Genomic DNA, 843,191 nt, shown 5'->3' on the forward strand with positions numbered 1-843,191 from the left:
GGAAAATTGTGCCATCAGAATGCCCGTGTTCTTGAGTTCTGGTTCTGTTATATCTAGTTACATAACCTGGAAATTCACCCAAATTATCTAAGTCTCATTTTTCACATCTGAAAAATTAAAGGGTTAGACTAAATAATGTATAAGCCATGTTCCATCTCTTATATTTTATAGCTTTATTACTTTGCAGTCTAACATAGAAGTTTGCAAGCTCCTTTCCAGAAAGTTTTCCTCAAGCCGTATTAATGTGTTCTATTGTTATAGTTAACATTTTCCCAGTCCACTGGGAGAATAGATACTATTTTTTTCCAATTCAGTGCTTTCTTTGATAGTTTTCTTAAAATATTGGTTGCTGCCACCACTTAGCTATGTAAGGATAAAAAGTATTATCTGCTTTAGCATAAACCTATATTTAGTTTAATATCACATGATGGCTAAGAGGAGCTCTACACCTGATGTCACGCAGAAAGGATGTTTCAGTCAGCTCTCCCCTTATCTGACCCAACACATCTTGCAACCTCTCATGGATAGCTTCATGATCAATTTGTTCCTCCTAGCAATAAGATGGCATTTAACATAATAGTATGCACTCAGGGCACTCAGAAATTAGAACTCAGAGGAGGCCAAATAATCGGAACACCTCCAAGGAGCTTACTGGGTGAAGAGCAGGGAAGCAGGATCAGCATTCAGAACTTTCAAAGCATGTGAACAAGTTTGTAGCTGATGATAGCTATAACTTGGTGGAAAAAGTTATTTAGGACAATGTTTTGTATTCCCTCTGTGTGTGAAAAAGGAAAACTGCACGAACCGATAGCTTTGTCTCCCTGGAAGACTACTCTTTCAAATCTTGCAAGACAATCCTATGGGCTGAGAAAGAAGGTTTCTTATTCACGGCAATTTATTTGCTGTACTAAATTAATTCTCTTCTGATACTCATAATCTCTCACTAACCTTGCATTTTTCCTTAACTGTTTCTAAGGCAAGAAATGGAACTTAGAGAATAAATATTATTTCTATCATATTTCACACATTCTCATGTTAGTGCTTAATATTACAATATAATAGATGTATTCTGGATTGAAAAACGCTGATTAGTGTGCCTGAGTCTGCCTGTGACTGTTTTGTGTTTGCATGTGTGCGCACGTGCACATATACACACTTTTCCAAAAAAAAAAAAAATGCCCTTAAGTAAGATTATGACAATGTTTTATTTTGCCTGATTTTAGAAAACCTCAGAACCAGCTCAATAAGATTTTGAGGAATTGGTTGACGGTGAAGTTCTGACAACATAAAGCAGACTGCTTCCCCTCATGTGTCAACCCGAAATCTGTATTTGATCCTGATTAAAAAGTCCGTTCTTTAGGCACATTGGCACTGGCACAATGGGAAGAGGAAAGTTATTGGAGAAAGTATGGTTGAGGAGATAGGAAGAAAACCAAGGTTATTCCGTGTCATCAGTCCCAGTGGAGGAAATAATATAAGATGGAAATGGTGGTAAATTGTGTTGAAAATTGCAAAAAAAAACCTAGAGGATTTTTGATTGATTGCTGATAGTGGAAGCCAGATTAAAAGTATGCAGGGATTAGGTCACAATTATAAAATGCATAGAAGATGACCTGAATGAATTTATCATATATATGAATAAAAACATTACTGTAGGATTAGAAGAACATAGCTGTATCAAATTCAAAAATGGCACCATGATTTTAATGCCTCCTGAGATTTGTTTCTGTATATAATTCTGTTTAAAGAAATAGTTTCTTTCTTGTGTAGGAGTTTTCCTTCTCCAATTAATCAATCTTCTCAATACCCCAGATTGCACATGTGACTTATAGTGTAATTTGAGCACCCACTGCTGCTTTTCTGAATTTGGTGACATCTGTGGGTTAAGCAGTCTCACATTTTGGGTAGAGTCATCAGGTCACAGTGGTCTTGGTAGTTCTGCCGTACAAACACGGGAGAGGCAAGTTTACCTCTGACCTCAGCTCTGTCTCTTTGGTGTGGGTAGACTGTGGGCAGGATACTGCTGTTTCTCATAAATTTCTTATAATCACAGCTATCTTTCACGTGCATCGCTGAAGAAACCACAGAGACATTCTGTTATTTCAGTACTGTGATTCTGCTTGACAGAGACAAAAATTGCCCTAAACTGTCTGGCAGGTTTCTTTTGTTTTGCTTTGTACTCTTTGCTGTATATTCTGTAAATTCAGGGCAGACAGAAGCCAATAATCTGGTTTTATTCCACTCTTTGACCTGAGAAGTTGTCTTGTATATTCACTAATAGCAGATCGACCTCATTTTTATTTGCGGAGATGGTTGTCCTATAAGTATTTAACTTCCAGTACCTATTCAAGTATCACCATTGTTTTTGATATCTATTTTCTTTTTATAGATATTCCTTTAAAATGCCTAAAATAATAGGGTGGATTGCTGAGCATTTCTCTCAATTTTCTCTTTGTTGCTTTGTAAAGAGGCATGCTATTTTTTTTTTTTTTTTTTTTTACTTGCAGCTATGCAAAAATAACCAGTCAATGTTTTCAAAAAAGCTTTATGGAAACTTTCTCTGTATGATCTCTTTTCAAGAATATGTTCAAAACATACAGTAATGGTCTTTATTTATTTAGTCTTGTTAAAGTTTCTTCATGTTCATGTCATCTATTTTTTTTCTCAAGGTTTCTAGAGAAAACACTTTTTTAGAGTTAAATGCTGGTTACGGTTATCAAGGTGCTCACCAGCTATACTTTTCGCTGAAACAGACAGTAACTGACAGTTATACCTGGATGAAAATATTTTGCTGCTAGTTATTGACTCATTTCTTAGGCCTCTGACAGTAACACACTCTGCTTTTGTGTAGAACATATGCGTAAATGTTACTCTTTGAATTTTTTCAGGGACATTTCATGACTCTTCCCTGCCTTTGTGAAGTGAGTTATGTGGCCTTGTCAATTATTGACTTGTATTCAGACAGAAAGTGAGGACTTCCGAACCTTCGTTTTCAATGAAGTAAGAGCTTTTCTGAACATTCACGGACATGATACTAAATTCACTTTTTTTCTTTAGGTTTTATTTGCTCAGAGTCTTTAGGAATAGGGTGGCCATTGTTTTTGGAAAAAAAAAAAACAAACACGTATGGCATGATATATTGGAAACATGGTAAACAAAGAAGAGCCAATATTAAAAACATTTTAATAGCTAGCGTTTTTATTTTCTGTATTTTAGATCTTGCTATCTTAATAATCTTAACTTTTGTATCAGTCAAGGTCCTTGCAGGAAACACAATTCACCAGATGGTTCAAATACAGACACAAGGGATTACTTACAGAGATGTGAGAGAGGCAAGAGGACAAACAAAGATGGCACGAACACTGAGGCTAGGAACAGTGGGCGGTTGTTACCCTCTGGAGCTGAAGGGTAAGGGAACTGTGTTTCTAGAGGCCAATGAGAACTGGAAATGTGGAGAAGGATCCTCCTGGGGGAACTATGGAAGGAGGCAGCTACTATCAGAGATACAGTGAAAAAGCAGGTAGAGAGCGAAAAATAAATCATGACTGCTTTATCCTCCTACAATCTGATCTCCCTCAAGTGCCTTTCATTGGTTGACCCCCAACCAGAAGCCAGCTAACAAGGAAGTTCAGACGATAGGCAGAATATAGAAGGGAGGAGATGGACCTAGGAAAACAAATAGAAAACTTCTAAGGGTAAAACTACTCTTTGATCAGAGTGTTAGTTTTATAGATTTATTTCACTCTGGTTTAAGTAGCAGTACTGTAGATGAAAGAGTAGGTATGCTATAACATAAACAAGCCTATTGTATGTAATGAAATGTATAAATATATTATTATGTAACACTATGATGTAAACAAAGCTCGAAGACTAAGGGTTTTGCACAGTTATTAGTTGGATCTATTGGATATCTAAAGGATTTAAAACAATGTTAAACCAACTTTAAACCAATGTTTTTTAAAGTATTATTTTAATTGTCAGAACCCTTTTTTTCAAACAGCATCTTATAAAAATTACCCTTATTAACAGGGAAGATTGGAGATGGTTGTTTGAAGTAACAGTCTAGAGTCCCTCCACTTTGGCTTCCCTTCCCAAACCACTAAAGGTCCTACTGGAACACCGGGGTTCCAAAGAATCCACTTTAAGAGACTTTGTTTTATATGAAGAAATTATAAATTGGATTCTGTATTCCTTTGTTAATCTATCTTCTGTGAAGGAAAAATGCCAGCTGTTTCTTCAGTTCAGTTTTAGAAGTGTGGAATATATTTAGAAAGTTTCAGTGTTATACTTCAAGATGGAACAGTCTTGTGTCTTCTACCTTTTCTTTAGATTGGGAGTCCGTCATTGCTAATTTCAAGATTGAAAGGTTATCTTTATAAGAAAATGGTGGATAGATGGTTAGACTCAAGTGGAAAAAGAGAAGGATGTTTGGTAATTCTAGATTAATGTAGTTTCACCTCAGGAAAAATTTGATCAGTCAACTTCTCAGTTTATTCCTTCAACAAACAAATAATTAGCATCTACTCTGTGTCAAGTTACTGCACTAAGCACCTACAATATAGAGAGAATAGGAATGACAAGTTTTCTGCTCTCCTGGAGATTACAGTTCAGCAGGAGACACAGTGACATATATTAAGCAAATATATACAGAAAGGTTATTTAATTATATTCATAATGTATTTAAAAGTATAATAGCTATAAAATACTTAAAATCTACTTGTAGTAAGTATATAAATATCTATACACACATATATGCTTAGATAGATAAGTAGACAATATAATGTGTTTAATTCATAAAATCCTAATGCATAAATATGGATATATTGTGGAGAGTGGTTAAAAAATTTAGCATTTCAGGTGACCCAGAGTCCACTTCTAGAATAAGTTCTCAAGTCCTCAGTGTAACAACCAAGGCCTTTGTAATATTACTCCAATCCACTTTCTTCCATCGCTTCCCCACCTACTTACACTGAATTGATATCCTGGATGCCACTTATTTGCATGCTATATTCTACTCTCTTGCTTAGATAGTCTTGTTCTTTTTGTTCTTGCTCCTCAAGACTTTCTGTCTTATTTCTGCTTACCACATGACTCCCATTTTAAACTATTGCCAATTTATACAGCGCCATGAAATTTTTACTGATAATTCATCTAAAAATGATTCCTGCTTCCTTTGAAATCCCATAATATTTAATCATGTTTGGAATTTATATCCTACATTATATTGGAATTATCTGATTTTATGTTTTACACACTCATTCAATAAATATGTAATAAGTACCTACTGTGTGCCAGCAATGAGCAAGTATACCTCTGCTTTAATAGAAATTTTTATTTCTTTGGTGAAATTTATTTCCCAAAGAGTAAGTTTATATTTATGTATCTTTGCAGTTGTATCCACTTCAGAGCAAACAGGATGCCTTGAGTTTGACAGTCAATAAACAAAAATTGGTGAATATGTGAAATTATATTATTTATCCATTACATTAAAAACTTCCATATTGTTAATCTTTCCAAGCAACTATACTTCTTCCTACTTTTCTCTATATGTAACACGTCTGGATTAAAACAATAGAAGAATTTATCTTCTGAAATAAATATAAGCTGAGTTAATCTATATATGTATCTGTGTATATCTGTACATATCCAAAGGAGAAATATGGTAATAAATGAAAGTGCAATGAAATATATACATTTAAAAGGAAGGCAGTATCAGAATTATTATTTTACTTTGTCTTATGTAAGTAAATCAGGCAGAAATTCCTTCAATATTTCAGTAATCTCTGCTTTCCCCTTTATGATGTATCTATACACTGAGTGAGGCTCATTGATTCCTCCATCATGGCTGATTCCCATGAATGCCCAATAGAAAGAAAAAGAATAGAAAGGAGAAGTAGATACAACACATTTTGCTTAGGTCTGCTAGCAGATTTCCATGATGTCAGCCTAGTTTTTTTTTGTTGTTGTTGTTCTAAAGCAGAGGCTCATGGGCTTCCTTCTGTTTCTTTACATCAGTTCTCAGTCATGATTCTGAGGGTCCTCCAAATACAAAGAGTGTCAGATTACCTAGTTCTGGCTATAAAGCACATTTTTGAAGACAGGGTTTTATGTCTTTATTTTTCTTTGCAGTGGATAGGTGGTTCTAAGTTGCAGTCTGACTGAGCTCCTGAAAACAGTACTGAGAAGCTTGTCTATAAATAAGTAGTTTTGTTTACAGGAACTTACTGGGGAACTGGACTTGTACCACCTGCCATTTGGGCAGTGTTGAGAAGTAAGAGGAAGGGGTTTCAGTCCTCTCAGATAATTTAAATCAACCAATCTACCTCCCTGTAGGCTAGCTTCTCTTTATCTTTGTCTCAATCTGGATACAGACACCCTTTCTGTCATTAATGCACCTTAGAGTTATTTGACTTTTTTTTTTTTCCCGATGATACCTGGCCCTTTCATCTATAAGCTTTCTAAGAATGCATTTCCTTCACCTAATGTGTCAGCTAAAAGAGAATTAGGTAGGATGAGAACCATATGAAAATAAACTGCCTAGAATTATGAAAATAAATATCTTCAAAGTTTTATACTTATCCCCAAATCCTTAATTTAAGCCAGTTAAGAGATTTCAATTCTGTGGGCTAGTGGCAAACTGGAGTCCATATGGAGTTTCTCAATTGGTCTTCTGAGTAGGTGGGATATAAATATCATGGCAGCATTTCTGTTGTGTCCCTTCCCTGGTCAGAGATGCTATCTTTTCTCTCTGGTTGGCCCTATGCATGGTGTGTCATGACAGAAATCATTGGCGAGTTTTGTTTCATGAGGTGACGACACTTAGCTAGCAAGTGACTGAAGCCAGATGTTGTTTCCTAAGGTGTGTTTTGTAAACCTAAATGCCACCAGACGAGGGAGGATATTCTGTCTAATTTAAGGCTCACCAAAAGCTTGCTATTTATTAAGGCAAATAAGAAATGAGTAGACAAAGTTTTCTGTGCATTCTATAAAACCTGAAGTAACATGAGGTAATAGGAAGAAAGTCTAGGGAATAAAAACCTTTCATTCTCTCCAAATTTTTACCCTTCTGGCCCACACTTACCAGTGTCATAGCCCACGCTGACTCTGATGGCTGGGAACATCTGTAAGATGAAAAACTAGTACTGTATTCTGAGTCACATGTTCTATTTTTATTTTAAAGTCCTATTTAGAGCTTGGCTACTATTAGGCTTGTCCTGATTTTCCTTAGTTACTGTGATTTAGTCTGTTGATTATTTGCAAAATGCACGTTAACAATCAGAGTGGTTTAATGGATGCCTAGGGTTAGAAGAATAAAGAAATTGATAGCTTACAGGACAAAAGTTAAATAACCTTAACAAGTACAGTACATTTCTTTAATTAGGAAAAGACAGAATTTATTTTCTTTCTTAAAAGTGGAAGAGACTTGTTCTGAAACTTTCAGAGGAAGCCATCTATCAATGAAAACAACAGAAGAATTGAAGCGGAGACTTATACACTGCTCTGCTCACAGCTCTGTTTTCATTAGCAATTATAAGGAAGTAGATCCGGAAATAGAGATGCATGATACCGAGACATCAGTACAGTAACCAGTACTTTCAGACATCACCACAAAAACATACACTCAGGATTTCACAACCCTCTCACATTGGCAATGTCACAACACTGCTTCAGGCAAGGTTTTCATCTCCTTTTTGGGTAAAGCAGGGTTCCTTTTTTTCCCTCACACCAAGTCCTATAAATCACTTTTCTTGAAGGGCAAACTAAAGTTTCTTGGTTTCAAAATCATACTTGTCCTGAGGAGGAAGATCCTGCTCATGCCATTAGAAAGTCAGCTTAATGTGTTTGATTACTTTCAGAGAGTGATTGGGGCGTCATTCTCTGGCAAAGGATTTGAGTCAGTTCAAATATGGAAAGCCTTGAAAACACAATCTAAACTGTCTTATTGATAACACAATTTACATCACTCTTTACTCTGTATTTCTTGCTGTTTAAAAAGTATCTTCAGTCTCTGGTGTTAACACTGTATTCGCTAAGGTTAGCCAGTCCCGTCACATGAAAGAGCTCTTCTTGTCAATATATTCTTCTTACTTTTCTTACTGTAAAACTCTCATGAGACACCCCTCTCCTCCCGAGGTTAGTAAATACCAAGTGAAATGGAAAATGAATACATTCAGTAGTTTGAAGTAAAAAAAAAAAAAAAAAAAAAATCCTAAGACACACTCCAAACTTTCACCTTGAATATTCAGTGGGTTTTATTTTTATACTTGAATTATATGAGTAATAGCTTGAGTGCAGCCCCAGTGAAGTGAAAGGGCAAAAAAAGTGGTCATTTTTATTTCTGTCTACTAGTAGAATTTTAAAGGAAATCACCACTACGCAAGCTGCTTCTGAAATTAAAGACATTGCCTTATACATGAATGGCCAGGTTTGGAGCACTGGGCACCCACTCTGCAGCTCTGTGGAGTGGTGAAGGTCAATAAGAGGAAAAAGTCATCACGAGAGGAAAAAAAGACCCTAGAGCTACATATGACCAATTCTGGCAATAGAGCCTGAACAGTGACTCTGCAGAGTCACTGCCACAGAAGCACAGTGGTAATACTGGGATTTATTTTAGGCCAATTCCTCAATTCATGAGGAGAAAAGAAAGCCTATGAAAGGTTAAAGTGTTCCACCTCTAATTCTTACTACATAACAAGCTGCATGGTCCTCAGGAGAAATCCACTCATTGTCTTATTTATTTCCCCATTCTATTTATATGTTGGTGATAATATCAGAAAAATACTTAAAAATGTAAAGCATCATGACAATACGTATTACATAGGTGGTACTGGAGGTATGTTTTCAAAAAATTCCATTTAAAAGAACTATGATTCTCATATTAAATAAAGGATACAAAAATATCTAGAACATGTTGCAGTAGTGAAGATTTTAATCTGATAAAAATTTTCTTTTTTTACATCATTATATTCCCTAAGAAAATCAGTAAAAATATTGATTTTATTACCTTTTTCTGTAAACAAATGGATCATTAATTCCTGAACAAAAGCTCAGAGCAAGTTTCAAGTCTAGAGCTAATTTCCAGAGCAAGCTACAGTTATTCTAATTTTTGGATTTTTAATTGTTGATTTACCTGTGATGGAATACAGCATGTAGTGGTAGGATAGAGGACACAAATAATTATAGGTAGGTTCCCTTATGTTTGAAAGAGATTCATTCCTTAGGAGTTAGTTGAAAGAATGTGTTTTCTTTGCTCTGGCATCTTTTCCAGGAATGTTACTAGTCCAATTTGAGAGAGGATAAGCTTGGTTGCCACACAGAGTCACAAACCTCAGAGAAAACTGAGAATTATATGAAATATATATGTAATCCTCTGCAAGTGTTATTTAACCATGCCAAAAAATAGAAAGTGTACTTAGCACATTATGGTAAGGTCCTTCTCTGCCTTTTTTTTTTTTTTTTTTAACCGATAAAACCTCAAGTTTGCCCTGGATGGTGAATAAGTTGGGGGAAGATATTTCATTCATTCATTCACTCAGCAAATATTTAATGAGCACCCACTATGTCATGAACCTAGATGCAGAGTAGTATAAACCTGGAAAGACAGTAGTGAGCAACAGAGGTGGCCCTCACTGCAGCTATTTGAACCAAGTTTCACTACTTCAAAAGCTGATGTCTAATTTACTGAGTACGTTCTCAGTAAAATTTCTTAAAAAATTATTTGGGAATAGATGAACTTCACATGAATCTATCTTCACAATTATCATAGAGAATGAGTTGTCTGACATATTTGGATTTATCATATTGTTGTGATTTCCTAAAGCTATGCTTTGTGAAATCCCCAAATGGGATGCATTATACATATGGACTTGTCTGCTTCTACTCTTTATACCCATAATTGATGATTCATGGAGTGTGGTGTTTATTGTATATTGATAATTGTGTGTGAGTGTGTGTTAAACAAAGATAACGTGTTAGGTTGCTATTGAGGAATCATATGAGGGTAATATCAGGCACAGACCCTGGTGCAGAGAAAGTGTTCCATAAGCTATTTTCTTCAATCATTGAATGAACCATTCTATGTGTGTATCTATTTGCTTCTCCACATGAGAAAAGCATTGGTCATTTTCATTATCAATCCCACAGATAACACTTTACTTTCACCCACAATTTACTCCTTTTTCTTTATTTCTAATTTTAGTCACTGGCCTCATTTACATCATTTCAGGCAGCAAAGCACAGTGTTTCACCTAACAGAGTCCCACCTTCTAGACTTTTTTTTTTAATGGCTGCACTTGAAGCATATGGAAATTCCCAGGCCAGGGGTCGAATCAGAGTTGCAGCTGCCAGCTTATAGCCACATCAATGCTGGATCCAAGCCAGATCTGCGATCTATACTGCAGCTTGCAGCAACGCTGGATCCTTAATCCATTGAGCAAGGCCAGGGATTGAACCCACATCCTGACAGACACTATGTCAATTTCTTAACCTGCTGACCCACAATGGAAACTCCCCACCTTCTAGACTTTTATAGTTTGGTGACAGGAGAGGAGACCAGAAAGGGACAGCAGGAGTTGGGATGAGCCACATGGACAGGAAATATGTGTTACTTAGAGTGTCCTGTTCAGTGAAGGGACTCACTGGTGTCCATAGAAGGGTTAATCAGTGAGTGGTTGAGTGACTCCTCATGCCAGCTACCAGCTGAGACCCACTCTGCCATGTTTCTTAAAAGTTTGTAAACTCCTAAATAAAATTTTTATTTTAAAAAGCTTTTATTATGAGCAGTTGAATGACTCTTCCTAATATCACAGTATTTTAGTTGAAACTTCAATTGATAAGTAACACAGTAGTCTGAAAAACAAAACAAGTAGCTAAGACTGGCTCAGAAATAATCAGATTTATCCTTATATTCACCTCCATTACTCTAACCAGGCTTTATTTTTATAAGACTGAAAATTCAAGAAGAGTGGTTGAAGTAGTAGTTTGCAAGAGTTGATGTCTTTAGCCAGGGAGGAACTGCACAGCATCTCCTCCATCAGCCAAGTGAAAGGGACTTCGAAGGAATTACCCTTAGAAGTTGGTGGGCTGTTTTTTCCGAGAGGGAGAGACTGGTATTGCATTTACTGGTTGTATATTTGCATATGCAACAGACTGGCTGATCCCCCTTTTGATGTTATCTGAATAGATAGACAATGCTAGAGACAGGAAGGAGAAGGAGGGCAGCAGCCATAGGTCCTATACCATTGCTATCTGGCAAAGCTGTGGCTGTCATAACAGGGCTATCTAAAGGGCCATATCTGGGGTCAAGACTGTGCAGAAAAGGCTGTAGTACAGACTGTAAGGCTCAGAAACTAGAGGAAAAGTGTTTTGTAGGAAGTCCTCTGAGGTCATCTAGACAGAGCATTGACCATGCCAGGTAAATCTACCCCAAGAGAGAGCCAGTGTTTACGTGCTTATCCCAGACAGGGTGTCTACAGCCAAGAGGAGACTGCCAACAGTTGCTATGAAGTGCTTCTTTCTTGTAAGCCCCACTCTTTTGCTCTAACTCTCGAGGAGAGAGGGGCAGAACCGAGTGAGAGAAGAGGGCAGTCAAAGAATGGACTAGCTTCCCTACTCCTTCCTACATGTCCTTGAATCATAAATTGCCAGAATAGTGGAATCTAAGTTTTGTAGGATGCCACACAATTCAGGAAACCCTCTTTAAAAAGTAGAATATAGACTTACAGGTTTGTAAGGGCCTGTGAAATTTCGGAGCCCTGAAGCTTTACCTTCATTATCTTAGGAAAAGAGCCATGAGTTGCATATGGGATTGATGCTTTTATTTAGTAGAGGCTGGACTTTGAAAAGTCCAATCTTTACTTCTATGTCTCTTTCTGTCTCTCTGTCTTCTTTTCAACATCATTGTCTTTATAATATGGGTGTTCCTACAAGTGAAAGTGATTGGAAATCTAAGTTAGGCCCAATTTATTATAATGGAGCTCAGAGAGTATATGTATCATGATATATTAAAAGGCAGTGGCTGTAGAACAATAAAGTCACTTCCTGATTATACCCCCAAATTATTTATTAACCTCAGCTCTAATTCTTTGTAAAATAGTCAGGGGAAAAATACTATTTTATAATTAAACTAAATCCATTAATTAGAAGTTAATCAATTACAGATAATTAATAATAAAAGTGTGATCTTTTGAGTTCAATAACTTCATATTTCCTAAATGTGGACAAAAGTGCCAGAGGAACAGCATCCAGAGAGGAGATTTTTTGTTAAGGTAGAGTCTGGTCAACTTTGTTTTCATCTCATAGAGGACATAATAACCATTCTTTTGCCTGAGCTGTCTTGCATCCTGTTGTAACGATGTCAGTTGTGAACAGGAATTTTTTTCTCCTGAGGAAGTACTTCTCTATTTGTGTTATAATCAAATAATAAGAGATTGTGGCTACTCTGTTAATTTATTTCATTCCCAGAGCAGAATATCTTCTTTAGAACATGATATCTGATCAGCTTTGCCCCATGCTTCTACTGACATTTATTCCCCTATATTTAAATGAGAACATGAAATCTCCAGAAACAAATGTCCAGGAACCAATGTTTCAGTCTTATGGTAATTTCTGAGAGCAATTAAATGAAACATTAGCAGTTTGACTAAAGGCTATCAAAAATGCTCAGATAAATAATATTTAGAAAGTTCATCTGTGAATGTAACTTATGTTATCCCTAGGCTTCCTTGAACACTTAATGAATAAGATGGTTTCTCAAAGTTTTGGACAAACATTCTCAAAAAAGGTATATTTTTCTATTTCTCTGCCTAAATAAACCACTTGAGAATAAAACTGTTCTTTGTATTTCTGCTAAGTCCTCAGAGCTACATGGCCTGGAACACAACGGGCTACATGGCCTGGAACACAACAGGCCTGGAACACAGTGGGCACCCAAGTATGTGTGTATGTCTGTGAGTGTATATATATATATATATTCTTTTTAAGGCCACACCTGTGACATATGGAAGTTCCCAGGCTAGGGGTCGAATGAGAATTGCAGCTGCCAGCCTATGCCACAGCCACAGCAATGCCAGATCTGAGCCACATCTGTGACCTACATCGCAGCTTGCTGCAACGCTGGATCCTTAACTCACTGAGCAAGATCAGGGATTGGACCTGCATCCTCAGGGACACTATGTGGGGTTCTTAACTCGCTGAACAACAATAGGAACTCTCCCAGGTATATTTTTGAATCAGTCATTAGAATCGTCAAATCTGTTACCAATGGGATGAGTTGGGCAATTTAACCATTATTAACAATTATGTGGGGTAGCAAGAAGGTAGGGAGACTAAGATATAGTCATTTCTGACTGTCCATTTTTGTAGTTGCCAAAAAATTTAAGTTTACACAACTAATAACCTCCAATAGTAGGACTGATGAAGCCTAGGTTTCTAAAGCAGAAATTACTCTATCCTAGGTTAAATGAGTTTGTGGCCAATATAAACTAAAATGGAATTAGAGTCTGTGGGATACAAGATCACCAGCACTTGCCTTGCACTGAACTGGAATCAGAGCACAGACTGAGTGGTATAACTGTCAGTAGCTCAGACATGACAGCAGTAAGTGACCGTAGGGCCTGCTCTGTTGAGACTGTTAGAGTGGCACAAGGAAATGCTGCACTTTTCTGACCTTAACTTGGAAAGCCACGAGCCTTGTCACTCTTGGCTATAAGACCCCTCCCCCGAGTCTCCACGAGGGGCTGCAAAACATATTAATATTATCAGAGGAACACTCAGGCCACAGGAAGTAACACTCTCAAATAAGAACACATCTAAGTAACAATAGTAGCACCTTCAACTTGAAAGCTCAAATTTACCCAAGTAGCACTTTCATCTGGAACAAAAAAACCTGGAGGATATTTTTAGCAATGGTCCTGATCATAGAAAATGCATCTGCTCTGGTGATTTCAAGCTGCATATCTCCTTTGGTGAATATGCTGGGGGTGGGGTTGAAAGGGGGTTCTTTTAACAGCTGCACACATATAAAACTGCCTGCAGCCTCTGATAAATAGATGCTTAATATTAGGCTCATCTCTTTTTGTACTGGTATTTCTCCTTGTGATATTCCTTCTACTCACCAAGGCTTAAAAACATTTAAAGAGTTCAAAGTCTTTAACCCGGGTTGAAAAATCTGATTAGATGACAGATTCTAGAAATTCTTCCTCCACAGTGAATCATTAATCCTCTCTTTTGCCCCATCCCTCTGGGTGCCTTTCTCGGCCTTGGGGATTCATCATATTCCTCTGGTTTATGTGCTCCTCATAGGGTTTTGCTATAACTAGTCTTTCTTCTAGTTTACCCATCTTGCAAATCACTTCCTGACATACTTGCTTACAAGGTAACTCCAGCCACTGAATGACCACTTCAAGAGGTCATTTAAGATATGAAATGAAATCCAAGCTAACTCTTCATTTGGATGTTTAATCTGCTTTTCTCACTTTAACCTTTTAAATACTCCTGTTAAATTTGTCCCTGCACTGTTTTTTCCAATGATGTTATGCTAAATTTTTGGCTTTGGGTTTGTTTCTTTCTCATGGTCAAACTTTGTCTTATTTTTCTACTTTCTGGGACCTCTTTCCAAGTCCAATTTCAGCTAGCCATCTATTGCTTAAAGCCCTTCCAAATGTATTCTCTCCCTGAAGCATTTTGGTATCTTAAAGTAGATGAGATCACTCTTTCTTTTGAATTCTTCAAATACATGGTTGACTTTATCAACTGTTAATTATCACATACTCCTCTAATAGTTACTCTTTTACATCTCTTCTTTTTCCCACGAAGCTGTAAATTTCTTGAAGCCTGGGACTATGGCCATATTTAGCCTGCAGTGCCTGAAGTGTAGTACCCTGATTAGTAATTGATCTGTATAGCTACAGAATATATAACTGCGTATTTAGTTACACTTATATTTATATTATATGAATTAAATAGATAAGAAAATTAGAGTCACTTCAAAGAGAAAATGGGCCATGTCTTACTTCATAGTTACTTAATTCTTCCATTGGCTTCCTTTACCTAACTATTAAAAACAGCCCTTTAAACTACTGTGTAAATGGCAGGTTTTTTTTTTTTTTTTAATCAAAAGGTTACAAAGCTTGAACACACGATTCAAAAGCCAAAATGGATAATTAAGTCACTCCTGTAGTGACATGTTTTAAATGGAGTGCTTTTCTATCTGTTCTTTCTACCTGAAGAATAATGTTAAGGATTTTTTTTCCACCTACGACTTGTGTCTCATAATAAATTGTATTGGAAATTTTTATGTGCTCCTTCTTTAAAATAGCATACCAACTTCAACATTTCCTTAGATGGCATGGTGATCACTAAAGAACATCACTTACAAATTATTTGCCAAGTTATTTTTACAAACGAGTTTCTACTGAGGGAAATGATTTTAAATGTTTGGCTGACTGGGCCTCCAACAAACAGTGCTTGTCAATAAATATTAAACAATCATCTGAATATAGAGTTGAAAACCTGAATTACATCTCTGCCAGGGGATTTATTATCCTCCTCTCACAATGCCTGGGGTATGGAGGCTAAAAGGTCTATTGCAAATCCTGTATTATTCATTGAGAAACATCCACTGAGGACCGTGAATTGAAACTTTTGCAACTGTTGCGAACTTCTATAATAAAGCAGGTTTTTTTTCAGTGTGTCATCTTAGAAAAGAAAACTGCTAATGAAACTTGAGTGCTGCCTTCAAAGACATTGTCTTCCTTCTGAGTGGGTTCTGGATAAAATATAGGATCTGAGGTAGCAATTTAGGGAATTTGGAATGTGAGACTTTGTTTTCATCAAATAGTTCAAGAACAAAAGATTAAATAATTAACCCCAAAAAGCCACATTCAGAGGACTGGATTTTGTCCAAGGTGGCTTGCACTGTAGAAGGGCTGATGGACTTTTCTCCACTCTGATTTGGCTGTATTTCAAAGGCCTAACCACAAGTGGTCCGGGGTTCAGAAGTGGATGGATTGTCTTCTTGTTTTTATCATCAGCGTATTATGACCTTGGTGGTCATTTAACCAACAGCGTTTTTGTTTGTGTTTAATGATCATGGAATGTGAGAGTGCAGTGGTTTGGAGCAGGGACTCAGAGGCAGGCTGCCTGCTTTGAATCCCTGCTTTGCTTCCTGTCAGTTCTCTAACCTGTGGCAAGTTGTTTGACCTCTCTGTATTGGCTTCCTCACCTCTCTGACACTATAGTCTGGGTAAACATGAATGCAGCTTAGAATTGCTCTAACCTGGGCCCCTTCCCGCGAATCTTCTAATTGTACTAAACCCCAAACTCCCAAACTTAAGAATTCAGTTTGCCCCTCAGAGGGAGTGTGAACATGACTTCTGAATGTCTGAGTAACTTAAAACATAGAGCCAACCTGGGCTCCTATGGTTTTCTCAAGAATGGGGGTAGTGGTTATCCAGGCTTCTTTCTGAGGCTCTATTGCTACTGCAAATGGAAATGAAACCCTGGGGGGATTTCTGTCTCTGACTCATCCTACCCCAAACGCACTGGATACTGTCAGAACCCACTAGATTGGAGAATGAAGCAAGTCAAATCCCGCCTTGACTCACTCCTCTTGGCTCCATCTAAAAGCAGGGCATTATCTTCTCTCTTGTCTAATCTCTCCATTGGCCTGATCTTTCCTTTTCTGTTTTCCTTCTTTCCCAAAGTGGAACTTGAGCCATGTTAGAAAGTCTGACCATCTAGCTACCACTTTTCTGCAAGGGCTGATGCTCTTTGCTGAGAGTGGTTGTCTTAAGTAACAGACCATGATCTCCTATGCACATGACTGAGTAATAGTTTCTGGGAGACTGTGGAAAGTATGCAATATTGGCATAATAGATCAAGACTTCCATCAACATAAAAGGAAAGGAATTACAAGGTACTTGCTGACAGGGAATTGTAGCTTGAGAGGGCACTCAGGGGGCAGATACACTAAAAGCATTTTGGCACGGTGAAGTGTATTTCCTGGACAGATGTGTTTCATTCGTGATGGAAGAGCCTTGCACTTCTCACAAGTTCTAACACGCCAGTTACAAGTTAGCTGAAGCCATGTTGTGTCAGATACTGTTATCACAGGAAGTTCAATGTTGTCACCCCCTTAAGGTGACATTACTTCAGGAAAGCCAGACCAGAGCTGTCTTTGGAGAAAACATTTTTATTTAGTGTTTTCTCCTCTCATCTTGGCAGTGAAAGCAGGTTAAAAGTAGCAGCATTTGGTTTGGTGTGTGTGCCCACACAGCCCTTGCTCTTCAGTACACCGTTTCATTTTGCCTTTTCCCATTTCTCCTTATAGATTTCAAGCAATATGAGTATTACGGATATTTAGAAGGGCTAGCTTACAAAAGTGTTGCTTAGAAGGAAGATAGTTTTTCATTTTCTCCAAGAGAAAAAGAAAGAATTCTTAACAAAATTATTATTAACATGTTAGTGGAATCATAGAATAAAACTTTTTTCTATTGTTATGTGAGAAAAGGTAGAAGTTGTTATCTTCTTCCAATTTTCACACTGCCTACAATTTTTTAGTTCTTCCTTACAACCTTTATTTTCTTTAGAGCGAATAAGTAGATTCAGTTTTCCTTCCCCTCGAGAGCCCCTTTTCATCATAAAGTCTAATAAGAGGGCCTCAAACATAACTCCAGTGTCCCAGACTGCCCTTTACACCAGACGAAAGGTAAAACGAGCTGATCAAGTAACAAACTACAAATTGATGCAGGCAGTGAGAACAGAAGACTGGTTTTCTGCCCTGTAACGTCTGCATAAAAGTGGAGAATATGGTTAAAAACCTTGGCGGCAGACAGTTACTGGAATAGCTAGCACTTCCAGGAACAAATGCATTCCTAATGAATCTGCGGACACTGCATTTACCGCAACAACAGCAGATTTTCTCACACATGCACTCCACCGTGCCTGCCTGACTGCACGGGTTTATTGACCTTCTGCAAACACTGATGAAGAGCGGGCTGCCAGAGTGAGAGGCAGAGAGCCATCCAAAACATCTTGGAAAGGCCTCTGAGAGAATTTTTTAGTGTTTAGAAGACGTACTATTCTTCTCTTTGCCAAAAGTCTTTTTTTTTGGTTAAGGAATTCAAAGACTGAAAAAAATACATGGTTTTCTAATGCAATAGTCACGCAGTCTCTTCCAAGACCCACAATACCTGCCGAGAGATTTTGTTTCATTCTAAGGCGGCTCAAGTGTCTTGATTATAGTATAAACATACATTCTGATTGACTGAGGACTGCTTTTTTTTTTCTTTCACTGCTCATTTACATGGTTTTGTAATTGTCCTGTGTAATGAATGGTAAGTCTAGCATGAAGAAATATCTTCCACAGGACACAATTTTACTTAAACACTAAATAGTTTAAACCTTGTAACTGATTGAAGAGAGAACATAGTTTTTTGGTTTTGTTTGTTTGTTTGTTTGTTTGTTTTCCACTTCTCACTGCAGCCAGAGGAACAGAAGTCATTAAAGAATGTTGTAGGCACCTCAGAGTCACCACCTGATTTGCTCTTGGGTACTAATGACCACAACTTAATATAAACTGATAAATATATAACTACACATCTCATGTTGGAGGGAAATTCTCTGTGAATTAAATAATTCTTTTCCTAAGAAGTGTTTTACATTTTTATACTTGATCAAACTTGCTAAGGTTGAAAATTTCAGGTCTAGTTTATCAAATATTACCTTCTTATTCTTCTTTATGCAAGAGCTGACCTCCCCAGAAAATACCTTACTAACTGGAATAATTTACTTCTCCTGGCAAAATGCTATAACTAAAACTGACATCCATTTGCCTCTTCTTTTAGGCATTGAAATTAAAGTAACAGAGTTCTTTACCCAAGATCTGTTATGTTTATGAACAATAATAACCAATAGTGATATTAGTTATGGGGCTCCAGGTAAATTACTTATAGTTGTCATTATCATTGTCTTCTCTGCCCCACCCCAAACCAAACAGACATAGAGACAATGGTGCCAGAACAAATTGCAATCAAACATTCAGTTCTCACACAGATACTCTGTATATAGATCTGGAGTAAATAAATTATACAACCGCCATGATTGCACATTTATCATTTTATTTTACCAGTGATATTACTGACTCAACTAAAGACCACATCCAGTAAAACTCTATTTTAATGACCAGCTCCAGACATCAAATTTATGCTACACAGGTTGCTTGTGGTTGGCACTCTAACTATGGAGTAAATGGCTCTATATTCAAAAGATTGGATTGACCTGATGATTTGAAACTGCTTTCCAACAGCAGTTAACGGTGGCCGCCCAGCTGAGATCAGAGGAATTGAAACAGGCCTTAATGACAGGCACAAGGGAAGATGTTATCTGTCAGACAATCAAGACTTTAAAAGCATTCTGGAATTCTGTATCTGTAAATAACTAAAGGCATTAACTGCCACATATTCACTCCCAACTTTACCAGTTCCTGTATAATTAAAAAATGGTATCCCTTCTTTTAAGCCTGATCATAAACTCATTGGTCTGTTTCTCTGCTTGTGATCATGTAAACCAATGGTAATCAAGGCAAGTGAAAGAAATGAAGGTCAAATGTGTGAGACTTCTTAATCACTGAACAAATGGAAAGAGACACATATCTGACTGAAATATTGTGAAAATGATGTTTGGAGACTTTGCATTTCCAGAGTATGAGATATCTAAGAAGAGTATGATCCTTGAAAGATCTCTCCTTTTTAATATATTTCATTAAATCTAAAGTAAACTTTTTCCAGAAGTTTTTGTGGTAATAATTCCTCCTGACTCTGGTTACTGCTCTATGTGGGAAGCATTTTTTCAGCATATAAGAAGTGGGTCCAATTTGTGTCACATTTATTTATATTTGTTTATGATTTTTTGCCCATGTTAGTTTAAATTAGCCAATTGGCAAAATTATTAGCTAGCCACATTTTAGAGTGAGAGACTTTCTTCCTGTAATGTCTGTTTGGCTGAAAGATTGGTTGGTATCAGATTACAAAGAGTCTCAAATAGGGTATAATATGTTTGGACTTTATAATCTACCAGAAGGAGTTTTTGTTTGTTTGTTTGTTTTGCTTTTTAGGGCTGCACCCGAGGCATGTAGAAGTTCCCAGGCTAGGAGTCTAATCAGAGCTACAGCACTGGCCTACACCACACCCATAGCAACACAGGATCTGAGTCCCCGGCGTCTGCAACCTACACCACACCCCACAGCAACAACGGATCCTTAACCCACTGAATGAAGCCAAGCGTCGAAGCTACGTCCTTATGGATCCTAGTCAGGTTTGTTAACTGCTGAGCCATGAAGGGAATTCCCCAGGAGGAGTTTTTATATAATAGTAGTTCTATATGGGATCCACACCCAATGTTTGTGATCCTACGGGTCTGAAATGAGGTCTGAGCATTGGTATTAAAACAAAAACAAAAACAAAAAACTCGTCACATATTTTGATGAGGGCTCCAGAAAAAAATGATTCAAATGAAGAGATTTTATTGAAGGGACAACTTGCAAAAGTGTGAGCACGATTAATGCAACACACCCAGTGTTAAGGAGAAGGTGGCCAGAAATTAGTAACATCTGGAATCCATTTGGCCTTCTGGCCAGAACTGTCATCACAGAGGGACAGAACTACTGCTAGAGATGTGATTTCCAACCTGAAAAAGACTTGTGAAAAAATACGCTCTGATCTCTCTCCTTCTGTCTACCTGTCTCCTGCCGATGCCTCCCAGTGGCCAAATCCAGTGCCCTGGGGAATGCAGGTGGTGCAATGTGTGGGGTTATCCCACTGGGGCACAGAACAGGGGAGAGGTTAAGGGGAAAATAATGATAAAACAGATGACTCTTCTGTACAGCCAAGTTTGAGAAAGTCTGCTAGAAGGTCTCCAAGTTATCAGACAAGCAAGTGGCATGATGAAAATGATGTTCCCTAAGGAAACTTAATTTGGCAACAATGTATAGAATGTCTTTAAATAGAAAGATGTTATAGGCAAAGGCAAGTATAGCAAAAAGTTGTAGGTGTAAGGATGAGCTTTCAGGATTCCAGACTAAATCAATGGAATTTGCAGAGTGTGGAAAGAAAAACTTACAGATTTTTGTAAATTTCTATGTAGATAAAAAGCTGAATGAAGAAGAATTTGGAGTCAAATATGACTTGGATAAATTTTAGTCCAGAAAAATAGGAGAGAGATGCTAACAGTAATAAAATAAGGGCAAGAGTAGAAGCTGTTTCTGTAGGGAAGAAGAATTCAGTTTTGGCCAAGTTAACAGAATATGTGAGTTGATGTGTCCACTGTCATTTGGTGATAGGGAACTGGAATATGTGGTTTAAATATAAAATATATAGTAAATGTGTCTCCAGTCTTAAAATATTTGCAGTTATTGAAACACCTGGATCTCAGTTATTATCCATATTATACATTGTGCTTATTTATCAGGCAGGAAAAATCCCAGAGCCATGTTAAAACATTTCTTAACTAGGGAAAACATGGGGGCCTTTCCTAATCATTATCATACCTAGTTTACTGGACTGAATGAGTTACATGTCCATCAATAGGTTTCAAGACAATTTTATTCTTGAATTTGATATTGATATATATGCAGGTTTCTAAAAAAAAAAACCTCAAATACCAATAAATTTTCCTCTTTCAGAGTATGGTAAGTATACATTCTATTTTTGTTCTTTTGTTTTTAGGCCAGCAAAGGATGATTCTATATTAAAATATTAAGAACTTGATCAAAATTATGAGACATAAATGATGTACACTTATTTCACACTGAGTCCCTGCCATCAGATAAAGGATTACAAGCAATGATGCTCATTGTAAACATTCTTAAATTACTTGGAAAAATACTCTACACCAAGGAAGAAAGAGTTTTTATCACTCAGGCTCTGGGATGTTTTGTCTTATAATTCTTCTGCTATAATGTCATTTGGTGACCATTTAATAAGGGTGCTTGTTCTGACAAAGAAGTAACATTTTCAAAAGATACTTTCTCAATATGGTACTTTATATTTCTCTTCTTTTTTCACTATGTCACTTATATTGCAGAAACAAAGGTGGAAAACTAAATTTTAAAATTCTAACTTTAGTAAAATTCTGGATTTTACGTAAATCACTCAACACCATTCCAGTATAGAATAATGGAATGAAAATGATGGGGAAACTAAAGGAATTCCTTTCAAATAAATATTATTAAGTGGCATAAGAGTATTTTCTTTGTGCTGATAAGTATATTTATTTGAAATTGATAGATAAGTTTCCATAGGCAAGTCTCTTTAAAGAGTTACCAACAAGTACTTCTTTCTTCCACTATGAAAGTAGTCATATACTTTCTCAGTAAAACCAGTGATAAATCCCCCAGATGTATTAACTCATAATGCTTTTTAAGTAGTATAATTTACTTTGCATGCTTTGCTCAATTATATTTAACTACAGTTTCTTTGTTATACTTAAAGTCAACATTAAGCTCTTAAGGCACACACTTCCACTCAAGCTTTGCAGAAATGCCAAATACATTAGGGTTTAAATTCATAGGATCTAAGTCAAACTCTACTGGGTCCATCATTTGTTATTTAAAGAATAATACTGGCATTTGTAACCTATATATAATGTTGGAATCATGGTAATCAACTCTGAAATGTCCTGAGTTGAAGATCAGCAGTATTTTTGGAGGGTATTCTGAGTTTTTTGTTAACTCTGAAGGCTCCGTGAATTAAGGGAAAAATAATCTACATTTCATTAATTCTCATTCCTCTGTCAACCTCATTACTTTGAGACTTTGCTCTCAGTTTCACACTTTGTCCTATGCTCAGATAAAGCTGAGTTCTAAAGAAATGTACATTTTTTTTTTGTTCTACCCACTCTTCAAGGGGTAGATTATAAATAAAATCAGGCAGTGTGATTTTTCTGCTGCCCACTTCTAAAGGTTTCCACAGACTCTTGGAATGAAACACTTTAAGGCACAGTGTTTATTCTTGCTTCATGATATTTATATTTGCATGATGCTATAAATATGAATTCAAATGCATTTTTAAACAAGCTGATGAATAATACCGCCCAAGCCTTTACATTTTAGTTTTTAGAAGTAAGATGTCATAGTCTAAGGTGTAAAATCCAAATGTAGTTAGTAGGAGGCAAGAAGTGAAAATGAACGAGGATTTTTTTTTTTTTTGTATAATGGAAAGTCCAAATGACCAAGTCCCTGACCAATTGTGTCCCTGTTTGTAGGTTTTACTCCATGTTGAGTGTTTTTGACACATGCACATTTAGTAGATCATCAGTCATAGGCTGGTTACCCTATGAGTTATCAGTGTAGCTAAAAGTCCTAAATCAGTCTCAAATTCCTGATAGAATGTGGTTCTGATGGTCCATCTTCCACATACTCAATTCCTATTTGCTGACCTTGGACTTAGTGAAAGTTTGGGAATTCAGGGTGAGGGAAGGTGGGAACAAGACCAATTCATGCGGTTCATTGTTATTTTCTAGCCCTGATAACTGTTTTGCTATGATCTATCTGCACAACCTCCATCCCCCTGCTCCCAACCCTGCCCAGTTCCTTTGCAAAACATATTTCTTCTATAATTTGTGTTTGAGATAGTTGCATGTGTATGGAGACTACTGGTTGTATTACACTGGGGGTGAAAACTTTGTTGTCATTATCACTAATATGAGTCTGGATACAGGATAAGCTTTTATAACAGAGAGACAAAAAGTATCGTGCCTTAAAGAAGGTAGATGTATATTTCTTTCTCTCATATAATATTGCAGAAGAAAATGCTCAGGGTGGAAAGCCTCCTTATGGTAGTCCAGAATCCATATTACGTTCTTGGTCATGTGGCTTCTATCTCTGGATCCTAGAAATTTTCCTATTCTTGCCCTTTTCCAACCAATGGGAAGAGAAAAAGATGTGACCAAGACAAATTATTCTTAAGGAAAAGACCTGACAGCTATATATATATCTTCTCCTATCCCACTGGAAACAACTTAGTTATGAGGTGCAAGTAGCTGGAAAGAAGACTAGGCAATGGAGAATGTAAATGCATAACTGTTCAGGGAGGGCCTATAACAAAAGGAAAGAACAGTGGGATGAGTGATATGAGAAACTGGCAACCTCTATTACGATAGCCATATCCTGATCAACTCTAAATTCAGCTAAGTTAATGTATACAACACAATTGTGTGATATAATTTATACTATAAGATACTCTTAGGTAAAATAATTTAATAAAAAATCAGGTGAAATTCTATTGAAAAAAATACTGCCCTTTCGTATTTGCATCAGGAATAATTTTTTTTTTAGGTACACAACCTCAGAGAACTAAAATATGTATGCAGTAGTCAAAATTTATCAAGTGTATCAGCCATATATGTATAATCTCTACTCAACATGTATCCTCAATTTATAGTTTTATGGATGAAGAAAAGTTTTGTTTATTATTTGCATATCTTCTGTGGAATTTCTAGAAAAATTTCACAACATTTTAATATCTCAATGTTCTATTATCATAATACTTATCTAATTATTATATATATTTTTTGCCTTTTTTTTTGGCTTTTTAGGGCTGCACCCGCAGCATATGGAGGTTCCCAGGCTAGGGGTCTAATCGAAGCTACAGCTGCCAGCCTACGCTACAGCTACAGCAACATGGGATCCGAGCTGTGTCTTCGACCTACACCGCAGCTCACTGCAATGCCAGATCCTTAACCCACTGAGCAAGGCCAGGGATAGAACCCACATCCTCATGGATACTAGTTGGATTCATTTCCACTGCACCACAAAGGGAACTCCAATGTCTTAAGGAGTTCCCTGGTGGCTCAGTGGGTTAAGGATCTGGTGTTGTCACTGCTTTAGTTCTGGTTACTGCTGTGGTGTGGGTTCCATCTTTGACCTGGGAACTTCTATGTACTGCAGGTTTATTATGTCTTTAATAAAGCTTTCCATTGTTATAGGGCCATATAATACAATTTGTCACTGGTTGGTTTTTCTGTCAGTAGAAACTCTTTACTGTGTTTAAGAATGACAGGTAAATGAGAAGTTCCTCAAGGTAACAGCCAGTGGAGTATTAGTGGAAATTATACATTTAGCTAGAATCAAGTAGAGTAAGTAATTCATGGCACTTCTTCTTCCCAGCTGTTCACTGATGAGGGCAAGGGGAATGTGGTATCAAAGGAATAAATGGATGAAGAGATAGCTTTAAAGAAAAAAGTCATGATTTTAAGCAATGTCTTAGAGTCCAATCTCCCAAGGAAGAAACTGGCCTATAATCCTCTCTTCCTCCAGCTTTCCCTCAATTGCTAATGTATTAGGCCTTGGTGCCCAGCTTACTTCACTTCCTCAGGTCTGTTTACTGCTCTTCTCCCAATGTCATCAGTCTATTCCAAGTCTAAATTATTGCAAAGAGATCCTTAGCTAAATTTTCTGCTGCTCATCACACACATCTGTACCATACTCGTACTCTTGCCATAGCACAGTCTCCCAATGCATGTCTATTCATATCATCCCCCAACACCCTCTGAAAGCTCTCCATAATTTTCTGGGTAAAATAAAATGTCCTTAGCAGAAATGACCCTTCATAATCTGGCTTTTGCTATCTGTTTGTTCTTACTAGCAGCAGCTTCTAAATATGTCCCCTCCAACAAAGTAAAATGATTAATCATTCCATAACTATATCTTATAGTTTCACACCTCTAAGCCCTGAAAACCATCTTTACCTTGTCCACCTGGCTTTTTTCAACTTCATCCTCAAGACTCAGTTTAGATTTCATTTTTAAAAAGACTTCTTCCTGGGAGTTCCCGTTGTGGCGCAGGGGAACTGAATCAAACGGCATCACTCCATATTATATTCTATGCCATATATCAGTCTGCTCTAGTCTGTGATCCTTGAGAGCATAAGCTCTTCCTTGTACCTCAAACCTTTTTTTTAATTGATTTTTTATTACTCAATGAATTTATTACATTTATAGCTGTACAATGATCTTCACAATCCACTTTTATAGGATTTCCATCCCATACCCCCTCAAACCTTTATAAAAGGTAATAGGCACTCTTTGAGGGCTTGTTCAAAATAATTAGCAAATATAGTAAAGACAGAAAAGTGTGGTGATATTTTTAAGTCTTGCAAGTATTTTTTGACAAACCTATGAAATACTTTGAACTAGTGGTATCAAAGAGATATATTAGAGAGTTCAAAGTCCCAGGAACTCCAGATAAGATGTATATTCACTTTACAAACCAAGTACCATATTTACCTATTTGAATAATTTCTTATTTTGTATGAAAATGAAAAAGTATAGGAAGAAGAAAGTTTTTATATTACTCTGTATTTTAAGATGGTGAAGATGTTGAATGAGATTGAAACAAAAATGATTCTTTTAGTACAAATTCCTAGAAGGCATTGTAACTTGAGTTTTTGATCATGTTACAGGCTGTCAGTGAATCAATTAAGTATCAATGAAAGTGAATGTAAGAGCTTCCTTCACCCTCAGCGTTTGCATTTGAGAAAAAGCCACATTGGCAACATATTATCTAATCACAAAAATTAGACATCTTGATCAGAGTTCTTTTACAAGGAAATTATTACATATTTTCTACTTAGAAAAACCATTTCTAAACACTGAACGCCTATTTGGAATAATATTTAATATGCTGTTTTGGAACCACTCTGCAAAATAATTTATACACACTCCAGACATTCACTCTAATAAGATTTGGCCAATTTGAACTATTTTTACCTCTGAGGATTTGTTGGTAACCTTTTCACTCTCTAATTCTGCCTAGAGTAAAATGTGTTATTAGGTGAACCAAGATTATTACCAGGTCATCTAAATAAGAACCATAGAATCAATTGGTTTGAATGGAATTTCGCTTTTAATTATTTCTTCAGTTCTGGTTATTTGGTAAAACAACTACTTTGTTTTGTTACTAGGATTTACTTAAATTGTCAGCTGATTTGATGTTACCTAGATAGGGATGAAGCTCATTCTCCTGGAAGCATTCTAATAAAATTGATGATCAGCTTTATTTTCGTTGTTATTACTGCTCTTTTCCTTAAGAAACAAATATTGAACAGATACTAGTTGTAGAGAGTCCTTTCCCCTAAAGAGAATTTCTATGGATTAGAAGAATCTTAAGAAGTCAGTAGTTTCTAAATTATATTGCTCTTAATTCCTGTTTTTTTTTTTTAAGATATAGAATTCCTAAAATAACATTGTATGCAAAAAAAAAAAAAAAGAAAAAAAGAAAAAAAACCTTCTATTTGGTAGGCTAAGGAAACTCATGGGTTGAATCAGTTCTTTCCCCTAAATTCTTTATAAACTTCCTCTCCATACCACTTTCAATTTGAAATAAACATTTACAATAGGTATTGAAATGGTTCTTTGATATTCTTGAAAACAACCTCCCACCTATTTTCCTCTTCCTCTTCTACTTCCTCCTTTATTAGGTCTTCTGTTTTCAAATAACTGATTCAAACATGAGAATTAATTCAAACACTTTACTGGGTCTTCATTTTCTCAAAATGAAGGCCACATTCTATATGGAGTTAAAACTACTAATCTAGAAAAATATTGGTTTATGTATGAAATGACACTTGCTTTTATTCTTAGAAACAGTGTAGATTCAGGCTTATGGATATATGAAAGAAAAGAAAAGTAGTTTTTATCGGAAGACTTTTGTATCACCATGCTTTGCATGTTTCAGAATCACGTGTGCCAAAATCACATTGGTCACATTCATTTAGTTTTCTTGTTTTAGATCTTAAAGTATAGCCAGATTATTTCTTCTTTATTGTAACATATAATGCAGTAGAGTATTTTGTTCATTTCAGTTGATTACAAAGTCAAAATTATTAAATATATATTTCTCCTTTCCTTTCCATATACTTCCCATTCATAATTGATGTATCTAACATGATGTAACACTAATAAAGTCGATGCATTATTTAAATTTAAGACATTTGCCTATGAGCAAGACGCTGTTATGTGAATATATTTTATCAGTAATAAATGCCTCTTATTAGTGTTAGTCTTAACATTTGAAAGCCCTATGGGTGAATGTGCCTCCTCAAACTTCACTCTTATACAGACCTTTTCATATAGTTCTTTTGTTATTTGTTAATCCAACAATTAAGTGAAAACATTAAAAAAAAAAACAATTGTAAGTCATATTTCCTAGAATTTATACAGTGCAGAAAGGCACATTTAAGCAACTCCAGATCATAGGTATTTGCTCCCTCCTTTGCTGATACCGGATTTCCAACCTCTGTAAGAGTTTTACCCAGTTCTGTGGAGGAATATCTCCTAAGAGCTACAAACTACTCTGTCACGTTCTTCTCTGCTGCTGTCACTCTCCCATAGACTGTGCTTCCCATGAAGTCTTGATGGGAATTGTTTGATGTTAATTGTTTGGTGTATAGCATTCCAGATAATTTAAATTGTATAAACTATAAGCAGTACATAAAAATAGACAAAGACATATACATATATATATACACACACACACGAATATGGATACATACATGTATTTTGTTTGCTTGTTTATTTTAAAACACATTCATAACTTATTGATATAGACTAGATCATATATGTACTTATGTATGTACTTAGCTGTTTTGTTTTTTTTTTGTTTTATTTGCTAATATTTGCCATTGCATAGTGTTTGGGAAATGGCTGTATCATAGCTTGTTTATCCAGGCTGTCATTGATAGCTATCTAGTTGTTCCTAGTTTTGTTTTGTTTTTTTTTTCTTGTTGTGATTGCTTTTGTTATAAACAGTGCTCTAAGGAACATCTTTGTACATATACTGTTCTGCTTTGAGAGATGTAAACTATTAAAAGTGAGATAACTGAGTTAGATGTATCTTCAATTTAAATTGTGATAGATATTGCTAAACTTCTTAGTGAAATAAGAGTTTGTATTCCTACATTCCCACAAAGTAAAACTTTCTTTCCACATAAACACACACACACACGTGCACACACCCACATACACACATCAGTGTATCTCACTACTACTAAAGTGATTATCTTGACCATAATTCATAGTGAACAAAGACACCTATATTTGTTGCCCCATGGAGACTTTTATTATGTTTAATTTTTCTACATGTAGAAAAATGTTAATTCATCTTTTAAAAGCCATTACAACATTTAGCTCATCATTATATAACAGCTTAACTTTTGTCATATTCTGGTTTACCTAAAAGAGAAATATTCATCTCCCTACACTTCCAAACTGTAGAGACTGAAGTTATGTGTTCTCTTTTGACACTATTTCTTCAGGCAATTAGGCCTCTGAGGCGGAGGTGAAGAGAAGGTCAGTGGAATTTTCCTTCATATGTGTCTGTTTATCATTGGAGCAAGCTAAGTTCCTGTTATGTAGAGAGCTTGAATAATTCTCAATTTTGCTACGGTTCTGAACTGAGGCTGTTATGAATTGTTCAGTGCAAAGGTTACAGTAACAGCCAACTTAATGGGCTTGTGGTTCTCTCATCATTCATAGTACTTTTCAAAACGTACACAAATCCTTTTCCATTCCTAAAGATGAGCACCCTAATTACAGCATGCCGTTTGACCTTACTCTTGAGTTTCAGATTCCAAAAACATATGGACCCTTTAAATGGAACCAGCAAGCAGTGAAAGAACAAACTCTGTACTAGTCCTTTTTCTAATAGGAAAAGAGAAGATTCTTATAACCATCAGAAATTTTCCCATTAATCACTTTATTATCTATATCTGCCCATGGGGTTTTTCTGCATGTGTACTCTGAAGGTGTTTACACTCATCTTCCTGGTAAAAGGTAATAGCACAGTTTCTACTTCTCAGTGACTCTAAGGCAAAGGAACCAGAAAATCTAGGAGACTGCAGCTAACCCCCCCCACACATATATGCACACTCACATACACCTGCACAAAATTATTTAGGATAATGAGACTCTAGTGTTCAGGGTATCTTCTGGAGGATAATTCTCACTTCCACTTCCTGATATAAAAGGAATTTACTCTGTCAGTCAGTGCTATATGACTACTGAAAACAGTGTTGTACTCTGAATGATTTCAGACATTCTTCTGTCATACTTATGACTTTTGCCTTATCAAAAATATAACTTGTACAGTTACCCAATATTTTTCTTTAAATCAACTTGCCTTTTATACTTAAGTGCATTTGTTTATAAGAAAATATATATAACACCTCTAAATGAAAAACTAGAATCTCTGAAATAAAGAGGAGAAAAATAATACTACCAAAAAAATTACATTTAATTCTAGGAAGCTGCTATTGTCTACCAAAGTTTGTGAGCCTTAACTATTTTCTCTTTTTATGAAAAAGATAAAAGAGCTATGAATCACATTTTTTCATCTTCCTATACCATTACAAATCACTTCTTTGATCATCAATGGTAAACACATTCTGGGAAACACTCAATTGTGTTTGTCCGCATGAAACTGATAGGCCTCAAATGAGGTACATGTTGTTTCATTTACTAATGTATGAAAGAATTATAATTACAATTCAGGTGTTATCTTTATGAAGCAAAATGATTTAATCAGGCTATCATTAAAACAAAATTCTTACTGTATTTACTATCTTTTTGCACATGAAAATAATGAATTTATTTGTCAAATAATTATACCCATATAGAGTAAAATATGGAAATTTGCTTGTGTTGGCATTTGTAATTACTATACCAATATATATTTGGACCATATTTTCATCTTATCAGCTCTTCCTCTCCTAAGAAGTCCATAAATGTCAGTGGAGTGTAAATGGAAAACATCCAAATTTGAGTTTTTATCACCACTCAGAAATATCATGGCCCTCACATAGGTAACATAGGTAAGAGAAATTTCAGCATTTATTATTTCCAATTTCCTTCTAGAAGTTTCCCTACTTACTTTTTTTGTCCAGATGCCATGCTATCCACATTTAAAAACCTAGATTAAGGAATGAGAAATCCTTGCTGTGCTAAAGATTTGAAAGTGGAGAGTTATGATGAGAGCTATTTTCTTCTTCATTCCCAAGCAACACCCCCAACCCCAGATTGTTTTCAAAGGGAGAGCCCTGTATTGTTCTTTAAAAGTCAATTACTGACATCAGGTATTTCACTGAGCAAAAAAGCCACTATGTATTTTGGGTTTGTCACTGATTATATAATCTTAAAAATACTTTAAAAAAAATCTGTTTTTTTCACTTAGCAAAATAGTCAGAATCCACATATAAAAAGAATCACAGCAGTCAAATAAGTTATATAGATTCATTGACTCAAATTTCAATGGAATTGTTATTTCTATAATAGGAAACCACTAGAAATTTAAATTTGGATCTTCATAATCTTACATAAATGATCAACCTACTCTATTCCATTCTTATTCATCCTTTTTTTTTTTTCCTTCATTTCTATAAGACTGAAACCTTTTAGGAATCCTCAGTATTCCTGGCAGGTGAAACAACAGAATATCTATCCATGTATCCTCATACCAGAATTATTAAAAACTACATTCATCAACTAATTGATTAGAGATGGGCAATATCTTAGTTGGTTCTTGATATATTCTTTCAAAAAATGCAAAAATGATTCTTCACCCAACTCTTTACACACTGTGGATCACCATTTATCATTATTTTGTTCCATCTACTTGATTAAGGAAACGCATTTCCAGTATCTCATAATTGCAGTAATGGTTGTAAAGATAGTTTGGTACTGGTGTCCTGAAATTACACCTTAACTCAACTTTCTTTCCTCCTACTCTCCCTGCCCTCAGGATTCTTTCCTCCCTCTCGCAGCCTTTCTCTCTCTTCCTGTTTCCTTCCTTTAGAATATGTTCATTGAATGCTTGCTAAGTATAAGGTGCTGTTGTACACAGTTTTGGGAACTAATGGTAGGAGATGGTGGCTAATGATAAATGTTCTTCTTGAGTTGAAACATCTGGAGTTGAAGCAGAGCTCCATCATTTAGTAGCTGTGGTACTCAAAGAGAGTGGAGTGACGTTTTTACTGTACACCTAATTTCTGAGTGTTTGTATACTGACATGAAAAGTGACTTCTGACAGTTGTTGAGTAGGCTAAATAAGGACATTCAGGCAAGTCATCTCGCACACGGCCACAGCCTGAGTACTATTCAGCAGTCAGTAAATGGGAGCTATTTTGCTAGTTATCATTATTACGGAGTTCCTTCCCTCAATAAGTACCAAGTCAGAGAAGTTAGACAATAATGCGATTTCATTATGACGGGCTAAACCTCACAGTTGGAAGAAGTGGGGGCACATTAAAAAATACAATGAAAACAGCCTTGAGAGGGACAATGATGTTTTCCTGGGAGGTGACATCTAAGTGGAATCCAATCTTTCAAGATTGTTTGGAGGGTACTGCTCCAGGCAGGAGATGGTGAGGCGACAGGAGTGGGGCTGGACAGCATGCCCCAGCCTGATGTGAAGCAGCTATACCTTCCTAAGAGCCGACTACCATCCAGGTTGGCTGAGTCTGGAGTACAAAGTGAGGAGATATATCTTAAACAGGTGTTCAAAGACAGATTAGGTAAGGCCTTATATGTTTTTGCTAAGGAGTCTGAGGATTGCTGAAAAAGTTTAGGTAGGGGAGATACATGCCAGATATTTTTCTCTTCCAAAAAAAAAAAAAAAATCATTCCTGCTGCAGTTTGGATAATAGCTTGTGGTGGGGAAAGAAGCAAAATGGAAGGCAGAGAAAAATCAAACAACATCAAGAGGTACTGAAAGGCTAGAATAGAGGAGTTGGTGATTGATTGGATGGAAAAAAGAGCAGTTATCCATTTTCCTGGCTTGGGTAAATACACAGGAAGAAGATCAAACTGGGGGGGGGATGATGATTTTTTAAAATTATTGTTATACTTGTGTTCCTTCAAAATATAGAGAATTCTAGAAAAAATGTAGTGAATCTCTGTGGTCTCAGCACCTAAAACTTAACACTGCTATTCTATGAAGCTCTCATCAAATTTCTCTAAAATAAAAGAAATAGAACATCACAGATAAAGTTCAGTCCCCTCTGTTCTTATCCCCAGTGTTTTTCTTCTCCTTGTTCAAAGGACATCACAGTCAAAGATTTGGTGAATATCTCTCCATTCAGTGTTTTCATATGTGTAGCATATATATATACCACATGCATGCATACATTCACATAGTTTGTATATACAAGTTGTAGTATTACTATAATATTACTTTAAAATAATTTAAAATTTATGCTGCCAGTGTTACACTATAACTTGCTTTTTTCATTTATCTTTTTTTTTGAGATTTACACATAGTTTTAGATATGTCTAAGGCATTCATTCTAGTACTCTGTTGCATTCTGGTATATGAATAAAGATTTCTATACTTTTACTTTACAACTATTTGAATATTAAACATTTTTTATATTTTCTTACAAGTAACCATTAAAATGCTTAACATATTTCATGATGCCCAAGAGTATTGCTAACCTTTTCCCAAATTATATAAGGATTGTAGTTGATCATTATCATCATCTTTTTCCCTTTCCTCCTGTTACTGTTGACTGGCATTTTCGCTGAATCTTGTTTTGAAGTCACACAGTTCATTATTATTATTGGCTATTGTCAGGTTTTACTTGTATTTACAAATGTGTTCACCAGTTTCTTTGCTCAATATTATTTCTTAGACTTATTTTTACCTTCAGGGTTCATCTTGTCTTGATGAAGTATTTCCTCTATTAATTTTTATTTGATTCATTTGCCTATACAGGGCTTTTGTTTTTTTGTTTTTTTACATTTTTAACATCTCTGTAATTAGGATGCACTTTACAATTGAGGACATATCATAATTTTATTAACAGCATTTTTCTTTTCTTGGTGCATCCTACAATTGATGACCTCTTAAATTCAGTGAAATATGGCAGTTCATTTAGTGAGAATCTGTGTGCAGAATAATGCTTATACTTTGTATGCCTAAAAGTATCATTATTTCACCTTCACTCATTAATTCTGATCATGGAAGTTTAATTTGACAATCATTTTCCCCTAGCACTTTGAAAACACTATTCCATTTGTTTCTGGTGTCTATTGATGCTGTCAGTTAGTTTAATTGTCATTTCTTTGTAAGTAATTTATTCTTTCTCATAGCTTTTAAGATTGTTAAGACATATATGAATCTGATTTCTCCATAAGTCTTCTTTATTTCTGAATTCTGGAGACCGTCCTGAGAAAGTGACAGATAAAATTTGAATATTTTAAAAGTGCAGCATTTCTGAAGATGATTATATCAGAGGTGTGGCTCTGGTAATGGATGACTGAACTGCTAGGTAATGAAAGGATTTCAATTTGAGGAGGTTAACAAAAAAGAAAAATGGTGTATTGGTTCCCATGTCCAGATGCTCCCAGAAATTATCCAGATTGTGACAGGAGTTGTGATAAAGACAAATGCAGAGATAAAGAGGTTGAAATACTCAGTGCATGAAAAGTCTTAGAAGATGGTAAAATCAGAGAGAATGTGTGGAAAGACAAAAAGGTGATATAACTTTCTGATATGAGCCTCTAAGATTTGGGTTTTCTCCTGTGTGTAAAGGTGTAATAGTCTCAGGAGGCATGAAAAGGACTGAAACAGTTCGACCCATTCACTGAGCTAAATATTGTCCACAGAGATTCCTTAGGCAAGACATTTACCAAGATTTTCTTCTTCTTTTTTTTTTTTCCAATTAAAAAAAATTATTTTACCAAGATTTTTTTAATCCCAAATCTAACACTTTTCTGTTTCTACAAAATGAAAGCTTCAACAGAGACAAATTGAAGCATCTACTAAACAATTCCTGATATTTTTCTATGTTCTTAATTTAGCTTTAAAACTGGTATGATTACAGTGGTTATTTTTAGTTGGAAAGGTAGTATTGGAATAAAGAACTCAAAATATTTCACATTTCATAAAATTTGCATTTATTTTTATGAAATGCATATTTTTCTGTTACTGTTTGGCTTAGGTTGTCCCACTTTAAGGAAATATCACTTAAATGATCTACTTTGAGGTGGTTATCCATGTAGAATTCTTCAGTTTAACTGCTATTTTATATACTGCTTTTTGTGCATTTGCTTTGGTAACAAGGATCTGTATGCATTTTCTAGTAGGTATATTCGTTATCTTATTGGTGACATAAATTCTGTGAAGCATCATTTTCTAGAATAAATCACTTCACCTGCTTTGCCACTCTTTTGGAGCATGTAGTCCAATTCCTTGACAATCTCAACATGAACCTCACATGGGTCCCCTTACTCTGCACCTGGTCACTCAATTGATTCTCAGGTTCCAGAGCATCTACAAATTCTAGTTGCATCCCAAGTATTATAAGTGGTACATGCAGCAGGCTTGCGCTTTACGTATATTCTTAAACTAACTCCAACTTATTCCCTGAATTAATATTAAACTAAGAGTTTTTTAAAAAGAGATGTTCAGTATCCATCCAAACTCTCAGGTTTCCTTTGTTTCATAGATCATTCTTCCTTCTTTGTTAACAGTTATATCCAATCCTAAAGGCACAGTGCTTTGATTTTTGTCCTTTATAATCACATCTTCCCTTGAACAGTGCGTTCTATACAAATTTGTCATCTTCTACCTCCTGTCAGTTAAAAAGATTTCTGCACTTAATTTTCCATTGTAGTCATGTATCCTATATGTCCCTTTGCTAGCACTATCAACCTTCTTTCTTTACATATATTGGATAAATAGTCATGTTTCAAGTCAAAAATAAGCGCAAATAAAGCAAATGCAATGTAAATTTGAGAAAAGTTGATGGAGAGACCACATGACCCCCATAAAAGCCAGTGTCACTTGTTAGAATTGGTTGGAGTTGGGTGTATTTATTCTGGATCATAGTTTAGAAATTTGAGGATTTTTATAGTTTTAGATGGAAGCGTCTCCAAAACAAAACTGGATACAAAGACATATATTTCAGCCTGTTAGTTTTGACCATATAGTGCAGTGAGATGGTGCAAGGAAGGTGTATGTCAAATATATTTCTCCTGATGACTTGCTGATATTGTGTTACAAGCATTAGTGATGTGTGTGTGTATGTACTTGTCTGCTAGTAATTATCATTAACTATAAAAATTTTTATATATGGTTGCTCAGAATTACAAGGATCATGCATTTATGTTGTATAACATTTGAAAATGTAAAACCCTAGCAAACAGAAATAGAGTCCTAATATCCTGGGGTAAATACTGTTAAAATATCAGTGTATAAATTTGGCAATAGGAATGGCCTTCTCAAACTATTTTCCACTATTTTATTCCTCTTAGTCTTGGATATTTTCTCCCATTATTAACTTTTTCTCTAAAACATATTTTATAACATAATTTTTATACTGTATATGATGGATCATGTGTTTTTCCCTATCAAGATGTTCTGGTACCACTCAGTACAGTTGAAGACTCCAAGTAGGATAGGTTTCCATGTCTAGTTTCCCTTTATATAATTCCCATAATACTAACACAAATTATTAAATTTTGTTCAATCATGTTTTCATGATTATGATACTTTTATTCTTACCTGACAGTATCCAGCCACATATTTAGGGTTTATGTGTTCCCTTCAAGAGCACTTTGGGAACCTAGACATCAGCCTTGCTTGCCCAGTGTAGCCCCCTACTAATAACTGGTTTTTTCCTCTGGGGCTAACCATTTGCCAAGTTATGCCTTTCCAAGAGCTGGACAGCCATCTGGGTCTCTTTGAATTCAAGCCTCTTCTTTCCTCCCCTTCTTCTTTCATAGGTGTCACACTTGCATTACATTCTGAAGGTCTTCCCTGCCTTCCTGCTTACTCTTCCCCCTACCTTTCATAGGCATTTCCCCCCCATAAATCACTGGCACTCACTCTCCTGTCTTCATATCTGGTTTCAGAGGACCCGAATTGATAGTTTTATGTACCTACTTAGCTGTTCATAATTACAGTAGTCTATTTGTTGAGGTGTATGGTCAATGCTATTTAATGCATTGAATTTATTTTTTTGCATTCAATCAAAAACTACTGCATACGTTAAGAAAATATTAAGAATACACTAGCATGATCCAAAGAATGAAAAAAATTAGCATTATCAATAAAGCCTACCCCAAGTGAGAAATTCTCTTTAATGCTAAAAAAGAAAAAAAATATTCAAACAGATGTTCCTTGTATTGGAACTTAAAAACTATCAACATCAGGCTACAGGATAATGAACAGGAAATATAATCCAGACCTGGAGGGCTTAGTGTTAAGAATTCTCTGCTCAACCCCCAGTTGCCAAACTCTGAGAAGAGATGTTAGGAAATCCCATTCACTGTATTCTGAAAATACTAACAATTCCAAAGGTTTTGTGGTCGAGGAACTCCCACTTCCTGTTGACAATTTAAGGAGGCTGCAAGGGTTTGGCAGCTTAAAATGAGTTCTGCATGTAGCCAAATTACTACCATCATAGATTTTTGGGAAGGTAGAAATATACTTCAAATACCTCCCCATTAAGATAGATTTTTAAACAACATAAAGCCCATCAAGAATAGTTTTATTTATAAAAAAAGTTTATTTTATTGATCACATTCAAAACAGAGAGTTTCTGTATACACTAAGAAGTGAGAAGCAGCAGAAACATATGAACTCTTCAAAATAACTCTTAGTTCAAAGGAAAGGATAAAGGATATTAAAGCAGAGACAGTACTTCAGAAATCTGTTTTCAAACCAGCAAGCACATTGACTAGAAAACAAAAGGTAGGCTAGTTACCACATGAGATTTCCCTTTCTATTTTATCTGAGCCCAGATAGACTCTGTCAATTACCTGCCACATTTAAGTCACTGTTGCTTAGCTATTGACCCCTATTTCTACAGAAACTAAGGGTAAGTTCATAACTGAATCAACCTTGATTCCTGTTATCCTGTTATGTCCTTGTCCCTTCATTGTTCAAATGTCCTTCCTAACTCTACCACCTCCTCTAAGAATTATCCCATAAACTGGTTTAGGAAAGTCTGGGTTGCATACTCTCCAACTGTGTCTCCAGGGACTATGCACAATTAATATGTTCCAAAGATGTATTATGTATCTGCCTCCAGAAACAGGGATATCCCTAATGGCAGGAATCTGTGTTCCACTCATTACTGGTCTCCACTGCCTCGCCTAGTTCCCGGTTGGCACTTGATAAATGTTTGTTGCAATTAGAGTCACCAAATAGTCACTTGAACAAGATGATCCAGATATCATGATCCAGATGATCCAGATATCTTTTTAGAAAATTTATTTCCAATAAATAAATAAAGTCTGTTTAAGTAAACTGTATTACAGTTCTGTTTTGAGATTCTCCTTCCCATGGTAGGTCTGCCTTTTGACCTTCTATATTACTGTAAGAGTGGGAAGCTTACTGGTATATCAATCAAGATGTCGTGTGAGTATGTGACCATAAGTTAAATGGCAGATGACTATGTGAGCGGCACATACTTACATCAAATAAATGCAGAGTAATAGATTTTAAAATAAGTTTTGAAAAGAGTGATTCAATATCTACTCTTCACGTTTCTTAAAATCTCAGATGGACTTATCTTTTTTCATCCTGAAGTTTCTTGAGGAAAAATACAATCATACTTCAAATTAGAAGATACACGACCTTATAGAAGGAATCAGCTTAAAAAAAAAATAAGTGGTTACAATCAATGAAGTCCCCAGTGTAGACCCAGCAGCCCTTAGATATCTGTAAAAGGAACTTCAGGTTTTTGTCCTGTGGTGCTTTAAATGTTTCAAGTGGAAAAGCCATGAGAAAGCTCCTCTTTTAATGATTATATTAAAATTTTATAACTGTCATCATGGAATAAAATTCCTTCCTTTAATTATAGTTTTCAAGTAGTTCAGGAGTTCTCACTGTGTCTCAGAGGGTTATGAACCCAACTAGTATTCATGAGGATATAGTTTTGATCCCTGGCCCTGCTCAGTGGATTAAGGATCCAGCATTGCTGTGAGGTATGGTGTATGTCGCAGACACAGCTTGGATCCTGCATAGCTGTGGCTATGGCTTAGGCCAGCAGCTGTAGCTCCAATTTGACCACTAGCCTGGGAACTTCCATATGCCATGGGTGTGGCCCTAAAAAAAATTAAAAAACGAAAAGAAAAATGATAATAATAAAAAAGTTCGTACCTAAGTATGTTCACTCTCTTGATAGAGTAACATTTTTTGCTGTCACAAATCCATTTAAGTAGACATCCTGTTTTAAATACTCAAATTTACTGAATTAAAAAATTTGTGTCAAATTATTACACGAAAATAATAGTATTAATAATAACAATTATGCTCCACATATTTTCTGAGTATTTCTAATTTATAAGATATATATATGCTTAATAATTTATATTTTATAATCCTCATGACACATCTATGAGGTAAATATTATCTCTATTTTAGGGTTGGAAAAGTGAGACTCAGACATTGAAAAGACTTGAACATCCAACAGGTGGTAAATAACTAAATTGAGATTTAAATCCAGAATTTTGGAAATCCAAATCTCTCAGCCCCTTCCTAATAACTTGTGGTGTTATGTGGAATATGTGGAATGTGGACAGAGGAGTTTGAATTGGGATCACTAAGAACTGAACCTCTGGTATGTAGGTACCTCAAAGTACCTCTCACTGCTCAAAGATGAATTTTTGAAAAATAAAATCAACTTAATCTACATTTACTGTAATATGTAAAATGAAATGAAGATTATCACTGATAAACTGCGCTCATTACTTTTTTGTTGAGTAAATTTTTATCATCTATTTGATAGTGTTGTTGAAACCACATGTAGCAACCCTGGAACTGTAATATGAAAACTTTTCATCACAAAATAAAAATCAAGAGAGTGCAAAATACATACTCCAGTGGATAGAAGGTCTTTTAGGAGAATGGGTTTAAAAAAAAAAAAAAAAAAGACTCCAAAACAAAAAAAGCCCATGTTACACACAATGGCTTACATATTTAAAAATTTTTTAATTATTAATTAGTTAAGCAATGTAGGACTTGATTTCAGCTTTAATTCAGCCTGGAAGTAGTTTTTGTTTTTGTTTTTGTTTTTTGTTTTTTGTTTTTTGTTTTTCCTGCCTGGTTATCATACAGTCTTCATCACTATTATTTAGCTGGAACCAGAAATGGCTGAGCAAGTCTCAAAGGGTTTATCTATAGCACATAGAGAGGAAAACATGATTTCCCACCACAGAAAGCAGCAACAAGCACAGTGCACAGTGTTTAGATAGAAGAAAAAGCTCTTCAGCAATATACTTAATACAAATTATGTATTGAAAGTAACCTTTGAACAGTTGCAAAAGCAGATACTGAACATGTTCTGTAACTAGAGTATGCACTCTGCGACAAGGCAAATCTGCCACTGCTGGCCTGGGACAGAAGCTGTGTGCAGCACACAGAAGAGAATGAGCCCAACCCACACTCCTGTATCTTTACAGTTTCCCATTCCATGATCAGAAACAAAAGCAGCTTGCCAGTTATTGCTGGAGATGGGTGTCTAGACTCAATGGGTTTCCTTCACTCTGAAAATTCATGTTGTGAATTTGATGCCCAGAGAGACTTGGGAGACATCTTCATAACTGAAGGGACCTATCACATATATGCAATAAAAGCTTAAAGAAATAACATAAGGCATTATTAAGTCACACATTTCTTATATGTAAAAAGTTCTGTGCTTTCTTGTTGTTGGTTTGTTTTAGAGACTTCAGCCGAATGAGAAGAAATTGAGCTGAATGCGTTTACATAGCATGAGACTCTATTTAAGGAGAGAGGAGAGGCAAACATGAAACTGAAATTTTCATAACAAAGAAAAAGATAAAAGAAAATAGTTACCCTTTGTTTAGTCTCTGTTAGAGAACAAATACTCATAATTAAACTGTAACTGGAATCAAAATGTAGTTTGGGATAAACAACCTAAATGGCCTCCAAGATAAATTACAGTACTCATTTCTCTATTGTTGGTTTGTTCTTTCCAGTTTCACCAGGAAGCAGGACTGTGGGGATTCTGTACTTGTGTGTCACCACGAAGCAGGTTCTCTTCATGCCAGCAAGCCTAGCAACTTGTTTGAGTCTGGCCACTTGCTCACCATCTGGAACTGCTTCATATTCTCTTTACAAAAAGAAAGAGAGAGAAAGAAGGGGGTGAGGAGGGGAAGGGAGAGAAGGAGAAGGGAGAGAAGGAAGGAAAAGAGAAAGGGAAGAAGAGAAGGAAAGAGGAAGGAGGAGAGAGGAAATCAAAGAAAGAAGAAATCAAAGGAAGAGAGAGAAAAAGTATGAATAACATTACTGGGTTATTTTCTTATCTTTTCTGTGTGCGTTGACAACCCAGGCATCCGTGCCACCTGGAGGCAGCCTACTAGCAGCAATTTTTCTGAAATTGGGTTCAGATTTATCCCCTGGAAATATGTAAGTTCTGGATCCCATGTCATTACTCTTGATTGCCAACAGAAAGATGTAATCTTATTTTTTAAACATTTAATTTGCAGTCTTTTCACATTTTCACCTATATTTCTCTATTTGTTGTGATCTTTATGAAACTATGTTTGATCTGTGAGGTTAATTGACTAAGTGGATTTTTTTCTAAAGAACAGACAGTTTACATGGTATGTGCTTTGGCTCATCCTTGGCCATGGGTAGAGGAGAAAAGTGGCAGGTAGGATGGGGAAAAGGGTACAGCGCACTGATAGTCTTGGAGAGATAAGCTTCATTCTAATCAGGACATGCCTTTCACCTAAATGTTTGTCCGTTGTAGTCATTTCTTAGGACAAAGCAAAATGAGGAAAGTGATATAAAAGGCCGTTCAGTTAAAACTCATCTGTTTAAAATTTGTGAGAAAACATGTATGTTCACGACTTTATGAAAGTCATAAGTTTTAGTACTTGTTCATCATTTTGATTTGCAACTAGCTTTGGATAATTTCATATAGAAAAATCCTATAGATGTTACTATTCTTATAGCCTAGAGAAATCTTCAGGTATAATGGTTGAAAATATTGACCTTAATGCATCAGACCAATTTTGTGATTATTTCACAGAAAAAGGAGAGAATTTCTTCCTTCCTTAGCTCCCTTAGTAGGGGTCAGTAGTTAAGGCCCCCATGCCAAGCAAGATACAGAAACTTATTTTCATTGGTATGCGTGCTAGTAGCTTTCTCTTGAGAGAATAAGCACCAGCTGCATTTTGCAACATGTGAGAATGTGTGGGAGGAATAACCACTTCCCCACTTATCTTCTACCTAGTCTCAATATCACTGTGCCCCACCTGACTCCTCAGAAAGCACAGGTGCTACCAGCTAGGCACACCACTTGTTTAAAGGATGGTCAGCCCCAGCTGGGCCCAGAGTCCAGTACTTAGTCTATACTCAGAGTATAGGAGGAGATTATAAAGTGGGAAAAGCAAAACCAGTATCTGTTGAGCACCTTATACCTATGAGACAGTCTTTATAATCTTCAGAGAGGTTAAAGAACCTTCCTGTAATGATAGTCATAACTGTTTGATCTGATGACATCTGACTCCAAGGCCTATCATAATTTCACTCTATTTGGTTCTGTATCTTCCTAAGAAGACAGTTCCTATTCTTTAGAAGAAATCTCTCAAACTGTTGCCACTCAAGAACCGCTGTTCTAAAGGTTATTTACTTGCCATAAAGAAAGTATTCTGTGACAAACTGTTTGGAGATTTAGGTGTTAAAAATCACCCTCTCCCCACACAGGATTTCTTGGAGCTTTTAATATATTGATGTGCACTGTGAATCTTCTAATGAGAGACTGGAATTTCTATGCTTTTAAAATTTATATCCTCACATGGCACATCTGTTAATATGTCCTTGAATCAGTATTCCACAGAACAACATGGGCACAATTCTTTGAACTATCTAGGAAGTCCTTTCTAAGAGAGTAGCTTCATACACTTGGATAATAATTATAAATGATAGTAGAATAATCAATCATGAGATGAAAAATATAAAGAATCCAGTCACTGCCTTGTGCAGGGGCTGTTGTCCACTGGTTGGTGAGACCAGGTTATGAGGCAGCTGACTTAGGAACCTCAGGGGGCCCCAGAGCTAGTGCTGGCTCACTAGTGGGCAAAGTCAGGGTCCAGAAAACTCCAGGGACTGTTGCCTGCCCACCAGTGAGTGAAGCCAGATCCTGGTGTTAATGCTGGGCTACTGGTGGGCAGAGCTGGGTCCTGGAGTCTGGTGGCAGGGCTCAGGGGTCTGAGAGCTGATGTTGGATCACTTGTGAGGGATGCTGGCTCCTGACACAGTTGGGATAAGACCAGGGGTTCCTGAAGCTTGGATTGGCCTGCTTATTGGCAGGGTTGGGGTCTAGCTGGTTCCAGGGTAGGGTTTGACTTACTGGTGGGCAAGCTGGGTCAGCAGGCTCCAGGAGTATGGTTTTCTTGCCTCTCTTATCTCCCTCTAGTGGGTGAGGCTGGTCCAAAGGCTATAGCGTGCTCCTGAGAGAGTAGGGTCAAGGCTCAGGGGGTTCTGGGAATGGTGCCTGCCCACCAGTGGATGGAATTGGGTGCTGGGCTCTCTGGTGGGCAGAGCTCTGTGTCCAGAGGTAGCTGTGGGCTCAAGGAGTCTTAAGGAAACCTGATAATGGGTGGGGCTATATCATCACCCAGGTAGTTATTTGGCCCAAGATGTCCCAGCACTGTTGCCTACAGGCTGTTGGGCTAGGGCAGGGCTAGGCCCTGGGGCTAATAAGCTAGAAGGAGGATTACACAATGGCACTTGCCAGCGTCAGTGTCCATGTAGTAGATGGATCTCCTAAGAATGGCTGCTGCCAGTGTCTATGTCCCTAGGGTGAGCTGCAGTTGCCTCTTGCCTCTTCAAGATCAGCAGGTAGGTCTGACCCAGGCTCCTATCAATTTTTTCTTACTGGCCTAGGTCCTGGAGTGTAGGGGATTTTGTGTGTGTGGCATTTAGGAGTAGGGTCTCTTTCCCACATTCTTATGAGACTCTCGAAAGTAAGTCCTGCTTGCCTTCAAAACCATATACTCTGGGGGCTTATTTTCCTGATGCTGGACTCCAAGCTGGGGAGCTCTCTCTGGGGCTCAGAACTCGCATTTCTTTGGGAGAACCTCTGAGTGTAATTATTCTTCAGTTTGTGAGTTACCACCTGGGGGTGTGGGACTTGACTGTATCATGAATCCACCCCCCTCTGTCTGTCTCTTTGTGATTACTTCTGTATGTCTTTAGTTATAGAAGATCTTTTCTGGTAGATTTCAGTCTTTTTCATCATTAGTTGTTTTGCTAATAGTTGTGATTTTAGTGTGCCTGGGAGAGGAGGTAAGCTAAGGGTCTTCCTACTCTGCCATCTTGTGTTCTTCTGTGTCTCCCATGCACCGTGCTCAAGAAGGTATCAGATGTACACTTCAACAAACTGACAGAATAAGGTGAGAAAGAGGAAATCAGGAATGCTAAGTGAAATAGGTCAGACAGAAAGATAAATACTGTATAATATCACTTTTATGTAGAACATAAAAAAATAAAACCAGTGTTTCCAGGGCTGCACCCATAGCATATAGAAATTCCCAGGCTAGGGATTGAATCAGAGCTATAGCTGCTGGCCTACACCACAGCATAACGCAGGATCCAAGCCAAGTCTGTAACCTACACCACAGCTCATGGCAATGCCAGATCCCTAGCCCACTGAGCAAGGCCAGGGATTGAACCTGAGTCTTCATGGATGCTAGTCAGATTCGTTTCTGCTGAGCCACATTGGGAACTCCCTGATTACTATTTCTTTGTCTGGATATGCCACAGTGTGTTTATTCATTGACCTACTGAAGGAAATCTTTGTGGCTTCCAATTTCTGGGCATTTTGAATAAAGCTAGTATAAACATTTATGAGCAGGTTTGTGTGTAGACAAACCTATCTTGGATAGATACATAGATACAAGGGGTGTGATTGCTGGATCATACATATAGTAAGAATACATTTAGATTTTTTTTTTTTAAGAAATTGCCAATCTATCTTCCAAAGTGGCTGTACCATTTTGCAATCACATCACCAGTGAATGAGGATTCCTGTTGCTCCATATCCTTGCCAGCATTTGGTGTTGTCAGTGTTCTGAATTTTGGCCATTCTAACAGGTATGCAGTGGTATCTCATTGTTACTTTAATTTGCAATTTCCTAATGGCATTAAGGATAAAGTATTAGTTGATAAAATTAAAAAGATAATGTGGAGCAACTTTTCATGTGCTTACTTACTTACCATTATGTATCTTCTTTGGTGAGGTGTCTGTTAAGGTCTTTGGTCCATTTTTGAATTGTTTTCTTCTTGTTGCATTTTAAAAGTTTTTTGTATGTTTTGGATAATAGTCCTTTATCAGATATGTCTTTTGCAAATATTCTCTCCCTGTCTGTGTCTTATCTTTTCATTTTCTTGACAGTGTCTTTGGCAGAGCAGAAATATTTAATGTTTAGAAAATCCAGCTTATCAATACTTTCTTTTATGGATCATGTCTTTGGTGTTAATCTAAAAGGTCGTCACCAAACTCAAGATTGTATAGATTTTCTCCTATGTTGCCTTCTCAGTTTTGCCTTTTACATGTAGGTCTGTGATCCATTTTGAATCTTTGTGTGTGTGTGAAGGTATAATGTCCATAACTAGTTTCATTATGTATTGTACACAACACAGGGAATATAGCTGACATTTTATAGTAACTATTAATGGACTATAACTTTTAAAAATTGTGAATCACTATATTGCACACCTGTAATTGAGGTCATATTGTACATCAACTCTACTTCAATAAAAATAATTTTTAAAGATCATACACAATTTTTTTAAGTATTTATTTATATAATACAAAACTTATTATTTTTTATTTTTTTAGGGCCACACCTATAGCATATGTAAGTTCCCAGGCTAGAGGTCAAATCAGAACTGCAGTTGCTGGCCTACGCCATAGCCACAGCAGCACGAGATCCTAGCCGCATCTGTAACCTCTGCCACAGCTCACAGCAACGCCGGATACTTAACCCACTGAGCAAGGCCAGGGATCAAACTTGCATCCTCATGAATACTAGTTAGATTCATAACCACTAAGCCACAGTGGAAACGCCTATATAATTTAAAGCTTATTAATTGATTTTGAGCTGATCTATTTGTTTGCTATTTGGATGTGACATCTTCAAATTATTTTCTTTATAGAATTTTAATTGACACAATGTTCTCATGGCAACAAAACCCATCAAAACCCCAAACAAAGAGTGCATGTTTAAGGACTAAAGAATGCTTTGTGTGAATATTGCTCTACTCACTGAAAAATGTTAATTTATTATTAGAAGAGATTTTCAGTGTGATGGGCCACACACAATAGAAAATACAGAGAAGAACTTGGTGTGGTCTTCAAGGCTTCAGTACCTAAAAGGAGAAACAGGCTTTTTGATAAATACAACAAGCTTTTTTTTTTTTTTTTTTGAGATGGTATCAATTTATACTCCCAAACTAGCTCCTATCCACTTCATGTATCCCATAGCTGATTAAATGACAACCGTATTATTCTAGTCTACTGAGGATTAATTGGAATTCAGTACTTGTTATAAGTTTTTTGAGTCTGAGGGGAAAAGTGTTCCCCCCCTGTGTATAAATTTTGGTCAGCTGTGATTTATAGTTTTATACCTAGCCCATAACAGATGCATGTCTCTAGGATCTAGATGTGGTTGGGATCCAGTCTGATGTGCTTGATTGTGGCTATGGATTTGTAGCTGGCTAATGTCCCTGGCACTGCACTCTTCACTCAAGAACACTGGGTTCCAATTCTGCTGTTGTACATCCTGCTTTTCCATTTGCTACCTCCTGAAATTTTGGACCACCTTTTCTGGTCATATACCTCTAATTCTTCTACCATCTATGGCTGGGTAATCTTTACCAACCCTCAGCTTACAGACACAAACTTGTACACTTGCAACCAGGGGAGTACTGAAAAGAAATGTTGAGAAGAAAACTTCAACTCTGTCCAGAGGGTCAAGGACATGTCAAGAAATCTCTTAAGTAGTAATGAAGAATGAATAAGAAAATTCTGCAAGTAAACATTGAGGGTGAAAATTGAGAAGAGGGAGGACATTCAAGACTGAAGGAATTCTATGCAAAGACACGGTGAGAGAGATGAAAAGAAAAATTTACATGTGTAGAGCATAGGATATTAAGGTGAGTTGTAGTTAAACATTCTAACACATGTGCATAAACTTATGGGCATTAAATGTCAAAAAATGTTACCGGAGTTCCCGTCATGGCACAGCGAGGGGAAAAAGAAAATGTTACCTAAGACTCTGGTATTTAACAAATCAGATATAGATCTTAAGAATTCCTTGTAAGGTACAAGTTGGAGGTAGATATGCTTCTATTTGAGAAATGATATAAGCCTCAACTTTGTAGCTAAACTGAACCTTTACTGTAAATAAAATGTGAACATGGAGTTCCCGCTGTGGTGCAGTGGTTAACGAATCCGACTAGGAACCATGAGGTTGTGGGTTTAATCCCTGGCCTTGCTCAGTGGGTTAAGGATCCGGCATTGCCGTGATCTGTGGTGTAGGTCGAAGATGCAGCTCGGATCCTGAGTGGCTGCGGCTCTGGTGTAGGCCGGCAACAACAACTCTGATCAGACCCCTAGCCTGGGAACCTCCATATGCCATGGGAGCAGCCCTAGAAAAGGCAAAAAGACAAAAAAAAAAAAAAAAAAAAAAAAAAGGGAACACTGTAAAATGGAATTTATTTTCTACTTTGTTCCCAACTATATCTTCAGCAACTGGAGGTATGACTGACACATAAATTCAACCAATGTAAACAGGAAGGTAGTCATTATTTATCTACCTATTCATTCATCTATCCATTCCTCCATTTATCTGTCAAGCACTGATACTTGCTCTGTACTAATAAGCATGTTCTAGATTCTGAAAGAATATATAAAGTGGGACTGAAAGAGGATCAAGGACAGAAGCTTAGAACTGGGAGTATTTAACAGTGGGGTGAAGAAAAGGATAACTGAAAGAAACTATAAAAATATAGAGAGGGGAGATAAAGCTATCAGTCACACTGAGGGGTTCCTGTCTTGGATCAGCAGGTTAAGAATCCAGCTAGTATCTATGAGGATGTGTGTTGGATCCCGGCCCTTGTTCAGTGGGTTAAGGATCTGATGTTGCTGTGAGCTGTGGTGTAGGTTCCAGATGCAGCTTGGATCCTGTGTTGCTGTGGCTGTGGTGTAGGCTGGCAGCTGTAGCTGTGATTTGACTCCTAGCCTGGGAACCTCCTTATGCTGTGGGTTCAGCCCTAACAAAAACAAAAAACAAACAACAACAACAATTAGTCGCATTGAGAACGAAAAGTAAAACAAGATTTCATGGATAATTGACTGCCAATATTTTGGTGCTTGGATCAGATTATGATACTAATTGGTCATTGGCCATTGGGTTTTTCTATTTTCATTGAAGGACAAGTTACAAATAGTGAAAAGCACAGACCATTATAGTTCGCTAAGATTTAACAAATACAGCTCTGAGACCCACACACTTATCACAATATGGGACATGTCCCTCTTTTCAGAAAGTCCCCTCATGTCCTTTTGCAGTTAGTTCCTCCCACAAAGAAGTGACTGCTGCTCAAATTTTTTCTCCATAGATTTTTGTCATTTCCTGTCTCATGTCCTATCATATGAGGGTAAGACCTTGATGCTGTGCCACAAGTCAATGATTTTTCTCTCTGTGCTTCCATTTTGTTTTTATTAACTTATCTTATAAATTGTCCAATCTGCTGTTAAGGTTATGCATTTGGGATTCTTCAGTTTTAAGATTTCCACTTGTTTTTCTTTTTGTAGTTTATATTTCTCTGTTGAGGAATTTATTTCCATCTTTTCATACATTACCATTGTATTTAAATTCATGAATATATTTATAATAACTTTTAAAGTCACTATATGCTAATTTCAACATCTGTGTCACATTTGGGTTTGTTTCTGTTCACTCTAATTGTCCTGGTTATGAGTCCTATTTTAAAAGTCTTCTTTGTATATCCAATAAATTCTGATTGAATTTTAGACATTGTGAGTACTGTGTTACTTAAAGTCTAAATTACGCTGTCCGTAAAAAATGTAGAGATTTGTTCTCGCAGGCTGTTACTTTGCCAGTAGCTCAACTTGATTCTGTTGAAGCTTAGTTTTAGGCTTTGTTAAAATTGTTCTATAGTAGCCCTTACTTTAGGGCTTGACTTGCCCTACTCTTAAGGTTTATCTTTTTTATGGTTTCAACTGAATGACTGGGGTTTTCAAAGAGGTGTCTCCACTCTGGCTGGTTGGGACTTAAATATATTCCCATACCGAATATGCTCTGCATCTCCATTTATCTCATGGTCCCCTCAGTAACTGTGGTTTTCCAGGCCTCGTGGAGTTTTAACTCTGTGTTTGTGCAGCTTATTATTTTGCCAAAGATAGAAGGCAATCTGATTGCAGATGTCTGGGGCTCCTTGTCAGTGCTGCTGCCTGCTTTCTGATACCCTATTCTCCACATCCTGGCCTCCTTGGCAGCCCTGCTCCTGCTCTCACTTGCCTCTTTCTAGAGAGACCAGTGCTCTCCGTTTGGACTCTAGTTCCCTGTGCTGCAATTTGAAAAATGCCCCCCAAGCAGAATGATGAAGTAAATTTGTATTGTTTACCTTTTCTCAGAGATCAAAACTCCTCCACTCTCTGTTGTACAAAGTCTTAAATCAGGTTGATTTTTACTTTTTGCCTGGATTCACAATTTGTTTATGGTGGGAAAAATACCCAATGGCATATCATCGCCAGGATGAGAAAGCCTGTCAGATGGTTCGTGTGGTTGAAATGTTTTTGGAGACCAGTGGACGTTGAAGATCACTGGGTGGCAAACGTCTGTCCTTCACTTTATAACATAACAATATTTTCCCTTCTTCCAAGCCACTATAATCTCTGAGGATCTTATGGAACATGGCACCTGTGGATTAGCACTATTTTTTACAAATATTGTTCTTTACATTTTCACTCACTACCACATTTTTCTGAGTCATAATCTTTGCGTAATCAGATGGCATTTTTGGATTCCTTGAGCAAAAGTGGAAAGGAAGCAAATAAATATGTTGATGGACGGAATCAGGCAAGGCTAAGATGGAAATTTTCATCACTTTTCTGACCACAAAACCGTTGATTCCATTGTTTTTCACTTGCAGTAAGTTAGAAGGTTTTCAAGTGGACAATCTGTATTCACCAGTTGTATTGGAGTCACACACACATAGCTTAAGTTATGCATAACAGTGCACTCTGCCAAATGACTGCACAGCTGGAGAGTTCACTGGGGGTAGCAGCTGGGTGAGGATCCTCAAAAGATGGGTGGGTATTAAAGGAGTTCCGTCTTGCTTTTGTACCCAGAAGGCTCACTATTAGCATCCCACAAACACAAAGAAGAGATTAGAGTTCATTGTTCATTTTACCCTTGTGGGGAAACCATGTATGTTTATGCCTTAAGATTGCACATTTTAAAGAAAAAGCCACTTTTGCTGTGGAATTAACCAAACTGACTATCTTCCCAGTTTGAATTCACTGGATAACTGCTAATCCCCACTTAACATTTTGCTCTAAAGACTCAGCCAAAAGATTCTGAAGGCCTGCATTTCCAGGTTTTCTCATTGTAATACAAACACCAGTTAAAGACATAATATCATTTTATGCTACTCTCAAAGGGCATCTAGCAAAGCTGGCTAGCATTACTGCAACATTTTAATTACTGGTGCTTACCACAATTTGCAATAATTACAGTTCATTTAGTGAGCTGGTTCTTAATTGCAGACACTGCTAAAGTAACAATTGAATAAAAAAGTGCATTTTCATATATATATATAATATATATAATATGATTGAGAAAGATGTAAGTTTATAAAGAAATAAAAGAAACTATATTCTATTCGACCAATTTCTAAAGCAGAGATATTAAAATCAATTTTATAAATCTAAGGCCCAGATGATTAAATTTAATCATCATGACAAGTTGCTCTATCATTTATGGAATTTTCTTTCTGTAGTACAATTTCTAATTCTATGCTTCTTTGTATTAAAGAAAGCTGAATGGATGAATCCTAGTACTAGTGTAAGTAAACTTTCAACTAACCTCTTCATTATCAGGTGGCCAATCTCAAAAATAGAAATAGCTCCTATAAAAAAAAGATTTTCATCTAAAAGAAAAAGCAGTTCTGGAAAATTCAATAAAAATTCTGTTTGTATTCTTCATTTCATTGAATACCAAATAATCATAAAATTTTACTCTATTTATATGTAGTGATATGAGGAATTGGGATGTTTGGTGGGTGAGGAAGCAAAGTAAATGCTAAGAAAAGTAAACCAAAGTGAAAAGAATAGTGAAAGGGTTTGATCTTTTGATAAGAAAGTATATTAGGTTCTAATTTTTCTAATTGTCCTGCTTTTCTGGATGTTCTGGAACAGTTGCTCCAAGTTCTCTGTGCATCATTGTTCCTGAAAACAAAAGGCAATAGTGGATTCAATTCTTGTCTAGGGAAATACCTTCATTTTTATGATCACACAGACTAATACTCTTGAGAGCACTTTTTATTTTTTTATTTGTTATTGAAATATAGTTAATTTACAATGTTGTATTTCTGCTGTACAGCAAAGTGATTCATATATATATATATATATATATATATATATATATATTCTTTTAAATATTTTCCATTATGGTTTATCAGAGAATATTGAATATAGTTCCCTGTGCTATACGGTAGAACCTTGTTGTTTATCCATTCTTTGTATAATAATTTGCATCTATTAACCCCAAATTCTCATTCCATCCCCTTCTCACTGCGCCTTCCCCCCTGGAAACCACAGGTCTGTTCTTGATGTCTTTGAGTCTGTTTCTGCTTCGTAGATATTTTCATTTGTGTCATATTTTAGTTTTCATATATAAGTAATATCATATGGTATTTGTCCTTCTCTTTCTGACATACTTCACTTAGTATGATAATCTCTTTCTAGTTCCATGCAGGTTGCTGCAAATGGCATTGTTCCATCCAAGACTGAGTAGTATTCCACTGTGTATATGTACCACATTTTTTGATTCATTCATCTGTCAATGGACATTTAGGTTGTTTCAATGTCTTGGCTATTTTAAATAATGCTGCAATGAGCAATGGGGTGAATGTATTTTTTTGAAGGAGTTTTGTCCAGATATATGCCCAGGTATGGGAATGCTGGATCATATGGCAGCTCTATTTTTATTTTTTTGAGGAACCTCTATACTGTTTTCCATAGTGAATCATACTTGAGAGCACTTAATAGATGGGAGGCATCAGGAGATTAGACTGCTGCTCAGTATGGCCAGTTCCATTGAGTATCCTTGGCAGTTTGGTTGCAAAGATGGGAAGCCAAGGAAGGACTTCAGGAATAAAGGTAACATGGAGAAAAATTACATCAGGTAACTCAGTAAACCTAAGGGTTACCTTCTAAGTTATTGTGAAATACTCTTATAAAACCATGCCTTTAACATGCAAAGTGAACTGGAAAAGGTAAACAGTCAAAAAACCAAAGGAATTAGAAGACAATTTTCCCTCTGCCCTTAGGATGCTTCTTCTGAAATCAAAAGAAAAATTTAAGCCCTAGGCTAATTTCATGCGTATTCTCCAATGGCAAAATATTTTTCAACTCATATCTAGTTAACATCAAAAGTTATTGTAAATTGATCCTAACAGTTTTTTTAAAATTTCAGACATTAAATGAGAGAAATTTTAGTCAACTTAACCAAGAAAATGGGAAAAGAAACAATTTTAGCTATTGAGTACAGTTACACATTTCTTTGATGACATGGGCTTGAAGGTGATACCACTCTTTCAAAAAACTAGACCCTTCTCTAACAGGTATTATGATTATATTATGGATCTTTAGCAAGTTACTTGTCTTTAATTTCTAGTATTCTTAAAGAGAACATTTTATGTCAAAGCAACAAAACAAAACAAAGGAAATACCCTGCCCCATGAAAAGAGTTTTCTTCTGAGTAGGTGGTTTTGATTAGAGCAGGTAGTAATTTGAGAAATAATGCATCTCTCAAAATAAAAAAAATTAATTCATATTAAAACAACACTGTGATCTTTATAAGAAAAAAATGACATGCTAGCCCTCAGAAAGTAAGTAGTGTTCTGATTACAGATTCATGGAGCAGTAAGAGTGGGGCAGCTAGATCACTGATAAAAGTGTGAGCTTATGAAACCTTGGTGATCATGTAAAACTGTGTGATTATGGCTAAGTTAACTTATTATTACTATTTGTTAAAATTAAATAATAATATTTACCTCATAATTTTTTGGGGGGATTTGTGAAGAATAAATCAATTAACTGAATCAAACAGAATTAAATATGTGTATAAAATACTTAAAACAGTGTTGTTCATAGTAAATATGGAATAAGTGTTAGCTATTAAGAGGTGTTATCTTCTGTTACGTAGAAGAGAGCAAACTGCACTGTAAATTAGGAGACCTGAGCTATTCTCCAGCTTCTTAGTTACTTCTTACAGAAACCATTCAATATCCTTGAACCTTGGATTTACCAGTTATGAAAATAAGTCATATGATAATATAAGTTCATTCCATCATGTTCTAACTCTTTGATAATATATGCAAGTTTGAGTTTATGGCAGTGTTCTACTATGTGTAGTATGATTCTAGAATCTCCATCTTCTGTTTATTTTCTGTAGTTTTCTGCTCTCAAAACTGATTATTCCAAAGTCCTTCTATTTCAGTACTTTGTGGCATCAGGAGAAGATTTGTGAAAGTAGCATCCAAACATGTTTTGTAAGATTTAGAGGGTATATCACAGATTCATTCTGCTTATAAGAAAGCTTCCCCCACAATGGTTAGTAAGCAAAAATGTGCCAGTGTTAAGTCCCACCTTAAATGTAACAGTTAGCTTTCAATGTATTATGCTATGGTAATAAATGACTCTATAATATCAGTAGATTTTAACAAGAATTTATTTCTTATTCATGTGAACATGCCAGCTGCTGCTTCTTATGGTCAGCTAAAATTAGCGAAAGCTGGCTACATCTCTGCTTTCCATATCTTCTCATTCTAGCACCCTGGGTTGAAGGAACTGCCCTTACATGAATTATTGTATTTTCCAGGCAATGGTAAGGGTCAGAGAACTGGCAAGCACATGCAAGGGCTCTTAAAGTTTCTGATCAAGGTAGCTTACTTTGTGTTGACTGACATGCCATTGGCAAAATCAATTCCCAAGGCCAAGTTTAAAGGTAATGGGTAGTAATGTAAAGGAAGGAGGAGTAAATAGCTGAGCACTAATGCAGTCTGTCCCAGTTTTCAAAACACCTTCTTTATTCTTTGGGGTTATTAAAGAGGCAGATCCTTAAAAATTTAATCAATTTAAATATTCTCTCCACAAAGCCTTCCTTAAATTTTCTGGTCAGTGGTTCATTGATCAGTTCATTTATATTCCAACAGCATTTTGTACATATCTCTCTGACAATACATATCACAGTATTATCACAGTGTGTTATAATTAGATAAATTGATATGCTGGCAAATGTTTAACAAACATAAGTCTAGAGGGAAAAAGTCTTAATTTGCAATATTTGCCAATTTCCATGTGCAAATACCCTACCACAGCTGATTTCAAGTGACCAACATGTCAATCATGAAACATGGAATTGGGAAGAGATACATAGTAATATTATATGAGATTTCCAGCATGTGGAAATAATAGATATAAACAAAATCAAATGCAAAGATAATAAATAAAATGTAGTAAAACAATAAAGCGATGGGTTTTGAATATTTATTGTTTTAATGTATTTAATTATAAATTTATATAATTTCATTTTTTAGTAATGAGAATATTTCTTTTTTTTTAAATTTTTTTATTCTCCCACTGTACAGCAAGGGGGTCAGGTTATCCTTACATGTATACATTACAATTACATTTTTTTTCCCCCACCCTTTGTTCTGTTGCAACATGAGTATCTAGACAAAGTTCTCAATGCTATTTAGCAGGATCTCCTTGTATATCTATTCTAAGTTGTGTCTGATAAGTTCAAGCTCCCGATCCCTCCCACTCCCTCCCCCTCCCATCAGGCAGCCACAAGTCTTTTCTCCAAGTCCATGATTTTCTTTTCTGAGGAGATATTCATTTGTGCTGGATATTAGATTCCAGTTATAAGTGATATCATATGGTATTTGTCTTTGTCTTTCTGGCTCATTTCACTCAGTATGAGATTCTCTAGTTCCATCCATGTTGCTGCAAATGGCATTATGTCATTCTTTTTTATGGCTGAGTAGTATTCCATTGTGTATATATACCACATCTTCCGAATCCAATCATCTGTCGATGGACATTTGGGTTGTTTCTATGCCCTGGCTATTGTGAATAGTGCAGCAATGAACATGCGGGTCTTTTAAGTAGAGTTTTGTCTGGATAGATGCCCAAGAGTGGGATTGCGGGGTCATATGAAAGTTCTATGTATAGATTTCTAAGGTATCTCCAAACTGTTCTCCATAGTGGCTGTACCAGTTTACATTCCCACCAACAGTGCAGGAGGGTTCCCTTTTCTAATGAGAATATTTCTTAACCAGCTTGCAAAATTCCTGGAATTTTAGCAGTTGGTTCTCATGAGCAGATACAAGATGGCTCCAACATAACACTAAAATTTTGATGTCAGTGTTTATCTTTCTACTAAAGATTGGGTACCTTTAAAGACAGAGGCTGTATTTTAATTACCTTTTTATGCACAATGCCTAGCATGGTGCCTGGCATTCTATAGCCTTGATTAATGTTAATTGAAAAAAATAGTAAATTAACAGACATTAAGTACTATGAATGGATAGACACAAACTTCACTAGACTGTTATCCTTCTAATTAAGAGAATTATGAAAACCACAAATATCGTAATCCATAAGGATAAAAGAAATTTTTTGGAAAACTTCCCTCACATTACCATATAGGTGACTGTGACACATCCCCCAGAGATGTCTTTGCCATTTAAAGATTTATTTTCCCTTTTTGATAAAATACTGAACTTTTGCATAACTTGTTTAATGATAATAATAGCATTTATTGAGTACTATGGGCCAGACATTAAGCCTTCTTATTTTATCCTCAAAGCAACCTCTGAAGTAAATTATATTACAATATATATAATATATGTCCAAGATTTAGAGAAGCTCAGGGTTCTAAAATAAGATTGAGTTAGAGCCAGAATTTTATTCTGAACCATCTGACTCTAGAGTCTTTTTGCTCCTGAGAGCAGAGTTGGGGAAAGATTTACCTTTTTATTTTACAATGACATTGACCACCTTAATGAACTCTTAGTTTCAGACATAGATGTTTTATTTCTAAAGCACGCAAAGACTTTTGTTTTGATGTACTCCAATACACATCCTCTAGGTGGAACTTCACTTTAATGATGCCAAGATTAGCAATAACACAAGGTTATTGAATATTACAGTTCTTCTCCAATTCATTAATTGCCTTCCATTTATTGATTTCCTTATAATATAAACCCTTTTTATTCAATAAACCAAAAACTAATACTACTCTTTTTTTAAATTTACATATAGTTAATTTACAGTATTTTGTTAGTTTCAGGAAAGTGATTCATATTTAGATTATTTTCCATTATAGGTTATTACAAAATATTGAGTATAGTTCCCTGTGCTATGCACTAATTCCTTGTTGCTTATGTATTTTATGTATAGTAGTTTGTACCTGTTAATCCCATACTCCTAGTTTATCCCTCTTATCACTTTATTTTGGATACCATAAGTTTGTATTTTATGTCCATGAGTCTGTTTGTGTTTTAAATATATATTCATTTACATTATTTTTTAGATTCTACATATAAGTGATATAATATTTGTCTTTGTCTCACTTCACTGGGCATGATATTCTCTAGGTACATCCACGTTGCTGCTAATCACAATATTTGCTTTTGATGGATGAATATATATATATATATATATGAATATATACACACAGATATAAGTATATCACATCATCTTAAACTATTTTGTCTGTTGATGGGGACTTGGGTTGTTTCCATGTCTTGACTATAATCAACATTGGGATGCACTTATCTTTCCAAATTAGAGTTTTTGATTTTTTGGATATATGCTCAGGAGTGGAATTGCTGGATTGTGATTGCTCTATTTTTAGTTTTTTTAAGGAACCTCCATACTGTTCTCTGTAGAAGCTGTACCAATTTACAGATCCATCTACAGTGTAGGAGAGTTCCCTTTTCTCCACACCCTCTCCAGCACTTATTTTTTATAGACTTTTTGATGTTGGCCATTCTGATTGGTATAGGGTATTACCTCATTGTGGTTTTGATTTGCATTTCTCTAATAATTAGAAAAGCTGAGCATCTTTTCATGTGCCACTTGGTCCTCAGTATGTCTGTCTTTGGAGAAAAGTCTCTTTAAGTCTTCTGCCTATTTTTGATTGGGTTCTTTGGTTTTTCATATTGAGTTGTATAAGCTGTTGTATATTTTGGAAATCAGCCCTTTATGGGTCACATTGTTTGAAAATATTTTTTTCCCATTCCATAGGTTGTCTTTTCATTTTAAGTTTTCCTCTGCATTGTAAAAGCTTTTAAGTTTTATTAGGTCTAATTTGTTTATATTTGCTTTTATTTCTATAGCCGTGGGAGACTGACCTAAGAAAATATTGCTATTATTTATATCACAGAATGTTTTCCTATGCTCTCTTCTAGGAGGTTTATGATACCAAGTAGTTAATATTTAGATCTTTAAACCCTTTTGAATTTATTTTTGTTTATGATATGAGGGAATGTTCCAATTTCAATGATCTACATGTAGCTGTCCAGCTTTCCCAGCACCACTTGGTGAAGAGACTATCTTTTCTCTATTGCATATTCTTGCCTATTTTTTCATAGATTAATTAAATATAGGTGTGTGGATTTATATCTGGGTTTTCTGTAGTGTTCCATTGATCTATATGTCTATTTTTGTACCAGAACCATACTCTTTTAATTATTGTAGCTTTGTAGTATTGTCTGAAGTATGGAAAGGCTTTGCCTTTCTTTTTTCCTCAGGATTGCTTTGGCAATTCTTGGCTTGTAAATTTAGGATCACTTATTTCAGTTTGGTAAAAATGTCATAGGTATTTTGATAGGGATCACATTAAAGCTGTATATAACTTTGGGTAGTATGGCCATTTTAATAATATTAATTCTTCCAAGCCAAGAGCATGAATATCTTTCAATTTCTTTCTATCATCTTCAGTTTCCTTTATCAAGTTTCATCATTTTCAATGTATAGGTCTCACTTCATTGATTAAGTTAATTCCTAAGGTTGTTTTGTTTTGTTGATGAAATTTTAAGTAAGATTTTTTTCTTAAACTTTCTCTTTATGATATTTTGTTAATGTAAAGAATTGTTGCATATTTCTGTATATTAATCTTATAACCTACTACTTTGCTAAATTAATTTATTCTAATAGTTTTTGTGTGAAGTCTTTAGGGTTCTCTATATATCATGTCATCTGCAAATAGTGTCAGTTTTACCACTTCCCTTCCAATTTGAATACATTTTATTTCTTTTTGTTGTCTGATTACTATGGTTAGAACTTCCAGTGCTATGTTGAATAGTTGTCAGAGTGGACATCCTTGTCTGTTCCAGAATTTAATGGGAAGGCTTTCAGCCTTTACCATTGAATGTTATGTTGTCTGTGGATTTGTCATAATCGGCTTTTGCTTTGCTGTTTCCTCTGTATCCACTATGATGAGAGTTTTTATCATGAATGAATGCTGAATTTTATTAAATGCTTTTTCTGCATTTATTGAGATGATCATAAGATTTTTGTCTTTCCCTTTGTGAATGTGACATGTTACACTGATTGATTTGCCTATGTTAAACCATTCTTACAACCATGGAATGATTCCAACTTGATCACTGTGTATGGCCTTTTTTATCTCTTATTTGATTGTGTTTCCTAACATATTGTTGAGGATTTTTTGCATTATATTCATCAAAGCTATTTACTGGTAATTTTCTTTATTTTGTGGTATTTTTGGTTTTAGAATCACAGTGATGGTGGCCTTATAGAATAACTTTGGGGGTGTTCCCCCCTCCTTAATCTTTTGGAAGAGTTTAAGAAGTATAGGTATGAGTTCTTTTTATGTTTGTTAGCATTCCCCAGTGAAGCCATTCTGTCATGGACTTTGTTTGCAGAGAGGTTTATTTATTTATTTATTTATTTTTATTATAGGTTATATTATACTTCCAGTAATTAGTGTGTTCAAATTATCTGTTTCTCTTTGACTCAGTTTTGGAGACTGTATGTTTTAGAAACTTGTCCCTTTCTTCTCGTCTTTTTTGTTGACATATGCTTATTCATAGCATTCTCTCTCTTTTTTTTTTAACTATTTCTGTGGTATCAGTTGTTATTTCTCCTCTTTCCTTTCTTATTTTATTTGATCCTCTCTCTTTATCTTGGTGAACCTGGCTAGAGGTTTGTCAATTTTGTTTATCTTTTTAAAACACCAGCTCTTGGTTTTATTGATCTTTTCTATGTCTTAAAAAATTCTATTTTATTTATTTCCTCTCTGATCTTTATTATTTCCTTACTCCTTCTGACTTTGGCTTTTGTTTGTTGTTGTTCTTTTAATTCTTTTAAGTGATTGTTTATGTTGTTTGAGATTTTTCTTGTTTCTTGAGGAAGGTCTCTTTTAGGATAAACTTTTCTTTTAGGTCTGCTTTTGCTACATCCCATAGCTTCCGTATGATTGTGATTTCATTGTTTTTTATATCAAGGAATTTTCTGTTCTTCTTTGACTTCATCATTGACCCATTCATATTTTAGTAACATGTTTTTTAGTCTCCATGTGTTCATTTTTTCCCTGGTTTTCTTTCTGTGGTTGTTTTTTAGTTGCATTCCATTATCAGAAAAGATGCTTGAAATAATTTCTATCCTCTTAGATTTGTTGCGGTTTGTTTTGTGACCTCATGTGTGGTCTAGAGAATGTTCTATTAACACTTGAAAAGAATAGTATTCTGATTTTTTAGATGTAGTGTCCTGTAGATATCAATTAAGTCCAACGGTTCTCTTGTGTCATTTAGGATTTTTGTTGCTTTAGTGGTTTTCTGTCTGGAAGAACTGTCCACTGATGTCAGGTATTTGTGAATGTATTATATATATATATATTTTTGATTTTTGGTTACCCTGGCTTTCAAGTATGTTGATCTATAATTATATATACTTGTTTTAAACTTATACTCATATAGGTTATATAAGATCCACAGTTTTTATTTCCCTCACTTAATTTTGTGATTTTGATGTCTTATTTTACATCTTCATATATATCCTTTTGCTGTTAATTGTAGATAAAATTGATTTTAAAGATTTAAAAAATATTTTTAATCTATGTACTGGCTTATTTAAGTTACCTTAAAACTTTTTATATATTTGCCTTTCCTATTGTGATTTTTCTTCTTATAGATTGTTGCATATTTTATATTTAGAGAAGACCTCAATATTTCTTTCAAGATAGGGTTAGCATTGCTATATTCTCTGAGTTTTTGGTTGTCTATATGTATATATGTGTGTATGTATGTATACACACACATTCCTTTTTGTACATTTATCTTCCATTATGGTCTATCCCAATAGATTGGATATATTTCCCTGTGCTATACAGTAGGATCTTATCACTTCTCCATTCTAAATATAATGCTGTGCATCTACTAACTCCAAACTCCCAGTCCATCTCACTTCCCCACTCCTCCTTTACAACCACAAGTCTGTTGTCTATGTCTATGAGTCTCTTACCATTTTATAAATAGGTTCATTTGTGCCATATTTTAGATACCATATGTAAGTGATATGTCATATTTGTCTTTCTCCTTCTGACTTATTTCACATAGTATAATAATCTCTAGTTGCAACTATGTTGCTCCAAATGGCATTATTTCATTCTCTTTTATGGCCGAGTAGTATTCCATTGTATATATGCACCATATGTTCTTAATCCATTCATCTATCAATGGACATTCTTGCTGTAGCAGTTTGTAGCCACACCTGTGGTCCACACAAGAGGTGCCCTGCTGCCTGAGAGTCCTCACATGCACAGAGAAGTTCCTATGCCAGTCCCACCATGCCTCCTTTTATTCTCTGCAACAGTGGCACCTTGCTTCACTGTTGCCCCAGGCCTCCTCCTACACTCCCTTTGCTTTGGTGTACCACTCCCTAGCCCCATCAAGCTGTTTCCACATATCCAACCCTCTTCGCTTTCTGGAACCGATCTCTGAAGCCTGAGTCTTAGCAGCTAGCCCCCACCCAAGTGTCAGACTGTGGTGCACTGGGCAGTTTTACCACAACCCTGTGTGTCTCTCTGTATACTTTGCCATCCTAAGACCAGCCACTGCACTTTTTTCTGAGGGTTTGAGGATCCCCCTCCATCCCAGCTGATCTCCCTGTGTGGTGGTGGCCTCCCAGGGTGCAGATTCCTTTCCTCTTTCATAACTCCCTCTCAAGAGTGCTGGTCTCATCCTAATTCCTCCTCTCTCTTTACTTTTCATTATACCCAGTTATTTGGAGGGCTTGTTACCCTTTTTTGTGTTTTTCTGTGTGAATTATTCTACATGTAATTTTTTTTAATTTGTTTGTGGGAGAATGTGAACTAATGTCTTACTCCTCCACCATCTAGGCCCTGCTGTCATCTAAGAAAATCTTTATTTCTCCTTCTCTTTGAAGTGATAATATAGCTGGATAAAGTATCCTAGGTTGCAAGTTTTTCCCTTTCAGGACTTTGGATATGTTGTGCCAGTCGCTTCTGGCTTGCAAGTTTCTGCAGAGATATCAGCTGATAGTTATATGGGGGCTCTCTTGTAACTGAATTTTTTTTCTTGCTGCCTGTAGAATCCTCTCTTCTTTAGAATGAGTTTGGGAGTATTTTTTCCTCTGACATTTTGGGGGATAGTTTCAGAAAGATATGTCTTAACTCTACTGTAAATGTTTGATAGGATTCACCTGTTAAGCCATCCAGTCCTGGACTTTTGTTTGTTGGAAGTTTTAAAATCACAGATTCAATTTCAGTACTTGTAATTGTTATGATTATATTTTCCATTTCTTCCTGGTTTGGTATTTGGAGATTGTACTTCTCTAAGAATTTGTCCATTTCTCCTAAGTTGTTCATTTTAGTGGCATACAGTTGCTTGTAGTAGTCTTTTGATCCTCTGTATTTCTGTAATGACAGTTGTAACTTCTTTAATTCAAATTTAATTGATTTAAGTCCTCTCACTTTTTATTGATGAGTCTGACTAAAGGTTTATCAATGTGGTTTATCTTTTCAAGGAACCAGGTTTTAGTTTTATTGATCTTTCTATTGTTTCTTCATCTCTATTTCATTTATTTCTGCTCTTTATGATTTCTTTCAGTATACTAACTTTAGGTTTTCTTTGTTCTTCTTTTTCTAGTTGCTTTGGGTGTAGGTTTAGTTATTTATTTGTGATTTTTTTTATTTCCTGAGGTAAGCTTGTATTGCTATACACTTCCCCATTAAACTGCCTTTTCTGTATCCCATAGGTTTTGAATCATCATGTTTTCTTTTTCATTTATATCTAGGTATTTTTTAATCTCCTTTTTGATTTTTTCACTGATCTGTTGATTGTTTAATAGCATATTGTTTAGCCTCCACATGTTGGTGTTTTTTGCAGTTTTTTCTTGTAGTTTATTTCTAGTCTCATGGCATTGTGATTGGAAAAGATGCTTGATATGACTTCGGTTTTCTTGAATTTACCAAGGCTTGCTTTTTAGCCCAGCATGTGATCTATTCTAGAGAATGTTCCATGTGCACTGGAAACGAATATGTATTCTGGTGCTTTTAGATGGAATGGTCTATAATTATCAATTAAGTTCATTTTGTCTCATATGTCATTTAAGACCTGTATTTCCTTATTTGCATTCTCTCTGTGTTATCTGTCTATTGTTGTTAAGTTGGGTGTTAAAGTCACCCACTATTATTTTCTTACTGTCATTCTCTGCTTTTATGTTCTGTTAAATTTATGTCTGTTTATTTGCCTTATATATTGATATGCTCCTATGTTGGTTGTATATATATTCACAATTATTATATCTTCTTCTTGGATTGATCCTTTGATCATTATGTAATGTCCTTCCTTGTCTCTTGTAGCAGTCTTTAAAGTTTATTTTATATCTGATATGAGCATTGCACTTCAGCTTTCTTTTGGTTTCCATTTGTATTAAATATCTTATTCCCATCTCCTCACTTTCATTCTCAATGCATCTCTAGATCAAAGTGGGCCTTTGATAAGAAGCATATTTACAGGTCTTCTCTTGGTGTTCATTCATCTAGTCTATTTCTTTTGGTTAGAGCATTTAATCTGTTTACACTGAAGGTAATTTATCAAAATTTATGTTCTTACTGCCACTTTTTAATGGTTTCGACATTGTTTTTGTAGGTCTTTTTTTTTCTTTCTTTTTTTTTCCTTTCCACTTTTGTTCTCTTCTCTTGTAACTTGATGACTGTCTTTGGTGTTGTATTTTGGTTCTTGCTCCTTTTTTGTGTGTCTATCTACTACAGATTTTTTGGTTTCTGGTTACCATGCGGTTTTGATATGGCAGTCCACATATAAGTGATTGTTTTAAGTTCCTCATCTCTTAATTTCAGTGCATTTCAAACATTCTGAATTTGCATTCTCCTCCTTTCACAATTTTTGACTTGTGTGTATATGATTATTATCATATATTTGTGTGGGAATGATTTCCTATCTCTACTATATATTTGCCTTTTACCAGTGAGCTTTAGCATTTTGTAATTTTCTTATTTCTGGTTGGCCTTTCCCCCCAGACAAGTTCCTTTAGTACATGTTGTTAGGTTGGTTTGGTGGTGCTGAATTCTTTTAGCTTTTGCTTGTCTGTAAAGCTTTTGATTGTTCTATTGAATCTGAATAAAAGCCTTCTAGATAGAGTAGTCTAGGCTATAAGATTTTCCCTTTTATGACTTAAAATATATTGTGCCACTCCACTCTCGTCTACAGAGTTTCTGCTGAAAAAACAATGGTGTGGGAATACCCTTGTATATTATTTGTTGCTTTTCCCTTGTTGATTTTAATATTATCTTTTTATCTTTGTTTTTTGTTAATTTGATTACTATGTTTCTTATCATGTTTCTCCTTAAGTTAATCCTGTATGAGCTCTCTGTGCTTCCTGAATGTTGGTGATCATTTTCTTTTCCATGATTAGTAAGTTTTTGGCTATTACCTCCTCAACTATTTTCTCAGGCCCTTTCTCTATTTCTTTTCTTTCTTAGACATGTATAATGTGAATGTTGGTGTGTTTGACATTGTCCCAGAGGTCTATTAATCTGTCCTCATTTCTCTTCTTTTTTTTTACTATATTCTGTTCTGTTACAATGATTTTTCACCACTCTGTCTTCCAGGTCACTTATTATTTATTCTGCTATGGTTTGGTGGTGCTGAATTCTTTTAGCTTTTGCTTGTCTGTAAAGCTTTTGATTTCTCCATTGAATCTGAATGAAAGCCTTCCTAGAGTATACCTTCTAGGGTATTTTTCATTTCACTTATCTTCAACTCTGGTTGCTCTTTGTATTTTCTAACTCTCTGGTAAAAAATTCTTGTAACTTTTCACTCTGCATATATTCTTTTTTTTCTTTTTCTTTTTTTTTTCTTTTTTTTGTCTTTTTGTTATTTCTAGGGCCAGTCCCATGGCATATGGAGGTTCCCAGGCTAGGGGTCTAATCAGAGCTGTAGCTGCCGGCCTACACCAGAGCCACAGCAACACGGGATCTGAGCTACGTCTGCAACCTACACCACAGCTCATGGCAACGCTGGATCCTTAACACACTGAGCAAGGCCAGGGATCAAACCTGCAACCTCATGGTTCCTAGATGGATTTGTTAACCACTGAGCCAAGATGGGAACTCCTCTGCATCTATTCTTTTCCTGAGTTCTTGGACCATCTTTATGATGACTACTGTGAACTCTTTCTCAGGTAGACTGCCTGTCTCAACATCACTTAGTTCTTCTTTCAGAGTTTAATCTTTGTCCTTCATCTGGAATATATTTCTCTGCCATGTCATTTTGTCTACATTTTCCTTTGTATTTTTATATATGTGGAAGTTTAGTTATATTTCTGTCCCTTGGAAAAACATCCTTCTATAGAATATGTCCTGTGTGTCCCAGCAGTTCATTCCCTTCTTGTCACCTAAGGGCCAGGGATCAGCTGGTTCCAGGGTAGCTTTCAATTTGTGTTTGCAGACTTGGTTCTGCAGGCTGTGGGATTGTAGTTTTCTTACTTCTGGCCTCTGATCCCTGGTGAATAAGGCTGGTCTAGAGGTTCATGAAGGCTTCCTGGTGGGAGGGGCTGGTGCCTGCCCACTGGTGGTTTGAACTGGATCATGGGCCTCTGGAGTGTAGGGCCATATCAAGGGGTGTGTCTAGAGGCAGCTGTGAGTTCAGAAAGTCTTTAGGCAGCCTGTTTGCTGATGAGTGGGTCTGGGTTCCCACTTGTTAGTTTTTTGGCCTGTGGCATCCTAGCTTTGGAGCCTATAGGCTGATAGGTGGGGCCAGGTCTTGGTGCTAATTACCAAGCAAGATATCTACCTCCAGCAGGAGTTCAAGTAGATGAAGCTTTCCAGTATTTCCACTACAAGTTTTTATGATCCCAGAGAGACCCATAGCCACACCTCCCCCACCCCCACATCTCCAGGAGACCCTGTAAGACCAACAGGCAGGTCTAGCCCAGACTCCTGTGAAGTCATTGCTTTTTCCCTGGGCCCAGTATACATAAGAATTGTGTGTGCCCTCCAAGAATAGGGTCTCTGTTTCCCGCAGTCCTGTGAGGTTCTTGCACTCAAGACCTACTGGACTTCAAAGCCAAATGCTCTAAACAGCTCCTCCTCCCAATGCCAGACCCCCAGAGGGAGCCTTATTTAGGACTCAGAACTCACTCCTGTGGGAGAACTTTTGTAATACAATTATTCTCCAGATGGTGGATCACCCACCTGGGGGCTATGAGATTTGATTACATTATGAGCGTGCTCATCCTGCCATCTCGTGATTTCTTCTCTATACTTGGAGGTATAATATCTTTTTGGCTAGGTTACAGTCTTTTTTATTGATGATTGGTCAGCAGTTGGACTTTGGTGTTCTTGCGAGACAAGGTAAGCTCAAAGTCCTTCTGCTCTGCCATCTTGTCTTGGCTATTTATTGCATTTAGATTGGTTTTGTCTTGGCAATTGAATTGTCTAGTGTTGATTGGTTCATCTGCATAGTTTCTAGTTCCTTGTCACAGTAATCTTCATTTGTATCAATAATATTTCTTAATTCCTTTAGCATTTTTATTATTTCCTTTATGAAGTTGGAGTCTAGTAGACTGGGTGAGGTCTGTTTCATATTTCTACTTTCAGGTGATTTCTCCCATTCTCTTAATTGGGAGTGGTTCCTTCTCTTTTTCATTTTACTTAACTTTCTCTGCCTCTATGCATTTAGGAGAAATGGTTCTCTACTGGGTTTTGAAGAACATCCCTGTGTAGGCTGTGTGAGTACATTATTTTTGCTGGAGGGCTATTTTTGTTATGATACCAACCATATCTTCAGAATTTGCTGGCCATTTTCCCCTTGATTGGGGGTGTGATTTCTGTTTTCATATCTAGGACCTGCACTGGATGCTGCAGAGGGCTTCCTCTTTGATCCATGGCTGTTACAGCCCTGTTGGTATTGAGGTTGTCTCTCCAGTTGTTGGAGGATCAAGTTCAGTAAGGCTTCATTGCCCTTGAGTGCATGCCCTGCCCCAAAGAAGGTGTCTGCTGAAGCTAGTGAGGTCCATATGGTCACAGTGAACCTGTGTGCTGCCTTTGTAGGTATCTACACTTCTACCCTAAAGTAGCCTAAGAGCACATCCCTTTCTCTGTTGTGTTTGTCCCAGTCTACTGCCAGGCTGCTCTGGAGAGTATGCTGGTTCTGGGGGCCAGGAAGCTATGGCTGCAGGAATTGATGTGGTTGTACTGCATCCTAGGGCCTTGCTGCCTCTATAGCAGGCCTCTTCCAGGACCTGTCCACCCCAGATGTGGCTCCAAGCTACAGTTTGAAGTGGGTAGAGCCAGAACAGTCCTGCTGGGGAATGAATTACTGTGTACTTCTTTCCAGGATCTGTCTGCCTGAGACTTAGCTTTCTGTGGCACCACCTCTTATGTGGGTCTACAAAGTTTGCTACACCTGGACCTGCCTCTGCTGTGCATGTACTGACAATAGGCTCTGAGATTTGGCCAAGACCATATCCCAGTCCCTCTGGGCTGTTTCTGGGTAGCTAGATCCAGTCCTTTCCTAGGTATATCCACCAAGATTTACACCTACCTACTGTGCATACTAGCAACTTTGCCCAGTGCACATTTCAGACTGGGAAGTACCGCAAGGTGGCAGCCGTCAGGGCTGGTCTCACTCCACCCTGAATGCTAACACACCTACATGCATGCATTCCTCGTCAGTAGAGTACAGGCCTCTCCAGCCCCTTTATGTGTCCTAGTGCAGTGGACTTCCTAGCAGGCAAGGAACTCTCAGGGCAAGTGCCTACCTGTGTGGACCTTCCCTCCTTCACAGATCCCTCCCAGGGGTGCTCATCCCATGATACAGGTTTTTTTCCTCCCATCCTCCCCAGTAACGTGGAGATCTTTCTTGTAGCTTTGTTTGTATAAGAGATCTTCTGCCAGTTTCTAGTTTGTTTTCTATGAGAATTGTTCCACAATTAGATGTATTCTTGATGTTTTTTTCTGGGGAGGTGAGTTCCAAGTCCATATTCCACCATGTTGATCTTTCCTTCTAATCCTAATCTCTGAATATGTTGAGAAGAAGGAGAATTTTTATTGCTTTCAATAAAAACTTTTCTTAAGGCTTTTTTTAATCTTTAATTTTTGCAGGCTTGGTTAATGAATTTCATAATATTTTTCATAAAAATGGTAAATAAACCAATTAATAATATTCACAATAGCTCAGGAAACTATCTTTAATGATATGGCAAAATATGACTCAGGTATCCAGTCCTCGTGAAGAAGGCACATGAACTCAATAATTGCAACCAAAATAGAACCAAAAGTCATAGAGGTAAAAATACAGATTCTTTCCAATAATTTAATAAAAAATAGGCCTAACATATAGTTTTGAAGAAATGGCTTATCAATCTGTCAAAATAATAATTTTTCCTAAATACTATAAACATGAATGCCTGCTGAGTTAACACTAGGCTAAAGTTAGATAAAATAACAAATATGATTGGCTCTTCCCAAGTAAAACAAGTGTTATGTGGGGAATCTATTGTTCCTTGGCTTCTACACTGCCTCACAATTGGTTTGCCTTTCACACTCCATGAATTAGTTTTATACCTTGTAGTCCTAGTAAATTGCCTTGTTTGTTCCGTAACCATTTCTTGTATTGAATGACTTAATTAGAATTGTGTGTAATTTATATTTTTATAAATAATTATATATTTATATTGAAGGATCTTACATTAGAGTGAATAGCAAACTACCATAGCTTAAATAGAATTCCAGTATGGCACAACTTTTAAATTATAGTTATTATTTTATTATTTGTAACATGGTTGTAAAGTTTATTTTTGAACTTTACCATGGTTTTTAATTCTGGATAACACACAATAAGCACAGTTCATACTTTCTCTGTCACTGAATGCAGCTCTAAACTTGGGGCAGAATGGATAGAGCAGCTGACCAAGGACTATAAAACATAAGTAGAAGACTTGGAGAAAAACCAAATATAAAGTACAACCAAACTGGCAGTGAACTTACCTTTTTGGTTTCTTCAAACAACCCCAAACCTGGACTCAACTCATCCTGAAATTTGGAATTAGGCACAAACATGAACAGAGACAGATCTTAAAAAAAACCCCTCAAGTTCAGGCTTAAGGGACAGGAAAAGTGTATCCTATTCTCAGTAGTATTAAGGGACAGGAAAAGTGTATCCTATTCTCAGTAGTATTATAGTGAGCTTAAAACTCTGTAACTTTGAGGGAGGATAATCTTCCTCTCTTGTCATGGAATCTGTGGTCCCATTGGGGGCTGGACAAATCTCTGTAACTTTTCCTTCTCTGTTCTCCCACTCTCTTGCCCTGGATAAGAATGAAATGATGTAAAAGTGCATAGCAGAGACATATATAGCTTTCTGGATAGAAACTATGAGGGATGTCAATAGAGACAGAGAAATTTGGATAGATGACCCATAAAGTTGTTTATAAATTCTTGGACTCACTCCTGAGTTTTGTATACATGGACTGGACTGTAAACATTATAACAAAACCTCTGAGAACTGAAATAAAACAGACTACCACCAATCTCAGAATGGTCACTGGGTGTAGCAAACACAGTATAGATATAAATAGCATTTCAAAGGCTTTGAAAATGGAAGTGACACTAAAACCACAACCCTCAAAAGGCTAGTCAGAACTTGTGGCTTGAATCCAACTCAGTTGATTATCTGCTAAAACAAAATATCAACATTATCCTAAGGATTTAACCAAGACCCAGACTATCATAATATGACATTTAAAACCTTCAGAACACAGTGAAAAATTCCTCAGTATAGGAAGTACCAGGAAAATCTCAAATGTTACAGAGAATAAAATCAGACACCAGCACCCAGATGACATAGAAGTCACAATTATCTGACAAGGACTTTAAAGCAGCCATCATGAAAATGATGCAAGAAGTAAGGGCAAACACTCTTGAAGTGAATATAAAGATAGCAATTATCAGAAAAGCAATAGAAAATAAAAAAAAGAATCAAATAGAAATTTTAGACCTAAAAATTAAAATATTGATAATAATAAAACGCACCAGATGGATTCAATAGTAGAATAGGAATGACAAAGGAAAGGATCACTACAGTTTGAACATAGATCACTAGATGTGATCATTTCCAAATACAGAGATAATAGACTACAGGGACTTGTAGAGCAATACCAAGTTTATTTTTAATTTTTTAATTTTTTATGTATTTATTTTTGCTTTTTAGAGCCACACTTGTGGCATATGGAAGGTCCCAGCCTAGAGGTCTAATCAGAGCTGCAGCTGCCAGCCTACACCACAGCCACAGCAATGCAGGATGTGAGCCTTGTCTGTTACAGACACTACAGCTCACAGCAATGCTGGATCCTTAACACACTGAGAGAGGTAAGGGCTCAAACCTGCATCCTCATGGATACTAGTTGGGTTTGTAACCCACTGAGCCACAATGGGAACTCCCTCCCAAATGTTATAATTCATGTCATTGGAGTCCCAGAAGGAGAAGAAAAGAGTATGGTGAGGAAAATATTTGCAAAAATAATGTCTGAAACCTCTCAAATTTAGATAATGATAGAAACTTGTGGCTTTAATAAACTTAGTACTCCCTAAACACGATAAACAGAGGGAAATTCAGGTCCAGATACATCATAATCAAACCAGTAAAAACTAATGACAAAGAAAATTTCCTAGAAATCAACTAGAGAACAAAGAACAATGATTTGAATGATTGTGGATATCTCATCTAAAACAATGGTGGTAAGAATAAAGTGAAACAAAATTTTTAAAGTGCTGAAAAGCAAACTGTCAACCTAAGGTTCTTACCTGGTAAAAACACCCTCCTAGAATAAAGGTGAAAGAAATATATTCTAAGGTAGAGAAAACTAAGAGAATTCATTGTCTGATGACCTCCTCTGTAATAACTGTGAAACAATTCTTCACAAAGAAGGAAAAATTTTGTCAAAAGTAGACATAAAGCACTTGGAATTAAGGAAAAGAAACAGAACTATTAAATATTTATGTAAATATAATAAAATTATTTATTTAAATATTTTTCAAGGTAGAAAGGATTTTCTGTGGATGTATATATAACATATAAGCCAACATAAAGAAAACAGGGTAAAGGAACACTAACATCTGATAAGTTTTCTACATTCCAGTTGATGTGGTTAAACAATTGTGTAGTTAGCCTGCTAAAAGGTATGTGTCACTAAAAACTTATACAATAGTTACAGTCCAAAAATAAATTCATTAAAATGGAATATGAGGACTTTCTGTGTGGCTCACAACATAACACCTCGGCATTGCTTGTACAGTGGCTGTGGCTCAACCCCTGGCTCGGGAACTTCCATATGCCACAGGTGTGGTGCGCCCAAAAAAAGAAAAAAAGGAAAAAAAAGGAATGTGAGAGAAAAGGGGGGGGGGATAACACATAATCCAAAGAAATTGGGGAGGTGATAGAGATTTAAGGGGAAAAAAGGTATATATACTTAAATCCATATAAATACGTGATTGGACTATGAAAGTGCTCAGATATTTGATCAAATGTTATTCTGGATGGATATATATGTAAGAGGGTGTCTTTGCATGAGATTAACATTTGAAGCAATACACTGAATAAAGCATATTGCTCTCCCTAATATGAGTGTGCCTCTCCCATTTAGTTGCATGCCTGAATAGAACCTCCAGGAAGAAGACTGGCCTTCAAAAGAAGGAACATCTTCTGCATGACTGCTTTGAGCTGGCACATTAGTTTTTCCCATGATTTCAGACCTGAAGTGAAATGTCATCTTTTCCTGATGCCCTTGGGACTAGAACCACACCACTGGCTTTCATAGTTCTCAGGCCTTCAGACTCAGACTGGAACTACAGCATCTGTGTAGTTCAGCTTGGGTTGCCATAGCAAAATACCATAAACTGGTTGGCTAAAACAAGAATTTCTCACAGTTTTGAAAGCTAGGAAGTCCAAGATCACAGTCCTGACCAATTTTATTCCCTCCTGAGGGCTTTCTTCCTGGTTTGCAGGTACTGCCTTTTTACTGTGTCTCCTCAGATGGTGGAGAGACATCTTTTGCAAGCTCTGGTGCCTCTTTTTTTAAGAGTACTAATCCTTTGCTGTGCAGAAACTTTGAAGTTTGATTAGATCCCATTTGTTTATTTTTCTTTTTATTGTCAATACTCTGATAGGTGGATCTGAGAAGATGTTGCTGTCGTTTATGTCAGAGAGTGTTTGGCCTATGTTTTCCTCTAGGAGTTTGATAGTGTCTGGTCTTATATCTAGGTCTTTAATCCATTTGGAGTTTATTTTTGTGAATGGTGTTAGGGAGTGTTCTAATTTCATTCTTTTCCATGTGGCTGTCCAGTTTTCCCAGCACCACTTATTGAACAAGCTGTCCTTTCTCCATTGTATATTCTTGCCTCCTTTGTCATAGATGAGTTGGCTGTAGGTGCATGGGTTTAATGCTGGGCTTCCTATCCTGTTCCACTGATCTATATTTCTGTCTTTGTGCCAGTACCATGCAGTTTTGACGACTGTTGCTTTGTAGTATAGTCTGATGTTGGGGAGCCTGATTCCTCCAGCTCCGTTTTTCTTTTTCAGGATGTCTTTGGCTATTCTGGGTCTTTTGTGCTTCCAAACAAACTTTTAAATATTTTGTTCGAGTTCTGTGAAAAATGTCCTTGGTAATTTGATAGGGATTGCATTGAATCTGTAGATTGCCTTAGGTAGTATAGTCATTTTGATAATATTAACTCTTCCAATCCACGAGTATGGTATATCTTTCCATCTATTTGTGTCATCTTTGATTTCTTTCATCAGTGGCTTGTAGTTTTCAGAGTATAGGTCTTTTATTTCTTTAGGTAGGTGTACTCCTAGGTATTTTATTTTTTTGGATGCGATGGTAAATGGGAACAACACAAAAAGAAAACCCACAGAATGGGAGAAAATCTTTGCAAGTGAATCGACTGACAAGGGATTAATCTCCAAAATTTATAAACAACTTCTGCAGCTCCATGCCAAAAAAACAAACAAGCCTATCAAAAAATGGGCAGAAGATCTAAAAAGACAATTCTACAAAGAAGACATACAGATGGCCAAGAAACACATGAAAGGATGTTCAACATCACTAATTATTAGAGAAATGCAAATCAAAACCACGATGAGGTGCCACCTTACACCAGCCAGAATGGCCATCATCCAAAAGTCTACAAACACTAAGTGCTGGAGAGGGTGTGGAGAAAAAGGAACACTAGTACACTGTTGGTGGGATTATAAATTGGTGCAACCACTGTGGAAAGCAGTATGGAGTGTCCTCAGAAAACTAAACATAGAACCACCCTTTGATCAGGCAATCCCACTCCTGGGCGTCCATCCAGAGAAAACTACAACTCGCAAAGACACATGTACTCCAATGTTCAGTGCAGCACTATTTACAATAGCCAAGACATGGAAACAACGTAAATGTCCATCAACAGAGGAGTAGGTCCAGAAGATGTGGTACATATACACAATGGAATATTACTCAGCCATTAAAAAGAACGAAATACCAGCATTTTTTTTTGCAACATGGATGGACCTAGAAACTATCATGCTAAGTGAAGTCAGCCATACAATGAGACACCAACATCAAATGCTTTCACTGACATGTGGAATCTGAAAAAAGGACATACTAAACTTCTTTGCAGAACAGATGCTGACTCACAGACATTGAAAAACTTATGGTCTCTGGAGGAGACAGTTTGGGGGGTGGGGGGATGTGCCTGGGCTATGGGATGGAAATCCTGTGAAATCAGATTGTTATGATCATTATACAACTACAGATGTGATAAATTCATTTGAGTAATTAACAAAATGGAGAATAAAATAAAATAAAATAAAATGTATTGTTACCCAGAGAAAAAAAAAAAAAGAGTACTAATCCTATCACGAGGAACCCACCCTCATAACCTCCTCTAAACCTGATTAACTCCCAAAGGCTCATCTTCACATATCATCACATTAAGGATTAATAATTAATTAATATATAAATTGGGCTTTAACATATAAATTGTGGGAAGGGGGGCAATTCAGTTCATAGCAATTAGTTCACCTGGTTCTCAGACCTTTGTACTCAGACTAGAAGTATACTATTGTATAGTAAAACTTCTACCTTTAACTTACTAATTAGAATAAGTCTTTAGAAACTGAGGTAAATATGATTATGGCAGTTAGCAGATATTGGGATTTTTCAGCATCCATAATTATATGAGCCAATTCCTTAACACATCTCTTGCTATGGATATATACATCCTACTTCTCTGGAGAATACTGATTAATACATAAACTATGTTTTCTATAAGAAATTTACTTCAAATATAATGATACAGTTAGGCTGAAAGTAAAAGAATGAAAAAGATATACCATGCAAATATCAATCAAAGGAAAGCTGGAGTATCTTAATTAATATCAGACATATTAAAATTAATACCAGATAAAGTTCACAGGAGCACTACTTAATGAAAAAAGGGTCAGTTCACCAAATGATGTAATAATTTTAAATGTATAAGCACAAACAATAGAACTTTAAAATATGTAAGACAAAAATGATAAAATTGAAAGGAGAAATAAACTGAAAATTATAGTTGGATACTTAAACAATCCTCTCTATAATTGATAGAACTATTAGATAAAATATCATGGTTTGAGAAGAACTAAACAGTAGTATCAATGAACTGGGTCTAATAGACAACACTCTATTCAAGAAGAGAAGAATATATATCCTTATCTGTGCATGGAGCATTCATAAGAATAAACCATGTATTATATCATAAAATTAACACTTTTAAAAAGAATCCCATCAGGGAGTTCCCATCATGACTCAGCAGAAATGAATCTGGTTAGTATCCATGAGGATGCAAGTTTGATCCCTGGCCTCACTCAGTGGGTTAAAGATCTGGTGGTGCCATGAGCTGTGGTGTAATTCACACATGTGGCTTGGATCTGGCATTGCTGTGGCTATGGCATAGGCCAGCAGTTGCAGCTCCAAGTTTTTGACCCCTAGCCTAGGAACCTCCACATGTCACGGGTGTAGCCCTGAAAAGACAAAAGAAGAAGAAGAGAATTGCATCATACAAAGTATACTATCTGACCATAATAGAATTAAATTAGAAATAAATGGAAGAAAAAAGAAGAAATACTCTCAAATACCTGGACATTAAATAACACTCTGGATAATAATCCATGGGTTAAAGATGAAGTCTTAAGGCAAATAAGAAAATATTTTGACTCAAATGAAAATATCACATATCAAAATTTTACACTACAGAGCAAAAGCAGTGCTTAGACATATTTAGAACATAAAATGCTTATTAGAGAAAAAGAAATATCTTAAATCAATAATTTACATTTCCGCTTAAATTAGAAAAAAAGAACAAAGGTAACCTCAATGAAGTAGTAGAGGAGGAATGGTTAATAATAAAAATAATAAATACAAAAGCGTAAATTAATAAAATTAAAAATATAAAAAAATGAGAAAATTAATGACACTATAATTTTTTCCTTAAAAGGATCAATAAAGTTAACAAACCTCAAACAAGACTGATCAAAGGAAATCATACATGTTATGATTATTAAAAATGTGCTATCACTACAAACTCTATTACTCTTTTATCACTATTATTATTAATCCTATTCTGTTTTTTTTCAAAAAGGAAATACTACAAACTGCTAGATTAAATGGAACAATTACATGAAGAGAATTGCTCTTATGATTGAAAAGAATCTGTAGGTTCTAACCTCACTCAAGGTGAAATAGATAACTGAATAATTATTTTAATTTTTAAACTACTTAAAAAATTGAATTCAGGTTAAAATCCTTAAAGAAAGACTCTCTAGGCCCAGATGGTTTTACTAGCAAATTCTAGCAAACATTTAAGAAGAAATAAGTCCAATTTTACAAAGATCTTTTTAACAAGTAAAAATGGAAAGAGGTAGTTCACATTGTGGCGCAGTAGAAACAAATCTGACTACTAGCCATGAGGATGCAGGTTTGATCCCTGGCCTCACTCAGTGGGTCAGGGATCTGGTGTTGCTGTGAGCTATTGTGTAGGTCACAAATGCACTTGGATCTTGTGTTGCTGTGTCTGTGGCTGGTAGCTGTAGCTCTGATTTGACTCATAGCCTAGGAACTTCCATATGCTATTCTTTTTTACTTTCCTAAAAAGCAAAATAATAATAATAATAATAATAATAATAATAATAATAATAATAATAAAATAAAGAAAAAGACATATTTCCCAGCTTATTTTATGAGGGCAGATACCCTAATAATAAAACCAAACATAGAAAGTACAAGGAGTAAAAAGCAATTCAAATATTTTCCATGAATAGGAACTAGACATCCTCAACAAATATAAGCAAACTGCATATAGTATGAACAGGTGGGTGTTTACTGTGACAATGCAAGTTTGATCTAACACTCAAAAACAACCAATGTAGTTCACCACTTAACAAATTCTAACAACTGATGAAGAAAACACATTTGAGAAAATTCAATAGCAATCCATAATAAAAAAAAATTCTTAGCAAGCTAGCAATAAAAGAGAACTTTGTCAATCTGATAAGGGATATTGACAAAAATCTTGCAGCTAACATTTTACTTAGTGGAGAGAGATTGAATCCATTCTCCATAAGTTTGGAGAACAAGGTAAGGATGTCCATGATTACTATTTATGTTCCATATTTAGTAGAAATTCCACCTAAGACTGTAAGGCCAGAGATAAAAATAAAAGATATGGAATAGAGAAGAATAAATTAAATTAAATAAAGAATAAATTAAATTAAATAAATTGCACCTAAATGTTTACAGTAGCACTATTCACAATAGACAAGACATAGAAACAATCTATGTCCATTAACAGATAAATGGATTAAGAAGCTGTGGTACATATATACAATGGAATACTACTCAGCCATAAAATAATGCTGTTTGCAGCAACATGGATGGAACTAGAAACTCTCTGAGTGAAGTAAATCAGAAAGAGAAATACAGATACCACATGATATCAGTTATATATGGAGCCTAAAATCTGGTATAAATGGTCTAGCTACAAAATAGGAACATATGTACATGGAGGACAGACTTGTGTTTGCCAGGGGAGAAGAGGAAGGAGTGGGATAGATTGAGAGTCTGGGGTTAGTAGATGCAAGCTGTTGTATTTGGAGTGGATGGGCAATGAGATTATGCTGTATAGCACAGGGAACTATGTCCAATCACTTGTGATGGATCAGGATGGGGGATCATGTGAGAAAAAGAATGTATATGGATATATAGCTGGGTCACTTGGCTGTATAGCAGAAATAGTCAGAACATTATAAATAAACTATAATAAAAAACATGAAATAGTTATTGATGTTTCCTCAAAGAAAGTAACATTTACACTAGTTCCTTCCCAAAATTAATATTTAGGCATATAAATTTAAGAAACATGTACAGAATTTGTATAATGAAAACTACAAAGTGATGAGAGAAGACCCAAAAAAGTAGAGAAAAATCATGTTTGTGTGTTGGAAGTCTCAAAATATTAAAGATGGCATTTTTCCCCCAAATAATTTATACCCCAGTAGTTTTGTAGATATAGATAAAAATATATGAATTTTTCATGAAAAGTCATGGGAACTAGAATCATCAAAGAAGTTAAAAGAAAAAGGACTATCATTGGAGAATTCACTATACTCAATTTTAAGACTTTAAAAAGCTACAGTGATAAAGACCAGTGTGGTAATTGTGAAAGGATGGGCACATTAAGCAAAAGAATAAAATACCCTAGAAGTAGAAACTTACATGGCTATTTTAAAAAATATTTATAAAAATCTTATAGAGATATAATTCAAGAAGCATAATATACACCCATTTAAAATGTACAGTTTAGAAAGCCTTCCTGCTAAAATCTGGAACAAGACAAGGATGCCCACTATACACCACTTCTATTTTAATATAGTATTGGAAGTCCTAGCCACAGCAATCAGACAAGAAAAAGAAATAAATGTATGCAGATTGAAAAGAAAGAGATAAAATTATCATTATATTCAGAATACATGAAACCACATATAGAAAATCCTAAAGAATCCATACAAAAACTATTGGAACTGATAAACGAATTCAGCAAGGAAGCAGGATATAAGATTAACATATAGAAATTGGTTGTATTTCTTCATAATAACAAATATCAGAAAAGGAACATAAAAAAAATCTTTTTTAAATAACAATGCAAGAAAAACAAAAAAACAAAAAAAAACCAAGAATGAACCTGACAAGGAGGTGAAAGACTTGTATGCTGAGAACTATAAGAACCTAATAAAGGGTCATGTGGCAATTCTATATTTAATTTTTTAAGGAATCGCCATACTGTTCTCTAAAGTAGCTGCACCAGCTTACATTTGCACCAACAGGGTTGGAGTGTTCCCTTTATGCCACACCCTCTCCAGCATTTATTATTTGTAGACTTTTGATTATGGCCATTCTGATTGGTTTGAGGTGATAACCTCAGTATAGTTTTGATTTGATTTGTGTTTCTCTAATAAATAGTGATACAGAACATTTTCATGTGTTTTTTGGCCATCTGTCTATCTTCTTTGGAGAAGTATCTGTTTAGATATTCTGACCATTTTTTGAATTTGGTTGTTTTAAAAACTTTATGAAATGTTTGTATATTTTGGAGATTAATCCCTTGTCAGTTGCTCCATTTGTGAAGATTTTCTTCAATTCAGTGGGTTGTCTTTTTGTTTTGCTTATGCTTTTCGTTGCTATGCAAAAGCTTGTGAGGTTCTTTTTTTAGTATAATGATTATTATTTTTTTCCATTATAGCTGGTTTACAGTGTTCAGTCAGTTTTCTACTGTACAGCATGGTGACCCAGTTACACATACATGTATACATTCTTTTTTCTCACATTACCAGGCTCCATCATAAGTGAGTAGACATAGTTCCCAGTGCTACACAGCAGGATCTCATTGCTAATCCATTCCAAAAGTAACAGTCTGCATCTATTAACCCCAAGCTCCCAGTCCATCCCACTCCCTCCCACTCTCCCTTGGCAACCACAAGTCTTTTCTCTAAGTCCATGATTTTCTTTTCTGTGTAAAGTTTCATTTGTGCCATATATTAGATTCCAGATATAAGTGATATCATACGGTATTTCTCTTTCTGACTTACTTCGCTCAGGATGAGAGTCTCTAGTTCCATTCATGTTGCTGCAAATGGCATTATTTTTTTTTTATGGCCGAGTAGTATTCCATTGTGTACATATACCACATCTTCCTAATCTAATCATCTGTCAGTGGACATTTGGGTTGTTTCCATGTCTTGGCGATTGTGAATAGTGCTGCAGTGAACATGCAGGGCCATGTCCTTTTCAAGGTAAGTTTTGTTCGGATATATACCCAAGAGTTGGATTGCTGGGTTATATGGCAGTTCTATATACAGTTTTCTAAGGTACCTCCCTACTGTTCTCCATATTGGCCGTACCAGCTTACATTCCCAGCAACAGTGCAGGAGGGTTCCCTTTTCTCCACACCCCCTCCAGCATTTGTTACTTGTGGACTTATTAATGATGGCCATTCTGACTGGTGTGAGGTGGTATCTCATGGTAGTTTTGATTTGCATTTCTCTAATAATCAGGGATGTTGAGCATTCTTTCATGTGCTTGTTGGCCATCTGTACATCTTCCTTGGAGAAATGTATATTCAGGTCTTTTGCCCATTTTTCCATTGGTTGTTGGCTTTATTGCTGTTGAGTTGTATAAGTTGTTTGTATATTTCAGAGATTAAGCCCTTGTCGGTTGCATCACTTGAAACTATTTTCTCCCATTCTGTAAGTTGTCTTTTTGTTTTCTTTTTGGTTTCCTTTGCTGTGCAAAAGCTTGTCAGTTTGATGAGGTCCCACTGGTTTATGTTTGCTTTTATTTCTGTTGCTTTGGGTGACTGACCTGAGAAAACCTTTGTAAGATTGATGTCAGAGCATGTTTTGCCTTTTTTCTCTTCCAGGAGTTTTATGGTGTCTTGTCTTACATTTTTCAGCCATTTTGAGTTTATTTTGTTGCATGGTGTGAGGGTGTGTTCTAGTTTCATTGATTTGCATGTGGCTATCCAGCTTTCCCAGCAATACTTGCTGAAAAGACTGTCTTTTTCCCATTTTATGTTCTTGCCTCCTTTGTCAAAGATTAATTGACCATAGGTATCTAGGTTTATTTGTGGGTTCTCTATTCTGTTCCATTTGTCTGTATATCCGTTTTGGTACCACACTGTCTTGATGACTGTGGCTTTGTAATAGTGCCTGAATTCTGGGAGAGAGATGTCTCCTGCTTGGTTTTTGTTCCTCAGGATTGCTTTGGCAATTCTGGGTCTTTTGTGGTTACATATAAATTTTTGGATTGTTTGTTGTAGTTCTGTGAAAAATGTCCTGGGTAATTTGATAGGGACTGCATATAATCTGTAGATTGCTTTGGTTAGTATGGCCATTTTTACAATATTAATTTTTCAAACCCAGGAGCATGGAATAACTTTCCATTTCTTTATGTCTTCTTTAATTTCCTCGTGAATTTAATTAGTTTAAATTTTCTTTCATGTTCATTGCTTTAGGATGTGGATCAAAAAAAAAATGTTGCTGCAATTTGTCAAAGGGTGTTCTGCCTATATTTTCCTCTAATAGTTTTATAATATCCAATCTTATGTTTAGGTCTTTAATCAGTTTTGAGTTTACTTTGTATATTAGAGTTATAGAACATTCTACTTTCATTTTTTTACATGTAGCTGTCCAGTTTTTGTAGCACCACTTATTGTAGAAACTGTCTTTCCTCATTGTATCTTCTTGCCTCCTTTGTCATAGATTAATTCACCATACATTGCTAAGCCATAAAAAATAATGAAATAATGACATCTATAACAACATGGTTGGACCTAGAAATTATACTAAATGAAATAATTCAGGCAGAGAAAGACAATCTAATAAAAAATGATCCAAAGAACTTAGCAGAACAGAAGCAGACTCAAAGATTTTGAAACCAAACTTATGGTTACCAAAGGAGAAATGTGGGGAGTGGCAGATATAAATTAGGAGGTTGGGATTGAAATATACACACTACTATATATAAAATATATAGGTAACAAGGACTTACTATATTGCACAGTCAAATCTACTCAATACTGTATAATAATCTGTATGGGAAAATAATATGGGGAGTTCCTGTTTTGGTGTAGCAGAAATGAATCTGACAAGTAACCATGAGGTTGCAGGTTCAATCCCTGGCCTCACTAAGTGGGTTAAAGATCTGGCACTGCCATGAGCTGTGGTGTAGTTCACAGAGGCAGCTTGGATCCTGCATCACTGTGGCTGTGGTATGGGCCAGCAGTGGTAGCTCTGATTCTACCCCTAGGAACCCCATATGCTGCAGGAGTGGCTCTGAAAAAGCAAAAAATAAAAAATAAAAAATAAAATAATATGGAAAGGAATTGATACATGTATGTATAACTGATTTACTTTGCTGTACATCTGAAACTAACACAATTTTGTAAGTCAACTATACTCCAATAAAATAAATTTCATGTGTTCCTGTCATGGCACAGCAGAAACAAATCCAACTAGGAACCATGAGGTTGCAGGTTTGATCCCTGGCCTCACTCAGTGGGTTGAGGATCTGGCATTGCCATGAGCTGTGCTGTAGGTTGCAGATGCAGCTCAGATCTGGCATTGCTGTGGCTCTGGTGTAGGTCAGCAGCTATAGCTCTGATTCGACCCCTATCCTAGGAACCTCCATATGCTGCAAGATTGGCCCTAAAAAGCAAAAATAAATAAATAAATTAAAAAAAAATAAATGGCAAATTAAAAAAGACATTAATAAAGGAAATTACAGATGATTCAAAATAAAGGAAAGATATCCCATGCTCTTGGATTGGAAGAATTAATATTGTTAAAATGGCCATACTGCCCAAAGCAATCTACAGATTTAATGTATCAAATAACCATGACATTTTTCACAGAAGAACAAATAACCCTAAAATTTATTTGGAACCATAAAATTCAGAATCATTAAAGCTTTCCTGAGGAATAGGAACAAAGCAGGAGGCATAACCTTTCCAGAATTTGGACAATCCAACAAAGCTACAGTAATCAAAACAGCATAATATTGGCACAGAAACAGGTATATGGATGGATGAAACAAAAAAAAAGAGTCCAGATATAAACCCACATACCTTCAATCAACTAATCTATGACACAGGAGTTGAGAATATACCATGGGAAAAAGTCTCTTCGGCCAGTGGTGTTTGGAAGGTTGGACAGCCTCCTGTAAATCATTGAAATTAGAATACACCCTCACACTGTACACAAAAATAAACTCAAAATGCCTTAATGAATTTAACATAAGACATGACACCATGAAATTCCTAGAAGGCCAAACATAGGCTAAACTTTCCTGACATAAATTGTAGCAATATTTTCTTAGGTCAGTCTTTTAAGGCAATAGACATAAAAGCAAAAGCAAATGGGACCTAATCAAACTTACAAGCTTTTGCACAGCAAAGGAAGCCATAGACAAAAATGAAAAGACGACCTACAGACTGGGACAAAATAGTTGCAAATGATGCGGTTGACAGAGGGTTAATATCCAAACTATGCAATCAGTTCATACGACTCAATACCAAAAAAACAAATAACCCAATTGAAAAATGGGCATAAGACCTAAATAGACATTTTTCCAAAGAAGACATGCAGATGACCAAAAGGCACATGGAAAGATGCTCAACATTGCTAATTATTAGAGAAATGCCAATCAAAACCACAATGAGGTATTATCTCAAGCCAATTAGAATGGCCATTATCAAAAAGTCTACAAATAATAAATGCTGGAGAGGGTGTGAAGAAAAGGGAAACTTTGTACACTATTGGTAGGAATATAAATCTATGCAGCCACTACAGAGAATAGTCTGGAGCTTCCTTAAAAATCTAAAAATAGAACAACCGTATGACCCAGAAATCCCACTTTAGGGCATATATCCTGAAAAATCAAAAACTCTAAATTGAAAAGATACATACACTCCTGTGTTCATAGCAGCACTATTCACATTAGACACTTAACTGCCTGTTGACAGATGGATAGGTAAGAATGTGGTGTGTATATATGTGTGTATGTATAGACACCCACAGACACATACACACACAATAGAATATTACTCAACCATAAAAAATAATGAAATACTGCCATTTGCAGCAATATGGATGGACCTAGAGATTTTCATGCTAAGTAAAGTTAGGCAGAGGAAGACAAATATTATGATATCACTTATACACAGAATCTAAAAAAATAAATCAACTTACAAAACAGAAACAGATTCATAGACCTAGAACAAGAACTTGTGGTTACCATAAGGGAAAAGGGACGGGGAGGGATAAATTAGGAGTATGGGATTAAGAGATACACAACACTATATGTAAAATATATGGGCAATAAGGATTTGTCATATAGCACATGTAACTATATTCAATGTCTTGTAAAAATCTGTATTGGAAAAGAATCTGAGGCTGTATACCTGAAACTACAACAATATTGTAAATCAATTATAGTTGAGTAAACAAAAATAAACCAAAAGATGAACTTAAAATTTTCAGACTAGTTTCCTTGTGCTCAAGAATTTCTATATGACAATGAGTTTTAGTAAACCAGGATATAGATATCTGGAATGTTGTAGAAGATTATAATAAGCTTAATTCCACTAGGGTAATCTCCCTACTTTCAGTACAGCTGATTAGTAACCTTAATTACATATGCAAAATCCACTTTTCCATTCAGAAGCATTTTTCTTTTTTAGTTGTTTTAAATTTAAAGACATTAGGGTACCATGGAGGAAATCTTTGAACACTTACCAAATATATCTGATGACCTCTGCCCATTCCTGAGCAACTGCAAGTTCTAGATAGTTTCTAGTGAGCAACTCTGGTACAGTTTTTCACATTCTTCTCTCTCCTTTTGTGCTAGCTCTCATCTTGAATCCTAATTCTTCTTGTAGCATCATTCATGTGCACCTGAGTATGCAGTTAGGCATGCTCAGTGGATCCATGTGTGGATCATAATTTTGTATTATGAACTCACATTCACCAATCAACTACATATTTTAAATAACTAGGATATGTTTAAAACACTCTTTGCAAATTCAGTCTTGAATTTACGTCCTCACTATTGTATTTGCTATAGGAACTTAATAATTTGTTACAAGTGTAGACACTGGGAAATTGCAAGACTGGGCCATAAGAAAGCTGTAAGCACAATTTTAGGCAATGAGTTTCAAATAGTGGCCAATCAAGGACAAAGTATTTTTTCCCAGTCTTTGAGCTCTCACACTCAGGAGAGGCATTTGGTTGATAGAAGAGGATCTGGCTGCCAGGTAATGACCAGTCTGTATTCCCCATCAGCACAAAAAAACCTGGGGGAAAAAATTCCTGCTAGGTAGAAATTTTTAGAGTGGCCATCCCTCAATGCTTCTAGCTACAGAAAAGTGCCCAAAGTGTGACCTACCCATGTGTTAGGTCCAATTATCCAGAAAGAAAACTTGAGCCAAGGATTCAAGTACACGTGATTTTTTAAGGCAGCACTCCCAGGAGAAAATGGAGTTCACAATGGGGAGGGAAAAGAACCAGGGAAAGTGGCACTATTAGGTGAAATTCCAGGCTCAGCTGTGGAGCGTAAATTGCAAGTCAGTTTGTCATGTCTGAAGGCAGAGGAACTGGGTTTTGTATCTTTCCTTCAGTCTGTCAGTAACCCCAGGGAGATATAAATTCCCAGATACATCCAGCTAGCTTCTCACAAAGCAAAGTAGCTCCAGCAACTCCAGGTCAGTCTTCTGAGAGATATTAGAAGGAAAACATACAGAAGGTGGAGAACTCATTATGGGTAAAGGGGATTGTAAGATCTGGCCAAGGTACTAGCTGCGGGCCATTATGTGTCTTATTTCAGTAGGTCTCTGGGCAAGGGCTCATCTATCTCATGTAATTCTATCTCTCACCACTGTGACACTTTTCCCGGCTGTTCCTCTGAGGGTCATCCTATTGCTTGTGTGGACTTTTAGTCAGGGAAGTGGGAAGGATTTCATGGATTGAGATAGGAGTCAGTCCTCCAAGTTCCCACAACCAGTATAAATAGAAAGAGGTGCAAAGGAATGCTGGCTCCATGGACAAGCTCCTTACGCAAACATTATGTTCATTAATGAGCTGTTGTGGGACATCTGATAGGGTAGGCACCCATTACCTCTGCCCCTGGTGTTACCTGCTGATTATTATGTTACATGGTAAAAAGGGATTTGCAGCTGTGGGTAAGATTACTAATTAGGTGACCTTGATGTGGGGAGATTAACCAGGTGGGACAGACTTATCCAGGTGATTCCTCTCAGAGCCTCCTGGTTAAATCCCAGCATGGCTAACTTGTTGATTTCAGCCAAAGCAAAAAATTGCAGTTTAGGCCACTGGTGAACATCTGACCTATAGAACTGTAAGATAATGAAGGGGGTATTGTTTTAAGATGTTAAATTTGTAGTAATTTGTAGGGCAGTCATAGAATACTAATGTGCTCATTGCAAATTCTAGCACTCTTACAGCCAAAGTGCTATAACTCAGTTTCCCAAGGCTGCTATAACAATGTACCATGAACCTGGAAAATAAATGGAAATTTAATTTCTCAAAGGTTTAGAGGCATCTGAAATCAGTATTAAGCCAAAATCAAAATGTTGGTAGGATTGTGCTCCCTCAAGGGGCTCTAAGGGAATCCATCCCGTACTTCTCCTCAGGTAGCTGTTGGAATTTCTTGGTTTGTGGTTGCATCTCTCCAATTTCTACCTCAGGCTTTACACTGCTTCCTCCTCCTCTTTCTTGTCCCTCCACTCCTGGTGTGTAAAATCTCCTTTGCCTCCCTTTTATAAGGATCCCTGTCATTGTATTTAGGGCCCAAGTGGATATTCCAGAGTCATTTTTCCATCTCAATAGCTTTAACTTGATCACATCATTTCTGCAAAGATCGCCTCTTCTCTTCCCTTCTCTCCTTCTTTTGTCATATAAAGTAACATTAACAGACTCTAGACCTGTTTTTTCACTCTTATCACTTGCTGTGAGTAGTCATTCAATATCTCTCTGGATTTCAGTTTCCTCATTGAAAAAATGGAGCTGAATATGACAATTTCAAGGTGTTAATGTAGCAAGAACTAAAATAATGTGTATAAAACATCTATTATAGTGCCTAGGCCAGGGTTGACATCCAATGAAGGATAATTACTATTTTTACCAGGAAAACTACAATCAGGGGACACAGGCATTTGAAAATCCAAGGTTAAAAAAAATAGAATCTTCTAACATAAAGCTATGAGCTCATCTTTCTTTAATCTATTTGATGCTAGAAATTGTCCATTTATCAGCTGTGTCTCTTTTAGAGAATTGTCAAATGATTGCTGTCTTACTACCATTATAATTCAATTGGATTCCACTTTAACTCTGCAAATGTTCACTCATTCTGCTATGTGCAGGGAACTCTGCTGTTCACCAGGACATGCATATCTAAGCAGGACACAATCTGTGATTTAGTCAGCCTCCCAATCCAGCAGGGGAACAAGAGTTTTCCATAAATACTTCCTTCATAGAGCATGTTCTATATCCTAAGTAAATGGCATATTAATCTAGGTATTCCCCATTTTGTAAGGTTTGTATACATATTGAAAACAAACACCATCAACAACAAAAAACAAGTACAAGTATTAGAATTGTTAGATCTATGGTCAAGGAAACGACACCATGACATAGTAGTCATGAATTATTTTTGCATGTTGATTTTCTGTAACTTTACAAATACACATTGTTCTAAGGAAAATCCACATAAGAAAGATTTGAAAATGAGCACAATCACTGGTTTCATTCACCAGCTGTCACCAGATGTAAGCCCCTGCATCTCACTGTGGGGATGCCTTGGGCTGATTGAAAGTCAGAGTAACAACTGGCTCCTGGACCCTCACTGAGTCTTTGAAATATTTTGTGAAAATTTAGACATCCTAAATAACATAAATAGCTCTGAAATAATTTTTTTTTTACTCTAAATACTCTTGTCATAAACCTATACTTGTGATATTGCTGTCTATGCTGGCAGTAGTGTTTTAAGTGAACAGAATTTCCTATAGAGTAAAACAAAAAGACTGACTCACTAATCTGTTTAAAGCAGACAAAACATTAGATAAAATAGAAATTGTTCCAAGGTTTTATTTTCCCTTCTCTCTGTTTCTTTCTTTCTTCCACCTCTTCTTCTTTTGTTCTTTTGTCCATTTAGTTTTACTTCTGCAATTAAATTTGCTTCAGTAATTTGGTGATACACTAAGGTTCACTGTCTCTGTTAACCCTCAAAATATTCCAACATGGTCTTCCCCTCTCCTATCATCATCTGGTGTTCCATAGACATAAATAGAATACAGCATATAGGGACTGGGAAGTAAATGGAATACAATTAAAATTTATGCAGAGATTTTATTGTTGTAGAAATCTTTATCTTTTATAAGGGAAGCTAACTGCCAGCAAAAGCAACTGGCAAAACAGTATACAAGCTGGTAAGGTGTTGGGTATTAAATATTTGAACTATGCTTCTTTGAACCTGGTGAGATGAAAACACTTTAACTTCTCCTCCTCATGCTAGATTAATACCTCAGCAAACACACCTGAATAGCAGCATATTTCAATGTTCAAAAAGATTCTTTGTCTGTTTTGGGGATAATGCAACTTCTAAGTACAGTACTTTTGAAACCATATTGTTAAGCAAAGTATTAGATTGATATAATAGACTTTCAAGGCCCCATATATTATTTTGCCTGATTTGTGACTTCCACAGTACAAGCAATTCAGAGGATATATATAGAGAAATTTAAGAAAGCACAAATTCTTTCTAAGTTCAATGTGACTAGAGTAAATGAAAGAAAAAGTCAGAAGCACTTTTTATTGTTACTATTCCCTGTCTAGGCATCAATTCAGGATACCAGATGAGCATCTATGATCTGAAAAGGAAGTAGCAATTTGGCAGCCTTAAGCATGACTGTACATACTGTCATTTTAAAAGTGCCCCACACATTTTGCTCACTACGACAACCAGGTTATGGGGTGATGATAAAAGAAGGGCTTGCTCAGGGCTAGGAACAAACACAGAACTATAAAAGAACTGATTCTCATTAAAGAGCCATCTCACAGACTTCAGGCTGCCCGCCTTTGCCCTGCCTTTTGTACCTCGCCCCACCTGTAAGGATGGCAGGTAAGAGCAGGGTTGAAAGAGTGTGATTAGAGATGTCAAAATTCATTTTGCCAAGCATTTTTCTTTTGTTAACAGGTGTTTTTATTTTCTCAGAGGGTTAAAGTCTTGCAGTAGGTTCACTTTGTTTCTCACTTATTTGAATTAGTTGCTTAAACAATAGTCAAATAATGCCGACTTGCTAGTCAATATCATAATGAAATATGATTCTATTTTAAGTAAACCATAAGTTTTCCACCTTCTCAGAAGTGACCAGCAATACAAATGCATATTTTACATCTGATAAATGTGAAGGATTAGTGCTTGCTGACTCCAGCCAGACATTAAAACCTTTATAGGGTAGAACCCATGAGCTTCACTAGCCTGCCTCTAGAAGGTGTAAACTTCTGAAACTTTTAGGATGGGAGAAAATCACCCATATATATTTCAGAAAATGTTATTATTTCCATTCTAATTTGAAGAGTAAGCAGTGCCCTGGACTTTGACAAATTCACCTCTTTAATATCTTATAAAAGAAGCAGAGCAAAAGGCAAGAGGCTGATTCCCATCTCATCATGCAGTTCTGCCTAAAGGAAAATGGTTTCAGTACCACAGATACCTGGCTCATAACCTCTCTTTGTCTTCTCTGAAACAACCAGTGTCTAAAAGCCTGTTCAGTAGTCATCACATTTCCTAGGTCAGTTTACAAAGAAAAAGAGAAAATGTTCCAACCAAAGCTGTGAATGTGGGTTCTTGCTACAACAATGGATTTTTAAAGGTGACAGGTTACATAATGAGTTTGCAGTTATGACTACACCTGGCCCTGGAAGGTTGCCATGCCATGAACAGAATATCTGGTCACTTGCACTGTGAACAAGGGACCAGTGCTGCCTTTGCACACTTGATAAGCCCTTCTTATAGGGACACTGACCCAGCTGTTTCAGCTGTATGTGCTATTGTTTGTCGTCTCTTATTTGCTCACTATATATAATGATTCCCTCAGATATGCAAGAGTACTTGGGCTTTGCTTTTATTTAGAAGCTGTATTTCTTTCATACATGAGTGATTGTCAAGCATTTCCACTATAGCTGAATTTGGAATGGTTAGGATCCAATTCTAATTGATTTCAATGTAAATCAGTAGAGTTTCTCATCAAGCTAACAGAGCTGTCTGAAGTTCAATGCTAAATGACTAGTTAAGTCCCTGCCATTCTTACTCAGGCCTAAATCAATAAGTAGTATTTTATCTCATTTTTGACTGGATCTTTTTTGTCTGAAATCAAGACATTTATAGCAATTTGTTGTCATTACAATGTGTAGCATTTTGTAAACCTGTACAGTCCAGGCCAGACAGAAGCACTTGAAATGCAAAAATGATAAACAGAAGTACTCAGGAATATTGTAAATCTAAGAAATATTTTTGTAGGAGAGGTGAGCAAAACCAGAAGCTATTTGTATTAGGTGTTCAGCTTGCCAGTTTATACTGGTTGAAGTAAGTTAAGTGTTGGTTATTTTTTAATACATAATGTCATGATTACAGAGCATCACTGCAAGAGGGTGAGGCTTCAGAAGATAACCAGACAAACCAGTTCTTAAGAGAGTGGCTGATTGGCTGCTTTGCTAAAGATAAATTTTTCCTCTTCCAAATATTCTGAAAAAAAAAGTAGACTAATAGCGAGAAGTGTAGTGATTTGCACATTATCCAAGCCATTGAGTTATTCCTGCCTGTCCTCATTCTGGTTCTTGATTTGCAGGCCAGCTATGCTCTGCAGCTGGAGCAAATTATATCAGCAGAAGTGCTGATGTGACCACAAGTTGACAAAAGGACATGATTTCTAGTAGCAAAAAAGCAACTAGATTTTATGAAATTGTATCTAATAATGTTGTTTAACTCATGGATCCTGCATCTGACGCCTGCTTTTTATCCAGTCCTTTCAGCGGCCCTTTGTTAACAGTCACTCAGAAGAGGAAATAAAATGTAGCCATTGAAATAAAAATTGCTCTACTCTTTTTAATAGCTCAGCTGCAGGCTCTATTGTTTTATTTAATGGATTGTATAACTGAAGTCTCTCCTCCTGATGATTCCCATTTGGCTTCTGAGTCCCTAAACTCTGTCAGAATCTTGGGGGTTCCAGAAAGCAGGGGAGTCTGGTGCTTTGCTTGTTCAGAATACAAATGGAAAGCAAAAGTGATAAGATTCTTTAAAATGTAATTCCTGCTCTGGACTGTACAGTACTGTGTGCAAGAAGCAGAGCTTTCTCATCAAAAGAAAACAGTATTAGATAGACTGTCCCATGATTCAACAATTTTAGTTCAGGACCCAGGAGAAGTTTGCTTGGCTTAAATATAGAGGCAAATAGGGTTACTGGCAGTAGAAAGGAAATAGAAGGATTAGAATAAACAATTGTCTTCTTTCTTGTCAAAAATCACTGCATTGTCTTCTAATGGATAGAAATGTTCTCTGCCCTGGGAACCCTCCAGTAAATTTCTCTGTCCCCCTGCCTGACTCTCCATGGACAGTATGGGAGGATACCTGTGAATCATTTGCCTTTCTGTAATCCTAAAAAGTGTCAGGGGAATATTATATATATATATATGTGTGTGTATATATATATATATAAATATATATATATATATATATCTTCTACTTTTTAAGGATAAATTGTACTATGAGTATACTCAAAATGTCAAAGTTAAAAAAAGTACTTCCTACATAAGAAAAGTGGTATAAAACACTAAAAAAAGGATTGACCCCCCCATACTTATAAATATTTTAAACATGAATGAATTGCAGACTATTTACCTGACTAAAATAAACTGTCATGCTCTGGTTCTTGAAAAATCCTGAAAAAAGCTTTTATAATTTATTTTTGTCCTGCTTTGATATGTTCCGTCAAAGCAGGTTCATTGTTTTAGGGAGAGGAGAAGAAAGATTTGTTAAATCATGAAGTGCTAAGAATCCTTTCAGCTGAGGAAGATACACAGTGTACAAAGCAGTTAAAACAAATCACATGGTATAACCTGTTAAGGATGTAATTGAGATACATGTAATCATTAACCTTGGAACAGACTGGGAATCCGTTAATGAATCAAATCAATACCCTCTCCACTGATCCATAATAATTTGAAAGAAATGAAAAATTTAACAGTTACTGTATGTGAGGTTATCGTGGGCTGCAATTAGCTAGCCTCCAGGAGATTATGTTACCTAGTTACCAGAAGGTAAGTATAATTTCCGTAGATCTTCTGAAGAGATTGTCATAAAGACAGGTGCCAGACGTGGAAATGGGTCAGGAAAAGATATTTGGTATGGCCAAAGCCTGGGTCATCTTTCTGTCATTTCATTCCACACTTCCTTCTTATGACATTTTATACTCCCAGTTAATATGGATGTATTGCTTTGAAAAGACATTACAATTGAATTTTGTCAGTTAAAAAAAGTGATTATCTCTTTTTATATCTTACTACATGTCTAGATCTCAGAAGAGATGGCAAAGAGGTCAAGGCCAAAATTCTGCATTTGGGAACAAAATAACACATGAGCTTTCTGCTGCAGGCAAGATACTTGTGTATGGAAAATATTTTATGTTTGTACAACTCCCTCATCTTAACATTCCCAGCATGGTCATTATAGGCAGTGGAATTTTACAGAAGGATAGTGGAAAGGAATGAATATTTTGCCTCTATTGAACACCCCAATTTCTTTACATTGTCATTTGGCAAGTAGTAGGTAGAACCCTACAAAAGTATGGACAGAACAAAATGATCCCAAGTCTCATGACTTTCATATATAGTGCTTTTATGTAAATCTTACGAAGGAAAAACAATCTTGGTATGTGAAGTTCCATAGGAAAAATCTCAATTTGGGGGAGATATAAAAAGAGATATTGCCATTCTCTAGGGAATCAGTAAATAAAATGGAAAACAGAATTTTTTAAAAAATGCATGTAAAATATATGCGTATGGAAATGTTAAGAGCCTCATTTTATAATGCCAAGGAGGGCACAAGATAAAAACTGTTGTCATTTGTTTCCAGGGAAAGCAGTCGGTGAGACCCAGGCACAGTAGGAGAGTTAGTTAGCTACCACATGTAAAGCTGAGAGCAGATGGCGCCGTTGATGTAGAGCGCAGGAATGTGCGTGTTTATGCGGGTGCGTTTCTGTGCGTGTGCGTGTGGAAACCAGCAAGGAGTTTGACACTGATGTACTCCATCAAGTCCAGTTATAAAGAACAAGTAGATAGAACAACATTCTGTGCATCTGGCAGCCTAACTAGCTCTGTCAATCTGTGGATACTGCTGACATTGTACTATAAGCTTCGATTCCATCTGTGTTGTTTATTTTGAGCTGGATTTACTGCACACTATGTGAATTGATGATGGCTAGAAGGTCCAAAAGATTCTGAGTCTGTTTAAAGTTCCAAGGTGTCAAATTACACAGGATTGTGTCACGAACATTATGAAAGGGTAAGTGGAGAGGCAAACTGATTTCAGTATTTGTTAGACGTCCAAGAAAAATTGCTGAAAATATAGATGAAGAAGGTTTATGAAAACATCTAAAGAGTACATATGAACTCCTGCAATCAAATGTTTCTTTTTCAAGTTGTATTGTGTCATTTTAAAAAATTCAAAATATGTACAAACAAATAGACAAGTCAAATCAGCTCTCCACTCTGAGGTTGTGACATGCATATTATTCAAAACTTACTGATCGGTACCATACTCAATTGCCAGAATATAGGAATGGACTTGATGGGTGAGAGTTACACCTGCCTTCTTTCTGAATAGTTAGACCCAAGAAACAAGTATGTTTTGATACATTCACTATTAAGTGATTCTGTGAAATCCTTTTCTTGCTTCAGCTTCATTCTATATAATGATGCATTTATAAATCTTTGTACCACTATACAGTTATGAAATAGGCTTTGCTGTCTTTACCAAAAAATCACTAAAGAGTTAAGAATACAATTTTTAATGGAAATTGTATACATTTATATGAAAAAAAACAACACTATTTGATATAGGTCATCTATATCAAGGCTTTTGTCTATTTTAATTTTCAACATAATATGCAGCTAAAAGTTATGCCTGCATAATGCTGGAACATTCCTGTGAACACAGAGAAAAAGGATTTAATCATTCAGGTGTTATATAAGCACCTGTATATCTGATGTCATTCATTTCATGTGGTTGTTCTTATTTGCTTGTGTGCTGAGTAGCCCAGATTAGAATTTTCCTGCACCTCAAGTGATACAGACTAGACTATGCAGTTTGACTTGTAGTCATTGAAGAAAAAAGTATTTACGATACAAATATTTCATTTCATGCTTTTGACCCCCCATTCAGTTAGTGGTTGGTGAGACTGAATCATGTCAATGAATACAGATATATTTTATATGTAGCTCTGTCCTTCTTTAAAGAACATTTTTAATGATCCTGCCTCATTTGTCTCAGAGCTAGGACATCAAACAGAATCTATGAAAGTAGTTCATTTCCTTGGTAATGCTTAATATTCATTGTTCATAAGTATGTAATCATATTCATAATATATGAATATGAATATATTTTGTAATGTGAAATACTCAAGCCAATATACTATACGATTCATATCTTCAAGAAACTTTAATATCTAGTTGATGAGTTAAGATATTCTTATAAAAATGTGAATAGCAATACATATATTAAATACCAATTTAAAAATACAAGAACCACAAAAAGTAAATGAAAATTAAATTGGAAGAATTCACTATAGTCTTCTATCTGCCAGATACTAGACTGGAAGCTGCCTCTCCATTTGGCATCTCACCTAATTCCTCAATAACTGTGAGATTTCCTCTTTCTTCCTGTAGAAGACAGAGGCTGGGGAAGTGAATATAACTTGTCTGGATTACATAGCCACTAAGTGACTGAACAAGCCTTTACTGCCATTCACCTCCACAAACGTATAGTGAACATCCATTCTGTACCAAGCATGGTTCTTGGCACTAGAATAAATAAAATGAAAAACTCTTTTCAAGAAATATACAGGCTGGTAAGGAATAAAATATGAAATATTTAATGTGAACACAATGCAGCAGTGCTGAAATAGATGTATGTGTAAGGAATGGTAAAAACAGAGGAGAGGGCATCCAGCTGACAGCTGATGGAGTTTGACAGAGAAGGAAAAGGTGACTGGCTTTCCAGACAGGCATAGGAATGATCAGAGGCATATTAGTATGAGCAAAAGTGGTGGCAGGAAATATAACTTTTGCAGCACACTGTGATAATTTATGTGGGCCACTAAGGGGAACACATTGAATATCATATGTTCATAATAGGACATAGTAGGAAGTAACCCCAATGGACTGAGGTAATGAGGAAAGGCTTGAGAGTGAGGTTGTTCTTCCCTTGATTCATAAAATTTGGGTATATTTTGAATAGAAAGATAAAGCAATAATTGGATATTGTAGGTAAAGTTAAAAGGAACCAACAAATATTTGGAAATAAAAAGTGCCTTAAACCAATATGGCAGCATGAGGGATGTACAGGTCGTTTTGGCCATCAGTTGCCATGTACAAACTCCGAATTTGTTGTTAGTGAGAACTACCATCTCTAAAATCTTAAATTCCTTTCTCTGACAAAAACTTCTTAGCCTTTCAGTTCTTAGTCAGTCATCCTCATTCTCCACATCGATCAAGACCTCTAATCCCTTAGTCCTCAAAATTTTATAACTCTATCAGTCCCAATCTAATCCCTGACTAATTCAGACTCTCTGCCCTACCACTTCAACTTTTCTTTTTACCTCAAATTCCTTGTTAAATTTTCCTTTTCCACTTTCCTGGAAAAAAAATCTCAAGCTGGATCAGTTCTTCATTAATCCCTACCTCTCTTTCCCATTATTCGAAGAGACGGTTTCTATCTCTATTCTTTATGCTGTTTTTCCCCTCAGTTTAGTATCTCTCCACAAAGAAAACAGAAGCCATAATCCAAGCACTACAAGCAAAGGGACATCAGTACCCTCTGCTTCTTATGCTTCCAGCACAAATGTAGATGTGTTATTCCTTCTGCATGAGGCCAGTCCTCTCTTCCTTTCAATTGTGTTCTGGATTTTCCTTCTTCTTCTGTCTTGGGTTTTCAAGGGCCAAAGTCGCTTGCAATCTTGTGTTTCTTCCCTTTCCCCCACCCCATATTTCCATGTTTTTATTGGATCCTTCTCAAAAATACTATCTCAACATATCTAAGTTTCTCCAGTTTTTAAAACAACCCAATACCCTTGTCCTCACTCACCCTTTAGCTACTGTCCTATTTTTTTCCTTTCATATGGAAACTTTTTGAAAAAGTTTCTTACAGTCAGTGTTTTCCCCTTGCCTCACTTTCTGTGCATTCATTAACCCATTACAATCTGTAAACAACCCCAAGTAATCTCTTGAAACTATTGTTAAATGCTTTGTTTCTAAATTCCTAATGGGTACTCTTAGATTTTTTTACTTGTAGGATTTCATATGACTAATTTCTCCTCTTTGAACATAATCTCCTTAGTTTAATGATACCATACTCTGTCATTTTCATTTTCTTTTTCTTTCTTTTCTATTCCCATTTTCCTAAATATCACTGTCTTCAGGGCTGTCTCTTAGGGCCTTGACTCTTATTCTAAATATTCTTCTAAGGAGCAGCATTTGTGTGTTTAATTACCATCTGTATACTTAAAGCTTCATTTATCATCTCCATGTGAAATAATCCAATCCAAGGAATCTTCAAGTACTGATTTTGTATTTTTTTTTATGAGCTCAGTTAGTCCTATATATTAAACGAACTACTCAGTTTCTATGCTTAGATGTCCCATAGCCATTTGAAAGGCTATACATCCAAAACTGAATGTACCATCTCCTTCCTTCATTCTACTAGCCAAACTTCCTAAGTATTTCTCAAATACATGGACTTTGGTTATTCTTTTCTAAAGACATTATTCTCTTCCAGGATAAGGTAAACTAAGAGACTCAATCATTTAAGACATCTAAAATTGAAAAAGGAAATTATAATCAGGTGGCTGGAGGAAAAAAATTAAGTGGAACTGACAGTATACTTCTCTTAATTAAATTGAAACAATTGAAATAATTGAGTTTAAGTTAAAATGCTAGATTTCAGAAGCCTAATTCATGTAAATAATTTTTTTTTTTGCTTTTTAGGGTCACACCCATGGCATATGGAGGTTCCCAGGCTAGGGGTCTTCTAATTGGAGCTGCAGTTGCTGGCCTATGCCACAGTCACAGCCAAGCCAGATCTGAGCCGCATCTGTGACCTACACCACATGTCACAGCAATGCCAGATCCTTAACCCACTGAGTGAGGCCAGGGATCGAACTCGCAACCTCATGGTTCCTAGTCAGGTTCGTTTCCACTGTGCCACACAACAGGAACTCCAAGAAATAAATATTTTAAGCATGTTAAGGGCAAAAAGCATATCATCTTTATATTTAATATTCCTAGCTCAAGCACTGTGAACTACAACGGAGTTGCTGCTCAGTTAATACTTAATTAATGAATTAATATATTTGTTTTTTGAATACCAGAGAAAAGCAAGAAGCATTGCAAAGTTCTCATCAATTCATTCATACATGGTTATAACTCTAACATATTATATACACTGAATGGCTGATGAAATAAGAATGTCAAAACCGTTCCTACTTGTATCTCATGGAATTATAAATTTCCTTAGAAAATGATAGTAAAAGGAATGTCAAGTATTTAAATGACTAGCCATGTTAGCTTTGTATAAAAATCAAGTTCCACTACCATATGCTGCAGCAATCCCACTCCTGGGCATATATCTGGACAAAACTATAACTCACAAAAATAGACACACCCCTATGTTCACAGCACACTGCTCACAATAGCCAAGACATGGAAACAACCTAAATATCCAGCAACAGATGAATGGATTATGACAATTTGGTACGTGTATACAGTGGAGTACTACTCAGCCATTAAAAATAAAATAATGCCATTTGCAGCAACATGGATGTGAATAGAGATTCACATACTAAATGAAGTAAGTCACAAAGAGAAAGACAAATACTATATGATATCACTTATATATGGATTCTAAAATATGGCACAAATGAACCTATCTCCAGAACAGAGACTCATAGACATAGAGAACAAACTTGTGGTTGCCCAGGGGGAAGGGGAACCACAAGTTTGCCTAGAGGGAGTGATGAACTGAGAGTCTGGATGTAGTAGATACAAACTGTTACATTTAGAATGGATAAGCAATGAGGTCCTACTGTATAGCACAGGGAACTAAATCCAATCTATCTAGTCTCTTGGGATAAACCATGATGGAAGAAAAGAAAGAATGTATTTGTGGGTATGTGCATGTGTGTGTGTGTATCATATATGACAGGGTCACTTTACAAAGCAGAAATTTCCACAACATTGTAAATCAACTATACTTAAAAAATGAAGTTCTAGTCTATAGCCTTAGTTTGTAAAACGAACTAGCATTCATAGGGGAAAAAATGTTTAACTGGCTCAAGCTTATTGCTGTAAATGGAAAACAAATGTTTTGTATCCCCCTAATGAAGAAATCTGACTCTTCTTCAACCAAAACAAACTTTGTTTTTTCGTCAGTAGAGTCATTTCCTCCCTGAACAGTGAGTATAGACTAACATACTGAGAAAACTGACAATCCTGTTCATCTATCCGTAATGTTCTGGACCTAACAGTAAAGAGAAATGAAATTTTACTGTGGTCCTATCGTTTTATTATGAAATACACAAGTACAAAAAGTATAGAAAACACAAGTGCACAATTTAATGTATTATAATAAAGCAAACATCTATATAACCACCAACATGTTACAAAATAGAACTTTGCAGACAGCCTACCCAATTATAACATGTTCCCTCCCACTCAAAGAAATCACTGCCCAGACATTTATGGTAAGAATTTTCTTGCTTTTCTTTAGTTATAGCACCTGAAAATATATCACTAAATAATATAATTCAGTTTGCCTGTTGTGAATTTTATATAAATGGAATCATAGTATATATATCTTTGGTGTGACTTTTCTCAATGTTAGGCTTTTAATTATGATTTCTTCATGATGCTAGATATCTGTAGTTCATTTGTTTCAGTTGCTGTCAATAATCCATTGTGTGAATAAACCTTAATTTACTTTTCCATTCCATTGCTGATGAACATTTTGACTACTTGCAGTTTTTGGCTATTATGAATAAGGATGCTATGGCATTTGTGCATATCTAAGCATGCCTCTTTGTAGGGTATATAATTAGAAATGAATGCTGGGTCTGAAAAAAATGTATTCTCGAATTTACCACAATGAAAAACAATGGAAATGAAAATGAATTTTTCATTAGTTGTACTAGTTTAACTGGTTTTAAAAGTAATTTCCTAAATTCTGAAGGTAAATTATACCTATTATATATTTCATAAGGAAACAAATAATCTGACAAAAAATTCAAAATAAAATGTAAAATAATGTATTGATGCCTAAAAGAGATGAACAAATACTGGTACTATTTCCCTGATGAAAAAATATATTTTTCCTCATAAAAGTGGTAAGAATGCCCCAACCATATTTATCTTAATTCTTACACAATAGTGCAGGCAGAAATAGATAGATCCTATGGATATTTAAAAGTAGAATACAATGCTTAGATTTTCATTTTATGTAATTTACATTTCTCATATTATAAAGTTTGAAAATCTTGTTCAATATGAAATTTAACAACCATTGTATGGGCTTATTAGAGAATTTGCTCATAAAATATAACTTCCACTTTTATATTTATAAAATTTTGACCGTGAGAAGCAGCTTTACATTGAAAACAGTAAATCAGATCAGTACTACTCTGTTTGACCTGGGAACTAGTGACTGGTTCTCCTGAAATGAAAAAAGAAAAAAAAAATCCCCATGCCTTTTGATTTACCATGAAACAAAATCCCTTTTCTTAAGTCACATCAGAATTTTCGGAACCAGTATATTTGAGATTTTTTTAGAAAGTATGTGTCATGATACTAAAGATGCCACCGAGAGCAAGGTAGATTTCATCTCTGCTGTCACACAGCTTAGTGTCTAAAGGGAAATGCAGAAGAGTAAAGCAGTTGAGAAATTACAGCAGAGTAAAAAGGCACATTAAAAGGGCACTTGAGCTAGTAAGACCTCAAGGATGAAAAAGGCATGAGGCAGGAATAAATGAGTTCTAGGTAGAGGAACAAAAGCCCAGAAATGAGAAAGGAGAGTGTACACACTATATATCAGAAAATAATATAAGGGTCTTTGAAGTCAAAACCCACATTCTCCAATTAATATTCAATTAATAGCTGTGTGACTTTGGTGAAGTCACTTACCCTTTCTATTTCCCACTATAAAATGTGGATTTAATAAGTAAGATTTTTGCAAGAACCAGCTAAGGTAATGTTTATAAGTACACATTAAATATTCCTCCACAAAGGTAGGTAGCAACTCTTACTGCAGAATCAAATGTTGTGGAGTTTGGTAGGCATTCATATGATGCAGGAAGATGGAGTGATAAGCAGTTTCAGTCATCAAGAGCACTTGGGTCATTTTAAATAATCCAGGCCTGATGGTGAGAACAATGGGGAATGACCCAGACAGATCTGTGTTTCAGAAAGCTACTCAGGCTGTAACAGAAATGGTTGGAAGGGCAAAAGAGGCAGGAACACAAGTGAGGACCTGACTGAGGTTAGTGCCAGGGAGATGATGTGAACTGGGTGCATTTAAAAGATATTAAAACACAGGTTGTCCATTTGTGGCAATATGGAAGACAAGAGAACTAAAACTCTTTGTCTACATACCTAAACAATCATAGTGTTTGTGTGTGTGTGTGTGTGTATGTGTGTGTATCTGTATTTTTTATTTACTAAATAAGTTAGTTTTCAAGTAAGAAAAGGAAATGCAAATGCTCTGGGGTCAGAAATGAAGCGTGAACATGACTCCAGAGAAGTTAGTAAGCATCAGGATAGTTGCTGTCCTGACTATATCTACTGATCTGGAATAGGCTAGAGCTAGGTTTTTATGACTGGAACATAAGGAGGACAAGAAACAAAGCCTCGTTCTATCCCCACTCCTTGCCAACCTCTGTGTGGAGCCTGGATTCATGAAGAGCTAGTTTAGGAAAATGATGATCTTGGAGTTCCTGTGGTGGCTCAGCGGTTAATGAACCCAACTAGAATCCATGAGGACATGGGTTCAATCCCCGGCCTTGCTCAGTGGGTTAAGGATCTGGTGTTGCCGTGAGCTGTGGTATAGGTCGCAGACATGGTTCGGATCCCACATTGCTGTGGCTATGGCATAGGTAGGCTCTGATTGGACCCCTAGCCTGGGAACCTCAAGAGGATGGGGTGAGGGAGAATGGTGATGCATGTTTTTAACTGTTTGGATTCAGAGATCTGTAGATCATCTTAGTAAAATGTTAGGGAGTCAATTGTGATGTAGAATTGAATATAGAAAGAGAACTCTGGGCTTTAGATAGTTCTTAGAATCACTGGCATATAGATTGTCTCTAAGACCTTGGAGTAGATGAAATGACCAGGGGGTAGGTGTGATGTTGAACCCTAGAGAAGGAAGGGGGCTGGTATACACCTTTACAGGCGTCATAAGTTGGAAGTCCCAGTGAGCTCTCATGTCAGGAAGTAAAGGATTAATAAACATAAGCTCTTGAACTGAAATTTAGGTGCAGTAAATTATGCAAGATTTTTTGAGTCGCAGAATATATAGGTGAATGATGCAGAGAGATGTACATAGTACAAGAGTCTTTACAATTCCTGGTCTCAGAGTTGGTGCAAGAAAACCCCAAATAAACTTCTTTCTTCTTGATGTAGCCTTCAGAGAAATAGTAATCTCTCGATAAGTTCATTAAGACCAGAGCCTAGATAATTTCAAAATGTCCCACTCCCACTCTTCTGATTGCCTTAAAGAAGCAAACAATCTTGTGAACCATCTATGGAGAGGCCTACGTGGCAAGAACAGACAGCCTGTAGAACCTGTAGGCCTTGATTATACAGCCTCATGGAAATGAATTCTGCCCAAACCTGAATGAGTTTGGAAGTGGATTCCTCCCCAGTCAACCATTCTGATGAGAAAACAGTCCTGCTGATCTCTTGACTGAAGCCATATGAGACCCAGAACAGAAGAGCAAGCTGAGCAGAAACCAGACTCCTGTCCCACAGAAGCTGTGAGATGATAAGTATATGCTAAAGGTGCTAAGTTTGTGATAGTTTATTAATGCATCAATAGAGAACAGACACAATATTGTGTGTGCACACATGCATACATGTGTGTTATGTACTCATCAAGATCTGTATGGAAGGTGGGGAAAACAGAAGATATGTCAGGTATATTTTTATAGGTACATTTTTCCTGAAAGTTGGTTAGGAAGAATCATCTCTCTTCCCCCTAAAATGTGTATATAAAAGTAAGAAGCCCTCATTTAGGAAAGGTGCTTGAGTCAGAAACATCATTTCCTGGATAGGCAAAGGAAGAGTACTAGAATTTTGCTTACAGACTGTATCACTTATTCTTTCAGATTTTTATTTGATCATTTTGGGTTTCCACTCCTAACTTGTATCTCTAAGATATGCATTCATAGTTTTTATGAGCCAACAGCCAATAAATGTGTATTCTTCATTGAAATGCAACTTGAGTAACATTTCTCCCAGTTTAAAATTCTATAAAATCCAAGTACAGCTGGTTAGATAAACAGAACTCAGGTTTTCTGTGCCTGTTACATCGATTGACTTTTATAAATTGATTCAAATGTACAACCAAATAAGAAAACCTTGGAAGGTCTGGAAAAGTATATAGAAAAACAAAAGTATTTGTTAATATTAGGTATTCTTTAATATTAAATTGTATTTAATATTAATAATAATGATCTATTCATATCAAGCCCCAAATTTCTATAACCTGGACCTCACAAACCTTAGTAAAAAGAAATTCTCTGAATGAAATATTGGGCCTCTTAAATGCCTTTCTCTTAATGTGTCTTTCACTGATGCTATAAACGACTCACTGAAGGTCAGATATTCTTTCTGAGGTCTCCATAGTAACTGTGATCTTAGCCATATCTTTGATTTAAAACATTAAATGTTATAATTGATATTAAACTCATGAAGACTAGATTAGGGTACTGGAGCCACATTTGATGCAACATCATAGTTACTTATTTGTTTGTTCTTGTGTATTTTTATTGTTCCTGTTGTTCCTGGCTTTCTTTTTCTACTTTACTTCTTCACTCATAAGGGATGGAAATAAGGACAATAGAGAACTTAATCTAGAGTCTGAAATATATCAGAAGAGCTGGAGAAGGAGCTGATGTTACTCAAGAAGAAGGCTCCAGGGCTGATCTTTAAAAAGCAGGAGTAGGATCTCATTGCTAACCCATTCCAAAGGCAATAGTCTGCATCTGTTAACCCCAAGCTCCCAATGCATCCCACTCCCTCCCCCTCCCCCTTGGCAACCACAAGTCTATTCTCCAAGTCCATGATTTTCTTTTCTGTGGAGCATGATAATGTGGGAAAAAAAGAATGTTGTGTAACTGGGTCACCATGCTGTATAGTAGAAAATTGACAGAACACTTTAAACCAGCTACAAAGGAAAAAAAATCATTATATTAAATAAATAAATAAATAGCAGAAGTAGCTCATTGTTTGAACCATTGGATGAGATCCATATAAAAGTTAAGAGTGTGTGATGGGATCCTGGAAAGAAATTTTAATCAGAGAATTTAAGTTAGAAGAACAGAAGGAAAAGAAAATGGCAGTATTCACTAGAAAAAGAGAAGAAAGAACAACCACAGAAATGAATGTAAAAGGTTTCTCTTAGCCAATGAAGTTGAAAACTATCCTAACAGTGTAACAGGTGGGGGAAACACCAAACCTTGGAGAGAGCAGAATTCCTTTGAACTACTTTATATTTGGTGACCTCAAAGGCTGGCAAAGTCGAGAGACAGCCTCAGCTTTAACACAGCTGCTCTTTGGCATTATTAATGACATAAGGATGGACCTGGGAATTGGTAAAATAGTAACAGCTAAACCAATAGTTGAAAAATTGAATGAAGTCTCCAAGTCAAGAAGCCTATCCATCAGTTATATAAGAAAGGTACTTTCTTGCTGGAAATGAAGACAAGGCAAGAATCAGCCCACATGAATCTCAACAACTCTGTCTTTAATTCTAGTTTATGTTGATTTAAATCGAGCCTAGTTTGTGTCTCAAGCATATGAATCCCACTTTGGGATTCAGCTCAGTTCTAAACTTTTCCCAACAGCTGCATGGGGGACCACACTAGGAAGATAAGAAAAAGAGTAGGGTGGGCTTCCCAATGGTACAAGCACTGAAAACAACCTTTCGCCCCATTGTTTATTTATAATTATACCATATGAATATTGTTCCCTAAGGAAAAAAGTGAAAAGAGTAGTATGCTGCTTCTCCAAAGAAAATTATTGTGGAGACCAGTGCAGCTCAAGCCTTAGTTTACATAATAATCAGCTGCAGAGCTTGGCTAGAGAAAATTTGGTCTCTTGGAAATTCTGTATCTCACTTTTTCCAAACACAACTCTGTAGGTGCTAAAAATACAATACTTTTATGGATCAGTGCATTGGCCCTGTTAACATTTCTATTTAAATTAAAAACTTTCATAAGATTGTTTTAGCATCTTGCTAAATATTATAAAACTTTCATTACATTACTTAGCTTCATGTTCCTTTAAGTGCTTTCCTTACAGGAGAGTAGGCTATTTTTTTTCAGAATTTCCCCACGTTTCTGAGGGAACAAAAAGGGGTGCTCATACTTACTGGGCACCTACCATATGCCAGGCAGAGTACTAGTCCCCTATTTAAATGGTCATAATCCTTACATTAGTTCTTATGAAATAGCACTTTCTCATTTTATAAATGAAGTAACTAAGTACACAGAGATTGAGTCACTTCATAAAGTTGCATGGCTCAAAAGCAAATGAACTAAGATTTGAATCTCATTTCTCACTATTTTGCTACATAATTTGTCCCATTTTCTGAATTGCTTTAAAATACAAATTACCCCAGGGTCATTATAGTTATACTTCCAACAACTTTTCTATCTTAAAAGGTAGAAAATCTCCCAATTTATATTAAATAATCATTCCATCTCTTCCTAAACTCAGAGCCTGGAGAAGTCAGTATTGCCTTTCTTTCTTTTTTTTTTTTTTTTTTTTTCCTCTCCTATTGTTCATTGCCAATCCAGACAAATTAAAGTACAAATGAAAATTTCTCTGTTTTCCATAAAAGCAGGTCAACAATTCATTATTTTATGCTTAATAAGGGTTATCACTACACTTTCTTAATCTATTTAAAATATCCTTTAGGAATAAGGAATAAGAGAGAACTTTCTAAGACACCATTTCATATACGAAAGCCAAATTTATTCTACTTAGGGGAAAAAAGCCTTTAAAATGTTCCGTAAAAATCTGGCATCTTTAAACATAACACAATTATGAGGGAGACCTGTATGTTTCCTTTCTCTTGAAAAGGTCAGTAATTTTCAGCTCCATTATAAACTAACAAAGCCTTCCAAGAAGACTGAGACTAATTTTTTTTTAATATTCTAAGCTGTCTCCAGTTTGTTAATCTATTCATGTATTCAACAAAACTTTATTGCCCTCTTACTATGTGTTTAGCATAAAGAATACTTTGGTGAACAAACTATGTATCTCCCCTTTCATGAAATCCAAAGGTATGAGCTATTATCACTCATTTCTTCTAAGCTTCTGTATTAATTGTAGTGATAAAAAGCTAAAGCAATCTTATGAAAAATTTTAATTTAAATAGAAATGTTAATATGGACAATGCACTGATCTATAATATTATTATCTTTTTAACATCATAAAGGTATATGTTAGTTGTGTAATTAAATCATGAAACTAAGTTTTTTTCCTGGAATATTTCTTTTCTCTGGGGGAGAGGTTAAAGTTCTAGTCATAATGTTAAATCTAATAAGAACAGAAGATACAACCTGTAGATATTTTGTATAGTAAAACTTCTACCTTTAACTTACTAATTAGAATAAGTCTTTAGAAACTGAGGTAAATATGATTATGGCATTCAATTTTAGGTATCCTTAAGTATATAGATAATTTTTAATCATCCACTTTAAAGTTAACTACCTTCCTACCCAAATTCTTTTGATTTGTCTCTTTGTTTCAAATAGTCCTTCCCTTAACACACTTCTCTCTTTCACTCCTGCAAACAAAGAACAAAATCATCACTCTAGTGACTGTTAATCTGAGTGTCAACTCTCTTGGATAAAGATCTTAGAAAGAATGCATTTGACAAGTGAGCCAAGAATATACAATGGGGAAAAAATAGTCTCTTTAATAAGTGGTGTTGGGAAAACTGGACAGCCACATGCAAAATAATGAAACTAGACTGCTATCTTATACTGTGTACAAAAATCAATTCAAAATGGTTTAAAGACTTGAACGTAAGATCTGAAGCCATAGAACACCTAGAAAAAAACTTAATAACTCCTTAATATCAGTCTTGGCAATGGTTTTTTGGATTTGACAGCACAGCAAAGGCAACATATGAAAATGTAAACAAATGACACTTCGTCATACTAGAAAGCTTCTGCACAGCAAAGGAAACTGTCAACAAAATAAAAAGGTAACCTACCGAATAGGAGAAAATCTTTGCAAATCATGTATCTGATAAGGGATTATGATCCAAAATACATAGAAAATCACACAACCTAATAGAAAAAAAGTGAACAATTCAATTAAAAAATGGGCAGAGGATCTGAACAGGCATTTTCCTAAAGAAGACATACAGATGACTAACAAGTACATGAAAAAGTGCTCAACATCATTAACCATCAAGGAAATGTAAATCAAAACCACAGTGAAGTATCACCTCACATCTGTCAGAATGGCTGTTACCAAAATGATAAGAAATAACAAGTATTGGTTAGGATATGGGGAAAAAGGAACCTTGTACTTTGTTGGTGGAAATGTCAGTTGGTGCAGCCACTACAGAAAATAGCTTGGAGTTCCCTCAGAAAACTAAAACTAGAGCTACCATATAATCTAGCAATTCCACTTCTGGGTATTTATCCAAGTAAAATTAATTTACTAACTTGAAAAGAATGAGAGAAATGCATCCCTGTGTTCATCTCAGCATTTTATTTGCCATAGTCAAAACATGGCAGCAATCTAAGTGTCTTTCACTGGTTGAATGGACAAAGAAAATGTGGCATATATGTTCAGGTCTACCTCCAACCTATTTCTGGTTCTGTTCCAGATCATGGCAACAAAGCAAATATCACAATAAAGTCACAATTTTTTTTCTTTCCTAGTGCATATTGAAGTTATGCTTATGCTATACTGTAGTCTAAGTGTGCAATAGCATTATGTCTAAAAAAGTATATACTTTAATTAAAAATATTTTATTGTTAAAAAATCCTAACCATCATCTGAGTGTTCGGCCAATCATATATTTTTCCTGCTACAGGGTTTGAAATATTTTGAGAATTACCAAAATGTGACACAGGGACAGGAAGTGAGAAAATGCTGTTGGAGGAATATACTTGCTCAACAACCAAATAGCTGACAGGTATGCCTTACAATGGAATATTATTTGGTCATAAAAAGAAGGAAATCCTGCCACTTGTGACATGGATGGACCTGGAGGGCATTATAGTAAGTGAAATAAATCACACAGAGAAAGACAAATACTCTGATCTCACTTATATGTGGAGTCTGAAAGAAAAAATTGAAGTCGGATATGGAGATCAGATTGGTGATTGCCATGGATGGGGTGAGGGGGGTGGCAAGTGGTTAAAGGTGGTCAGAACTTCTCGTTTTAATGTACCATTGTTATAGCAGTTGACAATACTGTATTGCATGTCTGAAAATTGCTAAGAGAGTAAATCTTAAATGTTCTTGTCACAAGATGAAAGGATTATAACTTTGGTGATGGTAGATGTTAACTTTTTGTGGTAATCATTTCATAATATATACATGTATCAAATAATTATGTTATATACCTAAACCTAATACGTTATATGTCAGTTATAACTCAATAAAAATAAATGCACTTAAGGTGGTTTGTAGTGACTCTCTAAAACAGAATAAAGCAGGGGCATATCAGTTAAAAGTAGAATATTGTTTAAGTGCATTAACCATTATAGATATGAAAAGTGAAATTTGATAAATGAATTTGTCCATTAAAATATATACTTAGATTATAAAGTTTAAATAAGAACTACGAATAGACATTAAAGATAATCTGGTTCTCTAAACAAGATGAGAATCACTCATTTCCTTAAACCCGCTAGAGAAGTGAAAAGGGAAAGAAACTGAAATTTAACAGTTTTATAACCATAGAATTGACCCCTTTCTTCATAACATTACCCTGATTTCTAGTATCTGGCTTAAATACAGAGGGTTTAGGATACACTGAAAGTGATGGAAATGTCCTTGTTACTTATTACCTGTGATGTAGGGATGTGTTTACACTGCCTGGGTTTTCTAAGAGGAAAGCAAATTTCTATTCCACTTCCTCAGAAAAGTATGAGGAGAATATTTTCAATTTCTTTCATTCCTCTTTTTCTCCCCTTTTCTTTGAAAGTGGAATGAATGACTTACCTGAGAGATAAATTGGGAGAAAAAGCTAAATATACTTGACGTAGGCCCTGGTGGCCTTTTTCAGAGCCAAACTGTCGCCAGATGCATGTGTTCTTTTCTGCTCTCTGCACTATGGTTAAGCTTGTGAGAGCAGCTGTATTCCTGTTGGGGCATCTGTTTTCATCCAATCAAATGGGTGATTAATTTAGCTGAGTAATCTCATCACTGATCAAGTCATTCTCTCCCATAAACTTTATCAGTAGTAAAGTTAATATTCTGAGATTCACTCATCAGTTTTTGATGAGATGTAAATTCAGAAGGAAGAAACAAAATGAGTGTCATTTATTGAACCCCCTAAAATACTTAAAGGAAAACTGAACTCATTGCCATTAGAAAAGTCTGTTTTTTTTTTTTTTTTTTTTTTTTTTTTTTTTTTTTTTTTTTTTTTTTAAATAGAAGAAGTCTGAATAGATTTTAGGCAACTCCAAGCATAAAATTCAGTAAGTGGCCTGGGCTTAAGAAAAGGATGGTAGAACTGTGCTTCTATATAAACATGAGTTTAGTATAAATGTCAAGAATATATAAGAACCATAGATAAAATATAGAGGAAAAGAAATGATTGCTTTTTAAATATAATTTTCTGTCTTTCTTTTTCTTTTTAGGGCTGCTCCTGTGGCATATGGAAGTTCCCAGGCTAGGAGTGAGATCGGAGCTGCGCTGCCAGCCTATGCCACCATAGCCACAGCAGTGCAGGATCTGAGCCACGTCTGCGACCTACACCACATCTCACAGCAACACCATATCCTTAACCCACCGAACAAGGCCAGGGGTTTGTTAACCACTGCGCCACGACGGGAACTCCTACAGCTGAATTTTTGAAACTTGTATCATTACTGAAGTAGCACATGCAGTTTTTCAGTTATTTAACCATAATTCATTTATTTCAGTTTTTGATTACAATTCTTCAAGTCTTTTCCTGTAATCACCATACTCTTAAAAATTGTTTTCCTCCCACAAGCTAAATAATTGTGTACCACAAACATAAGAATTAGAATTTATAATTGAAGTATTTAAGAGTTATTGGCTCTTGAGAAGATCTTCACTTGTGGAAGCATGCTTTCTAGGCTTTATATTATTGAATAGGGATTGTCTGGGTAATTTTAACTTTACTCCCCACTAGATGCAGAACTATAAGCAAAATAATCATACATACATACTAAAAATTCTCTTCCTCATCCTCCCAAAACTAGTGTTCCTCTTAGCCCTTAAGAACAAATTTTTTGTATTTCCTCATATGTATTGATTCACAAGAATTTTATGTATACACACACACATACTTGTTTTTTGCTTTTTTGTGTTGTTTGTTTGTTTTTGTCTTTTGTCTTTTGAGGGCCGCACCCACGGCATATGGAAATTCCCAGGCTAGGGGTCTAATAGGAGCTGTTGCCTTATTGCTGCTGGCCTGTGCCACGGCCTCAGCAACACCAGATCTGAGCTGCGTCTGCGACCTACACCACAGCTCATGGCAATGCCAGATCCTCAACCCACTAAGCGAGGCCAGGGATCAAACACACAACCTCACGGTTCTTAGATGGATTCATTTCCGCTGAGCCATGTCGGAAACTCCAATACCTGATATTTTTGGTGGCACACTCTCAAGTGGGCACAAGCACACACACATACAAACAAGGATACATTTCTCCTCTTTCTCTAGTAAACATTTAAGTGCACAAATGACCAAAGAAAATAATCCATTAAATGGCAGTTGTTTGCATACAATAATTTCTTTTTCAAATGAAGTTTTCCATAAAGACAATACTTAGTCTGCTGATCCTTGTTCAGCTATAGCTTAAAGAGTCAAACATGTTAAAATGAAAGTATGCTGTCTGGGCCTCAGAGGTCTTTTTTTCTGGATGATCCAACTGTATACATTCTGAATATATATATCTTCAGAGCTTTATCCTTATGCCTACTGGACATCTGCAACGTGTCTTAAAGTGAATATCCAAAATCAACATGCCTAAAAGTAAATTTGGCATCTTTCCCCTTACACATGCTCACCTTCTTATGTTTCCTCTCTAAGAAAGAGCACCTCCACCCAAACCAGGGATCCTGTTTTCACCCTAGTGACATTCCTCTCTCTACTCCATCCCTTCCCTCATAATCAGTAAGTCATCAAACTTTAAACCTGCTAATGTATTGTCTCCTTTCAGACCATGAATTCTCACTAGATTTTGATGATAGTTCCTTGATTTAGTTCCAGTGGGTTCTTCCCAAAAGCCCTTACCAACCCATCCTTTGTGTTGGTATCAGAATCATCTTTCTTGACTTCCTGTTGCAGCTCAACAGTAAGAAAACTATCTAGTATCCATGAGGACACAAGTTCAATCCCTGGCCTTGCTCAGTGGGTTAAGGATCCAGCAGTGCCATGAGCTGGTGTTGCTTTGGCTGTGGTGTAGGCCAGCAGCTATAGCTCCAGTTCGACCTCTGGCCTGGAAACTTCCATATGCCATGGGTGTGACCCTTAAAAAAAATCATTTTTCTAATATGAAAATCTGATTATGTTGATCCCCCCCCCAAAAAAAAAAGTTATGTAGATCACCCCGTTACTGATGTCACTGTACTATGGAAAGATCAGATAATTTAGTAACTTCAGGGCATGAAGATTCTTACCCTCTTATCTAGTACTTCTTATACCATAGTGTGATGTTGTAAAACAAAACAGAATGATCAGTATAAAAACTACAATGCATGTTTTGATTTAAGGATAAAAACTAGATGCTGTTTTTTCTATTTAGTGGAAGGAAATAGTGGAGGCCCTCCTGAGTCAGCAGTTGTGCAACGTTGTCCTGACTATTTCAGGCCCTGATTTCTACAACTAGATATAATGCTAGAGTTTGCAAATCTTCACTTCACCAACTAACTGCCAATTTATTTAACTTCACATAGCTTAGCATTTCAGCATAATTCCTGCAGCAAGGAGGCCTAGTGGTCTCTTTCACCTAAGGTCCTCTGTTTTCATTGCAGAGCTCAGCATGTAGAAGGCACATGTGCTGAGGGGCAGTCCTCCGACAATTGTTCTTTGGACATGCAGCTATTATCAGCAACAGACCCAAGCAGAGGAAGCAAGTTTACAAGATCACACCAACATCCTAGTCCCCAGTCAGGCCTCTGTGGTTTCAAAAGCTTCAAGTTCTGCCAACAGCAAAACCTACATATCCTGTTTCCTGTCTTGCTATGGCCTTCTAGTTTATTCCCCAACTCCAATATCTGTCAATTCCTTACTGCAATCATCATTGAGGGTGAAAGTCAACTCTTCTCTGCTATACCCTCTGATATGCTGATTCCTAACAAACTCACACCTTATTCCTTAGACATACTTCAACTTTGACTACCCCTTTAGTCTCATCTCCTCCTCTGATCCTATGAATTCATTTTTCTACACCATCAAAGACTTTTCCATTATTCTGTCTCTACAGGAACTTGGCTCTACTTTTGATTTTATTGTTATTTTCTTCATGACAGTTTACTAAACAACTTTTAGATAAAGAAAAAAAGGCAGTGCACACATTTCTTTTCATTGACAATTTTATCTTATTTGTAAAATTTTTTTGCTGTATGATGATTTTTATTTTTTCCATTATAGCTGGTTTTACAGTGTTCTGTCAATTTTCTACTGTACAGCAAGGTGACCCAGTCACACATACAGATATAGTTCCCAGTGCTGTATAGCAGGATCTCACTGGGAATTTGGGGTTCACTGACAATTTCATGCCGTTGTTCCAAGCCATTTCTGAGCACCTCTTTTGTTCACCATTTGTGTTATGGTTTAACTTGCCACCCTGTGCATCCAAGACCCAGTAGCCAATCATTTATAACGCTATGAATAATGTGCTAGATTACCACAGATTCATGGCGTATTTACTTGACTGTTTTAACATGTAAAGTTTAAATGTGTATACCTGTTCTCCCTTTTTAAAATAAATTGAATTTAGAATATGGACAGGATTGTGTTTAAAAAATTAGTGTATGCAGTAGGTAGCCCACAACTTTTTTGTTGTCTAGCCTAATGAATTACTTCATTTCTATCTTCATTTTCCTGACATTCATCTCACCTTTAACCCTAGAGTTCACTCTTCCTAACATTTACTTTCTCCTTGGGGTGAGATTTAGGTAGTGATCATTTAAAAGTGGAAACAGTCATATGTTAGGAATGGGATAGAGGCCCATGAATTGAACTCAGTGATAGAGTGGAGATCAAAGAAGAGGTGACTGTCAGGGTTAGCATGAGTCTTAGGGTCTTGTTGAAGGTCAAAATTGGAGTTAACATTAGGGCGAATCTGCTGTTCATTAACGGAGTAAACACCTCCAAAATGTTGAATTTGTTACTTGCTAATGCGGAAACTATGAATGCACATTGCTTTTTTCTCATGATAAAATGACCACAGTCTTAAGATGGTCTCCTCAGTCACTTCTAATTCAAATATTTACTCATTATCTTCTACCATGCCAGCTTTTTGATCTCCCTGGACTTGAACAACATTCCACTGGCCATTTCCTCCAACTTACCTTTCAAACTCCTAAGCACTGCTGCAGAAAGTTGTGAATCTAAAATTAACTATGTCTACTATGTATTTATACAACCTAATCCATGCCAGAGGAGACTGGAACTCAAAAAACCTCTGATTTGACTTTGTATAAATCCTCCTTGTCACAATGCTATTCAGTGTATTCTCCAAAGTTTTCCAATGTTCTCATGCCCCAAAGCCATGCTCTACCATCTCTTTGTTCTCAGAATTACTGCTTTTTAAAAAAATATTTAAAGCCTTTAAGTTTTATTTTTATTATTATTTAAATTTTTGACCATGTCCACAGCATGTGAAAGTTCCAGGGTCAGAAATCGAACCCACATCACAGCAGTGACGGTGCCAGGTCCTTAACTCTCTGAGCCACCAGGGAACTCCCAGAATCACTTCTTTGTTGAGATGAATGTAAGCTTCTGTGAGCTCCTCCCTTTTTCATTCTCTTCAAAACAGAATTTCTTTTTAATTTATCCAGATCTCCTCCCTTCTAGCCTCAGACGAAGAATATCCTTACTCTTTCCAATATTATACCTAACCACCAGCTCTACCCATTAATTTCAGCACTGAGTGCTTAACTGGCTTTCACCTTCAGTCTCAACATTTCTGTTCACTTCTTTTCGATTCAACAACATAAAAATAAGTAATTGCATTGAAAATCATGAATATATGTGTATAAATGAATGACTGAGTGGATAATTGAATGAATGCAGGGATAGCTTTTCTGTCCCTTGAATACCATTTGTTTGTGGGCCAGGGATATAAATACTACAAAAGCATGTTCTATGCCTAATTGGCTGATATTTGCATTGGAACTTCCAGCTCCAATATTACAACTGTAGAATGTGGGCATCAGTTATCACATGGTGATGGTTTATTGGTTCCACCCTTTACTCCTTGATCACATATCTGAACTAGATACTAAGGTCAAACACTAAACTGTAGGCAATGAAGAGTGACTTGGCTGAAATATTTTATCCAGTGCAGAAGTTTGAAGGTGGGGTTATGGATTTCTTTGGGGCCTAAACAGTGGCTAGATTAAGCCATCTTCAGTTTCTGGGCTAATATTTTATTGTAAGCCTTTTGCAATTTTCAGGGAAGTTGGAGCTGGGGTTGGTGAATTTTTTTTAACCAATCTATAGCTTAAATATGGTTGTATTAACTACATTAATGGAGATTTTCCTCTGAAATATGGCAAACAAATAATAATTCTTAATAGTTTTGTTTAACTAGGAACATACAAGTCAATAGTATGGAAAAAGGATTTTTTTTTTAAAAAAGCAAGAAAACCAGGAATTTGAGAAATGTTTTATTATCTATGTCCATGCAGAATCAATTTTATAGTTTGAATCTTCTCAAGAATAGGTATTGTGTCCTAAATGTATTTAATTTAAACACTCATGAAATGCTGAAATTATCTATGATACTGATTTATATTCTAACACTGGAAGTAAAACAAGATTATTTTTCTTTCTTTTGCAAGGAGCAAAGGGTTTCAGAATCAAGTTTGTCTTCAAGCAGCAGCAAAGGCTTGCTGACAAGATATTTTGGAACAACTTGCTATTAGGAAGGAAGTATGAGTGGGAGGATGAGAAATAGCTCATGCCCATATGACACATACAAGTTGTGAATGTGTTAGAAGTCCATGATGTAGAACATAAAAGGGTGTAACAATTTATCTCAGTGACATAAAGGACCTTATTCTCATCTTTTGTTTTTACAGCTCTATTCTGAATTAGATTTTCTTTCTCTCTCCCTCTCTTTCATTCTCGTTTACCTCAATCAGATCATATGGTGATGGTTATAAACATTACAATTTATAACATGAGAAAATGTAGAACCTGACAAAATATCTTGAGCAAACTGTATGGACTATCATATCAGAGCTGTTTTCCCTTGTTATTCTAGGTATGTGGCAAAATCATTGCTGCATGAGAAATATTAGTGAATTATGTCCTATTTTTCATTTAATATAAATCATGCTTTTAGAGTTTATCTAAAACTGTCACAAGGGCTTTATATGCAAGCTTCTCTGCATCCCACAGAAATTGGTAGGTAAAAAAAAAAAAAAAAAACCTGTCAATTATCCTGGAACACAAGATAATTGATTCTCTTCCACAGTGTAGTACACAAAAATTGAAACCCATCCCATAATTGTTCTATAAACAATATTTGAACTTCTATAATTTTCAAACCCCTTTGACAGGTGCTTGAAGAATTCATGAAGATCACGGTCTTCCTGCTCTTGAGGACTTTTAGAATCTACTTTGGGCCAGAAGTCTCTTTAGTCCCAGTTTCATCTCAGGTATGTCTCCTTACATAGACACATTTTTATTTTTAGGTTTTCTTTTTCTTTTTTTTTTTGTCTTTTGGCACTGCACCCATGGCACATGAAGTTTCCTGGGTGAGGGGTTGAATCAGAGCTATAGCTACTGGCCTACACCACAGCCACAACCACTCAGGATCTGAGCCATGTCTTCAACCTACACCACAGCTTATGGCAACCTGGATCCTTAACCCACTGAGCAAGGCCAGGGATCAAACCTGTGTCCTCATGGATACTAGTCAGGATTGTTAACCACTGAGCCATGACAGGAACTCCTAGACTCATTTTTATATCCTCTAGAAAATAGTCTCTTTCCTTAGTCCCTTATAATACTCTGAATTTCCTTTGGAACAAAGTTTTGTCAGTCTTGTGTAACAGTCATGTATTTAGTTATACAAGTCGTCTGAATAGCTTGCAAGACTTTGGGTTCTCTGAGTGCTGGAATAATACTGTATATGTCCTTCTGTCTTCTGTAATACATTTCCTAGTACCTTAAACTTTGTAATATAAATGAAATATTTTATATCCATATCACAGGGAAGTTTACAGGGAATGCCAGATGGATGGTATAGAGAAGAGTATGAGAGAAAAGAGGAAAGGAAGGCAATGTCCATCTTGAGGTCACATAGAAATGCTTATGGGGGATAGTATGTGAATTACAGTGGGATTGATACCTTTTAATTCATAACATTAATATGTTTATTACTCTAAACTTTAAAATTTAAATTACCAAATTAGCCAATGGGGAAAGACATGCTCAATCTATGTTTTCTTTGTTTGGGCAGGTTATAAAATTACTGCATATTTGTTTCAATTATATATTATTTCTCTTATGTGTCTACTCCATCCCAAAATATAGTGAAAAACCAACATTTTATTTTATTTATAATTTGATGGGTCATGAATTCAGACAGGACATAGCAAAGAAATCTTTTCTACACATGTCTGGTCTCAGCTGTGGTTGAGATGTTTTGCCTGGGGCCTCAGTTCTCCTATCACCAGAGCTGCTTGGTTCTTCTCCACCTTGTTCTTAGAGACACTGGGACTTGGGCTGGGGGGCGGGCCTGACATAGCTGGGGGCTCACTGGCAACTCTCTTTTCACTTCAGCCTCTCTGGGAGATCCTTGTAGCAAGATGGTCTTAGAGTGGACCATTAGGAAATCTTCAGTGGACATCCCCATTCAAAATGGGGGAATGAGAGGTGAGCAGCAGTCACTAGACCTTAGCAGTTCTGAAATCCAGCTGCAACAGCAATGCCAGTTCCTTAGGTATAGCCTAGTCATGCGCCCTGTGAGTTGTTTCCTAGGGTTTTAAATTCCACTCTCCAGCCTGTTGGATCTACATTTGGACTCACCCTTCCTTTCCACAGAAAATGGCCCAGGATTGGAGCCATTTAACTCTCTCAGTTTGCTCTTCACCCATAGAAAGTTTGGGAAGCCAATGATATTTTGACTTTGAATTCTCTTCTGTTTAATTCAGTTTGTCAGTACTTTTGCCAATATAATTAGCCTTCTCTGGAATGTTACTGATATTTATACTCCCCTTAAATCTCTTTGAAATAGGCCATTCTATCTTGGGCTGAGAATCAGTAGAAAGGATCTAAGAGGCAAAGTTACTAGTTTTTGCTTGTTGTCTAGTGGAAAGGGTCTGTGAGGCTACATTCCTGATTCTTTTTTTTTAGGGCTGCACCCATGGCATATGGAAGATCCCAGGCTAGGGGTTGAATAAAGAGCTGTAGCCCCCAGCATATGCCGCAGCCACAGCAACACAGGATCCAAGCCACATCTGTAACTGACCCTGCAGCTCATGGCAATGCTGGATCCTTTAACCCACTGAGTGAGGGATTGAACCCATGTCCTCATGGGCTAGTCAGGATCATTACTGCTGAGCCATGAGGGAACTCCCTTGACTCCATCTTTAATCTGAGATGATATTCTACTAGTAGGTTCCTGAATTTAGTCAGTACCCTGAGGCCATTTCTTACTTTATGAACCTTATTCTACAGGGTTAACTGTCCTTGACCTTATATAATCCATCTAAATTGTGCTAAAATACTAAATATTTCCTAAATTTATCTATTTTCTCATATTTACCATATGTAGTTAGAAGAAAATAATTACACTTTCAACATTTTCCTTAGCCAGCTCAACAAGTTCCTTACGTACTCTTTATGTTTACCACATTTCCACATGTAAGGCTAATATTTCTGCCAATATATAACTTGAGCCTCTTTCCTCCAGCTTCCAAAAGTGGTTTCTATATTGTCCTTCACGTTTTCACTAACTGAAGCCTTAGGTCCTTGCAGCTTCTTTGCAGTACCAGTCTCAATGTGATTGCCACATGTTTTAGTTTTTATGACAGAGAAACCCAGTTCTGGTGCCAATAACTCTATCAGTCAGAATTCAATCAGGGATGAAGAAGTACTATGTGCATTAGGAAAAAGAAGTGTATAATAGGAATTGAGACCTCTACAATTGTGAGAAAAGCTAAGAATATTAAAGTCCCCCCACCAAAAGGAGTCATTATAGCTGAGATAACTAAGTAGCCAGCCTGACACAGGTTAAATAGATGGTTCTTGTGTGGAAATCTGGAAGCCAGGTAAATTCAGCTGAGAATTTGGGTCACAAAGGGAAGCTGGTGTAGAAATCCATAGAAGGTTATTGGCTTTTCATGGCTCTTGTCTCTTGTGAGTTCATAGCTGAGCATGTGGTGATAAGCCTGGGGTTACTCTTGGCCAGATGTGTCAGTCAGGAAGGAAAGCCAGACACAGAGGAGAAGGAGGAGGTGCTGGAAATCACCTGTAGCTCTGTATCTGCCTCTCATTGCCTTTGACTGATGATGACCACTAGAGTGTAATGACTGTGTTTGCTTCCACCTTCCAAAATACATACAATATTATATTTGGTCAGCTAGAACCCAGAACCACACGGGAAAGGAGCTGACAAAAGGACAGTATGTAACTATGCTGATTGAAGAAAATGGGAAAATTACAAAAACATATAAAGAAGCAGAAAAAAATTACCCTTATACTTAGGACTAAGAGGTAAATGCTAATAACATTTAGCAGATTCTTGTCTTTTCACTGAAATATTTCTATTTTATTATGGGAGATTTAGCATCAGCAATTAGCTTGTGAAATATGATGTAGTGATTAAGGACTCAGGTTTTGGGCTGCATTGCTATGTTTGAATATTAGATTCATTACTAATAAGGGTTATCACCTTTGGCCAAAATAATGAACACCTGTTCTCTCTGTTTAATTTTATCTAAAATGAGAATAAAAATAGTACCTACCTATAGTAGATAGAATGTGGCCTTCTAAGATGTCCATGTCCTAATCCGCAGAACCTATGCTGGGTTTCATGGTAAAGGAGAATTAGGATTAAAGCTGAAATTAAGTTTGCTAATCAGCTGACTGTGAGATGGTGAGTTTATACTGAATTATCCAGGTGGACCCCCACAGTGATCACAAAAATTTTCGTAAGTAGGAGAGGCAAGAGAGAAAGAACCAGAGATATGGCAATCTGAGAGGACTTGCCCTGACCTTCCTGGTTTTGAAAATGGAGAAATAGTGCCACAAATGAGGAATGAAGGCTTGAAACAATCTAAAAAAGGGAAGAAAATGGATTATTCCCTAAAGCCACAAAAGGAACACAGCCCTGCCGATGCTTTGAGTTTAACCCAGTGAGACCCAGTGAACTATAAGAGAAGAAACTTGTGTTATTTTAAATTACTTTAAGGTTTTGATAATTTGCTATAAAAAGAATAAAAAATGAATATAGTAACTCATATAGTTGTGAGAATTAGATGATAAATGAGTAATCATGATCAAAATAGGTCCTGGTACATGGTAACTATTCAGTAAATGTGATTATTTGCTAGAAAATTATAATTGTGTGTTATATGCATAATTATAATTCTGTTATATATCCATGTGTGCATATGTATGTGTGTGTGTGTGTGTGTGTGTGTATATATATGTATATATGTGTATATATATATATATATATATATATATATATCTCCTGTTGTTGCATAGTTAAGCTATATTCGATTTCTTTTTTTTAAACTTTTATTTATTTTTTTGTCTTTTTAGGGCCACACCCACAGTATATGGAGTTTTCCAGGCTAGGGGTAGAATCAGAGGTATAGCTGCCGGCCTACACCATAGCCACAGCAATGCAAGATCCAAGCCGTGTCTGCAACCTACACCACAGCTCAAGGCAACACCGGATCCTTAACCCACTAAGCGAGGCCAGTGATCGAAGCTGTATCCTCATGGATACTAGTCAGATTCATTTCCACTGAGCCACGACGGGAGCTCCCTATATTCAATTTCCTGTTATTATAAAAATACTTAAATGGAAAAACTCTATGGAGACCTATCTGTCTTGATGTCTATTACAGACTAAGTGGTTAGTACAACATTGAACACATCATAGGGGTCTATAAATATTCGTTAATAGATAAATAAATATATGACTGACATATTTGTGCCTATGTTTTTTTTTTTTTTCACATTTGTCTTTAGGCTAGATTCCCAGAAATGGAATTACTGGATCAAAATGAGCTGAACATTTTCATGCTCTTTATACCTACTGCCAAATGGATTTTCAGAAAGGTTACATCAATTTACACGCCCACAGCATTGTATGAATGTGACTTTGTCCTCCTACCCATGGTAACATTAAGTATCCTACATTTTAAAAGCTCTGATAACCTTTTGCCTGTTTTTATCATTCCTCTAATTGAATCTTTTGACTATTTGTAATGCTGAAAAACTCAATTATTTTATTTATTGCTCATCATTTTTATCATTTTTTTGGTAAATTTTCTGATGGCTATTTTCAAATAAAAAAGTTATATTAAACATAAATAATGTAAGAAGGGTATAGAAAATAATAAGCCCTGTTGAACCTACTGGCAAAATTTGACAAATGTTAACAATTTTACAATATTAGCTTCATTTATTGATTGATTCATTTTTGAAACAAAATGTTATAACTGTATTTGAAATGTCTTCTATTCTCCTGTTTCCCCTGCCCTCTTCCTAGGGATTACTTGTTTCTGTTTTGTTTTTGTACTTTTATATCTTCACACATAACACACATGCACTCACTATTAGTATGTGTGACTTTTTTCCCTCTATCTATAAGATTTTCCAGATAGTATTTTCAATCAGTATTTTGCATATTAATCAATTAGTTCTTTGTGTCATTGGATTTTAACTCTTTGCTTGTCATATTTGTTGTACACATTTCCTCAGTCATTTTAATATTTGTTACTAAGTTGATTTTCAACTCATTACATTGCTTTGAAAGTCAGTTACTTCAATTGTTTTTTGCTTATTATGCAGAATTAGGAAAATTGTATGATTTTCATTCATGTATTTGGTTTGATGGCAAAATATCATGGTAGTAATTATTAACATTTTTGATTTATAATTTTTAATCTTAGAATGAACTGACATAAATGTATACTGATAGCAGCCATTAAATTCTGTTATCTGAGGGAGTTCCCATTGTGGCTCAGTGGTAATGAACCTGACTAGTAGCCATGAGAACATGGGTTTGATCCCTGGCCTCACTCAGTGGGTTAGGGATCTGGTGTTGCAGTGAGTTGTAGTGTAGGTCGCAGATGTGGCTTGGATCTCGAATTGTTGTGGCTGTGGTGTAGGCCAGCAGCTGGAGCTCCAATTCGACACCTAGCTTGGAAACTTCCATATGCTGCAGTTGTGACCTCCCCCCCAAAAAAGCCCCCCCCCAAAATCTGTTATCTGATTATTTTAAGGTGAAATTTGCAAAACTTAAGATCTCTAACAGTCTATCTTAATTCTCTCTTTTTGCAATGTTAGCTTATAGGGAGGCTGAAATGATAGTGATTTACTTAATTAAAATCTGTCAAAAGAAAAAGATTCTAGATCCTCTTTAATGTTCATCCAATTTCAAGTAATACTGGGAGAATGCAATTTTCCAAGCTATTAAAAGTTAAGGAGTAAGATGTGAGGTTTTCAGTGGTAAGCTCTCCTGATCCTATTGGAAAGGTGTTAGAATTCAAACATTGTTTAAGGGTGTGACATTTTCCTGAAAAATAAAAGTGAATTTAATCAAATAGAAAAAGGTATATAAAAATGGCTCCCTAGTATACACAGGCAAGAGATTATAAAAAAGGAAATATATTCAAGAGGACTTAAAAATAAAAAACTTTAAGTTAAAAAATCAGATGAAATTATTATATAATTTGTCAGTACTTCCACCAAACCTGTAGCATATCAGTGACTAAAAATCTAGGAAACACCTTCTACTAAGTTTTTTTTAGATGCAAACTACCACAAAAGAGAGGCAAAAATTAGAAAATACTTTGTTGTGGACATTCATGGAGAAGGAAATGATATGATTTCCCCTTACCCACAGGAAATATATAAAAATATGACGATTTGTTGGACTAAAACAATAAGCTGTAATTTAAAAAATCTCTCATCAGCAAGCGTGTTCAGTGTGTAGCCCTACATTTACATATGTTCAGACATCAACAGAGAACTATAGGGATATATTTCCACGTTTGAAAATAGCAATTACCTATTATAAAAGTATTCAAAACTTTGAACTTATGCCCACAAAACAAACAATATAAAGTGGGTACATCTAATGTTATAGCTTTGAGCAGAGATACAATAAAAGCAAAGCAAAAATTGAAGAATTAACAGCTAGAAATTAGATTTAGCTGATATTAACCACGTAGAAACATTTCATTTAAATATATGTGAACTTTTAATACTTTTCAATAAAGCTGACATATGTGCACAATTAAATCTATACTTATTAAGTAAATAATAAATACAAGACATTAAATATGTTTTTAGTAAACTCTCTGTTAAGAAAGAACAACCACTTAACCTATCCACTCTGATTTTAAATCAGCACCCTTCAGCTTTCTCCCAGCCAGCTCTGCTGAAAACTGGCAAAGAGCACAAATGGAGCCTAAACTTAGATTCTATTTGCTTCCCTCCAAAACGGCTCATCAATTTAAAATACTTGGGCAAGTAAAACTGATAAGTGGCTTTCTACATTAAAGATACCTAAAAACTATGAAACTGTTAATAATTTGTATTTTACTTCTCTATTATGTAAATATTCAAGATCACAAATTTCAAAAGAGAAGAGCACTATTTTGAGAAATAGTTTCAGGAGTAAAAACACTAGAAGGTAGGCTATTTATAAGCTGTAACTTTCTATAATCTGGTGTAAATATGTATTGGCAATGAAATAGCCAGACTTGAATTTGAAAACTTGTTACTGTTATTCAGAAAGCTTTCCACTGTTTCCTTATGATTTATTTAGTTATTTTTCTGTCAGGATTAAAGCATATGTCAGGCTATCTTTAGTAACTTGACCTAATGGTCTCTTTCATCCACTCCTTCCCAAACCCACCCTACTGGAAGGAACCTTTCCCAAGTGCCCTGGGAAGAAATCTCCTTGGGAAATTCTTCAGAAGGCTATTTAGAGAACACATGGTGACTGAAATAGTTTCTGAGGAGATACACTGGCTTTTCTTGAGGGAGGGACTGTCTGGGCCTCTCTTGCCAGATTCTTCCATGGATACTTTTTTGCTCTTGCTGGTCTTTCGCCTGGTGGAACTTTATTTATTCCATTAGATTTAAATACTTTCTTTTTTTTTACAGAAAGAAATTTCATATTAAGTGCTCACTTATAATATGAAGTATGGAAAAAGAAGAGGGGAAAACTGAAGAGAAGGAATGGGGAGATATGATTGGAATTTTAAAAGTTTAGAAAGCGTGAGAAATGGAGAGTTCCGGGTGCTGCCAACTGGACACCGAGATGGACACTAGAGAATCTCTCTGACACTTTTTGTTAGCAGCTCTTGAGTAGTAGAAAGATGAAGATGTATTTTAATAAATGCATATTTTGGGTGATATCTAGCCTGCCTGGCAGAGACTGTTAAATAAGGGAGTCAATTTTTAATTATACTTGTAACCTACATTGTATTAATTTCTAAATAGTTTTTGTCTCTAACTCATTTACAGATAACTTCCCCTAAGAACAATATAGTTCTAAAAATATTGACTTAATTTCCAGGCATGAGGAGTTTTCATTTTGTTCTGTCTCTTTCTTCCAGGTCCACAGGTAGCATTGAGAGTTTGGCCAGTCATTTGTGCTGTGTTAGCCATGATTTTTTTAAAATAAGTGTACATTTTTAAAAGGAACTTTAAATTGGGTCTCTCCTAAAGTTTTCCACAGACATCCAGTTGTCCAGGTCTTGCAATTAATCATGAAAATAACATGTAGAAAATGAATAAAGTGTATAGACTAATGTGGGAACTTTTATTATCTATCCTGTACTAGCCTAATTTTCAGAACTGATGATGGCAAATATCTTGTTGATTGAGACTGATAGCATCTGATGCAGTATTGCCATCAGAAAGACAAAGATCCTCCAGTCAAATATTAGCTACCTAAAGAAAAGGAGGAGAGGCTCAAACGACAGACTCAGCTCCTGACTAATTGCCACAATAATACAAGGTGTAGCTTTGCTGCTGGAGAGCTAAATTGGCACACTGTACCTTCTTGTTGGAATTAAAAGATGGCTGGGGGGGAATACAAGAATACTCTTATAAAAAAGTTAGGAGGTAATCTCGTTATAAGTTTTCCAAACTTCCCTACTGAATGTTTGTTCCAAACTTTATTTAAATACCATGTTACAGCGATACCTCATTTACATGGTATGTCAAAGTGTTATAATTTCCACATTTCTAGACTCCCAGGTCCAAGACAGCATTGCATAATGAAGGGAAAAGGATACAAGATTTCTAGGAATGAATTTCGGTGTAAATAATAATCAGTGATTCTATCAACCTTCCAAGGACAGTGAGGAATCTATGATGTATTGTTTATCATGTGCTCACTGTTTTTACCCTCTATGGATTAAGGTACTTTCTGTAAACAAGGAATGGGGCTTCATTATACGGTGGAATATTTTTTAATTCTGTTACTTTTTTTTTTTTTTTACATTTGTGTTTTATCACAAAATTCATCTAAGCATAGAAATGGTTGTTTCTCATTGGGGAGTTTATCTGCCAAAACGTTATTGCTATAGGAAATGTATGTCACATTGGATTATCACTTGGCACTACCAAGCCAGAACAGTGTGAGCTTTAAACTTGGTTTAGAGAAATCTAATTAGTATCAACTTAAAAAGAAGATCCTAAAGATACTTCTTTCTTACTTTCCCTAATATAAAAGGTGATTTTTGATAAAATTGTTAATCTATAATAAATTTTGCTACTCAAAATCAAAATTGACATTTTCAGAACATATTATTTTTAGTAATAGGAAAATTTCCTTAAAACGAACTTTAAAAATATGGAGGTTGGGGGGAGGATGAAATGAATAGAAAATATTATTCCTAGTGAAAAGCAGCTGTGAGGGAATTAGTGAATGAAAATATTTTAAGACTGTAAGGCATTTGTAACTGTATTCAGTTCTCCAGGCAAATATAGTGATGTTTTATTTATTCAATCAATAATAACTTACTGAGTAACTACTATGAGTCATGTTCTGTGTTAATGAAGGAAATGCAAAGACACTAGGAAGACTCGGCAAAGACTATAAATAAGACTTTATCATTGCTCTTACCCACTTTATAATCCAATCTTTGGGCAGTCATTAAAAAAAACAAATAAAAAAAAAATCCCACTAGCTTCAACCTTCAATAAAATTCAGTGGGAGTGTGTGTATGTGAGTGTTTATGTTTTACGTATAGACAGACCTGTATACTTATACACACATACATGCATTTGTACATGTATATGTATATATTTGCACACACATAATTACACATATGCACAAGTAGGAGGATGAGATAAAAAACACATAAAGAACATGCTTCTTTTTGTTATCTGACACACCTGAATGTTACTTGAACCATATAGAGCTTGAATTTCCTTATCTACAAGTGCCTCCCTCAGAGAATTTCTGAAAGTATTAAAAGAGATAAGAGATGCAAAGCAGTTAGCTCAGTGTCTGTCACATTAAAGCAATAAGAGAGAACTATAGCTGTTATTATTTTGTTTTATTTCAGGAGACTTCTTGGAGGGGGAAGTGTATAAGCAGATGAGATTATAAAGGAGTGATCTCGGAAAACTGAAGTAATATGAGAATAGTATATCCTAAGTAGAGAAGGAGAAAGTCATTCAAGAACTGGTAAGTTTCTATCACCACCAAATAATATATACCGATTTACTATTCCATCTAAAATAGTAGAAAATTAAAAGAGCAAAAAAGAGGTTTTTTTTAGTTAGTGTTTACTTTGAAATAAAGATGTCAGCTTAGATGTCCTTAAAATACACTAGAGAAATTATAATTCCTAAAATATTTATTTGGGAATGTATGCTGAAATGAGAAAACAGTAGGAACCTAAGGCATTATCCATAATCTCAAATTTTAAAAATATGTATCTGCGATTAAAAATATAGAAAATATTTTGGTTAGAAGCAGATCATAGAAGCAACTTGGAGAGTTACACACATGTGCACACGCACACAACACACTTTCTCAATGTTTCTCTCTTTTCTTCTACTAAAATCTCACATTTCTGCTCATTTATCTTTCTTCTTTTGAACTGGTTGGTCCATGATACAAATCTTATCCTTTTGGGTGATTTCTTTCAGATAGTGAGAGAAATGAAAATTTGTATTTAAATAGTGAGTCTCTGGTATAGAATTTCATTTATACATTATCTTAAAGGTGTGAGTTTTAATCAGGGTCCTTCTGTAAAATTACTATGAAAGTATTTCATGGAGTGAGCTCTGAAGTATTATAAATGCTTTGGGCCTAATATCTGGGAGTGGTATTTTGAGAACAGCAGACTTCTGTAAAATATGTAGACACATATTTGTAACTATCCACAATATCAGACAAAATTAAGTAGGAGCTGTTTCAAACATATATAATACATGAAAAATAGGAATTAAATATAGAAAAATAGATGATACATTGGAGATTGAGATAGAAATGAAAATCCATTTTATACAAGCTGCTTGTTCATGAGCTATGGCTACTTAGAGTCTCCTGAGTGTTTGGATACCTGAATATCCCTTCTTCTCTCTTATAGATCATTTGCCTTCTACTTATTGAGTCAAAGTAAGTTAGTGACTTGAATGAGTTTTACTATTGGCAGTTTTATGAGCGAATAGATTTGTAGTGACTTTCATCCCATAGCTCTCTGTGTTGAACTCAGACCCTTTTTAACAGTAGCATCTCGAATGCCATGGTGTCTTCCTGATGCTTCAGACCTTTATAATCCCTATAGATTCCCACAGCATTTTGTTTGTACTTTTGGCATAATGTGACTTGTCGTGTGTGTGTGTGTGTGTGTGTGTGTGTGTGTGTGTGTGTGTGTGTGTGTGTGTTGGGAAAGGGTATTCCTACCCTTCCTAGAAAATGTTTGAGGGAAAATCTAGCATATAATACACGCTTGATAAATATTTGTCTAGTTGCATTGCATTGAATTGAATCTGTAGACAACTTGTAAGCTGGTTGGTTGAAGAATCTTTCTAAAAGCCCTTTCTAATAGAATATATATATCTGTTCTATTAATAGTATTTATGTTTTATCTTCCTAATTCTAGTTATATGTATACAGATACAAATAAGCTCATTTCTCCATGTATTCAAATCCCTAATTTTTATTAGTTTTTCTGAGAAGTTATGTTGTTCATCAAAAAACATGGTAAACATTTCATATTAATAAGCATCTAGCATTATTCATTTGTATTCTGTGCAAGTGTCATATTTTAAATGGTGTAATGATAGGAAGACACAAGTCTTTCAAGTATTTTTATCAGCCTATATATCAGTATTCTTAATTTTTGAGGTAGAAACAATAAATAATATATAAATCAATACATAGGCAATGTAAGTGTTAACCTCATTATGAACCAACAAAGTGTGTAATACTTTAAAACATAAGAGCAACATAGTGAAATGTTAAAACAATTGCATTGATTTTTATTTCTAGTTCTTAATGTATCACTGGTCTTCCTTTCATGAGTCAATTTCCTTTAGTAATCTTCTCATTCAGGAAAAATGTTTTCTATCATAGTTCTGTTACCATCACTAATAATTAAAATATATATGAGTATCCTGATGCTAAGCAATAATGGTATCTCCAGCATCAGTGCCAAAGGAACTGCCATTTGTGGGAAACAACCTTATACTTTTGCTTTCCAGAAGTCATTTTTGGGTACCCTCCTTTGATTAAGAGTCCATGTTTCACTCAAACAAAAGTCTATCCTGAAATTCTGGTCCATTACATAATTTTCAGAAGCTGGAAGAAAAGCATTTGCATCATTTCTGTTCCGAGATCTGTTCAATATATACTCCCAGTCTGTCATGCCTGAAATTAATTTTTTACAATCTGGATCTTTACTATATGCTAAAAATTCAGTATAAAAAAGGACCTCCTTCTGCAGAGAATATGTAAGCCAGAACACCATGTTCCATCTTTATAATGAAACACATAGTTCCTATCAAAAGGCAAATTTTTTTGTTTCAAAATGTTTGAAGAGAATAATGATTTAAAAGATTTCAAATGCTTATGCTTACTTTCGTGAAAATGAAAAGATTCCTATTTCATATATATTTTAGCCTGAATCATATAATTTATGTGTAAATTGAACAACTTTTTATTCTGTTATTTCTCTGTTATTTCATGCTTCTGAAGTTGGAAAACAAGCATATAATTATAGAAATAGTTTCTCTCAAAACATTCAGATTCAGGTGTATGACTATTTAAGTACATAGTGATTGTTAATATCAATTATCATTTAAACAAATGATAATGTACCATTTTGAGCCATTAATTACACACACCTTAAAATCTTGTTTTCCCCAAAGTATAAAATCACTTCTCTCAATATTTTTAAATAAATAAAGTAGTCCTAAAAAGTAAATTTCATTTTCAGAAAATTAAAATATGGTAACATTAAAAACAAGCAAGTAAAAATCCTTTGTCTGATCTTGGAAAAATTATTTACATCTGAAAGTGTGCTTTAGGAAAATATGAAGATTTATTAAAATGATGCATATAATAGCCCTAACATCGGACTCAAATTCTTCTTCTCATATTCATCCTCCTTCTCCTCTACATATCTTCTTCACCTCCTTTTCCATCTACTTCTCTTCCTCTCATTTCCTTTCTCCTTTTCCTCATTCTTCTTTAATTTCAAAGGTAGAAATTTGCGAGGCCTCAGAGGTGTACAGTATTTGACTTGGGTCCAGGATTCAAACTGAGACCTGTATCACACCAAAGCCGTTATTCTTCCTAACATTAATTTTCTCTGGAGCTTCCATTGGTTTTTGGATAGTGAATTTGTCACAGACTGATTATAATAACAATAAAACTTTCTATTTTTTAAGACAAATACTATATTTTAAGTTCTAAAAATGTTTGCCCCATACTTTGGGGTGTTATATATGTTTGATGCATAGGTGTTTGATAATATTTGTCTTCTATAATATTTTAAACCTAAATAATAAATGATAGACCTCTTTAGTTGATGTAGTATTTTTTTGCATTAACTTCTATACTGTTTGAAAATAACATTCATATGATGGCTTCCTACAAAGTTTGCTAGTAAATATTTAATGATATTTTGTCATTGTTTTATTTTGAACTTCCTGGATTCTCTTTGTTCTGGATCCATATCTTCCATGTAGCTAGCATTTTTACCCCAATTCAATGTGATATTTTTTATTTTGTTATTTTTACTTTATTTCTATTTATCTTTATATATAAGTATTGCCCTTTGGCATCTACTGCATATTTTTATTAGTTAGGCATAACAGATAATTCCTTTTCTAGTATAGTTTTCATGTTTACATTATGTTGACTAATAAGGCATTGCACAAATCTCCTCATTCCATAATTATGTATATTGGTCTAAACTTTTATAGCATATTAAGTATACTGTGCTAACTGGACAGCTACATGTAAATCAATGAAATTAGAACATTCCCTTATACTGTATACAAGAATAAACTAAAAATACTTCAAAAACTTAAATATAAGACATGACACCATAAAATTCCTAGAAGAGAACATACACAAAACTTTCCAGGACATAAAATATAACAATAGTTTCTTAGATAATTCTCCCAAGGCAAAAGAAATAAAAACAAATATAAACAAGTGGGGCCTAATCAAAGTTACAAGCTTTCACACAACAAAGTAAATCAACAAAATGGGAAGACAGCCTATGAAATACAAGAAAATATTTGCAAAATATGCAACTGACAAGGCAAGTTAATAGCCAGAAGACATAAACAGCTCATACAAGTCAATATCAAAAAAGCAAACAACTCAAAAAATCGTCAGAAGACCTAAATAGACATTTCTCTAAAGGAGACATATAAGTGGCCAATAGGCACATGAAAAGATGCTCCATGTTGCAAATTATTAGGGAAATGCAAATCAAAACCACAAGAAAGTATCAATTCACACTAGTCAGAATGGCTATCATCAAAAAGTCAGAGAAAGACAAATATATAACATCACTTATATGTGGAATTTAAGAAATAATAAAAATGAATCTATATATAAAACAGAAACAGACTCACAGGCATAGAAAATAACCTTGTGGTTCCCAAAGAGGAAAGGGAGGAGAGGAGGGATCAGTTAGAAGTATGAGATTAACTTATACAAGCTACTACTCATAAAAATGATAAGCAACAAAGACTTACTGTATAGCACAGGAAACTATATTCAATATCATGTAATAACCTATAATGAAAAAGTCATTTTTGCAATACATAAAACTGGATCATTTGCTGTATACTAGTAACTAGCAAAAAATAGTAAATCAACAATAATTTAAAAAAAATACAGTTCTTTTGCACAATGCTTCTTCCTGCTGTCTTAATTTTTCACTGATTTAATCTATATATTAACATTTTTTTCTTTTTGTATGATTACTGTTGCTCCTCCTACTAGTAGTTGAAGGTAAGTCTTCTTGGATTGCTTAACCAGTGGAAAATCCACCTTTCTGATACAGTAGGGCATCACAAACTGATCATGAAGGGGCACTATTTAAGTTCATTTGGCCACATGTAGCTGAAAACTCAGTTCACAGTGGCATACATAAACAAAAATCTTATTTTTGTCACATCACCATATCTAGAGATGAGAACTCCAGGACTCTTATGGTAGCATTTGCATAACATTAATAACTTGGTCTTCTTCAGGTTTTTCACTCAGCTGAGTTTAGCATAATCTTTTGGGTTTCCTTCTTGGAAGATGGCTAGACATCACCATTATTGTATTTGAGTTCTGAGGAAGAATATTAAAAGGCCTTTAAAAAGCTTTTTTTTTTTTTTCCAAAGCTTCACCTAGAAAATTCCATTTATATTTCATTGTACCAGAACTTTGTCAAATGGTATTTTTATCCATAAGAGAGGCTAAGGAATGTTATATTTTATCTGAGAACATTGTGGCCCCATAAAAAATCAGGACTTATTAAATCATAAAGATGCAGAGAAAAGATATCACATAAACAAGCAGCTAAGTCTACCAAGGGGGCTAAGTCCCATGTTAATATCACATGATTCTACTCTCTCTACCACCGCCTCCAAGCCACTGCTGATTGGTTGTGTGATGGACCCTAATTTTGAGCCAAACAGATTTTCTTGTGTGTTAATTGGGAATTATGGTTGAAAGAGAATAGTTAATCAGTGTTAGCTGTTGGGGCACTCATTGTCTACCATATGCATACTGAAATAGGATCAGTCTGGAGAAGGAAAGAGGAAAAAAAACTGAAATTGCTCAGCAGAAAGTTTCAGAGCTGAAATATCATATAGTCTCAGTAAGACAAAGAGCAGTTCCTCCCTCTGTGCCTTCAACACTTTATTCTTTTTGTTCCAGCTAGTTTGATATTGTTTCTCTTTCTCAATTCACATATATAGAAGAGTACAGCATCCTCCTCTCTTGGTGTTTTTGTTTTATTTTTGTTTTAGTGCTTCTGTTCAGCTAGACTTTAAACTCTATGGGAGCCAATACCCATATGTTTGTCCCATATTGAATTTTCTTTGCCTGGCATGACATGTTATCAATAAATATTTGTTTAATAATGAGACTTTATTATAAACTGAGCAACCCCTAATTCTCTTTCTTATATTTGATTTCTTTTATTGGTTTTACTAGTTATTTTCTAGGGCAGCATTCCCTTTGAGGAATACTTCTATTGAGAGTTCTCTTATGGTACAGTGGGTTAAGGATCTGGTGCTGTCACTGTAGCAGCTCCAGTAAGCTGCTGTGACTCAGGTTCAGTTTTTGTCCTGGGAACTGCCACAGGTGCTGAAAAAAAAATTAGTAATTTTGTTGAGTGACTTCTGGACAATGCTCTTTATGGTCCTGTTAGGAACAGTTTATTTCAGTGTGGTCACCTATCTGAAAGTGTACTTCAGTGACAAAATCTTTCTTTTGTCTTCACATAGTATTTGAGGAGACATCTGCCCATTTCCTGCTACATTTGTAAACCAATTGAGAAATAATACAAGGAGAAAGATGGAGATAGCATCTAAAATATCATCCTGACAAAAGGTCTTCATGGATGAATTGGGTTATATCTGTATTCTAGTCCCCCTTCTAATTCTAAACCCCAGAATTAGGCATACTCATCCACCCAACAGTTCTAGAACAAGAAGATGGTGAGCTAAGTTACACTGCCTTTAGCTAAAGTTCAAAAGAAATCAAGTAAAGAAACTCTACAATAGCCAAAACATGGAAACAACCTAAATGTCCATTGACAGAAGAGTGGATAAAGAAGATATGGTACATATACATGATGGAATATTACTCAGCCATTAAAAGGAAAGAAATAATGGCATTTGTAGCAACATGGATGAACATAGAAATTATCATGCTAAGTGAAGTTAGGCAGTGAGACACCAATATCATACGCTATCACTTACATGTGGAATATAAAAAAAGGACACAGTGAACTTCTTTGCAGAACAGATACTGACAGACTTCAAGACATTTATGATTTCCAAAGGAGACAGTTTGGGGAGTGGGGGGATGGGGTGGGGGTTTGGGATGGAAATGCTATAAAATTTGGTTGTGATGATCATTGTACAACTATAAATATAATAAATTTCATTGAGGAATTTTAAAAAAAGGACAAAAAGTAAAGAAATTCAGTGGGGAGGACACTCCCAAAAAAGATTTATCTTGGCATTACACATTTAGCAAATGTTAGGGCCTATCATCCATCTATGCTTGATTCCTCTTCTCTCAAGAAGTTCCATTCCAACCCTCATTAGATTCTTCCATGTATTTATAAATTTGACTTGGTGGCATCCCCTATGTGAGGTCTTTTACAAAGTTCTTTCTTTTCAGCATAGTATATTCAGGGTATCTAAATTCTCATTTTCTGGTTGGTCCTGTATTTCTACATTGCAGAATTGAATTGGTTGTCTTTCTAGTCACAAAGACCATACTCTCTTATAAGCAAGCATTTCCGGGTCTTTGGCATTGTGCTAATTTCCGTTGCCTCTTATGAAATTGTCTAGGTATGAGAAATATACTTATGGGGAAGTTTCTTCATATATAATTAGCCAATCCAGAATAAATGTATAATCATGTGGTGGAAGGTAATTCTTGAACCTTCTGCTAAAACGACATTAATTTTAGATTATTCTTCCCACATTTTCTTTCCTAGTACTGAATGTAAAGTGGATTTGAGTTAGTTGATCTGGTACTGTCTGTCTAAGGATGGAACTCACAATTTAAATTAGTATCTCACTAGTCCATGCGACTTTTTTGTTTGTCAGTTTATTTATTTATTTTTGTTAATTTTTTCTTTTTTAGGGCTGCACTTGTGGCATATTGAAATTCCCAGGCTAGGAGTCAAATTGGAGCTGCAACTGCAGGCCTGAGCCACAAGCAATACCAGATCTGAGATGCGTCCGTAACCTATGGCCGTGCTTATGGCCACGCCAGATCCGTAACCCTCTGAGTGAGGCAAGGGATTGAACCTGTATCCTCAGGGCTCTTAACCTGTTGAGCTACAACAGAAACTCCTGTTTGTCAATGCAAAAGGAATGATATTGTTTTTACCTCATTGCTATAAAGACTCATCCAGCTCACTCTCCTTGACCCTGCCCCAAATAAATCTCTGCCTCGGTGGCTCCTATTTTTTTTTGTGATCTGAGAAATAGAAAGAAGCCAGAAGTATTAGGCAAATAAATAGAACTCAGACCTACAGAAGAGGCTGAAAGCTTCCCCTCCTCTCTAAGCCCCTGCCCTTTCACACCAGCCATAAATGAATGACAATGACAATTTAGTTTTCCGACGCTAATCTTTTGTAATTTTTTTTTTTAAAGACTGCACTTTGGCATACAGAAGTTGTGGGGCTAGGGGTTGAATTGGAGCTTCAGTTTCCAGCCTACACCACAGCCATAGCAATGCTGAATATGAGCTTCAGCATCTAGGACCTATGCCTGTGCCATTGCTTGTGGCAATGCCAGATCCTTAACCCATGGAGTGAGGCCAAAGATAGGACCCACATCCTCACATAAACTATGTCTGTGGGTTCTTAACCTGCTGAGCCACAATGGGGATGGGGAATTCCTAACCTTTCGTAAATCCTAACATTGATTTTATGCCAACATTAGATTCAGTTTAGATTTAGATTTGGTTGTTATGTTCTCAATTCTTTTCTAATTTCCTCTCTTCTTGTTTTCTCACAAATCTATTTGTTGATAACAACTGGGCTACTTCTTTTGTAGAATATTCTATGATCTGATTCTTCTATAGCATCATTAGGATATAAGTTCCTCTATATCCTTCATATTGGAAATTAGATCATGAGGTTCAATTACAGTTTAGTTTGAGGTTTTGGCAGGAATTCTCCCTAACAGGTGTTGTATACTCCTTCATGAGGTATAAAATTTATGGATATCTCAGTCTTTGAGGTTAATTATTGCTGTTTATCATTGCCCAGGTATAATTTCATTAGACATTTTTTAATGGTGATATTCTTTCATTATTGTCTGTTTCTGTCATTTATCTCTTTATCTTATAAAATTAATAATTTCCATATTTCACATTTCTCATTTATTTTATAAACTGATTGTCTGAACCATTCATTTTCACTACTTAATTATTTTCAATGATGACTTTTGTTGTTCTTTAACAAGATTTAATCAGTTCAGTTTTTGTTTCCTAGATACCCTGCTTTCTTTTATTTTCGCAAAAGAATAGCAGCAGTTTTTCAGATCCTTTCGTATTGGTGTTCTTTATCAGGCCTGGCACAGATACTTTTCCCCTCACCTTTTTCCTTTTATTTGGTTCTTTAAACCTCTATTAAGTCAAGTTATTATTATTGTTCCTCATCTTTTCTTGTGAATTATTTGGGTAATTCTTAAAAACCAGGCTTAAGTGTAGGCGTATTTACGGTGAGGTATTGTGGTCAGTGCTCAGTTTATGTCCTTGTTTGCTAAAAGGGCATGTCCTCCTGATGCTGATGCTAGAAGAAAAGAGCCAATATCCAGTAATATACTTAACAATGGTTTAGTGTGGAGACAAAGGAGAGAGTATTTTATTTCTGTGATTCTGAAACTTGTTCTTATGTATGAGTTTTCTCTCCAGAGTAGAATTATTAGCATGATGTATCATATGGATGTGGGGTTTGGGAGCACACTATTGTAGGAGATGTTTTCATTCCCCTTCCTATACCTTGTACAGTAAAGGGAGACTACTCAGTTGCAGAGTATATCTTTTGTATTTCAAAACATGGAGTATGTCAATTAGAGATGAGCACTACACTCTTGCCCTCTTTATTATAACCACAGAATTGGGTTAAAACCATTTTGTTTTTGTTTTTGTTTTTATTTTAACTCTGATACCAACAATTTGATGAGTGTGGACATATGCATATACCCATGATACTATCACTGCAATCAAGGTAATAAACCCATCATCTCTAAAAGTTTCTTTGTGTCAATTTGTTTTGTTTGGCTCTCTCTTTGTGATAAGAACACTTAAGTAATATCTACCCTCTGAGCACCCAGACAATTTTTGCATCTCTTCTTTTCATCTTCCAGCCCTGATATAATTGGCCATATTAGGAGCTGGGCTATTGAGGCCGTCCTCAGTGTTCTATTTCCTACACTGCACACTGTAGATTGATCCTACTGAGCCAATTTTGGGAATCCAAGCTATAGCTGTAGGGGTTGCTCTTCATTCTCCCTTGTTTGTGCATCCTGACTCCTGGCAGATGCCTCCACACGAAGGCTGCCTACGGATCTGATTGACAGAAAACACCATTCCTGGGTTCTAACACGTTAGATGAAAGAATATAGAAATTCTTCTAAGACTTGGGAATTTGATTTTTCTCTAATTATTTTAGATAATAGTTGAGAATTATTTTTATCTTTAGGAAAATTTCATGGATATACTAAAGAGAAATTTTAAAAGGAGGAGTATTTGCTTATATTTATATCTTCTAAGAAGACCATTGTATCTATTTATAAAAATCTATTAAATATACACTCATAATTATTTTACCTTTAATTAGAATGCAGTATCTAGTAGTGTAATATTAATTTTTGGAATCCCTATCTAGTTTGGTAAAAGTGACCCTTTCTAGTCAATCAAACCAGAAAATGACTTTGCCTGCACCAAGGCAGGCTGCTGATGTAAGAAGCACCAAGAACGGCAGGGGTTTCATACAGTCAAGGCAGTTTTTTTCTGTGGTAAATGTTACCTCTTTTCTTTAGAGCATGCATCAGAATTTTCAACAAAGAATCAGCTGGAAACAGTGTATAGAATACAGTTCTGATTATCATCTTTAGTTTGTGTAAAATATAGTTCTCTCATTTCCTACCCAGTTAAACTTGAGATTTTCATTTTGATTCTGAAAAAAAGGAAAGGAAATTTCAACTATTAAGTGATCAAGAGGACACCTTCTGAATAAGATTATTTAACACTGGGACTAGTGTATCACAACATAATTATATAAACAGAAGTTTCCTTTTCTTTTTCCTTTCTTCTTTTTTCCTTATTCCCTTCCTCCTTTCCTTCCTATCTCCCTCCCTTCCTTCTGTCTTTCTTATTTATGAGAAAGGGGTTTTAACTCCACATTTTTTCTATTCCTCACTTTGAGGAAAATGGGTTAAAGTAAAGAAATGTGTGAAAACTGTATTTAGAGTTGCTCTGTATAATTAATGAGTCAGCATCTCCCTTAAGCAGAGAATCAGAATGTTAAGCTTTGCTGACTGATTATTAGTCTAAAAACTTCTGTTTTGATTCACCCTTAAGATCTTGATATTTTCTAGTATTCATGTGACAAATGTTGAACCCAAAGGATTTAATTCTAACCTGAAAGACTTTAACACCAGTTTTTTCCAGACCCATAGGCCTCTAAAGAGAAATAAGAATATTCTTTTTCAAATGCTACTAACCTCTCCTGGCTGAGTTATTGGACTGACTTACTAATGTTTAACAACTCAGTCATAAAATGTTGGCAATAATAATTTTATTTGGTCAAAGTACCATACTGAAATTTATAGGGATGAACTTATGTTTCACAGTACTAATATGTATAAGTCAAATTGAGTAAATTCCTTTAGGAGTGTAGGAAATACAGTATGTCATTTCTAATTTTTAAAACAATAGTGTCTCATTGAGGACTGTGTCCAATCATATCAGCTGTGTTTTTCAGCAGTTTTAGTCACTTTTCAGCCACCTTTTTTCTCCTTTTTCTATTTTCTCTTCCTAAATGATTCAAGTTGTTTTCTCTTTTTCTCACTCTGTTTGCTTCACACACACCACCAAATGGTTGATTAATAACACTCATCTACAGAGTATCTCTTGAATCAAATCACTTTGTCATTTGTTACATTGTCAGATGTGCAATATATTTAATTAAAGCAAAACTACTACCCTGCCATGATGAATTTATTTGTTGAGATTATATTGCAAATTTCCCAAATTTGTGATTGCCTTTCTATCATCACTACCATTGTCTTATACCAGGCCTTTAGAACCTCTGGCTGGCCTCCTCAAACCTCAGAACTTGCAAGAACTGCCTATTTTCCAGCCACTGTTTTCTTTCTATGCCACCTTTTTGCACCATTTTGCCTCTAGAGTTTTCCATTTAAAAAACAAATGTGATTATGTCATTCCTTTCCTTAGAAACCTTTACTAACTGCCTTGTGCATACTAGAGTCCCTCAATTTGATGTATAATGCCTTTGGAATCCACCTCAAACTTTGATGAGGTAGATGGTCACTTCTACAGCTGAGTAACCCTCCTGTACTTTTAATAGGAGAAAAGCACAAGTTCAGGCAGAATTCTGGTTTTATGCCTGGCAGGAGCAGAGGTTTAACACACTTAAATGTCAGTTGTGGTATTACTCCTCCACAGTGGTCTATAAATAAGGACAGATTCAAATAGAAAGTCCAAAACCAAGCAGTTCAGCATCAAAGTCCCACACTTGAGGGAAGACGATCCAATGACAGTGTAAAGTCTTAAATGGTTCACTAACCAAGGTAACCCAGGGCAAAAGAGTCAAAAAGATAAATTCATGTGTGAAAATCAGAAGGTATTAGCATATTAAGCCTGCAAGCAACTATCTCCATTAATTTATATTTATTCAGAGGGACAGTGAGTTAATGGAAGGGCCTAGATGATTAAAAGATCAACAGTGAGTGTAAAATTATCTCTTGCATTTGTATTTGTCAATGTATACTGCTATAATAAGCAATTCCAAAACTTTCAATAGAAATTAAAACTTTAATTTCTTGCTTTTGGGTTTCCATGTTAGTTCTGCCTTACCCCACATGTCTTTTCATTCTAGCATCCAGGCTGAAGGAACAACCGCTCTCTGGAATGTACTGTTCCAGAGAGTACTGTTAGCAAGAAGGCTAACCACACCATGCAGGCACAGTTAAAGCTTCTACCCAGAGGGTGTATGTCATATCCATTGGCAAAAGCAAGTTACATGGCTAAGACTGACAAGGGCAAGGATAGTGTCTACCTGTAGCAAGGCATGGTAAGAGTGGGGTGAATTACACTCCTAGAGAGGAGAGAGTGGATAATTGGGAACAATAACAAAATACCCATCCCACAGACCTCAAATATGCTGTATAATTTTGATTATTCTCTACCCCTCACTTAGAATACAGCATTTTAGGGAGATACTATGTATGTTCAGCCTTGTCTTGGGGTAATTTGAATATCTGGTTATCTTATGGGTTAGGGTTATATATGACATCAGGTAATGAGCTATAAGAGAATGAATCGCAATTTAAAAATAATATGTAGTTGCTTTTTATAATTATTTGTGTGCTTATCTGTATTTAGTTTACTAGAACACAGCCTAAACTTTTCGGTTATTTATATAACATATGTAAGGCATTGTCTTGTACTGCATTCTGGCAACTTCCATGTTGCACGTTTCTTCATTTGTTGATATTAACATGTCTTCAAATATGATTTGTCATCCTTCTTTCTCTGTGTGCAAGGTTACATTGGGTAGGCATAACCCACATTACCAACACTGGACTCAAAATATTTTAGGAAACTTCCCTTTGCTTCCAGGTTAAATGAATGTAATACTGTGTGTGTGTGTGTGTGTGTGTGTGTGTGTGTGTGTGTGTACATGTATGTGTGTGTGTGTGTATATATATTAATGCAAGGATCTATAGAAACATCCTTTAGAGATACTATTATTAATAATATTATGAACATAGATTTGAGACAATGATACTATACCTATGCCATATACAAAGTTTCAAAATAAGTACATTACTTTGACATTCAGGGTGGATCACCAATTTAGACTTGTAAGAAACTCTAACAATTCTAAAGAATTTAATATGGTTTCATGGGCACCTATTGAATATTTGATTTCTACTTTCAAGTTTAGCCATATTTATATAAGAAATTAAGGAGAAATATGACTCTTTGAGCTTTTGGTAGTATATTTATGCATGAGATATACCACCTCAGAGTATGTTAGAATAAGGTTCTATAAGTGAGCCCATTTGAGAAAAAAAAAAAAAAAAAAGAACAAAATCAAAAAGAAAAAAAAATTAGGAATAACTTCTGAATACAGGGCATGCCTTTGAATGATAAAAAATTAAAACTTTCATTTTTTTTTTTTCTTTTTAGGGTTGCACCTGTGATATATGGAAGTTTCTAGGCCAGGGGTCCAATCAGCTTATGCCACAGTCACAGCAACAACTGCAGCAATGCCAGATCTGAACCACATCTGTAGCCCAGGCTGCAGCATGCCAGGGATCAAACCAACATCCTCATGGATATTAGTTGGATTCTTAACTTGCTGCACCACAACAGGAACTCCACACCTTTATTCTAATTTGCAGTTTGGTTCCCATTAGTTTTTCTCCTTTTTAGTCCCTCATCATTGCTATGCTGATCTTCTTAGAAGTCATAAAGTAGTGATGACATGTACATGAAATATGAGTAAAACTATCACAATATTTAGTTCCTATATCAAGAAGATGAAATTTGGAGAATTATTTACTTTTCCATTTATTAAGCATAATCTCAGGATGGAGGTTTTTAGTCAATTTATGTAATTATCTAGTTTGTGGAATATTCCCCTGGTGCTTAATTTGCTAATTTTCTACAGACTGAATGGAATCTATCTATTGTGTTGTTAATTGGATGGCAGTACCAAAGAAAAGGTAAATATTTCATCTATCTGTTTTGCTACAAGATAATTGTGCTAATAAAATTCCATAATAAATCATGATTGGAATTCTTGGATGAAATAATAGTCCTACAGAAAGAGATTTTACTTTGCTTGATTTCTCTTTGCTAATTTTATGTGTGTCCCATAGCGATTTTGCTACATGTTTTTTATTATTTTCAAGATTATAATCATTTTAAAATATGTTAAGTTCCAAATTTTACATTAGTTAATATTTATGGTACTTTTGGAAAGAATGAGAAGGCTGTCAGTAAATATTAACTCAATATTTAGTAATCAGATATATAATCAAATACAGAATCTATTGATTATGTGTCAGATATGGAAAAATGACCCTGAAAGACACATTACTTACAGCCTCTTTTTACTACCCACTTCTCATTCCCTTCTCAAGTGGGAAATTTATTTACCTGGTCAGTTAAGGGTCTCTGGGTGAAGGCAGAGAGGACAATAGAGAAACCAGGGAGAAAGTTCAGTCTTTAGCCACTTAAAAATTAAAGAAGGCAAGATCTATATGAAAACATATATGTGTGTGTATACAAAGGGTGAAAAAATCTGAAAAGTTTAGCAGAAGAAAGACAAGTGAATATTTACCCAGCATCAGATGAAGCATGTCAAAGGGATATAAGTATCAACCTGAGAGATATCCCAGTGACCAAACCTGGAACCATTTGAATAACAAAATAAATAGCATGGTTGCAATGACGTCCTAAGGCTGCCGTAACAAATTACCACAAACTGGGTGGTTTGTAAAAACAACAGAAATTTATTCCCTACCAATTCAAGAGTCCAGACATCATCAGAAATAAAGGTGATGGCAGAGCAATGCTCTCCCTGATGGTTCTATGGAAGTCCCTCCTTGCTGCTTTCTTTTTGGTGGTTGTCAGCAATCTTTGGCATTTCTATTTGTAAGCCACAGCAGTCTAATCTCTGCCTCTGATGAGGAGTTTGCCCCCTGTGAGTATGCTAATCTCTGCTCCCAAATCTTCTTCTTGTAAAGAGACCAGTGATACTGGATTTAGGACCCATCTTAATCCGGAAAGGCCTCATTTTAACTTAATTACATTGGCAAAGACTGCATTTCCAAATAAAGTCACATTCACAGAATTGGTGGGACAATCTTTGGGAGCTCTATTCAACTCAGTACAATGATGTTAGATTATAACCCAAAGTATAAAATATGTATATGAATCCACGCTGATATATACAAGTAATACAATAGAATAAATATATGGGGGAGAAGAGACAAAAGAATTCCAAATACACATGCAGATACTGCCCCCTGGGAGGTAGAGCTTATTTCCCCAACCTCCTCCTCTATCACCACACACGCACCTTCAGCATGTACTGGATTTAGTGACTTATATCCAAAGAACAGAGTATGGAAACGGAAAACCTAGGAACTTTGCAGTAGAAAAGCCAGGCCAATATGGCCTTAACCAAATGGTCAAGGTTAATGCCACCAAGACATGTCACACATCACTGATATTTCATGATAAGGAAGGAAATTCACCTATGTATTATCTTCTCTAAAACTATAACCCCAGACTAAACGTGAGAAAAGTACCAGAAAAGCTCACATGGAAGGATATTCCACAAAATACCTGGTCAGTATTCCTCAAAAACTTTAAAAACAAAGATGGGAAAAAATGCCATAGATCTTCAGAAAAAACTAAGGAAAGAGACACAATGACCAAAAACAAGGTAGTATCCTGAATCAATCATGGGAGAGAAAAAGAACATTAGTATAAAAACTGGTGAAATTCCAGTGAAGTCTTGAGTTTGGTTAATAGTCATGTGTTAGTGCTGGCATCTTAATTTTCACAAATGTACCACATAGCAGTGTAAAATGTTATTCAGGAAAAGTGCATGAAGAGCATAAGGAGCACTCTATATTACCTTTGCAATATTTCTGAAATCTAAACTCATTCAAACTATTACATTTACAATGGATAAGCAATGAGACCCTACTGAATAGCTGAGAGCACTATATATAATCCAATTGCTTGGGACAGACCATGATGGAAGATCATATGAGAAAAAGGATGTATATATATGTACACCCAGGTCACTCTGCTGTACAGCAGAAATTGGCACAACATTGTATATCAACTATACTTTAATAAAAAGAATTGAAAAACAGTTTTTAAAGTTTATTTTTAAAAAGCACACCTGGTATTTTTTAAAAAGAAGAAAAATATAAACAATTGTTTGATGTGTGAGACCCTGAGGAAAGTGCTGGGCAAAGAGTAGTTTAATGAGGTTTTTACACTGTGAATGTGCTGTGCCTTTATTGCCTTCTTAAGAGATGATGGACATTCATTTATTTCTAAAATTATTTTCCTCAGATCTGTATTCTTTTTTGGTGTGATTCTATATTGAGATTGATGTTAAAGTGGGACGCAAGAGTCTCGGTTTTATTTAGATTATATGTGGAATTTGAAAGCAGAAGCAGATAGAGATGAATGTGTGCCATCAAGGAGATAAAAGCATACTGAAGATTTTTTAAAAAAAGCAGAAAGTGGACAGCAAATTGAAATAGGGGCCATTCCAAAAGAACCACTGTCTTGATCAGTTTCAAATAGCATCAATACAATTTGATTTACCCTTTAGTTAAAAATCATTTCCTACCACAGACTTTTTTTTTTTTTTTTCCGCTCGTCCCATGAGTTAGCTCCTCAGGCAGTTTTAATAGCATTTCTCTGTGAAACATATATACATATACAACCTGTAGACTAATTTCTAAGGCTAGATTTCAGCGAGGACTAAATTTTGGTCCATCAATAATATCTGCAGACATTTTGAGAAGACCTCATATCTTTGATATTTCTGGTTTCTTCCTTTTTTAAACCATCATGGATCCCTAAAAATAACCAATTCCTATGTGTAGGTTATAAGAGTTTTCAAATCTTCACTGAATCATTTATCAATAAACTAGTTGTTAAGAGAGGTCAAAAATCTATATAATTTAGTTAATCCCTATTAATGACTACCCCTTTGACTTTTAAAATGTGATAAAATATATCATAATTTCCAATGGAAAAACTCACCAAGAGGATTGGCTGAGGATTGGATAATAAATAAAGTTTTGGTTAAATAACTGAAAATGGCCTAAATGTCATCCAATACATTACATTATAGCACTGTAATCACATGTTCACTATTCATCAGTTTGACTGATTTCCATATTATTGATATTTTATAATTAACTAGTTGAAATTCCTTAAAATAATATCTTTTGAACTTGAAATAGGCTCTTTATAAAGACAATTTTATTAGTTTTAATATGGTTAGATAAGTGTCTTATGAATTGATCCTTAAGGGATCCTCTTAAGGGATCCTTAAGGGATCCTCTTAAATAAGAATGAATAAAAATGTGGATTAGTGAAAATATTTTTGAAATTCTCTATGTTCCAGTTTTATTGAGATATATAGTATATCTGTATATACAGCATAGTGATATCTGTATATACAGTCTGATATACAGCATAGTGATAATGACATATATATTATAAAATGATCATCATAATAAATTTGTTAACATCCGTCATCTCATATATATATATATATATACCGAAAAAAATGTATATATATATACAGAAAAAAATTTTTCCTTGTGATGGGTACTCATAGGATTTACTTTTTTAACACTTCTCAAGTATACCATATAACACTGTTAAATATGGCATTCATTTGTACATTAAATCTCTAGAACTTATTTACCTTAAAATTGGTTGTTTGTTCCTTCTGACAATTTTTATCCAATTCACGCCCCCCCCAGCCCCCACTTGTAGCCACAAATTGATCTCTTTTTCTATGAATTTTTTCACGGGGGGTGTTTAATTTTTATTTTTTTTAGGTTCCATATACTATGAGATCATATGGTTTTTTTCTTTTCTCTATCTGAATTATTTTATTCAGCATAATGACGTCAGGGTCCATTCATGTTAAATGGCAGGATTTCTTTCTTTTTGATGACCGAACGACATTCAATTATGTATATATACTACAACTTTATCCATTCATCTGCTGGTAGGCATTTAGGCTGTGAAATTCTTAAAGGTGTTTAAAATAGTGAATTTTCCTTACAACTTAATTATCTACTCATTTATTTACTCAAACTATTTCCCCTAAAATTTAAAGATAAACATCATCTTCTACTTCATGGTCCACTAAACTCCTATCTGTATTTTTTTCCCTCAGATTCTCTTAAGATTAACAGGAATGATGAATTAAAATGAATGACACTATGACATTCTGGGAAACAAGAAAGTGTATCATCAGTGAATCAAAATTTTATAAAAATTCTGGAAGGATCCAAAACAAATGAAATGTGATTGGTCGGGAAATGAAAGATTAAATTTAATAAAAGTCATCAGAGATCCTCAAGGTGAATCAACAAATAGGGAGAGGCCAGGGGGGCAATCCTGTGTAATCATTTAGGAATCTACTTTCCAGACAGCTGGGAAAAATGAGCTTTCCCCAACATAGATGTAAATAGAGCTGTGGTTTGGCAGCAAAGGCTTATGCTCTGTGACCAAAACCAAGAGCTATTCTCAAAATCAGGTGAGCTTATGGAGGATATTCCTAAGAAAGTTATCTTGTGAAGATATAAGAGAGAAGTCAAAGAGGCCTCAACAGAACTCTAGGTTATACACAAATACAGGTTTGAGATGACAGGCAGAAGAGTATTTCTCTTTGGTAGTGTAATATACCAGGCCTGAAGGAGGCTCCTGTTCTGTAACCTGCTTTTTTCCCAGGGGTACTTCAAAGAGACTGGCTGTCAAAACATTCCCCTGACTTCCCTACTTAAACAGAACCTTCAGGCAGCCTTCTCACTCAGCTGAGAGGCCTCATGAGGAAACAGTCCCAAACAAGAGCAAACAGATGATGTGCCAGCTACCTTTACTACTGAATATAATCCATCATTCATAAGAGTGGCTACACATTCAAGAATCTTGAGAAAGTTGAACTGACCACATGAAAGACAAGGTCAAATATGAACAAATAAAACAAACTGATCCATTTGTCCTTAGGTCTCAAGGAAGCAGTGTGAAAGACCCTTCAGTAGTGGAGAGATGTGATATTATTTGCATTTTTGGATGATTATATTTACTGAAATATGGAAAATTAATTTTAGGGGAGCTAGACTATAAGAAACCACTTAAACAGTTTCAGTGATTCAGGGAAGAAATAACAGTGACTGGAGGAGTGTGCTAAAGCAAACACATGACTATAAAAGAAATTTAAGATACAGACTTGGTGTTGTTGATTAGAAGTGTGGGTGAAAGAGAGTCAGGAGTCAAGGTGACACCCAGATTTCTGACCTTCTTTTTCACCTTTATTAATTACATTTTGGAGGTCAGTGGATTCTCCTGTGATTCTCTGGGCCAAATAATTTAGCAAGGGAGATAATGGAACCTATCTTGCCAGTTCGCTTTCTGCTAAAGCTCAAATGATGCTCTGATTCAAAGGTGGCCTTAGGACTGCTAAATTTGCAAGTGTGGGGTTTTGGCACTTAAGTCACTTGAATGTCCTACAAATGAATATATATTTAATGTCTGGATATTATGTAGATTTACTGGACCTATTTATAGATAAAAGGATAATAATAATTTTAAAATACAATATTAATATATACAGAAAAAAGTAACTGTGATAGAATAGTATTGAGAAAATTTGAGTTTGTTACTTATAGATAGGCTTATGTTACTTATATATGGATATGCTATATGTATATATCCATATATAATATAATGAACATATACTATAAAGATATATTTAAAATGTTTCTAATTGGTGGAAACATATGATGTTTTATACTTTAGAAATAGTATACATTGTGAGATATTTTGCAACATTAGTACTGATAGTTGTAATTAATTCAGATTTTTATCAAATGAAGCTATCAATTAGGCATATAATATGACACATGCCATAAACCCAAGTCTATACAATTATAGTCCATAGAAACCATACAGTGTTTGGTTTTGCACCACACCATCTTTTTGAGTGAAGCAGAAATGTATGGCTAAGTTGATTGCACTGTCACTTGTATTTTCTAATACTTCATGGACTGTGGATATAAATGGACCTCAGTGACAATAATGTAGAAGGCTTCACCCTTTCTTGTCTCCATTTCAATCTGTGTAACACAGGACCCAATCCTCTGAAATATTTCCTCAGTTACATATAGAAGTTACTAAAGGCTGTTTTGTGGGTTCCAAAAATAAAACCATGCACTCTAATAAGTGCTTTGTATGATATAAAATTAAAACCCTATTTTAAAATTTATTTTGGTTTTCATTTAATTTTAGTTTAGTTTAATTTTAGTTTTATCACATATGTTCAAATATCTTTGAATCCATACCTAGAATAAGACTGGTACCCCAAGTGTAAAAGAAAAAGACACATACCATAAAATGGATAAAAAAAAATTTTTTTTGTTTTGGATGTTGAAGGATTGTAAGAAGTATATTGAATCCTCTGGCATTTTAAAAGGTAGCAAGCAAGCAGTTTCATAAAAGTATTCCAACAATTACTTTATATAATCTGAAACTGCATGTAAATTTCAGTTTAAGAAAATAATGACATTTTAACTTCCCTATATCTTAAACCTGATTTCTACAAGCAATTAGTTCAAATACAGAGCTAGAGAAAATATTTAAAACTGCATTTGTTCCTTCTCATAGTAATTGATAATTACTAGTATTCAAAGTATCTGCTGCTGTGTCTCCACCAGCACCCTTTTAGGGCACAGGTAGAATTTCAATGCCATTGACGCATGAGAGAATTGAGACCTAAAGAGAGGAAGTGCTTTTCCTAAGAACACAGGGTGAGCGAGTGTAAGGACTAAAGTTTGGAAAGCCAAGCTTATGATTTATAAACTTCAACTTTTTCTCTTGTAATTGGCAAAATTAATATCTGAGTTACCAATAAAAGGTAGAAAAGCCATCCAAATAGTATGATTTGAGGACTTCAATATTTTCTCAACCACCTTCCACAGAGCCTGAATGTCTCACAGTTCCAGTTAAGGCACTATCCCCAGAAAGTCCCTAGTTGAATGCAAATACCCAGGGTTTCTGATTTACCCCAAATCAATGTACACAATACCTTCTTTCCTGCCACATTTTTCCCACACACCAGTGCCTTGCAGCTGCTAAAATGGGAACTACAGTGAAGACGAACGGGACTTTTTAAAGATTCTGTGATGTAAAAAATTAAAAATAAAAATGGTACCCATTTCATGAGCATTACAGACAGAAAGATCCAGAGGTAACATTTTTGACTGGTATGATCTCACATACTAACTGAAAAGTAAATCTTCAACATATTATCTGAACAATTTAAACTTTGGTTTATTATGTTGTGTTAGGATTCTACAAATTCATGATTTATGCGAGCAACAATTATTCTAACTACACTCAACTTTGGGAGTTTAAGGGATTAACAGTCGCTGACAACTTTCATGAACTAGTGGGAATTCGTACTCTCAGATCATTTTCTATTAACAAAGCCAAGATCACTATTCTAAGAGCCTGACATTTCTGACCAGGAGAAGAGGTGTCTGGGTGGGGAACAGGGATACTGAATGTAACATACGAGGTGAAGATTTGTTTTTATCCCTTTTCTGTGAATTTAAAAACATAGTGACCATTTGTAACATTATTTCTACAGAAAATTCTGTGAACAAATCCCTTGATAGGATGGATATTTGCTTTCATGTTACATAGGATGAGTAATATACTGATATCCACATGACATTATATAGTCCAAAGCACTTTAGGACTCCAGTCTAGAAAAGTTGTAACAACAGATAAAAAGTAAAATCTATGGAATGGCACTTTATAAAATCCCTACGTTCTCAGAGGCACTAAACTTATGCTCCTAGGAACTTTGGAGCAGGATTAAAATCTAGAAAGACAGACTAGAATAATACAAAGAGATGCAGAGGGCAATAGAAAGAAATAGACTCTTACCTGACAAACAGCATCACCATATAAAAACGGCAGAATACAACCTTGCCAGTTTCAGTTTGAGATTCTCCTTGTGTGTGTGTGTGTGTTTAGAACATACTTCAGTTTGTCCAAACATCACATGAAAAAACATTAAAAGGATTCCCCTGCACCTTTAAAATGAAATCATATGTCCCACATTCAGTCAGTTCTCTATTAACCAAAGTGAACTTAAATCTTAGCCTGACTTGTCTGGTTATCCAGCACGTACCTAAATTACCTTACCCTGGTGGTTATGTACTTAATCCTAACTTTAATTATGTGCTAAATATGTTTTTTAAGTAAGAAGAGATTAATTTTCTTTAAGAAAATTCTTATTTTAGAAACAAATATATTGAAGGCAGCTATGCTCACCACCATACCACCAATGCTACTGACTAGAAACAAATATATGAAATATCTCTATTGTTATAGCCCTTTGTATGTATAAATACAAGCAAATATGTAGTATAAGTATATATACAGAGATATTTTACTGTATTTAAGCAAGCTTGGTAGAAAACTTCTTTAACTCTTGTAGGTCATAGCTATAATATATCTAATTATTCTGTGAAGAGTAAACAAAAGGATGCCTATTATGTAAGAATTTTTTTTAATCCTAAGTAAAATTTCCACTATATATAGCAGTTGGATACTTCCACTGGTGGCTGTCTGATACAATTTGTTGGCAGATATGTGGCATCTTCAAAATCTAGAAATCCCGAGGTCAAGATTTCCTATAATCAATGTGCTGTAAGTGCATTTCTGTCTGGGAATTTTTCTTTGCTTCTTAACTGCTTAGGTTGAGAGCCAGGGTGTCCAAAATTACAATTGATACTAGAAACACAATGTCAGAGATGATTTCTCCATTCTGCCTTACTGCTCCATTTAAAATTGTGTTACATTTCTGCTAATAAAAGCCTTTCTAAGGATTCTGTATCACTCTTTTGCAAGGCACATTCACATCCTTCAATGAAAGTTGCTATTATCAGAGCAGTGTGCTCTTACTATTTATTTATTACAACAGCCCTCATGACTGCTTACCCAGGCGAGCACTAGAAATATCTAACTCATTACCACTACATAAAATAGCATGGGGTATTTTCAGAATGAAAGAGATCAGAGCATGACAAATTCTAAAGCTGCCCGTGTCCCTGTTTCTAAAGAAAAAGATTGCTGTTCAACAAGCACTAGTAACTTTAACTATCGAAGTGGATATATTAGACTCTTAGAGAAAACACTGCCCAGACAAAATCTTATTGGTAATACCTATTTGCTACTCTTTTTTTCATTTAAAGTCTGAACACCCTTGGATTTTCCCAGACCAGCCAGTGAAAGAAAACTGACCCAGATGGAGTCAGAAACTGAAAATGCCTATTGACTTATTCAGCTGGAAGTTGATCCTGGTTGCTATTTAAATCTACTGCTTTAAGTGTCAGCAGACATGCTGCATTCCTTATAATGGTTCAGAGGGCAGACATTTGGGTCAAAATATTCTTACCCATTCTGTATCTATTGTGAGCTTTACAATGTTTACAAACAGCTGTTACAATAACCCAAAGATCCAAAGAAAAATGTGACACATCCAAGAATCTGACAGTTAAAACCAAGCATTTGTTCAGATAGCACCTTGTGGTTTGAGGTAACAAGACCCATGATGATAATGGTATTTGTCACATTCAGAGCAGCTGTATTCATGAGCGAGTGGAAGTGACTACCATCTTACACACCCAGTTACTACTTTGAACCCAGCTCTATATTTTGGCTGCCTTGGCAACAGCACAGCAATAACAACTGGAGCCATAATGGCGATGTCAATCCAAGGACATTTTGGGATATAAAGCAAAGAGCCCTGACTTTCAACAGAGAAAGAAAGAACATACAAAATAAATGGAAAAAAAAACAAAAAACAAAACAAAAACCAAAAACCCATAGCTCTGCTATACTGTGTACAATGAGACTTAGGGACTAGACTCCATGTTATTTATTGTAAAGTTAAGTTTTTACAAGTCCAATAATTTTCCAGTGGCTTGTCTTTTATGGAAAAAAGGAAAGGGAAATGGATCTCAATAAGTAGGGAGCTATTTTTGTTTTCTACAACAAGACTATAAAGGATAAATTACACCTTAATTGTGACCACATTCATCAATATAGGTTCCACAGAACTATAAACAACAATAGAAATGGACAAAATCGTTCAGCCTTCTCACTGGTTGGTTTGTTTCATGTGATTGGTCACTAGTATCTCTTCTTTTGGTCACATGGTAAAATTGCATTTCCCTGTCCTCATGACATGAAAAACATTTATGTTCTTATGACTTGCTTTGGTTAATGAAATGTGAGGATAAGTAACAGGTGTCATTTCAAGATGGAATCTTTACAAGTTCAGTTTGCTGTTGTTCCCTACTTGTGCCAGGGAAACTAGCAATTTTCCAAATGGTAGAAGCTTCATCTGCCTGGAGTGACAAGACAGAACAGAGTACCCAGTTGTCTTGTAAGGAACATTTAATACTAGCAAGAAGCACCCTTTTGTTATGCTAATCAAATGCAATATTGGAGCTTATCTCAGTATAAACTATCCTGTCCTGGTTATCCTCAGAGTGTAATTTATAGAAATTCAAAGAATACCATTTTTTATTGAAATATATTTGACACTGCATCAATTTAACATTCAATTTTAAAATGTACACACACACATATATATATAAAGAACATTACTCTTTAGTTTTTGTAGAATCAGAGGTTATAATGAAGATAATGCTTCAAACCTCTTCACCAGAATAAGATAGACTGTTCTGGCTAAAATGCAGAATCAGGAATTTATGGTCAACTCATGTTCTCCAGACAGAAACTCAAATGCACACTTAGACCAATTCAGATGAACTATTTCACTGCCTGAACTAGCCAGAAATGATTTCTTTAACTTGTTATCTTGTAAATCAAACCAAAGTTTTATGAAAAAATGTTCATTGTCAGCCAGGCCCCTTTAGTTTTCCATTGTATTAGGCTTTTTCTTCATATACTTCACCCCCTTTTTTCCCTAGAGCTACTCTCTGTCTCCTTTACTTATGTGGTATTCTCCTGTCTGACAATAAGAGAAAGTAATCACTACTACTTTATATAACAGATTCTGGCAAAGTATTTGTGATTCTGTTTCCACAGTAATTTAAACTTTCTGCTGTAAGTGGAAAGCAAAGTTAGATGTTGGCCCTATGGAATGTTTGTGAAGTGATATCAGTTCCACTAAGCTTTTCTAGGCCTCAAAAATATTTGAACCCTTTTTAATATAGGTCAAATAGAACACATGTAATGTTAAAACAACCTTGCTATGTTTCTGTTTATTTCTGAGATCAGCCCAGAACAATAGCTTCAAAGGTATTTCTATGAACACAGTTAAATGCATACCAAAGGAGTGTGTGTGTGCATGTGTGTGCCTATGTGTGCACACAGACATGTTCATCTGTTTAAAGTGAAAAAGACACTGTAAAGAGCTAAAAATGGACATTTATCAATTTTTAAGTTATGACAAGAAACGTCATTATATTTCTTCATACTATTTCTCCAGAATTACTACAATAAAATTCCACACTTATGGACTTACTTGGCAGAAGGCCATGATGATGTCCAGAAAAATCTAAATAAAGTGTATTCTTTATATTATGCACTAGAAGTAAATTCTTTTTCTAAAGCCACAGAAATGAAATTAAAAATTTTATGAAGTATTATAGTACGGTAAAATTTTTTCAAGTTATTTTTTCTCATTTGCCGAATAACAATTTTTCTATAACATGTGGTTTCACATAAGATTTACTAGTCAGCTCCATCTATATCATATGTACCGATATAGAAAGCCTTTATAGGAAATTTTAAAGGTAACAAACATTCGTTAATTTCACAGAGTTAAAATAATTGTCTAGAAATAAGCATTCTCCTCAAATTAAATATAGGTATTAATTTCAAAATTGCCTTATTTCAATAATATGTTATTTACTTATTATAATAGGTAACACAAATATCTCAATTTAAAACAACTTGAATTTATTTTTCATTGTCAAATATTAAGAGAGAAATTCAGTAGTCATTTTGTAAAGTAATAATAATCCCCACTTTAGCAAAATATGTTATCTGCATATATATACATAATTTGTTCAGCTGTGACAATATCACAACTCAAAGTATTATTTGAATGGTTTATAGTCCATATTCATATTGTCCTCTTTGTGAATCTATGGAATGGCACTGTAAATACATGAATTAAGCAGAATTTGTTAGTGAAGTGGTAATTTTGCTACCCTATTAGAACTCATGATAGTTATTGTTCTCAGTAGGGGATTTTTAGAAGAAAACTCCCCTACCAGAGTTACCCTCAAACATCTTTAAAATATGAAAATCCACCTTGCATTGACCATAGTCTTTATTAAGAAGACTTTTAACTTCAATACTAAAAATATCTAATTGTTCCAGAAAATTCTTAAGCAATCGTTTTTCTGGTGATTAAACTGATCCTGTACCAGTCCAGGTTGAGTGAGACAGAGGTGGGGAACTTTACATTTTCTAAGCACCCACTATGGGCCCAAACCTCTTTTGGGCACTTTACATGGATTATCATGTTTAGTGTTCATAATAAGTACCTGATGGAACACTAATTATCCTCTGATGACAGAGGAGGAGGCTGAGGCTTAGAGAGGTGGGTAATTTGATGAGGGGGCATATACCTGATAAGAAGTAGGGTAATAATTTATAATATAGGTCTTTTGATTTACCATCTGCATTACGCCATAATTTTATGTTGTTTCCCAGAGTATGCAATTGGTGCTTCACTAATTTGGGGCTTATTTTCAATTGGATTATCTAGAAGTACTCGGCCAATTATTTTTCTCATATGAAACTAACTTTAAATATATAGATGTAAGTGCAAATTTATCCATTGATATTCCTCAAGAATTTGACACAATAAACTGAAAATAATTACTGAAGAAAATTTAATTAATGGGGTCTACAAATGTAAAAGAAATGCCTTACATTTGTAGCTCACAGCTTAAATCATATTTAGGGAGGGTTGGCCTGACCCTCAGAGCCAGATGTCTCCACTCCCTAATCTTTCTTTCCAACTTCGTTTCTTCCGTTAAAAAAAAAGGTTTGGTATAGTAGAGATGAAGCAGTCCCTTAATCTCTACCCATTTACCCAGGATTTGGACAATTCTTGAGTTAAAACTATAATTTGCTCTCTCCCTGTCAGCCAAAATGAAACCGTAAATGTATGGGCATTTTATCTACTATCTGTACAGAGTACTGCTGCTTGATCCTGCTTTCTTCCCAAATCAGTTCCCGAACACATCTCTAATTCTAGCTTTATATTTCTCAGAGAGTGCTGTGCTTTTTTTTTTTTTTTTTTTTTTTTTCCTTCCCGAAGCACATAAATCTTTTGGTACTTTTCCACTCGTGTTTATAATTCTGACTTTGATTTTGGCATTCACATTTTCTAAATTTTAAAATAAGACCTATCTACCATACTTTGTTCCTCATTTAAGATTTGTTGCAAAATTCTAATGAACAGATTGAACAACAAAAGAACCCACTGAACACCCACTAGATTTTTTTTTGAAGGGGGAAAACATTCTATAAAAAAACACTGAACACTGTAAGACACACACTGATGAACACCTACTGCTTAATGAAATTTATCACCAAATTCAGTTCCTTCTTTCCCACCTCATCGCTTCTACCCACTCTACACACTCTCTCTTGCTTTCTCTCTCTCTCTCTCTCACACACATACACACACACACACACACACGCACACAGTCACCCACTCTTACACACATACAAGCCGTCATGAGATCAATTCTAATACCATGTACATCAAGATTTTTGAAAGAGGGTTTGTAAAACTAAAAATCCTGATTTGTGTTTCAAAATAGATGAGATAATTTCTCTGACTTCTGTTTTTTTGCATTAAAAGGACTATTTGCTGTTTGTGCCATCATAATTTAAGGACCAGCTAAAAATATTCTTTTCTTTCTGGAAATTATAAAAATACAATTTGTGAAAATTTTTTACTGTAGATTTTTTAAAGAAGCAGATTTTTTTTTCCCAGCAAATTCACTAATAATAGCTGGAAATAAGACAAGAGCACTCTAAGAAAAGATTTGTGATGGTCTTTAGTTAACAGTAATGATGAGCAAAGTTTTCTCTTTAACACAGAGAACATGATACGTAGTGTTTTCAGCCATTTTGTAACTTAAGTTCTAGAAGACTTCACTTTGGGCTATACTTAGTATAGATGCAAGTATACACAGTATAGGTGTAAGAATGAAGAAACATTGGCTTACACATAATTTCTTAAGTTTCAGGAAAAAAAATGCCTAATGAGTTTTACATAAGTTTTAGTCCATAAAGAGGATAGGAATATCTTATCTTCTATTCAGTTAACAGGTTTTAGCAGTTTTCTGAATACTTATGAGTAGCTCAGAAATTCATATAAGTTCATGTAATTCACACAGCATCTGTTGTGAAAAAATAAAGCGATAATTTACATCCAATTAAAATATTTTTCATTAGATAAAATGCTTTAATAAACTAACAAACTTCTATAGGAAGATCACATTCAATGGGAGTAAAACAAGTCAATTTTCCATAGAGCATGAAAAAAAAAAAAATCAAAGATTGGTCAACCAGAAAAGGAAGGTGGCTTTTATATAAAATTTTAATCCTCTGAATATCTTTTTAAAAACTGTGTGTCCTTTTATGCCTTATAATTTATGTAAGTTATTTGAAAGCATATCTGCTCATTGGGTACAGTCTTATTAAACTGCTAAAAATGTATATCTCTACCAACCCCCTTGCATCTCCTATAGAAGTAGAAATTTCAGGGGTGCTTCTTAAACAGAATCACCTTCACTTTTCTTGTCTTTTCAGTGTCTGCCAATTATACTGCATGGGGATATATGCAACCATATGTATTTTTTATTATTAATTTCTCCTGTATGATATAAGAATTTTTTAAAAGTGGGCTTATATCTAATTTGGCAGGCAATTATGCAAATGAATTCTGTTAGGGCAGATTCCAATGGTAAAACATAAAATAAACTTAAGAAAAAGTGGGAGTAAAGTAAAGAGAAAGTTGGTGGGTCTAGCTATTTTTTTTTTTTTTTTTGTACTTTAAATATTTTTAGGCCTCTTTACCACTGCTGTTGGGTCATTTCTCTTAGCTATACTAAAGAGCCTTTGTCAGTCTGGAGGAGGCAGCCATGTGTCCATGAATGCTTATTTAGTATGGTGAGGACAGATGGCCTGGAATTGCTGAAGAAGACCTTAAGATATATTTAAAAGAGGAAAGGGAAAGAAACAATAAGGGAGGAAATAAATTAGAGAAGAGGCAAATGTTTATCCAGAAAAAGTACGTGCACGTATATAAACACACACATAGACACACACACACACACACACACACACACTCACACACGTACTCAAATGAGGACGAACTATAAAGCAGCAACTAGGGCCTGACTTTTTTATAAATTTACTTTTTCTGTAGAAACTTTAATTTTCATTAGCATTGATTTGTTGTATTTTGGGCAGAAACTTGACCATCACAGTTACTGTTGATCTGAACTTTGTTCTGGTTGATATAAAATACCCCTTCCGCTTCTTATAGCATGGAAAATTGAAAGAAGAATTTTGACTCATGAAGGCTCAAGACATTTAATTAAAATCAAAATGAATTAACTTGAACTCCCTGACACCCTAAGAGTCAATGCCTTAACAGAATTTGTTTTAGCCTATCATTATTCATTGGTTTTGTTTAGCATTTTATTTCATTTTTCCCCTCTTATTTCAAAAAAACATACACACTATTACCTAAGCAAAAACCTCATGAAGGGGTGTGTCATGTGTATTAGGGATGGGACAGGAAGCAAGGGTGGAGAATGGATGGCCATGAGAGCATCATTTGTTTTCAAATAGAGATGTGAGATGTTGTAACATGATAAAAAGTGACATTAGTGGATTTTTATTATGCATTTTCCTTTCCAAGTTATCAAATTAACATTTTCCCGTTTTCTTCAGATTTATTCTATTTCAACAATGTGCTAACTATGCCAGGTAACAGAGGACTGTTGCTTCAATTGCCAGGTTTTCTATTGCTCATAAAACAAATATTAGATTCCAAATTTCTTATTGCCTCCTGAGTTGTCATGGTTATCAAATGACACCTTCTCTAAATTCTCTCTCATTTTAACTCTTTCCCATGCTTTGTGTAAACAAGCTGCTTGAAAATCAAGAGAGGAAAAAAAAAAAACATCAAGTTTGGGTGCTCTAAGAAACATGGAGCACAGGAAGAAAAGAAATATTTTGTTAACCACAAATTGAAATTGGAAGGATTTTATCCAGAAGCATTAAATGTCATTAAATTTAAGAAGTCTAAAAAAATACCTGCTTTATATAACAGTTCTCTGAACAAGCTCTTGGTAACTTGCAGCCTGCTTAGTGTGACTCTTGCATTGTGGTTAAGGCTCTTCAGCAACTACCACTCCACACCCCCACCAACCACCACCACCACCACCACCAGTGGAATAGGCAGCAAGGATGCTGGATCATTCTAAAGTAAATATCAGGAGTATTTTTTTGGATATAGCACCTTTAAAAATAGAAAGGCAAGAAGATTCATAAACAGAGCCTTTGCAAATGTATAATACTTTTGTCTCACAAAAACATCTGTTGCTCAGATGAGTCTTTGGAACACTGAGTGCTTGAGATTACCCCTTAGAAGGTGTGCTGGGTGGTGACTCTCTGTGGACTTGGCCCCAGGGGAGGTCAGTCCCGCTCCCTAGCCTGTTGGCTCAGCAATTTCCCAGTGGTCAGCCCGTCTTGCCATAATCATATGCTGGCGCCCCAAGCCTGTTTCTTAACTGTACTCTGTACCTTCTAATGAAAGCATCCCAAAATATCCCCAACCACTCCAATTTTGGGGCAGCCGTGACCTCAGACCGGGCTGCTGGACACACTGCGTTTACGTAGACAGAAGGGCTGATAGAAAATCTCCCTGCCACGATGACTGAATTGCTCAGTTTCTCCCTGCTAGATTTTGTCACTTTATAGCTTATGATTACTCGCATGAATTCCAGAAGCTTTTATATGTAGCCGATTAGGAGGTATTAACCCAACGCACAACACCACAATTTCATGTGACTTGTAGCCTTTACAATAATGAAAAGAAAGAATAAAAAAAGTAATTATAAAATAATTTTTGTGCTTAAAGGAACAGATGCAATAAACAACAACAGAGAGTAATGTGAAAATCAAGAGATAATTCATTTGAAACTGATTTGCAAGATAGTTTACCTCCTATAAAAATGAGAAATCATATTATTATGGTTCCTTTTTAGGGGGCATTTCCAATGTGTCCCCAATTTTAATTAATTTATGGAGGAGCTACACTTATGTGGCTATGGACGAATATGTGCTATCAGACTTTTCTGTCACCCCTTAGGTTAAGCTTTCAGAAGATTTGAGGATAATAAAACTAAATGGGGAGGTACCACTTTTCACAAAAACTTCAACTGAAATAACAGGCAAGTAAACAAAAAGCTGTATTGAAATTCAACAGGTGTTCCTCTGGGCACTTTATCTTGTCAAGCTTTTGTATGATCAAATAAGGTAACTCAGTTCTTCTCCAATGTATGCTTTACTAGGAATTTTTTTTTTTTATTAACAACCTGTTAAGGAAATAAGCAGAAAAAGTAGATAAAAACCTGAGAAATCTCTATTGTTATTTTGCCATGTTTTACATGCATTTTGAAAGCTTTAAAGCCTCTACAAAATAATGCTCATAGATACACAGCACAATTCACACGACTTGATTCTTTAAAGTGCCTTTTGTACTTTGATAATATCTGCTAGAGTGTATGTTTGAACTCGCCTCCTAGTATTAATGCTTTTATTTTCTTCAGGAATAAAAAATTTACTTGTGAAAAAAGGGTAACACAAAATACACCAACATGGTTTTGTTAAAAATACAAAGCATTATCATTTATGTGATAGTGACTTTCTCCCTATGAGTATGCATTGTAAATGTGATTGTGTGAGAAGAAAAAAATCTTTTATTATCTCAGCTCTCAGAAGCTTTATTGTTTAAGCTACACTTGTTCCTAAGTGTAGCAGAATTAAAACAGGGTGTTGTATAGCAAGTAACAAGGCACTAATAGAGAGTCCTTGCCTGCATTTAAACATAGGTTGGCAAAATAATTTCTCTATTACTTATTTTAAAATAGAATATTAAAGGCCCAAATTTTAATTTAGTTTTTCTGTAACTAACCCACTTCCTTATAAGATGCAGATTTCAAATCTATGTACCTCACTTTGCTGAGGGTCAGTGTTTTCCAAATGAATGCATTTGTATTTATATAGAGTATGCACATATATATGTATACATACAGGATACACACACACACACACACACACACACACACACACGCACATCTTTGTATATGTCTTTATACCTGTGTGTAATAATTAGAGTCCACTTCTTACAACTAGAACAAAAAGTACAAATTCACTTTAACCTAGAAACTCCTTGGGTGCTTGGCTCCTTTCTACTTATTTTTCTTTCTCCACTGGGGAAGGGAAAGCTGGGGCAAACCTGCTAGAGTCATAAGCAGGACTGAAAACAAGTGAAAGTCAATTTACCTTGCTAATTTTTCATGTTTCTTTCTTCTACTGCAGAACTCTTTTTTCCTTGTCTTTTTCAGAATCACTTTTAAATATTTTTTTAATCTATTTTTTTCCCCTAGAAAGTTACCCCTTGTGTCCTACCTTAGGCTTCTTACTGAATGATCTCTTTTTCTTCTAATTATATTTCTTCACCTTGGGAGGAACTCACACAGCTTCAGGATAAGCAACCCAGAAGAGCCTAAGGTCAGGTGTGCCCTAGAATCTAACTCTAGAAACTGCAATCATGGAATAAGAGCAGGAGAGGGAAAGAAGCAGAATGGGGAATTTGTAACAATATTGAGGCTCATTCTGAGGAATAATTAACCGAATGGCATCCTATGTTACATCATTTGCTTGAAAGCTGAGGACAGACTAAAGAATTTCGGAAGCTGATTTCAATCTGCTTCCTAGAGCCATGGGGTTAGCAAATTGGATGTACAATGGTCAAGCCTCAGAGTTTTATTTCCTAAGTATTTCCTGCTCTGGGGTCTTAAAAAATAGTGTTCTACTCACAAAGCAGCAGAATGCAAAGAATGCCAATGGCATATTACACATTAAAGATAACAAAATGTAAAACACTGGAAGAAGAGACTTAATTTTATAGGAGGCTTTTATTCCTGTTAAAATGAGGTTCAATGAAGGAGCTAATGGGGGTCAGCGAGAGAGGAGATTTCTAAGATAATTCTTGATGTAAAAGGGACTTCTATTTTGGGATAAGTATGGGGACATTTGTAAAATACAGACTCTTCAGGTAGAGGAATTGTAGGTAGAAAAGGGAGAAACATTAGCTGAGCTTTTAAACCAAATCTTCAGCTGGGCTTTTGTTTAACACATATGCAAATGTGTGCACTGCTTCATTTGAATATTTATTTACTGCATTTGTGAAGGAAATTGGGGGATTATAGCCTCTTCCCAGCTGTGTTTTAGTTAATGACTGGTCAGCCTATTAGCCTGCTCCACTAAACGAATTCTCTGCACAAGCAACACCTTTTTTTACCCTGACTAGAAATTCTTCACATAAACAACAGAGGGGGGAAAAACAGCAAACCAGATCCAGAGAGTTCTGTATCAAAAATGAAAATATTCCCCTGAATCATTGGAAATAAGCAACAAAGTTATTTGACGACGGAGACTTCTGAATTTTTATAGTAAACAAAGCAAATATTTGCTATCAAATGTTGGGAGAGGGGGAAGGATTTAGCTAATCAAAGTTTCTCTTTACTGATAACTAATTTAGATTGCTGTTCTAAGTTCCTCTTCCTTCCCCAGTATTTGCTCACGTATTGTCTCCTGACAATGTGGGCATAAGCACACGTATCAATGAAAACGTCATGAATTACTTGGGCAATTATTAATATTTGACAAACTCATTGGAATGTGAATTTTACGAATTTCCCCTATCTTCTCACTGCCAAAAACACACAGGAGTTGAGTAAATAACATTTCTTTAGCAACCAAACCCAGTGTACTGTCATTGCCCCAAACAACTTATTTAGAGCCATAAGTACTGGTTATGAGATTAAAAACTTGTATCATGACAAGCTCATTTCAAAGGGTTAATGTTGAATAAATCTTTAGGGCAAAAAGCCCTAATATAATAATTTATACATGGCAGTGAATCATTTATTGATTGTTATTAAGAAGAGTAGCATCTATTTTCTGATAAGTTTATACATCTCAATCCATAGGAGAAATTTTATTTTATTCTTAGAATGTCTCTATTCTTTATATCCTTTCACATTTTTTGAATAGAGGCCCACACTTCTGAGTGAGAAACGGCACTAATTCTAATACAGCTAGAATTAATCCATGGAAATAAATGACCTAAGTTCTTACTATCAAAATTCTGAATTTTTCTATCTGGGTTGAAGAAAAACTTGGGCTTTGATTTGTTTTATTAGTGAGGTGGTCTTTATAAACAAGGATATACTACTTATTTATCAAAAGTATTAACATTTTAAATGATTTAGGTAAACAACTGCTTGTGCTTTTTACGTATGAAGTTTTGCTGCAAATAAAGAGAGAACAACAGAGAACCTGAGAGCAACCTGGACATGAGGACCTGCTCCCTGAACAAAAGGATCATTCCTCAGAGTTAGAGAAATTGTATATCATGCATCAGAATGACCACTCAAATATTTACAGAGCAAAAACAGATAAAGGAAGAGATGATGTCAGACCTCAAGGTAAACACAGAAGTAATAATTACATTGATGAAAGAATATTACAAGAATAAATACTCTACCTAAGAACCCTATTGTAATGACTTCATTGCTAAGGTCATGTTAATTCTGCCCCTAATATGTAAAACCATTCAAAACAGCAGAAAGAAGTTTCAGGTATGCATTTCATGCCACCCTTCTGCATCAAGCGAACGGTGTGCACATCTCAATGGTATAATTTCTTTTCGCCTTCGTACATGAGTTTCTAAGCCATCTCATAAGCTCGTGAGACATATTTCTTGTTCATTCCTTCTGTGGGGCAGAGGCAGACAGATTGCTGGATCAGATAGTGCAATACGCTGTATACTGCATTTGAAATGTGCCTTTTTTTAAAGCAGCAGATTTATTGATTTTCTTAAGTAGAAAATATGCACCCGGACATTAGACAAACACAGACTAAACACAGACTGAGGAAAAGCTGATAATTTGATTAAACTGACTGAGCTTTTGTTGTCTGTGTTTGGGGAATTTCCAATAATGCACAAGTGCCAAGCGCCCTTCTTCTTCTGAATTTAACAAATGTAATCCCTAAGCACAATGAATTTTACAATTATACTCTATGTGGAGAATTCTTTTTTGCTAGAATAATATTTTGCTGGGCCCGTATATTGCTTTGAATGTAAGGTGAAATGAAAACCTTGCCTTTCTCAAGGTATAGGACTTAGGGGTAAGTATTGACTAGGCAGAAAACAAGTGGTTGGTCTAAGGAAATATTTCTTTTCTTTCTTTCTTCCTTTCTTCCTTCTTCTTTCCTTCCTCCCTCCCTCCTGTCTGTCTTTTTTTCCTTTCTTTCTTTCTTTCCTTTCTTTTTCTTTCTTTCTCTCTCTCTCTCTTTCTTTCTCTCTTCCTTCCTTCCTTTCTCCCTCCCTCCCTCCAACTATTATCAACATTACTGAGATGTAAGTGATTAGATGCCATTTGCTCCATTTGGGGGCTAAATTGAATTAAATATTTAAGGTTTATAATGCTTCACAGTGTAGGTATTGCTTCACATGTCTTAGCAATTTGATTGTCTCAAGATGACAAAAAGCTCTGGTTATTTAATTTACCCTTGTGGATGCTTGCACTGAAATTAGTGGCAGCAGGAGTGCATGTGGGTGTGGAGTGGCAGGGATGAGGGATAAAAGCAGAAAGAATGTGAGGATTACTGAGTTTTATGAATTAGTTGAAGGAGACCTTGTGAACTTTCACTGGGAACACCTCTGAACTGTCCTTGTATCACTTTTTTCTCATTTCTATTATAATATTGTGAGAACAAAATCTAATTCCCTAATATTCTGCAAGGACATTACTATAAAATAACCATTTCTAGCTGTTTGACCAGAAAGACTTTCAGCATTACTGTTTTCTAGGCCTAAATTTACTAGCTTTTTAATTATTCTTTCCTCATACTATTTTGCAGCTTCTAGTAACCATCCTTTCACAGGATATTTTATTCCTTCTTTTCCACTGGCTCAATCCTCAGGTTATGTCTTATCAAAATGGCATTTCTCCTCAATTCTAATTTTTGCCCACTCCAGTTCATGTCAGATATCTCTCCAGAACTCTATACTCCAGCTAATTTGGCTAGTAAGATATTTAACTACAACTTTTCACAAATTTCTTGTGCTTATATTTGAAAGTCTAAGTTCTGTCCCTTAGCCTACACTAGCCATATTTTTTTCTAAGTAGAGTCTTAGACTCCTAATAGGTAACCATTATGGTGATCAGACAGTTATAACCCAGAAGGTCACCAGTCTCTTAACAACTACTGATCACTGATGAGATAGGTATATTTTCAAAGACTGATTCTGCGCTCTTTTTAATTTCCTTTGACTCAGGATATTTATGAACAAATTAAGGTAACACTGAAGTTGAAAATCACTTTGGCTTCCTTGTGTTAATATAAGAATTTATTTAATGATTGATCTCAGCTGGCCTAAGGATGTTTGAACAAAACCACGTAGGAGACAGATTTAAAAATAATTTAAATCTATCCTTTTTCTGATTTGCCTCTCTGCCTTTTCAAGTGTGTGATAAAGATAATTTCCACTAACACTTTTTTCACCCTGCATGAACTCATTATGGAAAAATAAGTCAGTTTTTCGAGGACATTTTATAGTTGTGTGAGGCTTATCCAGTAACTTCCAACAGCAATTTAAATGTATTTCATCTCATCCTATCATTTATAATTTTAGAATTTAGAAATTATATCTATTACATTTATGTGAACATATATATAATACTTACCTATTCTTTTGGGGTTCTAAGAACCAAATCATGTGTAACCAAACTATGGCTCATTTAAATTTGACATATATTTTCTTGCTCTTTCAATGTGCTCTTTTTGAAAAAGATCTCAGGAAAAAAGTAGTTTTTACCAACTTTATTCAATATGACCTTCAGGTGCTTAATATTAAAGTGATAGTTTTGTTTAGTGAAGTCAAACTAACAGGTCAAATAACTAAAAGTCAGGAAGCCCCATGTTCACCTTGTGATTCTACCTTTAGCAAGTTATTTACCTTTTCTCGGTTTCTGTTTCCTCATTTGTAAAATCACGAAGTCAGAATAAATGTCTCTTCCAACTTAAGGATTTGAACTCATCTATTTAAGTTCTATGGATTTTTGTTTTCTCTTATGAAAACTTTTTTTTTTTTGGCAATGATGAGAATCTATGAATTCAAAAATTGGGACTTTACTGCATTCTCAGATGTTGAAACAAACTCCCATGACCCCCACTCTATGAAACCTAATTCAGATCAAGAAACTGCTGTGGGTGGTGGAGGTGAGCACTCCGGCGGCACACAGGAAACTTTACCGGAAGGTATCAACTGAAAGGAAACACACATGGAAATATCCTGTTACCCGTAATGAAACCTCCTGCAGTAGACCGAGGCCTTTCATGGGATCTCCCAAGCATGGCCACCCACAGCTGCCTTCACATCATCCAACTTCTCTTCTCTCTTTTTAAAAATTACTAAATATAGATTTTTATAATGTGTGTTTCACTGATGATGCATCTCTTGAATACCATCAAATAACCGGCCTTTCTTAACAAGGTTTTTAATGCATTTTTAAACCCTAAACTTCCTACACATTTCTCCCTTCATAATACTAGAAATTTCTTGGACTTTGGTGGAATTGAGAGACAAGAAAGACTTTGTAATCTCTATTAAGGGAATCAGCTTTGATAATAACAGTTTCCTATGTCTTAAAACAAACTTTGCCTTAGGTATAGCTTATTAAATTATTAAGAAAAGTAGCACAAAGTTTTTTTTAATTAATTTTGGTTTTTATAAAATACTCATCACTTACCAAAAATAATTATTCAGTATAGACTCTTTAATTTTTATTGTCTTCATTGGACGAACTGCCTATTACAGATAGCCATATTCTCTTATTTTTAAAAAAAGCTATTTTGCTATTCAAAATTTCATTCTCCCTAATGCAGATGTGTATAGCCAAGCAAACAAAATTACAGTTACCCATTTTACATGCAAACACGGAGGTTTTTAGAAAACAGGAGGATGCAGCTGCCCATGTCATGTCTTTCTACCAATAAATGTATTCAAAAAACTAAAGGCTGCTTCCTCCAACCATTATAGTTATTTTAAATAGTCTGTCACCTAAGAAATAACTCCCAGTAATAAAATTCCAGACTTTTTCTTAGTAGTAATCTAATTATTTTATTTTACATTTATTCAAAAGTTATTTATCAAGATTTAATCTTGAACAGCTATTTATGGAGCCAGGCAGCTTTATTTGGTGGTGAAGAAAGGGGAAGATAAAAATAAGATCTGGTTCTGGACACAAAGATATTTCTCCTATATTAGAGAAGATAAGGAGGGAGTATAAATAGCTATAGAATAAAGTTGAATGCGAATAAGAAATTTAAGTTTTGCAACGTGTGTGTCTGTGTGTCTGTGTATGTAACTATAAAAGTTTTATCAGGTAGAAAAAGGAAAAATTTCAACTAAGGTTTACATCTGGATTGACCTTTGAAGTAAAGAACATTTCAACCAGTGGGCAAAATGAGGCGGCCCTTTGAGCACATGAAAGCAGTAGCATCACCAAGCTGTGATTAACAACATTCATTCAAGAATGCTGAGTATGGTGACTGAAAGGAACTTGTGGGGATCCATCCTAAAAATGATGTACAGCCTGATTTGTAGATGGCCTTGAAAGCCAAGGTAAAGCCCTAAGGTTTGTTGGATAGGCAGTGAGGACCCACTGAAGAGGATAAAGATATGAGAAAAGGGGTGGCTCACAGTGATGAACTGGGATACAGAAATGACCAGGCAAGGTAAGATAACTGGAGGTAGAGGTGTCAGAGAGAGAATATAATAATGTGGGGAAGTGAAATAAAATGATGAACAAAAAAAAGGACAATAGAAATTAAATAGAGGTGTTAGGTATAGCAGAAATTCCAGGAGAATCAGAGATCATAAGGATCATTAAATACATGTGAACATAGAAGAATATAGGGACATGGAAAAGATCTGAGCTTGGATTGTGGTAGAGAGATTAAACACTAACATAAAGCATGAGAATGGTAGGAAAGGAAGACAAATAGAGTAAAATCAACCTTACACACATACCACTTAAGGTACATCCATGTGGCAGCTGGAAAAGTGAGCCAGTGGCAACAGTGTGGTTATGAGACAGGGGAGCTGAGGGAGCCTGAGCTTTTTTTTCTACTGGAAGAAGTAGTTAAAGTGTTAAATGAAATTAGTGGCCAGGTCTGAATCAACTAAGAAAGCTGTCAGAGAAAATTATTATTAAGTATCTGTCACCAATTAAAAACGTAACATTGCCTTTCACCCTGCCCTGTCCTTCTCATGTTACCCACTCCTAGGCCTGACCCTTTCCCCCCTGCAGCTCAAGTCTGGGGCTCCTGATGATGCCTGAGTTTTCCGGTCTGGAGTTGCCAAGTTAGAGCACTGATGTCATCTTCATATTCATAAAGGTGAAAGTAAAACCCCTGAGATGACGGCAAGAGGTCTTAGGGGAATGCCTAGATTTAGGTTTGCAGGAGGAGCAGGACAAACCAGAAAAGGTGTGGTGAGAAGCATTGGAGAAGAATCTGGAAAGAAAGTGTCAGGAAAGCTGAGTTTCCTAAAAAGTAGAAAAGAGAAGTGGTCAAGAAATCCAAAATGTGGAGTTTTGAGAAAAAGCAACCAGACAAGAGATGGAATAATAAGAGGTTTAAATCAAAGGCAAGATGTTTCAGAGCTGCTAAAGGGAGATTAGGAAACTATATTGACCAAGGCTGAGGAGGATAATGTGGACCCTCTATAGGGAGTGAGGGGATGGGTAGATAAGTGAAAGCTAGCTTAAGAAACACTAAGAAAACAAAACAAGGGAGAAACGTCCAGAATTTGTGTCAGACTGGTACTTGCACTTAATGCTCAGTGGAGAAGGAGTCTGAAAAGACTTCTTATGAAAAATAAAGACTTTGGTCAAAATAATGTATAGAGCTAATCAAAGTTGCAGTTGTAATGTCAAAATGCCTTAACACTGGAATCTCGGTGATCAAAGTGTACTGGTTCCATTGAAAACCTTGCTATCAGGGAGTTCCCTTCATGGCTCAGCAGTAATGAACCTGACTAGGATCCATGAAGATGGGGGTTCAATTCCTGGCCTCGCTCAGTGGGTTAAGGATCCAGCATTGCTGTGAGCTGTGGTATAGGTCTCGGACACAGCTTGGATCCTGAGTTGCTGTGGCTATGGTACAGGCTGGCAGCTGTCACTTCAATTTGACCCCTAGTCTGGGAACTTTGAAATGCTGCAGGTGTGGCCCTAATAAGCAAAAAAAAAAAAAAAAAAAGAAAAAAGAAAACCTTTCTCTCAAGCTGATAAAAATCAGTCCTCAGATTTTGAAACAACAATCTATTCTGAACTGAACTGCATCTCTCCTAAATTCATATTTTGAAGCTTTAGCTTCCAGTGTGAGGTTACTTAAAGATGTCACCTGTGGGTGATAATGAGGTTCAGATGAAGTCCTGAGAATAGTGCCCTAGTGATGGGATTAGTGCCCTTGTAAGTAGAGATACCAGAGAGCTTTCAATTTCTGCCAGGAACACAAGAAAATAAATTTCCATTGTCTAAGCCACTTAGTCAATGGTATTTTGTTATGGTAGCCCAAGCTGATTAAGACAGTCATTGACTTTTTTCCCCCCATCATGTGGCATGTGTATAGAATAATATTCAATTGTAATCTAATTTAAGATTTTGAAACTTTTATAAACAAAACAAAATCCTACTCTCTATAAGGTTTGAATAGTAATAAAAAAGTAGGAAAAGAAAGAAGAAAAAGGAAGGAATAGTCATTTATAAAATTTTAAACATTTTGCAAAAGTCTTAGATAAGAATAATACCAACTGAAGTTCACTGATCTTTTACTATGTTCCTAGCATCTTCCCAAACTACTGCATTTAATCCTCACAGTAACTCTATGAGGTAGGTGAAAGAGTATGGCTATCTTCTTTTCAAAAGAAAAGAAAAAAACAAAAAAAAAGAGCCAGGGAGGGAAAATAAAACTTACTTAAGACTATTCCTTAAGCCAACGAAAGAGCTAGGATCATGCTTCTATAGCATCCGATGCTTTGTAAGAGTTCCCTAAATAAAAATATTTCCCTATTTTTTTTTTTTTACTTCTATATGAAACTACACTTACCTAAAATATTTCATACTAGTATTTACTCACTACCTCTAAGTCTTGAATTGGAGACTGTAAAGCAGTAGGGGTAGAAGGTAATAAATATATATAATGTCTAGGATAAGGTTTAGATTTTACACTTTCTAAATTATGTTCATTGCAGCATTATTCACAATATCCAACATATGGAAACAACATAAATGTCAAAATGTCCTTCATTGGATGTATGGATAAAGAAACTGTGATATATATAAATATATGTATAAATACACACACACACATTTACACACACTGAAATACTATTTAGTTTTTAAAAAGAATGAAATTCTGGAATCCTGTCATTTTCAACATGGATTAAGCTGGAAAACATTGTGCCAGGTGAAATGAGCAAGACATAGAAAGACAAATCTTCTATGTACAAAATCTAAAATAGTCAAACTCATAGAAACAGGGTAAGACAGTGATTGCCAAGGTCCTATGGGGAGGGAAAAGGGGGTGGTGTCAGCAAAGGGTACATAGTCTGAGTTGTGCAAGATGAAAAAGGTCCACTCTACAGCATGGTGATTACAGTTAACAATACTATATTATACAGTGAAATTGGCTAAGAAGATAGATTTTAAATGAAGTCTTCTTACCACACCCACACAAGAGGTGATGGACATGTTAATTAGCTTGATTGTAATGCTCATTTCACTATGTATATGTATATCAAAACATCAATTTGTACACCTTAAATATGTACAATTTTTATGCCATTGATATCTCAAGAAAGCTGTTGAAAACTTATTTTTCTGACATGCCCATCATCTCATTCACCTCTGGTTACTCTTCTATCCTGCGGAACCCACAATGAAGATCTAGTGTCTTGATTAATCCAAGTGAAAATGAGGAATTTTTAACCCTCACAGTATCTTTGTTCTTTCTGATTAGTTTTTTTTTAAAGCTGTCTCTCCAAAATGAGTGGTAACTTTCAAACTTAATTTAAAAAGAAAAAGAAAAAGAAAAAGGAAGTATAATCATCTTCTAAGTGTAAGTCTGACAGTTTAGGTGCTCTGTCATTTCCTAGAGCAAGTCAGAAACACCTACTCCATGGATCCCAGGCAGTTTTACACTAAACTGTTTTTATTAATGAGAGCTCATTCAACCCCTCCAGTCTCTTGGCGGGAGCAGTCATAGAACTGGGTGGCTTGTGCCTGATTTAGATCAGCACATTGCGTGGCTATAGGATAGTGACACACTTCCTTGGGGCTCAGGATTGTGGAGGCAAGAGAATTTTACTAGGTAGCCCTTGTGGAAATCTGTGGTTTTCTACTTTTTCCAGGAACTGAAGGGCAACAAGAGTGAGTTGATCCTGACTGGAGACGTTGCCCAAAGGTCCATTAACAGGAGAGTATGTCTAGGGCAGAGCTGGCCATGCCTGCCAGAGGCCAGCCAGCATTCATGTGGTTTATCAAGATCATCCCTATGAATGTCACTGAGTAAACAGCACTTAAACTTCTTAAAATATCTCCTAAAAAACTAAAAGGAAATTGCACCAAGCATGGCATCTGGGAGTGAGGTACACAGCTGCTGAAGGCAGGAAACTTAAAGTGGCCTCTCCTCCCGCCACCACGAGCCGATTAGATTCCTTTCTGTATTTTTTAAGGTCTCATGATAATATATACAGATGAATGCAGAGTCTCAGATTTCTGACTTTCTCTGTTTTCTAAGCAGCCTAATCCAATAAGCTTCAAACTTTCCATTGGTGGCTGGTCTGACGATGCAAGCAGAAGGAACAGGTTGGTAGTTTGAAGAAAAAAAAAGAAGAGGGGGCAGAACAACTTCCAATTGCTTACAATTTACAGTTGGCTAAGCAGTAAACACAACTTCTAGATGTGCCAGCCTCCTCAAAACTGGCCATTTTTATCTCACTGTCTCCACTAGCTGCTCAAAGCCATAACCCAAAGTGCCCTAACAGAAAACCACTGGAGGGTGTGGTCTCTGCTTGTACCGGGTAATGAACAGGGAAGCTATTTATTTCTAGGGCATCTCTGTTCAGTGACTCATGTTTCGACTGGAAAATTGGCCACAGCTTTCTAGCAGCTCTTTCCTGCCAGCTCTCCTGGCATCCTACCCAGTGCTTCCACAGCCCCTCCCCCTTTCTCCTTGCCTGGTCTGCTTTTCTATTCCTAAAGCCCCCACTTAATAATAGTCATTGTTCCACGTTAACCTTGAGGATCTGGGAGGAAGGACATTGAAGGGCGTAGCTGTGTGCTATAATGAGCATTTGGCTCTATAGCAGGTGGAAAAGGCTTTGGGGATCTGGGCAGATTAGGAGGAGAGGGGGCTCTAGCAGATGTTGAAGCAAGATGATGTATTGCTGCTCACTCTGGGATTCAGACAATACCAGTGCAAAAGTAGAACAGGGAAAAGGGGGAAAAATTGATCCCTTTTGATACAAACTGGGCTAGAAACCAGACACACTTGAAACTGAGCATTTAAGAAAGACAAATTTGTTTCTAGGCCCTGGGTTTTTGCCTGTCTATTTTTTTTTTTCCTAATGGCAGATCAATTGCCAAATTGTTATTTTAATTTGAATGTTAACTACCTCCAGGGCTTGACTTATTTCCCATCAGCTAAAGGTTCCTATTAGTCTGACTTCTTTGTAGTAAAAGAAAAATAGAAATAGAAGCGTCAAAAACTTCATTTTAGCATGTGTTCAGAGCCAAGAAGCCATTTAAAGCAAAGGTGAATGACATTTAATTAATGATTGATCTTACCATTTGAAGAAACATATAATTAAAGATATTATTGTGCTTTGCACTAGGCAATACAATATTAAAGAAAATACTGATATAAACAAATGTTCCATTCACTTTACAAAGAATCTTAATAGATATATGCTGAATATTACTAGTCCTTTAATACTTATTTCAGTGTTTTATGAAATTCTTGATATGGAGATGGAGATAAATTAAGTGCTATGGTTTGTAAGGTTATTCACATATATTTTTACATACACTTATAGCCACACACACACACACACACACACACACACACACACACACACACATATACATGCAAAAGAGAGCAATTGGAACAGCCAGAGGATGAGTGGTCTAAGAGGCCAAGGTAGAAGCTGCAAGCCTCCCTGATCCAGTCTTAGAAGTCATGAAGTATCCTTCCAATCTCATGTTACTGGATTTAGGAGTCACTAAGGCCAGCCCAGATTCCACAGGAAGGAGAAGACTCTCCATAACTTGATGGGAAGTAGTAAGGTTACCCCTCATCGGAGCATGTGAGATTGGAAACTGCAGTTGTAGCCATTTTTGGAAAATGCAATGTGCAGTATGTCTTTCTTACAACACATAACAACCAGTTCTTGCATTTTTTTTTTGTCATCTTTTTAAGGCCACCCATGCCATATGGAGGTTCCCAAGCTAGGGGTCAAATCAGAACTGTAGCTGCTGGCCTACACCACAGCCATAGCAACTCAGGGATCTGAGCCTCATCTGCAACCTACACCACAGCTCAAGGCAACACTGGATCCTTAGCCCACTGAGCAAGGCCAGGGATCAAACCTATGAATACTAGTCAGATTTGTTTCCGCTGAGCCACAATGGGAACTCCAAGTTCTTGTATTTTTTTTTTAATTAGTGCCTTACTCCTTACAAATCCTGAAGATAAAATTATGTGCCAATCACAAAAAAATCTATGCATACCTGTAGATTTCAAAAGCATTGATGATTGGTGGTGGTATTAAAGTTTATCTTTTTGAAATGTGATAAATCAGTTTACATTTCAGTTTTGCCCCTTGGATGTGAGCATGGGGTAACTTTCTAAAATCCCTGAGGCAAATAAGGATGACAATAATACATGCTACATACAATTACTAGGGTCCAGTGACATATTACTCTTAAACTACACAAATTTCAGGCTATCAAAACATGTTTGTTGTCTATATGAATGTAGGCACTGTTTGTGACTACAAAAAGGAATCAGGCATTTCTAAATAAACATCAACAAAAGTATTATATGGGAGTTCCCTCTGTGGCACAGTGGGTTAAGGATCTGGCATTGCCAGAGCTGAAGTGTAGGTCCCAGCTGCAGCCTGGATTCAGTCACTGGTCTGGGAACTTCCACATGCCACAGATATAGCAATAGGGGGAAAAAAAAAGCATTATATGGTACAATTTGTGACAAATGTTCTGTAAAGTAATAAATGCTTTATTACTTAATAGTATTACAATTTTGAGCTTGAGTCCTCTCTGAGATTTACTAAAGCCTCCAATACCAAGTACAACAAATATCAAAATCATATACTTCCTTATATACAGATTACATCATTGTCACTTCCATATCTATTAAATTAATACTCATCCACTCAATGACTATTAAGCTTTTTAAAGCCAGGCCCTCAAGATACACTGGTGATAAAGACACTCTTTTTTTAATTTTTTAAACAGAACTTGCGAATTGTAGTAAGGAGACCATTTTTTATTAATTCTGCTCTGTGGGAAGGATTAGGAGGGATTAAGATGATGGAGCCAATGAAACAAAAATTCATTCATTCATTCAGTAAATATTTAAATGAGCAACAATTACAATGCAGATTATGTGGTAGACAGGATACAAAAATACTTAAGACACAATCCCTGCTCTAATATAGTTCTCCTTTTTTTGAGGGAAATTGACACGTTAAAAGATAATTCCAAAACGAAATTTAGTAGAAGTTAAGACACACACATCTATTTGGGTGATGAAAGCTTCCTGAAGGAGGTGATACAGACATTTTGTCTCAAGGACAATTATGAATTAACCTGATGAAATCAGGTGGGAGAGAGGATTGGGGAAAAAAAATGGTTCACAAAACTTCCCTAGAAGGTTTCCTCTGAAATTATACCACTTGTCTAAATAACATGATAGAGTATATGGCAGACATTTTGCCCAAACCAGGATGGTTTAGCCGATTCATCCTTATAGGAAGACCTTGTTGTCCTGATACTGGGCATGCTATTATCAGATAACTTGGAGCTGTTAGCCCCACCAAGAAACTGCCTTAGCTGGGCAGAGCTGCCTCTTCCAAGGCCATAGAGACCAACATTCCATGCGTGAGGGATGGTTAGCCATTTTGGGCTCAACGTAGAGGAAGAGTGAAGAGCTCTGAGCAGGGTCAACCAAGGATGACATGAGGCCTGTGATGCACAACTTCTCCCTTTGCTTCTTTCTTTTCCCTGCTCAAATGTTAATCTCGAGGGCTTTTCTCAGTTAGAATCCTGCTCCTCTGTATGAATCTGCTTACTGAGAAACAACCTGTTAATGTCATCATAAGCAAAAGAAATTTAAAAGAATTGTGAATTCCTCTTTGTCCTTTGGCTCCCTATAATATGAGCATTTTCCTCACTTTCTGTTTTTAATAGACTGCTCAAATATTAGTCACATCAGTCTGCATTGTACAAATAATTACTCAAATTTGGTTGAAAATATTACTTAGAAAGCACAGCATAAAGCTGGGTTTTAGTCATGAATTTCTCATCCATTTATCATTTGATCATATTTTTGGATAACTGCTTGCCAAAGCTAAAAATTTTAATCAGAGCCATTTTTGAGTAGGAGAAGCAGAAAGGATGTCTTTGAAAGCAATAATTCCTTTTTTGTTTCTTTTTACTTTTACACAATTTAAAAATAGTCAACTGGATTTTTAAATTTTAAATTGATAAGTAAAATTGCATTTGATCCTCGCCAAGTTGACTCATATATTTTATGGATGAAATTAGATTAATTAAGATACTACAAATTCCATGAAGTTATTTATTTTACTCTTCTGTTGAATAGCAAATATTAGCTTTGGTTACACAATGATCATGAGAAATAATTATCTTGAGAGGTTTTGCAATATTTATTATGATAATTTGTTACATTTTATTTACATAATATTTTAAAATATTTTGTAGTCTTAGATCTCCATCTTTCCATGAATACTTACAAAGAGGGTTTGTCTCTCAATGTGTGTATGTAATGATTTTCCTCTTATATTGTGATAATAATATAATGGAAAAAAACACAGCTCTTTTGCTTTGCTATCTTTGCTTTAGGTGATAATGATGTGACCCCCTTTTTTCTACTTTTTTTGCCCTGTGACTTTCTATAAAACCACAGGGACCATGTGATGATAACAGTCTCAATGATGCCAACAATAATAATAGCCAGTATTTGTTGAACTCATACTATACACTTGTCATTGTTCTAATTCCTTCATGTATCAATTCATATAGTTCTCAGAACAAATTTTGGAAGTTGGTGCTACTGTTTTCCTTATTTTAAAGATAATAGATGACCCTTATCTAGGATGGGCCTGAACCACTGAAAGGACATTGTACGTTATGATCACTTTCCATTTTGGGGGTTAAATACAATTTCCACCTGCTAATCAAATGAAACGTATAGTTTGTAAGTCTATTAGGAGAGGCATGAAAAGAACCAGAGGACTAATATAAATGTTCCAGGTTCTTTTGAATATGATGTAAAGCATTCAGAAACAAAGAAATGAAGTAGAGACACAAGTATTTCCTTCAGATCTATTTAATATGAAAAATAGCTATAGTTGTGTGTATTTGTGTGTGTTGGGGATTGTTTGCTGAAAAATAGAGGGGGAATTTACCAAACTGTTTGAGTAGCTGTCCATAGGTTTTAGAAACGTGTTTTTCTTCTAATTTTCACATTTTTCCAATTTTCTATAATGAGCATGTCTTGCTTACATTATTTGAAACATTAATTTGAAATACTTTTAAATGTTTAAATTCTACTTTTGTACATATTTGTCTACTGCTATGACAAATAATTATGTACCATCCCCTTATTCCCAAAGAGTTACTCCCTTCTTTTACCATGTATGATTTTAAGACTGCATGTGTTCTACACACACAGTGAGGAGAACTGACTAAAGGAAGATTCCAGAATCGTATGTATCAAATTCTGACAATGGCAGGGAATGTCAGGCCACTTAAGCCTCTATGTACTTTTACAGCCATTAAATATTTTTAATTGTTAAGATAATGTTACTAATGTATATATTAGGGCCTCATGATAATGCCTTCTTCCCATTCATTGTGTTACAATTTTTTGAAGCTAAACTACTCTGTGCTAGGCACACAGGGCAGAGTGTTGAGAGGGCAGTAAGATCCCATTCTTATCAAAATATGGGCATGGGGAAGGCCCAACATCATTTCAGAATATCATTCAAATCTCTCATTTCACTTGGCTTTTACTGTTACTTACTTATTAGTTTAAGGGTGATAAAATTTCATCTTATATTAAATTTCATGCTGTAACTGATTTTATGAGAAGATCTTGGTCAATAATTAATCAGAATTGAATCAAATCAACTACTCAGTTGGCTTAGCACACACAAGCCAACTTCAGAAGCAAAGCCAAATAAAGATGGAAGATTTTTAGATAACACAGTTAGAGATGGTGATTCTTATTTCATGGGCAATATTGACTGCTAATTATTTACGTATTGGCAAGTAGTGAACCCTCTCACTCTGCACAAGGTATACACTTCTGTACTCCATGACTAAAACTTTGCAGTAACTTAAAAGCTTGGGCTTTTTGTTTCCCTGGAGAAAAGGTTAGCTTCTAGTCTGTTACCACTTTAAAATGTTAAACTTTTAATGAATTTCATCTATGTATACCAATTGGCATAAAAACCTATTCTCAAATATTTACGATAATTTTGAACTTATTTAAAAGTTGCCATGAAGATGTATACATGTTAAGTGAGTATTACTTTGGGATGATCTTGGTGTGTCAGTGCCTTGAGGACAAGAATTATTCAGGCTTGCCTCTAGCAAGTGCTAAATGCTTGGGAACATACAGCAAATATTTGGTGATAGGAGGATGTTAGAATGAAAGGAAAAACAAAAATTTTAACCAAAGAGAAAATTTATTATGTTCTTATCTGTATACTCTTGCAATTATAAAACATTTCACTTGAGTTTATTTTATTAATACAACTACCTGTTTTCTGTATGTAAGAGTACCATGTATATATTACAGAAAACTTAGAAATTACAGAAACTATACATATATGTAAATATATATACTCACACACATATGTATATATAGAGAAACAATAAAAGTATAATTCTACCATACAGAAATGACTACCATTTGACATTATTTACCTTCTAAATGTATAGTTTTACATAGTTAAGTTTATAAAATAGAACTACTTTTTTTTTTTAGGGCTGCACCTGTGGCATATGGAAATTCCCGAGCTTGGGGTAGAACCGGAGCTGCAGCTGCTGGCCAACATCTCAGCCACAGCAACACAGGATTCGAGCTACATCTGCAACCTACACTGACCTACATCGCAGCTTGCGGCAATGCTGGATCCTTAACCCACCGAGCAAGGCCAAGGATAGAACCTGCATCCTCATGGATACTAGTCAGAGTCTTAACCCACTGAGCCACAACAGGAGCACTGGAGAATCATTTTTAAATACTAGTTTTTAACAAAATATCATAACTGTTAGACTGTTCATGATATAATACGTCTTTAAAATATTTGAAGAAAATATGGTATTTATGTCTCTACAAATTATTTAGGTTATCTAAATTTGGAGCTATTACAAATAGCAGCAATTGCAATCATTTTGTAAGAGTTTGCTCTATACCAGGCACTGTGTACTCTTTATAATCCATTCTGCTGGCATTATCATCATTTTCAGATGAAAGAGATTAAACATTTATCTCGAACTAACTGCTAGTTCAGGTTTGAGGCAGAATTAAATATAGGTTTTTTCTGACCCCAAGCTCAGCTATTAACCAATTTATTGTTTTCGCTCTCTCTTATATGTACCATCTTGTTAAACATCTTTGTGCACATTCTGGATTATATCCTTAAGTATATTATCTGAAATAGAATTAGAGAACCAAAGGGGTGAACACTTTTTGAAGCCCTTACTGTTTTTGTTCAAATTATTTCCCAAATACATTAATCAAATTTATATTTATATCCAAACAAGTTCAGAAGATCTTAGAATTGCTTAATTCTCACTTTATTTAATACTGTTAATTAGATGGGCCAAAATGTATTTTATGGATTTATCTTTTGTGTTTTTGATTTTTTGACATTGTAAAGAACTTTTTGTGCATGAATTATATGTATATTTTTTAGGTGATTATTCTGTTACATTGCTTAGTTTGTTTATTGCTCAGGTGTTAAGTGTTAACCTTATTATAAGTGTTAATCCTACTGATCTTTTCAGATACGTAGGAAGTTACCCTTGCTGATGTATTTAACAACAAACTTTTACATAACCACTCTTTGGTGTCAGGCACAGTTTAAGATGTCTTATATTTACTCCTCACAATTATCCTTAAAGATGGGTACTATTATTATCCTCATTTTTATAGATGAGGAAAGCAGAACACACAGAGTAACTTTCCACAGCTCATAGAACTAGCACGTAAAAATGTTCAACTCTGGCAGGCTGGCTGGAGCAATCATGCTTTTATACATACATCTTGCAAATATTTCTCAGACTTCACATTTTCCATTTTATTTGGTTTATTTCTTAACATATGTTGAGAATTATATTTCATGTATTCAAACCAATTGATCTGTTCTTTCCTTTTAGCGGTATGTCTTTTCAAATATACTCTAAGGAAATCAACCAACTACTAAAAGTGTTTTGTCAATTACATATATACCAATACTGTTTACAATAGCAAAACAACTGGAAGCAACATAAATATTCGACAACTCAAGATTGACCATATATATTACAATACATTTATGCACAGACCTTGTGCAGTCATTAAAAATGATGGGGAATCTGTATGTTTGTTGACATAGAATGTAGTCACCACATATTGGTAAATAAAAAGTTAAACTGTGGAAATAGAGACTCATGTTTAAAAAAACAAATGTGTGAATACATGTTTGTGTAAACCTATTAATATATTAACAAAGGATTCTCTTAGCTGCTTATTGTTTTCTTAAAAAACATTCTAAAATGAGAATGGATTACTGGTGAAAAATAGCTTTTTCTAATGTCACCAATGCAATGGTTCACTGATCAAAATTGAGAAAAAAAAGTCTTTATCAAAAGTCCAAAGAAGTATTCATCTGTTTTTTGGTTGATAGTCTTTCTGAAATATGTACAATCAATATTAAACAAATATTGTGATACTTCTCTATAGATCTCTTTACACACTGTAGGTGTCAAATACAAGCAATCCATTTGTAGGCGAGACTGGCCATGCCCTCTTATACATAGACTTCTCTAAGAATCCTGCCAACATGCTGTTATTAATGGGATAATTATGCTTGGAAACACAGTATGCACTTAGTAAATATAGATCAACAATTGAATAAAGAGCACACTGACCAGATTTAATCCTTTTTCAGGTTAAATTCAGAAGCCAGTTCTTAGAATAATTATGAAATGTGTTCTGTGTGCACCAGAGTATAAGCTTTGAGGGGAGATATTTTTATCAACTGCTCACTTATGTAGTCTCAGCTCCTAGATCAATACCTGGTACATAGATGCTCAATAACTATTGTTTAAAAAAGTAAATTAATAGATAAAATAACCCATTCGTCCCAATTACAGACAGAGGAGGTCAGTTTTTTGTCACCCTCTCACAGATCACAAAACTAAAACTCAAGAGAATTTAAGTAGTTTGCCCAAAGTCTCACAGTTGGTAAATGATGGATCCAGAATTTGAGGCCACATGGTCTGACTTTAAAGTTCCTATAAGCACACTGCACATCCTCTCAAAACAGACCACTCTGGGGGTTCTCTGAGGAAATAAACTTAAAAAAACTTTTACACTGCTCTGTTGCTATGCAAATATCCTTTCATTCATTTCTTTAGCAAATATTTGCCAAATATCCATCTTGTGCATGTTTGGACACCAGAATTATAATAGAATAAAAATGTCAGGTGAGGCTCCTGTCATAGTGCGTACATGCTTTTCAACTAGGGAATAAATAAGATAATTTTAGTGACTGATACAGGTTCTGGGGACACACACTTTAAATAGGCCAATCAGGAATGGCTATTCTGAGGAGAAGGAGCCCTTCACAGGAAGACTTAGTGCAACTGTCATAGCCATAGGATCAAATAGCAAGGGCAAAAGCACTAAGAATAAGGCACGTTTAAGGATATAAAATGGCTAGTGCGCTTAGAACAAGGGACCAAGGGAGAAAGCTGGAGGTGCATGGGAAGTCCTTCAAAGTCATTTTTGTGTTTTTGGAATTCTTAAAGCTACTCTAGAAGTGCTGAATTTAGGAATATTAAGCTAATAAATGATATGACATTAAACAGCAATTACAAATCCTAATCCTTCTACCCAAACAGAAGAATTATTTCAGCTTTCAATAACACTTTTAAGGAACTGAGAGGGAAAATAGAAGTTGTATAAACTAACGGTATGAACCCTGCAAATTTAAAATAAATCACTAGGGGTGTTAGACTGGCTACAGCAAAGGTTGCTTAATACCAGGATTGGCTTTCAAGAGAAATCATGGAATCTCCCCTCTGGAGATAGTTTAAAATAGGATTAGATATATTCATTCAGGGCAATCTTGCTTGAAAGCCTCTGCTGACCTCTCAAGGTCTTCCCAGTCCTATGATTCTGTGATAAAATTAGACTCTTTCATTGGGTGAAAACAACCCAGGTTTCACCATGCCAGCTGCAACCTGAAATAATTGGAAGGGACTGATTTTGGAGTAGTGTACTCCTACTGCTGAGACAAGATGCAATTAACAGATCCCCCAACTTCTCTTATTTCATGCTGTACTGAGTACTCTGCTGGTTCCCAGCCAATAATGGTTGGTATCAGTGATATAAGCAAAGTCAAGTGGTCTGATCCATGATTAAATAGTAGATGTTTTTATTAGCTGCTGACCTTGCTTTGAACAGTGTGGCTTTAAGAATTGTGTACCTATTAGCTGATTCTTTGATCCTCGAAAATAGGAACCAGATGAATCCAATAATGCATTTTTGTTTGGCCTCTTTTCTGCTATTCTCAAGTTGAAATAACTCAAGCTCTGATGCCATGAGCCTTAACCTCATTAAGCAACTCAGCTCAACTGTTCAGATACTTAATCATCAGCAGTTATCCACTTTAATAATCGCTTTTCAAATAAAAGTCAAAGAAATATTTTTTTTCTTATGACATTCTCATTTAGAGGCAAATGACCCTAGTGACTAGAGCACAACTCTGGAGTGAGGTAGACCAGAGCTTAGAGCCAGCACCTTCCCAACCAAGGTGGGTGAACTTGAAGAAGTTATTGAACTCCCCTGTGCCTTGATTTCTTTATCTGTGTATTAGAGGTATACTAGTTCCTGTCTATACACTTGATGTTAGAATTAAATGAGATAATATGAAGTAGTGCTCTTCCCTCATCTTCCACACTGTTCTTTCTCCTATCTCAGATGTTCATTTAACATAAAACACTATCAGATGAAATCATATATATATATATATGATCATATATATATATCAAATCATATATATATATCAAATATATATATATATATATTTACTTACTTTCACTATTCTTCTTCCACTCCCCACCTTCCTACTCCCACCCATCTGCATACACACATTCAGATGTGAGTTCCATAAAGACAAGGACCTTCTTTGACTCATCCCCAGAAAATATTCATGGGCTAAATGAAAGTATGAAAGCATATTGCACAGTGGTTTCTGATGTGTTAGCAGCATCCCATAAAATGCTACATGATTAATTTTTTCTTGGAAATAATGGTTTAACTACATCCATCATTTCAATATGTGAAGCAGCCTGAGGCCAAGGGCAGAGTATGTGGAGTTTGCACAAGGGACAAGAAAAGCTTCCAGCTTTGCCAACAATAACGTGGGTTAGAGCAAACAGTTTTATCTCTTCAGATTTACTCAAATGCAAATTACTTCCATATATGACATTCTTTGAGATCTACTTACTAGTGTTGTCACTGATTATTTATAAATACAGGTCATGTTTCTTAGTAAAAGTGGTGTCAAAGACCAAAGAAAGCATGTAGCTATGCTGTTGGATGCTCTCAGAACAAGCCCCCCGATTTCTTGATATCCTCAGTTAACCGTTGTAAAATGAGGATACTAGAAAATAGAAAGCTCCTTTCCATGTTAAATTTTAAATAGTTAAGCAAACTCAAGATGAAAACATATATGCTGTTTTATATTGTATTTTAATAAGTAATTATCTGACAAGCATAAGAACGTGAGGACAATCATGAGAAAAGAAGGAAAAGGGATAGAAGGGTCTAATAAAAACAAGGAAAAATGCAGGAAAGACCAAAAATAATTCTCTAACTCAAAACAGGAAGAAAGGCTATCAACAGGTAGACTAATAACTAGAAGAAGTGGTTTAAGGGCAAAGTTTTTAATTTTTTTAAACCCCTTTTTTTCAGAATTTAGAAATTAGATGGTGATTTGATTGGAGAGATGTTTTGAAAAGGGAAAAAATGAATAGTAGAAATGTCTAAAGATGCTGATTGAGAGGAACAACAAAGCCAGATGGCATAAATGGCATCTTTAGGGATTTTGTGGCATAACAAGCTATGCTAAAAAGTGCCCCCTCTGTCCTGAAAACGCTGCAGTCACAGTCTGAGCATGCTCTGTGTCCTTAGTTAGCCACGTTAACCCACTTAATGTGCTTGACCCTAAAACCTCTAACTTTCACTCAACCACTCAGTCTTTTTTTTGTTGTTTTTTTGTTTTTTTTTTAGTTGTCTTCAGTACCTCATTAAGCTGATTTTGCTGCCCTTCTGGACATCTTAATCAGTAAAAGTTGTTCTTCTTTGTGAAATAGTCATGGCATATTGATATTAAAGAATTTGAAGCAGCTTTTAAAAAGAATGAGGATAGCTAAATGCATTGAACCTAGATTAGGTTAAAAAATTAAGCTGCAAAATAATTTGTATGATATGATCCAATTTTGATTACTGACAACAAGTATATCAATTATTTGTATAATTTTAGAAAAATGTGAAAATATATTCATAACTGGTAGCTTTGGTTTCCTGAGAAGTAGAGAGAGAGACAGAATGGCGAAGAGGAATGGGAGAGATTATTAACAAAATAGAAAATTTTATTTCTACATGGCTAAGAAATTTCATGAGAATAAAACCTAGCCAACATAAGCATAAGTTACTGTGGGGACTTGCAGAATAACATATTTAAAAGGAAGACAGGCAGCATATATACACTTTTCTGCCCTCCCATTGTGCTCCTTTCTGCTGCCTGGAATACTGACATGAGGACTGGACCTTTAGCAGCCACCTTGGACCATGAGGATGGAAACTACACATTGAGGATGATGAAGCAGAAAAAAAGAGAGATAGAAAAGTTTTCTGATGACTTTATGGCATCAGTTATCACAACTGAACTATCTACTTCTGATGAATTTAGTCCTGATTTATATAGAGAGAGCCAAACCAGGCATATATGGAAAGTAAAATTTCTTAAGGAAAAAAAGCAAAGTAGGTATAAAATCAGATTTCATATATATATTTTTTTGTTTTCACAGTACAGGCATATTCCATTTATGCTCAGATCTAGAGCAGCTCCCTTACTAAATCATGATAGTTCTGGTTGTATCTATTGTGCTACTGATTCCAATGAATAATTGAGTGTTTAGAGCTGTCATAAAAGTTCTTGGTCTCTTTCTCGTGCTAACAGTAGAAGGTCTTGAAGAATTGGTTAAGCAAAAATAAAAGTGCACCAAGGCAAGAGTGCTACAATCACTTAAGCCTGTTTTTAAGGGGTCAAAGTGCTCATCTGTGAAATTTCAGACAACAAAACACCAAATTATAAATAAGAAATCTGAGCTGAATTGGAGCACAAAGCTTGTTCCATGATATGAGAACAGACCTGGAAGTAAAGCTGTCTAAAAGGTTCTAATTCCAGCTCTGCCATCTAATTGTCATTTGTGCCTGAGTAATATCATTTAGCTTATCCATACCTCATTAGTGAAATGGGATAACTGACCCATAGGGAAAGGAAATTTCCCATAGTGGCATGAAGCATGGTTGAGGGAACTTTGTGGAAGCCCTGCTTCTGTAAAAGAAGGTATACTTCTGAATGCACGTGTTCAGACAACCAGATATTATACTTACACTCAAAGCATGATTTGATCCCTGGCAAATGATGTCTGGAACAAATGATTACTGGCAAAGAACAGGAAGGTTATGGTGCAAAGAGGGTTGTAAGCAGACAGCACCACTCCTTCCTCCTCCTCCCAGGTGTCAATGGCTGTGAGTAAGAAGTAACTGTAGTACCAAATCATTTTATTACATAGAAAGCTGCTAATACTATGTAATTAAAAGAAATGCCCTGAATCTCCTGTGCAATCCAATTTCCTTTTTAAACAATTTGATTAAGCAGACAATGGGAATTATTATCCTCACTTTACAGATGAGCTTATTCAAACTCACGTGAGAAATAAGTTGACCAAGGTCATTTAGGTGTTGAATGGTAGAGCTGGAATGCAAACTCAAATTTCTGATTCTAAATCTTGTAGTCAAAATATACCATATACTGGACTGCATGGGATGTGGTGGGACAGGTCGTAATTAATATGCAAGCTTGATGGGACATATTTAAGATGTGAGAGTTATTCTCTCATTCCATTTCACTCCTGGCTGTGTACACTCTTGAAAAACCAAATATTCCCAAGTACACACATATACACACATACTTATAGGCTATGTTTACAGTTTTAGAAGGGAAAGAAAAACCAGGTCCTGGGTTCCCTGGGAGGAGGTTCCATATGAGCATAAACGTTCATATGAAGATTAAAACCTGTGCCCTTAATAATTTAGTGGTGATCCAGACTCTTAGCCTTTAAGAATGGAATTTTCCAAGCAGAATCTAAGATTGCCATGGATCAGAAACTCTAGAGGACAAAAGGCACATCTGTCTCATTCACTCTTGACTCTCTATGGCTCAGAACAATACTAGTTAAGTCAAATGAAGTAAAACAATATTTTCAGAATAACAGATGCTTGAAACTAATTTTTCTACCAGTAGTTGATGGGTCCTTTTGAATGTCTAATCATTTTTTTAAACTTTGATTTCTTTATTTTGCCACCCAGTTCAGGTTCTTGGATATATAAAACTTGAAAATTATGAAATTTGCATAATGACATCCACAAAATTATAAGCCCACAGGGCAGAGAAAGATTATTTTTATTTGTTTTTAACTATTGTATTCTCAGGAATATCACAGTTCCTGGCATAGGTTAATGCTTGCAAAATGTGCAAACCAATGGTGCAATAGGTTCATTTCTATGTATAAGGACTTCACTACAGTAACTAGAAATCAAATGGTTTTGAAGGGTTAATGCCACTTTTATAAGAGGCTAACTTTATACTTGGTAGTAATTTTGGCACTAAAAGTACAGTCTCCAATGGAGTCATTTATTTATGTAGAATTAAGAAATCTTAACAGAAAAACAAAATATGTAGCTTAGCTTATCGATTACCATTGGTTTGGGTTTAGACTAAGAGGAAAAAGAGTTTCTCTTTGTAGCCCCAGTTTAAATACAGATAAAAGTGAAGACCCTTACATTAATTTGGATCACAATTGCCTTAAATTAATATAACAAAAAATGTTTTTGTTCCTGTGACCACACAATGTGCTCCAACACTCCTGAGCTGTGCCATTTCCCTGAAGCAGATAGAAAGCCATTTACTTTGGGGAGGGCATAATCCTTTTTAAGGTTTAGATCTGACAGGGGAGCTGTGTCAGCACTAATGAGAGAGAGCTGGTGGCCCTGGAGCAAAGTCCTTCTGCCAAGAGGACCAAGAAGGAATTTCTTTGGGAATCTTAAAGAAAAAAAATTCTTCAAATCGTAAGTAATAACTTGAGACCATTAGACCCTTTCAAATTCTGCTAAGGAAAAAATTAAAAATCCAAATGAATCCAGAGGAATCTGACAAGTTACAAAAAAATCACCTAAACAATAATGCTTATTTTGTCTATATGTTTCTTTCTCTCCACTGAGTATTGATTCAGGGGACTTCCCTGGCTAGAGATGCAGGTAAGGACAGAAAATAAAATATTTATTAAACTGTATATGTTAGAAATAAAAACAACCTTACAACAACTCAATTTAACTCCTAATTAATAGGGGAGGAACTCAAGAGCCAGATAAGAAAAATGAATTGTCCAAGATCACTCTATCAGTTGTCAGCAGACCTAGAATTAAAACCCAGTTCTTAACTCCCAACTGACTCAATGTGGTAATATATTGGCGGTGTTTTATAAATAACTCTACCATGTTTACTATGGAAGCTGGTAAACTATTCTATAGAAACACAGAATTTCAATTATGGATTTTTGAATTCAGCATCATAAATCATAGAGACTCAATTATGTGCACATAAGAGTATACAATAGTACACATCTATTAGAATAGCTAAAATTAAAAGCAGTCACAATATCTAGTGTTGGAAAGGATTTGCAACAACTGGAATTTTTTATACAATGATGAGAATGTAAACCATTTCAGCCACTTCGTAAGACCAGTTGTCAGTATCTACTAAAACTATACTTAAAGCACTGTATGACCCAGAATTTCTACTCCAAGACTTAAAGAGAAGATAAAAAAAAATGTGTGCAAACAAAGATCTGCACATTAATGCTTGATCCAAATTTATTCTTCGAGTGAAAAACTCAAAACAGCCTAAATGTCCTTTCCCAGTACACTGAATCAATAATATTTTGTCATATTCACACAATGGAATAATACACAGCCATGAAAAATCTAATTTGCTGCTTCATGTAACAACTTGGGTTGTTACCACAGAAATAATGATGAGTCAATAAAGACAGACACAAAGACAACTACTGTATAATTCCACTCATGTGAGTTTCAAGAAGAGGCAAACCTAATTGATGATGGCAGAAATCAAAATAGTGATTACTTCTTGGCAAGAGGGGGACTGAGATATGGGTAGATGCTGGTATTTACTTTGAAGGTACATAGAAAACTTTCCTGGGTAGCACAAGTGTTTTACAGTGTATGTGTGTGTGTCCATTTAACTACTACCAAGGTATAAAGCTGAATATATACCGTGGATATCAACAGAGCTATACACTTCAGGCTTATACACATTACATCCTCATTGTATATATATTTATATCTCAATTAAACCTAGGGAATTTATCCTGAAAAAAACTTCTAAGTGAGAATTATTTATGTTCTCATTGAACAGAGGGTAAGTAAATTCTTCAAACAAGGTATAGTGTTTGAAAAATCAGGGCTACTTAATGACATCAAATGAGTAGCTATTTAGTTATGCTGCAAAAGCAGAAATGCCCACACCACCTAAACTGTAAGTTGTAATGACTCATTGAAGGGCTATAAAGTCATTCCTTAAAATACTCCATAGTCTTTCATCATTGCTCCTTATGTTTAGAAAACATAAATCCTGAGTAATAATAGTTGAGATGAATAAGAAAACATGATTATGGGAAGGATCATATGACCCAAAGAACTGAGCACAAAGATAGTATGGGCAGGTGATGTATTGTTAGTCAGTATATTTTTATTGTTAGTCATAGCTTAAGCATGGAGAGAGGATAAAGGGATGGTTGAAAAAATAAAAGGAAAATTAAAAACTGTAGGATGCAGAGTAGCTCTAGGGATTTTGAGCACAAGGATGGGAGACTTCCTTCCTTCCTTCCTTCCTACCTTCCTTCCTTCCTTTCTCTCTCTTTTTAGGGCTGCACTCACAGCATGTGGAAGTTCCCAAGCTAGAGGTCGAATCAGAGCTGTAGCTGTTGGCCTACGCCACAGCCACAGCAATGCAGGATCTGAGCCGGGTCTGCAACCTACACCACAGCTCATGGCAATGCTGGATCCTTAATCCAGTAAGCAAGGCCAGGGATTGAACCTGTGTCCTCATGGATGCTAGTCAGATTAATTTCCGCTGAGCCATGAGGGGAACTCCAAGATGGGAGACTTTTCATCACTACTGCTACCATCTCCTCCTGCCATGCTCATAATTTTCTTAGGCACCTCTACACAGAGAAGAGCATGTCTACAGGTCTGGGATCAGTTTTGAAAAGTTAATGAATGAAGTCCAAAATTCCAATTTTTTTAAAAGCCAAACATCAATTTTCCTCATGTCACTTTTGTCAAAGGCTCGCACTATCTACCAGAATAATGAAGTTATATCAAAATAGGAAAATAATAATTGTAAGCTAGAAAACTTTGGCAGTTGTCAAGGACAAGAGCTGTGCCTATACTTTATTGCATCTCATATTCTGTCCTCTAAGCCACAGAATTAGTGAGCTCTTGTTCTCAATTTCCATTGACTCAACTTACTTAATGTCTGTCTGAATGTCAGCTTCTACCAAGCTTAACGTTTTGCCCTTCTGTAACACTTTGAGAGCTCTGTGCTCAAATAATCTCAATAAATCTTGTAGACTGACTGGAAAACTATTTCCTCTTTATATCAAAATAATTCAATAGATTTCCTCTTAAAGAGTTCTGATGTCCCACAATTCGTCATATAACTGGTATTACTAACCATAAATAAATTTTGATTATTGAAGAGGATTCTGCTGATAATGTTGCTATTCTCAGGTCTTGAGAGGTTACTGAGTAACCTGTCCCATGATTAGTCAGTGTCTGGCAATAATTCTAGCTGGTTAGTCACTAGTTTCTTCTAAACATCCATAATCATTTACTTACATTTGGGGTCCTCATCTTTGCTGTGCAGCAGGTCACCCTAAACACCTTTCTCACAACTGGTTTGAATAACTCAGCTCTTTTTCCACCAAATTTTCACAGCAGTTTTACTCCCTGTGCATAGATAATTTTGCATTACCTTAGAGAAGTTTTTAGAAAATATTGCCATCAGAATTCTACCAGTATGTACTGAAACAACTTAAATATTATGAAGAGTTTAGAAGCTGCCTAATTTGATTCTTCTCTCCTGGAGATAACCTACTTAGGACCCAGAGAAATTACATGACTTGTTTGAAGCTCCATGGTTTAACTGGCAAATAACAACAACACAACAATAAACAATGAGCAAGAGTCACCATCCATTGGATGCTTACCACGTGTCCAGGGCTGTGTTAAATGCTATGAATGAATGATCTCTTTAAATCCTCACAACAAATCTATGAGGTAGGTTCCAGTATAATCCCTGTCTCATAGCCTATTTGGATATTTTTTTCACTGACCTGTAAGATGCCTTGTTAATGCTGAGGAATGATTATGTGCTTAGTGTTGACATTAATCTTTCACAAAGGTGAAATGACAGACTGCTAAGAACACGAGTGCTTGTTTTTGCTGTTTTAAATGTCAGTTAGGTGATAGCCATATTATTTTTTAGATACAGTGATTTTCTTCACTTTATCCTGATGTTATTTTGTTACTATCCTCTGGCCATTGTGATTTGTTTTTCTATTTTATTCATAAATCCACAACCCAACCTGTGCAGTAAAAGCTAGTGGATTTTATTAAGTAATTCGAAGATAATTATTGGTTGCAGTTTTGTTTTATGCAATCTGACTGGTACATGTTAATCCATAGGTCTTTGCAGAATATGCAAAATGGCCTGTTGCATGAGCTTGTGATATAAATGAGGTCATTTCTATTTTTAGTATTCAGATTAATCTCTAGAGCCTTCACATGCCCATTAGCAGGAACTCAAGTGTCTCTCTTGGGACTCCTCCAACTCCCTGAATATTTCAAGAACTCTGGAGACTTTCTCACTCCAAGGGGATCGGTTCTGTTTCACACTCTGGGGAAAGAACTAGAAATCTCAATTCCATGTAAGAAAGCCCCTCAGTCTGCTGCAAACACATGTAGACCCACATATTGGGATGCTAAATTTATCTGCAGCTCTAATATCACTAGGTCCTGACCATGCTTTCTCAGCTTATTTCCCAAAGGTTTCCTTATATCTCTCTCAGAAAAAATTCCAATTCTGAAATCATTCCTACAATCTCGGCTCTCAGCCCTAGAAGATCCAACTACATCAGAGTCTTAGGGGCAAGGGTGCCCCAAGCTTGGGATCCCAACTGTTACAGTACAAAAACAGGGGGCCACCAGAGTCAAACTGCCTGAGGTAACTCCTGGCTCAACCTAGTAAGAGTTGTGGGAACATGGTCAAGTCATTCATACTTCCAGCTTTCCCATGGGTAAGCTATGTACCATAAAGTTGTTTTGAGATGATTCATGGAAGGCATAAAGAAAAATCACTGAATTATTATTATTATTATTATTTTATTACTATTATATAATGAATTATTTTTGCTTGAAAACATACAGAGCATTGGGAGAAACTGCAAGCTTGAGAAATTTCCCCACTGCCTTTATCTACCAACCTGTGACCATAAAAATCTTGACACTGAACTCAGTTACGATTCCAGTCATCCCATAGGATCTAAATGCCATGAGGCCACCCTGGGGAGTCTCTTCTACCTATGAACCTCTGTTTTCTAACCATCTTACTCATCAACGATGATGATGGTGGGCTAGAATCGAACTTCAAAAGGAAAATGGTACAGGTCTTGACCCCTTGTTCCTAAATGGTTCCTTGACCCCTCTACAATTTTTTCCCCTCCTCCTCAGTGATTATCACACCTATTAAGTGGGTATCAGAGAGACAATTCTTACCCAAACCTACATCTTGCTATACCCTTTTTCCAGGAGAATAATATATCTTTGCCTTATACTTGTAATTGAAGAGTGGACTGTAAAGAAACATTCTAAAGCCAAAAAAGGAATTCCTCCAAGGTAATTTTCTCTACACCAAGACAGAGACATGGCCTGTGGCTTTTATAAAACAGCCTCTTGCTTTTTTAAAAAGAAATAATTAAAGTTCTATCTAAATCAGGTGCAGTGGCCCTCATCTATTTTGATATCTAATTACAGAAGCTTGCTTTCTGATATGAGAAGTCATAGATGTACCTAAAGGAAATGAGACCGAAAGCACAGTAGGATTTTAATGACAACAGAAATCAAGTCCATAATAATACAAGCATAACATGTTGTGCTTCCTGAAATCATATATTTTCACCATGCTATTACTAATTCAGAGCAGGATTGATTAAAATTTTCCAGGTTGATAAATCATCTGTAGCAGAGGGGTTCCCCAAAAGCTGTTTGCAAAGCTGCATCCTGGTAACCTAATTGCTCTCCATGTAAACATAAAACTCCCTCAGCATCACACCTTTTTCTCTGCCTGACTATCTGAATAACATACCTAATGCTGGTTCTGGGCATCCAGTGAATATCTACTCCATTCTATTTACTTATCTTTATACCATTTCTACTTACTGCCAGTGAGTTTTCTCTGTTTGTGTTGTCCCTTATAAATTAAAGGGACCAAGGTTATAAATGTCATACACTTCAGCACATTCATAGGAAGGACTAGAAATTTAACGAATGTCCTTCATTCCAATCTCATAAACATCATAAATAATTCCTATAAAAGATGATGTATAAAAATAACATTTTGGTTTTTTGAAGGACTGAGAGGAAATAGCATATTTTTTAAAAAAGAAAATAGTCAAATTAATACAAAAAAATTTAGATTTATATAGAAAGTGCATAAGATGTGATCTTCTGCCCCAAGAAGCTAGGGTTCTCTCAGCTAGTTATTTGAAAAGTGATTGTTGTTGATTTATAAAGTATATTGTGGTCAGGACATTACTTTTAAAGGAAAAACCACATGATACACAAGTGTGAAAAGTAGATGTGCATTACTTACAGTCTTTGCTTATGACACAACAGAGCATCAACATTACTCTGTCTTAGTAACTATGCTGCTATGATGCCATCAAGAGAACCAAACTTTGGTAGTCCAAGTTCATGGATACCCTATTATAATGCCATTATGGGAGGAAAATGATTTTAGTGCAAGTTAATGGAAACCACATTACACTGGTAAGCGATTTTATTGTAAGTCTATGAAGACCACATTATGATGGTCAAACAATTTCCCTGTAAGTCTATGAAGACTGCATTAATAATGCCATTAGAAGAGCAAAACAATTTCAAATAAACTCTATGGGGACTCATTTCACTGTCATGATGGTGGCAAAATGATTTCAGTGTATGTTTATGGAGAACCCCTTACAATGCCATTATGACAGCATTACAATAGTAAAAAGAAATTATGGGGAGCCCATTATAAGGCCATTATAATTCCATTACATTGGTTAAAAGATTTCAGAGTAGTTCTACAGCAACACTACTACAATGGTAACCATTAGGTCATAGAAAATATCAGAGGGTATGACATTTAAAAGACAGAAAAAAACAACAACAGGTCCAGGTTTAGAAATGTGATATCAGATTGATATCCAGGGAAGTATCAAGTCTATTAAGATAGTCTTTCTTTACTGAGTTTATATAATTTTAAACTTTTTCACCTCTAGATTATCCAATATATCATCATGGCTGGAGGTATTTGTTACTTAAATAAAAAATTCAACCCCTCTTTATGAGACAAGATTATTATTGCCCCCAGGATATGTTGCCACCTAGAATCTGGTGCTGTTAGGGAGCCTATCATATCTGTGAGCTTCTGTGGTCTAGCTGCCACAATCTATCAAGGAAGATTGTACTTTGAGCCCCACTAGGGTAGTGGTGGTGGTCTTGATCTCTTTGTTCCCAAAAGATTCCTTGACCTCTATATAAATTTGCTCAAGTCTTCCCAGGTTATCGGTACCATCTATTAAGTGGACATTTTCATTAATCAGTTAACAGCTAATGTTGAAGATTTTGCTACTGTATCAGTCATTAAGTTTTAAATGACTTTGAAAAGATAAAGAGTATTACCGGCATCAAGAAACATGTAAAGTTTATTTTTATTTATTATTTGTTTGTTTGTTTGCTTTTTAAGGCCGCACCCACAGCATACGGAAGTTCCCAAACTAAGGGTCAAATTGGAGCTAGAGCTGCTGGACTGTCATAGCCACAGTAATGTGGGATCCAAGCCATATCCGTAACCTATACCATAGCTCAGGACAACACTGGATCCTTGGGGCCATTGAGTGGGGCCTGGGATCGAACCTTCATCCTCATGGAAACTAGTCGGATTTGTTTCCACTAAGCCATGACAGGAACTCCCAAGAAACTTGTCAATTTTAGATGAATATTTTAAACTAAGGGTATCTCTAGAAGTATCTCATTCTTCCCACAAATGTTTCTCCTTTCTTTCTTGGGAAGGGAGAGAATATATGTATATGGAGATGATTCAGGGGCTATGGGGAAAAAAAAAATAACATGTAGTCACCCCAGCCTGGAGTGAGGATAAAGTTGGCATGATGTGCAAAAACAAACAGTGCTCAACAAGGGTCATTATGCTACTTTATATTTCCAAGCATCCTTTGCAGCTGGGCTGGGCACACAGAAGTGAGTTCTAGCAGGTGAAAATGTGAGTAGAAGTGATATGTCACTTCTCATTCAGAGCCTTTAAGAGCCAGTGTGCTTCCTACTGTCTTCCCCTGCTAAAACCAATTCATAAGTCAGAAGATGATAAGGAGATGTGACAAAAAGGAAGAAAGCTGGATCCTCGAGTTACCAAATGAAAAAGAACCCTCTGCAAAACTCTGTTAAATAACTGTTAATAAGATAGAAATATTTTGGAGTTTGTCTGTTGTGGCAACTAATATTAATTACTTAACTAATTACATTTGGGAAGCCAAAGGAAAGTTAAAAATTAAACTTTCTTAAATTTATTATTATATTTGGATAATTCCAAACTCCAGTTCTTCCACAGGTCGCAGTATACTGCCCCCGAATAAAAGTTACATAGCTCTTCCCTGGCATACCAATATATGAGAAAAGGCAAGAGGAGATGGGAAGTAGAGATACAATTTCTCAAAAAGATATGCAGTATAAAGAATTGAAATTCTGGAATGCATTACTGTGGGATGTTACAAACATATTATTGCTTTTTTTTTTTTCTTAAAAAAGTCTTAGAGAAGGATTAAAAATTAAACCAAAGAAAATTTTAAGACATAGATAAAGAGCAAAGTAAGCTTGGAAGGAATAACCTCAAAACTATTTGCACAGAGAAGGGAGATGAATCTAGTTTAATTGTGTGAGCTGACTTATACCAAAGCAACAGGCATTCCAATTTGTGAATGTTAGTCAACATTAGGCCTCAACCAAAGGAGTCACAATTTATTGGTATTCAAGGATACATGGGCATGAATGTATAAAACTAAGCTCTCTTGAAGAGAATGTGCTGTGGGTGTGGCTAGCTGACAGCCTCCAGCTTTGCACCTCTAGATCCACTGGATTGTTCGTGATCGGTTCATGCTTCTTCCAACACATAACTAAGCAAATGCAGATACTAGAACCTGGTCATTCATGCCCAATGCTAGGCTCCAGTGAGCAGCCTTTGTTAGGGGACTTTTCACTGGCCTGGCTGAAAGTTTCTCAGAACTGCTATGAAGCTGAATTGTTTCTTCTCTAATTCTCCTTTCTTTCCATTTTTCTTTCACATGTGTCAGATATGCATTGTGCCCAGATGCAAGTCTTGTCCTTTTCTGTGCCCTACTCCTTCAATATCTCCACAGACTTATTATAGCTTGTCAGCCAATGTTTCTTGAGAGAATTGAACTGGCATAGTTAGGATCTAAGACTGGCTTCCTCCCTACCTGGAAAGCAGGCAAGAAATCAGCTTGGGTGCAACCAAGAGCACAGCTATATCCTGGCCACTCTAAATGCTCCTTTAGGCAATAATTTTTTTAAAAAAATTCAAAATGTACGTATGTATGTATGTATGTATATACATAAATATACACACACATTTATATATACACACATATATATATAAATACATATGTATATTTGTTAGTTTATTTATATATTTATTTTTTTCTTTGCCCTATTCATGGGTTTTGTCTGGTTGTTGGGCAATCCAGTTTTGCTAAGGGCAAGTAACAACTGAGACTGCATCAGTGAAGTTCAGGGAAGTTAGAGCATCAACACTTCCTTGCTCAATCTATTTTCCATATTCATTTTAGCCCAAAGAAGCATAGAAATCAGGCTTTCTCACACCCACATCTCAAAGTTGTCTAGTAAATTATTTCATGCAAGGAAATCATTGCATGCAGTGTGATAGATACACTGTATGTAGATCCTTCTTTAACCTTCAACTTTTATATCTTTCAGATATTGATTTTCAGAGACAGTTTAAAGAATTGGTCTCATGATCCTCTCATATACAAGTGGAGCAGAGCAGGCTGGTATATGGATCAATAAAGATGTCCCTGGTGTCCTTACCTGTGCCAACTCCTGAACTTATAAGCAGGTGAAGTACAGCACTGCTTCTTAGAGAAGCATCTCCCCCTGGATTCCCATGTTGTATTTTACTATAATACATATTTAATCACAAGATTTGCAGGAAATTTTGTGGAACATGGCCAGGTGGCAGCATGAAAGAGAAATGGGAAAGGGTAATGAAAGGGACAGAACATTTGCCTTTGGACAGAATTTATTATTGGGTTTATAATTCTGAGGGGAAAACTCCCACAAGCAGAAGTTCAATGGATATAAATCTTTTGCATATTTGTGTGTAGAATGAGCACTCAATAAATGTTTCTTTACAAAATTAATAAAAGTAACGTCACATTCAATGCCAAGAGTGTGTTAAAAATGTTCCTTTAAAAATCCATAAAGTGGAGCTCCCGTTGTGGTACAGCAGAAATGAATCCAACCAGTTTCCATGAGGTTACGGGTTTGATACCTGGCATCGGTCAGTGGGTCAGCGATCTGGCATTGCCATGAGCTGTGGTGCAGATTGCAGATGTGGCTCAGATCTGGCATTGCTGTGCTTGTGGTGTAGGCTGGCAGCTGTAGCTCCAATTTGACTCCTAGCCTGGGAACTTCCATATGTCACAGGGTGTGGCCCTAGAAAGAAAAAAAAAATCCATAAATAAACTTCTAGAAGAAAAATTAAATGCCAAAATAAATGCTATTAAATAAAGGCATACAGACAAAAATTACTAAAAGATAGACTGGAAGATTATACTGAGCCTGTCATGTAAGTCAGTGGGTCTGAAATCATGTAGAAACTTTTAATATCATTGATATAGGACTATTAAAAGTAACGTAGTAATGGTTCAAGATTATTTAGACTTCTAACCAAACTTGATCCAACAAAGGCTGTAGGCAATCCATGTAAAAAACCACAAACTTATCCCTAGAATTTGTAAGACCAAAGCTGTATTTCTTATAAGGATTTATTAATAATTCTCTAGAAAATAATATGGTTAGAAGAATAAAAATATGTTAGCATAAAGCAGAATAGGAAAGGAAATCAAAATATCCTTCTGGAAATAGAATAAGTCAGATTTGAGGTTTTTCACTACAAATATTCAAGACAAATTTCTTCTCAATTCTATTCCATATTTAAAAAAATAAGGAACCATACAATATTTATGCACACCACCCCCCAAATTTTCCAAAAGAATGTTGAATATCTATGATTTGATGAAGTCTAAAAAAATGTTTCAAATATTTCCTTCTAGTATTAGTAACTATGTGCAATTTCAGAGATATTTCGTCCTTATGTTTCATACTCATTTGCAATTAAAATGATTTGAAAAGTAACTTTTGAAGTCCTTAGAATTTTTCTCCATGAAGAAAGGAAGGTTGTACTTTGCCAAGAAGGTATGGACTTGAATATTTAAATTTTTAAGTTAGGTTTAATATTTCACCCACAAGAACATTTACTGGGCTCTCAACTCAGGAATAAGTTCTGAAATTTTCTGTTTCTTACCTGTTAAACTTCACAGGATCATGATAGAAATCTCAACCAATAAATTATAGTCCCTCTAAAGGTGAAAAACTACTGGAGTTTGCGAAGGCTAGGAATCTAAGTTCTAGATGAACTGATCTCTAATCCTGAGGGTGTGGGAGGCAGTGGGATTGCACTTTTGAGGAAGAAGGCTGGGCACAAAAAAGTAGCCTCTTGGAACCCACTGGCACCATCTGTACATTCTCCTGAGTTCTAACAGAGATTAAGATCTAAATTGAGAGTCACATTCCCAAGCCACATGGACTTCCAGTGGCACATCCTGGAAAGCCAACTCTTCCCCAAGCAGTTGAGATTCCACAGAAGGTTATCAAAACTTAGATCCATGTACACTTTGTATAAGTCAATATGAGATTCATCTTAGACTGTATAAATAAAAGTGAAATTCAAATGGCTCTCCAGAGAGTTTCTGACCCCTTTTTATCAGAAAAACCATTAGCACATTTGTGAGGAGTGGTCGGACATACTTCTGACTTTGAGATGGACCTAGTCCCCAGCTCAGTTACATTGGGAGAGCTCTCAGGCTTCTGCATCTTGCCCTCTGTATGGCCTATATTCCCTTGATTTTTCTAGGGTAGCAGAAAGCACAGACATGGCCTGTTGCCCTGGAAACTGCTCAGTGGCATGCTGCAGGACTTTCCTGACCTGTGTGGGGAGATAGATGAACCCTACTTGGCTGCAGTCATTATTAAATGCGGGAGGAGAAAATAGCAACAATTAAGTGCTTCACAAAATGTCTCACTGTTTATATCCATTCCTGTCCTCCTCATTGCCTTTAAAGACCAAGGCTGGAACAACGTCTATCTTTATTTTATTCATAGCAACAACCACCACTGACAAACTAGAGAGGGCAAAGAGTATGGTCTAAAGGACGCTGGATTGAAAGTTGTAAGATTTGGTTTTAGCCACGAACTGATTCTGTGTCCTTCAGTAAGTCACATAAATTAGGCAGTTTTCAGTATTCTCATCTGAAAAAAAAAATGACCTAAGTGATCCTTTGGTTTCCTCTTGTCTGTACAAAAGTACGGCCTGTGTTTCTAAGTGGTGGCACAAGGATTGGTAGGAGTCACAGACTGCCCTTTACTAACTAATACATGGATTATTTCCAGGGAAAGGTTAGTCTGTATTTTTGTCATGCTGAAATTAAAATTTCATCCAATTTCTTGGCATTTTGATTCCACAAGGGGATAGAATTGGTGCTCTTAAGCATAGAGATACATAAGCACACTTATCATGTAGGTAGGTCAGCCTGGAAGAATGGACTGGTTGCATTAGACAGTGACTGTAACTGATGGGGAAATAGAGTCCAGTCGGTTCATCTGGTGTCACACTTGAGAGATCAGTTGTGCATTTGTGCATTTATGCTTAAAAGAGCTGACTCAGGAGTGCTGTGACAGCTTTTAACTTAGAATTCTCTTATTTTTCTGGATTTCTGTCTCCTTCTTAATGGTATTTTAATGCAGTTTTTGTGTTCAATTATAATAGTGTTGCTAAATACAGTAGGTCTGATTCCACAGAAGAAGAATAGTTTTTTCAAAATCAGCATTTTCCTGCTGATTTGCCAGCTGTTTCAATAAATACTCATCTCCCAACTTCAAACGAGTATATTGCACTCTTACTAAATATAAACGCCATCCACAGCTACTGGCTTTTGAGTTAGTAAAATCAAACACAAAATCTGCACTATGAGGGACCCCTCTCAACCACGTGCAGGTGATTTTGCTGACTCAGGTGTGCTGAAGAATAATAAATGATTGTTTTTCTGGTCATTTCTTCCCAAAGGACATGTCTAAGTATAAGCAAGTGAATTAGCACCTTGTCTTCTAGTTCTGCCATCCCTACTATTTCTATCTCTAAACCACATGGAATGATTAGTCAGGGCAACTTAAATTTATAATAATACCATGCCTATTTCATACCTGTTCCACCAAAAAGACTTCTGCTGGGTAGGAGAGGATCCAATATGAATTAGGCTCCAAGCATAAATCTTTACTTTTGGATGCAGTAGAACGTTCACAAGATGTACTGAATTGAGGCACTGTTAAAAACTAACTAAAATGGTATGTAGTATTCTCAATATAAATTGTGTACTCTTACACATTAATATTGTGATAACCCTGGCTGAGGAGAAGTGGCACTATCAGACTACATTTTCAGCCCTTCATTGTTTTTCTCACGGTCCTCATTGAATTGTGTGCATTTTTCTTATTTTTAATCAGCATTACAAGAAATACAAGCAATTAAGCCTTTCAATATCTCCTAACAATAGTAAAAAGGCAGCTATAGTAATTGCAGTAAGCATATTTGTTGGTGTTTGTATTTAGAAAATACTAGTTGGTCTTTTATTTGACAGAAACCAAAGCTGAAGAATTGTTACAGAAACAAATGCAATTCAAAAGCAAAGTCACTTCACTTAAATTTTTTTTCAATGCAAGGCTATGTTTTTGAGTAAACATTTCTATCCAATAGACCAGCCAGGTTAATTAAAGGAAAATACAGATTGCTGGCTTCTTAGGTAGCTGCCTTTGTTGGTTGATCCTTGGACTGATAACAATCTGCTTCGGGAACTGTCTCCACACCACTAGGTTGATTCCTTTCCAATCAAACTTTCTTCCCACATTTCAAAAGATGAGAAAAAAAAGTGAGGCCCTAAGGTGCTGAGCCCTGTGTACCACATTCTCAGACACGTGGGTGGCCAAAAGCAAATGGCCAGAAAACACTCTTATTTGGTAACATGTTGTTTTCACAAAATGACATTAGTGGCCAACCCTGAACTATTGATACACAGACTATCTACACATAAGAACAAAATTGAGGGGGCAAGTGGGCTGAGTGCAGACAACCAGGTATTGACTACATTTGGCCACTTTGGGTTGTTGGTTTTGTCAAAATAACTGGCCATTTAAATGAATTCAATCATTTAAAAAATCAGTTTGTGGATGCACACACAGCCACAGTCTAATGTAGTTGACATTCTTTTCCTTGCAGCTGAAATTAGAAATTAGACACTTTTTTAGACTCTCATCCATTCATAGCCCATTTTCTTTGCATACTTTATGGTTTGAGATTTCTGAAATATATTTTATATGCAAAGTTTGATTTAAAATGTTTTAAGCCAATGTAATTGGAATTGTTTACAGTATTTTCTATGAGTTTTATCAGATGATCATCATACTTACATTAAATCATACACATTTGGAGACATTCTGAAGTTTGATATAAGGGTTATAGATAAAACTTCTAGCTTCATATAATTTTTACACTTTATCCAGAAATTTTAGTACTACACATAAAATCTGCAATTTGAAGAGTAACTGTCTTTCTGGTTGTCACAAACAAAACAAAACAAAAACTGATTAGAGGTTTTTTAGTTGCTGTACTTTTTTTTTTTAACCATTTAGAATGCAAGTTTATTTATTTATGCTCCCTGCTGGAATGTAAGTTCTGTGAGGGCAGGGCCTTTGTGGTTTTTATAGTTGTATGCTTAATGCAGAATAGCGCTTGTCACACAGTATGCCCCCACTAAATATACGTTATATTCAGGCATCTCACAAGTTTTTACTGCATGGGTACATTCTGGGTTCACCAAACAAAACATAAGGCTTTTGTCTTAAAGGAGTGAAGGGTAAAGAGAGATAAAGAGATGATTACAATATATGATAAATATCCTGTTAAGTATAAACATTAAAAAGACCTAGGAGAGGCTACTAACCTAAATAGAAGAATGGGGGAAAACTACCTGTAATAAGCAATGTCCTAGCTAAGATTTTAAGGATGTACAAGATTAACCAAATGGAGGAGCAACAGGCAATGGCTGGAGAAGTATGTCAGCAACTAAATCTTCCAAGGTCATCTGAACTTAGCTTTTTAAAAATGGACTGTAATCTGAAGGTAACAAATCACTAAACATTTGTTTAGAGGAATATGGCATAAAATAGATAAATTTTAGAAAGATTGTTAACTGTTGTATGGAGAATGGGTTGGAAGAACCACTGAAATAATCCACTTAGGAAATAATGCAGATCTAAAATAAGGCAGTGGCTTTGGAACTGGAGAAACTTCAGTGGATTTGAGAGAGATTTAAGAAGTAGGATGGAAAGAATTAAGAGACTTATAGGTTTAAGGAGGAGATAAAAGTGTTGGTAGAGCTAAGAATGATTCTTAGCATATGGTTTGGAAGACTGGATGGATGGTAGTGCCATGCAACAAGATAAAAATATAGGACAAGGAGAAGTTTACAGGAGGTGGGTGTATGGGAAGAATCACAAAATTAATCTGAATCATGTTGAACTTGAGAAACTAGTGTCACACAGAAATGGAAGTACTCAGTAGAAGATGAGATAGACGTGGATGTTGAGCAGAATGATGTAGGATGACAGAAGGACTTGGAAGCCATCAACATGGAGATGGAAGTGATGTCCTAAAAGGAGATGAGATCATAAGAAGAGAATAGAGGATGGAACCCTGAAGAACACCAACAAATAAAGAATAACCAGAGAAAAAGGAGCCACCTAAATAAGAATTATTAAAAGTATAAAAAAAGAGAAGATTTAGGGAAGCAGTGGGAGAAATGAATTTTAAAGGGAATATAGTCACTGTCAAAAGTGACTATAAAATCAGGTAAAATGAGGACAGAAAAAAAAAAAGGTATTCAAAACAAAATTCTATCAGACTTGGCAATTAGGTGGTTATTGGTCAACCACAGCAAAACAGAATAGTGCAGTCAGTGGCCTGGAGAGTAGAGAGGTTAGGAAGTAAAGGACAGACAGACTCCTTTTTATAGACATAACTAGAATATGAAAGAAATTCAGAAGCTTATAAGACATAGAAGATTTACAGAGCAGCATTTTACTTTTATCCATGATTATTTCTTGACTCATTTATTTGCTTCAATATTGGGTAGACTTAAGAGAGTATAATTAAAAGAATAAGGTCTTCAAGTAGGTATAAACTGATGGAATGCAGACCACAAGAGATGTTATTAGCACTGGAGGGAAGAGAGGTAACATTTTATGTGAGATCTTGAGGAAGGAATGAAGCATATGTGAGTAGAGATAGGCTGGTAGTGGAGTAGGGGGTAGGGAGGGGTGGAGGGGGTGGGGGGGTGGGGGGCTTATTTCTTCCATTGGCTCTTTGACTGATGATGAGCTAGAGGCTTTGGAAACTATAGAGATATTTTGAAATAATTCCTATACACAACATGAGAGCCATTTTGAGATGTATTTTGCAATATAGCAGCATAAGTTTAATCTAAAGCAACTTTAGGTGCGCTTGCATTTCATATTTAGTGATTGCTTGTTAACATCTGTAATCAATGCTAATTTTGCCCAGACATATTATATCTCTTGCAGTTCATTCCTAGTGACCACCTATGCAGTGCCTCTGGGAAAGAGATGGATAAAGAAGTAGTAAGTGTAGGGGGAAACATAGTAGACTAGTATTCAGTTGACCATGGCTTTGAGTACTGCTTTTCTACTGTTTAGGTGAATCAAGTATAAGTTCCTCATTATAGCACAGGGATAATAATCTCAGATATTCTAATTCCCAGAGTGGTTAGGAGGAACAAGGAGGATCATGCATTTGAAATTCCTACACATACATGAGCAATTCTCTTATAAAGCACAATGTATATTTCAGCATAAACACCTAGAACCAGAAGGAATTGGTTCAACTAGGATCCATGCAATTGTTTTATTAAAATATATCAGAGTCAAATAAAAAATACTCTCTGAATGGATCATGCTGTATTTCTGTGCAAAAAAAAATTACCAAAATGATTGAAACTGCAAAATAGATTTAAAAACATCTAAGAACAAGTTGAGAAAAGAGAGCCAATTGTTTGAAAACCCTAATTTCATCATCTTAGATTTACTGCTAGATGTAATGTAGTCTTTACACTTGTGATAGCAATAATTATAGTTATAACTAGAGTATGTTACTCAGAGTAATATAGTTAATAATTTATATATATACGCACACAGAGACACATACATATATATTTTAAGGGAATAAGCAGAATGAGTGGAGTAAGGAGGCAGAGGAGTGAAGAGTGGTAAGGGAAGCATATAGTACTAGATATTCTGCAATTACTACTACCTACTTGGAGATGCCTGAAGAATATTCAGATATTGGAGTGAAATATATGCACATTATTTTTCTCATACTATCTCCCATCACGTTTTATCCCAAGAGATTGGATACAGTTCCCTGTGCTGTCCAGAATGACCCCATGGCTTATCCATTCTAAATGTAATAGTTTGCATCTACCAACCCCCAAATCCCCATCCATCCTATTTCCTCTCCCTCCTCCTCGGCAACCATGAGTCTGTTCTCTATGTCTGTTAGTCGGTTTCTGTTTTGTATATAGGTTCATTTGTGCCATATTTAGAGTCCACATGTAAGTGATATCATATGGTATTTGTCTTTCTCTTTCTGACTTACAAAACTCAGTATGAGAATCTCTAGCTGCATCCATCTTGCTGGGTCACTATGCTATACAGCAGAAATGGACACAACATTGTAAATCAATTGTATCCTAATGTAAAAAAAATGGAAAAGAAATATATTCACAAATGAGTTAAGTATAACCATAATAACACTTATCTAAGTACTTTCTGAACATCCATAAATTCCCCACATATATGTCCTTCAAGAACAATGAACCAAAAACTAAACTCCTATATACCCTGATCACCTTCCACCCCACACCAGACATTTTCCCTCTTATATAACCTTTACAAGAACAGATATAATATTCAATTTGTACACTGAGAATTTGCTAAAAATCTCTGGTTTCTTCACCATTGTCTAATCAGTCATAAATTCTGATATTTGTACTCTTTAAAATCTCCCTTTTCAGCTTCAATAATACCACCTTCCTTGAGACTCTTATTTTCTTTTACCTGGACAAAATTTCAACTTATTCAACAAATATTTATTTCTATCATGTGTCAAGCACTACTCTTAATGCTGGTGGATAAAGATGAAAATCCTGTCTTTCTTGAATTTACCTTCGAGTGGGAGGAGGTAGAGAATAAAAATAAATATAATAAGTAAATTGTATAAATGTTAAAAGATGATAAACAGGACCTCATGCCATCATTTTGATCTATCACCTCCTACTTCACTGAATTTAACTTTCTAAAGAAATCTCGCTAGATCAGGTACCTACACGCTCCAAGCTCAGATTTCCTAGCATGGCACTTAAGACTGTGTATAAGCCAACTCTGCTCAAACACCAAGTTTTATTCCCCCCCCCCATATTTTGAACATTGACTTACATTTTAAGAAAATTATTTAGAGTGTCCAAAGTTCACCACAATGCTTTATACCGCTTGTATCTGCTGTTTCACCCACTTAGATTTCTCCCAGCCAATTTTTAGGGTGAATAACCTTTAGGATTTAAAGACAGTTCATGGCAGCTACTTGCTGAAGCTTCTCTGGTACTCACAAACAAGGGGGCTTTGAGATATCACCATCTCTTATTTACCCCAATGCCATACCATGTCTACTTCTATCATTTCAGTTATAATATTGTAGTGAAATTTTTTGTCACAAACTGCCTCCCTATTTTAGTTCTTAAGTTTCTTGGATGCAGCAACCATCTTTTTGTTGCCAATATCTAATAAAGTATTGTCCCAACATATGCACCAGAAAAAAATATCTGCTTAATGAATTAATATATATTGAAGAGTTTAAAATGGTGACAACTAAGGCTTACATCAATGAAAGAAATTAATCTTTCTAAAGATTATTCATATTGCCTCATAAAATATTATAGTCATAGCTAACGTGCATGACTGCTATTTGTAACAGGTACTGTCTTGAGCACTTTATATGTATTATTCCACTTAATGCCCACAAGGACCATAGAAAGTTGGTGTTACTATTCTTATTTATGGGGGAGGAAAATGAGACCCTGAAAAGTTTAGCAATGCGCTATAGTCTGAATTCAGGACACAAGAGCTGCAACTTTACATTATACTGTATTTCCCTACATAATTACCCATTATATTTATTCATGGATGCTCTCCCAAATTAAAGATGAGGATTAAAACTTAAAATTGATGATAATTAAAATTAAAGATGAAGGATAAATGGGTGAAAGTGGTCAAAAGGTACAAACTTTCAGCTATAAAATAAATAGGTCATGGGGATGTAAAGTACAGCTGAGTTAACGGTACTGTTTTATATATCTGAAAGTTGCTAATACAGTAGATCTTAAGGATTCTCATCATCGGGAAGAAAATTTGTAACTAAATTTTGAGATGGATGTTAACTAGACTTAGCATGGTGATCATTTCATAATACATACAGTTGTCCTCAGTATCTGTGGGGGGTTGGTACCAAAATCTTCTTATATAATGGCCTACCATTTGCATATAACCTATGTATACCTACTCCTGTGTACTTTAAATCATCTCTAGTTTACTTGTAATACCTAATACAATGTAAATGCTATGTAAATAGTTGTAAATACAATGTAAATGCTATGCAAATAGTTGCTGGCATGCAGCAAATTCAGGTTTTGATTTTTGGAAATTTCTGGAATTTTTTTTGGAATATTTTCAACCCTGTGTTGGTTGAATCCATGGACGCTGAACCTGCTGATACAAAGGGCCGGCTGTATAACTGAATATATATCTGTCTTCAATCCCTTATATTAAAACACTTATTTTTATTTATCATTTACATAATACATATCATATACATATACATATCATAGTATGTCTAGAGCTATATGTTCTTTTCAAATCAGGGTAGGCAAGTATTTTGACATCAGATAATTTTATGTAAAATCAAAATTTTAAGCAAAATATATGTTATTATATGGAAATATTGTCTTATAGACATAAAATTATTACTGAATAAGAACATACACATGTGTTTGAATATGAAAATACTTCAACACGTGGTTTCAAATATATAGAACACTCCTCTTTAAATAGAATTAAATAATTGCACAAAATACAAAACTGCTATATTACATTCATAATTCTAATTGCAGAAGCTGGAAACAGGCCTAGTAATTAAAAAAATTAAAACATCGTATTTATGAAAAAATTATTTCAGATTTTACTTCTATTAACTCCTGCATGACCCTCAGGTAGGCGTAGTCCCGGACATAAGAGGGAAAGCATGAACTTCCTTGGCATTCTATTTTTTTCTTACTGTGTAAAGCCCTGAGTGAAATTGAAAAAAAAAAAAAATGTGAAGATTGTTTTTGTCATCACTCTATTGTTCATTTCCACCCTCTTCTTGGGGACTCTACCATAGGGGAACTTTAGGCAAAGGTAATTTGTTGGTGAACATGATGTGAAAATCAGAGAGGTTTTGGAAGGACATTGAAATCTAGTCTGAAGACCAAGGCCTTTCATTCAAAAATAAAGTGACATGAGTGCAACAGAGAGAGGCAGGAAACCCATAGCATATGAACACAGACACAGATGCAAGAGACAGGATCTGCTATGCTTACTTTAAATATGGATCCTGGGAGAGTCCTGGTCGCACTGAATTTAGGAGACTATGAATACATAAAATGCATTCTGTTCCCCTCAAACTTAAATTCACTGCTTAGCATCTTTAATTGTTTTTTTTAGCATTGAAGATTTTGTTTATTTTTAATACGTGCATGTTTTGTCCCTTTTGGTAAACCATTAATTCTTAAAACCTAAAGGAGACTCTCACTTATTTTTATATCCTAATTAAATAGCATAATGCCTCTTTCATAATAAATGCTTAATTAACATGTAAATAAATTAAAGAGTAGATGAATAAATTTCTTTAGCAGTGGGTCAGTGGTTTTGCTAGACTGGAGTCTGCTTAGTAATTCATGACCTGAGCACAGTAGTTTTGAAATGTTGACCCTAATCATACTGATAGGCTAGCAAGTACCTTTTAAAAATTGGCCTTGCCCATATGCTTACCTCTTCCCTGGGAACTGTCTCCCAAGTACGAGTGTAACCTAGCAGGGCTCTGTGGGGCTCCTGGGCACAAAAGCTTTTCTGTGTCCCCCATTTCTTGTTTTTAGGAAATGGGTCCTCATTTAGCTTCCATGGCCTTCCCTGAGTTCCCAGGGCAGGTTCAGACAGTTGCTGATCAGGGAAGGAGGGGATGCAAAGACAAGGGAGGAACAGTCAAGCAACAGTACTGCAGCTCTGAGGCAGAATCCTGGTCCCATCTCAAGGGATAGACATAAGGATGTAGGCATCTTACACCTAAGAGAAAAGTTATATTCCTTATGCTTCTTTTAGAAATGAAAACTTTAAAACTGAAGAGTTTAGAGTCCTTCCTTGTGCTTTGCCCTGGCTTAATTGTACCTAAACACAATCATCTGTAAGCTAAATATTAGGCACCCTGAACATAACTGCCTGTGGGTGAGAGATTATTAGCACCTGATGTTTTTCAGGAACTTTCCTAGTTTGTTCTAATCTCTGATCGATATGCCCTTTTTGCAAGTACTGCTATTCTAGACAATAACCCAGAAGACCTCCATAATGATCATGCTGAGATCTGACACCAGCTTTGATGACCAAGAAAGAAGAATTCAGATTTGGCTCCAACCCTGATTCTTATCTGGAAAACAATTTTTCTCCTTTTCAATATAAAACTCCCCACAATTCTTCCCAATGGACAGGTACAGTCTTAAAGGCATTAGCCTGCTGTGGCCTTCTTTGCCTGGCAAAGTAATAAAAGCTATCCTTTTCCCCTTCACTCAAAACTCTGTCTCCACATTTCTATTCAGTACTGGTGGACAGAGCTGAGTTTTGGCAACAGGTGGTGGGTGTGGGGCAGTACCTCTATTTGGTTTTATTCATCCTTCTTGAACTTGTGATTGGTCACAGATAATTGATCCTGGAGTAGTCACCTGCTTTACTCAATCCCTTCAGACTCTCTCTTCCAGGATGTTTGATAGATAAAAACCCCAAGGTCTAGAGTCATTGGTGTAAATTCTCAGAGAGAATAGTATTTTCGAAACAGAAACTTGTGAAATTCTGTTGCTATAGTTTAGTTTCTTCTTTCGAGTCTGAGATACTTAGTTATTTTCTTAAATTTCATAAGCTGTTCTTGTGTTTGCCCACTAAATTTTTGTTTAAACTAGTCAAGGGGTTTTTATGCCTTATGAACTGAAAGAACATAATTGGTAAAGAAAAGAGTGAGGGATGAGTTTCAACCCTTTATTCTTCTCTCCCATCCCCCCCAAAAAGCTGACTCTTTTGTTTTGTATGATATATTCTGTAAGTAGCTCAAATTTTTAGTTCTGTTTCAATTTTCAGGACAAGCTGCAAGTCCATGAATGGCACAGTGTATTCTTTCTAAAATTCTAAAATATTGGGAAGGGCTATAAGGTCAAAGATCTAAAAATAGTATCGAGGACTGTCATTCACTAAGAGAGATTCTTTGACAGGGAAGCCTAAGTTTTATTGTTATTTCTATGGTTACCGTTTTCATCCCAGAGATTAAAAAAAGAGACCCGTTCTTTTGCAAATTTTTTTTTTACTTTTCCCTCAGGGAGAACAATCTGTTTGCTTCTGAATTTCTGTTACCCTGTTCTTTATTCTTCTCTTACACTCTTCTTTGAGGTTATAAAGTCCTATTTTGCTTCCATCAGACCATTTAGATATAAGTAATAGAGTATAGATGTTTAACTTCAAACACTGAAATAAGAGGTACAAAAGGGTGCATATCACAGGCAAAAAAAAAAATTCAGATATTCTTTTTGGATTAGGAAAAAAAATCCTGTATTAGAGAATTTAAAATAATGAAAAGCGCTTATTTAACAAAATATGCAAGAAGTACCAAACATTACAATGAGAAATGATAGAGCCTAAATGAGTAAATAGTGTGTAACACAAGGATGTTAAAATAATTTTGCATTTTATAACATTTACTGAAGAAATACTGCATCCAAAAACTCAAAAAGACTTTAACTACATTGAAATATATTAACTAGCCTTTAAATTTTCTGTGAATTTGCACATTTAATTTTGACAGGGTGATAATTTAAAAAAAAAAAAGGAAAAGAAAGAAAAAAAAACTTGAATGTTAATACACATTGGCAAAACATTTAGGACTATTTTTTTTTTCACAAGTTGGTCTATCCACCTTTCTCAAAGTACTACCAAGTCACAGACATTAAAAGAACAACAGATAACATATGCTTTGGAATTAAAATCATATATTATTATTAGTGCAATGGAAACCTTGCTGCCTAACTCAAAATTCCAAACTTCAAATGCTTTCTTTCTTTATCACCCAGAATAGTACAAAGATTGCAGCTAAATCCTATATATTTGTTAAAATCAAAAATTGGCTTGAAAATGGCATAATCAGATCCCTTTTAAAATTAATTTTATTGTGAAATATTTTAGACAAAAATGAATATCAGATCCTATTAAAATATACGTTTGATTGCATTCTCACATATTCACAAGACACGAGCGAGCCGATCTTATGTTTTGATTCTCATATTTTCATGATTTAACACATTACCCTTCAAGTGCAAAAGTAAGAATGGTAATTTCCAAAGTATTTACAGCTTCTCAAAATTTATGAAGTACTTTACATAAGTATATAGAAGCAGGTAAATTTGTTTTTTAAAAAAAGAAAATAACCTTGTTGTTCATTTTTGTAAATTTTATAATCATTAATAAATGCACTACTCATCTACTCTGCCCTGACCAGGACATAGTCAAAATACAACAGTGACTAGAAAGGTGAATGTTCCTTGGACACTGCATGTGACTCTCACAAAACATACAACTAGTAGGGAAGTAATCTTAATATGATAAATAGCAGTATGAGGGAAATACTACAATACTAGTGCCAATACCATGTTCTTAGAGTTGGAAGAAAGAAAAGATATTTTTTAAATGATATTTAAGTCTAAGTATTTTTAGCAGCCATTAAATTCTTCAAATTTGCTTTGCTATTTAAACTTCTCATTTTTTATTACTTTTGGTTACTTTAAAAATCCAAAAAGGATTCTTCAATTAGCTTATGATCAAATGTGAAATTTTGCTCTTCGGTAACTTCACTAGCCTCTGCTGAGTGCTAACTAATATTCTTACAATTATTACCCGAGCTTCTGTACCTCATTAGCACTTGCTTTTCTAAATAAAAAGAAGAGAGTTCAAAGTTAAATGTCATTGTGCGGCTCAAGGTTTTTAAGGACTGATAACTTTGAGGCACTTTATGAGGAATTCAGCTCCAGAAGAGTGTTGTGTTGATTCATGATGTGCTTCCAGATACAGTGAGATTGAGGCCATATTTAAAATATTTGCCCCCCCTGCCCCAACCCTCATAGTGACCCTCCCAGGATGAAGCTTTTAAGACCTTTTGATGTTATCCACCCACAGCTCAAGCTGTTGCCTGGTTGTAACTTTACCAACCCTTGGAAGCTGTCTCTCTTGCATCCGCTTGGGAACAGCTCTATTTAGGTCACTCACAAGCAGGACTTAACAAAATAGTAGACAATACTTTGATTCAACTTCCTAATGTGCCTCATGTATTTCTAAAGTGTAGTTCAGAGACCAAGAAATTCTGATTTTATGTTATGTGCCTTTACATTTGCCAGTGTAGGCTTTCTTCACTTGACTTTACTTTTATTAAAAAACCATATATCTTCTGTTTCTCTGCTTTTAATCAGATAATCAGATAATTATGACATTACATAATAATCTTATATAACAGTTAATTACTGTTTATGAGAGATTAAATGTAGGTAATATTTCAGGAAATACTAACCATCTGCAAATATGTATATGTGTCTACGTGCCTGTGTGTGTTTTATTCTCTGGATTGGTAAGTAGTTCCCTAAGCCATTACTCGCTATATGTTGAAGATGTTTTTAGAATGCCCTAATAAAAAGGTTGGGCAAATGACATTACATTCATTCACAAAAAAAAGAACTTTAAAAATGTCCATTAAACATATGAAAAATGGCCATTCATATTGGTACCAAAACCTTTTAGATTAAGGCAACAGTATTTTTGTCTGCCAAGCATTTTTTATTACTCATTGTTGACAAGGGCCCAGTAAAACAGGAACTTCTGCCTATTTCTGATGGGACTGTTAACCACCTCAGTTTTTCTCGAAGGCTAGTTGCCATCTTCTATCAAGAGCCTTGATGGCCACAGGTAAAATGCAGGGGGTAGGGGGATAAAAAAAGCATCCCCTTCTCTTTTCTCTTCTTTCTACTTTGCCATATATAATTCTTACTTGTCTTTTTTAGGGTCTAACTTTTCATTTAATGGAAGTGATTTTACCAGATTATTTCAACAAAATTAGAGAAAAAACAACTGTCACTGAGTGGAATCAGAGATGTTAACCCCATAACACGAGGATATGGAAGTAGACTATGGTATGGTGGTCAGAGATACAAGTTCAATGGGACTTGAAGTCTATATCCTGGCCAAAGGACACGCTGCTGCATACATGGAAAATAGAATCTCATATCCAGCAGGACGTAAAACATAGAGATAAGAATCAACAATTTCACTACTGAGCCAAAATGACGATGAAAGGGTCTAATAGTTATTTCAGCTCCTTTTTCTAAAAACATAAATATTCTATCAAGTGCACAGTACCTGATGAAGGCCACTGATTTAATAAATATATCAAATCATGGGGACATAAGACAAATTTCAGAGTCGATATATTAGGTAAGCATTTTCCAGGATTCTTTTCAGCCAGTTGCTTCTGGGTGATGAATATATGTTAAGACAAGTGCATATACACTAGCACCTACCGTAATACCTCCTTTGTCATAAAAATAAGTTGTTTGGTCTGAAGCAACATTGTGTGGGTACCGTAATAGATAATAAGCCCTGAGGTGGTGGGGTGGCAACAGCATTTCATGAATGTAACGTAAATAAATATCCAGTGTAGGGAAAGAATCTACCTGATAAGGACTTATCATTGATCATGTAAGGTGTATAAGACTGACGTAGCAAAATTGCCAGAGTAGCTAAGAAATGCTGCCTTGAGAAATGCTGCCATATTGAGAGCTCATAACCCATTTCTGATGATACCAAGTCATGCTCTCAGCAGTGGAAGGAGCATGGTTAGGCTTGTTGATCAAGAGCGTATATTGTTGGGTACACGCAGAACCCTCTGTCCCTACCATCATGGTTGTACTCTTCATGGGCCCATTGCACAAGCAATAAATGTCCCTCTAGTTTCTGAGGACCTCTCTATGATGGAGGTCCTCATATAGGCACTAACATGAAACACAAGGATTTGTCTCTATTAGGCTGAACTCCAAAGATCTATCTATACATCTCTCCTTCAGACTTCCTTGGAAATGATCCTCTAATTTTGTTTCTTTAAAGTCTCTATTCAAGAAATTTATCACTAGACAGGAGTCTACATATATCTGTATTTAAGTCCATTTATCCCAAATAGCCAACTTTTTGCTCATAGCTCTAGGCAGTGAGGGTTTTTTTTATGCCACTATTAATTAGAATGGGTCCAAAACCCTGGGCTAGTACTGTTCACTTGGGTCTAGTACCAATAAACTGAATAATTTTCAGATAAAATGATATAATACCTATGATTTCCTTTAAAATAATCAGAGAGGTTGAGGAAAAGTAAGCAGTAGCTTAATAATGTACAGAAGAAACAAGACTGGCCATGACTTGATAATTCTTAAAGCTGAGAAATAGCTACAAGAGTCTGCCTTACATTAGTCTCTATATTTTCATATGTGACTATAATATTTCATATGAAAATCTTCTTACTACTAAGTTCTAGCAAGTACGTAGTGAAGATGCTATGTTCATGTGTCAAGACATTGCGGAAAAAGTCATCGGAGCAGTTATAGGAAAAGAATTGCTCTGTAGAGAAAATAGGAATTATTTATATAATGGGTGTGCTTAGTGATATGGTCACTTCTTTATGTCACCATACACACAAAAAAATTTAGTTTGTTCAGATTATCTGGGAAATGTGATAAATGGATTCAATTTTGAATTAAGGTTAAGGAAGTACTAAAATATAATCAGGCAGGGCAGAAAAGGATGACAGCTGGCAAATGGATTATATAATGTGGCAGATAGTCTCTGAAAATGGGAACCATCAATTCATCCCCTTGTGTATGTACTTGCTAATTTCCCCATTCTCTTTGAATCTGGGCTGGCCTAGTAATTTGCTTGACCGATAGAGTGTCACATCAGTGTCACTGTACCAGTTCCAGTCCTAGTCGTTAAGAGGTGTGGCAGCTTCTCTTATCTCTCCTGAAGAAAGTCAAAAACCATATAAGAAAGCTGAAACTCCTGAGGTCTCCAGGTTGTGAGGAAGCTCAAGCTAGCTGAGTAGAGAGTACATATGAAGGAGAACCAAAATACCAGACACACATGACCCCAGTCCTGATTCAACACCTGAGCCAGCCCCTAGCCATCTGAGAAATACCAACAGAGACCCCAGACAGTATAGAGCAGAAATGAGAGGTCCCTGAGGTACCCTGTCTCAATGCTTGACCCACAAAACAAGGATTAAATGAAATAATTACCATTTAAACTACCATTTTGGGGGATGGTTTGCTATGTAAAAAATAATGAAATATCTAACAATGAGAAAAGTAAATTATAGGATATTCTCTAAAGTCTTACATATTCTTTATGAATGATAGCAATGACAATAACATAGCAAATGCTTACAAAGACATGATAGATAACAAATTGGTATGCAAAATTATGTGTGCACTCTGATTAAAACCAAACAAAGATATATAAAATAGTGGAAAGAAATATAGGACAATTAGATCAATGACCTAATATTTGTGTTTATAATTGATATTAACTAAACTTAATACATAAATGAGTTTAATTTTATTTCATGAACATGGCAATTCAAAAACTATGCTCACTTACTCCTTTCATGCCCAAAGATTTGTAGATGCTCTGTTATTACCAGGATAATAGTAAAAAAGCTGGGCCTGGAAAATCAGCGGAAAAATGATTTACATTTTCTTTCTGAATCATGCCTGGGATGTGTAAAATCTTCTGTAAGAGTGCCTGGCCTAAGTATTTAAATGTATATTGGTTGGAAAGAAGGGAGGAGAAAAAAAAAATGACAAATTTGAGCTCTTGATTTCAGGAAGGAGGCACGTTAATATTGAAAATACACTTCAAGAAAGACGTTATGAGACTTAATACAAGGGGAGCTAATGGACAATTATGCAGTATAAGTTAATGTGGGGTATTCTCTCTTTATTCCTGGTTGTATTACCAGCATTCATTTTAAAATTGGTTGAACAGGAGAACACATCTTCTTATAGAAATGGCCAAACTATGGCACCATGCCAGAATGAGTTCTGGCCCTAGAAAAGAGTGATGAGATTTGCTACTGGTTATAAAACTTGCAGAGGGTCAAAGAGTCCACAAATCAAACTAACCACAAAAACTGCAGTTTATTTCTGGCTTCAAGATGAGATTAGGTTTGGAGATCTGCTAGAATTATGAAAGTACATAATTCTAGAAACATTGTGACATTGCTAAAGTTTCACAAATTTAAAATTATATTCATTGGCAAGTTATAATTGAATATGATGTTTTTATTTATTGATAAATACATGTAGAGGCCTTAATCTAGAGAGTAACATAGTGTACAACTTAATTTTCATTTGGTCAATAAAAATTTATTTACAAATAATATTTCAGCAATATAGCTATTTAATCATGAACTATAAACTTAAATATGAGGGGTCATTAGGGGTATTTAAGTTTATGGCTCTGAAAACAAATATCAATGAAACTAAAATAAACTTGAGATGTATAGGTGAAATAGATTAAACATATGTTCCTATATAATGATTCTACCTCTTTTTAAAATTCACATTTATTACAAATCTCTTTTCCTTTTGTTTCTAAACAATCCTTTCCTGACTTGGTATCCCAAGGACTTTAGAGTTTCAAATGTGGGCCTTAAATAGGTTTCTATCCTGAATCCATTACTTGAAAGCTATGTGAACTTAGAGAATTTAACTTCTCTGTGCTTCATTTAACTAATTGGTGATATATAGATAATATTAACTTCCTTCTAAGCTTGTTAATAAGATAAAAAAAATTGCTAAATGAAAGTGTTTAGAATAGTATCTGGAATTTAAAAGACCCTCAATACATTCTAAACTTCAACAACACCCAGCTTGATTTAGGGTACAACTTTTCTATGAAAAGGCATATGAAAAAATCATATTTTTTTGCATTGATAATGCAGAATAAGTCATTTTGTGAAGAAAAGCTACAAAGTATTGATTTCAATTACAGTTTAACTAGAAATTAATACCAAATTTAAGTACTGTAAATATTCAAATATTTGGAAGGTAAACAACACACATCTTTATTTCTCATGGACTAAAGAAGAATTCTCAAGGGAATTTAGAAAATATTCTAAATCAAATGGAAATAAAAGCACCATATATCAAAATTCTTGGAAAGTAGCTGATTCAGTACTTGAGGGAAATATACAGTACTAATTGCTTACTTTAGAAAAGAATGAGTCTGAGATCAAATTTTACATGTTAATAAACTAGAAAAAATAATAAATGTAAACAGAAGTAAATGAAAGGAAATAATAAAGATAAGGGCATACAACAATAATATTGAAAACAAATATCTAAAAAAATATAAACTAAAAATGGTTAGATCTAAATAGACATTTCTCCAAAGAAGACATATAGAGGACCAACAGGAACATGAAACGAGGCTTAGTATCATTAATTTACTAGAGAAATGCAAATGAAAACTACGATAAAGTATTGCTTCACACCAGTCAAAATGGCCATCATCAAAGTCTACAAATAATAAATTCTAGAGAGGATATGGAGAAAAGAGAACCCTCCTACACTGTTGGTGGGAATGTACACTGTGCAACCTCTATGGAGAACACTATGCAGGTTCCTTAAAAAACTAAATATAGAACTATCATATGACCCAGCAATGTCACTTTTGGGCATCTATCTGGGAAAAAACCCTGTAATTTGAAAAGATAAATGCATCTCAGTGTTCATTGAAGCACTATTCACAACAGCCAAGACATGGAAGCAATATAAATGTTCATCAACAAAAGAATGGATAAAGAAAATGTACATATGTACCATGAAATAACTCAGCTATAGAAAAAGCATGAAGTAATGCCATTTGCAGCAACACTGATGGGTCTAAAAAGTATCATAGTAAGTGTAGCAAGTCAGATAGAGAAAGACAAATATCATATGAGATCACTAATATGTGGAATCTAATAAAAACACAAAAGAACAAAACAGAAACAGACTCAAAGATTTTGAAACCAAACTTATGGTTACCAAACTGGAAGTGTTGGGGGGAGGAATAAATTAGGAGGTCTGGATTAACATATACATACTACTATATATAAAATAAGTAACAAGGACCTACTGTATAGCCCAGGGAAAACTATTCAATACTGTGTAATAACGTATGTGGGAAAAGAATTGGAAAGGAATGGATATATGTATATGTACAACTGATCTATTTACTTTTCTATGCACTTGAAACTAAAATAACTTTGTAAGCCAACTATATTCCAATTTTTAAAAAGCAATAGAGAAAATCATTAAAACCAACATTTGATTTAAAATAAAATAGTGGACAAATCTCTAGTCAAACTTAGTAGGAAAAAAAGAGAGAAGACATAATTACCAATATCAGTTATGGAAGAAATGAGATCACCAAGGAATCTATAGATATTAAAATAGCGATAAGGGAATTCTGTGAACAATTTTATGCACATAAATTTAGGTAACAGATAAAATTTATAAATTCACTGAAAGCTGCAAAAAACCTAAGCTCACTCAAGAAAAACACATTACCTGATTAGTCTTATATCTCCCAAAGTAATTGAATTTGTAGTTTAAACCCCTCCAACAAAGAAAACTTTCAATAGGTTCACTAAATGGCTTCATTGTCAATTTCTACTAAACATTTAAGGAGGAAATAATGCTGATTCAATGCAAAATTTTTCATGAAATAGAAGAGAACTGAATCCTTCCAAACCTATTTTAGGAAGCTGGCATTAGCCTGAAACCAAAATCAAATTGTGCCATTGCAAGAAAACAAAAATACAGTCCAATAACCCTTATGAAGATAGAAGCATAAATATGCAAAAAGTTGAATCTAGCAATATATAAAAATGTTAAAATACCATGATAAATCAAAGCAATTATATTATATCAATAAAGAAGAGAAAAAAAACTTATGATCATCTCAATCAATGTGGAACAATTGATTTGACAAAAATACAATTCCTTTTCATGATAAAATTTTTCAGCAAGCTAGGCATAGAGATGAAATTCTTCAATCTGTTAAAGGACATCTAAAAAAACTAAAACTTGCAGCTAACATTATATTTAACAGTGAAAGACCATTAAGTATGAAAAAGAAGCAATTTAAGTTGGGTAGCTCATATTACCTGACTCAAGAGTTACTTTTAAACTACAGTATAAAAATAGTATTTTATTGGAGAAAGAGTAGAAATGTAACTATCTGTGAAGAATAGACTCTAGAAATACACAAACACTTGTACCGTCATTTGATTTTGTGCAAAGTTGCAAAGGCGATAGAAAATGAATAGTCTTTTCAACAAATGATGTTGAAATGATTGTACATCCATGACCAAAATAATTAACCTCAAGTATACCAGGTATTCCAAAAAAGTTAACTAAAAAGAATCATAAACCCAAGTGTAAAACTTAAAACTAGAAAAATTCTTGATAAAGGAGAAAATCCTTGTGAACTTGAGTTAGGCAAATGTTTTTTAAGTAAACAACTTGTAGTGTTTCTTTCAAGCATCATAAAAGAAAAAATACGATAAAACAAACTTTATTGAAATCAAAAATTTTTCTCTTCAAAATATAATGTTTCAAGAATAATAAGATGAGACACAGGTGCAAGAATATATTTATAAAACACTTATCTAAAAAAGGATTTGCATCTAGATTGTATAAAGAATTCTTAAAACTAATTACAATAAAACAAACCAATAAAAATGGACAAAATATCTCAATAGACAATTCAATGAAGAAGATATAAAGTTGACAACTAAGTGCATTAAAAGATGTTCAATATCATTAGTCATAGGGAAATGCAAATAAAAACAAAATAAGCCATATTATAGGAAGGATTCTAAGATAGTCCTTCAATGACCCTGCCCTTGTAGATTCTTCTCTACATGAGTGTGGGTGGGGCTTGTAACTAAGTGGACTATGACTTCCATGATTGGGTTATATTATAAGGCAAAGGTAAAGGGATTTTGCAGATATAATTATGATCTCTCATCAGTTGATTTTGAGCTAATCAAAAAGAGATTATCTTCCTGGACTTGATGCAATTTGGTGTGATCTATAAAAGAGGATTTAGTGGTCAGAGAGGGGAGGAATCAAAGAGACATGCTCCTATTGGCTTCAAAGAATTAAACTATCATGTTGTGAGAGGGCCTTGTGCCCATGACCTCTAGGAGTTAAGTATGACCTCAGGCCAACAGCCATCAAGAAAACAGTTACAGAGTTCCCGGTGGCGCAGTGGTTAACGAATCCAACTAGGAACCATGAGGTTGCGGGTTCGGTCCCTGCCCTTGCTCAGTGGGTTAATGATCCGGCGTTGCCTTGAGCTGTGGTGTAGGTTGCAGATGCGGCTCGGATCCCGCGTTGCTGTGGCTCTGGCGTAGGCCGGAGGCTACAGCTCTGATTGGACCCCTAGCCTGAGAACCTCCATATGCCACGGGAGCGTCCCAAGAAATAGCAAAAAAAGACAAAACAAGACAAAAAAAAAAAAAAAAGAAAACAGTTACCTCAATACCAATCTCAATACCACAAAGCAAAACACTGTATTCTGCCAATACCCCAAATGGGCTTGAAAGAGGACCAAGACCCTCAGATGAAGAATTCACCATCCCATTGATACCTTGATTTCAGTCTGGTGAGACTCTAAGTACAGTATTTAGCTAAGCTATACCCAGCCTTCTAACATATGGGAACTTAGAAATAATGAATTTGTGTTGCTTTCAGGTGCTAGGTTTGTAGTAATTTATCATGCCGTAGCAGAAACTAACACAAAACACCACTGCACACCCAACTCTCAGAGGAAAACATAGGCCAAACACTCTCTGACATAAACCACAGCAATATCTTCACAGATCCACCTCCTAGAGTAATGACAATAAAAACAAAAATACATAAATATGACTTAATTAAACTTAAAAGTTTCTGCACAGCAAAGGAAACCCTAAACAAAACAAAAAGACAACCCACAGAATGGGAGAAAATCTCTGCAAATGAAGCAACTGGCAAGGGATTAATCTCCAAAATTTATAAACATCATCTGCAGCTAAATACTGAAAAAACAAACAACCCCATCAATAAATGGGCAGAAGATCTAAACAGACAGTTCTCCAAAGAAGACATATGGATGGCCCAAAGCACGTGAAAAGATGTTCAACATCACTAATTATTAGAGATATGCAAATCAAAACCCCTATGAGGTATTGCCTGACACTGGCCAGAATGGCCATCATCAAAAAGTCTACAAACAATAAGTGCTGGAGAGGGTGTGAAGAAAAGGGAACCATATGACACTGTTGGTAGGAATGTAAAGAGGTGCAACCACTGTGGAAAACAGTATGGAGATTCCTCAGAAAACTAAAAATAGAATTACCATTTGATCCAGCAATCCCACTCCTGGGCATCTATCCAGAGAAAACTGTGACTCAAAAAGATACATGTACTCCAGTGTTCAATTGCAGTACTATCTACAATAGCCAAGAAATGGAAACAACCTAAATGCCCATTGACAGAGGAGTGACTAAAGAAGATATGGTACATATACACAATGAATATTACTCAGCCATTAAAAGGAAAGAAATAACAGCATTTGCAGCAACATGGATAGACCTAGAAATTATCATGCTAAGTGAAGTCAGCCAGACCGTGAGACACCAACATCATATGCTCTCACTTACATGTGGAATCTAAAAATAGGAACTCCTTTGCAGAACAGATACTGACTCACAGACTTTGAAAAACTTATGGTTTCCAAATGAGACAAGTTGGGGGTGGGGTGGGGGGATGTGCTGGAGTTTTGGGATGGAAATGCTATAAAATTGGGTTGTGATGATCCTTGTACAATTATAAATGTAATAAAATTCATTGAGTAATTAAAAACAAACAAAAAACACCACTACCCACTTAACAAGAAAGGTCAAACAAAACAATGTTGACATTAGCAAGTGTTGTTTGCAATAATTCAGAGCAACTAGAACTCATACATTAATGACAAGAACAAAATATTATACAAATGCTTCACAGAAAAATTTGGCAGTTTCTTATAAAGCTGTACATATACTCATCCAGTAATTCCCATGCTTGGCTATTTATTCAAGAGATGTGAAAATTTATGTTCACATAAAAACTTATAAGCAGATGTTTATGGTAGCTTTATTCATAAATGCCAGAATCTGGAAATAACCTAAATATCCTCCAACTGATGAAACATTAAAGAAATTGATTCATCCATACAATATCAAACTGCTCACAAATAAAACTCTTGATACCTGTAGTGACACTGATGGATACAAAATGTTTATGCTAAAAGACTCAAAAGTCTACATACTGTGTAATGTCATTAATTTTACATTTCAGAAAAGGTAAATTTAGACAAAAATAAAACACATAAGTGGCTTCCAGGGATTACAGTGATCAGAGATACCACAAGCATATGAGTCATTTTTTTGGGGGGGTGGGGGATAGAGTAATAATTCACCATCCTGATTGTGTGGTACTGTCTACATACACTTTAAATTATGTACAAAACGATACATTTTTCTTTATATAACTTATATTTCAACTCGAAAAAATATTATTTTGAGAACTAAAATATAGCTGCTGGATTAAAATCCCTGCAACCTAATATAGTAAAGTTATCTCTTGCTCAGGAAAGTTCAGGAAGTGTTAATAATTCATGTGTGTTTTCCTGCATGTGTGATTCAGGGTAACAAGCTCCCTCCATTGTTTGCCTATGTGTCCTTCAACACATGGACCCCAAATTCTCTAGGCTGCTCTGTCTCAAGCTGGCAAAAGAACAAAACAACAAGCATAGGCTGCACTCATTAAAAGGGCAAAACCTGAAAAGTATCATACATTACATTTGCTCACATCTACTGAGCAGCCCTGAATCCAGTCACAGCTACCTAAATGGAGGTAGTCAAATTTAGACAAGAAGTTTGTATAGAAAATACAGGAAAACTGTTCTGGGAACAGCCAATCTATGTATTATCTTATAATGGAAGTACAAAAGCATAAACTATTTTCCACCTATAACAAAGTTTGGGGCCAAACAATCAAATAAAAAACAAAGAGAGGAAAGATTAAACCAACAATAATAATGAGGATATTTGTTAATTTTTGTAGGAGACTAAATTCTTGTGGAATATTTCTCCTTGAATAATGCACGATTTGAAATGAATCAGTAAAAACCCTCTGGCATAAAATGTTCACCTCTCAGAATTTTCTAATTTGTGACTTCTTTCCTGAGCTGCAGTTCAGATGTTTTCCCACGGTCACCTGGCCTCTCCAATTCCAACTAGAGTGCTGTTCACTGGAACAAAGGTGATCTCCTGAAGAAAAGCTTCATAAATTGCTTTTATTTTATTTTATGTGGATAACCTTTAAATGATATTTTAGTCTATTTGTCTAACATTAGTATTCCAGTAATATCCCTTATACTTTCCTGATATAAGATACATGGGGATAAAATAAATAAAACAATTTGTGTGTTCCTTGGATCAACTTTGAGGAAACCTTGAAAAATTGATGGACTCTTCAGAATAGTATTTAGTGACATAGACTGGAAATCATTCAGAGAAGTTGAGAATAAAAAATAAAATTTGGTTTCTCAATATTTTTGTTTCTCTGTGATAAATCATGTAATAGCACCTATACAAAATGCTTATTATTATCTATTTCTCTATATGAAAACTTTACTTTTAGAGTTAATTAGTGAGCAGCATTACCAGATTTTACAATTAACAAACTAATTTTTAGAGTCATATAATTCTTTTTTCTTTTTATAGCCACACTTGTGGCATATGGAAATTCCTGGACCAAGGGTCAAATGGAAGCTGCTATTGCTGACCTATGCCACAGCCACAGCAACATCAGATACGAGCCACATCTGTGACCTATGCCACAGCTTGTGTCAAGGAAGGAATCCTTATCCCACTGAGCCAAGCCAGTGATCAAACCTGCATCCTCACAATGACAAAGTTGGGCCCTTAACCTGCTGAAACACAACAGTAACTCAAAGAGTTATATAATTTTAACATTGTTTTTAAATATCAGGTTTTTTTTTTTTAACTTGGCTTGAATAAGTTAAGAATTGATGGTGACCAATGAGAAACATTTTTTAAGCATAAGAATTAAACAAAATTATTTTCTCATCCAATGAATATCACCTCACCTCTTGTTTTAACAAACTACAAGAATAAAAACAATATTTAAAAAGGACATTCTAGTCCTCTTTGAAGGACAGGAAATAGTAAAATGGCATAATTGCTTATTACCTCATATGTGTAACGAATCATGTAGGGCATTAGATATTCTGGTCATCTGTATATAAGTGCAGATATGGTCCTTCTGTATATCTGTTTCATTACTCAAATAATTTTCTGATCTATAAATGGATTTTAAGTTGCAATCTTACGAACTTCTATCAGTCATCATCTATGGTTATTAATGCAAGGGATATGGCATGTTTGTGTTAAATTGGCACAGTATGAAGCGTGAATTCTATGATATATTTTAAACTCCATGTTCATGAATTGTTTTCTTCTGAGTGGGTGGATCACAGCTATATAAAGACACGTTATGTTTCAAGGTCTGTCTCAATTTGAAATATATATACTTATTTACGGAGTATAAATAAGGAAAAAAATGAGGAAAATTAAATTTGAAGAACTCAATATTTCAAAAGCTTTGAACATTATTTTATAAATGAGTTTTAAGAAGAGACTAATCAGTGGAACAAAGATTAAAGAAAACTATCAGCCTGATTCTAATGAAAAGTAATCGTGTCGAGGAAAACTGTGCTGAAGTGAGGAAGAAAACAACCACCAAGTACAGCCAAAGGGACGGTTTCGAGTGGGACTTTTGTGTTCTAAGGAATGTCAGTGCTTCTTAAATTTTATCCTGCATGATAAACCTAGAGATAGGAGATTAGTTGCTAATCAAGTATCAAGTGACTAATTTGCTCTTTGAATGTACTAATCTAATACTTGATCAAATTTGGTCAAAAGAACTCAGACATTTAACATACTATATATTAATGCTAAATTTTTACTTTTGCATGTATAAAATGTCATATAGCTAAACCTGGGACTAGTATACACTACATAGGTTCAGGAAAACCTATTTAATATACATAGAGATCAACCTCTTAAAGTTTACTATCTTCCTTTTGTTCTAATCTCTTTCTCTGCACCATGGTCACATTAGATGAAACAAGATGAATATTTTATTAAAGTTCTAGCCTAACCATAATATTTACTAAATATAATAGTTTAGTGGCATCTACTGCATTTATTTATTCACAAATATTTATAATATATATACTATTGCTAGGTACTATTATACATTGATGAGAAAAAAAATTATATATTACCTGCACTGAGGGAGCTCATAATCACTGGAAACATAAATTGTAATACTCTCTTTAAAAGAGCTTAATCTTGTGAGTGGAATATGGGCTATGAAGGAGAGCTTCATGGTGATATGTAAACATGAAAGAGAAGAACATGGAAAACTTGAGAAAAGTAAGATCTGAAAAATCAAAGAGCTTGTCTTACTAATCTAGAGTATTTATTACTACAAAAGGTAACAGGATATGAAAACATGCTATGGCAGAAAGGGAGCAGAGATGAGGGGCTGGAGTGGCCTGAGAGCAAGATGAGAAGGATATGAAGCATGAGAATGGGGAGGTTTATGCTGGCTGGTGAACTCTGCATGGCCTGGTAGGTCTTAAAGAGGTATTTTATCATCTACCTGAGATCAATGAGAAGGTTTTAGAGTTCCCGTGTGGCTCAGTGGGTTAAGTATCTGATGTCATCACTGCAGTGGCTCAGGTCACTGCTGTGGCTCAGGTTTGATCCATGGCCCTGGAACCTCTTCTTGCTACAGGGAAAAAAAAAAAAAAAAGACAGAAGGTCTAAAAGAAGGTCTCAAAGTGTTTTGTGCATGTGTGTGTATGATAGTGAGGGTGGAACACTGCAATGAGAAGATTTGCATTTCAGAAAGATCTTTCTGACCTGCAGTGTGAAGAGCAGCCTCTTTGGGGTCAGGAAGACCAGTGAGGAAGCTAGGACAGTTGTCTAGGTAATAGAGACTGGCAGATAGCCAGCTCAGTGTCTTGCCTTCAGGGATGAAAGATTATCTTCCAAGATTCTGAAACTCTATACTACAGAGAAGGAAGCTTTTGTGGCCTTATTTGTAACCTATTCAACATTATTACAGTGGTGGTCAAAACTAGCTTCCTATAAGAAATTAGAAATCCTTGCCAAGAAGTGTTGGCAATTTAGAAAGTCCTAAATGAAGAGAAATGATGCTGCAACAAAGGATATGGCAGTGAGACATTAGAAAGGCCTCTGGAAAAAATGAGGGCAGAAGATTAGCTATTAAGTCCATGTATCAATGTAACAAATCCAGTCTGTTCCAAGCTGTATTTGTTTTCCATTGCTGTTCAATATATTATTCCAAAAGACAGTGTGGCTCAAAATAACAATATTTGTTATCTCAAAGATTCTATGGGTCAAGAATCTGGTTGTTGGAGGGATTCGGTTGCTTCCCTACTGCTGGACAGAATGGGTAGTCTTTACTGACTATTGGCTGACGTTTCTTGCCACATGAGTTGATCCATGAAGCAGCTTTCAACATGGGAGTTTATTTCACTAGGGAAACAAGTCAGAGAGAATATATGCAAGGTGGAAGTCACCCTAACTTATAACCCAATCCCAAATGACACATTCCATTAGATTTGCCATATTCTATTGAATATCAGCAAGCCACTAGGTACAGTCCACACACAAGGGGAGGGACTATACAAGAGCATGAATACCTAGAGGTAGGGATCACTGAAAGTCATTTGAGCAGCAGCCTACACAAGCTTTAAAATGCACAGATTAAAGCAAAGCAGGGAGATGGGATTAAGATGGCAGAATAGAAGGAATGGAGCTCAACTTCTCTCCTAAAAACAACAAAATTCACAACTAAAGACTGAGAATTCTTCCCTCAAATGGACTGTAAACCTTAAAAAATATATCCTACTCCAGAAGAAAAAGAAGAGGACACATCAAGAGGTAGGAGAGGTGATTTCACGATATAAACAACCCCATACCTCCCAGGTGGGAACCTCCACAGACTGAAAACCAACTGGTTCACAGAGACTTACCTATAGGAGTGAGAGTTCTAAGCCCCACATCAAACTTTCACGTGTGGGGATCTGACACTGGGAGAAAGAGCCCCTGGAGCATCTGGCATTGAAGGCCAGTGGAGCTTGTGTGCAGGAGCTCCACAGGACTGGGGGAAATGGAGACCCCATTCTTAAAAGGCACACAAAGACTTTCACTTGCACTGGGTCCCAGGGCAAAGCAAAGTCTCCATAGGAATCTGGGTCAAACCTGACTGCAGTTCTTGGAGGACATCCTGGGAAAACAGGGGTGAATGTGACTTGTTCTGAGGGAAGGACATTGAAAGCAAAGCTCTTGGGAATATTCAGCAGCTGTGCCTTTATCTGGAAGTGGCAATTTCGGGAAAATCTGGTCCCGCCCATCAGTCAGTGCTGAGAAGCCCCAGGGCAAACAACAATCCAGGTGGGATCACAGCCCCGCCCCTCAGTCAACAGGCTACCTAAAGACCCCTCAGGCACACAGCTGCCTCTAATCCCATCCAGAGACTAAGCCCCACCCACCAGAGGGATTAGAATCAGCTCCACCTACCAGTGGGCAGGCATCAGCCCCTCCCTTCAGGAAGCCTACAGCAAGCCCCCATACTGACTTCAGCCACAAGGGGGGCAGACATCAGAAGTAAGACAGGCTACAACTCTATTATCTATAAAAAGGTCACCACACCAAAACCCTATAAAAATGAAAAGACAGAGAACTATAACTCAGATGAGGGAGAAAAGAAAAACCCCAGAAAATCAGCTAAGTGATGAGGAGATTCTCAGCGTCCAAGAAAAAGACTTTAGACTGTTGATGCTGAAGATGATGCAAGACATAGGGAATAAACTGGAGGCAAAGATGGATAACTTACAGGAAACACCGAGTAAATATATACAAGATATAAAACTTAAACAAGAAGAGATGCAAAATACAATAACTGAAATAAAAAATTCACTAAAAGCAGTTAACAGCAGAATACAGGAGGCAGAAGAATGAATAAGCAAGGTGGAGGACAGATTAGTGGAAATTACGGATGCAGAACAGAAAAGAGAAAAAAGATTGAAAAGAAATGAAGAGTCTCAGAGAATTCTGGGACAATGTTAAACACACCAATATCCGTATTATAGGGGTGCCAGAAGGAGAAGAGAGGGAGAAGGAGACAGAAAAAAATATTCCAAGAGATAATAGCCAAAAACTTCCCTAACATATGAAAGGAACCACTCACTCAAATCCAGGAAGCACAACGAGTACCACATAAAATAAACCCAAGGAGGAATACACCAAGACACATATTAATCAAACTAACCAAAATTAAAGACAAAGAGAAAATCTTGAAAGCAGCTAGGGAAAAGAAACAAATAACATACAAGGGAACCCCAATAAGGTTATCGGCAGATTTTTCAGCACAAACTCTGCAGGCCAGAAGGGAGAGGCATGACATACTTTACATGATGAAAGGAAAAAACCTCCAAACAAGAATACTCTACCCAGCAAGGCTCTCATTCAGATTTGAAGGAGAAATCAAAACCTTCACAGATAAGTAAAAGCTGAGAGAATTCAGCAACACTAAACCAGCCTTACAACAAATACTAAAGAAACTTCTATAGGCAGAAAAGAACAAGAGAAGAAGGAAAAAAAAAAAAAAGCAACAAAAACAAATCCAAAGAAATTAATAAAATGGCAATAAGAACATACATATCAATAATTACCTTAAATGTTAATGGACTAAATGCCCCAACCAAAAGACATAGACTAACTGAAGGGATACAAAAACAAGACCCAAATATATGCTGTCTTCAAGAGACCCACTTCACTTCTAGGTACACATATAAATTGAAAGTGAGAGGATGGAAGAAAATATTCCATGCAAACGGGAATCAAAAGAAAGCTGGAGTAGCAATACTCATATCAGACAAAATAGACTTTAAAATGAAGAATATTTTAAGGGACAAAGAAGGACATTACATAATGATCAAAGGATCAATCCACAAAGAAGATATAACAATTTTAAATATCTACGCACCCAAAATAGGTTCACCACAATATATAAGGCAACTGCTAACAACCTTAAAAGGACAAATCGACAATAATACAATCATAGTGGGGGACTTTAACACCCCACTTACAGCAATGGACAGATCATCCAGACAGAAAATCAATAAGGAAAAACAGGCACTGAATGAAGCATTAAACCATATGGACTTAATAGATATTTATAGGACATTCCATCCAAAAGCAACAGAATATACATTCTTCTCAAGTGCACATGGAACATTCTCTAAGATTGATCACATCCTGGGCTATAAGTCCAACCTTGGTAACTTTAAGAAAATTGAAATCATATCAAGCATCTTTTCCAACCACAACGCTGTATGACTAGAAATCAACAAGAAAAAAACTGCAAAAAACACAAACATGTGGAGACTAAACAACAAGCTACTAAACACCCAATGGATCACTGAAGAAATCAAAGAGGAAATTAAAAAGTACCTAGCAGCAAATGACAATGAAGATATGACACTCCAAAACCTATGGGATGCAGCAAAAGAGGAAAGTTTAGAGCAATACAAGCCCACCTCAGGAAACAAGAAAAAGCTCAAATAAACAAGCTAACTTTACATCTAAAGCAGCTCAAGAGAGAAGAACAGACAAGACCTAAAGTTAGGAGAAGGAAAGAAATCATAAAGATCAGAGCAGAAATCAATGAAATTGAAACAAAGAAAACAATAGAAAAGGTCAATGAAACGAAAAGCTGGTTCTTTGAAAAGATCAACAAAATTGATTAAACCCTTAGCCAGACTTATCAAGAAAAAAAGAGAGAGGACTCAAATCAATAAAATTAGAAATGAAAAAGGACAAGTAACAACAGACATGACAGAAATACAAAGGATCATAAGAGACTACTATATGCAACTATACACCAATAAAACAGAAAACCTAGAAGAAATGGACAAATTCTTAGAAAAGTACAATCTTCCAAGACTAAACCAAGATGAAATAGAAAAGATGAATGGACCAATCACAAGAAATGAAATTGAAACTCTGATTAAAAAACTTCCAACAAACAAAAGTCCAGGACCAGACTTCTGAAACTATTCCTCCTTCTGAAACTATTCCAAAAAATTGCAGAGGAAGGAATACTCCCAAACTCATTCTATGAGGCCACCATCACCCTGATACCAAAACCAGACAAAGATACCACAAAAAAAGAAAACTACAGGCCAATTTCACTGATGAACATTGATCCAAAAATCCTCAACAAAATACTAGCAAACCACATTCAACAATACATTAAAAGGATTGGACATCATGATCAAGTGGGATTTATCCCAGGGATGCAAGGGTTCTTCAACATCTGCAAATCCATCAGTGTGATACAACACATTAAACAAACTGAAGAATAAAAACCATATGATGTTCTCAATAGACGTGGAAAAAGACTTTGACAAAATCCAACACCCATTTTTTATAAAAACCCTTCAGAAAATGGGCATTTCTAGAACCTACCTGAACACGATAAAGGCCATATATGACAAACCCACAGTGAACACCATTCTCAATGGTGAAAAGCTGAAAGAATTCCTGCTGAGATAGGAACAAGACAAGGATGTCCGCTCTCGCCACTACTCTTCAACATAGTTTTGGAAGTCCTAGCCACAGCAATCAGAGAAGTAAAAGAAATAAAAGGAATCCAAATTGGAAGGAAGAAGTAAAACTATCACTATTTGCAGATGACATGATACTATACCTAGAGAATCACAAAGACTCTACCAGAAAATTGTTAGAGCTCATCCACGAATTTGGCAAAGTCACAGGATACAAAATTAATACACAGAAATCAATGGCATTTCTATACACTAACAGTGAAATAGCAGAAAGAGAAATTAGGGAAGCAATCCCATTTACCATCACATCCAAAGGAATAAAATACCTAGGAGTAAACCTACCTAAAGAGTCAAAAGACCTGTACTCTGAAAACTATAAGACACTGATGAAAGAAATCAAAGGTGACACAAATAGGTGGAAAGCTATACCATGCTCGTGGATTGGAAGAGTTAATATTATCAAAATGACCATACTACCCAAGGCAATCTACAGATTCAATGCAATCCCTATCAAATTACCAAGAACATTTTTCACAGAACTTGAACAACATATTTTAAAGTTTGTTTGGAAGCACAAAAGACCCAGAATAGCCAAAGACATCCTGAAAAAGAAAAATGGAGCTGGAGGCATCAGGCTCCCAGTCTTCAGACTCTACTATGAAGCAACAATCATCAAAACCACATGGTACTGGCACAAAGACAGACTTATAGATCAGTGGAACAGGATAGAAAGCCCAGAATCCAACCCACGCACCTATAGCCAACTCATCTATGACAAAGGAGGGAGGAACATACAATGGAGAAAGGACAGTTTGTTCAATAAGTGGTGCTGGGAAAATTGGACAGCCACATGGAAAAGAAAGAAATTAGAACACTGCCTAACATCATACACAAAAATAAACTTCAAATAGATTAAAGACCTAGATATAAGACCAGATGCTATCAAACTCTTAGAGGAAAACATAGGCCAAACACTCTCTGACATAGATGACAGCAATATCTTCTCAGATCCACTCTTAGCGTATTGACAATAAAAACAAAAATAAACAAATGGGACCTAATCAAACTTAATTGTTTCTGCACAGCAAAGGAAAGCCTAAACAACACAAAAAGACAACCCACAGAATGGGAGAAAATCTTTGCAAATTAATCAACTGACAAGGGATTAATCTCCAAAATTTATAAATAACTTCTGCAGCTCCATAGCAAAAAACAAATGACCTCATCAAAAAATGGGCAGAAGATCTAAACAGACAGTTCTCCAAAGAAGACATACAGATGGCCAAGAAACACATGAAAAGATGTTCAACATCACTCATTATTAGGGAGATGCAAATCAAAACCACTATGAGGTGCCACCTTACACCAGCCAGAATGGCCATCATCAAAAAAGTCTACAAACAATAAATGCTGGAGAGGGTGTAGAGAAAAAGGAACACTGGTACACTGTTGGTGGGATTGTAAATTGGTGCAACCACTGTGAAAAATAGTGTGGACATTCCTCAGCAAACTAAAAATAGAACTACCATTTGATCAAGCAATCCCACTCCTGGACATCTACCCAGAGAATACCATGACTCGCAAAGATACATGTACTCCGATGTTCACTGCAGCACTATTTACAATAGCCAAAACATGGAAACAACCTAAATGTCCATTGACAGAGGAGTGGCTCAAGAAGAAGTGGTACATATACACAATGGAATATTACTCAGCCATTAAAAAGAATGAAATACTGGCATTTTTGGCAACATGGATGGACCTAGAAACTATCATGCTAAGTGAAGTCAGCCATACAATGAGACACAAATATCAAATGCTTTCACTGACATGTAGAATCTGAAAAAAGGACAGACTAAACTTCTTTGCAGAACAGATGCTGACTCACAGACATTGAAAAACTTATGGTCTCCGGAGGAGACAGTTTCGGGGTGGGGGGATGTGCTTGGGCTGTGGGATGGAAATCTTGTGAAATGAAATTGTTATGATCATTATACAACTACAGATGTGATAAATTCATTTGAGTAATTAAAAAAATGCACAGCAAACATTTACTAGGGGGCTGAACAAAATCATTATTTAGAAGTTACCTATTAGAAAAAAAAAGCATAAGTAAAATTAATTATTGTACATTCCAAGAAATAAGACTGAAAAATAGAATAGACAATGGGGAAAAAAGGAATAGATTCAAAAATAATGCTGCAAATTCTCCAGGAAAGCTGTGGCAGTGTACCACACTGCATATATAATACCTATTTACTTTTATGCATCTCCCACTTGGTCATAAGCTCCTGAAGAATGGGTTGTCTTTTACCCTTAAAACCTCAATACCTAGTACAGTACAAGAATATTTTAAGTGCTCAATAAATATTATGTGAAAGACAAAGAACTCTTGACCTCTTAACCTTGTTTTAGATGGCTTTGCCTATGTGGAAGTGGGAGGTTATCCCTACAAGAGGCCAGACAATAGATGTCAATATGTTTCAGTTTTATTTATCTGCAACATTGATAATGGTTTAGGAGAAATAAGTTAATCTGTGTGCATATCACCATGAGTCAGGTTCTACTCCTATTAAGTGACACTGGTAGAATTTGGACAAGGGACAGGAGGAAATAGGAATAGGAGAGTATAATTCTAAGTAGCCATCCCCTCTGTTCTTAAGTTTACAAGAGGAAAGTCTTCATAGGCAATAGAAACTATAATCAAAAATTCAGGGCAACTTGTCAAACATCAAATAAATTATTACAACAAAAAAAGCTATGGACTTTTAAAGATGAGGAGAGTTACTAGAATTGAGAAGGCCAGGGGAATTTTGTATAATAAATAGGAATTCAAATCATAACATTCTGAAAAGAAGAGAAGAAGGAATAGACATGCTAAATAAGCAAGAATGTGTTAGTATATTTAGGGAATAGCTGAGCAGAAGCACAAGGCTATGTAATGACTGCTGGCTTTCTTCTCACCAGTGGCAGGACTCGTGTGTGGCTTGTGACCAATTCATGGAACTTAAAATGAGAAGCAAGTATGGTTTAGGAATGACATTGCCTCTTTGCTTTTAGCTTCAGTTAACCTACCTGAGCCTCATTTTCTTCATTTTCTTTCATTTTCTGTAAAATTGGGAATCACAGCAGTTCAACCTCTGGGGATTCATGTGAAGATGCAGTCACGTCTGTGTTTAGGGAACATCCTTGGTTGGCATGTCCACTCAACAACCTTTCCTAATCACATTCTCCTTTGACTGCCTCTACCACTCAGCCTGTAGACACATATTTTGTTGTTTTAGGCACCTTTCTTCCAATCAGGGGAGTCTCTTTCCAAAAAGGAAATTTTAGAAAGTTGTCTGGGGTGGCTTTTTCTTTTGAAAAACAAAAGCAGATGAAATTTCTAACATTTCTCCAAAACATTAGCAAAGGCAGCAATACCCAAAATGATGCTAAGTGTATGTGTGGGTATGGAAGTAACAAAACATGGATGTATCATACCACCACTGGAGGATAGTAAGATGGTCCATAAACAACACTGATATTGTAGAAGCTGGCAGTCAGAAAATGAAGTCCTCTAGGAATTCACAAATTCCCTGGAAACACATTGGATTTTCCATGGATGCATGTATAAACAGGTTAATTTTAACTTGAGCATGGTGACCTATACTGACATTGGCACGATAGGCACAATAAAAGGTAATTCTCCAGAGTAGGGCCCAGACTGCCCAGGCTATGATATGAAAATGTTTAATGTTTTTAATGATTTGTTAAGTAAAGTTTCTCTCATGTTCAATATTATTCAGTAATAGGTTTTGCTTATAAAATGTTTAGTAGTATCTCATTGTTTTTAACTCTAAAAATTTGTATTATCTCAGTTAGGGACTTATAATTTACAAAAACAGAGGAAATCTGAAAAGGTTTTTGCAGACAACATTTCGGAAGAGAAGTTTGTGGAGAAAAACTAGAATCACTAGGTGACCATGCTTCTTGTTCTTACTGCAAATAGTTACATTGGATGCACAGGTGTCAGTGAAGACCTTTAAAAGAATTCTTTGCTTGACCATTTAGCACTTGACATAGTGGGTACCTCTTTGGTGTCCATCCTCTTAGATTTTTCTGATTCTCTTTTTTCTTTCCAGTTTTGATAAGACGTTTCCTTTCTCTTTGCACTTGTTTTGAAGATTAGCAATCCTCAGGTTCTCCCCTTGGCTTGTTCCTTTCTTTCTACTTACCATAATTTATTTCTCTGTCCATTAATGACCATGCTTCTATACCTCTGACCCATGCAATAGCTCCAACACACATTCTTCATTATCCTACCCTGCAAATCTATTACCCTTTCTTATTCTCAATCTGACAATACTTCCAATCTCAGACTTCCAACCAATCACCAAATCCACCTATACAAATTATCTGTTATCCATACCTCTCCAGCCACACCACTAATTCTCTTCAGGCCTTTAATATAGCTTACCTGAAGTCATGTTCTAAGCAATTACCCTGCTTCTTGTTTTAGGACACCACACTTATATCTCCCATATTGTCATCAATGTCATCTTTCTAAAATGCTCAGCTGGGAGTTCCCGTCGTGGCGCAGTGGTTAACGAATCCGACTAGGAACCATGAGGTTGCGGGTTCGATCCCTGCCCTTGCTCAGTGGGTTGACGATCCGGCGTTGCCGTGAGCTGTGGTGTAGGTCGCAGACGCGGCTCGGATCCCGCGTTGCTGTGGCTCTGGTGTAGGCCGGTGGCTACAGCTCCGATTCAACCCCTAGCCTGGGAGCCTCCATATGCCGCGGGAGCAGCCCAAGAAATAGCAACAACAACAACAACAACAACAACAAAAAATAAAATAAAATAAAATGCTCAGCTGTTGGTCAGCCCTCAAATGAAGAGCTTCTTTAACATTTATAAAATAAAGTAATGTTACATAGAATTTAGGGCACTCAATGATTTTTTTTTCCACTTGGCCAAGCTTATTATGCCACATGCATCGGGCTCCAGTCATACCAAAGGAATTGCCCATCCGAAATGCTCAGAGGTATGGTCTAGTTTCATGCCTTTTCTCAGGTTACTAGCCTGCTGGAATGCCTCTCTGCCTGGTGACAATCTCTGTAAAGCCTTTTTTGATCCCTCAGAATTAGAAGTTGTCATATACATATACACATGTATGTCACATACACTGTCGTATACATATACACATGTATGTATGTATGTATGTATGCGACACACACAGACACACACACACAATCCCAGCCATGGTATAGTATTTAATAACTATGTGTTTAATTAATTAATGTATAAATTGTGAAACTGATAAATTTTAAAATGAATGGATAGTCTTGATCATTTTGCTAATTTCCAATTAGAAAGATACCCCTGTTTCTCACAGCTGTTATTACCAGTACTTGTGACTGTCCCCTGTACACTAATTATTACGCAAGTCATACCATCCTTTAAAATCCATGAACCAATCCTTATTGGCACTGACATTTTCATCCTTTGATCCCTCATCACTTTGCTATTTCACAGTGTCCAAGGGTTTTAAAGCGTGGACTGAATCATGGTTAAACCTTTACCTGTGTTCTAAAGGTAAACATACAGCTCCCTTTTTAGGGCATATCCCACACATTTAACTTACAAGATACCATAGTACTGACATAGTGCAGTCAGTACCACTTTTTCTTTCCCTTGCTTTTATTAGTAATTTTAAAAGGTTTTATGTATTTTCTTTTCCTGAGGCATGCCTAAAAATATGACCCATTTTAATAATTTAGTATTTAATATATATAAACTATTGGTTATAAATTCATTCTAATATCTAGGCCAACTTTTAAATGATAATTACATGCCAATCTGTAGCTTAAATATTTACTTGTTTAAATTTAGTTTGCTTTAAACTCTTTTACCTCACATAAAAATCTATTAGGTAGAGTCTATTAATATTCCCATTTGGCAGGTGTGGACTGTGAAAGATAGAGAGATAAGTAATGACTAAGATCCCAAGGCTAGTACATGGCAGAGCCTCAATTTGAACTCAGAGACCTGGGCTCCAAAGCCTATGCTCTTAATCACTTCCCTATTCTTAAAAAACACCCCCAAAATTAGTTTAACTTTTCAGAGTAGTGCCCGAGGGAGATAACACTTATTCAAAAGAGTCTATGTTTTCCCATAAGTTTTTGTGGGTTTGCCTTTAGGAATCTTCTGCAATAGTGGTTTGCTGGTCTCATAAGCATTAGAATCCACAGACTCTACTGTACCACTCATTCTCCTTTTGGTTTTTTTCTTTCTGCTCTTTTCAGCTTGGATCCACTCCTTTCCCTAATTCTGGTTTTTGGTCAACTACCAATAGATGTCCCGAGAGTGTGACTGGGCTGTAACTTGGATCCAGCGGCCTTTTTCCCTCCAAATCCCCCAGAGGAAATGATGAAGGGCTATAGTGAGGGCACAGCCTGGTGATGTGTGAGCAGGATCCTTTGGGAAGCAAGCTTAGAAGGCAAGGTTGCAAACTATTCCTTCTCTTCCTATGTGTGATAAATCGAGAACACAGCAGCAATTGACTACAAGTCATTAAATCAAGAATCTCTGTTCTATAGAGTCTGTTCATAGTCAAAGTGGATGAATATCTGTGGTGTTACCTGTTCAGTACTTTTATGCAGTAAAAACACATTAATTTTCTTTTGGAGAACATATTTTATCTTCATTTTTCAATTCCTATGTTATGATGGCCTGACCTATATAGTTCAGGGTTGCACATATGACCCAGACTCAGCCTGTGAGAGTCAGGCCTGAACTTTTAGTGTAATTGCTGGGGAAAGAGACTGCTAGAGAACAAAGTTAACCCAGTGTCTAGAAATGGAAAGAGACCAATGACTTATGTTGTCCGTCAAGCTCCTAGATCCATATGTGGCCAAAGCCAATTAATTCCCCTGTATTTTTCTGTTAAATGTACTGATATTATCAGGATGATAGAGTAAAATAGATTTTTAAACCAAAATAGTGATGACTAATAAATAATTGATAGCATGAATATGCAAACCAGGTAATGTCAACTCAAACTGATTATCAGCTTGGCTGGACAAACCTTAACTAACACATTTTTTCCTAAGTATCTTCCAAGCGCATATCAAGCCTCATGTACTCAATAAGGCCATTAGTTTGCCAGCTTTCAGAGGAATGCCATAAAGTTTGAAAGTTCACATTTATTCATCACCCATACTGATTAGGCATCGACTATGAGCCTGCCAATGTATTTGGCAGGAGGATACAAGAGTGAACATAATCAAACCTATTTTCTGGCTTAAGTGAGGCCACAGACTTGTAGCAAGGTAGACATTTAAGTACATAATCACACAAACGAGTATAAAATACTACATGTTCAAGGAATGCTACACAATAATCTGAGGGCTTATACAAATAATAGAGGCATTTGACCTTACCACAGAAGTTAGGAAAGGTTTTCCTGTGTAAATGAGAGCAGGTCCACCCCTTTTGTGGCCCAGACATGAGTTCTATAGAAGCCTCTGGGCAACCACCCACTACTTTTCTAACCCTTTCTGGATCGTCATCTTCAAGCTCTCTGATAAAACCTTAATCTCCTTCTCTCCTTTGGGAAAAGCCCTCAGGAGAAGGGACTGGAGGATCCTCTAGCACAGGCCCTAGGAACCTTCTCAGGTATATTTGGGCAGGAAATTATGGGGTCCAAAGGTCCTGAAATATCATCTAATTGTGGGATTACAGATCCCGACCGGTTTGTTCCCTGCGCCAGCTGAACGGAATCTGACCACCTTAGGAGGAGGACGGAAAGGGGGGGGGTCATAGCGAAGGTTTCCAAAGCATAGGGTCCAGAGTGGAGCCACGTTTGATCAAGTCCAAGAGCACAATGCAAGGACACGTTCATGAGCTCTGAAAAAAAGCCTGTAAAGGAGACAGAAGAGTAGAGGAAATTCTTGGGAATGGGAGATGAGAGCAGTGTGGACCAACATTTTAGCAAAAATCATGTTGTTCATCATTAGAAACCTAGCCTGTACCTCAAGTTACTTGTTTACATTTTGAAATATCCTAAATATGAATATGAACAATGCAAAAAAAATAGCAAATGCTGTGAAATATAGGTGGCTAAAATTGCTGCATAGTGTAATTTTCACAAGAAGCTCTTGTCTCAAAATATCCCAAATCACACAATTACACAAAGAGATGTATTCTCTCCCCCCTACCCCGCCACAAGATCTTGCGCTGTTTTTGAAAGAAGTGATATATTCTGTATAGCCTGCAGCTACCTAATCACTCTGGGACTAGTTTAGCTGAGTGGCAGTCACCGAATATGTCCATAGCCTTTATAGAGACAGGGACAGTTTACCTACACTTTTCTTCTTTAATTAAATAGTAATCAGTGAGTAGTAATTTAGACTCCCCCACCCCCACCCCATACATATGGGTACATGAGAAATTATGACAGCATGATTTGCTAAACTCTTTAATTATATTTAAGGCACTGGCTACATTTCTAGGTTTCAATGTGCTTAGGCCTGCTGTTGAACTTGAAAGAATTTATAGCTCTAAGGCATGTGTAGATTTATTAAAAGGACAGGTTAAACCCACAGACATACAGGTGATTCCAAATATAAAGAGAACTTTTTTCTAAGTCCTGGGACATGATCTCCCCACAATATTTTCTGTTTGGCCTCTGACTGCTGTAAGAGTCGCAAGTTGGCTCTGAAATGGATTCCCCCCTCTCGACCAATTCTATTAGTTGCTGTTATTAAGACTAAACATCTTTCTTTTTAAACAAAGGTTGAGTTCACAGTCTGTAGAATGTTTTAAAGATAACACCTTAAAACAAGTCTTTTTTCACTATAAACCAGACAGAGCTTTAACCGAATGAGATTTTATCTGTTCTTTAGAAAATGTGTATATTCATCAGACATTATCATAGCATCGAGTTTAGTGAATTTTGTCATTTAAATAACTTCAGTTATAATTCCAGTTTCCTCCTCTTATGTAAATAACCCCAAAACTGCTTTGGAGCAGAAGCTCTCCAAATATGGTCTCAGCCTAGAGGTAATTTTTTTTAAGAGAGGTTTTTTTTTTTTTTTTTTTTTAGCTATATTAACTCTCCCATGTAAAAAAAAAAATCCATGAAACCCAGTGAAAAGAGAATCTGAGAAATTCTTTCACTTTGATAAATCCAAAATGTTGGAACTTTCAAGTTTAAAATTTTCCCTGGGGCACTATAAGAAAACTGACAGGAGATAAGTTTTAAAAGAATGTTATAACATTTAGAAGTTATAAATAAATTAAACAACATAGGTCACTGCATAAATGAGCATTAACTATTTCTATCAGGCTTGAAATTTTCATGACCTACATTTCTTCATATCATATTATGAAGTCTATATTCATTCGGAGCACTTTTTTTTTTTTTTTTTTTTTTTTTTTTTGAGAGCTACTAGAGCTGTGTGGAAAAGAGGTGAAGCAAGAGAAGGTTAATGAGGGTGAGCATAAAGGACCACACTCCTACCACCTCTCATTCACCAGCCATTGCAGGGAAGGTACTCTGCCTTCCAGGACTGACAGCCAGCCAGACACTTTGCATCACTCCAAAATGATGCCACAGTTGATTCAGGTAAGAATGAGACATTTCATATATGGCAAAGGAGGCCAAACACTTTGAAGTGTAAATGTATTTCTCCTCCCTAATGTAACGGTAAGAGGGATGGGGCAGTTTCAAGCTACCAATTTACCAAAAAAACCTGCTCTATTTTCCATCTCTTTTATAGGGCCTATTTAAAGGGTGCTTTTGTTCTGCAAAATTTATCCATGGTATTCTCCTTCAGATTAAATTCTGAATGGTTTTTTTTTGTAAAAAAAATTCAAATTAAGGGCCAGGTAACATCCCCAAATCCAAAATTGCTGTGTGTCCTACACTTAACTAAAACATTCCAGGGCAAGTGTGTATTTAAAGCTATGAAAAGTAATGAATATATTTATTTTCATCCCTGAGTCCTTCCTTGGGGTGAAAAAGGGCAAGAACATTTTGGGTACACATGTGTTGAATGGCCAGTGGAATAATCATTGGTTATTTTCAAAGACAGCTACTAATAAATGTGACATCAAAGAAAAAGCAGAGCCAAAGCATGCAAACCATAAATGTTCCAAGCTCCAGAATGTCAACTTACTCAAACTCAAGTTAAGTCATCTACCAGTACTCACAGAATGTGTCTTCCCCTGTGTTCCTGACAACTCCCAATGTCATATCATTTGTAAATTCAATTAGCCTGCTCTTTACTCCTGCCACATAACCCATCTGACCTCTTCTGTCTTTCTGCTCCATTTCACCCTTTTATCCCCACAGACTCGCCTAGGATGAGAGGACTACATATCATAAGCCCCAGCCCTCTCTGCTTCCTATTTTATCTCCTATACTCAAAGGAGAAGAATTATGAGGACAAATAGTTGTACATTTTGCAACTGAATAAAAAGCCTCTGGAATGATTTTGTCCTACTCCTTATTGTTACCTAATCTATATAATAATTTAATAGACTTATACATGGTTAATAATTTAATGCAACATTTCTATGTGTTTTATTACGTTATTATTATCTACAAATGACTTAACATTTATAATTGCCATGTGGGGAATTTGATGTTACATGGCCATGACATCAAATTCATATTGTGTATCTCAGTGTGCACAGCAAAAATAAATTTGTCTTGGATACTAAACTACCTTTGTGGTTATAGGTTTAAATATTATCATTGAATAAAAAAGTATTTATGTGTCGGTGTTGACCTTCTAATTAACTGGAAATGGCCAGAGTCAATCATCTATTGACAGGTATTTACATAGCAAGTAATTATAGGGTAACGAGATTATTTCGGTTGTAAAATCAGAGGGCAAGTCATGCAAAGTTTAGAAATAGAGTCACCGAGTAATCTGTAAGAACATGTAATTGCTATGTTTTTAACTGGCTCTTACCAAGGAAAACTAAATTCTTACGGTAAGTAACACTGTAAAGTGACTTGTAACTGAGGGTATAGGTATGGTTTTAGTTTCTTAGTTATTAAGAGTCTGAAATCTCTAATAACATTTACAGTTTTCCTAATAAGTGAAAGAATTTCAGAGCACCTCAGCATACATAGAACTTTGTGCACAACTTCTCTGATTTACTGTTGGAAAGTTAGGGAATTAATTTCAAGGCTGCCTTGGAGGTCATCTCAGCTCATCCTGACTTTAGCCTCAAGGCGCGTACCTCATACATTTAAGTGCCCTGGCAATAGTATTTCTTGAGAATCCTATGTCCAGTATTGACAAAAGACAGTGCTAAAACTATGGCAAATCATCACAACAGACTTTCTAATAATTTGGAGATTTAATATTTTTAAAAATGCTCTATCATAACATAAAGTTGTCTGGATTTTGGCTACGGAGACTGGATCAAATCTCACAAGTGAACACAAGCCAACTTCCATTCCTTCCTCCCTGTCTCTAGACTCACCTAAACAGTTGCAAATCACCACCCATCACTATTCAGTTTTCCTAGTCTTTAAATTCTGACTCTCATATGCTGAAGTAGGTATCAATCAGTCCTTATTGCTATGGATGTGATGATTTTTTAAAAATTGAATAATACATTTGCTGAAGTTATTTACTCAAGTTACTCCTCAGTTATTTATATAATAATGTATAGCTATTTCCAATGTCTTATCATTAACTCAGAGTTTCAGTGGACTATGAATTCAGGCTATTCTAGGTCTAAAAATCAGAGGGTTTATGTATCTCAAATGAAGTCAATGCTCCAGATTAAATTCCTGCTCAGGCACAGTAGTTTGTATGTCTTTGGCTTAGATATTGATGCAGTTTGAGAAGTGTCAGTAGATGTGGGCATCAAATGAGGATTCTACTCAATTCTTTTTTGGGGGGCTGTGCCTACAGCGTATGGAAGTTCATGGGCTAGAGGTCAAATCAGAGCTGCAGCTGCCGGCCTATGTCACAACCATAGCAATGCCAGGATCCGAGTTGCTTATGCAACCTACACCACAGCTTGTGGCAATGCTGGATCCTTAACCCACCGAGTGAGGCCAGGGGTTGAACCTATAACCTCATGGATGCTAGTCAGATTCTTAACCCACTAAGCCATAATGGGAACTCCTCTATTCAATTCTACGAGCAGAATAAACCAGGAGACTGGGAAGATGAGAACAGTACAAATGGAAATGAAAAGGCACCTTCAAAACTCAAAAGATATCTTTTTAAGCTATTGCTACATGATTGTTAAAGTGGGTGTATATATAGTTGCTTAAATAATGCAAACTTTTACCTGTCATTTGGAGAGATAGAACAGGAGTCTTTAGTTAACGTAAGAGAAACAAATTCAAATAATTTTAGCTCAAGAGGGAAGCATGGGCAATGAGCATTCTAAGGAGAAAACTTACTTTAAGGAGATTTTCTAAATCAATTGGCACTTCCAAGGACTAAGTAATAACCTCCACAGAAGATGGAACGAATGCTTTGGAACACTTGTATGCCAGGCAAATTCAAAGTGCTTCACACCTTTTAACTCAGTAATTAACCCCTATATACAAACAACAAAACTGAAACATAGATATACAATTCTCAATTCCTCATGCTGACCTTCAGCATTCTCCTGGTTTTGGCACTACCAGCTTCACAGAGACCGATGGCTTTGCTTCTGCTCTAGTTTTTTTCTGTTTTCATTATGTTTACTATATGAAGCCAATTTGCAGGAAATAAAGTTCAGTATTAATCTGGCTTCATACACTAAAGATAGTCTGAGAGAAAATATGCATTCAGCTATAAAAATACACACACACAATACATTGTTAAAAGCAACAGTGCCCTCCCTTTTTTTCCATCTTCTTTACTTAAACACTCCTCATAAAAAACGGTATTTCTTGGCAAGAGAAACCATTTTTCCTTTATGTCAGAGTCACTGTTAAGTTCACATTTGTGTTTGCAAGTTCTGTTTCCAACTTTCCACTCGGGTTCTATCCCCCACAGCAAGAAGAAAATCATGGAATTTGCATATTGTGCTTATGAAGTAGAGGAGCTGTCTGAGAGAGAAGCACCAAGGGGTTAGAAATCATGAATACGCACACACGTTGTCGCAGAATCCTAATCCAACATATTTGTCCTCGACTTTTATGTATTTCTCTGCTTTCAATTAAGATGCCTTATTAAATAGCATTCAAACATGTGAAAGCAAAGACAGAGCCTGACAGAATTTCAACAGGTTCTGTGCATTCATACTGTATGTCACCTCTTAATTAGCAACCAAAATGCAATGAACAGATTGTACAGTTTACCATCCTAGCCCAGCTCCTACACTTGCTATTTGTGCGTATACAGCATATTTAAAGAGACCCCCGTCCAGCGGGATTTTCATACTTGCTCCATCCCTGGAACAGAACCACCATCAACTAAATGCCACTTCATGGATGCCTTAGCCTGCAGCAGCAGCTGGCATTACCAAGCAGTTGAAAGGACATTTTAATCTCCTGTTTAATGCATTTTTTCTCCACCTGGGATAAGAAGCCAAAATTGCTGTTAGCAAAAAATGCCTTAGTCATTAACTGAAAGTGCCTTTTTAAAAAGTGTTCCATTACTCCCCTACTGGGAAATTTCAGACTTTATTAGCATTTTTTGAATTTGTATTAGTGGTACCTGAGTGGTAAAATGCTAACGGATGAACATTTAGCTATTTTCTACAGGTTTTGCTTTTGGGCTCTCCTTGCACAGGGGCAGAAAAAGAGAAAAGGGTCAATAGACTGTACTCCTCATCTAGCTCACTGGGATTGAAGTCCATAGTCAGAGGAATCCATCTTAATTTTCCATTATTCCATCCCTGCAGAAGCACAAAAGACTAGATTTGGGGACTCTCTTTTACCTCAAGGCAACTAAGAGGATATTAAATGTTCTTTAAATGCAAGCCTTGTGTATTTAAATCACATGCATGCTGGGCCAGTATTACCTTGCTTTGGTGATCAGACTGCATTGAATTCAGGCTATAAGAAAAAGAAATCCCCCATAGAAACACATGCTATTAGCAAAAGAGTTGGTCTGTGATTTTGGCACAAGAGACCTAACATTAAAAAATAAGAACCATCCAAGCAATGATTTGAATCAAACATAATTTAGATTGAGATTCATTCACATTTTTGTTTTATTTTCTGTCTACTAAACGCCCACCTAAATTTTAGAAATCTTCTGAAATGTGAGATAAGCCTGATTACAGTTGTGGTTTAGTTTGATTTAGTTTCTATAAGAGCTGTGTTACCCATGAGCTAAAACAAATACGTACATGTAAGACAGCCACTCAGGTCTCAGGTTGAAAATATACTGAAATCTTCTACCAAAATACTTGACTGTCAAGTAAAAACTAAAGGGGACAAATAGAAGGTCAAAAACTATTTTGAAGGTACTGTTGCTATATTTATTTCTTGCTTTAGTATCATATACAGCCAACTGAGCAATATATTGTCATCTTATAGAACTTTCTCAGAGACCCTCTTTCTTGTCTAAAGTTTGACTTCTGCTGTCCCCAGGTTTGGTAAAAGAATAAGCAAGACTTTTGGATATACAGAAAATTTGGTTTCCTTAAAGTATAAGTGAAAATGTAGTCCTTTTCCAATAGACAATGGAAGGAGCAGGGATAAAGAAAGAATACTAGATTTAACAGGAATTAAGGTTAAAGAAGCCCAAGTCCTCAAGGATGCCTATTTTCTCGAGAAGTATGAGCCAGTAGGGCAAAGGGCCTGAGTTAGGGAATATATAGGAAATATACTGGGAAGAGAAATGATTAGGCATTTTCTAAAATTGTCCTTTACTCTTTGAGTACTCAGAAATCATAATTAAAATGACAATGAAAGTCATAAAATAGTGGCCTTCCAGTGATTGGCCCTACCAACCAGCTATATCCTTATAATGTTCCTGACTCTAAACCTTGCCAAACAACATAAGCAGCTCAGATGTGGTGAGAAGCTGCAAATGACCAGTTTGGCTAGTTTATTAGAACGTAGAGGTATGTACACATGTATGTGTATGTATGTGTGTATGTGTGTATATATGTAGATAGATAGCTAGATTTTTAGATTCCACTGAGATGTTAATCTTCCTAAAGCAGTCCCCTGAGTGAATCATCAGCAAATTTGACTGCATCTGTTATGCAATATGGCTTCATTGTGCATTATTCAAAAATTTTAAAAGAGATTTTTAGAATACTCAATTATGACTTCTCTTTGATGGTCTAACTTTAGTTAGAAGACTACAAACACATTGCAGCCTTTGGAGTGGAAGTCAGTGGAATATTTCTGCATAGAATCCAAATGTACCATTAAGTTTTTATCTTCAACTATATGAGGGGTTTTCTAAGGTTTGAACTCATAAATTCTTTTCACAGAAGCACATAATTTTGAGGGGCTTTCTTATTATTTTTAAAAGCTGTTTATAATTTTATATGTATATGAAATATGACAAAAAAGATTTTAAGAAGATTAAAAAATTTGTATTAGCATGTTAGAAAAGATGTTATAAAATTGTCATATTCTGATAAATTTTAGAGCATGTAAAGACAAAATTCAACTTTTCCCACTTAAGTCATTCATAGTATTTACTTTAAGTTGTTATGAAAAATAACACAGCTTGATTTTGAACAAATTTATAAAATAATGCATCCCATTTGAATTGAGACTAAATATCTATTAGCATGTAGATTGAAATATAACTGTTTAAATCAAAAAAGACAAGAATCATTAGCCAAACTGAAATTTTAAATTTTTAAATTTTTCATTAAAAACTTTTTAAAATATAATTTTTGTGTTCTGTTCCCTCTAAATGATGGGAAGATTACTCTGTTTGCAGGCACATCCCACAAATGACATATAGTGGATATTTAGAATTGTCATCTTAGTACATAAAAATACAAATCAGACGTGTTCATCACTCTAATTTTTTTCTTTTAACATTAGCTTTTACAGTATAGAAATATCTTGATTTGTTCAAGATGAAAGCAACACAGAATTGTCTCACAGAAGTCTTTAATTCATTTACTCAACATATACCTTATGAATTCCACTATTTATTAAGCCAGGCAGGAAATGTGAAAGGATTCAAGAATGTGGAGATGAAACAAACAGATCCTAGTTTTCAAGCAACCCAATATCCGATTAGGACATCAAAACCAAACAACTAAGAGTAATACAGTTCTGCTGAATACTGGATAAAGGTAAAAGGTACACAGAAATGGCAAATTGTTCAGGTAACAGTTAAGGAAATCCTCACAAAAGAAGTTACATTGGAACTATGTTTTCAATAAGCAGATGTTTGCTGGGCAACATCAGATGGGAAAGAACATTTCAGCACAGAAAATGGCATGAACATGCCCTTTTCAGAAGATATTTGAGTAAACCTGTAATTTAACTTCACATGTAAGAGTAAGATTAAATAAGTTGGAAGTGGTGGTGAAAGACATGGTCTGGCAGACAAATAATTTGCATTTTATATGTCGGTAATGAGGAGATATTGAAGGAATTTCAAAACTGCAATAGAATGACCACATGCATTTTAGAAAGATGATTTTCAACAACCAGGACTCTTCCTATTCTTTATATCATTCTTGCCTCTGATCCTTCTCTCACCAACATCTGATGAAAGAAGAGTGAAACTATAGGATATTGATAACATTTAATCTAGATTTGTGGTTATTTGGAGGAAAAAAAAAAGAGTTGATCAAGTTTGAACGCACCAGATTTTTAACTTATATTGGTATTCAATGAGAGTAAGAATTATTACTGATATTTCTTGAGATACATAGACAACACTCTTTTACATAATTTTATTTGTTTTTCATCTAATCAAAGCTCATACCTATCATCCAAGTCTCATAGGGAGAAGTTATGTTCAACATGTATAATGTTAAGGAATATTAAGGAACTCCATTTTGGAATTTTTTTTTTTTTCAGGGCTGCACCTGCGGCATATGGAGTATCCCAAGCTAGGGGTTCAATCGGAGCTACAGCTGCCAGCCTATGCCACAGCCACAGCAACACAGGATCCAAGACACGTCTGCAACACACCACAGCTCATGGCAACGTCAGATCCTTAACCCACTGAGTGAAGCCAGGGATCAAACACACAACCTCATGGTTTCTAGTCAGATTCATTTCTTCTGCACCACGAGGGAACTACTTGAAATTATAGCCCAAGAAACAAATTTCTCTTCTTTTTATGAACACACAATATTATAGATCTAATTTTAGAAAGGCATATATTCAATATATGCATGTATATTCATTATATATGTATTTATATCCCATTTTTAAACTTTTAATCCATTTATGTAAATAAATATTGACATTTGGGATCCAGACACCCATGCAGACATGAAGGGCAATGATACAGGAATGCTCGTTAGCAGAACATTTTGGTGTTTGAGAAACACTGTTAGATAGAAAACTATGAGTGAAAGTCATAACCAAATACCTAAAATACTAGGGTTTTCTTTCCTTGTAGGGCCATTTATTAGGTTATAGCCATATGTCAGGAATTATTAGGTGTATTTCATGCAGTATGTCTCATCCTCACAACTCAATAACTTATATCCATATCTAAAGATGAGAAAACTAAGGGTAAGGGAAGTTATGCAAATTTTACTAGAGTTTTCTCTCCTCTGATATGCCTTCTGATGAGGTATTGATCCATAATACTTTCCCTGTCTTCTTGACTATAATCCTTGATTTTCCTGATCTAGGTTCAGCTTAACCACAATATTGTCATTGCTGTTAATGTAAAACTTAATTTCTTTGTTCACCATAATAGAATAATTTGACTTCAACTTTTCTATTTTTTTGTTTTTGTTTTTGCCCATGACCACAGCCTGAAGAAGTTTCCAGGCCAGGGATCTAACCTGCACCACAGCAGCAACCTGAGCCATAGCAGCGACAATGCCAGATCCTTATTCCATTGCACGACCAGGGAATTCCTATTTGATACCAATTGAATTTCCTCACTCACAAGAACAGATGTCTCCTGAAGGTCACTAATGTAGAGAAAAGATGAATCTAATATTCAACTTAAAATAGTGACACATTTTTTTAAAGAAAATGGAGTATATTATTGAACATTGTTTCCAATTAAAATATAATTAAAAAGAAATATAAAAAGATGTGGATTTACATCTTCATGCAGTATATCTAATCCCCATTTCCATTATTCATCATAATATTATCTACAGGAGAAGATGGAAGAGAGAAGCAAGGAAGGGAAAGAAAGGAAGGGAGGAATGAAGAACAGGGAGAGAAAGAAAGAAATAAAGAAAGGAAGGAAGGAGGGAGGGAGACTGGGTTTGAGTTCTGGTTCTTCTATAATTGTTATGTGTGACCTTGGGAAAGCTACCTAACCTCTCAAAGATGTGGTTTCCTTTAAAACAGGATTAATAACATATACTCACATGGTTATTGCAAGGATTAAATGAGCAAGTGTGTGAAAAGCTCCTGGCCAAAGTAAGAGTCCAACAGGAATAAGGGTATAGAGAAAGACAAATAGGTTCTGCAGAGCAAAGTAAACCACTCTCAATTTTATATTAGCGCTTTCGTTTTAGAGTAACACTTGTTATCATCAATAGAAATTCCAATAAGTCTAGCTTATTGTTCTTCCCAGGTCTTCATTCTCCCTTTAGATTTAAACGTAAAAACATTTACAAGCATAGACATAAGACATCACTGAGTGAAAATATTCTCTCTATATATTTCAAAGATAATGACTAGAGCTGTTCAAATGGAAAGAGCTGATTTAATCTGTGAAATAGTTTCCTATCAAGCCCTATATGGTAAGTAATAAGTCACTGTTAAAGACTTACTAAAATGCCAAAAGAACATTGGAGAAATATCAAAACAATCCCAACAGAACTTAGGGTCTAGAATCTGAAACCATAGGAAGCAAAACATTCTAGTGGCCCAAGTGGCAAAGTATAGAAATACCGTGTAGGAGTTTTTGCTGTGGTGCAGCATGTTAAGTATCCAATTACAGCTGCTCTAGTTGCTGCAGAGGTGTGGGTTCAACCCCTGTTCTAGCACAGTGGGTTAAAGGATCTGGTATTGCCACAGCCATTGCAGCTCGGATTCAATCTCTGGCCTCAGATGTAGCCATAGAAAAGAAAGAAAGAAATGCTGTGCCACAGAATTTAAAGTGACATAGACATGCTTATCGAATGTATTATCTATATCAAACATAAGCACTAGGTACCAGCTGCTGTGTTGATACTTCTACAAAATTAATTTAATGTTGTAAAACCTTGTGGATAAGAACAACCAAGAAATTATTATTCCTATGTTACAGATAAGGAATCTGACACTTATATAGGTGACTTGTCGCCAGGTATGCAGATAGAAAGTGGTGGGGTTTTTGCTGCAGCTGAGTCTGAACTCAAGCATGTGCCAAGATTTTACCTGTGATATTATGCTTCTTCAATGAATTTGGTCAAATTACTACCATGCTCCCCTACGATAAACGTATAGAATGAGGTCTCAAATAAAATTTATATCCAAAATACTTGAATTGAACATTAAGACAATTTTGAATTTTTCTCTTTTTTCTTTGGAAAAATAATTGTTTCCCATCACATTAGCCTTTTAGCACTGATAAGTATTTATTCCATCTATAGACAAATCACATCTAGGGTTTTTTTTTAAAATGCTAGAGATATATATTCTAAGACATATTTTCTAAAAACAAATAATGATGGTTTTCTAAATAAAAATTATGTGAGGAAATATAAAACATAAAGCATTTATGAAAATACTTGACATTAAAAATCTTGGTAACAATTTATACCAGTATTAGGATATTTACTGTTCTGTTTTATTCCCTTGATTTTCTAATTACTTGAAAAATAAAATGTGTTTTTTCTATTTGGAAGTATTTTAAAAAACATTTTCTATTCTAGTACTTGTGATCAGTCTATTCATATTTTCTATTTCTTCCTGGTTTAGGCTTGGTAGGTTGTACCTTTGTAAGAATCTGTCCATTTCTTTTGGGTTGTCCATTTTCTTGGCATACAGTTGCTCAAAGTAGTTTCTTGTGTGAACCTTTGTATTTCTGCAGTGTTTTGTTGTTTAATGATCATTATAGTTAGAGATGATAAAGAATTGTTTGGTTTACCTTTTAAAATTTCATTTTACTTAGTTTTATTTATTTAGAAAATAAAGTTCTGGTTTGGAGAAGTCACTATAATTTGACAAAAAAAGGAAATTAAAATTACAGATCAAATCTAATATAAATAGCTAAGAAAAATGTACAGTTAATAGCTACATTTTAGCACTAGAAATCACAGCTACTGTAAATGTACAGACTTCAATAATTTTAAGGAACAAACACAAATCATGTTTTTCTTTCACCCTGACTACATAGAAAGTTGTTAAAGCATATACAAAGCTGTTTCCTTTCATTTTCTATATACTTTTACCACAGCAAAAGTGTTTTTATTCATCTTTTTAAATAGTGCTTTCAAGACAATAGTACAACATGGTAACCTTTCTCATTAGAAAGGTTACCATGCTTTGTTTTTGAAAAAATCCCGTTTAATGTTCTAGTCACAGAATTAAAAGGGATGGGGATAGCCCTGCTAAATGAAGGGTTCAAAACAATGAGCCCTTGTGGAACCCATTACCACTTCCCAAGATGACAGAGTATTCTTGCAAGTATAGTGGGAAGGACAAGTCCTGGCTGTCCTGCCTCTTGACAGAGGAAATAAATCACCCTACACACTGGAGGATACTTTCCAGACTGCATGCTGGGAACTTCATTACACAAGCTGTGCCACATATTACTATGCATATTGCTGCTGATTGGACATAGATGCATATCCGCAGCCTATTTCTGTCATTGTCTTATGGGGAAGATATCCATTTTTTCCTCTATAGACAGATATGGCTTGAAAAGGACATGAAGAAAATGATACTGTGTGCTCCAAAGATCCTGACCTTTGGCAAAATATGCTCATGACTCATGATTTGCCTAACTTGTCCTAACCCTATCTCTTGGTGCATAAAAGAGGATCATATTATTATGGTTTTATATTTGTACAATATCATTTCCTCTGAATGCAGTTGTTATCAAACAAGTCTTGTCCCTGGTTGTAGACTCATTAAAAAGAGGGCAACATATTTCCCCATAAAAGAATTTTTAGTGCCTTGTTCTTTTTAATTGGTAATTCTTTTGCTTCATTCATAAATATGAACTTTATTTACGCAGTTTTTCTCATATGCCATGAATGTAATTTAATCTAATTTGGACCAGTGTGATAATGAAAAAAAATTGCAAAGGAGGACTTATAATCTTCAGGCTGGAAGCACAGTGTCATTTTCACAGTCAACAATATAAAATTAATGAACCAAAGGAGATAAAATTAATGAACATGACTATTAGCAAGTTTCCTGTAGTTTGAGAACACTAGTGTAATTTTAGATGGAGATTCCTCATAATTTAGCCTCTTCTTGGGGAATTTTCTGTGGTGAAATGCTTTTGTCACTTCTGCTTTGGTTGAATAACACTGCCCATTGAAAAGTATATGCCAAATTCTTGTTGCTAGGTGTGCTGCCTCAAGCATTGTAAAAATAGAAGTAAAATTACATTACCTTTAAACTTAATTTTATTAGTAAAATAAAATTATAATCTCAACATTCAAAATCTACCAATACAGAAAACAACAACAACTAATAAGGCTTTGAAAGACCAGATGTCATCTCTTAAAAGTAACTTGTGAGCAAAGGACAGAAATTATTTAGATTTTACATTCCTTTGTTTCTATTCTGGTCTAATATGGGCATTTTAGGTGGTTTTTTTTTTTTTTTTGGTGTTAAGGGAAATGGTTGCCACTAAATAATATTTTCACTTCAATTAACTAAAATGCTTATCAAAGAAATGTTTCCTAAAACTCTATGAGACTCCAAAGATTAGCTTCAGAATGGCAGCTGTCACATGACGTATTGTATAATCAAGGTACTCTGATCAGAATTAACTTTTTTAGCTAGAAATACATTTGTCATTTTTTTATTATAAACATTATTTCCTGGTGATTGACATTTCAAGTCTGAGTTTACTAGCTCTGCTCTGCTTTTTGGATGTACCAGTTTTCCTTCATTCCCACAGGAAAGAAGCACAATTCCATCTGATATTTCCTAATTTTAGTCCCTTGTGTCAAATTATATAATCTCAAAATGTTAGGGGAAAGTCTCCAACAAATTTTTAGTGGGGTGAAGAGTAAAGCAGAGTGGGGACTTCAAAGTATCCTAACTGTGAGTAATTCCTCAGACTCTTCTTCTGATCTCTGACTTGAAAAATTTTTCCATTATTTTTTCCAGTCGTACTGAGATGTAATCAACATACAACATTGCATAAGTTTCAGGTGACAACTTGATCCATGTACATATTGTGGAACGATTCCCACAATAAAGTTAGCACACCTCACATTTGTGTGGCTGCGCACATCCAATATTTACTTTCATCGCAACTTTCAACAATATAATATGGTGTTGTTAACTACAGTCACCATGCTCAAGAGTAGTTCCACAGAAATTATTCACCTTATAACTGCAGGTTTGTATTCTTTGACAGTTGAAACTACAGATGGATTTGGGTGGTAAGGGCATTTTAATGATATTAATTCTTCCACCCTACAGATGCGGGATATCTTTGCATTTATTTGTGACTTCCTCAATTTCTTTCATCAATGTTATAGAGTTTTAAGTATAGATATTTCATCATCTTGATTAAATTTATTCCTAAGTATTTTATTATTTTTAAGCTACTGTAGATGGGAATGTTTTATTTCTGTTTCAGATATTTTCTTGCTAGCACGTAGAAATGAGACTGCTTTTTGAATGTTAATTTTATATACCTCAACTTTACTGAATTCACTTATTAGTTCTAATAGTTTTTTTGATAGTTTTTAGGGTTATATATATACATGCGTATATGTGTACGTGTATCATGTCACTATCTTCTACCTAGATCCCAAAGGACCCCACCTTCATGACCTCATCTGAACCTAATAACCTCCCAAAGGCCCAACTCCAAACAGTGATGACACTGATGGTTAGATGGTTAGAGCTTCAATGCCTGAATTTTGGAGGGGACACAATTCAGTCTACAGTATTGCTGTCTTCTTTTTAGTGTTAAATAGTCTTATTACAGTCAACTTATTGCAAAGGAAGATAAGATTCAGTCATTCTCAGAGTTTATGCAGGCAGCATAAAGAATAGTCTGAGCATTTTAACATGAATTTATAATTGTCTCCCAGCACAGTTGTAGTGATGGAGTTTTATGTAGAAGAGGCTGAGAGGAATCAATCTGCTTGTAAACAGTGGCTTGGAGACCAGTCTGGGAACTTCAGCTATGAAAAAGATAACAGTGGGGACTACTGGATTATTTCTGCTGGTAATGAAAGATAAGAATTAATGGCTTCCTTGTACAAGAACTCTATTATGAAGCACATGGAATAGGAGAATCACCCATCACCTGCTTAGGGTCTACCATGAGCAAAGCACTCACCATGAGCAAAGCACTCTGACGAGCTACGTGACATTTGGACATTGCTAAACTGCAGTTACTTTGTCAAATCCCACTACTAGCTATATACTATTATTTAGTTAGCATGGCTTCTTAAACTAGAAAAGTACATATAATGGAAACAAAACTGCTAAATGCTGTTTAGAGATGGCTAATTTCTGAAGATTCAAGTTTGAAGGTTATTCAATTTTCTTAAAAATTTAAATAATGAAGTTTTAAATAGAGCACTAAACGGGGATCTCTTTCTTGATGTAATCATAAGATTTTTTAAAGTAATATATTTCTTACTATGTGATTTGATATTATTTAAGACCCTGTGTACCACCTAAAATCATCTTTCATGCCGCCACTGGTACTCTTTCTACATTCTAGGAATCACTCATCTAGGTAGTTAAAAAATCTTTAGGACATAGGATCCATCCATTTGAAGCTGACTTTGGAGTCTAGAGAGGTGATCAGTACAACTACAACTATGATATAAAATAGTTGTAGAAGATAAGCAACCCAAGTGAAGAACAGAGTGTTATGGAAGATTAGTTGAAGGAAGATATCTGACTTGGAACCCAGAAAGAGATCCCCGTTTAGTGAGACGATTCACTGAAAGATGTCCTATTTCATGTAGCATTTAAAAAAAACTAGTAAATACTATCAATCACTAATGGTAAAAAGGCATCCAAACAGAAAACATGATATGAGCAAAGTTCAAAAGCAGGAAGGCATCTAGCACATTCAGGAAATGGTGTGCACTCCAATTAAGATATCAAATAAGGGGATAAGAACAGAGTAAGAACATGCTAGAGAGGGTGAGGCAGAACGGAGAGGATACATTGTATCAAGACAAACTGTTTGACCTTCTGGGGTATGGAAAGTAAGCTGACAAGCAGTATGGAGTCAAAAGATTAATCCAACAGTGTTTTATGGAATAACTCATGATGAGAGAGGCTGAAAGTGGAAATACTATGACCATGATCCAGAAAAGAAGTAGTAAAGAACTGACTAAAGCAGTGAGAATGGTAACAACAGGAGTAATGACAGCCATCATATACTGAGACTTTCTAGAGCCAGCACTGTGTCAAGCCCCTTATGTGTACTACAGCATAACGTTTATAACAATGTACTGAAACATGTAATGTTTGTACTCGCAGTTTATAAATGAAGGACTGACCTAAGATCATATGCCAGAATTGATGTTTACACATAGGATTACTTAATGCTAGAGATTAAATTTCTAACTATAATACAATATAGAGGAAATATTGTATGGAAATATCTACAAAGTAGCTCATTTAGATCTATTATACTGTCACAGAAAGATGAAGAGTGACTTACTGGATATGAAGTTTAAAGAAGAAATCAAGAAGGATGTTCAAAATTTGAGAATAGGCAAATGAACTGATATTGAAAAGAAGGGAAATTAAGAAATGGCCAGTATTCACGGGACACCCAGAAAGTGAGATTTTAAAAAATGCAATAAAATGCTATACAATTTGTAGAGAAATCAAGGTGTCAGTTTTGGTGGATCTGACTGGCACCTTGCCTAACCTCTGAAAATAAGACCAAGGTTTGTCTCAAAGTTTTCTCTATTATGAGCATTGAACAGCTGGAAAAGGAGAATAAGATTGCATTTTCTTTTTCTACTACAACTTTAAGTACATTTCTTCATAAAGAGATGTTCTTCCATTTTATCTTTTAGGAAGAAGACTTGTATCTTTTATTAGTAAGCTCACTGCTTTTATAACATTCATTATACTTTACAATAGCAATTAAATCCTCTAGTCCCCTGCTTATCTTAATTAATGTCTAGTTTGTTAAAGAAAGAAGTGTCTTCAGCTTTACTCTAGGGTAAGGAACAAACTAGCTACAAACTCCTGATGATGGATCAGCTTGGGGACTGATCATTAGGTGTATCTCAGTACTGTGTAAGACTAATTTGCCTTAGATTATTTCAAATGAAAATCATGTTTGTTCCTCTCTCTTTTAGTTCATGCCCTAAAGTTCTCTCATATGAAGCCGAGAAATCATCTACTTAAGAGTAGGGATGATAGTCATACATACAAAAGGAGGGTTAAGCTTCAGGCTACTGGGATGCTAATAAGAGCTAAAGGCTTCAGTGTGCCAGGCAATAAGTGCTTTGCATACATTACTACCTTTAATCCTTCCAGTATTGCTATGGTTTGCATTCTACACCATGGGTAATCAGAAGCATCAAAGTATTGTCCAACTAATAAGTGGTAGAGCTGTGTTTCAAATCAGTCACTACAAAAGCAAAACCTGTGCTCCTCTAGGGCCTCTTATATTTGGTTCTGTTAAAGAGCTGCACCTCATCTTAGAAATATGAGGCTAGTTACACAAAAATGAAAACACAGATTTAGTTAAATACCCATAAAACTTAGGTTTAAGGAATAGGTAACTGCTGCTGAAGGAAAATAATATTTTGTTTTGAATTGTTCATTTTTTCAATTCAACATAATTTAGTGAATACCTATTATTATTTGGTCTTTTGTCCTTTTAGGGCCGCACCCAGGCATATGGAAGTTCCCAGGCTAGGGGTTGAATCAGAGCTATAGCTGCCAACTTACACCACAGCCACAGCAACTCGGGATCCAAGTTGCATCTGCTACATAGTGCACGGCAACTCCAGTTCCTTAACTCAGTGAGTGAGGCCAGGGATTGAACCCGCATCTTCATGGATACTAGTTGGGTTCATTAACCGCTGAGTCACAGTGGGAACTTCTTTTTTTTGTATTATTTTTAATCATTCAAATAAACAATCAACATTAATAGAATCTACCAGATAATTTGTTAAAAATACCTCATTTTACCATTTTGCACATCAAATTTAGTAGTATAAGTACCATGAAATATTGGAATTAAATAAAATTTTAAAGGAATATACTTGTTCTCAGTCTTATGATATGGAAAGTTTGAGTGGCAGTTAATAGCAACTACTAAGTAATCTTCATGGAATTACCAATATATATCTTGATGTACAGTTTTGAAAATGACTTGATAATCTGTTTCCCTCCTAGGCCTTTTAAACTCTGATTTGAACGTAGTCAAGAGAGAGGCAAAGGAATCACATATCAGGAGTCATTCAACACCTCCAGAAATCCTGTAGGTATTCAAATGTGTCTGTCTCCCAAGTGGTTAGATTCCACCTGTTGAAACCCAGAGGTGGCCCCCTTCCTCCAATGGAAGCACGTAGAAGAGCAGCTGTGAGAGGTAAGAGATGGGCTCTTTTTTAACCTCTCCTCCTGCAGAAAGCATTGTCCTTATATTTTTTGGTTGAGGGAACTTCATTTCTTCTTTCTCCTACAATATCAGACTTTCACCTGTTTCATCTCTTCTTAAATTTTAATATCTAAACAGCAAAGAATTTCTTCTATGATAAAAAGGCAAAGCTAATGCAAACAAATGCACATTTCCAATGAGCCTCAAAGAATTCTATCCTAATTAAAGTTACACCATAATCCCAAAGTCGTTAGCCTTTATCCCCACCGCCCACCCCCAACCTAATATGTATGGTATGGTCTAAAACGGTGTTTTGGTGGGTTGAAAGAAAACTCCAAAAAAGGGCTGTAGAAACTATTTGATACATGAATGGCATTTTGCCCTCCTAACTGGAAGAACAAAATGCCACTTTCTGTGGAGTAGTGGCTATGGAAGTAAAGTTCTGTTCCACCTAGGACATAAAGGAACAGAGGAAGACTTCTCCAAAAGTTACAAAGTAACTCTTGCAGTGTTCGAAGTTTATATTTTTATTTGGCTTACTGTTTCTTCTGAATCTACAGCTTATCCTCTGTTTCTTTCTCTTTCTCCTTCTCTTTCTCTCCCTCTCTCCCTCTTTTTTTTTTTTTTTTTTTTTTTTTTTTTTTTTTTTTTTTTTTTTTTTTTTTGTCTTTCAAGAGCCTTATCTACAGCATATGGAGGTTCCCAGGCTAGGGATTGAACTGGCTGCAGCTGGTGGCCTATGTCTTGGCACAGCAATGCTGAATCTAAGCTGCATTTGTGAACTATACCACTCACAGCAATGCCAGATCCTTAACCCATTGAATGAGGCCAGGGATGGAACCTGCATCCTCATGGATAACAGTCAGGTTCTTGACCTGCTGCATCACAACAGGAACTCCTATCCTCTGTTTCAATAGCATGTAGTCTGAATGAATATTATTTTAACTTCAGCTATAAGCTATCCTTTGGACTAGATGAAATTTCACATGACATAACAAATGTTTGTATTTTATCACTTTCACTTCCTAACTAGGATAGGCATGTGTTGCTATGTGTTATTAAGTAGATGCCGCATGTGCTTCAGTTATGGATGAAACGCTAGACCCAATGTGTGTCAGTTATGGATGAAATCTTGGGAAGCTGGAGAAGCCTTTGATGTGCTTCAGTTATGGATGAAACCTGGGAAGCCAGAGAAGCCTTTGGCAATCATTAAATATGAGTAGAGTTATAGTGATAAACATATTGCAATTTCGCAAGGACTGGTTACTTTTTAGAAGTTACGTTAATAGCCCGGTTTGGAACATGTATGCCCTTGAATTTCTCAGATATATCATTCTAGTACTGATACTTCCAAATTATATTTTTGTTTTCAAAAGGAAGAAAAAATTCAATTTCATTCAAACTGTAATCTGTTGTAACAAACAGTCATTACCAATCCTTTTCCTTATATCCTTCAGAGGCCCTTTAATCGCCACAAGTACTATTATGAAATGTAGAATAGAATCTTGAAAGAATATAAAATCAATTTAAGTCGACTTAATTTTACAATAAGTGTTTGTACAAGAAATTAAGCAATAAAGCAGTTGGTTATGGCAATTCTAAGAGACTGGGCAAATGTTTCAAAGTCTAATTTACCCAGATGTTAAATAAATGTTTTTTACATTTATTTTACATTCAATATTTATTAAAATGTTGATATTAATGAATATATATGTAAATGAAGTCCATATTACCAACAACTGATAAAAAAAACTCAAGAGTTATGCTAACAAAAGTAATTAATCCCAAACCACTGTAATGGGCTGAATTGTAAACTTTCAAAATTCTTAGGTTGAAGGTCTAACACCTGGTTCCTGAGAATGTGACCACATTCGGAGATAGGGCTTTTCAAGAAATAGTGAAATTAAAATGTGGTCCACAGAATGGGATCTAACCCAAACTTGACCAGTGTCCTTATAGGAAGAAATTAGGACAAGACATACAGCAGAGGAAAAGACCATGTGGGGACACATGGAGAAGGTGGCAAGCCAAAGAGCAAGGCCACAGACAAAAAACCAAACACTGACGCCTTGATTTTGAATATCTAGCCTCCCAAACTGTGGAAAAATAAATATATGTTGGTTTAAATCACCCTGTGTATGTTATGGCAGCCCTAGCATACTACTACAGCCACCGATTAGCATCAAATCCTTTCAATCTGAAACCAAACCCAAAGTAACTATCTATTAGATTTAGGGTGAACTGGTTATTTTAGTTCACTGTAACCAGTTAACCAATGAGCCAGTAAGTAGTCTGACTAATGGCTTGATTATAAAGATATGTGATCTTTCATCAAACTCCAACCAAAAATCTCAATGCTCTGGAATGATTCTGAACATGATCTTTGTCATAAAAAAAAAAAAAAAATTTAGTCCAAAACAAAAAATTGATTTTAAATTATCCTTTTATAAATGCTGATGATTCATTCTTATATATAGACACTTCTCTCATGAGTTAAAGCAACAATTGCTAGTACCCTTGTAATATCATCATGAGGGTACAACAAAGATAAACAGTATTTAGTGGAAATAGTCACTTTTTTTTTTCTTGCTTGTTAATAAGCACACTCTTTGTTCTAAACCTTGTTTGCTCAGTTTATTCATATGAAAAGAAGAGAAGTTACTGGGGAAAAATAGCTGTTTTGCTATGGTTTGCAAAGCAGATAGAAATGCAGGGAGTATCCATACCAGCGAAGCTCACATTTATTACATCAGCTAACTTGAAAAGTAGCAGTTAGGTGGTTTACAATAGTCTAAATCATCCCATTTGCGTCATCAACATGTCATGACCTCTTTTACATGACAGTTGTTCTTGCCTTAATATCCCCTACATAAGCCAGAGTATTGAAAGACAACAATGATATCTGCAATCTTATAATCAGTATTAGCCCTTCCTATGACTACTAATGATGTTTTGTGGGAACTTGTTACAACAGTTGTGTATTAGATTTTTATACCTCTTCATTTTCAAGGGAGACTAAATGTGTATATTTCTTGCATCATTATTTTTTCCCTAACATAATTAATCTTGTGGACATTTGCTATCAGAGCTTGTTACTTTAGACAGAATTGCTAAGGTTGTTATGACTCATGGTACAATGCAGCAGGAGGTGGCTCAGCTCTTCATGTGAGATAATAATTAGCTGCTGTTATTAAAAACTATTTAAGCATGCAAATAAATAATTGGAATTTCTAACTTTTAAATTGTAGAAAACTCCCTTCACTTTTCCAAAGGAAGATTTATGGGGCTAACATTATATGAGTTGTTATGTTTAATTTCAGCTTGTGCAGCAGACTCTACACCATGAAATTTCTCTTTAACCTATCTGAGGTAAATCCATATTTATGACCTCCTATCATTTGAAAAGTTTCTTCTCTTATTTTCATCTTCTTACCATGGCTGTTGAAAGAGTAGCCTAAAATCACTCTCTATTTGCAGTGAAAAAAAGAGGTAAAAGCCTAAAATCACTCTCTTTCTACTTGCAGTGAAAAAAATAGGTAAAAAAACCTAAAATTATTTAAATGATGAACTATCTAGAAAAATGGATAAGAAGATTCATCTTTTAGTGAATGATGCCAAGTCAATATTAAAGGTACCATAGCAACTAATCCAAACTGATCATCTCATTGCATAAGGTCACTTTTCCTTTTAAACAAATGGTTCAGGAATAGTCTTTCTTTGTATATCAGCACAATACTACCTTTCCAAAAGGAGCTATAAAAATAATTATAGATACTGCTATTTGTTCCAAATGTGGAATATAAACTATATCATGTCATTTACTAGATATTGATTTAAAGATACTTGCAATACCTTCCTGGAAAATATTCTACACACTGACAAGAAAGAGCAGTGTATACCTATGTTCAAGGAAAGAAAAAAACATACTAATAACTAGAACCTATTTGAAGGAAGCAAAACTTGTTTCTTCAAAGCATATGTAATTAATCAGCCTCATTATCCAACACACCAGGGAGTAACATTTCCCAGGCCCAAAGAGGAGTGTTTGCTTTGAACCCCAATCCTAGTTTTCATGTTTATCTGGGCTCCATTTTGCTTAAATATTAACATGGATTTCAGGGGTTTAGTGGCAACTCTAATAAAAGATAATAAACGTGACACCTTAAAGAACACTGGGATAAAAATGCTCTCTGGCCTTCTTTGGTCAGGTACGGCACTTTTGTCTTCTGCATTTTGAAGACTGTATCAGTCCTGCAGAGTGTGTGTGCATGAATACAAGTGTATGTGTGTGTATATAAACACGTCCATGTATGCTAAAGAGAGAAGGGCCAGTCATGGAAGAGAACTGTATTCCTGCTGTGTAAAGCATCCAGACATATGGGTTTGAAACTAAAGTAATGGTGTCCAGGTCCTTTAAATTGGAATTTTCCACCCATAAGTACCCTTTCACACTGCGTCAAGTGTTTGTGCATCAGAGTGATCTTGTAGGTTTGGCTTTTGATGTAAAGAAAATGCAAGAGTAGAATATTCTAGCAAGAGTAAAGCAAAGCCTCCCTTTTACTTTCTCTTCAAAGATATTCTTTAGAGCTTCCTTTTATGGATGCAAGATTCTTCAGTAGTTTACAATTAGTGATTTGGCAGTGCTAGTTTGGATGTAGAGAGAAGTATTTGTTAGCCAAGTGTTAAACTAAAGCACAGACTTTAGAAACTTGCAGATTTCAGGACAAGAGATCCTTTCTCCTAGGTTTTTCTGCCTTTCCATACTCCAAGTTTTTTTTTTTTTTTTCTTTTGGATGGCTTTGATAGGTACATGGAGCCAAAAATCATACAAAGGGTAGGTACATGAAAGCATTTTGACATTTAATCTGAGGAATTCTCTAATCTGGGAAAGAGTCTAAATGTTTTCATAAGAGAATAGGGATTTAAGGTCAAGTTACTTGGTTAAAGAAGATGTAGACCAAGAGACTACAAAAGGAAAATTACTACTCTACACAGATAATCAAGTATGGCTAATCTTTCTCCTTGGCCATATTAGTATTAGTGTTAGATTGCCCATCAGTCAATGTGACGGAGATAATGGGAATGATGGTGGTGATGGTAAGAATAAATGAGTTAGTCAGGCCACTGTTGATTAAATAGGATGGGCCAAGTATTGGGTGGCTCCAAACTTGCTTAGACTTAGTCTAGAGTCAGGGATATAAGATGTGGACCTTTGGCTCCTGTACACAATCTCTGGCCAATATAGCCTCTTCTTTGCCTCTTTTGAATAAGGCAATATTTCTGACTCTTTCTTCATGTGTCCAGTCATAAAGGCTCAGGAACACTGGAGGCAGGGTGGTCTGTATGTACTTTTATTATTCAGTTGTGTTGGATGACAGCGACTCATGAGCATGTGTTTCCTTAGTGAGCACCATTCTTCCTTCGTTAGCTCATAAGAGAAGACATTCATTCAGAAATATAGCAAAAATGGTGGACATTCAGTGGGTTCTTTTGTTCCTATGACCATTAAACCAGAAGAAAAATGTTGTGGCTTTTATCCAGGAAATGTTTTCAGTGCCAGTCCTAGGAAATTGGCTTGGTCAGAAGGAATATTTATTAATGTTACCACTGAGACAGGGAGTATCCACTTCTGACTCCCTTCCTTACTCCCTCTCATTCTTTAGACATTCTACCATTTTCATGTTCAGAGTGTTTGTGCTCTGGGTGTCTGTGGGTCTGCTTCCAATGTAGTAATAAAAACATCTTTTTTTTTTTTTTCCATTTCATTGGCATACTGAGAAATACTACCCTGTACTAAAGGGCTTACTATTCCTGTCCTCCTAATAGCTCTCTTAGTAAAACTTGACCATGTTCCTTATTGGGATGGAGAGAGGCCATTACCCAAATGAAATACCATTTCGGTTGCACTCATGGGATCCAGGACCGAATCCAGCCTTTAAGCTTATACAGATTATTTAGGAACTCTAAAATCATCTCAACACATAATTATACAACCATGTATAGAGGAGCCCATCACTGAGAAAAAATTCAAGCAAATTGATTTCCCATTGATTATTAGATTAAAATATTATGTGTATATTTCTATCATTGCCTTTGCATAGTTGGACTGTAACTGTTCTCTATTTGTTATTCCCCTCTTACCTCTTTGAAAACAGAAACTGAGCCCTGATTTTTATACTTTTGTATCTGTATGCACATAGTAGATACTCATTAACTGAAAAACTGGGGATATAAAGTAGGCATTGGTCCCAGGACATTGTTCTGTCTACAATTTCAAATACTTCCTAATGGCTTAAATCATCTTAATAAAGCCTTTACTGACCCTTAATTTCTATTTTATTCTCAAAAGATTATTTACAAATGACACATTTTAATCCTTGTGTTGGATGCACTTTATTAGACTTCATTTTCTTCTTCCACATAATTAATAGAAATAATAATAACAAAAATAATAATAATTTGTCACATTTACTCAGCATTTGTTACAGCCCAGGCAATTTTCTAAATGTTTTATATGTATAAATTTCTTTAGGTCATACAACAATCCTATGGAGTAGATCCATATATTTCCATTTTATATACAGGCACACATGTGGGTTTGGTTTCAGATCATCACAATGAAGCAAATATAATAAAATGAATCATACAAAATTTTTGGTTTCTTGGTGCATATAAACATTATATTTTCTTTATACTATACATTATATTTTCTTTATACTATTTTCTCTATACTATGTGTGCAATAGCGTATACTATACTCTGTGCAATAGCATAATGTCTAAAAAACATATACTGTAATTAAAAAATACTTTCTTGTGAAAAATGCTAACTATCAGCTGAGCCATCTGCGAGTAGTAATATTTGCTGGTGGGTACTCTTGCTGACTGATCAGGGTGGTGGCTGCCGACAGCTGAGGTGGCTGTATAAAATTCCTAAAGCAACACAACAATGAAGTTTGTCTTATAGATTGACTTTTCCATTCGCAAATGATTTCTCTGTAGCATGAAATGCTGTTTCCACTACAGTAGAACTTCTTTCAAACCTGGAGTCAGTTCTCGAAAACCATGCCCTGCCTTGTCAACTCACTTTATGCAGTATTCTAAATTCTTTGTTGTCATTTGAGCAATCTTTATAGCATCTTTACTAGGAGTAGATCACATCTCAAGAAACCACTTTATTTGCTCATTCATAAGAAGAAACACTTCACCTGTTAAAGTTTTAACTTGAGATTACAGTAGTTCAGTCACCTTTTCAAACTCCACTTTGAATTCTACATTTCTTGCAATTTCCAGCACATCTGCAGTGACTTCTTCCACTCAAGTCTAGAATCCTTCAAAGTAATCTATGACGGTTAGAATCAAGTGCTTCCAGATTCCTGATAATATTGATATTTTGACTTCTTCCATGAATTATGAATGTTCTTCATGGCATCTAGAACGGTGAGTCCTTTTCAGAAGGTTTTCAAGTGACTTTGCACATATTCATCAGAAGAATCACTATCTATGGCAGCCATCACTGAATGACTCCTGATTCATGGACTAAAGAATGGATGACTCTTGATCCATGGGCTAAAGAATAAATGTTCTATTAGCAAACATAAAAATTATACTAGTCTTATACAGCTCCATCACAGCTCTTACTGCATCGTCATTGAGCAATAATTTTTTGAAAGGAATCTTATTTTCTGAGCATTAGGTCCTAAGAGTGCAGCTAAAATATCCAGCCAACCATGTTGTCAACAGATGTGCTGTCATCCAGGCTTAGTTGTTCTATTTATAGAGCACAAGCAGAGTAAATTTAGCATAATTCTTAAGGGCCCTGGGATTTTTGGAAAGGTAAATAAGCATTGGTTTCAACTTAAAGTCACCAGCTACATTAGCCCCTAACAAGAGAGTTAAGACTGTCCTTTGAAGTTTTGAAGACAGACGTTGACTTTTCCTCTTTAGCTATGAAAGTCCCAGATCCAGACAAAACTTTCCTTGAAAAAGACACATGCACCCGCATGCTCATTGCAGCACTATTCACAATAGCCAAGACATGGAAACAACCTAAATGTCCATCGGCAGATGATTGGATTAAGAAGAGGTGGTATATAACAGACAATGCAATACTACTTAGCCATAAAAAAAAGTAAAATAATGCCATTTACAGTAACATGGATGGAACTAGAGACTCTCATACTAATTGAAGTAAGTCAGAAAGAGAAAGACAAATACCATATGATATCACCTATATCTGGAATCTAATATATTGCACAAATGAACTTTTCCACAGAAAATAAAATCATGGACTTGGAGAATAGACTTGTACTTGCCAAGGGGGAGGGGGAGGGAGTGGGATGGATTGGGAATTTGGGGTCAATAGATGCAGACTATTGCCTCTGGAATGGATTAGCCATGAGATTTGTATAGCACTGGGGACTATATCTAGTCACTTATGATGGAGCATGATAATGTGAGAAAAAAGAATGTATACATGTATGTGTAGTATGACTGGGTCACCTTGCTGTACAGTAGAAAATCGACAGAACACTGTAAACCAGCTATAATGGAAAAATAAAAATCATTACAGAAAAAACAAAAACAAAGTCATAGATGGCATCTTCTTCCCATAGAAGGCTGTTTTGTCTACAATGAATATCTGTTGTTTAGTGTATCACCTTCATTAATGATCTTAGCTTGATCTTCTGGGTAACTTGCTGTAGCTTCTACATCAGTGCTTGAGCTTCATCTTGCATTTGGTGTTATGGAAATGGCTTCTTTCCTTCAACCTCATAAACTGACCTCTGCTAGCTTCAGGTTTTTTTCTTCAACTTCCTTACCTCTCTCAGCCTTCACAGAATAGAAGACAATTAGGGCCTTTCTCTGGTTTAGGCTTTGACTTAAGGGACTATAATGCTGGTCTGATCTTCTAACTAGACCAGTAAAACTTTCTACATATAAGCATTAAGGCTATTTTGCTTCTTTATCAGTCTTGTCTTCACTGGAGTAACTCTTAATTTTCTTCAAAAAACTTTTACTTGCATTTGCAACTTGGCTGACTGTTTAGCATGAGAGTACAACTTTTGGCCCATCACAGCTTCCACTGTCCCTTCCTCACTAAGCTTACTTATTTTGAACTTGTGATTTAAAGTGAGAGCAGTGCAACTCTTCAACTGAACACTCTGAAGCCATTGTAGCATTGTAGGGTTATTCATTGGCCTAATTTCAATATTGTTAGAAGAGGCCTCTCCTCAGGCCTCCCTCACAGAAGAAGGAGGCCTGAGGAGAGGGAAAGAGATGGGAAGGGCCACCTGGCCAGTGGTGCAATCAGTACACACACATCTATCAATTAATTTTGCCTGCTTAAATTGGCATGGTTCAAGGTACCCTAAAATAATTATAATAGAGACACCAAAATCACTGACCGTAGATCACCATAACACATACAGTAATACTGAAAAAGTTTGAGATATTAGGAGAAGCATCAAAATATGACACAGAAACACAAACTGAACAAAATGCTATTGGAAAAACATCCTTAAAAGATTTGCTTTACCAAATAGATTTTCCACAGATCTTCGGTTTGTAAAAACCACAATTATCTGCAAAGCACAATTAAACCAAGTATACCTATATTCAAAGGTATGAAGGACTCCCCACATTCACAATTTTGGTATTTTTTCACCATATAATGGCTTTAAAACTCCTCCCTTAGCTCAACAAAATCTTATTTTCTTGACTATAGGTCCTTGATCTCCCTTTTCTTAGAAAACTTGCAACTATAAATTTCTTCTCTCCCCAACCTGAGATGTAAATTTTCTCCTAGCTGCTTGCCAGTTTTATAACTGTCTTTCTCAAGGGTCTGGGAGCCATCCTTTTGAAGTCATCATCACCAAGATAGATTGCACCCACTCTCTGTGAGAGGGTAGAGGCCTACCTTCATAAGCAACAGTTATCAAACAAAAATGGCTAATCACAGTTACCAACCTCCCCCTAACCTTGTCCAGTACTTTTTCACCAGCTCAATTCAGTATTGAAAAACTCTCCCACCTTTCATTTGAGTCCAATCTCTCTCTCCTATTGCAATAGTCTTAAATAAATTATTCCTTGCCTATTTCACTCCATACAGTATAATTTTTCTTTGACACTCTCTGAACTTATTTTCATCTTCCCACATATTTTACACAATCTCTTTTCTCCTCTTTGATTCTCATAACCAAGTATTTGCCTTATTGACAGTTAGAAATTTTCTTCCTGAAAATTAGATGGGCTTTGATCACTATTTTCCTTTTTAACAATTCCAGGAAGGGAATTCTAACATGTCTTCACTTATTCCTATTATCCCAACACTCTCTCATTTTCTTTTCAAAGTCATCTCAACCAATTTCATAGAATGTCGTTTTGACAATGTACAGTTTCATTGGCCTTGGTTTCTCTTCTTTAATTTCCTTCTAGAATATTCCTCTCACCATAAATAGTTGAAATTTTTTCACCCTCCATAAATATACTTGATGCATTCTCAGCTACAGGAACCCAGCTTTTATTCTGAAATTATTAAAGCAAAATAGACAAAAGGAACTAAAAAGAGTTTACTTAAAAACTAAACATTTCCTTAGGCCTTAGATTACATAAAAATCCAAGATATAAGGTGTATTTATTTTACTAGTTTAGGGTAATTTTTGAGGACAAAAATCTTCAGAAATCTTCATGGAGCAAGGAGATAAAGAGAGTAATCTGATGTTCAACAAGTGGGAGAGGGATAGGAAAGGCCCATGGCATGCTCATCATAAGGACAGAGGCCTTTCCTGCAATGACAAGGGGTAGATAAGCTGCTTATTCTTTTCTTCCATGGTGGATGCATCCTGTACACATTTTGTATTCCTAAGAGAATTCCTGGTATTCATGACATTGTTAATAATAATAGATTTAAGAAACCCATGACTCCCCTGCCTCTCGCACATGAGAACAAAGCAGTCCTAATTATCTAGCACTAGGAAGTCGGTGCCAGTGTGAATTTATGTCCTCTTCCAAACTAGAATATAGCATCACAATTGATTTTCTTTTTCCATTTCTAATTTTCCAGACCTATTAAAATGACTCTAAACCAAACTGCTCTGAAAGAAATAATATTGGCTTTCTCCCATTATTCCTTTCTTTTCTCCCTTGCCTCCTTTCTACTAAATCAAATTAATCTACTTTAAAAATAGAAAAGATAAGTGATTATATAATCTTCTAAGGGAGGCGGGAAGCTGTGGGACATAAGGCACAAATGAAATGCTCACACATCAGGCATATTTAGACAATACGCATGTCAATCCAAGTCTTTTGTGGCCTGGTACTGTGGGGATGCAGCAAATGGAGGCAGGGAGGCTCTTCCTCTTCTGGGGCCCCCAATGATGTGAAGCACCTTCTGGGGGAAAGGAAAATGTTTCCGCAAACCCAGAGAAAATGTTAAGATGCCACTCAGAGATCTTGTCGCTCAGAATTATAGCCTGGAGGCAGTGAAGAGCCCCCAGTGACTTAATCTTGACACAGGAGAGGAAGGGGAACTTTTTTTTATCAGCTCAGCTGGCACTGTCACTGTGCCTTTAAAAACATTTGAGTCTTGCTTTTAATTTGTATGGAAAAAAACCCTTAAAACTCAATAAGAAAGCAATTTAATATTTTCAGGTAAATCATGGAATTTTACTCTAACAGAAGCAGGGGCTCCTCAGCCCCTAACTCCATTTCCTAAAAGCCATTTCCTAAAAGTCCTAACCATCCCTGAAAAGACCAGACTTTGTCCAAAGAAAAGTCAGCTGAGGGGAACGATGATATTCTGGGTGAACAGAGTTATTTTAAGAAGCCACAAGCATTTGCATTTCTAAACTATTAGGAGACAGAATGAAGGGAAATTTTTTTAATGCATATACATATATACATGTTTTAAAATCTAATTTGGGGTCACAGCTGTAATTGCAAAAGCTTTGGATTGTGTGTCATGCTGGAATAATGTCGTGTTAGTGAATGTAGAGCATTCAGCATTACTTTATGCCTCATTGCCTCCTAAGTGTGATGCTATTTCAATACAACACCTACCACTTTTAGGTCTTTATGCTTAAGTATGTCTTGCTGGATGAAATCAAGCTACAAATTGGATGAAATTGGGTCCACCCAGTTGATTCTACTGCAAGAAGCTCCAAAACCCAATTGTTTTCTAAATCCAAATCCATGAAATTCAGAATCCAAATTATCATGATTTCTTGCACTGAAAAATAAATACAAAAGCTCCACTTGACACAGGGATGAAAAGTTGGGCTTTTTTTTTTTTTTTTTTTGGTCCATAAAGATATAGTTAACCTTTTTTTCACATAGACATTGAAAATGGCATTGAACCAGAGCAAGAAATAGAGAAAACATAACCTGCAGCGAGGCTATATATTTAAGAGAAAAAATAGCTAACTAAAGAAAAATATTGGATTATCCATGGTGGGTATTTTAATAATTTATACAAATTTATGCTTGATCTTAGCTATCAAAATAGTTAGAATTACCATTAGCTACCTTGAGGGAAAAATATTCTAAGAAATGGCATTACACATGGATGCGTTTGTACTTGTTTTCAATGAAAGAGAAAGTATGTTGATAATGTAGAGGGGTAAAAGGATTTTGGTAAACAAGAGGTACACCATGGACAGATTATCTGATCCCAGGTCAGGCACTAGGATTCTCTGACATAGGTCTCAGTCCTCTTAGGAGAACCTAGCAATTCAGACCATGTGAGCGTGGGAGAATTTAGACTGAATCATATTGGGTTAGAGGAAGAAATTGTGTCATCAATATCAAATATAGACAATTCATAAATGATAGCAACACCACCAACCACTACAAGTCACTGAAGAAGTACAAAGTTAAGGAAAGCCATAGGCAACAATATTTCCAAGGCTGGGAAAAAAAGCACTGACCAAATGCAATGCTCCCCTGCCCAGAGCAATCCCAGTAGATATTCAAGATCATGGTGGTTGCTCAGGACTCTTCCTTCTATGTGGTTCTGATTTCTGTTCATGGACTGTGCCTGGCTATCCAGCTTCTCCCCTGCTCTTTCCTCACTGACATTACTCCCTCCTCATTGGGGTTGTAGTGATCTTTGGTCAGTAATCCAGTGGCTAGTTCCAGGCCTGTCTTCCCTGTCTGATACTCACCTACCTCAATCACTGCTGTCAAGCCCTCAACCTAGAAACCCCCACAACTAAATAGGGTAATGTGTCTTGCTGACTTTACTTATTGACTTAACTTATGTACTTGTCAATTCAACTACCATGGTCTGCTGGCTTCCCCTGCCCAATACTCAACACCACCATCCCACCAAAAAACAAAAACAAACAAACAAAAAACCCCAAACAAAAAACAAACAAAAAAACAACAACCAAAAAACACCTTGGGGAAATTACAGGATTTCAGGTGTGAGAGAGAATCATAATTCTGAAGGCAGGGGGAGGTGGAGGTGGTAAGAAAGACAGAGAAATACATGAATCATTTGTACAAAGAGTCCATCCTCATTATTTGTTCATGGTTTCCACATTTTTAACTTTCCCTATTTGCTAAAATTTATTTGTAGTCCTCCAAATCAAATACTTGCATCAAACTCACAGTCATTTGTGGTTATGTGTCAAATGGTGAAAAAGATAGTTTTCCGATGGGCTGAAGCCCAGTAAGTCGATGCCTCTGCCTTCTTGTTTTAGTTCCCATACTGTAAACAACTGTCCCTTTTTGGGTGTGTCCAGTGCCATAGTTTTTGTACTTTTGCTTTTTTGTTGGTGATTTCACTGTTTAAAATGGTCCCCCAGTGTAGTGCTGACGTACTGTTAGTTTTCCTAAGCAAGGCGGTGATCTGCCTTACAGAGATGAGCTTTATTCAGGCATGAGGTCCAGTGCTATTTATAATTAAATGATAATAAAGAGAGTACATGTCAAAATGTGTGAAACATAACCAAAAGGAAAACAAAAAAGAACACTGATTAAAGAGTACAGCTCTGAATACATATATCTAGAAATTAAACTAGTAGTTAAATATTACTTGAAAGAAACTTTCAAACAAGGATATAAACATGGTGTGAGTCAATGAAGAGGAATTTTATTTTCTTGAATAGGAAATTTAATTTTATAAAAATGCCAATTTTCCATCATTAATTTATAAATCCAATGCAATCCCATTCCTATTTTCAGCTAGATGTTTTGATAAATATACCTACAATTTAGATAGAAAATAAGGACCACGCATATCTCTTAAACAAATATAAAAAAAGTGAGGGTAGACTTTTCCAACCAAATATGAAGATAAACTATAAGACATTGTAATAAAAGTTATGCTTTAGCACAAGAACAGACGAATGGACCAAGGGATCAAAAGATAGTACTCAGATGTAATCAAATGCTTATCTGGGGACTTAACAAATGATTTAATGCAACATGAAAAGGATGGTTTGTTCTTAAATTGTGGGGGATAGTGGCTTATTTTGTGGAGAAAAATAAAACTGGATCACAAAACTACATTCAAAGGTGGACATTAATGGACTGAAAATCTATCAAGTTAATGGGAAAGATGTAGGAAAATATTGTGAATGAGATGAATAAAGAAATTTTAAACAAAATTTTAAAAACATAATTTATTAAGACATTTAGAATGGATAAGCAATGAGATCCCGCTGCAGAGCACTGGGAACTATATCTAGTCACTTGTGATGGAACATGGTGGAGGATAATGTGAGTAAAAGAAGATGTGTGTGTGTGTATGTGTGTGTGTGTGTGTGTGTGTGTGTGTGAGATTGGGTCACTTTTCTACAATAGAAAATTGACATAACACTGTAAACAAAATATAGTGGAAAAAATATGTCATTTTAAAAAATGAAATTAAAGCAAAAATAAAAATAAAAACACAAAATTATAAGCCCAATAATTATGGACAAAAATAAGAGATGTAGGATATATTGAAGGAAGATATCTGTTTAAAAACAATCATTATTCAAAATGTTTTCAGAATTCCTTTAAGCTAACAAGAAAAAAAAGGAATGCCAGTGGAAAAATAAACTCAAAGAAAATGAAAAAAGCAGCTGTCAGAAGAGGAAATTAAAAAAAAAAAACACCAACAGACAAGAAAGATGCTCAAATTCATTAGTAACTAGAAAATAAGAATTAAAACAACAGTATGATATCAACAAGCTACTTCTTTAAAGAGGCAAAAATTGGAAACCTAGAAAAAAATATCAAATATTGTTGAGACCATGGGGTTACAGAAACTCCTATATAGATGATGGTAAAAGTTGTGGTCATTCTGAGGAACAATTTGACTTTATTTAGTTCAATGTAGTATATATACACACTCTGGTCCAGCAGTCCCCAAATTCTTACACAGGGCGGAGGAAGCTCATCACACTATTACCTTTTGTGTCAGAGCCTTAGAGACCATCAACCTATACATCACTGGGGGAGCAGACAGGTTAATTTGGATAAATGCATACCCCAGAGTTCTAGGTAAGAGTTATGAGAAATAAACTAAATATCCACCTACTCACATAGATCTTTTAAAAAAACACTGCTGAGTAAGAAAAGAAAGGAGAAAAAGGAAATACACAATACCATATACACACATTAAGAATGCAGGCAGACATGCACCTGCATGTTCATTGCAACATTATTCACAATAGCAAAGACATGGAAACAACCCAAATGTCCATTGACAGATGATTGGATTAGGAAGATGTGATATATATACACAATGGAATACTACTCAGCCACAAAAAAGAATGAAACAATGTCATTTGCAGCAACATGGATGGCACTAGATACTCTCATACTGAGTGAAGTAAGTGAGAAAGAGAAAGACAAATACTATATGATATCACTTATATCTGGAATCTAATATAAGGTACAAATGAACATTTCCACAGAAGAGAAAATCATGGACTTGCAGAATAGACTTGAGGTTGCCAAGGGGGAGGGGGAGGGGGGTTGGAAAGCTTGGGGTTAATAGATATAAACTCTTGCCTTTGGAATGGATTGGCAATAAGATCCTGCTGTGTAGCACTGGGAACTATGTCTAGTCACTTATGATGGAGCATGATAATGTGTGAAAATAGAAAGTGTACATGTGTGTGTAACTGGGTCACCATGCTGTAAAGTAGAAAAAAAATCTGTATTGTGAAAATAGCTATTACATTTTTTTTTAATTTAAAAAAAGGGATAGAGGCCAGTGACATGGAAAGAATAATGACATTATCCTAATGGCTCTGAAATAAAATACAATCATGAGAGGAAAAAAAAAAGAATGCATGCAGACATAAGGACAACACACACAATGATGATGAGGCCCTGTGAACTGCAAAATTCAATTCATTTAATACTAGGAAACTGATTTACACATAAGTAATTTTAAAAGTTATGTTAGAAACGTGAAATCATATAGACCTCTATCCTTTGAAAATACGGTATTTTAGTGAGCCAGATGATTCATTATAAAAAGAATGTATGGTTAGAGAAAATCAGTCATTGTCTCTAACAGATCACACACTAAAGGAAGTATTTAGCCCAGATTTGAGGCTCTCACTTTAAGTAGAATCTTGATGAATGGGAAGCACATCTTGTATAAAGAACTTGGTGGGTGAGAAGAGTGCAAAGCACCTAACATAAAGACCAGAGAGGTAAAATGGAACTGTTTTACATGGACGCACAGAGAGTATCTCTCTCTCTCTTCAATTAATTTATGGGCTGTTGTGTAGAAGAGACAGATGATACTGTACATTGCTTGAGGGTGGGAGTCATTAAAAACAACAGGTGGACTCTATAGTCAAGTAGATATAGGATAAGAACAAAGGGGAAATTTCTAACAATGAGAAGAGTCCCAAATAGGAGTAGTTATAGGATGAGTTCCTTGCCTGACATTTTTCAGGAAGGTAGACATTTATTAGGAATGCAGAGATTCCTGTCCTCAAAGGAAGGGGCAAGGGATTGAACTGTAATGTCCCTTATACTTCCTAAAATTTTGTAAATCTAAAATACTTTAAGAGGTTTCATGCAAAGAAAAATTAAATCTTAAGCAGTTTGCTTTCTTTTCTTTTCCTCGACTATGGATCAAACAATGACTCTAGTGGCTAAATAGGCCATTAAATTAAAAACAAACAAACAAACCTAAGAATAATTGAGAATTTTTTTTTCCTCTCTGGACTGTTTGTAATGCTAGTGTGTCATCCTTATTCATAAGTTCCCACTGAAGTGAGTAAGAAGACATGTTGGTGGTTCCAGGTGTTTACTCACACATCAATCTATTTTCATACTGATGATTGGAAGCTTTCCGCAGTCATGATCATACACTACTCACATCTGTTTTCCCCCATGGGGTTGAGAAGAGCATTCCTGGGGTGTGAAAGAGTCAGAGGTAGAAACTCCCCATATCATCATATGATTATTTGGATTTCCATAATAAAACTGCTCATCAGTCTTGTAGCATGAGGTCTCTCAGAAACTACATCATTGCTAGGATCACTAGCATTTAAAGATATACTAGCATATAATGTCTGAAAGACAAGTTAATTCATTCTTTTTCCTTCTTTTTCATTTACCTCTATTTTCTTTTCCTTTTCCTCAATCAAATTCAAGCTCTACCTTAAGGTATCTAAGGCACTCTTTGAAGCAATTATACAGAGTGGGATTGGCAAAATTTTTAAACTTAATTTTTTTAAAAATAAAATGATAATAGTGAACTTTATATCCCAATCTCATTCACTCTCTAGAAAATTCGCCAATCAATTCTTATTTTATGCTAATGTGACTATATAGAGAAAATGTAACTCAAGACTAGATCTGCTTTTCTTTCTTCATTTACTCGTCATTCAAAAACATTCAATTACATTTAGTTCTTTTTCACTCCATAACATTCTTACTCACATAGCATCATTTTCCATTTTACTAAACTTAATGAAAGGATCAGAAACCTATCTGTTAAGGATTATGGAAAGAACAAAATAATGATATCACTAAAATGAGATTTATGACATTAGATGCCTAAGCTGTGTATGCACTGGTGAACTCAGAGTTTCTCCAGGAGGTAACCAGCAGAAAGCTTGCTTTGCTGATGATCAGAGGTCAGCAAAAACTAGACCTCAGGCAAAATCCAACATACCACCTGTTTTAATAAATAGGTATTACTGGAACATGATCATACCCATTAATTTACATATTGTCTATGGTTTCTTTCATTCTAAAAAGTTGTCAGGTAGTTGTGCCTGAGGCCATATGGCCTGTCAAACCTAAAATATTTAATATCTGGGCCTTGCAGAAAAAACTTCATTGACCTCTGCCTTAAATACTTTGCAATCCTAAAAACCTTTAGGTAATCCTCACATAATATGTCTTAATAAATACAGGTCAATAAAAGGTGCCACAAAACTAGGTGGAGAGAAAAGGTACTCCAGCAGGACAGGGAACTTACCTAGAATAAAAGTAGTAAGGAGGACTTTATTAACTAATTCATCAGACATATCAAGAGCCTAGTATGTGTGGTTACCCTGTCAGTCCCTAGGGATGAAAATGAGAACAAAAAAGACGGAATTCCTATCCTCCTAGACTCTATCCTGGAATTCACATATTAAATCAACTCCAAACTACATATAAAATTGCAAATGTAGTGAATGCTATTACTTACCTCTGGGTGCTATGAGAAATAAAAGCTTACAAGTTGAAGATGGATCCCTCCTTATTAGGGGGAGACTAATGTCTCCATTCTGGGAACAGCATCCTTTCTCTGAGGAACTGTGTCTCCCCACCTGAACTTGAATTTCTGCAAAGGATTGCAAGACTACCCTTCCTCTACCCACAACAGGGTTGGAGGTTAACTGGAGTCACTCACATTCCCAGTTACAGTGATTGGTGCAGAAACATGAGCGACTCCAGTGACAGTTCCATGATTGAAGCCTAACCAATCACAAGTCCTCCTTAGTATTGATTTACAGTGAAGAAGGAATGTTCCCCTTTTTTTCTCCTTGGTCATGATGCAGTAGAGATGTTAGCCCAAAGCTCAAGAGGTCTTATTTTCCTTTCTGTGAATTTTGAGAGTGACATGGACAGATAGAAACAAAGTATATATCTAGAGAGAGGCAGAGACAAAAAGAGATGGGATAAACTCATAGCATTTGAGATCCTGGATTCAACTGTCCCTGGAACCAAAGGTAAACCAGAAATGATCAGAAAAATGGGTGTGCCACATAAGCTCTCACCATAAGTGGCCCCAGATGCTCAAAAAAGGGAACAGTTGTTGTTTTGAGGTTGAGTTTACCTTGAAATCAAAAAAGGACAAAGAGCTGCTGAGGGTTTTTGCCAAGTATAATTGGGAACAAGGACTCTGTGTGTGTATAGAGGGATAGGTCTGTAGGAAACATCGCCTAATTCTACAAATCATTATTTTTACTACTCTTCCTTCATTCCCCCAATTCAGTCTGTTACAAATCCTGTGAATTTACAATAATGGTTCTTAAAGTGTATTCCCCTGGCCAGGAGCATAAATATCACCTGGAAATTTGTTAGAAATGTAAATTCTCAGGCTTCACTCCAGACCTCCTAAATCAGAAACTGATTTTAGGATCCAGAAATCAGTAAATCATGCTGAAGTTTGAGAACTTCTAGTTTACCTTTAAAAAAAAAAAAAAAAAGGCTGAAATTTTCTAACTTTTCTCATTCTCCACTTCCAGCCACCTAGTTAAAATGCCACCATCCCTAGCCAGGACTCTGCAGTAGATTCCTAACACATCTTCCCACATGTAAACACTCCCTCCAGCAGATTTTATTTTCCACAAATAAAATTAATGACCTGTTCCATCCTCTCTGTCACTGACCTTTTAATTAATGACCTGTTCCATCCTCTCTGTCACCTGGTACAGTGAAGACTCATTCAGAAATGCTTCTCCCCTATCCTGAAGAGAGCCCAAAACTTTCTAACGTTTGGAACCCCCACCAAACACTGGTACGAGTTTCTCAGGACTATTCCCTGGTTTGTGCTCAGAGGAATTTAGAGTCCTGCTTCAGTTGCAATTGGTTAGTTTAGCAGGGAACACATACAAATTCATTCATTCCTTGCACAAATGTCTACTTAGCACCCATGACATGAAACAGATTTTGTTCAGTCCTGGAAATCCAGAGGTAACACAGGTCTGGAGCTTTTGCCTACACAGGTTTCTAGTCTAGTTGGAGGAGACAGTAAATTGGCCTAAGAGTTAAGTGCATAAATGATATGTGGATAAGTGTTCTGAGGAGAACAAACTACTTGCAGTTCAAAGAATATGGGGGTCACCTCTATATAGAACAATGAGGAAAGGCCTCCAAAGGAAAGGACTGGCTATGCTAACAGTAAGGAAACAAAAACAGAGAGGAAGACAAGTGCAAATGCCCTGAGGCAGGTAAAACCTGATAGTAATAATGAACTGCTGAAAAGGCCAGTGAGGCTGGTCAGAAGTGAAGGAGATGAGGTTGGAGCAGACGGGTCAGATTGTGGGGGCCTCCTAAGTCAGTGAGAGCAGTTTGGATTTTATTCTAAAGGCAAGAGCTAAATGACACTAGCTGTTCTTCAAGAGAACAGACATGAAGGCAAGAGAGTTATGGATGGTCCTGTTGACATCTGAGCTCTGAACACAGAAAACACTGTTTTGTTTTATTGGGTTGGTACATAAGTTAACATATACAAAGAAGCAAGAAGGTTTTTGTGGGTTAACCTAGACAAGTCACCATAATTTCTAGTTTCTATAGGAAAATACATTCCAAAATCTAAACAACTAAGGAAAAAAAAATTAGAAACATGGTCTATTGAGTTGGGGCCCATCTCAGCAGTTCTAAGCATATTTAAAATAGGGTTACTTGATACCAATACTTTCACCTCCAAAGGTAAAAGTTAAACTTTCCTTTAGGTGTTTTTAAAACAATGATCCTCTATCATCCAAAGAATCAATTACTGATGCTTTTCAATCCCAATTTTGGCTCAGACATCTCAACCACATATTGTTTTACTTTATATTTTATTTTAAGCTTTATTTAGCTCTTTCCTTGTTCTCTTTCATTTATTTAAATATGGATATGCTCAGCAGGCAGGTGGTTATATTTTTCAGGACTCTCCCCAAACTTCTAAAATAAATAAATAAATGTGATGGGAAAATAAAGTATACAAATTAATTAAATCCACTATCTTCCTCCTATAAAATGTCCTTTTCCAGATTTTCTATCTGCTTTTTGGCTACATTCTTTGCTACCTGGGAGAGGAACAGAGAGGTGCAAATGATACACACACCTCGTAACTGGTGTAATTAAGAGATTCCTAGGTTACTGCCTCCTATTTTATTGTAAGGGCTGAAGTACCCAGATTAGAAACTTAATGACCTGTCCACAAGGGAGTAGAACTCCAGCTGCAGTTCACCACGACTCACTGGCAAAGTGATCACTGAGGGCCATCTTCTACAGAGGAGCACGCTTCACAGCCATTTTCTAACTTGCTTGCAGCTATTTCAGCTGCAGCACTATTTCCAATTCAGGAAATGTTTTCCAATGCAAGAGAAAAAAAAAAAAAAAGAGATATTTTTAACAACTCCGCTAAAAGAAATCTTGCTTTTAAACTTTGTTCTGCTCTTGATGTCGAAGCAGATTGTCCAACTAATTAGGGCCCTAAGTTCTCAGTTCAGAGCCCAAAGCTTTCCTGAAGCCTTTGCCTTGACCTTGTTTACAACTAGCGCAATGTATGAAGATATTTCCATTATCAGCCAGAATAATTGCCCTCAATTTATTTTCTCCCATCCAAATGGTTTTGCCTTAAAATCATATATAATCAAGAAACCATAGAGGATGAGATTTGGGGTCTGTGAGTCACACAAAAGGGTTTGAATTCTAACTCCTTGTGTAACTTTAGACAAATTCTTCAGCTTCTGTGGGCTGTGTTGTCAGATAATGTAGCATGTCCAGTTAAATGTGAATTTCAAATAATCAATGAATTTCATATGAGTATATCTAACACCATACTTGGCCACTCTCAATCTTGCAACTCTGGTCTGGGCTTTAGTTTTCTTAGGTGTACAACGAATATAATAATGGGGAGGTGTTAAGATTCTATAAATTAATTCAGTTGAAAAATTCATTATGGTGCTTGGCACATGGGGTGTCCTAATTCTTAGCTATTGTGTTGCCATTGTTGTTTTTGTCTCCCAGAAATAAAGGAATGCACACAAAAATGCCTGGATAGAGTTTCCTCTAGGCTGAGCAAAAAGGGAATTAAATACTGTGGGAGACACATTCGCGCTATAAATCTAGACCTAAACAGAGGCAACCATATGTGAGGGACCATATGTTATGATTTAGTCCTATACCCCATGCGCTCTTGTTTTCAGACCCATTTTACAGAGAAAAACTGAGAACTTAAGTAACTCCCTCCAAGATACATGGGTAGTAGCTGGTAAAGCCAGAATTTGTTTTGTGAGGTTCAACCCAGATTCTTTTCTCTATTCTGACAATAGTCTCCAAACAAAAAATGCAGTAATTCTCAATAAATACTGCAAAAAAAACTGAATTTAAAGAAAAAAATAATACAGATTCTTATTTGATGAATATCAATATGACAAAGATAACTAAAAACAATTTTATAATACTTTTTACCATCATCATAATTTATGACATCTCAAAATGACCCAATAAAAGTGGCATTTCTAATTATTCTTATTTCACAAATAAAGCAGTGAAATTCAGGAATTAGATGTCTCCCCTACAGCATGCAGCTATAAGTGTAAAAGGCAAGATAAGACCTAAGTGGGTTTTAATCTCATTTGCTTGTGCTGCCATAACCAATTTTCTCACAATTCTGGAGGCTGGAAGTCCAAGATCAAGTAATAGCTGGTTTAGTTTCCTCTGAGGCCTCTCCTTGTGGCTTGCAGATGGCTGCTATTTAGCTGTGTCTTCACAAGGCCTTTTCTCCATGTGCCTGCCTTCCTAGTGTCTTTTTCTCTTTTTATAAGGACACTGGTCATGTGACTCAGCCATAAAACCTCATTTAACCTTTATAACTTCTTTAAAGACCCCCTCTAAATAGTCAGATTATGGGCTAGGGTTTCAACATATGAATTTGGGGAGCACTCAACTCAGTCCATTAACACCAGGTTTTCTTATTTCTGGTCAGTATCCTTAGTTATATAGCTCTTCCTGGATGACTTTAAATGACAATTCTGTTGTTAATTTTGATGGTGAAAGAAATATGTAAAAACGCAATATGGATACATTGATAAAGGTCGCTAACTCTAAGAATTTTCAAAATTCAGTACTTTACACATGGACGCAAGGGATTTGGTCTACTGCAATTATTTTAACAGGATCCTGGACTGAGAGAGTAACAATGACTCTGAGAGGAAAGTTTGATCATAGCTGATGCAAAAACTAACCTCACATGTTACAAAGTATCAGGAACTTAAAATCCATTCCTGGGAGTTCCCGTCGTGGCACAGTGGTTAGCGAATCCAACTAGGAACCATGAGGTTGTGGGTTCGATCCCTGCCCTTGCTCAGTGGGTTAACGATCCGGGGTTGCCGTGAGCTGTGGTGTAGGTTGCAGATGCGGCTCGGATCCTGCGTTGCTGTGGCTCTGGTGTAGGCGGGTGGCTACACCTCTGATTCGACCCCTAACCTGGGAACCTCCATATGCCGTGGGAGCGGCCCAAAGAAATAGCAAAAAGACAAAAAAAAAAATCCATTCCTTATGTGTATGAGGAAGAGACAATGATGAGGGATACACTGTCTTAACCTCATTCTTCCAAATTTGAAACTTTCTAAAGTGTAGGAAACGTGGGTAGAACTCTGTGGGTTAAACCAACCTCCACATATACCTACAAATGCCAGGTTAGGTTAATAGCTGCTTATGCTGAATGAGTCAATGGATGATTCATAGGACTGCTGCTTACTCCTGGAATCAGGTGGATTCTGTGCCACATTCTGATTTGTTTGCATCTAGCAACAGTGCAGACCAAGTAAGGAAAGCTATTATGGTAGCAGCTGGAGGAGAAATCTGTAGGAAAGATGTAAAAAAATCTTTCAACACTTAGTGAACGTAGGTAGAGAACATTTAATATGGACACCACTATAAATGATTTGAGCTTCAATATTGGTTTTTAAAAACACAGTCTGCACAGTGGTATTTTTATAGTCAGTGTCAAGCATAGTCGTTTTTAGTTACAGCTTGCATAACAGTTCAAGATAAATCAAAGTGAACTGTTCTGAAGAAAAAAAAAATATAGCGCAGATTTGCTAATACTGTAATCACTGCTTTGGCCAAAGGCTACTTTGCACTATGTCTACATAGCACCCATTCAACAAATATTTATTAAGTGTTGATTATTTGCCAAATACTGTCCTAGGTGCTGAAACTATATCAATGAATAAAACAGTCCCAGCATGAAATATGCCTATACTATCTCCCGAGGAGAGGCGTAATGGCAATACAGGGTGCTAAACAGTAAACAACACCAGAACTGTATGCTCTGGGTTCTGGAGAAGGTGGCAGCATCTATGCTTGTCTTGGCTGAAGGAAATCAAGGAAAGCTTCCTAGAAGAGGTAATATCTAAATGCAAATCAAGGGCCAAGAAAAAGTTAGTTAGACAAGGAGCTGGCAAGAGGAACCTTCTGAGACAGGGACTAAGTATATTCAATGGATGAAAGGTCAGAGTAAGGACAGCATGGGAAAAGCCATTTAGAATGAAAAGAAAAAGAGTGGAAAGCAAGGAGTGCTGTGAGATGAAGCTGAGAAAGTTCTCAGGGGAATGTGCACACAACGAAGAGGATTTTGGATTTCATCCCATGGCACCCTGCAAAAAACTATGCAAAAAAACAGGCATGGTAGGAAGACCAGATGGGAGATGATACAGTAATGGAGAAAAAAAGATTATGGTAGCCTGAAAGAAAACATAAGGTGGACCAATTTGACAAATTTTGAACAGAAAAAAATGGACAGAATTAGTGATGGACTAGATGTGGAAAGCGAAGGAGAGAAAGAACCAAATATGTTCCCAGGTTTCCGGATGCAGTATCTTGTAAACCATAGTGTCATTAACAACTAAGACTAGGGAGCAGGGTTGGAGGAAAATGGTCAGGGGTACATGTGGAATATTCTTTCATTTTATTTATGCAAACAGTCTTTATGGAACACACTTCCTCTATGCTTGGTACTATGGCATAAACACTGGATACAGTATTAGCAATATAGATAAATTCCTAAAGTTTGCATTCTTTTTTTTTTTTTTTTTCTGTCTTTTTAGGGTCGCACCCAAGGCATATGGAAGTTCCCAGTCATAGGCTGGTGTCTAATCAGAGCTGTAGCCGCTGGCCTACACCACAGCCATAGCAGTGTGGGATCCTAGCTGTGTCTGCAAACTATACCACAGCTCATGGCAATGATGGATCCTTAACTCACTGAGCAATGCCAAGAATCAAACCCACTTCCTCATAGATACTAGTCGGGTTCATTACTGCTGAGCCACGATGGGAACTCTGGAAGTTTGCATTTTTTTGATTTCCATAACTAGGTGGGCAAATCTAGGAAGCAAGTGGCTCACTACAGAGGTTTTCACTACGTGGGTAATATGAGACTCCACCAGGGAGGAAAGATCATCAGTAGAAAATGTTGAGCAAAAGAAGGAAAGCAGTTAACATTTTCGAAGGACACAGCATATGGCAAACAGATGATAAGAAGCCTTTAGTGTAAAAGAGGTGGCCAGGGGTGTAGGAAGAAGATGAGAGGAGAATGTTGGCTGCATGGCAGACTAGTCATTATCCAGTTGGTTGTCTCTGTAGAAAGTCAATCCAGGTTATTCTGATGCAAAAGCAAAGGGTTTCTTTCTGAATTTTCTGGTGCCTATCCACTTTGAATCAAGCTTCAGAAAGAAGTCTACGTTTAACATTGGTTGGCAGGATCAGAGATATAAAAAACAATCCCTTGAAGGAGTCTTTCCTTCCATTGTCTAGAAAGATGAATTCCTTTCTCTTCCAGAAGAAAACTGAACTCTAGTGCCATGTGTGATTATATAACTCAATAATTGCAGAAAGAAGTCCACAAAACCAATCATTTCTCTAATATGATATTTTAGGTTTTCCTCTTTTGTTTCTGGCATAAATATTTTTGAATAGAAATTCTTTTAGCTTATGATGATAATGACAATTATCATGTTTTATTAAGTGCTATGTGCTAGACAGTAAGTGCCCTGCATATATTTTTACTAAGTTCAAGCATCGCAATAATCTTTTGAGGTTACAACTTAGAAAACTGCAGTTGTGGGAAGTTGAGTAACTTGCCCAATGTCACATGGCAAGTATACTGGTGGAGGAGGGATTTGAACTAAGATCTGCTTGATTCCAAACATGTGTTCCAAGTAGATTTGTTCTATGACAACACCTCTGTGAAGAACAAAAAGGCCTGGAGTTTATCTTTTAACAGGGAAGATTTCCATCATGTTCAGAATCAATTTTAATCTTGTTATGAAACCAAAGAATATGTTACATTTCATTCATTAAAATTACATAATGTCCTCATCTTGATAAACAGATAACCTCCATAAAAGTGAAAACAACTTTACATGGTATTCTTTCTCCTATGAATTTTTTAAAGAGCTAATTTATTCATGAGCAAAACTGAATAAAAGCACCCCCTCACCAGTAAGGTTGAGTTGTTAACAAGAATTGCTTTTTGCCTGACAGACCTGGAGACTATCCACTGGGATTATGTTTTCCTTCATACATAGGTTCTAATCACAGAGAAAAATACATCCCTTCAAAAATAGTCTTTAGTTTCTGGGTGTCAGTTCTTTCTTTGCTTCCCTTATCATTTATATTTCTCTCTCAGAGTCTTCATTGTCCTATTGCCCTCTGTGGAGCAAAGAGCCCCATAAAACTGCCACCTAGAAAGCACTAGCTGCTGGCATTTGTTATGGGTTGAATTGTGCCCCTCCCACTCCAAATAAAAGATGCTGAAGTCCTAAACCCTACTACCTTAAAATGTGACTTTGTTTGGAAATTAGGTTTATGTAGATGTAAATAAAGTTGAAATGAGGTCAGAGTGGAGTAGGGTGGGCTCCTAATACAATGTGACTGTTATCCTTTTAAGAAGAGAGCCCTGTGAATACAGAGGGATAACACCACATGAGGAAGCACATGGAATCATGCAGCTACAAGGCAAGGAACACCACAAGTGACAGTCAAACCCCAGATGATAAGACAAAAGCATGGAACAGATGCTGCTCTAGCATAGTCCTACTGACACCTTGATTATGGACTTCCATCCTCTAGAATTGTGAGATAATAAATTTCTCTTATTTATTTTTATTTTTTTGTTTTTACAGCTGCACCTTTGGGATATGGAAGTTCCCAGGCTAGACATCTAATAAGAGCTGCAGCTGTTGGCCTACACCACAGCCACAGCAATGCTGGAACCAAGCTGCAACTGCAACCAACACTACAGCTTGTGACAATGCTGGATCCTTAATACACTGAGCAAGACCAGGGATGCTATGGATCCTCCTCATGGATACTATGTTGGGTTCTTAACACACTGAGCCACAATGGGAACTCCTTCTTTTGTTTTAATCCACCTGGTTTGTGGTATTTTGTTATGACTGCTCTAGGAAAATAAAATACCATCTTTCTTTCTTTCTTTCTTTCTTTCTTTCTTTCTTTCTTTCTTTCTTTCTTTCTTTCTTTCTTTCTTTCTTTCGTTAGCCATCACTGTCAACTTTGTAGCATGGAATACTTTTCGGGCTTTTAAAATTAATAGAGTTACAAAAAATGCTGAGGAATAGAAGGGACATTTCAGGTAATGTAGTCCAAATTCCCATCCCTGAAGTATTTCTTCTGGAATACTGCATTCCAGAAGGCAGTACTGCATTGTTGACAGATGACTGCATAGTCCTTGCTTAAATAACTGACAACCCAATATGACAGGATGGGCATGGGAGGAGACACAGGAGGTATAAATCATGCCATGATCTCATAGAATTTATAATTTACACTGTAGAAATATTTGTAAGCAAATATTTATTGGAGAATATAAATAGACAGAAATAGGATTTTTCTGGATATATATGTCAGAGAACCCAAATCTAACACATTGGCTTAAGGAAAAAGGAACGTACTTAACTTACATAATGGATTATTCCATTGAAAGGTCCAATTTTATCTTTTTTTTTTTTTTTTCCTTCCATTTCTTGGGCCACTCCCGCGGCATATGGAGGTTCCCAGGTTAGGGGTCGAATCAGAGCTGTAGCCACCAGCCTTACGCCAGAGCCACAGCAACGCGGGATCCAAGCCACGCCCGCGACCTACACCACAGCTCACAGCAATGCTGGATCCTTAACCCACTGAGCAAGGGCAGGGATCGAACCCGCAACCTCATGGTTCTTAGTCAGATTCGTTAACCACTGCGCCACGACGGGAACTCCGAAAGGTCCAATTTTAGAAGTAGCTTGATCAAGAACTCTAAGTGTATACTAATATAAATCTCTCACATCTCCTTACTCACACTTGATTCTAACCACAGGCTTGATGCCCTCATGGTAGAAAAGAAGTAAAACAATGTCAGGTATTATCATGTCAAACAAATGAGAAAGGAGAAAGCTGGGTGTTCATATTATGTAAGGGGAATATTATTGTTGGGGATGTAGCCAACCAATATGTACTAAACAAAAAGTCTACTGTGTCATTTATGTAGGACAACAGCGTTTATTCCTCCTGAGTTACTTGAGAAAGTTTCCTAAGAGAAGAGGATTTTTTTCCTAAGTCTGAAATGTTTGAAAAGGTAGTAAGAAGATACACAACTATATAAAATGACCAGAGTATCATAAATCAATGCAAAGAAAATAAATGAGCTTATAGTTTTAGGGTATGGTGAGCATGTATGAGTAGGAAGTAGGGATGGAAAGATGGGGGGGGAGGGGGCAAGTTGTAAAGGGACGGAAATGCCATTGGAAGCAATGGTGGCTTTACAGTGAGAGCCCTCAAGATCTAGACTAGGAGTGGCCAAGATTTGTTCTAGAAGAGTGACTTCAAGGAAAAGCTTAAGAAGGGGACTGATCGAAGATTACAATAACCACCAAAAATAAAATCTGAAGAATTGAATTAGAATGAAGAAAGGACTCAGTGTCAGTTTGTTAATCTACAGAATTTGGTGGCAAGTAAGGGAAGAGAATGGTGAGAATGAAATTTCTTGAGTAATCATGGGGAGAAGACAGTGCTTTTAACCAAGGCAGGAGCTGATCTAAGGAATGAGAAAACAGTGAAGAAGAGATAAGGAGTTTAGTTTTGGATCTGTTGATTTCATGGATTTTAAAGATATTCGATGTGAAGATAGAAAAAATGCAGTTCAAATATATGTTTGAAATTCCTAAGAGATTAAAATGTTGGTGTTCTTTCACAGACCAGCACGTGGTTTGTAGTGAGAGCAATCTGAAAGGCAAACTTTATATGAATTCTTAATTCCTCCTTTTCCACAAACCATAAAAATCTTTCACTGAATGTATGCCTCTGAAAATTTCTCCCAACTCAGTGTGTGTTCTACATTTTTATCTTTTGTGTCAATCTTTGTTTTTAGGCCCCCAAACTCCTTAGGGTAAGGACTTTGTCATTAATTTAGCACAGCTGAATACATTACATGGTGCCATGTGTATTTATAGAAGTTTGCTAAGTAATGATGATTCAGATTTGGTAATCAGCACTTGCGATGATCATATGGTTATGCAGATCAACACTTACTATGCAAAAATCATTTCCTATAGGGGCAGATGTGCTGGTCTCCCTCTTAGTAAATTTTTAGATCAGTATATTTCTTGCACTGTGTAAGTCAATTTAGAATTATGCCTTTGATTGTCTTCTTGTTGCCTAATGGAACAAAGAATGCAGTACCTTTCCATGATGCTAAGCTGCCTGAAAGTAAATAATGCTGATTGCTTTAATGGCAACTAATTCTAATAATTTAAATGATATCACAAACCTTTAATTGATCTAACCATATAGTGATTTCACATCTCCAAGTCAAAAATCAGTGGTTAAAACACTTTACATTATTTAGAAAATAGTCATACAAATGCAGTTCATATATTAAGACATAGTGACATTCCACTGGAAATTAGAAATAAGAGTTTTTATCACATTTTTTGGAAGATGACAAATGCTTCCCAATTTCAGATTTAACATCTCTTTAGAAACAAGAGGAGTGTTTTATAAACTCTGATTTATTTTAAAATTACAGAAACATCTGAATGATTATTTTAAAATATTGATAAAGATTCTGTATTAATTTATTAATACTGTATTATATAGAGATTCTATGAACCTAAGATAAGTGGATGCCAATCCAAGTTCGTAAGAAAGGGAAAGAGGAAGAAGGTGGTAAAGAAAAAAAAAGAAAGAAAAAAGGGAGGGAGAAAGAAGTTTGGAGAATTAAAGCTTTATTTCTATAATGTTGGAATTCAGCTGTAATGAAGTAAATTATTTTAGAAGGAAGCTTCATGCTTAAGGCAGATTTGATGCTTCGATCTTTCAACATGCTGTGATATGAAATCTTGCTATAATTTCATACCTGGCTTCTCAGAAATCTTTATCATTTCTCCTTATTTATCATAAGCATTAGCACTACCTGATTGAAATCTTTGTGATATCTACTGATTTGAAGTTGATAGGCAACTCTAACCCTATTTTTAAAATCTAGCAATTAAGTGACATTATATCATTTACCCCTCAAAACAACATCAATAATAATGCAAATATGTTCAAGTATCCAATTATATTCTGGGGTGAACATAAAAATAAACATAACAACAGAAATCATTAACAGAAATCATGACAGTTCCACAGCAATAGCTGCTGCAAGCATCAGACACTATTGGAATCCGTGGTTTTATGGTATTCTTCCTTCCTCCACATTGTGGGAAGTGGTGGGTGGGGAAGAAGGCAGTAAACAAATTTTTGCTTGTGTACACGTATGCATGTATTTAATTTTTCTTTTTAACATTTAATCTTTGGGATTAACTAGAATAAAAACTGTAAAACATTTTTTAAAAATACTAGAGTAGTTTTCTTCTTTGCTGTTACTGAAATTGTTTTGTAAAGATTCGTGTGAAGGAACAGCTTGCTATTTATGCATTTTTGGAAAGCTGGTTTGGGAAAATATGGGTCTATCCATTCTTGATGGACATAAGCAACTTAAAAGTAATATAAAAATACAGAATACCTGTTCTCACATGCCAATGTTACATAGACGCTAGGTTAGATGTACTCAGAAAATGAGGTTTGCTGGCATCCGGTGCCTTTCTTCTCAACTTCCCCCAAATCGATGAGATAGAATATTCTAAAAAAGGGACACACATTTGAGATCAAAAGACAAAACCAGGCTATTTGTGGGTGGTCCCAGAGAGGAGAGTGAAATAGTAGAGCTAGACCACAAAACACTAGAAAAGCTAGGATGTGATGCCGAAGCAAAGGGAAAGAAATCTGGCAACTTTCTTATCCACCTCCTCACCGGAGTATTCTGTTCCATTTATGAGACTACTTCTACAGCATGGGTGAAGGGGGGTAGGACACATTTCTCATGTGGTGCACTTTTCTAAGGAGAACTATGTGGGTATCATCCTTTGTGTCTGAGCAGACTTAAATGTGTGAATGCATCAAACACTTTTTAAAATTCATAAGTATTACAGTAAAAAAGTCACAAAGTCCCAATCTAATTCTTTCAAGCAGCTAGAAGGTTGGCGTGCAATTGGATGGGAAAGGAGACCTTATAACACTTTAGATGTAAAATTTTTGAAACAGTGAGAAAGCAACAATGATTTATTCAAGCTCATAGATGAACAGCTTTAGGAAATTGCTCAAAAGCCTGATAATGATAGTTGTAAATTTACACAAAGCAGGGTCACTCATTACCTGCACTGTTTAAAGATGTGATCTACAAACTTTAACCAGCTTACTTTGGAAAAAAACACTCAAAAGCAATATTATAGAAAAATGTGCTTATTTTCTCAGATTCTCAGAAATGTGAAAATGTAATAGTCATTTATGCCAGTTAGCCTTCTGGGAATTTGAGGCTCTTGGATAGCATACATTTATTATTTGCTCATTATCATAGAGAAGAGGTGGGAAGAAGTGGAGCTGTTTTAATTTTAAAATATCTTTGTATTTGTTTTGGTTCCCTCTTGACTTCCATTCATGGTTTACAATTGTTGGGTTAAATGTCCTTGAATTTCTAGGTACAATAAAGGCAGATCTTGTTGTTTATTAGCAATAAACAACCCAGCCTTCCCTCACCCGGCCTTCTTTGTTATAGATTTCACTAAATAAACATGTCATTGCTCTTTTTCAACTGTAAAGTTAAATAGCTAATAAATAAGCAGATAATCATCTCTGCTTATAATTCTATGCTTCATTTGCTAGTATTTACCCACTCATGTATGGGAATGGTAAGGAATGAGACATTGTATATTGGATTCTCTCTCTCGAGGTGTTAACTAACCTGAACTCCTTAGTGAGGGTGCTATTCTTCAACTCAGGGTCAAGATTGCTAGATATCTTGCTTCTTAGAGGATTCTAATCTTTCTGTTTATTCTGATTAACTCTCAGAATATATAAGCAAAATGCATATCTGGGACAGACTCTTATTTGATAGCCCTTGTGCACAGGTGAATCAGCAAACAACACCTTGTCAAGTCTATAAACTTGGACTCAATGATTATATCAGAATGACATGTCAGGCAAAGAGGATTTTCTTTTATTAAAGAACTCATTCCTTTTACCCTTGACCCATTCATTCTAGCTGCATAACTTCTTCCCTTCCTGTCTCTTTCCATACCTTCCTTCCCACCCTTTTCAACTTCTCAACTTCTCTCTCAATCTTTCTCCTTTTGCTTTCTTACGCTAAACACATATGAACCATAGCTCTACTCAAAAGCCTGTGTCCTACTAGATGCCTTTCTCTCACATTTTAAAAAATAATTACTCCTTCTTTTTCCTGCACCCTCAGTGTTTTCCTAACAAACACTCTTATTTTTTTTCAAAAAACATTATGCCTCTACACTATAAGAATTTTCCTTCTACCTTTTCTTTCCTTTGAACTCTTGATTTTTTTCATCACCAAATTTCTTGAAAGTCATGTTCAGGGCTCTTATCACCACATTTTTCATACACTTACTCTTTAAATGATAGAAATTCCAGCCCTTGAAAATACTCTCCCAAAGGTTTGTCTTTTTTCTCTCTAATTTCTTTGAGTTCTATTTTGCATGTGACAACTTAGCCTTCTAAATTTTCCATGAATCAGTTTCTTGCCTTCAAATTCTGTGACAGTCCATTATCTTCCTACATATATTTAACTTTGAAAAATGTTTTGTATAATTTTTATGACATTTGGTGTTTTCAATTATAAAACTAATATATGTTAATTAAAAATTGAAAACTGCATGAAATCATTTCAACAAATGGTACTGCGACAACTGTACATCCACATATGAAAGAATAATGGTGGACAACTATATCACACCTTATACAAAAATTAAGACCAAGTTTATAGTAGGCTTAAAAGCAAAAGCTAAAACTGTAAGACTTTTAGAAGAAAGAATAGGAGTAAATCTTCATGAACTTGTATTGGATAATGGTTTCTTGAATAAGACACCAAAAGCACAAGTGACAAAAGACAAAATAGTCAAGTTTGTCAAAATTCAAAACTTTTTTGTGCTTCACAAAATATCATCAAAAAGAGAAAAAAATCCCCCACAGAATCTGAGAAAATATTTTAAAATCATATATCTTATAAGAACTTATATCAAAATATATAAAGAACTCTTACAACCCCAAATGAAAAGATAAATAAGTCAGATCTTAAATGAGCAATGAAGTTGAACAGACATTTCACCAAAGAAGATATTCAAATGTCAATAAGCAAGTGCTAGGCAAGGAAGCTGCTAATCAAAACCACAATGAGATCCCACTGTACACTCACAAGTGTAGCTAAAGTAAAAGAAAAAGCAAAAAATGTTTTAGTAAGGGTGTGAAGAAGTTGAAATTTTCATTCATTGTTGGTGAGATTATAAAATGGGGCAGCTACTTTGAAAAACAATTTGGCAGTTGTCTAAAATGTTACATATAGAGTTACTGAGTAATCAAGAAATTCCACTCCTAGTTAAATACTCAAGAGAAATAAAATACATGTTTACATAAAAACTTGTGCATAAATGTTCATAACAACATTATTCTTAAGCTAAAAAGTAGAAACAACCCAATTGGTTAATAGATAAAAACAAAATGTGACATATCCATACAATGAAATTTCACTATCCATGGATAAAAAGGAAAGTACTGATATATGCTATATCATGGATGAATTTTTAAAAAGTCATACTAAGTTAAAAAAAAACAACTGTCACAAAGGACCATATAATATATGATTCCATTTACATAAAATACTCAGAAAAGAGAGGTAAATTAATCATTGCTTCACTGAAAAGGGTTGGGGATTAGTAGTTACCAGGTGAGGAATAGAGATTAGGATGTCACTGCTGATGTGATTTGTTTTAGAATGCTGAAAATAATCTAAAATTAGATAATGTTGTACAACTCTGTGGATATACTGAAAACCACTGAATTGTATACTCTAAAAGGGAGAATCTGTTGGTATATGAATGTATCTCAATAGCACAATTAGAAAAATATACATGAGAATACAAAGAAGAATATAAAACTCACTGATAAATTCAGCAATAAAAGACAATAACTCTGAACTCAGAAAAAAGTAGAGCAGATTTTAAAGTCACCGAGACCCTCATTGAAATCCTGTCTTTTTCACTTTCTAAGCTATCTATGGCTAAATGATATAATTTTTCCGACTTACTGTATTTTTTTAATCTATAAATGGTTGCATTCATAAGAATAAGATAAACTGATGTTACAAGTAAACTCTGAAATGTAATACCAAATATAACAGGATTCCTCCCCCCACACCTCCAGCTCATATAATAGTCTATGAAGTTTGGGATCAGGTTGGTGGCAATTCTCTTCTCAGTGCTTGGGGGACCCAGGTTATTTCCACATTTTGACTTTGTCATCTTCTAGGGAAAGGGTTGAAAAACTTTTTCTGTAAAGGGCCAAAAGTAAGTATTTTAGGGTTTGCATGCCATAGGTCTCCGTTACAATTAAATGCACTGTTGTAGCACAAAGAAGCCACAAGCAATATGTAAATGAATGGGTGTGGCTGCATTCCAATAAAACTCTGTACAAAACAGGCAGCAGGGAAAATGTGGACTATGTACCACAGTTCGCCATCCTAAGCACCAGAGTCTTTCTGAATATAGCTAGCAAAACAAGTAAGAAGGGGCAGAGTATTAGACAGTTGGCCCTCCTTATCTCCAGGTTCTGAATCCAACTCTGGATCAAAAGTATTCAAGCCTAGGAGGAGGAGGAGGGAGTGGGATGAATTGGAGCTTGGGGTTAATAGATGCAAACTATTGCTTTGGGAATGGATTAGCAATGAGATTCTGCTGTGTAGCACTGAGAACTATGTCTAGTCACTTATGACGGATCATGATAATGGGAGAAAAAAATGTATACATGTATGTGTAACTGGGACACCATGGTGTACAGTAGAAAAAAAATGTATTGGGGAAATAACAATAAAAAAATTTTTTAAAAAGTATTCAAGAAAAAAATTTCCCATAGTAAAGACTTTTTAAATGTAAGACCAGAAACAATAAAATTCACCTAGAAGAAAGCATAGGCCTAATGTTCTGACATAAATCAAAGCAATATTTCTTTGGATCTGAAAGCAATATTTTTTTGGGGATCTTAACGTCTCCTAATGCAAAGGAAATAAAAGAAAAATAAATAAGTGGGGCCTAATTAATCTTAAAAGCTTTGGCACAGCAAAGGAAACCATGGACAAAACGAAAAGACAAACTTTGGGAGACAATAGTTGTAAATGATAAGGGGTTAGCATCCAAAATATAAAAGCCATTCATACAACTCAACATTAAAAAAAAAATCTGATTAAAAAATGAGAAAACTTGAATAGACATTTTCCCAAAGAAGACATACAGATGGTCAACAAGGACAAGAAAAGATACTCAGCATAGTTAATCGTCACAGGATTGCAAATCAAAACCACAATGAGATGTCACCCCATACCTGTCAAAATGGCTATCACAAAACGAACACAAATAGCATTGTTAGCAAAGACGTGGAGAACCTTATTTATAACCTTAATTATACCGTTTTGTTACTCAAAAATATTAACACCAAGAACTTGTTTTATTTTTCGACTGTCTCATGGAGTTTAGCACTACCTTGACCCCAAAAGGCATTCAATAATCCTTTACTTTATGAACTTTTGAAGGCAAGGCATTTGATAAGAAGCTACAAGACTTTAATGGAAATCAGAATAATAAAAGAAAGTTTGAGCAAATTAGGTCAAAGAAGGAAATAAGAAAAAAAGTATATAGGGCAAGGTTGAGTTCATTAGTATTCTTTATTTATGAGTTATACCAACAATGTTTAGCTCGTAAAAGAAATGTACAATATTTCAAAGTTGGCTATTAAAGGTAAAAAAATCTGTTTTGTGTTTTAAAGTAAGCAAAAAGTTCCTTTAAATAGCAGCATGGTACTGAAATATCTGAGAATTTTCTAGTTTTTAACCTAACAAAAATGTGCTTTTATCCTATTCCACACACAATACCAATTCTTCAACATACTTTTCTCTAAAAAATTGCCCAGAAGGCTTAGCATTGGTCTTATTCTTTTTACTTTCTAATGTATGATAATCTGAAATAGAATTATCAAATTTTAGAGCTGAAACAAAATGTAGTGATCATCCAATATCCTTTTATAGATAAGAAAATACTTGTAATAATTATTTGATTGAAATTATGCTGCTAATTAGTACCCAAACTGAGAATAGAAACCAGGACTCCTGTTAAGTGCTCCTTCTCCTTCCCTATACATCTTTGCAGATAATTTGAGATAACAAGCAGGAAATCCATGGATGATCTCTGGGAATAAGAAATTGGTGTGGAAGCCCTCCCGTGCATGCATGGTAGTTGTGGAGTGCCAATCCTGCAAACAGTGTTGTCCATTAATATTACTTCAAATATTGCTTGCAAAGTATATAAGAAATCTGTGAATATATTAAAGTTGGCATTATACTCTCAGAGACAGCCAATTCAGGGAAAAAATTGGAAAAAGAAGGATTAAAATCTTTCTTTTCATCAGACTCTATATAAAGGGTTTCTTAAATTTCACTGTGTATATATATCACCCGGGAATTTTATTAATGGAGATTATGATTCAGTCAATCCAGGGCAGGGTCTGAGAATCTACAGTCTTTTCTTTTTCTTTTTTTTCTTTTTAGGGCTGCACTGTGGCATATGGGAGTTCCCAGGCTAGGGGTGGAATCAGAGCTACAGCTGCTAGCCTGTGCCACAGCCATAGCAATTCAGGATCCGAGCTGCGTTTGTGACCTACACCACAGCTCAAAACAACACTGGATTCCTAACCACTGAATGAGGCCAGGGATCAATGAGCCATAATGGGAACTCCCTGAGAGTTTGCACTTCTAACAAGGTCTTAGGTGATGTGGACGCCTTTGGTCCACGGACACACGTTGAAAAGCAAGCTTAAAAATGCAGGTTGATGATAATCTCTCTGATATTTGGGGGCTGCTGAGCCAGATCCACAGGCAGCACAACCTCCTCTGAAGGATCATAGTGCTTGTTATCTTCAGCACTGCTTTGGCCCATAGCTCTATTCTACTTTAATATTATACATGGTTTCTTTCACACAACTAGAAGAACTTTTTGGGAAAAAGCATCATGCCTGGTATTTCTTTGACTCTCCAGTGTCTAACAAATGTTGCTCCCTTAGACTTGTTTATGACTGATTATAATGTTAAGGGAAAAAAAAGTTGGAAGAAAACCTGTACTCAAAGAAGGAAGTACTTTTTAAAACTCTGGTTCTTGGCCATAATTTGAATCATTTTGTAAACTAGCCATGCTATATCTGCTACAACATTAGAATCATGTCATATTGTAAAATATGTGAGTTGGCTCATCACATGCATTAATGTATGGCATAATAGTGTTTTACTTAGTTTGAAAGAGAAATACTTTGTAATTCCATTTACAATTTCATTCCTATCTAAAACTGGAAATGATAAATCATGATTGATTACACACAAAAAAATGTTTTGCATATGAAAATCGTTAGCGAAAAAAACCAAGCAAAAGTCAATCCATTTCAAATAATGAATAATATTTTTGTAATTTCCACTGAAAGATGAAACTATATATTTAAAAGTGAGTCTATTTATTATTAATAAATTTATACTCATGGATAATATATACTTATTTTGGAAAAAAACAAGGATTGTCTTTTTGAAAGGAGGCAGCTCTTTCCATTGAAACTATTCAAGGAGGAGAGAACACCTTTATATTTCTCTGACACAGCCTAATCATAAAGAGAGGTAAATTAAAAAATACTTTAGTGATTCGCCAAGTTTCTCAAAGACTTCTCATTTTCTGATATCCAGATATTCTGTTTTGGAATGCATAAATACCTCATCCATGGATATTTTCTCTTCTTCAAATGATAAATTGTCTAATTCTTCATGTGGAGATTTCTCAGTGTTTTTGCTTAGGAGCATAATAATTCTTCCCTATAGCTTTCAATGTATGAAATTACAGTGATTTTGCTTAAAACAAAGCAAAATATCAGGTGTTTTCCTGATATTCCCAACTCAAAAATATATTAGCTGCAAAGAAATTTACTAGCAATAACTGGAGCTAGAGTGTGCTCTACATACCACACTACAGGTATCTAATGATATTATCAAGAACACATTTTTAACACATTTTTTTCTTTGGTCTCTCAACCTGCCTTCAATACCTTAGGTCTCATCTAAAGGCTGTCTCCCATGTAGCTGCATAATGGTTCTCAAAGGTATTTGAGGATTATTTATTGAAGCCCGTAAGAAGAGAAAATGAGAACATGCGTAAGAGAAATCTCTATCGCTCTCAAAGCCTAGAACAGAAGTCATTCTCTTCTATTGAACAGATAATTTAAGTCAAAGGCTCATTCTGGTTCAACAATAGCTAAAAATGAGATGCCAACACTTGGATAGCCTAATTAGAATCCCCTCTGGAAATGAGAATTTGTATAGGTGTCTGAAAAAAAAATCAGAATTCAGTTTCAAAGGAGATAGGCAATGTGGAATTATTCCAAGGTAAAGTGATTTCTATTGAAAATCTAGACTTTTATTAGACTTGGATTCATAAAGAAATAGCTTTGTCCTGCCTTTGGCTTGTACTGTCTTCTGAAAGTCAGTTCAAAGTGGTCAATAAAGACATTATGAATAGGGAATAGGTGCCAAGAATGGAGAATAAGGACTAATCTTGCAAGTGATCATTCCATCAACACATATTTCTGTGTTATCAAAATTTTGCTATCTTACTAATCTCCCAACACACGAAAATAATACTTATTTATCGAGAATCTCCTGGAGTTCCAGCTGTGGCACAATGGGATTAGCAGTGTCTCTGGAGCATTGGGATGCAGGTTTGATTCCTCTACACAGTGGGTTAATGATTCAGCATTGCCACGGTTGTAGAATAGGTCATAAATACAGCTTGGATCTGATTGGGAACTCCACAGCTACATGGCAGCAACAAAACAAAACAAAACACCCAAACCTAAAACAAATCAAGAATCTCAAATCAAGAATCTCCTTTGTTTCACGTATAATGCATATTTGTGATTTGCTAGTTCCAAAGGAAAATATGCAGGCAATATTTATTGTGTATCAACAAAGAATACAGCAATTGACAATCCAAGGCACCCATCTACATTTGAGTTATTGGGACAATGACAAAAAGGAACCCAGTTTTTTCACGCATAGGAATGGAATGAATCAGCAGTACTCCCTAGGATAGCAGATCATCTGAGCATCAATAAAGGATGCAAGGTCACTGGAAAAAGCTCTGTCCTTGGTTTTTATTTCTCTGGCACAGGAAATGACACATATAATGATATTTGGTGGCAGAATTATACTCAGTTTATAAAGGAACTATATTATGCCTGTCTCTTATTTGAGTGTTTTTCCTCATTTTTCTGAGTTCTAATTTGATATTCAGCATTTGTGAACCCTTGTAAAACTGAGTCAAGTTCTAAGAGATTTCTTTTGTACGTTGCAGTTAGAGAGCTATGTTGAATTGATAGACAAAGATAGTAGAAAAATATGGGCTTTTTTTTCATACACATTGAGGTCTGAATTTGTGAGAGGAGTTGACCCTCAGAAATGATATGCTATTTTTCAAGGGTGACAATCAGAAAGGTGAATGTCAGTGGTGAGAGTTACATGGCAGGGACATAAACCAGGGGCATCAATGCCTTTGTCCTTGATCATACAGTAACAAGCACTGGGTAAGGACTAAGGAATGCTAGATCCTGCAACTAACTTTACACATAACTAAAGAGAGGATAAATGAAGGTCAAAACGTTATATCAAAAGAAAAGAATCTCTACAGCCTGGTGACTAAGGCAACAATTTAAGTATTGAGGCTCAGAATAAAACATTTCTAGAAATACTCCCTTAGCATGCCTAGCAACATGTTCTGCCTTTGTTTTGACTGTTTCTTTGTTTACTTTATCCTTTAGCTTTTTGTGAGCAGAGGAACCAAGCAGGGTGTGTGGGCTTCGGGAAGAAAGAGATTAAGAGATTGGTGGGAGAAGGGGGGTAAGGTATGACAACAAATTAGTGAAAATGTTGATCTGGTCCTTTTGTACCAGAAGTCAGGCTGAACTGTGAGAAATAACTAAAGTCAACTCTGCCCTAGACTTTTGTCATGTTATGGGGCAAAGAAAAATGCTCCTTATTTCTCATACCCCACAATATTATCTTTTCCCTCTTAAGCTTTGTCAAAAAGGAAGCCAAGAAGAAGGTAGAAAAGCCAGTAGGGTGGATGTCCTTTTTTTTTTTTTTTTTTTTTTTTTGGTTTTTAGGGCCGTATCTGTGGCATATGGAGGTTCCCAGGCTAGGGGTCGAATTGGAGCTACAGTTGCCAGTCTACAGCACAACTACTGTAACTCCAGATCCAAGCCGCATCTGCGACCTACACCACAGCTCACGCCAACACCAGATCCTTAACCCACTGAGCGAGACCAGGAATTGAACCTGCAACCTCATGGTTCCTAGTTAGATTTGTTTCTGCTGTGCCACGATGGGAACTCCAGAATATACGTATATATCCAGATACAGAGAATGAAGCTAAGGTTAAAAAGACTGGAGGGAACTCAAGCACAGGTTAAGAGGGAAATTAAATATAGTTATTTTAGTCTGTTTTGAGGATATCTGCATGTAACAGATAAGTAGAAAATGATTTTTGGAGCACCACTCTAATAAACTTCTTTGGGAACATTTCTCCTAATTATTTGACACCAGTTAGTTTTCTAGTAATTACTTGTACATTACTGCTCATCCCAGCCACTATCTTCCTGACAGAAAATTCACTTTATAATGCATGAAGTCCAATATATAATAATAAGAATGCCTGAATTTGTTATAAGCTTGCTAATTTCCAGAGACTATTTAAAATTTTTTGTCATTCAATCCTTACAAACACCACTTAGAAATAAGCAGATACATTTTACAAATGAGAAAACCATGGCACAGAGAGATTAAGAAACATGCTTAAATCACACAGCATTAAAGGGCAGAGCTTAGAGTTCAACCCAGGTAGACTTGCTTCAAAGCTGGTCCTAGTAGCCAGCACAATGCAGAATCCAAGGCCTGTTCTGTATAATATTTGCCAGTGAAATTTTTCCTAATTTAAAATTTTGGGAGGTCATATTGCTCCTTCTGAAAAAAAAATAGAAGTTTCTTTTATTCTATTCTTTGCTTTGAGTTGTATATGATTTTCAAAAATAAGGCAAGTTAGTGCTTATTATCCTAGATATCTAGGAGACTGATATCTAGAATTACTGCACAATTATCAATTTCAATATAGGAAGTTTTTGTACTTGCTACAAATAACAATTAGGTTTTATTTTATTTTTTTAAGTTTAGTACCTTAAAAATATAAAACAGAAATCTAAGTTGAAAGAGAAGAGATACCCGGTGGCCTGATTCCACATATATGTTCTCAGGTAAATCCTGAGAGGTTAGGCCACCATTTGTTAATAGAGGAATGGGAGTAGCTAATATTTATAGAAGCTTCCAGAACTAAAATTTTATAAGTTGATGCATTGCTGGATTTTTTCTTTCTTTGAGTACACATACCTTTCTTATTTAGGATATTTAAAGCCAGACTGTGCAATATATAACAGATTTTTTTCTGTTAAGAAAAAAGCTCTGTAAGTTGTTTCAAAACATTTCCCCACTTCTAAGGATACTAAATAATATTCTTTTATAGCTTTGGAAAGTGAACCATTTCTCTGAGAAATACTGATTTCTTGATATTGTCTTAAATATTTTTAAGAGCAAATTATTATTTGAAGAAAAATAAATAACAACTTTTTTCAGCAGGCCAAAGAAGCCACACTCACGCTTGGGTTTATGATGACATAAACTTTTCCTAGACACTAAAGCAAGACATTGCTCCTAGCACTCTCTACCATCTGCTGCAGATATTTTAAAATTCTAAAGCACTAACAATGATGCAATTTGCTACATTTTGAGCTTCATTTTACAACTCTCTCTTTGCTGAATTACTATTGATGACATTAAAACCCTTTACAAATCAAGACAACACATTTGCTTGCTATTGACACTAAAGAACTGTCAGCTACTCTTTTTCTCTGGGAGTTTACCTGCCACCTTCTTCATGGTCAGCAATGTTTAAATTCTTTTGGAGAACGAGAAGCAGAACACATTTTCTATGTTACTTACTTCTCATTACAGACACTATCAAGGGAAAGGACAACAGTAACTTGAAGTAGGAATAAAGTATGAAGCAAAGTGAATGATTTGTTAATTTTTTTTTTTTTTCATCTTCTCATAGATAAACGGGAATGTTCTCCAGCTTTCTGGAAAGGAAAGACTAAGAGTTACTGTAGTAAGTTATACAACATTGGAGGACCAAAGAGCTAAAACATGTCTTCATACACAGGTGTAAAACTTAGAGAATTACTCAGAGAAAATAAGTTGCCTGAAAAAAGGAAAAAAAAAATGGCAAGAGTTAAAATTTAAATGTTTAATAAAGATTTAATAGTTTTTCTCTTGACAGTTGAGTAAGTAGGGTAGCTTCATAGATAGGTAAGTTTTAACAACTCCAATCTCAAATTATTTTCAGCCAGTGACAGCATGATATTGGACGCTGCAAAACTGCTCACTTACAGGAAGAATAAAAATCATCGAGTATTGTAAAACAAAGTTTCAGTTCGGCTTAACACCTGAGGACTGTGGTCACCAGTTTCAAACTTCAGAAATTATTAGCAGCTGCTACTTTCTAAAAGTAACTAAGATATTCAAACACTTGCCCTGGAAAAAAATGACACCTGTCCAAAAAAATAACAGGATAAAATATGTCTTCATTCATTTTAAAGGACATATTTTCTAAGCTATTTTCATCTAACTAAAAACAATCATTTTTGGCATTCCTGTTTAGCTTCTCAGCTTTTTCTTTCCCTTAATACTAGACTCTAAAAAATCTTCTTCTTACATGCAAATTCCTCATATTTCCATTATGTTGCATTGCTCAAATAATTTTAACTATTTTTATATCTGTTATAAAACCTACATCTATGACAGCCCTGAATTAGCAGATATTTAATTATTTGTTAGACAAAAATATTTGAATTTGATATCAATAATAATTTACAGACACTTGTCGAACTCCTTTTAAATTTTTTGTAAACAAAATATTATTTCACAGAAAAGACAAGGCATATAGAAACATAATTTCTTTTTTTTTTTTAAATGGATAAGGAAAAAAAGTTTATATCACCTAACACCCTTACTTCAAGGTTCTAGTGCACAAAATGAGAGAAGATAGTGGCTTCAGAAACACCCTGATGGCTGAGTGACCACATTTGGAAGTGGCAAAGTGTCATCTTATTTTTATTACTAAACACTTAGTGAAAGAGTGGCGAGGTTACAAGCAGGTGGCCAGGCTGGATGTGAATGAATCACTTGGAGAAAAAGCACAAACATAGTTTGTCAGAAGAGAGAAGTATTTGAAAGAGACTCTATCATATTATCCCACATAAGTCTTCACCCAGACAATTATCTTTTCCCCAGAGACCTTCTTGCCCATACAGTAATACTGGAAATGATAACAGCAATAATATCCACTGTGCATCCATTAAATGCTAACTCCCAAGATAGTCACTTTACAAATATTATTTCTAGACACTAAACCAGTCCTACAAAGTGGGCACATTTACTTTTGCTCATAAACGAGAAAAGCAAAGCTCAAATAGGCCAAGGGTTGTCTTTGGTCCTAATACTAAGAAGAGGCTTACCTCTACTTGACCTCAGAACTGCCTAATATCAAAGCCCACATGCTACTCACTGTTCTTTGTTTTTGCCTATTTGGTTACATATAAGGCTGTTTCTGGGGAGAGTAGAACGAAAAAGAAGAACCCATAAATTTAAATTTGAGTCTTTAAAACTCAGTTATATATTCATTACCCAGAAAAGAAGTGGGAAACAAGAATAGTAGATACATGAAATATAAATACAGTACACGAGTAGCCTCACTAAATTAGAAATTTCTATGTCAGATTATATCTGATAACACTTATTGTTAATATACTACCTAACATATTGGATTGTCCTAACAAATGAAATGAATTCTCTCTTTCCTTTTTATGTCCTTACTTTGTAAATGCTGAATCAGACAAGGAGTGGGTTTATTCCAGTATTTTGAACAGTGTTTTGGTTAGAATCAAAACACAGACACACCCAGACAGCAGACAGACAGACAGACAGACAGACAGACACACACACACACACACACACACATACACACACACACACACACACACACACACACACACAGTCCTGAGGGTAAGAAGGAACAAAGCTTGGCTGGAAAGAGTGGAACAAGGTAAGTCCTTCCCTCCTCTCCAAAACCTGAATTCTAATTTATTATCCTTGACATGCCCATGACCAAACAGGAGAGGCCAGTCTCTGATACCTAGGATTCTTTCTCTTTAGTCCTGATGCCCAGAGGGAAATGCTTCTAGCTTCTCATACATAACGTTGTCATATGCAACGCATTAGTAATAATACCCATGCAATCACTGCTAGTTTAAAATGTGGTCCTGGACATTTTCATCAATATACAATTATAATTTTAAATGCTTCTAAAAGTTTTATTGAGCTATGATTTCCAGGCTACAATCAAAGAAGGCCAAATTTGGACTTCAAGAAATATTCCAATTACTTGGAAAATTCATGAACTCCCTGGAAACATTATCATGGAGTGACAAGCCAAGGAAGAATCCTAGAACTTAATAGAATAAATGGTCCCTGACCCCCTTTAAGCTGTGCATGTTGAAATGAAGGCCACTTTTTCTGCAGATGAATGCTTGATAACCAGGAAAGGGGCATTTTAAGTTAGACAGTCCTTTATCTTGCATTCTGTTTATTTTAACCTTATTTTTCTTTGTAATTACACTATAAACAGTTCATCAAGGAAATATGTTAATATGCTGCAGATGCTGAGTACAGTGTTTTATTCTTCAGCATCTTGGTCACTTGCCTTGTTAAAATAGGTTCCAGGTTACAATTCAGAAAAGGTGCTTGTTCTCTATTGTTTTCAAAAGAAACCATATCATTTCTTAGAACAAAGCACCAAGAACCCAGCACCTGGGTTCTCTTTATGACTTTCTGTAAAATTGTATTTGACAGGATCAGAGTTATTAACTTATTAAGTGTTTAAGAATATTAAAAATACACTGCTACCTCTCCTAGAAAACTGTATGAAGCTTTAATGGATTGATATTTACAAAATAATTTTAACATCATAGAGTTTCAAAGCACTTCTAAACCTTAAAATAACTTATTATTTCAATACCTACTTTTTAATCTTTTGGTTTTATTTAAAATTAATGTGTTTTCTTTTCCCAAATAAAAGTAAAAATCATCAGAGTAAGCTGAGTAACAGATTTCAGCATTGTCAGTAAGGCAGTTTTCCTATGCCTTGCCAATATCTTTGTAAGTCTCCTTGTTAATCATTTTACTTTATTATTTATTCCATATATATTTCCATGAAGAGTTCTTAACTTGATGAAAATCTGATTTCTTGATCCACAATCAAATCTTACTATGGCCAGCTGCTATGTCTTCATAACTGTGAAAATATTACATCTCTTTGCAAGTTGGCTCTAATACAAGGAAGGTTACTAAACTAACCCAATTAAACTGAGCATATCTGCAAGTTTAGATGATTATTGCTGTTGTCTGTGAGGGCTGGGATCCAAAGTGATGGATTGCTGGCTACCCTCGTGAATTCTAAAGGGGAAAAATATCCCATCCTGGATTAGCTTGAATTGGCTTACATAAAGGTTTTATGATGCAAATTGGAGATATTGGACTTAGTAACAACCTACACTATCTGTTATATTCTCCTGTCTCAGAGTCACAGGAAGCTTTCTTGAGTATGATGCTCCATCCTCATTAATAAGCTCCGTGTTGTACATCTTTGTCTGATATGAAGCTGCCATACCTTGTCACCAATTATAGACTCTGAAAAGACCCGTCTCATTATAGTACTTAAATTACTTGTTCCTGAAGGTGATGCTTGGTGTCTCTCTTCTGCCTCTTGCCAACAGGAAAATCACCCTTGAAGTGAATAGATGTCAGTCAAAAGCCACAAAAGAAAAGCAAAAAGAATTAATAAAAAACCTGGCTAGAATATTTATCAGCTTATTGCACAGAAAAGAATATAGATTAGACAAATAAAATGCAAGGCTAAAAGAGACACTTTTGAACAATTTAATCCCATGAAACATATCTGAGACACTTTTGAACAATTTAATCCCATGAAACATATCTGCCCATGAATTTGGGACCAATAAATATTTAGAACGCAAACCACACATGTGACCCAAAGTGGATTATTTACCATTCTGTCAACATCACACTAAAGGATGGATGTAGTGTTTGAAAACATTTTTGTCTGTTTCTCATTACATCTCTAGGTGGTAGGAAATTGAGCATCATGCAAGAGAATTCTTGTCCTTGGATTGCATCTCTCTATATTGCAAACCTGGTCTACAGGGGGTTTTCAGTCAATTGTGATTTATCTGTAAATTGAGATATCAATTAATGAATTTCTAGGTCGACTGGGCAAGAAAGGGCATAGCAGAATATTCTTCTGCCAAAGGAAAGCTAACATACTAGGTTTAAGCATATGCAAAACACATTTGAAATGCATTCAAAGGACATTCATTCCCAGGTGCCATAAAGTCTATTTATTCTATTCCATTTCAAAAGAAAAAATTTTTTTTCACAAATTCTCCTTACTAACAATAAACCCCATTATAAGCAAGTGTTGGGGAAAATGTTTATATTTTCTTTTTTGCCTATTTGCTTTTGGAATGTATGAGTTTATTCACAGGTTAAGCCAGTGGAGACTATTTTAATGGTGGGAACTCTCCAAAGGCACTCTAGTTCAAATAACTGCCCCACACCTCTCCAACTACAGAACTGAGTCAGCCAAGGGCAAGATGAAAAAAAGGGCTCACAGAAATTCTCAGAAACTAGTGTGCAGTTCCTAGCTCAGTGCCTGGAACAAAATATACCCTAGTCATTTACAATATGTTTCAAAAACGTTTGTAGCTCTAGTGTCATTCAAAATGTTATGCCTCATTTGGAAAGAAAATGTTCAATATTAACACCATCAGACTTCCTTTGACAAAAGGTCAATAAATTATGCCCATTCTTTTAAGAAGTCCACTTAGTCCAGTTAACTATAATCTTAAATGGGGACAACACACTGTTTTCATACAGTATCCATTAGTGAGTATGTAGTACATATATATGCATACATATATATATGTATATACACACACAGAGGCTTTAAGAAGAAATAACAGAAAGAGGGGAAAAAAGATGATCAGATCAAACGGAGAGCATCATGTTGAAAAATATTTGGTGTAAGACACTTATACAGGACATGCAACCTATCTTTAGTTTCAGATTTGATGTTACTGGCACCATTTCTTCATCATCACTTGAATAATCTAATAAAACTTGAGAGGGGGAAAACACTTAGAGATGGGGAAAACTACCAGTCACTGCTGAATGAAAGAGCAATGGAATTCTGACATCTTCACTGAATTCAAAAGAGCTTTCCATGAATTGCTCTTTAGGAGCATTTGGTCTCCTTTCAACATTTGGAGAACTGAGAACATTATTATTATCAATATTTTATTATTACTCTACAAAGCTTATTGTAAACTATAAAGAACCAAATACTTATAAGGTCTTATTTCCAACACAGCTCCTCAAAGCAAAGTTATGATACATAAAACACATTTTCACATTTTGGCATTTAAGTATATGAATATTCTTTTTTCCCTTTATTTAGACATATTAAAAGGAAACTTAAGTATAAATCCAAAATACAGGAGTTCTCGTCATGGCGCAGTGGTTAACGAATCCGACTAGGAACCATGAGGTTGCGGGTTCGGTCCCTGCCCTTGCTCAGTGGGTTAACGATCCGGCGTTGCCGTGAGCTGTGGTGTAGGTTGCAGACATGGCTCGGATCCTGTGTTGCTGTGGCTCTGGCATAGGCTGGCAGCTACAGCTCCGATTAGACCCCTAGCCTGGGAACCTCCATATGCCGTGGGAGCGGCCCAAGAAATAGCAAAAAGACGAAAAAAAAAAAAAAAAAAAAAAACAAATCCAAAATACATTTTGGATTGATGTTAAAATCACATTTTCCTAGGTATCAAATAAACAGAAATGTGTAAGTGCTAAACATGATAAAGGCAAAAAACTAAACACATTTTATTTTTACTTAGCACAAACTATATAAGCTCTTTCTTTTAAAAAAAAAAAAGTTAGTTTCTCTATCAGATTCTGATGATGAGGCCATTTTAAAGTAGGGATACAGGGAAAGGTTTTCCTCTTAGATGCAATGTTTTACCAGTGATGCTGGTAACAATGTATTGCCAAGTAAAGAAATTTCAAAGTCGGAGGCATAAATCTGACAGACTTCAGACACAACTACAAAACTACAGTATACAAAGTAATATGGTACTGGCACAAAAGGAGACGTATAGATCAATGGAACAGAAAAGGTAATTCAGAAATAATCCCACACACACCTACATTCAATTAATCTATGACAAAAGAGGCAAGACTATACAACAGAGAAAAGAAAGATAGTCTCTTTAACAAATGGCGTTAGGAAAGCTGGACAACTGCATATAAAATAATGAAATTGGGACACTTCCATGCACCATACACAAAAAATAAACTCAAAATAGCTTAAAGACAGGTTACCATAAAACTCCTAGGATAGAACATAGATAAAACAATTCTACGATATAAATTATAGCAATACTCTCTTTGATCAAGTCCCCAAGGCAAAAGAAATAAAAAATAAACCAATAGGACCTATTCAAACTTAAAAGCTTCCATACAGCATAGGAAACCATCAACAAAACAAAAAGATAACCTATGGAATGGGAGAAATATTTGGAAAAGTTGTGACTGAAAAATAGCTTATACAACTCAACATAAAAAGAAAAAACAAACAACCCCATCAAATATGGGCCAAAGACCTAAACAGACATTTCCCCAAAGAGACATACAGATGGCCAACAGGCACATGAAAAGAGACTCAACATTCCTAATGATTGGAGAAATTCAAATCAAAACCATGGTGAAGTATCACCTCACATTGGTCAGAATGTTTATCATCAAAAATCTATAAATAGTAAATACTGGAGAAGGTGTGGAGAAAAGGGAACCATCATAAACCCTTGGTGCAGCCACAAGGGAAAACAGTATGGAGATTTCTTTAAAAAACTGAAAAAAGAGCTACCACATAATCTAGCAATCCCACTCTTGGATATATATCCAGAAAGGATATAAACTCTAATTTGAAAATATACATATATTACCATGCTCACAGTAGCATTATTTACAATTACCAAGACATATAAACAACCCAAGTGCCCATCAACAGATGAATGGTTGAAGATATACTGAAGTAATAGAATATTACTCAGCCATAAATGAGAATAAAATATTGCTAGTTTCTACAACATGGATGGGCCTAGAGACTACTATACTTAGTGATATGTCAGAGAAAAACAAATAACATATGATATCATTTATATGTGGAGCCTAAAAATTAATACAAGGGAGTTTCCTTTGTGGCACAGTGGAAATAAATCTGACTAGTATCCATGAGGATGCAAATCTGATCCCTGGCCTTGCTCAGTAGGTCAGGGATCCAGCATTGCTGTGAACTGTGGTGTAGGTTGCAGACATAGCTCAGATACCGCGTTGCTATGGTTGTGGCATAGGCCAGCAGTTGTAGCTCTGATTCGACCCCTAGCCTGGGAACTTCCATATGCTGATGGTGTGGCCCTAAAAAGAAAAAAATAATAATACAAATGAATCTATGTATAAAACAGAAATGGACTCACAGATGGAATACAAACTCATGGTTACCAAAAAGGGAAAGGGAAGTGGTGGGGAGGATAAATGGGGAGTATGGGATACCAACTGGTACCACATACAAAACAGATAAACAACAAGGACCTACTGTATAGCATGGGGAACTGTATTCAATATCTCGTAATAACCTATAATGGGAAATAATCTGAATTTTATTATATTATCTACATAAACAGGTTTTGACGCCTATTTAGCAAAAGCAAATTTGTGGCCTCCTGTCTGAAAAAAAAAAAAAAGCCAATTCAAAAATGAGAATAAGAAAAGGCATTAGAGACAATCTGTGATTCTTATTTAAAAGGAAAACAGAGAGAATAATATGAAGAACTAAGTCTACCTAAATGTTAACGACAGGTGTCAGAGCACTCTCCGGGACCAAAACTTATATGTATTTTTGGAAAAGAGACAACCAGTGGTATTCTTTTTCTCATCATTCTATGTGGCCTCTAATAATAAACTCAACTTTTAAAGATGAATGTGGAGACTTTTATTTCCTTTGCTTCTCTTAAAACCACTTACCTACTCCTTCCCCCTTTGTTTTCCAGTTTCCCTGTTATAGTAACTGGAACCCTGATCCTTCATGCTCTATTATGTGCTACCTTCTGCCCTTAACCCTCTTCAGAAATGTGTACTTTCACAGTGGTAAGTTTATTTCTCTTCACTATATAAAGATTCTGATATTGAGCTGTGCAAATCTTCATGAAAGGATGGGCCAGTATTAGATGCTTAATACAAAAAAACCCCTAGAATCTAATGTCATTCAGGTTGCATTTTCTGCTTAGGTCTTAAAACTTAAATTACTTTATTTTCAAAATATAGAAATAAACATTTGAAATAGTTTGGTAGAGTTCAGTAATTTTATAGAAGATAGGTTTTTTAATGCTAATACCCTTTAAGTCTGCCATGTTTGTTTGTGCAGTTTGGCATTAAACTATGTGGGGACACCAGTTAGAGGAATAACAATATGAAATTCCCTCATAAGTTTCTGCAGGGGATGAATGACATGTATTGCATTCTGGATGACAAGATGGACAGGAAGTAAGAAGACTTGAACTTTCAAGCCCCAAAATGTAGGGCTCTAAATGTCATTAGTAACATAATTTTTAGGAACTATGGAAGTAATTCTTGACATTTTAGAGTGCTGATGATTACATTTTAATATTAAAGAAAACTACAAACATGACCACAGGGGTGTTTCCTTGAAATAGTGAACTTCCATAAAGAATGGTTGCTGAAAAGTTCTGTTTGCTCTAATTTGGATGCCCTGATCAATTTCAAACATTGGGTCATATTAAATAAACAGAAGTAAGAGATATCTTTACTCTTCTCAAACAGATAAAAACCAGCCTCAACTGAAAATGGACACAGACATTTTCATTCCCAGGAGTTTCATGAGTTTAATCCTCCTTTCACTAAATGCATAAAGCACCACCTGATTCATCAGGTATATGGGCTCAAAGAACAGCTCTGAGTCTTTGCTTCCTTGATTATATAACAATAATGAGAGGTTCAGATGTTACATATAAAGTAAAAAATATAACACTGTATTTGAGAAATAATTTTTCTTTTATTAATATTACTGTAAAGAATTCAAATAATTTCCTATTACTTTAATTTCTACACTATTATACGCTTTTAATGGCCAAAGCACAAATGAAATGAAGCAGCAGTTTTTTAAGTCCCTGTTCAGAATTGTTTTTAATTGAGATGGTGATTCCTTGCTGAGAATTCAAGACCATCTTCTTGTTTTAAAGGAAAAAATTACTTTTCTCTCAAAGGGATATCTCCCCCTAAATGCTTTCATAAGTCTGTGGAGATTGCTTTTTAGTTGTGGCCCACTCATATTTACTTATAAGGCAATAAAAGCAAATTATTTTTATTTCCTTCAAAAATATATAAAGGGATTTAATTTCAAAATGCAATTTAATACTTATTAATGATCAAAATCCTCTCAAATTTTATAATGTAGCCCAGAGTTTAAAATTACCCTTTTCCTTTGCTGGGTAAATAAATTTCAAAATTATTTTGCTATTTACATGGCATTAAGCTAAACATTTCTGGAGCAAAATAAGAATCATTTAGCTGATATATAAAATATTGCGCATAATGTTCTCAACATGAGGGAAGTTATAAGAAGGTAAAAACGAGGGGTGAACACTTCACTTTTATTTTTAAGAAAGAGAGCATCCTTGGTTTCTATCAAGAATTGTTTTAATAAAACTTCTGGCTCTTAGGTTTAGTTCTTATACTAGTTCTGCCTTTACTTTCATTTCTATAGCAACACAGTTTTGAATCAACATAATTAAAAATGTCATAATTTTTTAAACTATAGTGGCAACCCATTTCAGAAATCTCAACTGTCTCCAGATTCAGATTCTAGGCTCATAGGAAATTAAAAAGAAAGCCTTTGGAAGAATGAGAAAATTGTTTCATAAAGCTCATGAGCTTTTCCTGGAAGCATGTCCAACCCTCAAACAACAGTCAAATGACCTGGTAATTCATGTAAAGTTAAGTATATTCATTAAGCAAATTTGTCCACCTGGTTTCCTTGGAAACCTTGATATCTACAACATGACGGTAAACACCTGACCAGAAATATAAGAAGAAGGGTTAGTAGCTGACCTATTATGAAATGACAGTACAAATTAAAAAGAAGAAAACACAATTGGGTATCAAAATCATCACAATTTACCTGTAGTCATTCCTTTAAAAGTAAACCTAGGAGTACTTGAACAACTAATGTATTAGTCCAAAATCTAATGCACATAATTATGTGCCGAGCTAGCTAAGAAGTTTTAAACATTACCTTACAGTCTATTTAATAAGGCAAAGAATGGTCAGAAACTTTTAGAAAAGTATCTGTGAAATAAGTAAGTAATTTCAAGTATTAGCTAATTTTTTTTTTAAGGACCACACCTGCAGCATATGGAAGTTCCCAGGCTGGGGATCAGATGCTTAACTCACTGAACAAGGCCAGGGATTGAACTCACATCTTCACAGATCCTAATCAGGTTCATTACCACTGAGCCACAATGGGAATTCCCTCAAGTATTAGGGTTTAAATGAATGCTTTATATATCAGGAATGTTCTTATTTGTTGAAAATATCGATTCCCTGAAATACCTGATATGAAGCAATTTTATTTTATAAACAGCTTAATGTACAGAAGAGGATTGTATGAAGAGGACAGCTTAATGTAAAGAAGAGGATTGTGTGATACAAATGTGACTATAAGTATGAAATCATTAATTGGGAAGCTATTCCTTTAATACTAAGTTAAGCTTATAGTATCCCAATTATTTAAGATGATAAAAATTAGAATATATATATAAGAACATTATATGTACATATGTTATAGTTAAATAAATAAAAGATAGTTTTGATTACTTTTGTATTAAATGAAGTCAGTAAGTGAAGCAAGGGTGGCCCTACTGTAAAGAACTGCTATCTTCTATTAAAATAAGCAGTTTTTGCTTCTATGAGAGTGCCTGCCCAAGCCTTTTTTAGGTCTCTTAATGGCACTAGTTCCTCCTTACAAAGAAATATGGTACTTTTTGCATTTTTACACTTTTTGACACTTTCACTTTTGTCACTTTTCCACACTTAAATTCTACCCATCCTATATTGTATTGACAATACAATAACAATACAATATTAACTACATATATAGTAGTTAAAGCCAGATTTAATATAATAAACTCATTAATTTTTAATTTTTGTGATAGAAAATTCTGAATCTATTTTTAAAAAGTACAAAGATAATATAATAAGCCACCATAAACAGAAAGTATATTGATATCCACCCATTTCTTCCCAAGCCCAAATTATTTTGAAACACATCCAAGACATCTGGCTTCAGAGGCCAGGCTGTTGAAAGAAGTGGAATTATTGAAAACTTCTGAGGAGAAAAGACACAAAACTGAATTTTTTAAAAAATGACACACCTGTCAAGAATAATGAAAACTGAAATAAAAAATAAAAAGCCAAAGAGTAGCAGGACTATATATCAATGAGTATAAACAAATATCAAGAGCCTGAGACATGGATAAGCATAAGCTATGTGCTAAATGTTGAGTAAAGAAATTCACCTATAGAAAAGGGACATTTACTAGACCGACAACAATCTAATAAAGCTTTAAATGATAGAAATTCATAAGGTAAAAAATAATAAAAATAATAAAATCTGAGACTTTCTTTAGAGCTCTCCTTCTATTCCTCTGCTTTTCAGAACCAGAGCATTCTCTTTGAATAGAATGTCTGCTGCGCTTTGAAGCATGAACAATAACTTTCTGACACAGGACATCTGATGGAGGTCAATGTGCCCCGTTTTAGATCCCTGTCTAGGGGAGAGAGTGGTCAAGTCTTTGACTCCTTGGAGTGTTAGCATCCTTCCTCAACATCCTCAACATTTTTTTCCAAGGTTCACTTTATCAAGGAATTCATGAGAAGGGTCAGTTGACTCAACTGTCTACTCGTGACTTGGTTTATTTTATGAATTATCCTCAGACGGTTTTAATTGTCAAACATTTTCCCTCTTCCCTACTTTTGTAACTTTACAAACATGTGATCATAAGCTTGATTACTATGACTCTGTATCAAGCTACAGAATGAAAAGAAACACTTTTTACTTCCAGAAAGGTGAGGCATTACTGTGTAAATTATGATTACTAAAGATAGGTTTCTAGAGTACAATTTGAGTAATTGTGCCTGCACATTATGAAGTCCTCTAGTTCGGGAGGAGTTTTTAATCTGACCGCACTTAACAGCATAAGTTCCAATAATTCTTAAGAATGAGAGAACAATGTGTTTAGAAAGTTAACTGAAAGGCTATATATAGGAAGAAGAAAATGTAATAATTAAACCCTGTTTTATTCATGCAACATAATGCTAAATAACTCAATGAATTAACTGGAGAAAGAACTAGACTAGATTGTCAGTCAGGGGATATAGCAATATATATATAATATTAAGCAAAGCCAAAGTATTAAATTATTTAGTGACAATGTGGTGTATATACTGATATACAGAAAATATTTATATTTATGTGTGTGTGTATATATATATATATATGGAATAAAATTTTCAAATGCATGGGAGTCACAATGGGAGAAATTTTTGCAAATCATGTATTAATAAGTGACTCATATCCAGAATACATAAAGAAAACTTATAACTCCATAATAAACAACTCAAATTTTAAATAGATAATAATTTGAATAGACTTTTTGGAAAGAAGAGATTCAAATGGGGACTAAGCATATGAAAGGATGCTCAACATCATTAATCATTAGGGAAATACAAATTAAAACCACATGAAGTACCAGTTTCTATTTATCAGGACAGAGAGATACTGGACCCCTCATATATTACTAGTGAGAATGAAAAATGGTACAGCCACTTTTAAAAACAGGAAGTCCTCTAAATAGTGAACATAAAGTTATACTATGACGTCACAATTCCATTCCCAGGAATACACACTAGAGAAATAAAAATATATATCTAAATAATACTCATTTTGTGTTCATAACAGCACTGCTGACAATAGGCAAAAAGGCAAACGCCCAGAGGCCCATCAGGTGATGAATGGGTAAATAAAATGTGGTACAGGCAGTACAATATTACCAGAACAAAGTACTGATACACACTACAACATGGATAAACATTTTAAAAACAATATACTAAATGAATGTAGCCAATCACAAAAGACCACATGTATATAATTTCATGTATAGAAAATATCCAGAACAGGCAAATCTGTGGAGGCAGAAAATAGATTCTTGCTTGCCTAGGGCTGGTGATGTTGGGGAATAATGGAGAGTGACCTCTAATGGATACAGATTTCTCTTCATGGGGCCAAATATGTTTCGAAATTACATTGTAATAATGGATGCACATCTTGTGAAAAGACTAAAACACACTAAATTGTACACTTTAAATAGGTGAGTCATGTGGTGATGAATCATTCAGCAATAAAACTGTTAAAAATGTATCAGGATAATATAACACAATTTTGGAGTTCTGCTCTGATTAAAGACAAAGTAGAAAGGAATGCAGCTTCTACTTTTTTTACAAACAATATTTAGATTTCTTTTTTTTTTTTTTTGTCTTTTTTTTTGCTATTTCTTGGGCTGCTCCCGCGGCATATGGAGGTTCCCAGGCTGTAGCCGCCAGCCTACGCCCGAGCCACAGCAACGTGGGATCCGAGCCGCGTCTGCAACCTACACCACAGCTCACAGCAACGCTGGATCCTTAACCCACTGAGCAAGGGCAGGGATCGAACCCGCAACCTCATGGTTCCTAGTCGGATTCGTTAACCACTGCGCCACGACGGGAACTCCAAGATTTCTTAAGTGTAAATTGTAGATACACTGCATCTGTTAATATCATTTTCTGTTCTTTTCAAGTTTTATACAAAAATTCACATCAAAAATAAATATTACAAACATACATTTAAAAACCAACAAATGGGATAGATGCTTTCATATTAATAGTATTTATTCTTCATAATTCTCTAAGATGTGGATTATGATGTCCATTTTACATACAATGAAGTTGAGACAAGAGCTGAGTTCGGCCAAGTCACAAGGTTAATACATCCTAATATCAAGATTTGAACCTAGATCCATCTGTTATACAGCTCCTTTTAATCACTCAATAAAGCAATTTTAGAAAGAAATAAACATTAAGGTAAAATTTTATAACATTTCCACTAATATTTAACCTTAGGAACATTTAATGTCATTCCAAAATCACTTATATTCAGGTCCTTCCAGACCAGTTGATCTTTAAGCTTCAAAATGGTTGAGCACCAAAACATTTCTGGGTATTTAGCCTGGCAGGATCTTAATTATTTCTTTAGCTTTCTCAGGGTGGTTGTTAAATCTCCCACTTCTATTAAAGCCTGATGTCTTGTCAACATATGCTACTGTCTTCATGTTAAAATACTCCAGTACACATCTTACTTTTGTCTTCTGTGGCCCTGGTTTTCTAATATGAACATACTTTCACAGCATAGTGCAGTCCACTGACCTTATCTCCAACTGGTTCCCCAGACTCTAGTCACATAGTTGCCAATCTTAACTCACATTAGAGTGATAATTTCATAGAATTTTAAAAATATTAGTTCCCTAGAAATGTGTTAGTCTTCCCATTCTTAAATTTTTAATATTATTTTTTATTTTTTTATTTTTTTAAATTTTTTAACTTTTAAAATTTATTTTTAATCACATTTTTTATTACTCTTATTACCCCAATACAATTTTTTTCTGACTGTACAGCACAGTGATCCAGTTACATATACATGCTTACATTCTTTTTTCTCTCATTATCATGCTCCATCATAAGTGACTGGACATAGCTCTCAATGCTTAACAGCAGGATCTCATTGCTAATCCACTCCAAAAGCAATAGTTTGCATTCATTAACCTCAAGCTCCCAATCCATCCCACTCCCTCCCCCTCCCCCTGGGCAACCACAAGTCTATTCTCCAAGTCCATGAGTTTCTTTTCTGTGGAAAGTGTCATCTGTGCTGTATATTAGATTCCGGAGATGTGATCTCATATGGTATTTGGCTTCCTCTTTCTGACTTACTTCACTTAGTATGAGAATCTCTAGTTCCATCCATGTTGCTGCAAATGGCATTATTTTGTTCTTTTTTTATGGCTGAGTAGTATTCCCTTGTGTATATATACCACATCTTCCTAATCCAATCATCTGTTGATGGACATTTGGGTTGTTTCCATGTCTTGGCTATTGTGAATAGTGCTGCAATGAACATGGGGGTGCATGTGTCATTTTCAAGGAAAGTTTTTTTATGGATATATGCCCAAGAGTGGGATTGCTGGGTTATATGGTAGTTCTACATAGAGATTTCTAAGGTATCTTCATACTGATATCCATAGTGATTGTACCAGCTTACATTCCCACCAACAGTGCAGGAGGGTTCCCTTTTCTCCACACCTGCTCCAGCAATTGTTATTTGTGGACTTATTAATGATGGCCATTCTGACTGGTGGGATGTGTCTCATGGTAGTTCTGATTTGCATTTCTCTAATATTCAGGGATGTTGAGCAAATTTTTAATATAATTTTAAAGTTTCTTTTAATCTACATTCTCTCCTCCAACTCATTTTTTTCTTAATTGCTCTGTCAAAGCCCCAGGCCATTTGACCTGTTGAGTTTTCCAGTTTGGAGCTTTCTGACTCCACGCTCATGCAATACTTAAACATGTTCCTCTATTCTCTGTATTTCCTATACATTTGATGCTAGATATAGAGGCTTGGTGGGGGTCCTTTGGTCTCTTTGGCAAGCCTCTAAGCATTGTTGCATTCTTATAGCAGGAGGCATATAATGTTTATCTTTCTGTGATGTTAGTATTCATTGACACTCAATTCTTAGATACATGAATTAATGGAGGGCTGTAAAATGGTAATATTCTAATCTATCATTTTATGATTTTTAATTGGTATACATCTTATAAAGAAACACTTCTCTCTATCTTCTATTTGAAATGACACATGTTGATTCTTTTTCTCTATTTAACTGTTTTGTTTAAATTTTAATCTATTTACCTGTTTTTAAGAAAATGGTTTATCTTTTGAAGTATCCAGTTATTAGTTTTAAATATTATTATTGAATTTAGGTATTCAAACATATTTTATGTGTTTCAGTCTATTGCAATTAATATAGTAATAGAGTTACACTGTCTTATCTTTGCTCAGTGGAAGCATCTTCATGTTAGCTCCTATGTTCCTTTGATATGACTGGTAGTATGACAGATAATCCAAATTCATCTTACACAATTCCTACCGGAGATGTGGAATTATCCATTTCTTCAAGACATTTTGATTTCTTAGTAGAAAATCATATTACCAGATCACAATCTGAGGATGAGAGATGCTACTGAATGTGTTATATTCCCAGGCCTTTTTAGTAGTAGCAAAAGATATAATATATAAACATTAAATAATACCTTATTTAAAATATAATACTTCCATAAGTTAATACTGATATTTTTAAGTCAAATACAGAGCAGTGGGAATTTAATTTAATTTCCTCTGTCTTGGCATTATACTTACTTCCTTACACAAAGTGTGCCTTATCTAACTATATAGCCTCAAAAGTTCCAATGGAATAATACTAATGCTGTCATCTCAATATGATCATGAGAACTGATTTTTTTTTCCATTTGGAATATACACTCTCCCACATTTTTATGAATTTATTCTATTGTAGTTAATGGAGTATATACTCCTTAAATGCCAAATATATTCCTTTTAATCTTTATTTAATCTTAACTCTACCATTATGTATTTTTTTTCCTCATAACCAGTTCTATGCCCCTGCTTTCACAATGGATTTCTAGGAGTGTTTCAGTCCAGAAAAATAATACTTGTAAAAATAATAAGCATTTAATTGAGTTGAATCTGTGACCTTTATTCTCAATGTTTCCTGGATTTTTATAGAGATTTTGCTTCATAAACTTGGGTTGTATCTCAATGCATAAAAGAACAGATACAATTATAAAAATAATTATACTACCACTGATGCCCTAGGATTTAATAATATATCCACAGAAAATCTTATATTGTTAGTGCTTTTAGAAATCTTAAGAAAAATCACTGATATTTTGACATTCATTTCCTTAGGTCAGTCAGCTAGGGGCGCGGTGGCAACTTGCTCTGGATGAGGTTGTTGGCTCAGCACATCTATCCTTTCTCAGTCTGTGAGTAAACTAAATACCACCTATCTTTTAGGGAAGAAATGGATTTTTGTGGTCTCTTCCTGTCTCTTTCCGAGTCCCTGGGCCTAAGATTTTTTGCAGCATACCTAGTTTTGGATGCACCTGCACTTGATCCTGCCAGAACCTTCCCTTCCTGAGGACAGACTGTGCTCTCTCAGTGTGTATGGGCCCCACTGTTGGCTGGAAGTCACAGCCCACTTGAATTTTAATAAAGATTCATAGGAACTTGTTATGAAACAAACACCATAATGACACCCAGACAGGCTGTAGAATTATTTTTAGCCAGATGATGTGTGTGGCCCATGCCTCAGGCCCACCAAATGATAATAATAGTAACTCTAGGCAGTAAGAGAACATTTTTCGTAAAAGTTGCATAAATCATGAAATCTTTCCTACCATCCTTCCTCCCCTGCCCACCTTCCTCTTCACACCATCAGGAGGTGCTGGGCTTGGAATTGATTGCCTCGCAGATTTCAAGTAACAATCGAAAGGAAAATGAATCCTTAATTTTGTTGAAGAATTCATTAGAGAAAAACAAGGATTGGCATTATACATGTACCATAAAAATGGCCAAGCTACACACGGTTTCAAAAATGATGCCCGGAGCTATTTTTTAAAATGGGGTCAGATGAATGCTTCCATATTTGACGTCTTTTTTCATATATATAAATTAATATCCAGTAGCAGCACAGAATCAAAATTAATGCATTTCAGGAAAGAGCTATCTGTCAAGCTAAAAACACTTAGAGAGAAAGGACCACTCTTGGAAACTTAAGAAACAGTATTACCATAAGAAGAATAAAGGCCTTTATGGAGAGGGTTATGTTAGGCTATTGATAAATATAGATTACCGACACTGCTTCCAAATCTGAGGAGTCAGAAAGCCCACATTTCAGTTTCATTTAGTAGTTAAAGAAGCTAATTTTTTTTTTTTTTTTCTTAAGCTCCCTGTTTGCTCTTCCATGTACTGTTAAGAACTGCAAGATTGGCTAAATATGGAAACCATTTAAAGGAATCTTATTAAAAATCCAACTTCCTAAAATTGAACCTTAAGTGAACTCCACCATCAGAGGAAATCAGCAAAATGAGATGAATATTTAGTGCAAGACAGATTACAGAGGAGGTTATAGTACAAAGACGTTAAGACAGGAAACATTTTAAATCTGTGTATTTCATTTACTACATTCCTCCAAATTTTGTAAAAAGACAATTAAAACTTGGAGAAGACAAGTGGTGTGACAGGCTCAAGTACATCTGGGTCAAAGTCCTCCTCCTCGCACCCTGAATGCCTCACCTTGGGTGATTGTTATCTTTTACTCCCTTGTTTTCCCTAGCTCTGAAAAACAGCAAGCAAGTTGGGAGCAAAACAGAGAGGCTTTTTTTTCTTCCTAGAAGCTAAGAGAGAAAAACAAGGAAGGGAGCTATAAGACTATTTCAGCTAAGTTTTTGTTTTGTTTCTTTAAAAAGATTACATTGATACCTAATTTTTTCTATCTCGTGTATTTGTTCGCTTTCTTCTATTTCTAAATTTTTGGTTCCTAAGTATTCCTATTTCTTATTCAAGCTTAAAATCTTTGTATTATTCTTTGATTCATGGTTATTTATGTCCTTCCCTAAGTACTTCATTTCCTATCCTGGCCCAGTTACTCTCACCTATGCTTAATGATGAAAAAGAACAATATCAGATTTCCTTTCACTTTATTACATAAGCTAAAAGTCTGATACTATTTTTTTGTTGTTGTTCATATTATCGTAGCTTCTAATTCTCTCTCAAAAAGTGTCTAAGAGTGATATCTTGAGAAACATACCCATTTTAAACTTTGTCAGACCTATCAGATAATGGAGAAAGTACATATATATGCTGTGTCCTTTTTCTAACTCCAGCTGCTGATCCAGATTCCAACAACATTTAGGGTTATTAAATTTTATTGTGGTCCAGATCACCTTCACCCTATACCATAGAAGTTTAGAACCTTCTGTAAATTACTCCACTGTGTCTTATAGCATCTTCTTTAAACTATTACCTGTTAGAGCTTTGAAGTTGGATGTACATAGGAATGATAGGAAAATATTAATGATCTCTAAACTTCTGAAATTCATTTTGACAAAGCTGATTAGCATTCACTCTATAAAAAGCCCACCTGAATGCCTGTGTCCCAATACATGTTACTTATGCCAAGAGAGTCTTTGTTGGTACAAGCCTTCCTTCTAATTCCAGGATAAGACAACAGTGCTGAAGTCAGTGGTATCCTCTAGTTTTGATACTCAAGTCTAAACACAGAACAACTCCCTATGCTTAGCTTTATAAAAATATATAAACTCTAATTAGAAACCAAAACAAGTACATCAAATGAAAAGTCAAAAAATTAAAAATAATTAATAGCAAGGACAAAATCCCCTGACTAGTAACTAGTTTCAATTAAGTCAGTAAAGATACTGTCAATTTTATTGCCAACCATTGCCCCCTAGATTCTTGTTTTGGTCCACTTTACCTGAAGATGAACCTGTTTAACATTTTTAATAGCTCTTATCATACCGTATTTTGGGTTTTGATGCTCTTCTAAGTTATTTCAGTAGACTCTGAAGCTTTTGAGAAAAGAGATTAATTATTTATTTTTTAACTTTATCATTGAATACTTTACGCTAGTGACTAGGAAGTAATAGGAGTAGGAGAGTAAATAACTACCACATTGGGGGCTCCTATAATGTACCAGAAATTACCCCAATTATTTTGTATATTTTATGAGTTGCTCCCTATTGTAAACACATCTGACAAGTATTAGTAGCCCCATATTTCATATGAAAAATTAAGTTTCATGGAGGTTAGTCAGCCCACCTATGTTTACATAGTTTATAAGATAGTATTTCAAGCTCAAATTTAATCACTAAATGATAAAAATTAGTAATTTTTAATTAAATGAATAAATAAGTGTATGAATATATAAATATATGAATATATAAATATATTTATATGCATATAAATACATTCTCATAAATATCCATATAATATATATATAATATATTTAACCCATTCATGCAGCAAATCATGTTCTCCATGCAAAGAAAGGAAAGAGGAGCTTTAAGGACTTGGTACTCTGACTTAACCTCTCTGTGTGCAGCCCACTGTTGACTCTTTTTTTTTTATTTAAGAAAATATCCTTTTAAAGTCTCTTTCATTTGAGTAAGAGAAATGACGTATGCTTCCACTTGCTTAAATTAACTATTTAACAAAGCTGAACAGTACAATGTCCTACAGTATAAATTCACTTGAAAAGCAAAGCAAAGTTAAGAAAATGAAAATGTACACCCCATATAGGAATCAAAAGAAGAAAAGTGTCATATAAAAGAGAAACAATTAATTGAAATCAATGTCATAAATTTTAAATAAAGTACTTTTTTAGGCACCCAGGAACATAGTAGGTTTGTAATAGCTGTCACTGCTCTCTGAGATCTTTCTACAGGTGCATAATTTAATCATTCCACCTGAAGTGTCAGGCACATAAAGGTATTATTATTTAAGAGTGAATAGTAGTTTAACTTGAAATAGGAGACTTGAATTTGTTTTTAACTATTAAAAACAGATAAAACTAAAATGAATAATGTTATAGCTTTAAATAACCTCATTTCTTGCTATTTTAACTTTGGCCAAAATGTATGACAACATTTATTGTGAGGCCTATTAAGTTGGGTTTTTTTTGTTTTTGTTTTTGTTTGTTTTTTTTTTTTTTTTTTTTGGTCCTGCTCATGGTATGTGGATGTTCTTGGGCCAGGGATTTAACCTGTACCACAGCAGTAACCTGCGCTGCTGCAGTGACAACATAGGGTCCTTAACATACTGTGACACAAGGGAACTCCAAGGCCTATTAAGTTTTAACTTTTTGGGAAAGATAACCACAGACACCTCTATCTTTAGTATTCCTATTGAGAATCAACGTTAGGGACAAATAGAGATCAATCAAAATTAACTTGTGTATGTTCAGCAACCATTACACATCAGGCATGTATAGAAATATATGGATAAGTTCCAGTTCTTGCTCTCAAGGGTCTTATGGACTAATAGTCAAAACACATTGTACAAATACATTACATACCATAGGTTAAATACTCAGGTATGTGTGCATACAGAGTTCAAAGAGAGAATAGATAAGGAATAATTCATTCTGAGTGGTTAAAATTTCTAAAGGAGGTGGGTGGTAGCTAAGCTGAATTCTAAAGGAAAGATAGATGTTTGTTATGAGCAAGGAATAGAAGTAAATCCTAGCAGAAGAGTATGTGAAAAAGATTGAAATATGGAGTTCCTTTTGTGGTGCAGTGGAAACGAATTCAACTAGGAACCATGAGATTGCGGGTTTGATCCCTGGCCTTGCACAGTGGGTCAAGGATCTGATGTGGCCATGAGCTGTGGTGTAGGTCACAGATGCAGCTCAGATCTTGCATGACTATGGTTGTGACTGTGGCTGGCAGCTGTAGCTCCAATTGGACCCTTAGCTTGGGAACCTCCATATGCTGAGAATGTGGCTCTAAATAAGCCAAAAAAACAAGAGAGAGAGAGAGAGAGAGAGAGAGAGAGAGAGAGAGAGAGAGAGAGAGAGAGAGAGATTGAAGTATGGAACAGAATGACAGAGTTAGAAGATTAAACAAAACAAATAGAGAGTATGACTAAGAATTTAGGCTCTGAGGAAGACTTCTTGGATTTGAATTCTGCATGGCCTCAAGAGGTTACCTAAACTTTCCATGGGTCAGTTTTCCTATGTGTATAATAGGGTTAATAATAGTACCTAACTCATAGGATTGCTATGGGGATTAAATTAGGTTATATATATAAAGCACTTAGACCTTAAATGTTTTATGGTATGGACTTCATAAGCAATAGAAGTTGTTATGGCAAAAACACTCTATTAACTATTGTGGAGGCTACCATAACTTGTAAAAACAACAACAGTATATCAATTATTTTTAAAGACATTAAATGGACATTATCAAGGTACTGGGGCATTCCAGATCCATTTAGGAAGTACAAGTGATCATAATTTTCAAAGTAGCAATTAGAACAGATTAAAAAATAAATAAAACATATATATTATATATATACACACATAATATGTATGTATTTAAGACTCCAGAAGGCTTTGTAGATAAATAAGTCTAAAATAAGTAGTTTTGAGAATTCCTGTCATGGCGCAGCATAACTGAATCCAACTAGGAACCATGAGGTTGCGGGTTCGATCCCTGGCCTTGCTCAGTGGATTAAGGATCTGGCGTTGCCGTGAGCTGTGGTGTAGGTTGCAGACACAGCTCAGATCTGGAGTTTCTGTGGCTGTGGTGTAGGCAGGCAGGTATAGCTCCAATTGGACCCCTAGCCTGGGAACCTCCATATGCCATGGGTGCGGCTCTAAAAAGCAAACAAATAAATAATAAAATTAAAATAAAATAAGTAGTTTCCTTTCTAGAGAGTAAAGAAGACTTTTTTGAATAAATATCAGTGCTACTTCTCCCTCTGTAAGCAGCATCCATATCTGCAAATGTGTAAGAAATGGGTCAGCCATGGGCCTAACTCTGCTGGGGTAGCAAAAAATATAGCAAGTTTTAATAGTTGCGCAGGCCTGTAAGATGGATTGGAATCTATTGTATCTCCAAACTGAGAGATGATTCTTATGGGCAGACAGTGCTTCCCTAAGAAAATATTGCCAATAGTATGACAGCACAGGATGCTATGGGGTGGGCTGGAAATCTCCACATACTATAGTACTTTAGTCCCACATTTCCCCTAGAGGGTGCCTCTAGTCACTCAGGATAGATCTCACTCAAGACATTTGAAATATCATTAAACTGAATCTCCGCCTGGAAACCAAACACACCCCATCTGAATTCCTTTTTGGGTCAAAATAATCAACTCCACATCTAGCTACCTGACAAAGAAAGGGATGAGCCCTCTCTGAGGAAAATGATTTTACCTCATATTCCTTTGTTCGTTTAAATACACAATCCTACATATAGCCAAAAATGAAAATACATGAAAGGAAGAGAATAATAAATATACAGAAGCAGATCCACAAATGAATTAGATATTGAAGTGAGATTATAGACTTAAAAATTACTATTATAAATACAATAAAGAAATAGAAGGTAGATAAAATAGGAAAAAAATCAATTTCTCAATAGAGAGAGGTAATCTCTAAAGATGAAATTGATGTTCTAGAATGGAAATTATTTTTTATAATCTGAAATTAAGAATTTATTGGACACAGGGCTTAATTTCAAACTGAATATAGTGGAAAAAAGTCACTGAACTTGAAAATAGTTCAATAGAAATTACCCAAATTTAAGCACATAGAGAAAAATGCTAAAAGAAAAAAAAATCTAAAAACAGCTTGTGAGGAACATGTAAGACTATAGAGCACTTATGTGACCAGACTTCCCACAAAAGAGGATAATAATCTTTAAAACTGAACAATTTAGTTATTTAAAATGCCCAATGAACTCAAGTAAGATATGCACAAATAAAACTGAAATTACCAAAGACCAAATTTAAAGAAAAAAATCTTTAAAATACACCAAAAATAAGACATTTTACATACAAGAGAACAACATCAACAAAAAAGATGACTGACATCTCATTGGAAACAATGCAAGCCACAATTTAGTGAAATGCCATCTTTGAATTGATGAGAGAACAAGAAAGAAATGGCTGTCAAAATAGGTTTCTATACCTAGCAAAAATCTCATTCAAAAAAAGACAAAAGAAAGACATTTTTCAAATAAAAGCTGGGAGAGTATATTGTCAGCAAATCACACTATGAGATATACTAAAGGAAAATACTAAAGAACATTTTTTAAGCTGAAAGTATCAAATATAAACTATTTTCTGTTTCTCTTTATTTCATTTTTTTCCTATGGATTCAAGTGACCATGTAGCATCATTTTCTTATTATAATATAGATTTGTTTGCTTCAACCTTATCTGTGTTTTTATAGCTAAATATATTTCTCTGTGTTATGTAATTAAGATATGCATATCTTTATATATATATATATATATATGTATGTATATCTTTATGTACATGAGTTTATGGAATTGATTTTTTTTGTTGTTGTTTTTGGCCACCCCGCTGCATATGGAGTTCCTGAGCCAGGGATCAGATCTGAACTGCACTTGCAACCTATGCTGCAGCTATGGCAAAGCCACATCCTTAATCTGCTGTGCCAGGCCAGTGATTAAACCTGTATTCCAGAGATCCGGAGTTGCCACCAATCCCACTGAACCACAGTGGGAACTCCTGCAATTGATTTTTAAAACAATTAATAGACAAAATATGCAATTACACAGGTTTTCATAATTGCCTACATAACATTATCTGATATTTGTTTTTTCAAATGCATTTAAATTACTCTCTAGTGTCACTTGCCAGCTTGAAAAATTTATTTCAGTGCTTCTTAAAAAGTGAGTCTGCTAGCAATAAATTCTTGAAGGTTTTGTTCATCTGGAAATATTCTAACTTTGCCTTCATCTTTGAAAGATAATTTTTCTGCATATACAATTCTTGATTCACAGCTTGTTTTCTTTTTAGTACTTTGAATATTTCCACTCACTGTCTTTTTGCTTCCATTATTTCTGATGATAAATTAACTGTTAATCTTAGATTCTCTTGTATGTGATGAGTAATTTTTCTCAGTGCTTACAGAAGTTTCTCTCTGCTTGTCTATCAGGATTCTGACTATGATGTTTCTATTTGTTGATCTCTTTATACCTATACTTCTTGGAGTTTATGTAGTTTCTTGGATGTTTAGATTGTTTCTCATGCAATCTGCCCACTATTTAGTCAGTATTTCTTCAAATATTTTTTTCCACTCCTTTCTCTTTCTGTTCTCCTCTGATCCTCTTGTTATTTATAATGGTAAATTTAATAATGTCCCACATTTCTCCAAGACTCTTTCTTATTCTTCATTCTTTTTTCCTCCTCTGTCTTCATGTTACATAATCTGTACAGACCTATATTTAAGTTCACCGATTCTTTGAAAGCTGAAATCTTCTATTCAATCCCCTTGGTAATTTTTTTTTTTCATTTCAGTTATCCTAAATTTTAATTATACACTTACCATTTAAAAATAATTTCTGTCTCTTTATGGATATTCTCTACTTTATGAGACATTGTGTTTTCATCTTTCCTTCTTTAAATACAATTTTGTTTCTTTGAACTTATTTATAATATTATTTTGAAGTTTGCTAAGTCAAACATCTGAACCCTCTCAAAGGCAAGTTTCTATTACCTGCTTTTCTTAATCTTTGTAAGAGCCACACTTTCTTACTCTATATATGCCTTAGGCATAACTTTTTAATTCCTTTAATTTGCATTGCTCATGCATGTTTGGCCATATGGTATACAGTGTGAATTTGATATAGCTCAGAAAAATTCATCCTATTAAAGAGAAACAACTCAAAAGTCTGAGTCAGTGTATTCATAAAGACTGAAAACCCACAAATAATTATTTATGCCAGGAAATTAGACAGAAAAAATTGTAAAACTCTATTGTTTTAGCTTCCATGAGTTTCCTCTGTATAACATAGCCCAATAAGACAAATTTTTGAATACTAGTACTTGAAATATATCTTTATATAGTTCCTTGGGATTTTATCTAGAAACTCCTCCATGTAGTCACCTTCCTAGCCTGTTCTTCATTATAGCCTTTCCTTACATCTCTGAACTATTTTAAATACTCATTTTTAAAAACTATGTGACAAACACCTCATTTGGTTGCCTTTTTTGACACTAGTGTTGGCCTTGATGATGATGAGGGGTTCATGGTTCACCCATGCACACATATAACTCAGACATCAAACTTCACCATCTTGATATTTTGAGGTAATTTGTCTTTCAGTGCACCAGATGATGCATTCATTTCTAGAACTTCTGTTTTTCAAATTGGTTTTATGGTTTAACACGAAAATTTCTCAGCATATATTTAATCAAATTGTATTAACTTAGAGAAAAAAAGATGACTGATTAAAAAAATACAAGTAGTAAAAATTATTTGGTTGGCATCAATGATTTGTCTCTAGATAGTGTTTACTTTGGCAAATTCCTAACAACCAAAATTTTTCTCTTCAAAGAAAAAGACGTAAACATTTCCAAGATTGAATTAGCCTTTGTGTAATTCATTTGGGGATATTTTAGCAGCTTTTGCAGTCCTGTGTAATAGCATACTAGGATTTCCCTAATACAAGTTCTTCTGGGATCAACAGTTGTTAATTTCCCAAGAAATACAGAGAAAAATCTGAATGAATGGCAAGAGAAACTACACATATCTAGATAAAATGCTAAATAGTGAAGATGTCAATTCTTCCCAAATCAATCTATGAATTCAATATAATCATAAAGAAAATATCAGGGAGTTCCCACTGTGGCACAGCAGGTTAAAGATCCAGCATGTCTTTATGGTGGCATGGGTTTGATCCCTAGCTTGGTACAGTAGACTAAGGATCTGGCATTGCTATGGTGTGGCATAGGTCGCAGCTGTGGCTTGGATCTGATCCCTACTTGGAAATTTTCATATGCTGTGGATGTGGCCAGGAAGAAAGTAAAAAAACATTGGAAAGTTTTTTATTTCAAATCTGACAAAACTATTCAGAAGATTTTCTGGAGGATATATGTGAGAGACTAGCTGTGAAATATTTGAGAAGTAATGTTATGGCATATCTAAAAATTACTTTAAAGACTTAATAAATAAAAGAATAAAGCAGAAATAGATCAATGGTAAAGATGAGAAAGATCAGAAACATAAAAATATATTTAATAATTGAGGATATAATAAATATTGCATGCTAAATCACTAGAGAAAGAATTCAGTGGCATTGGGAAAATTGTTAACCATTAGCAAAAAAAAAAAAAAAATTGGATTCCTATGTCAGTTGATACATCAAAATTCTAGATAAAGATCTAAATAAAAATGCTAGAAAAAATACAGATGTTAATTATATAATTTTTATTGGAAACATTTTATATATGACACTACCTAAATAGAAAGTATGAAGAAAAAGATTATTGGATTCCACTACATAAAAATATAAAGTAAAAGACTCATCATAATTGTAGTATATTTGAGGGTAATGAATCAATAGAATTAATATGTAAATATTTCTCACAAATCAAGAAAAAGTCACCAGTAAGTACCTAGATTAAGGAAAATCACCAAATATTAATGAAAGAGGAAATACAGAGGAAATCATACCACATCAATAATAAATGTGAATTAAAACAACAGAATATATATATATATATATATATATATGTATATGTATATAGCTAGAAATAGCATTTATTGAATCTCGGAATTTGCAGAAAAGAATTTTCACAATACCAAAAGGGGTGTAAATTAATACATTTGTAAAAAGAGACTTGATCACAAATCAGGAATTTTAAATATTTATTATCAATTGATCTAATAGTTACATTTCCAGAAAAGTGTCACAAGGAAACAATCATGAAAGTATGATAGATTTAGCTATGAAAACACATGGCTTACGATAATGAAAAATTAGAAGTACTTTAAAAGGACTGATTGATTATATGTGTGGTGCAAAGATATAATAAATAATAGGTATCCACAAAAAATAAAATCCTAGATGATATTAACAGTCTATAACATGAAAATATTTGTGTTAAATCATATACAGCATGATCTGACTAAAGTGTTTCTGTGTGTGTTCAATAGTGAAAACAAGTAATTTTTTCTCCTTTTGTCTACCTGCACTTACTAACATTTTAGCAACACGCAAAATGAAGGAAAAGGAATTACTGTTAAATTAATTATTTAATATATGCATTCTTCATTATATTCAAATTTCTCACTGAGTAGTATTTCTGTGTATTAGTGCCTCTGTGTCAGAGTTGGGATAAAAATAGATCCATCCAATCTCAATTCAATCTTGCAGGGATTTTATCTTGTTCATCTTCTTGCCCACATGAAACATAGCACAGGGCTTCAAACAAAGCAGCTTGTTTCTAAGTACCTTTTGTTGAACTTCACTTCTTCCATTTTGCTTTTACCCTTGATACACTCTGCTTAGTTCTCCTTTTAGCCGTAGTAAACGCCACAGTGGTAGAAGATTGAGACACTCCTCCCTGTTCCACTGTTGATTCTCCGTTTTGTTTAGCTGGAGACCTAGGCAGTGATTATAACCTTGATAACTCCACTGCTCTTCTATTGCTTCAAGGGTGGTATTTTGTTCTTTAATTAGAATATAGGCTTCTTGAGCACTGGAACAATGCAATGTTTTTAGATCTTTGTTCTCCTCTAATGATAACTGTGTTTTACATAGAATGGACAAAGTAAGCAGACACTTGGGGAAGAAAGTCATGAAATGGATCAAAAAATGTCATTTTCTCTTGAATACTTTTCTACCTTTATGGCAGGAATTGAACATTCACTCTTTTATCTGTGCTTCTCTGGTACATGGTATGAGGTGTATATTGTTATTTTTCCCCTTTACAATATATATATATTTTTAAACAGCCACACCTATGGCATTATGGAAGTTCCCGGAACAGAGGAAGAAATGGAGTTGCAGATGGGGCCTGGGGCCTCCGCTGCAGCCACAGTAACATGGGATCCAAGCTGCATCTGTGATCTATGCCACAGCTTGCAGCAACACCGGATTCTCATCCCACTGAGCCAGGCCAGAGATTGAACCCACATCCTCATAGAGACAATGGTAGGTCCTTGAACTGGTGAGCTACAATGGGAATGCCAACAACAATTTTTTTATATACATACCTCCCACCTCTACCAAAAGTAAATGCTTTGTGGTAAGGGCATTTGTTTTACTATATTTCTATATTTTCACTACCTCAGAGAATATAGTGATCCCTCAATAAATTAATTCATGAATTAATAATGTACTGATTGATCCTCCTGGTACCAACTCTGCCACTTACCAGTTTTACAACTTTAGGATGGTCAGATAGGTCTTTGAAATTATTTTTTTCATTTATATAATGAAAATATATCTACTTCATAAGATTATTGGAAGGATCAAATGAAATATGCAGAACATGCTGCATTAATTGCTAGCCTCAAAAAACTATATTAAATGCTCAGTAAATACAATTATTCCAATTCTAACATTATTATTGATCCCAAATGAACTTTTTATATTCACTTGCGAAAGTCTTACACAGATTTAGGCAGCTTGCATGCTCTTTATCCATATTTTAACTTCCTTCCCAACCATTCTATCACTGGTGGTGGTACACTTTTAAACCTTTATAAAGAGATCATACTTTCATTCCTAATATTCACATATATAGAAATTTGGCAATTTCTCCTTCTTTATTAGATTATGATGACTTCCAGAACATGTTGTCTCAATTCATATTTGTGGCCTCAGGATTGAAAGACTGGCCAAGGTTAGTATCTAACATATGTTAGGTTCTTAATACATGTTTTGGAATAAAAATGAAAAAGAATTATCAATAAGAACTTTAAAATGCCACTTATACTCTTTCAAAGAATAGAATAAATGTTGGCATAGTTTGCAGCATTAGAAATGCTATGAAAATAATTTATATGAATTATACTATTAACACTGACCTAATCAGTTTTCTAGGTTCTATTTTCCTAGTTTTTGTCCCAGAACTGAACTTTGGCAGGTAGGAGGTATGCTGTAGTTATTCACTTTTATCATGTGGAAGGAAGACCATGGGATTTCAAAATTAATTTTGACAGATATGACAAATGGGGGTTGCCATTTCACACCTAGAGCGTGAATATTTCAATAGCAAAGAGTCAGCACTGTTAATTAAAAATGGGTATTGTTAATTGGGCCCAGTGTTGTGGTTTTGTCATCAGCTTCAGACCTTTTCAAACCTATTTCAGTTGATCCTTATGTGCTGATATATAAATGTCTTTTCTTCCTGGTGTGGATGATAGCAATTATGACCCCGATTTTTTTCCTTAATCATATTAGTTCTATAGGTGTACATAATTTTATAACATGAAGAAACTCACAAGGTTTAAATATGGCTCAGCATTCCTCTATTTATCTCAATCCAAAATATTTATTAAACACAATGATATGACAGAATTTATTCCTTCATAATCTTGTACAATGTAGAGATGGAGCAGTAATTTTTGGAAGATTCTTTTCACACCAAAAAGGGAGATTTTTTTTTAAATGTAAAAGTATCTGAGATAAACAAGAAAGATTCATTTTTCAGGATATTATAATCTACAAATGTTTAATTCTCTGACATATTTGTATCATCAAAATGTGTAAGTGATACAATGTAATACTGTCATGAGGAAATAGTATTTCTATAGAACAAAAAAATTGTTATAAGAATTGTGTACTGGAACAGAATATTAACTGAGCCAGTTTTAACCTGATAATCCCATTAGCATCAATTAAAAAAAAAGCCTGAAATACAGATTTGGAGTTTAAATTCCATTTTAAAATTATTCCCTGTTGGAGAGAGGATTAAGATGGTGGAATAGAAGGACTGGAGCTCAACTTCTCTCCTAAAAACAACAAAATTCACAACTAAAGGTGAACAATCTCCACCCAAATGGCGTGGAAACCTTATAAAAGATACCCTACTCCAGAAGAAAAAGAGGAGGCCACATCAAGAGGTAGGAGAGGTGATTTCACGATATAAACAACCCCATACCTCCCGGGTGGGAACCTCCACAGACTGAAAACCAACTGGTTCACAGAGACTCACCTACAGGAGTGAGAGTTCTGAGCCACACATCAAACCCTCATGTGCAGGGATCTGGCGCTGGGAGAAAGAGTCCGTGGAGCATCTGGCATTGAAGGCCAGTGGGGCTTGTGTGCAGGAGCTCCACAGGACTGGGGGAAATGGAGAGCCCATTCTTAAAAGGAACACACGGACTTTCATGTGCACTGGGTCCAAGAGCAAAGCAAAGTCTCCATAGGAATCTGGGTCAAACCTGACTGCAGTTCTTGGAGGACATCCTGGGAAAACAGGGGTGAATGTGACTTGTTCTGAGGGAAGGACATTGAAAGCAAAGCAGCAGCTGTGCCTTTCTCTGGAGGTGGCCATTTTGGGAAAATCTGGCTCTGCCCATCAGTCAGTGCTGAGAAGCCCCAGGGCAAACAACAATCCAGGTGGGATCACAGCCCCACCCCTCAATCAACAGGCTACCTAAAGACCCCTCAGGCACACAGCTGCCTCTAATCCCATCCAGAGACTAAGCCCCACCCACCAGAGGGATTAGAATCAGCTCCACCTACCAGTGGGCAGGCATCAGCCCCTCCCTTCAGGAAGCCTACAGCAAGCCCCCATACTGACTTCAGCCACAAGGGGGGCAGACACCAGAAGTAAGACAGGCTACAACTCTACTATCTGTAAAAAGGTCACCACACCAAAACCCTATAAAAATGAAAAGACAGAGAAGTATAACTCAGATGAGGGAGAAAAGAAAAACCCCAGAAAATCAGCTAAGCGATGAGGAGATTCTCAGCATCCAAGAAAAAGACTTTAGACTGTTGATGGTGAAGATGATGCAAGACATAGGGAATAAACTGGAGGCAAAGATGGATAACTTACAGGAAACACCGAGTAAATATATACAAGATATAAAACTTAAACAAGAAGAGATGCAAAATACAATAACTGAAATAAAAAATTCACTAGAAGCAGTTAACAGCAGAATACAGGAGGCAGAAGAATGAATAAGCGAGGTGGAGGACAGATTAGTGGAAATTACGGATGCGGAACAGAAAAGAGAAAAAAGATTGAAAAGAAATGAAGAGAGTCTCAGAGAACACTGGGACAATGTGAAACACACCAAAATCCGTATTATAGGGTGCCAGAAGGAGAAGAGAGAAAGAAGGAGACAGAAAAAAATATTCCAAGAGATAATAGCCAAAAACTTCCCTAACATATGAAAGGAACCACTCACTCAAATCCAGGAAGCACAACGAGTACCACATAAAATAAACCCAAGGAGGAATACACCGAGACACATATTATTTGAACTAACTAAAATTAAAAACCAAGAGAAAAATCTCAAAAGCAGCCAGGGAAAAGAAACAAGTAACATACAAGGGAACCCCAATAAGGTTATTGGCAGATTTTTCAGCAGAAACTCTGCAGGCCAGAAGGGAGAGGCATGATATACGTAACGTGATGAAAGGAAAAAACCTCCAACCAAGAATACTCTACCCAGCAAGGCTCTCATTCAGATTTGAAGGATAAATCAAAACCTTCACAGATAAGCAAAAGCTGAAAGAATTCAGCAACACTAAACCAGCCTTACAAACTTTGTAAGTTCTAAAGGAACTTCTCTAGGCAGAAAAGAAAAGGCTGCAATCAGAAACAAAAATACCACAAATGACAAGGCTCACCAGTAAAGGTATATATATATATATTAAAGATATGAAATCATCCATCCACAATTATACCACCAAAATCAGACATCATGAGAAAAGGTGGGTACAAATGCAGGACCCTGGAGATGAACTTGCAATTAAGAGAACACAACTTAAAACAATCTCATATACATATAGACTCTTACATCAAAACTTCAGAATAACTGCAAACCAAAAATCTACAATTGCTACACAAACAAGGAATCTCTGGAGAAGAAATATCTCTCATAGTAAATAAGTGCATAATCCACCATGAGGGGGGTCATTTGACATCATTCTTGGAATGCTGAAGTCTTCTTAGATCTGATTCTGATTTCCGCTCCATCAAAGAATTTATGATAATTATAATTAAATAATGCCACTGTACAATTTTAAAAAAATAAAAAAATAAAAATAAAATTATTCCCTGTTTCAACTAAGTTAACTTTAGAATTCTGTAACAATAACTCCATGTCTCTAATGAATATGACAAAGCTAATCAGAGTATGTTTAGACGGTGGCTATTTGAGGAAGGGAGGGCAACAAGCAGAGGTAGTTACTTTAGATAACTTTCCTTATTTCATTTTTTTCTGCTCCCAAAGTATTCTCTGATTAAATTGTTTGGAAGCCAGTGGACAATATACTACGGAAAGAGATACCCTAAAGCCATTCTGAATGTGCACATGTGAGGATAAAACATTCTTTTCCATTATTTGTTAAGTATCAGTTAAGCCAAGTAAATATCATTAACATAGTGAGACATTGACATTTAATAGTGCAAATGTTCAGAGGCCTTGCTCAATCTAAATTAGGCAAAGCCCTCTTAATTGTCTCATAGATCCTTTAAATTTCCTTCACAAAAACTCTCACAGTTTGTAATTATATACACACACTGACACACACACATATGCTATTATGCTGAACATTCTGTAAAATAACATGTTACTTTTATTTATGCAAGTCTGTGTAGAACCAGTACCTAGCATGGTATCTGGTATAGGGTTGGTGTTCAGTAATGTCTTATTAAATAATTATATGAATGAAGAATGAAATAATGGTGGGAATTCTCAGATAGTGTTCTCGTTTGAGAAACTTGAAAGCTATAGATTAGTATTCTTTGCTTATAATTATTACCTAAACACTACAAAAATTATACAAAGATGATGTAAACTATGAAAAAAACTATCTTGAGTAATCTGAATTATAGTCCAATCAAAGCAGAACTATTCTTAACATTATTAAAAATTTTTATATACATACCTACTCTAAAACAAAAGGAGACAAAACACCAACACAATGAACAAATGAAGATGAATGCAACAAATATTAGAATTAATTTCTCTGTTGATTTGTGATAATAAGTAGTTCCTGTACTTAAAACATGGTCTTTCCTTCTCTCTTTTGTCACATGCACACAGCAAATACACATTTACAAAAAGCACTGTTATTCATTTTCACTTTATTCTTCCATAGTTACAAATGAGCATCGACTATAAACAAGCCTTCCAAATAGGGCTTAGGCATATAAACCTCCTGAAGCCATCAAAATAATATTGTTAATGTGTAACTTAGAATTTCTAGACCTATAAATGTGCATGTTTTTAAATGCCCACTTAATCTCTGGCCTCTTGTAGCTTCTAGCAGTTAGCACTAATGTAAGGATGACTCTTTTTTAATGTTAAGATTTATTTGCCAGAAAATTACTAATTTATTTTATTTTCACTACTAACATCTATCAAATAATAATAACTATGGGTTTACATCAGGCTGGCTTGCTTTCAATCTTTTTATATACAAGGGAAATATTCCATTTCCTTTTACCAATGTTCTGAGCCAAAAAATACCCCCAAGTAGACTTACTCATAAATGAGCCCTGCTGACCAGGAATATGGTGATAAATTTTGAACTGAAAAGGTAGGATTTCATAAAGCTTTTGTCTATAATCCTCAAAGTAGAATGGTTGGTTCTGCTGCAGAGTTAATTAGCATACATGTGGAAGCAGTTTATGGATGGAGTTTAATCCCAAACAAATGTGAAAATAAGCTCACATTGTTTTCTAGAATGATTTACATTCATTATCATCTACTTTAAAAAAAACACATGCTTTAAAAAAAATCATTATTCCTTCCAGAAAGTTGGAATAAAGCATTTCCATATTTGTACTTTTGAAAATTATGTATTTCCACACAAGATCATATTTCATCAAATCAAAATAAAATGGAAGCTTTTGTCTAAAGCTGTGGTTTCCAAACTTCATCCAGATATAGAGAGATCACTGAATGACATAGGATTCATGAAGTGAGTCAATAGACTTGACTCTACATCTTTAAGAAAACTAAACTTGCTTTTATTAGTTTCTGTAACAGACATTTTGAAACATCATGAAATGAGATCTCTATAAAAGGAACAGGATGGAAACAGCTCTAATACTCATATGTTATTCTATGAAAAAATAAGACAAGTTTTAATGTGGCTTATAAAACTGTCTCATTATTTGCTTGTGACTATGGTTTTCAGTGGACACAAATTGACCAGAAATATTGTTGTACCTTATAGTTGTCATGATGAATCATATTGTAATAAAGTTTGACTACTCATAGGAATCTAATATCAAAGTTAATCCATATCATAGACTGAGTGGCTGCCTCAGCATTCTCTGAAATAATCTAAGTGGGATGTTCAGGGAAAAAAAAAAAATCTCTCCACGCTTGGTCTTCTTGAACCATTACACTCAGAACCAGGCCAAAACTCAAATGACCTACAGACATAGTGAATGAGGCAATGTTTACCTAGGGATGTTATTTGTACTAAATCAACTTACCTATGCAAGCCTTTACTCAATAAGTATTTAGCATAGTTACCATGTTCCAGGGCATAGGGGCAAAGCCTTTGACATAATGTGAATAAGAAAGTTAATATTCTTCACAGAGCTATAGCCTCATGAGGGAAATGGTCATGCAATATGGAAATTACTAACTAATGCATAAATGTTATAATGAGGAAATTACAAGGTAGTTATAGTCTAAAGGAGAGCCAAGTAACCCAGCAGTTGGGAGTATGGGAGTGCAGCAGGGGTGTCTACTCCAGGTAATTAAATGGAGAATAAATAGAAGGCAACGCAGGGAAGAAGAGCGAGGTTGTTCCTGAGAGATGCTGTTAGGAAAGGTGTGGAATTTCAAGTTTTGAATGTGGAAAGTTGGTGATACATGATGCTAGACTGATAAGTAGGGGTCAGTCCTGGAGGGCTGTCTTGGTTTTATTGATTTTTTACTGTTGTTTTTTTAATTTTTTTTTTACGTTTTATTTTTGTTTCTACTGTACTGCATTGTGACCCAGTTACACATACGTGTATATATTCTTTTTTCTCACATTACATGTTCCATCATAAGTGACTAGACAGATTCCCAGTGCTACACAGCAGGATCTCATTGCTAACCCATTCCAAAGGCAATAGTCCGCATCTGTTAACCCCAAGCTTCCAGTCCATCCCACTCCCTCCCCTTCCCCCTTGGCAACCACAAGTCTATTCTCCAAGTCCATGAGTTTCTTTTCTGCTGAAAGTTTAGTTTGTACCTTATATTAGATTCCAGATATAAATGATATCATATGGTATTTGTCTTTCTCCTTCTGACTCACTTCACTCAGTATGAGCATCTCTAGTTCCATCCATGTTGCTGCAGATGGCATTATTTTATTCTTTTTAATGGCTGAGTAGTACTCCATTGTGTATATGTACCACGTCTTCTTAATCCAATCATCTGTTGGTGGACATTTGGGTTGTTTCCATGTCTTGGCTATTGCGAATAGAGCTGCATTGAACATGCAGGTGCATGTGTCTTTTTCAAGGAAAGTTTTTTTATGGATATATGCCCAAGAGCGGGACTGCTCGGTCATATGGGAGTTCTATGTATACCTCCATACAATTATCCATAGTGGTTGTACCAGCTTGCATTCCCACCAACAGTGCAGGAGGTTCCCTTTTCTCCACACCCCCTCCAGCATTTGTTATTTGTGGACTTATTAATGATGGCCATTCTGACTGGTGTGAGGTGGTATCTCATGGTAGTTTTGATTTGCATTTCTCTAATAATCAGGGATGTTAAGCATTTTTTCATGTGCTTGTTGGCCATCTGTAATTTCCCTTGGAGAAATGTCTATTCAGGTCTTTTGCCCATTTTTCTACTGGGGTTGTTGGCTTTTTTGCTGTTGAGTTGTATAAGTTGTTTGTATAAGATCAGCCTTTCTTTGCCCTATGGTAAGAACATCAGGAATATCATGCAACATCATGTTTATATGCTGCAAGAAAATAAAGTTCTACGCTAGCGATACTTTTTATAGGGAACATACCTCCAACTGTGTTATTATAAATGGTCATTTTGGATTTTTAAGAACACAATGATCCCTTGAATCTTCTCTAAGTGAGGTCAGTATAAAAGAAGAATGTATGGTTTTATTCAAATCTCATGGGCATTCTTATAGTTAACATTGTGATCTTGCTGTATAGCACTGGGAACTATGTCTGGTCACTTGTGTTGGAGCATGATAATATGAGGGAAAAAAATGTATACATGTATGTGTGACTGAGTCACCTTGCTGTGCAGCAGAAAATTGACAGAACACTGTCAATCATCTATAATGGAAAAAAATAAAAATCATTATAAAAAAATGCCAAAAAAACCCAAAAACAAAACAGCTGAGTTTTGTTAAGAATGATTCTTACCAACGGATAAATGCAATTGTTTTTTTCCTGTGCTCCCTTTTTTAGGCAATAGAATGAGAGCTCTCAGAGAGGGCTTCCCACAGCTGTCCTGGATTTTTAATCTTCATATTCCTTTTAGAGGTGGAATTGGGTATTTCCAAAATTGCACAAAAGAGACACCATTATTTTAGTGGCACTAACTAATAAATCACAATTTTCTTTTAGAACCACTAGCATCTCAATTCCCTGATTATCTAGCCACCTATACTGGCAGACCAAAATATAAAAGACACAGCTCTTTCTTGGTTATTTCTTTTCATTCTGATATTCTGTAAATTCTCTTCATTAAAGAAGATTTCTTCAGAGGAAAACTTGGAAATAAAGTACTAGGAGTGAACTCTGTCTTCACTTTAAGAACACTTTAAATCAATAACAAATTTGTGGCAGTTTTCTCATTTATTACCTTCCTAAATAGGAAGAGAACACCTGTTTCAAATTCACCAATAATTTGTATAATGAATTTTCATTTAATTTAGACTACAGCATTTGTTGATTTCCCTTTTACCCCCTGAATGTGAAAATCCCTTGGAACTTCCAAAGTGAGTTACTTTAATTGGTAAAAATTGGCGAGGGAGGTGTTTCTGCTACAAGGCTATATAAAGTAACTTTTCCTTTACCTCATTTCTATTTACCACTATGACCCAATAGAAAATACATCGGAGATCAACAATCCTGACAACACAAATCCAGAGAACTAAAACAGTTTTATGTATGTATTTTTCTCACTGACTTCCATACTGCTAGAGATGTTCTTGCTTTTTAAAGACAGATTGATCATGTCATTCCACTGCTAAAAATCTTTTAGTATTTAATCTCTTTTGCTTTCAGAGAAAAAGAGCAACATCAGTTTTCCTCCTGATTACGTGAAAAATTAGGTTCTCAATCCAGTCAAAAATATACAGACAGAAGAATTAATAATAATATAATCCATTATGTGGAGGTATTATGAATGAATGAGAATGAAATGATGATCCCATATTCTATACTCAAGAAAGGAAAAGGCTAATTGTTCTTTTGTAATAGTATGCGTAGCCACAAAAACTAATTTTGAGCCCTTCTTAATCTATCAGGCATTTATAGTAGATACTAATTTATGAATAGCCACACTGAGCAATGACACTCTCAGTCAGTACTAGTCTCACTTCAATGACCATGCTTCTTAGAATCAGCCATGTGGTAAGTACCACACTTTAGTGGCCACACTTCCATGGCTAAATGCTCCAGCTTCTGAAAGTATACCAATCTCAGAGCTCTATACTTCCTCTAACTCATAATAGTTTGTTCAAACAGACTATGCTCCTTTGCTTACCAAGCAATAAATCTAGCTTTTCCAGATATTAAGTGATAGCCCATTAACAGAACTAACTTAATCCTCACAGTAGTGCTAGAGTTGGGACCATTATTGTGTCCATTTTACAGATAAAGAAATGGAGTTTAAGAGACATTCAGTAACTTACCCAACATCATTCAATACACAAACAGTAAAGGAGAATTTGAGTCCAGATAATCTGGTCCCTGAGCCCATGCTGAAACCACAATTACATATAGCTTGTCTTAGGTTTTTTCTTAAGTGTTAACTCTTCATCCTCACTTCTCAAAACTCCTCAACATTCACCACTCACTCCTGCATTAACAAATTATATACTTGAACTTCCCTAATGCTCCTTCTTTGGATCTCTTCACACACACTATTCCCTTAGTAGAAAATATTCCCTTCCCACCTTAATAATGCCTAAGGTAATATCCATCCTCCATTAACTTCTACATTTATTCTAAGAGACCTCTTATAGCACCCTTGTTTTTTAAATGTGAAATTGAGAACCAAAAAGCTAAATAATGTGCCCCAAAGTTACATACCCAACAAATAATAAAACCAGCACCAATACATGTTAATAGCAAAATACTGCTATTTCTCATAGCAAATATTTTCTGCCATCTTAATCACTTTGTTCCTCCTTTCAAAACAATCTCTGATTTCTCTACATTCATTCTGCTAATTTTTTTGGCCCCCAAAATGGAACATACTAAAGGCTTGACTAAAATAATACCAAGTGAAAGAATTCTTATTTAAAGTTCACGTGTCATCATAGTCCATGTCCGACTTGTACATTCCCCCTGAAAACAGCCCTGTATTACTGATTCATGGACATGCTGCAGGCAAGACACTAGAACCAAGTCTAACTTAGTCCACAGGTAATATAAAAAAACCACCTGGCTCACTAGCACAGCTATGGCTCAATAACTCACAGAGATACTATCTGTATCTTGCATTGTATTAATTTTTCTGCAACAATTATTTCATTAGTGGTCCCTATTCAATTTACATCTATGGATTTCTACCAATGGGCTATTTTGAGATAGATGTTACAGTTAGAAGCTGGTCTTTCAACTTCCTTCTCAAATTTTAGAATTTCAAATCCATAAAAATAGGAATAATAACATGCTGGTGGTTTTGAAAATTAAACATGATAATTCATACAATGGGCTTAGCACAACACCCCATGGTTGAATGTCCTATTTAAACAATTAATCCTTTAATGTCCCTTTAAGCCATGCCTAGTTATCTCTTATTAAATATGTTTTAACTAGAAATAACAAGTTTTTAAAAAGGCATGCTTTCTGATCAGTTATTCTTCATGGTAGTGGAAGACAACACTCTTAACCCCAAAGGATGGGATGCTTTTTGAAAAGTAGTAAAATTTTGGTTGGATATGAATATTTGGCTGGTTCTTCATATCAAAAGTGGGAAGAATCTGTGCCGCTGTGTATGTCACTAAAAATACTAAAATCCTTTGAAAGTAAATATCTCATTTCAATATCCTACATACTACTAAAGCATTTATTTAACATTGATTACTTTGCTCACAAACTTGCAAGGACTCACCATTTTCTACCATATATAGTCCAAATTCATTAGCTGAGCCTTACCCCTTGACCCATTTTCCTAATAGTTTTGCCCATCACTTATCAAGGGTTCAAAGTCCTCATGAAGTACCTGCTTTTCCCTGTAGATGTCCCTGCCACCTTATTCCACATGCTCGGGACCACTTTAAAGCCCTTTTGGTCACATCCCTCCATCTCTGCACAATTTCTGTCAAGGTCTAGTACTTTTCTAGAAGACTTCACAGGAATTGGAAATAATCTTCCTTGTCTGATGTACTACTCTCTTGAAGTACTTCTTACTTCTCAAGCCGTATAGTACAATGCACTGGGATGAGTGACTTCTACTGGACCATAAATTATTTAAGATAGAGGTCTTGTTGTTTTCAATACACTACCATACATATTCAGTGCTTGTAGAGTACATTGAATAGTGTAGGTGCTCAGTACATTTTTGTGTTCTATCAATTTACATGTGCATACCAGAAGGCCTAGGGGTCCCCTCGAAATTTCTTTTAGTATTATTATCATTTAAAAGACAATACACTATATTTTTAAATGCAAAATTTCAGAATTCATTGATATAGATAAGCACTGAAAAGTATAAATCCTAAATTGAGATGCAGTTTAGGACTTGATTTACATCTACTTGATTTACTTGATTTCTAAAAAATATGTGGGAAGTTAAACACAAATTTTAATACACCTATACTGTATCGTAGGTAATTTAAAATGGGATAATAAAAACATGGTTTAACTTCGAAAATTCAAATTTTACGTACTCAAAGTCTAGAACCATAAGTACCTACCATGTATTTAGAATACTGTTTGGTTCACAGTAAGTTCTCAATAAATATTTATTAAATTAACAAAAGTCTTGGAAAATATTGGGAGTAGATGTTTGGAAAATTACAGTATATTCACATTACTTTCTACTATAAATTTTAGTTTCCACATTTGCTTTTCCCAGTCTATTTTTTTTCTAAATTCTATGATGAATAGTATTTTAAATCTGCTTATTTCAACACTTGACTACAATCTGAACGATTCTGTAGAGAACAATTAATCACTCAACCTGAGAACTCGCATTTCATTATATTCTCAAAACCAATGTAAAAATTAATTAACGTTATTAGTAGTTCCATGATCATAAATTTTGCCACCCCATAGAGTGTCACACTTGCATTGAACTTAATGGAATCCTGAGAAAGTTCTCAGAAAGTATAATAGAATAATACAAAAGAGACTCTCAGATAAAAGTAACTACTCTTCTTCACAGGAAATGTAAAATAAGCCTGTTGAAAACAAATTTCTGGAATTTCTGCTGTGGCTCAGCAGGTTAAGGACTCAACATTGTCTCTGTGAGGATGAGGGGTTGATGTCAGAAGCCATGGCATAAGTCGCAGCTGTGGTGGCTCAGTTCATATCCCATGTTGTTGTGGCTGTGGTGTAGGCCTCAGTTGCAGCTCTGATTCAGCTCCTGGCCCAGGAACTTCCGTATGCCACAGATGCAGCCAGAAAATTTTTTTTCTTCCAGCCTATTTCCAGATGTTTTTCTACCTTCTCATGTCTTCCTTTCTAGAGCTACTTCTCACTCTAGCTCTCACTTGCTAAATGCTCTATGTTATTATCCATTTTGGATGTTTTCTCCTCTTTGCTTCATGTAAGTTCATTCAAGGAACATACCATTTCCCTCTTCCTTACTGTTTTATGTGTATATATGTCTGATTTTACTGAATGTTGCTGAGAAACAGGATTTATATTGTAACTTTACAAAGAAATGCAAGTCAAATAGTAATATAGCTTTGTTTGAAAAGGAAGAAAAATTTTGCGCTATGCTATATTTTTCAATTGTACTCTCTCCCCTCCTTACTCTATTCTCCTCTTTTCTCAACCCCTTATGTTCCTATTCACTATTATATAAAATAGTTACCTTTTTGTTTTCTTATTTGTAACCAACATATTTCCTTAAAGTTGGACTTATCACCCCAGCTAACCCTCTCATTCTAAGCATTTATAGAGAATTATCCTAAACCAAGAGTGACCAAACCAAGATAAACAAAAGTAGTATCTCTCCAACAGGAATCTTGGTGCCAACTGTCAAGATTGTTTTAAAGTCTGCTACAGGTGTAATCTCAGAACTCTCCTCAGCAACATTCCTGAACATGTGTTATCTGGAGATGGTATTCTGGAATCTGTAAATTGAAATGTAACCAAGCATGACATTTGGGTGTCAAGGAGGGTAATACTGTTAGCCTGTGATGGTTTACCCTTGCCTGCCTCTTCTTTCCAAAAGAGGTTAAACCTTTCCCTTTCACTGACTTCTCACCTGGCAATTCATATTCTACTTATTCTTACTTCCAGGCACACATCTACTTTCCCTCTATTAAGGTCTGTAATTAATTACTCTTACTTTTTGAACAAATCCCTACTTTGAAACTTTACCAGGGTAGAAGAGAATCCCTTGATTGGGATGAGACAAAAAACTGACTTTAAGAAAACAAAAAGCTGTTTTCTTCACTTGCTTTTTCTATCAAGAATAGAAAATTATGATTTAAAAAAAATCAGCAAGAGCTTGTTCTTATTGCATTTCATGCTATTTCTGAGTTTGTGAGCTCTCAGCAGCCTTCCATGGTGTCAACCCATTATATACCTTTAAAAAAAAACCTGCCTCCATTAAACTTTAAGCTGTCAAGGATTACAACGAAAAGATGCAATTTTTTTCACTGCAGGAAAGGTCTGATTTAGTAACAAGCTATAAGCTAACAGAGCAGCAGAATCCGCATATAATGTTTCATAGAAAGGAAAAAAAACATGCTGCTTTTTTGTGTGCTTCAACATTGTTTTTTCTCTTTTCTCATTTGAAAAATACACAGTCCACTTAGCTTTCACATACAAAAAAGAGACTAGGAAGTGTGTTCCTCTTACATTTGTGGCTGCAAATCTTGGCATTCAAGCACTTAATAGACATGCAGTTGGTTTATGCACCTTTTATATTGGAAGAGGCACCAGAGAGAAAAAAAAAATGTTAGTCCACATTTCCGTCTAGCTTACATGTTTAATATTGATTTAATTAGTCATTTAATTTGAAACACCCTTATTATCTACTTGTTTGAAAAGGCTATTTACTTTCACCACAATGCATACATTAAAACAAGTGACTGAATAGAAAGCCAGGCTTGTGGCCTGGTGTTTTCTTGGTGCAGAAATGATATCCCCCTCCCCCACTTTAGCTCGAGCATCACAATGTCAAACATTCTGCACACACTCCCTAAGGAATCTGCAAGGCTAATTAGGGTGAGCTTCACCATAAAGAATACAGTTGTTAAAACAGCTTCTGTACACGCTAGAGTAATGAGCATTCTTTACACACGCTGTGATTTGTTACTGCAATTTGCAGTCATATATCTCTTAGGAAATAACTCATGTGTTGTTATTTATTGCATGTATGATTATTAATGATATATTAACAACTGTTGAAAGCAACTTATTTCACCTCAATAACTCATGTACTTAGCTCAATGTTTAAAGGTCCAGGGAGGCATCAGCTCTTCCATGCATTTTTTTTGTTTTTTTCTTCCTCCAAGATAGTAAAGAAAATGCCCAAAGTCTGATAAATAGGAGAAATATTATTTAACCTCCTCAAGAAAGATTGTTATTATGGTTATAGGAGAGTGTATTTTTAATATTGCATTGTTTAATTCCCTGAATCTCTTAGTAATTCGAAATCACCTATAATCCAATGTCTAATATTAAAAATAAAACTAAAGAGTTCCCGTCATGGCACAGTGGAAACGTATCCAAGTAGGAAACATGAGGTGGAAACATGAGGTAGTGGGTTTGATCCTCAGCCTCGCTCAATGGGTTAAGGATCCAGCATTACTGTGTGCAGGTTGCAGATGCAGCTCGGATCCTGCATTGCTGTGGCTATGGCTTTCGGCTGGCAGCTATAGCTCCAGTTGAACTCCTAGCCTGGGAACCTCCATATGCCACAGGTGCGGCTCTAAAAAGACAAAAGACAAAAAAACAGCAACAAAAAATAAAACTCAAATATCAAGTGTCAATTTTTATTAGTGACAAAAAGGGATAATCTCATGAACATGGTTATTTTTTAGTTAATGTTACTAGAAAAAATATGTTGCTGTTCACAAACTTAATTCAAATATAGAGTTACCTAAATACTTCAAAATGCTGCATTAGTTTATCTCGAATTAAATATACAAGGGATGTTAAGCTACTGACTTAAATATTATGTGTGAGACATCACACATTTGACATTGATGAAAACTGAGCTCCTTACTGCTTCACCTTCAGCAATGACAGATTTATACCAATTAAGTACTACCCAAATGTCTTCTGATAATTGGAACATAGAAGCAAGAGAGCTTTTGTTTCAAAAAATATAAATACAGCATTAGATATAAACTTTCATGATTCTTTGAGCCACTTTGTGGGATGTTTTCAGTGTTGCAAGATTTGTTCTGGCTTACCTGAAATCATGGGTGCTGTGTGCTTACACCCCTGCAGGCATCTCCTCCAAAGACATAAATTGCATTACAAAGGTGGCACATTTCCAGAGAGACAAAAGATCCTGTCTTTTTAAATAGTCAGAGATCTGAAGAAAGCACTGTACTATACTTGGGTTCATTACCAAACACTCAGATAATGCCATAAATCTACATGACACTAGAGGCAAATCAACGATTCATTCAGCTTTGATGATCAGAAAGGATGATTGTTGACACAAAGTGATGCTATGTGATGAGACAGCACCTTGGGTTGCTAATTACTCAAGTTTATAAAATCATTTCTGACAAGTGTTCATTTCATGAGGTTTTTGAAGCTCTCATAAAACAGAGTTTTGTAATGAACATTGTTGGAGTCATTGAAAAAGCTTATATTAAATGCTACCTTCTTTGAAATATTATTCATTGCACAGTTTATGTGTGTATGTTTTCAAATGGATTGCATTAAAAAGTCAAGTGAAGACTTCAGTTCTCAAAGGAAGAGAATGAAGCTAGAGGTCTGAGGCAGTACCTAATATAACAATAAACAAGAAAAGAAACAAACAAATTAGCAAGTGATGGGGGTGGGTCTCCACAATGATCTATCTAGTAAGACTGAAGGGACAGGACTGAAGGAAAGCAACACATCTGCATATGTAAGAAGAATGATAACAACATCAGATGAAACAAGTGAGTATCAGGATTGAAAAGGCTGCAGGAGTTTGCAAGCAGATGTCAAAAAGCATACAAGAAAATGTCAAGAAAAGTATAACAAGCAGCTAAAACTGGTTGCAGAGATTAGGGTGCTAAATATATGCATGATGAGAACACTGCTCTGTGCTTTCAGACCCAAGAGCTTGCTTCACAAGCAAGAAGGGGGAAAAGAGCTTCATAAATAATTTCTGCAAATAAAACTGGGGTCAGAATGTAAACAAAGGTAAAAAGCAAATAAAACTCTGCTTGGAACTTGCTTTCAGAGTCTCTGTGCCAGGCTACTTTCCCAGGTAATGACAGAATGACCTTTTATTAAGTAGAAATTAGAAAACGCACTAGATCTAGAAGGGAAATATAGAGATGTCCAGAAGTAATTATTATAATCTCTAACTTTGAGAATTTTATCTATATGTATTTACGTTACAATAGGAAATAGTATTGCAGATGTCTTCATTGCAAAACTGAAAGTAGAATTAAGTTCCCGTTATGGCATGGTGGTTAACAAATCCGACTAGGAACAATGAGGTTGTGGGTTTGATCCCTGGCCTTGCTCAGTGGGTTAAGGATCCAGCATTGCTGTTAGCTGTGGTGTAGGTCGCAGATGAGGTTTGGATCTGGCGTTGCTGTGGCTGTGGTGTAGGCCAGCAGTTGTAGCTCTGATTAGACCCCTAGCCTGGGAACCTCCACATGCCCTGGTTGCAGCCCTAAAAAGCAAAATAAATAAATAAATAATAAAGAATGCAACTACTTGGAAAATGATACAGTTTTATCAGTGAAAACATGATTTATAGATTAGAGAGATGAATAACTACATACATAGGATATGGAATTCTATCAGTTGAAATACTAAGCACATGGAACCATTTTGTTATACTACGACCTACAGAAATAAAATTCACCCAAAGTGAAATTGATGATATGCTTCCACCAGGATGAGAAAATCCCAGGAAACCCCTGTTCACTACCACCCAACTCACCAAGGATATACAGATGATTTTCAAACAATGCTGGAATGAGGGTTGCCAATCCTGTACAGGTGATAATCCTCATATAATTCTTACTCCATACAAACCTTACTAATGGCCTACTATTGACCAGAAGCCTTACTAATAACATACATAGTTGATTAACATATATTTTGTATGTTGTATATACTACCTATTTCATTTTACAATGAAGAAAGCTAGAAGAAAATTTTATTAAGAAAATAAGGAAGAGTAAATACACTATGTATGTATGTACTGAAAAAATCCACACAGAAGTGGACCTGTGAAGTTCATGAGTCAATTGTACTTGATAGGAAGAGTTAGGAAAAAGAATTTCAAGAAGCAAATAGAAGAATGAGAGAGAGAGAGAAACTGATTCTATAGAGCACAATCGCTTGTTCAGACCAGATCATTCTCAGAATCTGGCTACTGCAAGACAATAGCTCAAAAGCCCACTGCTGTGTAGTCTAAAAACCTATGTATGGCAGTGCTCAGGGCTATAACAAACATCCCCTTCTAAAATTTAATTCATTTTACTCAGACTAACACACATACATGATATAAAAAGCCATTTGGATCTATACTGTGAAAATAAAAAATAAAAATTCCATTTCTACCCTGATCTAGTTTATCCTATCTTGTGATGGCTGAAGAAGAAAGAGAATAAGAGAGAGGGTTTACATATTAAGTTTTGCTTCAAGATTTCCCGAAAAGAATATTCTATAGCTGCAAACATCTTTGATCATTATCATCAGAAATCTTATCTTTATTACCTATTATTTTGCCTTCTGCTTCAAACACTGTACATTATCTTTTCTGTAGAGCTGGTCCTACTTCATAGCTTTAATAAACATGCAATACTAATAATTATTAAATTTGTATCTCCAGTTCTTAACTTCTTTCTCAATCCCAGGTCTATCTCTCTAACTTGGATGTTCTGCCAACATTGTAAATCCAACAAACTAATTCACTATACTTCCTATGTCCTCAGAAGATCTACTATTTAAATTTTTAAGTGAAGTATATGGTGTAAGAGAAGATGATAATTTATATTGAAAAAAAAATCAAGCAGGGAAAAGGGAAAGGTAGTATCAGGGGATAAGTGTAACAAACACTATCAAAGAGTCTCTTTAACCATTCCTTGTTTTTGCTCTACTGCTTTCCTTCTACTTAAATTCCTCACTTCTTCAAAGTGAATTTCTGAAATTATTCCCCCAGCCTTTTCTGGCACCTTTATTATAAAACTGGAAATATTTTTATTGTGTGCTTCCTTTCAAAACGCTGCAATGCAACCACCCATGTGTGGAATTAAACCCAAATTGTTTTATGTGTTCAAAAAATTTCTCCAAATATTTCTCTACTTCATGCACAACATCATTTCTATAATGTAAGTGGGCATCTACTAGGTGTCAGGAGCAATGTTATATACTGGGGAACTATGATAGATAATTAGGATATAGTTTCTGCTTAAAGGAGTTCAGAGTCTGGTAAAGACAAATAGTAAACAGCAAATAACCCAAATCTACCACCCTTGATTTTTTTCTAAATTTTATTCCCAGTGTTTCCTTTTTTCTTCTTTCTTTCTTTCCTTTCTTTCTCTCTGCTACACCCACAGTATATGGAAATTCTTGGGCCAAGGATGGAATCTGTGACATACCCTGGAGCTTCTGCAATGCCAGATCCTTAACCCACCGTGCTGGGCTGGCGATCAAACTTGTGCCTCAGCAGTGACCCTAACCACCACAGAGACAACACCAGATCCTTAACCCACTCCAGCATAGCAGAAACTCCATTTCATAGTGTTTTCTTGCTCTCAAATGACATTCTGTGCTTAAGCTTACCACATTCTTTCCCAACAGAAATGAGCTCTCAGAGCTCATTTATAGACATTCCTATCCTTCCTTGTAAGGATTTCTTGCAATAACTATTAGGTTATTATCAAGACTCCTATAGAATTGGTCATTGTTACGATTAATTTTTGCACTTGTGACAATATGAAAATTGGTCTACTATAAATCTGCTTTTCCTCCTTCTATGCCAGCAGATACTAATTTATTCCAAGAGGAAATATGCCCCCTACCCTGGCTTGCAGATGGTGGTGATCAATGAAAAATAAGAACAGGGAATAGAGTTGGGCTTTCAGGAAATTTGTCTAAGGGCTCTTGACTCAGGTGGGCATTACTCTGTTTTGCCCTCTCCTCATTTCCTCTTTCTCCTTTCTCTGTGACTAGATGGAGTCATGAAGGCTAGAAATCCAGTAGCCATTCTGGATTGTGAAATTACTTTGAATGTGAAAGCCATGTGTTAATTATTGAGGGGATGACTGAAGATCCTAGATCTGATAATATGGGGTTGCCACATCAACTTTTAACAAATACCTATGAATTTCCTTCACATGAAAGAGAAATAAACACTTATTAGTCTAGTCCACTGGGGTTTTGTTTAGGTGGGAAAAAGAATATTTCATTTTCCTTACCCAAATGCAATTTGAAACAGATTTAGCACTATTTAGCCCCAAATTCAGTCACTAACAAAACATTTGTTGTGCACTAGGCATTCTTAAATACCAGACATTTTGTTCCAGATTGATGACATGAAGACACATAAGAAGAGTTCTTTGCCTTCCAAGAGCTCCCAGGTGCAGTGGGAAAAGTAAATAAGAAAAAACAACTATACAATGCAATAGACTGAAGCCTTGTGTTTGAGTGCTTATGAGAACTTTTAGAAAGAACATGAAAGAAAACTCCCTGGAAAAAGTGACCCCTGAGTCAAATCCCAAAGGTATCCAGAGTTACCTGTAAAAGAAGTGAATGAGTGGGTAGGGATATGGGGCTGAATAAGTAAGCAGAAGGCTGATTATAAAATGATTTACATGCTATGTTCAGGAATTTAGGGGTTTATCTGTACATAGTTAGAAAAAAATTGAAAAATTTTCAAAAGGAGGAATATAATCAGACATATTTTGGATTCATCCATCTAGGAATTATTTGTTGAAAACTTTGAAAAGAGAAACATCACTTAGAAGGCTGTTAGAAATACTGGACTGGAAAATAACAAGTCCTGATTAAGAAAAAAGATTCAATTGGAAAATTATTTGGGAGTTCTTATTAACAGTATTTCATGGGGATTCACTGTAGGGATGAAAAGATATTAGGTAAAGTCAGGTATGATTCAGGCTTCTGGTTTCTGCACCAATGGGAATGTCACTAACCAAGAAAGGGAGGAGAGGAGGAAGAACAGTTTTATTGAAGGTTGAGAGAAAATTATAAATTCAGTGTGAACATGATGATCTTGCAGTGGTACAAGATAGCCTAATGGATCCTTATGATAGGTGGTTTTATATAAATGCCTGAGATCAGGATAGAAGTTTAGGCTGGATTTAGAATCATTGATGTTAATTTGAGGATAAAGCCATGGATACAAGAGAAATCAACCACAGGATGAAATTACAGGAGTATATTTCTGGGGAGCTTCACCTTTTAAATAACCAGCAAAGGACAAAAAGGCCAAGGAGGAGACTGGGAATGTCCAGAGAGAAGGAAATCATAAAAGAAGGGTGAATCAGTTATGAGGAAAGTTTCAAAATGTGGTCAGAAGTCAAATGTTGCAGATCTGTTAAGTGTTGCAATACAAAAGTTTTAAAAAGAACTTTAAAAAGTGTTATATTTGACTACAAATGCAGAGAGAGCTGTTTCACTGATTTGTCAGACAGGAATCAAATTAAAGTGAGTTGAAAACAAGTGGGGGATCAAAGTATTGTAGTGCAATTTTTCTGTATATCACATGTTGTATCATCAATTAAACTTTGTATTTAGAAGGCAGTTTTTACATTTTTCTATCCTATTCATGCTCTATTTTATGCATATATGTCCATATTTGTGTATTACACATACATATCTTCATGGATATGCATCAATTCTGTGTATATATTTATGTATAAATGTATAAGCACATGTGTAGATGTGTCTTTATCCTGTATACTTATCAGTGGCTGCAGAAGTACCAATGAGGAAGGTTGACTTTATAGATATACAATTGAAGTCCCTGGGCCTCCAAGCCCATTTTTTAGCAGCAGTGATACTTTTTTGTTGTCGTTATCATTCTTACTCTTTTTTTCCCATTTCTCCTGAGCCACATCCAACTTCTTTCTGTCATAGCCTATTGTATAAACCGAATATTTAGCCTGATGTTTGCCTTTGCTCCCATATATTTTCCTCTTTCATACCTTCATTTTCTTTCCTCCTCTGCTCAGATCATGTGCATCCTGCCTTCACCAGCTGGTATTTATAGAGCTATAAGTTTCCATAACTTCTCCAGGAGCTCTGCATACATGAGCATGGCAAATCAAGCCCTTAAGCGATTCTGCAAATAATTTCTACAGTAAATTTCATTTGTAATGACCTGAGTTGAGTTTGTATCTTTTAGGAAAAGCTGTATCTTCTTACAGAACTCACAGGCTCTCTCCTTACAATGCTGAACTCAAATTTTACTAGTATAATTAGTATACATTATGGAATTTATGGCACAAAAAGTGTAACATTAAAACAAACTGAATCACTCAAAAACAGCACTAAAGCACAAACATACTTTTGTTTTGAAAACCCCTTATTATTCTTACTGTGACTTTGGGTTTACAGTTCCCTCTAACCACAATATGGTATGTTTGGGGCTTCATTATCTGTTTTGGCATTTCACACATGGAACACCTGCATGAGATAGGTTCCCTGACTCTGCAAACAGCTTGCAGGATAAGAATTTATTATTGAATGAGTCTTATTCATGCTGTTTAAATGAAAGGAGGAGCTCCACTAATGGTTTCTTTAGTTTAGTAACTGGAATACTTTATAGTTTCATCTAACTTTTATCTTCCCCCATCTGCTTAAATGGCTTTCTTCCTCTCAAGTTAAGAATTTCAAGGTTCTTTACTAATAGGATGTTAAAAGGTATTGGTGCATTTTTCTCCCCTGCCACCTTTTTCTTCAATAGCCTGCTTTTGTTCTCAGAAGTCTTTTATAAACCTTCCCTTTCCCCTTTCTTTTTACCTGATATTCCCCAGTCTAAAACAGTTCCAAAAACTGAATGAAGTCACCATGGAGGTAGAAGAATTGAAAGAAGGAGAAAATTTAAGTTGAAGATTGAGAAGCAAGTACTTTGCAAAGAACCAGTATCTCAGCCACTGGGGTTTCATAAACTGTTGAATCAGTAACACCATTCAAAGTTTCAACTTTCTAAATTTCTCTCCACTGGTCTCCCAAAGGTCCACCAATCATGCTTTCTGGACATGTTACATTCTTTACTCTTGTGGATCACAGGCTTTACGGTATCTTGTATTCTGAGAAAAGCAGGAAACTAGAAATATCAAGCAAGTTTGTTTGTGTTTCCTCAAATGAGTCTAAGGAATGAGGGGGTAGGAAGGTGGGCATCCTGTCTTCACTTTCATGAAGTAGATCTAATTCTTCCTACCACAATGAAAAGGATTTGTCTCTCAAAGCCGATGGTGTGCTCATTAACCATCAAGACTTCACTTTCCTTCCTTAGCTTTCAATCTACCACAAAGGAAGTTTGTGCTTTGCAGAGAAGGAAAGGGGTGGGTTGGGAAAATGGAAAGGTGGAAAGCTTGATTTGTGACATTTGCCAGTTTTCATGGTATAAAATACTTCCACAATGCTAAACTTTAATCTAGTAACACTTTATGAACTGGCTCCCACATTTTTGGTCAGTTTAATAATCAGCTCTCATAAACTGTCATCAGCTAACCCCTGCATACCACTGCAAAACAATTCCATGTAAAATAAAGTTTGAGGAGTGATACACCTTTTCACTTTCTACTCTGCTCATTATGTACATGAGTGAAATGTACATAATGCCCTTATTTTTTTCTCCGGGCCAGCTCCAGTCAAAGTCACAAAACTGGGAGTAGTGGGACTTAGCCTCAGAGGCTTTTGCTTCACCCTTCAATTTCCCTGACATTTCATCACTTTGCAGCTTCCATTGCTTAGCTAGTGTCCTGTGATTTAGCAATCCTACAATATGCTCTCACCTCCATTAAAATCACTCGCCCTGCTTAACATTCTGTCATGAGCCCTAATAACTTAAGTGAACCAATAAACTCACAAACGAGTTAATGGGCACTAAGTGTTAATAGAGATAACCACTTGGCTCTGTATTCGTTCCAGTGTTATCTCCCCTATTAAGAGTGATAGTCTGAAAAGAATGTCCCAGTGCTGAACAGTGACTCTGTGGCACCATTAGGCACTAGAAAAAACAACAGGGCTTTTCCTTCTGTCAGGTCAATTCTCACACATTACTTGGACATTCAGTCCAAGTTTCTTCAAAACAGGCAGGAAAAATTTTAGCAGGGATATGTTCCCTTAGTTTACTTTACTCAGCTTTTCTGACTTTTCAGAGGCATTTCATTCATGATTTCACTAAAATCTTGACCAGAAGTAAGTCTTGTCTCCTTTCACTCAATATTTTTACTCCTCTCCATGCTTGTGTGTCACTACACACTGACTGCTGCCCTTCCTCCTAACTGAAATTCCTTATCTTACTCCTTTGAGATTGTGCTGAAAAAAAAAAAATAGCTTTTTCAAAAAAATTTTCCTAATTCTTAATCCATTTTATCTCACCTTCACTTTGATTTCTTTAGTCCTCATGTAGTGTTTGCTTTACTAAGTTAGATAATCTGGAGCAAGTTATCGCAACATTCTGTGCCTTCATTTCCTCATTTTTAAAACAATAATGACTTACTGAGTAGAACTATTGTGGGAATTATGTTAGAATGTGAAATGCATATTAAAGAGTAACTGGGAGCTCCTGTTGTGGTGCAGTAGAAATGAATCCAACTAGGAACCATGAGGTTGCAGGTTTGATTCCTGGCCTTGCTCAGTGGGTTAAGGATCCGACATTGCCATGAGCTGTGGTGTAGGTCTCAGATGTGTCTCGGATCCTGTGTTGCTGTGGCTCTGGTGTAGGCCAGCAGCCACAGCTCTGATTAGACCCCCAGCCTGGGAACCTCCTTATGCTGCAAATGCAGCCCTAAAAAAAAAGACAAAAGACAAATATAAAAAAATAAAGAGTAACTGTACATATAGCAACTTTGCAATAAACATCAGCTTTTAGTAGTAACAATATTGAGTGATATTTTCTCCTGCATCAAGCTTTTAGTTCTTTGAAGTTATAGACTTGTCTCAACCATTTTTGAATGCCGAGCCTCTCTTCATACCTGGCATTTAGTAGAAGATCCACTGCATATTTACGGACTATCACAGAGCACGTTGTAATTTTTGTCTAGTCAAATTGTATGAGTATATTTGGTCTTCCGAACTAAATTGCAAATTTTTCAATATGCCTTTTACTTTTTCATATTCCTCAAATAATTTAGTTCAAGAGATGTACACAGAAACATTAAAGAATGAATTGGGTATGAGATGGTATTAACCCTGGATGACCTAATGTGACGTGTTCCCTTACTACTTTATTTTTCTATAGTATCCATTGTAGAATCTGGGAAAGGAGCTGTCGGGGCAGAAACTACATTTGATTTATGTATTTAAAAGTGTTTACCAGGTTTCTAGCACTCAGTAAATAGTAATGATAACAATAATAAAGATAATGACTGCAGTAAACAAGTTAAACAAGTATTACACACAGAGACTGGCCATTCTATTGCAGCTGGGGAAATGAAGCATGACAACTGTTTGGAGATGGAAAGCTACTTTTATGCTAAACCAAGGAGTAAAAACAAACAAAGATGAGTCAAATAAATTAAGTGGAAAATATGAAACTGAAAGTTCTCTGTATCAAGCTAATGTTTAAAATAAATATTGTAACCATGTAGCCCACCTAGATGGGCTGTAATTAAATCAATCTTTAACTAAATCTGAATTATAGGCTTGATCCTGGGAGATAATAATCTTTATATTGGACTTTGAATTCCTGCCAATCATGGTACATTTCTATAGATATCTGGTACTGTTAAAATAGAAACAAACAAAAATGTTGCTGAAAACAAGACAAAAATAGGATAGATAAGATTAGATCATCAAATAGGAACCATTGAAAAATGGAACTCAATATCCTTTCAACAGTAAAACAAAAGGGTGGGGGCACAATGCTGGGAAGAATTGGTACCAGTGTCACATCACTCCTTCTATTAAAGGTTATTCATTCTACAACCATTTACTAAGTTATTACTATACTAAATACTGAGGTATTTTCATGAGTACATCAAAATCAAAACAATCTATAGAATAGCCATCACTGTACAAGTGTGAAACCAACCAGAAATGATCTTCTACATCTAAAGACATAAAGAAGGATCCACAACAGGATCAGTAGGAGAGGTGGACTTGTGATATAATCAAATCCTATACCCCCAGATGGGAGACCCACAAACTGTAGAATAATTACATTACAGAGGTTTTCCCACAGGTGTGAGACTGCTGGGTGCCAGGAAGAGGAATCCCCAGAGCATTTGGCACTGAATGCCATCAGGGCTTGACTACAGGAACTCCACAGGACTAGGATAAGGAGAAACTTCATTTTTAAAGGGAGCACACAAAATCTCATATGCCAAGACTAAGGATAAAAGTAGTAATCTTGTAGAGCTTGCACCAGACATACCTTCTGGTCTTGAAGGATATCCTGGGGAGGTGAGGGGTGGCTCTGGCTCACCATGAGGACATAGATAATGAAGAAAGACATATTTGGGAGTATTCATCTGCATGAAATGTCATGGAACATGACGTCTTACTTGAGTCAGTAGCATTAAGACCTGGCCCCACCCAACAGACTGTAGGCTCCAGTGCCAGGACACCTCAAGCCAAATAACTAACTGTTGAGGACACAATTCCCCACCCATAAGCAGAAAGGCTGCCTAAAGACTATCAGGCTATCAACTGATTTTTCAACAGAAACTCTACAAGCCAGAGAGGAGAAGCATCATATACTTAAAATGATGAAAGAGAAAAACTTACAATCAAGAATCCTTTACCCAGAAAGGATTTGATTGGAATTTGATAGAGAAATTAAAAGCTTTTTAAAAAGTTCAGTACCAACTAACCAGCTCTACAACAAATGCTAAAAGAACTTTTTTAGGTGGGAAAGAAAAGGGCACAACTAGAAGCAGGAAAACTGCAAAATAGAAAAGCTCACTGGTAAAGGAAAATATACAGTCAAGGGAGGAAATCATCCACACACAAAGCTATGAGGAAGGTTAAAAGACATATGTAGCAGAATCACTTATATATAATAAGCAGTTAAGGGATACACAAAACTAGTAGATGTAGAAACCGACAGTAGTCACAAAGGAGGAGAGTACTAATGCATGGTATGTAAAATGCATTTGAAATTAAGAGAGAAGCAGTATAAAAGATGCAGTATATTTTTGTATAGATTACTATACAAAAAATTCATGGTAACCACAAAACAAAAACCTGTAACACATATATACAGAAAAAAGAAAAAGTATCGAAACCAACACTAAAGATAGTCTCAAATCACAAGAGAAGAAAGCAAAAGAAGAAAGGAGAGGGGAGACCTACAAAGACAAATCCAAACCAATTAATAAAATGGCTATAGGAACATACATATTGATATTACCTTCAATGTAAATGGACTAAATGCAGCTGCCAAAATGGACTTAATGGATTCACAAACAAAAACTGTATATATGTTGTCTACGAGAGACTCACTTCAGATATAGTGACACATACAGACTGAAAGTGAGGGGATGGAAAAAGGTATTTCACAAAAAAGGAAATCAAAGGAAAGCTAGAGTAGCTATATATATATATATCAGACAAAACAGACTTTAAAGAGATTGTCACAAGAGACAAGGAACACTACATAATGATCAAGGGATTAACCCAAGAAGATATAACATTTGTAAATATGCATGCACTCAACATAGGAGTATCTCAATATATAAGACAAATCTTAACAGACAAAAAGGAGAAATTGACAGTAACACAATAATAGTGGGGGACTTTAACATCCCACTTACATCAATGGACATAACATGTAGACAGAAAATCAATAAGCAAACACAAGACTTAAATGACATATTAGACCATATGAAATTTATTGATATACATATATAGAGAGAGGACTGCATCCCAAAAGCATCAGGATACACATTCTTTTCAAGTACACATGGAATATTCTCCAGGATAGATCACATGCTGGGTCACAAAGGAAGCCTCAGTAAATTTAAGAAAACTGAAACCATATCAAGTATCTTTTCTGACCATAGCATTATGAGGCTAGAAATTAACTACAAGAACAAAACTGAAAAAAAAAAAAAAAACCTGTAGAGACTAAATATGCTACTAACCAAAAAAGGATCACTGAAGAAATCAAAAAGCAATTCAAAAAATACCTAGAGACAAATGATAATGAAAACATGATAATTCCAAACCTATGAGGTGCATCAAAAGCAGATCTAAGAGGGAAGTTTATAGCGATACAAGCTTACCTCAGGAAAAAAGAAAAATCTCAAAAAAAACAACCTAACCTTACACCTAAAGCAAAAAACAAAACAACAACAACAAAACAAAACAAAAACCCCCACAAAGTGAGTATAAGAAATCAGAAAGAACAGGGCAGAAATAAATAAAACAAAAACAAAAAACAAACAAACAAAAAACAGAAAATAACAATAAAATTAAAGCCTAGTTCTTTGAAAAGACAAACAAAATTGATAAAACTTTAGTCAGACTCATCAATAAAAAAGAGAGGGCTCAAATCAATAAAATCAGAAATGAAAATGGATACAACTGATACCTGAGAAATACAAAAGATCATAAGAGACTACTATAAGCACCTATACATTGATAAAGTGGACAACCTAGAAGGAATGGACAAATTCTTAGAAATGTAGAGTATCAAAAAATTTAATCTCACAATAAAAAATATGAACACAAATTATCAGTACTGATATTATATGAGCAACTTAAAAACTCCCAATAAACAAAGGCCAAGACCAGATAGCTTCACAGGGGAATGTTACCAAACATTTAGAGAAGAGTTAATTTCTGAAAGTATTCCAAAAATTTGCAGAGGAAGGAACACTTGGCCATCATCACATTGATACTGAAACCAGAAAAGATATCACAGCAAATGAAAATTACAGGTCAATATTACTGATTAACATAGATGTAAAATCCTCAACAAAATGCAAACAAAGTGAATACAACAAACATTAAAAGGATCATGTATTATGGTCAACAAGGGTTTATCCCAGGGAAGCAAGGATAGTATCCACAAAGCAATCAATGTGATATATCACATTAACAAACTAAAGAATAAAAATGATATTAAAACCTTAGTAGATGCAGAAAACATTTTGAAAAAAAAATTTAACATCCATTTATGATTAAAAAAAAAACCTTTTCAGAAAGTGAGCACAGAGAGAAATAACTCAATATGATATAGGCCACATAGCACAAACTCACATCTAACCATCTAACATCATATTCAACAGTGAAAAGCTGAAAGCATTTCCTCTAAGATAAAGAACAAGACAAAGATGTCCATTCTCACCACTTTATTTAACATAGTTTAGGAAGTCCTAGCCACAACAATCAGAGAAGAAAAATAAATAAATGAATCCAAATAGGAAAGGAAGAAGTAAAACTGTTACTGTAGATGACATGATACTATACATAGAAAATCCTAAAGACTCCACCAGAAAACTACTACAGCTCAACAATGAATTGGGTAAAGTTGTAGGATACAAAATTAACACACAGAAATCTGTTGTATCTCTATACACTAACAAAGTTCAGAAATAGAAATTAAGGAAAAAATCCCATTTACCACTGCATCAAAAAGAATAAAATACCTAGGAATAAACCAACCTAAGGAGACAAAAATTATTAAAAAAAATTATAAGATCCTGATCAAAGAAACTGAAGATGATACAGAGGAAAAGATATATTGTACTCTTGGATTTGAAGAATCAATATTGTTAAAATGACTGTACTACCCAAGACAATCTACAGATTCAATGTAATCCCTGTCAAATTACCAATGGCATTTTTCACAGAACTAAACAAATTCATCACTCCCCCAAATTTAAAATTTGTATGGAAATACAAAAGACCCTGAATAGCCAAAACGATCTTGAGAAAGAATATTGTCTCAGAAAAGTCATGCTGACTTTAGACTAATCTACAAAGCTACAGTCATCAAAACATTATGGTACTAGTAGAAAAACAGACATATAGATCAATGGAACAGATGAGAAATAAACTCACACATTTATGGTCAATTAATCTGTAACAGAGGAGGTGAGAGTATACAACTGGGAAAAGACATACTCTTTAATAAGTGGTATAGGGAAAATTGGACAGCTACATGTAAAAGAATGAAATTATAACATTCTCTAACACCATACACAAAAATACACTCAAAATGGATAAATTCTAGTTGATACTATAAAACTCCTAGGGAAAAATGTAGGTAGAACACTCTTTTACTTAAATCATAGCAAAAGTTTTTTGATCCATCTCCTAGAGTAGTGGAAATAAAAATAAACAAATGGGATCTAATTAAATGAAAAATCTTTGGCACAGAAAAGGAAACCATAAACAAAATGAAAAGACAACATATAGACTGGGAAAAAATGGTTGTAGATAATGCTACTGACAAGGGATTAATACCAAAAAATATACAAATAGCTCATACAACTCAAAACTTTAAGAAAGACAACAACATAAAAAAATTACTAGAAGACCTAAACAGGCATTTCTCCAAAGAAGACATGCAGATGGCCAATAGGCACATGAAAAGATATACGATATCACTAATTATTAGAGAAATGGAAATAAAAACTGCAGTGAATTATCATTTTATTCCAGGCAGAACAGCCATCACCAAAAAGTCTAAAAGTAATAAATGCTAGAGAGGGTATAGAAAAAAAGGAACCCTCTTACACTGTTGTTGGGAACATAAATTAGTACAGCCACTGGTGAAAAATATGGAGCTTCCTTAAAAAAGTAAAAATAGGAGTTCCTGCTGTCGTGTGTTAAGAAAACTGACTAGTATCCATGAGGATGTGGGTTTATCCCTGGCCTCCTTGCTCAGTGGGTTAAGGATCTGGCATTGCTGTGAGCTGTGGTATAGGCTGTAGGTGGGGCTTGGAGCCTGTGTTGCTGTGGTGTAAGCCAGCAGCTGCAGCTCTGAAGTGATCCTTAGCCTGCGAAATTTCATATGCCTCAAGTGTGGCCCTAGAAAAAAAGACGCCCCAAAATTTAAAAAAAATGAACTAAAAACAGAACTATTACATGATCTTGCAATCTCTCCCCAAGGCATATATCTGAAGAAAACTGTAATTTGAAAAGACACACACATTCCGATGTTCACAGCAACACTATTTACAGCAGCCACTACATGGAAGCAACCTAAGTGTCCATCCTTAGAGAAATGGATAAAGAAGATGCAGTATACACACTAGAATATCACTCAGCCATAGAAATAATGAAATAATGCCATTTGCAGCAACATAGATGGACCTAGAGCTTAAAGTACTAAGTGAGGTAATTCAGGCAGAGAAAGACAAATAACATATGATACCACTTGTGTATGAAAACCAAAAAAATGATATAAATCAACTTTAAAAACCTATATAGATTCACAGACATAGAACACAAACTTCAGGTTACCAAAGAGAATAGTGGGGCAGGGTGGGAGGAGTGAGAACAATTAGGGGTTTGGGATTAACATATACATAGTACTATATATAAAACAGATAACCAACGAAGACCTGTTGTATAGCACAGGAACAGAATTCAATATCTCATAAAAACCTATAACAGAAATAATGTGAAAAGGAAAAAAATATATATACATATATAGAACAGAGTCATTTTTCTGTACACCTTAAACTAACACAACATTGTAAATTAACTAAATTTCAATTTAAAAATGGTTAGAAAAAAAATCCCAGGGTGAATACTGTCACATCATAAATGTCTTGAGGTACATATGTTCAGGCATTATTTAATACCAATAAATGGATCATGATTAAAATACACTTTGATTCTATGCTAAAGAAAACTTTCGTGTGGGTTAAAGAACAGTGATTATCAATAAAGCTACTGAGCCCTTACTATAAGCAGAATGTTATATAAAGTTTCTGCTATACTCTATGAAATAAGGATTAACATAATCTTCTTGCATGTGAGGAAGCAGAGGTTTAGAACAGTTGAGTAAACTGCACAAGGTTACATAGCTAGTAAGTGGCAGAGCTGGTACTTGAACCCAAGCAGTCCTCACCATTAAGTACACTTTGTCTCTACAATAGTGTTCATGAAATCTGAGTGAGCCCTTATTATGTACCGAGTGCACATTATGACACTGATATTAACAGTAAGTCTGTGAGGTAGATACAGGTGGGCAGTTCAGAGAGAAGACCAGTTCTTCAAACACTTAGCTAGGAAGTGAAGTGAAGTTTTAACCCAGGAAGGCTATCTGGTTCTATAGGCTGTGCCTGTAACCACTGCAACTTGCTGCCTCCAGCTGAAACCATTTCCATTCTTTTATTGACAAGACATATTACTGCATAAATACTTTGCAGCACGCATCACTGAGAACCATGCCGATATTTTGCTCAATATAAAATAGGAAAAAACTGGCTCCCTCTGTTGAGTTATTTCAATAAGGCAAATGTCCTAGCAGAGCTTATAATAAAATATCCAAATTGAAGCAGTAAGTGCCCCACTTCACCAAGACTCCTTCCTCTTTATTTATTTCATGACTAAAAAGCTGAACCATATGTGCTGCTCCAATTCAATTGGGATGATATTCAGAAGGAGACCAGCATGAGATCGTGCATCAGAAGATTACACATGTAATGAAAGAAAGTAGAGAGCCTTGGAAAAAATCTTTCTTCATTATGGCTTATAGAAAGAAAAAATATTTTTAAGGAGTTCAAGGAAGAGATACATGTAGTCAAGGAGGGACAGCAAATGATGACACCAGAAAAGAAGTAAAATGTTAAAAATAAAAATGGAAGTCAAAACTAAAACCATTTTGAAAATGAGGTACATTAAAAGAAACAACATGTAGTAGAGACAATATGGAAAACACAACTAGGGACATGGAAGATCAACTTGAATAAAGAGAAAATAATTAAATGGAGAAAATAAACGCTTAGTCATAAAAGATAAGGGAGATAAATTCTATTATGTGAGTGTATATCATGCATATACATATATAGTTTACATTTTTAAGGAACACATTAAGTTTCATAATAAGACCCTTGACACACTGAAATAATAAAGATCTGAATTTGTATGTGAAAATTATAAATTATTTTACAAGGATAAAAAAGTGATATTGCTCAACTGACATCACCACACATACTGGAACACTTGCTGGATTTTATGTATAAAAAACTAATCTTAAGTAGACAACACAGCAAAATACATAGACAATAAAAGAAAAAAAATAGGAGTTCGCTCAGCAGAAATGAATCTGACTAGCATCCATGAGGCTGCAGGTTCAATTCCTGGCCTCGCTCATTGTGTTAAGGATTTGGTGTTGCTGTGTGCTGTGGTGTAGGTCACAGACATGGCTTGGATCTGGAGTTGCTGTGGTTGTGGTGAAGGCATGCAGCTGTAGCTCCTATTGGATCCCTAGCCTGGGAACTTCCATGTGCTGTGGGTGTGGCCCTATAAAGACCAAAAAAAAAAGTAGAGAGCAGATTGTTAAGAGAAAGAAAAGGTGGCCTGAATATTTTATTCCCCCCCCAAGAAATGTCTTTTAATAATGAAGACAACAGAAATTACATAGAGTCCAAGCCATCCAATGTGCATTCAAGCACATTCAAAAACTACTTAATCATGAAATCCAACCTATGATGCATTTGAGATGCATCAAAATAAAGACCAGGAATGAAAACTTGAGATTATAATCAATGGTGAGCATTGATTCCATTTATATGAAATAACTAATGATAAACAATGTGGGTATTATTATTATTACCTGTCAGTTATATAACGATATAAACAGCAAAACTGAGAGAGATTTTAGGGAAAGAGAAGCTTGATGAAGCATGTGTACAATTATTTGCAAGGTGAGAACTGAGTAGATATTGTCTAATTTTGTGAAATAAGTTTTACTGATAACAGTTAATGATTGTCAAAAAATTAACCAAAACTAATATATTATATATACGGAGGTGAGAGTAACAAAAGTATAAGTGAGCTAATTTGTTTATCTTTTTATGTAGAGAGTAAATATACTTTCTAAAGTTAATGAATTAAGAAATACTTTTTTATGTGATTAAACATACATAGAATTTGTCTATAAACTTTCCAAACAATCACAAGAAAAAAAAGAAGCACCAAAAAAGTACAATAAATGCAAATAAATGCAAATAAATATGAAATATGAATCAGATGTTGTACTAAGATCAATCATATTTCTCACATCAATGAAGGTAAATAAAATAATCAATTAAGAATATAAGACTGTCTAATTTGATCGGCAAGAAAGCCCAATCCCATAGTGAAATAAAGTAAACTTTTAAAATAAGTGGCTTTAAAGTAATATAAGAAATGAATGGGAAAAGACAACTTGGGAAAATGTTAACAGAAAAGAAAGCAAAATATATGATATTAATATTATAGTTGAAATTAAGGAGAAGAACACTTAAAGGAGTTAAAATATTTTACTAAAAATAGAAGACATTAACAGCAGTAGAGCATTTTTAACATATTTTTGAGCTTGTTTTGTCAAAGAAACCAAATAAACATGTATATGGTCTTGTAGTGAAATATATCAATATTCATGTATAAAATAGCTTACAGACGAGGTTATAAAGAAAATTTAAAGTGACTTTTTTAAAAAAAGAAATCAATATAGAGAAATCCCCTGCTTATAATATATTATAATTATGCTAACACAAAAGGAAAAACCTATATACCAACTGTTTAAAGATTTAGAAGTTCTATGTTCAGCAACTCAAGAGTTAAAAAAAAAGCAAAAGTGTAGAATATCAAGAAAATAATACTAAGTCATTATATATCAGAACCTTTGACAATTGACTAAGATTTTGATCAAAAGAAAATTAATAGGTTTTAATAATATCCTTTCTCAACAAGGATGAAATAATTTAATAAAATATTCTACTAAGGAAATTTAAAAAGTAGCAGTAACATGTAAATAAGGAAAGCAAAAGGAAGGAATTAGAAGTGATACAAAATTATTAAATTGGTAACGAAGCAAATTTACTAATTGGTTGATGTGTGTGCATATAAATATGTATCATATATAACTGAATATATATTATGCATGTATACATATACATATATATGTAAATAATATTGAAAAATAATACTGGGGAAAGCATGCATAATAAAAAGAAAAATTAAATGTGTATGTAATTATATATTATATATACATAATACAGTGCATTATACACATATATGATTATATACAAATATGAAACTAAAAATATGTTTGTGTGTCCCTCTGTGTGTATGTATGTGTGTATATGTGTGTACATATAAACTGATCTTGGAAAAATAAGGATAAATTATGTATAATAAAATAGGAAAAATTAGAATTTGTTAGTAAATACAGATGCAGAGAAAATGAAACTAATTATGAGAGGAATTTGTCAGACACTGAAGATAAATTTGATAGTATGACTAGAATGACTGCTTTTTTTATAATAAAAAAATAACAAAATTGGTCCTAAAGGCAAGACAAATCAGGTGAAAGCAAACTTTCCAATTTTCTTGTGGGAAAAATTAAGAAAGATATTTATACATATTCTTAAACAGTGAAACATTTCCTAAACCAGTTTCAGTGATGAATTCAATCCATGCTCTAAGAAATAGAAAATTACAAAGCGACTTTAAATATTCTAGAAAACATAAAAATACATAACTTCCAAACTTATCTTTTATGAAGTCAACATAAAATTAATGTTCTAAATCTGGAAAACTATCTTTCCAGGTTTAAAAAGGAAGAAAAAAAAACAGAGTCCCAAACTGCTTTTGTATATAAAACAAAACAAAAGGAGGAAATTCCCAGAATATTAAAAGGATAGGACGTGATTAATAATGTTTATTCGAGAGATATAAAAACAAACATACTTACATAAAATTTATCAATGTATATTAAATATTAAAAATAAAATTAATGATATCTTTTAAAGCTCTTTGATAAAAATTAATATCTAATCTTGATTTTTAAAATTCTTCATAAAGTTGTATAAAATATTTTACACAAGTTTATAGTCTGTTTGAGACATATGCCTGAAAGCAAAATCCATGAACATAGGGAAATATTAGAAGCATTCTCATTAAATTTGGTAACAAGAAAACAGGACATTTGTTATTATCAGTATTATTTATATATTTAATATTATCTTAGCCATACCAGATGATGTACTTTAAAATATTTTTTAGAAATTTAAAGTGATTTTAAACAAAAGAGATATAATTACTGGAAAGGATAAAAACATTTTTTTCAGATGATTATACAACTGGAAAACAACTAAAATTAAAAGCAATAGAAATATTTACTGAGGGAGCCGAATACAAATAAATGAATATTTGAAAATTGTTTCTTTTCTGGAAACAAACCTATCCAGCTATAAAATACAGAATAATAAGAATCTCATCTTTAAAATAAGAACAAATACTTAAGTATGAAGTTAATCACAAAATGTGAAAAATCTCTATGAAAAGAAATTTTAATTCTACAAAAGTATATGTATTTCTCAAAGGCTTGAAAAGGAAAAAAGACAAAACTTATTCCTGCAAAGAAGACAGTATTGTAAAAATCTAAGTTCAAACTAAATTAATCTACAGATTTCACACGATCCAAATAAAATCCTAACACCCTTATTTTTGGAAATTGAGCTAGCTGATTTAAAATTTTTTTATGTAAAAATAAATGTGAAAAAATTGGCAGTTTCTGGAAAAATAAAGTAGTAAAGGAGAATACCTTGGTAAGATAGTAAAATACATTTTAATATGACTAAGTGTGTAGTGCCAGTTGCTAAACAGGCAGATTGATCAATTAAATGGAAAAGTCAAGAAAATAAACAGAAATACCTATGAGAATTTCTTGTATGATGAAGTTGGAATTTTAAATGAATGAAAAAAAACAGCTTTCTCAATAAACAATGTTAGAACAACCAGCTAACCACCAAAAAAAAAAAAAAGCTGGACATTTCCCTAAGTGTAGATCCCAATAAATTCCAGATGTATCAAGATTTAAATGTAAAAATAAAACTTTAAAAGCATGAAAGATGACAATAAAAATAGTTTGATATTGAAATACTCTTTCTGCAGCATTAGAAAATATTAATACATTTAAGTACTAAAAATTATGCCCTAAAGCTCACAATACAAAGAATTAAAAACCATTTTATAAATCTTATCATATAAGATAATTTTTACTTATAATAAACACATGTAAATTTATTTTACACATTATAAGTGAACTGGAAAATAGGTACATACAGAAGGAAAATTGAGTCAGACATACCTAATTATAAACTTAACTGAGTCTTTGAGTCACTAATGCCACTTCAAGGCATTTATCCAGCATTTATATATATATCCATAAACAAGAAATAAGAAATAATGATGTTTTTTGCATCATAGAAAAAAAGTCTGAAAAAAATCTCTAAACGTCAAGCAGTCATAGATGGGTTAAATCAAATTCAAGCTACCCATAAATGAAATACTCTGCAGCTGTAAATAGCAAGATAAGCCATGGAACTGATAATGAAAATACCACTAAAATAAAATATTAAAAATAAATATTTTGTGTCTGCATGTATACGTAAATATTTTTTGAAATATCCGCAAAAGACTCTAACTCGAAAACTGGGAGTACAGAGCAAGGATGGGAGGAAGGATCATTTTTCACATTACAAAACCTTCACAGTTTGGAATTTTTTGCACATATACATCACTTTTTAAGTTAAAAAATTAAAAACTATAGGTTAAAATAAGCATTAGTCTCTTTATAAACTTCCTATTTTCATTATTTGGCAGTGACCAATAAATTTGACAGAAGTAGTACAAGTTTGATAAGATTTCATGTCATAATTTCCCACCTTAATATTTGCCGGCTAAAGGCAAAAATAAATCTGGAGGTCAAGGAAAGGCAAAGAGATGTTCAATGATCATGGTAATCTTTCTAAATTCTAATAATGCAACTGCATAAAGATACATATATATAAATGAACTTATAAGAACTTAGTAGCATGTGTGTGATTTAGAGGAAACAGTGTAGGAATTATATTTAGATAATCTTGGTTTGAAGATGTTGTACCACTTATTTGGGCAAGTTATTCAATCTTAACAGCCTCAACTGAGTGACAAAATAGAGATGGGTAACAAGTTTATAACATGGTTGTGAGGATTAAATTATGACACATTAATGTTGAATAGATTCCAGGATTTTAGTGTGACGGAATGACTATATGAGAGAGATTATCTTTGTGGTATTGTCTGCAATAGCATCTTCAGGCCAGAAAATGATTAGAGGTCCCAACAGATCCAAAGTAAATTCTAAAAAGCTATAAAATCAAGAGAATGGAAACCACATGCAACTTAATAGGGTCTCAATTCACTAAGCGACTCCTGACCAATGTGAAAATCTCACAGAGACATGTGGGTTATATTCAGCTGGATGGGTTTTGAATGCTTTTTAAATACTCTTTAATTTGTTGTTGTTTTTAATGAGCTGATTGAGAATGTCTCTGGTCTGCTAAAGGAGCATTTTATTTGTTTCTTCATGCTTTCTCTTTTCTTCTAATTTTCCTCTCTCTGTTTTCTGCCTCTTCTTCCATTACATAAATAGATAGGCCCATGCCATATGTGTAATTTGCTTCAATTTCACTCTTTATCCCCTCATAGAAAGCTGTTTTAAATGGACTATACCAACAAAACTAGAGGTGCTAACTAGATCAAATGGTTAATTCTGAAATTTTCTGAAGCCTTTCTGTAACGTTTATATTGGCTTTTTTATTTAGTTTCTAGGAAAATTTTTATCATTGTAACAGTTAATTCAAATCCCAGCAAGACCTGGTAAGCAAATAATTTGCCAAGTTTTAACTCGAAGTACTCCTTAGCCTTTACCAAAAGAAGGACCAATTTGAGGTGTATTTCTATAATGGGTGAGCCTTCTGTCTGAGTATTCCATTACCTCATTCATTTTAAAGTCAATTTAGAACTCATGGACAGTGCCAAATTTACAGCCCTGAGTCCAGACTCCCTTTTTTAGTCTACAGAGCAGGCACTGCATAAGTTATCTTGCTGCAAGCCTTCTGAGCTAGCCCCACTCCATCATATCCTTATTCCTGAGGGGACACAGGGGTTTCAGATTCTTGGTCTATCCAATAATGTAAGTACCATTAAAGATCAGCAAATCTAGCTTGCAACCTCAACTTCCTATCTGATGGGATATTAGTGTATCACTAACAAAATGGATTGGCAAAGGCAACCAGGCTCTAAAATGCCCAAGATTCAAGCCACTGAATCCTTTTACATCCACTCTATGATTACAAATTAGTAATCAGGAAGTATACAAAATATTTAATTTTTTTAGATGTTCTAAAGAGCTATTCCCTGAGAAACTTGGACCACTAAATGAGCAGAATCTTGGTTCAAGAAATTACAGATTAGACCATCTTCTCGAAGAAGAAATGATGTCAGGGTTGTTTAGGGAGTTAAGACTATTTGTGTGTGCATACTCCATCTATAATTAGCATTTTCTAAGGGATGGGCTAAAGCATTGCTAGTGTAGGATTACCTGTGCTATTTCACAGTATCACTGCTATTGTAGGGTTGGTTACATCATTCTGTCAAATGTCCTGATGCCTGAGGGAACAGAGAGCTTTGGCCCCACCCGAAGGCTTGCTTTTCCTCACACAAGTCCTGACCTTTGTTGTCATGCCTTTTTCCTATAGTTTCTTCTGCCTGAAAATATTCAAGTTCCCTCTAGGTGTCCAATGTGAACTTTGCAGGGATATCAGGTGGGTGATATCTGGAACGCTGTGCTTTTGGAAATAGTTAAAACTATGTCCAAGGGGAAGTTCAAAATTGGGAAAGACATCTATTTTTCAAGTGTAGGAACAAGCAACTGAAAACTAGGTCAAGGGATCTGAGATTTAAGAAGGGAGTAAACTCGAAGAGTCTAAGTAAGAACAAAGTTTTTTAAAAGGTGAAGTGTGTCCAGGGCTCATTTTTAACAGGATAGGACAGTGTAGTTCAAGGACGTATCAGTCTGCTTGGAAGTATAGAGTTAGAATAGACAAGTGTGCCTTCAATGTCTTTTCCACCTCCCGATGCTGTTTTCATTCCTTACAGCCCAATTCGAATATCATCTATCTGAAGCCTTCTGAAAGTCTCTTTCCTGACTCTCAAGAGAATGAATCATTCCCTCTTCTGAGCTCTCTCAAAACATACTCAAATTGCCTAGTTTGGAACCTATCATTTCAATATAGTTAGTTATAGATTTATCTTCCAAGTGGAGACTAGGCATGGTATTTCATTCCTCTTAATATTCCTAAAACCTAATGATTTCATAAGATGGATGCATAATTCAGATTAGATGAATTGAATTCAAATGTTACTTGCATCCTACATGAGATCAGGTTATGCATATAACAGGTCACAGAAGCTTTAATGAACCGGAATTTATTTCCTACTTGATTAATTCCACAAGCACCATAAAAGATGTTTTAGCATTCCCGTGGATTAGATGAGAAATTTGTGAACAAACTGGATACAAAAGAAAAAAAAATAGATAAAGCTAAACAAAAATGTTACTGGAATTATCCTGTGTATATGGATCAAATGAGGCAAGTTTCGAATAGAAGATAAATTTACTTTCTGCAGCTGACTCAAGGAAAAGCTGGTAGGATGATGGAGGAAGAAATAATTCCATTGAGCCACCTACTGTGGAAGAATATTAAATATCTATGATAATTGTGATACCAATAACTTTTTCAAATGCAAAGAATGGTATTTATATTACTGCAGTGGCATGCGTGAAACATTTGGATAATTTTAGTTCAAGGTTTTAATCTCTCTGATTTTCAGAGCTTTCACAATTGCAGTGCCCTGTCATGTTCGGGAAGGAGCGCTTATTCATAAGAAGCTGTATCTTCATTCTTTAGTCATTCGGAAAAATGGGTCATAGATCATGTCATGTTGTCTGTAACCTAGTTAGAATTCTAGCAGGAGGGAAATTTCAAAACCATGATTTCATGTAGGAGCCTTTAAAAACTCATTAGCTGCTAATAATTATACTAATATCTAAAACACTTAAAATCATGGAGCTAATTTCTACAAAAGATAGGCAGTAAACGTGTTCTAGGGAAGTTTTCTCTTTCAACTCTCTGGGAACAAAAGAGAAGGCAGTTCAGGCCTCTAACGTGACACCCTATTTCAGATGCAGAAGAGAGAGTTTCACAGAAGCCTCGCATCGTGAGTTAGCGGATTCTAAAATGAAAAGCAAGAATATTAGAGCAACATCTCAAAATGTGACTCTGGGCACTGGAGAAGCCTCTCCACTTGTGATTGATTTGCATTTCTGCCTATGTCTGAATTCGTATTCCATAAGCACAGATGGAGGTGTGATATATTTTTTTTGAGCACATCTATTTATTCAGATACCGGATTCAGTCTCTGAGTAGAGAGATGGTAAAGGCTGCTGTGAGCAGATGGCACATAGGCACTATGACTTCAGAAACAACATTCTTTCAAGATAAGTGGCACAGTAATAATAATAATACTTAGCACATATATTGCACTTTTGGTCTGCCAACATTAACTAATTAATCTTCAGTAGACCCTTGTGAGATAAGTAAGTGCTTATAATTATCTCTATTATGCAGTCAAGTCAACTAAGAATGTGTCTGCACATACTGTGGGAGAATTGGCCCAAGTTAAGGACCGGGTGGATCCAATTTGCATGGCTCTTTAAGATTTCTGCTCTCATAGCAGAGACTAGTATTTCTAGACACCCTGCTGTTTGAGGCACCAAGTAGATTTGAAGCAGGATATCAACTGCAAGACATTTATTTCATTCAGAAGGTTTCTGCAGCAGGGATCCAAAATAGGTCTGAGAAAAGTTGAGTCATTTTTTTAAAGCCCGAGAGGCCATGGCTGGCCAGAAGCAGGTGTGGAATTACAGAGTCTCTGCGTACTTCTCTTATTTAAACTAGGCAATTTGACTCCCTGTATCTTTCAAGGATATTCTTTAAATTTTTTAACAAAATAGAGAGTTCAGAGAACTCTGAAGTTTCCTGTTAATATCTGCTGTATGTGAAGTTTTTCCACCACAAATGGGTTCAATGTGCCCTATGGCTTGGACTAGATATTAATAATCCACATCAAAATGAAGGTCTAGTGAGCTTCTTGGGACCTTGAATTTCTTAGATTTGAGGTTTTGATGTTACTAACATGCAGGAGCAAAATTATCTGTCCTCAGGGTCTGAAATTTGGGATTATTGGAATATACCATGATATCAAGAGGCCCCAGCCTCAATTTGAGACATGTATTAGAAAAAAAACCTTCGCAGGAGTTCCTGCCGTGGCTCAGTGGTTAACGAATCTGACTAGTATCCATGAAGACGCAGGTTCGATCCTGGCCTTGTTCAGTGAGTTAAGGATCCAGCATTGCCATGAGCTATGGTGTAGGTCACAGATGCCGCTCAGATCCCACTGTGGTGTAGGCCAACAGCTACAGCTGTCATCTGATCCCTAGCCTGGGAACCTCCATATGCTGTGCGTGCAGCCCTAAACTAAGAAGACAAAAAACCCAACCAACCAACCAAACAAAAAAAAAACCTTCACAAAGTGGGAGTATTAATACAACACACTCAAATTTTTATGAGGATTTAAGGAGAAAATACCTGAGACCTGATAGATACACAAGTAATATTTTAATCCTTATTATCAGCATGCCTCTGGGCAAGTTTCAACCTTCTTGACTCCATTTCCTCATCTACTAAATGGGGCTAATTTTACCAATCACAAATAACTTAAAGATCCTAAACCTATTTCGAGTTCTCTCAAAAGGGTCAAAGAGTCTTCATGAACTCATGATTTCACATTTTAAAATATTTTTATTTTCTATTATAATATATATTACATCACTCATTGTATCTGAAGCCACACCTCTTCACTTATAAACCTTGAGAGGTGATCACATTTGATCTTCTACTTTCAAACTGCCCATTTTAAAATTCCTCATTTTACACAAGAGGCTTCAAATTCTAATGTTTTGAAAGACAAGGGAGAGCATTAACATGTGGGGTTGCTAAACATAGAACAATACTCAGTGATGCAGCCTAGAAGCAAACTAGCAACTGCATGCCCTGATTGTATACACAGAAATTGAAAATTTTTAACAAACATCACATCCCGGGCACAAGCATATTTCTCGGGTCATAAAAGGTATTTCATTTGCTGCCATGCTCTTCTATTCCTTTGGATCAGAGATAAGAATACTCTATTTCTTCTTCTCAATTACCAATGTCCTTCCTATATTTACAAATTCAGATTATAGCTAAGTCCTCCAGTGAAGTCACCTTTGACCTTCACAGTTCATAGTGATCTTTTACTCAGAATTCACAAGTTTCATTTTCTGAATTCTGAGTTTGGCATTCAGAATTTGGTATTAATGAATGACAATTCAATTTGACATTAAGAATGGCATATGGTACCTATTTTTTATCCTACTATACAGCTTTGCATTATTATCTTTTTTAGGTCATGTCTACCTACCAGTTAAGGGTGTTATATAAATAAGCAAAAAACCACATTGAACTGAGAATTGTTTGGCCACATATACATACAGAAGGAAAAAATCCGCAATAAATTATCAGTCAGTACAATTATTTAATCATTATGATATTTAGATCCTCAGCTAAATTTTTTTGCCTGACACAGGCAAAATGATCGTAAAGATATCTTACATGTTTATGACAGTTTCCAGTTTACTAAGCACTCAGTCAACCACTTAGTCCTTAGAAAATAATTAGAGGTAAGTGGTATTAGCCATCTCTCATGGAGGAGGGAATTAAGGTTCTCAAAAAAGGGTTAGCAAATTAAACAAGGAAACCCAGCTAGAATGTGAATAAACAGTAAATTCAGGCCTCCTGATTCCAAGACCAGTCCAGGGAAAGATGTCATCAGTGATGGCAAATATGCTGATACAGCAGCCCTCTTTAATGTTAATCCCTAAACTGGCCTTTATTACCTTCCTGAGTTACGTGAGCTTTATGATACCTGAACTGGTCTGTAAATCATTTACAGGTTAAATATATTCTATTTAGATTATAATTTTCATGAGGGATGGTGGCACACCAGGAATTTTCAACTTACACCTAACCATTTGTTATAACTCTTAGCACCCTGTGAATCTTCAATAAATATTTTTAAAACTTAGCACTCTGCTCTTAATTTGACTACAATTTGTCATGTGACCACTAAGATAATCAGGAAATATTTACTGCAAACACATTATCTGGATACATTAAAAAAAAGTAATTGCCACAGTCCCTTGGAATTTCACTTAATCTATTCCATTTAATCAGGCTATTTTCCTTAGGTTGAAAAATTATTAAAAATATAAGTAAAGCATATTGGATGGTAGTTCTCAGACTTCCTTTGACAACACAATCCTTAAAAATTATGGGGCAACTTTGTGAAAACGTACAAACTACTAATCAATTCCATCTCATCAGAATAATTCAGCATAAATGTTGGTGTGCAGCACTAGGGATTTTATTTTTTATTAATGTTAAGGTTAAATTAAATGCATAGAATGCAAAGTAAGAAACAAGAAGATTGGGGTCCATTCACCAAAAGCTGGTTTTTATGCAGGCATTGGTGTGTTTGTACTTTAATATCCCTCCCTTACTCATTCATTCATTTTGCTCTCTGTAATGTAAGTTATGCTAGATATTAAGCACTGGAAACTAATCATGAAATTAATGCTGAAAATAGGAGAAATACTAAATAACAGTTGGATTTTTTTCCCCAGAAATTGAGAGAAAACAACTACCGCTTCAGTTTGTAATGAAGTGCCATACGCAATTCTGATGCCCAAAGTTTAAAGACTCCTCCAATAGAAATTAAGGTAAACCTGAATTGGCACTCTGGTTTTTCCTGTATTTAAAAAAAAAAAATCAATATACCAACTTGTTTATTTTTTCATTTACCTGCCACATTTTTCTGCTTGAGGGAAAACCATGCACATTTCATAGAAATATAATTCTTTAAGAATATCTCCTTTCCTAACAAGGGGGATTTAGGTCTGAGAGTTTCAAGAAAACCAGAGCTCATGACAATTATATGAAGGCCATGGTCAATCTAATTCACTATCACTCACACTAGCTACCTTTGTGTATATAATATCCATGTTTGCTGGACGTTAAAAATGTAAATCACTGCAAACCCATAGATTGTGTCCAATAAGATAATAATTGTGAAGTTAAATGCTCAGATATATGTGTGTGTGTATATACATGTTTATATATAATATGCATATATATAGAGAGAGAGGGAGAAAGGGAGAGAGAGAGAGAAAGGGAGAGAAAGCACGCACATGCTAGAGAAGGGTGGTGGAAGACAAGTTAAAATAATATTTTTATTCCTTTTTTTCTGGCTGTACCCATGGCACAGAGAAGCTCCAGGGCCAGGGATTGAACAGTGCTACAACAGCAACCCAAGCCATAGCAGTGACAATGCCAAATTCCAACCCATCGAGCAACCAGGGAACTCCAACAAGAATATTTTACTTATCAGCCATAAAATATATGTATAAACATTCAGTTGCTATTCTGACAGTGATAAAAGGAAGACTGGAGAACTAAAAATGATGATGCAACTAAAGGAGCAGATTTGGTTTTTCCTCCTTTTAGTAAATATCCCTCATTCATTTTACCCATCAGTTCTAGGAAAACTTTCTTCTCAGAGCATTTGTTCTCGGCTTGGCGAAGCTATACAGGTGGTGCTGCCTCAGCAGGAAACTGTCTTCTTGCTGAGGGACCGCCAATTATTTGTAGTGAAACTAAAACAGAAGAATAAATATTACATGTTGATGGATACTTGTCAGGAAAGGGAATGAGGTGCTTTCAGTGGGGCTTGTCAGACACAAAAACCTTCAGCAAATCTGCATTTTCAATGGCAAGGTGGCTAGAATTCTCCAGCTGCTCCAACTGGTGAACCTCAAGATTTATCTCATAAATTTAAATTATAGATGACATAGCACTGGAATGGAAATAGATGACACCTTTAAAAATAAATCTAGTGCAACATTTGGGAAAAGGAATCACACATTTCAAAGGGGAAAAAAGAAAGTTCCAATGTGCCAAAACAGAGCTTTTATTTATTGTCCTATTTACTATTCTCTGTCTAAAATTAGCATCTCTCTTACTTTTCCTTTTAGTCTTCTTTATAAGACATGCTGTAGAGGAGCTCTGAAAGTTTTGTACAACTCAAGGAGTAAGCCGGTTGCAACTATAACAAAAAGCTTGCCAAGGTTGAGAGCCAAACTGGCAAGGGTTTCTGTTGTGTCAGCGTTTAAGTATTATTGCAATGTTATCGTATCACTGAAAAAAGGGGAGCATGGGAACAGCAGAGCCAAATGTTAAGGAACATTAGAAGGAAAGTGTGTACCTAGACTTCAATAGAGAGTTTGGCAGTAGTGGACAGGGTTTAACTTTAATAGGAACTGGTCAATTCAATTTTAATTCGGTCATATGAAATTACCCTTTTAAAATTTATTTTAGGAGATCTTGATTCCAGCAGTCTTTCTGAATCAGATAGTGGTAAAGAATAATAAAGAATATAAGTCAGATGAAGACTTCCTTGTGTTAAAAGGAAATTTCCCCTGGTCAGAGCAGGAAGAATACATTTCTCTTGAAGGGAAATTTCAGAGAAACACATTTGAGATTTTTTTCCCTGCTTTGAGGTATTTTTTCACAAGTAAAAGTCAGTGAAAATTTAGACTTTTGTCCTGAGAAACTACAACAGAGTTCATAATTTGAGCACAGATTTTACCAATATTAGAAGAATCAATTGAGAAAAACACAAAGATAAAAGCCTAGAAGCAAAAAAAAAAAAAAAAAATTAACCTATCATTGACATGAATATTTTTATGGGGAGGGGTACCTTTAGAAACATTTTGATCATTTCATGCAAAACATTATGAAAGAGGGGCTGCACTAAATTGGAAACTTTTTTTTTTTAAACTACATGTAAACCAGAGGGGGCTAAGCACAGAAACAGGAGCTGCCAGAAAAGAACTTTTCCCTCCAGTACTGATGGTTTCTGTTCTTCTCGGGTCAGCCATAGAAATATATGTAAACAATGCAGGGGATTTAAAAATCGAAGCGGTGAGTTTAATAGCTCTACTCACATTCACTAGTTGCCTCACTTGCTTTCCAATTCCCTGTAGTTGGAGTCAAATATATTCTCACCCAGTGATCAGTGTTGGTTTTCAAGTGACACTCTGCATGTGGAGCTCAGGAAAACCAAACACCTACAGGAACGTGTTGAAGAAATGGGATAGCAAGGCCGCCAAGTGACTCAGTCTCCGCTTCCATCCCCTGGGGTTTATCAACTTTGTTAATGGGGCATATGTGCTGAGAATTATGTAACATTAAACATGGGGAACATTTCCTGGAGACATTTTTTCATTCTTCCTCAAAGCCAATGCATTGATAAGTCTAGTGTCCAGGTAAAACACCACCCTCTAGTGTACATCTCTAAATAATGCTGCTGGGACTCCTCGGATGATAATGATTGTGATAGTCAAAAACATTAAAGCAAGGACTACGATGAAGATCATTTTAATATCCGTGGGTAATACATGCAAGGATGAACTGCACAGTTGGCGAGAAATAACTCATCGATGTGGTCACAGTAACTGCTGAAGCGCTGTCCAAATGAAGCAAAACCACTTGGCTAGATGAAAAGAATCCAACAAATCTCATCAATTTTACTTGTTTTTAGTAAGAATTTGGTAGGGGACAGTTGTTTTTCTATGACACAACAAGGATGATAGCCACTTAAATTATGAAATGGAAGAAAATATACCAAGAGGTGAATATCCTGTGAGAAATACCCATGATGAAAATAACACAACTTGCTAGATCAGGGTGTCATTCTATTACCTAAAAAGCAAACAAAACAAACAAACAAAAGCCCACTAAAATGTACTAACAGAAACATAAAAATGTGCCTCATAAGTCCTCAAAATAATTGATTAATGAAATGTAAATTGTCCTATTAATCAGAAGCAAATTAATTTATAAAAGTCTAGATTAGAAGCTTTTTTTGATGTTGTAGCCTGATTCCATGAGGAAAAAAAAAAAGGAGTAGATGGAGCAAATGACAGTAGTCTATAATTCTCTGGCAGAGAAGATTGTTGGAAAATCCTCTAAAGATATTTGACATTACTCTTTTCTCTTATATAGAACTCAAAGAAATTGAACTCTTTTGTTGAAAACATCCATAGCTCCTTTCTACACTCATGAATATCTCAGAAAACTTTTTTCTTAATTATATCAGGCCTAAACTGTTGAAAGTAGATCTTACCTGGTACATAAAGATGTTGAGTATTTCAGAGTGTTAAAAATTCTGCCCAAAGGACAGGGACTATACCAAATTCATATGCATTTTCTCAGATAGAATCTTTAAAAAGCCTTATTAAAATTCTCTCATTGGTACTTTGCAATGGGATTAGGGAATGTCTAGTATCTCCATCTAACAAAAACATCACTAACCATCAATACCGTCTTTCAGCTATCAACAAGTTAGACTCTTTGCTACCCAGAAATCTTCTCTCACATAACCACAACTGTTATTAAGCTGCCTTGAAACATTTTGGAAAGCAGTTGGAATGTAAAGACCTCTATGTGTGGGCAAGTACACATTTTGACCCAGTTTTCATGTGGAAACATAGTGAACACCAATGGAATACAATGTTCTGAGATGGAAAATATCCCCCCTCCAAGGAAAAAGATAGTGACTTTCTCCTAGAGATTGTCTTTTTTTTTAATAATTAAGAAGGAAACACAATTAATCAGCACAGGGAAGCCAGGAGACCCTAGTTCTCATCCTGGCTCTTATTCTAACCAGCTCTGTGAGTTGAGAAAAGTACCTTTACTTCAGAGACTTCAGATCCTCTGTTCACACAATGTGTGGATAGGACTGAAATATCCCAAAGGCCCTTCAAGCCATAACAATCTATGACTTATAAGTAGTTTAAAAGTTTACGACTTGGAAGCACTCAAAGTTTGGCTCTTTAAATAAATAGTTCCACCTAATGTCTGTGTCTTCTTCTGTTGGTCTAAGGCTGTGTAGCATTGCAGTTAGCAGGACAAGATTCAGAACAAGGATGCCCAGATTGAAATCCCAGCTCTTGCATCACTGACAACATGACCTGAGTTATCTAATTTCTTTGTGCTGTATCATATATCTCTTATTGGTAATGTGGGTATAGCATAGCACCTCCTCTACTCTTTAGGGTTGTTTTGATGATCAAAAGAAATTAAATATATAAAGCTGTTATCACACAGCCTACACTGAGATGACAACACTTTTTTTTAATTGAAGTATAGGTGATTTACAATGTTGCATTAATTTCTGCTACATACCAAAGTTACACATAAATTCAGTTATACATAAATCAACAATTTTAAAATTATTTCTACTACTCTAATAAAGGATAGAGGAAACAATTATAAATGAAAATATAATTCAATTATTATTTTCAATTGAATCTTTGTAGGGAAAGTGATTTTTTAACATCAAATGGTTAATAATTTTAAATCATATCTCTACCATATATCACCAGCAATTAGAAAAACAGGTAGCAGCTGGCCAACAGTCTTGTTTGCACTATGGAAGAGAGCATGTTTGAACTCATGGGGAAGTTTCATTAGGACATAGTTAAGCTGTCAAGAATGGATAATGGCAAACAAATTAGGTATGAGGGCATTTGTAATAAAGGCATCCCTTCTCACTATATCCTCAACAGCATACTGCTAAGAGTAATTTTGAAAAAAAAAATAGCAGCCACACAAATATCTGCTACCACAAATACCAAATGAAAGTGGGAAAAAGGAACATTATAACTGTGGTGAACATAGCAATCTACCCCAGGAAAACTATATTATTTAGTTAATCCAACAATATTGTTTGACAGATTCTTTAAAAATAAACAAAATAGTACATTCTGAAATTTATCAAGTGATTTTTTTCGAATAAATACCCATGCTGTGTTTCAATATTCTATAAACCTTGACATTTATGTGGAGTTATAAACTTGCTATGAAAATGGGAACTTGGATTTCTCAAATGAAAGCCTTTTGGAATTGATAAATAATTCTCAGTCCAGCCTCGTAGGTTCTCTCCAAACTTCAAGTCCAAATGTCAGAGCTAGAGACTGATAAAAGTAGAGGTTTTGTTGATGTTTTCTATCCTCTTACTGTTCTTATAAAGTTTTTTGTTCCAACTCAATACAGCACATCATATGGTCTCTAGTTAGCACTGGCAGAGAAAAAAATGAATTTGCAGAGTTCAGACAGACTAAATAGAGATGCTCTGGTGTGAGGATATCAGCTTCTGTACCTCTCTTTCTTATATTAAATGGTGTGCATAAAACTAAGTGAGGGCTCGAGTAGAGAGCATTTTCTTAAAAGGGTACAAAAACACCCTGAAGCTAAATTGATATTTTGAGAACTCTGACAAAAATGAGGAACTGAGGCCAAACTGACATTACTTAGTAATCAACAAGAGTTGTTCGTGTATTCATCAGTTCTACTGGGTCCATTTAGCGCAACTGATCAGGCTAACTTTGAGAAGGATCATAGCATATAAAGACTCCTTCAAAGCAGTAGGAAAATGAATAGCTGAATGGAAAAAATTGTGCCACACATCTTGTCCTATTACTGTTAACGCCAGCAGTCACAATCAGTAGTTTATTGTATAGGGCAATCTTGTTGATTAGAAACTGGATTCAAGTTCATCAAAATGGAATGGCATGTAACTCAACCCTTCTATTCCTACAAAAATAACTTATGCATCTTTATAGACACTTTTATTTGTAGCACTATATTATGTCATAAATATTGGCTTTGAAAATGTACACAGTGCCTTGTCAATCACTTTTGTCATTAGTTTCCTGAAGGAGCTAGAAAACAAATCAAAAAAAGAAGGCAAAGGAGACATGTCTATGCTTTGGAAAAGAAGATATTCCTATGCTATTTTTACTTAAAAGGTTTGAAATATTTGTCTTGAGGTCCAATTGCTTTGTCACATAATTTGGACTGCCTTCGTATCAGAAAAAAGTAGGCACTTTGCTAAAGACCCCTGCATATAATTCTTTTTAAATACTTTAGGTTATTTTTCAATCATAGTTGATTTATAATGTTCTGTCTGTTTCTTCTATACAGCAAAGTGACTCAGTTATACATATATATACATTCTTTTTCTCATAATATCTTCCATCATGTCCAATCCAAGTGATTGGATATATTTCCCTGTGCTATACAGCAGGAACTCACTGCTTACTGATTCCAAATGCAATAATTTGCATCTACTAACCCCAACTCTCAATCCATCCTAATCCTTCCCCCTCCCTCTTGGCAACCACAAGTCTATTCTCTACAGTTTGTTTCTGTTCTGTAGATAGGTTCATTTGTGCCATATTTTAGATTTCACAAATAAGTGATATCATATGGCATTTGTCTTTCTCTTTCTGACTTATTTAACTTAGTATGAGAATCTCTAGTTTCATCTATGTTGCTCCACTGGCATTATTTCCTTCTTTTTATGGCTGAGTAGTATTCTATTTTGTATATGTACCACATATTCTTAATCCATTCATCTGTCAATGGACTTTTAGGTTGTTTCCATTTTGCCTATTGTGAATAGTGCTGTGACGAACATACAGGTACATACATATGCTTTTGAATGAAAGTTTTGTCTGGATATATGCCCAGGAATGGGATTGCTGGATCATATGGCATTTCTATATTTAGTTTTCTGACATACCTCCATTACTATTTTCCATAGTAGTTGTACCAATTTATATTCCCACCAACAGTGTAGGAGGGTTCCCTTTTCTCTACACCCTCTCCAGCATTTGTTATTTGTTGACTTAATGATAGCCATTCTGACCAGTGTAAGGTGGTACCTCATTGTAGTTTTGATTTGCATTTCTCTAATAATTAGTGATGCTGAGAATTTTTTCATGTGTCTCTTGGCCATCCATATGTCTTCTTTGGAGAAATGTCTATTTAGGTATTCTGCCCATTTTTCAATTGGATTTTTTTTTCTTTTTCTTTTTCTTTTTTTTTTTTTTTTTTTTTTTTGCTTTTGAGTTGTATGAGTGGTTTGGGTTTGTATGTTTTGGAGATTAAGCCCTTGTTATTTGCATCATTTGCAAGTATTTTCTCCCATTCTGTGGATTGTCTTTTTTTATGGTTTCCTTCACTGTGCAAAACCTTGTAAGTTTGATTGGGATCCCACTGTATATAATTCTCAATTTAATGATCTAGAAGAAACATTCCTAAAGAAGTAGAATTATGTGCTTAAGTTACCCAGGAGGTCACTAAGTGTGAAAACAATGCAAAACTAGGAAGTTTAAAGTTCATGGTCAGCTGCTAAACTTCTTTCTCTGACATGCAGTATCAGCTCATTACCTCTAGTCCTGACCCAAAGAGCAGAGGATAAACAAACTCTGTTGCTTAGCAACAGGACTGCAGGGCAAAATTGCTTTAATGTTGCTTCTTGAGCCGATCATTTCAAGGTCCTTGCAGATCATGCAACCTCTAAAACCAGCAACTTTCCATAAACTAACTTAGATCAAGAATAATGTTGATACTCAACTACTAAATAAAAAGCCATTTAAATAGCAACATTAGAATAATGATAGTAATTATTATTAAATATTTATTGACTGTTGACTATGTTAGATTTATTTTAAATACTGTATATATCTTAGCTTATAATGCAGAAAATGGAGTAGAGATGAAAATTACATATTGTAAATATATTGAAAATTCAAGAAGAAATGCACTATATAAGTGAAGAAATATATTAAAAACAAAAATGATTAGGTTAATTCAGAAGGCAAAGAATAAGAAATCAATAAATGTACATAACTTTGTTTAAAAATACATATATGAACACTTCATTTATATAAGCTTTACTTTCAAAGATCTTAATACATTTAATTTTACTTTCTCTTCCAAATTTTTTGAAGGTGGAATATATTCAAGTACATTTTCCCTTACTAAAAAAAGTAACAGCATCCAATCTTGATTAAAACCCTCCAAAAACTGGTCAATATAATAAACGCCTTATATGACAATCCTACTACTAATGGTAAAAATCTGAAATCATGAAAGCATGCCCTCAAGATCAGGTACAAGACAAGGCCACCAACTTTAACAACTTTTTTTTTTTTTTTTTTGTCTTTTTAGGGCTGCACCCATGGCACATGGAGGTTCCCAGGCTCAGGGTCGAAATGGAGCTGTAGCTGCCAGCCTATGCCACAGCCACAGCAACACAGGATCCCAGCCGCATCTGCTACCTATACCACAGCTTATGGCAATGCCAGATCCTTAATCCACCAAGCAAGGCCAGGGATCTAACCCACCTCCTCATGGATACTAGTTAGGTTCATTAACCACTGAGCCACAATGGTAACTCCCAACAACTTTTGTGCAACAAAGTTTTTGAAGTCCTATCCAGAACAACCAGAGAAGATAACTAAATAAAAGGAATCCAAATAGTAAAGGAAGAGGTAAAACTGTCACTGTTTGCAGATGACATGACACTATACATAGAAAATCCCACAGCCTTCACCAGAAAACTATTAGAACACATTGATGAATTTGGTAAAATAGAAAGTTACAAAATAATATATAGAACTCTGTTACTTTTCTATACACTAACAATAAATTATCAGAAATAGAAATTAAGGAAACAAACCCATTTACCATTGCATCAAAAAAATAAAATACCTAGGAATAAACCTACCTATAAAAGGCTGATGAGAAAAACTGAAGACAACCCAAACACAGGAAAAGATATACTATGTTCTTGAATTGGAAGAATCAATGCTGTTAAAGTGACCATACCCAAGGCAATGTAGAGAATCAATGCAATACCTATCAAATTATCAATGGCATTTTTCATAGAAGAAAAACAATTTTTAAAAAATTTTATATGTAAACACAAAAGACCCTGAATAGTCAAAACATCTTGAGAAAGAAACAGAGCTGGAGGAATCATGCTTCCTGACTTCAGGCTATACTACAAAGCTACAGCAATAAAAATAGTATCATAATGGCACAAAAACAGACACATAGATCAATATAACAGTAATGGAAAGCCCAGAAATTAAGCCTTGCACTTACGGCAATTAATCTACAACAAAGGAGGCAAGAATATACAATGGAAAAAAGACAGTCTCTTCAAAAAGTTGTTCTGGAAAACTGGACAGCTACTTGTAAAAGAATGAAATTGGAACATTTTCTAACCCCATATATAAAAATAAATTTAAAATGGATTAAAGACCTAAATGTAAGACTAGATGCTATAAAACTCCTAAAGAAAAACATAGGTAGAACACTCTTTGATATAAATCACAACAATGTTTTTTGGGATTTTTCTCCTAGAGTAATGGAAACAAAAGCAAAAATGAACAAATGGGACCTAATTAAACTTAAAAGTTTTTGCATAGCAAAAGGAAATCATCAACAAAATTAAAAGAAAACCTACAGAGTGGGAAAAAATATTTGTAAACAATGCAACCAACAGTGGATTAATTTCCAAAATATACAAACAACTCATACAGCCCAATATCGGAAAAGCTAACAATTCAATCAAAAAATGGGCGGAAGACCTAAATAAACATTTATTCAAATAAGACATACAGATGGCCAAGAGGCACATGAAAAGAATCTCAATATCGCTAAGTATTAGAGAAGTGCAAATAAAACCTACAAAGCAGTATCACCTCACACCAGTCAGACTGGCCCTCAACAAAAAGTCTACAAATACTAGAGAAGGTGTGGTGGGAATGTAAATTGGCACAGCCACTATAGACTAATATGGAGGTTCCTTAAGAAACTAAGAATAGAGTCACCAAATGACCCTGAAACCCTACTCCTGGGTATATATCCCGAGAAAACTGTAATTTGAAAGATATATACGTTTCAATGTTCAATGCAGCACTATTTACAATATTCAAGATATGGAAGCAATCCAATTATTCATTGACAGAGGAATGGATAAAGAAGATGTGGTATTTACATACAATGGAATTTTATTTGGCCATAAAAAAGAATAAAATAATGCCATTGGCAGCACAGGGATGGACCCAGAGACTATCATACTGAGCAAAATAAGTCAGAGAAAGACAAATACCTTATGGTATCACTTAAATGCAGAATCTTAAAAAATGATATAAATGAACCTATTTACAAACCAGACACAGACTCACAGGCATAGAAAACTAACTTATGGTCACTAAAGGGAATAGTGAGGTGGGGGTGAGGGTGCAGTAAGGTAAATGAGGAATTTGGCGTTAACATATTCACACTACCATATATAAAATATATAAACAACAAGGAACAACTGTATAATACAGGGAACTATATTCAATATTTTATAATAACATATAATGGAAAAGTATCTGAAAAACTTATACATATGTTTATGAATGTATATATATACACACACACATAATAACAGAATCACTTTGCTGTACAACGGAAATATTGTAAATCGATTTCAATTTAAACAAGTAAAAAAGAAAAGCTTAAAGATCAAAGTCATTGCCTCTTTAAGCAAAAAAAGTTTAGTCATATAACTTTAACATCCCTTTCAATTTGTTTTACTTACAAACCAGATGTTTGGTGTTTGAGTGTGCATGTGAAATTCTACCATCATAACTCAACTAGTACATCTGGTGACGTTGCAGAGACAAATACATTGTGTTAAAGTCAAGTTGTTAATAGTTACCTTTACCAATTCAGGTATTTAATAACTATCAATTAGTTGGGGCTCACTCTAAGTGTTCTGATGATTAAATTTCACAGAGAAAGGACAAGGAACACAGCCTCTTAATTTTTCTACTCAGCAAAGCACAATGTTACAACAGAGACAAAAAATATTCCAAGAAAAATGAATCATTCCAGATATATCAAAATTTAGCACTATCTGTGTATAATTTTAATGCCAACTTATTTATTTTGAAACATGAAATGATTCCATAGTTGCTAGAAAGACTACAAACTTCCTTTATAACTTCTTTAAGTCTAGGTGTTGTCCCATTAAAGTTTGAAAGTCTTGTGGTCTTTTAGATCTTGTAGATTTATTTGGGGGGGAAAAAAGTTCATAGTGAGAACAATAGTTCCAGACACCACAGATGGAAATTTAAATGTGGTGTGATACTGCACATCAGGAGCCAGCTAAGGTAACTGTGTTGCAATCTGCGAGTTACTCTTGTGAAAAGATCCCTTGGCATTTTCTTAACAAGAGCAGAGTGTTAGTACCAGTGTTTTGGCTTCCTTCCATTTTCCAGTGCGTGAGCTTCAACCACCAATACTCTTTCTACATTTCACATCTTAAACAATTTTAGGGTTATACAATGCATATTAATATTTTTCCTCAAATATACACTTCAGTGATGGCAACAAAGACTGTATTAGGGGTTTATGAGATTCCTAAGGAAAAAATGCATTCTGCTCTTAAGCTACAGTAACAGCAGTCTTATGTCTTTTTTTTTTTTTTTTTAATGAAGGTCCTGATTTCATTTTCTCACATCATCCAGTGCTTAATCAACTGAAATGCTTTCATGAAACTCAACCAATTTCCAGACAGGCACAAGTAAAAGCAACAGAGAGGAGACTAGAAAAGAGAACACACACACACATGCACACACACCATGTAACATAATATCTGATAGCACATTGGATTATTTATCTTAAAAATGTTTGGATAAATAAAATGTATGCATATATATGTACTTTAAGACATAATTTATTTTGCCATCTTATCAACACTTTCAATACTTTTTAACCTAATGAAAGCTAAGCAAATCATTGATACAGTGATTCGCTTAACTAGCACCTTAATTTCAAAGATAAAATGTTTTGAAGCCTAAAACTAGAAATCATATTTTTAAATTCATTTTAAATATGAGTAATAAAATAGCTCAAGTAATATCAGAAGTTGATATTGGGCTTCCAGTTTCCACACTGGCTTTTAAGAAGCTTGAAAGTAACCATTTAGTCCTAACAAAAAACAAACTGAAGAATCAACAGCTCTTCTTAGATCCATAAAATAAGTGAGGTCAAAGGGAAAACCACTGCCCTAAGTACTGGAGAAACAGACACTCAAAAATAGGCACTCACCACCTACTGGAGCGGAAACCCCTGAGCAAAAAGTTTGAAGGGTATGGAGAAAGAGAGGGAAGCGTAAACTGTAATTGACATATCACTGGAGGCTCAGTGTGGACAACTCAGAATTAAGAACTCCAGGGGAACCCAGTCATTGGGGTGGACCCCACATTTCTGTGAGTTTTAGTTTCTTCAACCTGGATCTCTCTGTGCATAATTGAGAACAATCCTCTCATGCTTCCAGCAGCAGGAGGAAAAAGGACCATTTTGAAACACACCAACACATTCTGTTCTTAAAAAGGTCTGCCCTGGGGAGAAACTGTTTAACCAGAATCTTACCTGCTAGGGTTCTATCAGAGACTAACTGACCTGATGGAAGGGAAATCCCCAACTCCAGCCAGACCTAGCTGTTCTGTTAAGGTGGTGATACTACTTTGTACTACAATGGTGAATACATGCCACTGCACATGTGTCTAAACCCATAGAATGCACAACCCCAAGATGAATCCAAGTGTAAAATGTGGTGTTTGAGGGACTGGGTGTGTCAACTTAGGTTTATCAATTGTAACACATGTACCAGTCTGGTAGGGGATATTGATTATAGGGGAGTCTGTGAAGGTGTGGGGACAAGGAGTATATGGGAATTTCTGTCCTTTTCCTAAGTTTTGCTCTGAACCTAAAACTCTTTTAAAACTACTTTATTTCTGGAGTTCCCATTGTACCTCAGTGGTAATGAACCCAACTAGTGTCCATAAAGATGTGGGTTTGATCCCTGGCACTGCCAAGTGGGTTAAGGATGCAGCGTTGTCTTGAGCTGCAGTGTGGGTTTCAGACATGGCTTGGATCCCACACTGCTGTGGCTGTGGCCAGCAGCTGCAACTCCAATTTGACCCAAGCTCAGGAACTTCCATATGCTGTGAGTGTGGCCCTAAAAAAAAAAAAAAAAAAAAAAAAAAGTGTTTCGAAGCAAAGTAGCAAAGTTGATACAGTCTCAAACCTACTTTTTAGTGTAGTGACTTTTTCTCCAATCATTCCCATAATTATATTATTTGATTATTCTCTTTTTAAATCAGTATATTTGTATTATAGTCCCTGCATTCTCTTCCTGTTATTTACTGAAGGTTCACTTAGTGTTTATTACCTAATGCCTATAATCCCATTTAACCATTCATATTCACATGTAGAAAGAGAAATTATCATTGTCATTTTACAGATGAGGAATCAGGTTTGAAAATGTTAGTTAACTTGTTTAAATCACATACCTAAGAAGCAACAAAGTCGAGTTGAAACATATTATCTTTATAGTCTTAACCACACTATGAGTAATGATACACTGTATCAATCAAATCCTATTAAATTTTTTAATTAAATAATTCTTCAAAATTGTCTGTTATGCTTCTATAAAGCCACCTGTACCACAATATGTGAATAAAATTAACTTTTTTTTTACAATGAGTAGTAGTTGATTCAAGAGATTCAAAAGCTGAGTGAAAACTCATTTTCATTTGATTTGTTATCATTCAATGTTTCTTGCCAAGATTTTGGGACAATTGGAGCTTTTGTTTAAGGAAGTAAGGATATCTAGACTGCTGGTTATAGGAGTTAGAAACTCTAGAAGAAATCGATGATACTATTTAAATTATAATTAGGGGCAAAAAGTTACTCAAATAGTACATAATCACAAGTGAGTGACAGAATGAAATTAAAGAAAGTAGATCAAGCCAAAGCTGGAGAAGAGGGGACATGGATATGTATGTGTATATATAAATATATAAATTTATGTATACATAAATTTATATATTTATATATACACATATATATGCAGTTTAAAGATGAACAGATACTCCAGCCCTCTGTAGTAAAGAACCATTAGCATAGTCATAAATTAACAATCTATTTTTATTTATTTTATAAGGGAAACTTATCAGGTAGCTTTTAAAAGACTCTATGCTAGGAGTTCCCGTCATGGCGCAGTGGTTAACGAATCCGACTAGGAACCATGAGGTTGCGGGTTCAGTCCCTGCCCTTGCTCAGTGGGTTAACGATCTGGCATTGCCGTGAGCTGTGGTGTAGGTTGCAGACGCGACTCGGATCCCGCATTGCTGTGGCTGTGGCGTAGGCCGGTGGCTACAGCTCCGATTGGACCCCTAGCCTGGGAACCTCCATATGCCGCAGGAGCGGCCCAAGAAATAGCAAAAAGACAAAAAATAAAAATAAAATAAAATAAAAGACTCTATGCTATTGTTACAAGTATCAACATGGGAATATGTTGACTCAGTTTTTTTCTATTAAATGCTTAATTTCGTAAATCATAGTATAACTGTGAAAAATCAAAGCAGCATTAAAGATCTCAAGAAAGTCTAAGTCCAAACCAACAAATGACTAGTATTGATAACCTGAATATTATCAAATCATATTTTGTTTTATTTCTAATTTATCATCCTTGCTAAACATATGGCTGTGGCCCTTAGCTATGAGATATATTGGACACAAGCATAATGAGGCAGATATAGAGTAGATAAAATAAAAGTTTTGCATTCAATAAAAGGAAGAAAGCAGAGAGGGAGATGGGAGTTTAGGTGGCTATAAAATGATCAGATTTTAGAGGGAGAGATAAATTAGGAGTTTGGAATTAACATATACACACTACTATATAAAAATAGGCAAACAAGAGGACCTGCTTTATGGCACAGGGAACTATACTCTATATCTTATAATAACCTATAATGGAAAATAATCCAAAAAAGAATATACTTTGTTGTATACTTGAAACTAATACAACATTGTAAATTAACTATAACTCAATTTTAAACGTTTAAAAAATCTAGTAAATGTAAAACCTGGGAAGTAACAAATTAAAAAGTATTTTGAATGCTATTTGGAATTTTCAGGATGACCTGAATAAATAATTTAAGAAGAAAAAAAAAAAAAAAGAAAGGGTGTGAGGAGAAAACAGAGAGGAAGATGTGAGCTTGTGTGGCTATAAAGTAAGCAGATTTAGGTTGGCTTCAATTTTTTCAGTGTTTTCATTTTTTTGGACTCAATAAAATATACCACAAACTGTATGGAATGCTTTTGAAAATACAGAAGCATTGCTTCATATTCAGATCCAGAGAAGCTGAGCAGTATAAATTTAAGAAGAGGTAAAACAATTACATTTTAAAGCCACAAGCATTCTAAGTTTATTTCTTATTAATGGACTGAAACTTCCTATAGAGAGAAAAAAGAGGGAGGTGGCAAACAAGAGATCTAAGATGGGCATTTTCAGAATATTAGCATAAAGAAAGAGATTGCTATAATTTAACCACCGAGCTGAAATCTAAAATCTTAAAAGCGCATTTTTAGGCTGCTGATCCTGACCTCCTACAGGCCAATTAATGCTAAATAATTGTTGTTGGTATGACAACCTCAGGGAGGAACAAAAGACTTCACTTTCTTTAAGCGAAGCCTCAAAGTTGTTCTTTAGAAGAGAAAATAAGCAGGGCTGACTATAAATTGTGGTAGCTTATAAGATCACATTGGATAATGACATTTTTCTTCTAATAATGTTATTAAGACCACAATGGGTCATGGAAAGCTAACCCATGCACCTCACTTAGAAGGCATTTTAGTCTTCTTTAATCTAAGAATTGATTATCAAAGTCAAATTGATTATTTCATTCATACGGACAGACAGTAAGGCATTTAAGTGCCATTTCAAATCCATATATTTCTTAGGTATAGCTTTAGTTTTATGTCTCAGTAGATGTAGTCAAAGGTCTGATGGAGATGTATTCAAAGGTCTGATGGTCAAAGCCCACATACATCTCATTAAAACACACACGCACACTTGCAAATAGACACGTTTGATCTGCATAAAAGCCGCTATTATCTGATCATACGGGAATGAAAGTATCTGCAGTTTTGTTATTATAATTTGCCTTTTCTAGAATTTTATATAACTGGAATCAGTAGCGATTGCAAGTGCTCTTTTTTTTGTCTAGCTAGCATAGTTACTCAGCATAACTACTTTACATTTATCCATTTGGTTGTGTTCCTTTTTTTTAAACTGAGTGGTATTCTATATATAAATATACCTCAATTGGTTTATATATGTACCTGTGGATGGTCATTTGGATTATTTTCTGTTTTGGCCTGTTACAGATAAATCTGTTATGGACATTTCTGTGCAAGTAATTATGTAAATATATGGTATTATTTCTCTTGAGTAAGTATCTAGAAATGGAATGGCTGCATCATATGGTAGGAATACATTTAATTTTTTAGGTTTCAGGCTCTTTTCTAAAGTGGTTATATTATCCTTTATTCCCAGTGTTCATGTATAGAGTTCAAGTCATCCCACAGCTTCACTGTCAGTTGGTATGGTTATTCTAATTTCCAGCATCTTAGTGGGTATATTGGTATATCTAATTGCAGCTTAATTTGCATTTCCTTATAACTAATGATGCTGAATACCTTCTTCAGTGAATTGTCTGCTCACATCCTTTGTCTGTTTTTAAATTTGATTGTTTGTTTACATAACATTGAGTTTTGTGGGTCCAGCATGTATTCTGAACACAAGTTGTTTATCAGATAAAAGCTTTGCAGATATTTTATCCAAGTCTATGGCTGATCTTTTCGTTTTCCCAAGTGTCTTTTGAAAAGTTGAAGATTTTAATTTTGATGAAGTCTAGCTTGCAAATCTTTTATTTTATGGATTTTACTTTTGCCATCATCTGTTAGAAACATTTACTTAATCCAGATCACAATGTTTTTCTGCTGTTTTCCTCTAGCACTTAATAATTTTCAGTATTTTACTGAGGTCCACAATGTATTTTCATTAAATTTTTGTCTGTGATGTGAAGAAAAGTAAATATTGGTTCTCCTTCTCCCACCGCCCCCCCACCCTGCCCTGTGCGTGCATGTGTGTGTGTGTGTGTGTGTGTGTGTGTTGAGTATAGCTGTTCAATTCTCCCAACACCATTTGTTGAAAAGATGATCATCTCCCCATTTAATTGCCTTGGCATCTTTATCAAAATCAACTGACTATGTATATTTGTAAGTCTATTTCAGGATTCTCTGTTGTTTTCCATGGATACTTTTGCTATTATCACACTGTCTTGATTACTGGATATTTATATTAATAATTTTATCAACTAGTAGATATATGACATTTTCTCAAAGTTGGAAAAGCCAAAATCATTTTAACTATTTCAAGTCCTACATTACCAACTAAATTTACAATCAGTCTGTCAACATCTTCAGCCTAAGTCTTACAACATTTGTCAACTGACTTCATAAAATAAAAAGGATGACAATATGAATTAACAATGTTTAATGTTATTCCTCTTTACCTGCCTCAACTTCACTAGTACTAGTCATTTCATTATCCTATTGTGGTTTACAACTCATAAAATTTAATCAAAATTTTAGGTTGTCTCAATTTAAGGAACTATTTTGAAGATGTTCATAATTTTTTTTTGCTTAAGCAAAAAATGCAACAAAGTAACTAGATTTTTAAAAAAAGACAACAGTATTTGCAGGTAACATATAACAGCAAAAGGCAACTGGGTTGTAATAGCAATACCACCATTCTTAATTGGTATCACAGGGGGCTGACTTCTCAAGCATAATTATATGTTGTCTTAAATCCCCAAACATAGAAACAGTCAACAAATTGCACCCATGTGCTGTAAAGTTTTATTTTTAAGTTCCCCTTTAGTCACAAAAGTAGAGATGTCACATATAATACAAGTTAATAAAAAAGAAAACTGTGGATCGGTTGTCTCCATGTGATATGGAATATATTTCAGGAAGAGTATCCTATGGTGATAACTTGAAAATTACACTTTAGAAGCTTTAGTAGTTCCCATCTCAGCTTAGCAGTAACAAACCTGACTAGTATTTATGAGGACACGGGTTCGATCCCTGGCCTTGATCAGTGGGTTAAGGATGCAGCGTTGCTGTGAGCTGTGGTGTAGGTCACAGATGTAGCTCGGATCTGGCACTGCTGTGGCTGTGCTATAGGCCAGCAGCTACAGATCCAATTCAACACCTAGCTTGGGAACTTCCACATGCCTCAGGTGCAGCCCTAAAAAGCAAAAAAAAAAATTTTTTTTCAAGGAAATTTTAACCTCTCAAGATGTCAGAGATAAAATGGTCAAAAACGAACAACACCCATGTTCTCACCAGTAACACAGAAAGTTTAAGTTCTATGCAATTTCTAAAATAGATAAACAATTTTCTTAGATAAAAGTTAATCCCAGAAATTGGCACAACACTGTAAATAAACTGTAATCAAAAATTTTTTAACTAGCTAGAAATTCATAAAAAGAATATCTCTAGGCCTACTAAACTTTACTCTGAACAAGATCAGAAAAATTGCAATTAAAGGATTTTTCTTAAAGGAAGATGTTAGATTCTACTAGATAGAATTGAGACATCTACTATTCAAGACAAATTTTTTGATTGTGAGGAAAAGAAACCCACTTAGACCACTTTGACGAGAAGGGAAGTGGAACCAGGAAACCACCAAGGATCCAGGAAGCTCTAGAGGCCTGCTCCTGCTTGCCAAATCACTGTCTCTCTCTTAGGTGTGCCGCATATTCTCAGTCCCATTGTTTCTTAGATTCTTCTTTCTAGAGATTCCACATTGTCCTCTATGCTAACTTAGAGCCTCCACACCTTTGCTATCTGTTTTGTTTGAAAATGCTCTAATAATTTTTTTCCAAGAATAATGATCCAACTCTTCTTTCTTAACAATATCTTTTTTATTTTGTATTTTTGGGACGCAAGAAGGGATATGGAAGTTACCTGGCTAAGAATTAAATTGGAGCTGTAGCCACTGGCCTATGCCACAGCTGGCTCAGCAACTTGGTATCTGAGCCATGTCTGTGACCTACACCACAGCTCATGGCAATGCTGGATCCTTAACCCACTGAGCGAGGCCAGGAATTGAACCTGTATCCTCATGGATACTAGCTGGGCTCATTACCACTGAGCCATGATGGGAACTCTTTAACAGTATCTTTTATGTTATTAAGTCGAGGTTTATAAGGAGGGAATTATTAAAAGATATTATGCAAAAGTAGGTAATAACAGCAAGTGTAAATCTGCATTGTCCACTAGAAGATTCTCTAGGGCATTTCTTGTACTAGTTGAAGAAAAATATAAAATGCAAAAATTGTCATGTCACTATTGCTAGTAAAGTGGTAGACCAAAATAAGGCACCAAAGTATGTAGGATGTATCAATATTTCCACAAAGTCCTTAGTAAGAAGTTTTAGTTAATTGCAGTTTTATATGTCTGTGTAAAATTATTAATTCCTTTAAATTAAGTTATTGATACTATTTGGTGTTTCCAGCATAACACTTAGAATTATAAAGTACTAAACTCTTTATAATGTCACATATTCCATAAGAATGGACATACTGTCTATACTGAGGTGATCTAAAAGCACTGAAACTGTATGTTTCATAACAAGTATCATATTTGCTGCATATCTATGGGTGACTTTATATATATCATGTTACTATATGCTAGATCTTGTTTTACCCACTCTGGCTGTGCCTGCACACAGGATACCACTTATCTCCAACTAGGTTTAAGTAGCTGTTAATTATTCACTATACTTCACAGATACAAACAGATACTTCCATGTTGACTTCCCACACAAAAGTGTGGAAACTCTGAAATTTCCCTAAAAGCAACTGTCATGGCATAATATGGTATTCACAATTAAGTAAGACTTAGGTAGAAGCCAAGCCTCAAAATCTTCCAGAATGATACCGTCTTAAACTAATGCTAGGCAGGAAAACTGAACTCTGTATCAGATGTTTTCCACTTCTGGTGGCTTAAGAAAAATGGACTTCCCTTAATAGTTTCATTAATATTATCCCCCAGTAGTCAAGACCTAATGTCTGTTCAGGAATTTTTCTGTTTCTTCTCCTTCACAATATCATGTGGCTTGCTTTTGCTACAGAAATGTGAAATGAAGTGATGCATGTTACAAATAGAAGCTTTAAGAGCCATGGAGCAATTGACCATGTTCCCTTTTCCTGACTCAATAGTCATCAAACTATTTGTGGAAAGAAAGCCTCCATTAGCTAGGTCTTGGCATTTCTGGTAAAGAGATTTCCAGCTAACCTGAAAAATGTTGCTTCGTTCCATTGAACAGGTAGTATGAGTGAGAAATAAACTCTTTTTTTATTTAAGCCATTGAGATTTTGAGATTTAGGGGTTGTTGTTATCACATCAGTATCTGTAATACTACTGAATTATACCATGTAATCTCACCCATACTTCTCCAGGACATTGGCCCAATACAATGGAAAGAAATTGCATCAAAAACAAAGATTCCAATAGAAGAATAAATTAAAAATTAAAAGAACGCCTTGGCTTAATAAGTAATGAAAAGTTTTTCAAAAATAGGAAAACTATCGGCTTTTCAAAACAATTATTAACCTTTCAGAAAAAAAGCTTGTGGGGTTTTTAAAATTTTTTCATTATTTGTGAGGTCCTAGTATTCAAAACTTTAATTTCTTACCAGTGACATTGACTGTTGGAAACTACCTACTCCGAAACTAACTCTGGGACTACTTACATTTAGCTTAAACCAAGAATCAGGCTTCAAAACAATAAGTTAAATAAATAGGCACAGTGCAAAAGATTATAAAATACAATTCAGGAAGTGTCTATCCACAATGACTCTTAACATATGAGTTACTTGTTTAGATAGGTAGATTTATCTATGTGATGCCTTTGACAATGCCAAAACCACAGGTCTGGCAGAGTTTCCTCCACCAGCTGTAGAAAATGCACATTACTTCAAAGTATAGTAGCAGCTACCATTGCTTGGCACTAATGACCAATCAATTCCTTACTCCCTTAAAAATCTAGTCTATTTTGAAGCCTTTTATATTTTTTAATACTATGGTTTTGAAGCATTATAGCAAATTTTATGATCTATTTAGCCATTCTGTGTTAGATAAGAACATTGAAAAATAATATTAGAGTAATAAATCAAGAGTAAGGAATATATAAAACAAAGACATCAAACACCTCTTCCCAGATGATTTTCAGATTATACTAGAGTCTTGCCGCCTACTTTGAGTTGTACAAACAGAGGAAAGGAAGTTAACATTTGTACAAGCATTTATCAGAATATAACTCATTTTTGTTGTTAGTGGAGTGTTGCAAGTAAATTCGAACAAAATAAAGCATAGATGATTTTCAAATAGAACATATATCTGCTGTTCTCCATTATCTGATCTATACATCTTCAGAGGCTCCATGTGGTTACACAAACTGTTCTAACCCTTGGGCATGACAGTCCTGAAAGCTCTCTCTGCCCATTTTAGTGAGGAAATAATGATTTTATTCTTTCAATGTCCTAAGCAATGCTTCAAATTAACAGCACATTTTTTTCTTGCAATCTCTCAGAGTAGGTTGTTGTGAATCTTTCTTCTCTACCCTTAGAACCTAAACTAGAACAAGTAAATTTTTTTCTATTATGTTCTTTTCATTTGTCATGTAGTCAGTGAATTTACTTTGTAACAACCTTAAACCATTAGTGGGAGTATGTCCAAAAATTCTTCCAGGATGTGGATTAATATCTACCATATCCAAGAAAATAAAGACTGATTTTATAGGTAAATTATACATGTATTACGCTGAACTCTGAAAAGAATGTTACTTTTAATGAAATGCAAAGAAATCATGATATAGAATATAGTTATAAAGTTCTGAAAGCTCAAAGTCTTACTCGTAAATCAAGGATTGAACTTGATTATCTTGTCTTTGCCAAATATTCTAGATTTGGTAAAAAGCCCTATCTCATTATAATTTCTTTTAATGTGATTTCTAATAATTTAAACAGTGTAACATCATACATAATACATGTCAATATACTGTGCCAATATAGGATGTGATATAGCTATACTCCTCTTTTATATTTAAGATGTATGAACTCAATACATCCTGTTATCCAAAGACGCCAGGAAGACATTTGTGAAGAAAGTTAACTCAGAACTCTTCCCGTTAAAAAAAAAAAAAAAAAAAAAAAAGAAGAAGAAGAAGAGAAAAGAAAAGAAAAATTTTTTCTTTGGGTTTTGAGAACATTACCAAACATTATTTTCAACATAGCCACTACTGAAGAAATCATATCAATTAGAAGAGAAACATGGATTTTATGATAATAAATGTATTAAAAGCAAATTCAGTAAACAAATGAGGGAAAGAGCAAATAGCAAAAATCAAAAGACCAATGTAAATATTTATTAGTAAAATATTTTCACTTTTCACTTATAAGTAAAAAATAATAATGATGATAATTATGATACATATAATGCCAATAATAATAATAATAGAAAGAAGCTTCAAGGGTTTTTTTTAAAAACTTATGGTGCCTCTGGGGGAGAAAACCCCAAAACATTGTCATCAAAATTTTAATGAGACTTCAAAACTTCAAGATGCTGTCAAAGAAGCTGCTCCCCTTCCTTACTTTTTAAAAAGGAATTGAGAATGTGAAAGCTTAGAAAAAAAAAAAAATATATATATATATATAGGCTGGCAGGAAGAAATTCCATCTTGTTGGGTCTCTGAAACAGCGGAGGACTGAACACTTGTAAACACGGTACCTTGAGCAATAGTTGCCTTATGGCTTGTAGTTTGAGGCCAAGAATAGCATGATAAACTTAGAATGTGTTTATCTCTTGGCAGCTTCATTTTACTTGCAAGCTGGGAGGGACAAAGACCAACAATTTTCCACCTACAAAGTGCATCTGAGCTGGCAGGCAGCTCAGTGAGTAAGTCAACTTGAACCTCCAGATCACAACTACTCTCAAAGACAGATGGACAATTTTGGAAAGGGGATGATTCAGCCAATATCTCAAGGCATTTATGGTTATAATGTCCTTTAGTTGGGGGGATGGGAGGATTTAATTTACAGATTTTCACATACATTTAGTGCTATTCTAAGAGAAATGGTATGTGTGTAAATTTTTATAATTACATGTTCATTGCTAGTTGAAAACAGGTAGGCAGCATTTTAAGAACCTGTGTTTTCTCTCCAAAATAGAAAAGGCTAAACACTTTTCCCAAATACTGATTTTTTTTTTTAAACTTCTTTCATAATAGTAAAGCATTGTGTTATTTTATTCAATTTCTTAATGTCAATTGTTTGATGATTGATTATAAACTCAGGTAGACTTTAATGTTTTATCTTCAAGTTGCTTAATTTAGGATTGGTGTTAATTATATGAAGTGTGCCTGGGAAAAGAGGAGCTTGGATGCTGTAATTTTGAAGACTGAGCAGAGGAACTTCTTGTTACAAGGTTTCAGACATCTGCCCAAGTTGGGTTATTTGTGTAGTATGGGTGTTATGTTACAAATTATAGAAATATTTTGAGATCATAAAATAAAACTCTTTTTTTAACCCACTGGATCCATATTCTGTGCTTTCCACACAATCTTTTTCTACTTCAACATGCAGCTGATTTCCATGAATCCTAGGAAGGTTTAGGTAAAAATTTTGGTACTAGGAGAGCTTTTTTATGGATACAGCATAGTTCTAGTTTGACAACAAACTGAAAATAATTTATATTATCAGAAGGAATCAAGTATGATCTTTCTCCTTTTCATGAACATTCCATGAACAAACGGAAAATACAAATAATTTCAGAATGGAGATTAAATATGATCAACTGTTTATGCAACTCATGAATTTCTATTAGATGCTTATTTCATGTGGAATAAAATAAAAGGATTTTTTCACATCTATTTTTATGTTATTAAAAAGTATATTTATGAAGAGAAAAAGCAATGGCCAAAGCAATAAATGCTTAGAAATGTTAGAAGTAGATTCTAAGTAGTTCTGTGAATGACTCATCATGATTTCTTCCAGACAGTGGCAAATTAACATATTTTACACCCAGAACAAAATTAATGCAGTTGAGCCTGCCAAATTCTAATTCCTTTGCCATACCACATGTCCAGAATAATTGTTTGTTTCCCCCAAAAAGTGTTTCCTGTGGACCTCCACCACAGCTCATGCTGGAATTTAAGTTCTGACAAGAATGGGTGGTTATTTTTTTCAGTTGCATCCTGCAACCCTTAATTTGTTGAAGAGATCCAGCCCACCCCAGGCCAGTGTTATCTTTTTGCCTTTTACTGTGTACCCTGACTGATTTACTTGCCCTGTCTGAATAACACCACTCCATGGAAAACTAATTTGATTAAAAATTTTCTGATAGTAGATTTTACTAACATGTCATTGGTGAAAGTGTTTTGAGAAACCGAGCTTTCTCTTGAGAAAAACCAGATATGTCTATTTTTTTAAAATTGTAGAAGGATTTTAAAGCTTTTGTTTGGATTAATAAATGGTCACAAGATTGGACACATGAGATGTTGCTGAGCACATTGCAGTTGTAAATAAGAACTAACATAAAGCCTCCTTGCTCTTAGAAGTCAATCAGTCCTACCCAGAAAGCAACTATGTTTAAATTTGTCATTCTCAATGTCAAATCATCACTCTTTAAATATTAGTGTTTTAAGTACTATCATATCTATTTTGTGAAATCAGAATTGCATGCTTCCTGAAAGAATTCAGAAGGTACTTCTATCTTATTTGATTTCCACAGCCCTCGCTGTTTGCCTGCCTTACCTTCCTACCTCCCTATCCAAATACTGCAGGAGCTACAGCATCAATATAAATAGTATTATAACCCCAAGAGAGAAACTGCTCAAAATGAGTCAGAATCCAAGAGGGAAAATAAGGCAAGGTAATTCTAAAAAGAATTTTCAAAATATTTGTCAACAACAAACATGCCAGAATGTTAAGAAGAGTCAGTAATTCAACACCCACACAGATATTATAAATGCCAGAATATATTCTCACAAAGGAAAGAATGTTGGGGATGATCTTATGATCCCACAGTCCTTAGTCCTTAGGGGACATAATTCTAATGGGAGAGATACAGAATCAAGCATTAGTAAGGAAAAGTAAAATGGACATGAATAGAAAATAAATATTTCCCTTCTTTGAATAAAAGAGGGCACACATGGGTACTGTCATGGCCACAACACACTGAGAGGAAGAAAATGTTGCCTGTGTTATGAGAACATGCAGTTCTGTCCAGAGAGAGAACATAAGAAGGTGAAAAATGAGAAAATGCATTATCAAGACAATTACTACCAAAAGGATCCTGACCTCTTAGCAAAAGTGGAACTTCTCTTATCTACCAAACCTTGGAGCAATTTGTTGTTACTAGTTTTTATTGTCATAACTTGGCATATATACAAAAGCTTTGAAAAGTCTGAAAACATAGAAAGTTTCTTCTCTCTTCCATGCCAGGGAAGACAGTCTGCCAACTACCTCTTAACTTAAAAGGGAGAATCCAGTCCAATGAGACTAAGTGAGATGACTGGAATGTAAAACATCACTGTCCAGTACAAACAGCCAGAGAACACTTTCCATTTAAAAGCGTCTTGCTGCTGAACAAACATAGCTAACTCCCTTGAAGATTATTTTAGCCCCCATTACCTTCACACAAAGATTCCTCATGTTACTTTGAGATGGCCCTTTCATTGCATTGAGAACAGGCCATCTCTATTTGAGTGAGATGAGAAAATTAAGCCACTGAGGCAGATTGAAAGTTTGGCTCTGGACCATACCATTGGAAGGACGTTCAAATGTTTACCAATGCTTTTCCTTGGCTGCACAGTACCTGCACCTGTGTTTTATGCTAAGAAAATATTTCCATCCCTAAGAATATTTAAACTGCTTAAATTCAAAACACAGAAGACAACTCTAACTCTGTGTTAAGGACTCGATTATTCTACTTTGTAGAGAATTCCAAGCCCATTTTAACTTCGTCCTACCCTCTTTTTTTCCACATTGCTTCCTACTTTTTCCCCCACCTACATTTTGGCTAATCCCCTGACCAGTAGGATTTCCACTGAAGCAGCCAATAAAAAAAGAGATAAAGCAACCCACGCAGAAATATATTCCCTTTACACTTATGCATAATAGCTCAAAATTAAAGCAATCCTGATTTAAATTCTTAACGAGTTTTCATTCCTAATACTGATTATGTTCAATACATTTCTCTGAACTAAAATTTACCAGGCCAATCCTGGTAAACTATAAGCAAATTCATTGAAAGTTAATTGGTTGAAGGATTAGACTTTAGGTGCTAAAATTTAAAAAATAAATTACTACCTTCTGTATTAGAAAGGATAGTTTAACCATCTTGTCAAGATTTCTGTAAAGTTTTAGTTGACCATTTTTTTAATTTGTCTTCATAACAGTAGCTTAAGGAATGCTCAATTTCTCTCTGCCCCAATATAAATACATATCCATAAAAATATATCCAACACAAAAATATTTTCACTAAAAATTTTTCATGAAGAATATATTTACATATTATTAAAACATAGTTTTGAATACATTCTAACATATAAATATATTTTAATACAGTCTTATGAATATATTTTTGATTGATCTCTCTGACTGATCTGCCTCCTATTATATCTTATTTCTTTCCTTTCTTTTTTTTTTTGGTTTTTTTTTGGTTTGGTTTTTTTTTTTTTTTTTTTTTTGCTTTTTAGGGCTGCACCCGAGGCATGTAGAAGTTCCCAGTTCCCAGGCTAGGGGTCACATTGGAGCTGCAGGTGCCGGCCACAACCACAGCCACAGCCACACTAGATCTGAGCCATGCCTGCGACCGAAACCACTGCTCATGGCAACACCAGATCCTTAACCCACTGAGTGAATCTGCATCTCATGATTACTAAACGGGTTCCATTCCACTGAGCCACAACGGGAACTCCCTATTATATTTTATTTCAGTCTCCTCTTTCAATGCACATCAGTCTTCCTCTTCCTTTCAGTCTGTTCTGTAAGTGGGATGACCAGACATCCTGGACCAGAGCATTCCTGTTTCTTCCCTTGTGGTAGATAAAATAATATCAGTTAGGTATTTTAGTAGCCCCTTTCTCTCTCAAATGATTTCTGTTTTGAACAATATATTATGTGGTCTCACTCTTGAATACTCCATCTCTCTTATCCCCAGTCTGGGATTCGATATGTCATGGTAGTCCTAGCTCACAACAGACAGTCTCTACTTTTTATTTTAGTTCCTTCTAGTTATAGCAAGCAGTAGTCAAGGAGAGACAAATTAAAATTACTGAGAATACTGTGAGGCAAAGAGAATAAAAATTGTCAAATAAAACTTCACAGGAAACTCCAATGGTTAGTAAAACTATTCCATGTAGTAAAACTTACCGTAAATGTATTCAACATAGTTAAAAGAAACAAGTAAATGTGGCTGACTTTATTTTTATCAAATTGACCCTTAGAAAATTCAGAGAATGTAATAAAAGTATGACAGGAAGAAGGGGTAGCTTACATAGCCCTAGGCTAACTGTGATTATGCCCCTCTAGCAAAGTAACATCATTATCCAACTCAAAGTTGAGTCACTGGTTTAAAAGCCTCTAAATTAAAGATGCACAAGGGAGAGTTCCAGTTGTGACTCAATGGTAATGAATATGACTAGTATCCATGAGGATGTGGGTTTGATCCTTGGCCCTGTTCAGTGGGTTAAGGATCCAGTGTTGCCGTAAGCTGTGGTGTAGGTCGCAAATGCGGCTTGGATCAGTGTTGCTGTGGCATAGGTTGGCAGCTACAGCTCTGATTAGACCCCTAGCCTGGGAACTTCCATATGCCATGAGTAGAACCCTAAAAAGCAAATAAATAGATAAATAAATAAATAAAATTTTAATTAAAAAAATAAAGATGCACAAGGGCTATAACATAAACTTATGCAATCTATTCAATACTATTTAGAGAATGCTTATTATATGCCTGGAACTATGCTAGGCAGTTATCTTACATAATCTTCAAAGCAACTCCTCCAATCAGATGTTCTTTTCATGAAGAAACTAATATTAAAGGAAGTTTTTAAACTTGCACAAGGTGACACACTTACTAGATGATGAAAGTAATAAAGGTAATCGGGATTACAGAACTCCACAGCTGATGCCCCAACACATTATGCAAAGAAAATGTAGGGAAATACAATGCAATCTAAGATTGCTCTAAAAAATGTGTACAAATGAGGTATATATGATAAGTAAGTATGGCATGTAAGCTTTAGCATTCATTTACTGACTAGAGAAATGCACGACTTGAATAAAAATCTTCAAAAAAAGAAAAAGCAGTTTGTGGGAGGGTGAGGTTTTTGGTACTTAGAAAACAGAGGTGAGGCAAAGACAATTAAGTGTTTTTTCACTGATGTGAGGCGAATTAAAATAGAGAAAGCTCTTAGCACATTGTCTGGGATATTTTAAACACTAAAATTATTGTGATCTCAATAATGTATTAAATATAATGTATAAATATAATTATAAATATAATTTATTCATAATGTCAAACATTAAAATACATTATTTGACATATTTTAGTGTGATGATGTGATGTGGCCTGGTAGGAAACATAATTAAGGTGGTTGGCATTTCCAAAATAAATGTATTTTTACAAAGATTTGCCAGTTTTGATGAAGTTACACCTCTTCAGTTCCACAGGAATAGAATCAGGCTATAGAGGCTTCAAGCTATTCCAGATGTGAATAGGTATACATCGATTGCGAGTGTTGTACCAAATGTTTTCCCATGTGATTTGCATGTTTTCAAACTCATGAAGCACATGAATGCATTTGTAGACACATGCTTATGTAGTGTCAGAAATAGAGCAACTTTCATATTCACAATCAACATATCTAGGGGTGGGGAGAAGAATTTTATGACTATAGTTTCATCTCCACAGTAAGTTATAAAAAGAGAGAGAAAGAGTTAGGAAGGTTTAAAACACCAAGAGCATTACAAGCAAACAAACAGAACAAAACTTGAGTTTAGATAATATTTTAAGATTTCTTTCCAAAATATATTGGTGGAATTAATTCACAAGCTGGAAGTTTTGTTGGGTGATGTGTGCAAAACTGGAAAACATTCAACAGATATTCTGGAAGGAGACTTTTTCACAAAAATATTGTTTTGTACTTGCACACAATTGCTTAAAAACAGAATGAGACTTAGGGACTCTAATCGCCAAGAGAAACATATTTATCCCCTTTTAAATAAGGCTAATATTTTCTGTTAGTACCCAAAAAACATAGTGTTCAAACTTAAAAATTGTTCTGCATCTTCCATAATATTTTGATTTTCTTACCATTAGTACAGTAAAATAACCTTTTTTTTTAATTTAAATAACCTCTTTTCAAAACTCTAAAACTTCTCTTTAGATACCAAGTGGCTCTTCAAATCAATATTTTGATAATTTAATTGAAATAAACCACAAACATATGGATTAGCTTTCATTGAATGACACATGGTATTAAAAATTGAGGCAAAATGCTCTTGGCATAATATAGTTCAGTTTGAGCTTATAAAAAATGTTTTAAAAATATTGATTCTGTATTTTTCAATACTATAAAATATATCTCGGTGTGTCCCAAAGTATGAACAAATGAAACATTCTGTCCCAATTCTTTTAAATCTCAAGAACAATCTTAAAATTTAGATTCTACGAACACTATATTTTTATATTTAAAATTTCTCTTGCATTTTTGAATTATTCCATTTTCAGTTACCTATTTTTTTTACTTTAATTGCTAAATTTAATTATTCAGCTAATAAATAGCATTTATTTACCTCCTGTAAACCCAGGAGGTTTACGGGAATGGCTACATATTTGATGCAGAAAACTTTAAAAAGTACAGACATGTTCCAAAAAAGAAACATAAGATAACAGCAATACTTACCATATAGATAGAGGTAACCATTGCTAACAAGACATTATATAAACATTTTCATTTTTACAGCAAATATTTGTGTTTTCTGGACCAAAATATGCATACAATTATGTGGAGTCACACTATAACTTACAGGAATACTACTGTAGGTACTCAGCAAAACAAACAAACAAACAAACAACAAAAAAAACAAACATATATATATGTATATCTATATATATCAGAAATAAAGGAATAGCAAATGAAGGAAGGAAAGGAAGTAAACAGGTAATAAATGGAAGAAAAGAAAGATAATGGTTTGCCAAGGTGAGGAATTCACCTGCTATTCTCTCCAAGAGCATTTAACCTGGAAAAATCATGAAGTGGGGAAGCCAAGCCTTGGTCTTAGATTCTGATCCCTATTCCAGGTAGCTCTGTTTATGCTTTTTATTATTTAATAACTTACCTGGACCAATCATTTGGAGTCTTTCTTCCCTGTGATATGCCACCACTGATTCTTTGGTGTTTTTTAAATTATTGTTGTTATTATTATTATCTTTAGGGCTGCACTAGTGGCATATGGAAGTTTCCAGGCTAGGGGTCGAATAGAAGCTACAGCTGCTGACCTACACCACAGCCACAGCAACACGGGATCTGAGCCGCACCTGCTACACCACAGCTCACGGCAATGCCAGATCCTTAACCCACTGAGCGAGGCCAGGGATCGAACTTGCATCCTCATGGATCCTAGTTGGATTAATTTCTCTGTGCCACGATGGGAACGCCTATTGTTTTAATTCTTAAGACTGGCATCCTAGAGGTCACCCCTATGTCATCATATCTTAGTGATCAGTCAATTATTGATCAGACTTTGTGTTCAAACACCTTAGGCCTGTAAGTCTCCCACACTTTGCCATTAACCTGTATTTTTTTAATTTCTTATTTGCTGAAGCCAGTATACCATTCTCATTCACATAAAAAAAATCTTTAAAAATTAACAAATGGAATACAGTCATATATATAAATCTTTCTCTCTCTCTCTAGTATGTTTCTCTCTCTCTCAGCCAAGTTGGGTTTATTCTAAGACTGCAAGACTGGTTTGATATTTAAATATAACTAAGTGTAACTTACCAAATCAACAAAGTATAGGAAAAAAAATATTATCATTATTATTGTAATACAAAAATTATGTGATAAAATTCAATTCTCATAAATATAATATTGAGCAAAATAAACCAGATACTGAAGAATGTATATCTTTCCATTTATATAAAGTTTAAAAATAGATAAAATTAATTATAATGTTTATAAATGAAAATTTATTTGATAAATCTATAAAGAAAAAAATTACTAAAAAACCTTGTAAGATTTACTTCTCTGAAGAAGTGATAATGATTAGTGGAGCACATGTGAATTTTTTTTTTTTTTTTTGGCAGCATCCATGGCATATTAAATTTCTTCGGCCAGGGATCAGATCAAATCTGTGTAGCAATGTCAGATCCTTAATCCAGTGTGCCAGGTCAGGGATTAAATCCACACCACTGTAGCAGAAACAATGCAGGATCAATAAACTGCTGCACCACAGCAGTAATGTCGTCAGGGAGAGTTTTGGGTCTGACACTGAATTTCTGGACAGAGGGGTGGCTGAGTGTTTTTGCATGTGTGCTAAATCACTAAGTTATACAACTTTGTTCTGAATGCTTTATGCATGCTTATTTTACATTAAAATGTTTTTTATTATCTTGATTGTATTGATAGTTTCACGAATGTGTATATAAATATATGTAAAAATACAGCAAAATTTATAAAGTTACACATCTGATACGTAACTTAATGTCTATCAATTACAAATAAAGCTATGTCAATTATAAAGCTAGATTAAAAAGTTTAAGGTGTACTGTTTCTCCAAAAGGAATCAATACTCTGTGTTGGGTGATAGTCAGATGATTCTTCAACTTTAAGAAATAAACTTCCTGGCCTCAAAATAGACTTTATGTCTCTATCTAGTTTCTGCTTTATTTTGTAGGTGGAAAAAAACTTGAACTGCACCTGGAAAAGCTGGGGTATACAATATTTTTTAAAGACTTGATTAACACCTGCTTAAATATTTTCTTCCGATCTTTAATTAAACAGTTAAGGTAGGACTTCATTTCTAGATATACAATCAGACCAAGTCTGAATAATACTCTACAGCTGCTAATTTCCCTTTCCAAAGAGAGTTAAACACCAAGAGGTTCTTAACTTTCTAAAAAGAGATTTCTTCACTTTATAAAGGAAGCAAAAACTTCAGAATAGAAAAAATAAGTAAGTAGAGATAATAACCATAACTAATTTTTGATGCTGAAAGTTACAAACACATATTTTTACTTTATTCCAGGAAAATTTTCTAAAGATTCCAAAATAAATCTAATAAAAGGTCAATAAAATGATAAGGTGAGCATATTTCCCCCAAAATATCAAATACCAGTACTACTTTAGAATATATGATGTTTTCAATACCTAAAAACAATGACATTAAAAAATTAAACTGCAAAACTCTATCTAGCCATCAGTAACATAAACACTTTATTATAACTCCTCAATTAACTTTCAGTATCAGTCAGATTCTAGAAAGCAAACTGAAAAGGCATATAGTAGGCATTTATACTTTAAGTATATAATAATACTTTAGTTAATATTTATAGAATAGTTACAGCTATACTACTTTCATAAACATCAAATTTCTTGCCTTTCTGATTTGCATAATCTTAGGCATTTTTTAAAATCCATTGGCCAGTTATTTTCTTTTAAAATAGTGCATTATACCTATAAATAAAAACAGGAAGAAAGAGAGAGGTGAGAAGATGACAGAAGGAATGGGAGGGGGGGATAAGAGCACCAATGCGATATCATCATAGCATCCTAACAGTTTTAAGGCTAATGCTCTTGGTTTATTTAGAAAAACTCCTTGCTGGTAACTTTCAATGCATGTGGCCAAGAGCAGTCCTAAATACTCCTGGTGTATATGTAGATTGTCACTTGGAAGGAAGAGTAATTACTCATGAGAATACTTCAGTTAGAGATGTGGCTAAGCACTCAATTCTGACACCACAGAAATACAAAGGATCAAAAGAGACCACTCTAGACCACTCTAAGCAACTATATGTTAATAAAATGGCAACCCAGAAGAAATGGAAAGATTCTTACAAAGGTACAACCATTCAACATTGAACCAGGAAGAAATAGAAAATATGAGTAGACCAATCACAAGTACTGAAGTTGAAACTGTGATTTTAAAACTTCCGGGAAAAAAAAAAAAAAAAAAAAAAAAGGCCAGGACCAGATGGCTTCACAGGTGAATTGTACCAAACATTCACCTACTCTGCTAAAATTCTTCCAAAAAATGCAGAGGAAGGAACATTCCCAAGCTCATTCTATGAGGCTACCATCACCCTGACAACAAAACCATACAAAAATGTCACCAAAAAAAGGGAAAATTATAGGCCAATATCATTGATAAACATAGATGCAAAAATCCTCAACAAAATATTAGCAAACTGAACCCAACAATATATTAAAATAATCATATACCATAATCAAGTGGGATTTATCCCCGAGATGCAAAGATTCTTCAACATCCACAAATCAATGTGATACACTACATCAACAAACTGAAGAATAAAAACCATCTGGTCATTTCAATAGGTGCAGAAAAATCTCTGACAAAATTCACCACCCATTTGTAATAAAAACTCTCCAGAAAGTGGTTATAGAGGGAACTTAACCTCAACATAATAAAAGCCATATATGACAAACCTACAGCTAACATCATACTCAATGGTGAAAACCTGAAAGCATTTGTGCTAAGATCAGGAACAAGACAAAGATGTCCACTTTCACTACTATTATTCAACGTAGTTTTGGAACTCCTAGCCATGGAAATCAGAGGAGAAAAAGAAAGAAAAGAAATCCAAATTGGAAAAGAAGTAAAACTATTACTGTTTGCAGATGACATGATACTATACATAGAAAATCCCAAAGATGCTACCAGAAAACAGTTAGAGCTCATCAATGAGTTTGGTAAAGTTGCAGAATACAAAATTAATATACAGAAATCTATTTCATTTCTATATACTAAAAAGAAAGATCAGAAAGAGCAGTTAGGGAAACAATCCCATTTACCTCACACTGAAAAGAATAAAATACATAGAAATAAATCTACCTAAGGAGCCAAAAGACCTGTACTCTGAAAGGTATAAGATGCTGATGAAAGAAATCAAAGATGACACAAACAGGTGGAAAGAGATACACCATGCTCTCAGACTGGAAGAATCAATATTGTCAAAATGACTATTCTACCCCAGACAATCTACAGATTCAGTGCAATCCCTACCGAGTTACCAAAGACATTTTTCACAGAAAACAAAACATTTAAAAAATTTGTATGAAAACACAAAAGACTGAATAGTCAAAGCAATATTGAAAAAGAAAAATGGAACTGGAGGAATCAGACTGTCTGAATTGGAGGAATCAGACTGTCTGAATTGGGACTATCTCATACTTGGTTTGTGACCTCAGGCAAGTCACTTAATCATGCTGTGAATCAGTTTTCTCATACAAAAATTAGGAACATTCACTAGGTATGCTTCATTGGGCTGTTGTGAGGATTAAATATGTTCGTATATTGAAAAGGTTCAAAACTCTGCTTATATAAACTTCTGCTATTATTAATTTTCTACTGTTATTACACTTAACGTGATTACTTTCATTGTTTAATAAAATAGCTTTTGGTGCAAAAATTCAAAGTTTTATTGATAATGAATGTCCATTTTCTTGATTTTAAAACATCATGTATCCCACCCACGACAGTTAAATTGTTATACAGCTTCACGAAATTGCATCACAATTTATAAAGGAGTTATTCCAGGCAATAGTCATTTATTTTACAGTGGTACTCAAAATGCGCATCTGAATCTATATCCAATATTCACTGAAATAATAGTATAATATGAACTCTTCCAGTGAAAGGTCCTTATGATATTCAAAATTAAAGCAATTTAAGTAAACCATAGAAGTGTTAATGAATTTATCAAATCTTTCCTCAAAAATTATTTTGAAGATTTCTAACAAATTAATTCCATTATAGAATTTATTATAAATACCCTCTACTAAAATATTGTTATTGAATTCCAAGTGACATAATAATAAATGAGTTCCAGATAACAGAATAGTAATTATTATCATAGATTATAAGTATAATAACCATCTGGCCAAATTTTGAGTTACCAACATAATGTTTTAGTGAAGAGTGAAGAATGATGGTAGAAGCCTAGAGAAGTTACAGAAGAGTTGGGACTTTCTGGTCGTTGTCCCTTTATACTAGTTTCAGGATGACTGTGTAGTAATGTTTGAAAACAAAGGATAAGAAAGGTTAATTGTCTTAGGGAAAATAAAATATCAATAAAAAAATTAGAACATTAAGCAAAATAAGAGTGGCTAAGGAAAGGAAAGTATTATTCATATCAAAATGTGTTTGATTGCTTCAATAAAGACTGTACATAATTTTATTGGACACTGTCAGTATTCTACCAAGATTTATTTAAGGCAGGTACACCTATCCCCAGCTGCTATGAGTGTTGGTTACTAATGGTTCATATCTGCCCTCTTCTCTGGAGAAATGACCTCACCACGTGAAAGCTATGTCACCAAAGAGATGCCATCCCACACCTCATATCTGGCACAAGGGACATCTAAAATCAGGGACAGTTGAATCCTCTTAGGCTCTGCTTCTATAGAACCCGACCAAGAGAGCAATCATTTTCATTTCCTCCTTGAAATCAATCAAGTTAAAATATATCTTAGTCCCCACTAAAGTATTGAATCATTTTTATATCACTATTATTTCAATAGGAATAAGTCTTTTTGTAGTTCTGGATCACATGAACTCCATGGCCTTATATGTATAGACGTCTAAGCACGCATGCACATGAGTATGTGTATGCATGTGTCTATGTATCTTTGCGTTTCTGTATCTGTGTATTTATGTGTATATAGTACGATTTCTGAATCACAACTGCATATAATAAACATACATGCATGGCATTTTTCTGTGTGTACAACTGATTGATATCAATATATTTAAATGTGCAAATTCAGCAAGAAATAGAAGTGTGTTAGTAATATTTAAAATTGTTTATTTCAGAGTTAATTTTCTGATTGCTATTCTTGATGGATCTAAGAACTTTATAAGTTGGACAGAATACATTAAGATATATTTTGTCACCCCATAAACATACCTGGAGGAATATGGGGACTCTTCCCAGTAGTGGTAAAATATCCACAGATATTTTATAGGTATCAAGTCAATTCTCTATTGGGCTAAACTTAAAATTGCAGTTATTTTCAAAATTTAAAATTTTTACTGCTGAACTTTTAGATACGGAGATAATCTTAATCTGCAGCATTATAATTCTCAACAAACTTGGTATTTTTGATATTTTCTAAGATTTATGATTATTTAGTAGGTAAATTCTGTATCGATCCCTGTATAGAATAACTCTCCCACAGGTAGCTAAGAGAAAAATGAAAGAATAGATATTCAGAGAAGAAAATGCTGATCATCTTTCTTTGCTTTGCTTTGCTATTGACTCAAGAAATAAGAAATTGCTATGCTTTCATGAATATACCTTCTCTTACCTGAACTTATTTCACTCCCCAAAGATTTTATTGAATGTAGCACATGAACTTGTTGGTACACACTCTGCCAGTTGGACTGATAAATGGTGACTGATAAAATTCTTTAAGGCAATTGGGGCCTGTAGGATGTAAGAGCAGAAAATAAGAAGCAAAACTGTGGCCATTTCCCATTTGGTTGAACCAGTACTTACTCCACCACAGCCATGCCATATCCGAGCTGTGCCTGTGATCTACACCACAGCTCATGGTAACACTGGATCATTAACTCACTGAGCAAGGCCAGGGATCAAACCTGCAACCTCATGAACCTGATGCTAGTCAGATTCATTTTCTGCTGAGCCATGACAGTACCTCCAAGAAAGGTCTATTTAAACTGAAATAGAAAAATACCCTGATTCTGAAATGAGATGTTTGGAAACACAAGGATAATTTATGGAGGCTAGAATATGGACAGGAAAAGAGTAATGAGGGATGACAACAGAGGAAAGGGAAGGGGATTAAAGGTGAGGAAAAGAAAAAAAAATTTAAACTATGTCTAAAATTGTTGAGGTACATGATATTTACTATTAGTGAGCTTACCGAGTATTACAAGTATCAGTGTTTAAAATTAACCATAAAAGTCTGACTGGATTTCTGGAAGGCCATCAGGTGAGTTAAATGGAGAGGGCACTTATAGGTTTTTGAATACAGAAATATCAAACTTCCAAATTTCAAGAAAAAAGGAATATAAATGTAATTTGAAAGTCATATTGGCAAAAAACCATGAAATAATTATAAGTTCTTTTGTTTCAAAGAAAGTTCTTCTTTGAATTCCCTTATTTTGGTGAAATTTTAATAATTAAAAAAATCACTCAAATTCATGGCCTTAGAATTTCTATTTAAAATGGTTTAGGAGTTCCATCGTGGCTCAATGGTTAACGAATCCGACTAGGAACCATGAGGTTTTGGGTTCAATCCCTGGCCTCGCTCAGTGGGTTAAGGATCTGGCATTGCTGTGAGCTGTGCTGTAGGTCGCAGATGCAGCTTAGATCTGGAGTTACTATGGCTCTGGCATAGGCCAGCAGCTACAGCTCCAGTTCAACCCCTGGCCTGGGAGCCTCCATATAACTCAGGTGCGGCCCTAAAAAAAAAAAAAAAAAAAAAGATAAAATACCTTATAATTCAGTTTCTCCAAACTCTCAAAAGTATTAAAAATGCCTATAAAATATATTTACAGATAGTATAGATAATATTACAAAGTATACACTGAAATTTAGAAAACAGATATTACTCAGAAAAACAAACAAACAGTGAATTTAGGTTAATTTTGATTCTGTATTAGTTTTATTTTATTATGTTACATGGAACAGTGAAAGACTGAAAGAAAAAAAAGGCAAGTATACAATGGTATTTTAAAGAATCATTTTATAGGCAATTAATAGATATTGCTGAAATCAAATTGGTAATGTAGAGGATAAAGTTCTCCCAAAAGCCAAAGGAAAGGAAAACGTCAAAAAAAAAGAGGAAGGTAGAGATCCCATCTAAAATCACAGACACACTGAGAAAGAAATGAGAACTGGAAGAAAATAGGGATGTATTAAGCAGCAAAAGAGAAAATTTTCAGACGTGGAAAAGAAAAACTGCCTAGACAATTGTTGCTATTTTTGGATAATATTTAATTTCTTCCACAAACACAACTAAGACATATTTAGTGGAAAAATTTTGCAAAGTGAGAGAGAGCAAGAGATAAAGAAGGACTGAGAAAGTGAGGAAGGAAGAAGGGCAAGAGAGAAGGAAGGAAAGTAGGGGGAGGGAATCTGTAGAGTGATCTCAGCACCACCATGAATTAATGTCAAGTTTTTTTGGCTCATAGTGGAAATATATTTGTGGATTAATTCTGCTTCTGAGAAAACTAAGGTCATTCTGTTTATCTTTGTTACCCCTTCCCCACTCTCCAAATTTTATTTTACAGCAGTATGACAAAACGTAATTAAATGGCTACTTAATTTTCTATTAAAGCTTATTTAACCAAGTTCCTATCTGTTAATTTACTGTGGAATATAAAATCACTGTGTCATAATACACTGATTTGAAGCAAAATAATGCTGGCATTTTTTGTGCCCCAAAGCATGTAAATCCTTCAGTCTATTTTATCCATAGAATAAACTCATTAAACATTATTGTGTGGAATTTTTGTACATGTTAATATCAACCTCATCTGTGGTGACTGAGAAAAAGAACAACTGGAACCTATGCTTTTTAAAAAAAAAAAAAAAAGAGAAAAATTCTTGTACATGTCTCATCTGATACTTCCTTAGAGTAAGTTTCAAGGATAAAAATGACTGGGACACGTTGAAAATGTTTAATATACATATTAGACATTTCTACTTTCCTTTTAGGGAAACGGATTATTTATTAATCATTTATTGATTGATTCTTCATTTTTTGCTGAAGTGGTGGGGTTTGGGGGAGGATGAAGGGAGGCTTGTCTTTTTCAGAGATGTAATCATTTGTATATGTAATGGAAATATATTTCTCAGTTTATTGAAGATGTTTGTTTTTAACTTTTATGTTGGGTAACAAATTGTTTTTGTGAATTCTCCCTTCAGTTTAATTCCCATTTGAAAGGAATTCACTTCCTCAGAGATCAAATAAACATCATCCATATTTCTTGCGATTTTAAGATTTTAATTTTTACATTAAATATTTTAATCTGGAATTTATTTTGATATCTCATGGAAAGTATGCATTCCTATTAGCTCTATTTTTATTCAAATAAATATCCTAGCACAATTAACTGAACTATTCCCCTTTGATTCTAAACGTCATAATTACCTATTGCCAAATACAAACATATAACCTTCCTTCATCGATATGGTGGAGGGAGAGGAAGAGTAGTTATTGTGAAATAAGCCAACAGTGTTCTCCATAACAATGACCTACTCTAGTTGGAAAAAACTTGCTTTCTGTTCTTAAAAAAATACACTGGGACATTACTTTCTCTGTGATCCAAGTCTTCCTTAGTTCCTTTTATTGTTTCTTTAATGTTATTATATTTTTTTGTATTGTGAGAGAATTTCTAATTATTTTTTCTATATTTTTGATGTGATTTCTGCAAAATCCTTAAGTTTTATATTGTTCTATCACATAGTACATAGAAATAATGTTTCTGCTATTCCACATTTCTCAGCCTCAAAACCTACACAAATTTAGAATTTCCAGTTTTAAAGAACTGTTGATTGTCAGTAACAATGGAATACAATATATTTTGTTACATACTGCTCAGAAGTAAATTTTTGTTTGTTTTCTTTTTAGGGCCACACCCATGGCATATGGAAGTTCCCAGCCTAGGGGTTGAATCTTAGCTACAGCTGCCAGCCTACACCACAGCAATAGCAACTCCATATCCAAGCCATGTCTGTGACCTACACCACAGCTTATGGCAATGCTGGATCCTTAACCCACTGAGTGGGACCAGGGATCAAACACACATCCCCATGGACACTAGTTGGGTTTCTTACCACTAAGCCACAATGGGAACTACTCAGAAGTAAATTCTGAATTGTCTCTCAGTGATATCTCTGATATGGTCCTCTCTTCCATATATCTACATTTTTTCCCCATTGGTACATATCACTTTTTTTGAAATTTATTTTTAGTGTCTTCTTTATATTGAAGTACAATTGATTTACAGTATTTCAGATGTACAGCAAAGTGATTCAGTTAGACATCTAGATATACATTTATTCTTTTTCAGATTCTTTTCCATTATAGGTATTTATAAGATATTGTTAGAGTCCCTGTTGTTCATCTATTTTATATATTAATAGAATCTGTTAGCCCCAAATAATTTTTAATATTCTTAAATGTTATTCTGTTGCCCTAAATTTGCGACATTATACATTCTTCCTCACCCTCATTCTTTTAAAACTTTAGTCATCACTTTAACAGATATCTGAATGAGAAAAGGAGTAGAAGAGGGATGCAGGCAGGATTAAGAAATTATTCAAAAGTTGGCTAAAATATTTGAATTTAAACAATCAGGTGACTTTAAACTTCCCAGTAACTCTGAATGCAGGAAATGATTGATATACTGCAACAGAGTATAGCAGCACAGGCTCTGCTTTCAAGTTCAGCTTCTATTCATTATTAGCTTTATGATCTTGGGTGAACTACATAGTTTTTCAAGTAACACCATCTATAAGTTAGGACAATAATACCAGCCTCATAGTGATAGCAAACCTCAAATGATATTGAGTACATAAACCCAGTAGTGCAGGACACCATAAATACTATATGTTATTAAATAAGAGATTTCAAGGATTGTAAAGTACATCATTATTTTATCTACTATTAAGTAAGAGAGCTAAAAACTGTCAAACTGTAACATAATGCCTTAACAATAATCCTAAGCGACAATCCATCACACCAGTCTCTCATTTGCTTTGAAATGTTTCAGCTACACCAAGGTTTTTGGCAGTTTCTCATGCTTTCACTTGCATTCCTTTGAGTATGATACTTAATATTTGTACATGAAAATCTATAACAAATAATTAATAGAGTTCAGTCCTCAACGTAGGGTTCTGTCCTTTCTTTGAAAACTTAAAGCATTTTGCTTAGTCTTTGCACAAAAAATATAGAATTATAATCATTCTTCCAACAATTTATATTTCTGCATTAACATCAAATTGATGCCTTTCTTCTCTAATCTATAACTTTCTTTTTATTTAATAACTTTTAATTGCTGAATTTGTGTGCAATTCTTTTGAAGAATTTGACATGGCATTTAAACTCAATATGCATAGTAATACCAATGAATGCACATACCTGAAATTATGACAAAGAATCATGACCGAATTTGTGCATGCCTAACAAAACTGTCACTGCCACTCCAAATGCTACTCCAAAGTGCCACCCAAAGTGATTGTATGAGCTTATTAATTATGTTTGATCACAATTTCAGCAATGTTAAAATATAACAAGTACACTTTAGAATTGATAAAATATACTCAGAAAATATTAACAATCTGTATTGTAACAGATAATGGAGAGTAAAAGTTTGTGTTCACAAAAATCTTAGTCATTCAAATTTTAAGTTTTTTTGAAAATCATCAGAAAAATATGTTCAGATGAGCAAACACTCAAATTATGTACTTACTACATATCATTTTTAATGAAATAGATACTTGAAAATTATATGACAAACCGTATACATAAGATGGAATATCATTTAACAGTAAAAAAAGAAATATTAATTCACAAGAAAAGACATAATAAACCTAAAATGCATATTGCTAACTGAAGGAAGCCAGTCTGATACAGCTGCATACTGTCTGATTCCAATTACTTGAACTTTTGGAAAAGACAAAAGAATAGTGATAATAAGAAGATCAGTGACTCCTAGTGGAGCAAGGTAGATAAGATTGAATAGGTAAAGCATAAGGCATTTTTTAAGGTAGTAAAACTATTTTCCATGATATTATAATGGTGGATCCATGGCATTATGTATTTGTCAGACTACATTCAAGATCAAATGATGAAAATAAAATCTTTTAGGAGATCAAAGAGTCCCAGGAAGGAATGCAGACTGTGACAAAACCTAACTGTATTACAAATATATGACATAACTTCACTGAAGAGGGTGGGACATAAAAGATCCTAACCTAAGTAATTTGAAAATGAGTAGAATCTATAAAACTAGCAACAAAAGAAATGTGATTATGTAATCCACTCTAGTCAATAAAGTTGTTTCCCACCATAGCACTGATTAACGATTTTAATAAGTGCTATACATATGTACTCCAATTAAACAGTTTAGTAAATACCTGGTAGACAGTGGGAGATAGATTTCTCACTGTTGCACTAGAACTTTACAAACAAGGGAGGAAGCTAGAATGATCCACATGATAATGAATTAGAGTTGGAAACCTCAGTATGCACTTGTGTTTAGCTCCGTATAGGTACAGGTGGTTACATATAGCAACTGTATATACACAGTTTTTTTATGTACACATGTTTCCTTACTCTGTCTGTTTGGAGGACCTAGAAGAAATCAGACTCCAGTAGCAATGAACACACAATACCTAGATCTTGGTTTCTAATACCACTCTCCAATAAAAAACAACCAGGATTCCTTGGAGAAATGGCTGATTCCAAGACAGGCTGGAAATACTTATGATGAATTTGAAGCATCTTGTAGTTCCATAAAGTATTTATATAAAAAAAAAAACCCACACCATAAAACCCTAATTTTTGAAGCACATAAAAGGGACATAGGAGCCAATTGAGAGAGCTCCCAATGGCTTAAGATGAACAATTTGAGTGACAAAATAAAGTAGCATTGGATTACAACCTAAAGTATGAAGTAAATGTCCATGAGTCCATACTGATATAAATAAATGGTTAAATAAATAAACAAATGGGTAAGGGATTAGACCAATAAGTCTCTTAGACAAAATTCTAAATAATTTATGTAGATATCCGGCCTTTAAAAAGGGGAAGCATAAATTCCCACCCTTTAAGTGTTGGCAACACATAATGAAAAAACATGAGTGATTTTACAAATATTTTATAAACCTGACAAATGGTTACCTCAGTTCAAGGTCAATTTAAATAGTGAAGTATACATCTCTGATGGTTAGTTGTATGTGTCAATTTGGTTACGTTATGGTACCCAGTTTTTAAATTGAATATTCGGCATTGCTGTGAGGGTATTTTATAGATATCTTTAAAACCTACAAATTATTGACTTTAGGACAAGGAGATTACCCTTGATAATGGGGGTGGGCCTCATTCGGTGAGTTAAGACCTTAAGAGCAAATATGTAGGTTTCCTGTAGAAGATGAAATTCTTCCTCAAGACGGTAGCATCAGCTCCTCCCTGAGTTTCCAGCCTGTGGACCTGCCCAACAGATCTCAGACTTGCCCATGCCCACAACTGTGTGAGCCAATTCCTTAAAATAATTCTGGTTAAACAGATGTACTCAGTTCCGTTTCTCTGGAGAACCTTGACTGATAGAGTACCCTTGATATGATGTGATGAAAATAGCACTTTATCTGTGTGGTCTTCCTCTCAAAAACCCATAACTCCACTTGAGTCATTAGAAAAACATGAGCTAAATTCCAGTATTCCTACAAAATGGCCGATACTCCTCACAACTGTCAAGGTCATCACAAACAAGGAAAATCTGAGAAACTGTGACACGCAAGAGGAGCATAAGGAGACATGACAACTAAATGTAATGTGACACCCTGGGTGGGATCATGGAACAGAAAAAGACACTAGGTAAAACTACGGAAATCTGAATACCACATGGGCCTTAATTAACAATGATATATCCGCATTGCTTCATTAAAATAACAAATGTACCATTCTAATGTAATATGTTACTAATAGGAGAAACTGGCTGTGAGGATTATAAACTATTCTATTCAGAAACGAAATAAAAATAAAATTCAAAATCTGGGGAATAATATGTCTCATTTACGATTGAAATATGTAAAAATGTATTTCTATAGATCACTGTTTTCAGTAGTTTTAAAATAAAATGTAAGTATGAAAAACATGAAAAAAAACATGCTATGTAAAAATGAACAATTTAATAATTTTGGAACAAAAGTACAGGTTGAATATCCAGGTGAATGGCAGCAAAACATAAAAGCAAAAAGAATATGTAGGAAGGGGAGTAGAAAATTGGGAAAAGTAAATCTTTCTAAATCTATCTAACAGAGAAAATATTCTAAAGACTCAGTTTCCCCTTGAATATGAGAATTTTAAAAATATAGATTAAATTATGCTTTATTCCCCAAATCACTAGAAAATATAAAATACAAACCATTATCTAAGAGAAAAGTATATAGTAACTAAATATGAAAAATAGAAAGCAAAAGAAGAAACAATAACTCTAAGATCAAATGTAGCAGCCATGAAAATAAACACTAAAGTTTTAAACATTAAAAGTTTGTTAGAATTTTACTTTATGGAGACAGGAATGAGACAAATAAAAACAGAAAAAAAGCATTATAGGAAAAGGAATAACTATTAATGGAAAACACATGTAGGGTAGTGTCAGATGGAGCAGAATGACACTATTTACCTGAGGCATATGGGAAATTCAATCACAGAGGACAAAATGGAATAACAAATTATTTTAATATGTGTACATAGAATATTTTCTATGTATTAAAGTCAATAACATTATATACTTTTAAAATGATATGACCTGCTCCAACAAATTCAGTGTACAACTATCACCATGTTTATCTCATTTGTATGCTTAAACACTGAAATACTCTTTAAGAAGCAAATCTAACACCTTCCTATTTAGAACTGTCCTACACTTAAAATGCTCTTCCTTCTTTATCTCTCAGATAGAGGAAGCAATACATCTTTCCACCATTTCCTTTGTGTTTGCTGATACGATGTTGCTGTTCAATACTCTGCACTCTGTCAGGTTGTTGCTTAAGTTCGTTCCCCTGGTACTTAGTCTACAAGGCATGCTCTCAATGCATGCAAGTGGGAAAAAATGAGAGACCTCAGACGTCATTTCAGATCTTTTCCTTTGGTCTACACTGACTCATCTGGAAGAATTGTCTTGTATCAGAATACTACACTGGGTCAGAGAAGCCCTCCTAAACAAAAGGTTATGGCAAATATTTGATTTGATGCCAGCATAAAATTTTGAGGTCTGAAAATATTATAAACAAAAACACAAGGGAAATACAATGAGCAAGTATAACAAAACAAAGAAATAAAGTAAGATAAATACATGAAATAGGCAAGGGACACAAGCACCCTCAAATACACACAGATGCTCACACACACACACACACACGATTACTGTGCACATAGGAAAATGCTTAACCTCTTTGATAAAAAAATCAATACACTCTTTTATTTAGAAAATTGGTAAATATTTAAACAAATAATATGCAATTATGTCAAAGACCTGGTGAGATGGACAGTGTTACATTCCGCTACAGAGATTTTGAACTAAAAAGATATTTCTATGAGGCAAATTGAAATATGTGTCTAAAACTTTGTAAGTGTTCTATGAAAGCAACATCTAGAAATCTGTCTTATGGACAGATTGGCAGTGCACAAAATCATTAGACTATAATGTATTTATGGTAGTAATTTTGAGAACAACAAAACTACGTAAAAAATTTAATTGTCTAGTTGAGACTATTTGAGTCTTCAAAGGTAGAAGATCCATCAGTGATATCATTTTCATTGTTTTCAATTTATTTTTAGTTTTCACTATTCTTGTTTTGATTTTTTTTTGCTTTTTTAAAATTATATTTATTTTTTTCAACTATATGGCATGGTGACTCATTTACACATACATGCATACATTTTTTTCTCATATTATCATGCTCCATCATAAGTCACTAGACATAGTTCCCAGTGCTACACAGCAGGATCTCACTGATAATCCATTCCAAAGGCAATAGCTTGCATCTATTAACCCCAAGCTCCTGATCCATTCCCCCGACCTGGCAATCACAAGTCTGTTCTCCAAGCCCATGATTTTCTTTTGTGGTATATATATGCCATGGAATATTACTCAGCCATTAAAAAGAATAAAATAATGCCATTTGCAACAATATGAGTGGAACTAGAGGCCCTCATCTGAGTGAAGTCAGAAAGAAGAAGACAAATACCATATGATATCACTTGTATCTGGAATCTAATATACAGCACAAATGAACCTTTTGTTGTTTATGGGTTAAAGGTTGAAATACACAAATATTGAGTGTCCTATACATATTTTCAAATATCATCTTGAACATTTGGTGGTAATCACTACAAAAGCTCTCTAATGATAGCATAGAAGCAATTGTATAATGAAGTAATACTTGAAGGTACTATGCTTTATTAGGCTATATTATGATAGCTAATGTTACCTATTAATGTAATTCTGTTCATCTCCATGGACTATGATGTTGTTATATCATAAGTTAGTGTCACCTTGGGGGCACTTTTCAGTACTAAATAATCCCTGTAAGACAAGGAAAAGAGGGTCAGCATGGCTACATTAGTGAGTAATGACTATGAGCTTAACTCCAAAGAATTAGTAAAATCACTGACCCATCAAAAAACAGGGCTTACTCAAAGGAAGAATGGATGAATACAGGTAATGCATACATATTTTTTCTACCAGAATATCCCAAGCTCTACTTTAGATACAGCATTGGGTTTATTACTGTCTTCACTCTCTAAACAAGGACATAAAACTAAACCTAGGTTGGCTGGTAAAAAGATCAGTCTGAAAGCTGTGCCTAGTATAATGCCTACTGGTTAGTATTCACTTGATAACTACTTTTTGAATGATCACTTGGTCCCCACATAATTAAGGCACAGAAACTGGACTGAGAAGAAGGACAATATGGTTTCACTGAAGGGTCACAGAGAAGTGAGACCAAGCCTAGAACATTTTTTTTCCCTCTTTGCAAGTCATGGGAGTCACTTTCACTTAATAACTATGACAAAGAATGTATATATATATATATATGTATGTGACTGGGTCACTTTGCTGTACAGCAGAAAATTGACAGAATACTGTAAACCAACTACAATGGAAAAATAAATACATAATAAATAAACAAATAAATAAATATCCACTCCAATTTACTTTCTCTTGAAGAAAAAGTTTGCTAGGTCAAATAAAAATGGTATTATATTGTGTTTATGTGGGACATACATTCATTAAATAAAGGTGGACTTTGTCTTATAGACAATGAACTTCATGGTGAAGGGAGAGTATTCCTGGGTCCCTAATACATATTATTGAGAACAGCAAAAGGTATCAGGAGCTCTTGTAACAAATAGGATAGGAATCAATTTATCTTGCACATTCCAAATTTTCTATAATTAATATTTATTTTACATGTAATCACAAAGAAAATAAAGTACCTATTCACTGACAAAAGCCACTATACCACAGACCAAACATCAACATTTGAATTATGTTGAAATGAATATATTAGAATAATTCACTAAATGTCTACTAGAAAAATGTAACTAACATGGAACTTTAATATGAAATGAGCATAGATTTGTTTCATCTGGTCCTATTTAAATAAGGAATGATTAATTTTAATATTTTAAAAATTAAATGTTATTCTCTGTTTAGTCTTAACTTCTCTTGTTTTAAAGTTGCATAATAAAATCAACTGGAAAACTTTATTTTTATCATACATTTTGGTATGTGATAGGAAATTCAAAATTACTGAGCCAAGGTTTAATATTTATCTAAGACAAGATAAAGCCAATTTGAGAAAAACTTTGCATAATTTTTAAAAACACTGGATTTGTAACCATAATATGTAAATATTAAAATGTCTTCAACTGTTTATTGCTCTGTAGCTTTGGGTGTGTCTCCGTCACTTGCTTGCTTCCGTCTTTGGTTTTCTTATCTCAAAACCAAGATAATAGTACCTACTCCAAAGGCCTATTAAGAATGTTAAACTGAATAAACTTATCTATTTATTATTAAATTTGCATTACAATGTTGTGCAAAGAAATTTTTTTTTTTTTTTTTTTTTTTTTTTGCTTTTTAGGGCCGTGTTCACAGCATATGGAAGTTCCCAGGCTAAGGGCTGAATTGGAGCTATAGCTGCTGGCATAGAGCACAGCCACAACACTGCAGGATCCAAGCTATGTCTGTATCCTTCACCACAGTTTACAGCAATGCCAGATCCTTAATCCTCTGAGTGAGGCCAGGGATTGAACCTGCATCCTCATGGATTCTAGTCTGGTTCTTTAACCACTGAGACATGAAGGGAACTCCATGCAAAGAAATTTTTAGTGCTTATTTGACAGTATTTCTCAGAGGAGGAACCCACTGAAAAATGCAACACGTTCAGTTAGTAGAGTGAAATAACTGGAGTCAGAGGGATGGATACTGGTCACAAGGACTGGTTGGAGAAACTGAATAGGAAGGAGAAAACCTCAAATGACAGCTTGATAGCTCATCCCCTTTGGGTGGTGAGCAAAGAACACAGTTGGAGTTTGGCAAAGGAGGGTAAAATTTAATGGCACTTGAGCTATCACCATGGCATTTATCTTCCTTGCCACAGAAACATAATTTTAAGGGGGAAAATATCAGTGCATTTGGAATGGTGAGCCATCTCCAGATGGATTTGTAACTTTACCTTGAGCAAAGGAAATTGGGACAGTTTTATGCAATAAGGGGTAAGAACATGAAGGGAAGAATGTATGTTGTATAATAAACATGAGGTATAAAAGACTAAAAACAGACCTATGTGCCCAAGGTATGGCAAACCTAGAGTATCTCTTGCTGACTGTTTGCAGAATAAATAATAAACTTGTGTTTCCATGTTGTCTCCTCTGTCTGGTGACATTGCTTCAGAGAAAAAACTTTAAAATGTATGAGGATAAAATGCTACAAAACAATATAATATAGTACTAATTTAATTATTTTTATAAGTATTACTTATATTGATAATATATATTATGATTATTTGTATTATTAAATTTTATATTTTGGGTTTTGGACAAATCTCTCCTAGACTGAAGTCAAAGGCAATGGAAAGGTTTTGTCATTTCTGGTTGCTAATGTTGCTTGCAGATCACTCTGGTTTCACATAATTCCCAGTACTGCTAACTGCAGGGTCTCCAGTATATGGCAAACACCCCATTATCTAAACATGTCTACCTACCTTTGCCTCCCATACATTGAAATACATTCATTCTTTGTCCCTTTCACCTCAGGGCCCTAAAGCAAGATAGGTAATCTTTTAAACCAGTGAATTGCTGCAATTACATGAATGTATGGCTTTTTATCAAAGATATTATATACATTTAAACAAAACCTTTCTAGATTTTGTGACAAGGGAATGGTGAGAATGACTTGCTAGTACAAGAAAAAAAGTGGTCTACGCATTTTGCCTAAATGTAGAATCAGCCCAAATCATGACAATCCGTATCCTACACTGAGGAGCATGGCCCAGCTATTGGTTGAGAAGGGGATGCTGGCAGCTGAGAAGAGGGTAGAGCCCTCGAGAAACAGAGAGAAAAGGCTGAATCCTTGAAAAATTGCATGAACCAGAATTCCATGAAATGCCTTCCCCTAATCCACTATTGCCATCACTGCCACTTCACTTTGGCCTATGATGTGAGAACTGAAGACAGGAATTCTGCCAGCACTGAAGAAGCAAGCTCCCATGCTGTGGAGAGAGTCACATGCACAGAATGGCAGGGAGCTTCTAGAAACTGACACTGCCCCTCCCCCCACCCAGCTTACAGCCAGAAAGAAAATGATGACCTCGTTTTACAGCCAAAATGAATTCAATTCTACCAACAACCAGTGAGAGTGGACAGAGACCGTTAAGTCTCAGAAGCATTTTTAGCTTTCACCAATCACTTGATTTTAGTCTGGTGGGTAGAGAACTCAGCTGCAACATGCTCAGACTTCTGACCTCCAGAACTGTGAGATAAGATGTTTGTGTTGTTTAAGCTGTTAAATGTGTAGTAATTTTTTATGACAGCAATAGAAAATTAGTACAATAGCTAATATTTATGCTTCAATTAATAAAAAACAAGTTGGGGAAACAATTACAACAAAACTATGAAATAGCATGTACAAAAAAAGTTCAGTATTTTATGCAAGAAAACAAAATATTATTTCCTCTTTTTCATCAGTGGTATAGTAAGGGCTGTAGAGATTAGTAGCTTACTAGGTTTAATTGCAGAAGAAAAAAAAGATACCAAAGTGTTTTTATTTATTTACTTTTTTGTGTGTGTGTCTTTTTGGGGCCCTCCAGCCGCATATTGAGATTCCTAAGCTAAGGGTCGAATCAGAGCTGTAGCCGATGGCCTTGGCCACAGTCACAGCAATGCCAGATCTGAGCTGCATCCGTGACCTATGCCAACAGCTGGCGGCAATGTCGGATCCTTTAACCCACTGAGTAAGGCCAGGGATCAAATTCACTGAGCCACAACAGGAACTCTCTATCAAAGTTTTATAATTTCTTAAATATTGTTCATTAGTAATCCCTAGCATTACTGAGTACCTACAGTATGCTGATTATCTTACACATACCATTTTATTTAATATCATTCTCTGCTATGTAGGTTTCTTTAATTCTATTTTGCAGATTAGAATGCAGACACTTAGGGGGTTAGTAATTTACTTGAAGATATGCAGGTTGTTGAAAATAGTCAAGAATCGGGAGTTCTTATAGTGGCACAATGGAAACAAATCCCACCAGGAACCATGAGGTTGCGAATTCAATCCCTGGCCTTGCTCAGTGGGTTAAGTAAGGATCTGGCGTTGTCATGAGTTGTGGTGTAGGTTGCAGATGTAGCTCAGATCCTGTGTTGCTATGGCTGTGTTGTAGGCTGGCAGCTGTAGATCCACTTTGACCCCTAACATAGGAACCTCCATATGCCACAGGTATGGCAAAATAGTCAAAAATCAAAACTAGCCTGCTAGATTCCAAATCATTGATCTATGATTTCTTTTCTACACTTTTCTTTTCTGTACTACATTGCCTATAATAATTTTGTTTTAAGCTTTAGATCAAAATTAAAATACAAATACTAGGAAGTTCCTTTGTGGCTTATCAGGTTACGAGCCTGACTAGTACTCACGAGGATGCAGGCTCCATCTGTGGCCTCGCTCAGTGGGTTAAGGATACAGTGCTTCAAAGAGCTGTGGTGTAGGTTACAGATGTGGCCCAGGTCTGGTTTGGCTGTGGCTGTGGCTGTGGCGGACAGCTGCAGTCCTGATTCTACCCTTAGCCTGGGAAGTTCCATATGCCATAGATGTAGCCCTAAAAACCAAAAAACCAACCAAATGACCCAGAAAACAAAAACAATCAAAAACGAAAAACAAATACTCTTGTGGAATTACTGTATTATTTACATTAATATAAACTAAAAACAATTTTGGAAGCATCAACAACAAATATACATGCAATATCTTCACAAATGACTTCTCACTGTGATTTCGAAAGAGCATGAAATAGTCAGAGCAGCTATTATTATTATTTTTATCTTTTATTTATTTATTTTTTTAGGGCCTCACCACAGCACATGGAAGTTCCCAAGCTAGGGTTCAAATTGGAGTTTTAGCCTCTGGCCACAGCCACAGCCACAGCAATGCGGGATCTGAGCCACATCTCTGACCTACACCACAGCTCACAGCAACACCAGATCCTTTAATCCACTAAGCAAGGCCAACGATGGAACCTGCATCCTCATGGATACTAGTTGAGTTCATTACCACTGAGCCACAACTGGAACTCCATGGGCAGGTATTATTATTTTACCTAATTTACAGATAAGAGAACTGAGATTCAGAGAATAATAAGGAAATTACCACTGGCCATGACACTGACAGTGTTAGGTCTCAATCTTATATTTTTTCCCCATATACCGAGCTTTTTCCCCAAAGTGTTACAGGTATACATGAGAGGGCTAATTGGGAAGAAGGATGCAGAAATTGTCCTGAGAAGGACTGCAAATGTCCAACCCACCTACATCATTATTTTCAACGGATCAATCCCGGTGATGACTGGGACTAGAACGCTAAAAACATTTCTGTGCCCAAATGTCAGAAAACATAAAAAATCTGCTGTGCCTATGAAGAAAAAAAGCTATATAGTTTGGTGTTTTGAAATCTACTATATTTGCATATAAAAATTTATTCATGATGATCAATATACTTTCATTTCATAAGAATTGTCTTAGAAAAAAAATTCCCAGAGCTATGCTATGATTTTAACAGTTAAATCTCTTTTTTCATGAGGACTCTATTTTTTCCACATTTGTGCATCTGACATCATTTGTAGAAATATGAAAATAATCACAACCAGAAACAATACAGGCTTCTCCATTGCACTGATTAACAGTCTCTCATGGCATTGATAAGAAGAGTGCTCAATCATATATTATATTTTGGTAGTGAGTTATGGTTAATAATATCACAAGTACTGTGATAACATTATGGAAGTAAATCTTATTTCTAATGAGGGGTAAAGCTTAGTTAAATGCACTGTCAACAGTGTTGTCAATTAATTGTCAATTACTAGTGCCAAAGTAAAGGCGAGCTGTTTGTTTCTAAGCAAACAGTTCATTGAAAAGATTGTTGCAATTATAAATCTCTCACGTCCTTCTACATTAAGTGTCTTACTAGAGGCTGAACAGTCATTAATATCTTACATAGTCAAGCCTTTGCCGCAATTGTTTAACAGCTATTTTGCAATTATAAGCAGCACACTAGTTAAACAAAATGAGAGTCCACAATTATCTTTGTAATGAATTGGAAATATAAAAACACATGTAACTCTCTGGAAGTCCAAGCATACTTAATTCTCTTCAGCTTCCCATGGAGTGAAGGGTTAATTTATTAAGAAATGCAGTATAATTACATTAATTACTGTGTATTGGTTCTGGATAAGTGAGATGTTCTCCAGTTTTAAATCCCGAATGGGTAGTACCTGTATGTAATTGTCCTAGAACTCGAGAAGGCACATTTTTTATTTATGTGCTAACATACTGTAGATATACTTACATTTAAAAAATGAACTTTCTGAAAAACTAAGTACACTAAGAAAAAATACATGAATTTTGGATTCAGAATATTAATCCCAAGGAAGGACTTTGTTTTCTTTTTTTTCATCTTTGTAATTATGTCATTATTTTAGGCTTACCATAGTTATATAAATCTAAAATTAAGTCATAATTAAAAAAAAATGCTATGATTACTGTTCTCATTTCAGTGCAGGGAGTATTTAATCAGTTCCAAGCTTGATAACACAATGGGTGAAATCTTTATAATGCAACACAACAACAAAATGATGTTTTTAAATCTTGGATTTTTCATACTGACAACTTAGAAAGTGCTATAGAACAAATAAAATGTAGACCATCCAGGCCTACTATGGAAACTGCTACCATTTTCATTTTAAAGTTCAATATAGGAATTTACATGCCCTCACCTCAAATATTTCTTTCTGGAGAAGCTGCCTTTGGCCACATCATTAACATATCCTCCCCTGCTGTGCTCTGTTGTCAACTCACACAGCAAATATGTCCCATCACCTTATAACATAAAATTTGGAATCATTACATAAATAAAATAATGTACATGTTTATTATTGACGTCCTCTCTAGAATATAACCAGAATTTTGTCACGTTAATCTCTTTATTTCCAGTGCCCCATATGAGCTCAGTGTATAGTACATTTTAATAAAGAGACGTTAAGTACAGGAACTAATGAACTAATGATTAAGGGTGTGTGGACCCAGCTTTTGCAATTCACCTTCAACGTACAGAGGAACAAGAGCTGAGCCTGTAATGAATACTCTGTGAAGGGATCAGTCCCTCCTGGAATGCTACTGATCAGCTTCCGCCATGAGGCACTTCTGTGAGCACCTGGGCAATGAGGGCAGGGGTGCACCGCTCATCACACACACATCAGAGCTCAGCTGCAAAAAGCTGCAACATCACATCATGAAGCTCGTTACCAGCTGAAGCAGAAGCACAAGTCATTATAGGATCTAAAATTGCAACCAGGGGTACAATCCAAAGGGATGTCTTTACATGCTGAGAATATAAAAGAACTGCTGATCACGAACCTCTCTACTCCATTTTAGCCTCATGCAAGTTAGAAAATACAAGGATTAACAATAAGCCTAACTCATCTGGAGGAATTTCTCAAGAAAAAGTCCAAAGAATAATTCATGTGAAGATAATATAATTTGACTTTCTATTTATGAGAACTAACTTCCCCAGAATATTTCCATAGGGTAAGTGATGGAGAATTTGCCATCAAAGAAGATTAAGGAATCAAGAAAGTACAGAATCACAGATGCTTAGAGAGTAGATCTAAGAAAGATTTACATAAAATCAACAGTGCCAAATGATCAGAAGATATTAAAGAATGCTGCACCATTACAAATGATGATCCCTTCCTGGCTAGATTCTCAACAGTCCCCTTCTTAATGATATTTAGGATCTATTTCCTATTAAGGACATATGATTGTCTTATTTCCTCCATGATTCTTTCATCCCTGGAAGTACCTTGCCCTAAAGGTCCTCAAGGTATTACTGCCCTATGTTGCCTTATGCTGGGTGCACACTACGTAGTTGCTAAATTGTGTTGAAATTTCCTTTGACATTTGGTTTTACAGATAAATATAGAAAGTTGTTTAATACAGAGAACTCATTGGTTATGATAAAACAACCACAAATCATTCCTTCAGATTTTTTTTTTCCCTTGTCTATTTCTGAGGAGCAGCTGGGAAGTACAGATGATCAGGACACTTAAGAACAAGGTGTGCTTAGATTAAACGATTAGACAAAGAAAAAACTAATCCAAAATACTAATTTTACGTCGAACAGCACTTTACATTATATAGTACTTTGTACTATAATACAAACCTATTTCTCACTAGTTGTATCCATTTCATATGTGTAATCATCTCAAAATTATCATACATATTGCATGAATTGGACCCAAATGAAATGGACTTACTATGGGGCCCTGAGAAGGGCATATGTCTTCATTGAAAGAGTTAAAAATTCCACAATAGAAATTTATTTGGTCAAGCAAGGACATAAATATGTATATTATTATAATTATATATTCATATAATTACATATTTATAATTATAAATATTTATGTATACTATACATATATTTTATATGTATACATATATGTAATTTCTGTGGTACAGGGGAAACAGTTAACAATTTTCCACTGCAATTTGGATACCAAAATGGACTGAAGAAAAGAAGGGGAAAAGTGGTGATTGAATATGTTACATGGAATAATTTAAAAAGCTAGAATTTTAAAGTTTTCTTCATCAACTAGTCTGCAGTAACTCACAGATTACTAACAACTTATGCAAGTTTTACATGCCTATTCCATCTGCTCTTCATTAAAAAAAAAAACTTATCACCATAGCAACTGCCACATGCCATGGTATTTATGTTGCATCTGATGTACAAAGCATGGTTTGTGTAGGAAGGAGTGTGTGTATGTATATGATGTGGCAGCTGTCGTCTCTGCCATTTTGTTGTTGCTCTAGAATAAAACAAGTAGTGGTTATGAATACTCATTTGAGTAGTGATACTAGTGCTCATTTAACTAAACCCTCGCTCACAAAAAATCCTTATCTAGTCATCAGGCCAGTCTGCTGACATGAGTGATTTTAAAGGATTGATGAACGATAAAACCTAATTCTTCATCCTAATTTTTAAAAGTAGACAATTCAGCTCAGGTTTATTTTTCTAAAACAGCCAGTCACATTTTTTGTGCATAAAATTAGACTATTATCCCTACCAGCTAATGTCGTTTATCTCCCAGTAAGAGCCTTTGTGACATATGTTTAAAAGATATCCCAGTTCCTTTGTTTTGCAGTCCCATAATTTGTTTTGTAGTCAAATTGCTAGAAATCAATTGGACATAAAACAGAGCTTTGAAGGGGTTCCCTGGTGGCTCAGTGGGTTAAGGATCCAGTATTGTTGCTACTGTGATGTCAGTTTGATTCCTGACCCAGGAATTTTCACATGCCGTGAGTACAGGAAAAAAAAAAATAAATAAAAAAATAGAAGAGCCTGGAAAACATGGTAGGTACTTCTGATCCAGTTCTACACCCTTATTTTCTTTACTTACTGACCTCTACCATAGAAGTTTAAAAGGCTAAATATTTGCTTTCCATTGCCTTGCAAGAGCTAAATGCTTAAAATTGTCTAGCTTCCCTTGCAGCTACAGGTGGGTATGTGATATAATTCTGGCCAATGAGATCTAATCAGAAGTCCCCTGAGGTATATCAGGGAAAGCTTTGCTCTCCAGGAAAAAAAAAAAAAAAAGACAAACCCCCTTCACTTTTAGTGGTTATTTTGCAATGGGGCAACAAGTATGATAGAGAGGAGCGTGGAAGAAGTGTGTTTTGGCACAGTGGGAATGCTGCACAAGTCTCTTCATTCCTACTTCCACACCTCCCCCCCATTTACAATAAATGTTATTATTGCTTAAGTCACTGTTACTGATATTTTCTGTTACTTGCAGGTGAATGCTTTTTTTTTTTTTTTGCTTTTTTTAAGGCCATACCTGCGATATAGGGAGGCCCCAGGCTAGGGGTGGAATGGGAGCTACAACTGCTGGCCTATACCACAGCCACAGCAACATCAGATCTGAGCTACATCAGTGACCTACACCACAGCTCACAGCCAGAACCTTAAGTCACTGAGAGAGGCCAGGGATTAAACCTGCAACCTTATGGTTGCTAGTAGGATTCACGAAGGGAACTCCTGGTGAATGCATTTTTTTCTACTGCAGAATTAGTTTTATTCCAAAAGATTGCATTGTATTATTTTTATATTAATAAAATAGAACCTATTTTAACCTACTCTATTTTTGAGATTATTTTGTTTGCTGAAAAAGTATACATGTGAGAAAGATACGCCATAAATTGAATTTCACATCCTTGATTCTTTGATAAAACTAGTGTTGCAATAAAATGAGTAAAATCTGAAGTTAAAAAACAAAAAGAACAGCAAATTTAAAAAATCAAATTACAGCCAATATTTTTGAAATAAAAAAAATCAATTCAGTTTGTAGATGTTTTCTAAGATATTCATTTGGCATTTTAAATTCACCTCAATGGAAATTTTTACATTTCTAGATCACTTTTGAGGTCTGCTGCCTGACTAGGATTACTTTTTTTAAGAAACAGACTGATAGTACATCCTCTTTGATGCCTAGCTCAGCTGGATCAAAGTTTTAGTCCAGATTTTTTAAATACTACATGCATGTTCTGAAGAAAGACTAGAGATCAGACAAGCATTCAGGTAAGGCTTCAATGGGATTCAAATTTCCTTGCTTGAAAACAAGCTTTTGTTTTTGGCCTTTGGTAAATTTTATAGTAGTAAGAGTTAAAATAATTTAATATGTACCAAATAGGAAAGAAAATTAAGGAGTTGCCAGTAAGCAGAGAGTATCTAAAACAGGAAACAAAATACAAAGTATAGACAAATCTCTATAGAGGTTCTTCTCAAGACTTAACCTCTGCTCCTTCCACCCTTCTCTTTCACATATACCAGAAACCCTATCAGCTTTAAGGAAATCCAGTTAATTGAGAAGTAATTTCTAATAATAGGAAAATCCAAAATGTCGCCTATTGCATATTCAGTGGCAATGAAAGAACAATGTAATCAGAGAGCAAATAAAAAACAGATGGTTCAGAGCCATACTACACACATTATTCTTCTAACTTTCATATGTCCAAATTTCAAAATATTTAGTTAATGACAAGTAAGATATACAGTTATATAATGAAACTCAAAAATCAAGAAATATTGCCCACTTAGAAAATTTGATTTATGCCTAGGATCGATCAAATTGAAAATACATATATAAATGAATAAATCAAAAAATTTAGTCCTAATGAATTTGTCTAGTTCATTCATTTATACAACCATACAATGATTTACTTATTCATTCAACAGAGTTACTGATTCCTCTAGGAAAAATACTTCAGCCCTGTTCAGAATGATTCCTCTCCATAAAAATATGGCCATCATTTTTTAAGACATAGTAAATAAATTATTTTGGAAGCTTGGGAAATCCTTAAACTCTATTGCACATTTTAGTAAAAATACCATTTATTTTTGCTTTCTTAAATCCATAGCTCCAATAAGATTATAGCTAGTGAAGTAAATTATTTTTCCCATTCTATATTTATACAATTTTATTCTGACCTAAGTTCAATTTTAAGAGAAAATTTCATGGGGTGGTATGAGATAGAACATAATATGCCAAAGCATTCATCAACTTGTAATGGAATCACTGTTATTATTGTTGAAATCTTCCTTTGGATGTTCCAAGCAAGAGTATGCAGCATACATATACACTGATAGATACACATTAGACAAGTTTATAAAAATCTCCCCCTCTCTCTTATTCTCTCTCTCTCTCTCTATATATATATATATATGCATGTGTGTGTGTATAAACAGGTACACTTTAAAGTGTATATTGATACTGCTAGCTAGAATTTCAGGTGCCTACATCACCAATGCTATTATTAAATTATCTTTTGTAATGATACCTCAGGTAGACAGGACTGTTATGCAACAGGAAGTTAGGGAAACATCTTCCATTTTTAAAGCTATTAAAATTTCTTGCAGGTGTGTTTGAGAGAAGCACAGCACAAATTCACTTGCACACTATGAGAATTAGAGACTACGCAGCCCATCCACATGGGGCAATTAACACAAACAGTGTGGAGGAAGAAACAACCAGAGTTGCAAACTAAACAGAACTCATATGGCACTTGTATCCCCCCGTTTTCCTGCAAAGCACAGATGTTTATTCCACAAAATAAATAGTATTGGCAGTTTTGGGCTAGGATATAATTCTATAGGGTCTACCTTTCTAAATACCTACTTTCTGCCGATCTTATTTTTCCCTAGTTCTCAGGATTGTGTTTTCTTTTGTCTTTTTGATGTTAGCCATTTAAAAACATAATGAGATTTATCTACCTGTTGCAGCATAAGCCTCAATATGCTACAACTGGAATAGAATTTCTTCTTGCAGTCACTTCAGAGAAAGGCTTTTGGGAGCATATTAATAAAAACCTTCCTAAGTTTCATTCCCTTCCCTCCAAATATTATAAGTTTGCAAGTGGCTAGCTCCTTCTCTGGATACAAATTAAAGCTGATTCCAATTAGCCCCAAATCCAGTGATCCAAAGAAAATCTGGCTTCCCCCATTTAGTGGTGTCTAAGTCTATCTGTTTTTAGAAGAAAACTTAAAATCCTATTCTTTCCCCACATTCCAGAAAATCTCATGTGTCATTTCAGAAGTTAGAACAGCATAGAGAGTCACTTTGGCTGCCATACCAACCTGTCATTTAAGAAAGCTACATTAATCAATAACACCTGAACAGTTCAATTACTGAATAAGAAAGGCAAAGAAATGGAAAAAAGATTAATAGGTCTTCCCCAAAATTAGACCCCTAAAATCAAAGAGGAGCTGCAACCTATGATGATATGAAAAGACTATTACTGCTTGAGTTAATATATAATTACCAAACCCTTTTATTTATTTTTTTCCACATACAGCAGCTAGTTTCACTGACAATTTTCCTACTCAGAGAATTTTGCACCTTTGATTAATGACACTTAATAAAAATTCCAGCTAGTTGCAATGAAAAGAAAAAGAGTCACTTGAACCAATGGTGAAGTGCCTTATAGAGCTAGACTAGGAAAGGTTAATGGCATCATTACTCAGGTCCTTGGATTAGGCGTACCCCTCATTTGGAGTATGTTAGACATGTTGGATAGTGCATTAACCCCTTCCAAACTCCAGGTCCACTGAGAATTGCTCATTCTGAATGATAATTAATTAACATTTATAAATACATGCCATTTTTCCTTAAAAGATTTTTTGATATTATGATGACAAATAAAATAAAATATCCTAGAGGATAATAGCAGAAAGAATCACATCCCAGAGGATGATGATAAAAAGAAAAAAAAATACCTCAGAAGACCAAAAACTGAGTTCTAGTCCACAAGACAACCAATTACCTAGATGAGGTGTTTATTCTTTGTACACTGAGCCTACCAGGAAGGCATCCTGAGAGCATTTATGCAAAGGAAAGGACAGTATCTTTATGGTGCAACAAGATTCATAGAAGTTTTTTTTTTTTTTTCTAAATCACCCCTTCATACTGACTAATTGTGCCGCACCCATGGCACAACTCAGAAAAAAATATCTCTAAGGCATCAAGGAAAGCTCTTTTATTCACCAATCAAAGTTCACTGAACCCATATTATGTGGCAGTCATTGTTCCAATGCTTGGGATACACCAACACACAAAATAGACCCTCCAAAAGATATCCTGGTGAAATTCACATTCTAGTGGGGAAAATAGATAATTAGAATGAAATGCAGTAAATAGAGAAAACAATAATGTTATAAAGTGCTAAGGAGGAAGGTAGATAATAGAACTAGGTAAGGGTAATAGAGAGTGGTAAAGTACTCTATTTTAAAAGGAAGAAGTTACTATTTTAATGGCTGGTTAAGAGGCTTCCACAGTGGTGGCTAACATTAGCCTTCTACTTACCTGCTCTACTCACCTGCTCATGATTATTTTGATTAGTTAGGAAATAACTTTGTTGGCTGCCTATCTATCTGCCTCTAGGAACTCTAGAGTCTACTAGCCATTGATCTGTGTGGGTCAAAGTCATTTTGGCCTCCTTGTCATTGCTTGTAGAGTAATTACATCCATCCTGCCTCTGACAGTTAAGGGCAAGGTGAGACTGCTCTCTTCTACCAAAGTAAAGGACTGCTTCTGCTGACCTAGAGGACTCGAGAACATCTGGGAGTTTGTTTTCAAATTTATCCCTCACTCCTTTGCTGTCAGGTCATAAGCCCTGCCCCTTCCCTATCAGGATCCTGACTTTAGCATAAGACTCCTATGGGAATACATTAAGCCTCTTTTGTACTTATGACATCCTTATATCAATTTGATGCCTGATTTACAGAATATTCAGCTCTCTGGATGCAGGACGTAAAGATTTCTTTAAATACTTCTGCAGAAACTTTCTGGATATCACGGCTGATGTTAAGTCTAGCCATGTCCACCTTCAAGACCTCTAGGTCAGTCAAACAGCCAGTTAATATTTTTGTTGTTTTTATTGTTCAGGTGCTAGAATTATTTCAAAAGCCAAGATCCTCCCCTGGCCAATCTATACATCATCCCAATACACCACACTGATAGTCTAATGAATTGTGAAAGTGCAATACACAAAAGATTTTCAACAATCTACTTATCATCAGCAGTTAGGTCTGTCATCTAATGGCCAAGTAATCCAACACTAGAATCATGTCATAAATGTCTGCTTTCTACAGCCACATCTGGTGAATTGTCTTGGATAGGGCTTCCCTATAATTAGAATCTAAGATAAGAACTTACTTGGGAGAGATCCCTGGAAGAACTGGGGTCATGGGGGATATGAGACACAGAAGTGAGAGACGCAAATAAAGGATGTATGAATGAGCAAGGCATGATATGAACAACCTGGGGTTGATCCTACTATAATTCTCTGGGAGCCTCTGAAACATACCACAGGACCATATCACTAGCAAACTGAGTGGCTAGGGTATTTCATATCAGATTCTTTCCCTATTGTTTGTAGGACACCCCTGGAGTAATTAACTTTTCTGCACAAAGGATATTGTCTATTGTTATGGAATAAGTTCCAGAGAGACATAGAATTCCTTCAAGAGGAAGGGGAAGAGAGATGTAGTCATTTGTGATATTAAGTTTTCAGCATGCATGCTGGATAGTCTTCTATACCAACGGGCACATTGAAGTGTGCCAATGGATCATGGCTTAGGGCAACAATAGCATCTGTGACATTGCTTATATCTTAAATTTAAACAAGGAGTCTTAATGAATCATAAGTAATTTTCAGCAACTGAAATCTTCTCCAGAATAACATAAGGACTTTTGAATAACTTAAATCCATTTATTCAACTCAATGTATAGGCTACTGCTGTCAAGTAATTTAATGATATTAAAACAGAAATGTATTTACTAAAGTCAGAAAAGATAATTATTATTGTTGTTTTAACTAGCCAATATTCATTAGGCTTACCCCTGTATTTAGCATTTTGCCCCACATTTCTAACTCTCATCTAGGGTAATCTTCCTTCTGCCTAAAATATGTCCTTTAGAATTTTCCTTAGTGCAACTTGATGGTGATTAATTCTTTTGTGTCTTTATTCATTTGAAAATGCCATTTTGCATTCGCTTTGAATGATGCTTATACTATTATGTATAAAATTCCAGTGTTGAAAATGTTATTTCTCTCAAGTACATTGCAAACATTATTCCTTTATCTTATGGTTTCCATTGTTGGACTCAAAGAAGTAAGTTCTTACTTTAACCAGTTTCTTTAATGGTACTGTCCTCCAGCTGTTTTAAAATTTGTCTCTGGCCTTCTGGGTTATCACTATGTTTCTAAGATAAAACAAAAGAAAATTTCCCACTTGTGATTCACTAGGTTTTTTAAAATAAATAGGTGTCTTTCACTTGTTCTAAAGTATTTTAAGCTATCTACTACTCCATTCTCTCTCTTCTTAAACTCAAATGAAATAGATACTAGATTCTATCCCTGTCTTCTCAGCTACTTATCCCTTCTCTGAATCTTCATCTTCATATTGTTCCATACTTTTTTTTGAAGTTTCTTCTGATCTGTTTCCAGTTAACTAATCTCTCTTCATCTGTTTTAAAATCCATAGGCTGAATTCTCATCTTATCATAGTTTTAGTGTAAAATTTTTATTGGTTTTCTTTTTAAGTCATCTTTTTTTAAGGGTTTAATTTGGAGAAGTTTTAGGTTGAGGGAAAGGTATAAAGATTTCCAATATGCCTTATACCCTTACATATAAATAGCCTTCTCCATCATCAACATCCTCCACCAGATTGGTCTACTTATTACAAGTGATTAACCTATACTGACACATAATTATCAAAAGTCCATAGACTATGTTAGGGTTCACTCTGGTTGTTGTACATTCTATGGGTTTGGATAAATGTACAATGATATTTCCATCATCACAGTATCATACAAAGTATTTTCTCTGTCCTAAAATTCCTCTATGCTCTGCCTATTCATCTCCCCTGTGACCAATAGCAACCAAAGATCTCTTGACTCTCTCCATAATTTTGCATTTCCCAGAATGCCATATAGTTAGAATCCTACATTACATAGCCTTTTTATATTGGTTTCTTTTATTTATTACTATGCATTTAAAGTTCTTCCATGCCTTTTAATGGATTCATAGCTCATTTATTTTTAGTGCTAAAATAATACTCCATTGTCTGGATGTACTACAGTTTATCATCCATTCACCTACTGAAGGACATCTTCGTTGCTTCCAAGTTTTGACAATTATGAACAAACTGCTATTAACATCAATCTGCAGCTTTCTGTGTGGATATAAGTTTTCAACTCCTTTGAGGATAAATGTCAACAAGTGAGACTGCCAGACTATATAGTAAGAGTACGGTTAGTTTTGTAAGAAACTGCTAAACTGTTTTCCAAAGTAGTTTTAGTCCATTTGCATCCCAACCAGCAATGAGAGAGTTTCTATTGCTCCACATCCTCCCCAGCGTTTGGTGTGGCCATTGCTTTGGATTTTGGACATTTTAGGTGTGTTCTGTTATCTCTCATATCATTTTTTCAGTTTCTAGTTTCCTGCCAAATTATTTGATCTTCCCTTTTATTTTTTAAAACCACAATAAGAGTAGTTGTTTTATTGTCTACGTTTGACAATGGCTTTGTGGGGTTGTTACTATGTATGCTGTTTCTGATGTTTTGTACTTGCTTCATTATCTTTAGTTGTATGATAGAAGTATTTTTTAGTAAGTTATTTGGTAGATGATTTTGACATCTAAGATAATGATAACTTCCTTCAGGAATTGTCTGTGATAAATTCTGAAAGTTATTAGAGATACTTGGGTTTTTCCTGGCCCTAAATGATACAATTATGGCTGCAAGTCCCTATATTATCAGATTGACGTTTGGTTTACACTTTGCTGATGGCATAGTTCTTTATGAGTCTGGTTTTTACTGGGGCCAGAGTCTCCATCTTTAGCAAGATTTGGGCTTTGACTTCTGTCCTCCCTGATCCAAAAGCACAATTTAGTTTTATAGCTGCTCTCTCAGCTTTGGAGAATATCCTCAAAGCAAAACAATATTGAATGATTTATCTGTCTCTCAAATCTTGGCCTGACATCTCCTCATTATCTTATAAGCTCACTGATACTTTAAAAATGATGTCTTCTAAAAACTTTGACCAGGTTCTTCAGTTTTTATGAGTGATAAGACTAGTTGCTACTAGTGGAAGTGAAATTCTCCATGCTACATTCTTTTTATTTTGGTCAGCAATACTTATAACTTTATGAATATTTTTACTAAGCAAATATCTTTTAGTAACACAGAAGATTAATAAAATTATTAAAATTGCTTGTGAAATTCAGAGTTTTGTTGATTTATGGCCACCATGTGGCTAATGCTGACACAACAGAAAAAATAAGTATCCTACTTAGATATAGCAAGAGAGTAATTTTTAGTCAGATGTAATTGACATGTAATATTGTGTAAATTTAGGGAACCACTATAAGAATAACATCTGATTTTTCAGCAGAAACTACAAGATAGAAGGGAGTGACAAGATATATTTAAGGTGATAAAGGGGAGGAATCTAGAACCAAGAATACTCTACCCAGCAAGACTTTCACTCATATATGATGGAGAAATCAAAAGCTTTACAGACAAGCAAAACTAAAAATAATCAGCACCACCATACCAGCTTTACAACAAATGCAAGGTCAAAATAAGCAAGTAAATAAATTAATTAATTAAATAAAATAAAAAATAAAAGGCTACATCCAGAAATAAGAAAATTACAAATGTGAAAGTTCACCAGTAAAGGCAAACATCCACATACAAATATGATATCAAAACCAGCATTTGTGAGAAGAGAAAAATACAAGTGGATGTTGAAAATACATTTGAAATTAAGATACCAGCAACTTAAAACAATTTTTCATATATACAGAATGCTATATCAAAACCTCATGGAAACCATTAACCTAAAAAGGACAATAGACACACACATTAAAAAAAAAAAGAAAAAGTACAACAAATATAACACTAGAGATAGTCATCAAATCACAGAAGAAAAGAACAAAAGAGGAAGGGAAGAAAAAAGTCCAACTTCAACAAATCTGAAACAATTAAGAAAATCAGGGGAGTTCCTGTCGTGGCGTAGTGGTTAACGAATCCGACTAGGAACCATGAGGTTGCGGGTTCGGTCCCTGCCCTTGCTCAGTGGGTTAACGATCCGGCGTTGCCGTGAGCTGTGGTGTAGGTTGCAGACGCGGCTCGGATCCCGCGTTGCTGTGGCTCTGGTGTAGGCCGGTGGCTACAGCTCCGATTCAACCCCTAGCCTGGGAACCTCCATATGCTGCGGGAGCAGCCCAAGAAATAGCAACAACAACAACAACAAAAGACAAAAAGACAAAAAAAAAAAAAAGAAAATCATATATCAATAATTACTTTGAATGTAAATGGATTAAACGCCCTAACCAAAAGACACGGACTGGCTGAATGGATACAAAAACAGGACCTATATATATGTTGTCTACAAGGGACCCACTTCAGACCTAAGATCACATACAGACTGACTGAAGGTGAGGGGATGGAAGAAGATATTCCACACAAATGGAAATCAAAAGAAAACTGGAGTAGCAATACTCATATCAGACAAAACAGACTTTAAAATAAAGAATGTATCAAGAGACAAAGAAGGATACTACCAAATGATCAAGGGATCAGTACAAGAAGATATAAAAATTGTAAACATAACATATATGCACCCAGCATGGGAGCACCTCAATGTATAAGGCAACTGCTAATAGCCATGAAAGGAGAAATCAACAGAAATACAGTAATTGTGGGGGACATTAACACTCCATTTACATCTATGGACAGATCACCCAAAGAGAAAATCAGTAAAGAAACACAGGCCTTAAATGACACATTAGGCCAGATAGACAATTGATATTTATAGAACAGTCCATCTAAAAGCAGCAGAATACACATTTTTCTCAAGTACACATGAACATTCTCCAGGATAAATCACATCTTGGGCCATAAATCAAATCTTGATAAATTTAAGAAAATTGAAATCATGTCAAGGAGACTAGGAATCAACCACAAGAAAAAAAAAACTGCAAAAAATAAAAACACATGGCGGCAAAACAATATGCTACTAAACAACCAATAGATCATTGAGGAAATCAAAGAGGAAACCAAAAAATACCTAGAGATAAATGACAAACACGATGGTCCGTAACCTGTGGGACATGGCAAAAACAGTTCTAAGAGGGAAATTTATAGAAATACAACCTCACCACTGGAAACAAGAAAAATCCCAAATAAACAACCTAAATTTATACCTAAAGCAACAAACAAAACAAAGTTAGGAGAAGGAAATAAATCATAAAGATAAGGGCAAGAATACAGGAGATAAATAGAAAAGATTAATTAAACTAAAAGTTGGTTCTTTGAAAAGATAAAGAAAATTGATAAACCCTTAGCTAGACACATTAAGATAAAAATGGAGAAGTCTCAAGTCAATAAAATTAGAAATAAGAAAGGAGAAATTACAACTGACACCAGAGAAATACAAAGGCTCATAAGAGACTCCCACAAATAAAATGGACATCCTAGAAAAAATGGACAGATTCTTACAATGTTACATCACCTAAGATTCAATCAGGAAGAAACAGAAAATATGAATAGGCCGGTCACAAGTACTGAAACTGAACATGTGCTTAAAATAACTTACAAAAAAACAGAAGTCTAGGACTTTATGGGTTCACATCCAAATTCAATTAAACATTTAGAGGAGTTAAGATCTATTCTTCAGAAACTCTTCCAAAAAATTGTAGAGGAAGGGACATTCCCAAGCACATTCTTTGAGGCTTCCATCACCATGATACCAAAATCAGACAAAGACCATCCCAAAAAAAAGAAAAGAAAAGAAAACTAAGGGCAAATATCATTGATGAACAAGGATGCAAAAATTCTCAACAATATATTAGCAAACAGAATCCAACAACACGTTGGAATGATCATACAGCATGATCAAGTGGGATTTATCCCAGTGATGCAAGGATTTTTCAATATACACAAATTGATATGATACACATCACCAAACTGAAGAATGATATGGTTATCTCAATAGATGAAGAAAAAATTTTGATAATATTCACCACCCGTTTATGATTAAAACCCTCCAAAAAGTGAGCATAGAGGGAACCTACCTCAACATAACAAAGGCCATATATGACAAACCCATAGCTAACATCATACTCAATGGTGAAAAGCTGAAAGCATTTCTGCTAAGATCAGGGACAAGACAAGGTTGTCCACTTTCACCACTATTATTCAACATAGTTTTTGAAGTCCTAGCCATGGCAATCAGAGAAGAAAAAGAAATCAAAGGAGTCCAAACTGGAAAGGAAGAGATAAAAATGTCACTATGTGCAGATTACATGATACTATACATAGTAAATCCTAAAGATGTTACCAGAAACTGTTAGAGCTCATCAATGAATTTGGTAAAGTTGCAGGATATAAAATTAATATACAGAAATCTATTTCATTTCTATATACTCTAACAAAGAAAGATCAGAAAGAGCAATTAGGGAAACAATCCCATTTACCACTGCATTAAAAAGAATAAAATATCTAGTAATAAACCTACCTGAGGAGGCAAAAAACCTGTACTCTGAAAACTATAAGATGCTGATTAACAAAATCAAAGATAACACAAACAGATGAAAAGATAAACAATGTTCTTCTATTGGAAGAATCAATATTGTCAAAATGACTATATTACCCAAAGCAAACTACAGATTCAGTGAAATCCCTATTAAATTACCAATTGCATTTTTCACAGGACTAGAAAAAAACTTTTCAATTTGTATGGAAATATAAAAGATCCTGAATAAAAATGATACAATGAAACCTACAAAACAGAAACAGACTCAAAGATTTCCAAACCAAGCATACATTTACCAAAGGGGAAATTTTGAGAGGGATAATTTAGGAGGTCATGGTGGATATATACACACACTACTATATATAAAATAGATGTGTAACAATGATCTACTGTATAGCATGGGGAAATTTACTCAAAACTGTAAAAGAATCTGAAAATGAATGGATATATGTATATGTAGAACTGATTTACATCTGAAATCAATACAGCTTTGTAAGAAAACTACATACCAATAAAATCTTTAAAAATATTGTGTACATTTAAGGTGTACAAACTGTTGATTTTATATATTTACATATGGCAATGGAATTACCACTGTAGTGTTAACACCTCCATCACATTACATAATTGTTTTTTTTTCTGTGATGAGAACATTTAATATCCAGTCTCTTAGTAACTTTGAATTATTTAATACAGTACTGTTGACTATAGTCATGATACTGTGCATTAGATCTCCAGAACATATTCATCTTCTAAATTCAGGTTTGACCAATATCTCCCCAATTATCTCAACCCTTCAAGCCCCTAGTAACCACCATTTTCTTCTTTATTGATACAAGTTCATCTTTATCAAATTCTACATATAAGTGATATCATATGATATGCTCACAAATGTCCATCTCTGTAATAATGAAGAGCAAGGGTTCCTCCTTTAATATGGCTGAATAATATTCCATTGTGTGTGTGTATGTGAATGTATATCACATCTTCTTTATCCATTCATCTATTGACAAATACTTAGGTTGTTTCCATGTCACCTTTAGTGTGAATAAGGCAGGAATAAATGTAGGGGGGCTGATATCTTTTCAATATCCTATTTTCATTTCCTTTGGATATATACCCAGAGGAGGAATTGCTGGAAAATAGTTCTATTTTTAATTTTTTTGAGGAAGCTCCATACTGCTTTTCATAGAGACTGAACCAATTAAATTCCTACCAGCAGTGTACAAGGGGTAAGTTTTATTTATTTATTTATTTATTTAATTTATTTTTTCCACTGTACAGCATGGGGACCAAGTTACACATACATGTATGCATAATTTTTCCTCCCATTGTCGTGTTGCAATGTAAGTATCTAGACATAGTTCTCAGTGCTACACATCAGGATCTCATTGCTAATCCATTCCAGAAGCAATAGTTTGCATCCATTAACCCCAAGCTCCCGATCCCTCTCCACTCCCTTTCTCTCCCCCTGTGCAGCCACACGTCTATTCTCCAAGTCAATGATTTTCTTTTCTGTGGAAAGGTTCAATTGTGCTGTATATTAGATTCCAGTTATAAGTGATATCATATGGTATTCGTCTTTCTCATTCTGACTTATTTCCCTCAGAATGAGTCTCTAGTTCCATCCGTATTGCTGCAAATGTCATTATTTTGTTCTTTTTTAGGCTGAGTAGTATTCCATTGTGTATATATACCACATCTTCCTAATCCAATCATTTATCGATGGACATTTGGATTGTTTCCATGTCTTGGCTACTGAGAATAATGCTGCAATGAATATGGGGGTGCATGTATCTTTTTTAAGGAAAGTTTTGTCCAAGTATATGCCCAAGAGTGGGAATGCTGGGTCATATGGTATTTCTATGTATAGATTTCTAAGGTACCTCCATACTGTTCTCCATAGTGGTTGTACCAGCTCACATTCCCACCAACAGTGCAGGAGGGTTCCCTTTTCTCCACACCCCCTCCAGCATTTGTTATTTGTGGACTTATGAATGATGGTCATTCTAACTGGTGTGAGGTGGTATCTCATGGTAGTTTTGATTTGCATTTCTCTAATAATCAGTGATGTTGAGCATTTTTTCATGTGCTTGTTGGCCATCAGTATATCTTCCTTGGAGAAATGTCTATTCAGGTCTTTTGCCCATTTTTCCATTGGGTTGTTGGCTTTTTTGCTGTTGAGTTGTATAAGTTGTTCGTATAGTCTAGAGATTAAGCCCTTGTCCATTGCATCATTTGAAATGATTTTTTCCCATTCTGTAAGTTGTCTTTTTGATTTCTTTTTGGTTTCCTTTGCTGTGCAAAAGCTTGTCAGTTTGATGAGGTCCCACTGGTTTATTTTTGCTTTTATTTCCGTTGCTTTGGGAGACTGACCTGAGAAAATATTCATAAGGTTTATGTCAGAGAATGTTTTGTCTATGTTCTCTTCAAGGAATTTGATTGTGTCTTATCTTACATTTAAGTCTTTAAGCCATTTTCAGTTTATTTTGGTGCATGGTATGAGGGTGTGTTCTAGTTTCATTGATTTGCATGCAGCTGTCCAGCTTTCCCAGCAATTCTTGTTGAATAGACGTTCTTTTTCCCACTTTATGCTCTTGCCTCCTTTGTTAAAGATTAGTTGACCATAGGTATCTGTGTTTATTTCTGGTTCTCTATTCTGTTCCATTGGTCTGTATGTCTATTTTGGTACCAGTACCACACTGTTTTGATGACCGTGGCTTTGCAATATTGCTTGAAATCTGAGAGGGTTTATGCCTCCTGCTTGGTTTTTATTTCTCAGGATTGCTTTGGAAATTCTGAGTCTTTTGTGGTTCCATATAAATTTTTGGATTGTTTGTTCTAGTTCTGTGAAAAGTGTCCTGGGTAATTTGATAGGGATTGCATTGAATCTGTAGATTGCTTTGGGTAGTATGGCCATTTTTACAATATTAATTTTTCCAATCCATTAACATGGAATATCTTTCCATTTTTTATGTCTTCTTTAATTTCCTTGTGTAATGTTTTATAGTTCTCAGCATATAAGTCCTTTACCTCCTCAGTCAGGTGTATTCCCAGGTATTTGATTTTTTGGGGTGCAATTTTAAAAGGTATTGTGTTTTTGTATTCCCTTCCTAACATTTCATTGTTAGCATACAGAAATGTGACTGATTTCTGAATGTTAATCTTATATCCTGCTACTTTGCTGAATTTGTTAATCAGTTCAAGTAGTTTTTGGGTTGAGTCCTTTTAGAAATATTCATTTCTAAACCCTAATTCTCTTTTTCCACCATGATATGTGTAAATGTTACAGTGAACTGATCAAATATCTGTACAGTGCAGAGGTGGCCTGTGGGTTGGGGCTTTAGGGAAATGGAACCTGAAAGAATACTTTAGTATGAAATATACAATATACTCTTTAAGTAAATAGATAATGTTAGATTCATCCAAGAATATAGAGTCCTCTCCATTTTAAGAAGAAATTGTAGTCATTATTATTGCTACATTTACAGTTTTCTGGGCATTTTAAGCCTGGGAGATGTGACAGTCCCCCATGGTAAGAATCCAACATATATGAAACCAACTTTGTGAGAATTCATGATGAATTTAGACATGCCACAGAATTTGACCCAAAATATTTCCTTCACCGATATTCTGTGATATATTCTTATTTCAAGGCAATAGGTTAGGAGGAAAAAAATCATAATATTGCCTTCAAAATATTAATGTAATTTTTTTCTATTAAGTATATTTACATAGATGTCTTTATCCAATTATTTAGTTAGAAAGGCACAAAGAACTAACCTGAGGCAAAAGATTGAAGTTTCACTCAGGGAAATTAACATGGCAAAAGTATGTTCAAAGACTGAGGAAGGGAGGTAAAGGTGAAAATAAAAGACTAGAGAAAGGAAGCTCAACATAATTCAGCCGCTCATCTCCTCATCGATTCTTCCATGTGCCAATGTTTAGAACAACCTTTAATGCTTTGAAGAAAATGTCTTGAACAAAGGCTAGAAGTGTCAAGGTAGTAGAATTATTAGTGGTTTGCAGGGAATTAAAAATGGGGAATAAAGAAAAAGAAAGCATGGCAGATTCTGATCTCGGAGAAAGAAAGTATGATAGTTTAAAATCCTTTGAGCCCTAATAATGAAGAATAACAATACCAGTTACAAATACATCAAATTTAGTTTGGGAAGATAAAATAATGTATACTAATTTTGCTTTGAAAATGTGAACTTTGTAGGCTCTAATGTGCAATGAATTAAGAAATGAAGATCTATAGTTGGGAGGAGATGTTGGTGATATACCTGTGGCAGATATTGCATGTATATACAGATTGTTCAGTACCTTACTTTAAGTAAGACATATCAAGAGGAAAGAGTACACGGCTAAAGATCATATAGCAGATCCAGATGAGGCCCTGTGTGGATTTCTTTTACTACCTGGAGCTTCCATCTTCCTATTACTGTGATTTTTAGCAAAAAGCTTGGATATAAAAGTCTAGCTACTTGCCTCAGAGAAACCAGTGCTGTACAATTTGTGTCCCAGAGCATTCTAAAAAATCAGACCAAAGCTGTTCTTCAATCAAAGCCATATTCTTTTTTGGGGGGTGGGGTTGGGGGACACTTGCAACATGCAAAAATTCCTGGGCCAAGGATCAAACCCATGCCACAGCAGCAACCAAAGCCACTGCAGAGACAACACCAGATCCTTAACCCTCTGTACAGAGAATTCCCAAACCTGTATTCTCACTTAGCTTTTTTTTGTCTGTCTTATCTTACTTCTGTCCTTCTACTCCTGAGAGCACTTCTAATAAATCACTTGACCAATAACTTCCATATCAGACTCTGCTCCTAGAGAATATGACCAAAGACAGATGCCATGTGGAAGAGATTAAGTCAAGAAAAAAGTGGAGCAAAAATTGTCAGACAGATAGGGCTATATCCTGGAAATGATGAAAGGGAGAGTAATGATTGAGGAAGAATGGAATGGAATCAAAGATAGTTGTAAAGGATAAAAAAAAAATTAACTGGAAAATCAAATGGCATTTGTTACTTTCACGGGGACAACTTCAGTAGGATAGTACAGATACCTTTTCTCAAAAAATTTTGATGTAGAAAGATGGAAAGGTTTGGAATGTCTGCTAGAGCGAATGGCAAAATCCAAGTCCCTCTGTTCAATCCTAACATGCAAAAGAGCGAAAATAAAATAAAATAAAGGAAAAAATACAGCTACTTTGGATGAAGGGTAAAACAACTTTGTAGCATTTACTCTTACTTTAGTACCATTTCACTTTCTCCTCTACTGCTATAGACCTATGAGGTCATGTCTCTCACAGTGCTATTAGGAGCATGCATTGAAATCCAATGATTTAGAGGAAGAGTGGGAGATAAGATTAAAATATAAAGCAAGAGGTAAGAAAATCCTGAGAGGATACATAAATAAATAAAGGATCTGGGTCTCAGCTGGTTTAGATATTTTAGAAAGATAATGGCTTAGTAAAGGCCCAGGGAGTATTCGTGATTCTTTCTAAATTACCCAATCTAGCTGGGATATGAGGCTAACTCTAATATAGGCTTTAATAAGGTGGACTCTGGGAACCTCGGTAGAACTGGGGAACCTGAACTTCTGAAATAAAAGCAAAGGAATGTCAAATATATTTTTCAGTCAACATCTCAGATGGCATTCAGAAACATAAATTCTATAAACGTAAAATTCTTTATACCTTTCCTATTTCTTGTTTCTGTGTACATATTATCTATATTTGTGACCATACAGCCAAGACCAAAAGGACTAACATGTTTATGATGTAGGAGCTTCCAAAAAGGGGCTGCTAAACAGCAAGGTTGGGGGGAAAAGAAACTGAATGATATATTGTATATTGACAACTACCAAAGGAAAGGGCAATATGGCAGGATGCCTGGGCCAGGGACCCTAGAGCCCACTACAAAGCAAAAGACTGTGCATCATAAGTCTAAACTGAAAGTGAAGTCCTGGGGTGAAGCACTTGAAAGTCATCAGCTTTGTTAGAAGACTAATATGACAGGGTACACATGAAGTTATGAAGGCTTAGCCTTGAATGAAAGGAGATAAATGAAAAAGAGAGGAGAGATGACAGAAGAGTTGTTGGGCTTAATGAACTTCTACATATAAAAGGCAGATACCAAAGAGGGAGAGAAATAATGGATGGAAAATTTCATGTCCTTGTATATGGAAAATTTTAACTTAAATATGATCTGGTGATGATTTTGTTTGTTTTGATAGTTCAGTATCATATATATACAGCCCCCCCTTTTTTAGTTTTATCTAACTATTGTTCCTACAATTACACTTTCCATGCTTTTTTGGTTGTGCATTTCTACAGAAAATGAGAAAACATGAAAAAGAACGTGCAAAGATGGAAAGTTTTTGAAACCTACAATCTTTTATGGGGAATTCTATATCTGAAAACTTGCAACAACTGTATTTGTTCAATGGTCACACATCAAATATGCTTAAAACTCAACGGACTTGGTTCTGAAAGTACAGTTGACATGATAACAACTTGGAGATTGGAAAGCAGCCCTTCTGCATAGTTGAAAATCTCCATAAAATTTTATAGTCAGAACCTCCATATCTGTGGTTCAGTTCCACACTGTGGATTCAACCAACCACAAATTATGTAGTATTATAGTATTTATTATTGAAAAAAAATCATATGTAAGTGGACCGTTGTAGTTCAAATCCATGTTGTTCAAGGGTCAAGTGTATGTGGTTATCTCCAGTGCTATAAAACCAGTTAAAAAATTACCACTAAAACTGTAGGTATCAAAAACTGATTGGAATATACAAGAGCAGAAAGGCCTTAACAGTTCATAGACAGTAGTATTTCCTTTATATTGATTTTCTTCTTTCTTAAAGAAAAAGAATTATTTTGAGGACAATAAAAATCATTATCAGCTACATTTTGTCTTATATATAACAGCTGTGATTTTCTGAAGACTCAGAGGACAGGAGTTATCCCTGTTTAACCCTTCACCACTATCACTATTAGCCATTCTAAGACTTCCCTGCATAATGCAGAAAAGGGTCAAGGGCAGAGGCTGGTAAATTCATCATGCATTGATTCACTCTCCCAGCTGAACACACTTCTCCTTCCTCTAGGACAGAGCACAGACACGAGGAATCTCTGCAGCCAGGTCTCTCCCTTTGAGACCCAGTTGCTTTGGGATTCAGTCCCGCCACAAAAGATGAAGGAGGATGCAATGAAGGTGAGATGAAACAATCTTCATTCTCTTCCACAGATCTAAAATGCAGATATAAAGTAAGGGTAGAAATGCCTGAAACACAGCTGACAATACATTGTCAGAAAGAAGACAACACTAATGTGAATAAGCATACGCTGATGAAAAAAGACTTCCATTATTAGGCCCCACAAATGTATTCTATTTGTAACTAATAAACATATTATTCAATATTTAAAGTATTTGACTTCACATTTTGTCTATCAGAAGAAAAACATTCTTAGTGTTCCCATCGTGGCTCAGCTGTAATGAACCTGACTAAGATCCATGAGGATGCAGGTTTGATCCCTGGCCTAGCTCAGTGGGTTAAAGGATCCAGTGTTGCTGTGAGCTGTGGTGTATGTCACAGATGCAGCTTGAATCTTACATTGCCATGGCTGTGGTGTGGGCTGGCAGCTCCAGCTCTGATTTGACCCCAAGCTTAGGAGCTTCCATATGCTGTGGGTGTGGCCCTAAATAGCAGAAACTCTCCTAGTGGTTTCTCAGTAGTAAACTTTAAAATATCTTACACTCTTACTCTGGTCTAAGTAATCCATTATATTGGTTCCTATCATACTACAACTAATAGAATTCAGACTTCACACCTTGAAGAAAGATTTCCCAAATGATATGTTGGAGAACTGTTCTGCCATCTTTGGCCATCATAGAAACTCAACAATCTATGGAGAGATCTCCATTTTTTCCCGCAGCCAGCACTGAAGCTAAAGGACAACGGATACTTTTGTCAGACCGCAAAAGTATCCATTGGTCCTATCCTTCTAGCAATGCCAAAGAGGGTACAGTGTGTCTCCATCACTGTTCCACATTACTCAGGGAGGGAGGGATGGAACATGGAAGCCCTGAGTAACCACCAGCTGCTTCCTTTAAGAAAAGATCACTCCCATTTTCAGAACAACTAACAGCCTCTCCAGGGCCCCTCTGACCCATTCCTAATTAAACAGAGACACTCCTTCCTTTAGGTTCATGCCTCCTTCTGTCTATTCCCTGATGATGGCAGGCAGAGAGAGTACTCACAGTCTTTTTGTCATGTGGTCAAAATGATAATCCCAAGTATAAAATAACCTGATATTGATACTTTCATTGTCCAATGAAATGCAGTTTTCTGTATGGTCACTTAGAGCATATTATATTTAAAATTACCTCTGGGAGCCTCTTCTAAGGCTATATTTTCTTTCCTGAAATGTGAAATATTTTTTTTCTAAGAATTATAAACCTGGTGAAGTCAGTTTATTTTTCTTGGAGAATCTCTCTGGTGAAGTATTGGGAAAAATTCATACAGGCTTTATTTTTTTTGGGGGGGGAGGGACATTTAATGAACAAGAACTATGGATTTTGATTTCAGACTGCTTATTTGTACATTAATTTTAGAACTTATTTTAGAATTTAATTTATTTAGAACTCGACTGAACATTAATTTCTCTCTGGAAACTTGCTAATAGGAAGGGTTTATAGATCAATATGGTTTATTATAGTACTAGCCTGCTATTATTGAACTTTTTTAAGGTGCCGTTTGATTTTTGACATCCATTTTTGACATTGGATTTTTGACCCAATTTCTGACATCTCTGTTGAAGAATGTAGCTAGCTAGATAGAATTTGGGATACATATAAAAGAGTAAAATTTTAGGCTTGGGTACCAAGTAGCCTAGGAGCTTATTTTTTTATTCTATGATTCTGACTTATTTCAAAGCCTTCTTAAGTGAATGCTTCAGTGTCTGCCAAAAGGATCAATAAAACAACAGTGGTTGGTACTGGGATGGCAGACCCATAGCCATGAGAGCAAGAACTCTGATGACACTGCTCTTCTCCTTTCTTGATGGGTACATTCACTCCCCTACTGGGCCACAGACGTGGTGGTTAAGCCAAAGGGATGAGATATTAGGAGGTTCGGAAATGCTCTTGCTTAAGGGAATCTCCTTTATACTTGATTTGTGTGCCCATGTAACTGGACATGAACTAATATAATATATTCTTGTAGTCCCTCTCCTTCTTTACTCATTGATGTGTGACCTCTACAGTTTCACAGGGCTTCATACCTAGAAAGATCCATGTTTAAATCAATGTTCTACTGTAGTCATCTTGAAATTCTTAAAAAAAAAGTGTTTAAAGAAAGTGTTTAAATGAAAGTGTTTTCATTTTGCAATGGGCCCCACCAATTATATAGACAGTTTTTTTGTGTAAGCAAAATTGAAAGAAACTTAGATGGGTAGCTCAACTCTCTCCCTCTCTTCTTTTTGGGATTAGCCTGCTTTCAGGGATCCTACAGTGGGGCAGTTCTCCACCTGTAAGAAGCTTAATGGTAAATTGTCCTTGTTGGCAAGGCTGTTGTTTTCCAGATTGTCTCTGCCTAGGTGGGTGGATCTGACAAATTCTAGGGCACATATTAGTCATATGTATATATCTTGTTTTCCAGTAATACTATTGGTATTAATTATTCCAGTTGCCTAAATCTTTAGTGTATCTCCCACTTGGTTTAGAACTCAGGTAGCTGACAGAGTGGTATAAACCCCAAAGGGGACTATATGTCTTTAGGAGAAAGCAGTTTCCATCTTCTGCAGATGGTTGGCAGTCTTTCAGGGGTGGAGCTTTCAACTACAGACCCCTGTTCTTAAAGGCAAAAAGATATACGAATGGCAAATGTGGTTAGAAAAGAAGTAAACATAGAGCCATAGGCTCAAAAGTCCCTGACCTACTGCTTAAATAGAGCTTTGTTTAATGAACACCATCTTTTAAACTTTAAATACACCTTGAAAGAGTATAATCTGATTTAAATAATCAGATTTGTATCCTTATAGTTGACACACTCGATTGGCAAACTTAATTAGCAAAAGCAATACTTTTTAAAATAGTAAATGGACAGCATAATATTACTACAAATCAGGGAAAGAGTGTTCATAAGGTGGATGAGAGAAGATGATCAAAATAAGGACACACCCACCCTTGTGACTTTCCATAGTGTCCTAATGGCCTCAACTTTCAGCTCAACTCCCCCATGTCTCCGAAAATCACTTTCTTTTAGAGATTTTCTACTATTAACACAGATGGCTAATAACTAAAGAAAATCAATCAGCAAATATCTAAACTACATGGAACCATCAATCATTACCCAGAGGAAGATGCATTAAAGACCACTGTTTTGGGAAGATCAAGTCACTGTTTTCCTGCTGGGCTGATGCAACTTCTCTACCAATAATAAGGGTACAACAAAGAATCTAAGAAATTGGCTACCTAGAAATCTCAGAATGACTACAGGGCATGAAGAGGGCCAACACTGGCCATTTCCTAGCATTGTCCAGGGCTTTCATCTAAGAACTGATGATCTGTAGCACTGGTGAAACAACCTGGATAAGCAATCATGCAATCTTTTTAAATTTACATTTATCTAATTGATACTTGGGGGAAGTGACAACTCATCATTCCCCAGAAACTCTTGTATAACATATTCAAACAATTTTACACCTAAATCCTATTTGTCCACTCTATACCATCAGTGCTTTCTGCAAGAGCCTTCGCAAACTCTGCACAGGAAGCCACCAATTTAAATGCTTCTGAACTCATTCACTCTGAATTTCCTCCTCATCAACAGTATTACCTCAGAATGGTGTCCTATTGATAAACTCACCTGGAGGAGAGCCTGCACAGCTCTGAGAAAACATTGAAGGCTACATAGTCACATGTCTCTTTGTTCATAATAAAAGGATACAACACATTCCACACATTTGACAGTTTGCTTCTTTTCTCTCTCTTTTCCCGGCAAAACCCTCTCCTCTAAGTTCTGGCAGATCTGCACAGTTTTTCCTGAAAAACAAACTACATCTCTTGGTGCCTTTCCATTCCTCTATATAATTGATCTAAAAATTCGTATTAATCATATATTGCCTTTTTGTTTGCCTCTCTCTCTCTTTATTAAAATAGCTTTACATAAAGTGTAACAAGCCAAACCACTGACATATATAAGGAAACATTACTCACTTCAAAGAGTGCTTTTGAAACCGGTTGTTTCCTCTCTGGCTATCAACTTCAAAAATATGGTACCAATGTGAGCCAAACAAACAAACAAACGTCTCTCTCCTCTTTGCACTGGGACTCATTTCAGTCTGGTTATGCTGCATGTTATGAAAGTACACATTCTAATGCTAAAATCTACCTGAAAAGACTGAGTACTTTCTGACCAAAGAGCTATTTCTATATTCATCACAGTTATCTTCGAGAATCTACTCAAAAAGCGGCCCATCCCTTGGCTTTAGAGATAACACCACAGACTCTCTGGTATCCCATAATCATCTTGGTGTTTTCCTGGGTTCTTGTGACTGTTAATGAAAGACTGTGGTCTAAGGACAAAAGCACTTCCACTGTGGAGAAAAGAGATAGTGTGCATCCCTGAGTACTGGAAACCAGGAAGCTCCCTCATGGCTCCTCTCAGTGATCTGACTACGGACACACTGAGGACATCCGTCAAGGGCCACATTCAACACTGTGAGGAAAAAAAAAAAAAAAAGAAAGAAAAAGAAAAATGGAGTTCCCTTCATGGTTCAGCAGTTAACAAACCCAACTAGGATCCATGAGGATACAGGTTCGATCCCTGGCCTCACTCAGTGGGTTAAGGATCAGGCATTGCTGTGAACCATGGAGTAGGTTGCAGACACGGCTCAGATCCCAAGTGGCTGTGGCTGTGGTGTAGGCCAGCAGCTGTAGCTCTGATTCGATCCCTGACCTGGGAACCTCCATATGCTGTGGGTATGTCCCTAAAAAGACAAAACAGAAAACAAACAAAAAAACCCAAAAAAATCGCTGTGAGAACTTCTTTCAATCCCAGCATTCCGCAGGGGAGTTAAAAGTGATTTAGGGAAGTGAGGGGAATAGCAGAACAAGCCTAAATGATTATGTATTAAAACAACATATAGGCATTTCAAGAAAAAAACTGTCAGGTCAGATTCCTTCTGTATTAGTTTCCTGTGGCTGCATAATAAATTGCCACAAATTCAGTTGATTGACCTAACAATTTATTATCTAACAGTTTCTGTGGGTCAGGAGTCTGGCACATTTTAACTAGATGCTTGACTCATGGTCTCACAAGGTTTAAATCAAGATGCTGGCTGCCTGTGTTCTCATCTGGAGAATCAATTAGGGAAAGATCTGCTTCTCAGCTCCCTCAGGTTGTTGGCAGAATTTGTTTCATACTGAGGTCCCTATTTTCTTGTCAGATGTCAGCCAGGAACCACCCTGAGCAATTAGCAGCCAATACCACGTACTTGCCATGTAGCCTCTTCCATGGGCTGTTCCAAACTGGCTATTTGCTTCTTCAAAGCCAGGAGGAAAATGACTCAGTCTTCTTTTATCTGTGAACTATAAACTCTCTTTAAAAATATCACCTAATTAAATTAGGCTTAAACAGGATAATCCCCCTTTTATTTATTCAAATTCAACTGATCAGGAATCAATTGCATTGGCAAATTCTTCCCAATCTTTGCCACGTAAGGTAACCTAACCATGGAAGTGATGTTTAATTTTTACATAAATGACATTTGCAATTAAACACCAAAGGGAAGGGGATTCAGGGCAAGTACACCAGGGGCTTAGAAATGGAGGGCCCATGTTAGATTTCTTCCCACCACATGTATAAACCATTAGGCTGCTACTGTTTCAGGATTTTCATCAAACAAAACAAATATTACACCTACATCTTTTATCTACAGATATGACTAAGTGGTGTGCTCTACAAATACCTAAGGTCTGTAAATATTGGGAAAAAAAGCTATCATTACTTTTCCTTCTTATGGTTGTTTCTTAACTAATGTGAAAAGACACAGACAAAAACTAAGTGAGATCAAAATATAGGAAAATTATTAATGGTGAAGTTAGTTTGAGAATGTAGTTTCTCTATCTTCCTTCTTGATTTAGACTTTGGTATCTCTAGCCTGTCACAAGAAAAGTTAGAAGATGGTGGACCTACTAGAGCAGACTCTATTGGTCTCTTTTCCAAATGAAGGAAACTTACTTGTTTAATTGATACCTAAAAGAGAAAATGAAAAAAATGGAGAAATGGACCTGGCTCTGCACTGTTCCAGGTTCAATGCCTATTCTCCTCTCCACTTAAGGCCTCTGGGTCAGTTTGAGTTAGGTTACAACTCAATAATAAGAAACACTCAGATCTCAGTTGGTTAACACACCAACATGTTGTTCTTGCTTATGCTACAAGTCAAACTCCAGTGAGCTGGAGTTCTCTCTTCCTCATGATTACATAGGGAGCCAGGCTGATGGAGCCTCCTTTCAACCTGCGCTTTATCCATCACTGTATAGTAAGAGGAGGAAGAGGCGAATCACACACTGACTTTTAACATCTGCAGTGCAGAGTAAACACACATCACTTTTGCTCAACTTTTCCTGACCAAAGCAAGTTACATGGCCACAGAAGATAAAGGGAATGCTATTCTACCATGTGCCTTAAAGGGAAGAGAACCAAGAATACTCAACAGACAACATTAACAGCTACCACCACAGCTTAATGACTGTCACTCCTCTCCCATGGAAGACGTAGGAATCGAGAAAGTCCTCAAAGGTATTTACTCCAGTACTTCCCCATCCAAGACAGCAGAGTATGTGATTTCTAATGGACCTGTGAAAATGTAATGATTTCCTCTTAACAGTAAGTATAGGGAACAGTTAATGGAAGAGCCATGGAGCACCAAGCCTCACCGTCATGGGAATAGCTTCAGCGAGTAGCTAACAAATGGAGTTCTCCCAAGGCTCCTTTGCAGGCAGCTAAGACAGGTCTGAGCCCCAAGCAATGGGCTCCAAATAGGAAGAGGGAAACTGTGCCTGCCACATTTTAGGAGGCCGCCTTCAAATTCAGGCTGCGTGTCTGGAGTCGCTGTACGGAACAGGATCTGTGAGCTGGCTCTGTGCTGGGTGAGAAGTGTGAAGCCTGGTGCCAGAACACGAGTGCACATCAAAATCCTGGCACGGGTGCTCTTCAGAAACGGACAGAAGACCAACTGTAACATACGGTTCATTCTTCTCACGTCATAAATGGAAAGGCATTAATCAGTGGGAGGCCTCCCAGAAATTAAAGTTCATCTATTGGTTATGGGGTGTCAAAAGGCAAATGTGGAGTGTTTTAAATTTGCTTAGTTTTCCTGTGATATAAAATCCAGGTTTCAAATGCTGGCTTTATCATCAAAACAGACTCCTGGGCCTGCCAAAGCTAACATAAAGAGAGAACCCAGAACTCTACACAGGTTTCTCATTTATAGCATAATTTCCTCCAAAGACAGCTATTTTAAAATGTAGATTAACCCTTCATCTCTAAATTTTCCAGACTAAAACTTTGAAACAATATAGTCCCATCTGCCAGCACTGAAAAACCAAGTAGCAAAGGAGTTACCCAGGCTTTCCCCAGTGAGGGCCAGAGCCTACTGCCCAGGTTGCTGAGTGTCCACGCAGCAGTGAGCACCATGCTTCATGCGTGGGCGGTTCTCCCACAGAGGGTAACGGTTGTGTTCTCAAGCTATGAATTATAATCATCTGATAAAAGAAGAAAGGAAGTCATGATCTATTTTTTTCTTTGAAAAAGTACTAAAGCATGTGCGTATCATTAACATCTAAGCGAAACAATTCAACCAAAGCAGTTACTTCTTAAGTCATCGCTGTGCAGTCATCAGACCAGTCTTAAGGGTATAAATATGAATACATGCAAGCCAATTACTTCACATTCATCCTCAAAATGGAATTATATACTTCTGTATCTATCTATTCTATATAATAATTTTGCCTGTGAAAAAAGTGATAATCCAAAGGGCTGCAAGCTGGTAACCTGTGTGTGTGCACACTTACCTATACAATATCATTTCAAATTAAACCTAAATAACTTCATGTGAGATATAAATTCTCAATTTTCCACAAACCTCCTTAGTCCTTATCATCTTAACGTCTAATTGACTCATTTATGTTACCTGCTCTAGTAATGTAGAAATTTGAGTTTATGTGTTCTACTTTAAAGGAACTTAAAAAGGGAGACAGTGGCATATAAACATGGCCCCAGAAATATGCCTACCTCTGAGATCTTCTTGAACAAAAGTCAGAGTAAGAATAACACCATCTATGCAAAAAAGGAAATGACTAATCCTTATGCTCCCATTTGGGCCATTCCCACAGCATAAAATTTTGTCTGTGAAATGGAATAACTATCTTGAAATTTAGCATAGCAGATATAAAGGATCCAAACCCAGTGCCTGGCACATTTTAGGCACTAAATAAACATCAATGATGGTGCTGACGCTTAAGCTGCAAAGTTAGTGTTGTGTTATGCAAAGAAATGATTAAGAGCTTAGGCTTTAGTGTCTGCAGGCATGGATTCAAATCCCAGTTTCAACCCAGTTTACCAATAGTGTGGCTTCTTAGGAATGGGACCAAAGGTAAAGGCATAGACTGGGGAATACTGAGAGGGTGTGAGATTCCCAAGATGTGAAATCCAAGTTAGGTAGGATTTTTTAAAAGAACAAAGGTTACTAAAAACTGCTAAATTCCATTGCATAATAAATAGGATTAGTGCCCACAGAGCCATGGAAGCTAGAAAAGAAGCACTTAAAACCTGGACCCTTTATCAGCATCTCTCCCTGAACCTACCCTGATGGGGCTGGTAAAATAACACTGGAGGAGCACAGGTTCTAAGAAATTCCAAACAGAGCACCAGCCTCAGAGGTACTGCCCTAAAGACTTCACTTTCCTGAACTGTGTCTGTACAATCAGATTTCTCCAGAGAAGTCATTTTCACCAGGCACAAAACATACTAAAAACCTTCAAACTGATTTATAGCTAACAAAGTAATTGTTAGAAAACACTTTTCCTCACCATTGAATACTATTTTTTAAATATTTTTTAAAACAGAACGTGCAAATACAATTATAAATGAAATGTTAATATTAAACAAGATAAATGTGTCATAAAAATCATTATTATTTAGTCTTCATGCTTGAGAATTTACTCCTTCCCTTTAATTTCTCTTCCAAACACTCATTTGATCTTTTATTTTTAAGTGACTATCATTGGACCAACTTTAAACCTTTAGAGAATAGATGCTGTGCCACATCTCTTTCTTTACACACAACCTCTAGTGAGTTCAGTTTTTTTTTACCCTATTTGGCTTTCCAATCCAGTGAGAAGTAACTTATTTTAAATAAAAGGAGGAAGTCAACTTACCCTTAAATCCAGAGGTTAATCTCCATGTAAGCCATTTTTGGCATATTTAATTGATGTGGGAAATTTTGCTAGGATAACTTTTGAAGATGCTTCATAGAATGCTCCTCAGAATGCCCTCTGGATCTCATGAAATCTCCAGACTTCTCGCCCAAAATAATATCTTTAAGCAAAGGGTTATGTTCACATGTTGTGAGTATGGGGGTTTCAGATGTTACTATAGAAATACTGCACACATTTCAGGGGAAGATTTTCATTGGTGGAATAGGTCCACTTTTTGCAACAAATTAAATAGTTTCGAAATAGTCGTTTCATCTGTTTGCTTGATACACATTTACTGAGCACTTAGCATGAGCACTATAGAGAATATGGGGGTATTATATATTAACAATATTAGGTCTTCAAGTAAAAGGAAATTAACATTCTTGAGGGTCAACTACATTCTCAACTATTGGGTTAAGTAAGCATCTATCAACACATGAATGTAGACAATACAAGGTTGCATGCATGTAGCTAATAAACAGTATGAGTTCAAAGGACTGAAAGTCATTTGTGGCTGTCCATAGAGGGCTTCCTGGAGGAGGTGGTATTTCCACTTGAAAAAATACAAAATTTTAACTGAGTAATAAGAGCTTAATCAAGGAGATAAAGATGATATAAGCAGTCACAAGAATACAAAAATCTAAATATACTCAGGGAATGTGGGATGACTATGTTCCTTGAAAAAAATTCCTCTAGGGTATTATCAGACACATGAGATTGGTAGCGTATCATGAGGTCTTTAAATGCCAGGGTGAGATTTTTATTAATATAGTAAAGTGATGGATGCTATAAAACTTTGATAACGATATGTTTTAGGAAGATCAATCTGTTAGAGACACACAAGAAAGACTGGAGAAAAAAAGATTGGGCGACAGAGTGTCCTATAGACAAATAAGTGCAGAAAAAGCACAAAAGATTAAGAATTTCAGTTAAGACAATAGTTTTAAATTCTATCATCTAGGAGTACAGAAGCAAAATTAACAGAAATAAAGCATATTAAAAATGGGTTAGCAGGGTAAGGTGAGTTCAATTTTAGGTACACTGAGTAACAGGTGACCTCAATATGTGTGTCTCTATATATAGAGAGAGAGAGAGGGAGAGAGAGAGAGGGAGAGAGAGGGCGGGGGAAAGAGAGAGAGAAGAGGGAGAGAGTGTGCACGTGAGGAATGAAACAAGCTCTACCCCATCATTTGCCACAATGAGCAGGATTACAAATTTCCACAGCTATCACACACAGTGACACTCTTAGTGGTCTTCAGGCATATTCCTTCTTTAAACTCTACTGTGAAATGGAAAACAAGTCAAACTTCATTAATTCTTTTGATGAAATTATGAATATTTGCTACCCCAGAGGAGAGTAACAGTCGGTTTCATACTTTTCAGAAATGTACAGAAGAACTAAATAGGAAAACATGTCTTTCAGGTCTGCTTGATTTGTTATTGTTCAGGGGGAAAAAAAGCTATAATTATTTCATCTAGTTAAAACAGAAGAAATAGTCTAGGGCTATACTGAAAAAACCAAGTTTAGGCAAACTGTCCAAATAAAAGAAAACACAATGCTGTTAGATTTTTATCCTTCCTATCCAAACATTTAAAAAAAAAACCAAAAAACTCCCTATCCTTGCACTTTACAAAATACCCAGAAACCCAGATGCTGGGGGTGGAGAGGTGCCTTTCCTTCTCTGGATCCTCATCCTTCCCACACTCCATGTTGCCTTCACTCTGCTCTCCCTTCCTCCTGAACGGGTAACACAGTGTGGACAGTTGTTCAGGTTTATTAGCTGCAATATAAATATTTAAAATCTTAAGTAGCATTTTAGCCACAACTCTTGCTACTAACCTAATTTGTAGTAATGTGATTAAGTTACTATCTGTTTTAATTAACTACTGGATCTGGCTCATCATAAGGGTCTCATAGTTTTAACTTTCTTAAACATCAAAAACAAGGGGAGTCAACTTCGTGCTATACATAGAATTCAATTTTAATGCTTTTATTTGTATAGATATCCTTACATTTGCAAAGCCATAGAAATAAGACAGAAAGAAAAGATCATTTGTTTGCACATACCCACCAATTGAAAAACTGGCCATGCCTATGTTAGCTAAACAGACATCCAAACTAATATCATCACCTGGGCAACTGGCATTTTTAAAAGCGCTGTAACTACTTGAATATTTCAGTAACCATTTGTTTGGGAGAAAGTATGAATTTTTTGGATAATTATGGCAGTTTTTCAACTTTGCCTTCTTAAAGATCTTCATCTCTACACTGAAAAACATGTATAATATCCCAGACTCTTGTCTGTAGAGTTGTTTCCATTAAACACGTTCAAAAAAAGTGATTGATCAGATATCTTTAGCACTCCAGAAGAGTGTGGGTGGGAAGGCAGTTTAAGAAGCAATCTCACAAATGTGCTGATATTAACCAGCTACAAGAGTTATAATTTATCTTCAAATGCCTTTCACCAAATGCTCTATCTGATATTACCCATTGTAGTTAATGATATCTGACCCCACTCCATAAATACAAAATATAAATAATATCACAAATTATCAAATGTTTCATTACATCCATCTCTCTAGTTCCACTATAATAAAGACTTCAATCATTCATACATAAAATCAAACTCCAGCTGATCTTATTGCCATCAGACTCTTCCCTCTCTGATTTTTCTTATCCCTATTTGCCAAAATAGTCTTCTTGGAAATCCTTTTAATCATGGAGAAATTACAATGACTTCTGGTACCTATTATATTAAAATCTATAATCTTCAAGAATTTGGTCCTACCTATATCATTTTTCTCACCTACATTAGTTTATTTTCTGTGACCTGATGAGTTTTATCGATATTTCCTGCATCTCCCCAACCAGAAATCCTTCTCATCCTTAAACCCCATCTTAAATACTCCCTGAAATCTTCATTTTCCTTAAAAACTACAAAAACTCTTCCTTCTACTGTCTTTTTCACTTATCCTATAATCTATGTTTCTTGTGTGATTTTATAATTGCTAAATTGAATAAATTCTCTTATACACAAATTCAGTTATCTTTATAAGGAAGAGCATGTTATATTTATGTCAGACACAACTCAATACACAAAGGTGGTCACACAATGGTCATTTGAACAATGCATTAAAAAATGTTAGCTACGTCATTGAATCTGACAATGATTTTTCCCTTTCCCAACTCCCTATTTTAATTGCTGGTACTGGTCATCTTAATTACTTCCATTTGTTTGATGTGTTAGTTTTTAATCCTCAGTTGCTTTAATGTTAACATTATTTACATAATTTTTTTTCAGAAAATTTCAAGGTTTAGAAGAACGTATGTTGGTCTTGCTGTACATATTGGAAGTAAATAAGAAAAAAAATAATGTTTTACTTTCTTGTTTTTTCTATTTTCTATGGAATTCCTATTTTTCACCTATTAGACCTATTGGATTGGTACTCTAAAGTCCTTATCTTTTCTCTCCTGTTTTCAATCTTTTTGACATTTTTGCCTACTTTTTCTTTTCTTTTTTTGTTTTTTGTTTTGTTTTGTTTTGTTTTTTTTTGCCTTTTCTGGGGCCCCTTCCCGCGGCATATGGAGGTTCCCAGGCTAGGGGTCTAATTGGAGCTGTAGCTGCCGGCCTACACCAGAGCCACAGCAACACGGGATCCGAGCTGCGTCTGCAACCTACACCACAGCTCACAACAACGACAGATCCTTAACCCACTGACCAAGGCCAGGAATTGAACCCGCAAACCTCATGGTTCCTAGTCGGAGTTGTTAACCACTGCCCCACGATGTGAACTCCTCTACTTTCTGAGAGATTTTCTCGATTTCATCTTTCAACTCTTTATTTATATTTTTTCTCTTCAAATTTTTAATTTTCAATTTTTTCTGCTCTTTATATGTCTATTTTTGTAGTAATCTGTTCTTGTTTCGTGGTTAAAATACATCCTTCTTTGCTTTTTTAAAATTTCTCTTCTTCACATGTTTCCCTTCTCTCCTTTTCTAATTGTTTTGTAATGGTTCCTGTACTTCATGTCAGAGGTTAACATGGTAATCTTTATTTGTCAGTCAATATTGTTTAGATAATTATATGAGTTCTGTTTCTAAGTTCCTAATTCCATTTCATAATGGGAAGTGTAAAGTTTCTGATGTTTACACTCCATTTTAAAGATGAAGAGGAAAAGAAAAAGATAACGAGTGCATGTTACATATATATATATATATAACTTTACCCTGATAAATTTGAGAGTTTAAAAAACTTAAGGAGAAGTCAATAAAAATGTCTTTTTAATACTTAAAGGACATCGCTGTTTGCTGTAATATTTTAGAAGATTCGCCCCTCTAAAGGAGGAAGGACTTAAAGAGAAATCAGTTTGCTAGTCACCAAATAATTTTCCAGATAGAGAAAATAGAAAATTTTGGCACACAGAGTGCTTGTTTTCAGACCAAAGGAGATTTGTGCTTCTCTCCAAATGTTCTGTAGGAATTAAGATTAAAATTAGAAAGATGAAACACCATTAAAATTGACTAATTTTAGAGTCTATTAATAGTTATCATTTGCAGATTCTTTAGGAGATAGGTAGGTAGGAAGATAGGTAGATAGATAGATATCCACAATTTATTCCCCAAAGGCAATTCACCACAGGTCTCTAGCTTATTGTCCAACTGAGAAAGAGAAATAAGCGGAACTAAGGATTAGTCATGCAAACACTATAGATAATTATTTTCCAATGACCTTAACCTAAAGACTAAATTCTCATATATAACAAAGCTTAAATTTCTAAAATTAATAATTATTTTAGAAAAAATTTTTGAGTAAATACATGCAAAAAAATTTACTAGATATTGTATTTATAAGATAATGTATGAATTACTCACTTTTAAAAAATATGTGAGTTAGAGAATTAATCATTTGCAAGCATACAACAAACTGTAATAACACAAAACTAAACTATAACACAAAACTAAACTATCTACAAGGCCACAGTCAACACCATTTTGCCTCAAATAGTCTTGGGAATGACATGAAAAAATAAAAAAAAAATCACAAAATAATACAAAAAAAAAAGAAAGAAAAGAGCAGTAAATCATGCAGAAGGAACCAAGTTAGAATGTTATGTCTTATTCACTAACAAAAATTTATTCTTGGAGTTTGTTCCTTATTTGATTTCTCTTTGAGGAATAAGAACAGGCGATAAGAAAAGACTAATAAATATATTTTAGTAAATTGCAAAAAGTTTACAGGTATTGACTAGAGACTTTTTGAATTGTGAAGTAATAGTAAACAGGAATTAAATAATACATCTTAGATTCATTCAGATGAATTTGGATTTATTTCCAAAATGTCCAGCAAAACAGATGAAAATGAAAATATTATAAAACCATTTAATACCTCCAATTTGAATTAATGCAAAAAATCTTACCAAACTCATTTACATTAAAAGCTGTGAAAAATAATAATAGTATACATGATTCTGAGCTATACAATTCTTTATTATTTCCATGCATGTATCAGATATATAAGTATTATATTTTAAAATATGCAACCTCACAATTATCTCCTCTTTAAATTTCTCAACAAACTTCAACTCAGAACTTAAGATAACCCAGAAGAAAGTCATTGCTAAAAGGGCAAAGAGCCCTGGCAAAACCTAGGCCTATGAACAAGGAAGTTTGTCTGGCTTGGGAGGAACAGCCTCAAACACACCAAGTCATCAGGCTGTGTCTACAAGGCCACAGTCAACACCATTTTGCCTCAAATAGTCTTGGGAATGACATGAAAAGAGTGGACACACTGAAAGCACAAAGAGGTAAATCTTAGGCCCAGCCCACAAAGAATAGTTTCCAACAGAACATAATTTAGGTCATTTGATTGAAGGCTGGGCAGCACCATGAGAAAAGGGCCATGATAAAAAGTGTGAGAACTCTGGTCATACATGGTCACCAATTCCAGAACTAAAATATTAAACCTGTCTGTGTGCCAGTTTTTCACTGTAATAGGTTAAGTGAAATTGCACTGGAAAGTTGAATAAATTATAAAAGAAACCCCTATTATATAAGAATAGATTTCAATAGCACACTTCAGTGTCCAAAATATCATTATCAGATGTAGTAATACTAAAAGGAATATGGCAATGAGAAAAATAAGATGGGGGTGGGCAATAAAAAGAATCAGCCAGAGTCACACTTTACAATCAATTGAACTCATTTCTGGAGTGTGAAAAGGAGGGAGATCAGTTCTCAGTGCAAGTATTTCTTCCATCAGCCGTTTGATGCTACTATGAAGCTATAGTGGTTTTCTTCCCCAAGATGGTGAAGGTGGAGCTAGAAACTGATCAACTGTCTTCAATTAGATATAACTTATTTATTAAAAGATATCTATCAAACTAGGTGGAATAATGCTCCTTATGGAGAAATACTCAGTTGAAACACTTCAAATTAAATTACAAAGTAAAGAAATGCTAGATTTTCCAAGTCTCTTTGCAAACACTGTGTTTTCAACTTTGTAGAAAATTGAAAATCATGACTTTTTATCATTTAAATCATGGGTGCACAATGTATTTCAATTGATCAGGAAGAAGCCTAGAAGCCGTTAAAAATGCAACTTCGAAAGAGAAAAAAATAGATTAGCCAAAGAATATACAATAAAATTTTCTATGAATTAACCATAATACTATATGCTACAAGAAAATATTTTCATTGCAATACCTGCACGACAATAGAAAGAATAATTTCACCAATTTTTACACCAGAATTCTAATAGTTCTAGTCATGAGAGGTATTCTAAGCTATGGTTTCTGTAAATGGTACAATTTTATTTTGCCTCTTTGTTTTGTGATGATATTGGCTATGTGCCTGGTGCCTTTTATAAGAATACATTTCTAAGTAATATTTGAATAATTTAGCTTTATTATATGGTATTTACAGGAACTACAACAGATATTCATTTAAAACAGCATTTAATACTACATGCAGTCTCTAGTTCCTTCCCCTTTCCCTTGACCGTCAATGGAAAAATCACTATAAAATCTGAGGCATTAACAAATTTACTAGATGCTTCTTTTCTCTTTCTCTAAGGTTAACAAACTTGTTTTTCAATTCAGCATTTGTTAGGTTCTTTGATTCCAAGATTAATTTTTTTGTTGCTCTAATGTAATGTTGCATATTCATTTGCAAAACAAAGACACATGGGCAAAAACTTCTGCAATATTGTCTGTCTAGGGACAGCTCTGAGGATTACAATATGCTCAGCTTTCAATTTTCTGAAACAATTTAGGGATGCAGTCTTTAGTTGAATTTCAAGATGGATTCTAATTTTTACATGGATCCTTCTGGCAAGGAAATTCTGAGTACCTTAAGGAACTGAAATAAAAAATAAAAGTCATGGGTTCTTGAAATCTGCCCCCCCCCATCTAAATGAAAATGAGCATAGGAAAACATACTGTGGTAATCCAAAACATTCATTATGAAAATCTTGTAAGATTTGAAACTCTCTCTGCAAGCTGCATTTGATTACAAACTTCTCTTGGGACTATGCCTAGGTATTCTTGGGCTTGTGACCAGACTACATTGCTTAGCCTACCAACCATCACTACACATGTTTAATATCACTTAACTCCACATGACCTACACTGTGGAAAAGTCCACATTTGAAATACTTTCTGTACTGTCCTGATTTTTTCCAAATTTCCATATTAAACTCAGTAGCAATATTTAAAATGTTAAGTTTTCTATAGCATTGCTGCTCTTTTCAGTTTTCTTTCTTCCATGAGCACTCCCTTGATATTAAATGTCTCCTTGCTCTGTATACAACCACAGGTGCTAAGGCTATTCACACTGCAGAAGAAAAAATCCCTCACTCTCACCCAGTAAGGACTCTGAAGGAGTGGCCTGCAATGAGGAGGGGGCTGCAGAAGGAAAGATATAGGTAAAGAGGAGGAGCAGGGTCATAAAGACTATAGTTATTTGAATTCTGCTTTATAAAATCTGTTACCATGTCATCAGCAATACTATAGATTTAGAAAATATCTAGGTAAAAAGAGATTTCATCAGTCCTCATATGGTTTGGGGTATGTAACTAGAAGAACACTCAGTCATAAAAGAAAGTTGTAAAGAAGCCCTTCTATTCATATGGCAAGAACAAGGAAGGAGGAATTTTAAATGAACATTTCGATAAAATGCCACCTTCATACAACTTAATGCATCCGTTTCAAATTTTAGTTCCTGCTCTACTTTGAGGGCAATGATCAACTCTTTAGCAGTTAAGATCCTCCCAATTTCAATGAGATCTTGCTGTATAGCACTGGGAACTATATCTAGTCAGTTATGATGGATCATGATAATGTGAGAAAAAGAATGTATATGTGAATGTGTGACTTGGTCACCTTGCTGTATAGTCGAAAATTGACAGAACACTATAAACCAGCTATAATGGGAAAGTAAAAATCATTTTTTAAAAATTTAAAAATTAAAAAAACAAAAAAGATCCTCCCAATTTGATTCCAAACTACTTTCCCAGTTTTAATTCTACCTGTTGTGACAGCTACACAATTCTACAACTTTGCTTTATATGTTTTTTGTCTCTTCATCCTCCCTCTAATTAATATTTCTATAAAATACCACTTTCATATAACTTAAAGTCTCCATTTCAAAGTTTAGTTTATTTTCTTATTCAAACTCCATTAAATCTTCAAGATAAAATTCAAATTATTCTTTGATGCCTTTCACACTTACCTTGACTGTATTTATGAAGTAGGATAGTCTCTCTTCAGGCACCTCACCATCTCACATCCTAAAACCCTGTATACACTTTATTAATTCATTCAATAAAGGCTTACTCAGTTCTAACTGGTATGAAAGTACATACTTGTATAAGCAGTAAAAGTATAGACCTCCAAGATTACAAGCTAGAGACATAAGACAAATCCATATACGACTATATATCAGAACAAAAATGACATAGATAAAGTGTAAACAGGGTACTATAAAATGTCAGGAAAGGAAAACTACAATCAGATAAAGGCATTAGAAATAATTTAACAGAAATACCTACAGCATTTCTAGTGTTTACTGTCCCTTGAGATACCTTTAATATAGTGCAGTGCACTATGAAATTATAGTTTTGCCTTGCTTGCACTCTATCTCTGGTTTGTAAGGTTTTTTTCTTGGGATATGGGAGCAGAATGTGTGGACCTTCTCAGTTAGTTTACCTCTAGCTACAAGTAATAGGAAGCCAGTCTCAACTGGCTTAAGCAATAAGAAAAGTTTTGGAAACATATATTTAGAAAACCCAGACATAGCGTATCATCAGGGTTGGTTAAGAGAGCACTAAGATCAGGTTCAAGGCAAGGATGCCCCCACTTATAACTCCTTTTCAACAATGTACTGAAAATTCTATCTACTGCAATAAGAAAATGTAATAAAAAGTATGCAGATTGGGGAATGAAGACATAAAACTGTCTTTGTTCACATATGGCATGATTGTCACTGTAGAAAATCTGAAAGAATTGGCAAAAATACTCCTGGAACTACACAAGAGATTATAGCAAGACTGTAGGACAAGAGGTTAATATACAAAAGTCAATCACTAAGTATACTCCAATAAAATTAAATAAAAACAAAACCTGTACACCTGAAACTAATACAACATTGTAAATCAACTCCAATAAAATTAAATTTTTAAAAAGTCAAACATTTTTCTATAGATCAGCAATGAAAAGGTAGAACTTGAAATTAAAAATGTAATATCATACATATTAGCACCACAAAAAATGAATTTGTTAGGTATAAATCTAACAAATATGCACAAGATATATATGAGGGAACTGAAACATGCTGATAAATTAAATAGAAGAAAAACTAAATAAATGGAGGTACAGCCCATGTTTATGGATAAGAAGACTAAATACTGTTAAGATGTCAGTTCTTTTCAATTTTATCTATAGATTCAATGCAACCCCAAATAAAATCCCAGCAAGTTATTTTGTGGATATCAACAAAACTCATTTTAAAGTTTATGTGGACAGGCAAAAGACTAGCCATCCCACTACTGATATAGAAAATGTTGGAAGACAGACACTAACTGACTTCAACCCTTACTATAAACTATAGTAATCAAGACAACGTAGTTTTGGTGAAAGAAATTTAAAAAAGCAAATATATATGTGTGTGTGTGTATAACAAATTGGTCAATGGAACAGAATAGTAAGTGCAAAAATAGATCCCCATAAATACTGTCAACTGATCTTTAACAAAACAGCAACGGAGGAGAAAAAAAGTTATTTTCAACTAATGGTGTTAGAACAACCTGTCTTCCTGAGGCAGAGGCTTTACACATTTCACAAAAATTCTCGACATATCATAGCAGCACTATTTACAATAGCCAAGACATGGAAACAACCGAAATGTCCATCAATAGATGAATTCATAAGTAAGACGTGGTACATATATACAATGGAACACTACTCAGCTGTTAAAAAAAAAAAAAAAAACACCCTTTGCAGCAATATGGATGGACCTAGACATGATCATACTCAGCAAAGTAAGTCAAAAAGAGAAAGACAAATACCATGCGTATCACTTATATATAGAGTCTAAAATATGATATACACAAAACAACTTAACCTATGAAGTAGAAGCAGACTCACAGAACAAAGTGATTGCTAAAGAACAGATTTGTAGTCATCAAGGGGAAGGCAGGGTTGGGGAAGGATGGATTTGGGAGTTTAGGATTAACAGATGCAAACTATTTATTGTAAAAAGAGTGGATAAGCAACATGGCCCTACTCTATAGCACAGGGAACTACATGTAATATTATGTGATAAGCTGTAATGGAAAAGAAAAACATTAACTCAACATAGATAACAATCCTAAATGTGAAAATGCAAAACTATCCAATTTCTAGAAGATAACACAGGAGAAAATCCAGATACTCTTGTGTTTGATAATGATTTTTAGATGTATCATCAAAGGCAGAATCCATGAAGGGAAGAATGGATAATCTGGATCTCATTAAAGTCAAAATTTCTACCCTCAGAAAGACAGTGTCTTCTGCAGATTGGGAGAAAATGTTTGCAAAAGACACATGTGACAGAGGATTGTTATCCAAAACATGCAAAGAACTCTTAAAACTCAACAATAAGAAAAACAAACAATCCAATTAAAACATGGATCAAAGACCTTAGTAGTCACTTCACCAAAGAAGATTTACGCATCGCAAAGATATGAAAAGATGCTCTACATCATATGTTATCAGAGAAATGCAAATTAAAACAATACTGAGATACCACTGTACATCTATGAGAATGGCTAAAATCCAAAGCCCTGACAACTCCAAATGCTGGTGAACATGTGCAGTAATAGGAACTTTCATTCACTGCTAGTGAGAAGGCAAAATGGTACAGCCACTTTGGAAGACATCTTGGTGGTTCTTATAAAACTAAATATAACCTCAACATACTATTCATCAATCATGCTCCTTGGTATTTACCCACAGAAGTTAAAAACTTAAGTCCACACAAAAACCTGCACACGGATGTTAATGGAAGCTTTAGTCATAATGGTCTAAACTTGAAAGCAACCAAGATATCATCCTTCCTTAGGTAAACTGACAAAAAAAAAAAAAAGCAGTGGTACATACAGACAATGGAATATTTTTAAGTGCTAAAGAGAAGTGAGCTATCAAGCCATGAAAAGAAAGGGTGGAATCTTCAATGTATAGTACTCAGTGAAATAAGCAATCCTGAGGAGGCTGCATACTGTGTGATTCCAACTACATGATTTCTTGGAAAAGGCAAAACTATAGAAACAGTAAAAAGTGGCTCTTAGAGGTTAAGGGGGTGGCAGGGACTGATGAGTAGAGCACAGCATATTTTGAGGAGAGGAAAATACTTTGTAGGATAACCTAACGGTGGATAGATATCATTGTACATTTGTTCAAATCAATAGAACGTACAAAACCAAGAGCGAACCTTAATGCAGACTAGGAACACTGGGCAATCATGATGTATTAGTGTAGGTTCATGGATTGTAACAGATAAAGCACTCTAGTGAGGGATGTTGATAATGGAGGAAGCTATGCATGAAAGGAGTACACTTGCATGAGAAATCTCTGTACCTTCCTCTCCTTAATTCTGCTGTGAACCTAAATCTGCTTCCCCAAAATGAAGTCTCATTTTTAAAAAGTCATTGATAGATATTTTTTGTATCAGTATCCAACTTTTATAAGAGTGCTATGCAATGATTATACGTTCTTTCATATGATACTAAAATCTTCAGTGTTTTTTTTCACTGCATTTAGAATGAACTCAAAATCATCAATGTGGCCTAAAATGAGATGTTGGCCATTTCTCATTTCTCGTATTTCATTTAATGCACTGTAGTTCAGGATACTACCCTCAAGCCATGTGAGCTTTTTCTTTTCCTGATCTATACTAATTCATACCCCATATTGGATCTTTATTTTCCCTTGGTTTGGAAATCTCTAGGACAAATATTGCACAGCCAGCTTCTAGGAAAAATTCAGTGCTCATATTGCCTCCACAAAGAGGTTTTTCCTAATTAACTATTTTAGAGTGGATTCCCTCAACATTTACATTCCACATCAGTCTATTATCTTCACCACAGTATCACCTTTGAAAATTATCTTGTTAATGCTTCTGTGTGTTCTTTATCTTCTCTACTCCACTCCTCTGGAACATAAGGTCCATGAAAGCAGGACTCTGGCTTATCTTATTCACAGCTAAATTTTTAGCACCAAAAACAATACCTTACACAGAGCAGACACATGACAAGTGTTTGTTGGTATGTGAATACCTATTTTTCTGTTTCTCTAAAAACCTGTTTAGATGAGGATGGTAAGTATGACGTTGAAACTGCTGTGTACAGAGACGAAAGATACAAATTTCCTCCAATATTAATTCTATTACATTTTTCATAATCAATATATTTCCAAATTTTTTTCTCCTACATACTGCTGCTAAAATAATAATAATAAAAAAAAAACTTTGGAGTTCCCGTCGTGGCGCAGTGGTTAACGAATCCGACTAGGAACCATGAAGTTGCGGGTTTGGTCCCTGCCCATGCTCAGTGGGTTAATGATCCGGCGTTGCCGTGAGCTGTGGTGTAGGTTGCAGACGTGGCTCGGATCCCGCGTTGCTGTGGCTCTGGCGTAGGCCGGTGGCTATGGCTCCGATTCGACCCCTAGCCTGGGAACCTCCATATGCCGCAGGAGCGGCCCAAAGAAATAGCAAAAAAAGACAAAAAAAAAAAAAAAAAAAAAACTTTAAGTGAGCGTATCTTTAAAAACAAATCTGGATTCAGTAGTATTTCTGTCCTTTTTGTTTTGGGAAGACTCTCATCTATGAAATAGAAAAGAGAGAAATTTGTGAACTTCTATGAGCTTTTTCCTTCTCAATGCATTTCTACCCTGCCATAGAGAATTAAATTTAAGAAGGTCATGCAGGACCCACAGGAGGTATGGGTAACCAGTTAATGTCTGTGACCTTCCTAATTTTCCACTATCTGCTATTCTACTCTGTCACAATTCATCAGCCATGAATCATTCTATGTGTTCATAAATAATTGTCTAAAGTGACCAATGTCTTAGTCTCACAGAAAGCAGAGGTGGAAAAAAAAGCTCATGGGCTACTATTTTATTAGAGAATGCAAACCCAGGGAAGCCTGAGTGAGAGAGAGAATGAGGCAGAGATGAGCTTATAATGGATGTTTAATGGAACTGGTACCAAGTGCAACCAGCTATTGAATCATGGAAGAGCTCACTTTGTTCACCATCAAAGTGGAAAGTTTCTCTAGGTCAAGGAAAGGGGAAGAACTTCTCTACTAGTTCCATTCTTCATCTGTCAAAAACTTGTCCTGAAGAGTGTTCATTTCCGGCTGCTAGCCCTTTGTCCCTCCTCTCCTCTTATCTGAACTTCTGGACTATTCTTGGGTAAATGCCAAGTAGATTTTTTTGGGATCTTATGCCTCAGTATGAAGAAGGAAGCCTCAAGGTAGGGGGCGAAAGCCTCAGTGTAGTCAAGTGGATGCCTACATGCAGTCTGTCAGAGCTCATATAGAATTGGTAACCTTGGCAGTGCCTGAGACAGAACAAGCAGCCAAAATAAGGAGACAGATAAGGACCACAGATTTCAAGTATGTCTGGTTAAAACCACCCACTACACTCTTCAGTCCTGACTGAACAATCTTACTGTAAATCTAGGAAAAAAGCCATGATGGGTGAAATTGAGATTTAAAACAATAAAATAGAGAATAGCTATCTTTAGGGAGAAATTATTTCCATTTAATGACTGCCAGCTCTGTGACAGCATTGGGCTGAACACTCCTTCAAGCACTTTCCACATATTAACTTTAGGGCAGGTGACAGTATACTCCTGTTCCAGAGAACTGGTTCCACCATTGAGCTTCTCAAAGCTTCCTGGAATCAAAAAAATTTTGGACTTTGAGGTTTGGACAGGAAAAGGAAAAAAAAAAAAAAAAAAAAAAAGAAAGAAAGAAAGAAAAAGAGAACACAGTAAAGCAGAAAGAAAGTGGGTAAAAGGAAGAAGTAGTTCAAGGAGCTATAGACACTGTCCCTAATTATTTTAGGAGCTATTCAGAGACATGTGTGCTGCTGATATTCAAGCTTTAACCTTGAAAAGAGGACCTAGACAAAAAAATGAAAAGTGAAGAATCATTTAAGAAACAGAGGCATTTCAAAAGAGTGATTGAATTCCATAAGAAAACACAAGTAAACCTTAATTAGGATAATTTTGAACACTTGATTAAAATCAAGTACTATAAAAGAATCACTAATAAATGTAAGCCATAATATTGTGTAAATAGGCCTGAATGGCTTGCATAACCAGCTCAGGATGGTGAAAGACAGCATCATTATCTTGATGTTTTTTTCATAAAACTCCATTGCTGAAAGGAACTCTGCTCACCATGGGATCCCAAATCTGTCAATACAGAAGATTACACTGTAATCTTGAGAGTGAGTAACTTGCCCAAAGTCAAATGGAAAGCTAAGGGCCGCACCAAGACCAAAAACACAACTCCCAATCTCAATGTCAATTCCTTCTCAATGACCTCAGGTGATTTTTAATTTTTCTAGGGAAAACAAAGTAAATATTTTCCTCTACTCAAGGAAAATAGTAAATTAGATTAATGCCTGAGGTGAATATATGGCTTTCAGTTATTTCTAAGTTATTTATAAATAAGATTAACAATGTTTGGGCAGAAGTACACACACAAAGAAATGCATATTACTTTTTGCTATTTGAGTACCAATTTTCTCAGTATTAACAAAAGATTTACTGACCTGATATGAAATTACTAACAGAAATAAAAAATCCACAAAGGTCAGTTGGCTACTCATGGCTCTGTTCCATCCTATTCAAAGGCTCCCATAAATGCTAAATCTATATCTATTCCTAGAACAATGCTCTAATGCACCACATTATCAACATTGACCAGATCGCTACAGAATCTTGGCAAGGATTCCTTCTGTTCAGAATATAATTCATTGCAGTCAGACACATATTTATGCTTTATTTATGTCCATTGGACAAGGGACTATTAAACAAAATGGATGTTAAGATTACATTAAAAGGTCTGACAGAAGGTAGAACTTCAGGATATCCTTCCTTCCTTCCTTTATTTATTTATTTATTTATTTTGTACATTTTTTAGGGCACACCTGTGACATACAGAAGTTTCTGGACTAGGGGTCAAATCAGAGCTACAAATGCCGGCCTACACCACAGTCACAGAAATGGATGTTAAGAAATGCAGAATCTGAGCCACGTGTCTGTGACCTACAGCACAGCTCACTGCAACGCCGGACCCCTGACCCACTAAGCGAGGCCAGGGATCCAACCCGCTTCTTCATGGATACTAGTTGGGTTTCTTTCCACTGTACCACAGTGGGAACTCCCTCCTGTATCCTCCCTTTAAACGCAACCCATTAGAGCAACATTTGATAAGCCCCAGATACAGACTGCTAGTTCAGTGATCACTTTGGTTGGACAGGAGCAGAGGGTTAAAGACTTTGAGAAAAATATTGTTCTCCTTTTAAAGAGGATAACAAACATCCTTATTTTGTTTTGTTTCAACACATTGGTAGAGTTTCTGCTATTCTAAAATCTGCCTGTGCCTTGAGGGTCCTGGCGGTAACCTGCTGCCTCTGAGGCAACCTGCCTGATTTGCATTGACTTTCAGTGACCTCCCTGCAGGCAAAGCCCTGAGGACACCCTCCTGGACATACTGGTAGAGTTTAAAACATAGGTCCTGCCTGTATGATATTTTTAAATTGACAGAGTTAGGAGACAGAGAAGCAAAATTATTACTAACATGATTCATTTTTTCCCAAAGCGCCTCTGAGTCTCCAGAAATATTTAACAACACTCCCACAGCATTTGTATTATTTAGATTTATTTTACTTGGAATAAAGTCATTCCTTTCCAACTCACAAGTCTGAGGTTTCTCATTAGCCTCAGAGTAGTCACATGACAGATGGTAATGACTTCTTCTAGGCTGAAGAATGTCAAGTGTCACACTGTAGGGAGATTTTATATTGTGGTCAAAACATACAGAAGAGAATTGTGTCAGTTCTTAAAATGCAGCAAAAGGCTTGACCCAAAGATCCAGTACTTACAACTGAGAGTGATACAGAAGGATGTGATGTATCTGAGATAGTAGGGGAAAATGCATTTGAGATAGTAGGGGGAAATTAACTGATATTTGTGTGGTTTAAAAGAGGACAGTGATGCAGGCTGCAGGCATGGCCAAAAATAAATAAATAAATAAATAAAAAAGAGAGAGAAAGAAAAAAAGGAGCAGTGTATAGAGGAAAACATTATTTTGTAGTTGTGGTTATTATTGTTTTTATATGGTTGATTGGGTAGTTCCTTGGGTTTTTTTTCCTGAATTATATTCAAAATTATACCTAAAATAAAAGATATTTTAAATGAAAGTTAGTCTAAAAAGCATGTGTGGAAACTTTTTTTGTTTTCCTTCAGAAATCAAATCTCTAAAAAGGATATGACAAATGTCTCCAAGAATATAGAGGACAAGACTTATAACTTGTATTTTATGAAGGGTAGAATCACAATAGATTCTAAAGGAACCACTAAATGAATACTTGTTGAAATCAACAGAGGCAAATCTCAAGTGTGAGTTTCCCTTGACATTAAAAGGAGCACAGAAATAAACCCCATGGCTTTGGGTAAGTCAAAAATAACACCTGAGTTATCCCTTAGTCTAAATATAAACTTCACCATTCACTCACCTACTTCTAAAACTCAAGACAATTCAAAAAGTATATTCTACTTAAATTAGATTCTTCCTGATTTAAGTTGAATAATTTAGTTTGATGAGAATTTCTTAAACATTTACTGAGCTTTAATGATACAAAGATGCATAAGATCAAGATGTATACACAACACACTTCAATAGGAATCAAGGAATTAAGCAAAATGTTTTAGTATCAGAGATGATGGAATGATCAGGAAAGTTTTCATGTAGAAAAAAAATTTTACCTGCATCTTAAAAAGTAAGTGTGGTTTTATACATGTATAAGATCATTTTAAGTAGTGGTAAAAGCATGAAGGTGTAGAGAACTGGAAATATTTGGAAAAATGAAGAGATTTCTAATATGGCATGAGAGAGGAATGATGTAGATAAGAAGCCAGAAAAACTGTTGTGAGATTTGATTTCATTCTACAATAAAGGAGACAATATCAAAGGTGTTTGCTGTGTACTCATGGGTTTGTTTTAAACAAAGGTGTTCCATAACCTAAGTCATCTTCATACTAGGAAAATAACCTTGACAGGTACTGAAAAAGATAAATTTGAGAGGAGAAAGACTGGATTGGAATGACAGGTCAGGGGATTTTTTACAATATTCTAGAAAGGATAAGAATTTGGACTCGGGGCGTTGTGTAAATAGGACAAAATTAGAAAGTAAAATAAAATAATGTAAAATTAATTGGATATGGGATTTGAGAAAGGGAGGAAAACAGGAAAAAAAATTTTAAAGGTTTCTAACATGGGCAACTCTAGGTAGCAAGAAAATTAATTAAAAGAGTTAATATAGAAACAGAATCCAGAAAAATTAATGTGCTTGGCTGGGAATATGTTGAATTTGAAAGACCTGAGGCAGAAAACTTGTGACAATTTTAACCACATAGTAGTTTTGTCCCTGTGAGTGGGTTCAGAATTGGAGATGTGTATTTGGGAGTCATGAACCTAAGTGATAGTGAAGGCGTGGGCTGGGTGGTGTCCTTGGAGGGAGAGATGCAGGGGTGGGCTAAGGGCTGCCTGATTCCTAACCCCCGCAGAAGGCCTTGGCATACGTCATCTCCATGGACCATTGCTGAATTCCCATCACATTTCTCAGACAAATCCCTGTAGAGTGTGCAATATGCAGTCTTTAGTAAATCCATCAGGTTCTAATGAAGTTCACATCAATAAAAATAGGATAGAACATCCCCCATTAGCAACTTGGTTCAATTTTCTTCTTTTGTCTGGGGTTAGATCAATTTAATCCACAGTTATTAGTTATCCATTTTTTGCTGTTCTTTGTGGTAGTTCTAAACATTGTATTTAGAAGTCTAAATACTTTATTACCTTTGATGGTAACATAGAGGAATAGGAAAGCAAGGAAGTGACGCATACACAGATAAATGAAAACAAACAAAATACAGAAACCTCTGTCACTTGTGATACGTGTTTTAAGAGATAAAAGCTTCTTAAAGCATGTCTTCTAATGAGAAAATTATATTCCAGGCAAAGGGGTTAGCATAAATTAAGTCAAAAACGTAAAAGACACCAAAGATTTTTTGTGGAAACAAGAAATAAATCATAAAAATTCTTGAAACGTGTTTCTCAAAATGTATTCCCCTGAATGCTGATAGATATTTGAAAAAATTTCCTAGGTGCATTAAGTTATGCAACTCTTGATTTAAAACTTAAGGGAGGAGTTCCCTAGTGACTCAGTGGGGTAAGGATCCCATGTTATCACTTCTGTGACTTCGGTTGATGCTATGTACACGTTAGATCCCTGGCCCAGGAAATTTCAGTTGCAACAGTCATGCTCCCCCGACCCCCTAAAAAACCAAAAAAAACAAAAACAAAAACCATAAGGGAAAGTACCAGAAGTGGTGAACAGAGTTGAGATACAAATAGAAGAAAATGGATGTTCAACCCAACTGGGAACCAATGCTTTGGTACTGGTAAAATTTTATTTTATAATGTTTGAATATAAGATATAAACTGATATACCTGGTTTTGCAAGTTAAAATGCATTTACCAAGTTTATGTCTTTCAAAGGAAAAAGGCTTAAATTGAAATACATTCCAGAGTATGTAAGCCACACACAATTTCAATAAACCTATATTGACACATGGCAAACAAAAGATTAGACACATTTTCCTTTTTCTTCCTATGAATTCATTGCAGTAGATACCATATAATGCTAGTAGACCATTGTTTACTGAGTGGTATTGAAAAAACAGAATTTCAAGAATAGTCTTCAAGAGGTATTTATAATGAAGAGCAATCCAATTCAGTAATGCACTCTAAGGTTAAGCTGGTGTTTTATTCTAGTAAAGAACATCATTTCAAGCAACATAGAATACAACTTACATTTTCCAATCCAAAACTGTAAGCTATATAGCAGAGAAGAAAAAGAAGCTAACAAGGAATGTGAAGTCATGAGTTATGGCCCCAAGAGGATCAGTAAAACATTTAACCCTGACACTAGCTCAGATACTTAATCTCTCTTCTTTGGCAGGACCACCGTGCAAATGTATTTATTATTGCTGTTATAGCATTGAATTGTGATAGCCAACCCTTAATACTTGTTTATTGAATAATTAAATAAATAAATGATCAAATCAATCTATCTGAGCCTCTGCCTCCAGAATGGTAGAAGGAGGAGGCCTATAGTACTACTGGATCATCTGTTGTGTTTCTAAACATTTGATTCAGATTGGGAATAACTCAATAAACCAGGTCCTTATTTGTTATCTGTCTAAACTTTTGATACAGTTTGTATCACTTTCATTTCTCTAAATCAGCAGGTATCTAGACCCCAAATTAATCACCTGCAGGGCTATGGTTAATGGTAACCTGTGTAGGATTTGACAATAGACTCCTAGGTCATTAATCTGTACTTCCTTTACTATTTCTCAAATATTTGTTACACTGCAGTGAATTTACACTCCTGATTCAGAACTTCCAGTTGTACTCCTACTGTGAAGAAAAAAAAAAAGTGCACAAGCTATCTCGGGACTCTCAAAACATTGTGCATCTCTTGTGCCTGTTCAAATCATAAGATTCTTTGTCTGCACCTCATGTTACTAGCATGGAAAAGCATAAGTAAGTTCTCTTAAGTTTTAAATGAATGTCAACATGCATATGCTTGAGAGGAAATGAACCATGAATTACAGAACTTCCCAGCATATACCCTTGCCCAGTCTTAGGTCTCAACTCCTTTTAAACTCTTTGCTTTCCTGATATAAATGCCATGTGCTTGTTTCATGTACGGCCAAGCAAAGGTTTTCCAGAACTTTACAATGGTTTGCATTGGCTGCAAACAAGATTGCCTGTGTCAGAGTAGAACTTTAAAAAATGTTTATGTAGATATGACGCAAGCATAGGCACAATTTTCCATTATCCCTTCAATGTGTTTTCAAAACTCAGAAAATAGTTCTTCCTGAAAGTCAGAAACGTTTTGACAATAACTTGGAATTTTGTCAATAACTTGGAAGTTTGTCTAACCTAATATATCAGCTTTAAAGTGAATTATGGAGCCATTTTAATAGCAGGTAGATGACCTGAGAATTCCAAAGCAATTTCCTACATATGGACTGTTTTACAGCACAAGACAGCAATACCTTTGGTTGGCAGGATATTTGGTAATTATTGTTTTTATGGAAATGTATCCTTGCCATTCAGTTGAAAGACGGAAAGAGTAAGGTTTAGACAATCATATAAGAAGAAAAAATACAGTCATAAAACTCAATATGGCATTTATATGCTGGCAAACATGAAATGTTTTTAAAGTTTTTACTTTCCTTCACAGGGAAAAGTGTTTCTTTCTTCTTATACATTTTTTAAGTTTAAATAGGTTATATCAAATATTTCAATAAATTTTAAATTTTGGAATAAGTTCAAAATTAATAAATCCCTAACACTGTGGAATATACTAGAGAAGGCAAAATTATTTTGATTCCCTTCAATATCTCAAAATGTAATTGGAAAGACAAGACAAAAATAAAACTATCACAGGACAAAGCAGAGACAATAGATAACTGTTTTGGGCATCAAAGAATTCATTTTAGTAGTTGTTCTCTCAGAATTCACTTTAGTAGTTGTTCTCTCAGATCTCGTGATAACTCATGAAAAGGTAAACACCATTCTCATACATTGCTGATGGAAGTCAAAGTGATATTTCAAATTGGAACATATTTATAACCAATGGCCCAGCAACCTCCATGAGTCAGCAATTCTACCCCAAGTTGTGTACCCTAAAGAAACATGTACATCTGTTCACCAGGGACATAAAAGACATGTACAAGAATATTCATAGCAGTTCTATTGGTAATAGAACCTACAAGTAGGAATAAATAAATATACACACACTCAGACACATACATATATATATATACACACACACACACGTATATTTGTATGACTCCATTTATCTAAAGTTCAAACCCAGGCAAAACTAACTCATAATGTTAGCAATCAGAACATGAATAAATTCTGAGGGGACTGTGATTACAAGGAAATATGAGGAGGGCTAGAGGTGGCTAGTCAGTGCTAGTCAGGCTTTGGGTTACAAAGACACATGGTTTGTGAAAATTCAACCATATAATTTGTACATTAATTTATCTGTATATATGTTGTATTGAATAATTTGCATAAACTTATAGTATAAAGAAAGGAAATAAAATAAAAAGTAAAGATCAAATAGTTGGTGGTAAATTGGAAATATTTTTATACTTCTATAAAAGGTGGCATGAGTGAAAGTAATACATATTTCCATATATGCTTCAGAAAATATTTCCTTCAGGCTCTCATTGCATGTCCCCCTCTAGATCTCAGCCCTTTCATGATGGGACCTTGTAAGTGCCCATATTCCATAGCCATGAAGTAGGGGAAGTGAGGAGAAGCAGAGTAACTCACCTTGCCACTTAGCTCAAACTGCCTTTATGTGGGAAGCTTTTACTTTATTCTAGTGAACTTTTGCCATCTGGTAACAATCCACCCTTGAGTACTGACAAATCAAGTTCTTTCTAGACTAACCTTGGATTAGTGATTTATTCTAGTATGGCCAGATGAATTTCAAATTATGCCTTGCCTGCCTAACAACCAGGGAAAGGTAATAAGCTTTCTAGGATAACAGAATGTTAGCACTTGTTAGTCCTTATTAATTGGCAAAAAAATTCAGCCTGAGTGGCTGAACAGAACTTTGCCATGTAAGTGAGGGGCTCAAAACACTTCTCTAACTATATTTATGATTATCTCAAGAATAAATTAATACGTATGGGCAGGACAACAGAGTAAAAATATGTACAAAGCACATTCAAAGAAAAAGATTTTGAAATGCTCTTTTTTCAGAAGACTGTGGAAGAGAAAACTGTTACAGTCAACTTTTTTAAAATGCATAGCAAATTTTCCAAGTGATATTTCATTCATGTAATGAAGACTTACCATGTACCTAGCAGGTGTCAGTCGGAAAGAATAGTATGAACAAAACTTTGGTGTGAGAATGAGAAAAAACGAGACTAGCCAGAAACCTACTTAAGTAGGGGTGAATTTGAGAAGTCCTCCAATGCCAAGAAGGCTTGGGTAAACAATTTGTGGGGCCCAGTACAAAGTGAAAATGTAGGGTATCTATCTCAGAATTACTAAGGATTTCAAGACAGTGACAGTGGCTCAGTGGAAACAAATCTGACTAGTATCCATAAAGACACATTTCTGATCCCTGGCCTTGCTCAGCGGGTTAAGGATCTGGCGTTGCAGTGAGCTGTGTGGAGGTGGCAGATGAGGCTCAGATCTGGCATTGCAGAGGATGACACCAACTACTGACTTCTAGTGGAGGCATGTATGACTGCACAGGTCACACCATGCATCTGACTCTGATACTAAATCTGTGGTTCATATTAAAACCATGCAAGGGAGTTCCTGTCGTGTCTCAGCAGAAACGAATCTGATTAGCATCCATGAGAATGCATATACTATCCCTGGCTTTGCTCAGTGGGTCAAGGATCCAGTGTTGCCGTGAGCTGTGGTGTAGGTCACAGATGCAGCTAGGATCTGGTGTTGCTAGGGCTGTGGCATAGGCGGCAGCTACAGCTCTGATTTGACCCCTAGCCTGAGATCCCTAATATGCTGCAGATGTGGCCCTGAAAAGAAAAAAATCAAAAAAAACAAAACAAAACAAAAAACCAATGCAAGTATTCTAGTGATAGAGTAACTTGATAAAGGTGATATGTTGTAAAAGTGGATCCACAGAGTGTGTAGATGATAAATTCAATTCAGGAGAAGGTAGCTGAGGAGAATGGAAAAAGCAAGTAAATGCATCAGAGACAATTACAGGAATCTGACCTGAAAGGACTGAGATCCTGAAGTAGGAGGTAACTGTGAACATGGAAAGAGAGGGGCAAATCTGAAGGAATGAAGGGTGGATTCAATATAAGAAAAGAAAATGATACAAAAGTGAGCATTACTTGCTCAGGGTTCATTCAGAGTGGAGAATCTTATCTCTGGATCATGGTGTAAAACAGATTCTGGGAAAGAAAGATTGAACAGGCGGCTACATGAGTGAAACGAGAAAAGAATGTTTAGAAGTAGCCATGAGTGGGAGACTGGGGAGTTAACTGTCCAAAAGGAGTTTCAGGGAAACTGTATGAAACTCCCACAGAGGAGTTAACAAAACCTTTACTTTTGTCATTCTGTAGGCTCTACTAGATCAAACTTAGATTTTTAGTTTCTTTTGAACAGGATCAATATTACATGATTCTTATTCATTCTTTCAAAGAACAAAGATAAAATTTATGTATTTAAACTTCACTTATTTAAAAAACAGAGAATAAAACTTACTGGACAATTGCCCTTTTTAAGGCACATTAAGAGATCATAGAGGTTTTATTTCCTATACTTATAAATATTTTGATAGTTTACAGCTTATTAATTATTTCATTATTATTTGTCAATTATTCTCAATTATTCTTAGAAACAAGTAAAAAAAAAAAAGAATAGAAAAATCAACCAGAAACAAGATGTAACAGAGAAATTGATTACCATTTCAGTTTTCTTGCTGAATTACCCAAATACAGCATTAACTTTCATAAAGCTGTGCATAAAATGAAGATACCCACCTTTGTGGTATGTTTTTAGCTTTCCTTGAACAAGCTAAACATTCAGAGCTTTTTGTTTTCTTTCCACAATGGCAAAGAGAGGATTTACAGAGGAAGACACATCATCGTTATTAGAAGAATCAAGAGGATGAATGCAAAGAGCAGATAGCATTCTAGACTATTGTGGTGATGGTGAAATCATAAGACCTCAGAATATGAAACTTTTAAGTCATATGTCCTTAATGAGCAACATATTTCTAAGGACAAAAAGGAAATATGGCATTCTCATGCAGTTAAGTCATTCAACAGAAGGGTCTTCATGTTAACAGTTTGCAACGAAACTCTGGATTATCTGGTTGAGCTAAGAAGGTATATGACAGTATGCTTTCATCATTTCTGGTGTTTGAATGCCAAAATTTACTTGACCCAAAGAGCTTTGTTTTATTTAAAATTTTATTCAAATTTCCAACAAGGTTGTTTTTCACTTTCCCTCTAGTCTTACATATATTATTCATAAATTTATATGAAAATAAATAAAAAGAGTCCATTGGACACAGGCAGTAAATTACAATGACTTTTTTCCTTTTCCTTGTAGATTAGGGATGTTTGTATCAAAAAATATATAATTCTTCAAGGTTTAGGAAGAAGGCTGATGTTTCTTTCAAAGTAACTGCCAGGTTTGGGTTTGGAGGGAGGAGATTAAGGCAAGCCAACTGCAACTTGAATATGAACCATTGTGCAAAGCTAAGAATCTTGGAATAGAAAGAAAGATGATGCCATTTAACATACATGGGAAGGAATGAAGACCTAGTACTGGGTAAGTATGGGCATGAAAAAGAAGGAAACTGTGAAATTTGATATATTTGACACATTAGTTGTTCCAAAAGTGAAATAAATGGCCTAAGATTTCGTTACTTCAATTGGAATATACGGAAGACCCTGAAGATTCATCTAGTGGGCAAGGCTATCCATGGATACAAGGATATCATCATAGAAGTTATGCTCGAAGTTGAGATTGGCAGTTTAAAAAGATTTAGGCAATGGTATGTTGGACCTGGTTTGTGAAAGCAACTGTTAAATTTTCAGAAACTTTGCAGGTAGCTGTTAAACAGCCTTTATTAAAAAACAAATTACATAAAGTTTTGATTAGATGAATTATAAAAAAGTTAATAAATACTCAAAATCATCACTTTCTAATTACTTTATGTTTTTTCTATTATCTATGCTCTTGAGATTATTTACATCCATTTTCTGTGTATGGTGCAAATATGTGATCTTCCTAATTCTTCCTTCAGTGACAGCAAGTTGGTAGCTTGACAGTATTTTTATGATAGACTGCTGGTAAGATTTCAGAATTGTTTGATAAGGTAATCCCAAATTAGAATGAAACCTTTATAGAAAGAGAGAATTCATGTTATAATTAAATTGCTTTGTAATAGTTTCTGTTTAGATTTAATGGTAAAAAGTGAGGCCTATAAATGCTGATTGCAAATAAAAGCCTAGAAGCATCTGCATTTCACTTGATTACTATTAAAGAGCCAATAGGCTGTTTTCCTTTCATTAAGGGAGGTAATGTTCCTGAGGAATTAATGAGTTTCTTCATCAGTTCTTGGGGTGCTTATAAAGTTCCCTTGAAACAGCTCATCAAATGGTCATTTGTACCCACTCTAGAACAAGTATGCCAAAGACCTTCAGAAATCATGCTCTCCTCCTTTCCAGATTGCCCTGGGTAAACAAGAGAGCAAGCCAAGACAGGATCACTTTTCAATCAAGTTTCACAATTAAGATTCTTCCTATGGATAATCAGAAAATGTCCCTCATGATAATGCACTGACTCCAGCACTTTACTGGCTTAATCAAGAACTTCTTATAAGCCTGCAAGTAAAATTTGTAACTTACACACACACACACACTGCTTTCTTCATCCCAATCACTTAGGCAGGTGCCAGGACTGCTATATTGTGACTCCACCAACACTGTCCCTCTCTCTCTCCCCCTACTGCCCTACTCCCTCCACCTCCTACCATCCTCCAACTTTCCCAAAAAAGTAAAAGCAAAAGAAGAATGTGTCTCACCTGAAGGACTGTGAATTCCTGTGCTGGAATTTTTATACTTCACCAAAAAAGAAAGTTGGTCATTTTGAAAATATATAAGATGTAATCCTATTTAGAGCAATGGTGAAATCAAACATTGTGTGCTCACTGCAAAGTTTGCAACATTTGACAAATTGTAATTCTGTTCTTCGCAAACTTCTAAACACTTCCTGCTAAGTGACAACAAGCTTCAGCAAGTTTCCACAAACCTTCTGCAGCTTCTTCATCTCACTATAAAGAACAGATGCCGTTTAGGGGCTGCTGTGAGCTCTTCTGTTCTCCGTACAATATGTACACGTACAAAAAGGAATTCACATTCTATGAAAATGTGATAGGCAAGGCCTCCAGAAAGCTTTAGCAGTAAGTGCACAGCATTCCAACAGCTGGCCTAAATCAAGGGCTCTCTGTCAATCACAGAGAAATGTGACAGACTTGTGACTTTGTGGCAAAAGCGACAAAATTTACAGTTTGAGAGAATCACATCAATAGCAAAATAATTTGTGTTGTTAAAATATACAAAGATGCTCCAAATTGTTTTCTAACAAGTTTAATTAAAATGAACGTATATTTTCATGTTTAATATTAGAGAAGATGAAAAGTAGGTAAATAAATACAGTTCTATCCATTTTCATATAAATCTTTAGAGCAAAGCATACATATTTGGCACTATATCTAACCATGAGGATTAATGCCAATAAATTCAGATTATCGAAAAAGAACTAATGCATTCTGGGAAATTAAATGATTTTACTATGTACTTGATTTTCATGTTTTTTGGGTTTTTTTTAGTAAATTCAGTCTCCCTATACATAAATCTATTCAAAGACTACAAAGGTAGATATTTGCCGGTACAAAAATTTATTTTACAACACTTTAAATGGATTTATATTGTGAGATTTACAATTTTTTTCAATATCCTATAAACAAAGTTTCTTTCAGACTTTACTTTCTAAACAACAAAAATTGTTTCTAGTCTAAACAATCCTTCCCAGACATTCATGTTCTCAAGATCTTGATCTTAAGATTCATCTGTGATACTCCTCAAAAGTAACAATTACTATACCCCTCCTGTAGAAAGTCAAAGCAGTAGATTTGGACTGGGGGCCTTAGGCAATAATTAGAATCAGACAAGTTTGTAACACAATGTTGTTAAAAAATTGAGAAAATTTTCTAAGACATTTTTCTGTGTAAAATTCTACATTTTTTAGAATTTTAAGGATAAGAGAAAACAAATCAGTTGAAACAGAAAAAAATAAATAAAATTGTAACACTATGGTAACATATATTTCCATATAAACACACATATCACTTATGTTTTGTTAGGTACATTTTGACATAAGATATGCCATATATGTATCATATATGTATGTGTGTATATATATCTATGTGTATATATGCATATATATGTGTGTGTGTATATATCTATAGCACATCTTGTATTCAAATTGCTGATTTTATATATACACACACACACTCTAATACACATTTTTGTGAGAAAATTATATGGTATAGCTATACATATGTACACATAGAAATATATTGCTATATAACCTAATTTTATCTTGAAAACTATATGGTTTGTGGTGGGACAGATATTATTACAAATAATTTTTCCCAGGAAACACGTTACATGTGGGATAGCACAGATTTCCTTGTACTGTTCTTTCATCTTTGCCTACACAGGATTTTCGTAACTGGCATCTAACTTACTAAATATTAATTATTAGTAGCATAAGCAAGACGCTGTGTCTTCTCATAAAATGTGGTCCCTATCCGTATAACTTATATGTCATCAAAACCAGAAAAGGAAGGAGTTCTCATTGTGGCTCAGTGGGTTAAGAACCTGACTAGTATTCATGAGGATGTAGGTTCAATCCCTGGCCTTGCTTAGTGGGTTAAGGATCTGGCATTGCCACAAGCTGTGTTGTAGGTTGAAGACGTGGCTATGATCTGGCGTTGCTGTGGCTTTGGCGTAGGCCAGCAGCTTTAGCTCTGATTTGACCCCTAGCCTGGGAACTTCCAAATGCCATGGGTGTGGCCCTTAAGTAAAATAAAATAAAATAAAATAAAATAAAATAAAATAAAATAAAATAAAATAAAATAAAATAAAATAAAAAACAGAAAAGGAGACAAAGGTGAAAAATTGGATAGTTCTAGGAAAACAGGGATATATAATAATGTTCCTTGACACAAGATGAAATGGAATGAAGTTAGGATGCATTTATAGAACTTTATAGCTAAAAGAGATTTCATTTCATCATATTTTGCTGTTTTGCAGATAGGAAATTTGAGGCCCAGGAAGCCAAAAGGCTTCAACCAAATTCTTAATGGGAAATCAATAATTCCTAAACATGGTAGATGAATGCACCAGAGTGACTTGTTTTGGTACTTTTGTTTGTCACTAATTATCTTCAAAAGGTAACTCAGTACAATATTTTTTGTTTTGCTTTGTTTTTCAGGAGAAAGAGCTAACAAAATCTAAGTAATCATGTTTCCAGCCAAGGAAGCTGGATTTTACTGTTGGGGGTCAGTCCTAAAAAGAATATTGGATAATGGTGAGAAAATACAGAAGGGAGATGGTACCACTGAAGACTGGGTACACAGCTAGAGTTCAGTCAGAATCTCTTATGGGGGGGCCTGGGTATATTTTTAAAGGCCCTCCTGTGACTATGAAAATCAACTTGAAGGGATTATTTTCCTTTCCTTTTTTAAGGCAAAATGTATGCTAATTTTGTTTTAGAACTACCACTCCTCCCTACACCCAGCTCCCAGCTGAAGTTAAAGCCAATTCTTCCCTCAGGTTGCAGAGAGAGAGCTGGTAGCCCAGGATAATCCAATCCCCATGCAGAGAATCCCCTGTGTACAGAGGATGCTGCAGAATGGACAGAGAGCTCAAGTGAGACCAATCAGCCCAAGAGGCTCAATTCTAGGACTTGGGTTTTGACTACTGGGAACATTTCTTTTATTAGACAAGAGCATTGATAATCATCCTAAGAAGGTGCCACTTGAGAGGAAGTAAAACCCAGAGATGAGCCCATGAGACCCTGACTATGTTTGATACCAGAAAACTATGTTTGATACCAGAAAGCTTTGAAGAGCCAACATACACTATTGTTTAAGCCAATAAGAGTCAGATTTCCTATCACTTATAAATTATCTGTAAATGTACCTATGTCACCTCACTAAGCACTGAGGTTCAGGTTCTGGTCTGTATTGTGGCTGGTGTAGGAATGGGAACAGGCCTAAGTCTACAGACAGAACTCACCATTTGGTGACAAAGGAGGAGGAAAATGAGGAAGGACTTAAATACAACTAGAGCAATGGTTCTCAGCATGGCTACACATGAGTACATTTATCTGCTGAGATTTAAAAATAGCCCAGCCCCTCCCCTAAAAAATTTGAATTTAATTTATATGGTGTAAAGCCCACACCTCAGATGGTTCCAGTGTGAAGCCAAGTCTGAGAGCCATGGCCTAGAGTCCCAAATCATTTCTGGGAATTTCTTACTTCCTGAGAACTCATGTAGAGTCCTCAAACATAGTCGGAAAGAGCGTAGGTTTTGGCCTCTTTGTGGGCCCAAGTTTGAATCTTCCAGTGCCTCTTATTAGTAAGTTTGTATAAATCTCTTAAGTTCTGGAAACATGAAGTTGGTGATGGGGGTTCCAGGCAGGTCTCCACAAGATGTGCCACTTTGGCATGCAAATTATTTTGAGCTGAGAACCTTCAAGGCCCAAGAGATTCATGAAGAACTTTGACCTTCCTCTTAATTGCCTAAAATGATGTACATAGAGGACCTGTTTCAGGAAGAGAGCCATTGCCGTAGATAATGACAGTATAGTATGAACAGGGTGTGGTAGGCAGGGAGGAGCCTAAGCAAAGCCTATTTTTTCTAATTCCTCTCTGTGTCCCAATGTTTTTCATGACCCAATGCTTTTTCATCCTGCTGTGAATTGCCACTCTAACCTTTGAAGTCTCATTCAAATCCTGGTTTGCTATCTTATGCTTCTCTTAAATCATGAATACAAGGAAATCACAATTTTTCCCATTCATAGAAACAAAAAGTGAAAGTTAAATAAATTTGTGAGCAGTTTCACATTATCATGGAAAGCACACATTAGAAAATTATTTCCCATTGGTCAATTTATACTTTTGAGATAATCAACAGCAACCACAGAATGCCAGTGAAAGAAAGAGAACAACAACATTATAAAAGAAATCTAGAGCATGAGAAGTTAAACTGACATTTTGAACAGCATAAATCAGGCTGAAGGATCAAAAGTACCTAACAAGAACACTTCTTACAAATGAATGAATAAGAAAAAAGCCAGGGTGACTTCTCAACCAAGTTGTGGTAATCTGTCCAATTAAGAAAGTAAAACTTGGGCTCAGCCAGACATAATCAGCTCTTACCTTATCTCCATAGAGCTAGGTACACAAAAGGGCTAAGCAAATTGACTTCTTCTATAAGCAATAAAATACATACATGAAAATATGCACACACATACACACAGGGAAAAAAAATAAATAAATAATGAAAGTCAACCCTAAATACAAAAATTAGTTGAAGACATTTCTATAGAAGTCAATACTCTGAAGACTGAAACATTGAGTTGCTCCAGTTCTGTGTACTTGAAGATATTTTTGAAGAGTTCACCTAAACGAGGAACAGACCTGTCACTGCCTGCCTTGTTAGAGCATCTGATGACCTACATAATTAGCAAAGGGCCATTAGAGTATATCTCAGCTTACTAAATAAAAGTAGAAACTTGAAAATGGAATTTGAAAAAATAGTAGGAAAAATTATGATTCATCAAATACTTTTTGATTCTCCAATGTAAGATAAGACAAGGCATTAAATGACACAGACAGAATTATGACAGGTGAATTTTCTGAAATGTAGGTAGAAGGTAGGTTTGTTCTCTGGAGGTGGGGTGTCAGCTTCAGGATGAAGGTTACTGACTTCTCCAGCTGTATTCACAGGAACTGTGGATGTGTCAGCCACGGCTGTGTACTCTTTGCACTCAACCTCAAGTCTCAGTTTTGAAATGTGTGAAAATCACCAAATTAGACAGTGTCATGTGAGACTATGAACATTTTTCCTTTGTGTTTTTAATTATTAGAAATTATAATTGACCTGTAAAAGTGATGTCTGTTGTATTGCTTAAATAATTGAGCTCTGATGCTAACTCTTTTCATTATTAATGAAAAAAGAGGTGTTTGCTTCAGTAACTGAAGTGTGACAGAAATGTCAACTATGAAAAACATAACATTTTTATCCCTGAAACAAAGAAAAATTTTTCTGCTGTATATTTTTTTTCCAGTGAAGCACCATATGATCTACAACCATATGATCTACAAATCTGGTTTAGTTTACTCTTCAGAAAATCTCAGATTAGAAATATTCTTGTTCTTTTTTAATTACCTTGCTCATTTCCAAATTAAGTTTCTATCTATTTAATAATCAATTTGCATTCAAGTTCTGAATTCCTTCATGGCAGCAAGCCAAGAATGAAAGCAAATATTGTTAGTTAAAAAGGATTTTAAGTGAAGCTAGGGGAACCTGATTTATTTTTGTCCATTCTCTCTTATTTGTACTGTAAGAAGGCTTTTTAATTTCTTTTTGACTGTTGGCTCATCTTCCTCCCTATAAATTTCAGGTAAGACAGCTGGAGATCTTGGGATTCTGTATTTTCTACATCAGCAAAACTTAGAGTCTATGCTATGAAAGGGGTGTGATTCTGTTTAATCATAGTGTTATATAACTCTGCAAATTCTCTAAGGTGTAATGATATTTAGAGGTGACAGTAAAAGCATTACAATTCCACCAAGTGTTATACAGAGAAACCAAGCACAAGGAAGACTGAACTTTTTTAAACAGCTAATAGAACATAATGAATTTTTTTCTCTACAACATTTTGAGCAAACAAAAATAGCTAGTTGAGATTTTGGTCACAAACTTGAGATGCTGTTATAATATACCTATTAAACTGTCAAGTAAATCCTGCATACTATTTATGGATTTTCAGTACTTTTATAGAGTATACATTAAATAGTAATGAAAAAATTTGGAAGGACTACTGTACAGGAGATAATTTTAGCTCTTATTTGAATAAAAAAGATATCGACATATTTAGGGACTTGGCTAAATTCCTTGTATTATTTTTCTTTCAAAATATCATAAAGCCCTATTTCATTATGGCATTGTAATAGTAATAGTAGCAGCAGCAGTAGTAGCAGTAATAGCACTTAGGAAGTGCTTATAAAAATAAAAATTTCTTACTCTTTATGATATAGATTATAACTCAGAAATCTGTTACACAGATATGAAAAATGATGTTACGGTGAAAATTTATTAATGAAGGTAGCATCATATAAAGTTCTGACTTTATACATTTTACTATGAATCCTGAAATGTTATGATAGTCAAGCCCACAGCATGCCTTACTAGCAGATCCCAACTTATTTCAGTAACTAAGATACTGTGGTATTGATGCAAGTATGGACAGTCATAGCCTTACCATAAATGAAAGAATCTAGAGGTAGATTCGCAAATATAAGCAGATAAATCATGAAAGAGATGGCGATACAGAGCAGTGTGGAAATAACAGTATAATCAATAAACAGTACTGACTGGATTGTATATTTATATAAGAAAAAGGTAATTGTTTTGTTTTTCTTTTTCTTGTATTGCTTTTCAGGGCCACACTTGTTGCATATGGAAGGTCTCAGGTTGGGGGTCAAATCAGAGCTGCAGCTGCTGGCCTATGTCACAGCCACAGCAATATCAGATCCAAGTCACATCTGTAAGCTGCACCACAGCTTGTGACAACACTGGATCCTTAACACACTGAATGAGGCCAGGGTTCTAACCCACATCCTCACGGACACTAGTTAGGTTCATAATCCACTGAGTCACAACTAGAACTCCTAGAAAAAAGTAATTCTTGATCCCTATTTTATTATATGAACAAAAATCACTTCTGTTGCATGGATCTAAATGTGAAAAGCAATACACAATAAAGAATCTAGAAAATAGAATAGACTATTTCATCACTTTGAATAGAAGGAGATTTCTTTGAAGGGGCTCAAAAAGCCTTAACTGTTTTTAAAAAAGAAGAAGCAGAAGATATAGAAATCTGAATACATTAAAATAAAGATCCAAAGAAGGCAAGATCAAGATGGTGGAGTAGGAAGACCCTAAGTTCACTTCCTCCCATGAACATGACAAAACTATAAATACATACAGAAATTCTTTCTGAGAACAACCTGAAGACTAGCAGAACAACCGAGCATATATTAAAAAAAAAAAAAAAAAAAAAAGTCTGAGATAGGTGGAAGGGGAAGAGAAGGATTCTATTTGAGACTTGCATTCCCTGTAGATGACTCAGAAGAGGAAGGGGATATCATAAGCTTGGGGATCCTCCCTAAGGAACAAGTGGTTCAAGTCTCACACTGAGAACTCCTGGTCTGGGATCCAACATCAGCATCACCACCTTAGGCTGGTGCTGGAAACCATTAGGGCTTACAACTCTCACACAAGGACACATCTTCATGACTGGACTAAGTAGTTTATTACACCTAAAAACCAAAGAGACAAGCAGAAAAAGTCAAACAAAATTATAAGACATGAGAATATATTCCAAAAGAACAAGATAAAAACCCTAGGAAAAAAGTAATGAAACAGAAATGAGTAATTTACCTGATAAATAGTTCAAAGCAATAGTCAAAAAAATATTCACCATACTCAGGAAAAAAATAAAGGAATACAATGAGAACTTTGACAAAGAAATTAGAAAATATAAAATGTACCAGCCAGAACTGAAGAATACAATAACTGAGATAAAAGTACACTAGAAGGAATCAACAGCAGATTAGGTGATACAGAATGCATACGTGATGTGCAAAACAGAACGGTAGAATTCAACCAATCAGAACAGTACTGGAAAAAATAGAAATTAGGATAGTTTAAGGGGTCTCTGGGAAAATATCAAGTGATATTTTCCAGAAAATACAGAAAGTTCCAAACAATATGAGCGCAAAGAAAGTCTCACCAAGATACGTCACAATTAAAATGGCAAAAATTAAAGACCAAAAGTGAATTTTAAAGGCAGAAAAAAAAAAAGAGTTATGTACAGGTAATGCCCATAAAGTTAGCAGCTTATTTTCAGCAGAAATTTTGCAGGCCAGAAGGGCATGGCATGACATATTTAAAATGCTAAAATAAAAAAAACCCAAAAAATAAAAAAAAAAAAACCACTGCGACCAAGAATATTCCACCTGGCAAGGTTATCCTTTAGAGTTGAAGGAGAAATAAAGTTTCCCAGAAAAGCAAAGACTAAAAGTGTTCATCACCATTAAAATGGCCTTAAAGAAATGTTAAAGGGTCTTCTTTAAGTAAAAAAGAAAAATCATAACAAGAAATAAGAAAATATATAAAGAAAAAATATCACTGATAAAGGCCAATATATAGTAAAGGTAATGGATAAACAAGCTATAGAAAAGTTAAAATATAAAAGTCATTAAATTTACCATAACTACAATAAATAATTATGGGATGCACACAAAACCATAAAACATGACAGAAATCCAAAATATGGGGCAGGGGAGAAAAAGGTGGAGCTTTTACAATGTGTTTGAACTTAAATGACTCTTGGTTTAAAACAACAATAGACAGACAGACAGATATGAACTTCATGGTAACTACAAAAAAAAAACCCTACAATAGATCAAAAAACAAAGAGAAAGGAGCCTAAACATAACACTATAGAAAACCATCAAACCACAAGAGAAGAAATTAAGAGAAGAACAGAGAAGAACCACAAAATAACTAGAAAATAGGTAACAAAATGGCAAAAATACATACCTATCAATAATCACTTTAAACACAAATGGATTAAACACTCTAATCAAAAGACATGAATGGATTAAAAAAAAAAAGACCCATCTATATGCTGCCTGCAAGAGACTCCCTTCAGAGCTAAAGATACAAAGAGACTGAAGCAAAAAAAAAAAAAAATGGAAAAGGGTATTTCATACAAAATAGAAAATAAAAAGAAAACTGGGGTAGCAACACCCATGTTCAAACAAAACACAGATAAAATTGACTTTAACAAAATACATAACAAAAGACAAAAAGGCACCTTATATAATAATAAAGGAGTCAATCCCATAAGGAAATGTAACATTCACTAAACACAAATGCATGTAGTATAGAAGCACCTAAATATATAAAGCAAATATTAACAGACGTAAAGGGAAACTTTAAAAGAAACACAATAATATTAGAGGATTTTAATGCCCCAATTACATTAATGGATAGATCATGTAGATAGAAAATCCACAAGAAAAGACTAATCTTAAATGACATATTTGACCAGATGGATTTAATAGATATCTATAGAACATTCTTTCCCAAAACAGCAGAATACACATCATTTTCAAGTGCACATGAAACATTGTCCAGGAAAGATTATATCCTGGGCCACAAAGCAAGCTTTGGTAAATTTAAGAAAACTGAAATCATATCAAACATATTTTCTAACCAAAACAGTGTGAAATTAGAAATAAGATAAGAAGAAAACTGGAAAAAGTGAAACACATGGAAAATAAACATACTATTTAAAAAAACCCAATAGATCAACAAAGAAATCAAACGGAAATTTTAAAAAATCTTGAGACAATGAAATTAGGGATACTAATTACCGAAATATATAAGACACAGCAAAAGCTGTTCTAAGAGGGAAATTTATAGCCATACAGTCCTAACTTAAAAAAACAAGAAAACATTCAAATGAACAACCAAACTTTCCACCTAAAAGACTCAAAAAGAGAACAAAGCCCAAAGTTAGTAAAATAAAGAGAATAATAAAGATCAAAGCAGAAATAAATGAAATAGAGACCCCCAAAAAGAAAAAGAAAATCAATGAGACTAAGAGCTAATTTTTTGAAAAGATAAACAAAATTGATAAATCTTTAGCCAGACTCATCAAGAAAAAAGAGGACCAAAATAAATAAAATTACAAATTAAAGATAATTTACAATATACATCACAGAAATACAATCATAAGACTACTAAGAACAGAAATACACCAAGAAATTGGACAACCTGGAATAGTTAAGCTTCTAGAAACATGCCCAGGAATTTCCATATGCTATAGGTACATCCATGAAAATGAATAAATAAATAAATAAATAAATAAATAAATAAAGCATTTGACAAAATTCAATATCAACTGACTTTAGTTTGATAATTTAGATCAATAACACCTTTACGCAACTAAATTTTTCCAGTCTGTGTAATGCAAAATATTTTGTTTATTGCTTAGATTTTTTAATCACTGTTATTTTGCTACATTATCAGTTTAAAATAAATATTCCAAGTTGAAAAAAAAGAACATTAAAGAGTTTTATCACAAATTATGAAAGCTGAATATATGCTCCAGAAAAAAAAAAAGTTGTTCTATTCCTGTGTTCAGGGCATTTGATGCAGAGTCAGAATCCTATCTATATTCTGACTGAATAAACAGAGGAAGACAAACCTTTAAAAATATATGCTGTTAGGATAATATTCATCAGTCTCTGTGAAATAAGCATAAGATATATCCATTTGGCCAGGTGCTTCCTCACAAAAATCTAATATAAAAAAATGTGTAATTACCCTATGTTCACCTGTATTTAATGCATGCAGAAATAGTTAAGATGTATTGGTGCCTAGAGGAAAATCTTGCTTGAGGAAAAGAATGAAAAAGGGCTTTAATCATTTGCGTTGAATGGTAGGTGAAATTTTGTGAAATTTTGCATATTTTTATGGCCCTTGTTCTATCTAGAAATAAGAAAAGCAGTTCAATTTAACAAGCTAATAAATATTTCTTAATGACTCTATTTCTAGTTAAAATAGAATGAGGGTATTTTGTTTATAAGAGCATTGGGTCAAAACCCATTTAGATTTTCTTTAAATTCTTGGAAGAGTTCTATTGCTATAGTCCAAATGGCTCAGGTTAAATCCTATGACTCACTGAGGGAACAATTCAGAAAAAGCTAAAATTACAAAAACATTTTTTTCCCTTAAAAGAGCATCTAGATCTGGCACTGGTGATAGAACCATACTCAAGCAGGATGAGGTCTCCTGGGTTCTGGGAACAGTACACTTTCCCCTCAAAGTTTAGACCTCTAAATTAGGTACAACTTTCTAATTTCCTGTTCATATTGACATCCAGCCGTGCCCATTTGCCACTATTACACTGACTTGCCAAAATTTGCTTTACATTCAAATGTAAAATACATTTACTCAACATTTCACAATTATGTTTGCAGAAACTATGTGGTGCATATCCTCTCTGTGGAAACTACAAAGGAGTATATACTCCCTCAAACCACTTATATCTTAGAGCTGATTATGACAGGATGCCAATGAAGAGGCCAGACAAGGACTGAGAGATAAAAGGGACTCCTATGACCTATTTCCACAACTGAGGAAGGCTTGAGATAAAAAGCCTAAATTCAAATGGGCTCTGGTCATGTATTCTTTGCTACTTATTCCTCACAAAACTCCTTGTGGGTGTGATTTATGTGACATAAAATGACCACAAAATCTCTGTGGTTTCTAAGCACAATTACGTATTTCTTGTTCATGACTTGTGTTCACCATGGGTCTGCTCTATCTCAGCCCCAGGTCCAGAGAGCAGTCTCACTGGACTCAGAGTGATGGAAGAGCTTCCAGAGGAAGTAATGCCTGTCCTTGTGGCAAAGACATAAAAGAACACTGAGTCTTGCAATGGTTCTGAAACCTCTACCAAGAAGTGTTTTAAAACTTTAGTGTCACAAGTGTTATCTAAGGCACTGGTAAAAAGGAAAAATGGAAAAAGAGAAAAATTTCCTCCTAAGTCCTTCCCCATTCTAATTCAATATATTCAATAGAGAAATAGGCCTAGGAATCAGCAGTTTAAATAAAGTTTACTTCCATTCACATTTCTTTTTTTTTTTTTTTTCATGGATATTTTTAGTTTAATTTGGTTTTTTTCTACACACCTTCCACAGATATAGGCTACAGCATTGAGGCAGTGGAGTTTACCCAAAATTTCATTCACCAATGCAAGTCACATGGCAATGTCTAAGTTGAACAGTGCAGGGTTCTGTAGGCCTTCTCTAGGGAAGAGTCCCTAGGGAGAAGCACTGTATACGGTCAGAAGTGTTCCAATCTTCCACATTAAATCAAAGTAATCTCTACTCTTAATTTGCATGAGGTAGAGGAAGGACAGGAATTATTTTAGTCAATTCAAATGCCTGGGTAATAGAAGAAAGGAGAAGTGAGAGTTATGGGGCACCTACCAGGCTAAGTGCTTTACATAATAATTCCATAGAATCATCTCAACACAGGGTGGGATGGCATCTGCAGTCTGACTTTACAGAGAAAAACATAAGCATGTTAAAGGTACAATAATTTTATGATAAAGGCTATACATTACCAGATTGCAGGTGAACGTGACCTTTTTAACCAGGTATAGAGATAGCTATCCTCCTCATCAAAAATATTAAGAACTCATCTATCTATGGTCGGAAACTTGTAGACATACCCCTTCAGAATTAACAATCTAAGAGGCAGACTTTGTACATACTTTAAAAGACAGAATAAAATAGGATGCAACACCTGAGTCAATGTGAAAATATTTACACTCAAAAAAACAAAGTAAGCATTTATGACATTCATGCAGAAAGAATAAGAATAGGGAAAATAGGAAGAAATTCATTTAAGTTATCATCACCATAAAGTTCTATATCTTTAGAGGACAAAAGTAGGTGGACTCTCTATGAAAATTCATATGATTTCTTAATATTTTGACTAGCTCAACAAAAGGAAAAGGAGTAGCAACTACATTCTCAAATTTTCTTGTTCTTAGAATACTAAAACAAGAGGTGTTTTTAAAAATCCTGTGCAGATTGATCCCAAAAAACCAACATGGTAATTAGTGATTAAGGATGCCTCTACTTTTACAATAGAATATGTCTCTTTAAAAAAACAAATAAACTACAGGAGTTCTCCCTCAGTAATGCTGATCACAGACAGGTATTTTCACTTTTATTATTTCTGGTTTCTCCTGTCTTAACCTGTTTGCATACATAAGTCAGTCCATTCTTCCAGGCCTCACTTATCCACACAAAGGCATAACATTTCTGGAATCCTGTTTATTACTTATATGTTTTGACTATCACATTCACAACATGTTTAACCACAACCTGAATAGTCTGACCATTCTACCTCTAGATATGTAGATTTTAAAACTTCAGTGTCACAAGTATTATCTAAGGCACTTGTAAAAAGGAAAAATGAAAAAAAGAAAAATTTCCTCCTAAGTCCTTCCCAACTCTAATTCAATATATTCAATATAAAAAGAGACCTAGGAATCAGTAGTTTAAATCAAGACCCCCAGGGACATTTGCTGACCTCCCTGAGCCACAGAAAGAAAGTTGTATATTTCCCCTCCATTGCAATGCTACATTTTTATGGATATTTCCAAAGATGTTCTATATCAAATTTCATTATCTCAGGCTAGAATTTATTTTCACTCCAAACTGTAGGAGTGAATCACTGAAACCTCTTCTAAATTATGCATTTTCAGGTTACCGTGACCTCTGAAGCTGTGAAAATGTGCATATTCAAGGTGAATTTTCAGACTCAAAGATGAAAAAAAGTTTCCGCCTGCTGATTATGAAGAACATCAGCTGATGGAAAACCAGTAAAAATACTCATAGAAACTCAGGACAACCGCAATTAAAATTTCTGATTTGGGAGTTCTGGCTGTGGCTCAGTGGTTAACGAACCCTATAGTAACCATGAGGTGGCAGATTTGATCCCTGGCCTCGTTCAGTGGGTTAAGGATCCGGCATTGTTGTGAGCTGTGGTGTAGTTCACAGACATGGCTCAGATCCCGCATTGCTGTAGTTGTGGCATAGGCTGGCAGCTCTATAGCTCTGATTTGACCCCTAGCCTGGGAACCTCCATATACCATAGGTGCAGCCCTAAAAAGACAAAAAAAAAAAAAAAAAAAAGAAAAGAAACCTGATTTGTTCCACATACAATATGAAAATTGGAGACAATTTCTGCTCATAAAAGTAAAAAAAAAGAAAAAAGACAGAAATAAAAACCTGTTATAATGATCCCTATGTATATATTTTCCCTATACCATTAACATCTAAGAAAGCAAACAAAAAACTTCCTACCCACATCTCTCCATGCACTCTACCTCAAATTGAACTTGGCCACCACCACTGACCTTGAGCCTGCCCTGGTTCCATGTGCTTGCTTTTTCCCTTCCCAAAGGTTCCCTCTTTTTCAGCATATTCAAATCATGATTATCCTCGAAGACTCTGTTCCAATGTCACTAACCCCACTGTATTCTCTATATCATTCATGCCAGAAATAGCCAATCCTTCCAACTTCCACTGCTACTTTTTGTCTACTCTGACATGATTAATCAGTTTTATCTTTGATTATAATTATAATTATTTTAATTCACAGATTCTTTTTAACTATAAAGCTAGAGACAGAGATTTATTTATCTTTGTATTACCTGGAATGGCTAGTATAAACAAATGTTCCAATGTTTATTAAAAAAAAATAGATCAGTGATTAAAGAAAGCCTAGTAAAATACTTCAATAACCAGTAGCTTCTCTCAATGGATATAAGATGGGACATAGAAAAAAATATCCCTAAGAAAACATCTTAGTAAAAATGAATCAATAGTTGAGCTGCTTAAACCAAATTATCTCAAGCTCCACATTATTGACATATGCGAGGCAAACAATTTTTTTTTCTGGCCATATCCATGGCATATGGAAGTTACCAGGCCAGGGATCAAATCAGAGTTGAAGCTGCAAACTATGCCATAGCGGCTGCAATGCTAAATCCTTAACCCACTGTGATGGGCTGATGATTGAACCTGTGCCTTGGCAGCAACCCCAGCCACTGCAGAGACAATGCAGGATCCCTAAGCCTCTGTACAACAGCGGGACCTCCTGGGGCAAATAAATCTTGTTGGGGAGTGAAATCTTGTGCACTGTAAGATGTCAGCAATTGTCTTTGACCTCTACTCGCTAGAAGCCAGTCACGCCTCCTCTCTCAGTTGTGACAACCAAAAATATCTCCAGACATTGTCAAATGACCCCTGGGGACAGTATCACTGCTGGTTGAGAATAACTATTTTAAAGTAAAACTATTTTCTTATATTATATAAGAAAAATCCATATTTTCCTGCTAGTCAAAAAGAATGGAGAAAAAGGCTATGATATAATAAACTCTTCAATGAGAAGGAGAATATATGTGACATAAAAAAGAATACATAAAAAAGTGCAGATCCAGAGTTACAGAAAGATGACAGTTAACTTGCATTGAGAAAGTGTTCTGCTTTTCAATAGGGAAAAAAAAGGTGGATACCAAAAATCTATGCCTGAAATTGTTATCCTCAAACAAGTATTTGAAATATTTTCTTAAGTTGTCAGAATTTAGGAAGAAATAGGGATCACTAGGATTAAACATGGGTCCGTTAAGATCAGATTTTACCATACTGACCTCATTTCCTTTTAGGATCATATAAATAAATTGGAAAATACTGAATTTGCATTGTAAGAAATTCAATAAAATCTGACATGATATACTTTTAAAAGATGTTGGAACAGAAATTAAATAGCCATCCACTTATGAGTCTTACTTCAAAATAAAGTAAGCATCAGATAAAATAAGAGACCTTCCATCCCTAAGATTGTGTAGGTACTACACCATACTCAGGTCACGCTCTCTTTTCTCCATGATGAAACTTATGGGGAAGAGGTCTTGGTAGAGCAGTATGATGATCATAGAGGAATAAGAAACCTAATCAGCAAAATCACACACCATAAGATGCTGAAAACAAGGATACAGATTCACCATATGACTTCAAGTATCAAGACTACAGTAACAGCACCTATCTAGCTCCATATTTATCTGGCACATAATAGGTGGCCAATAATTGCTACTAAATGTCATAGATCTAATTTAACTCTGCTTTTTGGTGAGGGTAAGATAGTAACCTTCACTCAGAAGTGCGAGGAAGCTAAACTGTATTTATCCCTTGGTTTTAAGTTTAAAACCTATCAGACAAGTTGAGAAGGTGCTTTCTGGCTTTCTTTTGAGGATACTTGTATATGGGCAAACCTCTTATTGCCCAAAGATACTAGCCTGGTGCTCTCCTAGCAGATGGATATGTACTAAATACTGTTTATCTCTTCCATGCATGCTACCACCTCAGCATAGAAAATAGGGCTGACTGTCTTGACATGAAAGAGAGGAAGACTCAGGAACAGACATTCATAACAAACTAATGCAGTCTGTTAGCACTCTCTGAGGGTCATGCTTGTGTGTCCTCACATTTTCAGGGCAGAGTAAGGGGGTGGGAAGCCTAGCATGACAATCAATACCAAAATTACAGCTCCATGATAAGAAATGCTGTCAACATGGTAATGACTTGTTTAAACATTTATTAAATCACTTCACAACAAATAGTAACACATGAAGTGTTATCCTCACATTTCGCAGCGACATCACTTCTAAGCAGAAAAAAATGCTAGCCAAACTGTTTTAAAATCTTCATCAAGATATTATGTAGTTAATATTAAGAGGCTTAATTATTCTGTTTGTTCAAAAACAAACTTTTTAAAAACAAATTTGGCAACCAAACACAAGCATGGGTGCATTATTATTACTGAAAAAAAAATGTCTAAAATCAGGAAATTCAATATTGGAATATCCACAACACAATAATTTACACCTGCTCTATGCATTTTCAGCCCTTCCTCTATTTCAGTTTGATGATCTGTGATCATGGATTATAACGAAGTTACCATTTAAGACAATCACAATTTAGAAGTTATAAAATTATGTGAATTTAATGTTCAATCTTATGTTTATTTTTTCACCATTTTAAAACTTTTAATTCAAAGAAAATAACAAAGAAAATAAATGAATTTAAAGAATATATATACTCTTATTGGTTATTCCTAAAATGCCATCCATTCTCCTGGTAAAGAGAGATATATAAAGATATACAGATATAGATATACACACATATCTATGAATACTTTAAATATTGTATTTAGATTCAATTGTATTAAATATACAGAATAATGCTGGCTTGGCTTAGTCACCTTTTCAGAACAGGTCCAAGAAAGTTATTGATAATATGACATTTTTATGTCTATTTATTACCTGAACCATTTATTTTTGTATTAACTGGGATGCAGTTCAAGCTGTAGAAACAAAGAAGCTATAACACTCAATGGTTTAAGAAATAAATTAAAATCTGAAAAGGTAATCCAAAGCTAGTGCGGCAGCTCCATGAAGCTATAGACCCCAAACTCTTCTTTAATATTTGCTTTACAACTTATTAGAATATTGTTTGTCTGCAGTTGAAGATGGCTCACCACTATGTCTAGTATCCTCGTTCCAGCACGCACAAATTGGGGATAGTGTGTAAAACAGAGTATGCTCTTTATTAAAGGCACTACTAGAAAGTTGTTCCACATCTCATTCCTTTACCAGACTTTGGTCACACAGCCACTCTAAAGTGCAAGACAGCCTTGATTTTGAATAGTCATGCACTCAGCTATAATCTGGAATTTCTATTACCAAAGAAAAAGGAGAAATAGATACTGGGACATCTACAAGGCTCTGCCAGACTTTGATCTATTTTTAGTATTTGAACCAAGTTCAGTCTTACTGCTACTCTAAGATGCAGAAAATGCTTTGACTTAAGTTATCCAAAACACATGACTCCAAACATGGTGGTGTGGCCTGCCGCAGGGAGATAACATTTGATTTAATTTCCTGATAGCGTAGTCTCAGAGGGGCACATCCTGATTTCACATCCAAGAATAACTGACTGAAAAGAGGCTGATGTCCACAATTCATGCTGCCGAGAAATGACAGCCAACTACAGAAGAACGTATGATTTTATGCTGAAATTAATTCTGGAGAAGAGAATTTTCTCCTCTTTGCCTAATAGGACATGAATCATATAGACTGAGAACAAAGGAGGGCATATAAATGATTGAAAAACCCACCTCTTCCTCTGGACTCTGAGTTGGTGATAGCTGAAGCTCACGTACCTTATTAGTGGCCAATGGGATGGCATCTATATGGTCTGGTCCCCAGTTTGATCCTTCTTCCATTGTACACAAAATACCTCCAACATGGCAAGCTGTAGCAACAGAAAAACAATGAGAATTTTCAGGTTAATACATTGATAATAAAAAAATTCTGTACTTTGCCTATTATGATTCCTGTCACATAGCACTGAAATTAGTGAATGTAATAGTCTCAGATAACCACCAGTCTTAACCTGGAGTTCAAACTCTGCAACCCTGTTCTTATCCTGTCTGTCCTTGGAGAAGTTCTCCTTGGAACCAGAGGCAGCAGTGCATAAGAGCTTCAGTCATTGCACTGACTTCCCAGCGGATCCCCAGTAGCAAGGATACAGCTGGGCCCCCTTCTCCATATGAAGGGTGCAGAGCCATCTAACCACAAATGGGGTCAATCAGTTTGCTTTCTCTCCAGGGGACATCTTCCTTGTATTGTCTGAAGATGTTTTATTTTCACTGCTGCCTTCTTCCTTCCATTTTTTTCCATTTATTTTTAGAAATCATAATCAGCCTGGCCCTTCTTTTTCACTTATGACACCTGTATATTTAAAAAACAGAAAATCCTCTGGAAATAATGAGTAACTGAACACAGCAAAATTCTCTAGGTAATTCAGCATTCTCCTGATCATACACTGTATCCTAACTAGCCAGTTGTAAAATTCCCAATTCACCAAAGAAGCTCATGATGAACTAGAAAAAGCAAATTGTGAAAGTAGTATAGAGCTACCTCTCTTCAGGAAAAAAAAAACGAAACAGATAAGAGAAAAATAGAAAAAGACAAGCACTGTGCATTGACACTGCTGTTATGATAATAATTATAACTCAAAACTGTTGAGTATTTTGCCATTTACTCAATCCCATGATACATATAATTAAACTGAGGCTCAGTATTCTTAAGTGAATTATTTAATATGATGTAACTGATACATTTTGGAACATAGAACCAAGCTGAAGTCCTTTGAGTCTTTTATATTCTTGTCAATCCTCATGCTACTTTTAACAAGATTAACATGAATTCTGAAATCACAAAAAACCCTTACATGTTCTGGAAGGTCAGTGGATGCACTGAATATAACTATAATTTAAAACCACTGTATTGTAGCCTGGTAACTTGTCTTGGTCATTTGAGACATGTGTTATAAGTAATTTATTAATAATAATAAGGTGCTATAGTTCAGGACTAGCTACCTTTTTGTAACTTAGAGCAGATATACCTATCATGCACACTCATATCTCTATCAGGCCAGCATATGTCATCAATGAGAGTGCGCCTCAAATAGGGGTGGAGGCACTCCTGCAGGTATCATGTGAGAATCTTCAGGTCAAAAGAAGAAATCTGGGGTTGGAAATTTAATTTTCATTTTTTTTTAATCGACCACAATGCAAATTTGTGCCACTCAGTCATAGGTGAGAACAATGGGATATCTGGAGCTGGAAGAGATCTGGGGCCATTATTGGAAAAGAGATTAAAGATAATTATCTTTGCATATACATGCCAGCATACTGTCTTTGGCAAGGTCTATTACTGTGCCTAAAGGAGTTTGGAAAACTTGGAAACAATTCAAAGGACAAAGCTCACTCCCCGTTAGGCAGAATAAACGCTATTTCTCTGAGACTGGCTATGTCTACATCAAGTAATTTTAATTGATTGCTTCTCCCCTCAATGTTTACACACTCAATACTATAAGAGTTATTTCTCTGTAATTATTCATTTTTGTCTTTCCCCCAAATGTAAAAACTCCTCAAGGGCAGGAAACAGTGTATTCATTTTGATACACCCATAATAGGTGCTCACAAAATATTGCTTTAATAAAAATGGTTGAATAGAATTATAAAATAGAACCCATGTTTAAAAAAAAAGTGGTGGGAATTTCTTAACCTAAAGAGTAGTCATAATGAGACAATTTAATGAATGCAGATTCAGACAGTGATGAAACTATTACTAAAATGCATTAGTTCATAGAGGCTTCATAGGACTTGGAGTTTTACTCAGGATCTCATGGAAAACCACTAAGGATTTTGCACAGGGGTTTAATAAGGTTAACATGTTGAAAATAATTTGTAGAGGGAAAAAGAGGCAAAAACAGGGAGATTGGGTAGGAGGTTATAGCAATAATCCAAGCAAGAGATTATGTTGGCTTTAAGAATGGTAACTGTGAAGGATGTAAGAAGAGCGCAAATTATAAATTTTTAGTATATCTATAAAGCAGTCAATAGGAGCTCGAATATAGAATGGTTTCAAGAAGCAATCAAAGATAAAGGCAAAGTTTTTGACTAAACTGGAATTCCTGCTGTGGTTCAGTGGTGCAGAATCCGAATGCAGTGGCTCTGGTCTCTGTGGAGATGTGGCGTTGACTCCCAGCCCAGCCCACTGGGTTAAAGGATTTGGCATTGCAGTAGTTTGCAGCCGTGGCTTGGATTCAATTCCTGGACCGGGAACTTCCATATGCTGTGGGTGTGGGCATGAAAGAAGGAAGGAAGGGAAGGAAGGGAAGTTCCGAAGGAAGGAAGGAAGGAAAGAAGGGAAGGGAAAGGAAAAGAAAAGAAAAGAAAAGAAAAGAAAAGAAAAGAAAAGAAAAGAAAAGAAAAGAAAAGAAAAGGAAGGGAGGAAAGAAAAGAAAGAAAAAAAAGAGGAAAAAGTTTTTGGCCAAACCAAAAAGAATGAAGTTCTTTAAGTCTTAAGACTAGATTACATCCCTAAGGAAGAAGTCTGGGGTATAATGTAAGAGCTATCAAGCACCCTGATATTTAGGAGTGGCTCAAGAAGTAGAAATATAACTAAGAGAGAATGCTGATCTTAAAATCATGTGTGAGAATGATTTTTAAAAGGAAGGCCTCAGTGAACCATTTAAAAAGTAATTTGTCAAATGAGGGTAAAATTTAGTAAAGTGGTAAACATTGGTAAACTTAGTGTTATATGTGAAGTGGTAGAGAGATGGACTTGGAAGACATTGATGTGGGAACAAAAGAGAATGGAAGGAGAGGACCTAGATACAGTGGGTACCAGCTCTTTTGAAGGATTATGCAGTGAACAAGGAGGCAGATAAATGCAGGAGGAACTGGAGAGGAACATGAAATCACAAAGCCCCCCTTTTTAAATGGACAATGAAATTGAGCAGAAGGTTAGAAATTTCCCATATCCCCCTACCTCCCATGCATATATGCATACCTTCTTCCATTATCACCCCCATCAGAATGTCATAATTTGTCACAATTGATGAACGTATATTTACACATTGTTATCACCCAACGTCCATAGTTTACATTAAGGTATGTTCTTGGTACTGTAAATTCTGAGCATTTGGAAAAATTTATCCCTCATAATGGCAAGTATCATCCATTATGTTGTCATATAGAGTAGTTTCACTGTCCAAATCACCCTCTGTGCTCTACTTTCATCCTGTCATTCCTCCTAATCCCTGGAAACCACTAATCTTTTTACTGTCTCCATAGTTTTGCCTTTTGCAAAAGGTCATATAGTTGGAATCATACAGTACGCAGCCCTTTCAACATGACTTCTTTCACCTAGTGACACGCATTTAATTTTCCTCCATGTGTTTTTAAGAATTGATAGCTCATTTCTTTTTAGAGCTGAATAATATTCCTTTGCCTGGATGTATAACAATTTATTTACCCATTCACCTACTGAAGGACATCTGGCCTGCTTCCAGACTTTGGCAATTATGAGTAAAGCTACTATAAATATCCATGTGTAGGTTTTTGTGTGAACATAAGTTTTCAGCTCCTTTGGGTAAATATCAAGAAGTGGGATTGTTGGATTTCTCCTTAGACTATGTTTAGTCTCCTAAGAAATTGCCAAGATCTCTTCCAAAGTGACTGTACTATTTTGCATTCTAACCAGCAATGAGTGAGAGTTCCTGTTGCTGCACACTTTCACCAGCATTTGGTGTTCTTAGTACTTTGGACTTTGCCTATTCTAATAGGTATATAGTGGTATCTCATTATTGTCTTAATCTGCATTTCCCTAATACATATGATGTTTATTTTCAATATGTATATCTTCTTTGGTGAGATGACTAGTGAAATATTTTATCTATTTTTTAAATTGGATTGTTCGTTGTCTTATTGCAGAGTTTTAAAAGTTCTTTTTATATTTTGGATAATAGTCCTTTAACATATGTGTTTTTTGCAAATATTTTCTCCCATTTTTTAGCTTATCTTTTCATTATCTTGATACTTTCTTACAGCAGGAGTTTTAAATTTTAGTGAGTTTGAGAATATAAATATTTTTATGGATTGTAAATTTGATGTTGCATGTAAAAGTCATCAAACCCAAGATCATCTGGATTTTCTCCTATGTTATCTTCTAGGAATACGATAGTTTTGTGTTTTACATTTAGCCTGTAGTCTATTTTGAGTTAATTTTTGTGATGTGTGTAAGGTCTGTATCTAGGTGTTTTTTTTTTTTTTTTTTTTTTTTGCATGCAGATGTCTAGTTGTTCCAGCATCATTTATTGAAAAGACTTTTTTTTTCTCTATTGTATTGCCTTTCCTCCTTTCTCAAAGATTAACTGACTTTATTTATGGAGATATATTTATGGACTATTTTGTTCCTTTGAATTATTAGTGTAATCTTTCATCAATTTTTTTTTTTTTTTTTTTGCTTTTTAGGGCCGCACCCAAGGCATATGGAGCATATGGAGGTTTCCAGGCTAGGGGTCCAATCAGAGCTATAGCTGCCAGCCTACGCCACAGCCACAGCAACATGAGATCCGAGCCACATTTGCAACCTATACTATAGCTCATGGCAACACCAGATACTTAACCCAGTGAGCAAGGCCAGGGATTGAACCCACAACATCATGGTTCCTAGTCAGATTCGTTTCTACTGTGCCATGACAGGATCTCCCTCGTTCCATTTTTAATGGGAGAAATTACAGCACTAAAGACAACCTAATCGAGAGGTTAAGCTTAATGATATAACTGAGACAAGAGTCAATAGCTTGGCTGAAGAATTGCATCAAGTGGACAATAGATGTGTTGTATATGCAGAGGAGCACAGTCAGGCAGTCCACATTAAGAGAAGGAATGTGGAAGACATGGCTCTCCACACAGATGGGGTAACAGATATGGTGCTAGGACTGAGAAAAATCTTCTCAGATTTCTTCTATGATCTCAAGGTAATGCAAATCAGGATTATCAGCAGAGATTGAGAATGAGCAAGGAGCTGAGGCTTGAAAAGAAGGTAGAGGTACTAGAAAAAATAAGACAGACCAAGGAAGCATTAGGTCTACTTGACAGCACTAAATGTCAGTGAAATCGTCATGATAAATAAAATTAAATAAATCAGCATAAACTTTTCCCCAGACAAGTTCAGCTGCTTAGGTGTAGGTACAAAGTATGCAAAATTTAAATACTACTCTATCACTTACAAACTGTGTGATCCTGGAAGACTTACTTAGCTTCTCCAAGCATCTATTTTCTTATTTATTTTTACAGGTGTGTTGTAAGACTCAAATGAGATAATATATGTATACTCTAGTGATTAAGAGCTCAAACACTGGAATTAGTCTGATTGGGTTTAAATCCTGACTCCTGTGTTAGTAAAAGGGAGCGGGACAAGGGAAATGAAGACATATGCAAAGTAATGTTTATAATTACAAACCATGGAATCTAAGCTGGATAAGGAAGGAAGTGGGAATAGGAAATGGGGTAAGGGAGGATAGTAAAACTGACTGGATCAGCTTGGGGAATTTTGTTCTCAGCTGGAAAGTTAAGAGGTGATTGGAAAGTAGATGCCTAAAATTGATATTATGGTAGGCATGCATTAACTGATATGGCCTGGAAGAAAATGTCTGATTTAAGATTGAGGAATGGATTAATGAAGAAGAGGTCAAGAAGCTGAAAGTATCATCTCTCTGGATATTCAAATTGGCAAGAAGTATGACAGGGGGTAGTGGAGATAAGAATGACAAGCAGAGGCTAAAATACTCAGGAATGAGAGAATTCTGTCAATGACTGCAACAAGGAAGAAAGTGTGGACAACCTCATGGCTGTACCTTCAAAGATAGGGAGGGGCTAAGGAGGAATGAGGGGCTAAGCAAGGAAGAAAATGCATTACCTACAAGCATAGTAGTACAAAAGGTGTGTGTGTGTGTGTGTGTGTGTGTGTGGGTGGGAGGAAGCAGCCCCCACTTGAAAGAATGCAGAACACATTTAAACCATCTAGCTTCTTAAGACTCAAAAGTCATATATATTCTTAAATCATAAACTACCCACTCAACTCTTCCCCTCTGCAGGAAAATACTTCGCATTATCATCCACTTCTATTTTACACTGTATCCTTAGAAGAATCTGGAGCAAATAAAATATTAATACATGTGATAATGAAGTCCCCAAAATTGTGGAGATATGGTAATAGTGGTACCTTAGAAAAATATTTAGAGTAGTAAACGAAGTAAATGTATGAAGGCAAGCATCAAGGGTGGAGTAAGTATGAATCACTATTTGCTTCTAAATATAGTTTTGTATTTTCTTGATTCTTCCAATTTTTTTTTTTTTTTAGATTGACTTAGGAATCATTTTAGGAGAAAACATATTTTATTTTCTCTGTGATACATGTGAGTACATATATATGGGATATATATTACAGGGCTATACATACATATATGTTTCTTTAATATCTTATTTTTGAATGTAAAAATCTACATAAATGAAAATGAAGTGTAGATATCCAAACAAAATTTAAAGCAGACAGCATTTATTTTTACACAGACATGATTAACCTGAGGTATGAGGTATAATTGTTCTCAACACCAGTGTGGTCAGTTAAAAAAAAAGATTGCATTTTATAATATCTTAAGTATTTGCAGCTCTACATAAAGAAAACCATTTAGAGTATGCAGTTACTGCATTGCCCTTTTTAAACAAGCTCTCTAAGACAGGCATTTTAAATAAAATTAAAATTTCAGGGATCAAATACATACCCCCAAAAACACTAATTCCCCATCTCTCCCCAAATCAGTGGGTTATTAAGTATTCCTATAGCCATTCCTTCTTGGGAAGATCGCAGAGAAATTATGAACATAATTTTAAAATATCAGATTTAGTGCAAAAAAAAAATCATTACAAAGTATCAGAATTTTAAATAAAGCCAAAACACAACCCTCCACCTGCATGGTCCTGTCTCATTCACTTCATTTTAATCCCAGGCCTGGTTTCAGTAAAACTTTATTTACAAAAAGAGGTACTGGCCCCCAGACCAGTTTGCCAGTTTGATTTTTTTAATATTGCATCAAAACATGATTTAACTTGATTTCCTGAGTTTTGGACACTCTCTTAAACTTTGTGCTGGAGGTGAATACTGCACTCCTACTCTGTCAAAAGCCTCAGAAAGTAGATGATCACTGCATTTCTATTCCTATGCTCCTCAAAAAGCCTGCCTCACTTTACATAGACATTCACACCTAAAACTTGTAGATACACCTTCAAGAACCAAGCAGTTACCCATTTCAATCCAGAAAGTATTTCCTGGGGGGTTTTCAACTCTTCTTAAGCCAAATGCTGAGTTTGTCTCTGCAATACTGTAGCAGTGAAGTTACCCTCTAACAAACAGGCAGGTGGAGCGGGCTGCCAGTTGTAACTGGCAGTTATCAAAATGGTATAATATTATATAAAACTACAAATAACAACAATCTTGATAAGTTTTTAAAATAGTCTTTGAAATTGTTCCACATCTGGAATGGCTAAATTGAGATGATCATCACAGGAAAATGAAGTCACCAAAAATAATATGATCATAAACTATTACAACATCCAGCAGTTTTATAGCAATGATGTTAAGCTAATGGGAGAAGTGCAAAATTCTCAACTCTTATCGCCATTCAGTCTGGAATAAATAAAAACTTATGACAGAACAAATTAAGGAGTGAACGATTTAATACCGTAATTAGTAGTGAGAAATGTAAAAATTAGTAATTATTGAAGAAACCATATGTTTAATGTATTAAATGTAGCTATTAAAACTATATTATATTATTTTGTCAGATTATGTAATGAGTGAGATTTTTTTCAGCGTAGAAGCTACTTCTTCCTGGGAGGAAGATTAGGTTTGGAGTAAGCCTCATTATTTAGGCCACAGTTAACTGTACATTAGTTTTGTATTATGGTTTGCACCATGGGAGGTCTAATTCAATTATAAAATTAGGTTTTTAAAAGAGCTTGATGAGGTGTCAAAAAACAATATTTAGCAACTGGTAATTCCAGGGCACTGAAAAAATCTGGAGCCTCAGTGCCTCCCAGGGTTACGTGATAGTTTAAAAGAAAGATAAGAAAAAGCTAGAGTGTCCCTTACAGATACCAGCATGCTCTCCCAGTCAAGACTTGCTCAGAAGTCCTCAGAATATCAGGTTATTTCCAGAGTATTCCCAGGAATAGCAGTATTTGCTAGATGAGGAAAGTCCACTCATGACTAAATAAGTCCTTAAAAACACAACTAGGATGCAGGCTTACCTAAATTATTGAGGAGTTTTCTAGACTTTCATGGTTTAACACAAGGGAATACTCCTATTAACTGACTAATTCCTCACAAAATATTAAATACCCACACTGTAGCAATTACTATGTTATACTACTATTCGCAGGCCTTATTTTTTCCTATAAAAGAGAACATTAAATATATATATATTATACACACACACACACGCATACATGCATAAATGAAATCAACTCAAAGTTGGGTTAAATTCTATGAAAGAAATTCACAAGTGGCCAAAAAATATCATCACGGCTAGGAATCTCCTTCACAAAGCTAGGGAAGCCCTCTCTGAGGAGGTAACATTAGCAACAACCTGAAAGAAAAGGATCCACCCTTGAAAAGTATGTTGGAAAGGGGACAGCAAGTTATATCATGTGCAGAACAATTTCCTGGAGCAGAAGGGAATGTAGCATATTTAAGAAGCAGAATTCCATCAAAGCTGGAATATACTGGGGAGAGGAGTACCTATCTCACAATCTCTCTCACACATGTGCGCACGCGCGCGCGCGCACGCGCACGCGCACACGCACACACACACACACACACACACCAACTCTAATTTTCCTGAAACACACAGCATGCAAAATTGTAATGAGGTATATACAGAGCTCTAGAAACTAATGAACATTCAGAATTGTAGCCTTATTACGGTTAGTTTGCATATTGTAAAATTTGCCTATTCTTAGTATCAGGTCAATGGTCTTTTAATAAATATATACCATTGTGCAACCATTACCATTAAAGAGTTTAAAATTTTTTATCATTCCAAAAAGTTACCTCTTGTCCTTTGCAATTAATCTCCACTATTGTCTCTTATCCTAGGCAGCTAGTGATCTGCATTTTCCTCCAAAGATTTTCTGTTTCTGGAAATTTCATGTATTTTTTTTTCTTTTTTTTTTTAGGGCTGCACCCACAGCGCATGGAAGTTCCCTGTCAGAGCAACAGCTGTCAGCCTACGCCACAGCTGTAGCAACACCAGATCTGAACCACTTCTGTGACCTACACTGCAGCTCACAGCAATACAGGATCCTTAACACACTGAGCAGGGACAGGAATCAAACCTGCATCCTTATGGATACTGCAGGGTTTGTTACCACTGAGCCACAACCAGAAGTCCCTCCATGTATATTTAATCATGTAGTATATAGTCTTTTTTTCTGGCTTCTTTCACTTAGTATAACCTCTGTTGTTTCAAGCATCAGTAGTAGTTTGTTAATTTTTATTCCTGAATTGTGTTCTATTATATGGATATACCACATTTTCTTTATTCTGTTCCCTGCTGATAGACATTTGGATTGGTTCCAATTTGGGACTATTATTCATAATGCTGCTATAAATATTGATCAACAGATATTTATATGAACACAAATTTGTGGTAGATCCTACGAGTGAAATTGCTTGGTCGAATGGCACTCTACGACTAACTTTTAAAGAAGTCCCTTTGTTTGAGTCCTATGTTTTTAAGTCCTTGCTCATAGACCAGTTTTGGAGGATAATAATGATGAGAGGATGAAACATGCAGCCATTCTCTTTCCAAACTGACACTGTAATATCACAAGGAATTTGGATATGAAAATAACTACTATTGCTATTCACAAATGAGAAAGTTCAAGAGAGTGAGAGCAAAGTGAGCAATTTATGAAGGGCTCATGTGAACGTTACCTAAATAATTTTTAATGACGCTCACAGTTCATTATATTAACATAGGGTGTGTCATAGGAGAAAAGGTCTACTCTAAGTACTAGAATTAAGGTGGTGTATAGCTCTACCCAGCTTGGAAAAGTCCTTTGTGTTAATCAGAAATATACATCTACCATGAGATCAAAGTATAAGATTCTCTATTCTATAAATAATGTTTCCATGACATTAAGTTATTTCTATCTGCCCATCGTTTACAAGTGAAAAACAGACTTGCCCATGGGATCTTTGGATCTCAGGAATTTGGGGGTAAATGAAAAGCTAAATGGGCCTGTTCACAGAGGGTGGCAAAACTGATGAAGACAATGTGCAATGACTTTCTATATGAGGCAGAAACATGCACAACGCATAAAGAGAAAGAAACTAAAAATATCTGATGTTGTTATAAAGGAAAGCAGAGCCAAAAGCAATTTGTCTGTGCTTCTTTTCCATCTGTGTGGCTCCTTCAGTTAAACAGCCAATGTAGTCAAATCTGATTTGCTTTCCTGTTACAAAAGTTGTGGCTTAACTAGGAGCTAGGCTGGAATGTCTAGATAAAGACATCTTTACATAAATACTGTATATATATATATATATATATATATATATATATATATTACAAATATGGTTTCTACATGTGATTTTTGTACACATACCCTTTCTTCCCATCTTCAGGTAATATATTAGCTGATGAAAAATATTTAAAGGGAAGACTTCCTTCTAAGGCTGAGAGAATTGTTCTTTCTCCTCAACTTGACTATAACATTAGAAAAGCTGCAAAGAAAATTATTACCCTGTTTTCAAATCAGAAAAGAAAGTTGTTATTTCCTATATTGTCAGGACTGGGGGAAATAAACTGAACACTAAAAAAATCCCCAGGAAGGTAGGAGGTATATATACTGCAGTCCTTGTCCATCAGACTGAGGACTAAAAGGCTAAGTGATTTGTCGAACATTATTAAGTGCTTCCCATGAGGAGTCAAACATAACATCCAGACAGTCTTTCCTCAGACTAGTGCTCTAACCGGCTGACCACTCTAGCTGTAAACATTTGCCCTGGCTGGGTTTTCCCACTCCTGGATGATTGTCTGCCTGGCAACAAGATGACAGAAGCACTAAGCCAAAATATCCTTATGTGGGCATAGCTGCCTCTCCATGGCAGAGCCAATTTGGATCCCATCCATTGGCAGGGATGTCCCAGAAGCAGCCAATTTTAGTTCAGCCTCTTTAAAACTCTGGATTGTAAACAAACAGTAGGATTTTCCACAATGGAAGGGAGAATAATGAGATGAAGGATGCAGAAGAGAGGGAGTAGGTGAGGCTGGCACATATTTCACCACAGATATTAATGAGCTGAAAACCTTCAGAGGCCCTACTGATAAGGCCCCAGATCTCCTAAGTTTTAGTCTGTGAGGGCGTGCAGCTCTTTCCTTCTTTTCCCTTCTACACATTTTTTTTTTCTTTTTAAGGCTGCACCCATGGCATATGGAAGTTCCCAGGCTAGGGGTCAAATTGGAGCTGCAGCCCCTGGCCTATGCCACAGCCAGAGCAATGCCAGAATGGAGCTGTGTTCACAGCTTTGCAGCAACACAGGATCCTTAGCCCACTGTGCGAGGCCAGAGATGAAGCCCACATCCTCACAGACATTGTGGTGGGATCTTAGCCCACTGAGCCACAATAGGAACTCCTCTTTTCTACACTTTTAAATTTCCATACCATTGCTTGTTTTTTGTTCCTTTTTTTTAAGTCTTCTTTTCCCTATGATTTTTATTTTTTCCATTATACTTGATTTACAGTGTTCTGTCAATTTCTACTGTACAGCAAAGTGGCCCAGTCATATGTGTGTGTGTATACATTTTTTTTCTCATATTATCCTCTGTGATATGATGGAGTAAAAGAGAAGGGCCCTCAGAGTCAGATGGCCAAATTAGGCCATCATTACCAACTAGTTTGCTGTTCATCCTAAGGCAATGCACTTGACTTCTCTTAGACTTGGTTTCCTCTTGGTGAAATGGAAATAATAACAATTACTTTACAGAATTGGCACATAAACTAACAAGTGCCAGCATGTAATGCAATAGCTATTATAATTGTTGTTATTTATATTACTAAGAGTAGTATGCTGCTGATCAAAATAATGTGAAATTACTGATGACCAACTCACAACACAGATATAAAAAAAAAAAAAAATCCTTTCAATTTGGTGTCAATGAGGTACTGTGGCCAGTAATATCATCTTGTCTTAAAATTTAATTCAGTGGGCACTGCCAATTACAAGGTAAAAAATACTCTCCATTAATGGAGAAAATATAAATGAATTAAATATTAATTTGAAATATATTTGTATTTTATTGATTTACATGTATTTAGAAAAAAACACAGTACATTTTCATGTTAGAAATATTTATTCAGATTACAAAAAAAGGCTTGTTCACATATGGATTGGTGGTCCCCATCCAATAACTCCGTCACTCCTCATGGTCCCTTGGCACCCAGGCTAGGAATCACCAGTGTTGGTTAAGGTCAAAATAGACAGGGGAACCTTACACTTACTACTCTGCTTGCCAAGTGGAAATGTTAACCTGCTCTTTCCCAGGATTTTAGAAAAGCATTTAAAGATATTTCACAAGATAAATGGAAAGGGGATAAACACAAGGCCTTAAGAAAAATATACTTCTGGTACATTTATTAAGCACTTGGATCTGATGCATGACGCCTGCTTAAAACTCAAAGAATTATCACAGGCTTTGCCGAGGAAGAAAAGACAAGAATTATGACTGCACACAGGCTCATACTTCAACAAGTCAATGTTTTTAAATCAATGAAAAACAATCCAGTGATTGTGTTTTCTTCAAAGAGAAAGCAATGTAAGATAACATACAGTATTTCAAGCTGTTCAAATTACTGATGTCAGGGGGGCAAGATATATATCCATTAAAACCGAATAGTTGTTTCAAAGTATGTTGGCCAACAGAGATAAAGAGTGTCTCTCTGAAGCGAATATAAAATTATTTATTTAGAATGTTGGGCTCTATTAACACTTTCAACTAAAAGTACCTCTCACTTATTTTAGGAATCTTCATTTTGTACTTTTATCCAGAATTTCTTGTTAGCCCACCCAACTCATTTGCCACCTCAATAAAGAAGCATATGCATAGGTATCAAAGTATGCACACTTCTGTAATAAGTTATCTGATGCTCTCATTCATATTGATAAATTCATCCTATTGAATGAGTTAATTGCAAATAAGTAAAATGTGTTGAATGCAAAGTCTACTCTCACAGGGGTATTACATCATCAATACTACTTCCAGGCTGAAAATTAATGGGCCATGTTTAAGAGCATTATTATTTGAGAGAAAGAGGCACATGAAATTTTTCTTTCTTGATTCTTCTTTCATCAGTATTTTCATTAATAAACTTGAAAAAATAAGTTTGATATATAAAGTACTAGATCATCATCTATTTGTCCTCAAGGCTCTGCATCCCCCTCATCAATGAAAATAATCCTCTCTTCTTTAATCTGTCTAGAAAGTTCAAGGTATCTAATGTGATACCACAGAATATTGATCAATTAAAAGCATATAGGAAGAAATATGCTCTATGGTTAAAACAATACTGTGGTATACTTAAAGGAATATAAGCTTTTTAGTTAAAGAATTGGTCAGAAAAAAACAATTATGTTTCTAATTCTTAAACCCTGCAATTTGAGATGATATATTGGAGTCACAGAATAAAGTATTAACCAAGAATATTAAAATTTTGACAATAGAAAAAAGTGAATTTTATTTATTTTTTTAATATAATGATTTTTATTTTTTTCCAATATAGCTGATTTATACTGTTTTTTCAGTTTTCTTTTTTTTTTTGTCAACAACCAATGCTTCATTTTTTTTCTACTGTACAGCATAGTGACACAGTTACACATACATGTATACATTATTTTTTCTCACATTATCAGCCTCCATCATAAGTGACTAGACATAGTTGCCAGTGCTATACAGCAGGATCTCATTGATAATCCACTGCAAAGGTAATAGTCTGCATATATTAAACCCTAACTTCCCAGTCCATCCCATTCCCTAATTCTAATCACAAATTTAGTAACAATGCTGATATATATATCTACAATGCTTTCTATGCATTGCCTATTTTCTTCACATTCACAATCCTATAGTTATATTGATAGCCATTTATGCTCAAGATCACAGAATTGCAAAGTACCTAAGCCAGGAGGATTTAGATTCAGGTATGCAAACCTTGAAATCTGAGACTCTAACTACTATAGCACATTATACTATGAAATCTTGCTCTTAAATTTAGACTTGTTTCTTCCTAAGTATTCTCTATAACAATAAAAGTAGCATCACCCCTGAATTAGTCAAGCCTTAAACCTAGGCATTACTCTTGACTCTTGTCTTTACTCATATTCTACATTTAACCTATCAACAAGCCCTGTCAATCACCCTCTTAAAGAAATCATTTTTTGTTTCCACATCCACCATCCTATCCTGAGTCATCATTTTCTCTCACCCAATACCCATATCCTAACTTGTCTTCCTGCTGCCATTCCTGCTATCACCCGCAGCAAATTGGTCGTATATTATAAATGTAAATCAGATCCAGCTCCAAAGTCTTCCTTCTATGCTTAGAATAAAATCTTAAGTTTCTATACTAGCATATCAAAGCCTTGGTGTACTGGGTTCTCTCTCTCTTCCTATAAACCTCAGTCACCCTCTAGACTCACTCTTTTCTACAGGGAGCCAAACATTAACATGCTAAGTTTATTCCTATCTGTAGAGTCCTTGTACTTGCTCTCACCTTTCCCCGGAATACTCTTCTCCCTCTTTGCCATGTCTAGCCCTGTCTTACATTCAGGTATCAATTTAGATGTGACCCTACCCCTACCCCCAAGGAACATCTTTCTGACACCCAAATCTAAAGTAGCCAACCAGTCACTCTCTATTCACCTTGCCTTCTTCTAATTCTCTGCTTTCATTTCTCACAATTGGCATTTTCTTGTTTTTGCTGGTTTGTTTACTGTTTCCTCATTCCCCCCAAGAATGTAATGTCTATAAGACACTGTCTAATTCACTGCTGGATTCCCAGTGCCCCAGAATCCACATGCCCAGTGAATATTTGTTGAATGAATCATGAATGAGGAAGGCTACTTCTTGCCTGTAGAACGTTTTAATTGATCGCCTGCACAGAATGAGTCCACTGATACCGACAGTGACTATTTACCATCCTCCTAATCTACTTATTTATAGATATTATAACCCTCAGTCTAAAAAAAAAAAATTCACTTAGTTAAAATTAGCAAAGATATTGTAACTTTCAATCTAAGGAAAAAGTCACTTTGTTAAAATTGACACCCTCCCCCAGTGGATTACATTTTGAGCTTTAGCAGTCATTTATACCTTGACTTATATATCTTAAGATATAAGTTATGTATCTTAAGATAGGGATGAGAAAACTTTTAAAAATGAAGCTATTAAGTGACTGAAAGTGAGGAAAAGGAAAGTAGTAGTTTGAAGACACACCTGATGACTTCAAAGATCGTCTCAGCTTCTGTCCTGAATAGGAGCTTTGCCTAACAAGCAAGTTCTGACGCAGACTCAATGTTTCTCAGAAACAGTCTTCAGTTACTGACAAAAGATGGCCATCTGTTCTGATACTAAAGCCAAACAAAGGGGAAAAGAATAAAATACACTACAGAGAATTTAGATTAGACATGAGGAAGGATGCCTACACAGAAATGTGGGCTGTTATACAATGGAGTAAGTTTCCAGAGAAGAATAGTTGTGAATTCTCTTATATGGAACCTTTTAGAACATATTCGGATTTGTATGAGCAAAGGAGATTTAGGGAGGAATTATTCCTTAAGTCAGGAAAGTGGGCTTTATTCCTGTGTTCTTGTGAGTGATTTCATTTGATATAGTGACTAAAGATACTCAAAAGATCTTAAGCAGTTGGAAATCCAGGGTGAAGACTGCATGTGACAGACATAATGTTTTCAGGGCTGTCACTACATGCCACAGCAGAATGGAAACCAAAAACTCGAACTGAGCACATAAAGGTTTTGCCTGAAGTAACTTACATCAGAAGTCACCTCTTGTGTGACTACGGAGCCTGAGTGGTCTGCAAGAGAGTGTCAGTAGAGGGCACAAAGTAAGAGAGAAGAGTGCCAATGACTTATTAATTTCACTTTTCCAACTTTCTCCATACAATATTTCTCCTTTCTTCAAATCCTCTCCCATTTGAGTATCTAAAACACCTCCAACCCAGTGAAGTTTGAGTCCATGATGCAAAATTTTTCTTCTGTTCTTCTAAATACCCAATGTGCTCTCTATTTCCAGTCCAAATGGAAGCTCCAAAGAATGGTCCAGGTTCTCTAAGATCCCAAGGGGAAGGGTCTACTCATTTTGGTTGTGAAGCTCTGGAAAATGTGTCCTTGTTCTTGTCACTGTTGATGTTTTGCTTTCTTTTCTAAAAATGTGAAAATACTGTTATCACCATATTCTATCCCATCTACATGACCACCTTATGACCATGTACTTAGTTTACATTTCATTACATTCTAAGCTTCTGAAGGCCAAATGATGTTCAGCATGTTTTCTCAATTAAGCTTATACAGCAGTTGTCATCAAAAAGCTTGCAGTTGTGGAAACATACTGACTAGAAAAAACCTGCCCCACAGACAATGTAGGCTAGTCTGACTGCAGAACATCTTGTAACAGAGCATATAACATAAATATGCTCTGAAGAATTTTTCATTTATCACTTTTGTTACTCTATTTTACATTTGTACAGATTCTTAAATTGATTGGCTCATTAAAATAACAGAGTAGTAGTTAAAAATTAATTTAAAAAGGAGAAATAATAAAAATGATGAATCAAATTACAGTCCCTTGTGCTCAAAAGCATAAAAATTATGTTGACAACCAGTAACAAAGTAAACAGAGGTACATTTGCTACTTTTAAATATAACATGGGAAATATAGTTTCAATAAAAATCCTTCCTCATTTTTAATGTTTATAACTTGAATCTTTTGTAGTTGTGTTTGCACTTAATTTATTATGTTTAATATTATAGTTGCCTAAAATATATACTTTGTTTTATGTTTTTACAATATTTAAGAAACTTTATATTGAATATAATTTAAGTTCATTTTAGAGGTCAAAGAGTTTTTTTGGTTTTGCTTTTTGTTTTTTCTCTTTAAAAGGTGGTGGTAAATTATCTAAGATTATAAACACTAGAATAACTGAGACTCATATGTGTTAAAAGCAAAATGACATGATTATTTGACTAAAATAGCCTATACTGGAGTTCCCACTGTCACGCAGTGGAAACAATCCAACTAGGAACCATGAGGTTTTGGGTTCGATCCCTGACCTCGCTCAGTGGGTTGGGGATCCAGCATTGCTGTGGCTGTGGTATAGGCCAACAGCTGTGGCTACAATTTGACCCCAGCTTGGGAACCTCCATATGATGCAGGTGCAGCTCTAAAAAAAGACAAATAAAATAAAATAAAATAAAATAAAATAAAATAAAATAAAATAAAATAAAATAAAATAAAATAAAATAAACTACACTAACTCCAGAGAGTCGCTATGATTTTTAAGAAGCCCTGGTAACTGAACAAATCTTCACTTGGGGCCTCATATCTTCACAGGAACCCTGTGAAAAACCTAACTCAGGGCTGTCACCAGCTAATTCCCTGGACCCTCACCCACACACATTAAAAGGATGTTGATATATCACATTTACTCATTACAACTGGAAGAATATTCAGAGCCACTCTGGCACTAAATATGTGTCAGTAGTTGTCACTGATTAGTCAGTTTTTTTAAGTACAAAATAAGATTTTATAGACATATTTGTCCATTTTGTGCCCAAGTTTTAAGCATCTGTATGTGTATGATACAAGAAACTTCATTTATCTAAAGAGTCAGAAGACTGAACTCTTGAGATATACTACCTTGAGATCATATCCCAGTTACCCTGCTTTCTGATTATGTGACTATAGATAAGTTATTTAAATTCTGGGTACCTCAGTTTTTCACTATAAAATGGGAATGGAAATATCTCCTAGGGATAATGAGGAGGTTAAATGAAAGAAAATGTGTGAAGCTAGAATCCTTCCTAGATACATATTAAGAGTTCAGTAGATGTTAGTTGTCTTATTATCATGATGATTGCCTTAATTATTGCTATTTTCATGATCATTATATAAGTAACAAATGTCCACAAATATTTAGTAGGAATTTCTATTTGTAAGACATTGTGTTAGCAAAGAGGACAAAACTCAAGTTCTGCTCCAGAATAACTTACAAACTAATTGGAAAATTTAGATATGTATCCAAGCCAAAAGAGCAGAGAAAGCAGAAATTAATGTGAGAAAGATGAAATGTGGGAAGAATTTTGGGAAGTGTGACATTATTTGTTACCTACATAAATGAGAGAAAATCAGAGATGCATCATGATGGAGGAAATAGTTGTGCTAAAACTTGAATGACTGAAATATGAAGATAAAAAGAAAGGGCTTTCAGGTAGATTGGAATAGCCAAATAAAAGCATGAAGGTAGAAAATTATTGGAGCATGCTGTCTAGATATGAGTTACATACTGTGCTAAAGCATTAAACACCCAGAGAGAGGCAACTTGGAGATGAGTAAATACAGATTGGGGTGAAGGTGGATGACATAGTAGAGATCCCTAGTACCTTGTTAGGTTTGAGCTTGATTTGAAAGACCACGAGAAGACAATAAGGGGTTGTGAAAATGGAAGTACTGGGGGCAATATGGGCTTTAAGGTGATTAGCAAGACACAAGGCCTTGGTTTTCAAAAAGTTGTCTCCAGTTCCATAGCATTAGCATCATCTGGAAATCATTAGCAATGCAAATCCTGGGGACCCTTCTCAGACACACTGAATTTGAACCTCTAGGGATGCAGTCCAAATTTCTGTGTTTTAACAAGTCCTCCAGGTGATTCAAATACAAGCTCACACCTGAGAACCACTGCTGTAAGGCACAGAATACATTGGAAGGGAAGAGAGCAAGAGGTCCATCCTCCACAAGGAACCAAAAGAACCAGCTAGCAGGCTATTGAGGAGGCTACTGAAATCCCACCTAAAAAGAAGTGAGGGCCTGAACTAAATCAGTCAGAACAGAGGAAAGAGGGTTGAACCAATGATACTGTAAAGAAATGAAGTCAACATTTTTGGCATTTGTTAGTTTTTGCCATCATTAATTAAAAAAAAATGATTTATTGAAAAGATAACCCTTAACTTGATCTACATATTATGTTTTATGTCTGTGAATATGAAAGTGGGCTAATGTGCTAACTTTCCCATGCAACTTTAGAATTGTAAATTCCATCAAATGAGAAAAGTGAGAATATTCTGCTGCATGGCCACTGAAATTAGCATACTAAGTTTTGCATGAATTTAATGATCTCTGTTATCAATAAATCTAGAACTACCAGAACTCTCTTGCTAAACTCCAACTCTATATGGTTCCACACTGTGATTTTTTTAATGGTCTTATTTGTTCATTATTTCAATTTTTCATTATACATTGTGCCATTTAGTATTCTCCATGATTATGTTTTCACTGAACAGATGCACTACGGTTTTGCTGCACCAAATTCTATGATCCATAATTAGATGTCAATATGTTTTCTTTATGAACTAAATACATTTTTAGTTACTTGGACATTAATTAAAATCACATGCTGGATTGTTACATCCTTTCAACACATTTTTGAGGAAATATTTTTGGTTTACTTGAATGCTTTAAAACATTCAATTCTATACTATATAATTCTTCTTTCCATAAGAACGAATACTACAGCTAATATATAAATATTAATTACAGAGTTACACCACAAAAGCCATTAATGAGACATAACTACTCGCATGCAAAAGCAATGACATATGATGATTTAGGAGAAAAGAGTAAAGTTTTTTTTAATTTTTATTTTTTAAATAGATCATGATTTGTATTTATTTTCATGGCAGCTCTAGGAAAAAAATAAATGAAACAGAATTTCAGAATAATGACAAATAATAAACAATACTGAACTACCATGGAATAAAAGCAAAAATAAATTTCGCAGAAATTCATATCTAACAAAAAGAGCCAGGATGGCAAGGTGATGAAGAGCTCACTCTCATTAGTCATATTATATTGTTCCATTCTGAACATTCTAAACTCTTCATGAATTGGTAAGATGCACTCATCTGATGGGAAAATTGAAAACAGGTTTTCCAAAGGAGGAAGAGAATTTTCCTAACCTCTAACAAAATGTTGGAAAATATAACCCCAAAGAATTATTCCATTTATGGCAAATGTAGTCTAGAACTAGCCAGAAGTTAAGGGAGAAAGAAAAGTAAGCATATATGGAAATTATTCCAGCATGCAGCATGCTTCTGTCATTGTATCTCTGATACTCTAGTATTTCCCTATTTAGGGTTACCTGCAGTTCATGTGAAAATTCAGCAGTTATAAAATTCTCAATGCAATTGGTATAATAGAAGCTACTATGTTCCCAACACCAGTCCAGATTCTGCCTGAAATAGAAGGGGACACAAAAGAGTAAGTTTGTGATCTATTCAAAAATTTGTTTATCCAAAAGAATTCCTCCCCTTGGGATTTCTATTGCCTTATTCCAGGGAATATCACACATGGCACACTGAGATGTATTGGTTGTCTGTGAAGTATCCTGGACTATGTATATCTGTATAAAATGGGATGGGGAACAGCCGGGAATTCCAGTATCTCAGCTTATTTTTAATGGCGAGGTGGCATTTTGAGAATGTTTCAGTAAGGGCTAGTTACAAGAACTACATCTACTAAACACACAGCCAGACTTTATCAATGACATCTAAATGCAATCTTAACAACAAAGTTCAAAAGCTTAGAAAAACATTTCTGCCCTGATGTTTCCAGGAGAGAGCAGTAGAAAATTATTCTTTGTTAATGTGAAATTATTGTTTGAAATTTGTCTTACATGAAGGGGAGTTTTCATCTTTACACTCAAAATAGAACTCTTCATGTTACATATGCAGAATCTCATGCCCCACCTCAGACCTGCTAAACTGCAATCTGCAGTTTGACAAGACGTGTATTTTACACTAGAATTTGCAAAGTACTTCTCTAAGGCTTTTGGTGAGTCACAATAATGTGCTCATAAATCATATGGTCTGTTATATTCAATAATACCTAAGGTATTTGAGATGAGAGATTACTAGAAAGAACAAAATACTGGGGCCATATGCTAAAAAATATACTCATTATATACTTGAAGTTCTAATGTTAAAAGATACCCTGTATTTAATATAGCGATCCTCTCTGGGAAACAAACATTGACTGTCTTTTCCACTTTGCTCAATGAAATGCCATCTAGCCCTCTCTGAGACTAACTTTTCATACAGGGGTAGCTCTTTTTGGCCTCTGCCCTGTACTACTCTCCACAGTCAGGAGTTACTTTCCTATATTGCTTGCCCGTGTTGAAATCACCCTCATCAAGGAAAATTACTAAAACCAGTGGTACTTTCTTAGTTTTCTCTAAGTTGTACACCAATATTTACCAGTCAAAAATTAAATAGTCAGACTTCCATTTCTGGCACTAGGGCACACCCACACTCTGAAAATGTTCTAAAAATGTTAATAAGATATTTCTTAAATCCTTTAATTCATAGGAAAATAAGGAATATTCAGAGTAAAACCTAAGTGAAGGTGGAAAATAGTGTTAAGAAGATCACTGAAGGATTTCATCCCGAGGGATTTTCTAAAAAAAGTAAACAATGTTTCTTATTCACGGCCTTCAAGGACTCAAGGGACAAGAGGCCAAGGTCAAGGCCAAGGCCTGTTCGGGGTAAGGAGACTAAGAGAAAATTCTTAAATAGCTATGGCCTCAGAGGTCCAGCCTTCATAGCAGAAGTGAGGTTAAAGATATTTGCCTGAGATTTCAGAAGCAAAAATTAGTTTTCACATGAGTTTGTAGCATAAATACACACGCAGATACTCTAAAAATTTAAAGACAAAACTTGAATTTACATTGGTCTCAAACTAGGTAATATAGACAGATACCACACAAATACAAATAGAAATTCTCTCAATGCACCTAACTTTATCCTAGACTGATATATCCCCTACAGATGAGATTCTAAGAAATATAAGATCATAGTCCAAAACTGTATAACGCCCCCACCTATCAAGAGACATCAAAAGGGAAAAAAAATATAAGACTAGCAGGAGTGGATTTACCAATATAAAGTATTAAAGAAACACATCAAATATATTGTACAAATAAAATAAATAGCAAATACAAACAGAAAAGTCAACAGATTTTAAAAAGAAATAACCAAGTAGATTTCAAAAAGAACCAAAGAGAACTTAAGTAAATTAAAAATAAACTAACATTAAGAGTTCCAGTCATGGCTCAGTGGTTAACGAATCCAACTAAGAACCATGAGGTTGCAGGTTCGATCCCCGGCCTCACTCAGTGGGTTAAGGATCTGGCATTGCCATGAGCTGTGGTGTAGGCTGCAGACATGGCTCAGATCCTGCATTGCTATGTCTCTGGTGCAGGCTGGTGGCTACAGCTCCAATTAGACCCCTAGCCTGGGAACCTCCATATGCCACAGGTGTGGCCCTAGAAAAGACAAAAAGACAAAATTAATTAATTAATTAACATTAAAATTTTAGCAGATAGAGTTCCCAGGTGGTCTGGTGGTTAGGATTTGGTGCTTTCATCACTGTGATCCAAGTTCAATCCCTACTCTGGCAACATCAAGCTGTTGTATGATGTGGAGGGAAAAAAAGTTAGCCAATAGATTTAATAATTGATCAGGGACAGATTTTTAAAAACAGATCAGGAACACATCAATAAACTGATGAGGAGTCTAAAAGAAAATCGCTAAAAATCTGTGACATATCCCTAAAGGCGCAATTTCCACAGTAAATGCAAAGTTAAAAACAGAAACATGGAGTTCTCTTGTGATGCAGTAGGTTAAGCATCTTGCATTGTCTCTGAAGCAGGCCTTGGTTTCTGTTGTGGCATGGGTTCCATCCCTTGACTGGGAACTTCCACATGCCATGATTGTGGCCAAAAAAACCCTCAAAAAACATAATTTAAAAAAGCCAGTTTTCACATGCATTGACAGTCTTAATTCACACAACTTGTATGCTCTGAAAAACTCAAGCTAAGATTTGAGTGTACAAAAACATACAGAAGAAGTGAAAAACTATCAAAGTATAAGCAATATTTGAAAAGAAAATTTCTGAGACTTATATGATACAAATGAAAGACATCAATCCACATATTCAAAAGCCCCAAAATTCCCCTTACAAAAATGTAAAGAACTCTTCACCCAGGTTCACCACAGTGACACTCTAGAATACCATGACAAAGAGAAAATTCTTATGTGAATTAAAAAGTTGAATTATTTTCCAAAGAGTTAAGTATAGGCTGATCATTGACTTAAGGCCAGTATTCAACAAAAGTACATGTTGAATGTGATGGGAAAAATAATTGTGAATAATTACTTCTGTGAATTCAATGTTATAGTTTTATAACATCAGCAGTAAATAATTTATTGTGAAGTTAGAAAATATAGAACCAAAAATCACAATGTCAAAATCATTAGCATTGGAATAGGAGGTATTGAAGTTAAGCAGTGCTAGGTCTTCATATTATCAGAAAAAGAGAAAACATAATGCTTAATATTAGATGTTTATATATTAAATATGCATGTTAAAATGTCTAGAGTACTCATTAAAAAATTATAGTGACTGGAAGCACACAGACTATGTTGCAGATCATAGTGTAATTAAATTAGAAATCACTAACAAAAAATGACTAGAATAACCATGTTTAGAATTTTAAAAACCATACTTCTAAATAATGATTCAAAAAAGGAAACATAATAAAAATCATATTATGTTTAAATCCAAATGATAGTAGGATATTATGTATAATTATTGTAGTGTACAACTAAAATAATATTTAGAAAGAAATTTATGTCTTTTAATTAAAAATGTCAGATGATCAAATAAGATTTACAAATAAGAGTAAACCTTAAAAAAGGAAACATTATTGTAAAGCAAAAAACAGAAATCAGTGAAAGAAAATATATGTAAAATAAATCAATAAAGAAAATTTCTCACTTCTCAAAAGCTGTAATAAAATTGTCAATAATGTGGCACAAATAATAAACAAGTTTAAATGAAAGAATTCCTAGAATAATATAACTTAAACTGCTTAAAAATGAAATAGAATGCCTTCAGAGTTCTAGAACCTGTAAAAAAAATTAAATTTGTAGGTAAATCCTTTCTATAATGAAAAACTCCATGTCTGAAGAAATTTATCACTGAGTTCTTCCAAGCAGTTAAGGACCAAAATAATTAAAATCCTGGAAATCTATTCTAGGATATAATGAAAAATTGGAAGACTCTGCAACTTATTTTATAAGAATAGACTATCCTGGGATATAAACTGAGACTAGGACAATATAAGAAAGGTAATCTCATAATAACTGGTACATAAATTGAATGTATAAATATGCAAATTAAATTTAGAAATGCATGAAAAATTATGACTGAGTTATATTATCCTAGGAATTTAAACCAAAAAAAATATTTTTGGCCACACCCATGGCATGTAGACATACCTAGGCCAAGGACTGAATTCATGCCCTGGTGGTGACCCAAGCCACAGCAGTGACAATGCCAGATTCTTAACCTGCTGAGCCACAAGGAACTCTTACCCTAGGATTTTATAGTTGCCTTTACATATATAAAAAAGTTATTGTAATTTACTATATAATAAAGTAAAGGGAAACTGTATAATCCTGTCCATTGGTTTTAGGAAAACTGCTTAATAATTTAAGAATTGTATATGGTTAAAAAAATCATTGGAAGTTCCCTTCGTAGCTCAGCAGAAACAAATATGACTAGCATCCATGAGGAGGCAGGTTTGAACCCTGGTGTCACTCAGTGGGTTAAGGATCCGGCTGGTATTGCCATAAGCTGTGGTGTAAGTTGCAGATGCTGCTCAGATCCTGTGTTGCCATGGCTGTGGTGTAGGCTGGCAGCTACAGCTCCAATTCGACCCCTAGCCTGGGAACCTCCATATGCCATGGGTGTGGCCTTAAAAAGACAAAAAAAAAAAAAAAATTCTTAGCACATAAGAAATAGAAACTTCCTTGAATGGATAAAGGTAGTTCAGAAAAAAAACTATAATAAACATCACTCTCAAATGTGAAATAAAGAAAACTTCTCCTCCTATGGCATCAGGAGCAAAATAACATTTCCTGTTATCACTTCTATTCATGATTGTACTAGTTATTATGGCCAGCAAGGTAAGCCATGAAAAAGATTCAAAGTATAAGCATTGAAAATGAAAAATATAAAGCTTTAATTAGTACATATTTTACTACCTATCTACAAAGCCTAAGAAGACCAATAAATTTATTATTAGAATTGATTAGAAGGCAAGTTTAACAAGCTAGAAAGATACAAAATAGCTGATAAAAATCAATTACATTTTCTATATCCTAGCCACAAACATAGAAGGGACAATATTTTTAAATGCTGTTTAATATTTTATAAACATGAATGTAGTCTGAGTAATAAAGATAATATTCTGTAAAAATTTTGTAGACAAAACTATAATATTTATTAAAAATTAAATAAAACATAAACAAATAGAGCTGTTCATAGATTGGAGGATTTGATACCATAAAGATGTCAAATCTCCCCAAATGTATTAACAAAATTCTAAAAAATATATGATTAAATTTGTAAAGTGGAACTTGACAAATTGATTAAAATAGAAAAGCAAAGGTCTAAGAATGTCTAAGACTCTTGGATAACATGTTGGAATGTATCTCTTAACAGATAGCAATAATTATTTTTGAATGACTGAAATTAAGACCGTGTGATATTACCCCAGAGACTGAAATATAGCCTAGTCAAAAAAAAAAAAAAAATTCCAGAAAAAGACCCACACGTTCAAGGAAACTTGATTTATGAAAAGATGATATTTCAGATAAAAAAAAACATGGCATTTACAATAAATAGTACTGGGGCTACTGGTATCCACATGGGAAAAAAAAAATAAAACTGGATTTTTACCCCATACCCTTCACAAAAATCAACCCTGTGGTATTAGAGACCTAAACATGAAAAGCAAAATTATAAAAATTCTATAAGATAATATGAGACTATTTTATAAACTCAGTAGTAAAAGAGCTTTTTCAACCCTTCCCCAAAATGTGCAATCTATACATATTAAGACTGAAGATTGAACCACATTTTTTTAATATGGTGGCACCCATGGCATACAGAAGTTCCTGGGCCAGGGATCAAATTCAAGCTGCAGCTGCGACCTATGCTGCACCTGCAGCAACACTGGATAGGTTAACTCACTGTGCTGGGCTGGGGATTGAACCTGTACCTCCAGAGCAACCTGAACTACCCCAGTTGGATACTTAACCCACTATGCCACAGCTGGAACTCCTGAACCATCTTCTAGTTAAGCAGTTCTGTTAAACAAAAGGCACCATCCAAAGAAGAGAAAATGTTTTCAACATTTTCATATAACATATAACCAAAGAGTAGGATCCATAATTTCCAAAGAACTCCTATTAATAAAGAAGTGGGAGTGCCCTTCATGGCTCAGTGATTAACAAACTGGACTAGGATCCATGAGAACGCTGGTTCGATCCCTGGCCTTGCTCAGTGGGTTAAGGATCCAGCATTGCTGTGAGATGTGGCGTATGTTGCAGACACAGCCTAGATCCTGCATTGATGTGCCCATGGCATAGGCTGGCAGCTGTAGCTCCAATTCGACCCCCAGCCTGGGAACTTCCATATGCAGCATGTGCAGTCATTTAAAAAAAAAAAAAGGAAATAAATAAATAAGAAAATGTGTGAAGAATTGAAGAGATGCTTCACAAAAGAGAATATGCAAATAAGTAATAAACAAATGGAAAGTTAATAAATTGCATTATTTTTCAGGGAATTATAAATTAAACTATAATAAGATAGAACTACATATCCACTAGATTGACAAAAAAATTAATTCTGACAATACCAAGTGGTCACAAGTTTGTGATGCAAACAAATATTTATTGATGTGTATACTGCTGGTCGCTGTGCATACTGTTAAACTATTCTGGGAAATAGTTTGAGATTACCTAACAAATTTGAATACACATATTTCTTTTGACATAAAAATCCCATTTCTAGGTTTAAGTCCTAAGGAAACACATATATACACCAGGGGAACATTCATAAAAGCACAGTTTATAATTGCAAATGCACATTAAAAATATAATAGATAAATAAACCAGGGTGTGATCATACAATGGAATGCTGGAGAGCAATAATAGTAAGTGAGTTAAGGGACTTTCTGTTGTGGCTCCGCAGTAAAGAATCCAACTAGTATCCATGAGAATGTGGGTTTGATCTCTGACCTCCCTCAGTGGGTTAAGGATCCGGCACTACCATGAGCTGTGGTATAAGTCGCAGATGTGACTTGGTTCCCAAATTGTTGTGGCTGTGGCTGCGGCTATGGCTGTGGCTGTGGCTGGCAGCTGCAGTTCCAATTTGAGTCCTAGCCTGGGAACATCCATATGCCACAAAAAGCAAAAAATGAAAGTGAATTAATTACATTTACCTGAATCAATGTCTAAATTTCTAAAGCCTAATAATGAGTGAAAAAAACCAAGTCACTGAACACATATAATACTTTTCCATTTATGGAAAGTTAAAGACAACATGCAAAAGCAAGTTATATGTGATTTAGTATTACAAACACATGGTTAAAAATATAAAGAAAAAACAAGGAAATGACAAACACAAAATCAAATTTTTCATGGTTTTCTCTGAGTTACATAGGAATGCAATAGATTCAGAAAAAGGAACACAGGAGATATCAAAGGAATAATAATATTCCATTTTGTAATTTTGTGATCCATAGATGAGCATTCTTTGAATAATAATTACCTATATTTTATAAATATTTCTTGAAATCTACTCACATTTTTAAAACAACTTCTGCAGCTCCATACCAAAAAAACAAACAAGCCTATCAAAAAATGGGCAGAAGATCTAAACAGACAGTTCTCCAAAGAAGACATGCAGATGGCCAAGAAACACATGAAAAGATGTTCAACATCACTCATTATTAGGGAGATGCTGGCTGAGGTACCACCTTACACCAGCCAGAATGGCCATCATCCAAAAGTCTACAGACAGTAAGTGCTGGAGAGGGTGTGGAGAAAAAGGAACACTAGTACACTGTTGGTGGGATTGTAAATTGGTGCAACCACTGTGGAAAACAGTATGGAGGTTCCTCAGAAAACTAAACATAGAACTACCCTTTGATCAAGCAATCCCACTCCTGGGCATCCACCCAGAGAAAACCACGACTCACAAAGACACATGTACTCCAATGTTCATTGCAGCACTATTTACAATAGCCAAGACATGGAAACAACCTAAAAGTCCATTGACAGAGGAGTGGCTCAAGAAGAAGTGGTACATATACACAATGGAATATTACTCAGCCATTAAAAAGGACGAAATACCAGCATTTTTTGCAACATGGATGGACCTAGAAACTATCTTGCTAAGTGAAGCCAGCCATACAATGAGACAGCAACATCAAATGCTTTCACTGACATATGGAATCTGAAAAAAGGACAAACTGAACTTCTTTGCAGAACAGATGCTGTCTCACAGACATTGAAAAATTTATGGTCTCCGGAGGAGACGGTTTGGGGGGTGGGGGGAAGTGCTTGGGCTGTGGGATGGAAATCCTGTGAAATGAGATTGTTATGATCATTACACAACTACAGATGTGATAAATTCATTTGAGTAATTAAAAAAATAAATAAATAGAGAGCATCCATATAAACTTTAAAAAATATCTGTTAATATATTTTAATAAACTTAAAGTTTATATTTTTTCTTTATCATCAAAATATAACAATATGGAAACATTTTCACAATTTAAAGTTTTTAATATTGTTGTACTGTTTAGAAGTCTACTGTAACTCAGAATTATCACTTTTTAAATTATTTAATAAAATTGATCATAACCAATAAAAAACTATTAAAATTATTAACATAACAGTGAATGATTTTTATTAATTCCCACATAGTCAATATAATTGGCTTTGAAGTTAATGTGCAAAATCATATAGAGTTAGAAATTGAAGATGATTCAGTGATGCATCCATCTGTATCACATCAAACACGAAAGCATTTTAAACAAAATCTCTAGGGTTGGTAAGTCTCTACTTGGAGCTATCACTGAATTCTACTTTTTCACCTGTACTTAGTAAAGGAAAAACTAGGGCCCAAAGACTGTAGGAAAAGGTCTAGATGGTGAGTAAATGTTTATCAGCAAATATGTTAATACAACAAACATTTATTGAGTACCTATTCCATGCAAGCTAATATGTCTATTGCCATGGAATTCAAAAGATACTGAAACACAAAAATACTGAAGATACACAGATCATCTTCACCTCTCACTTGGAATTTCTAAATAATTTCCTAGTTTTCCTTTCTTTCTTTTGCTCGCTCACTCTCTCTCTCTCTTTCTATCTATCTCTCTCTCTCTCTCTCTCCCCCTCCCTCTTGCTCTCTCTAGCAACGAACCCACCAACCCCAAACACCTTCTTTGTGGTTTCCACACCTATACTTTTACTGTACAGAGCCTCACATAGTACCCAATTTATGATAACATATTTTAATGGGTTTCTCTGATCATTTTCTTTGCCAGTATCTGATGGTCCCCATTACATTCAGGGCCCATAAATTCAAATGCATATCAGGGCCAGGCAGGTCATTAGGATGAGAGAATCCTGTCAAGGGAAAGAAAAAAATGGAGAGCAGGAGCTCAAAACAAACAAAAAAGGGTAACAGCTAAACTAGCCAAGGTTGTCCCATAGGAATGGAGGCTCAGTGTTGTTCTTTCTTAAGGAAAGCGTGAAATCTGGATTTTTTTTTTTCTTGAAATCTCCTAACTTTTCAATTCATTTTCAAAACCAGAGAAAGATTTGCTGACCTACACAGTGAAGTACAAACTCTTGATTTAGCACGCAAGGCTCTTCAAACTCTCTCTCCAAACTAACTTCCTCATGTCTCTCCCCACACTCTATGTTCTGCACTCATCCTTCCTAAACATGCCATGTCCTTAACACTTCCAAGATGGGAGCACATTTAAATAGTGGGGCAATCCCTGATTCAAGTCCACTCACCTCGAGGGTCTGCACTTAAAGCCACCTTCAATTAAAAGTCTTCCTTAACACCTACAGGACAAACTCAGCCATGGTTTATTATATCTGTTTCCTTTTCTTTGTTCATATACATACAGGCTGTCCCTGACTTTCATATTTTCAGCTTCTGAACAGCCAACACTTTCATGCATTATACATCGACACTCCAAAGTGCCTTTTGTATGCCAAATCCAGACTTTCATACATCAGCAGATCAACGAACATTTTGCACTAATGTGTGGTGGCACTGCCTGACAGCCAAGAGTTCTGTTTGGGCAGTCATGCCATCTTTGTCTGTAAGAGCAGGCTTTATGTAATTATTTGAGTATTTTATGCTCTTTGCCCTTATTATTTTGCCAAAATGAGTGGAAAATGAACATTGAAAATGCTGATAATAATGATAAAAATCATAGGTCTCATGAGCTTAACACAGTTGAAACAAAGATGAAATCATTAGGCATTTCCATTATGGCACATCTTTAACCCCAATCAGACTCTTATTAGATTTAAGCTCAGTCAACTGTACTCCAATTATAAAGAAAAAATATAAGATTAAGGACCCTGTATAAAATGCTAGAAATAAATTGTTGAAGATCGTGTGTAAATGGCAATGTATAATTAGAGATTATATCATATATTTTAGATCTCAAAAGAAAAAGAAAACTCTACATAATGTGTAAGTCTATTTCTTTAACAATAAGACTCTATTATGTGTTTAAAGAATGTATTATGTATGAATCCACAGATATTTTATGGACTTTTTCATTGGGAATCATAGTGCTTTTCATTATATCCTTAACCTTTGGGTGCCCTCAATCCACCTGTTTCCTCATTTGCTCTCTCACTCACACACCATTGCGGAGTGCTAAAGAATCTAGCCTTTCTCATTCTCCACTGGGTAGGCTCTGGTTCCCAGGGGGATGCTGTGGTACACCTTCTGCCCCTGACAGAGACGGGATGACCAATTTAGAACAAAAAGCTTAGCTATAGGACCACAAATATTAGGGAATGGGAGAGAGAGTTCTAACAATTTTGACTGTATATCAAGTATTGTGTATATGTACTTTATTTAATCCTAAAAAAACTAGTCAGAAGTCATTGAACAGATGAGCAAAGTGAACTCACAGAGTTTCAATGACTTACTCAAGATCATACAAATACACAAGCAGGCAAGCTACAATTTAAAACCAACTGCATCCGTATCCAAAGAGTATCCTTTTTCAAAAACACAATGCCTCCAGTGTGCTAAGTATTACAGATACTGGTCAAAGCTATCATCAAATGATAAAATGATGTATGTTCTTCTGGTCCATACTTTAAACTTGTCCCTCTACCTATGATGATTTAACTTTCTTTTTCAGAAAGTTCTAATGTAGTCATTTATCAAATGGTTGTTTTGAATAGCTGCTACAAAGAAACATCTTATTCCTTTTCCAATCAGTATTTGTTTAATATATTAAATGTTTTACACAGATTACTTGGAGCCAAAGTTTTCTGAAATTAACTCCTTTTGTTCTTCCCAGGAGTGAACTCTGTGTTCATCTTTTCACAACCTTTCTATTCAAAGGGATTTTGAAATTCCATGATATATGCAGAAGTGATAAACAATGTACGCAGTAAAATAAAAATCATGCCTAAATCTCCTGCTCATAGTGATAAACCATGCAATGTCATGGGATCACAGTAATTTCAAATATGCTTTTAATCTATAAATTTGTGCTTAAATACATTAATGAATAATTGAGGAATCTTGTGGATCTCTTATTTCCTTGTCTCAATTTCTCAGTACCCTTTTCCTCCTTAAAGCATTGCAATTAGTTCCTGCAAATATAATAACCTGAGAGTCAAAGTTTTCCACTATCTACCTGCCCAATCCTGATAGCTTTCTTTCTTTAGTCTCACTGTAGAAATTAATATGTGCAGAGTCATTGTTCTGTTTCTGTCTTGTGTTCTGCCTCTTCTAAAACTGACAACTACCATAGGTTTTGACTCTGCTCTCTGGTTGTAATTACTTATGTGCATTTGTATCTACTCCTACTAGCTGGGTGCACATTGAAAACATTTTTGTCTTCCCTCTCAGATAGACAATGAATCTTTTTTCTGCTATTGTTGGTGCTCCTGTAAATAGCTCCTATCTTCAATCTCCTCAGACAGATAGCCCCTCAAGATCATAGAATTACCTAACTGGATGTACTTAAGAGAAACACCTCAGCTTCGAGACTCTGAGCTAATCTGTAAATGAATGTGGTACAAACACCCTACTTCCTCAAGCTGGGACAGACTCTGATGTAATTTGTGCTCTAGTGCTTCCCTGTAGGGTCAGGTGAGAGCTGAACCCTTGAAACCATGTCTCTGCTTAGTTTGTGTCCTTTCCAGATCATCTTCTCTAACTCATGTGTAGATTTCTGCTGAACATATAACTATCATTCCTAGTTTTAGACACTGTCTTAGATGAGGCTCTACTTCCAGAGAAACTGACCTAAGAAAATGCCTAAAACCAAAACAAAGATCATGTGGCTTTTTTTTTTTTTTTTTCTACAATCACTGTCCATAACCCAGTTTATTGTTGAGTGACTCCAAAATTCTGGATTGTGGGATTTTTTTTTTCTGAAAGTCTGTTAACTGTCTGCCACATCAAACTGGACCTGAAAATGGATATTAAAATGCAGCCTGGTAATTTCATCGTCATTGCCTTTCCAACTCTTCATGTCTTAACCAATCTTCAATGTGTACCTGCTGCTCTCTTGAAATAAAAGGGACCCTGGTGATGTGTTAGGGTAAAAATTTAGGGCCTCAAAACCTGTGGGCCTATGGATGTTGTGGATCTATAGGTAAGTGAAGAGAGCTGCTTTGATAAGAAAGAAGGCTCAGGACAAGAGACAATCTGAAAAAGTCAACTCCAAAAAGGCAAAAATAAGTGCTAAACCAGAGTTTACAGTAGGATCAAGAGACAGATCATGGAGGTTTGGTAGGATGAATTCAAGGCTGAGCATGGTGCAGAGTTAGGAAGCACTGATGCTCAGTATATATACACAAGGGATAAGTAGTGACCTTTCACAACCCAGCTTTTTCACTATCTCGGGACTGAAACTCTATCTGCTTTCTTGGAGATCAATTCACTTGATAGCTCTGACTCCAAGAATGCAGTTTTAGAAACAAAGCCCTTGTTAACTACTATGCTACCAAAAGCTTGTAAACTTGTGATTAGCACCCCCAGGGTAAGACTCTCAAGGCTATTCTTCCTGAATAGCTGACCTCCTTGCTGTGAACACAGAAGAGAGAACTGGATTTCCTACACTCTTATGTGCCCTAAACTTTCCCAAACCACTCTAATCTGTTGCTACACATGTAATGATATGATATTTTATAATATGAATTAATTAACATTAACTTTGACCATTCAAGTTATTATGTACTATTTTCAATTGTATATCTGCTTCCATCTTCCTGAATTTATTATTATTATTATTAATTTTCTCTTTAAGGACACACTTGCGGCACATGGAAGTTCCTGGGCTAGCTGTTGAATCGGAGCTGCAACTGCTGGCCTACACCACAGCCACAGCAGTGCTAGAGCCCATTCCAATGCCAGATCAAACCTGCATCCTTATGGTTAAGTTGGGCTCCTAACCTGCTGAGTCACAATGGGAACTCCTTCTTGACTAAGTTAAAAGTAACTAGAAGAGCCATATTAATATCCCCTTCATATTCTAGTGTTTTTGTCAGAGCAGATCTTTTATAAATGTTTAGGATATATAAACAGTATGTTATTTATTTTGACAGGAATTATTTTGCAACCACTATGTGCCAGGTCATTTTCTAGTATAAGCGTATCACTTTGAATGATAAAAAATACAATGTCTCTTCATGGGACTTTACATTTGATTGAACACAATAAATAAATAAGCCTATAGCAGTTATGTTTTGTAATGGAAATAAAAGAGGGATGAGTAATAGAAAAGAACTGGTATAGAAGCAAAGCAGTTCGATTAGTTACAGTCCTTAGAGAGAATTTTCTGAAGAAATGGTACTTTGACTAAGAAATGAAAGACAAGAGGAGAAAAGGTACACTAGGAGGAAGCAACAGCAAGTATAAAGTTTCTGAGATAGGAAACAGAAATGCACATATTAAAGAAGCAGACAGAAGGTCAGTGAGGCTGGAAGGCGTTGTAAGGAGATGAGCTTCTACCAGATGCAGCCAGAAAGGAAGGCACAGGCAGGTCAGGCTAAATCATGAAGCATTGGAAGATACAGCCACATGTGTCAGCATGAGCTGCATAATGTGCAAGGTCCAGTGCAAAATGAAAATATGGAGCTTTCTGTTTTAAAAAAAATGGGGGTAAACATGGTTTAGAGTACTAAATTATAACCCATTTGCTTTTCCCTCAATCTCTTTCAATCTGCCCAAGTATTTTTATGTGCTATTTAATGCCTTGCTGCCTTTGGCATAGGGATACTTGCTAGGCAAGCACATCGGGAGTCCCAGCACTATGCTACATTGACCTACATGCTGGAGTCTAAGCACCGAGCCCCTCACCTTCCCATGCCCCTGGACCCCTCAGAGACTGAGATGATGTAAATTCTCTGACTCAGAAAAAAAAACTGTTAATATTACCATTCTCAGTGGAAAAACTAGGTTGTGGAGGAATTAATACATTAACTAGTCGAACACAAAATGCAGGTGCTTGAAATATAATTATCGAGGTATAATACATGTAAAATAATCATATAGAGTATCCTCCCACTTACAGAAAATAGTTCATAAGTCCTGGATTTAAAGACAGTCAAGAGAGAACTGATAAACCTCTTTCCACTCTGTTTTTTTTTCCCCCTTTACTAAATTCCTAGTTAAATTCCAAGATTTCTGTTCAAGCCAGCATTTTCTCATTCAACATTTACTGAGTACCCACCACGTGCCAGGCACATACCTGAATACATTAACTCCAAAAGTGAAATGCAAACCATGCTATAACTAAAATTTAGCTTTTTACACAGTACAGTGTTTTTATGATGAGAGTTCCATATTCTCCATGAAACCCAACTTTTAAATTTAGCATATTTTAATATCCCAAACACTGCGCCATCTTATTTAACACCTCAAACTCTTAAGACAGAGGTATTTTCACTCTACAGTTACAGATGAGGCAACTGAAGATCTGAATTCTTAGGTAACTGAGGGAGCTACACAATCAGAGACTGAGCTTTCAACTTAAGGTTGTCTCAGTGTAAAGATTGTGGGTTTTTCCTATAAATCACCCTCTCTTCCTTCTCTCTCTTCTTCGGTGAATTACCTTGCCTCTTATGTCCTCACCTTCAGAAGTACTCAACAATTCAGAAATATTCATTTTTTTAAAAGCTCATCTTGTTTGTATTTAGGTAGTTGTAGATGAGCTGTACTTCAGAATGTGTGAAATACAAGAAATTGAATGCACTTGCACATAGTATCGACTATAAACTTTAAACATAAATTTCTCACTGAAATAGTCAAAATCAAGCATGGAATTAGGTTACTCAAAGACATAAGTCTATGACTTAAAACTATTTACTACCTTATTTGCAAGGATCACATCTTCCAAAAACCCTGGCAATTGTACGTGTTTAAAGAGAGGTCTATAGATTAAGGCAGTGATTGTTCTGAATACTCAAGTCTCAGAGCATTCCCAGGGATCTGCTGATTAACCCAGTTGGATATTAATTATGAGCACATCTGCCATTCTTACTTTTTGTTCTTTTTCTTTAAATAGGAGTGGAGTAATTCAGACCTGTGTGTATGATTAGGTGTAGCTAGCAATGCATGATGAGCTAGATTTAGATACATTTAGGAAGCATCAGATGAAATGAAACAGTTTACTAGAAAACATAACCTGTGCCAGAAATTAAATGTTTAAGGGGGGGGGGAGTTGTTTTTTAAAAAGCTCAACCTTAAATGAAATAGCATATGAGGTGGGTGAATGTGAAAAAAATAGATGGCTTCATTGTTTCTCAAGAACAAGACTATTTATAGTTCCTCTACTTTGTGACTCATCACTGTGCTGTAAAATATTTGGGGTATTACTCATAACTACAAAAAAGACATAGAATAGAATAGCTCGATGTTACGACCAAGGACAAGGTGAACAAGCTGGCATTCTACTTGTGACATTACCATTCATTTTAAAAGTGGACGACTTCTGTAATTTTTAGCAGCTTTTCTTTTTCTGTAAATATGAATATATCATTTAAAACAAATGATAATCTATGTGCCTCAAATCAAAACTATCAAAACAGGTGAAATGGAAATAAAGCAAGGGAATGCAAGAAATATAGCGGATTGTAATTAATCCCCTCTCACATGTAAGTTTGTGATTATTATGAAGACGTGCTTTGAGGTTCAGAGAATTAGTCCAAGCACATTTCCCTCAAGTATTCCTTCTCTCTACAGCTAAGAGAGCACCAGAAGGAAACAGACACAACAGCGACAACAACAAAATAGAGGACGTACTGATCATGGATGAGAGGACCGAGATGATATAAATCCTCTGACTCAAAAAGCACATTTTTACAGATAAGATGAGTATTTTTTTGTCTGTGTAGGGCTGCACCTGCGGCATGTGGAGGTTCCCAGGCTAGGGGTTGAACTGGAGCTATAGTTGCCTTCTTATGCCACAGCCACAGCAATGCCAGATCCCAGCCGGGGTCTGTGACCTACACCACAGCTCACAGCAATGCAGGATCCTTAACCCACTTAGGGAGACCAGGGATTGAATCCATGTCCTCATGAATACTAGTAGGGTTCACTTCGTCTGAGTCATGATGGAAACTGCAAGATTAGTAATTTTAAACAGTAGCTTATTGACAGAAGACAGTTCATTTCAGGGCCTTTTCCTGGTCTTTTTCATTTCATGGTACACTAAAATGAAGTTAACCTTGCACAACAATGTTAATTCTTCTTAAAGAAAATGCTGATTAATTATCAGATGCTCTAAACCTTTTCAAGAATAGAGAGAAAAAACTTATCAATATGGTACTAACTTTCTGGGAATGCAATATTATATTACCTCTCATGAAAACCACAGAAAATATTGCTTCATAATTTACCTTTGCCTATAATCACCACTGCATTTGGTCAATTAAATTTCTAGAATTTTACGGTTGAGATTTTTTTACTTTCCAGAAAGACTGCATTTAGCAAAGTTTTTATACTTCTTATGTATTCTCAATGATAAGCTAAATATTGATCTAATGGGAAAACCTCCCTTTTAAGGCCCCCCCAAAAAGAAAAAGGAAAACATTGGGGAAATCTTATTCTGAAATATTGTTAGGAAGATGCTGTGACCTAGGAGTTGTGTTAAGGGCACATATTTGTGTGTCTGTATAAAATATATAAAATAAGAATAGCTGTCTGGTTTCCTCCAAGATTCTAAACTATAACTGGAAACTGGATTTATTTCCAGTCCTAATATTCCAAAGAAATCAGAAGGATTCTGACAATTTTACTAAAAACTATTGAAAAAGTCTTGAGTAACCAAAGGTGGGAGCTTCTGGAATATGTCTGTGTGTATTGGAGGTGGAATTCTCAACCCTGACACACTTGACATCTTGGGTCAGATAACTCTGTTGTGTAGCGCTGCCCTGTGCATCGCACAATGTTTAGCAGCATCCCTGGCCTCTACTCACAAAATGCCACCACCTATCCCTCAGTCATAAAAACAAGAAATGCATCCAGGCTGGGACAGTCTCCCTGGAAGGCATTGAGAACCATGGGTGCAGATGATTACAACCATTGTCTGTTTCAAAACTTGTATCAGGACATATGGATAGCCTCTAATTTACAAGAAGGACATTTTGAGTTAATAAAGTGATTCACTACAAAGATCAAATTAGGGATATGGCCTTTTAATTCAAGTCTAATAGCTTCAAGGTTTCCACTAACTGAAAGAGAAAGAGGTATCAGGAACAACGACACATGACAGTTTAAAAGATACTGTCGAGTAGTGTCCCATTTGTGGTTCAGCGGTAATGAGCCCAACTAGTATCCATGAGGACACAGGTTTGATCCCTGGCCTCGCTTAGTGGGTTGGGGATCCAGTGTTGCCATGAGCTGTGGTGTAGGTTGCAGATGCAGCTCAGATTCCGAGTTGCTATGGCTGTGGTGTAGGCCGGCAGCTATAGCTGGCCTGGGAACTTCCATATGCTGCACTTGTGGACTTATCAAGCAAAAAAAAAAAAAAAAAAAAAAGATATTACCTAATAAGAAGAAATTGAGGTAGGCTACTGACCATGACACTTATTGGAATCAAAGAGATTTGAAACCTATTACATTTGACAGCTACTGCACTGCCATAGAAACCTACATGACTGGTTGAAAAATCATCTGCCTACTCAAGACTTTTTTTTTTTTTTTTTTTTTTTGTCTTTTGTCTTTTGTCTTTTTGCTGCTGTTGTTGTTGTTGCTATTTCTTGGGCCGCTCCCGCGGCCTATGGAGGTTCCCAGGCTAGGGGTCCAATCGGAGCTGTAGCCACCGGCCTACGCCAGAGCCACAGCAACGCGGGATCCGAGCCGCGTCTGCAACCTACACCACAGCTCACGGCAACGCCGGATCGTTAACCCACTGAGCAAGGGCAGGGACTGAACCCGCAACCTCATGGTTCCTAGTCGGATTCGTTAACCACTGCGCCACGACGGGAACTCTGCCTACTCAAGACTTAAATCAATTCTTTGCCTCCTAGTCTTTCAAGAGCAAGAAATGGGCTGAGAATAGGGTGCTTAAGTTAAATTTGGAGAGAACACATTCTTCAGCATCCATTTCACATGAGATCACTGAGAACAACAAAGGAACAGAGGAGAATTATGACTTAATAATTAAGGAAACCCCCACCCTTTGCCTGTCCAGCCCTCCAACCCCTCAAGGTAAGGTGCTTCACCTTTTCTGTGCGGTGGGATTTCAGACTTGGTATGAGCCAAGGACTGTGGACCATTTCCAATCCTTCCCCTTTTCTAACTGGAGTATTCCATTGCTGAGTTTGGGGAAGAGGGCATATATAATTTGTCTTTAAGTCATGAAACTCTGGAAAAAGTGAAGCCATAATTAGACCTAATTCACAGGCTATCATGAACCCAAAGTTCCTGGACTTTGGATTCAGTGATGGAACAAATTTTAGATCATCTCCCTGGAGAGAAGTTGAGTTTTTCCTAGGAATGGGATAAAAGGAACAAGAGGATATTTTGTGACTGGAAGATTAAACTGCCAGAAACACTGACTTATCAAATACCTGTACAGTCCTGTACATTTCCCAGACCCCCTTACAGCGAGATTAAAACTATACAACTAGTTCTGGCCTCCAAAGGGCTATACGCAGAAGTGGCATGAACCACTAGCAGGTAGAGGCAGCTTAGAGCACAGTGCCTCCTTAGTTCCCTCTTTTCTCCTTTGGTAATCCCCTTGGAAGCCACGTGTTGAGACGGTTGAGGCACACAATGGAGTGAAGCTGCATGTCTAAGTCATTGCTTGAGAAAGACTCTTTGCTTGCCTTCACCAGGGGCTTTGTTATGTGAAGCCGCTGAGACTCATAGGATATATTTTTTACTGCATCATGGTCTAGCCTATCCTTCCTAAGACAATTTCTTCACCAAGAGTTCCATCATCACTACAACCACTGACAGAGATAGGAAGTATGCCACTGCTAATGGGCTTAGCTATCAAAACAGCTGCTTGCTAGTGAGGATGTTTTTAAGGTTTGATTTAGAAATCACTGGCCAGTATGTTACAAAGATATGAAAAAGAAACCAATCCTGAAGTAAGGATTTCAGTAGACCCTCACACCTATTACAAAAAGTGTGAAAAGTAATACAGCTGTTATGTTCCCTCTTGAAAGACATTCATTCATCAGTGGCTGAAACCTGTACTCAGTCTTTTATATAGTATTTTGAATCCATAAGCTCTTTCCACTTGACAATGTTGTCACATTTTATGTCATCAACAAAGAACTTCCTTCTCCCATCAGCAGCCTTAATGACACCACCCTTTCTGTACTTTAGCCAGCACCTTGGTCTCTTCTAATTGGACTGATACTTTGAGTCTTAGGTTGAGGCTAAATTTTCATACCAAATTAACTTTATACTTCCACATTTTCCAAATCCCTTGTCCCTATACTACCAGTTTTTGTTGTCCACAAAATATACTATCTAGTTTATGTAATGAAAAAAGTAGTCAAAAAAGCAGTTTAAAAGTAGTCAAAAACAAATAAAAATCATCCAGTAATAATAGAGAAATAGCAAAAGAATGCTTACATATAATTTAGCTGCAAATAAATTTTCATGTATGTATACAAACAGATATATATAGATATAGGCAACCCACCCCACTGTTCTTTCAAATTCAACATGTTCCTTACCTCTCCCTCTAAAAATCTTTTCTTTCTCATGATATTTCTGTTCATCTGAAAAGCAATCCTCCTTCTATTCACCCATGTGCAAAATTCAGAATAACTCCTCTCTCGATTGTACAAGTCATATATGGTGCTCACTACTGTAGAGTCTAGACCATCAGTGACCTTCTGACCTAATCTTTTCTCCATTTTTATTATCTCTATTTTCTATAAGCCATTCATCACTATTTTTTTGATCATCACAGGAGCTTATGAACTAATACACCTGCATATGACCTTCTCTTCCTCAATGCCATCTTCACACCTCTACAACATCAATTTTCTAAAATCAAGATAATCAGTAATGCCATTTTCTTAGTCTATCAGATCTCCCCCATTGCCTACTGTAACGTATATCCATTCTGTCATTTAAAGTCCTCCCCACCACAAGTCTATGTTATCTTTCTAATGTTGTATACTACTTCTCTCCTACCTTTATATTACATTTCAGAAAGAAAGCTTTCTCATCCTTTTTGTACTCTTCCAAACCAGGGATTTTGCAAATACCACTCCCTTTGGCCAAAATATATTCCCCATATTCCCACTGATAGTCTATCACCTTTCAAGATTTCATCTCATCAGTTCTATCTTCAGCAAAACCTTTCCCAATCCCAACATTTGGTATTAGAGTCTCTTAAATAGCAATAGTCAAATTTTAATTTTTCTGTTATGGTACTAATTAAAATCACTTTTAGGCTTTTGTATTAATTGAGTTGATACTAATATACAAGTTATTTAATGGCAAAGACTTACGTAATATAAGAATTAAATAGACGGAATAAATTGGTATATGGAAATAGCATAATCAGTCTACTGCCCTAATCTTTCTGCTTCAACTCTTTTCATTTCTTTCTTCTTCACCTTCACTCTTCTCCTGGGTTTCAATATAGATATTTGAATTTTTTTTCTCCTTTCAGGAGCCCTATACTTCTCATGCATTTGGATGCCTACGACCCACACTATTCTGATGCTGACAGCATTATATAAGAGTCCATCTTAAACAAGTTTTACTTCTGAGTCCTGGCTTTTTGGGCTCTGAATACCAGTGTTTCACTACTTCCCCACTATTGATTACTCAATTTCTCTGGCATTATAACAGTATATTGCATCAACTCCATTCACTCCAATCAGGAGCTCCACAGAAAATGTATCTTCATGAATACTTTATTAAATTGATCTAAGCAAAATTCCAGAGAGATTCAAATTCCCATCTTGGTTTCTGCATATACGCCAACCTTTATAAACATGGCTACATATCATCCGTGTCGATAGAGATATAAAAGGAACTCTCAAGGTGGAGCATTCTCTCTGTAGTTTTTTTCAAGACAAGTTCACACCTACCTTTGTTTGCTTGCAGGTCAGATTGGAGAATACTGATGTTAAGAAAATACTGTGTGTCTAAGCAGAAGCATGGAAATAACAGTGCCCCTCTGTTTAAGTGTGCTTTGACCTACATTCCAGAAATCTCCCATGAACAGGAACTGTTTCATTTCACACAGGAAAGTGGCTTCTAGAATCCACGGTTTTGAATATTCTGTATTTCCTCTCATCTGCAGTGATATATCCAAACTGTTTTTTTTTTAATCAGTTGAATAAGGGGAAATATAACATGCACATCTGTACTCACAAACATGATAGTGAAATGCTTAATCAACAATTAATTCAACCGAAGCTCAATGAAAGAAATGAATGAAAAGTGACTCTATTACTCTCATTTCCCTTTCCTGGGTGACCAACTATTCTAGTTTTTCCTGGACAGAGGGGGTTCCCAGGACAGGGGACTTTCAGTGCTAAACAAGGAAAGTCTCTCCAAACTAGGGCTAGTTCTTTTCCTTATTCTTCACAGATTTTAACATGATCACCTCAGTTCTTCATAAATTCCAAAGTACTTGTTCCAGAATTCATTTTGTTTTTTATTTCCATGAATTATGGAAGCCAGATATGATCTGTTTTTAAGAATTCTAGACATTCATATTTGATTTTGGCAGGTCTAACTCCCCTTTCCCAAAGCATTTGAGTTTCTGGGTCTCAAGTCATAAGAAAGTCAGAGAAGTTGTCTTAAGGAACCAACTGCTCTCTAGTGGCTCAGCTGTATTAGCTGAAAGAGATTCTCCGCTTCCCAACTCAATCACAAAATGAGAGAAAAATTGTCATGGGGCAAGAAACTTTTCAAACCTCAGATAGATTCTTCTCTTAGCTGAACCATTCCATTTATACATCTTGGCAGTAGTCATTAGCAGTGAGAAACCTAAAGAGACAACAAAAGAAAAATGTATAAGTCTTTTTCAAGAGCTTCTGAAGTGTCGAAAAGCGTTTCTATTTAAAAGCTTCTGACAATGATTGGCAGGATCTGAGAAAAACCTCGAAAGATGAACCCCACCCTCTGAGAATTATTATCAGGAGAACAGTAACTGGTGAACACCTATTCCATTCTCACCGCAATTGAAGGATTGCAATCTAATTGCTACTTGGTGGTCCCTCTCAAATGCCACAAGAAGGTGAACAAAGCACAGATCAATTCTGAGCACCCTACAAAGGCTACTGAACCTCAAAGAAGGGGAGAAGTTGTAATGTTCTGAATGAAACTGACACAATAAAATTGAGGGGAAACTTGTACTGATTGATTGAGTGATTACTAACAGGCCCATTAGGCCAGTATTCTTCCGAAGAATCTGACATTTAAAATCAAAAATAGGACAGGCCTAATTTTAAATTTTGTAATTAGGAGATTTAATTTAAATGAAAAGAACAGAGGTGTATATATCAACCCAATTTAGTGCGGACAGAAAAATAGAAAGAAATGGAAATTACAGAGTCAGTTCAGAATAGACATAATGAAGCCCATTTACATTTGATGTAATAGATGTTTAGAATATTAATGACCCACATAGCAAAATCTGAGGCTACTGACAGTTGGAGTATTTAAATACCAACTTTTGAACTTCTGGTTTTTCATATGTATCTACTAAATGATAAATATAAATAACCGTTAAGGAGTTAACCAAAATTTTACCAATCAAATTATTGAACTTAAGGCACTACACCAATTGCACTGTGATTCAATCAACAGTGCTTCAGTAATGGGTGCTCGGATTCTCCTAGTGAATTGCCTTGAAGGTTAATTCTAAGTACAGAAAGTTGATGGTCATCATCATTAGTGCAGAGAGAGAGAAGCAAAAAAATGGGCCTTTGACATTTATCATCAAAAGCAGGATACAAATGCATGAATCATTTCCCTTTATCCATCTTTATGTAGTAATCAAGAAAGATGCCTTTATAAGTCATTTGATTTGTCAACCAGGCAATAGTGCGTTTAATCCATACTAAAAAAGAAATTACTTGGAAAAGAAAGAGACTCCAAAAAGAGGAATAGCAGACATATGCTCAAACTGTGAGATTTCAAATGATATAAGATACAATATCTAATCACACATATAGAAGAGAATCATTTCTTTGTACAAAAGAAAAAAACAAGGATATTTAAACACTGCATTAGTGCCTAGAGATACCACAACGGTTTTACAAAGTCATGTAAATAAATTAAGTCAAACTTTGAGTCAGATTTTTCTATTCAAACAGGAATCCACAAGGAATGATTGATATCTGTTAGATCTTGTCGGTTTGTTAACAGGAGGTCACAAGTTCTAGTAATTACCTGATTTTGAAAAATATTCAAGAACAGATTGGGAATCTTGGACCTAATGTCTAAGTGAGAACAATAAAAACAGTCTTCAGCTGCCATTACATAACTTTTTTCTTCATTATCGCACAGCAGATGATATTTGTTTTTCTGTTTCATTTTTTGCTTTCTAACCTGAGCCACAGGCCAGATTCTCCTCCTCTGTAACTCTGCAGGAATTCTTTGGTTTGTACCTTTTGTATAATTCTGCCTGGCATTCTAAATATGGCTCCTTCTCCTGGGTTTCAATACATTTCTTGACTTTCACTGGCAGACTTTAACAAGAGTTGAGTGCCTTGGAATAAGGGGTAGTTTTATCAGCAGGAGAAATCTGGGGATATTATGGGCTTAGAGCAATAATAACTAAGTTTCTATTTCATAAATTGAGGGGGGAAAAGGGGAGAATCTTCTTTGAAGAATTAATTTTATCATTATGCAATTCAAATTACAATGTATTGCTACAGTATAGTGACTACTCCCTATGTAGTAGTACAGTTACAGTAGTTTTGACATCTTCAAAAATAATTTAGCAAAGATAAATCACCAAATTTAATCTTTCCAGTCTGAGGTTTCTCAAAAACAAAGCTGCACCTCTGTAGTGCCAAATTTACAATAACCCAGGCCTCTTGTCTAAGAAATATAATTCTTAAAGGCAAATTTAAATTCCTCTAGTTTTTGTTTAAAAAAAACTGTGTTTTGTTTTGGGTTTTTTTGTTTGCTTCTTTGTTTGTTGGCTTTTTCATGTTCCAAGTGTTTTACCTAATATGTGCATAAAGTGGTCATGCCCTCTGGGAGTGCCAGATAACCCTTACATAACCTTCGAGAGACAATCACTTACTCTGAACATTTGTAATATTTCTGACCATTACTTTTTTCAGCTTCCTTTGATGATTCATGCTAAGGGTAGAAAACCGGAAGGGATATTTTCCTTCAGAGCCACAAAAATAGCCAATATGTACTTTTCTTTTAGCCATACATTTCATCATGCATAAACTCTCTGGCTGATATTTCTTGCCATTTGGTCCAACTATACTTCCTGAAGACACTGTATGAAAAGAACTAGTCTAATTTAAGAAAGAATCTGTCCCTGGTAAAACAATACATACAAAAAGGAAAAAAGAAATCATCTAATTTAGCCAACTTCCTTAAAGCCTTGATCTTAGAATCTGGTTTTTAAATAGAAAACTTAAACAAAAGTTACTACACAAGTCATTTTGTTCCCAGAACATTTAGGATCATTTTATGGAAAGCTGAATATATTTAAATTAATTTTAAGGTCACTGAAAATTATATAACCTAAATAGAGTCCTTTCTACATGCAGAGCCTCAAATATATTTAATTTTCCTTGGTCATCAAAATTTTCCTTTTTCAATTTTATTTTCAGAGAGACTTACCAAATTTTTCAAAGATGTATTAAGATGTTTATGGGCTCCCCAAGTGTAAAAAGGTAAAATAGTCTAAAAATAACTTAATTCACAACATATGTGTTCCTTGTACATGTGTAAGTAGGAAAATATATTTGAGTAACACATGTCTGTTGTTTTTCTTTACTGTGATTAAATCACCTCTTTTGGAGAGCATTTGAATTTTAGGAAAACATAAATTCACATACACACAAAAGAAGTAAATTACCTATCTACAGACTTACTATTGTTTTCAGATGGCAGTAACCACTGGGACAAACACTCTGAGCCATGGAATCTGCTCAACTGAGAATGGTATCATGATCAGAACTAAGAACTACCCCATAAAATATGCTGACATTATCATAAATTATTAACACTTCTGAGTTTGATACAATGAAGCTATTATGTTACTGGCAATAGAGATAAAGCTTGAGGAGAAAAGCATAGAAAAATTATGAGGCAAGTGTCATTTATTTTCAACGTTTTTAATGGTATTATTTATTAGGTATTTATTATATATGTGAGAACACAGCTCTGAATTTTGGATCAGTGTGGTGATCAGTAAGTATTAGATCTTAAAGTGTGGTTTCTGGACCAGCAATTGCAACATCTCCTGGGAACCTGTCGGAAGTGCAAATTCTCAGTCCCCCAGCTCAGATCTATCAAATCAGAGAACTCTGAGTATGAGCCCAGCAAACTTTTTACAAGCTCACCAAGTGATTCTGATGGACACTCAAGTTTGAGAAACACTGTTCTAGATAAGTATTTTTAGAATCTAATGAATTCAAATACAGACAAGTAGAAAACATTTAGTATATGCAATAATTAATATTTAAATTTATATCGTGCTTTGTAAATTACAAAGAAATTTCATATGCATTAATCTCACTTGAACTGTCAATATTATTGTGAGATGAACTGAGGAGTCAACTCGTATTTTTATTTCACAAGATTAAATTGAGTGTGAAAAGGAATGTGAAAAAGTAAACTCCTCAACCTCATAATGCTCATAGGTTAGAACTCAGATCATCAGGCAGTAAAACATGTACACCACTACTAAGTAAAGAAGGAATTGATCAGAATTAGTGGAGATTCTTTGTTTAACACCCATTGGCATCCCAACAATGATGTAATCCTAATTCAATAGTATTCAAAAATGCTAAAATCTTACAAAGGACTGCACACATGTATTTTAAATAGATGTTCAAATTAAGCTCTCTGACCAAAATCAAATAAATTCTTAAACAAGCAAAGTCCTTTTTAATGACTCTGACCAACAATCATTTATTTTTTTGCTCCTGTTGGGGGAAAAAAAAAGTCTTACATGGCCTCATAAAATTCTATTTTGATAAAAGCATAAATAAGAAATAAAGCTTAAATTTCTGGGAATTCAGTTGATCATTCTTAGATATTAATGCTCCAATCTACAATATAGGAAGTAAGAACGCTTCAACCTGTAATTTTTGTTTCCTACCTGGAAGACAGAGTCTTGATATTGTTAACATAGTCTTTTTCTAAAGTGAGAAGGACCTGCTTCTTACCATTAGCTGAATCTATCCCTTTCGAAACTTGAATAATCATAGTTACTTATTGTAACATGATTTATATCATGCCTCTTTTCATGGTCTCTTTATAGTTTTGAAAGAAGAATTTAAGGATGTTAACAAAGCTGACACATTTCCAATTTAGATTGACACTACTCAAGTCATAGGCATAAATGGTTTTTGTTTAGTAAAACTAATATATCAGAATCTGTGAGAATGTCTGATATCTGTAGAAAGATTAAAACAAAATGCTAGGGAAAACATGTTTCTGACTGTTACAGATGTTCTCAGATCCAATAGCATCTCTAGAAAAAAATAAGTATGTGTCAGATTTTTTTTGAATGACACAGGAGAACAATCTAAAAAAATCTAGCTGAGGATTTCTCATACTGGGATCTCAGAGTTTATTCTGAAGGATTAGAAGGTCTCTGAGAATATTTTTAATTATTAATTGTCATTTTATGACAAACTTAAAAAATACATCAGCAGCTATAAAGAAACTTCTCTGAAGTGCTCATTCACAATTGAATAAATGTGCTGTTTCAAATACTGAATTACGTATTTCTTAAGTCATTCCTTCTCAAACTAAGGTTCCAGGATGTATCTCCAAATGAATTACGAGAATTTTTTTCTTTTAAAAGGGGTCTGTTTCTCATTTACCTTTGAGAAACACTAATTGTAGCAATAATTCACTGCCTTAAATCTGATCTATTTAAAGAAAGGAAACAAACTTTTCACTTGGAAGCTTACATAATACAAAACATTATTTTGAAAGCACACAGAGCATAGTGACAATGACAAGAGTCTAACTATATTTTCATGAAGTATCAGTTGAACCTTTCTGACCAACCTTCAGTGATATACTAGTGGGACAAGATAGGAATATCTACTCCAGCAGGGAAGATTATTTTTATCATTAAAGGTGTTTAAATTTGGTTATAATACTAATCAGACCGATTTTGTTTGGTTTTATAATTGTTTTTAAATATTTTACAGACATATGTCCCTTTATTACTTGTGACTGGGCTGGACTGCTCCCAAGGGCCTGCCTGTCATACATCACTTCTGACCTTACAACACACACAATGCAATGGCTGAAACCAGCAACTCAATAAGCAAAGTCCCTCAGTGGTAAACTAAGACCACCATCTGAAGATAAATCTTTAAGATAATCTGATTTTGTGAATGTTTTAAAACTCCATGGGTGAAGCGTACGGCCGGGAGTTAGGGAGACAATATATTCAAAGAAAGTGAGAAAGTATGAAGAAAATTCAGTATACTCCATAATTGACTATAATATACCACTACTTCTTTATTTTGCCATTATCAGTGATTTAATTTATCCCTGAAAACCTTTGTCAGGTTTTTTAAGTAGAAAAGCAGGCCTTCTCTGAATACCAAAACATAATCGGCCAGATTCTCAGTATCTGAGGGACAAGTTTCAACTATGCAAAAGAAGGAACTCTGTTGCTGAGTGTCAACTGGAAGTATCAACATGGACAGAGGGATAGATAAATAATGAAACAAATATAGCTTTGTTTACATATGTGTATACATGTTAATATGTGTGGTGTGTGTGTCTTCTGAAACAACGTAGAAGCAATAATGTTCCAACAGCAAAGATCATACTTAGCATCCATACTTTGGTTTCTAAACCTCATTCTATAGTAAAAGGAAACAGAGCTTCTTGAAAATTGGCTGATACCAGGGTTGGGGATGGGAAGATATAAAATGTTCTTGGAATATCTTTGAATTCAGAAATAAAGACATTAATTGCCACCTCTCTCCCTTCAAATAAGGACATGTCAAAACACACACACACACACACACACACACATTCACGCACACAAGCCCAGTCTGAACTAGTTCCTACATGCCAAACTGGGACAAATTTTGCATCAAAATAAACAATGTTATCAAGAGTTTGTAATTCACTGAGTTAAAAGAATTAAGAATCCATGAGGCCATTCTAATATAAATACATAAATAAATAATTAAAAGGGGGAAAAGGAAGAACTCATCTTTACAGAAAGATGCCAGCTAATGAGTGTAGAAAAAATATGTAATTAGAAATTCACTCTGTGGAAATAACCATTGTAATATTTGATCCAGACACAAATCTTCAATGAATACTAAAACTAGAGGGTGAATATTTGAAGAGACAGGATATTTCCAAAGTATCTCTCCATAAGATACTTATTAATTATGAAGGGGGAAATAGTAAATTTATGAGAAAAACCTGGCAGATACCACCTTAACCAAATGATCAAAGTTAATTAACCAATAGTGGAGAAAATGGACATCATGCACCTCCTGAAAAGGGCACAACATCACTTCTGTGGTATTCCTATGAAAAATGTACAACCTGAATCTAATCATGAAGAAATCTCAAGACAAACCCAAATGGAGAGACGTGCTATAAAACAACTAGTCTGTACACTTCAAAAATGTCGAGATCATGAATGAAAAAAGAAGATTGGAAAGTGTCCTAGAAAAAGAGAGACTAAAGAGATACGGCGATTAAATGCAACATGCAATCTTGGATCAGGAAAAAAATTTCTATAAACAATGTTATTAGAAAAACTGGAAATATCTAGAATAAGGTCTTTACTATTACTAATTTTACATATATACTTTTTATTATAATAATACTCTATGTATTTTAGAAGAGGAAAAAGCTTTCCTCAACCCTCAAAGTCCCTGGCTGGGTCTGAAGATTAAATTAACAAGGACAAGGACAGATTAATAGGAGAAAAGCTTACAAATTTTATTGAATTTTTATATGTACATGAGAGCCTTCATAAGAAAGTGAGAGAGAACTGAAGAAGTAACCAGAGCAGGAAGCTTCTATAATTTTAGAGAAGAAATGGTAAATCTATAAAGAACAGACAAGGCAAGGATTTGGGCTAGGGATAGTCAATGATAAAGAATTAGCTGAGATTTCGTTTAACAAGATATGTTAACATCCTTGGTGATAAGAATGTGTTCCTTCTTCCTGGCATAGGTAGGATAGCTTTCACTGGAGATTTATCTCCTTTTAGGGAAGAAGGGCAAAGGTGGGCTTGGGTGGATTTCAGAGTGATCTTTCTGCTTCTCTTCCTTTCTCATGTCCTTAATTTCAGATATTCAGTATGCCAAAGTGCCATATTTTGTCGTAGCCTGTCCTGAACATCAACGTCAATGCCAGTATCCTGATGTATATAACTATAATTGCATAAGAGAATATTCTCTTTTTTTTTCCCGAGAAATACACATGGAAGAATTTAGATGTAATGGGGCAGCATGCCTGCACTTAACTCTCAGTTTTTCAAGAAAAAGAGTGGGGGAAGATTACTACTCAGGGAAGCTAGATAAAGCTTAAACACCTGTACTTTTGTTTGTCAATATTTTTATACTTCTTAAATTATTTTAAAATAGGAAGTTAAACAAAAATATATCATTCTAATTTGGTGGAAATATGGAAGATGGTATAGAAAATTGAACTGCGAGGTTAAAGAATAATCTCAGGAGATAATGGTATTAGTGTCAAGTTTCCATAAGGAAGCAAGAACAAGGGTAAATTAATCTTTTCTATAAAGGGGAATAATCTTCTATTGGAAAATGAAAAGTATTGAATTAGAAAATGAAAAATGCAAAGATAAAGTAAGAAAACACCTTTCCATTTAAAATGTATATATAAAAATAAGACACCGTCAAACTCCTGGAAGAGAACATAGGCAAAACATTCTCTAACATCAACTTTACAAATGATTTCTCGGGCCAGTCTCCCAAAGCAACAGAAATAAAAGCAAAAATAAACCAGTAGGACCTAATCAAACTGACAAGCTTTTGCACAGCAAAGGAAACCAAAAAGAAAACAAAAAGACAACTTACAGAATGAGAGAAAATAGTTTCAAGTGATGCAACTGACAAGGGCCTAATCTCTAAAATACACAAACAACTTATACAACGCAACAGCAAAAAAGCCAACAACCTAATGGAAAAATGGGCAAAAGACCTGAATAGACATTTCTCCAAGGAAAATATACAGATGGCCAACAAGCACTTGAAACAATGCTCAACATCACTGATTATTAGAGAAATGCAAATCAAAACTACCATGAGATACCACCTCATACCAGTCAGAAGGGCCATCATTAATAAGTCCACAAATAGCAAATGCTGGAGGGGGTGTGGAGAAAAGGGAACCCTCCTGCATGTGTTGGGAGGAATGTAAGCTGGTACAACCACTGTGGAGAACAGTATGGAGGTACCTCAGAAAACTATGCATAGAACTACCATATGACCCCGCAATCCCACTCTTGGGCATATATCCAGACAAAAACTCTCCTTAAAAAAGACACGTGCACCTGCATGTTCATTGCAGCACTATTCACAACAGCCAAGACATTGAATCAACCCAAATGTCCACTGACAGATGATTGGATTAGGAAGATGTGGTATATATACACAATGGAATACTACTCAGCCATAAAAAGAACAAAATAATGCCATTTGCAGTAACATGGATAGAATTAGAGACTCTCATCCTGAGTGAAGTAAGTCAGAAAGGGAAAGACAAATATCATATGATATCACTTGTATCTGGAATCTAATATATGGCACAAAGGAAACTTTCCCCAAAAAAGAAAGTCATAGACTTGGAGAATAGATTTGTGGTTGCCAAGGGAGAAGGGGATGGAGTGGGAGGGACTGGGAGCCTGGGATAAATAGATGCAGAATGTTGCCTTTGGGATGCATTAGCAATGGGATCCTGCTGTTTAGCACTGAGAACTATGTCTAGTCACTTATGATGGAACATGTAATGTGAGAAAAAAGAGTGTATACATGTAAGTGTAACTCGGTCACTGTGCTGTACAGTACAAAATATATATATATATAAATAAATGATAAAAAATAAAATAAATCTATTAACTTTGAAAAAATAAAATAAAATCAAAGAGTCGCTACTGTATAGCATAGCGAACTATATATCAATCTCTTATGTTAGGACATGATGGAAGATAATATGAGAAAAAGAATGTTTATATATGTATGACTTGGTCACTTTGCTGTACAGCAAAAATTGACACAGTGTAAATCAATTATACTTTAATGAAAAATTTTTAAATGTATCTAAACCTAGTGGACCAACATCAAGGCAAACTGAAAGCCATCTCTAAAGTTATCTGGGGAAAGCAACCTAGTCAAAAATTGCAAAAGTGAAAGTCAATCTATCCTTGGCAAATTTAAAGAGACTGCAGAGTCAGATAGAGGTATCTTACATGCTACTCAGGAGACAAACATATTTCATTCATCTTCAAAAATGTAGATATTAGAAAAAAGAGAAAATTAAGTTTGACATTATAAACAAAATTCTGGAATTGATTTTCAAATATTTGGGTCATGAAAACTTAAGAAAAAGAGACAATCACTACAAGGATCACTAAGATCAAACCAAGCCCAATCTTATTTTTTTTCTGAGAAACTCAGTAGACCAGCAGGTCAGGATGCAAGTCAGGCTGTATGTTCAGGATGCAAGTCAGGAAGCCATTGGCAGCATTTTACAACAAATCATCGTAATCAAACTCACAGGGTATGGGCTAATCCAATATCCTAATACGGTTGATAGGAAGTGGGTTTAAAATCATTTAGATCATCATATCAAAGTGTGTTCAAACTGGGGAGGATGATCTCAAACTGTAAAGGATTCCATCCTGCTCAGAAAGTACATGCTTGAAAGGCAAATATGTCAAATTTATCAGGCATGTCTTCAGAATAGAACCACAGAAGCAGAAACTAAGACTATTTCCACAAATTGGAATTCTTGTTTGACATTACAAGGCTATTGGTTCAGTAAATTTCATTTGATTATAAAATAAATTTGGAAACTACTAAAAATATAAAAATAAAACGTATAATTATGACCAACCCACAGAGACTGATGCTGCTAGCATATTGATGTTCTTAATTGTGCATATATGCATGTATGTGTATATTTAAGTGAAAACACACTGTATGTTCATTCATTATTCCACTTAACAAATATGCACAGCATGCCTGCCAGTGCCTGGCACTCTCTAGGCACTGGGTCAGCTGTAAATAAAACAGACAAAAACCCCTGAACTCAGGAAAGTTATCATCTAGATGTAATTGAATAAATCTTCACTTAAAATTACAATGAAAGCATCCTTTATGTCATTAAATATTTTTAAAATGGTAGTAAATAACTGCAGTGTTTTATTAGTGCTATTTTGATGCACTTAACCATTTCCCTATTGTTGAATGTCTAATTTCAAATTTTGTTGTCATAAATAACAATTAACAATTTTGTGCCTAAATCAGTGATCTGATTTCTCATTTATTTCCCATATAACATTCCCTGGACCATATGATGATCAATTCTTCCTCTACAGTTTCCAATTGGCTTCTGCAAAGATTATAACTATTTATATCCAAACAAGTAATAAATGAATTCTTGTATCATCCCTACCATGAGTTCTGAATTAAAATTTGAAAACAAACCAATGAACATTTGGCAATTTTGTGGATTAAAAAATATATATTTTATTGAGGTTTTAATCTGCACTTTTATTGCAAATTAGGGCTGAATTTTGATATGTTTATTAGATATCTTCATTCATTCTTTTTGAATTGTCTGTCATAACTTTTTTCTCTCGGTGAAAAGAATGTACATCATGTTTACTATATCTGCAAACACTCTTTATAAAGGTAGGAAGAATAATTCTTTGATAAGATAAAACTTACATGGGAAAAAATATTTTTAAAAAGCTAAGTCAATCAGTCTCTCCCTCTTTTTCTCTCTCTCTCTCCACTTCTCTCGCATACATGTCAACTCAAGATGCAAGATGGAGAATTCCTGACCTAATTGTATTTAATCTCTTTCTTTTTTGTTTCTTTTTGCTTTTTTTAGGACCTCACCCACGGCATATGGAGGTTCCAAGCTAGGGTTCAAATCAGAGCTACAGCCGCTGGCCTATACCACAGCCACAGCAATGCCAGCTCCTTAACCCAGTGAGAAAGGCCAGGGATCGAACCCTCAACCTCATGGTTCCTGGTCGGGTTTATTTTCGCTGCACCACAACAGGAACTCCCTTAATCACTATTTCAAAAAAATTTTTTTTCAGATAATATGCAAATAATGACCAACACTGAATATATGAAGAAAAAAAAAGCAAGCTTATGAGAAAGCATGTGTTTAAATGTGAGAGGTAACAGTTTCGTTGGTTTTTAAATGCAAAAAATGTCCCTCGTGTTTCAGAGTACATTTTAAGAGAGATAGTGACATGCAAAGTCTTTGGGAGAAGAAAATGACCAGAACAGAATAGTATTTAAAATTATCTTGTTTCAGTAAAAGTAGAAGGGAGGATATTTATATTTACAAGTAGTTTTTTCTCTTTCAGCTGTGCAAAAGGGAGATAGTGTGTTCTAGAATAGGCTAGTGTGGTGCTCTAGGGCCCTGAGCTAGGATAGCCTCTATATCTGGGAGAATCTAAACAAATAATTAAATAACTATTGGGTGTATGTTTAAATGAGTGAGTAAATGAATGGATGACCAAATGAGCAAGACTGATGGCCTAAAATGAACTGATTGAATATATAATGTTTTTAGTCAACACAAGGCTTACTATTTTTTTTTCCCTTTTATTACCACCCCGCCTATGGCACATGGAAGTTCCCAGGCTCGGAGTTGCAGCCACCAGCCTACACCACAGCCACTGGCAACACTGGATCTAAGCTACATCTGCAAACTACACCACAGTTTGTGGCATCTCTGGGTCCTTAAACCTCTAGGCAAGGCCAGGGATTGAACCTGCATTCTCATGGATACTAGTCAGGTTCTTAACACACTGAGCTACAATGGGAACTCCAGGATTACCTTTCTAATGATTAATTTTTGCCAATAAAAGATGGGCTGCCTCAAGCAATAGTAAGCACCTCAGGATTTTCAGGTGTGGAGGAGAAGAAATTGGAGTGGCAGGTTGATGAGTTAGCATCCAGCCAAATATTCTGTCAGGCCACTCTGATTTCTATGATTCTTAAATGCCACAAAAGAAGACAAACATATTATCATTTAGGAATCAAAAAAAGAATGAATGGAATGAAATGGAAGCTGAGAAATAGAAAAAAAAAAAAATCTGATTTCAAGCCTGAGATGAAGGCAATAGGTTGAACAGGAGATTAGTGTGAAAACCAACGTATTTGAAAGCATACCTCAAATGAGAAACCTGACCATCAGGATCTCAGAGTCTAAATGACTTTTGAAGTAAGTTAGACCAGTTCACACTACTTTTTGTGTTTTAGAATAGAATCAGAAATTTGAATATGATATTTAGCCAAAATGGTGAATGAATAGAAAATATTGGTGAAGTATATTTCATTCATATTCAAATTGAAAGGTTGTGGGTAATAAAGAAAATGCAATAAATAGGACAGTGTTTCATCACTATTAACAAAACAGTTAAACATAGCTGGCTTGATAGAGTTACTCTAGAGTTATTCTAGAGAATGGGTATAATTGAGATAAGAATCTTCCTCTAAACTTTTATACCTAATACATTAACTGCAGTCAGGTTTCCAGCCAAATTAATCAAACAGATATATAAACTATTTAAGACGTCTGAGTGGGAGAGCCAAAGCCACTCTTTCTAGGCTCAGTCTGCCAAAAACCATTGGAGGCGTCTCTATTTCTAATATTAGATACTACAATTGGACCTCCGCCTCCTGTCTCCAGATAGCTACTCAGTAGGCCTGACTTTCTCTCAGCTTATGTGAAGACAGAGAAGAACAAGATTTGTGACATTCTGGGATTGTGCCAGAATTCTGTGGGTGGTGGGACCACGGCTGAAGGCCAAGGGGCAAATCCACTAGCTGCACGCAACGCACTCTCATGCTTTTGTTGGTAAAAGTGTCATGTTATTATTATTATTTTTTTTTTTCTGAGCGTGGGGCTAGGGAGGAAATAATCTACTTTTTCAAAGTGTTTCTCCAAGAAAAAGAGTTCCAAGATGAGGCTGGTATACTGTGAGGGGGGGAAACAACTAAAATAAAAAGCTTAGCTGTAGTTCATTAACTTTAATTGGTTTTTGTTGCCTCTCCTCAGGTTTCCTGGATCTTTCAGCTATCTCCTCCCCCAACTCTCTGCTTCCCCTTCTTCTACCTCTCGCCTCCTCCCCCTCCAATCTGGCTTTCCCTCCTTCCTGGCAGCATTTTTAGCTTTAATTTGATAGTAAAAAACTGAATCCAAAGTTATAAAATTCTTCAGATTCAACTTCTTTCAAAGAAAAAGAAGGTTTGGAAAAAGAATGACTATCTCAACTTCTCCCTAACACTCCTCAAAGGCACAGGTCCTCACACATAGCAGGTGCTCTGTGAAGGTGAAATGGATAATACAAGTGCAAGTGCATGAAATCATTCAGCTGTCTAAAAATGCACTATTCTGGGCCCTGAAGACAAGCAGGGAACTAGCAAAGTCTTCCTTATTGTGGAACTTACAATTTACTGGAAAGACAGACAAAAGCAAATGAACAATCCGATATATTAGAACTTGTTAGTGACAAATTCCATGAAAAAAAACAAAAAACATAAAGCATGAAGGGATGCATTAGTGTTGGGGTACTGCTTTAGAGAGCAAAGGCGGAGTTCCCGTCGTGGCGCAGTGGTTAACGAATCCGACTAGGAACCATGAGGTTGCGGGTTCGGTCCCTGCCCTTGCTCAGTGGGTTAACGATCCGGCGTTGCCGTGAGCTGTGGTGTAGGTTGCAGACGCGGCTCGGATCCCGCGTTGCTGTGGCTCTGGTGTAGGCCAGTGGCTACAGCTCCGATTGGACCCCTCGCCTGGGAACCTCCATATGCCGCGGGAGCGGCCCAAGAAATAACAACAACAACAACAAAAGACAAAAAAAAAATAAAAAATAAATAAATGAAAAATAAATAAATAAATAAATAATAAATAAAAAAAAATAGAGAGCAAAGGCTTCTCTCGGGAAATGACTCTTGGTCAGACCCTAAAAAAGTGAGAGTATAAACCATGTGACCTTTTAAGGGAACAGTGTTTCAAAAAAGGGAACATGCAGCAGTAAGAATGCCAATATATCAGGAATGAGGAAACAAGAGGGGCAAGGGAGAAAATTAGGCCAGAAATAGATGAAAGAAAAAAAGAATTGAAAAATTTTTCCTTAATCTGCTATGACTGGGGAGTTGTCCATATGAATATGCACTCTGTAATAGCCACCAAATCTATCAGGTTCTAACCCACTATCGGAAATCTCTGTAGGGAAATCACCTAAGCATTTATTTTTGAGATGATATGCCTTTTTAGATCCCTGCTCCAAAGATCCCTCTCCCCTCATTACAAAATTAATCTATTATATAACCATAACTCAAATATGAGGGGATAATTTAGATGAGGCTGAAACATACACCTAGTCCAGATTAATTCCTATATACAGATAATTGACCCACCCTTTAATTAAGTTAAGTGAATTTGCAGGAGCCACATATACGTTCCGCCTTTTATTTTTGTTATATCCCACAGGGTTTAGAGTCAAATTAATTCAGACATAGCTTGGGAACTTTAAAATATATATATATTTAGATAATATATATTATATTATTAATGTATATATATACATATGCATATACGTATAAAATATATGTATATATACATATGTTCACATATGCATATATGTATAAAATATATGTATATATACATATGTTCTCATATGTTTATGTATTATATATTGTAAACATGTATATAAAATTACATGTATACATGTAATATAAATACATATATGCATTTATCTACACAAATAAAAGTGTATGTCCATGTATGTATTCATAGTTCATCCCATGGAAACTAAGACTAGTAGCATCTTATCAGCCACGTTAATATTTAAAATGTGGCAGCAGAAAATATAAGCACCTGCCTGCTTTAGGTCTGCTCAGAATTTTTCACATACACAGATTCTTTTCAAAACCAAAGCAAAAACAGAAAGGAATGCTAAATTGCTTTTAGGTCCACTGGATGATTTCCATTAGCCTTGACTTATTTTAAGCTCAAGGTACACACAAGTGCTAATTTTCATCACTAATGTAGTCCAACTTGATCTACCCAGGCAGAATTGCACCTAAACCTCAGACTTAATTCAATGCTTCCTAATAGAAGCGTGAGCCAATTTTGGAAGAGAAAAGAAGTTTTGGAGGAACAAAATACTGCAATAGTGACTAGACAAAGAGTACTGCCCTAGAACTGAGGTCTAGTCCTGATATATGATGACTGGAAAGTCATTTTACTTCTCTGTGTTTCAGGGTCCTCATCTATACAAGGAAAGTGTGTTGAACTGATGATTTCTAAAAACTATTTAAGATTTTAAATTCTATCATTAAACTTTAATTAGCTTCAAAAAGATTTGAAATAGATTATTTGATAATAAATTCATATTCAAGACTTACTATCCTCTAGTGACACTGTATCAAGCAGAATACTGGTGACGACTGACAATTGTCCCTTATGGAAAACAGCTTTAATGTAAGAAAAATAGAAAAGAAAAGGCAAGATGGGGAAAGATACTGAAAAGGAAAAATAAAGAAGGCTAGGGAAACGAAGTAAAAATTAATTCATAGTGCAATATATTCTTTAAGTACCCAGACTCCCCACTGGATGCTGAGAAAAGAACAAAAAGAGAGGACATCCATACAGTTCAACACGTGGGAAACAAAGAAGGCCTATTAATAAAATCAAAAGTAATGTCAAACGAGACACGTTTCTCAAGATATTACTAATTCCATAGCCAAGAGAATAGAGGACTTGTGCTCTGTGATGAACTAAATGATTGTGTTCCCCAAAATTAATATGCTGAGGTTCTAGTCTCTAACATGATGGTATTAGGCGATGGGGCCTCTGGGATTTGGAGAGGTCATGAAGATAGTCTCCATTATGGGACTAATGCCCTTATAAGGACAGAAAGGGTTAACAGAACTTCTTCTGTTCAGGTGAGGATAAAATGAGAAGGTGGCTGGCTGTGTTGCCAGGAAGAAGGCTCAAAACAAGAACCAAATCTTTGACATCTCAGCTTGAGAAGTGTGAGAAATAAATGACCAATGATTGTTATTTAAGCCACTCTATATATGATCTCTCATTAGGGAGTCCAAAGTGACTAAGACACACTCATTTGAGAAATTATTCTATAAGACATTGGATCAGAAAGGTCAGCTATTAAATGAATTTAAAGCCAGAGGATTTGAGAGTGTCTTGTTTCTTAGAGAGGGAAAGCCAGAGTGAGACTCAAAGATTCTTTACGAATAACATTTAAAAAGATAAGGGAGAAGGGAGCATGAGGAAGTTGAGAAGAGACTTCAAGAGGATGACACTACAAGCACTCCTCTATTCAGTACTCTCCCTTCGGCACATGCCCTCCTGGACCCAAGAGAGAAACAGCAAAGGACTTTGTATCTTTCCAGTGAAGAAGGGATAGGAATTAGGTAAAGAGATATCACATTTAGTAAAGCCTAAGTGTCTGAATTCAAGAGTGTGAGGCTTGAAGCTTTTACCATGCAGAATATATTTCCTCTTCCACAAAGACATGGCATATATTTGCCCAAATTGATGTTTGATCTATAATCATATATGAAATAGATGTTGACTTAGGTGAAAGCTTTTGAAAAATTGAGTAACTGGCCAGATGATTCTCAAATGATTCTCAAACTATCCTTTCTGTAAGTCCATGTATCCTAGCACTTTCCCCTGCTTAATCTCAGTCTGACCTATTTGTTTGAGAAACAGGATTAATTCTGTTAAAACAAAGGAGGAAATCCTGCTTTTTTTAATTACATCAATGAAATTGGAAGGCACTGTACTAAATGAAATAAGCCAGACAATAAAAAGAGAAATACTATATGGTATCACTTATATGTGAAATTTTTTTTTTTTAGGTAATAGAACTCAGGAATAGAGTTGAATGGTAGATGCCAGGGCTGTGGGAGTAGAGTAAATAGGAAGAAGCTGGAAAAAAAGGTACAATTTTCAGTTATAAGATGAATAAGGTCTGAGAATCTAATGTAAAATATGGTGAGTATAATTGATAATATGATATTATATAATTGAAATTTGCTAATATAGTAGAACTTAAATGTTATTGCCATAAAAAAGGTAAATATGTGAGATGATGAATATGTTAATTAACTTGGTGGGAATCCTTTCACGATGTATATATATATCACATCATCATGTTGTATACTTCAAATATATTACAATTTGGGAGGTCCTGTTGTGGCTCAGTGGAAATGAACCCAAGTAGCATCCATGAGGATGCAGTTGCGATCTCTAGTCCCCCCGTCAGTGGGTTAAAGGATCTGATGTTGCCTTGAGCTGTGGTGTAGGTGGCAGACATGTCTCAGCTCCCGCATTGCTATGGCTGTGGCATAAAGCTGGCAGCTGTAGCTCCAATTTGACCCCTAGCCTGGGAACATCCATATGCCTTGGGTGCCGCATTAAAAAGGCAAAAAATAATTAAATGAATTACAATTTAATTTTTCAATTATACCTCAATATAGCTTAAAAAGGAAAAAATGACTAGATGATAACTTTAAGAAATTATGAATAGAACATTTTTCTCTGAACAGAATCAATATATGATTTTAAGAGTATAAGAAATGCAATGCAATTAGCCCTGACATAGATCCTATGCCCCACAAAAGCTCTGCTGCACTAAACCTACAGTGATACGTCATGAATAAAGGCCATGATGCCGTAGGATGCATGGTAGCCATCTCTGTGGAAGAACTAAAAAGAGAAAGACGTTAACAGCAGTTGGACCTGTACTCCAAGACAGACACTACTTCATCAGTTTTACACATGCTACTATATTAGATAATCCACAGAACAACATTATAAAGTGTTTATTATTCACCCCATTTTATAGATGAGAGTGTTAAGATTCAGTGGATTTCAGTAATGTGCCCAAGGCTACAATAATGAGTAAGCAGTGGAACCAAAATTTGAACCCAGGTCTAAAGGTGAGCCAGTTTAAAAAAAAAAAAAGCTTGCTAAAAACATGACAGTGTGAATTTGCTTTGGACACTGAATCATCAAGATTGGAAGATTTTGTTATCACTGGAACAAGAATTGAACCTACAATGATAGGACAGCATAGGTCTTTCAGGAAAGAACAATTTGCATGTGGATTACATACAGAACACCAGGTCAGATACTCCATAAAAGAAATACGTGCATAAATAGATCTATACATATGTGTGTACCCATTCTCAAGTATTTGACTACTAATTAGCATCTATAATTATGAACCACCTTCATAACTAAGGATTCTATTTTTATAAGAAAAGGGAAAATAATGATAAAATCAAATAATGTCAGCATATAATTTCTAGGGTATATTTTGCTGTCAATAATCAGTGAATTCAACCTCTTAATCCTGCTACATGTACAGCTCCACAACTGGATCAGGATAATTTCATATTCTCTGTTTTAAACTTGGGTACCATGGTATCTTCAATTGTCAAAGTCTGAATCAGGTTAACTATAAAATTATAGGGATCAGAAAGCATTTTTATAAATACACTTTAGGAAAAGGGTTACAACAAATGAAAAAGATTTATTTCTAACTTCAATCTCATCCCAATAAAATATGCCTTTTTTTCTTTTCTCTAGACTCCTAGTCTAGTAAGAAATAAGAATTTCCTCTCACATTTACTGACCAAATCCCTAAAAGACTTTACTAGTGGTATCATCTCAGTTGTATATAGTGAGATAAAGGTAAAAGATAACATTTTTAATTGCTTTGATCCCATAAATGTATGGCCATTTGATGTCTATAATAATTTGCAAATATTATCTTTTCTTCCTCAAAGAAATTTATTTCACAACCTCATACTCCTAAGACTCATTAATTAAAATGAACATGTAACATTAATGATGACAGGATCCTTCAGTGTGCATGGCACACCTTCTCCTTGAGCAATGTAGTAAGGCATTTATGCCTTGGTATATCTAAATGTCGCAAATAGATTCACTTACTCCTCAAACTAGTCTCCTTGCTTAACTTTATCTTTCTAACTCCAGCACCCCAAACTGGAAGTTATCTGAAAGTCTAGGTCTGGAATGTAATTTTTGCAGTTTGGATCTTATTAAAATCCAAATGGATTATAGAGTGATAAGAAAGAATGAATGAATAGGGAGTTCCCATCATGGTGCATGGGAAACAAATCTGACTAGGATTTGAAAAAGGGTTACAACCCATGAGGTTGTGGGTTCCATCCCTTGCCTCACTCAGTGGGTTAAGGATCTGGCATTGCTGTGAGCTATGGTGTAGATCGCAGACATGGCTCGGATCTGATGCTGTGGCGATGGTGTAGGCCGGCAGCTGTAGCTACAATTGGACCTCTAACCTGGGAACCTCCATATGCCTCGGGTGCATCCCTAAAAAGCCAAAAAAAAAAAAAAGAATGAATGAATAAGCAAATGAATGAAAGGATGAAACTATTAATATGGGTTTCACATTCTTTCATGAAAACTGACTTTGTGAGGACTAAGGCCTTATTTTTTATAGTTGAATAATATTCCATGGTGTATATGTGTGTGTGTGTGTGTGTATCATATATATCATATCATATATATGTGTACATCATATATATACATATGTAGCCATGCATCCAGTGAAGGACACTTAGGTTGTTTTGGTTATTATGTATAATGCTGAAATGAACAGAGGGGTACAAATATCTCTTTGAGATAGTGATTTCATTTCCTTTGGATTTAGATGCAGAAGTGGGATTTCTGGATCATACTACTGTTTCATTTTTAGTTTCTCTTTTTCCTTTTTACAGCTGCACTTGCAGCATATAGAAGTTCCCAGGCTAGGGATCAGATCAGAGCTGTAGCTGCCAGCATACACCACAGCCACATCTACACCAGATCTTAGCTGCATCTGTGACCTATCCCACAGCTCATGGAAACACCAGATCCTTAACCCACTGAGTGAGGCTAGGGATCGAGCTGGCGCCCTCGTGGACACTATGTTGGGTTCTTAACCCACTGGGCCACTACAGAAACTCCTCATTTTTAGTTTCTTGAGGAACTTCCATACTCTTTTCCATAGTGGCTATATCAGTTTGCATTTCCAACAATAATGTACAAGTGTTTTCTTTTCTCCACATTCTAGACAACCTTTGTTATTTCTTGTCTTTTTGATAACAGATACCCGAACAGGTGTGTGGTGGTATTAAATTTGTGTTTTAATAATAAACCTTATTAGAGGAATTGGAGTATAGGTGACCTACAAAGATGTGTTAGTTTCAGGTGTACAGCAAAGTAAATCAGCTATACATATATCCATTCCTTTTCAGATTATTTTCCCATGTGGGTTATTACACAGCATTGAGTAGATTAGCCTGTGCTCTACAGTAGGTCCTTGTTACCTATTTACTTTATACATAGTATTGCGTATATGTTAATCCCAACCCCCTAATTTGCCCCCCATATGTTTCCCCTTTGGTAACCATAAATTTGGTTTCAAAATCTTTTCTTCTGTTTTTTAAATTTTAAATTATTCTTTATCATTTTTATTAACTTCCACATATTAGTGATCTCATATATAGCAGTCACTCAGCTAGTTTCTGAATATCTGTCAGAGGAAGGTGTACCGTGTGCAGCTGTTCTCAGAAGGGAAGGTGGTTCAAAATCCCTCTATGTTGCCACATTTTAATATTGCTGGGGACTGATGATTACACAGGGCTCATGAATCTGTTTCTCATTGAGAGAGAATCTGATTTTTTTTTGCTTTAATTAATTTAGATACTGTTCTTTGAAGTGTGTTCCTGTCTTCATAAACCAGGTATTGTGAATATAAGTTTTATATCAACAAATACATTTTAAATCAAGATGCTGAACTTTTGAAATTAAAAAGAGATTAAGGGAAAAAAAGAATCCCAGCCCCTCTCTGAACTCACAGCTTAGTTAACGAAATTAGGAAGTCAAGAAATAGTTATGCGCTAATCAAGCCCCTTCCTAAACTTTCTGGACCTGAGCAAGGGTACAAATGGAGGCCTGCAGACCAGATGCCTAAATATTTTTAAAACTAGAAGCTAAGCTACAAACAGTTGAGTAAAATGTTTGGGTTATTTTCTACTTTAACAAATATAACTTCTTAACAACAAAGACCACCAGGTTCAAATTAAGAATTCCTGGATTCCTCAGAGTTCCAGGCTTGATGGGAATTAATGTCATCAAAGAAGGTGTTCTCCAGCCCAAAACCTGTAACTCTCCTTCCTCCTTTCACTGCCCCACCCTCAGCTCTGTCCATGACTTGGAGGGGTCTGGGGACCACATGTATGGACGCCCTCGGCCACAAAGCCAAGCTCCAACTACAGTCCCTCCATTATCAGATCTAGTGGTGCTCACATTCACCACATGGGCTACTTTCAGGTGCAAAAACCGAAGAAAAGGACCTTCGGCAGTTCTGAAGATAAGATTGGGGCAATTTGAGCAGAGAGCTTTATGGTACCAAGTATTCGGAGAATAACTGGGAGGAGAGGACTTTGGGTATCACTCCCTTTAAGCACATAGACCTCTTCCATCTGGTGGAGGGTCAGAGACCTTTAAATCAGGTCCTTTCTTTCCCAGGCCTGAGGGTGGTACTAAATACAGTTATCTTAAGAGAAGTGATCACAAAAGCAAGTGGATCCCTCAATGGGAATTCTTTGTAAGAGTAAGGAAGTGTGCAGAAGAGGGATGGCATGTGAGCTGGGTTTTACAGCAAGAGTGGGCGTTTACCACATAGAAAAAAGGTAGGGAAGGGCACTCCAGGAAAAGAAACAGCATATGGGAAAACACACAGAGTTTGAAAGAGCGGCACATTCAGAGTGGTGAGAAGTTGCTTGTGGCTGAAGCGTAGGGGCTATGTGGGAGATGAGGAGAAATGAAGGTGGCAGAATTTGTGGAGGAAACACTGGGGAGGTTTGATCATGATGAATGTTGTTCTTCCAGAGGCACTGGAAATTATGTAAATGGTAGCAGGGCACACTGTAAAGCATCAACCTTGTGATTTCAGAGAGGACCTCTGGCAGCATGGACAGAATGGAACTGGGGAGACCAACTGATAGGCAGTTAAACCCAGAAAACAGTGAAGCAGAAGGCCCTTGTCATCAGCACTGAGGGCCTACAGGTGAACATTCTTTTCTGCCTCTACCTTACGGTGCCGGATAAGGAACGAGAAGAAGGAAGAATAAGGTCTCAAAAGAATAGTCACCTCGAAAATAAAGTGGTAGCGATGAGGACAGGGATCCTAAATGAAGAGATACTTAAGAGTGAAACGAGAGAAGGTGGCTAACCAGGTAAGGAGGGACGGTGAGGCAAAAACGAAGGTCTGAGGATGATTCACAGGTTTCTAGATGCAGCAGATTTCAGTGCTGTTAACTAAAATGAGAAGATAAGGACAGAAACAGCTTTTCTGGATTTGACAGAATTCATTTCTATGACTGTCTTACATGGAAGCACAGTGTTAGACCACAAGGTTCCTCTTCTATACTGAAAGGGCCCCCAAATTTCAGTCTTGCCTTTTTATGCTTTTTAAAGCTTCTCTGTCCTGGTCCTTTTTAAGAGATTATAACTTGTCATATATTTCTTTTGTCAAAGACCTCAAATGACCTGTAAATCAAATCACCCTATAAGTTACAATCATAAGATTAAACAAGGACCAAAAGATGGTCTCAGAGACCCCTTAGAATAAATGTGTAAACTTCAGCACATTGTTGCTGTGATTTCTTCCTTGGCTGCTTAAAAATTCTGTCCCAATGAGCTGAAATTGTCAGATTGGACCTCCAAATAAGGGTTATCATTGCCAAAATCTACCAAAGAGGCCTTGGAGTAATTTGAAGAAGCAAGGGAGTTTGTTTTCAGTCCTTCTGTCTATTGGCTTTTCTTTTCCACGAAAGGCTTATTTTTCATTCTCATAGATCATAGGAACATTGTCAAAAAATCTCTTATGCCAATTCTGTGCATGTTTGAAATATAAAGACAAACTTCAACTCAGCCATTTAAATTTCTCCTTCCTTTTTCTCCCAAACATTTTGGATAGTTTGAAGGACTCCAGAAGGAGCAGTTACAGCTAGCTCACTTCCTGAGAGAACAACTGAGTAGACAGACCTAGAAATAAGGCTGGTGTATTTAGCCAAGGCCAGGAGAGAGCAGATACCAGCCACCCTCTGCAGAGCTCGACAACCCACACAAGAAGCACAGCTTTGTCTACTGCAGCCACGCTGGGAGGGGTTTCTCTGCCTCCCCTTGGGCTGTGTATATGCTTCTCACCCTCTCAACCTGTCAGTCTGGTACCATTCAGTGACTACTAAATATACAAACAACAATGACAAAAAAAAATCAAATATAGCAAAAACAGTATTAGCCTGGTAAGGAAGACAGCAATAAGTGATACAGATACATTATCACTGATCACTTTTGGTTTAAAAGAAATATTTTTATTTCAGCAACCTGAGTAATGTCGATATATGTGATTGTGATTGCCACATACAAGGACAATAACGAAGGCTTTTTTATTTTATGTTCTTTCAGGCATGTAGTCAAAACTAAAGGGTTTTAAGGAGACTGCTTTCAAGCAGAATTTCCTTCTTCTACTTATATGAACATATTGAGGATTTTCTCATGACTTTTAAAAAAATTATTTTATTCCTCCGTCTTTAGGTTTCTAATTAATTCAAGGTTCTTTTTTTTCAATAAAAACATATTTTTGAGAGACTTCAATTATTTGATCTTCCTAAATGTTTTCCATTGCAAGGATTAGAGGTGATAAATCACATTCCGTTTATCTCCTACGGTTTCTTCTAGCACATTGTCAACTCCCCTCTCACCCTCATGTGCACACCCCCTGCATAGTAACTGCATATGGGACAGTGTAAAGGCTGTGGGATAAGTGACACTATTAGCACAGTGTGGTGGCTTTGATGTGTAGCTCTCGGCAGGGTTGCCAGAAGAGTGACAGACTCCAGCTCTAATGCAAAGACTATTTCTCATTTACCCAGTTCACTTCTAATAGTCTTATATTACCATTAGTGGCAGAAAGCAGACAGACATCATGGCTGAAAAATCTCACATCCTTAGGATTAGTTTATTATGTTGAGTGCCAGCTTTCTGTATGCAATAAGTCCTTTATTAAAAATCATGAAAAATATTTTGATGAAGAAAAATACTCCAACATATAATTGGTATCAAAATAAGGTCAGTTACTTTTATTTTAATTCAAATGAAAAGAACGTTATATCCCATACTGTGCCCCCACTCCCAGGCACAGGGTTGTGGAAATTCAATTTTCCTGTGCAATTTTCTAAGGTGAAAGCTGTCCTAGTCTCCTGGCTTGTGCCAGTGTTCCACGGATTTAGTTGTGCCATTTCCTAAGCATTGAGCAAAATGTTGTTCCGAAAAAAGGAACAAAAAAATTTAATGAATAATTTTGTATCTAAAAATAAACCATATTAACGGTTGAAAATTGGAGGTGGGGAGAGAAAAAAGGATCAAAGACACCCAAGAAAATAGAGTGGATTGCACCCTGTGAATGAAGGAGAACTTAACCAATGAGCAGTTAACCAGGAGGTTTAAAGCAGAAGCCTAGCTACCTATAAATGTGGAACATTTTAAATGTGAGAAAGCTGTTAAAGGGGACTTAAAAGAACAAAAAGTACCATTTGTTCCCCTAATTAACTTTGAAGAGTCTAATTAAGGGCAACATAAAAGCCTAAGAAATGCTGGTTATTAGGCATGTACTTTAACTTGATCAGTGAGATGGTATTCTTGTAAACAAAGATGCTAATTTCACCCAGCCCAAAATAAACCTCTCTGCAAATATCTCACAACATAATCATGCAGTACCTTGGGAACAGAATCCCTTTCTAGTGCAGGCTGCCTCTTGAGGTTCTTAATTCTAGGCATTAATGACACTCAATTTAAAGGTGCAATCGAGGATAAAGTATATTCTGACAATTTGGTCTGATCATGGCCACTCCTCAGAGGAGTTTTCTTTATGTTTGTTGAATTATAACTTGCCTGAACAGCTCTTACATTTCCATCATTAATAGGGAGAACTTTTTCTCTAAAATGGAGAAATGTAGTATAAGTCAATGAGCATTTATGCCTGACTTACAATACATCCGTATTATTCAAGGTTAGGTTAGGCTTGGCTTTGCTTCATGACTAAGTTTAGGAGTTCCCGTGGTGTCTCAGAGGAAACGAATTTGACTAGGAACCATGAGGTTGCAGGTTTGATCCCTGGGCTCGCTCAGTGGGTTAAGAATCCGGTGTTGCAGTGAGCTCTGGTGTAGGTCGCAGACACGGCTAGGATTTGGCATTGCTGTGGCTGTGGCATGGGCCAGCAGCTGTATCTCCAATTAGACCCCTATCCTGGGAACATCCATATGCCACAGGTGTGGCCCTAAAAAGCAGGAAAAAAAAAAAGATGTTTAAATTTTAGATTTAATATTCAAAAAAATTTAAGGGGGGAAATACAGCATTTCTTTTTAGAAAAGGAATCTGCCAGTAATATAAAAGTTATTATAAATTTAGAATAATAGGATTATTTAACTGTGGGTTTTATCTAGTTTTCCTTTCTGTTGCTCTAAGGAGTTTCTCCATGCGATGAGGGAGTGAACTCTTATCCCAGACTTAAAATTTTTGACTTCTGAGAACTTGTTTTATGTTTTGACTTGGTGAAGATCAGTGTCTTCAGTTGGGGAAACCAGATGAAGGTATTTTCTAAGGAATGCTTCACAAGGATCCTATAATGAGACCATTTTAAAGAGCTTTGATTTCTTGTGGAAAAAAAAAGGTATTATGACTTTTATTATTGTCAACACCAATGCTAAGCATAGGAGTGAGTGAAAGTAGACAATTCTGGCTTAATTATATAATCACATGAAATGGGATTCCCAATGCTATTTAGTGTTGTGAATTAACCATAGCCTGCAGTAGCAAGTGCAGCCTTGCTATTGGCATGCTATTAAAACTAACCCTAAAGCTTGCAGCAAGGGAAAAGAGAGGCTTCTGTGATACTTTGAGATTTTAATTCTAACATCAGCACTCAAAAGGACTGCTTTCAAAAAAGGGCAGTGTCTAACAGCCTTGAGACGAAGGATTATAGATTATAAATAGAATGAGTTTTAAAAATATATTTTGGCATCCAGACACTTCTAAGGATTTTCTCCTACTAGACTCTCCACAGCTGACTGTCTATACTTAACCTAGCAGAACCTGTAGTGGTGGCTACTTTTCCAAGGGCCTCCTGCCCCTGGAGAACCAACTGAATGTGGACATTACAGACCAGAAAAAGGACATAGACTAGAGTCAAACTGGAAGAATTACACAAAATTGAGCACCCTATACTTGTTATGAGTGACCTACACTTTAAATCTGCAAAAATCCAAAACCAAAACTTCTTAGTTGCCTTGTGCATCAATATCAACCAGTATATACAGACTATCTACTGTGTAAAAAACATTGCACTTTTATTTTAAGGATAGCGAAAAAGGGTAGAAAGCAGACATAAGAAACAAGAGAATATACAAAGAGAATCACTGAATCACTTCCTTTAAGCCAGCTCTCTTAATCCAGCCTTTGAATTAATATTTAGAAATTATTGGGCCCATGAAAACTATATTACACTGTTCCCAACTGTAATTATCTTGTCTGAGAGTACATGTGCTGCCTCCCAGCTAGCCCTTTTCATCCCTTCCTACTATCATTCTTGCATTACTTAGGTACAAGAATGCCATCATCTTCCAGAAGCAAATACAGAAACTTATATTACCCCACACCATACCATTGAAAAAAACAGACAAGAATGAAAGGTAGAATCCAGTGCAGATCTATTGCAAATATATTTAAGCACTACCTGAAGTTTTATAGGCCTTGATCATATCATTCCTAATTACTTTTATCATATCCCCAATCAATAAGTGGTAAGAATTACTCCCATTAAAAGTAATGGAGACAAGAGTCATTTTTCTTGTGAAAAAAACATTGTATAGATACTTGATTGGATTATTCCTCTCTGATATGACAAAGGTTATTCTGTGGTGTTTTTCTGCTACATTGGACAGCATGCCTTTGATATGTCTATAGGCCTTGATGTGTCTTTACCTGCAACAAGAGACTAATTTAGTGCTAATTGCTTAGAATAGTCATCATTCAGCATTATCTGCAACACCTCACTACCTATGTATAGCTTTCAGTAGGAATGCTTAGTCTGCAGATGTTTATTAGCCTTTTAACTTATTCGTATTCTTCATTTTTTGCCTTAACCAAATTAAAATCAAAACCAAAAATGAATTGTTACTGAGGGCATTGTAAGTGTTGAATTGTAAGTAATGCAATGTTCATTGCTTTCTAGATTAAAAAGTTCATGGAAGGAATAAAGAACAGAATTCAGAAGACTCAAGAGGCACCTAGGCGTGTATGCTGAAACTTTTTCTAAGGTAGTGCATATTCTGATGTACACATTTTCTTAAAATTTATACCCTTACAACTTAGAGTACTTCTGTAAGGGACAAAGCAACTCCCCTGGCCTTTTCAGGTGATCAATAAGAGATCATGTAGCAAAACTGACCATTATTCTCCCTATTAAAATAAATCAGGCATTATTTTGAAACCTTTTAAAAGGTCAACCTATTGCTCCCTCTCAGTTGTTTCTCTGGGAATCTAGAAACATGATTCTTGTGGTTATCTCACACAGCTTTGGACCTGGTCCTCACAAGAACAGAGGAAATCTCTCTCAAATTGCATTAAGCATTTTTCTTCAAAGCTGCAGTTCTTATAGGTGTTTTTTGAAGGAATAGGTAATAAAACTACATGTCTGTGTTGAAAGGCCCTGAATATTCTTTCCCTCCAAAGAACATTTCCTAATAGTATATTCATATGAACTACAGGAGCCAAACTTTAGCGTTCAGAGTCTAATACCAGAGATAGGTCAACCCACGTCTATCCTGCCTGATAGGTGGATAATGAAATTTAGATGTTCTAACACCCTGGGTACAATGCATGTCTCCAAAAATAATTCAGCAAGATACCTCAGGGGTCAGTGATTTGGGATGGAGTTACAAATACCCACATTCAGAAGTAGCAGCTTGTTTTCTGTCATAGATGGAAGGAGACCCGCTCATGGGCACACTGTCTACCAAATGTGACACTACACAACACTTTTGATGTAGCGCACAAGGTATTTAGGCACAGCAAGCAACGGATCTGTACTAATAAATTCACAGTCTGTTTCCCAGTCTCCTGGTGTGAACCATCCACATCCATCCAGGATGAGTAATAGAGGGTTAGAGTCTATGCAGACATGGGGCCTGGAGGAGGTTATTCAGTCCCAGGGGTATAGACTTGGCATCCCTGAGAAAATGCTCTGCTAATCCACTGAGCTAATCATTTGAACAAGGCAAAGACAGATACGTGAATAATATGGGTGGCCCAACATAAATTTTTTGTAAGAACTGTTACATTTAGATTGACACATCCCTGAAAATTAGTTTTCAAAAGCACACTGCAGGTGAGTCTAAATTGCACAAATGAAAAAAAAAAAAAAAAAAAAAAAAGGGAAGGTGCTAAAGATAAAGTGCAAATTTACATGCCATCTCCTAAAAGTTATTCATTATTAGCTTTGTGAAATACCTGAAAAACATTTGTGATTTCTGTGTGACTTGTTTTATTTTTTAACAAAAATTCTGCGTTGGTGTTAAACAGATTTCCAACCCTCAACAAACCAGATGGCTAATCCAAAATTATTACATGAAATATGAATAGGAAACTAAGAACTGTACTCTGCAAAAAGATAATGAGAATTTTTCAGCATTTACATTTTTACCAAATAAGTTACATTTCTATTTCATTGGTATCTACTTTGGAATTGTAACAAATAGTCCCAGTGATAATTACCAAACATCTATATTTAGGGAAAACTAGCACATGTGTATCATAAATAATAGCACAAATCGATATTTATGAATTGCCTATTTTTCTAGATACAGACATTTGGTAATTATCGCCAGAGTTGGCATGTAAAGAGGTGTTTAGACAATTTTTTAAATGCGTATTGCTTACTCAGACCATGCACTAATGATATTCTGCAATGAAAATCATATTTAGGTATGTTACAATAAGGTGAAATCTTGACCCAGTTGATAATAAAGAAAAAGTACACCCCGTGGCTTAGTGCACACAGTAACTTCACTTCAGGGCCGCCAAAACCAGCTCTGTCTGTGACTGACAAATCACTTGCTAATCTAATAGTAGTTAGTCCCAAGATGGAATAACTTTGACCTTAAAACTAAAATGTTTACTGCTCAAATATTATTTTTGTACCTTGGCACAAAGAAGTTCATTAATTCTGCATCGCTTTGTCTGTCTCCTGCAGCTTTTAGTTCTGACTTATTGCCTGATTGGCAAAGAGTAACTTCCAGCAGAGAAAGGTTTAACACAACTTGGCCATAAAGGGCTTGCTTTTGGCTCCTCACCTGGTAGAACTGATGTCTGTGGAAGCAAGTCTTTTTCTGCTCAGGTAATAGGCAGAGTTTATTCAAACATCAAATGCAGGCAGCAGATGGAAGACGTGCTTGAGTCTGTCCACCACAGTGTCTGGCCAACTCTTGGCAGATTATTTTCAGAGCACAGAGAGACATGTGAAACACCATCAGCTATTACCAGGTGACACCGACGATGGTAATGGAAGCGGAAGCCGTGACTTGGACAACGGGGAGTACCAACTGGTCTGTAGTAATGTGAATTTACTAAACCAAAGCTATCCTGTTCATTGCCACTGGGAGAAGACGATGTAGCTTAGTGGGATGCCAATGAGAAGTAAAAGAGGAATATAAAGGCAAAGAAAAGAGGCATAAGGAAGGAGATCATCAAGAGATAGCATTCAAACTTCAAGTAATATCTAAATTCTATAGTATTAATATTAAGTAATGTCTGAATTATGTAGTATTAAGATTAAGGATACAGGGCAGTTTGGACTGACCAATAATAAGAATTTAACAAATATGCGTGAGATACTTAGGCAGTAAGAACAACAGCATAGTGAGGCGAAATAGATGGAATGGAAAAATAAGAACAATATGGATAAAAATGTGGCTCCTATCACAACTAAGCAAAAAGCAAAACAATCTCTGCAAGGTAAGTTAGTATGATAAGGTAATGGCTGGTTCTTTGCAGGATACCAAGAATTGGAAAAAAAAAATTCTAGATTAAATCTTTTCAATAATTTATTATTATCTAAATGATGAAATGTACGTATTATATAATTAAATGATGGTTCTCTTCCTTCTCACACATCAGCCCTCAGGGCCACTGATCTGATCATTTCTTTCACATTTTTTTTTTCTGTTGTTGTAGTTGTTAATAATTCCTCACGAGACCTAGTGTAATCTCATATTCTGTCAGAAGCCATTAGAACTCACTTATTATTCTACATTTACCTCTGCAATGTTTGGGATTTTGTTTTTGTAGGGTTTTTTGGTTTGCCTCCTTTTTTCTATGTGTCAACCTGGCTAACTACACTGCTCCAATCAAATACTGAACTAGGCGTTACTATGAAGGATTTTGCAGAAGTAACAATCAGCTGACTTTAGGTAAGGGATGTAATCCTGGATAATTTGGGTGGATCTGATTCAATCAGTTGATAGGCCTTACCAACAAAGCTGTGCCTTCCCTAAGATAGAAGGCAAAGTCCTGCTGCACAGAGTAGCTTCAGCCTCTTCATGGCTTCTCATGGGGCTCCCTTCTGTAGATTCCATACTTACCTATGACCCCAACAACTTCATGAATGAATTCCTTTCAGTTAATTTCTTAATATGTATATCTCCTACTGGTTCTGCTTCTTTAGTTGAACCCCTTCCAAAGTTTTTCTAGTCTCCCTTAAAATTAGATGAAGCTATGTGACTACTTTGGCAAATGGACTAAGAGAATGGATGCAAGTCACTGCAGATTGAGACAGCTGGAATGAAAGCTGGTGTTACTCCTCTGACTCTTTTTTATGTGGCAGCCTTGGAGGTCATATGTTAAGATTATAAAGTCACAAATAAAAGCCAACTGTATCCCTAAAAATCATAGAATGAGTGCCCCCTGAACTGCATCAGTTTTATGGGAATGAGAAACAAATCTGTCTTCTATTGCATCTCAGATGTATTAACCTCATTTTCAGGGTTTATTTATTATGTCAGCATAGTCTTCTAGTCTCATTTACTAGCTACATGTCTGACTTTCTTTCAGATCTCTGTATACATAGACAGGGTACTCAGAAACTCCCCGGGCATATTTTTGTCATAAGGTACAAAGAAGTAGCACTAGCACTAGATAATAGGACACTTCGTTTCCACTGTCAGTGATTTACACTAAAAACAAGACGGAAGTATAAAACAAGAAGTAGGTCAAAAGCAGGAGCTGTAATTATTGTACTGGCTCTATTTATTGGCAGAATCTTTGTCATTTGTTCATTTTTAGCTCTACTACAGCCCACACTTATAAGAATCCAAAGAGTCTCTTGTAAACAGAGTCCAAGATGTAAATGGCACCATACCACAGGAAGAAGGTGGAAAAAGAAATACCCTATTAATGTCCAAGGATGACAAAAGAATCTGACACAATAAACTTGAGGGGTGGCTGCCACATACATACGAATTGAAACTATACATATACACCTTTTCAGTTCTTTAGTTTTACTGGATCTGGATCTAGTAATCTCCTTATGAGATTTTATTTATTGAGACAAGAAAAGGTAAGAAATATGTGGGAATGTGTTTTTTAATTTAAAAGAACAGTTATCATATATAAGGTGAATTACATAATAATACATATAGACATGTATGTGAATGAATACACATACATAAATAGACAAAAGAGAATAAGAATACTAAAACTTTCACAAGTGAGAAAGCTAATTATTCCTATGAGGTAATAAATAGGTGATTTAAAAATTATTTTCTCTATTTTTATAATTTTTTCTAAAATGAAGATATATATATATATTTAAATCAGGGGAAAGTTTTATAATATAAGCAATAAAGGAATTACTTAAATATGAAATATTAAGTTAAGCATTGTAAAAGATGAAAACATTATAAGGATTAGATCCTTGCATTTATTGTAACACTCACTTTTCAGATAGCTTTTCATTTAAAATTCACAGCATTTGGATTATTAATAACTACTTTTTCTACAGAATTATCACAAGTATTTTTTTAATGAACAGCTAATTCTTCCCTAGCAACTAAATGATTATTCTACACAGTAAAATCTAAATCTGAATGCATATTTCTTATTTTAACAAATATCTATTCAGCTTCCTTAGTGGATTTTTTTCTAATAAATGGATAGGACTAAGTTATAATTAACATTATGAAACAATTATGTGAAAAGATGCTACTGAAGGCCATAAGTATGCTTGAAAACAGTTTCTAGTCAATGTGAGGATTCTATCCACTTCTAAAATTTGTAAATACTATTATCTCCCATTACCTCTTGCTTATCAAAAGTAGAAATCACCTAGTCCCCACCAAACTGATCATAAGGCCCTGATTTGCAGAGTTATTAAAAGGTTTTAATTATTACTCAGTTCTGCTACACTGTCACGTTTATCTTATCACCACACTGTTTGCTACCGGTTTATTTTTATTGGCAATATTCTGAATGTCCCAGTTTTCTTCTATTTGTTTTAACCATGTCATGGAAATCATTTCTAGTTGACACAATGCATCTTTTTCCTGTTCATGTGCCATATTCGTCAATAACTGAACTTTGCTTTTCTTTAAAATCTTGGCCAATTATGAAGTTGAATTGAAATTTATGTTCATAGATGCAATATGGAAATGAATGAGTGAATATTAGCCTATTTCAGAGACCAGCTGGGTTGAGTGTAGTTTGAGATTTGTAAAGACTTAGAAGCATTCAACCTCAGAAGCCAAGGGGCAAAGGAATATGAAAGTGCTTCTTGTCCATTTGAAGTTTTAATGTCCATGCAAGTTGAAAGGAAAAAAAGGAACCACTTGTCAATGACTGTCTGAAATGTTTTTCTCTGACTTCTGCCTAACTTTGGTAATTATTTCCTTTTTCCTTTAACCCTTAACTGTACATCAACTTCAAAATACTGAAATGCGACTTTCTTTTTTTTTTTTTTTTTTTTTTAATTTTCCCACTGTACAGCAAGGGGGTCAGGTTATCCTTACATGTATACATTACAATTACATTTTTTTCCCCACCCTTTCTTCTGTTGCAACATGAGTATTTAGACATAGTTCTCAATGCTATTCAGCAGGATCTCCTTGTAAATCTATTCTAGGTTGTCTGATAAGCCCAAGCTCCCGATCCCTCCCACTCCCTCCCCCTTCCATCAGGCAGCCACAAGTCTCTTCTCCAAGTCCATGATTTTCTTTTCTGAGGAGATGTTCATTTGTGCTGGATATTAGATTGCAGTTATAAGTGATATCATATGGTATTTGTCTTTGTCTTTCTGGCTCATTTTACTCAGTATGAGATTCTCTAGTTCCATCCATGTTGCTGCAAATGGCATTATGTCATTCTTTTTTATGGCTGAGTAGTATTCCATTGTGTAGTATTCCATACCACATCTTCCGAATCCAATCATCTGTCGATGGACATTTGGGTTGTTTCCATGTCCTGGCTATTGTGAAGAGTGCTGCAATGAACATGCGGGTGCACGTGTCTCTTTTAAGTAGAGTTTTGTCCGGATAGATGCCCAAGAGTGGGATTGCAGGGTCATATGGAAGTTCTATGTATAGATTTCTAAGGTATCTCCAAACTGTTCTCCATAGTGGCTGTACCAGTTGACATTCCCACCAACAGTGCAGGAGGGTTCCCTTTTCTCCACAGCCCCTCCAGCACTTGTTATTTGTGGATTTATTAATGATGGCCATTCTAACTGGTGTGAGGTGGTATCTCATGGTAGTTTTGATTTGCATTTCTCTTATAATCAGCGATGTTGAGCATGAAATGCGACTTTCTTTTCTTTTTCTTTTTTTTTTTTTTTATTTTCCCACTGTACAGCAAGGGGGTCAGGTTATCCTTACATGTATACATTACAATTACAGTTTTTCCCCCACTCTTTCTTCTGTTGCAACATGAGTATCTAGACAAAGTTCTCAAGGCTATTCAGCAGGATCTCCTTGTAAATCTATTCTAAGTTGTGTCTGATAAGCCCAAGCTCCCGATCCCTCCCACTCCCTCCCCCTCCCATCAGGCAGCCACAAGTCTCTTCTCCAAGTCCATGATTTTCTTTTCTGAGGAGATGTTCATTTGTGCTGGATATTAGATTCCAGTTATAAGTGATATCATATGGTATTTGTCTTTGTCTTTCTGGCTCATTTCACTCAGGATGAGATTCTCTAGTTCCATCCATGTTGCTGCAAATGGCATTATGTCATTCTTTTTTATGGCTGAGTAGTATTCCATTGTGTATATATACCACATCTTCTGAATCCAATCATCTGTCGATGGACATTTGGGTTGTTTCCATGTCCTGGCTATTGTGAATAGTGCTGCAATGAACATGCGGGTGCATGTGTCTCTTTTAAGTAGAGCTTTGTCCGGATAGATGCCCAAGAGTGGGATTGAAATGCAACTTTCTTTATGATGCCACAGTATCAGTCTAAAGACCAAATATAGTTCTGGGGTAACTTGTTTTACCAAGAGGTTCCATAATGTTTTTGAGACATTTTATTGTCTAGCTTTGGCGTTTGTTTATATTAGAAAAACTTCATAATATTTTTCAAAAAGTAATTAAACAAGAACAACTACACCTTCTTCTTAATGAGCAGGAGGAATCAAGGGTGTCCCTAAGGCTGTGGTGAATAAAAGAGCAGCTGATGTGAGGGTGAGGGCACTGTCTCCTTCTAAGGTATCATTGTGGTTTTGCTGGAGAAGCCTAGGAAAATAAAAGCTTTCTGTATCTTAATAAATGTAGTCATGTCATCTCTACTGTAAACATGTATACAGATTGCCACGAGAGAAAAACTACAGAATTAATGACATAGGGGTGTCTCTCTACTCATCTGGACCCCAAGACTCTGACCACCATTGCCATACCCCTATAAGTGATTTTGGAAGTTAGAAAGCTGCACATATATTTCCAACCACATATTCAATGTGTGTGCAGAAGTATAGCAAAAGCAGCCCCATAACATTTTCAATGAACACTTTCCCAAAACACCAAATGATTGTTTGCTGTTCTAAGACCTGTTTAGCTAAAGACATAAATATAAAAATACAAATAAACATACAAATAAAACACAGTATCTTCTTAGCTAAGGAGAGACAGAGAGAAATCATGTTCAGCATGTGTGGTTGGAACTATGTAGCCAATATTTATTTAAATTCTAAAATAATTATCCAGCCATAGAGTATAGAAGTTTCCTCATTTTGATTTCTTTGTCCCACAGTACTGAGAGTTACTGCACACATTACTGATTATCATGGGGTAAAAGTAAAGTTTTTATGGTGGAGGAATTAAATAATAATGATAAGAGCCAGTTTATGAATCAACCCAGTTCCTGGCTTAAAGAGAAGAGTCTTTCATATTCTGGGTTTTTTAGAATAAAAAAGGAACTATTTCAGATGCCAAGGTTAGCACAGATATGCACACAAAACAGTCTGCTTGTTCATCTTGAAATATGTTTAAAACGTAAAAAGAAAAAAAGATTCATTATCATTAATTAGCGGGCATGTAATAAAACCCAATGACAATTTTTTTTTTTTACAGTTCAGCATCAACCTTCCACACTGCAGCTGAGCATTTTTCTTCTTTCTGAAGTGCCACAGCTGTTTCTGATTCTCTTGCTATTGTCCTCATTTAAAGACCAGGAAGTTTGTTTTCATCTGACACCGTATTAGATTTTCCAACTACTTGCTAGAAACTACACTCTAATTTTTGCTATTACATGTTCTTCTATAAAAAGTCAACCTTTGGCGCTTCAATTCTGAGACGGCACAAAAAATGTAGGCTGATTGGAAGACAACAGTCAAAATAAATCAACAACTGCCCTGGAGAATTTGGTCCCCTCCTCATTTGTTCCTCACCAAATCAACTTAAGTTCTCGGTTCTACCAGACATACTGTCTCTTTTAAAATGGTAAATCTAATGCTAAAACGGGCCAGAAAACATGACGGTAATAAGAGGATAATTTGAATATTTGATACACTATAGCAAGACCTAAAGGAATAAAAGTGCAATAAAATGTGAAAAGGTGTTTGTTACTTTTTCTTTATTTTCTGTAAACATGTCTTCTGGCTTAAAGAATATCAACTATTCAGTCAATCTAGCAGCAAAATTAGCATTCCTAACTATCTCATTTAACAGTGCCCTCCCATAGCTCTTTTCCTGATGGAATAATACCAAAACCCATTTTCTTTATCACCATTATCACTGAATAACTTTTGCAATTACAAATTAGCTGTTTGACCCTGGGGTAATTACTTAACTTCCCTGTGCTTCAATACACTCACCTATGAAATGAAGATAATAATATCTCCTATTCCATAGGAGTGTTATAAACATTTCTTTTTAATTAATACATACAAACACTCAGAACAGTACTTGGCATGCATTAAGACTTGATAATTGTAATTATTTTTATTATCTTTACTATTTTAATCATCAAATTTCACCAGTTTTATCACAAATTGCCAATCATGATATTTTAACCTAATTAAATATTTCAAGAACATGAAACCCAAAAAGATCTTGACAGTAACATGAGATCCTTGCATATGGAAGAGTTCCATTCTCATGACCATCTTCAATATTCCAAATTTGGATTAAGCCATATCCTTCCATTACAAAAGAAACTTCTAAATTAAATTACTTTTTCCAATCTTAACATAAATTTTATATGTAAACAAAAATTACATTTGTGGGTAGAGGTCACTTCTATTTGAAAACTTGAAATATTTAATTATGTTTTATAATTTCCATAAATTTTCTAGAGAATAAAATATTAATTGAAAATGTTGCTTTGATAGTTAGGACTGGCTTCTGTTAGATCTGTTAAACTGCATATGTGTCCTTGTATGTATGTGAAAATACAGCCAATCCTGGGCAAAAGAAATAAATCAGGTTTGGACTTTTATCATAACCTGTTGATTAACTACTAGCAATCTGTCATGTTCTGGGTCACATTACTACAGAAAATGGAGCGTCACCTCCTGGAGTGCCCCTCTGAGAACCTCAAGTTCATGGGAATGAACAGTAGAAGGGACCTCTGAACTCTTTCCCACAGCCATATGACAGCTGTGATTCTTTGGCCTCAGCTTGCCTTTGTAAGTTGATTCAGCACGAAATTTATGGTGCCTCCTCCACAGTGTCCCATGCCAGCTCTGGACATTTATGATTCTGACCAATTATTGAAGGATATATGTTTTTCCTATCATCCGGTTTGATCAAAATTCCAGCCTCTATGATAGGAGGAATAAGCCACAGATGAGGAATGAGGTAGGCGTGTAGTCTGATAGGCTGCCAAAACTTGTTTCCTGAATATTAAGTGCAAACTTAAGCACCCTTTAATAATGTTTTTAAAAAGCCATTTGAGGCTTCATTTTATAAGCAAGTTTCTCACATCAGAAAGATGTACAGAAGGAAAACAAAAAGCCAGATGAAAAGATGAAACATTTTTATATGAATGTTGGGTTTAAATCTTTTCAAGCTTCTACTACTTATGAACACTGGCATCTTTTGTAGATTCTAAACCTCAGTGAGCCTCAGCCTTCTCATCTGCAAAATAATGTACAACTTCCAGAATTTTGTGAAATTCAAATGAAATAACAGATGTTAAAAATTTAATACAGAAAGGATTTAGTGAATATACTTCTTACTACTGATTAATGAACTTTGAGTCCACATATACTTAGTTTGGTCTTTATTGAGATTTTTGAATTATTGGCTTACCTCTTGAATACTTGACAGTTAATAAGTTTGTGTACTAATCAGCTCCTTTAAAACTGGAAAATAAATTAATTTTTATTCTTAAATTCCACAATTATCTATGTAATTAAGTATGATGAGTTTTTCTATTTTACTTACACATAGAAGCAAGTGTTATTATGCCTACAGAGAGGAGTTATTATATTTTTTATTAAATATTATTTTAATCATCATTTTGTGGGATTTTTTCCAAAACTGTATGAAAACAAACATCTTCATGGATTTCACTGCTATACCCAAAAATATGAAATATTATTCATTACAGAAGGATTAATTCAATAATTATTTATTGAGTATCTGCTTTGTGCCAGGCACTGTTCATAGCACTGGGATATTCAGCGGTGAAAAGGCAAAGTCCTTGTTCTTGTGAAGCTTACAGTATTTGGAGGAGTAGACAGTAAGTTATATGTAACAAGAGACTGTGTAAGGGCTAAAGAGGAAAGAAAAACTAAGTGAAATGAAATGACAGAGGCTGACACAAGGAGAAGGGGTTTGGGTAGAGCCCTTTGAATGGTAGGCAAGAAATAATCTCTAAGGAGAGGCATTTAAAGTGATTCACAAATGATGACAGAAGGAGCCAGACACATGAAGAGCATGAAAGGCTCTTCCAGGAAGAGAAAATAATGTTGTCAAACATCAAAAAGACCTCAGCATGTTGAAGGAAACTGAGCAGGAAAGACAGAAAAGAACGAGATGATGAAGGATTTAGAAGGACATGGGGAGGAGTTTGGTTTTATCTTAGAAATAATGGGAGGTCATTGGCCAGGAAATGTTTCAAAATGTCTTTGAAGAAAATTAAATAAGAGTATTATAAGAAAAACAACAGGGATACTTGTCAGAAAGCTTCTTCTGGTCCTGGAGACAAAAGAAGCTTGGACCAGGGTGGTGGTAATGGAAATGAAGAGAAGTAGTTATATTTAAATATCCTTTATAGATAGAATAAAAGGGATCTGCCAATGTATCATATATAAGCACCGAAGAAAAGGCAACAATCAAAGATGGCAAACAATGGAGCTATCTGCTGACATGGGAAAGAAAGAAGAAAGTTACCCAACTAGTAGGTAGGAGAGGGGAACTAGGAGTCCTCTTTTGGATGTGTTATGTTTATGAGGACCCCATTAGGCATGAATGGGATTTAGTCAGAGCTGAGCTCATGTAGATCTTAAGGCTGTCATCATACTGATACCTGAGGAGTCAGTCTTAATTTAGCCAAAAACACCCTACAAGGACCTGATGTAACAGCAGCAAGTGTTTCCCATATAAAATGTCCTACATCAGACTGCAAATATATTTACTGGGGAAAAAAGCTTGCTCATTATGTGTCAGGGAGAGAAAACTCTGGTTGATTGAAATTTCTTCGTAAGTGCATAGCCAGAGCCATGTTCCTCTGACCCCCGTGGATGCCAGAATCCCTAAAGTGAGGTGTGGGACATGGGAGATTTGAACAGAGAACAAAATCCATCAGAAATCTTAAGCATCAGTATTTATACGGGAGGTTACTCTGGAGCTGGCATCCAGGTTGCTAGGTAGGGTGTAATGCATCAACATCAGATATAAAAGATCAATGGCTACAGTGATTTCCTTTAAAATGGTAATATGTACAGCCAACTCTCAGTTTTGAAATTTGGTATCTCCAAAACATTATGCTAGACATTAATTTAATTTAATTTAATTTTTTTGTCCATTTTTCCTTTTAGGGCCACACCCGCAGCATATGGAGGTTCCCAGGCTAGGGTTCTAATCGGAGCTGTAGCTGCCAGCTTACGCCACAGCCACAGCAACGCCAGATCCGAGCCACATCCGTGACCTACACCACAGCTCATAGCGACGCCAGATCCTTAACCCACTGAGTGAGGCCAGGGATCAAACCCGCAACCTCATGGTTCCTAGTCAGATTCGTTTCTGCTTCAGCACAAGGGGAACTCGTAGACATTAAATTTAATTCCCTCCATCTTACATTTATAAAACAACCAACAATTAACCATATATTGAGGTTTGATCTTGTTCTCTTCATTCTTTACCTCAAATAATTGTGCTAATTAAATGTAAAATAAAAGAAAAATGCAGCCAAGAAGAAGAAAAGGCATTATAGTCAATATATTCCTTGTTCCAAGAAAAACAAGTCTTCATAAACCCTCAGAGTTGGGTGGGGTATTATCAGACTAGAATTATTTCTGAGTATCCTATAATGTAAGTCAGTGTTGCTCTTCATAGAATTTGAAAATGTACCTTGAACAACTCTACTTTCTTTCCAGAGGATAATACTTCCTAAGAAAGGTCAAGTGTGTGTGTAAGAGAGAATAAGGGGACAAAAAGGCAGAGAAAGAGGGAGAAGATATTTTGTGACACACCCAAAGCATGATTTAATTCTAACACGGAATCACAGCAATTGTTCTTTGGAGCCCTGTTGACCCCTGAGTTTGGCATTATAACTTAGTTTGAAATCTTCTGCAGTGTAGGGTGGCTGAGAGCTGATGTCCTGCAGTGCAGCCAGCAAAGTTACACACTTTGTCTTTCCATCTGAGCTGCTACACAGAGAGCAGGTTTGGAAGCAGGATCTTACAGGATGAAGCCGTTATGACTGAAGCCTGATGCTCCAAGCACAGACACATCCTCAATATCACAAATATTGAAGTAAAATGAAAATGTGCTGAAGGAGGAAATTATTGTCTTTTTGTTTCCTTCCTTTCATTTTCTTTTCCTGTGAAAGCACACCTCTTATGGTGTTTTGACTTACAGAAAATGAAAAACAAAGATTAATTCTGAAACTGCAAATTGTGTAAAAGCATGGATTTTCAAAGAAAGTAAAATTTCTCTCAATGGCATGAAAAAAACTTCTGAAGAGAAAGCATCAACCCTTTCCCTTAGAATCTTTCTTCCTCATAGAACAGATATCTGGAAAAGATTCAAGATACACCTGTCAAAAAACCTGTAATAGCAAGCTTATTTTTTCTGTTTCTATAGGATAATTTTTAAATTTAGAATAATTTCTTTTTTTGGCCACACCCATGGCATGTGGAAGTTTCTAGGCCAGAGATCTAACCCAAACCACAGCAGTGACCCGAGCCACAACAGTGACAGCACCTGATTCTTAACCCATTAGGCACCAGGGAACTCCTAAAATTAGTATAATTTCTAATGCAGAAACATTTCCTCATGAAACAGCAGATTTTCATCTAAGCAAAAAACACTGATTAATGTAATTAATGTAGTTAATATTAAAGAAATAAGATCTTTAATATTGCTAAGCCAAGCAAAAAAGAACAGAGTGGTAAGACCATCTACATTGAAAACATTTCAATATGGTTAACTATTCCAGGAAAACAAAGGTAAAAATCTCATCTCTGGCTTTTTCTGGAGCTTTATCACCATTCTGGAAATTCAACCATGAAAAATAACAAGACTCCTACTCTTCTTAGGGGTAGACTCCTACTTGTCTTAGGAGTAATATTTTAGAGTAGGAGTCTACTCCTACTCTAAAATATTATTCCTGACAATTCTTTAGGGAGTAATTATCTACTTAGACAAAATACATATTGAATAAAGATCTAGTATCTACTTGATGGCACATGATATTCCTCAATTCTTTGGTGTATACTTTTGGTATCAGAAATTGATATTAAAGACTTTGTACATGAAGCACATTGCCCACTCTACAGGCATAAGCAAAAAAGTGTGGGCTTCTGAAATAATAACCCTAAAAGGTACATAACTATATAACTGGCATCTTTAGAGAGTAACATTATTTTATAAAAATTATTCATTATGTCTCTGCATTTTGATTGCTGTAAAAAAAAAAGGAGAATACAATGTGAAGCCTGCTAGTGGGATGTTTACTTTTTAAAGCTACAGGAATAAGAAGGTGGTCAGTTATTTCCTGGCAAATGAAAAAAATAACCTAAACTAAACTTCAAAATGGGCAGCAGCAGCATCTCTTTTTTTTTTTTTTTTTTGTCTTTTTAAGGCCACACTTGAAGCATATGAGGTTGGTTGCCAGGCTAGGGGTCAAACTGGAGCTGTAGCCGCCGGCCTGCGCCACAGCCACAGCAATGCCAGATCCAAGCCATGTCTGCACCACCACTCACAGCAACACTGGATCCTTAACCCACTGAACGAGGCTAGGGATCAAACCTGCATTCTCATGGATACTAATCAGATTCGTTTCTGCTGAGCCATGATGGGTAGCAGCACCGTGATGAAGAGTATAAATCAAAATGCTATTCTTTACTGATGAGTTAGAACCACCCTAGTGATTGTGGAATAAAACACTCTTCACCTCTACTTCCACCATTCAAATGCTTCCTCTGCTTTGTTAGTCCTTCAAGAAATCACAGTTTTCTGTATGTTGCATTTTCCTTCTCAGCCAAGTAAACTTATTATGTGGTTACATTGCCTTTAATCCAGTATAGTTGTAGTAATATGCACAGGAGACTCTACTCAACAACAATGCCTTTCTGTCCAAGGAGGCAAAAGCTTTGTGGAACCTAGGCATGGTAATGCTGAGAAAGATGTTTTCATTGCCCATATGGTGAAACTGCTTCCATCAATGAGTAGAACAGAAGAAAATAGGGGTTTCCTTTTCTTAAGAAATGTCCAGATAAGTAAATCATCATTGGAAAACAGTGAGGCAGGATTCTGGATACATGCTAATGAGATTGATTGTTTTAGTGAAGAAACCAAGGGGAATTTTTAAAATCTTGAAACTGAATAATGTTGCCTCTCACAAGCCCCTCTTCTCAGTGGTCAAAATATGTTTTTCACTTTCTTGCTCTCCTCATCTACTTTTCTCCGGCAAAGTGAGAGGTGAATCACTTTTGTTCTGCTGGGATTATTTTTACCCCTCAAAACATAGCTTACAGACTCCATTTTTGGGGTATAATTGCACACACAGCCAACTTACTTAAAAGGTTAAAAAAAAAAAAACCCTCCTCTAGTCTAAGTAAATATCAAATAGCAGATGAGTCAGGACCAAGTAAAAGCAGATGAAACATTAACCATTTCTTATATAAAACATACATTACATACTTCATTATTCTCAATCAACCCCACTCCATTCTTGATTTGTAATTCACCTTTCCTTGATGCAGTGCACATAATACAGACAGTCCTCATTACTGAAAATGGCTTAATATCCAAAAGCATGTTTGTAAATCAGTGTTTGGGCTTGGAATATGTCTTACGATAGGGCAAAAATATAGCATATGGGGGTGAGATTTCTAGGCTAAGCAAGTGTAGTTACTTTCACTCATATATAAAATAGTGGGCATTATATTTGTGATGAAATGTAGAATTCAGTATTCTTAAAACATTAATAATTATACCGACAGAAAAATATTTACTTTTGCTTTGCTTTTGCTTTGTTTTTCAAAGGGGACAGCTGAAAATGAAAATTATTAAAGAATACTAGATTTGGGTATAGGCCCAAGAATCATTGCCTCCATGTAGGAAGAAATTTAAATTTAAGGGTTAGGTTTTGCTCCTGCAAAGAATAAAAGTATCAAACTTATGTTTTGATAATTTGTAAATTACATCATTTATTTGTATGTGTCTTCTTCCTTCATCAAGATGTTGGACCATATCTTCTAATTATTTTATTGTGATCTCCATATCTACTGTAGTTCTCAGCTTTTGGGGAGTACAACATAAATGAATTTATGGCTTAGAAGAAAATAACTGAGTTCTCTGACCACAGTGAAGCTTATTCCAGAGGCTAAATTGTCCTGGATCTCGCACTGAATCTTGACCACTGAGAATGCTCTACACTGAAACACTTTATATCACTTTTCCTCAAGATCAGCAACAGCGTAGCATCTCAAAGGTGTCCTCTTTTGAACTCTTTAAATTTGGCAGTAGAGGAAAAAAAATACATGCTGGATTGAAACGGTATTTATGGAGCATGAGAGAAATTATGTTGTCAACAGGTTTCCCTCTACCTCTGCTCTTTCCTCTAACAGTCTGTTTCCATACACACCACTGGCATCTGACTAAACACTGTATCAAAACTCTGTCCCCTCTCATCTATCCAGTGGCTTCTGAATATACCTGGAGTAAAATTCAAACTCTGTACCATCACCTTCCAGATCCCATCTGTCCTGGCCCCAGGCCACTCTCTGTATTCCACTATACTCCTGTACTCCTCACCCCCAAGTTCTTCCATGTCTGAGCACCACTTTACTTCTTCCTTCTGCCGGAAGGGCTCTTCTCTAGATATTTGCATGGCCAGTACTTTAATGTAATTTTGCTCACCACAAAATGTAATTTCTTATCTGATTACCCTTTTTAAAATAGCCCCTGACCCTCTGATATCCGTCATCAAATCCTTTATGTTTTTAGGTCACTTATCACTATCTGAAGTCATATTGTTTATCTTACTCATTTCTGTTTATGCCTACCCCCCACCAAATAAAAACTTCATGAGGGTAGGGCCTACTTATTTCACAGTTTACATGGTTTTTCTAGCACCTAGGCTATCAAATAGTAAACAATCAATTGTAGTAAATGAATAGTTATTGATTTAAAGATATATACTTGCATTTATGTTGATGTCTGTAATCACTCCATTATTGCTAAACTTTATTATAATTAAATCATATTTAATTATATGATTTTCTCTGTAGCAGAGAAAAAGAAAACTCACACCCTTTGTAACTAAAATGCAAAGTTCAAGAGGCAAAAGTTCAAGATACCTAGACTAAAAGCACTTTAAGCCAATTCTTTCACAAATGAAATGAAATGAAAAGTTTAAAATTATGGAGTTTTTTAATCTACTAAATAGATACCCAAGAGATTAGGTAATTATTATCTTCACATATATAAGGACATTTTTATCATGAAAATGTCAAGCTTTTATCTATGAAGGAAAAAGAAAAAAATATTTAAATTAAAGCTGGAGATAATTAAAGTGAGCCTAAGACCCTCCTGACCACAACAAAATGGGCTACTAAAAGGGATTTTGCAATATAGGGGCTAGAATTCTGACAGGAGAGAGTTGGAAACTTCCATTCTGATTACATGGACAAAAACTTGTATGAGAAGTGGACATAGCTGACATTTCCAAATGGCCTCGTTTGGCTGAGGGATGTGTTGAGCAAAGTAAGGTTAACACAAAATGATGTATTTACATAATATAATTGAAATTATTACAAACATATAAATACATGCTTCACTCTTTTCTAGTCCCCTGCATGCAATGTTCTCTACTCACCTGTCCAAATAAGGAATTAACATTTGAAATAGCAACTGAGTACATAATAATTCTGTCCTAGCAGATTTCTCCTTCCACTTCCACTCTTCTTACTTGGTTTACTTAGTAGAAGAATAGCTGAAGGTAAATGTCCATCCAAATTTAAAACCACTGAACTAATGGTAAGTCCAAGTCATTAATGCTGCTTTTCTTAACATCTTAAGATCTTTTCCATCTCAAAGATTTGAAATATATAATATCTTTCTGGAAAAATTAGTATATATTATATAAATTTAATATTCTACCAAATATGAAATGAAAATATATAAAGAGAACAAAATCTTAACGTTAAAAAAAATCAAACCACCAATGGTACAAGAGGGATTGCTCCTATATATGACATCAAAAAACATATTTTTCTACTCCATCACTAGCTAGTAATAACATTAATCAACAGTTATTGAACATTTATTATTTGCCAGAGACTTTAGGAAGGGCTTACATGAATTCACCTACTTAAGTTGACAAGTAGTTTAGGAAACTGATTCTCAGACTTATATGTTCAAGTTGACACAGACAGTAGTGGCAGAGGCAAGTCCAGAACCTGCCCTCTCTGACTACATTGGCTATATTTCTGAACCATACTTCAAGAATTAGTTGGAAAAGACTAAACACACAATAATTCATTAAACATGGGTAGTATTTTCATTTATCATAGAGCATTAGTAGAATCCTTGTCCCATGAGAAAACAATTATTCCTTTTTTCCTCCCATAATCTCTCCTTTGAGAATCCCTTCCCATCTAACATTATCCAAAACTGGCCACCAGCCAGCAAGTATTTTTAAGCCAATCCATTTAGAAGTTTGAAAGAACACTTGCAAGAGTGTACAAACAGGAGGAATGCCCACAGTCTTCAGCATCCCCTTACTATGCTCTCTCTCAGATACCCAGTTGGCATTATAGTCAAATGAAGTCTATCCCCAAGCATACATAGGGAGTAAAGGACATGTTATTCAGTGTAGAGATAAAAATGCCATCTCAGTGGTGTTTCTTGAGGAGAGTATTGCAGGATATAAAAGTTTTTTTTTAATGTACATAATGTTTGCTCTAGCAATTCTGCTAATGAATTCACAAAAGACATATGCCTAAATGCACACAGAGTTTAGTTAAAAGGTTGTTCATGGGAGACAGGATTAAGATGGTGAAATAGAAGGAATGGAGCTCAACTTCTCTCATAAAAAAAAAAAAAAATTACAACCAAATGCTGAACAATCTTCAACCAAATGGATGGAAACTTTCAAAAAGATATCCTAATTCAGAAGACAAAGAAGAGGCCACATCAAGAGGTAGAAGAGGTGATTACATGATATAAATAACACCATATCTGCCAGGTGGGAAGCCTACAGACTTGAAAGTAACTGTATGACAGAGACTCACCTACAGGAGTGAGAATTCTGAACCCCATGTCAAGTACACATGCCTGGGGGTCTATCATTGGGAGAAAGAGCTCCCAGAGCATCCTGTGTTGAAGGTCAGTGGGGCTTGTGTGCAGGAGCTCCACAGAACTGGGGAAAATGGAGACCCCATTCTTCAAAGGTGCACACAGACTTTCATGTGCACTGTGTCCCAGGGCAAAGCAGAGGCTCCATAGTAATCTGGGTCAGACCTTACTGCAATTCTTAGAGGATCTCCTGGGAAAACTGGGGGTGACTGTGGCTTGTTGTGGGGGAAGGACGTTGGAGGCAAAACTCTCGGGAATATTCATTAGCATGTGAATTCATTTCTCTGGAGGTGGTCATTTGGGGAAAACCTGGCCCCACCAATCACCACTGACAAGCCCCAGGCCAAATAATAATCCACCTGGGATCACAGCCCCACCCATTAGTAAACAGGCTGCCTAAAGCCCCCTCACCCCACCCCACCCCCGCCAGGCACACAGCCACTTCAAATCTCACCCAGAGACAAAGCCCCAGCCACCACAGGAATAGGAGCCAGTCCCAACTACCACTGGGCAGACACCAGTCCCTCACGTTTGGAAGCCTACAGCAAGCCCCCATAGCAACTTCAGCCACAAGGGGGGCAGACATCAGAAGTAAGAGAGACTACAACTCTATTGTCTGCAAAAAGGATACCACACCAAAAACCTATAAAAATGAAAAGGCAGATAACTATAACTCAGATAAGAGAGAAAGAAAAAGCCCCAGAAAAACAGCTAAGTGATCTGGAGATTATCAGCCTCCAGGAAAAAGACTTTAGACTGATGGTGCTGAAGATGATGCAAAACACTGGAAATAAACTGGAGCAAAGATTGATAATTTACAACAAACACTGAGCAAAGAACTACAAGATTTAAAACTTAAGTTTTAAAATACAAAATACAACAATTGAAATAAAAATTCATTAGAAGCAGCCAACAACAGAATACAGGAGGCAGAAGAATGAATAAGCAAGGTGGAGAACAGATTAGTAGAAATCACTGATGCTTAAAAGAAAAGAAAAAAAAGATTGAAAAGAAATGAAGAGTCTCAGAGAATTCTAGGAAACGTTAAAGGCACCAACATCTGTATTATAGGGGTACCAGAAGGGGAAGAGAGAGAGAAGGGGACAGAAAAAATATTCCAAGAGATAATAGCCAAAACCTTCTTTAACATGGTAAAGGAACCACTCACTCCAATCCAGGAAGCACAACAAGTACCACATAAAATAAACCCAAGGAGGAACACCCTGAGACACAAATTAATCAAACTGACCAAAATTAAAGACAAAGAGAAAATACTGAGAGCAGCTAGGGAGAAGAAACAAATAACATACAAGGGAAACCTGATAAGGTTATCAGCAGATTTTTCAGCAGAAACTCTGCAGGCCAGAAGGAAGTGGCATGATATACTTAACATGATGAAAGGTAAAAACCTCCAACCAAGATTATTTTACCACAAGGCTCTCAGATTTGAAGGAGAAATCAAAAACTTTACAGATAAGCAAAAGCTGAGGGAATTCAGCAACACTAAACCAGCTTTATAACAATACTAAAGGAACTTCTCTAGGCAGAAAAGAAAAGGCCACAACTAGAAACAAAAATACCACAAATGACAAGGTTCACCAGTAAAGGCACATATACAGTAAAGATAGGAAATAATCCACACACAATTATGCTACCAAAATCAGAAATCATGAGAAGAGGAGAGTGCAAATGCAGGACACTGGAGATGCACTTGCAATTAGGAGACCAACAACTTAAAACAATCTCGTATTTTATATATATATATATACACACACACAGACTCCCATATTAAAACTTCAGGGTAACTACAAACCAAAAATCTACAATTGATACATAAAAAAATAAGAAAAATCAACTCAAATATAACACTAAAGATAGTCATCAAACCACAAGAGGAGAGAACAAGAAAAAAGAGCAACAAAAGCAAATCCAAAACAGTTAATAAAATGGCAATAAGAACATACATATAAATAATTCCTTAAATGTAAATGGACTAAATGCCCCAACCAAAAGACATAGACTGACTGAAGGGATACAAAAACAAGATCCATATATACGCTGTCTTCAAGAGACCCACTTCACTGCTAGGGACACATACAAATTGAAAGTGAGAGGATGGAAAAAAATATTCCATGCAAAGAGGAATCAAAAGAAAGCTGGAGTAGCAATACTCATCTCAGACAAAATAGACCTTAAAATAAAAAATATTTTAAGAGACAAGGAAGGACATTACATAATGTCCAAAGGATCAATCCAAGAAGAAGATATAACAATTTTAATATATAGATGCACCCAATATAGCATCACCACAGTAAGGCAACTGCTAAGAACCTTAGGAGGAGGAATTGACAATAACACAATAATAGTGGGGGACTTTAAGACCCCACTTACAGCAATGGACAGATTATCCAGAAAGAAAATCAATAAGGAAACACAAGCCCTGAATGAAGCATTAGACCAGATGGACTGAATAGGTATTTATAGGACATTCTATCCAAAAGCAGAGGAACAAACATTCTTCTCAAATGCACATGGATAAGTCTCTAGATTGATCACATTCTGGGCTACAAACAAGACTTGGTAACTTTAAGACAACTGAAATCATATCAAGCATCTTTTCTGACCACAGTGCTATACCACTGGTAATCAACAACTAGGAAAAAAAACTTCAAAAAACACAAACACGTGGAGACTAAACAACATGTTACTAAACAACCAATGGATCAGTGAAAAAAATCAAAGAGGAAATTTAAAAATATCTAGAAGCAAATGACAACAAAGATATGAAACCCCAAAACATATGGGATGCAGCAAAAGATGTTCTAAGAGGGAAGTCTATAGCAATACAAGCCAACCTTGGGAAATAAGAAAAAACTAAAATAAACAACCTAACTTTACATCTAAAGCAGCTATAGAGAGCAAACAAAAAAGACCTACAGTTAGCAGAAGGAAAGAAATCATAAAAATCAGAGCAGAAATCAAAGAAATAGAAATGAAGAAAACCATAGAAAAGATCAACGAAACTAAAAGCTGGTTCTTTGAAAAAATCAACAAAATTGATAAACCCTTAGCCAGACTTATCAAGAAAAAGAGAAAGGACTCAGATCAATAAAATTAGAAATGAAAAAGAAGTCACAATGGACATCACAGAAATACAAAGGATCATAAGAGACTACAACATGCAACTATATGTCAATAAAATGGAAAACCCAGAAGAAATGGACAAATTCTTTAAAAAGTGCAATCTTCCAAGACTAAACCAAGAAGAAATAGAAAAGGTAAATGGACAAATCACAAGTACTGAAATTGAAACTGTGATTAAAAAACTTCCAACACACAAAAGTCCAGGACCAGATGGCTTCATAGGAGCATTCTATCAAACATTTAGAGAAGAGCCAATGCCTATCCTCTGAAACTATTTCAAAAAACTGCAGAGGAAGGGATACTCCCAAACTCATTCCATGAGGCCAGCATCACCCTGATACCAAAACCAGACAAAGATACCACAAAAAAAGAAAACTACAGGCCAATTTCATTGATGAACATCAAGGCAAAAATCCTCAACAAAATACTAGCAAACTGCATCCAACAATACATTAAAAGGATTGTACATCATGATCAAGTGGGATTTATCCCAGGGATGCAAGTGTTCTTCAATATCCAGAAATCAGTGTGACACACCACATTAACAAACTGAAGAATAAAAACCACAAGATACTCTCGATAGATGCAGAAAAAGCCTTCACAAAATCCAACACCCATTTCTGATAAAAACCCTTCAGAAAGTGGGCATAGAAGAACCTACCTCAACATAATAAAGGCCATATACGACAAACTCAAGCTAACACCATTCTCAGTGGTGAAAAGCTGAAAGAATTCCCGTTGTGATCAGGAAGAAGAAAAGGATGTCCCCTCTCACCCCTACTATTCAACATAGTTTTGGAAGCCCTAGCCATGGCAATAAGAGACATACAAGAAATGAAAGGAATCCAAATTGGAAAGGAAAAAGTAAAATTATCACTATTTGCAGGTGACATGATACTATACCTATAGAATTCTAAAGACTCTACCAGACAACTCTTAGAGCTCATCGATGAATTTGGTGAAATTGAAGGATACAATATTAATACACAGAAATCAACTGCATTCCTATATACTAACAACGAAAGATCAGGAAGAGAAATTAGGGAAACAATCCTATTTACAATCTCATCAAAAAGAATAAAATACTTAGGAATAAACCTACCTAAAGAGACAAAAGACCTGTACTCTGAAAACTATAAGATGCTGATGAAAGAAATCAAAGATGACACAAACAGATAGAAAGACATACCATGCTCTTGGATTGGAAGAGTCAATATTATCAAAATGACATACTACCCAAGGCAATCTACAGATTCAATGCAGTCTCTATCAAATTACCAAGGACATTTTTCACAGAACTAGAACAAAATATCTTAAAGTTTGTTTGGAAGCACAAAAGACCCAGAATAGCCAAAGCCATCCTAAGAGAGAAAAATGGAGCTGGAGGAATCAGGCTTCCTGATTTCAGACTATACTATAAAGCTACAGTCATCAAATCTGTATGATACTGGCACAAGGACAGAAATATAGATCAGTGGGATAAGATAGAAAGCCCAGAATTAAACCCACACATGTAGTCAACTAATCTATGACAAAGGAGGCAAGAATACACAGTGGAGAAAAGACATCCTGTTCAACAAGTGGTGCTGGGAAAACTGGACAGCCACATGGAAAAGAATGAAATTAGGACACTTCCAACACCATACACAAAAATAAACTCAATACAGATTAAAAACAATAATATAAGACCAGCTACTGTAAAACTCTTAGAGGAAAACATAGGCCAACCACTCTCTGACATAAACCACAGCAGTATCTTCTCAGATCCACCTCCTAGAGTGATGACAACAAAAACTAAAACAAATGGGACTTAATTAAACTTAAAAGTTTCTGCACAGCAAAGGAAATCTTAAACAAAACAAAAAGACAACCCATAGAATGGGAGAAAATATTTGCAAATGAAGTGACTGACAAGGGATTAATCTCCAAAATTTAGAAACATCTTCTGTAGCTCAATACCAAAAAAACAAACAACCCCATCAAAAAATGGGCAGAAGATCTAAACAAATAATTCTCCAAAGAAAACATACAGGTAGCCAAAAAACACATGAAAAGATGTTCAACATCACTAGTCATTAGAGAAATGTGAATCAAAACCACTGTGAGGTACCACCATACACCGGCCAGAATGGCCATCATCAAAATGTCTACAAACAATAAGTGCTTGAGAGGGTGTGGAGAAAAGGGAATCCTATTACACTGTTGGTAGGAGTGTAAATTTGGGTAACCACTGTGGAAAACAGTATGGAGATTCCTCAGAAAACTAAAGATAGAATTACTATTTGACCCAGCAATCCCACTCCTGGGGATCTATCCAGACAAAACCATGACTTGAAAAGATACATGTACTCCAATGTTCAATTGCAGCACTATATACAGTAGTCAAGACACGGAAAAAACCTAAATGTCCATCAACAGAGAAGTGGATAAAGATGTGGTACATATACACAATGGAATTATTACTCAGCCATTAAAAGAAAAGAAATAACAGCATTTGCAGCCACATGGATGGACCTAGAAATTATCATGCTAAGTCAAGTCAGTCAGACAATGAGACACCAACATCACTTATATGTGGAATCTAAAAAAAGTACACAATGAACTTCTCTGAAGAACAGATACTGACTTTGAAAAACTTATGGTTTCCAAATGAGACAGATCGGGGGGTAGGGGGATGCACTGAGGATTTGGGATGGAAATGCTATAAAATTTGGTTGTGATGATTGTTGTGCAACTATAAATGTAATAAAATTCATTGAGTAACAAAAAAAAAAAAGGTTGTTCATTGCAGTGCTTTTTAAGGTATTAAGAATATGTGAAGAGTTTCCGTCATAGCATAGCAGAAATGAATCCAACTAGTATCCATGAGGACACTGGTTCAATTCCATGGCCTCACTCAGTTGGTTTAGGATCTGGTGCTGCTGTGAGCTGTGGTGTAGGTTGCAGACGCAGCTAGGATCCTATGTTGCTGTGACTGTGATGTTGGCCAGTGGCTACAGCTCTAATTCGACCCCGAGCCTGGGGAACCCCCATATGCTGAGGGTTCGGCCCTAAAAAGCAAAAAAAGGAAAAGAAAAAGAAAAAAAGTGAAAACAAATTAGAAAAATTTACATAGAGGATTGGTTAAACCAGTCATAGTATATCAATATGAAGGCATTAATATAATGTCTGAAAATAATTCATTACATTTTTAAACTATTCACAATACATTAGGTGAAAAGCAATAAGTTAACAGTATGTATATTATAGAATTATTTTGCAAAATAATACTGAGATGTGTATAAGCATGAATAAAAAAGTCATGCATTAAAAAATTACCCATGGTTATCTGTATATGATAGGTTTGTGTATTAATTTTTTGCATATATATACTTTCTAAAAATCACATGCAAAAGTTTTACTATGATAAAATTAAAAGAAAGGGAAAAAAAACAGATGCCATAATGTGTATATGAAGAGTATGAACCTCTCCTGCTTCAAACAAGATTGCTATGTTTCAAATTTTAATGAAAATGTACACCTAGGAATTTGGCACTTGTTCAGAAATCAAAAAAAAGACTTATCATGAGTTTAAAATGCTGGAAATTTGTTATTTTCATCTCTTCATGGAATAGGGAAGGAAAATACAACATTTGATATTTATAGATAAAGCCAGCACCTGAGCAACTCTTGTGTGGCAGGCAGAGAATAGGCAGAGAAAGACAGCCAAGGTGCTCAGGAAGAAAATCACTTAATACACATTGGTGACTTGGAAAATAGTCAGAAATTAATTGAAAATGAAATATAATGAGAGGCACCTGCCATGCAGAACATCAAATAAAATCTATAGAACAGAATACAGAAATCTTATTTGTAATATGGTTATTCGTATTTGTCAGTCTATGGAAAGAGCAGAATTTCAGACCAGCTTTAAATGTTCAGCTTTTTAACAAATGGTATTCAGATAATTGACCATTCATATGGAAAAAAAATTTTTAATTCGATTCCTACCTCACACCATTCACATACGTAAATTTGATAAAGGTCCACGCTTATGAAACCAATCTATAAAATAATTAGAATAAAGTAGTGTAAATGGAAAAGGCTTTCAAAGTCATAGTGAAATCTCTAAGAAAATTAATGGTAAATTAAAAAAAATAAAATATGACCTAAAATTTGTGGGATGAAAAATACACTATAAACAATACAAAAAATTGACCTTTTTAGAGAAAATATCTGTAATGTTTAATGCATAAAAATCAGCTGACATTCTTATTACATAACTAAGCTCTCAGAAAATAGTAAGAAAAATAGAAAGGATCTATAGAAAAATGAGGAAAGGATATGAATAAGAAATCCAAGAAGAAATATAAATATCTAATATGTGAATAAAAAAAATGTTTACCATCTAGTACTTGAGTGAGCACAAATTAAACAATAACAAGACACAGTTTCTCCTGTAGATTAACAAAAAAGGTCTTAATTTGAAAATACTGGAAGTTGGCAATGCTATGGTGAAATGGATATGGTTATACACTGGATTATTGAATTATAACTTGAAACGTGTTTTAACATTAGAATAATATCATCTATCAAAAACTTATTTACACTTATAGGCACCTATTTCCCCAAAAACCTAACAGTTAATAAGGATATGCACAAAGCTAGAGCTGAAACTACATATTAATCAACATGGGAACGGCTGAAAAAAATACACCTTTACATGAACAAAACCCAGACCTTTATGCCTTGTATTTGTTTTACAAATACATGTATGCACATTAATAAATATAAAACCCCAAACTGAAGCTTAGGTTTAGTTAAGTACAATCTCTACACTTTGACAGAGAAAGAAAGGATGAGACTCAGGATATTAAACCCATTATTCAGCAGAGGCCTGAGCAGCAAAGAGCATCTTCTCACATGCAAAGAAAAACTCAGTTCTCAGCCTCAGAGAAGGAGTTGGAGAAAACAAAATTGCTCTGTATTATAAAATCAGAGGATTATTTTTCTCCTGAGAATAAAAATTTTGCCCTTGGGGGCGGAAAAAATAGAAGGTCAGAGCAACATGGTAAAATCGTCAAGGGACTCCTAGGAACTCTAATATATAATTTCACTTTAAAAATTGCCTGAGCTTCTGTAGTGTCAAATATTCCATTATCTTAAACTTTCAGAAACATCTGTACCGAAAATTGGTGTGTGTGTGTGTGTGTGTGTGTGTGTGTGTGTGCATCCATATGTGTGCATGCAAATTAAGGAAATGATTTGTTTCATGCTTGGGTTGTAGCTAGAGAAGAGAAAAAGGAACAGTTAAAAAATATAGAGAAATAAGGGGAAATCAAAAGAAGGAAGCCAGAGCCATGAAAACATTAGCCTGTAAGTAATTCCTGAAAATCTTGGAGTATATTTTCTTACTAAAGGACAAATAACAGGCATTCAAGAATATCTTGTCTAGATCATAAAGAGTAGAGATGTCCCAGATGGCATGCAGGATACAAGAGTTTGTAATTGTAATGGTATAATGTTTACAAAATTCACTGTAGAAAAGTTACACAAGGAATATGTGGTGATATAAAAAAATATATAAAGAATAAAAAGAGAAAGCCTCTCTTCACTGGACCCCTCCTTATCATTACCACTCACTAGCATAATTCAGAGCTCTAGATCCTTCAAGCTGATATGGTCATTGATATGCAGAGAAGCTAAGCTGGACTTGTAGATGCTTTGTGACTCTCCACAAACTGCCCCTCCCTGCCTGCCTGACTAGTGTATACCAACAAGCAGCAAACTAGCTATCTATATTTAAATGTGTGAAATGGGTATAATTGTGCATATTAATTGACTAAATGAAGAACTAGATAGTTATCCCTCAGTGTCCATGAGAGATATGATCCAGGATCCCACAGATACCAAAATCCAGGGATGCTCAACTCTATTTAACAAAATGGCATAGCATTTGCATGTAACCTATCACATCCTCCCACCTCTAGATTACCTAGAATACCTAACACAATGAAAGTGCTATGTAAATACTTGCCTGTTACCTGCATATTCAAGTTTTGCTTTGTGGAAATTTCTGGAATTTTTTCCAGAATATTTTCAATTTGAAGTTAATTGGATATCAACCTGGATATAGACGGCCAAAAATATTTTTAAGTGAAATTAGGCTTATGGGTCCAACTGAAAGAGAAAGAAGAGAATTGCATTTATGTAAAAGACAAGAAGACAGTGAGTAAAATATTGCTTTGCAGAAATTGAGATAATCCAGAGGGTCAGAAGTCTGTGATTATTAAATTCAGAAACTAAGCAGAGAAACCATTTCTTAGGAAAACCTAAGAGAAGCTCAAGTTTGACCAGAAATTGAATCTGATAAAAACTTGAGCAATTAGAGACATCACAGATGAAGCAAAGATGTTTGACAAAGAAATCTATAAGGATCTGACAAATCCAGAGATGGAGTTAAGAGTCACTTTGCTGCCCCTATCCATTGCCTCATCATGTCAGACATAATTATTGATCTCATCTCTGTTTTGCCCAGCTGAGCCAGAGATAAATTCACAATTCTTTTTAATATAACATCCCAGGCAATAACTACCAGTGGATAAGTGTTAACACAAGAGATGAAATCTTTTTACCACCAAGTGATTAGACAGAGATATGCATAAATAAGCTCTCTTTAAGGTACCTCCAAGATATCTCCTTGCCAATGCAGAATCCAGGATATATACTCTGGCCAGAGTGCTTGTTACATGAATATAAAATAAATTACTGTCCATCACTCTGTAGCATCAAGTGTTACCAAATAGTGGTGAAAATTTACGTCTTCAAACCTTTAATCAGGAAAAAAATATCCACCCTCGTCTTTAAATTTTAGCAAAAACATATACATAACATAAATAATAACATGGTGTGGAAACATACAATGGCAGCAACAAGACAGCCAAGACCTCACTGTAGCACTCAACTTCTTCTACTGCCTTTCCAGGAAACACTTAGAGCAAGGATTACCAGCTCCCTCGACATACAGGTCAGCCCACTATGCCCCTAATCATTCAGAGAACAGAAATCTCATACCATACAATTTGTGTGGCAGAGGAGGGTGGCAGGATTTCTTCTCAAGAGATTAGAAGAGCAAAGAATTGCATTCTTCCTAAAGAACTCTCTTGCAAATTTTCTGCTGAATTGAGCTTTACATGCGGGTGGAAAATCCAGTGTAAGGCATGTGGCTGCATTAATTATAAGATTTCAATTTGACAGTTTAATTAGGAAAAGGAGAGTTAGTGTAGGGCTTGCAGAATTCATGATGAATCACATACTCCAACAGACTTCATTTTCATATTTCAATTACACACATTTCTAACTGATGAACAGCAACATAGCATTTTCTGTTTAATAAATGTGATATCTGTTGGAATTGATAACATTAGTTCAGTAATTACTGAGCCATTATTGTCAGGCTTTTAAAAACATGGAAAGAAGGCTTAGGTACTAAAGTTTAGCATCAGCATAAAACTCCATTTTCAAATGTTCCTACTAAAGAGATTTTCAACAGTGCATTTGTTAGCCCTTATGGGCAGAGGAGTAAAACTTAATAGCAGGTATCTGCTTGAGATTAGTTTTGATCTAATCATACCTTATTTGAGTCCCTGACATCCAACTGTAGCTCTACTCTTCCTAAGTCTTTATTCAGAATTCAGGCCAAAAAAGTAAGGGAGTGGGACTTAGGTTTTAATGACATAATTTTATACAAGATCATGTTATGATTCTCTTGTTTAAAATAATGATAAAGTGTAACAGAACACTTATTTTCATTAATTTAAAGATAAATGTAGATTCAAAGGGGAACCAACTTTGTGCCTTAGTCAAAACAATGTAGAAACTTAGGAGTTCTTTCCCAGAGTGTCTGCTTTGAGTTCTGGGAACTTAAGTTGAGAAGCTGAGTATGCTCATAGATGCACTAAGGTCTTTTCTTTTGCATGGGTTATGAACAAACAGAAGTTCATTAAATCAAATACAGATGTCAGTTTCCCTGGGGACTAAGAAAAAGATCATGCCCTACAATAAACACAACTGCAAACACTAGAAGTGAAGCACACTTCTGTTTTTTAAATTACTTTCAAATTTGTTCATTATGATCCATTCATGAACAATCCCCTGATGTCTGTATACCTGAATTACCTGCTTACTATTGTTTATCTTGCAAAAATCTTGATGATATTTTGCTTAGATAAAGCACATTTATGTGTCTGTACATGTTACATATATATATATGTAAATGTGTAAGAAACATTTATAAATATTCAAGTCACAAAATATACACAGGAAAAATAATTTTCTAACACAATATTACCTTTTGTATGTTAAAATTGTACATGAAAAAATTTTGTGTTTTACAGTTTCAAAAAAAGTATTTCTCCCCATTATTAGTAATTACTTTCCTTTAATTTCAGAGAGAAATAGAGTATTTTATTGATTTCTTCAGACTGCTAAATAAAATAAAAACCATGAAGTAGCTGGTATTAGTGTCTAATACATTCGCTCAATAATTTGTTGCCATGATTGCTGTTGAGCCTGGGATCCTTATACAAAAATTAAGATAATATAAAGAAAAAAGTATAAAAATTATAATCACGGAAAATTAAAAAGTTGGAGAACTATTTCAAATATAAAAATGTAAGCAGCTCTTTGCAGGAAAGAGCTTTCAGCTAGAAGCCCCTTTTCTTGTCACTTTAGAAAAGTTACAGTGTAACTAAATTGGGGGAGGGGAGGTAAAGGAGAAAAAATAGCTTTATTGCTTTGCCAGGCAAAGGAGGCCACAATAGGCTAATGACTTAAAGACTGTGCCCCCTCCACCGTAACTAACTTTTAAACCAGGCACCCCATGGTTCTAGACATCTTAGGCCCGAGCACCCGCTTCAAATATTTTAATCACACAATACCTTGCCTAACTTTTTAGTTCTTTCTGTAGATCAAAGCAGTAGAAATAAAGAATAAGTAATTAACAGATGACTCAATCTTTTCCCTAGCTTCCCCTTCAGTAATCTGAACAGACTGTGTGACCAGACTGTGACCAAGGTATCATCTAAAAAAATCACAAGAAGTCATGAGCCCAAGCACAGTAGGGGATAGCAAGGACTCTGACACCCATCTCCATGATTAACTCAGATTACCTCCCTTTTTCCCTTTAAAACTTTCACAGCTGAGCAGAATATTTGGAGGTGGTTTTGGGGGACACCGAGTCCACCATATCCTTAGATTGTCAGCATTCTTATTAAAAACACCTTTCCTTTCTACCATCAATTGTCCCCCTTTCAATTATCGATTTTTTGAGCAGTGAGCGGCCAGACTTGATTTTGTAACAAAAAGAAAAATCATAAAGAAATGGGGAGTTCCCATCGTGGCGCAGTGGTTAACAAATCTGACTAGGAACCATGAGGTTGCAGGTTCGGTCCCTGCCCTTGCTCAGTGGGTTAAGGATCCAGCGTTGCTGTGAGCTGTGGTGTAGGTTGCAGACGCAGCTCAGATCCCAAGTTGCTGTGGCTCTGGCGCAGGCTGGCAGCTACAGCTCTGATTCGACCCCTAGCCTGGGAACCTCCATATGCCATGGGAGTGGCCCAAGAAATAGCAAAAAGACAACAAAAAAAAAAAAAAAAAAGAAAGAAAGAAAGAAAGAAAAAGAAATGACATCTCCATCCCCAAATAACCCACATAAAATATGTTTAACATCTTTAGCTCCTTACTTGACACAAATTGCAGCTTGATCAGTGAGCAAATGAATATTTTCAGGACATAGAATTGTACCACCCTGTCAGGTGGTAGTGGTGGCAATATAGATGAAAACAAAAGAAAATCAAAATATAAAGGGAATTCAAGAGATAAAGATTTCTATTTCCCCTCATTTTGTAAATGAGTGAAGCCCAGAAAAGCAAATTATTTTCATAATCACAACAGCTAATATACATCTGGCCAGGCTGAATTCTAATATCATATTCTGCCTACTCTAGCCACAGTTGCCAAAGTATGGTCAAGGAGCTCAGGGAAGCCCCAGTTGCCTTTTAGAGCATATGCTCAAAACTAGCTTCCTAATAATTTTAGGGTTTTTTTGTTGTTTTTTTTTTAAGTTAACTCTACTGACGTTCTCACTAATAGTGCAAAAGAAATGGTGAGTAAAACTGATGGCACCTTTGAGTGAATCAAAGCAGTGGCACTGAGCTATGAGTGGTCATTGCATTTGTCACTGCCACATTCACTGTAAAAGATAAATAAAAATAAAAAGCCAGCTTCAATAAATTTTACTTCTTGAGTACACATCTTTTTAATATTCTATGTGAAAATGGGAACTACACCTAAAGCCCTTTTGCATATTGAAGGATAGTGGTCGGCTCCAGGAAAAGCACTATGTGGTTGTTCAACTTTCCAGTGAACCAGCCGCTTCTCTTCAGGAACACAATTATTACCTGAAGAAATGAACTTTGATTATTCAGATTTGTTTATTTTACAGACATTGTCTGGAAAATGACCAAAAAATGACTTTATCACATCTGTGAAAATCATCTAGACAGTATTTTTTGCCAAAGGTAAAACTGAAACTTTCAAGCAGAACTTTACAATTTTATAAAATTTGCATCCGCCATCATGACAGCTTCCTAAGATGTAAGACTTTTCTGATAAACTGCTGATTGACAGTAATGAATGTGCTTTATTGATATTGTATAATAAAGGGTGTCAAACTTTATAGATATGCATAGCATAGTAAACCAGTATTTTCTAAATCAATAATAGTGTTATAAAATCATGCATGGGTAAAAGATAAATTTAAAATATAAGAAAGATGAATAGATTTTAATGTAGCAAGAACTAAAAGCTCTTGGCATGGCTTCATATTCTACATTTCAAATAACCTTTAAGCAATCGTTACTACTTATTGAATTTTGGGGTAATATCAAAGAGGAATATTCATAATTACCTGAAAATGCTATTGAAAGCCCCTTTTCTAACTATGTATATTCAGGAGACTAGATTTTCTCAATATTATTTAACTAAAACATATAACAATAGACTGAACACAGAAGCAAGTATGTTTTCTATTAAACCAGACTTCAAAGATATTTACAAATATGTAAAATAATGCCATTCTTCTCATTAAATATGTATTAGAAAAGGAAGATTTTTTCATAAAAATATTTCACTCTATATTTACATAAAGTAATGGCCAGTATTATTTTTAAAATGAATTAATAAATGGTTTTAAATTTTCTCCATGTTAATTTCTGATGTGATATATATTGATATCTATTATTCACAAAAGTAAAAGGTCTTTTTGATCCTCAGTAACTTCTAAGACTATAAAAGCCTCTTGAATCTAAAACAGTTGAGAACAATTGCACTAGGCTGTACAATAGAGATGAGAAGATAAATGAGTTTCAAACAGAATACAAACTTGGATCCACTGGTAATGGCTGCATGGAATTGGTAGAGAAGGACCTAGAATCCATGATTTGAGTCATAAAAATAGAAAATTAGAAAATGTGGTATTCAAGTCATATTGTACCCAAGCATACTGGGTATTTCATATCTACATAATCTAACGTCCTACCCATCTTTCTCTCTCTAGTAGTGCTTAGCACACTACCTAGACAGAGTAGATTAATAGATATTCATGAATTTAACTCAATCTAATACAAAATCACACTAATGACTCTTTTTACAAATTCTACTACAAAGTAGAGGGCCAGTGGTTATTGTTCTAAGAAGAAAATGCCAAAAAAGAAGTCTTTCTTAAGGAAAAAAATAGAATAGACAATTACATAGGTCGCTTGACTTCAAAAGAATGGAATAGACCTCTACCCATAACTAAAAATTTTTATTCTAATGATTAGTGCCTGGATTTATTTTTAGAATTGGAGACATGACCTTTAACTCTACAATGACAATGCCAAAATACAAATACTCTAAGAAGAGATAGTATATTCACTCAAATTCACATCAAATTTTAATTGTATTTTCCAGGTTTGAAATGACATGATCAGATAGAAATAATAAGGGAGAAGATCCCAGATGAAAGACCTTATAGATACAGTGAAAGGAATGACACTAAGGGGAAAAACTAAAGATCCTATAGAAAATTTTTATTTATTTCACAATGTGATATAAGGCCAGGCATGTTTTGGGATTTCTTAAAACAACAATAAAATTATAATCATGTATTTTCCAGCCCGTACTTAATATTGTAACCATGTAGAACAAAAATGTGTGAAACAAAAATCAAAATGTCCCACAATTTAATCTAGCCTACTGGACTCCAGCATGACAGCCAACATACTACCAAGTGATGTGCTTCATGTCCCACACGCAGACTTCACTAAGACTTCTCTCTTGCTGTGGTGTGAAAGAAAGCAGCCTTTCAAATAAACAGTGATGGCTCAGCACAGTGGGAAGAGAACTAAAGTAGAGATGAGTAACTTAAGTTTAATCCAATCCTGACTGTTGATTGTTAGCTCTGTGACTTTGGGCGAGTATTTTATGCTCTCTGGGCTTCAAGTTTTCCCTTAAGGGAAAGGATCTAATGATCTTTTTTGAAAAATAAGAGGCAATAGTTTTAAATTTAATTATTTAGATAGGAAATTAACATTTCTGTCACAGACATTATTTTTAGCATGTCTCATTGGAATTTTGTAGAACAATATTTCCTTCAAGGAAAATCAGAATACAGAATATTAAAAGCATTTTAATGAGACAAATTATGTGAGGAGAAAAATCTATATTTAAGCAATTCTTTTGTTTATCTCGGTTTTACATTAACCAGTTAGGAACATACACTCTTTCACTCTGCTTTCTCCAGCAATGCCCAAAGGGCTACTACCTGAATAATAAGAAAAATGCCTATGAAGAGTTTCAAATGGGAATTTGTTTCTACCAAATCCATCTCTGGCTGTTTCTTAGGGGAATTTTATGAGTTCAAGATGTGAGAATCACGTATTTTTTCAGCCCTTATAATAATGGTAGACTCTACAAAATGAAAATCTCCTCTTTTTGTTACCTCAAAAAATATCAAAAATAAATTTTTGTGTGGTACAGTGATTTTGTCATTTTAAGTCTGTTGATGACTATGTCTAATCACATTTCCCACCAACAGTTTGTTGAATAGGATCCCAATCCTAGCATCACTTTAGAGTGGAAAGAGTAGTCTTTTTTAATGTAAGGACTAGGGCCACATTGTTAATTCTCAAGGACTTTAAAAATCTCCCTATTTGTACCATACCAGTGTCTATTTTTTTTAGTATTCTTTACCAATAATAAATATACACGAGATTTCATTAGACCACCAAAATGACGAGTCACCCAATTATTTTTTTTTTAACCTGGGCTAATGTATCATTTATTATCCCCAACCTTCCTTTTACCTCAGCCTCCTTTTTTGTTTGGAACTCTTTGACATCTATTGATAGTTGTATGAATTTCCCCTAAGATATTAAACATAAACAAATAAACAAACCTAACAAAATGTAATTAAACACTAGAAAACAGGAGAACATTTCTTAAATTATCTCATGATTACAATAGATTTACTGGGACAAACTTTCCCTCTTACTTGCCAAAGCCAGCATGACTGACAGAATTCTTGACTTGGAGCAAGAAATGAAGAACAGTTGTCAATATGAAGTATATTTTAAACCTAATTAATCAATAAGGATTCTTATGTTGGTCTTCAGACAGACTAATTCACAATAATAATAATTCAGACTATAAAATTTTACTGTCTGCTATACTGCGTATAGGCCCTTGTCTCCGTGCCAAAGATCCCGTCAACAGATGAATAGGTAAAGAAGATGTGGTACACACACACACACACACAGATATTACTTAGCTATTAAAAAGAATGAAATTCTATGGAGTTCCCTTCACGGCTCAGTGGAAACAAATCTATCATCCATGAGGATGCAGGTTCTATCCCTGACCTCGCTCATTGGGTTAAGGATCCAGTGTTGCCGTGAGCTGTGGTGTAGGTATCAGATGTGGCTTGGATCTGGAGTTGCTGTGGCTGTGGTGTAGGCCAGCGGCTATAGCTCCAATTCGACCCCTTACCCTGGGAACCTCCATGTGCCACGGTGCAGCCCTAAAAAGACAAAAAAAAAAAAAAAATCCTACCATTTGCAACAATATGGATAGACTAGAAAGTGTTATGTTTAGTGAAATAAGTTTGAAAAACACAAATACTCTATGTTATCACTTATATGTGAAATCTAAAAAATAAAACAAAGGAATGTAAATAACAAGAGAGAAATAGACTCACAGATATAAAAACAACCTGTGGATACAGCAGGGGGAGGAAAGACAAAATAGGGGTATGGGGGGATTGAGAGATATAAACTACTATGTATAAAATATATAAGCAACAAGGATATATTGCACAGCATAGAAAACTATAGCTATTATTTTGTAATAATTTTAAATGGGGTATAATCCATAAAAATATTGACTCATCATGCAGTACACCTGAAAATAATACATTATTGTAAATCAACTATACTCCAACTAAAAAAAGGACCCCATCACTCATTTTGGGTTGGGAGGAGGGGGTGGCTTTAAGAAGAGAAATTCTGAAGCTGGACTGGTCATCTTGCCAATTTATACCTCTAATAATTGAAATAAATGTCTCCAAGTCTTAATTTGTTTCGTGATGTTCTTTTTTTTTTTAACTGAAGTTTTTAAATTATTTTTTACCTTCCAGGAAAAGCATTTGTAACAAATATAGAAGTCCTCTAGAATTTTGCTGTGTCCTTTAAAATACAAGTCAAGGATCAATTATCAAAACAAACTCATTCCGTTAATCAGTTTACAAAGGTGCAAATTGTTTATCAGAATACAATGCCAGGGAGGCTGCTTTGTTTAATGACAATCCTAACAGCAAGAATCCCTGGGGCAGGAAGCAAGTAATCAAGAATCCATCTCTGAAACTTTGAGAATGCTGGCAACAGCCTATTATATTGCATGGTTACAGGGAGACCTTGTACAGAAAACAATACATTGAAATAGACCAGACTTTTTATGAAACAATAAACTTAAATATAGCTCTGAACCTGACACAGCTAAGTGTTTTGCCTTCTAGGATTGAACTTCACACTCTAGGCTAAATGTTTCAAACAGATTTTTCTACTGTCCACTTTGTATGCCTGAATGCACATACCATAATCACATTTTGTGTGCAACTTCAACAATGTGTATGTGTCCACAGAGGGTCATGCTGTCATTAAAACCCAACTTGAGGAGTTCCCGTCGTGGCACAGTGGAAACAAATCCAACTAGGAACCATGAGGTTGAGGGTTTGATCTCTGGCCTCTCTCAGTGGGTTAGAGATCCAGCATTGCCATGAGTTGTGCTGTAGGTTGCAGATGTTGCTCAGATCTGGCATTGCTATGGCTCTGACAAAGGCCCTCAGCTACAGCTCCAATAAGACCCCCAGCCTCAGAACCTCCATATGCTTCAGGTATGGCCCTAAAAAAAAGACAAAAAAAAAAAAAAAAAAAAAAAGGCAAAACCCAACTTGAAAGGCTAAGGAGCTGACATCAAGAGTGTTCGGTCAATCAAACAGATTATTTGAATGCTTCCAGCACTCGCCTTATATTAGAAGAGATAAAATACACAAAAAAGTTTGTTATAATACATTCTGCAAATACAGTAGCAGGAAACTTGTAAGCAAGTGGAATATATCCAGGGAAAAAAGTCCTAGGATTTGAGAGGAAGGGAAAGAGTGAGGCTGAATTTAAGAACGGGTTTGGATTGAGCTTGAATAGGCAGAGAAGCAGCAGCCACACAGTGAGGAAAGGTGAAAAGGTAGAGAATTGTTATCTTATGTATAAGAGACACCAAGTCCACCCTCTGGGCTGAAAGCAAGAGTTCCAGAGAAATGTAGTAGAGAGCAAACAAGGAAGGCCTATTAGGACCCAAGTGTGCAGAATATAGGGTTGGCCTTCCACACATGGTTGCCATTTTTTTTACCCTAGTATCTCATGACTTTGGGGAGAAGGCTGTGAGTTACATGACAAGCATCATTTTCCCCAAGTTAGAGGTGGGGTCAGGAATGCTGGGAAGAGGTCAGGGTCACAGAGAGAATGACACAGGGAATGACAGAGAGTCCTGTTTCCCAGTCAAGCCATCTCTCAGCCAAAATATACTACAGCCTCCCTGCCTCTTTCCCAGGTTCCAAAATACTGAAATGGAATGACCGTGCTGGAATGAGCTAAAATGCTGGAACTGCCCCCTTATTTTTTCCTTTCTCTGTGATGAGAAAGAAAAGAGAGGAGGACTATTGAACTTTAAACTTCCTGATAAACTATAATGTGGGAAAGTGCCATTTTTAGGTTTACATGAAGGAGCTACCTCTGAGAATGGCCTCTTGGCCTGTGAAAAACTAGAAACATCCCAGGAAGTCACTGAAATGTTGTAGTACTGTGAGAATTTGTATAAAAATAAACACTGGATTATTTCAGGCTCAGTCCCTTGAGAAAATGAGCCAGAATTACTCAGAACTACTAGCCTAATCTTGACAGAACAGAGGAAATTAATAACTGAAGCCAGATTTTTTTTTCCTTCTTAAAAAAAAAAAAAAAAAAAAAAAGCCGTATTTGTGATATTTTGGAAAAAGAAAAAAGAATCAGGTTAACCATGTGATTCAAACGACCCTGAAACTAAGATGGCTGTGTTTTCTAAAGAGAAAATACAATGCAGACCAGTTCCTCTTGGAAGGTGTCAGCTGGAAGCCACAGAGACAGGAGAGCTTGAATCCATGGACTTAAAGAGGCACATAATTCAGCCCTCTGTAAACTCTATTCTCCAGAGTTTGGTGGATTTTTTTTTTTAAGCTTGCTCATTTTTCCCCCTCAGGAGATATAAAGATATAAAAGCCAAAGGAAGCACACACTATCACATGTCACTATGGGAGCTGTCCCCAGGCTTGACTAAAGTGCTTCCTTTCCACTGAAAAAGAATTTCCCATTGAATCTCTGGTTGAAAAGCAATTTCATTGAGAACATCAAATCACTCCACTGTCTACCAATCTAAGAATGACTAAATAACAGCTCAGAAATATTTATGAGAATATTAAAGACAATCACTTCTTGACAATACCACCCTAGTTTTGTGCAGTCAATACAGCACATATGTGCCTGGTACCATCTATGTGCCCAACACTGCAGTTTTGGCTCTAACAGTTTCAGGTCTTCTGGTCAGGGAACTGGGCAACATCTACACACAAGCAGAACTGTTAGTTCCGTTGCTTCCTGACTTGTACATCCACAGGGCAGCTGAAATTACGCAGGGACGTAATATGAAGCAGAGACGATAAAGTCAATATCATGCTCTGTTATTCCTTCCAGCTAACTATGGTCCCTTTAGTGTTAATGCAGAAAATTAACTCATGGAAGAGCCTTTTGGGCTGTCCTAAGAGAAGATAAAGCTCCTGCTAAGACTGAGTGATTGGCCAGACAGTTTATGTTTACTATGTCTAATCACACAGCAAAGAAAACTGCAAATATGAGTGTTTTTTCTTTCTGTGCTTGAGTGTATTCTGGGGAAAAGAGTGTTCTAATTATTGACCAGGATCTCGACCTTGGAGAGCCCAGAGTTGTAAGGACAGAAAGTACAAATTGCCATGGTAGGTAACTAGAAATGAAGGTAAGTACATTTCTTGCTTTCTAATCATCATAGAGATCAAAGTTGCAGATACATGAGGTCCTCTATCAAATACAATGCCATAGAGAAGTCTCTAATCCATGTGGCACCACATTCTTGCAGAGTATGGCTTCTTGAGCAGGTGACTCACCTCTATATTCAACAGGCACTCTGACAGTCTCTGGATGGAGGTGACTTGGAGGGCAATAAAAATGAACTCATATTCAGAAATGTCATCTATTTCTGGGAGAACAAACAACTAGGCCTTCCAGAACAGAGGAGACTCAATGCAGTCAACCTGCTACCAGTGGTGGGTTAGTCTCTTCATGAACTAGAGACACATCAGAGATTCAGCTTTGGTAATAGTTATATTTGCCTCTCTGTTGGGTGCAGGTGAAGACTTCATCTCTGCTGCTGGGTTCTCTCAAGACCATTATGCCAGTTCTAAGTTGGCTGATGACAAAGGCAGACTAACATCTACCAATTGAGTCATTTCTACCTAGTTTATAGTTCCATGATTCTTCTACAGTAAGGCTTTCTGGTGGGTATTCAAAAAACATACAAAGGTCTACACACTTTGTGCCCACTCCTTTGTCATGCCCATCCATAACTTCTACTTCAGGCATTCCTGTCTCTAAATTTCCATGCCCCTGAGAAGTCATCCAGGCCATTTGAATTACTTATGACTCTGTCAATATTCTCACTTCAGACCACTTCTTCCAGAAAGCAGGTAACCAGGTAAAATACTAGAAACTCTGCCAATTGAAAAGTTGTCTCTTAGCACTGCTTGAGTATAGCTTGTACTACAACCATATCCATTTTTGTTTTGACCCACATAAAGAATGTATTTGATTATTTAGTAAGGACTCCAGTGATTATTTGGCCCATCCACAAACCAAGCTTTAGTCTTTTTTTCTCCTCCTTAAGCAGTCACAAAGGAATCCCCATATGGCCATAGATATGAACTAAGGAAAAGGAAAGATGGTTGACACAGAAGGGCAAGAGTTCTAGATAAACTCATCATGCAGTTTTCTTGTGTTTTCTGGTCTACTCAGGCTCAACACTAATCTATCATTTATTATGAGAGACTGCTGCCTTGGGGCATTAAACAGAATCCAGTTCATGTGGGTCTCTATCAGGATCCAATAAAATGTTAAGAGCTGTTTCCCCACTCCAGATGGCATGGTCTTACTCTGGAAATATAGGGTCTTAAAGATATGATTCTCTCCTTGCCATAAGAAGTACACTGTATCTTTTCCTACCACTGACACCTCCAGCACCATATGGTCTGCTAGACAGTATACCTTAAGTGGACTTCTGCTTACATTATAGCCTGAATCCAATAGAAAGCCCTTTCTTGCTCTGGGTCCCACACAAAGATAACAGTCTTTTGTATCATTTAGCACACCAATTAGAACAATATGAAAGGTATTATCTTCAGAACACAAAAAAGTTTACCAAATGTTGTGCCTTCTTTGTGACAAGGAATACAAGTAGCAATTTTTCTTTAATTCTAGATACAATATCCCAGCATGCCCTGGATTACTTTGTTCCAAAATACTACAGAGGTATCAGGTCTCTCAATTTTCAATGGGTTTATCTCTCACTCTCTCAATATTCCTCATCAGCATGATTTCATTGATGTAATAATTGATATGATGCTCTATGTGATGTCTAAATAGCCCAAATATCTTCTAACTGATGATAGTGTGGGAGAGTTAACATATACCTGGACAAAACTTTAAGTGTATATTACTGTCCTTCCTATGTGAGTGTAAACTATTTCAGATCTTCTTTTCTGATTAGAGCAGAAAAGAATGAATTTGCTACTGTAAGTCTCATGTCATATACCTGAGAATTAACTAATTTACTCAAGCAAAGATACCACATCCAGCACAGTAGCTGCAATCAGAGATTTTACTTGGTTGAGCTTGTAGCAGTCTACCTTGGTTCTCACAGGTCTAACTGTTTCTGCAGGAAGCAGAGTTGTGAATTAAATAGAGGTTACATTAACACCACCACCACAACATTCTTAGATCCTACGGGGTGATGGTATTCTACCATCCCTCCCAGAAGTCAGTATGGTTTTTGATTCATTATCTTGATGGGAAGAGGAAGCAAATCCAAGCCTTCTACTTGGTATCCTCCACTCTAACAGCTTTTATTCCACAGCCAGTGTTATTCCCACTACTGAGTATCTTGACTTTAAATTTTACATTTGGGAATTGGGTCAGTGATACTTGTGTGGGGCCAAAAATTCTAATGGACCTGCTCTAAGCTGGACTTTAGCCAGGACTCCTTTGAGCATTTAGCCCTGGTATTCTCCCCACTCTAACAGGGACATGGTAAGAATTCAGGTCAGTTCAGACCCTGTGTCAAAAAGCCCTGAAAATATCTGGCATTTCCCTTTCCACAGTGCATGGACACCAAAGTAAATGTCCATAGATCCTCTTGGGGAAAGATCAGGGGAAACATTACAGTGTACATTTATTATACTGCCAAGGGTTCTGTGAAGGATCAAATCACCTCATCAGTCATTGGATTCTGTGTCTGAAAACTGACTCATGTCCCAAAATTGGGGAAGAGAATGTAGCCTCCTTTTGGAACAATGGCCCTCAGATACCTTCTCATCTATTTCTCTTTTTATTGTCTATATTAAAGAGCCCATATTCTGTCTGTCTATTTTGACCAAGGAAAGCCATATTCTATTAACCACCATATGTCCCTGTGAATACCCTCCTTGACAATTCTTAAAATAACTATGCAATCCTCACACAAGCTTTTAATGGTTAAGCACTGACACTTCAGCTTCGCTGCTTCAGAGACCCACCATCCTCAAGGGCTCATGAAGGTCCCAGGTCAATGACTCCCTCTCCTGTCATCAGCCCTGGCCTATAGAGAAATGACGCCACTAAAATTTGCAGAGATGCTCCTGCTTCTCTTGCCAGAGAGTTACTGATGGCTGTAGGGAATGGAGGGTTTCCCAGACTCTCCCTGCAATATAATCCTCCAGTAGCTCTTCTGACCTCAACCAATATGTGCATTCTAACATGCCCACTCCCCCAAGACTTTTAATCCCTTCCTCCAACAACAAAAATTTAGCCATTTTACCTAGTATGGGCCATCACTATATTCAGGCTTCAAGGAGCTACCCTAGCAATGAGTCTTCCTATTCCCCTGGGGTCCATGACAAAAAATTAAATCTCATGAAACACACAATGCCTTTAAATTAATGAACTCTTGTATCCTGCTACTTTGCTGAATTCATTGATCAGTTCAAGTAGTTCTTATGTGGAGTCCTTAGGGTTTTCTATATACAGTATCAAGTCATCTGCATAGAGTTATGATTTTACCTCTTCTATTCCAATTTGGATACCTTTTATTTCTTTTGTTTGTCTGATTGCTGTGGCTAGGACTTCCAATACTATGAAAAATAAAAGTGGTGAGAGTGGGCATCCTTGTCTTGTTCCAGATTTTAGTGGAAAGGCTTTCAGCTTCTCTCCATGAGTATTATATTGGCTGTGGGGTTGCAATAAATGGCTTTTATTATGTTAATGTATATTCCCTCTATACCCACTTTGGTAAGAATTTTATCATGAATGGATATTGTATCCTGTCAACTGCTTTTTATGCATCTATTGAGATGATCATGTGGGTTTTGGGCTTTTCTTTTGTTGTTAATGTGGTGTATGATGTTGATTGATTTATGTTATGTTGAACTATCCTTGTGGAATTGGGATGAATCCCACTTGGTCATGGTGTATGATCTTTTTTAGATGTTGTTGGATTTGATTGGTGAAAATTTTGTTGAGAATTTTTGCACATATATTCATTAAAGATATTGGCCTATAATTTTCATTTTTGTTAGTATCTTTGTCTGGTTTTGGTATTAGGGTGACGGTGGCTTCATAGAAGGTCTTTGGGAGGGTTCCTTCTTCTTCAATCTTTTGGAAAAGTTTAAGAAGGATGAGTATAAGTTCCTCTTTGTATGTTTGGTAGAATTCACCTGTGAAGCCATCTGGTCCTGGACTTTTGTTTGTAGGGAGTGTTTTTATTATATATCCAATTCCATTTCTAGTGACTGGTCAGATTAACATTCAGAAATTGGCTGCATTTCTTTATACTGACAATGAAATATTAGAAAAGGAGTATAAAAATACAATACCTTTTAAAATCATACCCCAGAAAATTAAATACCTAGGAATAAACCTGACCAAGGAAGTGAAAGACTTAAATGCTGAGAACTATAAAACATTAATCAAAAAAATTAAAGAGATGGAGTTCCTGTCATGGCTCAGTGGTTAATGATTCCGAATAGGAACCATGAGGTTGTGGGTTCGATCCCTGGCCTTGCTGAATGGATTAAGGATCCTGCACTGCTGTGAGCTGAGGTATAGTTGCAGACAAGGCTCGGATCTGGCATTGCTGTGGCTGTTGCATAGGCTGACGGCTACAGCTCCAATTAGACCCCTAGCCTAGGAACCTCCATATGCCACGGGTGTGGCCCTAGAAAAGACAAAAAGACAAAAAAAAAAATTAAAGAGGATTCAAAGAAAAGGAAAGATATTCCATGCTCCTGGATTGAAAGAATCAATATTGTTAAAATGGCCATACTACTCAAAGCAATCTACAGATTTAATGCAATTCTTAGCAAATTACTCATGACATTTTTCACCAAACCAGAACAAACAATCCAAAAAATTTATACGGAATCACAAAAGACCCAGAAATGCCAAAGCAATCATGAGCAGGGGAAAAAACAACTCTCCCAGTCTTCAGACAATATTACAAAGCTACAATAATCAAGACAGTGTGGTACTGGTACAAAAACAGACAAAGAGACCAATATAATGGACTAGAGAGCCCAGAAATAAATTCAGACGCCTATGGTCAATTACTCTTCAACAAAGGAGGCAAGAATATAAAGGGGGGGGAACAGTTTATTCAGCAAGTAGTGCTTGGAAAACTGGACGGCGGCATGTAAATCAATGAAACTAGAACACACCTTCACACCATACACAAAAATAAACGCAATATGGATTAAAGACTTAAACATAGGACAAGGTACCTTAAAATTCCTAGATGAGAACATAGGCAAAACATTCTCTGACATCAACCACACAAATGTTTTCTTAGGCCAAGGTCCCAAAGCAATACAAATAAAAACAAAATACAAATAAACCAATGGGACCTAATCAAACTTATGAGCTTTTGCACAGCAAAGTAAGCCATAAAAAAAAAATGAAAAAACAACATACAGAATGGGAAAAAAATAGTTGCAAACGATACAATCAACAAGGGCTTGATCTCTAAAATATGCAAACACTCATATAATTCAACAGCAAACAAACAAACAAAAACCTACTTGAAAAATGGGCAGAAGAACTGGACATTCCTCCCAAGACGACATAAGGATGGCTAACAAGCACATGAAGAAATGCTCAACATTACTAAATATCAGAGAAATGCAAATCAAAACTGCATTGAAGTACCACCTCACAATGGTCAGAAGGGCCATCATTATTTAAGTCAACAAATAACAAATGCTGGAGAGGGTATGGAGAAAAGGACACCCTCCTACACGATTGGTGGGAATGTAAATTGGTAAAACCACTATAGAATTTAGCATGTAAGTACCCCAGAAAACTATAGAACTACCATATGATCCAGCAATCCCACTCCTAGGCATATATTGAAAAAGATACATATACCCCTATGTTCACTGCAGCATTACACAATAGCCGAGACATGGAAACAACTTAAATGTCCATTGACAGATGAATGGAGTAAGAAGATGTGGTACATATACACAGTGGAATATTACTCAGCCATAAAAAAGAACAAAATAATGCCATTTGCAGCAACATGGATGGAACTAGAGACTCTCATACTAAGTGAAGTAAAAAGGAGAAAGACAAATGCCATATGATATCATATATGGCACAAATGAACCTATTTGCAGAAAAGAAACAAACTCATGGACATGGAGAACAGACTTGTGGTTGCCAAGAGGGACGGAGAAGGAGTGGAAGGGACTAGGAAGTTGGGGTTAGTAGCAGCAAACTATCGCACTTGGAATAGATAAGCAATGAGATTCTGCTCTATAGCCCAAAGAACTATGTCTGATCATTTGTGATGGAACATGATGGAGGATAATGTGAAAAAAATTAATTTGCTGTACAGCAGAAATTGACAGAACATTGTAAATCAACCATAATAAAAATTAAAAAAATAAATGAATGAACTCTTGTTTTTCTACTCTTTTGTCCCAGTCACCTTGATCAAGTACCCTTAAAATCCACCTCCATGACTCCTACTGACTCATACTAGCTCATCCCTGGCACTCCCTCAACATAACTGTAGTAAATATGCCTTTTACCCTGATTCTCAAATTCCTTAAACATCTCTTATTTGTTTTCAATGGCATTAAGATCAAGCCATCACTCATATGCTTATAATAAAGAAAACAGCCAGTTATTTATGCCACTTAATTATTTAACTTTAATTTAAAAATTTCTATCTGTTCAGATACAATTATATTAGGCAACAGAAACCCCCATTTAGGGGCTTAGGTTCAGATTCATCCTAAACCTGGACTCCCTCATAGTCACAAAATGGCTGCCAGGTACAATTGTGCCTGGCTGCTGCTTTGTCTATGTCTAGCAGGAGAAAGAAAAAAAAACTTTTGCATTGCCTCAAGCAAAGGTAAGAGTCCTGTTCTCTGGTTCTCTCCACACTGTCTTAATTATTGTAGCTTTGTAATGTTGTCTGAAGACTGGGAGAGTTGTTTTTTTCCCTGCTCATGATAAGAGGCTACTTGGCTCACATGCCCACCATTATCACTGGATCATGAGAATCAGTGAAGATGCCATGGCTTGACTGGCTTGATCGTTCTTAATTCATTAACCCCAATACCATCAGGTAGGGCTTTTTATCTTTTTCTTATACTGCTTGTATTTATTTGTTGGATTTTTTTGTTGTTGTTTTGTTTTGATTATTCTTATTTCATAGCTATATTCCCAGTGCTAAAACACTGTCTGGCCATAAATGGCACTCAGTAAATATTTGCTGAATGAATGAGTGAATGAAATAATTCATTTCCCTTTCTGAAGTTGGAGATAAGGTGGATTTCTGAACAGAACTGAGAAAACTGCTAGGAAAGGGAAAAGGACAGAGAGTAGCCAACCAATATCATCTGCCTTTTTACTCTGAAGGAGTCTTTTAATTCTTTCTCAAGCTGTGGGCTGCCACACATCGACCTCAACAGGAGAAAGACACCATTTCAATAGATAAGTAGAACTAATCAAATAAATGTTCTTTGTGACTAAGATTTAATTCTGCCTCAGTTTGGAAATGTTTAGTTTTCTTGGTATTAACAAAAGTTAAGGCAGGTTTTTTTTTTCTATTTTAAATAACTAGCACTTTACACTGCTGTTAAAGTGACGTTGTACTTTTAAAACCATCATACACTCATGTGTCTGTTATTCAAAATAATCACTCTCGAGCAATATAATATCTAAAGCGAGAATTCAATATCTTCTGCCATTAACAACATCATTAATAACAAATGTCTGTTTAATTACTCTTGCTAAGATTAAAAAGGCCATTATTCTTGTAACTTGAGAAATTCATTAGCTGGAAAAGGCTGTTTAATGCCAAATGCACTCCTTAAAGATGCAGTCCCCGATATCTGAAGGTATTTCTGACATTCGTGCATTTGCATTACTTTAAAAAAGCACTACCCAACTGTGCTGAAGATCATGCTGTGACAATAAGCAAGCACTGTAACATTTCAAAATCAGAAATGAAGCTACAAGACATTTTACAATACCATACAGAGTCTGTTCTTTCGAATATTTAAACCCTACACAGTGAGCCCATTATTCATCATTCACCTCTCACTAATTCTGTGCTCAAATGAGTCCTGTACCAACATGGCGCATCCCAAGGTACAGTTAATATTCATAAGAAGCTCCTCCAAGGGGATTCAGAGCCATAACTTAAGATCTTTACAAGTCAATTTTAAAGTCTAAGACTTCAAGGAATTTAGACCCATTAAATGAAAATTGCAAGATGGGATTTAGAACAACATCTTTCTCAATCCACTGTTTCAGCTCAGGTATTTTTAGCACAGAAAACTGCTTAACATTTACCAAAAATTAGATCAGTGACAGTGTACTCACAGAAAGCAATTCAAATTGCTTCAGCAGTAATGGTTACATACCAAGTATTGGATCATTCTTTCACTTTTTTTGTCCAATGAACAATAAAGCAGAGTCACAAAACAAGCTATAATGAATCATATCTCTTTACTTCCAGAATTGATCCATTTACTGAATATGAGTCACACTATATACTCTGATGTTTTAGGTTCTGAGAGACAAGACTTCAACAACAGAGGGGCAGAAAGAACTGCAGAGTTCAAGCCAACCAAGGTAAATTACTACCTGGGAGAAACATGCTGCTCAGATAGAGAAATAAGCATCTTGCAATAAGAGAATGTTCTCTCTGCTCTCCTTCCTTCATCTAATGAATTGAGCACCTCCTCTGTCAGGAACTAGGCTACCACATATCTAAAGTTGAGTCACACATGGTGTCTGCCACTGAGGAGCTCTTACAACTTTGTCAAGGCTGCTAAACCTGCTGGCCAGGAAATAGAACCCTGTTGTAGATTTTGTGCCAGACATTCAGACAGGATGTAGTAGGACACAAAAAGGGATTGAGAAGCTCCACAGAATCCATATGAAAAGCCATAGAAAATTTAAATTTTGATAGCTCTTTAAAAATAAAAAGAGTTTTGGTCTTTTTTTTCTTAGGTGTCTTTCATATATTAGGACAAAATGGGCGAAGGGAGATTCTGTACTATTTCAAATTTTATCCAGTGAGATTGATTCCTGTTATTCCCTTGCACAGAAGCATAATTAATCTTCTCTTTGTTTGTTTGTTTGTTTCACTCTGTCTGGAGAAGGACGTTTCAGCACCAATTAACATGGAGCTCCTTGGAATGCTTACCTTTGGGAAAGGTAAAGTCTGCTGAGTTTGTCTAATCATTCTTTATCTGTCATTGCTCTTAGGTCATACTGATACTCAGAATAAAGTGTACAAAGATCTTAACCAAAAACATGAAGCTCATTGTCCTTCATTATGCTGCTTGAAAATACAGCACCTATGTGATTTTAAGTACCTGGGATGATTAGGTTCATCAATGCTGTTGTAACAATTTGTGATAATAGGGAAATAAAAGTAACACATACCTGATTATACAGAAAATAAGAATAGCTCACTCTAGGGAGGGAATTCTCTCTTAAAGTCAGCTATCCATGGAACAGATTGCTTTCCAACTTGCTAAATTCCCTGATATTGGAGGTAGGAAAGCCAAAGTTCATTGACATTAATTAGGGAAGCTGATAAATATCTCTATTTTAGAAAGGTTATTGTGGATTACATGAACTGCCATCTCTAAGATTTTTATGGTTCTATAACCTTTCTTTTTGAACTAAAATAATTCCTATAGCAATCATCTGTTTGGGCTTTAAATGTTTCAATTTGTCCTTCCAAATAAAAAATTAAGGTATCAAGAATAAGTACATTAGTCTTGGCATGTTTTCTTTCTTGGAACTTTTTACCAACTTAATGCTTATGAATTTTGATGAAAAGAAATAACACAAGGCCAAAAACAAGATGGTAAGCAGCATCCTCATTAGTATTGATGACTCTCTTGTACACACACGTGAAGTGTTTTTATTTGATGGTATGACTAGCTCTTTGAACCTGGCTGGAGCTTAATGTCTAAATTTACCTGTGCTATCCATCCCTAAAAGAAGTCAAAGATGTTAGAGATGGAGTTTTATCTGGGAAGATTCTTTATGTGTTAAGAGTTCTGGTATAGATGCAGAATGGGATTCTATGGCCATGGAATTCCTGTGGCTTTTAGAGATTGCAAACAATTACAGTGAGCCTCTTAGGGCTGGGAAAACATCCTCATATGAGAGGTCTGGTATCCCAGCAATATTAATGGCTTGGCTTGAGTCTGTCCAGGTATCAGCTTGGCTCAATGCTGTTGTAACAATTTGTGATAATAGGGAAATATTATGTTTTTATTTTTGAAGTTTCTAGTGATGAAAATCATGTGTAATTTCTCACAGAATGAAAAGTTCAGAAAATGTATTAAAACAATTCAAGTAAACCACATGTTTTCTGGAGAAACTTCCTGTGTTCTGCTGTACTCCAACATCCCTAGTTCCTTGAGCTTGCTCTATGGAGGAAAAGAGGGTCTTTCCGCCAAACTCATTCGATCTCATTGTCAGAAACAGATTACTTTGCCTGCACGACTGGGGGTTTTACTTATGGCATGCTTTTCCTCTCACACATATACAAACACATGCACACAGATATTTTAAACTCTAGTTTGCATTTCCATGGGAACTAAATAGACATTTATAGTACAGATAAAATGAAAGGAGAAGAGGCTTTTTTTAATTCTATAAAAGAATCATTTTTATTCTTTAAACTCTATTGGGAAAATTTAAACAGTTAAGAGTGTAACTTCGCAAGTGGAAAAAAGCTTCAGTTTTTGCTATAAGCATTAAAATTCACACAAAATTGATTGAAAGTCTCACCTAAGAAATGTGTCTGTGCATGCATGTGTATGTGTGTAAATATGCACACATATTACAGAAACAGATAAATATGTAATATTTCAAGATATTAAACAACTGCATAGTTTTTAACTTTAAAAAACGTGTATAATACACACTGAAATATTTTACATGGAAACGAATTTTCAGTGAAAGTGATCAAGCTTTCATTCTATGAAATTAATAACTTCACAAATAGCACAAGGAATTTCACCTTTGATGAACCACCTTCAATTGCATTCTTTGGTTGTGGGTTGGAAGACTTTGGAGAAAAATTTTAACTCAGAGTCACAGCTATGAATTTACAACAAACTTAAAGGAAAACAACAGACTGGAGCATGGGAGTCCTTGTATAGTCCTAACGTAAAACCTTTTAAGCTAGACAGCTTCATGAAAAGAAGGCAAAACTTAGTATAAAGGTAAAGGAACTCAAGAACAGTGATACAGCCAAGCTATAAGAATAAATATGCTGGAACTAAGGGCGAAAGGGTCATATATAATTTAGGAAGTCTTCTCTCCTGATTTCTCATTACCTATATCTCCTTTTGCCCATATGTTTATTCTTGTCAAGAACCCAGCATAGACCAACTCTCTCTGTTCCCTAAGTCATTTGAAATAAAAAAGTTCATTCAAGTTTTTGATTTTATAAAAGAACAATGAGGGTGAAGCTATGATATTAGGTATAAGTCCACATTCAAACACTAGGATTGCCTAGATAGGGTCAAATACATAACTTTGGACAAGTGAACTGTGGCAAGGTGACTAGAAGCACACTACATGATATTGTTAAAATGGCCATACTACACAAAGCAATCTACAGATTCAACACAATCCCTATCAAATTACCCATGACACTTTTCACAGAATTAGAATAAACAATCCTAAAATTTACATAGAACAATAAAAGACTCAGAATTGCCAAAGAAATCCTGAGGGAAAAAGAATAAAGCAGGAGGCATAACCCTTCCAGACTTCAGACAATACTACAAAGATATAGTAATCAAAATGGCATGCTATTGGTACAAAAACAGAATATGGATTAATGTAACAGAATAGAGAGCCTAGAAACAACCCATACACCTTTGGACAATCATAACCTTTGACAAAGGAAGCACGAATGCACAATGGGAAAAAAGACAGTCTCTTTAGCAAGGGGTTCTGGAAAACTAGAACAGCCACATGTATATTAATGAAGTTAGAACATATCCTTACACTTTAAAATAAACTCAAAATGGCTTAAAACTTAAACATAAGACATGACACTATAAAATTCCTAGAAGAAAACATAGGTAAAACAGTCTCTGACATAAATTTGTACCAATGTTATATCAGGTAAGTTCCCCAAGCCAATAAAAATAAAAGCAAAAATGAACAAATTTAAAACTTTTGCATAGCAAAGGAACTATAAACAAGATGAAAAGACAACCTACAGAATGGGAGAAAATAGTGGCCAATGATGCTGCTGACAATGGCTTAATTTCCAAAATGTAAAACAACCTGTTCAACACAGCAAAATCAACAACAACAAAAAACAACCCAAACAAATAAAGGGCAGAAGACCTAAATAGATATTTCTCCAAAGACATATAGATGGCCAACGGGAACATGAAAAGATGCTCAACTTCACTAATTACTAGAGAAATGCAAATAAAAACTACAATGAGGTACCACCTCAGACACCAGTCAGAATAACCATCATTTAAAAGTCTAAAAATAATAAATGCTGGAAAGGCTGTGGAGAAATGGAAACCCTCTTACACTATTGGTGGGAATGTGAACTGCTGCAGCCACTCTGGAAAATAGCATGGAGGTTGCAGTATGATCTAGCAATCCCTCTTCTGGGCACATATCTGGACAGCACTAATTTGAAAAGATACGTATACCCTATGTGCATAGCGGCACTTGTGGAATAGCCAAGACAGGGAAACAACCTAAATGTCCATTGACAGAGTAGATAAAGAAGATATGGTACATATACACAATAAAATACTACTCAACCATCAAAAGAATGACAGAATGGCATTTGCAACAACGTGAATGGACCTAGAGATTATCATACTAATGAAGTAAGTCAGAAAGAGAAAGATAAGTACCACAGGATATCACTAATATGTGGAATCTAAAATATGATACAAATGAACTTTTATGCAACAGAAAAAGACTCACAGATATAGAGAACAGACTTGTAGAACGGGGGTGAGAGAGGAATAGAGTAAGGATTTGGGGTTAGCAGAGGCAAACTATTATATGTTGAATGGATAAACAACAAGATCCCACTGTACAGACCAGGGATCTATATTCAATGTCCTATGATAAACCATAATGGAAAAGAAAAAAATATATATATGTATATAAAACTGAATCAGTTTGATGTACAGCAGAAATTAACACAACACTATAAATCAACTATTTTTAGTAAATATATAAATAAATAAAAAGAAAAGAAAAACATATGAAGATTGCCTCTGCTGTTACTAGAGTAGATTTAAGGTGAAGAGTAGTCTTCAGAAAAGTGGCAGGCAATTTCAAAATTACATGTGTGAGAAATACAGACAGGAAGTAATCACTATAATAATGAGGGAGTTATATGACCAATTCTTAAGCTCTAGATTAAACAAAAAAACAGAAAGCCGTGCTGAAATAAGAGTACTGGTAGATAAACTATGGTGGGGAGGGTTAAGCAGCTTTACAGTTTTTTCTGTCAGCTACTTAAATAAATAATGGAGAAAAGAATATGCAGTTTAAGTATATAATGATGTCAGAATGTCACCTGGGAAAGTTATTATCATAGGAAGCCTCAGAATCTCATACACTGTCTTAGAGAATATTCCTTAATCAAGGCCCTGTTCCTTAGACTCATAGCCTAAATAAATAATTCATTTTTTTTCAGGACGTGAGAGCAATCCATCTCTCCAAGGCAAACTCATGTCAACTGACTGGATCAGTTGTGAGACTGTTATACAAGCTCCAATGTAAATAACATCACACACACATATAGTTATAGATACATACATATACAGTGTGATATAAATCCCAATGTAATATACCTTCACATGTACCACACTACTCATGTGAACTAGACAGGAGCATTCTTCTTCAAAATTAAGGAACATGTTGGTCAAAAAGCACATGAAAAAATGTTCAACATCGCTAACCATCAGAGAAATGCAAATCAAAACCACAATGAGATATCACCTCACACTTGTCAAAATGGCTATCATCAAAAAGCCTACAAATAACAAATGCTGGCAAAGATGTGGTGAGAAGGGAACCCTGGTCCTGTAAATGGGATTGTAAATTGGTGCAGCCAATATTCACAAAAGCATTATTTACAGTAGCCAAGATAAGAAAACAACTAGTGTCCATCAACAGATGAGTGGATTAAAAAAAAAAAAAAAAAAAGATGTGCTATCTATCTACCACATACACACACACACAATGGAATATTACTCAGCCAGGAAACAATGAAATTACACCATTTCAACACTGATGGACCTAGAGAATATTATTCTTAGTGAGATAAGTCAAACAAAGAAAGACAAATACTTTTCATTATCACTTATATGTGGAATCAAAAAAATAAACAAATAATTTTAAAAAATCAAACTCCAGATATAGATAATAAACAACTGGTTACCAGTGGGGAAAGTAAGGAGGAGATAGAAAAGGGAGAATTAAGAGACATAAACTACTATGTATAAAATAAATAAGCAACAAGTGTATATTATACAGCACAGGGCTATATAGCCATTATTTTATAAGAATTTTAAATGGAGTATAATCAGTAAAAATATTGAATCACTATGTTGTACATCTGAAACTAATATAATATTGTTTTTTTTGTTTGTTTTTTTTTTGTTTTTTTTTGCTATTTCTTTGGGCCGCTCCTGCGGCATATGGAGGTTCCCAGGCTAGGGGTCCAGTCGGAGCTGTAGCTGCCAGCCTACGCCAGAGCCACAGCAACGCGGGATCCAAGCCGCGTCTGCAACCTACACCACAGCTCACGGCAACGCTGGATCGTTAACCCACTGAGCAAGGGCAGGGACCGAACCCGCAACCTCATGGTTCCTAGTCGGATTCGTTAACCAGTGCGCCACGACGGGAACTCCACTAATATAATATTGTAAATCAATTATACTTCAATTAAAAAAATAGAAACATGGGAAGTGACTTCTTAAACTTATTTTACTGACATCATTGCAGGTGTTCACAAACTATGCTTCTGGTATTGTTTGTACAGCAGAACATAGCAAGCTATCTAAATCATTGACATGTTTGTTAGAGTAAAATGTAAAAAAACATACAACCATTTAAGAAAAAATGTTATATGTCCTAAAAGTTTCATCCCTTTTAAACTGTTCACAGTCTTGCTTTTTTGAAAATGACATGTGACAAGTCAAAATCAGAATACTGTTACTAAGTTACAGTGAGAAATACATTTATGTCAATAATCAGAATGCTCATGTCCAGATGACCTATCATTTTTTTTCTCTAAGAGCAGACCTATGTAGGAAACCAAATAATAATAAAGAGCTTGTTCAATGAGTGTAGAAATAGAACAAGATAATTTAGTTAGCTAAACCAATGTTTACTGACATTAGGATAAGAAAATCTTATGTCTCCATCTGTAGATACTGAAGATGATATTTTTACTAGGTTTGGAATAATGGATAGTTATTGGCTACAACCTGTTGTAGTCTTTCCCTCAGAAATCATGGTTTAGCAAATGGGACCACACAGCTAAAAAGCCCTTTAGCTATGGAAGTCTTCCTTCCTTTGGGAAAGCTGTGAGGACCTATCCAAAGTTTACCTCTGTGATTTTCCTCTCTCAGACTTCCTGGCCAACTACTCCCCTTACTGATGGACAAATACTTTCCTTAACACACTCAATCAGAATAGAGTTTGCTACAGTGCATCTCTGAAGCAACATAACAATTCTCAGCTTTTAAATAGTTACATAAAAATTTTAATTTAACTTCCTCAGGACAATCTTACTTTCCTAATTTCCAAAAATCTTCAGGGAAGCTTAACCTTAATCCTTGGGTAGTCAATCTGCAGGTTCTCTTATACATTATTCTTCAGTTCCCTAGGAATCTACTCCAAATGAGCAAAAGTAAATAATGATTGCAGGCTATTTAAAAGTCTGCAGTCGCACCCTACCTAACTCACCTACAAGCCATCCAGAAAGCTCCATAGTGAGACACAAGAAGAATCTAGGACAAAACTAGCAACAAATTCAAATGTAGATTTTGACCCTGAGAAAATTCACAATTTCACATCAAGAGTAGGGTCATGACATTAGAATGAGGTGAGATTTTGAGTTCCCTGCTGCTCTAGCAGATTAAGCATCTGACACTGTCATTGCTGTGGCTCAGCTCCCATCACTGGCCCAGGAACTTCCACATGCTGTTGGGGGAAAAATAAAAGGCAATATTTGAAATCCTGTAACTGGCAATATCATAGTATTATGTGGAATATTAGCTTGGATTACAACCCCAGCCAGTGGCTAGGTAAATGAGAGAATGTGCCTATTTCTCAGACAGAAGATGCACTGTTAATTCATAGTAAATATTAAACAAAACAATGCTGACACAACAAGATCAATGGCATACAAAATAATATTAAGGGCTAATATCATTAATGAAAGTACAAAGGGAAGCTACATGATATTTAAAAAATTCAACAATGGGATGTTATATTTGACTCTATGTATACCTAAAAAGATAATTCTAAATAGATAAAAGAAAAAAAGTTACAGAATTACAAGAAAAAGACTAACAAAACCTCAATCAAAATAGGATATTTTAGCATTTTTCTTACTGAAACTAACATAGCAAACAGACCAAAAAAAATTAAGAGATATATAAAATTGAAAACACACTCAAATGACTTTCTTTACTAGATAAACGTAGAATAAGCCATTCCCCAAAATATAAAACATGCAAATGTTTTAAGGGCAAATGGAAAATTTACACACATTGATCTAGTATTAAGACATAAAGAAATCTCAACAAATATAAAAAAACACTATAACACAGACCATGTTTGCTGACTACAGTTAAGTAAGAAATGAGTAATAAAAATACAATATAATTTCTGTTTGGAAATATTTCTAAATAGTGCTTAAAGAATAAATCTCTACATAAAGCATACTATAAAGAGCAAATCATTAAATAATGCATTAAAAAGTAAAGAACATGCATCCCTTTGTTCATAGTAGCATATTCACAACAGCCAAGACATGGAAACAACCTCAATACCCATTGACAGATAAACGGATAAAGAAGATATAGTATTACATACAATGGAATACTACACAGCCATTAAAAACAGTGAAATAATGCCATTTGTAGCAACATGGATGGAACTAGAGATTACCATGCTAAGTGAAGTCAGAAAGAGAAAGACAAATAACATGATATCACTTATATGTGAAATCTAAAATATAACACAAATGAACTATAAAACATAAATGAGGAGAGAGGATTAAGATGGCAGAATAGAAGGACTTCAGCTCAACTTCTCTCCTAAAAACAACAAAATTCACAACTAAAGACTGAGCAATCTCCACCCAAATGGCCTGGATACCTTATAAAAGATATCCTACTCCAGAAGAAAAAACGGAGGCCACATCAAGAGGTAGGAGGGGCAATTTTGAGATTAAACAACCCCATACCTCCCAGGTGGGAAGCTCCACAGACTGAAAACTAACTGGTTCACAAAGACTCACCTACAGGAGTGAGAGTTCTGAGCCCCACATCAAACCCTCATGTGCAGGGATCTGGCATTGGGAGAAAGAGCCCGTGGAGCATCTGGCATTGAAGGCCAGTGGGGTTTGTGCGCAGGAGCTCCACAGGACTGGGGGAAATGGAGACCCCATTCTTAAAAGGCACACATGGACTTTCAAGTGCACTGGGTCCCAGAGCAGAGCAAGGTTTCCATAGGAATCTGGGGCAAACATGACTGCAGTTCCTGGAGGACACTCCGGGAAAACAGGGGTGAATGTGACTTGTTCTAAAGGAAGAACATTGAAAGCAAAGTTCTCAGGAATATTCAGCAGCATGCCTTTCTCTGGAGATGGCCATTTTGGGAAAATCTGGCCCAACCCATCACTCAGTGCTGAGAAGCCCCAGGGCAAACAACAATCCAGGTGGAATCACAGCCCCGCCCCTCAGTCAACAGGTTACCTAAAGACCCCTCAGGCACACAGCTGCCTCTAATCCCATCCAGAGACTAAGCCCCATCCACCAGAGGGATTAGAATCAGCTCCACCTACCAGTGGGCAGGCATCAGCCCCTCCCTTCAGGAACCCTACAGCAAGCCCCCATACTGACTTCAGCCACAAGGGGAGCAGACACCAGAAGTAAGACAGGCTACAACTCTATTATCTATAAAAAGGTCACCACACCAAAACCCTATAAAAATGAAAAGACAGAGAACTATAACTCAGATGAGGGAGAAAGGAGAAACCCCAGAAAATCAGCTAAGTGATCAGGAGATTCTCAGCGTCCAAGAAAAAGACTTTAGATTGTTGATGGTGAAGATGATGCAAGACATTGGAAATAAACTGGAGGCAAAAATGGATGACTTACAGGAAACACTGAGCAAAGAGATACAAGATACAAAACTTAAACAAGAATAGATGCAAAATACAATAACTGAAATAAAAAAATTCACTGGAAGCAGTTAACAGCAGAATACAGGAGGCAGAAGAATGAATAAGCGAGGTGGAGGACAGATTAGTGGAAATTTGGATGTGGAACAAAAAAGAGAAAAAAGATTGAAAAGAAATGAAGAGAGTCTCAGAGAACTCTGGGACAATGTGAAACACACCAAAATCTGTATTATAGGGGTGCCAGAAGGAGAAGAGAGAGAGAAGGGGACAGAAAAAATATTCCAAGAGATAATAGCCAAAAAATTCCCTCACATGGGAAAGGAACCACTCACTCAAATCCAGGAAGCACAACGAGTACCACATAAAATAAACCCAAGGAGGAATACACTGAGACACATATTACTCAAACTGACCAAAATTAAAAACAAAGAGAAAATCTTGAAAGCAGCTAGGGAAAAGAAACAAGTAACATACAAGGGAACCCCAGTAAGGTTATCAGCAGATTTTTCAGCAGAAACTCTGCAGGCCAGAAGGGAATGGCATGATATACTTACTGTGATAAAAGGAAAAAACCTCCAACCAAGAATACTCTACCCAGCAAGGCTCTCATTCAGATTTGAAGGAGAAAGCAAAACCTTGACAGATAAGCAAAAGTTGAGAGAATTCAGCAACACTAAACCAGCCTTACAAAAAATACTAAAGGAACTTCTCTAGGCAGAAAAGAAAAGACAGCAACAGGAAACAAAAATACTACAAATGACAAGGCTCACCAATAAAGGTATATATACAGTAAAGATATGAAATCATCCATGCACAATTATACCACCAAGAGCAGAAATCATGAGAAGAGGTAGGTACAAACGCAGGACACTGGAGATGAACTTTCAATTAAGAGAACAACTTAAAACATATAGACTCTTACATCAAAACTTCAGAATAACTGCAAACCAAAAATCTACAATTGATACACAAACAAGGAATCCCTGGAGAAGAAATATATCTCATAGTAAATAAGTGCATAATCCACCATGAAGGGGGTCATTTGACATCATTCTTGGAATGCTGAAGTCTTCTTACATCTGATTCTGATTTCCTCTCCATCAAAGAATTTATGATAATTATAATTAAATAACACAATTGTACAATTAAATAATACAGTTCTACAATTGTATTATTAATAACCATTTCTCTCCATGGTACAATGTAAGGTCTATAATGTCTTGTTTATCACATCACCTAGAATGGTTTAATGCCTATATTGAAGAATCAATAAGATGTAACAAATTGTGAGGACATATTTATATAGTTACACTATTTTTTTAACCAATTTGTGCATTTTATATTTTACTTATTTTCAGAGGGTATATTATTTTTGTTATTCTTACAAGTTAAGTTATTCTTTTTATTATGCTATATAAAATATTTAATGGTATATAAGGCTTTCTTCTTTATAAATTTTAGTTGTATAATATACACAATTTAAATATAATGCTAATTTTTAAAGAAAAATTAAAATGTCATAGATATTACTAAATAGTAAAGATGAAAGCCATACAAAATGAGATAAAGTATAGAATAAATTTCCTATTTGTCTCAGCATATTTTCCATTCCACTTCTCCAGAGGGAGTCACTTAATCTGTTTCTTAAGAGCCAAGTTATAATAATCTGTGTGAATGTAATTGTGTTTAAATATATGTATTTTATTCTGTAAGAAAAATACAAATAAAATTTCAAAAAAATTAAAAAAAAAAAAAAAAAAGAACTACCATAGGGCAGCAATCCCACTCTTGGGCATATATCCAGACAAAATGTTCCTTGAAAAAGATACATGCACCCATATGTTCATTGCAGCACTTTTCACAATAGCCAAGACATGGAACAATCTAAATGTTCATTGACAGACAAATGGATTAAGAAGATGTGGTATGTATACACAATGGAATACTACTCAGCCATTAAAAAGAACAAAATAATACCATTTGCAGCAACATGGATGAAGTAAGTCAGAAGAGAAAGACAAATTCCACATGATCACTTATATTTGGAATCAAATATATGGTACAAATGAACCTATCTACAGAAAAGGAACAAACTCATGGACTTCGAGAATAGACCTGTGGTTGCCCAGGGGGAGGGGAAAGGAGTGGGATGGACTGGGAGTTTGGGGTTAGTAGAAACAAACTATTGCATTTGGAGTGGATAAGTGATGAGATCCTACTGTATAGCACAAGGGATTGTATCTAGTCACTTTTGATAGAATGTGGTTGTTTATAATGTGAGAAAAAGAACATATGTGTGTGTGTGTATGACTGGGTCACTTTGCTGTACAGTAGAAACTGACAGAACAATGTAAATCACTTATAATAGAAAAAAATTAAAGCCTAAAATATAATAAATAAATTAATTAATTAAAAGTTTCAAAACACGAAACAAAACAAAAAACATAAATTAACTCACAGACGTAGAGATCAGACTTGTGCTTGCCAAGGGGAGAAGGAGTGGGTGAGGGATGGACCAGAAGTTTGGGATTAACAGTGCCAACTATTATATATAAAATGGATAATAACAAAGTCCTACAGTATAGCACAGGAAACTATATTCAATAGCCTATGATAAACCATAGTGAAAAAGAATATTAAAAAAGGATGTGCATATATTTGTGCAAGTGTGTATAAGTGAATCACTTTGCTATATAGCAGAAATTAACAAAACATGGTCAATCAACAATACTTCAAAAAAAACTTTTTTTTTTTTGTCTTTTTTGCCATTTCTTGGGCCGCTCCCGTGGCATATGGGAGGTTCCCAGGCTAGGGGTCGAATCGGAGCTGTAGCTGCCAGCCTACACCAGAGCCACAGCAACGCGGGATCTGAGCCGCGTCTGCGACCTACACCACAGCTCACAGCAACGCCGGATCGTCAACCCACTGAGCAGGGCAGGGATCAAACCCACAACCTCATGGTTCCTAGTCAGATTCGTCAACCACTACGCCACGACGGGAACTCCCCCCAAAAAATTTTAATCAATAAAAAATTAAGAGAAAAATATAAAATCTTTATAATTAAATTCCATTGAAACAATTGCACTTAAAGAAAATCAACTTGTGGAATGCATCTAATGCAAAATTAAGAGGTAAGTTTATATAACTTGAAATAAATTTGTTAAAAAATAAAAATGATTCAAAAGAACTAGCATAGAACTCAGAAAATCCACAAAGGAGCAGAGTAAAATCAAAGAAAGATACAGAAAAGAAATAATTAAAATAGTATAAAAGCTAATCAAAGAGAAAATATTACAGAAATTATCAGTCAAAGTTTGTAAGAAAAACTAGTGGTAAATACTTTGCTAGTGGAAATAAATACTAATGGTAAATAAGACTGATCAAGAAAGAAAAATGGAGAACAAATTAAACATATTAGAAGTTTTTTAAAAAAGAATATAACCACTGAAAGAGTAGATATTTTTAAACTCATAATGCTATAAATAAATAAATAACATTTTAAAAATCTCAAAGAAATACTTACTTTTCGAGAAAAATACATATTATCAAAACTGACTAAAGAATAAGTAAAAAATTAAAGGGGTTATGAATATTCAAAAATATAAATCATTAATTCAAAACAAGTTCCCATGAAAAAGATATGAACTAGAGACAATTTTAGAAATAATTCTAGACATGACTAAAAGCCTTCAATAACCAAGTTCTATCTTAAAAATACATTCAAGGAGCTCCCATCCTGGCTTAGTGGTTAACAAACCCGAATAGTATCCATGAAGACACGGGTTCAATCTCTGGCCTTGCTCAGTGGGTTAAGGATCCAGCATTGCCATGAGCTGTGGCGTTGGTCACAGATATGGCTCAGATCCCATGTTGCTGTGGCTGTGGCACAGGCCAGCAGCTACAGCTCCAATTCGAACCCTAGCCTGGGAACCTCCATATACTTCAAGTGAGGCCCTAAAAAGATAATATTCAAAGATTTGAAAAGAATAAAATCTACCTAATATATTTCACGACCTTAACATAAGTATGATTCCCAAACCAGACAAGAATGTTCATGGGACTTGAAAAATAGTTTCTAAAAGTTATACCTAAGAGTAGGAGTTCCCACTGTAGCACAGTGGAAGTGAATCCAACTAGTATCCATGAGGAAATGGGTTCGATCCCCAGCCTTACTCAGTGGGTCAGGGATCCAGCGTTGCTGTGAGTTGTGGTGTAGGTCACAGACTTGGGTTCAGATCCCAAGTTGCTGTGGCTGTGGTGTAGGCCAGCAGGCTATAGCTCCGACTTGACCCACAGCCTGGAAACTTCCATATGCCGCAGGTGTGACCCTTAAAAGCAAAAAAAAAAAAATACATAAATAAAATTATACCTAAGAGTAAAGCCCTTTTGCTACCCACTTTTTCACTTTTACATATAGCTACCACTGGAAGTAGTTCTGGAGAAATATTTGAAAGGTATTGCCCTAGGAAAAATTACATGATCCCATCAAATTTACTCCACAACAAGAAGAATCTATGCCAGAATGATGAACCCCAAGGGAGGAAATTGGCTCACATGTATTCATTCAACATTTGAACTCTTACTTTGACAGATCTCTTTCTTCATCTTCATAATTTTCATGCTTGGTGCAGACCTTTAGCCTGGTAAGCGCTGATGAATTTCTTTTATGAATTGTGTTTTGGAGTGAAGCATTCATCTTATATTGAGAGACACTGCGTAAAGAACCTCACAAAATTCTAAGAAGTGGTTTGGAATATTTTATGATGCCATTTTTCAAAGTACCTCAGAAGAAATTTCTCATCTTAAATGTTTTCTTCTTCTAAGTTATTAGTTTTTCATTATATTTTGAATAAAGTGAATTGCAGAACAGATCTCACTTCCCTTTTGAGTTAGTCTGCAATGTGGCCCACCCAGTACAGGTAATGTTAAATGGTGCCCTTTTTTTCCCTATAATGTGTGGCACAGCTTTATTTCCTCACTTAATTTCTTCTTTAATGCATACTTTTAAATTTTGTCATTTTGTTTAACTATGTAGTTCTATAAACTGCTTTATATCTTAAATAAACAACAGTCTATAGATAAATAATAGCCTGTAAGATAACAATATACACTTTTAGGTTTACCAACTGTAGATATATTTCTCACTGCATAATTAACTATGTGTTTTTTTAAACAAGTAATTTTTTAAATTTTATTCTCTAATTCAATGTTTTTTCTTTTTAATTTATTCTACATCTTTTTCTTAATCTGATGGTGATTATTCTTAACTTTGTTCTTTGATCAAATGGATAATGTACAAGGCTTTTAACTCAAAAATCATAAATTCAAGAACTGATTCTGCCATAAATGAGTTATATAACTTTGACCATGTCAGGGGGATTTTTATAAAGCACAACTGTTTGCAAAATGTGCCCACATGGATGTTCTTACTATTAAATTAGAAGATATTAAACCATATTTTAAGTCATAAAGTGGCCTAAAAATATGTCATAGGAGGAAGGCAAGTATCTTAACTTTGACATATAAAAATCAAAGTTCTATTTCCATTATTTACTAGCTGTGAAGTCTGGGGCAAGTCTCTTAGTGTCTAAAAATCTCTGAAAAGTTGCAGGTAATAAGCTCTTTAGAAATAGCTATGAAGATCAAATGAAGAATATATATAAAGGTCTTATAAAATATAAAACAATAAAAATAGACAACTTTTCTTTATAAACTATTCTTCATAGAATACATTACTATTCTCTTTATATTGTCAGAGCCTAAGACATTACCTAAAATATAATTCCCATTCAATAACTAGGATAAATTAAATGGAACTATTTTTTTTTAGAATATACAATACTTTCTGAAACAGGCCTAGTTTTTTTTCATATACATTTTATTCCAGAACTTTTTCCTGAAATAGCTGATTGAAAAGGAAAAAAAAAATAATGAACTAACTAGGAGTTCCTAGTTAACTAAAACAATGGACTTTTCTGGTATTTTTCCCACTGCATTGATTGGGATATTAACTAAATTCCCAAATACTTTTAAAGTAATTCTGTTGAAAAAAATTCTGGAATATATAATATAAAAAAAAACACATAGCATATAAAATATAAATAATCTCTGTGTATGAAATGGTATTTTAGAAATCCCCATACATATTCCTTCTTAGTAAACCAGTTTATACTCTTGCACATCATATAATATTATCATCCATTCATGTGGCAAATGAATGTACTCATGATGAATTAGTATTCTGTGTGTGCTCATTTTTTCTTACTGTGTGCCAGATACTGTTCTACTACTGGGGGTATGGCATCAATAAATCAAAATCTCTACTCTCATAGAGACTATATGCTACAGTAGGGAGAGACTGAGAATAGAAATATGTATGCAAGTAAAACACCTAACATTCTGATGGGTGATACTATGAAGAAATGAAGAAAAAAAGAGAACAGAGAGCTGAACATATTGGGGGAAGAATCCCCATTTTACCTTAAGTGGAAAGGATTTGAGTCTAAGACATGGTAATAACTGATCAAAGATCTAAGTAAAAAACGAGGGAGCAAGAAATGCTGATACCTAGTATATGCGAATTTTCAGACACTGAGAACTGTAAGTAAAAGGCCCTGAACCTGAGCCCTTTCATGTCTTTGAGGAATAATGGGAGAGTCCATGTCTCTGGAGAAGAATGAACAAGAGGAAAATTAGTGGGAGATGATGTCAGAGAGATATTGAATGGTGAGTTCACATGAGTCTTGGTAGGATTTCAAAGATTGGGGGGTACACTTTGAGTTAGATAAAACAGCAAAAGTGAAAAGGAGTACATGACTATGACTGTTAATTTTATCTATCAACTTGACTGGATCATAGAGTACTCAATTTGGTTAAACATTATTTCTGGATGTGTCTGTGAGGGTATTTCTGGATGTGCTTAACATTTGAATCCACTAGACTTAGTAGAGCACATTGCTGTACCCAGTGTGGGTGGGCATCATCAAGTCTATTCAGGAGCTGAATAGAACAAAAAGGTGAAAAAAAGGAGAATTCATTCTCTTAGCCTGCCTACTAAGTTGGGACATAAGTCTTCTCCTGACCTTGGACTAGGACTTATACCATCAGCTGTCCAGCTCTCAAGTCTTTGAAACTGAACAAGTACACCATTAGTTGTCCTGGTTCTCAGGCCTTTTGGCGAGGACTAGAACTACATCACTAGCTTCAATGGGTTGCAGATGGAAACTTCCAGTTTGCAGATGGCAGATGATAGGATTTCTTAGCCTCCATACTCACATATGTCAATTGCTTATAATAAATCTCTTTGTAAATACAAAGTGGTGATGGATGGACAGCTAGACAGCAAGAAAGAAACAGCTCAAGCACAAAAGAGAGAGAGATTTTTTATTTTGTTTCTCTGGAGAACCCTCATACAATGACTTATGTAAATTTTTTCCATATATGAAGAGAAAGTAGAAAGTCCTTCCCTGGCCTGAGTGGAGTGAGAATCAAGATGAAATCCAGAGGTAGAGCAAAAAGGGGCCAAAGGTAAAGAGGGGTCTATAGAAATTCTAAATATCTATGAAGAAATTTGGAGATATTATAGTAAAGGACCTCTTTCTCCAAAACCTGCAAAAAGTTGCAAGATTCTAGGAATGGTTTTGGAAAAGGGAGAGCAGAAGGAGGTACAGAGAGGTGACTCGAGATGTGAATGTGAGACAATGCTCCTAGTTACCCTTGTGGTCTGTGTATAGGGGCTGAGAAATTTCTGCATGCCTCAGTAGGGCTTTATGGAGGTTCTGAAGGGCTAGTTATACAGCAGAAGGTTGGGATCAAGATCAAGAAACTTTAGTGTGCTTTTAGTATGTTGCATGAAATAGCTGGGACCATGGTCTTCAGTAGTGGTTGCCTTCATGACAACCATGGGGACCAGATGGGATTATTCACACTATTTTAACTGCCACTAATCTACCCAGATGCTAACTGGAGATGAAAGAAGAAATCCAAAGGCAAGTATTTTTATAAAAGAGGCCATCTTCAATATGAAGAGGCTAGTAGACCATTGATGATTGTCAAGATTTCTTCCCACCACACCCCCAGCACATTATTCAGAAATGAAGGAGGTCATAAAAAAGATCAGTTATTTATAGACTACCCCTTCAGTTGCAATTTATAAATTGTGACCCTGCTACATAACCACATTTTGGAAATCCATTTTCATATATTGTTTATCAAACACCTGTGCCATACATTAAAATGAATTTTCCCACTTTGTATGAACAGTTATGTAACCAATAACATCTAGTTTAAAAATAGTGATGCTTAATATTAGCTTGACTTTTATAACAAAATTAAATTTAATTGTTTGAAAGCATAGTGGGGCATCTACCCCACAAAAGCTAATTATTAGGCAAAATCTGTTGTTGTTGATCACTTGCTAAAGTGCCCAACATTCTCCCCTCACCACGACTTACTGAATGGGTCTTAAAAGCATGAGCTGTAGTAGTCCTACAAGACATTTTTAAAGGATTGAACTAACTGAACTTCTAATATTTACTATCTATACTCAACTGAAAACAAAATACTGGATCAAAGGCTAAGTGAGGAACTTTTTCATCTTCATCGTCTCCACTTAAACTCAAGTCAGATATTATTTTGAAAGTAATATTTATTGGGATAAAATCAGAAAACTGGCCTTAACATGGTCTTTCTCATGCTATTATTATGGAACTTCCATTGCTATTTTTGTATGCATTTTTCTTTTCCTCTTCCCTACAATCCGTATAACTTTATCCTCACTGGGGTTCTTCTGTGTTAAAAGCAGATAAGCAAAAGTGAATCCTTGTATTAGCCGGAAGGCAGCAGGCATGAGAAGAAAAAAGAAGCAGTGGTCACAATCGAAGGACATGCTTTTCAATAGTGGTTCAGACATTTCAGAAAAGCTTGCTCCTCTCCTTTCATATCTGCTAGTATGACCACCTTATTCTTCTTTTTCAGATTGCCTTTGGGGTTATCTGCTGTTTGAGTGTCATTACAAAAGTCAGGCCTGCTCAGGATCATGTCAAATAATTTATCCCTGTGTCCTTATTTTAACTCCCCATTGCTTCTCCCTGGCACTGCACTCTGGGTTTTAACCATACATCATGTAATAGTAGCTGAGTGCCTCCCTGTATCACCACCTCTCTTATCATGAATACTAACATTATGCAAACCCCACATGAGTGTCTCAGGTTATAAGGTTTTGCTGTGAAATCTAAACAAAAACTGAGCCCCTTGTGGGGAGTAAAATAAGGCATGCTCTACAGTTTATTACACTGGGATTATGAATCACTTACCAAAATATAACTTCAAAAAAAGAATTGTATTTTATAGATACCTTAAAAATAAACCCATACTTTTCAAATAACATGCTGTTTAACTTTGTCTGGAATCTTACCTTCTGCCCCCAAATTTAACAGCTTAGTTTTTCCATTGTCTAAGTATGTGCCTTACATTTGAATAATACAATTTAATCAGATTTCCTAAAGCTTTTATTAGATTATTTTAAAGTGGCATAAATAATGTAATGTAAGCCTAATTTCATATTAGATACCTTCTGTGGCGGCTCACGCACTGCTCAAGTTTTTCTTTTCTTTCTTTTTTTTTTTTTTTTTTAATTAAGGCAATTCCAGCAGTCATTTCTGACTTCTGTGGCATCTTTCTGCAAATCCTACCCACTTTACTGCTACACCGAGGTTCATTTGTGTCATTCAAATCTTTGCTCTTTAAATATCCACTTATAAATTTATTATGGCAATACATTCATATCTTTACATTTAATCTGAAACTTCGATAACAAGCAGGAGATGGAATAGATGAGCAGCAGACACACTTGACAAAATTAAAATGCTCTCCTGTCAGTGCCCATATGAACTATTACAGTGACAGAATAGCATTTTAATTTTGTCCAGTTCTTCTTTCTCCTTTCCACTCTTCATTTCTCCTTCTTTGGCTTGCTGTGGAAGCTTTGATAAAAGATCTAGACTTTAAGTGCTCAACATCCTCCCAAAAATGTCGGAGGATGTTTTAGAATCATGGGTTTTGAATGACAGAGATGAACTTCGTTGCAGCCCTGCTGCAGTGAGGAATTTATCATTTTGTTAATTAAGAAGAGTTTTCCAATAGTCACTCCAGAAATTGCCTCTGGAATATCATTAATTAACAATCCCACTCCACCATAGGAGGGAGGGGGAAGGCCAGGCAGCAAAACTGACAAAAGAAGTAACCATTAAAATACACATACATACCAATTTGAAGAGCACCAGATGAATTTGGAAAGGAGAAGGAGAATTATTTAAAGCTGGTATTATAGGATCAACAGAGTCAACAAAAAATCCAATTTGTAGTACATGAAAGCTATCTCAGTTCACAGGCCTTGTGCTAGTCTCTAAATAAAGTCAGTAGTTTAGAAACTCTTGATCTGAACTAAACAATTTACCATGTTTCGAATTTGAGGGTTTTTGGTTTTTTTTTTCTTTTCCACGGTAACTGTTTCCTTTCTAGGGAAGAAGAAAAAGAGTCTTTTTTCTTTTTTTTTCTAGTTTTCTTATTTGTTGAGTATCCAGGTAACAAACTACTTAAAATCAACCAAACAAAACTTGATAATTGGCCCCTATCCCCATCTGAGCCACCGAAGAATGTAACCATGGCAACCTGTCGTTTAGAGAAGACCATCTCCTGTACCTTTCAGAATTTAAGTATGTAAGAATCTATCCATTCCTAAGTAGAATTATCATGCCGGGAACATTTTGTCCTTTATTATACAGGAACTATGAAGCCAGGATCCTAAATAGTTCTCAACAAGGTGTTCAGGTGATAGAGAGATTCAGTAGCTGTGAAGGATACAGATACATAGTCTAATCTGAAGTTCTTTCTCCTAAGGAATAAACAAGAAGTGAACTTTATGAAAGGGCAGTAATTAAAGCCACAATGACTGTGGCAGGGTAGCTTGTTTAAACCTTAGTTTCCAAAATAAGAAGTTTATGATCAGAAAGCAGCAGCCTGATTGCAGAAACAGACCCTCCACAATTCAAAGGAGTTTGATCTTTACATGGTCACATTTAGCATGGACCAGTAAGTACTATTTACTCACTTTCTTTGTTGTTGTTGTCCTTTGGCAGTCAAACCTTAAAACAAGACTACACCTATCTGGATTTCATAATATTAGCAACAATTGCTTTTACTTTCAGAGATAGAGCTTAGTCTGGCCAGGAATGATCTCATAGACTCTTAAACATCAGTTGTCCCAGATTGGAAAAGGAACTTGAAAAGTGATCCCTTATTAAGCAGACCAATTCTTTCTTAACCATTAACATCCTGTTAATCATGATTAAAATCTGTGATCAGCTTCGATTCTTTAAACAAAGCTGTCAGCCAACTTCTCCATTTCCACTAGAATAACTTTAGAGAGTTAGAAAATAAAAAGAGAACCTAGTGAGTGAATATCTCAAATTGTGAGGCTAGCAGGAATGAAGTAAATTTTGTTGAGTTGGGTATATGCTCTTTGTAGTCTCTACATCAAGGGGCTATAATGGGTATCAAAAAAAAATCAAGGATGGAGTCCTTTATATTTAATGTGCTGTCAGCAGATTTATATTTCTACATGACCAGTGTGTGGGGATCACTGTGAATGCCGGTAACGCTTTTATCAATACGCAGTATTGAAGCCATCTGCGATAATTCTCCAATTCCTATTCAAGTCTCAATTCCTATGCAAGTCAACAAGTGTGTTTTGAGTATCTGTTGTGTGAAGGGCACTTTGCTAAGTGTAGAGGGCCATGAAAAAAAGAAGTAATTTTCCATGAAGCTATGTAACTTAGGGCTCCTCCCATCATTTTGCAAAGAACTGTCAAGAATGCTGACCATTTTTTAACTTATAATTTTCATTATTTTTCTTTAAAATTTCTTCCAAAATTGTATGAGTTTAGGTTCCATAAAACCTAGATATGCCTCCCTATCATATTCCACTGAAGTTTAATTGAAGCATCTTAAAACTTGCATGTTTTTCTGTGTGGAAATATTGCAAAAAGAGTGGGGAGAAACTGACTGAAAGTGCTGCTAAAGATCTGAAGACTTTTCAAGGGAAAGAAGAAATGTGGTCTGGGCTATTGAATGATAAAATCTAGAAATAATTCAAAGGGGTCTCTATTTTACTGTTTGGGGCATTTACATTTAAAATTCTTTTTCATATGTGAAAGTTACTAGCATTAAGTTAAAGAAAAGATTTGGGAAATTCTCTATTGCTAGCAAATATATGAAGTCTAAAGTAAAAGAATGTAAATGGTATATATATAATACATAAACAATTACAATCCTAATAACTACCAGTTGTTGCATACATATTTTGTGTTGAGCCATACATATACAAAAAATTTTATGTATGTTAAATCCTCATAACAAAACTGTGAGGTAAATGCTGTTATTTATGTCCATTTTACAGAGGATACTGAAGACTAGAGAGATTAATAACTTTTCTAACATTATACCACCTGTAATATTTAAAACCTCTTTATAAACAAGCTATTAAGTCACTATTTCATCATGATAAATATGAGCACTCTTGCAGAATCTTGATCTGAAATTATAAATTAATAAGACCTCCTTGAAAGCAATTTGACAAGTTTTTTTAATTATAAAATTTCCATTAATAATTCCATTTCTAAAGAAATCATCTGACATTAGGTAAAAATTTGTATCTAACAATGTTCTTTTCAGTATCATTTATAAAAAAAATAAGCATTTAAAATTAAAGATGTAAAATTATAGCAGAATGTAAGGAAAATTTATATGTTAGAATGATGTAGAGCCATTAAAGTTTTGTTTCACATTTTACCTAACACTATGACATAAATATATTAAGTACATAAAAATGTATTAAGAAGAGACTGCAAGAAAATATGCCAAATTGTACCAGTTGTTTGAAATTATGGTCACCAAATGGAAAGGGTCTATATGTAATTGAAAGTATTAGACTGAAACTGGGTGGTAAGACATACAGGAAGCTCCAAAAGAGAATCATCAGAATAGTAATGAAAGTCAAAGTAAACCACACATCATTAGATGAGATTAAAATTTTTGAAGATTTTTTGGACTTTTGAAATCTCAAGTTCGTATTATGTTTATAATAAATGATTTTTTCAAATGGAATCACTGAAGATGTTGAAGAGAAGATAAAGAGGCAGTGGAACTTAATTTGGATCTGAAGATATCAACAAGATTTATATAATGAAAGAGGAAAAGGCAATCCAGGACCGGTACCAAAAGGAGTAAAATCTTAGAGTAGAGAATGTACAAGCTGTATCTGTGAGGAAATGTCTTAATTTTATGGAATGCAGGATTCCCTTTGGAAAGATAAAAAATACATTTTAGCTATTACTGTGAAACAAGATTATTATGCAATTTGGTGCCATCTTGAGGAGTGTGAGAGCTACCTAGCAATAAATTCTGGATCAAAACAGGCTATTAAACCAAAGACTGGTGTGTAAAACTGGCCCTGTAGAAAGAGGAGTGGAGTGGCAGTATGTAGGTGAGACAGGAGCTCTAGAAGACTGCATGCAAGGAGCACTCTGCTGTAATCTTCAAAAGCACAATATGATGGTTTGAACTGGTTTATTCATAGCCATAGTGGCAATGAATGCACAGACCCCAGAGAAACTTTAGAAGAAGAATCAACAGGATTTGATGAAAATCAATGTACAAGATAAAATCAGCTGATAAAAATAAGCTGATAAATTTGAGGGGAGGGTATAGACATTTCAGAGATTCACGGTTCTAGTGATGTCAGTAGTACAAAAATTTTTTTAAAGGAGAAAGGCACAGCTTATTGGGAAAAAAAATGATATCAAATTTTAATATGTTTGGTTTGAAGCAGTCCACCAAGGGAACAAGTCACATAAGTAGTTGAGATATAGACCTCAGAAGCTGGAAACATGAAGCAAAAAGTGTCTCTTATGATTCAAAGCTACAAGCCAGAGAGAGGAAAAAAATAATCAGTTCTGCCTAGTACCGTAAGAGGGTGTTAGCAGTTACTCATTTTAAGTGTCACTTTGCAAACACACTTAAACTAACCTTTTGGAACCTAACCAAATTAAAAATAGAAGAAGTTCTGTAAAGAGGAGGACCATCAACATGGAATGGAAAGTCAAAATCATGAGTCATAGTTGATCCAAGGAAAGCACACCAAAAGGAAAGTGGAATGGCCAAGAATTTAACTCTGGGAACGCTCATAGATAAGAAAAAAATGGAAGAATATTTTAATTCCAAAACACAGCGCCTTCAACTATGTGAAACTCTGAGATGTGAGGACAAATTTGTTCTTCAGCTCAGGTGTAGGCAACACACTGAAACCCTAGAAAGAAAAAGCCAGAGGAAAAAAACCCACACATTTTAGTCATAATTCAGGGTATATTGTTTACTGAAAAATAAGAAAATTCTAAAAATCAGCTGGTATGACTACATGTTGCATAAGACCTCTATGACTCAAAAATTCTCCAGAGAAAATAAGAAGCAGATATATTTTGTTTTCATATTCAATGACCAAGAGATTAAGACCAAAGAATATTGTTACCTGGGAAATAGTCCAATTAGCTGAATTAACCTGTAATGTTGAAATTAAAATGGTTAAATTTTTCTTCTAAAAACACACATGTAAATCAAAAGGACACTAAAAATAATTACCTACATAAACTATCCGAATTTCAAATCCTTTCACGTGTATTTTTTTCAGTTGGCAAACATAGTGACCTGCCTTCTCTGTCGTAGTTTCTCCCCTAGCCATGATTTCAGAAAGAGCTACTATACTCCTTCTCATAGAATCTCACATTTATGGGTTCTCAAGTACAGTTTCACTTTCACTTGAATTGAAGCAAATATGTTCTTTCTCCTGATGGCCAAATCCCAAGAGGCTTAGTTAAACTAAAGCTGGACAGAGGTATCAAGGCTCAAGAGCAGTTACTGGGAATCTGGGCATGTCCTGTCACCAGGGTTACATTAAAACACAATACTATCCATGGATGTAAAAGACAAAAAAGTCAAAAAAAAATTTAATGTTAAGCATGTTTTAATGTAGAACCAAAAAAAAAAAAAGGCTCCATTAATATATTTTTTATTCTAACAACTGCCCTCCCTTCCATTTAGGTATTTTTCCAAGTCATATTTTTTTTCTTTTGTCTTTTTTTTTAGGGCCACACCTGCACATATGGAAGTTCCCAGACTAGGGGTCCAATTAAAGCTGAAGCCACTGGCCCACGCCACAGCCAGAGCAACATGGGATCCGAGCCACATATGTAAACTACACCACAGCTCACAGCAACGCCAGATCCTTAACTCACTGAGCAAGGCCAGGGATCAAACCCTCATTACCATGGATGCTAGTCAAGTTCACCAACTGCTGAGCCATGACAGGAACTCCTTCAAGTCATATTTTTAAGAAATAAAGCAATGCAGATAAGCTTAAAGTTCTTTATATCCACCCCTACTTCCATTTTAGTCCTTCCCTCTGCAAAGGCAAACTCTATAGACGGATTTTTGTTTGTTTGGTTTTTTGGTTTTGTAAGGCTGCACCTGTGGCATGTGGAAGTTCCCAGCCTAGGAGTCAAATTGGAGGTGCAGTTGCTGGCCCACACCACAGCCAAAGCAATTCGGGGTCTGAACCACATCTGCAACCTACACCACAGCTCATGGCAGTGCCAGATCCTTAACCCACCCATTGAGTGAGGCCAGGGATGGAACCTGAGTCCTCATAGATACTAGTCAGGTTCGTTACATTGAGCCACAATGGGAATTCCTATAGATGGATTTTTAACTTCAGAAAAATTTAGTAAATACTCAACCTCACTAGTAACCAAGCAAGTGCAAATTTAAATAATGAGATAACAATTTACAATGTCAAACTAATAAGAAATATACATAAATATAAATATATATCAAGCCTTGGTTAATTTGTGGGCAGAGATTCTCTTATATATCTGATGGAAAGGTAAATGAAGCTAGCATTTTGAGGAGGACTTTACCAATATTTTATAAATGTAGAATGTGTTTACCCCATAACAGGTTAATTTCATGGCTAGGTTATGGAAATAAACTATTCTTTTCTTTTTCAGGGCATATAGAAGTATGATACACCTCAGTCCCCTTGTCTTTAGGTGGGGCTAGTTCTGGATGACAGTTCAGAGACTGAAACGACAGATGTCATGTATTGCTGGATATATAATTGCCAGTGTGAAGCCCTCTGGTTCCTACTTGCCTTGCTGAGATGATCTTGAAACACATGCTAATGTATGAGGTACAAAAGATCAAGGCAGCTCAGCTCAGGGAATGCTGAACCAAATACATGGACGAGAACTTCCTTGGATAGTCATCTGAATCCTTAACAGATCTCTGTTAAGAAACAAACTTCTTTTGTATTAAGAAAAAAAACTCTTTCGTATTAAGCCACTGGATTTGGAGGTAGTTTCTTATGGCAGCATGAACAGCTTACCCTAACATACATAAATATATACACAAGACAAATATTGTCAATACATATACAAACACATGTTCACAGATGCATCCTTTGCAATAATACAAAATTGACAAATATCTCATTGTTTATGAGTAGTGAGATTAGTCAGTTGTGATATATCTGTACAATGATATACTAATTGAAAACATAAAAGAACGTAATTTATATGTGTATAGATTAATTCTAAAAAAATGAGAACAATTTGCTGAAGGATATATGTGATATGATAATGTTATAATATAAAATCAATTAGGGTGGAGAAATCACTATCTAATTCCCAGTGCTCAGAACATTTCGGTTAGTGATAGTAATGATTCAATACATATTTAATAAAATGAATAAATAAATGATAATTATTTTGGAAAGTTTAGAAATATATTACACATTACATATTTTCTATTGATTCACATGTGTAGTAAACAGCTAAAAAACATGTACTGAAAACATCATTTGTTAACTCATTTTCAGTTCAATAAAGTAACTATAGATTAAATTAATTGCCTTAAAACCCCCAAATTAATCCTTTTCTCTATTAGGACATTCCAATTTGACATGTGCTGTTGACATCAGGCAAGCTACTTAATTCTTCAGTAACCACAGTCTCCTCACTAGTAAAAGGAGAATTCAAACAGTACCTACTTTATAATATTCTTGTGATGATGAAATTAGGTTAATAAAGTGCTCAGAAAAAGGTGTAGAGCAGCATAAAATAAGCTATTAAAACTACTAGCTGTTCTGCATGTAAATCAATAAAGTTAGAACACACCCTCACACCATGCACAAAAATAAACTCAAAATGGCTTAAAGCCTTAAACATAAGACATGATACCATAAAATTCCTCGAAGAGAACATAGGCAAAAATTCTCTGACTTCAACCATACAAATATTTTCTTAGGTCAGTCTCCCAAGATAATAGAAATAAAAGCAAAAATAATGAACAAATGGGACCTATTCAAACTTACAAGATTTGCATAGCAAAGGAAACCATAAACAAAACAAGAAGACAACCTACCAGGTGGGAGAAAATAGCTACAAAGGATGCAACTGACAAGGGATTAATTTCCAAAATATGCCAACAGCTTATATAACTCAATGACAACAAAAAAACAAACAACCTAATCGAAAAACAGTCAGAAGATCACAAACATTTCTCCAAAGATATACATACAGATGGCTAATAGGCACATGAAAAGATGTTCAACATCACTAATTAGAGAAAGGCAAATGAAAACCACAATGAGGTACCACCTCACACCAGTCAGAATGGCCATCATTAAGAAGTCTACAATAATAATGCTGGAGAAAGGGGATTCCTCTTCCACTGTGGCGGGAATGTGAACTGGTGCAACCACTACAGAAAACAGTACAGATGTTCCTCAAAAAACTAAAAATAGAGTTGCAATATGATCTAGGAATCCCATTCCTAGGCATCTATCTGGACAAAACTATAATTTGAAAAGATACATGTCCCCCAGTGTCACTGCAGCACTATTTACAATAGCCAAGACAGGGAAACAATCTAAATGTCTACACCAGATAAATGGATAAAGAAAATGGATATAAAAACAATGGAATATTACTCATCCATAAAAAGAATGCCACGTCATTTGCAGCAACATGGATAGACCTAGAGATTATCATACTAAGCAAAGTAAATCAAGAAGAGAAAGATAAATACCATATGAAATCATTTATATGTGGAATCAACAATACAATACAAATCAGAATATCTACGAAACAAAACCAGACTCAGATATAGGAAACAAATTTGTGGTTGTTACGGGGACGGGTGGGGAGGGAAGGACTGAGATGAACAGAGGAAAATATTATATATAGGATAGATGATAACAAGGTCCTATGGTATAGCACAGGAAACTACATTTCAATATCTTGTGACAAACCATAAAGAAAAAAGAATATGAATAGGAATATATATATGTATAACTGAATCACTTTGCTGTACAGAAAATTAACACATTATAAAGCAACTATATTTTAATAAATGTTTTAAATTTTAAAAAATAAAAAAACTACTAGCTGTTGTTATCATTATCATTATTTATTACCCTTATTCTTTATCTGTCCTTTAAAGAAAAATCTATTTTGTAATTTCTCTGCATATGAATCATGATATACCTACAGAAATTAATAAAATTTCTTCTTATATTTTTAACACCTTCTTCACAATATATTATGTTTCTAAGTTAAACTATTTTGATATCTAAACAGTCACAATAACCAGTAGTCTAAAGTGTGCCTAACCTTTTGAAAGAGTTTACAAGGGGGAAAAGATACAAGGGGAAAAGAAATTAGGTTAAGGAGAGATTTTTCAAGACATTGACTTCCTTTTCTTCTCAGTTTCTCTAATTGTTCTACTTAACACTACGAAGCTAGATTTTAAAAAGATGATTTTGTGTGGTGGGGGGGAGAAGGAGAGGGAAAGGGAGAAATGCCAAACAGAATATTGCCATTAGCCAGCTGAAATTTAGAGGTTAAAATGAACTGACTATATGTAAATGTTCAAGATTAATTAAAGCTGTTTTCTCCACTAAAGATTTGAGATTGTACTGTCAGAGTGACCCCTTAACAAATCAATGACTCTCAATCTCAATCTTACCAAACTTTCTGATCACTGACATGGAATTTCTGTCACTAACCCTTCACAATTATATCTTTCTTTTCTGTTTCTCATTGCCAACTGCTTATAATTCTAATATGCAGATAAATAGGCCAGATTTAATCATTTGTAATGTGTGATAATACAGTTGAATATTAATCCCTACATTTCTTTGTTTGGTGCTAAATCATGTTTAAAAGTTGCAACCAATGGTAGACATCTACTTAACAATATATCTAACTTTCCTTTAGCTAGAGTATTCATTTTGGAAATGTGCACTAGTGAAGTAGTAGTGGATATCCAAGATAAGTATTGGCTTACCACATCCTACTTTAAATGGATTAGGCCATTTTACTGTTACATGTGGAAAAATTTTTCTCACTGTCCTGTTTGTGCCTGTAAGTAAAATAGGAGACATAAATTATAAAAAAATAATACTACCCAAAGTCAGGCAAAGAAGTTTGCCTTATAGTTTACCTTACAGTTTAGTGTGAAAACTAGTAACATAAACATTCTATAACTATTGTACAGTTGGTATTCTTTGAACACATCTCTTTTCTATGGTGATACCAATAATTAATAAGTATGTTTGTTGAAAATAAAGCAGATAAATATTAGGAATTTTAATTTTCAGAAAGTAAACACTGCTTTGCCACTAAACTTTATCCTTAGAGAGTTTTATATCTTGTGGGTTTTGATAGAAATAAAAGCTCATTAACAGAATATTTTTTACCCAAACCATTACAACTTCATCATTTTGAATCGCAGCTCATTAAAACAATTATAATCAAATGTTTCATTTTCTTTTTCCCTTGTGAGAAACAGCTGAAAAGGTTATGTTTGTTTTTCTTTATCTAAATCTCTAGGGCAATATAAACAGGCTACATAGATTCATGTGCTGTTTTTCATTTATGTTTCAGTGTGTCTCTGATGCTAGTTTGAGTGATTTTGTGTTTATTTTAACATTATTTCAGCAGAATTTCAGAACTTGGCATTACAATCATAGCTAAATTAACAAGACATTTAATACCATCCTCTCAAAATTCAAATATTGGCAGGTGATTGCTTAATGGAATTCAGTTACATTCCCTTGCAGGTGTATTCTATTTTGGATCTCTCCAAAGTTGAAAGAGAATAAACTCTCAATGGTTAGTTTTAAGTCTCCTTTCATACTTTGAAGCACAATACAACACACCATGTCACCTGAGCAAACTGGACCAAAACATAAATAAATAAATAAAAAGCCAACACCCTGGCTACAGATAACTCAGCTAATCCAGAAATTAACAAGAACACACATATTCTAAGAGCAACAGGGAGCTAATTGGAGTAGCCCTGGTCTCTCCTTGTGGCCTCTTGTTTTATTTACATATTCACTCTAAATACATATAAATTAAGTATGAGTCTATACTTAAGACTTCATTCAGAATGACTAACCCCAGGTCTCTGAATTGATACTTAACAAAAACCTGACACAAGAAAGACATTTTAAGCATATGTTTGACATTTGACTGCAATGTATATTGATGCTATTCCATTGCAATATGCCATATTAATAGCACTTTTCTCTTTTAAACCATTCTAACAAAATGTATAGTTGGTGATTCAATTAATAAATAATGACAAGGGCACAGTTATTGACTTAAGATGACAACACTCTCTAGACACGGGAGTTCCTGTCATGGCTCAGTGTTAACGAATCCAACTAGGAACCACGAGGCTGTGGGTTCAATCCCTGGGCTCGCTCAGTGGGTTAAGGATCCGGCCTTGCTGTGAGCTGTGGTGTAGGTCACAGACCTGGCTTGGATCCTGAGTTGCTGTGGCTGTGGCGTAGGCCGGCGGCTACAGCTCCGATTAGACCTCTAGCCTGGGAACCTCCATATGCCACAAGTGCAGCCCTAGAAAAGACAAAAAAAAACAAAATTCTCTAGCCATCTAACTATGTTTTGCCCCACAACCTTGGTAGTATAGGCAAATACTTTGTATTTTGAGATTAAATGTTTATTATTTAACAAATATTTATAATTATGTTGAGTACTGTTTGAAGTGCTATGGAGAAGTATAACAATAAAGACATCTTTGTGGAGCTCAGGTGTACAAACCATAAAGACATTAAAATTTTTAAGAACACTGCATGTATAATTTTACCTCTTTTTCATCAGTTCGTTCCTGGTGACTTAGGTTACAGATATGGTACTCATATATCCAAAAAAAATTAGGAAAAGTAAAATTTTCATACCACATAGGCCAAAAGATATTTTCTGGCTTTTTTATTCTTTCAAAGTATGTTCAATTTAATTGGACAATTATGTTGGCAGAGCCAAAGCATTTAGAGCAGAATAAGTGAATAAGAGCAAAATTCCAGTAGGTGTTATTTACTGGAGCCACTTTCCATTTTAAGTTGCAAATCATAAAAAAAAAAAAAGGGATGTTTTACCAAACCATGGTGTTTAAGGACTTTGAGTTGACTTGCTTGAATGAAATGGATTTCTTTCTATTGCACTTAATGTTTTAAATGGTCAATAAAACACAAAATGATTCTGTGATGTAACCTTGAATTCCTGACATCATTTAAAAGATACAAAGAAAACCTACCTAGCAACCAAGTAATACTGCAACATATTTGCCATGGAGTACAAGATGCTTCCATAAATGTATTTCTAATGATGACAGAGTCCAAATGGACAATGTAAGCTAGTTAAGTTTACTTTCCATAAATCAATTTATCTATAATATGTTATGTCAATATACACAGCTCAAGTCATTTCAGGTAGTCAATAAGTCGAAAGACCCTATATAAAGCCTCTCATTCATCTTAGTTTTAAATATGGCAAATTTATCATTGCATCAGTCTTTTCTATAATCAGGACCATATGTAACCAGTCTTTGGTTATTGGACCAATATCTGTTAACTGTTTAAAAAATGAAATTAATCCATGTTCACCTTGCTGATACAGAGAAATATCCTTTACAAAGTTTATTTAAATTTTGATAGACATCTAGATAAGTTGATTTTAATGGTATAAAGAAGAAAAATATACTAAAATATAATGAAAACTGGAAGAAATAGCTTCATCATATAAATGAAAAAAATCAAGCCCAGAGGACTTGCCAAATGGTCAAGTTACAAGTTATAAAGATGATGCTTGAACCCATGTCTTCTGATTTCTTATTTAGTTTTTTTTTTAATCAAATCATATGTTCTAGTTAGCATGGCTGTGTAACAAATGACCCTAAATCCTGGTAACTGCATTTTATACCCTCTAAGATGGTTATAATCAAAAAGACAAACAATAACAAGCGTTGGCAAGAATGTGAAAAAATTGGAACCCTCATATATTACTGATGGAAAGGTAAAATGGTGAAGTCACTTTGGAAAACAGTTTGGCAATACCTCAAAATACTGAACATATAGTTTCTACATGACCCAATAATTCAAAACCTAATAGTTAAAAATGGAAACTCAAAATGTCTATCAACTGATATAAGTAAGCTGTGGTATATTCACACCATTGAATATTACTCAGCCATGAAAGTGAGTAGAATATTGATATCCAGTATGTAGTGTACACCAGTCCCTTTTTTTAGTATCAAAAATTCTTTGACAAGAAAACAAGTAGGTGTAAATCCTGGCCTCATTTTCATTTTGCCTCTTTAAGTGTGTATTAGGTTTTGAGTGGTTTTCTTTCACTAACTATGAAATACGAAGCAATCTTTGGAAAGGTAGAAAAGATATTGAAAATATGGATTATAAAGGTAATCTTGGAACTCCCCTTTCTCCAAAGAAAAACGGATAGAAGGCGTCAATAATTAAAAACTCATCTCTATTTATCAGCCTAAATTCTGCTTCCCTGAAGATGTGCTTCACCCATATACATAATGATAATTTAAAAGCAATGGGAGAATGAAGATAAATGATAAATAGATCAAGTAACACTATAATTCTAAGTTTTGCTTTTTGTTATTTTTCTCTCAATTTGAGAAATTTAATTTTTTAAAAACTGAAAACATTTTTAAGCAAAGGTCATTTTTTCAAAATAAGTAGTATTTAACCTTTTGCATTAGTTAGGATATGAAAGGCTATGCTATGATAACAATCCCAAAATCTCAGTGGCTTAACACAAATGAAGTTTATTTTTCTGTAATGCTAAGCCAGATACAAACCCAAGCAACTCTTGACACAGCTATCCTCCAATCAAAGACCTGAAAATATAGGTTGATGTGATTTTGTGATTTTTCTATGTATGTCCCTCAGGATCCCAGGGATTTCCTCCACTATCCCTTTTAGAGGAAAGTCTGGAGAATCCAAGAGGATCTTTTACTGCCTCAGACTAGAAGTATCACCCATGACTTCTATTCACATTGCATTAGTTAGAAATAGAAACTAGTCCCTCCTCTCTGCAAGGTAACTGAGAAGCATAGTCTTTCCTGAGGAGGACAAGGAGAATCAGATATTGTTAAATCACAATGATGTCCATCACAATTTTAGTTCTTATTCCAACTAAAAAAGGACACACAATTAAGCTCATCGATGTTTTTTTGGACACCCATACTGGAAAATCTAATGGTCTGAATCTTTCGAAGATCCATCCTCCCTACGCTGGGTGCTGTAGAAATCTCCTTTATACATACCAAAAAAGCAAAGGGTGAGAGGGTTGTTAGATGTCTTCCATCAGTACAAAACATGATTTTGTGATTTGTAATGGCTCTAGAATCTCTGCATACGAAATACTATAAAAATAGCAGGTTCTTCGAAGGAGTTAGGGCAACTACCTTAAAGGCGAATTTTCATAGCTAGCACACTCTTTGTCAAAATGCATGCTGATGGAGATTAGTGGGGTCCAAAACTGCTATGTCTGACTGCAGTATGGGTGAGGTCCCGACATCTTTTATTCTAACCTTTCAGTTTAATTTTTATTAATCTGTGCCTATTAATTTTTAGTAACCTTGAACATTTTCAACTAAATATATTTGTCTCATTTGTTAATCTTAGATATCACACAGATTACTAAATGTGATCTGTGACAAAAGTAATCCAACCATGGTCTTGCCTGCTAATTCTATCCCTTCTGCCTTCTACAGAATCTGTATTACAATTTTAATGACAGATATTCCATGAATTAGCTGCTATCTGAAGTTGTAAGTTGCAAACTACTTAGGTACAAGACCATAGCTCAGACGTTCCCAGTGTGGCACTCTGTAAAATATCAGTAGAGGTAATAATTCCAATTCTATTTTAGAATTATAAAGTTCTCTGGATGATATTAGAAATCACTTGCCTCATTCAGTAATAATTACTAGAATTTCCTGAACACCTATGTATGAGACAGGCACTACTCTAAATACCAGAAAATACCCACTAGTACATACCTCAGCATGTGCATACCCACTAGTACATACCAAATCTGACAACTCTGAGATAGGTCCTAGGATTTTCCAATTTTATAGATAAAAAGGTTATGTAACTTGGCCTCAAGCTACAGTTAGGTAATGGTCAAGAGTTCAAATCCAGACACTTTATTCCGGAGACTCTTTATCTATTCCCTTACCTACAGTTTAGATAAAGCAGCAGTTTGCAACCACAGGAAAGATTTGGGAGTACTGCCTATGGTTTGATATGCCATATCAGACCTATAGTTTGGTTTATTCCCTTATTCCTTCCTCTCTTATCTCATTCATCCCAGCTCAATGAATTCTAGAACAATCTACTTTTCTAATCCCATCCATCACATCCCATTGGAGCCTTCATAGTTTAAGAAACAGCAAAAGAAACAAGCCATTTACCTAAAGCACTCTTCCCTGTGCTACCATGTGCTTCCAGAGCCTGATCTCAAATGCCAGTTAATAATACTCTGGAAATAACTCACAAGCAGGGGCATAATATATTTCACTAGTGAACATTTGGGAATGAATCAATACTTTATGGTTCCCCATCACAAATGTGACATCATATGAAGACAGATCAGTGCAGAGATACTGACAGCAGCTGTGTTGGAAGGAAGCAGCTTTCTTGGAAGGAAAAGGCTTAATCACCTGAAAGTCTCTTGAAAAGGACTGGGGAAAAGGACCTTCAATAAGCACTCTTACTACATTTCTTCCACTATTGCTCAAGTTTGTAATATTTCTAGCAATCTTAGGAAGTTAACATCAAAAATAGATATTTGAAATTCCTCCAAATGTCCTTTGAGATTTGGCTCCCTTAGATGCAAAAGAGTTATCACTGCACATCCAAATATTTAGGATGAAAGTCCATTGAAAAGGAGAGACAAAAGAGCCTAAATGCAGTGAGGAATATAAACATAATAGTTAGATTCTCTTTGCAAATTTAAAGTACAAAAACAATACAGCCAAGCTCAAGCCTGCAAAGTTTTGATGTATGACCCTATAGACATTGTTATGGACCTGACTAGTTTATTACAACCTCCCTTGTTTTGTTTATAGTTTGCCTCAAAACCTCCCTGTTTTCCTCCCTTCATGTGTCCAAATTGTATCCCTCATTCAAGATCAATTTTTTTTCCTTACCACCCCCTTTATGTAATTGCCTCCAAATCTCTGACCTCATACTAGCTTCCTCTTTTTCATAAGAAATTCATGGGTCTCTTACAACAACAGCTATTCTATTTATTTGCTATGACAAAATCATTAACTCTTTTCTGTTGGAACATGGCTCTTAGTTTTTCTAATATCCTTCAGAGGATACAATACTGTTTTTCACTAAGACCTCAATAAGTTTATTTTGAATTTAATTGAACTGTTGCTCTGCTAATCTTCTACATCTGGGAGTACTAGGCAATAGTTGTTGCAACTTTTTTAATCATTTTGTTTTAGAAAAATCTTATGTCATGTACTTGAGTTATACTTTGAGGAATGTTGACAACAAAGTGATAAATTTTATTTAACAATCTATGTTCTCCCATGGGAAGGCAAATCTTCATTTGAAGGTAACTTGACTTATATGTTACACTTAAATTTCAAAAAGAAAATCATTGTCCATTTATACTTCTGAAAATCTGGACTCCTTAAAAAGCAAACTGGGATGTCTTCCAGGAAAAAATCACTTTAGAAGGCACTACTTAAGAATAGAGAGCTTACTCTGACCCTGGATATTTTAAATACCCAAATTTAAGAAACATTCACGAATAGTTATCATAAAACTCTTCTCACCAATTTGAGCTCTCTAGATTATTGTCGGTGAAACAAATAGAGGCATTTATTGAAAATAACAAATTTCTGACAGATTCAATCTACAGCCCTCTGAACCAATGGACATTGAATTCATTCCAAAAATGATTTAGTTTATCTAGTAATGTCAAGCTGCCAATCAAGTTATCATTCATCTATCTAGAATTGTCAACTCTGGTAAGAAAAACTGCTAAGAGAAAGAGAATTAATAAGAATCATATGTGTGGCTTCTAAAAAAAAGGGCTTTTGAAAACAGAGTCCTTAAGGAATGTTCTATAGGGCACTAGAGATGCCTGTCTTTATTTCATTTCCCAAAACTAACATTTAACAACCTTTCTCTTGAATCTCAAGCTCTGAGTTCAGGATTTCTTGTGCTCAAGCTTGGTCTTTTCTTAAGAAAGATCTATTTGGAGAAATGTGGCAATTGCGGCAATCCCATACCCATCACTGTAGATTATAATGAAATGGAATCTAGCACTATCCTTACAAAGAACTGCTCTGCTCTTTGTCAAAAATTCATATCGCATTTCCTATTCCAGTTATTAGATAATTAAAACCAGTCATGTTCTTCTGTGTCTACTCAAAGTCTACCGTTTTTTGAAACAACCTAAGCACTTCGGCTCTTTTAAAATACATATATAGCTCTCTGAATTCCTAATGGAGGGTATTATGTCCACCATTATTGAGGTTTAACTGAAAAAAAAATCATTTTCATGGGAGAACAGACTTCAAAACATGCATAAAACTAACAGATATGCATGGCTTCTGTTATTTGTATGTTAGAGCTAGTTAGTGCCAGCAAGAGCTATAAGTAAAAGATAAGCTGATTCTAATATTAACCACTGGTCCTCTGTCACTACTGGATATGTGTTAGCTCCATAACTGAAATGAATTATTAGAGTTTTAAAAATCAAGAAAGTAAATACACAAATGAAAATGGACAAATGTTCCTCCAAATTTCCCCATAATACCAGATAATATTTTTGCCTTTTATCTAAAAGCTTTAATAATGGATTGTTTGACCAACCTTTAAAAAAATAGTTGAACTCTTCTTTGACTTCAGCTGCATTTATAAATGAGTAATACATCATCCAAATACATTTTAGAAATTAGACCTTGTATTCCATTATGCATTTCGACATTTATAGCTGGATGATAAACCTGTCTGCACCTCTGGGGCTTGGACTTATAAATCAGTGCTTCCTATAAAAATATTACACTCCTATTTGAAATTATTGGGGTTCTATATCTTGTTCTTCTGGCTCCTTCAAAGAAATATGAATTCCCATGAAGGGAAAAGATAGAACTATTTAAGGAAAAATGTACTCTTTCCTTCATTACAGAATAATGAGTTACATGGATATCCTTCTAGAGCTCGACACTGTTTTCTAAATCCTCCACTAATAAAAGATTCAAAACAATAACTTCTCCCATAGATGGAAATCTCATTGACATGAGCAACTACAACTTCCCTAAGTACTTTGAGATGTGTTCTTGAATAAAATAGTAGTGAAATAACCTCTTCATCTACCATTCGGTAACTTTAAACTTGTTCAGGAAAAGGTTAACTCTCAGGCTTGGGTTTCTCTCTAGGTTCCAGAGAAAGGCCTATCTTCAAGACTGGCCTTTGGCCTAGTTCCAGGGAGAGGACCTCTGAGCCCTGGGAATAATCTGCCTGAAAAGAATGTTTTTGTATGTCTGAAGCCTTGTGCCACAATCTATCAGTCTGACCTGGGGCCAGGGATGGGGGCTGGGGGTGGGATCTGAGTTGATGGGGTCAGTTATTTGGATATCTACATGACATACCTCCAATAAAAACTCTGGTGACTAAGATGTGGGTGAGCTTCCCTTGTTAGCAACAGTTTGTCCATCATTTCAGGAAAATTAAGCACCTCCTCAAGCAACTTTATTGAAAAGGAACACCCAGAAGCTTGCCAGTGGTTTCCTATAGACCCTGCATTTTACGTTTTGCTGATTTTAATCTGTCTCCTTTCACTGTAAAAAACCGTAACGGTAAATATAACATCTTTTCTGAGTTCTTTGAGTCCTTCAATTCCCAAGCCTGAGGGTGGTCTTGGGGGGCCTCCATACAAAACCTACTGTCATTTTTTAAAATAAATAAATGCCTTAATTTCAGTAAGGCCCCCATTAATCTGTACTGGGTTTCCACTGGGATATGGCTTGCTGACATGGCCATATCCCCGTCTCTGCCATATTCTACATTTTGTGGTATGGCTGAATTTCTGAACTTGCTAATGTAAGAGATGGTCTATCATCAAAAACAATAGGAATAAATTTGTGTCTAAGTGATTCAGGTAAATTACAAATAATATAAATTCACAAATAACAGGATTTTAAAACTTCAAGATATGTAAATCCCACTAAAAATCTTCATTGTGGCTAGAATTAAAGAATTTATCCCTTTATGCATCTAAGGTTGAGAGTCAGCCATCATTTAATTATACTTTTTAGGCAATATTGGGATTTTTCTGAACATTTTTATTTGAACTGGATGCATGTTTCTTAGAACCTGTATAACCCATGTGCTCTTCTACTTTTATTCATAAATGTTAGATATTCACATATCACTTTAAAGGAATCCTTCACACAAAAACTTACCTTCAAGTCTCATTGAAATTAAATCAATACTGATCATTTATCCTAATTAAATGATAAATAAAAGTATATAGCCTTTAGTGATTCTAAATGGTATCAAGTTCTTTCTTTCTGAGTTGTTGATGTGAGCTTGTTGATTTTTCTAAATTGACTGAAGAATTACAACTTCTCTCCAAAGATCCTAAAAGAATTTCCCAGCTTAATTTAAGATTGAAAACCAGTGAAACGTATTTGAAATTGAGTATCATAATAGCATAGTCTTTTTTTAGGCCTAGATCTTAGATTCCTAGTATAAGCAGGACAACAGAAAAGTAAATTTTTCCTCCCTCTGCCAAAAATAAAAACCTAGGGTTGTTATTTAAATATTAATACTAATCAAGGTAATAGCAATTACTGAATGGCATGGGTGCAGATGATTAACTGCCCTTCATCAGCTCATTCTTTCATACATTTTTATAGAGTCAAGTCTGAAGCTATAATGGAACAAATGATGATTATACATGCACAATTCTGGAAAATGGTGAGGGTGTTTCCATTTGTATAGAGAAAAGAAAAGTCTCACAATTCAGGGACAGGAAGCTATGATTTACATAATGAACATGGCAAAGAGACCTATAAAGAAGCAAGACTTAGATGGCAGAAAAATCACATTGGCTTCACTCCAAGACACCAAGCACATCCCTGGAAAATTCTGATGTGCCGGAATATAACAGTATGTACTTTTCCCAGAGCCAGAATCCGTGCAATATTTGGCTTTTCCTACTTATGCTTGGAACATGGGATTCTTTTTCTCAAATCCTATCAGGGTTTCATTTATGCTGAGCACCTGCATTCAGCCCAGGGGGTTTAAGAAGGACTTTTCACATATGGGTATCAACTGCCCAACACGACAGTCATTTTTTAACTTAAATGTCTTCATTTTAGTATCTCCATACTCTTTAATACCTGGCAATCATGATGATCAAAGGATCACACTTACATAATTGTAGTAATCCCCTTTAAATGAGTTTCTACAAACTCTTCACCACCATAAATAAGGAAAAACTGCTCAGCAATGTCATATACAGCAATAAAGATTTATTAATAATTAAAGCCAGCCCACTATATATCACCAGAATTTAGAACCCAAGCTCTGAAGTATAAATTCCATCTCTACAATTTACCAGCTCTGGGATACTAAGTAAAGTTCACAAATAACAAATGCTGGAGGGGCTGTGGAGAAAAGGGAACCCTCCTGCACTGTTGGAGGGAAGGAAAGCTGGTACAACCACTATGGAGAACAGTATGGAGATACCTTAGAAATCCATACATAGAACTACCATATGACCCAGTAGTCCGACTCTTGGGCATATATCTGGACAAAACTTTCCTTAAAAAGGACACATCATCCCCATGTTCATTGCAGCACTATTCACAATGGCCAAGACATGGAAACAACCCAAATGTCCACTGACAGATGAGTGGATTAGGAAGACGTGGTATATTTACACGATGGAATACTACTAAGCCATAAAAAAGAAAAAAATAACGCCATTTGCAGCAATATGAATGGAACCAGAGACTCTCATCCTGAGTGAAATAAGTCAGAAAGAGAAAGACAAATATCATACAATATCAGTTATATCTTGAATCTAATATATAGCACAAAGGAACCTTTCTACAGAAAAGAAAACCATGGACTTGGAGAATAGATTTGTGGTTGCCAAGAGGGAGGGAGTAGGGTGGATTGGGAGCTTGGGATTGATGGATGTAAACTATTGCCTTTGGAATGGATTAGCAATGAGATCCTGCTGTGTAACACTGGAACTATGTCTAGTCACTTATGATGGACCATGATGATGTGAGAAAATAGAATGTATACATGTATGTGTAACTGGGTTGCCATGCTGTACAGTAGGAAAAAAAAACTGTATTGGGGAAATAACAATTTAAAAAATAAAAAATAATAAAATAAAATAAATGAAACAATCACTTTAAACACCACTTTCTCATCTGTAAATATGGATAATAATTTTAGCTAACATAAAACTAAGATGAAAGTGAAAATAATATGATGGATGTAAAACACTTTGTTATAGTGTTTGGTTCAGAAAAGTGTTCAACAAAAATAACTTGTGATGGAGCATGATGGAGGATAATGTGAGAAAAAGAATGTGTACATGTGTATGTGAGTGACTAAGTCACTTTGCTATAAAGTAGAAAATTAACAGAACACTGTAAACCAACTATAATGGAAAAAATAAAAATCATGAAAAATAAGTTCATTTGGTGGGATGGAGGCAACGAACATGAGAAGGTGTTTACCCCCTCCTTCTCCTGGTTTGCCAGTCACATGGGGAACTGGATGGGAAAACAGAACTAAGTTAATACACACAAATTCACAAGAGAGAACCATGAAATCCAACAAAGAACTTCTCTCCCTGGGCTTCTACTCTGAGAGAAGGCAGGATCTAGTAAGCAAAAGAGCAGGACAGGAGGATGTAGATGCAGGTGATAAGATGGGATAAAAGTAAGAGATTCCCAGGAGTTGAGAATGTTTGAAAACAGGAAAGGAGTTACCAGCTAGTGCTGACAAAATCATCAGATAACTATTAATTGAGAAATGTATGAAAAAGAATTGCAATGTTTGCCTGAAACATGTTTTGTTTGGGGGGGGGTATTTTTTTTTTTTAATGCAACACATTCCAGGACTGAATATCTGTGGTCACAGCTTACAGAGGCGTTATAGGTTGAACTGCATCTTTCCAAAATTGGTGTGTTGAAGCCCTAACTCCAAGTACCTCAGAAAGTAACTATACTTGGAAGTTCTCTTGTGGCACAGTGTGTTAAGGATCCTGCATTGTCACCCCAGCAGTTTGGGTTGCTGCTGTGGTGCACGTTTGATTCCTAGCTCGGAACCTTTCATATGCTATAGTACAGCCAAAAATAAAAGAAAAAAGGAAAAGAAAGTGACTGTATTTGAAGACAGGCTTTAAAGTGATTAAGTTAAAATGAGTCCCTTGGGGTGGGGCCCTAATCCAATCTGACTGAAGAAACGTAAGCAGAGGGAACATAGGAGGCATGAGTAAAGACCATGTGGTGACAAAGCTTAAGACAGCATCTGTAAGCAAAAGAGAAAGGCCTGGGAGAAACCAAACCTGCCAACACCTTGATCTTGAACTTCTAGCCTTCAGAAGTGTAAGAAAATTTCTGTTGTTTAAGACATCCAGTCTGTGGTATTTTACAGAGGCCAAGTAAACTAATTCAAGAGGTAAATATTTATATTAGCTACAAAGGGGCTTAGTGTAAAAGTAGTGGGAAAAGAGGTTGCCTGGAATCAGATTAATTGAGTTTGACTTCTCAGATCAAATTTGGTTCCACTGCTTTCTGATTATATGACCTTATGCAAGTTATTCACCCTATCTATACCTCAACTTCCTCATTAAAAAAAAAAGTACTAAAATGGTATCTGCCTCCTCAGGTTGTTGTCAGGCTTATATGAGATAAAACAATTAATGACTATATCAGTGGCTGGCATATAATATTGATAAATGATCTTAACTATTTATCTATAATAATTATTTTTCAAAAGTTCTCTGTCCTTTTGACTTCAGCATATTCAAAGGCCATGATAGCACTGTGGAGAGAGTCCCTGAGTCAGCAGAAGCAATTTTAGCTGTGGTTTATTGGAACACCTTACTCCAAGTCACATCCATCTACAACTATTTCTTCATTAAAGTGACAATGAGCAAGGATCTTCTTGTTGAGAACATCAATAGATTGGCATTCACCGGAGGAAATATATCCAGTAAAGAAATTTGAATACAAATCAAGTTAAAAAGGCAAGAGAGAAAAGTGCACTTTGGGGTTCTAAATTTTCACATTCTGAAATATCTTTGTTGCATACCATTATTAATAACTAGTTTTTACTTCTCTATTAGTTTACAGTTCCATATACTGTTTTCACTGCTTTACATATATTAACTCATTAAATCCTTCTTGTAAACATATATAATAGATACAATTTCTAGACAAGGAGACAGAGAGAAGCTCAATAACATGCTCAAGGTTATAGAGCTAACGATTAAAGCCAGGATTTGAATCTTGATTATCTGGGGCCAGAGCCCATGCTATTATTCATCCTATATAGAAAACTCAAAAATTTATTAGGCAGAAAAAAATTTTTTCTCAAATATATTTAACCCAAAGTGTTTATTCTCAGGATGCTATAGAGCTATAATTTATTATAAAAAATGATATGATTCATTTACTTGAGCAGAGTATCATAGTTGTTAAAAGCAAAATCTCCATTCTTAAGCTTGTATCCAAGATCTTTATAAACTTGGCACAAGTTATATATGCTGATCCAGATGAAATTGCTGAATACCATTTTCAAGATATCATGAGCATAGATGACAGGATAGTAAAAATCAGATTCTACACTAAAACATTAAGGTGCCATTTTCTTACAGCATATATGGTAGACTGAAGAAGTAGAAATAATTCTACAAAGGTAGGTTTGGAGTCAGCTTGAATAGACCCTTGATTGGGTGTCAAAATCTCAAATATGATTTTAAAAATGAAATTCATCATTGGTTTTTCAGCAAGAGCTTAATCACAGAACCTCAGATGGGATGTGCAGAAGAAACTGAAATTAGGGATGTGAACAAGAAGACCATAACAACAAGTCCAGGTATTGGATAGTAAGGATTGAACTTGGTTTGTAGCAATATCAAGCCAAAGACAGACAGACAGACAGACAGACAGACAGACAGACAGAAAGAAAGAAAGAGAAAAATTTCAAAAGAAAAGTCATACTTGGCAACTGATGAAAAATGGAAGTAGAAAGGAAAGAAAAGGTAAGATTCAAAGAAGACTGAGGCTCCTTGATAATGAGTTCATTGGCTCATTCAGGTGCTCTCAAGAAAAAGTGGTAGGAAGTGATGATTCTGCTTTAAAAAAAAATGAGTTTGATTTTATGAAATAAGACTGCTGTTTGTTTTCCACCCATATAAACACATTTCCACCATTTCTAATTTAGGAAAGTAAAGTTCTAATAATTTAAAGTAACAGAGACCAAGGAGAAAACCTTTGAATTAGAGATATATAAATTGAACATGATTTGACTTAAAGTAACCCAAGGAAATACAGAAAGAGATTGCTCCCTCAAGCAAACCACTCACTATTGACACATATTACTATTAGACAAGGGATTTTTTTAAAGAGTCCAAAAGGGAAAAAATGATTGAATGTAAACAATGCTTTAATCCTTTTCTTTTCTGCTTTTTAAGTGCTTTACAAATGTGAGTTAACTCTGTTTCCAGAGTTTTAAAAATATTTGCTTACTATTAACTGTTTCTAGAGGCACTTTGCACTAGGGCCAAATTTCCAATGTTGTATTGGTACAGATAATGTAATTTAGGTGACTTTAGAATTACTCTTCATATTAGTACTGGCTTTAAAATATCAAAATCAAGTTAATGAGATTTTACTGACTTTTAAGGAATTTCAGAAACATGGAGATTTTTTTCTTTTTTCTTCTGGCCGCCCTGCAGCACATGGAGTTCCCAGGCCAGAGATCAGGTCCGAGCCACAGTTGTGACCTAAGGCACAGGTACAGCAACACTGGATCCTTTATCCCACTGTGCCGGGATGGGGATCAAACATGCGTCCTGACACTGCAGAGATGCTGCTGATCCCACTGAGCTACAGCAGGAACTCCAGAAACACGGAGATTTTTTACAGAGGATTATTTGCAATAACTTCAGCAGAGTCTCCACAGTTGTATTGTGGGGGTTGTTTTTTTATTTAATTAGCCATTATGCTTACAGAAGCCAGCACATTCTCTGGAGCTTTAACAGATGACATTCTTTACTTTGCCAGCAAAGTACTCCAGGATGTATGAAAGACCAATGAATTACTCCAGCAGAGGTCTAAACAGGGGTCTGAAAAAGTTAATGCGCCTTCCTAAAGGCCAAATTTTTACCAAGTGGCTTATTGAAAAAGATAGATGTCAACCCTGAGTATTATACATATTAAATTCCTTAATAACAGATATTACTTAACAATATAAAAGTAATAAACAAGAGTAAACACAGTCTGGAAGAGTTGATTTTTCTGACTTTCCAGGGAAAAAAGTCTGATAAAACCATTAAAACTTCCCACCTACTCCATAAAACAAAATTAAATATAATAGTAATTTCTGCATTTTAGTATTTGAGGTTAGTCAAGTGCACAGAACAAAGATTAACTTGTTTTCATTATCTCAATAATAAAGCAATATTACATATGTATATATATCAGATGTGTATGTATATATACTTAGTTGCTTATATTATTATTGTATTGCATGTATTATTGCTTGTATAAATATTCCCATATAAAACTATCTGTACATTTCTACTAAATGTATAATTTTCTGTTTTCAGATAAAAAATGTAAGTATGAGCTTGGAGGTCAGCAGTTCTGGGTTCAAGTACTGGCTCTATTGCCTCTTAGATTTTGGCTTTGGGCAAGTTACCTAGTTTCCCTAAGCCTCACTTACCTCAACTGTAAAATAAACATAAAGGTAATTACCCCATAAGTCTGCTGCAAATAGTAAATAATACTCTACAGAAGCATTTATCTATGTGCTTGAATTTGGTATACCCACAATATGTGCTGGTTTGATTCAATTATGGTTCATTTTACTCCTCTCATTTAATTATAAGGAAATGATCATGCCATACTATGTTTTTATGATTCTATGTATCTAATATTGTGCCTATTACTAGTCTGGAGTGACTGCTTTTCAAAGGTTCCCTCTCCTTTATCTACTGTAAGAGTTGCTGACATATTCTACTGTTCTCTACATTTGAATGTCAATGAAATTTATAAGGAAAGTCAGCCTAAAGCAGAAAGAACTGTTGCCAAAATTTCTTCTGAAATTTGAAAACAGTAACACTGAGCCAGAACCTAAACAAGTATTTTGCCCAGACAATAGGAAAGCTTTTCCCGAGTTATAGTCCTCATCCCTCTAAGGTTCTAATGTACCAAAATCACAATACTAGGAACATGCATGTCCATGTTTAGTGCTTTCATTCATTCTATAAGTACCATTGTATCTCCAATGTCTTGGATAGGCTGCGGTCTATTCATATTCCATGTTCTCCTTCTTTCCACTGGTAATGGAAAGAATTTTCCTTTCTAAGTTGTGAAGATAAGACATGCACATGAAATAATTTACAAGTTCTTTTGGAGGCCAGGCTCAGTATCCCTGATATAACTTTAATCCATTTAGATACTAATTACTATAGAAGATAATTATACTTTTAACACTGGTGGAAATCTAGTGGCTCCTTGCCCTGTTGTCTGCCTTTTCCTATGCTTGGAATACCCTTTCTTCCTCCTTCAGAGTCACTCTCATTCTCCAAAACCAGTTTTACAGATAACTTTAAAAGGAAAATCCTTTTGACATCCTGAGATGAATCAGAGTTCCTTCCTTTAAAAATTCATTCGGTAAACATTTGAGCACTTACTATGTGCTAAGAACTATTCCACACAGGGAAACACAGCAGTGATCACTTTAATTAAAATCCCTCCTGGCGCTTACCTCCTAATGGAGGGAGAAAGAGAATAGATAAAGCCATATTATGCCATAGGGAATAGTAAAACACACATGCTTAAAAAAAAAAAAAAAAAAAAAAACCAGAGTAGGGAGACTTCAGACATGACATCCTGACCAACCAGTAGGGTCCTTGCTGATAAAGAGGATGCTCATGGAAAACATTAATGATACAAAGATATTTAAGCACCCATCCCAAAGAAGTAAGGGAACAAACCAGTGTGCGTCCAGAGGAGAGCGCTCCAGACTGAGAGAACAGCAAGACAGAAAATCTGAGGTGGGAACATGTTCGAATGTGTTCATACATGTTCAAAACTAGAAAAGCTGTCCATATGCCTAGAGCTGGGTGAGCAGAAGCAGTGTAGTGATGAGAGATAGGCAGGCATGTGGGGCCTTTCACCTTGTCAGCCTGAGGACACCAGCACTTACTGTTAGTGAGTTGAAAAGCCACTGGGGGCATTTGAGCAGAGGAATGTCATGATTTGACTTATGTTTAAATGAATTACCCTGATTTCTGTTTCAGGAATAGATTAAGTGGGACCAGGGAGGAAGTTGGCAGATCAGATAAAACTTTATAGTCATTCAGGGGAAAGATAATGGGCTCCCTATGTGTGTGTGTTTTTATTTTTGTTTTTTGCAAATTGATGATAAGTCTAGCCTGCCATTATCCTACTCTTGCACATAGTCTTGAAAAAACTGTGACCTCCTTAAAAGGAGAGGAATGAATAGAATACCTACATAATCAACATTTTACAAAAAACTTGGCATATTACATCGCTCAATAAATGTTTACTGAATAAATAAATCTACTAGCACAGACTTTTAAAGAAATTCAGACCATGAAGAGGTCCAAATACCACAGACCTTTTAACAGAAATATTCATGTGAAAAATAATTTGGGCTGATTGACTGGAGGAGAAAAATATGAGTGTTATCCTATATTTCAATTTTATCCAGTAAAAATGTTGAGGAATTAAAATAAAGGCTGTGAGCCAATCCTACAAAGGCTGAAGTAATAAAAGTAATGGATTTTGATCAGTACATAAAATGAATATCACAAGTAATGTGCATTAAAAATGTAAAGTCATTAATAAGTAAACATCTGTTTTATATTATTAAGGTCAGTTGAGAAAAAAAATCTAATTGTAAAACCTAATTGCAGTAAATACATCAATTACTGTTTTGGCAAAAAGCATTTGAAATTTGAATGATAATGAAAAAAATTTTATGAATTGAGGAAGATGTTAATATTCCAGGCCCATACTGAATCACAAAAAAGCATCTGTCTATGTATTAGTTTGCTATTGCTGCTGTAAGAATTACCACACATTTAGTGATTTGAAACAACACCAATTTATTATCATATTCCTGTAGATCAGAAGTCTGACACAGGTCTCAAGGAGCTAAAATCAAGGTGTCAATAGGGCTGCATTCCTTTCTGGAGTCTCTAGGGGACAATATATTTCCTTGCCCTTTCCTACTTCTAGAGGATGCCTGTATTCTTTGGTCCATGGCCCTCTTCTTCCACTTTTAAAGCTAGCAAGGCAGATTGAGTCCTCACATTGCATTATCTGACCATCTCTTCTGCCTTCCTCTTCCACTTTTAAGGACTCTTGTAATTACATTGGGCCTACCCAAATTATCAAGGATAATCGCTCTTACATAAGGTCAACTGATTAGCTACCTCAATTTCCCTTTCTTATATATAGTAACATATGCACATGTTGCAGGAATTAGGACATGGAGAGCTGTGGGGAGTATTATTCTGCCTACCTCAGTGTAATGCTCATTACTTGTATTAAGTACTATTAAATTAAAAAGACATATAGAAAAACTATGGCATACATTGAAGGACAAATTATAATTTTAAAAAACCAAGAAATTCCAACATCAAACTTTATTGACATTAATAATATTTCAAAAGAGTATCACATTTTTAAAGTATTAAACCTACAATATATCTGTACCAAAAATCCAGGAGGTTTTAGGTATGCTGTTTTGTTTATACCATCTGCACAGTTTTGTGAGGAATATCTATTGGCATTTATAAAACCTAAACAATTAGGAAAGAGATCTAGTGAATAAGATAGGAAGAATACACATTTTAATTTGAGATGCCTTTTTTACCTACACAGCAGAGACTCTTTAAAGCTAATACTCCATACTTAAGAGAACACTTAAAAATGATGGCTCTCACATGCTGGTGGTGAAACTGTCAATTTGGGCATCCTTTCTGTAAAATAATTTGTCAATGTGAGCTTTTAAAATCTTCTGTTCTTTTGCTCTAAAAATTCCATTTCTAAAACTCTATCCTTAAAAAAAAAGAAATGTAAAAAAAAAAGGATTAATAGAAAAGAATATTCATCACAACAGAAGTTACAAGAACAAAAATTGAAAATGCCTTAAATTATGATTCATCTCTGTGATGGAATACTATGTAGTTGTTAAAATTAGTTTTCTAAAATTTTTAGTTAAATGACAAAATATTATGATAAATGAAAGGTGTTACAAGCCACATTATGTATGGAATATGAGTTCATACAAAAATATATGTACATAAACAAATGACTGGAAAAAAAGTATCGTGTAATATTTCTAAGTGTTGAAGTTATGAGTGACATCTATTTTTCTTTCTGTTCTTTTCCTAATTTTTAAATGAATTGTATAGCTTTTACTCTTAAAATAACATACTTTTAAAAATAGTACTGTGCATTTGAATAAATACATCATGTTTTTATATAAATATTTTAATATCTCCTTCTGATACTTTATTCTCCCCAACCACAAAAGCATAGGGTAACCACTTGGAGGGAATTAAGACTATTTCATAAAGCAAAAAACTGAATTAAAAAAATGGGCAAAATTTGCGTCTATGGTTTGTTTTGTTTTTTTGCTCTTTAGGGTCACTCCCACGGCATATGGAGGTTCCCAAGCTAGGGTCTGAATTGGAGCTGTGGCCACCAGCCACACAGCCACAGCAACGCCATATCAAAGCCACTTTGGTGACCTACACCACAGCTCACAGCGACACCAGATCCTTAACCCACTGAGCAAGGGCAAGGATGGAACCTGCATCTTCATGGATATTCACTTCCACTGAGCCACAATGGGAACTCCTGCTCTTTGCTTTTTATTCATAACCTAAATTCTTCTGTGTTTGTGTTTCCATATGTTATCTTTTAATCTTTTTAAAATTTTATTGCAGTATAGTTTACTTACAATATTGTGTTAATTTCAGGTGTACAGGAAGGTGAATCAGCTCTACATATACATATACCCATTAATTTTCAGATTCTTTCCCATACGGGCATAACCTAAATTCTTCAAAGTTCTAAATCCAATGCCATTTTGGATTTCCTTATTTAAGTTTCAAACAGATTCTATTTTTCCTGAATTCTCCTACCTTATTCTCTAGCTAGACAGTAGGTAACCTTTTCAGAAAAGACAGAATTTTGAATTTTAACTCAGCAAGTCATTCTCCTAACTTTCAGATATGTTGAAATATTACAGCATTCTTTGATTTTCTGGCATATACAAAATCGGGAAGGAAGGGAAACTCTATGGAGATAGTAAAAAGACGAGCAGTTGCAGGGGTGAGGGGAAGAGATAGTAAAAAGAAGAGCAGTTGCAGGGGTGAGGGGAAGAGACCAGAGGGAAGAGGGGAATAGATAAATCACAGAGGATTTTTAGGGCAGTGAAAAAAAAAAATTTTTTTTTTTTTTTTTTTGTCTTTTTACAACCTACAGCATATGGAGGTTCTAAGGCTACAGAGCTGTGGCCACAGGCCTATGCCAGAGCCACAGCAACGCGAGATCCGAGCTGCGTCTGCAACCTATAGCACAGCTCAGCTCATGGCAACACCAGATCCTTAACCCACTAAGCGAGGCCAGGGATCAAACCGGCAACCCTCATGGTTTCTAGTTGGATTCGTTAACCACTGAGCCATGATGGGAACTCCAAGGGCAGTGAAGAATTTTGTGTGATATTATAATGATGGATACATGTCATTATGTATTTGGCTAAACCCATAAAATGTACAACAGCGAATGAACCATAATTTAACAATAGAGTTTAAATGATCAAATGTGTAGGTTCATCACTTGTAACAGGTTTACTATTCCAGTAGAGGGTATCGATAATGAGGAGGAGGCTATGTATGGTGAGGCAGGGAGTATACGCAAAATGTCTATAGCCACCTCTCAATTTTTATGTGAACATAAACTTCTCTAAAAAATAAAATCTTTTTAAGAATTAAAAGGTGTAAAAATGGAGTTCCCATCGCAGCACAGTGGTTAACAAATCCAACTAGGAACCATGAGGTTGCACGTTTGATCCCTGGCTTTGCTCAGTGGGTTAAGGATCCGCGTTGCTGTGAGCTGTGGTGTGGGTCGCAGATGCAGCTCGGATCCCAAGTTGCTGTGGCTGTGGTGTAGGCCGGTGGCTACAGCTCCAATTAGACCCCTAGCCTGGGAACCTCCATATGCTGCGGGAGCGGCCCTAGAAAAGGCAAAAAGACAAAAATAAAATAAAATAAAATAAAATAAAATAATAAAAATAACTGCCAATAAATAAATAAATAAATAAAGGGAAAAAAGGAAATAGAAGTAAATTCACACTTCCTCATCCATTTTAAAAATAATAGAATAGCAAAGCCTTGTCTTTCATTTGCCAAATTTAAATACTAAAGATAAAATCTGATACTCAAAATCATTTCAGTTAATTTCTTTTCATACATATTATACATATGTATATTTATGATACACATATATTATTTTCAAACAGAGAACGAACATAGTCTTGTTAAAGGAATCTGTCCAGGAATCGAACATATTCCCCTTTCCCACTCACCCTTTGATAATCACTCTTCTACTTTGAAAAGAAAAAGCAGACCTGTCTTTATTCATACAGACTCTCACCATGGTGCACTGCCTTGAAGTATAAATTTCCCTGGTGCCCATCAAAGGAACAGTTTAAAATACCGGTATTACGAAGTCTGTGAAAACTTCTTAAATCAAGGCACAGCAAATACATGACATGGCTTTCCGTCTGTCCTTATATTTTTATTATACTTATTTCTATTCATGTCTAAGAGTGAAATTAAAGACAGGATAATTTGGCCTACATTGGAATTGTCTGAACTTAGATATACTATGAATAGTATAATCAGGATGAAGACAGTTTTTGTTACCCTGTCCTTCCCCTGCCTATTGATGCTGCTCAGGGAAAGTCCTATGAGTACTTAGACACAATATTAAAAGTGCCGCCAACTAATTGAATCCAAGTAACAAATCCATGTTAAAACAATCTCTGATTTACTCATCAGAATCACTCTGGAAATCAGAAGTGATGTGGCTATCATAGGGAAACATACTGATTTTTTTTTAATTGAAAAACAAAGGCAGGCATTTTGTGACAGAAACAAAGTCTGCCCTGACTGACATATTTGACAATGAAAACTGACTTTTCCAACTAGGTTATGAGGTGAATATTTTCCATGAATTGACAGAGGTAAGTTCACAGCTAAAAGTCTGATAGAACTATATATAAAATACTTCTAAGAAAAAAGGGCTTTATTTTTTAAATTAGCATAAATGTAGTAAAAGAAGCAATATTTTTATTTCACCAACCTTTTCTGAGTATATTGAGTTAAATAAGGTAACTTTATATGAAAAAAACAGTAATAAATGTCATTTGAAAAATCTCGGGAAAGCCTGTATGTTTTTAAGAAAGGAAATTACTGGAGTTCCCGTCATGGCACAGTGGTTAACGAATCTGACTAGGAACCATGAGGTTGCGGGTTAGATCCCTGCCCTTGCTCAGTGAGTTAAGGATCCGGCGTTGCCGTGAGCTGTGGTATAGGTTGCAGACTCGGCTCGGATCCCGCGTTGCTGTGGCTCTGGCGTAGGCCAGTGGCTACAGTTCCGATTTGACCCCTAGCCTGGGAACCTCCATATGCCGTGGGAGCAGCCCAAGAAATGGCAAAAAAAAGACAAAAAAAAAAAAGGAAATTACTAATGAGTAGGTAATCCTTTTTGAAGTCAGATGATTTCCAGCTCTTTGCTTGCAATGAAACTGAAGGAGGCCCTGATCAAGTTGATGACTGAAATACAATTTTAAAAATATATCACTATATAATTTTTGACATATGACCAATGAACTAAAAATAGTGGCATTCCTATAAAAATAACTTCAATTTACTTATGTGAATATATTTATCGACTACAAAAAAGAGAAAAAAAGAGAATGGATGTAATATTTTTCCCATTCTAGTAATAAATAATATACATCCATGATGTATACATGATGTCCCTCCAACCCCCCAAAAAAACTTTAAATTTTAGTAATTATTTTTTTCGGATTTATAAACTTGAATATTGGTTTGATCAATTTTGCACTAATAATAGTTGTAAGAGTAATTAAATCCTGGAAAACGTTTAGCATTCATAATTTTATAGTCACAAGAAACAGATTTTAATTTCAACTAATATAAATACTTATATTGCTAAGAATTAAGATAATTATACAATAAAATATTTTTGAGTATAGAAATGTATATTAGGTTAAATCCTTTGGGGAAAATTGAACGGCAGTGTGAGTTCAAGGGAAAAAAAATCTCCCAGCTATTAATACACTTTGGTCATTTCTTTAAATGGATGATGTTGATTTGATATCATTTTAATAATTACATTCCTTTGGATAGTTTTTAAAAGAATGATGTTATCGTTTTAGTTTACAATGTTAATATTTACAATAAACTAGAAAGTATATCCTTTGCAACTCAAAATTAGAAAAATTTTACACAGCAGTTTAATGTCATAGGAGGATATATATATGGAACACATTAGAAAAAAAATGATGATTACTTTACAACTTTATGGATCATCCTCCCTTTAAATAAGCAGAAGGGTAGTCAACCAGAAGAGAAATCTAACCACATCCTCCATGTAGGCAAAGAGTTCTACACATTATTGTAGTAAATGTTAAAGAACACTTCCATGTGGGACCACAAGTAGGATGTAGTAAATATCAGACAGCTTTATACCCAGTTTTAAGTAAGGGAGTGGTAGGGGGAAGATTTCCCTGCTGATTGCTAACTGCAAGTAGTTTAATGGCTGAAAATTTGCTTACACGTCATGATTTATGATATGCCTCAAGAGGCCAAATGAACCAGAATCCAAAAAGCACAGTTGTTTTGGCTGATGAGATCCCCTCAAAAGACTATTTAGATATTCCCAAGTGGTATATCTGAATGGTTGAGAAATGATGATGGTTAGTAAATTCTAAATTATCTAAAATGGCTGCTTAATTAGGGACCACACCGATGCCAGATTCCTATGTAGAGAGTATTCATGAAATATCCTAGTATGCATGGGCTGGCCTGGATCACACTGACAAAAGCAGAAGTCTGTTTTTCCTTGTTTAAATCACTGGAGCGTCTTCCTTTGACAGTGACTAAAGGTATATGTTGCTTTAAAAGGCACTTAATTTCTTGTTACTTTTTTTATTGAGATACAACATGAAGTTCACAAATATTAAATATGCCACTTAATACTTTTTGAAAAGCATACGCCAATGGAACCTCCATCCAAATCAAAATGCAGAATATTACTAACACCAAAGAAGCCTCCTCTTGTAGTCATTATCACTCCCCACCCCCCAAAGGTAAAGCACTGGTCTGACTTCTATTACAATAGGTAAGTTTTGCCTGCTTTTTGAACCTCATACAACAGAATCATCTACTATATAATTGTTTATGTCTGATTAAAAAAAAAGTCACAGAGTGAGAGAGTATATTGGCAATACATCTATCTGACAAGGAACTTGTCCCAGCATATATAAATAAAAACAAATTTTAAAAGATAGATAACCCAATTTTAAAAATGGACAAAAGGCATATAACTAAAAAGAATAACTAAATGCTATTTATACATGTTGAAATCTTGCTTTTAAGTCTTGAGTCTTCTGAAATCTTAATCTCAAAATTTAAAGTTCCCTTCACTAAATCAATTGAACTCTTCTTTTACCTATTCATAAAGCATTTCTTAAACATCTCTTATATTCAAGGCACTTTGCTGTACAGGAAAGGTGAGATAAGTCAAGCTCCTGGCTTCAAGGAATGAAGAGTCCAGTAGTTGAAATATGTCATGTAGAAAAATGGCCATACTTCAATAGCAATTCTGGCCATAAAAGAGAAAGAATGATTGACTGTTCCTATTTGACATGGGTGAAAGGGTGGAGAGAAGCAATTAAAGAAAAAGTGATATTTGGTTAATCTTTTTGTTCTTAGCGTTATACATCTGAAACAAAACTTAAACAAACATCTTAAGTGAATATCCTTCTTCATGATTTTCTTTTCCATGCCTCTCTAATCACAGAAATCAGCCTTTGGTCCTAAGAGAGGGAATATGAAAAGGCTTTATGGCAGCAATTTTGTGGATCAGAACTAAGAATGATTCTTACTTCTAATTCTCTTCTGACCTTTGTATTCCAGAACTAGATAACTCTTTCCAACCTGTATCACATTCCACAAATTACTACACTTTCTGACCCTGAATCCTAATATCCACTTAAGTGAATTTGTAACATCTACCTGTAAAATTTCTTAATCTTGTGTTTTAATGCTTAGATCACCATCCATCATCTATTCCTTCCTTTTTATTTTTGTAATCCACGGAACCCTGTTTAGCCCTTGGTTTATAGTACCACCATCCACATGAGTTTGTTTGCTTATTTGTTTGTATTTTGATTTTGGAGTGATTTCCTGGCTTTATAATTGATATTCATTTCACCAAAATAACTAACAGATCTCTGGTCTTTTGAGTTTTGACTCCTAGTTTTCACTCAGCTCCAAATCACTTCTATTCTCTAGATACAAGGCTTTTCCAGACTGGCCTGTCTCATAGCTGTGGAAGTGCCAGCCAAAACAAGAAGAGATAGAGGATTTTTTTTCTTTTTAATAAAAGCATGCAATGAACACAACCTATTCTTTTCAGGTCAGGATATCAGTTTTTAAATTTTTGTGTTTGTAATCCACATGCATTTCATAGATTTTCTTTATGCTTTTGTAGTACACTGAGTCCTAGGCTGGAGTATTTTTCTCAAAATCTGGCCTACTTGCACCAGAATATTCTACTTACTTTGAATAAAATTCTTAGACCCCACTGCAACCTACTGAATGAAAACATCCAGACCTGAAGCTTGCATATCAAAAATTCTTCTAAAAAGCTACCAGGTCTTAAAACAACTGAAATGGAACAGTTCCATGACCAGACTGACCACCAACCAAATTCAGTATTTATTTTTGCCTACTTTTTGATAGGCACTATGGAAAAAATGTATAAGGATTGTCATAAAAAGGCAGGGAACCCTCTGACATCATGCAAATAAGCCCAAGATGGCATCATTGAGAGATGAGACCATATGGAATGAGATCCAGCTGTCCTTCCTAAAACACCAGATATGTGACTGAGTCCATCCAATACCACCCAATTCAAATTCAAGCCTGCTCAGATGAGAACTGCCCCACCAATACACGGAATGGTGAGAATATTTTTATAACATAATGATTTAAGCTACTAAATTTTGAGGTGATTTGTTACACAGCAAATACTAACGGATAGATCCAGTAAAATTTATTCTGCAGAAAATTTTTGGTAAGGGTCACACATTCTATTACCCATGTTCTCAGTGAGGAACAACTTTACTGTATATTCCATCTAGTGTGAAGTTGTCTGTTCCCCTTTCCTCATTTTCTTCATTCATTCACAAAAGTTTTGTCACTTATTTTCTGTATGCCCGGTTGAAACTTCATTCACATGAGTTTATTTGCTTATTTTCTTCTGAAAGATTCCTATTTACCTTTTTGTTTAATCCATTTTTAAATACACTAATGTTTTGTTCACTATTAAAGATGAGGCATTCAATGAAGTTATTTTTATAAGATCACAAAAATTGGGAACTACTTAAATCCTCAAATCAGAATAGCTATATAAAATAGAGCATTGAAGGGAAGACTATTCAGCCACTGAAAATCATACTTTGGAGAACATTTAATGACAAGGACAATGTTTATAATGTAACAGAAAGTGAAAGGAACATAATTTAAAACTTAACATATAGCTATTCATATAACTATACATAGAAGTGAAGGACATGTACCGGTATTTAACAATAGTTATCATTAGAAAATGACATAATAAATAATTTGTTCTAGCTTATATAATTTTTTAATCACTCATTGCTTATACAGTGAGCATGTACTACTTCAACAATGAGAAAAAAAAGCCCATATTAAAAATAAATACATAGTCGTTCCCATCATGGCTCAGTGGTTAACGAATCTGACTAGGAACCATGAGGTTGCAGGTTCAATCCCTGGCCTCGCTCAGTGGATTAAGGATCTGGCATTGCCATGAGCTGTGGTGTAGGTTGAGCTGCATTGCTGTGGCTCTGGCATAGGCTGGTGACTCCAGCTCCGATTAGACCCCTAGTCTGGCAATCTGCATATGCTGCAGGAGTGGCCCTAGAAAAGGCAAAAAAAAGACCAAAAATAAATAAATAAATAAATATTATTCTTGCTTTTTTCTAGTTCTCCAAATTAATCATTAAAATGTATTCTGTAAATTATATCCATTAAATAAAAATTAAAAAAAAAAGTTCATTTGGCCACTAGAGTTTACACTGAGTTCTATACGACTTTTGTTAAAAAAAAAAAAGTATCTAATATAGACACTATAGTAACTGAAAAAAAATCAAAAACTATATAAAATATACAAGAGGAAACGTTGGGCATTAACCAGCCCCAACTACTCAGGTGTATTTATTCTGTTATTAAATATTAAATGATCATCAGTCACATTGTGTTTTTCTTTCTCAAGTACAGTTTTTCTATTTGATACCAAATAACATATTAAATTTACTGGAGTTATGATAACTAACCTAAGTATCTGTGGAAAACAGTGCTTTTACTACATATTGTTAGAGCACAGACAAAAACATTATACTCTAAGTAATAAATATGTTTTTCACAGGGATATAGGTTAACAACTGTGAAACTACTTTGTGTGTAGTCTAGGATTTAGCAAACAATTAAATATATTGTGGGTATGAGAGCCAGCTGTCTCACTGTCATAGAAAGGGCATATATAAACAAGGTGAGGGAGAAGGTTAGAACGGACCTTGTAGGATTTTAATTGGATATATCAATGTAAACTCTGCTGTTGTTGCCCCTATTGTTATTTTTAACCCAGATAGGTATAAAAATAGATACAAATGTATATTATGTATGTATATATGTTTATCTGTATATATGTATTTATGTAAATATATGCACACACACACATACACACACATAGTAGTAATGAACATGTCTAGCACTCAGCTTTTGGTTTCTAAATACCATTCTCCAAGAAAAGTAACCAAGGCTGGGCTAGGGAAAATACAACATAAGCCCGGAACATTGTATGTATCAGAAGTTAAAGAGTATCTTCAATATTATACATTGAGGACACAAAATCATTTCTCTACTGTTTTGGGCAAAAATCTAATACATGAACTTGAATATAAAACAACATCAGGCAAACTGAGGGATTTATTCTATGGAATACTGGCTAGTGCTCTTCCATGATGTCATGAAGGTCATAAATAAAAAACTAAGAAGAAATGCCCTAATCAGATGAGATAAATGAAATTTGGGGATCCAGGATTACATCTTAGACAGATAAAGAACATTAGTAGAAAAATTGAAGAAATTTGAATAAGGTCTATAGATTGGTTAACAATAATACATCAACATTAATTTCCAGTCTTTGTGCTATGGTTGTTTATGTAAGATGTCATATGGCGAAGATGTGTGAAGAAACTCTTCATGACAATTTTGCCAGTTTTGTACCTCTGGAAATACTTGAAAATTAAAAAGTTTTTTTTAAAGGATTTCATGTAGAACAGGGCAATTTTTTTTTTTATTTTGATGTCACCCATACTCTCCACTAAAAGTTGATTTTTTATTTCATAGTTAATTGAAACCAATTTCATAGTTAATTGTAATTTTATCTGTTTTAAAGACTTTTATCTTGGGGTTTTTTTGTTTTTGTTTGTTTTTTTACCATTTCTTGGATGGCTCCTGTGGCAATATGGAGGTTCCCAGGCTAGGGGTCGAATCGGAGCTGTAGCCACCGGCCTACTCCATAGCCACAGCAATGCAGGATCCGAGCCGCGTCTGCAACCTACACTACAGTTCACGGGCAACGCCGGATCTTTAACCCACTGAGCAAGGCCAGGTATTGAACCCGCAACATCGTGGTTCCTAGTCGGATTCGTTAACCACTGAGCCACGATGGGAACTGCCTTATTACTATGATTCTAATGCCCCTATTTTTAGCAAGAAGAATCAAGAGTTAAATGTTATGCAATGAAACATTATTCCTCCTTCTTCCAATAATTTCCTTCTCTCCTTTGAAAGTTTGAACTATGTAATTCTATCAAATCTGTAGGAGGAAGGAGTTCTTATTTTTATAGCATTTTATGTATTATACAGCATCTTATAAACTTCCAACATCATTGAAATACCATAATAATGTGATTCTGGACACTGTGGTTAAATAATTGCTACTGTCTTGATAGCTACTCAGAATAATGTAGCTTAAGCATAATTCTAAATTCTGTAATTAAATAATTAGAGTTGTCTTGCTTGCAAGCTACTTTTATTATTAGTTCTGTTTTTCTTTATTTTTTCCCCTGACTCAATGCTAATATAACTCCAGAATGTGCTGGGATTTTTTTGGTTTTTTGAGTGTTTCTAGAATGCAATCATTTTAAATTTCAAGTAATTTTTTTTTCTTTCTTTTTCTTTATTTTTTATTTTACTTCTTATTTTTTTTAATTTAATTGTGGGAAAATACATATATATATATAAGATAAAAATATACCAACTTAACTATTTTTAAGTGTAAAGTTCAGTAGTGTTAAGTATTTTCACATTGAAAAGGTTCTGGGATTGGTTCCTTTTTCTTTTTTACTAAAAGTAAATGCATCTCCCCCCCCAAAAAGAGAAGATGCAAAGCAAAGATGATTTGCTTAGTTTTGGAGGACTATTAAGGAGAATATATTCCTGCTTTCATGTACCATTTTTTAAGATATTATTTGGGATGATTCACACAATTTATGAGTAAAAGTATTAGAGCTATCTTTGAACTCAAATGATTAACAAAAACCAAACAAACTAGAGAAAATACAGTTATGTACCTCCTGTATAGGCCTTGCCTATCTAATGACCTCATCTGTTCAGAATACAGCTTTACCAGAAAAAGTAGGTAAATAAATGTTCTCCGGGGAATTAAAATTAGTGTCCAAAAAATTCAATTCTTAAATTTTATATACTTTAGGCACAAAAGAATCTCATGCTTTAAGAGTTTGCTCTTACTTTAAGAGCACTTTAACTTTCTTAACTACCTGGTTTCTAAAAATCACCAAAAACTAGAAATAGCAAACACAAAGTAAAAAGACAAACCCTTATGGGCAACGTTGGCAATGTATTGAAACTAAGAGGTTACATGTGCAAAGACACAAAAAAACCATGCGAAGCGGACCTAACAATACTATTAATAGAAAAAATGAACATATTGTTAAGGAATAAAAATGTCTTTCATATCTCAAAATTCCTAGAGCCTATTATGATTTTTAAAATATTATCATAACCAGTGCTTATAATGGTATGCTTGGTGTATTAAGTTTTTAAATACAAGGGATAAAAATAAATTCATACTGTGGGATTTCTATGTTCTAGTATTGACAGATTTAATTTATAGGATATACACTATACTTTAGAAAGCATAAAATAAAATTGCTTTTATTTTGTTTTTGCTGTTAATTAAAATTTGGGTGCTTCACACCAATGCCAGGACAAGAGGGAGAGACATATGCAAGAAATTGTTCCAGAATCATTTTTTTCCTGAAATACAGTATCATCCAACTAGTTGTTCTAGTTTTCCAATTAAAAAAAAAAAAAAAAAGTCTAGTAATGACAACTCTCGGTTTCAAAGTCCATTTTTTCTCTAAATGCTAACTTTTCGTTACTATTTTACTAAATGTGCAGCATTGAAACAAGATGTCAGATTAACATTGAAGAAAAATCTGGAGATGTATATCAGAGTAGAAATGCTTAATGACATTCACTAGGGGAGTTCCCGTCATGGCTCAGTGGTTAACGAATCTGACTAGGAACCATGAGGTTGCTGGTTCGATACCTGGCCTTGCTCAGTGGGTTAAGGTTAAGGATCCGGCATTGCCGTGAGCTGTGGTGTAGGTTGCAGATGTGCCTCGGATCCCGCGTTGCTGTGGCTCTGGTGTAGGCCAGCAGCTACAGCTCCAATTCAACCCCTAGCCTGAGAACCTCCATATGCCGCAGGAGCGGCCCAAGAAATGGCCAAAAAAAAAAAAAAAAAAAAGACATTCACTAGGAAATGATCACAAGTATTCATGGGGAATTTTTGTCTCAGGTAGATGCCCTTGGGCAAATGATAAGAGGCTTAAAATGCAAGTCCAAACAAAAACTGAGACTATAAACTCTGTGAGGCCAGAATTCTGTCTCCTTTCATCACTGCATTGCCATATTCCTATCATATAGAGTGAAGATTGTATGAAGCAGTGTTAGAACCTGGAATAGTATGTGTGCTTTCTACATACTATTACTCTCCTCATTTTCTCATTGTTCCAATGAACTAAGGAGCTTTAACACAGGAAGGAAGAAAACACAGTTCCTTTCTGGACTTAAGTAATTTATTATAATATATCCTATGGATCTAAAATACCATCACACATATTTTTAAATAAGCTCACAAAATTTCCCCAAAATTGTTGTGACAATAGCTTTATAAGGCATTTCAACAAGCACACTAGAACCATACTAACTACTACGTACACAGAGCATCATTTTTGGCCTAGCCTGCCTCCTCAAACTTTGTACGCTGTGAATATATCCAATAAAACAAATTTTAGAACCTGGATCTTCTATATTCTTGGAATATTGAAAATTTAAGTATAAATAACTGGCATTGTTCCTTCTTCTTCTTTTTTTTTTAAAAATACATGTACTGAGTATCTACCCTGACCAGTTAACTCTACTAGACACTAGAAATACAGTGGTGGGGAAAACAAATGCTAATGTTCTTTCATGGATCTTATAGTCTGCTATGGAAGATGGGTCAAAAGACACAGAAAAATTAACAAAATAAGGAAAATTTTGAGAAGGCTGGAGGAAAAATATGGGGCTGAAATATGTATAACAAAAGTGGCAGGGAGGTACAGTGGGGTCTGGTTAACTCAGGAAAGGCTTCCTGAAGAGCTAAAATTCGAGGAATGATACAGTGCTTAGATTGAGGAAGATGATCCTCTGAAGCAGGAACGACCTTGCCATGTTACAGACCAGGATAGCTGAGACCTACTACAGAGGCCATGGTAAAGGGTGAAGGTTTTTCCAAAGAGCATTAAGAATCCAGTGAAGGGGGTTAGAGAGACAATTTATACGACCTAATTATAGCTGATATATTTTTCTTACTTCCTGAACTAAATAAATACTGCTTACTTAGATGCGATTTGCTCTGAAGTTTTCTGTAATGCATTTGAAAGTTTTCACCAACCTTTACTGTTTGAACCTGTTAAGGCTAACGGGAAATTTGGTTTTCCTGGCTGTCTTCCAAAGATCACTCCTACTGAATGCTCATAAAATTCAGAACCACCTATGCCCTTAAGCATCCTAGCTTGGAGACCTGTTTTCCCTCTATCCCCTTCATGATCACAGAGATCTATGGTTCCCAGTGTTACATGACAAAATGCATTAACCATCTGCATCAAGGAGTTCCATTTGTTGTGTTGGCAATTTTTGTTCTTCCTTTCTCCTCCCTAATGAGGCCCAGTCCCACTCATTGATGTCCTACAACAGTCAGACAAACCACCATCTCAAGTTCTGCCAGGAATCAAAAATAACATTAATTGCATTCCATACTGTGTATCTATATTTAATGATAATGGATAATATCTCCGATGACATTTTTTCAAAATTTTTTTCTCCATTTCCCCTTCGTTGAAAAAATGCCTTCCTGTCTGTCTACAGAGCTTATTTGAAGAATGTAAAAGCTCATTCACCCTGTAACACCTATATTATAATTAGCACAAAGAAGCCCTTTAAAAGTTCCTGATTTTATCACCTGGAAGGAGAACAGGCCTCACAAATGTTCAATAGAGTTCTCTATACAACTTCCAATCAAGAACACATGCAGCTCATGTCATTCTGCAATTGAGCTCACACAATTCCTGGCACTTCCTCAAGGGAGCAAGATTCTTTTTGTAAGACAAAGAATACTTCAGAAAAAGGATGTAGGGAGACATCTTCTTCAACATGCATTTATACCTTCTGGTACCCAACAATTCTCACTTGTGGTAGTCATAATTTCTCTAGACTTTAAAGTTCTACACTCTTTCCAACACTTGGACAGGTGCCTGATCAAGTTATAGGACATCGCCCCTTACAACCTTCCTCTGGGCAGACACTTATGATGCTGCATACACTGGCAGACTAAATATCTTTCTGTCAGAACTTGCTGAGGGCAGACAATGAGATAATCTGTGCAAAAATACCATGCACGAAACTAAGACTATGGCTTATTTGTCTTTGTATTCCCAGTGATTAACACAATATCTGGTTTGCAGCAGATTCATAGGAAATAGGTGCAAATAAACAAATAAAAATTTTAAAATACATTCATATATAGAGAGAGAATGAATAAATCTTATCACTACATTTGAGTACTGGTAAGATTTAGCTATACTTTACCTTCTTATTTTTGATTGCTATCATTATCAAAGTGTTCAGTATTTGTCTTTGCTGCTATTTCTCCTCACTTTATCTATGATCCAAATTCTCTTGTTATCCAAACTTTCCCCAATATACACACATAATTGTCTGAAGCCTTCCTAACTGGCATATGGTACTTCATTACCCTGTCCTTAGCACCACACCTCTGCTATCTCAAACCTTTTCCTTTCTGCTCTCCAACCAGCTCTTGAGTAGAAGAGCAGAAATCCAAGTCCCAGAGCTATCTGTTTCCAAAGCCCTTGTTACTGATCTCTGCTCTTTCCCAAGGAATTTCTGGTTCTGATGATTCGACATTGACAGAAGGACCTCTTTGGTGTTCCTCACATCCCTCCTCATGTGGTACTACCTCTCCCTCTACAGTAATTGTGGTACTATTTAGAAGTCACCTTTATGTAAGAGGAAGCCAGTGGACCCAACTTTTAGAAACTTGAGGTTGGGGTATCTAATTAGAAAGAAAGTAATCTGAAAACTCAGATGAGGACAAAAATTCTCTTCTGAGATCACCCTCTGTTTTTCATTCTTGACCTCTTAAGCTAGAGAGTATGAGCATCAGACTTGAGGTGTCTTTTAGAGACATAGCCAGTTGTCTTATCACTCACTGACTCAAGGCAGCTGCGGATGAGCCACACATGGCTTCTGTCACAGCAGATCAGCCATGAGCCTAAAGTCAAGTACACAGAGAGTGGTGCTATGAGTGATGGAAGATGCTCTCCCTTATTCTTCTGAGGACCAGAAAAGACTCAGCTGGAGCACAAAGAATTTAGATTTGTATAAATACAATAACATGTAAGAGTTTCAAAAAAGTGAAACCACTGAGTGGTAACATAAACTAGGGGGTCCTCCTTTTTTTTTTTTTTTTTTTTAAGGAAAGAAAAACTCATTTCCTTAAAGTTTTATCAGGTTGGGTTGGGGAAGGTACTGCCAAAATAAAGTAACATACTAAAAGCAAAATAAAGAGCACTCCTCCCAAACTCACTCCCAGATCCTCTCCCAAACCTGTGCTTAAAATGTAAGGAGTTGCGATGGCCACAGCCATTGAAGGTATAGAACCTACTAGCTCAACTTGATGTGTTGGTTGGTAGCTACTGAAACAAAGCACATATCTCAAGAGAATGTTAAGAAAAGTAAACAATTTTCCCCAATGATGTAAACTCTTTTTTAAAAGGAGAGAGGACATTGCCTTGTGACACAGAGGGTTAAGGATCTGGCATTGCTGCAGCCGTGGCATAGGCCACAACTGTGGCACAGGTTCAGTCTCTGGCCAAGAAACTTCCACATGCCTTGGGTGTGCCCAAAAGATAAATAAAAATGAAAAAATAAAGCATAAAAATAACTACTACAACAGCTAAACTTTGAAATTCTTCGCAAATACAAAATTCTATAATTCTATGATATGTTTGTTAAAAACAAAATAAGTAGCAGACATTAGCTCTGAATATTTCTAGCTTTAATAATCATACTCTGTGAAACTAAAACAAAATTAATGCTACAACAGGAGGGATGTCTTAACAACTTGAGCTATCTGAATGGACCATATAGACAAATACTTTCAAGCCTAAGACGTTTTAGAGACAAAACTGCATATAGCCATGTGTTTGCCTTCCTACACCTTGAACATTGTCTAATGGAAATAATACAACTCAGCTGTTCAAGAGGTGTCTAGGTATTCATCTGACAGAAATTAATTTCAAATTAATATAACATTTTTAATGCTAGCTACTACCTGAGTTTTTTAAACAGCTATTTTTAGCACAGTATAACTTTTTAGTAGCTGATATTAGGTCCTCCGAATGCACTGCAATCGGGAGGGGAAAATCCAACCAACCTCCTAAAGAGAGTTATACAATAGACATACATTTTTTTATGGGACTTCTTTATCTATCCTCCCTGGAAGACAGGATTGCTAAAAGATTTTATTTCTTACTCTCGTTCAGGGCTAGAACTTTATCAGGTCCCTGCCAGAGCTGAGTTCTGCTAGTTCCAGAAGGAAATCCTCTAAGTGGTTTAGTAAATGCTAAATGGAAACCCTGGGATATCTGACTACACAAAATTCAAAAGTAATATCTTAGTAATTCAAAACAGAACCACTGTGTCTCTCATTACAGTATGTTAAACTAAGTAGAAGATCTCTATAGTTTTAGTAGTTCAAATCCTGCCTTACGTGTCCCAGTCCTAGGCAATGTCTTCTCAACAACAAAGCAAAGTGTTAGTTACTTGCCTATTTCATCATGGAAGGGTTCAAATATCACTTACATGTATTTGTTTGGGCTCTGGTCAAAACAGTTTCAATAAGTGTCCAGCCACATCACTATACATAACAATAGTGTTGATTTTTTTGCCTGCAGACATTATATCCTCAATACCTCAAGGGCTTCAGCAAAACATTCTTTGCTCTTTCCAGTAAAAATGGTCCAATTCAGTCAATCACAAGTTTGGCTCAAAAAATGGCAATTCAATTTGGCTCCAGTTATACAAATTAGACCAAAGAACAAAATCTCTGTAACAAGGAGACTATTTTGCAGAATGAAGTAGGAAAAAATAGCTTTTTCCTTCAATGAAAAAATTATGAACCTTTTAAATGGAGCTTAATACAAGTGATCTGAATTAGGTTTTAGCTTTGACCTTAAGTACTTTTCCTTTTTATAGATCTAAGAACTAATAGTATTTGCCTGAAATTTCACTGAAAATTGTTTGGTTTAAGCTTACCTGGAAAGTCTGCAACTAATTCTCTACCTCAAAATTTTACTTGAGTAGATAAAGCTCTATAACAAGGTTAATTCTGCTTAACATGGATTCTCTCCACAGATTTAAACTAAATAAAGCTCAAGTTTCTAGATTTTAAAGCATCAATTATTCTTTTAAATAATTAGAATAGGAGTTTACTTCATAGCTCAGTGGTAACAAATCCAACTAGGATCCATGAGGATGAGGATTTGATCCCTGGCCACACTCAGTGGGTTAAGGATCTGTCATTGCCATGAGATGTGGTGTAGGTCGCAAACTCGGCTTGGATCTTGGGTTGCTGTGGCTGTGGCATGGGCTGGCAGCTCTAGCTCCAATTCAACCCCTAGCCCAGGAACTTCCATGTGCTGCAGATGTGGCCTGAAAAAAAAAGGAAAAAAAGGGGGGGGAGGAAATGGAATAATACATCAGATATCTAGAAGCCTTATATAAAGAACACTCTGAAGAGGAGTTCCCAAAATGGCTAGGCAGTAACAAATACAACTAGTATCCTTAAGGATGCAGCCTCAATCCTTGGCCTTGCTCAGTGGGTTAAGAATCCAATGTTGCAGTGAGATGTGGTATAGGTAGGTCACATATCTGGCTCAGATATAGCATTGCTATGGCTGTGGTATAGGCCGGCAGCTGAAGCTCCAATCTAACCTCCAGCCTGGGAACTTCCATTTGCCACAGGTGCAACCCTAAAAAGACCAAAAAAAAAAAAAAAAAAAAAGAAAAGAAAAGAAAAAGAAACTATAAAGAAGCTTGCTCTATCAAAAATACAGGCAAAAATCCCAGTCACTAAGCAACCAAAACAGATGTCACAAAATCTGCACATAAAACATATGTTTAAAGTATCAGGGCTCAGGGAAAGTTTCTCAGCCTTTCCCTCCTACAGTAACTGAATAGGATAATGAATACTTTATTAGTTTGGAAAAGTTACTCTATTCTCTCTTCACTACCCTAACTCCACTGCCTACACACTTTTTTCATTAAAAACAAAATTAAGACATGAGGTCTAAACAAGGATTTCCTCTCTTCTCGAAAACTAAGATTTGGGGCTGTCAAAATAGACCAAACATAATTTACCTATTAAGTCACAGAGGCAGAAAGGCTAAAATAGAAAGAGAAAATACACATCAGTTAGTATGAGTTAGGTCCATCTCTGGGAAGTAAACTCTATTTGATCAGTTTAATACAAAGAAATCAAAAGTGCTGGAGACAAGGTATGGAAATGGATAGGTCATAGCATTAGAGGTATGGTACTACTTCCTACTTATTAAAATGTAACCCAATAAATGGCATGTGTTTTAATCCATTATATCACCAACTAGGATAAAGAATTGGAAAGAAAAAAACAATTCTCTCAGCACAGTTTCCCTCTACTCTAGTAATGGAATAGCTCCCCAGGAGTTTACTTGGAGCCTAGTTAAACCAATATTTAGGAGTTCCCGTTGTGGCTCAGTGGTAATGAGACACACTAGTATCCATGAGGATGTGGGTTCAATCCCTGGTCTTGCTCAGTGCACTGAGGATCTGGTATTGCCATGAACTGTGGTGTAGGTCACAGATCCAGCTTAGACCCAGCATTGCTGTCACTCGCTGTGGTGTAGGCTGGCAGCTGCAGGTCCAATTCGACCCCTAGCTTGGGAACTTCCATATGCCACAACTGCAGCCCTAAAAAAAAAAATATATATATATATATATATATATATATATATAAAACATATATATATAACATATATATATATAAAACATATATATATAAAACATATATATATATAAAACATATATATATATTTAGAGAAAATTCTATCAAGTGAAAGCCTCAGCCTAAAAAGTATATAATATGCAAATTATGGTAGAGAGAAGAGAGAAGATCAATAGAACCATTTCAAAGCCTGCTCACGGACAGCAACGAACATTGAGACTACAGTTGAAAAAGAATAAAGTATAATGTAGATATACCACTGCCCCAGGGCAGAGGTCCTTGAACTCATTACAAAGGAGGCAAAACTTCTGCGGCTCCTGCAAGCTTCAGTCTATTAGGAGGCAAAGCATTTTCTGAGTTAGCAAGAAATAATTATGGTCTGTGTGTTCTTTTTAGGAAGTTTCAGAAGCATTTGCTACTTTGAAGGTGTTCTTTCTTCAAATTGCTGATTTGTTAAGAGTAGTTCTCATGAGGTTATGATTCAGTTATGTGTAAAAGTCATTTATGAGGACGATCAAAATGTTAGTGGTGCTCAACTTCTCCCATGAACACATCCCAAAAAAAACACCATCGATGTGTAGAACAATGACACAGAACATCTACAGAATACTGGAAGAACACCTTAAACTACCAAAAAGGGCAAGAAACCTCCACATAACTGGGTAGAACAAAAGGGAAAAAAGAGAGAGAGATAAAAGAAAAAAATCAGAATCAGGAAGGGACCAGCACCCCTGAGAGAGAACTGTGGAACAGGAAAGGAACCCACACCTTGGGAGCCACAGTGCTGGAGCGGGAACCTCAAAGCCACAGAGAAACATGCCAGCAGCCAGATTGAGGCATGCAAAGTAGAAAGAGAGCTGCAGAAATCATGAGTTTCACTGCATTCAAATACCACAGCCTGAGACACTCAGACAGGGAATAGTTGCTGAGACTCAGGCTCCAGAGTTCAGTTCCAGGGAGAGGACTAAGGTCAGCTATGTAGAGCCAGCCTGAGAAGATTCTCAGCCATGGACTATGGAGCAGAGTGCCTTGAGAGCATGGGAGAAGGCTTGAGCCTACAAGAGAGTTAAGGCTCCATTGTTGGAGAGAGTGAGAGAAGGAGGGCCATGACTGCCATAGAAATATCTCTCTCTGTGTACACAGGGCATCTTGGGCAGCAGGGAACCTCTTGTTCAGGCTGCAGGTGACAGGGGCAAACTACTGTAGACATCTCAGACTCCAGAGGTGGGCATGGCCCACCACCACCAGGGGTCCATGAACAGGCACCGCCTATAGCCCTAGTCACCTCTGGGGTCACTGCAGAGGAGGGCACTACAACCAAGCACCACCCATTGACCTCACTCCCCTGGGAATGCACATGCCCTGCTGTTGCTGCTGACAAGGCTCTGGGCACCACCTACATATCCCTGAGGGTTACTGCCACGACCTAGGGCCCTGCAACCAGGAGCAGCCTGTGCCACCTCTCCCTAGGTCCTCGCCACTGTCAAGGGCTGATCAACCTGGCATTGGGTACTGGCCCTGCTCATTACCTCCATCTTCCTAGGAAAAAAGTACAGGCAGGCCTTACATTGGCACAACCCCCAATCAAGGAGTAACAGCCTGCACACACTAAGGCAAGAGTTAGCAAGCAACCAAACCAAAAGCGCCCCCCCCCCACACACACACACACGCAAGTAAGCCCTCACAAACTACCCAGGGGCACTCACTCTCACATATAAATAGCCCTCTAAGACTACAGTAGTTGTTTTACCTAACCTCACAGAATAAGAAAAATATAAGCCAAATGAAGAAGCTCAGGAACAATTTCCAGTTAAAAGAACAGAAGTCCCCTGAAGAAGCAAATGATGAAATAGACCTCTGCAGTCTACCAGACACCAAGTTCAAAAAGGCAATGGTGGAAATACTGAAGGAATTAAGAGCGGATATGAACAGTAATGCAGATTTCTTTAGAAAAGAACTAGAAAACATAAGGAGGAGCCAAGAAGAATTAGAAAGTTCATTTGCAGAGATGCAAACTGAGTTAAAGGCACTGAAGAGCAGAAGATATATGATGAAGGAAATCACAACTAAAGTAATCACTTAAATAAGCCAGTATACAGGTCTAAACGGGGGAAAAAAAAACCTATTTGTATCTATCTGTAAAAGAAATGATAAACACAAGGCACAGAAACAGCAAAAGGATAAACATGAAGATGTAAAAAAAAGGCATCAAAGTCAGATTTTTTTTTTAACGTGACTGAGCCTATATGACTATCAGGCTAAAGCAAGCAGATATAGGAAGGGGGCAACCACAAATCAGAGCCAAAAAATATATTTAAAAGAACTAAAAAGAAGAAGACACAATCATAAAATAAAAGGAAATCATCCAACCAAAAAAAGGAAAGGAACAAAGGACAAACAAAAAACTAACTGAAAGACAAGGTTTAAAATAGAAATAAATACATATTTATCAATAATTACCTTAAATTTCAATGGACTGAATGCTCCAAAGATGGAGTAGCTGACTGGATTAAAAAATAAGAGCATACAATATGCTGCCTACAGCTCACCATAGGGCAAAGGACACACATAAATTGAAAGTGAGGGGATAGGAAGAGATATTTCATGTGAATGGAAATAACAGGAAAGCAGAAATTGCAATGCTCTTGAAGAAAAAATAGACTTTAAAACAAAAGCCATAAAGAAATACAAGGACACTATTTAATGGTAAAAGAATCTATTCAAGAAGAGGATATTGCACCTGACAATATATATGCCCCTAATATAGGAGCACCCAAATACATACAAAAAATACTAACAGACATAAAAGGAGAAATTGATTTGATTTAAAAATAGTAGGAGATTATAACACCCTATTCTGACCAATGGACAGGTCCACTAGACAGAAAATCAATAAGGCAACAGACCTAAATGACAAAATAGAAAAGTTAGAATTCATTGATATTTTCAGGACATTACATCCAAAAAATCAGGACATACATTCTTTTCAAGTGCACATGGAACATTCTCAAGGATTGACCACATACTGGGGCACAAAATTAACCTCAACAAATTTAAGAGTATAGAATTAATTTCAAACATCTCTTCTGACCACAATGGCATGAAACTAGAAATGAACCAACAGAAAAAAATGAGGAAAAAATTGACCACATGGAGACTAAACAACATGCTACTAAAACAAGGAAGGAAGGAAGGAAGGAAGGAAGGAAGGAAGGAAGGAAGGAAGGAAGGAAGAAAGAAAGAAAGAAAGAAAGAAAGAAAGAAAGAAAGAAAGAAAGAAAGAAAGAAAGAAAACAATGGGTCAATGAGGAAATCAAAAGGAAAATTAAAAAAATACCTTGAGAGACAAATGAAAATGAAAACACAACCATTCAAAATCTATGAGATGGGAGTTTCCATTGTAGCTCAGCAGAAACGAATCTGATTAGTATCCATGAGGATGCAGGTCCAATCCCTGGCCTCCCTCAGTGGGCCGGGGATCCAGCATTGCCATGAGCTGTGGTGTAGGTCCCAGATGCAGCTTGGATCCCAAGTTGCTGTAGCTTTGGCTGTGGCCAGCAGTTTAGCTCTGATTTGATCCATAGGCTGGGAACTTACATATGCCACAAACAAAGCCCTAAAAAAAAAAGAAAAAAAAATCTATGGAATGCCACAAAAGCAATGCTCAGAGGGAAATTCATAGCAATACAGGCCTACCTCAAATCAACAATTTAGCCTACCACCTAAAAGAATTAGGAAAAGAACAAACAAAACCTAAAGGCAGTAGAAGGAAGGAAATAATAAAAATCAGAAAGGAAATCAACAAAAACAGATTAAAAACAATCCAAAAATTTATACACAACCACAAAAGACCCAGAATTGCCAAAGCAAGTCTGAGGAACAAAAACCAAGCAGGAGGCATCACTCTCCCAGACTTCAGGCAATATTACAAAGCCACAGGCATTAGGACAGTGTGGTACTGCTACCAAAATAGACATATAGACCAAGGGAACAGAATAGAGAACCCTGAAATAAACCCAGACACCTATGGCCAATTAATCTTTGACAAAAGAGGCAAGAACATAAAATGGAGAAAAGACAGTCTATTCAGCAAGCATTCATTGCTGGGAAACCTGGACAGCTGCATGCAAAGCAATGAAACTAGAACACACCCTCACACCATGCACCAAAATAAACTCAAAATGGCTGAAAGACTTAAATATAAGACAAGGCACCATCAAACTCCTGGAAGAGAACATAGGCAAAACATTCTCTGACATCAACCTTATGAATATTTTCTCAGGTCAGTCTCCCAAAGCAACAGAAGTAAAAGAAAAATAAGCCAATGGGACCTCATCAAACTGACAAGCTTTTGCACAGCAAAGGAAACCAAAAAGAAAACAAAAAGACAACTTACAGAATGGGAGAAAATAGTTTTGAATGATGCAAAGGACAACGGCCTAATCTCTAGAATAGACAAGCAACTTATACAACTCAACAGCAAAAAAGCCAACAACCCAAGGGAAAAATGAGCAAAAGACCTGAATAGACATTTCTCCAAGGAAGATATACAGATGGACAACAAGCACATTAAAAAATGCACAACATCCCTGATTATTAGAGAAATGCAAATGCAAACTACCATGAGATACCACCTCACACCAGTCAAAATGGCCATCATTCACAAGTCCACAGATAACAAGTGCTGGAGGGGGTGTGGAGAAAAGGGAAGGCTCCTGCACTGCTGGTGGGAATGTTAGCTGGTACAACCACTATGGAGAACAGTATGAAGATACCTTAGAAATCTATACGTAGAACTACCACATAACCCAGCAATCCCACTCTTGGCCATATATCCAGACAAAACTTCCCTTAAAAAAGACACATGCACCCCCATGTTCATTGCTGCTCTATTCACAATAGCCAAGACATGGAAACAACCCAAATGTCCATTGACAGAGGATTGGATTAGGAAGACATGGTATATTTACTCAATGGAATACTACTCAGCCATAAAAAAGAACAAATTAATGCCATTTGAAGCAACATGGATGGAACTAGAGACTCTCATACTGAGGGAAGTAAGTCAGAAAGAGAAAGACAGATACCATATGGTATCACCTATATCTGGAATCTAATATAAGGCACAAACAAAACTTTCCACAGAAAAGAAACTCATGGACTTGGAGAATAGACTTGTGGTTGTCAAGGGGGAGGGGGAGGGAGTGGGGTGGATTGAGAGCTTGGGGTTAATAGATGCAGACTATTGCCTTTGGAATGGATTAGCAATGAGATCCTACTGTGTAGCACTGGAATCTGTCTAGTCACTCGTGACAGAACATGTAATGTGAGAAAAAGAATGTATACATGTATGTGTAACTGGGTCACCATGCTGTACAGTAGAAACAAAAATAAAAGGTAAAAAAAAATTTTTAAAAACAACAGTAAAAAAAATCAATAAAACCAAGACTAGTTCTTTGAAAGCATCAACAAAATTGACAAACCTCTGACAAGACTCACCAAGAAGAAGAGAGAGAGAAAACCCAAATAAACAAGATAAGAAGTGGAAAAGAAATCTCAAGGTATACTGCAGAAATAAAAAAAAAAAAGAGAATACTATGAACAATTATATGCTAACAAATCTGACAATCTATAAAAAAATGGACAACTTTCTAGAGACATATACAGCCCTCCAAAACTGAATCAAGAAGAAAAAACTCAATTGAACAGAACAATCAATAAACTACAAATGAAACTGAAAATGTAATAAAAATACTCCCTACAAACAAAAGCGTAAGACCAGATAGTTTCACAGGTAAAGTCTACCAAACATACAAAGAAGAATTTATAACCATCCTCTGTAAACTTTTCCAAAAGATTAAAGAAGAAAGAACCTCCCAAAGACATTCCATGAAGCCACCATCACCCTAATACTAAAACCAGACAAAGATTCTACCAAAAAAGAAAATTACAGGCCAATATATTTGATGAATATAGAGGCAAAAATTTTCAACAAAATTTTAGCCAAGCGAATCCAACAACACATAATAAAGATCATACACTACAACCAGGTGGGATTCATCCCAGGTTCCCAAGGATGGTTAAACATATGCAAATCATCAACATCATACACCACATTGACAAAAGAAAAGTCAAAAATCACATGATAATCTCAATAGATGCAGAAAAAACATTTGACAAAATCCAACACCCATTCATGATTAAAAACTCTAACCAAAATGGGTAAAGAGAGAAAATACCTTAATGTAATAAAAGCCATTTATTTGCAAACCTGTAGCCAATATAATACTTAATGGAGAAGCTGAAAGCCTTCTTTCTCAAATGTGGAACAAGTATGCCCACTCTCACCACTTTTATTCAACATAGTTTTGGAAGTCCTAGACACAGCAATTAGACAAACAAAAGAAATAATTGTATCCAAATTGGAAGAGAAGAGGTAAAATTGTCACTCTATGCAGATGACATGACACCATAAACAGAATACTATGAAGTAATTCCAATACAGCTTCCTTAGACATTTTAACTGTGTCACACAATGCTTATCAGCAATAAAACATGCAAAACTTACCTACATTAACTTGAACTCTTGAGTATAGCCTTTGGAAACAAAATCTGAGTATATCACACATTGCTCTTTTCTGACCCAAGTGTTTTAGAATCCGTGGTTTTAACTTCTATTTTAAAAATGATACCAGTGGAACAGTAAACAAAAATGGTTTCCATTTGCTCTGAAAATTTTTCTCATTTCAGGCAGCAAAATTCTTGTTATAAATGGAAGGAGATACTTTTCAAAACCAAATCATCTAAATATTAATGGGCCAATGCTAGGATACCATTAATCATAAAGTTGTGTTGCCCTAAATATACCAGAATGTTATAACCAATTATTATTTATTGAGTTTATTCGTTATTTTTATTTTTAGAGAGGCAATTAATATAACACATTAAAATTACCAAAAGAATGTAGGTAATTCAGTGATTTATTTCATTTTTTCCCTTTGGATAACATAATTTCTAGGGTTCCATTATGTTTGCCTTGATACTAAACTTTTAAAATACACAATCTTGGCACCAAAGTTGGCCAGTAATATATTTTTATTCTTGTAAGGTCTGTTCAGATACATTCAGCTTTCTCAGCCCTGTTAGGCTCACATTATTTCCAAACACACCTGTTCTTTGTAGAAATTTTGGAAAAATCTTAACTACTCTTGAATCACTCTGTACATGCTAATTCAGTTTCTTGTAAAGGTGGAATTTAGACAGTCAACTGAAATAAGAGAAATAAATAAAAATCTTAGGTAGTAAATATAACTTTCTTTCACAAAGCATTTGGAAAGGATCCTCATTTACCCTGTCTAAAGAGAACTAGTCAATAACTGGAAAGAGTTGATCAGCTCTAATATTAGTTTCTCAGAGAAGTGAGTAAACTTAACCGATGAAATATGAAAAAAAAAAATCAGGAAATTGGAGATTTGGAATGTGGACGTTTGGAAAGTGAGCAGGTTGAGAGCATCAGAGTCAAGATCTGTGGCTAGCCAAGTACTGAAAGCTGAATGAAACTCAGACATTATTGTAGTAGTATTTATAGGACAATTACACATTTGGAGAAAAGTTAGGATGCTGTGTCCCAACAGTTTTTTTCCCATTGTCATTACATTCCACATGCCAAATGATGTTTATAAGAGCCATATGATTCAACAGCAAAACTAGATTACAAAAAAGAAAAGAAAATCCAAAAAATAAACCAAATAATAGTCTTATTTTTATTAACATAGCATTTAAAGCATGAGAATTAAATCATACTTTAAAAGATCTTGAAACAATGAAAATAACTGTAATATTATAGTTCACAAATTCTACAAAACACTCTAAGCACACAACTATTAGCTGTATACCAGTAATGGCTGCTCACTAGATGCTGCTGAATCTGTGTAGTTCTGGATTTACCTGTGATTTCTCTCACACTTCTCAAAATCATATCAGAATATACCTGAGTGCAAGTGGTATTATAGAAATATCTTTGAATCCTCTTAGATGAAAAAATCATTGTCATTCCCAGCTTTAGACCTTTGACTATTATTAGTAACAGAATACTTCCTATGCACCTCAAAATAATACAAATATTCTAGTATCTGCCCTCAACTGAGAGCTTTTCATGGGACTCAAATCCTGGAGTTCCCAGGATTGGCTCTTATTTAAGTCCCAGCACACAGCTTAAGGAGGACATGCTGTCAGCATTCAGTAATTGTGGATGGAACTCAATTCGGCTTCCATTCGTTAGGTGGCCATACAACTGAGGAATGGTCTCTCTTTGCTAATTCCAATTGAGAACTGCCAAACATGATTTGTTCCTCTAGACTAGCTGTCAGCACTTTTAATCCATATTAAAGGAAGCGTGCTTACAAAGGGAAAAAAAAAATAGCTTACATTTATAAAGTTTTGGAATGATTTATAAATTTTTTATAAATATATATTTTAGTCTTCCCCATTTTGTCTCTTTATTGAGATTTCATCAATACAGAGGAAGGGGGTGGCTGCCCACAATTGAAAGTTTTGTGTTTATAAAGGTGTGTGTATGCTTATGCATATGTTTGAGAAAAGGCAGTATTATCTAAAAATGTCTCTAAAAGAAATCTGGTAGAATATTTTTTCTATTTGATGGCTGACACTACAGGTAAATCTTAAAACCTGGGACTCACAGTTTAAATTCTGACCTTGGGAAAGAGTTTTGGTTTCCAACAAGGTTGTCTCAACCTCTCACAATCTGGATTCCTAAATATGTTTTTAAAACTAGGGAATGACAATAAATGGGCCCTCATTCTCCAATCCTTTTTCCCATTTAAGAAACAAATTTTTCAATTCCCATCACTATCTCAGTTGAATACTTAATATATAACATAATACATAGTTTCAAACTTCTACAAAACAAACTTTGCAAAATGAATAAAGCTACATTTTGTTTCTCACTCAAAATATTTTACCTGAAAAGTTCCCCTTGTGGCTCAGCAGTAACGAGCCTGACTAGTATCCATGGGAACACGGATTTGATCACTGGCCTCACTCAGTGGGTTAAGGATCCAGCATTGCCATGAGCTGTGGTGTAAGTCACAGATGCATCTCAGATCCTGCATTGCTATAGCTGTGGCCCAGTCCAGAAGCTGCAGCTCCCATCTGACCCCTAGCCTGGGAATTTCCATATGCCACAGGTGCGGACCTAAAAAAAAAAAAAAGAAAAAAAATTTACCTCAATGAAAATATGTAAAATCACCCAATGGAAGAAGAAGCTATGAGGTCATATTGAACAGGTCTCTTTTTAAATCTATAATTACATCCAAGCATAGTATAAAAATGTTTTCCCTCCCTTTGGCACAACTGATATGGAATGTCTATTTAAATTAGGACAAAATACAGCAGCACATTTTCATAAAACACCCAATTTTGTAAATGCAGCAATTTTCTAAACTTCTGTAATATCAACTGCTAATTAAATTTCTATGTCAGGGTCAGGTTAATTTTCCAAAAACACTTTTTTGAAAAAAGTTTTATTGAATGTTTCTTATGCGCTAAGTACTATGCTCAACAATTTTCGGGTATTATCTCATTAATTCTCATACCTATGAGGTAGATACCATTAAAATCTTCACTTTATGGATAGAAAAGAAGGCTTGGGGAGATTATGCCACTTGCCTAAGGTTGAATAGCTATTACATGGTAGAACTATGTTTGAGACATAGGTCATTTTAACTTCAAAACTCAAGCTACTTACCACCATGTACTCTTCTGCATGAAAAACCTTCAACTTCTCTTCTTTGTACCACATGAGACAAGCAAGAGTTTGTACAATCTCAATTTAAGAAATAACAGTCCTCCATGGGGACTTTTCCCCTCAGAGTGGTAGTCCTCTAGTCTCCTACATGTTTTCTCTCTATTGTCTGATATTCTACGGCTAGTGTGGATACTAGGAATACAGAGGTAAGGATGTGTCTGTTATTTGCCAACATGCACGACTTTCCTTTAACATGATAAAAGGCCAATTGATCTTTGATGATGAAGACTCGCTTTTCTACCTTTCAAAGCAAAGCTTTTCAGTTTGGTTCAGATCTATCTGGACTTACTTAAGGTTTATTTATTCATTGAAGAAATGCAGTTTTATTGATCATCAACTATATGCTTTTCTGATTTTCTCATTCAAGAAATGTATGAAGAAATGAAGCATGCACATAATATACTCCCTATGCACTAAGTAAAAGATACTCAAAATTCAAGAGCATCTTGGAGGCATAGGGAGTTCATTTACAATCCATACCCTTTTAATAATTTAACTGGAAAAAGAAAGCTATGCAAGTTAATAGTTCCTTAGTTTTAGAGGTGCCCAGTTTTTCAGGCCATATAAAGCAGAAAAAAAAATCAACTTATTTTATCACTCTAGTGGAATATCTACTTTAAAGCATTCCTAAAAAGGCTAACCTTGGTCTAAAATATAAAATTAACTAAAGCATTTATTGCTGCTTTAAACAACACACCTAATGTTTTCTCTCATATCATATCCCAGAAATATATTTCCTTAGAATCAGTTCTCTCTTTAAAAGAAATTTTATATATATTTCTCCCTATTTCACTATTCCAGACCCGATTACGTTGTTATGTTACCCCCTGGCAAGGTCTCTGGAAAGTGAAACTTCATAACCCCTTGACAAATTTTCCTCTCTTCTTAACTGGAAATGAAAGAGTGAAAATTTGTGCTGAATGAGTTCCAACCTGAGGTTCTGACTACAAAAAAGAAACAGACATTTCAAACCCTCCCTCCCCTCTTTTTCTCTGAAACTATAAAGAGGACAGTTCTCCATGGGGACTTTTTCTTTCAGAGTAACAATACTTGAAAGTTGAGGATTCATCCACTTCCACCACCTGTTTAAAATGCCCAAGGCTTCCGTGGCCTATTGCAGCAAGTGGTCTGTAAATTTGAGCAAACTCAAATTTCTTGCATTCCTCCCACCTGCCACATTTTCTTAACTGAAAGCAAAAAGTGTTGCAATTGTATGTATTCCCGTGAGCCTGCAGAGATTCACAGAGTTCTAACAGACATTGCTTTACTTTTTTAAAATAGGACAAAGCAGGCTGAAAATAGTGAGGTTTGGGGTAGATCTGTTTTTAAAAAAGACTTAAATATGGTAAAATCAATCTAAAAACTGTTCCAGGCAGCTGAGAGGCTGAGGATAACATGAGCAAAGGGAATAAAGAGAGCTCTGAAGAGCCAGTACCAGTTGCTAATACTTAATCTCTTTAAATAATGAATTAGCTGCTCATATCTACTGTGGCTGCTAAGAGAAAGCACTTTCTTTGTGGAGTGAAGTAAAGCTTGAACACCCATGAATTATTCAATATAAAGTGTGCCGGTTAAAATGCCTTGATATTGGAAGTCAAGTGTAAGATTATCTCTTGTCTGTCAAAAAGCATCTCTACCGTGTTACTGAGCCCTAGAGGAAGGGCCCAAGGAGTGAGAAAAGAAAGGAAGAAAGCCATCTAGAAACAGAATAAAGCACCAAGCATTCAAACTGGGTGGGGACCAGTTTCCTCACTGTGGGGAAACCGTTACTGACATGCTCTCTTAAGCAGGATTTACTGCTTCCTGCTTATAGTCGCTACTTCTCTCGGTCCTCCAGGACAATAACATGGAAAAGTTGACCAACAACGTTCCATTGGAGACCATAGATACTAATTCACCAACCATTGCTAACAGAGATGTGGGTGATGGTCTTTTGATCAATTTAGAATTTTTAAAGTAAAAGTGATTAACCTCAAAGCATATTAAAATATAGACCATGGCAAAATTTCAGGACATACTATTTCATTATGTATCATTCTATGAACTGATTTCATATTTCAGCTGCATGGTTTTTCTTCCTTTCCTGGATGTTCTTCCAGATTTGCTTTTTTTTTGATAACACAGAGAAATAATTGGGTATATAGAGAAATCGAAATCCCCAAATCTACCATGCTTCTTTTAAAAATGAAGCACTTATAAGTTGTATACAATTGTATGCTATGCCTTCAAAAGCATTCATTAAGCACTAGTTATGGGAAGGCACTGTTCTAGATCCTGAGAATAAAAAGATAAATAAAGATGGTCCCTGCCCTCAAGACATTTGCAGTGTAGTAGGGAAAACAGATGCATACACATTAAATCCATGAAATGTCATCGATGACATGAGAGAACATCCCAAAGGAGAGAGGACAATTTATTTGAGTGGGGAATGGGGACAATCCAAAAAAGCTCATGGAAAATATAATGCTAGAGGTTAAATGTGAAGGAACATGAAGGATGTTTATTCAGGCAGATTGGGGGGAGGAGCTTTTTTTAATAGGCATGGGGAATGAGCAAAGACAGAGAGCTTAGAAAATGACCTGGCATGTTTGGAGAACAGCAGCCATCTGGGTATGGATAAAGCATCATCTAGAGGCTGGCAGGTTAAATACACAAGCTAGGCTAGAGGAAGATGACTGATGTGAACACTATGGTTAAGAAGTTGGAACTTTATCTCTAAACAGTAAAAGATAATTCAAGGGTTAGGCATAGAAATTTACATCTTAAGGGTTTTTTTCAACAAGGTCCTACTGTACAGCCCAGGGAACTGTGTCTAATCTCTTGGGGCAGAACATGATGGAAGAGAGTATGAAAAAAAGAATATAGATGTATGCATGACTGGGTCACTATGCTGTACAGCAGAAATTGACACAATACTGTAAATCAACTATACTCTAATTAAAAAAAAAAAAAAGGTTCTTATTAAGGAAGGTCCCTCTAATGGTCAAAGTGTCCAAGAAAGTGCAAAAGCTGGGAATGGGAGGCCCAACTATGTTTGAAGAACAAGTACTGAAGCATAGATGAAAAATAATAAGGATTCTCTTCTATTGTGAAGAGAAACTGGCAGAGGGATCTAATTAAACTTCCACATACAATTCAGTTGAATGGTAGAAGGTGATGCTATTCATTAGATAAAGAATAATCTGAAGATTTTAGGAGATAAAGACAATTAGTTCAGTTTGGGGTATGTTAAACAGAGCTATCCAATAGGCATTTCAATATGCAACCTCAAGCTTAAGTTGGGCTTCACTAAAGATGCAAATTTCAGAGTAATCAGCTTGTAATTAGTGAGTGAAGACAGGGACATACGGATGAACCAAAAAAGTGCATAGGACTCTAGGGAAACCAGTGCTTAAAAGGGCAGGCAGAGGAAGAGAATAACCAAGAAAATTTAAAACTTAAGGAAATATAAGGAAAAGTCTAATGTGGGTTCGAAACCAAGAGATTAAGAAGCTTTAAGAATAAAGTATAATGAAGATTAAAAATTATCCAAAGGATTTGGTAATTAGGGGATCATCAGTGACTTTTGTTATGGCAACTAGTTGATAGTGGTGGAAATAGAAACCAAATTATCCAGGATTAAATAGAATGGTAAGAGGTTCAAAATTGTTAGTAAAGATAATTCTTTCCAGAACAATAGGTTGTTTAGTGAGTTGAACTGTTTCCCCTAAAAAGACATGTTCAAGTCCCAGTCTTTGGTTCTTATGATATAATCTTATTTGGACACAGGGTCTTTGCAGATACAGTTAATTAAGTTGGTGAACTCTGGCACTCCCTGGCCTATGGGTACAGAACTCTAGTCTCTGATGCTGTCTTCACAAGGTTGTCTTCCCTCTGTCTGTCTCTAAATCCTGTCTTGCTTAAAAGGGCAACAATCACATTGGATTAAGGGCCCACCCTACCCGGCATGACTTCATTTAACCAGTTACATCACAATAACCATACTTCTAAAGGTGGCCACATTCTGAGGTTCCTGGGATTATGACTTGGACATATCTTTGCGGGGGGGGGGGGGGAAACACAATGCAACCTATTACAGAAGCCTAGAGACAAAGTTACCTAGCAAATAGAATTGGATATGAATATGGGAAATTATATAGATATAAATATAGATGTGGGCATATAAAATAATTGAGGCTCAGGTTTCTTTTTGTTTTTTTTTTGTTTGTTTGTTCGTTTGTTTTTTCACTTACTCAAGTCACACACAAGTTAGTATTACAAGTCCAAGCTAGAATCCAGTTCTGCTGATTCTCAGTTAGCGGCCCTTGCTATTTTGCCAGCACCTCTGTACAACTCATTCAATGGCTTCATTTGGACTTGTGGATATAATCTAAGCTCTTTCATACAGTTTAAGGATCTGCATCATCTGGCCACAGCCTCAACACAAACCACTTATCCTATTTTCTGTGCTCAAATTACACCGTCCTTTTCCTAATTTCATAAACTTGCAGGCCTCCTTCTTGCTTCAGTTCCTACTGAACAGACTAATACCTCTACATTGAAACACTCATTCCTCAGCCCTGCTCAGTCTTTATTAACATCTCACCAGAAGGTCATTTCCTTGAGAAAATCAATGCTGAGTACCAGGTTGAGTTAAATTCCACTTGTGTACTGCTATTTATACTTGGGAAAATTTTTCACAGTTATAATTAAGGTTTTATTAGTTTAATGTATATTTTCCTAAATATACCATAAGCTCTGAGAGGTCAGGAAACTTGTTAATCTTCCCAAAATTCTAGCAAAGTGCTTAGTACTAATCAGGCATTTACTCTGTACTTATGGACGGAAGCAAAGAATTCTGACTTCCTGAAACAATCTGGGCAGAGTGAAACACTTGGATCCCTGATGTTCCTCCAATACGTGTTTGCATGGACCACTCTCTCTCATTCTAGAACATTCTTACCCCAGACATCTTCATGGCTTTTATTCCTTGTCTTTTTCAAGCTTTTTTCCTAATTTCATTTCAAGGAAGACTAGCCTGAATTTAAAATTATAACCTTATCCTCCTAACCCTGTTCTATTTTTTCTTTTGGTCATAGTACTTACCACTCACCATTTTCTAACATACTATAATTTACTTACTTATCATTGACTATTTATTGCCTGCCTTCCCCTGCTAAATATAAATTCTAGGGCAGAGATATTTATCTTTTTACTCAATCATATATCCTAACTACCAAGATAGTACCTAGCATGTAGGAGACTTTTCAGAATTAATTAATTATTAAATCTATTCCAGCAGCATTAAGAGGTAGTACTAGAATTATATTCTATAAGAAATCAGTCCAGATCTTCCATTTCTAACATTAGAAACAGGTGTATAGTCTGTATTTTATTTGATGTAACCTTTTTTTTCAACAGAAAAAAGAATATGGCTATATTTTGTATGCTTTGTGGTCCACATAAAAATGTCAATTTCAATCAAGAAGAGAGGTATTAAAGTAAGACTAATAGCTAACCTCTGTTTTCCGGTATTATTTGGCAAAAAAAAAAGAAAAAGAAAACTAAGCATGAAATTCAGTAACTGAACTAATCTCTGATCCTTCCTGACAACTTAAATCACTTGACATATTGCAATATTTTCTGCAATTTCCAGTGATTTGTTTAAAGCCTTCTGCCTACTACTCTGCACATAAAGTAAAGCCAGCTTAGATCTAAGCACTTTATGAACATTTCATAAATCTAACAGAACCATAACAATGAGCACTGCCCCAATGTTTACATTTACATTTTAAAATGTAGCAAAACTTACAGCTGTATTAAAAAAAAAAAAAAAAAAGATCTTGAAGCAATTAGAGCTAATATACTAATCCTTGTGGTTACCTCCTTTTCCTGCTCTCACGGTCTTTTTTGATGTTCAACTGCCTGCAAGTGCTCAAGAAAGACAACACCTTAATGGGCTAGTTAAAGGCACTCCAACCACCAACCACACCCCTTCCACACTCTCACCATTTCTATTACTGCTTCCAACGCTGTCTTCTTCTGTTTGGGCTGCCATAACAATATACCATTGACTGGGTAGCTTATAAATAACAAGAATTCATTTTATTTCTTACAACTCTGGAAGCTGAGAAGTCTAAATTCCAGGTGCCGGCAGCTTCAGTATCTGGTGAGAGCCCGTTTCCTGGTTCATAGATTGTGGTCTTCTCACAGTCCTCACAGGGCAGCAGGAAGAAGAAAGCTCTCTTGGGGTCTCTTTGATAAGGGCACTAATCCCATTCATGAGGGCTCCACACTCATGACCTAATCACCTCCCAAAGGCCCACCTTCAAATACCCTGACAGGGGGAATTAAGTTTCAACCTAATGAATTCTAAGGAGACATAAATATTCACTCTACAGCCAATACCAATAGACAAGCTTTCTTGAACTCAGGCTACTACAAAGTTATTTTGCTGCCTTTGCTAACACTTCTATTTCTCTTTTACTAATTCTACACCCTTGACACCTCTTTGATCGTTGCTCCATATTCAAACACATAAAAAATGCTCCCATTGTTATCTTGGCCAAGCAAATCTGACATCATTCTTGCCACTTCTGTTCTTACCACCTGTTTCTAAGCTAGGCAAACAAGGTCTGAGATTTTTCATTACCTATTTAGAACGCTGCCCCTGACATTATCAGAAGGAAGATCTAACTGAACAAGTTGAAGTCCTGTCCTAGGGACATTTATGCTCACTCAGGCAATCAAATCACATCTCAAGGTCCTTAGGCAGGCTCTTTTCAATTCTAAGCAAGCCAGCCAAGAGCTTCCACAGTAAATCCTGGCTAAAGTCCCCCCTCTACCCCCGCCATATTCTACAAGGTCTTCCTCATGCTGTGAACACTTTTAGGCTACCAAATAATTCAAGAAATTGGGCAAAGTCTAAAAAGTGTATGTTTTGCCTAGCTACCCTTTTCCAATTGAGATTAACTGGCACAGAAATCTGTTTTGGAGTGGAACTCTGCCGCTAGTTTTTCTAGTACAAGTATATAAATACAGAGAATATGTCAAAGTTCTGTTCTGGGCAATGAACATTGTTGCTACTGACTTTTTTTTTGGGGGGGGGAGTTTAATTTAGTTCATCTTATTTATTTCCATGATGTTAGCAGGTTTGTGCGAAGCCCTCAACAAATCTGTTGCCCAGTACGATCTACAGCCTATAGAGTGCTAGTTTTTTGTGAGATACCCTCTAACAATTAGAAGCCTGGTCTATGGCTATAAAACCATTTAAGTCTGTATAAAACTAGCTTGTTCTTGTGAAGAGTAAATTCTCCCCTTTATTTCTTTAACACTGTACTCGTGATAACTGAGGTAAATGTCTCATATAAATGAACATATAAAACTACTAGAATATGAGAATTGGACCAGAAGATAGAAATTAGGTTTTTGACACAAGTTAGCCACCCAGGTGTTATAATGGAGGGTGCATCTAAACTTAAACTAATAGCAAGAGCGATGTCACTCTCAATGCCCAAGTATGGGAACACAACTCGCAGCCCTGGAGACTTGACCTCTTTACTATAGCACTCCTCTTCTGCCTCCCCCAGCCACAACTTGCATCAGGTCATCCTACTTTTAACCTAGGTCACTACCACAGCTTCCTATAAAGCTCCTAGCCACATGCTTAACTGCAGCTAGAAAAACTTTCCTAAAATGCAGATCCAGTGTGTCATGACTCACACTCTCTGAACAACTAAAATCCTCCAGCAGGTCTCTATTGCTTTCAGAAGAAGGTCCAAACACTTTCACATGGCACACAATGGATCTTCATGACAATGTTGTTGGCAGATGCTGTAATTTCTTCTCCCTCATCCATACCCTATGCTGGGTAAAACACACTTGTACCTGTTTCCAAAATGTCCCATGTCCTGTCAAACTTCTATTTTGAAGCTTTACCATCATTTCAAAAAGTCAAATTTCCTGAGAAATTGCAATTTTTGAGAAGTTTGAAATAAGATGGAATAAAGGAGACTCTTCGTGATTTCACCATTTTCTTAGGCCAGTAATTCTTCAATGAAACTATCTTTATTATTAAAATTGAAGATGAAGGGGTTGGGTAAGTGTGTGGAAGTATAGAAGAAGGTTGACTGGGATCACCACTGCAGAGACTCTTGATACAACTACACTGATTTGTGAAATTATTTTTCAAAAACACACTGACTCAATTTTCTTCTCCATGTAGTTTTCTGAATAATGCTTTTAAAAATCATCAAGGAGAAAAGACTCAAATTTTGCTATTAATAAACTACAGAAAGTCACAGTGTCAATTTGACCTATCTGCTTTCTGAGCAGTCAAGTCTCAAGCACCTGATGGAAACAATATCAACTCCTGTCCCAAAGCAGAACAATATTTGGACATGACTTGTCAGTGCTCTAGCGAGTATTCAAAAGAATGTTGAAAGATATTTTTTAATACACTTTACTTTTTATATGTAGATAATATGCTTTTATTGTTTGATTTTCCATTTCTTAATAAAAAGAGCTCTCAAATGGTTTGACAAATTTTGAATTTCAGAATTCACAAATGTTTAAATAATAAAATATAGCTTTTACTACCTTTACAAGGTAGGGTGGTAGTGGTGGGGGAGGAGTTCCAGATGGGAAAAAAAGAGCAATAAACAAGGCAAGGGAGAAAAAGGAGAGAGAAAGGGAGGGAAGAAGGATTTAATAAAAAGGAAAAAAAAAAAAAAACTTTGCCAAAAGAAATATCCTATTATAAAGCTAGGTACTTCACACAGCTTTAAAATTCGGCCAATGTTTTAAAATAACAGGAAAAGAAATCCATATCTTTTAGATTAGAAATGATCAAGGAAGAAATTGAGTAGCCAAAAAATGAAACTGCCCAAAAGAAACCAAGAAGGATTGTAAAATGCATAAGTTGCCCCAAAGGTAGTTATACATATGTGTGCAACTGGCATTTTTCCCAGTTCAACCCATGAGGCCACTATATTTCTCACTCAGTAATAGGAAATAGGCCTAACTTACCATAATGAAAAAGAATTCTCTTTAACTAAATATTAAGACATACTAGATTTCAACATCTCCCTCATTTCTGACACTTAGTAAATATTTATTTTTACTGTTAATCGCCATAGATCTTAGAATTATGTTTGTTCAGGGAGGCAACAAACATAAAAGGAGCGCTCTAGGTAAAACTTATGCAGCCAATGTATAACTTTCTCTTGGATTCAGCTTCAAAAAGAAAGTCTGATTTTGAAGACTGGTAATTCATTTTGGGTATTACGTTACCTTTGTATCTTTCGTGATGCTTCTAAAATCAGGTGAAGCTGTTTTCTTGCTCACAAATATACATTTTTGGAAGACTAGTGTAAAAGAGGTTTTCAGGCTGAAAACCAAATTTGTTACATTATACAATGTAAATGTAAAACTGCTGCATATCCAAGAGGATATACATCAAAAATACTGAGTTTGATGTTCATGATTGTGACTTCTTTTATTTTTTTCTTAACAACAGAATATATGTACATAATTTGCTTGCTATTTGCAAAATGTGTCCTTATTATTTTTATAGTCTTCCTTTTAGTACTCACAACATCATTAGATGAAGTCTAAAATTAATGCACAGGTTAAAAGCTTCATTTCAAAAATATACCAGTAAGTATTTATGTGTCTTAGAGAATTTTCATTTTCAAGACTATTTTCATTCATTGAAAAATAATTGTAATAGAAAACAGACTTGTGGTTGCCAAGGGGGAGAGAGGGGGAGGGAAGGGTTGAACTGCGAGTTTGGGATTAGCAGATGCAAACTATTATATATAGAATGGATAAACAACAAGGTTATATGTACAGCACAGAGAACTATATTCAATATCTTATAATGAACCATAATGGAAAAAAATATGTAAATGAATATATGTGTATATATAACTGAATATAACTATACAGCAAAGTGTAGAGCAGAAACTAACACAATATTTTAAATCAACCATACTTCAACAAAATACATTTTTTAAAAAGATACCAAAAAAAAAAAAAAAACCCAGAAAACAAGTCTACTCAGAAGTACACTATGGATTTTATAACAAATATTTAAAATATATTTCTCCCAAGGCATTACTTTTGACCAAGGCATAATCTTCAGGAATTTGTGGAAATAGATGTTCACATAAAAAAACAAAAAAAAAAATGTCTATGCATTCTGTCATATAGACCGTCATAGCAATCTAGCTGTAACTGCCTTTCTCTTTGATTTCTCCTTCTCCATTACACAAACTAAGTGATTCTATCTGTAAAAGGTTAAGCAAAATATTTTGATTTGGGAACTAAGTCTCCAAAAGCTAGTATTATAGCTAAGTACATTGTTTCTTTGTGGCTAGTAGGACTTTATTTTGGCAAACCTTCAAATCAGAACTGACTTAGAGAACAAGTATGGAGAAGACCCCTTAATAGCATAGAAAAAGCAAGGCCTTATCAAAGAGAAATTTATGTATATACCTTATCTACTTCATTTATTTGGGAAAGCAGATCCACAATTTAGACACTAACAATCTGGGACTTTCATTTTGAGCAGTTTTTCTAAATTGAATATACATACATAAGTATATTTCTTTGTTATATGTATTTCACATCTATTTTATGCATACATATAAATTATATATACATATACAAATATAGTTATGGTATGATTAAACATAAATACATATACTTACATGGAGTCCATTATAAGGTACCCATAGAATCCATCAAATTTTTAAACCACTACTCTCTTCCTGTTCAAAAACGCAAATTAATTATAGAGGCAAATAAAAAAAAAAGTTAGGAAGGAACAACCATGGACAAATTGGAACGTGAATTTATAAGGAGAAAAAGAAAGAGGATTCCATCATTGCTGCTAAACCCTCAAGCTCTATTCCCCAAGCTTACCCAAGTGTTCATAAGTGAGCACATTACCCTCACTGGAGGTGTTTCCTCCTAGAATGTTTTCATAAATATTGCCATATTTTAATTTTCACAGAAGTCATGAAAACTACAAACCATTATTATTCCATATCGGAGAGAAAGAAAACAAGGTTATGTTAGGCTAAATAAGTTGTTTAAAATCATAGGATCGAGATTAGAATCCATGAGTCTAACTAAAAGACTGTACTGTTTATATGGATACATCGAGGACAAGGGCTTCCAACAGTGTTTGGATTGCTCAATGAAATTTGTATCCTCTTGAACAGAACACAAATACCAAGTAGACTTGGGACCTGATTGTTCAACTGCATAAAGTAGAAGTAGATAAAAGAATAAAGTGAGACTCTCATCTCCTGGCTTTAGCACTCTAGGTACAAGTTCAGGAGGAAGGAGACATGCTAGCTATTTAGTGAGGATGCCAAAAACAAAAAGACTTTGCCCCAGTTCACTTGGGAATCTAGGAAGAGACAGCATTGCAGCAATTCCACCACCACCAGTGACTAAGGAATTAGCAAAGCAGAATAATGGCAATAGGCAAAGAAAGAATCTGAGCTAATGGTTTCAGGCTGTCCTTCTCTCCTATGCAGCACAGAAGAAACCTAGAAGTTCCTTTGTGCCTGAGGTACAACAGGTAGCTGAGATCAGTGGAGAGCAAGCTGGCATCATAGGAAAGGTAGATAGCAAACGAGAGTGTGAGCCCCACCCTAGGCATTCTTAAGAGTCAGTAGAGCTGAGATGGCCTGTGAGAAATGCAGATGGGCTCCTCCAAAGCATGAAAACCAAGCCACTGGAAAAACAAACAAACAGGAGGTAGGCTAGTCATGAACTATAGCAACAGAAGACAAGGACATCCAGCACACTACCAACCAACCACACACCAGCATTGGACAACCAATCCTCACCCAAGAACAACTCAGCTACCCTGCAGCCAAGACTAGCACAAGATCAAGGCCACCCCCTCTCTCACCATAGTGCCCTGAGATCATCAATATTTCTCCTAAACCCAAGTACTACTTTGGAAAAAGGTAAAGGAAGAAAAGAGGTCTGTGGACTAATCAAAATATCAATTAAATTGGAAGAGTCCGAAGAACCATTAACTCTCCAAGTTTAAAGCTGTATGTTAGTTTTCTTTTTCCTTCACTACATAGCACAGTCGGGGTCATGGGGGGAGACACCAGCAAGCAAGATTATATGAGTGTAAAATAAAGAAGTAATGTTTTATTTGGACATTTCATAAAGCATGAATACATTTTTAAATGCAGAACCGACACACATTGAGATTCAAAAAAATGAGAAGTACGTAAACAATCATTTCCCTTTTTAAATCTTTCCTCCATCACTCTATTTGTCTTTTCCTTTCTCCTCCTCTCTTGTTTTTATTTGCCTTTGAAATAAGATAGCATGGAAACTGAAAAAAAAAAAAAAAAAAAAAAAAAAAAAAAAGGCAGAAAGGCCCGGAAAACTATAAAAGTATTTGTCCCAGGCTGCTGTTAACTCATTTGGGTACCAAAACAAAGAAATTACATCTTTCCACATCTTACTACACTCTATAAAATGGAGATAATATACAAATTCACTTGAGATAGAGTTGAGAACAAGAGCTTTAAAAAATGCTTGCGAAGCACCTTGCAAATGTTATACAATATAAATAATTCTATATTTTTCCAACTGTTCCCAAAAGAGAATCAGGGCCTTGTCCTATTCTCCAGAGGTCAAGACAGAGTTAGGAGAAGAACTCCCTCCAGCTCTGTTACATTCCCTACTATCTATTGACCGAGCCAGATGTTGGCAGGTATAAAATCTGAGACAGCTGGTTATCCAGCCCCTTAGGGCCAAATGCTCCAAAAAATCACTTTTTCTGCAGCACGCATCCTGATTCAGAATCTCTGAGCTAATTATCAGGGTTGTGATTCTCAATCTAATCATTTCTACTATGCCTCCAGAGTAAGAGGGAATCTCAAAATTAACACTTAGTATGCGGAAGTGTACACAGACAATATGCAGATGGCCCACACAGGTTTAAATCATTAAAGCGGTTTCCATTTCTGTTTATGTTCCTCTTAGGTTTATAAAATCATCAAAAACTATTTACTTAGGGAGTTCCTGTTGTGGCTCAGTGGTAACAAATATGACTAGTATCCATAAGGATGTGGGTTCAATCCCTGGCCTCGCTCAGTGAGTTAAGGATCTGGCATTGCTGTGAGCTGTGGTGTAGGTCGCAGATGGGGCTCTGATCCTGCATTGCTGTAGCTGTGGTGTAGGGCAGCAGCTGTAGCTCTTATTCCCATAGCCTGGGAACTTCCATATGCCTCAGGTGTGGCAAACAAACAAAGAAACTATTTACTGAGCTCTTAAAGTATACAACACACTTCAGGGAGACACTAAGATCTAATCTGTTTCCCACCCCTTGTTGAACTCGGGATTTATAAAAATTGTAATTCAGACAAAGAAGCAACTATGCATATGATTTTGCACAGAAAATAAGCAAAAGTGATACCAACACACAGTCTTAAATGACTGAATTGGGGCAAAGGGTGATTGGTAACAAGAATTAGACACCGCATCATCTTTTTCCTGGTCTGTCCAGAAAAACTATCCAGAGTCAGGACTTAAATTCTGTAGGGAAGAATGAAAGAGGTGTGGTTTGCCAGAGAAGAAGATGAAATTACACTGGTCACGGAAGACAGTGATTATCAAAGCACAAAGGGAAGAAATAGAAAAATGATTTCTGTTTGTTGAAATTTTTCTTAGTGCTAAAAAGGTATATAACTCATGTGCAATCCATGATATATCCACATCATCACACGTACTGGGGGACAGGGCGACACAGTGGTAAGGGTAGAATGAGATTATTTGGGGTCAAAACCTAGCTCCCCTACATACCAGTTTCATAAACTTTGGCAAGGTATGCATCCTCTGTTTCTTCCTATGTAAAACTGGAATAATAACAGCACTTAACTTCATAGGATTGGCATAAGCATAAGATATAGCACACCTGAAGTTTTTAATACAATGCGAGCACCTACTAAAAGTAACTGTTAATCCTGTTGCTACTGTGATTTAGAAATTCTGAGATGGTCTTAGAAAATTGTGAATTACAACTCTACATCCAATTTCATTATTATATAGTATATGATACTGGTTATTTATTCATAAAAAGTAGAAAAAGACTGCTTACTCTGCTAAGTACATGTTTCATTTATAAAATAAGCATATTAATATTTTTCAGATCAAGATTCTTTGAAGATCAAATATTATTATTCAGGTAAAATCCTTAATATAGTTCTTGGCACATAGCATAATAAGTGCTCAAAGTTGTGAGTTGCTTTTATTACTCTCATCATTTCAGTTATTTAACATTATCATTATCTATTGGGCAAGGAAAAAGTGGAACTCAGATAAAGAATATGATATTGAGGAGGGAAATGAAAGGAAAATATATGGAGGATACAATTTTCTCTGCCTTCATTGAAAACTGGGAGATGTGGAAGTGATTTGCATAGATGAAGAAAAAGTTGGGTAATTGAGGAAGCTGAGACAAGCAGGAGCCTGGCTCTTAATTCTAGAAGGCATTATTAGCATGCTTTTACTCTGTAAACTAAGCATTTTACTGTGTGTTTTAAAAACATTAGCTCCTGTCATCTTTACAACCACTCCGCAAAATAGGAGCTGTCCATCATCACACCTGTACTGTCAACATACATTTCAGCTAGAGAGGTGGAGCATCTGGATAGGAGTCTCATGAGTAGTAGTGGACAGTCAGGACCTGAACCTAGGTCTACCTAGTTCTAGTTCAGGTTCTTACCTGCAGTGTGTTAGTGGGAACTTTGAAGGAGGGGCTTGAGAGAAACCCAAGGAAGCAGAAGAGAAAAGGTGTCTGTGAGAGAGTGTTTCTAATTTGAAAGTCAGAACTGTCCAAGCATTTTCCCAGCACAGAGACCCATTCCTCTAGAAATGTGCTCGGTTTTTATCACTAATACTGTGCACCATTTTAGAGTGTTTTCCTGAGAAGTTCAGTGTTGAAAATTATCTTACTCACGCTGGGAATCTGCCACAGTATTTCACAGAGCCTATCTAAACAATTCCCAAGTAAAAAGTGAATTTAGGTTAACTTTGAAGAATGAAGCTTTATCACCAAAAATAAGTTAGTAAGATAGTAAGGAAATTTATATATATACACACACACAACATATATGTGTACATAAATGTGAATAAATTAAGTATGTGAGACAGAAAATCAAACTTAAAAGAAAACTAATTCTAACCCTGAGATACACTTTCCTCTTCCACAATTACTTTATTAATAACAATTAAAGGATGAAAACAACCATCATCTGGGAAAATCGTGGCATCAGAATTCTAAACAAGAGTATATTACACTGTTGAGAGGACCCACAATTGGTAAAATAATAAATCATGAGAATATGTTTAGGTACTATCAAATAAACCATAACTAATATTCAAATAAATTGAATTCCTCATGGTAAAATTCCTAATGGAGTTCCCGTCATGGCTCAGTGGTTAATGAATCTGACTAGGAACCATGGGGTTTCGGGTTCAATCCCTGGCCTTGCTCAGTGGGTTAAGGATCTGGTGAGCTGTGGTGTAGGTCGCAGACTCAGCTCGGATCCCACGTTGCTGTGGCTCTGGCGTAGACTGGTGGCTACAGCTCTGATTAGACCCCTAGCCTGGGAACCTCCATATGCCGCGGGTGCGGCCCTAGGAAAGACAAAAAGAAAAAAAAAAAATTCCTAACAATGTACATGTAAAAGTATGGTTCATGTAGTAAAGTTTTAATTTTCCCAACTTTGGTTCAATCCTTTCTTTTCTTTTTTGGCCATACCCAAGGCATATGGAAGTTTCTGGTCCAGGGACTGAATGCAGGCCAGAGCAGTACCAGATCTTTAACCCAATGAGCCACAAAAGAACTCTGGTTCAATCTTTTTTTTAAGCCCCCACATGGGGAGAAGATTGTAACTTATTTTGTTAAGTACCAATAACTTTATAACATGTAATATAGATTCATGTTAAACTAAAATTTGCATCAGGTAGAACACACAATTACACCTCTCCATTATCCTCATTAAATTTCAGTTCAGTGGGAAATGCTATCATTTCTTCCACAAATTTTCCTATTGTGCTCTTATTTTAGGCCCATACCACTGATACTCTGCACCAACTGCTAGCATACCTTAAGTAAATAGTATTATATTACCAAGAAGCAGAATGTTTAATTATTTCTAGTTTTTCTATACAATTACTGCTTTGGTGTGAATGATCAGATTGTTTCAAAACAGACCCCAGATGACTACTTGGCAAAAATCAACAGGCAAAACCGAGGTCTAAAGTTTTCTCTTGAGGCATCTTGCAGTAAATTGTGTTCCCTGCAGCAACTTCAGCTATCTAATTTTTCAAATCTTGCTGGAATAACAAGTGGCAAATTAGTGGATCTGTCACATGAATGTTATTTGGAGTTTACTTAGAGTACACCCTTACTTCACATTCAAGTTTTGTCTTGATGTAATTGACTTAACAAGCAAGTATTTATCACACTTGCTGCTGGAAAACATTAATTACCTTTGATCCTGCTGAACTTCACACCCACTTATTTTAAGAAAATTTGACCAGGTTAAAAAGTTACTTAGATAATTACAACTCATGTTGTATTAGCAATTTCTTAGTATAAAATGTTGCATCCTTAGGAGTCTCACAAACTTATTTAAGCATATTCCAAAAAATTGAGGTAAAATATACCCATTATTTACAGTAAATTACAATATTCCAGAAGAAATTAGGCTGTACAATGAAAGTAAATGCAGTAATTATTCCTTTTCAGAGTTGATGATATGCCTGTGTTAATGTGGCCAAGGTCCTGATGAGGTGGTAAAACACACTCCTCTTTATTTAAAAATATATATATATAATAAACACCATGTAATCTTTCATTTCTGCAAGAATCTAATTTTTATGTCTCATCATCGACTCATTGCTAATGATGAAAAGTTAAAAGTTGTTTCAGGTGTTAGAAGTGTTCTGAACACAAATCAGGCAATGAATAGCATTTAATTATTTCATGTAAAACTTATCAGGATGTCCAAAATCTATTCTATGCTTAAATGATTGGATATTCAATGGAGCTGCACCCTAAGATCATTTAATTTATGCAAAATTAATTATATGCACCCAACAATTAAAAAAAAAAAAAGAGGGCAGGTAGTTTTCCTCACTCTGAATACACAGGGTAGACTAGCACGCTAGAAATAGGAGACGTGGCTGCATGTCCTCTCTGTCATCGCAGTTCATGTATGCCTCTCCTAATCTGGGCATCTCATGCTGTGTACCATTCTGGAGGTTAACAGCACGGATTTTCAGATTGGTTGTCCAATAAACAAAAGTCAGTCATTTGTTTCTCAACTAAAGAAAGAGTAATTTTTTAAACACTGGGAGGAAAATGTGGATATTTTCAACTCAATGAAACCATAGGTTATGTCTGTCTCACACATTAACTTCTTAAGGGAATTTTAGTGTTATTTTGACTCTATGCAATTTTTGGCCCACTTGTTCATTTAAAAACCTGACCTTTTATATATAAAAGAAGAATCTACTGTATCTAAACTCACTGCAACCACCTATTATCACATGGATACTCAAGTTCTCTCAGTAGTGGCAAGAAACATTTTACTTCAGTGCAAAATAAATTATACTTGCATATTCACATCTCACATAACCACAAGGCCTTGCATATACATAATGCAACTTGATTTGCATATGTAAATACAAATACATGTGACTATTTAATTATCAAAGAAGATTTCACTTAAAAGTAGAAGATATCCATAATTCAACTTGATATGTGCCTAATATTACAGCACAATCCAAAAAGTTAGTGCTAACTATCAGTTACAGATACCCAGAAACAAAGCTTTCCCCACCACACTGAAGAAGCCTGAACAGGTCTAGCCTGAGTAGCATTCTATGCCAGAAGGTTTCCAGGACAAAATACAGAAAAGAATTCCATCAGAATTCTTCCTAGAAAGATCCACCTTGCCTCTAGGACATCTTTATTTAAATGAAACTCAACTATGATTAAAAAAAAAAAAAAAAAATTTGGGAGTTCCTGTCATGGCGCAGTGGTTAATGAATCCGACTAGGAACCATGAAGTTGCAGGTTCGATCCCTGCCCTTGTTTGATGGATTAACGATCCGGCGTTGCCATGAGCTGTGGAATAGGTCGCAGACTCAGCTCGGATCCCGCGTTGCTGTGGCTCCAGCGTAGGCCGGCGGCTACAGCTCTGGTTAGACCCCTAGCTTGGAAACCTCCATATGCCGCGGGAGCAGCCCAAGAAATGGCAAAAAGACAAAAAAAATTCACCAATATTTATTGAGTTCCCTACTATGCACATGGAGCTGTCCCATTTACTGCACAAAATGCAAGATATTTTTACAAGAGTTCTATTATTTGAAAAGAAATTCATATCCACACAAATATTACAAGTGAATTATGAGAAAATTAGAAAGCTGCTGCAGTAAAAAGGGAGAGTGATGAAGGCCCACAGTAGAATGGGAATGATGACTGGAGCTTTCAGAGACACCAAAGAACTAGACTAGTCTTAATAAATAAATAAATACATTTAGAGTATAAGAGAGGAGTCAAAGTTGTCTCAATCCTAACTTAGAGTAGATGGTGATAATATTAACCAAGATAGAGAATATAGGAACAAGATTTCGGTTAGGAAAGGTAACACTTTTACTTTGTTGTTTTGGTTTTGTTTTTTAATATTGGGATTTGCTGGAACGTTTTTTCTGAAAATTTTTAATTTTTAAATATTTAACACAATTTTAAAGATGACTTTCCATTTACAATTACTACAAAATACTGGCTATATTTCCCATGTTGTACAATATATCCTTGAAACTATCTTTAACCCAGTACTCTGTGCCTCTTATCCCCCAGCTCCTATCTTATCCCTCTCCCTACTGTTCCCATTGGTAATCACTAGTTTGTTCTCTAGATCTGTGAGTCTGCTTCTTTTTGGTTACATTTACTAGTTTGAAATTTCTGGGTCATATGGTAGTTCTATTTTTAGAAATTTGGTATCTTGGAAGTAGTGGTGACATGTATCCAAAGTGATATAGTAGGCTCTACTGATCTATAAATCATTGTCATATTAATGATTACTCAATCAATGGATATAAGTAAAATATCCAGCAGGAGTACAGGTAGTATAGAGAAGTGAGTCTAATAATGTCCACATTTAGAAGTGTACAACATAAAAGTCTAAAGAAAAGGATAGCCTAAGAAATAAGGCTTGGCATTTTCTATTACGCTGAGGTCAAAAATATGACAATAAAAAAATATTTGCATCTATTTTAGCAATTAGATCACTTGTTTGTTTAAGAAGGTAAGAAACAAGCAGAAGCAGGAAAAGTCATACTTTATGCTAATGAGAAGAAATTGAGGATTTAAAATGGAGTTAGAACTGTAGGCCAAACATCCAAACAAGAAAGGAGAGAAATCAGATAGTCACTACAACAGGTGAATAAATGTATTTTTCCAAGGTGGGGAAGGACCTTCCAATAAAGGATCAGCAAGATTCAGTGGAGTTCCTGTTCCCACTGCACAGTGGAAACGAACCAGACTAGTATCTATTAAGATGCAGGTTCCATCCCTGGTGATGCTCAGTGGATTAAGGGATCTGCCATTGCCATGAGCTGTGGTGTAGGTCAAAGACACGGCTCGGATTCCAAGTTGCAGTGGCTGTAGAGTAGGCCAGCAGCTGTAGCTCTGGTCTGACCCATAGCCTGGGAACTTCCATATGCCACAGGTGTGGCCCTTTAATAAAAAAAAAAAAAAAAAAAAAAGGGGGGGGGAGGATTTAAAAAAAAAAAAAAAAAAGACTCAGGAGTTCCCTTTGTGGTGCAGCCGAAATCAATCTGACTAGGAACAATGAGGTTGTAGGTTCAATCCCTGGCCTCGCTCAGTGGGTTAAGGATCTGGCATTGCCACAAGCTGTGGTATAGGTCAGACTTGGCTCGGATCTGTTATTGCTGTGGCTGTGGTGTAGACGAACGGCTATAGATTCGATTTGACCCCTAGTCTGAGAACCTCCATGTGCCTCGGTATGGCCCTAAAAAGACAAAAAACAAAAAAAAAAAAAAAAAAAGGAAGAGTCATTTTTCATGAACAGACATATGGAAAAGCTGTCCCTGTTAATCTAAGAATAGAAAGTATGTACTAGGATGGAAGTTGTTCTTGGTTTAGTAGAAAACACTAACCCCTGTTCTAGCCTGGGAGCTAGTTTCATCTCAGAATGCTGTTTGAGAGAGGTGATATGAAATTGTATACTCAGACCACACAATCCCAGGCTGATCTCTGAGCATGAATATTAGTGGCAGAAACTAGTAAGCAGGAGAAGTATGAAGGTTCAGTTCTTATTCACCTTTGTGTACATGAAACCTAACGAAATACCCAACATGAAAGTTTAATGTTAGATTGAATAGAATTTTCTAAACATTTATCCAGTCTAAAATTACTCTATCAAACTATGTTATAGTGACGAGTATAAGACAAGCTCACAGAAGGTTAGGGTTTCAGGTTTGCTCTTTAACTTTTGGTATCTTTTATGTCTTTGAGAGTTCTCTTCTCATCTGCATTTTCATTCTGCAAATTTCATAAATTTTGAGGGGAGAACACCTAAAGAAATATATGTGAAGGTGCTTGGTATATTTCTAAACACTACACAAATAATAAGGCAATTTTTACCACTACTATTATGTTATTTAAGGGGATCAGATGTTGACATAAAATGTTTTTTTTTCCTCTAAATTGTCTTTGCTACAAGTAGTACTTACCCCTATTTATCTAATCCCTGTTTGAAATCTGAACTATTTGCCTATTTATCAGTGGCCGTAATTTGGAACACATAGACTGATGGCACTGGAAAATTGCACTGAAAGGAGTCACCCATGTACTATGATAGATCATAAATATGGATGACTAGAAAGTAAGATGCTTCGCTTAAGATGCAAATTAGCAGAGAATGAGATGCAGTGAGTTGTGCACCAGAGACTCAAATCTCATGGAGAAGTCCCTGTAGGGTCACCAGACAAAAAGCAGGTTTCTGCTGTCACTCCCCAGCAAGGCTGTAGATACCCCCTCAGCCTGTCAGGAAACACTAATTGAACAGGATACTAATAGGAGAGAAAGTGTGCCAGCCACATCCTTGAGTGCAGAGCTGCCAAGTCTGTCTGGGGAGGCATTCCTTGCAAGAAGCATACTATCCTAAAACTGCAACCCAGAAATTTTCAGTTAGGCCAACCCTAGCAGCAGACTGGCTCCAAAAATGAGAAAAGCAGAAAGGTAGAAACTGAAGCTTTGCAGGGAATGCAAATAGTCATAATGAGGAGAAATAGTTCTCAAGGGAATTATAGTGCTTTGTAATCCAAACTCTTCTCCCTGTTCTCCTATAACTTTTGCAAAGTGTACCCTCCAAATTCCCCATCCTGACAGCCTCCCAACCCTCCAGATAAGATTCAGATGATGAGATTCTGAGTGTAATATATCAGACAACAGGTTTGGAGTACATTTATTCATGCAGACAAGGTAATAGTACATGAATATGCAATCTCAAGTATAGCCAATAGCAGAGAGAGGAAGAGAATTTAAAAGGCAAAGAGAAAGGAGATCACTACAGAAAATGAAACGACAAAGTATCTGCTCTTAGAATCCTCAATAGAGGCAGAAAGTAACCAGAAGCACAGTTTTAGTTTCATAGGTACTTGAATTGCTTTCTTTTACTGCTCCGCTCCTCTGTTACCTTTTCTCCACACCCTGTGTTATGAGTCTCTTCTCAGGACTAATGTTACAATCCAAACAAGTCATGTTCTTTAAAATGTGGCAGTAAGCAGGAAAAGAGAAGTCTGAGAGAGAGAGAGAGAAATATGCAAAATAAAAACTAGAACAGGAGTTTCCACTGTGGCTTAGCGGGGTAAAAACCCAACCAGTAACCATGAGGATGTGGGTTCAATCCCTGGCCTTGCTCAGTGGGTCACGGATATGGCATGGCTGTGGTGTAGGCCACAGATGTGGCTCAGATCCCGAGTTGCTGTGGTTGTGATGCGGCAGCTGCAGCTCCCCCAGCCTAGGAATTTTCATATGCCAAAGGTGCATCCCTAAAAAAATTAATTAATTAAAATTATTAAAAAAAGAACAGAAATTAGGAAGGATTGATGATGACTAGAAACCAGGGGTCTTTGGTTGTCATGCCTCATTTATCTATCTACCTTTCACCAATTCTAAAACATAAAGAGAGCCACATTAACCAGGACTGCAGCCTTGGGAACCACAGGCTGAGTAACAGGCATCTCTCACATCTGTCTCAACTGACCCTCTCCTCAGCTACATCATCTGTTCAACTGAACTGCAAATTTCTCAAAGCAGGTCACTGACACTTTCTGTTACTGTCACAAGATAAAGTCCCCAGAGGAACTGCCTCTCTTCCAACACAGGAACTTCAGTTTTTTAAAAAGGCAAGAAAGGGAGATAAACAACCACACATTTAGAGCTTCTACTCACTTGGTGAATTGGTTTCCAAAGATATCTTGAGTATTACTTTAACAAAGGGGAAGTTTAGGATGATGAAAATTTCTAATTTGCTCAAATCATGTTTAACACAAATAGATTCAAAGTACTTCAAGATCAACAGTCAAACCATTCTCTTAAATACATGAATGGATACATCAAGTAACATTTATCTGTTAAGAGGTCTTTAATGAGTCTCAAAAATAATGAGCATCAATAAGTCAGAGGCTTGCCATCAAGGATACAATCTTCCATACCTATAATCCAGGGTGGGGAGAGTTGGTAGGGGGACTCCACAACTAAATCAAAATGCTTGTTGTAACTGTAAGCTAACTCATACTCCATAACCAGGCTGAGGAACAGATTCCAGGGCACAGAGCAATCGACCTCAATGAGATCCCCATAGGAGGAGTTAACAACAGCTACAGATCATTTATTGAGCTCTTACTATTTTTTAGGCACTAAGTATTACCACTTTTATTCCTCACCTCAGGAACGCCAGGTAATATAATGAGGAAAGCCTTATAATTATGAAACAGAGTTGAAAGAGATGAAGTAATTTGCTCAAGGCCACGCAGTGAATAACTGGTGAAACAGTGCAGACTTTGAACCCAGGCATTTGACAAGATCCTCTGCTAACTCCTCTAGACAGCCACAGGCTCATTCTCTAACCTCCCTCCTCATTGATCCATCCTTCTGTGAACCTCCATCATCTACTCCTCCACATGGGTCTTTCATTCTCTCTGTTGAGTGTCTTTATTTCTCTGAGACCATTTTTTTGTCTCCATTTCTTTCTTTCCCTTTTTTTCTTTTCTCTCATTCCCTCTTCCCCCTCTTCCTCTTTCTTCCATCTCTCTTTCCCTTTCTCCCTCCCTCCATTTCCCTCTTTATTTAAATCAAACTGAATATGAAGTTAAAGTAAGTTCTTAGAATGGCTATTTTATTATGTCCCCTGTTTTAAATTCAAAGTACATTCTCAATATGAGAAAAGGATACCTCCTTTTATATAAGAGGTATCCTTTTATATAATAAACTCTGTCTCTTTCCCCGAAAAAGAAAATATCAAAACTAACATTACTTCTCTTTGGCCCTTGAATGATCTGTTTCTTGAATCAGGCCTAGTTACATCAAAAGGTCTCACACCACACACAACTAGTGCTGTGAGCTGATTTGTGTCCTTCCCTAAATGTGTATCTTGAAGCACTAACCCCTATTTGACTCTCTTGGAGACTGGGCCTTTAAGGGGATGATTAAGGTTAAAGGAATTCTAAGCATGGATCTCTGATTTCATAGAACTGGTGTCTATAAAATAGAAGATATACAGATATCTCTCTCTCTCTCTCTTTCCACCATATGAAGACACAGGGAGAAGGTAGCTGTCTTCAAGCCAGGAAGAGAGCTCTCACCAGCTCTCTCAGTCAGCTGGAACCTTCATCTTGGACTTTCCAGCCTCCAGAACTGTGAGAAGTACATCTCTATTATTTAAGCTCCTTAGTTTATGTTATTGGTTATGGCATCCCAAGTTGATCCACACAAGTGGTTTTAAAAACAGGGCTTTTCTTTATGTGAAAATTTTACATTTTAAAATACATCTGCAGTATGATTTCAAGGTGAACATTCACATAATTAAACCAAACAATTTTGAACTTACCAAGCCTTAGTTAAGATTTTTCCTAGACAAAGAAGAAGTACATTTCTAAATGCTCATATTTTAAACATATTTTGGGGGGGAGGGGAGACACGCCTGTGGCATATAGAAGTTCCCAGGCCAGGGATCAAACCTGTGCCACAGCAGCAGCCTGGCAGTGACAATGCTAGTAGATACTTAACCCACTGCAACACAAGGGAACTCCTAAAATGCACATTTTAAAAATCATGTGCAAGATGCACCTGTCCATTTAGGACAGAAAACCAATTTTCTGAAAAACCAACAGATTTTGACAGATGTAATAAGAGTAGGGAGAGAGAGGCCCCTTGATTTATTTACATGTGAGTTTGAAACTTCGTAACTTTTTTTTCTGAGTTAATTTATTAAATATCCAGTAGATGACCCTGCTAACAATTCCATCCACGTCTGATAAAAGAAAAATAAACCACTCATCTAGCTATCAGGTCCAGAAACTGGGAACAACCTAACACAAGAAAAATACTCTTTTTCAAAGTCTCTTTATTTTCCATGCTAACAGCAGTGTGAATGCCACTGCTGTGCAGCCACTCACTGGAGCTGTTGAAACATCAAACAGCTTAAGGAAAATACTAGTTGTTTTAATTACTTCTCCGTTGGGAATCTTTGGCTTCATTGAAAAGCGTATATAAGCTCTTTGATAGCCAAATGGCAAAGTTTAAAAAAAAAAAAAAAAGAGAGAGAGAGAGAGACAGAGAGACCACCTCCACCAACATCCTCTTGTAGGTTTCATAAAACTGCAACAAAATGTGGCTTGATGGTCTGTTGGATGACCTCTAAGAGGTGAAGAGTTATTCTGAATCCATACCTCTTCTTCCTATAAAATAAGCTGGGAAATTTAAGAGGCCTTATATCTGAGCCCAACTCAGACATACTTTTTCTGATCCGGCCATAGCTTTGCTTGGAAACCTGTACATCACGGCCTTGGCGGGCCCCCAAGCTTCCTCCTAAGCAGTCTGCTATTTTTCCTCTAGCTTACCCAAAATAGCCCAGCAGAGATTTAGTGCAGTTGGTATGCTGGTGTTTATAGGCCAAAGTGTTGTCAAGTTTCCTTCTGTGGGCAAGGAGAGGTTCTTGGAGACTGACAAGAACAAAAGGAAAGGTGGTTCTGGTCTCTGGCTTTGTTTCCTGAAAGAGTTAGAGAGTTAGAGATCTACTTTCCCTCCTCGAAACAACCCCAAGATTAGAAGACCTCTACCACATTTAAGCTCCCTATCTTCTTTTGTTCTTTGAAAAAATCCTTTGTCCCATTCTGAAACCCAACTGCTTGGAATTACAGTATATCATTAGTCATATATTTAAACACCTTTATTATCCAGGATCCTGCATAGGCAAGACAGGTATAGAAATCTTCTTTCTGAAAAATTTCCAAGTACACTATTCCTCGGTGCTCCATTTTAAAAGGCAAAATACATGGGGAACTATGTCCAGTCTCTTGGGGTAGAACATGATGGAAGAGAATATGAGAAAAAGAATGTGTGTCTGTATATATATATATACATACACATACATATATGGCTGGGTCACTAGGCTATATAGCAGAAATTAACACAACACTGTAAATCAACTACAGTCTAATAAAAAATAAATAAAATCACTTTCAAACATGAAAAAATTAATAAATAAAATGCCAAGTCCAATATTTGGGGGAGAAACACAAGTGGTAAAGACAGACACTATCCTGGGGCAAAAAGAACAAAATAACAATAGCCTAGAAACCCTGTTTCTTTCCCTATACAATGTTTGAGCCTTTATTTCCCATTTTTACAGAAGTGCACCCGCCCCCTTCTTCCCTTCAATCTCCTCTTCTCTACTCAGTGTAGCCCAATAGACTAAGTAGATGGTCCAGATTTTCCTCACCAGTTATGTTCTCCCCAGTAAGGTGCTCCTCCCTTTGAAATTGCCCAGTCACACCATGGCTATTCCATCAGGCCATGCTTAAGAATAAGATGTAAACTGGTGATTTGATACAGGTTTTCACTCTTTGAGCACCTAATTATAGATAAAGCCTGTCTCTGACATGGAGAAAGAAAGGTAAGAACAAAATTACAAATGACACTCAGGAAGTGTTCCCCACTTACAGTCACTAACCTATTCCTGCAGCCACAAGGAACAGCACTCATGGCTCTCAGCTGCTAACTGCTCCTGGCCAGGACAGGACTGACACTTTCATAACTTAAGCATACTGCAGGTCCCCTACTCCTAACCATAATGCATCATTAGAAACAAAACCAATAGCAAGCTATGAATGATTCTTTCATAGTTTTCAAAATTACACTACATTCCTATTTATGCAAAAGTGAAATCAAGTTCTGTCTATATCTATTAATATGTATGTACCTTTACATTATTTACATAGTATTACCTTAATATGTACCTTTCTGCATTTGCTTTGCTGGCCTCTTAAGCACTGTGATTTTGAGCATCATCATGGAACCTAGCCCTGCCTGAGAATTCTGGATTGGTTGCTTACCCTCTGACTTCACATTTATAAGAAATGACTGATCCAACCTGCCACAGCTCATCCCTGTGGAGAATGTCCCTGGAAACTTACAAGAAAAACATCAGAGAGGATCAAATACCAATGATCTGTCCTGCTGCCAATGTGGTAGCTCTCTAATAATGAGATGGAGCCATCAGAAACACTAGGTGTTTACATTTATTTTAAAAACATCAGTCCTGAACAAGAGCTCTTTTTGGCAGAGTATACAAACATTTATCTTGAACCTTTTATCCCTGGCATTTTTAAGCATTACCTCATTAATCTTCAAAGCAGCTATTTAAGGCAGGTAGAACTATCTGCTCTGCAATTTTAAATGTCCCACTTAATATGAGTGGGAGGGTGGGCAATGATGGCACTACCAAGATTGGCTCATGATAGTACAGGTCAACATCCAGAAAATGAAGCCACTCCATAAGCATCATCTGCCCAAGTCTCCCATCTTCCCAGCAGCCTTAGCTACTTCTTTTAGAGATGCATCCCATCTATAGAAATTTCCTGTTACTTCTGGCCCCTTCCAACCATGGCTCAACTTTCTAGAATACCATGACTTTGCCTTTATGCCGAGCAACACAAATTAATGTGAAAAATGTCTCTGTGGTAGAGTCAATATGCCCTACCTGTCACCTTTCAATTTATATCTTGACAAAGAACTTATGAAGATGAAATCTTAATACAAGTATAATAAAAGGAATGATATTTGAAGCAGGAGGATATAATGAATGTCCCTTAAATGACATTAGACTTTAGTAGACTTTACCTAATCACTGAAGAAAAGTAAATTAAATAGATGGCAATGAAGCTGAACCACCTCTCACTCTTTTTTATCATCTAAAAAACCACTGTGTATATGTGCAGTGTGTGTGTGTAAGACTAATACTTCCCAGGTCTATACTTCTGCACACTAGCCTTCATCAATATATAGGTCCTCTTGTTTTCCATAACTTTTACATTTTAGGTATTAGTTTGCATTTCAGATAGTCTATTTATTATTTAGTAGAGGTATACCTGAAACTCTGTGCTTCCATCTTTAAAAAAAAATTGACTAATTCGCAGCAGTTCTGAAATGACTGAGCATCAGAAATATTATTATATCCATACTGTAACCATTTAGAAGTATTAGTTTTGAAAGACCCAAGAGTTACACAATACCATTCATTGGTTTGTGTGTGACTTCCTTCCTATTCTAAAAGAGCACTAATTTCTGTTCATTAAATCTTTTTCATATTTACTGAGATTTATCCTCAATAGTAGAATTTAATTTTAATCAGCTGACCAGGCACTGTGGCTTATCAAAGTCAGAACTCACCTCCTAGCGTACTGAAAGCATTTGTTCTAAGTCTTTACTTTGATTACAGTTGTCTTTCAGTATCTAAAGGGGGTTGGTTCCAGAACCTCCCTCTCACCAAATTCCAGGCACACTCAGGGCCCTCATAGAAAATGGTGTAGTATTTGCATACAAATTACGCACATTCTCCCATATACTCTAAATTATCTCTAGAATACTTATGATACCTAATACAATGTATTACATAATAAGTGCTATGTAAATAGTTGTAAATACTATGTAAATTGTTGCCAGTGCAGAGTAAATTCAAGTTTTGCTTTTTGGAAATTTCTGAATTTTTTTTCAAATATTTTTGATCCATGGTTGGTTAATTCCACAGAAGCAGAAGCTGAGAATATGGAGGGCTATTTATCTCAGAAATTACATTAGCAGTTAACATTCAATCTATATAGTAACAGCTCTGTTGACATCCTAAATCCTCTATGCAATTTTTATACAAAGATACTAGCTAAACTAGGAGAATTCCTCTAAGGACAGTTTGAGAGAAAGTATACCTTAGAATACTTTAGGTATACATAAGAAAAAAAAAAATCAAGGCCCCACTAAAAGTAGACTTCTGGGAGGAGTGAAATATAGGATAAAAAATAGCTTCTCAAAAGCTTCTCTATTATTTAAAATCGTACATCTAACATTTTATCTAAGATGAAATTCTAGATTGGCTTTCATATTTTTATTCAGAGGAATTAAAAAATAGCTTCAGTGCCTGACATCAGCAAAGTTTTGCTGGAACAAAAAGAGTAGGAAAATACTTGAATGCCAAATATTAAAAATTTTTGGACTACCCTACATTTTATATTACCCCAACCTCGACTTTCTTCCATTAGAGGAAATCAGCAGCAGTTGGCAATAGTTTAATTATATTTCAGGAGATATACAAAAACGTATAATCTCTGTTCATAAAAAGTGAGCCAAAAAACATCTAACTGCCTAAGTATGGCCATTTTCAACTGCCCTCCATTTCCTTCTTAAGCGCCACTTAAATGTTCCCTTATTGCCAATTCCAGATATGTGTCTTAAATAAGTAATAAGATAATTAGCCCTGAAGTACACACACACACACACACACACACACACACACACACACAACAAGCCAAATATTAAAATAATACAAGACCCTGGGAAAAATGCATTACAAAAAGAAATCATGAAAACCCAGAAGAGTGAAATAAACTGGCTACAGGGAAGGACTGAGTCAGATAAATACGTACTGTGGTCTCCATGATTCCACTTCAGCATGAAAATTTCTGGACAGGGCAGGAATTGTCAGAGAGATCTGGAGATGTAGGACCTAGCTGAAATGTAAAACTAAGTACTTATGTGTGAGCCTAAGCATGTGATAGACTACAGTCTGAGTTTTTGTTTTGTTTTCTCACACAATGAGTAAATATTTGACCCAGCTGTAAAAATGACCATCTCAAAAGCACTTTCAAGAACCAGCATACATGGATTCTGATATTTGAGTTTTCACTGTGTGGAAGCAGAGACTAACTACAATTAGAAGTAGAAAAAAAAATAGGAAAATTCTCTTTTCTGAAATTTATCATCCATCATCTCAAAACATTAGATCCATTCCAGAATCAAAACAAAAGCTTCCCATTTTCTCTAAAGTGCCTTTTGTCCTGAATATTATTTTCCACTGAAAACCGGAACATTTTGAATTTTAATAAATCGCATGGGCTTGGGTTTATGTTTTTATTTGAGGGAGATCCTTTCATGAGAACTACTGTTGAAAGCCCTGCAGTAGTCTAGCAATCAACAGGATGGTACAGGCTAGATTTTGTCCCTAACCTCAGTTCTCTTACATGTTTAGACTAGATCCCTAAAGCAATTCAGACTGAAACCTCTGAGTAGCCCAAATGACTCAGCTGAACAAGAGACTAGGACCAATCACCATCTAGCACCATTTAGACCTAACCATTCCATAACTATTTGTTGTTCTCCATCTCTGTGCCTGGTGCCCTACCCTAGGAAGTGAGGATTCAGAGGTGAATGTGACATAATTCTGTCATCAGAGTTCACAGTCTAAGAGTTCATATGAAGAAGTGAATGGAGAAATATAGTGAGTGAGCTGTGTGCCAGGTAGAGATAAGGACAGGATGTACAATAGTACATACAAGAGGCATCCTAGAGAGGCACGGAGGCAACATCTAAGATGAAGGACAACTGGACTAAGGTAAAGTGATAAGACCTTGTGGAAGAGTGACCCACAGGAAGTGCAATATTGTCCATCAATGGTGTTGCAAGAGACAATGGAGCAGTAGTTCCCTACCTGGGTGTTTTCTTCCACCTACCTTCAGAGTCCCACCTAGGGGAGCTGCTAAATACACAGATTTTTAGTCTCCACCTTGGCCTAAGTCAAAATTTATTGTGGGTATACCCTAAAGTTCTGAATCATAAAAGTTCATCAAGTGATTTTGATGAAAGCTGAGGTCTGAGAACTACTGCAAGGAGCCCCTTCATGCAGGTAGTTACCAATGCCAATGTTAAGGAGTTGAAAATGGTCACAAGGCTGTACAAGAAGATGGTCAGCAAAAGAGGATCTTGAATGACTTTCCAGTCATCACGTGAGTGTTTTAGAATAGATTCAAGTTATGGAAAAAAAAAAAAAAAGGCAGCGGGGGGACTGCATTCCTGGACCAATTATCAAGCCAAGTTTCCACCACAGAAGAAAAGGTCAGCATTCAGATCAGAGTAGACAGAGCAGGACCAAGTCACAAGAATGAAGAAAAAGTTTAAGAGGCAACTAGATCTTAAAGTCAGAGAGAAACTGACTGGTATAGGTGACCTCATGCTGAGTGCCAGAATATTGGCCCCGTCTGTGGTAAGGAGTCAATAAACTCTGATGACAGAAGACAGTTTCTCAGTCTGATAAATCTGCCAAATCTTTGCATTCTAGAAATGGATGATACAGAGTGGCATGCTAGGTTATGTAATAACTTAGTATTTTAATAAAGTCATTGGATCTCTTGTGCCCTATTACCATTCTCAGTGTTTGTAAATACAGCTCTCAACATTTCAACATTTTTCTCCTTTACAGTTGGATGAAATCTATTCATACTCCTAAACAGACCCAAATCTTAAATTGAAGTGTCCTCCAGAAGGATTAGAGACCCACTTCTTTCATATTTGAGATCAAGACAAGCTTGTGATTATAAAGTGGAACTGCTGATCAATGAACCATTCCAGTGCAAAACAATCCAAATCTCTTTATCCAAAGCACTTTCCTGTCTTAATCTGCATTTAGAGGGTAATTAATTTCACCTGTTGTTCCTAAATGATGACTACAGTTTCAGCAGGTCATAGGATCAAAGGAACTAAGAGTAATCCTGAACAAGAAGCCCCAGCTATGTCAAATTACGTTCATGACTCCAACAATGGTGTTCCTGCTCTTGGCAAACAAACCTGGTTGAATTTCAACCACTGCCAATACTCATGGTGTTCTGGTGTAAAAAAAAAATAAATAAAGTACAACATTCTCTTAAACTAGACTCTTTTTTTCGTAAGAAAACAAAGTATAATATATGGCATGGGCTCTGAAATTAAAAACATCTGATTTAATCTCACTTTGCATTGATTAACTTCTGTGAACTTGGAGAAATTATCTCCAAGACCCTTATCTGCAAGATGAAGCTATTAATAATACCTAGCTCTCTAGCTCATCAAAGTGCTGTAGAGATTAAGATAATTGTATGTAAAGCATTTATAAGAGCACATGGTAAGTTTTTGTTATCATTCTTGTTGCTGTTGTTACTCAGGCCACTCCAGTCTCTAGGTACCATGAGGTCACACACATAGGGATCATTTGTGTTTTAAGGGGATTTGTCTTCCCTTGAGAAAGTAAAGTGTCCCCACAAGTTTCTTCAGGGAAATTCCAAGGGAATGTTGCTTTTCTTCACAATCAAGCACAATCTATGACAGTGTGCCCTCCATCATGTTCTCCCTATCCTGAGTTATGTCCAAGGTCTATAGCTTGAGGAGACCACTGTCACTGCTGCTGGTAAGAATATTTGTATCTTAGCCTAAGATGCTGCCTTGTGATAGTCTCAAGGTCCTAGTCCACTGAAGCCCCAGTGACATCACACCCCATTACCAAAAGCAGAGTGACTAAATACTGGAGAACAACATTTTCTAGCTAGGAGGTACAGCTCCACCCTTCAGACAGTTCAACTATGGCTCCATGCACTAAGCCAAGGTAACTATTTCTGAAAGGAACCCAGGCTATCCTTCAAGCTCCTTTCACCAACTCTCCCCAAGTCAGCATGCAAAAAAACCCTTTTAATAGTGATTAGTACAAGATCAAATGGTTCAGAGTTAAAGTGAAAAGCAAGGGATCTGAGTCAAAAGACTTAGGTTTAAGGGAAAAGTGACAACCCCTCTGTCCCTCAGTTTTGCTTTATTTTGTTTTTAGCAGTAAAACTGATAGAATAATAGGACCTAATTTACACAGAAGTCTAGGGGGAACTAAATGAAATGAAGTATGTGAAAAATAGCACAGTGCCAGGCACACAGCACTGGCTCAGTAAATGATATCAATGACATCAGCTGTCACTCCATTTCGGCGAGTCATGTGTTATGGACTAAATGTTTGTGATTCTCCAAAATTAGCAATTTTAAAATCTAATTCCCAAAGTGATAGTAGTTGTAAATGAGGCCTTTTGGAGACAATTAGGTTATGAGGGTGGAGCCCTCATGAATGTGATTAGTGCTCTTTTAAGAAGCCAGAGGGCTAGTTCACTCCCTGTCCACTGTAGGAGGATACAAGTGAGTGGTCTGCAACCTGGAAGAAAGTGCTCGCTAGGGTCTAACCATGCTGATATCTGGTCTATAAATTCAGTCTTCAGAGCTGTGACGAGTTTAAGCCACCTGGTCTGTGATAATTATAGCCACTCAAACTGACAGAGACACTATTGTTCAAGACAAAACTAAGGTTTCTTCCATGACCTAACAGAATCATAATTGTTTCTATTCCTATATTTTTTCCCCTGTTTTATTGGTTACCATGGGCTCAGTAGCTATTGGGATTAAAAACCCTTTAATGATGAGAAAATCATATGGAACATTGTTTTTCAAAACTAATAATCAATTGTATTCTATGTAAAGTTGAAATATCAGGTTGACAAAAGATGCATTCTTCATTTTCTATAAGCTTGCCACCCAAGCAGATTAGTTGAAGATTATGATACATTGATTTAATTAGTTTTATAATCATTGTTTCCCAGTATCACCCCCTTGTTTGAAACAGTGAAGTAGGAAATATGTTTATATACATACATATTAAAGTAGCTTAACTGATAGTAATAACATATGTATATCACTAATAATATAAAATGTTATTTCACCTTTGTAATTTAATTCTCACAACTGTATCACATTTAAAACTCACCCAGCAGTAGCACAGCAGATACTGTTTCTTTGTTATGTATAAGTACACTAAAGCTCAGAGAGGGTAGGTAAATTGGACATGTACATGTCACACAGCTGGTAAGGATGAAGTCAGCATTTGAATCTAAGACTTTGCAATTCCTATACCAATGCTTATTTACTGCAATACCCTTAGTTAAAATTGTTTGCTCTGAGTGATTTTGCTATATATGCATATTGGTATGCTAATTCATTACCCTTCATTCTGCCCAATTCATTTACTGAACTTTTAAAAAGAATCCATTTCACCATGTATGACAATATAATCCCAAGTATCCTCAGGATTCCTTATCCTTCTCTGACCTCTTGAGTTCCCACTTAAGAAAGATTCTAGACAAAGAGAATCCAGAAAGCAATTTAGGAAAGAGTCAAGAACTATGAATTTACCTTCGCTGGGTTCACCTGAGACTGGTTTTGCTGGATTTTCTGAGGCTCTGATGGACCTGTGGGATAACACAAAATTGAGGATGAGAACGAAGACAAACTTTGTCTTTTTTCCTTCTTTCAAACTTTACTAGACCAGGGGTTCTCAACTCTAGTTGCACTTTAGAAATAATCAATGAGCTTTCCAAAAATCCCAAAGCTTGGGCCCTACCCAGACCACTTAAGTCAGACTACCTGGAGGAGAGGCCAGGATATGGGTATTTTATAAAAACTCAGGCGTTTACCATATGTAGCCAGGGTTTGAGAGTCAGAGTGCTGGGATTGCTGCCACATCTCAAGGGCAATGCTAAGTTGGGGAGCAAGGATGATGCTAAGAATAAGCACCTTCCATTGCTACGGAGAAGGGCAGAGACCTTCCAATAATGAAAGAACTGTGATGTGCCTGATCCAATGGCAAAACCAATCTGAAGAGACAGCCAGATCCGACTCTTCATATCAGCCTTGGCAGCAAATGGTGGAGGAGTACAGGAAAACTTTCCACATGCTGCCTTAGTTGTTTCTAGAGATTAAGGATTATCCTATTCCCAATTTTCATTGTGTCCTCTGTGATTGTGTTCTTAATGTCATTAGGGCTTTGTTTATTGGTGTGATTGGTTTAGGAAATTATTCAAAATGTATCCTTCAGAAAAGAATCTGGAAATTAAAAATATAACAATTTTACCCCTACTGCATATATCCCACACATATATATAGTAGGGATAAAATTTTATATATATATATATATATATATAGAGAGAGAGAGAGAGAGAGAGAGAGAATGATAAAGAAATAAATGTAACAAGAAAAACAAATATAACAAGGAAAATTATTTTCATATTTGTTTAGCAGTATATTTAATTTATAACTCCTTTCTCTCATTGTTGTAACTGCTGATATTTACCATAGAATTGAGATCACAGCATTTACTGACATTTCTTCAATATTAAAAAAGTGATCCATTGCTTTTTGCACCAAAATTCATATTGAGAAAAATCTAACTTTGCCTTTAATTTATATGACTAAAAGTGTTCTAATGTAAAATCATTCTTTCTGTATTTGCAGTATATTTCAGAAGACGTAGTCTTTTTACCGCTATTCTTCACTTGTCCCACATGCCCTGATAAAAATACAAGTTATAGATTCAAGAATCTCCATAGGAATTCTTTAACTTTGTATCAACAGACAAAGAAATCATTCTTGAAATACATCTGATGACATGATAGACTGGTAAAGTCAAATCTCTCCAGAAGCAAAAATTAACTATGATTACTTGATGTAAGACATCACTCAAACCAATCAAATGTTATTTTGGGAAATCATAAATTTATATCTAGCGTCAGTTTGTCACTCATTAAGTTCTTATAAGAATGATTAGGAAATTATCTTAATAAGTAAACGTTAGTCTTAACCTCTTCTTAGTTTGATGGCTTAAAAATGTAAGTTAATATCAATCCACTAAGTCTTGCTAAAAGTCTCTTCCTGCTTGGAGAGTTATTTATTCTAGTATTAATAAATTTTATCCAGGACTGACAAGGAAATTCTTGCATTGTGCCATTCCACAACAAATTTACCTATCCCATGTTAGCAAAGCTTTCAAAATATGAGTCTATAACTAATATTAATAAATATTTACTGGATACCTACTATGTTCCAGGCACTGAGTGTTGTGCTCAGGTTAGATGAAAATCTCATTATCTAAAAGTGTTCCCATACACAAAAACTCCACTAGCAGACTGCAGTCTTGCCAAGGTGCTGTTTCAGTGACTGACATGGATCACCACCTCCAGCAGTCAACAATGACAGAAGGCAAAGCTGATTAACCGTGAGTCACTGATCCTGCAGCTGTATTTTGCTTGTCACTCCTTCAAAGATGCTTACTTTGATGACCTAAATTGTGTGGAAGAAAGAAAGCACAAAGTAGAGGAACAGAGAGGTTTTAGAGCCACAAGAAAATCAGCTTTTAAATAACTCACAGAGATCACAGAGGAGGTAAATGCGGTGGCAAAAAAAATACAAAAGAGATTCCATGAACTTGATGATAAAAGAGTCAATTTCCTCTCCAATAAATTTTTTTAAGTACTGCAGCAAGAATAGAACCAAAGATTCTCCTTCATTGCTCAGAGGAAGAAAGGTCTAATCAAGGGAGACTCTCCAGCCTTGTTAAGGTAGTGCAGTGATTAGTTATAACATCTGCTCCTCAATGAAAAGTATGACTCCTTAGATTTGCTTCTAAATTACTCCTGAAAAAAACTGTCTACAGTACTCACTTTCATCCTTATTGAGCCTAAAGTGGGACAAAATTTCTAATCTATCACTGATCATTTATCAATTCTCAGAAATGATAATAGCAAATTTTCTCAGACTGACTCGGGTTTTGTTCATCAGGACTATACAGCATGTTTGAATGAGGCTAGGGGCTTTATATCTACAATAATTTCCATATTTTCCACAAAAAAAAAATCAGGTAAAATGGTGATATAGCTCAAATTTAGTCCAATTTATTATGTTTTAAATATTTCTACATGACAACAATGAATAGGCATGATGACTGAAAATGTCTAAAAATAGGACCATGGCTAAGATCTTCTATTTTACCCTAATCCACCTAAATTACAGTAAAACCTCAATTATTTGAACTTTTGAACAAAAGTGGCAAAGTGGACATCCTTGTCTTATTCCTGACCTTAAAGGAAATGTTTTCAGCCTTTCACCCTTGAGAATGATGTTAGCTATGGGTTTGTCATATATGGCCTTTATTGTGTGGTGGTAGGTTCCCTCTATGCCCACTTTCTGGAGAGCTTTTATCATAAACATGTGTTGAATTTTACCAAAAGTTTTTCTGCATTTATAAAGATGACCATATGGTTTTTATTCTTCAGTTTGTTAGTGTGGTCCATCACATCAATTGATTTGTATATACTGAAGAATCTCTGCATCCCTGGGGTAAATCCCACTTGATCATGGTGTATGATCCTTTTAATGCATTGTTGTATTCAGTTTGCTAGAATTTTTGTTGAGGATTTTTATGTATATATCCATCAGTGATATTGGCCTGTCATTTTATTTTTTGTGGTGAAAAATATACATTATTTAAGGTTTTCTGAGATACCATCAGTAAATTAGGAAGAGAAGAAAATTGATGTCTTTAGATTGGGGGTTGGCAAAGCTTTTCTTCAAGGTCCAGAATATATTTCACTTTACAAACCATACAGTGTGGGTCACCACTACTCAATTTTGCCTTTTAATTTGAAAGCAGCTTAGACAAGGCTTAAATAAATGGGCACAACTGTGTCCAAAATAATACTTTATTTGGGAAAACAAATGGTGGTCCAAAGTTAGCCTGTGGCCCTACTTTGTCAACACCCATCCCAAATAACCTCAGGACACATACACGTAAAAGGATGCAATGCTGGTGCTTAGAGGAAGCTTACAGTTAAAAAATCTACACAGAGAAAGTAGGAGAATGTCAAACATGGGGTTCACGTAATAACAGCATCTTGCCTATGTCCTACATGTTTGGTTCTCTGTACTCTAAAATAATACCTAGGAGTTCCCTTTGTGGCGCAGTGGTTAACGAATCTGACTAGGAACCCTGAGGTTGCGTGTTCGATCCCTGGCCTTGCTCAGTGGGTTAAGGATGCGGCGCTGCCATGAGCTGTGGTGTAGGCTGCAGACAAGGCTCAGATCCTGCCTTGCTGTGGCTCTGGTGTAGGCCAGTGGCTACAGTTCCAATTAGACCCCTAGCCTGGGAACCTCCATATGCCGCGGGAGCGGCCCTAGAAAAGGCAAAAAGACAAATAAATAAATAAATTAATTAATTAATTAAAATGTCCACTTTGGGAATAATATTGAATGACTTGAGTCTGTATTACTGAAAGATCTCTTAAGTTACTACTGAGTCTTTATTATTACATCTTAAAGTCCTACCTTTTACAGCTGATTTATTTCTCCAAGAAATAAAAGGAGGCCATTCTAGATTTCAATAGCCCACTAAAACAGCTACATCCCAGCCTCAGAATCCTAAAACAGGGTCTTTTTTCATTCAATTGTTGAACTTTCCTAAACACAGTATTTTCAAACTATGTAAGGTTTTTTTCCCTCCTAGTTTTCAGAATCCCTGAAGTTCTTCCAATTAAAAAAAAAAAAAAAAAAAAAAAAAGCCATTTTCTTTCCACTTAGTAGAGGACATTCCACTTGCAAAGAGAATTCCTAATCCCCTCCACAGGGCTTAACACTATCATAAATTTCCTAGACATGCTGTCACCTACAGAAAAAACAATGCTGCCTAAATGCTAACCACTCTGGGGCAAACTGGATGGCATAAGGATGACAGTGACTGCACATAGTTGAAAATAATATTAAAGAGACTTGGAAAAGAAGTATGCTTTATCTTGCAACTTAAAATAAATGCTTACTTGAACAAAAAATAAAATAATTTTTTCCAGTGCTAAAAGCAAATAAGTGGATTTTCCAGAGACTCAAAAAGAAAAATATTTCAAGTCTAAGATATACATAGATTTCAGAAAGATTTTTAAAAGGACTGGGAAAGTAAGCAGTGCAATCAATTAATCAATTAGAAATTCTTAGTGATGTTAATTATATAAATATACAATAATGTGCATATATAGTAATAATTATAAAGAGCAAAATACAAACATTATAGTACTACATTCAATCATTTCAATCTAAAGAAAAGGAAATTCCAAAGTGTTTGCTTTGAAAGCTCATAGAATTATCCACGTGTGAAAAATCCAAAATTGCTGTAAAGTGTAAAAATTATCCTTTTTCAACCTACAGGTAAGTCAAAATTACTGTGCAAATTCTCTTCAAACTTTCTGAAAAGGAATTATTGAGAAAGAAAAATATCTGAAGCTACACAATAGAAACTTCAGGAATAGAAGAAAACTTTCCTCAGTGCCTGTTTTTATAGAGCACCTGCTTTTATATAGCAAAATAAATTACCCTCTATGTACACACACTCTCTCCACTGTATATTTATTAACTGATTCAACACTATTGTATTGTGTGCAACGTAAATTAACTTGTGTATGATTTATATGTATGAACATGTATATATCATATGAATATAATGCTGTGTGTGAATCTCTCTGTGAAAGCAAAGCCAAGGAGAAGGCCTAAGGATAAAGAAGACATATGCAGGTAAAGTGACATCCAGCCACCTAGGGGCACCAGAAATTGCACTTCAGAGCAGGTTATACATATACAAATGATATAAAGGTTGATGTTAGAGATAATAATGGGAATATAGATGAGAAAAACGTGACCTGAAGAATACTTTTCTAGAGCATAGAAAATGTCAGTGGTGGGCAAAGATGGAGAGACACATGCTCTTGGGACAAGTAAAAATTAATTAAAGGGAAATTAGTTATTTTTAAGTATTTCTGAAGTTGCATGCTAGGCTGCTTAAACTTGTGGGGTTTTTGACTGCAATTCACAATGGCAAAACCCACAATTTTCACTTCTACAGTAAGAGAAAGGAGGCGCTGGCCATTAACTTTTCTCCTTACCCTGTGGCAAACCTATATGCAGCTACCTTTTATATTCAAAAAACAATGTACCAAATTAGTAAATTAGATTTGAGATGTTGCTTGTATGGGAAACAATTCACAGTGATACCAGAGATAAGGAATGCTCTTGTTATACTAACACAGCAATCCTCCAGTCACATGGGCCATCACGTGTGTTTGAGTTATCCCATGGATACAGCCATCCTAAGAATACAAGCAAAGAAAATCCAACACTGTAGCATATTATGCAGTAATTTCCACCGAGATGAAAACATTGTAGTCATTATAAAAGTCAGACTCTAGATTTCCAAACTAATAGCAATCTAGTTTTTAATTTTGATTTAGATATATGATGCACATATATCAGATGTTAGTAGTTGATTAGAGAAGCAAGCAGGAGAAAGAAAAAAAAAAAAAAAAAAAACTCTTGGCCCTAAAAATCAAGAAGAAACAGTTCCTTTTTTAAAAATGGCAAGAATGACATCTTATAGAATGCAGGGGGGGAAAGGAAATCAGAATATCCTCTCCATCTTCACTCCCAGGAAGACCAACATTCCCCTTAACAAGAGAAAAGAGCCCACTGTGAAGCTAAAGAGCCAAGCACACATGAATGCCTAAGACCAGAAAGTTTTAAGAAATGAAGTAGAAACAGTCTGGAAAAGCAACCAGCAGATGCTCACAGGCCTGGAAGCAATTCATGTACCATCCTTAATGCCCAGCTTCCCTGAAGCATCTGACTTTAAACCCCAAGATCTCTATACCCTGTCCTTTAGAGACAGGCCTGCTTACCTGGCTATCCTTCATTCCCACTTAGATTAGCTCAGGCCCTTATTGTAGATTTCCAGGTAAGACTACCTTCTGAGAGCTGAAGACAATCAGAACATGCTACCCCAAAATATGCTTCCTTGGGATCTAGTTTTGTGCTCAAGTTTCATAAAACAGAGCAAATGCAGGAAGAAGCTTTCTCTGAACTCCCCTCATCTGCCTAAAACAAATTTCCCCCTCCCACTACAGAAATTTCATCAACCAGAAAAGATGGACTCATCATAGGAGAGGAAACAATAAGTCCACACCAGCTCCTGACAAATTCATTCACAAACTATGGTATTCCTCATCTATTCTTCTAAAGGCTCTACATCTTTTCTGAAAATCATTTACTACCCCAGTAACCTACATTTTCCTTCCCCTCCCCTATTACGATAGTATAGGAGTTTCCATTTTGCATCAGTGGTGAGGAACCTAATTAGTATCCATGAGGACGCAGGTTAGATCCCTGGCCTCACTCAGTGGGTTAAGGAACCAGTGTTGCCGTGAGCTGCAGTGTAGGTTGCCGATGCAGTGCTGATCCTGTGTTGCTGTGGCTGTGGTGTAGGCCCGTGGCTACAGCTCTGATGCTACCCCTAGCCTGGGAACTTCCATGTGCTGTGGGTGCCGCTCTAAAAAGACAAAATATATATACAGTATAAAAGCTCTCAACTCTTATAATTTGGGGGAGGTATTTACTTTTTTTCCTGTGATGCCCTCTTGCATGTAATATTCAAAATTATTAAGTCTGAATAAGTTTTCTCTTATTAATCTGTCTATTGTCCAATTATTTCATAGACCCAGCCATCAAACCGAGGATAGTAGGTTGCTCCACCCACTCTACCTAGTCTCCCTAGCACCACCCCATCCCAACCATGCTGCTGGTTGCCCAAAACGGGCATGTCAGAATGAAATTTTTAAAAAGGAAGAAAATGGTCTTTGATATTTTGAGCAGGATGATAATTTTTTTGGTAGGTTTGCTTTTGTTAAAAAGCAAGTGTCTCCACATCACATTAGTTTTAAGAAATCTTGCCAGAAAATAATGGTAACAGTAATAATAATAATGAATAATAATGGTGACATATAGGAATTTGTTTCAGGCTGTGAATGCTTTGCCAACACCAAAGTCAGCCATGTCTCTATGGCTCTCCAGGGCCTATGCAAAGTGAGCTGCCAGTTCTCCATGACTGAGAAAACCATAGCTGGACAGCTGCTGCGTTCCAGGCCCCAACTCAGTGAGTGCTGGGAGTTTGGTCCTCGCCTCTACCAGGCAGGCCTAGACCTCACATTCCCCCACAAAGGCTGCGGACAGCAGCAGCCACTGCAACCACTCCATAGCCAAGTTGCCGGAAACTTCCCTGCACCACATCCAATACGGCTGACAGGAGCCTTTGTTCGCAGTACATTTGATCATCAAAATAGCATCACATTTCCCACTAGAGAAATTCAGTTTTGTCTCCATTTCAAGTAGTTTGAGATGTGGTAATCAAAGGGAGACACAAATTTTGAACTTGAGCTTTATGTTGTGACTAACATTAATTTAAATACCCTACATCAAGGAGTGGGGCTGTTCCTCCAAACTGCTTTAAAACCCACCACAATTTTTCGTGGTTTCAGAAACCCTCAATGCAATCTGCACTGCATTATAAATTTTGAGCAGAGAATCTTATCTATATTTTCTTGTGCATTCCAAAACTCCTTAAAATACCAATCAGAGATGGTGCCCACATTCCAAGACCAGTGCCACAATTTTGCTAAAAGTTGAGGGAGAAAAGATTGAAAGTAACAGATGTTTGGGTTGCCTAGTCTTGTTATTTTCAAGACTTCATCAACAATGCAAAGTTTTAAATTAGAAATGTACTATAGTCCTATTGTTCCCTATGGAAATTTTTAACTAAAACCAGAGTCTAAGAATTCATTTTCAAACAAAAATTCTAACTTTGGTTTAAATAGGAAAAAATAATCTTCTTCGAAGGGAAGAACGTTCTCTCTGATGAGCCCCCCCGCTCTTCCCACTCCTGTGAGCACCACATTGGGGTACAGGATTTAATGGTGGGTAACTGCCCTTTCCTGCTCTTGCAGACTTGGTGACTGCATGGGGTGTGCTCCCTAAGCTCATGCTATCCAAAAGGGCGGTTGTAGGGGATACTCACAGCCCTATTACAGCAAAACTGTTTTGTGGGTCTGGTCCCACTATGCTTGGGACAGCTCCATGTGAGGTAGCCTAACACTTCAAAGACTGGAGAGCTTTAGAAGCTCCTCCAGAAGGCTTGCTGCAGCAATTTAGCCATCCACACTGCTCATCCCCCACTAGGTTTTACATTCCCTAGATGGAAAGTTATTAGCTCCCTCCTGGACTCAAAGGATGAGTGAACAGAGTCCATTGTTTACTCTCAATTCTGCATCTCTGGTGGCTGTTGGTTCACATGTTAGCCAACTTCAAAGAGACAGCAACACAGGGCTTAAATTATACAGGATTTCAGAAGAGCTCAGATCCAGAGCTCTGGGGACTGAGGATGGACCAACAAGTAAAACTGGTACAGTAGAGTGAGTTGTATTTGAATGTGAATTTATAGGAGGAAGCCAGTATCTTCTTGATGTTGTTCTTAAAATCCTTTTTTCTTCCATGAAAGCACTCTCAACTACTCAAACCCACAATGATCCCTCCATTCTCTGAGCTCTAAAAAATATATCCAGTGTCTGCTGCCAACTAAGCACTTTATTATATACCCTTCTGTATTAGTATTTTTAATACTGACTTCCCAAATTGATTTTGAGTGTCTCAAGGGCAGACAGAAAGTTTTACATTTGCTTTCAGATCCTATCACAGGATTAGTGGGGATGGGGGATCCAAGAGAACCATTTGGCATAAGCCTCATATTCAAAACAAGACTCAAATTTAGATTTTTGATATCTTCAAATGAAATTATACCTAGATTTTCATAAGACATACTGGCAAGAGTTTTAAAAAGAAGCATTTCATCCAACAACTTTAAATTCATCACAGCTTCTGTGATCCTTTTTGGCATTACTTTATTTTTTAATATCCCAGGAGCCTCAAAAAAAGAGACGTGGCTTGGTTTACCTCAGATTTTCTATAGTGCTGGTACTATGTTACAAAAGATACACTCATAAAAAGCTCCTAATGGGTCAACAGATATTTTTTAGGTGGAAGGAAGATATGTAAAACTGGCATGGCACTTCCCATGACCTAACCAGAATTCAGAGCCCTGGGACAACTGAAAAGGACACTAGCTAGACCAGTTGGCACCCACCTCCTAAAACATGTGTCTTCAGAGTCCTTCCTCCTTGTGTAGGAAGCAATAACATTAGTATCAAAAGGGGTAGGATACCCTCCTCTTTGGATAACAAACTCTAGAACTTAGACATAAGATAGCCCTTTGAAACTTAAACTAGTAAAATCCAGAGACAATGGCTATGCTTAACCTAGCCATGCAGGAAACTGTCATGGATGGCTGAAGGGTTCTAAAACCCCCACAGCTTCAATCAAAGTGGTCTCTGGAAGTGATTCAGAGAAGCAGGACTGGAATGTGACTGTCTATAGTCTTCAAAACCCCATATACTCTTTGGAGAAACATATTGTGGAGAAAAATATGTCAACAGTAAAGTGAAACACAAATCAGTCATGAGTTCATTGTGTGAGTTCACTTTATGAAGAAGCTCCAGGACAGCTGGTCACCTTCTGGTGACACCTCCAAAATTGTGCTTATCTCTCAAGCACCTTTTTCTGCCTCATTCTTGATTTTAGCTGATGTGGTAATCATTATTCCTGCACACCAAATCTTTCTGGCTCTCTGCCTTTTGGAACTTTATAGAGTGGCATTCTCTCATTCTTCTTTGTATTTAGGCATGGCCTTCTGACATGTGGCCAAGGAAATGTGATTGATATGAGAGCCAGTAAATGATTTATCCCACTTTCATTGTCCTGCCTTGCCCAGCATGGCTCATAAAAGCACAAAGATGGAGACCCTTCTGCCTAGGCCCTGAGTAAGAACAAGCAGAGCTCCACTGCTGATCAGTGAGGACTACTTGCCATGAGGAAAAAAGAATTTATTACTTTAAGCCATTAAAATCTTGAGACTATTTCTTGCTACAGTATAACCCCTTCTATCCTGATAAGAGCAGATATTAGCTCAAAATGTTGAATCCCCTACCTCCTAAACTGAAGTACCTTGGGGTTATACTTCTATATTCCATGAGATTGTAGAAGCTATGGGATGAGAAAGACTCATATTACCACAGCATCCACTAGATTCACTAATTTTAAATATTTTTTGTTGTATTTGAAAGTTACTAAGTGAGTAGATTTTACATATTCTCACCACAAAAAAGCAGTGGTAATAATATGACGTGATAGAGGTGATAACTAACGCTAAGGTGGTAATAATTTTTCAATGTATTAATGTATCAAATCAACACATTGTATATCTTAAATTTATACAATGTTTTATGTCAATTATACTTTAATAAATCTGGAAAAAAATTGATCTCTTGTGGAAAAATATAAAATGTTATTATGTATTAAGACGAGTGCAAAAATGTCACCATTTTTTAAGATAAAATAGAAAACATCCAAGAAATTTACAGGCATTGGTTTAGAGGATGAAATAAGGAATTAGAGCAGAAAAGGGACATTTGAGAGAAGTAGCCTCAATGAACAGAAGAGGAAATTGAGGTGCAGGTAATCTGACTTCTCCAATGTCCCCAGCTACTTAATGCAGTCTAATTCCAAAACTCTCCCACCACCTTGAGTATGTAGGAGAATGATTCTCCTAGTGTTCCCAGAGAGGACAGAGAGAGATCCTCATGTAAGAATTAGGCATCCTGTCTTCACTATTCACTTTCAGGTGGTTCCTTAGGTTGATGGCAGTGAGGTGGCTGACTCTAACATCAAACTGTCAATTTTTCACAAAGAGAGAGATCTAATAAATATTCTGCTTTCCTTTCTTTTGCAGCTCTTCACTTTCTAGATAAAAATTAGACAAAGAATTTATCTTGCCCTACCTCCTCATGCCTCCAAAATTTTCTAGCATTTGATCTTCATAATCTAATCAATTGTCTCCACTTCAGGTTAATTAAGTATAATGAGTTTTTGAAATGTGTGTGTGTGTGTGTGTGTGTGTGCGTGTGTGTGTGTGTGTGTCTCAGAGATGGTTCTTCAATGCTAAACAATCACTTTTAATAGGTGCCTTTGGAACAGGCAGAATTTTAAGTCGATTACCTTCTTCAGTCAGCTGAGTATAAGATCGCTGCTTAAGTATTATATTAGGCAATATTTAGAAGTAACATTTATGTTTTGTTTTTTAAGTTATAACCTAATTTTGTTGTTGTTCTTCAGATTTATAATTTTATGAACCTAAGTTTTTAATTGGAAGAATTCTTTGAGAACAAAGAAAATGACTTAAAAATCATAATTCATCCCTACTCCATCTTTCAGAGCTAACAATAAAAGTTTAAAATAACTTGATCTGAAATTGTAGAAGCAATTTAGCCAACATTCTCTATATCTATAAAATCAGCCTACTACAGACCATATTGAATGCTCAGCACCGTGAGAGGCTGTAAGCTATGTAAACATCACACCATGCAATGTCCATGAGCATTAAATCACAACCTGCTCACTCCTTTTTTATGTACATCATTCACAAAAGGTAAATTTATTTTGCTTTTGCACAAGTCCTTGCTTATTTTTGTAGAGCAAAACTCTCACAAATGAACTTTTTTCCCCCTTGCTGATCTCTCAGAACATGGATTTTTCCCTGTGATGCTTTTGGATAAAACTTGTTTCTAAAACAGGGAGTACCACCCCCAAGTCAGATATCAGTGATTCTATTGTTATTACAGCTGCAGAAGGAAAGTCTATACAAAATTTTCAAAAGCCTCCAAACTGAATGCTACAGGATGGTCCCCACCCTACCTGTCCACACTGTCCTCCTCTCCTTCTTGCCAAAATCTTCTCTGTCAGGGCCACCTCCCAGCAGCATTGCACTTCCAAACTTTCACTCATACTGTTTTAACACACACACATCCCATGTCTGTGTTGCACAAACTCTCCACCCATCTAAATCTGCTCAACTTTTGACGCCTAATCCAAATTTCAAAACCTCCAGGAGCACATTCTATATTAAATTTACCCTCAACAATAATCCAATTCTGCGAATTCTGACAGCAATTGCTCTGCTTGCCATTCATTCAGATGTTCAGTTTTATTCTGCTTTGCCTCATCATGTAACTGCTACATTGCATATGTCTTGGTTCTTTGATTTGATCAAAAAGTCATAAAGAGGAGGAAATATGTGTAAGCTAGGGAATGAGACATGAGGAAAAGCCTTTGCTCTTATAAGTGTTCCAGGTCTAATATGCCATGACCCAAAGAGGTAGACAGTATATAACTTGTATCCATCTACCACAAGAGCCACTCCCCAAATTGTTTGCCCTCTAGAGTCATATTAAAATGAAGACCAAAGCTCAGATGACCCCAGTGAGCCAGTCTAGCAAATGGACTGATTTACTAGTGAAGCTAAAGTATCAGACAAGGCCAGGTGGTGGGAATTTTCAAAGCAGCACAGTAGTGATGTGTTATGCATAACCAGAAGAAATCAGCGCCTAGCCACAGTCCGCTGCAAATACTGCCGTTACTCCCTCCAGGTATAATCTGTCTCAAGAAACAGCGTGCATCACAGACGGCCACAGAGCACAGGCATCCTTGACATATCCAAGAGATATGATCTTGAAAAGGCATGCATCAATGTCATATAAGCAAGTTTTTCACTATAAATAAAAGTAAAGATGGAAGTAGATTTGTGTTACTTTTAAACGATCATATATAGTTTTATACACACTTCAATGTTTTGACTGTGTGGTTGGTTTAGCAGAGAATGAGGAATTTTCAGTGTTTTTTTTTTTTCTCTGCATTAGCTAACAATACTGTTGATGGTAAATCAATTTACTTTTCACAGAGTAGCAGAGGTAGATGGCTACACAACACACATACCCATCTTCCTTGAATATAATTTTTTTTTGGTTAACATTACGGTTAATGTACACTGCAGGTGATCATCCATATAGTGGTAAAAATGCCATTTTTAAAGTTGTCCTCAATTTGTGCTGGTTGTTCTAGAGCATTTCTCAATCGGGAGTGAATCAGCCCCCAGGGGACATTGGCAAAGTGTGGAGACATTTTGAGTTGTCACGACTGGGGTGATGATACTACTGGCATGTTAATGTCCCACAATGCACAGGACAATCTCCCACAACAAAGACATTAGGTCCAAAATGTCAACGGTGTCAAGTCAGAGAATTTCTGTTCTACAGGTAAAAACAATATATAATATGAAGTAAAGAGTGCTTCCTCTTTGGGGGTGGGGGAGGATTATTTTCATCATTGTTTTATGAATGAAAAACAAAAAGCCAAAGTCTTATTCTGACAAAGAGCATTTCAGATTCTAAGACACAATGATGGCTTTATGAACAGCATGTCTACAGAAACCAGTTTTGTGTGAACTTCCTTTAAAATCCTTGGCTAGAGTGGAGTGATAAATTGTAACTGAGCAGGACCCTATTGGGCTTCCTGGGGCAGATCCTTCCTCCCCATCCTCTGCTTTAGCTCCTCTCTGGAGTACCTAGATAACGGTATCTGATGTACATTCCTGAGTTGTCCTATAGATGTGAAAACCCCCACCGAAGGGAAGATATTAACTGCTTGATGACCATGAGCACATAGCCCCCAGGCCTACTGGAGCCTAAAGAGTGATAATGTCAACTCCTGTGACACCATCCTGTTACCTTACCAGCAACCAGAGAACTGTGCATAAGCTAATCACAAAACTTCAGACTTCCCCTCCCTCACCTGGCCTTTAAAATGCTTTCCTATGGTGCAGTGGAAAGGAATCCAAATAGTATCCATGAGGACACGGGTTCGATCCCTGGTCTTGCTCAGTGGGTTAAGGATCCAGCGTTGTGGTGAGCTGTGGTGTACGTCGCAGATGCTGCTTGTATCTGGCGTTGCTGTGGCATAGGCCAGCAGCTGTAGCCCCAATTCAACCCCTAGTCGCAATTTCCATATGCCATGGGCACAGCCTTAAAAAGCAAAGAGAAAAAAAAAAATTTTCCTGAAAACCATCTGGTAGTTTGGGTTTTTCAACACTAGCTCTCCCAAACTCCTTTTGCGGTGCCTTACAATAAATGCTGCACTTTCCTTCACCACAACCTGGTGTCAGTAGATTGGCTTTACTGCACACAGTCAAGTGCACCTAAGTTTGGATAGGTAACAAAATGAAAAAGTAGGTGAGGACAAATGGCTCAGCGTTCCAAGAAGAAGTGATTTGAAGGCATCCCTTCCAAGGGAGATAAAATTACTTTCAGCAATATTACAATAGGCAAAGGGCTAACAAGACCCAGTCAAAAAGTTGCTCCCTACAATGAGCATGGCAGATGGCAACTAGAATTGATGAGACTTGAACCCATGATAAGTTTTCCTTTTTGACATTTTTATTCCCTTATATATCCCCAAGCCTTCAAAAGAAGTCTCCTAAAGTAACACAGCCCAGTGTTTGTTGGGTTCAGGGCATAATGATTACCCAGTCAAGGATTTAATTAGGGCACACACAGGTCAAAGTGGGAAGGAAGCCAGGGGAGGCTAGAAGAGTAGTGAGATCCATATGAAAGCCACACCCTGTATGATCCAAAGAGGGGGAAAAGTTTGGGCCAAAGTCTCCTAGAACATTCAGCAGCCTGAGGGAGGTTCAGCAAAGCAGTGGAATAGTCCAGAAGCCAAAGATGGCTGACAAAGAAATCGTGTGCTTTTCATGATGAGTGTGCCTTAATATCCCTGCCTCACTCAATTACTAGCTGGGAAGTGTGGCCACAGTACACAATTAGAGGTGGATCTCATTGCAACATCTGGGCAAGGTTGTACAGTCATTGTACCTGGAGACCTACTAGATGCTCAAGGCCATCTCACAAATATGACCATAACAATGACTGAGAAGGTTAAAATAATGGTCTGCTGGACATTTATCCTCAACCCTATTATCTGTTCCAGTGTTCCCCTTTCAGCCATTTGCAGTTAATGGTTTAATTACTGGTAAACACCTCAACAGTAAATAGTTCTCAAGAAACCAAGAGTAAGAAAAAAGAAAAAGAAAAGCCAAAATCATCTAGAATCACTAGAAACCCTTTACCTATATGATAGCTTCACTGGGACTGAACTATGGCTATGCTACTCAGAACTCCAGCTCAGGGTGCCTTAGTTAGTTGCCAACCTCTGTCTTACAATGACTGTCAGCTCCCTTTTCAAACTTGAAACTGCTCCATTAGAGACCCATCATTACCCACTATAGGACTTCTAAGAAAAAATTGAGTTGAATAAATTATTAGCAATTTCATAAACTTCAAATCATCTCCCATACATTTTCTTCAAACTGCCAGAGTAATTTATATATTAAACATTTAGATAGTACCATCCTTCCTTGTCAAGTCTACCCTGTGAGAGATTAAGACTAGACCATTATATTCCAGGAGAGTTTAAGTTCAGAAAGGCCTCAAGGCAGACCGTGAGCTAGAAGACTTCTCAAAGACCTGCCAGCAGTGTGATTTTATGATTTTAGATGAAGAACCTGATATCACACCAAGAAACTTTTCCCACAACAGCAAAGGAGGTCTGTGGAAAAGCCAGCCTTGAGGAATACCTCGGTTCTTGGGCTATCTCCTAAAATAAGAAATATATTTTTGAACCATAAATAATCATGACCTGGTTTTATTCAGAACTTCTTTTGGAAAAAGTGGCCATTAGAAGACACTATTTGTTTGCATTTCTCAACCGTTCAAAAATAGCATGCAGAAGGACAAGTGAGCCTCAGACCATTAGAAGATTTTTTGTTTTGGTCCTGGACAGAATTTCAAGCATAACAAGCAGATATATTTCCAGTCACAGTGTGGACTAAAGTTCATTTCTCCTTTATATCTTATACAGTATGTTCACACTTGCCAGACCCAAACAGAAGAAATACTGCTATAGTGATTTCAAAGTTACAGTCAATTTGGCCTAAGACACTGGCAACATCAAAAATATCCCTGAGTGTGTTCTTCACTCAAATCCATATGATTTTTGGTTGCTCTGACATTATATTACTGTACACATTGTTTCAATCTTCTATTTGCCCAATGCAAGAACACAAAAATGTTATTCACTTCAGAGTGCACGCTCAAACATACATACACACACTCATGCACGCACACATGAAAAAGCTCAGCTTGTCAACAGCTTTGGAGTAGTAAAATGCAAATGATAATTAGAAACATGTGTCCCTAGCAAAGAGGCACAGAAACTAAAAGGTCATCTTTTTCCAAATGACCTAATTAGAAAAGCCTGGAGTGTTGGCTACAGTATAATGGTTTTACACAGCTTTTAACTCAGATTTCCTGTTTTAAAACAGTGCAATTTACTGCTCCTGTAGCAAATATGAATTGTCACTTAATGCCAACAGATTTAAGCCTCACAACACCACCTGCCTCCAGCAATCTCCTCATTGTTAGACCCATCAGCTGAGGACTGCTGATTTACCATCCCAGAATGACCATTTAGAACCTAATGCCAGGATTGCTGCCAAGATGAGAACAAGGATTTCATGTAGAAGAGAGCTCATGAGGTACTTTACATTAATGCCAATTGAAATATGCATGAATAGACCAAAGGGAAAAGCAGTTGTTCTGAATCAGACTATCAGTGAATGCTTCTTAGATTCTTTTTTCTGGTCCCAGAACTAAGATTTTGATGCTGAATAATTTTAATTGCCCAGAGACAACAGACACACACTGGCTGAAAATGCTGCATGGTAGAAACTCAAACAGGCACCCAAATAGAATTGTCGTTTTAAATAGATGCCTCTGTAAATTTATATCTAATCTCTCTCATATTTATTCAATATGTTGTGATGTTTCATTAAGTATTCATTTCACTTGTCTCTTCCGTTGCCTCAGTTCTCCCATCTGAAACACCTAACTAGTGCTATGAGAAGGAATGTTTATCTGAGACTGAAGAATTTAAAATGCAATGGGTGCCCCACTACAGATTTTATTTCCCAGACTCTCTTATAGCTAAATGGTCATATGACTAAATTTTGGACAATAGGAGGTGTATAAATAGGGTGTATATAATTTGAGTCACTTGTGTATAGACTAATTGCCTTGAATTCTGTTTCCTCATTCCTGGCTGTGGAATGTTGCAACTAGAGCAAACTTGAATGACAGAGCTTCTCTGACAGCCCTGTACTATTCATCTCTATACTTTTCCATGAGAGAGAAATAAACTTCTATTACTCTTAATATACTATAAATTAGGTCCACTTTGTTATAGTGGTTTAGCCAGTACCTCAGCTAATAACAAAGGGAGGATCGAGGAGTTGCAACCTTCATTGTGCTTTTGATTTTGAATATAGCTTTTGAATTCAGTTTCTTAGTAATTCAAAGAGGAAGTGACCTTAGGCTTATCTTTGCCATCTTTGAATCTATACATCTTTCGGATCCAACTTAGTTCCTGGGTTCTGTTCTGTAAAACAGGAGGATGAGGGTTGCCGGAATTTCAAAATCCTATGGTCTAAGGTTCTGTACTATACTGTGACTTAAGTAGATCAGATCTGAATTATTTTTCATGGGATTACATCAAAAGAAATAAATCTGTAAATGCTGTTTCTAGAATTCGCCAGATAAAACTGTGACACAGACATTTCTTTAATAATTTTTCTACAGTATTTTTATTTTATTTATTTATTTATTATCTTTTTAGGGCCACACCCACAGCATACAGAGGTTCCCAGTCTAGGGGTTGAATCAGAGCCATAACTGCCAGCCTACACCTCAGTCACAGCAATACCAAATCCAAGCCACGTCTGGAACCTACACCACAGCTCAAGCAATGCCAGATCCTTAATCCACTAAGTAATGCCAGGAATAGAACCTGCATCCTCATGTATACTAGTCAAATTTGTTTCCACTGAGCCATGACAGGAACTCCCTCTACAATATTTTAAGTTCCTCTCTTCCTACTGTTTCCTTCCCTTAGAGAGATTATTACCTACCTCCAGGCATAAACTTCCTTCCCTTAGTCACACAAAGTTCTATTTCAATTTAAAAAATATTTTCATTGGATTTTGCTGCCCCTCTTATTTTATACATTACTTTCTCCATCCAACTTTGTCAAATATATGGTTTAGGTCATCTGTGATTATCAGCCCTACATTCTCATTCTTTCCTCAAATCCCTAAAACCTGTGTTTGCCTCTCCCAAATCTACTAAAATTTCACAAGATAACTACATATTCTATTTTTCCAATCCTTATGTTCATGGACTATTTGTTTACATGTCCAACAAACATGTATTGAGCCTCTCTCATATATCATGAAATAAAGAGATTAAGATACAAAGCACTGGGTTGGAAGATCTGTTTCATACTGCTGGACTGTTTTAAAGAATCTTCTTGAACTTGCCTTGATTTCCATGAAAACACCATTTTGCTTCTCATCCCACTGCTCTGACTATTCCATTCCCTTCTTGGCTGTTCTTCTGATTCTCCTTACGGGAGTTTCCAGCCATGACAGAACCAGGTCCTCTGTTCTGTCTCTCTGCTTTCTTTCTTTGGAAATAGCATCAGTTTTCCTGGCTTCAATTCTCATCACTTGTTAATGATTATTATCTGTCTCTAGACATAGACTTCCACCTAAGCTTCAGTTTCCTATTCCCAATTATACCTCACACTATCCTTAAAATCCCAACATGTCTAAAACCAAACTAAATGTATCTTCTTTTCACATACTCCCATCTCCACACCAAACTAAATGTATCTTCTTTACACATACTCCCATCTCCACACTCTAATACATTTCCCTAGTACATCCCTCTACATACATGTCCCTTCACTGTCTCACCTTTCTCAAGCTTTCCTACATAACAGCAGGGAGAGAAACTCCAATCCAAGCAGCTATTTCCTTGGCTGCTTTAATTCAGGGCAGCTCACTGGTGGTAATGGAGGAGCAAGCATTTACCTTTTCTCAGAGCATGATTTCTTCCATTCAGTGACAAATAGTTGGGAGGGCAATGAAGCAATGTCAATAAGCAATTACATAATTTACTACCAACATTAACTTGACAAGAACTAGAGGGAGAATATGCTCAATCCTCAAAGAGTTCTCAAATATTCAGATTTAGGTGAATATTAAAACACACACACACACATTCTACTCCAGAACCAAATTAGATGAGTATTCCTGGTTCCTTCCATTTTTATATTATTATAAAATGGGGAGCTTCCTGTTTCTTTCCTGTCCTCTATTGTGGTCCATGTTAAATTTACCTGTCTATTGTCCTCTTATCTTTGGTTCCACTTTTTGGCAGAGAACCCTGATTTTCTGGATTTGTTACACACGTTTACATGTTTTTAAAAAACTATGAAAACTACCTTTGTCTTATTTTATACCTTATTTCATATATGCATACTTTTTATTGTATGCTTTACCAGAGTTCTTAGATGCAAACACTCACAAAAGAATTCTTAGAGAATGAATACAGAGTGCCTGAGATCACCTAAAGGTTAGGTTTAAAAGCTGTGTAGTCAGGAATAATACCTGAGCCAACTGAGGGGCTACCTAGCAAACACCCCTCCTGTATTGCTCAAGGACCCAGCATTATCACACCAGAAACTCTTCTACTGCTAACCTAGAAGGCCAGATGTCTCTGCCACTACCTTCACCTGAAATGAGTTATTCATATGTTTTTTCCCATTGCACACTTCTGAAGTAAAGTGTCAGTGAGGGTCATCTGACTGGTGATACCTCAGTTACACTGTATCTTATCTGCAAGGGAAGCTGGGAATGGGAATTACTGCCCTCAGCTTTGGAGAGAGATGAATAAGATAAATAATATTTTCAAGGTAGAAAGTGTATTCAAAGATTCTGTGCAAAGACTAAGTCTGACAAATGTCTACTACATTCACTCACTGGCTTCCTGTCCCAATTTTTCTACCTTTTCCAGTATTGCTATTATTTTACCACCAAGGCTTCCACTCTCAGTCATGTATGTATCCTTTTTATACTTCATTTCCTAGATTTTTCAGCCCTTATTTTCAAGCCCCCTACTATTTGTCCAGTGTAAGTATTGAGGCTAGGAGACTCCAAAGAAGTATAAACCATTACCTGGCCAAAAATGTGTAATTTAACATACAGAAAAAAGTTAAGTTTAAGTGGTGAATGAAAAATTTGGTTTTGCTACAATAGGAATTTTGAAGAAAGATCTACCAGCAGAACAAAGAAGAGAGGAAGGTTTTACAGAAGAATTTATTCAATCAGGCCTTAAGTTTGGGGTAAAGATGGGGGTTGTGCATACAATTCTACCTGTGCTCTTCCCAAAAGATCACTAAAATAATAGCAAATAAATGGAAATTTATGAACCTTAAAAAAGTTCTATTCAGAAACAATGTCCAAAACACAATGACTGAGAGAATGCCCAGCAAGGACCCTATACTGCCTGCAAGGCCCAACATGGAATTTGGAGAAAGTTCACCAGCAGATAAGAGGTTGCAACAAAATTATGGAAACTGTTAAGCAGATAGAAGATTGATAATTGATATGAACAAAACCAAAGGTTAGTAAGCTTTCAAGAAGGAGGCAGTTAATAATGATGTCAATTAATTCCTGCAAATTCTGGACACGTGTACCATATATTGAAGAAAATACCAGCAACTAGGTCTATATAATCTTTGAAAGAAGTTTTTCCTTTGGAAAAATTGAGTAAGCTAAAGACAGACCACCACATTCCGAATCACAGCACTTCTCTAGCCTAAGCATACTGCCTCTGAAATAATTACTGTAAATAATCCCTTCCAATCCATGAACCACATCTAAAAACACAGGTATCCTATTCAAATTTGCAAAGTTTTACTTTTAAATACGGACGAGGCCATACTTGATAAAACTGTTCAAGATCCTAGAGAGGTAAAAATCAATCAGAATGTATGACCCCAGAGAAATCAAAGACTGAAACCATTTTTTAAATCCCTTAGTTACGTATAAACAGGTGTCTGAAAAAAGCAATAGTCCAAGAACAATAAAGAACTCTTTCAAATTAAAAATATTAAGTAAAAATTTAAATGATGGGTTGGAATATAAAGTATAAATTTCAAAAGATATAGCAAAAAAAGAAAACAAAAGCTGAAAGTCTGACAGAAACTACATAAAATATAAGATTTTGATCTGGGAGATTTAACATCTGACATATAGTGACAACAGTTGGAGAGAAGGGCAGTGGATAGTGGCACAGAAGTGGCAGATTGGATAAAAAAGCAAAAATCTTCAATTTGCTGCCTACAAGAAACTCATCTTAGAGCAAAGGACATGTATAGATTGAAAGTGAGGGGATGTGAAAAGATATTTAATGCCAATGGACAAGACAGGAAAGCAGGAGCTGCAATACTCATATCAGACAAAATAGACTTTAAAATGAAGGCCATAGGAAAGACAAAAAAGGACACTATTTGATGGTTAAAGGATCTATTCAAGAAGAGGATATTACAATCATCAATATATATGCCCCTAATACAGGAGCACCCAGATACCTCCAACAAATACCAACAGACATAAAAGGAGAAATTGATGGGAATACAATCATAGCGGCAGATTTTAACATGCACCTCACAACAATGGACAGATCCTCTAGAGAGAAAATCACTAAGGCAGTAGAGATCCTAGAGGACACAATAGAAAAGTTAGACTTAATCGACATTTTCAGAACACTACATCCAAAAAAATCAGAACACACATTCTTCTCAAGTGCACATGGAACATTCTCAAGAATAGATCACATACTGGGGCATGAAGCTAACCTCAACAAACTTAAGAATATAGAAATTATTTCAAGTATCTTCTCTGACCACAATGGCATGAAACTAGAAGTCAACCTCAGGAAATGAAATGAGAAAAAACTTACTACATGGAGACTAAACAACATGCTACTAAAAAACCAACGGGTCAATGAGGAAATCAAGAAGGAAATTTAAAAATACCTCAAGACAAATGAAAATGAAGACAAAACCACTCAAAATATATGGGATGCCACAAAGGCAGTGTTCAGAGGGAAATTCATAACAATACAGGCCTTCCTCAAAAAAGAAAATCTCAAATCGACAACTTAACCCGACACCTAAATGAATTAGAAAAAGAAGAACAAGCAAAACCTAAGGAAGGAAATCATAAAAATCAAAGTGGAAATCAATAAAATAGATTCAAAAAACAATAGACAAAATCAATAAAACAAAAAGCTGGTTCTTTGAAAAGGTAAACAAAACTGACAAACCTCTGGCCAGATTCACCAAGAAGAGGAGAGAAAAAACCCAAATAAACAAAATAAGAAATGAAAAAGAAGTCACAACAAATACTGCAGAAATACGAAAAACCATGAGAGAATACTATGAGCAATTGTATCCCAACAAATTTGACAACCTGGAAGAAATGGACACCTTTCCAGAGGCTTACAGCCTGCCAAAACTGAATCAAGAAGAAACAGATCAACTGAACAGACCAATTACTAGAAAGGAAATTGAATATGTCATAAAAAACACTCCCTACAAATAAAAGTCCAAGACCAGATGGCGTCACAAAGAGGAACTTATACACATCCTCCTTAAACTTTTTCAAAAGGTCGAAGAAGAAGGAACATGCCCAAACACATTCTATGACACCACCATCATCCTAATTCCAAAACCAGACAGATACCACAAAAAAAGAAAACTATATGCCAATATTTTTGACAAATATAGAAGCAAAAATTATCAACAAAATTTTAGCCATCCGAATCCAATAACTTATAAAAAGATCATACACCACGACCAGGTAGGATTCATCTGAGTTGCAAAAGGATAATTCAACATATGCAAATCAATCAACGTCATACACCACATTAACAAAAGTCAAAAACCACATGATCATCTCAATAGATGCAGAAAAAGCATTTGACAAAGCCCAATATCCCTTCATGATCAAAACTCTTACCAAAGTGGGTTTAGAGGGAACATACTTTAACATATTCAAAGCCATTCATGACAAACCCACAGCAAATATAATACTCAATGGAGAAAAATTGAAAGCCTTCCCCCTAAAATCTGGAACAAGAAAAGGATGTCCATTTACACAACTGTTATTCAATACAGGATTGGAAGTTCGAGCCACAGCAATCAGACAAACAAAAGAAGTAAGAGGTATCAAAATTGGAAGAGAAGAGGTAAAACTGTCACTGTATGAAGATAAGATGATACTATATATATAAAACGCTAAGGACTCAACCCAAAAACTACTTGAACTGATCAAAAAATTCAACAAAGTAGGATATAAGATTAACATTCAGCAATAAGTCACATTTCTGTATACTAACAATGAAATATTAGAAGAGGAAAACAAAAATACAATACTCTTTTAAAATTGCACCCCAAAAAATCAAATACCTGGGAATACACCTGACCAAGGAGGTAAAGGACTTATATGCCAAGAACTATAAAACATTAATCAAGGAAATTAAAGGAGATGTAAAGAAATGGAAGATATTCCATGTTCACGGATTGAAAAAATTAACATTGTGAAAATTGCGGAGTTCCCATCGTGGTGCAGTGGTTAACGAATCCGACTAGGAACCATGAGGTTGCGGGTTCGATCCCTGCCCTTGCTCAGTGGGTTAAGGATCCGGCGTTGCCGTGAGCTGTGGTGTAGGTTGCAGACGCGGCTCGGATCCCGCGTTGCTGTGGCTCTGGCGTAGGCTGGTGGCTACAGCTCCGATGCAACCCCTAGCCTGGGAACCTCCATATGCCGCAGGAGCAGCCCGAGGAAATAGCAAAAAGACCAAAAAAAAAAAAAAAAAATTGTGAAAATTGCCATACTACCCAAAGCAATCTACAGATTCAATCCCTATCAAATTACCAATGACATTTTTCACAGAACTAGAACAAACAATCCAAAAATTTAGATGGAACCACAAAAAGACCCAGAACTGCCAAAGCAAGTCTGAGGAACAAAAACCAAGCAGGAGGCATAACTCTCCCAGACTTCAGGCAATATTACAAAGCCACAGGCATTAGGACAGTGTGGTACTGCTACCAAAATAGACATATAGACCAAGGGAACAGAATAGAGAACCCAGAAATAAACCCAGACACCTATGGCCAATTAATCTTTGACAAAAGAGGCAAGAACATAAAATGGAGAAAAGACAGTCTATTCAGCAAGCATTCATTGCTGGGAAACCTGGACAGCTGCATGCAAAGCAATGAAACTAGAACACACCCTCACACCATGCACCAAAATAAACTCAAAATGGCTGAAAGACTTAAATATAAGACAAGGCACCATCAAACTCCTGGAAGAGAACATAGGCAAAACATTCTCTGACATCAACCTTATGAATATTTTCTCAGGTCAGTCTCCCAAAGCAACAGAAGTAAAAGAAAAATAAGCCAATGGGACCTCATCAAACTGACAAGCTTTTGCACAGCAAAGGAAACCAAAAAGAAAACAAAAAGACAACTTACAGAATGGGAGAAAATAGTTTTGAATGATGCAAAGGACAACGGCCTAATCTCTAGAATAGACAAGCAACTTATACAACTCAACAGCAAAAAAGCCAACAACCCAAGGGAAAAATGAGCAAAAGACCTGAATAGACATTTCTCCAAGGAAGATATACAGATGGACAACAAGCACATTAAAAAATGCACAACATCCCTGATTATTAGAGAAATGCAAATGCAAACTACCATGAGATACCACCTCACACCAGTCAAAATGGCCATCATTCACAAGTCCACAGATAACAAGTGCTGGAGGGGGTGTGGAGAAAAGGGAAGGCTCCTGCACTGCTGGTGGGAATGTTAGCTGGTACAACCACTATGGAGAACAGTATGAAGATACCTTAGAAATCTATACGTAGAACTACCACATAACCCAGCAATCCCACTCTTGGCCATATATCCAGACAAAACTTCCCTTAAAAAAGACACATGCACCCCCATGTTCATTGCTGCTCTATTCACAATAGCCAAGACATGGAAACAACCCAAATGTCCATTGACAGAGGATTGGATTAGGAAGACATGGTATATTTACTCAATGGAATACTACTCAGCCATAAAAAAGAACAAATTAATGCCATTTGAAGCAACATGGATGGAACTAGAGACTCTCTTACTGAGGGAAGTAAGTCAGAAAGAGAAAGACAGATACCATATGGTATCACCTATATCTGGAATCTAATATAAGGCACAAACAAAACTTTCCACAGAAAAGAAACTCATGGACTTGGAGAATAGACTTGTGGTTGCCAAAGGGGTGGTTGGGGAGCTTGGGGTTAATAGATACAAACTATTGCCTTTGGAATGGATTAGCAACGAGATCTTGCTCTGTAGCACTGGGAACTATGTATAGTCACTTACGATGGAGCATGATAATATGCGAAAATAGATGTGTACATATATGTGTAACTGGGCCACCATGCTGTACAGCAGAAAAAAAATTGTATTGGACAAATAACTATTAAAAAAATAATTTTAAAAAATTAGAAAAATAAAAATTAAAAAAAATTGTTAATAGATTATTTGTATCATCTAGTGAAACTTTTTTAAAATACATGAATTTAGGACAATATCTCAAACTAGACTGTCTGGGAAACAGTTTTCAAAATGTAGTGCTCAGACAAGCAGCATTAATATCACCTGGGAAACCATTGGAAGGTAAATTCTTGTGTCCCACCCCATATTACTGAATCAGGGAGAGCCCTCCAGATGCTTCTGATCCTTGGTAAAGACTAAGAATCACTTCTGTATGGTAATACTGGTTCTAGTCAGACCTTTAGAGTCAGGCAACTAATTACATAACCTTGAGAAAGTTACTTAGACCCTCCTGGTTTTCTCATTCTTAAAAGAATGGAGATAATAACGTCTGCCTTGGAGTTCCTGCTGTAACTCAGCAGGTTATGAACCCAACAAGTAACCATGAGAATGCAGGTTTGATCCCTGGCCTCACTCAGTGGGTTAAAGATACAGTATTTCTGTGAGCTGTGTTGTAGGTCACAGAGGAGGCTCAGATCCTGCATTGCTGTGGCTGTGTTGCAGGCCGGCAGCTGCAGCTCTGATCCAACTCCTAGCCTAGAAACCTCCATATGCCGCAGGTATGGCCCTTAAAAAAGCAAAAAAAAAAAAAAAAAAAAAAAAAAAAAAGAAGAAGAAAGGCTACCTAATAGGCTTATGGAAAAGATTACTTTGAATACAAAATTCAGTTTACAAGAATTCAATAAATTATTTTAAAATACTATAGCTTTAAAAATATTTTATATTCTTTATAATCCAAACAACAATCCACTTACATTTTCTTACCCTTGTGTCTACCTTCATATTACTGTCAGTAAAATGGTTCTTCCTTCAAGAAACTCACAATCTAATAGAAAACTACAATACCCACACACAAATAAAAATAAATACTGAAATTCACATTTAAACAAAGTGTATTAGAATGAAAAGAAAGTTCCTTTAAAAGGCTGGAATTCAAAGACTGATAGGACATTAGCATCTAGAAAGGTAGAAAGAGTAACACAGTCATAAGAATGGGTGGCAAGTTAAACAATCCCATCTTGCACTTTCAACAACCAGAAATGGCAAAACATCCTTCTCTTACTATTTCCCCCCTCAGATTATCTTGAGCTACATTTCACATCCATCATGAGCTACACATGCAGACCTCCTGAGGACGAATGTGGGGACCATATGTGGACCTACAGGTGGACATTTCAGCACACTAGTCTCACGGCCCTTCTCTCTCTCGCCTTCTCACCCAGCTCCTTTCCACTGCCCATTCTGCCCTCATTTACATACGCTCTGAGCCTCTGAGCTCCATTTCTTTCTTTCTTTTTAGGGCCACAGCCACAGCAACAAAAGGATCTGAGCCATGTCTGCAACCTACAGGACAGCTCACAGCAACACAGGATCCTTTACCCAGTGAGCGAAGCCAGGAACCTAACCCATATCCCCATGGTTACTAGTTGGGTTCACCACCACTGAGCCACAACAGGAACTCCCCATTGCTTTCTACAGCAAGAATGCTCTTCTCCTCAGATTTCTCCCCAAAATCCCATTTAACTTTTGGGTCAAAATTCAAATAAGAATTATCTCCTTTGTGAAATCTTCATAGAATATTCCCATGTCAGAGTATTTCTGAATTTCTATTATAGTCTTTAACATCTATCAGTATACAACTATCAGTAAACCTCCTACTACACTGATGAAACTTTAAAGAGCCAAGATCAGATTTTGTTCATCTTGTCATGCTCACTGCAGCACCTTACCCATGGCATATGGAGGTTCCCAGGCTAGGGGTCAAATCAGAGCTGGCCTACACCACAGTCACAGCAACACAGGATCCGAGCTGAGCTGTGTCTGGGACCTACACCACAGCTCTTGGCAAAGCCAGATCCTTAACCCATTGACCGAGGCGAGGGATCAAACCCACGTCCTCATGGATGCTAGTCAGGTTCACTAACCACTGAGCCATTATGTGAACTCCCTGAATCTCAGCTTTTTGATGTGTAGAAAGTGAGAAGTAGCAGTACACACCTCATGAAATTTTTGTGAAGATTAGATAAAATAAGGTATATAAAATGCTTAGCTAGGCATTTGGCACGTATTAAGCAGTTCATAAATACAATTAATTATTATTTGAGTGAAAGTTACATATCTTCCCTTAAAACAGAACTTTCTTCTTCTTTTTTTTTTTTTTTTTTTTTTTTTGCCTTTTCTGGGACCTCTCCTGCGGCATATGGAGGTTCCCAGGTGAGGGATCCAATTGGAGCTGTAGACGCTGGCCTACGCCACAGCCACAGAAACGCGGGATCTGAGCTGCATCTTCAACCTACACCACAGCTCATGGCAATGCCAGATCCTTAACCTACTGAGCAAGGCCAAGGATCAAACCCACAACCTCGTGGTTCCTAGTTGGATTCGTTAACCACTGATCCACAACGGGAACTCCAAAAGAGCACTTTCTTGAGAAAAACCTCTACGTTTTAAGTCTTTTCTTCAGAAATAAAGACTGATCTCTTATGCTTTTATTGCTATATCTAACCAGATTATTTCCCCCATCCTAAAGCTTAAAGTTCCTCGGTTAGAATGCTCAGTACATGAAATAATCAAGTAATTTCAATGCTTATAGATATATCATTGCATTATATGCAGTTGCCTACAATTTACAGATTTTAATTTAGTTACTAAATAGTAGGAAATTCTGATTAAGAATTCACCAGAGGGGAGAAACCAAATTGAAGACGAATTAAGTCCGTATCATGGGCCATTTAGCTGAATTAAACCCAGTTTCCATGGGATGGTACCGAGAATGATTAGAATGCTACATCTCTATAGTTACTACAAGCATCGAGTTGATTACCAATCAATCTACATCTCTACATTTTTACACTCACCACCCATGACTTCAGAGCCTTTCTGTAATGAAACTCTACAGGGAGAAACACTGTTTGAGTGTTTTCTCCTTCACCTTGTGTAATTGCACTCAACTATCTGACATATAGTGAAGTTGCCTCCAAGTGACACCATGGAGAAAGATGGAGAAAAGGGAACATGAAAGAAAAAGAGTGAGAAAGGGAAGGAGGCAGGGGGAAAAGATCACAGGTCACAAATGATACAACTAAAAAAAAAAAAAAATCAATGAAAATTCATTATAAAATAATACAGAAAATGTTTAGTTTTGTTTACTTTGCTCTGAACCCTACTCTTTAAGGTGCTTTATTGTTTTGCTATTTAGAAAAGTGCTAAGAGATTTCTACAACAGAGGTACTTCACTGTTTTATTAAAGATCATTTTAAAATGAGCACAGAGCAATTTATAGAAAAATCCATGTTCTCTTTGGCTCATGTGATTCAGCCTTACCTGTGAAAAGTTCAATAAACTGTTATTGCTTCATATTATTGAATAGTTGCTACTATGAAAACAAAAGTATAACAGCTTCACTTTCCTGTTCATTTTTCACATTTCCCCCTACCTTCTCTTATCTCCTTCCAAAGCTTTTTTATTTCCTTCACCTAATGTCTTTACTTTCACTATTTATCAGAATATACATTCACATTCTTTATGAACAGTGCTTTCAGATCGAGGCACGGGTTTTTATCTGAAGTGTATAGCTTTCTGCTGTGTTTAGCAATTAAAAAGAAGAAAGTAGCTCTGACAGTTTCATACTTTCACTGTTTAATAACTTATTAGGTACAACTGAGGAAACTTCAGATGCAAAAGCAGTATAATGTACACAAACTGTATATTTTCTCATCAATTCACGCACTGAAATGGTTGGCTGATTGCCTAAGAATCAATTATCAGAGTTTTTTTAATTTTAAGAACCTCATCTTTGAATATAAAAGTTAAAAATATTTTTCTCTTCTAAGTTCTTAGTTTTTGCCTATCAACTTTAAGTCAAAAACAGAAGTAGTAGCGTCTGTTGTTTGTGCCTAAATAATTAGTACAGGCAGCAGGGTTACAAAGGTTAACATTAGGAAATCATTTGTTTCTTCCTACACATAGGAATATGAAAACACTTTTCAATACAAACACACTTGAGACGCGGAGGTATATAGTGAAGAGTTAAACTGTGGGTCTTGTGTACATTCACTCATTTGTCTGACAAACGAGAGCATGTTTCAAAGGTTATCTATGCCTGGAAGCTTATACTAGGCAGAGAGAACCTCTTTTTTTTTTTTTTTTTTTTTTTTTTTTTCCCTTAATGTGAGATTGTGATGCTGGGGTGATGATAGTATCTTTTATGAATGAAGTGCAGAAATTAGGAAGAGTGAAGGAGAAAAATGATCTTTTTTCCAGTTATACAATTTAGTTATTGCTTGCTCCTCCAAAGACTAAAATACCTTAACTAATGAAATTATTTTCCAGTCTTGTGAATTGACACAGCAGAAGAGAAGATCTTCATTTAAAAAACTTCTGCAGTCAAAATAAACTCATCAGGCCTTCAGTATTTGGTAGCAGTGTTTGAATCTTTGAGAAGGAACACACAAAACGGAATTATTTGGGGACCCACTCACCGCAAAGTGACCAGTTAGTTTTTATGGAGTCCACATTAGTGCTAGCATAGCAACACCTACTGGTACATTTATGAAGTAAAGTGGGAACCATTGTGGCCAGAAATCAGTTCCTCCATCTTAACGAGGAAAACGACTGGAGTTATCTGTACATAAAAATGACTGCTTCCAAATGAAAGAATGGGAAGGAAAACTACAGTTGTGGAAGAAAAATAACTCTTTGTGATTAGAATGCCATGAAGGCAACTATTACACTTCTCTGTGAATTGAAGCTGCCATTCAACCAGCTTCTAAAAATTATGTTGTGTAGTTCAGGATTGAGACTGACTCTCCCCTTTTTCCTCCTCCTCCTCCTTCTTGTCATCCTCCTCCTCCTTCACACATTGTTTAAAGGGAGTCACATAGTTACAGGAAGCCATTCACAAGAGTACTGAATGGATTGAAGTAAGCTGAGAGGCATCATGTTTATTTTTACCACAGATATGAAGTCTAGTCACCAAACAATGAATAATACAGCATGTAATGTCATAGTCTGCCAGCTCTACCAACTCCTAAACAACAACTTAAAGAGACACTCAGGAACAAGGACCACAAAAAACAGAGCTGCAGAGAGTATAAGTACCAAAAGGAAGATACAGCGAGATCACTACTAATCCCAAAATTCAGTAGAATTTGACCTTGCCAATATTTAGAAAAGCCATAGCTCCTGTTTAAACCCCTTTGTTCTGTATAATTCCTTGAATAAAACAGCCTCATGAAAGTAAACAAGAAGCCATGAGCTGCCAGTTAACCAAGCTGTAGGCCAGGATACTGATCTGGCCACTGCTCTGCTTTCTGAAGAAAGGCCACATGAAGTCTTCACTCATTTGACAAACAGCCACTGAAGGAGTTCAGGGGGTGGTCAGTACCAACTCTGTACTGATCAGTGGAAAGCCAAGGCCTGAGAGAAAGTAAAGCAAACCCTAGCAAGGCAAGTCTGGTCAGTCTCCAAAACCCTGAAATAAAAAATCCTTTCCCTCATAAATAAGGTAGTAATGTTTGCTTACAGTCCTCAAGGATTATATAAATTGAGTCTCTGCTCTTCCTAATCTGTGCAGTTCTACCTTTCTGTTAAGATGGACACCCTAACATTTTATTTCTTTAGTTAACCATACAGATACATCCACGATCCCTACAGCAAATTTTAAGTGTCCCATTTGTTTGAAGCTACTGAGATTGATGGAATCTGGCCCCCTGGCTTCCTGGGGCCATGTCCTAATTATTCCCTCTAATACTAGTCTTACTCCCTTTCTGAAAATTCCCATCGGGTTTATTTGTCTAAAATACTTCTTTCAGAGTTCCCACTGTGGTTCAGCAGTAATGAACCTGGACTAGTAGGCATGAGGACAAGGGTTTGATCCCAGGCCTCGCTCAGTGGCTGTGGTGAAGGCTGCAGACTCGGCTCAGATCTGGCTGTTGCTGTGGCTGTGGTGTAGGCCAGTGGCTACAGCTCTGATTCGACCCCTTGCCCAGAACATCCATATGCCATGGGTACAGCCCTAAAAACACAAATAAAATAAAATAAAAAAGTAAAGTAAAGTAAAATAAAATAAAATAAAAATACCTCTTTCACTGGGTCATGTCCCTTCTCAGAGACCTTAGTTGTTCATCTTGCCAAAGAATTTTCAAACTCCATAGCTTAATGTTCTATTTTCCATAGATAGGCCCCTCCTTTTTTTTCACCATGGTTCTTACCAACCCCATAAACAAACCTTCTTCTCCTGCCAAACTGACCAGCAGGTTAACCTGTTCCTCAAGCACATGTTCATTAGCATTACCTCCACACTTCAACTGGTGGTGCTTGCTCCTCCTTTTCTGTTACTATCCCTTCTGACCCTTCACCCACCTCTGCACAGTGCTTTCGCCCTTCCCTCTTTCAAAATCTTCTAGAAACTTCCATAAAACCCCAGTTGTTATCCCCACTCCACATAAATAATTCCTCTGATTTCTTAAGTTTTCACCATTCTAGACATATAGTATCTTGTACTTTAACTTTCCACATGTATATATTCCTTCTTCCAAATGTGGCAACAAACTCCTCTAGAATGGGGATGGACTTTTATACTGTTGTATGGTCTGTACAACTCCAAACACAATATACTAGTGGAGGGGGGAAAGGGGGAAGAAAATAAAAAGCTACAAAAATGACTAGAAAAACAGACTTTGAGATACCATCTAGAATGAAAAATCACATTTTTAGGCACTTTTCACATGCATTTTCTCACTGAGTGTAGTATTAGTATCTCAAAATAGAGCAAAAAAATTCAGGAGACTCTCAGTTTCCACAGAATTAAAAAAATATTAAAAGGGCAGTGGAATTGAAAGTGGGGTTCCTATAATACCATTTGAATGATTCAGTTACTTATTCAAGAAGGATCCACCTCCTGACATATTGTCCTTGTACATTTTCTTTAACTTAAGGTTAAATCACTGCATTTTCCTTTTTTTATTATGGCAAAAACTGCATTTTATATACATACATATATAAATATGTGTGTGTGTGTGTATGTGTGTGTATCACTGCATGTTTTAAGAGTGGTTACTTTGTAATTCAGACCTCCCTAGTTTTTCCTGAGTATTTCTTTTTCACTTAAAAAATTATTTCTTTGGACTTTTGTATTTACCTATTAGGAAAAAAAATGGAAAATCCTTTTATAAACTGCTTTAGAGGCTCAGGGGACAGCAGATGTAAAAATACAGTCTTTGAACATAAGTCACTCCACCAATTCCATTTACTTTTATTATTTCTACAGTTATTATAGCATATTCCTAATTTTCCCTACAGTAAAATGGATTTAACTTCTCAGCAATTAAACCATCTTATACTAAGCCTTCTTTTAAAGAATATTAAAGGTCCTACACATTTCTGTGGTTTGTTTTTCCTACAATCACATCTCAAACTTTGTTATAGTGAAGTCAAATGCTATGTTAAACTAGGCCTGTGATGGACTTGCTTTGGGATGCTCTTTCAATGTAACATTTCCTTACAGTCATCAGTTTGAAGCTAGATCACTTTAGGTCCTCAAAGGGCTGAAGATAATGAGTCATCTTCAGAATATCTGAGATCAACAGGCAACCATCCCCCCCACAAAAGTTATTAGCAAGGGGACTTCCAAAGGGGAAAGAAACACAGTCTCTATACCATGTAATTTCCATATAAACTCATGCATGAACCAAAGTGATATACTAAAAAGCTGAACAAAGTCAGTATAAACTCTGTTACAATAATTGGTATGGAGGAAGATAAATAAGCTGCTGCCCATTGATCTGAATCCCTTTGCCTCTAAGTTCTCACTTGACACTACACAATGTCATTTCCTTTTGTGACCTCTATGTCTTGATCTGAAAATCTAACCAGTCAATTTCTCACTGAGGGGGAGAGAACAGTTTTGTTAACATCTGGGTTTTTTTAGGTCTTTTATTTTTAAGTTCCAGTTGAAACCTCCTTGATCTGCCTACCAGGGAATTGGAACACAGACTATGTGCCTGCCGCCTAAATCTCTCATCTCTTTATTTGTTCTACAGAATATTGATTTAGATTTTGGCCTATTCGCATTGCTTTAAACTTTTAAACACGGGCTCTTATAGCTAGAGGAAACACTTTGCTGAAGCTAACATGATCACCCAAGAGAACTTATTGGGGAAATACATAGACCAAAATTAGCCCTTGGCTCTGAATGTACAGCTCCCATTGAAACCAGCCGAAGCTGAACTCAGGATTTGAAGACACATTTTCCTTTACGTTGAATATAAAGGCTTTTTGAAAGGCTTGGGCTTATTTGAGTTTCTGTTGAAGAAGCTGAATTAGCTCTATGTCATATTATAAAAAGAGAAGCAGCACTGCTTCTTCAATTTGTCTTCTAAGGATTCTTTTACTATCTAACAAAATTGCCAAGACACCGCTTTTTGTTTCTGTACACTTATTGTTTAATATTACAAAGGACCAGGCATTATATCAAGCACTTTCTGTCTTCTACAATTCCTACAACATTTTACTATAACATTTCCTAATTATTTACAACCAAAATAACAACAAAAACAGTAATATTTAGAATAAAGATGAGAGAAGGGCAAAATGGTGGTTGAAAGCAAACAGTGTAAGTCTCTGATGAAAGACCAATTTTAGGTTCTGACTGGACCAAATGATGACTGCCATAAATCACCTCACTCTTCAGAAAGATCTTCTACTATGCTGTGGATTGTGCTGTTGAGAAAGATCAGGATTTCTCAATGCCTCACTTCATATCCCATTTTAGTGTTGAAATGCTCAGGGAAGAATTAGCTGTACTTACAAATTAAGACTACACTGGAACCAATAAGCACAGCCTAAGTGATGTAGCAATTTGGGAAGCACAGAGATGGGAACCTGCCCTAGCCTGAGAGGGTCAGAGAAGATTTTGTTGAAGCCTGAAATCTTGAATTGAGTCTTTAAAATATTAAGAGGTGTGTATATGTGTGTACAAGTACCCAAGAAAAGACAACACTCAAGACAGAGGATAGAGCGCAAACAATGCATGTACAGAACATAAATCTTTGTAACAAACATGAGTCAGGTTGTGGAGGATTATCCTGGAGAGACTATCAGGAAACTCGGTTGTCAAGTCAAGGGGTTTCATTTTTTTTCCTGAAAGCAATGAGTAACCATTGAAAGTTTTAAGCTAGAGATAACAGGGACAAATGCATTTTAGAAATATCACTCTGACTGGTTATTGGAGGATGGTGTTAGAAAGAACAAGCCTGGAAATATCCAAGTGGATGTTGGAGTTGTCACAGTAATTCAGGTGAGAGAACATGAAGGCAAAAACAAGAGAAGTGGTAGTAAGAAAAATATTAGAAAATGGAGTCAACAGGTCTTGATGAGTGATTATATGGGGAGGAAGGGGAAATGGAAAGATGAAGATGGAAAAGCAATGAAGATTAATGAGTCAAAGGTTTATGACTTGGGTGACTAGCTGGCTAACGTCTCCATCAAATGAGAGACAGAGTAATAAAAAGAGAGCAGATTTTGAGAGAAGAAACATGGATAAAATGAGGAGAGTGTCATGTCATCAAAAACAAGGGAATAAAGCACTTTAAGAAAAAGAGTATTATAAGTAATTAGGGATATACTGAGCAAGCAGTCTTCATGGAATGCAATCATACAAACAACATGATCTTCTCTGTTGATTGGCTATTTAAGTTTGCTCAGTGAACCTAGCAATTCTTCCCCTCTTGGTAAAAATCCAGGAGGCCTCCAACTTTTCTGCTTTTCAGGTAATAGAGACTATAATAATCACTTTAAGTCAAACTTCTTTACTTATTTTGAAATAATTACGTATTCACAGAAAGTTTCCTAAAGCCCCCCCATGTACTTTTCACCTAGTTCCCACACCCCACAATGGTTACATCTTATATAACTACATTATGGTATCAAAACCAGGAAATTGACTCTGATACAAGCTGTATGTATAGTCCTCTATCATTTTATCATGAGCATATTTGTATAACCACCACTGCAATCACACTATCAAACTACTCTATTACCACAAAGATCTCCCTTAAGTCAACCCTAACCCTTGGCAACCACTGCTTTTCTTTCCATCTCCATAATTTTGTAAATGCAAGAACATACTAAACGTAACCTTTAGAGACTGTTTTTCACTAGGCATAATGTCGTTGAGATCCACTGAAGTAGCTACATGTAAGAATAGTTCATTCCTTTTAATTGCTGAGCAGTATTCTACCATATGGATGTACTAGTTTAATCATTCATCTATTGAGAGCCATTTGGTTGTTTCCAGTTTTTTACTATGAAGGATAAATATGCTAAAAAATGGTCATGTACACATTTTTATGTGGACATAACATTTCATTTCTCTAGGATTGCTGAGTCATATAGTAAATGCATGTCTATTATTTTTATGAAACTGTCAAACTACTTTTCAAAATGGATATAACATTTATAATCCTAACAGGAATATATGAGATCTAATTTCTCCTCATCCAAGACAGCTTTTGGTGTTGTCATGTTTTCACTGTTCTAATAGGTGTGTGGTGTTTCTTATCATGGTCAATTTGCATTTCCGTAGTGTCTAGTTATGAGCAATATATTTTTGAGCACTTATTTGTAATCTATTTATCCTCTCTAGTGAAATACCTGTTCATGTTTTTCACCCATTTTCCAACCGAATTGTTGGAATTCTTTTTACTATTGAGTTTTGAGGGTTCTTTACAAATTCTAGATTTGAATCCTTTATCAGACATGTAGTTTGCCAATATTTAAAGTCTGTACCTTGTCTTTTCATCCTCTTGAGTCTTTCACAAAGCAAAAGTTTTGATGAAACTCAATTTATTATTCTTTTCTTTTATGGATTATCCTCATGCTGTAACACCTAGGAACTCCTCACCAAGCCTCAGGTGTCAAAAAATTTTTCTATTTTAGCATCTAAAGATTTTAGTTTTATATTTTACATTGAAATCTGATCCATTTTGACTTAATTTTTGTAGGTATGAAGTTTAGATCAAGATTTTGTTTTGTAGGAGTTCCCATCGTGGCGCAGTGGTTAACGAATCCGACTAGGAACCATGAGGTTGCAGGTTCGGTCCCTGCCCTTGCTCAGTGGGTTAACGATCCGGCGTTGCCGTGAGCTGTGGTGTAGGTTGCAGACGCAGCTCGGATCCCGCGTTGCTGTGGCTCTGGCGTAGGCCGGTGGCTACAGCTCCGATTGGACCCCTAGCCTGGGAACCTCCATATGCCGCGGGAGCGGCCCAAGAAATAGCAACAACAACAACAAAAAGACAAAAAAAAAAAAAAAAAAGATTTTGTTTTGTAGACCCACAGATGCTATTCAATATAGCATCATTTGTTGAGAAGACTATCTTTCCTCCATTGAACTGCTTTTGCACATTTGTTAAATATCACTTTAGAATTTAATTTAATTTAATTCTAAATAGCTTTAGAATTTTGTGGGGCTATTTTTGAGTTTTCTGTTATGTTGATTCACAAATCTATCTCTCAACTATATCATACAGTCTTAAATACTATAGCTGAATAATAATTCTTGATATTGGATTAAATGATTATTCTTTATGCTTTTCCAAAATTGTTTTAGCAGTAGTAGTACCTTTGCCTTCCCATATAAATTTTATGAAAAAGAACTTGTTTATATCTACAGAACTCTCCCTTGGATTATGATAGGAATTGCATTAAACCTGTGTATCAATTTGGGGAGAAAATTGCATCTTTACTATATTTAGTCTTCCAGTCCATGAACACAGACCATTCATAGATTATTTTTAGATTTTCTTTGATTTCTTTCATCAATGTTTTGTAATTTATAACATAAAAGTCCTGAACATGTTTTCTCAGGTTTACTAAGTATTTCTCTTTTTAAAATGATTTTAACTATTATATTTTTTATTTTCAATTTTCACATGTTTATTCATTGTTTATGGAAAAACAATTTATTTTCATATGCTGACTTCGTGGCTTTGTATTCTGTGACCTTGCTGTACACATTTATTAGTTTTGGGGTTTTGTTTTTAATGCCCTAGAATTTTCTCCTTTATATTTTCAGGTGTGGAGGGGCAACAGATTTTTTTCTGTACTATCTGACTGGGTAGAAAGTTGTTAATATTTTTTGTCTTGGTAGACTGGTACTTTGGTGATAAAGAGAATGAATTTGTTGTGTATGGTTTTTTTGCATTTGCATTTTTGTTGTTGTTTTATCTTTGCACCCATTGGAATTTCTTGATTATTGACTTCTCTAGAAATGGAGAAATACCCAGTCTGATCTGTGAAGTAAAAAGAAAAACCAGGGAATTCACCACCATGTTGCCCCTCAGGTCCCACATTCCTGAGCTGGTCTGCTTTCCTCTCCTTAATGTTCACTCTACTTATGTGTGTTTTTATATATTATGTCCAGGAGTTTAGCTGTACTTAATAAAAGGAATATGGGACGATACCTATTCCATCCTTCTGAAAAAGATATCCTCCAAATCATAACACTTTTATGTCTCAATCAAGTTCAGAGTTTCTATACTTTCCTTCTGTGATGGAAGGCCTTGGAGGAAAGAAAAAAAAAAAGTAGCATCATAACTCTCTAGAATAGGTGAATATTTAAAGTTGACTTTTTCTCTTATGGGTACTTCACAAGTTCTCCAGAATCGCTCCATCCAAGACTCTCTGAATGCCACTCCGTTGCTGATGAAAGTATCTCTGCTTTAGCCAGGTACTGCTAATCACACCTCAACTGCAGATCCCACAGTATCTTACTGCAAGAGCTTCCCTATGGCAGGATCCCTATTTTCTTGGCTGCACCCACAGCATGTGGAAACTCCTGGACCAGAGATCAAACCCACACCTCAGCAGTGACTTGAGCTGCTGCAAAGATAGAGTCAAATCTTTAACCCATTGTGACACAGCAGAAAACTCCAGGAATCTTATTTAAAAGTCCCCCCAAAACATTTCTACTCAGAGTTCCACATATCTGCCTTAAAATTTAAATTCTTTTGGCTACAATGGAGGAAAGAGATGTACTGTGTCAAGGTCCATAGACATGGCTTCTATTTAGCTATCAAAGGCTTTCAAAAGTTTCTCGGATGTAAGCCTAGTCTACTGTGTCCCTTCAACTTTAGAAAACACTTACAAAGCACTTCCCCACCAGTCTTGCAGTGGTAGGGGAAGGGAAGGAATCATAACTCAGCTTTTTCCAAAGAAATTATGTTCAACAAATCATCTCAAATTCTCAACCCTGCACCTTTCTATATGCTCAAAATAAGCAAAGGGCTTATGAGTCCTCAAGCCAGTTTTCAATCATTTTCATTGAAAATATGCATTATGCAGTACCCCTCCCCGACTTATATTACCACATCTTGGTATCTGAGTCAAATTTTCCCATTTAACATCCTTTTACACATTACGATGAAGGCAAATTCGGCAGGTGCCCTATAAATATTTTCTCAATGAATGTGGTATTACTGCACTTACTTAGCATTTCCCTCAATCGATTAAAACAAAATGGGGCTCTTAGAACAGAATTGGATTTTTTCTCAATCTTAACTAAGATATCCATACACAGGGTACACATAGTAGGCACTCAAATCGTGAATTACTGAATTGAGTTATACTCAATAGTGAAACACTATTGTTCGACAAAAGCTCAAGCAGCACATAATGAATTAGCTGGCATGCAGTAATCATGTGTTATTGAAATTGGTGATAATTTACTTGTTATCTGCTATGGGTTTTTTAAAAAAAATTTCTCTTTCCATTAGGATTTCATTTTCAGCATTTGCTTGTCAGTAAAATCCTCACATCACTAATGTAACTTCTCATCATAGGCAGAATTGAATATTCATGCCTAGCTCAAATCACTGTTATTCTGGCCTGTTGCTTTTTTTTCCCCAGATAGTTAACCCATCATTTGTATGGAAAATTTATTACAGTTTGCCATCTATAGACTCTCTTTCAGTCTGTTCCATGAACTGTAAATATGGTAAGAAATTGTATTGATTATGGAGGGTGGGGAGAGAAAAATTAGGCACCTAAGTAACAATCTTGTATTTGTTCCACCCATTGAGACGTTTATCATTCTTCCTACTTTTGCTGATTATTCCTAGTAACAGAATTCTTCCACTAGTTAAATGTTCTTCTAAAGTCTTCCTATCATATTAATGAAGAATCTTATTAAAGACCAAAGCACATTAACCAGTGTAAAAAATTTCTGTGAATACAAACAGGATGAACTGCTATGATTTCATATCACAAAAAAGTATACTGCTCTTTTTACCTGATAGATTTGCATTTTAATTTTTATTAGATTATTTGCTAATAGACCAATGAATGTACTCTAGCACTTTTTGCAGAAGTAATGAATTCTTTGTAATATGAGATTTTCATGACAGCTCTCTGCTATTAATAAACTTTGCTGAGAGTATAGAGAAAAGGGTGAAGTTGGTTTGAGAATTATTCGATCTGCAGATTAGTGAAATGAATGAGTCAAGTTCTACTTTATCAAAAATATTGTTCATAATCATGTGTATGCTAAACAGTTTATATTGATTCTGGCCAGCAGCGACAGAAGCCACCATTAATTTGTACTGATAACCAAGAGCTGGTGTCTTCCTCTACCAGGCAACCTGTGAAAACAGGCCCAAATTACTGTTGGTGATGGGAGTTCCCATTGTGGTGCAGTGGTTAACGAATCCGATTAGGAACCATGAGGTTGTGGGTTGGGTCCCTGGCCTTGCTCAGTGGGTTAAGGATCTGGCGTTGCCATGAGCTGTGGTGTGGGTCACAGACTCAGCTCAGATCCCGCGTTGCTGTGGCTGTGGCGTAGGCCAGCAGCTACAGCTCGGATTTGACCCCTAGCCTGGGAACCTCCTTATGCCATGGGAGTGGCCCTAGAAAAGGAAAAAAGACAAAAAAAGAAAGAAAAAAAAACAAATTATTGTTGATGCTTAATATTAATTAGGCTTTCTTTTGCTCTGTGATGTCTACCAATAATTCGCTGCTACTAGTCAACCATTAAATGGTTAATTATGACCTGAAACAGTACGTGTGCCATCAGGGAGTAATGCAAAAAGGAAAACTGGATTAACTGAGTCTCATAAACAGCATATTCTGTAAGGTGCTTACTTTCTAGGAGCTTCCATTCTGTAGACTGGCATTCATCATGGACACCATATTTATTTTAACATAAAATCATCTAAATGAATATTAACTTCATGTTAACAATATAACCCCCTTATTTTGCCCACACAGAAAACTAAAACTGTATGATCCATCATCAAAACAGTATCTTTTTAACTAAGAAATAACAAGCATAAAACTCCTAAGCATGTTCAGGCTTATGTCATATAATGTAATCCATAGATCATCCATTCTAGATGTTTCTACATCATTTTCTTCTCATTCCAGCCACACACCCTTCCTCAACAGGTAAAACAGGCTTTCATGTCTTATTTCCCCATCCTATCTTATTTCCCCCTCTCCTCCAGAACAGGTCCTGTAGTTCCTTAAAACCCATTTGCTTCCCACCAAACCCATTCTACTCCTCAGCCTACCTTCATTTCCTCTCCTATTCAATTTTGGATTAGTTGCCAAAGTTCAATCTGCGGCCCAGGTTCAATCTTTGGTCTGGGAACTGAGATCCTACATAAAGCCACTGCACACCTCAACCAAATAAATAAATTAAAATAATCTTCAAGCATCAGTTCAGACAACGAAATTAATTCCTTGGGTGAATGTCAGACATTTGAAAGGAGGATCATCCTTAAAAGGTTTTATCTGCCACATACACAGGCAGGCAAGGCACTGGATGAAGGATTGAAACAGCATGGCTTATAGGACTTAGAACATCACCAAAGAGTTAATACAGTAGCTAGCAAAGAGCAAAAGGCTAAATGACATGCCTGGAACTGGTCAAGGTTAAAAGCAGAAATTACTGCCCATGGAAAAATGACCAAGTATAAACCTCGAGTTACACTAACAAAATTAAGCAGACTCAGGAAATTTAACAATCTTAGCTGAAAAGTGACGGGTTAACAATCTACACTTTCAGGAGGGGAAAAAAAAAAGTAAGAGGCCAAAATAACAGTGATTTGAGCTAGGCATGAATATTCAATTTTTCCTATGATGAGAAGTTACATTAATGATGTGAGGATTTAACTGACAAGCAAATGCTGAAAATGAAATCCTTAATGGAAAGAGAAATATTTTTCAGAAACCCATTGCAGATAATAAGTAAATTATTACCAACTTCAATAAAATATGATGATGAACACGCAAACCTTTAATGTCTAACATTAGGCATTGCTGAACAATAGAGGTTTCAGAAAGATGAGCACCTTTTCATGTTGCTCCTTTTATTTTTAAAGTATCCACGTCTCCTTGAGATTTCTTTTAGCAATTAATAAAAGAAAAGCAGTTAGAGGGTTTTAAAGGTATTCTTTACTTTTTGAAGGAATAAGGAAAAGTGGAGGTTTTCCTTTTCCCCCTATTAATAAATATGACTTTTTTAAAGTAGTGTGTGTTACATTTTCTTGGGCATGTCAATAAACACATAATTAAAATTTGTAGATTAAATTTTCACCAATAAACAGTAGTTAGACATAAAATAAATTAGACATAAAATAGAATTCATTTTAGCAATTTTAAATACAAAAGTGTCCAACTGTATTCAGTCAGTAGGTGTTACCTTGTTGTTCTCAGGGGCAAAGAAGAAAAACCAAACATTTCAAGAGCTTCTTGTTAACAGTGTTACTTCACACAGCAAAATTTATTTGAAATTCACGGTGGTCTGGTCTTTCTGAGGAAAAGAGCCAGACAGAGTGCTGTATGTCAGTCAACTAGCAGTGTGAGTTTGAAGAGAAAGTGATTCCTTTCTGCTTAGTATCAGCCTGTTACTGAAAACAATTTTACCCATCAGGATGAAAATCAGAGACCCTTTCTGAGAATAGAAAAGGAAATCTGAAGCTGAGGTAAGGTGCTAATTTCTAATATCTACAGTAACTGAACTAAAATGAAAGAAAATAAGTTGACCCAAGCAGATGAGACCTTTGGAACTCTATGAGTCAGAATTCCCAAGAAGTTTCTGGTTGCAACAACCTTGAAAGTGTTACAGATATCAAATCAGAATGGAATAATCTCTCCCCAACTTATTGATCTATCTATGACTTCAACAGGAGCTAAAGTAATTTATCATTCAATGCCTGGAGTTATCCTCCTGATGCTTTCTCCTGGAAATAATTATCTGGAGAAAAAAATCACTTAAAAATAACTTCTTATCCTCTCTTGATCCTATATTGGATTAACATGATTCTAATAGCTCCATTAAATTTCAGGATGGGGAGTTCCCACTGTGGTGCAGCAAATTAAGGACCTGACATTGTCAGCTGCAGCTCAAACTCAATCCCTGACCCAGGAATTTCCATATGCAGTGGGCAGACAAAAAAAATCTTCAAGATATAAATGACCTCAAAAAATTATTTTATTACTGAATATAATACTACTTAACAAAATAATGGTTCTGAGAAGTCTTGAATTAAAGAGCTCTATGTATTCTCAATGAGTACTTTTTATTGTATACAAGTGTTCCTCTGGAACACATTTTGAGAAATACTGCCCTAAGCAATCAAAAAATAACAGGAATCTTCCTTCCTTTAAGCACTATTAAATCTGGTATTTGCCAGCTAGATTTCTGTCTACTCTATGCTTTCTCTATTTAGTCTATTTTAATGATTTAGTTGAATTTACAAAGAAAAAAAGAATCCCTCCTTTATATAAAAAAAAATCAACTCAGATCCTGAATGAAATTGTAAAGAGACTTAGTAATCTGTTTTTTACAGAGATGAAAACTGAATTGAAATATAAATGTTCATGAAAAAAGAAATGTGTTCAACATTAAACAGGAAATAGGACCTTGATTAGCATGTGTCATCCTTGTTTATAACTTATTACAATAATTCAGCACACTAGTCCAAGCCACAGGCCTACTTTTTCTCTCCGTTATTCTCCAAACCTGCCTTCCACCCTCTGACACCACTATTCAGCACTCTCAGAACTCCTGACTTCTCACAATCCACTCCCTTGTCCTCTACCTATCTCATTTTCCTGAAGAGATGCCATGCTTGTAGATTGCCTCTTCCCCTTGAACTTCAGCCCCTATCACCACCACCCCCCTGCTCTTGGATACAAATCCTGTCCCTTACCTCTAGATCACACTGTCCAGTTCCCTGAATCCATCAGAAGCAATCAAACAAAACCCAGTTCTCCAACTACTAATCTACACTTCATTCTTCACATTAGATTCACCTACTCACCGTCTCTTTGGTGAATGATCTGCTATATCTTATTGACAAGTATAATCAAGATGGCAAGTTGCAAGTTGGGTGGGGGGTGAAGTGGTACACAAAAAGACCTTAACATAGGAAAAAAATTTATTTCTCTATACACAGTCTTTCAATTAATCAAATACAGTACTAAGCCTTCCTTTTAGTTTTTAATTAAAAACTATATAATTAGTGACAAATTTATCATAACTTGAGTTTTACATTGGACAAGCAAATCACATAGAGTTATTCAATACTAGTAAGTAGCAAAATTTCCTGTGTCATAGAAATCAGAGTTTTCCAGACAGGCATTGTAAAACTTTTCTTCTACCCTCTTAGGTTTGGTCAGGCCCTGTGAATTAAACTAATAAAAGACAGACTAACAGAGAAAAAAGTTTATTTACACACAAAGTGAGCACACACACATGTAAACTCGAAGGAGTGGTTAGAACTAAATACTCATCTATCATGCTAACAAAGGGCAATAAATTGTGGAGAAGTGAGAAGACAAAGGAAAAGGAATTTGGGCTTCTAGGGATGATAAATTGCAGGAATGTAAATCTATGAGGGAAAATAATGGAAGATAAGTGTTGTTGGTAAGTCTTGTTGTACTGACTCATCTCCAAGTCCACTTTCTGCCTCCAGTGAGAAGGTTGTTCTCCTGCTCCTGTTACAGGAGAGGGGATGAGGGGGGGAGACATATCTTCACAAAGGGAAATTTATGTCCTACTTTTATGTAGAAATGGGGAAAGCAGATAATTTCTCCTGTGTCTGTTCTTAATTTCCTTCAGTTCAAAATAATCCTTATGCCAAAGTAGCATATTTTGAGGGGACATACTCTGATTCTCTTCAGCATAGAATGAAATGAGGAGAAAAGTCATGTGTTTTGGGAACTGTAGGTATGTGACTACATCCAGTCTTGGCTCTATTCCAAGGGGAAAAGCCTTTTAAAGTGATATGTCCTTCTATCACTTTGTGTGGACTGATATTTGATTTATATCATATGCATTATATTTGATTCTACAGAAAACAAGAAAACTTGAAACTGTAAATCGAGATATTAAAAAAACAGACAACCCCTAAATTGCCTATTCATTGCATATGTGGATGATGTACTGTATTTATCTTCCTCGGTAGGGGTTATACAAATGAGTATTTGGGACTAAAAGTTTCAAACAGAAAGTGCTTGTGCTCTTTCAGTACATACTCTATTACTAGCAAGGTAGTCCGCTCATTTACTATAGCTGCAAATATATCTGAAAAAAAAATGAATAGCATTCTCCTAATTATCAAAAATAAGAATGCCTAATTCAATAATTTAAAAAGGAATGATTTCCAGAGGAAGTATTAGAGGAGAGCTTATGTGACTTTTCACTCAACAGTAGAGATAGCGCTCTGCTTATTCTGGTGATGAGGGTGGGGAGAAGTGAGGAAAAACAGAACTCAGGGATACAAATTAAACTGTGATGAAGAAAAATAATTTTGAACAACCTTACTAAGTCCAAACCAATGACAACTGCCCCCAGCCTCCTCCCCTACCCTCTTCACCATTCTTCTTTCTCTTTCTCTGTCTCTCTGCCTCCTTCCACCTCTCTCCCTCTCCTTATAATCTGTCTTTTGTTTTTTGGGTTTTTTTTTTTTTTCTATCTAGGGAAATAAGATTTGGGGAACATGAATATTTTTTAGTTTAGTCTCACGAGTTTTTATGTATATGATGCTTCCTGCCAAATAGCTGAACCATTAGAATTGTAGATCTAGCCTGTAACGTTGTATGTTGTCCTTTAGTTGACCGTCTGCACCAATGAAAGGCACTGTTGTCAAGACATGCCCCTTTGCCCTTGTGGTTACCATTTTACTCCAAAGGATTTCTAAGGGTGAAGCTATTATATTGCTCCAGCTACTGTATTCACCCTAGTGAGTCACATTTTGGCTAAAAGCCTAATAGAAGGCAGAGTCAGTACTGAATTCAGATGAATTTATTCTTCAATATTTTTTAAATGATACTTTTAGAACAAGGCCCTACTGGAAATTAACAACAATATAACTGTTATAAAATCAAAAACAACATAGAAGCACGTGTCATTTAATTTAAGTAATATATTTTTTTAAATTCTTATGTAAAGTGAGTTTCTTTTAAACTGTCAATGATTTTAATCTAAATGCAGATACATATTCTGCTGACCAAAAAAAAAAAAAAAAGCCCCCTCTATGTGGTAGTAGTTATAACTAAGAATGTGGTTGCTTATGTAATATCAAATATTTAAAGAAAAGTAACATTGTTCTGATAAAACATTAACCAAATCTTTAGAACTACAATAATATAACAAAAAATTATAAAATAAAAAATAAAACTATTATACTGAGGGAAAATCTGAAAGTACATCCCATTATGCACTATCTGATCCTGCTTCTATAAAGAAAGCAAGTTCTAAATCTAAAATAGTCTACTTTCAGAGTTCCCTTGTGGCACAGCAGGTTAAGGATCTGGCAAAGTTACTGCTGTGGCCCAGGTCCACAGGCCCAGTATCAATGTCCCAGGAATTTTCACATGCTGCAGGTGTAGCCAAAAAATTAATTAATTAATTAAATAGTCTACTTTCCACAAACCTCAAAATACTTCAACAGTTGAGGCAATTATCTTTTTATTTGTACTTTAAACACAAATAGAAAAAATTAATCCCTCTCTAAGCATTTGAGTTTCATAATCTTTAGAGTCATTCTGCTGTTAAAATGCCACGTTACCCTGAACAGTTCACTTTAAATCTCTGGATTTGAGTAGGTTTTTTAAGTATCCTTAGAAACATTTCAGTGATAGCAAGTGAGAAGCTCAACTTTGTTATGTACTGAGGGCCCACAAAGGGACATCATGAAAGAGCAGGTTGGAGGGGATTTCTCTGACTCCCCAAAAGTCACCTCAAATAAATGTATAACCTAAGTAAATAAGACACACCCCAAGCCTCAACATACCTGCAAACAAGTTGTTACCCCCAAATCTTTCATAGAGACATCTTAAGCCACAGCGGGACCCACTTACTATTTGATTTTTTGAAAGGTTTTTGAGAGGTTTTGCTCAGTTGGGGAGGAAAATGACTAGTGAAATCAAATGAGCTTCGGATTTTATAGTTAGACCAAATGGGACTAAAATTCCTAACCTGCTCTCTGTGAAACCCTGGGCAGATTCTTTAACACCTCAGTTTCAGTTTCCTCAGTTTAAAATCAAGGATAATACCCAACTCACAAAGTCGCTGCAGTGATTAATAAAATACTGCGTATAACTAGCATGTCAAAATTTGGGTGGCTTTCCCTGGGCTGTGAGAACTCTGCAATCCTTTGAACTGGAACTTCTAAGACTTCCAATAATCCCTGAGGCAATTATACACATTGGCACCCCTTGTCTTCTAGGCTCTGGCTTCCCCAAATTTTACCTCTGCCTCACTCCATATGAAAATCAGTATACTTATTTCTGTTTTCACAAGCATTCATAAGTAAAATGTGATTACATAAGTCGGTTCATACATTTTCTCTCTTACTGGCTTCCTCTCCCCCATCTATTTCTACCTTCCCATGAATGGCCTAGGAGTTCCAAATTTTTCCCTATTACAAAAAAAAAATCTCTTACTCTACCATCTTGGCAATAGCTATTATTCATATCCTTATTCTAGCCTACACACTGTCCATGCCTTATTTTCAATAGTTATAGAAAATGCAATTTTAAAAGTTCTAGACATTGTGATTCTATCCCCAAAATATGTTATGCCAACCACACATTGTTTTAATAGTTATGCTTTTTAGGTTAAGATAAATCTCATTATTCAAAATGTGGTCCATTGACCACAAACCATCAAATCATCTGGGAAATCATTAAAAATACAGATTCTCAGGACCCATTCCAGACTAATGAGTTGGCAATAACCCCATCTTCCTTGCTGTACAGTTCTGGAGGATTCACCCAACTTGTACCTAAGCCAATCAATGCCATAAATTCCTGGTCTCAGGAATCACTTTAAGATGTAAACAATATGAAGACTGTCCAATCAGAGTGATGTTCCGTATTTGTGCTTTGTGTTTATTAGCAGAGGCCCTCTCTTCCACATCATACTATCCTTCAAGAATGAATAGGAAGCATGAAACCATAGTTGTTCTGCACAGCCTTCTTGCAATGATCAAGCAAGAAGCCTAAAGACAAATCCAATACAAAGAGGGTCTCAGAGAGTCGGCAGAGTGGAACCGAAACTGATGAACTGCCTTCTGAAACTTTTCCTACAGTTCAACGCACAAGCAAGTGCAGCCTAATTTTTGAGGCTGAGTGGAAAAAGCATGACCCAAGAGCTGAATATAATTTGCATTCTTCCAAACTAAGAATAATTTTTACATCTTAAATGATACAGGAAGAAGAGGAGGAAGAGGAAAAGGGGAGGAAGAAGCAGCAGCAGAAAAGAGGAAGACGGCGGCGGGGGGGGGAAGAGTGGAGGGAGCGGGACAAAAAAAGAGACATATTGCCCAAAAAACCTAAAATATTTACTGTCTAGCCCTTTACAGCAAAAGTTTGCTGACCCCTAAGCCAACCAAAGTATCCCAACAGTTGCTTTCTTTATTTCTTTATGCATGTCAACAGCCTGGCACTTAGCAGGTTTTTGTATTAGTTCTCACTACCACACTCCTAAATTCTCCCTTCTCTAAGATTCTGTGGTACATAGAACCAACAAGTGAAATATGCAAATATTATGTAAAACCATATTTTCTTACAGCTAGAATTGTTTACATCCATTAAGAGACTATGTTGCATTATACAATTGTTTAGAAGCACAAGTTACAGAACTAGCCTGCTTGGAACCCAATCTTCATCACTCACTTGCTGCAAGATTGTAGGCAAGTTATTCCACCTTTCTATGCCTCATTTCCCTTACCTAAGATGGAAGTAATATTTATAGTACCTACCTCATTCGGTGGACATGATGGTTAAAGGAGTTACTAATGGTAAAACAAATTAATAAAGGTTACCTTTAACATATCTCTGCTTTACAGTTTTCTAAAATGTTTAAATATCAATCAAGATTCATCTTAACATTGGTAGAGATTTATAATTGTCCAATAAATGTTCACAACTGTGGGGAATAAAGATCAGATTGCTCCCAATACTACAAACTTCATCTGATTACTGATATCCGCCTTCATGCTTTTAGCACCCTGTTCCTGGGTAGTGAGGGTTTAGGGTAAGTAAAAATATTCTTTGTCTACCAGCTCTCAAATTGTGGGCATTGGGAAAGAACAAGAAAGAGGACTAGAAAAGTACCTGAACTGCTATTCTGTTTTCTCCTTTATTGGTTTAAATGCTAATCTGCCACTTCTGAAGAACAACTATCCCTCAGAGCAAATGCTTAACTTCCTCTTCTTTCTTTCCCTCTGACTATATTTTTAGATAGATATCAAACAGGAAATTCCACTCAACTTAGAAATGGTGAATTTTCTAGCTAGAGATTGGAGGGTGGAGCCCACTGGTCTATCGATAATGAAGAATGAACCAGGGAGATGGGCAGAGGAAGGATGGGTGGATACTGGTAAAATAAGCGGCCATTTCTATTCCTCTTCCCCCACTAGGAATGAAAACAGAAGCTTTCATTTATCCCTAAGGAACAACTTTTAAGAATTAAGCCAGTCAATTTAAGGCAAAATTCAAAAATCAAAAAACAGGCAAGAGTACCAAGCAGAAAGAGCCACAGAATGGTTCTAATGCCCCAACACCGGATGGATGAGGGTGTGTAGGTAAGGAGAGACATAACAATGATTTGCCACTTACTGCTAAGTGTTGCCAAATGTGCTTAAGTACCTCATGTACTGGAAATACACTGCAAATTACCTTCCTTATGTTGTGAATAGGAACAGAAGCTTTTTCTTTCTTTCCTGTTTATATTATCGATCACTGCATATTCAAATCCACCTCTTCTGCCTTGTAAGAAATTGATGTATAGGATGTACTTTACAATACTTTGTACCTTTTGGATTTGAAACTGTAAGATCCCACAGTGTGACCTTTCTGAATGAGTCTATTAACCTAAATGTAGTTTCAACTTCTTAAGCCAGGAAATATGAAATCTCATACAACTACTAAAATTTTCACAAATTATTTTGAGATTCTCAAAGATAGCACTGTATTCTAAAAGAATCAATTGTAAATGTATTTCCACAGTTCCGTATTACTAAGGATCGCTAGCACTAGTTTCTGAAGTGTAAGAGATGTGGATGTGGTAATCTTCTAAGTTGGGAAATCAGCCTCTTTATTGAAGCTTGCACATGACAAGGTAAAAAAACTGTCATACATTCAAATTACCAAACTGGCAAGTTCACATAACACAAAGAGATTGGCCTGCTGATCATAAAATACCTTTGTACAAAAGTAATGGTTAACAAATAATTTAGTACCATGAAAGATTTCTTAAAGTCTTAATCTATTAAAAATATCAAAAATTAAGGTGCATTCTTAGTTTGTCCTCTCAATTCCATTTCACTATTTTTTAGCCAAGTAATACCTGCTTATAGTAAACAAATGAAATAGTACAAAAGGGTATATATTATATATATAAAATAAACACAAATATATATTATTTAAATGCAATTATATATTATGACTCCCTTCCACCACAGACACCATCACAGAGGAAACTACATATTACTAAAATAGTTTATTGCACCCTTCCCATGTAGTATAGGAATATATATACATTTTTTAAAACACCTGTACTCTGCTTTTTTTCATTTCATAACATTTTTAGATCAAATTCCCATCTGAACTAGTGGTCATGCAATCTTTTCAGTCTTAAAATCTGAATACCAAAACGCTGCACAAAGCGTTATTCTCAGTGCATCTTCTACTTATTCAATGCATGTTAAGTAAAAGAACAGTTGGTCACATAAGTGCAAGAAACACTTGGTTAAAAAAGGCAAATAGCCTTCTTTCTTGAACTTTCCAGACTCCTAAATGTACTAATTTGGGCAGTGAGTCATTAAAATTTTATGCTGTACACTACATTTCACAAAGTGATTCAAGCAACAAGTTTTCTTGCAGAGGAGCACCTTTGGGGATTGGTATTCCAAAGAACATGCTTTGGGAACTGCTGGGCTAGAGCATCTGGTTTAATCATCCTAAAAACTCTAGCAGACAGGTTGTATTATGCCCATTTTACCAAATAATAAAGCTGAGACACAGAAAATATTACTGAATTTCCCTATAGGCACCAGCTGCAAGTGACAGAACTGGCATTAATCCATGAAATAGATCCTTTTCTCCCTTCACCACTCAGAGCTGGTCATGCTTTTAACATCACTAGACACTACTGATATTCAAGAAATATTCCTTGTCTTTAACCTGATGAGACTGAGCTTAATAACATCTTGACAGTATAGGTCTGAGTATATCAGAAGGGCCAAAAACACCCTACCTATAGACAGTTCAATGGGATGTGAGAGAAGGAAGAAATGATTGTGGACATAGCTGTCCAGGAAAGGCTGACTGATTTGACCTAGAGCATGTTATTTATGCCCTTCTGCCACCAGTTTCTTCAGATACAAATCTAAGATGATGTCCGTCTGATGTTATTTCAAAGCAAATTAAATGAAGGCATTTACACAAAAGCTGACTTTCTCAAACAATGTTTGTTCTTATTGCCATCTCCAAATTTTGTTTCCAATTTCCTCCCACCCTTAACCTGTACCTTACTTGGGAAAATTAACCATTTTTCAGAAAGCTGTACGTCTTCTTTGCCATGATTCATGTAAAAATCTCACTTCTTAAAATTCAAAATTGTTAAAGCTTTTAAAAATATTTCTCTAAAATAAAAGTAGTTTTGAAGATTTCTAAGTCAAAAAGTACAAATATTTTCAAAATTACTGACAAGCCTTGTAATTTTTGCTCATAGATCAGAAAATGGAAGTAAATTAAGACCACTTGTAGGGAAAAAAAAAAATACCACAGGCCTCAGATGATAAGGACGGTAGAAAGTTACAGGCATGAGGTCAGAAGTGACTTGAAGGAAGAGTAAAGAAGACACTGACATCTCTCTCCGACTGAGTGGAGATGCAAAGTAGAAAGTGGATGGGAGAAAACCAGGAGATGTCTATTAGCAGAGGCAACAAATACAGGGTATCACTCTTCCTCCGTAATTTCCCCTATTTAGGTTCAGAATTCACCTACAGTCACAGTTTTCTCTAATCATATCCACAGCCTGAGGAATAACAAAATTACAGGCAAATAATTCCAGCCTTTGCTTTAATTTGCTCCCTAAATTTTAGCAACTTGACTTATTTTTTGAATTTCTGAGGTATCCTCTTCCTTGCTATGACCTTTTGGCTTTGGCAGAGATAATGCCATTTCTTGTACTAATGGACCTCTTGCTCCAATAAGATGCAGTATGTCCTAGTAAATTCCTATGGTGACATACCATTATTTAACCTCACCTGCATACCGTCTAAGTCAGTGCTTATTTTATACAGGGGTGATCTCCCACTCACCCTCACCCCTATTAGATCTAGACACTTTAAATGGAAGAACCAAGCTGCAGCTCACACATTTTTGAATTACTAAGTTAATTTTCTCACCCTGAAATTTTAGCTAAATTTGTATAAGACACTCAAGAAAAGATTTAAATATCCATTTCTTATTTTGGTAATCATACCAAATATGCCTTATGCACCAATTTACACATTCTGTTCCCTTCACTTCTTATTCCAAGCACTGCAGCAGCAACCAGTTCCATGCAGGCTTCAACCACACTGGAGCTGATGCAATCTGAGAGGCAGGGCTTCGTTCTGAACAATGGGAGAGGGAAGCCAATGGATCAATGTTCCCATCATTCTTTCCCCTATCCACTCTGAAATATATTTCACAGGTTTCTTGAAAGGGCCCTTGAGATTGAAAACCCATTGCCTGCTTGCATGACCAACTTAATAACACGTCATTGTATTGGTTTTTCCTCCTCCCTGTTTCACTCCTCTGTCCTGGTCCTTGGCTCTGTCAGATTTTATCCCCAAATAAACAACTCTTACAAAAGCCTCTGCCTCAGGCTCTGCTTTAGAGGGCAAGCTGGTGTATTGATCAAGGTTCAGTAGGGAAATAGAAACCATGCCAGAAATTTGAAGAAAGAAAATGTAGAAAGAATTTTTAGCTTGTAACAGAGGACTAACAAATGGCTAAGAAAATACTATGGAACAGGAGACCAGCAGATATGGGAAGTAGCTTCTACCTCTAGGGCTAAGACGAAGTATTCAAAGAAGGAATAAATTTGGAAGACAGCTCTCTCCAAGGCTGAGAGTCAAACCTCATTAGAGTGGTGTGGCTGTGGTCTTTGGATGGCTGAGGAGTCAACTGGCAGGCAGGTTCCTAGAGGGCAGCTCTTCTGGGGAGCCAAAGAGGAAGCTCTCCTCTGGGACAATGGGAGAAGCTTCTGGGAAGCTATGCCTGGGGTTCTGGTAAGAACCTCTAGGAAGCCACCTCTGATGCCGGCAAAACTGACCAGGAAGTCACCTTTTGGGGTATCAGTGACCCTCACTGGGAAAGCTCCCTTTGTACAAACAAAGCTTCCCATATCAGCTAGCCAAAAGTGCTCCCACTCCAGTAGCACAAAGCAGGACAAAGACGGGGAGTGGGGGGTGGCTGGAAACAGAGAGGCAGTAAATGACACCTAGCAAACAAACAAGGCAGAAACAGCATCTACCAACAAAGGGGAAAACATGTTCCTTCCCCCTACAATTTACCAAAGTCACCAGGACAGAAAAGCTCAGGCCTGAGCCACAGCATCTATCCAGGATCTGCCCGAACCATGTTCCTCTCACTTGTTCTTTTCTCCTCCCAGTTGCCCAGCTCAGAAGAGAACCTGAACCTTTATTGGCTTCAGGACTCACGTTTTCATCAACTTCTCATATCCATGGCTGTGTGTGAGAAGTGTTCTTGTGGCCCTTTCCAGGCCTATGAGATGCCACACAGGCCATGCCAGCCAATGAGCTCCTCGACCAGGGAGAGGAGTTCAACACCGCCCTTTCTCTCACACTTTTACTCAGAAACAGCGCTTGCCTGGAAGGTGTAAACCAAATTGAGTCTCAAGTGCAAAAGTGAGCTTGAGAACGAGGGTAGTCATCGTTTAGGTCCACAAACCTGTAAACTGCCTTCACTGATCAAGATCACAGGAATTGTTTTTACAAAAACTTACCTGTCTTCCAAATGTCACACAGCCTAAACAATAAGTTGTTTTTCGGAAACTTGGAGTCAGCAGCGCTCAGCTCCAGCTTGAGCCGGTTAAGACTGTTTAGGACCACTAACATTTCAACTAGGCATGCGCCAGCGTCTGCCCATGACCTTTTGACCTCAGAGGGTTGAGAACTCCACGCTTAGGACTTGCTCCTGCCGCCTATAGTTTATTTGCACCTGCTGTGAATCACTGCCTCACCTTTTTCTTATCTCCAGTTAGCTTTCTCCATGTTCCCCATGCCTCAGCTTTATCCCATAAATATCATGAGCCTTCAGGGAGGAGGATTTGGGCTCTGTTCTCCTGGCTCCTCACTTAGCCACCCTGTAAATAAACCCTTTCTCTGGTGTAAACCTCTGTGTCTCAGCGTTTGACTTGTGTGTCAGGCAAAGGAACCTGATTCAGTAACAGCCTCATCCTGTCGACGTCTTTCTCACTCAATAAAGTCATCATAACAATTGATAAACGTTGGAACAGTAACTTCTATTAATCAAAATGCTGCCAAAGTCTTGTTATTGAGAACATTTGCTTTGGAGTCGGACAGATCAGTGTTTCTGGCTTTGCCATTTGCTAATTATGTACTCTTATTCAAATACATAGACTTTTTTTAATCCTTACTCTCTTCCATAAATGGAGATAAGGTTTGTTTTATGAGGTTATTTTGAGGATTTTTTTGTTGTTGTTCATTTATGGCTGCACCCACAGCATATGGAAGTTCACAGGCCAGGGAGTGAATCTGAGCCACAGTTGCAGCAACACCACATCCTTTAATCCACTGCACCCGGGCCAGGGGTTGAACCCATGCCTCTGCACCAACCCAAGCTACTGAAGTTGGATTCTTAACCCACTGTGCCACGGCGAGAACTCCGAGAATTTTTTTTAAAGATGCATTTGTTTGTTCAACAAATACTTACCGAGCACCTACTCTGTGCCAGAAATTTTCCTAAACGCTAAGAGAAAAGGTAATGTATATAAACATCTGGCTCATAGACAAGTTCAATATAAAAGAAATTTTTCTTTTCCTTCCCTTTATGATTGTGAATATTGCCCATAGTAATTGAGCAACAAAATTTAATCGTTATCCCTCTTGTTTGTGTTTCTTTCTCAAATAGGAAGCACAAAGGGAAAAATCTTTATAGATTACATTCATATACCAGCATTATTAGGACTCATTCCTATAAGGATACCCACATGGATTTTTTCATAAAGGTATTTTGAATATCCATAATTTATATGAAATATGCCAAAAGAGAAAAGCATCTCAGATTCACGGCTGTGTGTGATTAAGATCATTGTTAATGGGGCATATGTGTTTTCTATCTCACTCATTATAAATAATAGTACACATGTCAAATACCTTTGACATTCTTCTTATTTCATAGAATTTTGCAAGCAAGAAACATTAAATTTTACATTTGGGGATGGAGAGGTTAAATCATTTGTCCAAGGTCACTCAGTACATCAGTGACATAATTACTAGCTAAACTCTAAGATTCCAGTGCCCTGGTCCTCCTGTCTCTTCCCTCTCCTTGAGAAAACATTTGCCTACAGTGATGCCTACTTGCCTTTTACTCTTAAGAAAGTACACTGGAAAAAAAAAAGTATTACTTGCATTTTCTACCAAATCAAATTAATCAGAAAATAAAATTAAAGCACATTTATTTAGCAGAAAGCTACTCTTTCCATTAATGAGAATTTTATTAAATATAATAAAATATTTCAGGCAATTCTTTTCTTCCTGGTGGGTTTTTTTTTTTCTCTTCCTTTCTCAGATTTATTGAAAAGCATTTTTATTAGTGCAATAATAGGCTCCGGGACATGCAATTATATTGAGATGCTGACACTTTCCTGTTAGTTGCAGCCTTTGGCCTGAGGCCAAACACTGAACCCAAGCATATGTGTTTCTCTGCAAGCAGTCCTGGCATGCCACTCGCCTGCATTTGTCCTTAGAGCAACCTCCAATTTTACCCAATATAGAGAGAATTAACTAATTTTTCCTTCCCATTACAATTGATCCAAATAGATACTTCCATCTCTCTTTTAGGGAAAACAAAAAAATTCCTTATGAAATTTTTGAAGGACGCAGTTAAGGACAGTCCTGATTAGATTTGATTTCAGTTTTAAGTTATAAGGAAAAATCATAAAGGGTTTCATTACTTTGGGTGAACCATTTACAAACATGAAATGCAAATGCTTGTGCCTTTGTCATGAGTTTTCTTTCTAGCTTTCACTTCTGTACATTTGCTATTGAGATCCTCCTCCTTCCAAGCTCTGAGCCAGAGCATTTCAGAATAAAAGTGTAGATACCAACTATAAATAAAACACAGATCCAAACCTCTGGAACTTTTTAGAATTTCTCAGGCAAGAATAAACCATCCAAAGATAAAGAAACTACAGGAAGACACTTCTGAATTCACTCCCACTCCCACTATGCTCCAGTCTTAAAGGAGTTAAATCTCTTATCTTTGCTAGGTTCTGTGCCATAGATGACTTTCCCTACATATTCCAACCTCCTTTTTGGAAATGCTGTATGTGTTGCTAGAAAACCCACATACAAACCTTAAAAATTTTGCTTTCAATTAGATGTAAAGAATGAGAAAACATACACACACAATTAGACAATGCCCTCTAAAGATGCTTCTGGCGGAAGGACAGAGTAGGTTCCTGCCTTCCCTAGATATGCTCAGCAATGTACTGATGACATTCAACTCCCATAGGTTGATTGCTCCAGCAAACTTTGGCAGTGTTTTGGCCATTGCTTCCTCAGCCAGAAACACTAGTACTTCTGACCTAAATTGGTGGGAAGGTCTCCTGGGAGAGGTCCTCAACATTCATTCATTCTTTGAAACACAGTCCCTCAGCACTGAAAGTATCTCTCCTTCCTTTCTCATGGCTAGAGCCATCCTTGATTTCCTAGGGCCATTTCAGTCCTACTAGATTAGGACCATATCTAATAGTATATCTCTCACCAATCTTCTTTCTTGGTCCACACTGGCCAGATTCCTACTTTAATCTAGATCATAAAGGTTATCATGAGCATTTTAAAACACTGATTCCAACCCAGATCAGGCTCAGGGGTCACAGTCCCTGAGACACTAACTGGACTCCTGTACACCTTCCTTTAGGCTGACTCAACAGACAGGTACTAAGCAAATTAAATCCCAGTCATACCCAGCCACTCCACTCCCGCCAACCTCCAGAGATTTTGCAAGCCTCTACGCTAGTCTCAGAGGAAGTTTGGGAGGTACAAAAGTCAGAGGTGATCATTTTCCATTCTTAGGAAGGTATAAAGGAACAAAAGTCTCTAGGGATCTGTGAAGTTCATAATAGATGCGAGGTGATGGAAAATTGAAGTTGTAGCCGAAATAGGCTTTCATAACAGAGGAGGAATTACAATGAGGTGGCTGGTGCTGCTCTACTGACCACCAAATCAACTCCATTTCAACACCACAGAGTGCTAGGATGTAGGAGTAAGAACTGTTTAGGAGACTGGAATCTGTAAGGGCCTGGCTACCAGGCCAGCAAGTGAGGCTCCAAGTCCCCTCTCTCTCACATACAGAGTATAAGACAAGGATTCACAGTCCCACACTGATAGAGCATATTCTCTTGAATATAATCTACACACTGTTTTAAACTGCACATATGTGTTATTTCATTCTTTTAATATAATCAAAATATGATGATATGATGAAACATATAAAATATAGAAACATACTCAAATATGTTTATATGCACCTATGTGTATACATGTATATTTTATACATGTATATGTATGTATATACATACATTATATATAACAATGCATTAGATTTATCACAGTACCCACTGGAACCTCTCTCATCAGTTAAGATATTCTCATGCTTTCCACCTCTACCCCTCTAAATATACCTTGACAGCACTCCTAATTTGCATGACTTCTGCTCCCTTCTCATTTGCCCCCCAAACCCAGAGTACAGGTCTTGACTGTTCTGTGTGTTCTATCTCCTACCCTCTTCCTTCTATCACTAGCCAAGGCATCAGCGATTTGCCTTTCTCATTTTTAAACCAGTTTTCTAGCCTCCTTACACATAAATACCTTACCACTTCCTTTACATATTCTACTCACAGATAAGAAATAACCCCATTTAGTTTTCCCCTTATAATTCCCATTCAAGACTATTGAATTTTCTTTGTCGAATTACTTCTCTAGGAGTTCCCACTGTGGTGTAGTAGGTTAAGGATCCAGCATTGTGTTTGAGGCTATGTGGGTTCAATCCCCAGCCTGACACAATGGGTTAAGGATCCCATCCAGCACTGCCACAGTTGTGGCATAGGTTCAAGCTGTGGTTTGGATCTGATCCCTGGCCTGGGGAATTTCCATAGGCTGTGGGTGTGACTGAAAAAGAAAAAAAAATTACTTCTCTGTTGTTCAGAGCCCTAAAATGACAAAACTAAATATAAGCAAAAGTAAATTCTCTGTTAAATTAATATTTGAATAAGTATGTGGGAAATAATTGACATTCATATCAGTAACCATATTAATTTTAAAGCTGGAGCCAGGGAATCACTAGGGCCATACAGTTTAGGAATTATTCTGTTTTAAATGTCCATTTCATTGGAATCTACTTATATAAAACATTATAGAGAACTTTTTTATTGAACCCTAATTTTTATAATGATTGAAAAGTATACATTGGTTACATTTTATGTACAAGCTGAATGAAATCTTTGCCTAGTTCAACTATCACATAATTCACCTATTATAAAGGATATGAATATTACTGTTTACATCTTAAATGTCACCTCCGAGAGGAAATAAGAAAAATACAGTTTCCACATTTGATCTACTTGACCTACCAGGTTTGAATTGTGGAAATGTTAGCAGAATTTTTTATTGCAGAAAAAGTAGTTGCTTCATATTTTGAATATAAAGCAAGACATTACTGATATTTTGAACAGATGTTGAGTTTTTCTGTAATCCTGAAATGAGCAACTAGGGCTCAAGCTAAGGAAAAGGGCAGGCTTAATACCTTCAAATTTGAAAGAGATTTACTGGTGATTGGAGACAGACTCCTTCCCTCAGGCGCAATAAGAGTCATTTGACTGGACTCTACCCAGTTAACCACTGCTGTCCTGCTATTGCCTCTGCCGTCTACATTTGCTGTGGCCAGGAAAAAAGGAGGAAGAAAAAGTCACTGGGATCATCGGCCTATGGGAAATTCAGAATTTGTGGTGAGAAAAGATTGTTTTGCCTCTTCATGGGTAAAGGAAAGGGGTGCCTTCCCCCTACCAGACAAAAGAGGAGGAATTCAAGAGACTCACTCATGAAGTTCAGAGGAAGCTACCTGGAAGCTAGCAACTGGAACACCACTCCTTACCGTGAGAGTTTTGAAGGCAGCAGACTTGCTCATCTACTTCAGTGCCTGTTGCAGGACAGAAAGAGAGAAATGGGGAGATAGACAGCAGTGTGGGAATAGTTGGTAGGTTCACACCAGTTTTCCATTATTCAAGGGAACAGTACAGGGAGAAGCTGGGCCTGAGCTATGTAACCTGAATGCCACCCAAAAGGGACACTGTCTTTCAAATGTGAACCCATGCAGCAGGGAAGACATGTAAGGCAGCCCTCCTGCCCCAGAGCTTTTTGAAGCTGGACACATGCCTTCAGAAGAGCTAGCCTTCAGATACCTGCCATGCCAGGACCACTAAAATTTAAGCCAAAGAAGCAGTGATAACAATGAAAACAAGTTCAGCGACATTTCTTCCCTCTCATCTCTCTCTTTTCCCTCTCACAATGCCAGAGGAACTAGACCCAGCATAGGAGGAAGATAAGACATTCAAGACACAGAGTGTCTTTCACATGAAAGTGCATCTCCCATTCAACATGTTAGAATGAGAAGAATGAAAGCAGAGACTTGGCTCCTTTCCTCACTTCAGGCCAACCCTGCCCTGGAGGCAGCCATGGTGATACAGTTCAAATCAGTCCATTAACAGAAGATTTTAACTGAACTAGACTGAATCAGCCCAGAAGGTTGTGCAGTTTGCCTAGGATGTGTTTATGGGCTCTACAACCTAGACAGAAATATTCTTAGTGGTACAATTGAAGGCAGATTTTAAAATGTAATAATCCCTGTGGTTGAAATTCTTCAATAAACCAAGAACATTTTTATAAACCCAAGCATAGATTTGCATAATTTTTTTTCTTTTTTTCTTTTTTTTTTTTTTTTTCCTTTTTTTATGTCCACACCCACAGCATAGGGAAGTTCCCAGGCTAGGGTCAAATTAGAGCTACAGCTGCTGGCCTAAACCACAGCCACAGCAACTCAGGATCCAAACCACATCTATGACCTACACCACAGGTCACAGCAATGCCAGATCCTTAACCCACTGAGCGAGGCCAAGGATGAAACCCACATCCTCATGGCTACTAGTTGGATTCGTTTCCACTGCACCACAACAGGAACTCCATTTTGCATAATTTAGATTTGTATCAAATAGCTACTGTGTACTTTTGAAAAGTATGATGTTTTGGAACTTAAGAGGGTGAGTGTGGCAGTGGCTACCAAGATGTCTTGAGAAAGTTTATTTATGACTCAGTCCAGATGGGTACAGACAAATCTGTAGCCAGGCCAGATGGTAATCTATGTTCAGCTTATACCTGGCAAAATCTAGCGATGCCTCTTTCAGGCGCATCAAGTACAAATTCTCAATTTTGTTAACTAATAAAATGAATTGTTTAATAATTTTGTCCACCTGCACTTACCAAGAATCCAAAAAACAGATTAAAATCTGCTTTTGTTAAGACCAGGAGGCACTACTAAAAAATTTTCCTTTTATAAATTCTAGACCAACGTCCTATTCATAATTCAGCCATGAGTCAGTTTTAAAATGAATAGAGCTACAAAAGCAATCACTGTCCAGCACAAACACGATTGCTTTGGTTGTATAAAACTAACTACCTAGATTTATATCCAATTTGCTCAGCTTCAGAAAGAACAAAAATCCAAGCTTAATACTGATGGTGAACAAGTATTATATTTTGACTGACTTTTCTGTGCTTGTGAAGATTAAGGAAGCTATATTATTTGAAACCGGAGTCCTTCATTTTTTCTCATGTTAATAGCAGACAGTTGTCACCCAAACACAGTCCATCAAAGCCTTCTGTTGCCAGGAGCCACTTTAAAACAATAGAGGGTTAAGCAGCAAACAGCACCAAATTACACAAAGTGCCTTCTTCCCTGGGTTCTTTCTTAAGCAGAGACCAGCAATACATATGCAGGACCTCAGAGGTTAAATATAACTATATCCAAAAATGACATTCCAATTTGTTTATAGTGTTTTCTTTTATAGTTACATGAACTCGAAATTCAAATAGCCAAATTTATGTCTAAAACTGTATCTATGCAGTTGAAAGTAAATTTGGTATACTAGTGATAATTGATAAAAAGCAAGAATTCCTAAATATGATTGGATATAGTACAAAATATAAGCCTTCAATGAATGGTGTTATGCTGGAAATACAAGAATTATAATGATGTTTGATTCTCTTTTTCCCTTACGTCATTCAAATAATTTAAGCTTTTGCCATAAATTTATCATTTAGATTCATATTAGCAACCAATCAACTTCTCTGATTTTGTTTGGACTTCTAAAGACTTTGTTTAAAGGGAGAAGAAGTTTGATGTAAGTAATTTAACTCCATTTTTTCCTAAAATAAAGCAAACCATTCTCCACCTACAGAATCCCGATGAGATTTTCCTTACAGAGTTATCTCATCCTATGCAACTGTTCCCAGCAACTTTGTAGCCAGTGACAGTGTGACTGTCTAAGTATTCTAATGAATCATGATGGGAACCAAATTTAGCTACAGTTCAGCTCTTCACTGTACTGATGCTTTATTTTGAATTAATCAAAAATAAAAGTACAATCTGTTGTTCTGACCTGAGCAGACACAAATAATTTACAAAGTTCAAAAATCTATTTTTAATTTTAAAAATAAATATAAACATATATATTTAGTATTCATGTATATTCAGGTTATACTAAAAATACAAAAACAATCTGCAAGAATTGGCAATTATAGGAAACTCAAGAGAAAGTGTTTGATAGTTTGATATTTAGGCAAAAAGAAAGTAAAGGCTCCATGCTCTTTTTGGTTAACTCAAAATTCCTTCCCACATTTCAAAGGAAAGGAAAGGAAAAGAAAGGAAGGGAAGGGAATGGAACAGAAGGGAAGAGAAGGGAGGGAAAGAGAAAGGGAGAGAGGGAGGAAAAGAAATTGAAATTTTAGCCACAAAGGCTAATATAAATTAGTAAGATATTTATCTAGTAAACTACTTCTGAAAATTAACTGATATTATAGAAAAAGAGGAAAGGCTACATTGCTCAAAAACTGGAGTTATTATAAAGAAATTTGCTCCCTTTGTCAATAAACACTTACAGTGCCTTCAATGTGCAAAGCACTGTTCTAGAAGCTGGTAAAACCTCAATAAACCATATAAATAAAATTTCTCTCATAATAAGAGTTTATATCCTAGTAGGAGAAGCAGATAATTAAGTATATAAAGTAAAATATACTTCAATGGTAGTCAGTAATAAGAGCTCTGAAGGAAAAAAAAAAAGCAAAGTGTGGGGATAGAGAGATATGGGTGAGGAGAATTTTGTAAATAGGTTTTTCAGGGAAGCCTTCTCGGTGGAAAGGACTTGTTTGCAAAGACTTGGGGAATAATGAGGAGAAAGCCAGGGTTGAGTGTAGGGGAAGACCATTCCACAAGAGGGAAATAGGAGCACCAAGGTAGGAATTTTATACAGGAAAATCTTCACATTTTCTGATTCATGGGCCACCTTCCTTAGCTGTTACTGGTGCACTCAATTTTTATCAACTTATTCAGTGATAATTTCTTGTTAAAGAACGACCATGTTTTCAGCGAAATCTACATTTTGTAAATGTACCCTCTTTTTAATAATGTTTATTTAATAACTGTAAAAGCTCTTGAAGATAAAGTAGTTCATACTCTTATTTTACAGATATGGAAACTAAGTCCCAGAAGGGATACCTGATCTTCCTCCTGCTATCATATAACTAGTTAATAGCAGAACCAGGAGTAAGGAAAATATATATATATATATATTATAGAGAGATAGAGAAGAGAGAGGGAGTCAGAAAAAAAAATATATGCATGTATGTGTGTGTGTATATATATATATATATATAGAGAGAGAGAGAGAGAGAGAGAGAGAATGGTGCCTTTTATAAAACTGGTAGATAAAAAAATTCCATGAGTGAACAACTATTTTTGTAGGTGCACCATTTTTCAAAACTCCCCAGATTTCTTCAAATACTATACAATCTCTTCGGTAACATTATTTTGGTCTTCCCTAGTGTAATTCTTGAATAGATTTGCAGGAATCTCCTTCACATACTATTCTCTAAGTACAGATAGAATTAAGCATAGTTCTTGCCAAATTGTTCATGATCTAAATTAGAAAGGTAGACACAGGAGTTCGCATCTTGGCACAGCGGAAACGAATCCAACTAGGAAACATGAGGGTGCAGGTTCAATCCCTGGCCTCACTCAGTGGGTTAAGGATCTAGCGTTGCCATAAGCTGTGGTGTAGGTCACAGACACAGCTCAGGTCTGGCATTGTTGTGGCTGTGGCATAGGCCAGCAGCTATAGCTCCTATTAGACCCCTAGCCTGGGAACCTCCATATGCCGCCGGTGCAACCCTAAAAGGACAAAAAGACAAAAAAGAAGAAAGAAAGGTAGACACAGTATAAACACAAAGAAATCTAGCAATATGGTCATTTCATGCCTGGATAGTCCTGCTGAATAATATGTAATTTTGACAGTAAGCTCTTAAGAAAGAAACTTTATGTTTACTGTAGAGACCTGAACATACTGTTGGCATGAAATAATCAATATTGATAACAGCCAAATTTTAGGCAATGTGCTCTCAATAAAATTTATTGGTCTCTGTTGATTGGCACATATGCTAGTAATAAATATTTTCTTAGGTACAATAATAAGCTTCCTACATTGTTATACTTGCAACACACAAAAACCCAAATTAGGGCTACAAAGGCTGTTAGCATTTGATCTATATTGATTTGTCAATAATAACAAGGTACATTGTTACACAGCATGGGAACAAATAACTGGAGTAGTTGACAGTTCTTAAATACGGTAAATTCTTCCTAAATTTATTCTTCCTTTCCATAAACAATTTTAAAAAGAATTAAACTCTTGCAGAAAGACAGCAATAAAAAAAAATGACCTGATTTTCTGTGTGCAAGTTCCCAGTACTTTGCAGAGCATAAGTTAAAAGTCTCAGCTTTTCCACCGTGCAATTCAGAGAATGTGGTGGGAACAGAATGCTAAGGCAACTCAGCTGGAAAATATCTTAGATGAAATATTTTCGTCGAGCACTTTTCTCATGTGAATTTGCCTCTAGTTTGGTATATACCAGTCACCAGAACATGGCATTCACTTTACTTCATGTCTTGAGTATTTTTTTTAAAGCAACAAACTGCTGCATAAGCTAGCAGAAAAAAAGCAAAAAACAAAGCAACCATGTTTAATAGGAGCTGTAACACTTACGAGATGAATAGACAAGAGTCAAATTTCAGTATTCTCAAAGGTCTTTTCCTGTGATAAAATGGCAATAAGGAAACTCCTTAAGGCTATGTGCCTAGTTTGGTTTTCTTCTCAACATCGTATTCATTATTACCCATAAGGATTCATTTCTATTCTTTAAAGATATGTGTCAGGTTTGATAGCTTTTTATTCAAAGTGAATAATAACAATCTAAATATTAAAAACATGTTTTTCCCCAGATGTGCTGATGTCTCAATAGATTCTTTTTTATATCAAGGAAAACAAAGCACGTACAACTGCTTATCAGATTTGGAGCTCATAAAACTGATGTCCTGGACAAAACAGCAGCTTATCCAGTAGATGTCATCTGATCAAAAATATTTCAAATACACAAAAAAAGAAAGTTAAGAGAACCATATGAAAGTGTGATAGTTAGAAAAACAATTTAGAAATTAACTCTTTAAATGGTCAAACAAAATTAAATTAGGTTATCTTGACCCTATTAAAAGTTTACATTCCAGAGCAGTGGTTCTCAATTGCTCTCAAATTTAATTTTTCTGGGATACAGGCCAGGTAGCAGGAATTTTTTTTAAAGCTCCATAGGTGATTCGAATGTGTAGTCAGCAGTAAACCAAAAAGGAAAAGAAAAGTTAAAGGGGTCTTAAACAACAATACGGGATTAATTTCAAAAATATACAAATAGCTCAAGCAGCTCAAAATTAAAAAGCAAACCAAAAAAAAAAAAACAATCAAATAATAGGCAGAAGACCTAAAGAGACATTTCTTCAAAGAAGATAGATGAACAAAAAGCACATGAAAAGATGCTCAACACATCAAAGAAATGTAAATCAAAACTACAATGAGGTATTACCTCACACTGATCAGAACGGTTATCACAATAAATGCTGGAGAGGGTGTGGAGAGAAGGGAACCCTCCTACACTGTTGGTGGGGATATACATTGGTACAACCATTATGGAGAACGTATGGACATCTGTTAAAAGACTACAAACAGAACTACCATGTGATCCAGTAATCCCATTCTTGGGTACATATCTGGAGAAAATCACAATTCAAAAAGATAAATGCAACCCTATATTCACTGCAGAGCTATATACAACAGCCAAGACATGGAAGCAACCTCAATGTCCATTGACAGAGGAATGGATAAAGTTACGGTGTGTGTATATACAATGGAATATCACTTAACCATAAAAAAGAACAAAATAATGCTATTTGCAGCAACATGGATAAACCTAAAGATTATCATGCTAAGTAAAGCAAGCAAGACAGAGAAAGACAAATAAATACATGATATCACTTATATGTGGAATCTTAAAAAATGATACAAATGAACCTATTTACAAAACAGAAATAGACTCACAGACTTAGAAAATAAATTGTGGTGGGGGGTTGGGCAAAGGGACAAATGAGAAGTTTGGGATTAACATATATAACAGTACCATAAAAAATAGATAATTAACAAGGACCTACTGTATAGCACAGGGAACTCTACTCAATATACTGTAATAATCTGTACAGGAAAATAATCTGAAAAGGAATAAATATATGTATATGTATAACTGAATCAGTTTGCTGTCCACCTGAAACATTTAACACTGCGCTGTAAATCATTATATTCTGATATAAAATACAAATTAACTTTAAAAACTGAAAATATATTTTTTAAAAAGTATTAAAAATCTAACTCTGTTCATCCAAATTGCTATTTAACTTTGTTTAACATTGATCAGCAACCAACCATGTTTCTGTAGAGATAAATCTTCCAAAGTATTATCATTCCCTTCCAGCTCCACCAAAATCTCATAAACAAACCCCTTTCCACAGAGAACTAAAGAATATTTTTTTCTCATTCTTTTCTGTCTTAGCTGCAATGAATATGGCTCCAAAATTGCTAGAGAGCACACAAAACACAAAAGAGACAATCATTAACTGCTAATATAATTAGATGCTAGTACACCCCTACGAGCACTTCCTAAAAGATAATGCTTACAAAAAGAAACGGTCATCTCGACCAAATATTTGTTATGATTTTACACTTACTTGATGTAATGGAATCCTTTGTTTTCTCAGAGATCCAGAATTTCTCATTTTTGTAACAGTCACCAATATTCTAGGAAAGGAGGAGAAAGAATGAGTTAAACAAGATGTAATCATTAGACTTCCACTTCTTTTTTCTTTTTCAAAGCTTTATTGAGGTATAATTAATGTACAAAAAATGCATATATTTGATATGTCCAATTGGATAAGTTTGAACATATGTACACACCCATGATACTATCACCACAATCAAGGTAATAAAGCTATCCATCACTTCCAAAAGTTTCCTGTGGCCCTTTGGGTTTTTTGTGGAGAAGTAAGGGAGAGGGTTGTTTGTTTTTTATGGTGAAACCAATTTAACATGAGATCTATCCTCTTAACAGATTTTTAAGCACAAAACACTGTATTTTTTAACTATATAAGAACTTTATATCTTTAGAACATTGTATAACTAACTTTCTTTGGACACATCGAACAGGAGTTCCCCATTTTTCCATCCCCTGGCAACCACATCCTACTCTGCTTCTTAGTTTGACTCTGCTTCTTAGTTTGCTTCTTAGATTTCCCATATAAGTAGAATCATGCAGTATTTGTCTTTCTATGACTGACTTATTTCACTTAGCATAATGTCTTCCAGGTCTATCCATATTGTCACAAATTGTAGAATTTCCTTCTTTTTTTAAAGACTGAATAATATTTTAGTATACATATACACCATATTTTCTTTATCAATCTGTTGATGTACATTTGAATTGTTTATTTTGGCTATTGTGAATAATGCTGCAATTAATATATAAGTGCAGATATCATTTTGAGATCCTGATCTCAACTCTTTTGAATAATCTCAGAAGTGGAATTGCTGAATCATTTGTTACCCATAAACTGGGTTTGCCTCTTGATGGGTGTCAAGCTAAAAGACACAAGAAAGCCAAAGACTGAGAGAAGGAAAAATTTATCACTTGTAGCGCATAAGGAGAACACCTGGGATCTTTCCCAAAGCAAGGTCTCTGTGAGCAGCAAAATTGGGGAATTTTTAAGCTACGGATATATGCATATTCATGAAGGGCTTGAGCAGAGTTCAATTCCCACAGAACTGGGGCAAAGGTTTACAGAGTCCAAGTTTCAGATGATTGAAGTCATTAGGGTCAAAAAAGATCACTATCATCATTCCATCCTCCACCTGGGTAGGAGCCTTAATTCCTGCAGAACTCAAAGATCTGTATCAGATTATTAAGTATGTTCCTTGAAGAGGAACGAGGACTCTGCTCTATCACTAAACTATTGTTTCTTGACTGCTTTTCCTTTGTTCCTGCATTCCCTCACTTCCCTTTAGATCATTAATTAATTACTGAGACCTATTCAAGGGCAAGCATTGTGGCCAGGTTTAGATCACAAAGTGCCTTAGGCTAAAAATGGCTTCTCTTATGTCAAGAAAGCCATGTCTCATTCTTTTTCTCAGAGAACTTCCTACTCTATCTGCTTATAATAGGCTATTTCTATTTTTAATTTTGATGGACTATATCAAAATAAAAAGCTTTTGCACAGCAAAAGAAATAATCAACAGAGGAGAAAAGTCAATCCATGGGATGGAAGAAAATATTTGCAAACCATATATTTGATAAAGGGTAAATAGCCAAACTATTACTCAAGAGCAAAAAACAAACAGACAAATAAACAAAAACACTCAATAGCAAAAGTAATAACAACATTCACTTTACTTAAAATGGGCAAAAGGCCTGAATAGACATTTTCAAAGGAAGACATATTGGAGTTCCCTAGTGGCTCAGTGATTAAGGACTTGACATTGCCATTGCTGTAGCTCAGGTTACTGCTGAGGTTGGGTGCGATCCCTGGCCCAGGAACTTCTGCTTGCAGGGGCCCAGGAACTTCTGCAGCAACAGAATAAAACAGAACAAAAGATATACACATGGCCAAAAGGCATATAAAACATCACTAATTATGAGAGAAATACATATCAAAGGTATAATGAGATACCACCACACATATGAGGATTGCTATTATTAAAAAAAATAAAAGATAAGTGTTGACAAGGGGAGAGAATGGAGAAATTGGAGCCCTTGTATATTGTTAATGGAAACATAAAATGGTACAGCCACTATGAAAAACAGACCTTCACTTCTGATACCAACAAACCTGTAGTTTACATGATCACACACACACACACACACACACACACACACACACACACACACACACACACAAAAGCTAACTAGTGGCTCAGGTCACTGCTATGGCATGCATTCGATTCAAGCCCTAGCCTGGGAATTTCCACATGTCACAGGTCCAGCCAAAAAAAAATTTAATTTTTTATTCATTAATAAACACAATTATTACTTACTAATATAATAATGCATCGTGTTTTGTAGTTATTTGTCAGCTCTCTAACAATTCATATATGAGATTAAGTCAAGCTCTAACGGAAAGAGAATAAACCTGATCAGAACAACCAAAGTTAAAAATGTTAAAACATGTACATGCTAGTTGGAGGATTTTTTTTTTGTCTGTGTTTATATACTTTCAAAAATGGAACTTTAGGAATCAGCTAGATCTGTTCAAAATCTAACTCTGTCATTTACTAGATATGTAACTACAGAAAAATTAGCCACTTTTCTTCATTGATAAATTAAAGACAGCAATAATATGAGAAATACGTAAAAAAAAATGCCTGCATCCATATAGCACACATTGTTGAAATTATAAACAGAAATGTAATGTGAGAAAAGGAAATGATAATGCTCTATCACTGCATCTATAAGAATTGTTGCTGAATAATAGCAATAATAATACCAAAATTATTTAAATCTTGAAATATGTTTTGCAGTATACTTTCTATCATTTTTATATGCAGTCTTTATTTTCTCCTCAACTGACTTCACAGGTTGAGACAGAAGTTTTGCCATTTTCAGGACACTTAATGATTTCCACATATGACTTAATTATACCTAATTTATGAGACTCATATTTATTACAACTAGTAATAGCATTTTCATTTTTCTATTCCTACAAAGTAGTCAGAGAAAACTGGAATAACATATTCAAATTGTCGCACTAATTGCCAAGAACAGCAATAGTTGGTTTTGTTTTTGTTTTTGTTTTAGGGCCTCACCTGCAGCATATGGAAGTTCTCAGGCAAGGGGTCGAATCAGAGCTACAGCTATTGGCCTACACCATAGCAACAGCAACACGAGATCCACGCCATGGCTGCAATCTACACCACAGCAACTCTGGATCTCCAACCCACTGAGCGAGGCCAGGGGTTGAACCTATGTCCTCATGGATACTAGTCGGATTCATTTCCACTGTGCCACAACGCAAACTCAAAAGACAGCAATAGTGCCAAACTCAAATCACTGGCTAGGAGGCAACACTGCCAATGCATTTCTCAAACTATCTACTTGTTGACTCAAGTGTGGACATTGCAATTTGTTGTGAAAGAGATGCTGCACTGTCTAATAGAGTAGCCATTAGCCATATGGGACTATTCAGATTTGAACTTAAAATAAGTAACATAAAATAAATTTTAAATTCAATTCTTCAGCCTCACTAGCCATAAATTCAAGTTATCAACAGCTACATGTGGCTAATGGCTACCATTCTGGACAATGCAGAGAACATTTCTAACACCACAAGAAATTTAGTTAGATAAAGCTAGTCTAGACACTTTTCATGTGTAATATTTAAAAATGCAAATATTTTATGTTCTTCTCTCTTATATTTCATCCTTTTCTTTCCATTCTCACAACAATTCAATACCTTCCAAATTTAGAATGCTCATGACTTAGGTATTGTAATAATCTGTAAATAGTCTCACTATTTCTAGTCTTTTCCCTAGCTAATCCATTCTTTAAACCAAATTTTAGAATTATTAATTAATTATTAGTTAATTAATTTAGAAAAATTAATTTGAGATGAATTTTTCTCAAGCAATGCCCTTTTCCCCTACTCAAGACCTTCAGACTCTTCACCTTGACTGCAGTATATGTCCCAAACACAGGTGTTTAGTTCACAGGGATCTTCTACCAACTGGCTTCTTTCCTTCTGCAGAGGGATTCCCAAAACCATGTAAGTCCTCTGCTCCGTCACAAATATCAGTTCACTATCCCCTAGTTGTGCTTTGCCATTTTCCACTCTTGCTCAAGCTATTTTCTTCTATCAGGAGATGCTTATAGGTTCTATTGCGCATGTTTAAGTGCTATACATAATTTCATCATATCCAGATTAAGTGTGACTTTACCCTTACAGCTGAACTAACACCTTACAACTCTCTCTAATAACCCACATCAGTGACCTCTCCTCTGTAACTCTGACAGTCCCCACTGACTATCACATTTTATGACATTCATCATAACTACTGCTCCTTGCCTTCAAGGAATTCACAATCTGGTTTCTAGAGAGAATTGTATAGCCACAAACAGTAGCCGAGACCTATGAGAGGTTTTTGTATATCCCACACCATTTACCAAATATCTTTCATGAATTATACTTCACAAAGTGGATTCAGATTTTGGAGTTCCCATCATGGTTCAGGGGAATACGACTAGTATCCATGGGGACTCGGGTTCGATCCCTGGTCTCACTCAGTGGGTTAAGGATCTGGCGTTGCCATGAGGTGCAGTGTAATTTGCAGACACATCTCAAATCTGGCATTGCTGTGGCTGTACTGTGGGCCAGCAGCTATAGCTCCGATTCAACCCCTAGCCTGGGAACCTCTATATGGCACTGGTGGAACCCTAAAAAAAAAAAAAAAAATCAATCAATCAGATTCAGATTTTATGTAGAAAAGAGAGTAAAAAGGTAGAGAAAAACAATATTTCTTGAGCATACCTCTAGGTCTTCACAACCTTCAAGATTAAATATTATTAATTCCATTTTACAGATGAGATTCAGAGAAGTTAAGCAATTTATTTGAGGTACTAGCTAAGAAATAGTGATCAGAGATTTTAAAACAACTAAATCTAAAGATTATGATCTGTAGCTCAAAGGCACATCTCCTTCAATAAAGGACCTATGCTTTTCCCTCCAGGGCCAGGAGTTTGAAAAAAGTACTCTTGGCACATAATCAAAAGTTATCTCTATGATTTCTGTCTTCCTCTGTACTTTAAGACATGACCATGGCAAGTTTTACCCTCGCCATGTGACTGAGTTAGGCAGACCCCTGAATTTCTAATCTCTTGTTGATTACAAAAATTGCTATGGTCACTTTAGCCCTTCATTTAGAAATTACAGCATTTAATTCAATTCATTAATTAGTCCTTCAGTGTCATTCACAAGTAAGATTCTGCCCACTGTTCTCCAGCTATGGCTGGCCACAGATGTTCAGGAGTAAGATGTGTCTATTTCTTCTCTCTTTCCCTCGGTTTGTTTTTTCTCCCTTCCTCAACAGCTGCAGTTTCTTGACCTTCGAGGATCAAATGTGTGGTGGGAGGAAGGAGAGGTAAAGGAGATAGGAAAGCTCTTCCTTGACTGCACTATCACGAAAAGGTGTCTAAATGTTCTTCAGGCCTAGCAGACTTATTCTTTCATGATGTTTTTGCAGATTCTTTGGGGACTTTCATACTGGACATCTTTCATGATGTTTTTGCAGATTCTTTGGAGACTTTCATACTGGACACCTAGAAATGCAATTCCCTTGACCATACTATGGCAGGCTATTCCTAATCATTCTGTAGCCTCTGACCTCAGTGCCATACCTCTTAGTCTCTTACTCTAGGGTCCCCTCACCCTATTACTTTATCTTTTTTTGCTGATTCCCATATTTAAATGACTTCAGTCTAATATTTCTACTGAAATTTCCCCATGGCTACAATTCATGGACCTTTGTCCTCCTAAAAGAGGTACTTACGGAAACTTTGACAATACAGTCCTTTTTCCTTAAAGTCTACTTTAACATTCTTAGGCATGAACCATACATTGGTTCATTCTGTTCCCAATTGTAAGAAACACACACACATCTGGTTCTCTGAGCTGAACATCTCTCAACAAGACTCCAATCTTTCCCATGTCAAAGAGGGATGATATAGCACTCAAAGCTCTCTCCCAAAATTCTCCTCACAAAATCCTGCTCTGACCCCACTGTCTTCGTTCCTCAAAATGGGTTTCAGAATCATCTCTCTGGTTCTCAGACAGAAGGTCACTTTCATAATTTATTCTTTTTTTTTCCCCCAGGCTAGGGGTCAAATCAGAGCTCCATCTGCCAGCCTACGCCACAGCCACTGCTATCACAGGATCTGAGCCGTATCTGCTACTTACACCATAGCTCACAGCAAGGCAAGATCCTTAACCCAGTGAGTGGGGCCAGGGATCGAACCCGCAACCTCATGGATACTAGTTGGGTTCATTACCACTGAGCCACAATGAGAACTCCTTCACAATTCATTCTTGAAGGTAGCCCCAATTTCTTCATGTGTCTCAGCCAAAACCAAGAGAGAAGGATTCCCATCTTAACATCCTATACACATTAAAGGACAGTTACCTCATAAAGAATATAATCTCTGTTGTGGATTATAGTGATCACAAAGCAGCAAATTTTGCTCCAAAATACCCATTTTCTATATGCCAACTCATTCTGAATCCTTTCAGTTCCCAATTATTTTTTTCATGGCAACACAAATTCTTCACTTGTCTTGTCATTCCATATATCGCTTTAGTATCTATCAAGTACTAAGATATATTTTGTTTTAATTTTCATCTCAAGTATCACTCTTGGCTTTTTTATTACTTTCATCTTTCTCTTTTTTACCTAAAAAATGTTGTTCCACTAATATTCCTCACTTTGGCCCATCTTGAGTCAGAATGAACAAAAAGTAGATATTGTTTTCATTCTGTCTCTAATTCCAGATAAATTGCTAGTCTTATTCCAAGCAGTAATCTTTACTCATCCAGTTGTCTTTCACAAACAGAGCAAAGCAGAATCTGCTTCTAAGTTAAACAAAAAGCAGAAATCAGAATGTCAAATTATAATTGGCATATCCCAGACATAATCAATATTGCCTTTTGCAAGTTCCTCCCACAGTTAAAGCAAGCCCTGGTTGGCGCTGGCCAAATCTTGACTAATTTGGCTTCAAGTTATTACCATACTTAATATCTCTGAATCAACACTGATGACTAAGATAAAGTGAACTACAAGAAATGATCAGTCTTCAATGCAAAAACTTTTTCAATTTATGCCAACTCTTTCTAGTGCACCTGTTTTATGTTCAGAGTGGGAAGAAAATCAAAAAAGATGTGGCCAATTTTGAAAGAGACACAATGTTTTCAATGTCTCAAAATAGCTCAAATACATAGCATTGCTTCTACCACTTATTCAAACTACAAGGCTGATTAAGCATATGTGTAAAGCAGGCATGCAAATAAAAAATTACCTACTCAAGCCCCACCTTACTCTCCCAGGTTCCAGTTTCTCATCCAAAAATTGATATTGCAGCAAGTAGAGACAGAGAGAAACCAGCAATTCAGGGGGACATTCAAGGAAGTAATATGAGAGAAATTTCAGTATTTTTGGTATTGCATTTGTGAAGGGCTCTAGAAATAATGTAACCCAGTCCCTATTTTTCAGAGGAAGACTGCCGCTCTTAGTTCAAGCAGAGTGCACTAGTTAAGCCAACATATTAGTACCATAAATCGCCATGGTTTGAATCCTAGGAAACTGAGAAGAAATGGACTTTATATTAACCAGAGTCATATTTTTACCAAAGTTGTAATTGGAGAACCATGAAAGGACACAGAAATTGGTATAAGAAGGTATTTTAAAGAATTATTAATATGAACAAATCAATATCATTTCCCTAGAGAGACCACACTGGGAAAGTGGAAATATGAAGAGTCATGTTCTAGATTCATTCCTTCAAACAATTTTGTGGGTGTCACAGGTTCTTCCAGGGCTCAGGACAAAACATAGGGTTAGATGGATAGCTCGAGACTGAGGCTCACATCTGTGCCTATCACGTATAGACTCTAAAGGACAAGATGAGAGTCAGCCAAGGATCAACCATTAGCGGATGAGCACGCTGAAACGAGATTAACAGCTGATTCAAAACTGAGGATAAATCCCTGAGAGGAAAAAATATCCAGGGTTTTGGAATTTCCATTGTGGCACAGTGGAAACAAATCTGACTGGGAACCAGCATTGCTGTGATCTGTGGTGTAGGTCACAGACACGGCTTGGATCTGGCATTGCTGTGGCTGTGGCCTAGGCCAGCAGCTGTAGCTCCAATTAGACCCCTATCCTGGGAAGCTCCATATGCTGCATGTGCAGCCCTAAAAAGACCAAAAAAAAAAAAAAAATCCAGGATTTTAATACAAACAGCTGAAGACTCAAACCAGTCCCAAGATTCAGAGAACATACCCAAGAAATACAAGATAGGAAGTGTTTAGAAATCCAGACAGGTAACACTGCATGTTCAAAGAAGGGTCTAATCTCCCAGTTGCAAAATGGTGGAAAATATAATGCAAAGCTTCTCTGATGAGTGAATGTACATTATGTTGTATGGATATTTTTCTATTGATTAAAAATTTTATTTCATTTAATCTGCAAGGGTAAATTTTTTGTTTTGTTTTGTTCTGTTTTTGGCTATACCTGCAGCATGTGGAAGTTCCTGGGCCAGGGATGGAACCTGACCTGCAGTTATGATCTGCACCACAGCTGCAGCAATGCCAGATCCTTAACCCACTGCACCACAGGGGAACTTCCTCCAAGGGTAAATTTTTTAAGTTGAAACAATGACATTTTAAATAACCCATCAATATTTTCTAAATCTATCCATTGGGCAATTGATCCACAAACTGGATTTCAACCAAATCAATGTAGTGTAATACAAAAACAATTTTCAAAGACTATCTGAATAAGATACCAAGGATACAAGGACAAACAAAATACTGGACAGTGTGACAGTGATAATATCAAAGCAATTATAAATGTGGTGAGCATTAGGAAATGAATGTTATGGGAGTACTACAAGGGGAATTCAATCGAGCATGGGGAATCAGGAAATGTCTCCTTGACCAGGTGGTATCTAAACTGAGATCTGGAGCATAAGCAGAAGTTTGCCAGGTAGAAAGTTGAAAATGTATGGGGTTTATTTTGGAATGTGACTGGAGAGGATCAACTGTGGCATTCATAGGAATTAACCATCCAATAAAACAACAGAAATGTGAGAAATGTCATTGTTGTTTTAAGTCATTCAGTTTTGGGGTATTTGGGGTTTTTTGCCTTCACAAGACCTAGCTATGGTGCTGATGAGCTAAAATTGGTCTTCTGAGCATCCTTACACATTACCGAGATCTGAGCCTGATTTTCTATGCTTTTGCAGACTAAAAACTATGAGTACCCATGATCAGATCTGGCATTTAATTACTTTGTTGCCACAATGATGGAGGCTGCTATTAGCATTTAGTGAATGAGGCCCAGGGATGTTGTATACCTTGAACCACAAGAAATTATTCAGCATTTCTTTTGACTTGAGAATATCATGCCAGACATTCAATAAGGGAAAAAGCCTGAACCTACACCTTAAGTTCCTTTTACATATAAACACACAGTGTGCTTTATGCTGTTTTTGCTATCTATGATATTTGAGGAATGTAATTACTATGGAAAGTAAGAGAAGACTATATTTTACTTTGCTTGAAAGTGTACCTGTTGTTGTTCATCATTCTGGAAATTCACATCACTAACAGAAATACCACTCATGGTGATTGGGCTGCCAGTATAACACACCTGTGTCAGTTTACATTTGTACCATCAAATCTACAGGGATTCTTCAAATAGGGGCAGACATCTGACTACCTCCCTATACCTTCTAGTGTCACTTTGCCAGGACATTGACATATGGAAATAGATACTACTTTAATATTAATCTTTTTATTTTACCTTATACAAAAGTTGTCACATTATTGATTTTATATTATCTGTGGAGTTTATTTTAGGAAAATAGAGGTGACATTACCAAATATATATTGTAAAATGAGAACTTTGGCTTGGAGAGGACTGAGCTTGGAAGGAAGAAACATATCCACTGTAGCCCATCAAATTCTTGTAAGCATTTTTAAACGTTGGCATTTTAAAAGAAGATAATATTTTTACATCCAATTGATCATTTCCTGAGTTTAAGAAAATTCCTTTGGATTCAGATATGAGTTAAAATGTGTAATGTTTGCAGCCAATCTTAGTGCATACTGTTATTGACTACTGTGCCTGTGTTTGGCCCTATTTTCTCCCCTAAACTAGGACAGAATCACTTGTATAGATCTCTTTGGTCACTAAAGCAAACCAGTCTTTTTCAGTCGTGGTTTCAATTGATGCTTCTATGCAACATCAAAATTGTCTCCTTTGATGTGATTCATATACACAATGGAATACTACTCAGCCATAAATAAGAACAAAATAATGGCATTTGCAGCAACATGGATGGAACTAGAGATTCTCATACTAAGTGTTAAGTAAGAAAGAGAAATACAAATACTAAATGATATTACTTATATACAGAATCTAAAATATGGCTCAAATGAACCTATCTACAAAACAGAAACAGACTCACAAACATGGAGAACAGACTTGTGGTTGGCAAGGGGGAGAGGATGGACTGGGAGTTTGGTGTTAGTAGAGGCAAACTATTAGATTTAGAATGGATAAGCAATGAGATCCTACTGTACAGCACAGGAAACTATATTCATTCTTTTGGGCTAGAACATGATGGATGATAGTATGAGAACAAGAATGTATATATTATATATATGTATATATTATATATGTATTTATATATATATATGACTGGATCACTTTGTTGCACAACATAAATTTACACATTATAAACCAACTATACTTTAAAAAATAAAATAAAATTATCTTCTCTAAACAACTCAAATATGGATCAGCATCAGGACTGTCTCTGTCCATTTAAGTTCCCTGAATTAACCTTGCTTGCTTTCCCTAAAGTTACTTCATTATCCATTTCTTCATGCTTTATCTATAATTTATCCCCACAAAACTCCAAGAGATCTTTGGAGTTTCCATCGTGGCGCAGCAAAAATGAATCCAACTAGTAACCATGAGGTTGTGGGTTCCATCCCTGGCCCCACCCAGTAGGTTAAGGATCCAGCATTGCCATGAACTGTAGTGTAGGCTGCAGATGTGGCTCAGATCTGATGTTGCTGTGGCTGTGGCATAGCCCAGTGGCTACAGCTCTGATTTGACCCTTATCCTGGGAACCTCCACATGCTGAGGATGCAGCCTTAAAGAGCAAAAAAAAAAAAAAAAAATTCCAAGCTATCTATCCTTTGTACCTCGAATTTTTTGACACTCCTAAACTTTCTATATTGCCCTCTACACAGTCATCTCAGTATTCCAATCTTCTCTTCTGATCACTGAAGCTCAATTCAGTTAGCCTCTAAATCAGGCACCCGCTGATGGTTTTTTTTATAAGGATAAGTTGTAAATAGCAGTCCATGTAGGGTTCACTGAGTTTTGTTATGCCAGACTCTTCTAGGAAAAAAAAAAAGTGGCAGCTTTTGTGTTACCCTGAGTTTTTGTGTAATTTAGGCAAATCACTCAACCTCTTTTTGCCTTCGCATCATGATATATTAACTGAGGTTAACAAAAGAAAATTAATCTCATAAAACTGTGAGGATAAAATGAACTAATATAAGTTAAGCAATTAAAACAATGTTTACACATACTGAACACTATATATTATCATTATACACAATGTTGGAAGTTATATTTTACAGTCTAATTTGGTGTTTAAAGGCAATAATTTTAACTAACTTGGTAAACCACACTAATTCCCACTTAATTAGAAAACTTGCTGACTACACAAATATAAACATATGCTATAAAATTCTAGAGCTTCCCCCCACCCCCCACAAAAGACACAGAAGAATCTGGCCTTTTTCCAAAAGGAATTTGTTTCAACATCAGCAGCCTCGGTGAGGCAGTTGACAACAGTCACTAAGCAGACATGGTGCTGGCCCTTGGCATTCACTGGGCTTTTGGCCCAACCAAGGCAGGGTATGCCCTTCAATTTGGGGGCAACATCTGAAGTCGACTCCAGGTTACATGAAGTGAAAAGCCATCCACTGAGCTTTCTAGAAGCTTTGTTCTCTTGGAAAAATGACTCAGCACTTAGAAAGTTATTGTGTGCATGCCAAATTACTATAGACTTTAAAGCCCAGAGAAGGTAAGAAATCTATTTAAGGTCTTACCAGCATGAAAATTAGTCAGGATTCAATTCTCTCCGCTAGCTCTCAAATCTGTGCTTTAATTAGATTGGTGAGGAAGAACCAGACAATACACTGAAACTAGTCATGAACTTCATTTCATTAAGCCCCTGGCAAGCTTCCTTATTAATTGCCTACCCAACACCCATTTCTTGACTGATAAGCTCATCCAGTTGTGCAAATGTCCAAAATAGAATTCTAACTGTATGGCTGAGGTGCCTACATCATGCACAACACTTCATTCTCATTCTGAGATTCTCACAAAAAAGGCAGGTATGTCCCACAGTGTTGGTTTCAGCATTTAAGATTGAGTATAGAAGGAAACATGAACAAAGCAAAAGCAACAGGACTTAAATCGCCAGGAAAGAGATGGTTTACAGAGGTGCCAGGTCCCATGTTCCCATTATGCGCACGGGGAAGACCTCGACCTTCGGATAAAGATGAGCTGAGAAGAGGGAGAAGCAGAGGCACAGGTTATAGCAATACTAGAGTGGTCAAGAATGAGATAATGGGGGGAAAACAACAGTCACGGCTTTCAATAACTCTTGGGAGGAGAAAGGTGCTTTTTCAAGCCTTTGGAAAGGAAATTCAGGGCTTAGGCAGCAGAACAAAGAATTATAAGGATTCAAAGCACAACGAGTAAAAGATTCTGTTCTCATACTTCTCCTCTTTCTCTTTCCCCTCAGTGGCTCTCATTCCTTAACTGACCATGACATAAAATTATATTTTTGTATGAAGTGAAAAATACATTTATGTCTCTCACCAGAAAATAGATTAAACTGCTTTGGTTTGAGTGCTTGGGAATTTACTTTCTTGTGTTGGCTAATGATTATTGGCCCACCATAGAAATAAGATATCCAACACTTTGAGTAGATATTTTGCTTAAGCAGTAAATTATATAGCAGAATTATCAATTTTTTAAAAGTGCATCCAAGTTATCTGAAGAAGTGAATTAACATCTTGTATAATCTGAAGAGGTGAATCTGTGGTATACAAATGCTACCTGACTAACGAAACACGGATACTGCTAGTACATAATTAAAAGAAGGGAGCTCCTGTCTTGGCTCAGTGGAAACGAATCTGACTAGCATCTATGAGGACACAGGTTCAATCCATGGCCTTGCTCAGTGGGTTAAGGATGCAGCATTGCCATGAGCTGTGGTGTAGGTCACAGACACGGTTCGGATCTGTGTTGCTGTGGCGTAAGCCAGCAGCTATAGCTCTGATTCGACCCCTAGCCTGGGAACCTCCAAATGCCGTGGGTGAAGCTCTAAAAAGACCACCCCAAATTTTTTTAATTTTTAAAAAATGAAAAATAAAATAAAATAAAATTGGCCTTTCGGGCATACAAATTGCACAACAGCAACCTTTGGACAGTGAATTATTAAATGCTCAGAGTAGGTCACTTAGCAAAATTCTCCCCCCGTCCCCCCACCCCAGGAAACGACAAAATTCCATGACAGATTGTACTTTCTTGTCCTAAGCCAGCCCCCGAGGAGAGCCTGGCCATACATGGGAGCCCTTAACACAAATAACATCCTATTTTGTATTCCTTACAGGCAACAGAGCACATTCAATAATCCACAGCCACAGAGTCATTGCATCGCACAACTCTAGGGGACACCAAGCACATGGAAACATTGTGATGGTCCCCTTGGAGTTGTGCCACATTATCATGCAATTTTTGTATAGTTAGTAGGGTAGGAAACCTCTGACAAATGAGGCCTTCTCCCAAACCCTTTCCAACTACACATGGTTCTACAGGGATCTGATCTATCAGTTCTACCTATCATTCAATATCTAGCCAATATCTATATTCTGTCAATCAATTATATCTTGAATCTATCATGTCCTTCTCTCCATCTCCATCTTCTTTCTTGAGGCACATTTCTCTCTCAGCCAGATCACTCTTCTCATGTTTCTACTATGTTCCCTCCTCCAGAATATGTTCCACAAATATTACCCTAGACATCTTCTTTAAGCAAAACTCTAATCATGTCATTGCTTCTTAAAACTTTTCAGTGGTTTTCTATTTCTCATAAAATGAAATTTCAAGCCCCATGGTCGGCAAAATCTCTGCAGGCTCTTTTTCTGTCTTCTTCTCTAGTCTCATCTTACATCATCCGCTCTCTCACTATTCTGCAGGCACATGTGCCTTCGTTCAGTTTCGTCAGAATGCCAGACTCTTTCCTACCTCTAGACATTTGCGTGTGCTCTTACCTTTGTCTAGAATTCTCATTCTCCCAACTTTTCCCTGGCTCATTCCTGCTCAATCTTCAGGTTCCAATATAATTGCTTCTTAGAAAAGCTTCATTATCTAAATCAGGTCCCATCATGAAAGATGATGATCCCTCATCATTTTCTGTGCTTTATTGAATGCTAACCACAATTTATAATTAGATATTTATTTGTATCATTTATTGAAGGCATCTCCCCAGGTTGTAAGCACTGCCAGGATAGGAGCTATATCTGTTCTGTGAACCACTGGATCCACTGCACCTAGCCAGCAATACTTGATGAATAACAAGGTGGGAAATGGATTCAGAGAGAGCTGGGCTAGGTACATAATTTTAAAGTTTCAGCATATATTAGACCTAAAATTGCTATAAAACATTCATAATAAGAAGAGAACATGACCAAGGACTGAAATCTAGGATCTCAAACATCCCTGTGTGTGGACAGCCTATGCCCAAGCAAGTTAGTTTCCAGACACCCAGATAAGAAAGAAAAACATATGTGAAGAATGAAGATCGTATTGGAGGCAGTTGCCTTGAAAGTTGCATTGGTCTTGGTGACAACAATAAGGAGAAATTTTTTATTTTTTTCCTACCCACCATTCTCTGCACAATTTCAGGAACTTATATTGATGTCACACTTTATCACAGTTGAGTTCTAACTTCTAAGCATACAAACTACAGAACATAAAATCCTCTTCTTTGAAAACCATAGACAGTTTTGACAATATATTTGAATTCATTAACCTCTTAACTCTGGTACAAGTCCATATTCACAAGTATGACAATGATTAAGTTAATGAGTTAATCATTCCCTTCTACTTACAGTCTTTCTTAATTAGTTGATTTAAATTGGGGAGTGGGAGGAGGAAAGAGAACAATCTTCTGTGGGGTCTATTTTCATAATGCCAGATAAGATTTCTGAAGGCTCTTTTTTTTTGGAAAGATGCAGAAATGTAGACATCTTTTTAATACCATTTATGATTTTTAAGCTACCAAGTCCAACTAAGCCAATTATCATATTTTAGCAAAATAAATCATTTGGCAAGCACTTCCTACATGCCTGTCCTATCCTTCAAGATCATACCCTTAAACTGGGTCCTCAAGGGAACACAAAGAGGCCAAGGGATGTGACATGGGCTTTACAGGCTTGTGAAACTGAAGTTCGCTAGTCACCTAACCAAAAATAAGGGCCATGGATCATATTTTCAGGATCAGCTGCATTGTTTTATAGGGCTTTAGTTCACATGTAATACTCTGTTTCCTGCTTTTAAAAAAAAATCAAAATTTATTTTAATGTCACCGCATGAATTGGATGAGTCCCCACAAACAACCCTGTCATTATATTATACAGACATTGTTCAAATCATATTCTTAGCTCTTTAATTTCTTTCGTGTTATTGATTTAAAGAGCTCTCAAGTGACCTTAAATAAATGTTAGATGCAGACTCACATTTCCTCTCTTCAAAAATTTCTTATCAATGCACTTGTAAGTTTTAAAATGTCTTTGCTCCTCCCTCTACATAGTATAAACAATCAGAATGGTACACATTTCTCTGTACCTTTGGAGTTCAGGAGTCTTTTTAACTTCACTTCCCAGTATCTGCAGAAGAAAGAAGCAGAAAAGTGAGTGATTCAGTAAAAGCAAACCAAGCTAAAGAACTTGGAAGATGATACCAGAGATTCATTGAGGTACTCAAAGCAATTCCATTTGCATACAACTTTCCTTTCCACTTTCACTCTCCTCTATTCCCTAACGCATTTCCCACTCTCTGCTTCTATGAGTTTGACTATTTTACACACCTCATATAAGTGGAATCATGCAGTATTTGTCCTTATGATCGGTTTATTTCACTTAGCATAATGTCCTCCAGGTTCACCTGTGAAGTTACATACAGCAGGATTTACTTCTTTTTCTTTTTAGGGCCATACCTGAAGCATATGGAAGTCCCCAGGCCAGGGATCAAATCAGAGCTGCAGTTTCTGGCCTGCACCACAGTCATGGCAACACCAGATCTATGACCTATGCTGCAACTTGCTGCAATACCAGAAACTTAACCCCCTGAGCAAGGCCAGGGATTGAACGCACATCCTCACAGACACTATGTTGGGTTCTTAAGCTGCTGAGCCACAATAGGAACTCCCAGGATTTACATCTCTTTTAAGGCCGAATAATAAAAGCAAAGAGTGGAACAGTGCTGGCTAGGGGCTGAGGAAAGGGGGAGGGGAGAGGAGTTGTTCAACTGGTATATAGTTATGCAAGAGAAATAAATTTCTAGAGATGTGTTGTACAACCTAGTGCCTATAGTTAACATTACTGTATTACACACTTAAAATTTAAGTGGTAGATATCATGTTGTGCTCTTACCACAATTTCACACCCCAGGCTCCCCACCTCTATCTCTCCCCCACTCTCTCCCTACTCTCTCTCCGAGCTGCTTCTTCTCTCACTGTTTTTACCTTACCTACATCTTCAATTCCTAAAATAAAAATCTTACCAGGTTTAATTTAACTTTCTCTTTCCACTATTTTTTTTTTTTGTCTTTTTGCCATTTTGGGGGCCACTCCCTCGGCATATGGCATATGGAGGTTCCCAGGCTAGGGGTCAAATCGGAGCTGTAGCAGCCAGCCTACACCAGAGCCACAGCAACGCAGGATCTGAGCCGAATCTGTGACCTACACCACACCTCACAGCAACGCCGGATCGTTAACCCACTGAGCAAGAGCAGAGATCAAACCCACACTCTCATGGTTCTTAGTCGGATTCATTAACCACTGCGCCACGATGGGAACTACACTTTCCACTACTTTTTAATTAAACTCAAAACATATTTCAACTTAAATACCTTTAGATACTGTTTTTCATCGGGTTTTGTTTGTTTTATGTTGCTTTCTTTTACTATGCATTATTCTCCAGGATCCTAAAGTAAAAATTGGAACTTCATGACACTGTTATTTGGAAGTATAGAAAATTATTTTCTTTAGTCTTCTTAGATATCATCTAATTGTTTAAAATGTTTACAAATATATCTTCACTCTATAAATGAGAACATTAAGGCCTCCCTGAGAGTGAGTTGCCATAATTCTCTTCAGCCATGGTAATAAAGCAAGCAAGCTTTTAAGGGCAGGAATTTACTGAAAACTGAATCATTTGCGAAGAAGACCAGTGATCCCAGGATTTCACTTGGGCCTGCAGAAAGGTCTCATACTATGTTTGGTCTCTAATTGAACTAATTCAAATATTGTTCATGGCAATAGGGATTAGGTTTCAGTGTAGCCTAAGATCCCTGCTAGGATGAAACAGAAAAAAGAAGCAAGCAAAGTACTCACCTTGCAAACCTGTCTGTCATTTTGTTTCTGAGTTGCATTTTGCCCACATATTCTAAAAAACAAAGAATTTAAGAATTATATATAAGAAATAAAGAATATTGTTCTGAAAAAATTATCCAGCATTTTTCACTTTAATACAAATGAATAATTTTACATTGTTTAGACCTCATATTTATTTATATTTATGTTATATTGCTTATATTGTTTCTATCTTGTTTTCACACAATATTATAAGCTTCTTGAAGGCAGGGACCTTGAAGTAGAGCTTGTACATACTGCTCAGGAATCATAATACATCAAGTTCATATGTACTTAAATGTTGAGATGAAACAGAATCTATCATTACCTAAATTTTTAATGCCATAAGAAAGAAATTAAATGTTTCATATTGATTTTGGAGGGGATAAATTTACCTCTATTTCAGTAAATAATTTTAATTTGAGAAAATTTTTATAACTTTACACAAGTGTTTCTTATTGCTTGTAATTTTAAAAATTAAAAACAATAAAATATGATAATTCCAGTCTTTGTGTATATATACATGCGTATATGAGATAATGGGCATATAAATTTTATATGCATATGTGTGTACATATATGAGGAAATGTATATGTGTGTGTGTGAAGGAATTGTGTGAATGTATATGTGTCTGTGTATGAGGGAAAGTGTGTACACGTGTGTGTGTGTGTGTGTATATATGTGTGTAGGTGCATGTGTATATGTGCATATGTGAGGGAATGTGTGTGCATGAATATATGAGAGTATGTGTGTGTGTGTTTTTGTGTGTGTATAATAATAGAATGGAGGGAAAGAAGAATCTCTGAGCTATTGAGCAACCCCTTGGCTGAAGAGGATTACAACCAGCATGGCTTTTTGTCCTTAAGACTATACACTTTTTTTTTTAGGGCTGCACCTGCAGCATAAGGACATTCCCAGGCCAGGGGTCAAATCAGAGCTACAGCTGCCAGCCTGCACTACAGCCACAGCAACACAGGATCTGAGCTGCGTCTGTGACGTATGCCGCAGCTCACAGCATTGGTCAGATCCCTGATCCACTGATCGAAGCCAGGGATCGAACCCACACCCTCTTGGATGGTTTCATTTCTGCTGCGCCATAACAGGAACTCCCAAAACTATATGCTTAATCAGCACCTGTCTTAACACTTCCAAGCCAAACCTCCATTGCTTTGCAGCCTCACTGCCTCAGAATGTGCAGTTGCCAGGCAGAATGTCTGGCAAGTGGGAGAACTCAGACTGAGAAACACTAGGGAGAGGGTGGCTCCACTGGGAAGAGGTCACACGGCTTTCCTCTTCATGGTGAATTCAAGGGAGCACAACCTTTCAGAAAAGCAACAGCAACAAAACAGAGAAGAATAAAATAATGCATCCAATATAATCAGACAAAGGAAAATAACCCTAATGAATAATAATATGTAGCTCATGAACCTGATTCTAAATAGAACAGGATAAAGAAATAATTTAACCATTGTTAAGTTCATCAGATCAAAATAAGCAGTCAACATTTAGACTAAAATGGGTGTTTTTCACACTGGTTTATGCAGTTTGGCCAATTTCACTCTCTAAATCAATCTGTTTAAGCAGATTGATCAATTTCACCACCTAAATTCTTTCCACATGGATATAGCTTAAGAATGTCACAAGAATGTAAAAATATCACATACACACAGTCATTTCATAGGTGACTGATCAAAAATGGAATTTCCAACACAAGGTAAAATGAATACAATTATATGGATGGAGGTGGAAGTTGCATATGCAGTTGAAAGACTGCCCTAAAACATATGATACCTTAGATGTTTGTCCAGGTTTTTAAAGCTGCCCCCAAGCAGCCCTGCTGTACAAGGTTTAGGAGCAGGTTATCAGAGACTCGTGGAAGCATCTCTGGGCTAAGACAGGGACTTTCAGGCCACAGCATTCTCACGAGTTCTAAGAAGTCATTCCCAGTGAGAGGGACCACATTCGAAGAGGATTGACAGTTTAGACTGAAAACAGCTTTCAAAGAGACTAATCTTATAAAGTATTGCAAATGAATAAGGGCAACAGGAGTAGGTGTTCACCTGCCAGTCTCCGCCGAGCAAGATGAGAGCCTGTCTGTACTCACACATGCGCTGACTTAAAAAAAAAAAAAAATCACATAAAAAACAACATCTTTGCTACGGAGACGTTTTTAACAAGTATTACAGAAAGAGCACCAGCTACCAAAAAGAGTTGCCAGGGCCAGAAGGAGCCATCAATCGAAACAGTTTACATTTCAAAGTTTTTCCAAGAAGAGTGAAAACGTCTCCCTGCCTTGATGGAAAACGGAGGCACTGTGGTAAAAGTTCTAAGTGCTGCCTTCTCAGTCAAGTTTCTTTCTTTCCACTGGCCCTTTAACCTTGAGGGTGGTGCCAGCAGGTAGAGACAAACAGCAGTATTTTCATCTCCTGGGGCTGGTGCTCTGAGCAGCTTACTCGGCTGTGGAGTCAGGATAAAAATTCCCTTCCTTTTACGAGTTTCATAAGAAAAAAGTCTTCTCATTCTTGGGTACTTGATATTAATAGGTCACTTTTAATGCTATACTCCATACTTCCTTACATCTTTAACAAATCATTAATACATCTCTACCTAGGAATGTTTATTTTTGCCCCCAGGTGATAATTCAGGAATCAACTCTTACTTAGCTTCTTTAACAGTCTAAAAAATGAATGCTAACAATACTATTTTTTTAACCAAGGTGTGCATCTATTTGTCTCTGTTTTTAAAAATGAGTTTTTTTCTATTCAAAAGAAAAAGTTTGCATGCTTTTCTTTGACCTCAGGAAAAAAAGAACATTTCTTAAATTCAGTAGCAATTTTCTAAAAGTCCATAATCTAAAGTATACTTTTGCTGTTAGCTTTTAATTTTCTGCTTAATTTTCACACGACACTTCTAAATACCATATCTGATTTCCTGAATTTATCAGAATAAACTCTATATACCTTCATTGTTCATTCTAGAAGTCAGTCAAATAAATTTTTTTTAATGTCATAATTAAGTCTTGAGGAAAGAAAATAACGTACACTGCAAACCTTTTTTCACTGACTTGGGTCCTATGAAAATAGTTATTTTGTGTCTCCCTCCAACATACATGCCCCCTATGTCAACAATCCCAGCACAAGATCCAATTGTGTCACCACATCTCTTTGACCCACAGGCAATTTGTACAACCATAATAAAGTCTCAGACGCCCTAATAACCCAGCAGCATTGCCATGACCATTTACTTAAATTGCAATAGAATAGACTGAATAGAAAAGAGAAGTAACTGAAAGAACCACCCTCTTTTTGCATACACATATAATGCTATTCATTATGATTATAAAAATTACAGTCACTTGCTTAGACTGACCTATTGATATCAATTATACAATATTACTGTAAAATATTAGCAATTTCCATGCCAACATTCTTTTTAAATATCGTTGGTTCTTGATGAACTCCTTCTGACCTTTTGGTCTGAGGCTGTCACAGTGTGATGTACATAATTCTCTCAACACTGATCCATTATTTCTGCTCAGTGTTGGGGGTCAGGCCAATAGTGTAAAGTCAAAGATAATTAGTAGCCTTATCAATAACCAGCTACAGGACTGCCGCCTTAGTGACAGGCCAGAAAAGCCAAGAAAAGAGGTAGCAATATAAAGTAGAAGGGAAGTGCCGGTACATTCTGTGGTTCGAGCAGCTGCTATGGACTATCAGCATCTCCAGGAGACCTCATTGCATTAGCATAAATTCAAATGACAAATGCACAGTGCTATTCAGAGACTCATTAATTTGCAATGGGTGCAGTGCTCATGACATATTAGTGCAAAATTCAAATGTCTTTGTAGCAACGTGAATTTAGTTGTGAGACCAAAGTCGCTAAAATGAAAATGTGTGGCTTTTTTAGCAGTTTATTAAATTATGAACTGTGATGACTATATCCGTGCATCTTTTTAAGCAGATGAGGTCCAGCGTGCTCCAGCGGCAAATCGCATGGTTTATGTTGATATTTTCCTGTCAGACAATTTCCAAGCATCAGATAAGATACTAGACTGTCTGATATGCTCTGCTGCATGCGGACAGAGAGCTCCCCCTTCTGGACAAATGACACTGCCACTCTATAAGAAAACCCGATCATTTATTGTCTTCTTTTTACATATTTTTTCAAATATTTTTAACAACAGGTTCTGATGCAAAAAAAATCAGTGTCTAAAGCACAAGAAAGTAACTTGTATAATTTACTGTAAATGAGAGTATATTGTCACTTTCTACAAAATGCAGAAGAGCCACCTCAATTGAAGTTGGTCTTATATCATTTTATTTAAAACTACTCCAAGGTCTCATTTAAAACTATATTTTAAAAAATAATTGTCTAATCTATATAAACTAAGAATATAAGAAAAATCAATAATAAAAATTGCCATATATCCATATGATTTCATGATGCCATAAACAAGCTTACAATTTTTAGCATTCCATTGTATAAAGAAAAAAGCATGCCTTTTAAACAAAGCAACCAAGTGTATATCATATTCAACTCAGTTGAATGAGATTATAAACATACACAGAGAAGGAAATTCAGATCATACCTGTTCCAAATGTGTTTGGTGGCCTAATATCTCTTTTTAATGTAAAGAATCTTCTGTTAAATTATTTCAAGGTAGTCAAAGCAGATTTACGACTGATGTGCCTTTTTTAAAATGGCATATATACATAACGATTCAGATTAGTACAACAATGGGGTAAAAGAAGTTAACTTTGTCTTCAGTACTGACATAATCAAAACATACAAAATGTCAGCACCTGTCATTTTTGGGTTTTGGCCACCTTCACAGCATATGGAAATTCCTGGGCCAGGGATTAAACCTGTACCACAGTAGTGACCAGAGCTGCTACAGTGCAAACACCAGATACTTAACTCTGTGCCACAAGGGAACTCCCAACACCAGTACTGCATAATATCCAGGGTTCACAGTCTCTTAGAGGAGATCCAGATCCCAGTTTATATAAATACTCATATTCATATCTAATACTTATAAATACATACATTTAGCATTTTGCAATAGAAGGTATAGCTTTCCAAACCATGTAACATACCTTTGAATAAACTGAAAAGCAAGTTACCATTTAAAAGTTGCTTTTAGGAGAATAGATAATCCACAAGTAAAAACTTCTCCTTTAGCCATTTGAACTAACTAATCTCCACCTGGCTACCAGAGTATGCTTTAGCAGATCCTTGTGAAAAAACTATGTTTATCACTTTGTAAACTTTAAATAAATTACATAAAGTGAAAAAGAGGGTTATGTTACCCCATTATTGCTTCTAATTTAGTTATGTACTTTCTGAGCACTCAATTTGTGGTGAATTGGGGGAAAGCCATTCCACTAAAAACTGTGTACTTTAAATTACATTGTATCATATAATTGATGTTTCCTGTCATCTTCAACACTTAAAAGTAAGATCATTGCAATCTATTATACTTTCTTGCACTTGAATTGGTCTTGAGTTATTTCACAGGCTCATTTTACTTTATAGTCACTGCTACAAGAAAGATATAGAGGTAATGAGGGTTGAGAATGATCACTGTATATTAAACATGTGGAAGGAACATGTAACTGAGCAATGTCAAGTTAATCACTGTACCTGGATGTATAGTCAGTGCTTTTCCCTACCACATTCTTTTTCACCAAGTAACTAGAGTCTGAGACTCACAGAATGTTAGAGCGGAAAGGCTGCTGTTGATCACTTCTCATTTTACAAACCCAAGAAACAGAGACTCAGAAAAGTCCAGCAAGTTTACCAAGATCTAATGGCTAGAAAGCGATAGAACTGAAAAAAGAACACTGGTCTCTGTATATTCCTCCTCAAATTTTATCACACAACAGAATTGCTTGCAGGGCTTGTTACAACAGACTGCTGGCCCCACACCCAGAGTTTCTGATTCAGAATGGGGGGATGAAGAGGGAGATGGGAGTTCTCGTTTCCAGCAAGTTTCAGTTGACTGCTCTTGCTGGTCTAGGGATCCTACTTTGAGAACTACTAGTCTCTAAACCAGTTTTTGTAAACATTGTTATCTTATTTCTAATAACTTTTCTCATCATGATGAGCAAAGCAAACTCAGTTAATAACACATTACTTTGCTGTCATTTTTCTAATAGAGGGCTGGGTAATATCTACAGGGTACAGGAAAAAAATTAAAGCAAGATTAAAGAATGTAGGGGCAACAAACACTAAAGAGATTGTGGCCACTGAGGTGAATCTCAATCCCAACCCAACCCATTTAAATCTCAAAGTAAAAAGCAGTATTAAACCATACAGAGTGAAAAAGAGCCAAACAGCACCCTAAGGTGTGGGTGCGTGTGTGTGTGCGCGTGTGTGCGTGTGTGTGTGTGTGTGTGTGTGTGTTTCTGTTTGTCTCTCTCGCTCTCCCCTTAGAAGTCTCTATATCAATTATATCCTAAGAATTTCCTACTGTATTTATCAAGTCATACTAAAGACAGCTCTACTTCTGTCATTTCCAAGCTGCCCTTTTTTCATTATATCTTACTATGATCACGTGTTTATTTTGTGAGTGCAAAATAATCTCTGAGCTGCAGTTTTCTTCAATCGTAGCAGAATCTAGTTAGAAGCCAAATACAGGGAAGATGGCTTTATCCTCTGCTGCCTTTCCCCACTAGCTATTTAGACCAACACAAACATTTTACCTTCTTTTCAGTCTATAGACCTAATGAATCAAATTGCAACTTCATCATCGCTTATAAGATAGTAACAAATTCAAGTCACAAGAACCAGAAAGAGCCCTTTGTAAGGAAACTTGAAATTGCCTGTGCTTGAAGAACCGGCTCAGAAGAACAGGAGCATATTCAAAAGGAATTTTACTCAGGCGTTTTCCGGTTCCTTAGCCCCCTATGCAGAAGCCAACAAACCTATTTAGCACTATGGTCTCACAGTTCTAATATCATTGCTTTTTTTCCTGGTGTGGAGAATGACTGTGATGAAAGTAATCACCAAAATATCAGGGAAAAAATATTATTTTTAAAATAGTTTCAGTTTGGAAAATGAAAGTAGCTGATGGTGGGAAAAATTTTAATTATGGATATAAAAACCTTGATATTCTTGTGCTCTGTCTCCTATTTTTATTGGGGTATATTTGATTCTTTTTTCATAAGATTTTTAAGGAAATTGTCTTTTACCAGTTTTCTAGAAAAAAAAAAAGATTTCATGGAATAGGTTCGATTCCAATTCACACCATAAATAAGAGAGCACTTTTCTGAACATTGAGAATCCTCCCTGCCAAAATAAAATCCCTATATCTGGGGCTCTTTAGTACGTTATTACATTCAAATCTGCTTTAATATATTACTTAAACATCTATAGAAAACTTTTTCATTTCAGAATAATTTTCAAATATAAATAGTTTCTAAGCAGATTTCATTGTATTTTTTGCCTTATATATACTTTTCTACCATTGTCCCCATTTTTCAGATAAACCAACCAATCACAGAAAAATTAGCATAGGTTTGTCATGGTTGCAGATGAACCCAGGGTGTTTTGGGGCTTACTCCCTGCCTACACTAACACTGTCTGTTCGCCATTATTTCCCCTCACCTGCCGTTAATAGACTCGGAATTCCAAAATCTTTCCCGCTCTAAGTGGTTCCTTTTCATTTCTTTTTCAGGTTTAGATAAAATAAACCTTCTTTTTACCACAATCCTTGGATGTTTTGAAATTTCTGAATTATACGAGAAGTTTTATTCCATCATTTAAAAAAAAAAAATCCTGAGTGGCAAACATGGAATTTGTTTATTCAGAACAAAAGGCTTTGAGAGTATGAATCTTCTTTACGAGACAACAGAATACCTATTCCTTCAAAAAAAAGTTCTGTCTTTTGAAAAAAAAAATTAAGTGAGACCAAATATTGTAATCAGAGGTTATTTGGAAAAAAATTTTATTAATGTAAATGTCTAACCACTAGCCTCATGTGAATACTAGGGCAGATAAATAGGGATCTATTAATTTAGGTTATCTGCTTTACAACTGCAATTTTATTTATACCTTTTCATTCCAAAATATATGTGCCCACACTATTTTTATTTTTATCCCTCAGTAAAAACAAAACTAGGTATTTTCTGGTATATCAAGTAAGACTGTTTTACCTATTTCTAAAATCTTCTCTCTGATATTTGTAAGACAGTTATCTTAAACTAAAAATGTAAAGGCAATAAAAATGAGTATTTTCTTCATACAGAATCTTTTTTAAGGAATATGTGAATATTCTCTATATGATTTAATACTCTGTATCCACCCATAAAATTCTATAGAGAAGTATATTTTTGTGTGTGAGCCGATTGGTAAATTTGATTTTAATAAGAAATCAGTGAAATTTGCATATTAAAAATGAAGAGAGTACGGGTTTCTATCTGCCATTTATAGTAAGAGCTTGTATTTCAGAGCTTAATAATGAACCTCCCTGGGGAAGATTTAATAAAGCAGGTGCTTCGGTATTGGAGGCAATTTGCTTTCCTGTCTCTCTTTTCCCTACCTACAAAGGGAAGAAAAAAATCATGACCCTGTTTATCAAGAATAAATCTAGTAAAGTTAGTCTGGACTATATACCCACCTAAGCTGATCCAGATCTCCAATCCAACCCACTGTTTGTTATTGAGTTTATAAAGCAACAACATGCCCTGCGAAATTATAGGTTGAAGCATTCTCTCTCCATCCTTACCACAAGAAGTATAAACCAGTATAGACTAACTGGCAATTGCACAGTGTTTAAAGAAATTTAAAGAAATTCACGTTATAAGGGGGTGGAATAGGGGTAGGAGTAGTTTTAACTGTTCTTTTCTCCAACAGAACACTGAATATCTAAAACACGTTCAATCCTGTTAATGCTTGTCAAATATTTCACAGTTCAGCTTTGTTCAGATTTTTACTATGAAAAATCAATTTGGTGGGATTCAGATTCTAGAGATGGAAGAGCTGGGAGAGACCTTAAATAACCTTGCTCTATGAAGTCTATAGATGAAAAACTGAGTCCCAAGAAAATTAAATGATTTGTCCAAGATTTTGCAAGAGTTCAGCATAAACCTCAAGTCTGCGTACAACCAGTCCAGCATCCTTCCCACTGCTCATTTCATCTGATTTTTTTCTTTAATTAATTGAACATTTTCAAGGAGCTATACAATCTGATTTTACAATTAAGATGAAACAGTCATATTATATACAAGATTGTGTAGAATTTCATTTGTGTAGAATTTCAGTTATTACAGTCAAATAGTATCATTATCTTTCAATTACAGAGATCAATTTTAGTTCATTAGCAAAATAAAATGCTTGCAGAAGGTCCACAAGAATTCTTCAAAGCTGCAATCTTCTAAATGCCAGAAGTGAAATACATTTCATAAAAAAATAAAATTTGACAAAGGCACTTGAGGTTAAGCCACAGCTCTGCAAGCCTCACTGCCCTGCTTTATCATAGATCTGCTAAAAAAGCATAATTGAAAGGTTTGAAAAGGAAAGTATATGCCATGGCCAACTAATAATTGCCATTTCCCTCTATTTCTTGGTTTTAGCAGCTTTTCCAAGAGAGATTTAGGTCACAAGATATTGCGACATGAATAGAACATTATACCTACAGATTCAAGCTAAGGTGACCTACAGGCTACATAAAAGGAAGACTAGAATAATCTTTAAGCCTTACAAAAGGATTTCTACCTATAGATAAAAACAGTGGCCCAAATAATACAGCTATTAGGGATAGTAGCAACCTTATTAGACTTTCTGAACTGAGAGACTTAATTGCTATCCAGGGAAACCCCAATCAGCTATGCAGAGCTGAAGTCAAAGGGATTGCAACATTATCATGTCTAAGTTGACATTAATATTCTCTAAATAAGACTGTATTACTGCATCTTAGAAGTCATTTACAAAATATACATAAAGATGTTGCTCCTTAATATGTTCAGTTATTGTGAGGTTATATGTAAGTTTCTAAGATGATATGAATTTGTCAGTGTTAAATTGTTAAATTATGTTAACTGAAAATATGGTCATTGTTATTCCAAAATATTTTTAATTATTTTTTTAAAAAGTGGGAGGTGGTGGTCTGCTCATACTGTGATGTGGCCACATTAATATGCCCATGGTAAAAAAGAAAGTCTATTCAGCAAGCATTGCTGGGAAACCTGGACAGCTGCATGCAAAGCAATGAAACTAGAACACATCCTCACACCATGCACAAAAATAAACTCAAAATGGCTGAAAGACTTAAATATACGACAGGACACCATCAAACTCCTAGACGAAAACATAGGCAAAACACTCTCTGACATCAACATCATGAATATTTTCGCAGGTCAGTCTCCCAAAGCAATAGAAATTAGAGCAAAAATAAACCTATGGGACCTAATCAAACTGAAAAGCTTTTGCACAGCAAAGGAAACCAAAAAGAAAACAAAAAGACAACTTACAGAATGGGAGAAAATAGTTTCAAATGATGCAACTGACAAGGGCTTAATCTCTAGAATATATAAACAACTTATACAACCCAACAGCAAAAAAGCCAATCAATCAATGGAAAAATGGGCAAAAGACCTGAATAGACATTTCTCCAAAGAAGATATACAGATGGCTAACAAACACATGAAAAAATGCTCAACATCGCTGATTATAAGAGAAATGCAAATCAAAACTACCATGAGATACCACCTCACACCAGTCAGAATGGCCATCATTAATAAATCCACAAATAACAAGTGCTGGAGGGGCTGTGGAGAAAAGGGAACCCTCCTGCACTGCTGGTGGGAATGTCAACTGGTACAGCCACTATGGAGAACAGTTTGGAGATACCTTAGACATCTATCCATAGAACTTCCATATGACCCCGCAATCCCACTCTTGGGCATCTATCCGGACAAAGCTCTACTTAAAAGAGACACATGCACCCGCATGCTCATTGCAGCACTATTCACAATAGCCAGGACATGGAAACAACCCAAATGTCCATCGACAGATGATTGGATTCGGAAGAGGTGGTATATATACACAATGGAATACTACTCAGCCATAAAAAGGATGACATAATGTCATTTGCAGCAACATGGATGGAACTAGAGAATCTCATACTGAGTGAAATGAGCCAGAAAGACAAAGACAAATACCATATGATATCACTTATAACTGGAATCTAATATCCAGCACAAATGAACATCTCCTCAGAAAAGAAAATCATGGACTTGGAGAAGAGACTTGTGGCTGCCTGATGGGAGCGGGAGGGAATGGGAGGGATCGGGAGCTTGGGCTTATCAGACACAACTTAGAATAGATTCACAAGGAGATCCTGCTGAATAGCATTGAGAACTTTGTCTAGATACTCATGTTGCAACAGAACAAAGGGTGGGGGAAAAAATGTAATTGTAATGTATACATGTAAGGATAACCTGACCCCCTTGCTGTACAGTGGGAAAATAAAAAAATTATAAAAAAAAATATGCCCATGGTATAAGTCAGGCTTGCAATAAGTGGAATTTTTCATACTAATATGCTCATAAATTTAAAACCAAAAAATGCTGAAAGTAGTTAAATTATGCTTTTATAAATAAACCTGTTTCAATGTGAATCAACTCTTCATAAATTTGGTTATGGAACTTAAAAAATACATGATCTCACTCTTCTTAGTGATTATTTGTTTCACGGTATGTAATCCCTGGAATTCACAACTACTAGAAATTCAAGAAGTTCATCTTGTTAAATAGTTTGCTAATATAGTAGAAAGATCTTTGTGTGTCATACTGGACAAAGGGCAGTGGTAGTCAGGGAACCTGACAATAAGTTAAGGAGGCAGGCAAGTAAATGAGAATTAGGGGTGCAATAAGCATTGTCAGATAAACATGAGGGAAGGCTAGGTAAGAAGTTAAGAGAACAGAAACAGGCACATCCTAATAAACATAGTGCTTTAAAAGATTAAGCAAAGCCTAGCCCAGAGAATAAACTTCTGGGGCAGAAGTTAATGCCCTTGCCTAATGGGATGGAAAGATAGGTTAATTGTGGCATTCTCAATGGGCAGACATTAAAACAATTTGGGGCCCAGAAATGGGGCCCCAAAAGAGAAGAACTGTGAGGGAGATTTAAAAGACTGGGCACTGAGAACCCACTGAGGAACACCCGGACTACATACCTCTGACAGACCAGAGTTATCCTCCTTTGAAAGGACATGGATGAGAAAAGTAAATTGATGACAGTCAAGGGCACAAAGCTGATTCAGGGCTTATCTGGACATGGGAGTGCTATTGGGAAGGCTCTCTCTTGGCTTGCAAAATCCCTAAAATTATTGGACAATTCTGGAAACTGGTTGACCCTCCAAGAGTGCAGTGCTGAACTTGGGGCCAATCAGGCATGTGGAGGCTTGAGCCAGTCCCGATTTAATCTAGCCAGGGAAAAGCTAGGGAACTGTCCTTGCCTGAAGAGTCTAGGGAATGGTTCATCCCAGTTACATAAGTATTGTATTGTGTTGCTGTCTCTTCTGCTTTAAAAATATCACTACTGAAAGTAACTGCTACATGTGTAGATGAAAGTGAAAACCCCACTGCACAGCTCTTGATCTGTTTTGCATTTTTCACCTGCAAACCTAGTCTTTCAGATTATGATTTTTATAACTAAAGGCCTGGTATACAAAACCTAGTATTGTTCCTACTCTCGCTCTGTACTTGCTTCCATAAATAAATCCATGTTATCAGGGATCCTTATAGTCAAATGCTGCTATTATGTCTTAGAAATTTTCAGTACCTTCTAAAATTTTTCAGCACTTCTCTGTTGTTACATGATATGTTGCCCAGAATTCTTCACTTATATTCACCTTACAAAGAAAACAGAACTAAAAGAAATGCTTTGATATGTTTCTGTTCTCTTAATTTAGCTTAGAGAAAAGGAAAATATTTTCAACGCCTCCAGTTTAAAACACACTGGAATGACTAGGAATGAAGCTCTCCATCAATAAAAAAAAATGTAAGTAGAAAAATAGCAGGCTCAATAGCTTAGATACTCTCTTTAAGGGCAAGCCCCCAAAAAGATAACTTCTTAAATTATTTTAATTTTTAATTTTTCAAGTGACACATTTATGCATTTGCATCAAACTACAAACCTTACAAAGAATGCTACATTTCCACTTGATCATCATCCCAGTCCAAATCAGACTCCAAGAGGTAAGCACTGTGACCAGTTACAAGTGTCCTCTTCTAAACTTTCTCCAATGCATTCATAAAGATCTAGAGAATAAGGGCACAACTGCCTTTATACATACATAATTAGAGCATCAGAATATATTATCTGTTTGGTTTTATATGAACAGAGAGAGATAACTTTTAATTCTAGGATGTCATAATTTGATTAATTGTTCTGAGCAAAATAAAATATTTCTTTGGAACTACTGACCTCTGAGCTAGCATGGAATTTTGCTTCTGAAAGAGCATATTAGCAAGAGCATCCCCTGCCTAAAGAAGAAATATCTGCTTCCATAGCCCTATCATGTCCTTTGCAGCCCTCCAACAGACTTCAGCTTCAGGTTCATCTACAAACTAGCAATGGTATCCACCCTCAGTATCCATTATAAAAACTTGTACCTGATGAACCTTAAAGCAAGTTTCTGAATCACATACACTTTTGGTCCAGTATTCAGCCTTGCTCATCTTTTATTGCTATACTGGTGAACTTTGTGATACACACACACTCATACCTATAGCCGTGCAAAGAATTAAATCCTACATTGTTCTTCCCTTAGGGGGTAAAAGGAAAGAAAAATAGGAAAGTCAATATTCAATATTTGCTGTGGTTATTTAAGTATACATATGTGTGTGTTTCTCCTTGGAGGTTGCTTGATAGAGGATGGGTTTACAAAAAGTTTAAAATAAGTTGGTCAATCGCTCTAAGACATACAGAGACAACTTTTTTTCAACTCTATTGTTGGGGAGCTATTTGATTTGATGTGTGATTTAAAACTGAAAGGTTCAATTAAATGCTTGGAGAGTATACTGGATGGCAGCATTTAGCAATCTTGTTTTCTTTACATAATATAACACAGTAATGGACTACATTTTTCTTTGCTTTCTGCCATTAACTCTGAAAATAAGCAAGCTACTGTCCAAATCAGAGCCAAAAACACCACAGGGTTTCTGGCTGTGAAGGGACACTTCATGCATTAAATGTGGGAAAGGAAAAAGTTGGTAAACAGCCAGTTGGGAAGTGTGAAGAGATTATTTTTATTTCATGGTGTTTTCAGCATGTAGTATCTCAGATGTTCAAAAATATATCACTGTGCCTAAAAGTTTACAATCCCCATAGTAGTTATTATCCAGTGCTGTAGATGTGAAACACTCCTAATGGGGACATTCTCCTCAGTCCCTCCCTTTTCTTCTCCCTCTCTTTTTCTCTCTCTTCCTCTGCTCCAGTCTAATAGGGTTAAAATGCAGCTTCACAGAAATCAAGCATAGGCACACTGGAATTTTAACGAGTGGGTCCATGAGATGTGGTTCCTAAAAAAATGAAACAGATGCTGCCCTCTTTTTTGCTGTTCTCTCTTCCTGGTTATTTTTATTTCTTTCCCAGTCAAAAGAGTCTGGTACTTCAGGGTGATTTTTCTTTGTTAACCATCCTCTTTCCAACATTGAACACCAAAGTATTATGTTAACCATCCTCTTTCCAACATTGAACACCAAAGTATTATGTTAACCATCCTCTTTCCAACATTGAACACCAAAGTATTATGTTAACCATCCTCTTTCCAACATTGAACACCAAAGCAATTATGTTCACCTCAAGGTTTACAATGATAGTGCTCGACTAAAACTAGAAAAAAATAAACGAACAAATTACAGTCTACATTCCATTGTTGATCCTATATAATTTTTTAAATTAAATATAAATACACACACAAAAAAAAATGACCAGCCTGAATCTCTGAAATGCTAAAAATTAATTATCTGACCAAAGTGCAGACCTCCAACATCTTTGCAAGGTGTGATACACATTTTCTGTCCACATGAAACATTACCTGTGCTAGTCTTGCTCATTAGTTCATTCCTCTCATTGTCATTGCCTCTGATCATTCTATTAATCATCATCTTGATTTTTATTACTATTTATAGATTGTGATTTTTTTTATTCATCAGATGTTTATTATAGTTTTATAACACAGGAAACCCTGGAAATTTAATGAAACAAAATTGCAATTATCTTATTTAATCAATAAAGGTGTGTTGCTTGGGAGCATAAATGAGAAATTTCTTTGGGGAAATAAATGCCACAAGAACGGAAAGACAAAAATATTCAAAATTATCTTAATAAAAAGATGCATGAGTGGAAGTTCCCTCATGGTGCGTCAAGTTAAGGGTCCAGTGTTGTCACTGCTGTGGCACAGGTTCGATCCCTGGCCCGGGAACTTTCACATGCCACAGGCATGGCGAAAAAAAAAAAAAAAGCAGCATGAAAAAATTTTCATCTGATATTTTGGAATAAAAGAATATTAAAATATAATCAATTTATCTATGGATAATCATGATTATAAATATCTCTTATATATTCACCTCCCCAAAAATTCTATTATACAAGCAAAAAGGAGTTCCCAGGTAGTACAGTGGGTTAGGGATTTGGCATGGGCACTGCTCTGGCTTGGACTGCTGCTATGGATCTGCTCAATCCCTGGCCCAGGACCTTTTGCATGCTGTGGGTGTGACCAAAAATCTTTTTTAATAAAAATAAAAGCAAAGAAATTATCACACAGTACCTCAAAAGTATTCACCTATATAGAATATCTTTCTATTAATCTGTTGAGTGAACATTCTGAAAGGTAGAGAGTTATAATTTTTGGGAAGCTAGGAAACAACTTAAAACTACATCTAATCATAATAGGTGATGACTGCATGTGTAACCCCTCCAGGTATTCCATTCCAGTTCATCAGTTGAAATAAAAGAATATACAGAATAAAATTTGTATCTTGGACCCTCCATCCAAAAGGAACCAAAGTATATCAAAGAATTCCCAAATTACTTTTGGAAACTAATCAACACTCTGTTTAAACTTCTGAAATAATATTGGTAATAGAACTACAGACTCTTATCTGTTAGTTTTTCAAAAACATGTGGTTCTTCTGTTCCTATACAGAGAAAAGGTATATTTCTACTAAATAAAACATTTCATGGGACAAAACAATAAAAATGATTTTTTTCCTTTGTTTTTAGGGTCACACCTGCACCATATGTAAATTCACAGGCTAGGGTTCGAATTGGAGCTGCAGCTGCCGGCCTATGCCACAGCCACTGAGCCTCATCTGTTACCTACACCATAGCTCACAGCAACACCCAATCCTTAACCAATTGAGAGATGCCAGGGATTGAACCGGGTGCTCATGGATACTAGTCGGGTTCGTTACCATTGAGCCACAACAGGAACTCCCTAAAAATAATTTTCTAAAGATGAAATAATACTTCTAAGGAGAGAGAAAATGGTAATGTCCTTATATTGCTGATTTTAAGATAGTTTCTTTTTATATTAGCAGTTTCTTATCAAAACAAGGAAATAAACTGTTCTTAAGGTATTGCGAGATCAAGCTCTGAAGGATAGTGGTATTTGAGAAATATGAAAAAACAGTGATTTCTCCATTTGTAAATTTTAAAGATTGCTAAACTCAAACCTCAGAAATTAAGAACTCAGTAGCACCAAGAAAAATATAAGACCAAGAGAAAATGCTTAACCAAAAACTCCTGCCAAATTTCCTATTTAGTTTTATTAAATAAATCCATCTGAGGAGTAAGGGGTTAGATGTTAACACTTCCTTCTTGAGTTGCCCTACCTTAGAAAAAATTAGGTAAATGCACTCCCGCTGTTAGAAAGTGATGTACATCTTTAGGCCACAGTCTTTGGAGGAAATGATCCCATACTTAGCTGGCCATCCCCAACTTCCTCTCCTCCATGATCTCTTATAGTTGTACTGCCTCTAAAACTAATTCCACAGTTCTCTCCCAAAGTTTAACATAGAATTACCATGTAATCCAGCAATTTTCCTCCTAGGTATATACCTAGGTATATATTAGATAAAACTGAAAAGAGTTGCTCAAACGAAAAATTGTTTATGATAGAAGCACCATTCAAAATAACCAAAAGCTAGAAATAACCCAAATTCCCATCAACAGTTGAATGGATAAACAAAATAACAAAATATCACATACCTATACAATGGAATATTACTCCATGAAAAATAATTGATAACTGAATTTTTAATTCATGCTACATGGATGAACCTTGAAAACATTATGCTAAGTGAAAGAAATCAGACACAGAAGACCATATATTATATGATTTCATTTATATAAAAAAAAAAACTGTAAAGGCAAATGCCTAGAGACAGAAAGCAGTTTAGTCATTGCCAAGGGCCAAAGAGAGTAGGGAATGAGTCCTGACTCCTTGATGGGTATAAGTCTTCCTTTTGGGATAATGAAAATGTTTTGTAACTAGATAATGGTGATCATTGCACATATTGTGTACTAAAAGTCACTAAATTGTAAGTAGTTAAAGTGGTGAATTTTATATTATATGAATTTTACCTCAATTTAAATAATAATAATAATAATTTCAATGCATGTGACCTGACACAGAAAGCCTTCAGAGTTGATGTGCCTAGTGCAAGTGAGCTGGGGACCCTAGTAGCTAAGACTCCTCAAAGCAATACTGGAGGTGTACAGTTTTTAAGTTGGGTAAAGTCTCCACAGGAACACCTCAATGCCCAAGTAACTCTTCAAATGTGGGAGTCATGGCCCTAATGATAAAAACCCTTGATATGCTGACTTTTGTATTTTAAAAGTATTCATTTTCAAGAGACCCGGATTTTAGAACATTCTTCCTTCTAAGTTCAAGACTTTCTGCCTTTTAACTCTTTGGCCATTGGATAAAAGATATTTTGCAGAGGAAATGGCGAATTGGATTCCTTATAGGGCAAACATACTTACTTTCCCGGAAAACTTTTGGTTCATGTTTATTGGCCTAATGTATTTATTAGTAATGTCCATACCACTTTCAAAAGTATCCCAGTCTGGATGATAAACGATATGATCTTTCTAATACTTCAAGGGGACCACTGATAAGCTTTTCTTTCTGATCTGTCCAACAGAAGTCCTTTTTCGTGCCAACTCTGATATAGTTCTCTGGCACATTAGATGTGATTTGTCTTAATATATTCATCCTGTTTGCCAAGGCATACATAGCATGTTTGGACAATATGGTCTTATTTTATGATCTTTTGCTCTTATTTATTCTTCATATCCTATGGTGGAGCTAATCATTTGTGAAAACCAAAATGTTAGGAATGATGCCATAGCAGATTTTCTATAGGATATTCTTTCAAAAGTAGGTTAATTCAAAAAGAAAATGTCTTAATATAATCAATTTGGATAGGCCCTCGTGATACTGAGTAGCAGAATTGAACTAAATCTGGAAGAAATTTCACTTATATCTACTTAATGGGATCAAGCACTAGAAATAATTTCGTGGTTGTTTCCAATGCTTACTGACATCCTTCTAGGTAAAAAAGTTGTCATCCTTCTTTTTTAAAAACTTACACTCTCAGAACTTATCTTCATACAAGGTTAGATCAGAGAAGTCTGAAATAGGCTGAGAGATTTTCGAACTAGATTACTAGTAAGTAATTTAATGCATTCTTCTTAAAGGACTACTTCTCACATCTAGAAATTTCTTCTAGGAATTTAATAGCCTAATGGTCATATACTTCAGTATTTGCTTCAAGATTGTCCTAAACAAAAATGAGTCAGGCAACACTTTAGTTGGGCTCCTTAGAATATAACAAAGGCTCATAAGGACTGTCTTTTTTTATGATTTTTTTCCATTATAGTTGGTTACAGAATTTCTACTGTATAGCAAAGTGACCCAGTCATATCTATTATATATATTCTTTTTCTCACATTATCCTCCATCATGCTCCATCACAAGTGACATTGTACATATATATATATATATATATATATATATATATATGAATACTTTTAGATTCCAGATATAAGTGATATATATGGTATTTGTCTTTCTCTTTCTGACTTACTTCACACAGTATGACAGTCTCTAGTTCCATCCATGTTGTTCCAAATGGCATTATTTTATTCCTTTTATGGCTGAGTAGCATTCCATTGTGTATACATACCACATCTTCTTAATCCATTCATTTGTCTAATAAGAGGAATATTTAGCAACAAAAACTTTTGCTGAATACCTCCCAGCCACCAATCATATTTATATTTACTTGACTAGCTCAAGATTATCTTGCTTTTCCATTTAACTTAAATCAATAGACAAACAAAACATGTTTTGATTTCTATTTCCATGACATTTTCAAATCACAAAATTTATACAATAAAGAAAGTCTGATTCTTTAAAGTAATTTTTTAGAATTATAAAGTGTATTTGGACGTTCCCATCATGGCACAGCAGAAATGAATCTGACCAGGAACCATGAAGTTGAAGGTTCTATCCCTGGCCTCGCTCAGTGGGTTAAGGATCTGGCATTGCTGTGAGCTGTGGTGTAGGGCACAGATGTGGCTCAGATCCTGCATCGTTGTGGCTGTGGCTGTGGCTGTGGACAGCAGCTGTATCTCTGATTGGACCCCTAGCCTGGGAACCTCCATATGCTGTGGGTACAGGCCCCGCCCCCCACCAAAAAAGGAAACATAAGGTGTATTTGAAAGTTCTTTCTGAAGAAATAAAGGCCAGTCAGTGGGGGATAGATCATATTGTATATGTGCAGCCTTTGCTGCACAGTATGCAAAGCAGTTCCTATGAAATTTAAATAACCGAATAGTATTTACTAAATGACTAACTAGCATAATACAGTACTGTAAAATATCTACTTCTTTAATAAAAGCTATCTCTCTGCCTTCCGAGAGCCTATATTCAGTTCATGAGTCCCTCGGTGTGCCCATCCTTGCTCAGTTTCTCAAGCTTTCACATGAATAACTCATTCAGAGATGTGGGGAAAATAGCAAGTGAACAGCTCTGGAAAGCTTCTCTGGGCAGAAAAAAAATAAATCCCATGAAATTTAATGTGTTAAGAAAAATATCTTTCTTATCTCCCTGGTCCCCAAGCAAGCCTGTCGAATTCTTCTATTTGTCTGTGTAGAAGACAATCAGGGATTTATCAGCAGCCAAGGTTCAGGAAAGTGATGTGATGTGTAATATGCAGAGGGAGGCATTCGGAGCAGGCGCAGAAGATAAAGGCACACCTATCTTTAAGGGGCCGCATATTTTGACTATCTTTTGTTCTCTTCCTGTGTTCCCAGGAAACATCATTCTGCAAGGTGAGGGTATGAGAAACAGGAGGTGAGATGAAAGATATGAGACAAGAGAAAGGGAGGGGAAGCAGATAAACAGCCTGGCATCTCAGAATGTGAGGATTTTCCCTTTTTTGGGAAGCAAGAAAAAACTTAAATAAAAGAAAGAAATGTCTTTTCAAGGAAATTTAACACTTTAAAAATGTGATTACTGTATTAACATTTAAAAAGCATAGTGATATGAACTATAGCTAATTCTTTTTTTTTTTTTTTTCGCCTCACCCACAGCCTTCAGAAATTCCTTGGCCTGGGATTGAACCCGAGCCACAGCAGTGATACCAAATCCTTAACCATTAGGCCACCAGGGAACTCCAACTGTAGCTAATTCTATACTGAAGATACTTTTCAGGTACGGCTTATGTAGATAGTCCTCAAGTGTAGAATGAATTACATTCCTGGAAGACGAGTTATCAATGATATGACTGGATCTAAAAGTTTCAATAGAAGTAATGCCATGGAGAGGATAGGGGAAGATAAGTTCTCAACTAAAGCCTGACGTTAAACATTTTATAGACAAGGCAGCAAAAAACTATTTAATCCCCCAATAAAATGTTTGTTTTAAACTTATACAGATTAAAACCCAAAGTATATTGAAATTCAAGAACACCCAAATACCAAACCCAGCTCTATCACTTTCTAGCTATGCAACTTCAAGTTATCCTCTCAGACTCAGTTTCCCCATCTATAAAGTTGGGATAATGAACATACCTATTTCATAGGGTGTGAAATTGTGTTATAATAAGTGATATATATTTTGGTCTTCTTCCCTGACTCTTGGCCAGAGCTCTTAAAACCCTTGTAGTTTCCTAAGTGATAGAAGTGGAAGCAGTATCTTTTGTTATAACATTTGGTTTTTTTCCCTGGCTCCAGAAACAGCTCAAGAGTGATAAAGGTGAAAGAAGTCTTTTATTGCTCAAAACAGGCCTCTTTCAACCACACCAGAGTTTATGCATCCAGAGAAGAAAACACCCCGCCCCTTCCCAAATATCTTCTCTTATAAATCTCTTCCATTTGGCTCTTCCTCAGTTGTATTGTTGGAGGGAGATGTTACCAGTTATAGGTGGATGTGATATCAGGTTGGCTCATCAGGTACCAGAGAAACCAAAAGAGGATGATGTATCTCACCATCCCTTTTATTAGCTATCATTCTGGAGATGTCCTGATTGAAAGATTAGAACGATCATTAGTGGGGGCTGGAGGCGAGTAAAGGAAGATCAGTTGTGTGAGTAGGGTGCAGGTGAAGCAGGCACTAGTGGGGCAGAGGATGTACATAGAGCAAGAGAACAGCCGTCTTGGATGGCCTGACCATACATGTATCTTTTATAATAAACCAGCAATAATAAGTAAAACACTTTCCTGAGTTCTGTGAGCCATTCTAGCAAATGATCCAACCTGGAGAGGAGACTTTGGGAACCCCTGATTTACAGTAGGTTGGTCAGAACTACAAGTGACAACCTGGGACGTTCGATTAGTATCTGAGGAGGGGGTGCACTCTTTCAGGACTGAGTCCTTAACCTGAAAGGTTTGCACCAACTTTAGTCAATTAGTGTCAGAACTGGGATAATTGTAAGACACCCAACTGGGATCCACCGAGAATTTCTTGGTGGGAAAAAGCCACACATTTGGTGTATAGATATAAAATAAAATGTCCTCATAATTTCCCTTTATTTCTACTGAATCTTGATTCTTCCTTTACTCCTATTTCACTAAAAATGCTCCTTCTCATCTCAGTAAAAGCCCTCTCCCAATTCTCCAAAAGTCCTAAGTGTTTTCTTTTGCTACTTACTCCCTAAATTCAGTCTATCAGCAAGTTCTATCACTCCAAAATTAAAATACATTCTGGGAGTTCCCATCGTGGCTCAGTGGAAATGAATCTAACATCCATGAGGACACATGTTCAATCCCTAGCCTTGCTCAGTGAGTTAAAGATCTGGCATTGCTGTGAGCTATGGTGTAGGTTGTAGCCCCAAATCAGAATGTGCCATATCACACTCCAATACTGCCCCCTCAGAATGGCTGAAGGACTACACAATTAGCAGCAGAGCATGAAAATAGCACTTACCTTACCCTTGCCAACTCCATATTCTCAAAATTTCCCAACCTGGGAGCTCCTGTCATGGCTCAGCAGAAACGAATCTGACTAGTATCCATGAGGATGCAGGTTCTATTCCTGGCCTTGCTCAGTGGGTTAAGGACCCGGTGCTGCCCTAAGCTGTGGTGTAGGTTGCAGACGTGGCTCAGATCTAGCATTGTTGTGTCTGTAGTGTTGGCTGGCAGGTACAGCTCTGATTCGACCCCTGGGAACTTTCAAGTGCCTCAGGTATGGCCCTAAAAAAAAGACAATACAATAAAATACATTCTGAATCTTTCCCTTTTTATTAACACCTTTGTCCACTGCAAAGTCAGCATCAGCATCACCTGGAAACTTGCTGGACAGTTCTCAGGCCCTCTCCCAGGTGTACTGACTCTGACACCCAATGGAATGGAGAAAGGAAAGGCCCCAACCTGTGGTTTAACAGGCCCTCCAGGGATTCTGTTCAACACTTCAGTCTGAGGACCACTGCTCCCATCGAAACCACCATCATCTCTCAGGGTCAGTTTTTGGGTGTATCTTCACAGCCTTCTAACTCATCTTTCTGTTCTACTCTTGCTCCCCTATACCATCCATTTTCCACATAACAGCCAGAATAATTTTTTTTATTTGAAATCCTCCAATGACGTCCTATTTCCATTAAACTAAAATCCATTTCCTTGCTCTGATTTACATATCTCTACATAACCCGGCTACATCCTACTCCTCCAACCACGTCTCTCACCATCCTTCATGCTCTGGAGACACTATTCTTCTCTCTCCTTTTCTTGAATAAACGTACTAGTTTCTGCCACAGGACCTTAGGAAAAGCTTGCTCCCCATCTGGAATTATTCTTGTCATTCGGATCTCAGCTTCAATATTTCCTCCTTAGACAGGACTTAATATCAATGATATTTAATAAAGAGCTTCTGGGATCTGATAATCAGTCACTATTAGATAAACATTCATTCTCTACATATCAATATGAACTCATAGCTTTCTTATTTGCTATTTTGAGAATTGATAATCTTTCTTTTATTATAATGGTCTTTGAGGAGATCGTGTTAAGTAACTTGTAAAAGGAGGAAGAATAGGACATTCGATGAAGTTAAGCTTGGAGTCAGACCCAGCAAGGTTCAAATCCCAATTCTACCTCTTACAAGGTACAAGAACTGGAGCAAATTTCTATCTTTCTTTTTTAAACTATTCAACATAGTACTCTTGGATTTGTCTTTGGGAACAACTAAAATGATATTATGGAGAACTCAGCACATAGTAAAACACAGTAATTGTAACCTGGAACTAGGGTAGATTTAGAGTTCCATCCAAATGAAAAATATGTTATATATTGCATATGACAATATGAAAGTAAATCAAAATTAAATAAAAGACAATATTCACCTATAATCTTGTTACTTCAAAAAATAATTTCATCTTGTCATTTCCCTTTTATATACATAGAATTTTTTTACATAATGAAAATCCCAAAGTAGATTCAATTTTGCAACTTCTTGACTTTTTGAAAACCCAATTCAGAGATGTCTCTTTTTCTGTCTCCTTTTTAAATTTCCCTCAAGCAGACAGAGAAGCGATCAAGTTACTGGTCTCTCTTTCCTTTGAAGCCAAAAGTTTTACTAGCTTCTTGAACTGTAATCTCTACATTAGAAATTTCATCTTGCACTCTGATATTATGAATGTCATGCCTTTAAAATGCATGAACCAACCCTTATTTGCACTAAAAATTCCAAGTCTTTGATCATTTCTTATCCTTTTGTCTCAAAAATAACTGTTCCAGGTTTTGACTTGAATAGTGGTCAACTCAAAGGCATACATCTCTGTGTTTGATCATGAATCTACAAAATTAAAAGCCTTTGTTCTTATTGGAGCAATGTTGGTAACAGGGAGAGGAATGACTCCTGGAGGCTAATGGAAGTTGGAAGGCACAGTAGCACGATGACTGTTGATGTTCAGGAAAAACCCTGAGTGCTGTAAACTGTTAGAGTGCTCATGGTCACTCTGTGTACTGGGAAGGGATGACATAGATGTAGTGAGAGAAGTGCTATCCACTGATCGATTCTCAAAAGTAAACAGGAGAAGGTGAAAGTCTCCAAGTTCACAATCTAGCTAAATAATATTAATTGAATGGCTACTATATGCCACACAATGTGCTAAGGGCTGGGAAGACAATGATCAAAAACATATAAATACATAAAGTGAAACCTAGGCTTGGTTCCTATGGCCATAAATTTATAATCTGGTGTAGGAAATCACAATGAGTCAAATAAACACAAAAATACACATGAATGTATAACTGAGATTACTACTGGAAAGAAAGGTACATAATGTTTTAATATCAAGAAATAATTAAATCTCACCTGGATTATGGGATCAAGGAAGGTGGCATGAGAACTGAGATCTAAAAGTATATCGTTGGAGTTCCCGTCGTGGCTCAGCGGAAACAATCTGACTAGCATCCATGAGGATGCAGGTTCTATTCCTGGCCTTGCTTAGTGGGTCAAGGATTCGGCATTGCCGTGAGCTGTGTAGGTTGCAGATGTGACTATTGTTGCTGTGGCTGTGGTACAGGCCTTCAGCTAAAGATCTGATTTGACTCCTAGCCTGGGAACCTCCATATGCCCAGCTGCAGCCCTAAAAAGACCAAAAAATTAAAATTAAAATTAAAAAAATAAATGTTAACTAGGTAAATGCTTTTGAGTTAAGGGTGGGAGGGAATGGGTAAGCAGAACACTCCAGTCAGTGAGAACAGCATCCACAAAGGCCCTGAGTTAAGAGGAAAAAGGCATGTTTCTAGAACGAATGGAAAACCAATATGACAATGACCAAAACTGCTCAGACGGTGAGCTACAGCACTCTGCAAGTCAAGGTCAGATGTATCTGAAGCAGTGAAGGAGTTCTACCTCACAAATTCTGTTGAGAAGATTAAAGAAATTAAATGAGATAATTCTGGTAAAACACATAATACCTTGTCTGACACAAAATTAAGCAGCTTGTGTTTTCTATTATTACTAACAGGAAAGATTAAATAAAATGAAGTCACTTGTGTCAAGGGGTTTTTAAATGGAGCCAGGAGCAATTAAGGAAGTGGGTATTATGCCTGTCCTCACTGGTGAAACATGAACTGCAAAACTGGGCCAAACTGCAAATATTCCAAATATTCCAAGAACTCTGTGAGAATACCTGCAACTTGTTCCAGTAAGACTTTCACTTAGTGATAGTCATAACAGCAAATCGTGTTTAGCCATGACTAGCTTTCTGTTGCCAACACCAATCAAAATTCTTTGTAAGCAAATTATGCGGACATTTCCTTTTTCACCTTTTAAAACCCATGACTTTTGTTCCCTAGAGAAACACTATTTGCATTGCTACCCAAATCTTTGTACTATGAATCGTAATTCTTTGATCCTACATAAATGCTTTTGCTTGATTATTGTCTCTTACATTGTTGAGGTGGCATTAACATCATTTGGTCTTACCATGTCCACTGTCTAATGCTAGCATCCCGGGGAGGTCAACCCAACATATACCTCGATGGCATATTGATTATTTTGAATTAAAGTTACTTTAGAAAGAGCCAATATAAGAGGGATACTCTGACTCTCCCTTCTGTCTCCCTGAAAGCAGGAAATACTTCTACCATATGAAAAGTACACTCCCTACATCTGGAGATAGAAGGACTCTCATCACCAAAGATATGGAATTTGAGGCCAGGAAACCAATATATAAACAAGCCTTGTTACTTCTTTAATTTATTTCCCCAAGCCCAAACTCTGTTTTAGAGTCTTCACTAATTGGACATGAGAGCTTAAAAACATTTATGTTGGTAATAACATTAATTTATTTTATGGTTATTTAAAAGTATTTCAATACAGAAAATTTGGGGGAGAAAAACACGAAGAAGCAAAAAGAAAATCTGCTGAAGACATACATAAAACCTTTATTAATATTTTGATGTATTTCCTTACAGTATGCTTCTGTGTATGTGTACATGTACTGGTGTATACTTATTTAACAGCTTTATTGAGATATAATTTAAATATCAGGTAATTCACCCATTTCAAATGTACAATTCATGTTTTTTAGTAAGTTCACAGGGAGTGCAACCATTACCATGATCTAACTTTAGAACATTTTCTTCCTCCCCAACCTCCTCTCTTCCCTCCCCCAACCACCATCGTTTAATTAGCAACAACTCCCTATTTTCTCCAGTGGCTCATGCTCCAACCCCAGGTAACCACTAATCTACTTTCTGTCACTATGGATTTGCCTAGTCTAGGCATTTCATATAAATGAAATTATACAATATGTAGTTTTTGTGACTTGCTTCTCAGTATAACATTTTCAAAGTTCATCCATGTTGTAGTGTGTATTAGTACTTCAGGTCTTTTTTTTTTCTTTTTTTCTTTTTTTTTTTTTCTTTTTAGGGCCTAACCCATGGCATATGGAAGTTCCCAGGCTAGGGGTCCAATCAGAGTTGCGCCTGCCAGCCTACACCACAACCAAAACAGCAATGAGGGATCTGTGTGCTGCATCAGCAACCTACACCACAGATCATGGGCAACACCGGATCCTTAAGAACTGAGTGAGGCCAGAAATCAAAATCTCATCCTCGTGGATATTAGTTGGGTTCATTACCGCTGAGTCACAGCAGGAACTCCTCAAGACTTTCTATAGTTGAATAATATTTCATTGTATGGATATACCATATTTTATTTATCTATTCATCAATTGATGGATATTTGAATTTGTACTTTTTGTCTGTTAAAAATAATGCTGTTATAAACATTAATGTACAAGTTTTATGTAGATGTTTGTTTCCATTTCCCTTGGGTATATAGAGAGTAGAATTACTGAGTTATATGATAACTCAATGTTTAAAATTTTGAGCAACTGCTGAACTGTTTTCTTTTTTCATTAAAGTATAGTTGATTTCAAATGTTGTACCAATTCCTGCTGTATAGCAAAGTGACTCAGATGTGTGTGTGTGTGTGTGTGTGTGTGTGTGTGTGTGTTATTTTTCTCATATTATCTTCCATCATGTTCTATCCCAAGAGATTGGATATAGTCCCTGTTCTATACAGTAGGATCTCATTGCTTATTCATTCTAAATCTAATAGTTTACATCTACTAGCCCTAAACTCTCAGTCCATCCCACACCCTCCCTCTTCCCCCTTAGCAACTACAAGTCTATTCTCTGTCTGTGAGTCTGTTTCTGTTTTGTAGATAGGTTCATTTGTGCCATATTTTAGATTCCACATATAAGTGATATCATATGGTAATTGTCTTTTTCTGACTTTGAATCTCTGTTTTTGCAAATGATATTTTGTTCTTTATATGACTGAGTAGTATTCCATTGTTTATATGTACCATATCTTCTTAATCTACTCATCTGTTG

The 843,191-nt window shown here is 35.7% G+C and overlaps 3 long non-coding RNA genes across 7 annotated transcripts; 1 reads left to right on the forward strand and 2 right to left on the reverse strand.

Annotated features, from left to right (window-relative positions):
* On the forward strand, window positions 106,612-140,637 carry LOC110259421. 2 transcript variants are annotated; one of them, XR_002341812.1, is made up of 5 exons: window positions 106,612-106,709; window positions 114,509-114,607; window positions 119,160-119,309; window positions 122,310-124,848; window positions 139,304-140,637. It is a non-coding gene; the product is annotated as an uncharacterized LOC110259421 (long non-coding RNA). The 2 variants fall into 2 exon arrangements; XR_002341811.1 differs by lacking the exon at window positions 139,304-140,637 and having other exon boundaries at window positions 122,310-125,922.
* Window positions 162,663-784,967, reverse strand: LOC110259422. Of its 4 annotated transcripts, XR_002341815.1 has the most exons (7): window positions 784,838-784,967; window positions 731,965-732,207; window positions 730,285-730,340; window positions 648,236-648,310; window positions 542,595-542,667; window positions 499,508-499,599; window positions 162,663-163,120 (listed from the first exon to the last, which is right to left on the reverse strand). It is a non-coding gene; the product is annotated as an uncharacterized LOC110259422 (long non-coding RNA). The 4 variants fall into 4 exon arrangements; XR_002341813.1 differs by lacking the exon at window positions 731,965-732,207; XR_002341814.1 differs by lacking the exons at window positions 162,663-163,120; window positions 731,965-732,207 and adding an exon at window positions 370,995-371,295.
* On the reverse strand, window positions 797,505-815,357 carry LOC110259783. The gene is made up of 3 exons (XR_002342121.1): window positions 815,304-815,357; window positions 813,536-813,576; window positions 797,505-797,578 (listed from the first exon to the last, which is right to left on the reverse strand). It is a non-coding gene; the product is annotated as an uncharacterized LOC110259783 (long non-coding RNA).

Source organism: Sus scrofa, chromosome 2 (genome assembly GCF_000003025.6).
Source record: "Sus scrofa isolate TJ Tabasco breed Duroc chromosome 2, Sscrofa11.1, whole genome shotgun sequence".
NCBI classification, from domain to species: Eukaryota; Metazoa; Chordata; class Mammalia; order Artiodactyla; family Suidae; genus Sus; species Sus scrofa.